Raw genomic sequence first — 1,153,433 nt, forward strand, 5'->3', positions numbered from 1 at the left:
TCACGGCTCTCATAACCAAATAAAATAAGGCGATGAACACTTTAATAGCATCTCATGTTCCTTTTTTAGGGTCTCTATGCTGTTAGTACATTCCACTTTTCAACCACAGTCAGTTCTACTACAGTAAGAAGTCCTACGTCTAAAATCAAGAGTGGGAAGCTTTAGCGATGGCATGCAACACTGGCATGTATGCACAATTAAACATTTTAAAGGCAAAAAACAACATGTTTTGTGGTAAATTGAATCATAAACGGGTTTTGCTGAAACTCTATCCCAGTGTACATGGTCTGGAAATGTAAATAAACAGATCTAACTCGTATTATAAGCCATTATAAGACAATTCCAAACCTATATTTAAAACTTCAAACTTATATTATTGTATGAAAACAATATAATCAGCAGTGGCAGAGCTTGTGAGTACCTGAATAGGTGAAATGCCAGGGAATAAGTGAAAACTAAAAAAAATTTTTTCACTTTGTGATTATTTGGTTGTTTTCAATCAGGTTAATGCAGGTTCCCTTGTTTAATATATAACATGTACTTTTACCTCAGTGTTTTATGTAATTGTTGAACATTTCATCCATGTATTATTCTAAATAAGCATTACTAAAAGCCAGACGATTTTGTCTTTAAAAATCATTTGCTATGTTGTGACCTTTAATTTGGAGTAGAAACAGGTGGAGTGACTTTATCGCATCAGACATGTGTCACTTTGCTCACAGCTGATTGGTCCAAGTTTGGTTTGCAACCTCTCACCTGGAACATAACCTGACCAGGTTAGCCGTGGAGCGTAAGTTACTATGGCGATGAACACTGCTAAAAGCCAAACCACTTTCATGGTGCCTAAAACCCAGGTTTGGCCCAAACTAAACTGAAACCTGGCTTGCCACCTAAACCGGCTTCATGGTATAGGCCCCAGGAGTTGGAGATTAATATTTTGTAAATAAATTAGTAAATTATGTTGTTGTTGTTGTTGTTGTTTTTTGCGCAAACAAAGCACTCCCGTCGCTTCAGAAAATGTAGGTTAAACCACTGCATTCACATGGATTACTTTTACGATGTAGCCTATCTACCTTTGAAAGTGGTAACAGTTGTGTAGCTGTCAATGGAGGGACAGAAAACTCTCAGATTTCATTAAAAAGATCTTCATCTGTGTTCCGAAGATGAACAAAGGTCTTATGGGTTTGGAACGACATGAGGGTGAGTAATTAATGACAGAATTTTAATTTTTGGGTGAACTGTCCCTTTGAAAAACATTGTGCACTAATGAAGTGGGTGGAATTGGGGGAAGGGCATGAAGGGGGTTGGTTTAAAAACACAACTTTTTATATTTTAATTGTAATTTAAAAAAGTAAAGTAAAATAAAAAAACTGCGTTACAGACATTAAAGCAAATCGTTTTCCAACACTCCCTGGTCTCCCCGACCTGTAAAATAACCTAGAAAAAATGGCTCATGGCATTTATTTAATTAGCTATAGCTATTTTTCCCCAAAATAATATTTCTATTCAAAAGCCATGTTCACTTAATTGACTGTGACACCCACTAAATCTCCACCATAGATGAGCAGCAGAGATAAAGCATGTTTTGTCCCTGAAAATCAACCTCTTTCTTCAGAATCTTTCATGCGTCTATTTACGGTTATGTTGTTCCCATGACTGTTTTTTCAACCGCCAGAACACAGTGCCAGCTTTGTGCTATATTTAAGGATGGTGGGAACAACAAAGTGCGTGAACATTCTGATTTTGTGTACTTTTCATTATATTCCCTTTGTACCTAGCAGCTGTTTAAAAGTAACAAGATCTTTTTCCCATCAAAGATAAAGCAAAATAATTTCCCCATATCACAGAAACATACGGTCCAGGCGTTGAAAGATACAATAGCATATAATTAAAATCAGAAGCACTAGGAACATAAACATGCATGGTTGTATTCTACAATATCATCTCATCTCTAATCCACATCAGCAAGCATGTAATCAACTAGTTTTTCTGTGGTGTTTGTTAAATAAATAAAGAAATGGCTTTAAAATGATACTATTCTCAACTCCGAAGCCCTAAAGAACTCTTTTGATATTAAGGTTTAATTGCAGCTCTGATGTGCATCAGATCAGAGTGTTATTATTTGCATATAACAAAACACAAACTTGCATAAACGACATCATTACGGCAACAGTACATTTAATCTCGCTATTAAGCGTCGGAACCCAAGCACATTTACAAGAGGGGGAAAAATGGCTTAAAAAGCCAATCTGTCGTGATATGTTTATGATCACAGAGCTTAAATCAAAGCACGTCGAGGGACTCCAAATGCTCCGTGCTCTATTGCGAATAATGAATGGTCAGATAAGTCGCAGCCTCTTGAAACTGGGGGGTGCGAACATTGTGGCTATGACAGTTGTGTTGCGTGAGGGCCTTATTTCCCCACGCTGAGGACTGAGTGTCATGTGTGTGCCAACTCAGCCAAAGCTCAAGGGGAGAAGATGGACTTAAATTCTGCTCTGGCAACAAAATTCTATTCTGACTGACACTTGAGGACCAGAAGTCAGTTGAAGCTGGCAGAAAAAGAGAGCGGGAAGGTCACGGGAGGTCAGGCGTGCAGGGTTATTGGGGAAGAGCTCATGTATGTGCGTAGTTCGGCTCCGGCTGAAACGTCTGAAGCATTGCCCTTTTGAAAGTCTGCATCTCAACCACTGAGGTACACTGCTGGTTTGTGATGAACCCGGGGATAATACAAAGCCTGAGTTAATTAAAAATGTCAAACGCTCTCCCACCCACATTGAACACCCCTTCAATAGGGGCTGATTTGAACTGCGTTTAATTTTTCATTGCAATAAGTTTAATTTCCTGAAAGCTCTCTCTGACCCTCGTCTGATAAACGCTTTGTGTTAAGTCCCTGATTGGATTTCACTGGAAATGTTTAAGCCACAACAACATTCTTATTCACAACGTTTCTTTCCAGAGGAAGATTAAGGTTTTACAAATGGATTTGCTGTAGTCCTTGTACTAAAAACTGGAAAATAAGAAATAGTTTTGAAAAATAAGTTACCAAAAATATGTATGAATGTCCAAAAAATTTAGTCTAAAGTTTTGAGGACTTTGAATTTCAAATATAATATAACTGCCATTGATATCTTTCATTTAATTTTTATTTTCATGGCTGTTGGGGCAGATATAATGCTAGTTATTAAATACAATAATTTACAATAAATACAATCATTCTGAAAATTAAACTGTAGGCTATATTTTACAAAATAAATAAAAAATGTGTGACTCCAAAGAAAAATGATATGATGCAGGTTTAACGCTTACTATTCCTGCAAAGCTAAAAGAATGAAACCGTAGTAGAAAGGAAAACCTTTTTACTAATACTAAAAAGTATTAGCAATGGTAAACCCTTGCAAGAGTATGGATTATTTCAATTTTTTATATAACTTTTTTTTGTTTTAACGGTTAAAAAAATGCATGAATGTCCAAATTCAGTATTCTGAAATTCTTATTATATCTGTCAAAAGATCAGCTTTTGACACATTTCTTAAACCACAAGTTGGCAGTTAGCCTAAATATAGTTTGTGAGTTATCAAAGAAAATGATCTCACCTATTGATTTCCTTTTAAAATAAAAAGACGATTAGTAGATCTAGTGAAATATGCACCATGAATATCACATCACACTGTATGATTTGATGTGTAATTCTTTTTTTGCGCGTTTAGATCAGTCTGGTCTACCGGCCGTTCTCTTGTCACTCACAGACAGACGCTGCACAGGGGAGAGAGCAGTCTGACAAAAGGCAAACAAACTCATGAATAAAAGAGCCATGAATATATGTGATGGTGTAAAGTGGGTTGGGACACGCTGGCTGGAATGTGAATATCCTGGGGTATATTTGATCCAGCGCCCATAGCACACACAGACAGTGCATGATGAATGTTGCCCAGTGAGAATTAAAAGCTGTCATAGGAGTGGCCCAGCACACTGAGATTAAGCCCCAGAAGGGCTCGACATCCTGGGAAGGTCTCTGAGCTCAGTGGCAGGTTGTCTCACTCGCCTGTCAAGCGCTGAGTTGTCACTGCTTATAAGACCGAAGGCACAGGAAGGCAGAAAGCTATTCCCTGAGGATTTCTACCAAGGATCTCTAAAAAAAAAATGCGAGTCTGTAAAGCGCAATAAATTCTGTATCCAAACATATATTTCACATTAATGCTATTCAGAAGACAAGCAGATTTTCTCTTGTTAAGTGATGTAAAATAGGGTTGTCTTTTTTTTTTTCACTAGAGATCTCTAAGCTGTTTATTTACCTTTGGATGCACTGGAGTATTTTCCCAGTAAGCAGTTGTGCCTCCATAAAGTGCAGATAAAGCCGTAAAGTAGATTACATCTGCCCCAGGCAACCAATGTAAAGCATTTGTGTGACTGAAATCACAGATATAGGAAAACCAATGGAATCAAACAGGCACGGCTGAACTTAAGGGCATCATTTTTACTTGTGCATGCCGATTCTTGAAAAAGAAATGTTTGTATAGGTTTAGCTCTGCCAGATGTAAGTGGTCAAACAACCACAGAAAAATACCTCTCTTAAAATATCAGGCTGGCATTCCCCTTGCACTGCCCCTCTCTGCTTAAATTTCCAGTTGTTTAACATAGCTGTCAGCAAATATGATTAAAATATATTTAAACAGAAGGTTTTCATCTTTTACTCAAGCAGAAATAATAGTATGACATCATCATTATAATAAAATATTGAAATATTTAAAAATTAGGATTTCTTTCTTTTTTTTTGATGTGAATAATTTTTACTATAATTTCAAACAAGTATGGCTTTATTTGTCCAATGTATTAGTGAACATATGATTTTTAAATAATTAAATAAATAAATGGGGAAGGTTATCACATCATCTTTACTGCACAGCACTGGCATTACTTTGCCCTTGACTGTAAATTATATCTGTTGATAAACAGTAATCTTTATTGCTGATGGAGTAGAAAAGATTGCACTTTTGGCTAGCATCCACAACACTGAGCTTTTCTGTTTATTGCAGAGTTAGTGCAAAAGCAGATGCTTTGGTTTGTCTATTTTATGGAGGTTTTTCCCCGTCCACACTTTTATGAATGGGGAGGTCTTACCTTCCCTGAAAGAGAGGTGAATTTCTTTTGTATGTATTGTATGAAAATTATAGGGTAATAAGTAAAAACAAAATGAGTTTAGCCAGCTGTTAAAATATCAAGCTTAGATACAAGTATGTTGAATTGCATGGCTGGCTAAGGTCAGTTCTCTCCTCCCCCCCTTTTTCAGGACCTTGAGAAAGCCCACTGACGGCCGCTACCTTTAGATGGCGCTGTTTCTCATGACACTTTCACATTTTTGCGTTGAATCACGATCTTTTCAACCTAATAAAGGCGTATTTTATCCACAGTAATCATTAATGAGCTGGTGACATAATAATAGTGCAACGATTTCGACTCAATAGTATGAGAGCAGGCAGGGTGAAATCACCACGAGTTGGTCTTCTTTACCTTCCACAAGCCTGTGATCGATCATCAATGAGGTGTTTGCTAAAGCTAGTATTAGCAATTATTTGCCATTTTATGCACAATTATCCACTGAATTTACACACAGTGTAGCCTACCAACACTCCCATTCTATAAAAATCCATTTATTAGCATTCCATTTTTCTCAAACCACCAGAAAGCATGTAAAATGAAACATGTACGTCATCAGATATGTTTGAGATTGTTAGAGATTGCCACAACAATATTTTATCTCTCTCTCTTTCTCGCGCGCGCGCACACGCACGCACACACACACACACAGAGACAGTGGCTGCTATGAGTCATCTGATTCAAAAGCAACAGAGGCTGTGGGAGGCAGATCTTATCTTTATTTTATAGAATTGACCTTTTGCTAAACTGGCAGAGGCAACATTATACTATCATATATTTGGTTACAATAAGTTAGGGCTTTTGTTTCTTTTGGAACCTCTTTTGGTAAAAATGTGTCTGCCAAGAACATAAAAGTCTATTGTTTTAGGAAACTGATCCCTCATGACTGTAGGATATTTTCCCAGCATGCTTAAAAATAATAATAATAAAAATAAATAAATTCACCCAGGCAAGATTCAATGTTTGTTTACCTAACATGCATAATTTTCGGCTATATATAATATGCCATATATATTCTTCATAAAAATATTGCCAAAGGGAGAAAATTGAAAACACTCGGACATCAGCCATTTTTATTAATCATCGAATTACAAGTTATTTATACTTTCTGCGCAGTAACGGTTGGCATATTTACTAGAAATTTGATTATTCATAACATTTATTTTCGTGGAATTGTGAACACATATTTCAAATGAACTACAGTAGGCTAGTCAACATTTTAAGTGGATCAAAAATGTTAATCAAAGTTGTCATAAAACAAGAACGGTATTGTTCAAAATTCATGTATAACTTTGCTGAAAGGTTTTGATCCACTTCAAATGTTTACTATGTAGGCTACATGGTGCCTCAAGTCAGATGTCAATAGTATCCAATACTAATAATGTTTGCTTATTCACAAATGTGTATGTAGCCTATATATTTATATATAGGCTTATATAACGGTATGGCTTGTCGATGGTGATTGTGTTTCAATGCTTTAATCCTGTCATGAATTTTCTGGGAATTTGCATTATAATTACAAACACACCATCCATTTCATTGTACAAAGGAAGTACAAACCAGTTTGACTTGCAAATTCAGGGCATTAGTTGCTTATATTTGCACATTTCAGGAATAAGGCCTGTTACGCACATCATGCAAAATGTGTGTTTGTTTACATCTGCACTTTGCTTATTAAATTATTTAGTTCCCCTCTGGTCTGAAAAAACAAAGATTTGCATCGCTCAAAAGTCTTCATGTCAAGCCCTGCATTACAATTCTCATTTGATCTGAGAATTGTATAGACTTAACCATTTACTTATTTTAATAAACTAACTTGACGTATGAGGAGAGGATGAACAATGAAAATGGCGCAATTCTCATATCATTTTTCATTTTATTTTTGCCCTCATCTGAAGCATTCAAAGACTCAAACATGTTGTAAACTGACTGAAAGTTGAAGCAAATTGTGTTAGTAAATTAAATACACCAGACATTTATCTTTTTAAATGTATTTAATAACTTTTTTGTTTGGATACATTGCACTTTGCTTTGAAGCATATAAAATATTCTGATCAAATATAAATATTTGTGTAATAAAATAATGGGTAAAATCCAATAATAGGCTCATGCGAGAGTTTAATGTGCTAGTCCCTCAACATACTTTTCTTGGATACATAATATAATGTACTACTAAATGAACGCCCATGCTTCAAAATATTTAACAATTATAAATTCCCTTTAAACAATAACCATGAAAGGCAGAACCATTAAAAACATAAGCCTGGTATGTGTCAAATGTTTATTTCCACGACACGCATTCAACACCCACCTTAACAATAGAGATGATGGGTCTTCGAGAACAATGGACGAAAGAAAGGATCCTAAATCAACAATCCATGCTGATTTTAGGCATTGGGAAAGGCGCACGTATGCAACCAACATCCAAAGGAAAACAGGTATTTTATCAGTAGAGTTAAAATTGCCAACACGAACAAACCCGACTGCGTCTGCCATTTACTGTCGCTCCGCTGCTCATTAATAACAAACGCGTTCAGAAAGCCATGAAGCTGTAGGGCTGCACTGATGACCATGCATCGTCTCGAGACCAACGGTTTCCACAGCAAATCAGCGCTATTGTTCCCGCGGGTCCTTGGAGAAAACCACCAGTCCTGAAGCTCAGCTTTTCCAGAAAGTGTTGTCATTTTGGTAAGAGTTGCAACTGAGGCATGGTCTTTTAAAACCTGACAATTAACGTAGGTCTTTTCCTTCTGTGTGACCCGTTTCCACTGCCTTCACGAGGACGCCTTGAAACCGCCTCACTGGTGAGGCGCACCAAGGGGCGGTTAGAAACCGCACCCGTTTTTTTTTCCTTCTAATCATCTTTTTTTTTTCAGTGTGGAAAGGTCTCGTGAACTGATCGATTGATCACCTAGAGTTTGCGGTTCAAGTTCAGATGAAATCTTGATGTCATGCTTCAATGACTGACTTTGGAAGTGAATGGGTGGTTCAGAAAACTGGAAAAAATAATCTTTGATATTTATTTCTTGAGCTTGTTTCACAGGCGGTGATTTGTCGTATGTGCAAAACCATCACACCCGGTTAATTAAATTTAAATAAATAACACGCCTTCGGTAAAGTGGGTTAGAGAATCTCATATGTGTTCACATTGTGGATTTTCAAACTTTTTATTGCCAAGATAGAACCTTCAAATAAGATTATATTTCCATGTATAAAAACCCATTTATACTTTGTGAAAAATATATTAAGCTAGTGATGAATTAAATAATAAAAATTGTATGGCCATTATACAAAAGCCAAAGCTTTTAACAAAAGCTAAAACTAAAAACATTATCTGGAGATATGGTTTGACAGGTTATTTTTCCGATTGTCTTGCATCCTTAATGTGAAGACGACAGTATGAAGAGACACTCGATAGAAATTTAGACCTAGGCTATTACAAACTATTCTTGAATAATAAATAGGCTATAACTTCATTTTATTCAGTTAAAAACTAAGGCTCTCAGTATAATACATTATGTTTGCGTTCTCGGGATTTCCGATACCAGAATGGAAAGGTAATAAGATCAGATAATAAAAGATAAAGTGTTGAACATAATAAATATATTAGATTAACATGTAACTTTGGCTGCCCCCCCAAACAAAAAATATTTTTTTTTTTTTCGCGGAACCCCAAGCCCCCATTGCGATACACGGACCCAACTTCGAAAATCCCTGGTTTGAGCTACTAGGGCTACTACTAAAACTCATACCATGAATGCTTTAGAGATTGGACTCATGTCATGTATAGTGTTTGTTCATTGAGTTAGCTATAACCCAAGTCCGCATCCGTCTTTTTTTAATGAGTCGAATTTGAGCGGCCTTGAAACTGCCCTCCAAAAATTCTTCGCTTGTTTTTGATCATCGAAGTCTTGAAGGAAGGGGAGCTTGAAACAGTTCAACCTCCTTGTTCCATAATTGGTTTTATAGAGCTGGAGAGGAGCCAAAGTGTTTACATGGAGTTGATTGACACATCTGTAGACCAATCATATGCTTCGCCGTAGAACGTGTCGGGTGAGATTCGCGGAGGCGGAGCTTGTTAAACAATGCTTGTTTCATTGCAGAAGAGTTTACCGAGAGCTACAGTGGTTTGAACGCAGGGCCTTCCCCCCGTATGTGCTTTCGCTCTGCGTAACTACGGATGGTTTGTAAATGGAGTCTAAGAAATTTTCCACCACACGTCTCACGGATTTTGCGAAGAAACTGGATTTTATAAACTGAGTCGCCATTTCAAGTAAGATGTCGCCAGCCTTATCTCCGCACATGATCCGTCACACAGTAACATGATGTTTATGAAGCAAAATCGGAGACACTTTTAAAAAGAATGAGCTGCTTTCGCGATGAAAAGGCGGGGGATAGTTTGACTATCAAGCTTATTTAGTGCTGCTTTATCTGCAACGCATTAAACCGTGTGTTCGAGCGATTAACGTTTGGGCGTAAAAGTTTCGTTGCTGGAAATGGAAACGGGAAAGTTTGAAACGTGGCTGTCGATCGGCTTGGTGTTGCCATCATAAAGCATGGCTGTATAACATACGCGTATTTAAACTTTGATTCTTCGTGATTTTCATTCGTTTTTGTTTTCGTACCGATTACTTAACCTTGGCATTTGCAGCAACGTTCAAGCTAACGTTACTAAAAGTTGCCGTGTGAAAAGGTCAGTCGAATAAGGCGTTATTGCAATTCCTGAAATAATAAACACTACAACTTCATAACGTAATGCGTTAAATCGCATTAACCGCACAAACTGTATTTTAGTAGCTAACGCTACCGTCTGTTTGAAGTTAATAACGCCTAAAATGACGATGAGGCTGCAATGACATACTGTTCAGAAGGGTATTACATGATTCAAACTGTTTGTATCTGCATCCAAATCTAGTTATTAGTTTTCTGGGATACTACCGTCATAATTTAGATATTTATATATTACATACTTAAGTGCATTATGCCGTAGCAGCCCGTTTGCGGTAGACAAACCTGGTTTGTTTTCATAAACCTTTCGCAGAGGTAAATAACAGTCCGTTAAAAGGTAGCCTACAAAAAAGAAAATAATAGCCTAGTGTTTTATAATCATCAACATGTTTAGTTTACCTAAATGGACACCAACCAGCCATTCCTAAATGGTGGTTGTTTACATACGTCCGTTTTCTCGAAATATTTTGTTTTTGCTATTTCGTGCACGTCGCGCGTTGAAGCGCGTACACGGACTGTTCTTGACCGTTACTGGCCTACGAAGAATATATGTTTGTAATGCGTTTAAATGAGCCTATAGTTCACTTATTGCGCGAATAATCGGTCAAGTCCACACCAAAAGCCTTGGTTTTCGCCCAATATACTGCCTGCATGCAGATTACGCGAGGCATTGCCGTCTGTTGATCCTAAAACAGACTTTTCGAGAGTGATATTAAACGTTTTTTGATGTCTGTTTGCAGCCTCACCACTCGCACTTGAGAAGATTACTCTCTTTTTCCCAATGATCTAGTTGAGAATAAAACTGCGTCATTATTACAGCACTGCTTGTGTTCATCTCCATGTAATTTTGGATTCAGTTCGGTAGTGATCCGCAGCTATCAAGAATATTTTCTTCTGTTTTGTTTTTGTAGGTCGGCAGAATGCCGGATAAGGACACTGATTTCCCTGGGAATTTAGGGACATTATAGCCAATAAGACTGGCTCATTCGGATTACCCCGTTCGGACTGTTTCTTTGATCAAGTTGGGTCATTGTGGATGATGGATGGCCGAGACTTCGGACCCCCCAGATCTGTTCACGTACCGCCGCCCCATCTCTCGGGGCTGCCCATGGAGTCACACCGACTCGGCGCGGCCGCTGCGGCCGGCAGAATACCACCGTCTCCCGGTCATCTGGGCGCGGGCCACCCGGCGGCTCTACACACTGGGAAATATCTCTCATCGGCCATGAACCTACATTCTCACCACAGTAAGTTCAGTTTTAATTTTCCTCTTTTCAGTAAACAGCATTTTATTTGTTTTTAAAGTTAAAACTATAACGTCGCTTTCTAACTCTTCTAGCGTCTTGAAAACAATTTGCTGTGCTGTTCATATCTTCGCATTTTTATATAGCTTGATAAGACTTTACAGACTTTTGCGAAGGAATACATAATGTTTAATAGTGTCAATAATTATTTAATACATACTGTTAAGTTTATGCGGAGGCTAGTGTATGTGCGCTAACACTTAAAATACGTACAATAATGAATATTCACAAAGCAATACTCGCGTTCGGCTACAGATAAGCACTTTCTCATTAGCGTTCAGCTGTCGTTATAAACATGTATGCGAACAGTTGTTTTTAAAAGCAGTAGACTAGCAGCGTTTAAATCACCCTTGTAATAATTCTTCTCTGTTCGCTCGCAAACATTAAAAAAAATACTAAAACCACGGAGAGTAATGCATTTTGTCATGACTTCAAATTCAGCTGTTTGAGGAAAGCACGAGGTGTGTGTTGTGTGCAAAAGACCTAATGTTTTAACTAGAAAATCGAAAATCGCCAGTATAGATTTATGACTGAAATTGCCCCATTTGTTTTCCATCACTCCCCCTCCACTGGCTGGGGCAAACACTACAATTATTGCTCTTCTCGAGTGAACTATTGCCTTCCCTGTCACTCATTTAAGGCGCAGTGTCTGACCATTGTGTTTAGAAATGCTCTTTGAAGTCCACCCTGCATATTATGTTTGCTGAGATGCATTTTGTTCTGTAAGTGTTATGAAGATCTTAAGCAGAATGTATAGGGCTGAATTTACTGTTGTAACATGTTGATATGTATAATCATATGGGATTTAGTCATGATATTTGGGGATATTAGGGGAAACATCTGTATGTTGTGGACATTATAAGATGCTTAAAGAGTAACAAATTATTTTTGAAGTTAAAATGTCATACCTAATGATCATTTTCAGGCAAAATCCACTAATTTGTACTGCATGTAGACATAGTTTACTGTGTTTAATTGGGTGGTGAGGAGAACATTGTGTTGTAATGTCCCTTCAAGGATGCAAAAAAGCTTTATTGTGAGGATATTGAGCTCAGAGAAAGAACTCATGGTGTATTATGTATTTCTGCATAGATTTGTGTTTCTGTTACTGTCTCTGAGTTATTGTAAAATGGTGGCTTCTGTCTTGTGCACTAATTGAAATGAATGTGTTACAGCTTATATCGCTAAAATAATTCAGTAGCTATTGTTGTTTATTGTTATAGTTGTTAAATTCTAAATTGTAGGTCTTCATTAAACAAAGAACAGCGTTAATGATGCAACATAGAATAGCTGCCTTGTGTCCTGGGGCTGGACCCAATGCAAATTACTTGTAACAAATGTAGAAGAAACCTCCATAAGGCTGTCACAAATGACAACACTGCTGGGATTGTTTGGGGAAGAAGAAAAAATCAGTGATGTTCCAGTTTTAAAATAAAAAAGGTGTTCTGTGTTGTATCACTGTATCTCTTTTTATATAGTGATTAATGAAGTATCAGACTTGCTTTTCTTACACTCTGCAGATGTCAAAGAACCTTTAGATTTCTTAAGAAAGGAGATTTCATTTTGTTTAGGGGCGTGTATTAGATGTCGACAGTTTACCCATCCATATTTCCCATCTACCTGAGAGAGCTTTGTATTAGTTTTAGTCACCCTAACCTTCGACTACCATGACATTTTTACATCATGTTATTGGATGCATTATACTGATAAGATTTAGGTAGTGTAATAAATGATATCACTGCATCTAACAACACCTTACCATTGGATGATTAACTTTCAGAGATGATGGTTTTATTATTATTGCCTTGAGCTTTGAGTCATCTATTGTTTTTAAGAATAAAAAAAAAGAATTTTGTTGCATTGTACAAATACGCATCTAACTTTATCTTGCAATTTCTTACAATAATCATTAGAAACAAGACCTTTAAAGGGCATGTGGAGCTCTTTGCTCACAAGCCCAAAAAAATGCTCGTTTATTTTTTGATCTTGCCATTATGGGTGCTAAAACTGCATATTGAAACTAAATATGTTGTAAGTTGTAATACAAAATACAACTAAAACTGTGTGTGGCACTAATCTACCACACAACGTCTTTGTAATTGTAATTCTGTATAAAAAACATCATTCTGACTACATTATATAAGAGCATTTATTTTATAACGTACCTCTTCCAAGTGGACATCACACTGACTTCTTTCTCATTGAGATGTTTGTTTGTATTTTATGACCCCTCCCCTAGTCATCTTGCGTAGTTGCAATAAGTGTCGGATACATCATGTGTTTATAGAATGACTCAGTTTCCTGGGAACTGCCTGGACATTCCATTCTTTCCAATAATAACTGTTCAATAGCCAAATTTCCTCTGTTTGAAAGAGAAAACAGATTTCAGTCTCTTGCTCTGCCGTTCACCAGATTCTATGGAATATGTTGTTTTATCGTGAGTAGATGGATTAGTTACTGAACAGGATAGATGGAAGAGTTAAGAGCATATGTAAGCATGCTATAACTCAAATTTGTTCAATGTTCAGTATGCTGCGCAGTGTCAGGAAGTGAGGTTTTTAAATGATATTTTCAAGCGCTTCAACATGTTGAAGTTGTAAAGGAAGGCTGCTTTTGAACCCCAGTCTCAGTGCCAGGTTACGAGTAGGGTGGCTTCTGGTTTGTTGGATTTAAACCAAGTCACATGGTGGGACTTGAGGCGGCATGTGAGCAAAACTTCATGCCTGAAAATTCATGTGGAATATATGAAAATATGTAATTTGAGTTTTGAATGTACATGGCCTTGTACATGTGGGGTGGAAAGAAAGAAGCAATCTCATTTTGTGTCATATGTGTGCTTCCCGACAGATTCAGAAGTATAGCCTACTGGTTTTAACCCAGTCGTTTGTAATGCTACTGCTCTGCTGTTTGATTCTGTAAAACTTTGTAGAATTTTCCACTGTTCAGAAGAAAGAATAATGCAGTAGTTCTGGAGAGGATAGAACCGTGTAAATTAGTAATTTAGTTTGTTATATTGTTTGTCTCTTACATGAGGAAAGTAGCTAAAGCTAAATTAAATGCAAGTGTCGCTCTGTTTTTAGAAAGGGGTGGTTGAACCTTTAGGAGTTTTTGCACCAGCTTGTGAAGCAAACATGCACAACATTGAACACTCGTTCCAAAAATTTCACGCATGAATCCAAGTCACCAGATGGCTGTTATTCTTGGATTTCAAAGTGACAACATTCTGTCCCTTAACTTTAATGCTTTACATTGCTGTAATGGAAACCTTTTTACTGAAATGTAGTTGCAGAGCATTTCTATAGGAAATGCTTTTTTCCCCACCACAGATTTTATCTGTAATATGTACTAATAGCAACCAATTTGTTTTTTGCAATCTGACAAGGACCCTATGCATTATGAACTGTAAATCATCATAATGTTAATAGAACTACAGTTATTTTCTTTCCTTTTTTTTTTAGATGTATTAAAATGGGAAAATGTTATATTTAATGGCCTTTTCTTTTCTTTTTTTTTCCTGAGCAGAAGCATGTTTAGATTCTTAGAACGTTGCACATTTATGTACTCGTTTGATTTGCTTCTAAAGATCAATTGATTCAAATATGTTTTGAACACCTTGATATTTACAGTGCAGCAATTTAAAAGCATCCCGTAAACACTGCTGAAATTATATGAATCATCACCCAAAGGGCCGTGTTTTTGGGCGTCTAGTAGGAAATGCCAGCGGATGCTGAGCGCTTAAAGTGATGGTTTGAGAAACATGAATCCTGGAGCATTTTATTGGTATGAAACCTGCCCATCTGCTGGTCTTCACATTTAACAAGGAACGTCATCACACTGAAAGAGGAATGTAGCAAAGCATTATGCATAGCACTATATGAGTCCCCTTTATTTTATATATGATACAATATGACAGTGTAATTAATGCAGTTGAAAGTGATTTGCATGGGCACGTTGGAACTTTACTCACCTTCATGATAACTGTAGTTTAGGGACAGTAGCATTAACATGGCTTTTCTGGAAGGCGGACGAAGGAGAGCAAGCTTAAATTGTGTAATACTCAATTTCTGGGCAATGACTGACATGTTCAGAGATTGTTAAAGGATGTTAATCTATCTGAAGATTATCTGGCTTTCTAAACTTCAGAGAATGATTAACTAAGTTCGTTTTGACTTGCATTTTCTGGTTGATGGTTTTTCCTTTCTCATTGTCTTGGACTCAGTAGTTGTCTATTATTCAGATTAAACGATCATCCATTAATTTTTTTTTTTTACTTCCTTGTCTTATTAGTAATGCTAGCTTTAGCATTTGTAATAGTCTTACTAATAGGGGGATGTTAATGTTTGTTCGACGTGCTGAACATGAAATGTATTGCATGAAACTTGCCTTTCTACTCCACAAAGCACTCGTTTAACAGGGTTCCCATGCAACTTGAATTACTGAAGCATCATGGGAAAATGCAAATGTTTGCTTGATATGCCTTTGAAGTGCGCTGCCTTTTGGAATGTATGATTGATCGATTTTCATATGCCGCATCAGAGGATCCTGGAGTTGCAGCCCTACTGGTGGTTTATGGGCTGTTTTTAATAGAGGACCCTGGTGTTTGGCCTCAAGATAGGAATGACTGCCTCCACATGGTTCACTCCCCTCTAGATTTTGGGGTTGATTTTATTGATTCCTTTTAAGCACCCTAGCTCTTTTTGCAAAAACCCCAAATGGCAACTCAGTTTTCTGTAAAATGTTCTATTTTTGAACAACTATCTTAGCACTTTCATGTCGTTCCATAGTTTGCTGGTATCCAGAGCTGAGCATGAACGTTCCTGTTGTGTTACATTTGTTATTTCAGCCTTTTCTGTTTAATAAGCTATACATTATACCGTCGTCTTGATGACTTCACCAGAAATGTCTGCGCTGCCTTAATCAGGAAGGGAACAAACCCTTATTTATACCCTGAGGCTGCTTTTAGGGGGGAAAACCACTTGTAAAAATGGCCTTTGCCATCCAGGTGTTATCCTTTCCTGCTCTGTATGCTGAGGTTTCAAGGTTACAGGAACCTTCCTATAAAATGCTGAGAGGGGGAAGGAGCTAAACCAGTGATTTGTTGCTGTTTATTTAGCAATGGGATGCTGCGAGAGCCGAATTAATGTGTGACCGTCCTCGGTGCTGTCTGGTTCTATCACTGCAGTGGGACTTACTCTGTGGTCTGCCTGCAGCGTGGGCCGGTAGCGGGCCGTAGTAGACGGTATGAGACCTGTCCTTCATTGTGATCTGCTGTGACAGGCGAGGAGCTCGGCTGAAAGAGTGAATGGTAAAATGCAGGAGTCCAACCCCCCTCTTGTCCTGAGTGGTATGGAAGGAGAGAAGGGACTGATGGAAAGAGAGCAAAAGGGGGGAGGATGTGTGTGTAAACGTCCTGCAGCCTTGACTTTCCTCTGAATTAAACATAAAGTGTTTAGTGTCCTGCCGCGTAGACCCCATTTGCTCATCCTGCATGGGTTATGCGCTGCGCACGTTTGAAATAAAATGCCCCGGCTGTTAGACATGCTCACATGAACGTGTTTTATGAGGAGTGCTGAGAGTCTCACTGGAGGGTGTTTGCCACTTTATTTTTCTGTTTTAAGTGTCCGGATGATTCTGAATTTTCTGTCTTTCTTTTTATTTATTTTTATTTATTTTTTATTATTTGAAGCTCTTCTCCCTGAGTGTTTGATCTTTAGTCTTTCTTCATAATGCCTGAAAAAAATGCAGAATTTCCTTTAGAATGATCCTATTGTACAGCAAGAGTGGGAAATGGAACATCCTTGATTTAAAATCTGCAAGAAGTGGCAGTGGGGAAAAATGTTATTAAAATGTGATTTGACGTGATTGGAAGGGTGATTATGCGGGCGTTTGTCAGGGTCCAAACCCGAGTGCGTTTGTTCCAGGCACACCCTGCAGCGTTGGTCTGGTTTCACACTCTCTTGATTCTATCGAACCCCGGGGCATTTGCGATCATCTTACGTCATCACAAACATGATTACAGGACGTGGGTCAATATAAAGTTGTGTTTTTTTTGGTTTTTTGGGTGCTGTTATACGCAGCAGAGTGAATGACACTTGCATCTAGTGTATGTGTGTTGCAAGAAGGTGGCTTTCTGCTGCTTGTAACTGACTGTTTTGAGGAGACTGCAGATTGCGAGCCATTCATTTGCCTCTCAGATTGCACTCATGCGCGATTACACTGCGTGCTCATTCTCGCTCGTATCCCAGGGAAATTATCACCGTTGTCATTCCCTACATGTGTTTTGTTGAACTAATGAAGCCGGCATCGTCTAAAACGCATGTGCATGTTATTTTACTTCCCATGTCCGAGTTGCTTTCACATTCTGATGCACCACAGTTCTGATGTATCCGAACTCCTACACTGAAAAAAATTATTTGTTGAATTTAATAAAAAAATTATCGTAAGTGGTTGCACACAATTGATTTTAGCTACATTTAAACAAATGCATTAAGTTGAACTTAATCACTTTTAGTTCAACTTAATGCATTTGTTTAAATGTAGCTAAAATCAATTGTGTGCAACCACTTACGATAATTTTTTTTTATTAAATTCAACAAATCATTTTTTTCAGTGTAGAGGTAGTCTCGGGTTCGGTACCCCGATGCGCTCCTGGGTCCGTACGACCGCTTTCGCATTACCAATTTTTTATGCAAACTGTGCTGCGTTTCGAACAAAACTGCCAATGTGAGCATCCTAGATCAAGTTTTTATGTTGCAGAACCTCATGGCCTAGATAAAGCACACCATGTCTGTTGTTTAATTTGGATTTCTTTGCAAAGCAGAAAAGACAAAGCAGAAATAGCTTGCTGATTTATGCCATATTTAGGTTTGCTCACTCTTCACATTGATAATTGGGATTCTTTTTTAATTTTTAGTGCACTTTATAATATAATATTTCACATTATGTATTATTATTGTTAGGGTTATATTATACTTTTATATTTCTTAATTTTTTGTGCAGGTTTGATTTTCAAACCTTTGCCCCAATGAATGCTTTGCTGGAAGTTCTTTTGTAAATTGGTATCTAAAAATGATTCTATAGGCTGATAATGACATTTTACAGTACATTGAGTCACTAGCAGTAATAATTAGTGTTCTCATTTGAAGTTGCTGAGGCTGCATGTGCACACGTGTCTGAAGGATGGGCCAAAGGGCAGTGAGGGTGGTGTCGAGACCGGTCTGCATGAGGATGGGGTAGTTTGTGTCGGGGGAAGGGCCATACAGGGTAGCATTGACCTGACCCCGGATTAGGCCGTGCCTCTGAAAAGCTAACAAAGGATGTGAAATGAAAGCCAGCACTACAGCCCTTCTCTCATATCACTGACTCCAGTTACAGTGCCTGGAAATAAGTGCTGAAGACGCTTGTGCTATTTTAGCTTGCCCAGCTATGGCAAAAATTTACCAAATGCATACTGTTGTTGTATTCATTTTAGTTTCATTGACATTAATTATTTGGTACTTAGTTCTTTAAATATGCAGTTTTGGGTTACGTAACTACTTTTACATTGAGTAATCTTGATAAAGCAATCCATTTATTAGTATTATTTATTAGTTACTTGGCTTCTGATCAGCTGTGAAGTCTAAGAAGGAAAAAAGAAAATTCCATCTAAATTGGATTAGAACTTCTAGAATGTTTTCCTGTTACTTACTGTAAATGGTGGTTTTTAATTTGTTTAAATAATTTTTATTTTTATTGAATTCATTTGTTTTTTAAATGTGATCATCTCATGAAGAAATGTGCTATTTTGCCTTTTCTATTTATTTTTATTAACTATGATTATTAATAATAATAATGGTGAATAAAAATAAACCCTTTGTTTACTCAGGGTTTTTCTCCTCAGGCATGTGCCATCATGTGCTAATTTGTCTGAGGAAAGATGAAAGGGTCAGGTGAAATCACAGCTGTCTATTCACATAGAATCCCACCCTGTGTAATGTCTGAAATGGTAGGATCTTGAATTTGGATACAAAGCCTTATTTTCCATGTCACTGAAGATGTACAATGTTGTTCTTGTGTAATGAAAAGGTGATGAGCAGCTTTTCTTCAGTGCCGATATTAATGTTAGAAGGGCAGTGCGTCACATCGCACAGCTGTTTGAAGTAGATATGATGAGAAAGCTGTCGTATACTACAGAGCTGCCTCTGTGTGTGTTTCATGCTGGTATTTTTCATGTTTCATTGTGGGCAAGTAATCTCAAAGAATTTCATCGCATGCGTACACCGTTCATTGGCCACAAGGTCACGGCTCTGTTCGCTGACAGTACCTTAAAAAGACACGCTGTGAACAAATGCTACTTTTGTAACTTTAACAGCTTTCTGTCTTGAAAGGAAGGATTGAATGCTGGTGGTCATAAATGTGCTTGACCTTTCTATTGCTGGCTCATGTTTCTCCCTCTCCTGGTAACCAATCAGGCATTGGGTGGAGCTCGAAGGCAAATCCTCTGACAGCAATAGTACATTTTTTATTTTATTTTTAGATTATTTACTTGGAGTCTTTGTATTTCAAGTCTGCTTAAATAGTAAAGAAAAGTACCTTTTGTCCTGAATCATTTACTTCCCATGTGCTTTGACTAGGCTTGTCACAATTATGAAATTTGGCTGACGAATGGCTGAGGGCAGAAATATGCTAATACAGCATCATAATTATGACATCATATTGCTCAGAAAATCCAAATGGCCTGATTGAGTGTTTAGACTTTTTGAGGATTAAAAAAAAAAGGAGTGAATGGATTTTTTCATTGTATGGTGGTTGTCACACTGCAAAAACTTATTTATATGAAAACACCATATAAAAGTGAATTTTGTATCCGATGACCCCTTTAAGAAAAACAAATTACAAATTACTATTAGTACTCTTATAAAATTAATTCATGTATTCATACATTTAACAATTTTATTGGGGGGCTTTGGGTGCTCGAGCCCCTGCCCTTTTTCAAAATTAATCAAAAGTGCCCTTCTCAACAAATATCAATGATAATATTGTGGACAATAAAACAATGCATACAAAACTAAAGTAGCCTAAATTCACGTTTATTTTTACGTTTCTGTCAGTCTGAGGTGTCGTTGCCATAACGCGTTGTCACTTGCGTGTGACTGTCTTGCTTCAGACTTGACTGAAGAGGTCAGTCTCCATTTTCGAGGGTCGGTTATGCGTTTTAAAATGTAAATGCACTGGTGTAAACATATAGGTATTATACAGTCTGCTCGGGAACCGATGCTCTCGACCCAAATATGGTTCTTTCATTGAGTAACTTATATGGCTCGACGGCAATAAAATAGCTTTTTTCAATAATAAAAGGTAGTGTGTCGACAGATGAATTTACATTTATGAAGCGATCTGAATCTGCGTCGTTGAAACAATGGATGTTAATTGACTACAAAGCACTGCACAAAACCAGCACCAAAAGTAGCATAATAGTAAGTAGTATTCAAGTCACTTGTTTTTTGTCTTTGTATATTGATACACTGTTTACTATGCAGTAAACATAATTATGCTAGCGTAGATAATTATGCAGCAATAGTATAATAGTACAGTACTACTGGTCAAATTTTTTTTTTTTTTTTAAAGAAGTCTCTTATGCACATCAAGCCTGCATTTATTTGATCAAAAAGACAGAAAAAATTATTACAATTTAAAAACATTTTTTTTTTAATTTACTTTAAAAAAAACCCTTTTATTTCTGTGATGCAAGGCTGGATTTTTAACAGCCATTACTCCAGTCTTTAGTGTCACATGATTCATGAAATCATTCTAATATGCTGATTTATTATCAATGTTGGAAACAGTTTTTTTTTATTGAACCTGTGATGCTTTTTTTAGGATTCATTGATGAATAAAAAGTTAAATAGAACAACATTAAATTAAAATAGAAATTCTTTTATAAGTCTTTACTGTCACTTTTTTTTAATCAATTTAGCACATCCTTGCTGAATACAAGTATTAATTTCTTTAAAAAAAAAAAAAAAAAAAAAAAAAAATTACTGACCCCAAACTTTTGAACGGTAGTGTAGGCCTATATTGGTACAAAATATTTCTATTATAAGATGCTGTTCTTTTTTTACTAAGAATCCTGAATAAAGTATCAAAGGTTATAAGTATATTATAATAGAAAACAATTATTTAAAATTGTAGTAATATTTCACAATATTACTGTTTTTTTTCTGTATTTTTGATCAAATAAATGCAGCCTTGATGAGCATAAAAGGCTTCTTTCAAAAACATAATATTATATGCGCCCCTTTTTTACATTTAAGCCCCTGCCCCTGAGGAACTCTCTGCACGTCCCTGAATATGACACGCAGGAAGCATGGTAATACGCTTCATAACAGAGCGGCACAAAACGTGGATGGCGTGTAAAACTTGATTAGTGCTTGTCTATTTATTTTGGTCCATGACTACCCCTTGTGCCGTAGGCCTATAAAAGAGCGCAATAATCGTGGTTGTCTGAAACAATCGCGGTTAGATCAAATAATCGCGATCAGACGGTTATTTAATTATCGTGACAGGCTTAGCTTTGACTACATATTATTCTGCTCAAACCAAAGGACAAACTCTGCATGCAAAACTAAACATTCACTATTGTATACAACAAAGGGCTATGTATAATCCTTGCCATTTTCTAGGATGAATTGCTGCCCAGACACATTGTTTAACACAGTTGTTGGCTTGGTTGTTGAATAGGCAGTGACGCCTAAACTTGACGCTTAGAAGCTAGTTTATTAGACAAAGATTACCTCAGTATGTTGGATTTACCACTATAGGTAGCAATTATATTGTCACTCTTCTCTTGTCAAAACATCTGAACAAAAATTTCAGTTTGAGCCCTGCAGTGCAAGCGAGATGCGGGAATTCAGTGTATTATATAAGATCCATGTTGACTTGTTAGAACTGGTACAGTTTGACATGTTTTTGTTTCTTTGCAGGTGATGCATTGAGCTGAGATAGAATCCCAAATTACTCGTTTTCCATTGGGCCATAAAAATACAACAAACTTAGTGGATAGGAATGCTTCCAAAAATAACTCTTCAAAACATCTTAAATGTATACTTTTCCCAAGTGAATGTTACATTGCTCGACAAAGATGGTGTTTTATTCTTAATAGTAGGCTAGTTGTAAAAGTTGAACAGCTGTTTTCCACCATAATTATTGGCTACCAGTAGGGTTAGTTAAAAAGGAACTGGCATGTAAACTTTTTTTTTTTTCTACATAAAACTAGTGAGGAGCTTGTTAGATCGCTGTTTTGATTTTGTGCAAAGGTTTTTGTTCTTCTGTTGTATATTTGGGTATCAAAAAAAATAATTCCCTGACCATGTTTTAAAAAGCCACATGCTTGAGTGGAAGATGATATTATAAGACATTAGGGTGTGGTGTATAAAAAAGTAATTTCAGGTCCACTAGTGTCTGCTATTGGTCAACAAAAAGATGTTTCAATATTTTCGCACCTGAGGAAACTTTTCATAGTCCCTAAACGAATGGTGGAAGTACCCGCTTTTTGCCGTGTTCGCAGCGCAGGAACCGGGAACTAAATTAGCTCCAACTTCAGAGTAGTGTCTAACTCGGCACAATAGGAACTACCAGTGACTTGTAAGTGTAAGCTGATTGGCCGAATGCACGCGAAACACCAGCACATGCCATTTAAAAAAAAAGGGAAAAAAAAGGAGTGTACACACTAGTGCTGCACAATTAATCGTATCGCAATCGCGATGTCAAGCCTACGTGATTATATGACGCAAAATGCTGTGATTTTATATTGAATAAACAAATTAGTGCTGTTAATGCAATTAACGCAGCATCTGTTCATTTTTGGCATCCTTTGGCTAGTGTTACATGATCCCGCTCTTATTCATGCAAATGCTTTTAAACCATTCATGCGCGATAAGACAAAAAAGAACGCGCTGTCAGTGAATGTCCTGACTGTGACACACAGAAAGACTCGCGCTAATATCGTACGTGTGCACAAAACAGCATGCCAGAATACAGTTCTCTTTCGAGCTTGAACGAACAATAACACACACAATTATGCCAAAATGTCTTTTTGTCGAGTATCTTCATAACATAAGAGTAGTCTTATGATGAACGTGAAGAGTTGTGACTCGTGAGAGAATGAGGCGCGTGTGAGATCCGCGTCTCTGACAGCAGCGGCTGGTCTTAAAGGGACAGTACACAGTAGCCACTAATTATCGCTGTCGCTAAAGTTAATCAAAGAACAAAGGGAACAGAGAAAAACACTCACTGCTCTTGACTAAAGAACTTTTTTCTTTAGGCAGATTATCACTAATCTGTGTGTGCATTTATTTTCCTTGAGAACCAAGCAAGTTGACTCATGAAACCATTTGTTTATTATATCGCATATCGCAATATTGACCTCAGTTATCGCAATATGACATTTTCCCCAAATCGTGCAGCCCTAGTACACACACAGTTTATAGCCTATATATTTACTCTACGAACGTGGAAAACCATGATCGATGGACCTCTCAACCTTTACACTAAGGAGAAAATCCAACGTGACGTCCAAGGCGACCATGATTATTTCTGCTCAGCTAGCGACATTGGGCATCAAACACATGGCAAACGCTAATACTTTTTCAAATACTGTTTACTTTCTTTGTATAACAGTTCTGTCAAGTAATAACAGTTCTGTCTAATAACGTATTAGACAGGACTGGTAAACAGATCATAAACTAATGAAGACGGAGAAAGGGAGCACTATGTGCTCAGGCTCTGGCGTTCTCAGCGCCGTCAAAATAAATGTCAGCCGCGCCGTCAAAATAAGTCACAACAACGAATGCGGTTTACGTCACTTCAGAGATCCTACTGCCGGTGTGAATGCAACCAGGAAAATAGCTCTAGGGGAACCACTTTAGTGGCTAGTTCCTATAACCAAGTTCCTATAACTACCCGGTGCGAAAGTCCCTAATGTTGCTATGTTGGACTAATCATTGCATTTTATTGTACTTAATTACTTAGTTCATTTTTTTTTATAAAGTTGCGTCTGTACATTAAAGTTGGCATGACATGGAAATTGAGAACAACTTCCGTATTTTAATGAATTGAGTTAAACCACGTATAAATGGGTTAAATTTTGATTTTATGACTATGAAAATTTTTTATTTGGGTAAGAAATTATACTCAAAATTTTGTATTGTGTAGGCCTATATTCACAATGTTTTGCATTCTTGTGTAATTCCGTCATGGTTTTTGCTTTAAATGACACTAAATCCAGTTTCAGTTTCCCTTGATGTGTGAATTGGTTGACTGAGCATGCTTTGTCTACAGCATTGCAATGTCTATCATAATGTCATCTTTTGTCGTGTGGGAGTGCTCTTTATGTTTTTCAGAGCAGGTGGTGTGCTTTGAAGGACCAGTTAAGAGTGGCTCTGAGTATTTTAACGGCCCCGTTTTCTTTGCCTCGGTTTAAGTCCTTATTCTAATTAGTGTCTCTCTTTTCTCTAATTTACAACAGTTCTTTCTGAATTGTTTTTAAGAGTCTGGCTTTAATTATAAGGGGTGTTGGTTGGGGAATTGCGAAAGCTCAGTGCAAGGCCTGTTGGGTTGCAGTTAAGTTGAGCAACATGAGCTATTAGGAAATTCCTGTGTCCTATTCAGCTGGTCTTCTGACAGTGGCCATTTCGTTTGGAGGAGGGAAATAGTTAAACTCTCATGTTAAGGAACTGAACTTTTTTTGAACTACTGAACCCCTTGTGTTTTTCTTCATGCATCCTAAATGACGACTGAGCGCTTTAAAGCTGAATGATTGGAAACAATTAACGTGCCCTGCAAACTCTGGGTTCAGAGGGATTATATGGCATTGGGAAATGTTTGCAGATGGGATATGAATATTTCAGAGATAATGTGAAACAACTGACTTTGTAAATTCCCTTTGAGACCTTCTTGGACGTACTTCTAGGTAAACGATCTTGTGGCACTGATCAGGGCAACAGTTTTATGGTTGCTGTTGTGTTGAGGTTTTCACACTGCGCCTGGAAACTACACAGAAATGATGCTGGCTTTGAGGGTTTAGTTATATTTATTTGACAGGAGCTGCTGCTGCTGCTTATGTTACAGGCTGTGGCACAGGCATAACTGTGATTCCTTTTGAGGGGAGCATTCACCCTACATAAACTTAAAGGATACTTGTACTCAGTCAAAACTCAATTTGCATGAATGTATACTTTGCATGATCAAAAGTCTGGACAAACTTGTGATTCAGTCAATCCAGCCTCACCCAGCAATGAAGTACACAGCCATAGACAAACATTGCCAGTGGACCATACTGAACTGCTTTAGGATGTGACTTGGATAGGGTGGACAGACAGGGGATAGCAAATAGCAGACATGCATAGTTACACTGTAAAATACTACACTAAACCCTAATAAGTTTGCAAAACTCAAAGAATTTGGGGTAAAAGTTTTGCTGTTAACTCGAAATATTTGAGTAAGTTAACTCATGCATTTAACTTAAAATTATCATGTTATCTCAACTTAAATATTTTTAGTAGAGAAAACACAACTAGCTAATTCAGTCAATGCTGACTTGCTAATTGGCTGGCAACACAATGCTTTGACTAGCATTAGCATATCATTGCAATTGCTGAAGTAAAGTAATATAGAACACTCAACGTACACCTCTTCTCAAACCAAGCTCATGCTCCATTCGTCACCATGATGGTAACCCCCACAAAAAACCCATCATTGCAGAAACTCTTCTAAATTAGCATAGCAAAACATTAAACACCACTAAATATCCCACTTAACATTAATATTGCACACAAAAAAACGTATAACACTTTATTTGATCATGTTTACTCTCCCTTGCAAGTGCCATGGCAAAGAATGCAGGGAACTGGAAATCCCAGCTCAGATTTTTTAGACTTTTTGTACTTTTTGAAAGAGTTCAGACAAGTCCCTTTTCTGTTTTGATGTCAGTACACACATTTACAAAACATAGCCAATGCAGTTGGTTTGTTGGGGTGGGAATTGAATAGCTTGATTTACCTGTACAGAGCATTGAACTGAACACCTTAGGGATAAAGCTGAATGCCAGCATGACTGCCCCATATCAATGCCTGACATTAATGTTATTGAGCTGAATGGAGCCAAATCCCATTCCAACTTCTAGTGCAAAATAGCCATTAATAGAACATAGGCATGCAAAAATGCATTGTGATTTGATTTATTATGCATATTTGGAGAATATACTTAGAAACTACTTTTTATCTTGGGATTATTTTTTGTTTTGTTACATTCCATTTTTTTATTGTTAGTTATTTTTATGACCCTGCATGATGTTATTGGTCAGTACGTTTTGCCACATTATATGCAAATCTGTTATGCATATTTAATAGTCTACTAAGCATCTGTTTGCAGACTTGATATTATCCTTTTTCTATTGGATCAATAATAAATGTGCCTGGAATTTTTTTGTATGAAATTCAGTCGTTGAGACATTTGAATAGCCTGATGTATTTTGTCTGTAGTGCAAACCAACTCTCCAGATACAATTAGTATTCAGCTTATTTTTGCAAATAAATATGAATCGTTCTAAAACAATCAAATCGGACTAAATCATGACTTGGTTTCAGATTTCCCTAACTTTAATATCAATGCTTATTATTTTATATAAGATGTTTGATGAACAAGTACCTTCATACTTTTGAAAATCTTCAAAGGAGTGTTGGCGTAGACCCTAAAGGTTCTTTATTCAAACCACATAAGGAGTGAACTGTAAACTGGACAGTTGCTGAGTTACCCAGTAACCATTGCACTCTCGATGAGAGTATGGGCCTGTGGTAAAAATGTACCGCTCTTTGCTTTGGATTAGAAGTGTCTCCTAAATGACTCCTCTCTCATTCTTTGCATTATAGGACTGGACTCAAATGGGTTAAAAAAAAAAACATGACCTCTTGTCACATGACCCATGCCATAGTCCAGATCTTCTGTTTGAATAAATAAAGCAGTGCCCTTGCTGTGTGTTTGAAGAAAAGGCTTAAGAGCACCCCTGGCCCGGCCAATAGACCCAGAATCACAAGCTCAGTGGTGTGCAATCCTGCATTTAGAAAAACTTTTTTCTTTCTTTCTTTCTTTTCAAAGCAATGTGGTGTTGCAAATGCAATCGGTTATAGTGTTTGTCTTGCATACTGCACTATATCCTTCCACATCTCCCAAGTATGGATCTCCTCCTCCTCTACTATCTCCTCTCCTCCATTTGCACCCCATCCAGAGGTCTAATCTGTCCTGTGGTTAATGTTTAGATGCAGCCCAAAGGGTTCACATCTGCTGTTAGCGATGTGCAATACAATGGCCCAACGGTTCATCAGCAGAGCAAGACTGCTTCCCTCCTAGGTTAATCGCATGCTAACCTCTTCTACAAAAGGCTCATGTTGCCGTTGATGCCTTGTTGTTCCTCCTCCTCTTGTCATGCTAATGCACTATTTACACATGCAAAAAATGGACCCATTGTGCCAAGGTGTCTGCGGCACAGGAGGAAGTGCTGTGTGTATGTGTATCTGTGAAAGTGTGTCCGAGTCCATCTCTGGTTTGAGTAATAAGTGTGAAGTGCCCCTCCCATGCTGGACTGAGGAGAGGCATGTGGGAACGGAGAGCGGTTGAATTGAATTGGGGGAAGGGCTCATTAATTTCCACTGCCATCCGTTTATACGTCATGCTTGAATAGTTTGGCATATGGGTTTAATTCGTTGATTTAAAGGGATAGTTCACCCAAAAATGAAAATTGTCATCATTTGCTCTCCCTCATGCAAACCAATCTTCGAAACACAAATTTAACCTCCGTTGACAATCCAGGTAACCAAAATTTAAGAATTTATTTTATTTTTAAAAAGTATTGTGAAGAGATATAATTGCTTAATGATGAACAGATTTAATTTATACTTTTATTTACTGTTTTGAAAATATCTGTTTTGTGTTTTGAATATTAACCTCATGGATTTGGAATGTTTGGAATTGAGTAAATGATGATACACTCTAAAAAATGATGTGTTGGATTTACTTAAAATATATATGCACCATTTTTGCATCATACTTTTTAAGTAATCCCAACTTGTAATAATTTTACTTAAAGTTAATAAGAAAACCTTTGTTATATGTACTTAAATATTTGAGTTCATGCAACATTCTTTACTTAAAAATATAAGTACGTATAACAAAGGTTTTCTTGTTAATTTTAAGTAAAATTATTCCAAGTTGGGATTACTTAAAACGTGTGATGCAAAAATGGTGCATATACATTTTAAGTAAATCCAACACACATACATTTTAAGTAAATCCAACACAGTGCTTGCCATGTGAGATCAAAATAAATCTTAGTTGTGTTAACTTAACATTTAAGCTCATTTATAAATAAAAATAAGACAATTAAATGAATTAACATTTTTACTTAACATTTTTAACTTATTTTAGATCTTCAGCTATTGGTCTGCTTACTGCACTGCTTTCAATGTCTTAAAATAAATAAAACATGCAAATCACACACAATAAAGCATTTCACTTTATTTTTTTGCCACAGGCTGCAAAGCCTGAAACCACACATCATGAAATATACAACAACATATGGCAAATTGACAAATGGAAGTTCACTTACAACAGGTCACTTTTTCACCCTTTGCAACACTTAAAAGATTTTCTGTTGAGCCACCTTTCATGATGATCCTCAATGTGAGCTGTTCCAGTTCCTCTTCGTTCCCACGAGTATCCTTAAAAAAAACAAAAAAAACAGCAAATCTGCATTTACTTGCAACATCACCTGCTATTGTTCAGATTGTCGCGAAAAATACTTTGCATTGAAAATACATTGTATTGAATCACAAAATTAGAAAGAAATGTATAGAATTTCTATAATGTAAGTATAATTAATACTTGCTGAATAAAAGTATTCATTTTGTTTCTTTAAAAAAAAAAAAAAAAAAATCTAACTAACCCTAAACTTTTAAATTGCATCTTAAAATATATTCAAATAGAAAACAGTTACTTTAAATTGTAAAAGAAATTCACAATATTACAGTTTTCGCTGTATTTTGGATCAAATAAATTAAGCCTTGATGGAACAGATGGAACTTCTTTTATAAACATTAAAAATCTTACTGGTTGTGTGTGTGTGTGTGTGTGTGTGTGTGTGTGTGTGTGTGTGTGTGTGTGTGTGTATATATCTATATCTATATAATTATTATTTTGTCTGTTGATCAAAAATCTATCTAAAAAAATAATTAAATGTTACAAATTAGTCCATTATTAAATGCCTATAAATATAAAAAATTAGTCTATTCAATAATATATATATTATATATCCAGAGGTTTTGAACGAATCTCATTGAAAACATTTTAACAGTAATTACTGGAATAGCCTAACAATGCATTTACTTATTTTGCTAATAATTTCGAAGGTTTAATAGACAGTCGTCGTTGTCATTTAGGAATAATATTGTGCTTGAATCAAGATCGCCATTTTTTTTAATGATAAATAGTGCACACATATGGAGCTGTAGCCAATGTGTTTTCGAATTTAATATTTATACAGTACGTTAACGTTACCAAAAGTAACCCGCGCAAGGCCACAGGCCGCCCCCATTTCCCGCGATCCATAGAGAATATGGGAATATGTAAACATGCAAAGAACAACTTATATGCATATATAATAAATGACAACTACATTTACTTAAAAAATACTGAAGTATAAGCTACGTGACAACTCGTTAATGTAAAGTACGAATTTCTCCGTGCGGGAGAGCGAGCCTCCCAATAACGCCGTCTGAATAGTCATCTTAATGCATACGTGCCAATGCGATGCATGGTCATATCCCACGAAATAAACAATAAATACTCTGACTACTATAAACACTTATCCCTACATTCGATGGAAGCTCACTCACTTAATAATTCAAATAAAATATAGCCTATAGCCTATGTTTTTGAATACTCGCACAGTCACACATTTCATAGGCTACATCAACTAATATGTCTACTTAACGTTTTCATAAGTATTCGTAAGTAACACGTTTCTTGTTGAAAATTCATAGCAATTCTGAAATTCAGTTTAAAAGTTAATTTCTTGACCAAAAATGCAATAAACGAGTGTAGCCTACCTTAAGTGAAAAAAGTTAAGCTTACCTCTTTTCAGTGTCTTCATCACGTTGCGTTTCAGAAAATTTTCACCCACTAACACAATAAACAATAAACAAGTGTTTAGCCTATTAATGTTAAAACGTCAAAATCTAATATTTTACTAAGTTTATAGAAAGTTAAGCTTACCTTTTCACCATCTTCATGTGCTTCACAAAATGGCTCCAATTTTTTGGCTGGAAAGGCATCACGGGAAATTGCATATCACGTGGCTCGTATAGTTACTTAAAATGTTATGCTAGATTTACTTAATTTTGACGCAATTGTTATAGTAGTTGATTTGACTTGTGTTTTTTCATTTTATTTATGCATACATTTAAGTTCACCTGGTAACTTATATTTTTGTGTTACACACACTATATATGTTAAGTAGAGGTTGAAAAGTTATGAATACTACATTTTTTTGTGTTTAATCTAATTACTTTTATAAGTAATGGTTGTTCAGCCAATGAAGCGTTTTTTAGAGTGTAGTTTTCATTTTTGGGTGAACTATCCCTTTAAATTCAAGCAATATCCCCACTAGGGGGAAACTTTAACAATTCCCGTGGAATTTTAGTGACCTGTCCAGAGTTGTTATGGACTTGAACAGCATTTATAAACATTTCTGCAGATCTCAGTGGGGAAACCGCATGTCCTATCGCTGTTGTTTTTATCTATTTGACTTTAAAAGCTCCAGGAAGGCAGCGGACCGAATACCATACGCGCCTCTGCGTCGTCTCCCGCTCCAATGTCAAAGCTGGCAAAAAGAAAACACACTTATTTAGACATTCCCCCTTTTGAAGCTGCACATCTGGTGGCTATTGTAATGACAGTTAACATAACATTTAGGATGAGTAATAATTATTCATGACATTTGTTTACAAGCAAAAGCAATTCGTGTTTGTGGTTTTTCTCTGCCTCTCGGTAAACAATCTTCTTTTGAAGGGAATTAAAAGGCTGTCCGGCAGTCGGAACAGGTTTGTGACTGTGGTTCCTGAATTTCAAAAGAAAACCGCAGAGCTTCACAGACTAATCATTCCACTTTTGCCAAGGCTATTCTCCTGAGTGGAATGTCATCATATCAAATGACAGCGCTTACTTTTTTTTTTTTTTTTTTTTTTAATGGCCTCATTTTATGCTGTCACTTCATAAGCAAACGTTTGATCCTCTCTTTTGCAGGTGATGCCTTCCCAGGTGCCTCGAGCCCATTCCTTAGCGGATACGTCAGCGCCTCAGGCGCTCACGGGTCGTCGGATCCGGCCTTCCGAGCTCCCAACCAAGCCAGCCTGCAAATGGCCCAACTCTGGGCCTCTCACCCTCATGAAGGTAAGAATCACTGTATGTTTTTGTGCTGCAAAAGGAAGGTAGAAAAGTCAAAGCATGTCACTGCTTAAAGCGAAGCGGGACCTGCATTTGCGCACGGCATCTTGAGCGTATTGGGTTTAACGATTAGGTTTGTTGGCAGATCAGTGAACTCAGACAAAGGCTGTAGTCAGAGGTCTGGGTGACAGGCAGGGACGGGTGGACGGGCTAATGGAAAAAAACACACCCTCTATGATACAACCCACAGGGACTAGCCGGCTTTATATTTTAAGTTAATGGAAATCGACTTGGTATTGGGAATACGAGCATGTGGTGTGGACTGTGCTTAACCAGATAAAGGTGCAGTTTTTTTTTTGGGATAAGTGAGTGTGTGGCCGGTTAAGGCTGTCGGCTGGTGATGTGTAATATGCAGTCATGTCTGAGATGGATCTCTCTCTCTCTCTCTCTCTCTCTCTCTCTCTCTCTCTCTCTCTCTCTCTCTCTCTCTCTCTCTCTCTCTCTCTCTCTCTCTCTCTCTCTCTCTCTCTCTCTCTCTCTCTCTCTCTCTCTCTCTCTCTCTCTCTCTCTCTCTCGATCTCTCTCTCTCTCGATCTCTCGAAGTCAATAAACTAGATTTGCGTGAATGGTGTGCAACGACTGTAGAAAAGACAATAAAAAATCAATTTCATCCCTGCAGTCCTAATGTAGAATAGTCCACATCTGACAGCCACTCTGCTGCAATGTAATTGTAACCAATTCCTTTCTTGAAATAGCTGGTGTCAGTCAATATCCAAGAGCTTTGACAGAGCTTAAGACCGATATTAGTGCTGCTGTCCGTTGTATAACAGTACTATGTATATTATAGCATTATGTAGCTAAGTTTTCTAGCAGCTTATAAGATCTCAAAAATAAGATTTAAAAATGTATTTATTTTCCTGTGATGCTGAATTTTCTGCGGCCGTTACTCCAGCCTTGGCCGCAGTCCATAGAAGCTGGAATGCTGTTAAGAAAGGAAAGAAAAAAAATCTTTTGTAACATAAATGTCTTTACTATCACTTTTGATCAATTGAATGCATCCTTGCCAAATAAAAGTATTAATTTCTTAAAAAAAAAAAAAAAAAAAAAAAAGTGGTGATGTACATTTTTGAAACATTAAATTTAGGTTTATAAATGGCAATAAAATCTGGAACTATACAAGTATAATGCAACTCTGTGACACCGATGGATTGTTTTTTTCCAATCCATTTTAACCAATGCTTCTTAGGCTATCACAAATCATTCTTGCAGTTTTAATAAAACCTCATCTATACCTATTGTCTCCATCCAAGTAAAAAAAAAATACACTAAAAACAATATCTTATCTTAAACAATATCTTAAAAACATAAATAAAGCAGCTTGGTAGTTTGTGCATGCCTGACTTATTCATTCATCCACCACAAGCAAAGTTTTATGCACATTTGGGATAAAATTTTTGCTTTTATCCAGCATCTCCTGAAATTCACACAAAAATATGTGGATGAAAACCTGGCTTATATTAGCTGGCTAGATGACTTTACCTTATATGTAATATAATGAAATATTATTTCAGTTTGCACAAGACCTGAATGTGATCAACCACTGTAAGCTTCAGTGTCAATGGAGTAATAGTTCAACAGGGCCAATGACTGTTACGTCAGCTGGCTTAAAAGTCAGCCATACTTGTTGAGCCTTGAAGACTTTTGAGATTCTGTTATTTTTGCCCTGCAGTTGCATTTACACATTTCCTTCATATTCTCTCTTCCTCATCTTGATGTATAAAGTCAAGACCTTATCTGTGCTGTATCTTCAAACTTGCATGTTCAAACAAGATGATTCATTCGGCACTGAAGCCGTTCCAGCCCCTGCCATTTTGAGAAGATGGAGATTTCAGCTTTCAAAATGGTTCACGTGTATGCCAAACAATCGAAAGAAAAGCAACGCTAGCTCTGTAAAAGGGCGTGGGCGGATTATTAACAAGGTTTGTTGAAGGGCCTTGTACCCATAGGCCTTTGTTTCAAGTCCCCGCAGAGAAAGTACAGATGAATTGTCTAAAACCTTGGCACAGATCATAACAAGCCTGCCTCGCTCTGCCTGTGTAGAAATGCGATGAATAGCTGACATTGAAGTGTACTCTGTCTCTGCAGCCTGTGAAAATATTTGAACATGCCTGTTTATTCTGAAGGGTGCACCTGGCTCTTATTAACTGAAGGAAGTCGAAGTAGCAGCTGTGGAATTTGGCTATTTTTGCACGAAATGTGTGAAACAATCAAGCATGCCGCACTCGCCCCACTGTGGATTGCAAATACTCCATAATCAGAGGGAAAAACCACTGCCTTGCTGTCAGTTTATCTTTGAAGTTCAATTAATAAACATGAATTGCAGCGAACTGTGAAATGTTACAGTTTGTTTGACGTGGGGCTTGTATATGCACTGGGTCTTTGCGCGATAACCCCTTGAGCGATGGTTAACTTTAAAATACACAATCTCTCTCTATACGCTGAGATTTGAGGATGAGGCGTTCCACAACACTTGTGTGGATCAGGCGAGCGCAGATGACGGTTTGAACCAGTTTATATTAGGCAAGAATCAGTATCCCTGGAATGTGTCCTCCCTGGTCTTAATTCACGGGCCGCTGTGGCTTCGCAGCTGCACTTTATTTATTTATTTTTTATTATCATTTATTTTTTTGTGCGAGCATGTGTCTGTGGACGTTATCTGCAGCGGTTTGTAATCAGATGCGTGGCCCTTGAGGTCTGCTCACCTTTGGACTGTGCAGGAGATGATGGTGGCTGCAGGGCGGCGCTCTGTGATTGATAGAGCGTCCATGCCTGTTGCTTCTGTCACACGTTGGACTCGGCTCAGAAAGGAATGCCCCTCTTTGACTGATGATGGATTTGCGGGCGCAGGTAGCGCTTTGATGTTCTGCTGTGCTTCCTGTGGCGTCCCTGGGGTCCAGATGACGGTTTTGAATGCTGATGTGTTTGTGAAATTGGAGATGTATAATAAATATAATAAAAAGAGGGAGAGTGGAGGCAGATGTATGTTGACAGAAATTCTGGTAGGTGCCTCCTCCTGGTGCACATAAATGGGTTTGTTGAAGTTGGTGCAGCTTCTTCTGACCTTTTGCAGGCCCTCTGTGTCTAAATACAGGTCTTGAACCACATCCTCTCCTTCAAAGCCTTTTCTATGACTTTTATATTGTCCGAACCTCAGGGAACAGTTTTTCTTTTTTATGTCAGCAAGGGTATGTCTTTGCTTTTGAATGTTAATGGCCTGCTTTTTTGACTGTTCCTTTCTGAGCTTTTTACACGTAACCTTCCACTGTCCTTCGTCATAGATCCCTAAAGAATGAGCTAGGTTAAATGGTTCCTGTGCTCCAGATACACACACACCCACACACCCACACACCCACACCCACACCCACACCCACACACACCTCTTTCCCCTTTACAGTCACACAAAACCAAATGTAATGGGAAAATGGCCTTTTCTCTTTCTGGTTTTCATTTCATTTGAATTTATTTATTTTAAGTATTTTTTAGGATGTTCTCTTATCTACATTAAATCCCACAACTGTGGAAAACCTGGAAATATTATGAATTTTTAAAATTGACTGGAAACAACCCTGGAAATTAATAATCTTAAATTCAAAATTCATGCATGGGGAAAAAAAAAAAACATCATTATTATTATTATTATAGTTCGCGTTTAAATTTGCTTGATATTGCTGTTTTGAACTGCTTGGGTAGAGTGCTGTAAACATTGTGTTTGTCAATGTTTATTAGAGAGAAAAAAAAAACTTAGTTAATTCCTTTTATTAAAAAAACTGCAGACCTTGCATACAAATGGATATTCTGTCCAGCCACCCATATAAAATGATTCTGAAAGATTCTTTCCAGTAATTATGAACGCATGGAAATGGCACTGAGAATTCATTGGTCAACATGGGGGAACCCTGTATCAAGCTTCCTGGTTTGTCAGGAAGTTTCTCTGCATTAGGCACGTTGTGTTGCAGAACTGTAGGAAATGGCAGTGGCAATCAAAACTAATTAGTCACCAGATATCATGTAGGTTGAGACTTTCTCTCGATTTCACATGAAAGAAACTGAGATTAACTGAGATTAGATGTGCTGTACATTGAGAGCGCTCCTGCCTCCACCACACCCCTCTCAAGGCATGCAGAAAAACACAGAAATAAATGTGGCACTGCAGTTCTAGCCCTGTTGCTAAGAGTAGGACGCCTTCAATCATCTCTCGGTATGGTGTGGGAATGCAATCAACGGCATAGCACTACTCGGTTACCTGAGATGTACTAAATAAAGTGACAGCCTTTGAACCACTGCTGTTCTTACTTGTAGTGCCATGAAGAATCACATTGTGTTCTTTAAAACAAGGTTGTATTTTTAGACGTTTTGTTTTTGGACTGTCGATAACACTTAATGTTCTCATGTTACCGTTATCACTAATTACAAAGACTTTGCTTTGACTGCGAGGCTGTGATTGTAGATAAGTGTTGAGTAACCCTGCTGTTTTATGTACAATGTTTGTCTCTGACTCTCAATTAAAATAAAAAATGAATGCAGTTTTTCCATGTGAATGTAGTTTATTTAGACAGATAGACAGAAGAAGGTATTTGCCACTCATGCAATGCATAAATAAACATCTCAACCACTGGCATTTTGGCAAACATGTGACTAGATAATATTACCACACTAGCTTTGTGGGCTGACTCAACCCTTTATTTAGCATGCTGTTGACACTACTTGTTTTAAGCAGCACTGTCTAGTCTATCTCAGGAATTTAATCAATGGCATATGAGATCCACAGTTAGACCACATAGAGGCTGAAGACACTGCTTCCTTTTTTTGAGGTTTTGAGACCGTTCCAATGTGCCCCCAATAAACCTTGCTTTAGAGCTCTGGTAACACTCATTGAAATGGTGCCGACCTTTGACCCTGCCCCTCCAGGACCCTGTATCTGCTATCGCTCTCTAAACATTGCTTTGGAGAACTGACTATTCCAGGCCCTTGCAAGTCAATCCATAATGGTTGATGTGACCTGATTTAAATGGCATTGACGGTAAGAACTAATCCATTACACCCAAGACACTCCTGCTGTTGTTCATAAACTCAACTTGTCAATATCCTAACACAGAGGAGATTGTTCATTCAAATTTGAATGCCAAGAATGAACAGTTTGCTATGCATGGACAGCTGTGTTGTAAATATTCTCCCTTAATCTCTGTTTATTTGGACATTATTCCTAACCCTCTGCTTTCTGGTTGTCTTCAGTTGCATTCATTTGTTGTGAAATCATAAAAAGTGTTTCAGCAGCCATGTGCCCCTGTAGCTTGGCCAATATAATGGCTGCTTGACCTTTCTCCAGCAAAGCCTCTCTGATTGTTGCAATTTTTGCCGAAGGGATGGGAGAAGTGCACATTCCAGCTTCAATTTGCTCAATTCATTTGCAGTAGAAGCCGCTCATCTCGTTTCAGCAGTTCGCATTTAGCGCGAACACATTGTTTACTTTGCGTGGTTACTCATTTGTTCTTATGAGTCCTTCCAGCACCACCTGACCTCTTGCCAAACAGCCACGCCTGCATGACGTAGCCGCTAGTGCTCTGAGTAATTGCGTGCTTTAAGACGCAGCCATCCGAAAACAAACATTTAAGTTGCCTGTCCTCATGCAGAGTCGCTCTCGGATCAGCATGCACCGCGGGCCAGGGTGGTACATGCCTGCCAAGCCGCTCCGTAAAAGCAGCAACAGGTCTTGAATGCACCTTGGGTCTTGCTGGTTTTAAATGCAAGCATACCCCACCCACAATCAAAGTCTCACAATGGAGGTTCTGAATGAAGGATTTGATCCACTCCCATTTGAATGTATCGTTTACAGCTAGGAATGATGAATGCACTTACATGATCCTCTACTCCAGAGGATAATGCTGTAAATATTTCGTCCTCCCCTTTCAATGTCAAGCATTGCTATCTTTAGAGGGCTGTTTGTTCTTAGCTCTGACAACCCTTTTGTCTTTCATTAAAGTTTTTTTTAAAGGAGGGATAATGTTATGTGTCAGCAATATTTGTGTGTGCCTTTGTGATTTTGTTTGTAGTGTTTGTGGTTATGAATGTGCATTTGTGCTCTTGGTGAAATCTTAGATGGAATTCATGACTTTGCATGTGTGAATGGCCGCTCCACGGTTACCAGATGTCAGATGTGAGAAATATTTCTCTCCATTTGCTTTGGGTGGTGGTAATAAGTCAATTTTATGATTAAATCGAGGTGAGCTGTTGCTCTGGCTATGAAGCAGATTCATGAACTGATAAGATAATAAATCGTCAAAACCATGTGTTTGTAAATGTGCATAATTTAATGACACAGGGAAAAATTTGTTCAGCTGGAGAAAGGTATTGTGGACCGATGAACAGTCAATGACTCAAGTGCCACTGTCATAAACTATTTTCAAAGGTTATTGTACTATCGTTCCTTCTACCGGATGATGGCCAGATAGAGATGCTACATTAAATACTGGAAGCAGAACTGACGGTGTGGGCTACTGTCTTATTCTCTTGAATAGTAAAACCCTGACATGGCCATACTCTCTCCTTTTTAGGTTTTTCTCACTTGCCAAGCAGTTTGTACCCCAGCCCTTACATTCCCCTGGGCCACCTTGAGCATCCACAGCTCAGCCAGCATGCACTCTTTGACTCCCAAAAAGGTCTGTATAAGCCTGTAAAATCATGTTAAACATTATCTCTGTGATTTATGGGGGTGTGTGACAATCATCATAACATTTATGCCTAATGTTTGTATTTAAAGTGAATCTCTCTAAACTGTGCAGAAATAGCCAGGTCAGATTTCACCCCAAAATTGAAGGGGGAATTGTGCAAAGAAAGTGAAGCCTATTATAGGACTCTTGATGAAGAAGAACAACAACAGCAGTCGGTTAGGTCTTAAGTGAAAGTAAATGGTTAAGAAAGAAATCGGGTGTGTCATTATATTGGATCCATACATTAAGTCTTAAAGTAACAGCAACCGTAAATATCTGCTGTTGTCATTGTTAATCATCAAAACACCGCTTTATAAATTTAAGATAGCTTAATCTTTGTTAAAGTAAACACTATAATGTTCTTTTACTTTTAATTATTACTTTTCTTTACCTGAAATGAATACTACTGTTAGACCTTACTTTATTTGTAACTTTGTTATATTGTATTTATCCATGCTTTAGTGTATTTGTTCTTATTTTTTACTGACTGTTCATTTGCCTTTAATAATGTTTGAACTTTCTTAGTTAGGCAAGTACTTTTTGCTGTGGTATCAGAGTACTTTAAGTGTGCTTTACATAATAAATGGAAAGCAAAGTTACCCCCCCCCCAAAATATTTTTTTCTTGCTGATCCGAAAAATTATCCGATCTGTGGCTTAAACGTAATATGATCAGTTGAAGCACTATTTAGAACTAAAGTGTATGAATGAGTGGTTTGATCGATTGCTAGCTATAATACTAGATGGGCTACTTAAAGCAATTGCACAAATTGCATGGTTTTAAAAAAATAGCTCCATGTCTAAAGCCCTGTATAATTTACCTTTTTCTCAGTAAAATATTACCAAGTAAAACTTTAGACTTTATTCTGCCTCGGAGCTGAGGGAAAAGGGCAGCACTTTGTTTTTGTTAGCATTCACCAACTAATACATGAACTTTTCAAGTCCTTTGATTTCTGTTCTGCTGTACCCGCAGATAGTGCCTTGTTTTGAGTGTTTTAACAAGTTAGTTTATGGTCCATATTTTTATATACTTTCTGCAGTTTAGGGCCTTTAAGCAGTCTTATCTTTTACACCAGATGTCCTAAGCTTTGTCGGGCTCACTCTTTCTACTTTGTTCTTATTCTTTCAGAGGGGTTTTACCTGCCAGGTTCAGTGCACTCCCAGTCTGCACTGGCCAGGAGCCCAGTGGCTCACATGCCCTGCTCCTTCTCCAGGGAAAAGGAGGCCCTACCTCCTCACAAAAGCTCTAAAGACTCAAGCAGGGATCTGGGAAAAGAGAAGCCCTGTAAGAGTGACCTAGGCCACTCCCTTCTAAGGAAGGAACGAGAAAGGCCAAAAGAGGAGTCACGGCCCCACAGCGTGGTGGACCTCACCTTGGATGTCAAGGCAGAAGATGAGCGCAGAGCAGGCAACTCAGAAAGGTCTACAAAGACTACGGAGCACGCTCGGCCTTTCTTTCACCAGCACTCTCCTGCTCTGAGCACCACGGACACTAAGCCCAAACAATCTCACCAGAGTTTACTTGGCAACTGCGGGACAAGTAGTGGCACGCCAGCCCGACACCTGAGTACGGAACAGGACAGGAGGGACAGAGACCGGGATGACGAAACCAGCCGGCCAGGGGGCCACCTTTCCACTGACAAGCAGAAAAGATGCGATTCAGTTGCTACATCATCTGGCACCCTGCATGTGTCGTATGCCAGTCCCTCTTCCCTGCAGCCGAACCCATCCCATCTCCCGCCCAGGCTGGTGTCCTCTGGCACCTACCCTCCCCCTCACCACATGCCGCCCAACATGTACCCGCTCTACTCTACAGCAAAAGAGCCAGGAAAAGAACAGAGAGTGATAGCTCCTACTTATGTGCCTTCTGTCGAGGTTTACGATGAGCGAAAAGGGCCAATTCAAATTGCCTCCCAAGCTCGAGATAATAAAAATGACAAGAGCAGGGAGAGGGACTTGCACAGATCAGCCCTGCAGGTGGGGAATGAGAGAACACAAATGGACCATGGTCGGTCCTCCATTAGGAGTGAGTCGCCCCCTCATGGGGACGTCAAGAGAGACATTTTACGAGAGGAAGGCTCGATAATTAGGTCAAACGGTTTGGCCATGAAAAAGCCCTTGCATTTAGAAATGTGCACAAATAAATCTGGAAACAGCCCAGATGCCAGAGACTTAACCAACACTACATCTAAACACATAATTAAAACGGGACTCGAAACTGAATCCCGCAGCCAAGAGCGGGATAGGGTTCAAAGGTCTGCCCATCCGTTCTCTGGAATGGATCCAGGTACACTTCACTCGGAGCAGCATCCGTTGAAGGGCTTGGGTTCTGCTGAGCCCAAATGGAAGCCTTTCGAGATGGGCAATTATGCTACCAGTCACATCGCCACATTGGCAGCCCAACACACCCATGGCCCCCGAGGTGAGGAAGAGGGCAAGCGAATGTACCTAGATACTACTGGCTTGCACAGACCGGTAGGCAGCGGCAGAAGTCCTGAGGGCCACAGGGAGGTTTCAGCCATGCAAAGCCTCATAAAGTACAGTGGCAACTTTTCCAACGAGTCTGGCTCCAGGCACGGATCCGATAGCCATAGTCCATTTGGAGGACTGGGCAGCATGAAACTGGAGGCTGGTTATCCCGGAGTGTCTAGAGTTCAGCATCTTCCACCCCAGCAGCCTGGAAAGCAGTTGAAGAAGGAGCCTGAGAGACCAGAAAGTGCTAAATCCTTTGGCAGAGACGGAAGCTCTTCTCAGGGTGAAGCTGAGGTTCGTCATCCCCCGGTGGGCATAGCGGTGGCTGTAGCCCGTCAGAGGGACAACAGCAGCAAGCACAGCTCTGTATCAGACAGGGACAGGCCAATTGGAGGATCCATCAAAGGTGCGTTGCCTCATATCTTTGCATGCATTGTTCTTAAAGGTATAGTTCACCCAAGAATTAAAATTCATTTAAATTCACCCCCATGTTTTTCTAAATTTTAGAAATCTTTTCTAATTCTGAACTTGCTTTCTTCTGTGGAACACAAAAATATATATTTTGCAAAATGCCTTGTCATTTTCTGTCCATACACTGAAAGTCAGTGGGGTTCAGTGTTGTTGTGGGCACTATTGACTTTCAGTTTAACAGTTGCAAAACAGGCAAAAACAGTTGAGACATTGTTCAAAATGTCTTGTGTTCTGCAGAAAAAAGAACAACTAACCCTATAAGGTGCGTAAATTGTACATTTCTGGCCCCTGTTGGTATGCATTCACGCCTTTAATGGAATCGAAGAACAACGCAATGTCTTCTTTTCCGTTGTTATAGCCCATTTACATTGGCCTGCTCAGCAGCAAGGTTTCTTCCACTTTTGTTTTTGTTTCTTAAACAGCATGAGCTTTGCTATTGCTTTGGCCCACAGTGTTTCCTGTTAGCCTAGGGAGTGTGTTAAACCTTTCACTAAGACACCGCATGCCTGACTGCTTATAAACATAATTTACCAAGCTCTACTAAAGGTGGCAAACAAGCAGTGCATTCTAATATGACTTTAGTTTTGTTGCTTAGCAATCGAATCAGCTTCAGAAAGAGGCAGAAAGAGAGGTGGGGGAGAAAGGCATTAATTTATGTCCTCTTGTGTGCAAGGAAATTGCTGTAATAACATTAGTCTACACTTTCTGAGTTTGAATTTACATTTAAAACAAGTGTTAGGGACCGAGCTTTGCTTGACTAATTTGCCCTCTTTTTGATGCAAACGGATAGCATGTCCGACAGGCTTTTGGTAACCTTGGAAACAGACTGAAACCTTTTCCCTGGAGCATGACAGAGATCTGTGTGCACTTTCGTCCCCCTCCTCTGTTTAAAAGAACGCAATCTCTTCTCAGCCACTGTCAGTACTGAAAGGTTCAATACACTCCTAACTAAATCCCGCTCGGATGAGTTCTACGCGTTTATCTTTTACAGGGCTGTGTTGTTGAGGTATTTTGAACACAAACTTCAGAGGCTCTTTTAGATTAGTTCGGTATGTGAAATACTGCTTGTTTTGTCTGATGATTCTCCAAATGGCTGCTACTCTATGAAGAGCAATTTGAACCATGGATGATGCCACAGTGGTGTTGAAACATTGATAAGTGATTGATGGGCCTCAATGGGTTCTTGTAAATGTGATATGTTACTCTGCATATGTTCTCGGCGTTTTTTCTTTTTCCTCTTCACAGTCTGTCTGTAATCTCATAGATGTGTAAGACACTGAATATGACTGGTGCTGAGTGTTAGGACTGATAAACACCCTTAGAGTTTGGGCTATTTATGGAGAAGTGTATTTATAAAGAGAAAACAGTAACATTTTAAGTCTTGCCAGACTGGCAGACACTACTAATGTTTGACTTTGTTTTTAGCCTAAGAAAGGTCGGAAATGTGTAAATTGGGATTAAACATCTGAAATGGTGAAAAATTTTATATCATTGGCAAACACTATGAAGTTAGCTCATTTATTAAAAACAGTTTGTCAACATCTGTAATTAGTGTAATGTCGTAACCTTGCAGGCCCAATCCACACAGTGGAAGAACAAGGAGACGAAAGGACGCGCCACCGTGACGAGCGCCTGCTGTCGGGACGTGTGGAGCGTGAGCAGGAGAAAGTATTAAGGTAAGATGAGTTTATAACCGCTGACATAAAGCACCCTGTTTTTTGTAACTTGCAACTTGTAAATTATATGTATATATGTGTATATGTGTGTGTATGTGTGTGTGTGTGTGTGTATATATGTATATCCTCATCTGTCAGTCATCTCTCCTTACTCTCGTCGTGTGAAAAGTGAAATCTTACTCCTGCTGCACTGTACTGCGACTCTGCAGCTCATGCTGTATGGAGCAGAGCAGACGCTTTCAATTTATAATGGTAGCGTTTGTTGTACAACTGAACTAAATGTTCTTATTTAGCGACAATCCTGAAGTGTTTCTGTGCCAAAATAGATGTTATCTTTGTTCAGGTAACTCTAAAAAGATGTTAGAAGCCTGGATGAAAGTCTGCTAATTAAGGCACCCTTTTATTAAAATCATTCACCTTGTAGTAAGGACTAAGCATATCCATCCAGTGTGAAAGGATTCTTGTTTCTTTGATTCCACATACTGGCTAAACGGAGCAACATTTTACTTTCATTGGTCACACTCTCAGCGTGGTTTTCTTTAGAGTGGACAGATTTATGGCAACAGTTCTCGGCAGATATGAGCCTATTTTCAAAGTGTGGCTCTCATTTCGAGGACTAGAAAAAGTCAGTCTTCCCCACTGGGGAAATTGGTGCTTATAAAAGTGACTGGCTCTCTCAGCAGGATTCCGCCCTCAGTGCCTGTCCTTAAGTGTAAGGCAGAATAGAAGTCATAGACTGGGGAATTTGTGTCACAGTTGGGGCTAAATGGCCACCAGTCCTACTTTTGGCCTTAAATAAGCATGAATTTTGCAATGTCGAAGCATCTATGTCATACATTTTTCTGGTCGTCAAATGCGGGCACCTGGATATTGGGCAGACTTTTAAAGAAATAGTTAAGCCAGAAGTGAAAATGATTTACCCACCCTCATATTGTTCCAAACCGTTTATTTAATTAATAATTTTTTTTGGAAGATTTGGGAATAACTAACCAAATTCGAAATATCTTATAATTTTGTTCTTCATTCAGGTAGAATTACTACCATAACATTAAGGTTCAAACAACTTTTTTTTTTTCTTTTTTTTTATGTCGGAGAATATTTTTACTATATATATATATATATATAAAATTAGAAAACTGACTTTTGGCTAATATAAGAATATTTTATTAAAAATATAAGCATATTTTTTTGTCAAGTGTTTAAGGAATACACAGCAAAGCTTTGCCCAAAAAATGCATGTTTTTCTTTTTTTTTTTTAAAGCAAAGGCACATTTTTTTTAATTACAGAATTTTTTATGGAGATTGAGACTTTAATGTGCAATTAGGAAATGCAAAATTACTGACATTGGCATAGATTGGTTAATCACTAATAAGTAAGTCTCTTCATTCACAGAGAGAATAAAGAGTTGGCAGACTACACTCAGATGCATCCACCTATGGTGTCTGCTAGTGGACTGAACCCCAACCTGATGGTGACTGGTGGACCGAATCTGGCTGGTGCGGGCCGCTGGCCTGCTGACCCCGCCTCCCACCTGGCCTCCCACCCTTGGCTGCCCCGACCAGGAGCCCCCTCCATGTGGTTGTCTGGCTCTCCATATGGTACCCACATTTTTTTACGCCTATGGTTGTAGTGTAAGAATTATGTCATGTTACAACAAGCAATTGTTGCAAATGATCAAGGGTCATGCAGTCTGGAATGCTGCAGAACTGGGTTGTGAATGGGATTTGGACACCAAATGATTTCCTCAAGGCAGTCTGTTGACCCTGCCAGACGGCCCAAGCATTTTGTCTAGGCTGAGTGTTTTAGTCATTCTTAGAAATAGTCAGTCTCACTCCACAACTTCCATCCAAGAATAACAGCAAACAGCACTGTCAGTTCAATTCTCTGACGTTCGAGTTTCTGTCTAGACTTTACTTTTAAAACAAAATTGTCCTATAAGAAAATAGCTGTAGTTAAAGTGCTGTGCATCTTGGCAGGAATTCAACTTGGTCTGTGCTCCATGCACAGGGGTGAGATTATGCAGGGAATGGTGTTTCTCTTGGGGATTAACTCTTGACTGTTCACAAAGCTGCCAGAATGCAAGTGCAAATGAACCATCAACTACAAATATGGTGGACCCAACCATTTCTTGTCGCTCTGTTGTTGAACAGGACTGGGTCCCCCTTCCCTTCATCAGACGCTGCCTCCAGGATATCCTCCTGCCTTGACAGGTTCCATCCCCCCACCTTACCAGTTTGCCCGAGATCCACAGACCGGACAGGTGGTTGTTATTCAGACAGAGCATCTGCCACACTATGGTAGGCCCCGTATATTCACCACAATTTCTGTGTTCATATTTTACCATCTTTCCATTGACACATAAAATACAATGTGCATTTATAAAAGTGAGTGGTAGTGATATTCTTGACGTGTAGCAGAATAAATATACTTGATTCGTGATGCTCAAATATTCCTCTTGTTCTTTAAAAGCTGAGATGTTAGAGCGAGGCCCCCCGCTGTGGTCGGCCATGTATCCGCCGGCAGGAAGCTCTCTGCAGCATGCCCATCAGCTCCAGCTCCTCTCCCACCAGCAGCTCCTGCGGCAACAGGAGCTTTACATGATCCAGCATCAGACCGCACAGGTCATGGAACTGCAGAGGAACGCACAGTTAGTGGTATGAGATTCTTTCTGTCAATGTCATTATATTCGAGGGAAGACACTCCTGTATTTTCCATTTTGTAGTCCTTAAGGTCTATTTGCACCAACTCTGAATGTTCAGCATGGAAAACAGGCATAAAACCAAATGCATAAATTATGCTTTCCAATTAAGTTCAAAATATTGTACTGTGATTTTTATTATTGTTTATGTGCAAAATCTAGGTTTCTGGGTTTTTTATCTGTTCATTTTATGTATCTATTTTTTTTTATCATTTTTTATAACCGATACCACACCAATTTTATCTATTTTGTTTTGCAGTACTTTTCAGATAAATTCAGATTTTTTTATTTATAATTTTTTTTCTGGTGCAGGAGAGATTAAATGCAAGTCACTCTAGGACTGATTTGGATGAAAAACCAGACAAGAGAGGAGCTGAAGGGGCCAAATCCAGTCTCTCGGGCATCCCCACTCAAGCCCTACACTCACGCAAGCCTCCCCCACGCTCTCCAACTCCCTCCACCTCGTATAGAAAAGCCCTGACGCCGCTGCCCGTCCCACCATTGCCTTCACCTGTCACTGCACTGAAGTCTGAGGAGAGACCCAAAGTGGAGAAGTCCCTCCCTCAACAGCCCTACTCCCATCCATCATCTCCTGTCCCTCATTCAGTCAGCCCCGTTTCGGCATCGCCTCTTCCTACATCCCCCATCCAGACCAAAGAGGAATCTGTGGAAGTGCCTGAGAAAGAACCACTTAGTCTACTGAAGCAAACTTCTACTCCGTTCCCATCCATGTACCATGGTAAGTGGGAAGGTCAGCTTTCCCAAATGAAATGTCCAGGATTGAGCCTGCTTAATTTGTCAAAATTGCAACAACTATGAATTTGCTTGATCATATGGAGTAATTATTGTTTATTTGCATATTGCACAATAAATGAGAAGGAAACTAATCAAAATGAAAGGAAAGCGGTTTAATAATGTAAGGCCATTAATCTCCATATTGCTATTTTTAAGGAAATATGTTTGGGAGGGGACTGAGTATACTCACAGGACAGCAATCAAATGCAGTGCGCTATTCTTCATGTCAGAATGTGCAGGGTAGTGCAGTCTTAATGAGTAGTCTGCAAATATCTCCACATATGGGATTACCAGCTGTCTCTTCACTGGAATAGAGACTTATGACAGCAGCCCTTTTGTACCCGTATCCCCTGGGGGTTTCCCTTTAAAAATGTTCAATGCTCAGGATAAATAGATTTTCTGCTCATGGTGCATTCTGAATGTATGAGTATGCACGAGCGTGCTGGCCTATGTGTATATAAGGGCTTTTGGGATGCTTGTGCTGGGGCCATTTGGTTCATGAAAGTTTCATAAAGCCCCTGTGCCGAAGAACATGTGGGGTTATTAATCACTTTGTCACTCTGTCGCAGGGAACTAAAGCCTTTCTAGTCTTTGCATAAGCACTCCTAGCCCCTCAAATTGTTCTCTCTTCTGTTTCTTCAGCAGAAATTCCTCCTGGCTACCCATACCAATCGATAACAGCACCGTTTGGCAGCCATTACCCCTACCTCCTCCAGCCAGCCGCTGCCGCAGATGCTGACGGCCTGGCACCAGATGTGCCATTGCCGGCTGAGACATCCGAGCACTTGGCGACCACCGCAGATGTCAAACCCCAGCACTTGTGTTCTCCAGTGGTCGTGGAGTCACTTCAGGCATCCAGAGAGAAAGAGTCCATGGATGAGGGCAGCACTGTGTTAAAAAAAGAGCCAAACCTGGACGACAACAAAGACGTCCTAAGCCAGGACAGCCTCAGGCTTGCACCCATCACCACCCAAGACCCTAGAACCCCCACAGAGGCTGAGGCCCGCCCTAGAGCCACAGCCACGCCATTGCCAGAGGATGAACCAGACCAGGGAGATGGGGAGGCTGTCAAAATGGAAGCTGCCACCTCAAGCCATCCAGGGCTGTACGAGACATATACTGAAAGAACGACCAGAGCAGAAACTGCAGAGGACTCAATTGGTCTGGTAGACCAAGTTTACAAATCTTCATCAAGTTACACTGACACACACCTTGTGGCTTGTGACAACCAGCCAGCAAAACCACCCTCTGATCTCTCTGATAGTTTGAACCCAGTAGACCTTAGAGATCCTGTCCCTGACGCTCCACACCTGGAATCCAAACTTGACAATCTTTTCCTGCCTAACAGCAGCCCTCCTCACCTTCAGCCCTCTTCCGTACCGGTGGCCATCCTCCCTGAAGACCCCATGGCAGGCATGTTCGCCCTGGTCACAGCCAGCGAGCTTCCGCAGGCCGGAGCAGTGTCCATCCTGGCAGATGCGTGTACCTCTAGGTCTGAGCTCTGCAAGGGCGTCAGTCCTCTAGAGTCCACTGCTCTGGAAGGCATGGCCCTGCTTAGCCAGATGGCAGAGCTGGAGATGCAGAGGCAACCCAGAGATGACACACAGGGTGAGTCTCATTTCAGAGAGAGGAACGGTAATCTGAAGGATGTGGGACCTGATGTAGCATGCTCTAACAGTTCAAATGGAAGTGGTGATTAAGGAGGAAGGTTTGCTCACTGTAGTGTGCTGTAAAGTAAAATGTGCTGAAACAAGCTCAGGAATGGTTTCAGATCTAGTGAGTATATTCATTTGCTGGTGTGATGAACAGTGTGCCAGTGCTGGTTGTTCATCTATGAATCTTTTAGAGTAAATACGTTTGTTTAAAGTATAAATAAATGCATCTATCTGGTATTTTGGATGTATCTGTATGTCAAATGCGTTATTGCACTGACACAAGAAACACCCATATACTGATGTATTGGAGAATGCGGGGCTGTCCCATGCTCCCTAGAGGTAATTAATGTTGGTATCGATCGTGTGTTTGTGTGTGCAGCTGTAATACTCTGTGGACTGGAGAGTCTACTGGAAGCTGGCAGGCAGGTTCTTCTGGAGGCCATCGAGTGTCAGCCACAGATTATCATCCGCCTCCCCCGAGAGCTCAACCCTAATAAGAAATACAGCTGGAGACAGAAGAAAGATGAACCTGTATGCTTGCCTATTTATGACTTCTTTTCTTCTCCCTCTTAAACCAGTGCTCAAGAAGTTAAGATTTCTGTTATCAGAATGGTAATTCTAGGATGTTTGTAGTTTTAAATACAAGGAGTGCAAGCTTTTAGCTAATAATACTTAAGATTTCCAGCCTCTTTACACTGAGATGCATGTGCACTTGATTTCAGCCAGATGTCCATAGCCAGTGTTAACAGCTGCTGAGAGATCTATAGAAGTTAAACCACAGATGCTAATCTTGCTCTGGCTCTTAGATGTTCTCCAAATCCTCTTTGGAGGGAATGGACACTGTAGAAGTGGACTACCGTGTGAGACTCGCTGAGCTGCAGCAGCGCTACAAAGACAAGCAACGAGATCTTGTCAAACTGCAGAGACGGAGAGACAAAGAGTGAGTCTCTCAATTAGCATTAAATCCCTTAACATCACTTTATTAAGACCAGTAATGCCAATCTACCTCACTTAATCCTACTAACAATCAAACAATTTATGATCCCTGTGTGATTCACAGAGAGAAACGTCAGCAGCAGCAACAACAACAACAGATCCAGCAGCAGGAGAGGAACAGAAGTTTAGCCCGCAGGGGCCCGGGGCGTCCCCGAAAGAGGAAACATGCCCTGTGTGCATTGTCTCCACCTCTCAGCAAGCTGGATTCGAAGTGTGCAAAGTGAGTGTGTAGCTCAGGCACCGATAAGGCCCAGCTGTGCTCACCACAGCCTGCCCTGCAGCTGAACGCTCTGTTGTTTTGCAGGTTGGGCAGAAGCGTGCTGTACTCAGAGGACTCTGAGAGTGGGGAGGTGCTGAGGAAGCGCTTTCGGGCATCTAACAGAGATGAGGAGGAGGAGGAAGATGGCAGTGCGTTGAGATTGAAGAAGAAGAAAAAGAGCTGGGGCGAGCAGGAGGCATCTTCAAGCTACTCTCACGAGGTCTGTCTCTATTATACTGGAGTTGAACAAAAGCCCCTAAATATCTGAAAATTTGAGTTTTTGTTAAACAAACATGTTCCAGTTGGAGCAATGGTAAGTGCACATGCTCCAAACATGTTGAACCCACATCACTCGTATGTGCAGCACAGCTCAAGTCTTGCTTGCAGCGTGTCTGATCCCATTCCTGCTCTTTCTTTCAGTTCCTTGTCCTATTTGTTTAATAATATACATTCAATGCTTTTATCTCTTTGAACAGGCGCCTAAAATGGTCGCAAAGAAGAGCCGAGTGAGCGAGCAGGAGCAGTTGGCATCCAAACTCGACAAGGCCTTGTCTCTCACTAAGCTCAGTAAACTCAGCAAGTCTTCTTGTAAGTTCATAGAGGGTTCCTCAGGGAAGTCCAGGGCTAGCTCTAGAGTCCCCATGCTCACCGATTTAGACATGAGAGTCAAGATGGGAAAATCCAGCCTGTCAAAAGATCTCAGCACCTTTCACAAGTCTTCCAAAGGAGGTAAAAGCAAAATGGCTGCCAAAACGAAGCCTTCAGATCCATGCCTTAAGGGAAAAGGCCAGCGGAAAGCACCTTATTCTCCAATGAGGTCAGAAATCAGCAGCTTTTCTAACAGTAAGTCACGCTTTTTGTTGTTGTGACAGTTTTTATCAATATAGGAATTTTTGTTGTGTAAAAATAAGCAAAAAGCTTGATATCAATATGTCTAATCAATGTTTTAATGTTTTGAATGAAGTCTATCATGCTTGACTCATGCATTTATTTGATCAAAAATATGATAAAAATATTTAAGATTTTAATAATTTAAAACTTTAATTTATTCCTGTAATAGTACAGCTGAATTTGAAAACATGATCCTTCAGAAATCAGTTTAATATGCTGATTTGCTGCTCAAGAAACAATTTCTTATTATTATTGATGTTAAAAACAGTTGCGTTGCTTAACATTTTTGTGGAAAAGGTCATACAAATTTTTTTTTTCAGGATTCTGATGAATAGAAAGTTCAAAAGAACAGCATTTATTTGAAATGGAATTTTTTTTGTAACGCATGTCTTTTATTGTCACTTTTTTGCTTTTTATTGTTCTGTTTAATTAAAGGGTTAGTTCACATCAGAGTTATATAAAAAAATATCCTGGCTCTTCAAAGCTTTATAATGGGAGTAAAAAGTAACTTTAAAGCTCTTTAATGTGTCCTTGCAGAATAAGTATTAATTAAAAAAAATAAAAAAATCTTACTGACCCCAAACTTTGGATTTGTATTGCAGTGTAGTGCATCATGGATTTAAGTATAATTGTTTTAAATCAGTTTTTAGTTCATCATGCTTTTGGTCCTCCATCCTGAGTGAAGTGTTTTGTGATTTGTGCCAGACACGGATTCAGAAGAGGAAGATTCCCTGAAGGATGGCTGGCCTCCCAGCTCCTTGTTGGGGAGAACAGCGTCACGTCCACAGCTCCCCGGCCTGTGCAGCACTCCAACCAAGAAAAAGCGCTCATCGTCCAAGAGAGCCTCTTCATCTTTGTCTTCATCACTCAAGTCCAAGCAGGCGGCCAAAGAGAGGAAACATAAGCACTTTGCTTTATTGCTACAGGAGGCAGGAGTCAGCTCCTCTGAGGACTCATTTGACCAAGGTTAATAAAGCATACCTCACTATGCACAAAATCGAGATGGCAGCTGCTCGGTTTTAGCTTTTTTATTTTTGGTCTGTCTTGTATTTTTAACCATGACTATCGGTCGTGGTGAAAATTTTTCATTGCATCAGAATTTGCTACCTCACATCCTGTATATAATTTAATCGGCTCTTGTTAGAGTCCCTTTTAAATGGTTACTTTTATAGGAATGTCTTGCCATTGTGCATTAAAATGTGTGTGGCTGTGTGGAAAGTGTTCTTTATTGTATTGCAGTTTGGTACCCAAGCTTTATTAAACATGCTGATTTCATTTTTACTGAAAGTAAAGAAACGCAGTGTTCTCTGTCTCTTTCGCTACATCTCCTGCTGTAGAGTGTTAGATTGCAACGCTCCACACTCCTGATTTCCTCTGTTGTTCAAATATCCCTTTCATTAGTGAAGAGCTGTCACAAGGAGATCTCTGCATAAATTCAGCGCTCCTGAGCAGTGCTGATGAGATTCGTTAGGCCAAATGACTTTGAGAAGCATAACTAACTTGTTAGGTTCTCCCAAGAGATCAGATTTTTAACAGATGAGAAAATGCTTAATTGATATTAGACAGATGTTGGATAATGTTTATCTGCATTTACAATATTGTATACATTATCGTTCTGATTGGTGCCATAAACCAAAGTGAAACTAATGGCAGTAGAGCGTACTGCCATTATAACAAAGTTTAAGTCAATAAATCAACATGCACACAACCAGAATTTGTAGAACTTTAAAGCATAAATCTTGACGCGTTCCAGCAATGTTTTTTTCACTATGACTAGTGAACAGGCAATGCATTGTGGGATATTTGAAAAATAGGGAGATCCCTGATTTACTAAAAAAAAAAAAAAAAAAAAAAAAAATGAATAACCTAGCTTCTCCAGACTGCTCGCTCTCTCCCTGCAGCTGCTTGGCCACCCCTCCACCTCTGACCCCTTCTCCTACCCATGATGCTTTTGAATGTCTATCGGTCTGTCCATTTGCTTGTCCTGCCGCAACAAAATAAGAAGCAAAGGGCTTGGCTGGGAGTAGGGCAGCCAGCTGTTCAGCGTGAGGTCACTATCCATGTCACCTGAGCCTTGAGCATTGTTCTGTAAGTAGGCCACCATCCTCTTTTGCTGTGACTTCTCCATAATTTTTACTAATTTGTTCTTACACTGTTACAGAACCAAAAAGCAAACAAAAAAGACTGGATAACAGATTTAGGTGTTGAAAATGCCTTTTTAACATGCTCACCTCCTGTTACATGACCTCAAGCCATGGTTATGTTTGTATTTGGTAGGAAAAGTGTTTTTATTTTTATTTTTTATAAAGTTCAGGATGATCTTCTCCCTCCTCATTTTCCTTCTTGGCCATATTAATATTATTTTGTTCATATTAATAATTTAAGGTCTTCTACAGCTGCTGTTTGTTTATATATTTGCCATTGTTGTACAAAACATAACTGAGTATTATTTCTCGTTGATGTTGAAACCAGTTATAATTAAGATTTTGTTAGTTTCTATATATAAGATTTACTTATTAATTTGATTTATTTTTTCTTAATGAAGACAGTCTATACATTTTTTTAAATTATTTACTGCTAAGGAAGTAAGAGGATTGAACTGTAAGAGAAGAACATAACCATGGCTGAAGTGGTTGATGGTCTGAGTTGCGTCCAGGCCAGACTGAGTCTCAGGAGCCATGGAGGACTGTCCTCACAGAGCCTGCTTTGTTGTTCTTCAGCTTCTTCCTGTACACATCCTTTGCTTGCTGTCAGTCCATGTAATACATGCTTCAGGTCTTAACGCTGTAGCATCTATAAAGTTATGTTCACAACATAACCAATCGAAGTCCTTGTCTGCTACACAGTCCTTGTCTTTAACAAACTCACTTCTGGCTTTGGCTACTCACAACTGCACTCAAACATCCTGTGTGTCTGTTTCCATCACCAAACTTTTTCCTCACCCTCCAGAGAATGGGAGAAAATGGGGTGTTGCTTAAAGTGGGTACCTACTGTCTTATAGTTAGTCATTGAGAGGTTTATTTTTATTTTTTTATCCGTTTAGACAAGCTCCGAGCTGAAGAGACTTTTAATAATTGATGACTTTCTTAGTCAGGGATTCTGCCAGCAACCTTAACTTTCTGCAGCGCTTGTGGCTTATTCTATTCCCTTTTTTCCTTCAGTGATTCAGCTCATTCAGCACATTGGGCAAGGCCACTTTACTGGCTTCTCTTATTTGGTTTGGGCTTTTGCATTCCCTGCCCCTCTCAATTTGGAGCGAGCCAGCAGCCATGCTGATTTTAAATCCTGCCCTAAAGCTCTGAAGGTTTGAAAGCTACGCTTGCGAGATCCTGCCTACCCAGCTTAGTATTTGCTGCCCGCATGAAACCAGGCTTTGTCCCCCACCAGTAATCTTATGTAGCAGTGGGTGGGCTGCAGTATTTGAGCAAGAACACATTAATCTAGAGAAAGTCTGCTTCTGCGGTGCTAGATTACAGTGGATACGTAAAAGTGAGAAAACACTACAGCTGGCAGAATGATTGATTAGGGCTAGTCAATTAGAATTCATCGCTATGCAGATTGAATTCAATGGGTTTATTGTTCTACAGAGATAACTAGTTGGGGAAAATGGTATTTAGATGTTGGATATTTTTTATTTAATTGCATGGGATTGAGGTTTTAATTTTAACAGGATATGGTTGAAAGTAGTAGTTCACCCAAAAATGAAATGTAATCATTTATCACCCTCATGTCGTTCCAAACCTGTGTGACTTTTTCTTCTGTAGAACACAAGTTATATTTTGAAGAATTTTTTTGATTTGACGTTTTGTCTATGCATTGAAATTCAGTGGGGTCTTAACATCTATTGGACCCCGTTGACTTTCATTGAAGAAAGTAAGGCAGAAGTCAGTCAGTCATGCAGGTTTGGAATGACATGAGGTGAGTAGATGACATAATTTTCCTTTTTGGGTGAACTATCACTAATTCTGGGCTCTTCAACTCCAGTCCTGGAGGGCCAGTGTCCTGCGGACTTAAGAAACAATCCCAGTTTAACCCTCCTCTCTGTACACTCTTTAAAATAAAGGCTCTTTATCGGCATCTGTGGTTCCATGTAGAAACCTTAACATCCATGTAACCTCCACTGCACAAAAGTTTCTTTATATTATTCAAATGTTCTTCACACTAAGAAAAAAAAATGGTTCTTTTAAAAACTGTTAATTGAAAGGTCCTTTGGTGATCCCAAAAGTGTTCCTATGTGGCATCACTACGAAAATACCTTTATTTTAAGAGTAGAGTACTAGAGTACTGAACGCCTTTATTAGTTTGTTTGGGTATGTTTGTTTGGGGTTGAAGCTTAACTCAATAGGACACTGGTCCTCCAAGACTGGAGTTGAAGAGCCCTGCTTTAAGTAATGGGTCATGTCACAGGCTTTATTCTCATTCATTTCTGAACCTTATATATTTTGTCAAACATCCTAAATGACTTGTCTTCCCATTGTTAACAGAGTATTTCACCGAGCGGGATGATTATGAGGATGATGATGACGAGGATGAAGATGGGTATGATTATGAGCTTGATGAAAGCGACGGCCTGTGTTCGTCATCTGTAGAAGAGAGTGGGCTGGGTCTTCTGGCCCGCTTTGCCGCCAGCGCTATCCCGAGCCCCATTGTCACCAATCCACTCTCCATCGTCCAACTGGAGGCTAAACAGAAGGCCAAGAAAAAAGAGGAACGGCAGAGTCTACTGGGTAAGGAAGTGCTCTTCCAGAATGGATTGCATCTTTTTCTACACTCTTAGACTCCTCTGTTATCTCTCTGTGACATCAGCTGCTTTTCCAAGTCCGCTGGGACTTAAATTCCCTGGTGACAAGGTGATGCATTGTTATTGGCTGTCTTTTGTTGAGCTGTGTCGTGCATGTGCATCGGCGAGTGAGGGAATTGAAAGGTGCTGGCAGATGAAAACACATTGTGCTTGGAGCATTCACTCAGTAGGGGTGTTATTCAATATAGACACCCATCAGTTGAGCCTCACCTTGAGAATGGAGTGTCATTATCCCCTAGCCGCATTTGTGTTTGTGTGTTTGCTGCGCCGCTTGCACTCACTGAGAATGTGATGCTGACAGGCCTTGCTTTGATGAGGTTGGGCTGTGATCCTGAGCGGGTACCCAGCAGAGCACACGACAGGCCTGCCAGCGGAGACCAACAGCCCCCTTCATTAACTATTCCAAGGCCCTGCAACAATGTTCAGACTTAATTCTGCTCCCACATCTGGCCCTGTTTATTTCTTACATGTGCACATTACAGTTGACCACATGTTGATGGTTTAAATTACAGCAGATGGCCTAGTATTTACATTGCTGTTGTGTTTTTCATAAAATACACTTTGCTGTTGTGTTTTTCATAAAAGACACTTTGCGTTTGTGCAAGTGCATTTTGTTTGCATGCCTTATTAATAACTGAAGGTTGTATCTTCTGGATTGTAGGTACAGAGTTCGAGTTTACAGATTCGGAGAGCGATGTTAAAATGAGAAAGAAGTTTCCGTCACTGTTGCACGGCAAGCGGTCGGCTCCTGAGCTGCCTCTCTTGCCGCCCGCGAGCGTCAGGCGTGACGACTCCAGCCCCAGCAAGCGTGGACGCAAACCGAAGAAACCCAAGTCTCCGCGGGAGTTCAGTTTCGACCTTACCGCCGACGGGAGCGAAGATGAACAGTGGACACGGCGGAGGAGTGAACGCATCTTCCTCCATGATGCTGCCCAAGCCACCCCCATCTCCCCGTCTGGCAAAACTCCTCTTCCACTCACTCCCAAACCTGCCCGTGGCCCCAAAGCGTCTCCGCAAAGCCCCAAAGAGCTGACCAAAGCCAAGGAGGTGAAAGACCCCAACAAGGTAAGCCCTTGTTTTATTGATGTAGATTGAGTCCTCTGTGCCAGCCCCAATGAAACAGTGAGGGCGCTTGATACCAGCTGGTGTCCTGCTACATTTGTCGGACAAGAAAGCCTCCCGCTGTGAGTGTCATGTTGTTGGACACAAAAGGATGGCTGCCGCTTGCCAGGCTACAATTACCAGCCATCACCGTTCCTCACTCCGAATCCTCTATTGTTTTTTTTTTATAGTGTTCAATACATGACTGCCTATTAATGTTTACTTGTCTATCCAATGTTGTTGAATGGCTGTAATGTCTGGGAGGACTGAGCCCGATTGTGTCATCCATTTGTATGAGGCCTTTCACTCTTGTCCATGCTGATGGTTTGGCTTTGTATCTGGTGTGAATGTTTCAGAAGAAGAGGATTAAGGAGACCCCCTTGTGTCTGCCCCCACCCCAGCTCTCCAGCACACCCTCGGAAAGTGCCGGAGCTCTGCCTGTCAGTCCAGGCCGCAAGAGCAAGGTGAAGGCCAAATCCAGAGAGGTAACTATTGCCTAACTCAGCTGACATTGCAGTGCTAATTAGTGATGAATTGGCCAATATTTTACAATATTCTGGCTGAAAAATGATATTTACTCCTTGAGCAAATTCCAAGGTCTATCAACATCCATCAACTGGGATAGTAATTTTTTTAAATTGTTTATTAAATATCATTAATAAAAAGCAAGTGTTCAATAAATTTTATTTAAGATCATAAAATTATATTTTGTTGCAAGTATAGTATTAGCAATCTTGTGCTAAATTGATTTAAAAAAAAAAAAAAACATATATTATATTAACCCTCAAGTTTGGGGTCAGTAAGATTTTTTTTGTTGTTGTTGAAAAATTACTTTTATTCAGCAAGGATCCATTAAATGGATCAAAAGTGACTGTAAAGGCATTAATGTTATAATTTATTTAAAATAGAAATATTTTGATAGATGCTTTTATTTAAAATTTTCTATTCAAAGAATCCTGGAAAAATGTTATTGGTTTCCACAAAATGATAATATAAGAATGATTTCTGAAGGATCATGTGACACTGAAGACTGGAGTAATGATGCTGAAAATTCAGCTTCAGGAAATGCAATAGAATAGAAGACAAAAGAATAGAATACAAGACAAAAGTATACAATTTATTATTAAAATATAATAAAAATAGAAAAAGTATTTTAAATTGTACAAATATTTCACAATATTATTATTTTCCTGTATTTTTGATCAAATTAAAGTGCACATTAGAGACTTTCCAACAACATCAAAAAAAATTCTGACCAACCCCAAACTTTTATATATTAAATTTACTTACATTTTTAGCATGCTACATAATAAATATTTGAAACAGACCTAGTGTTGAGCAGCCATTTTGTGCTACACTGTGACTCTAAGGAGAAACACCGAAAGGGATTAGAATAATTTTACCTGGCAGGCTCAAGGCCTGTTGGGAGAAGCCTTGCATTTAAATGAGCTGCCCCTTCCTGCTCCCCTGTCCCATTCTGTATGGGCCTGCTCTCAGTACCCACCATGACCAAAGGGAGGGAGGTGAGGGGGGGAGAGAAAAGGGGAGAGCGCAATAGAGCAGCAAGCCTAATTAGACTGCACACTCAGCGGGAAAGAAGTGAAATTAACCAAACGATATCTCGCTCCATCCATTTCTCCGCCCCTTCTGCACAATTTATTTTTTCTTCTCAAGATAAATCTCTACTGCATTTTAAAACTCTCCACCACTGCTGTTTTGTCATTGTATGTATAAATCATGTGTTATAATGCACAGTGCAGAAGCTCTGGAACTCCTCTGGGTATTTGCCCCATTCGAAATCAAGAAATCCTACATCTTGCGAGCCGAGCTTGTCAGTCATCTAAATAGGTTTTACTGAATCAATTCTCTAGGAAGCACATGGGTCTCATCTTTAGAACTGAACCAACTATGGCTCAGTGTTCAATATTTCATATTGTCACTGGAATTGGGGCAAAATGTGCTTGAATTCCCCCAGCAGGCTCGAGGGAAGGGCGGTGCTGTCAGTAAACTGATGGAAAGTATGGCTGCTGATGAGGACTTTGAGCCCAACCAGGACAGCAGCTTCTCAGAGGACGAGAATCCCCCTGTGAGCGCTCAGCCCGAAAGACCCTGCACCCCCGGTGAGACTCTTTTCTCATTCCCTCTTGTCATCAAGGCCGCGGAGCTCTTTTCCTTCATTACCTCCCCATTTATAATTGCTGTTTAATGACTAAACCAGACTTCATTTTCTTGTCCATGCATGCAATTAAAAGTGAATGTCTTTTGAATGACGTGAGGGAGAGATCATTTCACAGCATATCTTATCTTAATCCAGCATTAAAAATCAGAAAATTGATTTGGCCTGATTGCATTCATACGTTAATGGGATGAGCTGAGAGAGGTATTGCACGCATTAGCTCCGTTTCAAAACCTTGTTGAGCTGCTTGCTACCTACATTGACAGCATCGCAACTGTCATGAAACCTCATAAAGGACAGATTTTGAAGGTTCTACGCAGAACAGCACACATATGGCTCGTTTCCACCGAGCGTTATGGTACGGTACAGTACGGTATGCAATTATTTCCGTTTCCACTGTCAAAAGTTGTGAATTGTACCAAAATGCTGAACCATACCGTACCACTTTTTACCACCTAGCACAGTGGTACGGTACCTAAAGGGTGGAGCTAGATTCACTGCAGAATGTTGATTGGTTGACAGAGTATCGTCACTTGCGCGTGCTACAAGAGGAATGACAACATAAGAAGCGCCTTTTTTTATATATATATATATATATATATATATATATATATATATATATATATATATATATATATATATACAGTGCAATGCATAAGTGAATACACCCATGCTAAAGTTGACTAAAAAGAGGAATAAAAAATCATATTTTGGAAATTGAACTTAATGCCTTAATTTAAAAAATTAGGAAAAATCCAACCTTTAAGGATACCAATTTTCTTTGTGAATGAATAATGTATCGTAAATAAATAAATGTTCTTCCTTAAAATACATGGTGCATAAGTGAGTACACCCCTATGTTAAATTCCCATAGAGGCAGGCAGATTTTTATTTTTAAGTATTTTAAAAAAAAAAAAATTAGGATACTATGCATCCTGATAAAGTTCCCTTGGCCTTTGGAATTAAAATAGCCCCACATCATCACATATCCTTCACCATACCTAGAGATTGGCATGGGGTACTTTCCATAAGATCATCTCTCAATGCAAATTAAACTAGCTTTTAGGTTAACTGAAATAAAATCATGCCAATCTCTAGGTATGGTGAAGGCTATGTGATGATGTGGGGCTATTTTAATTCCAAAGGCCAAGGGAACTTTATCAGGATGCATAGTATCCTAAAAAAATTTTTTAAAAAATACTTAAAAATAAAAATCTGCCTGCCTCTATGGGAATTTAACATAGGGGTGTACACACTTATGCACCATGTATTTTAAGGAAGAACATTTATTTATTTACGATACATTATTCATTCACAAAGAAAATTGGTGTCCTTAAAGGTTGGATTTTTCCTAATTTTTTAAATTAAGGCATTAAGTTCAATTTCCAAAATATGATTTTTTATTCCTCTTTTTAGTCAACTTTAGCAAGGGTGTATTCACTTATGCATTGCACTGTATATATATATATATATATATATATATATATATATATATATATATATATATATATATATATATATATATATATACAGTTGAAATATAATACTACTGTTATTGTCACGAAATGTAATTTTAAGAGTTTTTCAGGCGAGAATGTAGTTGTTTAAAGCTCAAATCTGTGGAAAATTTGATCCAGGTTGTGAGATCCATTCCAGGCGATCACCGGGCGCTCGGCGCTCATGTACCCCGCCTGGAACAGCCTTTCCTCAGCTAGTCGTTCTGACGTTTGCCATTACATTGGATCGACATTTTAATATAGAATCAACACAGAAACAAAATGTGTGAAATGAGATACTAGTAACATTTTCGCGGATCTTCCGTATCATAACAAGCAAAGTGTCTCAACTGAAAAAAACGCTCACAGCTAGGCGTTTTCAAGCGCTCACAGCTAGGTGTTTTCAGCAGAGCGTCTAGCGTTTTCAGCTGGCTAAAAACGCTTTGGTGGACACACTGCCTAAGTGAAGTTTGGTAACTTTATATATTTAGGCTATTTAACTTTACCGTTGTAAGGTTAGACTAGAGCGCTGACTTTGTATGTTTGACTGAATTGTTTGCTTTATTTCTTATTGTATAACTTTTTGTGCCTTTTACTTACCTTTATAATGGATAATATTGATAAAACTGAAATTTAACAAAAAGAGACTGGGTTGAGTTTTGTAATTTTTTTATTTTATTACAGTGAAGATGATCATTGTAATGTTGTTTACTGCAACATTTGTTGTTTAGTACAAATGCACATATTGCCTGGACCATATTAATATGTTTAATATTTTTTACATTTAAACGAAAAGAGGCAGGGTTGAGGTTTATATTTTGTTTTGTTATAAATAGGCTAACGTTATGCATGCAGTGAATATAATCAGTACACGTTGCCTGAACCACATTTGTGTGGCTATAATGTTTAAGATTTGTTTAAATGAAAACGAAGAGAGGCAGTGTGGTGTTTTATAACATAGTTTGTTTTATTGTTGCCTAAAATGTACATACAGAGATAACCGGAGTAGCTGAGTTTACGCTTTCAAGAACAAGCTGTTCCATTTGCAGAATTACCGGACTTGCTTCCTCAGGAGTCCTTCTCCTGAGTCAGACTTGGCAAGTCCGAACTTTGCGTACTTGGTATTGAGAAATGGCTAATGTCTTCTTGTGACAAACAGCCACATGCTGAGAAGCAAGAACAAGATCTGCTGTATGTCATACATTGTAGTTTACTATGTCGCTTTCTTCTTCGTGCGAAAATTACGCCGATCGCTTCTTTCAGGCATAGGCTACACCACGCCTATCAAGTAAGGGTACTCTTGGCGGTGGAAACTCAAGCCGGATCAGGGTTTACCGCCCCGAATCGTACTGTACCGTACCGCTCAGTGGAAACGAGCCAATAGACTGGGGGGGGGAAATGGATAGGGCATCTCTGCTTCCTTCCACTGTAGAGATGTTGCCAAAATATCCCAGTAACGGTCGTTGGCGATTATGTAGTTCGGAACCCGAGTCTTCACAGTAGTGGAGCTGCAGCGTCAAGGTTCAGCCCACACTCCCTCTCCCGCAGACTCAATGCAAGCACAGCTGTCAATCATGACGTTGGACCCCTTTTTTATAGCATCAAACAACTAACTAAAACCATACTTTTTTGGAAAAACATACATCTGCATGATAAGAACTACCTAAAATTACAGAAACGATCTTTGGACAGTGTAATCGGATTTTTTTGTTTGGCTTGCATTCCATTCGAGAGGGCGAATGAGATGGAGAGGGCGGGGTTTGTGACCTATACTGCAGCCGTGTGTTCTGGTATTGCCGCCTTCGAGATTTCCTTTTTTACAAGTACATTTATAATTGACATTCATTTCATTCACCATATTAGGATTTTTTTTTTTTTTTTCACTGATATGGTTGGATTAACTTCTCCACGATTAACACATGAAGTTGTTTTAGAATTTGGCTATAATTGGGTATCTTGGAAAGCAGCATAATTAAGCTAACCTGTGGGAACCGTTTTCACATTAAAATGCTGAATCCATAAGCAGCTCCCTGTCTTTTGGAACACAGCTATTTTCTCTAACGTTTGCAGCTTTAAGGTGGCGATGAGAATTCTCATGTTATTTAGGAGCACAAGTTTCGACATGTCTCTTTCTAACACTGCTTATCTCCCTCTGTTTTTCACCAAGCCCCTCGGAACTGTGTCATCAACAAAGATGAACTGCAGGATGGATTACGGGTCCTCATCCCAATGGATGACAAACTCCTGTATGCCGGTCACGTCAGCACGGTTCACTCTCCTGACATGTAAGAGACATCCTGGAACTGTTTTCATTCTCTTCATACCCTCTGCTGTGTCTTCAGTAGGGCTGGGTATTGACACATTTCACGATTCGATTTTGATTCACAAGCTTTCGATTCGATATTTATTATTTTGGATCTATATCAGGTACAGTGCATGGCAAATTGTCTCAAGGGGAAAAAAATCTCAACTAATGCTGTAAACTATACATGGGAGTCAGTTGGTACTACATTTCTATAATATTAAAGGCTAAAATTAACTGATTTGTATATAAACACTCAAGGAAGTCTTTATAATAATAAAGTTATAATCCTAGCTTTACAATTACATAATTATATTTCTACTCCAATGCATGTTTGAAATATAAATATTAAATGGTGGCTGTCAACTTGACGGATTTATTCAAACATGCATTAAATATTGAAGAACAATTAAAAATTATGAATATATAAAGAATCAAAAAATTATAATGAATATTTAATATACTGCATATATTTAGCAAAATGCTCCTCTTGAATAATTTTTTTCTAGCTGTCTAATGAATAATGGTCACTGAATATGGTTTTTCTGAAATGTGCAAATCTCTGCAAATGTGACGTTACGTGACAGTTTACAAGCTGTTTTATTAACGTCTTTCCGTGGTTGAAACACTGATTGATACATGATACATACCTTCAGATGTTCATTCATGTTTATTTGTTGCTGTAACTGGTATTAAAACGGAGGATATGATCAGTTTGCGTGCGCTCCACGTTGCCGGTTCTTTTAAACTGAGGCGCTACAGCGATCTGTCCCCACATTAAACAGCGCCAACACTGTTTATATTTTGAAAATGGACAGAATTTTAAATATGAGACCGTTTCATATCAAAAGTAACAATGCACAAAGCTTATTCTGATTTATTGGATGGGAGGAGCACTACAATGTTCCGGTCTTTCATCAATTAAAAACTGGATAGACTAATCGATATTTCGGATTTTAAGAATCGGTATTGGTTCATAAAATCACAAAATTCACATTTAAATAATGTATTTGAAATGAACAATAAAATTGGACAAACTGTGTCCATTAATGTTGTTTCTTGTGCTCAAATAATTTAAAAAGCGTGCATTTCATATCGGTAAAGCCAATGCTCATGTGCAGTCATAAGCGAACGTTTTAGGACATTGACTATTTCTATGATAACTGGTGCTTCGTACGGCAGCTGCAGTGATGTAGGAATTTTACCAATTGGCTTTTATTTGGAAAGCTGGATTTTTTCTGCCTTATTGCGTATTGTGATTTCTCCCGTTTATAGTAACGAGTGAACCACCTTGGTATATGAATGAGTGTACTCTTCTGTAGACCCAATAAGTTAGTGTGAGGTGTTCATTTATAAAAAAATAAAAAAATAAAAAAAAACTTTGACAAATTCATTGCAACATTCTCAATTTTGAACTCACAGTAAAGGTATCTAGGTAAAATGATCTAGATTCCTAGCTGCCTGAATCTGATTTGATGCATTAAAGTTTTGTTTTTTATTGTATGAAAATACATTACAAAGACAAAAATCCTGTGTTCATTTAATTGCATCATTCTCAGTGCTTTATGGGAGGAGAGTTGTCTAGTTTTGCTCTGAATCAAATGTAATGTTTTGATTAATCTCAGAGCTGGTTGGTTTAGTTCAAGGCTTAGAACCAAGGTCGCTAAAAAAGTTGTCTGTCTTTCCTACGCTCTATTTAACTGCAACTCCCTGGCCGTTTACAGATTATTTTTACCGAACTGTTTACTTGAGCCACTTAGTGTTACAGCGAGTGAAATATTGCCAAGTTTTTCCCATTGTAAGGTCTATTTCAGAGTTCTCCATGGAAAAATTTGGAAGGGAAACATTTTGTTTTCGGTCAGGAAACAGAAGGGGTGTGAAGTGTCTTGAGGGAGGCGATGACAGAAATGGGCAGTTTTGTTTGGACTTTGTATGCTTTCTGTAGTCTCCCATGGCCTATTATCCACTTGGATGAACAAGTTTTAGTCTATTGAAGGGCGAGAGAGTTCCTCTCAAAGTCATCCCTATAAAGGATAATCTAATTTAGTGAAAAATGTCAAACTGGTGCAGCATCTGTTAGGGGGATCTTTAATGAGAGGGGCTCTGTTGCATTTCTGCCCTCTGTGAAATGTTGTCCTCCATTTTAGTTTCATTAGAGCGGCGGCCCACGGTTGCTCAATGACTGTGTTTAGCATTCAGCACAGAATCGCAGCTTCCTCTTATCAGTCCGAGAGCGAGGAGCAGCCATCCTTCAAACTCCCATCACAGTCCTTCTCCCAAATTCCGGCGGCCTGAGAGCCAGAGGTCAGTCAGCATGCTCAAAATCTGGATGCTAGTTCCGGTTTAATACTAAACGTGTATTCCTAAATTAAGGGAGCAGAAAGGTGGTGCTTTATCTGTTAATTTGCAGCACATTCGCGTGGCATAATGAGATACGTTTGTCACATTTTGGCAGTGGAATATCTCTCCCTCAGTTGCTCGCTCTGCATGTGCCTCTTGTACTAAAAATAGTCCGTTCCAGCCAAGGAAAGGAAGGCGCCTTTGTGCAGGACTGTGTTACCGCAGCTCTTCAAAGCGGGTAGTTCAGTGTGACGGTGAGAACTGGTTGCGAGAGGATTTAATATGACGAGAGCAGGCGTTAGTGCGGAGGGCTTGACTGCAACAGATCGCTTGTTGTCCACCCTGCCCTCTGGAAATGTAGTTCTGTGATGGCTTGTGCTACAACACCACCTTTAAAGCATCCAGAGATTGAAAATCCGTGCTTGGGCACTCAAATGTTTACATGCCGCCAGCGACACCGCTGCCTCGCCTGTCTTCATTAATTGAGCCCGTTGTGGAGAGCCTGGGCTTCTGCAGACATGAACATACTTGCTGTCTATGAGAGCAGGCTGGTTAATTGTGCAGTCAATAACTCACACAGCCGGTGTCGAATTGGAACTGAAATCTAGGGTAAGGAAAAGTGTCTGTTCTCAGCCTGAGCCTCGGCTTTCATGAAGCCTGTGTGTTCTGCTCAGAAAAGTCCTTTGGCAAAGCCATTGTCACACTTTCCGACGTGAAGACCATGCTAATGGCACTGGCCCATTATTTATGGGTAATGGAAAACTAATTGAAGCTTTCACTCCATCCTTCGCTGGCTCGCCATTTTTTTTTTCTTTTTTTTCTGTTGTGCCTTTAATTATGCTTTAGTTCTATGTGAAGAAGGTGAAATGTTGTTTTTCGCAACTAAACTTCCCTCTGTCTTACTACTCCATTAAAGATTTCTGAATGCCATCATGTCGTCTCAAAGCGAAATATAATATTGGAGAATTGCATTTTGTGCCTCTACACAACTACACTGCAAAAAAAAAAAAAAAATCTAAGATCTTGAGATGAAAAATAACTTAAGATATTAAATATTGCTTTCTGGAAAAAAAAAAAATCTAAATTGAGTTTGTGCTTAAAACAAGAAAAATATCTGTCACTGAGGTAAGAAAAATACACTTAATTTAAAAAGAAAACAGCTTTTTTGTTCTTTACCCCTTACAATATTGTATCTTTTTTTTTTTTTTTGCATAAACTCTCTTCAGTAAACAAGACTTAATATCTTAAGTCATTTTGCATCTCAATTAAATGTATCTTGATTTAAGAATGTTTATATATTTGTACTGGAAAACAAGACCGAAATACTGAGAAGGAATTTATTTATTTATTTTTTTTGTGGTCTGCTCCTTTCTTTTGAGTGGTTTTCCCAATGACATGTAAACAGTCATTTTTAAACCTCCTCTAGCATTTAAACAGAACAGCATAAAAGGAAGCATTTATTTATATGAAGTGATGTTTTGCAGAGTGTGTGTGAATCATCAAGGGCAGTTTCAAGATATTCAACAGCAAAATAAACCCACGCAGGGCGACTTGGACAAGGCTACTTCCAAAATAAATCACTAGATGTGAAAAATTTATCTGAGCTGAAATTATTTTTATTATGTGAGAAGAAAGAGACTGTGGAGTAATGAAAGACAGCTATTTAGGAAATTATTATTATTTTATTTATTTTTTGTGGTCATTATACCAAAATATGCAGAATGCAGAGTGACCAGTCGAAATCAAGTTTTTCCCAAAGGACATTTTTATTACAATGAAATAAAATTACTCCATACTGACCTTTACTACCAAATACCTTCCCTTCCTCTTAGCAGACAAAAACACATTTTAGGGTGACCCTTCCCATGTCCCAAGCCCACATCAGGCGAGCAATCCACAAACATGACAGATATTTAACCCTGCTCGGCCGGTCAATCTTTCTCCCCCCTGAGGCAGCTGGTGTGAATTTATCCCAGGCTTTGCAGACAGAACCAATCAGGTTTGGCCAGCAGAGTCCTCCCCCTCAGGCCAGATCCAGGAGGAAGTGATCTGGGGGAGGCTGTCCCACATCACCTCCCAGGTTCATGTCACAGTAATAAGGCTGCCACTCGGTGATGGACACCTCTGAAGCCTGGCTCTGGGTCCATGCTTGAACTGCAGGCACCCTCATGAATCCAAATGAAAAAAGGCCAAACATCCAACTCTTTTTTTGTTTTATTTTTTTTTAGCACAGAAGCCCCGTCTTGGACGTCACACATGTTTGCACCCATGCTGATTTATAAGGCCCATGTACTCACATCCAATAATAGAATGACCTGCACTTTAAAGAGCCGGTCGTTGTTGTTTCTCTATTTCTCCTACAACCAATAAAACTCTGATTAGCTTCCTTTTTTTTACTTCTAGAAACAAACTTTGTTGTATTAATTTCATGTTATTACTGTGAAACTGCTTGGATACAATCTGTGACTTGACTTTTAAAAGTATTGATACGTTTGCATTTTGATTCACTTGGTTCTCTTGAGCTGGAAGAGGGCGTTGCAAATTTTTCAAAGGTGAAACCTGCCAATTTCCATAAATAATATTCCAGATCTGGAAGAGAGAAACCTATGTTTGGATTGTGCTCCGCCTACACACTGGCTTAGCCTGGTCTGCCTCTTTTTATTCCTTTTTTCAATTTGCATCAGAGACCATTTTGGATCTCACATGTGATGTCAAGAAACAGTTAGACTTATCTTGCATATCCCCAGGGCTCTGACTTCTTGACAGTAAAGACAATAAAAACACTGTAAAAGGATAAATTTATCGGGGAAGGATTTTTATTTTATTTTATTTTATTTTTTAAAGGGTAAGCCCCTCCAAATTTTGTCCCTGAGGAGGGGGAAGAGTGAGGTGAGATGGAGAGAAAGCCAAGCTCGGTTCAAAGCTCAGTGTGTTTCTCAAGAGAGCCGTCTTCATGCTCTTGGGCTGCTGTGTCTTTTGGTTTAGACCCCCTGCATCTCCCCTCTATAGCCTACTACTATGTAATTTTAGACAAAACCATTAAGCTCTGGGTATAGACAGCTCCTTTCCACAGTTGACAAATTGACCCCATTTACTTTATTATTACACCTTTCATTAGTGAATGATTCATCGTTGTATGTTATACCAAAGAATGAAAACAATGGTATTCTTAATCTTTCATCATATTGTAATAACTTGCTTGACTTTCACTTCTTGCAGATATCAGCTAGCGATGTGCAGCCTATTAGTTCGTTAACTGATAACCATAGAGTCTGTTGTTGTTAATGCAGCCTTTCTAAAATATATTGTCGATATTTAATGTCAGCATTAAGTTTCATGTTCATTTTTTTTTTTTTTTTTTAATTTGTCTGGTGAAATAACAGATTTCTCTCTGGTGACTTATGCTGGACTTCTCCGATCATTTAGTCCTCTTAAACTAAATATGGCCTGGTTTCACAGACAGAGCTTAGATTAAGCCAGGATTAGACCTTAGTTAAATTAGGACATTTAAGTATCTTTTATAAACGTGCCTTAGAAAAAAAAAATTACTGCAGACCTGCCAACCTGTATGCATTTTGCGTAGCGGATACGCATTTTGACCTCAAAGTACGCATGGATTATCTTAAAATACTCCGTCATTCATTAATGGTTACTCCAGATAAGAGGAAGACATCAATCAGCCATGCAAATTATAAAATACTCAAGTAATGCTGAACAATAAATCTAAATAAAATTGAAATCGCTATTACTTAGTGATGAAAGTGCTGTGATTTTGTGGATTACTGATAAGCGTGAGTCTGGAGAAACGGGCGTTTATTTATTCATTCACAGTGTTGAGAAACGTACTCATAACGTACTCGTACTCATGTACTCATAAAATTTCTTCAAGGTTGGCAGGTCTGTTACTGGTGTGCATCCTGAGACAAACCAATGGCGTTGACATATTTTAAGAAATGTCGGTGCAGGTTGCTTTCAGTTAAAACAGCTCAAACGTGCATTTTAGTCTGGGACTATAGGCTTTTTCCTTGTCTGTAAAACCGGCGGTAAAAAATTCACATTTAGATCTGCCTAAATCCAGTCAACAACCAATGGATAGAACCAAATCCCTGCCCTACATTTTTTAATTATTGCTCTCAGATGTACGTCACAATGTGGAAGAAAAGATCTGTCGCTACTTACATTTAATGCCAGATAACCATCTGAAAACTCTTTTCCTTTATGCAACGAGCACTTTTTGCCATCCAGTCATTTCCTGATGGATAAAATAGTCTTGGCCTACATATTTTTTGTTGTTGTTGTTGTTTCCATTGAATATCCTCATACATAACTCACATTATGGAAGTAAAATGGGTTGCAAATTACATTTTGATGTTAATATTACCCTGACATCAGGATGTGCAGTCGCTAGATTTTGGTTTTGGGCTCATGACTGTGTCCTGTCTTACAGATACAGCGTGGTGGTGGAGGGCGAGAGGGGGAACAGGCCACATATCTACTGCCTGGAGCAACTGCTACAGGAGGCGGTCAGTACGCCTAACTGCCCTACACCATTCGTTGACCCATATACACGCTACGGCTCACCACAACAGGCCTGTGTGTTTTACTTCGGGCACACTCCTCAGTTTCCTCTCTCTGCTAACAGGCCCGGGGCACGCAGTAATATAGAAGCTGTTTAGCACCTTCCCCTGCTATTAAGCTAAGGGCATGTTTTGCTCCAGTACCTCTGTCTGTTGGTTTAGGCACATGCTACCGCCTTTCCTTCCTAATGTACCGTTGGAAGCGGACCTCTGCCAAGAGCAACTTTAGCCGTTACGGCCTCTAAGATGGATTATATATACAATATATACGTTTCCTCGCCAGAAAAAGGATTCATTAGTTATTCATTCTAGAAGACAGATGACCACGAATGCACACAGGTGTTGATTTAATAATCCTCTCTGATCCACACTTCCTTTGTTTTACAGATTATTGATGTGAAACCCCCCTCCGTCAGATACCTTCCCCAGGGGACCCGGATCGCAGCCTACTGGAGCCAGCAGTACCGTTGCCTCTACCCTGGCACGGTCGTCAGAGGTATAGCCTTTCCTTTTACGCTTAATTGAGCTTCTTTCACTGGCTATTACAGACTATTAACTAATGCGTTTTACTGCATCTATGTCTCTCGAATGGAAAAAATATGCACAAATGTCCAATGTCCTCCGCACAGAGGTGCAGTAAGAGAACCTTTCAGGGTTGTTTCATTTCCTTTAATCTAAATCTTTTAGCCAAGCCCATAAGCACTGCCAGATAAACTGAGCCAGGGAATGAAGGATGGTGTGGTTAGCTACATGCAGAGCTCTGCTCTATTATTATTTATTTTCCCTCCTGCTGTGGAAGGAGGGAGCTGGAGGCTTGTCAAGAAACTCTTAAAGGGAGGTCGCTGCTACTGCCGCTGTCAACCAATGAGAATGAAAAGGCCCTGTATGAATCCCTGCAGCCGCTGCTGCACCACTGAGAAATATGCGGTCGCTCTTTTTGCGCAGCAGTATTTGCTGTTTCACTCAGTGGAAATGTAAATTGAGGTGATGCATGTTCTTTTGCGTCAGTCGTCAACTCTGTTACGTGTCCACAGGGAGTCCAGACATGGAAGACGTGGACGATTTGATTACAGTGGAGTTTGACGATGGAGACACCGGCCGAATCCCTCTCTCTCATATTAGACTGCTGCCGGCGGACTACAAGATTCAGTGTGAGTATTCAGATAAGCAGGGAGTAAAAGCCAAGGCATGAAAGGGTACATGAAACGTTACCTGAATTTCCAAGTTATGTAAACAGCCCATATGTGCTCTGTTTGATTTGGAGTCCATGCAGCCTCTGATTTTTGTTTGATTTTGCTCTTGAAGCTTGATGATGGATTCAGTAAAATGTTTTTCCACTAGTTGCCAGGGGGTTGCATATGATTGAGGGTGAGACTTGAGATTTTTGAAGGTCTGTCTGTAGTATTTAAGAGCACTGGATAAATATTAATGTGTGTATGTGTGTTTGACTGTGAAAATGTTTATGTATGATCATTATCAAAATATATGAGGCCGAAAAGCACATGGAAATTATCCAATATTTGCTATTTGCTATTATTTTATCAGTTGTCAAGCTGAAATGTCCCAAAGTATGTTATTAATATTTTCAACACGAAATAGTGCTGGGCGGTGTACCGGTTCATACCGAATACCGGTGTTTATTTTTGTTATGATATGAATTTTTAAAATACCGCAATACCGGTGTATGTCGCTTTAATAACGATCGGAGCGCAGCGCGACACTGTTTGAGAGGGCCCTTTCACTGTTGCACTGTGGTGACGCACGTGTTACTAAGGGGCTGTTTACACCTGGCCACTTCATGCGTTTTCTCAGATCGGATAACTATCTGATTTATCAAACGATTCCATTTACACCTGGTCACATAAATGTGTTTTTGCGTAACGGATTTAAATCCGATCTTCAATTCCCGCGCTATATATGCAGATTTAATGGAGTGCACGTCACCAAAAGCAACAGATTTGAGCACCTGGTCTTTTCACGATCGGATAGTTATCCGGTCACAGAAAACGCATGAAGTGGCCAGGTGTAAACAGCCCCTAAGTGTGACTTTGAAGTGAACTGACGCTCTTTAGAAAAACTTCTTTGTTATTACGATTGAATCTTTCTTTATCTTTCCTGATAAAGCAGCGTTTATGAGCGTTGCTGCTTTGTGTACAGCCGTTACCTGGGAAACCGCTATTTCTGCCGCTCCTAAAGCGCCTCTTACACCCAGTCATGCTTGGGGAAAAAAAACCGTCTCAAACCGTGAAACCGGTGTAATTTAGAAAAATACCGTGATGTGGATTTTTGGTCATACCGCCCAGCACTAACACGAAATTTATCCGAACAGGTGCGGAACCGTCCCCTGCCCTCCTTGTGGCCAGCACCAAACGGCGAGGAAGGAAGTGCAGTAAGGATGTACCTGATGGAAAAGAAACGCCACCCAAAAACACAGAGGAGTCTGCTCCAAAAAGTAGAGGCAGAGGAAGAAAACCCAAACCTAAGCCTGGTAATTTCCACTTCTTTTGAACCAAACATTTACCGTCATTTAAATTTTGGCTGGTATAGAAGAGACATATTTTTGTAAAAGTGGTTATTGCTTTGGTTCAGATTAAACATCAAGCAGTCAGAACTGGTGTTACTGAAATGAGAAATGCAGTAATCTTACAAAAGTGTACTGGATTGGTGGTTTCATAGATAATAAATCACATTATTTTTCTTGGAAAGAACTAACTGTCAGAACAGGAACAGCTTTTAGCCTCCCAGCATTTTTATAGAGGTAAGTGTGTTTTTGGTCTGGCATATTAAAACCTTCCCTCCTGTGCTGCTTTCCAGAGCCCGAAGTCGCTCCAAAGGAGCATGAAAAGCCTGACACACCAACCCTGACGCAGGTCCCTGAGAGGCCCCTGTCCAGCCAGAAAAGCGGCCCACGGCCAGGTAGAAAAATTAAGCAAGTCGGCACAGCCAGTCCCTCCATTCCCGCATCTAATGAAAGCCAGAAGAAAACCACAGGAATCAAGCCCCCAGCCAAAGTACGTTCCCAGCCCCAGTCTGTCTACTCGCAGCCACTCTATGGAAAAGTTCTGTCTGTGGATCTCTATAATGAGCCCTCCACTTCTCTGGCCTCCTTTATATCCAACAATGAGACTCTGAGTCCCGCAGGGAAAGGAAAGCCAGTCAAACGCTTGCGAAAGCCTGAAGAGGAGGCATCTGGGTTTGGTGTGAAAATGCAGCGCAAGCAACCTCAGACTGAGATCCTTATCAAGCTGGACCATGAGGGAGTCATGTCACCCAAAACCAAAAAGACCAAAGCCCTGATGATGATGGAGGGCCAGAACCTCTCCAAAAGAGAGAATAAGTCTGTGATGGGTGTCAGCTACACTACGATATCCACTGCTGACAAAACACTGAAGGCGAAAAACAAGGCGGTTGAGGCAGAGCCGCCTGCTGCTGAGAGCGTGTCCACCTACAGCGTTCGTAAGCTAGGGAGTGGCAGCGAAGGTCTGATGAAGGTAAGCAACTCAGGGGAGAAGGACAAGAAGGAACTGGAGTGTCCCAACTGCAGTAGCAGTAGCAGCAGCAGTTCGGAGTCAGACGGAGAGGAGGAGCGAGGGGCCTCGCAGGACAAGAAGCCCAAACAAGACTCAACCAGCTCCAATAGCTCGCGAGCATCAAGCCCCACGTCTTCCAGCTCATCCACAAGCAGTTCCTCATCCTCAGCTGGATCCCACTCCTCCTCCTCCTCATCCTCGTCCTCCACCACCAGTGATGAAGAATCCTCCTGTAGCTCAGATGAAGAACTGGTCGCTGGTTCTCAACCATCCCCTGCCACAGAACATGCACCTCCTCAAGAGGAGGAAGACGAGAAGGCCAAGGTGAAAACAGGGCCTGCTGCCAGCATCCAGAAGCTCCAGAAGCAGCAGGCATCTGCTACTCAGCAGCAGAAGCCCCAGAAAGAGCAGAAGGTTAAGCAGGGCGTCGGTCGCCCCAAAAGACGAGAGGGAGTCCACCTCCCAACTACTAAGGAGCTGGCAAAAAGACAGAGGCTACCCTCCGTCGAGAACAGACCCAAGATCTCCGCTTTTCTTCCTGCCAGACAGCTGTGGAAGTGGTTTGGAAAGCCTACTCAGGTGAGCCCATGGATTTTAGGAGTCTTTCTGAAAGTCCCACCAGTGTCATTTCTACCACATCTCAAATCATGTGTTGTTTAATAGCATTGTGAAAAGTCTAAAGTAAACGTTTAGCTTATGAGTACAGCCAAAAACATGCCCTTTTAAAGTATACTTCATTTGTTAGCGTGCACGAACACAGTAACGATGAAACTTTCTAGAGTCGAGTGCCTATTTCATTTTAGAAAAAACAAGTTTGTTGTTGTTCTGTCTCCTCGGTTTCTTTTCAATTGGGAAATGACGAGTTGGGCCAGCTAACCAATTAATGAATTAATACAAAAATTTCAAGGGACATATGAGAGCTGAACATACAGAGTATCTGCGGTTAGAAAAATGTAGATGTGTGTGTACTATGCTGATGAAATAGATGGCATGCACACTGTTCGCATATCCTAGCATATGCATAAAAACCTAAGTATAATTTGGACTTAATGGAAATGACGGTGATGGAAATGACATTTTGTATTTTTGGCATAAAATAGTCAACTTCTTTGTCTTGCCAAGGCTAATTTTAAAGCTAGAATTTCATGTATACTAAATACACATAATTAAATATTCCCACACTTTTTGGTATTTTGACAAAATTTCATCTTAAATGGAAATTATACATATTGAATATATTATGTTCTAAAAGTTATATTCACCTTGATTTATTTTTTTCTTCACATATCAAATACGTCATATTTTATCTCAAACATACTGCTCATTGAAACCTTTCTCTCATTGGTAAACAAGTAGGCTAATTTTTGACAAATTTATTTGTGGCATAAATGTTTGGTGTTGTGGAAAAAAAAAAAAAGGATAAATCATTTTCTCCCAAATATTAAAATGGTTACTGTTAATTTCACTATTTGATTAGATTGGTCAGATTTTAATAATTATATTTTGAAAATTGCCAGTATAAATGATGATGGCCTGGTAAAAAGTTTCTAAGACGATTTTAATGTGACCTTCATATAATAAAAGGAAAATGTTGAAATCTGTTAGTTTTGATAAAAATCAACCCCTGGGGCGGAAAAGTGCCCAAAGAAACATCCTTTTGCTTTTCCTTCAACTTCTGACAGAGGCGGGGAATGAAAGGGAAGGCAAAGAAGCTTTTCTACAAAGCCATAATGCGTGGTAAGGAAATGATCCGTATTGGAGACTGTGCTGTGTTCCTGTCTGCTGGACGACCCAACCTCCCATTTATTGGACACATCCAGAGCATGTGGGAGTCCTGGGGAAACAACATGGTGGTCCGTGTCAAATGGTTCTATCATCCAGAGGAAACCAACCCTGGGAAGAAACTTCATGACAAAAAGGTTACTTTTTGTCTCCCTTTCCTAAACATTAATAATGGTTTGTGGGCATAGTAATATGAGCTTTTGTACTGTACTTGGACTTGTCCTAGTCTTGCCTTTTATCTGGGTTTGTAACTAATCAAATTTTGTTTGGCAGAACTGGGATCAAATGTCCGGCCAAAGTCTTCCTGCTGTTCTGCATGCTTCCAACCAGAGGAAAGACTTCATGGAGGTAAGAAAACCAATCAAGGAAATGGTTTGATCATCTTCGTCTCGTTGAAAACAGTCTGATAGATCGCTCTGCTTCTTCTTTTCAGCGGGCACTGTACCAGTCCTCTCACATTGATGAGAATGACGTCCAAACCATTTCTCATAAATGTCTGGTGGTCAGCCTTGAGCAATATGAGCAGATGATTAAAACTAAGAAGTACCAGGACAGTGAAGACCTCTACTACCTGGCCGGGACTTATGAACCCACCACTGGAATGATATTCAACACGGATGGGGTTCCAGTAATCTGCTGAGAATCAACAAGTGAGACATGTGGAACAAAACCAATGAGACATAAGGGCTAGACAGATGTGTTGGCTTTACCCAAAGCCTGACTAATCAATCAAGTATGGAAACGTCCTGACAAAGATACAAGCATCAGTCGAGATCAGAGACTTCTTCAACAGATGTCATGTTTGCACATATTGTGAAATTGCTCTAGTAGAGATTCAATTGTTTGGCCTGTTATTGGAGCAACCCTAACCTTGTTTTGACCCAGTGAAGTGATTGCAGTGGACAAATGATGTTCAGGAATCTCCAGTTGAAGAGTTAAACATGTCAAAGAAAGTGAAGGCACGTCGAAAATGTCTTGAAGGTCAACTGCATCTGCTCTGCAGAGCACAGCCATCACCGATGCGGCTGGAATGGAGGTGACACCACTTCTGCAGGACCTGTTCTCCGGGTGAGAAGGCCTGGTTGGATCCCGCTTCCTTGGCCGTGGGACCAACAACAGAAAGAGTAATTGAAGCTGACAGGATGTATCACACTTCTGTCCAGTTACTACTGGTAGAACCCTGCCAGATCTTCAAGGGCTGGCTAATGAACAGGGAAAAACGAAACCAGACGTAGAGCACTTAAAAGAATGGACAGAACTGTGGTCTGCGAGCCTGCAAGGACTGTTTATTAATAGGAAAGTGTGAGTCACTTTTCCACCGAGCGGCCCAGAAGATCTATCAGAATATTTATATGCGATCCTCATCCCTCAGCTGCGGCGACAGAAAGTTTCTTTTCATGAGTGAAGGGCTCTACTGGGATGGAAGCAGATGCAGATGATACCCCTTTGTAAATACATGCATACGAGCTATATATGATATGGACAAATATATTTTATTTTCGTGTACCATAGATTTATGTGACAGTAATTTTTTTAAAGCAGCAAAAGATGAAAAAAAAAAAAAAGCTTTAATAAACTGTGAATAAAGTTAAAAACGTTAACAAATATCAGGAACTAGTTTTAAGAGTACAGATCTTGTAAGTCGTTACTGGAATTTTAGACGCCCACTACATTGACAACGTAATGTAATCTTGAGATCAAAACTACTATTACAGGACAAATGGTTTGTAGGATTTGACAGTTTTCAAAGCCACTTGTCCCATAATGCAGTTTTACAACAAAAAGCACTTAAATTCTGCCCTTGGTCTTACACAGGACAGACTTCCCTTGACAATCCCCTGTTCAGGTGGACGTGAAGCGTTTTGCGGGAAAACCATTTTAGTTCTCTCATTGCTTCTCAGGGTTAGTGAGAGATGGAGAGTTTAAAAGCTACGCTTGCTTATCATGTCTGTTATACTCGACTTTCCCTTTTTTCTAGAATTACCCCCCACAGAAAGCAATTACATCTCATGCATGAAAGCACTTTCTTCGAATAAACAAATAGCAGCGGTGCAGGTGACGTTATCTGTTAGCGCTGAAAGTCGAAAGCCGAGTTGTTTTTTGCCTTTCTCACGTCTGCGTTTTTCTCCATGTCGACTTTTTACTCTCCGTTATTCCAAGCCGTTCTTTGGTTCGTTCTTAATAGCCTTAACCTTGGTCCCTAAAAGCTGCCGTATACCGGCAGAATCAAAGTCTGAATGTTGTCTTTGAAAATAGGTCCTACTGATTGATATTGTGCTCCGGAGAAAGTGCCATCAGTCATCAGAGGCTGTTAGGACCAGGCTATGTATTCGCTGCTTCTCTGATCAAGACCAGTGAAATGTATTTGATTTATGGCGTCCTTACATGGATGAAGAGACTAGCGAACACCTTATTTGCTTAATTGTAATTATGGTTCTTATTTGTGCCTCGTTTTTATGGTTCAAAGGGGGTATGAATGTTTTCTCTTTTCTTTTTAGACACGTGTTAGTCAAGTACACGTGTTTTTTATGCTGTAAGGAAATCGTTTTCCTTTAAAAAAAAAAAATGTCTTTGTATATCTTTTTTAAGTAATGAATGAAAAACAATTAGATGATCTGTACTGACTCTTTTTTTTTTTTTTAAACAATTATGGTTACCAAGATATATATAGAAAACATGAGGTTAGTGGCTACGTTTGATTTTTTTTTTTCTTTTTTTTTTTTTTTTTCTGTAGTTGCCCAGCCAAATTTTTTAAACTGTTATTCTTTCTACCTCCCACGTTGGTTCAACGTTTCATGTTTTTGTTTGATATTTTCTCTTGGTGGTATTATTATACTTAGTGCACATGGGCTTTTAAACCATTGCCTGTTTTTAATTCTTTTGCCATGATGAATACCCTCTGTGAATGATGTTGATTTGATACTTATTGATTCTTTCTGTCGTTTTGTTTCGTTTTTTCCCCCGTTCTTTGAGGGAGGATAGTGAGATCAAGAAGGGTATGGACACTAGAGCCTTCCAGTCTTTGTGATTGGAAAATATTTGGCCTACTCAGTATTTCGGAAATTTCTTTATATTATAGAAATGTTGACACTATTGCGTATAGTAGAGCGGTATGAAATGTCTGAAATATATATTTGTTTTTCATGTACGTTTCATATTACATTGCCCAGTCTCTCTTAAAGAGATATTATCTTGTTGATATTCAATAGGTTGTATTTCTTAACATGTTTTATCATTGTATGTGTGTAGTTTTGAGGCTTAAAACGATATTCAGCCTATTCCGGTTTGGACTGTTTTTCTAAGTCACCTAATTTGGTTGAGAATTTTACACATACCCAAAGCTAATTCAAATGCCAAATGATCTTCAAATGCACAGTGAATCTGAAGCAACATTAAGCAAGCTCTTTTTGATTTGACACGGTCTTTTGTGTCAAAGATTTTTGCCTGTTTAGCGAGTTGTACAATTTAAGTGCCCCTCAAAACAAAAGTTTACTCGGAGCTTGAGTTAAGCTGTAAAGCACTTTTTAGAGTATTTTTGTCTGCATGTTTTAGAAACCGCATATATGCTTCTAGGAATAATATTAGAGCAATCTACAAAAGTATATTTTGCTTATTGTGACGTAATGTAACGTGAATGGAGGTCTGAGTCCATTCCTTCCCCTCGGGTCACTGTATATGAGACAGTGGCCTCTGTTGGTAGCAGTCATGTGGGATGAATCGCTCATGTCCTCTGCTACTCGTCCAGGGTCTGTTTGAGTGTATCTTATGACGTATAAGGTTTAACTGGCTTATTATAAAACCGCGTATAGCCGAGTAGAAGCGTAATAGAGTTCACTGTTTGCATGATTCTGTTCAACCTTTTCCTTTTTTTCTTTCTTTATGACATTCCCCCTCTCTGAACAATCGTCCTCCATGCTTAATGTGCAATACTGCTGAATTTGGATTCTGTGAGGTAGCTGCTAGTGAGGGAAGGAACGTGTTCATGAATGTGGGAGATGAGAGAGAAAGTTAGTGTGGACTGGAGGCTGGTCCTTCACTGGTCTTCATCTGCTGTTCCTTCAGCATTGGTATGGTCCTGTTACAAAATAAAATAATAAAATTTTAAAAAGCTATAGTTTTGAAATTATTATTTGAAATTTTAAAGCATCAAGGTTTTGTAAATGATCCTTTATGAGAGGGGGAGATGAATGCGGATATACTTTGTACACATTTAATCTTGTAAAAAACAAAATTACTAAATCATTTTTTTTTAAACTGAAACCGATGTTAAAGATTGCTGTTGACTTGTGTGTGTAAACCTAATGGGATTGGATATTTTTTTTTACAGATGCAACCAGCATTATCAGTGTTTTTCAATTCTTTTAGTATCTCAGTATTTTCTAGTTCATCAATAAATGTCATGAAATGGAATTGAGTTTGTCTCTTTATTCGTGTATTTTTTTCATTAATTGAGTGTGTCGAACCATGTGGCTCTGAATTGCAACTATGATCCATCTATTTGAATCTGTATTACTTCAGATGAACAAATCACAGCATCCCGAACCTCTTAGGAGAACTGTTATTACGACCTGGTGAGCTTTTTACAGCTCGTCATTTGCTGTACAAGTGCTTCTTTAAGATGCCTGTGATGACCACCATCCTACTGAAGTTTTGGTCATGTGACCACATTAATGCTGTAAATGGGATTCATCTCACAACATGGCTGAATTGCATATTGATGTCCACACTGAGGAAAATTAATGTTGTCCTCTGTGAAAATATTGTGGCGCTCTATTGAATGAGTGTTATTTTTGTTATGGTAGTCCTTGAGCCATTTAACTTGCAATGGAATGCTCCCCCCTCCCCTCCCCCCCCCTCTCCTCTCCTTTAAAAATCCCATTTCTGAAAGAGTGTTTTTCAGCGTGCGTGATGATTCATTGCGCACTCTGTGCTGTTCACAGTGGTGCAATAGATTCAAAAGGTCACCGGGGTGTTTTGTTAGGCAAGAGGCGGTTTCTGAGTCTCCCTCGTGGGCAATCACATTCATCAGGATACCATTTTTGAGCTTCCTGGAACAATTTACAATTTATAGTAGCTGTTAGCATTGAACTGAAGCAGTGCTCAATTTGCTAATGCTGGTGCAACATCTTTAGTGAATTCTCCACTCGCTGACAGAATGACTCTTGCTTTGAGGGGAAAAAAATGATATCCAGAGCAATTAACGGGAATCGTATTTGCTTTGACCATTCATAAATTAGCTCTTCAACTGGAAATGAGCCGCCAAAAGGCAAAAACATGTTTGCGACTATGCATATACGCTAATCCGTGGTCTGAAATGGAGCTAAAGTGAAATACAGGGAACTCCTATTATAAGTGTGTTGGTAGACTGTGACCTCACTGTTTGAAGCCATCTGAGCTGCTGTTCCACCATCCTAATCTAAATAAGGAAGGGATTGCATTTTAAGTGCTCGTGAAATGGGAAAGAATGCTTGCATTGTGTTGTCACAAATCATGTTGAATTTAAACCCCTTGGCTTATTTCTTATCCATCAAAGGCACAACTTCTCAATTTCCATTAACACTGCAGATGAGATTTGAAAATGTATGTCTTTGATTTTGCCTGTAGTGGCATAAAATTAGCATAATGCAATCTAATGGAAGTGCTCCTTAAATTTTACTACTGACAAAATGCATCTTGCTTGAGGCACACATCATGAATTCTCATACTGTTTTAATGTTCTAAATAAGCAAAAAGAATGTTTACGACTTCAAAAGTGGTGTAACTAAAATATTGTACCTTTAAAGGGATAGTTCATACATAAATTACAATTATTTTAGCATCATGCTCACCCTTGTGTCATTCCAAACTTTTGCAGAACACTATTTTTTAAGTACATATTTTTGGCCATGCATTGAAAGTCAGTTGGGTTTATTGGCTTCCATTGTATTGACAAAAACAGTTAAAAATGTCTTTAATTTATTCTTTATGTTACACATAAGACAGAAAGTAATACAGGTTTGGAACGACATGAAGCGTGAGTAAATGATGACTGAATTTTCATTTCACCCTGAACTATCCCTTTAATTCCCAGATTTGGGTTCGCTCCATTTCAGGAGGGTTTCGCGATCCTTTCATGGATCGCTTTCATAAAGACAAAAGGGAAACAAATCCCTCCATATCTCCAGTGTAAAATCATTCACAACCGAAGTGTCTGATGTGTTGCAATCCATTCAAGCTAAAGATATGTTTGAACCTGTTGCTTTGATGTCGTCAACTCAACAATTCAGGGAGTTATGTCAATCACTTAAGAAGAAAAAAAATTTGTTTTGTGACCTCTGCTTCTCTTCAAGCACACAAACTTGCCGAAAAGCACAATCCGAGTAGCACTTTCACCCTATGATGTGTAGTATCGGTCTTTGTGTCTTTTGTGGGGGGGCTGAGCAGGATATAAGAAATTACAGACTAATGACTTTACTTACACTGCTTTTGCTTTTAGCATGAGAGAAGTTGCTTGTGACTAAAAAACATTCAAATGTGAATCACCTCTGAATTATCATGGAATTTCATTTAAATAAATAAGAGAACAGGAGCAGCTACGGCTCAATGTGCCCGGAGTAATCTGCAACTCGTGCCATGTGTGAAAATGACAGCAGTCAAAGGGAGCACACATTTATACTCTATGACTACATGCATTATCATGATGCAAAAATAAATAAAAAAATAAAAAAACATTGAGTATTTTTAAGAGTGGCCTTGCGGGAGTCAACTGCTGCTGTCAAAGCTCATAAAAGCAATTAAACCCTCCAATAAACCCACCAAAGACCACCTTCCTCTCTCTCTCGACAAGCTATGATTTTGTCAGAAGGGGCCACAGCGCAACGCAAAGAATCATTATGCTAATAAGTCCAAAAAAGCAGAAAGCAGCCATGCAATATTCATACCCTCCATCATGATAAACTATTCAGGAGTCATTTAGCTGGAATGCTCATTTAACGAACTGAGGCGTGGAACAATTAAAGCGCGCCGAACGATGGAAGCGTACTGTGATGGAGAGGACGTCGGCAGCTCAATCTCTCACCAGGGATGCCATTTGAAGTTCTACACACTAATGGTTGACTTTTCCTCAACACTTCCCCTCAATATCCAGGGTCCATTTTGTGTCTTACATCACCAAGGACACCATAAAATGGCCTCCGAATGGAAGTGTGGCTGATTTTCGCTGTTACCCTTCACTGCTCAACGCAGGCTTCGACTGGAGATATGATTGAGTATTCGTTTTAGGACTGCATTAGACATTAAGGTCCTCAGAGCAAGGGTCGTCCATATTGCGGGAGCATTTTACCATTTATGACCCATTAAAATGATTGCAGCATAAAAACAAACATTTACCGGCAGTCTCAGTCCATCAGTTTAAAAGGGAAAGTGGAATAATTCAGAAGTGATGGCTGGTTAGAAAATGGATTCATTTCACCGAAACAGTGCTTTGACCCTCTGGGTCTGTGGAGGGGAAGGAGTCTCAGTTCAGAGCCTCTGCCTTCCTTCATTACAGCATGTGCTGACAGCAAACAAGCCAACCAGCATTGCTCGGGGCGACGAGGCCCAGAACCCGGTCCTGTCATGGCCCATATCGCTCTCCCCACCAAATTGCTTCCCCCTCAACAGGAGCAGGATTTATGGCAGTATGAAGCGCGGAGATGCATGTATGACCGCGCTCTCGGCTGTACAAACTGCTTCAGGGAGGGAAACATTCATATAATAATCTCAGGGGCATAGCAATCACTGCCTCAGCATTAAGACAAAATGAGAGAACAACACTCAGCGCCGATGCATGTGCGTGCACCTGTTAGAAATAAACCAAGAAAATGTGTGCAATGGACCTCAGCTACTCACAGGAGAGCCATTCGCCTTGTTGTTCCAATATCCTGCTGTGTGGATAGATACATTAGTAGCCAACTCCCCATTCAGACTGTCACCGAATCTCCGGGCTCCCATTGTGGGGAGAGAGAGACACCCAGAGCCTTGGTAATATCACACTGTCATTTTGCTTGAAATGGTTATCTTTTACAGGAAAAAGATGGCATTTTTTTTTTAGTAACAGAAAGCAATAAATGACCAGTTGTATTGTGTTTTTGTACGTTATAAGCTGAAATTGCATGTGTTTTTTAAAGGAAAATTACACAGGGAAATTGCATGATGGAAGTGAATCATAGTATCTGTGGGTTATTCAGCCCTCAGAGTACTGAACTTATTACCAGACTTCATAATGAAATCTGCAGTCAAGCGCTTCCAATTTGTTTCGCAGTACTTCATCGGAGAGGGGTGTTTGTTTAGTTGCGCTGACGTGCGAAGATGTATTTACTCTGATGGCGCCTTTGAGCGCGCGTTGGCTATCTAGTGGCGGCATATGCTTCATGGCAATTTAAAGGCGAATGTAAAATCTAGTTCACAAGCATTCGCACTTGGTTTTCTATTGGCTGATCTGTTGCTGAGTTAGTTGTATGATGAACTTTGCATGCGACTCACGTCAATGAATTCACAGCGTTCAACCTAGTCGCACATGCTTTGCTATTGATTGCAATAACATCATCATCAACAACTACCACAGCTGTGCTGGTAATAAACTGCAGGGCAGATGTGCCAAAGTTGACTTATGGAGGTGAAAAGGCATGCTCTGGCTCAGCGTTTTCTTTCAGGTTGACTGTGCGTGAATGAGAACCAGACAACCGGAAATCAATGTGAGCAAAATGGCGGTTTAGAGGGGGAGGGGTGATTGCAGTGGTTGGATCAAGAGCCATTATGTTCAACAAAATGGGACCTTCAAACCCGCAGAGCACTTTTCCCAAAGATTGCAAAAGTACGCTATCTGAGGGGAGACTGGGTGGGGAAAAACAGATCTATCACTGGGAGGATTGCTTTTCCTGCTGCCTTCCTGTCAAGTCACCGTTCACAAATTACTGCCAATCTGTTCGGGAATTAGCAGTTGGATCCCTAGAAGTGAGGGGCTGATAGACAGAGGTGTTAATAAAGGCTGCTCACCTTCTCTAGCTGTGACGATTGTGAAGGAGGAAGGCGAACAATAATCAGCGATAGGCCACCTACACGTTCCTCTGCCAGCAGAGCGAATTCAGTGGCCGCAGGATCCACAGGCACGCCGCACACACCTGGGAAGAATGACTTTTGAAGAGGGCCATTTAACAGTAATTCTGGCTCTGTGTTGCAGAGAATGGTTTGACATTGGTGGGGCTGATGTCTGTGACGCCCCTTTTGGTTTGCTGTCGAGGAGGAGGAGGAAATCAGCTGGAGGAGAATTTTCACCCTCAATAAACTCCACAAACCATGCAATCAAGGACTGGTTTCTCAAGGCGTCCATCAAGCTTGGCCTTGGAATTCGGCCTAAGTGTTTTTACACAGGAAATCACTTCAAATTAAGTTATTTCCAATCAGTCCAGTGAACATTTTGCCATTTTGACTGTCACTGTTTTAAACGGTGGGACAAAATGAAGCTCAGCTCAAATGTCAGTATACATTGGCTGTTGTCCTTAAGAATAACTCACAAAAGCTGCTATTACATTCTGTCTGACAGCAGTGCCAGGTTTCATTTAGGAAGAAGTGAAGAAGTTCATCTGGTGAAGATTAGTTGGTAAACCTTATTCTGAAAAACTCACAATTAAAATGTAATTAATATTTAGATTTACTGCAAACAAAATTAGGATTAATGTGACGCACTCCATCATTTAAGTCATTTTGAGCCTTGAATTTGATTATTTTTTTTTATTTATTTTTTTTAATTGAAGTTATTTTAATTAGTGTCTGACAATAAATAACAAAATAAACTTGAAATGGCCACTAAATATATTTTTTTCACAGAATTAGATTTATTCAACATATTTATATAATTAAAACATCAATAAAAGGTGAAGTAAAAATATAATGCATTTATAATATAGAACATATATCCAACATTATATTTAGCATTTTATTTATTAATTTTATTAATAAACTACATAATTTGAAGGCAAGGCAAGTTTTTGATTCAACCCCCCTCCTCCTCCCTCCATCCGCTCATGATTCTCCCCAACCTCTGGATCAACGATGTCCCCATTTTGAAGAGCGATATTGTGGAGCATATACAGAATAATAATTCAAAGTAATTTACGTAGAAAAGGAATTAAAATAATCCCAACAGGTGCATGAGAAATAAATATTGACAATAAAGTTGGAGAAATTTGTTTGTTTTTTCAATTATTCCTGAATTGCCCCTATCTAGAGTGGTGTGAAAACTGAGGTTTTGTTTCCTAGAAACAATATAAAACACAAAAGAATCAAAATTCAATGTTTTTGCTTTTTTTCCCAAAAACGGCGTACTGTGATATATATATATATATATATTTTCCCCTCTGTGTTGTCATGGTTAAGGTATTTATGGATTGATTGACTGGGTCTTTTTTGTGTTTAGTTTTAACATATACGTTTAGCTTAGAACAAGATGCAATCCTCCTCACCCCACAGCTTAACAGCCTGAATTGGTAATAATGAAAACTGTTTCCATATTTTTCCATCGTCTTTTTTTCTTTCTCTCTTTCTCTCATTTCCATTATGTGCCCTTTCAAATGTTTTGATTGTGCGAGACATTTTCTTTTTACTACTTCATAATAAAGAAGCGGATAGGAGACTGCTGTGTTCTCAAATGGCTCACTATCTGGTTATTAATCTGACAAAAGCATCTCCACCAAGATCAACTGAAAGTACTTGCAGTGCAGCTCCTTTGCCAGTAATAACAAAGCACGCTTTTTTAATATGCAGACTGAGAGTGCGAGTGCATAAGCAGTTTGCACTCAGGAAAGTGCTAAGACGGTTTTGAATTTTAATCCAATCTTGACTAATATATATATATTTTTTGCCGTGAATTCTCTGGAACTACACACACTGAGGTTCTGAGCGCTCTCGCTGCATGCTAACATACGACGCATTCATCCGCTCGAAGAGAGGCAGAGGAGGCCATTGATCCGTGTTGCCTGGAGGGGCGAGGGTCTCCATTCCTGCGGGATCCATTGGGTCTGCCTCAAATATTCTAACTGGAGTCCCAGATGGAGCTCGCCCATCCCACTGCTGCTGCGCTCCTAAAGAGAACAAACAGTGAAGAAGAAGCTGTCAACACCCAAACTGCCTGGAGGTTCTTCACCTTCTTGCATTAGATGGTCCAGGCCGCTGTAAACACACCTGAAGCACTGAGCTTTATCCAGTAAACTGTGTGTTGAAAGCAGAGTTCACTCAGCGACGACTGACGCCAGGATGTGAAAAGTAAACCTCGTTCCTCTTTTCCTTTCAGCTGCCCTGCGGTGCCAGGCCTGCCGAGAGAGTTGGGCGGAAACTGTCTCTCTGCTCCCTGCAGGCAGGTAGACGGCCACTGTGATGTTCAATCAAGCCTCGCACAGCTCTGCACTTTATAACTTGAAAAGAATCTAATCCATCATAGTCACCATAGCCTTTTTAGTTTTGCACAGCATTCACAGGCACTACACTGAATGTATAACATCTCTACCTGTGGCACTAGTGCTGTCTCTATACATGCGGCGAACAATCCACAATAACTGGATCAACTGACTCAACCCTGAGTAAATGAACAGAGACAGGCAGAGAGGCCAAAAGGTTCAGTGTTCCCTCTGAGCTCATTAGTTTCATTCTATACCCAATGTCCTTACGGATTGATTGACGACCTTCATCTGTAGATCACAGCATCTGGAGAGCAGCAGGATAGCTGAGATTGTGCTGCAGCACAGGGTCAATTTAGTGCGGAGTCCAGCTGCTCTCTGTCACAGAGTTTGGAGTGAGTGACCATGAGCGATGTGGATTCCTCCCAGTTTCTGGAACATTTCTGACAGCTTTCAACAGCTTGACGGGGTGAGTCACGTAAACAAAGTTGCAGTCTATGACTAGAATCCATTAGCTCCAAAACACGTAAAGGAAGAGCTTATCCGAAAATGAAAGTTCTGTCATCATTTACTCGCCCTCATGTCGCTCCAAACATGACTTTCTTTATTCTTTCTATGTTTTGAAGACTGCGTTGTACCCACGCTGCTGAATCTATGCTGCCGCTGCTGAATATTTTAACACCATAAAATCCTATTTTAACTTCGTTGTATTGTGAATACGCAGTTTAACTTGACAGTAATTCCATAAAACATGATTTAAGGATAAATAATGGCGAGAAACATCTTTATATTGAGTTGTTTAACGCGGACTGCAGGCAACGTTACCAGAATATGTCAATCATAGAAACACAACTGAATGTTTGTATAGGGGTTCGTGAGACGGTGCCCAGATGGCACAGTAGGTGCAGAGTTAAGAATGTGTATGTTAAGAATATACCTGTCAAAAACACACTCCATCCCTGAATCTATACTTCTCCCCCCTGTGTTTTCACTCACACAGCTGGAGGAGACATCCCTGCAGCATCCAAGACATTTACAGTGCAGGCACGAGATGGGAAGGTTGAATTCTCATGAAATGGCATGACAGCCCCCCAAAAAAAGCTGAATTATTTTTTGCTTAGCGGTCAGCCTTTTTGTCACTCCCTTGCTGTGACATTTGCAGACAAAATGACAGAACAGAAGCTATCAGACAAATAATGGTGTGTTTGTTGAGGCTGGCAGCATCACAGTCGGACACAATGGGTCTCGGCAAGCACGTCACAACGTAGCACTCCACTGGACTGAAGCTTTCAAGCTTCTAAAAGGACACAACAGCACCATTAAAGTAAATGCACTCTAAAAGTGATACTTTGCACTCTATTACATATTCTTTTGAAGCCATATGATACAATAGCTTTGTGTGAGAAAACAAGTTATTATCGTTAACTAAAACTATTAAAAACTTTTTGTTAATTAAAATAAACCTGATATAAATTAAATTAATATATATTTGATAAAAAACTTATTTTAGTTAATTGTCAATGCAACATTTTTTATTTAGTTTAAGTTGAAACACTAAAATTACTAACTGGAAATAATTAAAAACTAAAACTGAAATATAAATGAATTAAACCTAAATATTAATATAAACAAATGACAAGCACAACTAAAAATAAACAAAAATTAACGTATAAACATAATTTTTAATTCAAAAATATTAAAAACTAGAATTGCTAGATTATATAAATAATAGCTAAATAACTGGTGAGAAACGGTCAAATTGTCTTTTGAATGGGAGTGCTTGGTGCACTTCTATGATAGCATCAAAAATCGCTATTTTTAAAACACTAAGAAGGCTCGACACAACATGAAACTTTGCTCGAAGTATCACCAGGGGCTCTACACATGAACTCGAGCATTGAGAACATTGTTTCTGTACACAGATTTCACTAAAAAGAAAGATTTTGAACAACTCACTGTAGCTGTGTCCGCCCGCCAGTCAAAAATAGTCGATATCGTATTACCATATCGTAGGCCTACTATAGCAGAAATAGTAAGAATAGTGTGCTATTGTGCGGTTCCGAATTCAGCAAATGTCTTTATTTGTCACGGCGTATGTTTTTGATTCACTAAAAAGAAGGGTTTCTGCTTCGCGTCTGTCCTACGTAAAATAATAAAATAAATAAAAGTCCCTGTAAAGTCAAAATTAAGTATGTGTTCTGAGTTTGTCACACCACAGAAAAATTTATTATTAGCCACCCAGCCATATTTGAATGATAAAAAAGCCGGCAAGTACATAAAATAAGCTATCAAAATCTTGAAAAAATGAGCAGTAGTCTCTGCTCTCAAACGCTGGGGGCGTGTCCGCTGGCTGCGCTGAAACCACGCCCACTCGCGGGAAAGCTACCGTCTTTGTAACTTTGTCCAACCAGTATGAAATAAACGGGGTAGGATGATTTTACAGTGTACCGTGCTATTACAATGGTCGTGTTATTTTAATGTCTAAAAAAAAATGGCACATGGTGCTTTTGGGTAAATCTCCCTTGACAAATGCAAACTGAGCACAGGGAGCTGGTGTTACTCACTTATGTGCACATTACAACTAACACAACACTGTGTTTAAATGAAGACAGCTGGTCAATGGGCTGTGAAGAGATGAGTCAGAGAGGATTAGGGCCTGTAGAGAATCTTCCCATAAGAATATTCAGGTGTCATTATAACACAAATGTTATAATAAGATAGTCATTAGTGGGGAAGCACTCATTTTGTCTCAGGACGTGATTACATGTCTTTGTGTACCACATCAAGGTCTCAATGAAGCAATAAGCCACTTAAAGGGACAGTTGCCCCTAAAATGAAAATTGAAAATTCTGTCATCATTTCCTCATCATGTTTCTCATGATGTCTGATGCGATATACATTTAGCTAACTGCTTTTATAACGTCAGCAACAACTTATTGAAAATTATTGAAATGACTGAATATAACATTAATAATAATCAAAATAAACAATTATTCTGCAAAGTAATATAGTTTATTAGATTTATTGATCTGGCACATAAATACAGAAGTGCACTTTAAAATATTACTACTTTTAAAAGCATTTTGAAATTATATTGTTAAGATCTGTCGATTATTTAACTGAAAATCATACTGTACCCCTTACTGTACACAATAACAATAATATTAGATTTAACAAGGATGATGCATGTAACGTCACTGTAAATATTATGTTAATATTAAATCATTTGATTATCTTATTTAAATAGTATTATTGTTAAATGTTTTTTTATCAGTTAAGCACATTTTGGTTATGTTTCATTGTATATAGTTCAGTCAGTGTCTATAGTCGTGTTTTACACTGATGGCGTTTTGCAATAATGCATTAGCATTAGCCATTGTTCATGGAAAGGGATATTATGATGAATTCATCACGTGGCCTTTTGTTTTATCAGTATTTTTTTATGGTACAAACCAGATTTTAGTATTTTAAGAAGGCTGTTGTATTATTATTATATTGGTTAATGAAATATGGGCCTACGGAGACGTAAAATATAGGCACCAAAATTCCTCCCGTATGCCTGAAACATTGTCACCGTATTTTATACAGTGAATATTTGTATTTTTTAACACATGGATAAATGAAACCTTGGTTTGATTCTTTTTAAAGTGGCATGACAGTGTTTGTTGCACAAGTCAAAGCAAATCAAGGATGATCACAACACCTTGACTTTGTGGAGTGACAGTGTAAAGCAACTTCCTGCACATCATTCAGTGCGAGCTGTGCGGAGCTGTAATGAAAGCCATGATGAATGTGACATCCAGTGAATAGGGACATTGTACAGAATCCCTCTGACGGCTCAGAAAGCCTCTAATCCGCAAGCAAATTGAACTTGGAATTAAAGAATCTATTTATTTGCATGATTTGATTTATTATTCCAAGACTAGAAGATGAAAGATGAGATATTGTTTATTAGAATAGCTGAAGATTTGACATCCAGATGGCCATAGTTAAACTGCTCAAAGGACAGACTGGCTTGCGTTTGGTTCTCCTCATGGATTATCCATTACTTCAGACAACATCTTTCTCAATTTCCTTCACTGCAGCACATTCCTGATGCTTTTAATGAAATATTTTAGTTTATATTGGGGTTAGGTGACATAGCAGATTTGATCTATAAAAACATTTTACATATAAATCTGGAAGGAAAAATGTAAATGGTTCATTTTAATAAAATGCATAATTGAACTTATCTTTTTTTCGGTTCTTTTGTGCATTCATAATTCATTTTGTGTCATGCAGTCATTTAAAAGCTATATTTCACATGGATTGAAATAAAAAATATATGGAAACAGAAGCATCTGCGTCTCATAAGTATTGTAACATGAAGTGAAGTGTGTCCTAATGATGAGTTACCTGCCATTATAACTGTCCCCTGGGCTCTGCAGGAAATGGGACTCTGTACTAAAAGTGGAAGACGCTCTTTTCAAATGAAACTTTACAAGGACACTGTAACCGATCAATTATATTTCATTGGATGATGAAAAGATTTATTTCTTGAAGTTAGAAGGCTAGATCATCACAGATACTGAGCATATGGCGGCCCAGATTTATATCTTTTTTTCCCCCAGATTTATATCTGGTCAAAGATATCAGATAATTTCTCCTCTTCCAAGGTTTCAGATGGAGAATTAGGGTAGATACAGTGTTTAAAAAAATTAAAATAAAATAAAAATTGAACTGGAATAAAATAAAATATAAAAAACATTTCTTCTCTTTTTTTAATGGAATATTGCAGTATTTATTATAAATGATTTATTTGTGCACATCATCATCATTATTGTTTTTTTATTAATTTGTCCTCATAATCTATAATCAAAATAACTTCCCCTCTCTCTCTCCTCTCTTCTCTGATGATGTGTTTACAGGCGTGAGGGCGGGGCAACCTGTCAATCACATGACATCACTGCAGTAGCAAACCACACCCATCCAATCAATTCCTGGTGGAAAAAAAATCCCTCCCTATTTTTTTCTTGTTCAAGAAGCCATTTCACTCAGATATAGGCTAATCTAGGAGTCCCTATATCTATACACTATGTAGCCTACTTATACACTATGTATTTACTCCCCCTCCGCTATGTAATTAAAGCTGCAACAGTTGAGTGCAGGAAGAGTCCGAAATCGCCCCCTATACCCTTAAATAGGGTAATATTTGAGGGGACAGTCATTTGTAGTGGTGTCCGAAACCATTGTGGACGTTACTGAGTGCACCACAATGCACCGCAATAACGGGTGTACAGCTGATACACGGCTAGAGAATACCTATAAAATGAATGAATGAATGAATGAATGAATGAAGTCCCGCATCTCGCCAGAAGATGGCGCCTGCAGCTGAATCATCCATCCATCCATTTTCCAAACCGCTGATCCAATGTGGCTTGTAATATCACACAGACACAGGTATATAAAATCCCTTTTTAATTGATAATTAAATAGTTTAATTAAGGTTTATACATGCTAGTTTCCATGATATCTAGATCAAGATACATCTTTTCATTTTACTTCTAGAGCTGTCAGTTTGCTATTAAGTGTCTAATGACTAAGCTTCTGTAGCCGAACCACTCACTCGTTTTCATTCACTCCCTCAAGTGAACTATATTAGTGGACTAAAGTAATAGTGAATAAGTTTCGATTTCGGACACAGCATTCGTTTTTTCCCTTGGTTAATTAACCCTTTCACGCATAGTGGTCACTACAATGGACAGCTATTAAAAAGCATTTTCTTGAATTTGCACGGGTTTTTATGGCAAAGTTGCACATCAGCCTCTTCATTGGACCCTGGTGCATCATCCTATAAATTGCAACCAAGTGGCAAGCCGTTGTGTTTCAATTTTTTCCCCCTCCAAACCAAGATGGCCAAGGGTCAGTCAGACATGCCAAGTTGCTCCGGAATATCCACCCATTCCTTCTATCCTAGGAGACTCTTGTAGGTAAAAAAAATATATTGCAGCATCAAGCAATATCTAATGAGTCATATCACAGTAAAATTTTCCAAGTTTTGATTTTAGATTGAGAGAAAACTCTGTAGTGGACATCATGCATCAATTGCTATATTTCAGCTACAATTCATAATTATACTGTGAATATTGTTTTTGAAAATACTTAATCTGCAGTGACTTTTTTTGACTGTAAATAAATGTATTTGTATTACTAGAGTGTAATTTTCATTGACATCGAAAAAAGTTATGCGATTACATAATGTATGTGACTTGTAATGCAAATACTTAGACCAAAAAGTAATCTGATTTCGTAATGCATGTTATTGTAATGCGTTTCTTTACTCGTAACATCAAAAAGTAATCTGATTATGTAATGCATTTTACTTGTAATGTGCTTCTTTACTCATAACATCAAAAAGTAATCTGATTATGTAATGCATTACTTGTAACATTAAAAAAATATGATTACGTAATGCATGTTACTTGTAATGCGTTTCTTTACTCGTAACATCAAAAAGTAATCTAAATACGTAATGCACAATACTTGTAATTAATTAATTGTTAGATCAAAAAGTAATCTGATTAGGTAATGCATGTTACTTGTAACACATTACTTTACTCATAACATTAAAACAAATCTGATTACGTAATGCATGTTACTTGTAACACATTACTTTACTTGTAACATCAAAAAAGTAATCTGAATGGGTTGTGCATGTTACTTGTAATGCATTACCCCCAACACTGATCATTTCAGATGAGATTGAAAAAACGTATCGCTAGGTTTTCTCAGAGGAGGGCTATGATAGAAATGTGCATGTCCATCTTGAACATAATCAGAGTTATCAGCTAATAAGGGTAAATCTCCATACTCTGGTGCACTGGAGGGAGCATCTGAGTGGTTTCCACAGTTGTACCTTGAGAGGCTGTAGAAAATTCTGATGGAATCACGTCCTCATGTTCTGATATCAAAGATACGCGAAGTGCAACTTGTATGAAGTTGTATGAAGCCTTTGCAATATTTCGCATTTATATTTTTTGTATATATTTTATATTTTTCACATGATTTGACATAATTGTATTGATTAGTTTGTTAAATACACATACTTTATCTGTTTGATTATTGTCTTATATTTAATACAGTATATCTTCAGTTTAAACCATAACCGCATGCTGTCCACTCAAGTGGACATCTGAAGATCTCTTTGAAAAATTTGTAAAAATAAAAATAAAATCTTGTTTTTCATGCCCTAAGAGCAATAAAAACACATAGGAAAAAAATCCTGACTGAGGTTATCATGCATGAAAGGGTTAAGTAGCCCACATCATCCGGGTATTTAAAGTGTACTTTTTCTTTTGCCAATTTTCAGTATGAACACTTTACTCACACTAATTGTAGGCCTACTACAAAACGTCCTAGAATAGTGCATAAGTATGCAAATTAAATTGGAACACACCTCTAGTTGCCAAGGCAACATCTCTCATTTTCAATTAGGTTGACGTAGCCTACTAAAATAAATAAAACTGAAATAATGATTAATAAAATAACTAAATAAATTACTAATAAAATAAAAAGAAAACAATATATAAAAATAAAAACTAATTTTTTTTTTATTGAAAACTAGGCTATTATAGTATCTCAATGAAACTAAAATAACACTGGGTACAGACAGAGGGTCTGTCCTGGAGGTGACAGCTCCTACGCGCTCAGTTGGACACTGTGAGGCACCACACAATTGCTCTGAGACCTCCTGTGCTCTAGAGGGGCCCCGAACACAATGGATCTAATGACACGGGAGTTCGTCCATATCACAGACACTGACACAGTACCTCCAGCAGCACCCCTCGATTCTGTTCATTTTAAAAACACAACAAAAATAAAACATAGTAGGCTATACTCGAGTGTCTTTTGCATTAAGCAATCAATCATAAATCATGTCTGTGGGATAGGACGAAATGAGTCTCTTTAATAATTGTGCAATCACTGAGAAACAGCACTGTGAATGCTGATGTCTCTGTCGCCCACTACTCACTTATTAGTGGCTTGTTTCTCAGTGTAATTATTTCATCATGAATGGAGGGGAACATTTGTGCAAGGCCTGCGTCCCTGCGTGAACATACCCCACCACAATCAAGAGACACACGTCCCCGTGGGATGTATGAATGTACGTGGGAAGCTAAATTAAAGGGATGAATGACATTTGGTGCTTGTGTTGGGGGTAGGGAGCGAATTCAGAGTAACTCGGCTGATTATGAGATTCACAAGATTCATGCGTTTCATTTGTAAAACGTTTGTGTTAGCTAATGAATAAAAGATTAAAGGCAGGCTAGTTTTTGAGACAGCTTTACAAAAAATAACAATTAAATGGTAGGCTAAGTGGTAATAAAAGATACAGCTAAAGTAGGCTACATCTAAAGAGAGCTATGTAGGTTTGATAAATAATGAACATTGATTAGTTTTATGTTATTCAATAAAAGGCTACCTCGGCTATTAAGTACAATCTGTATTATAGGCTTCTATACACATGCACAGATGTACACAGCAGGAAAATCTCTTGATCATTTTTCATCGAGTGCTGTCAGATGAGAAGCAGCTTGCAGTAAATCATATGCAACTAGGGCACCCATATTTATCATCAATAACCAAAGTTCAAGCACACCAGGATCAACCTAAAAACACAAGCCACTTAGTGTATATTTTCAGCACAAATTGGACATGTGCCACGTTTTGTTATTCTGTCATGTCACTTACTGAAAAAATAACAATTATTCTTGCCAAGAGAAAACGGTTTCTTGCACCTTGATTGAGTTACCACGAGTCTCTCAATTTCGTTTCCTGTGCGTGTAGCGCCATCTGCTGTACAGTGCAAATTAAAATGGAGTACCGGCATAATGCTCTCAAGACTTCAAACTAAAGGCACACATATAAATGTGTAAGCATCACAACAGCTCCCTAATACTAAATGCAAGACGTAATGAACCGTTTAATAAACTGGTCAGATAAAAAAAATATAGACGTAATTTAACCTTTTAATCAGCTCATGTTAATTAGAACTTGATTACTTTCCTGTACTTCAATGTTCCATAGTCATGCTGACATTAAATGGATTTATATTGGAGTTTATATGCATAAGCAGTTATAGACTCATATCTGACATTTTTGCCTTATTCTTGAATGTGGTCCTCAAAGCGTTTGTGTAGTTTAATCCCATGTAAACAATACCAATTACAAAATACTACATTTTTTTAAAGGAAACCTTTAGATAATTGATCAAAAGTCCTTATTTCTGCTAGTTTAGTCTGACCATTTGAAAGCATTTTAGTTTAGCAAGTTATTTTGCTTGTACACCATTTTGATCACTTCAAAAGATTATTAAGTTTGTTAATGACCCCTACAATACCCAACTTAAGTTGGGTCATGACAACCCATTTAACTTTAAAGTCCTCTAGAACTGAATGTTAGAGAATGGTCCAATTTATAAAGTGGATATAACACCAAGAAAAGAGAGACTAGTTTTATTAAAAGAGTCTACCAAGATACTTCAGAGCAAGTTCATTCAGCACCAACACAGGAAGTCACACAGGAATAGGATGTCTTACACATGTGCACTTTTATTGGAATTTAATTAGTCAGTGTACAGGTTGGCCCCACCAAGTGTCTGGCACCGCCACGTTCCACACAGCTTTTACAATATGCCCAGGGGAATGGAAACCTTTACATCTTGAATGGTAAAGCTTCGTTTTTTTGGAACAAAAAAAAAAAAAAAAAAGTAACCCAAGATTTTAAGGCTGAAAGTACAAAAACCAGACATAGTTTTGTTACATAATTTACATACAATACTACAATGTTACGTATGCTCCCAATTACTGGGCAGCCTTCATAGAGGCAAATAAGTTTCGGAACAATGCATTTAACAAACATTTGGAATGACTAAAGAAACAAAACAAAACCATTGAGTCCTCAGATGCATTGTAGAACTTCGGGGATGCTTATTTGCCAAAAAAAACTTGCCGTCACCTTCACCGTTCCAGTTTTTAGATCCTGAGTCAAGCGCCAAAAATAACAAAAGCCATGCCAATGTTGTCGTTTGAAGTTTTTCTCTGCGCATTTCGAGTCGGCGTGAAGTGGTAACAGTCCGTTTAGAAGCATTTGCGGTGGACAATGGATGGTCCAGACTCGTCGTACTCCTGCTTGCTAATCCACATCTGCTGGAAGGTGGACAGGGAGGCCAGGATGGAACCTCCGATCCAGACAGAGTATTTACGCTCAGGTGGGGCAATGATCTGAGGAGAAACAGACAATTAGCACAATGCAGAGTTGCCATGTGTGTTCAGTTACAGACTGATATAAAAGGCAAGGGTCAAAGCTCACCTTGATTTTCATTGTGCTAGGGGCCAGGGATGTGATCTCCTTCTGCATCCTGTCAGCAATGCCAGGGTACATGGTGGTACCACCAGACAATACAGTGTTGGCATACAGGTCCTTACGGATGTCAACATCACACTTCATGATGGAGTTGAAGGTGGTCTCATGGATACCGCAAGACTCCATACCTGCAGAGCAAGACAAATGGTTAATCAGCGTTCTTGTACTCTCCTTCAAATGAAATCTAGTATACATGCACACACCAGGAAGTGTTTGTCAGGAAACCTACCCAAGAAGGATGGCTGGAACAGGGCCTCTGGGCACCTGAACCTCTCATTGCCAATGGTGATGACCTGTCCGTCAGGCAGCTCATAGCTCTTCTCCAGGGAGGAGGAGGAAGCAGCGGTGCCCATCTCCTGCTCGAAGTCAAGAGCCACATAGCAGAGCTTCTCCTTGATGTCACGGACAATTTCCCTCTCAGCTGTGGTGGTGAAGCTGTAACCTCTCTCGGTCAGGATCTTCATGAGGTAGTCAGTCAGGTCACGGCCAGCCAAGTCCAGACGGAGGATGGCATGGGGCAGGGCGTAACCCTCGTAGATGGGCACAGTGTGGGTGACACCATCACCAGAGTCCATCACGATACCAGTGGTACGACCAGAGGCATACAGGGACAACACAGCCTGGATGGCAACGTACATGGCGGGGGTGTTGAAGGTCTCGAACATGATCTGGAAAGAGAGCGGATAGGTTAACTGATGCTCAAATATTTACAGCACACCATCCACACATCCATGCAGAGGTTAGTTGGAAATCCAGAGTAAAGAAACAAGTGCACAAAGAATAGGAGTGCAGGAGACTGCAAAACAGGCAGGCAAAAGTATAGATAACCTGCTGCTTCCAGCAAAAGATGAGAAACTCAGGAGCTCAGAGGAAACAAAGCCTGGAGGAAGTGATGAATGAAAAGGAGAACTTAAATGACATAACAGGACAGACAAGAGACTTCAATGCACCATTTGCTAGCAAAAAACCAACCTGTGTCATCTTTTCCCTGTTGGCCTTGGGGTTCAGGGGGGCCTCTGTGAGCAGGACGGGGTGCTCCTCTGGGGCAACACGCAGCTCATTGTAGAAGGTGTGATGCCAAATCTTCTCCATATCGTCCCAGTTGGTGACAATACCGTGCTCAATGGGGTACTTCAGAGTCAGGATACCTCTCTTGCTCTGAGCCTCATCACCAACATAGCTGTCCTTCTGTCCCATACCAACCATGACACCCTGTAACAAAGAAAGCAATGTTAATTTTTGTAAAATGTTTAGGAACTGGAAGTTAATTCACTTTTTAAAGTATGAAAATAATTCTCGTTACAGGTCAGCCCAAATCTATTTATCCTCTGCCTCTCACCTGATGTCTGGGGCGACCCACGATGGATGGGAAGACAGCACGGGGAGCATCATCTCCAGCGAATCCGGCTTTGCACATACCGGATCCGTTGTCAACAACCAGTGCGGCAATTTCATCATCCATGGCTAAACTGTAAAAGAGAGAGAAAACGTTTTAGAAGTGCACTGCTGCCATGAAAGAAAGTGTCAGTGAGCATGTGACCATGTGGAGTCAACTTCCTGTTTCGTGCTGCATTCTACAGTCTGACCGCTAGCGGGTGCTAGAGTGACAATACGCGCCTCAGATATGCCAGACAAAGGAAGTCCCTCTGCATTCTCTAGTTATTACCATAAAAGGCAATGGATTGAGCCGCTTTGCGGCTGCCGGCGGTGTGGCACTCAGCCAGAGTCAGAGTTCAGTAAAAAGGAACAGATTTCGAAATTCATCACGCCAGGGACACTCCCTAAATTCTACAAGAATTAAGTCTTACATCCTCTTCCATTCTCGCCTGGTATCAATTACACAACCGAATTTCGACGGGTGTCTGCCCAACATTACTGCGTCACAGATCTGCAGTCAGTTCAATGACTCCATAGAGCAGACTTCACACCAAAGCACCATCAACAGCCGATTCAGCTTATATTATAATCTTATCAATGAGATTTAAGCGAAGTTAGTGTTCGACACAATTATAAAACTTTAATTGCAACCAGAACAAAATTTACACCAACTGTTAAAATCGACCACACCTTATATTTCGAAACGGTGAATATGAAGTGCTCCACTAATCTTCAGTCTTAATGAAAGATTGAGGGGCTGCATACTGCGATTTAAAGCGTCAATATTCACTAAAACGGTTGGTTGTGATAAAAGCGAACTAATAATTAGTCTTTGATTATTTAGAGATCGAATAACTTTAAGTAAATGTCAGATTCACAGGAGGTGAAAGCTGGTTAGCCGGCTAGCTAAAGTAGGTCACACCCTGCTGCAGCACTGCCTGCTGCACAAAGAGCTTCCCATGCCGGCTATCCATCAAGTGTACAACATGCCTCACGAATACCCTTAAAACTGTAAAGTCATGTTAATAGCTTAACCAGAGCTATTACCAGAGCGCATCTTAATGTTGAGAGACGTAACTTAAACGCTTAAGTTATTTCACACCGGCCCATTCAATGTCGTGTCTACAACGGTTACCGTCACTTCCTACTGACATGTCCAGTAAGTTACATTAAGTTATGATAATACAGCAATAATTTACATAAAAATAACCAAATACTAAAGAATAACTGCCGTTTTTAAGCAGGAGTTAGTATTTAACAGCAAAAAGACCAGTAACTTGGTCAAACGACTTTATCCAGTTTTAATTTATTAATTCTAGTTAAACATTTAAATTAATATTAATGAACTAAAAAAATACAACAAAAGGCTTTAAAAGCTGAAAAATTAACTCACCTTAGGTTTGGGGGGGGTTTGTCGACTTAAGAGAATTGGTTACAAGCTGATGATATTCCGCACTAGCTGCGTGTGGAGGAGCTCAAAGTGAGGATGAGAGGCTGGGCGCGCTCTTTTATATGCCCGTGTATGCCCGGCTCTAGCCATAAAAGGTAAACTTTCGAAGCTCTGCTCTCTGATTGGTCCAGCGTCACACACCCGGCTGTCGCGTGCACATTGCTACACTTGCTTTCTTGCAACTTGAGAATGAAAGAAGGGGAAGCTAGACTAGTTGAAGTATAAGGCCTAGGCGATTTTGATCAAAAGTGACCATTTTATTTGCGAATTGTAATAAATAGTCTAACGTAATGTCGTATTTTGTTGTGATAACGACGATACGACCCTTCAAACCTTTCAAAAAAGTCTGTGCAAGGTTACAAGTGCTAGTATTGGTCAACATAGTGGTGGACAGTGACACCTTCATGGTCCTGTGCTGTATTTTCAATCTATCAGCAGCAGCTCTGTAGGTCATTCACTTCTTATTGTATTCACAATAATAGCATTATACTTCTGTGTGGGACTCTACCAAGTACTTTTCTATGCAAAATAGGGGTATTTTTCATTGAAATGATGATAACAAAGTGACAAGACTGTTGTTTCCTGTAGTAGCAGCAACTAGCTGGTCTGAGCTCATAAGGTAATGTTTTCAAAGAAATTGTAATGAAACTTGGAATGAATGTGGCTTTGCATTCCCCGGAATGGTTGTGTAATTGTGAGTTGCCTAAGCAAAACTCCCTGTTTTACAGGAGTAGTATTTTTACATGCATAGGTGTGTGCATGTTACATGGTGATGATGATAAGTTGTTGTTGATGGCCTAGCCCAGGTTTATATTAGACATGACGTCAAATGTCAGCAAGTCTTGGTCTTGACCAATTAAATGTTGTCTTGTAGATGTTTCATAGGCAAGTCTGGTTTCTCATTCAAAAATATATTACACATGCAGGCATATGAACTTTGACTTTTTGTTTGGATAGATGCATAATAATGATAATTCTTCAGAACATTGTTTTTGTTGTTTAAAAAAACAGTAAAGATATTCATGGTCAACTTCATAAACAAAATATTTCTTGCTTATTTCAGATGTTGCCACAGTTTGAATAATATATAAGGCTGTGATTGAGCAGAAGTGATGTTGGCAAGCTACATGTGACTTTGTAATGTGTAACTTGGGAGTAATGCACATGGCCTTTGATGGGAGTTATAAACAAAAACAGCTGATGTCAAAATCTCTTGCTGATACCGAGGACAGTGTGGTTTTGTGAATTATATTTATTTATTTTGCCTTCAAAACATTTACAGCACACTTGACAAAAGTGTTTTTACATTTCAGGTGCTTTTTTTGTAAAAAGTACAATGAGTTTCTTTGATTTAGTTCTTAGATGTGATAAGTTGAGTATAGATTATGGCTTATCAATGCACAATAAATATAAATATTTTTGTATTATTATTCTAGCATCAGCAATTAAACAGAAATGCGTGGCATTAGGAGATTTAATGAAAAAAAAATGGTTATAAGCATAAAAGTAGGAAAGATTTATCTACAAACAGGACATCAATAAGGACTCATCAGGTCTCTTCCTCCCATCCCCCAACATTTCTTTTAAAGAATGCCAAACATCCATACTCTCTTATAAACACGCATACCATTTGCGAATAGAAACTAGGCATCAAAACTATGTTTAATGTGATGTGATATAAATCTTACAATGCAGGCAGTTATTTTTTTTTTTTTTACTTTGAACAACCATGCTTCTCTTTGTAACTTTTGTAGGTTGGACTGGGGTCTTGTTACAGCAGATGTGCTTTTGTGAGTCCATAGTTCCCCTGAGGACCACCACCCTTCCCTGATAGCAGCCTGCCTTCCCCCATTTCAGCGCTCCCATTTATCTCTAAATAAGGTACTGTCCTAATGATCTTCAGCTTTGCCCCATGACATAAGATATCCAAAGCAATAAACATTATGCTTTGGGTTGTCACCATGATAATGTCATTGTTCTTTAGAGTTCATAAGTTCTTATCTAACTTGTGATACCAAAGCTATCCTAACACACTACATGGTGATAAGAAATATATTCATGAAGTTCTTCTCAAAGGACCACTTTCTGGGCGTGTTGTTTTTGTGAAATCTGTTGCATTTAGTAGTTTGCTATCTGGCATGAAACTCAGTTTAACAATTCAAATCACCAAACTAGCCTGTTTTTTTCCATTGCTTTTAAGTGTTGAACAGAAACACTTTCATCTTGAAACAAGCATTTAAGCTGAGCAGAAGGCCACCATTTGCCACAGATTGATTTTAGATTCACTTATATTTGGTTTCTTGATGGTGTGTAAGTAAAGTCAAATACTCAAGCTAGAAAGGAAGTCACATTTATACTGCCAGCTGGCCTCTTAGTCTAGAGATTGGATTAGCCCCCATTTTATGGCCCAAATGGATTCATATGCACTCATCTGTCTCCTTATATGCAGTTTTTGCTCTGACTCGAGTATTATGTGGGAAAGCTTGATTTGAGATACATTTATGGTGGTTTTACATTCAACCAAATGATTTCCCAAAGTGACTAAAGCAGACAGTGAATGTTTTATATCTTTGTTTATGCTGTCAAACCACTTGCAACAGGATTTGATACTGGCCAAGAAAATAAAACACTGTTCCTCATTTTTGTGTTCCTCAGCATAACAGTTGTGACTGTTCTCTCTTACCATACCAAATTTTCATTTCCTCTTTGCTGTAATAACTAGTAGAGAGTTTCCATTTATGGCTGTCTGCACACATTTTTCAACATATAGTTTTGTGTACCCACCTAGTGTATGTAATTTTCATCATTTAAAGCAGGAATAGTTCAGCAAAAATGAAAACTTTGTCATTACTCGCTGACCCTAATGTTGTTCCAGTCCTGCATGCCTTTATTTCTTGGAACATTAAAGAAGAATGTTTCAACTGTTGAATGATTTGGTCCATAAATTCCAAAACGGTCATTCTATGGTCAAAAACAGTTCTTTAAAAACATTCAGACAAAAACACCTTCTTCAAAATATCTTCTTTTATGTTCCACAGAGGAAAGAAAAAGTCATACAAGTCTGGGACGACATGATAATTACATTTTTGGGGTGAACTCTCCAATTAATGCTGCATATGTTTTGGCACCTTCTTGTACTAGAATGTGTACTAAGAAAATTCTGCTCACTCCAGTGCTGACTGATCAGTGCAGATCAGTGGCTTATTAGCACCCCACTGTGACTACTGCAGGGGGTCATTCCCTGTGACTGAGATATAAATAACTTATATTGATAGAATATATGCGTGCTGCTTCAGATATTGCATTAAAACCATATTTACCATTTTAAGTCCAGGCATTCTCAATGCATGCTTATGATCATTTAACATACTGGAATGCAGGATTCATTCATGGCTAGTGGCTACTTTGGTATACTGTGTGGCCTGCAATTTTCTTCTCAAAATGCACTGGGATTTACCCAGAGCTAGAGGGGGATGTGAGCTGGGCCTACAGTGTGGGTCTAGCAATATCTGCTTTTCTACTAGGACCCTAGGCCTGCTAATCTACCCTCCACCATCTGTCTGCTCGCAAGAGGAGGGCTGAGCAGGGATTGGCCCTGGAATGAGTCAGACGTGCCCGTCCACACTCCAGACTTAGTCAGCCTTTAAACCAGCATGGAAGAGATTACTGTGCCAAGCAGCATAGCTTAAGCCTGCCACAGGAAGTCGAGTAATGCCAGCAGGAAAGAGATCCTGCACACTAATAGAATTTTATACATCTGAGAGCAGTTTCGACATTCATGACCTTTGGTCAAACAAAATGGAAATGATCCTTTCAGAACATTTGCTCTCATCAGTTGCAAATCATCATTTCATATCCTGAATAGCACATACAAAATGTCATGATTAGTGGGGCTAAAGCATGTGCCCCTACTACTATTGCTCATAGCGCTCATTTTCAAAACCCCTTAACCATAATTATTAAACTTTAGCTGATAATTGGTCCCGCACAGTTTATTCTATGGAAATTGCATGATGATATCATGCAAATTTCATAGAAACATTATGGTGGGCTCTGTTAAATTGGGCAAGTTAAGAACCACTTAGCAACTAACAAAAAATTTATCAATCAAAAACTCCCTTAAGCTGGACAATGACTTTCTTATAGAGCTGCTGTACAGCCAAAACAATATTTGTTGCATTAATTTCCTATTAAGCTGCTTTAAAACAATCTGTATTGTAAAAGAGCGCTATATAAATGAAGGTGACTTGACTTGACTAGACTACGTAGAACAGCATAACAGCGCCCTAGCAGCAAAGCAGAATACTGTAGCATAACTTCAGCAAGTTTATTACAAGAAAGCTTTGTCTTCAGAAAATGTTTTTAAAAATTACCAGACTAGCCTATGCTAATCATGTCAGTCATGTTGGCTCCACCAGAACCTATATCTAAATATTGTAATGAAAACTTGATGTCATTTTATAATTACCCTATTCATCAGACCTTTTATTCTCAAGAGTTTCAATGAATGTGATTTGTGCATGAAGTATCTGCCATTCCTGAGTGATGCCTGTGTGAAACTGATGAGGTGTGGCACTCACAACATCTCTGGCAAGACTAACAGTTTTGTCTCAAGTCCAACATTAATATTGGCAGAGACCTATATTGGCTCATCTGTGCACAAAACATACACCAACTCTCCACTGAGATTTAATACCTCTGTCAGTCTAACCAACAGCTGAGCACTGACCTAATAATTAACTACTAAACAATTGTCATTCTCCCTAACACAGATTTTTCTTAACTTTGACTTTAAAAAGATCCAGATTTGACCCAGTCAAGAAAATATGTTCATTAAAATACAGCTCCTTCCTTAAAAGATTCAAATTCCACAGCCTGAAAACTAAAGGCCATTGTTAGTTGCCAAATAAGGAAATGATCTACGCATGTCTTACAGGAAGTGATTTTTTTAAGGGATGTCATTTCTTTTGCAAGTTTGCACAGGAAATCACATTCAAATATGTTGGTGTGGAGAGAGCTTTACTCAGGAATGTACATCTGAGTAGAGTATGTGCCTCACTCTCATACTGATGTGTAAAAAGCAACATTACAGCACACAAACTGTTTTTTGATGACTAATTACTTTTAGCTGAATCTGGTCTGTTTATAAAGGCATATATGTACAACTCATTTTATCAGTCATTAATGTAATGCTACAAAACAAAACAAAAAAAATCACTTTATTTTGTGACTTAGCTGAACATAACATTAACATAACCTTTTACTGAGGGGTTTGTTATGACTGGTAAACTTTTGCAACAATCCATACAAGTCTTTTGCTCTTTCTTCAGTGACTCCAGAGGCACTGATTGGGAATGAGAAGCAATAGACAAGTCCTTTCTTGTAGAACAATTTGGGAGCTTTTTCGGCACAGGTGTGGCGCAGAGCTCTGAATGATGCCCAGCGGAAAGAGTATCTTTTGTAAATGTATGAAAAACGTACACGCAATGTACATTTAACTAGTGTAATATAACGTTATTTACATGTAAATAAGTATGAAAAGCATGTTTTGTTAAAGTAAAATATTTTTATACACATTCAGGCCTGTGAAACTATGTATGTCATTTAAATATGACAGAAACCCATGACATCACCAGATATGTTAAGAATTTAGATGCCGAGAGATAAGATACAATATAGCAAGAAATCCTGCTTGGCATGTGCTGCATTTTTCCCCTCAAACTTTGTCCGCAAAAGGATTCTTCATATTTATTTCCTCAAGGGCTTTTGCTGTAGAGCGTTTGTGCACTTTGGCTGTGATAGGCCTCGCCCTCTGGTCGATGTAACAGCAACCGCCATAAAAGGAAATCTTTAAGTGTGTCACATGGTAACAATGTCAAGAATTCAAGGCCCTTGTCACATGGGGCTTTCTCATGGAAATCAGATTGAAACTTCTGGGCCTAATGAATGAAGCAGCACTTGGTCAAAGATACTGGGGAGTTTTGATTAAAGAAATAAGATTTTTTACTTCTGGATTAAACCAATAGAAAACAATCTCTTTCATTCACACATGCTTGCATATTTTAATATCTTATGTAAATCCAACCGTCACAATATACAGAAATGTTCCTGATATCCGTTTATAGTATTTACTTTAGGTTACAGTTGGATTTGTTTTTTGAGTGTTCCTCATTTATTCTTCTAGTGAAAAAAAGAAATGAAGGTTTGCCTACAATCTGCCTCACTATGAGTAAGTAGGAAGTGGTTTAAAATAATGACAGCGAGGTCATATCCATATATAGTCAGCCTTGGCAGAGCAATGATGACTGATGATGTCTCAACTTCAGATAGCTGATTTCATCTCTCTGTTTTTTGCTATGTCCTATCAACAGCACTCGCTCACATTGCACTTTCACACATTTATGCTTGACACAATACATTAAGCACAGATGACTATCAACAGTCTCTTATTCCCTTTCAGAATTTGTCTCACTCTTAATCTGCCTCTCTCAAACATGCACGCATTCTCATTCTTTCACCATCCCTCTCATACTTGTCCCCTCCTTAAACTGTATGACAGCAAACAATTGCTAGTAGAGAGCCGGTGGGCGGAGCTTAGCTTTAACTTCTCAGGCTCCATATATGGAGAGGACTAGCAGGTAGTGATTGCCAAACTTAGTCATCAAAGCATGCATCTCATTCATTGCGCACTCAGCTTGTGTTTTGCTGGGGCTCCGAAGGTGTGCGACTCTTGCCTTGTAAGCTCGGACAGCTCTCCGTTTTGCCTCTTTCTTCAAAAAGTTCCATGACATAATATGCTAATAGTTTCTTCAGCGGCTGGGTTTTTTTAAAGGAGTTTGGGGTCGTTTTTCACTTCCTTCAGCTGGATTTGCGAGAGGAAATGGCATTGTGTTGCAACAGAAGTCATATATCTTCAGAATTGACTTGTGGATGTGACCACAGCAGCTTTTCCTTTGTGTTATGAGGCGGTAAATTCCTCTCAGCAGATTATTTATTTTAATTGCTGTTGATTATTGACTGAACCAGAGTCATGTTTAAGATTGAGAGAGACAAAAGATTTCCCTTCGGCCAAAAAAACAAATGCAAGTGACCACGTTAGCCAATAAAGATCCAGTTTGGGTTGTAAAGAATTATGTTTAGGTCTCAGCGTGTTCATTGCACAATGCCACAACTGTTCTGTAGAGAGGAAAATTATATGCTGTGCACATGATTCTTGACTCAAAAGATTTGCTAGGGTGAATATGGTTGATATTCATGGTAATCATCAACTTGACATAGTGGGATAAAAGTGTGGTTTTGTGTGAATGCTTGCCCATGTCAAAGTCTACTTTTATGGAGGCACAGTAAGACGTTCCCTGAGCATCCACTAGAATTACCTGCAGCTCTTATGTAACTAAGTCTTATAGGCTCATGGAAAGCTGACCCTGACGACCCTGTAATTAAGAGTTAAGCACTTGTATCAGTCAACAGCACGTCAGCGGACAGAGGTAATGTAGTAGACAAGGTTTATTAATGAGCAGGCGAAACAAACAGGTGAGTAGATGGTATGCAGATCGTTTGAATTAACTTAGCTCAATCGTAACAGTCTCTGTTTCTTTGTAGATGCTGATGAGTGGAAGACGGATGATCAGAACTGAAGGATCATATGTGTAGCAGACAGGTCGAGAGTCAGGTAAGTTGAAGACAATGGTGAAGGGAAGTATGACTGCTTATATGCGGTGTACTGATGAGCTGGAGGAGGTTTGTGCAATTAGTATTCAGGTGAGGCTGAACGAGTGGGTGCTGAAGGGTCTGGTGTGGACGATGGTGTAGCCTCCGTGACACAACCACTCAGCAAAGTGTACAGTACTGCTCAAATGTGCATTAACCATTTAATGTATGTGAGCAAAGTGTACAGTATTAAGAAACATTGGGAAATTTATTTATTTATTTAAATATATGGAAGCTTGTTTCTGCCATGGAATAAAAAAAAAGTAAATGCAGCTTTTTATCTCACAGTTCTGACTTTTTTGCAGTTCAGAGTTCATAACACATTTTTATTTTTATTTTTTCTCCGAATTGTGAGATATAAACTCAGAATTGTTAGATAAAAAGTCACAATTACCTTTTCTTTGGAGGAGACAAGCTTCCATATAAACCTGATTAGTGTTTAAACACATACAGCTCATGTAGCCAGTAAAAAAAAACTAATAAACACACACACACACACACACACACATACAAAATAATACCTTAATGGATCCAAAAAAAATCCTTTTTTTAAGGTCTTCAAATGATGTGACTAAACACTTAAACAAACTAAACAGTGAGAGTGAGCACTATAGTTCAAAACTCAGTGCAGGCATACCCAACATACAGAATGTAGGTCAGGAATAACATTCCCTCTTCCTCATGTTACATAATGTTCGTTTTACACAGCTGGAAGACGGGGGCCCGTTAACAATGTAATGAGGCAGCAAAGTGCACATAAAGGCTGCTGATATTTAGAAAGCTTTAAACCTCACTGACTTGCAGTTCAGGAATCATGCATTCAAGTGGGGGCTTAGCATTTAAGTCTAATAATTTGATTCACATCATCCAGGATTTAATGCTATTAATTATTCACATTCAGACTTTGTTAAAGCTCGAACTGAATCTTCCATATCATGACCTACTTTTTGACTGTAATGCAACCTTTTCACACGCCTTCTCTGGTGTAAGCACTCTCTCCAGTGCTTGAACAATTCGAAAAAGGGGAGGCACGCCTGTTTTTAGGGGCTCTGCTGTTTTCTAGGGTATTACAATTGAGACATTTAGTATTCTGGCTGGCCCTTTGCCTACCCTCTCTCTCTATTAGCTCTGCCTCTGCACTGGGAAGCCTCTCCGCCCTGATCCCCTCTCTTTCAGCAGCATTTCATTCTCTCCCTCCCTCCCTAAAAACACAGTCAAGCCAACTGCCGCAGGCAATAGAGGGTCAGTCAGAGGCCTTTAAGGGTACCTTGACTGCAGCGATAATCTTGCTAAGCCATAAAAAAAGTATTTATTTTCCTACAGACCAAGTCTGGGAGGGTCTGTGTTCATACTGTGTGCCCATCCCCACCACAACTCTTTATGTGTGACTGACTGGCTGATACTCTGTTTACTGGATGAGGGCTGACGTCACTTCACCTGTTTTTGACTCTGTGTAAATATTGCTTCCTGTAAGAAAGGAAAAAGGGCACTGTGGAAAACACATTGTCATGCAAAGTGTGGATGGAGGTCATGAATGTTTAAATGAAATATTAATTTGCAGAGAGAGTTTTCCTATTGAATATTGATGAAACATCATAATTTGTGTCAAGGAAAGAGCTGACTAAGTTTGTTTTGATTACAAATCTGCAAAGGCAACCTGGGGCTAAAGGCCCTGGAACAGGAGTGTGACTGTGATAGTGATATAGTTTACGGGGACAATAGTGACAGGGCAAATTTCTTCCAAATCCTTTTCATATTTTAAGTGCATATTTAGCCTACAAATAGTGTACTATATTATGTTATATTATTCATTATTTTGTTTATCTCAAGAAGTTCTGTACATTTAAACTTGCATTTTGATATACATTGATGATTTTACAGATTGATGGCAGTTACAGAAGAACTGTTGATAAAATCACTTTCAACAAAAAAAATCATAAGTCGTTTTTCTCTGAATATCTGTGATCATTTCAGAGACTCGTCATTTTCGTCATCGTCACTCGTGCACATACTGGCCTCATGGATCAGGACTATTGGTGCGTTCAAGACCTCCTGGGAAGTTAGTTGGGAATTCATAATTATGATGTCAGGTGTGTTCAAATCAGTTTGTTCTGAGCAAGATGGCCATGTCCATTTTCTACTAAAAAGGTGTTTTAAATGTGCATCAAGTGTGTTCAATTTATAAAGATTCCGTAAACAATTGTTATATATTATACTATCACATTAATCAAATATATCATATTTTGTACTACACACAACTAGTTTTATTGTAAATGAAAAATAGTAATTTCATACATTTAAACAAATTTACTATCAGCTACAGCTGCTGCATCAATCACTATCACTATCACTATCATCCATCACTTCATTGACTCTCCCATCTCAGAAACTCTCATAGAAAATCCTGAGTTTCCAATTTCCAACTCATAAATACAATATTTCCGACATGACTTGAATGCACCATTATTTTGCAGTTTATTCTCAGCTTTTCTGAGTTGTTTACCATACCAATAAAACTTGAAATTAGCATCAAATATCTTAAATTGTATGTTTCTAAAACTTTGACAGATTCTGACAGAAAGAGAGAGATGGCAAAGGATACTGTGAATTGAATAGGAAAGGAAGCAAGGAGCCTGCTGAAGGTCTGTGACAGCTATGCCCTAAAAAGGAAATCCAGTCTGTGGGCATGATGGGAGGGGTGAAGAGAGCCAGGAGCTCAGGCCAGGTAACCACAGACAGGTTTCCCTCTTGGAGCCGACAGTCCCAGCTAATTAGCTGCCACATTGCTTTACTTTATGACTGTTTGAATTGAGCTGGGGGAAGCCACAATCCCCTAATCTCTTTAGCCATCCCGTTGACTGTTGTGTTTACTACAGGTAAGCACTACCCTCATCCCGCCTATGCCTTCAACACATGCCACACTGCCTAAAAAGGCAATTGAAGGTTGACAGCGGGTAAGTGGCAAAATATGTTTGGAAATATTTATCCTGTTTTTTTCCATCTCTCTCTTTCTATTTTTTTTTTTTTTTTTAACTTTCTCTGTCTCTCCTTCTCCTCTCTTCTCTCTCATCCTGTGTTCCAAAGAGAAATCAGTCTATGAAAAACGGAGTTTGACCAGCTAGAGCCACACATTACTGTGAACATGAAGACTTCCCATATTAGATGATATTTCCCTATAGCAAATGGAATATTTGGGCCAATTCAAGGGAAGAGGATGTTAAAATAACACATTTACCATATTCAAATATTTGTTTGTGTTTTCTGTGATTAATATCAGTGAGGAACGCTGCGCTATCTAGAGAAAAAAACTTTGAAAGGGGAGCATTTCTTGTTTCCACTCAGCACTCTGTATTCCCGACAAGATAGCATAACAGGTGAAATCCTGGCAATAATTGTCCTTGTCCCTAGAATTTAAACCTGAATCGGTGAGAGGGTTTTAAGCATAGGCCTAATAGTAAAGCACATCTCTTTCTCATTGTAGAAGAAAGCTGCAGTCAGCTCTGCCAGTAGCACTTCTCCACAGATAGATGGCAGAATTCTTCCTTCAGAGCATTTATTCAATGATTCATCCCAAAATACACTCAAATTTTACATAATATATTTCATAAACCATCAGTTTTGTATGCAAGGAGACTGGCTGTGCTCTTTTGTTTCAAGTACTTGGATCTTCCCTTTGACCAAATATTGTTTATCTGATGGGATATGATGATAACACGTGTGGACTGGAGCCAGGTAGATGTGTGCCACGGAAAGCAGATTGCAGTTTGCCTAATGAATGAGCGAATGTGTGTTTTTGGGAGCTGGACAGATGGGCAGTGGTAAGCCAGGATCTCAGATCACAAAGACTTGGCTCAGCATGAGATGAGAGGGTGGTGCCTGCAGGCCACTTTCCTTCACCAGCTTCAACCTACAGGCCTACAGCTGGCCACTGGTCACCCCCACTACTCTCTGATACATGTGGAAAGCATGGGTGGGCTGCATGAGGGCATGGTGAGCTGGTTAATAGCTTTAGGACATCGTATTGGCTTCTACTTTAACGTTTTGTTCATATTTTCATGCATATTTTACCATATAGTTGTTGTTTTGTTTTTTTTCTGTTGAAGACAACCCTAATATAGAGAAAGGGATTTTGGCACAGTTTCACAGTAAACAATCAGACAATGAACAAAAAGAGTGTCTGCCAAAATGAGACAATGGACATGAACCTTGCAGATTGTTCTCTGATATCAGTATATGTTTGGCCATCTGTGCCAGATGTTAATGAAACATCACTCTGAACAGATGATAAAGGATATGACACTTGATAAGAGACTCTGACTGGCATCAGTGTCAATGAAAATATCATTTTTATTCATGATAGAGAGCTACAACATTACAATGTTGAGAAGACAGCTTCAATAATTGAGGCAGTTTTAAATACCATCTCCTTGGCATCTTCTTTAGAGCTGCTATAATCTAGTTCTTAAATATTTAGTTTAATTTAATGTCTAATAACTGGTCCAATATGTGTGGAGAAAGAGAGCAAACAGCTGGTTGTGAATGGTCTAAAGAATCAGTCCCCACATGAGAGCAGAAGCTCTTTGTTGGACCAGAGCATATCATTAGCATATAAAATACCTTATTTACCCCGTGGAGACAGAGAGCTGAGTGAGGACAGAGGGGGAGGGAAGCCATGCAGCGGGAATCTTCAGACAAGCACATGATATGAAGGCTTTGGTCACACCTCAAAAAGTAGATATGTCATTCATAGTCCTCATTCACAGCATGAATGGCAGTGGATGTTATAGGGCTCGCTTGATATTATCAAATTAACATGCAGCGAAACTGACTGAGTGCATGCATATATATTTAGACATGTTATGCACAATATTTTATTAAAATTATATAACAATATAGTTTTAAAACATTTTACATACAACTGCCCCAAAAAGCACCACACTTTAAACGTATAAATGGTGTTGCATTAGATAATAATGCATCAGATCAAATGGCATCTGCCACAAATGACTTTAGAGCTTTCCTTTGTACTATTGTAACTTTTCTTACAAAGTAACGTAATCAACTGGTCTCAATGGGATTTTAGTACATGTATGAAGTTATTTCCCATCGAGTTTACACAGATGTCCTATAGCAGAGTAATAACATTGTTGCATTTTTTGTGTGTGTGTGTGACTTAAGTGTCCAAATACTTCTTGGGTCCTTGTTATGCAGACATGTGGCCTGGCAGTAATTATAAGTGATGCAGTTGCACTAAAGGGTCGGTAGAGGGCACAACAGAGCCCCAGTCAGCCACAAAATCCACATGACGCTGCACCCAAATGGAAACCATGTCAGTGTGACAACTGGTTCAGTCAGACATTGTGATTGCAGTGTAATTTATCGTCAATAATGGAGCTTAGCTTAATGGTTATTTGTCATTTCTTCTTAATAATGACACATTATGCATCAACTAACTGTTAAAGGTTATTGTCTGTGTTTTACTGCCACCCTGACCTTGAGCTCTATCATCTCTATATCAGCAGCTTCGAGGACATGCATTCCAGCTCCTCAGATCCTGTTCTTCATCCCTCTGACACAGTCTGCACATGAAGATCAATGGAGCCAAGGGCAGCGTGTAAGGGGATCCAGGGCCAAGGAGGAGAGCAGAGTTGTGTTTTATTTGTTCTGTGGTGCAGCCCCGTTTGATTTGACCCTCTCCGGTTTCATTCATCCGGAAAATCTGCTGTGTGTGAGTGAAAACTGAGGGAGTGGGTCTCACTTGATACTCGGATGTAATAAGGAACTGCCAGTCATTATAAAGGGATAATCCACCCAGAAATTCAAATTCTGCCATCACTCACCGTCATGTTGTTCCAGACTTTCTTTCTTCTGTGTAACATAAAAGAAGATCATTATTTTGAGAAAAGTTTTAGTCAGTGATCACTAAACTTGATAGGTTACCAGCATTCTTCAACATATCTTTATTGTATTCTCTGCAAAAGAAAGAAATTCTTAAATGATATGAAGGTGAGTAAATGATGAACCAATTTCATTTTGGGTTGAACTATCCATTAAAAATAACAGCAGTTTTAGAAATTTATAGTTGAATGTTTTAATTAATTTAGTTTAATGTGTTGAATGTTTGAGTGTTGAATGTTGAATGAAATTTATAGTTGCATGTTTTAATTAATTGAATGTTTTGAATGTTTTAAAATAGGCAAAGATAAAAAAATGTTTTTATATCCTGTCAGTGATAGAAAAGTGTCATTTTACAGTTCTAAATTTTTAATATTGGTCTCTTTTTAAAGGTGATGTGTATAATTGTTCTGATCTCAATTTCATATGCATACACTTGAACATAGTTTCGCCGAAATTGCGCAGAAATCTCACACTAGACAACAGAAAACATAGGATGCAACAAGAAAAATAGTTTGGGGTCGTTGAGTGCATTGTAGTGCATTGCTTGTTTAGACATGACAGAGATATGACTTTAATCCTGTCTTTTGTAATTAACCTCCGGGCTTTCCTGTGTGCTTCTAATTACTCCGCATAAACAATGTGGGATCAGTGCTAATCTGAAAGAGCCCATTCAGAGGCTTTCATGTGGGGCATCTAATGGGCTCTGCAGGCGGGGGAGTGCAGGCTGATCTGGAGGAGGTGGTTGTGGTGGTGGGGGGGATTCACAGGAGGGAACCATTGACAGATCACCCACACTGGATACCAGGGCTGAGGACATCAACTCAACCTGGTTTCCACTCTGAAGCCATTAACCACTAAACACACACCACAAATGCAACTTCTGCCAGTCTTGATGCACGCTTAGCGCTTAAGTAAATTGATCGTGTGACTTTCTGTACTGACGGTCAGATGCTCTTCATCCATTGAAGCTCAAGATGCTCTTTCCAATTTATCCCAAATCATGCTGGAGAACATCATCTTCAGATTTTACACAAACTCACAGAGTTCATGCAGATCAAGTACTGCTGTGAGGGACAATCCAAATAATGAGACATACATTTGTTTGTATATTTTGTAATGGAAAAGGAAAATGAATTAAACGTCTCAGACGTTCGGATCCCACTATAAGCATCTTTGAATTGTGTGATTAAATTAAATAGACATGTCATTGTTTTCCTATTCTCTTTTGGTAATGATTTTGCTGCCAACAGTTTTCTCAGTATGTTTATTTGGACACAGAATGATCACCTTATCTCTCACACCATGGGATCTACTTTATCTTTCTATTAGGAGTATGCAATCAGCAAGTCTCAAAGACAGCTGTGCTGATAAGAAAACCATTCATTAAATCGTAAGTGGATTATTTGTTTACTATATCCACATTAGTCACAACAACCTGGATTAGGAATGTAATTGCAAACGATATCCTTCCTGAATGAACTTAAGATGGTAGTATAATATGTGAGAATGTACTAAAAATTAGTTTAAACAAACTTATTTTTAAGAAATTGTCATATAAAACCGCAGAAAAACAATACTTCAGTTTAATAATGTCTGCTATGTACAATATTTTCCATCTGCCGAATCAGACATCACAGTCTCCTTGTATAGCTTTATTTGATCAGGTGATGTCAGCACTGTAATCCAACGGCCCTTTTTGTGTGTCATGAAATTTAATTTGTGGAGCATGCAGGGTCAGTAAAGGCGATTATAATGCTCGACATCATCATAAAATGCCTGTGTGCTGAGTTTTGATATTGAGGAAGATTTGCATCTGCAGGCACAGAAGCCACCTTCCGACGGGCTCGCGCATTTACTAGTTCATGCGGTCAGTGGCGCACACTGCAGTCACCCCTCCCCTCACTCTCTCCTCATCTCTGCAGTCTCTGCTGCATGTCTCAGGGTCTGACTGACCTATATCAGCCCGCTCGGAGCGTAATCTCTAGCGCTTTCTGCCGCCTGCTGTCTCAGACTCGCTCACGCCACACTCAGGAGCCCCTGCTGCAGATGTAGGGCAGCCCCGTCAGTTATTCAGCACTTCGGAGCACTGCAGTCTGGGTGGAGGGGCTAACCCACCGCTGCTGGAGTGATGAATTAAACAGGACACTCACTCCCCGCCTCTCCCTTTGGAGAAGCTTTGCTTTTTTTTTCTGCCGGCTTTGCTGCTTTTGGCTCAGGCAGAGCAACCGTTTTCCTGCCGGCATGACAATGGCAGGAGGGAAAGAGGAGGCGAGTGCTCTAGCAGACTTGGGGCCTCCACAAAAACAAGCCTGTGACCTTTCACCCCAGCCGCTGGAGGTGTGGAGAGCTCCCCAGTGGTTTCGGGCATGCCCTTTTGTTGAGCAGTGGAGGCCGTGATAAAGGAGCTGCAGTTGGAAAGCAGTTCATCCAATGCTGCTCCTCAGAACTGAACAAAACAACACCATTCTTCACTTTTGCATACCATTCTGATTAGGTGGCATTGATTTTGACTGGTATCACATTGTGGATCGTTTGCAACTTGGTGCATTTAATTAGATAAATCTGATCATGCAGCTGTTTTTGTGGGTGCTCCAGTCGTAGCCATGGCTCACTTGATTCCCTAGGCAAGATAAAACATAATCTAAGCAATCATATGTGCCAGATGTGTTATGTATCATACTGCTGATACTCAGTGTGCAAGGAGATCCAGACAGGAATTCAAATCCCAACCAAACATACACTACTGTTCAATAGATTAAAGCCAGTAACATTTTTAATGCTTTTGAAAAAGTCTCTTATGCTCACCAAGACTGCATGGGTTTGATCAGAAAAACAATAGAACACTTATAATGTTAAACATTGTTACAGTATAAAACAATGTTTTCTATTTATATATTTTAAAGTGTAATTTATTCCTCTGATGTCAAAGCTGAATTTTCAGCATCATTACTCCAGTCTTCAGTGTCACATGATCCTTTAAAAATCATTCTAATATGATGATTTGATGCTCAAACATTTCTTATAATCAATGTTTAAAACAGTTAAGCTACTTAATATTTTTGTGGAAACTGTGACACATTTTTTCAGAATTCTTTGATGAATAGAAAGTTCAATAGAACAGCATTTATTTGAATTGGAATCTTTTTTTTTTTTTTTCTTCTTCTTTTTTTTTACTGTTTTGATCAATTTATTCCATCCTTGTTAAATCTTTGTTTGTTTGTTTGTTTGTTTTTTAAATATAACTGAACCCAAACTTTTGAACAGTAGTGTTATGTAAAAAAATATACACTAATTAAAATTGCATCAAAAGACAAAGACAGCTCTGACACTGTGATAACTTCTTTATGTTCCATGAGAATAATAATGTTTTATAATGAAATAAAGTAGATTTAGTGGGGGGCAGTGAAGGTTACCCTTGTTCTCTCTTCCTGCTCCCCTCACCCCATCCCTGGACTCCCTCTTCTTCTTCCGGTGCCCAAAACAATGTCATTCCACAGTCTCCAGCATGTGGAATAGTCATCAGAAAATCTGCCTCGTTGCCTCGTCTGGCAATGAGGTCTGCCTCGTTATTATTAATATTATTTTGTGCATAGTACAAATCTGGGCCTCCTATAAAACCCTTTAAACGTAATGGTGAATAGAAACATGAAAACATCTAGGTTTAGTACAAATTGTAAAACCATAGCTCTAGCTTAATGTAATTAATTTGCCTATGCCAGATCATCATGTATTATAGGTTTGAGCCAACTGCTTTCAATGCCTAACCCACAAAGAGCATCTCGCTGTACTGTATGTAGGTCAGTGAGTCAGTGCAAACTTTCCACAGCTCAGATCTGTGGGAAACAGGGCAGTCAGTGTTCAGTCAGCTGAGAGGAGGAGACCAGGAGTTGTGAGAGCTGAGAGGAAAAAGTGCTCTTAAGCACCTCGTTTGGGTCAGTGACCTTCTGATGTGTTTCTGTCTGATTTGCCTTGCTAAGTCACCTAACCTGCAGTTGAAAGGAAGTGTGGCAGAAACACACGCCCATGCAGGAAACATCCCTTAACATCCTCTTAGATTCTTCCACTGTGGTTTGGTGTCCAAAAATAAGGGCTATTGAGCCCGAGGCTGACGTGCAACAAAGATCAACAGTACACGTCATGTTCCAGGATGCCTTTCAGTGTATAAGTGACTGGCTATACAGTGAGCCCAGCCATATTTGGACAGATTTAGGAACATGAATGGGATTGCATTACAAAATATCAAACCAAGTGGTATTTAAACCCTTGTGAAAAAAAAAATACACTTCAGCATACCTTAAAAAACGATGGAAATAAAGGAGTATACGCAAGTGCAAACATAATGTAATGTTTTTGGACACTTAATTTCATGTTAATTGCATTTAAATGAAAATGTTTTATAATATTAATTTATATTAAATGCAAATAGCTGAACTTTGAGTGATGAGAGTGATCCCCCCCCCCCCCCCCCAAATTAAGTAGGCCCAGGTGAAAAAGACGTACTGTTAAATGTATTAAAAATGCATTAAAGTATATTTGTATTGTACTAAAAACTCAAGTACATTTTTTATATATTTAATAGTACGTCTTTTTCACCTGGGGGACTTAAGTATCTTTATGTACTTTTTTAAATAGCATTTATGGTAAACTAAAATATACTTTGATGTTAATTTTTCCGTAGAAACTTGTAACTCTATTTAAATATATTTGTAATTACACGCTTGTTATGATAAAGTTGCAGTTTAGTACATTTAAAATATATTAACTTTAAATGTAATATCAAATAAGACTACAATTAAAGTTAATTTAATATTTTACATGTGCGTTATGTTAGTCAACACTTCAAAATAAATGTAGGCTACTTGACAAAAGACTATTGTAATGATTTAAAATGTACAAGATTTAACTTTAAAAAAGTGCACTTAAGTGTGTTAAGAAACGGTCATGAATACTCTCTTTTTAAGTACACTCAAGTGACCTTTATTTTATTAATAATACATTTTCTGCAAGTACAGTTTTGTAAAAATATTCTTTTAAGATTTAAATTACACTGCAAGTGCACATTCTATACAATTAAGTGCACTTCTTTTTCATAGGGAAAGAGAACGCAACACACTTTCCAAGCAAGTTTTTAAATGATAAAATATTTGCTATATTGCAGATGTAATTAACTGTTCAAAATTAGGACAAAAATGTAAACATTTTTGATGGTCAAACTTTGTGGAATATGTGAGTTCACGTGTTGAACCACACCTTAATCCACGTGTCCAAATATTTTTTGCGGCCACTGTAAATCATCTTAACATGTCTGACTGTTGTTTCATGTTTTGTTGTAAAGGAACATTTGAGTTAATGTGCATGCATATGTTGTGTTTATTGTAACACAATCACTATTATTCGAGCACATGCAAAGACAGAAGTGCACAGTAACAACTGTTTTGCTTACTTGGTCAACTCGTGAAGGCTCTAGTGCCTGGAAGCTAAATGTACTGCTGAAATTAGAAATTACTCATCATGGTGAACACAAAGAAGCTCTGTAATGCAGACTCTGATGGTTTCACTTAGAGGGAGGGGATGGTTTCACTTGCGAGGCTGTGTCTGATTGGCTGGGCTCCAGAGGGGTGTGAGTGTCAAGGATGTGAGTCTGCAAACTCTGCATCTGCTCAGAGAGATGCCAGGTCGCATTACTGATGCAGTACTGCAGCGTGGCATCAAAACGCCGGGCACTGCACCTCTTCCTCGTCTTCTTCAAGTGAGACAGAGGCAATGCAAAATGTTTCAAAAGATTTCCATGTGCACATCTGCTGTTTGGAGAGAGAGTGGGTTGAATGTGAGTTTGTGTGCTGTTGCCATGCCGCGTGGCTTCAGGCATCTGCAAAGTCAGCCTCACATCAGCAGTCATGCCCACCCCGCTCTGCCGCTCCCAGCACACAAAAGACTCTGTCTGGATCAGACGGAACATTATGCACAGCTGGGCCACAGTCAGTGCTTACTTAATATAGGCTTATTTGTTTTTCTCAGTGTGCTTATTGAGGCTTTTATTAAGGTTTAAAACTTCCTCCTTAAATGTAAATTACAGGATGATATGATGATAGGATGATGGGGTTTATGACATGAACCCCCATTTAAAACACCTTGGCCTGGTTTCACAGATGGGGCTTAGATTAAACCAGGATTAAGCCTTAGTTCAATTAGAACATTTAAGTAACTTTTATAAATGTGCCTTAGAAAAAAAAAAACCATTACTGGTATGCATCCTGAGACAAAACAATGGCATTGACATATTTTAAGATATATCAGTGCAAGTTACTTTCAACATGCATTTTAGTCTAGGCAATTGTCTTTGAAACCAGGGGTAAATGCTGGTACAATAGCATTTCTGGTAAGATGTTTTGAGCAATATGCCATTGCTTTCTTCAGATTCAGTGTCTGAAAGTCCTGTTGTGTCTGCTTTGCTGTGATCAGCTTTCAGTGTGCTAACGCTGCAGACCTTGGTTTATTTTAGCACAGCAGATTGGAGCATTGTCTCCATGGCAACTGCTCTGGCTTCACACTGTTAACAAAGATAGCCTTCGCTTAGAAATGCAGATAGATTCCCGTTCATTCTGAATCCAACAGCTTTTGGAAGGATTAAGGTGAAATTCTGTGTGGTAGACATGACTTAATCTCTTTAGGTAAACATCACCCTAGACAAATGCCACAACTGTCCGCCATTATGCACGAGGATCTAAAAGGAGATGGCTTTGCTAAATGGGCACTTTCTTTTACATTTGTGTGAAGTAGACGGCCATTCTCAGCTCGTTAATCACCCCAAGTAATGGAAGCTAAATTGCAGTTGAAGTTGTAGATTTCATCTTTCTTTCTTGCTCCTTCTGTCTTTATGGAAAAAAATTGTTTTTACACGCCATATAACAATATTACCAAAGCACTATACAAAAAAGGTAAAAAGAAAAATGCTACTAATATGAATACAAATAACAAAACAGTATGCAAGTAAAACATGATTTGTGACCCTGGACCACAAAACCAGTCACAAGGGTACATTTTTTTAAATTGAGATGTATACATCATCTGAAAGCTGAATAAATATGCTTTCCATTGATGTATGGTTTGTTAAGATAGGACGATATTTGGCTGAGATACAACTATTTGAAAATCTGGAATCTGAGGGTGCAAAAAATCGAAACATTGAGAAAATCTCTTTTAAAGTTGTCCATTTATGTTCGCGATTTTGCTGTATTCACTCACAAAAATAAATGTTTTATATATTTATAGTAGGAAATTTACAAAAATATCTTCATGGACATGATGTTTACTTAATATCCTAATGATTTTTGGCATAGTTTTGACCCCTATAATGTATTGTCGGCTATTGCCACAAATATACCCGTGCGACATGTGACTGGTTTTGTTATCCAGGGTCACATTTTAAGAATATTATATTGTATGGATAAATGTGTACAACAGTGAATACGGTGATCAGAGCGGTCATTGGTTTCTAAAGGGTGCGCAATTTGATGTTTTGCAGCAACAAACTGGGCAGCATCATTTTTATTTCCCCAGCTAAATCTGAAAATGTGTTCTCTTTCACTCACACATTCACCCGTTTTATTTTCCTTATCCACCTCGTAATTATACACCAGAATCCACTACTTTACTTTTCAGAGATATTTGAACTGCTGCAAAGCTGAATAAATATACATAACCATACAAAATGAATACTGTTTTGGGAAGCCAACACCATTATTCACATTTTAGCAGCAGGTCTGATAAATATCTAATCTGACATGCAAATAAAACAGGTGCCTCATCGTCTGATCCAATTTCACTATATGCTCTCCTTTGCATGTATTTCATTAAATAATCTATAATAGAATTTAGCTTTTTATGTTAAAATAGTTTTTATTGAAATAGGGGGAATTTCATCTCAAAGTCATCCCAAAGGCAAAAAGTGTTCCAATCACCCTGAATTCACCCCTACATGCAGAGGATTTTTCAAACAAGCTATAATGTGCTTGTGTATTTACAGTAATGCATTTTGCATAGTTCCTGTAGTAAATGTATGCCACTAAAGTATTTCTTTAGGAAAATGCGATTGATGATGAATCATATGAAAGAATCATAGAAACTACAAAGACACCATGGAATGTTTGTCCTGCATCATTTTCTCATGCCTGTGTGCTGCTGTTGAAACTGAGCCAGTGGTATTTGGATGAAGTTTCTGTTTATTTGACTAGACCTTCCTGAACCCACTGACCAACATGTGCAGCCTATGAATATATCTTTGTGCAGAATAAACACTGCATTGTTTTGCCTCATCCTCTCACTGGCCAGTGAAGTAGCATTCCTCCTGCAGTAAAACAAATGCTGAGAGATATCATTGGAGCATGAACATTATGTAAATGCATGGTTTATGTAAATCCGACACCAAGATCTGTTATGTGATTGCCGTTTTAAAAATAAAAATAAATATAATAAAAATGACATGCTTACTGCTCTGCATTATTTACTCAGCAGCACATCTGTCTTCTACCTGTATAACACAAAAGAAGATATTTTGAAAATATCAATGTGGTTTGAACAGGTTTGTAAAGACATGAGGGTGAGACCTTTTTGAGAATTTTCATTTTTAAGTGCACGCTAGAGTTCGATGTCTCCGAGGATGCTCGCGTCTGTTTTACGCACTCGAAAAGTAGTAGTATGTTAAACGTCTCCACTGGTGATCATACTATCCAATTCTGTGTTTCCCAAATTAATTTGGGATGTGTGAGTGTGCTGAATGGAGGCGGGACGGCGCGCGTGACATCACTCGTGTGTATAAAAGCCACAGCTGTGTCTGTGCGCTCGCGCTGTGAGGCTGCAAAGACAGAGGCGCGCGCACGCTCGCTCCTTTAAAACAAAGAGACCCATCAACATCATCCACAGTGCACCAGCAGAACCCTTTCCAGAAAGGCCAACAGGAACCATGACTGAAAACGGAACCAGCGACATGCTTAAAATCCAGTTCGGATTGATCAATTGTGGGAACAAGTACCTCACGGCTGAAACGTTCGGCTTCAAGATCAATGCATCAGCCACCAGCATGAAGAAGAAACAGATCTGGACCTTGGAGCAGGACGGCGATGACTCAAACATGTTCTACCTGAAGAGCCATCTGGGGAGGTACATCGCAGCTGACAAAGACGGCAACGTCACGGGTGACAGCGAGACCCCGAGCGAGGATTGTCGGTTCGTAATCACTGCACATGATGATGGGCGCTGGTCCCTGCAGTCTGAGCCTCACAAGCGCTACTTGGGCGGCACCGAGGACAGAATTACCTGCTTCGCCCAGACCATCTCAATCGCCGAGAAATGGAGCGTGCACATTGCCATGCACCCGCAGGTCAACATCTTCAGCGTCACCAGGAAAAGATACGCGCACTTGAGCTCCGAGCAGAACGAGATCGCCATTGACCGAGATGTTCCCTGGGGCGTTGATTCCCTCATCACCTTGGTCTTCCAGGACCAGAGGTACCACCTACAGACCTCCGACAACCGCTTCCTGAAGAACGATGGAAGCCTGTCCCAGAAGCCTGACAAGACCACGGGATACACTCTGGAGTTCAGGTCCGGGAAGGTTGTCTTCAGAGATTGCACTGGGAAGTACCTGGCTCCCTCTGGCCCCAGTGGAACCATGAAGTCCGGCAAGAGTTTGAAGGTTGGCAAAGACGAGCTTTTTCTTCTGGAGCAGAGCCACCCTCAAGTTGTCCTCACCGCTGGCAACGACAGGAATGTGTCCACCAGGCAAGGTACACGATGCTGCTTTATTCATACTTAATGACGAGTTCATCTATGCTAGAAGGACCATTTTATGTGGGCATCATCAGTCAGGGTTGGGTTCCTGTAAATCCTCCATAATTATCTACAGCTCATTCTTAATTATAGGTATTCAACTCTTTTCCCTCTCTTGTGGTTCCTCTGTGGATATAGGCAGAGCCCAGGGGTGGATCAGTGCAAATGTGGAAAAAGTCTGCAAAAAAAATCCATATGCTTCACTTTGCTGCAGTTTAGTCCACTCACAAATGTTTCCTTAAAACATAATTTTAATGGTTAATCTGGTTGTGCATTCAAGTGAGGTTCCATATTGCTTCCATTTTTCTGTCTGATGGCTCCCAGTGGGTTACAGTACACTGGTTATTGCCACAATAGAAATGTTAGCTGAGAATGAAATCCATACTCAAGCCCTTGTCTGCAGTTTTGCACAATCTTTCTTCTGTTAATTCTATAACGCTGTATTTTGTAGAGTCCAGCATACTGTAATTAAGTTGAGAGTGAAGGCAATCATTACTGTAAACACCCAGAGGAATTGACCTGAGACTGCCAGACTGAAATAATGGATCAAATTATATAGTGCTGAACTGGTGAAATATTGCGATTTTCAGTGTCACCATAACTGCTCCACTAACCCATTACTGCTGAAAATGAAATGAGGTGTTCTGCTGTTTTAATAACTTCTAAATTGGAAAAAAATGGTATCATTAAGAGAGGATGTCTGGGATTTATTTGGCAATCCCAGCTCTGGTTTATCAGTATTGCTGGATGGGGCAGGACAGTGCCAGAGTGTTGGGCCTGTGCCAGGAACCACTTGGTCTCTGCAGGTCATGATGGGCTCTTCTAAATGTCCTTTTGTTTCATAAATTTTGCCTCTGTTAGGTTTGTGATTTGTTTAGCTTTGTGGTATTGCAAGATTTCTATCTTTATAGCGGTTCATGCTAAATAGACTTAATTTTGATCTACAACATCCAAATCACATCTTACTACACTGAGACCCCCCCAGTCCTCTCTATGTACGCTGTCCTAAATCAAATATTTGCCTTCAAGGATACAATCCCAAGGTTCAATGTTTGTGGCATGTTCCTTTGAGCCCTTCCTCAGAGAATTTGCGAGGGGGTCGAGATTTCAGGCGTGTGCTGAGGGTAGAAGGAGAACAAAGACAGCATGCTCTGGGCCCCAGCTCACCATGCAGCCCAGCTGCTGAGAGTCTTTTAGGCAGCCCAGCACGCAGAACAATAGAGCCTCGCTATGCACAAGTTTAGTCATTGCAGCATGCACAAAAAAACACTTTTGCTTAAATGCATCTGTCTTAAAAGATTAGGAGTCTCCCTGCTCGCTTGCCTGCTTTTCCTTCCTTTGTGGCAAGGACATCGGATGTCTGTCATTCCATAAATGCTAAAATGGTTTCCCAACCGTTATATTTTGTGTTCATTTGAGAATTGTTTGTCTTTGCTGCAATATGAAGGCAGCTGCTTGACCGATGAGCTCATTTAAGTGTTTGGCAATTCTCTGTAATTGTGAAATAAACCTAAAACATCCTAAATATGTCTCTACGATTTTTTGCTGCCAAGGTTAAAGACTCCCTCCAGTTGTCGAGTGGATGAATCGAGCGATGGGGGTTGGGGGTGTGTCTGCTGGTGGCTTAAGATCCTCCCAAACAATTTAAATGCCGGTTGAGGATCCGTACCTCCCTTAGAATGATTGAGGGAATTTCCCACCCCCTTGTCCTGCCGAGACAGATTTAGAGCAAGTCTCCGGGTGTCGTAGTCATTCTCCTGTGCAGATCTTCCATTTGCTGCCATGTGTTTCTCATCTTGGTCATTTATTTTCCTTGCTCGTTCAGGCACGCATATTTCTGTGGAAACTCAATCCGCCTTCTTGAGGCCAGGCCACGGCGGTGGTAATACGCAATTTCATGTAGATGTATTAGGAGCTTGGTGAAATGGGAACATGAAAGCAATCATGGCGAATCGCAGATTAAAAATATAGGTTATGTGTATGACAGTGTTTTTGAAAGGTTTTTTTTTTTTTTTTCTCCTACCAACCTTTTTTGGAGGATCTATTCTTAGAGTAGAGCTTAATTAAATTATGGCTCTTACATGTCATTTCATAGATGTTTACCTTAATGTATCTAATATTTCCTTCCAAAAACCTGACATTAAATTATGTTTTCCTCTTTAAAAAGGTTTAGACCGTAAATACAAGCTTTATCTGATGAATGTCTGTCTAAATGCATGCAATGGAGTTTAATTACATTTCCTGCAGTAGAGGACTGGTGGTCTGGTCTTTCAACAAGCTTCATGAATCTAAAATACAAACATGCATTGACCTATTGTTGTCCTGAAGCCTCCCACTAAGCATCCTGGCATAAATGACAGACCAAAATTCCTAAGGAGATTAACTCTGTGTATGTGTGTGTGTGTGAGGAGGCCAAAGCAATTGCCAGAGTGATAGTCCCTGACATTCAACACTCTTTAGCCTGACATTCAACACTCTTTTAAGTAATCGCGAAGATTATCATCCCTAAACTGCCGTTAACTCCGTCTCTGCTCACTCAGCGTGCCTGATCCAGATCAAAGATGCGTTGTGAGAGTCAGGGGTTTGGTGGTTTTTATAATGGGTTTCACAGTATGCTTTTGTGTTTCTCAGGCATGGACCTCTCTGCCAACCAGGATGAAGAAGGTGACCAGGAGACCTTCCAGATGGAAATCAGTAAGGACACGAAGAAGTGTGCCTTCAGGACCTGCACTGGCAAATACTGGACCCTCACAGCTAACGGTGGCCTCCAGTGCACTGCCTCGACTAAGTGAGTGTGAATCACAGAAACATACCACAATGCAGAGGATCATTTGAGTATTGTAAATGTTTTCATACTAGCATTCATACTAGATGGCGGAAAAAAAATCTGTGTGTACTGGTGGGTCCAATTTTTTTTTTATATCATCTTGCATCCAGTGTGTTGTGGGTCAATAACTTACAAATATTAGACAGAAAATCAGCTGACATCTATAAGTAGTATTCTTATCTCATCTCCAATTTTCTTCAACATCAGAAATAACCATAAATTAAAATTATAATAAATTATTATTTATAGACCCTTTTAAAAACATTAAAGTGAGACCACATTTAGTTTAAGAGTTTGTGATTAGACATGTACACCGTTCAAATTATGGGGATGGCAAGATTTTTTGTTTTGTTTTTGAGAGTGTCTTATGTTCTGAGGCTGCATTATTCAATCAGAAATACAGTAAATATGTCAATATTGCTTTCTGCTTTGTATTTTAATAATTACTTAAATGTAGGCTAATTTATTCCTGTGATGTCAAAGCTGAATTTTCAGCATCATTACTCCAGTCTTCAGTGTCACATGATCCTTCAGAAATCATTCTAATATGATGATTTGATGTTCAAGCAACATTTCTAAATTATCAATGTTGAAAACAGCAGCTTAAGATTTTTGTGGAAAACGTGATTCTTTCTTTCTTTCTTTCTTTCTTTCTTTCTTTCTTTCTTTCTTTCTTTCTTTCTTTCTTTCTTTCTTTCTTTCTTTCTTTCTTTCTTTCTTAAACACTGAACCCAAACTTTTGAGCAGTATTTAGCAGTATTTTATATTTAATTTAATAATATTTTTACCTAGCAATTTTTTACCTGGCTCCCAGTTTGGAAGTTGGCATGCCATTAAAATACAAAGAAACAAAATTATTTAATTCTGTTAATGTAATATAAGAGCACTTTAGAATATTATTCCTTCACAAACACATTCTGTGTTGCAGTAAAACTATCTACATGCAACTATTTTTCATAGGTCCATTTTTTTTTAAAAACAAATTGTGTTTTTCTGTTTTAAGGTTTTGATAATTATGATGACAATGAATGCAGATTTATATTTCATATTTTCATGTATAATCTCTTCACCCAGGTCTGCTAACTGCTATTTCGACATTGAGTGGCGTGGGAAGAAGATAACACTGCGTGCCACCAATGGAAAATATGTGGCCGCCAAAAAGAATGGACAGCTGGCTGCCACTATTGACTCAGCAGGTGGGGTGGAGTGTTGTACACTATTTTCAACCTTTTGTTTGGCAACGCTGCAGTGATTTAGTAGACCGTATGTTGATGGATTGCCACTCAATCTGTGGCCATTTTAAATGAACCACATCAATAGCACAAACATTTGCTGCTTGACTATTGTGAGCCTTGATTTTGAGAAATGGCTTTTACAGGTGAGAGCGAGGAGTTCCTGATGAAGCTCATCAATAGGCCCCTCATCGTGCTGAGAGGGGAGCACGGCTTCATTGGCTGCAGGAAGGTGACGGGCACCCTGGACTCCAACCGTTCCTCGTATGATGTCTTTGGGTTGGAGTTTAGAGATGGAGCCTACAGCTTACAAGGTTTGTTTGCGCTTTAATAATGTTTCACTTTTGACTTTACCTTGTTGAAGGTTTTAAGACTTTCCTTGACCCCTTGAATCTCCTCTCAGACTCCACAGGGAAGTACTGGATGGTGGCCAGTGAATCGAACGTGATCAGCAGTAGCGACACCCCGGTGGACTTCTTCCTGGAGTTTTGCGACTACAACAAAGTGGCCATCAAGTCAGCCGAGGGGAAATATCTCAAGGGCGATCACGCAGGTGTTCTGAAGGCCAACGCCGATGATCTGGACGGCTCCACTATGTGGGAGTACTAAAAGCACTTAAGTAACCACTGTGGCTTTTTCTTTCCAGTTTTTTTTTTTTCCCTTTCTGTTATGCATTTTGAATATGATTTTTGAATGAGTGAGCACAGGGGCCAATAGCAGAGAAAAACCTACAGGTGAAGGGGCTTACTTTAGTCACGTATACTCGATTATGTCTAAATACTCCAGCGTTTGTGTGCCATAACATTACTGCAATGTTGCACGGTTTTTATTGACAACGAGTGGCCACAACTGGGACTTCTGGGACTTAACTGGCATCTAAATTTGTGTTTGTTGTGTGGTTAAAGCACACCTTGTGTCATCTCTTAATCTGTCCTAATATTTGACTGGCATTCAAATCGGTCCACTCTCTGGAAGATCGACTATGCGGGCGGGTGCCACACGTCGAGCCACAGGATTTTGATGTACCAGATTGTAGTGTGATCCCTCTCCCTTGTCTTTGGACAGTCCTGTATGAGCCTCACACTCTTAATATTAACACATAGCAAAATATGTTAAAGAACCTTGTGACTGTGAGCTATTGATGTAATGCCTCCCACTGTATTGCCAGTCATAAGTACCAACCCTAATGATCCGAGGACAAAGGCAATATTTACAGGTAAATGTATGAATGTTTTTTTTCTGTTTTTTATTTTTGTTCTATACACTTGACAGAGTTATGCAGGAAGCTCTTGGACCACTGAAATGGCCATGAGCTACACTGTTTTGTTTTTCGTATTTGAAGTACGGCAGTGATGGAGCTGCCTCACTATCTGTGCCATTAGAAATAATTTTAATGTTTAAAAAGAGGAAAAACCAAGAGAACTGGATTGGTACCGTACAGTCCCTCATCTCATAATAAGGGATGTGCCTGGAATTGTAAATGGGGGGGGGGGGATAGATATTAAAATTGGAAACGTTTTCTGCAACTCAAAAGTGATGTCATCAGTAATTTGTGTGCTGTGCAGCTGTGGGTGTGTGATACCGACGTGAGGTATGTTGTTGCAGGTTCAACACAGTATTTATGGTAAATTTAAACCACTTTTCCTCTTGATCCTGACAAATCCCAAAGGAATGGCGGGGTCTGAGTTCACTGGACTCGTGCAGTGGTCTGATCTGGAAAAGTCACTGGAAATGTCACCTTACACTTTGCTGCTGTTTTTGAAAAGGCACAGACATTATCATAAACCTTGTTCCATTATACACACACATTACAGTGCATTAAGACCTCAGTGAAAAAGCCAAAAGGAAGACATTAACACCACACACAAGATTGACTAATTAAAGATTTAAACTGGTGCTTAATTAGATTTCAGGTGTGCATCAAACTAACACAGCCACTTTGAGCAAAACTGCTCATTATTTAAGAATGGTTTATTCTACAGCTTGAATATTGATCTTGCATTGCTATGGGAATGATAATGACTGTGCTTTAGAAGGCCATTATGGGGGGGAAAAGACATTCCACATCTATACTTTGTAAAGTCTTTACAAATGTCTTTTTACATTTTTTTTGATATTATGGTTATGTTTCCTTATGTACCATGGGTACAAATGAAATCCTGAAATAAATACGGTTTGAATATGAAACTCTGTCAGTGAATTTGTTTTTAATTCTAAAAAATAAACATTCAAAAATCTTGATTCTCTTTAAGTGGCAAAACGACCATAAAGATTGTGATATGGCTTTATCTTGCTAATTGTCTCAAGGATTGACTGCAGAATTTGCTGAAGTATGACCGCAGCTCCCAGAGTTTTTCAAAAGTTTACCCGGCTGCTGAAGGGCTCAAAATGAGAGAAATTGGTTTTCTCTTGAGACCTCAACTCCATCTTTTTTTCTTTTTTGCTGGCGACCACTCCGTCAATGAGGCTTTTGTTCTGTGTTATTGCTGGAGCAGCAATTTGCAAAATGATTTCGATCCCATCTGCCCAGTTTTTGAAGAAACAAAAATATCATTTATAGAAGATCAAGTAGTCTAAAATGGTGAGTGGAGGCTGTACTGCCAGATAGAAACACAAATTCAAAGCACGTGATCCTTCCTGCAAACCGTAAATAGATTTAAAAAGCCAAATTTCAGTAAGATCCTAATAAAAGCAACAAAGGAATGTGAATATGAATGAGGGAATGGAGATGCCCAGATCACGTAGGCTATACCCAGCTAACAATTGTTCGTTCCCAGAACAATCTTTTTAAGGTTTGTTTAAGGAAAGGTTTCTTAACGGAAATAGAATGTTATTCTAAAATTATTTTAACGTTCCAATAATGTTATTCTAACCTTCCCCTGGTTAGCCAGGAAAGTATTCTTAACGGAAATAGAACGTTAATTTTTGGTTTGTAGAACGTTTTGTAACGTTCCCATAACCTTATTCTAACGTTCACAGAATGTTCTTTTTTTAAGGTTTGGTTATTTGGTCAAGGAAAGTTTTCTTAATGGAAATAGACCTGAAAATAGTGTGCGTATACGCTACAATCCACGCCAACGTTCATATTTATCTTTGACGTGGAAAAGCCAGGTTGTCAGGTTCTAAACTTGCGTAGCCTAATATGCATTTTTCCTTGTGGCAGAGAGTCGGTGTAGCCACTGCATGCAGGCCTATTTGAAAATCTAAGCCATTCGGCAAGTTCGCCATTCTCAAGTAAAGGATTTGGACTTTGTCTGCTGCTCTTTTATATGTTAATGACATGAATTAGGTGGCATTTACAAGGCGGAGATCTGAAACCATTCAGCTGCGCCCAATTTCAAGATAATTTGCAATTCATAAATATTACTTCTGGAAGAGAGGCGTAGGCTACGCATTTTTTTTCTTCTTCTGAATCATACGTAGCCTACACGTAGGCTACGCATATGTGAGAAATAATAAGTAGATCAAATGTACGACAGTTTCAACGCAACAAATCATAAATGACCAGTGCATTTCAAATGTGTATTGTGGAATAGCATAGCCTAACTAGGCTAGGCCTACTAATGCAATTCTTTAAAATTACTAGATAAAGGTTTTTAAAGCCAGACCACCAGGAGCATGCAGGGTCCTCTCTACAGCTTGCACCCACAAAGACAGTTTTGCCTCGTATTATTTACGCTGGGAAATTAGGTTAACTTTAGGACATCGAACAAGCCGCTCAGCCATTTGTGAGTTCAATAAATAATTATACACCAAATTGATTGGTACACCAATTAGTCTTCATGAGTGTTATAACAAATACAGTCTGACTGCTGAAGATGACGCCCATTCAGGTTTTCAATGAAGTAAGAAAAAAAGAAAAAGAAAAAGAAAAACCTGAAAGGGTTAAATGATCTAGTCTGGCTGACACGAGGACCAATGTTTCCATGGCAACTCAGACCATGAACAATTAAGGGGGCTCTGTTGTGGGGGTTGATGATGGTGGGTCTGGAGCTGCAGTTTTTCAGGTGGGCAGGCAGAGATTTTCTTCTAGACAACATTTTCATCGATGTATGTGGCGGTCGAGATCAGAAGCTGAATTCAGAATCAGACATCACGTGGGTATTTTAAACGCACCAGAGCAGCACAACAGCTTTCGCACAGATGTGTCTGTAACGGTCGGTGTGAACAATGTTTGCACTGTGCGAAATGTCATGACGTTTCTTTAATTATGCATGTGGTTTCAATGTTTCCATGTATTTGCATTTTTTGTTATATTTAAAGCAATTTGTATTTAAACAAGAGCTGAGTGGAATGGAATACTACTGTACCTACTCTTGCATGGTACACCGACACATCCTTCATTTCAAACGGTTACTGTACTAGTCACGTTACCTCGTCTTGCAACATTTTACCTATTTAGCATTTTCATATTTTCAATATTTAATTGTGTGTAAAAATGTCAACATTGAGCTGTCAAATTTTTTATCAAATAAAGTCAAGCAAGCAATTCAAATTCTAGTGTTTAACATGATCCTCCAGAAATCATTCAAATATGCTAATTTGCTGCTCAATAAACATTTCTTATCAATGTTGAAAACAGTTATGCTGCTTAATAATTATATATATATATATATATATATATATATATATATATATATATATATATATATATATTAGCTTATCAGTTTTTTTTCAGGATTCTTTGAAGAAATCCAAAAGAACAGCATTTATTTGAGATATAAATCTTTTGTAACATTACAGGCTAAATTTATTTACTGTCCCTTTTGGTCAATCTAATGTGACCTTGCTGAATAGAAGTATTGAAAAGTCTTACTGACTAAAATACTGAATTATGCAAATTATATCCAAAATTAATTCAGCTTGCTATATTAGGTTTACTCACTAAAATAAGCTTTACTGATCGGCTGAATGCAAAAGAAACACACTCAACAATGCATACAGAAAATGATCACAGGCACCCTCCAAAAATGGTTTAACACTGAATTACAAAGACGATGTCGTGTCTGTGAAGAAAAGAGCTGAAAAAACACTGATGACTGTTTCCTAAATGCCAGACAGTTTTTTTTTACAAGCTTAGTTATTGTATAAGAATAAGATCGCAACAAAAGGCAAACGAAAAAGAAAAAAAAACAGAAAAAAAACATGGGTGTACTAATACAGGAATAAGAATAGTTTCCTTGTTTATGCTTCCTAACAAATAATCTAGTCTCTGGGAGTTTGATATCATAAGACATGGACAGCAGCTCCAGCAGTCACATGACCATTGCTGATCCCGGGAAATCATGTTTGACCACCGCCTTGGGCATCACAACGGGGGATGATGACACTCTCGTGACTGCGAATCCAGCCCTTCACGCCAGGGGTTGAGTAACACAAAAGAAGGAAAACTTAACATGAGCAATTACAACATACACTGAACATCCCTCTGTAGATCATCTGTACACTATCATATCTTCATAATATCTTGAAGAAAGGACGAGGAATATTAATCTATCTTCAGGCAGATTTACATTGACTTGACTTGTGACAGTGACTTCATGAAACATAAGGTAGAAGATTCAGGGGAACAGATCCAGTTTCAGGAAGCTCTTAAGCGGTGGGCGCGTTGAGCTCAAGCTGCCAGGGTCGACCCCTTCACACCTGTAGGCCTACAGGCCTAAAGATCTTCCATCTGCTGGCCCATTAGGAGGTTACAATGTCAAACTGAGACACCTTAAGAAACAGCTCCTGAGTAATTTTGTCAGATGGTCAGTGTCTGATTAGCAGGTCTACATGGATTGGGCCTGTAAAAACAGAAGAATCTGAAGATTTATGCAGAATTGGAATGGTTGTCATTCATGTTGACTAATTTGATAGATCTTGTCTTACTGGTAGATGAAAGCACTGTGTAAGGTTATGGTCACTTTTGTATGGTGAAATTCTGCAGGCAAAATGCAGTCATCTGAATAGGAATATGCACAATTGGGTATTTTGCATGAGGAACGTGTTCACACCGTATTCAAGTTTGTTCAAATTTGAACGCAAACTTGTCACGTTGACCAATATAAAACTGCTTAGTTTGGAAGTGACCTCTGAGTAAAATGGCGCTTCATGCATCACTACACTATTGACAATGGACCTTCATTGCTCAAGATCATTTCTCATTTGCCTGCACCGTGACAGGTGTGCCTTAGATATGCCACCGACAACAGATGGGTGAAGATGGCCCAGATTATCCTGATCTTTTCAGGATTGTGTTACACCTCAGGCTGCTGGTTATTTCTTCTAGTTTGATTGACACTCGATGGTCTCCACACCACCATCTCTACATTTCACCAAGAAAAGGCTTCTGTAAGTGCCTTGTGCTCTCTGTGAGGGCGAGTAATGTGCTTTAAGAGGCATGAGGGGTCTGAATAAGGCCTGGGGCAGAGGGGCTGGTGCCAGTGGGGCGGAGAGCTGGACCTCTGGATCCTGTGGGCTCCATTAATGGACAAGAGCTCTGGCTCTTTGTTAAAGCTCTGGGCAAGAGGACCGGACTCTCTGCAGGAGTCTCACTGCACTGCAGTCACGCCAATGGACGAGTCACGCAATACAACACAATAAACAACCCTCTCCACAGGCATTATGGGCCTATGTGCTAAATTATTGAGCAGCTCCATTACACAAGCCAAAAGCAACAGTTCCTGAATAATTTTGTGAGATGATCAGTGTCTGATTAGCAGTTCCACATGGATAGTGCCTGTAAAAACAGCAGATTTCTGCAACAACATGTTCATTTGTTAAATATATAGACTAATCTGCCCAATATAAAAGTACTTAGTTTGGAAGTGACCATGGATCGCTACACTTTGGACGTTGGATGTTCTTTGCCCATTACTTTTTACCAAAGTTTTGCTAATGTGACCAACACCTCAAGGCTAAATCATGCTTACATCAATATAGCAGAATACTGAGAACATTTGTCTGGAAAATTTCATCTGGGCTTGCTGATGTTCAGCTTCAAAAAGAACAACCTAAGAACTGAAACGAGGACATGTATGAACATGGAAAGCAAGGAATTATAATCAAGTTTATAAAAATAACTCAACAGAAGAGAGCGTGTCAAGCTCACAGTTTGAACAAAGAAATGTCCATCATCTAATTAAATTAGAATACTCTCCACCATCACATTTACATATACAGTTCCTCCAACTCTGATGTGATACAAATCAGGTAAGATCCTTATTTTAACATTTTCTTCAGGAATCTTTGAACAAAGCTAAAAGAACAGCATTTATTCGAAATATAAATCTTTTTTAACACTAAATGTCTTTGTTGTCATGTTTGACCAATTGAATGTATCCTTGCTGTATAAAATTAATTTATTTAAAAAAAAATTGACTGACCCCAAACTTTTGAACGGTAATGTAAACTTTAGTAGCAAACTGGCGCTACAAATAGTAAGTTTGATTTATAGATCGGAAATGGCATCAATAGTAATCAAAATGATAATCTAGTAAAGATGTCAAAATAAGACAAACCCTGGATTAAAACAAAAAAAGTAAAATATTAAACCTCATGGCAGCCAAACCCAAAATGTATTTGTAATTTCAGAAAATATTGACTGTTATTGCCCATATTGACTGATTTTGCAAACAAACAATGTTTAAATTTAAATCAAGTACTTTGTTTTATTCATCTGAAAACTAACAGGCGTTCATATTATTCACTTCAGTATGTTGTTCAAAAAAATGACTTTCAACAACGAAGCCAACAGGCGTCTTTATAACTCTCCAGAAAAATCAGTTTGGTTCTGGTTACAAAATACGTAGAAAAAAAACAGCGAGGGCTAACGGTTAAGACAGAATCTTGGAATTTTTTTTTTTTTAGTAGTTTGAATGTGGCTCTCTGTACCATGGTGTCCTCAAAGAGGTCTTTGAAAGAAGCGATGCGGTGGTCCATAGTGCATAGGCATATTGAAGTCAAAGTTCATGTTACGTGGGTTGTAATTTACTGGAGGGAGGTTGGGCAACGGGGGCACGTAGGGGGCTGGAATGGGCTGAAGGAAAAGATGCTGCTGCGGCCCGGGTAGCATGACCTGGGGGATGAGCAGAGGGGCACGTACGGCCTGAGGAGCTGCGTTGGGGACCTGCACTGTGACCCGAGGGCGCTTCGCTGGGATGGGCTCAGGGGGAGGACCCACTCGCTTCCCTGTGGTTTCTGAGGGAGAGGTTACAGAATATCATTTGACAGGATTTGGGTTTAGGTGGCCGACTAAAGTTATCCAGTTGAGGAACACTGACCTGAGTGATTGGTCTTCTTATTTAACTCCGCTTCACCTTCTTTTTGAATCTCCTGAATGATTCGCTCATCATCTTGCTGTGGATTGAAAAAGACACAGTAAATGAGAGGGGCAGAAGAGATAGAAAAGTGGAGAAAACAAAAAAGCCTTTCAAAAAAAACAAGGCACAGTAATCAGGCTCTCCGGTTATTGTTCAATCATGCGGAAAGACCAGCAAACCCCGCCAGAAACAATCTCATGCCAACGTCCATGTCAGACCTTGGCAAAAACGGGAAATCAGATGAACTTGGGAGGAGTCCACTTCATCGGTCAAACACAAAACAGCTCAAGTTCACCAGTTAGGCCTGGTGTACGGTGCCAGGTGATTAGGCACGGCTCTGAAAGGAGGGGTAATTGCAGCCCCCGGGCTGTCAGCAGGACGGCACCCTGACTGCGCTCTTCACACAAAAACAGGATTCAAATGCCTTAATCGGATAATTAGTGAAACTACTGGATCAACCGGAAAAGGATTTCTCAATTATTCTCACTGCTTAGCGATCACAATAATACAATTGACAAAAATGACAATTCCATTGCCCTCTACTCATCCTTACGTCGTTCCAAACCCTGACTTTATTGTTCCCATGGACAGCTAGCAGAATTTAATGGTAACAACACACATCAAATACAAAAGCTATCTCTCCTATCCAATTTAAAGGTGGTATCGGTGATTTCAGGCCCAAATTTTTTTTTATCACATTCATCTAATTTTTCCTAACGATCCGCTAGCTGCCCGCCCCATAAGCATGCCGTCAAAAAAACGCGTCTCTGTAGGCAGCCTAGGCTCTGAGATCTGCACACAAAAACAATTGGTTTCACCAACCACTCAAAACCAAAACAAATAGTGTTCCAACCAATCACCGACAGTGGGAGGGTGTGTTGTGAGGTTTTGTGCTCGTGCACGGCTGCACGTGAAGTCGGAGCTGAAGAAGAAGCTGGCTCAAAACCTCACAACACCCTCCCCCTGTCGGTGATTGGTTGGAACACTATTTGTTTTGGTTTTGAGTGGTTGGTGAAACCAATTGTTTTTGTGTGCAGATCTCAGAGCCTAGGCTGCCTACAGAGACGCGTTTTTTTGACGTCATGCTTATGGGGCGGGCAGCTAGCGGATCGTTAGGAAAGATTAGATGAATGTGATAAAAAAAAAATTGGGCCTGAAATCACTGACACCACCTTTAAGTTAACCTACATTCAAACTTATCATGTACATTATGCACAAAGTCTGAACTTATGAAGCTTCTCATCCTCCTTTTATGGTGTGGAGTAGAGCTGAGTGATTGCTTGATTTTGGATTCCAACGATCATTTAAAAAAAGGTAATAGAGACAAAATGATCATTATTCCATATTCCAATGATACTCTCATTTTGTCGTGTTATAAATCCAGCACACCCCTGTATTATTCGAGCGATCCCCTTTTGCCCCTAACTAAAAGCCCAAATATATAATATAATATACTATTATATACACATAATATATATATTTTTTTATTTTTTTTAATTCTTATTTTTGTTTTTAGCTGAATTATATTTAAAGGGATAGTTCACCCAAAAATGAAAATATTGTCATCATTTACTCACCCTTAAGTTGTTCCAAACCTGTATGAGTTTATTTCTTCTGTTGAATAATTTAAAGAATGTTGGTAACCAGACAGTTGACGGCACCGACTGACTTCCATAGAAAACATGTTAATGGGTGCCATCAACTGTCTGGTTACCAACATTCTTTAAAATTGCATCTTTTGTGTTCAGAAGAAGAAAGAAACTCATACAGGCTTGGAACAGCATCAGGGTGAGTAAATTACTGAATTTTCATTTTTGGGTGAATTATCACTTTAAAATCAACAGTTAAAAAATTAACAACTGATAAAAAAGTTCTGTAAATGCATGATGTTTTTTTAAGTCATTGATTAATCGGGTTAGATATGATGTGTGTTACATGCGCATTTACATGAGCAGAAACATTTCTGAAAGCTAGGATGGAAAATGAGTCTGGACATTCTACTAGATAACTTTTTTTTTATTAATACATCTTAAAAATCATTTTGAGCAAAATGTAGGCGATAAAAGTAGGCGATAGGAGGATGTCTTAAACTATTGTATAACATTTGTGCCATTTATCAATCTACTATGAATGTACTCTAACAACTTTTTATGATTAATAAATGGGAAAATTCTCAGTGTGCTGTCAATAATGAATGAGCAATTTGTGCTTTAATCATAGTACTGAGTGATAAAGATGCAGAAGCAATGAGGCAAATGCTTGATGGTGCTAATGCATGAATACTGCAGTTACCAATCTATCAACATACATGAGACAAACATGTTTCACTGACGTACCTCTCATGTGTTAAACTCTGAAAAGTCCTGTATACAAAGCTGACACAAAGCCATTACACCATATATCACCTGGTGTTTATCCTAAGACCAAATTACTCTTACAATGAATACACTATCAATGCATCACATTTAGGGAATTATTTTTAAAATAATGCAATTAAAATGTAAACGTATTTTAATGTCTGTTTAAAGCTTTTGTCTATTAATTTTAAATCAAATAGAAGTCATAATTAAAAAAAGTAAAATAAATTAAATTAAAATCAATGCAAATCATGTGATTTGAATTACAAAATTAACACCTACAATTCCATTCCAAAATAAGGCTCAAAAAAGAGGAACAGGAAGTACTTTGTGTACCTTGTGTAACCCAAGTGCAAATACCCTCTGGGTTGTGAACAAAGGGCTTGAAGATATTTTACAGGAGGATGTTAAACCTGTTGTAAACCGAATAGATGTATAGAAACTAAAGGTGTTTGCTGTTTTACAAGGATGATCTCATGAAAGGAAAAGAGGTGGATGCTGAAGTGTAAAGTGTGAGATTTACCGTGGGGTCCGTCCACAGCGAGCACTTCTTGCAGTGTCGGCAGGGGGCACCGGGCGAGCGAGCGTGCTGGCAGAAGTGGTTGTAGCCGTTAATAGGGTCTCGGCAGAGGTAGCACATGAAGGCGCCGCAGCGACACGACATTCGGTTGCAGCCCTCTGACTTCACCAGACCTGTGGCACACTTGTGGCACTTCCTGACACGGGCAGCGGTCATCTTTTCCTCACTGGCCATAAAACAAATGACATTTGTGTTCAGGTTTATATGAAAGCTCTGTTTCAAAACCTAGTGAGCTGCCTACCTATACAATGTTGCTTTAAATTTGGAGTGCTATAAGCTCAGTGTAAAAAAAAATTATATATTTATCAAAACACTTTACAATAAGCTCCCATTAGTTAAAGTTAGTTAACACATTAACTAACACTAACAATGAGCAATACATTTGTTGCAGTATTTTTTTTATGTTTGTTAAGTACAACTGCTCATTGTTAGTTCATGTTAGCTCAGGTTTATTAAATAATGTAATAATAAGATATATAAAAAACTTTTGATTTTAATAGTGTACAAGTAAATGTTAAAATTAACATTAAGATTAATAATACTAATTACAGAGCCCTTGCACATAACATGCGGGAAAAAATATGTATATCGTGGCCACAAATTAAACAAATCATTCCCACGAATTACTAATTTACAATTTAGTAAATCTTGGCCATGTTTTACTAATTCGTTCCCTTGTTTTAAGTAAATCATGCGCACAAAATAATAATTAGGTCTCTCGATTTACTTAAAACGAGGGATTTATTATGTTGTGCCAACGATTTACTTAAAACGAGGGAATTAATTATTATATTGTTCGCATGATTTACTTAAAACAAGGGAATGAATTATATTATCCAAACTATTTCTAAAACGAGGGAACAAATTCTTAGTTTGTAGCAATGATATATTTTTTTTTGTCTGCATGTCACATGCAGGGCTCCATGAATAATAATGTTTTAAAAGTATTTTTCATTGTTAGTACATGTTAACTAATGCAGTTTACTAATGTTAACGAATGTAACCTTATTTTAAAGCATTACTAAGAAAGGTAATATAAATGTACAAGTTTTTCCATTCAAAATAAAAAAGTGTTACATTGAAAATTTACTCTTAATTCTTTCCCCACCAGATTTAAAAAAAAAAAGAAAAAATCAATGGCGGGAAAGCGTTGGTCTCATAAATGATTCATGTATTTTGCAAAGCATCATTAGCTTAGCAACATGCAAACATCAAACTATTTTGTGCTTCACATGAATAGCTCTGTTTGTATTGCTGCCTATGAGGAGCATTACAAATGAGCTTAATGCGTTTCATTTCAGTTAGGGATGCTGCCTAAGTAGAAAGCTGCTGTTCACTAGCTACATATAGACAGCAAGCATACTGGTATTGAAACTTACCAATAAGAGGTTCTCTCACTGAATCGTATCGATGTGAAAACAGCTGGCCATTGTGACACCATATGTAATTCATTCTCTCAGTTAGTTTTTTTTATTTTTTATCTGCCTCTATAAATGTAGGCAAAAGAAAAGGGTCGGGGTAAACAGGATACACAGTCTTTGTTTGATCCATGTGTATGACCTATCCAATGACAGGAAGGAAAGCAGGCGATCACATCCTGTCCAGTTTAGAGACTGACCAACAGTGATAGGCTGCCTCAGTTTACACAGACACTCGCGCTCCAGTACACTTCCTCATGAATGCCTGCTGTGCATAGGGGCAGCTCTGGATGATGTGTATTTGCAAACATAACACTCAGGGGAAATACAGCGAGTGTTTTAGTGTGCCATGAGAAAGGCCTGGGGAAACGACGGCTGACTCAGCATCAGGCTAATGCTAATGATCTCCCAGGTGGTTCACTACACTACCGAGTGCCCTCAATAGTGCGTGGATGCATTATTAACAAGCTTGCTCTATGCCAAGAGTTTTCAGTCGGCACTTACAAGGCCACCCGTAGCCGGATCTCGTCCCTCTCCATCACCTGCTCGCAGGTCTTTCCCGCATGCTCCTTCCACACCACATGGCACTTCCTGCAACTCTCCTGAGGAAGGGAACACAAACAAGCATCTGTGTTATTGATCACAATCGAAATGCAGAGTGGAAAGAGAAACACCTGGACTACACTTCATTCATCCAGTGGGGAAAAAAAGGGCAAAGTCTCTGTTGCTCGGTCACCTCTGTTTGTGCATACGGAAGGAGCCAGTGTTCCTTGCATTGTTTCAGAGGTGCATATTGCTTCCTAGTCCTGCATAATCTGCTAGTATTGTGGGCATGACCCTTCTGACCAAAACGCATCTTAATAGCAGGTGTACAGGGCCTTTGACATTTGGGTCCCTTGATATGGCACACATTCCTCTTTCAATGCAAGTCTATGGGATTTTCGGCCATTTTGACTGCACACCAGGTGAAAACGGTAGGTCTGATGGCTTAGAAACCCACATCTCAACATATCAAACAGTAAAGGATTAGTCACATGTATAAGTGTAACATTTAAGGTTAGAGGTTTGTACACATCCCTAATCGTAAGTATGTGCAATAGCTTGCCTTAGCAAACAATACAAATAAAGGAGTATCCTGGGCCTGGAATATGACTGTGTACATTTAAAAGCCATAGAACTGTTAATTAAAATAAAGTAATCTAAATTTTGAATCAGAGCTCGTTGTTAACTTGACAGAAAGCAGCTGCCGCAGACTGAGGGTGCACAGATCCCTGCCCTCCACTTTGGATGTGATTCATTTGTCGGCTGTCTGGTTGCCTAGGAACAACATTTTCATCTGTTCCACTTTAGCCATGCCTGCCCTCAATGCTTTGCCTTTCAACTGACTGGAAAGGACAACTGAGTGCAACATGCAGCTAAACATTCAGAGCGTGAAGACCATGTAAACGCCTACGCATTTCACAGGCACAGACATGGCTATTACAAAACATTAGGAGGCAGTGGACACATCTGAAATTGCTATGGTCCATCACATTTGACAACCCAGTATGGACTGCAGCAAAGTATAAAAATTCCAAAATAGCAGAGTTGCATGCCTTTTTGAGATAAATACTAGCTGACGTTTCGGGAAAAATATTAGTTTGTTTCGTGCAGCTGCTTTACTGGATCCAGCCCCTTCCTCCTCAGTCTGTACCAACCAGAGAAAGAGATCCACTGATGGAGAAGAGGCACATGTGGCCACTATCCACAGAGAGTCAACTCTAATCCCATAACCCAGTGTTGCCTGGTAACAAATGCCATTAGCATAAATAATTAAAGATAAAGCTGAATATTAATGACAGTGACAGATGATAAATGACAGCTTAGAGTGATGCAGAAAACATCAGAACAATTGCTCCTGTCCTCTGGGTGTCATCTTAAGTGGGAAATATATCTATATGAGGAGCTACACTAGCAAAGTGGCTTCCTCGGAAATACAGTAATGAAATCTAGCCTCAGGCTGCATGTTGTAACCCCCCCCCCCCCCAAAAAAACATAAATCATCATTCAACAGTATTGTTGTGAAAAAGCTGTATCAGAAACTACAATGGAAATGGTGAACGATGCAGACATCAGGCCAGACAATAGCCATGAAGTGTGACGCATGAAGACATATAGTACTACAGTATTGCACTGCCCCCTAGTGGAGCACAACAGCACAGCATGGGAGGGTCAACAACATTTAACAGATTGTTTTAGAAAACCCAGAGTTTGAGATATCATTCTCAAATTTAAAATAGAACATGGTTAGACTTATGGCTTTAGCAGATTGGGTTTCTAGACGCCAACAAGATTTGATTATGATTTGATTAAATTCCTTTGTGTGAAACTCCGAATAAACCTCATTCTGATTCTGATTATTTTCTAAAAACTTTACAACACATTTTAAGCCATGATTCTTTATTATTCTAATTAAGTCTGACTTGATAACAAACGGCTATGTGAGACCACAATTATGTTTTTAACTGTAACTGGCCCTTCAAAGAATAAAAATGCAATTTGGAGATTACGATTCATTCATCAGCTAATGTGACTATTTCCTTATTTAAAAAAAAATCTGTAATTTTCAAAGTTTTACTTTTACAAAAGTTAGAGGCATCATATTTTAAATCTCCTAAATTATCTTTAACTATCGATTCATGTGATTGTCCCTGAATTGCATGTATACACAGAAAAGAAGTTAACAGGAAGTGACTGCAACTCTTCAGTTGAGGTGACTCTCGCAGTCAGAGGTGCGAACACACTGGTACCTTCGTTTATATATGCGACTAAAAATACAGCGGTGACATCACACTGACATCACTTTAAACAGTGCTTCCTGGTACAAAGTATACCTTGCAAGGCCAGGCTGACACTTCCTGATCAACAGGGCGCACACTCTCAGACACAGGGTGGGGTCAGCCTCAGATTCACAGTTATGCAACGGCTTATCTCTGTTGGCAAATACTGCAGATTCCTTCAGAGCAAGTGTGTAATTTATGGAGTTTATGAGCAGCCAAAAGACATTTATAGCCCCATTAACATTATTCTTTCATGATATGTAAGCTGTCATCCAACCCTTTTTATCAAAAATTTCTACAGAAATGAAAAAAAAAAAAAAAAAGGTTCTTGCAGGAAAAGACATCAGGCAGGCTGGCTAGTGTGTGCCATGAATCAACACTGAGCGCTGCACAGGGTGATATATCTAATGAGCGGAAAAAATGTGACTTTGAAGATATACAATACTGTTGCAGATGAACCACAGGAACCTTTTACCCACACAGGATGCATGTAGCTTTCGTCTGTGCCTGTATAAGGGTCTATTTTGTGTAATAAAGATAGATGGGTGACATCTAGCACAGCGATCAAAGTACCACAACAAACTGGAAAAACAGCATCTGCGCTGTTAAACGGCTTTAACGGCAAGTCTTTATCTCAGAAAAACAAGCCTAGGGTGACAATTGGGGTTATGCCGCACATTCTTGTAACATAAATCTGATTCACCAAAACGCATAACCCTCCATTTCCTGTTAATCGCTGTGTGTATATCTCTCATTTAAGCTGAAACCTTATAACCCGAAACCACAGTTCTAGGTAGTCACGCTAGTTTTATCTTGGCTGAACATATTTTTGTGTAAACAGTCCATTCATCTGGTGGACTCCACATCCCATCAGATGAGAAGCCACAAGCCCTTTTTATTTAGGTCTACTTGACAAGGCATCAAAATATAATTTTCTTCTTTCTTTGCTGTGGCTGAGTATTGTGACCAATCACAAATATGTCAGTTATGCATAAGAATGCATTGACCAATCAGAACCATCTAAATCAGACTATAAGCCTATCGGTAACAACATCTTGTTCTATTAAGCAAGTGAGTAACAACTAAAACACTTCCATTATAATCAACACGGTATAAACATGGTGAAAATAAGAGATTTATTCTCTGGTCTAGGCAATTTCATTGATTACAAGTCAAGCACAGAGTTCAACAAATCCCTTACTTACTTTCTTCAGCAGAACACAAAAGATGGTATTTTTTATGTTCTTTTATGTTCAACAGAAGAAAGTAAGTGCAGTTTTGGAAGAGCATGAAGGTGAGAAGATGATGACAGCATTTTAATTTGCGGTAACTATCCCTTTGAAATCCTTCTACAATTAAGAATATTTAGAGGGGTGTGTTATATTATGATACGCTGTATCAAATGTTTGAGTAACACTTTACAATAAGGTGTCGTTTGTTAAAGGTAGGGTAGGTAGGATTTTTCTAAAAAAACAAACATTCCAAATTTGTTTAAACTGTCTTTATATACCAATACATAATTAAAATATAAGTACTCTGAAAAAGAGAGTATAAAAATCGAGTGTCTGTAGACCTCTCACGACTGTTGTAAACACAGCTAATTATTTCCATTCACTCCACCCCCTCCCTTCTGAGCTCCTTCCAAAGCCACGCCCCCAAAACACATGAACGCGCGACGCCAAACGCTCAGGCTCAGCTGGAAGACGAATTTATTTACTTGAGATGAGTGGAGAGGAAGGAGCGCAGTGCATGCAGTGACATCATGTCAGAATCACATGTAATAAAATACCTAACTTTATCACTATAAATATAAACAAATAAGATGGCTTTTAGTACTCACTATCAAGCTAGCATATCGATACTGGTAAAGTTTAAAATATATTTTGTTTGATTCGGTAACGAGCTATATTCATAAGGCAAAGCTAAAAACAGGTTGCATTGATACACGTTTTTCCATTACCATCTGTTAAACTGTGATGAAGGTGAATTTCGTGTAAGAGTCATAACATATACGGTGTTTTGCATGTAAGAGTTTACATGATGAAAACATTGTTGACTCTGATGAGGACTAACGTTACACTCCGGTGACAAGTATCGCATCGTCGGTTCAAGGACAGGTCCGGGGTCGAGGGCGAAGCAGAGGAGGTCGTTCAAGAGTGCGGGCAATCAGGGTCCGAGGAAGTAGTTTTTGCCTTGTTTGCCTTCGCTGACTGCATATGCAGGTGCTTTGAATTTTGAATGCTCTTTCTCTCTGCCATAATTTTACTCTTCATAGGTTCCGCGCCTCTCTTGCACTCCCCTCAAATCAAACGGGTGCGCGCGCATATGGGCAGATCTAGCAACAGTGGTGGTAGCCTTGGTTGCGAGAGTGAGTGACAGACGCCAAACCAATCAATTGTTTCGTCCCGGATGGAAATAATGAGCTGTGTTTATTGCAGATTAAAAGGTCTACAGTCACTCGATTTTTAAACTCTCTTTTTCAGAGTACTTACATTTTAATTATGTATTGGTATATAAAGACAGTTTAAACAAATTTGAAAAAAAGTTTTTTATAAAAATCCTACCTACCCTACCTTTAACATTCGTTAATGTATTAACTAAAATGAGCTAACAATGAGCAATACATTTGTGACATTTATTAATCTTTGTTAATGTTAGTTAATAAAAATACTGTTGTTCATTGTTCATGCTAATTCACAGTGCATCAACTAATATATACAGTGAGGAAAATAAGTATTTGAACACCCTGCTATTTTGCAAGTTCTCCCACTTAGAAATCATGGAGGGGTCTGAAATTGTCATCGTAGGTGCATGTCCACTGTGAGAGACATAATCTAAAAAAAAAATATCCAGAAATCACAATGTATGATTTTTTAACTATTTATTTGTATGATACACAGTATACACAGTACACAGTATTTGAACACCTGAGAAAATCAATGTTAATATTTGGTACAGTAGCCTTTGTTTGCAATTACAGAGGTCAAACGTTTCCTGTAGTTTTTCACCAGGTTTGCACACACTGCAGGAGGGATTTTGGCCCACTCCTCCACACAGATCTTCTCTAGATCAGTCAGGTTTCTGGGCTGTCGCTGAGAAACACGGAGTTTGAGCTCCCTCCAAAGATTCTCTATTGGGTTTAGGTCTGGAGACTGGCTAGGCCACGCCAGAACCTTGATATGCTTCTTACAGAGCCACTCCTTGGTTATCCTGGCTGTGTGCTTCGGGTCATTGTCATGTTGGAAGACCCAGCCTCGACCCATCTTCAATGCTCTAACTGAGGGAAGGAGGTTGTTCCCCAAAATCTCGTAATACATGGCCCCGGTCATCCTCTCCTTAATACAGTGCAGTCGCCCTGTCCCATGTGCAGAAAAACACCCCCAAAACATGATGCTACCACCCCCATGCTTCACAGTAGGGATGGTGTTCTTGGGATGGTACTCATCATTCTTCCTCCAAACACGTTTAGTGGAATTATGACCAAAAAGTTCTATTTTGGTCTCATCTGACCACATGACTTTCTCCCATGACTCCTCTGGATCATCCAAATGGTCATTGGCAAACTTAAGACGGGCCTTGACATGTGCTGGTTTAAGCAGGGGAACCTTCCGTGCCATGCATGATTTCAAACCATGACGTCTTAGTGTATTACCAACAGTAACCTTGGAAACGGTGGTCCCAGCTCTTTTCAGGTCATTGACCAGCTCCTCCCGTGTAGTTCTGGGCTGATTTCTCACCTTTCTTAGGATCATTGAGACCCCACGAGGTGAGATCTTGCATGGAGCCCCAGTCCGAGGGAGATTGACAGTCATGTTTAGCTTCTTCCATTTTCTAATGATTGCTCCAACAGTGGACCTTTTTTCACCAAGCTGCTTGGCAATTTCCCCGTAGCCCTTTCCAGCCTTGTGGAGGTGTACAATTTTGTCTCTAGTGTCTTTGGACAGCTCTTTGGTCTTGGCCATGTTAGTAGTTGGATTCTTACTGATTGCATGGGGTGGACAGGTGTCTTTATGCAGCTAACGACCTCAAACAGGTGCATCTAATTTAGGATAATAAATGGAGTGGAGGTGGACATTTTAAAGGCAGACTAACAGGTCTTTGAGGGTCAGAATTCTAGCTGATAGACAGGTGTTCAAATACTTATTTGCAGCTGTATCATACAAATAAATAGTTAAAAAATCATATATTGTGATTTCTGGATTTTTTTTTTTAGATTATGTCTCTCACAGTGGACATGCACCTACGATGACAATTTCAGACCCCTCCATGATTTCCAAGTGGGAGAACTTGCAAAATAGCAGGGTGTTCAAATACTTATTTTCCTCACTGTATATATATTTATAAATAAATAAAACTTTCTATTTTAATAATGTATTAGTAAATGTTAAAATGAACATTAACTAAAGATTATTAAATGCTGTAGAAGGACTGTTCATTAACAACTTTGGTCGTACAATCATTGCATTTAGTTCAAATGCAATGATACTATAGACCAGTGGTTCCCAAACCTGTCCTGGAGTACCCCCAACACTGCACGTTTTCTTTGTCTCCCTAATCAAACAAACCTGATTCAACTCATCAGCTCATTATCACATGGGTTAATGAGCTGATGAGTTGAATCAGGTGTGTTTGATTAGGGAGACAAAGAAAACGTGCAGTGTTGGGGGTACTCCAGGACAGGTTTGGGAACCACTGGTCTATAGTATCATTGCATTTGAACAGGTTTGGGAACCACTGCTATAGACCTTATGTAGCCCCGCCCCTTTTCAGCGCTGCGCTTGACTGTTGTCTTTTGTCTTCCGGTCTGTATTTTCACAGCGATCTTGCATATTTATGAATGAACAACTCGTTTTAAAATCTTCCTGGTCTACTGACATTTGTTAAGACATCTCATGATAACTTTCATTAACTTTACATTAAGTAAATCCACTTCAAAAGCGAATTACTCCTGGACAGCGATGCCATAGAAATATACAGAGCGACTGCAAAACCGGAAGTTCAAAGACAATATTCTGAAGATGGCTGCGCCCTCGTTTCTCTAGTGCATAAGGCCTATAGAATGTCCTTCCTGCCACTCCACGTATGTATTTCTATACCTCCGCGCACCCTGCATGCGCGGACATCTCACGTCATCAGCGCGCTCCGTAATGCAGAGTTGCAGAGAAAGTCACTGAGCGCCGCAAACAAATAGCAGCCGCCTTTTACAGTTTAGCAGCTTATGCTGCGTTCACACCATGTCATAACCATAATTACAAGATGGCAACCCTTGACGTTCTACCCGGAGATGTTCACGTCCTCAGACTCGGATTTATGCGTTTCTATGTTACCACTATCAATGACGAAATTAATCTACAGCAGTCAGGTGGTAAAAGTCCGAGCTCTGTAAGTGGTTTACGTTCATTATTATTGTCATGTGCTTTGAGACATGAGGTTATATAACGCCGTCTCTCGTCTCGTCTGCTGTGTGCATTGATGTTTTGAAGAAGAAGTGGCTTTGCAGACGGTCTGAAGGGATGGTGCGATCTAATGCTTTCAAAGCTAGCTTGCTATTGCTAGCCTCTCTGAAATTGCCTACCCTACCTTTAAAGGTGGTACTGTACATGTATGTTTTTTTTCAGAAAAATAAAATGGTGTAAAAAAAATATCCCTTTAAGGGGCTTGTCGCAGCTGGCTGTAGGTCTTTGAGTTTGCGTCCAATTTCGGGACACAAATTGTCACATGAAATTATGCATTTAGTGTTTATAATGAGATGGGAACATCAATTATAGCATGTACAAATGTATTACAGTATATAGAATAAAAGCATTTTGTTGTAAATTCTAATCATCTTAAATGGCAATATCAAAGCAAATAAATAACATTGTGATTTTTTGTCATAATCATTCAGCTAACAAGACCTATTCCAGTGTATGCGCGACTAGTTCTCCAAAGTAAAACAGCATAAGCTAGTTACAGAGTGTGAACTGTTGCAACATCTGTTGAGGCACTCTGTGAATAAGCTCAGTGCTTCTCTCCTGAACAGGCATGCAGCAGCAGCAGGCCTTATAAGGCAGAAGAGGAGATTTGCTGAGCATCTGATTGGGGGGCTGCTTGTTCTGGAGAAGCACGGGCCTGGATGAGCCTCAGGGACACAGCGACGCACCCACAGCGTGTGCTAACACACATAACCATCCCTAAGCCACGGCAACATATCATAAAACTAGAACAAAAAGTGTTTTTAATGAAACGCTCATAATTTGAGGGTTTGGCTCATGATAAGTACAATGAGGCAGGGCTGAACAAACACAGTTCCATATAAACTCAACTAGTATGCAGCATGTCTGAACTGGATCTGTTGGATGGAATGCAATCCAGAGCAGAATATATACTATATACGCTACGGTTCAAAAGTTTGGGTCAGTAAGATTAAAAAACAAAAACAAAAAAAGAAATCAATACTTGTGTTCAGCAAGGACTCATTAAATTGCTCAAAAGTGAGAGCCAAGACATTTATATAGCCATTTCAAATAAATGCTGCTCTTTTGAACTTCCTATTCATCAAAAAATCCTGAAAAAAATGTATCATGGTTTCCAAAAAAACCCACAATGGTTTATTTATTTTTTAACAATTAATTAATGCTGTCTTGGTGAGCATAACAGACTTACGATATTAACAAATTTTAGCAATCTCAAACTTTTGAACATGTTGGATTATATGAAAGTTACAGTAAAAATATTTGATAATATTTACTAAAATCATGAATTATAGAAAACATGCTGCAGCTGCTACAATCTATCAAAGCAAAACTGAGAACATGGATACATGGAAAATAAAGTGCAAACAAAAGTCAGTCTGTTGAGCCAGAGAGAAGGGAAAGTTGCTAGATCAGCATGTGAAAGCCACAACTAACCAATCACAATGAGAAAAATGCATTTTTTTGAAATGTGAAAACCTAAGAAAAAAAAAAGGAAAATCTGGGTCAAATATAAACTGTACCACATTTCAAATTTGAAGGATCTGGGTCTAGCCAATGAGTGTCCTGGATTCACTATGAGGGGTGGAGCCACAGAGGTAGCGGAGAGGGAAAAGTGTGTCAGTTATACAACTTTCATCTTCACCGAGGGAAAAGAGACGAAAGAGAGGGGCAGAGGAGACGACGTCTCCTCACCACATCACAAACAAATGGGACATCAGAAGTGACAGTGACAGGAGGGAAAAACTTGTGTGCTGAAACACGAGCACTGAAGTCATTAATGGGGCACTGGGATTCCAGAGTTTTTCACATCCGACTGTTCCTACTATGGACATATGTGGGTGGACAGCTGCAAACATCTCCATACACAATGATTAGAGCAGGCACATAACCGTCACAGACACAGACGGGAAGACCCTCAATATTCAGAGTATAGGTGCATCAATAGAGCTTTTTAAAATGGCAAAAAGAACTGTAATATAAAGACTTAAAGGGATACTTCACTGATTAGCATTAAGCTTTGGATCAGTAGAAACCCGGTAGTATTTTCGAATGACCGTGCTTCCCTCCCTCATGTCCCCCTGAGATGAGAGATTTCTGTATTGTGTGTCTGGAAAAAACCCTCCGCGGACGCAAAAATCGTCATTTGGAAAAGGTTAGTGTAGTTCCCTGCTATATGCTCACTATAATACACCATATCAGGAAGGTGTCATTTTATAGAGACTATCTCTCCAACAAATTTGTTCCAGAGAAGCATGGCTTTGGAAAAGTTCTCATGATGCTGGCCAAGTCAAGGACTGCTGTGCAAGAGAGCCCAGTTCTCCATCTCGATAGGAATGCCACACTGAGAGCCAGAAAGAGGAAGTGAAAGGGGGTCACATTGTGAAATCATACCACACAACTGTTCTCAATTTTCCTCTCCAGTCCTGTGACACCACCAGGAGAAAGATGTGTAGGAGGTAGGAGGTCCTAGGCACACTTAATCTATCAGTGGTACCGAGAGGAAGGCCAAAGTTATGGGCGTTCGACTGGCTTCCCCTGCCCCCCTCTCCTGTCCTGATGTGAGCTGCTGAAGAAGTGAGGCGGGGTTGAGCGTGTAATCAGCAGCAGATGTGTACAACGACAAAACTGCACTGCCATTATAGAACAAGAGCGCCACTAAGAGGACAACTGGTATACTACAGGAAACACAAAAGTACCATGTTGCATATGCCTGATGGTGGGCTATTCAAGTCTTTTCTACCACCATCATCATGCCTAAAATGGTCAATGTTATAACATTGATCTCAAAGCATGTTTCAGGTTATTGTGCCTAAAACCCTACTTTATCATATGTCTATCGTTACATCCAAGAGCGTAGTAACATTTTGTTTTTGTTGTTATTCATGTGAGGAGTGTTACTGGAATCTATGTACCTCTTTCTTTCCCTGTGCTTGCTTCCCTAATAGATTAACAGCGATCACCTGTTTTCAATCGCCTACGCGAGCGCTGTCCATGCACTGATTGGAGCGCGCTCGAGGATTTCAAGATAAAGCTGCAGACAGAGAGAATGTTGGGGAAAGCGAGAGACAATGCAGCATTTGAGGTTTTCCACCCTACATTCCCAGACTAGTTAGCGCTCCTTGCTGTTGAGTTACAATGTGTGTAACAATGTGAAAAAAACAAGAATTCAGATTTTATGGTGACTAAGCATCCTGCTTAAAAAAGCTAAAGGGGACATGACATGAGAAATCAAATTTGCTTTGATCTTCTGACATATATGTGGTCTTTGTACCATTAAAACATCCAGCAAGTTTTATAGCTTACAACTCATACTACAGCTTACAACTCAACTCGTACTCATTAAAAACAAAGCATTTATTTTGCAGGATGTTGCAGGATCTGTGACATCACACGGGCAAATACATTTGCACATGCCTACCTCCAGATCAAAGACATCGACAAATAGTTACACATCATCGCACCGTACTGGCCCACTGGCTGACATTTGCCTACAATGGTTGCGAGCGTCTCGTCGCATCAAAAGCAAATAGAACCCATTATAATCACTGATGCTGTCTACACTGGATACAGTATACAGATGCGTGTTCAATTTCTGACATACTCCACGTGCTTGAGTCTGTCGACAACAGGACAAATGGAAGAGTGAATGAACGTTTGCTTTGACGCATCCAGTTTAAACAGCTTGTTTGCATCTTTATACAGACTTAAGAAGAATTCCAGTATTGGAAACAAGTGGATTATTTTAATGGCGTCCCGGATCACGTTGAAGGATTATATCAGGCATGTGATTGGCTAAGGACAAAAAAGCAGGAAAATATACTGAGACCCCAACCCCCCCCCCCCCCCCCCCCCCCCAAATATATATTTTTAAAAAAATTTACACCAAACTTAAACTGCTTAATGTGCAATATCCAACTTATGTCATGAGTATGACACATAACAACATAACAAAAAAAATGCAATATTGTGATATATTATTACAATTTAAAATAATTGGTTTTCCATTTATTAGCCTATACTTTAAATTATCATTTATTTCTGTGATGCAAAGCTGAATTTTCAGGATCATTACTCCAGTCCTTTAGAAATCATTCTAATATGATGATTCATTATCAAAGTTGGAAACAGTTCTGCTGCTTAATATTTTTTAATAACCTGTGATACTTTTAGGATACTTTGATGAATAAAAAGTAATAAAATAAAAATAAAAAAGAAGAAGAATTTAAACAAAAAAATAGAAATATTTTGTAACAATATACACTACTGGTCAGTAATTTGGGTTCAGTAATTTTTTTCTTTCTTTTTTTGAAATAAATCAATACTTTTATTCAGCAAGGATGTGTTAAATTGATAAAAAGTGATAGTAAAGAAGATTTATATTATTAGAAAATATTTTTTTTATTTTGAATAAATGCAGTTCTTTTTAACCTTTTATTCATCAAATATTTTAGGCAGCAGAACTGTTTCCAACACTCATAATAAATCAGAATATTAGAATGATTTCTAAAGGATCATGTGATAGACCGGATGTCACATGCTGAAGACTGGAGTAATGATGCTGAAAATTCAGCTTTGCTTCACACAAATAAATTATAATTTAAAGTATAATAAATTGAAAACCAATTATTTTAAATTGTAATAATATGTCACAATATTAAAAAAAAAAAAAAATCAGTATTTTTGATCAAATAAATGCAGGCTTGATGAGCAGAAGAAACTTCTTTCAAAAACATTAAAAATAGTAATGTTTCCAAACTTTTGGCCTGTAGCCTACTGTATTCCCCCCAAAACTGCACAACTGTAGGGTAAAACATTAATAAAAAAGTGATAATAAAAAATGCGTCTTAAAACTGACATGATTGTAACAAAATCACACAGTCTGGAGAACTCAGAACAACTGCTAACATTAAGTTTAAGGTAAAAATAACTGCCATGAAATTATAGTATCTTACTCCTATGCAATTAGATAAACTGTTCATTCACTACATCACTTTACCTCTGTCTTTATCCCCTTTTATCCTCTTCTCTTCTTTTTGGCACTGTATCTATCGCAGACTATAATGCTCATTTATAATGTGTCACGTAAATTCGGCCATCCGTCACAATCAGGAAACTTTCACCGCGTCTAGAACTGGCGCGAGCTGCCAGGCCCGTTTCTACGAGCCTGTGTGTTAAGCGCCCTCAAAAAAAAGCAATGCTGTCTACATTGGATGCGGCGTCGCGCACGCTACACAACAAATTACCAACAACTGATCGCGCGCGCGCTCTGTTTCTGACGCACTTCAAGCACTCGCTGGGCGGGGAAAGATTGCATCTCTCTGCCATCTGTAACCATGTTGACGTGCCGCCCGGTGTGGCCGCGATTCGCGGCGATTGTGGTTCCGTCCCAGGTTACCATGGTGACGGCTGTGCGATTACCCCCCCCCCCCCCCCCATTTTTTTTTTTTTTACAGATCTGCATGATTCACGTAGGTCACATTTTCAGGTCGGAAAATCCGGAATTCCGGATTAATCCGGAAAAATCACATCCCTGTTATATGTTTGTTCGGATCATTTTGTTTTGTAAACGAGGCACAGTGTAATGGAGAGTTTGCAAATAAATATTTGTTGAAAGATAAAGCAGCCAACTGTATTGAATCTGACAGCAGCTGCATCACAAACTGTAAGTAAATGATTTCATAATGCCTTGTCCGTAAATGAGTTTCATATGGATAGTGTTTTAAAAACACTTAATCGCTGTTTACTGATGAGCCTCAAAGAAGCCGTCCTTTAAGAACGGATCATTTCAGACAGAGGGTTGGAATGAAAGTTGAAAATAATAATTTTTACACAGAAATATATTATACTTGTATACTCAAAGTCTCAAAGTATACTTCCTCTCAGGCCTTTTGAGAGAGTAACTGTGAGTTCAGAGTTCTTGACATGTTCTGCCTAGCAGCTGAAATCCACTAACATCCTGGCACTGCCTGATACATTCCTCACAGCCCAACACTGATAAGACTAAAGAAAAAACATCAGATGTAGTTGTAACCAGTGTTGGGGAAGCTACTGTGAATCTTGTCAAGCTACAAGCTACTAACAAAACCTTTGGTGCTTGACCCCTAACTAATCAGTTTTTGATATACATCTTAAAGCAACTGCACTTAAGAAATTAAGATGATCTACATTACCATTCAAATGTTTGTGGTAATTAAAATTTGTATGTTTTTGAAGGAAGTCTCTTATGCTCACCAAGGCTGCATTTATAAATCAAAAATTCAGTAATATGGTGAAATATTATAATAAAATAACTTTTCTATTTTAATATATTTTTTAAAAGTATTCCTGTAATGGCAAAGCTGAGTTTTTAGCATCATTACTCCAGTCTTCAGTGTCACATGTGCTGCAGTGTAACTGTCACTTTTGATAAATTTTAAACATTTAGCTGAAAAGTAAATTAATTTATTTATAAAATAAGTACCTTACCGACCCCAAACTTTACAAATTTGCATGTCTTTTCCATGATTTAAGTTCAGATTTCAGTCATTTTAATGACCTTTTCAGGCCTGGAAAGAATCAATGATAAAAAAAACTGATATTCCCAGTTTTTCCATGAAAAAAGAGAACAATGGAACAACCCTAACAATTTCATGGTGGACCAAGCCAATAACAGTGATAAACAGCATAATTTAGCAAATAGGTCACTATCATGAAGAAACATGAATCAGTGAATAATTTTTATAGAATCAGTTCATTTCCCATTAAACCAATTCGTTAGAATGAAAATACAATGTGACAATAACCAGCAATGTCATGTTTTTTGTCGCTACTTAGAAAAAGACGATTATTACTGGAAAAGCTTCATTACATTGCTTGTATACTGCTTGTAACAAACACTTGATAATATCCAGTCTGTTTTCTAAAATCTTGGTTATCAAAGCACATCAGGTTGTTGTTTTGTGATTCATTTCCTGAAGATATAATCCACGTTTTTGTGGCTATGTTGAGACAGTGATATACTGGAATACTAATTCATCTAGTTGTGCTGAACTTCTCAACCCTTGTTGAGTTCTGTTTAGGGTTCAGAGTGCTGAACATTTATAGCAGACATGATGAATGCCTGTCTCTGTTCCTCCCCTGACCTGACTAATTCCACCATTCGGGGGCTCAGAAATAGAAGTGGAAAGGGAGAGAGAATTGAACCAGCTCATGTCCATACTTTTATAAAGAGATCACTGCAAAGAGAGATGCATAACACTCAAACACTTGTGTATCCAGGCACACAGACTAACCTTTCTGCAGCGAGGGTTTGGGCAACTGAACAGAGAAATGCCTTTATCCAAAAGTGCTGGGAAGTTACAAAACGGACACCTTAAAAACAAAAAGTGAGCAAAATAATGTTGTCAGGAATTAAAACAGTGAATCATTTAAATCTGAAGTATGTATTTTTTTCTCTGTTTTGAATTGCTTTTTCTCAGTCAAAGCTATCACACGGCCATCTAATTACAAATACAGAGCACAAGTTGTATACTATGGACTACTTTTCTGTCCTTTTTGGAGCCTGACAGCTTTAATTACGATTCACTTTCCTTGTGTGAAAATGAGCCTCCTGGACATTCTACAAAACATCTCCTTTTGTCTTTCACGAATAAAGAAAAGTCATACAGCTTTCGATCAACAAGAGAGTAAGTGAAGAGTTTAACTCACCTGACCAGTTCGTCAGCACAGGTGGCTGCTATGGCCTCCTCAGCCTGTCGCTCGTAATATTTGCACAGAATGTTTTCAGGTAAAACTTTCTCCAGCTCACTGGAAGGGAAAGAACAGGTGCAGTTCCCATCCATACAGCTCAACTCCGACTGCAAACAAACACGAAGAACCATTTTTACTTCATGCATAGCCAAAATACCAAAATACACTAACTGTAAACTGTTCAGTGAGTGTTTGTGAAGGCAACACTGAAACTACATACCTTACCGTTCAAATGTTTGGGTTCAGTAAGAGTTTTTTTTCTCTCATATTTGATCAACTAGATGCATCATTGCTAAAAACAACACTTATTAATGCTTTAAGTCGATTAAAAGTAAAGAAAAGACATTTATATTGTTACAAAAAAATGCTGTTCTTTTGAACTTTCTATTCATCAAAAATCCTGCAAAAATTTGTATTACAGTTTTCACAAAAATATTGAGCAGCACAACAGTTTTCAACATTGGTACTAATAAGAAATGTTTCTTGAGCAGCAAATCAGCTTATTAGAATGATTTCTGACAAATCAGACTCAAGCCTGGAGTAATGATGCTGAAGATTCATTCCTTAATTTTACAGTATGTTGATCAAATAAACACTGCCTTGGTAAGCATAAGAGACTTGGTTAATTCAAAAAATAAAAACAAAATTACTGACCCCAAACTTTTGAATGCTAATGTGTCTAAAAACACTCTGTATGAATTTAATTCCATTAGACATAAAATATCAAACTCTGCAAACAAATTATACTAGAACTTGTTTATGATTATGAAAATGAAAGAAAGATGGGAGAAAAACTGGGAAGAACCTAAAAAGCACAAGGCAAAGTGAAACCAAAATACAGGGGATTTTTAAAAAACATAAGAACAATACTGTGCACAATGCCTGAAAACATCATGACATCATAATGGTTGTGACCGCATATGCCTTTTCCAGTAACTCAATTCAAATGAAACAAAGGTAACCTCAGAGACCGAATGTCCGAACTATCCAGCCACAGATGACTTACCCGTCCTGAGCCGAACACTGCCTCCTGGGCGTACTTTACCAGGCATTCCTTGCAGAATAGATGGCCATCCGTGCACTGGGTCATCTCCTCAAAGGCAAACTCCCCACAGCAGCAGCCACATTCAATCAACTGCCCGTCCTGAGGACACAGGTCAAAAGTGTCACATGCTCTCAAATCACAAACTTCAGGATTATAATCTAAAACACATTACCAGGCTGAACGAGGTCACTCTAATCTGATTTTAGAGCTGGGCTGGAACTGTCTGTTTTATACAATATTTTCCAACAATCAAACCATTGAAAAGGATAAAAATATGTAATGTTGCTGTTTGAGCATGAAAAAGGTCTGCAGAGTAACAAAGCACATAGTCACTCCAAAGAGAGTTATTTTCTAAATAAGTAAGCACTGTTTCTTAACTCCCTCAAACGCCTCGATTGTAGTCTTGAGTTTACTACCGGGAACGCATTAGGGGTGTAACGGTACACAGAAGTCACGGTTCGACACGTAAGCTCGGAAATAGGAAAAATGGTCACACTTTAGTTTAGGGTCCAATTCTCACTATTAACTAAGACCTTTGCCTCAATAAACCTCTAATTACTACTTAGTTAGTAAGGTTGTTAGGTATTGGGTAGGAATATTGTAGAATAAGGTCATGCAGAATAAGGCATTAATATGTGCTTTATAAGTACTAATAAACAGCCAATATCCTAGTAATTAGCATGCTAATAAGCAACAAATAATAAGCTTATAAACAGAATTGGACCCTAAACTAAAGTGTTACAGGAAAAAGCAACAAATCCTTTATTTTATTTTGAACAGACGGTAGTGCAAATTACAGTTTGTTCCACCAACCAGTCCCCCTGAGGTGGTTGGTATAGTACAACCTACCTCAGTGTATTAAGCACTAAGCAGTAAACAGAATGCACTCTTGCATAGGTCATATTTTTGCAGGGCTGATAAAAAACAAAAGGTATTTGGTCACAATCAGCTACAAAACTAAAAAAAAAGCATCTTGTGTTATAAAAGTACAAAATAAACAGGATAATAAAAAATAAAACTTTTTTTGCTCCACTTAAACTATATTTAAACATTCAAAGCTTAAGCCCAACCCTCCTATACTTAATTTTCTGCGTTCCTTTTAAAGTATACTCATGAGTGCAAAAAGTCGATTAGACGCTTCCGCACTATCTAGAGGACGCTCAAGTCAGGGCAAATTCCAATCGGAAGTGAGCATCCCTATGCCCTACTAACTCCGAAGAGCAGAGCCCTTGAAGTGTGGGCTTTGGAGGGAACAGGGCACTTGTGTGTAATAATGAAGCCGTTTGAAACGCACTTGGCAAAGGGAGCAATGAAAGACCACGTAATTTCCTGTTGTTGCTGACAAAGCTAGACAGCAACAACAGGAATATCTTATTATTGATATATGATACATGCTTGATGTGTGTGTGTGTGTGTGTGTGTGTGTGTTGTGTTGTGTTCCCGATCTGCTCTTAACTTTATAAGTTAAGCATTAAACGTTTATTCTGATCTTTTTCCAGTTGTGATGGTTAGCAAACAGCGTTGCATTACCGCACACGCCCCCTTCTGGACTGGAGTGTGGATCGCATGTGACTGACTGCATGCGTCATCTGACTGTATGCACCGAGCCGTGGCATCCATACCGTGACGAATACATGTACCGGTCTGTTATATCCCTAGAATCCCTGTGACGAGCTTCATAGAGACAGGAACTAAACGGATCGTTTAGCTCCAAACCTATTCTAGTAGAGCCCAAAAACAAAATCAAGACTTTGTAAAAGGGCATAATGTGGCCTCTTTCCGTTGTAATTTGTTTCTTATGATGTGGTTTGACGTCATTACAAGAGCATCAAGAGTGTGTAAACAACTGGTTCTTCACACCCACCTTTTGATACTGCTCCTCGTTCACTTGCAAAGCCAAAAGAAAATCTTCGTGCTGAAAAGGGGAAAAAAGCCCTGGTAATTATTTGAACAATTAACAGCCTGTCAGCTCAGTTCCACTCAACCCTGCTTCTTTAGGTTGTTTCAAGAGGAACCATCAGAAGTAAATTGAAGAAGTGTGCCGTGTGAAGTACCTCAGCCATTTCCTTGGCTTTCTGCTCATAGAACTGCAGCTCTTTCACAAGAGACGGCTCCAGTGTTGTCTCGTTACCGCGGCTCCATCTGCGATTCTTCTCCAAAAAGTACATCTTTCTTTCCAGTTTAAAAGAACCTGTGATGAATGAGACAAAATGAGTATTTCACCTTTTACCTGGTTTAACTTTGCATTTGAAAGGCATGCAAAGGACAAAAATATATGTAGTCACCCTGCTCAAACTTGAAGTCTATGAAGATGCGTTCATTTGGCTCTCTCCTTCTTTTCTTCTTCCCTGAGGGATCAGTAGAGTTTTCTTGCCACTTCTTGAGGGCTTCGAATAAGGCCTTCAAGAGATACCAGAGATATTAATGCCATACAAATGACTAACAATACAGCAAAACAATATGGGTTTTGCTGTGGCTGATGCAAATGCCAATATCTAAGACAGTTGGCCAATGACCAATACAATATGAGCGCTTCTTCCATCAGTTTTGCTCTGTAGCTATTTTATGAATCTACACCCACACAGAGGTCACGGCCGAACCAAGAGGCTTGATATTATTCAGCACTGTGAATTTGTGTCAAGTTTACCAAACTTGAATCTGATGTAAAATTAACACAGGGAAATTTCTTTGGCAGTGAAGTCCACCAGGCAAAATTCTTCACCATGCAGATTACCATGAAAATACTGGATTTCACTCACAAAATGTTGCCAAGCAACAGTAAATGTGAGTGTGACCACAACTTTACACAAAATAGTTGAACTTAAATCAATATTAAGGGTGTTTCTCAAAACCAAGAATGCAAAGAACGGACTTGTGTTCTTGGGGAGAACGCTCTTGCTAGTTGTTCTTGAAAGAATGAACTCACAAGGTGACGAGCACACAGAACGCTGCTGACAGTTTTAGACGATGTGTTCTTGCTGGTATTGCGCAATAATACCCCCGCACAGACGCCGTCTGCAGTATCCAAACATAACGAGAATTATTGACGATAACAGCCAGGCTTTATCGCCTAAGCCTACCCTCATCTCAAAGGATTACTCTACAACTGTACACTATCATGTAATGTATATTCATAACAATAAAGCTACCTACGCTGGAGATTCTCACTTCCGAAAACTTTTGAGCGCATTTTCGATTCGCCATAAATTTTCGAAAAATGCCAATATTTGAAATCTACACAGTTGATTTCTCGCATCAAATGTTCTCAGAAGTGAATTTAGTGATGAAATAGCGTACGAAATTGTAGAAAAACGACTTGCTGTATTGACCTCTCGTTCCTTGAATGCCGAAATGAATGCTCGGATATTTCTGCCGTCAAGTTCACATAAGTTACCAACCTATGCATCCTCGGTAAAATGGGCGTGTCAAGAACACTTCCGGGATTTTTAACCGTTCTTGCCAAAATGCAAACTTGTGTATTGGGACGGTACTTGGGCAGCGACTGATGACGTTTCACAAGTCCACAAGAACACAAGTACAGACAAGAACGCATATTGAGAAACGGCCTAAGTATAATAACTACACCTGACATCAGCAAGCTTCATCAATACTTATTGACACTGAATGATGTTGAATGTCAACCTCCTCCTGACATAAAGATTACAGAGTTTGTAGAAGAATTCTAGTAGGTATGAATAAGCACCTTTCGTGTGATTGCATAGTGTCCTTTGAGGCAATTCAGGGCCCATTTGATATCCTGACAGCTCAACATTCTGAAGTCACCCATCAGCATGTCTGCAGCCTGAATGACAACCTCTGGGCCAACAGTCTTTAGTTTGAAATAATCAAAATAATTTTCACTTTCCTGTATGACAAAGAAAAAGTTATACCAGATTAGTTACATTTTTTTTTAAATGTAATAAATTCATAGTAGCAGCACCCAATATATATATGACTAAATAAATATGGATATCTGATAAAAAATAAAGTGCAAACCTGCGTCTCAGAATCATTTGTCTCGAGGAGAACACTGCTTTGTGTCAAAACTGAGTTTGCTTTCTTCGGATAATCAGGGTTTTCCAACAATATATTGCATATTCTGTGTTAAAGAAGCCAAACGATGTCTCACAAACATCACATGTGAACAAAGTACGTCTGAGCAAAAAATGAGAAGATAAAAGGCATGTGCTTACACATTTAAATCGTTCAGGTCACCTCTCTCTATCAGTTCTGCTACATATGCGTCCTGCACATCAGGGAAAAGGTCCATCTGAAAATTTGAGTCAAAACAAACCCCACCTTTAATGCAGGACATGAACAGTCGAATACTATAACGTGAGGTGCTAATCAGAAGACTCACCACCCCCTTCACCAGGATATCGAGGGACGTCCGGTCAGGGGCCTGCTGTATGAGGGGTTCTCTGGGTGCTGACGGCCCAGGCCTCTCGTTGTCAGCCGGTCCGGGGAAACGTGCAGGAGAGAGAGGGGCTGCCGGCTGCTCATTTTGTCTGACCTCTACAAGCACAGTGTCCTGTGGCGTCCGAGGCCTTATTATGGGCCTTTCAGTTCTCGGCCAAACAAGCACTTCAATTTTGCGGGGCAAGTCTGACTGACTTGATACAGTGGTGGGTGGAGCTGAAAAAACAGAATTGGCCTGATTCGCTGAGTGTGCACTAGCTGAAGGGTCCTTATGAATGGGCAGTGAGTCCTTAACAGGCAATGAAGGTCTGTGCAAGGCATTTTCTCTAGACGTCGAGGGTACAGCATTCTGGTCCGTGGTTAAGACACCTATGGCTTGGTTTCCTAATGCAGGATGTGCGACGACTACAGAAGGATGAGGAACGCTGGTAGGATGTCTGTTGGACCCAGATGCCTGGCCTGGGAAGGTGCTCGCACTCCATTTGGCTGCAGGTCGGATCAGCTCACGTTGAGGTGAGGGCTGTGGCTGCCAGACGGAAAGAGAATGTATATGATTAATATTTGAACATCACATTATATTGCAGTACTTGCACATACATTTTCTAGAAATTTAAGCACTGAACAGAAAACAAACAGTGCAGTGGTCCAAAAAAAGTATTTGGACATTTAAGGCATACTTAAAAAACATTAGACTGTAGACTTGCCAAGATATTATCAAAATTTAAATTTTCAGTTTGCACATTCAAACCGGTTATACAGGTATTATGCTTTTTTTCTGTCTTATTACCTTCACATATTTGACTACACATAATAGGCAGTTTGATGCTACACTTTGATTTTTTTTTTTTTAAATTAACTAAACATTGATGAATCTGAAAAGTAAAGGAAATTCAATTATTAATTTGCACACTTAGAGGATTAGTTTTACCAAAAATTAAAGAAAATTGTAGTGGAGCGTCTAAGTTCCTATGTGGATCAAGGAACTGCCCATATGTCCTCAACTTGGGTCCTTCAGAGAAACGAATGGGACTGTGCGCGATCTAAAAAATTATGTAGAAAAATATAATTCGCACTGTTGCTGTTTTTCCTTATTTTACTCTCAATATCAAGTGGTAGCTTCAGATGAAGAACATTTTCACTGATAAACAGGCATTATATTGCTTCTTACCATGGCATGTTGAATGTGCTTCTTGTGTATAAAAAGTACAGAAAAAACATTCATAATGTTTCCATCTTCAAATCCGTATAAATTGCATACCAGTATCGTCTATTATACATGGCAAGTCTATTAGACAGCTCTTTGAATCACTTGACTAGTCGACTGTGACATTCTGCATTTTAATATTTTTATATGATAGCTTTACTAGTTTCATTTCGCTCAAAGCACTCTGTGGTCTCTGTCTCCTCACATAACCAAATAATTCCAATTCAAATAAATGTATTTATTTATTTAAAGACACTTTTATCCAAAGCAGCATACAAATGAGAAGCAATTTATAATTTGATCATTTATTTACTGATTTGGAATGTAACCAATCATGTAATAAGCAGGATAACATACAGTCATCCAGTCAATATTGCAAAATAAACCCCTTTGGATTTGCTTCAGGGTTATAATGATCACCTTAACATTTTACATTACTATATTTTACATGAATATTTTTAGGAATTAAGAGACTGACCACCATTTAGAGCAAGTGCTGTAGAATCAGGTTGATGCACAAACCATTATTTCTATAGAAAAAAAAACGACAACGAAAAAGCAAAAACAACTTTGCAAAGTATCAAAGCCACATGCAGATGCAATCTTTACTCATGTCTTTTTCAATAAATCACAGTTCTGAATGACTATCAATTTTTTCATATAACCCATTTGACATAAAAATCATAACACCAGGTCCCTGCTGACTCCCACCACTAGTAGGCTATATTTTCATACTCATGAATTCAACAGATATGCTGTGCTAAGTGTGTAGGGAGCAGTTAATACTCCACAAGGAGCCTGTGAATTGGAACGCAGCTAGAGTTACCTCTAAGATGCTCAATTCCTCCTCCTCTTCATCATCCTTGACCACAACAGGGGCATTTGGTACGAATCTGACAGGTTCGTCATCAGAATCAGACGATGAGGATATGGTTATGTAGGATGTCTTCGTCCTAACTTTCTTAGCTGACAAAAATAAATAAACATGACACAAAAAAAGGGGTCAGGACATACAGAATGCCACTCTTCCTTATAATAAAGCCTTAGTGTTAGTACCTCGACTGCGATGGGTGTTGAAACTAGCCAGGTGGATGACATCATCATCACTGGACCCGTCAGCCATGATAAGACACACAGACTCCCTGAGTCGTCCACCTTCTCTCTCTCACACAAACACCCATGCACACACACAGGAACCTGAAATGAGACACGCATAATCCCACATTAATTACTTCACATGGTGCATTCATCACAGTTTTGATCTAAACACAGACATAGTTGCTTAAAGTCAGCATGAAACAGCAGTTGCGATAGTCTTTTCTTCCCTATCATGACGGATATTTGAGTGAAATGGCTTCAAAAAACAAGAAAAAAAAAAAAGATGTTTCATGAGTGACAAGTTGCCCCGCTCTCGCGCCTGTAAACACGTCATCAGAGGAATTTTGTCGCTGCAAGTGGGAGGGGAAGTCATTTTGATTGAAGATTAAGGCGCATGAAAAAAAAATCGCACGGATAAATCCTTTTTAATAAATACTGCAATCCATTTTGATTTCATGCTGACTTTAATGATGCACTAGATCGGATAGGCTACGTCTGTGAGGCTGCGCGTGCACACAAGATGTAGTTTCCAAACACTTTTAAAGTAGCCTAAAATGACAGATTCACACATCAACATTATATTCATGACCGTTATTTAGCTTGAGTTCACGTACAAGACAACCAGTTGAGAGTAAAAGAGTTAGAAGAGTTGATGTCCTTGAGAAATAATGTTTATATATTTTAAATGCGTGCTGTCACGGTGTAACGTTATGTCTGTGTGCAGACATTTAAATGCGTTTCTGTTTGGTTTATCTATGATGTTTCAGATGAAACGCGCCTGTGACACCCAAACGTGCTGTCTAAGTAGTCAGCTTACAAAAAGGTTTTAAAACACAGCCTGTTAATTCCAATAGCTTGTCCACAACAGACTAGCTGATCTCACATAGCAGTGCTGAAAAACACTGTTGATGTTATAAATGTGATCGTTCGTTTTCCTTTCTCTTTAAAACACGTTGACATTGTTAAAAAAGTGATATGTACAGCAGGACAAAAGAAACAAACAAATCTGCACTCGCTAAAGTCCCTAGCCAGGCTCAGCTAGCTGTTTGGCGTTAACCCTCCGCGCCAGCTGACATCACTTAAACAAGACAGATTTTCATTATTAGCCGGGTATTTCATCCCAACTTAATGGCGAAGGTAAACAAGCTCTAATAAGACTACAACACACGAAGACTGTTTCATGAATTGCACGTACCTCTCAGTCACAATTTCCAGCACATCGAAAGCGTTTGATCGCCGGATATCGAAACAAACGGCCAAAACAAGCCAGAGTGTGACGTCGGACGCAGACGCGTCGTGCTGTAGGCGGAGGATCATGAGAGTTGTAGTTCTCCTCCGTTGTCTGTTGTTAGTTTCCGTATGTCCTCTAGAGGTCTCTGTTTTCCTTAATACAAAGTGTTTGTACCTTGTACCATTCACTGTGTCGCTAATATCAAAACCTTGATGTTATTTTTCAAAACTCTTGCCATAAACCTCCGACCAACCAATCGATTATCACAGTTTATACCATGGTCTGGGTGAATACTCGATTCTGATTGGCTGCAGGGTGTCCGTTAAAAAAAGTGATAGAGGACACCTAGTAAATCCAAGTTATTGTTTGTAAAAACTTTAAAAAATATAAACTAATGTTTTAAAAATGTGTTATTTGGCAAGTGACCATGGTATAAGCGGGTTAATGCCCTACCTTCGAGGTGTCCATTGTCAGGTATTAATGGACTAGCGTCGGACGGTTCACGCCTCGCCGTCGTCCATAAATACCTGACAATGGACACCTCGTCGGGCATTAACCCTTACGTAATGACAAAAAATTTAGCATTGACTGTGTCCAAAGACTAAGAAAACAATTACCTATCAGCCTCTCCAACAAAGTAAGTCTTTATTCTGAGTGGCACAGATCCAAGACAAATAAAGTGACCATCCTAGCTTCATTTTGTGAAAGTGGAAAATATGCTGGCCCTGGGAGAGATGAACAGTGGCCAATTATGCTCAGACTCCCTTAGGATGCAACAGGCTCTGCGGCAAAAGGTGATGATTGAAATGATGAAGACAGTGTAAGTTCAAGTCAGTGTAAGTTGAAAAGCATGCATCCGAGGGCCATGACTGGCGTCATATGGAAGAATGAACTTGAAATCTAAACATGGGATCTTACCAATATAAACTGCCACCACAGTCGTTGCTTCTCTAACTCAAAGAGAGGAATGTAGCACCTGTGGGCTTCAACTCATGTGCCATACTCCAAAAGCTTTTGTATCCTCATTAAAAAACATATTTTTGTTCCAGAATGAATGGTTCATTGGCAAATGACTACACAAACATATCAGCTATTCATAAAAGTCAGAAAAAAAATTCTCATAAAAGGTGGTTTCACCCAGTCAGTCGTCAGTCAAATTCAGGCATTAACAGCTTCATAAGAAAAAACTATTGAAATGTCAATCAATGAAATCAGAACCCTGCAATTATGACTGCCAAGCCACTAAAAACCGTAGCCAACAGATCTATTCACTTGCAGATGGGATCTCCTAAATCAGACTTTAATCAAAATAAGAAATAGAAAAGATTTGCTCGATTTGAGAGGTTTTCTGTCCAAAACATAGTTTTAAGAATCATAATGTTTTTGATTTCAGATTTCGGAGAAGTCACACTAACTCAGATTGCTGCCTTGCAATGATTCAAATGGTTAATCTGTTGGTTTGTTAAAAGAACAGACATAGGTCTGTGGCTAATCAAAGTGATAATGATAAATTATTATATAGGATTGCAAAACCCATATATTTACAAAATAATCTACTTTTTGTAATTTACACACACACACACACACAAAAAAAAGTAGATTATTAAATCACCATCAATGCATACAGTAAAAATAAAACCATAATTTTATAGCTTTATTTTTCTTTATTTGTTTTATAGGCCTATTGTGAAAATCCATATGATATTGGATTTTAAAATATTGTAAAGTGCAACTCCAAATGGATATACAATTTCCTTTATCTTTTTATTTATTATTTTAATGTTGCTCAGTATTAAAAAATCGCATGACTCTTCATGAGGGATGAATATTATTAGATTCTTTATTACATTTACAGATGTCTCTCTCTCTCATTGTATGATTTTTTCGTGCTTTTTTAATATCTTTTCGTGAAAATGTTTCATAGAATACGTTTTTTTTTTTTTTTTTTTACTTTTGGTGTTAGTTTGACTTTTTGTGGCTGCTCCACGTATAAGCTAAAATATTTATGTGGGAAAAATATCGCTTGGTATGAGATCATTGCACAACTTAAGGAGAGTCGAGAAGAAGTCCAAAAAGCATTGACTATACCAGGATATCAGTGGCCAAATATATGGTTTCAATTCTTCAACATAAAATAGAACAGCCAGTACAATATCTAGATAGAATAAGCATTTGGCTTCAATACTACTTGACCGTTTAGAGAGTTCAAAAATGATTTGGACCATGAGAGTCCAAGAGACTACTGGATGCTTAACAATGTACTAACCTGTTTATGGGAAACAGCCTGAAGTGACTCATTTGTTTATTGGTGGTGTAAACCTGTATGAGCTGCTGAAAGTGATTTCACAGCTCACTGCTCAGCACTTAAGAAAAGTTTACTCAGGCCATGAATACAATACCTCATTCACTGCTATGGAAATTCTTGACCGTGCTTTAAGTTTATTTCCACAAAACAGGAGAAGAATAAAATTAAGAGGAAACATACAAATAATAAAATCAAGCTAAAAAGTCTTTCATGCATTATTTTTGACAATTTAGTAAAACAGAACACAAAAAGCCTATAAGGATGTGATGCATTGATAATATTCCAGTTATTGTCACTTATGGTAAGACTATATGCAATATGTGGACATTTTTCCAGGTCTGGTCACATATATGAGCATTTCAAGCACATAATCTGCTTTCTCTTTTATCAATAGCATGCAACCGAAAAAAAAAAAAAAAATCACATCTGACAAAAGGTTTTAAACTACAATATAAAGTACTCAAGTACAAAATATTTAATGTGTAAACTAGCCTTTTTATATAACAAAGCACATTCAAATACAAATTATATTGAAGGTCATGTGGGATTTTAAATAATCAGAAACTGAATATCAAGCTTAACATACTATTGCACAATTTTGATTGCACACATTTTCCACATAATAATCTAACAAAGAATCACCCTGTGTGTATTTATGGTCCTTTATGGTCCGTTCAGAACAAGTCACCATTTTACTACTATCTATTTGGTCAGCGATCTCTCTAGATGCATAAAAAGAAATAGTGCAAAATGTTAACATTCATATTTATGATCAAATTATTAATCTGTACAGAAAATATATATTTTTTTACAATTTGAGACAACCTAAAAGTAACATGTTCCCAAATGGTTAATTTTAGGTTTTATTTTTACAACCATAAAATATATTTTAGAACAAAAAGCCATTCTACGTCTGTAAATGATGTATTCTAACTAAAAATCAAAATGTAAAAATGCAGGTTTAGGAATTTTGGGGGTGCTGGGTTTAAAATTGTATGTTCTGAGAACGTTCTGGGAACCAAAAACTAACATTACCAGAATGTTCTGAGAACTGACAGGGCTATAGCATGATGGTCCATTTCTCTGCGCCCAATAGCCTACTGTCCTTTTTTTTTAAAGATAAGAATAATTGATATTGATGCTATTTTTGTTAGTAGATTCAAACATACATTATACAAAACATTGTGTTGTATTTTGCTGTAATCTGTGGTGGATGTTTGCCTGATTGGTTGTGTAAATAAAAGAAGGGGAAAATGGGTGACCCCTAAAACCCTTCCTTTCACCACACTAGCTATACAACACTTTTAAAAAAATGAATAACCAACATGATAACTTCCAATTTTAATTAATTATCCAACTGCCATGTTTAAGAAATATTCTCACAATTTGCTAAGCATCCAGAATGCCATAAGGGTGCGTATTAGTTAAGTAGCCTATTAGAGAACTGTTGACTTCCAGAAGAAACAGACCTTTGAGATGACAGTCTGAACCTTTTCTTTAACTCTTTGCTGTTTTTTTGTCTATCCCTCACATATTCCTGATAATTCCTCGTTAATAAAGTGTACAAGAAAGGGTTGATACAACTGTTACTGTACGCCAAACAGGTCACAACAAAGTTAATGTACACCACCGTGCTGCTCGAGAGTCTCCCGTGCGCGTTATAATAGATACTGAGCAACTGCCACAACCAGAAGGGTAAGAAACACGCCCAATAGGTCAGAACTATACCGAAGATCATGTATAACACCTTTTGCTTAGGACACTTCTTCATTCCTCTGGATGGGAATACAGAGGTTTGCGACAGCCAGTAGGTCCGGGCTAACTTTAGATAGAGATAACCGATGATTAATCCAGGAGCCAAGATGCAGGTGTTGAACAGAACGGTCAGATACACCCTGTACGCGGTCATCTGCCAGGTCGGGTGGCACATGCGCTTCTCTACTCCATTGTGCACGTCTCTCTTGAGGTCAATCATGATCATGGTCGGTAGAGCCAGGATGAAGGAAAAGAGCCACACCAGGCATGTGACCGCGCGCCTGTAGCGCCGGGACCGGCCGAAGGTGTCTAGCGGGTTCACGACGGCCAGATAGCGCTCCGTGCACATGGTGGTCAAGATGAAGATGCTCGCGTGCATGGTGACGAAATCCAGGCTGAACAGAACGCGGCACCCAATGTCGCCAAAGTACCAGTCCTTCGCAAAATACGTCCAAACCACGAACGGGATGGTGGAGAGGTACAGCAGATCCGCCAGAGCCAAGTTCACAATGTAGACATACATCGATCCAGTTACGCGCGCAGAGGTGTTCACAATGACCAGAGTGTAAACGTTTCCAACCATTCCAACCAAACACATTATGGTCAAAACTGTGCCGAGTATGGATGTAATAAGCATATCGTAAGAGGACGCGGGCGCGTGCTCGTCGGGTCCTGCTATTGTTGGTGATATGTTGGTAAAAGCAGCAGAGATGTTCTCCTGATTCCTCACACCAAGTGCATCATCTGATTCCATTTCAAAAAGCTTCACTTCATTCACTCCTTCATTCACAACATTTTAATTGTTTGAGGAGCATTGCAATGAAAAAAAAAATTAAAAAAAATGGTCCCAGACTTCAGAGGTAGGCTAACTGAAATTTTCATTATACAAACTATATTAATAGCTATTAACTGTGTCCGCGTTCTCAGCATCTGCGCTTAAAACTTCTCAGGCTGCAGGTCCAGCTGGTGTAATATTGTCATAGCTGCACGTGCATGGGTGGGATTAATGAGAATCACTCGGTCTAGCCCGTAGTGCATCACCTATAGAGCAATAAAGGGTTCTAGACTCAGTGCGCAATGTGCACTGCGCGCATTTCACGATTGCTTCAGTTCCTTCTGTGCTTGTTGTGAGGTATCAGCGACATGAAAGGAATTTGGCCTTTCTTAATAAAAGAAAAAAGAGAGTTACGAGAGAGTTTATGATTAAAATGACTAATTATTCAAATGATTCGTAATATTAGACCTAGTGCAATTCATATTTAAGTGGTTTTGAATTTAAAACTTGAATTTTATTGAATTTAAAATATTATGTAGGCTACTTTTTATTTTTTACACCACAGAAAGTATTTTCAATAACTATTAGGCTACCACAACATCTTTGTTTCTATATATTTAACCATGTAACTCATAATGATTTCTGTTATGTTTTGGATTGACAATGATTTATTTTGTCTGTAAGTGTAACAAACATTTACCACTTCGATTTGAAGTTTTCAATCATATTTGTCATATTCAGTCGTATTTGTCTGAAATAGCCTAAGTGAAAGTGATTTTAAAAGTAGAAATATAAATATTGAGATAAAATGTAAAATAGCCTATTATTTTCAGTAACTGTGCAGACAGTCATTAAAATACATGTATGGTGGGCTATGGATTTTGCAGCTCATACCATATTTTAAACTTTCTCAAAATGTTGCTGTATATTTGACAGCTAATGTAAAGACAGCACTGAGATTTGTGTTTACTAATATAACATTTATTGTAATGTATATTTACATATTTAGAAAGTCTAAAATGGCTTTACATATGGGAAATCTCGATACAAACATGTCAATTGTTTTCATTATAAAAAGGTTAGTAAATTGCTGGCAGAGAATATGGTTTGTGCTGGTCTAAACAATTCAATTCAATTCATATTTATTTGTATAGCACTTTTCACAATACATATCGTTTCAAAGCAGCTTCACAGAAAATGCATGTGTCTAAATTACAACTTGGAGTGATCTGTTATCAGAGGTGACTATGTCCAAGTAATGGATTTCAGACTAAACAAGTCTATAAGAACAGCAGAGTGAAATGAGCCAGTGTCAGCAGACAGAGAAGTGTATAAATAGCCTGGCACCATCTGTGTTAAGTGATTGCTGGATGGAGACCTGTCATTTCTGCACAATTATCAACTTTTCTGGAGCTCTGACCACCTGAATTTTATCAGCAGGGAGCAGACGGCTCATTTGCCTGTTGAAAATAAACTCTGGTGCCCTTTAAAAATGCATCCCATCAAGAAGTAGTATGAAACTTTATGTCCTTAAAAGACTCTTTTCTCATGATTCATTTTCATATCTTGTTTTTTAGCTTATGCATTTTCAGTAAACGGTGTTTGGAAGTTGAACGAAGAAACATCAGACATTTAATTGATAACACATCCACTGAAATAAATACATCTGTGAGGGGTTCAAAGACGCCTCCACACATCATAAGCTCTGGATCTTTTCAAATATAGACACACACACACACACACACACACATATACTGTATATATATATATATATATATATATATATACACAGTGCAATGCATAAGTTAATACACCCATGCTAAAGTTGACTAAAAAGAGGAATAAAAAATCATATTTTGGAAATTGAACTTAATGCCTTAATTTAAAAAATTAGGAAAAATCCAACCTTTTAGGACACCAATTTTCTTTGTGAATGAATAATGTATCGTAAATAAATAAATGTTCTTCCTTAAAATACATGGTGCATAAGTGTGTACACCCCTATGTTAAATTCCCATAGAGGCAGGCAGATTTTTATTTTTAAGTATTTTTTTTAAATTCATTTTTAGGATACTATGCATCCTGATAAAGTTCCCTTGGCCTTTGGAATTAAAATAGCCCCACATCATCACATAGCCTTCACCATACCTAGAGATTGGCATGGGGTACTTTCCATAAGATCATCTCTCAATGCAAATCAAACTAGCTTTTAGGTTAACTGAAATAAAATCATGCCAATCTCTAGGTATGGTGAAGGCTATGTGATGATGTGGGGCTATTTTAATTCCAAAGGCCAAGGGAACTTTATCAGGATGCATAGTATCCTAAAAATTAATATAAAAAAAATACTTAAAAATAAAAATCTGCCTGCCTCTATGGGAATTTAACATAGGGGTGTACACACTTATGCACCATGTATTTTAAGGAAGAACATTTATTTATTTACGATACATTATTCATTCACAAAGAAAATTGGTGTCCTAAAAGGTTGGATTTTTCCTAATTTTTTAAATTAAGGCATTAAGTTCAATTTCCAAAATATGATTTTTTATTCCTCTTTTTAGTCAACTTTAGCATGGGTGTATTAACTTATGCATTGCACTGTATATATATATATATATACACACCCCCTGCAAGCACTTAATTGGGAGACAATTATTTGCTCTCTGTGATGCCCTCAGCCAAATCACTGCAACCTTTTCACTGAGAAAAAGTGTTTGAAAGAGCAGCAGAAAGGAACATCCCAAAGCCCTGGTCTTTGACATTATCCAGACCCGTAGCAGCGGCACACAGCTCATCTGCCATAAATATGACAGCAGCTAAAGCTCCAGGTACACAAAGCAGAGAGAGATCCAGACGTACATCAGTGACAATTCAGTGTAGGAATGCATCCCTGTGAGGTTACTTACAAAAGTCGCATTCATTTTCCTTATAGCCGGAGGAATTTATCATGGTGAAACTCCAGGTGCACAAAGCAGAGAGAGATCCAGATGTACATCAGTGGCAGTTCAGTGTCTGAGAAGGAATGCACTACTGTAAGTGATCTGACAGTAGATTCCAAAGAAAATACCAAAGAATATGAAGTCGGTATGCAACACAATACAATATACTATCAATTACAGTACAGCGATAAATAAATTAATTCAGCGTCCTCTGCAGGGCTACAGCAATGTATCACTTTCAAAAGGCTTTTTCTATATTATGGGCAGTATTTTTCTCAATTCTGCAAAAATAGAGCACATGTTAAAAAAATGGCTCGACTTAGTATGGAAAAAAATACTTCTGTGCTAGTTACAGTTTGTCCATAACGAACACCATGTTCAAGCATAAGGGTGTCCATCAGTGCACGTGGCACCAGGACACCCTAGGCCGTAGGTCGATGATCGATTTTGTGGTAGTTTCATCTGACCTGCGGCCGTATGTCTTGGACACTCGGGTAAAGAGAGGGGCGGAGCTGTCAACTGATCACCACCTGGTGGTGAGTTGGATACGATGGCAGGGGAGGAAGCTGGACAGACTCGGCAGACCCAAGCGTACTGTGAGGGTCTGCTGGGAACGTTTGGCCGAGTCTCCTGTCAGAGAGGTCTTCAACTCCCACCTCCGGCGGAGCTTCGACCGGATCCCGAGGGAGGCTGGAGATATTGAGTCCGAGTGGACCATGTTCTCCACCTCCATTGTCGAAGCGGCCGCTCGGAGCTGTGGCCGTAAGGTCTCCGGTGCCTGTCGAGGCGGCAATCCCCGAACCCGGTGGTGGACACCGGAAGTAAGGGATGCCGTCAAGCTGAAGAAGGAGTCCTATCGGGCCTGGTTGGCTTGCGGGACTCCTGAGGCAGCTGACGGGTACCGGCAGGCCAAGCGAACTGCAGCCCGGGTGGTTGTGGAGGCAAAAACTCGGGCCTGGGAGGAGTTCAGTGAGGCCATGGAGAAGGACTATCGGCTGGCCTCGAAGAGATTCTGGCAAACTGTCCGGCGCCTCAGGAGAGGGAAGCAGTGCCCTACCAACGCTGTCTACAGTAGAGGTGGAGAGCTGTTGACCTCAACTGGGGATGTCGTTGGACGGTGGAAGGAATACTTTGAGGATCTCCTCAATCCCGCCGTCACGTCTTCCATTGAGGAAGCAGAGGCTGAGGGCTCAGAGGTGGACTCGTCCATCACCCAAGCTGAAGTCACCGAGGTAGTCAAGAAACTCCTCGGTGGCAAGGCACCGGGGGTGGATGAGATCCGCCCTGAGTACCTCAAGTCTCTGGATGTTGTGGGGCAGTCTTGGCTGACACGCCTCTGCAGCATCGCGCGGCGGTCGGGGACAGTGCCTCTGGGATGGCAGACCGGGGTGGTGGTCCCTCTTTTTAAGAAGGGGGACCGGAGGGTGTGTTCCAACTACAGGGGGATCACAGTTCTCAGCCTCCCTGGGAAAGTCTATGCCAGGGTACTGGAGAGGAGAATACGGCCGATAGTAGAACCTCGGATTCAGGAGGAACAGTGTGGTTTTCGTCCCGGTCGTGGAACACTGGATCAGCTCTATACCCTCTACAGGGTGCTGGAGGGTTCATGGGAGTTTCCCCAACCAGTCCACATGTGCTTTGTGGATTTGGAGAAGGCATTCGACTGTGTCCCTCGCGGCAGCCTGTGGAGGGTGCTCCGGGAGTATGGGGTCCGGGGTCCTTTACTAAGGGCTGTCCGGTCCCTGTACGACCGAAGCAGGAGCTTGGTTCGCATTGCCGGCAGTAAGTCAGACTTGTTCCCGGTGCGTGTGTGAACTCCGGCAGGGCTGCCCTTTGTCGCCGGTTCTGTTCATAATTTTTATGGACAGAATTTCTAGGCGCAGCCAGGGGCCGGAGGGTGTCAGGTTTGGTGACAACACGATTTCGTCTCTGCTCTTTGCAGATGATGTTGTCGTGTTGGCCTCATCAAACCAGGACCTTCAGCATGCACTGGGACGGTTTGCAGCCGATGTGTGAAGCGGCTGGGATGGGAATCAGCACCTCCAAATCCGAGGCCATGGTCCTCAGTCAGAAAAGGGTGGCTTGCCCACTTCAGGTTGGTGGAGAGTTCCTGCCTCAAGTGGAGGAGTTTAAGTATCTTGGGGTTTTGTTCACGAGTGAGGGAAGGATGGAACGAGAGATTGACAGACGGATCGGTGCAGCTTCTGCAGTAATGCGGTCGATGTACCGGTCTGTCATGGTAAAGAAAGAGCTGAGACGCAAGGCAAAACTCTCGATTTACCGGTCAATCTACGTTCCTACTCTCACCTATGGTCATGAGCATTGGGTCATGACCGAAAGGACAAGATCCCGGATACAGGCGGACGAAATGAGCTTTCTCCGCAGGGTGGCTGGGCGATCCCTTAGAGATAGGGTGAGAAGCTCGGTCACTCGGGAGGAGCTCAGAGTAGAGCCGCTGCTCCTCCACATCGAGAGGGGTCAGCTGAGGTGGCTCGGGCATCTGTTCCGGATGCCTCCTGGACGCCTTCCCGGGAAGGTGTTCCGGGCGCGTCCCACTGGGAGGAGACCCCGGGGAAGACCTAGGACACGCTCGGGAGACTATGTCTCCCGGCTGGCCTGGGAACGCCTCGGTGTCCCCCCGGAAGAGCTGGAGGAAGTGTCTAGGGAGAGGGAAGTCTGGGCATCTCTGCTTAGACTGCTGCCCCCGCGACCCGGCCCCGGATAAGCGGAAGAAGATGGATGGATATAATATAATATAATATAATATAATATAATATAATATAATATAATATAATATAATATAATATAATTGTTGCACAATTTTAATACCAAAATATTTATTTATTTTTTTTTATTTTTTTTACAATAAACCAAAGGTAAAATAAAACATTTATGTAGCCCGTTCAGCATATGGTTGATTGTGGACACAGGACACAGAATCTGTGGAAAATGGACAGCATTTTTTATTATCAAGAGCTGTTTAATGTTTCCTGGTCATGATGATTTTTTTTTTCCATTTAACACTCTAATAAAAGTTCACTCCACCAGCTCCTAAACAAAACTTCAGCAGGAAAGCTGTGGAAAAAGATTGTGGAAAAAGATTATTAGATTTGTGGATCATCAAAGAACATTACTAACATTAAAAAAATTTTAGGGATCCACAAATATTTTAATATCTTTCATTGAGCTTATCAGAGATAAACAATTAAAGATGATTAAACCTAAAAAAATGAATATAATGCTCTTCTGTCAACTTGTGTATTTATAGAAAACAAATGAGAGCATTTCTGTCAGGACAATATCGCCAAGGATGATTAGCATACAGTTTGGATTGGCGGTATGGTTCTGTTCTGGGGAACAACTCCCTGCCCAGGGAAATCACCTGATCCTTCATTATTTTTGCAGAGAAATAAAACTGAACCATGTATAATTATGAGGGGCAGCTGGCTTACTTTTCTTATCGTTCATTGCTATATAAAATCCATAGTATATGCAAACAAAGACCAAAATGAGAAGCAATGAGAAGTGTTTTGCAATTTAGTTTCTTTAATATAATCTTATTTACACTGAATTTTTTTCCAGAAATGTTTAGTACTAGTAAGTTACATTACTGCAGGGAAAAGCAGCGATAACCACTCCTTAGGGCAAACAGAACAGAACCAATGTATTGCTGTTCTTAATGACAATTTTTTAGAACTTTTTATGTTTTTTTGACAACATAATTTAAGAAAAATGAGTCTGATACAAAGAGGTATATCAGAGGTCAAGTCCTGAGTGGAGAGAGGAGGAGCTGGGGATGGAGGAGGGTAATTAGCTTGTGACAAAGGAGCTTATATATGGATGCTGTGATTGGTGTTTTAGACGTGGATCAGCTGAGAGTCAGCTAATGCGAGCTTCACTAACGTGACCTGCCAGAACACCAAGAACGCTTGATTTGTTCAAAAATCCTCTTTATATGTACACATGTAAGGGTTGAATTAAATGATGGGGCATTTTAAATTTATTTGTAACATTTGTTTACTGTTCTCATACTGTGTTTTCCAGTATTGCTTCATTAACAGGGGTATTTCCCCTATAAACTGAGTGAAGCAAAGAAACGGGTGTAGGCTAGAACACAATAACATCAGTGTATATTTTCAAGTCTTTAGATGAAATATGATGTAATAATTTTTGCTGTTAGTCTGAAGAGAGGGTGTTCTTAACATTTCCAAATAAAAAGCAGTCAAGGTAGGCTATCTTTATTGTCCCGTAATAAACCTTTCTCAAAAGGAACATCTGGCTTTCTTTAATTTACGTCTTTCATGGCAAATGATGTTGGCAACGCGAAGAAAACGTGGCTGATTGTTTATTCTTGTAATTTTAGATTACACAACTCGTTTTTTATTGAGCAGTAGATATGATCCTGTAGACCGTTTTACTGCTCTATCTTCCTCTGAGAGTATAAGGATCAGATGCTTTTGGTGTTATATCACATTTCACAAAAGGCAAATAAACGCACTTCTACGGCTTTGTGATGTACCGACGAATATGAAAACATTTTCAAAAGGTATGTTGGCAGGTGTTAAAGTCCCATTCCTGCTGTGAACATGTCCTACATGAGAAGTAAAAACAGAGTGATAAAATGTCTCTTAAAAATCACACCTGAATGGAAACAAGTCTACATTTCATTTTTTTTTGTTTGACATTTTTTAAAACAAACAGAACAGATGAAATAGAAGCTCTAAGTATATTACAAAATGTCTCCCTTAACATTTACTCTGAGGAACCTTACAATTAAATAGCACTCTATAAAGAACAAAGTGAACCATCTGGTGCACTTAGCAAGCTGGTCTGCCCTTTTTGGTGGTTTAATGCAATGGTTAGGTTATGTGAATTAAAAGGTAAACATTTCAAGACTAATTCACAAAAAAAAAAAAAAAAAAGGGTGATAGTTCACCGAAAAATAAAAAAAATGACATTATTTACTCACCCTCATGTGGTTTTAAACCTGTATGACTTTCTTAGATTGGAGAAACAAAAAATGAGAAGTTTTGAAGAATGTTCACGCTGCCTTTAGTAAAAGTAGGCTAGATTAGTGGCTCTCAAGCTTAAAAAAAATACAAATAAAAAAACTATAATTTTTAAAGCAACATTAAGGAACTTTTCCTCTTCGGTCGCCCTACAGGTTGGAAGCGGAATTGTCCATTTTCGCTGTCGTAAATAATTTCGCCGCCCGCAGCCTTGAGCCTACCGTCGCACGCACTCTCGCTGTTTATCCAGCACCGGCTTTGGGATGAACGATGTCCACTGACAAGGTAGAGTATGTTGCATGATTTCATGAAAGCATGATGTATTGCGACATCAGAAACGAAGAAAAACTAAATTTTGTAACGCTCGACGTAAAGCAAGTCTTGCACAATTTGTAGTTTTCTTATGTCTCATTCGAACTACAGAAACGCGACCCGGTTTGGCAAACTTGCATAGTGTGGTTATAGCAGATATAGGGCTGCAAAGCGAATCCAGAAGTGTCTTTCACCCTGTTACGACTTGATGAACCACTGATACGATTTTGGAAACATTATTTTAAGGTAAAAAATGTTACTTAGTGTTGCTTTAATTTATAAATAAAAAAGAAAAAGAAGAATCATAATTCATAAGTCATAATTCACATCTCTCTTCATGATTCACATTCACTGTCATTCACTGTCTGAGAAGAGCTGCTCGGACGGACACTCTGTTAAATACCTCCTTTTTGTGTTCCACAGCAGAAAGAAAGCCATACAGGTTTGGAATGACATGTGGGTGAGTAAATGATGACAATTTTCATTTCATTTTCAATTCCTCCCAAAATCCCTCATGATGTTTGCTACTAGTGTTCAGCAACTTGTGTAACACAAAAGGAATGATTTATAGGAAAGTATAACCACTATTTTTGGTCTTATCTTACCTATCAAAACTCATTCCTAAAAAGTAAAATAAAAAGTATTGTGTCTTCTTATGTTGTCTGAGCCTGAGGACAGACTTCATGGTTCTTCTGCCAAACCAAAGCTCTGGCTTTCATCGTCCTGACGGTTCCAACACCGATCTGCATTGATCTCATTGCAGATCGACTCATTTTCTTAAAACTGCAGGAAATAATCTGGATGAAGTGAACATCTACTTCTATGAGCATCAGAAATTTCTGGTTTGAGTTTTGCCTCGGTTAAGGTCACGGGGACTTTATAATGTCCCTTCATAAAGTATTATTGCTGTCTGTTGCAGGATCGTGGCACCACTGTCAACCTGGCACCGCTCTCCTGTCTGCTAGCTTTTCTCCATGGATATCATTTTCAAAATGCGTTCAGGAAACTGGGCAGGGAAGACCTCCAAGGACATAGCATTTTTTTTTTTTCATTTGGTTTGATTCATAGTTTAAGTCATCTACTCTCTTCAATTTTCCAGACATTTTTAATGGTGGAAAAGACACAGCAAACGTTAGCAGAGACAGTTCATTTAATGTGGCATTCCTAATTAACTTTTACTAGTGTTTGCTTATTTGCTCATTTTTCCCCCCAGAGTGTTGGGCAATTAAGAAAACACATCTAAAGGTAATAATAAGCTGTTATTATGCCATGTTCACGCCATTTTGAAATTACCTTACGAGATGACAACCCGTGACGTTCTACACGGAGCTGTTCACGTCTTCAGAATTGTTCTCGTGGCAACACTATCGACGAATCTGCCACAGTTTAGTGATCGGAGCTGTCCAAAAAACTCAAGTTTGCAAGTTGTAATTACAAGTTCTACAATGACGTGAACGCTTTTTACAAGTCGGAATCTTGTAATTACGATAAATCCGACATGGCATGAACGCACCTTTTATTATAATCATTACAAAACAGCTATATTTGCTCGGACGTAAAAAATAAATAATTCTATTTACTTTTGGGGAAAAATTATCATAATGTTTCCCTTCCTGACAAAATATTGCACCCCCTTGCTTATAGAACGTCTACATATTCAGCATTCACATCACAATCTGAATGTAATTATAGGCCAGAACTGTGGACGGCTTGGACACAAGGCAGCGCTTGTGCTCTCAGCACAGATGCCAGGGAAATCACCTGATCCTTCATTATTTTTGCAGAGAAATAAAACTGAACCATGTATAATTATGAGGGGCAGCTGGCTTACTTTTCTTATCGTTCATTGCTATATAAAATCCATAGTATATGCAAACAAAGACCAAAAAAAAAAAAAAAGCAATGAGAAGTGTTTTGCAATTTAGTTTCTTTAATATAATCTTATTTACACTGAATTTTTTTCAGAAATGTTTAGTACATAGTAAGTTACATTACTCTTGCATCGAATAAACAATGACACTCAGGACCTAATAATTGTACAATGTGATGATACTGGTCACATTACTTGGAAAAAAGGGTTTTCTTAGAGAAATATGAAAACAACTGTAACTTCAGGCAAAGTCCATACTCATCTTCAAGCTCATTAGTCATTCCCACAATTGCACAACATTAAACGTCACCTCTTTTGTGTTTTATGCAAGTTTAAAAACAGTTCACCACTCTAGGCATTCACGGTCTTTTGGGAAAAACAGCAAACTTCATTTTTTGCACACTTGTCAAAGACACAAATTCCGACCGATCCGATACACATTAAGTGAGTAAAGAGACATTTTAAGACAGAACCAAGAATATAAAGGTGATGGATTTTATTGCATATATCACAAATATGAACATGACCACCGGGGCCCAGCCTACATCACTCGCTAACTCCATCCAGGTCAAAGGTCGGGTGTCCACGTCCTCTTAAAGTCCTGAAGAATCAGCAGCAGGTTTAAATACTTTGATTCATACATAAAATAAAAGAGATTAGTGTACAGCTTTCACAAGAACTCAGCCTTCTCTGAAAACTACGGAATAATGGTAATAGCAGCAATACTTAAAAGGACATTACATGGTAATAAATAATTGGTTAAAAAAAAAAAAAAAAAAAAAAAAAAAACAGAGCGAGAGAGAAACAGACAAAAGTGGTTGAAGAAACACTATGAGGTTGGCTCATTCATTACACTTACAAAGAATAATCTGGTGCCATGCACAACAAGCACTACATAATGAAATCCAAGACACTCCCCTGCTCTTCCACCACACCAAAACCTGGACCAAACACCTCTGTCAAAGTCGAGGAGCCGAAGGACGTCAGCGTTCGTCCACAGGACAATAAACACTCCATGATGGGTGATTGTACACGTGCCAGCCAAAGTGCTGAAGATTACCCGGAGCAGTGGTTTCAATAAAAGAGCCGCGAATAACAGTCTGAAGGTGAGTTTTGATAGTACGATAAGTTAAAACAGTTTATGCTAAGTTACCATATGATTATGGCTAGATTCATTTGGAAAAGATTAACAGGGTCCATCAAAATTAAGGACAAAAAGAGCTCCTTTAAAACATTCGACATCCGTTTTCTTTGCGAAACTAAAGTAACGAGTCCAGTTTAGGCGTGTTAACGGACACAATGGATCCGAATGTTGTTCAAGAAGGTGACATAGAAGTAGACGTGCTTCAAAATCGGCATATTAAAACACCATTCATTTAGCATTACCTTTAAAAAAGTAGGTCTTTTGTTGACAACGGAGGAATGCTCATTGGATAAAAATAAAAATAAAAAATGTATGCAACGAAAATACTGGCTCACTCTGGAAACCGCTGACTTTGCAAGGGCTTTGAGTCCTTCTCTAGGCCGCACATGATCATTGTGCTTCAGCTGAAGAACATTAACACATGGGCGCTGTTACATTCACAGTTCCCACAAGAGGACTAAGACTCGCCATTAAGCATGTTCTTGATCTTAGACAAAAAAAAAAAAAACATTTCAATAATACATTTCAAGCAATCGAGTTAAAATTTCTACAATGAGAACTGATGAGTACAGGAAATGGATACCACTGAAATGCCATCCTATAGTACTGAACAGGATGCAAGGAAATAAAATAATTACGGAAACAATTGAAGAAGTTACGAACATACAGAGCATGACAACGCAGGCCACCCTTGTCCTTCGAGACACATTTGCTGTAGGTAAACTGGTTTAATGGTCACAGGCTCTGTGTATGTTAATATACTCCACCTAGACTAAAACATGGGCTCTACTTCATGTAGACCACAGGCTCAGCGAGGCTCTACGTACTGCAGCACAAACATACTCGCGTTACAGTCATACGCTATCAACCCATCGCTTCAGTGACAAAGACAATACAAACTGCATTTTTGAGAAACAAAATAAACGTTGATCCGATTTCTCCGTAACTTATGTGGTAATGTGAAAACGATTACCGAATCACACTGTGAGGAATCATTAGTCTTTGAGAGTTTCGCCCTTCGCTCCCCTCCGCTGCAGTCTCAGACTGGCGGGTGATGCTAAAGTCTGTCAGGAGACACCAGTCTGTCTGTCTGTCCTGGAGAAGGGGAGGGGGTTACAGGGATGGCTGGGGCTGTTTGGTGGGTTTGCTGCCATTGCTGGCTGGCTGGACAGGGCACTCGCTCACTCCACTGCAAAGCCACACGTCTCCTCCACGGCCGTTAGGAGCTTCTCATAGAGCTTCTCGTAGGACTCGTAAGGCGGGATGTCGATTCGGTTAAAGCTGAAAGAATATGTGAGAAGCGAGTTCAGTATTTCAGCAATAGCCATGACTGCATTCCATCATGCATTTCTATAGTTTAATATTTAGAAACTGACTTTTATTTCAGTAAAGTGCCAAATAGTGTCATATGACCACTTCCACTCTCTCTGGGCTTTTTTTTTTTTTTTTTTTACTACCGTGCCTTTAAGCAACATACATACATTTAAATAATCAAATGTGCTCATTTGGTGCTCAAGAAACATTTCTTCTTATCATCAATGTGGAGTTCAAAAGAACAGCATTTATTTAAAATAGAAATCTTCTGTAACGTTATAAATATATTTATACATCACTATAAATCAATTTAAAGCATCCTTGCTGAATAAAGGTACAAATTTCTTTCAAATAAGGTCTTACTGAAACCAAATCTTTGCATGGGACATTTGAATCACAAATAAAATGAAAACTTTTTTTTTTTTTTTTTATAAAAAGATCAAGGAAAGTTGGATTCATCATATGACATGCCCCCTTTAAAGACAATTGGAAGTGTGCCTTTACATTTTCTGAAAACATAACATCTGCATCTTTGATTAGTTTGAAGTTAAATCTTACCATGTGTGGGCTTTGGGTAAGTTGTCTGTGTTGGCATCAATTAAATGAATAGTGAAGAGTCTTGGTCCTGCAGAACCTGTAGAACCTTACAAAGATACATTCTAGTTATCACTGTTCTCCAAATCATCACACTCAACAGAAGTGAGCATGAACACAAACTACTTAAAAAAGACACATTCACAACTGTAGATTCCATATTGTTAAAAGTGAATCAGATTATTCAGCAGGATGTAATGTAGGGTTGGGCTTGAGATTTGTTTGGTAGGGGAACCTGTGAAACATGTTAAGCCGCTTTCCGACCGGAGGAACCTTTTCACAGTTCCTAGAACTATTGGCTAAAGTACCCGGATGTCGGCGTGTTCGCACCGCAGGAACTAGGAACGACTTTAGTTCTAGGAACTCCATTTGGAGGAACTAATTTAGCTCCTACTTCAGAGTAGGGTCTAAACCAGCACTATAGGAACTACCCGTGACGTTAGTGTTCGCTGACTGACCGAACGCACGCAGAACACCAGCACCTGCCATTTAAAACAGCTATATGTAAACACACAGATTATAGCCTATATATTTACTCCAGAAACTAGATCCAAACATGGAAAACAGTGATAGATGGGTCTCTAAACCTTTATGCTGAAGAGAAAATCCAACGCAACTTTGAGGGGACCAAGTCAAACATGATTATGTATTTCTGCTCAGCTAGCAACACTGGACATCAACCACACGGCATAGGCTAATAACCTTTTTTTCATATACTGTCTACTTTCTATAACAATTCTATCTAATAACATGTTAAACAGTACTGTTAGACAGATCGCTAACTAATAAACACAGAGAATGCGAGCATTGTTTGCTCTGGCGTTCTCAGCGCCGTCAAAATAAAAGTCGCCGTGCTTGAGTCACTCCCTTACCCCTCCTACCAGTTCCTATGGCCACTTGGCCAGTGCGAACGCAAACAGCAAAACCGAGTTTGGGGGAGAGTAGTTCATAGAACTGTTTAGAAGTGGACAGTTCCTATAACTAAGTTCCTGTAACTACTTGGTCGGAAAGCGGCTTTAGTCTGCATAATAAGAACTGGGATGATTGATAAATTTGGGTTTCATGTTGCCTTTAGTCATTAGGGTTAGGCCAATACAAACTAAATAGTGCCAGACTAGGAAGTTTTGACAAGCACAATATGTCAGGTATATTAAAAGTGCACATGGCTTATCCATTAGCCACCTTGCAGTGCTTTGAAGCCTTGTAGAGGGACGCGTGTGGAGCCTGTGACGAACTGTAGCAGTCTGCCTCTCCTCTCCTCATCGAACGATTCAACCGCCTGCCAGAACCACTTCACTATGTTACTGTCAGCCACACAGTGCTTCAGCCGCGTGTTGGCCTTCCAGTCGTTCAGATCGATCTTCCCCAAACCACCAATGATCAGCTAAAACGCAGAGAGAAACATAAACATTATTTTTGAGAGAGGAAGGCCTATATGAGCAATTATGTATTATACCTATTTGCAATAAGTTTGATGGAGATACACTACCGTATCTGGTTGAGGTCAGTAAGATCTTTTTAAACAATTTTAAGAAATTACTTTATTTAGCAAGAATGCATTAAATTGATCAAAAAAAATTGATCACAACTGTTTTCACCATTAATAATAAGAAGAAATGTTTCTTGAGCAGAAAATCATCATATTAGAATGATTTCTGAAGGATCATGTGACTGAAGACTGGAGTAATGATGCTGAAAATATAGCTTTAACATCACAGGAATGAACTACATTTTAAAATATTCAAAAGAGTTGTTTTAAATTGCAATATTTCACAGTAATGCTGTTCTTACTGTATTTATGATCAAATAATAGCAGCCAAGAGATTTCTTTCAAAAACATAAAAAAAAAAAAAGTACTACCCCCAAACCTTTAAACAGTAATGTATGAAATTAAAAAAGCAACATGAAAATAGAAGAAACTAGAAATCACAAGAAACTAGTTAACGCTGCTGTGTGGGTGTCTCTATGTGTGAGTGATGGTAAAATTGACATCTTTCTTCCGACTGCGGTTATCAATCTCAATTTTTTTTTACTCTTTTTGAAAGTTGTGAAGACTTTTTTGGGGGTTTTCTTTTGCTATTTGAGCAAATGGGAACTTGTATACACATACCAAAACTCATAACTGTCAACACCAATGCATTAATCACATTCATAAGCATAAGAGAACACACACACACAGACACACACACACACACACACACACACTGACAGACACACACACAGACACACACACAGACACACACACAGACACACACACAGACACACACACAGACACACACACAGACACACACACAGACACACACACAGACACACACACACACAGACAGACACACAGACAGACACACAGACACACCTTCCTTTGTAGTAGATCACTTAATTAATGCTGTTTAATAACCTAAAGGCAGATGGTCCACAGCTTGGCATTCTTAACCTCCTACCTGACAGTAACATTTCAAATTCAGGATTCAGAATGTGTTTATTTGCTGTTTAATATCTTGCTTCTGTGTTTATTTAGTGTCGAAAGCATGCCTTATTAATTTTATTAAACTTCTTATTACTGTATTGTGCTTCTTGCATTGTGCTAATCGTTTTGAAGTTTGTTGGCTATTATAGCTGTTCGGTTGAAATGTCATTATTAGCATTACGATTCTTCTATTCTCCCCTTTTAAGGTCTTTGATATTATTCAGAACAGTCTCTTCATCAGCCTGTCCATTCAGCGTGTCTGAAATGTCTGAATTACCTCAAGTTCCTTGTTGTCAAAAGGCTTGAGCAGATGCTGTGGTATGAGTTCGTTGAAGCCCTTCTGCAGGGCGAGGAACTGGGCCTCAATGCCTCGCATGAACCTCCAGTTGACATATAGCCTAACAGAGACACAATCAATCATTAGAGATCTGCAGTGGAACATGGAGAACACTAACAGGCGACTGTGCCCCACAGTTCTCCATTAACAACCTCAGATACTTTTCTATTTGGCAATGACTCGCACACAACAAAGACTCATAAAAATTGACATCCCACTAACATTCTTGATCGGTAGCTTATATATCCAGGGTTCACTCAATCAAATTGACAGGGGAAAAAGCAGTGAGGCTCCTAAAACCTCTGCCAAGCCCCTTTAGCCAGGGTGAGTGCTGCCCTCTGCTGGCTGCCTGTCTCTGAGAGAGTGGTTATGTATCTGCTGTGCCTGGCAGTCCACAAGCTTGCTCCTCTTCATACCTCACATATTCTTTCTTGTTCTCCTCTGTGACTGGGATGTTCTTGCCGTTTGGTTTCAGCTCATGTTGGAGGAATTTGCCAAAAGCATTATGTTCTACGCAGAAGGTATGGTCCAAAACAGATGTGATGTCATTTTCTCTGAAAAACACAAGAAAAATATTTTGCAGTTATTCATACTGTTGCTTACATTCAACAGGCTACCCATTAACAATCCATAAATATCAAGCTGTTTGTTTGGCCACACTGAACCCAAAATATGCCTGTGCATTTTACTTTGTTTCTTTGTTGTAATTTCATTTGCAATGGTGATTCCACCATATTCTTCTTTTTTTTTTTTTTAAAGAACAACCTATAATACCAAGAGTTTTTACATTTAAATGTGAATACATTAAAAGCAGCACACACACACACACACACACACACACACACACAAAAACCCTTTAAATTCTTAATATTGTAATGTGTAGAAACATTATAGACAAACTGTACACAAGTATGAATTTCTCTACAAAACAAACTTCCTATTCTTGTGTCATTACATAGTTTTGAAGACTTTATTATAACATTTGGAAAATCATAATAGCAACAGGCTGGTGTATCATTTTAACTTAAATTAGTCTTTTAATGTATTTATTTTAATGCTAAACAATAAGAATTAGAGGTTACTTTATTTTTTAAATAATAATTATAATCTTGAATTTTATTTGTCACATTCTGGCTTGTGCACTTTCATGCTTTTTCGCCATGTTATGACACATATGCTCATCGATTTTTGTGAAGTTTGGGGTTTTCACTTAGGTTGTATAGGCTTTTGAGTGTTTTTTTGTCCCGCCCCTTTCCTAAATGACCCTGTTACAGCCAGGCAAATGCAAAACTTTTTTTCGATAATTATTGATCTGGAGAGTCCAGAGAATTGTCTTTCAAGTGTGAGAGGAACAACAGTGGTGCAGAAAAGACTGTGCGAGATAAGTCTGCACTCTCTCTTTAGTCTTAAAGACTTGAAATCGTATGAAATTCACTCACAGGATCCAGACGAGGCTCTTGTGCAGCTCTGGGTCCACAGTCTCAAGGTCACAAAGCTGGATGGGCTTCCCCAGGAGCTGCTTGTAGAAGGGCAAGGTGAAGCCTCCATTAATGTAGTGCCCGTGGAAAACAGCCAGACCCATAATCCGCCCAACAAAGTGGAAGTAAGACAAGTGGTCCTGAAAAAAACAGCAGAGGGCGTGAAAGGAAAGTTAATGAGACCCTGCAACAGAGTCAATCTTTTAAAGCACAGATGATGACCACAAGGTCCAAGCAGCACTGCCTTTGCTAAACTTCTTCATAGCATACTGATTTACTGGGTCGTGTTTAAGAGAGAAATCCCAAGCATAGGTCACTGAATGACTTACAGGGTTGATGGATGAATCTGGGTTTATCTGTAGTGTGTAGATGTTATCAGTTGAGTACTGAAACAGGCCGTAGTATGGATTCAGCATCTCATGGCAGAGAAGATATAACCATTCCCTGGAATAAGACAGGAATTCAGACAGAGAAGTCAGATTGACTTTTTAAGAAGATGCTCATATTTGAGTCTTGCTGGCAGTAGTTCAATCTAAGCTCTGTGCTCAACAGGGAAACACCTGCAATATCGTGAACATGATACCCTGCATGCTGATAAGCCTGGCTGAGATTCAGCTAAACTGTTGAAATTATAAAGTCAAGTCTGGTGTATGAAAAGAGATGGGGGAATAATGAGGCACAGGGGAAATTAATTAATGAGAACCTTTCATATGGAACAGATTCATATGCTACCTAGCAACACCACCGTAATCCAGCCCCTCCTCTCCTCTAAACTTCACCATCAGCCGCTTCTTCAGGTCTTTGGGTCTCATCTTCATGATCTGTCTATAAGACTCCTATTGCACAGATAGAGCAGCACTTAGAGAAGTGACATAACAACACATTTATTTCCATAAGAAGATGCAGTTATGAGTGAAACATTATTGACATAAATTATACATAATTAAAGGGATAGTTCACCCTAAAATTAAAATTAAGTCTTTTATTCACCCTAGGGCCAAAAAGTCAAGATCAACAAAAACGTGACATGAAATACAACCCATGTACCTTCTTCTATGAGGTGAACATATCCGTTGTGTTCGTCGTAACAAGAAGTTATCGCGTTCACATCTGTCAACCGCCATTCTGACTGTCATCAGACTAATGGAGCTCCGGTCCGGAGAAGTGCTCAAGGATACGTTTTGGGGATTTCTAAGCATTGTATTTCATGTCGTGTTTTTGTTGCTCTTGATTTCTCACAACTTGTGTGTTTTTCTGAGCGAGTCGGAGTGAACTGCAGAGCTAATAGAGTCCCACGAACGTGCGGTCGAGCACAGAAGACCAATGACCAAAGTCAGGATTTTCATTAAATAAATTAAATTTTGTTTTGCTTTTCACCAAACCCTATTGTATTCCCCCAGAACACTTGGAATATACGGCACGTGTCGCATGGGATCATTCTGTCATACTTTTACGTACTTTTTTAAAAAGCTTGATGCTGGTCTATATTCACTGCCATTAGTATGAGCAGGACATTTTTTGTTAAAATTTCTCCTATTGTGTTCCATAAAGAAAGAAGGGCATACAGTAAAGTATGACTTAATTTTCATTTTAGGGTGAACTATCCCTTTAAAGAATAATAAATGAAACAAATTTTAAACCAGCCTAAAATGAAGTTTACATTGCTATTTGGCAATTTTTTTTTTAAGTCACAAAAACTAAATCAGATGCAAATTTTAAAAGGATGTTTTAAAAAGCAAGTAATTACATAACCGTTCAAAAGTATGGGGTCTTTTACTCAGCAAGGACATACAATTTTATATCAAGTGACAATACAGACATTTAAAAATTTTCAAATTATGACTGTTCTAACTATATTTGAGCAAAAAAATGCAGTCTTGGTGATCATAACAGACTTCTTTCAAAAACGTCTTACTGACCCCAAACTATTGAATGTTAGTGTACACTGGGATGAAATTACAAACATGTTTTTTCTTTGGAATAATGTGCACCTAAAATCATCTGTCTCATGTTGCTATGACCAAAAATTGCAGAGTAACTAAAGATACTGAAATTGGATCCTACTCTCTAAGTACATCCTACTCTGAGAGACCAAATAGAGAGCAAACCTAATCGTGATGCATATATCATAGTCACTTCCAATGACAAAAACAGTTCCACAGTGCTGTTAGAACTAAATTACGCATGTTTACATGACTGCCACTATTCAGCTTTGTGACTGTGAGTACCTCAAAGATCTCCTCACGGGACACTTCAATGCGGCAGTGGCCAGCCTGAGGCTGCTGCAGGGAGAGCTCATGACGGAGAACTTTAAGTTTCTGGACCAGATCTCTCTCGTAGCGCACCGGTAACTCCCCGTCACCCTCCTCAATACCAACCTCCATCTGTACGGGCAGAGCCTGGCTCGACTCCTTCACCTGAGAGTGCTGGCTGCTCATCACGTGCAAAACACACACAAATGTCACATGTGAACCAATACCTCCGCACTTTCATAGCACTTTATCAAACCACTGGACCATGTAATTTTCATGCATCATTCGGGTTACACTCCCACCAGGGACGATTAGGAATTAAATGTCGAGAATTAATTTAATAAACCCTTATACAAGCAAGCAACAATCATTACTAGCAAGTTTAATTACACAAGGATGATTTATTCATTGTGGTGAATAATTAACAGGATAATTTAAGAGCTGGGATGAGTAATCAGATGTTATGAGCAGAGCCGATGTGAAAGATGTTTTACCTCATGATGTGGTGTAACCTGGGGTCGGTGAATTGCGTGGTTCTATTATTGTGGTCGACAAAATAAATTCGTCCTGACACAGTGCTCCTGATCTCCCAGCCGGGCGGCAGAGGGCCCAGCTCCTCACAACTCACGCTGTTCAAATCCCTGAAGGAGCAAGCGCACCCATCACACCTGCTGCTCAATACATATATAATGGCGACCTAAAACTCTGCCTCTGTACCCTCTTCCTAGGTGGGAAATTAACTTATTTTTGTCCACCAGCCACAGTGGTGAAATAATATTACAATTTAAAAGAACTGTTTTAATACATTTTGAAATGTAATTTATTCAATTATTATTTTTTAATAATTGTTTAATTATTATTCAATTTATATTTTTTGATGAATAGAAAGTTTAAAAACACAGCATTTATTTTAAATAGAAATATTTTGTAACATTATAATGGTCTAAACTGTGACTTTTGATCAGTTAAATGCATCCTTGCTGAATATAACTAACTATTGTCCATTCAAGTAGAGATAGAACTTATTACCCAAATAGAAATAAGCTGCAAGGCATTACATGACCAAGATGCCCACCAATCAGACAGACTTGTCTTATTTACAGAGATGTTGGCGCAACTAAAGATCCTAACAAACAGTCGACAGCGTTAAACTAAATTTGAAATAAAGATAAAATGAGTAACATGTTTAGACCAGAGATTAAAAAGAATGGAAACTATTAGTTGTGAGCACATAGTGCAATGTGGGAGAAGCAAAGAATCTGATTGGCCAGTGAACGTGCACGTCACACAGGAGCAGGTGTGTGTGAGAGTCCAAGCATGCAGAGAGATCTTTGTTTGTGAAGCAGATGTGCTTTCCCTTCCCAAGTTGGTGATGCTGGTTATAAAACCAAAGGAGAAAGATGCTAAAATCTGTATATGCTGAGTTTGTTTAAGGACAGCTGGGAAAAGCGACAATGTATTCATCAACTTTATGATACACCACTGGTTCAGCTAAACATATGAATTAGCACTGAATTTAAGAAAATTAATTAAGAAGTTCAACTTGTTGTCTGGAAGATCTTCAATAAATTTCATCAGTGATCAAGAATCAGATGTTTTGAGTTTTTCCATGCACCCTCTACAACTGATTAAAGCCTTTTTCAAGTTTTGACACATTTGAAGCTGAGAATCCCTGTATAACTTGAAAGACAGTAAGTACTTTTTCAAAACATCACACGTGCATGTTGAATATACAAGTATGTTGTTGGGCCAATCTAAAAAAAGGCCCATTTGAGGTCACAAGCTACAGTGACTGATAAGGTAAAATAGCCTGCCACTGTGCAATAAGCACTTGTGGTGGACTAGTGGCTTGTGTTGATTTCCCACCCTGTGTTGATCCCATCACTAACAGGCTGCTTCTCAAGTCTCTTTCCTGATGCTCCTGAAATCATTATTATGATGACGAGCAAATTATTATTCTTCGCAATGTCAACAGTAGCAGCTATTAAGTGAGATTGCTGATTATTAAGTTAGCTGATTGTGGACATTAAAGAGCTATGATTAGAGCAATATCACAATAGCAGTGAGGAGAAATCAAACAGGGGCAATCGTTATTTCAGCACAGGCGGGTGGTGATTAAACCTACCGGGGTATTCTGGGATCATGCCAGGTGCTCACGCCAGTCTGTGTGTGCAGAAAATAGACCTGGCCCTGCACAGTGGTCCTTTGCTCTGAATTAGAAAAGAGAAGAGACACATGTCAAGAGTGAAAGAGCAACAGCTAACTCAGAGGTTTACACGTAACCTGAATGAGAGCCAGGGCTATTGCAAAGCATCCAGTTCTCAGACTGCACACAGCTAGTGTGGCATGTCTAGTCTGAGATTTAATTACACTGGCGCCGTCCACTGGTAACGGCAGAGGACTCGACCACAACACCAGAAGGGTCAGGCACGGTTACACTCCAATGAGAGGCTTTACCACAGCCAATCCACCTGTATATTGCGGGCCGCAATAGCCACACGGCTCAACTAAAGTAGCAGTGCCACATAGAATAGACTTCTTTCAGAGCTCAGACTCTCCGGTTCACTGCACTTCAGTAGCCTCTACCCAGAGCGCTAAGCTGTATTAGTCTCAGTGGACTTCAGCAATAGGCTATTGAGGGTAAGAGATCATGTATACACACTGAGAAGAGCAAAACTTATAAATTATAAATAAATCTTTTATTGCAAAACTATCACTTAAAAAACAACAGTGACTTGTAGATTAAACATAATGACAGGAAAATTGCTCACACCAGGTGATTTGAAGTATATTGAAGTAGGTGAAATTTGTTACAAAAGCAGTGTCTCGATATCAAGTAGTGTTTTAAAGCACCGGGAATAAAAATAAAGAGCTAAAACAATATGATTAAAAAAATAAAATAAATCTAGGTAAACTTCATTAACTCGACCATGCTGACTCATTGCTAATATGCACACACTTACCGTAGCCCTCAGGGAGGTCGGGGGACTGGTGTCCGTGTGGTCTGTTTTGAGGTGTGTGTGCGTGCCCTCGGGAATCTTGGTTTCTGATCCGTTGTGCTTGGAGTCGTTGCTCCTGATTGGGTGACTCAAGTGCACGGCAGTTTCCTCCGCCAGCGGCCCCTGTGGGATCTGTGTATGGCATGGGCTCCTCCATGAAGCAGCTGAGAGGCCGTCCAGGCCCCGAATCCTCAAAAACTGGCCTGAAACATATACAGATCAGATGTGAAAACACGGCTACATCAGCACACAGGCACACAAACATTTAGGACAACATAAAACTGCCCCTAATATTTTAACAACTGTCTCAGGACCTATCCTACACAAATAAGTCATGTCATAATCTACCATGACATGTAATAACTTTCATGTATCATTTCCAAAATGACTTTTCAGCTGATTTAACACAGGCCACATAGGTGTGGATAGGTAATATAATAATCATCTTACATAAAAGAAAGTTCAGCCCTTTATTATTTTTCCAGACTGGGCCAAATGTTCTGACTAAGTATTGATGATTAAACAGTGATGAACTGTGAAACTAACTGGTCTTTAGGAAGCTCAAATAAAGTGCTTTCTATCTGGGCAGGTAGCCAGTCAGTTCCAGTGCTAATTAAATGTGCATCTTCAGGACAGAAGACGACTCACCCTTCATTCTCTACTAGTCCTCTACAGTCGACCACAGGCCCTCCACTGCCAATTCTGTCTCTGGTTTGCAGGCTCACTACAAAAGTGAAGAAAACGGTTAAGAAAAGTCTTCACATTGACTTATCTTCGTTAAGCAGAAAATACTGATTTAGCGCTGAACAATTGATTTTTGTTTGAGAATTTATATTCAATTTTACACAGTGGTTAAAGTATTTGGAAATTTAAACCATATAAAAAAAAGTATGAACTTCATTGCATTAAATACAAAATATCCAACTAAGTGGCCTCTGCAAACAAATAATGCTAGTGCTTTATTCAGAATTACACTTTTATGAGGAAAATGTCATCTTAAATGTTTTGACTACTTGTGTTATCTTTCTTCAAAATTAACACTTGGTTTGATATTTTGTTATCCAGTGCAAATACATCCATTTAAAAGTGTTGCTAAATACATTTTGGGGCCATTGTACCTGAAAAGTTCTGTACAAGTTCTACCTGCACTGTTCAATACATACCAACGATTTGCCCACGGACGGCATCACTGTCAGATGGGTTCAACTTGCACAAGTCTAAACGCTGGTCTGATGGTGAGACAGATAATATGGTGTAATCAAAATTTTGATGTACGAGGTTATCAAACTTTTATAGACTGCAGAGAAACGATTAACAACTGTGATAAGGCACAATGAAGAGATTATGGCTGGCTATATAAAGTGTCACACTCACAGCCTGTGTCTTTTAGTCTGCTGATGGCGTTGGACAGGAGCCGAACACAGCCTAAGAAACCCGCCCCCTGCTTCTTATGGATCTTCTTATGGTTCCATACACTAATGGTGATTGAGTCTGTCTTCCCAATATACCTGCGGGAAAAACTCAATTTAGCAAGTTCCTCCAGTGAACTTCTGTTTCAAATAACTAGCTAACATTATTTTAAAGATTAACTAAATTACTGAAACTGCACAACATCATGAATACCACTAAGAAAAAAAAAATCTGCCATTAGTAAGGAAATTTGCTCACAAGTCGTAATGTTGATTCCACTTGGGGTCCAATGTGCTTTTGACCGTGTCTGTAGAGTGGCATTGACCCGAGCCATCCACCACCACTTTGGCGAAAGGATCAGGCAACCCTGCAGCAGAACGACAGTGTGGCAGGAATACAAATAAACAACTGAGGACAAACTCGGCCGTCACACACTGTCCTCACTCTGCCCTCTGAAAGAATATGTACAATCTGGACAGATAAGCAGCTTCCACAATGACAGCTCCAAAAATTTAGATAGACTGCAAATATTTGGATTTATTTTTTCTCCAGAGTCCTAGACCAAAAAGGTGACGTGGCGTGTAGCCAAGTATGGTTTCTCTGTATGCTCTGCATTTCACCCATCCAAGTGCACACACACATACCAATGAGTATTGAACACACACCCGGATGCAGTGGGCAGCCATTTTTGCTGGGGCGCCTGGGGAGCCCAGTCAAACCTGGTGCCTGGCGTCACAAGGGCACCTCAGTTGCAGGTAATGAAGGTGGCAGAGAGCGCTGTTCATTCACTCTCCAACCACACTTCCTGCCAGTACTGAGACTCGAACCAGCGACCTTCGGGTTACAAATCCGACTCTCTAACCATTAGGCCACAACTGCATGATATTAAAAATGTTTTCAGCTTATATAAAAATATATAAACTAAGTGCAACTCACGCAGAAGCATGTACCTCATTGTTAGGAGATGTGTGGCAAATGAAATCAATGTGTTCTAAAATCAGCTCAAAATATCAAATATGTTTGACTGGGTGTATTCATAGTCTGCAGCAAAAAAAAAAAAAAAGTATAAAAGTGTAAAGTAAATGTGCCCATCATACACTACACAACTTTCTGTAAAAATCTGTCAACACCGACTGGCCAATATCTGCAAACCGACTCGGAGCTGGCGGTTGAATTTCGGCAATTTGGGCAAAAGTCATGTAGTATATTCAAGCCTTGAGTGTATTTTGGCCTGACTGAAAAATGACAGTTAAATTTTGCTTTATGGTTCCAACATGTCACTGACCACACCCAAGCAAAGTTCTTAAAACATTAAAACAGATTCCAACTTACAATTGGTTGGCACAGGTAAACAGTACATGTTAGTGTACATGCTAAACAATAACCAACAGTATTTTGGTTACATGATTACATACTGTATTTGGATGTTTCTTAGTCAGATGTTAGACTATTCAAACTGAAAACTTAGTATGAGACTGATTCGTGAAGGTGCTTGACTGATTTATTAAAACAACCAGCTCAAAAGAGTAATTTCTTCACAGACATTACATCATGGGTTAGATGAAATCTGCTAAAAGTGCACATCAACAGTCATTTTCCAGTTTGTCGCCAACTGCAATTATATTTAAATTACTGTTGTGAATGTTTATTTCCATGTCACATTTCTAATCATTTTAGTCCTATATTGTGTTGCTTAGTTATAGACTTGGCCATGCATTTTGCTTGGTGTAACTGAAAGTCACATGATCTGTGAACCGTTCATTTGGTGGCGTGATAATTATGAGTCTTTTAACTGAAATTATTTGAGTGGGGAGAAAAAGACTACTGAAAAATACATGCTGCATCTGTTGTAAAACATAAATACTAATAATTCACTGTATAATTACCAGGGACAATTGGCCTTGTTTTGCCTGTCTCCGTCATACATTGTCATGTGGCCTTTTGTTATACGAGAAGCATAATGGCCATGGCACAGAAACAGGATCTATGAATGACGCACACCAGACATTTGAATAATATGTGGGACACACAATGACGAGGCCAGTGGGGCAAACAAGCCTGTCAGTCAGAACAGCTGGGATCGAGAGCCCAGGCTCCAGAACAGTGAAGTGTGCTCATGTTGTAGTGGGTGGAATCTGATGAGGAGCCACTGAATGAGGATGTGAATTCCCCCAGTGATAAAAGCAGCCAGTGGGCGGCTCTTACAGGAGAGAGAGGCTCTAATGTTCCAGCGCTACAGAATCACAAACAGTTCCTATAAAGCCATTTCTGCGAATGCGAAGGATTTGAAGTCGAGTAAAAGTTCACCCAAAAGCAAAATTTAGTCACATACTTGACAATCCAAACTCCTTTGACTTTATGTGAAACAAAAAAGTGAATTTGAAGAATATCCTGGCAACTCTTTTCAATATAAATGTGAATTTACAGTGAAAGTGAATGAGGACTGGAGCTGTCAAACTACAAGCAAATGTATTACTGAAGTGGTTACAATGCATGCTCTACATTTCAAGTCTTCTGAAATAATGCGATAGCTTTGTTTGAGAAACAGACCCAAATTTAAGTTATAATTCACTGATAATCCACTCAAACTCTCCTTGGCACTTTTATGAAAGTTAAAGAGAGAAGTAGTGATGTCCTATTTGCAAAGTGAATTGTTCTTTGAGATGGACATTTTCAATAAAATGGTTGGTCCAGTTCACAAAATTGATTTGAATGATTTTGCAGCAGTATTTCTCTCTCACAAAGTTAACAGATTGCCTTCCGAAAATTCAATTCTCATGGACTTCTTCTGAGAAGCATTTCTGCCAATTTTTAAAGATTGAAACCCCAATTTATTGTAATAACATGGAAAATAGCACCCAGCATATTATTCAAAATCTTTCCTCTTATGTAGCCTTGCAGGTCTGAAGTGAATGAGGGGCAGTAAAAGGAAACATTTTAATTTTGGTGTGAACACATTTTTAAGGTACACAAAGGATGAAAATAATGAATAAGGAGGTGAAATGAGTTATACTTACGGAAGAAGTCTTTCTTTGCCAGATTCTTGGCACATAATACTGAAAGAAAACAAACAAACATCAAATTAGTCAGATATATCAACAGGTGCACCACTTGCTCTGTCATGTATGAATTTGGATAAAATCTGATGCATGTAAATCTGCTCTGAAAACAGCCTTTATCTGAAGGGCCTCATTCCACTAACTAACTGACATGATCAGGATCCCTTTTCTCTAGTACCCCAAGAGGGATTGCTGGGGCTGTCCCAGCACAACCTGCACAAAAAAAAAAAAAAATTCACACACACAGCACCCCAAATCCACAGCTTTTCCCTGAATATGTAAAGCTTAAGCGTCTGCCTGAAAGTTTTTCTTTTCTTTGCTAGCCTTCACCTAATGTGAAAATATCAAAAGGTCATTCTGTTTAAGGCTGAAATGTGATTTGATGCTTTTCAATGGGATTTGGCACACTTGAGAGAAGCAGCATTTGTGAAGAAGTTTGGTGTCAGCTCATGTTTGACATGCCTTGGTGTGAGAGGGAGCAGGTCTGGTCAGCAATATTCATCTTATCAAAAATGCACTGTATACACAATGGCCAAAGTAATAGGAAACCAATGACCTGCATCATTTTAGACAAGAAAAATGAGCATATCAGTGCAAAGTGGTAGTAGCAGAGTGTAAAAGCCGATACTGCACTGCAGTCACAGCACAACAGGAAACAGTGAGGAATCATATGCAGTGCAGCTTGACAATGGTTGATTCTGAATTGTGTGGTTTGAGTGTGTTGCTGGACAAACAGAGTAAGGCTGTGTTCTACCTCTAAAGAGTTTTATTTCCACCCATGACTAATTTGTGCATGCTGTCAGAACAGGAACAGTACAAATGAATGACGCTCAACACATGACATTGCAAACAATTTTGTCCAATTTATGAACGCTAAAACATCAGAATGGCTGCAAACTGTCCCTTTCATCGGTTTACACGATTACCTAAAAACATTTATCTGACAGCTGTGCTACAGTGCTGAAAAACCTTTTTAAGTGCAATCAATTATATTGCATTGTTCAATAATGTTGGTGTAATTATTACATAGGCAAACAGTTAAAAGGACAGTTCAGTCAAAAATTACAATTGTCATTTTCTGCAGAACAAAAATAGAGATATTTTGGAAAATGCCCATGTCCACACGCAAAAAAAGTCAGTGGGGTTCAATGTTGTTTTGGACCCCATTGACTTTCATTATATGGACAAAACAGCTGAAATGAAAATGAAAATTCTTCTGCAGAAGAATGAAAGTCATTCAGTTTTGAAATGACGCAAATGAATGATAAGTACTTTTTGGGTTTACTATCCCTTTAAGTACTGTAAAGGCACAATGAAAAAACACTGCATGTGAAGCACAAAAAATTTATGGCTGGATCCTGCTGATGACAACAGAAGTATCTTTCCTCAATCCCAGTTCGCACATCACAGAAAAGCTTGCCAGTGTTTCTGTTAAAATCGGGATCCCAGAAAAAAGAAGTTAAGTAAAGACAGCAAAACATACTTGCTTCCTTTATTTTTTATGTATGATCGGTGTCATTGCAGAAGTTTATTTATTGAAATCCAACTGACAATACAGTGATGAAGAAACAGGCTGAAAAGGAGGAAATGCAGCCAGTTCCTGCAGAACAGGAGTCATGCAAGATCAGCCACTAATTGGTCTACGCTGAGGTTTCATGCTGCCCTAATGCTTGGTATAGTTTATGCCCTAATAATGAGCCAAGAGGAAAGGATCTTCAAAAGGTCAGAGAGCTGAAAATTCATCACTGTGGACAGAAGAGCCAAACGGCATACCTCTGTTAGCACCCACACACAGCTCCATGACTTGGGGAGGGCACTGCCTCATTAGCTGTGAAATTCATCTCGGCATTCACAGGGAGAGAAGGAGAGAGTGGGGGAGGGTGGTTCCATAGTCCATCACGTCTTCAGCCTCCAGGCTGTCCATCACCTCCCAATAACGGTTACTGTGGCAACCAATAACCCAAGTGGAGGTGCCGCGCTGCATAAGAGGCTCAGATCAAAGTCCGCAGGTATGACGGAGCTGAGGCAGATCCCTTAGGAGTGGCAGAGCTTCAGCTACAGCAGTCACAGAGTAATCAAATATACATGCAGCAGATATTTCAAAGCTTCACCACCCTAGCTTCCCTTTAGGAGCTTTCCACATCTGTAGCCATGGAAACAAAGGGGGAACGGAGGCAGAAACTTTGCTGTCAGACACAACTTTTATCACAGGCAGTCAGGGCTGTAACATCCCCTCCATTTAAAGCAATTACATCACAACAGGATTTTATGGGCTCAGCCCAGCAGATGGATATTTTTTCCATTAATTATTGAGTGCAAATGTCAAATGTAACCAATGGCTTTTAGCCAATTTTTTACTGCTGCAAATCAATAGGTCTCTATTTATCCTATTTACTTACCGTTCAGGCGTCAGCAAAGGTTCATAATGTTTGTAAAAGTCACTCGCCAAGGCTGCATTTATTTGATCAAAATACAGGAAAAAAAATGTATATTTTGAAATATTACAATTTTAAATGAATGATTTCTATCATTCTAATATATTTTAAATAGATAAAAAGATGTTTTAAAATGTATTCAGCCTTTTAACATTTCAGCAGCCTTTATAGGGCCCTGTAAAATCGGTTTTATTTTTCCAAATTTTGTCTTTTCCATTTTAGAATATGAGTGAGGTAGATGAGTTCACGCAACAAACTGGCTAGTCAATTTTGAAAATGCATAGTTATAGGTGGCAACTATTAATCAGTCACTTATTTGAGAAAATAATGAGCACGAACATTTAAACAAGAGACACACTGATAGTAAATTTCTCTGCTGATACAGATAGCCGATTATTCAGAATGGTATCTGCCGATACCGGTATTTTAATTTCCTTAAAGGGGTCATGAACTGGCTTTTTAAATTTTTTTATATTGATGTCTGGTTTTTACATTCAAAAACATAAAAATGAAAAAGAAATAGGCTATTTTCTACCCTGGTTTTGAGCCTAGCTCCTGAAACGCTCGGTTTTTATGGGCGTGCCGCATTGAAGACTTGGAAGTAAACACCCACTGCTATGATTGGATAACAGTTTTGCATATTATAATGAGTTTCATGTAATGTGCGAATCGGTGGGCGGGGCTAAACAGGCAGTGTTGAAGTAGGCGTTGATCTTCTTCTGCGGAGGCGGTGTTTGATACCCTTTGACGTCACAGATCCCCACTTTGAAAAACCTGTCGTTCGCTGTGCCTGGTGTCAATAACAGCTTTTATTGGACCAACAAGGACGTTTCAGTTCTGAAACTTACAGGATATTCTTATAGTATGATGACCTCTTATATGTCAAAAGCTCAAGGAAAATTTGATTTCTCAGTTCATCACCCCTTTAAAAACTTTTTTTTTTTTAAAGACAATCCCAACTAATGCTGTAAACTATACAGGGAACCCTCTCATTTGGTACATTACTATAATATTAAAGGTTAAAATGAACAACAGAGCCTAAAGGATTATATTGAACAGCTATTTATTTTCAAATACAATAATTACACAAATAAAAACTGATGTTTGTATTAGGGATGTAAACGGTTAATCGATTATCGATTAATTGTCGACAAGAATTTACTCGATTAAGTTAAATTAATTGTCGGCTAATTGAACGTTGCGAACGTGACACGAGATTCTCGCGGGCGGCGAGAGACCCGACACAAACCTGAGGCAGCAAAAAAGAAACCAAACATGAGGCGGTCAAAACGGAGTGGAGTGTGGGAGCATTTCAAATTTGAGGCGAAGGAGGACGAAAAGTGCCACCATTGCGCATATGCTTCAGTTATTGTGGGTGAGAGAGATCTCAGGACTGGTGGGAGCATACTGGCTTTAAATATTGGCTTTAACGAGGAGCAGTGGGTCCGAAATTTTGTTGTGTACAACAATATATTGTGTCAACGTTTGTCCACATTCCTCTCCTACGACGACACAACGTTTCGTCGGGTGGGTCATCCGTCCCTTTGCAGATGTGCGTGGGTTTCTCTCGTCATTAAACCGCGGAGACGTTGCCTAATGCCTCAGAAACTCCGACCTGCCTGTTTACATGACATGTCGCATTGGCACATATCCGATTTATTTCCACATATGAATGAGGCCTGAAACCGATCTCGATATATCCGAGTGCATGCGTTTTTTTCCTGTTTACACTGTCATAGAACACATCGGATCTGTCACATGTGAGCAAAAATCGGAATTTGGTCACATTTCACTGACAGTGTAAACGAAGGACGGCCTCTAATTTTACTGTCACCTTCCACAGGGATGATTTAAGCTGTGTTCAGTTCTATATTTGAAGTTTCCAGGTAGGCCTGTTGCGATAATTAAATAACCGTCTGATCGCGATTATTTGATCTAACCGCGATTGTTTCAGACAACCGCGATTATTGCGCTCTTTTATAGGCCTACGGCACAAGGGGAGTCATGGACCAAAATAAATAGACAAGCACTAATTACGTTTTCCAGCAATATATTCAAAGTCATCTGAAGCCATTCCATAGCTTAATGTGAGGGACAGAAGTATATTTACATTGTTAAATTAAAGTTCACAAACTCGTCTGCAGCTGTCAATCATTCCGTTCAGCATTCAAACAGCGCGCATCGTCCGGTTACTTGATGCGCGTGCATGCCCGAAGCGCGTGCAGTTGCGTCCTCTTCATAAAAGCGCTGATGGCGATCGGCGGTGCTGCTGCTGATGTGGTGCTGATGTTTTTGCGCGTGCAGATACGTTATTTCAAATGGCGCGCGGCAAGCGCGCTCATAATAGAAGCGGCGCGCTCGCTTTTCCATCCGCGTTCATGGATGCATAGCAACGACAGACGCCACGGGAGTACAAACGCTTGTGCGAACTGCGCTCTCCATGACGACGAGGAAGTGTGACATAGGCCTATTAATTGATTTCTAGCCCTTGCATTAGCTTTACTACTAGATATATTTATGGAGATGAGAAATAAAAAGCCGTCATTATTATCAGTCCGTCAGAAAAGCAGTTCTAGTCTTATTCTTGGCTGGATAACTCTTAGCAGGTTTAAAAAGCCCTTTTAAAGTTAAATATGAATACAGTTTTGGATTAAATAAAAGTATAGTCAAGTCAAATAAAACATATTTTATCTCCTGTATAGTTTGGTAATGCTACAATAAGATACCATTCATTAACATCACTTAATGCGTTATCTAACATAACACATTGAGTGAACAATATATTTTTACAACATTAATGTTTGTGAATGTTATTTAATACAAACACTTGATTGGTCATGTTTGTTCACTTCATTCATTGTGCATTAAATAATGTTAACAGAAATAATGTTAACTTTTGATTTTAAAAATGTATTTTTAAATTAACCCCTAAAGGAGAATAATTGCGACAGTATATAACTATTGTTTTTTTGTTAGGTCATTTTATCTAATGTTATCTAACAAATGGAATCTTATTGTAAAGTGTTTTTAATACTACAGTTTCCATCTTTGTAACTGTGATATACACTTTAATATAATTATGTAAATTTAATCTAAATTAAGCTTTGGTACCGAAATTGGTACCGAGAACCGTGGATTTTCACTGGTATCGGTACCGAATACTAAAATTTTGGTACCGTGACAACACTAGTGCAGATGTTTTCAAAAATTACTTTTTGCTGCTGATTTATACACTCACTAAGTTTAATAAACAAATTGTCATAGCTATTGAATATATTTATTTAATATTTAAAGGTGTTAACTGTAATCTTACACTGCAAAATGATAACTTACAAAGGATTAAATTCATCACAATTATTTAATGAATGAAGCACAAAGCCCTAAAACAGACAATTAATCGGCATAATCGCCAAAGCCCTAACACAGACAATTAATCGTCAAAGCCCTAAAACTGACAATTAATCGGCATAACCGCAATTATTTTTTTGACAATTAATCGTCAGCCAAATTTCATAATCGTGACAGGCCTATTTCCAGGTCTAGTAATCTTACTGTTACCTTTCTCAGACCAAGGGGGATTATAAGTGCTGCTGCTGCTAATGTTTCAAGTTTTTCATACTAGTTTACCAGATAGATTATTATATGTAAGCTTAATATTGTAGGCTAAGCCTACCCATGTAGATTTTTTATTTAAAATTTATTTTATGTTGCTTAATGTTTCACATGCAACAGGTGAGCCAGTGCACAATTATTTTTTATGTATTTTAATTTTCAGTAGATAATTTATTTTGTTAAACTACATAAATGCCATTATCTGTACCGTATCCCAACTGTTACAATAAAACATCAATTGAGCAATATGACATGGATTTTTATTCAGTAGCCTATAAGCAATATTTAGCTTTTTATGTTAAAGACACTATTGATACCGTGAGAAATTTACATTCTCAGGAAAATAGCCGCTTATCAGTTAATCGTTAATCGATCGATAAGGTCAATCAATTAATGATTAATGAATTAATCGATAATTTGCATCCCTAGTTTGTATTCAACTCAGTTGCACATAAGGTAATCTTTATAAACGCTTGTCTTCATGACAAATTTATATTTATATTATTTAGTTATTATAGCTCACTAACAAACTTTAAACATTGGATAACTCCTGTGGTAAATGCAACGTCAAGTGACATTGTTCACAAACAGTTTTACTGACGTTTTTTTTTCTGCGGTTGAATCACTGATTGAGTGATTACATGAGACATGATACATTTCAGTAAGTTGTATCTTTCAACATACCTTTTGATGTTAATTACATTTTTTTTCATGTATAACTTGTATTAAAGTAGAAGAAAATCCTTGATGCTACAGCAATCTGTCATGTCACATTTAAAAGCGTCAAACCGCCATTTGAATTGTTTGAATTTCGTGACAAAATGAACAAAATTTGAAAGCTGAGACTTTTTTTTATTTTTTATCAGAAGTAACAAAGCTCCTCCTTGCGATTATTGGATGGGAGGAGCGCTACGAATAATTTTTGGTGTAGGGAAACAACGCAGACCTGGCAACCCTGGCTTGAACTACAGGTGATTCAAAGGGTCAAGTAGAACCAGCTTTAACATCGCTATTTTTTTAACTGTTAATGTATTATTGTGCATTAATGCATTATTGTCAAGTTAACTTCAACAGCCCTAATTTCTGACAGGATAAAATCGGCCCTGATCATCGGCCAATATTGAAAATAAATGCTTTTATCGGCCGATACCAATTATAGGCAGATACATTGGTGCATCCCTAATAGATATTCCTGTATAGTGTTGTCAAAGTACCGGTACTTCGGTACTGAAAATGTGACGATACCAGCATTTCTGTAGTACCGGGTATATTCGGTACCCACTAATAGGTAGGGGTGTAACAATATATCGTGTCACAATATATCGCAATACAAAAATGCAACAATATGTATCGTGGATAGTGACAATATGTATCGCTGATAGTTCACCCAAAATAAAAATTACCCTGTGAGAAAAAATTGATGTTTTCAGAGTCAGTACTACATTAAACTACAATATATTATGTTGAATATAATGTATAATAATGGGGGAATATTAGTGGGTCCTGATAATGCTTATGTTATAAGTCTTATGTTACCAGTAAAAAGTGGCCTACATTATTTTAAATATATCTAGCCAGTGACAGTGCAAGCATATTCATCTAAAATAATTCTGTATTTTCAGGTTCAGAATCATGAATATATTTATTCTGGTGTCACCATTGTCCAAGCCTATTCATTTACACCCACAATGTTATATCAGATTTAGCATTTAATCAAAAGTAAATTTTTTCTTAACCTTTTATTATATGTCTTGGAGTATCACAATAATATCGTATCGTGAGTTCAGTATCGTGATATGTATCGAATCGTGAAATTAGGGTATCATTACACCCCTACTAATAGGCAGCTGCTTTAAGTCGCTTCCGTGTTTTTATCTAAGCACGGGGCTCACGACTAACTTTTTTTACTTGGAGCACTGTCTGTAGCCGATATATACCACGATATATATAGTGTCTGTGTATATTAAACTGCAAAAAGACTATTTAAATATTAACCCTGCATGTTCTGCTTGTCTCTGTGTGAATGAATGGCGCAGACGCGCAGTTTCATTTACCTCTCTCTCACACACACACACACACTGAAGCACGAGTGACACTCGCGCTGTTTTCAGTCTCTGCTGCCTCACGATATGATGACATGATGAAATTCATCTCCAGAGCCACTCTGAGAGTCACTTCATGAGCATTTTACCGTTTAATTTGAGAAAAAACTATCGTCATATCATACACACACAGAAACTCAAAGGTCTTCACAGCAACCCGTCAAAATAAAAGTTCGGTTTAACTTGAAGAAATTGACAGAAATAATTAGGCTACTGTACAGTAGATTTAGCTACGTCTCAATGGGATTTTTTTTGGGAAGCAATATTTACGTTTAAACAGCATGTAGCCTTTAATGCTTATATGTATTATTTACTTATGATTACCCTTATAAATAAAGTCATTGAATTGAATTTAATATTTTTTTCAAATAGTTAAATAAAATAGAAAAATAGTTCCAACAGATTTTGCTGTGGTACCGAAATTGGTACCGAGAACCGTAAAATTTTAATGGTATGGGTACCGACTACTGGAATTTTGGTATCGTGACATGCCTATTCCTGTACATGATAGATCTAAAAGCTCAGCCAGGGCAGCAATGATTTTAAATCCTGAACAATCCACCGTGCCAAAAACCTCAAAATGACACTGTGTGACTGATCACATGACAATTACTAACAGGAAAACACGAGTGCCATTCTCAAACACTGGCAGAGCTCCCGAAAAATTAAGGTCATGAACGGTACACACTGGAGTGGGTCCTTTAAAGAGGGTTTTTCCTGTTGCTCTAACTGCTGCCTAATCATAGGATGAGTGACTGGCAGCACAAACATGCACAACACTTCAGAATTACTGCAGCCCAGCTGCACAAACTGACAAACAACCCCACCGCACACGTAAAAGCGGTGAGTTCGGAGGGTGTTATTTGCCCAGTGCTGAGCGTGGAGAACTGCCCGGAGCTGTACAAACAGAACTGCCCATGCACTTTCATTAAGCCCTTTGATAGGAGGCCAAACAGTCTGGTATGGTGTTATCAGAGATGGGAGATCATCCATCGTCTTAACCATTTCATTACAGTGGATTAGCAGCTCGAAAAGTGTGTTTGTAAAGTCCTATAGGTCAATTAGTGTTGTCAAAAGTATCGACTTCGGTACAAAGTCAGTACTGAAATTTAAAAAAATGTGACGATACCAGATGTGATTTCCCTCTAGCATTTTGAGTTCTGTTGAACGGATTCTTAAAACACCTCTGATTGGCCGTTGTGTGCACGAGCTCAACATTTATGTCTCTGATTGGCCATTGTATTGACGCGCTCAACATATATGTCTATGATTGGTAGACGCTAGGGCTGTCACGATGTTAGATTTTTCACACCACGGTTATTGTGGCCAAAAGAATTCACGATATCGATATATTGCGATATCTATAGAATCTATAGGAGGGGGAGGGGGGTGGGATGGGTAGTTATCAGTCAAATTAATTTTTACTTTGTTTATATAGTTTTTCTTTTTTACCCAACAAACATAAGGATACTGATAAACACAAGGCACATGCATTTTACTTCTTGCGTACTCAATCTATGGCAATTTTTTGTGAAGGAAGACAAGCATGTGAAGTTTATCTGGTTTCAAACTGAAGCCAAACACTGTCTGAAGGTTTCCTGAAGAACTGAAAAGCTCTTAAACCTGTTGTTGCACTGGCGCCAATAAAGTCATGCAGATAGCAGATTTGAATAAAAAAATCAAGTGCAAATACAAATGGGCTACAAAAATAAGATGAGTAAAGAAAACGGGGTTCTTAATTTTAATATGCACCCTTTATTAAATATATGAACACAGAAACCCCCTGTTAACAGTTAATGTCACGTTTCCCATTCCATGATGACTAGTAAAATAATAGCCGCGTCGCGTCTATGACAACTCGAGGTATCGCACACCGGACACGCACTTTCTCAGTTTATGGCCAGCAATATCATTATGTTTAAGGACATTATGGAATTGAGATAATGTCTGTACTATGTTACGATTAGAGATGCACCGATTGATCGGCTGGTGACCGGAATTGGCCGATTTTCACGTGATCGGCCGTGACCGGCGACCGGCCGGTCAGTCTGACAAATGCCGATTTTATACCGGTCAAATGCACTCGGGCGCCGCATGATTAACATCGCGCAACATCAGCATCACACGTGCACACGTTACACACATGTAGAAAACCTCGTGAATTACGTCCGTTCAGACCGCAAGCGCGTATTTTTTTTCGGCGTGCATGTTAATCAATAGCCGCTTTCCGACCGGAGGAACCTTTTCACAGTTCCTAGAACTATTGGCTAAAGTACCCGGATGTCGGCGTGTTCGCACCGCAGGAACTAGGAACGATTTTAGTTCTAGGAACTCCATTTGTAGGAACTAATTTGGGTCCTACTTCAGAGTAGGGTCTAAACCAGCACTATAGGAACTATCCGTGACGTTAGTGTTCTCTGATTGACCGAACGCACGCGGAACATCAGCACCCGCCATTTTTAAAACAGCTAGAATGTAAACACACAGATTATAGCCTATATATTTACTCCATAAACTATACAAACATGGAAAACAGTGATAGATGGGTCTCTAAACCTTTATGCTGAAGAGAAAATCCAACGCAACTTTGAGGGGACCAAGCCAAACATGATTATGTTTATCTGCCCAGCTAGCAACACTGGACATCAACCACACGGCATAGGCTAATAACCTTTTTTCATATACTGTCTACTTTCTATAACAGTTCTATCTAATAAGATATTAAACAGTACTGTTAGACAGATCGCTAACTAATAAACACAGAGAATGCGAGCATTGTTTGCTCTAGCGTTCTCAGCGCCACCAAAATAAAGGTCCGTCGCGCCGTCAAAATAAAAGTCACCGTGCTTGCGTCACTCCCTTACCCCTCCTACCAGTTCCTATGGCCACTTGGCCAGTGCGAACGCAAACAGCAAAACCGAGTTTGGGGGAGAGTAGTTCTTAGAACTGTTTAGAAGTGGACAGTTCCTAGAACTAAGTTCCTATAACTACTTGGTCGGAAAGCGGCTATAGAGTGCAAGCAGGAGCGTCGCGAGCAGTGAAGCGCGTGTTTCGGCGCCGAGTCCATTTGCTGCACTGCTCACGCTCAATTAAAGGGAAAGCACACTTTTGATGGACAAAATAGCCTAAATAGGGTTTCACCAAAAAAGTGCCCAAAATGCACAGACTTTGCATGTTTTAACAAGACCTAGAGTAGGCTAGTGTCAGAAAAGAAAACGAAGACTAATATTTATAGAAAATGTACCCATTTAAACTTGTTTTATTATTCAGTTTGTACAAGTGATTGCAATAGGCCTGTGTGTGTGTGCTTTGAGAAATATCTTTATACTGCAAGGCTATATTATTTTATTTTTTATTTATATTATTATTTTATTGCCATTCCCTGTTTTCATACAGACGTTTAGTTTGTTAAATACATATATAAAAAAATATTGGATATTAAATGTGAAAAGGAAATGGTTCTTCCATAACACTGCACTTTAGATGTGTGTGAACTATGCAAATTGTAAAATGTTCTATTACAGAAAAGATATAAAATAAATATTTGTGTGTGCTGTAAAGTGGTTAGAAAAAATGAAATCGGAATCGGCTAAAATCGGTATCGGCAGGTCAAACTTAATGAAAAATCGGAATCGGCCCAGAAAATTGTAATCGGTGCATCTCTAGTTACGATTATACTGTACAATTAAATACAATAGTTGCTGAGTCTGTGATCTGAACACTTTTTTTCTGCGCTCTGTGTCGCAGCAGGATTTTGAACAAGGTCCTGAGCCGTTGCTGGGCGCCGCGGACAGACGCCGAATAGAACCGCGCTGTGCTTCTCGTCCGGTGTGTGTACACTCATACAGAATGTGTTCGAATTTTAAAAAGACATGGCGCTGCGCTTCTCGTCCGGTGTGCGACCACCTTTAAGGTGCTGTTTTCTTTGAAGCCGAAGAACTGATTCACTCTAGCTGCGCGGGCGCGGACGAGCGCTGCGTCTAGAAAACGCCAATATCGCCAATACCGGTATATTGTATTGCTCTAAATTAACACGATGTCGATAATTCATGCTTTGAATATCACGATTATCGTCAATACCGGTATATTGCGACAGCCCTAGTAGACGCATTGATCAACGCTTCAAAAACATGTTGTCTTCAAAGAGCACTTACACAGATACACACGGGAGCATTTGAAAGCAGGCATCTATCAGCGGATCCGTCTATCAGTGGATATATTAGGGATCCGCTGATAGACGCCTGGTAGCCAAATTAGGCAGAGGGCAGGCTGTGTGAAATGTATCCTCAAAAACTACACAAGGAAAAAGAAAAAATTAGCCAGACTACATTAAATACAGTTTGCTTGTAATAAGGACATGGTCAGAGGAGCTGACTGCAAGTTTCTAAAGTGAATTATTGACTAGCAAGAGCATAAAGCCATCGAAATTCAATTGTGCATGACAAACAAATCTGGTACTGAGTTGCCAATTTAAAACCCCAACTCAAAACCAGACAGTTCATCATCTCTGCTAGTCAGTGCAGAGTATCCTCAAAACCTCGCATTAGGACAGCTGGTGTAGTGACTGATGAGGGTGGGTGCATGGGAGACAGAAGAGGCTCTATTCTTGGTTTCCCACCCACTTATTTCCTGACTTTAATATAAAAGCACTGCTTTACCTGACGTAATGGCGGAGCTAGTTCACAAGCCATTAGACAGTTCACATAGTTAATTAGCAAAAGAACACGTGTGCAACCAAAGGAACATTACTCAGTAGATGGGAATGAGTCTCTGGCGGGTTCTGCAGCTGTTTGCAAGGCAAGTAGTTTGCTGACATATGAGGTTAAAGCTTGGGGGTGGGGAGGGGGGCACCGTAAAGCTGACATGCAATGGTGTAACTCACCAGAATATGAACCAATGGTTATTTATCTCTGTATTTCTTCAATATGAGTAAAGCATCCAGTGAGCAGGGGTGGAGAATGCAAGGCAGGTGCACAGCGAGAAGAGAGGAAGTGTTATCTCCTTCTCTATTTAACGTGGGTTTCAGTGCAGAAGCTCACTCGCTATTGACGCATTGGAGTCTGATGACAATTTTCTCAGCATTCTCTGAAAAAGGCTTGGAAAAGGTTCAGCTCAGTCTCTGAACAAAAGAGAATTTACATAAAACAACAGATTACTGAAGCACAATATTATGAACTTGATTTAAGGAGATAAAAAGATTTTTTTCATTCTAATCATGTTTTTTGTACTGACGAAGTGTGATTTCTTTTCTGAAAAGAATTGTGATTTAATTTATTTTTTTCACACACAAAGTCCATCCGGATGTCGCTCACTTATATAAGAGACAGGTTGTCCTGCCCTCACGCCAGTAAACACATCAGAGGAGGAGGAGGAGGAGGAGGAGGAGGAGGAGGAGGAGGAGGAGGAGGAGAGGAGAGGAGAGGAGAGGAGAGGAGAGGAGAGGAGAGGAGAGGAGAGGAGAGGAGAGGAGAGGAGAGGAGAGGAGAGGAGGAGGAGGAGGAGGAGAGGAGGAGGGGAGAGGAGAGGAGGAGGAGGAGGAGGAGGAGGAGGAGGAGGAGGAGGAGGAGGAGGAGGAGGGGAGAGGAGAGGAGTTATTTTTTTTTATATTTAAAAAATGTGCATGGATAAATCATTTATAATAAAAAACCTGCAATATACCATAACAATATAAGACAAAAATTGTCATGGTAACTTTAGAGCAAACCTAGCTTTAGACAAAAAACACTTAAGAGCTGCACGTCTGTATATATGCACATGCACAATGCCGCACTTCACTCTGCAACACACAGCAGATGAATGTCAATATAACGCCGTAAGCCACGTTACGATTACTATTTTACTATTAATCGCTCAGCCCTAGTACAGACAATACATACACAAGCCATCACTGTAATTGAGTTATGAACCAGACTAATTTTGAAATGAAGAACCAGCCAGGGGTTGAAGAATGTGGCCTACTCGACTCATTTCCTGCCAGAATCAGAGGTGACACTCCCATTCACAGCTTAGGTTTGAGTTACAGTGGTGTGAGGGCTGGAGGGATATGAGAAAGACTGTGTTGCACACACTCATGCAAAGCCCTACCATATGCAGGGTTGAAACACAAGACGTTGGGCCCCCAGCACGAATAAAATATCCATGAGCTTTTCCGGAGATATCCTCCACCCTCCTTCCTGGTTCTTTGTTTCTCTTTCTCCCACTTTGCACTGCCAAATCCTCACTCTGTGCTGAAGATTAAACTGTGGGAAGCCATTTTGTTAGGTCGATCAGAATGCCAGAGGCCTTTACAAATATATCCCCATCCAACTTCATACAAATGAGTTGTCAGCCAAGAGGGTAAACTGGAATGCTAAACCTCCTCATGTGCATGAAGAGACAAGGCATACAGTAGGTCAGCCACTCTGACTTCCACATTGGATCCGCCAAGCTCCCCTGGAAAGAAGCACAAAGATGGGGACAGACGGACAGACTTCCCCATCACTGAGTCACCGGGCACAGAAACGAAGGGAAACCGGAGTCATACCTTGGGGGAATGAGTGGTTTAAAGCACAATACAGAGGAATGAGAGAAATGCACTCAGTCAGGAGTGACTGGAGGAGGAGGACATCCTGAATCTTGTGTGTGGTGTATTAATCACAGCACTGAGCCAACACCAAAGAGACTGCAACCTTATGGCAACAATGCCGACAGATGTCCGCCTGTCTGCGCACTTGACAGCTTGTCTGACACCATCAGAAGTACTCAAATACAACACGCAATGATGATTATTGTGCTTTCAAAGAATCTTCAGACCGGGTCTGGTCTGCAATGAGAAAGCTAATTGGTTCCAGGGTGCACTCAACTCACACAGAGAGGGCCGGCAGGAATCAAGGTTGAAAAGAAACAGGGTATTTATGTCAGCCCTTGGTCAATTGTCATCCAAGCATCTGTCCCGCACAGAGACAAGAGCTGAGAGGATTTCTTCTACCAAAGAAAAAAAAGAAAAAAGCCTAATATCGAACTGGCCTACTTATTCGCCGCGTCAGAGCGTGAGAAACATTATACTGAAAAGTAGAGTCTTAAAGACTGACAGGCTAAAATAATCCCTGCATTTAGAGTTTCTTGTTTACAACAGCTGAAAGAACGTGTCCGTCTGCAATATGTGTGTCCGGCAGTAACCTGGGGGAGGTGGCTGTGTGACCTCTGGGTGCTGTTCAGTAACCTAAATCCAGACGAGGCGCGTGGGAGACGGCCAGGCTGCTGAGGGAGGCTAAAATCACCATATGAGCTCTTCATCCTGTCTGGAGGCCCCACAGACTTACTGCACTGTATTACACACAGCACTGTCTGCAGCTGACCACAATGCAGTCTCACACATATGGACGCAGAGACCTACCATGTCACATTTTATCAGGGCAACAGGCTGCACGACTCTTTATATTTGTAGAGATAAGGTTATTTTGTCAGGACATAAAACAGAAGTAAATAAAAGAGGCAAATCTGACAGCTTTCCACCATTACTAGCTAGTTGTGATAAAATATGCACTGCAATTTCTGTTTATTTGAGCTTAGAAGGTCTAGGAATGGATCAGGAAAGGTTTGTGAATTAATGAGTTTGACTGGTTTATCTAGTTTTCTTTCTTATTTTTTTAGGGTCTGGGCTTTAAAGGGGATGCATTTCGAGACCCCATCATTAAATAGTGTAATATGTAATTAATAATCTGCAATTTTTGTTTTGCAGAAGTGTTTTAATGTTGTGTTCATTTGATTGATAAAATCCTACAGTGTCTTAATATTCTAATTCAATTTGATTAAATGTAAAAATGACAATGCACAATTTGACAAGGTTAAAAATAGTGGTCGACCGATATATCGGCCGATATTTGGCATTTTTTAAATATCGGCATCGGCCGATAAGTTTTTCTGATTGGCCGATGTGTTGGAAGCGGGACTTTTATTTTGACGGCGATCCGGACTTTTATTTTGACAGGCGGCGCTGAGAAGAGAACACCAGCGCCAGAAGAGAACGGCAACGGCAGCTCCTCAGATCAAACAGCGCTCACTCACATTCTCCGTCTTCATTAGTTTACGATCTCTGTCAGTCATATCTAATACTTTGTTAGACAGAACTGGTAAACAAAGAAAGTAAATGGTATGCGAAGTAAGTAAAGTAAAGCGTTTGCTTTTATATTATATTTGTAACAGAAAAGGCAATCAGGCTAAAATACTTTCTCATTTGCCGTCAACATTCAGCAAATGCGCATCTACGTTATTTAAACAAATCTCTTAATATCTAATAAACATTTAATTTCACAAACCTTGCAGATTTAATTGAATCCAGCTGTGATATCTTGTGAAGTGTGCATTACTGCCTGCGAGTGACGGTCGGTCCGTTCGAAGTGAATGAATGCAAACAGAAGATCAGCTTCACAGGAGACGCGATCGAAAAACTTGAAATCCTTCATTTTAAAATATGCTGATATATCCAGTTGCCAACGGTGTCATATTCATATCCGTGATATATCCAGTTGCCAACTGTCATTTTCATTTTCACTCTGCTGTATGTAAAATTAGCGTTACCTTGCCTTTATTGAAAAAATATGATTACCAGCACGAAATTACCAGATTACTGAGTGCAATGTTACAGTGTTTACTTTCTTTTTATTCACATATTCATATATTTCTAAACAATTACTTTGTGAAAAATACTGTAATAGGATTGCAGATTCAAGAAGTTGCCATCTAAAGTATAAAAGCATGTTTATTTTAAAGATTTGTTTTCTAATTTATTTCTAATTTATTAAATATTGATTAAAATGAATATATATATATAAATATCGGCTTTATATCGCCATCGGCCACCCTGCTCTCTAAGATATCGGCATCGGCATCAGCCATCAAAAAACCAATATCGGTCGACCACTAGTTAAAAACTGCACTAGGTAAAATGTCCTGGAAATCAATTTTAAGATGGCAAATATCACTAGCCTGGTCCTACCAGACTCTAGTACATTTCATTTGTACAGAGAGTCTGGCCACTCTCCATTGACAAGTGTTAACCTCCTTGTAGGCGGGTACTCTGTTGAAGTTTAAAACTATTGGATCTGCCCAGAGCCACTCTGGATCTGCCATAACCAATCGCTAACATTTGGTCGTGACGCAAGTAACCCTACAACTCAAACTAGCGCACGACCTCAACGTCATCGTTCTCAGCCACTCCCTCTGTTTGCTGATTGGACCGGTAAAAATTTGGCCGGAGAAAACCCACGAATACACCGCAAACCCAGACGGAGTACTGAAGGAAAATGAAAATTGAGCGGAAATGCGTATGAGGGCGGAGCCAGGCTAAAACATTTGAGTCAGCTGTCCACGACAGGCCTAATCCAGTCAAGGTACCAGCACAAAACACTCAGCAAAATATTGTCTAATTATTATCAACCAAATTTTTTGTTAATAATCGCACACCCCTCCTGTCATGCTAAAATCTTCTCTGAGAACTAGTGTCCCCAAATTCATCCTCTTTAAAACCTCATCTCCACAGCCAATGCAACACTTTGGTGTCATGACATTATTATTTGTATAACTTATTCTTTATAAAATTATTACTATTATTTACATAACATTAGTATCAGCATTATACAACATTATCAATGTAAGACATTGCGTCAAGTTATCATCGTGTCTTTGTATTTGACCATAAACCAATTAGTCGTTAAGATAAACCACTGACTAGTCTATTATGAAGATGTGGATTATGCATATCTCTAGTCTGAACTCACACTTGTCTTTGAAAGGGGTGAGCAACAAATAAACTTACTGTCCTAAGTTACATCTTGAAATACTGCAGTCATTGCTTTAGTTAACAATTAACCCAGTAATAAAGATCACATAATAGAGGTCAAAAGATGCCAGAGGTAAAGGTTGCCAGACCGAGTGACCATAATACAAAGTCTCACACTAATTATTCTCACCTTCATGACTCTTCAGTTCAAGGTGTAGTGTTTTACATAAGGGCGAGGCTATCGTAACACACAAGGTTAAACGTGTGACTTCAAGTGCATAAACATCACAAATACATAACAAAAAACCTTTAGTTCAGAACAGTGGTTCAACAGTTCACCACATATGACTCAAACCACTATAGCATTTATGTTGTTTGGTGTGGACAAAATGTCCATGAAACGGCACTTTAACATTGATTTAACATGGTTTAAACATGATAAATGTAACAATGTAGAATACATAAAATACATTAAACAGACATGGACTTTAGAAGTTACACAATCGTTAAAAAGTTAGGGGTCTGCGAGTTTGAGTCTCTTATAACGTGCATTTGAAAAAGCAACACGCGTCCTCCAACATTTTCCCATAAACCCGTTGTCCATCAAAACACAACGTTTAAAACAAGTGTTTGAAATGTCCTTTTGTGAGCTGATGTGGCTTCTTATCACAGAATGAGGCACACAATATATTATTTTACAGTATTCTATAAAGTGATAAAGTCTATGTCGATTAGCATTGCATTATAAATACACTTTATGATTATGAAAATATCCAAGGATGCTTGAAGAACTCAAATACACAATATATTGTCGCAGTCAGTCATGTGTTTATTGTCTTCATGTTTAATCAGTCAAAGCTATTCTATCTTCTTTTTATTCAGCTACCGCGCAAGTTTCAGCTCGAGGGCGCCCTCTGACTTCCAGTATGAATGCAACAAAAGTGTGTTTATCGCTCACTAATGCTCACTCCATCCTATTTTGGGTTAAAAAAAAAAAAAAAAAAAGATTCTCTCTAAAGAAATTTATATGATAATCCATATGCTTTTCCCCAGTGTGCAGGAGTTTTTTTGTTTTGTTTTTCACACCGGATGCATAAGAGGCTCATATTTCACATTCAAGTTATTGACTCTGTTTTTGATTTTGCATACCGATGTCACCGATTTTTATAATAATAATATAATATTATATTTTATAATAAATCCTTAGACCTTTCTAATGATTTATAGTCATAGGCTACCCACAGGTTAACATGTGCAGATTAACACTGCCTGCAGTTTTTCGTAAAATATTTTTTTTGTAAAATATAAATATTATCATGATTATATTGTTATGTTTATTCTTAAATACAATATTTTACACTTTTAATAATGAAAATGTTACTGTAATAGAAATTTCTTATTTTGTTAAATATTTTTAATCATCATATCATAATAATCATCATAATTATTATTATTAGTCTATACACAATTTTATTATTGTGCTTGTAATATACAAACAAAATGTTACGTATGCGTTTGCGTTTCCTCCTTTTGCAGCCACTTTGCATCCACATTTTTTGCAAGCTGGATATCTATCCTTGAGGACAACCACACATTTGTTTTTTCTATATGCAAATTTTAACTTCTTTTTCAAGGGGGGGGATAAAGATTAGAGATAACAGGCTCTGTCTCTGACATTTTCTCCACTGTACATGTGGGGTTGGAGCAAGTTGAGTGTCTAAGCAGTCAAGTGGAAAGAAGTTGCTTATGCGCAGGTTAGATTCTCCATCTGATTTGTTTTTATCAATACCGTAGATATAATAATCATACGTATTCGTGTTCATACCGCGATCTATCGCCAAACCGGTATACTGCTACAATCCCAGTGTTTCCCCTATACTGATTTATTTGTGGTGGCTCGCCACAATATCAACATTGACCGCCACAAATAAACTTTCCTTTTGGATAACTGTAAATATTTACAGTTGATTAAATTGATTACAGTTTTTGTACTGAATACCTGAACATCTTAAAACACTGTTTATTTCGATCGTATATTCAGTTGTATTTACTTGTTCTTTTTTAATTACTGAGTGTTTACTTCTCTTTAATAATGCTTAAAATGTGTATTAGTTAGGCTAGTTGTTTTTGCTATGGTTTTTTTAAAGCATAGCCTAGTCAAAAGTTGTGTGTGTAATTGTTCTTTAGCCTGTTGATTTTTGTTCATGGTATTCAGCTACAATGAAATGTTTTGCAGTAAGACTTATATGTGAACGATATCCAAGTTTTTTTCCCCCTTATTGCAGAGGTTCTCAACCTTTTGGAACTAAAGCTCCCCAAGCCTCCCCTATATGTGTCACGATTTGTTAGTTTCAAACAGAGATCACAATTCTCATCCCATGATTCTGAACAGACAACTAAACAAAATATCATGTCATTTACTAGAGGTTCTGACTAAATGTTAATGGCTGCAGTCTATTTAAAATGTTTAGATAATCTGAATTAATTATAAATAAATAAAAACATTTTGAATGAATTATTCAGTGGCTCACTCATAAATACTTCACTCGTTTCATTACTGGATGAATCAGCATTTTTGAACGAATCTCTTGAATGATTCAATGACAAATTGTAAAATGTACAATGACATTATTTAACAGTCACTTGTCTTTAGTAATCACTGGTATAGGTGATCGATACAATCGTCATTTGAAGCAGTCATCTTTCAAAAGGTGATTTGCTCTATTTTGATTGCTTCCGTAGACATCAGTGTTTATATCTGAACTATAAACTTCTATACCAGTACTGAAATACTGATACTGTGTGGTTAAAAAGATGTTTGTGAAACAGCACCAACGCAGATTTGAATGTTCCAGTGTGATTTTGTAAAGGTTTAATAGACACAGACGAATCGTTGTCATTTAGGAATGAGATCTTCTAGGTGACTGAATCAAGATTGCGATGTTTTAACAATAAATTGTGCAGCTTCTAGCTTTTTGCTAATAATTTCAATAGTTAAAAAGTTTACAATAATTATTAATTATACAAATGATATGGCATGAAAACACCCATTTCTTTTGCAGGTGAGGAATACTAGCAGATAATCTCTAAAAGCAAACAAACACAAGCTCCTCTGTATAAAAACTATCAGTTGCTTTCATTCCCAGTGCTTAGAGGCACTTATTTACACAGGACGGGTGACGGCCTGGCTCCGATCAATAGTGTCAGTTTACAGTGCTGCAAACGCTCCGAATAAACAGTATCCCCTACAAACCCCCAGCTGGACTTCACATCAATATTATGCACAGGAATGTCTGAGAGGCCACATGCTCCACATACCTACACAACCATGAACATGAAACACTCACGTGCAAGTGTGCGGGAGGACAGGGAGAGAAAAAGATAAGGAACGGGGGAAAAGAGAGAGAGGAAACAGGCAAGCAGACACCACGTGACACAAAAACGATAACAGCAGACCGCTGCTAGTGCTTCTTAATGAATAACCAGGATTCCCCAGTGTCCAGCCCTCTGGTTCTAGCACAGGCACAAGGGGCAGTAAGCCACTTTTCACGCTGCTTCTTGTGCCTGATCATGCCTGGCCATGCCATGCAGCTACTTCGTACGCAGAGCAGAAAACAAACAAAGAAGAAAAAAAAACACTATTGGACAAATGATTATGGAGAGGGATGTTTCATTAATCATTCATAGTGTCTACTCTAAAGTCAGCACATCAAGCCAACATAACAGGCAAACATGGGCTGCATTTACACAGCAGGACTAAATGCACACAGTTCCCATTTTTGTGCCATCTGTTTATATTCACTTAAGACATAAATGACTGTGCTTACATTAATGACCTGCCAAGAAGCACAGTTAGAAATATGTTAAAAATGACAAAACATCACAATAACGCAATTAGCCAGTGAACATATGGTTTATGCCAATAATAATAAGACAGACTTGTTCTTTTCCCACTATGCTTTCTTATACCAGTTTTTACCCAGCATTTTGGTAATCAGATTGGAATATATTCTCATTCATATCATGCACATAATGCTACACGCATCAGTGATAGCACTTCCCGTGTTTCTGTTTGTGTTTAATCATGCTCTTTTCTTTTAATTTCTTCTCACTGCAAAATGTACTGAAATTTCAGAAATGTTTGACATCTTGTAACATCAGAATTAGCTATACTTTGTTTGGACAAATGATTGATGAAAAATTGTGACAAGAATCTGATAAACCTGAGTCTTTAGGCTTATTAGATACATATCAGATTTAGAACATATAAAAATGATATGCACACACAAAAAAATCAGTTTTGGACCAGGGTTGAGAACCACTAGTTTAAAACAAGACTTAAAAAGATCTAGCATTTAATAATGAGTAATTGTTCAACTATGTATTTAGATTGGCTTGAACAACACACACCTGGGGTCTGGTTAATTTTTTTTTAATTGTGTAAGCACCAACACATCCTTTAATCTATAGAGACTTTAAGGAACAGCTTTGCCAAATCACCTGGTAGCTTTACAGTTTTTGGAAGTATACAACAGAGTCTCACAAACACCACAAGTTAAACACAGCTGTTTTGCAGTAACAAGCAAACATTTTTTGAAGCCTGAATGCTCATGGCCTCAAAGTTTACTATCCCCATGTGTGTGAGTGTGTTTATAAGTAACAGCAGCAGTGAAAGAAGTTATAATAGAAGCAGAATACAAATCAAGGAGCCTGTAATGTTTTGCATTTTTTACAGTTGCATTCAGACTGCCTTATTCATTAACACAACAATAAAAACCAAACAACCCAACTAATCCACAATCCCTTCAGGGTGAAACACAGTAGAAAGCATGTGAAGTCAAGTACTTTCTCAGGGCATTATCAGCAAAGACCTTTCCAAGTATGAGGAAACAACAATGAAAAAATAAGAAACTTGCATTTCTCCCTGATTACTCTGTAACCATGATGAAGGCAATAACTTCTGAGCGAGCCAAAAAAAACAAGCAAGAAGTGCATGCTTCAATGATGACAAATATTTACAGATTTCAGCCCCTCTTTTTACCCCTCTAATAAAGTTTCTGAAGGACAGAATGAGGCTACACCAGGTTCTTTAATTCAGACTATTCACTGTGACAAAACATGACATTAACAAATGTATGTTTTTATTGTTGTGGTCTAATAATTATTTACTTGTGTCAAAAAGTAGAAATACGTAATTAAAATGTGGTTCTGCATATCAATTACTGAACACATAACGCAAAATATGTATTATAGCTGAGCGTAAAAATCAACAAAAAAACCCTCCGCTATCAGTCGTTCGCTTAAAGAAGATATCTCAGAAGCCACATCTCACTTCCTCTTGTGTGAATCATGAACCCAAATAAAGACGGACATACTAATAGACTGAAAGAAGGAAAGTAACAAATAGAAAACTGGTGCAAAACTACAATTAACAGATGCAAAATTGACAATTAAAAAAAGTAATAGAACTTCAAAATAAAGTCAAATTCATTTTCCAGAATTTCCTGTAGGCCATTATCTTTTCTTTTTTTCAAGGAACTTGATCTGATCACTGCATCGTCTTCCTCAGGCACAACGACTTACTGTCTATGAGCCACTGCGGATAAAGTCACAAAAAGCATACTGACGTCAAAGCTTTCTAGACTATAGTGTGAACGTGTTGATTGTCAACACTTGTCAGATGGCATAAAGCTATTACACTGCAAAACCACCAGGAATCTTTGTGTAAAAAAGGTGATGAAAGTTGACTAAAAACATTTTTTTTTAACCATTATTGACGAAAGATCACTTTTTAGGCTAGCACGTGGGGTTAGGTACAAGAACCAGTTCTTTTGTCTATACTGAAATAATCTGACTCATGTAACCATATCGCACTGAACCTCGTGAGAACTGTCACTGTTATGTTGCACATAAGGCTCACGAGACTTCATTCAGTGTTGTTACTGATTGGTCGTGCATAAGCCTTTATGAAGTTAAACATACATGAGTTGCGTGTTAATATGTTACCACAATATTGTTTGTTTTTCATTTCTTTTGTTTTTAGTATTCCAATATAGCCTGAAGTTGGGGCCAATTTGGAAGGACTGCACCTATGTGCCACCAGTAAAGAGGCTGTGAATATTCATACAAAAAAATTGCACTAATTGCAAGAATAGCATGAAATGTATTCACCAATATCTGTTCCGCTGAAATCTGAAATGATCTCATTTGGCAACACACTGTTAAATGGATAGGGGTTAAATGAATTGTAGTTGATCTGTGATCCGTACGGACCAGGCCCCACGGTTCAGCACGCATGTAATTCATGGATTAATTGCAAAGTTGAACTATTATAAAGTGAAAATGTATCATTTCCACATGTTTTTTTCTTGCCAATTTACACATTCAAGCGATTTTAAACCATTCCAGCACAAGCGAACTCTACAGTTCTCAAACAGCACATTGATTTATAGGGCTGTACTGTCTCAGTCGATTAGTCGATTAATTGGTCGATACGTTCTGGTTCGACCAAAATTATTTCATCAGTTTTGCCGCGCTGAGGCGTGCTCATTTCATCAGGTGGAAAGCACTAACTGCTAATGGGGGTGTTTTCAGAGTACCCTTGTTTCACTGTAACAGTCTGTCTTCAGAACACCCCCCTTGTTTTCACCTTTTTCGGATTAGCCCAACCCAAGAGAGAGCGTTGAGCGATAACTAGAAGGTTTGATGCTGAATATTATTTATTTAATTGTGAGAGCGTTTAATAGTCAGTCCTCTTCTAACATGTCAACAACAAAGAAATCAACAGTGTGGCAGCATTTTGTTAAAATTGATAACAGGAAAAAGGTCGAATGCAAAGTTTGCAAGCAACAGTTTTCCACAGCTCGACGACAAACATGACATATCATCTAAAAGTGGTAAGCTCACTTGTCTGCGTTAGCTTGCCCTGTCTGTTTTGAGTAGGCTATATGAACATATCAGAATTTGCATATTTCAATGTTTTAGTGTGATAACCTAACTTTTTTATTTTTTATTTGGAGCCTAATGCGCAATTGCGCTGTGCTGTTGGTTGTGTTAGTTTTGAGCCTAGGATGCTTTATTTTTCAGTTATGCACTTTATTTCGTTTCTGCTCTTGATCTGGTTTGTTTAATAAATATTCTTTTTTTATTAAAGTGGACGTGCCTTTTGTGTTTATTAAGAGTAAAAGCTTTAAGTTAATAGTCTATTCGTGTCTCAGCTGCGAAGCTGAGCTCATGTTCAGCCTCGCTCGGTGCGAGGACATGCACGGTGAAATGATAGTGTCTGACAGTTATAACTTATTATTATAACATATGACAAAAATAATTGTCTAAATTATGTTGCATATTCCTCAACAGTTCTTGTGATGATATCACTAGTTGACAACATAGTACTATTTTCGGAAATCATAAGCTATGATATTGCGCAGGTGCACGTGATGCAGCGCTGTCAGAGCCGACAGACTCGAGTGTCAGACTCATTTCAGTGCAAAATAATTAGGTCAAAAACGATTTAATATACTGCAAATAGCCTACTAGTTGTTTATATTTATTTATAATTCATTTAGGCGGACAACAAGGCTACCAAGTACTGCGCATCTAATTAATTTAACGTTGTTTTTTTTTTTTTTTCGTCATTTTTAGTCGATTTTAGTCGATTTTTAGTCGAAAATTTCAGGACTTCAGTCGACCAAGATTTTCTTTGGTTGAGTACAGCCCTATTGATTTATCTTCTGCATGTTCTTGTGCTTGAACAGACACACACACACAAAAAAAAATTAAATATACAAAAAGTACTAATGCAATTAATAAAGTGATAGTCCACCCAAAAACAATAATGAAGAATTGAAAACATGTCGTTTCAAACTTTCTACATGTATGGCTTTCTAGAGTGGGAACCAAACTACACTGGAGCCCATTGACATTTCTCAAAATATCTTTTATGTTTCACAGATGAAGGAAAGACAAGGGTTGGAGCAACACGAATGCAAGTACATGAACTATCCCTTTAAAGAAATCGCTGAAGAACTAGAATCATTCAAAGGAATCAGAAGCAGAATCATTAAATTCATTACAATTCCCTGACTTCCTAAATGTTTAGTTAGCCTAGAAACAAGATTAGATGCAGCTCCTTCTCATTTACACAAACTAAACGATATCAGTTTATGTGAAACAACTGAAAACATACCAGCATACACAAGCATTATTTTGCTTGGAATAAAACTGAAAAATAATGTTCTCTCACCCAAACGCCTAAAGGGAGCACCGCTGAATCGACTGATGCTATCAGATAAAAATCTTGCAAGCTTTTTTTGGTTACCCAAATCCTCTGGACTTAAACGCCCCGCGAGACTAAACAGTGAAGCAGCCATTGAAGAGATTCAACACTCATTGTTTCATGAGACAGACATTCCTTGTCCAATTAGAATTCCTTTCATGGGCCCAGGGGGGAGAGCAGCACAGCTGGAGGCGCTGGGTTTGTCTGCGGCCCCAAAGCTATCCACCTCTGCTGTGGACATCTCTTCCACAAACAAACTCTCAAGTGGTCACAGAGGAGATGTTGTGAGACACAGACACATCTGCGTAAAATAAAGAGCAGCTCATTCAGAGCTATCTTGTTTGTGCGGGAACAATGTCTTTATATGGTGTCATCATCGCCTCCATCAAAGTAGTTCACTGTATGTTTGATGTCAAAACAGTTCTGTCAGATAAAAATGGGGTCATGTGCGATGAAAAAAACCCCAAAACAAAACAAAAAAACATTATGTCCAACTAAAATTCGAACTTTCTCACATTTAAAATGACAACATGCTGATATAATCCACTTGTTCTAGTGGCATACATCAACGGTCAACAGGAAAAAGCCGTAACACTTCACAATTCCATTTAGCATTAATTACATTAATTTAAATAAACTAACTACATTAAGAATACTTATAAAGCATTTATTAATCTTAGTAAATGTTAATTTCAGCATTTACTAATACACCATTAAAATCTAAAGCCATATCTGTTAATATTTTTCAATGGACTTGAGCTAACATCAACTAACATTAACCGATTAGAATTTGTTAAAGAACATGAACAAATATTGATAAATAACACTGTAACAAAAGTACTGCTCATTGTTAGGTAATGGTAGTATGTTAATGCATAAACTAACATCAACTAATAGGACCTTATTGTATGTCCAAAGATATATAAAAAAAAGAAAAATATGAGTATCCTCTATATCCTTGTCCCTGCTGAGTCTATAATGTGATACAAAGCACATAACCGCGTACTTCTGCAATCATACTAATCTTTCTATTCCACAGACACTTTAAAAGGCACTGATATGTCAACAGTAGATTTGGTTTACAGAGGCAATTGTAAATCCAATCCTTCAGGGCACTGTCACTATGTCTGTGATGATATCATAGAGATCAGTATGCATCAATCATATCCTGTTCATTTCCAAGCAAGAGTGATTTCAAAAGAGTAGGGGAAAAAAAATCCTTCCCAAGAAAACCCCATCAGTGCATTGTGAAACGGTACACAAGCATAGAAAGATCAAGCACAGTAACCCTTTGTTAACTTGTTTCAGTGAGCAAATATAATAAGCAAGACACAACGCAAAATATTAACGAACAGTCTGCCACACACGATGGCAAGTCTTAATATCTTAATATATAACGGAGACACAGCCATCCAGATGAGGGGAACCGAGAAAACAGCTGCCTCTGCTTCCTTCATCCGGTATACACTCAGCTGATTTATGACTAATCCAACCTAACAAACCATCCACGGGGAGCCGCTTTCGGCTGATAACGTTCACATAAGTGAAAATAAAGCATGTCCACGGACTATTGTGCTGTTTATAGGGATGTTGATGAAATAAAGAACTGCTTATCGTCTTAGCATGCGTTTAGCATGAAGAGCCAGGCTGCTGCAACTCGCCCCAGCAGCAGAAGCTAGCAGGATAGTCGGTCGCTTAGCCTTCCACACACACACACACATGAGCGACAAACACACAGCGATAATAACCTAACTAGAAGTACGAAATGATCATTAACTCCGTAAAGATTAAATTAAAACAATAAAGGAGCTTATTTGTGGTCGCTTTACCTGTCAGTCGGATTTTGATGCTTGACCCGTTCCTTCGAGTCCCAGGATTCGACATCACTCCCACAAAATAACCAACGAACTTTCTCTCAGGATAAACCCAAGACGCTCGCTTCAAGCGGATATAAAAACGTATAAAAACGCGCTACGCTAATATGTGGGTTGTGCATGTGTTTCTAGGCGATAAAACGGTATTATTTCCGTCTGGCAAATCCCCTGTAGCTTTCAGACTTAACAACACAGGCTAACATTTTTTTGAGCTCAACGGCGTTCTGACATCACGTTAGTACAGCGGAACGTGCACGTACTCGCGCTTGGGCGTGCGCGCGCTCTTCTGTCTGGCGCTGGCAGTACATACATTGTGGGATGTAAAAGGATGTTAGTCATGTGCGTTTTGATGTTGTCCAAAGCTGAATTACTTCATGAAAAAATGTACGTTGGCTGATGTCATTAAAAGTATTTTAATTTTAATTTAATTTAATTTTATATATATATATTTGAATAGATAGATAGATAGATAGATAGATAGATAGATAGATAGATAGATAGATAGATAGATAGATAGATGTTGTTGTTGTCACTTGTAATAAATAGGCTAACCAGATGATGATTTACATTAAATTCGCTTGATAGTTGTCATGTGGTAGAAGCAAATAAGGTTGGTCTGAGCAGTAGGGGAAAGGACTGGATTCAAGGACATTAGCAACTGGAAACAATAGAGCCATTTAATAGTGTTGTGCAGAAGAAAGGCCAATCCACACATAAACAGCAGGCTAATGAGGGAGGCAGGCCACACACTGGCCCTTTTCTATCCGTCACCACTTTAATGAGAAGAAAGGCATTGTGCTCTTGGCATTAGAATGAAATGTATTTGATCTGAAGACTCATTAAAATGGAAACAAATACTAATGCAATTAATCAGTTCTTTGTGTGATGCAATGTGGTTTGATGCACAATTAAAAAATGAACATGTTAAATAAATGGACACATTCCAATGTACTGATAAATTCTTTAGGACGTCATGTAATTATGGCTTGACACTTTTAAGCTCATCTTGCTCATGCAGATATATTGATCATAATATTGCTCATTTTGAAAATTCAATGTGACTATGGGCCAATTAAAACTATTATACTGAAACTATTAACAACTCTCTTAGAAAAGGTTCAATGGGTTAATATAGAACCAAAAAAATGTATGATTCAATTTTAAAGAACCCTTCATAACTTAAATTATTGCATGATACTTACTTTTATGTTTCGGTTTATTTAAAATTTTACTCAGTAAAATTATATGAAAAGTTATGACAACATATGTTTTACATTGCTTTAACTCATAAAAATACGTTAAGCAATTTTCAACTTATCAAGTTATACAAGATTCAACTCATTTTTAAGTCAGTTTTTCAGCGACTTTTTAAGTCAGCGACTTTTTTACAGTGTAGTAAAGTATGTTTACAAGATGCTTAAGTCATAATATTTTCTTTTATATTTACATAAAATATTTTATAACATGACACAATATTTTATAAAATGAATTAATTCAAACTAAATCCATAAAATTATCCCATGATGGGAACCCCTAAAATGTTATATACCTGAAAGAACCCTTTAAGGTTCAATAACTTTTCTTCTAAGTGTTTATATATTGTTTGCCCTTTTAACATATTTGTTGCATCAAAGGGTTTCTCAATAATAATGTTATGACAATTAGTTAATTTGAGTAAAAATGTATTTCAGTTTAAATTCAAATTACAAGTCTTTGTATTTGTGTGCTTTGGATTTTAGAGAGTGGTTGCAAGGGCTTATAATTAAATGCCAGATTTACATGAGCTGAGAACAGCAACAGTCATCAAGGAAGTCTAACACCATTCACAACTAATTATATATGTGAGATTGTTTTAGAATGTGGTACATATGCTGGAAACTACCCAAATATGAAATATGAACAGATGGACACCCTTTTGGCCTAATTTTCTCAATCAATTGAGATGTTGATGTAGCTCACTTCTGCCATCTCTTGGTCGTAACATGTGATAAATGCAGGATTTGATTGTTTGCCAACTGCCTGAAACAGCCAGAGCCTCTGAAACTAAAAGAAAAAAATCTACTCACTGACTGAACAATTGATGAAGTAGAGAAGGAATTGAATGAAAGTGTGTGAATGAATAAATTCACATGGGGTTCCCCCTCGGTAGAGATTGGGAGTGGGGTCTTAAAGAATTCCTTTAAGAAATATGCTAATAAAAAGTATTAGAATATTACACGTGTCGAGGGAGAATGTATTGGGGTGGACATTGGAAATCAGATTGGCTGCTGCTCTCTCTGTTGTCATGGTTGTGACCAATAATTAGCATTCGAGAGTCAAAAAATACCTTTTTATACCTTTAGTATTTTCTGTCTATTTTATGCGAGTGGATAATATGCAAATGAAAACTCACAGACTCAAAAAATATATTATCATACAAAAATAGACTAGTTAGATGAAAATTGGTTCACCTTTCATTAAATGACTCTTCAATGCATTTTGCATTTACAGCTAGAAATGTTGCTTCAGTCCTCCAAAATTGTTAAATTATGTTCAAATGGTTCTGCTAATTGGTGATTTTATAGGCCTATTTATAGGTGGATTCATACTATTTGTATATTATGTATATACGTTAATAATAAAGGGGAATTATTGTAATATAAAAATATGAGAAATATGAAAAACTGTTAACCAAGCATACTTTACATTACTTCCAAGTCTTGAATGCAGCACAAATGGAGTGTTTGAAAGAGAGGGTCAAAAACAGGATAGAAAATAGCTCATTACTTCGAAATTAGGATGTTTTTTTTATGTAAAAATCTTGCTTGCATTATAAGTGGACTTCAAAGAACATGATACTTTTTTTTTTAAATGCAGTTCATGACCCCTTTTAGAAGGCAAATGTAGCTATCTCAGAATATACAGCTGAGTTTGGATACCTATGTATGTTGCCAGGAACAGCTTCTGTGTATCAGGGAGCAGCATGTGTGTTCACAGCTTTGTGTTAGCACTCTTGATTAACCCTTCATACATGCTTACATATGTATGTGTAAGTGTTGTGAGTGGTGCATATTGAAAATAATCATCTTACAAATTTTTTTTTTCAACTCAGTTGGGCAGCTCACTTTTTTTATCAATAGAAAAATAAAAATGTAGATTTCTAGATATAATCTAGATTTAATAACTGGTAACCAAGTCATGAATGCAAATCTAAAAACAGTTTCTAATTGATATATATTTCTAATATATATTGAATCATGAGGGTAAGAAAAATAAACTTAGCACATTTTAAGGATGCTAAGATATTTGGACTAGAAAATTATTTTTTATTTTTTATTTGTTAAGAATGCTGTGTTTTCTTCATCCAACTATGTGTGGTCTCAAAAATGAATGAAATTAGATTAATATGAATTAATAATAAATACCAACTGTGAAACCAGCTCTAAAACAGCCATCGTGTGTTAGAAATAATACCACGGCTCTGTGCTGAGAACAGTGATGAGCTTTAAAATATCACATATTCCTAGTGGAGAAATTGGTGCCGGCAAGACCGGGAACACCAAAAAGGTCATGCAGTTCTTGGCAGCAACTGGAGGAAAGCCAGCTTCAGATTTCAAGGCAAGCAAATGGTTTTGATGTCCTCTGTGGAACATCACACCCCGTTCTATAGGCCACAAGTGTTTAGACTGAATCATGTCCTCTATTCTCCCTTTCCTAGAAGCCAATGCTAAAACCACCAGGAACAACAACTCTTTCCCTCATGTCCTGAAACAACATGCAAAGATTGCAAGTGCATTAAAGCAGTTTCTACTTAAGGCAGTTCTTCTGAATCACAATGTCATATTTATTCTAGGAGAAATTTATGTAAATCCACTGCTAAGCTTAGTGACAACTTTGAGAGCTATGAGTTGACTGATTATTGTCATACACTAATTTAGCAACTCAAAGCTGCAGTATGACAATCACCTGGGCAAATCTGGCAACTTCCTGAAGCCAAAAGGATGGAACAAATGTCCAGAGGCCCATTTTGAGCTGGTGCATTATCCTGGAACTATAAGTTTACATTCAGGAAAAAATATTAATATGTTGTTGCTAGATTGTCAAAGGAAAAATAAGGTCCCATGTTGATTACACATCCCAGGTGGGACACAGCATTGCAGGATTGCTATACAAAAACAAAGATCCACTGAATGAAACAGTGGTGGGCCTGTTGCAGTCATCCTTGCCTCTTTTGGCTCAGCCCTTCAAAGCAGAGGAAACTGGGCAAAAAAAAAGAAAAGAAAAAAACCCCCAGCTCTTCCTTCGAGACTGCTTTCTATAGGAACTAGTGTCCTATATAAGTATAACAATATGCATGAACATTCCCCCAAAACATGCACTTGTTTAAGTAGATATTTTCTTTGGCTGAAAGAAAGAAATTATTCTTTAGGTTTATTCTTTAGGTGAATAAACCGATGACAACACTGCAGTATGCCAAATGAACAATCAGACCATTTACATTTATTAATCTTTTTTTTTTGTGTGCATTTTATTCATGTTCATATTTATTCATTATTTCTATCACAGTTACTTTTTTATTGATTACATGATTACTTGATATTCACAAAATGGCAATTGTTCATAATTCATTGATTCTCCCATCCCCTATAATTTTATCTTTTAAAAATGAGAGGTATATGTATCCTCAAATACGTTCACCAATGCACATCCATTAAGCAGCACAGATTGTTATTATTTCAGTATACACCCAGTGTTTTGGCTTCAGTATTTCAGTGTTTAGGTGTGTGTGATGCATTCTTAATCCTGCACCTGGCAACTGGCATCCTAAAGGGAATCTGCATTTCCCAAAAAGGCTTTCCTAACAGACCTCGGTTTAAGCAGTTGTCCCTGTTAAACAGTAGCAATCTTTTAGCATACTTATTAACTTTGTCTCTCCCTATTTCAGAAATGTCCTCATTTAGAAAATTCCTTCAGCTCACTGTGAAAAAATAATATAAGTCATTAGTTTCTATTCTTTTCTTGACTGCAGTGTTTTATTTTCAGGTTAAACCTTTGCTCAAAGTGGCTCTACAAGAGAACAAGATAAAGGCCAAAAAAGTGAAGCTGTGAGCTGCTCTGGAGAAAACTACAGAAATGGTAAAGAATTTTAAACTTGATTAAAAATGTATCACTATTTCCAAAGAAAAGAGTGATGCCAAGGAAAAGAGTATATGACTGTGTCTGTGTGGTTTTAATTTTTAATGAATTGCATTTTTACATCCTTAGGAACAAAATACACTTGCAGAAGCTGAGGAGCGCGGATGAAGCAGAATATCAGCATGAAAGAACAGATATCCAGAATATGAAAGAGCCTTTAGAGGAAAAGAGCGCTGCCAATGCTTGAAGTGCTCAAAAGCGCAAACTAATGGACCTGAGAAGGGACTTGGAAGGATAGGAGTCGACTCTGGCAAAGTCAGAGAAGGAAAAACAGTTGAAAGCAATCAAGGATTTCACTAAAATATGGCTGTAAATTCCCTTCACATCTGTTACCATGTGTGAAATCAAGCAAACACATGTTATTGATTGACAAATTAAAATAAAGTAACATAATGATTTGAAATTACTCAGTTTATTGGCTCCAAAAAACCCACTATGGCTCTTTAGGGCCTGGATGCAAAGCACTCTGACAGGAGACCTTAACCAATGGGATGAAAGCATTGCCAAGGCACAGAAGGAAAAGAAACATCTAGAGAAGCTTCAGCAGGAAGATATTACTGATAATTGATGCTTTTGTAATTAAAAAATAAGATCCAAAGAGAACAACCAATCTAGAAAATTACAAGAAGCAAAGACTTGGAAGATCTCAACATAACGCTTCATCAACCATTGACTCTTTTTTCCTACTATGGGAGTCAATGGGGACCAGACACCAACATTTTTCAAAATATCTTCTTTTGTGTTCAACAGAACAAAGAAACTCATACAGGTTTAAAACAACATGATGACAGGATTTTTATTTTTGGGTGAACTATCCCTTTGAAATACACTCAATGTGAATTTCTCATTTTATCTGCTCAAAAGTAACCCTTTTTTGAATCTGTAAAGGAAACAACATCAGAGTAAAATAGTTCCTCTAAGCTAGTCTGGAGGAACAGGTCAGAGGTCATGCTAAAGCTTTGAGGATCACAAACAAGTCAGACTTGAATGAGTCAGACTTGAATGAAATGGAGATACAGCTGGACAATGGCACTAAGAACAACAGTGATACCTTCAAGAGACTGTAACAGCATAGCTTTGACCCCACTTGTGAATGAAATTGTGTTTTATATGAAATAGAAATCTTTTGTAACAATGTGAATCTTTCCTTTCACTTTTGATCTGCATCCTTGCTTAATATAAGTATTAATTTCTTTAAAAAAAAAAAAAAAAATGACTGACCCCAAAAACATTTGAACGGTAATTTTGTATTGTAATATTTTGTAATTTTGTGTAATGTGACCGTTGCTATATTTTAGATTTATGATAGTGTGCAGAATGTGAGACAGCAATGTACAAGAAAAGGACTTTTAAGAGAGAGAGGTCATATTTAAAAAAAAAAAAAAAAAAAATCCATACAATGACATTGTAATATAGCACATATTTATAAGGACGAGTCCTTATCAGAAACATAATAATAAGAATAGCCTGAATCCGTCTAAGATTGAAAGTTGCAAACTCTTTTGTTTTGAACCTTGGCCTGCTCGTGCTCTCCCATCCCTCACCATTGTCTTCTGAATGACTTGCACACGGACACGCCCACCGTTCTGCTGTGCGTACGCATGCGCGCTGAGCTGTGTGCCATTTCCTGGATTCCTTGACAGGCCGAAATCAGGGAGCGAGAGAGCAGTCGGAGTGAATTCGTGTCGACTGTCCAGAGTCCGCGAATTCAAGTCCGTCCACCAGCTGAACAACCGAGAGCGAACATCCTTACGAATATTTCCACAAGAAGCGGAACATCGGTTCAGGTAAATGAGGCCCTTGTCATGCCTTTTTCCGACAGCAGGGAGCGGACTGAACCGGCATCTTAAGCAAGGCCTTCCTGATCCTTAAATTTAACAGACCGCGAACATTGTGTAACTTCACTCGCATTATAACCGTGTTTACATTTGTATAAGGTGCTACAGACGTTTATCTTTAAATCCGGCGTCTCTTTTCCTGCATTCTGCGTAATTTTACTTGAAATAAATCGTTTTTTCGCGTTAGCTTTCGGCTAATGTAGCGGGCAGACAGCTCCCGCACAGAAGCCCACGGCATCAGATATTGATCTTCTGCCTCGCCCACGCCCTAAAACCGGGAACTGACAGCCGTCATCAGGTTTTGCCAGTTGAACAGGCAATTTTTGCTTTAGTATATGATTACACACACACAAAATAAACATTGCATTTGTGGTTAGGGACATAGACTGATGGATGTGATTTAGCCTTGGTATGCCAATTTATCAGTGCTGGTTTACACTGTTTTTGAAACTTATGAAGCCATTTACAACTAAATCCAGAGTGCATGATTATCCACTATTGCGAGTGTGGTACTTTTATCGCACTCGCAATCAATGTTCAATTACAAAATAGTTCATGTTAAGTAAAATTCGGCCAGTTAATTCGTATATTTATCCTCCGCTAAAGTAAATAGTTGAAAAAGAAGCCAACACATTAAGCGACACACACACTAAAATCCGGACTGGATTAACCTGTATGAGTGGAGTGGACTGAGAGAGAGAGAGAGAGAGAGAGAGAGAGAGAGAGAGTGTGGCTGCATCCGATATCGCAGTTGGCTGACAAAAGAAGTGTGTACGAATTCACAGTACTCATAAAAGAGTAGGCAGTAAGTATCCAGATGACCTACTTCTTCCTGCAAGATTTTGAAGTGTGCATATGATGGACACTTCACTATCCCATGAGGCCACGGGAGAGGATTTATGAATGGCAGTGAAGCGACATAACTGACGCTGGTAGGTCACATGATAATGACAACATGGCAAATGTAACATCCAGATTACATTGAGACTACCACAAACTCATACTATAAAGAACATACTTTTTAGCAGTCATGAAGTAATTACTTATTCAAAATAATTTCGGATGCAGCCAGAGATTCCCCTCCTGGCTTTCGTAATCGCTCTGCTCAAGCTCCACTCCGGGTTTTTAATTTCCCGCTCCCAGCACACCAGTTAGAGAAAACGTACGTTTTTCCTGCTAAATGAATAAATCTAAATATCAAAACTAAACTCAGCTCAACCAACAAGTATACTCTTAGTTATAATATTACTGGCATAGCAATTAAATATGGTTATGTTTCTTTTCAGGCTGAGGTGCAAATTATTTGAAGATAATGTCACTCCACCAGTTTTTGTTGGAACCCATTACATGCCACGCATGGAACCGGGACAGGACCCGTAAGAAAGCTTCTCATTGCTATTTATTCATAGATGTTGTCTGTATCCATGCTTTTATCAATTTTGAATTTACGCCCATCTCATGTTTTGTTTTTTCAATGACAGAAATTGCTATCAGTCCAAACAATCACGAAGTCCATATATACAAGAAAAGTGGAAATCAGTGGGTGAAAGCTCATGAATTAAAAGAACACAATGGGCACATCACAGGTAAAAGTCCCTGCAAACTGAATGTTACATTTCTTAAGTTACTCACAGACATTATGTTGAAATGGCCTGTTAACCATTTTTTTGTTCTTTTCCAGGCATTGACTGGGCTCCTAAAAGTGATCGTATTGTGACTTGTGGAGCGGACCGGAATGCTTATGTATGGAGTCAAAAGGACGGCGTGTGGAAACCCACCCTTGTTATTCTCAGGATCAACCGTGCTGCCACGTTTGTGAAATGGTCTCCGCTGGAGAACAAGTTTGCAGTGGGGAGCGGAGCACGACTCATATCCGTTTGCTACTTTGAGTCTGAAAATGATTGGTAGGTCACAGTTGATATATTGGGCTTCATTGATTGGTTTGCCTTACAGGTGTTATAATTTTTTTACTTTTTTTTTTAGGTGGGTTAGTAAACACATCAAGAAGCCCATACGTTCAACTGTCCTCAGTTTAGACTGGCATCCAAATAATGTGCTTCTGGCAGCTGGGTCATGTGACTTCAAATGCAGGTGCGACTTTGTATATTGAAGCTTGGTAACACTGTCAATGTCTCTGAGCATAGAAATAAACCTTTTATTAGCTGTCTGAATCATATTTGTGTGTTCGTTTCTTAGGGTATTCTCTGCATACATTAAGGAGGTGGATGAGAAACCAGCTCCAACTCCATGGGGGTCCAAGATGCCCTTTGGGCAGGTGATGGCAGAGTTTGGCGGGGCAGGAAGTGGAGGATGGGTTCACAGCGTCTGTTTCTCAGCCAGTGGGAACAGACTGGCTTGGGTCAGCCATGACAGCACTGTCACTGTAGTGGACCCCACAATAAGCTCAACGTGAGTATCGGAAATGGTTGGCGTGTTTAGAAAAAAATTATTTCTGATTTGCTGGTGTAGACTTTTTAAACCGTCCTGGTTGTAATATGTAATGCTCACTAATGACTAATATCTTGCTTCTGTTTTGCAGGCCAAGTCAGTTGAAGACAGAATTCCTTGCCCTTTTGAGTGTGACTTTTGTTTCTGAGAACAACATTGTGGCAGCAGTAAGAACCCTTTTTTTTCTTTTCTTGGTTGAAACGTGTTTGTTGTGTTGCACTTTAGAGGCGACTGCCTTTTTCAGGACCTAATCTTGAGTGTTTTCCATTAGGGTCACGACTGCTGCCCTATGCTGTTCAGTTTTGATGATGGTGGAACCTTGACCTTCATATCCAAGTTGGACATTCCAAAGCAGAGCATCCAGCGCAACATTTCTGCCATGGAGCGCTTCCGCAACATGGACAAGAGGGCCACCACTGAGGACCGCAATAGCACCCTAGAAACCCTGCATCAGAACAGCATCACGTAGGCCAAATTATTTTAAAATTATATATAAACACTACCTTTCAAGAGTTTGGGGTAAGTTTTTTTTTTTTTTTTTTTTTTTTTTGCCAAAAGAAATTAAATTAATTAATTAATCAAAAGTGAAAGACATTTATGTTGTTAAAATAATCCTTAAAAAAAAACTATCACAATTTCCACAAAAATATTAAACAGCACAACTGTTTTCAACATTGATAATAATAGTAGGCTAAATGTTTCTTGACTAGCAAATCATCATATTATACTGATTTCTGAAGGATCATGTGACACTGAAGACTGAAGTAATGATGCTGAAAATTCAGCTTTGCCTTCACAGGAATAAATCAAATTTTAGAAATATTAAAATATTAAACAGTTATTTTAAATTGTAATTATTTCACAATAGTATTGCTTTTACTGTAGTTTTGATCAAATAAATGGAGCCTTGATGAGCATAAGTGGCTTCTTTCAGAAGTCATACAGACCCCCAAACTTTTTAACTTTATACATAAATTATTAATTTCGTTTGTTTTTGTAACTGTGCACAGTTAAAAAATATATTTTTACTTTGCAGCCAAGTGTCTATATATGAAGGAGACAAAAGAGATTGTCGCAAATTCTGCACTACAGGAATTGACGGAGCAATGACCATATGGGATTTCAAGGTTTGTATTTTTTTTTTTTTTATAAAGATGCCTTTAACTTTTATGCAATTCATTTGCTTCCATTTTTCCCTTGAGTCACAGTTAACCTGATTTATTACCATGTTTGCTTAATTCTTTCCACAGACCTTAGAGTCTTCAATCCAGGGCCTGCGGATCATGTAAAACTCGCACCGATCTAGCATGACACGGCACAAGCAATGCAGCTTGAAGACTAACAAGGAGATTTCCGATAACACTTCTGAAAGTTTTTAAATAAAAAATAAAAAAGCACTGAGCAGTGGTGTGAACTGATGTGTGACACTCTTAAAAATGGAAAAACACTAATGGAAAAGGGGGTTAGGATCTTTGTTTTCTTTTTGTTTGTTTTTTTTAATAAAAAAAAATCTATGCCAAAGCTGGCACCCCAGGAGTGTGTGATGGTTGATCAAGATGTTCTGGCTCTCCTGGGGAACTTGAGAGGAGTTAAATTAAAAGGAGAACTTTATGTAAATGGTCTGCTAGAAATAAATGACGTATACTACACACCATTTGTGAATGTCGTCTCATTCTGTTTGATTCAATGCCTTTGTATCACTGAGATTGACTGCCTTTTCCATGCTAACAGGAAACAACTTGGCTTTCAGACGCAACTAGATACACAGCTCTCAGTTTGTAACCCAAGGTTGGGATATACAGTTTTTGATGTAACGGTTTTTGCAAACTATGACCATGCATATAAGGATTCATTCGAAACAGTATTGCTTTTGTTAGTAACTATAAATCAACTGTGCAGATTCAGGGCTTAAAAAGAGCAAGCGTTATTACATGCAACCGAGGAGAATGTGAAGGGGAGTTGAACTGAAAACCCTCCTCACCAGCAGACAGCCGCCCACACAAGGAAGTGGTTATATGCTTCTAACAGGGAAGGGGAAGTAGTGCATATTTGGAGAGAAAAACAACCAAAGAAATACTTTAGTTCATTCAGAGCAAAGCCAGCGTTTGTGTTGACTGCTCAGAGTCCACGAACTCAGGCTTCTGTTGCAGACTTTGTCAACCCCCACCACACATCTCTGTGTTTTTACGGTTTCCCGGGTAAGTAGAATAACATATGGTTTTGTTTATCTGAATTTGGAAGGTTTTGACTGTGCAGCAATCTAGTTTTTGAATGCTGGTATTTGTGCAACCTCACTAACATGCATTAACATGCAGAATGACATCTAGAAAGTAGGTTTCTGTGACTTTTTAGCTGTAGCAAGAGATTTTAGAGGTCTACCTGACATTTAAAACTCATTGCTGCAAACTCCCCCAGCAGAGAGGACCGTTACATGTTTTAAACGGAAACTGAGATAGTTGAGGTGTTTTATGTGTTTTTCTTGTAAGTGGACAACTGAGCATCTGGCTTTGTCACATTCCTTTCTGGTCTGGTTTTAATTTTCTCCAAACATTAAGGGGGAAAAAGTTTGCAGTTACAAAGACAAATGTGACCTACAGGGATTGAAGTCAAAAACAGGAAAGAAAATTAACAAAGTTTTTAGTAGGAAGTTCTACAGTTCTCCATTTTAGTAATGTATGTCTCTATACAGAAGAGTTAGTGTAACCGGTAAATTGGTTTACCTCGAACATCTTTTTTACCATTTCATCTCAAAATTACTTCTATTTTTCATTTGCAGGAAAAAGTAATCATGGCTTATCACAGTTTTCTTCTTGAACCTATCAGCTGCCATTCCTGGAACAAGGACCGAACTCGTAAGTTCTCATACTCCTCGCAGCATCTTTGGAGCAGTTCCCAGTCTCTAGGGCTAAAGATATCCTTCAGCATCTGAACTGTGTAATCTTGTGGGAGAATCATTGCTGAATATACAAATGATTCTGTCTCCAAAGCTCATTTGATCACGAATCAAGTACGTTTTTTGAGGATTTTTTTTCTGAAAAGAGTCTCATGAGACGTGAACAGTGATTTTCATGAACATTTCCTCACAAAGATTGTCTTCAGTTCCTACCCATATTACTTGAATTTTAACTTTTGGTTTTGTAAACCTTCATGTGAACCACCATTTGGCCCTTGAGAGCCCATTAGACCCTTTACTGAATGCTTACATTATTCTGCTGAGACCTGCATTTTGGATGAGAAGCTGCACTTCCTTCTGGGAAAGTACATGGACATACATGCAGCATGCACTCTTGTTTTTATGGTTTTCTGTGGTTTATGATACCAGTTAGAATCCTTCAGCGTTAAAAGTTAAGTGTGGCTGCTCTCAAAAAGCCAAATAAGGACTTTAATGGTTTAATTAAGTTTAAAATCAGTCTGTCTTTTTAAAAAAGCAAAAAATATAAATGTCAAAGTTGTGTCTTTTCACTGCTGCCGCCCTGCTTTTCTTTCCGTGCTGATGAGAGAAGCAGTAATGACTAATTCCCCACAGACTTCCTGTTTTACCATGAATGGTGCTTTGTTGCTGATGTCGTACGTCTTCAGCAGACCGCAGAGCAACAGTGGGGAAATGAGACGACTGAGAATGACTTTTAAGTTTAACTGCTGCTGTTAAAACCATGCATGTTTTCTAGCTCACCTATGAAAAATGTGGGAACACATCTGCTGTAGCAGGAAACAGACACTGTGTCTGAATTCAGCATTAGGCCTGACCCAATACCCATACTTGTAGTCTTTGCTACGTGACACATTATTTGGACCAAGTGTTCAAGTGTTGGTGTGAAGACTGCAAGCGTGTGTAAAACTTCTGATTACCCAATGGCACACACTTAAAAAACTGCAAGTAAAGTTTTTACAGAACTTTATTTACATATTTTGTTTTTCAGTACTTTGCACTTTAAAAATAAACTCTGGGCATGTGAGTTCCTGAACATGATGTGAATGATGGGATACACTTAGCCAGCCTCAAATTCCCCTCAGAAGCAGTATTAGCGATAGTGTGGATTTAGTGAGCATCAAGGCCACTAAATGAGGACTAAATCTTGCGCACTTGCTTCCTGTTGCGTGCAAGTGTCCTCAACTTGCCAAGAATGCAATTGTGGGTATTCGGACGTGCCCATTTTCTTTTAAACAATATGGAGCCTTTTCACAGATTGTGATAATGCATTTTCACAACATCGCAAATCTATAAAGTTTTTAATATTTTAATATTTAAAAAATTTAATACACATTTATAACTCTATACTTTGTGTTCTATTACCCTGGCAGTAAATGACAAAAAATATATTAACGCTGCTGCGAGGGTGTTTCTAATACAACGGCTGAGGGAGTGACAACAAATTTGACATCTTTCTCTGACTGCTTTAATCTCCCTATATTTTTCCCTTCTTTTGGAAAGTCATGGAAACGCTCTCACGGATTTTTTCTTTTGCTATTGGAGCAAACGGAAATAGGCTATAAAAATGATATTTGCTGTCGTCTCCCATTTACCGCTATAGAAGTTTACCAGCTATGGCGACTCACTTCCGCTTCAGAGAACCCCCGTAAATGTGAAAAGGGTCCATTCTGTCTGCAGGATTAAATGCCGAAAAAGAGAACATTTCTCAAGAAAACATGAGCGATGCCTGCCATAATATTAAGGTGTTGTGGGTGGTTGCCATTGTGTTTTTGCAATGATATTAAGGTGTATTAAGTATGAAGGTCTCTCACCACTCCAAAAAGAGCCCACCCATTGGTCCCTATGTAGTCCATTTCAATGGTAGATTATATGATTTTTTGTATGATAGTCAAAAATCCCAATCTTACATTTCAAAGTTTAATAATTAGGTTAAAACCCCCCTAAACCTCAGTAGGCTATGACCAATAGTGATGTTAGCAATTGTTTAAAGTTTATTAGTGGCACTAACAAGTACTAACTTATAAAAAAACATAGTCTGTTATCCAATCCATCAAGCCAAAATACTTTTGTCTTATATTTCTGTCTCCTTTAGAAATAGCACTGTGTCCTAATAACCATGAAGTCCATATCTACAAGAAGGACGGAAGCAACTGGAACAAAATCCATGTGTTGAAGGAGCACAATGGCCAGGTTACTGGTAAGTTTAGAAGATTCATCTGACCTACACGGTCACAGAGCATTGATGTGAACAAAACAATGTCATCCAAGACGTTTCCTCATCAACCAGGCATTGACTGGGCCCCTGAGAGCAATCGCATCGTCACCTGCGGCACCGACCGTAACGCATACGTCTGGACTCTAAAGGGAGACGTATGGAAGCCCACCCTGGTCATTCTCAGGATCAACCGTGCTGCCCGCTGTGTGACATGGTCTCCTAAAGAAAACAAGTTTGCTGTGGGCAGTGGCTCACGTCTGATCTCAGTGTGCTATTTTGAGCAGGAAAATGACTGGTGAGTATATCAGGCAATAGAAATTATATTAAGCCTTTTCTGACAGAAAAAAGCTGATGGTGGTTAATCTACTTATGAGGCAGATGGGCTCTCTCTTATCTTAAAATTACTCTGCTGTGCATTTCTAGTCCTATCATTCTAAACACTGCTTTAATCCGAGGATGCTGGTACTAACCAACAGCGCTGAACCTTTCTCAATTGATTCTTCACTTCCAGGCTCTTCCAAGTGCACCAATGTTGGATTACAGGTTGCACATTACACATTAAATTATAAAACATTATAGCATTGAGGCTTGGATGACTACTCAATGCAATATATTTAAGACATCACAGTTTTGGTTGCAAGCAATCATATCCAAACAACGAGTGTGATATTAGCACTTTTAATACAATTGTTCAATAAACATTGCTAATACTGAATAACTTTTTGCCAGTAGCTGGATCTATTTTTGTTAAAATAGATCTTTAAATTAATCTATTTTAAATGAATCTTTTTAACGAATGATTCTATAACTCACTCACTTGTTTCATTCCTGAACGAATCCGTGTTTTTCAATGAATCATGGTTTAATGACTCAGTCAACCATAAATGCTGAATTTGATACTGCATATTAGACTCTTACTATTTCTGCCATGGAAAAATATGGCAAAAGTAGTATATTAGTATGTGGTTCCGAATTCAGCAACGGTCACTTGTTTAGTTCCTGAAGGAGTCAGTGTTTTTGAATAAATCATTTTTAGTGAATGATTCTATAACTCACTTGTGCAGTGAATGAATGAATCAGTCGGTGCTTTTCAATTTGAAGGCTGCATATTTAGGTTGCCACGTTATCAAGCTCCTTCAAAGGCTGTCTCAATTTGAAGTATCCTTGGAAGGCAGCCATTGTCCTTCATTCGGATTATTTTGAAGGATGCATCAAGCGTATCCTTCACATCCTCCATTCAGCCACAATTCTTTGCACAGATACCAGTTCACAAAAAAAGGAATTAGCGGAAAAGTAATCAGCACAGAGGTCGTCTAATTTCATTGTGTAGTACGAGACCAAAAATGATTTAAGAGATGAAGACATATTTAGTTTTTTTGTAAATTCATATCAAAATGCTAAACTGTACATAATGTAAAACACCATGAGAACACAGACTTTGTATCAATAGGATTCAGTTAGTATAAAGATATTTAATATAAGGTATTTTTGCACAATTAATTTTAATAGTATTTTTGTGCCACGGGGTGGAAACAATGGCGTAGGGAACAGGGACCGCGTGTTTGGGACCCTGTAATATCTTTTACTACTGGGTGTATCTAAGATGCTCAAAGTAATTTCTCATTATTCTAGGTGGGTGTGCAAGCACATTAAGAAGCCCATCCGCTCCACCATCCTTTGTTTGGACTGGCACCCCAATAACGTCCTTTTGGCAGCTGGATCATGTGACTTTAAATGCAGGTTAGGTTGATTCTAATCTGCATTGTAATTTATGAATATGACCGTTATATGAACTTCCTGTCTGTTAAATCCCGATCCAGGATCTTCTCTGCTTACATAAAGGAAGTAGAAGAGAAGCCTGCTCCAACAGCATGGGGCTCTAAAATGCCATTTGGAGAGGTCATGTTCGAATCTACTGGTACTTCAGGTTGGGTGCATGGCGTCTGCTTCTCGGACAGCGGGAATCGCGTGGCATGGGCCAGCCATGACAGCACCGTGGCAGTGGCCGAGGGAGGAAAGACTGCTGTGTGAGGATTGCCTTTCAAATCTAGCCCTCCATATTTTTGCCTTTAAAAAAAATCATATTTACTCAATTATTTCCTTTTATCTCGCCAGCTGCACCAGTCTGTCTTCTGAAACCTTGCCTCTTCTGTGTGTCACTTTCATTACTGAGAACAGCCTAGTGGCAGCTGTAAGTATCTTCAGATGTCAGACCTTGATGCCAAGGTAATCTGTTTAGATTGTCCCCTGATTTTCATATCTTTTCAGGGCCACGACTGCTACCCTGTGTTGTTTGTCTACGATTCAAACAATGCAGCCCTGTCTTTCGGAGGAAAACTTGACGTGCCCAAACAGAGTGCTCAGAAGGGCCTGACAGCCAGAGAACGCTTCCAGAACTTGGATAAGAAAGCCTCTGTAGACAGCAAGGAAGCAGTCCTTGAGTCCGTGCACAAGAACAGCATCAGGTACAGCCTGTTCTTCATGATAAACTTTACAAAAGAGCACAATTTTTAAGCTTTAATTTTTATTTTGAAGCCTAAATTCAATCGACAGAAGTAAAAAACTAAATAAACCAACTACACCATGGTCGAATGACTTCACCGTCACCATCACTAATATTACAATAACTCTTGCAGTCTTTATTTAAAAAAACAAAAAAACATTTACCCTGAAATAATTGTTAGAAAAGCTTGCTATTATAAACACATTAAGGCTATAAATGTTTACCTGTTCTGTGTGATTACGTTTAATGTCCCCGACAACCTCTGTTGCCCCATTGAGCCATTTATTAACAACCTATGTTAACTTGTTAACTTCAGACCTTATTTCAGGCATTTGACCAAAAACCCATTAAAAAAAAACATTGACTTCAGTAAGATAGAACCCGGAAAAAAAATGCTAACTAGTTTCCGGGTTTTGGGCTGCAAAAATATGTCATCCCTGCCGTATACATATCTATGGTCCCTGCAACACTCAATCCACTTATTAAATCCTAACAAATTGTAAATCGACGCAAGGAATGCAAGCAGATTGATTAAGCAGAAGTTGAAATGCCTCGCCCAGTCAGGTTGCGCAAATATATTGCAGTTCAGTTTGATGCAACTAGTGACACTGAAAGTACACACTTCAATATCAAACATGCACCCACAACAATAAACCTATAGGCCTAGATCTATTAATACATTTTGCTGTGTTGTTGTTCACTTCTTAGCCAAATCTCAATCCTTAATGGGGGAAAAGTCAAGTGTGCCAAATTCTGCACCACTGGTATGGATGGAGGCATGGCTATTTGGGATGTAAAGGTAAAACTCGTTGAACTCTTGTGCATTTCATAATCATTATTTAGTTTGTAAGCAGTGGTCAAAATGCAAATGTGCATAAAGATGACTAATTCTGTTTAATTCTGTTTCAGACCCTTGAATCTGCAATGAAAGACCTCAAGATTGTCTAGACACAGAAGACTCCAGAACAAAATGTCTGCGGTTCAAATTGCTTGCTTTTTAATAGGCTAATCCTTTTTAATGCAGCTTTTTAATGTACGTTTTTACAACATTATGTTTTGATGTGTATGAGGTTTAAGGATTTTATACTGATGATTCAGGAAACTGGTTCTGGATGAACCAAAAACAGAATTTGTCTGAATTTATATGCTGGTCATAGATTGCTTTTCTTTGATTAGTGCAGGTACCTTGCATTGGATTTTAATAAACTGCCGTTGAAACCAATAAAGTAAATTTGACTACTTGCTGGAGTTTAACATGCGTTCCTGTGTTAATCCAATACTTTCAGTGCAACTCTCTCTTTGAGTATAATGAACATAAAAGATCAGCACACTACTCTCTAAATTGAATTTAAAATGGAATGGAGAGAAAAAAATCAATTAAGACTTTAAAAAACATTTTCAACAGAGAATTTATTTAATCTTTATATGGAACAATTTACATTTTTATACAAAAATCATTAGAAAACAGATTAAAGTGGCATTGGGGGGTTTAGAGCTCATTGGCTGATGATGAGGACACAAGTCAATTTATTACTGACGTTGACATTTGTTGATATGCAACATCAAAACATGCTCAGGAGACAATCATGCATAAAAATGATCTCAAGATCCTTTAGAGCTCCAAGAATTCAGGCAGTATCTTCAAATGCCTATATTGTTTGCTTGGACACACTGGCTAACTTTGTGTATTGTAAATATTTGGTAATCACATTCATAAACTCTGGTCCTCTAATTCCTCAAAAGAACCTCAGATTTTACATTTGACCTGTCCTGGTTTAACTGCCAGACCATGTGACCTGTTTATTCAGCCTGCAGTCCACAGGGATATCTGTGAGAACATACCCTGTTTGCAAGCTGAATGCTGCAACCATTTACTAAAGATCAGGATGTTTTTAGTGAGATATATTATGCTTTCCCTCTTTGCAAAGGACAAGGCCCTCAAAATAGAAACCTACCTAAAACGAGGCTCTGTCACGTCATAAGCAATCGTCCGCTGCTGGTATTGAGAATAAATCAAAGAGACAGGGCCTTGAACTTTCCTCATTCATTAAGAATAAAACAAAATGTTCTGGAAACAAGATGATGACTGACTGCCAGCCTCTTGAAACCACGTTCATCACTGGAAAGTTCCTTCTGAAACCAATACATTAAACGTCTTCATCAGTCGTATCTACTACTGAAGTTACTTAAGTGTTTGGAACTTAAAATAATAAAAAAATCTTCAATGAAATCAGTCCAGGCCAAAGACAGACACTAGGGGTAATTCAAAGCCAAAAAGAAAGGTTCATTCTCCACATTGCCAAACTGTTTAACCATAATGTGGCATGGGATTAATCAAAATAGAGTCTTGTAAAGCATGTGCACTTACAGATGCAGTAATTCAGGGTAAAACTAAAATCAACCCTCTAAGCCTGTCAAAAACACTGTATAAACAGTTATTGTAACCAGATCATGTTGTTAACAGTTCATGTATATTGTTATTACAGGACAAAAATTCACATCTTGGTGCCACTGAGCCACAGATGATTGGTAAGGGACATCGCAGACACTGCACAGTTGTGTGGTGATGTAGCAGGCGGCGCAAGCCAGTTCGCTTTCAATCACATTTGAAAAAGACACAAATGCACAAACACACAAGTGCTTGTCAAAGTTCAAGAAGAGAAATGGCCAGCAAACACATCAGAACCATCCACATGAAAGCAAAGGTTTTCTAGGATTTCTATTCTTGGCACAAGTACATGCAAAGCTAAGAGACGTGAAACCTGCAGCTTGGATTTCATATTTTGGTCTGATTAAGGACAAAACCTGGCATTAAAAAAAGGAAATCAAAGAAAAATTCACAAGGTTTTATAAAGCCACAAGGGTGGGGGAAGGAAAACATCTATACGCAACAAGAGACAGAATAAGGCTACAGCTAGGCTTGCTTTAAAATGATCTCTGTTTTAATCCCTTTCTCTATCAGGTCACACATGCCCATAGCAGCACCAGAGGAGGAAACCCCTCTCTGCAATGTCACTCAGTCAGTTCCATCTTCTGCCAGCGGCTCAGTCTGTTTCCAGGATTAATGGAGGCTGCTCGTTCTCTTCGTCCAGGTGCAGGGTGTTCATGTCGTCCTCCACTCCAGCACCCCCAACTGCCCCCTGATCCTCAGTGTAACCTGAGACAACAAAAACAATACCAGGCCATTTTAAAATTTAGACTCTTTGTCCCCCCTCTTCACTGTTATGCGAGTGAAAATGACAGTTTCTTACCTTTGGCAACAGCAGCACTGTAGGTCTGTGCCACGAGTGGCCGGTCGTGAGCAGTCTGTTCAAGAATTTCATTCGCTGGCTCTACACTTCCATCTAACCTAGAGGAGGAAACACATTTACATAGGGAGTAATTCACATGACATGCCGATCAGTGTCAATATAAACTATTTTTAATTTAGAGACTGTAATTGGAATATTTGTAATACTGGCAAAAAAAAAACTAAATTCAAACAAAAATTATAAACATGTATAAGCCAAGTTCAGTTTAAACTAAAACCGTATTGTTGGATAAAAGTCTTGACTAGGCATGATGTGTTAAGTCTTGCGTTTCAAGCAAGTGCTCTATTTTCGCTGACATTTGAAATAACAAAATATTTGAAATTTAATATTCAGCTATGGAGTGGGATTATGGACCAATGAGATTTTAGTGTGGGTAGGATTCCCCAGCACAATGCATCAAATACTATTGCTCCTGTTTTAGGTTTTCAGTGAACCATACAGGATACTAAATAACCAAAAAGCAGAAAGTCATGGCCAAAATAAGTCTATGTATATACACTACTGTTCAAAATATTTTTCTGAAATAAATTTACACTTTTATTCACCAGGGACACATTTAATTGTGAGTCAAGACATTTATAGTGTTACAAAAGATTTAGATTTCTAACAAATCCCGTTCTTTTGAAAGATCTTTTTAATAAAGATCTTAGATTTCACAAAAATTTTAAGTAGTACAACTTTTGATAATCAGAAATGTTTCTAAGCAGCAAATCAGCATATTATTATGATTTCTGAAGGATCACATAACACGGAAGACTGGAGTAATGATGCTGAAAACTTTGACATCACAGGAATAAATTACATTTTAAAATATATTTAAATAAAAACAATTTAACCTCAATCGTAATATTTCACAATACTTTTACTGTATTTTTGATCAAATAAATGCAGCCTTGGTGAGCAAAAGAGACTTCTTTCAAAAACATTTTAAAATCTTACCGACCCCAAAGTCTGTAAACTGTAGTGTATATTTAGACAAATGGTCTGATAGATCATGTTTGATAAAACTGGATCTCACTTATGCTGTTTCATTAGTGTGCACTCTCCTCCCTCCTGTGGGTCCAGATTGTACAGGTAAAGATAGCCATCTGCTGCAGCCACCAGCAGGCGTGGAATCTTCTGGATTCTAGAAACCAATCACAAGCAAGATAATCAGAGACACATCTACCCTGATAGCAACCACAGTCTGAAAGCATATCTAGATCATATTAAAGACTTAAGCCTGGAACACACCAAGCCGGCGCTGATGAAAGCCGACTGTGTTGTCGCCTCGCATCGGGTAAAAATGCTGCACTTGAACACACCGAGAGAACTACTGCCGACTGTTAGCTAGAATGCGTGTTCTGCGCCTGCGTGTAAATGAGACAACTGTCTATTTCTGCAGATACATTAGTCTATATTCATCATTCAAAAAGGGAAACCGACACTGCAGGCTGTAGATATACAAACCGTAAACAAAGCAGTGCGTGCTTACTGTTTTGAATATCAATCCTGCTAAACACTTTCTTTCCACTCCGCTCGTGTTAATATTCAAATATTCGCAAAGGAACACTCAGGTAAGATGACTTAACATTAGAACAGCCTTCTTTCTGTACCGTTTTGACTTCTTTGCTCGCTGTTTTGTTATTATTCTCATACACTGACTCGTTCACTAAGCTGAACAGCCAATCAGAGTTCTCTCTCTCACCGACGGCCCGATGCCAATTCAACGTTGAATCGGCCGAAAAAAAGCCACTGAGAAAACTTAGTCGGCCGACGCACAAAAACTGCCCGACGGCCGACCGTCGGCTTGGTGTGTTCCAGGCTTTACGTCTGGTGTGCCATTTCAGAATGTTTTTTTTCTCACATGGCCAGAGCGCAGATGTTCTTGTAACCTGAAAAGGGCAGTCTGACTGTAGCAAATGCCCTTCCTTGAGTGAACATCTCTGTTACGTGTGCAGGCAGGTATGTTGTGGAGGCCATCAATACTTTCCCAAAGTATCCCGTCCAAGTAGTGGGCTCCTCCTGAGGCCTATGATGGAAAAACATGAGTTTGAAAATGACAACATGGTTGCAAAATAAAAATGAACATTAAATATGTGCCTATGTTATGGCTTGTTAATGCATGCTTAATCATGTTCTAACAGGATTTTATCAATAAAAAAGGAAGATGTACAAATTCACAGGAAGAAGTGAGAGGGTCGTCTGAAAAACCACTTATTTCAGTGGGCATCATTACACTGACTTCTCTCTCTGGGTCTCCAGCTTAAAAATATGAACCGTCTCTGTGTTGCTTGAGGCAGACAGATAGAGTCCCTCCATACTGAAGGCGAGGGAACAGATGCTCACACATCTGTTGAGGGATAATTACAGTAAGTGGATTGTTGTCATTATGTGTGCTTATTACGAATCCTGGCTATTTCAATAAATACAAAACAGATCAAATCTAAAATAATATAGTTATCTACCTCTTTACTCCCCTCCTGAACTCAAAGATCTTTTGGCCCTCTGGAATGCAGAACACACGGATCACGGTGCCCTAAAAAACACCAAAGAGAGGGTTTGAAAAATGTAACTAATTAAGGTTAACTCTTAATTCATTATTCAGCACCTTTAAATACTGAAGGTTTGTTTTAAATGTAACAATGGACTATATGCAAGCACTACTATTTTTTGAAAGAAATTAAATTTTATTCAGTAAGCAAGCAAATTGACCAAAAGTGACAGTAAAGACATTTATTATGTTACAAAATATTTCAATCATTGTTCTAAGCAGCAAATCAGCATATTAGAATAATTTCTAATAGGATCATCATGTGTCACTGAATTAATGATGCTGAAAGTTCAGCTTTGCATTACAAGAATAAATCACATTCTAAAAATATTAAAATAGAAAACAGTTATTTTTAATACATAATATTTCACAATCTTACTGTTTTTACTGCATATTAAAGGAACCGTATGTAAGAAATGTACTTCAATTCATCATAAAATGGCCCTGATATGTCACTAGACATTAAGAAATCATGTTCATTTTAAATACTTATATCACTGACAACGGTAGTCCAGCCAGGATATTGTCATTTAAAAGTGAAGTTGCAACTGATGTTGATGTTGTCATGTTGTGTTTTGGCCTGATGCCCCACCCTCCACCTATCTACCAATCACAAAGTCAGTAGTGTTTCGGCATCTGGGTTGCCAGCTCTGCTCTAGTTTAAAGCTCCTTGTAGCAGCCTACGTTCCTGCTGGATCCTGCAGCCTATCTGTCAACCTCGAGTCAGGGGGGAGGGGGAGGGGATACACCGCTCTACAGTAATTTGAAAGTGATTGCAGTACCAGTTTTGGCCACAATCTTACATACGGTTCCTTTAAAATAAAAGAAATGTAGTGTGGCATCGTGAAAGGGTATGTTATAGAGGCAAGGTATGTGCCATCTAGGTGGTTGCAGCATGGGGACTACAAACCAAGATGGCCACCTGGTCCCAGACTAAAGTTACCAGGTTCCTCAGCAGTGGGGACACAGCTGTTGCAAGTGAAGGAGAAAAGCTGTTAATGAGCTGAGAACAGAGAGACTGGCTGTTTTTTTGTTAGAGCATAAAGAGTTTTGAGTTGATTATTAAAAAGAAACCAGTGACTTAATCTCTGCCTGGACTCGATTTGTGAAGCAACCCACACTTTGGTGATACCGTACCTCTCACAATGCCACAGTAGCCTTTAAGTTTCCTGAAACTCCAACTCGGTGTTTGGACAGCTATCATCAATAGCTATGTTTCCATCCAAAGTTGCGAATTTAACTTATGTGCAAAATTGAAATACTGCATAAAACATTTGTGAATAAAGCAAAAAAGAGCACAGATGAAACACAATAAACCCTGTCTTGTTCTCTTGCATTTGGATGCTGGTGTTTGGGAACACAATCGTGTGAGACACTTCTGTGAGGGAATTAAACTAAATCATTCTGATGACTCTAGCTCAGGCATTTCAGGATGATCAAACCAACATTTGAGATGCTTTACAGTGAAATATCTCTGCTGGTTAGTCCAGTTATCCAATCACATCCTCTGTTGAGGCAAAGTCATGTGAGTTTTTTTGTTGCGCATTGAGGGATTTATTGGGTAAAAGTGTTTCCATCATAGATCATGCGTATGTCTTCTTATTGGTTAAAAAAATGTATCCGCCTCCATTGAGTGCGCAACCTTTTTTATGCACATCTTTTATGCTTCCATCCAGCATTTTTTTATACAATATCCCAAAATGCACATAAAAATAGGTGAATGGAAACATAGCTAGTGATGAACACGATGATGAAGACAAAAAACCTTATAAAAATACCCCTAACTTTTAAAAGGTAGTGTTTATAGTTGGGCGAATTTTGCTACAATTCATTTTCCTCAACCAAACAACTGTAGCCAAGCAGATTCAAAAATCAAACTTTCTTAATGCAAAAAGTGCAATAAAGTAAAGATCTAATTAAAACAATCAAGTTGTTTTGAAAGAATGACATTTAATCATTTACTTGAACTATTAACCAATACAACACAGTGATAAAGACACAATAGTTACCTTCATAGATTTTTAACAAAAAAAATTTTTTTTGCTAATGAAGAATTCTGTGAACATTCGTGATTGACAAAGCAAACAAATAGTTCAGAGTTTGGAATTGATTCACTGAATACTAATGTGAATACTGGCAGATCACCCACTTTAAATATAGCCTACTCTCAATGAGTGTTTTGAAACACACACATTTGTTTCACTATATTAGTGGGGACATTGCATAGACTTCCATTGATTTTATATCAGGTTAATGATATGTTCTATCACCTAACCCAACCTCTACTCCTACACCTACCCATCACAGAAAGGTGCAAAACACTAGATTTAAATTAAAACAGGTTTTGGACAATTTATAGGCCTTTTTATCCCGTAAGTACCAGTAAAATGTCCTTTCTAATCAGTTGTAATGATATTTCTCTATATAAGTGAGGACATTTGGCCCTCACAAGTATAGCCAAACCTGTACACACACACACACACAGCTGTACCTTCTCAGAGGCTGTGGCCAATTTAGTCCCGCTTGCATCAAACGCCAGTGCTGCTAGTGGGCTATCATGGGCAGGTATCATGTTAGCTGCCCTCTGGGGATGAATATCACACATACATTGACAAACTGCGTTTAACACAATCCCTTAAAACCATAATCATTGCAAATCATTAAACTAAACAGCACTTACCAGGTTGACCGTATCAAAAACTTGTACCTCCCCAATTGTTGCACTTCCCGGATAGGCCAAGTAGCAGTTGTCATTACTGATTGACAGGGCACATAGTCCTATAAATGTTTAGTGACATTTTAATCATCACAAATTAAAAATCTGTATGGCTACTATGAATTTGTATAACAACAAGGCCATTACTATCTGGTCGCTACATCATTTTCCTACATTTTCAGTTCCCCAAATATAAATAGAGCACATAACCATTATGAAAGCAGAACCTGCTACATGTACTTCCACATGAAAAGTCTGGTATAAACAACAATGATGTACCGACGGCAAGCAGCGTTACCCACCAGAAGGATTCGGAGGGGTCTCTCGAATGGTATGTAGTACTTTCATATCCCTAATGTTGTGGATATAGAGTGACTCCTCTAAACACACTATCAATCTCTGTGGAAATAAAGCAGGTTTACAACATTCTCAGATGGTCTAATCACACTTAATAAAATAAATCCAATACAGAAAACATGTGTCACAGGAAGAGGACGTCTGCTGACTCACCTGTCTGTTTAGTTTCACAGCCAGTATAGTGTTTGAGTAGCTGTAGTTGCATATCTCCGTCCCTTTCTTGAAATGACAGACCTTCAGCTTCCTAGGTGCCTTAAGGCTGACAATAGCGACAAGGCTGCTGGAGAACAATCTCTCCACGATGCACACATCTTCTGTGTCAGCTGAGGACAAATACACGAGAATTTTTATTCAAGTAGTTTTACGTCATCCTGCGCCCTTTGAAGAGTTGCTGAGGCCCCAATGTTGAAAAACATTAGACTCCAAGGGCGTATCAAATATTATAACTAACGATTTCTGACTGGGTGCTTTGAAAAGCCTACATCCAGGTCCATTACTTTTTAAAGATTAAACCATAACAGTCAGGAAGACAAGCTTTATTCTGGATTTAGTCATTTTATGATCGTTGAGAGGCACAAGGTGTTCATGCAAGCCATTCAGCTGTCTGAAATGTTGCACTGGCTAATCAGCACCCAGGACCAGAACTATCCGTTTTAATAATTTTCAAGGACTCTCACTTTTCAACTAGTTTTAACGCCTCTGCTCTGATTATCTCTGACCTCCAGAAAGAGCAGAAAGACATTATCAGCCCCTTCAATCAACTCGTATCATGCCAAAAGGTACGAGTAGCCATGTTGACAGTGATTAAAACACAAATAACTTACTACATTCATAGATCTGTTCCAATTTGTCTACTGATGACAAGGAGAAAAACTTGTACCCAGACTTGGTACCAACAGCTAGGGATCTGGAAAGCAAAGAGGTAACAATAATCAATTGCTACAGTACACAAATCCACTTTTTATGGTCTAAGTTACTGGTTTGCCTAATGACTAAAACAGGTTGTTGACATGATGGTGAAATGTGTTAAAGGGGTATTTTGCAATCTTTGTGGTGCAATGTTTGAATTTAAAAATGTTCTGTACAGCTGAAATGTAGCAGCTGTTATAGCTTATAAAAACACTGGCCGTGCTGTCAGTGAGGTGAACCACTGGTTACACTGGCACAAATACTAGTGGAGTCTAAACAATAAGCTTTGACTAACTTGTCAGCTGGTTCCATGATTTAGAAAGTTAAACTAAAGGCGTTTAAAAAATATTCAATTATCTTTCAGATATAACCCCCTCCTCCCTTATAATCAAAGCTTAGTTTGAAGAAATTTAAGTTACTCGATTGCTGTTAACATTTTAGCTACTTTTGCTGTGTCGTCCTACTTTGTAAAACACAGCTAACAGCACTTTTTAACACTTGCTAAATAAGATATCCAACCAAACTTGGTTTTACATTACGAAATTTAATATTTCACACCGTTAGGCTGACGTAAAGCTTTGCCGAAGTACAAAAACCCATTTTTTTCGTTAGCATGGACGCTAGTGCTACACGTCTCGTGCGTGGATTTTTGTCTGGCGTTATTTTACAAGAGCAGAATTGGGGACTGATTTAATAAAAACAAAGCTGCATTACTACATCAGAGGAAACTGTCGGGGACCAACTTATTCTAACCGACAGAGGGAAATCATAGCAGTGCAAATCAGCCAGTGTTTTAGCTGGTTAGCAGCACGCTTTGTCATCCTATCTGCACTGCACGCGAGCGACGAGACACGACACAGATAAAGGCGCTCCCATTATAACGAACGAAGCTTCGCGCGACTGCAGTGCAAATTATTCGTTGATTACACCGACAACATTGTGTTGTTTTCGTGTAGATGGGCTGTTAGGCCAGCAGCAGTGTGATTGTTTTCTTACGTGTTATCCTGGTTAAAGTTGGCGAAGAGCAGCTGGCTGCAGCCGGCCTCTCCGCTCTGACTGGCCAGGTTCATGGGCTCGACAACATTTACAGATTAAGCCGAAGTGAAAAGGGCTCAGATGTGGACTAAATCAGTGAAATCTGGGGTCGTCTCGCACTGCCATAAGTTCCACCCTCTTGTCCCAATGAATGTTGTTGTTTTTCTCCAGCCACTGTTGCACCTTTTCGTGCGCATGCGCAGTGGCTGCTGCACGCACCAGCTCCATCTAAATTAAAGGGAAAGGCAATGTTTTTTTTTTTAATGCTCCGTCCAAATTAAAGGGAAAAGCAATGTCTTTTTTAATGCTTTGCATTACGTATACACAACTATTTTTTATAAACACACAACTGTTTCTTAGTAGAACTCGTTGAAAGCGACTAAATGTCCGTTTACATTTAGATTTTGTTTTTGCTCTTTTAGCTAACATTTCTAGTTGAAAATACAATATAGGGTAACATGGGGGAAGATGCGCATTTACTTTTAAATTTACATATTTAGATGTAATGTAAAATTATTCAAAGAGGCTACCCTTCTGGGGTAAGTTGGCCCCCTGCCTGGGGTAAAAATCCCATCCCCAATCCCTCCGGGTAAACCTTTACAGAACTTCTTACCCCGAGGGTCTACTTGTATCTTTTTACATCAAAATAAAAACTATAACTGTTACTCCAAAAATCAAAAAAATCGAATCATCTTACTCCGACTTACCTTGCTTTAAGGAACAGTGTTTTTTTTACTCCAAGGCCTCTAATTATCCACATAATCAAAACTTTGCTGGAAAAAAAAAAACTGTTTTGCACAATCTACTGCATACGTTCTGCCCTCTGATTGATAAGTGAAAGGCCTTTTAGTAAAATAAAATAAAAATGGTTGTAGAATGTATAGGATAGGTTGTAGAATAACTTATATTGTTGTTAATATTTTAATATGAACAATGGACTAACTAATGTTTACTTAAATATCCATACATGATTTTTTAGAAAAAATAATGTTAAAATGTAAGTAAATACGGCACATTAGGCTTTAGAGGAACGTTTAGCTATTTGTGTTTCTCAATCATCAAAAACTACAGAGCTTTAAGCATTTAAATTTAATCTTACTATGACTGCACCAAATTGCACATTTTTTTTGCTCAGTTTGGGCCTTGCAAACTGATGTTTTTTTTACCCCCTCGGGTGTGAGCAATATGGGCCACAAAAGCCTGATTTATCAAATATAATACAAAACATAAAATGCACATGCAAACTTTTCCTTAAAATGTTCTTCTATATTTTGTCCACAGCAAAATATCCAGTGTCGTTTAGAGTGTTTTTGTGGTGTTAATTTACCGGAGTCAAAAAGTGCTGATTTGAATGGCATCGGCACACCCAGTGTAAATCAGTGGTCGCAGTCATTGTAATTACGTGAGTTGACATAATTGACACTATTGAGCTGATCCAATTTCTGGTCCTTGCACATTATTTCCTATTTGATTATTGGCGGACTACCATGAGGAGAGGACAGGTGTAAAGGTTCCAAAAATGTAGATTTTTTTGACAATGATTTAATGTCATGCTTTACAGGGTTAAAACAAGAAATGTCTTGTTTTGTAGCCTAGTTGTTTCAGTTTATTTTAAAGCTTGTTTTGTCTCATTTTAAACATTCAAGCCGTCTTGAGTTATTGGAAGTCGAGCTATAAGGCCCCCTTGCTGAGGACCCGACTGCGTCTCATCCGTCGTGGTCTCCTCAATCATGATGGATGAGACGCAGATTTAAATGTTGCTTACTTATTTAACCAGCAGATGGCCACGTGCGCTTTGTCTCTGAGATGCCAAAATATAGTTCACTATAAGTCCCAACCCTCACTGGGTCGAGAGAAAATTAATGTGCTGTAGGCCTACTCAGGTTAAAAAAAAAACAGTCTTTGACCTTTATAATTTTGGTTTTCAATGTCATTTAATGACCAGTTTTACAACAGAACAAAAATGGAGTTATGTTTATATATTATATAAATTGTAAAGTTCTATATGTTTTTGGAATAGCCTACTAGTTATTTGGAAAAAAGGGTTCACAAAATAGCGTGCATATCAGATCCAGTTTAATCTCTGAGAGGTTAGCTTGTTTGCGCGTTTCTAAACAAACGTTTCTAAAGCAAATATCCGCTACATCATTACAAGCGATGGGAAAAACTTTTGCCTGAAGCCTTTTTGAAGTTAACTTAGAAGGAAGCAAAGGGGCGGGGAGGGTATTCTGCGCGTACAGCGGCATTCCTGACAGCGCGAGGGGTCGCGAGACGCTGTTTACGATTATTCCCAAAAAAAAATCCAGGGTCACTGTATTGCGGCCGCTTCTCGCAGTTCTGCCCGCGTGCGCGTTCCGAGCGACGCAAGTCTCCACGTTCCTTGTAGAGGCAGTTGCCTCCTGCTTCGTTGCAAGTTACGAGCTCTGAAACATCCGGAGTTTGGTCGTCGCTGGTACTGGAAGTAGTCAGTCTGTCTACCCTGGAGTAAGTTACGCGGCGAACATGTACAAATATGCACAGTATGGACTTTAGGAGGACGAAGTTCGGCAGGTAGGCTAAATTACATCTAAGCATAACGTTTATATAACATTGTTTTCTTAATTTTGCTGAGGAATCTTTAAAAAAAAAATGTTTTCTCCTATGTTAATAATAGAAAAGCAGCATTGAAATGGGAATGAAAGCTGATAATAACAACATATTTCTTCTATATAGCCTATCAATATAAAACAACGTGAAACAGAGTTTGAGACTGAGGTAGGCTACAAGCATTAGTGCAAACTGTTTGAAGAAGCCATTGTGTCTATTCATGGAAAAATCTTGAGGCTCTGTCAACTTCTACTTTCATTTTATTTCTGCACTTCTTCAGCTTTGGTTGTGCATTTGGTGAGGATTTCTTGCAGACCACCACACACACAATGATATATGGAACGCATTTTTTTTTAAACATTAAACATTGTTTGTTCATTCATTCACGTTTGTGCGTTGTGCTAAAACATTTCTTCAATTTTAGATAGGGAATAGGCCTACATTTAGGGTACAACGGGGCTAAAGGCACACCTTAAGAAAAATGTGCTAGCTATTGTGTATGATTGCAGAAAAAAAAGAAAAAAAATTATTGGACATTGATGGACCAACATGTTTTGTGTGAAAATAAATCATAAAAATTGTTTGTTTGTTTAAAAATAGTATAAATGTATGAGGTGGCGAGAGGGGCCTTTTACCGCACACACGGGGTAAAAGGCTCACCAGCATGGGGCAAAAGGCCCAAAATTGATACAAATAGCCTACTTTAGCAACAGTAGTCAACATTTGAAGTGGATCAAAACCTTTCATCAAAGTTATACATGAATTTTGAACAATACCCGTTCTTGTCTTAGGACAACATTGATGAACTTTTTTGATCCACTTCAAATGTTGACTACTGTAAATTAATAATGTGTTTAATAATGTCTAAGTTAATACTTGTCCAAAACAATCACTTTAGCAAAGTTTGTTCTATTTTAGGTTTACTTTGATAAATAAAATAATTCATTTTTGTTCAATAAATACTGTCATTCAATTATGTTCATTTCAATAATACAGAAACAAAATTATTTTAAAAATTAAAGATTCTGAATACATTGAATGAAATCCCATAACAATTTAGCTTTACAGTATGAACAACTAAATATGATATTTTGATATGATATCTAAGTAACCATGTCATGTCAACAAATGGAAAAGTCAGCCAGATATTTATTATCATGTTAATTATTTTGCCTTTTGTCCCAACAACAGGGGCACCCTTTACCCCAAATACCAAACTTTTACATATTCTTCCGTTATTGAAAAACTGTTGCTTTATTTACCTTAAGCAAACCTGAAAAACATTTACAAGACCTTCAAGACCTCAAAATATAGACATTAATTTGATCGATTCTCATTTTCTACATAAATCTACAGTTTTAAAAACATTAAATATTAGATCAAATTAGCACAGAATCAACTTTGCATTGCTTTTCGCAATCAAATGATTATATGGAAATGCAAGTTTGAAAGCAGTTCTTACTTTATGGAATTTCATGTGGCAAAAAAAGTGTTTTCCTGCACGCTAACTAAACTGAACAAATGATTATTCACTTTCCTCATATATCAGTACCAATTTGCTTAACAACAAACCCTGTTATGTATGGCATTTAATCATTCTGTTTACCCATAAATTGTCATGTCACATGGTTTTCTCAGAATAGAAATTCAGAACATGAACATTATTATTATGAAATTTTGTCACATGGGACATAAAGATATTTTAAAAGTGTTAATAGTTTTGTGTGATTTGTCAATGTTAGGTCACAAATCTGGCACACATAATGCTTTGTGTTTGCCTTTTGAGATCTTTGCCCCAGAGGATTTTGACTTGGTGGGATTGTGTGTAAATGCTATATTTTTGTTCCCTCTTTAATTTTATGTGACCATTTCAGTTGAGCTTCTCAATGCTCAACATATGTATAATAACATCAACTAACCACTTTATTCCATTTATGCTCCCTCAACAGAGACTTGCATTGCATAGTGAAACATACATAAATATTAACCAAAGAACATAGACTAAAAAGGACATAATTTATCAATTAAACTGATGAATTTAGTTAAACACTGTTACAGTGTTTCCTCTTAATTGATAACTCTCAGGTCAGGTGAGTTATAAAGTTAAACCTAACCCTGTCAGCACCTGATCACTTTCATTTAATCTCTAGAGTCTTCTCAGAAAGGTCAGACACAGGGTGCCCTTCAATCTCCTCTCATAAGTACAGAAAAATGAATCCTACTGTGTGTATTTTTGTCCCTTGTGACGGTTTGGTTTGGATCCTCCTTGTTTCAGAGACAAGAGACTTGTATTGTGGCCATTTGAGTGCATGTTTGGTTTTTGGAAGGGATATTTTGGCCTCTGTCGTATGCAATTAGCACACAGTCACTCAGTTAATTGTCTGTGCTCATAGAAGAAATGGCCTTCATGAAGCTGGAGAATATGAAAGGATAATGGATGAGGTTTGACCAAAACCTCATATGCAGGACCATAAGCAACTTTATAATGACTGAAATATTGGATTACTTGCAGGTAAATATTGCAAACAACAATTTTTTTTTTTTTAACATTATAAAGTGGTTTTCAAAAAGTTGATATTGCAATTTGGTAGAGCATTATGCAATAAAATGCACTTGCTGTGTGGTATGGAAAATTAAGAACTTGAGGCCAGCCTGAAAATGTTGGAATGCAATGTTTGGTGCCATAACTAGTATGTAGGGCCCATATTACGCATGAGCAGACATATTGGCTTAAACCCAAGACCAGCACTGTGTATCATGTTGCTGTAGAGACTCTGTGAAGTGTAAACATCTAAATCTCTGAATGTTTTCTCTAGTGAAGGGCCACTGACGTGTCTAGTCCTTTACCCTCATGGTGTGGCATTATCATATTCTCATGATGTGTTCCTGTGTTCTTACATTCCTGCTGAGAGTGGATCACAAAAGTTGGAACATTTGAAATATTACTTATTAATTTGAACATGTCTTTTTTTTTAAAACCTTTTTTTTATTTACGAGTTTGAATCTCAGATGTTGTGGTCATGCATCATTTACAGTTTCATAAGGGGTAGAAATCAAATCATAGGGAATCAATGAATTGAACTAGATTGATTGGTGTATTGAGTATTTTAAGTACTTGTAAGTACAATCAACTTGGATGTTTAAGTAATTTCAACATGAATTATATTAAACGGACTTAAACTGAGTTAAAACAATGTAAAAACATATGAAGAGTTCAGATGCAAAAACCTCTAAGTGCCATCTGAAATTTTCTTCTACAATGATCATTTTTATGAAGCTCGTATATTTAAGTTCAGTAATTTCACTTAAATGGCAATGAAAATGACCTATTAATTGTAATTTAAGTGAAATTACTGAACTTAAATAAACGAGCTTGATAAAAATTATCATTCTAGAAGAAAATTTCAGATGGCACTTAGAGGTTTTTGCATCTGAACTCTTCATATGTTGTCACAACTTATTGATCATATAATTTTTGTACAGTGTATTATAAAAAAGTAAATGTATGTGTCTTATAGTGCCAAACTGACATTGCTACAATGAGGCTGAGCTTCCCAGTTTAGCCCCAGATGCCATCATATAAAAGCAATTCCTTTTATAAAGGCCAAGCAGAGCCCACACCGGGTGCTGAGACCTGGAGCGATGCCAAACATTAATTTAATGAACTCATCCATGATAATGAACAGGATGCCCTGTAGTGCGCTGACATCTGAGTAAATATTTTCCCTGAATATAGTAAAAAAGCAGTGATATGAAAAGTGACACTAAATATATCCAATAACTCTGGTAGGGCAAATTCTGCATGAACAAGCATCTCTGGTGCATTCGGGCATTATAATCAAATATATGACTGTGAATGTGGTTCCTACATCACACCTGGATCTCTCTTGTTTTTTACAGCAAATATTTACATTAAAATATATATGAAGAGAAAACAGAATAAAAAATGTAATGAAAGCAAGTTTTAGAAAACTGAGATGACAATCCTTTAAGTCAGCCTGTATGTTTTACTGGCAGAACTGTCTTTGAAAAGACTGTAACTAAAAACAATCATTTAGATCACTGCTAGAAATACACTATAATCAAGAAATATAATCAAGAAGCAAAGTAAGATGGTTTCCAGAGCTCGCTGAGCTCGGCTCATTTATTCTGGTTAGCAGTCTAGCCCACTTCCCTGTGTCCTCATGCACATTAATTAAATCACACAGATAAAGAGTGTTTGGGGGGAAATAAAAAAGAAAATCCCAAGCCTCAGGTTGGCATAGAGACTATGACATCATCACCTAATACATCAGCGACTCAATGTAAGTGGCATAAAAGACCTCATTCCGAACAGGATTAGCTTCACCGTTAGGTAGTTACAGATGCTAGGCAACCAAGCAATACAGGAAAATTCTAAAAATGTGATCTGAATGCATATTAAATAAATCCTTGAGGTGCCACAAAGAGGGTTACCTAATGCTCTTGAACCTGAACATTACGTGCTCTTTATCCTTAATGTGTTTCATAGACCAAATTAATCTCTGAAATGAAAAGGAGTTTGACCTGTAACACTGTGCTGCTTTTTCTGTGCCATCAGTTCTGTTAGTTGAAGAAGATGTGTAAGAAATTTAGCGGGGATTATTAAACCGATCAAAAGCGACAGTTAAGACATTTATAATGTTACAAAAGATTTCTATATCAAATAAATGCTGTTCTTTGTAACTTTCTACGCATCAAAGAAATTTCACAAAAATATTAATCAGCACAACAATAAGAATTTTACTTCAATGTCAATGTTTCTTAATCAGCAAATCATCATAATAGAATGATTTCTGAAGGATCATGTGACACTGAAGACTGGAGTGATGATGCTGAAAACTCAGCTTTGCCTCACAGGAATAAAGTACATTTTAAAACATATTAAAATAGAAAACAGTTTAAATTGTGATAATATCTCATAATATTAGTACTTTTACTGTATTTAAAAAAAATTTAAATCTTAAAATCTTACCAACCCCACATTTTTAAATGGTAGGGTACATAAGCATATATTTTTCATAGAACTGTATAAATACATTTTTACTGTAGGATAACATATACAGTGCCTCAAATCAATGCATCCGATTTTAAATGAAAAGAGAAAATACTGAGACTGAAGCTCAACCCTCAGTATCAAAATTTAAACACTTCAAATTCACTAAAATATCTTTTTTAGGTTTATGAACAACCGAGTCCCATCTAGCAAGAGATACCAGCCAACTGAGTATGAGCATGCAGCCAACTGTGCCACGCATGGAGTAAGTGGAAATCTACTTCTTATCTCACACAGAGCAGGACAAAACAAAATGTAGGGAGACCTGAATGAAAATAACGTACTTCATAACAGTGTGTGAGATCACAAACTGGACGGGTTGGTTAACATTTAGCATAAAGACCTCTGGTTCTGTGTATTATATTGGCAGAAGCAGAGGGTGTTGTCAAGAGGGAAAGTTTTGATGCCATTGTCCTGTGACACAGAAGGTTCACCAAGGACATGAAAAACCACAGAGATTGTGTGATGTATTGTTCAACAAACAAGAACATTTTATGGATATTCAGGGCCAAAATCATTTAACAATACCATAAGATCACAGTCATCAGGTCATTGCTTTTTTCATGCTGTCATTTGTTTGTGTCAGTTCTCTGTTCAGCCTTGCTTCTGGTCTTTATTTATGCTCATGTGTTTTATATGGGCATGTTGGGATAACATGTTGTTTGGATAACCTCCTACTCTCTAATCCCTGCCTCTCTGAGCCGCACATCTGGCACGGCCAGTTCACGAGCTACAGCACGAGACATTGACCACACACCAAATCCTCTTTGCATCAGTGCATTGTCGTTTGGTACATGTGGCTGTAAAAGCCCAAGAACATCACGCATCTATTTCACTGATACAAATTGAAGTCAAGACATGAACATTTCCTGTATATGCTTGTTGACTTTGTAATAATGTGTTTGTCAGAAATGCTGTAAATGTCTAGAACCGCTGGCTTTGTTTATAACCTTCTGCAAAAAAAAGATGGCTTCTGTATAAATTGACTTGGCTCGTGGGACATGTAAAGAAGATTTGATCAGACATACACAGTGACAGATGGAAGGAGGGTCGGTCAGACAAGAAATATTAGAATTTTTAATTTTCCTGATGTAATTACTGTAATCCAGTTAGCAAACGAGACATACATCATGTAGGACTGGGGTTGGCCATTTTAGGTCATTTTGTATTTAAGTAGGCTACTATAACATAGCGTTGTAGTCGAGACCAGTTGAGTCAGAGTCTAGACTGAGTCCACATGCTTCTGAGTCCATAGACCAAAATCATGAAAATATAGTCTTGGTCTTGGCCATCGAGTTCAAATCTAAGACTATTTTCATGGTTTTGGTCTTGGTCTTTGTCCAAGAAAATATATTCTTGGACTGGTTCTCAAGTCCAAGTCTAAAGGCCCGTTCACACCAGCAAAGATATTATTTTATTAGTTTATTCTAAGCATGTGCTTGTCTGTCACTTTAAATGCTCGAGCTCATTGTAGCAGGATTGGCCCTCAAGTCCAAGACCATATTTTCCTGCTTTATGCTTCAGAGTCCACAATAAGACAAAAAAGAACCAGTCCAACACAGTATTTAAATGGTGTTGGACTTAGTCCACATGCTACTGAGTCCACAAAAAGACCAAGACCATGAAAATATGGTCTTGACTCACCCTTAAGTCAGAGTCCAAGACCATATTTTCATGGTCTTGGTCTTGTTGTGGACTCAGGAGCATGTGGATGATTCTAGACTCAAACTCAAATGAGCTGGTCTTGTCTCCAACAATGCTATAACACATACAAAACTATTCATAAATAACTCAAGAAAATACAAAAAAGTTTTTTCCAATACAAAAAAGATACATAATGATTTTGTCTTCTGTTCAGTTCTGGATCATTCCCAGTATCATGGGCAGCTCAGTGTTGTACTTCCTCTCTGATGACCAGTGGGAGACCATCTCTGCATGGATGTATGGTACAGGTCTGTCTGGGCTGTTCATCATGTCCACCATGTTCCATACAGTGTCCTGGAAGAAAAGTCATCTCAGGTGAGTCATAAACGGAGCAGTGATGCAGTTATAATTTTAAAAAGCTATGAAGGCTGCTGATACATTTAAATGTTTTCCACAAATAAAGTTCTATTTTATTTTAGAACAGAAAGGAAATAACCTCAGCAGCACATAAGATTCCCATAATACATTCACATACATTTTAACCTAAAATCTTAGGATCTTTGAATAAAAAAGTGTGTTATTTGTCAACTTTGTGTTTTTTAAATGGAGCATGTGCAGTTTGTTTAACATGTTTCTGCCTTAGGGGATTCAATAATGACTAAACAAACACGCTCATTATAAAGTGCCCGATAGATGTGAAACAGGTTTCCTAAATTAATTAGGCAAGTTTCCTGTCTTTTGTAATTTAAAAAAAATATTCAACTACCAAAAGAAGAATATTTCATTTATGCGTATATATATATAATTTTCTTCTCATCTTCAAACCAATTTCAAGAGTGACAACAGATGCCATCTGGAATTAAATATTTCCATCCGACATGTTGATTATTGAGCCCTGAATTGACGGAAAACAAAGAGTAATGTCTTCTGCTGTCATACAGATGTCTGATTATTTAATGTCACAGCTTATCTTGACTCTTCCCAGATAAAGTGTGGTTTCGTGCTACATAGCAGCAGAATGGTAGACTGTAATGTTGTACAAACTTATTATATGTCAATGGTGCAATATTTGACCTATTATGCTAAATGTTTGCATATTCTGTGCTAGGAGTAAGTTTCAGCTCCAAATGCAGATTTAGTGGAAACATTATGAATGAACTTTGGATCTTCATCAGAGCAGGACACCTACGCAGTTACACATGAATCCACATTGACACAGCAGATGCATTCACATGGGCCTGCCAGTTCATGTTTGCCACAGGCAGTTTCATCAATCTGTGATTCACACATGACTCTGCCCAATGGAAATTATACATATGGAAAATAACAAAGAGTCTCATTAAGCAAGAACAGGACTCAAATTGTTGCAACATGCTTCACTATAGTCACCTGCATTTATTTTACACGCCTTGATTTGGAAGACAAGTGTTTTTTGTTTTTTTAATAAAATGTAATTAGACTCTGTTGCTAGGATGTTGTTTTCGTGGTTGTTAGGGTTGCTAAGAAATAATACTTTTATTCAGCAAGGACACATTAAACTTATCAAATGTGACAGTCAAGACATTAAAGTCCGCGTGAACCGGAAGTTGCAAACGACTTTTCTCCAGTGTTGTGACGTATTTCCCAGTGAAAAGGAATATTGAACAGAGGGCAGGGTTTTACTCTAGCGCTCCTCCTCTCCATCTCTCGCTCATAACAGACTAACGGTTTGAGGGGAGTGGTTAAGCGTTTCCCAACCCAAGTCCTCAAACCTACGTCATCAGGGAAGGTCCTCCAATGCAGAGGGGAGGGGCATTTTCAGATTTTGATTAAAGATTACGAAGCCAAAATTTTTTTTTGTGTGGATTGACTTGCATGGATGAATTGTTCACCACAAAACGATCAATTTAGGCAAACAAAGTAAATATGGTCAATTTTGATTTCATGTGGACTTTAAGAATGTTACACAAGATTTCTATTTCAAGTAAAGGTTGTTCTTTTCGACTTTATATTCATCAAAGAATCCTGAAAAAAATCCTGCATTATGATTTACACAAAAATATTAAGCAGCACATCTGTTTTCAACATTGATTAAGTGTATTTTTTGAGCAGCAAATCAGCATATTCGAATCATGTGACACTGCAGACTGGAGTAGTGATGCTCAAAATTCTGAACATAAGAGACTACCTTAAAAAACAAGCAACCCCACACTTTGGAATGGTGATGTAAGGATCAGAAGGATACACAAAGATGTGAGATTGATTTTAATGGAATGAGTATTTAAAAAAAACATTTTCTTATGTGTTGCTACAACAGGAAGGTGGAGCAGCGATTCCACATGTGCGACAGGATGGTGATATATTTCTTTATAGCTGCATCGTATGCACCCTGGTGAGTATGAGATGTGTGTGTCTGCTGGATATTCATAACTATCAGCGTGTTAGAGCTTCACAGGGATGAGTTGTGTTGTGTGCAGGCTGAACCTGAGAGAACTAGGACCCTGGGCTGTCCACATGCGCTGGCTGGTGTGGATCATGGCCTGCGCTGGCTCTGCCTATGTCTTCTTTTTTCATGAGAAGTATGCGCCCTCTTATTTGAGGATATAGATGATAATCACTCTCAGATGCTATTGTGATAGTTAAAGGGTTAGTTCACCCAAAAATGAAAATTCTGTCAGTAATTACTCACCCTCATGTTGTTCCAACCCCGTAAAACCTTCGTTCATCTTCGGAACACAAATTAAGATATTTTTGATTAAATCTGAGAGCTGGATCACTCCTCCATAGGCTTCTAAGGCATTATAACTTGCTGGCCCAGAAAATGTATTAAAGACATCGTTAATATAGTCCAAGTGACTATAGTGGCTCAATCTTAAGTTTATAAAGCGACGAGAATACTTTTTGTGCGCAAAAAACACACAAAAATAACGACTTTATTCCACTTTTCATTTCCTTCTCTCTGGGCCTCGAGTTTTTTTTCACGTAGTATAACTGCGCAGCGCGTCTGTGTTGTACATCTTAATTTGTGTTCCGAAGATGAACAAAGGTCTTACGGGGTTGGAACAACATGAGGGTGAGTAATTACTGACAGAATTTTCATTTTTGGGTGAACTAACCCTTTAATGTCCAAAACTGTGAAAAAAAGCCGGTGCTTGTTTTTTTTTATTATAATAAAACATGTAAATTAATATTAACAACTCTGCATCAGAATATCTTTAAAACAGCTGTGTTATGTTTCAGGAACAAGATACTAGACTTACTGTGCTACACTGCCATGGGAGCTGTTCCTGCAGTTGTTCTTCTGTCAATGGTACGTGTGACTGAACCCTGTACATGTGTTCATAAAAACAGTAATGAAGGCTTTTGAGATACTTAAAGCAGCTTATTTATATTTTACAACATTTCCGTTAGTGATATTAACATAAAGTATACTTTGAAATACAAATAGGTATTTACTTCATTAATGTCTTTCATTGAGTTATTGAATTAGGCTTACTTGGCTGTGTCCTAGTAAGGATGCATATTTAGGCTGCCACATCATCAAGCTTCAGTCTCAGTGTGAAGGAGCCTTTGATTTGCACCTTCAGTCGGCTTATTTTGAAGGATGCATCGAGTGTATCCTTCACGTCCTCCCTTCATCCACAGTCCTTTGCACGAAAAACAATTAGCGGCTGGAAAATAAATCGGCACTGAGCTCGTCCAATTTCATCATCTAATGCAAGACAAATAAATGATTTCGGAGATAAAGGCATTATGTTTCCTTTTGTTTTGTTCTAAATTGATCACTTAATGCCTAACTGTCCATAATGTAAAACACAGGGAAACCACAGACATGTAATCCACTGCATTGCATAAATAGAAAAATAGAAAAACAAATTCTACAATTAAATTTGAATATTTATGACGTAGCGTTGCTCATTCTCAAGACTTGCAGTTAATGCTGTGGAGAACTCTATCCCCACAAGCCGGCATCCTAGTGTCTATACCAGGAGGACCGAGACACAGGATGCCGCCTTCCAATTGACAAGCACCTATTCAGTAAATCTTTGGAAGATTTCAAACATTCTATCAGACACACAACGTGCTTAAGTGTTAAAGATTTACGTGATTGAGTCATCTTAATCTAAATTAATGCATTTCAATATATATGTTGGGATATATTTATGCAGCAAGACAACAGGGTTGACAGGATATTATTTTTATGTTACAAGCCTTTTGATTCTACAAGGTGCTTCTTAGAAAGTCAATTGAATACTTTTCAGTTATCACTTGTTTTACTACTAACATTTTAATATCATTCCCTACTGACAAACAAAACATGATAAAGCAATACAATCAAGAAGAGACATTTGCTTGACATTAAGAGTTTGCTTCTTGAAAGCATTTTTATGTAATTATGACAGTTTTGTGGTTAATGGAATAGTTGCTTTAAAAGGGGGAAATTGTCATATATATAATTAATTATATGAATTTAAAAAAAAAAATTATATGAATTATATATTAACAAACACACCAACCACTTAATTAGATACACCTGTTCATCTGTTTGTTAACACATATCTAATCAGCCAATCACATGGCAGCAATGCATTAAGGCATGTAGACACGGTCAAGACAATCTGCTGAAGTTCAAACTGAGAATCAAAACAGGGAAGAAAAGTAATTTAAGTGACTTTGAACTTGGCTTGGTTGTTGGTGCCAGACGGGCTGGTCCGAGTATTTCAGAAACTGCTGATCTACTGGGATTCGGGTCAGAATCTGGTGTAATCAGCATAAAAGCATGGATCCAACCTGCCTTGTATCAGCGGTTCAGGCTGGTGGTGGTGGTGTGGAGGATATATTCTTGGCACACTTTGAGCCACTTAGTACCAATTGAGCATTGTTTAAACACCACAGCCTACCCGAGTACTGTTGTCCATCACTTTATGACCACAGTGTACTCATTTTCTGATGGCTACTTCCAAAGGGATAACACGCCACGTCACAGAGCTCAAATCATCACAAACTGGTTTGTTAAATATGACAATGAGTTCACTATACTCAAATGGCCTCCACAGTCACCAGATCTCAATCCAATGGAGCACCTTGATGGCAACTGTGTGATGCCATCAAGTCAAGATGGACCAAAATCTCTGAGGAATGTTTCCAGCACCTTGTTGAATCTAGGCCATGAAGAAGGCAGTTCTGAAGCAAAAGGAAGTATATAAAATGTATTTATGATTATTAACGTTGTATTAAATGGGCATCCATCTTATCACCATTTTCCCTCCTTTAAAGTAACTATTCCATTAACCATAAACCTGTCATAATAACATAATTTTGCTTTTCAAGGTCACTCAAATTCCTTTTTAGCACTTTACCATGTTCTGTTTGTCAGTAGTGAATATTAAAATGGCATCACGATGGGAAAAAACATTAAAAAAACAGCATTATTTACATAATGGATTTTTATCTTCAACAAATTTTACACATGGAGAGAATGCACATGTGTTTTGTGGAATGACCCTTGTGTAATTTGTCTGTGGTAGAGTGACCTGTTTAAACTGAACGCATTATTTCAGCCTAACAGAGAGGGCATATTAGAGCTGTCAGTGGGCGGAGTCTTCTACTGCCTGGGAATTGTCTTCTTCAAGAGTGATGGCCTCATCCCATTCGCTCATGCCATCTGGCACATCTTTGTGGCAGTGGGGGCAGGCATACACTATTACGCCATCTGGAGGTACTTGTATGCAACGGGGACCAGCCAAATCAAAATATCCAGGTGACAGATGCAGAAGACCTGAAGTGTTCACACATACAGGGTTTGTTGAGCTATAAAAGACTATGTATTTGACCATGAGCTGCCTTTGCATCCCTCTATATTAATCATAGATGGGCATGTTATAGTACTGTTGTTCTAAAATACACTTTTATATAGAAGAATTTCTGTCCTGATAACTCAGCACTTTGTGGCCAGTCTATTTTCACAGATGTAGTCTTAACCTGTTGACATAATGTACTGTTTCAACTGTCAATGTTTACAGGCAAAATGTGTATAATACAGAAGACATTCCATGTCCTTTAATAGAGCTATCTACTGCCTTTAAACACTTGATATGATAGAAGTGAATTTATTGGCGGTTGTTGGCATTGAGCAGAATTTATGTTGAAGTATTTCTACTACTGTGATCTTGTAATAACGACTATGAACAAAAATGTTAGAAATGGCTTTGTAATTGTTGCACAATGGATCCTCTGGGGTCGTGAGATTGGTGGAAAGCTTGAGGGGATAACAGGATTTATTATAATAAATAAATCTGAAGTCAATTCAGCTCCCACAGAGGCTCACATTGAAACTAGCCTTGATGAATTATATGCATCTTTTTAGTAAGACCCAAACCTAAAGGTCTCATAAAAATATGAACCTTGATGAAATTCTTGCAACTAAAACAGCACTTTTAACGCTAATAGACAATTATAACTGTTTATTTCCAGATAGTTTTTTTTGTGTGGTCGTTCTTAATGTGTTTCCATCTGTGATCAGTTCAATGAATAACTTGTGTCCAGCAGTTCTTGCAACTTTTTACCTCTTGACACACTACTTTTTTCATTCCATTGACTTCCATTTATACGCATGTGAATGCGGGAGACAGGAAGCGCCAGCTCAAACGAAGACGTTTTGCATTTCGCTGTGTTCCAAAGTTCAAGTTTGGTGCGAATTCGTATCATGTGAAGATTTCTGCCCAATAGAAGATTGATAGGCATTAGGGTGACCTTTTAGGTGAATTAAAAGAGCACAAACTTTAAATCTGCAGCATTGCAGTAAAGTGGAGCAGACTGCATATTTTTACATTTTTGACGTATTATATGTTTTAAAAGACAGCGCAGAATGTGACATCATTGTGCAACCGTTGCAGTGTCCGAAGAAATTTCGCATGCTCAAAGTCTAATGTGACCCTGGTTTTAGCCAGGAAGCTCAGATATGACCAAGTATGTTTTTAAGCACTTTGAATGTAAAACAATTTGTACTCATTTTGTCATAATGCCACATTTAATATGACAATAAGCATTTCTACATTGTGTAGACATTTCTACTGTGTCAAATTTCATGTATATGATCAATTCCTTTGGTTTCATAGGTTTTTAATTAAAAGGATAAAACTGAATCTAAGCTGTATTTTAACAGTTTTGACATTACTCATAAATGGCAGCAATAGATGCAACCTTACAATAAACACATAGAATGTTTGATTTATTTAAAAGTGTCTAACAATCATTTGAATAAATCAAGGAATAAATCATAATCCTCGTGTGTCTTGATGTTTGTTTTGATTTACAAGAATGTGTTCAGCAGAAGTGAAAGTCATGATGAAATACAGCGCTTGTCTGTTTGGCTTCAGTGTCTCTCACATTTCCTTTCACTCCCTCTTTGTGTCCTTTAGAAACTCTCTCTTGGTATTCTGTGCAGTTATTTGTAAAACGAGTTCCTAGAATTGGCTCACGTGGGCAGGAAGCTGGAATGTCTGTGGAGGAGACCGCTGACGGCTCTCATGGCCTGAGGAAGAGAGGCGTTGGTGTCTCTGTGCCAGCGGGGGCCGTCGCCTCCTGCTGAAGGGGCCAGGACAAACTGAGCCACATTTGGTAATTTGAGAAGGTTAATAAGTTCATGGGCTCGTGTGATGATTTCCTCAGTGTCTTCATCATTGTAGCACGCCATTACCGGACCACTACGAGCAAATGTCCGCATCTTAGACAGGAAAAGCGACACTCTGAGAGAAATGGAAATAGACATGGAAAGAGTGAGGGATATAGAAATATGGGTTGATACTACAAGAGTTTTAATTTTACTCTTGCATTGTCAATATAAGATCTTTACCAAAAATGTATGTACCATGTTTTTGTTTTTTTTGTCAGGCAGTGTATAATGTGTATAATTTTACACACACACACACACGTTCCATAGACATTCCACAGACGTAAGGGTTTTTATACTGTACAAACTGTATATTCTATCCCCTTACACTAACCCTACCCCTAAACCTACCCATCACACAAAATTTTCTGCATTTTTACATTTAATTACTTAATTTTTATACCAGATTAACAAATGAGGATGTCCCTAAAGGAAGTTTTTTGAAGATTTTAGTCACTTCTGGGTACAAATTTATCCCCAAAGTTATAGTTAAGTAGGTACACACACACACACACACACACACGCACACACGCACACACACAAGAAAAAAAAAAAAGTTTAGATGTCCTTGAATCATAATACTGTGTGTTGTTACCTTAAAGTTCCCTTGTTATGCTATTTTAAATGCTCCTAATTTTGTTTTGGAGGTCTCCTACAATAGGTTCAGAAGCATCCAAAAAAAAAAAAAAAAAAAAATTTCTCATAATATATACATATAGCATCACCCCTTCTCTCACAGTGTCCAAAACGGTTAGTTAAAATATTCGGTCTCTCTAAACTCCTCCTTTCTGAGAGCCTACTCTGCTCTGATTGGTCAGACGGCCCAGTCTGTTGTGATTGGTCTACCGCTTACAGCGTGTGTCGGAAACGAAATTCCCAATACCACATCTGAATTTCAGCTAAGTAGACATCGTGCAGGGGAAGCCAATGAAGGCCACAGACTTGCATTATGCAAATCTGTTACAAACCTACATAGGTTCGTGCAGGAAGTAAGGCTGGAATTACTGATGATTCGTTTCAGGCAGTTCAGAATCGGTTCTTTCTTTTGGGAGACATTAACTCCAGTTATCGTGCACTTTGACCTTTGAAACTTTGCAGAACTTTTACATTCACAAACAGCTATATTGCACACTACATGAAAGGTAATATCCGAAAAAGCAGAACTTTTGTGTCTTCATAGTAAACATAGTGTCTTCAGGAAAACATTTAAATATACTTTGTAATGAAAAAACCATGATGTTGGAGCTGGTTGATCTACCTTGGAATAAGATCCTGACTGCGTGTGGCCAGTTTAGCAAGGGTCGTCATGAGAACCGTGATGAGGCGGGGGGAGAAACCCGGGGGGCTAGCTGACTGTCGCACCTGCGTGATCTCAAACAGCACCGCCTCCAAACTCTCAAAAAAAGAGGTGATCAGTTCCACCGTGCAGCGAGGGTCGTATGACACCGAGAGAAACTCACCAATGACCCACACCTGCGTGTACACATTAAATACAGTCACCTGAAGAACAAGTATCGCAAGATGACACTTACAATTACAGTGCCCTACTTCTCCTCCTCACCACATGTGTGTAGAAGTCTTCTTTACTGTAAATATTGGCTGGGATGCTTGCAAACTCCAGGATCTCCCTGGACTGATCCACAATCAGTGGTGGGTGGAGTTTGCACAGAGCCTGCAGGTGTGTGCTGAACACCCTACAATCACAAATAATTCATGCACCATCACTTACACGTGTAGAATTTATGTTCAAATGTGTATATATACAACTTGTCAAATGTAGGCTTACTGGGTTTTAGGAACAGCCAAAATCTCACAAGAAGGTGGCAACATTTTAAAAGTGCCTTACTTTTGGACTTCAGCATTAAATGTCTTGATGTTATAGAGCAGGCTACTTCTCTCCAGCAGCACCAGCAGCAGCTGGTTCATCATTTTCTCATCAGCTTTCTATAAAACACAAACATTTAAAAAACATGGGAACAGATGACACAACCGAGATCTCGGTTAAATGGCTTGACCTCTCATTTGTGACTCTTACCTGAATGACAGTGTTGAAGTAAACATGCAGAAGCACAGGAACGACCTGAGCACACTGAACGACCCGTGGACTCTCCGCCATGTCAGCCAGAATCTCATGAAGCAGATTTAGCCTATTAAGCAATCACACTCAGAGTATAACCATCACACTATAACCATCAGAGCAAATTTGATCAAATGTACACTCCCATTCAAACGTTTGTGGTCAGTAAGTACATTTTTTAAAATAAATGAACACTTTTATGCAGCAATGACATCAGATTCACCAGTAGTGACAGTAAAGACAACTTTAAATACTTCAAATAAATGCTGTTCCTTTGAATTTTCTATTCATCAAAAAATCCTGAAAATTCTCCACAAAAATATTAACACACTGTATTAAGCGCAAGTGATTTAAACATTGATGAGAATTTAATGTTTCTTGAGCATCAAATCATATTAGAATGATTTCTGAAGGATCATGTGACACTGAAGACTGGAGTGATGATGCTGAAAATTCAGCTTTAAAATAATTTACATTTATTACAATAAATTACATAATATGTAACATATTACAGTTTTTACTGTATTTTTGACTAAATAAATGCATTCATAAGATACTTCTTTTCTTTCGGTAGTGTAATTATGTATATATGATTTTCTTTGAATTCCACTGCATTTTAATTCTACCTCCTTAAACTCAAATTACAATTCTGCATCCTGCTAACTCATTTTAAATGTCCCGATATTCCTCCTAGATTGTGTTCTATAAATGATGTGGCAGGTATTACCTGTCTATAGTGTCTCCGGTCCCAGCCTCCGGTCTGAGGATGTAGAGGAAGAGCCCCCTATAGGACGGCTGGCGGAAGGCATCCAGACAAGCAGCCAACTTCGCCCCCTGCTGGTCCCACGCAGTACGGTCCAAAGCCTGATAGCACGCTGATCTGCAACAGCATTGCATCACTAATTCACATCACAAACAATTTCAGTTAAAACGTCGATCTGTCGTCGGTAAAGTGACGCACCTCTGCTGGAGGTCCAGCGCTGCTGCTAAGCAGGGCAGATCAAGGATAGTGTGCAGTAACTCAATGGCTGTATCTGGAGCTACCAGTGACGGAAGCAGCTCCACAAACTCTCCAATCAATCCTGAGCTGTTCCACGCCAAGAACTGACAGGCAAAATGCACAACGTTTTAGTACATCACTTAACTGGATTCACTTTAAAATGCGAGTCAGCCAGCCCACCTTCAGGAGGTTTGGGAAGCTCTGTCTGTAGTTGGCCACTCTGTCCTGCAGCACGCTGGAATTGAGTAGACAGAACTGGACAAACTCAAAGGCTAGCATGGGCTCATTGAACTGCTCTGTGGGACAGTGGCTGAAGAGCTGGCAGAACACGGCCTCAGAGTCCACCGCGGCCATCTCGCCTGGGAACAGAGCACATGGACGCTGACATACATCATAGGTCACACTGTCAGAGGCCCGTCTCTAACAGGGCCCGTCACTCACTGTGGTTGAGGTAGAACTGAGCGATAGGCAGCAGGGTTCGAGCGTAGGTGAAGTCTCCGTTCAGTCTGCCGTACAGGGCTTTGATGCAGGGGAAGGCACGGTACACATAGGAGGGGTCCTCGCCACAGATGATGTCGATTATTGACACGGACTCGATGATACACTGCACAACAGATAAACAGAGTCACTGTCCATGTGCCATTTAATTATATATATATATATATATATATATATATATATATAAATAATGATAATAATACACATATACACATATATATATATATATATATATATATATATATATATCTTTAAACTCTTTTGCATTCATTTTCCTGTTATCACTGTAAAGTTGCTTTGAAACAATTTGTATTGCAAAAAAAGCGCTATATAAATAAAGGTGACTTGACTACTATTTCACCATGATATTATTAATTATACAGTGTAAAACCCATCTATTTTGCATTGTTTTCTAATTCAACACTGAATTTTCATTTCAAATTATATGATCTGCCAAACAATTTAAATAAAGTTTAAATGAAAACAAATAAACAAATTTGTTATCCAAGTTTACATGACTTGAAAAAATGTTTGTAAGTACTTTTTTAGTAATGAACTGCTCATTTAAATTGGACTAAATTCCTTTTTTTTTTTTTTAAATATTTAATTTAATTTAAATGTATAGTGCAGGTTAAAATTATAAATTACAAACAAATAAATAAATATTTAACATCAGACTTTTAGACCCCACTAAATAGTAAGCTATATACACACTACTATTCATAGGTTTGGGGTCAGTAAGATGTTTTTGTTTATTGAAAGAAAAGAAAACTTTTATTCAGCAAGGATGCGTTAAATAAAGTAGTAAAGACATACATACAATTTCTACTTAAAATAAATGCTGTTTTCTTAACTATCTATTCATTAAAGAATCTTGAAAACAGTTTCCACAAAAAAATAAATAAAGTAGCAACATTGATAATAATAAATGATTCTTGAGCATCAACCATCATATTAGAATAATTTCTGAAGGATCATGTGACACTAATGATGCTGAAAATTCAGCTTTAACATCACAGGGATAAAGTACATTTTAAAATATATTGACATATAAAACAGTTATTTTAAAAATTGTAATAATATTTCACAAAACTACAGTTTTTACTGCATTTTTGATCAAATACATGCAGCCTTGGTAAGCATAAGAGACTTCTTTGAAAAACATTATAAAATCTTGCCAACCACAAACTTCTGAACAATAGTATATGTGGTGCTTACTGCTTTCTGTAGCTCCGTATCCATCCTCTTCAGAGCTTCTGCATTTTGAAAAGAAATGAGAGAAATAAATCAACACATTTACCAGCAGAGTGTAATAAACATTCTCCATAGCCTGGCCTACCAGTACGATCTACTCACTCCGGTCACTCTGTTCAATGAGACGCTGGCAGTATTCAAAAGCCTTCTCGCGGAGTCTCTCTTTGGGAGGAAGCAGTCTGCTGGAAGAGGATGTGGCCGACACCATGGACATCACTGAACTGTCCACCTCCGAGCGATCATCTACATCAACAGAACAGCACGTTACAGCACAGTGCACTACACTACAACACCCGGAGCACGGCTCCATCGAGCACCTTATCCGGCGGGATCTAATGCCATTGAAAGGGTGAGCATATGACAGGACATGCAGGCTATCTTTGGAATGGCATACTACAATACTACTATTCTGGCAGTAGGCAGTATGTATAGTGTGCACATTTTCTGAATACCCTGATGACTTACTATAAAATGTGCAGTATAAACAACCAGAGCACACAATGTGGAATTCTCATTGCTAAAAATAAAGATATTATATACAAAATACAAAATAAATTGTTAAAGAACTTCCAATACGTGAAAAGAGAAGTGAAAGAGTAAGAATTCACAGTATTAATGTAACAGTTAGCAAAAAAGTACCCGGACGACTAGTCTGAGAGTGTAAGATTTTAGACACAGGCTATTTATTTTTCAGAGATTAAATAGATGCCACACACAGAAGAAAACATGGTGAGGTCATGTGACAACAGCGCAGCATGAAACGTGTATGGCTGCATACTGTTTCATGTACTATTTTATAAAAATAATTGGCTGTATACAGTATATACACACACCACAGTATGCAGTAGTAAGATAGTATTTAATTCCAAACATAGCCATAGACTCAAAATCAATTTGATACATACAGCAATTAATTATGGATCATGGTCCCCCCCCCCAATTTTTTTTAGGAATAGTAGAGTTTGTTTATTCTGATTGCAGGAATGTCATTCAGTAAAGGGAGTTTCTGATTGCGCAGGAAGCAGATTGATCATATCAGGCTTTTCACTTGCATCTTACCTTGGTGCTGTGACTGAATGACCTGTGCTCTTTTTAGTGGAGCTAGCAAAGATGAAAATCCCATGTTACTCATCTTAACTTAACTTAACAAATGAAGTATATATCTGACATGGCACAATTCGTAAACAATGTTGACATTGTTCAAATCGTTTTTGGCCATTTGAAATCTCTCTCGCTCTCTCTCTACACACACACATACACTCACCTAAAGGAACACCTGTTCAATTTCTCATTAATGCAATTATCTAATCAACCAATCACATGGCAGTTGCTTCAATGCATTTAGGGGTGTGGTCCTGGTCAAGACAATCTCCTGAACTCCAAACTGAATGTCAGAATGGGAAAGAAAGGTGATTTAAGCAATTTTGAGCGTGGCATGGTTGTTGGTGCCAGACGGGCCGATCTGAGTATTTCACAATCTGCTCAGTTACTGGGATTTTCACGCACAACCATTTCTAGGGTTTACAAAGAATGGTGTGAAAAGGGAAAAACATCCAGTATGCGGCAGTCCTGTGGGCGAAAATGCCTTGTTGATGCTAGAGGTCAGAGGAGAATGGGCCGACTGATTCAAGCTGATAGAAGAGCAACTTTGACTGAAATAACCACTCGTTACAACCGAGGTATGCAGCAAAGCATTTGTGAAGCCACAACACGCACAACCTTGAGGCGGATGGGCTACAACAGCAGAAGACCCCACCGGGTACCACTCATCTCCACTACAAATAGGAAAAAGAGGCTACAATTTGCACAAGCTCACCAAAATTGGACAGTTGAAGACTGGAATAATGTTGCCTGGTCTGATGAGTCTCGATTTCTGTTGAGACATTCAGATGGTAGAGTCAGAATTTGGCGTAAACAGAATGAGAACATGGATCCATCATGCCTTGTTACCACTGTGCAGGCTGGTGGTGGTGGTGTAATGGTGTGGGGGATGTTTTCTTGGCACACTTTAGGCCCCTTAGTGCCAATTGGGCATCGTTTAAATGCCACGGCCTACCTGAGCATTGTTTCTGACCATGTCCATCCCTTTATGACCACCATGTACCCATCAACTGCAAGATGCTATCCTATCAATATGGGCCAACATTTCTAAAGAATACTTTCAGCACCTTGTTGAATCAATGCCACGTAGAATTAAGGCAGTTCTGAAGGCGAAAGGGGGTCAAACACAGTATTAGTATGGTGTTCCTAATAATCCTTTAGGTGAGTGTATATATATATTTTATATATGTAGTTTAAATTGAAGTGCTAAAAACTGAAATAAAAATCAATTAAATATTAAAAAACTAATAAAAATAACAAAAACACTAAATTACTTTATAACTCTTTACAATAATGTTACTTGTTAACATTAGCTAACAATTGTCAATTGTAACAATGAACAATCCTTCTACAGCATTATCAATCTTAGTCAGTGTAAATCTCAGCATGTACTAATACATTATTCAAATCAAAAGTTGTATCTGTTAATGTACAGTGAACAAGCATGACATTTTTTTAGGTTACTAAATGCTGTAAAACTACTTTGTTTATTGTTAGTTAATGTGTTTATTAAATGTAAAAAAATGAGACCTTATTGTAAGGTGTTACCAATTACTTATACTAAAATTAAACTGAAAACTGAAAATATAAAAATAAAAGCTAATCCAAAATATTACTCGACTATACTACTATATATACTACTATACAACACTACTATTATAATAGTATATGAAACAAAAAACGACTTCTACCATGCCTGCCCACAATGTCTCTGTTCAGACTTCTGTACCTGATTCTGTGTTTGTAGTCCCGTCTGCGTCGTAAGTGAGCAGCCAACCCTTGATCATAGAGAAAGTGTACATGTTCATCCACTGGTCCTCGGTGTAGCTCTGACCCACACACAGCACAGTGAAGAAGTCGCCCGTTACCACCCCGTCCACCTCCATCAGTGGAGCTGGCTGATGAAGAGATGTCGATCAGTTCACTGAGATCACTCAGCATTATCATTATAAACTTGAGCTTGAGCTTATTGGCTGATGGTGCAGGTATTGGTGAATGAGGAAAAGCAACATGCCCCACCTGACGTGCTCTTGGTCCACTGAAGAATCCCCCAGAAGACATGGAGGCTCCCTGCTGCATACTGGCATAACGCAACCAATCCACCAGCTTACGACTGACCAGATTCACCTGATCTGGGTTTAGTGACCACAAAATTCATGTTAGCATCTTTACATTATCCAGATTTAGGTACTGAAATCATGCCTTTTCAATGCCAATGAAGTTAACAACTATACAGTGGGGTTTAAAAGTCCATTTAGAAAGTCTTGGATTCAAAGTCCTATCTAAAATACATTAAAAATAAAAGTTTTAGTATTCTAAATTTGAAACATTAAGATACTAAGAACATTCTGGACATTTATTAAAATCACCATGAACCTATTCTTATTTTTTTTTATGGAATATTGCAGTGTTTATTTTAAATGATTTAAATGAAAATGTTATGCTGATAACATATTTTGTAATAATTTGTATTAAAATAAAAAAAATGCAAAACGGACTTTGCATTAAATTAAATATTTAATTAAAAATTAAAGTAAATATTTGCATTAATAAAACTATTAAACAATATTTTATTTAATGTTGTGTTTTCATTATTTTTTACTTTTGGACCCCACTATAGTATTGCATTTCATGCATGCGTTTGACTTTACCATCTGTGAGAACGTCTGGATAAACAGTAATCATTTCAGAGAGAATGGGCAGAGCATGTTTAGATATCAGCCCGTCAGACAGCCGAGACTCGAGACTTTTCAGCAGATGGTGGCAAAGGGGGATCACATCTTCTTTATTTCCAGCCTGCTAAAAATGAGATTTAGTTAAGTGTACAATCATGATCAACACACAAGCTGAACATAAACAGCCTGTGACTCACCTGAGAGAGAACGACACTGGCCACATAGCTCAAGGTCCTGCTGTCCTGACTGAGATCAGAGCAGAGGCTGTGCACGCTGGGAGGAACACTCTGCCGTATGATGGAGGAGGACAGAACCTGAAGCTGCTCTGGACTCGATGAAGAGCAAAGAACAGTCTGCAGCTTCATCACCAGATCTGATGGAAGCCTGATAGTAATGGAGGAGGTCTTCAATTATTCACTTGTAATGTCCTGAAATACACCTTTCTGGTACACTTTTGAAGGGTCAGACAAATGGTTTCATGCCCACGTGCTGTTCAGGTGTATTTTAGATTAATATTACTTACTCTCTGGCATGTTTAGTGGCAGAAACTATCAGATGGAGCCTCTGGAGGGAGTCCACGGTTTCTCCACTGACGTCTTTAGTGTGGAGCAGCTTAAATATGCGCCCGCAAAATCTCTGCAGCTCTTCCTCCTTAATTTCTCTGAAAGGAATATTAATTCAAGTGAGGAACTTGTCTAATTTAGAAAGGTTCCAGACCAGCCATGTGACCAATACAGTTTTTGACAGAAAACGTTTTACATTTAGGTTTAACGTTACCTCGCCTGCTTTATTAAACTCTCCGTCGCGGCAGCATACATCTTGAGGGCAATACAATTACATATCAAAACCAAAAACAATAATCAAAACATTCGCTCCGTCAGCTATGATGTCCTGATAGCAAATCACATGACAACAATTGGTTCCTCTTTTACGCGTAAGTCGGCCTTGAAAAACTTTAACAAAGGGGGTGGTAGAATTGGCATAACTTACACTGTTCATATTGTGATTAGACTTTAATATTAATTAGTAGAATATTCTATGGGTACAAAAACATCTGGGTAGAATATTAGGATCTCTCGGTAGATATGATCTATATATGGTTCCTTTTGCCAGTCGGTGACAAAATAGTGTAACAAACGTAACCTAGCGTTTTAACTGTGTAGTTTTTATAATAGATATAAATTTTAAACATCTTCAAGTAACAAACAGACATTATTGACACATTAAACACAAACACACTAATTCCAGGCAGCATACAATAAATAGTATATAATACTATATATTTCCGCTAGATTATATGTTTGTTACACTATTTTGTCGCCGACAAGATACGACTACTCATGATTTTGTACCAGCCATTAGCTGGTAAAATCTAAATTCACTTTATATAACTTATCACATCCATATACTTAGAATGTATTAAATGAAGGCGAGCACTACACGATCAACCTGTAAATCAATTCGAAGTAAACTTAGCTTATGCAAAGAAGGCAAAGAGTGTATTTTGAAATGTTCTTTAATAGAATTAATGCATGTATACTCCAATTCCCCAATGATTGTACATGGTACTAATATATGAATATTTTTTACAGTAATGTAAAAAAGAAAAAAAATATTTACCTACCACCTTCTCTACAACAACAAATGGAAATATACTAGGCATATACCCTCAACATTTAACTCAATTACTAAAGGGCGAACTACACTATATAAAAATAAAAACAAACACAACATAAAACACAACAGAATCCTAGCCGAGAAAAGCATTGCAGTGTCAAAGCACAATACTTTAAACAGATTGTTATTAGAGTTAAACTAAGGAATTAAAATTGTATGTGTAAAAATAAAAGGCACCAGTTCTGACTAAATGAATAAAGCCAGTGTCCAGTGAGGAGTTACATTACAAGATACCTTTCAATCATTCATTTCAATAACAGTCATTTAAATATTTTAAATACAAGATCTGATACACCTGCAACAATTCTTATTATTTTTAAATTTGCACGTTCTCATACAAACTTCTTGGATGCAGTAAAAATCAAAGCTGTGATTAGTCAATGGCAAGCTATAAAATTCATTCCTACTGCTTTTTTTAATTTTATTTTTTATATAAACCAGTGCAAGAGATCATCATTACATGCGCAAGCAGGCTGCAGCTGAAATTTTGTAGCTCATATTTTTTAATAGTTTGCTGTTAACAGGATTTTCAAAACTTATGCTCAGACAAAGACAGGACAGAGTTGCACAGGGTTATAAAGAGTGTTAATGCCACAAAACAAAAACCGAGAAAGAACATTGTGGAAACAGAAACAAGCAAAGTACCCAGCATATAATAAAGATGGTAAGATTTCACTGTTTGAAAATAAATGACATGAATAATAAAAGAAAAAGGCAGGGGCAAAGATACATTGCAAGGCTTAAACCTTCATCCATGGAATCAAGACACAAGATGTCATGATTACAGATTCATTTAAAAGATTAGCCAGTGAAGTATTTTTATTAATTCCAGGTACACCACTGCATAAACTGCATGGACAGAAGAAAAGCCCTCATACACATTGTGTAGTTAAATACACATTAAAAGACATTCACAGATGTATGGCATGATCTCATAAAGCAGGGGGATTTAAGGGGTGTTTTGTGTACAGTGGAAACATATTATATCTTTCAACTTGTTTGAAAAGAGAAAGGAAACAGTTTCAATTAGAAATGTTTAGTGTATAAACACTTGCATATGCAAATAGCAATGAACAGAACAGAACAAGCACAAAAAGGAATAATAATAATAATAATAAAAAAAAAAAATCTGAATATCTTTGTGATAAAAATACTCCATGGTTATATATGCGTACAGACAATGTGGCAGATTGTTAAAAAAAAAAATATGAAAAACATTTAGGCAGTGACAGTTAATTCTGTATGTTAATTTTGTTAACAATGACAATGTTTGTTTCACCATTCCATTGGTTATTCCATAATGATCTAAAATGAATAAAAAAAAAAAAAAAAAAAAAAGCATACAGGCTAGTCATGAAGTTTCAAATAAAAATATACTTCAAATGGAATAGTGGTTCTCTCATTAATTTTGTTTATTGAAGCCCACATTGTGAAGACATGAAACAAAGGGTAGCATCTAATCAACTACTGTAGGATCAATCTCTATATTTTTACATTGATATCTGCATTGTTGGAATCCAAATGTTCTTTTAATGCTAATCCAAATGCTTTTAAAACCTCCAAAAGACCTTTTTACTGATGCATTTCTCCGCTGAGCTATAAGAAGTTTTGAAGCTTGCAAATGATGCAAAACCTCACCGGTCTACTTTTATCGTATTGCTCAGTCCCTTCCAGTCACAACACGAATAGTCACCCTCATCTGTTCTTCTAGGGCTCTACAATCCCTCCATTGTTACACAGGTAGGATGCTGCGTTGTTCATTTTTTCTTGCAAGATGTGTTCATTCATTCAAACCTGCGAATTAACTTATTAGTAGGCAAGTTTGATGATGTTGTCTTTAAGTAGTACATCACAATGATTTTTAGCTAGTCCTGAAAGAAGTGGAGCACTAAGGCACTAATAATGAGGATATGTATTTGGTCTGTTGAAGTTACAAAAGGTACACTGTACGGCTGTCACTGTACGACTACGTAAGCATACAAACAGTGGCTCACTTCAAGTACTCTAGGGTACTTCACTGCACATTTGTGGCGTGTATAATTTGCAACATACAAAGCGGTTACTGAATTGAATCCTGTTAGTGATTGTCTTGAAAGCACATTTTAATAACTTCAACAATATATATTTACTCTTCTCTTAGTAAAACTAGAAAGTCTCATTAAAGGCTGACTTTGTGTATATTCCTAAAAAATAGGTTTCTCGAACTCTCAGAAAAATACTGAACATTCATTTAGTGGCTTCTGTGATTATTAAGTGATCACAGAAAGTCAGTGAAGAAACAGCCTCTGCAACAGTTACATTCCTGGGTCTGGAAAAGCATTTGGTATCATGTGCTTGCATTCATCCATTGATGCAATCAGGATTTCTTTTGGCCAAGTGTTCATGGGGATCGACCAATACGACTGAGCTACGTTAAATACGATGTACTTCAAAACAGTTATTCAATTTGTTGTTATAACAGAACAGCAAAAATGTATCTACAAACACATTCTAATGGTCTAATATATAGTTTAGGGCAAAAGTGGATGCCACGAACAAATAAAGAAACGCTACTTACATTCATTGAGTTCTTTTTAATTTTTCCGCTAAACACAGATCAATTAAGAAATAAGCATTTTTCTAGACATGTCTCTTTGTAGTAAGCAAGCAAGGTAAGAATCCTCCCCAGAATAATAATGTAGGTTAAAGAACTCCAGCTAGAAAAGGCCTCTATCATATCTATTCATTTCTTGTGGTCTACATGAGTTGTAACATATTATTTCATTAAAGATAGTCTTTTTTTAACAGAGAGATAAATAAATCCTCACACAGGCCACACAGGTAACTGCAGTGACGCACAGCTTCCTGTGACCCTTTTTATATACTGTTTCAATTCAGAGAGACTCACGGTCTCAGACTGTAATAGCTGCATAGGTATTGGTCCCACCCCATCCCGAAAAGAAGAACTCTCTCTCTCTCTCTCTCTCAGATGTACCTTGTGAGGAACTACCTGGGCGCACATGCCTAGCTGGTGTCTTTAAGCACATGTACCTCTCTTCATACTTCTTTCAAACATTCTTACAAGATTAAAAACCCCTACAAATTTAAAACTGTGAGCATTGAATTTTAATGCTGCCAGATGTAGCTCAATGAATTAACCCCCATGATACAAAGACGCTTAACCTCTTCTTACAAAGACATTCGATCAGTTACCCGTGTCGGGCGTTTACAAAACTTTTAAGTTCTCGTTTTTAAGAAAACCAAACACGTGTCCCTCAATATGTTAAACGATATTGTGAGATGTGCTTTAATGATCCGTCATTGGCTCACTCGTTCACTCACTTATTCATTCACTGGCCTCTTGGTTCATTGCAACAATAACGGGCTGAGGGACTGGAGCGACACTGTCCTCCTCCATTTTGGGCCGTTTGAGCTCGGGCTCGTTGATGCTGGACTCGTTGGTTTCCATGCTGGCGGGCCTGTTGACCAGCACAGGTGGGGATGTTGAAGCCTGGGCAGCCAAGATCTGAAGAGGATTGGTAAGGGCTGAGGAGACAGAGACGACAACACAGAGAATAGGTTACAGGTCAATGACAAGCAACAGTGTCTAAAATAAAGCAGTTTTAAACACGTGCCAAGCTCCTAGACATGAATGCTACTATTTGTATTCATGTTATTTTCATATCATTTTGAAAGTCTTTTACACCATTTCTAAAAATGTTTAATAACCATCAAGTTAAAAGTAACAAAACATATGTAGCTCATCACAATTAGTATTTATTTAGTATTGTTTAACGTCTGTTAACAATGTTAATGAGGGTCTGCAATAATTGTTTTTTTCTTCTTTTTTTAAAGTTTTTTTTTTCTGCATGTTGGTCACACCACATGACTTTGGATTTGGTGGCAGTATTATTTTAGTATCACTTACATACAATTATATTTTGTTAATATTTTGAATTTGATATTTATTTTTATATTTTCTGTTTTCATTTTTATATCAGTTAAAGTTTTATATCAGTTAAAGTAAAAGGTTTTTCTTTTAGTTATGTTTTAGTTTAATTAGTTACTAGCTGATTTTTATATATATATATATATATATATATATATATATATATATATATATATATATATATATAAAACATTTTTTTTTTATATTTCATTTTATTTCAGTTAATGTTTATTTTTTTGGTTTAGTTTTAGTTAAAAATAATGTAAACCCTAGATTTAAGCACAAGCACAAGACCAGCTTCAGGAACAGTGAATGGACACACACTACGCACACATACCGTAAGCACTGGTTGGTACACTGGTGATAGGAAGAGCATGTTTGCCATTCTGAGAAATGGTCTGCACAGGAAGGTGGTGGATGGCGCTCTGCTGGACAACAGTGTAGCTCTGCTGCCCCCTATTGGCCGAGCTTATGTGACTCCCTACGGCCTGAATAACTCTACTGCCAACCATAGGCATCTCATCCACTAAATACACAGAAGATTAACAAAGAGACAGTTAAGGACTATTCACACAGAGTGCAAATTTGAAGACAATACTAGGCATTCCAACAGATTTTGCTAAAAACTGCACTGTGATAAAACAAGAAGAAATGGGTTGTTTCACCTCTTTGATCTCCAGGTCCCTCTCCTGAGCTTGAGGTGGTGTTAGCCAGGATGTAGCCATTGGGGGAGCTGGTTGAGGTGGTCACTACACGGACCATGGTGACAGCTGGCGCCTGCTGCACCACATGGATGGCCTGACCGGAGGCCTGGGAGGAGCTAATGATGGAGGCCGGCATGTAAGTCACAGGCTTGGGAATGGCGGCTGAGGACTGAGATGGTACGGCCATGATTACAGGATGGGCACTCACCGGAGAGCCTGAGAGACAAGAGGAATCACCAGAGAGTCAGAGAAAATACATTTAGGACTGGAGAATCAACTCTGAATCAGAAGCTTGCCAAGACTGCATGGATATAAATGGCAGTCAGCTACACTACAACTTAAAATGATTTATGCAAACTAACTGAACAGGAGCTTTTGTTGTTTACAGGAAAAGCTCCACAATTTAAGAAAAGCTACACTATCTTCGCCACAGCTGAGCTAATATCATACTACTAAAAAAATTTTGGTAAGTTAGTATTGTTTCTATTTGGAGACTATACATCCAAACACTGGCAGTCAGTACCGCTGTGCTATGAAAAGAAGCACGGTCACCTGGTGCACTCTGGGAGTATCGGTACTCGGGCACAGACGCAAGCTTGGAACCAAAGTCATGCTCATGTGACACTGGGGATCCTTCCCGTGACAGACAGTCGGGGGTCTGGAGGCCGCTCGAGTGTGGAGAGAGGAGGCCGGAGTGGGTGGGAGACGCTGGAGCACTCCTGAAACCAACACAATGATCTGTCACTCATGCACACAGACAGACATATAGCATACAGTAAGGGCCCGTCCACACCAAAGACGATAGCTATAACAACCACGATGAAGATACAGTTATAGAAATGATTATAAGTAAAAAGAAAAGCAGAGACCCCATCGCAACTACAACGATAACGACAGAGAAACGATATAGTTGGAATCACTTTCAGAACGATTTTTTTCGATTGACAGCCAGTCGAAATCCATCTTGCTTTAAAATGCTTGAGCAGACGACAAAACTGCAGCGCACGCTTGGAATAAACCGAACGTTATTGTACGTTGCTTTGGTGGATGCTAATATAGTTATTGTTATAGTTCTTGGTGTGAATGGGCCTTAATTCTCACTGTGAATGCAACGCATACATGTTCAGATGTTACAGGCCAAGCAGGGTCCAAAAGTAACTTTTTGCTTCACCTGCCAAAGGCGGATGATTTGAATATAATTTTTTTTTAAGTTAAACTAATTTCTTAAAACGCGCAGACTGAGACAACTTTAAGAAATTAGTGTAAACAGTGTGAAGCTTTCAAAACACTGCTCTGTTTGTGTGAGCAGTGTGAGTTTGAAGCAACACTAGCAAATAATGGCCAAAGTAATGGTGGAAGGGAGCATGTCTGGGAACCCTGTTCGAAAACACTCATTATTGACGCAATTTCATTCGGTGCCAATAGGGGCGCAGGAATGAGACACTTCGTCTTTAAGAAAATGTCAGCCTCTAAACATAATAATAATGATCAAATTTTAAGGTGGCATCTCACTAGTCAATTTGAAACTTGATTTTGAATGAGGGTCTCACATTAACTACCACAAAATTATTTTTTGCATACAAGAACGGCAACACTTAAGTATAATAAATGTTATATTTATTCATATTCAATACTAAGTATAATGAACTAATAAATGAGCAACAATTTATACAATTATTAGTATTATTAATTTTTTTTATTAATACCTATTAATTTAGTTTATGTAATTTAATATTAATTTATTAATGTTCCTTCATAATCTATTAACTAATGTTAATCTCTACAATTTGAAATGTTAAACAATAACTACAATAACTACATATATATATATTTTTTTTTTAATTTTTTTTAATTTTTTGACATTTGAGCTTCTGCAAGAACCAATAAAGCTCATTCTCGTGTTACGCAGCACGTTTGAGCTTCAGCAAGAGGTTTGTTCTCGCGCATCAAGCAGGTTCGGCTGATCTTCTGTTTAGGTTCGCTGATCAGTGTTTACATGTGAATAAAAGCCTAAATTCAATCTGTTCATCATATAAAGCAATCGAGTCACTTCAGAAAATTTGGAATGACATTAGGTTGAGTAATTCATAGAATTAATGATTAATGATCCTTTGATAAATTTTTTATGAAGGTCTTGTAAGATCCCACATCAGCCAGTCTTCTGGTGAAATGGTACTTTGCTAAAACACTGAAACTTTGCAATTTTGTTCCTCATATTTTTGCTATCCTGGCTTAACGGCGTGAACGGTAACACTTGAGTTACTAACATCAGCCAATGTTTGAATCATGCATTAGAGTTCATTTTGGACCCAAGTCTAATGCAAGCTTTTACAGAGTGTGTAAAAACAGAGAACACAAAGTTGGGTCTAACTGATGCTGCTTTACCAAGTGGCTGACGAATGAAAGGGATCAAATTCAAACAGACTTACTTTGTTCTGCCCAGTGAAGAAACGGACAGATGGGGAAGAAAGAGGGAAACAGAAGAGGCTAAGCAGGCTTCTATTACATCAGACAGTGTGAGTGTCATAAGGGGGTCGGCGGAGGGCGTGCTGGGTTAAAAGCGGGTGTCTGAGACATCTCACCTGGAGGACAGTGGGCCGAAGGGCGTGCGGAAGCAGGACACCCCTCTCTGCCGACGCTTTCTGAAGGCCTGCTCCACCAACTTGGCCTCTGATGAGGGGTCCACGCGCCAGAACGAACCTTTGCCTGGCTCTTCCTGTGAGCGCGGCACTTTAATAAAGTATCGGTTGAGAGACAGGTTGTGTCTAATGGAGTTCTGGAGAGAAATGAGATTAAGGGAATCCAAATTAGCACACAAACATGACAGACATGAAAACAACAATTTCGGCAGATAAACTGACCTGCCAGCCCTTGTCGGCCGTCCTGTAGTAGGGATAATGCTTGGTGATGTGAGCGTAGATGCCACTTAGTGTTAGCTGTCTGTCCGGTGCAGACGAGATGGCCTGGACTATCAGCTGAGCGTACGAGTATGGAGGTTTGGACTCATCCTGAAGGAAGGGTGGACAGTTAATCTTGGGAACAAACACAATGACCATGATTGACATGCGTTGGGATGCTGGAGGCTCTTACCTTAGGACTGTCTCCTCCCGTGGCTTCAGTGCGCTGTTCTGACACAGCCTTGGCAGCAAACTCAGCTGCCAGCTGGAGATCTGAGGTGATGTTGCGGCCGTAGCGGTATCCCGAAGAACCTGCGCCCCGAGGGCTCGCTGGGCAGGAATTGGGAACGCTAAGTAGAGAAAGGATGGACAGAAAGGTGTGAGGACATCATTTATTAAACAGGCCAGAGATTTCACAGACTGATGAAGTGTTTCCACAGTAAATAACATGGTAAATCTAGAAAAGTTTTTATATTTATATATATATATATTTTTTAAATGTAAATGTACATTTATTACACTATACCTTGTTTTATATTAACTTGTTGAGGCTGATGTGCAGGTGTTTCTAACACAAAAGCTGAAGGATTTGACATCTTTCTCTCTTCTGACCACTGTAATCAATCTCTCAATATTTCTTTTCCTGTTTTGGCAAGTCTTATAAACGCTATCATGATTTGTTTCCCTTTTGCTCTTGGAAGCAAATGGTAATGCAAAAAAAAATAATATTTGTTGTAGTTTTCGTTCACCACTGTAGAAGTATACCCAACTCTGACTTTTGCTCCTGAGAACACTGGAAAAAATGTGACAAAGTCCATTCCAGTTTAAATGTTTAGGTTTATAAGCAATTTTTAGTGCTTCCTATACACTTACAAAGCATGGTATAATGTTAAAATACACAACAAACCCATAATTTAAAGCATAAACATAACAATTAAACATTATGTGCATTGAAATGATTCTAGTGTGATAGAATCACTAACATTTTCTGTGCAACGTTCTATACACTACCATTCAAAAGTTTGGGGTTGAGATCTTTTTTTGTCAAAAAGTCTCTTTTGCTCACCGAGGCTACATTTAATTTATCAAAAATACAGTAAAACAGTAATATTGTGAAATATTATTACAATTTAAAACAACTTTTTATCTTACTAAAAAATATTTGAAATCATCCTTGCTGAATAAAAGTATTAGTTTCTTAAAAAAATAAAATAAAGTGGCAGTTTTACAATAGAAATAAAAATATTATATATACTTATGTAAACTTATGTCATGACCAGTTGAAAAGTAAACCTGGTTACTTTCACTAGGTAATATTTGCAGAAGTATCAGGAAGGGACAATGAAGGGATGTGACGAGGATGCACTATAAAACAAAAACAAAAAAGAGCATCCACAAGTACATATCCAATTATCAAGCAATAAACACACCTGATATCGACTAATATGGTCCTAATATATTGCCAATTTCTATACCTAGTTATTCATGAAGCACTGTTTGCATAAAGTAGTAACGCACAACCAGAAGAACCACATCCATCTAGAACACTTTTCAGCTCAAGTCACTTTTGTGCAAAAATCCAAACATAAAAGTTTCTGCTTTTCAACCAATCTTTTTTTGCAGTCTATGTTTTCAACCCTCCCGCTCGCTTGCCTTCTGGCTCCATTTTATCTGTATTTATTACGTGTGTTACTCTAAACATGTTTCCTGTTTGTTGTTCATGATTGCCTGTGGTAACTGACAGCAGATTACATGTTGAAAATAACCCACAACATTATAATCCATTTTATAACCCTTGTTATGCACCTGACATGATAAACAATGTGCCAGTAGCAAAACAATTACTGAGCCATTAGCCACAGGGTTTCCGAAAGGTAATGCTAATAACTGTATTATTTAGGCTGAAACTGAAAGAAAGACATCCTGAGCAGTGCTATTTTAAGGCTCTCGTTTATTGTCAACATATCAGTTAAGTCTCCCATAACGCAGACACACCCCACCATTCCTTAACTCGCGGTGTTATTTTTTCCCGCTGGCTTTCTGACAGCAGGGCACAACAGAGTGCTCAGATAAGGCTGTTGTGCTGCAGGCTCCATTGTGTTGTGCGGGCAGAGACAAACAGGCCTCTCTGAGCGGCAAGGGGAAGGCAATTGTGTGTGTGTGTGTGAGGGCACAGCGGGCGGGGTGCATTGGGTTGAAGTCCAGTCCTGAGGCAGCATTTTCACAACAGCTGGACCGTATTACAAAAACACCTTAAGGACAAGCAAAAAGACAACTAACACCTCTTCCACATAGACTTCTGTACTAAAAATGGATTACGAATATGTAAAAAACCAAATTCAAAGGCAAAATGTTTGTCCAAGTTGAAATAAAAACCTAAAGGAATGTGTACAGGATTCCAATTTGGATTTATATCCTAAATTAGAAGAAAATCCCAAAGAATACTAATAAAAAAACATAAAAAAAAACAGGTTTTACATTTAGTATCAAAGGGCCATACAACATAGTACCAAACTTGATTATGACACAAAAGTTTACCAAACGTCCTTTAAAAGGCACACTTTTTTTGTACAAAATTAACAAATTTTAAATAATGAGTCAAAACATCAATCCTTTTTCCAAAACGTGTTTTTGTCTTACCCTGATTCACTATTTTAAGTGTTTATAATTAGACTGGCAGGATGATTTTCACGGGAAATTGCATACGTGCGTCACTCGCCCATGCACGTCTCGTCATTTACATAAATAGAGAAAAGTTGCTCCAGCTACTTTGACGTGTATGGTGTGGCAGTGAGATAAGTTAGCTGTCACAGCGAGCGAGAAAGGTTGACATGGAGCAGCTAAACCTCGAACCTCCGGGGAATCACCAGTTTTTAAAAAAAAAAAAACAGCTAACAGAGGAGAGTATGCTGGGAAAAAGAGAACGTGACAAAGCTCGTAATAAAACAAGAATCAACATTGCCTTGGCTTCATGGAGATGGCGAGAACTGAGGGATGTGAAAGCGATGCGGAGATGGGGTTTTTGTTACTCAACAGGTGAGAAAGGTATTTTACTGAACAGATAAATTGCCATATGTAGCTCTCCAACAGAGTTCACTGTAAAGCATCATCTATTGTAAAGAGCAACCAAAACAATGTTCTTCCGCAAAATGCATGCAGTTTTCTTTTGCATGCGCTAGAGGGCCAAAAGTTACAACGTACCTTTAAAATCAATCACTGAATAGTTTTAATATTATCAAGATTAATATACTATTAAATAAATGAATTAGTTAAAAAAAATATTAATATCGGCAACTATATTTATTATTTGCATTTAGCATTGTTTTTTTCCTGCTGTACAAAACAGAACTGACCAGTTACTACGTTTTTTGTGATGAACTCACTGTCAAGTGTTTTGGGTCTAAAATTATGCATTACGCAATGCATTTATATTAAAAGTAATAACAAGCTGCCCATTTTAGTGGTACTCAAATTCAAAACACATTGTAGTATAAACAATGAGGTTGGTAAGCCACATGATTCCAAAGGGTCATGTGCAGTAATGATTTACAGAGGACAACTATTTAACCAATTGATCATTAACTCACTAAACTAACAGACATCTTTTCTGAATCAAAAAAATATTCAACCCAAATTCTAGCCAACTTTTAGATTTATTAATTTTATTAGTCAATTTATTCAATAATTGAATGCATTTTGTAAGATAAACTAAGAATTACAAATACTTTTTCAGCATTTGTTTATCTAGGTTATTGTTAATTTCTATCATCTACACTACCATTCAAAAGTTTCAAAAATGAAATTAATTAATTTATTCAGAAAGGATTCAATAAATTAACCAATGGATTAAGAAGTGCGAGTTAAGACTTATACATTAAAATGACATGATAATAATAGGACATGTTTCTTATTAGAATGATTTCTGCTGGACATAACAATAATGAATGTATTGTGAACAAACATGAATTAACAAAAACAATAATATATATTTAAAACATAAACAGAGTAATAAATGCAGTAAAAATAGGCTAGTTGTTAGTTCATGATACCTAATGCAATAACTGTTGTTAACAAATCGAACCTTATTGTAAAGTCCTATCGCCTTACCCAAATGATTTTGAAGCATAAAGAAAAAACAGACAGTAAGGTCAAAAATGTGCAAAGGAGCTGGTATTGCTGGTTGTACTGTACATGGCAGTTGTTCGAGCAGCTCCATGTGTGTGGAATTCAAAGCTTTACACACATCTGCTGTTTGAGCAGCAGGCTGACAATCTGGGAAATGTCCCTAATCCATCACTCCACACAGACTGAAACTTACAAGAGAAAAATATTACAGTAGAAACTGCAGCTCAGACGTGGATAACCAGTTCCAATGCTTGTAGAGCTGAATAGAAGGAAATATTCCCCCCAGTAAGGGAAGAGGAATCAGGAAGGACAGAAAGCACGTGTCTGTTTATGTTGGGTGTAGGAGCAGGCCAACGAGTGGGATGAGGGGGGTGTTTGGAGGCCTCGGAAAAAGGAAACTATCTGTGGCTCAAAACACCAAACCACAACACTTTCCGACCGACCAATCAGGGAGCTCTAAGCTCAGCACATGCCATATATGGTATGTGGACACAGCATGCTTGCTTTGAGAGCCACACGTGGTGCAGAAGAGCGGAGAGGCCGCCAGGGGCAGGCTTTTCCTACCACTATTGTATCTACTAGACACACAATGAAGCAGACAGCTTCAAATACCAATCAAAATCAAGCATCTCCTTTTGCATGCAAATTCTGATGCTTCAGTGTAAATGCAGGAATGCACTCTGGAAACATAATATGTAATAATAATAACTCTGACTGACATAATATGAATATGCAAAACCTATTGTTCTGTAATCTTTTTAAAATGTCATATTTTTGCACATGTATTTCACCAAATACATTAGGTGCTGTAAATATTTGCTCATGATTTCATTTCTATGCAGAAGACCTGCATTTCAAAGACGAGATGAGAACAAAAATTACTTTCAAAAAGATCTGGAAAAGAACTGGTTCTCTAATGAAACCGTTTTTGGTCATACTTTAGTTTTTTCCAATTCTCACTATTTACTAACTATTAATTTAGTATTAAATAAATACTAAATTAATACCCCCCCCCCCCGACTGAGCCTGGGTTCTGCCAAGTTTTTTTTCCCTCCATTCTGTCACCTGATGGAGTTTTGGTTCCTTGCCACTGTTGCCTTGGCGTTTGTCTTGAATGGTTAGGGACACTTAATATTCAACAATATTATTGATCTGCCTGCATTGACACCATTATATGAGAACTGAACTGGATGATGGTATCACTGTTTTCTCCAGAGCTGCTATATATATGAATAAATTAACTTTTTTTACAACAAAAATAAACCTTTTCATCACTGAACTTACTTAAGCTGGACTATGACGTTATTTTCTTCTAGATCTGCTGTAAAGCAGAAACAAACTTTGTTGAATTATTCTCCTGTTATCACTGTAAAGCTGCTTTGAAACAATCTGTATTGTAAAAAGCACTATATAAATAAAGGTGACTTGAGATGACTTAATCAACAGCCAATATCCTATATGCAAGCTAATAAGCAACCAGTTAACAGTGAGAATTGAAAAAACTAAAGTGAAGCCGTTTGGACGAAATCATACCTAATAGTTCCTGTCGGCGAAGGCAGGGGACTCATCATACTTCTGAAGTCATTTTCAGGAATGCTGATTTTCAGCGGAGATATTTGTGGGTAAAGGGGTCTCACAGGGGATACAGGAGCCTCCTCCTTCTGTGTCTCCTTGTGGTAGAGCACTGTAAACTGAATCTTTATCACCGTGCTGGGAAATCGAAATGTGCACCTATAGAGAAGGACAAAGACACATTAAGGCATAAGGCGTAAAATTATTTTACATGAACCTAAAGATCAGTGAAATATGTTTTTCGTCCAGCAAACCTTGCAAATCAATAAATAAGCAGCAGCTTTTGACTATCGTTCACAAATTTGGGGTTGGTAAGATTTATAAAATAAAAATAATTAATACTGCTTAAAATGGAAGGCAACACTGTAAATGCTGTTCTTTTGAACTTTTGAAACGTGGTTTCCACAAAAATAAAAAAATCTTTTTTTTTGAAAGAAGCATTTCTTACGCTCACTAAAGCTGAATTTGTTTGATTAAGAATACAGTAAAAACAGCAATATTGTGAAATATTCCTAAAATTTCAACAACAAAAAAACATTTTTCTATTTGAATATATTTAACATTTGTATTTATTCCTGTGATGGCAAAGCTGAATTTTCAGCATCATTACTCCAGTCTTCAGTGTCATATGATCCTTCAAAAATCATTGTAATATGATGATTTGCTGCTCAAGAAACATGTCTTATAATTATTATCATTGTGCTGCTTAATATGCTGCCACATATTTGACAAGTTCAAAATAACAGCATTTATTTGAAATCGAAATCTTTTTTTAACATCATAAATGTCTTTACTGTCACTATGATCAGTTTAATGCTTACTTGAAAAGAAGTGTTAATTTCTTTCCCAAAAAAAAAAAAAAGGCAAAAAATCTGCGCAAAAAAATCTAAATTACATAATTGTTTGGCTATGTTTCTGCTTGGGACCAACAAAACCTGAACTTTGGAGTAAAAAAATGAACCCTCCCTTCCACCCCTTTTTCTGTGATTTTGAATTGTCGGCAGCGTAGCCAGAGAGAATAATGAATTGGTGCACCGCCTCCACTGGACATATTTACACAAGTGCTGCACCAGGAAGCCACTTTTAATGCTACAGCATACACACTGCAGTTGTTTTGAATGGCTGGCTTGGCATGCACCCATTACGGGTTCAGTCTGTCCGTGTTTTCACAGCAGTCTGCAGGAATAGCCGCTCTTGACCTCCATGACAACAAGCTCCACAGATCTATTCCGCATTGATAAGACAGATGGCACACACCAAGACACATAGTAAAAGCAATTCTGATAAGAATGAAGAAGCCAAATAGTGAATTTAATAAAATCTGAGAGAGCCTAACAGTAGCACAACCATGTAGGGAACTTCAGTCTGATCTAGTTTATCCACTTCTCAATCATTAGTGCTTACATTTAAGGCTAAAAAGTGCTTTCATACTGATTAACTGCAGATTACAGAGGCCATAACCGGTCTACTTGTGGTACACTTTATCAGATACATTTAATGAAGCAGGATCATCAACCACTAACTGATTTGTGATTGTTACAGAGATAAATAACTATTCGTGCAGCTTAACTTTTAACTTAGTGTAAGCAGAACAACTAAATCATGGGAAAAGTAACAGCTCTTTTAATTTTTTTTCTCGGTTTAGAATGGGTCATTAAAACACTTTTTACAGTGTTTATGTCTAAATAAATGTAAATTTAAAGCTGAAAGTACAAGTTTAAATACAAATTCAAATTTAAAAACTAATTGAAAATTGAAAGCTCAATCATTCGAAAACTTATCAAAAGCACTTTGTATTGAGAACTGTAATAGTTTACAGTCAAATCAAAAACAAAGACAACAATTGTGTACAAAAACCAAGCTTTTCAAGCATTTCCATGTCATGTTACTACTCAAATGTTGTTGTTCAAGGTACTACATTATAGTATCACTAGGTTTTCCCCTCTGTTCTTTGTCTACTAAAGATCATAAAGTGGTTACTACTGATGTGTGTCATATATGCAGCCTGTATCTCAGATCTGCCCACAAAAATCATGTGGTGGATCCAGTCTCTGTCGTGCACACCGTTCCTGTGGTCGTAAAGTGAAACGATTAACTTTTCATGTTTATATTTTAACCCATCTTCAGCGCCAACCTCAAAACAGACACTTAAGGGTCAGTCAGTTTATACTATAAAGATGTACCCTTTTTGAATCCAGATCCATTGACAGGTCCAGACCTGGGGCGTAAATGGTTACTTGACCCCAAAAATAAAAATTCTGTTATTGTTTACACACCCTCATGTTATTTCAAACTTGCATTTCTTCAATGGAAGACAAATGGATATGGTTACATTCACTTTCATTGTATGGTTAAAACATCTTTTTAAATTAATTCCTTCCACTGAGGAAATAGTCATACAAGTTTAAAACAACTTGAGGGCGAGTAAATTATTATTTTGGGTGAACTATCCCTTTAACTGGTTGATTTACTTCAACAATAGCAGATTCATACACATACTGTCAGATTATGCAGGGCCCAACAAAGTTCGAAGCTGGAAAATCCATTTAAAGTTTAATTTTTCCCTTCCAATTTGTACATTAAAGACACTGAAATGATCTTGAAGTCAGTTTCTGACAGCTCTCGTGGCTGCACTTGCATGCAGTTTAGTCGGATTATGCAGGCACTGCAGGCACGTTAATTTAATCTCTTGTATGTGTGGTGCATTAGCTCTCTAGGTGAATGGGTGCTTGCCATCTGGCTAATTTAAGGAAACAGATCTCATTTTTGTAACTTACTCCCTCGGTAGGAGAAGTGGAGGTGCGCCTCTCCTCTGGAAAACGCCGTCGACAAACACACCGTTCTTGCCGAGACAGCGCAAGTAGAAATGCGGCTCCTCGAAGGTGATCTGCAAATGTCTCCTGGATATGAAGCTCGAGTGGCCCATGTTGACATCCACGGAGCCGTGCGACGAATTCCGCCCCACGGTCACCGTCTTCTGGCGCATGACGAACTCGAAGTCCCTGCCTTCCAGGCGAGCGAGGGCCTGCGACGGAGGGGAGAGGGGCATGGATGATATGATCCCGGGCGAAGTCGAGGAGGAGAACGTGTACACGGGCGGGATAGAAATAGCCACCGGGCTACAAGGAGCGGATTTGAGGGCCAGCAGGGCTCTCGCTCCGGTATCATCCCCAAAATCAGCCATTTTGTTGAAAAACACAGAGGGGATTGCAAGCGCAACGGCTGTGTGTTGGTAGGGTTCACTGTGTTGCTGTTGGTGGTGGTAGTCAAAACATGGAGATGGCGCGTGGAAAACACGTCGTGGATTCTCGGACGGGAGCGTGGTGCGCTTTAAACACTCGTGTACACTTCACTCGTTTTAAAACTGTTAGCGCGAAACAATGCGATGTTCTTGATATTTTTCGTAATTGTTATCTGTGATGTTTCTTCTTTTTTTCCGACAATTTCCCGAGGTCTCACACTAAGCTCTCCGGCACATTAAAGGTTAATATTGTTTCAGTTCCTGGAACCGGACGACACGTGCGTTACATGCGGCAATAAAAAAATAAGATGATTTGATGTCGATTGCAAGCGCGGTTGCTCGTATTGTAACTAACTACACGTGTATTTTGATCTGTAGTGCTTCTCGGTCGATATGAAACACATTTAGAAAGGTCAAAATAATGTGACGTGGTTGGAGAAGTGACGTCACGGCGCATCGACCATTCTGCGCTCTTTCTGTTTATAAACAGAGAAAGAACAAGGCCGAGGAAAACCCCGGATGATGGACTTTCGCAAGGACACGTTCTAATTTATTTTAACATTATACATTAATAGGAAATCTGTGTTTTTTCAGGGATGGGGAAGGACATTTCTTTCTTTCTTTTTTCTTTTTTTTTGTGGAAAATACAATAGGCCTATATCACGTGTAGCCTACTCGGAAATGATGTGTCTTTGTTAAAATCTAAAAGCCCTGCTTGTTTGGTTCAGTTGGTTAAAGTAAAATATATCTGTAATTTCTGGTCTTAATTTTACGGAGGAGAGCTATAAGAAAAAGGTTTTAAGAACATTTGTAAATACACAGACTTCCACCTCTAAAGTTAGAAATAGTTCCCTTGTTTTTGGTTTTCCTAAAGAGAAAGTGGTTCTAAGTAGAACAAGATTTCTCTCTTTTTTTCCGCTTCTACCCAAGGTAAAATGTTCAGTTTAAAATGATCAACAATATGTATCCTTGTAATGAGTTCCTCAGACACATATTTAATTTGGATTGTAATGAGTGCACCTTTTGTGAAGCAGATGTTGAGTCATTGAATCATTTATTTTATTTATGCAAATTTTCAAAAAATAATCTGGGTTGACCTTTGTTTGGTTAAGTTTGAAATATGTAATACCTGACTTTGACTTTATAAATATTGTATTTTACTCTGAATTATTTGGCCAATTATTTCATACATAAATGCAGATAATACTCCACTCTCAACACACTCTCTAAATGTATTTCTAATGATTAACCCCCTTTTGTGATATTTAATTAGCCTATTTTTCTTTTTTCCTTTTAATGTTTCTGTTTATTTTGTTTATTTATTCACTGTTTTGCTGCTATTTGGACTTCTTGGAATTGTATTAAGCTTTGTCCAATTGAGGCTTGTTCTGTAGGCTATTTGTATGTTCTTTCCTTACAGTCTATGGTTCTTTCAAGCAATTAAAAAATATTTACCATCAGTTTACTGCAAACTGTGGTCTACAGATGGCAGCAGTGTGCTTAGCATGTCATTATCAAAGAAGATTGTACATGGATGTTCATGGTGAGAACAGTAAAAAAGGTTAAAACTATGCGCAGTTTCACTTGCCAACACAAGGTGTCTGTCTTCACTAGTGCATCGACAGTTGTACTCTAACCACAAAATAAAGCTGAAAAAAAATGTTGCATGCCATTAAAATGTTGAGGAATTTATGATTTTTAAGTGATTAAATAAAATGTCAATGGCCAACATATAATACAACCTATTAATATGAATCTACAATGTAGTTTACTTAGTTTATTAATTTTTTATTTAGTGTAAAAAAATTATTTCTTCATGTTCATAAACTTTTCTGTACTTACTGTACTGTACTTAACTGTGTTCCAATTACTGAATGCAGACATATAATCTTTGATCTCTTGATAATTTTATCCTTTTATGAACTTGATAAAATATCTTACTGACTACATATGGGTAAATCAACAGCTGGGTTATAATAGGCCTATATAATTATCAGGATATACAGTATATATATATATATATATATATATATATATATATACATACATATATATATATATATATACATATATATATACACACACACACACACACACACACACACACACACATATATATATATATACATATACACATACATACACACACATCAGGGTATACATTTACCTGTACGAATCAAGAATTCCAGAGAGCTGTGTAAACTGATGTAATGTTTTCAAAATCCTACAGGGACTTTATAAACTTGGCCTGCCTGGCCTTCTGGATTAGTTTACCAAAACCTTTAACAATATTATTTCCCTGTCTTTGTCATTTTTATGGGATTCTTTAATGTTTTGATCAGGCAATGGTTTAAAGAATTTCTAGGTCAAAACAAAAAATTCAGTTTGTTGGAAGATGAGTCAGCAGGAAGTGGGAAAGAAAAAACCTACCAGATTTCGCAAAAATGAAACCATGGTTTTGCAACAAAGGTCTTGACCCTATAATATTGTCCCAACAATGCTGAAAAGCATTTTAGTTTACCCAAGGTTGCACATGCAACTTCTCACATGTCACAAAAAGACAAGAACATTTGTAAAGATGAAATGAGGAAGAAGGCTTTAATGTAAATTGGAATTACTGCTGGTTACATCACATTCAGTGCTGAGGTCAACTGAAAATATTCAGTGATGCAACAGCAGCTAAAACATTATGTGTATTATCTAACAAAATATATATTCATTATTTTATTTGATTAAGTGGACATAAACAACCCTTTGAGGAGAGTCCTATTAGATCGAATTAAATCAATTTCATTTTTATAACACAGTAAATTTAAATAGTGTGTTAGTCTTAATTAAAATGTTAAAAGTAGCCAAATATCTAAAAAAGAGCATCAATATGAATAGATTATGGTTAGTGTAATTAAATGTATACTCCATTTTGGCAAAATAACTGCCAATGCTGAAAAACGATTTTCTTTCTTAGGTTCTGTTTTATATTTGTGGTTTTCCAGGGCATGGGTGCTCAATTAAGGCTGTAAGTGGCAAGAAAACAAACAATCTCTTCCTGTTCAGTCTTCATTTCCAACTGAAATTGGAAGACACTGGATTCAGTATTATGGGCTTTCCGGGTGCAATGAACAGCAAAATGCCCATTTTCACAGAAAGTATTACTCTCATGGGCACATTTTATGTGGTAAAATAATTCTGATGTTATGATAATATGTCTTTTTCCTTGTGAGATCTTGGTATGAACTTCAGTGTGACGGGAACCTTCGGCTGAAAAACAACATTCATCTCTAGAGGGATCTGGAAAAAAAAAAAAAGAGAGTGAAAAATATTCATTAATTCAAGAAGAAAAGCATAGTCTGTCTGACATACTGTATACGAACTCTAAATAATGGCAGTCAATGTACCAACCTGTGTCTCTTTACATGTTTCCACAGTGAAGTTCTGAAGAAGCTTCACAACAAGAAGTTTCATGATCATTAGGGCAAATCTCATTCCAATGCAATTTCGAGGTCCGAGTCCAAAAGGCATGAAAGCGTACTGGTTAACCTCTGATTTACTCTCCGGGCTGAACCTGCATTTGAGAGACTTTCAGTTAAGCAATTCTAGCTTAAATATGGCATGTGGTTCAGTAAATTGCATAAATCACATGCTATAAGATCCATTATGTGAGAAAAACTGAAGTGAGAAAAATTGTGGCAGTGAAAGAAATGTTCACATCACCTCTCCGGCCTGAACTCATCAGGAGAATCCCAGAGCTGCGGGTCACGACATAAAACATATGTAGGAATTCCAACCAGAGTGTCTTTTGGTATCGTCACCCCATTGATCTCCACAGTCTTCTTACAGGACCTCTCTAAGCGTGGGGCAGTGGGAAGGAGACGCATTGATTCGTTGATGGCCATTTCCAAGTAATCCATTTTCATCAATGCATCGTATGTGATGGGAGACTGAAGAATAAAAAAAATCAAGATATGTCCAATGCATATGGTTCAACTCTAAATGTGCTTCAGATTCTTTACACAAAACCTGTGAACAGAGCAGAAGCCGGTGCGCTCACATCAGCAGGGAAGTTTGTGTCGATCTCCCCAACCAGCTTTTCCAGACAGTCTGGATTAGTCGCAAGATTATAGAGGAGGAAAGTGAGAGTGGTGCTTGTAGTCTCATAACCTCCAAGGATGAAAACGAGGGACTGGGAGAGAATCTCATGGTCTGTTAGTCCTGTCGAATTCACAAAACAGCATATTTGAAAACAAGTTCATGCGCATTTAAATGTGTAATATCTGTACGGTCTCTCAAACCTTTTACTGGTTGGCCACTTGTGGTGTCCTTAGCTTGATCATCAGATATTTGACTCTGGATCATGAGCTTGAGAAAATCTACCCGACCCTGATTAAAAACAGCGGCATCACCATCACTGCCAGATCTAAACAACAGTGAGAGTGACTATACTCTTAAAAATAAAGGTTCTTTATTGTACTCTATGGTTCCATAAAGAACCTTTACCAATGTTCTTCAAGCTAAGAAAAAAGGTTATTTTAAGAACTGTTCACTGAAAGGTTCTTTGGGGAACTTGAAATGGTTCTTCTATGGCATCTCTACGAAAACGTCCTATTGGAACCTTTATTTTAAAGAGTGTTGAAAAGTGAAATACTGACATACATCTGATTCTTTGCGCTCGTCCTTAATCTTTCTAAGGGCACTGTAGAAAAAATCCATAGACGACCTCGAAAAAAGACTTATCCCCAATTTGCTCAAAAGAATTGCAAAAGAGGGAAACATAACTGAAATAAGAAAATGTATTCATTATTTGTTTCTCTTTTCAATTTCCATGATTATTATATAAACAACGACATACGTATTAGCAGAAAGAGAGGACTGAAGACATTAAACTGAACAAACTTCTTGATGTTAGTAACGAAAGGATCATCTGCGTTGTTTATGGAGTCGATGTCAACGCTAAAGGAGGAGCTGGCGACGACATCCAAACTGTATGGAGCGACAGCTCTGGAATAAAAATAGAGTCGTTTTTTAATTAAAGAGATCATTTACACGTCACTGCATGTGGTTTTCATTGATACACAAAACAACTAGAAAGAAATATTCTAATGATAACCATTTAGTAAAAGTTTTGCTGTAAATGTAAATTTAGTTAAGTTCATGATTGACAGTGAATGCTCTTTATGTTTTAAAGTTATGCACTTTAAAGACAGATGTAACATACTCTTTTATTTTCACTGGCTGCTTGTAGTCTCGCTTTTGCATATTTTTAATAAAACGATCAGCATGCGTCACAGCTATGGGAAACATCTGAAACAGATTTAAAAATAAGTGTTAGTTACACAAATGTCATAAGAGCAACAAGAATATAATAAAATTAATTTGGCTTTGCCTCATTTCTATTTTAATCTCTAGACGACTGATTGTTTTTACTGTTCTGTAAAAATACTGGGACTAGACTCCAATATATGATACATACAGCTCATATGAGCCTGTTCTATACCTCCTTCAGTCGTCCACTTGTGAAATACGGGGAGAGGGAACTGCGGATTCTCTTCCATTGCTCATCTCTAACCATAATTATGCCGTCACCGAAGGGGCCAGCCAGGTCTGTTTTTCTAATCTGTACAGAATTATGACCTTTACTGGATCTGAATTGCCATAATAACACTTTCGTTGTACAAAACGGTGTTTGTGAGCTTACCCTTCTGTTAGTGAATATAGAATAACATTCTTTCACCATAACTGTTTTGATAATTTCCCGGTCAGTGACCATCAGTATTGGGAGCCTTCCATCATAAATCCTGAGCAATGGAAGGAATATATTAAGTTTGCATTAAGTGATCCTGGCAAATAATAAAATAATAGATGGCGTTGTTTCTAGTTTGTAGTTTCTTCATTTATATTCAAATTTGAATAAATGTCATCCATAGAGTAAAATTACATTTCATCCCACTGTATTGATGTATATATAGCTGGAATGACAATGATTATATATAAATATGAATTAATAGTATAAGTATTATCAATTTGATGTTAACACAGTAAATATATAACTGAGACTCACCCCCAAACTTTTCCATACTTCTTAGCACACTCCATATCAAAATTGCACAAACCCTAAAATACATTTGCATATATATAATTATTCAATGAGAGATTCAAAAACAAAAAGCTCTAACATAATTACAACTTCCTACATTATTCTAAAACAGTTACATAATGAATTACTTACTTTACTGTATGAGAGAAGTGTGCCAACGAAAGGCCAAGGTCTTGGTCCTGGAATTCCCAGTTTTTTGAAAAATCCATGAGGCCAAACACCATAACTACAGTGTGATAAATTATGCAATTATAACACTACAAACAAATACGAACTAAGATGAGACACATTAAAAACAGATATAGATTAGGGTGACAAGATTTTTTTTTAACCCTCAAACTGGGACAGGAAGGAAGCATTTTTTTAAGGTTATCACCCTTTTAATCACATTTAGATTTCTGTTGTATGATGAAGTACATACTCCATACAGTCTCTCAATTAATGTGTTGTTCTAGAACTGTATAAAATTATCCGAGCTATCACTGCATGAAATTTCAACTACACATTTACATGTAATTTTCAGTAGAAGACACTTTTCAATAAATAAAGTACCAAATATTTATGATGAAAACTAAAATAAAATGCAACACTGTAAAAAAATCATAACATTCAAGTGGGTTTATGGTGCATTCTCAGAATTTTGAAGTCCTCAGAATTTTGTAATTACGAGTTGATAAGTCAATAAATAACGACATCAGATGAGTTCAAAATATTTTGATTGGAGCAAGATGGTGATCTACCTTTTCTACAAAAGATTCAGCAAGACTTCTTAAGTCTACTTCTACAAAATGATGAATAAAAAATGCACAATTCAGTGTTTTTGCTTTTTATTTAATTTATGAAAGTGCTGTAAAATTAATTAAAGCTGAAAAACAGTTTACCCAACAGTCGTGTGTCAAGTCAAGTCAAGTCAAGTGCATATTTACTGTCATTCCTCTATATAACATGTATACATTGGAACAATATGGCGTTTCTTCAGGACCATGGTGCACCACGGAACATTTAGCAAGACTACATAAGTGCAAATACATATATTCTATATATATATATAGAATAAATAAATATATACACTGAATATAACTATAAATTGTAAACATGGACTATGATTATTTTATGGCATAGCAGCACAATAGCAGCAATACTAGTAAAGTGACTGATGCAGCTATGTTATGTAAGTGCAGTTTGCAGTAGTACTGAGTCTTACTGGGTTAGTGTGTATAATGATATGAATGTTTACTGGTTTAGGTGTTCAACTAACCCAGATGAGTATTGGGAGGCAGCAAGGTGTTGAGTAATCTGACTGCCTCAGGGAAAAAACTGTTACGAAGTCTGCTGGTGGTGGCAGATGGCAGAAGGCTGAACAATCCATGAAAGGGATGAGAGGTGTCGTCCTCAATATGAATGGCTCTGCGGATGCAGCGGTTGTTGAATGAAGCATCTACAGTGGGTAAAGAGATCCCAATGATCTTTTCCACTGTCCTCACAATCCGCTTTAGAGTCTTGCTGTCGGAAGCTATGCAGTTCCCGTACTACACAGTGAGACAGCTGTTCAGCTCTCTATCGTCCCTCTATAGAAGGAGGTGAGAATGGGAAAAGGAAGTTTGGCTCTCCTCAGCCTCCGCAGAAAATGGACACGCTGCCAGGCCTTCTTGACTAGGCAGGTGGTGTTAAGAGTCCAGGAGAGGTCCTCTGACATGTGCACACCAAGAATCTTGGAGCTTTTGAATCTTTCCACATTTGTTCCAGTGATGTACAGTGGTGAGTGGTCCGCTTGGGTTCTCCTGAAGTCGACAATCATCTCTTTAGTCTTATCAACATTAAGAGATGTTACTAAGAGATTGTCTCTACACCATACTGCAACTCTGGTACACCTCCTCCCTATATGCTGACTCATCGTTATTGCTGATGAGGCCCACAACTGTAGTATCGTCAGCAAACTTGATGATGTGATTAGAAGTAAACTGAGCAGCACAGTCATGGGTCAGCAGGGTGAACAGCAGAGGACAGCACCGGTGTTCAGTGTGATGGTGCAGGAGGTGGAGTTGACGATCTTGACAGACTGGGGTCTCCCGGTCAAAAAGTCCAGGATCCAGTTGCAGAAGGAGGTGTTTAAACCCAATAGACTCAGCTTTGTTGTCAGTTGTTGTGGAATGATTGTGCTGAATTCTGAACTACAATCCACGAACAGCATCCTTACATAACTACCTTTTTTATCTAGAAAAGTCAGGTGTATGGTAGCAGATATGGCGTCCGGTTGGGAACGGTTGGGACGATATGTGTACTGAAATGGGTCCAGTGTGGTGGGAAGACTGTTCTTTATGCGTTTCATGACTAGCATCTCAAAGCACTTCATGATGATAGGTGTAAGTGCAACAGGCCGGTAGTCATTCAGACAGGACACAGATGATTTCTTTGGCACAGGGATGATGGTAGCTGTCTTGAAACACACAGGAACAACTCTCTGGCTCAGGGAAATGTTGAAGAGGTCCGTGAGGACATCTGCAAGCTGATCAGCACATTCTCGGAGCACCCTGCCAGGTATGTTGTCAGGCCCTGCAGCTTACCGTTGGTTAACTCAGGATAGAGATTTCCTAACGTCTACTACAGACAGACGCAGTATGTGATCGGTAGGAGTTGGAGTGGTCTTCCGCAAGTCAGGTGTCAGTGTCAGTCTTGACAGGCCTGAGGAACATCAAGTACAAGACATCGCCAGCTGAGGAAGTTCAACCTGCCACAGGAGCTGCTGACACAGTTCTACTCAGCCGTCTTTGAGTCTGTTCTATGCACTTCTATAACTGCTACCAAATCCAGCAACCAAATCAGACATCAGAAGGTTACAGCGGACAGTCCAGACTGCTGAGAGGATAATTGGTGCTCCCCTGCCCACCCTCCAGGACCTACTACTGTACTATCATTAATTCAATATTTCAATGTACAACATAATTCAAGAATTTAGTCTGATTCAAAGGGAAATCACAATGCCAAATCCTGACTGGAGAGAGGAGGAGCTGGGGATGGAGGAGGGTAATTAGCTCCTGAGAAACGCGATAGCTGTTGAAGGAGCTTATATATGGATGCTGTGATAGGTGTTTTATTCCATTTCCTATAGGTAGATGTGGATTAGCTGAGAGTCAGCTGATGCGAGCTTGACTGACCAGAACTGATGCTACGCTTGATTTCCCTCTTAAACAGTTAAATGTCTCCCAAGGCACACGCCTGTAAGTGCAATACGCCACTGCTAGATTAGCATCTTTGTAAATTCAGTTGATATTTATTCATATCATTCAAAATACTGTATATATGTTCATAATTTGTAAATATATTTACAATAACTAACCTTACAGTGCCTTTATACTTTTTATACTTTATTCTTACAGTTTCTTTTTGTATTTGTGCGAGTGCACTGAAAGCTTTAGTACCTACAAAGAAAAAATCCTTGTGTGTGCACTCAAGTACACATGGCAATAAAGCTCTTTCTGATTCTGATTAATCTTTCCATATTCTATCATAATTGTACAGTACTATCGCTGCATCAATTGTGTCCACCTGACATGCCCTAAAAAATAAAATAAAAACTCTGGGCTTAGACAGTTCTGAGTTTCCCACTCATAAGTACGACTTTGTAAATACAATATATCTGAGATTAACCATGTTTTTTACAGTAAGAGTGTAGTAACCCTTTCTTGGCGGATTGATTGCCCTTTGTATAACCACAGTTTTGCTACAAATACCATAGTTAAACTTTCATTTCTTTATTTAACCAGATCCAAATTAATTGAGATTAAAAATCTATTTTACAAGAGTGACCTGGCCAAGAGGGCAGCAACAAATAACATAAACAATCAAGGGTCACAAGTTCACAACAACAATTTACCAAAATCTAAAGTACCAACTATGGTTAGTGTAGCAAAATCACGGTTAATGTGTGCTTGTGTGTTGTTGTTTTTTAAATTGATTTATTATTATTATTTGTAGGCTACTAGTAAAACCATGGTTAATTTTAGCAAAGGTTGAACGCACTACTATGACGACAGATCGGATACTCAGCTGTTAGTATTTTCGCGCTAAACGTAGCAATAAACACGTTGAAAATGCACTACAAACATGTTTATCTTTTACAGGTTTTTTAATAAGCAATCTAAAATAAAGTTAAAGTTAATGACTCCTACTGCTTGTAAACAACGTCACCTATTTTGGGATAAATGCAACTAAACACAATGACCAAAACACCTTATATTCAATAAATCTGAATAGAGACGATTAAGCAACAAACGTTTATCCTAGTATATCCTAATATAAAACAAAACTATAACACAGAATAAGGCTTATAAAAATGGTTGCATTGACATTTTCTGAAATACTTACATAAACAGGAGAGTTATGACCAGAACCACCAAGGTCCAGGTCACAGACAGAGACGGCAGGTCAATCATTGTAAGTCAAACGAAGTCTGCAGTCTCTTCCTGATACAGTTGCACAGATTCTGTTGGTTTTATTCACGTCAGACGGCGCATGATCAGAAAGTGGGCTTGGTTTACAGGTTCGCAAGGGCGACCAAATAAGGAATAAATCGACAGGTTATGACACTTAGCCTATTTACGTTTCGAGTTATCTTATCGGTGGTACCTGCACTTGGCAGCAATGGTGGTTAAAGCTATTCATTTGTTAAGAAACATAAATGAAACTACGAAGCACAAAAAGTAGGCTATTTCTAACAAAAACAGGTTCGTCTTAAAAGTGTCAAATTTACTATCACTTCATTTTACTCACCTTAGAAGAAAATAAAGCCTGAGTTTGATATCTGCGACTACATAAAACACACTAATGCACACAATAACATTAACACTGTTTTTTGAACAATTTACAGTGACACCCATCATTGAGAAAGGCCCCGTTTACACTGCCAGTGAAATGTGACCCAATTCCGATTTTTTGCTCACATGTGACACAGATCGGATGTGTTCTATGACAGTGTAAACAGGAAAAAAACGCATGCATTCGGATATTTCCAGATCGGTTTCAGGCCTCATTCATATGTGGAAATAAATCGGATATGTGCCAATGCGACTGTCATGTAAACAGGCAGATCGGATTTTCTGAGGCATTAGGCAACGTCTCCGCGGTTTAATGACGAGAGAAACCCCGACGCACATCTGCAAAGGGACGGATGGCCCGACGAAACGTTGTCATCGTAGGAGAGGAATGTGGAGAGGGGCACGGGAAGTGTTTTCACATGATTGTAAATTTAACGAAAATTTTTGTTCATTTACATTTATTCATTTCAAGCAATTAGTAATTTATTTGTAATAAACGCTTTAAGTGGGCTATTTAAATTTAAAAAGTGCTAGGACTATTTACATGTTCGATTATATTTTTAAAACATACGCGCAGATTGTGATGTAATATTGTGTGTGCATAGAAAGAATTTGTCCGCAGCCGCTCAAAAAAGAAAAAGAAAATTGTTCACAGCTGCTCTACTCCTGAGCGCAACTCCACTGTCAGTGTTGTGTAAGTACAGGCTCTAGGCAGTTTTTTTGTGTTAATTTCTATTTCTTGTCGCTGTGCAGGCTCTTTATTGTATAACAGTGAACAGCCCTTAATGTATGTGCAGGGGTGCAAACACATGTATGGTCAAAAAAGAGAGAGGTAATCGAAGCCCTCGTCCCGCGGCAAATATCCAGATACTACATTGCCACCATCCCCAACCCACCCCTATAGGCACATTATAGAGTCAAATGAAATTTAGAAAAACTATCTTGCACTTCTTCTTCTTGCTTTACTGCTACTTCCTGAAAACAATTTCACCTGATGATTTGAATAGCTCTTTTTGTAAAGAATTAATAATTCTAGGATGATTGGGGTAATTGTGTAGGGTAGGCCTAGTGCATCTGCATAGAAACTAATAAACAAAATACAAATATAAATACAATAAAACACAAATACACGAGAAATAAAGCAGTGCTTTTTGTTTTTCAGGTAAATTAACTGTATTAAGTATTAATACAGTTTATCTTTTGACAAAACGTGATTTTTCTCTTTCTCTTTTGTTGTTTGATTAACTTTGGTGACACAAACAGCTGCAGGTATATTGGGTGCTGTCCCTTTAAGACGAATGCGCGTATCTAATACCGGTAATGACACGCATCCGTTTTATTTTGACTGCGTTTACGGGGAAACTCGTTGAGACGGACACTGGCTTATTTTTTCGTGCACATGTCTGTTCAAACACAAATAGATAAGAAAGAAAAGGGAATTCGGTGTTCACGAACTTCACGTGCTGTCTGCGACTGCGTGGCTCTGTGCGCCGACAGACCATCTACATTTGGATGTTAAACATAATATATATAGCCTGATACAGCAAAGACAACGTCGGCAGTATTGACGGCAAAATAGGCTACAGAATATTTCGTTCTGTAGGCCTATTGACAGGGGCAATATTTGAAAATCGATAATTAGGCCTATTTTTTAAATTACAATTATATATGCATTTGTCAAAACCGAGAGACTTTCAAGCATCAAAATGTAATTTATTAATATGTATTTGTGCATTCTATTTTGTCTGAAAACTTCCAACACTCTTGCGTGTCGCGTGAAAAATAGGCGTCGGTTGCGGTTCTATTTCTAACACGCGGTTTCGGCGCGGCTCGAGAAGTGTGTGTGTCACGCAGGCATTGTGCTCTAACACAAGCTCTAACCAGTTAACATGAGAGCCGACATAAAAACGGACACTCCACGCCACGCAGAGAGAAATGTGATGCAGATCCAGACTTCCAGAGTGAGAGTGAGACAGAAACACTAGTGGTTCACGCTTGCGCACATACTGCTGGTTTGGCGCACAGTGTTCTGATTCGCTTATTTCCTATTTACTTGTTAGTGGACGCAATCCAGAATTACTGTTGGTTAAATTATAATCAGACCCTCTCAAACCACCCCCCCTCCTTAAAAAAAACTCTTCGGATCTGCACGATTCACACAAGTCACCCAAACTGACGTGAAAAAAGCGGGAGGCGCCGAAAAGCGCGCTGTTTGCACCCCTGTATGTGCCGTAGATCGGTCCGTTGCATTACGAATGAAAGCAGTATCAATAATGTCAAATATGTGATGTGCAGTCAAGTTCGGCTGTGTGTATGTTGTTTTAACGAGTGTTCTCACCGACACGCTTGTGATTCGTGGAGTTTTAACGAGTTTTATAGACATTGTTTCTTATTCAAAAGTGGTGTTTGGCAACTTTGCATATCGCAGAGCATGAAACATATTTTGTGTTCGTCTATTTGTGCAAGAGAATTTAACCCTTTAAGCATGCGCGATATGTTTCAGATAGTAGCCTATGGCAAGTGTAAACACATGAATCGGATATGGGTCACAATTTAAAGAACGTGTAAACAGACAGTCAAAAAAATCGGATATAGGCAACAAATCAGAATTGGGCATCAAGACCCTGCAGTGTAAACGAGGCCAAAATGAGAAGGTGAAAGACCTCGAGCTGTTTCATGAGTAGGCTAGTAGTGGGACAAAACAGGCTGCTGGACTACGAATATTAGTTTCTGAATCCAGGGATTGTTTTGGAGTTGAATCTGTTAAAAACATAAGGTATAATTCACATACGAATTGATACCTCTCACTCAATATGGGATGATGTTGCCAGATTAAACAAATCAAATCTTGATTATTGACAAGAAAACTATCTCAATTGTGGGCACTCCAGTGTGAATGCTTTGCTTCCAATCACATTTAGTAATTTTGAAACGATCGTTGCAGAACAGCCCTTTGTAACAGTCATCAGTGACATAAAAAAACAGTGTTGACAGAATAACCATATTTTCCACATCACACATGTAGCCAGTTTTTCTGGTGTTTCTACTAATAGAACTTATTTAAAATGAGGGAATCAAGTCACCTTTATTTATATAACGCTTTATACAATACATCTAAAATATATATAAAGTCCAGAACAATTTACAATTTGTGTGGTTACCATATCATATATGATCATACGCATAATTACCCAATATTATATATGAGATCAAGGCTAACTGTCACACAGGAGAATTGTCATGCGTTTTCTCTGCTGTTGCTTTGTGTGCTGGTTTCTAACATCCAGTTTAAACCCTCTTAAATTACATTTGTAATTTTGCAATTTACATTTGCAAATGTATGTATGATATTTAAAATGAATCAATTCTGTATGCAGTTTTTCTAATGCTATATAACTTTGTATAAAATATTATACAGAATTATATTGAAAATGTGCTGCATTTTAATTATGATTTTTCCTTGTGAGATCTTGGTATAAACTTCAGTGTGATTGGAACCTTCGGCTGAAACATAGCATTCAGCTCTAGAGGGATCTGAAATAAACAAGAGAAAATAAAGAATAGTGAATTTGTAAATTTGTGTTAAATATAGAGGCAAAGCACAGTCTGCCAAACATTCGTGATTGTCTATATATGACAGTCAATGTCCCAACCTGTGTCTCTTTACTTGTTTCCACAGTGAAGTTCTGAAGAAGCTTCACAACAAGAAGTTTCATGATCATTAGGGCAAATCTCATTCCAATGCAATTTCGAGGCCCGAGTCCAAAAGGCATGAAAGCGTACTGGTTAACCTCTGATTTACTCTCCGGGCTGAACCTGCAGAGAAATATTTGAGAGACAAAATTGTGGCTGTGAAGGAAATGTTCAGAAAGCATCAGTAGCTCAGTTTCCATCCACCTACTTTTATCTGCAGTTTTGTAATATTGCATTTTGGATAATGCTAACGTGCATAAATTCTAAAAATGTGCATTAAAGAAAAACGTGTTTAACTGAAGCGGATACATTTTATATGCAATAAGAAGACATGCATGTAAACTACGTAAACTAAAACCCTCACGTGACTGCCTCAGCAGCGGAGAAATTTCATTGCACAGCATCTCAAACACCATCATCCAAACATGACAATGTTTATTGCATTTTTTCTGCACCATCATTTATGATGTAGGGAAAAAGCCACAGTGGCTTCCCCGATTGCAGCAACTTACATTTTTATTACATGCAGATATTTAGCAGCAAATTCCCAGGAAGTAACAATTTTGTTCTCTTGAACACATGGGATGGAAACACTGCTTTATTCGCAAATGTTTTATGCGATATTCCAATTTAGTGCGCAGGTTCTCGGCTTTGGATGGAAACATCGCTACTGTCTGATAGATGAATCGCATCACCTCTCCGGCCTGAACTCATCAGGAGAATCCCAGAGCTGCGGGTCACGACATAAAACATATGTAGGAATTGCAACCAGAGTGTCTTTTGGTATCGTCACCCCATTGATCTCCACAGTCTTCTTACAGGACCTCTCTAAGCGTGGGGCAGTGGGAAGGAGACGCATTGATTCGTTGATGGCCATTTCCAAGTAATCCATTTTCATCAATGCATCGTATGTGATGGGAGACTGAAAAAAACAAAACAAGATATGTCGAAGTAAAACAGCTGAACTCTAAATTCTAAAACTGCCTTAAAATAGTTTCTCTGCACCAGGGGTTCTGAACTCTGGCCCCCGAGATCCACTTTCCTGCAGAGTTTACCTCCAACATTGATTAATTACTTCAGTTTGATTAGTGTTGGAGCAAAACTCTGCAGGAAAGTGGACCTTGATGGCCAGAGTTCAGAAACCCTGCTTTACACAAAACCTGTGAACAGAGCAGAAGCCGGTGCGCTCACATCAGCAGGGAAGTTTGTGTCGATCTCCCCAACCAGCTTTTCCAGGCAGTCTGGATTAGTCGCAAGATTATAGAGGAGGAAAGTGAGAGTGGTGCTTGTAGTCTCATAACCTCCAAGGATGAAAATGAGGGACTGGGAGAGAATCTCATGGTCTGTTAGTCCTGTCGAATTCACAAAACAACATATAAGTTCATGCGCATTTAAATGTATAATATCTGTACGGTCTCTCAAACCTTTTACTGGTTGGCCACTTGTGGTGTCCTTAGCTTGATCATCAGATATTTGACTCTGGATCATGAGCTTGAGAAAATCTACCCGACCCTGATTAAAAACACAATGTCAGAATCTACTGCGGCATCAACAACTCTTCAAAATCTGAAGCTGTAGTTGAAAAGTGAAATGGTGACAAACATACATCTGATTTCTTGCTGTGCTCGTCCTTAATCTTTCTCAGGGCATTGTAGAAAAAATCCATTGACGAACTTGAAAAAAGCCGTATACCCATTTTCCCCAAAAGATTAGCAACGGAGGGAAAAAATGCTGAAATAACAATTTTTTTTTTTTTTTGAGATCTTAAAATTGTAATTATTTTATTATGTAAAAGATGGACAACTGATTTAGAATGCAAATCAACAACAAAAGCAATTTTTATTATACAAATGACATACTTTGAAGCAGAAGAAGAGGACTTAACAGACTAAACTGGAAAAACTTCTTGATGTTAGTAACGAAAGGATCATCTGCGTTGTTTATGGAGTCGATGTCAACGCTAAAGGAGGAGCTGGCGACGACATCCAAACTGTATGGAGCGACAGCTCTGGAATAAAAATAAAGTAGTTTTTTAATTAAAGAGATCATTTACACATCATTGCATGTGGTTTTCATTGATACACAAAACAACTAGAAAGAAATATTCTAATGATAATCATTTAGTAAAAGTTTTGCTGTAAATGTAAATTTAGTTAAGTTCATGATTGACAGTGAATGCTCTTTATGTTTTAAAGTTATGCACTTTAAAGACAGATGTAACATACTCTTTTATTTTCACTGGCTGCTTGTGGTCTCGCTTTTGCATATTTTTAATAAAACGATCAGCATGCGTCACAGCTATGGGAAACATCTGAAACAGATTTAAAAATAAGTGTTAGTTACGCAAGTCTCATGTGAGCAACAAGTACAGTATAACATATACATATTTTATAATAGTATAAGGTATTGGCAATAAAAACATTTTAATTTCAATAAAGGAGTACAGAGAGACTAGAACTTTGTTCCAAATCTGTGGAAAAAAACTGGACCCCATTTTTATGAACAAAAAACACAAAAATATTTCTTCACTGCATCTTCTTTTGTAAAACAGAGAAAAAGAGAGAAAGTCATTCAGGTTTAGAACAACACGAAGGTGAGTAAATTATTAAAATGTTCATGTTTGAGTGAACTGTCCCTTAAGGACCTGTTCTATACCTCCTTCAGTCGTCCACTTGTGAAATATGGAGAGAGTGAACCACGGATTCTCTTCCATTGCTCATCTTTAGTTATAGATATTCCATCAGCAAAGGGGCCGGCCAGGTCTGCATTTGTCTCCTGTACAAATGCAGTAAAAGAAAAGATTTTTACTGGAGTGTAAAAGGAATCCTCAGTTTCCTGCCATTATGGAACTTTCTGGATAACTGCGAAGGTGAGCTTACCCTTCTGTTAGTGAAGGTAGAATAACATTCTTTCACCATAACTGTTTTGATCATTTCCAGGTCAGTGACCATCAGTATTGGGAGCCTTCCATCATAAATCCTGAGCAATGAAAGGAATATAGATTAGTTTGCATTTACAGTGATCCAGGCAAATACACACACTACCATTCAAAAGTTTTGGGTCAGTATGAAAACAAAAAACTTTAATTCAGCAAGGATGCATTACATTGATCAAAAGTGGCAGTAAAGACATTTATAATCTTACATATTTATAATAAAAGATTTCTATTTCGAATAAATGCTGTTTTTTGGAACTTTGGAAATATTGATAATAAAATCCTTGATAATAATGAGAAATGTTACTTGAGCAGCAAATGATCTGAAGGATCATGTGACACTGAAGACTGGAGTAATGATGCTGAAAATTCAGCTTTGACATCAAATGAATAAATTACATAAAATATGCTAAAATATAAAGCAGTCATTTAAAACTGTAACAATATTTCACAAGATTACTGTTTATACTGTATTTTTGATGAAATAAATGCAGCCTTAAATGAGCAGAAGAGACTATCATCTAGCACATCATTTAGCCATCAGAGCTGCCCTGAACTTATTACATATTAAGGACAGATATTACAGTACAGCTTTTCTTCAGATTATTTTAACACAGTAAATGTATAACTGAGACTCACCCCCAAACTTTTCCATACTTCTTAGCACACTCCATATCAAAATTGTAAAAACCCTAAAATACATTTTATATAGACATTCAATGAAAGAGAGTCTTATTGCTCCAGAGTCTTTTTAATACATATTCCTATATTATTCTAAAGAAATGACATGGTGAATTACTTACTTTAGTGTATGAGAGAAATGTGCCAACGAAAGGCCAAGGTCTTGGTCCTGGAATTCCCAGTTTGTTGAAAAATCCATGAGGCCAAACACCATAACTACAGTGTGATAAATGACAGAGATATCAAACTACAAACAACCACATGAGACCCATTACATGTAGATGTAGCCTAAATATAGATCTTACACAAATGAACTGTACAGTGTGATAAAGTAAACAAATATAAGACAACACCTAATTAAAAATGAGACACATTAAATACAGATAGATACTTTAGCTACTAAAAGCTATAGGCTAACACTGATGGTTGCTTTAACCTGCTTTTGTTGTTCAATACTCACATAAACAGGAGAGTTATGACCAGAACCACCAGGGTCCAGGTCACAGACAGAGACGGCAGGTCAATCATTGTAAGCAGTCACTTCCGCTTCAGCTGAAGTCCTAATGCACAGTTGCACACAGATGCTGTTGGTTTTATTCACAGACGGCGCATGATCAGGAAGTTTACGGGCGTGGTTTACAGGTGCGCTGGACGACCAAATAAGGAATACTTCGTCAGGTTATGACACGTTTGACCCTTATTTTTACTTTGAAATTTTTTAAATATAGGCCCCGTGCCAGGTTGTGCCGATAGACCAGGGCCGTGCACAGGCCTTTTGAGGGGCATGTGCTGAAACTGAAAAAGGGCACCCCCCTCCCTTTTTTATATCAAGATTATTTAGTAAGCCTACATAATGAGTATGGACTGAGTAATGATGCTGAAAATTCAGCTTTGATCACAGAAATAAATTACATTTTAAAATATTTTCAAATAGAAAACAGTTATTTTAAATTGTAAAAATATTTCACAATATTACTGTTTTTGCTGTATTTTGGATCAAATAAATGAAGCCTTGGAATGAATTAAATCATGAATTACATTCTGATAATGAATGCATGATAAAATATAAAGATTTCACAGTGATCTTCTGTAATTTTTTTTAGTTACTACAACAACATTACTGTAGTAAAACCATGTTTTACTACATTTTATACACGTGAGGACGAGCGGAGAGTACAGAATACTATAGATTAAAAAAATAGCTAGATGGCGAATATGTGCATATTAACAGCCTTGAATTAACCATAATTTAATATTATTACCATAACATGATTAGCCTACATGTTAATAAATTAAGTGTATCAGCAATCATAAATCAAATAAGAAATGTCTTAGAAATATATGTTACCGTGACGAGGATCACTCGTCGCTTTGTGTAAGTTCCAGTACGAAACAGCGCGGGGGCGCACCTGTTATGATTTTCCGATGGTAAAAACAAATTATATGTTGTTGTTGTATTACTTATCAATATATAGTTTTTGACCAGCGAATGCCTGCCGGCATCACATTACATTTTCATCAACAGTTTACAAACTAGTTTGTTGTAACTTAGCTATATATGCGGGGCACTCAGTTTTTCCTGTTGTAAATACATTTGGCCAAAACCGCATTTTATAAAAGATGAAATGCTACTGTATGCACAGGCTATTTAAGTGTAGGCTATGTATTATTGGCTATGACTAGAAGGCAAATGCTAGCCTAGACCTCTCTCTCAGGCGATGTCCCACGTCTCAGCAGTGAGTCAGACATCAAATAAATAAAATATGAGCCTTTATAGACATAGTGTTTAGTACAAGATATTTATTTACCCTTCGCAAAACTTCGTTCAGCTGCTGTCTACTGTGCGGCTGCTGTGGAACTTCAGTTGATTCAGTGAATATAGAGGGGGCGGAGTTATCAGCTTACTGACAGCTTGAGGATCGAATAAGATTTACACAAGCTCGGTTTAAGAACTTTCATTGGCTAAATATTTGTAAAACAGACAGACGTAAAGGGTGACCAATAGCATTGATTTAAAAAAAAAAAAAAAAAACACCACCAAAAAAGGGCACTTCGGAGTGTAAGGGCAAAAGGGCATGTGCTCTGCACAGGTTGAGCCCTACCTGTGCACGTGCCTGCGTCGATCAGAAGATGATCAGCAGCTATCGGCCTTATCAAGAGGATTTGACATTTCCAATTAATGTATTATATTATTGTTATTCTTACTATTAATTGTATTATTAAATTCATATTACAATTAATTTGCCCCGCAATAATTTTAAAGCGCATCACCCCATAACCGTTGAGCTAAATAAAAGATTAGTTAGATTAGCTTATTCATTTAAAAAAAACAACAACTTGTTTAACACGAAATACTTCTAATTTTTCTGTAGGAAACGCTAACATGCATAAATTAAAAAAATGTGCATTAAAGAAAAACATGTGCTTAACTAAACATTTACATTTTTTATCCAATAAGAAGACATGAATGTAAACTACGATGGAAACACATATCGAATAAATTCCTCAATATGCAAAAAAAAAAAAAAAAGCGGAGAGATTTCATTGCACAGCATCTCAAATGTTGGTTTGATCATTCTGAAAGGCTATTGCATTTCTTCTCTGAGATGCAAGTAATTTATGATGTAGGAAAAAGAGCCACAGTGGCTTCTCCAATTGCATTTTTATTACATACAGATATTTTGCAGCAAATTCCCAGGAAGTAACAATTTTGTTCACTTAAACACATGGGATGGAAACGTCTCGGTTACGTATGTAACCCTAGTTCCCTGAACAGGGAACTTGTGCTGCGTCGAAACACTGCGGGAACGCCTCTGCCCTGTGTGATTGCGTCTTGAAGCACGTATGGAATCAGTCCAATGGCGTCAAAGGCGGGTGACGTCACTGACCAGGAAACTATAAAGCACACCTGAACCAAACAGTGTCAGTTTCTGATAGGCTGAAGCAAGTCGATCATAGTATGGCAGGGCGACGCAGCGTTTGTTCTCTCTTCAGGGAACTAGAGTTACATACGTAACCGAGATGTTCCCTTTCAAGGGAACTTGCGCTGCGTCGAAACGTTGTGGGAACGCTATACCCACACTACCATAAGAGCAAGTGTCCGTCCGTGTGAATTCAGTGTGCACATTCAGATGAAAGCACCTGCGCCTCTGGAGTGGAGCCAAAGTCAAGGTCGTAGAACCTCACGAATGTGTGTGGTGAGGACCAGCCTGACATTGCCTTGGCCGAAAGCCAGGCTTTATGCGTTCCCTCCGGTGAAGATTCTGCCTACGGTGTTATGCAAAATCAGGGAGGAGAGAGCATCAGTGATCCTCGAGGCCCCGAACCAGCCCTGGTTTGCGGACCTGAGAGAGATGATGGTGGCTCCCCCATGGCAAATCCCCCTCAGGAAGGACCTGCTGTTTCAGCCCGGAGCTGTGGAACCTTCATGCGTGGCCGTTTCAGGGACCTTAAATGAACAAGACACTCTGCCGTCACGAGTGCTGGGCACACTCGCGGAGGCGCGAGCGCCTTCGACTAGGTGCCTCTATGCTCTAAAATGGGGAGTTTTTGCTAAATGGTGCCAGGACATCAATATCGCCCCGGTGATCTGTTCTGTGTCGGATATTTTGTGCTTCCTACAGCACAGACTCTATAGCGGGAATTTTCCATCCACGCTGAAGGTGCATGTGGCCGCTATTGCTTCGTTTCGTTCCCCGGTTGACGGGCAATCGATCGGTAAGCACACTCTGGTGACCAGATTTCTCAGGGGAGCGAGGAGATTATGTCCTTCACGGCCGCCATCAGTGCCGCCGTGGGATCTAGCTCTAGTTTTGAGGGCTCTCTCTCTACCACCGTTCGAGCCCCTAGCCTGCTGTTAAAGAGCTCTCCCTGAAATGGCTTTGCTCCTTGCTCTCGCCTCTGCGAAGCGCATTGGAGACTTACACGCATTCTCGGTGAACTATAATTGTATCTGTTTCGGACCCAGTGACTGCAGCGTTACTCTCCAGCCGAGACGGAGCTACATGCCTAAGTCAGCAATGAGGTTCATTCTCGTGTTACGCAGCTCGTTTGAGCTTCAGCAAGAACCAATGAGGTTCATTCTTGTGTGTTACGCAGCACGTTTAAGCTTCAGCAAGAGCCAATGAGGTTGAGAACAACCTCAAGAACAACCTGTGTCAGGCAGGTTTGGTTGATCTTCTGTTTATGTTCGCTGATCAATGTTTAAATGTGAATAAAAGCCTAAATTAAATCTGTTCATCATATAAAGCGATCGTGTCTCTTCCGAAAATTTGGACTAAACCACTCAATTCATATGGATTAGTTTTACAATCTCTTTATGAACTTTTTAAGGTCAAAGTTTCAGTTGCGTAGCTGTTTATGGAGGGACAGAAAGCTCTCAGATTTCATCAAAAAGATCTTAATTTGTGTTCCGAAGATGAACGAAAGTCTTACGTGTCTGGAATGACATGACAGGGTGAGTAAATGATGACATAATTTTCATTTTTGTGTGAACTAACCCTTTGAATGACCCAGTTTACCAAAATTCACCCTATATATTTCTAAATAGCTTTTGGGTGAACAAAATAGAACCACACTAGCTTACATTCAGACCAAAGTAAACTACATAAAGGCAGATTTAAACTGAAAGGCTGAATTATGATTTTAGGATAAAGATGTTGTTAGTACAAGTAGTTACATTTATAAACATTTTTTATTTATTTATTTACATTAATTACACTATTTGTTTGCACAATATTTGTTTTTGTATGATATCTTTACATTTATCTGTTTCATGAATTGTTTTATTGTTTAAATTTTGCAGTAAAGAAATATAATTTTACATAATACTCTTACACTTCACTCCTTTATTCAAATTGTTACAATAATAAATGAATTGTCCATGAACTCCCCAACTTTCAGCCGTCAGTCAGGACAGTGATACAAAATACAGCTATGGTCTATTCTGTAATGAAAGGGATAATTTAATTTAAAAAGCCCTGCCCTACATTTTTTCTTGTGCGAGAAGTCGTTTCACTTGGATATACGTCACAATAGGGAAGAAAAGAATCGCAACTTATGTTTCATGCCCACTTTAACAGTTGTCATGATTTAGTGTTGGGTGCATATTGAAGTAATATCAAGAAGACATCTCTGCAGTTGGAGGCATTAAAGTAAACAACAAACATTTAATTTATCATAAAAAAATCTTTACTTCATGAAAGTCCATGACATACACTTGTGCTAAAACACTGGGTGAGAATGAAACAAACATTTCCATAACAGTACACTCTTGTTTGATTACTGTATTTGTTGTGTTGGCATTTTCAAGAACTGCAAAAATTCATACTATGAAAGTACAACAGAACTACTGTACGTCACTTCTGAAGAACACTACAGCGAACAACAAAATCCATACAAATTAATTCTAAAATCGCACTGTAAAATTACACTTTTTACAAGCCTGTAAAAAAAGAAAACAAATATTCGATCATATCGAAGAAAAGAAGGAAACTGAAGTATTTATGGCTCAAAAGTGCAGAACATTATGTAGCAACTGCATACTGATCTCCTCACATACAATTCATACATTCATTCTTTAAATCATTTCAAGTGAGTGTTTGCAGTTCCTAAGCGAGGCCAAACAGACAGGAACAAAACAAGAAAAGTAAAAGCAAAAAAAACAAAAAAACTACGAACTTGATGTTTGATTTGTGTGAGAATGAGCAATGGCACAAATCACAACACATCTGGCACTGTCTCACCGTCTGATCACACGGAGGCAGGGAACCAGAGCTATCTGGCTTCTTCTAACAGCCTCTTTAGGTTTCTTGCTGGTGAGTCTATAGAGAACATACTGGAATCATCCGTGCTTCATTATCCAGGCAGCGTGAACGCGAATCAAATCCATTAGAGAAGATTTACATTTCATGACCTTTACAGTCTCGAGTGCAACATGTATATATAGCGACCCTGACGGTGAGATGAGATTATTCAGACAAGAGTATACAGTAATTACAGCGTGTTTTTCACTTAGCTTTTTCCTTATGTTCTTTTCAATGCGGTAAGGGCAGGAATGTTACGTGTGAATATGTGCCGTTCACTAGAGCGGGAATGTCTCGTCACATCTACAGACTTTTTCTGTTGCGTCCTGCTTAATAAAACCCACAGACATTTATGCATCTTTCACATCCAAGGCTGCAAACAGGAGGGACACGTACAGTAACAGTAACTCTTCGGTATTGGCATATAAAAATCATTTTTTTTAAACCTCTTCTCCCCTTAATAATAATCACGATCACTAATCGAGTACATTCAGGATCCAGCAACTCGTTGAGCGGTTCACGTGTGATGTCTCTTGTAGTGCTTGTGGTGATAGTACTGTGCGAAATCAGAGAATTTCCTCTGCAACTATGTTGTCCGAGCCACAAAGAGTCCTTCTGTGCGTCACACGAACGAGGAGAAGCCTGTGACGGGAGTCCGTGAGCCTGGCGCGGGCTGGCCAGCAGGGGTGTAGACCCCGCCAACGCTGTGCTGTGTGACCACTGTCTGATAGTAGGACTCGGTGTCCCCGCTGGCACACTCCTCGTAGGAACAGGCTAGTGTCTGCTTTAGCCCCTTCTGCTGCCGCTTCCACGAGTTGAAGTACGACGGGTCGCTCATGTAGTGATTCACAAACGAGTGTTTGATGGGCTCCTCTTCGCACTCGCTGTCTGTGGCCTGATTGATGGAAATACGACAGGGGAAATCACACATCTGGAAGATTATGTACGCTCATCCAGTCAAAATAAACACCAATAGAGTGAATAAGCATCACTCCACCTCAGACTCGGACATCTCTGCAGGCCTCTCTGTCAGTGCGGTGCTCTCTGTGGAAACCACACCGTTGTAGTTGCTACAGATGTCTTCATCGGAATAGCGCAGTCCAGCTGGATTGGGTCGGGGAGGGGACCTGCTCGAAGAGAAAAGAAAGTGCTTAAAAAAGTGATCCCTCTAACCTTAAAGGATTAGTTCACTTTAAAAAAACTTTTGCTGATAATTTACTCACCCCCATGTCATCCAAGATGTCCATGTCTTTCTTTCTTCAGTCGAAAAGAAATTAAGGTTTTTGATGAAAACATTCCAGGATTTTTCTCCATATAATGGACTTCAATGGGCCCCAAACGGTTCAAGGTCCAAATGACAGTTTCAGTGCAGCTTCAAAGGGCTTTAAACGACACCAGACGATGAATAAGGGTCTTATCTAGTGAAACGATCGGTCATTTAAAAAATAAATAAAAAAGTTTAAGTTTTATAAGCACAAATGCTCGCCTTGCTCTGTTCTGTGATGCGCGTTCGTGACGTCACGTAATACGCAATTACGTTGAAAAGGTCATGCTTGACGTAGGCGGAAGTACCGAGTCAGTGTTTACAAATGTGCGGAAGGAGGACCATATACACATATTCAAATGTCTTTGTGTCAGTTTATCGTTTAAAATGCCCATTTCGTGTGCGTATCCTGGGTGTTTTAATATTAAAAAGCCTAAAAGAAAATTTTCATCAGGACAGAAAAGCATGACCTTTTCAACGTAATTGCGTATTACATGACGTCACGAACGCGCATCACAGAACAGAGCAACGCGAGCATTTGTGCTTATAAAACGTAAACTTTTTTATTTATTTTTGAAATGACCGATCGTTTCGCTAGATAAGACCCTTATTCATCGTCTGGTATCGTTTAAAGCCCTTTGAAGCTGCACTGAAACTGTCATTTGGACCTTGAACCGTTTTGGGCCCATTGAAGTCCATTATATGGAGAAAAATCCTGGAATGTTTTCATCAAAAACCTTAATTTCTTTTCGACTGAAGAAAGAAAGACATGGACATCTTGGATGACATGGGAGTGAGTAAATTATCAGCAAAAGTTTTTTTTAAAGTCAACTAATCCTTTAAGTGTCCCTAGATGCAACTAACAACTAACAGCGTGTCTACGCGGGACGCGAGCGGCACAATGCGACAAAAGACCCATTATAATAGTGATACTGATTCTGTCTGCACGATTTGTTCTATTTCTGATGTACTCCTCACACCTGCATGAATTCAGACTCAAACAACTGGACTTTGCCCACAAACGTTTGCTGAACAACGGTAAATGTGACCTGCTCCTTAAAGGGTTAGTTCACACAAAAATAAAAATGATATTATTATTTACTTACCCTCGTGTTGTTCCAAAGCTGTATGACTTACTTTCTTCTGCATAATATTTTGGAGAATGTTGGTAATGGTTTTGGTGACCATTGACCTCCATTGTGTGTAGCAAAAAAAAAAAAAAAACCCAAACAAACACTCAAACATTTCTCAAGATATATTATTTTATGTTCCACAGCAGAAAGAAAGTCATACAGGTTTGGAACGACATGAGGGTGAGTAAACTTTGAAATTTTAAAATATTTTTAAACATTGCTGAGGAACTGCATTGCTTGGGGGAATAATTATTATTTGTTATCAATCTATCTATTTTTGTGGGAAATAGTTATTCTACTATTATATATAGTCCCTTAAACCCCGTTACATAAAAAGGACCATTATATTTGTGAGAAGACCCCTCGCCCCACACACACTGAAAAAAGGTTTGGTCCAAAGTTAACCATGTCTTTCAAAGTTAAAGACTGTTACGGGTTTGTAGTAGTATTTATAACTGTTCTCCACTATTTGATAAAATACAGTGGAAAATGTCATAAAAAATCTACAATTAGCTTAAACAGAATGTAGGCATGCTTGGTCTGGGGAACAAAAAAAGTTTGACCTAATTTAGCAACTGGTTATACAGGTTTTCATGCTGAAATACACAACTCTCTAGTGAATTTGCTCCCTTAGATTTATCAGACGACGCAAACGCAAGCTGTGTTCTTTACAGTACCTGGTGCCATTTTTCCTCAGGAAGACACTCTTGACATGAATGGGCCTGCTGTTGAGCTCTAGAGCCGTGAAGCCTCCATTGTCCAGTGTGACCGTCTCCTCCACCGTGGACACAGCTTTACCTACAGCAGTCAGCATATCATCATCACAGCAAAAACAGCATCTGGGTCAAATTTGAATCACTGTTTGCTGGACGGTGTGGGAGTCTGAGTGGGTGGACGTGTTTATCTGGATGAATATGTATGCGGATTTACAGCACATAATGATTATGTGAGGGAGGATGGATGGATGTGTCGTGAGAAGGCTGAAGAGGTTTGTTTTAGGTCACCTGTTCCACAGCTCTTGTACTTCCTGTTCTGTCCGTGCAAGACCAGACCAAAAACCAACAGCAACAGCAGAATCAGACCGCACAATGCCAACACGATGAGAAACCACCACTCCTCATAAAACGGGGTGTCCAGTTGGGCTGTTTAGGACAAAGAAAAATGAAATGTAAAGACATGAAAGATAGAAAAGTAGACTGTTTATATTTTTGGCATGCAAAACTTGCTGACTCAATGACTGTGGGTGGTTGTTCTGGCTGGATTCTTTCTGTCTTTAAACTACTTGAATTTTGCCTATACTTTCTCCCCATTTACAGTTGACAGAAGTTAGTATCCCAAAGGTCAGACTGCAGGTTTCGGCCAGTCGGAGTTGACAGATTTCACATGATGGCGCAAAGTTTATTTAGCTTTTTAGACTACAATTCTGTCCAGTTTTTTTCATTTGTCATGCGTCTCCAAGAAATAAAGCGCACGTTTCTGTGTAAGCTTGCCATGTTCGGAACAACTTGAAAGTCTGGTAGTGTGTGATCATTAGTTTAGTGTTTTAAATTCTGTCATATAGTGTATTCCAGCCTCTAAATAGGTCTCTCGATCATTCAAAGCAAGTCGATGCCATGTCTTTCACCTGTTATATTGCCTACTAGGCTGAAGTGTGATCACTTCATTTCAATTATGTATTTTCAAACTTCAGTTTAAACCTTGAGTTTAATAGCAATACTCGCCAAGTTGCCAAGATATTTTATTACTTGAGAGAAGCAGCAGGGATCATCTCCCATATTTAGAGCAGCATTGACGCATGTTTATTGGCCTGCGTCTTATCTCTAGTGCTCTAGAGCAAAGGAGAGCATGGCCCAAATGTGCCAGAACTCTCCAGTCACATGTGACAGTCACTGATGGACTACTCTGACAGCAATATTGAGCTGCAGTGACATCAACTCACAGACAGATTGGAGCATGCCTGTGGTATGAATATTTCAGTCCCACGACACGCGAGATGTTGATAACATACTTTGCTTTTCATTTACAAAAAGACCTCTAGGACTTGCACAACACTGCATTAATTAAGGGCTGAGGCAACATAGACCTTCTTCTTGAAAGCACAAGCCAATGGCCAAAGAGAAAGACGGAGAAGAAAGCTCTCTTCTTTGACAGCTTCATTTTTTTTCTGAAAGCTTTCTTTGTATACTTTAGTTGATATAATTGAAATTCTGCTTTCAAATGAATGCTTTGTTACTGACGGCAATCTTGTTGAGGTTGAAGCAAAAATAAAAGTACAATTAATCATGACTCAGTTTATAATATCACAAATTAAAAACACTTTGTTTGGCTATTGCTATCAACAACAAACAACAAACTAATCGGGTGAGACTAAGTAAGCATTTTAAAACCTTTTCTACAGTGTTATATCTCAGATATAATATTTAGAGATACAAAGGTCTTGACTATATTTGTTCAACACATAAATCTCGCTTCAGGTTCCTTTTAAGGCATTGGCCTCTATATAACCTCAGTTTCATTGATATACTTTCCTTTTAAAGCAATAGGTCAGTAATTGGTTGTATCATCTGTGATAAGGGAGCGGACTGGTAGTTCATGTGTTACAAATTGAGGACGTGGTTGCTCAACCACAGGAAAACGCATGAAAACAAAGCAATCTCGATGAGTAAACATTTAGAATAGTCAAAAGAGTCAAAAGAAAAGCCAAACCTGTAAATCACAAATTCACAAATATTGTCTTGTTTTCCAGTACAAATATCTAAACATTTTTAAAATCAAGATACATTTACTTGAGAAGCAAAATGACACAAGAAATTAAGGTGTGTATCAAAAATGTATCAAAGTTTTACTTAAAATATGGGGTAGGAAATGTAATCTTGTTTTGCCTTTGAATGAAGTTTATTCATTTGAGCCCATTGGTATATATATATATATATATTCTTGTTTTAAAGGGGTCATATTATGCCCTTTTACAAAGTCTTGATTTTGTTTTAGGGGTGCACTAGAATATGTTTTCATGCTTGATTGTACAAAAACGCATTATTTTTCACATATTTAACATTATTACAGCACCTCTTCTCCAAAGTCTGTCTCGAACACACCGATTTCGACGAAGCCCCTCCTTCCGAAATACAAAATGTGCTGTGATTGGTTAGCTGGCACAGTGTGATTGGCAGTGCTTAGTGCATATTCGGGAAATGTCCCGCGAGTTCTTCTCTAGTTTAAATATGAGTAAGGATGGCATCAATAAACCAATTTAAGTCCGATTCAGATCCTGACAATGTTAACGAGCAAGCGAATCGTCCAGAACGGATTTCATGCACAGACTTTGCAAGTTCTTGAAATGTGGATTCTGTTAAATAAAATATCTCCCTTTGGAGTAGACTTTGAGCTTTCTAAACATGCAGGTTTTTTTAAATGCTGAAACAGCAACACACAAACTAAAGTTGAAAAAGTGGAAAAGCATAATAGCACCCCTTTAAGAATTTATTTTGATTATATATATAAAACCTTACAAAAACCTTAAAAGCTTACAATGACTTCAGTCAACATAACTACGGAGTTATCAAGCTTTTCACTTTAGAGTACTGTTCCAAAATATTAGTATTTGAATACCTGAAGGATTTGGTAACACTTGAATCATTTCTAGTAGATTACCATGATCTTTACAGTTACACTTTATTTTATAGTATGTGTACTTGCAGTGTACTTACCTAAAAAAGTACTTGGTAATATAGGGTAACTATACATGGGTTAAGGTTAGGTTTAGGTTCATGGTTACCATCTAGTTATTACCCAGTTATTGCAATTACTATAATCATTACATAGTAATTACATGGAGGTACATGACTGTAAAATAAAGTGCTACCATCTTTACTTTAGAATTAATTATACATTGTGCGTTACTCTTGTTCATTTTTTAACCTGTATATAGTAGTTCTTAGTCGTCCTCTGGGAGGTATTAAAAGAGGCAAGAAAGCAGCTTTTCTGGCAGTACATGGTGAGTAGAGTTCATGTGGGTGTAAAAGTCACATAAGAGCTAAATAATATCAACAGTAACTGATGCAACACCCTGTCAAAATCTCTATGATGACTCATCACAGCACAGGAGGCCTGACATTATTACCTGACATGGCAGCAGAGGGCGCACTCGGCTCACCGTAGCCAAACTCATTGATGGCCAGCACTCTGAACTGGTAGCTGATGCCCTGCCGCAGGCGGTCCAGACTCACAGAGTGAGAGGTGCTGGTGGAAGGCAGGTGCCGCACAAATGTATCCCACACACCCTCATCTGCGGAGAACAAGGTCACTTCTAGTGAAAATGTCATCATGCACTTGGAAGCACTAAGTTTATTACAGTGTCCCATTATACTTAGCAGATGCTGACATCAAGAGCAGCTAACAGCTGTTTCATTGCCCGACAAGCAATGTTGTTCAATGTGAATAACCATGCTGATATGGAAAGGGCAGTTATATCAATGTATCCCAGCAACAATGACAAATAAATGTTCAGTAGATGATTTCAGACCAGCAATCAGGCTCCTAAACGAACACTCGCCAAGCGCCAAATGTGAGTAGAAATTCGTTTTGGCTGCTAACTTTAAAAGGAACTGCAACATTGCATGGTTTGAACTGGAAATATGAAAAACTTGTAAAAAACTATTAAAAAAGCTATATATTCTAGCGATTTTTACCTCAGTGAAAACAAAATTTCAGAGCTTCAGGTTGTTTTCTCTAATGCAAAAAATGGAACAAAATTACGATATGCGAGTCAGTGTGACAAGTGCAGTTTATAGGATCTTCTTGTAAATGACACTGCAAATTATGCAACGACTTGCATTATTCAAATATGCAAGGAAGAAATTAATAATTTGTCACAGTGACAACAATATTAAAAAAAGAAGGAGCAAAATACAGGTTTCTGGTAAGAAATGGTAAATTATCAGACTTACAGGTGTGGCAAAAAGTTGAACCTTGACTGTAATAAAGAAGCATTTATTCACATGATTCCTGGTCAAATCTAAAATCTAAAGATGCTCTATGAAGAAATTACTATATACAGTATATTATACAAATATTAACATATAACGTAAAAGCAATAGCATTAAAAACACTAAATAATTTATAAAATAATATTATTTATATATTATTTTAGTTTTTATTAATATTTCAAATTAGCTTTTTAGTTTTCACTTTAACTTTAAAGTTTTAGTAATTTTGTTGTGCTTTGACATTTTTATTAATTAAAAAAAGAGTTATATTTAGCTTTAATTATTTTTATTTAATTATTTTTTTATTTCAGTTCAGTTTTAGTTTTAGCACTTCCAACTTATTTCAGTTTCTGAAGTTACAATTTCTTAGTTAACAATAACAACAGTTATTAATTTCACTTTTAATTAGTAACACTAAATTAATTTCAGAGCATTCAACAGTAATAAAAGTCACGGTTGACGGTTTGATCTTTGGCAGCACTTTGATTTTCATTAAAAGTTTGATTGCTACTTTAAATTTAAGTTTTAAATATGTATATTTAAAACGGAAATATGTATAGCGGATGTTCAATGTATTCAAATAGCTGGCCCAGTGTGTTGTGATTGTATTATTAATAGTAATAATACGATTTTTTCCCCGCCAAGTTTATAAAGTAATAAAACACAACTGTTGCCAAGTAACTGTAACCAAGTAACAGAAAGCTGGTCCATTAACTTGGTAGTACTGATATGTGGTCAACACTTTTCTCACTCAAAAAAAGTCAAGTTTTGAGTGCTGTACCTGAGGGCCGCGCTTCAATCACATAGCCGGTCACATGTCCTGCTCCTGTTTCCCCCGGTGTCCATTGGATGCTGAGCATGGATCCTGTCTTTGTTATTGACATTTCTACAGGTGATCCAGGAGATCCTAGACAGAGAGGAGAGCGTACAGTGAACTGAGAAGAACAGGCGAGCAATCCGACCCTTGTGAGTACAGGAATAAAGCTAAAGCAAACGCCTACACCACTGTGACATATTGATCCACGCAGGTGTTTTTTCACAGCCTGGATTTCTGACACCTCTCGCTGAGGAGTGGGGAATGTAAGCTGTGCTCAGCGACCCTGAGAGTTTTGCTGATCTGTTTGTTGGTGTGTTTTTTTGGTTGTGTAGCTCACCTTTGACAGGACCTGCTGTGATGTTGGCCTCTGCCTCAGGCCCGTAGGCGATAGTCTTGGCCTGCACGCGGAAGCAATAGGTCATGCCCTTGGTCAGGTCACGCACCTTCAGCCAGCGCTGCCAGCTGCCACGGATATCCACCGTTACCACTTTAGTCACACCTAATGCACACACACACACACACACACACACACACACACACACACACACACACACACACACACAGTTTGCATGATTACACACTACCGCACAAGAATCATTTATACAAACAAACATTACACAATGCTACAGTATCTTCCTACCTAAGAACAGTGAGTTAATCTCAAAATGAATTACTCTAGTTCTGTACTATGAACTATAAACATTGGCATTAAGAAATATTCTTAAAGTCATCCATTTTTGACTGAAAATTGAACACAGAGCCATGGAAACAATAAAAGAAAATGAGTTTATGTAAACAAATCATCACACATTAAAACACTACTAGCGATGTTAAAAAAAAGCCACCGTTAGAACAAGAACATTATGAAAACAGACTCTGATACAGTGAAAACATGTTACAGATTAGAACTACACGATTCTGGATAAATTGAGAGAATCACGATTTTTTTGGTTTACTGTAAGATCACGATTCTCCCACGATTCTGAACTAACTCTGGCAACTAAACAAAATAAGTCATTTACAAGAGGTTCTGACAAAATGTTAATGGCTGCAGTCTATTAAAAAAATATTTAATTAATTTTAATTAATTATTTTTAAAAAAATCAGTTTGAATTAATCATTCAATGACTCGCTCAAAAAGACGTTTTTGAACAAATCTCTTGTATGATATCAGTCATTTGTCGCCACCTACTGCTGTAAAGATGTAATTGATACAATCTTTATTTGAAGCATCAAGGTTTTTCAATAGGTGATTTACTGAATTTTGATCGGTTCCATAGGCATCAGTGTTTATATTCGAACTATCAACTTTTATCCTAGTACTTCTGCGATAATTTGAATTATGTAACAGAAATAATGATAGTGCGTGGCTGAAAAGACTGTTTGTGAAGCTGATTCATACCTATACATGAGAACTGCTCTCTCTAGGTCAGCAGCAAAGCAGAATGCTCTGCTGTGATTGTACTTGTCAAAAGCTTAATAGACATTGCTGAATCATTGTCATTAAGGAATAAGATAGCGTGGGTGTTTAAATCGAGATTGCAATCTGTTAACGATTAATTGTGCAGCTCTACTACAGACTGACCTTGAATAGGGGCGGTGGGCTCATACACCACTCTGTAGCCTTCCACCACACCGTTAGGGGACAGTGGGAAACCCCAGGACACGTTCAGAGTGCTGCTGGTCACCTCAGAGAAACTGATGAAGCTGGGAGCGCTGGGGGCTGCGAGAACGGTACAGTTTGATGAATGCAACAAATACAGACTTTCACTCCTGTCAGATACACTAGATTAAAGCAATAAGCCACTTGAGGCTGTACATACAATACAGTGATTTTGCCATGATTAAGCAGCGTTCTTATGCACAATGTATCCACACGAGAATCTTGAGCACATTACAGTTTCATATCGCTATAATTCTAAATCAAATTACAAAATACAAACTTTTTCCTGAAATCTTCAGAAAGGCTAATTGCTTGTATAAAACAGCAATTTGATAAAGGACTCTAAGATAGTTGTTTTATAACTTAAAACACGTTTTCGTATATTTAACTCATCACAATAATTAATTTCATTCATCAAATGAGTCATCCTACTCAAAAAGTTGATTGTGCTTTTTGGACTACTTTGTATTTAATTAATGATGTAAAAAATTCTATCAATAATTAAATTCAAAGTTTTGGCACTATTTTGCAGCAAATAAACTTACATAAAAAAAGCTCTAAATATGTTTGGTAAATGTTCAATAAATTGCTTAATAATATTAATTTCAGTATTAATAAATGTAAAGTGTTTAATTCTGTTTTTAGTTCAACTGTAGAGTGTTTAAATAATTCAGTATGCGGTCACAGGTGTGAGTGCATTGGCTATTTTGAAACAGCTTTTAAATGTGGCTCATCTAATTAGATTTTAGAGTCAGTTGTAATATTTGTAATACATTTTAAATAGATAAAAATGAGTATATCCGACTCTCTCAGAGATTTTACGATGCTAGCTATGCAGTTCCGTACTCTTGCACAAATGCAGCTTGTTGCTTTAGGAAATGTCAAAGTGAGGCAGAGGTGGTGAATTTCCTCTGTTTGAACAAATGAGGTCACATCAAGAGCATTTGAATAATTTTAAAATTGTTTTTTTTTTAAGTGACTCGTGGGTAACGAGCCCCTCCCTGTCATTTCAGTGAGGTGGAGCCTGAGGTCAAATCATTCCCCGCTTGTGCGTAATTCATTCCGACAACATTTATAGAGTGAATGATTTAATGCAGAACACATGAATTGCTAATGTGAATGATGCAACGGTGATATAATGCCACATGCTCCATCAGGTGTCGACCTGGTTTTCATGCACGGAGAAGAACACAATATGGAAGTGGACATATTGCCCTTGGCGCGCTGTCTGCGGTCAGATTTATAGGTTAGCCTTTAAGGGTGTAACGGTTGGTGCTCAGGTCAGGGGGGGGCTCTGTGGTCAGTTCTGAATGGGAGTTTAATGGCGATTAGGATGATTTGTGCAGACGCTCACCTGCCTGAAGAGTGCGCCCCCTCCTGGGCTCACTGAACGGACCGTCTCCCGCAGCATTGAAGGCAGACAGCTTGACCATATAGTACGTGTAGCTGGTCAGGTTCTTCAGTCTCATGTTGGTTTCAGGCCGGAAGAGAATCTTAACTTTCTCCGTTTCATTCTGACTGTCGTTCTCCCAGTAAAGAATCTACAGGCAATGAAAGACATAGGTGGAGTGTATAGAATTAAACTTTGTCTGGAACAAAGCTGCAGCATCCTGCAACCCTTTCAGCCATGACTGCATTGACAATGTATAGTGGCCCTAAATAGTACTTAACTTACTCAACTTTTAGAGACCTATGGTTTCCAATTCAAATTCTTAGCCAACACAGGGACCACAGACAGACAGACAGACAGACAGACAAACAGATAGATAGACAGACAGACAGACAAACAGATAGATAGACAGACAGACAGACAGACAAACAGATAGATAGACAGACAGACAGACAGATAGACAGATAGACAGATAGATAGATAGATAGATAGATATATAGATAGATAGATAGATAGATAGATAGATAGATAGATAGATAGATAGATAGATAGATAGATAGATAATAAAACCAATGTGTAGAACATTTTTGTATTATTAGATACCGTAAAATCTTTTGTTCCATCTGTCTGGGATCCCTGGGAAGCTTTTTGTTTTTGGTCATATATTTGACTATTGTACATTTTGACACAGCTGAAATGCTATATTGACATTCAGTACCAAAACCATGTTTAAAAATCTAATTTATGTCATCCACTGGTTATAGTTTCTTCACTGATCATGCGGAACTGAATATTCAATGAAAACAACAAGGATTTCTGGATTAACATGAATATTCCATATTACTGCCAGGACATTTTTATATACTGAATCAACTTCATGTATATTTCAGCAGATATTCACTAAACCCTCACCCATGATCATTAATTCATGGCTTCTACAAAACTTACTGTCTAACGCCATAATCTAATACAGTAAATCTGTGGAGAATACAAGAAAAGAAAATGAAGACAAAAGAAACAGACTGTAGCTATTCTTCCACCCTAGAGAGCTTGAAATGACAGTACAGTTTGAGGGGAGGAGAAAAAGAGGACAGATAATAAGAGTTTGAGAGAGATTGGACGAGGTGGGTGGTTTGGGGGTGTCACCTTATATCCCTGAATGATGCCATTTTGGGTCTCGGCAGGGGGCGGCTCCCACTGAACCTCCAGCTGTGTGGATGACAAAGTGTTGATCTGGATGTTCTGAGGGGCCACAGAGGGGGCTATGAAAGAGCACAGGAGATACTGTAAATACATCACACTCAATTCCTCCAGCTAACCACTACAAAAGACCTGGAAAAAAAATGCGCTCATTCTGCTTTGGGGCTGGTGCCCAATCCATTCCACATGTTTCCACTTGTGCTGAACCTGTGTGATTTTCTTACTTATGAGGAACACAAAAGAAGATATTTTGAGAAATGTCTCAGTGTTTTTGTAAATGAAAGGCAATGGGCACCAAAACTATTTGGTAACCAAATTTTTTTAAACTAAATATCTTCTTTTGTGATCCACAGAAAAAAGAAAGCCATGCAGATGACATGAGGTTGAATATATGATGAGAGAATTTTCATTTCACTTTTTTAACTCTGGTCCAAAACAAAACTAGAAAAAATATTTTGTAATAAGTAAATAACTCTCTCACGCTGTTCCAAACCTGAAAGACTTTCGTTCATCTTCAGCTTCTGTTTACTACATTTGAGTGCTCTATGTACGTTCGCTGATCAATGTTTATATATGAATAAAAGCTGATCATATTGTGGGTGAATAGACTTTCAATGGAGGGACATAAATCTCTCAGATTTCACTGAAAATAACTTCATTTGTGTTCTGAAGATAAATGAAAGTCTTATGGATTTGGAATGACACGAGGATGAGTAATTGATGAACCCTTTTAAGTCAGTGTAAACGCAAAGTGGAAACCCGGCTAGCGTCAGTTACTGAATGAGAACCAGTCCCAGTGGGAAAAGTGATGTCAGATGAACACTGACTCCAGCGTGGCTGCCGCCCTCTGTTGTGTCTCTGTTAAATGTCATTCATTAAAGAGGCTAGGAATACATAAGCCCTATCCATCATAAATCACAGCAACAGATGCAGCTACCCCAGACAGCAATAATAAAAAAAAGCAAATTTAATAAGACCAAACATGAAAGCAGAGCTAACTCCGAGAGCATGACAGCTTGACTATATTAGGGGCTTGAAAGTTGAGTTTACGTGTAGTAAAGCGGGCTGAATCATTTATGAGCGGGAATGAGTTACAGCTGTGGACAGTGGGGTGCAAGAGACTTGACTGAATGAGCTGTTATAATAAAGCACAGAAAAACTCTGTTCCAGCATCTAAGTGAGCTGTCTTGCTGTCTACAAAGCAGCATCCTAACTAAAACAACTAAAACCGAAGATTTTGAGTGATTTGGAACACTCTATATGGAGTCCAATAGTTTTTCAGAGGCGCTGGTTCAGGAAGTATTTTTTTTTTCCATTCATTTTTCCCAAAGGGATTTCCAAAAAAGTCTTTGTTAAAGTGTTATAAGCCATAAACCAAGCCAACCAGCTACGAGGAGAATCGTAACATCACAAACTTTGATTCTAGCAAAAAAGTATTTGAAAATCAGACAAAAATAGAAAGGTACAAGAATGTACTTCACGGCTTTAGTGATAGAAAAACTACAATCCCATAAAGCACTGCGAACAGCATAATCAGATTAAAAACGATGGAGAAATAGAACACTACTCATTTAAAAAAATGTTTTATTATATACAGTATATAAACAATATATTTTAGGTTTATTGCAAAATATGCATATATATAGATTCAAATATTATTTTCTGAGTGTAGAGACTGGCAATTCATGGGAGTAGGCGGAGCTAAAGAGATCTCTTGCCACATTTGGCTTGTTTCGACTCGGAAATTTCTGTACAGCAGAATTTTCTGCTGTTAAACATGATTATTTTAAAACTAAGTTGAAATAATGCTGGCAAACAGCTTCAACAGAAGCAAATACTATTGATTAACAACCTCGTAGCTCACAGTAAGGCTGTCTTTAAAGGTTTACAAGTAATCGTTCAAAATCTATTTCCCTGTGGAGAAATTGAATAGAGTTTTTACTTCTGGAACCTGACAGTTGCACTCTATAGGAACAGCTCAATATGCCACACAAAGAACACCTCTCACATGAAGTGCACTGGAGATTTAACAACTCCTTCCGATAGGGTTTGACATTAGCATGTTGCTAAGCTAACAACTCAATACTTAATAATATAAAAGTATAAAGTATAAAAATGCATAGCACACAAATATTGGGTAACATAGTACATTTTTAAGTCAATCAAACTATTCTGTTGATACTTTCAGTGCCCTGCTGAAAAAGAAAATCTTGGTTTGCTGGCTGGTTCCAGGGGATTTGTGCAGTGGGTGAAATCATCAATCTCCAGCAAAAAAGCCAAAGAGAGCTTTTTATTTATTTGTCAACTGATGTTCAGCTGGTCTTTTTAATAGTAAACATATTATCACATTATCAGTCATCAAAGCTTGGTAAAAACTGAAGGTGTCATGATAGTCATCGACATGGAGATGTACCTTTAACTTCGCCAAGCTGGTTGCTCACTAAAAAACCCTCAAAGATCATGTTTTCATTTTCAAATTTGAAGTTTGAATTACTTACTTTTCGATTAGTCTTCTCATTAACATCATTTTTCATTCAGATCGATTTGTGTACGAAAACAAGAGTCAGGATTTATCGCATAAAAAGCACAATAATGGCGCGATGGAGGCACTTCCTGCTCTCATGTGACTTTCATTCTCAATTACCCTTCACCAAACCCACGGCACATTTTAGGGTGTCTGTTAAATCTCAATGGGCTTATCAGGCAAGAGAGAAATGCTGCTTCTCGCTGTAACTTTAACTGGTGTTGGACAGTCATTTTAGTAAAACGAGTGATTTATACACTGTTTAATGTCATATTTTTATTTTGTGGAGGCACTTTAAGGGGCAACTTCATTTCTTATCTACTCCTAAAATATGCATATTAGTTATATGTCCCCTTAAGGTACTTAAGAACTGGTACTGAACCTTTTAGGGTTTAAAAAATGCACAAAGATGTCATTTTGAGTGTACAAGCTGTTGTACCCCTAAAGGTAGAATCTATGTACTTTTTTCCCTGAAAGTGTGGATTAATTTTTTCACTGTTTGTGGCAGTGTATTCTGAGTTTGTGTTGTTACCTCAGAAAACTTATAAAACAGCATTGCTACCCACCTATTAGAACAACCTTCCCATCAGGAACCCCTATGATGCCTTAAAGGAACACTCCACCGTTTTTTGAACGGAGTTTTTTTTCAGAGTTTTTTTTATTCACCTTCTTTCCTACATTTAGATAGGTGGGCAAATGCATTTTTGTCTCAGTGCATGCATTGTTTTAGTTTGACAGGGTCGGCGCTAGCTTAGCTTAGCACAATGAATGGAATCCTTTGTTGCCAGCTAGCATGGCCTGAGTAAAAGTGATAAAAAAAAACAAACAAAAAAACACCTAATTACTTCTTGTGGCCTGCGTATTCACAACAAGTACAAATAGCGATGCAGATTAACACTAGGCGATTTCCTAGGCAGATATTGACTTGGGACTATATTATGGGGAAGCACAGGCGAAGCACTGCTACTTGGGCGCAGAGATATCACGCAACACATGAAATCCCACGACTTCCGTCAACATACCGGCGTGAATAGTAGCTGGCTATTTTTCCTACAGTACATGAATGGCAATGAACATGGCTAATTTTGTGAGAGACGAAGAGGGTGACTTCTCAGACAGTCAAGAGCCAGAGCCAGAACCATACGGAGTTTTCAGAAGAGGAGCTGCGTGCTTTGGAAATAGAATGACAGGAGGAGGAGGTTGAGGTTGCTATCGCTCAACAGCCTGAGGACGTGAGGATGAGAGCCAACACGAACTGGTGGTGTGAATGTGGGGGAATATGCCAATCTATCCCGACTGAAATAGTGTCTGTGCTGTGGAGAGTGGGAGAAGTTTCTGCCATCGATGACCAGGCTCAGCGCGTCAGATCAAGATGAGCGTGCCCGCAGTTGTGTCACAGCTACCGAGGATTTCACGGCGTTGATCCATCCTGCAGTAACTTTTACTCTATTTTTTTTCCCGGTGTGATAAAGTGAACTGGAAAAAAAGCCCCACGCCGAATGGACCAAATGGACAACTGTCCACAGAGTAAGTGATTATTTTAAACATGACGCATGTATAGATCGACCCATATTATACCTGTATTCACATTTCATGTGTTGCGTGATATCTCTGCGCCCAAGTAGCAGTGCTTCGCCTAAGCAGCAGTGCTTCGCCTGTGCTTCCCCCTAATATAGTCCCAAGTCAATATCTGCCTAGGAAATCGCCTAGTGTTAATCTGCATCGCTATTTGTACTCGTTGTGAATACGCAGGCCACAAGAAGTAATTAGGTGGGGGTTTTTTTTAATCACTTTTACTCAGTCCATGCTAGCTGGCAACAAAGGATTCCATTCATTGTGCTAAGCTAAGCTAGCGCCGACCCTGTCAAACTAAAACAATGCATGCACTGAGACAAAAATGCATTTGCCCACCTATCTAAATGTGGGAAAGAAGGTGAATAAGCCCCATTTCAAAAAACGGTGGAGTGTTCCTTTAAAATGCTCTCTATGAAGGCAGCTCTCTAGTGTTTAAAACCTGTCTGCTGTTTCTGCATTTTAACACCAGCCTGTCCATCGAATGTCAGAAGGCTTTTAAAGGCAAAGCTCTCCGCTCTCTGATCCCTCTCAGGGTATGTGTAGTCAACCTGACGTTAATCAGAGGAAAATTCATTTGTTTGTTTGGCTGTCCCCCCTCCTGCTGCTGGAAGTAATCTCCATGCCTGGCCCCTTCTAATGATGCTGTTAATAACCTGATGTTGATAACCCTGCCTGCTCCACCAGCTGCTTGAATTCTTTATGACAGATTCATATTTACTGCTTCATTAAACCCCTTATGAGAGGAGGCCAAAAATGCTGCAAAGAGGTGAAAGAGGTAAAAAACAAAACAAAAAAACAACAACAACACACACACGCACGCACACACGCACACACACACCTCTGTCCTGCCAAAATTCTCACCATGACTGCTTTTATTAATACTGTGGCACTACTAGAGTAATGCTGTTTAGAATTTCATAAATAGTCTTGGCAATGATTAGGTGAAATGCAAAAATGTGTGGTGAGCGAGAGCCTTGATAACATCCTGTCTGTGCAGTGTCAGCCTGTTAGCACGGCTGGAGTGGAATTAAACAGCACAAACGACAGTTTGCATTTGTAGCAATTTGCCTGCGTTCAATACTTTTAGCGTATGGTAGAAATGTGGATGTAATGCATCTATTTGCTAGCGGTGGGAGGATTGTTTTTCCACTAAAGGCCCTTTCATTGATCATATAAGATGCCCCACATGAATATAAATTTGTTTCAGGCTGTGTACGTGATAAACATCCTTTCTTTTGTATTGTACCCAATAAAACAGCACAACAATTATTAGTGTCCAGAGGAATAGTTGGAATGTCATATCCGGGCTTCCTCTTTTGGCAGCTCATTAGACGGAGCGCTCGGCTCTTCAGCCAGGCAGATGGATATTATTCAAGTCAATAAATGTACATGGAAAAAAAATTCTGTTTTAGTAACAGAACAACTTGAGCTCAACTTGAAAAGCACTTTACAATTCAGCAGTACAATCTAGCTTGCAGGAGCCTGATTGTGAGGTAGGGGAGAACACAAAGAGCTAAACCAGCCTTCAGTACAGCTCAAAACAACAAATTCATCTTTGAGCACATTTACTCAGCCATCTTTTCATATCTCTAAGCACTCCAGACTCATGTACATTTACATTTAATCATTTAGCAGATGCTTTCATCCAAAGCGACTTACAAATGAGGAGAGAAATAGAAGCAATCAAACCAACAATAAGGCAACAATATGCAAGTGCTGTGACTAGTCCCAGTTATTCCAGCACAGAACATGGTCCTCTTAGTGTGTTATCCTCAAGTCCTTAAAAGAACCACAATCAGGAAAGAAAAGTGAACAAACATACTACTGCTTTCTCAGATCTCATTTTGGACTATCTGAGTTTAATTTTGTATTCACACATAATATGAAATGTACCCTATTGTCGCAAATTGGTCATTCAACCACATTGGTTTATGACGTCACGCACGTGGTGGAGTAATAACTTCGTTTAATGAATCTGTTTGAGATTGAATTAATGCTAGATGTTTTGCTATAAATTATGGACATGGCATCTGAAGTTATTTTGCTTTATTTCCAGGTTCAATCATAGGCTCGTTCTTACGTAGGTACTAGAGCAAGTTCGCACATGTGCACTCTTCAAAAATGACACTTTAAATCTCTTGATAAACTAAAAGATGTAAATGACAATTGTATGTATTCTAAATAAAAGATATAGATTGCACTGAATGTCAGCTTGCTTATTTGGCTCAAGATAAGGATTTATTGCTAACAAGAAACCATGCTTCTAACCACAGGTTGAGAGCTGTCGTTCCAACCACACAATCTTTGTGAGGACTCTCCATAGACGTAATGGTTTTTATACTGTATAAACTGTATATTCTATCCCATTACACTAACCCTACCCCTAAACCTACCCATCACACAAAACTTTCTGCATTTTTACATTTAAAAAAAAACCTCATTCTGTATGATTTATAAGCTTGTTTCCTCATGGTGACACGAGTCCCCATTCAGGTTGAAGCGCCCACTGGGATAGAAAAACAAGCGCGCACACGCACACACACTTGCACACACACTTGCACACCCTAAACCTACCCATCACAGAAAACTTTTTTATTTATTTTTTTATTTTATTTTTAAAACACATCACTTAGTATTACTTATAAGCTGTTCCAAAAAATGTTCCAACAAGGATAAGGATTTCAGATATTGGTTTCAGGATCAAAACTGAAGGAAGACCTTTGAGAGTTTGTGTTTCTTTATATCCCAGCATATGACAGCATACCAATATGACAGAAAGGCAGCCCACTATTGTGTATAATAATATCTCACTCTGTCATCTGCATAGAAACAGAATAAGCAGCACTTTGTGCGGTTATCTGTAATAGACATATTTTACATTTGTAGAACCTCAAGATTCATGCAAAAGTGAAAATAAGGTAAACAAAGTCCTTTGTGTTCACAATTCAACTTAAAAGCAAACTAAACTGTGAACTTAAAAGTTTGGTTTGCTTGGAGTATAAGCCAATTTTCTTCCAAACCTCTCTTAGATCCCTGAAATGAAATTTCAGTAGTAATCATGACTGCTTCTGAAAAAGCTAATTGATCTAAACACATAAATTGATCCAAGCCCAGGCCTTTAAGTGGGTTTGTGTTTCTGTCACATTAAGCAGAACCTCACCATAGCTCTAGCCTCTGTCGTTATGTTCCCTCTTCATGCCACTCCACTAAGGGAACACAATTCATATCTGTCAGCTCATGTCACGCCTTATTCCCTGAAGGACTCGAGACAGAGCACATGCTGTCCTGCTCCTAGAGAGCCGTATGGCACAGCCATCTCAAAAGGAACATCCATCGACAGTGGTCATCACCACATCTGTCAGGGTGGAGCGGAAAAGATGTTTTCTGTGAATTTGCTCTCTCATTAAAATCGTCCTCTGGTGGGATGATGCCAGCAAAGCATACTGGGTCTGGGTTTGACAAAAGTCTCCTCAGTATTCGAAAAAACAACAACCCATAGTCTTCTACATAACCACTGAGTTATGTTCTCAAATGATGTTGTGGCACGGCGTGACACGACAACTGTAGCGTCCAGTGTTACAATACCCCTTAACATCAGGACTCAACAATAAGGGGGGCCTGGATGAAGTTTAGGACAGGTTGAAACTGGATGTTATCACTTTTAATCAAAAGTGTCTTTATAAATTTATAGCTGATATCAGTGGCGGCTCCTGCAAAATCTCTCAGGGGGGGGCAAATGTTTGGATGATTGATAAGGATAAGGTCCACCCATGCAATGGATAAATTAACAGCTTAAGCACGTAAAGGCAACTTCATTACTTTAATATTAATGAAAAATAAAGTGACTCTTACAATAAATCTCCTTGTTTGTTTCTATAGCCTATGAGTGTTAACAATTCAGCAGCAAGTCAAAATCAATTCAAACAAAGCCCAGCCAGGATGCGAATTTCCAAAAACGTTTACTCCAATTTCAATTTAATAAGAAACAACTGAAATCACATAACTTACTATTTACGCTAACGTTACTTACTCTGGCCAGCGTAGCGCAAATCTTAAACACATCAAAATTCAAGCACCCGTACGAACCCTGCACATTACACTACTCACTATTATCCTGATTAGTACGACGGCTGAATGGTATTTCTTTTAATGACACGATAGAATTAACTGCGTTCGCCATGACGTTGTTCAAGTTCAACTGGCCTCAACTAAAAAGAGGCGGTACTCCACAGAACGTGACATGACGCTGATTGGACTATATCCAGAGGCAGAACATACAGTGACGGCTAGCGTAACTCTGTGGTTGAATGAGATTGTGAATGTGATTGAAAAAGTCCCTTTCACACTTTGGTGGTGCGTCGCCCAATCGCCCTAATGAAGAAACCGCCCCTGGCTGATATTGAATTACATTGCTGTGTAGTTTTTCAGATAATATTGCAAAAACATGTGGAAAGTGCCCTCATTTTCACACAATCACTTACCTGCTTCTCCAACAAACACCTCTACTGGAGCACTTGGAGGGCTTTCGCCAATGACGTTGTAGGCAGTCATCACAATTTCATAGCGCCTGTATTTCTGCAGCTCTGATGAAAATATAAAATTAGAAACAGAAGGGTATAAGGGTACTTGAAAGGTGTATCTTGGCTTTGAGACAGCAGATAAGAAGAATGAGAATTCTTCTGAGTAGAAACAAAAGCATCTCTCAGATATCCACCTACTGTTCCATACAGTGTGGATGCGGAATAGTTTGGATGTGATCATGGAAAGCAATGGCATCAAACTCTTACACAGGAGAACTGAGAGCACATGCATTTCTCGGGTCTCAGGCAGTGTGCAATGAGATTCACTTTTGAGAATATCTCAGGGCCAGAATGTTCCTGGTCAGAGTAGATGGATTAGTGGGAAAAACATGTTCTCTGAACAGGAAGAGTATTTGGGATTACACACTTTGCCAAAGGGAGTTTGATTATTTCGGACTTCAAAGGCAGACTGACATAAATGAGAAAGATGGCTAAATGAAACTTACGCGTTAGCTCGAATTCGGTTAATGAAGGATTGCTGACAGTCTTCACAGTGCTTTTGGCTGTGGAGGGAGAAAGAGCAACTGATGAGGAATACATTACTGGAGATGGAAAAGCACAAATTAAAGGGATATTTCATCATGGCAGTAAATCTTTGCTTTTCAAAGTTCCTCATCACACAATTCTCCGAGAGATTGATGAAATTCCACAATGCTCATCTCACTTTTGTACGCGCTCAGATCAAACCCCGCGAGAAACCAAAGCGAGTCAGTGATTAATGATTCAACAGTCAATATACAGTTCTATATCACAAGCTGGGGTGCATTAGGGACCTAATAAGATTTCTAAAACATATACTGATCCAGCATCACTTGAGGAAAATTAAAGAAAAATCGGAATGTCCGCACCACTAGTCAATCCTTTTATACTGTTCCTTTTGAGCTCTGTAACTTAAATGAATATGTCTGTGTAGTTTAAAAAAGGGTTTCTACAAGAGGGCATATCAGACTTTCAGAAGTATCTTCTGGTCAAGCTCAGACACTTCAACTTTACTTACAAAATATCTAAATGGACAGAAATAAAGAGCTCAGTGAGGGATTAAAAGTAAACTAAATTAAATTTAACCCAGTTAAGTTTGATAAATTCTAATCATATTTTGAAATTATCATACATATTTATATAATTTTATCAAAAATGGAATATTGTAATGTAAGACATAAACATCCGAACATCACTGATCCAGCTTTTCGTAGTTAAAAGGGGATATAATTATGATTACGATTATCAATCAAAATATTTAAACATGTTTTGTTTTTGATGAAATTTGAATTGTTTTTAACAAATTACCACTTTTTTATGTTAGAATTGCATAACAACATCCGGTGTAAATGGATTTAAAATTGTTTAAATTAATTTAAATGTCACCCTAATATTTGATGCTAAAATAAAAAAAGACTATTATATTAATCTGTAAAAATGTCATTTGAATATTTTATTCAATATATTAAGACATGAAGGGGAGATGCACAAGAGGAATGACTAAATATTTGTATCTGTCCGACAACACACTCTGAACAACAATCATAGGCATAAGTAACAGACTGCCTCAGAAAGTGACAAGGACCTTGTTAGCTTCTGGAGTACCTGCTAACTTTTCAATGTAAGCTGTTAAGCCTGAACAAACAGAGCATAGCTCCGGTAATTTCCTCTTGGCATTTAGGATGATTTCAGCAGGGAGGTGCATTCAGCACTTAACAGACCTCAGATTTTAACATGTAAGATGGGTGGAGAGCAGAGGAGAGCTATTGCATTCCTGCCCTGACCAGTGCAGAAAATAGGGAAAGGAATTAAATATGCCTTCGTGCTTGGCTGCTCCGGGCTTGCGCATTTAAATGCTGTCAACACTGCTGAGTCCAATTTGTCAAAGGAGATTTAGCAGCCGGATCCGGGCTGTGGAAAAAGAGCCCGATGGTGCGCATGGTGTCGAACACTTGAGCTCAAACTCATGATTCCGCACCTCACGCAGCCTGAGCGTGTAATGAGTTCACCTACGCTCAGCCATCCGGCGGAAATATATTCTCTAACTGCAGGGAGAAAAAGTGCCTTAACGCCTTGATAACGTTCAAATTTGCGTAATATACAATACAATACAAAAGCACACGTCAAACACTTGCCAAAATGGACAGAAAAAAAAAAAGCTCAGAGAGCGATTGAAAACTAGCTTACATACTGTAAACTTTAAATTACATTTAGCCAAGTTAAGTTTGACTAATATTAACCATATTTTCATCTCATCAAACATGGAATATTGTAAAGTAAGACAAAACAACTAATATAACTAATATTTGCTTATGTTTGTGCCATTGGGTTTCCCACCAAAAATGATTTCATTTTGGATCCAGCTTTTCTTAGTTAACAGGGATATTATATTGCTATTATTATTATTAGGGGCCAAGCACTGAAAGTGCGTAGGCACCTACTGAAATCGTTGGCGTTCTTCTTCTTCTTCTTCATCCGGATGGAAGCCTATGGCAACCCTTAGAACCGCTTGCGGGAAAGTTATGAATTATAAAGTTATAAATTTGGCACACTGATAGAGGGCAGTCTGAGCAGTCACTATAGCAAATTTGGAGTCTCTAACTCAATCCCTCTAGAGCCACAAACTGTCCAAAGTTTCACTCTTGTTTATGCTAATAACTTAATTTGGGCTAGAAACAAAATTCCCACTTTTCCCACTGATTCCTTGGCTCAAGACGATTCGATTGCATCATATGACGTCATTTTCCGTCATTAAAATCCTTCCGCCATTTAGATTTTTTTTTTAAAAACCTACTTTTTCGAACTCGTCCTAGACGGTTGCTCTGATTTTCAATAAAAATGAACCAGATCATCTTCAGACCATGCCGACAAACCGTTCTTGAATACCGTGCAAACTAATTTTATGTAGCGCTTGCAAAAACAGATGTAAAGCTGTATCTCCGCAACGCTTTATCGTATTCAGACCAAACTTGGTAAATGTCATGACTTGAGGCTACATACTGCGTTTCGGCACAACACCACCTACTGGTTTCACTAGATATGAAAAAATGGATAAAAGTGGTTAGATTCAGGGTGTCATGCCGAGTCGACTGATATCCAATTTTTCCATATCGGCTACTTTGAATTTTGTACTAAAATGTTGTATTTTATGAATGCATGAACGTATGTTACAAAACTTGGTATGGGTCATTGGCACGATGCTCTGAAAGAGTCTGAGAAAGTTTCTGACCAGTGCCACCTAGTGGTGAAAAAAATTATTTACAGGCTTATAACTTTGGATTTGGCTGACTTATTTTTCCTTACATTCCTGAATCCTTGCAGAGTCTAACGATACCAAACATTCTAGGTTTTGCCTTATGGTTAGTGGAATGTTGTAAATTAGCGCTTAAAAAACCTTTGCCAATATCTTCGAAACCGTTAGACTGATCGAGACGAAACCACCGTAGAAAGTTTGAAAACATGGGTAAAAAAATCCAATCAAAGTCGCCCATGGGTCATTTTTTATTTCATTTTCATATAAATGTCTATAACTCCAAAACAAAATGAAATATTTTCACCAAATTTGACACACACATGTATGGGCTCACTCTGAGAACACATAAAAAAGCGGTGGAACTGTGCCACTATAACAGAACAAAACAAAGACATTGCCATTAATTACAATATATTATCATGATATTAAATCCAACACTTTACAATTGCATTGGTGTACGTTACAGAACTCGGTATGTGTCCATTAAATCATATTTTTAGTTACTGTATATATGAATTTTCTGCCATTTTGCCTAAAATCATCTTTAAATGTCTTTATTGCTCATTTTTGCAGTTGGTCTGACACTCCCAGCCATGTCTTTGTGCTTGGCACCGATAATTGCTGCTTGCAGCTATATTTATGATAATAATTGATTATCAATAAAAATAATATTCAAACAAGCTTTGCATTTGATGAAGATCCACCTGGAATATTTCTTAATAAATTGCCACTTTTTCCATGTTAGAATTGAATAGCAATCTCAAAATCCACTGTAAATTGATTTAAAATGATTGTCCTAACTGCAAGGAGGACGCTCACCCTAATGCTTTGATAAAGTTCATATTCATTGTATTAATGTGGATTTGCCATCACTGATTGTGTCCCAGTTTCAATTTAAAACTCACCTTTCTTTCTGAGAGAGTAGCTGGGAGAAATACAATATCTTTGCACAGAAGTAAACACGTCAAAACAAGTGAGTTTAAAACATTGAGGAATTCCTTGAGAAACAAATATATTTTTTTCAATAACTGCATGGGTTAAAGTGTTCAAAGAAGCACTCGAGCTATAAATCACGCCTGCGTGCAGACGTTTCTGGTTCAAGAGGAGAGCCTCCTCCCGCTAGTTACCTGTCAGTTCGGTGCGCAGCAAGGAGCTGTTGACGGCCCTCTTTGACTCCTCCGGAGCGCTGTCATACTGCAGCTCACGGTAGTAGAGCCGATAGCCCACCAGAACCCCATTCAAACTCTCCTCCTTGGGCTTCTGCAAAGGCATAGATTAAATTAAAGGTCACATTCCACTAGCTGTTCTCACGGTCCTTATTAAAGGACACCCTGATAAAAAAGCCTTCCTGGCTGTAACTGACAGACAGCACTGACTGATCTCTCAACGCGCATCCGTGTGCGACGCTTGCCGCGAAACGAATAAGATAAATAAAAGATGAGGATTTAATTTCTGAGCCATTCAGTCAGTGGGTAATTAACAAAGCTCCGAGCTAAGTGTAATCAACTCGGCCCACGGTTCTGCTGATAAAACAGACAGTAGTGAGAAGATCCGGGACTCATAGGTCAGTGAAGAAAGGTTTCAGCTACTAATTAATATCCCTTCAGATTGCAGGATCGCTGTCACGCATGGGTATTAATTATCCTGGGCTTGCCAAAGCCCTCTGCGAGCTCTGTAAATGTGCGGGTATCAATACCACATGTCATTAATTTATTCAAACCTGCACGAGGAATACTAAGCGATGCACGACAGGCTGCACAGAGCGAAGCGAGGCTACCTATTGACAAAAGTCAGATCATTAAAACAGAACAGGGCTGTAATTTCACTGGCGATAGCTTGCAACATGCTGGTATTCTTCTCATGCTGGAGCTGGTTTGTTATCTGGCCATCAGATAAACTTAATGGGGGTCAGGAGTTCACTCGACCGGGGTGGGCTGGCATTAGCGTACCTGCCACTGCACCAGCACAGATGTCGTCGTGGAGGGTTTCACGGCTTGAATCAAGGGCGCTTCATCAGGAACTGCATGAAAAAAGTAAAATACAAGAAGAAGAGATCCGGTTAGATGCGTTCTTAGATAAGAGAATCTCCTTCCATAATCTGTTTAGCTATTTCTTCTCTGGAACATAACAGGAGGATTTTTGAAGAATGTTCTTTTCACTGTAATGGAAGTAAATGAGGACTGGTGGTGTCAAGCTAAAAAAAGCACCATAAAAGTGGTTCATCATATCACCTGTGTGCTTTAGTCCTCAGATGTCGTATGATGGCTTTCTGTGAGAAACCGGAAAAAACGGTATTCACCAATATCTTCTCTTTCAGCAAATTTTGAGTCATATGGATGAGGGGTTTTCAATCTTTCTGATGCCCTGGACCCCTGAATATGATGGTCCCCTTGCGAGGGACCCCGTTAAAGGCATCCATATGGAGAACATGCTTAGCTTTTTCTACTTTTAGATGTATAAACCTGAAGAGAAACACGTTGATCGTTGAATAAAATGATTCTCATGACTCATGACGAGTCTTTAGAAAGAAGAAACATTAATACTGTAAAATTCGCTAGATTTATTTTTATAAAAAAAAATTCTGAACTTTCCCACAGCTCCCTTGTGGAAATTTTGGACAAGCTTTTATGGTGCTTTTGTGTCCTTTTTGAAGCCTAAACACTCCAGTTCCCATTCATTGTAAGTGCATGAAAATAAGGGACCTGCACATAAAAAAATAATAATAAAAAATCTCCCTTTTTTGTTCCACTGAAGAAAGAAAGTCACACAAGTTTAGAATAACATGAGGGTGAGTAAATAATGACAGAATTAAATCAGTTCCAAGACTTCTGCTTCCAAGTAAATGGCGCAGATAGTAAGACTGTAGCTCTTCTATGACTTTTATTTGAATCAATAGCGCATCAACCAAAGCCAGTGGATACAACACGCTCATTATTACTCACCATCTTGTAAAGTGGTAATTGCATCCGTCTCTTGGCTGTACTTGCTGTCTCCGACGTCATTAGTCGCCATCATTCTCAGCTTGTATGAAGTGTAGGGTTTCAGCCTGAGGGATTGCACAGCTCGTGAGCTCATATTGGACAAAGACCTTTCCCATCACAAATGATGTGGCTCAGCAGTGCATGTATGAGCTAGTATCTATAAATGTCAGGGACACAATCCATTGAAGCCCAAGGGCACACGCTGGCAATTACAGAGTTTTATCTTAAAGCACTTGAGGCAGAGAGGTGAGGACGGAAATAAGATACAAAACACTTCTTATTGGAGAGCTCATATAAAGACACGAGAGTGCAGCTTATGTGCCAATTCATGAACCCAGAAATATGATATGAAGAACTGGGATGCAGGTAAAATATGTCAGTGAATGCAGCCTAGTAGGGCTGCACAACTGTATGAATAATTTATATGATTATAATAACATATAAATAACCACAATTCAGTATCAAAAGTAATAATCAAAAATGACTGCTTTGGTCATAATTGCACAGCCCTACTGCCTAGCCTTCTTCAATCACTGTGTGTTGAAAATCATCTGGAATATGACAGTAAAGGGAATATGGGGAAAAATCTTTGCTTACATTTCTAATTTGTTCATTTCCCATTTACCCAAAACACACTGCACAAGCCAACTCGTTAACAATCTAAACATATCGTTTAGGTCTCATAACCGATCTCTGAAGATTGAGATGAGTTGCACGGCGCTTTCCAAGCGAGGGGGTTTTCCGCTATTCGTATTACTTGGTTAAAGGGAATATTTTTCCCATGATGCCCCACTCCTAAAAGCCTCCAGCTGGTAAAGACACAAATCAGTCCTGAATAATCCATTTAGCAACAATCTGGCTGTTAAAAAAAGCACTCAAAAGCTGATGGCTGAGAGAGTTTTCAACTGAGAAAGGGGACTCATCATAATCAAGATGAGATGGCCCTCTGAATGCATATAAAATACTATTCGACTGGCCATATAATCATGGCTGCGGATCCAACATAACTCATATGCAAAAAGCTGGAGTACCCGTAGCCCAAGGTACTGATTGTTTCTCACTCTCTCAAATTGGACTGAGTATCATAAATTGCTGCACTGGAAAAAGGCTCCTACGCATTTAATATCACTCCCTGCAGGGGAACACATGTGGCTGTGAAGCAGTGGAAATCGACAGGAATCAACTCTGTGAGGGTCATCTGAGGGCAGTCTTTAGGTGCTGTTTGTGGGATTGTGGGGTTGAGAAATGAGCTCACCTGTCCACCTCCCAGGAGGTATAATTGTGGCTTATAGCGGAGGAATGTGTGAGCCAGTCGCCGTTGGGCAGCTCCCGTGTCTGTAGGGTAAAGTAACGGACAGGAGACGAGCCGTCCCCTCCAGGCACCCAGTTGAGCTGCAGTTTGCGGGACTGCACGTGGTCCTGTGGCACTCGCAGCTGCCGTGGAGGCTGCGGTCGCTCTGATGGAGGAGAGATAGATGTGAAGTGTGAGTTCAGGGGTCAGGCTGGTATTGCTGACTGTTCTTAATCGCGCGACAGGACTCTTCTACTCATGTGTGCATCAGTCAGTGGGTCTTGCCCTGGCCTCTCCACCCCTCCCCACCTGTGTGACACACAACTGCATAGCCTCATCGATTTTAATGGGAGAATTCAATACAGAGAGGCATAATTTGTTTATTTAAAGGTGCACCGTATCGACCGCCATTAAAGATGCAGATCATGCGCAACCAAAGCTATCGAAAGCCATGATTGCAATAGCCCTGTCCGTGCAGCTTTTAAAATGACCAATCGAGCAGTTTCACGAGGTCAAAGGATGATATGCAATCGCTCACCATTTTTAACCCAAACTATCTGTCTTTCTTGAAATTGAACAGTTTGTTAACATTGTAGCATTTGGGATGCATATCATAGCTCATAAGTGTCTAAAGACCGATATGGATCATGCATGCACTTATAATGCTTAAAATCATAAGGAAACTGCATTCACAATCAATTTTACTTCTGTAATGTGACATGATTTCTGAGAGAAATAGGATATGCAATACAATAAAATGATCCACTGGGAATTGTTGGGATCGTGAAAAGAAGCCGTTTCAGAATGCAGCCAGACTTGATTGTGAGGTTTCAGTCTACTACTTTCCTCCTGAAACACCACCAGCAGCCATTTCTCAAGTCAATTTCATCATTCAGAGCAATTCAGTGTAGTAATGCTTCGATTTCAATTTTATTGTTATTTGCTATAATTGCAAAACAAACTTATATTATGTTAACATTAACCAACACTTAATTACTGCGTTAACTATTGCAAAAATTGTAGAAACAATTTCTAACATTATTTTCGGATCTAGGTGATGTGTTGAAAAGAAAAGCCGTTTCAAAGGAGGAAAATATTACATATTTTAATACAATACTAAAATACCGTATATACCCGAATATAAGACGAGGTTTTTGTCCTAAAAATAGGCTGAAAAATGGGGGGTCGTCTTATATTCGCGATATAGACAAAATCACGGGGGGAAAGGGAGAAAGAACAACGGAGTTAATATGAAATAGTGACTGAAACGCGACCCATTAAGACAAATGATTTCGGCTATACTTCCATGTAAAATTAGAGAAGCAACATAATATCTGTATTTAACTGAATTAAAACGCTGCTCCTCTCTGCCATGCGAGACGCAGAGCGAGCGAGAGAGAGAGAGGTGCGCGCGCGAGACGCAGAGCGAGAGAGAGAGAGAGAGAGGTGCGCGCGCGAGACGCAGAGCGAGCGAGAGAGAGAGAGGTGCGCGCGCGAGACGCAGAGCGAGAGAGAGAGTGAGAGAGAGAGGTGCGTGCGCGAGACGCAGAGCAAGAGAGAGAGAAAGAAAGAAATATCACTGCAATTTTCAAATAAAATTATTTTCTGTTAAAACCAGATTTTTGTCCCAAAAATCTCTTTTTGTCCCAAAAATAAGTCTGTAAAATGGGGGGGTCGTCTTATATTCAGGGTCGTCTTATAGTCGGGTATATACGGTACAAATTATTTTGATTAAGAAAGTAAATAGCATCAATTTTTTTTAGAATCAGGACTTGTTTTTAGACTATTCTTATTTACCAATCTCTATCCTATCATTTTAGGGGTGGGGTTAGGATATGGGCTATGATTGGATATTTTGAAGTACAGCCAAAGATTGAGTTATATTTTGATTAAAAACCCAAAAGAAAAATGCACAGATTAATCATTTGCAATAAGATCAATAACATTTAGTAAACAGATAGGGTGAATTTATATTTCATGCCAGATTCAAAGATATACGGGCGTTGTGTATTTATGTGTTTGCGTCACCTCTAATCTCAGTAGTTATGACCACAGCCTGTGCAGGTGTTCCCCAGCCCTGTTCCGTCTTGGCGGAGATCCGAAAGATGTAGGCCGCCTCTGGGGTCAGGCTGGATGCGGTGAACTGACGGGTATCAGGACCAACCTCTACTGTGATGAACTGGTTGGGATCCCCAGAATCCAGACGGTAAGCTACCTGGTATCCTATAAAACAGGCATTAGATCATCTGAGGTGAGTCTTGATCCTCCGTCCTTCTCATGTCTACAGTGAGACAGCTTAAGCCTTTACCAACATCAAAAGTATAAATAACATTTCTGCAAACTTTGAGAGTAGTTTTCAGTTTTGAGAAATCAAAGTACAAAAGGCATTCATTACATATTTACTACTTCTGATTGGCTAATAGAACATAAAGTCTAAACAATTCTACACTTATAGATAGACAGTAGGGTACATTGACATTAATGACACAAATATGTAATGAATGCCCTTGGAAATGGTATAATTGGTGTAAGATTTTGTGTAAGGTAGAGTTAGCTTGCGACCTCCTCGTGAGACTTTGACGCTGGCTCTACCAATTTAACTGCAAACTATTCTTCAGTAAATTTCTACTTATTTGATTGAACTTCACGACTCCTGGTCTTCTTTCATCATATCTGGTCCTGGGTCTGAAAACTGTACCCCCCTTACAGTTTTCAGACCTGTAAGGGGGGTACAGTTTGAAACAGTAATGGTAATTTTTAAAAAAACAGTAAAAAATAAAAATAAATAAATAAACTTGCCAAAAAGGGCAGGAGGAGGAAAATATCTCCTCAAAAAGCCATTTGTTGTAGGAAAATCATCTTTAGAAAAACAACAGCAGGTTTATAAGACGAATGGCTTTCAAAAAGGCTTCAGTGCACTGGAAAATTTGGTCTATCAGCATCTATTTTAAATTCAGCTCTGGTTAACGTCTGCAGTCATTGCTTCCCTTTACTGCAAAAAGACTTTATTTAAATCTGTCTTTCATTGGCGAGGTCTTCTGCCTTGCCTTCATTCCCTGTATCAAATGTATTCCAAATGTCAAATTCAATACACAGAGAAAAGAACCACAAAGAAAATGGTGATGCACAACAAACCTGCATGAAATTAAATTAGTTTGTTTTACACTGTACCATCGGTATGACTCAGGCACTTCTTTATCAACTCCAAACAAGAATTATGTTCTTTTAACTCATTTTATACGGGATATTATTCAGAATTACCACTAATTGATATGCACATTATTAGTTATTCACTTCAAAACTAAAAACAACCAAATCTGTGGGTGAAGAACAGATTCACTGATAGCTTCTGCTCAAACTGAAGCAGTTTAAAAAGAACAAAATCTGTTCTTTTATAATTGTATTTAATTTGATATTGGTTGAAGCATTTGATGGGAAAAAAATAGAATGTCAGTATCTTCCATTACAGTTCAGAATTTGCTAAAAGCAACACTTACACTTACAATTTCTTTCCTTAAATAGGGACTGAATGTGTGTTAAGCCAATAATTACAAAAAAAGTGTTTTAATTTACATTTTACATTTACATTTATTCATTTAGCAGATGCTTTTATCCAAAGCGACTTACAAATGAGAACAATAGAAGCAGTTAAACTAACAATAGGACAACAATATGCAAGTGCTACCAGTTTAATCTAACACAGTACGTGTATTTTTTTATATTTTTTTTTTATAAATAGATATAGAATAGAAGAGAAAGTGTCAGTATTAATGGATCAAGTGCTGTTTCTTGAAAATGGTCACGGACTCAGCAGCTCTGGTTGAGTTGGGCAGATCATTCCACCAGCAGGGAACAGTCCAGGTAAAGGTCCGAGAAAGAGATTTTGCGCCTCTTTGAGATGGCACCAAAAGACGACGTTCACAATTAATTTTAATTACTCTTTTTACACACCTAATATTTTTGTTTACATTTTTTAACAAATGTTTAACAAAGAAAAATCCCCCTGGAGCCTACTCAGTTACCCCTGGTTGGAAATCACTGAATAATAAACATTATTCAAATACTAAAAGTTGTAGCTAGAAAATAAATAAACAGTGCCACGTATATTATATTTCATACCAAAATATAGAATATCTATATTAATATATGTGTAATGTGAATCATTGTTCAACATTACTCAAATTCAAAAAATATAAATAAATGAATACATATATAATGTATAATGTCATAAAATATAAAATATTTTAGGCATGTTGTAGTTCCCAATTTAGAGACTGAACAAGCATGGTGTGTTGTGTTGTGGTGTACAAGGCATAGCAAGCTAGGTCTGCCGAGTGTCCATCTGTATCATGTCTGTGGGAATGACACGTGTTGCAAACCAAGCAAAACAAATGATAACATTAGCGGGAAACATGTTGAAATGGAATGTGTGGGCAGAGCTTGGCCGTGGGAGAGACGGAACATTATTCAACCATCTATTTATCTTTCGGGATGCTTGCACTGCATGTCGGCCCCCTTGGCTGTGCAAAACTAAATTAGGCCATCCCACATTGTGAGACTGCAGCACTTGAGGGCTGCCATTTCATCCTAATGTCCACTTCAGCCATGAGGGGCAGTGGAAATCACATACATTCATCCCTGAACGCACACACACACACACACACACACACCCTCCCTTCTCGGTTACTTCCATGTCAGAGTCTATATTTCTAGAGATACGGAGAGTACCGTGGGCAGAAAGCAGCCCCTTTCGCTCAACACTTGCGTGGCTCCGACAGGCTCTGACCCGTGCATAATTTATCAGGGCTTTGCTTTTGGGAAAGGGTTTCCGCTGTGAGGGCATCAGCCCATGTGATTGGCTAGGTCACCACCCCACAAACTCCTGCAGCTGTATTTTCCTCATTCATTGCCCAGTGATTACCGGTCCTGCAGCGGCCAGCAGAAACACTCACAAGGGCAGTGCCTCGGCAGAAAGGGCAGGAAAGCTCAGCGCTCCACCACTGAATCTCAGTAAGCAACGTTCTCATCAACACCTGCTTTCAAAGCATTTCCTTTCTTCGAGATGCAGCAAATTAGAGGCATGCCGGGAAATCTCGTTCTTCTTCTTTCAAAGAGCTCTCTCTGTGACTTCAAACTACATAACCAGTATCTCTTGATCTGCTGAAGTATGACATGGAAACAGAGTGCAAAATAACACAGTGCGTGCGGCGTGTTCGTCTGGGAGCGCTGCAGTGTTGATGTAATTAACCAGGTTCTGCTGGCAGGGGCTTCTTTACATCTATTAACTTATGTTCACAACACACGTCTGAGCTCCGGTTTGATTTAGCATGGCATTTTCTGTGCACTTCCTCTGTCTAACCCTTCGTCTTTTGTGCTTGAGCGAGGCGGCTGGAGTCAGATTAAGAACAACTACTCGATCTGCTGCAAAATCCAAAGCAAACTCCCATTCCCAGCCATGGACTTTAACGGTCAGGTTTGCTGATGCTTCTGGGAACACAATACATTTTTCAGCAGCTTTAAAAACAGGATTACATTTAGGTTTTGCTGTAAACAAAAGCCTCTGCTGGAAAATCCAGCCTAAGCTGGTAGCTGTTTTTTTAGAGCATGAAGGCTGGACGTTTCTAAACGGTCTAAACTAGCTGGTGAAAGATGGTGGAAGAGTAGTCCTCATAGTGAAAGGGGAGACTTCACATTCCTAACTTCACTTACAAACACATTTAAACACACCACACTGAAAATAGACGTGAGAACCAAAGAGGTTTGCATTATTTTGAGTGAATACGACTAAATTTCAGGCTGTTTCACTCACAAAGCAATCAAATGAATTCAGGAGACTTGAAATACTGCACACAAATCATGTAAAAGACTACTTTTACATGCTTTTTTGAGCTTGACAGTTACAATCATTGTCATTCTTGTGTTTAACGAATAGAAAGAGGGCGTAAATGAAAGGATTTTTTTATTTTGGGAGAACTAATCCTTTCATTTTGCTCCTGCAAAGCAGCCTCTCTTTTTGTTTACTCGTTTATTTTGGAGATATAGGTTTTTTTTTACAGCTCCTATGCTAACTTTACTATGACCCGCTAAAGTGTGCAATTTTTGTGCCATTAACATCACCAAAGGAAATTTAACAAATAATGATCTTTTGTTGGCCAGATATGATGGTTGATATTTTTCAACAAACAGAGCAATGTTTTGATAGCATTCCAAAGACACTGTTTATGTGTTTTGGGGGACAACAGCTGATAACCAGCTAATGAGAGGTTTAGAACAGCTAGAAACTAGCTACTATGTTCCAATACACAGCTATAGCATCTTAAAGGGTTAGTTCACCCAAAAATGAAAATTCTGTCAGTAATTACTCATCCTAATGTTGTTCCAACTGTGCAAGACTTTCGTTCATCTTCGGAACACAAATTAAGATATTTTTGATGAAATCTGAGAGCTGTCTCACTCCTTCATAGGCTGCAAGGTAATTGTATTCTTCCAGCCCAGAAAAGTTAGTAAAGACATCGTTAAAATAGTCCAAGTGACTACAGTGGCTCAACCTTAAAGGTGAACTAAGTAACTTTTTTACCTTAACCAAACAGCTTCGGAGTCATTGGAATAGTTATATGACTTTTTTTGGGTTGAATGGTGGTCGTCTCGCACCCCCCAAGCGCCTGTGAGCCGAAAAACCACCCGGCCTCAGCGTCAGAAAGTATAGCGTGATATCAGGTCTTGCGATGTAACGAATTGCTTTACAGCAAAAAAATCTGCTAAAATTCTGTCATTATTGCGCTCCCTCACGCTGTTCGAACCCGAATGAAGAAGACGTTTTAAAGAATGTCCCATCTGCTTTGATGTCGTTGATCTACTAGCCTCTGGTATCTGAGAGTCGCCAACAAATTTTTCGACAGTGTTGTCAAATATCTATTCCGAAGCTGTAGGGGGAGCTCTATGGAGAAATCTGCGAGCAAAAAGTCAGCCACTGTAGTCACTTGGACTATTTTAACGATGTCTTTACTAACTTTTCTGAGCTGGCAGATAACAACTACCTTGCAGCCTATGAAGGAGTGAGACAGCTCTCAGATTTCATCAAAATTTCTTAATTTGTGTTCCGAAGATGAACGAAAGTCTTACGGGGTTGGAACAACATGAGGGTGAGTAATTGCTGACAGAATTTTCATTTTTGGGTGAACTAACCCTTTAAACTCTATTTTCCAACAGGGATTTACAAGACTGCTGGTTAAACAGTCATGCTGTGCCACATTCCAGACTAAAATGAACAGTGCATATGCTTTCAATCTCATTTTTCTACAGTATACACACACCATAAAGTCCCAATTTTCCCAAAACATCATAAAATAGCTTCAATTGGCCTCATTTTTATTCAAAATGAATGCTTCATGAATAGGATTCTATCAACCCAAGTCAAACGGCGTGTTTGGATCTCATCTTTGCATCGCTGAGATTGCGTGTATTCTTCTCTGGTGTGATTTGCACAGGCAGCATGATTTGGCAGGCGGCTATTCCGAGCTTCATTCACTTGAGGTGTTAGTCAGACTAATCTCATTAAAACGCAGGGATTTTCTCCTCTCCGGCTCCCTCTTCCCGTATGAGGAATTAGTCTCAGGTGCACGGTGACATGGCTTCATTCACAGAGCTGAGGAAAGAAACAGGCTCTGCTCTGAGCTAGATACTGCCAGCCCAATTCATTTCACGCTCTCATGTAGGCCAGATCAAGTACTGAGGAGACTGCTAATGTGAGGTGAAGTACATGAAAGCAGCTTTGCACTTGAATCCAGGCTACATGGGTCAGCCGAGACCATTCTCACAAGAAGAATGAAAATATATTGAGAAAAATGTATTCACAATAAATCACATTTTTATTTTTACATTTACCACTGACTGGTCAATACAAAGAATTCATCAGTCTGAATCATGGACTGAATCAATCAGACATTTTACTTCCCAAGTGTCTTGGATTAGTCACTCAGAGAAATTTAGGTTATTATGGAAGCCATGTTAAAAATGCAAATTTGTAATTTGGTGAAATGTAAATCTAAACTTAAAATGACTGTTTATTTGACAAACAGGGTCGGTAATCTCTTATGCTCACCAAAGTTATATTTATTTAATCAAAAATACAGTAATATTATGAAAGATTATTACAGTTTAAAATAACCGTTTTAATATGTGTTAAAATTTATTCCTGTGAAGGCATTACTCCAGCCTTCAGTGTCATTTGATCGTTCAGAAATCATTCTAATATGATGATTTGCTACTCAAGAAACATTTCTTATTATTATCAATGTTATAATTTTTTGGGGGTAGTCTTTTAAACAGTAGTATAATAATATGATAAGAATATTTTGGAATTTTTTTTCTCTTTTTCTCTTACCCATTATAATGCCGTTGGGGTCCACAGGGGGCTGCCAGACCACCCTCACCTCTGTCAGACGCACCTCCGGGAACACAAGTCTCACGGGTGGCCCAGGAACTGTTGAAAGGGGAAATGAGGGTGCAAAGATGAGACTACTATATCATCACATGACTCTTACAGTAATTAAAACACCTATAAACCTTATAGAAATAGAAATCTTTCTCTTGAATTCTAGCCGAACCACAAGCCCAAATCAAAGAGCTTTAATAGAGGTTATTTAGCTTTCAAGGCAGCAGCGGCCCTCTGAGACAGCCTCTGAAATGGTATTTACGTCAGGATAAGGTCATTATAAGAAAAAAAAACTGCTTTGAAAAGGACAAAAAAAAAAAAAAAAAAAAGTAACATTCATAAAAAGACAAATACACAGGAGATGAGAAGAAAGAGACAGTTACGACAGCACTCAAACTGTGGCAGTTTAATAAACATATTCAGGATTAAATCTCTTCAGTGGTTAACAAAGTCCGTCTTTAAGAGTGAATGCTTGTGTTCCATCCATCTGTGCAGAAATACTTTTCTCTGATCCGCTTTGCTATAAAGACAAATAATGTGAAGTCTGAAAAAAAATTTGAGTTTTGAGTCGTTGTTAGCATGTTGCTGTGGAATTTTGAGGGGTTACTATGGTGTTTTAGGCGGTTGCCATGGTGTTTCTATGTGGCTACTAAGAAGTTCTGAGTGGTTGCTAGTATGTTGCTATAGTATTCTGAGTGGTTACTAGGGTGTTTTTGGTGGTTACCAGGGAGTTGCTATGCGGCTGCTAAGAAGTTCTGAGTGTTTGCTAGAATGTTGCTTTAGTATTCTGAGTAGTTACAAAGGTTGTAGGTGGTTGTCAAGGTGTTGCTATGTGGCTGCTAAGAAGTTCTGAGTGTTTTCTAGCATGCTGCTATATAGCTGCAAGGATACAGTAGGTGCTTGGCAGGGATTTGCTATGTGGTTGCTATTTTATTCAGGGTAGTTAGTTGCTAGAATGTTGTGGGGGTTGTCAAGGCGTTGCTATGCGGCTGCTAAGAAGTTTGAGTGTTTTTTAGCATGCTGCTATCTAGTTTCAAGGATACTGTAGTTGCTTGCCAGGGATTTGCAGTGTGGTTGCTATTGTATTAAAGGTGGTTGCTAGAATGTTGTGAGGGTTGCCAAGGCGTTGCTAAAGTGTTCTGAGTGGTTGTTAGCACAATGCTTTGGCGATATGGATGGTTGCCAAAGTGTTGCTATGTAGTTGCTGAGATGTTCTGGGTGGTTGTCAGTACATTATTATGTGGTTGCAAGGGTGTTGTAGGTTGGTTTGCTAGGGTTCTGTCAGTGGTCACCAGGGTGCTCTGAAAGTCTGTAAGCATGTTGCTTTGCAGTGTTCTGGTCTAAAATTGAATCTACAAGCCATGTGATATGAGGTATAATTTAGCGGCAAAGATCTACTTGGAATGTGGGGTTAATTCTGCCCAAATCTTCCTTAGCAAACACTACTAATGATTAGTTGTCGGCCAGCGAGCGGCAAAATCTGGTCGTTCTCCCCTTAGACTTTGTCGTCTTGCCCTTGACAAGAGTATTTAGAGCCATGCTGCTCCATGAGTGCTGCCACATGGCACACCCACTCACTCTACCCCTTCTGAAGCGGGCTATTGCTGAGCCACATGTTCCGCTAGACAGCCAAGGCTCTACCATTGTACGTTAAGACTGAAGCTAATTGCTGATGGGCGATCTGCTGCCTACAGGAGGAGATCAATGATAACTGGAGGATGTAATGACTGTTGCGCCCGACTCTGAAGGACACAGTGCGCCACCGGTGCTAAAAGAGGGCTCCGCTTTAGAGGACCTTGATTAAGGGGGATGTTTCCTTCCCCTGCTGGTGCATCTCACCTCTAAACATACACACTTTCCTCTCTCTCCAAGGCATCTGTGACAGACCTATACATCCACTAACAGGACACCTGTAGAGCGACAGATAACATGGAGGGAATCCAATAACAGTGGTGGGCCTGAGGCACATACACACACACACTCAGAAAACAGCATTGCAAACACACTGTTGCTGTGTTGTACGAGAATAGCCATGCTGTACAAATGTGGAACAAACACAATCAACGTTTGTGCCGTCTCTCGACCGCTTCTGTATTTCTCTCTGGATTCCCCCAGTCGATGCGGTCGGTTAGGCGGATTCTATGTTTCATTTCCTGGACATTAAGGAACTTATAAATCTAACACATCTGACAGCGATTTGATTTGTATTGCTTTTTGCAGTCATAGTGTGTGGGTCCACAGGGACACATGTCCACAAGAAGAAGCTCTTACAGTAGAGAGTGCTTTTCCCAAGATACCTCTTTCTCTTTCCGATGTATTGCTAGCATTCATCATCCTGCTATCAGCCCTTCGTGTGCCATGAGGCTTATATGGAGATTACACGCACAAGAGGGGTAGCCACTTATGATGCACGACTCGTGACTTGCGTGCATTTACTCTGCATCTACAATTAGAAAATCCGTTTAGTAATTACTTCTTTTAGCGGGTCACTAATAAACACTTTCATGCCAATCTTTTCAGAGACATACGGACATTAAAGACTGTAAGGCAAGCTTATCTAATCGCAGTACAAAAAAGAACCGTCCAATTTGCTGCCTGTTTTGCTGATACGTCTCTGATTAAATCCAATTACAGGATGTTTAGGTTTAGGCAAACAAAAGCCAGGACAATCACTCAAATCCACCCCAAACAGGATGGACGGCCTGTAGCATCTCCAAACCCCTGCGTACGCCATTCGGGCCTGGCTAAAACGGTGCTGTACCATTAGTCCTTAATGAGGTCTGTTCTGGAGGGGAATTTAAAAGGCAAACACACAGATAATTGCTGCCAAGGTCGAGTGATCACAGACGGGGGAACATGCTGCCCGGGCCTTGCGCTTCCATCATAAAAGTGCGGCGGTGAAATGGCCCGAGCTCTCCGCGTCTGTCGAGGGGGAGCTCCATTTACAGCCACGTTTAAAAGAGACCTGTTATCTCTTATTCAGAGAGCAGCACAGAGCTGACCGCAGGCATGCAGACTCCATTAACGTGACTCTGTATCCGGCTGGATTAAGGCTGACCCCTGTATATCACATAGTGGGCTTCTTTAAATGGCTCTCACAAGCCGGGGGAAAAGGCTTCTATCGCTATCCCCATGACGTCCACTCTTGTGATAGGATTTTTGGTTTGTGAGGCAAGTTAAACTGCTCAAAACTGCACAATGTGACAAACGTGGGTTAGTTACAAGGCTGTAACGATCACGTTGAGGGGGACATGTTGTTGTAGCTGCTTTACAAATTAAGATTTATAATATTTACATTAAAACATAAATAAGTGTTTATATTTACATTTAAGTTTATTATATTTATACATGCATAATTTATTTAATTACTATTATTGATTTACGTTCTAAAATAATGAATACATTTTGTAATTTAACTTTTTAGGACTGGAGAGATTTACATAATTGCAGGAAGGGGCCTTTTTACCTCGCTATTGATAGATAAATAAATAAATAAATAAATACAAACATTAATACCAAAACCCAACCCAAAAAAAAAAAAAAAAAAAAAACCTTACAAATGGTATAGGCAGCATTTTTGGCTACTAGAAGTTAAAGAGACTTTTCATGGGCAGATCACTTATTCTACTTCTATGGTGCAGACAGAAAGCAGCCGAAGTTTTAGGGGGCAGAGAAGTAAAGCACAGGAAAAAGTTACCCGCTAAGTCACAATTCATTTGCAGTGAGAGGGCAAGAGGATCAGAGAGCAGACACAATGCTGTGAACCTGTACAGAATCTGTGAAAATGTAGTGCACTTCTGAGAACTGTCTCCACACACAGCGCCACAAGCTGCACCAGGCCACTGCCTTTATTGTGTATGCCAGGGGCCGCCACTGCTCAAAGCAGTTGTTAAATGTTTCACAATTAATTAGTATTGAGTTTTGTTGGACGTTAAACAGAGGACACACAGGGAGGAGAGTTTAATCAAACATTTTTACCAACCTTGACCAGACTTTTGATTGGGAAAATGTGTTTATTTTTTGGTGAAAGTTTTTTTTCTGGTGAAAGTTCAATCAAAATATAGTTGTCCCTCACAATATTCAGATTAGTTATAAGCCCATGTGGTTTTTTTCATTGGATGATTTGTAGACCATTACATTTGATTCCCCTTAGTCATAGTCTTGAATGTGTGGTTACAGTCTAGTTTAACATATACAATGCTTCCTTTTCCATTGAGCTACATAGATAACAAAACTAATTTCTGAGTAAAGAACTGATGGTTTATATTTAAAATTAAGTTTACAAGTGTAACATCCTTGAATGAAATAAATATAATATGAGATAAATAGATATGAGAGAAATTACAATTCAGCACTTCACTTGTGCACACTGTGTTGCTTTATCTGACAAATCTCTAGGTACACTGCGCATATCAATTGTTTCCCCAGAACAACCTTATTTATGCCGTTTCCCAAAAACACATTTCTGCTCTAGTCTGTCCCTTATGGCCCTTTTGGCTGTATAGCAATCATATAAGAGTGTACCATCAGTTTTCTGTCTGTAAATCTGACCGGAGTGAATCACTGTTATAATAGATAGAAAACTATCATACCTCTCTTCTGAAAGCTTTCATTCCTCAAATTCAGCCAACCCTTCAAAGTCTATTTAAGTTGAAGTCCATAAAGTAAACATTTGGAGGCCATCCTCACAGACAGAGTTCTTGTGGTGTTGTACTCTAAATGTTTAAGTTTTCTAATCTTAAAAAAAAGTCTGTAGAGTATTTAAAGGCATGTATAGCAGTGGAAAGAGGTAAACGACTGTGTGCGAATCAATGAAGTCAATACAAAGGCAAAGAATGTACACCAAAAACAAATGAAGCATCAAAAACTACAGAAGACCTTCAAAAAAGTGTCTGAAAGAGCTCAAGACTAAATGGCATTTTATCTTTTTATTCAATACAGTCCAAGGCCACATCAATCTGTGCACTTCTCGTGTGCAGAGCAAATGCCCAATATTCATGACAGCTCATAAACTTACACAGCTTGGTCAAGGAGGGTGCACATAAAACAGAGTTACAGCATTAAAGGGATAGTTCATCCAAAAATGAAAATTCGGTCATTATTCATCTCATGCCGTTTCAAACTCATGACTTTGCCCTGAAACGAGAATGGAGATATTTAAAATAATCTTAAATTTATTTTTATTTTTTTAACGACAAAAGTTACATTTTAGCTACTCAAATTACAAACTGTGCTGTGGAAAAGATTATCACTGAATAATTATTTATATTTCAATTAGTTTCTCACACAAAGCTTCATGTGGCATCAAAATACTTGGAATATTACAAAGTTTGTTGACAATACTTATAAGACGCTTTTAATTTTTTATTTTGCAGCTTAACAGAAGATGTGACTATGAATTGTTGTTGTATGAGCTGCATTACACATGGGTTTGGAATGAAATGAAAGGGAGTAAATAATGGCAGATTATTTTGGAGAAGTATTTAAATGTGATTAAATGCCCTATGTGGTCATTAAATTGAATCTCATGAAACAGAAAGATTTGCCCACCATCATCCTTGGTCCTCTCCAGGACTGCGGGGCTGCTGAGTTGCCCATCTCCGATTCGAGTAAAAGCCAAAACTTGGATTTCGTACTGGACGTATTTACGCAGGTTCCTCAGCAAGACAGACTGTGTCAGATTCCCTTTAACCACGTTCACCTGTGCCTCCAAATCCGAGTCTTTCTCTTTGTATAGAACCTAGAAGAATAAGCATATTAAGCATGATCACGGCTCACACCACTGTTGTGTGATTTTGTGATTGTGACCGACTTTAATTTAAGATCACATTAAATGGAAACACACAGGGATAGCTGTTAGTAAGGCAGACTGGCGTGAAGTTGGTTCCTCTGGGTCTTCTGTTCAGCAGGCTTCTTTTGTTTTCTTTTTTTCCCATAAAGCCTCCTGTCTTAATTACTGTTGACTTTAAACCAGAGAAGATTCTCTGAACATATGGGTACACATTAACTCATCTAACTGAAAATATTTATCTTTCTGCAAGGGTCAGACTTTCCATGAATGCATGAATGATCCAGTTGATTACTTAAAATGAAATGAAAATGGTACTGGAAAATGCTTTATAGGGCTTAAAAGAGAAACACATTTAATGATTCTATGACATACAATGCATATAAAGTTAAAGGGGTTATATCAAACATATATATCTACATATATATATATATATATATATTTTTTTTACATTTTCTTTAGTATTTTTTGTCTTGTTTTCTTAAATAGATTTACTTTTACTTATTTTCATATATATATATATATATATATATATATTTCGAGGGTTTAATTTTAAGATTAAGTAGTAGAGCTGCAATGAGCAGTTATTATAAGAAATGCTGGCTTTCAATGACGAATAAAAACAATGCATCCTCTTCTCAAGAACCAAAACATCAAATCTTGCATGTCATTTCATCATATAGAACATGGTTTAAGGGGTCAATCATACACAAGAAAAAAAAACCTTTATTCACTTCTGAGACGCTATAATTATACTGAGCCAAGGGCTCTTTCAGCAGACATCGTTTCAGAGTACCTCAGAGCACTACTTGACATCAGTCGGAGGTCATTTTTATTTGTGTGAAATCACAAAGAATGTAAAAACAAAAACAAAACAACAACAGAGAGCTTTTCTCACAAGTAACCACCTTGTATCCGAGGATGTTGCCGTTCTGCTCGTGCTCAGGAACAGGGCCCCAGGTTACCAGGATGCGACTGGAGCTCATGGCCTCCGCCGTCACATTTTCCGGAGCCCCAGATGGCACTACACAAACAGACAAAGACAAATCACACTCCCTTATCGCACAGTGCCTTTACACACGGCCCACGAGTACTGAGTAAACTCACGTGGATTAGTCACCTGTCCAATGTCATGGGAAGGATGGAAAGAAAGCAAACAGCATTAACATGTGAGCAGCAAGCAAGAGTGTGAGCTTAAACAGACCACTAAAAGACTGACAAACCTTTAGCACCAGGCCTTATATCAGGCAGCCCGGTCAGCCCGGAACGTCCCTACATGTAGCCACACAACTACATAATGACTCCCTCTACACACAAACTTAATTTCTGCATACAGTCATCCAAATGTTGAAGTGTGCAATTTCTGAACCACTAGTGGCACCAAATTGAATTGCAATATGTTTGAGTGGCCCAACTAGGTTGGGCATAACAGTACTGACACAGAGTGCGTTTACATGCACGTTCTTAACTTGATAATGCTTAATAAGCCGACAACGTGTGTGGCCAAGAAAACGCGTTAACTTTTTCCTTTATCACCGTGAGGTCATAAACGGCTTAAGCATTAACTGATCGACAAAACTAGATTTTTGCCCATTTCCCTGATATCGCCTGGCATGTATACACCTTAACCTGCGTTCTGTCAGCTTATTGAAGTGTGCATATGTGATATGTGACAGGAAAGCGTCCTTATACTGCAGATTTAAGCGCATCCAGCCACAGCGAGTGTTTCTTGGTAGGGGAGGAGAAATGTATCGCAAACTCTGACTTTCTCAGTCTTCATAAAATATAAACATATTTGCAATTGAGTTTTATATCACCAATGACACAGAAATGACACACTTCACCTTTAAATATCAGATTTTAGGAGTTTCCGCTGCAGCCATTTGGGGCCATAAATCTCTCTTGCGTGCATCTTGCAGAAAGCAACAGAAAAGATAATAGCGACACCAGGCAGCCAATCACCTTGCTTCTTATCTGTTGTGTAGGCATGCATTCAGAGCAACTCTCGAGCCAGACAGATTGAGAGTGTTGTGAGAGGCTGTTATGTGATCACATAAAGGAAATAAAATTCAATTTGCCAACCACCTGTTTACATTTGAGAATATGATTGTCCTGAGAATAATGGAAATTTCAAAATGCTCTCTGCATCACAGTGGCAAGTATATCTCTGTATCCCATGGGTATCAGTCACATCATGTCCTCACCTGACTCCCGCGTACGACCCTTCACGGTCTCACTCCAGGGTCCGGAGCCTATGGAATTAAAGGCCTGGATCTGCAGCTGGTACTCGGTCCACTCCTCCAGGCCCTCCAGGGTGATCTCCCTCTCCAGCCTGTCGTTCACCAATCGTGTGCTGGCCTCGCCCCGCAGGTCCGCTCGCAACACTCTGACCCTGTAGCCCACGCTCTCCGGGTTTCCGTTGTACTCGGTCTCTGGCAGTGGCTGCCGGGGAAACATCAGACTCTCAGAATCAGTCAACAGAATTACTGACGGGGATGTTCCTTGACAAAGGGTGTTTTGATTTCACGATCAGCAATGAAGATGAGAAGATGAGAAGATGAGATCATGATTTTAATGAATACATACAGCAGACAATAAATGACGAGAAAATACTAACACTGTCAGATATTAATAATGAACTAACAATGTCTTTTACAGAAGAAAAAAATAGAATTCATTTATTTAAATAATTCAATCTTAGGACTGAACCGCCGTGTATATAAGATTAAATAATAACATTTGACACCCACTGAAGCAAAGGCACAGTTTTCACATTATATAGTTTGGTTATGGCAGCAAATATTTTATATATTCACGCATATTTTAATGAATAAATGTTTATGTTGTTATGTTAATGGTATTTTCCACTACAATTCAAAAGTTTGGGGTCAGTAAGATTTTTTTTTAATATATTTTATTATTTTATTTTATATTAAAATGAATACATTTATTCAGCAAGGGTCCATGAAATTAATTAAAGGTAACAGTAAAGACATTTATAATTACATTTATATTTTAAATAAATTCTGTTCTTTTGAACTTTCTATTCATCAAATAATCCTGAAACAAAACATATCATGGTTTACAAAAAAATTAAGCAGTACAACTGTTTTCAACAATATAAAATAAGATAATAAGAAATGCTTTTTGAGCAGCGAATCGTCATATTAGAATGATTTCTGAAGGATCATGTGACACTGAAGACAAGAGTAATGATGCTGAAAATTTTGCTTTGCATCGCAGGAATAAATGACATTTTAAACCGTTTTAATAGAAACCTGTTTTTTATTGTAATACTTCACAATTATACTGTTTTACTGTATTTTTGATCAAATAAATGCAGCCCTGTTGAGCATAAGAGAAAAAATAAAATACAAATCCTACACACCCTAAATTTTTCTAAATGTTTGAACATTTGGTCTTTTACCATTTGACACTTTTTTTTTTTTTTTTTGGTCATTTGGAGCAATATCTTCAGTTAAAATATTATATTCCTTGACTAAAATTATGTGCCTTTTCAGTCAGGGTAAAATGGGCTAAAAATAAAGAATACGATGAAATATAGACTAAATTGGAAAAAACTTCCAACCAAAATGAACAAAATGAAACTGTAAAAATAAACAGTGTGGCCTCTATAACACGCGGTCTCAGTCCTGAACATTGCTAATGCAAGCACACTGAGCTCAGCCTAACCCAATTAAATATACATGCTCCTATAAATCTCATATTTATATTTAATACGCGTATTTAATAATGCTTCATCATTTACGTGCCCCAAAAAATCAACTGAACGATTTTGAGTGGGTGCCAAAAGGTAAGTGAGATGTCACAAACTGGCAAAACATCAGCTCTCATGTTCTTTTAATTTGACAGGTAAAGAGCTTCAATTTGAGAAACTCAATTTAGCCACTAGCTCTCACATGTCAGCAGTCTTTATATCAGGTGAAAATCGATAGATGTCTAAAAACACCCTGCTTTCAACATCCTAGCCTGAATTCATGTGTGGTCCAAGATAATGACAGCCTGTCAGAACTCTAGGACTGAAAGTTACAATGTAATTGCTTCCTTGAACCTGTTTTCTTAAGGCCCTGAATTATTGAATGAAGTCAACTGAATATAATGCACATGGCTTGCTTTATATTTCTCAGTGCAGATATGAACTGCTGAATTATACGTATTAGGGTACGTTTACATGACAACGATGTACTAAAAATGGAAACGTTTTTCGGGTACAGATGGCAATGTTGTTAAAATGATCCCTGTACACACGGATCCGCGAAAACGACTAAAACGCTGTATTATTCGTGCCAGGCCAGTAGTTGGCAACGTCACTTTGTAAAGAAACACAACGCACCTATAGACTAAACACGTAATAGACATACGTCCCTGATTTCACAAATTTGCGTTTTTGTAGTTGTAGTGGCACAGGGAATTCAAAAACGTTCACTTTTAAACGTACAATCTTTTAGTTACAGGCCCAGATCTTCAACCACAATGCCACTTACCACCCAGCGTAGCCACAAGCTGGTCTCACTGGCCGTGCGTACAGTCACGCTGCTGGGCGCCATGTCTGGAGGAGCCTGCAGGGTTTGAATTACACGGGACGGCACGCTCACCGGACTCTGGCCCACGATATTCACCTGCTGCATTCGGAACCTGTAACCATCAAGTTAATCAGTCACATTGTTAAAACTTAACTCAACACTGGTAAGACTTCCCAGTGGGAAAATAGATGGCAAAGAACCCTGTGCTCGCTCCAATTCACTTTATAATTGCACCAATTACCATGAAATCAAAGTTTATCAGCAGGCAGAACAAATGGAGAGGCTGCGGCAACATCCATAAGATCTGACATAAATTGCGGGGTAGAGAAAAACACTGAGGCAAGCAGTTCATCATGAAGCTCAGAGATGATTCAAGCTGTCTGAAACAAATGGTTGAAGTCAGATATTAAACCTGTTTAGATAACAGCAGTAGATTTATATTATTGGAATGAAATAATCATATTACACAGAGACTGAATAGCTCTTATTTTTCTTTTTACATAGTTGGTCTATGTAAGCAAGTTTTTAACATAAGTGCTGTGACTTTTTAATGTTTGTTTATGAATTAATTGTAATTTATGTGTTAAGGTAACAGGAAACCTTTTTTATTTAATTTCAAGAATATTTCTACACTACTATGAATGGCTGGATTGAAAACTCACGTCTGATTGGCTAAAGAGAATGTCCGTTCTCAAGACTAGCCCACACAAATCCATAACGATTCTCACACACACGACCATTTGCAAATGCAGAATCAACAATCAATTTGTACATTGCAAACATTTGCAAACATACTTGTATATTTAGGAATTGTGCTTTGCATTTGTGAATCTTTTTTTAAAGAATTTTGCATATCACATTTTGTAAATGTGAATTAGGATAACGTGACATCCTGTTTGCAAATATTTAAACTTGTTTTGTGAATGTGAAAAGAGACTATTTTAGCTCTACAGTTTACTAAGAACAGTTGATAAATATTAAGTCATTGGTTGCTATTACTTCCTTCAGCAACAACAACACAAAACAGGTTAAACAGTTGGCCTGCATGTTTGTTAAATCCACAAGATGCAATATTGTAGATATGGTCACTCTGTCAACCATTGCAAGGTTTGGAGTGATTTTTCGCTGTGATGTATTCTGTACACTCACAGAATGATCATTCAAATGCAACTGTCACTGCTTGCGGTGTATAGTGAATTCTGAAGTCCATGCATAAAATAACTGGTTTCTGTGTGTAAACAGATTTCATGCACATACTATGTCTCAGCAATTCTGTAGCAAATCTCAGTTCAATTGTCTTTTTTCAGCATAAGACAAATATTACAAAGATGTCAAGATCAGAAAGAACAGGAAAGAAGAAAGGAATGAATTAACTGCATCCTCAGGGAAAGAAGCAGAAAACAACAAGATCACAGGCATAAACACAGAACGGAAAACATTGCCATAGTGTGCTGACTTGAACTGTGTACCATTCGATTTATTCATGCAGGCAAAGAATAATCAGAATCTGATTACGGTGTATACTTGTCTTCAGTAATTAAACTGTAATTGGAGTAATCTAGCTGTCTTAATTTAATGTGTTAAAATGTGTATTAATTCAGGTTAAAGCAAATGAAAATGCTGTTTTCATGGCAATTGCTGTCTTAATGCATCTAATGTGTGTTTGTATAGAAACAACACTGACCTGTAGTGTGTGAACGGTGTGAGATTGGGCACCTCCAGCAACTGAGCTTCAGGGTCGTTCTCTTTCTCGTACAACACCTTCCACTCTTCCTCGTCACCGACACTGCCCACCTGAATACAGAGAGCACTGCTGTAACGGTCTGTGGCAACAACACCAATTACCCCTAAATATGATGACCCCCCTTTTTAAATTAAAATTTAAAAATGGATGAATCCTTATTAAAGGTACAAAGTTATTCAGTCAAGAGAAGTGAGTGATTTTCTCTTTGTCTTTTGTTCTTTGATTAACATTAATTACAGACATCACAGCAGCAGGTTTATTAGGCTGCTGTCACTTTTAGATCTGAAGCACATGACGCAGGTCTGACACATATGTCCTTGCAACTCTTTATGGTCATTTAAGATTTTATCTAACTCATTTAAGACTGTGTGTACAAGGACACTCGACAAAGCAAGCATTCTGACATATTGTAACGACTGAGACAAACCAGACACAAGTATTTGTTATAGTTTAACAAATAATATTTAGTCATGACCGAAAGGACAAGATCCCGGATACAGGCGGCCGAAATGAGCTTTCTCTGCAGGGTGGCTGGGCGATCCCTTAGAGATAGCTAAGTGAGATAGATAGTGAGAAGCTCGGTCACTCGGGAGGAGCTCAGAGTAGAGCCGCTGCTCCTCCACATCGAGAGGGGTCAGCTGAGGTGGCTCGGGCATCTTTTCCGGATGCCTCCTGGACGCCTTCCCGGGAAGGTGTTCCGGGCATGTCCCACCGGGAGGAGACCCCGAGGAAGACCTAGGACACGCTGGAGAGACTATGTCTCCCGGCTAGCCTGGGAACGCCTCGGTGTCCCCCCGGAAGAGCTGGAGGAAGTGTCTAGGGAGAGGGAAGTCTGGGCATCCCTGCTTAGACTGCTGCCCCCGCGACCCGGCCCCGGATAAGCGGAAGAAGATGGATGGATGGAAATAATATTTAAAACTCACTCTGGGATCTGTGGTCCCATCCCCCCAAACAGGGCAAGAAGGTCTTAGTTACCATGACCACGATCAGATAAGTTGGTTTTATGGCTGTTAAAAATGTGCTCACTGGTCAAGACAGAGACAATGGGGAAGACAGAAAGAGACTTTAAAACAGACTTTGCATTTTTTTTGCATTTCTTTTGCATTCAGATGAATTTTGCAAATATAAATGGCAAGAGTTTTCTCAAAACTGAAAGCTCCAGTCAAATGAGCATTCACTCATTTATCACCAGGACACAAAGTCATGTTTACAATTTACAGGGCTACTACAAAAAGTACTACAAAATCTATCAAATATTTTAAAGACTTAGTGGATGGTAATGGGATTTTCCTCCTAAAAAAAACTGTTAGCTATTTTATGTATCAGTCAGATGGGTAGGTCTTGTCCAGAATAAAAAGTGGACTAGCCTTTATGGCAATAGTCTGGTTATATGAGACTACCTGGACATTAATCTGCCATGGCATTTGAAACATCTAAATAGAGCCATTTTTCAGACCCTTTTGAGAACCAAGTAGTGAAGTTAATGAAAGGAGGAGGAGAAAATTCCACACACTGCACTTCATTATACCCGGTGCATCACAGGCCAAAGGCTCATAGAGTGTTTTGTGGGGAACGGGCCTTCAGCAGGAATGCAGAGCGGAGCAGGTTAAAGCTTTTTCAATTGAGTCCAGAACAGTGCCAGCCACTGCCCCATTTCAAACACATTGTGCAAGCCAAGTCTAAACCAATCAAAGCTCACAGCACTCAAGAAGATTTACTATGACCAGTGGAGTGTACTGTATGCGGTAAGCATTTATGCCAACGTGATAGATGTTAGACGCGTGGCACCTTATGCTGGAGACCGCTGTTGTATTTCATAGCTGGTGCGTATGCAGCGGCTCTCTCTCGCTCGGTGACAGATTTCTGCAGTGGCAGATAGCCCGGCCTCAATCAACTCTGGAATTCAAGTGCCACCACATGAAAAGCCGAGGCTTCCTTTTGCAAGCTCCGGCCCGGCGCCGTCAAGTTTAGAGAGTGGACGTCGATTACAAATTAGGAGTCAGTCATGTGATTCAATCTGTCATCACTTTTGCTAAAGTCGCAGGCGATGTGGAAAGGGCGAGGATGCGCTCTCAATACATCTCTGAGCCATAGAGGGCAATCAGAACTGGAACTTGCTGTTATTCAGGTTGAAATGGAAGTGCTGAGTGGAAGTGAATCGAGTATGTGTGATAAGTGCATACTGGCTGTTTTTAAAACCCTGTGATGACAGCTGGATGCCGGTTTGAACCCTTAAACTCTACTGAATGTGCACGGCGTAACCTTATGCATACAAAACAATTTATTTATTTTTTCTTATTTTTTCATTTTATTTTTCATTTTACATTTTTAAATTAATTTGATTAAAAAAAAATTGTTAGACAAGATACATTTTTTTTGCTCCACTGTCTCACCTTAAATCCTCAAGAACTTGCTGATTAATTGATTAATTGATTGTGTAACGACTGAGACAAATCAGACACAAGTATCTATAAATGAACATGCATCCCAGAAAATTGTGTGAATGATTTACTGTCTTGTGTAGTGTTTTTAATTCTATTATTTTCTTGTTACTGTGTGTTTTATGATAGAACCAACGGTCAATGTAACCTCACCTATACCATGTTTGCTCTCTATAAATTGGTACTTTGAAGATCGAAATGATTGTGTACATGATATGTCGATAGCTGCGCAACATATTAGTATTACAAGAATCTTTCTTCGTTTCTTCATCAGAAACCAATCCAGCTGCACATGCAAATGAACGTTCTCTGTACGTTCAGGGTGCCGTACTGTCCAGCGTGGCCTCAGCAGGCCCCAGGGCAGCAGGCCTCGTCTCACAACCAGCCATGTGCTCATCCAGGAGAGAGAGGGATCAACCACAACAGAATCAAGGACAACCTCAGGAGTTCAACGTCTTCATTCAATGCAGAAGAAGTCAAACGCAACTCCCACCATTTGCTCTGCGTGTCCTCTCCGGCCCAGGGCCGGCAGGCCACGATCTGCACTCCAGCCATGAGAACAGAGTCAAACTAACCATGCAAGTTCATCATATCTTCTTCATCCAGCGGAGAAGAAAACGATTGCAATTTCAACAACTTCAATTTTCAACCACTTCAAGAATTGTGTCCACTGCACAGACCATGTAAGTATCAATTTAATGAGGTGCTCTGAAAATGATAAGCTGATGGTTCTTTTCATAGTTAAATGGATCTTTTCCATAGTTCCATTTCCTACTACCGGTTTTATATCACTCACCCTTTTACCTATGCATGTATGTATGTATGTTTGTTTAGTTTAGTTATGTTTGTGATTTAGTTAATAAAACTTGTGCACAATATGTATTTGGTTCTGATTATCTGCTTGCAACAAAGTCCATTTTATGATCTTGATCTTGTTACATGCTCTAAGCGCTGTACATGCTAAGAAATAATTATTTTTCGGGGGCCATGAAAGATACGCTTTTCTTAGAATTAATGAATAATCAAAAGAGTTTGTTGGACCAACTGATTAATTGATTGTAATATTAATTTAGCTACATCAAGTTAATCCAATTAATTGACCCAAATATTAATAATTAATCATAAAGTTATGAGTTATTATTAATATTTCCCCTTTGAGCTAACTTGTTACAATTGATTAATTAATTGATTAATTGATTGATTCCTTTTCATTTTTGTGAGAAACGATACAACAGCAAAAAATATTTTTTGGTGTACACTGTCCGACAAATTAAAAACAGCACCGAATTTTTCTGCATCACTGTCCCACCTTGAATCCTGAACTTTATCTTTTATTTAATTTGATCAATTTTTTGTGAGAATTGATACATAATGTTGTTCAGTGTATACTGACTGACAAATAAAAATAGCACAGATATTTTTGCTCCACTATTCCACATTGAACCCTCAAGAACTTGGCTAATTGATTGATTGATTGATTGATTGATTCCTTTTAATTTTTTTAAGAAATGATACAACAGCCAAAAATGTTATTCGGTGTACACTGACAGACAAATAAAAATATTGCAGATATTTTTTAATTCGTTGTTCCACCTTGACACCTTGAATCCAGCTGATTAATCCATCAAGCTATCAAAATAACTGAAATGTACATTGCTAAGACTCGGAGACGAAGCCTACACAAATCATCATAAGTGCTTTGCTCAACACTGCAGGGATGTTTCATTATCATGTAAAATGTTTTTCTTTGCTGGTGAAGACTCATCAGGGAGCACTGTGAGGATGTACAGCTTCAGGCCAGCGTGATGGTAGGTGGATAATGATCAGATAAAGAAGAACTGAAATATTACTCACCTGCCCCTCAACAATCCACTTGGAGATGGTCGTCTTCCCATCATCCCCTGCACGGAACTTCAGCGTAGCAGATCGTGAACTGATCTTGGAAATAACCAGATTTGATGGAGGCCCGGGAAGTTCTGCGTTAAAGGCAAAAAATAAATACAAAAATAAAGACAAAATATAGACAAATGAATAAAGTTAAAAGTCACTTCTAAACAACATCCGCGCATCACAACAATCAATAAACACAAAACATCCACAAGCCTGCCTTCTAAAGTCAATAACACCCAACATTTCTAAATCATGACCAGAATATTTTTAATAAGACTGTGTAGACAAGGGACTGAGTCAAAAAAGAGATTTGCGATTCTTTTGAAGTGCAGAGATAAAAAGTCTCATTTGGGTTGAGAAACCTTTGATGAAATTACACTGGAATTAAATCAAATAACAGACGATAGTCTCGCATCTGCCCGAAATCCCCACTGTGATGTGTAGACGTCTGTTTCCCTAATGTCTCACAATATGCAATTTATCAGCAGGCATTATGGTTTTGGCTTGGCATTCAGCCAGTTCAGCATTTGCCTTCTTTCAGTGAGCAAGAGAAAGTCTGCCTTAAAGCTGGTACAAATGAATATTTCTCCTTCAGTGCCACATTTGATTAATGGCAGTGCATGGGCAACAACTTTGCAGTTTCTGAGCAGAAAAGGCCAACTCAAAAGATCATCATTCATTCTTATATTGCTTGTGTACAATGTGCATCCATAAATAAGGAAGAGTAGCTCCTTTAATACAGGTTATTTTTAATTGTCTATGTTAAAGAGCTACGAAAGACCTGGTGGCACTCCCGAAGATATGGTGGAGGAAGTTACAGTTCCAACTCCCGCCTCTGTCATAGCTGCCACTTCCAGAGTGTACGTGGTGAGGGATGTCAGGCCCGTGACCTTGTAGTCCAGCGTGGTATTGGCCAAGGTGCGCGCCACCCGTGATTGGTTCTTCCCCTGCACCTCCCAGGACACCAGGTAACCTGCAGAACACCATCAAATTCATTGAAACTCAAGAAGTTTATTTGAGTTTTACACACTTTATGGCTCAAAACCTGTGGGAACGGGTCAATTTGGGGCGCCTCGCCCAAGTCCAATCTGGGATGACAACTCACAAGAGCAGGAGGAATGTATCTGAGGTCTTGAACTTGAAATAAACAATCTCTCTTTAACAAATAAGGTGGGCGAATTGGGGAACTGCTGTAGTGAGTTGTCTAGACCCTGGGCCCTGCCCCCTAACCTGCATCTAACTGAGACTAATAGCCAGCAGAGATTCTATGTAATTTGCTGTTTATTGGGAGTATTTTCTCCCAGAGTCAGCACTGTTTCCAATCGCTGAATGTCCTTTTTCATTGAGGTGCTCATAAATCAAGCTTTGCGCTGGGAGAGACCACTGGTGAACAGGCACAGGCAACATTCAAAGAGCAACAATGCTGTGTATATTGATATAGACAGGAGCTATTTAGTCTAATGTATGTCTGATCTCATTCGTCTCCATTCTTTCAATCAACATTCAGAGCTGTTCTGCAACTCAATCGGCTTAATCTATGTCCAGTGTCAATCTACCGCTGCCTCATTAGTCCAGATCTAATTCTTTCTCTGCATTATTGAAACTTCTCCAGTGACTCTCAGAAAATGTGTTGTCCTGGTCAAAAAAGAAAAATTATTTTATTTTGCATACAGGACATTTATTTTTTATTTAGAAAAGGGACAGTGTACATTAATCAACAATCATGAATGTAAATGTACCCAAATTAGCCCGAAGGCTAGTTTTCAGCGCCATTACTCCAGTCTTCAAGTGTCACGTGATCCTTCAGAAATCATTTTAATTTGATGATTTGCTGAAACATTTCTTATTACTGTCAGTGTTAAAAATAGTAACAACTATAAATTACTTTACAGTAACTTTTGATCAAATTAATGCATCCTTGCCAAATAAAAATGATTAATTTATTGCAAAAAAAGAAAATCAAAGAAAACCACAAACTTTTCAATGGTATAATAAATATATTTAAAATGACATTTTTGCATTACTTTCATTAGATTTTTTTGCATTACTGTAATGATATCTGTATGTAAATGTGCTTAGTTCCCTTTAAAATGCAAAAACATTTTTTTAAAGCAAAATCTAATTTCTTATTTCTTTCTTGATTTTGCGTTAAAATATGCCCTCCAATCGTTCTGAACATGTTTTGTGAGATTCACGCTCATGTTCTTGTCAAATGCTTGAAGGTCAACTCATGCTTACAGGTCTTTTGATCACAGTTAACATTTTTTTTCATTTGATCTGTTTGTGCTTTACGTTCCCAGTGGTAATGACTAAAGCACAATATGGATAAATAGCACTCCTGGAATGCTAAAACACATGCATCAGCGCCCACACACAGAGAGTCATGCAGAGATAAACACACACACACACACACACACACACACACACACAATCACAAAAGCATCCTTTACAGCTGTGCAACAGGGAGCGAAAATTGTTTCTGCCAACTGAACGCAAAGAACAATGCCATAATTGCTTTTGTGCAAAAACTCAATGAAGTGTTAAATAGAAGTGTATCCATTAATAAAGCTATACGAACATCGAAGAGTTGCCAAATGAAAATTGAGCTCCTTTACGGGCTCACCTGCTCTATCTAATGCAACGTTCAGCTACATTTAAACAGAGGGGGGCAGATTAAATTTAATTCAACAGGAAAGACAAATCTAATGAACAACTCATCATTCCCCAAAACTAAGTTTTGCTGATGCTGGGGCAAACAAATTCATTCAGATTTATTGCTGCAAAATGTAAGCGTTTTCCTTGATTTTTTGAGTATCATATCAATAAAAGCAACGGAAAGGTCTATAACACTCACCGGTAATGATGCCGTTCTTATTCACAGGTTCCTCCCAGCTCACTCTCAGAGACATATCCAATATCTCTGTAAAGCTCAAGCGACCGACAGGGCCTGGAACTAAACACAAAGACATTTCCCGGTTGTAGACCTCCTTTTGTTTCTAAACAAACTCTTTCTATTGTAGGCTAATTGAGCTGATCATAGATTAATCCACACGCGAATTGTGAAAACATGAAAAAATAAGGTATTATTTAGACCCTTTATAATGAACCACAGCAAAGATTCCGATGATATCAAAACATGACATGCACACAAACATTTTTTCTTTTCCCAGTAACATTTCTCTTGAAAGTAACCAAAACTAGTTTCTCACTTGTAGTGTCCCATAGATGCCTAAAGACACTGATATAATTATATCGGCTTGACCCATAGAGCAGTATCTGTGCTTAAGTTTAAGCAGCACTTTAATTAATGTGACTTTTATAAGACATGTTGTAATTTGGTATTTTTTCACCCGCAAACTACCCCAGCAGAGTTTCTGAGAAGGAACACTGTCACAACGCTGATGTAAAGGCCAAAAGCTTCATTTAATAAAACATTTCCTGGCAAATGAAGAACATTTTTCTGTGGTTTGGCTTTCTCAGTAATTAAAATAAACATTTTGTTCAGAACTATTTTGTTTAACTGAATTATCTTGACGCCTCCATGAAAATGAGGATTAAAGAGATTCCTGCAATAGGTACCTTGTTTTTTTGGGTTTTTTTTGGTAATAGCATTATAGCATTAGGTTTCATAATAAATATGGTGATTATCTGGACACCCAATTTGATATATATGATATTTACCATCTGAATCATGTCAACAAATGGAAATGTCAGCCAGTTATTTATTATCATGTTAATTATTGTGCCTTTTACCCCAAATACCATACTTTTACATATTCTTCCGTTATTAACAAACTGTTGCTTTATTTACCTTAAACAAACCTGAAAATCATTATCAAGACCTTTGTCTCAAAATATAGATGTTTATTTGATCGATTCTCATTTGCTATATAAATCTACAACATTTTATGAATGTTTCTTTCAGTGCATTTTGTGTCAAACAGCACAGAAAATGTCTTATTTTATGTGAATCCAATCAATTTGTTTCTGAGCACCAATTTATGAAGTAATATGATTCAGTGAGAGACAGAAACACAACCTTATGACCTGGAGAATGGACTGACAAAGAAACAGACTATTACTTACTGTCCTCATGAGTTTGCACCAGTTTGGGGACACTGCGCGGTCCGTTCCCTGGTGTGGTGAAGCACAGCACTGACGTCAGGTACCAGGTGAACTTTTTAAGACCGCTGATGAAACCGAGGTGACGTGTCCCGTGATAATCAGGGGTGATGGTTACGACGATAACATCCACTGGAGACCGTTCAGGCCATGCCATCAGCTGAGGGACAGACACCAATGTCATTTAAATAGAACACAGTGTGTGTCACTCATGGACACAAAACATATATTTTCTATATTTCAGTGGGACCAGTACAGGAGAAATGAGTGTACCTTGTAGCCTTGATTAATGCCATTGATGAACTGCTGAGGTGGTGGATTCCAAGTAAATTCAATGGTGGTTGAGTTCACCGCTTTGGCCTCCACACCCTGAGGGGGCGCTGTGGGGACTACAGGCAAGAACATACTGCATGTTAGACTCTTTTTTTACAGTCTATGGTTTAACCTTATTTTTTAGTCTCAGCCCCAGAAGTCATGCCCATGGACCTCCCACACTCCAGTCACTAAATATCGAATGCATATGGCACACTAAAGTGAAAACACTTTTGAGAAGACAAAAGTCTAAATCTTATTGGCTGACTTCTACATGTTTTATGAGAGCTTAGTGTGCAGTGATCTTTAACTATTCATCAGGAAATTAAAGCAGTGTTTACAAGTTCCAGGACTTCAGCAATGAGTTGGGCAACTAAACGCTGAGATTCAAAAAGTTCTGTGACGATAATGCCTTAATTTTTTTTTAAAGACATTTAATTGTTTTGTTTGAAGCATTTAGTTGAATAAAAAATGTTCTGTCATGACAACTCTCGGAGTGATTGGCATGGTAATGGGTATGACAATGTTGTATGTTTGGTCTTGGTGGAATAGATCTGCTACGCTGCTGCTGTAGTTTATTGCTGCTGCTGCGGCAGAGTAAGTACGGGACTTGCTACTGCCAATACATACACGACACGCTGCTGTGAGCAAGTAAGACATGCTGTTGCTGTACAATATAGCGTACATGAATTACCCGTAGCAGATCTACACAGGTGGAGCTGGAGAAGGTGGAGGGTTTCTGAAGCACGCTGCACTGCTAAAGCAAATGCTATCAAAGTATTTAAAGGTTGAGCAGCGAGCTCATTGGATACTGATACGGCAGGAACCAATCAGCTGCACCCTATAGATAACGATGTGATTATGAACAGGTGAGTAAAAGGACCTATAGCACTTTAAAAGTGCTATTTTCCAAGCTTGGCTGACCTTTTAGATTCCCAAGTAATTTTATTTTATTATTTGTGTCTATACATCTATAATGGAAGATCCAGTGAAGTACCTCACTGAGAAGACATTTGCAGCGAAAGCTTTCAATAAGCCTTAAAGGGGACCTATTGTGCAAAATTTACATTTACCTGGTGTTTGAGCATAAATGTGTTGGCAGTGTGTGTACACAACCACCTTATAATGGTAAAAATCCACCCACTTCTTTTTTATATTCCCCATAAATCATAAACACTGTCTCAAAATGAGTCGTTCGTGTTTTTTTTATACATTGTGACGTCACAATGTGACAGGCCTCGCCCACGACTGGTGACTGAATCTGCTCTGCTAACTTAGCTCTAACTTCCCCTGAGTGAGCTGTACACAGACAGCCATGTTTATCTTCTCACTAGAGCAGCTAGTGGAAACACAATAATGTCTCAGCCACATGATAAAGAATCTAAATGATCTGTTGTTGGCTGTATCTATGAATACGGAACGTGTTTTTCCATTCCACTGATCTACTTTTCCATGTAAACACGCTAAACAGACGTGTTTGACTGCTGTGCTCGCGTCTCACATCTTAACAGTGTCTTGTGCAGGAAATGGCGTTCTAAAAACGCAGAGCTCAAGTTAAAAGAAGTTTAACTTTTAAAAAACGTGTCTCCTTGCGTTTTCCACTGCCTGTGTCTTTGCATCTAAAAACTGCGTTGCATGTGAATGGTGCAAGATCCGTCTAGAGCATGTTTACATCAAAAATTATGTAAAAGCAGCACAGTGAAATGCAAAAACGTGTTCTGTAGTCATATTGCCACACTGTTTCTCCTGTTTTATTGTTGGCGGAATATCTGAAGCTGGAGATGTAAAGGCACAGCCCTCTTCTGGAAAGGGGGGCAGGAGCAGCAGCTTATTTGCATTTAAAGATACACACATGAAAACAGCTTGTTTTTGCTTCCACCCAAAAAGGGGCATTTTGGGCATGGTATAATAAATGATCTGTGGGGTATTTTGAGGTGAAACTTCACAGACACATTCTGGGGAAACCTAAGGCTTATTTTACATCTTGTAAAAAGGGGCATAATAGGTCCACTTTAAAGGTGACAGGTTGTGGGACACAGTTATTTACCACAATGTTGGCCTGAATGTACTGCACGTGGTGTCCACCTACATACTGATCGATCATCTCAGAGTCAAATAGCACTCAAACAAAGTTTGCCCTGCTGAATACGCAAGACTGACAGCCGCGGACACCACCTAAACACGTCTGACAAGCCTTGTTCACACTGCATTTGAATGCACCCAAATCTGATTTTCCCTCCAAATGTGATACATGCACATTTATTTCTGAATGACAGTGTGAATTGAAGTGTCAATTCCAGTAGGGGAAACTTTTTATATGTGAAGATCCTTATTAACTGCAGAAAACACATTGCATATTGTGCATTGGTTATTTGCACATCAAATATGCAATGATGTACAGTAGGTCTCAAATGACACTTGCTTTGAACAGAAACAATAGTGAGAGGGACAACAGATCTTAAAATTTTAAGGCTAATGCATAAATGTAAGACTGAAGTCCAAAGAAATCTGTTTATGTAATGATTTAATAGAAAACTGGAAATGCCTTGTGACAATAACAAAAAATTGTCAGAGGTTAAAGCTGCAGTCTGTAACTTTTTTGGGTTCAAAATTATCCAAAATAAATTTTTGAGCAAGTACATAACCAGCCAACGAACCAACCAACGGAAAGCTTGTAATAATGTTTTTAATTCCAGTGGTACTGGTGGATTTCCGTGGGAAATTCGAGCATGTCTTTGCGTCATTACGTCACATCTGTACACTTAAAGGAGGAGTCTCGGCTAGTAGGCTATATTGCGTGTGAGGATGTTGGAGGTGGAGATGTATAGCCTTTTCTCACAGCACTTGATATGATTAAACTTATCAATTTGATGGCTGATCCAGAAAGGTTCAAACGACAAACACCAGTGACAAGATTCACCCGTTGTAAAATGCAAAAGACTTCGTTCGGACTTCAGAGTGGCTACAGAAAAAAAGAGACTCCAACCGGCCCATGCGAAAACAAGGATAAATATCAGGAGGGCATTAAATGTAGTCACGCAATGCTGATGTTGTTAACACTACAATTTGAGAACAAAGTATAATTTGCGCGGTTTTACGTGATATGATAAGCGATCGTTAGATTTAATCAGCGTGATTTACTGCAATGCTTTTTCCCCTTAGTTGGTCCGAACAAAAGTGGATGTTACTTACTTGTTCAGACGACATTTTCCGGTGAAAATTCTTATGTTGGTCATACTTCCAAAAAGTATAATCTGTGATTCTGAATGACAGTATCCACACCGGCGCGGTGACTGACAGCCGCACATTCTCCTCAAAACATTGTGTTCATCCGCGCTGTGCTGTGTCGAGGCACAACTCACGTAAAGTTGATAATTCCGCGAATGACTGCAATTGCAGATTTCAAACAGAGATGGCGACAAAGAGGAAAAGCTACGGACTGCAGCTTTAAAAGGTTTGCTCTTATTTTTATTATGCAAAACGCAGCAACAACATCTGAGCATCAACTGACAAAGTGGCCATTAAATGACTCATGTTAGAATCATAACATTATTAAAATTCCTCAGTAAAATTAAGTGGCTCAGTTTACAATTTTCATGGTGCACCTGAGATGTGCCTGAGACACTTCTGACCTTTAATGAAGGACGACGCTGTAACATGGACACAATACATGAAAGAAAAAATACATTCACATTCTATTGTACATCCAGTATCCTTCTAAAAGGCTGAATCGAGAGAGCCGGCAGTTGAATGAAAGGCAAGGTCTTATATAAGACAAAACACAACAAAACAATATCACAGCAGAGTCCAGATTCTTGATTATTTGCCATTCTTTTTTGTTTTTGTTTTGCTGTACGCACACCTTTGTTGGTGTATATAAAACAACTGAAAAGCATGTACTTGTACAACACACATGAAACAGAATTTTAGACTTTAAAATGTTTTTTGTGGAATTGGATGTGTACATTCATAAAACCTCTGGGACAAAAATTCATACAAAAAGCATATTCATGAATGTCTGGTGAGAGACATCTGTTTTTTTTTCTTCTGCGGCTGATCTTTTAAGGTTGCCTGTCAAGCTTTGACTTATTTTGAATCAAAAGACTATCCTTCAAAAGCCTGCCAATTATAGTCCTCTCTTAAAGCAGTGCAAACATATTCATTATGCAGCGGCGTCTCTGCTCTTCAGAGGCACTTTTCCCCACCTCAAATTCCTCAAAAAAAAAAAGCACATACACTGTAGGCCTAGTGTCGTTTATAAAGCTGTCAATCGATTTGAATAATTAAATTAATCAAATTAAGTTTATATACCAATATTTCCCACGAAAAAGACCCAAATGAAGGCAATTTAATAATAAAAAACATTTTTTGTTGCAGACAAATAAATTATTTATACACTACTATTCAAAAGTTAAGGGGTCAGAAAGATTTTCTAAAAAAAAAAAAGAAGTATCTTATGGTCATCATTTGTTTGATCAAGTATACATGTATGTTATGAAATATTATTACAATTTTAAATAACTATTTTCTTTTGATATATTTTTTTTAATGTCATTTATTCCTGTGATGTCAAAGCTGAATTTTCAGCATCATTACACCAGTCTTCAGTGTCACATGATCCTTCAGATATCATTCTAATATGATGATTTGCTGCTCAAGAAACATTTCTTATTATTATCAATGTTAAACAGTTGCGCAGCTTCATATTTTTGTGCAAATAGCAATTGCAAATTTTTGAAGAATAGAAAGTTGAAAAGAACAGAATTTATTTGATTGAAATCTTTTGTAACAATATAAATGTCTTTACGGTCTCTTTCGGTCAATTTAACCGAATTGTTCTTGCTTAAAAAAAGTATTAATTTCTTTTAAAAAAATCTTATCCTCCACAAACTTAAGCAGTAATGTCCATTATAAAAAGTGGGTTTAGAAGTCCATATTTTCTTTTCTTTATTTCCACTTCATTAAAGGTACACTATGTTATTTTTGGCACTATTGGTTAATAAACAAAACTGCATGCATCTTACATTGTACATTGCAGCAGAGCTACTTCTCTCCCTTTTTGTATATAAATGTATGAGTCATGCAGGTAATGGACTGTGGTTGGCATCCTGCTCTGTCTAAAATAGTCAGAATGTAAACACTTATTATAAGGTGAAAAAATGGTTTGTAAAATGGATTCATGATGTACTCATTATTTCAATTTTGTATATTTTTTTTAAAAAAGTGTACGACTGGAGAAACTGGAAGAACTGGAAGAGGGGGCTACTCTCTGAGAAAACAAAGGAAATTAACATTTGAACTCTCTTGCTATATTACCATCCCCATTCGAAACACGATCACACTTGAGTTGATCACCTCCCAATTTACATATCATTTCCTTCACCCATCCCTACCTGAATTCACCCCAAAATCTATATGGTTTAATATGAACAATTATCATATAGTATTATACATGTCTGGTATAATTTGAAATGTCTCTGTGCGACTGGTACAAATGTCTCACTATCTTCCAGGCCCAAAAGGTGTAAACTCTGAATGCAAATCTTTTGCCTTTATTCCAGAGTATTTGATGTTTTGTATTTATTATCTTTAAACTGATTATGTAATTGACATGATACATTTACCTGACATAATAAAATTGTAAACATTTGATTTTATTCTGACTTACTCTGAAATTGTTTTCCCAAGTAGATTAAACGGATTCGTATGTTAGCTTAGTGACAACTAATATTTGGCACTAATTCATGTGTACTTAGTTTTGTAAAGACAAGAAGTGAATTTCCGTTTAGAACAGTAAAAATGCTGCTTTATCTAAATTTGGGTGTGTTTTACCTCTGTTTTAATTTAATGTTACTTTAGATAACTGTACGTGGGAAACCACGGCATGGCCAATCCAAAGCTATTATACAGTGAGGAAAATAAGTATTTGAACACCCTGCTATTTAGCAAGTTCTCCCATTTAGAAATCATGGAGGGGTCTGAAATTGTCATCGTAGGTGCATGTCCACTGTGAGAGACATAATCTAAAAAAAAAAATCCAGAAATCACAATGTATGATTTTTTAACGATTTATTTGTATGATACAGCTGCAAATAAGTATTTGAACACCTGAGAAAATCAATGTTAATATTTGGTACAGTAGCCTTTGTTTGCAATTACAGAGGTCAAACGTTTCCTGTAGTTTTTAACCAGGTTTGCACACACTGCAGGAGGGATTTTGGCCCACTCCTCCACACAGATCTTCTCTAGATCAGTCAGGTTTCTGGGCTGTCGCTGAGAAACACGGAGTTTGAGCTCCCTCCAAAGATTCTCTATTGGGTTTAGGTCTGGAGACTGGCTAGGCCACGCCAGAACCTTGATATGCTTCTTACAGAGCCACTCCTTGGTTATCCTGGCTGTGTGCTTCGGGTCATTGTCATGTTGGAAGACCCAGCCTCGACCCATCTTCAATGCTCTAACTGAGGGAAGAAGGTTGTTCCCCAAAATCTCGCAATACATGGCCCCGGTCATCCTCTCCTTAATACAGTGCAGTCGCCCTGTCCCATGTGCAGAAAAACACCCCCAAAACATGATGCTACCACCCCCATGCTTCACAGTAGGGATGGTGTTTTTGGGATGGTACTCATCATTCTTCTTCCTCCAAACACGTTTAGTGGAATTATGACCATAAAGTTCTATTTTGGTCTCATCTGACCACATGACTTTCTCCCATGACTCCTCTGGATCATCCAAATGGTCATTGGCAAACTTAAAGGGATAGTTCGCCCAAAAATGATATTTAAGCCATGATTTACTCACCCTCAAGCCGTTCTAGATGCATATGTCAATCTTTTTTCAGACGAACACATTTTCAGTTATTTTAGAAAATGTCTTAGATCTTTCAGTGGTTATAATGTGAAGCAATGGGGTCCAGCAGATTCAAGTCGCAAAATGTGCATGCATCCTTCACAAAAATAATCCATCCGGCTCCAGGGGGATAAACGAAGGCCTTCTGAGGGTAATCCGTGCAGTTTTTTCGTAAAAATATACATATTTAAAACTTTATAAACGAAAATAACTGGCTTCCGGTGGCGGTCGGCTCTCTGGCTGCGCTGTCACGCTCGTTCTACGTCACGACGCTTCCTGCGCTACGTCCTACGTCATATGCCAGCAACCATCTCCATGAACGCGCACCGACCACCACCGGAAGCCAGTTATTTTCGTTTATAAAGTTTTAAATATGTATATTTTTACGACAAAACTGCACGGATTACCCTCAGAAGGCCTTCGTTTATCCCCCTGGAGCCGGATGGATTATTTTTGTGAAGGATGCATGCACATTTTGCGACTTGAATCAGCTGGACCCCATTGCTTCACATTATAACCACTGAAAGATCTAAGACATTTTCTAAAATAACTGAAAATGTGTTCGTCTGAAAAAAGATTGACATATGCATCTCGAACGGCTTGAGGGTGAGTAAATCATGGCTTAAATATCATTTTTGGGCGAACTATCTCTTTAAGACGGGCCTTGACATGTGCTGGTTTAAGCAGGGGAACCTTCTGTGCCATGCATGATTTCAAACCACGACGTCTTAGTGTATTACCAACAGTAACCTTGGAAACGGTGGTCCCAGCTCTTTTCAGGTCATTGACCAGCTCCTCCCGTGTAGTTCTGGGCTGATTTCTCACCTTTCTTAGGATCATTGAGACCCCACGAGGTGAGATCTTGCATGGAGCCCTAGTCCGAGGGAAATTGACAGTCATGTTTAGCTTCTTCCATTTTCTAATGATTGCTCCAACAGTGGACCTTTTTTCACCAAGCTGCTTGGCAATTTCCCCGTAGCCCTTTCCAGCCTTGTGGAGGTGTACAATTTTGTCTCTAGTGTCTTTGGACAGCTCTTTGGTCTTGGCCATGTTAGTAGTTGGATTCTTACTGATTGTATGGGGTGGACAGGTGTCTTTATGCAGCTAACGACCTCAAACAGGTGCATCTAATCTAAATCTCAAATACTTATTTGCAGCTGTATCATACAAACAAATAGTTAAAAAATCATATATTGTGATTTCTGGATTTTTTTTTTTAGATTATGTCTCTCACAGTGGACATGCACCTACGATGACAATTTCAGACCCCTCCATGATTTCCAAGTGGGAGAACTTGCAAAATAGCAGGGTGTTCAAATACTTATTTTCCTCACTGTAAGAGAAGTAATGTTAGTTGACTTATATCTGTAGTAGTGGCCATACCTCTACTGAAGTAAACGTTACTTTAATTTCAAGTGTATACAAACTACGGGGGCTATACCAAAGTATATTTGATTGTGTAACTGTGAATGTGACCATCTCAGATATATAGCCAATTACCTCTGTTTAATGACCAAAAACTGACGAGTTTGTGATCGTGAGACCCGCGTTAAACAGAAGGCGTGAAGGAAAGACAGTAACACGCAGTAACCATCACCCGCTCATCGGAAACCACCATTGGACCTTTAGACGGGCTTACAAAAGTGTACCTTTAAATATAAGCCTATTATTGGCCTACAGCAATGCATTTTATAGTCGAGTTAATCTAAGGTAGATTTAGAGGGCGTTCATACACATCTGTGATATCTTGTTAATGTCATGCGTTACCTGTAGTAGTGCACAGGATAGGAGACATGATCAAATGTGATCCACTTATGCCAATAATTAACTGTCCAAAATGACCATGTTTAAATTGACAGCCTTATTTTAGTATTCATCCGAACAACTGCAGAAAGTTCATATACCTGTTGCACAGTCTCTTACTTAGGATCAGTGATGTCGTCAAGGTTGCTAATTGTGAGTGGTTTTAGCGGAGCTGCGTCAATACCATTCAACTGCTTGACAGACTCTGTTTATAAAACATCTATTTAAAATAATTAGACGGGTGAAGCTTCTCAAAGCAGAGTCGATACATTTGCCGCTCCTCGGATAATCATCCAAATGTACAAATAAAAACTGAATTTCCTGAGATGGATTCTTCTCATCTGAAGAGAAAAGCGCCCTCGTAGATAATTGACATAATTGTTTTGAAGAGGATTCGCATGGAAGTTAGCTGTCTGAGAAGAGGGGTCTAAAATAAATGTGGCGTCTACGTGGAGGCTAAGATGACCTCAGCGTGGCATGTAAACAAATATTGTATCAACCGGTTCAAACCAGTATGCTTCCTGCCTCCGCTGATGAAAAGGAATAGATGAAAACATGGAGGCTGATAGAAGCAGCAACTGTTAGGCAATGAAAAAAACTGAGAGTGTGAGAGAGGAACAAAGTCTCACCTCCCTGCAGCGTGTACTCAGTGACAGGCTGACTGAAGACGCCCAGGCCTGCCCCAGTGTACGCGGCCACCTGAATCTCATACTGGGTCCAGATGATGAGCTCTGTGATCAGGCAGTAGTTGATCTCAGGGCTGGTGATGTTCTTCAGCTGGTACTCTCCAGGGAGCCCCGCGAGCCGGTACCTGCATCAGGGCAATCGATGGCCAAACAGTGAGCAACAATGATTTTCTTCCAGGTCACTGCTCTGTTAGAAGTCCTTCCACAGGCTGTATAATTATTAGGCACACACTAGCTCTCTTCCAAGGAAGAAGTTGTGTTAAATACACCAGCGGTGGGGGAATGCTATTAAAACAGCATAGATATTCACAACACATCCGTTGAGAAGGATAATATTGGTCAAACACTGCTAATGAAATGCATCCAAGTTCTTGCTACATAAGAGAAATTAGTGTCTTTCTTTTGTGTCTTTGCATGCTAAACACAAACATAATGAAACCAATGTAGTCTGACTCACAATCTAATATGAGTCAACTTTTATTAATTTGGTCAAAAACAATTTCCTTAAATGAAGGGGAAATTGTTAAGGCCTAGACACACCAAACTAGCAGAGACAAATGCTGACTATGGTGTCGCCTCATGCAGCCTTCGTCTGGGCTACAAGACTACAGTCAACGACCAACTAACATATACGTTCTGCACCTGTGTGAGAGCAAATAACTCTCCATACCAGCAGGTATTGGCAATAGTCAGTATTCTTCATTAAAAAAGGGAGCAGCCAATCAGAGGGATCTCTTTTACTGATGTGCCCAGAAGGTGATTCAACATGCGCAATCATCCAAAAAGTCGTCGAAGGTAGTCCGTTTATTGCCACACCATAACTTTTTTTTTAAATGTACAATCTTTCAAATTGCACAAAAACAGTATTGTTCAGTCACATTTTAGTTTGGGGAACACACTATTATGACTTTTGCCTCAATAAACTCCTAATTTACTGCTTATTAATAGTTAGTAAGGTGGTTAACTTTAGGTGTTGGATGTGATTAAGTGATGTATAATATGGTCATGCAGAATAAGGCACTAATATGTGCCTTAGTTATAAGTTATAAGCAAGCTAATAAGCAACTAGTTAATAGTGAGAATTGGTCACCAAACTAAAGTGTTACCTATTGTTCTGACCACTAGTGTCATGTTTGCCAAAACCTTTACTACAGCCTGCCTAGATTTACTTTCACACAGACATGTCAAACACTCCTTTTAAATCAGTTTGCTTATAAATGCGCTGGGCTACAGCTGTACTAAAACAGTAGTCAAAGTGACAGCACTAAGGTCAACTCCATTATCTAGATGGGGTGACAAGTGCAATCAAAAACTGACATTGTTGGTCCCAAAATAAGCTTGACTTTTTAATAAAAAAGTGTATGCCATATGAATAAATATGTCATATTTCAGCACATTTCATCAGGCAAGTTCTGTTTGTGAAATAGTTTTTGCATGTCTCACCTGAGGACGTATCCTCTCAAGACTCCATTGAGCTGAGGCTCTGGGGGCGGCTGCCACTGCACCATAATGGACTGGTTGGTTCTGCCGCTGGCTACGATGTTCTTGGGCGGAGCGCTGGGCGGTTCCTCTCTCAGTATCAATCTGGGGAGAAAGCGCAAGAGTGTTGCTAGCACCACAAACTGGCGTGCTCTACAGGTACACACTTAACTGCGCACCAAAGTGTTCATGCATGACTGATTCATTGCTCTATTTTCTCTCGTGCAAAACGGATTGGTCGACTCGCTCTAGGGCGCAACAGTGTGAGCCATGCAAGTGTAATCCCCTGGTCAGAAGTCCATTTCCCAACCTGATGCACTGTATCACATCCGCCCACTCCATAAAAAGCTCTTATGCGTTTTTGAGGAAAAGTCTCTCTGTGCTCTAAGCTCCCAGATGCTTTAAATTTGGAGGTCGCTGCTTACGTGGAAACTGGCTTGGGTGCATTTACAGCCGTACAAGATTGTGTTCGTTGGCTCAGCACCTTCAAGCTTGAAATTTCAAGCTTTCGAATTACAAATAGACCAAACATTTTTAAAGATAAGAGCATCTCATGGTTTGTTGTGCAGTAGGCCACAGTAGTGCTGTGCGTGGAGGATTTGTCCCCAATGTGAGTGCTTTTTAACTCAGTGGTAAATACCTGTACTCCTTTCAAGGAAGGAACACACAAAACAGAACTATTTCTGTTCAATCCTAAGAGGAGAGAACATTTTTGGAGCTTATATTTTAGTTTATTAAAGAGTCTCAATTCACATTTGTTGGCTGAGACTTTGTGAGATCTGGGCGAACATCAAAGAGCAAATGGACCTCAACACATTACTCTTCGCAAAAAAGAGGAGAAGAAATACGCTGAAAGTCCTGTTGATGTCGATGTACTGAAATAAAACATGCAACACACAACATTATGTATTTACTATGTAGTAGAGTCCTAGTATTTATGCTAGTGGCTGCCATTTGCAAAATGGAAAAATGCATCACAATATTTGTTTAAAAAGACCCAATTGGTTCAGATTCACAATGAAATGGTAAACACTTGTACTGTGGGAAATGCTAATGATTTTGTGGGCTCTGTGATCCCTGGGTAATGTCAAATATGTCAATAATGGCTGGTCTCTACAGGCTAGTTTGCTATCACACATAAATTATATTTTGTGAGCAATGCTCGGTTCATTCCACCTACAGAATGTGCATTTTCTTAATTAACCAAGTTTAAAAATGAATCAGTGTTGAATACTTAATAATACCCATATATTCATCTGCCCTTTGCGTTTCATGCTAATGGACAGTTAAATCTGCATTAAAGTTTAATAGGATCATTGGGTCCTTTCAGATTTATTGTCAGAGTCTTCTTAAACCTCTGACCACACTTTGTTATTTCTTCCCAGAAGTCTATTTCATAATTAATGCCCTCTATAACCAATATCATGGAGCTTTTCTCAGACGGTGCTCTGTAAATCTGCCTAATGATGGCCGTAAGGAAAGACTTCTCACTCCTCACTGAAACAGAGCTTTTCTTGGTATAGCTATGCAGTATTTACACATTTGTTTTACACACTTGCACTGTGCCACCAGCTATTAAACATCTGCCTCTGAACATAAACAACACAAGGAAAGTGCCTGGCACTTTCTACAGTTCACTTTGGTGTCCTATGACCTTTTTAAAACATTAGAGGCATTGTTTTGTGTGTGTGTGTTCTGAATATATAAACTAGATGAGTCATTAACTAACATAAAATGAACCCAGCATCAACGGAATAATCATGCATTTTGCCAAGCTCTCCTTTTGACAATAAAACAGCGTCAGATAAATAAGTGTTGGTGTGGGAAGGTGATGGCTCATTATGTGAGAGCTGCACTTGTGTGCTTCTATGAGCTTGTCAGCTCTACTCTCTCTGCTTAATAAGCCCAAATGGACAAATGTCTGTCACAGCAAGGAGACATGCATGCAAGAGAAGACTGATGGGGCCCTTCAAGAACAGTCCCTGTGGAAGCAGCATAGCTCTAAAGAGTGTATTTTTGAACCGTCTTAGTCAATAACCCTTTCTATCTTACCTTACATCGCATCTGAAAATGTTTTTTTTTTGGTTTATGACTTCATGAGGAAAAGACATGCAAATGAGATGTGAAGCACAAACAACCAAAGCTGAGTTAATACAGGTACATAATTGAAACATCTGTGAGCAACGAGCATTCCATTTGAAACATCACGTTTGCAGCGAGTTTAAATTTGAAAGTATAATTGGAAGCAATAGTATGCAGACAAAATCACATTCTCTCCTCGAAAAATATAATTCTAAAATGTTAAAAATGAAAGTTAGATTAAAGTAGAGTAGAGTAAAAAATCAGCATTGGCGAGTATATGAATTGTTGTCACTGGCCAGTAACATTTTTATGAATTCTAACAATAAATGAATGTGAACAAAAGTGAACAACGCTCGGGACAGTTGACAGGTCAGTGCTGCATCATCAGGAAAGTTTAAGCATTGACAATTTAAATATTCAAGTGCAAGAAGATGCAAAAGGGAGCTAATTTCGTTACTCGCTGCGCAGCGACAGCGTGGAAATTCTAAACTGAGCTCTCTTTCACATCTTCTTGCACTTTAGCAGAAAAATTCCCTTTAAAATGATATAAAAAAATAGCGAGCATCATAGTAAACATAGTCACTTATGTCTTAAGGGAACGTAAACAGTTGAGAAAGTAAACGCATATGTACAGTATCAGTATATCAGATCCGTGTATTCCTGCTGCTGTGTTTTTACTGTTAATCAAACAACTAAGGATAAAGATAAAATCACTCACTTCTCTTGAGTGAATGACTCTTGTAACTTTAATAAGGATTAATTAATAAGGATGTTTAATTTATACAGTGAAGACTATGCAGTGTTCTTTGCTGGGTTAGGTACATACACATACAAATACATACACATACAAAATAAAAGTTTGTGTTTACATAATATATATGTATTTACAGTGTATAATTATTTTGTATTTATAAATACACACATATAATTTAAGAAATATCTGCATGTATATACTGTATGTATATGTGTGTGTATATATATATATATATATATATATATATATATATATATTTTTTTTTTATAAATAAATAACATTTTTTTTTTAAATATATACATGGATGTGTGTGTGTTTATATATACAAAATAATTATACACAGTACACACATATACATTATGTAAACACAAACTTTTATTTTAGATGCGATTAATCGTGATTAATCATTGCCCAGCACTAACAAATTTAAACAGATTTGAACAAGTTAAATATTATTATACTTTTTTGTAATTAAAACAGCTGCCAGTATTATTATTATTATTTTGGCTGTAAATTCAACAGGATTTTTTGCAGGCATTCATTCAAAAGCTAAAAAAACTAAACAAAACCCACAACAACAACGAGAAGTCGTGATTTAACCTACTACCTACTCATGATGATTGATATGATAGCAAAATGGCAGGTATGAATTGCTTTTAGCTGCCTGTACTTGAATATCATTTCCCAAATAAAGCCCTTAAATGTGTAATGTGAGCACGTCTGATACAGTTACGCATTAATTGAGGTTAAACAAGAGTTAAGAACCAACGGTAGATCTTTAAAGTTTAATGCATTCCCCTCGTCAGATTGTGCTTCACATTAACCTAGATGACATGAATATTTTTCAAAGACAAACTAACAAATATTACATTTATAGAGTGGGCTCAAAAGTCAGAAAGTTCGATTTCAATATTCACTTTGCCTGGAGAGGCTTACAACACTTTTTTTGGAAGAGCAGGTGCTGAGAAAAGCCAGAAATCATTGGTGGGAGAGAATAGATGTGAAGTCTGCAGAGAGATGATATTACCGCTCTACTGTACGTACTTCACTGCCTCACACTGATTGCACGGTTTCCTTTAAATCGGTTGCTCATTAACAGCTCTTTGCATTTACTAGAACGCTTTCATTATTCACACAGGCGTAAAAGGAACGTCTTTTTCCGCTGCAAAGGCAGATGCATAGTTACCTTGATAGTTCCACTGAAACTGAAAAGTCTTTTCAACTGTTGTTGCTCTCTGCCACCTGTTTACTGTAGCTTTCAGCTAATTCAACATGAAGGAAGAGGTTTAAGCCGCTAAAAAACGTCCTCAACACTCATCTTAATAAAAGTGAAACGTTGTTGCTGACACAACCTTCTTTTCACCTGGAACAGAAACTGCATGTTTGCCACATTTGGAGCAGATAAAACTCAAGAGGAGCCGTTGGGAATGAGGCGTCTGCCGCCCACAGCTGCAGGCCAGAGAAAGCCAGCTGATTACAGCGAGAGGTGAGAGAAGAGGCCTGCCACTCACAACCTGAGAGAGAAAGCCTACGGTGTTGTGCTTTCAGCTACAGCAGGACTTACTGAGAACTGTGGGTGGAGGATCAGTGGCAGAAAACACACTTAAACAATGACAGTCCTGATGGTCGGCAGCAGACATAATAAGCCTGTTATTGACCAAGCATGAGTGTAAAAAACAAAACAATGATGGGCGGAAAACATGAGAAAAAGCAACTTTTGACACCCATGGCCTCCTACCTGTTGGTTTCGGTGCTGTACTGTCCTTTGCCCACCTGATTGACCGCGCAGACCCTGAACTGGTACGAGCGGGCCGGAGTGAGTCCCTTCACCATGGCCCGTGTCACGGTGGGGTCCACATCAGGCAAATACACTCTCCAGGGAGAATCTGGTATACAACGAGGACCAGAACATTTCTAACTATTTAAACAAACATTACAAGGGACAGCATTTATATATTTATATTTGTTATAACATTGTTGTATTAATATACACTATTGTTCAAAAGGTTTTAATGTATATGTTTTTCAGACATTAGTTATGCCTGCATATGCATTTTCCATGATAATAACCCCTTTAACTAAATATCTGTTAAGCGTAATAATTTCTGTAAATGTTATTAATGAAAGTAATTATACAGTGTTACCAAACACTGTTTTCTGTCTTCTAAAGACGCATAGTGGCATATATAAAATTGCACAATTTGCATGCGTGCATAATCAAGCATAATCACATGATACTTGCCAAGATATTTTTACACAAATTAGTCATCCACTCATAATTACATAATATGCTTAAGTCTGGACAGGCCATTAATACTTAATTACACTTAATGACCAGCCATGTAGCTTCAGAAATTATACAACCGACTCCAAACCAAATGTGCAATGAGATGAGGTTTAGATCAAAAGATTTGAAATCTTTTTATGAATAAACATCTCATGATTCTAAACAAAAGTACTACTCATTTCTTTATGTGTCAGACCTTCTTCATGAGGAAGATAATTACCAATTGTATTTCAATTCATGGTCTCTGAAGGAAAAAAAAGAAGTAGTCGACAAGAGAGAAGGGTTTTCTTCCTTTTTTTCTGAAAGGTGTTTCTAATGGGACTTCCCAGCCCTATTACACCCAGCACCAGTAATCTTCACCTCCACTCTGGGAACATTCCTCACTGTCCTCTTCCAGCCCTGGAAGATCAATCTACTTGGGTGAGTTTTTTTCCAGGTTCTGTTATACTGCAATCTTTTACACCACTGGGTGACACTAACTGACATCAACACGTACATGTAGCACATGCTGTGGAGACAGAGAGCAGCTGTGCGCACACTCTTGACTTGCTGAACATTCAGATGCATTATGGGTGGATGTGAATGAGGCACTGAGCTCAGTAGATCTTTTAACTCCGCCTGCTCGACTCAATCACTGGGTGGGATTCACTTTTAAATTTTGCCACGCAGCAAATGGTTATACAGTGGCCCCAATAAGTATTTGGGCACCTTATTCACACTTTAAAGTATTTGATTTCTATTTCTCTCTACTGAGACAATTTGGCTCAAATAACATTTGATCAAGTGATGTCAAGGGGATTTTTACTGGATGTAAGAAGTCAGGCTGAGTTCATAAAAGTATAGGGTCTGGAAGTAAAAATCCCTTTCAGTTTCTCGACAGTGGAATTGATTTTGAATGATAAATTATAAACCTCTAAAGGCAGACCTACTGTGAGCTATGAGGTTGGTAATCGATGGTATATGCTTTTGGTGAAGACATCAGCCTGCATTATTTCAACTTAATAAAAACTAGCATGAAGCACTGCAAATGATGTATACAGGTAGTTCTTTCCCTTATTGAAGACATTTGTTTGAAGACAATCTTGTCCCTTTGTCTTTTTGTAAAAAAAAATTCACATCAAAGCTGCTTGGTTTGGTTCAAAACGATTTAATGAATAGTTTTTTTTAAATCTCTATGGGAAAAACACTTTAACACTAGAAGTGCCATGATGGTCATTTTGACCGTTTTGAATTTTATATCTGCAATAACTTTGTTGAAAAAATAAATAAAATCCTGCTGGTACCTGACTTTTCCTAAAAGTGTCTGTATTTTCATTTAAAATGTTTTTTATATAAATTACATATAAGGCAAAAAAACAAATGAACATATTTACCTATTTCGGCCATAGACGGTCATATTGACCGCACTGAATTTCGCGGTATTATTATACATATACCAATATACACAACAATAAAATGTGGTAAAAAAATACACAAAACATATTCCACAACAAATCATTTAAATGTAATGATATTCAGAACAGAACAAGAATGAAAAAATAACTATAAACCAGCCAAAATGAAATACTTTAAAGCGGAAGTGAAAGTAAGCAGCGTTGGGCTCACGTAACTCTCTAATTACAATCAAAATGTTTCAACATTTGCGATGTATTTGGATGGTAAACTATTCTTTATTATAGGCTTTGTACTTCACTCACGTTCCAATATCGACGGAAAAAATCATCCTCTTCACATTTGCAAAATGGTACGAATTGTACTACTGACTATATAAACAGAGCAGTGGAATTTTTATATGTTAGGGTGACTATTTTATTATTATATTTTATTATGGTTATAATGAACAGGCTGCGATGTCAAGATTGCAATGCTGGAATATGGTGTGTGTGTGTGTGAGTAAGGCGCGGGCGCGATCGAACAGTGGAAACATGAAAACATACTCCGTCATTTTGTTCAGGACATCTACGGATATTATTATTTATAAATGTATAATTAAACTTGTTTAAATGTACAGTTTGGTGTTGTTTTGTTTTTAAAAGATATACTAATACAATAAATGCATTAATCTCTCAATTGGGTATTTATCATTAAAGATATAGAGTTTGGAATCTAGCGGTCAAAATGGCCGCTTGCGGCAGTTCTAGTTATGGAATTCTGGCACTTCTAGTGTTAAAAAACGTGGGCGGACACACTGCTAAGATGCCATTCCCAATTCATCCTCAGTTCTCCTCAAGTTGACATAGGTATTCTAGCAGAATGTAGTTCATCAAATGTGAACCACTAACATCTGACAACCAACAAACTTCTTTTGTAAAAAAAAAATCATGTCTTTCTTTGCAATAAATGGCAATTGGTTTGTTATACAGTACGTTACTAATGAAACTTTATTTGACCCAGACTAGGTACAGTGATGGATGAAGGGGGTAAACCAGTGTTTGTGAGTGTGTCTGCATGTGTCTTACTGTTCTCTGAGAGCTCAACCACATAATGCACTAGGGGGCTGTTTCCATCAAAGGGTCTCATCCAGGACAGGTCCACGCTGCGGCTGTCATTGGCGTTCAGGGTAGCCTGCAGGTTTCGAGGTGAGTGTGGCAGCTCTCTATGAGGACAGAGAACAGCAAATACTCAAAATAAGGGCTGTTTCACAATTCTCACACAAGTGCTGCATAAACAAAGCTAGAATTAGCACATAGCTACAGCTCTATACGGAAAGTGAAGTGATTTCTAGGTTACTTCATTGAGTATTTTTTTAGGAACTGCCATAAATGATAAAATCTGAATGCTGCAACACTTTCCAGTTTATGAAAAAGCAGATGAAAATCGAACGGAGTATTACACGAACACTACCAGGCGTTCATTGTGTTGGGTCTGTTAATGATTTTATCTTTGGGACTGCCCTTCCCAGTAGGCCCCCTTGGCCCATTTTCAAATCTTCTCATATTCCTACTGCTGCCTCCTCCATGTTCAAAAAGATTGTGATTCCAAATTCAGCTTGAATCTCACAGCCAGTCGGAGGCAGGCGTTCATTTGCATTCGTCTTGATTTTCTTCTTCACACTAGCTTTTTTTTATTTTTATTGATTACTTTATTAATCATTTCATAGGCATCCTGCAGAGACCAGGCACCGAGCACCAACGGTTGCGCTTGGAAAGTTTGTTTTCTCCTCTAAATTAAACCCATGGAGAGAAACAGCCATGCTTAAGATTTCATCACTTTTTGCATTTCTTTCTAAGAAGGAAGACTGTGACGTTTCCACAGATGTAAAAGAACTGCTAATCCTTCACATGATGGTAACAAGATGATGTTAACTGGTAAATTGCAAAATGTTCAATAAAATAATACTAAAAAAAGAGAAATTCTTGAGTCTGTTTTGGGTGGACTATCTCTTTAATATCTCTGAAATTTTGCTTTGCAAGTAAATTTATGTACACTACAGGGCTGTTGAATGCTTGAATCTGACTGGTTGACGGACATTCTAAGGGGTTCACTTTCAGGGAAACACACGGCTAAATAGATCCATGCAAGTCTTAACCACATCACAGTTCCATATCACTTCGCCAAATGATTTCAGTTATTTCAAAGGTATTTACAGCCGACAACAGCAAAAGAACCAAAACCCACAATGACACTAACCAAGCAAATAAATATAGTAAACAATAGGAAAAAAACAAACAAATTATTTCCATGTTTTATGCCACAAAATTACTTTTTTTTTATGCACGGAAAGCACATACTCTCTTTCTCCCGCTCTCTCTCCCACTAAAATGCATAAACATTCAGTACACACACACAGAAACGTATTGTCAGCGCTGCTCTGACGATTTTATCAGTATAATAGCTTAGAAACTTAAAAGCTACATGACATTTTTCACTAGTGAGATAATAATGACGCTGTTCTTGAAGCAGATAAACTTAAGGTTTCGCTAATAGTAGAGACGCTGTTGCCGAACACTGTTGAGAGACACTCAGACGCAGGTAATTCACACACACCTAATCTCTCTCTCTCTCTCTCTCTCTGTGTAAGAAATTAGTCCTACACACAAGAGTGTTTTAAGGACAAAAACCTGACAAATGTCTTGAAATACAAACATCTGAACAACGTCTTGAGGTGTGTAACCGTAGTATAAGTGGAATAATTGACTTATTAGAATTATTATTATATTGTTATTATATTGTTGAATTATTAGAAAATAATGCACAACCGATTATTTTCTAATAATTCAATGGCCCTTTGTCAATTATTCCTAACTTAAGGATGTTTAGATATTATCCATTACAGATAGTATTAGAACTCAAGCTGAACACTGTACATAGAGTTAATATCAAGCATTGCGTTAGTTCAGGCAGGCCACGTCAGCCAAGCTCGCATCAGCTGATAGCCAGCTGTTCCTGACGTGTTCCAGTCCAGTGTCGACATCTGTCACAGCGGCACATATAAACTCCCATTTCTTCAGCATTTCCTCCATAGCATCGCTGCTCGCATTTAAACTCCCTCCTCCAACCCCAACTCCACCCAACCGAACCTTTAATCATTCTGACTATGTGGTTTTTCCCGTACAGTTCAATACATTGCAAGCTTTTCTATCATGTATTTGTATTTTCACAACTCATGTAATTGAATTGTAGATTAGAGAATTGTAATTATGTATGCATATACTGGTTCTGTTCTGTACCCCAGGGGGGTTTGACTTGCTGCTCTCCCCACTCTGTCCAGGCAGACCTGACAGGCGTGGGAGTTTTGCCCAGAACAGAACCATACCGCCAACACTAACTGTATGCTATAATTGTAATAAATTTATATACTTGGCAAAGTGGTCCTGACTGAAATAGTTATCATAGAAATAACAGACTGGCAACAAAATAAAATCGACCTTGGTATTAGTATTAATGCTTTTGTTCAAATTTATGGATCATCAGTGTTTATTTGTAATGGCGTGGGCTGTGATCGCTGAAGGTGGAAAAAGACAACGGATGGGTGACTTCAGCCACTGGGGAAAGTCCTCCTGACAACAAGCCTGATTCCACACAACCATCTGATACCACCACGGCATCTTCTTCAGTTTAATGAGGAGCCAGAAAAACCACAAAAAGATAATGAGTCTTAGTTCCACACAACATTAGCCTCATGAAATCTGCATAAAGTACACACACCCGCTGGTTACTGCAGTCTTCCAGCGGTTTATTTCTGGAGAGCTTCTGAGGGGATTTTATTCCCTCATCATATTGTGGTACAGAGTCATAAGCAAAGGCTTTAGGTGTTAAAATGTTTACGCTGCCAAGATTTAGCTTTTATTTTTGGGTTTAAGGATTCGACTGGCAGACACGTATCAGAAATGGAGTTTCAAATAGCCGGGATGAAGAAATCTACCCACTCAGAGACGGGTCAAAAGGTCAAAATAAGTTTTCTTTTTCTTTTTTTTTCTGGTTAGAGAATTAGAAAAGCACTCATACATACTAGCAAACTAACTTAAAAGGAAAAGAACAGTAAAAAAACAAAAACATTTTTTGGCTTTAAAAGTTACAATTACTGTAGTAGACTGTTGATGAATATGAAAATTGAGTATAAGCAGCTGGAATCCAGTTTGAAAGATTACATTGAAAAAGGTTACTGAGGAAAGGTCAGTCTACACACTCCTGCTGAGAGTAGCAACCCACTCAAGTGCATGCAGATGCTGCAGTAGGTGAGCAAACAAAATGCAGAAGAAAGCTAAGCAAACAAAGAATACTGTGTAATGGAAGTACAGTGTTAAAGGGAGTTTTTCTAAAGACAGCTTGACAGCACATTAAAATACTACATTTACACATACAGTATGTGAGTGGTGCTTGCCCATGCAAAACTCATTGCAACAATGCTAAGATGGTGTTGTTGTTAGTAGCCAGGGCATTGCTATGTAGTTGGATTTTAGTGTATTGCTTTGTGGTCAAAGACTGTTTATATACTCAATTTAATATGAATGGGAAAAAGTGTAAGGCACAATATGGCAGAATGAGTCCTGCCTTCTAAATATTCATGAGTTCACCCTTACATCAATTAAACAGAGTAAAGATTATGCGTATTTGGCATGCTGTCCGGGGGAGGGCTCCGAGCTCGGAATTTTTGCCCGAACCCAGAGTACTCCCCCGTTGTTGTAAGAGTATTTAGGACTAGAAGTGAGGAGATGGGGTGGTGGAGGGATGCTGTTAAACTGTCAACGAACGGAGGTAAGTTTGCAGTATATATATACACCTCTTACCTTGTTGATTGGGTTGATTAACAGAGTGTGGTCCACTCGTGTCTAATTAGGTTTAATTATCTGAACGTGCTCCTCCCGAACTTTGTTAATAAAACATCATAAAGAGCCAATCACAAATAAGTAAAGTCAGTGCCCTGAGACGTGCGCTTGCGACTGCACATGCACACTGGGTTTACCAATGTAAAATACACACATTTTAAACGATATAAACAAAATTTATGGGACAGTTCATGACAGATTTTTTTTGTCCCAATTCAAGTCACTTTAAAGGTTAGAGCTCTTGAAAGTCGGAAGGATTTTGATTTGGCTGTCAGGTGGTTTTATTGTTGGTTCGCTGGAAGAAAAATCATTCTGAAAGTGAATCCAATTATATTGTTCCTCTGCGTCGTTCTGTTGTGGTGTGGACAGCCCTTTCACACCAAAAATGATAATTACAAGATTATCATCCACACCAACGGACGATAATGTTCTGTTTATGTTCTGTTTATGACAAAAATCCTACAGACCCGTTCACACCATGTACAATAACTATAAAGTTTTAAAAATCATTCTAATAGTGAAGTTCACATCACAACTATATCCATAACACAGAGAAACAGTATTGATAGAATCCCTTTCAGACAGTGTCAGCTAATCAGAATCCAGGAGCATTTAAAGTTGCAGACGATATCATGCAGCTCTTTAAGGTCGGCTGGATTCTGATTGGCTGTCAATATTTTTATTGTTCATCAGCTAAGGAAAAAATAATTCTGAAAGTGATTACAATGATATCGTTCCTCTGTGTCATTATTGATATAGTTGTGTTGTGGACTGCACTATTCTCACAGAATTAGAATGTTTATTTAAACCTTATTGTCCATTGTGTGAACAGGCCTTAAATCTGTAGACTTTTTCTTTCTTTCTTTCTTTCTTTTTCTTTCTTTTTGTCTGTTCAATTGTCCACCAGGTGAAAATCATATACCCGATCACTTAGAGAAGTAATATCACAGCGTTCCTCAACAAGCTTCATGATTTGAGTTATCATTCATGTTTGTAGGAGAAACTGTGTGGGATGAGTTACATGACAAAGTTGAATACTTAGGGTTAGAGGTTTCTGAGAGACAGCATATATTTCTGCTCTTCAGTTACGTCCTCACACTTCAAAGGCAGCTGGTGAAAAATGATGCGCTATGCGCACCTGGAAGGTGACATACATCCATCAGCACAGCGCATTAGTCAGCCTAATGCTCAGAGATGAAGGGAAGCTAAGTCACTCACATGACCTCCAGACGGGCCGCCTTGGAGTCGTTGCCGGCCTGAGAGATGACGTCACAGGTATAGTCCCCGATGTCCCCGGACCAGGTTTGACTGATGTGCAAGGAGCCCTCCTGCAGGCTGATACGCCCCCCTCTGGTCTGGCTCACTAACTCCTCATCCTTTTTCCACACGTACCTGCCAAGTGAAGGAGACGGGGAGCGGAAGAGAACTCTATCACAGTCAAACTGACACAGGGGGAGCGCAGGAAACAGCGCTGGCTCATTACACTGATATCCAGCATATTAGCGCTGAATTAACTGTACAACACTACGGATCATGCTTTGAATCAACTTCAAGGCCTGCGGGCTGACACTTTGAATTAACATTACAATCAAACCGAGTGTGGAGCCCTGGGCTCTGATGTCCAGACAAGAAGAGGAAGCAGCTTGGCTCGTTTGTCATCACTCACCTCACTGCCACGCGCGGGTCGTGTGTGGCGCCACACTCCAAAATGGCCGTGGTCCCTTTGATGACACGTCTGTCCATGGGAGGTCTGGATATGGATGTGCGACCTTGGAGAAAACACAACACTGTTGATTCTGCACGAGTTAAATGTTTCCAAGAACCAAATGGCTACGCTTCATTGAATCACAGCCTCTTCACACGTCAACAGCCAAGCACATTTCCCTCCCGCTGAGACAAAGCCGGGACTTCACATGCTCTGATCAGTGTGTAATATCAAGTCTGGAAGCTGTAGATATCACCTTGCTAAGCTGTACCGAGAAGCTGCTTTTCATGGAACAGTTTATCATGCTCCGCTCTGCTACTTATTTATTAAAGGAAGGAAGTTTAATGCGAGTTCTGCCAATCCAGAATCACACATTTCCACTGAAATAATGGTGGGTATTTGCTGTAACAAAATGTAATAGTATTTCCCCATTAAATTCTGACGTTAGGTCAAAGTTACAGTAGCTTGTGATGGTTAAAAAAAAAAATCTAAGTTGTAATGTGAAGTTAAGGCCTGCACATAAAAAGACAAACAATAAACAATTTAATTTGAATCAACAGTTGTTAATGCATCTGTTCAGACCAACACAACGCTTTGCATGACGTCAATGCAACAGATGCAAAAAAAGGTCAATGCAAAAAAAAAAAAAAACATTATGGAGAGTGGTTCTAATCTCAATTCCATCACACTGCAAAGAAAACGTACTCGGTTACTAACGTAACCTCGGTTCTCTCTAGAAGAGGGAACGAGTACTGCGTTCGTCAGAACGCTGCGGGAAAAGTCTCTTTTCACGAAATACTGAAGCAAAATTATCCTTAATTTTCATATTTGTAAAACGCATTGCGGCAGTGCACAGCCATGGCGAGACGGCTCGCTCACTCATTGGCTGTTCTGCGGCAACTGCATGAGCCTATCGAGCGAGGGCTGATGCAACATCAGACCAATGAGAGCGCTTCGCGCGCTCCTCGTCACATCCCGCCGAAACGGGTGTGGCCATCCCCTATAAAAGGAGCTCGAGTAGGCTGATTCAACTGGTTTTCATCGCCGAAGCGAACCAGAGCGAACCGCGCGCACGGCAGGGAACGCAGTACTCGTTCCCTCTTCTAGAGAGAACCGAGGTTACGTTAGTAACCGAGTACGTTCTCTTACGAGAGTTCTCTCGTACTGCGTTCGTCAGAACGCTGCGGGAACCACTTGTAAGACGCCGTGCGTGCTGGGATGAGAAAACACCGACCACTGGAAGCTAGTCCAGGTATACAGTGCATAATCACCCGGTAGACTCGGAGAGTCTGGAGGGGGGGGGGGACAACCACCCTCAGATAGCTGCGTCCTAAGACGCGATATAACATCACATAGGCAGGGGGAGACCTGGCTAATGTGGGAAATGTGGGTCTTACGCAAATTTGCCCAGATATATGCGCCCTTAGGCGTGAAACAGCACCACATAGGCAGGGGAAAAACCTGGCTGATGTGGGAGATGTGGCTGATGTGGGAATGTGGGACTTACACACTTTCGCCCAAATAGGTGCGTTCTAGACGCGATATAACATCACATAGGCAGGAGGGAGCCTGGCTAATGTGGGAAAAAGAAACATGGGTCTTACACAATTCTGCCCAGAAAACTTCGGCGGCGCTGTGCGTCTGCGATATCAGCGCCGTGTTTAGACAGCTGACTCGAATACACCGAAAAACTTGGCTTGCAAGTGCGGTGAAGTCTTCGGTGGCGTTGTGCGCCTGCGAAATCAGTGTCGTGGTAGACAGCTGATTCGGCTAAACCGAAAACAACCTGGCCTGCAAGGCGGGAACTTCTAGGTTGTAGAACCTTATGAATGTAGACGGCGAGGCCCAGCCCGCCGCCGTACATATTTCCTGTAAGGAAATCCCGCTAGACCAGGCCCACGATGAGGCAACGCCTCTCGTGGAATGCGCTCTAATGCCCAACGGGCACTGAAGGCCCTTGGTAGTATAAGCCATTGTTATGGCGTCAACCACCCACCTGGACAGGCTCTGTTTCGAAACAGCCGTTCCCTTGGAACGTCCACTGAACGAGACAAAGAGCTGCTCCGTCTGTCTGAAGGCAGCGGAGCGGGACACATAAGCTCTTAAAGCCCTAACGGGGCAAAGACAGCTCGAGTCCCCTTCCTCGTTTGATCCCGGCAGGGCAGACAGGGAAATAACCTGAGCCCTAAACGGAGTGTTGAGGGATTTCGGCACGTAGCCGTGCTTAGGTTTGAGTATGACTTTGGAGTCATTGGGCCCAAACTCCAAGCACGTTGGACTCACAGAGAGCGCGTGCAGATCGCCTATGCGCTTCACCGAAGCGAGGGCCATCAAAAACACCGTTTTGAAAGACAGATGTTTGAGGCTGACAGATTGGATAGGCTCAAAGGGAGGACCTTTCATGGCTGCCAAGACCGTAGAAAGGTCCCACACCGGGACTGAGGGAGGTCTGGGGGGATTCAGCCTCCTAGCTCCCCTGAGGAAGCGGATGACTAAATCGTTCCTTCCCAGTGACTGGCCTGGCGTTGCTGTCGAGCACGCTGCGATAGCCGCCACATAGACTTTGAGCGTGGAAGGGGATCTGCCCTTGTCCAACAGCTCTTGTAGGAAGGAGAGAACCTCCGTCACCTCACAATCGAGGGGTGACAAGCCCCGAGCTATACACCAGCTGGAGAAAACCGACCACTTCGAGGCATAAAGCCGCCTGGTGGAAGGCGCTCTAGCCTGAGTGATGGTGTTCAGCACTCCATCCGTGAGACTAACGGGTAACCGTTGAGCGTCCACGCATGAAGGGACCACAGCTCTGGGTGTGGGTGCCAAATCGAGCCCCTGGCCTGCGAGAGGAGATCTCTCCTCAATGGCACTGGCCATGGAGCGGAGTCTGCTAACTGCATCAGGACTGGAAACCAGGCTTGGTTGTCCCAGAACGGAGCTATAAGCAGTACTGGGCATTTCACTTCCCTGACTCGCTCCAGCACCTGAGGTAGGAGGGAGACTGGGGGAAACGCGTATAGCGGGCAGTGCGGCCACTTGTGGGACAGCGCGCTGTCTTTCTTTGAAAAGAACACGGGGCAATGAGCGTTTTCTGGGGACGCGAATAGGTCCACCTCCGCCCTGCCGAATCTCTGCCACAACAGCCGGACTGTTTGTGGGTGTAGAGACCATTCGCCCGTGGGAACATTGTTCCTGGACAGCCTGTCTGGACCCAGGTTGAGTGTCCCGGGCACATGCACCGCTCTCAGCGAGCTCAGGTTGCGCTGAGCCCATATTAGGAGGCGCTCGGCCAGCCTGTAAAGGGATCTGGATCCGAGACCGCCCTGGCGATTTATGTAGGACACCACGGCCGTGTTGTCCGAGCGGACTACGACGTGTTGGTCCTTGATGTGGGGACAAAAGCGCGTCAGCGCGTTGTGAACTGCCAGCATTTCCAGGCAGTTGATATGATGGAGCTTTTCTCGTTCTGACCAAAGGCCAAAGAACGGCCTGCCCTCGAGCAGCGCTCCCCATCCCGAGGTGGATGCGTCCGTAGACACCACTTTCACTCTCGAGGAAGTCCCCAGGCTTACACCTGAACGGTACCAATCGCCCGCCGCCCATGGTCTCAGGGCTGCTGCGCAGTCTTGATCGACTTTGAGGCGCAATCGGCTGAGTGCCCACGCTCCGCGTGGCACTCGCGCTTTCAACCAGAACTGCAGAGGGCGCATGCGAAGCAGGCCCAGCTGGAGAACTGATGACGCTGAGGCCATGAGGCCCAGCATCCTCTGAAACCGTTTGAGCGGGATGATCGCACCGCAGCGGAAGGACCTCGCTGCGTGCTGTATGCGCAGCGCGCGCTGTTGCGACAGCCGCGCCGTCATAGAACGAGAGTCCAGAACGATGCCCAGAAACGATATAGTTTGGCTGGGGTTCAGGGAGCTCTTCGTCCAATTGATCGTGATACCAAGATTCTCGAGGTGATCGAGTAACATGGTTCTGTGCTCCACGAGCTGAGATCGTGATTGAGCTATGATCAGCCAGTCGTCCAAATAGTTCAGCACTCGCATGCCCCTGAGTCTGAGGGGAGCGAGCGCTGCGTCCATGCACTTCGTAAATGTACGGGGTGCCAGGGACAAGCCGAATGGCAGGACTGTATACTGGTATGCCCGACCCTCGAAGGCGAATCTCAAGAATCGCCTGTGGCGTGACGCTATCTGTATTTGGAAATACGCGTCCTTTAGATCTATCGACATAAACCAGTCTTCTCGGCGAATATGCGCGAGGATTTTGCTGGTCGTGAGCATTTTGAAACTGCGTTTCACTAAAGCTCTGTTTAGTCGTCTTAGATCTAGTATGGGTCTGATACCACCGTCCTTTTTGGGGACTAGGAAGTATCTGCTGTATAGCCCCCCTTCGCTTTGAGCTTGGGATACATGTTGTATCGCCCCTTTGCTCAACAGTTTTGATATTTCGGTGCGAAGTAGGTGTGCTACTTCTGAATTCACCGTAGTTTCGACGCGCGCTGTGAAGCGTGGAGGGCGCCGACAAAACTGTAGCGAGAAGCCTCTCTTTATAATGTCTAGCACCCAGTCCGAAACCCCTGGAAGCGCGGCCCATGCGTCTGCATGGCCGGCTAGGGGTTGGATGCGAAGCGCGCTCTGTTCGCTGTGCGACGGCGGCGCTTCGGGGTGCGCTAGCGTAGGCGTTACGCCTGTGACATTTGAGGCGGGGAGCGCGCTTAATACAGCGGGCAAAACGCTCATCCTCGACCTCGCTACAGTGTTTATCTGAACGAGGGAGGTCTGAGAAGGTCTCATGGGACTCATGCAGCCTACAAGTGAACGTGGGCGGGGACCGGGCACGTTTACTGCTTTGGCCGCGCTGTCTGCTTGAACAGAGCGGGCGCGCACAGGTCCCGTTTTTACAGGGAGCCTGTGGCTTGCCAGACATAGTGTTTGTGGGCACTGGGAAGTGGGCACTTTGACTATGTTTGGGGCGCGATCGAACTGCGTCGATCTTATGAGTACGGGCCCTGTGTGCAGGGCTGTGCTTGTGTGTAGGGATGGGCACAGAGAAGTGGGCATCAACACTACATTTATAGCACCATCGGCCTTGGCCGGGACACCAGAAAATACACTCTTTTCGGGATTTATCTGGGTAGCCGTAAAAACGGCTTTTGTGTGCAGGCAAGCGGGCAGCTGTGCGGGCTTGTGCTCTGCTGAGAACGCTGAAGCAGTCGCAATTCCTGGGACTGAGACAGCGGTGCGCTTTGGTGAGGGCCCGGTCGCAACGGGGCTTACACACCTGCGCTTTCCTAGGCGTGCTAGGATTTCTTTGGGGCTTCCGGCTTCAACACAACCCTTGGTCGCGGCCCGCGGTGAGTGGGGCGGCGGCTGGTAGAGCGAGAGCGAGGGCGTGAGCTGCGCTGCTGTCGCTGTGAGGGGGCGGCCGGTGGCTGAGGCTGTGAGCTCCGAGGGGCCTGTTTCTCACGGCCCGCTGCAGAACTGGGGCGTTTGGGCAGGAAGTGCTTGAACGCCTGTGACGCTTTCTGGGCTTCGGAAAATCTCTCCACGAACTCGGAGAGAGAAGATCCAAAGAGGCCAGCGGAGGATAGCGGGGCGTCGAGGAACGCGTTGCGCTCTGCATCAGCCATCTCCGTGAGCGTCAGCCACAAATGCCTCTCGGCTACGGTAGCGGAAGCCATACAGCGTCCCATGGCTTGTGCTGCAGCCTTGGTAGCGCGGAGGGAGAGATCCGACGCGCTTCTCAGGTCCGTGATGCAGATAGCTTCAGGTCCTATCTCGTCCAGTTTGCGGAGGAGATCGCCTTGGAAAACCTGAAGCGTGGCCATGGTGTGCAGAGCCGATGCCGCCTGCCCAGCGGCGGAGAAGATCCGCGCGAGCAGCGACGACGTCATGCGGCAGGCTTTCGACGGCAGCACTGGCTTAGTCCGCCGTCCAGCAGAGGGCGGGCAAAGGTGGGCTGCTATCGCCTGTTCCACCGGCGGCAGAGTGAGGTAGCCTCGGTCCTGAGCATTATCCAGGGAGGAAAATGCTGGGGATACAGACGAACGTGTTCGTGCAGAAAAGGGAGCGTTCCAGGCCTTCGCCACTTCTTCATGAAGCTCAGGAAGAAACGGAGCGGGCTTAGACACAGGAGAAGTGCGCTCACCAGGGAGGAAGCTACCATCAAGCCGGGTGCGCGAGGGGAGTTCCGGTGCAGACCACTCGAGGCCGAGGCTCGCCGCGGCCAGCGCGAGTACTCGCATGAGCTCCCTCTCGATGCTAGCTCTAGCCGACGGCTTTCGGGCAGGAGGCGTGAGATCCGCAGAGCTCGCCCAGTCCTCACTGCCTGAAGCTAGCAGAGAGCAGGAATCCTTTTCGACCGACTCGACTTCAGAAACAACTTCCTCAGATGAAGCGGCGGCAGACTGCGGGCGCTGAGCATCGGGAAGTGCATCGGGGGAAGCCGGCGAAGCTGGCGGGCGAGCCGGCGAGCTTTGTCGGGAAGAGGTGGGTTCCGGGGCCCGCTGCGAGCGGCGCTTCTACGGCGCGGCACCGCGGCGGGGGGCGCAGGCTCGGAGAACTGTGCCAGGCGAGTCCGCAGAGTCGCCATCGGCAAAAGCTCGCAGTGAGGGCAGCCGCCGTCAGCGAGCGCGAGCGCTGCGTGATCTTCGCCCAGACAGGAGACGCAAATAACGTGGCGGTCTCCCTCGGTGAGCGGGGCTCGGCACGAGCCACAGGATGGCATCTTGAAAAAGACGCGGCTCTTTTAGGGGTGAGTGTTCGGAGAACACTGCACACACACACACAGAACAGAGCAGGTAAAGGATATGAAGCGCCGGAAAGCGCAGCAGGTACGGCAGTAGAAGGCGGCGAAGGCCAGCGGCTTCAAGGGCTCGTCCCGCTGAAAAGCTTGCCTCGACGACGCTTGCTTCTTCCGTGATCCAGCGATGCGTGAGCTTCGCTGAAGAGATGAAAATCAGTTGAATCAGCCTACTCGAGCTCCTTTTATAGGGGATGGCCACACCCGTTTCGGCGGGATGTGACGAGGAGCGCGCGAAGCGCTCTCATTGGTCTGATGTTGCATCAGCCCTCGCTCGATAGGCTCATGCAGTTGCCGCAGAACAGCCAATGAGTGAGCGAGCCGTCTCGCCATGGCTGTGCACTGCCGCAATGCGTTTTACAAATATGAAAATTAAGGATAATTTTGCTTCAGTATTTCGTGAAAAGAGACTTTTCCCGCAGCGTTCTGACGAACGCAGTACGAGAGAACTCTCGTAAGAGAACTGGAAAATCAATAAAATTTGCTCTTTTTGTTCAAATGCAGAGCCGCTGCTGTACCATAAAGCTACTGTTGCTCCAATAGAATAGTATGTCCGAATACTATTTGAAAAACAGTATGTGAAAAGTCCCCGGATGACCTACTGTCACCATTATGTTCTGTTATTTGACTTTCAGTTTGTTTTCATTTCTCACTTGTGTTTCCCTGTCTGTTTCCCACCACTAATCTGTTACCATGGACACTGATCACCTTCCTCACAGCTGCCTGTCGTTAGCATTAATCATCACTGTGTATTTAAGTTCTGCCTGTCTTAAGTTCAGTGTCCGGTATTGTTTGTCAATGTCTCACCCGATTGCCTGTTCCTGAGTTTGTATTATTAAAGCGTTTGAAATCATCTTCATCTTCATCTTCTTCATTGCGACGAGCCCTGACACCTACTACTTCCGCCAAGATTCTGAAGTGCGCATTCGCTGGATACTTTACTATCCCAGAGGCCACGGGAGGGGATTTATGAATGGCAGTGAAGTTACGTAAGTGATGCCGGTGGGTCTTGTGACAGTAACAACATGGCGGATGTAGTACATCCGAATTTTATTCATACTACCCATATTCATTCTAGGTAGAACCTGCTCTTTAACGGTTGCAAAGTAAATTCGAATTCAAATGTACAGCACTGCTTTGTGTGAGGAAACAAGTTATTTCTGCTTTCTACAAAGCACCATCTAGTGTCAGAAGTGAAATTGCATTTTCATTCAGCCCGTCTGCCATTGTTATGCATTGGTCTGAATAGACGATCTGCATGAGAAAATTGGGTCATATTTTTTTTGTGCGAAACATTCGCGTTGATGTGAACAGGCCTTTATTTTCGAGCTACAGTCTTTATCTGTCTGTCCAAGTATAAACGACACAATGCATTACAGAATATTTGCGCAACTTATGTGAATAGATGCAGGTCGAAACTGACCTACAACCCACTTTTCTAGATGTGCAAGTCTGACTGTGCAAAAATCAAATGATTTCAGTCTAACAAAAGTGTTTCCATATTTAAGTCCAAATTAAATTAAATTTGAAAAAAAAAAAAAAATGGACGAAAATGCAAACTAGGACTCACAAAGAATCTTGCAAAGAATTGTAAGAATTATATCTCTTTTAAAAGGCACCTAATTTCATAAATGAAAGGAACTGTCTTTATCACAAAATACACATTTTGTTCAAGAAATGTTTTGATACATTGCATTTTGTTTTCATATTAATGACAAAATCAAATACTACATTCACAAAATTAATATTTCATTCATGACATGAATTTTGTGATCCAGTTCGAACCTTTCCGTCACAAAATTAGGCAGGTCCAGGCTAAGACTGGCCATCGGGAGCACCGGGAAAAATCCCGGTGGCCTAGTGACTGGTTTAACCTACTCCCACCTTCATTTACATTCATTCCATCTTTTTTGACTAAACTCAAAATTCCAAGATATAAACTCTGATGTGCAAAAAATAAAGTCAGAACTGTAAGACAAGTTTAATTTATTCTAATTTTATTTCATTCTTCCATAGTGACATCATCTTTCCTCTTTCAAGTCAGTGAAAAAGCAGATTCTGAAAGATGTTCACAAATGTGTTCTGATTAAGTGTTTCTCTTACTCCATACGGTGAGGGAGGCGCTGGCGTTGATCGCTCCCTCTGAGTTAGTGGCGTAGCAGGTGTACATGCCCGTGTCCTGCATCACCACCGGTTGAACCTGCAGACCGCCGGACTCCAGCAGGGTGAAACGTGGAATCTGCATCGAACCGCTGGCGAGGATCTGAGTATCTGTTGTGCATACACACACACACACACACAACAACAAACAAACCAGTTAGAGCTCAATATCTTGCTTCTGCTTCCATATAAGGAATTAATAGAGCATCACTATGCATGGTGTTGGAGCTCGGGATGATTTTATTACAAGCTTAAAGTTTTCCCAGAGGAAAAACCGCCTGCAGAGCTCTCTACCTTGTTAGGGGCCACTATTATATATGCCGCTTCATAATTGGGAATGCTATGGAAACGACCTCATGAATATAGTCAAAACAGTTGTAGAATTTGATGGTAGTTTTTTTTTTTTACTCTTGCATGAAATTATATTTTGTGTTGTCAATCGGATACAACAAAGACATCTTAATGGCTTCCTGTGAAGCACACAACTTCATACATCAATTGATGGCTCTGCCGCAGGAACAAAGCAGCGAGAATGCCAGCGATATATAGTACTAGTAAACATAACAAAACAGCTAGGCTAAGATGCACCCATGTTAATACTGACATTACATTGTTGCTCTGTTCCAAAGCCTAGCTGGCTGCCTATGAAGACAACATTTTAAGGCAGAATAGGTGTTATCAATGTGAAGACTGTTACAAAAAGTGAGCAATTTAATTCTGAAGCCTCCTAATAAACCTAATTTTGACTGAAATCTAAAGCAGTGTCCAAAACCCAGAATGCATTGTGACAACCACAGGGACAAAAAAATTAATCCAAGACAGCAGATGAGTTGAATGAAATTGTTGTTATAGATAAACTTATATTTCATTAGTACAATGTATTGATAAGGTAAGTGTACTTAAAAATGCATTGTTTCACCTAATGTTTGTGGGTGCTACGTATTTTTATGTTACATCAAACTCAGTTGCGAGCCAAGTCTCTTGTACAAAAGCTGCGTACAGAGTTTCTGCCTATTTTGGCTCTAAATTGTTTGGATTCAAGACTGAATGGTTAAAGTCCCCCTGTACTTAATATTTTTATCCCTTGAAACCCATCTTTGATCACCAAAATTCCATATTTGATTTTTTTTTTTTTTTCTGTGGGAAAAAATATTCATGCCTTAAAATAGCTTGAATGTAACTCTACACCCTTGCTTCGTTTAGTTTACGTGGACCCATGAATATGCTAATTAGTCTTTGAATTAGTCTAATTAGACTTTTGAACTTTACTGTATTAAACGCTGCACGATGGCAAGTGGAAATACAATTTTAATTCAGCCATACAGGTGCTGGTCATATAATTAGAATATCATCAAAAAGTTGATTTATTTCAGTAATTCCATTAAAAAAGTGAAACTTGTATATTATATAGACTCATTACATGCAAAGTGAGATATCTCAAGCCTTTATTTGTTATAATTTTAATGATTATAGCTTACAGCTTGTGAAAACCACAAAATCAAAATCTCAGAAAATTCGAATATTACATTAAATCACACAGTAATTACACAGTAATCCCATGGTCATTGAACCAGGTTTTGGTTATTTTGGCAGTGTGGGCAGGTGCAAATCCTGCTGGAAAATGAAGTCAGCATCTCCATAAAGCTTGTCTGCTGAAGGAAGCATGAAGTGCTCAGAAAATGTCCTGGTAGACGGCTGTGTTGAGTGGACAGCACAGTGGACCAACACCAGCCGATGACATGGCTCCCCAAACCAACACAGACTGTGGAAACTTCACACTGGACTTTAAGCATCTTGGATTGTGTGCCTCTCCATTCTTCCTCCAGACTCTGGGACCTTGGTTTCCAAATGAGATGCAAAATTTGCTCTCATCAGAAAAGAGGACTTTGGTCCACTGTGCTTTATTAAATCCAAGTCAACGCAGCCGTCTACCAGGACATTTTCAGAGCACTTCATGCTTCCTTCATTTTCCAGCAGGATTTGCACCTGCCCACACTGCCAAAAGAACCAAAACCTGGTTCAATGACCATGGGATTACTGTGTAATTACTGTGTGATTTCATGTAATATTCTAATTTTCTGAGATTTTGATTTTGTGGTTTTCACAAGCTGTAAGCTATAATCATCAAAATTATAACAAATAAAGGCTTGAGATATCTCACTTTGCATGTAATGAGTCTATATAATATACAAGTTTCACTATTTTAACGGAATTACTGAAATAAATCAACTTTTTGATGATATTCTAATTATATGACCAGCACCTGTATATGTTTGGAACAGAAACTGATTCAGAAGAAGTACAAGAGTGAACTATACAGGCTTGTATACAAGTCGTATCAGAATGGTAATGCGTTTTAAGTATCGCTCTCTTCAACGTCGGACACATAAAGGTCATTAATATGATTAGCCTTTTGCATGACTACGTTATCAAACAGCTAATAATGTGTTACTAATGTTCCATCTCAGAGTCAGACAGCTGCCTTCGAACAGTCAGTATCCTTAGAAACACTTTGAACAACTTAGAACGTCAGTGGAGAAAAGCATATAGTTCATCATAACATCATAATATACATCATATACATAATTCACATGCTACATAGCTAAATGTACCCGATTTTTCATATCAACAGAAAAATATACCGGGATAACCTGGCTTCTCTTGAGACTCCTATGCTTCAGAGAGGTGATAGTTAATGATATGCTAAAGCCCGCCGGCAGGTTGACGTGATTGGTTACAAGATAGTTTGTGACGTCAGAAACACTGGTAATTTCAAACCGTGTTTTTGAGACTGTCTTTTCTTTACTGCAGTTTTGAGCAGAAAATACTCCGCAATGGTGTTGCCTTAAAGCATATTAAAAACACCACATAAGACATATAAACAACATTAAAAACATGATTTTCACCACAGGGGGTCTTTAAGATACTCCACTGTAGGCTGTAGGCAGGAAGGCAACTCCCCAGGTTTGAAACAGAGCTCAGATGTGATTTAAGCCTCATTCATTAATGAATTCAAATGTTAAATGCTCAAATCAAACATCACATTGAACTAGCATTACCTCTCTTCCAGATGATGGCTGCTTTAGGGGCACCAGATACCTGACAGGTGAACGTAGCCACCGCTCCGTCTGTGACAGTGATATCGACCGGTGCCGCGGTGAAGTCAGGAGCCATACCTGCAGAACACACTCACATTTTTAATCAGGACGAGAAAACGCCACATCCGTTCAAAAACCCCACATTCACGCTTAATGCAGTCCACCCACACACCCCCACAGGAACACGCAAATTATTACAGGAGGCCAAACAACAGCCAGTAAACTGTATTCAAACAATGTTATGTCCATCAAAACACTATTGAGGCTTTTTATTGCGATCTGGGACATGTCTGCAAATTCGTGTTTCAAATCGGAGAGAGTAAACAACTGGCATGAATCTAATTACACTTTTCTGATTGGGTGCACAATGTGGAGTTGCAAGGTCATTTTTAATAGGCAGAGATGTCTAAATGAAAAGGTATTTCCATTTGGAAAAGTAAAGCGCATTGCTGCTTGAGAGCAAATGATCACTGTTTGGATGCATTGTTGAATATGTGCCATATTCATTTGGAACAGTCGAGACAGGAATATAAAATACATCACAGCTTGGTTTCCAATTCCTTTACATAATTGTTTATCACATGAATACTGATGCAACGGTAGGGCATGGCAGTATAACCAAAATCTAATATTATGCTATAAATCAGTCTTTTTTTATTACAGTAACAGTAACAATCTAGTAATTTTTAGTAGTAATTTTTACAACTATATCTTTATCGTTATACTGTAGCTATAAAGATAACGATAGAGATATAGTCTTAGAAATCTTAATATAAAAGAATAGCATACTGAATGTGTCCACACAACAACTATAACGATAAACGGCACAGAGAAAAAATATCCTTGGAATCACTTTCAAAACGTTTTTTTCCCCCCAGCTGATAAATGATAAAAACATTGACCAATCATTCCATTCCATTCCAAATCCATTCCGCAAACCTTAGAATAGAGCATTATCGTTTGTTGGTGTGGACGCTAATATAGTCATTGTTATGGTTATCTTTATAGTTATCATTCTTGGTGTGAAGGTGCCTTTACTTGTGACACATAGCAAAGTCTTGATTTATTTAGGTTTAGGACACATCTTGTATTTACACATTACTCGCATATGTAAAATAAACCTCAATATCTCTCAAATTCATGTATTCTAAAGGTATGCCAGTGCTATCTTTCCTAGAGCACTTAAACTGTACATCCTGACACAATGTTCCACACTTAAAAATCAGAGTTAGTATGTCATTGAAAATCAACATGCTCAAATATGCTCTGATGTTTTGTATGATGACCCCATCTCTCTAGGGAGATAAAGGCCTGGTAAGTAATTATGGACCACACTAACATTCATCCACTGTATTTGTCCTTGATCACTTTCGGATGAAACAGATCTATACAGGAATAATAAAGCCTGCGGAAGAACGAACACAGCTTTGACTGAATTGCCGGTCAATGAGCGAGTCTAGATATGCACAATCAATATGCAAGAACAGATCTTCAGCTATTCAGAGCAGCATTTTTTTTATACCTCCTTACTTTTTTGAGGGCTGAAATGAATAGCTTATCTGTATTAAAGGCTCCTTATTCTACAATTTTGTACCATTTTATTTATTTATTTTTAACTCTGAAGTTCACCTTGTTAGTGAACGTGTTATGCTCTAAAACAGTATTAGTTTTACATTTTTACAAGGACATTGTAAAACTTTTTAAAAAATGAAATAATGTTATTTTTAATGAACAAGCTCCATTCCCCAAAATATTCTGCACAATCACGGACAATTGAATGATTCAAAGGTCAATGCGGCTGGAAGTTAAAATCATTACGGCAATCTACATGCAGTAAATATGTGCAGTCGGGGCGCTGGTAATTATCTGTGTGATGAGAGTGCTCCTCTGAGGGGGTCTTAATGTCCTCATGTACAGATCGGGGCTTTGTCCTGACAAACACTACGATGTAATCAACTCCAGACAGGCCTCTCCACAGGGAGTTGCACTGTTGCATCTCTTACAGAAAGGAGTGAGAATCACATGTCCGTAGATTAGGAACAACACATCTGTCACGCCGGGGAACTGCTTTACAACGGCTGAAAGGTGCACTTTACAGCTGGTCACATCTAATACCCTTGGCAACGTCTTGATTGTTTGTGTGTCAGTAATTAATAACAGTAAGTCTGGAAAATGTGTGATAAATAAAGCATGACGCCCCCCTGCCCGCCTTTGGGGTCAGACTCACTCGTGACATCTAGGTAAGTGTGGACCTGAGCCTCTCCGGCCGAGTTCCTGGCAAAGCACTGGAAGATTCCGGCATCGCTGGGCTGTACCTTCCTGACCTGAAGGCCCATGCTGGAGATGACCCTGTAGCGAGGGTTGTTGAGTTTACTGAGGGGAACAGCATCTTTATACCACTCCAGCTTGGGCATGGGCACCCCTGTGAGTTAAAAATACAACATGATGGGTCATGATGAAGATCAGATGAAGGTAGCAATTGAACAGTTGGGTTCAGAAGGTTAGAAATTAAATTATAAATGTAACCAAGATTAAATATTTTATACTAAAAAGCTTATTAAACATTTTAAAAGCTTTAAAAATGGGATGGAACTATATAGAAAGCTTTAAAAAAAAAAACAGAAAAAAATAGTTGTACTAGAAAACCTTTGAGGGTGTTGAAGAAAAAGGACAATATCATTAATGCGAATAAAATGTTTGATCAGAGCAACTGAAGAAAAAACTCTCAATTTACTGCTAAAGACTTGCAAGATGACCTGTTGAAAGGAGGAAACAACATTTCAGTTTAGAGTATAAGAAAAACACAAGACAAGCATGACCTTGTTGGCACATCTTGCCGAATGCCACTCTTGACCAAGAAGAGCATAAAAGGCCGACTTGAATATTCTAAAATTCACTTGGATAGACCTGTGGAATTCTGGAAGAATGTTTTATGGAGTGATGTGACCAAACTGGAACTTTTTGGACCCATGGATAAGTGGAATTTCTGGTGCAAAAAAGGCAAAGCTTCTGAGCAGAAGAACACCATCTCCATGGTCAAAAATGGAGGTGCTCCAGTCTTGTTATGGGGGTGCTTTGCTGCTGCAAGAAGTGGAAATCTTTACTGTATGAAGGACATCATGAATTCTTTAAAGTATCAAGCCATTTTGACAAAGATGGTGATGCCTTCGGTGCATAGACTAAAGCGTGTGATCAATGGACTTTCCTGCAGGACAGCCATCCCAAAGTATACACCCAAACCTACCGAAGCCTGGTTCAGGGATCAGTCGTAGGATTTAATTCTGATTGAAAATATTGGGTGGAATTTGAAGAAAGCAGTGGTAACGTGAAAACCAAAGATTATCTGTGATCTTCCAGCTTTTTCAAGTGAGGAATGGGCCAAGATTGCTGTGGAGAGGTGACAGAAGCTTCTAAGCACTTACAGTATTAATTGGAGTATTCATTATTTATTGGAGTTTATAAAGAATAAAAGTTTCTGCACAAAATTTGTGAGTTGAATAATTTTGTACATAAATGTTTAGTGCCAATTAGATTTTTTCATTTTTCATTAACTTTACATTCTTAGAATCACTTGAATTGTTTTCAAGAATAATTTTGATTGTGACTATATATTATTATTATTATGGCTGATCACTGACAAAAGGCACATCACTAAAGATTACATTTACAGTTTTTCTCAGTCGCTTTGGTGCATTTTTCACATCACTATTTACATTTGCACAACAGTTAGTTCAACCTCCACAACATTTAGTCATTTGTGCACATCATAGTAGCAGTTTCTCATTCCTTCCAACAAATTGCAAATGCTTTTGGACATGCATCAATTGCTTTCATACAACTCTCTGCTGTTTTATAACATTATCATTTGCTTATGTCATGTCAGTCAAAATTAACTATACTTGTGAATGCTGAATAGTCATTCCATATAAAACTAATAGTCCTCATTTCATTGCTTGAGTCATTACATACAAAAATGTTGAACTAGTTGTCAAAATCTGTCAAGCAAATTTTACACATTTTTTTTAAATCTTTTTTTTTTTCCTGAAAATGTCTCCTAAATTGAACAATTTCTCTCAGGTGAATCTCAGCTTTCACTGATGAGGAACGTCTGGATGTGCATGAATGATTACAGTACTATGTATGTTGTATGTTCAGTTCCAATATGTACTGCAGTATTGTTTACAGTTGTGCACAGCTCTACCCAAAGGGAGTTTATGTTTGTTGTAAATAAGGGTGTATTTTTTCTTTTGCACAATGCTGTGAACAAATTAGAATTGCAAAGAGCATATGCAGTAAAAATGTGAAACATACATATTCAGTGTCTTGTACTCAGTTACCTTACTAAATACAGTAATGTGTAACTTTACTGTATTTTTCAAATGGCTGTGCAAATAGTATATAGTGCTGTCTTGAGCATTTTCAGGTAGTGTCACCAAGATCTGACTTTTTTTGCATTGGAAAACATTTACAGAGTAAACTGTCATAATGAAAACATGACAAAGCCATTTGACTATCTTGTTCATAAACAATGGTGTCAGGACTTTTCATCTTGATGACACTGACACTTTCATTGACATGAATACTTGCTTTTGAGGAATGAGCTATCCATTTTGAGCAAGTGACACGCTTTTGCAGGTTATCAACTAGGTTTTGCAGTTTGTACTAATTGTTTTGAGAACTGCATCAACTGTTGTGCAAATGTAAATAGTGATGTGAGAAATGCACCAAAGCGACTGAGAAAAACTGTAACTGTAACTGTAATTTTTTTTTTAAGATTAACTTTAAGTGACTGTTAGGTAATCTAAATGTAAAAATAGAGGAATTTAGCATGCACAATTAAATATCCAATATCTACCAACATGATAGCCAGACAGATGACAGACAGACAGACACACAGATAGATAGAACGACATACAGGCAGACAGACAGACAGACAGACAGACAGACAGACAGACAGATAGATAGATAGATAGATAGATAGATAGATAGATATATAGATAGATAGATAGATAGATAGATAGATAGAACGACAGACAGATAGATAGATAGATAGATAGATAGATAGATAGATAGATAGATAGATAGATAGATAGATAGACAGATAGATAGAACGATAGACAGACAGAAAGATAGATAGAACGACAAACAGATAGATAGAACAACAGACAGACAGACAGACACACAGATAGATAGAACGACATACAGGCAGACAGACAGACAGATAGACAGATAGATAGATAGATAGATAGATAGATAGATAGATAGATAGATAGATAGATAGATAGATAGAACGACAGACAGACAGATAGATAGATAGATAGATAGATAGATAGATAGATAGATACACTCAAAAAAATGCTGGGTTGTTTCTGTAAACAAATTGTTGGGTTGATTGTGCTGGGTCAAAAAGTTGGGTTGTTTGGGGTACTGTATACACATTATTGGGTTGCTCATGCTGGGTCAAATGAGTTGTAAGGGGGTCATTCACAAATAAACCGCTGGTTGGGTTATTTTGACCCAGCAACTGGTTACTTTTTTCATTCTTTGCGGAACTTTCTGGATTCTTCACTTCTGACCTGACTCGAGGAGCACGCCACTCGGAGCAGGCAGTGTTTTATGGTAAGTGTGGCGAGCAGGACGAGGTCGAGGGCCGTGGGAGGACGGCGCGAGACCGGTGGCGTAATTATGATGAGCCACACCTGTGAGACGCACCGGTCTCGCATATCTCACGGAGGAGCGGAGGCATAAAGGAGGAGCGACGACAGTGAAGAGCGAGAGAGGACAGGCCTGATTTTTAGTTCATGTGTTGTTTCTGTTTGTGTTGCCAGCAGTCGTCCGTGAGGGGCTGCTGGCTTTTACTTTCATTTTTGTATTTGTTTATTTATTTATTAAAATCTTTAAATGTTCGCCGGTTCCCGCCTCCTTCTTCCCGTAACATCTGAACTTCGTTACACTGGTGCCGAAACCCGGGAAGAGGGAGGGACACGCTGTCGGAGAGCCCTCGCTGCTGGGAGGAATCGCGGTGCTGAGGAGGTCGGGCAGCACGAGGGAGCGTCGGCCGCCGATTGCTGCCCGAGGCGATGGTGCTGGAGCGATGGAAGATCTGGTGGGACGGAGAGCTCGACACCGTGCTCCTGGATCGAGGAGGGGTGGCTGCCGTCAAGAGGGAGCGGAGGAGTCGCTCCCGTTCGCCGTGGGCCGGAGCCTGTTGCCGTCGGCCATGATGGGGGCGGAGCAGGGAACGGGAAACTCGCTGCCGGCTGCCCTCGAGAGGAGTCACCGCCGGCCGCCAGGAGGCGGAAGGGCGTCGAGCCGTCCCCCAACGAATGTCCAGTACCATCGCATGGCACCGCGAGTGACTCTCAGCTGTTTGAGGACCGAGCGGCAGTGTGTCCGGGAACCGGATCAAGAATTTTTTTTTTTTTTTTCCTCTCTCCCCTCTCTCCTCTCTGTCGCTCCTCATGCTTCCGTCTCCTTTCCTCTCGCCTCGTCTGTCCATACCCCCAGGTACCGCAGCCGCCATGATTGGTCCCCCCGGGGAGGGGGGGGGGGGGGAGTAGGCGCAGCCTCGGGAGTACCCCCCGGCCTGCGAGGGGCGATGGGGGTATGTGGCGAGCAGGACGAGGTCGAGGGCCGTGGGAGGACGGCGCGAGACCGGTGGCGTAATTATGATGAGCCACACCTGTGAGACGCACCGGTCTCGCATATCTCACGGAGGAGCGGAGGCATAAAGGAGGAGCGACGACAGTGAAGAGCGAGAGAGGACAGGCCTGATTTTTAGTTCATGTGTTGTTTCTGTTTGTGTTGCCAGCAGTCGTCCGTGAGGGGCTGCTGGCTTTTACTTTCATTTTTGTATTTGTTTATTTATTTATTAAAATCTTTAAATGTTCGCCGGTTCCCGCCTCCTTCTTCCCGTAACATCTGAACTTCGTTACAGTAAGTTAATATGATGTTTACCTATATTTTTAATAAGTTGTGGTGGTAGCAGCAAGCTAATTTCACTGTTCAACATACAGTCTTTGATATGGAAGTGTGAGGGGTAACGTATTTATTCTGTGAAACATTAATTAGCCACAGCTAGCCGGTTAGAATTTTTGACAATATGCCGCATCGTTAAATCCTTAGTTGAAATTAAACCAGCTATATCAGCAGCCTTTTTGAAATATGCAGTTTAAATTCTAAATTCATCATGTAATTATCGTAGGCCTATTCATTGTGGACGTTGTATTTAAAAGTGAGAAAAGCGTTTTGTATGAAATCCACACGCGCAGTTTCCCTCACAGGGCTCGCACGAAAAATCAGCGGGAAATGAGTCTCTAATGTAGGCTAGCTAACGTTAGTGAGTTGTGAGTGAAAAGTCTGCTGGCGTAGTTTTAGAAATAGCTGCTACTCGTCAGAAGAAATGACTGAGGTAAGTTCCAGCAGTCTGCGTGTGTCTTCTGTAATGTCTCGACTCTCGAACCATCGTTTCTGACAAAAAAAAAAAAAAAAAAAGGCTTTCAAGAGCTTGATATAGCCTAGTTTTTTTTTTTTAGTAAATGTATGACTTGCAATCTTTATAAACATCGACTGAGGAAAGGAGAAATAAATGGACAGGCGCCAGTTTTGAGAAGAAAAGTATACCCGTTTAGTTGAACGAATGATCGTCAATATTTAAAACTTAAAAAATGTAAACTTATATGATAGCCTACCCTATCATAATGCATGTCATCTTTCATTTTATTGTGTAAGTTAACATCTAAACGAGGCGATCATCAGCGCTGCCAGTCAGGAGATTAACGAGCAGCTTTGTGGGTTTGTGAGTTTTAATGTTAAAGACACTTTCAACATTACAGTAATATTTTACTTTTAATAAAATAATGTTTTATTTTAATGCCTTAATGTTGATAATATTTGTCCAAATTACTATTTTATTACTATTACTATAATTCAGTTTGCAAATGCTGAATACACATTTTGTTTGTTTTTCACATTTGGTCATTTGGTAATGTTTGCAATAATTTTAATTGCATATTCAATAATAAATTGATACTTCCACAAAAAAAGCATAGGTCAACATAGGTCAACATTTAACATAGGTCAGTTGAAACCAGGGATGCTTTCCTATAACACCTGATGTACTCATTATTTAATAAGAAGAATGGCATCTATGCTAATGTTTGTCTTTCTGTTCATTCTAAAGTTTACTGAAGTCAGCCGGATCCAGCCCGTATCCAGATCAGAAGGTGGACCTGCGCCTGGACCCATCCATGACGCATCCCTGAAGGGCCAGCCTCATCAGCCCTGTGAAGGCCTCATCGACACGACTGATCCTCAACAAACTCGTCTCCATACCGGTCTGATGACTCCGACTTCCAACCAGATGAAACTGGATAAATATTCTGAATGTTCTTATTCAATCTGACCTCTGACCTGTAATGCTGCCTGGATCATAATCATACACTGTTCGCTCGTTGGCCAGAGGAGAACTGAGCGACTGAGACTGGGTTCTCCCAAGGTTTTTTTGTCCATTCTGTCACTGATGGAGTTTTGGTTCCTTGCCACTGTTGCCTTGGCTTTTGGCTTGCTAGTTGGGGACATTTAATATTCAACAATATTATTGATCTGCCTTACTTAATGTGGATGATGATGCAATATTCTTCTAGAAACAAACTTTGTTGTATTATATTCATGTTACAGTATCACTATGAAGCTGCTTTGATACAATCTGTATTGTAAAAAGCGCTATATAAATAAAGATGACTTGATCAACAGGTGAGGACCAACATGGTTGAATATTTACAAAATGAGATGACTGGTGAATTGCTGCACATTCTGTGCCTCAGGGATAAAATGAGGGGGACATGTCAGACCTTTTACATTGATTAACATTTGTATTCGATAAAGAAAAGTATTAAAGAAATGTATAAAATAAAAAAAATGAGATTTAAATCATACAGTGGCCTCTCTGGTTTATTGTATTACAGAGATAATAATTATTTTACATTCATAATATAACAAATATTTGTTTCTAATTTTATTAAGGCAATGAGACAAGAAATAACCCAGCACATGAGTAAGACTTAACCCAGCAAGAGGGTTAATTTCACCCACTGGTTGGGTCAAATGAATGACCCAGAAATATGGGTTAAATGGTAAAACCCAGCACTTGGGTCAAACCAACCCAGCGCGTGTTCTGTCCAATAGTGACCCAGCCGTGTGGTTAAGGTTGGGTTATTTTTTAACCCAGCAGTTTTTAGAGTGTAGATAGAACGATAGACAGACAGAAAGATAGATAGAACGACAAACAGATAGATAGAACAACAGACAGACAGACAGATGGATAGATAGATAGATAGATAGATAGATAGATAGATAGATAGATAGATAGATACTGTTGGTGTATTGTTTGAGGCGGCATTATACTGTATAAACTTCACAGTTTCAGTGAATCCATTTTGCTAACGTGAAATCACACTATCTTTATCCCCATTCTTCCCTTTGGAAGCGAAGGCCTGTGTAGTATGAAGCCATACAGACCGCGCTGGTCTAAACACTCTTTATTATACACACTCAAAGGTCTAATTTTGAAAATGCTAGATGCTCTCTTTGTAGGATATAAAAAAGATGAAGTGTCAAGTGGAAATGAGATGATCTGAGTCCTTAAGCCTCCAAACAGATTCGGCTAGCACACTTTTAAGAATATTCCAGCAGCTTGGAAAAGTGCACTCTCGGGGGGGATGATTTAAGTAACTGCTGAAAGAACTAACAGAGAAAATCATCACTCGCTGTGGCTCTCGTCTGTATCAAGAGAAGGCCACCAGACTGTATTATTCAAACTCATTTAGCACTCTTCGCCTGTGGTTAACGGCTGTATCAAGCTCCACTCGGCACCAAACAGCCGCAGACTTTGCCGTGCAAATTTTCCAAGACGTATCAAAAGAGCGAGGGGCTCTGGGCATGTGTTATAGTCTTTTCCTTGATCCTTTAGAGCTGGAGACTTCTGATTCTGCTCTGGAGAGATATAACTTCTCAAAACAAAAGGATTCCTTTCAATTCAGCCACATAAAAAAGTGAGAAGAGTCCCAGAAGCAGCACATAAGAGAGGTAATGGATTGATTCCACTTTCTGCTCTTGAGGATACGGCGGGGTGACTCGCTTGTTTTTATTTCTCACAGCCCATCTGATGCTGAGGGATCATTTTTACCCCTCGCTGAAATTGCAGCTGAGCTGAAACTGAACCTCAACGGACAAATATCATAAGTACGGTTATAACAGTTGGGCCGACTTTCCATTTCAGCACTATTAGAAAGCTAGAGAATATTTCTGAAAGAAAACCAATACCATTTCATCAGCCATTTTTCCACACTATAATGATAATGGTTTAAGCCCCTTCCCATCAACACCTCATATCTCACAGCTAATCGTAAACTCTTCGCCACTCGTCCGAAAGGCTACCATTTGTCTTCGACGAAGGGATGCTGACATCCTCTAAATGTACTGATTTTATAAATCACCCCCAAACAGAGCAGGACGCAGCTTTTGGGGTTGGTTAATAGACCCGCACGGCGCTCCTGGGAGTTCACAACGGTGGGTGGCAACGCAAAGAATGCAATGCGAAAATTGCTATAAATACCTTTACATAACTAAGATTACTGACTACAAAAGCTCGATGAAGCGCATGGATCAGAGGGGGGCTGAAGTGTTCTGTGTGTCTTTTGTGTGTAAAGCATATTGGGGAGTATACTCTTAAACCTCGAATCAATCCAGCCCCCTCAGTTTAAGTCCTGCACGTAAAGCACTGACCTCGAGCTTGGCACTGGATATCCACACTTTTCTCCACCTCTCCCATCATCTTCCTCCTGGGCTCAGCGGTGAAATAGGGTGCTTCTGCAAAAGCAAACAAGCTTATTTGAGAACACTGTCATTTCTCAACTGAATACAAAAGAAGGACGTTTTCGAGGTATTGAAATTCATAAACGGCTTCAGCAATAATTGAGTGATTCAGTCAGTGGAATTCAATGTATTTTCTTAAAAACTGTATTTTCGTTGAGCGCAGATGGGCGTGGGACAAATTTATTCCCTTTTCTGTAGCAACTGAACGTTTACTGGAGCAAAAGTAATGAATTCATCAACATTGTCAAGATTGAAATGCTCGGCTTCTGTGCTTAATGTAGTCACGTGTCTTCGGCAGTCAGACATGTGGAAGGGTCGCATTAAGACTGAGAGCACTGTTGGGCATGTTTCATTCACTTCCCTCACCTAATACACAACGTCCTCTACTGTAATGTTTGGACTTCCTGTAGAGGCACAGATGGCTACTGAAACTTCACAATGCTGCAGTCTTACATTATAGATTTCATGCTTATAAAAGATCTGTTATGAGTCTGTAACACCGTGTCCTAACTACACGCGACGCGATAAAATTCCAGCGACAGGCAGTGTGTCTGTCCACACTAGACGCGACGCGAATGTGAGACGCCACAACGTCAATCAAAAACCACAGCCAATCAGAACAGCGTGTGGACGGAGTCTCGCGGCAAGTGCACAGCACTAGAGAGTAAACTTGACGGCACTCGCAAGAAAATGGATAAGTAGCTACATAAAAATTCACAAATATTACACCATTTACAAAATACATAAGCTACTGAGTTACTATAACAATCTTTGTCAAATAATACACTTGTTTGTTCACAGTTTGAACGTTCTTGTTTCCATTTGTTTAATTTCAAGATCTGAGGTGAATTATATCCATTGTTGCTTTTACAGCTCCAAAGCTGGAGCACTAAATGATACACATTTCACGCTTTTAACATTAAATAAAGCACATAAACAGCACCTGAGATTATCATTGCCACACTTTGTGTTTGATGTTCCAGCGCGACGTCGCAGAAAAATAGAAACCGTTTCTAAATTAGTCGCCGTCGCGCCTGGTTAGGACAAAAACTCTGATTAACATGGAAAAGATACCTTTTATCACGTGTCGCGGCGTCGCGTGTAGTTACGACACGGTGTAATGAGGGAAATCTGCTATTTATTATGTTCACATTATACTGTAATCAGGTCTGTATGAATGTTTTTTTTTTTTTTTTAGGAATGGTTCACCCATAAAATACAATTTGGTCATAGGGATTGCACAGACTAGTCAACTTAAATGCTCTGCCATAATGCTTTAAGCTTGACGTCAACTAGTTGCTGGTCATGGCCTATAGAGGGCGCAACAGGATAAGAAATCTTTGAAGAACTTTTACGCTCCGTTTCCAACAGTAAAAATGACAAATAAATGCATACTCCGAGAACGCTCCACAAGATATGTTTGATTGTACCATCTAGATGCTCAAAATTGATTGGGAGAATACACGATTTAAACAGCTTATTGTACACATAAGTTAATCGCCCGTTCTAAACTAATGCGCTGCTGCATTGTAACTCACACACATACAGACAGTAGCTCGCACATATCACACAGATTGCGCACACACAAACATTCAGTAGTGCAAAAATGTATTGTCAACACTGTTCTGTGATTTATCAATAAAATAGCTTAGAAACTGAAAAGTTCCAGCATATATTTCTTAACTAAAACCCACAGCTTTACTATTAGTAGAGAGACACTGCCACGCAATCGTTCTCTCACTAATGCATTCATATATGTAATCTTTACAGTGCTACTGTATCTGATTTAGAATTCTCCATCTGCGGAGAATTGACACGTTGTTACATTTTTGGAGAGGTGCACGCAAGGGTACGCGTGCTACACACAGCCTACGACGTAGCTACGGCGGGAGTTCGACGCAGAAGTATAAATTGGGCTTTAGTGGTACAACAGTTTGTCACTAGGGCAGTACCCTTAAAGGGACAACATTGTATTTTTTTTACCCATTAAACTTATAAAAGCAGCTTAATGATACATATTACTACTCTAAGTTACTAATATATACTTTTAAGGCATATATGTGATACAAATTTGCCCTGTTAAGGGTACTGGCCCAGTAACAAGCTGTTGTACGCCTGAGGGTATGATTTTGACTTCAGTTAATCTCATTGTTTTTTTAAATGTTAAAGTTCAGGTTAATATGCAGAATCAACTATACGTATACAATTCATAGTTTGATTTCCCTAAAAAGTATTAACACTCTGTTACACTTACTGTTTAAAAAATACTGTTTGTTTGAGTATCCTGATCAGTCTGAAAACAGCAACACTGACTCAACCAATGGCATGAGTTTGGGGCTGGTCTATCTGTTTGTCTGTCCAATGGCAGATGAGGGGAGTGGTGCAGAAATTACACACTGCACCATTGAGTTGTTATTCATTGAAAATGAAAATAACACTGATTTGGAGTGACAAGAAGGAAAATAAACTATTCATTTTTGGGTAAATTATTCCTTTAATCAGTTATTTAGATGCTTTAATCATGGAAATCGGGGCGAGAAAGCACATTCATTGATTTATTTTCTATGAGCTATTTCATAGATCTCTTTAATAGTTTTACAAGAAATTAATCTCTTATAATGTACAGCTTAAGAGAGATATTATTGTAGAGATTTACGCTTGAGAGACATAACTGTGATGCATGTTTCCTGAGAAAAACTTGCAGACCATCAAAAATCTGAAGTGCATTTTTTTTTTACACAAATAAGCAGATGAATAAATGCATACTTAGAGATCTTGAATATAATTCAGACACCCAAACAGTCACTAAGCTCCTGACTTATGTGCAGCGCCATACTGACAGCCCACATTAATCAATTCACATCCACTCAGTCTTGCCTAGTGTAATATATTCCTCCTGTTACGGATTCGTCTGTCTATACATATGTATTGGACTTCACATGGAGTTCAGAACACCTGTCAGCTGGACTCTCGAATGGACACCGATGTGAGGCATAAATATTTAATATGCTGTTTAGCTCAATGGGTTTCCTTATATAACTGTACAGAGAAGCAGTACTGCCTGTACTCAGCATGTGTTAAATATATGTACTGTAGCTATAAATATATTTAAATATAAATATAAAAGACAGGAAAAACTTAATTCAGCCCGACACTAACATTAATCAGAGAAAACGTAAAGTGAAATCATTCAGGAACAGCTAATTAAGAAATTGCGAATCTTGTTGTATGCTGCTATCTCTCGCGAAGAGACGAAGACAAATTTGGACAATGAATTAATATTTGGCATGATATATAGTTCACAAGTTATACCGTAGGCCTTATGGTTACACTTTATTTTGATGGTCCACTTTAGACATTTTACTAGTAACTTGTCAACTAACTAATTAAAATATTAGTAGGCTGTAATAGACCTAACCTATAGGGTTCAGTGTTAAGGTGCAGGTTGACAGAATAATTTGACATGTAGTAGCAAAATTACTAATAGTCCGTTGAATGTCTGTTGGGGAACATCAAAATAAAGTGTTAGCAGATGTTAAGCAGTCTACTAATACTCTAATGAGAGTTAATTGACATGTAGTTGCAAAGTTACTTTTAAGGCGGGCATGCACTGTGCGTTTTTTGTCCGATTTTGAGCCGAATTCTGACTTGTGCGACTCTTTTTCGGGTTGGGCCGATTTTCAGCTTTGTCGTGCGTCGTTTGTCGTGCAGTGTTCGTGCAGTGTACAGGGGGAAACGAGAGGTGATTTACCTCTCCCGACCGGAAATCGGATGGTCGGATGAATTTCTGGCATGTTAGAAATTTTGGTCATGACTATATCGCACAGTTGAAGCAGAGCTACGAACCGATTGCCCTAAATTCAGTGTTTTTTCCCTCACTGCGCCTGCGCGAAAACAGAAGTTTTATCTGCAGCAAAAAAAAAAAAAAAAACACGAAAAAAGGGAGATCTTTAAGTTCTGTAGTTCAAACTAGCTACAAATTACTGTTGCTTACCTCCAGTTCGTGTTGCAAAATGGATTAACCATTACCCACTTCTTCCAAGCCACCTGCGATGTACACTTTGCCTCTTTTATTAATTTGTTAAACAATGTTTTTAAAATAAAGCTGTTTTTAATTTTCATTGATGAATTATTGCAGTGTTCGGACATATTATAGACTGTTAATGATTAATTATATGCCTATAATTCATTGTAATCGACCTAAATGTTTTAGACAGTTTTCAATGAGGAGGAGTAAGCTTTGTAATATTTCATTATCCTCACAGCGTGTTGGTTATCCGGTGATGCGCTATGAAATTATTGCGTGGCAATTTAATTATAATAGTCTATCACTTTAATAATAAAAGTAGCCTGGGCCTTCCCTAATAATAATAATAATAATAATAATAATAATAATAATAATAATACAATAATGATAATAATAATTGAATATGCTAATTCGCGCATATTTCACACGTACAGTGTGAGCAGTCTGAGCAGTGAAGTCGCAGCTCGACGTTCGGACCATATAGTGTGAGCACATAAATCCTGAGCTTTGGCTTTACACTACATGCGATCTACTCGTTCAGTGTGAGTAGGTACCTTGCTGAAATCACACAGACATCGCACAGTGTATGTCCGCCTTTAGCCAGTAAAAAGTCTAAAGTGGACCATCAATTGCAGTTAAATTACTCCATTTTTTTTTTTCAGTTAATCCAAATAATGTGCTTTGTGTAGTAATATCAAAATTTGTTCAAGAAAATTATTTATTAATTACATTTTTATAAAAATTCTTATATTAATATTTTAAAATTAATTATACTACTATTATTACTACTGACATTAATTCTATTACATAAGAAATGACTGTTATTATTAGTCTGTTTTGTAATGTTTTATTATACAATAGAATATTATTTAGGAACATATATTAATAATAATAATAATAATAATAATAACACTTATTCATTATTTAATATAATTAATAATAATCATAGCTTACTGTATGTGTCTATACCATTAATAACAACAACAGCAGCAGCACTAATAATGATAATAGTATATAAATAATAGTAATAATATTAAATATTAGACCACTTTTATTTTAACATCATTCTATGACTACATTAGATAAAGTAATTTTACATGTCAGATGAGGTAGAAATGGCTTCTTTAGGTACCAATCTACTCAATTAAATTAACATTGTATTCATGTAACACACAAAGATGTTTGCAGATCCAGCTTCCTTTTTTCTAATGCATTGAGCTGTCCTAAAGATATGATAACTCCAACATTTATCTCCTTACACGCCGTTATTTCAACAAAAGACTACACATGTGCACTTTCTGTTTTTTTAGTAAATCAGATGACTTGGAAATAGGTCTGATGGCACTTCAGCGGTGTGTATTCAGGAAGATCCTAATGTTTAGTATTACCTGGTGATATTCTCATAGAGCGCTGTGACCGATAGCTGTAATGCCTGAGGCTCTCCTAAAAGCTCTTAGCTCAGCTAATACAGTGTGTAATTTGAGGTTTTATGTGCAGTAATGTAGTGCTATACCTATCAGAGGGCTTTGCTGTTCATCACTCCCCACTGAGTGGAACCATTAAGATGGTGGATTTTCTCTGCAGACGTGCAGCTGTGAAAGCATTGTGACGGAGAGAAGAAATGGAGCTTTTATTGGACGATGTGATTTACCTGTGATAGTGAGGAAGGCTCTGGCCTCCGCCGGCTTCACACTGCTGTCCAAAAGCGAGGCTTCGCACATATACATGCCCACATCGGCACTGGTTGGATTGATGATGGTCAAGCGTCTGCTGTAGGAGCCCACACCGCTGGCCACTTCCACGCCGTTTCTTCGCCACACCAAATTGAGCTTCTCAACCGGACTGTGGAGAACGACAGTGCAAAAATGTGATGTACTGAGCTTTGTTGTTGCGAACTTGGACATGTAGGTGTGTCACTACTCAGGACATGTAAGGTTTTGTCAAAATTGTAACTCAGAAGTGATAGTAGAACCATTTTTCTGGTATACACTATCTTTAAAAAAAAGAAAGAAATTAATACTTATTTTCAGCAAGTGCACATTTAATTTATCAAAAGTGACACTAAAGTAATTTATAATGTTACAACATTTTATAGATTAAAGAATCAACATTGATAATAATAATAATAATAAATGTTTCTTGAGCACTAAATCATCATATTAGAATGATTTCTGAAGGATCATGTGACACTGAAGGCTGGAGTAATGATGCTGAAAATTCTGATTTGCGTCACAGGAATAAATTACATTTTAGAAAATAATCACAGAGAAATCGTACTAATATTTCACAATATTACTGTTTTCATGATCAAACAGATGCAGCCATGGTGAGCATAAGATACTTCTTTCAAAAACTTTACAAAAATCATACAACTTTAAAATCTTATATATACAGTAGTAAACATTTGAAGTGGATCAAAAAAGTTCTTCAAAGTTGTCCTAAGACAAGAACGGGTATTGTTCAAAAATTCATGTATAACTGATGAAAGGTTTTGATCCACTTCAAATGTTGACTAATGTATACAGTATATATCCTGTTGATCACTGATGTTTCTGGAAAACACATTCAATGCACTGCAAGTGTTACTTTAGCAACTATTATAATAATGGCTTTGAAATGAAGGTTAAATGGAGAAAGACAGTCTGAATATTGATGGTTGTGAACCTGTCCGAGGTAAATGAGTGTCAAATGAACTGCGTGCTGCTGAGAACAGCGTGTGTCCATATAGCCGCACTCACCGCGCATTAGCTACACACTCCAGCGTGGCCTCACTGACCCCGGCCACCACCGTAGTGTTTCGGGGTGGGATTACAATGACTGGAGCCACAGGGTCCGCAGGGGCCTCTGAATCTAACCAGGGAGAAGGTTAAAAAAAAGAAAGAACTTTAGATGTACATATGATACTACAAAACAAACTTTTTTACATTTTTTAAACCAGCCTAAGGTGGTTTGCTGGTCTTTCAGCCTGGCCAAGTTGATTTAGCTGGTCTGAATGGTCCAAAAGCACCCAAAATCCCCACAAACCTAGTGGCTAGGCAGGTTTAAGCTGTTTTTTTTGTTCTTTCAGCAAGGATCAAAAATACATTGGTGTTTAAATTAATGATCAGTTATGTCCCCAATTTGAAGTTAATAATATAAAACAACAGATTTTTTAATGGGAAACATAAAGTGGGATCTTTACTAAATCAGCCAACAGCCGTGGACTTGTGGTATTACCACTCAGAAAAAGACAAAAGACAGAGTTCAGCTCTTTATGTTTTATGCTTGCTTGACACAGACTAATTTGAATAATTTATCTGTTGGCAGTGGTCCTGCAACATGCTCCAAACGGTGGGATTCCTCCCCACCCCCTCCTCCGGCTGTTATGCGAAGTCATTCTTGCATGAAAATATGCTTTTTACATTTTTAAAACGACCCAAGCACATCTCTCGTCTAATAGTGAAAAATTAAATACTGCCTATTAAATCAGCTTCATTCTATCCAGAGGAAAATTAGAGAATGTCTAAAATATTGAAATCTTATGATAATGAGGATTTAAATAACTAAGTCGAATGCCAGAATCAAGCCTTTGATGTCGAAGTTGACGAAATGCATGAAAGAGCTGCCTAACTCAAAAATTGGAACTTGTCAGTAACTTCGTGCGATACCGTAGTAAGTCCTAAAAGGGACGGGCCGCTCCAATTACAGTTAGCATCTGATGTGACTTATTAAATATGCCAAGGAGCATACAGAGGTCATAAGCACATATTCAGGATGTAGGGAACTGAATGTAATGGTTTAATTGAAAAATTGGCCAAGCTTTAATCTGAATATTGTCAGTGACCTTTGATATTCACAAAAAGAATATTAAAGGTCACTGCTAAAGATTGCATTTCGCTTTATGATTTATGTTTGTACTTTGGGCTACAATTCCAGCAAATATTACAATATTGCAAGGTTGAAGTATTTCTTCACAGAAAAGACAAACTTCTCTATGCCACATAAACACCATGTGGACTGAACCAAATGTTTCAATGAGAAGAAAGCATGGAAAACATCCATAGATGCCTTAAAGTTCCTTAGAATTCTCACAAATCACAGATGTAATGCTAATTTAAGTTAAATCTCGAACATATTGTAAATAGGAATGTGTTTCTTTTAACCAAGTCTCCAGCGGGCTTTCGTGTTGGAAACAGATTGCATGGGGCGCATGGGCCTCCCTCCCTCCCTCTCTCCCTCTGTATTTGCAGATGGGGCAACTCTTTGCAATACACTAAGATATTATTAGAAGACTCATACAGTATTTGTTTTTGGAGAGGCAAGAGCGAAAATCCTACAGTGTTATCATATGTGAGGCGTGAAGCTTGTTTCAGGGGATCCTCTGGCCGCCTACTTCTGCTTCAATGGATAAGTTGCCTCACCTGTGGCCATGGGAGGCAATAATCATACTAAATTCATCAGGGATGCGGTAAACAGCCCAATTCCCTCTTTTTATCACATGATCACCACTGTACAAATAAACTTCATCCTATGAGTTACATTAGTTTATGAATATTAGGTTACATTATCTCATTTTCAGTGTATGCTTGTTATCTCTTCTGAGGCTGCAGTAGCAATGATTTTGTCATACAATGGTGCATTAAAGGGATAGTTCACCCAAAAATCATTTAAATAATGGCATAATTTTCACTTTTGAGTGAACTATCCCTTTAAGTTGAATATGGAATGTGTATTTTATAAAAATTTAAAGTCTTGACATTCATTATGAATTCTTCAAACTGCTTGTGATCAATCATTCATTTCCCATGAACACCACAAGTTTGATTGTTTCCATTTCATTGAATTAGCTGTAAACTCAAAGACATTTCATAGGAGAACAGAGCTGTGTGTTAAGATGGCACTAATGGTTTTACAGACTTGTTCATGTATTTTAGTTAGTGCATAAAAACAAGATAAAACAAGATCAAAACAAATGTTCTCCACTGGTGTGGGTTTGAACTTGGTTTTCTGAGATATCTTACCATATGATCCACGGTACTTCTTGTTCACTGTCCGGCAGCAAAGGCAAAAAAAGGGGACAAATACCAGCCAAAACAGTGAATTTACAGTATGCTGTATACGCACAGTGTTATTCACACAAGTAAGGAATGTTATGGCATCAACAGGGCCTAACCCCAAAAAACGCTGACTGGTCAACAGGAATGTTGTTTCAGGATCTAGGAACATTTCCTACTTGTGTAAATCATGTTAAGCGTATATATGGGTGTTTCTTCAACTATGGGCAATGTTGGTCTTATGGCACAATCTCTTTAGCTTAATTTGTCCACTAACAGTTGTTTTCATAAAAATCCATACCACATTGTCATTTCTAATCATTCTGTGATGGAAATTATGGTGGTGGAAGTGATTTTTTTAAACATTTTTGGAATGAAATGCTGGAATAAAATAAAACAAGTTCTTTGTCTTTCTAAGGCTGATTTCATAGCTAACATTTAAACATGTAAACTAAAACATTTTTTTTATATTTTTTTTACACAATTTACCAAAAACACAGCTTGAATGGAAATGTCATACAGACAGACACACACACACACACACACACACACACACACACACACACACACACACACACACACACACACACACGTGTAGTGTTTTCATGTTTTATGGGGACTTTCCATAGACATAATGATTTTTATACTATACAAACTGTATATTCTATTCCCTTACACTAACCCTACCCCTAAACCTACCCATCACAGAAAACTTTCTGCAATTTCACATGTTCAAAAACACATCACTTTTTTGATTTATAAGCCGTTTTCCTCATGGGGACCAAAAAATGTCCCCACACGAACAAGGATTTCGGATATTGCCATCCTTGTGGGGACATTTTGTGGGCACGCACACACACGCACGCACGCACGCACGCACACACACAAAGATTAATTAAATGTGATAATAACTATTTTTATAATCCATCCATATTTCAAGACTGAAAGTCTGGCTTTTGGATAAATGTAAAATAATATAGTCTATATATAAAAGTAATCTGAAAAGTAGCAAAATAAAATAAAAAAATCAAGTCAGTTTTATTGTGACCCTAGAAAAGTTTGGAATTCGGCTCAAAAGTTTGAAATGTTTTGGTTTTAATTAAAATCTACTCTTGGAACATGGATAAGTAGCCAAAGTAGAAGAAACACCAATATTCAGTATGAAAAAAAAAAAAACTATGTAATTACTGAAATGTAAAAATGAGATTTAATAATATATTCAAAACAGGATTTAAAAAGGTTCACAGTGCACAATGACAATCTATATGCATTTCTATATTTGGGTCTGTTTTTTACAGCAGCACAGCAACCCTGAGATGCAAATAGAGATAATGTACAAGTACATGACCTACAGTTAATTGCAGTTGCGATGTGGAGGAACATGCCAGAACAGCCTTTTCAAGTATGGAGAGAATTGGGCAGAGACGATAAATAGCAGAAGAGGGGTGAAGACGTCCTTGTTTTCCTCCCCTAAATCTGTCGTCGCCTTAATTTACACAATGCCTAATGAATTCCTATGAAGCGTGAGAAGGTGATCTGATACCACACTACACACACACACACAAAACGGAAGAAAGAAAGAAACAGCTGGCAGATTGACAGGCAAAAAATACACCAAAGCTATAAAATATTCAGTGATTCAGGGACTGGGGAAACTTCAAGGCACATGTAGGAGTTTCTTCAGAAGGTATTGTCACACAAACCGGGCGTCCACACAACACAGCCGAGAAAATATAAGAAAATATGTGCATTTGTAGATAATGCCTAGGAGACAAATATTTCCTTTGTTGTCGCATGGTAGGTTTAGCATGGACGACGGACGTTGTGAGTCGTTGTAAAGAAAGAAGATGGAGGCAAACAGCAGCGATCCACCAGCATGCCGAGGACAGACGTGTGATTTCTAGCAGCGCTCATGCCTCTGAACGACTGGCACCTGGGAATAGGAGGTCAGGGATTGACATCAGGAACCCGAGGGACTATAAAATGAACCAACCGTCATATGGAAGGCTTATTCTCATGCTTGTTGCATAATTTATTCTATGGGGGTATTTTTCTTTATAAATATTACAAATAACTGAAGACTACATTCGGTCATGCCCTGTAACAGATGCAGACCCCAAAAAACAAACTTCCCAAACAACAGCAATTCTGTTGCTCTGACCTCATCCACACCTCACGCTGACAGCTGATGTGCGACTTCTGATTTGAAGTGCGGTTTCCAGCATGCTAGTTCTGTGTTAAGGTGAACTGCAGGCAGGTGTTAGCTGGTGAATAAAGACAGAGCTGCTGCTATTCCAGAGCTTGTCAATAGCACACGGTGGGGTTTGGTTCCTCGTGGGCTTGTTCTGACTGTGTTCTGTTACTTGTTTTGCCAGGTGAGGAGGGGGTGATGGGACTGGGTTGTCCCTGAGGCCCTGCTGTTAGAAGCTGGCTCTCAGGTCCTATTTAGACAGACTCCACATAAATGGATTTGAACAGGATTGGTGTCCCAGACTGCTTTGCGTGTGTGAGGGCTTGATCCATATTCATTGTTAGTTTGTTTGGCATCTCTTCACGGGCAGACACTACTGTGGCCTTCACTCCCTCTTTCTCGCATCTAACACCTAAGGCAACATGCTAACTCATTCAATGTGGTCTGTCAAAACATGACGAGCTCCTGAGGATTAATGGGACAGTTCAGCAAAAAAACAAACAAACAAACAAAAAAAAACACCCTCATTCTCATGTAGTTACAAACACATAGAGGGCCAGATTTACTAAACAGGGCAAATCAGCATGAGAGCGCAATTCCAAAAAAGACCTGATGGGAGTGAAAAGTTCTGCGCGACTGTACTGACGACGCACAAATTAAAGAACACAGATGCAGCCGGATCATTTCCATAATGACCAATGCAATCTACCAAGAGCAGCGCAAATTAGCATCCGGTTTAAGACGTGCTTTTTTTGGGTGGTAAATAACGGTGCAAATACCAGTAAACTGACTAGCGCAAACCTTAGTAAATCACCTTGCGTGACTCATTTAAATACTCTCCTCCCATGGATTTTGCATCTGAAATGGAAACTCCTACAAATGCATATGCAATAAGGTCAGCCGCAAAAAATAACCTTGTCCACGCCTTTTCAGCGCTAATTTTTCACTGCGTGTTCTTAGTAAATCCTGACAGTAGTTTTTTAATGCCAAAAGAGGGTTTGTGCTGCCGCAAGCTGTTAGTAAATCTGGCCCAAACAGTTTTTCTTTTCCTTTGGAAAGCAGACTCACACTCAGCTTTTCCATATAAAGACAGTTTATTACCTCTCTCAAGCTCCAAAAAGGACAAACAGCTTCACAAAAGTGATCCATATGGCTTAATTGCTATATTCCAACATCGAAATAAGTCATTATTGTTAACAAAAACTAAAATGAAAACTACACTAAAACATTCCGTTACCTGAAATAAAAAATGTAAAATCTTGCATAATTAAAAAAAAAAACTAAAATAACTTTTCATGATGCCAAAATCATGGGGGGGGGGGGGGCACTTTATATAAATGGTGTATAAAAAACCATGGTCTTGCCTTGATTAAACATGAAAAAGCCACAAGATAGAAGTAGCAACAAACAAAAATACAACTAAACTGAAACAAACTTAAGGTAAACTAGAATAACAGAAGAATGGAGTAATTTAAAGATTCTAAACGATAAGAACCTTGAAAAGAGTGATTTGTTCAGGACTCACTTGACGGAACAATCTTGTTTGGAAATATATGTGATATAACTTTTTTGGGTTAACTATCCCTTCAAAGAGCTGTTTCTCCTTGTAGCTGGCACTAAAAGACACTGTGAGCTGTCTTTGATAACACCACAATATCAATGCAAGCCTCTGAGCTAGTCACACCTGCAAAGAGCCATGCAATCCTGAGTTAGATGCTTTTAATGTGATATTTGCCAAACGTCTGTTCTGCCAAACCACGGATCTGCCTGTTAGAACGGTAAAGGTTGCACAAGATGAGAGTGAATGTGCAGAACTGGGATATATATCCAAGCTCCCACTCACCATGGTTTACACTGTTCTGAAGTGACAACCCCTTAAATCTAAGAGCTGGTGTGGAGGTATAGTTTTTTTTAAAGGGACTTTGTTACCAACTCTCTGAAATTGTGATCAGGTAGCACAAGGCAGGTCTGGGATGTGGCATAATTGGCCTGAGCATAACCCTGCTCTCTTTGAGTCTCGCATTTCAGACATGCACTTTTATTGTTTCCCCCAACTGGGAGGCAGAACCTCAAAGCAGATGGGAGTTTTACTTGCTCAAAAATGTTCTGAGGGCAGAAAGGAAAATGATTGGTTAACAGCTTCAACCAATGAAACTGAAGCAAAGACGGGGTTAAGACGTTTGAACGTGCGGAGGGATATATGGTGCGTTCAAGTCCTCCTGGGAAGTTCACAGACATCCCAAGTCTCCCGGAAGTTCCGGGAGTCTCCCGCATATTGATAGCGGCTCCCTGATGCCCGCAAATTAGTTAAAATCTCCCGGAATCTAGAGCAAGCAAGCAAGAGCGCGCATGCGAGACAGAGACTGTGCTCCAAACCATGTAGCGCACGCACGGCAGAGAGGGAGAGGGAGCGAGAGACCTTGCTGGTGTGCCTCATGAAGCGCACGTAAGATGCACGTAAGCATCCTTACTGGCCTGTTTCGGTAAATCAACCAATCAATTGTCAGTGTGGACGGGCTTTTATCTCTTCTCCCGAACCGAATTAATCATGGCAGAGGGAGAGTGACAAAAAAGACACATTTTACGCCAGACTACACGAAAGTGTACCCCTGTCTTAAAAGAGTAAAACATAATGACAGTCTTGCATGCTGTACAGTTTGTAACAGTGACTTCAGCATTGCCCATGGCGGGTTAAATGATTGTAAAAGACATGTTGAGGTGAGTTCAACAAGTTTCATTTCATGTGCATATTATTCAGGCCGGCTAGTTGCCAAGGTTACATGAAAACAACTAACTCCTTAGACCTGTTTAAAGTTGCAATGGAATATAAATAAAAGCTGTTTACATAAATAGTATAAGCAGTAGGGCTGTGACAATAACGCGTTAATTTCGATTAATTAATCTGAGAAAAAATAACGCGTTAAAAAAAATAACGCAGATTAATCCATTCCGTATTGACCTTTGAACCTGGAGCCGTTCTAGCCACCATTCGACTGTAAAATGAAGGAGGGAGACGAGAACGGGCTGGCGCTGCCTGGATCATTGATTGGAACATTTACTTATTAAAAAAACAGCCGGCATTTCAACGTTGATTCACCGGTGAACGTAAGGGACCAAGGTCGAATCAATGTTGGATTATGTTTCGATTGTGCAAAACGAATCAACGTTGAAATCGTGACGTTGTTTCACTGTTGATGTCGTGACGTTGTTTCATTGTTGATTTCGTGACGTTGTTTCACCGTCTCTTCTTTCAATATGGGTGAATAAAGATTGTATGTCGACGTTGAACCAATGTTGAATTATGCTTCGGTTTTGCAAATTGAATCAACGTTGATATTGTGACGTTGTTTCACCGTCTTACCTTTCATCATGGGATAATACAATTGTACATTCAATTACAACCTAGTTTGCAGTTGGAACATGAGTCATGACAATGCTGACTGAATTTGTGATTAACTGTACACTAAAATATTGTTAACTGTCAAATTACTTGCAGCAATGGCTTAATTAAACACATTTAATACAAATATAACACATGCTCAAGATTGTAAAACAAGTTTTATTCTGAAAAAACAAAAGTCTAAAAATACTTTCTAAAACAGATGAAAAACATCTCAAACTTTAAATTGCAGCATTTTCGAAGTAATGTTAAAAACCTGTAAAGCAAGTGTAAATAATGTTTATAATTTAATGTTTAATATTAAATGTATAATTTAATAATGTTCAATAATTTAATAATGTTCAATTGTATTGTATTGATTATTTGCTAGGCACAATTATTTCAATGCTCACCCTTTGAACATTTGAACATTATTTCAATAACATGTTCAACACAATTATTTTTAATTGATTGACAGCCCTAATTTATATGCAATTAAAATGCGATTAATTTCGATTAATTAATTACAAAGCCTCTAATTAATTAGATTAATTTTTTTAATCGAGTCCCGGCCCTAATAAGCAGCTTATATAAATAGTAAAAGTAATCTACATTTTTTAACATAATTAACAAATAGCCTATAGAAATATGGGATGGGGATTCGGGATACTTCGGGAACTTTATCGTTACATGTTGCATTGTTATATTATAACGCCATCATATTCTGTGCAGGCAATTAGCTTACTGTGCTGTAAATAGTAAAGCCTGACAATATCCCTGCTAAATACCTTGTCTGTGAAATTGATATGCGACATCAGAACTCGTTCAAATCTCTGCGACATTTCAACGGTCAAAATGATACATCTCCAGCCCTATCGCTGCTCTCAGGGCAGGAGTACTCAATATAGGTTCATATCACTGTTATTTTAGTATATTACGCTCTGCTCTCAGGGCAAGAGTACTCAATATAGGTTCAAATCGCTGTTATTTTTAGTGTATTACGCGCTGCTTTCAGGGCAGGAGTACTCAGTAAATTCAAATCGCTGTTATTTTAGTATTACGCACTGCTCTCAGGGCAGGAGTACTCAATAAATTCAAATCTCTGTTATTTTTAGTGTATTACGCACTGCTCTCAGGGCAGGAGTACTCTAATAGGTTTAAATCGCTGTTCCCTTTCGAGGGAACTCGCGCTGCGTCGAGAATCGACACATTGGGGAACGCCTTCAGCGTGACGCGTCTGAAGCCTGTATGGAACTAGTCCAATCTTGATTGGTGTAACGTGATGACGTCACTCGTGACGTTGCATGTGACGGTGAAGCGGAAGCTATAAAAAGGAGACCGGAACATAACAGCGCTAGCTTTCTGTTCTTCAGCAAGCGTTATATGTGAAACTGTGTGTCTTATTTGGTGTTGTTTGTCGGTAAAAAGGTATTGATGGAGAAAGAGAAGCAGTTCAGACCGTGTGTGCCTCCTTGCCCACGTTATTTAAGCGAGGGTGACACACATGTGCTCTGTGTTGTTTGTCTGGGAGTGGAGCATGCACGGGCAGCGCTCGAGGGCGCTGTCTGTGCAAACTGTGATCAAATGCCCCTGAGAACGCTCCGCTCCCGGCTTGGTCTGTTCGATGAATCAGGCCAAGCCCGCGCTCCCCATGGATCAGGTCCCGCGGCTGTCGAGGCAGCGCGGCGCTTGCATTCATGGGGTTCGCAAAAGGATCTGGCTGAGAATGTTGAGACGGCCGCGGCCCTTTCTCAACATTCATCGGCCAGTTCCCACGGTCCTGCTCGCGAGGTGGAAGCCCGCCCAGCGGCTTCTTCCGCCCGCGTGGAGGACCCGATGTTTGAATTATCTGGTTCTGAGGGATCAGATAGTTTGAACATCGAGGCAGGAGAAAGTGAAACTCCATCACCACTTTCTCCTGCCTTTGAGGAGTTGCTGGAGGTTGTGACACGGGCTGTGGGTAAATTAAATCTAGAATGGCCCCCAGATAAGCAGGAAGCGACAAAAAAGAGTATGTTGGATGAGCGCTTCCTGCAAGCCCGGCCACAACCTTCACGCCGGTCTCTCCCATTTTTTCCCGATCTCCACACCGAGGTGTCGAGATCGTGGAATAAGCCCTTCTCTTCTCGTATATCAAGCCCCAATGTACATATATATTCTAGCATTGTGGGGGCGAAAGAGAAGGGCTATGGGACGATGCCACGGGTAGAAGAGAATTTTGCATCACATCTCTCGCCCGATGCTGCATCGTCCCTGAGAGCTCCGGCGCTTCCCTCCAAGCCCTGCCGTACCACCTCGGCGCTTGTTGGGAAGGCATATATGGCGGCAGGTCGGGCTGGTGCATGCCTGCACACGATGGGGCTTTTGCAGGCGTACCAGGCCGACCTCCTAAAGGAAGTGGACGAGAGCGGGGAGGTCTCCTTTGATGATATTCGGGAGATGCGTAGAGCGGTCGATTTGTCTCTCCGTGCTACCAAAGAGACGGCCCGTGCCATTGGCCGCTCTATGGCAGCTATGGTAGCCACGGAGAGGCATCTATGGCTAAATCTGTCGGGTATCGGGGAGAAGGACAGGGCTTTCCTCCTCGATGCCCCAATTTCGTCTTCTGGCCTTTTCGGCGACGCAGTCAACACTGTCGTCGAGAGGTTTCAGGAGACGAAACGACAATCGGCCGCTCTGAAACATCTTATCCCCCGCCGTCGTTCCAAGTCTCAGGGGTCTGCTGCCAGGGGGCAGTCCCTTGAGGCAGCCGCCAGCTCCTCACACCTGCAGCAGCAGAAGGAGAGTGTTGCTTCTCGTGCCCCCCCGAGGAAGGTCTGGGTCCGAGGGCAACACTCTCAGCCGAAGTCTTCCGGGCCTAGGGCAGATCTGAGGACTGTCATTCAGGCTAGGAAGGCTTCGGCGAAGAGGCCCTGACGCGTTGCGCAGGCCTCTGAGGGTGGTCTCCCCCGTGATAGAGCTACAACATCAAGCTCCTTCACGGAGCCCTCAGGAAATCGATTTGTGCTTCCCGCCGCTACGTGCGCTTCGGGACACATCGGTTTTCAGCGAACGCAAATCGCAGTGTCCGCCCGAAAACGATGCGGCTCTGTCGGTTGCGTTCCCTCTCACGAGGCCTGCAATAAAATTATGTCGGTTAGTTCCTGCCAAACCAATGCTTCAGGTCACCGATATTTCAATTACAACACCCGAGGTCAGTCCCGAGAGACTGATCCCCCTAGTAGATTATTTAGACACCTGGAAGGGTCTTCAAAATATATCTCAGTGGGTCCTGCGTACAGTGGAAAAGGGGTACAGAATTCAGTTCGAGTATCGTCCACCAAGATTCAGTGGGGTGGTTCACACACTGGTCAGCCCAGAGCAGGGTCAGGTTATGGAGCAAGAGGTTCAGTCCCTCTTAGCAAAGGAGGCCATAGAGGAGGTTCCTCTTCAGGAAAGGGAAGCCGGGTTCTACAGTCGGTACTTTATAGTTCCCAAAAAGGATGGGGGGTTACGGCCCATAATAGATCTAAGGGTATTGAACCGGTCTCTGAGGAGATACAGGTTCAAGATGTTGACTATACCTCTTATCGTGAGTCAGATCAGGTCCGAGGACTGGTTTGTCACAATAGATCTGAAAGATGCTTACTTCCATATTTCCATCCTTCCTCAACACAGGAAGTTCCTAAGATTCGCTTTCGGGGGAAAGGCGTATCAATACAGAGTTCTTCCTTTCGGCCTAGCACTGTCTCCTCGCACCTTCACGAAATGCATGGATGCGGCCCTTGCTCCTCTGAGACTTCAAGGCATTCGCATCCTCAATTATATCGACGACTGGCTCATTTTGGCACAGTCAGTAGAAATGGCGGTTCAACATCGAGATGTTGTTCTGAACCATTTAAGGTGCTTAGGGTTAAGACTCAATGCCAAGAAAAGTTCTTTAATTCCTCTACAGAGAACCACTTTCCTGGGGGTAGTGTGGGATTCTATCACGATGCGGGCACAGTTGTCTCCTGCTCGGATAGATACTATCTTGAACACAGTAACGAGTCTCAAGCTAGGCCAGGCCATCACTGTCAAACACTTTCAGAGGGTGTTGGGCCTTATGGCAGCAGCGTCCAACGTGATCCCTTTTGGCCTGCTGTACATGAGGGCCCTGCAGTGGTGGCTCAGGACCAGAGGGTTTTCCCCGAGGGGCAACCCTTTTCGCACGATCAAGGTAACGCGCAGATGCCTTCGTTCTTTGGTCATGTGGAAGAAACCAGGGTTCCTGTCCCTAGGTCCTGTGTTGGGGGCACCGTGTCAGAGAAAGATTCTAACCACGGATGCCTCCCTCACAGGCTGGGGTGCGGTAATGGAAGGCCGCTACACCAGAGGTATTTGGAAGGAACATCATCTTTCTTGGCACATCAATTGCTTGGAGATGATGGCAGTGTGTCTGGCCCTCAGACATTTCCTTCCGGATCTCAGAGGCCATCATGTTCTAGTACGAACAGACAATATGTCGGTGGTGTCATATATAAATCGTCAGGGGGGCCTGAGATCGCGCCCTCTGTGCAGACTGGCGCATCAGGTTCTTCTATGGGCCCAGGGGAAACTTCTTTCACTCAGGGCGATGTTTATCCCTGGGGACAGCAATGTGGGAGCAGACATCCTGTCGAGGCAGGGGCTGAGGCCCGGGGAATGGAGACTCCACCCCGAGGTGGTGGAGTTGATATGGAGGGAATTTGGTCAGGCGGAAGTGGACCTGTTCGCCTCTCAAGAGAACACCCACTGTCCACTCTGGTACTCCCTCACGCTTCCAGCTCCTCTCGGACTGGATGCCATGGTACAGACGTGGCCGAGGCTTCGTCTGTACGCATTTCCCCCGGTTGCTCTGCTCCCAGGGGTTCTAGAGAGGGTCCGGCGGTACGGGATCAGTCTGCTCCTAGTAGCCCCGTACTGGCCGGCCCGAGTGTGGTTCTCGGACATTATGGTTCTCCTAGCAGGTCGTCCGTGGCAAATTCCGATCAGGAAAGACCTTCTGTCTCAGGCCGAGGGCACGATTTTCCACCCTCAACCAGAGCTATGGAAGCTGTGGGTTTGGCCCCTGAGGGGGACCAACTCTTAAATGCCGGTCTCTCAACCGAGGTTGTCGAGACCATTTTAAACTCTAGAGCCCCCTCCACGAGGAAACTGTATATGTTGAAATGGAATGTTTTCACTTTATGGTGCAGAGAACATCAAGTGGACCCAGTTAACTGCCCGGTGGCTTCAGTGCTGGAGTTCCTTCAGAGTCGTTTCTCGGACGGACTCTCCCCGTCCACGCTTAAGGTCTATGTGGCGGCCTTAGCTGCCTTCCACACGCCTTTAGGGGTGGGCACTTTGGGGAGACACCCACTTATAGTACGTTTCCTTCGTGGAGTTAGGAGGATGAGGCCTGTCATTCAGTCTAGGGTCCCCACGTGGGACCTGACAGTGGTTCTTGAGGGATTATCTGTGGCACCCTTTGAACCTTTGGATGAGGTGTCGGAGAAATTTATGTCTGCTAAAGTAGCGTTCCTGCTCGCCATCACGTCCCTAAAAAGAGTAGGGGACCTGCAGGCTCTATCTGTCGCTCCTTCCTGCCTGGAGTTCGCTCCTGGCAGAGTAAAAGCTATTCTCCACCCTAGATCTGGTTATGTGCCTAAGGTACCGTCTAATGTGGCACGCTCCATTATTCTCCAGGCCTTTCATCCTCCACCGCATGTGTCGGATGAGCAAGCTAAATTACATCTATTATGCCCGATCCGGGCCCTGGAAATCTATGTACAAAGAACTTCGGGTTGGAGGAAGTCGGACCAACTACTTGTGTGCTTTGGGTCCCCAAGGAAGGGATCACCTGCTTCAAAACAAACTATTAGCAGATGGATAGTGGAAACAATTTCTTCAGCTTACGAGGTGCGTGGTTTGCCTTCACCTCTAGCGATAAAAGCCCACTCCACTAGAGGGGTGGCTTCCTCTAAGGCTCTGCTAGCGGGAGTTTCCCTCCAAGAGGTCTGTGATGCTGCAGGCTGGGCTTCCCCTCACACCTTTTTAAAACACTACAGTTTGGATCTGCCCTCTACACCGGGTTCACGGGTTCTCTCGTCTTGAGTATGCCAGATTAATTCATACTAGGGCGTACTCTCTCAGTGTGGCGCAGTGGGCATTTCGTTCCCCAATGTGTCGATTCTCGACGCAGCGCGAGTTCCCTCGAAAGGGAACGTCTCGGGTTACGACTGTAACCCTCGTTCCCTGAGAAGGGAACGAGACGCTGCGTCCCTCGGCCACACTTTCGCGCTCCTGAGAACGACTTGCTTCGACCAATTGAAAGCTAGCGCTGTTATGTTCCGGTCTCCTTTTTATAGCTTCCGCTTCACCGTCACATGCAACGTCACGAGTGACGTCATCACGTTACACCAATCAAGATTGGACTAGTTCCATACAGGCTTCAGACGCGTCACGCTGAAGGCGTTCCCCAATGTGTCGATTCTCGACGCAGCGTCTCGTTCCCTTCTCAGGGAACGAGGGTTACAGTCGTAACCCGAGACGTTATTTTAGTGTATTACGCGCTGCTCTCAGGGCAGGAGTACTCAATATGGGTTCAAATCGCTGTTATTTTAGTGTATTTTAGCCTTCCAGGTGCACCAAACTGACTTCAATGTGCACTTTACTGTGTGAAGCATGTAACAATATAACTAACTGTAGTGCTATTTTGTTGTATGACTTTGAAATTGCTGGTTTTGAGGGCGTTATAAATGTCTTTAAAGAAAGGGCAAAGTGTCTTAAAGAAAGGCAAAGTGGCCGATCAGTTCCGCTTTACCTTGGAGGGGTCACAAATTCCATCAGTAACAGAAAGACCAGTCAAGAGCTTGGGGAAGATCTTTGACAGCTCCCTGAAGGACACAACCGCTCTCCAACAAACCAGAAACAACGTGATGAACTGGCTCACTGCAGTCGACAAGTCGGGGCCAGGCTTTGTCCAGGAAAGTACAAAACCTGGATGTACCAGCACGGAATTCTGCCGAGGCAGCTCTGCCCCCCTTCTTGTATACGAGAGCAGTGATTAATACACTAAAATAACAGCGATTTGAATCTATTGAGTGCTCCTGCCCTGAGAGGAGTGCCTAATACACTAAAATAACAGCGATTTGAATCTATTGAGTACTTCTGCCCTGAGAGCAGTGCCTAATACACTAAAATAACAGCGATTTGAATCTATTGAGTACTTCTGCCCTGAGAGCAGCAAGTAATACACTAAAAATAACAGCGATTTGAACCTATATTGAGTACTCCTGCCCAGAGAGCAGCGAATAATAGCCTAAACTAAAATAACAGTGATTTGAATCTATAGAGTCTCCTGCCCTGAGAGCAGAGCGTAATACACTAAAATAACAGATATTTGAACGTATATTGAGTACTCCTGCCCTGAGAGCAGCGCATAATAGCCTACACTAAAATAACAGTGATTTGAATCTATTGACTCTCCTCCCCTGAGAGCAGTAGCCTGGAAATCCAGACCCAAATCTGAAAGATTAAGGGTCTGGCATCGAGTAATGAAAATCGCCCAGCTCGAGGGGCGGCACCAAGCATGCATTTGAAAATCTCACTGCACGCAATTGGATAACACTACGACCAAGCACAACAATACACAGGGTGACGTATCCAGAGCCCCATACGCTTAGCTACCAGCAGAGCTAACTGGTAGATTAGACTCTTGCCGTATCCGGTCGGCAAAACAGCAAAAACGTCCTACTTGCAAAGGAACGATTCGAGCGCCGTCTTCTGTTCCTCTTTTAGATAAAAAGCCAAGTCTAACTCGTTCATTGTAGCGGGCAAAGCCGTTTCAAACAACTGGCGTTCATCCATAGCCATCTTGCAATGTTTACTAATGACTTCCACTTCACAGCACTGTCGTCATCTGTTTAGCTCGACTCTGGCCCGCCTATATCGGATAACCCGATGTGATTGATGCAGCTCGGATACAAGGGCATATTTAATGAGCATCATTACTCGACGCCAGAGTAACTCGCTGAGCAAATTCAATTTGTGCTCTCGTGAGAACTCTGGATTTCCAGAGTATGAAAGCAGAGAGTAATACACTAAAATAACAGTGATTTGAACCTATATTGAGTACTCCTGCCCTGAGAGCAGAGCGTAATACACTAAAAATAACAGCGATTTGAATTTGAGTGTATTACTCCTGCCTGTGTATTAGTGTATTACTCCTGCAGTCAGAGCAGCGAATAATACTCTAAAATAACCGACTATATCCCTCCGCACGTTCAAACGTCTTGACCCCGCCTTTGCTTCAGTTTTATTGGCTGAAGCTGTAAAACAATCATTTTCCTTTCTGCCCTCAGAACATTTTTGAGCAAGTAAAACTCCCTTCTGCAAGTTGCAGGTAATGGACCTGAAAGTCTGCTCTGAGAAACACCAGTGACTACAGCTCACATCCGCCTCTTTATGAGTCTAACATGGCATATTGATCATTATCAATATTTGATTATTGATCATATATTGATCTTTTTTTTTTTTTTTTGACAATATCTGCTCTCAAACTTATACAGTAACAAACATTATATTTTCCCATTAGGAAATCTTGGGGGAAAAATAAATAATAAATAATACTTTTTTTTAAAGAAACAAACCCATGCAACTTACACCCAGCACCTATTTAGCAACAATTCCTTAATATGTACTTTAAGCACAAGCTCATTTTTTTTGCTATTTATTATTTAATTTATATATATACAATATCAAAACATACAGAAAAACTATAACCATGTCTAATATTACCTGATTTATTATAAGATTTGCTGTTTTATCCTTTGCTGTTGCCCACTGATTTCTATCTCAATTCTGGTCCAGTGTGGAAATTTAGTTCATAGCAAAAATATGATGTTATTCAACCATTTAGTCCATTTTCAATGTTGATAACTTTGCAATTAAGAAGAGAAAGTTTATTTCTCTGGGGTCAAATTAAACACTTTCATCTTATGAAAGCACACCGTTCACTAAGCTATCAAAGGAGCTGTCAATCAACAGGTTTCCCCAGGGCATTCAATATGAATTGGACAAAGCTGCAAATGGGCTATATGCCCCAGGTCTAGTGTGACCTACACAGAAGACTTTCATTAAATAAATCATAGGGATATTCTCTTTATGTGTTCCTCTTTTTCACTTTAATGGATCTCTATAGCCAAGCAGACCCCACTCAACTCGCATTTGAGATTCTAGTGTGACAGAAGAGGTGTAAAAAGCTAGATGTATTGTTAAGGCTTTTGTCGCCCACGTATGGTACTGCATTAGCTCCGGCCAGAAAACAATAGATGGAGTGCGGATAACCCTTTAAAAATGGAGACCTTCAAATAGCTTTCCTTCAGTCACAGAGCCACAGGGTTTCTGCCATCTCTGATAGCACTCAAGCATTCTCTCCCCGCAAGCTCATCTTATCGATTGACTCTTGCATTTCTTTGCAATGCAGACAGCTGAACAATAAAAACAGCCATACATGATACAGGCTGTTTGGATCTTATAGTCAGTCCCAAATATCCCCATCAAAGCAACTGATCTGAGCCCATGCGACCCACAGTTCAGACAGGTGAATGTTTTCCCACTTCCCAGTGAAAGAGTGGTGAAAAAACATACGGACGATGGATCCCGGAAAGTCAGCTCTGGAGTTGACACAAGGTGACCTTTTCAGTGCTCTATGTCAATCAAGATGAAAGACAACAAGAAATCTGGTGCTAAACTTTAAAGAATCTTGGTATTTCACCTGGAAGAAGGGCATGACCGGGTGTCACGAGACGGTGTAGCGGAGACGCATTACACTCTAGAGCAGTGGTTCCCAAAGTGGGTGCCGCGGAACCCTGGGGTGCCGTGACAACTGGCTAGGGGTGCCGCAGAATCTCAGCTTTATTTTCCAATTTAAACAGCCTAAAATAACTATCGTACCATATAATAACCTTTTACAGCCAAGGTTATAATCGTTAACGAAAACGAACGAAAAAACGAAAACTAGGTGGGAAAAAACGCTATTTAAAACACGCAGCGTATTCGTTCAGCTGCATTTCCTTTCCCTGCTCTCTCTGTCACTCATGCGTCTCTCACATGCGCACGCGCACACACACACACACAAACACACAGCTCCTCCCCTCCGTGCACACCGCGTCTCCATGAGAACGAGTGTTCGTTCGACGTTGAAAGCAAGTTCGCGAAAGGTTGGTATCTCTATCTCGTGAACACCTTTACACAATCACACATTAAAAAGTGGTATAAAAATATTTTAAATTCTGAATATAATTTTGCCAGTGTGTTATTGTCGACCCGAGAAGCGATTGCGCCTTCTTTAGAAAGTTAACTAGTCGCAAGTTTGAGGAAAAATGCACTTTTTGGTTGTGGTTGTCGATGTCAAAACACTATATAAGCTATGATTCAAATATTAAATAATGTTATGTCATTGTCTTTTTGAATCTTGCCCCTGACAAATAACCCAAATTACAAAAAAAAGACTAAAACTAACACTAAAACTAATAAAAACTAAACGAAAACTAAGCATTTTCAAAAAATAAAAACTAAACTAAACTAGCAAACCCACTTTAAAAACTAATTAAAACTAAACTGAATTTGAAAACAAAAAGTCAAAACGAAATAAAAATAAAAACTAATGAAAAATGCAAAACTATAATAGGCTAACCCTGTTTACAGCATATTTTAAAATCATATCAAAACACCAACATATGCAAAAATATTTGGAGTTGTTTATTATTATTTAAAGAGTTAAGTATCTTTAAATCTGTTTTATTCCAATGATCCTCACATACAGTAGCCTTATTGGTTAAAATCAGTCTGTTGACGTGTGTCCAGTTATTAATGGACTGATGATTCATCTGAAGGGGTTGTTTCGCCTCATATTATGTCTGTTGTAATGCATTCATAATAAATTCATGCTGCTGTTTATGCTTCATTGGTTGTTTGCTCATCTGGATATAATTGTATATATGTATGTACATATGTTCGTTTAGTTTAATTGGGTTAGGGTGCCGTGGAAAAAAAAACACTACAAAGGGGTGCCATGCTTTCAAAAAGTTTGGGAACCACTGCTCTAGAGGACCAAGGAGGTTCATGATGATAGACGGTTGGACAGATGGACAGACAGACAAATAAGATTTTTAGGCCCTCGTCAAACTGAGCTGGTGTAGCTGGTCTACCAGTACTTCTGTTTCCAATGCTGGAGAAATACGATTTTTAGGCCCTCTTCAAATTTTAAAAGACCATCAGTGGAGAAAGATGCTTTTTCTTGCAGAGTGTGTAGAGAGGCATCTACCAGCCGGCGCTCTCGAGGACATGATAACCAGCTTTGGTCATGACCCCTTTGGGCATTTCACCAGACAGAAGGGTCTGAGCGAGCATCTCAGGGCGGTGCAGCAGCAGACAGAGCGAGAAGACACCAGTGATACGCTGCAGGACAATAGTTTCTGGCGTGTCTCAGCAGCAATTCACTTCATTACAGCACTCGATTTGAGAGAGAGTGAACTCGCCAGGTGTAAATAAGCATCTAATTAGATAGTCAAATAATTCCCAGTCACTGAGCACGTTAATAAAAGCAGGTGAGGACACTTTTTCCCAATTAATGATTTAATTATGCTGTTGCAGTGGGAACGAATGACACTGCAGGGGTCAGGGCTACTAGTTTAAAGCCCTGCAGAAATAAAGCCCATCTCCTCTCTGATCAAAGGCGAGTTAAAGTAAAAGTGCCTTTTTGTCTTCTTTCTTCAGACTTTTGCTGAATAAATGTTTTGAATTGGCAGCTGGCCCCGTCAAATTAATGTGTGCTTGTCCATTTATCCAGAGAGTGGTCTTGTAATTCAAAATGAGCGAGAATGTCTGTGAAATAATGAGGACACCAACTGCTTTTGCACAAATTAATTAGTGTACAGCGATGCGTATGAACAACAGAGTGCAAGATTCAGGTTAGAAAAACAGCCTGAACCGTTTCAAATAAATGCTTGTCCAGTAATCATCCAGAGAATAGACTTCTCCTTCAATGATTCAGATGGGCCGACAGCGTGCACAGCTGCAGCTCAAAAGCATTTTCCCCCTTTCTTTTCCCTCATCTCATTAATATCTCATTTCTCTTATGCCCAGACTGGGTATTCAAACATCTGTGGCTCAAATAAGTATAAATAAAATCACACATCTTTTAAGGTGCAACAGCAGAAAACAGTCATTATATTACACATACAGTGAAGTCCAACAGTTTTTTTTTTTTTTTTTTTGCATTTAAAAAAAAAGGCATCATAAATCATAAAAAGATTTTCAATACCCTCCCAATTCAATTCACATCATGATACAGACATCACAATTCAATATGATGCCTCACAATATTATAATTGAATTGCACTGAATGCATGAGTGTTCAGGGAGAGATTAAAGAGTTTTTGTATGAAAAATATTCAGATTTATAAATGTATAAACTATAATCACTGGCTTCCGATGACCCAGAAGCCATGATGTAGGAGTGGCGTGAGCTTAGGTGAGAGTAGACGCCTATCACGGTTCAAACAAATAGGGCTGGGCAACAAACTCAAGCTCCTCTTATCTTATATCGAAATCCTCAGACATTTCTCATTTTAGACTTCTAATTTGTGACCGGTGTTTTGTGTTGCTCTACCCTCTGCGCTTCCGCGTTTGTCAATAAGTCATACGTCGGATTAGAGGTCACTCTTCCACTGGAACTGGACTCGCGTACGGCCGTTACCGAAAGCCTGTGAAAGTTTATTAAGTTATCAATATGGATATTTTTCTTACAAAAATGCATGGCTTTGCTTCAGAAGGCCTTTATTACATTTACATTGCATTTACATTTATGCATTTGGCAGACACTTTTATCCAAAGCGACTTACATTGCATTTCAATGCAATGTTTTAGATCTTACAGATCTGTTTGGTTGATAGGAAAGTTGCTCCAGTTCTATAATATAAATCACGTAAGACAAAGATCTAGACAAATAACAGTGGATTTTATAACAGTTATTATTTAGTTATTTCTGAAGTTAACTAAATTTAACACTACCTTTTCTGAAGTTGACTCTGAGCTGCTCACTAGTGTGGTATCATGTATGAAAGTCACCACTTGCTTACTTGATCCCCTCCCTACAAGCTTGTTTAAATCTTGTTTTGACTCACTGTGCCCAGCTGTTCTTGGCATTGTCAATGAATCTTTGTGTTCTGGTGTTGTCCCAGCAGCATTGAAAACTGCTGCTGTAACGCCTGTTCCGAAGAAGCATGACGCAGATTTGGATAATTTAAATAATTATCGCCCTATATCAAATCTTCCATTTGTGGCAAAAATTTTGGAACGTGTTGTGGCTTTGCAGCTACACAGTCATCTCACAGTAAATAATCTTTTTGAGCCCCTTCAGTCTGGTTTTCGGAAATTTCATAGTACTGAGACAGCCTTGGTCAAGGTCACCAATGATCTGTTAATAGCCTCAGATTCTGGTTCTCTTTCTATTCTTATCCTCCTTGATCTTAGTGCCGCTTTTGATACTGTCAATCACAATCTTTTACTCAACCGTCTGGAAACTGTCTTTGGTGTTTCTGAGATTGTTTTAACCTGGTTCAGATCTTACCTCTCTGATCGTAAACAGTTCGTCTGTATGAGTGGTTTTCGGTCTGAGATCGGCTCTGTCCGTACGGGTGTTCCTCAAGGTTCAATTCTAGGCCCGTTACTTTTTAGCATGTACATATTTCCACTTGGACTGCTACTAAGATCACTTGGGCTTAATTATCACTTTTATGCAGATGACACTCAGATTTATATTCACTCAAAACCTGGTCAAAATCTGGATGTTCCTTTTTTAACACACTATATTTCTGAGATAAAAACATGGATGTCCCAAAATTTCTTGTGTCTCAATAGTGATAAGACTGAGGTCTTGCTTATTGGCACCCCTCATCAGCTTCGTAAGGCTGGTTCACTAATTTTAAACATAGATGGCTCTGATTTGGAGGCACAAACTAAATTAAAAAACTTGGGAGTTATATTTGATTCTAGTCTGTCCTTTGACTCTCATGTGCGGTACATTGTTAAAAACTCTTTTTTTCATCTCAGAAACATTGCTAGACTTCGCTCTATGTTATCCCTCTCGGTGACTGAAAGGCTTATTAATACCTTTGTTTTTTCCCGCATTGACTACTGCAATGCACTTCTTGCTGGGGTCCCTAAAACCACACTTAACAAATTACAAAGTGTACAAAATTCTGCTGCTAGGATTTTGACTGGAATTAGGAGAAATGAGCATATTACACCGATTTTAAAGTCTTTGCACTGGCTCCCGGTCAGGTTCCGAGTCGATTTTAAAATCCTTATGCTCACATATAAGGCACTGCATGGTTTGGCACCTCAATATCTGTCTGCGCTTTTAACTTTATACACACCCAAGCGTCATTTACGCTCTTCACAAGCTGGTCTATTGGCGGTCCCACAGACTCGATTGCGTACTGTGGGGGACAGGGCTTTCTCATCATATGCACCTAGGCTTTGGAATGCTCTTCCTCCAAATATCAGAGATGCACAGTCTCTAAGTAATTTCAAATCTCTTTTAAAAACGCATTTTTTTAGGTTAGCTTTTACTTGATTTTTTTTTTTTTTTTTTTTTTGTGTGTGTATTGTTGTATTGTATTTTTTGTATTGTTGTATTTTAAATTTGCTTGTTCTAGTATGTAAAGCGCCTTGAGAAGCTGCTTTAAAGGCGCTATATAAGAATAAAGTTATTATTATTATTATTATTATTTCAGCTAAAAACATATTCTGAACTGGAGCTAAGAATCAACTTCATCCCAATTACATTGGTTTCTAAAAGCAGGTTTTGAAATCATTATTTTACAGTGTCTTACCCTTGTGCTTCCAGACACTTCAAATGAAGGCTCACTAAGACCGACTTTGGCATCATTAAAAAGGAGAACCACACACTACATAAACTGGAGTGAATAAGACTGGTAAACGTCTTGAATCTGAATCCACACTGCCGGAAAGGGGAGAGCTCGGGATCTGTCGGAGATGCCGACTGTCTGATCAGAGTGCTGCAGGCAATCACACAGGCTTAAATGTTACACTCCCTCAACACCAATCTCCAGTGTCAGAGGTTCATCCCATACTCACCTCACCAGGGAGATCATTACGGAGTTCCATCTCCCAGCAAAATTACATGGCCGGAGCCTGAGTCGACTGGGTTGGAAATTAAGTTGAACAAGTACTGTGGAGTGAGGAGCAGTGGGATGGGGGAATAATACAATATGGATCCTTCCTGGCTTCTGACCTCTGGCTTTTCGCATATGAAAATGTCTTATCTCTGTCTGGAGAAATCCCAAAGTTGTCTAAAAATCCAAAGCATACTACCAACTTAATAGAAGTCTATACCAAAGCACTGACTGGGGTTATCTAGATGGTATAAGACAGAGTGCATTATCTTCAAATAAAATACTCATTAAAGCTGCAGTGTGTAATTGTAATTTTTTGTATAATATAATACACGTTATGCCAACTCACCAAGGATGCATTTATTTGATCAAAAATAAAGATAATAATATTGTGAAAAAATATTACAATTTAAAATAACTGTTTTATACATTTTAAAATGTAATTTATTCCTGTAATGCAAAGCTGAATTTTCAGCATCATTAATCCAGTCTTCAGTGTCACGTGATCCTTCGAAAAATCCTTCTAATATGATTTGATGCACAGGAAACATTTATTTGTATTATCAATGTAAAAATAGTTGTGCTATTTAATAATTATGAATAGAAAGCTCAAAAGAACAGCTATTATTTTAAATATAAATCTTTTATAACAATGTAAAAGTATCTATGGTCAATGTTGACCAATCAAACATCCTTGGTGAATAAAAGTATTAATTTATTAAAAAAAGATATATCTTATTGTACCCAAACTTTTGAACACCAGTGTAATATAATACACCACCGTTCCTTCTATAATACACCATTTGTGAGAGTAGCAGAGACACGGATGCAGTCCAGACTCCCGCTCTTTCCTGAGCTACTGCTGCGAGGGGGAATTTCTCCTCAGCCGAGGAGTGAAAATCAGGATTTGAGCACACTTGCTGTCTGAGAGGTTAATGATCCAGCAGTCAAGGGGCTCCTCCCTTGAGATAGAGTTGGAGATTAGCACTCTGCAGCCGGGCTCAGAAAGAGTGTGGTCTGAGGTTTAGTGACAATGAAGGCTACCTGTTACATTCACAGCCCACTTGTGCATAAACACACACAATGGTGGGACATCGGCGGACTTCCTGCCTAACTGCTGACTGCACAGCTGTCGTCCCTGAGGGGGTTGTCAGTGGCAAAACACACACTGGTGTCGCCTTCCGGTCATACAGTGCATGAGAAAGGGTAAATAGAGGGCAAAAAGAAAGCCTATGGTTTTTCATCGCATTTTATGACTGCATGGGAAAATGAAAGTCAGGGAAAATGAGTTTCTCTTTGCTTTCCCTTCAAAGAGATCCCCAGCTCCCTCCAGGTAAATTAAAAAAGAAAGACTGCTGTTTGTCAGGAAAATACTCCTACTTTTAAAACTATTTAAATGTAAAATGGATTTTATAAAGCCAGATAGAGCTCCCCTGCAGAGGATACTTTTAAAAGTGGAAAAAAGTATCATCGCATTTTATTTTTTGGACTTTAGGATATGAAGAGTTCAGATGCAAAAGCCTCTAAGTGCCATCTGAAATTTTCTTCTAGAATGATCATTTTTATCAAGCTCGTATATTTAAGTTCAGTAATTTCACTTAAAGTAATTTAGTAATTTCACTTACTGGCAATGAAAATTACCTATTAATTGTCATTTAAGAAAACGAACAGTATTTGTATCGTTTTTACCTCTTTTACACAACCACGAGTGACGTACACGCACGAGAGATCACTTCCGGCGCTTTCCGCCGCTTGCGCAGACTAAGCCAGAACGCGTGCACACGTCACACACCAGGAAGCGCGCGCGCCCTCAGATCACTTGGACGTGGTTGTGTACAAGAGGTAAAAACTATATAAATACTGTTCGTTTTCTCACACAAACCGCTCGTTTCGTGTCTTAGGCCATCAATGTGTACTTACGATGGGGAATTGTTTAATTTGGACTTCTCTGTGCATGCTCTTTGAGGTGGTGACCATAGACCTGCATTATATGACTGACAGACAAGAACGGTTTGACCTAAAAATATCAAAATTGAAACTACTGCGGAAACAAAGACACCTACATCTTGGATGCCCTTGAGGTAAGCTAAAACATACCAAAATTTTATTTCAAAGTGAACTATCCCTTTAATGACTGGTAGTTGAAATGTAGGAGCAAAATTACTACAACGTTGATGCTTTTAATATGTCGTAGAAATCTGAATTGAATATTGTAATCATCAAACTAGCTTGTTTGGCGCACAAAAACCAATTACTTTTGTTCTTGTGCGTTAAAGGAGAAGTTCACTTTCAAAAAAACTTTTGCTGATAATTTACTCACCCCCATGTCATCCAAGATGTCCATGTCTTTCTTTCTTCAGTCGCAAAGAAATTAAGGTTTTTGATGAAAACATTCCAGGATTTCCCCCCATGTAATGGATTCTATTGGGACCCAAACGGTAGAAGGTCCAAATGACAGTTTAAGTGCAGCTTCAAAGGGCTTTAAACGATACCAGACGATGAATAAGGGTCTTATCTAGCGAAACGATCGGTCATTTCCAAAATAAATAAAAAAGTTTAAGTTTTATAAGCACAAACGCTCGCCTTGCTCTGTTCTGTGATGCGCGTTCGTGACGTCACGTAATACGCAATTACGTTGAAAAGGTCACGCTTGACGTGTTTACAAATGTGCGGAAGGAGGACCATATACACATTTTCAAATGTATTTGTGTCAGTTTATCGTTTAAAATGCCCATTTCGTGTGCGTATCCTCGGTGTTTTAATATTAAAAAGCCAAAAAGAACATTTTCTTCAGGACAGAAATTTTTCAAGCGTGACCTTTTCAACGTAATTGCGTATTACGTGACGTCACGAACGCGCATCACAGAACAGAGCAAGGCGAACATTTGTGCTTATAAAACTTAAACTTTTTTATTTATTTTGGAAATGACCGATCGTTTCGCTAGATAAGACCCTTATTCATCGTCTGGTATCGTTTAAAGCCCTTTGAAGCTGCACTTAAACTGTCATTTGGACCTTCTACCGTTTGGGTCCCAATAGAATCCATTACATGGGGGGAAATCCTGGAATGTTTTCATCAAAAACCTTAATTTCTTTGCGACTGAAGAAAGAAAGACATGGACATCTTGGATGACATGGGGGTGAGTAAATTATCAGCAAAAGTTTTTTTGAAAGTGAACTTCTCCTTTAAGCAAGCATTTTTGAGATTCCATTACAATACTTGATGTGTACAGTTTGTGTGTTGAGCAATTTTTATATATGAATAAAAGCCCAAATTAAATCTGAATATAAATCTGTATATAAAATATAAAGTAATCACTTCTCTTCAGAAGACTTGGATTTACAGCTTGATTCATATGGATTTCTTTTATGTTTCTCTTTATGAAAGTTTTGGTGTAATGGACTTACAATGGAGGGACAGAAATCTCTCAGGTTTCATGGAAGTCTTATGCGTTTGGAATAGAGTTGGGTACCGAAACCCGGTGCCAAAATGTACCGAACCGAATCAGAACGCATATTTCGGTGCCTCATTTCGAGCTGTCGAGATGGCGGCAAGGGACTGTCTGAACGAGTCATTAAACTGATCATTTAACTAAAACGTTCAAAAACACAGATTAATTCAAAGATGGATGTAATGAAACAAGGTGTTGAAATTATTATAACTTTGAGAGCCACTTTACAAGGTTCGGCTGAGCAGCAATGCGTCGCATGGGCAACGCTGAAACTGATGCTTCACTTCATAGAGATCAATGGCATTGATTTAATGCATTGACCAGCGCTTACACCATTCATGGGAAATACCCTTAAAGGTTAAAAGGATGATACGACAAAGATTTCGCTTTCCTTGGACATGGCAAACTTATTTTTTTCCCCATAAATTATATGACATGACCTGAAGGACAGACGCAGGCAATCGCAAGCGCTAAGTTGATCTCTCTCTCATTCACTGTCTGTTTAGGCTTGTTAAGTGCAAATCCACAGAGCCTCTACAAATCACCATGATAAACACAGTCTTTTTTATCATTATTAACTTATTTAACATTTAAAACACGTACAAAAAAACAAAACAAAATTGCGGCTGCTTGCATTCCTCTACTAATGCCTGTTAGTAGTACTGTAACTGTTATTGGGTTGGGTGGCTTAGTTTTTATTGCGAATTTATTATGTAAATTTGTTGTGTTTTGTATTTACTTATATTTATATATAAGTATACTTTAAACTTTTAATATATTGTTCAATTTAAAGAATTGTTTTCAATAAAAAAGCCGTTCTTTAATGTCATCCACCGTCGTTTTGTGGCTTTAAAAAAAAAAAAAGTATCAGTCCAGGCACCGTTTAGGCACTGGTACTGTATTAAAAGTATTGATTTAGTATCTAAAAAAAAAACTAACGATACCCAACTGTAGTTTTTAATGACATGAGGGTGAGTAAATGATGACAGAGAATTAAAAAAATTTAAACTAAAAACTATCGTTTTTAACGTTTACAGTAGCTTTCCCAGCATTGTATATATGAGTATGGTCATCAAACAGTTAGTACCATGGTTTTCATATATCAAAGTGAAATTTCCTCTAAATGACTCCAAGACTGGTTTTAATTACCTCTGCATAATTCCCCCATAACCTTCTTTTCATATAAGAATGAGTTTTCCTCAGACATAAATCATTCTTGGCATGAAGACCATGACAGGGTTGTTGTAATCCTCCCAAACGCCCTCTACGTCTTTTAAATGAGCAAGCGAACACCCTCATTCTCATGCTGAAGCTAATTGTGCTTTAATTGCACTAATGGCGCTGTGTAGCCTCGTCCTGCACTAATATTACAACAGCCTAAACGCTCCAAGCTCAACAAATGTGTGAAAAATGACCCAACTCAATTAGCATATTTGAGCTGTCACAAAATGCCAGTCCAACCCGGCAGTTGTTCCAGGAACTCGGAGTCATCAGTGGCTCTAGATACCCTCTCCATATATTTTTATGATTCCTTTGGCCTTGGGTTGAAATGCAATGGCAAATGCCAACAACATTTTGGTAAGTGCTCATTTATAGACACAGCATTAACATCCATTGTTCAGACAGCATCACAAAATGGCTTTCGGCAATTTGCTTCAGAGGTAAGTCATATAGATGGACAGAATGAAGAATGATAAGCATCATCTTAAGAATACACAATGGAAAACATAAAAGAGAGGCGCAGAGTGATTCTCTGACCGCCCATTATGCCTCTGTTTGCCAAGGATTTTTGGCCACACTGGCCAGTCAATAAGAGTGTGTGAAGTCATTGCACTATGACACAAGATAAGAGCGCTTTTTACACAAGACAACAAACTGCATTAAAGGATCATCCCACCCAAAATGACAATTCTGTCAATAATATCAAGCCTGTATGACTTTCTTTTGTGAAACACAAGAAGAGATGTTTAGCAGAATGTCCAAGTGCTGTTTTCTATGCAATAAAAGTAAACAGTGATCAGGCGCTTCAGTACCAACCTCCAAAAATGACAAAAAGCAGGGAGTTGCATAAGAGTAAGAGCATAAGAGTTGTCAAATAATCCAACTGCTCTGAAGCCATATGATAGCTTTGTGTAAAGAAAAATAAATCAATTTAAAAGGATAGTTCACCCAAAAATGTCTGTCTCCCTACAGTATATGACATTTCTCTGTGAAACACAAAAGTCTCAGAGTTTTTTGTTTGTACAATAGAAGTCAATTATTACCTAAAGGTAAAACTTTTTTGGTTACCAAAATTCAAAATATATATTTTTTTATGTTCTGCAGAAGAAAGAATGTCAAACAGTTTTGGAATGACATGAGGGTAAATAAATGATGACAGAACTTTTTTGGGGGGGGTTAACTATCCCTTTAAGGCACTATTCAATTAAAATCTTTCTTCTTTGCCGCATCTCTCAAAACTCATGCACATATTTGATATATAGATATAACTATACATTGAAAAATTGCATGAAATCTGAGAGCTACGGTCATTGGGAAGATTTTCAGAGAAAATCAAACTTACATTTCAGTTTTTTCCTCACAAAATCTATCAAACAGCTTTGGATGACTCAAAATATAGTGCTGAAGTCATAGGAACTACTGTTACGGTACTATTCTGAACTTCTTTTATATTAGGCCTACGTTCTTGAAGCTTGATAGTTTAATAGTTTTTCTATTCATCTCATTTTGTGTTTCACAGAAGAAATAATGTCAATCAGGTTTCAAACGACATGAAGGTGAGTAAATGATGACAGAATTCTTATTTTCACAGAATTCTAAACTATCCCTTTAAAACGCTGGCCAATCTTCTAGGATTTGATATTACAACCACAACACAAATAATATGTCCACAATGAAATGAGATTGTGTTCATTGTGTTCTCCTCCGTATATCGCCAAGGCAGACTTTTTGCAAATACTGGCATAAAGAGGTTAGACGGCACTAAAAAAGTTATTACCGGGGAACCGCATTACTGCTTTTTTTTTTTGAGAATGAAAAGTTTGTTATCATTGCTTCCAGGCGCATCTTTCAGACACAGAATAAGCCATCTGAATGCCGCCTGAACAACACACAAACACACACACACACACACGTATATACGGAAGGGAGGCATATCCGTATATATATATATATATATATATATATTCCTCCCAGTTCCATTGTGATGTTAGAATGATGCTCTTTGCATATGCAAACACTCCACTTCAATGCATCTGCCATCTGTTTGCAATCCATGAAATAGAATGCTACTGTGGATATACAAAAATGATTGCAGCGACACTTTGAGGCTCTGCACTGCTACAATGAAAGCCGGGAGAGGGCCCTGAACGCAGTGTGATTCGTGCAAAAAGAGGTGGCTGTTTATTTTTACATCACAATCGCGCCACGCTGGAGTTTCACAAAGGAGATATCTCAGATGCATCGGCCCGCCATGAACACGCTCATTTACATGCAGTGTTTGTTGGGGTGCAGGAAACAAAACACGCAGACTTTCCTGTAAACAGACTTAACCACTGTACTTCTATGACCTACTTCCAGTGATACTTCAGCAAATGTGACTGACAAGCTGACAAGAGAGTGACTTGACTAACTCACGCTGACCATAAAGCTGTGCTACCATGAATACCAGCAGAAACACATGCTGTCACGCTGATACCCGAGGACAGACCTGCTAGCTGAAACGGTGGAAGTGGCTCATATTTAGAAGTGATGTCTCCTTTGCTTATTCTCCCAAAATACACCTGATATTTCCAATGCTGGCAGGGGGAAAAAAAACTGCTCAGTATCTGAATTTTCGGGCACAGCTTGTCATCCTTGTCAAGTATATGCAGCTGTTAATATAAACATGTTTACTTGCATTCCTACTGTATTTGAATGCAGGAAGAAAATTGTATTAGTATTGTTATTATTTTTCTGCTTGCCAGTGACACATACGGTGCGTTGTGTTGGATTGGATTGTATTCAAATGCACGCACTCACAAACATGCGACGCTGCTCGCTCTGCTGTGCATATCCGCTTGTGAGTTTAAAGTTCTATTTAAAACCCAATTATATTAAAGCGATGCATGTCTATGACTACGTCTTGCTGTTAAACAGAACCTTAGTCTGTTTCCTGGGGCCGAAATCTAGGAGACACAAAACTGTGGTTGCTAATGATGGTGCAATTACAAAACAATGGAATGGTTTTCCAACTGGTAATTACTGCAACCACATGGTTGGTAAGCTATTAATTATAACTGCAAAACTACAAAAGTTACTTATTGGAGAAATTAAAAGCAAGAGAGAGAGAGAGAGAGAGAGAGAGAGAGAGAGAGAGAGAGAGAGAGAGAGAGAAAGAGAGAGAGAGAGAGAGAGAGAGAGAGAGAGATTTCTAGGCTCTAATGGGAAAATGTGAAATAAGAAATTGCAAATATTGTGATAAATTCATTACTGAATAGTATATACAAAAAGTGTTAAACTAAGATTTTTGTCTAATAAGAGACAGGAATGTATGTTATATTCGCTTAGCCAAGTATATTAAACGTAGGATGTCTGATCTTCTCAAAAATCACTCCCTATTACCTATATGGGATTTTGAAGTGTTGTCTGAACTCTAAGAGACAATATATAATTCTATAACCTATGTAGTTCACTTTTTTAAACTTTTTTTTTTAATATTGTACAACCAATGCATACTCATTAACACTACTGCCCTTAAGGCCCATAAAATATAGCAAGCTTAACTTATTTTGGTGAACTATCCCTTTAAATCCTGCATCATCATTAAAAGCTTTCTAATGTCCATCTCATAAAGATACATCTGGCTTGCTGAAAATGCTATTAGCAAAAAGGCTATGTTTAGGATGCTGATAATGTTGTCCTCTCTCCAACTTTGAAGTAGTGAGCCTATGCATTTTTTTGGTAGCACATTAAGTCCAGACGATGCTGTAATCGAAGAGGAAATTGAGGCTGCATGGGCCCTGTGGGGCATTTCTAATGCAGTCTTCTCTTCTTTTGATTTTTCATCCCCCATTACTTCAGGCAAACTATCAAAAATAACAATGACATTGGGCAAATCTTGTCAAGAACACAAAGAGGGGCCATCGTTTGACAGATAAGACTGTTGTGATTTGCCTCCCATAATCGAGTGTGTTATCATCTTAAAAGGTTAAGTGCCGCCAAACCTATAAACATCTACTATCTGAAAATCTGACAGGCATCTTATTATTTCTCCATCAAGAGTTGTTGCGAGCACCAAACCCCGGTGCGTCTTTCACACGCTAATGAGGAGAAACTGCAGATTTTTCCAGCAGCCGGTCCATCAGACCGCCTCAAAGCACCCGCTGTCGCCTCCTATCAATCTCGCCTCAAATTACAGGTGACAAGTTATCAAATCTAAGATATTAGAAACTAAACACGATCTCCCAGGGGACCTATTTGTTTAAGATATAGCCAATTAAACAAGGTGCTGAGTGTCAGGGATGAAACCCACATTGGAGCGGCGGAGCTAATTTGAAATTCCTCAAGGAAATCAGACGGTGAGAGTGGGGTGGGAGGTGTGCGGAGAGGATATTCTGGAGGGATGAAGGCGATAATAACAATAAGCGCAAAAAAAAAGAAGAGTAGATAACGTGGGGAAGGAGGCTCGGCTTTAATCATATTTAGTCTCTTGGGTCAGCTTACGGCCCCGGAAAGCAGCTTTTGTTTGAATGTAATCTGCCAGCACGAAGGGTATGATAAAAATTTATGGAGTTGTTCATTAAATCTTAACGACGCTGTTCTCAGAACATTCTGCATTCAATCCTGCTGTTCCTGTCAAACTCTGAGTCGCGTCGATATCTGTCGATTCTTCAGTTAGCGTTCACCCAAGGCCTCGGCTCCCTTGCAGGATGGGAACTGCGCAGGAACCTGACTTGCAAATGATAGCTGCAGGTGGAAGTGTTTATCACATAGCTCTGACTGAGCTTGGCATAAATGTGTCCCTGCAGCAATGGTAGCTGCTCATTCAAAACATTGTTGAAATGTTATTATATTCTGCTGGCCTGAAGGGAGCACTTTTTTTTTTACAGAGCTGTTCTTTTCAGGCTCACAGGTGACCTGTTATTTTACATCAGGGGCAGCATAAAAGAAAAGAAAGAAAGAAAGAAAGATAGAATTCCGATTCAATTCTGAAATTTTGACATAGATAGATAGATAGATAGATAGATAGATAGATATTCCCGCCTGGGCTTTCTCTTATTTTCACATATCCAAAATGATGAAAGGCAGCTAGGCTTAAAACACAGTAAGATTTCCTTGAAAGGCATTTTCAGGGACCCATGGGATATCTGAGCAGACCACTACACCCAGATTCCCTGTGTCCACTATGAATTTAATATCTGCTCACATAACAGAGCAGCGCTATTCAAGTCAGAAGGCAAAGCATCTTCACTCTCAAAATGAAATTCATAGATTTCAAATATTTTGCATCCCTAAATAAGTTTTGAATTGGATGATTATGATCACATTCACAGATGAGCACTGTTGAAGGTAACTTATTACAAGTAACTTGAGTTTCGTAATCAGATTACTTTTTTCAAGTAACTAGCAAAGTAACGCATTACTTTTTCAATTTACAACAAAATGTCTAAGTTACTTTTTCAAATAAGTAACGCTAGTTACTTTTTTCACATTTATTGACTGACAGCTCTCCTGTCCCCAATTTCAACAAAATAAAAATACAATTAAAAAAACATATAAACCTACCACAGCTTTCTGTGTTGGTCTTCAGACTGTAATATGAGCTCGCCTGCAGTTCACTGCCTACATAAACAGTTGCCTCCTAAACATCATGAACCCTCATAAGTGACTGATGTGAAATGGTCTACGTAGGCAGAAACTAATGCAGAGTAATGTGCATCACACAGATGCATCACACAGCTCCGCTTGTGTAGAAGAGTTTGATGTTAGTATGTTGCTAAGATAACAAAACAATTTAATTTGCATATATACAAACAAATTATAGGTAAAAAAAAAAAGATAATGTTCTGTGTTAAATGAAACAATACCTAATTGCATATTTCTAATAAATAGCATATTTCTAATAAATAGCAATTTCTTACTCAGTATTCTTGTCTAGTTTTCCAGAATCTTACATCCTTAAAACAATGTACATTCAATTTAAAAATATTGTTTTCAGAGAATTTAGCTTTTCAATTAAGTTTGTCTTGTTTTAAGGATACTTTACTTGAAAACAACACAGTGCATTGTTTATGTGATTATTTTGAAATTGTGTCAAAATAAGGGCAACAATGTTGCTGTCTAGTTATTACATTACTGTGTAATGTATTTTTATGAATGCAGAGCACGAGTTTGCCAAGTTCTATGAAAGCAAGCCTGGAAAGCCACCTGTAGAAATGTACTGTATATCTCGATGGTGAGACTCAATTTCATTTAACCACGCTGAAACATCACACAATGGACATCTCTGCAGAAGTGCCAGCTCTGTTTTAAAATGGTGGATTATTATTTCAGCCAGGAGAAATGAAACAGAACCAAGCACACGGTTGCCTCCAAATGAGATCATTAGTAACGGCAAATAATGACTGAGCTGGTTAGTCGAAGCCTATTTCCTTTCGAATAAATCAAGCTGCTGTGAGAGTTAAAATGCTGCCTTTGCCTGGGAGAACGACAGGCAGACCGCATGCAGATAAATCATCTGTTACAGAGGAACCACGTCCACACGTTTATAACACAATATGGTCCAATAAATTCAGCCACTGCTAAAGGGCAGGTGTAAGAATCGTTAAGCCCTTCAAGATTTGATTCGTTTTAGAGAGTCACAATGCAATTCCTAAATCATTCTCAGTGCATCTGTGAAAAGATTCAGCATATTAGCCATAATGAAATATATTTGATCTGGCACACTTAACCAAAAAAGGGATTAACAAATAAACTAAATTTGTATGAATCTTTGTGTCTGATCCAGAATCTTTTGAGAAGAATCAAAATGCATCAGTAAGGGGCTGTTTACACGACACAGTTTTCAACTAAAAACAGAAAACGTTTCCGCAGTTCATTTACACAACATCCTTTTGGGTGCCTGAAAACGCAAACTTTTGAAAACAGGTTTCAAAGTGCAAAATTTTCAAAACGGTCTCCATGTAAACAACAAAAATGCGAATCTCTGAAGACTATGACGCCATGCACATGCGTATTACATGTTCAGTCTGTTTCATCACCATCTAATGGCCTGTCATCAGAATACAGTGTTTTTAGTTTTGACAATGGTGTCATCTGTACGCGAAAAACTCAGTTTTGAGCATATCGTTTTCATGTAAACGTACCCTCAATATTTTTCTCTCTCTCAGCTCTCCACACATGCCACTGGCGACCCTTTACACTGGCTGATTGAAATCACACCCCGCTCTTGATACTCCCACACTCTTGAGTATTATCAATTAATCAGCCTTGATCACATGCTCCGAGGTGGCTTTTTCTACAAGGCTGACCTTTCTAAAGCCAGGTGTGAGGGATAATGAAAGTGCGACACCATCGAGCCTGAGGGAGACCACCAAATGGAATCCATGTCACATCTGACTAAAGCTTTTCACTGTGGTGCAAAATAATTCATTTATGATTGGATGGATGATCACAATCGTAAGGGACTCTTCTGCAATTGTTCTCAGTTTCTTGTGCCATCCAATGAGGGAGAAAAATGCCTCTGAATAGAATATGAACAATAAAGCAAAGAATGAACTCTCAAAATAGCCGCCATTTTGTGTGGCTTGCAAATGTGTTGCTATGTGGCTGTTTGGGGTGTTTGCTTACTGGCCTAAAGGCTCATTCACACCATGGACGACAGATATAACAATAACGACACAGAGGAACGATATTGTTGGAATCACTTTCAGAATTTTTCCAGCTGATGAACAATAAAAACATTGACCGTCAGTTGACAATCAGAATCCATCCGACTTTAACAAGTTTCAACAAGTTAAGTGGCAGACGACAAAACTGAAGGGTGAGATTATAATAAACTTTGCTTGATATGGATGCTTATATAGTTAACATTATAGTTTTCGTTCTTGGTGTGAACCAAGTGGCCTGAAAGGGATAATTCCCCCCCAAAAATGAAAATTCTTTCATCATTCACTCACCCTCAAGTTAGGAAAAAAATACTATGGCTACCATCAATCAAGAGTTTGGTTGGCAACATTCTTCCAAATATCTTAAGTGTTCAACAGAAGAATGAAACTCATACAGGTTTGGAACAACTTGAGGGTGAGTAAATAATGAGAGAATTTTCATTTTTGGGTCAACTATCCCTTTAAGCCCACCTCTGGCCCCTGTGTACAGTATATTGCTTACTGTAAATAATCTATGGGATTTCTTTGCCTGTTTTATCGTCTACAAAGAAAAAATTGCTTAATCACTTAAAAAAAGTAAAATCACATCACTCCCTCAACAAGCAACATGGTTTGAGGTCATGAATGCAGTATAAACGGTAACGGACATATTACATTTACTACTTAGGATCAGTGGTGTGTTCAAATTTCAGTTCCTCTGTATTAGTGTTACTATTGCTCATACGGAGGGTTAGAGATTTGACGGTTGTCTTAGCAAGCTAGTACAGCCAATTGCAATAAGACTAAGGTCATGGTTCTTCAGAAAGGTTATTTTTCTTTGCTTCGTTCATAGCACTTGCCGTGCAGCTCTGAGGTGAATGCTGAGTAATTTTTGAAAAGCAGGAAATGCCACAAGGGCAGTCTTGACATTTGAATTGTACTTAACGCACATTAAGGGCAGTAGGAGCTTTCATCTGCCGTATGTAAGTGTAACTAAAAAAGGGGTTCGGAGTGAGTGAGGGGGGGAGGGTGCTCCCCAATGGATACTCTTTATTTCCTCGTCTCTGTCGTTCATTGTTTACTTCCTGAGAACGCTATGTGTAGAATGAGACTTTTGGCATAAATGCCACAGTGCAGTCACATGATGATAGGCCCCTTCATCTGGGCTCAGCACTATTGTTCCTCAAATATCAGAGGAATTAGCACTTCAATGGGGAAATTAATTAACTGCTTAATTTCGACAGCGAAAAAAAAAAATATATATATCATCCCAACATAACAAATCCCTGGCTGTGACAGAGCTATACACACTGATACAAGCTCATTATGATCAACACAATTGTATGTTATCTGTACCGCATTCACAAATTCAACACCAATCATCTGAAGTGATAATCTACAAACCGAAGCTGTTGAAGAGCAAATGAAGAGAGAACCACGCTAAAGGCTTTTACTGAAGCTATTTTAAATGCACTCCATTCATCAGGATATTAAAACTCATAATTCAATTGAATTATTAACTCTGCAGTTGGTATAGAAACTCAGCGCCAGTCTCTCTTTATTAGCGGCCTCCAGCCTTCTGCTCATTTACACTCTTCAAATCATCAAGTTGGTTTCATCTGGTTTTGAAAAAATAATGCTAGTTCAATGTTCCTTCATCTCACATTAAATTCAAGCTCGCTGCCATTTCCCTAAGGTCAATGATGTAATCCACCACAGCTTGTGAGGGAATCACTGCCACAACCAAAGATTTTACTAGGTTTATAGATGCACCAACATTAATATTCTGGACGTTACCAATAAGCTGATAATTATTTTGTTATCTTATGGTCACTAACCAATCAATGGTTGATATTAAAATCCCACGCTAAATAAATTTTAAATAAACACTAAAAACTAAAATCAGTCATTTTAAATGCTACACATGTATTTACGCATCACAAGATCATAATGTACAGTATGAATGCATTTTGAGATTTGCTAAAAATGGCATTTAAAAGTGTTATTGAATTATTGTTTTTAAAGATAAATTTAAAGTAAGCATAAGATAAAGTCTAAGTGTAAAAATGTGAACAAATTTTGGGGAAATTAGCAAAATTAAATATCCATTATTGTTCTATATTTATATCCAATGTCGTTGGATACCGATAAAAAAAGATTTTGGCCGATAATCTCCCACATTGGATATGGTACTAAAATATTTTGCATCCCTAAATAAGTTTTGAATTGGATGATTATGATCACATTCACAGATGAGCACTGTTGAAGGTAACTTATTACAAGTAACTTGAGTTTCGTAATCAGATTATTTTTTTCAAGTAACTAGCAAAGTAACGCATTACTTTTTCAATTTACAACAAAATGTCTAAGTTACTTTTTCAAATAAGTAACGCTAGTTACTTTTTTCACATTTATTGACTGACAGCTCTCCTGTCCCCATGTATTTTGAGGGAAATAAAGTGAGGAGGTGTTGTGTCTGCTGTGTAAACATGATAGTTATTTTAGTTCTAGACTAAATGTGAACATGCATTTACTCATCTCACTTGCACGAAAACATCCAATATTCCTCAAAATGAATAAAAACAGTAAAATGCAATCTTAGAATTTTACACAAAACTTATTTTCATAAGTTTTGTGTAAAATTTAAATAAGTCCTACGGAGGACTGTACTTGTCGCCTAACAACTGTGACAGCTGCCGTTGATGAGTGACAGTAACGTTTGTACTGGACTGTTTTGAAAGTTATATTAAACCAGTGTTCACAAACTGTCTAAGTCTGTTCCCTATGGTCCATTTCTGTACATGATAAAGAGTATAAACTATTTATAACTGCATTTTAGAAAGATATAGCTATAGATAGATATAGATATATAAGTCAACAAGTATTATTATTATTATTATTTTTTTTACATTTATATCATTAGATATTTGAGTAAGTTGTAATTCAGCAATTTCTCTAAAAACAAAAAAATCATGTTGGCGCACAGTGAAATCGGGGGTAGGCAAGGCAGTGAACATCTGTTGAATCCTTAATTTCACGGGATACGAAGGACCCATTTGGAGGCCTTCGTCACGGTGACTCAATCGGCCTTCGAATGATGCAGCCTCCGAATTGGGATGCCGCATATATCTCTCATCTGCACTCTAATTTTTCCTTTCACCTGTTATATGTTACCTATCTTGTGTGTGGTCTTTTAAGTCATTTCCTGTTTGATGCCCCGTTTTGTAGTCATATTGTAAATTGTTCTCTAATTTTTGCCAGGTGTGTCTTGTTCTCTAATTACCCCTTGTATATTTAAACCCCAGTGTTTCCTGTGTTTATTTTCAGGCCTTGTCCATGTATGGAGGTATCCTCAGTTCTGTTCCTTGGTTTTTTTAGTTTATTTTGTACCTTTATCTTGATTTATTAAACACACTGCATTTGGATCCAGCTCTCATCCGTCACCTCGGGACTACAAACTGACTATGAAATGGGGCACCAAACAGGAAATAACCTAAAAGTCCACACACAAGACAGGTAACATATAACATCATCAAACCAACAGTTGTCATTATAGGAAACAAATCACATACACTACCATTAAAAAGTTCGGGGCCAGTAAGATGTTTTTTTAAAGCATGCATTAAATTGATCAAAAGTGACTGTAAAGACGTTTAGAATGTTACAAAAGATTTCTATTTCAAATAAAAATTCTGTTCTTTAAAAATTCTCTGTTCTCTATACATCAAAGAATCCTGAAAAATATGGATTTGGTAACGGTAGACTCCTTATTAGTTGCTGATGCAGTAATCATTATGAATGGTTTATTTCTTCATGAGTCATACATTAACTCATGATTATCTGTGCATGAGTTCATACATATTAGTGCACCCGTATTGCAAAGTGTTACAGAAATGTTTCTTGAGCAGCAAATCAGCATATTAGACTGATTTCTAAAGGATCATGTGACACTGAAGACTGGAGTAATGATGCTGGAAATTCAGCTTTGACAGCACAGGAATAAACAAATAAATTTAAAATTTAAATTAAAACTGTAATATTATTTAACAATATTACAGTTTTTATTGTGTTTTTGATCAAACAAATGCAGCCTTGAGACTTCTTTCAAAAACTTTTCTAAAATGTACTAACCCCAGACATTTGAACGGTAGTGTATCTTGAATGGACTCAATCTACCTCTAACCCCTGCTCCTTCATTATGAAACATTTATATCTGGCCTTGTAGTTCAGTCTTTCATTTGGTTGAGAACTTATTAAATTGGCCTAAAAAAAAAAAAAAAAAAAGCCTCTCTTCACCAGTTGCATTAACCACAAGCAGGCTTAATGACGCACTGAAGCAATAGTGAAAAGCTAATTGGTTTGAAAGGGTACTTTGATAATGACTGGTTATTTCTACTGCAGGCTAATTTAATTTCTACTTCCTTTGATCTTTTTGACCACTTTTTGGATAGAACCAAATGACATAGTGTCAGTGGAACATTTATTTTGATTGGTCTGAACTAACGAGAAGAGCCTGTATGCCGTCAGCATGATAAAAAACAGCACCAAATCTGAGTAATGTACATTAGTAGGTTCACTGATTAAAACTACAATAAACTGTATCAATTCAGTTGCAACTTTCATATTGAATACATTTTTGAGAAGGCTCAGCATCTTTTGCCTCCTCTAACGGGCTGTCAGTGACTGTATATGCATGAATGGGATGTGTGCATTAGCATTGTGAAAGCAGGCGATGCTCAGTAGCACCTGCCAACGCAGCTACGACAACAGCAAGCAAACAACGTTCAGCTAGCAAATCCAAGTGTGTCACTAGAACAAACAGATTCTCTGTGTCATTCCACGGATGGCCTTCCTCTCTGATGAATGCACCACATTAAACGGCCCCCTGAGGGAATGGGAATTACAGGTACCTTGCATCTGCATGCCGGCCTGTGAGTGCTTCTGAAACTAGCTTGTTAAACTGTGCCTACAACACGTGGGCAAAAACAAAAGAGGGAGAGGACCAACAGAAAGCCATAATTCCCACGTCTGGTCGATAGTTCTGTCTCGGCTACATCAATGACTGGCCATGTGACATTAGCTGCAGGGTAATAGAAATGATCTAGTGAAATGCATCACCCCTCAACTTACCTGCCACATTCAGGTAGATGGATGGGCTTGTCTTGTTTTCTCCATTCTTCTCATTAACAGCTTGGACGTAGTACCTCCCGGCGTCCGCCGCAGCGGTGGCAAGCACCACTAGCTGGTTCTCCAATGTTATGGCTCTGTGGAGAGTAACAAAGCGAAGGAAATACAGCTATGTTAAACCATTATTGACAATTAGTCTGGTACACTAACAAATTCCACTACCGCAATAGAGTGACAGCATTATAATTAGTGCTTAACTGATGTATATTGGGTTACATAAAACTAGCTTTGCCATGAACTCATTGCGCCATGGGTTTGACTGGGACACGTCTGGCGTGGAGGAATTTCATGGAGCCCTGAGCGTTTTCAATGTACCTGATCCCTCATTCTGACACAAGCTGAGAATCAATGAGTGGTAAGGTTCATTACAGACAGAAATACCGCTGTTGGTGATAATAAACCTCCAGGCTAGTATCTAAGTGAGGAAGCTGTTTGTTGAGACCCAGACTTGGGAAACAATGGAAAAAGTGAAAAGGAACAGTTCACTGAAAAAGGACACAAAGGAGCATAGAAGTCTCATAACGGTATTATAAAAATAGTTCAATAGTTCAAAAAAATTCAATAAAAAATAAAAATGTTTCTTGAGCACCATCATTTAAGAATGATTTCTGAAGGGTCAACCCAGGAAAAAACACATATTGTTTTGATTTGCCTCATTTTAAAGAACCAATCATTTGATCCATTTCACAAAAACAGGAATATTTGTTCAATAAACAAATCAGACTGATTCGATTCTCAAGTTCGTCACAGTGGTAAAGATCTCACTGGAGAGGAAATGTTTTAATAAATTACAACATCAATTTTGGTCTTTTACGATACTTTGATGGCTTCTTGCCCTCCTTGCCTCAGTAATTGTATGGAAAAACAACTAGCATTTTCTTTTAAATATAGTGTTCAACAGAAAAAAAAGAAAGTCATACAGGCTGAGAATATCATGAGGGTGAGTAAATGGTGGCAAAATGTTCATTTTTGAGTGAAGTATACCTTTAAGAAGGGTTTATCTGATTCAGGCAGTTGTGGACTGATATCAGAGCTGCTGCTATTGCGCTAATGATTAATTAGAACTCGTCACACTTCATCCATCAATTCAAAGTTTGCAGGAAAGACACTTAGTGGCAGATGTGTATCACTGTCAATTAATTCAGGTGCCAGTTTCTCCGTGCCTCTTTAAGGCAAAATTACCATCTCAAACTGGTGCTGAGCCATGGAGAACATGGCGCTTTGATAATCCACGACTCCACGTAGGCAGGATGGAATTGTTTTCTTTTTATTTCCGCAGATGAAAGCAGGCATGGATTGCATATCTCCAGCCCTGACTCCTACTCATCATGCATAGTCTTTCCCCTCCCTCGTTTTTTGATTAATTGATGACATCCTCAATTACACATCACTGCTGTCTAAGAGATTTTCTGTTCAGGCGTGACCACCGCGAAGAAGCCCTTGAGAGGCTGAGCACGACTCGGGATGCTTTGAAACTTATGATTAGTTTTTCAGCTCCGCGGGACCTGTAGCGTCTTCCTACACGCCGTGAGTACAAGCGTCACACAAATTACCTATTTCCAAGACAGATCCCTACAAAAGATCTTCAAGTCTCAGAGACGTTTGCAAGTAGACAAATAAATTAATAAATAAATACCTCAGAAGTAGGAACAAGAGAGCTGTCGTCGCTTCTGCAGCGAACAATATTGACGTGTAATTAGAGTGAGCTTTGTTTCAGCTTGATTCTATTTTTGCTGTTTCATGATTAAGTGCAGATTAGCATAAAGAGATCCATCAAAAGTCCACGGATGCTTGGGTGGGGAGGGGGTTCGTGAGGGATGGATTGGCGGCCGCTGATGAGGATGCATTACATCGCTGTCTGCACCCTGACACCTGGCTGCGGATCCGGGCTGGGCTGCATCTGGGAAATAAAGGCACCCTTCACAGATGTCAGTGGCGGCTTTAAAAGGTCAGAGCGGCCCGCCTTGATGGACTTTTAATTATTAAATATGCATAGACTGAAATGGCTTGGCAAGCATCTGAGGCTCCAAACTGATGTGTACATAAACAGCTCACCTTCATGATGATTTAAGGGCCTACTAGCAGCAAGTGTGATCCTGCGTAATGCTGCCAGAGGAGGTTTGTAAAACGCGAGAGAGCGGGGGCTGAGCGCTTACCTGGGTTATGCTGCGAGCGGAATCGATGCGACCTGTGTATAAAGTGATTTTATGATCAGTCCTGCTAGTTTGGATTCCATTACAATTGTCTAGATGAATGGCCCTTGCTTGTGGTTTGGTAAACAAAGCACAGCAGGAAAGATAATGGGAATGCTTGTTTCTGATCCCTGAGGACTCTTTGATATCAGCCCACAACATATTAAGATGCAGGTTGGGAGCCACGTGAAATGTTAATCCACTTAGAAAAGGTGCCGGGAGCCACAGGTAATCTAAATATTCAAAAAGGACGACCATTTCGATTTGTTGGGAAAAGGCTGCACGCCTGCCAGGCTAAAAAGCAACCATTTAACCGGCCAGCCATTTCCAATACAAAACAATCAAATCTAAAGATCAATTTGCTGAAATACGCTCTGAAAATCACTTTTTGTCATCTCTGTTTTGACGATAATTGAAGACGAATTACTCTCTGGAGAGTTTTTTCATATTGTTTACCTGCCATGTCAGTGGAACGTGGCTGTGCACACATTCGCTAGCATCTGAAATGTTAAGCAATGTGCGCATGCCGGTAAGGGTCCAGAACCTAATTCTCTCAGGCACTGGACAGACAACTAGAGAGATATTACCATTAATCAACATGGCAAGAACAGGCTTTCAGAAAGATGGTTTAGAGAATATTTGTTTTCATTTACTGCCATAAATTACGCCCTCAAAATAGGCTTACCAGTCTGAGATGTATGACAAAGTAATTAAAATGTCAGCAACTCATATTGTGCTCCTAGTTCCTGGGAGCCCAGCTGTGTGGATCTGACGTTACGTTTTGATTTATGATGCTCTCAGGCCTCGGAAAACTTTCTCCCACCCACATCTGAGGACAGAAAAGCTTACCGCATTGATGCCAAGGGAGCAAGCAGAGAGACAGAAGCATCGCTGCCCTGAGGCATTGTGACCCGGAATTATGTTGGAATCATGGAATACGTTGTCTGTGTGGTGTTTGCCTCTAAGTGATGCAAAAGAAGAGATCAAAGTCTATCTGAAAGTAAAAAATGAAGCGAAACTATCGTGCCAGGAAATATGCTGTGGGTCTGGGTAAAAAGACAAGTACAAGTGTCTGTTTATGTGAGACTATAAACAGTAAAATAACTTAGGAAAGTAGCTTCAGGGCCATATAGGAGGCCATAGAGAGTGACACTGTCTGCTTTTCCCATTCAGCCCCCGGATCAAATAAATAAATGCTCAAAGTGAATGAAATCAGGTCATGGCAATTTTCTTGTTTCAGGCTCAAATGCCTAAGGTGGTCTGCAGACATGAGTCAAGCCTTTCCCCGCATCATGCTGCGAATGGAGACACGGATGTCTCAGAAAAGCATACAAAGTACAGATAAAGCGCAGCCTCTCTGGAAGCTGCTGAACCAGAAGCCCAGACCTCCCTGTGTGTTCTCTATAACTTTAACCCAAACTATAAGAGAGAACATCCCCAAATCTCAATGTCCCTTTAACCAGACCCCTCACAGCTCAGCAGAACAGAAAATACTTTCTGTCCCTGCCCTCCCGGGGCTGAAGGCTACATTTTTTTCTTCTACTGGCCAGATAGGTAGATTGATTTTACTTGCCCCACCAAAATGTTCACAAGCCCCACAACAACAAAAAAAGTAATAAATAAAATAATTGTTTTCATTTGTTTTGGCCCATGCAACCTTGTATTTGTAATAAATTAGGTTATGACACCAAAATTTAGATACCAGTGAAATCAGTGCTTTCAGGTGGGTGGTTTTTCAGGTATAGAAATTGAACATCAAATATAAAATCCTAGTGAACGCGCCTAGAGAGAAATGCACATCATGGATTACATAATCAGAGAGTAGCCTATTTCTTTTCGTTTTAAATTGTTAAAAAGACATTTCAAGCTGTGAGGCATATGCTGAGTTTCGTTAAGTTAGGATGAGATGCGCTCCAGTTCACGAGCAATGCAAGTGACCGCGCGGGCGCCTGCATGATTAGGCCTATCGTCTGCTACAAAACAAAACTTAATTAAGTGGTCAAAATCATGTCTGACCCGCTCCATGTCTCTCGATATTGCGCATCCTATCTTACTCGTGCGGTTCACTTTTAATAATCAACATAAATTAAAAAATAACATAATAATATTTTAACAAATATTAAAATAAGTGAGCTTATTTAATGGCTACAACACGTATAGTAGACCTAGACTCTCTATTTGTACAAATTGCTGCACATTCATTTTATTCTGAATTTTGCACACATAAGTTGAAAGGCATTTGTTTGTGCATGCATAGCAAAACATATCTGCAACATTTATCAAGTTCACTGATAATTATGCGCGCATTTATTAATTATTATCTTAATGAATAATGAAACAAGGACGAAGCATGTAAACTGCGTTGTTTGTTTAGAATGGAATGGATCGCAAATAGATCCGAATGAAGAAACGTACAAAACCATAGTAGAACATTTTTTTTCCGTCTATTTGAAAGTTAGGCTAATAAACATGTTGCATTCGGCCTGATTATGTCATTTTTTAAGTTACATAGCCTGCCTCCAGTTTCCTCAACTTGACTAATTAAGAGGCGATATTTTACCGGCATATCATCAAAATGTCCGGAAAACGAAACCTCTGCCGGTCACTTTGACCGGCACCATTTTTTTCTAGCGGAAACTCTGATACAAGCATTTTCTTTCTCAACTGTTTACATTCACTTAAGACATAACCGAATATGTTTACTAAGATACTCTCCAAGAAGGGTGTTTTGATATAATGTGCTGTCTGTGTGCGCACTTTGGATGTGTGTACACACAAAAAAAAATTAGTTAGCTTTCACATCTTTTTGTGCTTTAAATGTGCTGTATGTAACTTTTTCCCTCTACTAAAGCATAAAAATACCATAATATGTTTGCATATATTGAGGAAACATGATAAGTTCACATACTCGTTTCTCTGAAAAACACTTCTACAGTCAATTATTTTACTTTGAAATGTGTGTTTCCAGGCTAGAATGTTTGTTTTTGTTTTGGCCTGTGATACTGCAGACCTAATACTGCAGATACTGCAGTGTGAGCGCCATTCAGTCTGAGGAGCAGGTGGCAGGAGAAATGATGATCTCCTTTTGAAATGGACTGCAGTACCTATTTCAACCAGTAGTTTCCATTCTTACAGACTGCACCTTTAATGTTTAAATTGACAAAGCTTAAAAACAAGTGCAAATGATAAACATTCATGACGATGCAGCACTGGTCCAATCGAGACCGTGACAGTTTCGTCAACTGTCCCAAACATTTTTCACGCTGGCCACAGGCAGTCCTTATTGTCGAGGCCTGATTGTGCTGCCTACCAACTCTTACAGAAATAGTTCAGTCTGAAAATATAAATAGACAATGAACAAGATTAGAATAGAGACGTGAGGAGAAGACAAGTTTAAACGATACAAGGTGTGAAAAGAAGAGACAAGATGAGATGAAAAAATGAAGAAACAAGCAAAAGCATAAAGAGAAAAATAGAGAAAAAAGGAGGTGGGGAGAAGATTGGGATGAAGGAGAGGAGAGGAAAAGGTGATAAGTAATATCGAGGAGACGTGAAGACGGGAAAAGAAAACAGAGTGGTAAAAACAAGAGGAGATGAGAAGAGGAAATGAGAAGAGACAGGAAGAAATGAGAAGAGAAGAGATGAGGCATGATGGAGGGGATGAGATAGATGAGATGAGACCGAGATGAGAAGACAAGAGATGAGACATGAAGAGACAAGACCAGAAGCCCATTGATGGTCTGTTCTCCTCTCTCTCCTGGATTGTTATGTATCACAGCACACTGAGGCTCTTTCATACAAACACGGTGGAGCTGCGCTGGAGCTCAGATGATCAATGTTGTGAATGCAATGACAGCAGAAAATCTCTCTGCAAGAAAATATCCAGGCCAAAGTTCTAGAGTCTGCTTTCTTAATATCCATTAAAAGTAGCAGTCCTCTGCAGTCTCCTCCCTGTGATGAATGTGTTGGCCATTTTAGGCTGAGATGTACAAGTGAAGATAAGCCCGCTGGCTTCATCCGTCCCTCAGCCCAGTTCAACCCCTATCAATCTATCAATTCAATTCTATCAATCAATATATTTCTGAATGGCACTCAAACCTGTAGTGTGTTATTGGCATTCATGACAATTAAACAAAACTTACGGTGAATCGAATTTGCACCAAAACCCTGCTGTTAAAGCAACACGAGTGTGGGTTATATTGAGATATAGGTCATATTTCTGAACCAGCATGTGTAACAGAGACTGTTTAAGACGCAAAGCTTGAATGTTTTTGGCAGAAACAAATTCACGCTTACAAAATCTTTAAGCGATGTTTTACATGAATGTGTTTTTGTTTCATGGTGGAAACTTATCTTGTTTGCTTCTCCAGACATCCCTGCTAGGCCAATTTTCCAACTTCAAGAATCTATCATAATGTCTGTCTAAAGTCGGGTGCACACTGTGCGATTTATAATAGTCCTTTACGATTGTTGCTTATCAGACTGTACGAACATGATCATCGATGTAAGCCATGTCACACTGTAAGATCTTAGTTTTCATTAATATCAGACTGTACGACAGTCCGACAGTCAAGACGCGCTAAAAACGGACGCACGCAAGAAAACTTGTCCTGAGTTTTAGATCATCAATCAATGACATGTTGAGTGACGGTGAGCTGCATTACATGCAGGATTGAAATGGTGGCTACAAAGAAATCTATAACGTTAATTTTGATCATGGCTTGTTTTGAAAAACAAAGACAATTTGACGGTCGTCGTAGGAGAAGTCACACTGCAGGACTGTGAGTAAAATCTTTTGACACTGCCAGAATTTCGTCTGAGGAAAAATTTGATTGCAACTGTCATTAAATGGCTGTCGGTGAACATGACAAACTAACGATCAAAGATTTCAGATTTTAGCCTAGGATCAGAGGAATCTTTTAGGATTTGCAAAATTGGTCTCAAACAACTAAATCGTGGCCAAAATCGCACAGTGTGCGCCCGGCTTTAATAAAAGCAACCATTCCCACAGCTGCAAAAACAAAACAAAAAAATGAATTAAAATCTAACAAGCATGTGTTAGAAGAAGGCAGAAAAATCTCCTTAATCTTAATCCACAGAGCGGGGTAGGAGAGGTGGGGGTGTAGCAATGTAAGCAAGTATCATTTGGGAATTACCCATCTTTCGAATATCTGGGCATTGTGTTAAAAGGTGCTCCACGCATATTACTTATATGTGTAATTGATGATATTGCTCCTGTGAAAGTCAGGAAGAAGAGTGCCAGACAAAAAGCACCTTGGAGAAACTCAACAGCAGTGCAAAATATGAAAAGACAATGCAGAAAATCTGAGCGCATGTGGCGGAAGACAAAACTTGTAGTCCATTATAACTATAAAGACAACCATCATGCTTTCAAAGTGGGACTAGGCTGTAATAAAATTCAAGTTCCAGGAAGGAAGAGGACAGGGTCAGCTTGCGGAGGCTGTGGGAATTTATTTATAAATGAACAAAACAACAAAACAAAGTCGCGCACACAGCGCTGCAGCAACAAAGTCCAAAGACCAAAGTCCAATATAAACAGCGATCACGTCCTCGCGCTACCCGCACTCGGCATTCATCCAAAACTCTTTCCTCTTGGTTAGTCAGCGCGCTCATCCACAGATCTCCGCATGTCTCTCTCTTTGAATGAAGTTTCCCCGTTGCTTATATGCGGTCTCTCCACGCCAATCACTGAAACAAGACAACGTTTGTCATTTGCACTTGACCCACTTACGCCGCACCTGTCTCCTGATCCTCTCTCCTGTCACAGACTTCGCTAGACCACGCCCCCCTTGCCACACAGGCAAAGCTAGAAAGACTTTCTTCTCAAATATTATAAACAGAAAAATAAATAACACATGTACTCTTTTTGCTAGAGAGTCTAACAAACCCCCCAAGCCAGATTCCCAGTGAAATGCTCTCAGACAGCAAATGCAGTGAGTTTGCTTCCTTCTTCTCTGAGAAAATCAATAATATCAGAAAGGCAATCAGCATATCCTCGTGTGGCACGACCACATCCTCAGAAAGTTACTTTGTCTGATTTTGAAGAAATTAATGGTAAAATTTTGGAAGAAACAGTACAGCACCTTAAAACATCAACCTGCGCTCTTGACACACTCCCCACCTCCTTTTTCAAAAGTGTGTTAAACTGCTTAGAAGCAGATCTCCTAGAAGTGGTAAACTCCTCACTTCTCTCTGTGACTTTTTCAAAGTCCCTTAAAACTGCAGTTGTCAAGCCCCTCCTGAAAAAGAGCAATCTGGATAGCAACATATTGAGCAATTACAGACCAATCTTCCTTTCATAGGCAAGATCATTGAAAAAGTTGTCTTCAATCAGCTGAACAACTTCTTAACCTCAAATGGATATTTTGACAATTTTCAATCTGGTTTCCGACCACATCACAGCACAGAGACAGCGCTCATAAAGATAATAAACGATATTCGGTTAAATAGTGATACAGGCAAAACATAAATTCTGGTACTACTCGACCTCAGTGCTGCATTTGACACTGTCGATCATAACATACTTCTTACCAGGCTGGAAAACTGGGTCGGGCTTTCTGGGATAGTCCTAAAATGGTTCAGGTCATACTTAGGAGGGAGAAGTTATTATGTGAGTATAGGTGACCATAAGTCTGAATGGACATCCATGACATGCGGAGTCCCTCAAGGCTCAATTCTTGTGCCACTCCTGTTCAACCTGTATATGCTCCTAATGAGCCAAATAATGAAAAATAACCAAATTGCTTACCACAGCTATGCAGATGACACACAGATCTACTTAGCCCTATCGCCTAACGATTACAGCACCATTGACTCCATATGCCAATGCATTGATGAAGTCAACAGTTGGATGTGGCAAAACTTTCTTCAGTTAACCCCCTGAGGTCGGCTTGTCAGTGCAAAAAAAAAAAAAAAAAAAAAAAAAAAATTTTTTATCTTATATGCTTGTGTTATACATCAATCGATCCTGTTAAATGTGTATTATTTTTGTGTATACTCACAATAAAAACAAAGTGTTGTGCTTTTCGCCAAATAAAGAAAAATAAACATGATGCAAGTTCTGCCTCCTCTCTGTCAGTGAAGTCCATTCTGAAACGCGTCCGAAAATGAACCATAACTCAGCGAATACTCAGTCAAACAGACATACAGACACACAGGCATGAAGCTTGAATTCTCTTCTTTTAAATGAAGTAATTTTTATAAAAAACAAATACTCTCTGTTTATGTAATCTTTATGAAAAGAGAGAGATGTCAGTCGTTCTCATCTCAGCTAATTATTTTTAATGTGACCCCGCCCACGGAGAGCGTGCGCTATTCAAACGCAAATGACTGAGGCGATCCGTGCAAACTGTGAACGCCCCCATATCAGCGCAAGAAAACACATCAAGCTTATACAGATCATTGTACTTGTTTACACCGTCTCGCAGCGCTGTGAGGAATAATAATAATAATGGAAAATGTACCTCAGAAGTGCTGGTATTTCGAGGAGCAGATGCAGCTGAGCTGAGGAATACTGTAGTAAGTTTTTTTCATTCTCAAGTGAATCGCGTTTCTGTGTGAATGAATGAACGGCAGAGATGCGCTGTTTACCACAGCTCGCAAAAAGACAGTTTAAATTTGAATCGCGTTTCTGTGTGTGAATAAATGATCTGCTTTTAGCAAACTGTATTGCTATACTGAGATGAGTAAAAATTGACTGAAATATGTTGAAATAAAATGTATTTGTATAAGCAACGTATTAAACTGCAAATTAACATTTATATTCCTTATAATAAAAACAAAAGACCTATGTTAGAGACATATGAAAGACAACATTTCATTGACTAGTTTTGGATAGATTATATGTTTTTACTGTAAAATATCTGCCACCTCAAATAAGCTTTTGTTTGCCAATTTTTGCTAATATGTTAAATATAGTATGTTTTGTCAATGTAGGCTATATTCAAAGTAATGAATCCTTAACTTTGAAATATGTATGATAAAATGTATACTTTAGTTTTTACAAAGAAAGATTACACTTGAATTGTTGTTGTAATTGTAACCTTTTTAATAAAAAAATATATATTTACAAGGTAGATGTAAACAAATGTTAAAAGGTAAATATAAGCCTTTTCTTTAAATAATTTTTTATTGTGTTTTATTATTGACAAATTTGGGGAGAGGATACATATTCCAAAACTGAAAATACAGTATGAGAATTAACTGCACAATTACTAGATATGTTTTCCTTGGATATTATACAATTTGCAAGCACAATTTGTGGAAAAATAAAATAAAATTGAGATGCTTCCAACTGTGAACCAATGCTCTTGCATTCTTTCTTGTGGCTATACAGTAGGTGACACACCTGAATGAATGGCTCATTAAGTATGTGGGCCCCATTGTCTCCTCAGGTGTGAACCACTAAATATGCATGATGGTGTTGAATCGTTGACGCCCTTTGCGCATATTGCCTTTCCAAACAAAAAGTGTTTTACAAGATTTAAATCAATGTATTGTGTTATGTGAATGATTAGGCAGGATGATTTTCACATATTTAGTATGTGTTTTGTGGCCTTATTTCAGAAACTTTGGTTTTTAGTTTTTTTCAATAACCATGCATAAACATTATTCTCTCAAAAATTCAAACATGTACATGCACGTTGCTCTCATATTATGGTAGCACTGTTTGTGCTAAATAGAGTGTAATTACACCTTTGCCATTAATATGTTTATAAGCAACTGAAAAAAGCACAAATGTCAGAGCATGTCAGAACATCTCAAGGACCCCAAAAACACCTTAGACCCCAGAGGGTTAAACAAAGACAAAACTGAAGTCATTGCGTTTGGAAACAAAGAAACAAAGATGAAGTTCTCAAGGTGAAAGCATACCTTGACGCTAGGGGTCAAACAACTAAAAATCAAGTCAGGAATCTCTGTGTGATTCTGGAGTCAGACCTTAGTTTCAGTAGTCATGTCAAAGCAATAACTAAATCAGCATACTTTCATCTCAAAAATATTGCAAGAATTAGATGCTTTGTTTCTAGACAAGACTTAGAAAAACTTGTGCATGCTTTCATCACCAGCAGGGTGGATTATTGTAATGGACTCATCACTGGCCTTCCCAAAAAGACCATAAGACAGTTGCAGCTCATACAGAACGCTGCTGCCAGGACTCTGAACAGAACCAGAAAATATGAACCTATCAAACCAGTCCTTAGGTCTTTACATTGGCTCCCAGTTACATTTGGGATTGATTTTAAAGTATTATTACTGGCATATAAATCACTCAATGGCCTAGGACCTCAATACATTGCAGATATGCTCACTAAATATAAACCTAACAGATCACTAGGATCACATCAGCTAGAAATACCAAGGGTTCTGTAACGACAATACAGACAAGTCAGATACAAGTATTTGTTATAGTTTAACAAATGATACTTAGAACTCACTCTGTGGCCCCACCCCCCCCAAACAGGGCAAGAAGGTCTTAGTTACCATGACCACGATCAGATAAGTTGGTTTTATGACTCTTAGCAATGTGAACAGGGGCCTCTGCCACAAGACCTACAGATATTAGAACAGACTCTCCTGCATTAATTTATCGATGAACTGATTAACATGAAATTAACATGCATTCCAGAACATTTTGTGAATGATTTACTGTCTTGTGTTGTGTCAACGGTCAATGTAACCTCACTGATACCATGTTTGGTCTCTATAAATTGGTACTTTGAAGATCGAAATGATTGTGTACATGATATGCTGATAGCTGCGCAACATATTAGTATTACAATAATCTTTCTTAGTTTCTTCATCAGAAACCAATCCAGCTGCACATGCAAATGAGCACACTTAGAACAAAGATTCATATCAACCACAGAGGAATTTTCCCGCTTGGAAATTCTACCCTTCTCATTGGTCAAGCAAACCCGGAGAGGTGGGGCCTTTCTCAGGCTTTATTAGAGACAAATCCACAGTGACCCTCCTTTCTCTTCTTCTGGCCTCTACTGCTGCTTCTTCAGGTTGATTGTCTGTGGGTGTCTGCCACAATCTGCCCTCCAGCCATGAGAACAGCATCAAAATAACCATGCAAGTTCATCATATCTTCTCCATCCAGTGGAGAAGAAAACGATTGCAACTTGTACAGTAACATTTGACACTCACGGATCCATCAACAACTTCCATTTTCGACCGCTTCAAGAATTGTGTCCACTGCACAGACCATGCAAGTATCAATTTTAATGAGGTGCTCTGAAAATGATAAGCTGATGGTTCTTTTCATAGTTAAATGGATCTTTTCCATAGTTCCATTTCCTGCTTCAAGTTCCATTCTATCACTCAGCATTTTACCTATGCATGTATGTATGCATGTTTGTTTAGTTATGTTTGTGATTTAGTTAATAAAACTTGTGCACAATATGTATTTGGTTCTGATTCTCTGCTTGCAACAAAGTCCCTTTTACGATCTTGATCTTGTTACATGCTCTAAGCGCTGTACATGCTAATAATAATGATTTTTCATGGTGGCCATGAAAGATACGCTTTTCTTAGAATAAATGAATAATCAAAAGAGTTTGTTGGAACTGATTAATTGATTGTAATATTAATTTAGCTACCTCAAGTTAATCCAATTAACTGACCCAAATATTAATAATCATAACTGATAATTATGAATTATTATTAATATTTCCCCTTTGCGCTAACTTGTTACAGTTCACACTAAGCATGGTGAGTCAGCTTTTAGTTACTATGCCAGCCGCAGCTGGAACCACCTTCTAGAAGAGATCAAATGTGCTCCTACAGTAGTCACATTCAAATCCAGACTCAAAACACATCTGTTTAGCTGTGCATTTACTGAATGAGTACTGTGCCACTGTACGTCCGACTGATTACACTGCATTTTATTTTGCATCCTCCTTTTTATTTTAAACTGAACTCCTAGAGCTTCCAAACAAATGGGTTTTTGTGGTGCTGACTGATGAGGCAGTGAACCCGAGGTTACCCCGTGAGTCAGTCCTAGAGCTCCTCCTGTCCGATTTTAGGGACAAATCTGTTCTATTGGAGATGTCTAATAGATTTTTTAGGCGCATCGAAAGAACATCACAGACACAGTACAATCCACATGGGAAAATCTCACAGTAAAACAAGCAGCTGTGCAAAATATGATACACCGATGTTTTTCCAGATGAGAAGTTTATTTGTGAGAAGTTTATTTATGTATAATCTTATTGCTCTTTTAATTCTTTTTATAACTGTATCCAATGTATGTCCGACTGATTGCACTGTATTCCTCCTTTTGATTCTAAACTGAACTCAAATGGCACTGAGAAATGGGTCAGAGACAAACATAAATTACTTAATTGGGGAACTTGAGAGATGAAACCATGCTGATGACCTGGGTCTGTGGTAGAGTAGTGAGTTTGATGTGTAATTAAACTCGAGGTTCTGTGGGGTGCGGGCTGAATTGATTCCATTCCTAGAGCTTCCGAACAAATGGGTTTTTGGGGTGCGGACTGATGGGGCAGTGAACCCGAGGTTACCTTGTGAATCCGATTTTAGGGACAAATCTGGTCCATCGGAGGCCTACAAATAACACCACAGACACAGTTTAATCACCATGGGAAAATCTCAGAGTAAAACTGAGAGTTGTGAAAAATATGATACACCGGTGTTTTGCCAGATGAGAAGTTTATCTATGTATCATCTTTTTACTCTTAATTAATTTTATAACTGTATCATGTATCTCTTTTAATTTATTTTATAACTGTTTTAATTTTCCTTGCTTTTATTTTGTGATTATTTTAATTCCTTTCTGTAAAGCGCTTTGAATTGCCATAGTGTATGAAATGTGCTATATAAATAAACTTGCCTTGTCTTAATCGTTATCTGAGGCGAGCCAAGCTGGTCAGCAGGACTGAAGGATCTCCTTTGGTTTCCTTCAATGAAATATTCAGGTTCACATCAATACAGACAATCAAATATAAACGATTCTGAAGGGATATTTCAGTCAGGGTCAGAGAATAGTGAAAAGACGTCCAAACAAGATAGTTTCTCACTTAAAATATTAAAGACTGTGGTAATGTTACAGGGCAAAGCTCTCAACGAAACTCCAACCTCTTCAACTCTGCATCTAAAAAAGTTTTTCTTAAAATACCATTTGAAGAAGCAACTGAACGCATTGCATACACAACTTTCAAGTCACATCAGATGGGTTTCTTTGCCTCTTGCAGTACCAAACAAACTAGACCACATAACTCCAGGGTTTGAACTATCTCCAGGAAGCAAACTTTTAATGCATTTTCTTTTTATTCCACCCCTATAAATATGAAATAAATAGCCTCCTTTACTAGATCAAAAACAGCCAAGTCTTTTTCATTATCTGCATTGCATTCCTTCAGGGTGAGGGTTAACGAACACCTCAGTGGAGGAGCAGGGAGAATAGACCTATGAGAGATAAATAAACACTGCTGTACCCATGTGGGCCTTCACTTCCTTTCAATCTCTTTGTTCCAAGCTATTCTTCTAAATAATAGAGCCATGGCATGTACCAGGGGCTCGACAGTACCAAACGCAAGATTAAACCGATTGTTACCTTTGTGACAAGAGATGGAGAGAGAATAAATAAATGAACAAATAGGTTTTTCTTGCATAGAGAATTACGATGCGGCCATCTCATTTTGTGCCGCCTCCGGCTCTCGACAAAACTCATACAGTCACATGCTCAGATACACTTTTCCCACCATGACGGTTCTGTTGCGGGTTCCCGGCCTGTGTCCATTCTCAAACCGTATAGTTTGCCAATAGTGCTGCGCGGATCACAATCCGCGGGTCGGGTGGGCCAAGTAATAAAAACATTCCAATTAATCGAGGGTGGATGACAGATAAATCATTATAATGTGTTGGGTTTAATAAAGACACGGAACTCTCATCACGGTAAAACGCAATGAACGTGCATCACTCTTTTACTTTCGTTTTCAACAACGTAATTCTCTTCAGGGAAAACCAATCAAGGAAAACATATCATGGCTCAACATTAACGCTTGTCCGGGACACGTGTGTTTTTTTTAAGGGACAAGTGAAAGAGAATTGTACTTGCCCAACCGGACAAATGCCCTGATTAAAGCAATTTTCAATATCAAAAATAAATAAATAAAAAATAACAGGGGAATCACCGAAAACGCGAGGATGAATCTGATTTTATTTCATTTAATGTAAGTGGCGATTGATAGCCTATAGTTGATAATATAGGCCTACCTAATATAGGCCTACTGACGGTAAGAAAATTGCGTTGTTGAGGCTCGCGCATTTATTTATAACATATTATACAGTTAAGAAACATCACACGGAGTGCTGTTTTCCTGAATACCATCACGATTGAAACCAAGACACTGAATTCATAACAGTTCAATAAACAAATAGTTAAAATTAAGTCACTTACATTTTATATGCAATGACTGTTTTTGTTCTGTTTCGCCAGCGAAAATAGTTCCAAACAAAGATCACAGCAGAACCATAACGCATCTCACAGGAACAGTCAGCCGTGTTTCATTACTGAATAATTCAGCGTTTTGAACGAATCGGTTGAGTCAAAGACTCAATTACCCATTCATATACTGCCTCATTCAAAATAAATCAGCCGTTTGAACGAATCGTTTGAATGAATGACTCAATTACCCGCTCATTAAGACGATCGCCTGCCGTCACCTACTGGCGGTTTAGTTTCAAAGTATCATTCCTTTCAACATTCCTTATTCTTTATTTTATAATTTTTTATTCCAAAAATATTTAAAATAATCTCATAATCTCATTTAATACAGTTGTAATTTTTCAATGTAAATTATTTAATTTGATTGGTAACAGTCTAGTGTCTTATTATTCTAATTGAATGTATTTATCAAATTTAAGAATTTGAAATGAAAGATGGAGCATACATTAAATAAAATTAGGGTAAAAAATGCCCTTTATACATACTGTACATATATATATATATATATATATATATATATATATATATATATATATATATATATAATGAAACACTGGGATAAGAAGCCATCCTAGGTGTATATGACATTCTTTCTTTCAGAAGAATACACGGGTATTCAGACAAGTCAATGGGTATATTTTTTTGAAAGTCCATCAAAGCGCATCAATCCGTGATAAGAATGCTCGAAACAGCTCTGCGGGGGTTAATAATGGCCTTCTGAAGCGAAGCAATGGGTTAAAATTTAATTTTCCTCTATTTAAAACTTTATTGACTAAAATAACTAGCTTCCGGCAGACGGCCGTATGCAAGTCGACCTACGCCAAAAGAGTAACACTTGACGCATGTATGATGTAGGAGTAGCATAAGCTTTGACGCCTCTCGCGGTTCAAACAAACAGGGCTGGGCAACCGCGTTCGTCATTACGTTGTGTGTCAAGTTCAAGGGTTGCTCTCGACTTGCGTACGGCCGTCTGCCGGAAGCTAGTTATTTTATGTGTAACACTATATTTGGTCCGAGCATTCAGTCTAAAGTAACAGCAGCCTAATATTCTGTCCGTGTCATTAATGTTAATCAAACATAGGACAAAGAACAAAATAACTTTAATAAGAATTCATCTAAATTGAATTTATACTGAAGACTATGCAGTGGGTTTGTTTTTTTGTTTTTTTTACATTTGATTACTTTATTCAATTTCTGTAACTGAAAACATCTCAGGTTACTCATGTAACCATGGTTCCCTGAGAAGGGAACGAGACGCTGCGTCACTATGACGACACTTTGGGGAATCCCTTCAGCGTCAGCGCTCCTGAAGTCACATGTGCAACTTAGTCCAATCCTGATTGGTGCAACGTCATCCCGTGACGTGTGCCGGCGGAATGCGGAAGCTATAAAAGGAGCCGGCGTCACAGCTGCTGTCAGCCTTCTGATGACTGAAGCAAGCCGCTCTCAGGTGTACGGAAGCATGGCAGAGGGACGCAGCGTCTCGTTCCCTTCTCAGGGAACCATGGTTACATGAGTAACCTGAGACGTTCCCTTTTGAGGGAACTCGCGCTGCGTTGCTATGATGACACTTTGGGGAACGATATGCCCACTTCGCCATGCTGACGGAAGTATGTCCCGGTGTGAAATGCGGCACACCTCAGGACATAATTGCTTGAGACCCCGGAGTCGCCGGAAGGTCCAAGCTGTAAAATCTTACAAAGGTGTGTGGTGAGGACCACCCCGCCGCATCACATACATCTTGGAGTGATGCCCCCAACCACAAAGCCTTTGAAGAAGCCATGCTTCGGGTGGAATGAGCTCTAACTGACAGAGGTGAGGGCAGCCCGCTCACCTCATAAGCCATAGAGATGGCCTCAACGACCCATCTGCTTACAGTCTGTTTAGTAGCCGGGCAGCCCTTCTTAGGGGGCCCGAAGCATACCAAGAGCTGGTCAGTTTTTCTCCACTGGGATGTCTTCCTAACATACATCTCAGGAGGGCTATCAGGTCCGAAAACCAAACTCGGGCCGGCCAGCACGGGGCTACCAACAAGACTTGGACCCCGCCCCGGCGAATCCTCTCTAGAACTCCCGGGAGCAGAGTGATCGGGGGAAATGCGTACAGCCGAAGCCTCGGCCACGGCTGTACCATGGCATCCAGTCCCAAAGGAGCTGGATGAGTGAGGGAAAACCAGAGGGGACAATGTGAGTTCTCTTGAGACGCAAACAGGTCCACGTCCGCCCGGGCCGAACTTCCTCCAAATTAACTGCACCGTCTCGGGGTGCAGCCTCCATTCCCCGGGCCTCAGCCCCTGCCTCGACAGGACGTCTGCTCCCATATTTAGATGGCCCGGAATATAAATTGCTCTCAGCGAGAGAATCTTCCCTTGGGCCCATAAGAGAATCTGATGCGCCAGTCTGCACAGAGGGCGCGATCTCAGACCCCCTTGATGGTTTATATACGAGACCACCGACGTATTGTCTGTTCTCACCAGAACATGATGACCTCTGAGGTCTGGGAGAAAATGCCTTAAGGCTAGCAGTACCGCTAACATCTCTAGACAATTTATATGCCAGGATAGATGATGTTCCTTCCACAGACCCTGGGTTGAGCGGCCCTCCATCACCGCTCCCCACCCTGTGCAGGATGCATCTGTCGACAATATCTTGCGCTGACATGGTGCTCCTAGCACAGGTTCTTGGGCTAAGAACCAAGCTTTCTTCCACATGACCAAGGAACGAAGGCACCTGCGCGTAACCTTGATCATGCGAAAAGGGTTGCCCCTCGGGGAGAACCCCTTGGTTCTGAGCCACCACTGTAGTTGTCTCATGTGCAGCAGGCCAAAAGGTATCACGTTGGACGCTGCCGCCATGAGCCCTAACAGTCTCTGGAACTGTTTTACAGTGATGCGTTGGCCTAGCTTTATTCTGGACACCACGGCCAGAATCGATTCGATACGTGCAGGAGACAGTTGTGCCCGCATCGTGATCGAATCCCACACTACTCCTGAATATGTCATCTTTTGGACAGGAGTAAGCACGCCCTTTTTCACGTTGAGCCTCAGCCCCAAACACCTCATGTGGTCGAGCACGACATCTCGATGCCGTGCCGCCATTTCCTGAGACCGAGCTAGTATCAACCAGTCGTCTATATAATTGAGAACTCTTATGCCCTGCAATCTTAGTGGCGCCAGGGCTGCGTCCATGCATTTCGTGAAGGTGCGTGGAGATAGTGCTAGGCCAAATGGAAGAACCCGATACTGGTACGTTTTGCCCCCAAAAGCGAACCTTAGGAACTTCCTGTGTTCCGGTAGGATGGAGATATGGAAATACGCATCCTTTAGATCTATTGTGACAAACCAGTCCTCGGACTTGATTTGGCTCACGATAATGGGAATTGTTAGCATCTTAAACTTGAATCTCCTCAGAGATTAGTTCAAGTGACGAAGATCTATAATGGGACGTAATCCTCCATCCTTTTTTGGAACTATAAAATACCGGCTGTAGAACCCGGTGTTTCTCTCTGCGGGAGGAATGAGATCTATGGCCTCCTTCGCCAGAAGAGACTGAACTTCCTGCTCCATAATCTGCACGCGTTCGGGGGCTACCACTGTTTCGAGAATTCCCTTGAATTTCGGTGGTCGAGACCCGAACTGAAGTCTGTACCCTTTGTGAATGGTACGCACTACCCACTGAGATATATTGGGTAGCGCTTCCCAGGCGTGCAGGAAATTTGCTAGCGAAACCAGCCTCTCTGGACTGGAATTCGGGGTATCTTGAAGAGCAGCTTCGGTGTCCTGAAGCGAATTCCCAGCAGGAACTAACCAAACAAATTTTTCTACAGGCCTCTGTGTAGAGAACGAACTCCCCACGACCGCTATTTTCTTCTTGGCGAGCGGAAGTCGAGGATTGTTTTCGTCGGAAACCGTTGCGCCCCGAAGCGCCGAAGGCGGCAGGTTTAGCAAATCGATTTCCTAAGGGCTCCGCGGAGGAGCGGGTGTAATCCGCTCCACCCCCGGAGGGGGCGCCCTCAGAGGCCTGATCTGACCATCAGGACCTCTTTCCCGAAGCCCGTTTCGTCAGAATAACAGTCCTCAGATCCGTTTTCTGACTCGCAGGCTTCGGTTGAGAGTATTGCCTCGAGCTCTGAGATCGTTGTGTAGGGGCTCGATTAGCAACACTCTCTTTTTGCCTCTGTACAAGGAGCCAGACGTACATGGCTGGGGATGTTCCTTGGCAGCAGCCCCATGAGATTTCTGGCGGCGGGGATGAATTTCTGAAACGCCGCTGCTTGTTTCTTTGCCTCCTGAAATCTCTCGACGACAGAGCTAACGGCGTCACCACCTTCGAAGCTGAGCACATCAACTTCCTCAGAAGAAGATAAGCCCAATGTCAAGCCCTCGTTCGAGGCGGAAGAAGCCGCGGAGCGGGCTTCCGGATCCCGAACGTGAGCACTAGAACTAGGGGATAAGGGCTGAGAAAGGGCCGAAGCCGTCTCAGACCCCTCCCCTAGATCCATCTGTGATCCCCACGAGTGAAGCCGCCGGGTTGCCTCAGCAACCGCGGGACCCACACCGTGTGGGGCACAGAGCTGGCCGCTTGGATCAAACAGCGCCAGCCGGGAGCGAAGCGTTCTAAGAGGCAAACGCTCGCAATGCTCACACTCAACCCCCTCGAGGGCTGAGCAGGCATGCTCTACTCCCAAACAACTAACGCACATATCGTATGAATCCCCGTCCGTAATGTAGCGAGTAGAGCCCGACCGATATGGATTTTTGGGCGCCGATGCCGATACCGATAAAAAAAAGCCAGACACCGATATATCGGCCGATATTATTTGTGTGTATATTATAATACAGTAGCAATATTATTTGTATTATAGTACAGTAAGTTTGGACACTTTCCAATTGGTGTGTACAAACTTTTGATGGGTACTGTATATAGAATACACAGTATAAACAGAATAAATATATAAACGTTTTGCAATGATATCTCAAATGTGGTGATTAAACACTTGTGTGACAAAGATATGTAATGGAGGCAGGGTGAATGATAGAATGAGAATTTGAGCTGTAACCAAACTAGTTTGCATTGCATCTTAATTTCTCTAATATCTACCAGTGGAGGAAGAACTCAGCTCTTTTTAGTAAAGTAAAATGAATAATATCATAATGAAAACGTTTATAATTACATATGTACAGTAGTTTTATACTATTTTAAATAAGTAGTAAGCAAAATGTACTAAACGTGAAACTAGGCTATAGGGCTGGACCCGAATATTCGAATATTCGTTCGGTGGGTTGGTATTCGATTTGAAAATTTGACATTCGAATATTTGTTGTTGTTTTTTTCACACCTGGGATCCCCCGCGAAACGGTTCTCATTCGCGCTTGAATAAGGCTGGCGACCCACTGACTGCGTGGCATGGCCGTTTTTATTTCGGCTCCCATGTTAACAGGTTGGAGTTTGCACACTGCCTGCGTGAGACACGCGTCTCTCAGGCGCGGCTCGAGCCACGCGGAAAACGCGTGCATGCCAGAAATAGAACCGACGCGCAAGTCTTCTCTGGCAAGAGCGCAGAACAGCGGAGTTTGTATGGACGAAGTGCATGTCTGAGCTTGTGTTTTGGATTAAGCTGTGTTGCTTTGACATTGTGGAAAATAGAATAATAGAAACAAAATGTATTAGCCTTTTTACCCGTTATTATCAATCTAAATTAATCTCGTTATTTAATTTAACTTAATTTCGTTTTTCTTTATTTAAATTTCGTTTTTCTTTATTTAAATTTCGTTTAATTTATTTATTTAAATTTCGTTTTTCTTTATTTAAATTTCGTGTTTCTTTATTTAAATTTCGTTTAATTTCTTTATTTAAATTTCGTTTTTCTTTATTTAAATTTCGTTTTTCTTTATTTAAATTTCTTTTAATTTCTTTATTTAAATTTCGTTTTTCTTTATTTAAATTTTGTTTAATTTCTTTATTTAAATTTCGTTTAATTTCTTTATTTAAATTTCGTTTTTCTTTATTTAAATTTCGTTTAATTTCTTTTTTTTAAATTTCGTTTTTCTTTATTTAAATTTCGTTTTTCTTTATTTAAATCTACCCTTTACTGTGTCAGTAATTTTGTTAGTCAGAAAAATATTAGACTACCTTAAAAGTATTGCTTAATTTAACAGACCTGTGTGTGTGCGTTTTATATCACTAACAGTGTCCGTTCTCGGACGCGTTCTCTGCCCGCGTGAGGTGCGCCGCTTCCCGCTCGCGCTGTTCCATAGTTTACTAAAAGTGTATTAATTCTGAACGTGTCGCGTCTCCATCTGGCTACTTTTAATGCAAAATGGCCCTATATAAAGTGTTATAATTACATAAATTGTTGGAATATTGCTTGATGTTGTAACGTAGCAGAATGAGCTTTAACACTGTGTCTACACCGGACGCGGCTGTTATTTTTTTGCCAGTTCTTTGTAACAGCTTTTAGGTGCTTTATTGGCAGCACCATCCTTACATAAATCACTGCTCGCTGCATTTTTTAAAATATTAATTTATCGGCCATTATAAATGCCGATACCGATAGTTGGGAAAATGCCTAATATCGGCCGATAATATCGGCCCGCCGATATATCGGTCGGGCTCTAGTAGCGAGGACAGGGATGAACACACTTTCTGAAACTGCGTTGTTCACTCGCCATTTTGATATATATATATATATATATATATATATATATATCTCGCTACGACCAAGGAACAGAACCGGAGCACACAGCGTTTTAAATAATTTATTGGTACAAAACGACTAACGTTTCGACGCCCATGCGTCTTCCTCAGAGTTTGTAAAAGTTTGACAAACTTTGTAGTTTGACTCTGAAGACGACGCATGGGCGTCGAAACGTTAGTCGTTTTGTACCAATAAATTATTTAAAACGCTGTGTGCTCCGGTTCTGTTCCTTGGTCCTAGTGAGACCTTGGGTTTCCTTTGTTGATTTTTGTGTCCTGTTCCGAGAGCACCAACCAGGCTGAAGCGCAAGTGACCCCTTTCATATATATATATATATATATATATATATATATATATATATATATATATATATACTACGGGACAGACAACACCAAATAAGACTGACAGACAGAGAGCGCTTGCTGAAGATCAGAAAGCTGACAGCAGCTGTGGCGCCGGCTCCTTTTATAGCTTCCGCATTCCGCCGGCACACGTTACGGGATGACGTTGCACCAATCAGGATTGGACTAAGTTGCACATGTGACTTTAGGAGCGCTGACGCTGAAGGGATTCCCCAAAGTGACGTCATAGCGACGCAGCGCGAGTTCCCTCGAAAGGGAACTACTGTTAGGTTTCACTGTAGGTCACGTGAAAATGACAGCATGACTAATGTAATACATCCAGATTACATTCATACTACACACATTCATATTATACAAAACAGTTTTTAAACAGTCACAAAGTAAGTACTTATTCAAAAGAAGTGAATGAATGCTTATGCTCTGCATGATCAGAGCAAATCATTTAGATTTCTAGAGCAAAATATAAATGTTTTTTAAATCTTAGTTAAATGTTAAAGATAGACCCTTGGTTTGTGTTTTAATCTTTTAATGTAATGATTATTTATAATTCATGGAGAATGGAGTTATTTAATTTCATGAATTACATTATTCATTATTGCCTATAGGCCAATTCCGCAGAATCACTCCATCTGAATTCATAGTTTACTATGTTATTATGACTCTTATAAACTCTTCATTATTAAGTTGGATATAAATTTATCATCATTATTATTACAACTAAACCTTTAAAATACATACATTCACACAGATCATTGATTTTACATAAATCTTCTAAAAAAATAAATAATTAAAAATCTGTCTTGTCCCAGACAGGATGCCCCCCAATTCACATTTTGTGCTTTAACAGCTAAATTAGCAAACGCATCCATTTATTTAGTAGTATTTTGGATTATGCATTATTTTCATATACATGCAAATTTCCTCTCTTAACATGTTACAGTTTCGCAGTAAATGCACACTTCTTTTCGAGCAGTATGTAATATTGATTGCTAGCAGTTGAAATGTGTACTCCAGTCCAAATTCAAAATATTGGAGAAAGTTGTTTTCTTCACCACATCCTACTCAGACTCGATGCTCACACGGGTTGCCAGATTGAGGTCATGCAACAGGAACGATGAAAAGCGATTAGCCTTACACTGTAAGTTTATCAGCTAATGTATACGTTTGCGATATTTTTTTTATTGCTGAGGCGTTTTAGTTTTAGTCCAGGTAGAATCTGCGATTTCTGACCCAGTTCGTTTGCTGGCTTCAATAGCTGCAATACACCTGGAAACCCAGGACAACACCTGGAAATATACCTGGAAACCCAGGGTGTTGAAATACTATTGGGTAAATTGCCAGTGAGCGGGATCACACAGACCAAAACAAAAACAGATATTTCGACACAGAACGCACATTTCAAAGTAGAATAACTTTCTGAGAAACAAGTATTAGGTAATTTTATGCTACAGTACAGCCAAATTGTTTTACATACACCACTTTTAAAGGAATCTTTACTAGAAGCTTCTAGTCAGGTATTTTGGAGCAGGTTAGAGTGTAACTTTGCAGATAGGAGGTCATCCTCTTTTATCAACAGCAAGGTCATGGGTTCAATTCTTAGGGAACGCATGGCCTGAAAATTAATGCAATTTTGGTAAATGTGGACTAGAACAAAAGCATCACTCTCTTTCATAAAAAAACACACTGGATTAGACCTGCAGCTTCCACTGTAATAACACACATGCAAACACCTTCTGTATAATCACTCATACATCTTTCTTTCTGCTCTGCAGGGCCTGTGGTGCACCGTTACAGCTACAATCTATAACATATAATCTAGTCCTGGAGGAAAAACTCTCTCGCAAAGTTTAGAAGTTCACTGAGAAAGCAGCTATAAAAGCTTCTTTATAGTTGTGAGGGAAAGGATGGGCCCGTCTTCTACCTTAGATGGCTGAAGTGAGTATTACTGTCAATCAAACTAAACGGACCAAAAAAAAAGCAAAAAGTATCCATCTGATCTTGTTTTCTTTCCTCAGCTTCATTTTAGGGCATCTCTGCGACGTCATGGACAGGCTGTGATCGAGACAGCCGTGACTTCGGGTCCTGAGACTGTCAGCTAGCTTTGGGATGCAGTCAGAGTGACAGTAGTACAAAGGCAGAGAGGCATCTTTGTTGTGTCAGAGTTCGCAATAACACTGTGACTAAATAATGAGACGAGACGCGTCTCATCAGAAATGTGAAGGCTGTGTTGTTGTGAGACTTTGCACAAGAATAAAAGATTGTATGCACTATTCTCTTTGATAAACAAGGTTTTGGAGTGCTTGCCCTCTGGACTCCTGATGCCACTTTTGTTTTCTGTGGGTGCTATATGTGTGGATCCCAGCAGCCTGAACCATGTCAACCAGCTCTGTTTTACTAGTTCTCGACATGTTCTGAAGCAGGAGGCTAAAGAAACCAGTGCAAGGACAGTTATTATGCTGTAATACCCTGCAAGATTAAGTACATTTCACCGCTGTGAGTTTTCTAAAGCAGATAGGTTACCATGACACATAAGAAGAACTGGAAATATTAAATGTTTTATGAAATTCACACAAATAATAAATAAAATACCAATAAATATACTTACACTGATATTTACACTGACACAAGATACTTATTTACACTTACACTGAAGTACAAAGAAACAGCAAGTAACAAACACAATCAATTTCAATGAATTAAACGTGCAATTTTGGAAGTAGATGGACTCAAATAGTAATATTCTTGTAAAACAGTTTTTGAAAAATCTTTTTTTTTAGGATGTAAAAGGATGTAAAACACCAGTATATTGATAAACAAATAAATGGATTTATTCAGCATCAGTTTTTCTACTGTAGACTAAGTGTTTTTATAGCCTAATAAATTCTAAATTCTAATAAAGTTTTATAATTTGTTTCTTTGTTATATTTCTTTAATTTTATCTCTTTAATTGAATAATTCATTGAAATACTTTAAGTAATTATTAATTGAGAAATATTTTCACACTATGTCCCATTGTTTTAATTTGATTGATTTTTAATAAAGTCAATTCAAATTTGCAAGATTTTATTATATTTCATTATTTAAAGGGTATTCTGACACCCTCAAAAATACTAATTAAGGAGAGATTAATCAAGAAACCCTATTTAATATTTTAAGGTTTCAAAATACATACTGGTTGATTTTTTTAAACTACAAACAAGAAAGCAGGTGGTCTGCTGTAACACAATTAATATTTTTGAAGTCTCATTTCATTGGAGTCACCCAATGCGTATTGTTCTCATTAAGGGAATAAATTAGGTTGCCAGGCGACCAGGTTTGTTGGCAGGTCCCAGCCAGCTCCTTGAGTAACCCAGCAGCCTGTGTGGGTCGCGATGATGCACGCCCGTCTGCTCTGGGGTTTCAAGTGCTATCTGACATTTCAAAGACTTTCAGCGTAATTCATTATGGACGACTTCCAAGCCTGATTAAAATGATTTGCTTGATGATAATTTAACCTACTGAATTTCCAGCTGAGACTTGACGACTTACGAACAGAATAAAAAAAAAAAAATACAATAAACAGTACATGAACTTTTAAATGCAAAATGTGAATAGACGGCTATATAGCCAACTCAATCTTGAAGTATTCCCCTTTTCCCTATTAAATTAAATTGGAAAATAATTTCTTTACACAACCTGACTTTGCAGAAATGGAGCTACATAGACCATGGTAGTTAATTAGGTTCTTGGTATCATGAGTAATGATAGATAATATAAATGGTCTGCTCCTGGGGAGAAGAGAATTCATTTTCATGAATGTTAATGAACTTGTGAAATGTGTTTTCAACACTTCAACATTGTATTATACTAAGGATCCTGGATGTTATTCAACTGTGATCATCTAATTTAAAAAAAAAGATACAGCTCTATCAGAGAAACATAGTCTTCCAAGGATGTTTATAAGGGAAAATAATAATAATAATAATAATAAATTCAGTTCGGAAGTTAGTTGTCAAAGCAGCATATTGTAAAATACGTAACCTGATTTGTTTACACTTAGCACAACCTAGTGCAATGTTTGTTGTTATGATGATAAAAAGTTTTAAAAGTTAAATTTTTAGGCTGATCTGCCTCAGCGGTCTAACAGCGCTCGTCAATGTCAAAATGATCGAGATGGCCAATCAAATTTACTTACTTACAAACTTACTGTCAATGTCACAATGAAAAATAAATTTGGCGAGACAAGAAACGTTTTCGACATATTAGACATATGACTGAGTGAATGTGTGCATTTTAAATAAAATAGCTTAAATTGATTACTTCATAACTGCAACTAGACCTACCTACCATTCTTATTTATTTATTTGCTTTTAATCTTTTAATTCCTTTATTACTATTATTTATTAAATAATAAATCCCCCCCACCACCACCAAGCACAAAAGTGAAACTCTGCCTATGCCTGTAATAACTTGATATTCTCAGTCATTCCATGAGAGCTTCTTGAGGAGGAATCCATCTTAAAATCACTTGAAAAATGTCCTCATTCTTAAACTGTATCCCCCTTGTTTCAAAGGCAGGAATAATCCACTCCGGATGAAAGAATCAGAGCAGAATAGAACAGCCACAGTCAAACTCGTCAGCACAAACGCCCTCTTTACTTTGAGTAATTACCATTCCTCTGCAATAATTATACCACCTCAACTCAACTACCCCTCAAAGACTCGCCTTAATGTACGGGAAGCCAAAAGGCCATTCCTCTAAAGAGCCTCTCTGGCTACTTCAGTCCTTTTCTACTCAGTCCATTAGTCTCTATTAATATATCCGACAGGTATTGTGTAAAGCTGGAAAACATCAAAGCTCTGACGGCCAATGTGATAAATTCATATTGGAAGCAGATGTGCTGGTGTCCACACAAGTAGATGATCTATATGGGTATTTTAATGATGCCAATACCAATATCTAGAGAACGGGGTGGCACTTAGCTGGTATGATGCAGATTTATAGGTAACACATTTTAGTGACAGCAAATGAAATGTATACAAAATTGCTGTCTTATTTTAGACAATATTTACTGACTAATCTGCCATTGATGACCATGTTCGCACCCAAATCAATAGCAACCATTTTTTCAAAATAAAAATTATGTAAATAGTGTAAAATAAATGTTAATTTCAACAATTTTGTGCACAACTCATTACAATTTTATTAAATAGACAGTGGTCCCAAAAGTATCTGGAAGTATTTTTAAGATAAACGTAAAAATAAGTAAAAACATATTGCCTTAGATAACATTGTTTTAGGTAACAGGCAATTGCTATGCATTTTTAAAAAAAATACAGAACAAAAACAAATTGACCACTGAAAGCAACTGGCTGACCAATACTATCTGGCATACACCAACTTAAACCAGCCTAGAAATTCAAAGCTAAGGTTTTCTTTTTTTTCTTTTTTTTTTTTTCTTTTTTTAAGGCCATGCTGGGATCAGGTCACAGACAAGCTTGGGATTACTTTTAGGTGGCAGTGCCCTGCAAATTCACTCTAACAATCTGGTGCTGGTCCCATTGAAAGCCATTAAAATTGCAGTACGATGGCCTGCAGTGTAAGTGGCCAAGCTCAACTGCTTTTCTGTTGCTGATGAGAGCAACCATTTCTGGACAGGAGTTTTTACATTGCTGTGTTAATACAAAACACCTTTAAAATAGCTGCAGAGAGAAAACAACAACTATTTTTATTTTATTTTATATATTTATTTAAAAAAGGACAACTACACATTCACAAATCCATCTTTAAAGTCTGCATGAAACAAAATTGCAAAAGTCTTTTCTTCTTGACTTGATTTTGTCCATGGGATATTGATTGGATTTTTGTGGTTTGTTATTGCTGTGATTTCATGTGATTGACAGGTTGTCCCGCCCTCACGCCAGTAAACACGTGTGAGAGAAGAGAAGAGATGTTACTGCGAGAGCGAAGGGGAGTTATTTTGATCAAAGATTACGAGGGCACATGAATAAAAAAAATAATTGCATAGATAAATCATTCATAATAAATACTGCAATATTCAATAAAAAAAAAGAAGAAAAAAAAAGAAGAATTGTCAAGTTTGATTTCATGGTGGCTATAAAGTTACAATCCTACTGATGAGTCAAGTAAAAACCACAGGTGTAACCAAGTGGTAAGTGTCCACAATGGTATCATCTATCAAAAAACAAGCCAACGGTTTCTAAAACAAATCACCTCAGCTCCTAAGACATGGAAAGTGAAACATAAGACATCCTAGAACATTTTTGACAAGACTGTTTCTGTAAAACATTCCTACCAAAGTAAAGAAAATTCCATTGGAAATGCAATCCATTTAAAGCAGCAATGTATTAAAAAGAAAAGGTTTTATTTGATGGTGTATGTTGCTGTTCCTGAGCTAAATAAGCCAGAGAAAGCTATGATATAGTGGGTGGTTGACAGTCTATTGAAAGATCTCAAGCACTGAACACAAAAGAATAAGTTTGTTTGTTTGTTTCTGTTTGTGATTGAATTTGCATTATAGAAGCCACATTATAAAAGGTGCCACACGTCTTAGATTTCAAAAGTTGATTCTTGATTTTTATTTTGACTCCCTGAAGCCGTAAACACTGAGACCGAATAGTAGAGTGACGTAAAATATGCTTCAGATTTCATGCTTGTAATTCTATTTTTAAAGCCAAAATATCACTTAAAAGTGCTTGTTTAGCCAACAGCAAATGATGAATGACTTTCACAAATGGACATGTAAAATTCAATTTGCAGTTGTCAGAAAATCTGATATGGAATTTTTCAAAATACACAATCTCATTATAGAACAGACAAAATGTCTTTGTGTGGGGATTTGACATGGCATAATGCAGAAAAAAAAAAGTTTACGGGAGGCTGGGCTGTTCATGCGCATCCGGTCTGAATATCTTTACATGACAACTAAAATGTAACTATCAACCACGTTCGGCGTGACGCTGCTGGGAACGACGCAGCATCCCTCTTTCACGCAGTTATAGACATAGCGGGTCTGTTGAATTGTTGTAGCCGAGGTGGGGTTTCCACGCAACACAGGTCTGCTTGTCTGGAGACACGAAGCAATTCATGGAAGAAGTAGAGGGAGGCTTGAAAAAAAAAAGACGCTCCTCTGTCAATGCAGTGCTTCAGTGCTGCTGAAATTGTATAAGAACGCTTCTCGTGCTTGGCATGTAGTCAGGAGCGTGCATACAAAAACACGAGAAACACAACCCAATCAGCTCTCCTTAATAACCACTGAGAGCTGAGGCACTGTTGATTAATAGCATTAGTCAAGGCAAAAGCATGTACTGTATTAACTGTAAATTGGCCTTTGGAGGCAAGGGGGCCTTGGAGGAAAACCTCTCATTCATTTACATATTAATTAATTTTACACGAGTTTATTTAGTTTATTTTAATATGAAAACTCGAGAAGACCATCTAAAATATTCACTTAGTGAAACACTGCAAACAAGTAGAATATACTGCAGAGTGCAATAGATATCTTTTTCTACAGAAAGACATTCAGAAAACAAAAAAAGCACATTAAGACACCTTTAATGTATGAAGATATTGTGTATTAAATAAAATATTAAAGGAAGTTTATGGAAGTTAGGAATATTCCTATAACAGAATATTAAAGGAAAATATTGTTTATTTTAAACAAAAAATAGCAGAATAACACTTCTCTAGCAAAACATTTCACACGTTTTTCACATGTTGTGTGACATCAAAGTACCGCGACAGCAATTCGAAAGCATATGGAGCCGTCTGCTCTTAAATCGCACTCGCTGCAAGTCGAACACACATAATGGCTCTCTTTATTTCAATTATTGGTTCACCAACTGATTTGCTCAAAATGCAGATTAATTCAGAAACATATATATATATATATGAAGAGTTCAGATGCAAAAGCCTCTAAGTGCCATCTGAAATTTTCTTCTAGAATGATCATTTTTATCAAGCTCGTATATTTAAGTTCAATAATTTCACTTAAATGGCAATGCAAATTACCTATTAATTGTCATTTAAGTGAAATTACTTAAATATACAAGCTTTATAAAAATGATAATTCTAGAAGAAAATTTCAGATGGCACTTAGAGGCTTTTGCATCTGAACTCTTCATATATATATATATATATATATATATATAATCTGCTTTAAATATAAATAAGATCAACATAATTTAAGTGGTCCACACCTTAGGCAAATCAATTTTCACTTTTCCAGTCACAAATCCTGGGTCAAAACTAAACTAAACTAAACTAAACTAAACTAAACTAAACTAAACTAAACTAAACTAAACTAAAATAAAATAAAATAAAATAAAATAAAGTGAAAGATTAATGACCAAGTATGACCAGAAAAGAAATCTATTTACTGCAGACTTTTAAAATCGTTACTCCTTTCCTTTGACTTTTCCGAGCTTGGGAATTGAATTTTTAAAATTCCAAGTTTTTCATGACCCTAAAAACCCTGCAAACAATGTCTAAACAGCTTTCTCACTTTGTAAACACCCCAAGAGCATGAGACCAGTTTCACAATCCTTAGAATCTGATAAAAATGCAAGACACCACTCCAGCTGAGTATGAAACTTATGCCATGAGGAGCATAATGAGGAACATAAGAAGAAGAGACATGGACATTTGCCTGCTCTCTCTGCCACCAGCACTATTAAGTGCTTTATGCTTCAGTAAGCCAAGCTGTGTGCACCAATAAGGCAAGCGTTTTCTGCAGATGAGATGCTCATTGCATCTATTTGAAGCCTCACCAATGAGCAGATCTCACAACAAGCTTATAGGGAGAAACGGACTGTGTGGAACTTTAAAAGAGTGAAAAGGATTTCACTTTGCAATCTAGCTATGGGCACAATGCCCAGAAAACAGCACGGCTTGATTGCAAAGAAATATGCCAGACCTCTAGACTCTAATGTTATCAAACACATCTGTCAATATCAGCCAGAGTGTTAAAAAACAAAAAAACGCACGGACAAGACTTCTATTGACTGGTTAAGAATGTGGATTAAGCAGATCATAGGGGCTGGATTATGAGCTCTGTCCAGGGATCTGATGGCAGCAGGTTTTCAGGCGGTGCTGCTGGAAAATGGACTGACGTAAGGGAAACTGTGACCTTTGTGCGGGGCCCGGCCAAGTCACGGCGCTTCGCTCCATATCAGAGTGCTCAACAGGGCAACCGTCCAGCATCTGATGTTGAGCACATTACCAGCCAAAATATGCATGGAGCATTCAGGGGGCATTAACAGCTGACACCGGGGTTGGATAGCGAACAGCGTGGTCTCTAAACATAAGGCCCAAACTGTGGCTGATCTGAATCAGAATGCCTGTGCTTTTAGCCCTGCTGAAAAGACAGCGCTTGTCATGCATTGTATGCTGGAGTCCCTGCTATATAGGCAAATCATGAATATTAAATGGGAGTTGAGGAGAAACCGTATTGTCTTATAATCCTTTAAAGCGTACAAAACAATCGTTCTTGCAACTAGACTAACATGTCAATATTACCTAAGACCAACTATTAAAACTGAAATCCTCTGGTTTAATTTTACAGTAAATACAGACGATAACAACCAAGTACCAGCTGCATTCGCATGAAACACAAGGTTTGGATACGAGAGACAAAAGAAGTGGAGATCTCAAATAGCAGGATGAGCTGTCATTGCACAGCATTGCTATTGATAACAGTTATTATGGGAGAATTTCTGTCCTCGGAATGTCACAACTGACCAAAAAGAATCAAGTATTTTAGAGAGTCATGTAATAATAACATTTACAACAGTGTGGTCACAATAATGTTATTTCAGGAGACAGTTTTCACATTTTTGGCATACAGAATGTTGATACATGCTTATCAACATACTAACAAATTAACACTGGTTCCAAGTCATCTCAAAGATCATTAGAAGGGTTCAGGTCTGGGTTTCATGCAGGTCATTGAAGCTCTTCAACACCAGACTAACTAAACTGTTTCTTTATGGACTTCACCTTTATGGACTCGCATGATCAATGAGCTTCACTGGAAAGATACTTTTAACAAGCATTTACCAGCCTGGAAATGGTCTAAAATGGTATTTTCAGCAGGGTGAAATTAGGAGGGAGGAATTGACACTTCACACAATTTTCCTTTATTTAGCTCTTTGACATTAAAGACATGATCCGCATCTCACTTGGATGCTTATCAAGCTACTTGGCCAGTTGTTATTTTCTTAAACAATCACAGCCTTCGCTATTTGTCTGACACTGTGGAATAAACACAGACTATTCAAGAAAGCAATTACCATCGGGTCATTATCTATTGAAGCATTGCCTCTCCAATGCCTATGTCTGCTCTCTCCACTTTAAACATTCATGTTGTTTTCCACAACTCCACCATCCACTCAGAGACAAAAACAAGAGCGAAAACTTCAGCGATCGACAATCGGTCTTTAGAATAACGAACGGTAATTATAAGTAATTATCAGTGTCTTCAATTACGTGAATAAAGTATGGAATTTAATCTGGCTGTTCAATTGGTATCATTTACTCAAGGGGTGCCAATGATTCCTCTCAAGCATTTCTGACTGATCCGAGGAGGGCCGCTGATGAGGAAGCCTGCGCGGGGATGTCGGAAAAAACGTCCAAACCTCATATATGAAACAAACATGCCTTTGCCAAGACACGCCACCCATCAGCCATTATTGATCCGTGCCTTCAGGTATTTAATGAACCCTCAAGAGAGGAGAAAGACAGGAAGGGTGATGGAGGTCTCCGATGCTGCTTTAATGTGATCCCTGTAGCATCTCCCCCCCATCTGTAATTAATTCTCAATTAAAGTGGCCAGCCCAGAGCCCTGATACAGAGAACGGGAAGGGGGGAGGCCTTCGGAGTCTCATTAGTAGATTTACATCGATCAGATACATCTGTTCAATAATAAAGAAGGAAGACGTCCTACACTCTATTTTTCACCTTGTAGAGGAGGTGGGATAAACGCTCGCAAGCCAATGTCGAAAAAGACGTTCGGTTGGGAAAGAAGGAGCCGGAGCAGATGGGCAGCAGTGCCGTATAATGCAGATGAATGGATGCATTTGGAAGCTGGAGGGATGATTAAAAGAGGTTTAGAATGTCACCTTAAGGTGAGAAGCTGTACATGTGCATTTCTACTGAATTACAACAAGACTGTCTGTTTATGATTGGTGTTCCTCTTGGTCTTTTTTTTTTTGGTTCGCCGGCGCAACAACTCTCTCTCTCCTTCTCTGACATAGATGCAGATAACCTTTCGCTTTATACGGCATAATTTGTCACAAAAACTTATTTTGAACAGGGAAGGTCATAACTCAGTAAATCTGGCTGGTCTACAATGCAAAGACACTGAAAAATGGAACATTAAATGTTCTATCTGGGTAAAAGCTGCTAGAGTAACAAAATAAATACTGTCGCAATAGAAAACTAAATGGAGATTCAAGTGAAACTAACCCAAGGCTTTTTAGTAGGGGTGCACCGAAATTTCGGCCGCCGAAAATTTTCGGCCGAAATGGCATTATCGGTTTCGGGCCGAAATAAAAAAAAACAGCCGAAAACGTTTAACCGAAAATGAATGTCACCCGCCCCTCGCATCCGTGCGCAAGCGCTTAGGTTTCACTCACGGTCGAGCTGTTATCTATCAAAGATTAAGCATGTCAAAGGGCTGTCACTTATTGCACAATCGATCGGACCAACCAACACAAGTTTCGAAAACGAAAATAGGGAATCGATTTTAACGGCCTTCTCTCGAAGCGCGTCCAGCTCGTCACTACAGTATACGCTCGCAGCGAACGCGCGTCACACAGCAACTGCAGGTTCTGACACACACACACACACACACACACACACACACATAGCCTATTTCTGCATAATATAGTGCATAATATGTAGCCTTCAGTAATGCTTTTCATTGATGTTATGGCAGTCCACATTGCTGACTTGTGCGCCCTCTTTACGGTCGTCCTAATGCCTGTTTAGTTGTCCGTGGATTTGCCTATATTTGGCGTTGAAAACAGATCAACGCCAAATATAGGCAATTTACTAACGATTCAATGAACACTTAGCCTATGTCTCAAAAATCGAACAGGATTTATTTTTCACAAAAGTGACAGCCCTATACGAGAGGACACCAAAGTTGCAATATGTAACATTTGTTCTGCAAAAATCTCCAAAATTGTGGATTTTTTTTGCACAACTTTTAAAAAACTATTTTATTTGATGGAACATAAAACTTGAAGAATAATATTATTTGGTATTATTATTTATATTTATTATTAAAAATATTTTATGTTTTGTTATGTAACTGTTAATAAAATTTGATTATTATATTGTGATTTTTCATTTAAGATCCATTAAATTCAAGCAGTATATATACGTTTTTAAAAGAAGCCATTTTCGGCTTCAGTTTCGGTTTTCGGCCAAGAGCATCCTAAATTTTCGGTTTCGGTTTCGGCCCAGAATTTTCATTTCGGTGCATCACTACTTTTTAGGATACATTTCTATTTATTTACTTATTATACTTTTATCAAAAGCAGCTTACTCAAAACTTATCCAAAGACCTTTACCATATTAATTCCATGATACAGTAAACAATATGAAATTATATAAGATGACTTATTTTCATAAAATTATTAATTATACATAATGTATAAATATTTTGTATGAAATTAAAAATTTAACATTAGATGGTTTATTGTAATATACTGTATTATATTCATAATATACGGTTCATTGCCTCTTTTTTTTTCATGTTTTTTTTTACAGTGAATATGTGAAGGCAAACTTCATAGATCAGTATTAAAGTGTCTGTCTCTCAGTTTTAGAGGCACACATTCAAGACCAGATCAAATAAATCATTCTAGACAACAACATCTAGTAAAAGCAGAAAATGCATACATCATGAGCTTCAAGATTATTAGATGATTCAAGTCTGTATATTTTTCAACCTCTGTATTCTTCTGTCCCATATTTCTAAAATACCATATCACCAAAAATTGCAATACCTCTGCAAATTTCTTCACCCTAATTTTATTTAATCCTCCATATAGGCAAGAACTCAGCAAACATGACCTAGTTTCACTCACCATAGAGAAACTTCCCTTCAGCCTTCTCAAAAAGTATTTATTTACAATCTTTAAATGTCCCACTGCACAGACAGAGGTAAGCATTCTTTTGAGTTCAGAAAATATACTTATCTAAATTGAAAAGTACATTGCTTTGTTTTGCCAAGTGCATTATTGGACAACACCTTCTTGTGTGGGACTTGGGGAATGTGAGTGATAATTAGATCCATCTTTCAAAAAACAAAAAAGTGATTTAGCCTGCACCACGTTTACTGAAATTATTGTAATCTTTGCACATCACCCTCACCAAACATGTAATTAAGGGTTTGGAGAGTGAACAGTTTTCTCCTTTACGATTCAAAGCAATTCGCAAAAGTGAGCGCTTATCACACAAATGACACATTTAGAAAAGCTGCAGACAGAATTCCTTGACCGCATTACCACTAAGATACCAACTTCACTGCACTAGTACACTTAAAAGTAGCAAGAGTGGATAAACTGATAATGGGTGTACTCTGCCAGGCTTGTCTTGACTTGCCAACAGAGCAGTCAAAAAAACATTGCGGTGTTACTTAATTTTATACAAAGTCGTTAGATGCACAAAGTCAACAGGAGGTGGGAATGTGGTTTTCTTTCAAAGCGTTGCACAAACACTAGTCAATGACACCAACAGATGGTTGTTCCCTGTTAGTGGCACAAAAATCACAGCAAGAGAGCGGCAACCTTGAGCAAATGTACAGGATTAAAAAGAATTACACCGCTCTTTGTAAAAGCAACTCTGTAATTGCGCACGTAACATATTGCTGTAAATTTGTAGATACATTGCTTGTACATTGTACATACATTTGCAGTACACGCTTAACTCAAATGAACCCAAGTGCAATAGTCGCTTAACCGCTTATAAAGTAGATTGAAGTCCCTGACTTATGAGGTCATTAAGTCTGAACGCTGAACATTTAAATGAAAAGTAGTAAGACGTTTGCACTAGTAAAATGTATGCATGTTTAACTGCGCCAGGGCAACAAAGAAAATGCATTAGCCAAGCATGCAATGATATACATGTATAGATAGATAGATGGATGGATGGATGGATATATAAATTAGTCATCCTGTGGCCCATTAGATGTTTGCTGAGGACCCCTAGTGTGTCCCGGGCTCCTGGTTGAGAACCACTAGCTTAGAGACAGGCGTATAACTTTTTTTTTTCTCTTGGAAATTAATGGGAAACACTGATTAAAAGCTCAAAGCTTAGAGCTCAAGACAGCATGGCTGGCCTGTAGCCATCGAGCTGCAGTCTTCAGGTGCAAGAGCTGTGAGTCTTGGTCTATCTAGCAGCTTTGGACACCGCAGGATACAGCTTCTTTTCCATGGTGCGACAGATGGACAGACACAACAACCCTGTGTGTCAAAACCCGCTGTAGCATTCACTCTAATTCAATTATAAAATTGATTGCCTGGACGTCAGCCTCCAGCTAACATACACTTTGGTAAGCACGTTTAAGACTTAAAAGTCTTCCGACGCCAAGATAAGCAGGTATTTCCAGTGTTCTGGGGTGGAAAACTCCAGATGTTTTGGTTGTCTGGAACCAAATATCAGCAATTAAGGTTTTTTTTGGTACTGTTTCCCACCCAGCCAGGCAAACAGGCCCAGAGTCATTTAAACATGTTAAAAGTTCACAGTGTTTATGTAATCGCTATTGACCTTTAATTATATTTATCTTAAAAAGCGCTTTGCAATTGCATAAATTTGTTATTTATGAGCCGAAACGTATGCATTATTCACTGGTCTATTTGCATGACAAATGGATCTCGGAATTAATTGCAATACTTAATAGTTAATGCAGAATCAGGTACGGCCGGGCCATTGGTTTCTGAAAATATCCCATTCTTCAAAATTAAAGATGGTGGGGGTTTTTTTCCTCTCAATTTGGAGAGGTGAATAGGTTCTTGTTGTTTTTTTTGCAGTGAGCGGTAATGGACTCCTTATTAAAAGGCTGAAAGGCCATCACAAAGCCTCCCTCAGCATAAACACTCTTAGCAACTTTATTATTTGTAGGGAAAGCCAAATGGCTGCACTGTCAAAATAGATGGACAGTTGTTATTTTTCCTGGAGTGAATTATGTTTTCAACAGGTAACTAAATTGCGCAAATGAGATTTCAGTTGGAGACAAGTCAGTGCTTCATAATACACTGACATTTCTCCGCTCATCTTTAAGACTAAATTAATCTGCCTCATCACAATGAACTGGGCCACCGTCGCCACTGTCTGCAGCTGCACACGTCATCCCTGCAACAGATCGGAGTGTTTCAATATGTCACATGTGAAATCTTGAGCTTGATCTTCCCTTTCAGAACAGATTGCTTTCTGTCTACCCACACACTTCTGTCGCCCGCCATCGCAGAGATGGGCGTGTGCGTCTGCAGACATGAAATGGGGGCTGAGCGAGAGTGCGGCACATAAAAGGATTGACTGACAGAGCTGGTCGCTCAGTGAAAAGCAGGATAAGGGATAAACATGCTGAAGATAGATATCTTCCTTTTCATTTTTTCCAGCAAACACGGAACGTCTCTTTCGTTCACTCGTCTAGCCAGTCTAGTCCAGTTTTTCCTCTGCTGAATGTGGGTAGAGAACTAGGAATAATCTGTGGTGACTTCTGAGATGCTTTTTGAAAAGGAGAAACTTCAAATACTGTTAAAAGCACTAGTCATAATGATTTTTTATTTTTTTATTTTTACCATCTAAAATCTCAAAACTTGAGAACCTTTTTAATCAGACCTCAAACATTTATTTTAATCTTATTTTAATCCTCTTAAAATAGGATAATCAAAATATTGATATTATTTTACAACTGTGTTTACAACTGTGCCTCCCTTCAGCTTAATAAAGTTTTTTGAAAAGTTAGTGATTTCTGAAGGATCGTGTGACACTGAAGACTGTAGTAATGATGCTGAAAATTCAAGTTAGGAATAAATTACATTTTAAGATATATTCAAATAGAAAACAGTCATTTTAAACTTTAATAATATTTCACAATACACTGAACAAATAATATAATATAATATTATATATATATATATATATATATATATATATTCTATATTTTTTAAAGGGGTCATCGGATGTCCACCAAACAACTTGATCATTGAGAGTGTTTAGGCTTTTTGAGAATAAAAAAAAAAAAAAAGAGGCGTGAATAGGCCGTCACGATAACAAAATTTGCTGGACGATAAATTGTCCAAGAATTTTTTTTTATCGTGCGATTAATTGATTTATTGACTATCGCGACAGGCCTGAATGGATATTTTTCATTGTTTGGTGGTTGTGTCCACAGGGCAAAAACATGGCAATTTACATGACTCCTCCATAATAAAACATGCATTTTTTTTCAGAGAGAAAAAAACACGGACATTTCTCATTCACAAGGCAATAAAATCGCAGACTAGCACCTATTAATGCTGAAATTGCATCATGACAACATGTAAAACAATCACTGTCCAAATAGGGCTATAGAGAGTCATTCCTGTTGCAATGCCAACCACTAGCCTTCCCTATATGAAAGTGTAATGGGATTGTGAGATAATTCTTTCCATATTTCAGTCCAATCAATCATAATCATTTAGTGGTGGCATTTCTTTATTTCTATGTGCAATCCAACAACTTCTCTGGAATAGCCTGTGAAAAGGCAATTATCTATCATCCGTGATTCGGCTCGATACCGGTCCTGATTAATGTGTAATTGGAGTCAATGATAATTCTTTAGCAACATTTAATCGCACTTCAGCTCCAACAGAGCTGCCAGTAAGCAGACATACACAAATTGCTCTGAAATACACAAAACATTTTATGCCTGTGAGCAGGTCCAAACTTTTCTTTATTGGCGTCTAAAAAGCTTCCTATCGGGCAGGCAGCTGATGTGGGCGTCAGGGAAGCCTCTTCATTCACAATTTCATTACCTTTTCCTTATCTGCTGCTTGCATTTCCTTTCTTTGTGTTTACTGAAAGAAGTATGGCAGCATCTCTCCAGACTGCTGGGTTTCACTGTAGCGTCTTCAGAATGAGAGCTATATGTGCTCTCTTCTGATTTGATGTTGGGTGCTGCGTCCCTTTCCTCCGGCTGCATTATTTCACTGTCAGAGGTGTGAAAGCAGAGACGAGGGCACACAGCTCCTCCGAGCTCAGACTCCTTTCATGGTTGATTGTCACTCAGCGGCATCCTCTCACCACTGTGTCTGAGACCGTGTGGAACTCTACCAACTACTTTCAGCAGACGCCACCGGCCTGCTTTGATCAAAAACAACTTTAAAATGACCCCTGTGAAGAAGATCTCTTATCTGGGCCATGGCAAGAAAACAACATAAAAATGCAGCCATTTGCTGTTTAAAACATGCTACTTTTCATGCAGAGTTAATTATAGTGTAATCAAGCATATCTACGATTACTGGGACACCAAAGTGTACCCTACCCTCGTGGAAAGTGCCTGGACTGGATTCTCTGGGTCTCTGCTTTAGCAGTGACAACAGACTAATTTATTTAAGAGTGAAGGAGGGAGTGGATGAAGACAAATGTGGGCAGAGGCCTTGAGCTAGAACAGGCTCACCCCACAGATGCCCCAATTGACTGATGGTGGCTCTCAATAATTAACTTCATAAAGGGGCCCTACCAGCCAGCAGGTGTATTAAAACCAGGCCACATAAAAGGCCTTTATCGAATTAGCCAAGCCTACGTCATTTTTCATTTGACTCCTCAGAGCCAAACCACATTGATTCCAAATGGACGTGTCCATTCGGCAAGAATATGAGCAAAGGGCAGTGGCTCGAACCCTCCTGTGTGTGACGGGGCAAAGACGTATTTCTCAATCGTGTCATCTCCTCCTGATTACATTTGTCTAACACATCATTTACTACCTGTGGTGAGGAGTGACAGGAACAATGACAAACTGCTGAAAAAATGAGAAGGAAAAAAAGCTAGCTAACATGATTTGAAATAATAACTGCAAATCACAAACACATTACCCGCACAATTCTGCTCAGAACAAATCTGATATCTCATTAGTTTCAGGAGAGCATATTCCTGGAATTCAGACTCCCAAAAATCTCGAGAATGGCTTCCTTGATAGTTTCCGAATTTTGCTAAAGCCCTTTTTAAGCAAATCAGTCCACTCAGCAGCTCTTTGTAATGCTATTTTTTAGTTATGCTACTACAGCTATCTACTTGAATGAAGAAAGAGAGAAACTGCCAAAGACTTTTTTTTTTTTTTTTTGCCAAGCTCACATTTAAATAACATGTCAAATCACCAATAAGATCTTACAAAAATGTATCATTACTTTGCTCATATCATTTGCTCAATGAAAATAAATAATTAAACAATTAATTAAATACAAAAATGTATGATAGTATATTAAGATTAATGTAATAATAAGATTTATTATTATTATTATAAATAATAACATTAACAACAATAACAATACATTTTTGCTATTCTTATTCCTACCATAATAATTGAGCTCATGTTTTAATATATCAAATTGTTTTATTAATTAGCTCATCTCAGGGTAAAAATGTAAGTATATAAAGTATAAGTATATATAAGTATATGTAAGTATTAAATAAATAGAAAATGTATAATAGTATAATAAAATTATATTCATTTCAATAATAATAATAATCATTGTCATCATCGTCATCATATTCTATTCCTATACAATAATTCTCAAATCTACAAATATCCCACAAAATAAAAGGCTTTATTAATTAGCTTATACCAGGGTAAAAAATGTATGTAAATAAACAACCAAAACAATTAAATAATAAAAAATATATATATATATATATATATATATATATATATATATATATATATATATATTCTTATTATAGCATAATAAGATTAAATTAATTCTAATAATAATAATAATTATTTGCCAAGCTCATATGTTAATGTCAAAACACCCAAGATCCAACAAAAGTGGTTTAATTAATTAGTTTATGTCAGCCAAAAGAAAATTCAATTATTATTATTATTTGTGTATTTTGCTTTAACTGTAATGAACTAAAGCTGTATTTTTTAAAAGTTCTTTCAGGGTTATGTTAGGTTTCATTGTGTTTTGGTTTCCATTATTTCCCGTTTCTGTTTTGCATGAGATTCACTGTTAGTTGCTATTGGTTTCTAATTAGTGCACACCTGTTCCCAGTTTCTTTGATTACCTCCAAGTTAATGTTATTTTAGCGATGTCAGTTATCTGTGATAATACAGTATTTTGAGTTTCTTGTTCACTCTGCATCATGCATCTCTTGACGTTTGGATTTAGCAACATGCTCAATTATTACAAGTTCTGGGACAAGTGATTTTTTCAAACAAGTAAACAATCAGTACCTCGAAAAGTAAGTGGAAAGTGCAATTTGGTGCACTAAATCTGCCAAAACATGCAGGAGTTTGGGGGTTGTTAAGTCCCTTGACAAAAAGAGATTTACATATGGCGGAGCAGAAACAGAACATTTCTGCTGTCATTGTCACCGCACAAACACCACAGCCCTGTTGCTTGTAATCGCCTTCCTGTGAGCACTTCCTTTACTGTCTGGTTTCTTGCTGGTGGTACTCGGGACAGGATGATTCTAGCGTGGAAGCCAATTTATGTGCCGAGCGCGATGGGAGCCTGAATAGCTCGTAATGGGTGGAAACATCAAAGATCTCAAATAATGAATGATGAAAAATTTAGCAAGGTAGAGGAAGATGCAAGGACAAAGCGATGAGAGGTAGACGCAATATCTTATTTCCAACCTGCTACTTTCATCTGCAGTGGCAACAGAAAGCACTTCTCACCAATGGGGTAATTATCGCCATCATGAAAGTTTCATGCTGTCTAAAGGGGAAGCCAGTGTGGAACAATAAGAGTGACTTTCAAAGGCCCGTGCTTCGCTGTCCTCCCCTGCTTCAGCATTCACCTCTGGACCTTTATGCTTTAACAACCTTCTGCCTTTGTGTGGCTCACAAAGAAGAAAAGAAGACCAAAAAAGTAAGGGAGATGGCGAAGGAGAAGCCGTAACCACACAGAAGAGGAGTTAAAAAAAATCCTGGATTGCAGCACAGTTATCCTTCAGCACAAGGCTGCGATAGGAATCACACAGAGCAGTGTCACCCGTCCACACGGCCGCTTATTTCATGCTACGTTAACAGACCAAAGGGACATTTCTGATACCAAAGAAAAACTGAAACTAGGAAACACAGAGCTCAAGAAACAATAATGCTGAAATACTGCACAGCGACATGTGATGAAGAAATCTCTTTCAGGGAATATTCAACGGGCTATCAAATAGAGAGTTGAATTAATATATTGAATACATAGCTCATCAATTCATAAGCTGATTGCAAGAAAACAAAGATCTGCAGGCCAAAGGAAATGAGCATTTGCAATGAAGCCGTGCTGGAATTAATATGACCGCCTCAAGCTGCTTTCACTGAGTGGTGCCACTGCTTTCTACATCTCAATGAGATGCTTTTTTCACACCGGAATTCGAAATGGACAGCTTGAGAGTGAATGAAAAGCATATACAAAACGTATTTGGACACTCAAGCTTTAAGGGGAGTTGAAATTAATTGTTTCTACGATGCATCGAGATGCGGACGTGGACAATTCTGCATCGATGCATAATAGATTATAGCCTACTGACGTTTCTCTGATGTGATTCGTCGCATATACGCCCTTCTATTCCTAACTAATGTAGTTAATTAATGTTAACAAATTAAACCGCATTGTAAAGCGTTACCCACATACCTTACTATCCCTAAACTTTTGAATGACACTATATTATCTGCTCTACCACAATAATGCAAACTACGCCAATCTGAGTCCATCTGTGGGGTTTAGATCCTCTATTGGTCAATTATGCAGATACACAGGTCAGAGTTCAGCACCTTGTACTTTGGTACACAGCCAAACACAGAACATTTTTGGATAAGCTTTTGTTTCCACTCTCCTCCCACATTTGATCATGCATATGAATGAAGGTGAATGAAGTGCAAAGTCTAGTAAGACTGCACCTTGAGTTATACGTGACCACTGGTAATGTCAAGGACTTACATTTAGTAAAAATCACCTTGGTTACAAGAAATTGTTAAATAGCTGAGAAAAGTAAAGTTCAGTAACACTTTATTTTAAATAACTCTCAATAGAGTATTAGTAGACTGTCAGCTTAATATCTGCTAACTCTTTATTGTTAATGTTACTTATAGTCAACAGAATGTGTTAAAAAAGATGTTGACCATATACTACTTTTACGTATACTAAAATTACTTTTATAGGCCACTGTACATTTTAGTGGTAAAAATCGAAATAATTTTGATTAATAAAAATAGTAGCAGTTATGAGTACAGTAATCATCTGTTTAAGCTAGCTGACTTCTCAGAATCTCTAGTGCACAATGTCAAAAAGTTCAAAGTTCAATTATTATTATTATTATCAATGTGGCAATCTTGTTATTTTGGGCAGCTCTTGACTGAGAAATTGCCATTGTTCAATCTAATTTAAGAGAGGGCATCTCAACAAAGAACCATTCAACTCCCCCACTCCACTTTTTCTAAAGAGCATTAGTGTTCTTCAAAGCAGCACTTATCAATTCTGTAATGGAAACATCTTATGAGACTCACAAAAGATTTATGTTGCAGCATGTTCATCCATGTTAATATCGAGTCAGGGCTGTAGATCACAGCACATAGATAAACTTTGATCCTACAAGGGCAGTTAATGTAATGACCATGCCAGTCAAGTGCTTATGAAGTACGGCCCAATTTCCCAAAGTCCATCCCGGGGATTTTGCCCAGTAACACATAGTGCCAGTTTAAATGGCTAAGCTGATTGCATTGCTTCAGCTGCTGCCACAGAACAATTAAGGATGTGACATCACATCCAATAGTGTGCTAATGTGCTTGGCTGGATGTATGATTGCTTGATATTACTCTATCGTCCTCAGGGCTGGGTGAGCTTCTGGGTTTGAGTCTGGATGCCGTAGACACCATCTGGGCCACGTATAGGGTCAAAGCAGCAGCGCTGTCTGGGAAAATCGCCAGAATCCCAAAGGTACAGATTCCCTCGGCTGCAAATATGCAGCAGTGAACATTGTCAGCATTGGCATATTGATTTTATATATGCGCCTTGCTTTCTGTCATGATGCAATTTTCTGTCAAAGCACTGGCAGGAGAGCACCGGTCCAATTATTGAGCTGGCATGTTGCCAAGCCGCCTTAACTACATCTACGAAGAGCCCAAATATATCCACCTTCCAACATACCTTTCAACCAAATGCACAATTTTTATGTAGGTTATATGTACAAAACTGCGCGTTTCCTTGCTTTCCTTGTTCCCTGTTCTTCACTGTTCACAGAGTCACTTTAAAGCAAATCGGTTCACTCGGCCTGCAGCAATATCCAGACATGCAATTACACTTGAATGGGAAAGTACTGAAATTTATGTAATTGTTTCATGAAATTACTTTTCAAGTAATGTGCTTCTTAAAGCTGCAGTCCGTAACTTTTGGTGATCTAGCAGTTAATAAATAGAACTGCATGAATCTTGTGAAAGAACATTGTAGCCGGAGATACTTCTCTCTATGGTACGACCCGACCAGTCTAAAATAGTCAGAATATAAACACTTATTATAGGTGTACAGGAGTGATTCAGGATAAGGCAAAAACAGGGTTTGGAAAATGTATGATGTACTCGCTCATTATATACATTTTGTAAATTTTGAACACAAAAAAAGTTACGTACTAAGCCTAAATCACGTAAAAAATGAAGAAGAAAAAACAAGATAAGATAGATTAAGATAACGGCTTTCTTTTGCAAGTTATTCCTGTGATGACAAAGCTGACTTTTTTTCAAGAAACATTTTTTATTATTATCAATCTTGAAAACAATTGTGCTGATTAATATTTTTGTGGAAACCATTATACATTTGTTTAGGATTATTTGATGAATATAATGTTCAAAAGATCCTCATTTATTTGAAATAAAAATATTTTGTAACCAGGGTTTGAAATGAACATTTTCACTCACCAGACAATTTGGTTACTAAATTTTTAAGTCACCATTCAGAACTTCTACTAGCCAAAACAAAAATATCAGAACATGCAACATTTTTGAGAACAGATTGGAAAAAGTGGCCTCTTGTTGTCTCCTATAGGGATCTCCCAGTCACGTGACCCCTAGCCGCGTGTCAGCCATTTTGACGGAATACTTCAGCGCACCTACATTCATGAGAATGCGGATTATCACATGTTTTATGGCAGCGAATTGATTAAAATAATGAATAATGGTCACTTTATTAATTATCTTGAGCCTGCTGAAATGTTCCTATAAATATATTTTCTTTCCAACTGTGCAATCTGAATAAAAATAGGCTAAATTTATCCACTAAGCTGCAGCTCGTCTTCCCATTAACATTTTTGACATTTCATACCTGTTGGGTTTACATTTTTTAATTAAATTGACTATAAAAAAAGATTGCTTGTGTGTGCTGGTGTTTATTCCAGTCTTTTAAAATAGTTGAATGAATGAATGCTCGCGAGGTGCCTGTAACGAGCTAGGCTTATAATGTACACAGGGTAGAGGAGAATTACAGTCAACTACTTTGAATAGTATAGCATTTTGGGCATAAACATGTAAACAGTGAAAAGATTGACATTGAAAAATGACACAGAATGATAAATTTAATATTTAATCCAAATAAATAAATGTTCGTGGTTAGCACTGATGTTATTCATTTGTTCTCACACACTTCAGCGTCACGGTCACTGGTTTAGACGAACACTGCCACTATCTATTATATAGCGCACCGTCAGCTAACTCTTCACGTCATGTCATCACAAAAAGAAATATACAAGAGGAAGATAAAGGAATTAGGAATCATAGATCCATGTGAAGCACCACAAGTTCTTTTTACAGGCATTTAATGTGTAGAAAAACTTCCTGACATTGAGTTCGGTGACATTTACAGCTACCTTATTCACTTCTCATCACGTTACACCGGAGCTTCATTAAAAGCATACAAAAGCTTAGCAGGCTATCGGTATCACAGCATCGCTCGGGCATGATAGAGATGAATATTTCGCGACGAGCTGTATTATCACCAGCGGTTTAGCATTTTCTATTCCGTCAAGATGGCTGCTCCAAATGGCGTGACGTCACGCGGGACGTCCCTATAGGGCTCTGGCGGAACATTAACTCGTCACTCATCGCGCACCGGTCACGTCACTCTGTACTCGTGTTCTCGAGTTCAAGGCAGCAGTCCAAAACAGTAAGTAATCACAATTTAGGCAATACAGTGAATATAGCATGGATGAGTTTAATTTAAGGTATTTGAAAAAAACAGCGCAAACGGAAAGAGCGATCAATATTATTTCTCTATATGAAGCATATCTATTTAAGCCACAAAAACAAACATATTACAGAAGGTGAAGTCAGTACGCACATAGATTTGTTCTAAATCGTTGTATTTTAATGAAAACTATGCGAGTGACGCTATGGTGCGAATTTTAAAGACATGGCACAGCGTGACGTTTGCTCATTGTGCAACCCTCTTTACACACTGTTTTGCTAATGTTTGAGGCTCCTTTTAGGGGAAGAGCTCTGATAGCGATGCCATGCAAAGTGATTAATACATAATTTATGAATCATAACCCGCCAAATTGGCTAGTGTCTTGAGATGCATTACCAGCCACCTGGATTTTCACCTGCATTTGACGGGTTGTTGGGTGTTCATTTTAAACCCTGTTTAAAACATAATAAATGTCTTTAGTGTCTCTTTTGATTAATTTAATGTGTTCTTGCTGTATAAAAATATTTTTCTTTATATTTCTTTTAAAAATAAAATCTTTTGAATGGTACAGTATGTTTATTGTTTTGTCATGCGTTTCTGACAAGGCATACGTGATTGGATCACATATGGTGATTGGTTATCCACATGCGACGAATATTAATTTTAGGTGTAAATGGGATCACATAACCACAACCACAGTTCTGAGCATACTTTTGAGTGTTTTTATTGAAAACCAAACTGTCTGAACATCATTCTAAGTTAACAAATCAATCCGAGCCCCAAGCCAAATCGAACAAATGCAAACCATTACTACCCCAGGTCTATTTCTACATTTACCAGCATTAGCCTGTTTACTTTTCAATTACACCTTCTGCCGAAATCAAATGCAGTTCTCAAATGGCCCCACCGCTGTATGCGCGGAGTGAGAGGTGAGTCATTAGATGTGTCTCAGTGGTGGAGTTTTTATTTGAGTCTCGTCGGAATGAAAGACACTTGACTGATAACGGTGAATCGGATCAGCCTCGTCGATCTCAGCCTGGGTGAGTTGCTAATTAGAAAAAGGCAATGAAGAACTATCGTAGCAAGATTAAAGAAGGGCCAGGAACAGGCATTAATTGCACTTCTGTGACAAGGCAGTGGGAGAAAAACACTCACGCACACACTCAAAGAAAGCCGAGCACAGTATCCATGTCTTCTGCATCACTGGCTGAAATGTCTCTCTGTTTTCCCCAACATTTTCCAGTGTGGGCTGCCGTAAATGGGTGCCCAGAGGGATTAAACATGATCACTGAAGGTAATTACATCTCTTACAATGTGCCATGCGAACCCAAAGCCATAGGGACCTTTGCTGGGTCACCCAGAACTTTCCTAATGAACAGGCATTCAGGTTTAAAGATTAGACAAGCAATTACGCTCTACTTACACTCTGTTGCTGGGAATGATCTTGTAGCCGTCCCTGAACCATGTCACCTGTGGCCGCGGGAAGCAACTGACCACTGGGGAGTTGAGGATGGCGGCCCGGCCCTGCGTCACCGTCTTTCTTTGGTCATTGTCTATAAAGTCGCCCATATCTGCAAGAAAAATGTAAGGGGTGTTATTACAACCAAGGTAGAACCTTTTTTTCCCCAAAACAAAGCCACCCTGATGATACATTCAGGACAACAGAGGCTTTTGGTACAAACTGCAGAGGTGTTCAATCAGAAACATTTATTCAAACATTTATTCATGGCGCACAGCAAAGCAAGATTGCATCACCATGCAGAACAAAAGAACGTCAAGCACATTGTGCTTTGATTTTGTTGACATGCTGTAATTCCAGCGGTGCAGTTTTCGCATCTAAGTGTTTAAAGCTCTCATTTATGGGATGAAAAAGCCAAAGACAACTGTAGCAATATTAAAACAATATGAGACGATTTTTTGAGAATGTGCGAGTTAAAAAAGCGAGTGAATGGTCATGTACTCAATCTGATCTGCCTACCTGCACTTTCACTAACAGCCGTCCGCAAGCACGAGCAGCGCGTGAGCAGCGCATATTTTTTTTCGCTGTGCATGTTAACCAGTGAGTGAATTCACACTGGGGGGCAGGAGCGTCGCGTGAGCGTCAAGCGAAGCAGGGTTTTGACAGAGTCTATTTTTGCTGCACTGCTCCCTCTCAATTAAAGGGAAAGCACACTTTTTTGATGGATAAAATAAATATGATTTCCCAAAACACACATAATAAGCATATCTAGTGTGTTTTAACAAGAACTGGAGTATAAGAAAATTAAGAATCCAAAATATTTATAGAAGATTTACCCATTTTAACTTGTTTTTAATTATTCAGTTTGGGTGAAAGTATGGTATATAAAACTACAGTAAACTAGCCAGAAAATATTATATTTAAACTTCATTTTAGTTTATTATGTAATACACAAACAGGTAGCCAGGCGCTAGCACTACCCAAATCAAATCTGAGTTTGAGGAGGAGGAGGAGGAGGAGGAGGAGGAGGAGGAGGAGGAGGAGGGGGGGGGGGGTATCCATAGAGTTTGCGGTCTTGTAAAAATATCAAAGTATGGCTGAAACAACATGATCAGAGCTGTGTTATTGGTTGTGTTTGTGGTTTATCATTTACATTCCATGTTAACCAACTTTCAAGACTATCAAGTTTATAAATGAACAACTTAAAAAAACAAATATAGTTATCTTTGTAAAGAAATGCTCATAGCTTTGGAGCCTCTGCTGTGACGCTGTACAAATGCTTCCAGTGTGAATACTGTTGTGTGTCTGTAGCTGCAGTGGCGATGTAGTTACGCTGACGCGAAGCTCAAGCTTGCACCAATGTGACCACTGGGAAGAATGAGTCTAGAGCCGGGAAGAATGATTTCTCATTTAATCACTGTTATAACTCCATCCTGGTAGAATGTTTCTCTGAGTAAAAATGTTGCAAGGTTCATTGTGAACCTTTACAGCATGTTATAAACGCTACAGAAATGGTTCAACCCCTAGTCAGCTTTTCTCCCACAGCAGTCTTTTACTCTTTCGGTGTAAGTCCTGCTTTATTCAAGGCATACCTGGGAAAACTTTAAATGGTATCACTCAGATCTTCACATGAGAGTGCAAGAAAGATAAACTGTTTTTCCCATGCATTTACAAAGAAGAGTTTTCAAGCTTCGGAAAGGATGCAAAAGCACCATAAATGTATCAAATACAGAATGTATGTATGGACCTGTGCATTGTTTAGATGTCTAAAAAGTATATACTTCCATGCAACAGTTTTTGCATTAATGCAATGAATTAAATTGATCAAAAATGACAGAGTAAGGCATTTAGAATGTTAAAATTTCGATTTCAGAAGATTTCGATTTCAAATAAGTTAAATATTTACCACGTTTCCACAAAAATATTAAGACTTTTTAACATTGATAATAATAACAAGTGTTTCTTGAGCAGCAAATCAGCATGATTTCTGAAGACTGGAGGAAGAAAATCATCACAGGAAGAAATTACTTTTTAAAATGTATTTAAATAGAAAAGGAGTTATTTCCCAATATTACCAATATTATTTTGCTGTAGTTTTAATAAAATAAATGCAGCCTTGGTGAGCATAAGAGACTTTTAAAAACATTAAAAAATCGTACCGACCCATTAGCGTGTGTGTGTAAATACATTTGATCTACCACAGAAACTCACATGCCACTTGTATCTCGGCTCTTCTCTGGAGTAGAGCGCCCATCCTGTTTCTCACCACACACTGGTAAACACCCATATTGGAGCGCCGGAGAGAGGAGATGGTGAACCTAAGAGAAAGAAAAAAAAGAATCAACCACTTTAATTCAAATCCCAGAATGGAAAAAACAACAACAACAACAACAAAAACAACAGTTCCCTGCTATTTGCCAACAAATTCAAGGATTTTCGACTCAAATGTATTCCCATTTAGAGGGGCTGGGTTTAAAAGGTTTACCCTTGCAGTCACAACTATCTTTTTTTTCCCCGCCAGTTCGCACATTAGCGTGAGCAGAGCACACGGAATCCTCTCCATGCCCAGCAATGATGACGTATATCAGGTTTCAGCCAAAAGGCCACTTCGACTAAAAGCAGAGGTGGTGAACGCTTTGGCATTAAAATCTTTTGGCATTTCCAAATACGCTGAATATATGACTAATGCACTGTTGCTCACTACTTAGCCGAATCTGTTTACGTCTCTGAAAATGCCACCTGGTGGGTTTGTGCATCTCAGTGGTGGTTTCCCTCCATCACAGGAACTCAATTGCAATACCGGGGCAGCTCTGAGCATGCTGTTTAGGTGATGAAAGATAATGAGAAAAGCAATACCAATTAGAGCAAACCAGCTCTGTAGATGGACAAAATGCAGAAACACTTGACATGAGGAGGTGCAAAGATGTGAAACACCTACTTTAGCATGTACATGTATACGACTCCTAAATGGAGGATAAATCAAAACATCTTATGTAAAAGTTGACATTAACTATGAATCAGGTGTCAGCAGTGCACTTCAGGTAACGAATGAAAGCATTAGTTGTCTCTGAAGAGAGCCGGGCAGCGCTGCAGACTTTTCTATTAAGACTGAAGGAATCTGTAGGGCCAAATCTTCAGCAGCTTTAACACTCCGCACGTCTGAGGAAATGTTGAATGCTAACAGAGGCTGTACGCTGATTAAAAAAGGTCAGGCTAAGAGGCTATCATTACTGAGAAATTAAACACATGGCATGGAGAGAACTCAACTAGGAAATTATATGGTTGATTAAATGTACTACTGCATAAACTAGACGAATTTAGAAAGAAAAAAATGCAAATGATTTGAATGCACTTTACTTCTAGTAATTTCATTTCTTGATTAAAGGAACGTTCCAGGTTCAATACAAGTTAAGCTCCACTGACAGCATCTGTCGCAGAAAATAATGTCGACTTGTTTCAACAAACAAAAAGTGCATCTGTAGTAATTTGATTATAATGGAAGTCTATGGGGGAGGTATCACATTAAAATTATCACTCACGATCACTTACTAACTTTGTCTGTGTAAAATTATATTAAAATGTTCTCCTGTCATGATCATCTAAACGTTCTTGAAGTTAGAACAATAGTCCCACTGATATTAGGACAATTTAGACAACTAGAAGGTTTTAGAGGTGTTTTCTTGGTTATTGTATAAAATAAACTCTTAGTCACCATGTGTCACGATCATGTCCTGTTTAGTTTCAGTCACTGTTATACCTACATTCTAGTTCATTGTTTGTTACCATAGTATCTAATTAGTCTCACACCTGTTCCTTGTTCTGTTGATTGCATTCTCTGTGTATTTAAGCCCTTAGGCTACGTCTACATTAATCCGGATAGATTTGAAAATGGTGAATTCATTTAAAAACACTCTCCGTCCCCACTAGCATTTTCAGGCGTTTGAAAATGCTAAATACACCTTACTGTGCATGTGTAAAAACTCACAAAATCTCACTGAGATGATACAGACGGAAAAATAAATAATAAAGTTATCGACCAATTCTTCGGGCAGGACCATTTTATTTAGCAAAATATCTCAGCATCCACTGATGTGTTCAGGTCGCACTCAGTCACCATATGTTTGGTCTAAAACGCAACTGCTCGTATTGCCGCATGACAGTAAATGTGCGTACATTTTTATTTTCATCTTTGCAGGACTGTGAGTGTGCAAAGTAACACATTTTAGCAACAGTGGGAAAGTGAATAGCACATAACAGGCACAATACCGGTATAAACATGAATATCTATTAGTACAATATGCATCACATGACTAAACTTACGTCATCGTTTTTAAATACCTCCGTTTTGACAGTCCACACCACAAAGCTTTCAGTTTTCAAATTTATCCACTTTGGAGAGTGTTTTCAAAAAGGTTTGTTTTCATTAATAAAAACGCCGTCTCTGTGTGGATGGAAGGCCAGAGAGAGAAAAAAAAATGCTTTTTCAAACGAAAACTTGGACAAGGTGTGGACAAGGCCTTAGTTTCCTCAGTTTAGTGTTTGTCGTTGTCAATGTTTAATGTGTAGTTGCTTTGTTCATTCTCCGTGTTCATTAAGGTATCCTGTTATTCCTGCGTTTTCTCTTCTTTGGATTTAACTACACAGCATAGCTTACACGTGACACCATGAAATCATTATTGATGATTCATATTGTTTTCTATGGACTGCTGGAGTGTTTTATTAGAAATTATTTATCTGTGCACATTGTTAATTTTGAAAGACATGATCACAAATGATCAGCAATTAGCAAATTACAATATTTTCCCACCCTATATTTTTTTGTTTGAAAATAAGCAATTTCACTCAGATATTCGGTCAAAATAGGGAAGAAAAGACAGTTTCATATCAACTTTTCACTCTATTTTCACTTTGCATGGCACATTAAGTTTTTTCTTTTCTTTTTTCTTATTTAAATATTGAAAGTCTGGGACAAAGGTAAAACAATTAAAACAGGCTTTTGAAATTTGGCTGATCCTTGATGTAATCGCTGACAGCAGCGCAAAGTTGATTCTGCTCTAATTTGATCTAATATTTTATGTTTTTTAAAATGTTGTAGATTTAAGTAGCATATAAAATTAATTTTTATATTTTGAGACAAAGGTCTTCTTAATGATGTTTTGTTCAAGGTAATTAAAGCAACAGTTTTTCAATCACATAAGTATATGTAAAAGTATGGTATTTGAGGTAAAAGGCGCCCCTGTCCATTTATTGACATGACATGGTTAGATTCAGATGGAAAATATCATATATTAAGTTGGGTGTCCACCTTAGAGATAAGTTTCATTTATTGTTACTACTGTAAATCCATATTAAATTATAAGATCTACTTCAATGCTTTTATAATCTTTACTTTTTAAAATAATTTTGTTTCTGTATTTTTAAAATACATTTTTATATTAACATATTTTAATGATTTATTGAACAAAAATGAATTCTTTATTTATCAAAATGAACAGAAAATAGTACAAACTTTGCTAAAGTGATTGTTTTGAACAAGTATTAAGTAATAAGTATTAATTATTAAAACCCTATTATTTTAGCTAAAGTATTTGTATCGATACTGTGTGCCTTTAGTCCCATGCTGGTGCCTCGCCACGTCATACATTTATACGATTTTTAAGCAAAATTAACGACTTTTATGATTTATTTTCACACAAAATGTGTTGCTCCATCAATATTTAATACAAACATTTTTTTTTTCTTGCAATCATGTACTTTGGGAGGAGTGAAAAGCACATTTTTTCTTAAGGTGTGACTTAAGCCCCATTGTACCCTACCTGTTGGAAACATCTGAAATATTTAACACTTATTTAAAAATAATAATAACATTTTCATATACAAAATAAAATTAAATCTTTCTATATGTGAGGGTTCTTCAAATTCCAAGTTACTTTCATTAAAAATTACACATTATTTAAGTAATGAGAAAGATTCCTGAAACGGATCCATAAAAAACAACAGCAGAATAAGAATATTTTTCTAAAGGTTAATGGTCATGTTTTGAACAACTTTAATATACCTGCCATAGATAAGGAATAAATGTAATGCTTGTAGAAATACAGAAGAAAAGCTGCAGGGGAGATTAATATTGGACTTTTTGTCTCTCATATTAACCGTGAGCCTCTGCTTTTCTCTCTCCTTGTAACCTTGACACAGTTCTGAGCAGGAATTTATCTCTAGAAAGCCTTAAGATGAAAGCTGGCACTCACTTGTACTCTGGGGAGAAGGCTGTGATATCTGTGTTGTTGAGCATCCATTTGAACTCCAGAGGCCAGCTGCCCTCCGCAAGGCAGGTCATGACCAGACGGTTCCCTTCTAGGTGGATCTCTGGAGGTCCCGGTTCCGTTTTGAAGTAGGGGGCAACATCACCTGCAGGCAGACATGAAAGAGGCACAGTTAGTAAAGGTGCGAGTTCGCTTTAATGCTACCCTGACCAGGCACAGGCATCATCAAAGATGAGGTCAATATGCAGGAACATCACTGGTTTCTCAATTTACAACAACCAGTGCCGTCAACTTTGTGGAAATCCACGTTCGATAGAGACGCCTATGTATGCCCATTCCTCAGTGAGAGCAAACAAACAGAGGCAATCACGCAAAGGTTATCGTAACATGTTCCTACAAAGGAGGAGAAATATTTTACGACAGCGCCGGAGAACCAAAGACGGCCAGCGCCAAACCTTTTAAATCCTCCATCTGCGGATTTCGCCACACTTCACAAGAGCAAGGCTCCGAGCTTTGATTTGAAAAAAAAAGAAAAGAAGCCAGGACACCTGGGTGCAGTGAATCTGACTTCTGTCAGCGGCATTGCCGTTTCCCCTAAAGCTCAGACAAATCAATTGTGCCGTGCAATGGCTCTTTTATACAGAGTATAAACCACCTGAAATATGTAAGCGAGAGAACTACGGCTCAGCCGATACGCACTCACTGCAAAAAATCATTTTCTGTATCATTTTTTACTGGAAAGCGAGACAAAAATATTATCTAAACATCAAAAAGATTTACTAGAGAAGCAATATGGTGTGATTTGATGCTTGTTTTAGAAAACACATTTTGAATTAAGTGTATTTTTCTTACTTCAGTGGCAAAAAAGTGCTTTCTAATTTTAAGCAAACTAAATGTATAGTAGTTAGATTTATGCACACAATATGTAAACACTATTTTTCAATGCAAAGAAATAACTAAACATAAGATATTTTCTGAAAACAAGTGTTATCTTATGGCAATAAATGAATACTGTGTCAGGGATGTTTAGATATTTTTACTGGTAAACAAGGCACAAATACTGATCAAGAAAGGCTCTCTTTTTTAACCTAGGCCTCTACAGATCCCTGTATTGGATGTAGCAAATAAATTTGTTAATGAATAAATTTGTTAATGAAAAAAACATTAAATTGCAAGTTCTTTAAATTGATTCCTTTGCATTTACACTTCTACATTCAGTCACATTTAGCTTCCTGAATTGCTGTGTTTCAGTTAAACAGGCGAAATGTCAAGGGGTCACAAACTTGCTGTAGAGCACATGGTGGAGAATGTGGACAGATGCAGCCGAGCTGCTGTGGAGAATATCAATGACGGCTTTAAAAAGGGAATGAAAGGAGTGAAAGAAGGAGATGGAGTCCAAGGGCCAGTAAGACTCCAGGTGACAGCTGAGAGAGACATAGTGTCCTTGAGGTTAGAGTGATTGTGACGGTGTGGGCGAGGAAAGATGGGCATTGCTTTATGGACGTTTTATGGGTTTACAGTAGTTGTCTCTCCAGTATGGAGGACACAAACTTGCAAGGACCATATATGGAAGTAGATTTCCTCATTTTTTGGGGGGCTACGATGAAAATTTATGGGCGGACATCTTGCCAATCACGTCCCATCCTAGAGCTCCATCTCTGGAGAGTTAAGATCCACTAGTTCATGGGTATTCAATTCAACTTCCACAAGATCCAGCCTCTAAATTTCACTACTAGCAAAGGTAAGAACAATCCGAGACTATTTAAGGAACCCATCGGTGCGTCCGAAATCGCATTCTGTCGGAGTAGGTACTACATTAGAATTAGAATGTATTCGTTAAAAACGTACGCTCTATATAGCATGGATATGGGTAGTATGAATGAAATTTGGATGTACTACATCCGCCATGTTGTTACTGTCACGTGACCTACCAGCGTCAGTTGCTTCGCTTCACTTCCATTCATAAATCCCCTCCCGTGGCCTAATGGGATAGTAAAGGGTCCACCCAATACGCACTTCAGAATCTCTGCAAAAGTAGTAGGTCATCCGGGGACTTTTCGCATACTGTTCTTTGAATACTATGTATTCAGACACACTTTTCTTTTGGTGTTCTGTTTTACGCATACTATACAGTAGGGATGAATTGGATTTCAGATGCAGCCCATTTGTTGCACAGCTATGAAATTAAATAAGCATTTCATGAATATTTTCATTGTTAGGGAATACTAATTGCAGGGTTGATTTTAATACATCAATCCCCCTACATGACATGCAGTAGTGATTTATGATTTCAATAGACTTTATGTGTAAAGTGAATTACTGAAGGTCTAAATAAAAGAGGCAGCCACATGTCCTACATTCCTTGCAAAACATTAAAATTCAGTTCAATAATACATCACAAAAATGTTTTCTTGAGCTTGAGGGTTTGCAGCAATCAAGAGCTGTAGTAATTAAAGCAAACACTCAATGTTAATCATGGATAATCATTCTAAGATTAATCTCCGACTGTGCTACAACTGAAATGTTCGGTCCTCCTCTTCCTTCCTCTCTGCCTCTTTAGTTGTACACCTCAGAGGGAAGTGATGCCTGCAAGCAGACACCTGCTCACCTCTAAGGCATTTAAATCTCCTAAATCTAAATTGGGGGCCAAGTATTCCCACATGGCATTTAACCAAGAGTTAGGCAACACAGAAGGAAATGCCTCAACTGCCATGAAGACATGAGGAGCTCTGATTCCCTAAGAGTTCAAAAACAGAACCCTGCTCGTGTTGTTCCTCCCTTTTATTCGCAGTAAACATCGAAGGATGTGCCAGGCTTGCCACACCTCTTATTTCATTCCTCCCGCACCGACATAAAACCTGCAAAATGTTAGTAGCCTTATGGTTGGTTGTAAATATAAAAAAGAGTAGCGAGGAAACCGCGCACCCAAGTTTAATCGTCCTCACCGGGGTGAAAGTTTGCAGACGTTAGTATCAATCCATTTTTCATCGGACGCATTTTACTTCTTTAGCTAGCAGCTCTCCTCTGACAGCTTGATTTTCACTCATTGTGCTTCTTTATTCTTATTTGATGAGGGGGATATGCTTTTTTTATTTAATTTGAGACTCTGAGAGGAATATATCACAAAAAGCAGGATTTTCTCTGCTCTTTTGAGAAGAGCTTAAGTACTATACAGACATACTCTAATATTCACAATTCAAGGCTTTCTACAGAGCAAATATGGTTTCATCACTGACTACAATTATGATATTACCAAAATTTCACAAGTTGTTACAAATATGAGTAGACTTTCATGACTCTCCATTGCAATTCCGATAACACAGAAAACACTAAAATGCTTTTTAAACATTTACCTTTATTTAAAAAGCTAAATATTCATTTAAATAAGAATTTTAAATACAGCATGTACAGTAGTGGGCAAAAGTAATGTCTAGCTTTGGAAAATTGACATCTTCACCCTTTATTCCAATATTATTAAAAATGTGTTAAAGATTTTGTAAGTAATAATAATAATAATAATTCATTACATTTATATAGCGCTTTCAGCACTCAAAGCGCTTTACATAGAAGGGGGGATCTCCTCAACCACCACCAATGTGCAGCATCCACTTGGATGATGCGACGGCAGCCATATTGCGCCAGAACGCTCACCACACACCAGCTTACTGGTGGAGAGGAGACAGTGATGAAGCCAATCAGTATATGAGGATGATTAGGAGGCCATGATGGACAGAGGCCAAGGGGCAAATTTGGCCAGGATGCCGGGATTACACCCCTACACTTTCGAAAGACATCCTGGGATTTTTAATGACCACAGAGAGTGGTATAGTTGTATAGTTGACATCACAAGTATAGTTGTTGTCAGGAGTCAGTTGTTTTATTTGTGATAAAGCAATGAAACATGCCAAATTGTGCAGACATCATTTTTGGCCAGACTGTCACACATTAAAATTATAATCACATGCAAAAACAAGAGAGAACCAATGACATATTAATAACTGATTATGTTGTATTCAATGTGGGGTTTTTTTGTCATTTTTTGTGAGCTTTTTGTTTTTCTATGCCTTTTTTGGCATAGTAAAATAAAACCTGTAGCTGTAGTTTACCCCATCTTTTTGCCAAATAATTTTGTTAAATAAATACCTTAACCAAGTTTAGAGTTTTGTTCTTCCCTCATAAGGCTCATATTTAAAATATTTAAAAATATAAAATATTTTCCTAAAAAAGTATTGGTTCACTCTGATTTGTAGAATCATTAAAAACAATCTCCAAACCAATCCCATTCAGACATCACTTTTGGCCACTACTGTATTTTTAAATCAAGAAAACATGACTTAATTTTTTTAATTTTCAAGACAAGTAAACAATCAGTAATACAATTAAAGAATTTAAAGAATATGAAGTTCAAAAGACAAGCATTTTCTTTATATATATATATATATATATATATATATATATATATATATATACATCTTTTGTAATATTATAAATATCTTTACAGACACTTTTGACCAATTTAATGCCTCCTTGCTTAATACAATTATTTCTAATAATTAAATAAAAATATCTGGCCCCAAACTTTTGAATGAGACTTTCCCACAACACTGCACACCTTCAGCTTTGAGATTTTGTTGTCGGACTGAGGAAAGAGGTCAATCTGTAATGTCATGTGATTTCTCGGGACACTTATTTCAGTCATTTCTCTGAAGCAGTTGGGACATTTTCTGCATGCTATTCAATCCAAATAACTATCCACATTTGCATATCAAAATCTATTCAGTATTCTGCAGCTTGCCCTATAATAACAATTTATGCGCTCTCTCCCTCTCTCTAAAAGACTTGGATTGTGAGTATTAATTTACATTTAAATATATGAAAATATACAAACAACATAATTATTTAGTCAAATAAATGATGTCATCGAACTTAAACCCCTGGTATTTAGTGAGAACCATGAAGTGTGCTGCTATGCCGCATTTAAAGGTACGATATCAAAAACAGCCCGTTTACTTCTGAGAGGCTGAGAAAGGGTAACTAAATCACAACCTATGAATCCTCCACTAACATAAGTGAACTTTAGAGGACAAATAAAAAGCTCAGCATTTGTAGAATGGGACACCTTTAAATCAATTCTTTGTGTGATTACACCTCAGGATAAAAAAAAAGAAAAAAGTATGGTCTACAAAACATACAATTTGCACTCACTTTTCTTCAGAGAGCGTGTAAAGGAAATATCAGTGGTGTATACAGGAAAATCTGTCACCAACAAAAGTACACACTCATCATGATGGGTTATCTTTTGTTCGCAACTAACATTGTCCATCTTGATGAAAAAGGCCAAAGAAGGCCTTGATTGTGTTAGCATAAGTGCTGTAGGTATCCCCAGCGAAACACCCGGAGAAGAATTCACAATGACTGTACGTCGCTCTTGAGACGTGCTCTGTTTGATATGCTGTGGGAACATTTGTCCTTGTGAATACCAACAAGTCCTCTACAAATTCTCATTCAGATAGGATAAAATCAAGCAGACAAAAAAAAATATATATATGAAGGAGAGGAAAAGAAACGAGTAAAACTGCACCAAATCAGTTCTTCACCTCCCAGTAAAGAAATGAAAACATACTCTTCTGCTTATCAATAGCCATGTTTTCATCCATCTATTTATATGCGCATTATGGGATATTGCAATAAAAAATGCCGGATGGAAATGGAAAAATGTGCATAAAAAACTTATGCGCTCATCTCCTACTGCAGCAACTTCCATTTTTCTTTGTGATATTTAGTACAAGTTTATCAGGAAGTGACGATTTTGTTCTTTGGCTCACTGGATGGAAACTTTATTTGCAAATATTCTATGCGCGATTCCTATTTTTGCGCATAAGTTAAATTTGCAACTTTGGATGAAAACATAGCTATTGTCATAACAATACACCATATGCAAACATGCCTCGATCAAATTCTAAATGAATGTTATTAATGAGCATAATAATGGTAATTCAGTTAAAGGCAGGAAATCTCTTTGATGTCGTTCCAGGCAGTCGAAACCTTTTTAAGCATGCTACGTCTCGAGAAAGACCCTTTCCATCTGCTGCGGGTCCCTGGGCGGCTCAAGCAGATGCCTGTTAGACAGGTAGTGTGCAGGCGTCTTTTCCCATCTACTCCACCTTCCCCATTTTGCCAGGTGTGCTCAATGGAGCCTTCACTTTCCATTTGTCTGTGCATGAAGCCGGAGTGGCAGTGTGGGGCTCATCAGCATTCTGCCTCTCCAGTGGACCGTACCACTGCAAGACGACTTCAGGAATGCATAAGCAGATACCAAGAAGGAAATTCAATTTGTTGGGATTATTATCAAAGATGAAAAGTTCCGACAGCAGACAGCTTGGCTAAAAGTGGATGTAACAGGTCTGCTCCAGGGCCGATGGGCTACGTTGATGAAATCACCCCTGCTTTTTCATTAGCTACTTCTGCTTTCCTAACTTTCCCTAACATGAATGCAAACCTGATGGAGGGATGACGCAAAAATCGAAGAAAGTGGAGTAAAACTATGCAGCAACTTTTATTATTTCAAATAATAATTAAAAAGTCGATCCTAACAATGATGTTTTTAATATTATTTAAAATTTTACTTTGAATACAGCCTAATAGAGCTGCTGCTGCCCAGTTTAAGGGATAGTTTACCCAAAAATAAAAAATTCTGTCATTAATGAGTACTCACCCTCATGTCGTTCCACACCCGTCTTCGGAACACAAATGAAGACATTTTTAATGAAATCCGCGAGCTTTCAGTCCCTCCATTGGGAGCAACGCAATTTACACATTCAAGGTCCCGAACGATAGGAAAGACATCATTAAAGTAATCCATGTGACTCTAATGGTTTAACCTCAATTTTATGAAGCGACGCAAGTGCTTTGTTTGCACAAAAAAACATAATTTTACCACTTTATTTATGAAAACATTGACCCTGCAATCCAGTAGGGGGAGTATTTTGTAAATATAGAGGTCAATTATGTTGTTGTTGTTTTTTGCTCAAACAAAGCTCTTGCGTCACTTCATAAAATTGAGGTTAATTTTACTTAATAAAATGTAACAAAAAATAAAACCGTTTATTGGAATCTAATGCTAGCCCATTTAGTGCAAGATGACAAAAAAAAAGTTATTTAAAATGTAAAATAGGCAGAAAAAAGCATCCAATAAATATAAAATATGAAATTTTACTGGTAATGGCATTGACTACTGAAATGTCAATATTGTGACAACACTACAACTGCCTCAAATATCCCGCCAGCCACGGCCACTTTACATTCCATGTCAAATCAAGGACCCTCTGCAATCATTTGTAACGTCAGATAAGCAGATAACAGCCTCCCGATGCCGGTTACTTCTGCACTCAGTGGGAAATACGGGCCTGCCTTCTGATTCTTAACTCAATTACCTTTAAAATGGCTCCTGGGAGCACTAGCCTGCTTTTTATCTGTCAGTCTGTCTGGGGGAGTGAAGCCCACACACTGACAATCAGAGTGGGCAAAACTAGCTCGTTACCATCCATTTGATGAGCTGACTGTGAATCAAAGCGCTAGCCAGGGCTTTGAACCTGAGAGCACAGCGTCTGACAAGATACATCAACACACGAAGAAACATGCATGTGAAGTTAGTTAACATTCAACTGCATACTGGCAGCAAATTATGCAAATTATGTTGATAATGACAACTCAAAAACATGTGAACATGTGGCAAACCCGGGGTGTCGAAATAATATTGGGTAAATTGGCAGTGGGCGGGATCACAAAGACCAAAACAAAAGCAGGCATCCTGACATGGATTGCACATTTCAAAAGTAGAATACATTTCTGTAGCATTATTTTTCAGAAGAAAAAAAGAAGTATTTTTCCTAAATATCTGCAAACATATTATGGTATTTCCATGCTGTAGTGCAGTCAAAAATGTACACTCACCTAAAGGATTATTAGGAACACCATACTAATACTGTGTTTGACCCCCTTTCGCCTTCAGAACTGCCTTAATTCTACGTGGCATTGATTCAACAAGGTGCTGAAAGCATTCTTTAGAAATGTTGGCCCATATTGATAGGATAGCATCTTGCAGTTGATGGAGATTTGTGGGATGCACATCCAGGGCACGAAGCTCCCGTTCCACCACATCCCAAAGATGCTCTATTGGGTTGAGATCTGGTGACTGTGGGGGCCATTTTAGTACAGTGAACTCATTGTCATGTTCAAGAAACCAATTTGAAATGATTCGAGCTTTGTGACATGGTGCATTATCCTGCTGGAAGTAGCCATCAGAGGATGGGTACATGGTGGTCATAAAGGGATGGACATGGTCAGAAACAATGCTCAGGTAGGCCGTGGCATTTAAACGATGCCCAATTGGCACTAAGGGGCCTAAAGTGTGCCAAGAAAACATCCCCCACACCATTACACCACCACCACCAGCCTTAGGGCTGGGAATCACTGGGTACTTCACAATACGATACAATACGCGATACATTGTTCACGATACCGATAATATCACGATATGGCGATACTGCGATAATCGATATATTATCAGTAATAACTCACAATATATCATGTTTTAAGAAATAAAAAGATTTTTTTAATTAGGAAAATTAATCTCCGTTTATTTTTTTATAACAAAAACAACTTGTGTCTTATCAGTTGCAACAAAATAGTCACAGACACTATTTTTGTTTTGCTGCAGATTATTTTTTTTCACTCGGGAGAAATCGAGTGGAATCGGTGATGCTCGCATGGTCGCGGCTCGCAGCGTGTGAGAGGAATTACAAGCCGAGCCGAACACGTTACGAGCACCTCCCGACCTCCCGATAATTTTTAAACATGTTTTTTCACCAGCTGTCCCCTATTGCCAAATCATACACAACCACGTCGATGGGGCTATACCTCAGTGGCAGCAACCATACAGCGTGCGCATACACTGTCACACACACACACACACTTTTCTCTCTCTCTCTCCCATTCGCAACATGACGGTCTCTGTGTTTAGCGCGAAAGCCCACGTGATTGCTGCCGGCTCGGGATAAAATTCATGCAGGACAGTCGTGCCGTGTAGGCTACCAGCTGCTTTGACGCGATTATCAGTTAAACTGACTCGCAACGTGTGCAATATCTCACGACCTCCCGAGTGTCCGAACTCGCACCGTGTACACCCGCCCTAACGGCTTTTAAGATCGATACTTGGCAAGAGTGCATCGAGAATCGTGCATCGAGAATCGATCGCGGGAGAAAATATCGCGCGATATCGCCATATCGATATTTTGGCGCACCCCTAACCAGCTTGCACAGTGGTAACAAGGCATGATGGATCCATGTTCTCATTCTGTTTACGCCAAATTCTGACTCTACCATCTGAATGTTTCAACAGAAATCGAGACTCATCAGACCAGGCAACATTTTTCCAGTCTTTAACTGTCCAATTTTGGTAAGCTTGTGCAAATTGTAGCCTCTTTTTCCTATTTGTAGTGGAGATGAGTGGTACCCGGTGGGGTCTTCTGCTGTTGTAGCCCATCCGCCTCAAGGTTGTGCGTGTTGTGGCTTCACAAATGCTTTGCTGCATACCTCGGTTGTAACGAGTGGTTATTTCAGTCAAAGTTGCTCTTCTATCAGCTTGAATCAGTCGGCCCATTCTCCTCTGACCTCTAGCATCAACAAGGCATTTTCGCCCACAGGACTGCCGCATACTGGATGTTTTTCCCTTTTCACACCATTCTTTGTAAACCCTAGAAATGGTTGTGCGTGAAAATCCCAGTAACTGAGCAGATTGTGAAATACTCAGACCGGCCCGTCTGGCACCAACAACCATGCCACGCTCAAAATTGCTTAAATCACCTTTCTTTCCCATTCTGACATTCAGTTTGGAGTTCAGGAGATTGTCTTGACCAGGACCACACCCCTAAATGCATTGAAGCAACTGCCATGTGATTGGTTGATTAGATAATTGCATTAATGAGAAATTGAACAGGTGTTCCTAATAATCCTTTAGGTGAGTGTACATTCAACACCTTTAAAACTGCTGACAACACTTTAGAGACCACCTCAAATCACCCTGCCAAACAGATCACCCTGGCAAACATACAGCAATGTGATACAAAACACTCTAGGAATACTGCAACCACCCAGACCCTAACAAACATACAATAGCTTGCTTAAAACCACTGACACCACTTTAGAGACCACATTAAAACACCGTCAGCCACCCAGAACAGCTTACTACCAGCAGCCATATCACCATGTAGCCCAAGACTGGTTGCTCACTGAAGCTAAGCAGGGTTGAGCCTGGTTAGTACCTGGATGGGAGACCTCCTGAGAAAACCAGGTTGCTGCTGGAAGAGGTGTTAGTGAGGCCAGTAGGGGGCGCTCACCGTGTGGTCTGTGTGGGTCCTAACACCCCAGTGTAGTGATGGGGACACTATACTGTCAAAGAGCACTGTCCTTTAGATGAGACGTTAAACCGAGGTCCTGACTCTCTGTGGTCATTAAAAATCCCAGGATGTCCTTCGAAAAAGAGTAGGGGTGTAACCCCGGCATCCTGGCCAAATTTGCCCCTTGGCCTCTGTCCATCATGGCCTCCTAATCATCCCCATATACTGATTGGCTTCATCACTGTCTCCTCTCCACCAGTAAGCTGGTGTGTGGTGGGCGTTCTGGCGCAATATGGCTGCTGTCGCATCATCCAGGTGGATGCTGCACATTGGTGGTGGTTGAGGAGATTCCCCCTTCCATGTAAAGCGCTTTGAGTACCTAGAAAAGCGCTATATAAATGTAACGAATCATTATTATTCTTATTACTAAAAACCACTAAGAACACCTTAGCAATGCCCTGCTAACCACCCTAGCAACACCCTTGCAACCATACAGAAATGTGCTAAAAACACTTAAAACAACTTGCATTTACAAGCACCACTCTTAGTTTTTAATGATGTCTAATGGAATAATTGTTGTGCTACAGTATCTGTGCGGTTCAGTTCCATCTTAACGTTATATCGCAGTTAAATGAACAATAATTGCTCCTGAAACGATAAACGAAAGGCTGATTCACTTAAAGAATACCAATTATAGCCTTATCTTCAAAGGTAGAAACTTTTAATCTAAAAATCAGTGTGGTAAGCTTCGTTCTGCGTGTAGAGTTAAAGTTAATGTCTTTCCCTTGCCGGATGACACATGAGGATCATTCTTCAGCCTGACATTGTCTGACAGGCCAGACAGGGAGCAATCAACCCTGTCTACACATTACTGTGGATATTCCCTCACAGAGTCAACCACAGATGGACAGAGAGAGACACTGGGATTCACCCTTAATCCCTCTGTGACGTGAAGCATCTTGTTCATGAGAGGAACCAAGTTCAACCACTCTGATTGGGTAACCTGAGTGAGCTTGATCAGATAAACTCTATAAAACATGAGATGAATGTTTTCTATCCCTCCATTGAAAGTCCATTCCACCAAAACTGACAATTCAAAAAGTTGATAAAGTCAAGCTAATTGATTTGAATGGAAAGGTTTTTCCCCAAGTCTTCTGAGAAGACACAATTGCATTATATGTTGAACAGAGTTAATTTAGGCTTTCATTCACATATAAACGCACATATCAACGCACATAGAGCTTATCTAATATGGTAACCGAAAAAGCATATGGATTTAATTTACAACTCTCTTTATGAACTTTCAAAGTTTTTCAAAGTTTTGGTGTCATGAACTTTCAACAGAAGGACAGAAATCACTCAGGTTTCATTAATAATACACTCTTTCGTGTTTCGAACATGAACAAAAGCCTTATTGGTTTGGAGAGAGTAAATGATGAAATGATGGGTAATGAAATTTAACCATTTAGTGGCGTTCTTGATAGTGTCTCAATAGTGTATTAGAGATGTTTCCTCTACCATTTGTTGACATATAGTAAAAGTACAGCTATAAAATGAATTTAACAAAGTCCAGATCATTTTTGTCTTGGTACCTGAGGAGAAATGTTTTCAACAATTTGATGAAAAAAGAATTCACATTGAAATCTCAGACTCTTGATTGCAGATGTGGCAGATATGTGCACAATTTGAGAAATTGTTGAGATCTCTTTTGAACATCGATAATCTGAGCACAGTTTGAACAATTGTTGAAATCTCTTTTGAACCTCCAGAGGAGAGAAATATGAGGGGTTTTTTTCCTCAAGAGAGAAAAATCTGAGAACTAGAAGACTTGCAAAAATAAATAAATATTGCTCTCCATTTTTTTTCTCATTGTTCTCTAAAAGAAACAACTGATACTTTGCTATGCGTGAAACTTTGTGTTAGCATACAGTTAATGCAAAGCCTATTCAGTGCATATTTTTTATGAAGAAGTTTATGAAGAGGTCCAGATATGGAGATTGTTTTACTTTAAGTTCAATAAGATGCAGGATCCAGTTCAACAGTAGTTTTTAACAAGTTTATGGACCTCAAAATAAAGTATAGTTTTACAACAAATTGCATATTTCACCACTAATTGAAAAGCGGCTTGGTACATTGACAAACAAGAAGTTTAATTTAGCTGATATAAACTGCAAGAGCAAGAGCTAACCATTTCTAATTCCACTGAACGTAAGATTTAAACACACGTCGCCACAACCGTTTCACTCTCGAGACATCAACAAACTCAGAAAGGAACAGGCAGAAGAGGCTTCAAATGGAGGGTAATCACTCACAACAACAATCGCTCAAATGCGTGAAGCTTCCGTGATAATCAAAACAGTCATCTCCCTCTGTGTCTATCATCCACATAAATAACTCAGAAATCATCAGCATTTAAACATTCAGACATTAATAATGCAGCAAATCTTCGCCCGTCGTATAGCGAGTTCTCAAGGCCCATAATCATAAGCCCACTCACACACTCTCAATCCTCCACAACACTGAGGTCAGCTTGGACTCTGCTATCTCTGAGACGCTGCAGCTTTCTCACACAACTCTTCAAAACCAGCTAGTCTGTCCTACAGCTTCCCGAATCGGGTTACCTGCTGAATACCAAACAAACCATGTACATTTCCATTCCCAGCCCTTAAATGTACTGCAACTGTTCCATTAATTCTCTATGTATTTGTCACAGGATGTTTACAGACAAGTGTAAGCGATTTAATGGCATATTATAGAAACCATACTGAACAAATAACACGTTTTAAGATGTTTAATCAGTATAATAAACACAAATAGGGGTGGTGTGGCGCAATGGATAAGACATGCCTTTGGTGTGAGAGACCCGGGTTCGAATCCACTGTGAGACACCAATGTGTCCCTGAGCAAGACACTTAACCCCTAGTTGCTCCAGAGGCGTGTGACCTCTGACATATATAGCAATTGTAAGTCGCTTTGGATAAAAGCGTCAGCTAAATGAATAAATGTAAAATGTAAATGTAAATATCCCCCATGAGACAAGTAAAATATGCCTTTTCACAGCTATTGTGTCACTTTTAACAACAATGGCTGCACTTAAAGGGATACTTCACCGATTAGCATCAAGCTTTGGATCAGTAGAAACCCGGTAGTATTTTCGAATGACCGTGCTTCCCTCCCTCATGTCCCCCTGAGATGAGAGATTTCTGTATTGTGTGTCTGGAAAAAACCCTCCACGGACACAAAAAGCGTCATTTTGCGTCATCGGAGGCTTTTTTGGCCAGAGACGAGAGACTCCAGCCAGTAGTAGGAGCTCTTTCCGCATGTTTTCAACCTGCCCATAGGGGGCGGGATCTCACGATAAAATGCTCTCTTTTCAGTTTCGAGTCGACTAGTTGCCTATTGTATCATTTCTTCCAATACTGCCCTCTGTAACCGGTAGGCATGGCTTGGGAGTGGCCTCATAGTGCATTCTGGGAGTTGTTGTCTTTTATCCACATGAGCCAAAAATACATTTTCTGGCTTTTCTCAGTCTAGAAGGCACCAACTCCTAAAATAATTTCACATTTCTACTACAGAAATGACCCAATTTAAATACACATTCATCTTTCCAGCAGTGAAATATCCCTTTAAACATGGTGTGTAAGCTAATATCACTCTGTCTTGTCACTACAAAGGAATTTTAGGCCAATCACCTCCTGGAATATTAAAACACAGAAATATTGGGAGAACTTGCTTTGATGTACTTCTGTTCTGTGTTATGTTTAGTTTGAAGGTTGGTTTTATTTGTACACATCATGTTTTTGTTCAGCGTTCTCTCACTGATTGTTTCCAGGTGTGTGTCATTAATTATTCTCATTAAGTCATTAAGGCCTTGTGTATATTCCCTCATGTTTGTCTTGCTCTGTTTGTAGTGTTTGTTGAGACCATATTTTCTCAGGCTTTACGTATTACACTGATGTATTTGGTTTCCTCGGGCTAGACTAACATTTACATCCTTTTACTGTTGTCGTTGAGTGTTCATAGGAATGATGACAGTGTGAAGTCCATGTGCTGGATACATTTAAACCACTGACCTACATGCCATTGAGGGAACACTGAACAAAGAAATCAAACTTCAAAACTGAAGACATGTCAAAACAAAATAAACATGAACAATAAACCTCGCGCCTCAAAAAAGAAACAAAAAAGTTATACAAACTGTACACTACTGTTCAAAAGTTTAGGGTCACAAAGATTTTTTAAAAAGAAATTAATCATTTATTTTATATTTAATACTTTTATTTCTGAAGAATTACATGACACTGCAGTAATAGACCGTCATCAGGGTAGCGCCATATTTAATTTTATACAGGAATGAAAATGAGGCTGTAAGGGATAGAATACAATGTGTTCAATGGATTGTAATGTTGTTTAACAACATACCAAAAACTTTCCATTCTTTCCAAAAACAAAAACATTCAGTAGACAAAAACTCCATAAAACAGTTTTGAATGGTGAAAATTATGTGACCTGGGACCTTTATTGCCCTTGTAAAGACTGTAAGTCTATCCCTCACAGCCTTATTTTGATCTGCGTTAAATTCAATATGGCATCTAACCGGCTACTGAAATCTAACCGGCTTCAGCTTTGCCATCACAGGAATAAATTTCATTTGAAAATATATTAAAACAGAGAGAAAAGCAAGAAAGAAAAAAAACTATGCAAAATACACATCTGTGACTGGAAAGAAATATTAATATTAATTATTTAAGTTCACTTGTCAGTGGCAGGTGTGGTGAAAAATTACTTTTGAACCCTGGGCAGTAAAACTGGCCACTGTGTTGCCACATAACAGCACTATGTTGATGTAGAAACACAGCGTGAATGCCAGTACAGTAACCTCTCAGATGCTGCTGTGAGTCTCCCACATGTTTCGAGCCTGCAGAGAGCTTCTGGACAGGCGCCAAATATCCATAACTAAATAACCTTCAACTTCAGTGTCTGTAAGCGGAGTGGCACTCTGTGGGATCGGGAATGTAATGGCTTCAATGAAGAATCCGAGCGCAGAGGCGTCCTCATACAAGGTGATTGATAGGAGCTTAATTCAGTTTTACTGGCCTCTAATGATTCTTTTAAAGAATGAGATGGGCTAGGACAGCCCTGAAAAGTGATGGAGGCTCTTGTGAGGCATCCCCGAGTAATGAATGTGCCCATTACGCAGTGTAACCAATGGACATGGAGTGTTCAGATGATCCACAAGGCATAAAACATTGAGCTCAACACGTTTTCTGTAATCACTGGTCATTTGCAGCCGTCGAGTGCTGGACCGCACTGCGGTTGCTTTTCATTCAGAACTACAGGGTTTGATTAGCTGCCCACTATTATTATTTTGATATCTGCAGTGTGTTCACTCTTCTGCAACCTTAAAGTCAACATGAAACCCTTGGTTTCCATTTTCTATTTTCAATCTCTCGAACCGTAACAGTATTTACTGTATTGTAGTGACTGAGACAAATCAGACACACAATTATTTTATTTGTTATATTTAACAAATCATTTTTAAAACCCACTCTGTGAGTTCAGTGTACCATCCTCTGAAAGAGCAACTAACACCATAAAGGGGCAGAACAGACCTCAGTTAGCAGGGCTACCTTCTGATGAGACTGTTCTTATTACTCAAAAGAATGTGGCCACATAGAAAAGCAAAGGCCATAGAGAAGACACAAAGACTTTTTCTGCATTCATTTATAGACAAACTGTTCTATAAATGAACATATGCATATCCCCAGAACAATCATGTATCCAATTTCCCTGTGATCATACATTCTTTTACAGTGTTTGCCTATGTATTAATCATTGAATGAATGCGTTATCATCACTCGATTAGTCAAGATCACAAAAATACCATTCTTGGTATCTACGAATTTGTATTTTGATGACCTACATGATCGTGTATATTATACTGTATGTTGATACCTATGCAACATACTGTATTAGTATTACGAGAATATTTAATAGTTTCTGTCCAGTTACATATTTAATGTTTAAACCGAGTCAGACTAACATCGCAAGTTCATCATCATTTCTTCATTCAACATTGAAGAATTTGATTGTACCTTCAACACCATCGACTCACGGAACCATCAAGATCTTATCCTGAGACTGCATCCGGACGCTCTTTTAACAGCAACGGCATTGCCAGTATCGTTCAGTTAACTAATTAAACAGAGCTTTATTATATGTGCTAGACCCCTCTTAACAAGGTGTTTTGATCTGCTTCCAAATCTTCAGTCCTCATTCTCCTGGATCTGTCTGCTGCCTTCGACACTGTGAATCATCAGATCCTTATGTCCAGCCTCTCATCACTGGCCATCACAGGAACTTCACTCCACTGGTTCAAGTCCTATCTCACAGGTAGGTCCTTCAGGGTCTCATGGAGAGGCGAGGTATCCAGAACACATGAACTGACCACAGGGGTTCCCCAGGGTTCAGTTCTTGGTCCCCTCCTCTTCTCCATCTACACCACATCACTGGGACACATCATACAGGCACACGGTTTCTCCTACCACTGCTATGCTGATGACACACAGCTCTTCCTCTCATTTCAACCAGATGATCCCACAGTAGCTGCACGGATCTCAAGCTGTCTGGCGGACATCTCGACATGGATGAAGGAACATCATCTGCAGCTCAACCTGGCAAAGACTGAGCTTCTCGTCCTCCCTGCCAATCCATCTCTACAACACGACTTCACTATCCAGCTAGAGTCATCATCAATCACCCCATCAAGGTCGGTCAGAAATCTTGGAGTAACGTTTGATGACCAGCTGACCTTCACAGATCACATTTCAAAGACAGCTCGATCATGCAGGTTTGCACTGCACAACATCAGGAAGATCAGGCCTTTCCTTACTGAGCATGCAACACAACTTCTCGTCCAGGCCCTGGTCATTTCTAGGCTTGACTACTGCAATGCTCTTCTGGCCGGACTTCCATCATGTGCAACTAAACCTCTACAAATGATTCAGAATGCTTCAGCTCGTCTTGTCTTCAACGAGCCCAAAAGGGCCCACGTCACTCCTCTGTTCACCTCTCTGCACTGGCTACCTCTCGCTGCTCGCATCAAGTTCAAGGCATTGACGCTTGCTTACAGATCAATCACAGGCTCAGCTCCCTCCTACTTTCACTCACTCCTACGAGTCTACATCCCTACCAGAAGCCTACGATTGGTCAAAGAGTGACGTATCGTGGTTCCATCACAGAAAGCCACAAAATCTCTTTCCAGAACATTCTCATTCACAGTTCCATGCTGGTGGAACGCTCTCCCCACCCTCATCCGGAATGCAGAATCCCTGACAGCATTCAAAAGACAACTGAAAACCCATCTCTTCCGTGAGCAATTAATCTCATAAAAAAACATAAAAAAATAAAAAAAATAAAAAAAACCTTCCCTTTCCCTTTAAAACCTCGCTTATCGGGCTTATGCTACTCTGAATAATGCCTGAACTTCGTATTTTGTGCACTTCTTGCGTTGTTTTTGCCTCTTCATGATGACTCGCTTAATTTAGTCCTAATTTGTAAGCCGCTTTGGATAAAAGCGTCTGCTAAATGACTAAATGTAAATGTTTGAAGTAAGAAACTGATGGTTCTCTCAGATGGTTTCATTCACTTTCCATTTTACCAATGTATGCGTGATTGGTGTATGTTTAGATTAGTTATTTGTTTGTGATTTAGTTAAATAAAACTTTGTGTACATTCATTCATGCGAGTTAATTCTGGTCCCTTGCTTGTAAATCAACGTAAATTTAACGATTGGATTGCGTTCACAGCTACACCCTAAGAAAGAGTTATTTTTCTGTGGCCACGAAAAATATCCTTTCTGAGAGTTGAGAGACAATCAATACTGAGTTACAATACTGAATACTGTGTAACGGTGGCTGCCCCAAATCAAATTTGATTATTTAATAAATGTAAATTTAATTGAAATTGTTCGGGCGCCAGACGAGTCAAAACTTGTCAATAAAAAAAATATATATATATGTAATGAAGTTCTGGGGTCTGTTCTTCGTACGTCGCTAACTCTATTAGCTGGATTTGATTGTTGGCGATTTGGCATGATCTTGGATTGTTTGGTTCTTCGACGCTCATCCTGGACTTGCTGTCATAGCAACATGTGCGCAAACTTAAACCTGCTCGGGAGCAGGCTTATTTCATGTTAACAGGATTAGATCCCGGCTTCATAAACGGAGCTGATACGGGAAGTCCAGCGCAGCGCGATAGTGCACTTTCTGAGATATATATTTTTTCTCGTGATTCGTGAGATTGTCGTTTTTTGTCGCTTTTAGGTTTAAAAAACAGTTTTAGGTTTTTTTGTGGCATTTCCAAGCCACTTAAGACCCGATGTTGTAAAGCAGTTTTTTTTTTTTTTTTTGTGGCTATCATAATTTTTTTATGAAGATCATACAATCATGACCATGCCGATTACAGTATATGTCACTCAGGCTTCACTAAGGTGATTGGTACCATAGACTATAGGCTACCATAGACTGCCATCAAGGCCTCAATGAAGGGGATTATGTGAACAGAAAGGGGATTCACAATGTAAATGTGCAGCCCAGTTACTATTGTGATTCTTAATATTCCAGATTAGTAATATTATATCAAATTAAAAAAAAGGCAGTTGACTAAAATCTTCCATATCACAAATGTGAAAGCAAAATGGCCAGGATCTGTGCATGACTTAAGAATTTTCAGAGATTCACATTTATGCACATTATTTGAAAGTGGTAAGGAAAGTTCCACAATTAAATATCAAGCTCACTGTATTACATACACTTATGCTGATCCTAACAGAACTGCATTTTTTCATAGGTGATTATGACATGTTCCTGCATGCAGACAGGTGTTTTATGACCCCATTCCCTAACCCAAACCAGTTACAGTGCAGCTCTAGCCAGGACAAGGGCACATAATGAAATGAACTTTGGCTAACTAAAGGGAAGATTTCAGTGTCTAAAAAGTCTGAGGGTTGCACACCTGACAGGGCCTGTGACATTGTTGCATGTGCCATATTACACAACATTGCCAAAAAAACAAAACACTTTTCATTAAATGTTTAATAAAAGACAAATATGCTTAGTTCCTTGAGTTTTATTTCAATTGTTCTTTGTAAAGAAAAGCCAGTGGTCAAGTGCCTGCAACGAGATATTAGACACATGCCTCATGCAACAAATAAAAGGAAAAGTTGGCTATACACTGCCCACCTGTAGGCCTATGTCTCCTCTGTCTGTGCAGACTCTTCTGTAGGCCTTTCTGTAGATGTGGAATCCTGCAACTTATATTGCAGCCATAAAGCATACAAGTATAAATTAAGTAAAGTTATTTATGCACTTGCAGGTAGTCTAGTTCCTCCATATGACAGTTATCTGAGAGGGTTTATTCACTGTCCAGTGCAATGGAAACAAATGGACATTACAAAGTCTTATACTTTCTTTCCTTTGGAAAGTTAGAAAATGTCCACTTACTGCACATATTTCAGCCACCACTTTATTGTGAACAGATACAATGTTGGTGTATTATGTAAAAGTGCACAAAAGAGGAAAACACAATGTCATTACAATGAACTACACTGGGGAAAAATGTGATCAATAACTCATGGCAAAATATTTTTACATTAACATAAGTTTATCAGTTTTCACTTTCACAAGTCAAAGCAATTCATCATTACTCAAGATTTAACAGCTGAAATGACTATACGGCCTTAATTTAATGCAGCAAAAATTATTTTACAGTGTAGGCTACTAAGATCTTTTCTATTTTTTTCTCAGCCTTTTTCTTGGTTGCTTTTATAAACAGAACACCATTTATTTAACAGTGCCTTTTATAAAAGAGACTATAATATAACTAAAAATTACCATTATTTAGAATATTTTTGTACTTTACTTTTATTTGTTCCCATGTTCTAGTGTGGTGACTTACATTACAATGCACAAAGTAATTAAGCAATTATTACAATACAAAAATATAGGCTAATAAGTGATAAAAACATCTAACATGGCCGCTTCTAACGGATTTAAATTGTCTGCTACTTTTTGCCAGCCCTCTCTCCTGGCTTTTGCAGACTTTGAGGTGTTCCCTGGCGTTTTGATTAAACATTAAAATTCCGAATAAACTTCGACTATTAGTTCTTGCTCTGCTGAGGAGAAAAACTGTGCGCGCTCTTTGGCCACGCTGAGCAGCCGATAGCAGCGTTGCTGATCAATGTTTCTACTATCGATACATATCCCCTTTTAACCAGCGCATGAACGCGCAATTATCTCAGATAACTCAATCCAGCGATACTAATCATATCCGGCAAGTGTGTTCGAAGAACCGTGTTAGCCAGATCATGATTCGCACAATGATATCATCTTGGATGTGTCATTTGATCTCGGATGTAATAAGCAACGTGCGAAGAACGGGCCCCAGTTTCCCCGAAAATAGCTCAAACCACTGTTACACAAAATAAATTCCTTCCAATACCCACAATAGCATAGAATAGGGCTTAAATGACACACATTCAGAGACTGAAGGGTTCAGGGGCCGTATTCACAAAGCATTTTATCTTACCACTAGGAGTACTCCTAAATCGCACTAAAAGATTTTAGCTAGGAGTTTTCTCTTAAAAGTTATTCACAACGCCTTTCAGACCTACTTTTAGTAAAGAAAAATGACAACTCCTAAACTAAGAGTGAGTCTTCGTTGCTATGGATGACGTCATTACTCATGCACGAGCTTGACTGAAGTGACCACCTTGATTGGCTGATGATTGTAACGCGGGAATGATTCCAAACACCTCCCCTACGATGATGAGTGACAGGTGACAGGTCTGAGAATGCGTGCACTACACAAGTAGTGCGAAGGACGCAAGATGATGAATAACTGAATAAATAGCCTAAATGAATAAAAGAGTATAAGGCAAAACAAATAGCCTAGTAGCCTAATGAAACATATGGATTGATGCAATATCTTTGCAACATTATATAATCTGTCACTATATACCTCTGCCTACGTTTGCAAAGAGAAGAACATTTTAATTTGATTCACAATGAAACGTTACAATTAGTTTACATGCAATGAGTAGCCTAGTTTTGGTTGTTGTTGGTGGCGTTATTGCATCCCTAGTTATGCCTACAATTCAAAATTGTTCCCTCGCGATTGGAAGCTCCTGTAGCCGCCGCATACGCATTTCAAAAACATCGCAACGTGAAATGCCACAAAAAGCGGTTTGTGAATAGGTCTTAGTGAGTTAGGAGTCCTCTCGACTTCTTTTAAGCTGTCCCAGGCTTACGTGCTACTTTTAGGGCTAAAATGCTTCGTGAATTACTCTTAGTCAAAAAAATTTGGAGTCCTAAAGTTACGAGTGACACGCCCATTATTTTTAGGAGTTGCTCCTAAATTCACCAGTTAGGAGCTACTTTTAGCCTTAAAATTCTTTGTGAATACGGCCCCAGGTCAAAAAAATATATATATTTTAAGAAAACCTTTTGCACAAAAAAAAAAAAAACAGTTACACAAAGTTCAGTTTTCACACAGAGTTTGTATTTTTCTTTACCTCACATGACAATAGACAAAAGAATTAATGAAGAAAAAAAAAACAGTAAACAGATTGCTGCTCAAGTTCAGTTCACGTAGCTTTCAAGAACAAGAAAAAGAGAGTATTTGATTCATGTCTTATAGTTCGTATTTTTTCAAACTCAGCTTTTCGTGTTCGATTTCAACCAAAAGAAATAAAAAATAAAAAAATAAAAATAAAAACAAGCATTTGGTGTGTGCGTGTGTAATGAGCGTGTGCGTGTGTGTGTTGACTGCGTGAAGCAGTCTGTGAAGCGGCCGCAAACCGGGAACCAGGCTGGATTGTGTTGCACCAGGCAGGCGAGCCATGCAGAGATCAATTTTCAATTTCTCCGTCACTTTGGTGATCGCACCCAGTCAGCGCATGCACAGAAACTCCTCCAGCAACGAATATCAATGACTGCTTTCAGGTAGCGTGTGTCCCACTCCGATAACCTACACGTTTGTTTGTTGTTTTTTTGCTCACACCTCTTCCGTTTCTCTCTCTCTTTTATATAAAATTACCTCTTCACTTCCTCATTGGTTTCCGCCCATCCCATTTGGAAAAGTGAAAAGCCGGTATGGATTTCTTCCATATCGCCACAACTGGATGAACATATTAATTGATTGTAATATACATTTTTGTAATATTAATTTTGCTTCCTTCATAATTTTAATTTAGTCTATTACTGAAAGTTTGACATTGTACGTTTTAAGGCGAAAACAAAGCTAACTTCTTCTTTTACATGTGTATTTAATTTAAGTAAACTGCAAGCCTGGCACAGTACAAAAGAGAAATTCTAACATAGCTAAATACAGCCAATTAAAATAATAGTTAGAGCCAGCTGACTGAACATAACCAGGCTTGATTGCAACAGCCCTGCTCAGTATTAAACTTTACCAGGTCCTTTAGTCTAGTACATTATTGTGATCCAAACAAGATAGCGAAGACATCAGATAAGGCATCTTTGTATCTATATTGCAATCTATCAGTCTGATAAGTGTTTTAAAAGACTGCGATGCATAATCACAGTGTGGGCTGTATTCAAAAAAAGATAACTTACTAACAAATTTCAATAATATGATCCAGGGAGTCAACAAAATTCCAAAGAGCTGGCATGCAACAATAGTGTATGTTTCGCAACAATTGTAGAATAAAAAACACTTCTGTATGCACAAACACACTTTACAATAAGGTCCCACTAATTAACATGAATAAATCCATTAACAAACAGCGAGCAATGCATTTGTTACAGTATTTATTCATCTTTGTTAATGTTAGTTAAAATACAGCTGTTCATTTTTAGTTCAAGTTAGCACCGATCCATTAAATAATATTAACAGAAACAACTTTTGATTTTTACAAAGTATTTGTAAATGTTGAAATTAACAATTGCTAAGATTAATAAATGCTTTAGAAGTATATTTCATTGTTAGTTTATGTTAATTTATGCTAACAAACAGTTAGCAGTTTCTTATGGACCATGTCATTAACTTCCCGTGTGTATACTTTGAAGGTGAAGTGAAACGCTGCCATCATAAAGAGTGTAAACTTATCCGTAATGCTTCCGACAATAGCATCATCCACAGCGCAATATTACGGAAATACAGAATATATTAAATGCATGATGAGCATCAAATAGGATTAGGAAGTCCAGGGATGGACACGGAACACTTGGAGTGGCTGCTTTGACCTGTAATAGAGTAATAAGACATGGCTGCTGTACCCTGGAGACGCATGCTTACGCAGTCTGGCTTCAGTTAATATCTCGCCGAGTAGATGGGTAATGGATGCTCTATAAAGTGCCCAAGGTAAAGTCGTCTTCTCTGACTGCGGATTGCACAGGGAAGATTCGGTGCAGAATTTTAAGCATTAGAAGCCTCTATCCTGCTAAGCTGCCGTCATACCCTAGGCACCGCGAGTAGCAGCTCTGAGATTTTCCCGCTCTCTCTGGGGGGATGAGATATTTCACTGGGTTCTTTCAGACTACTGACAGTAAAAACTGTGTTTGTGCTGTGGAAAGAAGAAGAAAAAAAATGGAAAAAGGAGACAAGGTAAAAGGAGAGGAAAGAAACTGGACTTGCACCTCTGACACTAGGGAACTCGGAGTGGTGACAGGGACGACGGCAGTATGTGAGTAAGTGTTTTCAGTGTATGTGGGTCTGTTGGTAAGAGGAGGGCAGGACTGTAGGCAGGTCAAAGTGAGGTTTGAAGTGACTTGTGTGGGAGTTTGGATGCCTGTGTGGGAGCCCTCACAGCAATGGATGCTCTAGAGACCCAGAGCTGGATGTAAAGTGTTCAAAGAGCCTTAAAGCAATGAAGGAGAGAACAAAAGCCATCAATAAACAAAAGCACTACACTACACATCCCTGGATTTAGTTATGTATGTACTAGAACTCTTACAGAACTGAACTAGCTTATAATGACCATTAAATAATAATAATAATACATTTTATTTATGATGCACTTAACATTTCAACGAAATTAAATGAGTGATTGCTGTTTTTAGCCATTATGCTAACTTCTCTTACAAATTAAGTTAGTTATGGCATGAACTCAGAATAAGTTCGTTGTTTTGGTTCAGGAGAAACTGTGAAAGGTGGCTGCTGTTTTGGTTGTGGAGCTCGGTGACTGATGTCTGTCTAATTTCTAGCATGAAACGCACTGATGATGTGTGATGTCTGCGTAGAGGTATGGAAATACACACATTGACCGGCAGGTAGGACATTGTATCGTTGCCCTCGGAACGAAGTGAAGTGAAGAGACTTTCAACCAGCATAACAAAAATGTTTTTGGAACAAATGAAAATACATCAAATGCAATGAATATAACATGATTTGATGTTCTGTAATATTTTTGTAATATTCACCCAATAGTACTGTTAGTGTTAGACTGGTTATATGTTATATATGTGTACCTGTGCAGAAATGGCTGTACAGAGCTGAATTTGAGGTCAAAAAGATAAGGATGAGACTGCTCTAAATATCACTCTACAGATGACTTATGTATGCTCAAAGTAGAGAAGAAAACATGTATTAGAGCATCTTTATAACTATTATGCATTAAGTATGTTGCCGTGGATGACAAGAGGGGATGAGCTCGCCAAATGTGGAAGAGAACACATAAAACGGGCATTTTTAAATTAATTCCCAGTCTGGATGACTTCATTTGGGGAGGTCACTAATTTATCTTTAAATATCTGTGACGATAACAGTGACATCAGATGCTGCTTCGTGACCACCTGAAGAGCGTCTCCAGCACCAGAAACATCACTGATTGAAAAACCTTTTGTTTTGTACAACTTGTATAGAGTATTTAGCCAGCAATAATATTTGGCCCGCGCTCACAGCCAGATTATTTTGATAGCGGCTGGTTCTGAAATAGATCTGTCATGACAGCAACAGTTACTCACAATCACTTTGTCTTTATTGATTTTGCCTTCAAAATAAAAGTACGAGAACATTTTTACAGCAATGTTTTATTTTAAGATGAATTGAGAGCTTTTAATTTGAAAAGTTCTGAAAGACCGTTTGAGTCTGAGGGCCCTATCTTGCACCCAGCGCAATTGACTTTGTACACCGATGCATGTATCATTCCTATTTTCACCCGATGCACAGTGGACTTTTCCCAAGGCAGACCCACGTCGGTAAATTAGGAAATGAACTTGCGCTCCCGGGGGCGGTTCAGCGAAAAGAGGAGGCGTGTTCCGGCGCAAACGTTCCCTGGTGCTATTTTGCAGTTCCAGAAAACAATTCCGCCACAGACCAGGAAAAACCTAGTCTAAAGTCAGTGGCGCGTTTTCAGTGGCGCATTCAGATGCTATTTTAAAGATTAGACACAGTGGTTTGCATTCACAAAACTAGGTAGGATGAACACATAGTTGTCTTTCCATTCTTCTTTGTATGCGCTTTGATAGCCTAGTGCCATTTTCTCTCACCAGCTAGCTTACATGTTAACATCACTCTGCACACGATGTAATAGCATACCTCCAGCATGCAAACAATTAAAAAAATGCAGTTTAGTACGTGAGGATGCCAAGGAATAATTCTAAGTGTAAAAGTAGGCTACGTCAAATAATTATTACAATAAGTTAGGCTCCATTGTCTAACAAGCAAATTAAAATGATACACTTTTATTATTCACAATATGGAAAGAGGAAATAAAAAATAGTACGTTAAGAGCATGACTCAAACATGCCATTAATGGGCTTATTCAAGTCCTCTTTTAATTTTTTGAGTTATTTTTATCCATTCCGCATCTGCCACATATGTGTGTTTTAACAAGGCGGGATGTGTTGCAAGATGCCGTAATAAATCGCGAGACATAATGATCAGACATGATTTTGACCACTTCATTAAGTTTTGTTTTGTAGAAAGTGAATTTCATTTGGAACATTGTATCTTAATTTTAATCAATGTTTCATCAACCAATTGCCTGGATTTAATAAATAAGAAGCAAATATAACCAGTGGCGGCTGGTGAAAAATATCTTAGGTGGGGCTGTGCCATATTCAGTCAGTTTTAATAGTCTGGTAATCATAGGAGCCACCAGGTCTTTTAGCGTTGTGGCTCTTCCTCATCCGTCAAGCATCCACACTTCTCTCATTCAAAAACTTTTTTTTTATCTGAATATTACTCTTCAGCTCACAGTCTGTAAATTCTACCTCATTATATGTTGTTTGTTTGAATCCCTCTTTGTTTGTATCTTTAACCTAACTTTGTAAGTGACCTCTGTATATTACTTTCTGCCCTTGGTATGTGTATTGTGCTTTGATGTTGATTTTGTTTTATTCCTTAACCCAGTGGTGTTCTCTTAGAGTGTTGTTCCCCCTGAGGCTTTTAACATCCTTCTGCGGGCTCTGCAGTCACTCCTTTTTCAGTAAGGGACAATATTTGCCCCGTTAAATCGATATTTTCACTGCATTCTATACCTTTATAAAGTAAATAATGCTTTAAATAAATAAAAATTCAATAGAGAAATATGCAATGATAAATATGAAATTAAATCAGTAGGTGGCGGCAAGTTATGGTCTTTTTGAGCGAGTCATTCGTTCATCAGTAGCAAAGCAAGTGGCTGTATTTATGAATGAATCATTGACTCACGATTTGTTCAAAGCTGATCCGTAAACAGTGCTGTGGCTCTCGTTGGAGCTATTGTTTTGTTACAAAAAATACGGACAAAACTGTTTTTAAAATGAACATCACTTAATAATAATACCACTTAATATTATATCATCACATAATATTAATAACAAACTATCGTTTGTTGAACTGTTGTATAAAATCAATGTCACATTTAAAATTGTGTGGATATTCATATAATGTGATCAACATTAAACACAGGAACTTATACAGGGTATGTTTTGTATCGAAGAGAGTTTGAATCTTAAATCGATCTCAATGCACAGAGATCTGTTCTTCTATTTGTTCTTCGTGCTAGTAAGTGCTAAATCCCCACTTTTACAAAGGTACATGGTCGAGAACAGCAGTGCGCACGATTTGCCAAGACGGCATAATCTGCACAAAACATATCATATGCTCGCTTGTGTGAATGCAGTCAGTTTTGACCGCAAAAGATGAGGTAATTTGATCGGATGTCACGTTGCCTATTATGGCATTTTACCTGCTAGAAATACATGCTAAGTTTTAATGTTATTTTAAGGTGGAGTAGAATTGAATGAACAGCAAAATTCAGCATTGTTTGCGTAGGCTACCCCCTTCTGTCACCTCACGTACCCCAGTTTGAAAATATATAATAACCACCCAAACACAATACAAACTGCAGGATACCAGTGCTCTGTGAAAAAGTCAGTAATTATTTAATGCCAATATTAAAAGGTTGAGGCATTCTTACACAAAAACAAACATATTACACAAACTTTTTATTTGCATTTGAAATTGAACTCAAACTGTTTAACATTAGTTACTTTCTCAGACAGGTGCTTCATATCACTCACTCCAGTGAGTCAACTGTTCATGCTGGATCTGTCCCTGTTGTTTTAAAAAGTAAGAATGAAAAGCAAAATAAGGCATTAGCATGACCGCATCCAGCTAGCCAGGCCTTGTGTACCAGCTACGAGAAAAGCCTTGCACGCACTGCTTCCCTTTATCGCTAGCCTGCAGTCTGATAGAGATGGGCGCAGGTGCGCGCTTGGGCGTTTTGTTTTACTTTTAAACAAAACAATTAAAAACGAAAAGAAACAGACTACTCTCTGCTTATGTAATCCGTATGAAATGTGCATTTCTCTCTCTAGGCGGTCACTATTGCAGCCAACACTGACACAGAAAACAATAGTTTATTAATAAATAATTAAAATGTCTCCTTGCTATATTTGAAACATTCATAATCATTACTTTTGCCAGTTCTTTGTGACAGCTTTTAGGTGCGTTATTGGAAGTGTCACCCTCTGGTTACATTAACACATTGCATCGCATAAGCACCGAAAACATGGGGATTTTTTTTTACAATAATCGCACAACCTATTCGATATTCTATAATTAAATCAACTAATTGAATATACGAAAATTGTGACTCATCCCTAGTCACTCACTACTGCTTTTTTCATTTATCCAGTGCAAAACCCGGACACCACCACACAAATGTGGCTGTTTGTTAATGACTGTCCTACTACAGGATTTAACACAAAGTAACAACTCACTACCAGTTACAAAATACACTGTAACAGTCTGTCACAGGCAATTCTAGTTGCATTTTTCATCAATTAATTTCTTAAATTATCCTTTGACTATGTTCTGGCCCGCCATCAAGTGGCCAAATAGTTTTTTTGGCCCGATGCCAAACTTACCTGTGCTAGAGAAACTAATTGTAATCAATAAATTGATTTCTATTTTTATAATAAAGCATTGATTTATAACGTTGAGCCATAACAGATCACTGAGAAGTCTTCTGCAAGTATTTTAAAGTGCTTATAATTTAGGTCAGATTCGACTTACCTAACCTGAGAATAATAAAAAATAAAATAAAGGTGCAGTGTTTATAATAAACAATTTACTTGTGCGCATATTTTTATGCTCTCATAATCTTTAAATGTTGTGGACACCAATTGTCAAACGAAACCTCAGAATAACACTGAAGAGGTTGTGTTGTGATTGGAATTTCAAGAGCTGAGTTCTTCAGACAGCTGAATGGGACTTGACTTGCTAGTATGCAAAACATCAAAGTCAACATATTGTCTCCTCAGATTTGAAAAAGAACATACACAGAGATTGTTTCTGTCTCTCTAGAGAGTGTTAAGCAAATTAAAAGCACACAGAACAAAGAGTGAAAAACACAGCAGATGTATAATTACTGCAAAAGTACAGTGTGTGCGTTACTAATGGTAACCCTTTTCACGTGTCATCTCTCTTCACAGACAAGCCTAAGCAAAACATCTTGAGAGACATACATTTAGAAAATAACTGTTATTGTGAATCAGTAATAGACTGCAGTCTGATTTTTCATCAGTCTTATTAACTTGAACGAGTACTATAGCAGTGATTTCCCATGAGGCAGCACTTCATAATTTCTTCCTCTTTTAAAGGGAGCAGCTGATTGCATCTCGCTGCATAGTTATTTGACAGAGTTGATAAATTCACCAGCTTTAATTCATTATTTTGATCTGACCCATCAAAAATTGCATTCAAGTTGACCCTTAAGTTCAAACTAGTCTTTCAAGTGGTGTGAAGGAAAAGGTTGTCTGTCTTTCCCAGTCTGTGATGCGGCAGAGGTAGGTGTTTTTCTGACCTCATGCCCGGCACTGTCACTTATTGACGGCTTTCTTGCTAGCTCAAAGCCCACAAAGCAATTATTTCAAAGTCATGCAAAACTGCACAAGAGTGACAGAACCTGCATAAAAGGATTTACATTGGCATTTAATTTGCCCCTAAAATATACTGATAAAAATCTGAGGCTGAACAGAGACTCTCATGTTGTTTGTATATTGTAATATTGTAGTGTTTTCGGAGTATATAAACAATTCAATGAAGGGATTATTTCATGTATACGCTCTAGTATGAACAACACATTTCTGGACATTCTGGCATAGTCATTTGACCTGGACTTTTTAAAACATACAAAATAATAACAATAATAATTTGGTGTAAATTAAAACATTTTACCATGAAGCACAAGTTTCTTGCTACAGTACCTACTGCATTCATTCATATTTTCTTTTTATTTCCCATTATTTAACATTAATTAATTAAAATACAACTGTTCATTGCTAGTTCATGTTAGCACAAATCCATTAAATAATATTAACAGATACAACTACTGAATGTTGAAATTAATATTAACTAAGATTAACCAATGCTTTAGAAGCATCATTGTTAGTTCATAATAGTTAAAATTTTAAGAAATGGAGCCTTATTGTAAAGAGCTAACATTTTATTTTATTAAAGTAAAAAAGATACACACACACAAAAAAAAAAAAAAAAAAAAAACTGATATCTCCTCAGCTCCTGTGGCATTATGGGAAAGCCAAGTGTCCACTGTCTGCACACTTCAGATTCTGGATGCAGTAGGTCAACTGGGAATTGTTCACCTTCTCTTTCATGAATACTGTGTATTTAGAAAAAAGCTACTAATTTTAAAGGGGTCCTATTATGCCCTTTTACGAAGTCTTGATTTTGCCTTTGGGGTGTACTAGAATATGCTTTCATGCTTGATTGTTCAAAAAACATTATTTTTCATGTATTTTACATTATTACAGCACCTCTTACCCCAGTCTGGCCCAAACGCGCCGTCTATTTCCTGTTCCCATGAAGCCCCTCCTTCCGAAATACGAAATGTGCTGTGATTGGCTAGCTGGATGTTAACAAACAAGAGGATCGTCCAGGGGTGCGTTTCCTGAACAACGAAGTAACTCGCTGCTTAACTACCATAGTACAATGCATCGTTGAAGAAATCAACTAGTTAGTCACGACTGTTTCCCGAAACGTATTGTAGCAAAGTGGTCGTTCAACCACATTGGTTTATGATGTCACGCACGTGGTGGAGTAATAACTTCTTTTAATGAATCTGTTTGAGATCGAATTAACGCTAGATGTTTTGCTATAAATTACAGACATGGCATCTGAGGACTATTTCTCATTTTTCTCAGTTATTTTGCTTTATTTCTAGATTCAATCATAGGCTCATTCTTAGAGCACTTTCGCACATGCACACTCTTCAAAAACGGTGCTTTAAATCTCTTGACAAACTAAAAGACGTAAATGACATTTGTATGTATTCTAAATAAAAGACAGGTTGTACTGAATGTCAGCTTGCTTATTTTGCTCAAGATAAAGTCCACATGTCATGCAAACTAGAAACTATGCTTCCCCAGAACAGATTTCATGCAATGATTTTGCAAGCACGGATTTCACAGGATGTTTCAGAGGTCTGTTTTTTTTTTTTTTGTGATTTTCTTATGTTGTAGATACAATGTTATACATGATTTAATCATGATATTTGTCTGAAAACTATGGTAATACAAACAGTAATCAATCATAAAACCATGGTTATTTTCCTAAGGGGTGGTGAAGGCAAAGCTTTGCCCTTTGTTTACATCGTAGCAACTGCATAAAACTTATAATTGGAACTGTTAATAGAAAACGCAACTACAAATAATATATACTTACAAGTTGTGATCCACAAACAACAGATTGTCTCGACAAAGTGGAAACTACTTCATTTTAGGAGATGCCAGTGTGCGTAGCCTGCATTGTACTGTCTTAGTTTCTGGAAGTTGTTCTCCGTAAAATGTGCAGCGCACAGATAAACGTTGGGGTTATAATGATCAGGAACAGTGTTTTAATAAATTTTAAAGTTTGTCAGCCTTAGGAAGGTCAAACAAATGAGTTTTGGAAAAGAGGTGGAAAAAACAGCATCTCTTTGACATAGCAGCAGCTCAACCAGGCCTTTTTTCTGCCGATTCCGTGGGCACAGATTATTTAAATGAGGAACATTGTGACTTCACAAGATCCGGAAAAATCGCGTTGTAGTCATTCGTTGTTGTAGTTCTTGAAATGTGGATTCTGTTAAATAAAATATCTCCCTTTGGAGTGAACTTAGAGCTTTGTAACCTTGCCGATCTTTTTTATACTCAAACAGCATTATTACACACAAACTAAAGTTGAAAAAGTGAAAAAGCATAATAGGACCCTTTTAATGTAGGCTACTGCTTTTTGCATACCATACATGGAAGTATGCATATTGGCTATATTGCATTTATGAACTAAAGTATGCATATGCAGAGTCAGTATCAGCAGTGAATATATTATTGGAAGTGAGGTGGGAATCATTTTAAGAGCTAAAGGAATTGTAGACGTGTAGTTCTGAGCACAGACGCTACCAAGAGACTTCTCACTAAAATATATATTGAAGCGTATGCAAATATCAGGAGAAATAATTAGCATCATACACCATGTTTTAAGTAGTAGTGATGCATTTAGGAATTACATTTTTGTGCATTTGACAGATGCATTCATCCATAGCAACTTGTAGTGCATCTGGGCTATACATTTGTATTTAATCAGTAATAATCACTATGAAATTGAACCTGTGGCCTTGGCATTGCTAGAACTATCAGCAACCCGCTGAGCTACACAAACACATAAAGAATCAAAGCATCTCTTAGAAGTTAATCTAAGTTTTTGTCCAAACTAGCAGAAGCAAATGTCAAATAGGGCATGGGGAAAATAATTCACTGATGTATAAATAAATGAATAATTATGCTTAATGGAAAAGTTGACAAATGTATTTGCATATCTCATAAACTCAAAAGATAATCATTCTCATGATCATTCTCGTCATAGAAAACTGATTTAACAACCACAGAGTGTAAAGTCAGCATGAAAATTCACCCATCTATTTTCTAAATGTATATTATTGATCTCATTGTGAATTATTCATTACTGTATTTTTTTTTTTCATTTCAAACATTTTTTTAATCAAAATATCTTTACTCGATCTTCCAGTCTGCTTAACCCTTTCTTCAATCAACTGCAAACTCACATTCAGACCTGCCTTCATCCAAACAACAACTGATGGACAGAACCAAGTCCCAGCCCTACATTTTTTCTTTTTCCGATAATCCGTTACATTTTTTTTTTTTTTTGCACCACACTATTGCTGAAAAATGAACAACTGAAATATATCATGACATTTTTTAAATCAGATCATGACTAAATGAATCAAATTTGAATCAAAATTAAATTCGAAGGTTCTCATCTCCAATGTCAAGATATTTTGACAATCACTTAATTTCTATAGCTGACATGTTGTATCAAAGTGAAACTTGGTCCAAAATGTTGCTCCACATAACTTTATCTTTGTGTCTACGCTCAATTTATTTGGAATTTTTTTGTAAAAAAATTTTTTATTCTATGTATTTATTTCTTTTTTACTTTTTAATACATGCAACCAAAACATTGTGCACTGACTTTCAGAGGACGGACAAAAAAGGATGAGAGAATTCTTCATTTGTGTCCCAAAGATGATTGAAAGTCTTATGGATTTGGAACGACATGAGGGTGACAGAATTTTCCCTAACCCTTAAGATAAGGTGGTATGATTCCTGTAAATGACCATAGATCTGCTTCTGTAAAACAAGAACTAAGGAGCCACACCATATAAATGTGTGACTGGACCTTTAACAAGTACCATGGTGATTCTTGCTATAAAGTTAATAGCAGACCACAGTGGCCTTATAAAAGGAGACCGACTCATTACCTGCTGCAGGCCAACGATGCTGACAGTACTTGTGTTACGAGGAACAGAGGGATCTTGAGTTAATCCGGAATAGAGTATTGCTGCAAACCATAAACTACACCGGACACCAGTCTTTGTCCAGGCAGGACAGTAAATCTGTAGCGAACAGCAGTGCACAGATTGTCCTCATGCCGTTAAAGAAGTGCTGCACCTGTCTGGGCGCTGAGGAACAGCAGTAAGGTCAGCCTCTAAATCATTCAAGAACACGGGGAGCATTTCGCTGTCTTCCTGCGCAGGACAGCATTAACCGAACCTTTACCGGCACGTCTGACAGGTGCGTTGAGTCTCCCAGACGACAATTAACTCGGTCGCTCGGTTTTCACATGTTGAATATTTTATGTGTACAGTGAATAATCCCAATCGTGCCCACGCATATCGATTCGGCACAGGTATTTTGTGTAGACGGAGCGAAGTATAGACTGCTGCTGAAGAAAATAGCCTAATTAACAAGCGCAGAGAAAAGAAACCGATATGGTGAACGGAAAAGGTTGTCCTCTTATAATTGATCAACATTGTTTATCCTTGCATGGTAGGTTGTACAAAAGAAGTACCAAAAGTGAGCTGTCTAAACAGGAGAAGGAGAAAAAGAACTGTTACAGCGGCTCGCGGGAGTTTCGTTAGCCTGATAGACGAGTCCAGTTAGCATCACCTCTGAGTCAACTTGCGCTCAGTGCGAAGAAACCTGCCAACAGCTTAGTGGGTTACAGATGCTATTTCAGAGCTCAACTAACCATACTTTCTCCTCTCACCATATGTGTTTGTCCAATCAGAAGAGCATGAAAACAAGTTAATGATAGTCTTTAAAGCACTAAAATAGCTGTGTGGAGCCAGCAAGAGACAGTGGCGCATTCATTTACACCATGTAAATTAATTAGCGCGGCTCTCTGCAATACAGCAGAAAAACTCGGCTCCTAATTGTCCTTCGCGGATGTTAGGGGGCAATTGTCTATGGGGGAAAATATCACAATTAGAGACAAAAGATTTGCAACTGCACATTCTTTGCGCAAAGCAAAGAGGACAATTCCCCCACTTAGCATCGAGAGTAAATAGCAATAATTATTGACACGAAAGCAACAAACTCATAAAGGCAGCAGTGAATAAAGTGTTGGAACAAGAGACAGAAGAAAATGATTTATTCTAATGGTCTTTAAAAGGATTACCAATTATAAAGCGGTCACGCTAGGACCAATGCTCTTCCATTAGAGCTCACTGACACAAAGCTGCTTAAACCAAGGCTTTGTCAATAAAACCAAACCTGAACATGGTCACTCAGCAAATACAGCCTGGTAGGATACATACAGGAAACTGAGAACTAGAGGTCAAATAATTTTTTTCATACAGTTTGCTCAATTATTTTTATTTTTCCAAATTCCAAATTGACACAATACATTGTACCCAATTAATTCCCTTTTTTTTATTGTTTGTCACAATATGGAAGAATAGCTCTGCCGTTAATTCAGTTTCAAGGACATTTCAATATTTCAAAACTACTAATAAAGAAAAGTGATGGACGTGAGTTTCAGCGCACAAACATGCCCTTTACATCTGTCACATGAATGTTCAGGCATGGTAACAAGGCAACCATGACAAGGTTCTAAAACAATGTTTCGTCTTTGACTTTCAAATGAGTCATTTGATTTGCATGGAGTCAGGATGGTTAGGCCAACAATACCTGAAAAGCTAAACGTGGAAGTCTTTCATTCAGTCTCATGCTGTGTCTTTTCAAAGCAGCGAAATGACACCTGAAAAGAAGCCTGGTGGTCATTAACTGTTCATCTTGTTAATGAGGTGTCTTGATCTTTTATTAAACTGGCTAGTGCTCCATTTGGAGACATGGCCTGTAACCTGTGGCACTAAAACATTGTACCTCTCCCTGGCTCTCTCAGGGCATCTGGGGGAAAAAATCATTCAGACTAGTCTGACAGAATTACTGATTCAATTCAATCAATGGTGGCCAGCCTCACCTTCAGACTAGAGTTATTACCACGTCTGAAGGATCTGAGATGCGTTTGTCACATTTTCTCAGTTGACACCTGTGTGTTATGAGTGTGCGGCCGAGGAATGTACTTAAACTATTTTTCCTGTGGTACCTCGTCCCTTGAAGCATTGTTTGATGGCTTGGGAAACACATCAATTGAGGAAATCCTCAGTTTTTATTTATTTTTTCTCTTATAAATCAATTCCTCTGATTAAAACCCATAGGTGTCATTGCTCTGTTGTTCATTATAGCTTATTTAGGTCCCTTCTTATATTATAATGCTCAAAAAATATATATATAAAAAATAGGGCACACCTATATATATTTTATATATATATATATATATATATATTATATATATATATATATATATATATATATATATATATATTTAAAATGTTCTTTTGAAAGTTCTGTTAATCGAAAAATCCAACAAAAAAAATGCATTAATCAGCACAACTGTTTTTTCAACTTTGATAATAATAAGAAATATTTCTTGAGCAGCAAATCAGCATATTAGAATATTAGAAGGATCATGTGACACTGAAGACTGAAGTAATGATGCTGAAAATTCAGCTTTGACATCACAGGAATACAATAAATTTTAAAATAAATGAAACACTAAGGTGATATATGAACATAGACCAACAATTTCTGTTTATTTTTTACCCGAAAAACTCAGGAACAACAGAGCGATGGAAGACCATAGCCCACAAACTTTATTTTGTGTGTGTATATATAAATAAATAACCAATCTTGCAATCGTATTACGTCATGATTTTTGCATTCTATCAGCACAGACAGGATAAATGAAACGTCTCAATGTATTTCTAATTAGTCTCCGCGGCCCCAAGGGGGATCTCCTTGCATTTTACAGCTTATTGAAATGAACCTTCTGAAAAGGCAGCACACCGTCACAGACAGTCAAGTCAATTGACAACGACGCTTTCCTGAGCCCACACACATCTTTGTTCTGGAAATGCTGTTTGTGTCCTTCCAAAGTCTGATCAAAGTCACCCTGTTGAATATTTACAACTCTGAATTATCAGTCATTTTACATCTTTTTTTTAATTGACCCATAAACACATATGCATAAATGACCCGGCATGACACGTCGCCGATGCCGGGAAGCACGAACCCTGTGGCTGCCGTGGGCCGACAGTCAGGGGACATTTTCACGCTCGGCTGGGTCAGCGCTTTGATTTGACTGGGTCCAGGGCCACGTGACTCTGATTTGCATGCTGACCTGGCGTGGCTGTGGGCTCCTGTCTGAACTCTCACAGCATCTGTGCTGATGTACGGAACTGCAGGCTGCCCTGGGGCGATGACTTATTCTCTGCATTTACATTTGCTTCCTGCAAAGCACCAACAAACTATTGCAGAGTACATGATCCGTAGACACCAGCAGGAGAAAAGACCAGGAGCTCATCCGGAATATAGTTGCTCTGAAATTCAAACTCTGAGTTTAGAAAGTCATAACCAATTTGGCCATAAAGTTTAATGTTGGCATGAGACGGAAGTTGCCATAGTCTTTTCTTCCCTATTGTGACGTACAGTATATCTGAGTGAAACGCATTCTCAATCAAGAAAAAATGTAGGGCGGGACTTGATTTTGTCCATGGGGAAATATTCCTTGTATCACAATTTAGGATTTGAATAGTGCTCTGATTTCAACTTCATTAACAAGTTTGAATCAGAAAACTGATTCTGATAAATGCAAATTTACATTATCACTCTAAAAAAAAATGGCTTTTTATATCACCATTATGTTGTTGTTAAATTAAGATAAGCCAAGCAACCTGAGTCTGCTTTTTTTTATTTCATAGACCCTCCATCCAGTCCTTGCCCCATAGCATTCACATTGATCTTGGTGCAGGACACAGGTGTGCGGGAGCTAAACTGTCTCAGTACATTGGCTGTCATTCCTCCTCCTGGTCATCTGTAATTGTGTAAAGAGCCAACCTAATGTTCCAGCACAGCAGATCACAGTGGAAAAGCTGTTAGCGGATAATCACACAATCTTGAGTTCAGCACTTTGTGCTTTGCACACTAATTTCATTCAGAGTTTGGTGGCTGACCTGAATGTTCTCCATATCAGCAACAGAAAGTTATGTTTTAATAGATTATGAAACCAATCAATCTGACTGGATTAACCACAAAGAATGTTATAAACAGAGGTGGACAAAGTACACAACTTCCTTACTTGAGTGAAAGTACAGATACTACTGGTCAAATATTGCTCCGTTACAAGTAAAAGTTGTAAAGACTGATTTTTTACTTAAGTAAAGTTACAGAAGTACTTGTTTTTAAAAGTACTTAAATATCAAAAGTGAAAAGTAAATGCCAATGCATTGTTTTATTATTGTTGCATTGTTGTATGTAATACTTACAGTACCTTATGCCTCTGAATATATGCCTACCTACCTACCCTCATATCAATATCAAATTTATTTCTAGAACACAGTTCCAGTAGTGGGATTGAATGTGAGATTGAATGAGTGCACTCAATAACGTCCACAATGGTTTCAGACACCCAAATGGCTGTTCCCTCAAATATTGCCCTATTTAAAGTTTTTTGGCTTTTAGTATGAATATGTTAGCCTTACTGTTATAAGCTAGTGTGCTCCAAAACAATGACAGAATTTGAAATTAGAAGACCAAACCCAACGTTGAAAATGAAAATCAGATTGATGTCAGAATCCAATGTCAGATTGACGTTAATCTCCAACGTTGGACAGACATTGTATTGTGGTTGAAAATCGTGTTGATGTCAGAAACCAACATCAGTCGGGTTCTAACCCGACTTTCATTTCCAACCAAAATCCAACGTCTGTCCGACGTTGGATGTTGACGTCAATCTGACGTCGGGTTCTGACGTCAACTCGACTTTGATTTCCAACCAAAATGCAATCCCTGCAACCAAAATCATCCCCTGACTGACATTATTACTTTCTACTTGAGGACCTTGACAGAAATGTAGTGGAGTAAAAAGTACGATATTTGGGCTTTCAAATGTAGTGAAGTTAAAGTCAAATGTTTCCAGAAAAAATAATACTCAAGTAAAGTACAGATACTCAAAAAGTGTACTAAAGTACAGTACTCAAGTAAATGTACTTTGTTACTGTCCACCTCTGGTTATAAAAAGCAGATGTGCACACGTACTGTTGATATTTAATAAACATTTAATAAATTGATAAATGTTCAATTAATATATTAATTAATATTATTTGTACATAAATAAAAAATATATATATTTATGTATGAATGTAATGTAAAAATAAAAAAATTAAAAAATTACATAGATAAATCACATCAGAACTTTTGCACTTTCAATACAAAATGTACAATCTATCCAGTGCCACTGAAAATAAAAATGACATTTACACAACACTGTTTTCAACTAAAAACGGAAAACTTTGTATGTGTTTTGGCTGATGATTTACACGACAACGCCATTTTGGGGGCCTGAAAACGATTTTTGAAAACGATCCCATTATCGTCTCTGTGTAAACTACAAAAACGAGAATTTGTGAAAACGGTGTATCATGCGCATGTGGATTACGTATTCAGACTATAGGCGTGTGTGTTTCTTTACAAAGTTACATTGCAGACTACTGGTCTGGCAGGATTATACAGCGTTTTTAACGGATCTGTGTGAACAAGGAACGGTTTGGCAACATTGCCGACTGTACGTGAAAAACGTAAAGGAAAAAGTTTTCGATGTTTAATCCATAGTTTTTGTGTAAAAGTACCTTCAGAGAGGAAAAAAAAACTTGGAATAACTAACTGCATAAGTAAGCACACCCCTACATTTCAATATTAATGAACAAAGTACATATTTAATGCAATGCATAAATATCTCTTATAGAATTACTTTGATCAAAGCTAAATTGCAAAGCTCAGCCCAGACATCATTTAGTAGGATGAGATGAAAGCCATTAAACTGGTAACAATTCTTCACTTCTGAGAGTCTGACACCAGATGCCACAAAACAGAGATCAACTAGGGGACTGATGCAATATGAAAACATTCCTCTATCACCAGACTTAAATGGCCTTATTCCCCGGAGACAACTGTGATTCTGTGAAAGCAGTCTCTAAAAGTCAGTAAAAAATGGCCCTCATATTGCTGGCGCAGTGCTGTCATCTTTCATGACAATTCCTGCCTGGCACTGATGGAGTTGCATGCAGAATGAGGTGGAGCCACAGGACAACACGCTCATCTTGGACAGGATGCACTCTGTGTGAATTATTGAATTATATTCAGTAATTGACGGTTTCAACACCACATGCATTTCAGCTTGACCAAAATCTCCTTACAAAAAAATAAGATGGGCTGGGCGATCAGCCAAAGCACAAGTAAAAGAACCCATCTAACTAAAATCAAGTGAATATTCCAGTTGCATACAATAATTATTGAAAAATCTGTCAACATGGGGCACATTCTTTCACTATAAGATCTGTCTTTTCTTTTAACAAATGAGTACCTGCACAAAATCTCCTTTTTAAGTCATTAAACCCATTAGTTACACTAAGACCATAGGCGTCGATTTCGGTGGGGACGGTGGGTACGCGTAAATTTCGTCATGAGTCATTTTGTACCCACCACTTTTAACTTAATGTCCATAATAATTGGACTTTGGGTTAGATTTTTTGACAGTTTTCAGTGGTTATGAAGAGCAATATGAGAGAGAAATTTGGTGATCGTTGTTTAGGTACATTAAACCACGTAAAGCTTTTTCACGTTAGGACTTATATATAAAGCCCATGAGAACCGTGGGGAGTCAACCCACAGCCGCTCCGCTGCCCTGCTGAAAATGTGAAGCAGAAACGCTTAATGTCAGATAACGTCCATAATAATTTGACTTTTGGTTCGATTTTTTTTACCGTTTTCAGTGGTTATGAGGAGCAATATGAGAGAGAAATTTGGTAATCATTGTTTAGGGACCGTTCGGTATTTATGGAATGGACCACCGGAGGAAAATAGGGGAGGGTCATGTCTTTTTATTCTTTGTTGAGGGGAGGGTCATCAAACTTTTTTTAGTCTAGGGGGAGGGTCACCCAACTTTTGTATTCATGAAAACAGCAACATTTCAAAGTGGCTTGTTTTGTGCATATTTGTCCATGTAGCTCCATGCAACTCTCTCAGTCTCGACCCCCCATCGCTAACAGATGGGTCTGACCCAACAAAAATCCATTATAATATTCATTTTATTTTATTTTTTGTGTTCGCATTTATGAGGGAAAAAACATGTCAGTTCTCGGGTATGGATGTGACCGCTCTGAAAGCGGCACTAAAAGACTGCTTTAAAACTTTCACAGAGACCTCAAACAGAACAGCTGCCTTTCTTTAAAGTGAATTTCGTTTTGTATTAATTGTATCTTAATTTTAATCAATGTTTCATGAACCAATTGCCTGGATTTAATAAATTAAAAAAAGAAGTAATAAAAAAGAAGTAAATATAGCAGACAATAGATAATCACGACACGGAGGCGCCGGTGCGTGAACTGGAGCTCGTCTCATAAATGAACTGAAACTCAGCATATAAGGTAGCCTACTTGTCTCACAGACCTGAGAAATATATAGAAAGCTTGAAATGTGTAGCCTACTTTTAAACAGAACAATTCAAAATGAAAGAAAACAGACTGCTCTGCTCTCTGCTTATGTAATCCGTATGAAATGTGCATTTCTTTCTGGCGCGTTCACTACTGCGAAGATCGCAAGTCAGCATTGTCAACTTCATCTTTGCAGCCGACACTGACACAGAAAACACTTGTTTATTAATAAACAATTAAAATGTCTCCTTGCTATATTTGACATATTCATAATCATTACTTTTGCCGGTTCTTTGTGACAGCTTTTATGTGCTTTATTGGCAGCGCCACCCACATACATGAACGCGTCACCACCGCATCAGCACTGAAAACATGGAGATTTTTTTCAAATCAAAAATCAAAAATCGTGATACGAACCGAATCATGGGTTTGGTCTGTTGCAGCCCTAGTAAGATGAGAAAGCAGAGTTTAAGTCGTTTGTCATGGTTGTAAAAAAACAATGGCTATCTGAACATCTTTGCCAAGCGCAAACCAGTACAGAAGTAATCAAATTATCGGGGAGGATCATGCCTTTTTTCACAATCATTTTGGAGGGTCACAGAAAAATGTATTGCTGGTGAAGGGAGGGTCAAGTCTATTTTGACTATAGATCTCAAAACTCCTCCGGTAGCCCCTTAAATAAAAAACGAACAGTCCCTTAGGTACATTAAACCACGTCATGTCATATTGTCAACATGGTACTTATGAAGCAGAATAGTGGGTCATATGTCTAATGCTTTTTGAAAACTTAAGGTTTTCTTCTTCATAAAACAAGTCGGACATCATCACATTTTTGTATACATTTTTATTTATTTACATTAGTAAGCTACTGGACATCGTCTTTAAAAACATGACTTGCGCGAAAGAGAAAAAAAAAATTAATGCGTCATTGTACCCAGAACTTCTGAAAATGCACTTCCGAATGCGTCTCTGTCCCCAGCACATTTCAAACCAAACTGACGCCCATGATGAAGACTTTATTAAAGTGTTCAGACACATTTAATAGCAATAAATCAGGATATACTCTATGTACAGAGCAAACTGTGAACGGTTTATTTTTTTCCAAGAGTAAAACTTTTAGTTTCTTAGATTAAAACTTGATATCTTAGCTTCACTTCAAATTAGAGGAACATATGTTTCTCTGACTTGGCAAATGGAACCAGGGATACAAGACTAAAGGCCTCAACCCGTGAGATCGATGCGGCCACCCTTCATGGCCACCACCAGTACATACATTTAACCTCCAGCACCAATATTCTTCCCAGAGCATCACTTCGACCTTGTGTTGATAAAGGAAATCCTCTCTGCTGCCTGTGCTGAGAATTGTACACAATGTTACGGTAATTGGCCAACCGACTGGATCAATGTTTTTTCTTGGTGTGCTTTCAAATTTCAAACTGCATGTAGTCAGATTTTTCAGTTGACTTAGATGTAATATGTATAGAAGTGTGTTTCATTCAATGAAAACGTAAAATACTCCAGGAATGTTTTACTTGGATCACATTTTTAAATCCACAACTTCCACAAATTAACCCTCTGGGGTCTAAGGTGTTTTTGGGGTCCTTGAGATGTTCTGACATGCTCTTACATTTGTGCTTTTTTCAGTTGCTTATAAACATATTAATGGCAAATGTGTAATTACACTCTATTTAGCACAAACAGGGCTACCATAATATGAGAGCAACATGTACATGTTTGTATTTTTGAGAAAATAATGTTTATGCATGGTTATTGAAAAAAATAAAAATGAAAATGTCTGAAATAAGGCCACAAAACACATACTAAATATGTGTCAATAAGACTTTTGACTAATGGATGTTGTCGCCTAGATTTTTTGCTTCAAAATGATGTGAACATCATCCTTCCTAATCATTCACATAAAACAATACATTGATTAAATTTTTTAAAGACACTTTTTGCTTGGAAAGGCAGTATGCACAAGGGGCGTCAACGATCCAACACCATCATGCATATTTAGTGATTCACACCTGAGGAGACAATGGGCCCCCGCATAATGAGGCTGCATACGTAATGAGCCTTTCATTCAGGTGTGTGACTGAGCCACAAGAAAGAATGCAAGGACAATATATATATATATAATTGGTTCACAGTTGTTGTTTTTTTCCACAAATTGTGCTTGCAAATTGTATAATATCCAAGGTAAATATTTCTAGTAATTGTGCAGTTAATTGTTCTCATACTGTATTTTCAGATTTGGAATATATTCTCTACCCAAATGTGTCACTAATAAAGCATAATAAAATCATTTAAAGAGAAGGTTTATATTGACCTTTTAAGATTTTGTTTGCATCTATCCTTGTATATATATATATATATATTATTTTTTTTTTTTTTTAACCCTCTGAGGTCGGCAAACACGCCGGCGTGATCTGCTCGTTTTTTTTCCTTATCAGTGCGAAAGAGATTCAAAATACTCTATTGATTTTGATATTACATGCTTGTGTTGTACATCAATCGATCCTGTTAAGTGTGTATTATTTTTGTGTATACTCACAATAAAAACAAAGTGTTGTGCTTTTTGCCAAATAAAGAAAAATAAACACGAAGCGAGTTCTGCTTTCTCTCTGTCAGTGTAGTCCATTCTGAAACGCGTCCGAAAATGAACCATAACTCAGCGAATACTCAGTCAATCAGTCACACAGGCACACAGGCATGAAGCTTGAATTCTCTTCTTTTAAATGAAGTAATTTTTATAAAAAACAAATATTCTCAGTTTATGTAATATGTATGTAAAGAGAGAGATGTCAGTCGTTCTCATCTCAGCTAATTATTTTTAATGTGACTCCGCCCACAGAGAGCGTGCGCTGTTCAAACGCAAATAATCTGAGGACGCAAACCTGTGAAACGCCCACATCAGCTGGATAGCACACACCGCGAGTTCACTTTCAGTCTCATGTACTTTACGACGCTGTGAGAAATAAAACTATCTTGATAATAATCCTGGAAAACTTACCTCAGAAGTTCTGGAAGTTTCATTTCGAGGAGCAACAGATCCAGCTGAGGAATAGGTCAGTTATATGCTTTGTTCTAATCGCAAGTGTCTGTACACGCAAAAAGACTGTTTAAATATGAGTCGCGTTTCTGGGTGTGAATGAATGAATGCACAGATGCGTGCCTACTAAGATGAGTAAAAATCGACTACAAAAATCTGACAGATTATATAGTTTTTACTCTAAAATACTGCCACATCAAATAAGCTTATAATGTTGCCAATTTCTGCTCGTGTTAAATATATATATATATATATATATATATATATATATATATATATATATATATGTTTTGTCAAAAATAATCAACTAAGATGTTTGTTCCAATGTAGGCGATATTCAAACTAATGAATCCTTAACTTTGAAATACGTATGATAAAACGTATATAAATATATATAAAATACTTTTTTTGTCAAAAATAAAGTCATCAACTAATATGTTAGATGTTCCAATGTTGGCTATATTCAAACTAATGAATACATATGATAAAATGTAGGCCTATAATCATTTTTTTACAAAGAAAGAGTACACTTGAAATATTGTTGAAATTGTAATTATTGTTGTAATTGTAACCTTTTTAATAAAATAGCAAAACATATTTATAAGATCTTAAATGGTCAATATAAGTCTTCTTCTAAATATATCTTTTGTCCTTGCATTCATTCTTGGCTCAGTCAGTGTCACACCTGAATGAATGGCTCATTATGCAAGCAATTACGCATAATGGGTGGGACATTGTATTCTCAGGTGTAAACCACTCCTCGTTCACGCCCCCCTCGCATATTGGCTTTCCAAGCAAAACCTGTCTTATCCAATTTAAATCAATGTATTGTTTTATGTGAACGATAAAGCAAGACTATTTTCACATAATTTTGAAGCCAGAACTCGAAGGGACAACATCCATTAGTCAAAAGTCTTGTGGACACATATTTAGTATGAGTTTTGTGGTCTTATTTCAGCAACTTTCATTTTTATTTTTTTCAATAACCACGCATAAACATTATTCTCTTAAAAATACAAACATCTACATACATGATGCTTACATATTATGGTAGCCCTGTTTGTGCTATATAGAGTGAATTTACACCTTTGCCATTAATATGTTTATAAGCAACTGAAAAAAGCACAAATGTCAGGGCATGTCAGAACATCCCAAGGGCCCCAAAAACACCTCAGACCCCAGAGGGTTAAAGGTTATACAATTACAACAACAATTAAAATTGTAACAATATTTCCAGTGTAATCTTTCTTTGTAAAAACTAAAGTATACATTTTATCATACGCAATTCAATTCATATGAGCAGAAATTGGCAACATTATAAGCTTATTTGATGTGGCAGTATTTTACAGTAAAAACTTTATAATCTATCCGATTTTTACTCATCTCAGTATAGCAATAGAGTTTGGTAAAAGCTGTTCATTCATTCACACATAGAAACGCGATTCATATTTAAATAGTCTTTTTTTTCCAGCTGTAGCTACATAACAGCACGCATCTGTGCGTTCATTCATTCATACATAGAAACGCGATTCATATTTAAACAGTCTTTTTTTTTTCAGCTGTAGCTACATAACAGCGCGCATCTGTGCGTTCATTCATTCATACATAGAAACGCGATTCATATTTAAACGGTCTTTTTTTTCCAGCTGTAGCTACATAACAGCACGCATCTGTGCGTTCATTCATTCAGCGTGTACAGACACTTGCGATTAGAACAAAGCAGAGAACTGACCTATTCCTCAGCCGGATCCCTTTGCTCCTCGAAATGAAACTTCCAGCACTTCTGAGGTAAATTTTCCAGGATTATTATCAAGATATTATTATTCCTCAAGTACATGAGTCTGAAAGTGAACTCGCTGTGTGTGTTATCCAGCTGATGTGGGCGTTCACGGGTTTGCCTGGATCACCTCAGATTATTTGCGTTTGAATAGCGCGTGCTCTCCGTGGGTGGAGTCACATTAAAACTTAATGAGCTGAGAACGACTGACATCTCTCTCTTTTCATACATATTACATAAACTGAGAATATTTTTTTATATAAAAATTACTTCATTTAAAAGAAGAGAATTCAAGCTTCATGCCTGTGTGTCTATATGCCTGTTTGACTGAGAATTCGCTGAGTTACAGTTCATTTTCGGACGCGTTTCAGAATGGACTACACTGACAGAGAGAAAGCAGAACTCGCATCATGTTTATTTTTCTTTATTTGGCAAAAAGCACAACACTTTGTTCTTATTGTGAGTATACACAAAAATAATACACATTTAACAGGATCGATTGATGTATGAAACGTGTATGGAAGATCAAAGTCAACAGAGTATTTAAAATCTCTATTGCACTGATAAGGAAAAACGTGAGCTGGTATCGCCGGCGATACCGCCGACCCTCATCTGAAAATGATTTCCCATAAAAATGGTCCATATGACTTGTACACTACATTCCAAGTCCTCATTCACTGCTTATTGCACTTGAACGGTGTAGAATCACTTGTTTTTAAACCGCAAGGCTTAAAAACGCATTTAAATGATAAGCTTTCATGGCGGCGCAGCACGGCAATGTCACGTGAGTGTAACCGAGATAGAGACAACAATCCAAAATCTCTACTGGTTAACAAATTTCTACCGGTTAATCAGGTCTACCAGTATATCACCCATGCCTATACATTTCTATATAAATTATGCCATTTTTGGCCTTTTTATTTCTTTATTGGAAAGGACAGTACACAGAAAAGACGAGGTGGAGAGAGGGGAATGAGATCGGCAAACGACCTCAAGCCTGAAAATCGAACAGTTGTCGGAGCGCTGCCCACAAAACTATTGGCTTTGATCCACAAATTTAATGTAAACTATTGAAATATTCCTTTACAAATGTATGAATGTTATTGCATTTATATATACAAAAAAAAGGTTAGCACAAGTAAAACATTTCACAAAAGGAAGTTTGCTGGGTTTTAAAATGTAATAATAGACATACTGTTGAAACATAACAGAACAGAACAACCTTTAATGTAATAAATCATGTTGTGGTCATAGCAATGCACATACACGACAGAGTGTAGACAACTGTACAAATTACACGATTTTTTCTCTCCAGACAAATTCACGAGCAACATTAACAAACTGTTGACTCATAAATACAAAAGCAAATGTTGAGGGGGCTTATCCAGAAATGAGCAGCTGGCCATTGGAATCAGTGTCAGAAATTAACTTTTTATCCATTTTCATGGCCCTTTTTACTTTTATGAGAGTATATTTTGTCCAACTACAGTATATAAACACACACTGTGTGACATTTCAAACACTTTAAATATATCATCAAATAAATTCTCAAAATGAATGTTTGATTACACAAATATTTTTAATTACGTTGGCTCTACATTAATCAGTGATGGATTCGAAACCAATCTAATATGACAGATGCTTGCTATCTGCAGAAGCACTTAACTTGACTTCATACAGAAAACAATATAAATTAAAAAAATAGAAGAAATAACCAGAATGAGCACCAATTTGACTACAATCTGGGATTTTAGTCACAGTAAAGAAGATAGATGTGAAAAAAAGCTTTAGCATCATTTGTTTCCATGTGTCTCTTGGTTGGATATTTTGCATTTAATGGAATAAAGTCCATTTTTAATTATCCAAATAGTTTTTTGTGTCCAAGTACACTGCCGTTCAAAAGTTTATGGTTGTTAAAATGCTTTCATGTTTTGAAAAATATCTTATGCTTACCAAGACTGCATTTATTTGATCAAATATACAGTAAAATGTTTAAAATTGTTAAATATTATTGCAATCAATAATAACTGTGTTCTATGTTAATATATTTTAAAATGTAATTTACTCCTATGATGCAAAGCTGAATTTTCAGCATCATTAGTCCAGTCTTCAGTGTCACATGATCTTTGGGAAATCATTATAATATGACGATTTGCTGCTCAAGAAACATTTCTTATGATTACCAATGTGAAACAGTTGTGCTGACATAGGCGGAGGGTGAACCAACTCCAGGGTAAGGCTATGTGCGCTTCGCTTCCCCTTGATGCAAAATAGATTTCCTATCACATGTAAGTTTTAACCAACGTGTCGCCTAGCAACAACTTAAACGTCCCGGTATAAACGCTCCTGTTAACTAATTTGTTATTAACGCGACTATACGTTTACAAACTGTTTTTTTTTTTCCAGGTTTTTATTTTTTTTAACGAAACAAATACAAACAAATCAGGTACAATGTAAAAATCTTACTACGACCCTACAGTGCACATCTTAGAAAATAAAAGAACACGTTTACAAACTGTTCATTTTAGCAAAAAAGCAAGCAGTACTGTATGCCTGGCACGGCTGGCAGCCAATATAAATAAACACTGCCTTACCTAATGCAGCAAAATCCTGCGTTTAGACCTGGCATCATATGCGTTGATGATGTCCTCGTTGTTTAGTTTTGTGGTAATGTCACTCTCAATATGCAGCAAACTCAAGGATGAAAGTCTCTCCTGGCCCATTGTTGAACGCATCCAATTCTTTACGCGTCGCATAGCTGAAAAAGATCTCTCGCATGTTGCGGTCCCCATCGGTAATGTTAGAGCCAACTTGAAAAGTTTTTCGAAGTTTGGATAAAATCCAGTCGAGAGTGCCTCCTTAACGAAGTCAGGAGATGTGTGACGTGAGTTCAGTTTCAGTAAATTCATCTCAGTACATGCCAATTTAGGGTTGATAGAGAGGGTGGTCGCATATTTATTTAAAAGAAACTGCGCGCCTTCTGGGTCACATTTTAGCACAGCATCCACACTCTTTGCTATTCCCATTGTCTGAGTGGAAAACCGGGACTGACACTCACCCAACAGGGTATCCAAAACAGGAAAATATAGCTGTTGGGCCCATTTCTCTTTCATGCTTTGTGTGATGTTTGTTTGGTATTCTCTTTGTCCAAGGGAACTTGTGACAACAGAGGAATCCAACGTAGCAGTTCTTTTCGCAGTTCGCTTATGCGTAAGATCGCGTTCATCTTCACAGACTGAAATGTCAAGTGAATTACAGAATGCTTTAATCTCCATCCATAATTCGTCCCACTTTTCAGTGGTCCTCATGTTCTCAAGGCCGTTTATTGTAGATTCCATGACACTTGAGGCCTGAGATAATGTCGTGTCTTTCTTTTGTAGTGCCTTGTGTGCAACGTGGATCATACTGAAAACCTGGTAAAACACCAAAAGACACACACAGAACGTGGCCTTCTTGAGATGGCTTAAGAGACCGGATGCCTCAACAAACCTACGATAAGGGGGAACAGAGAGCTCGGAAAGAGTGGAGAGCAGGGCTCTTATTGAAGTCTTGACAGCTGCTATGTTTTTCCATCGACACGCCCATCGCGTGTCGCTGAGTGCTGTCAGTTCGGCTTTAACCCCGAGCTCCTTTTGGTGCTGCTGGTATGCATGGTGTGTGCCTGGTTGTGAGAAAAACACATACAGACTCTCGAGGATGTGAAAAAACGTAGCTGCTGTACGATTTACCTTGCATGCATCGACCAAAACCAAATTCAACTTGTGGGCCATACAGTGAATGTACACCGCAGATGGATGGTCTTGACGGAGTTTCTGCTGGACTCCGTTTACGTGACCGGACATGACAGCCGCTCCGTCATAACTTTGTGCAACAATGGGTAAAGTGTAGATTCCACACGCATCCAGAAAGTGCTTTATGTGTCCATAAATTCCAGTAGCATCAACTCTTTCAGAACAGTCAACAAATCCTAGAAATCTTTCCTTTATCTCCAGCTCCTCTGTGTACCTCACACACACGGCCATTTGTTCCTCTTTAAAACTCCGTGCTTCGTCCACTAGAACAGTAAAAAACCCATTGTTTTCGATGCCGCGGATTATTTTGTTTTTGACTAAACCAGACGCAATTTCTAAAATTTCATTTTGTGTGTCAGGGCTCGTTAGATTGAACGGGGCCTTTAATCGAGCGCAGAAAGCGTCGTCACGTCTGGCGTACCAGTCACACAGCTCCAAAAAGTTCCCACGATTTGCAGAAGTTTCTCTCTCATCGTGCCCTCTCAGTGCAAGTCCTTGTTTTCCTATATAGAGCAATATGTCAACAATGGATGCTGCATATTCCCTATTGCTCTGCACTGAGGTCCTGTGAGATTCACTTAACTGTGCAGCGATGGAACCAGTAGCTTTGGTTTGCTCAAAGCAGTGCCACTGCTCACTGCACTGACGATGTGGTGCTCCGTCTGCGTGTTTCTGTAACTTTGCTAATATATTCTTCCAGTCACATACTCCATTTGCAATAAAAGCAGGATCTCTGTATGCACCACTAGAACTGCACTGAAACAATCTACATGGGAAGCAGAAAATCGCGTCTGCCTCCTTGCTGTATTCAATGAATGAATATGTCTTATAGTAATCGGACGAAAATGACCGGTTCTGCTTACCGAACAATGTTTTTGGGTATTCGGGCAAGTAGGGTTGTGATGGTCCAGTTTCCTTTGTGCCCAAATCCACTGGTGTGCTGCTGCTTTTATTGGTAACACACTCAAAGATCCGTTCACAAGGCCTGGTGCAGCCAGACTCACCGGCTGTATCTGTTGATATCTGTGAAGACGAGCTTTCTTTTAAGTTTTTGTCCGATATTTGCACACTTGAATTGGATGGGCAAGGGCTGTTGTTTAGATCGTTGTAGCTTGAAGTCTTTGTCTTGAAAAATGTTCGTATGTCCATTATGTCAACTAAATTGGCTGCCAGCTCAAAATTAGCCTAATAGCCTAAATCACTTTTTTTTTTCTAAAGCACATAAACCCGCGTTTTTAGGCGAGTGCCGGATATGGGTGTCATAAACTATTTTTTAAAATGAACGAAAAGTGATCACAATTTAATAAAAACATTGTAATTTATGAATTATATTGCTTTCATTTATTTAAAAATTGTTTATCGAAAAAAAAAATCCTGCATAAATGAATTATCTCTGCGCGTGCGCACGGCATGCAATTTACGTTTTCCACAGACCACAGTTGACTGAGCCAGCCGCGCTTATCATTTGGTTTTGGAGTGGAGGAAACTGATCCTAGACCAGCAATTATGGGCAGCTTTTCTTTATAAAAGCAACTAGTAGTAGCAGGCAGGCTGCTTTTGAGGGAGAAATTTTCACTCGAATTGTTTTGTTTTTTTTTCACTCGAATTGTGCTAGTCTCAAGTCCGTGGCCAGGGGAAGGCTAAGCCTTCCCCAGCCTTACACACCCTCCGCCTATGTGTGCTGAATAATATTTTTGTGGAAACTGATATATTTTTCAGGATTATTTGATGAATAGAAAGCGCAAAAGAACAGCATTTATTAGAAATATAAATATTTAGTAACATTATAAGTGGCTTTACTGTCACTTTTGATCAATTTTAAAAGCACAATGCTGTTTTCTGTTATTCTTCATTTTAAACACGAGCCCTGGCATTTATAGCCTGTATTTCCCATATATGTTTCCCAAGTGGAACATAGATTGCCTCAATATTAAATCAATAGCACCAGAGAGCCTGTGTTTTATATGTGGCCTACAGGATAAAGCGAGCAGTTCTGCATGTGGCAGCACCTTGCCTTCAGTCTCTGCTTAGCTCAAACACAAATCTTCTCTGATTTACACACCCATGCAACCTCCCAAAATGACAGCTGCAGACTCTGAGAGCAAACACTCCGATGGTCTGCGTTTGCCCGCAACCCATCGTTTGACGAATGAGCCAAGACTGCAGCCTCACCTTTCATTTCACAACCATTACATTTCACCAGGCTCACTCGCAAAATCAGAGAATGACATACAGAGGGGTTGGACAAGCGTGCTGACCTTCCTGCGCGTACGGCATTTGCTTTCGCATTCTTTGAACCCTTTCCTCTCCATCAAATCTGATCAGGCACTTTCCAAACTGAAGCAGCGTTCAGTTGCATCTTGCAGGTGTGTTTGGGCGAAGGAGGACGCAGGCACTGGAAGCTTCATCGCAAATGGGACGAGATAAACATGACCGTTGTGAAAAACATACAAGCCTGGTGGGTCTTAATACAAGATCACAGCGAGACAGCCAGAGGCTAAACGGTATTTCGAAGGCACATCAAAGTCTTCTCCCGGGGACTGCTCCCGCAAACACCCCGCAGTCAAAACTACGACACAATCGCAATATCAGCATCCCCTTAAAGTAGTCACATACTGTAACACTAACAGCACGAAACGCAACAGGATCTGACATTCTGATAGTCTGGTCGCACATATATTATAATAGGATCCACATGCTCTGCCGAGAGATGCAAAAATAACATTAACGTGTCGGTTGTCAGTAACATTTTTAATTAAATTCACTAAAACGTTCGCAAATTACAATGTTAGGTTCATAAGACCCAGACTGTAATGGATCTATGTGAAAATTATTGCACTATAAATGTCAAAATACATTTAAAATACACATATTTAGTTTATTCCATGTTAGTCAATAAATGTGTACATTATTATCTTGACTACTAGACACTCAGTTTATGAAACAGGTTTGTTCACGACATCAGACTATAGGTAAACACAGCGAGCAAGAGAAACAAGTTGAGACCAGCGTGTAGAACGCCCACATGTTGTAGTCCGCGTCTGGATACTTGGTTAATCCAGCCAGTAATATGTGCTGGTCTCAAAGATTAAGCTGCACAGGTCTGAGGGCAGACGGTCAATACAGTAAAACTACAAATGGCATATTAAATCATTATGATTCCTTTGATAGCTTCACCCTGAACATATGGAAAATCATAGAGCAAATACATGGAAACAAGCAAATACATCCAAAATAATATATTTCTCATATCAAAAAGAAGTCATTGAACAAATAACATTTGTAATATTATATTATTTAAATATTAATATTAAATGGATGTAATAAAAATATTAATATTTAAAATATTAAATAAATTGACTCTGTATTTATTCTTATTTTATTTATTTATTTTATTATTATTGTATTTTTTTTTTATATAATTTTTTTTCTTGTCAGGACAAGTAAAAGTATGAACTACATGCTTGACAAGGCAAGCAGAAATAAACAAAAAAATCCTTATTGTTGAGCGCTGCATGTCCTATGCAAATGAATAGAGAAAGGCTTTTCCCAGGATGGTCTCGTGTGCTCACGTTATGGGTCGTTCGTACAATACTGAAGACAACTGACACATCCGGAAAGAATCTGAACTAAACATCTCATCACAGCAGACATAGAGAAGACAAACAGCTACACACACACCCTCACACAGCTGCACACACAAACCTACACAGAAACACCTGGTTAAGGGCACAGTCTGCTTTTTTATTCTCAATGTGAATATTCAAATACCATCTCTGATCTCTTGCCAACACAAACCTTTCATTTCAATAATGCTCGCCTGAGGGTTGACTTTTAAGAAATATTTCCGTTTTGCCCTTTGGCTCCTGAATGCCTAAAAAAGTGCACAGGTCAATATGAGGCCCAGTGTATATTTTCTTTTAATCAGGACTTGAAATGTTGTGCCACGTACAATAAACAATTTCAATCACCCACAACACTGAGCCCATTCAGAAGATTAGATTATGATTGGTTGGTCCCTGAGCTGGGCTTGTTGACAGAAATGTGGCCCCTTGCAATAACTCACAGTCATGGGGGGAAACAATCTGTCTAAGGAGGGGTCTGAGTTACACCTGCAATATGCTCCGGCTCTCAGCCGGCCATGACAAATATGAAACGCGGCTATCCCCTCGCTGCAGAGCATGAGCCCTAGAGTAAATATGAGACAAACAAACCAAATCCACTTGTTTTATCTGCTGAAAGAATACAAGGGTACCAGAGACACTTTGAGTAGATCAGCGGAGCAAGTCACTGCATGTTATGTGGCGACAGGACATTATTGAAAACACCTTGGTTACGCCACAACTATTTCAACAGCTAAAAAGAAACAATGCTATGGTAAAGCATTTGTACTCAGGGCTGGTAGACATATTTTAATCTTAATCTTCAATTGGCTGCATTAATTCTGCATGTTCTTATAACGATGGATGGATGGATGGATGGATGGATGGATGGATGGATGGATGGATGGATGGATGGATGGATGGATGGATGGATGGATGGATGGATGGATGGATGGATGGATGGATGGATGGATGGATGGATGGATACAATTTCATTTCTTACAGTGTGACTTTATTTCTCATTATTTCACTTTAAATCTGACAATGTGCCCTTATATCTCAAACAGTATCTTATATCTCCCAGTATGTTTCAGATTGAACTATTTCTTCTTTTAAACTACTTTAATCTCACAATTAGTGTTTTATTCTTTACTCTGAGGAAGAAACAGGCTTTCATAAAACAGTTGGTTATTTTATTGCTGTACTTGTACCGGCAAAGTCTAAACCACCTGCTGTGGAGAAGTGTTGGACTGACAGGTATAGGCAGTACATTTCTGCTGTCTGGGGATTTTATGATACAGAAATGTACATTATGCTACAAATTACATGCATTTACCTCTGAATGCTGTTTGAGTGATCGGATCACAAAACATTTGGACACAGCAGTCTCCACTTGTGATTAAGTATTACTGTACCATCTGATATCATCACTGTACAACCACAATACTGCATTATAATGTTTAACTGCTTTGTGAAAATACAAACCTTTTGTAATGATCAGACAGTCAATTGTGAAGAATGAAGGTTCCTTTGAGCTATTTAGCTCTACATTTCATTGAACACGCTAGAAGAGCTACAACTGTACATAAAACGGAGTACATAAAACTGAAGAGAGATGTAGGGAGAGAAAAGAAAGTGCTAATTATTACAATAAGAGAGTAAAAAACTTTCATAAATTACTCCTGTTCTGTAGCCAGACCAATAAGCAAAAATAATCTACTCTGTAGTGAGCTGCTACCCACCCGACCCTAACTCAAGTCTTAAAAAACCAATGGGTTTGGGTTGGGTTCAAGATAATTATCCATGAATAGCTTCAAGTTGAGTTTGTAACTAAAGAAAAAATAATATCATTAAAAAAATAGTAAGGAAGAACTTATTATGGTGCAAAACAATGAGAGGGATCAGTGTGTCTGATGAAAAAATATCAACAGCTTTTTCCCGTTACTCTCAAGACTGTCCCATTTACTGAGCAACCCTGCAAGTAGCAGCAGCAGTGGAGGAATATTCAGTACAGTTGCACTAACTTTTTATCAGAATACGACAGTTAAAGTGCTGAAACCATTTACTTTTTATATTTTATTCATTAACTGACAGTTTTACCCAAAGCAACTTAACTGAAACCATTAGCTGTCGATGCAGCTCTCTTCCTTCCTAACTCGTATTGATAAAATGTTTGTGTAAATATTTCTGCAACAATTTCTAAAAACTCTGCTTCCAAGTGAGATCCAAGTGGAATGTATGACAGTGTTTATGTAACGTACATCTGTCGGTCATCCAGCACAATTTCACTGATAAGCTTGTGGGTTTTTTCTTTTGCTCTTATGTGGTAAAGGAGTCGTTGTGCCTTGTTGAAATTCTTTGTTTCAACTCTCATGAGAAATTGTAATAACTTCATGATTTGGCAAATTGGCATGAATTTGTATGATTTGATTTATGCAAAAGAGTACGATTCCACGCCCTGGAGAGCAAAGAGCAAAACAAAACATCGGTCATGAATTAGAAGTCTAAAATGAAAACTTTTAAAGAGAAATGTCAGAGGAGCTTGAGTTTGTTGCCCAGACGTCTACTGTCACCTAAGCTCACACTACTCCTACGTCATTCACTGGAACTCGACTCTCTCATTCACTCCCATTATACAGCTTGGAAGAGCCAGGATATTTTTTTTTAAATATAACTTCGATTGTGTTTGGCTGAATGAAGAAAGTCATATTCATATAAGATTGATTGAGGGTGAGTAAATGATTGGATAATTTTCATTTTTGGGCAAACTAACTCTTTAAACCTAACTGTCAATGGTGCGTAAGCAGATTTTGTACAAAAACGCCCAAATTAGATTGTTTAGATTAATATAAATTCACCAAAATGTAAAATAATTATGAATTGCCATGAGATGTGTTTTTTTTTCTTTCTGTTATACTAACCGTTGCATGCAATCCTAAACTACATCATACATACATTTTGTAAAAAGTTGTTGTAAGAAAGCGATTTTGAGTTTGGTCTTCAAAATGAACAATACCAGCTTGGTTGGGTCGGGTCAAATGTTCTTTGGTACAGACCGGATTTAGCCTTCAATTTAAAGCCCACAGCACATTCAAATCCAGATAGAAGTCAGATACAGTAGCAGCATTAATATCTTTTATTATATTGATCCAATGATAGGAGCAGCCTGTAAAAATCCAAGTATGGACAGAATCTTTTTCTGTTGACGTAGAATATTGTGTCTTATTATTCCACTCAGCTAAAAGAATGATTGGGACCGGCAAACTGCCAGGTATTAAACATGACCCGCAATTCCTGCTGCCGGTGATGTGAGACCTGGCAAAATAACAGCATGACTTTTTCTTCGCCGACAGTCCAAATGAGCTGTTATGAATATGTTGGGAAAGTAATTTGCCTTGATCATAGACATCCTCCGCCACAATCTTCCTTTAGACGGGAAGAGAAAAGAAGAACTGGATTAGTCATACTCTCGACAGTTAAAAACTGATTACTTGATTGATTTGCGCTACGGACCCCAGTCACGTATTTCGTTCTGTGACAGAGGTGAGAAATGACAAAAGTACTCTATAATTATCCCAAGCTGTTTCCATGCAAGCGAGATATTTAAACACCTTTTAGCCCAACCGAACAAGCACAGTGCACATATATCTATTAAAGTACATGTAATAACTCCTATCATTTCTACCTTTGTTGCAATCTCATATTGTAAGGCAGCTATCATCTGCCGCTGTCACTCAAACTCTTTATAATCTTTTAAGACCGTTGTAATACAATGGGGGAAATAATGATGTGAATTACTTCTGCTGAAAGGCAATTTCTTAAGGTTGAGCATGGTCTTGAGCACCTACTTTTTTTTCCCCGTTCTATTATTGTCTAGTTTGTTGATTACTGTGTGGTAATTGTGTACTGACTGCAGCATGGGTGATGGCCAAAGACAAATTCCCCCATGTGGGATAATAAAGTTTTACCTTAGCAAATACTGTCTCCCATATTCGTGTGTGTGTGTGTGTGTGTGTGTGTGTGTGTTTTCCTCTCTTTTTTTTTTCATTTTGAGCTTTCCCAAAAAAGTAATAAATTTACCTTCAGGGTGGCGTGATGTTTCCATGGCACTGATTCACTTGACTTGAGATGCCAACACACTTCTTGAAATTAATATATTCTAGACTAATTAAGCCCTCCGGAAATGCTAAATAAAACTTTTTGGAAAGATAAATGGACTATTTGTTAAGCAAATTATAAAAAATAAAAAAAATGTTTTTAATAAAAGTTCATTAAATTTTTAAATATGTTAAATTGGCAGCCCAAGTATAAGTTCCTTAAAATAAGACCAAGAAGAATTTAATACAATGATATGCTCCTTTCTTATTTTCATAAAAGTAGCCCAGTCATCCTGCCTTTGACAGGACGACGTTGCCAAGACACTTGGCAAAACTTAAAAAAAAAAAAAAACTTTGAAAGGGTTGTAACTCTTGACTCATCTTAGTGAAGGTGTCCGGTTGAGTAAGATCAGAGAGATGTTTTAATCTCCTGCCGAAAATGAGTGCTTCTCTATGTCAGACAGACTCAGGAAGCCACCTGCGTGACGGATGATCTGAGCTGTCACCTCCCTGTGGATGATATTAAGGGACAGCGGCCTGCCAGACACACAGCTGCTGCTTAGCCTCTACATTGGCCTGTCTACCTGGAACAGCTCTCTCTATGTGAACCGTGGCATATACTGTAGAGGAATGGGAGTACAATGTTGTGGCGCATGTGATTTGGACTGGCGCTGTGAAACGAGCAGAAGAATAAACTGCAGAAGGCCTCTGTCCTCATCGACAGCCCTGGGAGAATGAAAATACATGTAATACACCGGAGTGTGAGAGGAAAGGGAGGTGATGATAATGGGAGTTTCACAAATCACAAGCAAGCATTAATGTCTTTAAACCCGTGTCATGATGAAATGCTCAGTAGATTGAGCCTGTTTGTTCATAAACTACTAATAACTACTCATTGCATATAACAGATTCAGAGATTAAGAAAAAAAATATTTTAATAATATAATAATTTATAATAATGAAAGCAGAACATTGTTCTAAATTAATATTTTGCTTTTATTATTATATTATTAAAAAGTATTTATTTAATCTAAGTTACTTTTATTCAGTAAGGATGAAAAAAACTGAAAAAATGTATCAGTTTCCGCAGAAATATTAAGAAGCACAACTGTTTTCAACATTGATAATAATACATTTTTCTTGAGCAGCAAATCATCATATTAGTATGATTTCTGAAGGATCATGTGACACTGAAGACTGGAGTAATGATGCTGAAAATTCAGCTTTGCATCATAGAAATAAATTACAGTACATTTAAAAATCTATTAAAAACAAATTGTAATAATACTTCACAATATCACTGTTTTTACTGTATTTTTGATCAAATAACTGCAGCCTTGACGAGCATAAGATATTACCGTATCCATATCATGTCTCATGTAATCGCTCAGTGTTTCAACCGCGGAAAGGCGTCAATAAAACAGCTTGTGAATAATGTCACATAACATTACATTTACCTCAGAAAAGTCAGCAAGAAAAATTACTGCCATGTACAGTTACTGATACATAACCCAATTAATCGATACTGAATCGATTTGAATCACAAACTGAATTGAATCGAATCGCAAGCTTGTGAATCAAAATCAAATCGAATCATGAAATTTGTGTCAATACCCAGCCTTAGTCGGAATAGTCTCTTGCTGTTGAAATGGGTGGTTCACTGAGAGAATAAGCAGAAAAGTGGACCAGACTTTATGTAGACAGTCAAAAGCTTTACTAAACGAGACAACAAAGAGGCACACTTTGAGAGAGAGGAATGGGAAGTGTTAGGAATGAATTAATCCGAACCCTTGAATACAATCTAGGCATTAAGTATATTCGATTTTCTGGCGACTGTGGAGGTGAAATTAGAATCAGCCTCAGGTCAGTTACATATTCCACCGGTCAATTCATTCATCAGCGGCTTATCCTTGCTCCCTATTATTTTGCACCTAATTTCAAGGCATGTAAGTGTCTGGTTAGTGCTATGTCAGCCCCCTACTGGGATCCTGTCAGAGCACACCGAAGCTCTTAATTGAATACTGCATTACCACTGTTTTCGCCGTAGGGTGCCCCCACGACACCTGAGCTAGACGGAGGCAGCCGACACGACCCCTCTCTCCAGCCTCATTAATTACTACATCACATCCCTGCCTTCCACTCCTGTGCCGAAGGGCCCCTACTGGAAGCTCATGTAGAAGCGAGAGCAATGGAAACATTACAGAAAACTCCCTCGAATACCCAGGAGGGTCTTTTATGTCGGCCAAAGGACAGGCAAAGCAACGATAAGACCATCCCGGAAGAGGACACGTAATGCTGTTAACTTTAGCTATTTGCTGACGGAATTTTTTTTCACGCCATTCACTGGCCTCAAACACCTTCTGTTCTGCCACTGTGATAGAAAACAGAAGAGCCCACAGGAAGTGGAACTGGGAACCGACCAATCGCTGCCCTTGAGGGTCAAAGAGCAGGGAGTCGGGTGCGATGCGTCACAAACTTTCCTGTTTGGGGGACATATGACATAATCATATCTGAACACACATCCTGCCTTTGGGTCTCAGGGCCATGTATTGATCAACAGCCAGCAGATGAAGAGTGTGTCGGAGCTTCAGAGACAAAGAAAGAAAGAAAAAAAAATTAAGGTAGAGGGGGAAAAAAATGAAGCCAAACTGGGGTTATTACTCTTGGCATTTCAGGACACCTCAGGCAGTGGTAATAATTCTTTATGTACTTAATAATAATAACAATAATATCTAGGGTTTTTCGTTCTGCAGTAGAATTCCAGTTCACAATACTTCTACTACTACTACTAATAATAATAATAATAATAATAATAATAATAATAAATATAGCTGCAAGCAGCCATTACCGGGGCCAAGCAGAATAAGACGACAAGACATGCCGACATGTCTGAAAGTGTCAGACCAACTGCAACAATGAGCAATTAAAGACATTTAAAGAGGATTTTAGGCAAAATGCCTGAAAAATCATAGAAACAATAATTAAAAATATGATTTGATGGATTATCACTTTCGACCAATAGGTGGCGCAGTTACAAAACTGATGTGATGTGGTCAGAGTGAAGTTACAATGACACATACAAAGTTTGGTGTCAATATGTCAAGGCATTGCAGAGATAAAGCCTTAATTAATGCTATTAGCATCATGCCTCAACTTTGCTGCTGCGCTATACGAAAACGGTTTCGTCTATCGACACGAAATCCATAACTTTTAGTCGGCACGGTCTGGAGATGATACGATTCGATTTTGGTGAAAATCGGACAAACGGTCTAGGAGGAGTTCGAAAAAGTAGGTTTTGAATGAAAATCAAGATGGCGGACAAGAAGTTTGACCAAATAAGGAAAATTTGGTATCTATGTTCTCGGCTTGACCCAAGGAATCTATTAAGACCAGTGGCATTTACATAGGCCGATGTATTCAAAAGTTATTAGCAGTTTTGGAAATGTTGTTATAACTTTTGACCACTAGGTGGCGCTGTCTCTAAATATTTTGGGTACCTTCAGGGGATGGTGCTGATGGCACATTCTGAGTTTCGTAATATTACACCAATGCATTTGTTTAGTATAGCATTTTATTTCACAAAACTGCATTGAAGTCAATGGGAATTTCATGTTTTGTTCTATTATAGCGCCACCAAGAGGCTCAGTCCCACCATTTTTTTTATGTGTCCTCAGAGTGAGCCCCTACATATATGTGTCGATTTTGGTGCAAAAATCTCATTTTGCTTCGGAGTTATAGACATTTATATGAAAAAACACGAAAAAAATGACTGACACATGACTTTGATTGAATATTACTACCCCTAAACATCAATATTTTCGCATTTGGGCATTGGTGTATAGCTATCGACCTATGTTTCCAAACTTCTGACGGTGGTTTCGTCTCGATCGGACAAGCGGTTTCGAAGATATAGCCTAATGTTTTTTAAGCGCTAAATCACAACGCTACACAAACCGTTAGGCGAAACCTAACATGTTTGGTATCGTTGGACTCGGCAACGATTCAGGAGTCCAATGAGATGAGTTTCGTGAAAATAAGTCGATCACACCCAAAGTTATAAGCATTTGAAAAAAAAAATTCACCACTAGGTGGCGCTGTTACGAAACTTCTCACACTCCTTCAGGACATCGTGTTGATGACCCATACCAAGTTTCGTAACAATCCGTTCATGCGTTGTTAAAATACAGCATTTTAGCACAAAATTCAAAATGGCCGACAGTCAAAATGGCCGATATGGCAAAATTGGATATCAGTCGACTCGGCATGTCGTCCTGAATCTATCAAGACCAATTTTATGATTTTTGGACAAACTGTTCAGAAGTTATAAGCAAAAATAGCCATTTTTCATATCTCCGGACCAGTAGGTGGCGCTGCGCCGAAACGCAGCATGTTGCCTCAGGTCATGCTTGTAAGTACATGTACCAAGTTTGGTCTGAATACGATAAACCGTTGCGGAGATACAGCCTTACGACTGTTTTTGCAGGCGCTACGTAAAATTAGTTTGAGCGTTTATCGAAAACGGTTTGACGAATCAATTTGAATTCCATAACTTTTGGTCAGCACTACCTGAAGATGATCTGGTTCAATTTTCATGCAAATCGGACAAACCGTCTAGGACGAGTTCGAAAAAGTAGGTTTTACAAAAAATTCAAAATGGCGGACATATTTTTATGACGCAAAATGACGTCATAGGGTGCAATCGAATTGCCATGAGCTCAGGAATCAGAAGAAAAAAGAATTTTGTTGATTGGCCTTACGGTTCAAAAGTTATTAGCAAAATAAAAGTGAAACTTTGGACAGTTGGTGGCGCTAGAGGGAATGACTTAGACACACCAAAATTGGTGAATTTAATGTTGGGACTGTCCTCTATCAGAATGTCAAACCAAAACAACTTTCCCGCAATCGGTTCTATGGGCTGCCATAGACTCCCAGAGCGGAAGAATAATAATAATAATAAATATAGCTGCAAGCAGCAATTACCGGGGCCAAGCAGAATCAGACGACAAGACATGCCGACAAGTCTGAAAGTGTCAGACCAACTGCAACAATGAGCAATTAAAGACATTTAAAGAGGATTTTAGACGAAATGGCTGAAAAATCATATAAAAAGTCATTTAAAATATGATTTAATGGATTATCACTTTCGACCAATAGGTGGCGCAGTTACAAAAGTGATGTGATGTGGTCAGAGTGAAGTGACAATGTCACATACAAAGTTTGGTGTCAATATGTCAAGGCATTGCAGAGATAAAGCCTGAATAGTGCTTTTAGCATCATGCCTCAACTTTGCTGCTACGCTATACGAAAATGGTTTCGTCTATCGACACGAAATCCATAACTTTTAGTCGGCACAGTCTGGAGATGATACGATTCGATTTTGGTGAAAATCGGACAAACGGTCTAGGAGGAGTTCGAAAAAGTAGGTTTTGAATGAAAATCAAGATGGCGGACAGGAAGTTTGGCCAAATAAGGAAAACTTGGTATCTATGTTCTCGGCTTGACCCAAGGAATCTATTAAGACCCGTGGCATTTCAATAGCCAGATTTATTCAAAAGTTATTAGCCTTTTTGGAAATTTTGTTATAACTTTTGACCACTAGGTGGCGCTGTCTTGAAATATTTTGGTTGCCTTCAGGGGATGGTGCTGATGACACAATCTGAGTTTCGTAATATTACACCAATGCATTTGTTTAGTATAGCATTTTATTTCACAAAACTGTATTGAAGTCAATGGGAATTTCATATTTTGTTCAATTATAGCGCCACCAAGAGGCTCAGTCCCACAATTTTTTTTACGTGTCCTCAGAGTGAGCCCATACATATGTGTGTCAATTTTGGTGAAAATATCTCAATTCGCTTCGGAGTTATAGACATTTATATGAAAAAACACGAAAAAAATGACTGACACATGACTTTGATTGGAAATTAGTACCCCTAAACATCAATATTTTCGCATTTGGGCATTGGCGTATAGCTATCGACCTATGTTTCCAAACTTCTGACGGTGGTTTCGTCTCGATCGGACTAGCGGTTTCAAAGATATAGCCAAATGTTTTTTAAGCGCTAAATTACAACGCTACACAGACCGTAAGGCGAAACCTAGCATGTTTGGTATCGTAGGACTCGGCAACGATTCAGGAGTCTAAAAAGATGAGTTTCGTGAAAATAAGTCGACCACACCCAAAGTTATAAGCATTTGAAAAAAAAAATTCACCACTAGGTGGCGCTGTTTCGAAACTTCTCAGGCTCATTCAGGGCATTGTGCTGATGACCCATACCACATTTCGTAACAATCCGTTCATGCGTTCATAAAATACAGAATTTTAGCACAAAATTCAAAATGGCCGACAGCCAAAATGACCGATATGGTCAAATTGGATATCAGTCGACTCGGCATGTTGCCCTGAATCTAACGAGACCAATTGTATGATTTTTGGACAAACTGTTCAGAAGTTATAAGCAAAAATAGCCATTTTTCATATCTCCGGACCAGTAGGTGGCGCTGCGCCGAAACACAGCATGTAGCCTCAGGTCATGCTTGTGAGTACAAGTACCAAGTTTGGTCTGAATACGATAAACCATTGCGGAGATACGGCCTTACGACTGTTTTTGCTAGCGCTACGTAAAATGTATTTGTGCGTTTATTGAAAACGGTTTGACGAATCCATTTGAATTCCATAACTTTTTGTCAGCACTACCTGAAGATGATCTGGTTCAATTTTCGTGCAAATCGGACAAACCGTCTAGGACGAGTTCGAAAAAGTAGCTTTTTTTGAAAATTCAAGATGGCGGCCATATTTTTATGACGGCAAATGACGTCATAGGGTGCAATCGAATCGCCATGAGCTCAGGAATCAGAGGAAAAAAGAATTTCGCTGATTGGCCTTACGGTTCAAAAGTTATTAGCAAAATAAAAGTGAAACTTTGGACAGGTGGTGGCGCTAGAGGGAATGACTTAGAAACACCAAAATTGGTGTATTTAATGTTGAGACGGTCCTCTATCAGAATGTCAAACCAAAACAACTTTCCCGCAATCGGTTCTATGGGCTGCCATAGACTCCCATGGCGGAAGAATAATAATAATAATAATAATAATAAATATAGCTGCAAGCAGCAATTACCGGGGCCAAGCAGAATAAGACGACAAGACATGCCAACATGTCTGAAAGTGTCAGACCAACTGCAACAATGAGCAATTAAAGACATTTAAAGAGGATTTTAGGCGAAATGGCTGAAAAATCATGTAAAAAGTGATTCAAAATATGATTTAATGGATTGTCACTTTTGACCAAAAGGTGGCGCTGTTACGAAATTGATGTGGTGTGGTCAGAGTAAGGAGACAGTGACACATACAAAGTTTTGTGTCAATATGTCGAGGCATTGCAGATATAAAGCCTGAATAGTCATTTTGGCATCATGCCTCAACTTTGCTGCTGTGCTATACGAAAACGGTTTCATCAATCGACACGAAATCCATAACTTTTTGTCGGCACAGTCTGGAGATGATACGATTCGATTTTGGTGAAAATCGGACAAACGGTCTAGGAGGAGTTCGAAAAAGTAGGTTTTGAATGAAAATCAAGATGGCGGACAGGAAGTTTGGCCAAATAAGGAAAACTTGGTATCTATGTTCTCGGCTTGACCCAAGGAATCTATTAAGACCCGTGGCATTTCAATAGCCAGATTTATTCAAAAGTTATTAGCCTTTTTGGAAATTTTGTTATAACTTTTGACCACTAGGTGGCGCTGTCTTGAAATATTTTGGTTGCCTTCAGGGGATGGTGCTGATGACACAATCTGAGTTTCGTAATATTACACCAATGCATTTGTTTAGTATAGCATTTTATTTCACAAAACTGTATTGAAGTCAATGGGAATTTCATATTTTGTTCAATTATAGCGCCACCAAGAGGCTCAGTCCCACAATTTTTTTTACGTGTCCTCAGAGTGAGCCCATACATATGTGTGTCAATTTTGGTGAAAATATCTCAATTCGCTTCGGAGTTATAGACATTTATATGAAAAAACACGAAAAAAATGACTGACACATGACTTTGATTGGAAATTAGTACCCCTAAACATCAATATTTTCGCATTTGGGCATTGGCGTATAGCTATCAACCTATGTTTCCAAACTTCTGACGGTGGTTTCGTCTCGATCGGACTAGCGGTTTCAAAGATATAGCCAAATGTTTTTTAAGCGCTAAATCACAACGTTACACAAACCGTAAGGCAAAACCTAGCATGTTTGGTATCGTAGGACTCGGCAACGATTCAGGAGTCTAAAAAGATGAGTTTCGTGAAAATAAGTCGACCACACCCAAAGTTATAAGCATTTGAAAAAAAAAATTCACCACTAGGTGGCGCTGTTTCGAAACTTCTCAGGCTCATTCAGGGCATTGTGCTGATGACCCATACCACGTTTCGTAACAATCCGTTCATGCGTTCATAAAATACAGAATTTTAGCACAAAATTCAAAATGGCCGACAGCCAAAATGACCGATATGGTCAAATTGGATATCAGTCGACTCGGCATGTTGCCCTGAATCTAACGAGACCAATTGTATGATTTTTGGACAAACTGTTCAGAAGTTATAAGCAAAAATAGCCATTTTTCATATCTCCGGACCAGTAGGTGGCGCTGCGCCGAAACACAGCATGTAGCCTCAGGTCATGCTTGTGAGTACAAGTACCAAGTTTGGTCTGAATACGATAAACCGTTGCGGAGATACGGCCTTACGACTGTTTTTGCTAGCGCTACGTAAAATGTATTTGTGCGTTTATCGAAAACGGTTTGACGAATCCATTTGAATTCCATAACTTTTTGTCAGCACTACCTGAAGATGATCTGGTTCAATTTTCGTGCAAATCGGACAAACCGTCTAGGACGAGTTCGAAAAAGTAGCTTTTTTTGAAAATTCAAGATGGCGGCCATATTTTTATGACGGAAAATGACGTCATAGGGTGCAATCGAATCGCCATGAGCTCAGGAATCAGAGAAAAAAAGAATTTCGCTGATTGGCCTTACGGTTCCGGGGCCAAGCAAAATATGAAATTCCCATTGACTTCAATACAGTTTTGTGAAATAAAATGCTATACTAAACAAATGCATTGGTGTAATATTACAAAACTCAGATTGTGTCATCAGCACCATCCCCTGAAGGCAACCAAAATATTTCAAGACAGCGCCACCTAGTGGTCAAAAGTTATAACAAAATTTCCTTAGTCCCAACATTAAATACACCAATTTTGGTGTTTCTAAGTCATTCCCTCTAGCGCCACCACCTGTCCAAAGTTTCACTTTTATTTTGCTAATAACTTTTGAAATGTAAGGCCAATCAACAAAATTATTTTTTCCTCTGATTCCTGAGCTCATGCCGATTCGATTGCATCCTATGACTTCATTTTCCGTAGTAAAATAGGGCCGCCATTTTGAATCATTCGAGAAACCTACTTTTTCGAACTCGTCCTAGACGGTTTGTCCGATTTGCACGAAAATTGAACCAGATCATCTTCAGGCAGTGCTGACAAAAAGTTATGGAATTCAAATTGATTCGTCAAACCGTTTTCGATAAACGCACAAACAAATTTTACGTAGCGCTTGCAAAAACAGTCGTAAGGCTGTATAAATATGAATACTTGCTTGGCCCCGGTAATTGCTGCTTGCAGCTATATTTATTATTATTATTCTTCCGCCATGGGAGTCTATGGCAGCCCATAGAACCGATTGCGGGAAAGTTGTTTTGGTTTGACATTCTGATAGAGGACCGTCTCAACATTAAATACACCAATTTTGGTGTTTCTAAGTCATTCCCTCTAGCGCCACCACCTGTCCAAAGTTTCACTTTTATTTTGCTAATAACTTTTGAACCGTAAGGCCAATCAGCGAAATTCTTTTTTCCTCTGATTCCTGAGCTCATGGCGATTCGATTGCACCCTATGACGTCATTTGCCGTCATAAAAATATGGCCGCCATCTTGAATTTTCAAAAAAAGCTACTTTTTCGAACTCGTCCTAGACGGTTTGTCCGATTTGCACGAAAATTGAATGAATGTCAAACCAAATCAATGTCAAACCAAAACAACTTTCCCGCAATCGGTTCTATGGGCTGCCATAGACTCCCATGGCGGAAGAATAATAATAATAATAATAATAATAATAATAAGAAACGGAACAGATACAATAGGTGCCTCCGCACCTTCGGTGCTTGGCCCCTAAATATAGCTGCAAGCAGCAATTACCGGGGCCAAGCAGAATAAGACGACAAGACATGCCAACATGTCTGAAAGTGTCAGACCAACTGCGGCAATGAGCAATTAAAGACATTAAAGAGGATTTTAGGCAAAATGCCTGAAAAATCATAGAAACAGTAAATAAAAATATGATTTAATGGATTATCACTTTTGACCAATAGGTGGCGCAGTTACAAAACTGATGTGATGTGGTCAGAGTGAAGTGACAATGACACATACAAAGTTTGGTGTCAATATGACAAGGCATTTCAGAGATAAAGCCTGAATAATGCTTTTAGCATCATGCCTCAACTTTGCTGCTGCGCTATACGAAAACGGTTTCGTCAATCGACACGAAATCCATAGCTTTTAGTCGGCACAGTCTGGAGATGATATGATTCGATTTTGGTGAAAATCGGACAAACGGTGTGGGAGGAGTTCGAAAAAGTAGATTGTGAATGAAAATAGCATTTTATTTCACAAAACTGTATTGAAGTCAATGGGAATTTAATGTTTTGTTCTGTTATAGCGCCACCAAGAGGCTAAGTCCCACAATTTTTTTTACGTGTCCTCAGAGTGAGCCCATGCATATGTGTGTCAGTTTTGGTGAAAATATCTCAATTCGCTTTAGAGTTATAGACATTTATATGAAAAAACATGTAAAAAATGACTGACACATGACTTTGTTTGAATTTTACTACCCCTAAACATCAATATTTTCACATTTGGGCATTGGCGTATAGCTATCGACCTATGTTTCCAAACTTCTGACGGAGGTTTCGTCTCGATCGGACAATCGGTTTCGAAGATATAGCCAAATGTTTTTTAAGCGCTAAATCACAACGCTACACAAACCGTAAGGCGAAACCTAGCATGTTTGGTATCGTAGGACTCGGCAAGGTTTCAGGAGACTAATTAGACTAGTCTCGTGAAAATAAGTCGACCACACCCAAAGTTATAAGCGTTTGAAAAAAAAAATTCACCACTAGGTGGCGCTGTTTCGAAACTTCTCAGGCTCATTCAGGGCATTGTGCTGATGACCCATACCACGTTTCGTAACAATCCGTTCATGCGTTCATAAAATACAGAATTTTAGCACAAAATTCAAAATGGCCGACAGCCAAAATGACCGATATGGTAAAATTGGATATCAGTCAACTCGGCATGTTGCCCTGAATCTAACGAGACCAATTTTATGATTTTTGGACAAACTGTTCAGAAGTTATAAGCAAAAATAGCCATTTTTCATATCTCCGGACCAGTAGGTGGCGCTGCGCCGAAACACAGCATGTAGCCTCAGGTCATGCTTGTGAGTACAAGTACCAAGTTTGGTCTGAATACGATAAACCGTTGCGGAGATACGGCCTTACGACTGATTTTGCTAGCGCTATGTAAAATGTATTCGTGCGTTTATCGAAAACGGTTTGACGAATCAATTTGAATTCCATAACTTTTTGTCAGCACTACCTGAAGATGATCTGGTTCAATTTTCGTGCAAATCGGACAAACCGTCTAGGACGAGTTTGAAAAAGTAGCTTTTTTTGAACATTCAAGATGGCGGCCATATTTTTATGACGGAAAATGACGTCATAGGGTGCAATCGAATCGCCATGAGCTCAGGAATCAGAGGGAAAAATAATTTTGTTGATTGGCCTTACGGTTCAAAAGTTATTAGCAAAGTAAAAGTGAAACTTTGGACAGGTGGTGGCGCTACAGGGAATGACTTAGAAACACCAAAATTGGTGTATTTAATGTTGGGACTGTCCTCTATCAGAATGTCAAACCAAAACAACTTTCCCGCAATCGGTTCTATGGGCTGCCATAGACTCCAAGAGCGGAAGAAGAAGAAGAAGAATAATAATAAGAACGGGAACAGATACAATAGGTGCCTCCGCACCTTCGGTGCTTGGCCCCTAAATATAGCTGCAAGCAGCAATTACCGGGGCCAAGCAGAATAAGACGACAAGACATGCCAACATGTCTGAAAGTGTCAGACCAACTGCAACAATGAGCAATTAAAGACATTTAAAGAGGATTTTAGGCGAAATGGCTGAAAAATCATGTAAAAAGTGATTCAAAATATGATTTAATGGATTGTCACTTTTGGCCAAAAGGTGGCGCTGTTACGAAATTGATGTGGTGTGGTCAGAGTAAGGAGACAGTGACACATACAAAGTTTTGTGTCAATATGTCGAGGCATTGCAGATATAAAGCCTGAATAGTCATTTTGGCATCATGCCTCAACTTTGCTGCTGTGCTATACAAAAACGGTTTCATCAATCGACACGAAATCCATAACTTTTTGTCGGCACAGTCTGGAGATGATACGATTCGATTTTGGTGAAAATCGGACAAACGGTCTAGGAGGAGTTAGAAAAAGTAGGTTTTGAATGAAAATCAAGATGGCGGACAGGAAGTTTGGCCAAATAAGGAAAACTTGGTATCTATGTTCTCGGCTTGACCCAAGGAATCTATTAAGACCCGTGGCATTTCAATAGCCAGATTTATTCAAAAGTTATTAGCCTTTTTGGAAATTTTGTTATAACTTTTGACCACTAGGTGGCGCTGTCTTGAAATATTTTGGTTGCCTTCAGGGGATGGTGCTGATGACACAATCTGAGTTTCGTAATATTACACCAATGCATTTGTTTAGTATAGCATTTTATTTCACAAAACTGTATTGAAGTCAATGGGAATTTCATATTTTGTTCAATTATAGCGCCACCAAGAGGCTCAGTCCCACAATTTTTTTTACGTGTCCTCAGAGTGAGCCCATACATATGTGTGTCAATTTTGGTGAAAATATCTCAATTCGCTTCGGAGTTATAGACATTTATATGAAAAAACACGAAAAAAATGACTGACACATGACTTTGATTGGAAATTAGTACCCCTAAACATCAATATTTTCGCATTTGGGCATTGGCGTATAGCTATCGACCTATGTTTCCAAACTTCTGACGGTGGTTTCGTCTCGATCGGACTAGCGGTTTCAAAGATATAGCCAAATGTTTTTTAAGCGCTAAATCACAACGCTACACAAACCGTAAGGTGAAACCTAGCATGTTTGGTATCGTAGGACTCGGCAACGATTCAGGAGTCTAAAAAGATGAGTTTCGTGAAAATAAGTCGACCACACCCAAAGTTATAAGCATTTGAAAAAAAAAATTCATCACTAGGTGGCGCTGTTTCGAAACTTCTCAGGCTCATTCAGGGCATTGTGCTGATGACCCATACCACGTTTCGTAACAATCCGTTCATGCGTTCATAAAATACAGAATTTTAGCACAAAATTCAAAATGGCCGACAGCCAAAATGACCGATATGGTCAAATTGGATATCAGTCGACTCGGCATGTTGCCCTGAATCTAACGAGACCAATTTTATGATTTTTGGACAAACTGTTCAGAAGTTATAAGCAAAAATAGCCATTTTTCATATCTCCGGACCAGTAGGTGGCGCTGCGCCGAAACACAGCATGTAGCCTCAGGTCATGCTTGTGAGTACAAGTACCAAGTTTGGTCTGAATACGATAAACCGTTGCGGAGATACGGCCTTACGACTGTTTTTGCTAGCGCTACGTAAAATGTATTTGTGCGTTTATTGAAAACGGTTTGACGAATCCATTTGAATTCCATAACTTTTTGTCAGCACTACCTGAAGATGATCTGGTTCAATTTTCGTGCAAATCGGACAAACCGTCTAGGACGAGTTCGAAAAAGTAGCTTTTTTTGAAAATTCAAGATGGCGGCCATATTTTTATGACGGCAAATGACGTCATAGGGTGCAATCGAATCGCCATGAGCTCAGGAATCAGAGGAAAAAAGAATTTCGCTGATTGGCCTTACGGTTCAAAAGTTATTAGCAAAATAAAAGTGAAACTTTGGACAGGTGGTGGCGCTAGAGGGAATGACTTAGAAACACCAAAATTGGTGTATTTAATGTTGAGACGGTCCTCTATCAGAATGTCAAACCAAAACAACTTTCCCGCAATCGGTTCTATGGGCTGCCATAGACTCCCATGGCGGAAGAATAATAATAATAATAATAATAAATATAGCTGCAAGCAGCAATTACCGGGGCCAAGCAGAATAAGACGACAAGACATGCCAACATGTCTGAAAGTGTCAGACCAACTGCAACAATGAGCAATTAAAGACATTTAAAGAGGATTTTAGGCGAAATGGCTGAAAAATCATGTAAAAAGTGATTCAAAATATGATTTAATGGATTGTCACTTTTGACCAAAAGGTGGCGCTGTTACGAAATTGATGTGGTGTGGTCAGAGTAAGGAGACAGTGACACATACAAAGTTTTGTGTCAATATGTCGAGGCATTGCAGATATAAAGCCTGAATAGTCATTTTGGCATCATGCCTCAACTTTGCTGCTGTGCTATACGAAAACGGTTTCATCAATCGACACGAAATCCATAACTTTTTGTCGGCACAGTCTGGAGATGATACGATTCGATTTTGGTGAAAATCGGACAAACGGTCTAGGAGGAGTTCGAAAAAGTAGGTTTTGAATGAAAATCAAGATGGCGGACAGGAAGTTTGGCCAAATAAGGAAAACTTGGTATCTATGTTCTCGGCTTGACCCAAGGAATCTATTAAGACCAGTGGCATTTCAATAGCCAGATGTATTCAAAAGTTATTAGCCTTTTTGGAAATTTTGTTATAACTTTTGACCACTAGGTGGCGCTGTCTTGAAATATTTTGGTTGCCTTCAGGGGATGGTGCTGATGACACAATCTGAGTTTCGTAATATTACACCAATGCATTTGTTTAGTATAGCATTTTATTTCACAAAACTGTATTGAAGTCAATGGGAATTTCATATTTTGTTCAATTATAGCGCCACCAAGAGGCTCAGTCCCACAATTTTTTTTACGTGTCCTCAGAGTGAGCCCATACATATGTGTGTCAATTTTGGCGAAAATATCTCAATTCGCTTCGGAGTTATAGACATTTATATGAAAAAACACGAAAAAAATGACTGACACATGACTTTGATTGGAAATTAGTACCCCTAAACATCAATATTTTCGCATTTGGGCATTGGCGTATAGCTATCGACCTATGTTTCCAAACTTCTGACGGTGGTTTCGTCTCGATCGGACTAGCGGTTTCAAAGATATAGCCAAATGTTTTTTAAGCGCTAAATCACAACGCTACACAAACCGTAAGGCGAAACCTAGCATGTTTGGTATCGTAGGACTCGGCAACGATTCAGGAGTCTACAAAGATGAGTTTCGTGAAAATAAGTCGACCACACCCAAAGTTATAAGCATTTGAAAAAAAAAATTCACCACTAGGTGGCGCTGTTTCGAAACTTCTCAGGCTCATTCAGGGCATCGTGCTGATGACCCATACCACGTTTCGTAACAATCCGTTCATGCGTTCATAAAATACAGAATTTTAGCACAAAATTCAAAATGGCCGACAGCCAAAATGACCGATATGGCAAAATTGGATATCAGTCGACTCGGCATGTTGCTCTGAATCTAACGAGACCAATTGTATGATTTTTGGACAAACTGTTCAGAAGTTATAAGCAAAAATAGCCATTTTTCATATCTCCGGACCAGTAGGTGGCGCTGCGCCGAAACACAGCATGTAGCCTCAGGTCATGCTTGTGAGTACAAGTACCAAGTTTGGTCTGAATACGATAAACCGTTGCGGAGATACGGCCTTACGACTGTTTTTGCTAGCGCTACGTAAAATGTATTCGTGCGTTTATCGAAAACGGTTTGACGAATCCATTTGAATTCCATAACTTTTTGTCAGCACTACCTGAAGATGATCTGGTTCAATTTTCGTGCAAATCGGACAAACCGTCTAGGACGAGTTCGAAAAAGTAGCTTTTTTTGAAAATTCAAGATGGTGGCCATATTTGTATGACGGCAAATGACGTCATAGGGTGCAATCGAATCGCCATGAGCTCAGGAATCAGAGGAAAAAAGAATTTCGCTGATTGGCCTTACGGTTCAAAAGTTATTAGCAAAATAAAAGTGAAACTTTGGACAGGTGGTGGCGCTAGAGGGAATGACTTAGAAACACCAAAATTGGTGTATTTAATGTTGAGACGGTCCTCTATCAGAATGTCAAACCAAAACAACTTTCCCGCAATCGGTTCTATGGGCTGCCATAGACTCCCATGGCGGAAGAAGAAGAAGAAGAAGAAGAAGAAGAAGAATAATAATAAGAACGGGAACAGATACAATAGGTGCCTCCGCACCTTCGGTGCTTGGCCCCTAAATATAGCTGCAAGCAGCAATTACCGGGGCCAAGCAGAATAAGACGACAAGACATGCCGACATGTCTGAAAGTGTCAGACCAACTGCAACAATGAGCAATTAAAGACATTTAAAGAGGATTTTAGGCGAAATGGCTGAAAAATCATGTAAAAAGTGATTCAAAATATGATTTAATGGATTGTCACTTTTGACCAAAAGGTGGCGCTGTTACGAAATTGATGTGGTGTGGTCAGAGTAAGGAGACAGTGACACATACAAAGTTTTGTGTCAATATGTCGAGGCATTGCAGATATAAAGCCTGAATAGTCATTTTGGCATCATGCCTCAACTTTGCTGCTGTGCTATACGAAAACGGTTTCATCAATCGACACGAAATCCATAACTTTTTGTCGGCACAGTCTGGAGATGATACGATTCGATTTTGGTGAAAATCGGACAAACGGTCTAGGAGGAGTTCGAAAAAGTAGGTTTTGAATGAAAATCAAGATGGCGGACAGGAAGTTTGGCCAAATAAGGAAAACTTGGTATCTATGTTCTCGGCTTGACCCAAGGAATCTATTAAGACCAGTGGCATTTCAAAAGCCAGATTTATTCAAAAGTTATTAGCCTTTTTGGAAATTTTGTTATAACTTTTGACCACTAGGTGGCGCTGTCTTGAAATATTTTGGTTGCCTTCAGGGGATGGTGCTGATGACACAATCTGAGTTTCGTAATATTACACCAATGCATTTGTTTAGTATAGCATTTTATTTCACAAAACTGTATTGAAGTCAATGGGAATTTCATATTTTGTTCAATTATAGCGCCACCAAGAGGCTCAGTCCCACAATTTTTTTTACGTGTCCTCAGAGTGAGCCCATACATATGTGTGTCAATTTTGGTGAAAATATCTCAATTCGCTTCGGAGTTATAGACATTTATATGAAAAAACACGAAAAAATGACTGACACATGACTTTGATTGGAAATTAGTACCCCTAAACATCAATATTTTCGCATTTGGGAATTGGCGTATAGCTATCGACCTATGTTTCCAAACTTCTGACGGTGGTTTCGTCTCGATCGGACTAGCGGTTTCAAAGATATAGCCAAATGTTTTTTAAGCGCTAAATCACAACGCTACACAAACCGTAAGGCGAAACCTAGCATGTTTGGTATCGTAGGACTCGGCAACGATTCAGGAGTCTAAAAAGATGAGTTTCGTGAAAATAAGTCGACCACACCCAAAGTTATAAGCATTTGAAAAAAAAAATTCACCACTAGGTGGCGCTGTTTCGAAACTTCTCAGGCTCATTCAGGGCATCGTGCTGATGACCCATACCACGTTTCGTAACAATCCGTTCATGCGTTCATAAAATACAGAATTTTAGCACAAAATTCAAAATGGCCGACAGCCAAAATGACCGATATGGCAAAATTGGATATCAGTCGACTCGGCATGTTGCCCTGAATCTAACGAGACCAATTGTATGATTTTTGGACAAACTGTTCAGAAGTTATAAGCAAAAATAGCCATTTTTCATATCTCCGGACCAGTAGGTGGCGCTGCGCCGAAACACAGCATGTAGCCTCAGGTCATGCTTGTGAGTACAAGTACCAAGTTTGGTCTGAATACGATAAACCGTTGCGGAGATACGGCCTTACGACTGTTTTTGCTAGCGCTACGTAAAATGTATTCGTGCGTTTATCGAAAACGGTTTGACGAATCCATTTGAATTCCATAACTTTTTGTCAGCACTACCTGAAGATGATCTGGTTCAATTTTCGTGCAAATCGGACAAACCGTCTAGGACGAGTTCGAAAAAGTAGCTTTTTTTGAAAATTCAAGATGGCGGCCATATTTTTATGACGGCAAATGACGTCATAGGGTGCAATCGAATCGCCATGAGCTCAGGAATCAGAGGAAAAAAGAATTTCGCTGATTGGCCTTACGGTTCAAAAGTTATTAGCAAAATAAAAGTGAAACTTTGGACAGGTGGTGGCGCTAGAGGGAATGACTTAGAAACACCAAAATTGGTGTATTTAATGTTGAGACGGTCCTCTATCAGAATGTCAAACCAAAACAACTTTCCCGCAATCGGTTCTATGGGCTGCCATAGACTCCCATGGCGGAAGAAGAAGAAGAAGAAGAAGAAGAATAATAAATATAGCTGCAAGCAGCAATTACCGGGGCCAAGCAGAATTAGACGACAAGACATTTCGACATGTCTGAAAGTGTCAGACCAACTGCAACAATGAGCAATTAAAGACGTTTGAAGAGGATTTTAGGCAAAATGCCTGAAAAATCATAGACACAATAATTAAAAATATGATTTAATGGATTATCACTTTCGACCAATAGGTGGCGCAGTTAACAAAACTGATGTGATGTGGTCAGAGTGAAGTGACAATGACACGTACAAAGTTTGGTGTCAATATCTCAAGGCATTGCAGAGATAAAGCCTGAATAATGCTTTTAGCATCATGCCTCAACTTTGCTGCTGCGCTATACGAAAACGGTTTCGTCAATTGACACGAAATCCATAACTTTTAGTCGGCACAGTCTGGAGATGATACAATTCGATTTTGGTGAAAATCGGACAAACGGTGTGGGAGGAGTTCGAAAAAGTAGATTTTGAATGAAAATAGCATTTTATATCACAAAACTGTATTGAAGTCAATGGGAATTTCATGTTTTGTTCTATTATAGCGCCACCAAGAGGCTCAGTCCCACAATTTTTTTTACGTGTCCTCAGAGTGAGCCCATACATATGTGTGTCAGTTTTGGTGAAAATATCTCAATTTGCTTTAGAGTTATAGACATTTATATGAAAAAACACGTAAAAAATGACTGACACATGACTTTGTTTGAATTTTACTACCCCTAAACATCAATATTTTCGCATTTGGGCATTGGCGTATAGCTATCGACCTATGTTTCCAAACTTCTGACGGTGGTTTCGTCTCGATCGGACAAGCGGTTTCGAAGATATAGCCTAATGTTTTTTAAGCGCTAAATCACAACGCTACACAAACCGTAAGGCGAAACCTAGCATGTTTGGTATCGTAGGACTCGGCAAGGTTTCAGGAGTCTAATTAGATGAGTCTCGTGAAAATAAGTCGACCGCACCCAAAGTTATAAGCATTTGAAAAAAAAAATTCCCCACTAGGTGGCGCTGTTTCGAAACTTCTCACACTCCTTCAGGACATCGTGCTGATGACCCATGCCAAGTTTCGTAACAATCCGTTCATGCGTTCATAAAATACAGCATTTTAGCACATAATTCAAAATGGCCGACAGTCAAAATGGCCGATATGGTAAAATTGGATATCAGTCGACTCGGCATGTCGCCCTGAATCTAACGAGACCAATTTTATGATTTTTGGACAAACTGTTCAGAAGTTATAAGCAAAAATAGCCATTTTTCATATCTCCGGACCAGTAGGTGGCGCTGCGCCGAAACGCAGCATGTAGCCTCAGGTCATGCTTGTGATGACATGTACCAAGTTTGGTCTGAATACGATAAACCGTTGCAGAGATACAGCCTTACGACTGTTTTTGCAGGCGCTACGTAAAATTTGTTCGTGCGTTTATTGAAAACGGTTTGACGAATCAATTTGAATTCCATAACTTTTGGTCAGCACTGCCTGAAGATGATCTGGTTCAATTTTCGTGCAAATCGGACAAACCGTCTAGGACGAGTTCGAAAAAGTAGGTTTTTCGAATGAATCAAAATGGCGGCCATATTTTTATTACAGAAAATGAAGTCATAGGATGCAATCGAATCGGCATGAGCTCAGGAATCAGAGGAAAAAATAATTTTGTTGATTGGCCTTACAGTTCAAAAGTTATTAGCAAAATAAAAGTGAAACTTTGGACAGGTGGTGGCGCTAGAGGGAATGACTTAGAAACACCAAAATTGGTGTATTTAATGTTGGGACTGTGCTCTATCAGAATGTCAAACCAAAACAACTTTCCCGCAATCGGTTCTATGGGCTGCCATAGACTCCAAGAGCGGAAGAAGAAGAAGAAGAAGAAGAAGAAGAAGAATAATAATAAATATAGCTGCAAGCAGCAATTATCGGGGCCAAGCGCAAGCAGATGACAGGATATGCCAACATGGCTGAAGGTGTCAGACCAACTGCAACAATGAGCAATTAAATACATTTAGAAAGGATTTTTTTCGAAATGGCTGAAAAATCATATAAAAAGTCATTCAAAATATGATTTAATGGATTATCACTTTCGACCAATAGGTGGAGCAGTTACAAAACTGATGTGATGAGGTCAGAGTGAAGTGACAATGACACATACAAAGTTTGGTGTCAATATGTCAAGGCATTGCAGAGATAAAGCCTGAATAGTCCTTTTGGCATCATGCCTCAACTTTGCTGCTGCACTATACGAAAACGGTTTCGTCTATTGACACGAAATCCATAACTTTTAGTCAGCACAGTCTGGAGATGATACGATTCGATTTTGGTGAAAATCGGAGCAATGGTCTAGGAGGAGTTCGAAAAAGTAGGTTTTTCGGAAAATTCAAAATGGCGGAAAACTTTCCATGACGGAAAATGACGTCATAGGATGCAATCGAATCGTCTTGAGCTAAGGAATAAGAGGAAAAAAGAATTTTGTTTCTAACCCTTGTGGTTCAAAAGTTATTAGCATAAACATGAGTGCAACTTTGGACAGTTGGTGGCGCTAGAGGGAATGAGTTGGAGACTCCAAATTTGCTATGCTGATAGATCAGACTCTCCTCTGTCAGTGTGCCAAATTTCATAACATTCCCACAAGCGTAAGCGTACGTAGTAAACAGTTATTAGTATTTTTGGGAATTTAATTATAACTTTTGACCAAAAGGTGGCGCTGTCTTGTAATCTTTTGAGTACCTTCAGGGCCTTGTACTGATGACCCATACCGAGTTTCATAACGATACGTTCATGCATTCCTAAAATACAGCATTTTAGCACATAATTCAAAATGGCCGACAGCCAAAATGGCTGATCGGGGAAAATTGGATATCAGTCGACTCAGCATGCTGCCCTGAATCTAACGAGACCACTTTTATGATTTTTGGACAAACCATTCAGAAGTTATAAGCAAAAACAGCCATTTTTCATATCTCCGGACCAGTAGGTGGCGCTGCGCCGAAACGCAGCATGTAGCCTCAGGTCATGCTTGTGATGACATGTACCAAGTTTGGTCTGAATATGATAAAGTGTTGAGGAGATACTGGCTTGTGTCTATTTTTGCAAGCGCTACATAAAATTTGTTTGCGCGGTATTCGAGAACGGTTTGACGAATCAACACGAATTCCATAACTTTTTGTCAGCATGGTCTGAAGATGATCTGATTCAATTTTCGTGGAAATTGGAGAAACGGCCTAGGAGGAGTTCGAAAAAGTAGCTTTTTCGGAAAATTCGAAATGGCGGAAAAATTATTATGACGGAAAATGACGTCATATGGTGCCCTCGAATCGCCATAAGCTCAGGAATCAGAGGAAAAAATAATTTTGTTTCTAGCCCTTGTGGTTCAAAAGTTATTAGCATAAACATGAGTGAAACTTTGGACAGTTGGTGGCGCTAGAGGGAATGACTTAGACACACCAAAATTGGTGTATTTAATGTTGGGACTGTCCTCTATTAGAATGTCAAACCATTACAACTTTCCTGCGATCGGTTCTATGGGCTGCCATAGACTCCCAGTCGGAAGAAGGAAGAATAATAATAATAATAATAATAATAAGAACGCGAACGAAAACAATAGGTGCCTCCGCACCTTCGGTGCTTGGCCCCTAATAATAAATATAGCTGCAAGCAGCAATTACCGGGGCCAAGCAGAATAAGACGACAAGACATGCCAACATGTCTGAAAGTGTCAGACCAACTGCAACAATGAGCAATTAAAGACATTTAAAGAGGATTTTAGGCGAAATGGCTGAAAAATCATGTAAAAAGTGATTCAAAATATGATTTAATGGATTGTCACTTTTGACCAAAAGGTGGCGCTGTTACGAAATTGATGTGGTGTGGTCAGAGTAAGGAGACAGTGACACATACAAAGTTTTGTGTCAATATGTCGAGGCATTGCAGATATAAAGCCTGAATAGTCATTTTGGCATCATGCCTCAACTTTGCTGCTGTGCTATACAAAAACGGTTTCATCAATCGACACGAAATCCATAACTTTTTGTCGGCACAGTCTGGAGATGATACGATTCGATTTTGGTGAAAATCGGACAAACGGTCTAGGAGGAGTTAGAAAAAGTAGGTTTTGAATGAAAATCAAGATGGCGGACAGGAAGTTTGGCCAAATAAGGAAAACTTGGTATCTATGTTCTCGGCTTGACCCAAGGAATCTATTAAGACCCGTGGCATTTCAATAGCCAGATTTATTCAAAAGTTATTAGCCTTTTTGGAAATTTTGTTATAACTTTTGACCACTAGGTGGCGCTGTCTTGAAATATTTTGGTTGCCTTCAGGGGATGGTGCTGATGACACAATCTGAGTTTCGTAATATTACACCAATGCATTTGTTTAGTATAGCATTTTATTTCACAAAACTGTATTGAAGTCAATGGGAATTTCATATTTTGTTCAATTATAGCGCCACCAAGAGGCTCAGTCCCACAATTTTTTTTACGTGTCCTCAGAGTGAGCCCATACATATGTGTGTCAATTTTGGTGAAAATATCTCAATTCGCTTCGGAGTTATAGACATTTATATGAAAAAACACGAAAAAAATGACTGACACATGACTTTGATTGGAAATTAGTACCCCTAAACATCAATATTTTCGCATTTGGGCATTGGCGTATAGCTATCGACCTATGTTTCCAAACTTCTGACGGTGGTTTCGTCTCGATCGGACTAGCGGTTTCAAAGATATAGCCAAATGTTTTTTAAGCGCTAAATCACAACGCTACACAAACCGTAAGGCGAAACCTAGCATGTTTGGTATCGTAGGACTCGGCAACGATTCAGGAGTCTAAAAAGATGAGTTTCGTGAAAATAAGTCGACCACACCCAAAGTTATAAGCATTTGAAAAAAAAAATTCACCACTAGGTGGCGCTGTTTCGAAACTTCTCAGGCTCATTCAGGGCATTGTGCTGATGACCCATACCACATTTCGTAACAATCCGTTCATGCGTTCATAAAATACAGAATTTTAGCACAAAATTCAAAATGGCCGACAGCCAAAATGACCGATATGGTCAAATTGGATATCAGTCGACTCGGCATGTTGCCCTGAATCTAACGAGACCAATTGTATGATTTTTGGACAAACTGTTCAGAAGTTATAAGCAAAAATAGCCATTTTTCATATCTCCGGACCAGTAGGTGGCGCTGCGCCGAAACACAGCATGTAGCCTCAGGTCATGCTTGTGAGTACAAGTACCAAGTTTGGTCTGAATACGATAAACCGTTGCGGAGATACGGCCTTACGACTGTTTTTGCTAGCGCTACGTAAAATGTATTTGTGCGTTTATTGAAAACGGTTTGACGAATCCATTTGAATTCCATAACTTTTTGTCAGCACTACCTGAAGATGATCTGGTTCAATTTTCGTGCAAATCGGACAAACCGTCTAGGACGAGTTCGAAAAAGTAGCTTTTTTTGATAATTCAAGATGGCGGCCATATTTTTATGACGGCAAATGACGTCATAGGGTGCAATCGAATCGCCATGAGCTCAGGAATCAGAGGAAAAAAGAATTTCGCTGATTGGCCTTACGGTTCAAAAGTTATTAGCAAAATAAAAGTGAAACTTTGGACAGGTGGTGGCGCTAGAGGGAATGACTTAGAAACACCAAAATTGGTGTATTTAATGTTGAGACGGTCCTCTATCAGAATAACAAACCAAAACAACTTTCCCGCAATCGGTTCTATGGGCTGCCATAGACTCCCATGGCGGAAGAATAATAATAATAATAAATATAGCTGCAAGCAGCAATTATCGGGGCCAAGCGCAAGCAGATGACAGGATATGCCAACATGGCTGAAGGTGTCAGACCAACTGCAACAATGAGCAATTAAAGACATTTAGAGAGGATTTTAGGCGAAATGGCTGAAAAATCATATAAAAAGTAATCCAGAATATGATTTAATGGATTATCACTTTCGACCAATAGGTGGAGCAGTTACAAAACTGATGTGATGTGGTCAGAGTGAAGTGACAATGACACATACAAAGTTTGGTGTCAATATGTTAAGGCATTGCAGAGATAAAGCCTGAATAGTGCTATTAGCATCATGCCTCAACTTTGCTGCTGCGCTATACGAAAACGGTTTCGTCTATCGACACGAAATCCATAACTTTTAGTCGGCACAGTCTGGAGATGATATGATTCGATTTTGGTGAAAATCAGACAAACGGTCTAGGAGGAGTTCGAAAAAGTACGTTTTGAAGGAAAATCAAGATGGTGGACAGGAAGTTAGGCCAAATAAGGAAAGCTTGGTATCTATGTTCTCGGCGTAACCCAAGGAATCTATTAAGACCAGTGGCATTTCAATAGCCAGATTAATTCAAAAGTTATTAGCCTTTTTGTAAATTTTGTTATAACTTTTGACCACTAGGTGGCGCTGGTTCGAAACTTCTCATGCTCCTTCAGGGCATCGTGCTGATTACCCATACTGAGTTTCGTAATGATACGTTCATGCGTTCATAAAATACAGCATTTTAGCACATAATTCAAAATGGCCGACAGCCAAAATGGCTGATCTGGGAAAATTGGATATCGGTCGACTCAGCATGACGTCCTGGATCTAACGAGACCATGTTTATGATTTTTGGACAAAGCAATCAGAAGTTATAAGCAAAAACAGACATTTTTCATATCTCCGGACCAGTAGGTGGTGCTGTGCCGAAACGCAGCACGTAGCCTCAGGTCATGCTTGTGATGACATGTACCAAGTTTGGTCTGAATCGGATAAAGCGTTGCGGAGATACAGCCTTATGTCTGTTTTCGCAAGACTACGTAAAATTTGTTCGTGGTTTTGTCGAAAACGGTTTAGAGAATCAACATGAATTCCATAACTTTTTGTCGGCATGGTCTGGAGATGATCTGGTTCAATTTTCGTGAAAATCGGAGTAACGGCCTAGGAGGAGTTCGAAAAAGTTGTTTTTTCGGAAAATTCAAAATGGCGGAAAAACTTTCATGACGGAAAATGACGTCATAGGGTGCAATCGAATCTTCTTGAGCCAAGGCATCAGAGGAAAAAAGAATTTTGTTTCTAGCCCTTGTGGTTCAAAAGTTATTAGCATAAACATGAGTGCAACTTTGGACAGCTGGTGGCGCTAGAGAGAATGAATTGGAGACCCCAAATTTGCTATGCTGATAGATCAGACTCTCCTCTATCAGTGTGCCAAATTTTATAACTTTCCCGCAAGCGGTTCTATGGGCTGCCATAGACTCCCAGTCGGAAAAATGAAGAATAATAATAATAAGAACGGGAACAGATACAATAGGTGCCTACGCACCTTCGGTGCTTGGCCCCTAATAAATATAGCTGCAAGCAGCAATTATCGGGGCCAAGCGCAAGCAGATGACAGGATATGCCAACATGGCTGAAGGTGTCAGACCAACTGCAACAATGAGCAATTAAAGACATTTAGAGAGGATTTTAGGCGAAATGGCTGAAAAATCATATAAAAAGTAATTCAGAATATAATTTAATGGATTATCACTTTCGACCAATAGGTGGAGCAGTTACAAAACTGATGTGATGTGGTCAGAGTGAAGTGACAATGACATATACAAAGTTTGGTGTCAATATTTCAAGGGATTTCAGAGATAAAGCCTGAATAGTGCTTTTGGCATCATGCCTCAACTTTGCTGCTGCGCTATACGAAAACGGTTTCGTCTATCGACACGAAATCCATAACTTTTAGTCGGCACAGTCTGGAGATGATACGATTCGATTTTGGTGAAAATCGGACAAACGGTCTAGGAGGAGTTCGAAAAAGTAGGTTTTGAATGAAAATCAAGATGGCGGACAGGAAGTTTGGCCAAATAAGGAAAACTTGATATCTATGTTCTCGGCTTGACCCAGGGAATCTATTAAGACCAGTGGCATTTCAATAGCCAGATTTATTCAAAAGTTATTAGCCTTTTTGAAAATTTTGTTATAACTTTTGACCACTAGGTGGCGCTGTCTCGAAATATTTTGGGTACCTTCAGGGGATGGAGCTGATGGCACATTCTGAGTTTCGTAATATTACACCAATGCATTTGTTTAGTATAGCATTTTATTTCACAAAACTGTATTGAAGTCAATGGGAATTTCATGTTTTGTTCTGTTATAGCGCCACCAAGAGGCTCAGTCCCACAATTTTTTTTATGTGTCCTCAGAGTGAGCCCATACATATTTGTGTCAATTTTGGTGAAAATATCTCAATTCGCTTCGGAGTTATAGACATTTATATGGAAAAACACGAAAAAAATGACTGACACATGACTTTGATTGGAAATTAGTACCCCTAAACATCAATATTTTCGCATTTGGGCATTGGCGTATAGCTATCGACCTATGTTTCCAAACTTCTGACGGTGGTTTCGTCTCGATCGGACTAGCGGTTTCAAAGATATAGCCAAATGTTTTTTAAGCGCTAAATCACAACGCTACACAAACCGTAATGCAAAACCTAGCATGTTTGGTATCGTAGGACTCGGCAACGATTCAGGAGTCTAAAAAGATGAGTTTCGTGAAAATAAGTCGACCACACCCAAAGTTATAAGCATTTGAAAAAAAAAATTCACCACTAGGTGGCGCTGTTTCGAAACTTCTCAGGCTCATTCAGGGCATCGTGCTGATGACCCATACCACGTTTCGTAACAATCCGTTCATGCGTTCATAAAATACAGAATTTTAGCACAAAATTCAAAATGGCCGACAGCCAAAATGACCGATATGGCAAAATTGGATATCAGTCGACTCGGCATGCTGCCCTGAATCTAACGAGACCAATTGTATGATTTTTGGACAAACTGTTCAGAAGTTATAAGCAAAAATAGCCATTTTTCATATCTCCGGACCAGTAGGTGGCGCTGCGCCGAAACACAGCATGTAGCCTCAGGTCATGCTTGTGAGTACAAGTACCAAGTTTGGTCTGAATACGATAAACCGTTGCGGAGATACGGCCTTACGACTGTTTTTGCTAGCGCTACGTAAAATGTATTCGTGCGTTTATCGAAAACGGTTTGACGAATCCATTTGAATTCCATAACTTTTTGTCAGCACTACCTGAAGATGATCTGGTTCAATTTTCGTGCAAATCGGACAAACCGTCTAGGACGAGTTCGAAAAAGTAGCTTTTTTTGAAAATTCAAGATGGCGGCCATATTTTTATGACGGCAAATGACGTCATAGGGTGCAATCGAATCGCCATGAGCTCAGGAATCAGAGGAAAAAAGAATTTTGCTGATTGGCCTTACGGTTCAAAAGTTATTAGCAAAATAAAAGTGAAACTTTGGACAGGTGGTGGCGCTAGAGGGAATGACTTAGAAACACCAAAATTGGTGTATTTAATGTTGAGACGGTCCTCTATCAGAATGTCAAACCAAAACAACTTTCCCGCAATCGGTTCTATGGGCTGCCATAGACTCCCATGGCGGAAGAATAATAATAATAATAATAATAAATATAGCTGCAAGCAGCAATTACCGGGGCCAAGCAGAATAAGACGACAAGACATGCCGACATGTCTGAAAGTGTCAGACCAACTGCAACAATGAGCAATTAAAGACATTTAAAGAGGATTTTAGACGAAATGGCTGAAAAATCATAGAAACTAATTAAAAATATGATTTAATGGATTATCACTTTCGACAAATAGGTGGCGCAGTTACAAAACTGATGTGATGTGGTCAGAGTGAGGAGACAATGACACATACAAAGTTTGGTGTCAATATGTCAAGGCATTGCAGAGATAAAGCCTGAATAGTGCTATTAGCATCATGCCTCAAATTTGCTGCTGCGCTATACGAAAACGGTTTCGTCAATTGACACGAAATCCATAACTTTTAGTCGGCACAGTCTGGGGATGATACGATTCGATTTTGGTGAAAATCGGACAAACGGTGTGGGAGGAGTTCGAAAAAGTAGGTTTTGAATGAAAATAGCATTTTATCTCACAAAACTGTATTGAAGTCAATGGGAATTTCATGTTTTGTTCTATTATAGCGCCACCAAGAGGCTCAGTCCCACAATTTTTTTTACGTGTCCTCAGAGTGAGCCCATACATATGTGTGTCAGTTTTGGTGAAAATATCTCAATTTGCTTTAGAGTTATAAACATTTATATGAAAAAACACGTAAAAAATGACTGACACATGACTTTGTTTGAATTTTACTACCCCTAAACATCAATATTTTCGCATTTGGGCATTGGCGTATAGCTATCGACCTATGTTTCCAAACTTCTGACGGTGGTTTCGTCTCGATCGGACAAGCGGTTTCGAAGATATAGCCTAATGTTTTTTAAGCGCTAAATCACAACGCTACACAAACCGTAAGGCGAAACCTAGCATGTTTGGTATCGTAGGACTCGGCAAGGTTTCAGGAGTCTAATTAGATGAGTCTCGTGAAAATAAGTCGACCGCACCCAAAGTTATAAGCATTTGAAAAAAAAAATTCCCCACTAGGTGGCGCTGTTTCGAAACTTCTCACACTCCTTCAGGACATCGTGCTGATGACCCATGCCAAGTTTCGTAACAATCCGTTCATGCGTTCATAAAATACAGCATTTTAGCACATAATTCAAAATGGCCGACAGTCAAAATGGCCGATATGGTAAAATTGGATATCAGTCGACTCGGCATGTCGCCCTGAATCTAACGAGACCAATTTTATGATTTTTGGACAAACTGTTCAGAAGTTATAAGCAAAAATAGCCATTTTTCATATCTCCGGACCAGTAGGTGGCGCTGCGCCGAAACGCAGCATGTAGCCTCAGGTCATGCTTGTGATGACATGTACCAAGTTTGGTCTGAATACGATAAACCGTTGCAGAGATACAGCCTTACGACTGTTTTTGCAGGCGCTACGTAAAATTTGTTCGTGCGTTTATTGAAAACGGTTTGACGAATCAATTTGAATTCCATAACTTTTGGTCAGCACTGCCTGAAGATGATCTGGTTCAATTTTCGTGCAAATCGGACAAACCGTCTAGGACGAGTTCGAAAAAGTAGGTTTTTCGAATGAATCAAAATGGCGGCCATATTTTTATTACAGAAAATGAAGTCATAGGATGCAATCGAATCGGCATGAGCTCAGGAATCAGAGGAAAAAATAATTTTGTTGATTGGCCTTACAGTTCAAAAGTTATTAGCAAAATAAAAGTGAAACTTTGGACAGGTGGTGGCGCTAGAGGGAATGACTTAGAAACACCAAAATTGGTGTATTTAATGTTGGGACTGTGCTCTATCAGAATGTCAAACCAAAACAACTTTCCCGCAATCGGTTCTATGGGCTGCCATAGACTCCAAGAGCGGAAGAAGAAGAAGAAGAAGAAGAAGAAGAAGAATAATAATAAATATAGCTGCAAGCAGCAATTATCGGGGCCAAGCGCAAGCAGATGACAGGATATGCCAACATGGCTGAAGGTGTCAGACCAACTGCAACAATGAGCAATTAAAGACATTTAGAGAGGATTTTAGGCGAAATGGCTGAAAAATCATATAAAAAGTAATCCAGAATATGATTTAATGGATTATCACTTTCGACCAATAGGTGGAGCAGTTACAAAACTGATGTGATGTGGTCAGAGTGAAGTGACAATGACACATACAAAGTTTGGTGTCAATATGTTAAGGCATTGCAGAGATAAAGCCTGAATAGTGCTATTAGCATCATGCCTCAACTTTGCTGCTGCGCTATACGAAAACGGTTTCGTCTATCGACACGAAATCCATAACTTTTAGTCGGCACAGTCTGGAGATGATATGATTCGATTTTGGTGAAAATCAGACAAACGGTCTAGGAGGAGTTCGAAAAAGTACGTTTTGAAGGAAAATCAAGATGGTGGACAGGAAGTTAGGCCAAATAAGGAAAGCTTGGTATCTATGTTCTCGGCGTAACCCAAGGAATCTATTAAGACCAGTGGCATTTCAATAGCCAGATTAATTCAAAAGTTATTAGCCTTTTTGTAAATTTTGTTATAACTTTTGACCACTAGGTGGCGCTGGTTCGAAACTTCTCATGCTCCTTCAGGGCATCGTGCTGATTACCCATACTGAGTTTCGTAATGATACGTTCATGCGTTCATAAAATACAGCATTTTAGCACATAATTCAAAATGGCCGACAGCCAAAATGGCTGATCTGGGAAAATTGGATATCGGTCGACTCAGCATGACGTCCTGGATCTAACGAGACCATGTTTATGATTTTTGGACAAAGCAATCAGAAGTTATAAGCAAAAACAGACATTTTTCATATCTCCGGACCAGTAGGTGGTGCTGTGCCGAAACGCAGCACGTAGCCTCAGGTCATGCTTGTGATGACATGTACCAAGTTTGGTCTGAATCGGATAAAGCGTTGCGGAGATACAGCCTTATGTCTGTTTTCGCAAGACTACGTAAAATTTGTTCGTGGTTTTGTCGAAAACGGTTTAGAGAATCAACATGAATTCCATAACTTTTTGTCGGCATGGTCTGGAGATGATCTGGTTCAATTTTCGTGAAAATCGGAGTAACGGCCTAGGAGGAGTTCGAAAAAGTTGTTTTTTCGGAAAATTCAAAATGGCGGAAAAACTTTCATGACGGAAAATGACGTCATAGGGTGCAATCGAATCTTCTTGAGCCAAGGCATCAGAGGAAAAAAGAATTTTGTTTCTAGCCCTTGTGGTTCAAAAGTTATTAGCATAAACATGAGTGCAACTTTGGACAGCTGGTGGCGCTAGAGAGAATGAATTGGAGACTCCAAATTTGCTATGCTGATAGATCAGACTCTCCTCTATCAGTGTGCCAAATTTTATAACTTTCCCGCAAGCGGTTCTATGGGCTGCCATAGACTCCCAGTCGGAAAAATGAAGAATAATAATAATAAGAACGGGAACAGATACAATAGGTGCCTACGCACCTTCGGTGCTTGGCCCCTAATAAGAACGCGAACGGATACAATAGGTGCCTCCGCACCTTCGGTGCTTGGCCCCTAATAATAATAATAATAATAAGAAACGGAACAGATACAATAGGTGCCTCCGCACCTTCGGTGCTTGGCCCCTAATAATAATAATAATAATAAGAAACGGAACAGATACAATAGGTGCCTCCGCACCTTCGGTGCTTGGCCCCTAATAATAATAATAATAAGAAACGGAACAGATACAATAGGTGCCTCCGCACCTTCGGTGCTTGGCCCCTAATAATAATAATATTATCTGCTCAGATGAGACATGTTACATGCATCCTCATAATGCGATTATAATGGGATTTTGGCGATATTGCGATTAAACTTTACTGTACCTCATGTAAACGCAATACTTCGATCAAACTAAAGCGATTAAGCTCATAATCGTAGTAACCATATTCGCATTAAACTATGTGGCATACACCGATTTTAAATCGCAATAAACAGGCATGCAAACACTTTAATCGCATTATTACCGCTCTGACCAAAGTGCGCGTGTGCTCTGACGTACACAGATGCCGTGTGTTCTTCACACAACTTCATGCATGAACTCTGAGACATTATTCTGAAGTTTTCTCTTCTCCAAATCGCTAAACTCTGTCAACACTTGAAGCGTAGGCAAACCCGGTATTGAGATGTTCATCACGGTGCTCAATAATATCCAGTACGCCCATTAAAATGTATTTTGAATTTGATATGAGTAGATTAAAATAATGTCCGGTAAAATGCATACTGTATGCCTATCTGAGTGTGGTATAACCATACTTATTAGAGAATAATCGTAATAATGAAAATTGCATGTAAACTGGATTGAAGAGTTCTGCTTGTGTCATCTAAACATCTTACTGTGATTAAGACCTTATTATTAGAAATTATTGCATTATTGCACATGTAAATGTAGTCATAGACATCGTTTACCTTTTAGGGCTCGCTTTAATGAAATCAGATCCATTTGCTCAGACATTCTCTTCAATATCCAATGTATCTACTTGTAGATTAGTTGCTATAGTAACAATGTAAGAGTCAGCACAATGCCAATAGACTTCCTCATACAACAACTGTTATTGAGTTGTGGAATGAGAGATGACCGACTTACTGTAAAATTCTCCTACACATGACTATCATGACATCTTACCGAACTCACAAAAAAAAAAAAAAAGCAGCAAAGGGATTTTACACATTCATGCATACTATATACTAGAAAAATGCAGATCATTCACTTGTTAAATATTCACTAAATATAAGGGAATGTTACATAATTATATAAAGGAAAAAGCAAACAAATAAGTGCACTCAGGCAGAGTGATACAAAGAAACAACATTAAATCTTGAAATATGACCTAAGACTAAACTCAAAGCAAAGGCAAAACGCAGTAACTAATCATTTGGTCAAAACTGAGTTATAATGGAAATCAGGTCTTTAAAGATGTGGTCACATGAGTGAACTTTCAGCAAAAAAGGTCCATGGTCCCCTGTCAATAGTGTAGTGATGCACAAACCACCGTTCACACAGGAGTTACTTTCAGATTAAACAGTATTCTGTTAGTTAACTAACAATTTCGTGTGACCTACTTGCGAAATCTGCGTGGTGAAATGTTGCGGCCTTACATGACATGTGTTTGACTCAACTGTTATTTTTATTATCAAACAAAACAAGAGTAAAAATAGATCAATATCAGCTCAATAATAAAAAATAATAATAAAAAAAACTTTGATTCTACTTTTTTTCCCGTTTCAATGTTGGCAAAGTTACTGCAGTTTGGCTGTTGGGCAAACTGAGACTTGATGTGCCCACTTGTATTGATTTTTAGTGTCTGTGTGAGCAAGACCACACTGTAAAAACTAAAGGTGTCTCAAATATCCTGTCGGATACTCAATGCCCTTGCCTCAAAGCTCTTTCTCCTATAGCAGGGTTACTGGTGGAGCATTGACAATCTTTGCGGTTCTTGCTGGAACTTATGGGATCCTTTAAGCACTTTGTATTCAGTTCAGAGGTTCTGGAGTCACCTTTTCATTACCATGAGACCTCGAAGTGCTTTGGGGGAAATTAGAGGAACTCGAATTCTATAAAAGAGTTATTGTAAGATCTTTTAACATTTCCTGGAAGATCTCTTATGTTAAAGCCAGCATCTGGAGGAACCCAATGGTTCTGTGAGTCCATGACAAGATTTTTATCATCCTATTATTATTACATTTACATTTAATCATTTAGCAGACGCTTTCATCCAAAGCGACTTACAAATGATGAGAGCAATAGAAGCAGTTAAACTAACAATAGGACAACAATATGTAAGTGCTGTGACCCTTCCCAGTTTAGTCTGATGCGGTATATGTTTATTTATTATTATTTTTAAACAGATATAAAGTAGAAGAGAATAGAAAAGAAAGCGGATTCAGTGTTTATATTTAAGTTTGATTCAGTATACATAGGCTTACATTTATTTAGTATATTTTAATGATTAATTTAAACCTTAAACGACAAAAACAATAAATAATAATAATAATAATAATAATAATAATAATGGTATGAAGAACAAGAAGCAGGAGGAGAAAAGTTTTATTCTGTCAATAAACTGCTGCTATTCCTCTGCTGTCATCGCTTCAGTAGCAAAGCTCAGCTGATCGTCATCAGATTTGAAAGTAACGGCTCCTCTCATCAAAGCTTCCGCTGTTTGTTCGGCTTTCCGTCACAAGGTTTGTAAACTCGCCAAAGAAATATATATACAGTCTACTCACTATATATTCAAACACATATATAAACTAAATGTATTATACATTACTACGTCTTTACAGTGTTTACCACTCGTTTATTGCACAATATGTAGTATGAGTATGAAGGTTTTAGCCGCGATGCTATATAATGAACATTATGCCACAAATGGAAATCATTGACTTATTGTCTTAGATTTTTGTAGTCATTCAATTCAACGTATTGTGCACAACTGTGTCTTCAAATTGCTGATATAACTAATTTAGCTGATTCCTGCTGTCGTCATTGGCGTTTGTTATGAATAACACAAGTGGTTAATATAATTTGGTCTGTTTTTGTTTATTCAGTACAGGTGCCCTCATTCTCTCAAATACCCTTTTAAAGCCATTTACTGGCCAATAAATATTATGTTGGGAATGGATATAATCAGCTTTGTTCTTTTGTTTCCCCAGAACAACCAGTACATTTCTAAAATAATCTGAACATTTCAGAGGCAACATTGAATTACAGTAAGTTACCTGCACCACATGCAAGTACTTTATTACTATGAACTTTCTCTGTGTGAAACTGTATTGTTTGACTGTGTACTTGTGTTTTTTAATCAGTTATTCTCTGAAAATCTTCCCTCATGCTCTCAAATCTCATTCATGTTATTTTTACATGTAAAATAATATCACAGGTTTGGCGCCAATAATGCTATGCATTTTTTCTTATACCTTAATCATTTGCATTTGAATGTAAGACATTTGAACTCTGAATTATAATTTATTAATTTATTATATATTATATAAGATATAGTAAATATATTATTATAATATCATTAATTTATATTATATGGCTTCAGAAGACTTACAACACAACCCATAACCCATGAGTTGTGGACTTTGAAATGTCACAAGGCTGAGGAAATTATTTTAATTTCACAACTATCACTTTAATAACATTACTAACAGTAAATTTTGTATTTTGCAGGGATCTCGGTAAGCTGAAATACAAGTTTGAACAAGAATAAAAATCTTTCAAGCAGCTTTCTGTTGGTCAAATCCAGCGAATTCCAGTGACCAACTTGGTCCCATAGTGAAATTTTTGACCACACATGAAACTGCAGATAGTGTGGATTCTTATGGAAATGACTGGAATTCACCAGTGAAAATTCACAGAACAACAGCTAGTTTTACTGCACCTTAACTCTGTTAAAATGGAAAATGTTTTCTGCTTGTTGTGACATAAGGAATATTGTTTCCGGGTTGAAGCCTCTACTTCTACTTCCTCTATCTTGTTTCTAGTGAGAACACAACAACCATTTATGATTACTGTTGATTCAAGCTTTTCAAAAGCCATAGTGTACATAACAGTCTCCAGCCTCACGGCAACCCAGACTTCAATATTTTACGATTCAAAATAGCTGAATAACTAACCATCTGAGATTTCGGTATAGAGATAAAAGTTAGGATCATAATTTTCAGGAATATTACAGCACAATGAGTGTATATTAGCACTGTTTGTTGTTTGTTTTGGGCATCTGATAGAGCTTTTGGACTTGGAAACAGTGATGTCAGACTTAACAAGCTTAACAAAACTTAACAAGTTAATTAGGGTAGTCAATTTTTTATTTTTTTTTACATTGATTTATTACATGGAACATATGCGTTTCCATGCATTTTGTTGAGATGTCTTTTCTTGTATAGCCCATTGTATATACATGGTTGATTATGCATGTTGCTTATGTATTATACTATTTTTTGTGTATTCTATTCATTGATATTAATCTATTACTAGCTTTTTTTTTTTGGTATGTATTATGTATTAAAATGGATCTAAAATGTGTAATAAACAATTCTTATTTTGTATTTGGTTCAGTTTGTTTATTATAATAGAAGTTAATGGTAACCATAGTAACAACATGAAATTAATAAAAAATTAAATTCATAAAAAATTGGTTCCTGGAGGCACAAAAAACGGTTCCACACAGTGCCTAATATAAGAGTTCCTCAGGAAACCTGTGTGGTTCCTCAGAGAAGGAAAGGGTGCCTAGAGGATCTACAGACGGTTCCACCGGTGTGGCAAAGTGAAGAACCCCAAAAGGTTCCTCCAGGCACCTTTTATTTATACAGTGCACACTCTTCTTTTAAAGCCCAAAAGCACTGATTTGCTTGTTTTTTTCTTGACTCAAGTCTGTTATTCACACAGTTTGCGCATGCATCTTTTAATTCAATTAGCTTTGACTCAGCTGAGAGACATATGTTCATCTATTGGAGTGTGGCAGAGCTTCAGATATATGTGCCAGGGGAACAGACTGCACATTTGAATATTTGCGGCCACAATTCCTCCATGTTGAGCGAGGTTTCATGAGAGTGTCGAGGTGAGCGAGAAACAACAGGATCAGTCTCTTCAGCACTGTAGGGGCCTCTAATGAGCATCGTAGCGCTCGGGATGCAAAAAAAAACTCGTAATCCACTCTGAGTACAAGAAAGCATCTTTGTTTTCAGAAGTACTGTGAACAAAAACAAGTGCCATAAACATCTTCAGAGGCGTTATTTGTGAAATTCCTCCATTGGAAAATGCCAACTCTCTGATCGACTCTACCTAACTGAGAGAAGGAAGGAAGTGGAAGACCCGGATGCCACAGCAAGTCTTCCTTTTCTCCATGTCAGCTGCAGCCACTAGATGTGAGGTCTCGGTGCACTTCTTCAAGCCTTCAGCGCTCCTGAATCTGACAAGTTGTGTGACTGTTTCCTCGACATCAAACGTGCAGCGATGTGCCAGTGGTAGTGCAGGAAGGCTGTGTGAGACAGCCCAGTGAAACAAACAGCAGACAGTGCTCTTATCCCAGAAATAGACCTGCCTCTGACTGACACCTCAGAAGCATCTAATGAGTGTTAACCCATGAATATTTAATACCTTTTCTTCTTTTTTTGTCAATTTGAGCTCAAAGGGCTCTCACAGAAACAATGGGGGAAGAAGATGTTCTAATGGGACCTTTGAATCTAGGAGCCACTCTTTTGACTTTAAAAAATGGCTTGTTCATTAGGCAACTGACAAATTATCTGGCCACCGATGTGTGGTATTTGCAAAAAAGAAAAAAGAAAAAAAAAAGCATTTTTAAATTTTGCAATGCGTTTTAATCAAGGAAAATGTGCCATCCAAATTATGCAGCCGTCACAAGCTGACCTTTCACAGCTCTTGTTTTAACATTTAAATTAAACAAACATACCCCGCAGCATTCAAAAACGGCTTTTTATCACATACAGTCTGATTAACTAAAAATTGCATACTATATGCATAGAGGAAAACATTACCACAGGTGCATATGCACATATGAACTGTGTTCATACCCTTGATGAAATATTGATGAATCTGTATTATTCTAAATGAGGAAGGTACTGCAAAAAGTAATCAGCAAAATATGCATCTAAATGATCACCACAAGAAACATGTATTTTTATTGTGGCACTTAATTAATTGTGGAAGTTTTTGTTTTTTAAGAATCTTTGATGAATAGAAATTTATTCACACAAATAAGATTGATTTCCTGTCAAAAACTAGAAACAAGCCAAATAGCTTTTGAATACTCTTTGGTCCTGTGCTTCTATTCACAGGCTTAAAGCTTGAAAATTAAATTGCTTCTATAAATTATTCAAAGTAGTGAAACTATACAAAATTAAAAACAAATAAAGAGACAGTTCACCCAAAAATGAAAATTCTGTCATAATTTACTCACCCTCAAGTTGTTCCAAACCTGAATGAATTTCTGTCTTCTGCTGAACACAAAAGAATATGGGTAACCCCATATAAGATGGGGAAGAATTTAAATGACAGAATTTAAATTTTTGGGTGAACTATCCCTTTAACCATAATGTTGAAATGTTTTGCAATTGCTGAATTTGTGTTAAGGGTTCAAGTTCTAAACTGCTTCTATTTAATGGATGACATTAATAATCCATTTGTGAATAGCATGTTGTTTGTTCATAAATACATATCAAACTCACCAAGCAAAGACAAAAGCCAATTATTCCTCTGGGAAGTTTTTGAATTACTCACAGTACGATAAAACTACCATTTCATGAAATAAAGACATTGGTCGTGTTACATGTTCTGCGATTCAAGTTACTTAAATGTCCTTTGCTGTTCATGTAGGGATGCTCAACATATATGCTAGCAGTATGTAAACTAGCAGCCATTCCTTTGATATCGACTTTGATAAGAGAGCTTTATGCCTAAAAGCTTTGAATGCAGTAATTGTCTACACTCACCATGTAATCATCTGTTATGCTGACAAGCTAATTACTCGGTAAATGTCAATCAAAACCACAACAGACAGTAACAGATTAAACAGCCATGATGTTAACGTTAGCAGTCAGAAATATCTTAGGATCCTTTGTTAATTTGTGTTGTGCTGAAACTGAGTTAGCACAGCAGGAGAATATCAAGCATGATTTTTCCCCAAGTACTCTCAGAGCAAGCACCGTGTGAAACGCTGCTGTTATGCAACACGGTTGAAGTGTTCTTAAATCCCAACTTGAATTACTTTGATAAAACGAGGGATATTCAAAGAAACTATCCATGTTTTGCCAGAAAACCATATACTGACACCGCACACCTGCTCTCTGCCCTCCGATCAGACGAGGATACTTTCTCAATCTGTGTGTCTGCCGAAGTAAAGCGACTGCAGGATGAACCATGGGATTGATGTTTGGCCCATGCTACAGCAAAAGTCATTTCTGTTGCTGCTTAGATGATGAAAAGTGCGAGAAAGAGTTTATAACAGGAAGTTTGCGTGTGACACATCATCGATTCTATGATTCAGTGTACTGAATTACCTTCATGCCAGCTCGGTGGGCTTTACAAATGACATGGACTCGGAGGATACATATAACCTAAAGCCAAGACTAAAGGAAGAACAGAATGGACTTGGCTGCAGAGGAAGGAATGGATCATTTTGTCATCTTGTTTCTCTGTAAGCCATAGCCATGCTCTGTAATGAAAGAGTTGACCATTGCTCTCACCTACAGCCTCAACACTCTTTCTTAGTGCACTCAGGGGACCGGGGACAAAGAAAACTGTTGAACTGGGTAAGTATGAGTCTGTGATTCTAGGGAAACATTCATATTTATGAGTGGCTCAGCAAAGAAACGAACACTCCTTAATTCACTTCGGTCACCACCTCTCAGCATAAGCTACTTGTTTTTCAAAACCATCTGAGATGTACACTTGATTCACAACTGAATTTAATAAACGCAACATGAGAGGAACAATGTGATGGTCAAATTCAAATAATTTTTATGCACTTGGCAGACGCATTCACCTACAATGAGATGCGGTCACATTTACTTTTCAGTCAATTTTTGAAGGCGAAATACAGTAATTTCAGCAGGAATCTACGTGATCTTGAATTTCACGGGGTTGCACGACTACTGATTTCTGCTAGTCGATTTCTTAAAGAGCTTTGTCATCTTCATCATCATAAAGAGCGCAGTTCATGGTTGCATAGCAACGTCAGACGCCACGGGAGCTCAAGCACTTGTGGAAAGAAGGAGAAACGGCGCAGCCACACGTTTTGAGACATGTTGAACGGCCCCTTACAGAGTTGGCAAATTGTGATATTTTTGTCATCCTTGATGAAATACTTCCACACATCTGATGTATGGTGTCTGTTGGTGACGTTCGCCATTTTGAATTCATTTATGGTTAATGCACGCTTGAGTAGTCGATTGTTTCCAACAGCGCCGACTAGTGGTTGAAGTACTCGATCTCTCGACTACTCGACTAGTCTCTGCAAGCCCTATTAAAGTTCTGTGACTTCTGTGTGCTCTGAGATTTATACTAGGGATGTTCTGATCACAATTTTTGCAACCGATACGACTACCGATTTCTTGTCATCATGATCGGCCGTTATCGATCCTGATCATTCAAGCTTTATATATATATAAATATATATATATATAAGTGATATGTCAGCTCTCTGTTGACTTTCACTGTTAAACCCTTAAACCCTGAAGGCATTTTAATGATTTCACATCTAAGTGGCATAATTAAAAGTAATAGGTCCCATTTAATAGAAAACCTTTAAGATTTTGAAGAAAATTGATTTTGATCATGTTTGGAGGTTCTTATGTACACTGCTGAGAAAATCCCAGAAAAAGTAATGAAATTTATTGATTTATTTTGTTATTATTGATGCTTGACATGATGACTGTTAGAAAGTATATGTGACAGGTCATATCACAATCATGATATGTAGAGCGGGGCTTGATTTTGTCCCTGGGGAATTGATTGGATGTGGTTTGCTACTGCTGTGATGTCATGTGAGTGACGGGTTGTCCCACCCTCACACCAGTAAACACTTCATCAGAGAAGAGATGTCACTACAAGGGGAAGTTATTTTGATTAAAGTTTACGAGAGCACATGAATTTAAAAAATAATGATGTGCACGGATAAATCATTTATAATAAATACTGCAATATTAGATTTAGATTTCATGGTGGCTTTAAACTATACATTATAATGCCTGAATTCACTTGTAGCAATTAAAATGGTTGGATTCCGTTTTTGGCATTCTACTTTTAATTTATTTAAAGAGCAGTAGGATGAGAATTTCAATATCTGCAATCAGTTGTTGGCTATAACATGAAAATAATTAATGCTTTTCTGGCCGATGCAGATTTTTTATATCGATGTATCCCTAATGTTAATCATTTAATCTGTAATCCTGGGACTACAGATGACAAACAGCCTTTGGCGAACTCTGACACATTCAGAGTAATGTTTATTAATGTCCACTTTTCCTGTTAAATAAACTAATAAATAAAATATATAAGAACTGAGGTGGCACAAAGAATTGCTAAATGAAAGGGTTTTTACTACATCCTTCACGAGCCGCTTCGCAATGGAGTGAAAGATCAGCGCTCCTATGCAGTAACAGTCCCCACAACCACAGTCATCCCCAAAGTTATCTTTCTGCCTCCGTCTGGCAGCATGTGGCAGCGCTGGGAGGTCACGGATTAAGAAAACCCAAACAGAATTCAGTGTGATGCTGGCAAGAAACTGGGCACTCTCCCTATAGGCCCAGAAAATGGGCAGCTCATGAATATGCATGGAACCTGAGAAAATCCCTCACAGACTGAAAGGAGACTTCTCTGGAACGAGGTAGCAAAAGACAGATGGAGAAATACAGGATGCTTTACGCAACCATATATTTCCGGCGAAAGAGTCTCTACTTCTCGCACCACATCATAACAAATCGAAGGGTTTCAAGGCCATTAGTATTAATATTTGAATGTCGACGATAACTTTTGCGGTGCGTCTTTGAAGGATAAAGAAAAGTTAATCGGTAGTCAAGAACTAAATATATGGATGGCAGAGGCGTATACATCATATGGAAGAGCACAGCCCATTCGCCATAAACACAGACAATTGCCCTCCACCTCGAGCTCCTCATGAATAAATGCAAACGTTTTTATGATATGCCGTGGTATGACTTTGAGTGTCTCAATGGTATTCCAGCTCAGGTAGACATCACTCGAGCCAATTTCCTGACATCAGTTCTAGCACAATGTCACATCTTGTTACTCTCTCGTGACACTAAAAAGCTGTTAGGATATGGCAGAAATATAACACATCTTTCAACAGACCAGATGCTTCAGAGCCTTATTTTCCGAGGGTGCTTTCCTTTCGCCTTCCAGAAAAGAAACAAAAGCAAAGTAAATCTATTTGATAGAATTGGTAATTGTGTGGTACGCCTTGCAGTGTTGCTAGGAGCCAAAATGGATGGGTACCATCAACTCCTCTCTGTCATGCTGTCAGTTGTCCAAAGCCCCGGGGAGCAGGGCCTCCTACTGACTCATTTCCATAGCCGCGCTCATGCAGGTAAGGCTGGAAGGGGGAGGTAGGATGAGTGAGGTAACCAGAAACACCGGAGCTCGGCCAGTGCTCCCAGGTGGAATTAAGCAAGCCGGGCAGTTCTGCCCAAGGTAAGTGAAAAACCTGTTAGGAATCTGCATGAACAAGGTCGGCTATGGATTTGTAAATTATCCCTGCCCTAGCTGATCAACCACAGCGAGTAAATATCATACGGCAGCTTGTTCTTTCATTCTCCTTGCCTCCAGAAATGAAACAGCAAGTATTGTGCAGAGAGCGTGCACGCTCCAAACACAAATGAAGCAGTGTGAGGACTGCACTTAGCAGTTGATAATGCAACAAAGGAAGAGTTTTTTTTAGAAGAATTGACTTAAGTATTGATGCTTGCGGCAACTCTTTAAAAATACGGGAGAATGTTTTTCACTGTACACAAAATCTAGTCCAAAAGAAAAAAAAAATGCATAAAGAGAAATTGAAGGAAATGAAGCCCATTAAGATAGTTTGCATTGTGATATTTTTTTCATGACAACTGAGCAACATTTCCACAGTAAATATTACATTTTATTATAATTTTTTGTAATTCTCAAATATTAGGAAAAATCTGAAAATATTAGAAATAAAGTATTTAAATCATTTATAAATAAACAGTTACTTTTTAGTAAAAGAATATATACGCATTATATAAATTAAGTATATTTTTATTTCTATATATTTATTTAGCATAATCATAACAAGAATTTGGGAAATTGGGATTCATAAGAGGCACAGGAAAATATTTTGAATATTCTTTTATAAAAATAAAGCATTTAAATATTGTATTAAAAAACTATTTCAATTTTCAGTACAAATACTATAAACACACACCCAATATACAGTGATATATATTAGGACTGGGGAGATTTGGGATTGTAAAATTGCATTGGAAAACATTCTGAATATATTTTATGCAAATTAAAGTATTTCGAAACCCATATACTATTTAAATTAAGTATGCATTTGTATTTATATTCATTTAGCATGTGCTTCATAAAACTAATACCACAATGCACATATCATAAAATATATGTAAACATTTATAAGCTACATTCAGTTAATTTTGGCCAAGACAATAGTTAGTTTCAAGAGACTTGTCCTTACATACTTGCATTAAAATAACAATCCAAAAGCCCTTTAAAAAGAGCTAAAGATTATCACATGCTGGCTACATACACAAAACAGCTTTTACTGAAGCAGTCATTATCTCTGCTGGATAAGACGTGTGCTTAAGAACACTGTAATTCATAACTGTGGTGGTCTTACCTAAAAGCAGGATGCATCAGCAGACAGCAGGGAGGCATGAAGAAAAAAAAAAGAAAAGAAAAATATAGATTAGAGGTTATGGATGTCATTATATGATATATTAAGACTTTCATAGCACAAAGCCAGTGTGATTTTCACAGTCGCATAATGAAACACGCCGTATGTCAGAATTATTCAGTGTGGAGATTTCTTATGTATTCCAAAATTTACTAACTTTTTACTAACTTAGAGAAAACATTCTCATTATGCTAACAAAAGCATGATACAAACACTTAGTTAAACAAATAACAGCGAGACGAAGAGACGCCTGCTCGCACATCTGCGTGACCTCTGCAAAAAATGAACAGTCACGCCACGTCAGCTAAAAAAAAAATAACTCTGTCCGACTCTAATGAACTTACTGTGAACTCCCTACTTAGGCAAGACCTTTTTCCCCTCCACCCACCCCCTCTCAGTCTTAACACACACATGCTGCGGTCCAAAGCCACACACACGCTGGGTCTCTCCTCTATCAGGAGAGGCGAGAGAGTTTCCCTTCTATGTGCACAGCTGTCTGACTGAATGTTCCTCCCTAGTCGAACCGCAGGAATGAAAAGCCTTTTCATTCCATTGAACACCAAGCCCTATAAACGAGAGAACATTAGATCTGTGCGCCTGCTGTCCTGATGGGCCTCCACGGCTCATCCTGGAGCTCCTGGATACACCGCCTACAATAAAGCTGAGAGAACTTTATAGAGGAGGTCAATAACATGCATCTTTTTATGCTACGTCTATATTTGATGATGTTAGCCTTAGCAAGCATATTACTATTGCTCATACTTACGCTTAGAGATTTGAATAAACCCTTAAACCAAAGTATTAGGCTTTGATGTGTAACTCGTCCTGCTCCACTTGCGTTACAGACATGAATGAAACATCAAATTGTTCAGCTTTCTGAGGACTTTTCTAAGCTGTCACACTCATTGCATGGCAATTAATAAAACAGGCTAAAATAAAATGTCTCAAAGAGTTACAATTAATGTTTGGCAGTAGCGATGCAATAAAAAGTATAAAAAGTTAGCTATTACGGTGGTATAACTACATTTCTCAATAGCGAGGCAGTAGTTTTTAGCTACAAACATGTATTAGTTCAAACTGCAGATTACTTTTTTTAGCAATTAGCAAGCTACTTTTTCAATGTTGTTTGTAGTGCAAATAGCTACCTTATTGGAAGGGCAGCTTAACTAGTATTTTGGTAGAGCAGTCAATAGCATAGCTAGCTAAATTTGAGTAGTTTCCTCATCACATTAAAGGCATGAGGTCCACTAAGTGTTATTGTTATTGGTTATTGGGATTCAAACCAGCGCCAACCGGCAAGGGATGCTAAAGAAAGCTAAAGACCAAAATCCCTAATGTCAGTCGCTAGCGCGCATCATGAGGCCGGGGGAGTGAGGTTTATTTACACGGCACCAATTTAATTAATCCTACATGCACGCTCCGATTTGAACTAACAAAGGGCACACTAACAAAGGACACTAAAACTGCAGCCATACATCCAACAAATACATTTTTACCCCGCTTACTATGTTATTTCATATGTGATTCACACAAAGCACTGCTTATGATTCTTCCTCTCTTTTTGCACCCCCTTGACTTCTAACTTTTAGACCAAGGTAAACATGTTTGGCTAGACATGCTTGACCGTTTGCATTCCCTTGCTGAAACTTGCGAAATTCTGAAACAAAAGCAACATTAAAACTTTAAGCTTTCAACTTTTAAACCTGCATCCCCAAAGGAGCACCTCTGCTCTGAAGTGTTGTAAGCATGTGCGCTAAAACCACAATACTGTAAACAGATTACTAAAATTCACTTCACATTTCTTTTCATAAAGATGTGTCCATGGTGCTAATGCTATATGATAATGCTAATCCTTCAGGGAAAACATTCCGAGGTATTTACAAGTCCTGTAACTCAAATCCCCTGGTTTCTAGTTTGCTCATGTTGGATATTAGCCATTAGCATTATTTGGTTGAACAGCCATTTTGTTCCAAACACCCAGCTTGACCACCAAAAAGCTAGCTTATTGCTTGTCCAAGATGGTCTAATTGTCAGCTTAGGCTGTTTTAGGCTGTTCTAAAACAGTTCTTAGCAGCTTAAGCTGGATTTTCCAGCAGGCACAGCAGTATCAGTCTACTCTATTATAAAACTGTTACAAAATTACAGTATTTACAGTGCAGTGATAAATTTGGCAGTTGATTTGATATTATTGGAGATGTGTGGGATATTGGAAAGGTAATCTGAGGGGACATCAGTGAGAGATTGCTTTCCTTGAGTGTGCTGAGAGTCTGTGTGTGATTGACGCGCAGCAGGTGGAGGGGCGTCTTCTTATCAGGTGGCCTCAGGGACAGGGTCAGAGATGCAGTGCTAGTTCGATTAAGAGACAGTGTCATAACTACACGCCCAACCGTGTACTACAGATGGATTGAGGGGATCTTCAGGGAGCCCCATGTCTCAAAGTTTCATCGAACGACAAGCTCCTCCATCTGTCGTTTGCCTACTAAGGCATGTCGTCAACTCACAGAGCAACATTTGTTCTCCTGTCTGTTTGACGCAAAGTGTCCAACTGTAGATTCATCATTCTACAGGTCTGCAGCCTGTATGTATCTGATATTGGGGTTTAAACATTGCTATCTTTTATTAAAGCAATCAGCTTTTTTATATTGTTGAAAATGAAGTTTGGCAGAAAATGGTTCATGAAAAGACAGGGTTGTGTGATGAGAATGATCAAATATTTTGGTAAGATTGATTACACACCAATTCCAAATACTCTACTCTTAGTTTTGTTGCATTGGTGCTAAATGCTTCCTGATTTTAGAGAGAGCACAGCAAGCATTTTATTTAGACTAAAAGCACATGAACACACATCATACCATAATAACGATTTCCTAATTTGTAAGGAGGAACTTTACAAGACTGCCTGAATAGGAAATAGTCAGAAAAACCATCACTTAATTTGATACAAAAACGAAAGACTCTGAATGCAGCACAACGATGAATAAACATTATTGCGAATTCAAAAGCAAAAGAGAAAAGCGAGAGCGAATTCAAAGGCGATTTCAATTCCCCGCATATTGATAGTGGCTCCCTGATGCCTGCAAATTATATACAGTATAATCGTTGACATAGATCGTTGATAAGATCGCATGGGTGTTTGAATTGAGATCGCAGTCTTTTAACGATTAAGCGTGCAGCTCTAATTCAAATAGATAATTATTTACAATTATAATAATATTTCATAATATTACAGTTTTAACTGTACTGTATTCTAGATTAAAGAAATGCTGCCTTGGTGAGCATGAGAGACTTCTTTCAACATCATTAAAAAAAATCTTAACAACCCCAAACTTATGAACGGTAGTATAAATAAATATTTCTAAGATACTTCTGATGTATTCATATACTATAAAAACAAAAAAAAGTTGTGTATAGTGTTAAAACCAATTGACAATATGGTGCTGAGATTTACAGTGACTTTCTCTGGCTTCAGTTTAAAGTGCTAAATCTGAGTTAACTCATAAAAAGATCAAACAGTTCAACTCTCTACATGTTTCTGATATTTGTTCAATGTCCAGCTTCAAACTACTTTTATAGTGTCAAGGGCTATTAAAAGTGAACACAGGGAGCTCATTTCTCAATTTTTATGTTACCATACACGTTCAAAGCAAATAACCTCAAATAAATCGCATCTGCTTTGAAAACAGCCATGCGAGATGCTTCTGGAGAAAGACTTAGAAGAAATCTTTGTGCATATGAGATTCTGGTGCTGGTAATCAGACAATAGTGCCTGTTTCAAAGAGGTTCTGTGAAGAAAGGACTTGATGCCTCCAGCTCAGAGGACCAGTATATAAGAGTTTGTTCACCCACCACTCCACTTCATAAGAGATATAGTACTTCGCTAGATATAGTACTGCCATTGACTGTTTTGTAATATATTACATAGGAATGTTGGCTGTGATATGTAACTAAATCATTTCATAATCTCACTCAAGACCACATGGTTAGACAAATAAACTAGAAATCGCAAGAATGTGTATTGATGCGATCTGCGGTGGAGGCTGAACACTGTGGTGGCACATGTTGGATTCATCAGCTGTGTGTTTTTTTTTGTTTTGTTTTTTTGCTTCCAGTTTGTTATACTCATTTTCTCAAAGATTTCATTTTTCTGTTCTTCAGACTACACAGGCAGTTCAAAGACATCCCTTCCAATTCCGCAAATGCTCTCAATTATGAGCAGCCTCTCCAGTAACCACTAAACAGACACAAGACAAGCCTTCCCCTTTCATTTCAATCTAATAATAATTTCAGAGACATTTCAACACTGTTCAATGGTTAAAAAAAAGAGCGTGCTTGCAAAAGAGTGACCCATAATTTAGCTGCCAGTGAAATGTAAGAGAAGTGCACAGCGTTTGCTGATGATATCAGCTTCTCCGACTCGATTGAGCTGCGGCAGTAAGTGAGATGTTTGATAACATCATGTTCTTAGCCAGAATTGTGAAACTGCAATAAGTGGAACACCAAGAACGAAATTACAAGATGATTGTGTCAACAGATCTCAGTCTTAAACAATTTGCACACACGGGTGTTGGGATAACAAAAAGAAAATAATCTACAATGTCAGATCCACATTAATGTTGTCTTAGGTCAAGTGCTTTTTTGCCTTCACAGTGCAATTCTGAGAAATAAAGTCACAATTGCATGAAAAAAGTCACAATTGTGAGTTATAAAGTCTAATTCTGAGGAAAAAAAAGTCAGCTCACAATTCTGAAATTTTCTCGCATTTCCGAGTTTATATCTCCACACAGTAATTCAAATTGCGAGTTTATATCTCACAATTCAAAGAAAAAGACAATTACATTTTTTATTTTTTATTCAGTGCTGAAAAAAAAGATTCCATAGTTTCCAAAATTGGTAATAAATGAGACATTTTACTTGAGCACAAAATCGTCATATTAGAAATTATTTCTGAAGGATCATGTGACAATTAAGTCTGGAGTAATGATGCTGAATATACAGGAATAAATTACATTTTGAAATATACTAAAATAGAAAAAGCTTATTTTAAATAGTAAAAATAATTCTCAATATTATTGTTTTTACTTTATTTTTGATCAAATAAATGTAACCTTGGTGAGCAAAAGAGACACATTAAAATTTAAAACATTAAAAAAAATCTTTGCAACCTGAACATTTGAACATTAGTGTAAAATATATAATTTAATGCTTCTTTTAATGCTCTTATGATTTAATGTTATAATTTATATACATTTTCCTTGAATTTTAAAAAAAAATCTTTTTATTATTATTTTTTATTCATTTTAATTAGTATTTTCATTTCATTAACAAAATCGGAGTATTTTTTGCTTGGATTTCAGAGATTCTCAGTCAATCATGATCAAATTCTTAAGATTATCTTATGTCTGACATAAAAGTTCTTGATTTTAATATATCTGCCTTAGATTTATGCATGTTGCTAGAGAAGCAAAGGAACAACATTCGTGAAAAAAAGCAGTGTGCGCCTGGTAACGAACACATTAAATCAAAACACAAAACACATTGAATCATGATTTGTTACTCTCAATCATTTGTGCCCCTTAATCACTTCTAATTGGCTGGAAGAAGTACTTCCTGTTGGGCAGAGAGCACAGGCCAGTGGCTTTCAGCACAGTCAGCAGGGCACAGAGTGAAAAGAAATTGCACAACAGGCACAAAAGTTGCTTGTTCCAGCTGAGAATAAAACAAACTCCTTCATCCAACAATGAAAAAGATATAATCCACCGAGCGGCTGTACTTGCCAGTTGACATCTATCGAGCCTTGTTTATTCACCTTTCACTTTAAAATTCAGATCATTACAGAGCTACCAGTGATGAATTACAATGACAAGAATTTGCAAATCAAACCATAAGTATTTCCCAAACATGAAGCTCTACAATGACTTACAGCAGAGACAAAAGAATTACAACACCGGGGAGTCGTAAAGTAATCCAGCAGGAGCGTGTGCGTCACAGGAAGGCCGAGTCTAGCCCTAATCCTCTGTGAATCACAGATAATGACATGCCTTTAAAGCCGCAGTGTTTGAAGCTATCATAATCGCTATAGAAAACAGCCCATTTTTCGAGATGTGTAATTAACCCAGCTACTGTGAGGCACATCAAGCTTCCTATAAAGGTTTTCTGATCTCTTTCAAAGGTGTCCACTGCAGGCTGGTTTAAGATGGTTCTATCAGCGGTGTTTACTCAGTTTAAAAGTTGCAAAACAGAAGTTTTAAAAGTGAGGTCCAAGGACTTCCAGACTTTCCAGACAATACTTCAATAATTTAATTTAGTACAATGACTACATGAAAATATAAATGTCTTTATATTTTTGTAAATGCGTCCCTTACAAGGGGATCTTCATATTTAGAGGTCTTTAGCACAAAAAGTAGAGAAGTACATTTGGGTATTCCTGAAGGTAAATACAACACCATTTAAAGTTGCCTTCATTTGCTATTCAAATGTATGTGCCTCACTGGACGCAACATCAGCATCTTAATTTGCAGTGACAATCCCACTGGGATAACTCAAAGATCGTCTCTTGCTGGGTGTGAATCTACAAGCTTTTAGCTATCAGTCCAGCTCTTTAACCACTAGGCTATAGTTTTCACATTTAAAAAAGATCAGCAGATGTTTCTAATAAAAATATGTGCTCTATAGCTTATGTGGACCCAATGAAACCTTTCAACATATAAACAGCCTTTAAAGGGTATTTCTGACCACAAAATAGTAATCTTGAGCAATACTCAGTACTCTCTTCAGCAACACCAACATCTGTTTAGCAGCTATGAGGAGATAGACATGTCTAAAAGGCTCGTTCCTGCGGGACAGCATCTACACAGCAATGGGCATGAATCACTGAGACTGTGCCACTCCTCATCTGGAACGTCCCTGATGCATGAGAGCCCAGGGAAGGTGCCAAATTCATACTGCCCATGGCACTCAAACCCAAAAACACACCATTCCCTGAGCTACACTTTTCCATCCAGTCAACACTGGGACGGTTGTTCCATATCAATGCCAGCCTGAAAGTAAATGAACCAATTCTGGTTCCAATATTAAACAAACACTGGTTCATAGCCGGGTGATTATTTTATCACAAGAACAAAGAAAAAGAAAAGCACCAGATCCTTCACAAATCCTCAACACACAATTCTTAGTAGGGATGTGCAAAACTGTGGCTAAAGGTGCAAAATTTCATTCCATTGTCATGAAGTGTTGCTATGTATAAAGCACAGCTCGCACAAAAATCACTTTCAAACCAAACGGCTTTCTATTGGTCAAAGTAGAAAATTTGCATAATTACCGTTACAGACGATCAAATAACAGAACCGAAACAGTTGTATAAATGTACATTTAGTTATTATATCGCTCCCATATGGGTCATCAGCCAATGTTGGCTATATTACATGTATTACCTTATATTCTAGTCACTAATCAACAATTAGATTTTTGAACAACTAGCAGAAGTGGTGTGATTCCCCCTGAAAAGAAACGGAGAAGGAAAACAATGTGTTAATTATGACCACAATAAAAGCAATAGGGATCAGATAAATTGTTTGTAAAATATCCGTCAGGAATCTTTGGTTATTGTGGGATTAAACTCAGCACAGTAAAGCCAAAAGTGTACTACTAGGACGCATGTGTACAGTTTCAGTATATTGGATCTGTGCATTAAGTCTCACAGTGACAGCAGGCTAATTTTTTTTTGTATAGCTGTTCACATTGTTGTTTTAATTGTGGCCAATAATGGTCCTGGACTGACCAGTATGCGCATAAGAAAGATAAAAATACGTCACGCAGCAAACTGTCACTGTCATACGGAAGTAAACACGGAGGACATGATCTGCAGTGAAAGCCAGCGAATTTATGCGCAGGTAATATGAAAAACACAAGGATGTGAAAAAAGAGAGTTTTTAAACATTTCTGATATGAGCCCTCATGCTTTGCTTGTAAAGCTGTCACTGTAATACTTGTGACTTCTGACACATCACTGTCCTTCACCGACTACCTTTCGCAACTGTCTTGATAGCATCGGGTATGTAAAATCTGACTCCCATGAGCGCAGAATTGACGTGAATGTTGTGAATGTATCTAGAGTGACGCAAAAGTAGCATGAATTCCGATTTGACTGTTCAGACTGAGGTCGCACTGCAAAACTTCTGACCTGTATCGGATTTAGGACCACATATGGAAGTGGCCCAAATCAGAATTGAAAAGATCATCGGATTTCTCATCAGAAAAAAACAGATCTGAGTCACATATGAGCCAAAAAAAAAAAAAAGCCATAGACGTACCTGAAAAATCTGAAAAGCACAGTTTATTTTACTTGTATCTTTGCTCTATTGTATTTATTTGTGCTATTCCTTGTAGTTTGATTATTTTTTCTTATTTTCTTTATTTTTATTTTCCTTTTTCTCCTAACAATAGCACTTACCATACCGTAACGGTGACCCTAAAAACGTGATACAAACCAAACCATGAATAATTTGAACAGTTACACCACTTGTGCACACGTGCCAAACAAATGTACCTGAGGAATGTGGGAACATAAGCTTAAGCCGTGAGGAGTCGCAGGTGTTGAGGACGGCCCCGTTCTACCCACCAGCTCTTTTAGGAAGAAAACTACTCTTCCTTTGAAGAAATTGATGAAAAGCAGATGAGAGAGTTAACCTCCAGCCACACTTGCCTGAGTCTTTTGATGTCTATCAAGGCATGTTTATTCACCTTGCATTCATGCTACGAAAATCTCATTTTAAGGAACAGAGGGCAGACCTGCCAGGCATTGCAGGGAACAGATAAAAGCAGATAGGAGGTGTCCAGAAGAAATGGCTTCCTGTGTTATCTTATTTTAGGACAAATTAGCTCCAGTCAGGGGAGGTTGTACGGGCATGGAGACATCATGCACTCAGACAAGGCGGTGTTGTTCGCGCTGCATTGTATCACCATACATGTCGGGGACAATACGGCGTAGCTATTGACATAAACAGCAGGCTTGACGTTATCTATCACAGATAAATCTGCTGCATCAGGGGAAACAGATTTAAATACTTATGCGCCACTTGAAAGCATCTAATTGAGATTATCAATGGAGTATCTTTCTATTCGGATAGAGATTTTGAGTAATTTCATGCCCATGAAAAAAAAAATACTGGCGTAGAAATACAAGCAAACACCATTTTTTAACAAGCAGGCATGGTAAAAGAAGCCACTGATGTGAAGTCAGTGTTTCATCTGCTGCCTGTGCTTTTTTCTTTATCTGAAGGAGGAAGGGTGATCGTCGAGAGGAAAGTCAAGGATTATCCACAGAGCATCAAGCATCAAAAAAATATGCCAATTAGACTTTCAAACGGACATAATGTGTGTAGGCCTACACATTTAATAGAATAATTAATAGAGATTACAATTAAAGTAAAATAAGCAGAGTCCCAGCTTTAAAAAAAAAAGCTGGGACCCTTCTTCCCTTATGAATGAGTTTTGCTACAAATATTTTTTTAAGAATATTTTTGAATGTTATAGAAAAACATTGCATTGACTATGGCAGGGGTTTTTTCGAACTGGGGTCCGGGTGCCACCAGAGGACCACAATGGAGTCTGTGGAAAAGTTTAGATGTGTATAAACTGTAAAAATTAATAAATAATACAAAATATAATGAAACTAACTGAATAAGTAAATTGAAAATCCCTGGACTATGGTACATACAAATGTCATTCACCTTGCAATTTTACACCAAAACAAAGTTTCCCTAACAATTGATTCAGTGTGATCTTATTATGCGAAACAATGGCCAAATCAGACATATCCAAAGTGAGAGAGTCCAGTTCAGTTCAGAATTTGAGCAATTCACTGCATGTGTAAGTGAATCTTTTTGTTGACTCATTAAAAAGAATCATTTGTCAAGAGTCATTTGTCTGCAAATCCTAAAGTATACTTGCAGTAGTTCAATTTTAGCACAAGTACATAAATATGTTATTTTATTTGAAATACATTTATTTTATGCTAAGTATACAACAAATACCTTTTAGTATATTTATTTTTCACTAGGCTATAACAGGAGTGCTTGTCAGAACTGTTGTGCATGGTCTATTAATTGGAATTAATAATTGAAGTTACAATTATCAAGGGAAATTACAGACAATAGATTTGTTTTGTCATATTTATGCAGCCCTACAGAAGTGCTCTGTGCCACAGAGACTTCAATATACCTCCAATGAAGAGGAGTGAGAGTGGCTGATCTGACAGCTCAAGAAGCAACTTCTCTCATTTGCAGACAAATTTGCAAGTCTTCACAGTCAGTCATGGATGTTAATTGGTAAAGACAGGAAGACTCAAGAGTGAAAGGACAGTGTTACTGTGCAAGCCAGCAAACGGCACACAATGAATAAAAAAAAAGAAAAACGCATCTGCGACAAATTCATGTATTTAACACTACACTTGATTCAATGCGATGATTTCTTTGACATGGTGCCTCTTTAATTTAACAGCAGCACTCCATGACAATATGTCTAATCGAATGCGTTCAACTGCACACATTAGCTGTTTACTTGGTTAGACACTAAATCATTCATCAATTGTGCCAATGGTGCAAAACCTCAAACATCATTATGGGTTCAAATAGGCAAACAACAGGAGCTCTTGCACTGTGAAAAATGTCTCAGACCAAAACCCTCTAACAGCTAACTGCACATTTGAAGCAAAACAAAACGTTCAATGCGCATTGATACTTGACCAAATAACTCATTTGACATTAATAAATGTAAATTTCTTATGACATTTAGAAATGATACTAAATGAATTTGCAATTCATCTGAATGGGACTCTACATTTGAAAATCACTCACAATTAAAGTGCCAATATGTGTTTGCGGGCTGGCATTCATTCAGCAATAAATCAAATTAAAATGCCAATATTAGTATAAATGAAGCCCTTATAGATATAAGTCCAAAGCTCATGTAAAATAAAACTTTCTGTGAAGAATCTTCCATCCACAGCTACTGTATATCCGTACCAAATACAAATGAAGGTGGAGGTCCTTAAATAATCTCTTTATACCTTAAAGAAGTTTATCAGAAAAAGATGACTGTGGAAATATGACCTTCATTTTTCTTAAAAAAGAACATGTTTGATATTGATCTGATATTAATTATTAAAAGTGATGTGTGTAACTGCTAATAATAAAATAGACAACCATAAGTATTTCATTTGTAAGTTAAAGGGATGTTAAAGTAAAAAAAAAAAAAAATCTCCCAAAAATGAAAATTTTGTCATCATTTACTCAACCTTATGTTGTTCCCAATCTGACTGAATTTCTTCTGTGGAAGAAAAATTTATTTTGAAGTATGTTCGTAACCAAACTCGTTTCTATGCCCAATGACTTCCATTGTAAAAAATAAAATAATTTCGTATATGTTCTACAGAATCAAGAAAGTCATACAGATTTGAAACAGCATGAGGGAGAGTAATGCTTTCATTTTCCTTCATTCCTATGGCTGTAATCTCCCAGTCGATTAGTCGATTATTTGGTCGATACGTTTTGGCTCGACCAAAATTCTGATTGGTCGATTTTTTGCCGCGTTCGTTTCATCAGTTTTGCCGCGTTCATTTCATCAGGTGGAAAGCACTAATTACTAATGGGGGTGTTTTCAGAGCACCTCTGTTTCACAGGTAACAGTCTGTCTTCAGAATACCCCCCTTGTTTTCACTTCTTTTGGATTAGCCCAACCCACTGAAGAGAGACAGATTGAAGAAAGTAGGCTACTAGAAGGTTTGCTGAATATTATTACTTGATCTGTTTTTTTTTATTATTTTTTTATTTATTTTTATTAAAGTGGACGTGCCTTTTGTGTTTAAGAGTAAAAGCTTTAAGTTAGTCTATTCGTGTCTCAGCCGCGAAGCTGAGCTCCTATGTTCAGCCTCGCTCTGTGCGAGCTGTCTGTCAGTTATTACAGTGAGGAAAATAAGTATTTGAACACCCTGCTATTTTGCAAGTTCTCCCACTTAGAAATCATGGAGGGGTCTGAAATTGTCATCGTAGGTGCATGTCCACTGTGAGAGACATAATCTAAAAAAAAAAATCCAGAAATCACAATATATGATTTTTTAACTATTTATTTGTATGATACAGCTGCAAATAAGTATCTGAACACCTGAGAAAATCAATGTTAATATTTGGTACAGTAGCCTTTGTTTGCAATTACAGAGGTCAAACGTTTCCTGTAGTTTTTCACCAGGTTTGCACACACTGCAGGAGGGATTTTGGCCCACTCCTCCACACAGATCTTCTCTAGATCAGTCAGGTTTCTGGGCTGTCGCTGAGAAACACGGAGTTTGAGCTCCCTCCAAAGATTCTCTATTGGGTTTAGGTCTGGAGACTGGCTAGGCCACGCCAGAACCTTGATATGCTTCTTACAGAGCCACTCCTTGGTTATCCTGGCTGTGTGCTTCGGGTCATTGTCATGTTGGAAGACCCAGCCTCGACCCATCTTCAATGCTCTAACTGAGGGAAGGAGGTTGTTCCCCAAAATCTTGCAATACATGGCCCCGGTCATCCTCTCCTTAATACAGTGCAGTCGCCCTGTCCCATGTGCAGAAAAACACCCCCAAAACATGATGCTACCACCCCCATGCTTCACAGTAGGGATGGTGTTCTTGGGATGGTACTCATCATTCTTCTTCCTCCAAACACGTTTAGTGGAATTATGACCAAAAAGTTCTATTTTGGTCTCATCTGACCACATGACTTTCTCCCATGACTCCTCTGGATCCTCCAAATGATTGTGCCAGCCCTTTCCAGCCTTGTGGAGGTGTACAATTTTGTCTCTAGTGTCTTTGGACAGCTCTTTGGTCTTGGCCATGTTAGTAGTTGGATTCTTACTGATTGTATGGGGTGGACAGGTGTCTTTATGCAGCTAACGACCTCAAACAGGTGCATCTAATTTAGGATAATAAATGGAGTGGAGGTGGACATTTTAAAGGCAGACTAAGGGCCTGTTCACATATCGCGTCTTTTGCGCGCTCAAGTTCGTTATTTCAAATGTAGACGCGCGGTATGCGCGCTCATAATGGAAGCGACGCGGTCGCGGTGCGACGCGCTCGTTTTTTCCAAGCGCGTCCGCGCCGCATCGAGATAAAAACATCTCAACTTTTCAGAATGCCGCAAGCGCACCGTAGGTCACGTGACAAGAACCACGCTTAGCAACGACAGACGCCTCCGCAGCGCAACCGCCCTAGTGCTTTGGAAAAATGAGAACGCGGCGCGCCTAGCGTTTTCTACGCGTTTTTAGGCGCGATATGTGAACGGCACCTAACAGGTCTTTGAGGGTCAGAATTCTAGCTGATAGACAGGTGTTAAAATACTTATTTGCAGCTGTATCATACAAATAAATATTTAAAAAATCATATATTGTGATTTCTGGATTATTTATTTTTTTGATTATGTCTCTCACAGTGGACATGCACCTACGATGACAATTTCAGACCCCTCCATGATTTCCAAGTGGGAGAACTTGCAAAATAGCAGGGTGTTCAAATACTTATTTTCCTCACTGTATATAATTATTATATAATTGTCTAAATTATGTTGCATATTCCTTAAAAGTTCTTGTGATGATATCACTAGTTGACAACATAGCACTATTTTCGGAAATCATAGGCTATGATATTGCGCAGGTGCACGTGATGCAACGCTGTCAGAGCCGACAGACTCGTGTGTCAGGCTCATTTCAGTGCAAAATAATTAGGTCAAAAACGATTTAATATACTGCAAATAGCCTACTAGTTTTTTTTTTATGTTTATAATTCATTTAGGCGGACAACAAGGCTAACAAGTACTGCGCACAGTGCGCAGCTAATTAATTTAACGTTTTTTTTTGGTTTTTTACGTTATTTTTAGTTGATTTTTAGTCGAAAATTTCAGGGCTTCAGTCGACCAAGATTTTCTTTGGTTGATTACAGCCCTATTCATTCCTTTTCCTTCATTTTCCACCTCAAATATTTAAACACTGAACTACAGTGCATGTATATTATTTCTGGAAAAAACTAAGGCTGCATCAAGGACAGTGACCAAGGTTTTACCAATAAACAAAGCCCAGAAGAGGTCATTTGTATCTCCATCAGTCCGCAAGACGCACACAATTCATGAGATGAGCGATATTTACAGCATTAAAAAGTCCTTGAGGATACACTGAGACGTCAGACCTTGGCAACCCATATGGGTGTCAGGCAACTGTTGTTTTCCCTGCCTTGTTATTTCTCTTCATCTGTCCTCAGATTGACTGCTTGAAAATGAGAACTGCTGAGGCTCTCAGTGCAGAAAATATCTCGAAAATTGACAGTGCAAACTGAACTGAAAACTTTAGCCAATTTCCCCAAGAAAGAACACACACTGACGATTTCTCTTTCAGCGTTAATTTATGCGTTTCTGCAACCTTAATGCTGATAATATGTTATTCCTTTCGTTTTGTTTTTTAGTTGGACAGGCGTAACCAGGATCAAAATCAGCATGCATCCTTCATAAGAAGTTCTGGGGATCCAACCACAAGGTCGTCATACAAAAGCACTGGAATGCTTCTTCTCTGTGAATCCTAATGAAATCCTCAGAGGTTGGGTTGTCTAAGAGAGAGAAGTCTGGCTACTGAATGAATAGGGAAGAGGACTGCTTGGAATTCTGGTCCGAGATTAAGCCGGGCCGGGCCGAGGGGTCACCGAGGCAGAGGGAGATGGGAGGATTCGTCAGAAATTGAAATCCAACAGTACAGATGGATCTGAAATTGGAAGTAACTTTACAGATGGAAAAGATGAAAACCTAGTTTGGGGAGTCCTGTAAGCTCTTGACAAGTGAAAGAATCAAATTAACCTCTGTTGCGGTTATAGTGGAATCGGCTTTACCTGCTTATTGAGATGCCCGCCCCCCGTGATGAGCTGAAGTCCTGTGAAGTTGTGTAATGAGAAATTAACCTGAGTTTAATGGTCCTGGATCCCTGAGGCACGGCCTGACAGAACAGACTTGTGGGTGGCAGTAACTAGATGAACTCTGATACATTTGCCTATCAGAGTTCATCTAGTTGAGTCAGGGTGATCTAGTACCTTTTGGAGTCTTATAATGACTTTAAGTGAATGGAATACAAAATGGTAAACTAGAGGAAAAAAAGTTGTTTTGGTAACACTTTATAATTTGGTTCAATATTCATTAATGCATTAGGTATCATGGACTAACAAAGAACAATTTTTTAAAGCATTTATAAATGTAGATTAATTTTTAAACATGCTAATTCAAGTTCAGTCATAATAAGCTCATTTATATGTTTGTTCAATATAAATGTTTTAAATCATACATTTTTATAAACATTTATTTGTAAAAATTAACTTAGACTAATAAATGCTGCAAAGTATTTTAAATTGCAGTACATTGTTAGTTCATGACACTAATACATTAACTCATATTAAAGAATTCTTAATATGAAGTGTTGCTTCTTTTGACAAAGACTGTGGTAGGGGTCAAAAGTTACAACAAAATTGCATACATTAACATACACATGTAACATGTTTTACACTCTAAAGCAGGTACCAATATTTAATAAATATCTTTTTCACACATTTGTTCATCTTGGTTAATGTCAATTTATAAATACATCTATTGTCTATTATTACATCATGTTAGTTCTTAATGAAGCAAGCAATATAACTTTATTTTATTATTAAAAATAATTAGACCAATATGATTCTGAAAGAAAACATGTCGGGAGCCAACTGTTGCTATAGTTTATAATAGATTGGCAGATTAACTGCGCAGAGTTTTTGTTAATGTTGTGGATATTTCAACAAACAGTTTGCTGCTTCGTACATTCATTTTAAGAGCATTAAGTAGGCTATATGTGTAATAGTGAGACAGGACAAAAAATACAGAAAGGACTAAAAAAAATGTATCAACGGATTCGTCTCAAAACATTAGATCTGTGTACAAACCCGCTTCTCACTCAAACTCAGACAGAATGAATCTGTATTAAATATATCTAATAAATCATGCAAAAATTGTAAATCACAGCAAATTGTGATTTGTCGAAGTTGCTCATCTGTAATTGAATCTAAAAAGGACAAATAGCACGTTGGAGCCTTTGATAGCTCAAAATAACTACCAGATGTATGTAAATTACATTTATTAGCACCTGTGACTCATTGAGCTTTTGATTTCAGCATTAGAGGATTATAATAACTGTTCGCAATGGCTTAGCCTAATGCATTCTGCCTCTCATTGATAACTGCAAACCTGTGCCTTGACTTCAGCACCCTAACAGCCAGCTAAGCCACATCATTAGGTTTTCATGGTCGCTTAAATTATCACAGTGCAATTTTCTCTATTTCTATAAACTGTAAAAACCCACAATGGACTCCAGCATCAGTCTGAGAAAATAGCGGTGATGCATTCATCATGCCGTATCGTAGACTTGTATTCATAGTATGGTATGTTCAAAACTACACATTTACAAAATCGTCTGGTCTGGAAAACCCTCAACATAATCTCAACTACTAATTCAGGCTTAATGATCCATTCCTACTTAGATTAGTGATAGGACAAAAGCTCCTAGAAACCCTCAACAATACCCATAAAACAAGACTTAAACTGCAAATGAAAGAATGAACAAAAGACAAATATGTAACATTCGTAAAACAAAGTCGTTAATGTTCTGGCATCACATTCTCTCCTGACGGAGTGAATCATCAAGGGAGTGGGAGCACCTGCTGTGGGAACGACATTAAGCTAATTTTAGTTAAAATGTTTTAAAACATGCAGGTTTATCAGGCAGACAAATGTCATTTCTGCAGAGAAGCTCATCACTCATCCCAGCATGCTCTCTGTTTGAGATTACTCTCTGGCTGTCGGCGGCCTCGCTCAGCCATTCTGCCCTAACGCAATTAGCATGGCTCAATGCTGTCATGACATATTCTCATGACTTCGAATAATAACATTGTTTATGAAAGCGTTTGTGTGTTCGTGTACACAGTCTTTTCTGTGTTCTTTGTTAAAAGGAAAGATCACCAAAAAAAGGTTTAATATGACAAAGATGAGGGTGAGTAAATGTAAATGATGACAGAATTTTTATGGAGGACTATCCCTTAAAGAGAGAGATAGAAGATTAACGTTTTAACGGCAGCTGAAGGCTTTAAATGGAAAGTTCACCCAAGAATTAAAATTCTGTCATAATTGTTCCAAACCTTCATGACTTTGTTTCTTTTGAAGACGTTCTTGAAGAATTGTCGTTCTTTTCCATGTGCTTCCAATGAATAGAGCTTGCATGCTCATAAAGCTCAATAAAAGTATCATAAAAGTAGTCCTTATGAATCATCTTACAGTATATTTCAAGTAGTGATGCACCGAAATGAAAATTCTGGGCCGAAACCGAAACCGAAAATTTAGGATGCTCTTGGCCGAAAACCGAAACTGAAGCCGAAAATGGCTTCTTTTAAAAACGCATATATACTGCTTGAATTTAATGGATCTGAAATGAAAAATCACAATATAATAATCAAATTTTATTAACAGTTACATAACAAAACATAAAATATTTTTAACAATAAATATAAATAATAATACCAAATAATATTATTCTTCAAGTTTTATGTTCCATCAAATAAAATAGTTTTTTAAAAGTTGTGCAAAAAAAATCCACAATTTTGGAGATTTTTGCAGAACAAATGTTACATATTGCAACTTTGGTGTCCTCTCGTATAGGGCTGTCACTTTTATGAAAAATAAATCCTGTTCGATTTTTGAGACATAGGCTAAGTGTTCATTGAATCGTTAGTAAATTGCCTATATTTGGCGTTGATCCGTTTTCAATGCCAAATATAGGCAAATCCATGGACAACTAAACAGGCATTAGGACGACCGTAAAGAGGGCGCACAAGTCAGCAATGTGGACTGCCATAACATCAATGAAAAGCATTACTGAAGGCTACATATTATGCACTATATTATGCAGAAATAGGCTATGTGTGTGTGTGTGTGTGTGTGTGTGTGTGTGTGTGTCAGAACCTGCAGTTGCTGTGACGCGCGTTCGCTGCGAGCGTATACTGTAGTGACGAGCTGGACGCGCTCCGAGAGAAGGCCGTTAAAATCGATTCCCTATTTTCGTTTTTGAAACTTGTGTTGGTTGGTCCGATCGATTGTGCAGTAAGTGACAGCCCTTTGACATGCTTAATCTTTGATAGGCAGACGCGTGATAACAGCTCGACCGTGAGTGAAACCTAAGCGCTTGCGCACGGATGGGAGGGGCGGGTGACATTCATTTTCGGTTAAACGTTTTCGGCAGTTTTTGTTTATCTCGGTCCGAAACCGATAATGCCATTTCGGCCGAAAATTTTCAGCTGCCGAAATTTCGGTGCACCCCTAATTTCAAGTCTACTATGAACATCTCAAAGTTTAAGTCCTTATTCACTGATAATCTATTTTAACTACTGCGAGCGGATCGGCCTGTTGAACTCAAGAACAAAATCAATCCAATTTGTAAACGAATCATTCAGATTCGGTTTTGCAATCTGGATGAAATTATTAATTGTAAAAGATCTGACTCAAAAGATCAGTTTGTTGACAAATTACTCATGAATGCAAGATTTTCAGTGAATAACGACTCATACAAAGTTATCATATGATTTCAGAAGGCTTGGAAAATTGAGCACAAGAGGTAGAAAAAAATGTATGATGCTTGCATTGGTGTTTAAAAAACTCTTTTTTTTTTTTTTTTTGTTCCATTAAAGAAATAAAGTTGTACAGGTTTGGAACGACACAAATTTTTTTGGGGTGAGCTCTCTCTTTAACCATAAAAATTTAAGTCAAGCCCTTCACAATGAAAACCACCATGTACAAATACCTAGAGTTTAACATAACAATAATAACAATGCAAGGCTACTGAGTTCTGAGTTCAACAAGCCATGCAAGAATAGAGAAATTAGAAAATGCTGGGCAGTCTGGGTGAGGAACGACCACTCCCCGAGAAGACAAAGGACCTTTCTCGAAATTAACATTTGACTCTCTCTTGAGAAACTAGCATCCCCGAGTCAATCACCTCCCCCATGTTGCCTCTCTCTCTCTCACGCTGAGATCACCAGATATTCACCCAAAAATCTATATGGTTTAATGTGAATAATTATCATACAGTATTATACATGTTTGGTATCATTTGAAATGTCTCTGTGCGACTGGTACAAATGTCTCATTCCCAAACAAGTAAACCAAAAGGTAATGAAGTTTTTAAGAGTTTAGGGATAACTGGCACACAGAGGAGAGTGTTTCTTCCAGGCAAATGGCATTCTCCTCCCAAAAGGTGTAAACTCTGAATGCAAATTCCCATTGTTAGAAATGTTTCCATGTGAAAGAAGTTTCTGTCTATATAAAGAAAAGCAACAAGAGACACTCAGCATCACGTATTTTATAATGTCAGGTTTGCATCTTCTCTTTTTATTCCAGAGCATTTTAGTGTTTTGTATTTATTATATTTGAACTGATTATGAAATTGGCATGATACATTTACCTGACATAATAAATTGTTACATTTGATTTTATACTGACTGACTCTGAAATTGTTTTCCCAAGTATATTAAACGGATTCGTATGTTACCGCAAAGTCTGTGTCAGCTTAGTGACGACTAATATTTGGCATTAATTCAAGTGAAGAAGACAAGAAGTGAATTTCCGTTTAGAACAGCAAAAATGCTGCTTGACCAATCTAAATTTGGGTGTGTCTTACCTCTGTTTTAATTTAATGTTTTAATTACACTTTAGATAAGTGTACGTGGGAAACCACGGCATGGCCAATCCAAAGAAGTAATGTTGGTTGACTTATATCTGTAGTAGTGGCCATACCTCTACTGAAGTAAACGTTACTTTAATTTCAAGTGTATACAAACTACGGGGGCTATACCAAAGTATCTTTGATTGTGAAAGCGTGAATTGCGACCATCTCAGGTATATAGCAATTTAGCAAATTACCTCTGTTTAATGACCAAAACTGACGAGTTTGTGATCGTGAGACCCGCGTTAAACAGAAGGCGTGAGGACCTCAGAGCGACATAGATTCCTAATATGAACGGGTAAAATATAAGTAGAGTTGAAAAGAATAATCAAATGTATTGCTAAACTATTATATAATTGACCAATAACCAATTGGCAATCTAACCTAAATTCGAGGTTGTGACAAAAGGTTGTGTCAGATAAGTTTAATTGGAACTAAACTTGCCACGCGGAAAGACAGTAACGCGCAGAGACCTTCACCCGTTCTATCGGATACCACCATTGGACCGATTTAGATGGGCTTACACTGTGTGTAAATTTTTAATAACAACTGTTTGAATATTGAGCTCAGTGGAAAGCTTAAAACCAAAATTAATCAATGCTTTAGGGCTTAATATCATGCTATTTAAAACAGACTGCGCTGATTTGCCTGCTGCCTGAATCAAAACCAAACGATGGAATCAAAGCCAATATCTGACAATTACAGTGAAACCCAAAGAACCTGATCAGATCAGCAATCCCCCTTGCTATCTGAACACAAGGAACGCTCTGAAAAGAGTGCTGTTGTTTTCTTCTGAAAGAAACTACGTTGGTTTTTGCCTTCTCAGGTGATGGTGTCTCACAGTAACTGCTAGCCTCAGCAGGTCGGCGCATTCAGAAAGGCAATAAACTCCCACAGTGCAATCCTGAGCCGGGCTTCATTTGATTCCAAATCTGATTTGAATACACTGGCGTATGACTTGTTTGTGGGGCAGAATAAAGACATTCTATCCATCAAAATATCCACGGTGTCTTTCCTGAAACTGGGAAGCCATCCCACGAGACAATTAATCTGATTTGAAATGTATGGCACCATCCCAGACTCTTATGTGAATGCTTATTGATTTACTGTACACCACACATCCATATTCTTTCGCTGGACGCTGAATATGCATGTCATCTAATACCTTTCAATATGTGTGTTTACCAAACACTATGGGTATAAGTGTGTGTGTAAGAGAGAGAGAGTGAGTGAGTGAATGAGTAAAGGAAGAGCAAATGGGTTTCATGTGAGTGAGAGAGAGATAGGTTGGGTTTTCTTTTACTGGTCAGAGCTGTGGTCCACATTAGGGCGTTTGCTCGCTGCAGAGCTGCATTTAAAATAACTCAATCATTTGTTTGTTGTAACAGAATGCAAATATGAAATGATGCCATATGAAATATTAGACAGAGGGATATGGCAATAACAAAGGGAAAGAAAGATTTTAACTGAGTGCAATGGACCCTAATCTGAAGCATTACCATTTATTCTTTGACTAATGGGCTATTTGCTATTCTATTGGTCTGATATTGCACTATGAAACAGTCATGAGCAAAGGTTTGTGGGAATGGGAATGAACTGGAGTTCTGCATCAACAGCTCCTAAATGTGGCCTGATCATCAGAATCATAACACTAAATCATCTTTTTTTGTTTTTTTAAGCTAATGGACTCTAATGGACAACTTTTAAACAGTTTATAAATTAACATTAAATGCAATGAATACTCTAATAGAGAGCCATATTTATTCATATATTCATATTCATATTCTGATGTAAAAAAAAAGGTCTCAAAAAATTGCACTAAACACAATCCAACATTGAAAATCTAAATACATGCAATAAATGTCTTAATCTGATGAATTTTATTCTAAATATGTTCTTATTCAGATTTGTCATCAGAAAATTCTGCTTGCATTATTTACATTTTGAGATATTGTCAATAGTCAGATCATCACAGTTCATGTGAATGCAGTCATATATGAAAACCCCATTCTAGGAGCCATTCATGCAAGAAGCTTGTGAAGATATTCAACATTTTCTTTCTATGATTTGATAGTCACCATAGATGCAATAAAACACATTATCACCTCAATGTCACACTGTTTTCACAAAATCTTAGAGTAAGCAACAAACGTGTTTGTCATCACTGACAGGAAGCCTCCTCGTTACTTCTTCTTGCCTTTAACCCTGACAGACTTAAAGGGATAGTTCACCCAAAAATGAAAATTCTATCATTGTTTACTCACCCTCAAGTTGTTCCAAACCTGTATGAGTTTCTTTGTTCTGCTGAACACAAAGGAAGATATTTGGAAGAATGTTTGTAATCAACAGATCTCGGTCCCCATTGACTACCATAGTATATTTTTTTCCTATTATGGAAGTCAATGGGGACCGAGATCTGTTGATTACAAACATTCTTCCAAATATCTTCCTTTGTGTTCAGCAGAACAAAGAAACTCATACAGGTTTGGAACAACTTGAGGGTAAGTAAATGATGACAGAATTTTCATTTTTGGGTGAACTATCCCTTTAACGATAATATAAAACAATTCCTGACAGTTTGCTGCTTTGCTGTTCACAAATATTAACCATGACAGAGCCCTTTACATACGGATTCACACATGAGATAATTAACGGCTGAACCTGATGATGATATTGATGATGATGGCAATAGATTTCATCAAAGTATCAATGTGAAGTGGAGTACATTAGACAGGCAAAGAGCAGCCAGATATGGACTCCCTGAACCGACTCAGAAAAACCGTTAGTTCAGACGCTGTTTAGCTTTAGAAAGCAGAATATCTCCCCTGCAGTGATAACTGGGTCGACAGCTCTATCTCCAGCAAAGCAAAGCCCCAAGCTGCCAGTGTGAGTCCAGACGGCTCCAGCATGCAGAACTTCAGGAGATGTCAGCAGGAGTGGACAGCAGGGAGGAAGTAACTGCCCATTACATTCTGCTTATGGGTGGCTTGGAGAATCTTAACAAAATGTTATAAAACCTAAACTTTTGTGCAAGAGCAAAGCCTCTCTGCCAAATGCAAAAATCTAATAACTAAATGATTATTAGTTAATCAAATCATTAAAAAAAATCTAGACTAAAAAATATATAACATATATGCTATATAAATATTATATATATATATATAAATATATATATGAATATATATATATATATATATATGAATATATATATATATATATATATATATATATATATATATATATAAATTCATATTTAATTAAAATAATTGTAACAATATTTAAAATATTATTATACTTTTTTTTATATTTGTAAAAATTGACAGCCATAGCTATCAAATCTCATTTGCATTTGCTCTCGAATAAAATATTCAACCACGTCACACTGCATTCAGGGAAAGGTCCAATAATGTTTGGCACCACAGTGCTGCAATTGGAGGTTTAAAAGTTCACAAGCCTCAAAAAAATCTACAAATAATGGCTAAAAAACATCTGATGGTCATTGAAAAGGGTAATTTTCCTTGAGGTTCACTTACAATGTTATTAAAGTGTTTTGCGCACACACACACAACCCCCCCCCACCCACCCCACCCACCCCACAAACATGTCTGAATATTTAAGGTCACTGTTTTGATTGGCTAACGTCATTGCATAGGAAACAGAATCAACGCCCTCTCGCTATTGCACGCAAGTAAATGTTTTGAAAACATTATCCATAAAAAAACTGTCATTTACAGACAAAGCATTAAAGTGTTTATTACTGTTTGTGATGTAGCTGCAGTCAGATCCAATTTAGAAGTACTTTTGAAATGCCAAATGTTATCTGACAACCTCTCTGCGCTTTGCTTGTGCTCTCTCATTAAATCACTTCCGCTGTGGGGCTACTGTATTGGGGTTCATTTCCCGAAAGCATCATTAGCCAACTATGGTCACAAGTTCAGTTGAACTCTGCTGGTAATGATGGAACTTGGAACCAAACGCACCCCTGATAAGGTAAAGACATTGGAGTGTTGTTGTGGAGACGGTCAAATGCAAAAATCTGTTACAAATGGACAGAAGTAGAAAACGAGTCATTTTGGCAGCTTGGTTTCAACATATGCTATTTCAATTTTTTTTTTTAGGTCTGCAACGTACAGTATATACAAATACCTCTTATATGTCAAAAGATTAAAGAAAATTTGATTCCTTGTGTCATGACCCCTTTAAAAAAAATAATAATAATCTTGCAAGAGTTTGTGAGAAAACAGCATTTTCCAATTGCACAGGCAACACAAACTGGCCATTAAAAAGCGTCAAAGAAAATTCAGAGGCGAATAAATTGATTAGTTCAGCCATCTCGTATCACATTGTGTGCCTGCATACTCGGTGGCGGTGACATTAAAAGGTGCAATAAAAGACAAACCTGCACAGCTTGTGGTTTGTCAGAGGTACAGTACCCTACGCAGCAGTGAAAAGGGCAGAACAGATACAGTAGCAGCCAATAAAGATGATAAGTGGTGTGAAATGCAGATCAAAAGGCCTTCAAAATCCTCCCCGGTGGAAGTGTAGGACAGCCCTGATTAGAGCACTGAGCCTCTCATGTGGGGATTTTGGGTAAAGATGCAGATTAGCGTGATTATAACACATGAACGCCTCCCTTGATTTAGGATTAATCACTTAGAAATGGAAATTACCTCCTCTATTTAGACTGAAATGATTAACATTTCATAAATCAGGGGTATTTTGTATAAGGGCTGTTGTGGAAGAAAACAAGAGCACGTCATCATCAGTACAGAGACAGTATTGTTGTATATGAAGCACAAACTGCTAATGGCAATAATTCCAACAAGCACACCCACGCTTTAATAGTCGCAATATCTATCATATTTAATGACACCAGCATAATATTTACATAAATTCAGATAATAATTAGAAAATGACATGAGGAAATGCAAAATCCGAGACACCCCATGAGCAACATTTCTACAGGGACTTTCAAGTTCAGGCTCCATCTGTTAGCCGTAAACAGTGAGAATACCGAGGCACATTATTTTACCTGATTACGGTTATATTTTGCATGCTAACATAGATGCCTAGGTCTGTTTTAATTGCTCAAATTAATGTGAGAACAATGATGCTAATAAAAGCTGTTGACAGAGCTAAACATTGTACCAACTTTTGTATTCGTATCAGAGTAATTGCTATCACAACTCAGTGTAAATTGGCTTCTAATTAAAGTGAACCATCTCTTAACAGTCATATGTGGTTAGGTCAAACAACAACAACAACAACAACAACTGACGCCACTTTTGCTGTTGAAGTTTGAATCCGAGATGTTCACTAGTTTTAAGACAAGGAAGGGCGGTGGAACTAATCTAGAGTATAACGATACCCTCTTTAGGAAACCTAAAGTGTTAACAATCATTGCAATATTCACAGTAATGCTTAATCTTTTACTGCTGGCCAAAACAACATGTATTGTACATTGTTGTGTGTACATGACATGTATTGTACATTTTGTCCGGATTTACCTAGTTCAGGTTTAAACCCAGCCTTCATCATGTCCTAATCCCATTCTCGATCTCCCTTGACAGAGCGGTTCTTTTTGACCTTTGAACCTTTTTGACTTTTTCTCATATTTTAACTACAATCATGTCAATGCTGCTTGTTTTCAAGCTATTTTATAAACAGAAACTGTTGTATTAAAATATTAAATGAATAGTTCAGCCATGAAACTCGATTGGCATCCTGATTGGTTCAATCAATGTAACGTTCTCAGCCAATCAATTTCATGCATCATTACCATTTCCCTTTATAACCATGACGCACCCAAACGAATGCATCTCTGCACGCTATGCAAATTCTTATTCTAGCGTTTTCTCTCCTACTGGACTTTCCCAGTTTCACAATGAACATGTTTAACTTTGATATAGACAAGGTCTTAGGGGTGTGCCATATCATTCCGTTCCCGATAACACCGGTATAAATTTGTACATGATAAAAAAAGTGCCATATCGCAGTATCAATGATATAGCGACGCAATGACGTATGGCGCATTTACGTTCCCTAGTGCGCACAACAAGAACACCTGTCAGAGAGTAAGAGCAGCATGTCAGCCTCCGATGACGATTTAGTACCTAAAAAGGGAGCTACTTCAATAGTATGGAAGTGGTTTGGTTACAAGAGGTCAGACCTCCAACAAAGCACAATATTTTGCAAAGTATGCAAGAAAACTGTTACCGCTAAAGGTGGAAACACAACAAACTTGTTTCACCACTTGAAGAAAAACACACCGTCGAGTACAACCAGGCTATGAAGGTACGCGAGGAAGAGATACTAGCACAGGGCACGAATTTCGGCGCGAGATTGCGGGTATTGCGCATAATTTTATTAATTCCTGTAGGTCTCCCACTTATAATGCGGAAATTCCCCCGCAAACATTGATTCACTTTAGCATGTAGTTTGTATGAGTAGCCTAAATTAATCTGCCATTAATGTTGTCATCAAAACAACAAAAGATAGCTTTAATTTTAAGGAATCAGAATTAATAGCCTATGTATTTAATTTAGTCCAGACTCAGGACTAAAAGACTATCAGTGTTATTTTACATTTGATTACTTTATTCAGTTTCTGTAGTATTTCTGAATACTAGTGTTAGACCTACCCAAAAACTTTTCTCTTTATTTCTCTTTATTTGTATCTTTATTATTTTGTATAAATTTTTGCTACTTTTTTCAATTTAATTCAAAGATTGAAATTAAGCTTCCGTGTGTTGTGTAAACTTAGCAACAAAATTACCCCATTGTAAAAACGCAATGAGTGAGCAAACATTTAGGTGAGATAAATGTAATAAAAAATAATTATTTTTCTATATCGTCATAAATATCATTATCGCAAATATTCTTGAAATATCGTGATATAATTTTGAGGCTATATCGCCCACCCCTACAAGGTCTTATCCCTCAAAAACCCAGGATCAGATCCAGCAGACGACGTTACTATTATTTCTGATTTGGCTATGGTGGCTCTCTATTCTATGAATAACACAAGTCGACTTTTCAGCTAAAGCCTCTATGTTCATTCAGTGCTTCAATTTAAAACTGGATTGGTCTATAGTGGATCTTAAACTGATTAGCAGACACTTCACAAATCACAAATCTTTTTCCTGCACCATCTCTGGGGTATTAATAAATTAAATTAATTAAACTATTCATTTTGTGATTCTATATGGTTCAAGAATATGATTCTGTATGTTTTTCAATAAAAATAGATATTGAGGGGAAAAGAAAAATTATTACAGTTTACTCCTTGAATTTTTTCAGTATTTTAATTCAGTTTTTAATAATTTTTTTTTTTTTTTTTTTTTTTTTAAATCTAAAATACTTTAAATTTATGCTGTGGCACCCTTGGAAGTTCAAAATTGCATGTTACCCTAAGATGTCAATAAAAATCACAGTATACTGCACACAGTATAAATGCATCTACATTACACAATACATAGTTGCCATTATATTTTAGAAAGAGGGTCCCTCGATGGAGATCAATAAGTTTGAAGTACCCTTTTCTATATAATACTGTACATACAAATACTGAAAAATAAAGTAAATAAATAAATAAACAAACAAACTAGCCATTGTTAAAATGTTGAGCATAGAGCACAGTCATGTCTAATGTTAGTCTGTCTATGTGTTAATTGTGTTGACTTCTATTTAAAGTCGTAGGTGGACAGAAGGCCATCGGGTGTTTGGCGCCCTAATTCATTTTAACTTTAATTACTTTCAATGTAAACTACTAATCTCAATCAGAGAGGTTTCATTTCAATTACCGTTAATGTATGCGCCATCTGGCAGAACAACTCAAGACTCAAACGTGCCTATTGTGTAAAGCGCACAGGTGAAAGTCATGAGGCAGCTGTGCCCTGTCAACAACACAAGTGTGAAAAAACCTTAGCTGCAAGTTAGTTTAGAGACCAAGAGTTTCAGCTTGTTAGTCAGCTGTAAGGTGCCCGAAAGCCCTCTAAAGCCAGAAAAGCTGGTTTAAGATGCTTTTTTGTTTGTTTGTTTTGTTTCAACAGGAATAGAGTCAGAGGATATCAAGTCCCAGCTCTTTCCAAACAGTGACATGAACTACACTTTAAAATGTGCAACATTCATCACCCTTCAACAAGCTGCAAGTTCCTCTCACGGATTTTGATATCACACCGCCTCATGACATCAGCAGAAGGATGACACACAAATATGTGTCAAAGAAATGATCCTGAAAGATATTATTGCTCTTGTGATGTATTGTAGGAGAAGGCCAGGCCAGGGATGAGACGTTTACATTTTTCTTGACGGGTGCCGTAACGGTGAATCATCTTGCGTGGGTACAGAGACAGAGCTTCCCACCACAATTTTGAGAGATTGGCTAGGTGACCTTATAACTGATTAGCCAAAAACACTCACGACAACGCAATGCAGTGGTCGTTCGCTTTTACGGCTGCAGAATTAAAAGCAAATGAAGATCCAGCTCTGCGTTTCAATAATCATAATATGAATTTACTATCTAACTAAAATATTCCAATAAATAACATACACTGCTATATAGGTCGGCTTTGATGAGGCTGTGTTTATGAGCCTTTTTCTTGCTGGTAACAGCATCTGTGTTCACAGCACTAACATTTAAAAGAGGAATGGAGAAGGTGAAGGAAACTTTCTGTAGAGCTGAAGAGCGGACATTAGCATTCACAGGGCAAAGGAGGCATAAGCCAAGCATTATGAGACTTTCATGGCCCAGAAAATTTGTGCAGATTTGATACCTCAGATTAAAAAGCCAAAAGCCTCTACCGAAACAGCTGAATATAAGTGTGGACTGACTGGCATGTTAAATGTCTCAGAGGTAGTTCTGACTTTAGTAGGTGTGGGTGGTATGACTGGAATCACAGTAAAGCCAGGGACACACCAAGCCGACGGGGCGGCAGGCCGTTTTCGAGCGTCGACCGACTTAGTTTTTCCGGTGTGCTCTGCACCGTTGCCTCTAGTCGGACGCTGTCAGGGTTTTTTGGCTGATTCAACGTTGAAACGGCATCAGGCCATCGATGAAAGAGAGAACTCTTATTGGCTGTTCAGTTTAGCAAATGAGTTTAGCAAATAAAAGCGAAAGTGATGAAAGCGAGCAAAGTCATGACGGTACAGACAGAAGACTGTACTAATTTTACGTCATCTTACCTGAGCATTCCACTGCATGGATATATTCATAATAACATATGCGGAGTGGAATTTATGGTTTGTTTATGGTTTGTATACCTGCAGTCTTAGCTTTACTTTCCCTTTTTGAATGACGAATATAGACAAATGTATCTGTACCTTTTCCAAGGTCAAATTCAAGCACTTTCAAGGTCCATTTTAAAGCTTTTTCCAGCACCTTACACCACCGTAAATTACATTATACCATACCAATACAGTCAAAACTGTTATTTAGTGTTTTTATCACATTAAAAGAGACAATGCTATAAACAGCTAGGGCTGGTCCGAATACCATTTTTTGAGCTTCGAAGCTTCGGTAGTAATGAACATCGAATATTCGAAGCTTCGGAGAAAGGGTGCTGAACATATTCTTCTCTCTAATAGCGGCAGGAATCTCTCTGTGTCTGTCTGTCCGTTTGCATTTTGATTATTTCGAGAACCGTTCATCCAATCGACTTCACAAGGGAGTGCAGTGTCTGGTGCAGTATAGATGGACAGGCGAGACGCAACACATTCCTAATTATTAAACTTTTAGTAAACTACAGAACAGCGTGAGCGTGAAGCGGCACACCTCACGCAGGCAGGGCTTATATGCTCCGAGAACGGACACTGCACTAGTGATATAAAATGCACACACACAAGTCTGTTAACTTAAAGCAATACTTTTAATAAGGTAGTCTAATAACAAATTACTGACACAGTAAAGGGTAGATTTAAATAAAGAAAAACAAAATTTAAATAAAGAAAAAACGAAATTTAAATAAAGAAAAACTAAATTTATTTAAATTAAATTATTAATTTTGTTTCTATTATTCTATTTTCCACAATGTCAAAGCAACGTAGCTTAACCCAAAACACAAGCTCAGGCATGCACTTCGGTCCATACAAACTCCGCTGTTCTGCGCTCTAGCCAGAGAACACTCCCGTTGCTGGAACACTCAGGCGTCGGTTCTATTTCTAGCATGCACTTGTTTTCCGCTTGGCTCAAGCCGCGCCTGAGACGCGTGTCTCACGCAGGCAGTGTGCAAACTCCAACCTGTTAACATGGGAGCCGAAATAAAAACGGACACGCCACGCAGCTGAGATGCTCACGCCACTCAGCCAGTGTGTCGCCGGCCTTATTCAAGCGCGAATGAGAACCGTTTCGCGGGGAATCCCAGGTGTGCAAAAAAAACAAAACAAAAAAAAAACGAATATTCGAATGTCAAATTTTCAAATCGAATACCAACCCACCGAACGAATATTCGAATATTCGGGTCCAGCCCTATAAACAGCCAAATTGTGTTTCATAATAGCAGAAGGATCAGATATTTAAGCAAATCACAAGTTTTTTTTTTTTCAAAATGTATCACTGTCTAAGTAGATAATGACTATGAATAATACTTTTCATTATATTAATGTCCAAATATTGCTTCCCAGATAATGTGATTTTCAGGCTGTAAAACTGAAGTAATTTCAAGGGCTGAAAATATGAAGACAGGATTTGAACAAAAATATTTTACAGGCCTTGGTTTTGGGACACATTCTTGATAGACAAGGCTTGAACAAAATCTGAGACAGTGCAACAACAACCTGTAATTCCATTTTAACCCCCCAAAAAAAATTCATTGCCAAGACATATACATTTATCTACTGGAATAGAGCAGTGTAAATATTGCATAAGGCCATCCTCAACATTACAGTAGGCTACTTGTATGACACTCCATCTGACACGATTTCTGTTCAGCAATCAACGATTGTTGTTATGCACTAGGTTAACGTTTGCAGGTTTTAATTTGCGGTTTTAAGTTACTGTAACTTTTGCTATGTTCACTGCATATTGTACAAATGAACGTGCCATAACGGACATGCAATACTAACATTACATTATCACACCAAGTACTCTCAGTCACTAATGGCCCTTTCAGACAGGACGCAGAATGCACTGTGCTATAAAAACCCATTTATTTTAATGGCTTGCGCCGTGCAAGGACGTTTTGTTGCTGCGTCGACCAAAAGTGGAGTGCAGAATTGGCGAGCTTGCGCGCACGCCGTGGTCAAAGTTAAAAATAGTTCAACTTTTGTGCTGCGCTCTGTGACGATTACCCGCGCGCCCAATAAAAACGGGGCATCCAAACAAGTGCGGAAATCAAAATGAAAACTTTGCTCTGGCCAGCGTAGCGCAATGTATCTGAAGGGCTACATTTTATTTCTCCATTTTAATAAACAAACTATTCAGTCAGATAGGTATTTGTTGTGAAATAAATACGGTTACAATTTCAAGCATTTTCAAGCATTTTATCCAAAATTTAAGCATTTTTCAAACCTTGAAAACACAACAACAAAATTCAAGCATTTTCAAGGATTTCAAGCACCCGTACGAACCCTGTTAAATAGACAGTTATCTCCTTTACAAGTTGGCGCAGAACGTGCGTGCTAGTTGACAGTCACCTGTAGTTCTACCAGAAAGACTCGGGAGAATTATTTCAATAAACCGTACATTTATTGACAGCTCAGCAAGCTGATAATCTACAAAGTCATTTGGCGTAGGCCCCGTCCGTAGTGCATAATCCGAGAGTATCGGATCTGCAATTCCTGCCTAAAGATGAAGGCAGGGGCGCAGCAGACCCCCCCGGGAGGTATGGACAGGACCATCCTGGTGGTGGTGGGGAGGATGGGGGTAATCGTCGCTTCAGTATCTGCGAACTCAAACATGTGTAAGTACCGAGCTTTTATACATGAGCATAAGAATATGATTGGATAGAAGTGAAGGCAATAGGTGACGTAGTAATTGAGTCTTCCCGGCAGAACTTATGCTAAAGCTTTCATTTCTTTCGGTGTGTTCAAGCACAGATTTTTTTCTCCGATGCGAAGTGACAACAAAGTCAGTTTACATCATCACTAGTTCTTTGGCGTCGGTTTGGTGTGTCCCTACCTTAACAGTAATGTAATACCACGGTAAAGGTAGTATGTACAAAGTCCTTTTAAGACAAGTCATTTCACTCGGTGGCCATCTTTGAAACTCCTATCTCTTTGAATGGGGAAACATCAAATTCTACAGAACTGTTTGCCAAGCTTACCATTAAATTTCATATTTGAAATTTCTCATAAATAATGTTTCTAAATGTTCGAATCATGACATAAAGCGAATATTTTCAGGCTGGATCAAGCTAATGCACATGCAAGCGTGTGTCTGACTGTTTATATAGGAACCAGAGCTTCTAACGGCAGCTGCAGTGACGCAATGACTTTACCAATCTGCGATTGGCTCTTATTTAGAAGGCGGGACTTATTCCGATATATTGAGTATTGCATTTTTCCCCATTCAAAACAATATGAGAGACGCATCTTGTGTTATTCTATAGTCTTTGGTATACATCACATAAATAGTTATTTTCGCTGGCAAATAAACCCCAAAATGTTTATATATTACATAGCCTTTAGGGCGGGGTGATATGGCCAAAAAAAATCTATTTTTTTAGTTGAATGGTGGTATACATCTCTGTATTTTATTTTTATATATATACACACACACGTACATACATACATACATATTTTTAGGGCTCTCAAATCAATTAATCGCAATTAATTGCAGCTAACATAAAAGTGTGTTTAATATATATGTGTGTGTGTGTGTGTGTGTGTGTGTGTGTGTGTGTGTGTGTGTGTGTGTGTGTGTGTGTGTGTGTGTGTGTGTGCGCCTACATTTGTTTACCTCATTACAATAATTATTGCTATCATAAAAACACACTAAAAATTATGTAAACTTGGCTTTAATCTACTCGTATCTATGCTATTACAAACAAAGGAATTGCAGCCTTGAAATATTCATCAAATCTAGCTATCCGAGCACTCTGACATTATCCCCGTGGCAGCATGTTGTAGTTGTTGTTCCAGCATTCTTTAAGCACTCGCTATTAGACTCTCCCTTCAGCTCAACCCATTTTAAACTCCCATCAAATGTCCAATCCTCCCAGTTGTCAGTTCATAACAGTAGGCATCAATGCCGTCCTAAAATGATATGCAAAATGTCACAGTGAAATTAATAATGACATTCATGTTTCTGCAAATGCTGCTATTACCCAGCTGGAAACAGTGAGATGCAGAAAACCTCCTAGCCACTTATGGTTAACGACAGTTTCCGAGTGACATTATTCCAGCCCTCTCAGAAGTATTATTCAAGACTGAACACCAGAAAGTCTTCACGTGTTCTGACATTTCAAATTTGTAGACATTTGAGCTGTCAAGAAAACATTCAGTTCTGGCGGACTACTTAAAAGTCATTACCTGCTAAACTTGGGGTCCTACGGCAAATATCAAGGTCACCGATTTCAATCGCTTCTATAAGGATTCGCCTGTCAGTCTAAAATGAGAGGTTTGCTCAATGGCAACAAGTTGACGTATGCAAGAAAAGATAAATCTTCACATTTTCTCTACACCGAGCATAGATCCAATCAAAGCAAAGTCATTTGAACTCCTGAAAAGCCTACATTAAGAGCAATGGATTATTGTATTTTCAAAAGAGAATCATTTTTCTATTTAAATAATGATAAGTACATCGGTGACCTTTATAAGTCATTAAAAATGGAATTAACCACCTCATTTAATCTATCATTAGGCGAATAGAGTTTTCAAATAAGAGGCTCATGCAATAAGACTTCAATACAGACATCACTCTTTGTCTTCCATTCATCACATTGAAAATATCATCAGGGTAAAGCAGAGTACGGGTCAACAAGAATCACTCCCAACAGTTTAATAATAAACGTTCAATACAGCATTAGCCATTATGGACTCTTTTATGATAGCTGTGGTGCTGCTGAATGCACGTCATTGTTGATCAGGCTGGCCTTTTTTGTCTTCGTCCACTTCTGCCTCCTAGCAACCCATGTAACCCTACACCGTGTCGGTTTGTTGTGAGGTGCACACCCCACCTTTAGATGCTGATGGTTGAATGGTGACCCAGTCTCTGTTTGAATACCAATGTTAGCGCACATAAAAGAGCTATTCAACAAGTATCAGCACATCCCCCCCATCATTTAAAAAGCTTTGATCTGTGCCACATCACCACACGGCTAATCTTCAATGTCACTGCTGTGTCACCACATCATACAACAGACTAAGGAGTGTGTAGCTCAGACTAGTTAAAAATTCAAAGAGTGTCAGGAAATAAGACACTATTGTCTGACAGGTGTGTCTGTGGAAGAGGGCAGTCACACGTGTCTGCATGCTTGTGTACATTTAGCACTTCCATTAGCTTACCCTGACCAAGGTAAATTTGTATTTCACTGGAATCTCATCAACATAAAAAGAAAATTTACATCAATAAGGAAAGCTCAATCACAGACTGATTGGCCACTGTAGTAGCTTATCGTCAGGTCTGATCTTCAACCACCTTTTAAGCCATCTTGGTTCTTGAATTATTCTCCCCATTTATTTTCTCCACAGGAATTAGCAAAATCATTACAGAGATTTGAGGCAAATTAAATCAACCAACTCACAATAACAATCAGGGCTGCACGATATTGGAAAAAGGGACAATATTGCAATATTTTTGTGATTTCCATTGTGATGGGAGGAAAAAAAATACAGGAATTGTACAGGATGACTTGAATAGCTCTATTTGGAAATTATTCTAGAATAATTAGGGTGATTTTTCAGAGATAATAAAAAAGCGTGTGAACCATCCATTTAGGTTGAATTGGGAAAAACGTGTTCACACTCGGGTATTCTCTTGACAAGAAAGCTCTCAGGTTTCATCAAAAAGATCTTCATTTGTGTTCTGAAGATGAATGAAAGTTTTGTGAGTTTGGAACGACATCAGGATGAGTAATTAATGACAGAATTTTCATTTTTGGGTGAACTAACCCTTTAAACAGAAGCAGAAACCATCGATTAACATCCTCAAAACTCACAGCAGTTCTGCCTTTAAAGAATTATAAGTTAGCATTAAAAAATATATATATATTCCCCAATGGAGAGATTGAAAGAACGGTAACACTTTACAATAAGGTTCATTAGTTAACATTAGTTAACTACCTTAGTTAACATGAACTAAGAATGAACAATACTTCTTCAGCATTTATTAATCTTAGTTAATATTCATTTCAACATTTACTAATACATTATTAAAAACAAATGTTGTATTTGTTAACATTAGTTAATGCACTGTGAACTAACATGAACAATGAACAGCTGGATTTTATTATCTAACATTAACAAAGATGAGCTAATACAGTAACAAATGGATTGCTCATTGTTAGTTCATGTTAGTTAATACATTAACCAATGTTAACTAATGAACCTTATTGTAAAGTGTTACCGAAATAACTTTAACCTCCAGAACCCGACTGTTGGATTCTTCTAATTCCTCCCCATACATAACATATGTACAGAACATTACAATCAAACATGTTAGTTAGTTATTTCAATGGCTTAGGTGATGCATATGTAAAGCTACTAAAAATATCCCAATCCCATCCAAATCAGTAAATGAAATCACAGATGTTCTATGTTATTAATTGTGACAAATATTGTTTAGAAACCTAATACCATGCGAATAGTGCTTTTGGTGAATCTGCATTTGGAGAGAAGGTCAGGACCTGCGAGCGTCTGAGGTAATCTCGAGCTCACAGACAAGGGGCCCTTCAGCAGACGGACTCAATTTTATCAGTCATGACCACACCATGTGTTGTGAGTTATTCTGTAAGAACCACCAGGACACATCACTTCCTTCTCTGAAGTCTCAATCAAAACAGTCAGTCTCTCAGGTGCCCTGTTCCTGATGCGATATGCAGTCGAGCACCGCACACCAAAGCTACATGAAGTCTTGTTGATGCAGCTCTGACGGAGACTGATAGTTTCTTTTGAGGTGCAGTCATTAGAATTTAATAAGAACAGCTCAGGTGAAGTGCTTTTCATGTAGAGTACCACCACTCGGATCTCGTGTTCGAATCTCAGTTATATACCGGTTCAGGTCAAACTTCTAAAGAGAAACAGATGTATTTCAGGTGGAAAGAGCCAATCAGGAGTAACCTGCTTCAGTAGCGTCTCATTGGTTTCCACAGTGACGGGACACATTTGGGTAGTAGGTACAAAACCAGTCAAAAGTTTGGACACAACTACTCATTCCATATTATTATTTTGTTCCATATTTCAGAACAAAGCAACACAATAACGCAAATGGAAATTATGCATTGATTAAAAATGCTTTTGTAGTTTCTATAATCGATCTTTGATCTGCTATAATTGCTATAATTGATCTGCTAATCAAGTATTCAAGCATAAACCTTTAAATCAAAAGCCTAAGATTATGAGCAACATATTCAGTCAAGTGTTCAAAAATGTGACTGGTACACTAAAAGTTCCTCAGTTTAGTTAATTAAAATGAACTAGTGAAACAATTTTTGTATTTTGTCACAACTTGGTTTAATTTCATGCAATTTCTTTAAATTTGTAAAATGGAACTTTACTTAATCCATTTATATTGGGATTATGTACATAAATATGTTTCATGGGGCATAAATGGATGTATGGAAATCCAGATCTACGCAGACATATTGGAAATTGATTCAAGCTTTATTTTTTGTTAATCTATCATCGTCTGTCCATGGAGCCCATTTAAATCAGTACTCTACTAAATTAAAAAAAGTTACTCCTTTATTTATGCTGTGTGCCAAAAAAAACTTAGCCAATGTTTGGTAAAAAGCCAAAAATCACAGTGATCTGATTTATTACGTGGTGGTTCATGTGTGCAGGTGAACAGTGTTTGAATCCAACTTCATCCTTCCACCACACAGCATCTATCTAATAAGATTAACTAGATTCATGTAAATTCATACAATAAGAATCAATATATGCTTATTTGAAAACTGTAAGCTTGTCCTATTCCTTGACAGTCCTATCTGGAAAATAATGATTTCTAAATAAATAAATAATACATCCATCTATAATGTACATATCTGAATCTGCATGGTGCACATGTTAGAAAACCTGTCACTAGCTGGATGGAAACAATAAGATGTGTTTAAATTCTAAAAATGTGCATAAAAACGTATGCACTCAATTGAGTAGGGTAATTTTTTATCCGATAAGACGACAAGCTCATAAACTATGATGGAAACAGATTTACCAAATAAATTCCTAGACACGCAGCAAAAAAGTTGAGGCTTGCGATGGGTTGGCATAACTGGACTAACCAGCAGACCGATCTAGTTGTTTTTGTTATTCTGAAATGCCAAAGTCTGTCGTCAAAGTGGTTCAGTATACTGTAATTACCTCCCAGAACTGTTTTACACAACTGTGTTTCCAAACAGCAGGCATCTGCCTCCGAAAGCAAGATAACATGACCATGTTTATTGCAATTTGTCTGCACACTCTGAGGCGCAAGTAGTTTATTATTTGTGAAAATAGCCCCACAGTGACTTCTCCTACTGTAGCACCTTTAATTTTTCTTAGTGATATTTGGCGGCAGATTATTAGGAAGTTATGACTTTGTTCTCCTCGACTCACTGGATGGAAAAGGTGCTTTATTTGCAAATGTTTTATGCGATTTTCCAGTTTTGCGCATAAGTTAAATTCTCAGCTTTGGATGGAAACATAGCTACTGTGAGAATATTATAATACATTTTGAGGTACACTGAAATGTATGCAGTAGTTACAGAAAAAAAAAGGGACAATGAAACTAGAATAAAAATATGATATTTGTGTCGTGCTATACAAAGAGATTTTCTATTGATAACCAGGATCATTTACAACAACTGTGAAATGTCAAGGACTTGTTCTCCTCCTAATAAAACTAGTCGGCCAGACTGTAGCATGCGATAAAGATAATACTAATCTGACCTTAAAACCGTTAATGTAAGACATAAAGAAAACTGATGGGTAAAATGTAACTTTAACAATCTAAAACGGAGCAATAGAGTACAACCTTTTACTCTGTAACAAGGAGATTGAAAATATGCACTTTATTACAGTTTAAACCACAGGCTTTCAGACGTAAGACACTAAGTGCCACCATTAGTAATCACTGCCTTCAGTGAAACATTCAGTGTTGAATAAAGAAAGAACATTATGGAAAAAGAGATATATATAATCTCTATAATCCCTGACCAGCTAAAACTTCAAGATCGTGCCATATGAGCACATCTCACATGTCTCTGTCACATATGGAAGATTAATTATCATCCAGACTCTAAAAGAAGAACTTGTTAAGTGATTTCTTTGGAGTTCACCCAAACAACATTGGCAATACATTTCCATGCAGCTTGTTTAATAAACCAGCATAATCTATAGAGCTCACATGGTAAATGGCATAATTTAATTATCTTGAGGTCAGTTCCTTCCTGTGAAGCTGTAAATTACTCACCTTTCCCTGAGGTTACGAGCAAAAGGGTGCCAGGAACATGTGGCTGAGATGTTTCCATGTAAGTGCAAATCATGATTGCCCTGCTCATGGAAGCATATCTGAAACACACCACTGTGCCGAGTCAAGCGATGACTCGAGATAGTCAGGACACGTTAATGAGAATTAAGATCCATGCGAGAGAGAACAATGGGAAGGCTTATCTTAATCCTGATTCTCTCTAGAGCGGGTCACAGAAGTCCACGAGTGGAGTAGAATTAAAAACAGATGCCTCGCTGCACTCAGGTACACTGGTCCTCGCCACGTACAGAGTGCATTCACAAGAAAACCAGTGGCAGAGAATCTAGCACCAATGTCCCAGCATTAATGATGGGTCTGTCTAGGTGGAATCGCACACCAGACTTATAAATCAAGGACCTATCACTGTCAGGCCTGTGCTGGTCCATTACAACTCTTAAGTCTGCATTTATTTGATGACAAAACCATAATGTTGTGAAATATTTGAAATCTATTTGAATATATTTTAAAATGTAAAACTCATTACTCCAGTCTTCATTGTCACATGATCCTTCATAAATCATTCTAATATGATGATCTGATGTTCAAGAAACATTTCTTATATCATTAATGTATTTTTTTTTTTTTGGAAATGGTGAAACATTTAAGGAAGTTCAAAAGAAGAGCATTTATTTGAAATATAAATATTTTGTAACATTATAAATGTTTTTACTGTCACTTTTGATTAATTTAATGCATCCTTGCGGAGTAATAATTTCTTTAAAAAAAAATCTTACTGACCCCAAACATTTGAACGGTAGTGAGCGGTACAGACTCAAGAAGTAAGAACAGTGCAATTACCTACAGCTGGTCTATCAAAAGAATCTTTTCCAGGAAAAAGGAGGACAGAGCACTTAAGACAGAGAGCCTGAGAATGTCTGCTTCACAGATGCTTTCTTTCATTTATTACTAATGACCTTTTTAACACCCTAGTCCAGAACTCATAGATACTTGCAAGTTTTCAGAACATTCGCAGACTTTTAGAGTCACTGATATCACAAAAGAAACGGAAAATTAATTGTGCCGGCTATGATCTTTGCCATCCAGACACATTCAAATTTGGAAGTCATGGAGAGAAGCATCTAATCAGGGTGCGATCAATGTATTAAACAGCTGGATGGAAGCTTTTTCATTCCAATAGTGAAAAAGCTCTATTGTCGTCATTGTCTGGCATGAACTGGATGTGAAACTCTCTAAGAGTTACTGTTATTTCCAGCTACAGTTTTTTTTTTTTTTTTTTTTTTTAGATTATTGTTTATACGTTTCGTTTTTAAATGGGATGCAACGAGAAAAGCATTGATCTTCGAAGAAGACTCTGTAAATAGAAAGCCACATCTTCATAGATTGATTGGTTCACTGTCAGGCATCTGTTGATTCATGCGCTATATGCCTGAGCAACTGGCTTAGAGGGGGCGGAAAAGCGGTGCACATTTTCCAGGAAAAACACCTTCAATGAGGAAAAATGGCTAGAAAAAGTTCGGTCTGAAGAGCCTTATATACTGAGGTGCCTGTGACAAGCAGAATGTTGACAAAGGAACAATATGACGTTTTTACTGCCATTTGGGTTTGTGCTGATTGGCACAAGGTGCTGGTGAGGCTCTCTGGCATAAGGCAGAAACTCTGGGCCATATTTTTAAATGACAGCAGATAAATATTTACATACTCTAGATGTGCAGGCTAACAGAAAGATAGCCCAAGAAGGTCTGACTAATACTAAAATGACCCTTTAACCCTATAAACGCCAATATATAAAATAGACGGATCTTAATGTGGCAGGACAGTTAGCTAGTGTTTTATCAAAATAATAAACAAATTACAAGCATAGATAAATACAATAGAGCAAAGATACAAATTAAATAAGCAGTGCTTTATGTTTTTCAGGTAAATCTAACTGTATTCAGGTACAGACATTGAATAATCATATGTAAAATAACATGGCATAGTCTTCACTGTATAGATAAAATATAATTAATATAATTAATTAATACAATTTATCTTTCTTAAAGCTACACAGAAAACAGCGCCACGTTCCAGTCGCCTTGCCCTTGATGTTTAAACTAATACGACTTAAAAACACATGCATTTGATAAACTTTCATTCTTAGATTGTTAAACTTTGCAATTAATCCCCGAATCACATGCGTTCCGAACCGGAACCGATCAACTGCGATACCTATACTTGACATCACACATCCTGCGATGTGACTATCGCGGATGCGCACATTGTCATATCGATGCTAAAACAATACATTGTGCAGCCTTACTCTCTGATGATGTGATGTATGTTGGACTTCTCCAATCATTCGGTCAGTTTAATCTCCGCCCCTTTCTTACGATAAACTGTTAACGGAACGCTGATAAATCGTTACAATCCCAGTGTGTGTGTGTGTGTGTGTGTGTGTGTGTGTGTGTGTGTGTGTGTGTGTGTGTGTGTCTCTCTCGCTCTCTCTCTCTCTCTCTATATAAATATATTATTTTATATTATTATATATATATATATATATATATATATATATATATATATATATATATATATATATATATATATATATATATAAATTATTGCTGTCAATCGATTAAAAACATTAACTAGATCAATCACACATTTTTTCTGTGATTAATCGTGATTAAATACACTAAGTTTTTTATATATTTTATAATGTAATAATTTCACAGTTAATCTCCAAATTAATGTGAAGACAACATAAAGACAGTATATTTTAAATACTTGTTTAATAACATCTTTTTATGAATGAAGGCCAGTATTACTGATACTAATACAGCTACTGATGTCTCGATGAAAATGATGTTTTCCTCCAAATTTGACCATTAATTATAGCCATTCAACATTACAGTGTAATTTAAAGCTTTATTTTATTTTTTTTACATTTATTAGGCTTCTAAAAATATAACACTTAATTTAAGTGAACTTCAAACAATCGTCATAAACCCATAATAAATGTCAAATTTAACAGTAACAGGTTGGACATATACAGAAACTGAATAAAGTTACCAAACAGTCTGCACTGTTTGAATATACAATTATTAATTAAATATAGACTAATACTTATTAAAGCTAAAAAGTGATTTTCTCTGTTACCTCTGTTCTTTGATTAACTCTACTTACAGACAGAATTAGTGGCTTCTGTCACTTTAAGACTAGTCACTGCTGACAGAGACACAGATCTCACATGCACACAGTATATATGTATATATCTCATTTAGTTCAGCTCAGAGAACAGACACTACAATTAAAAACAGAATGGTGTCTGCTTAATAAATTGTGAGCTGAACAAGAGTCGCCACACAGATCAGCAACAGGAGTCAGATTTCATTTATCACGAGAGTGAGGAGCTGACCAACAAGATCATGGTGGAATATTTGGTGTCAAAGCGAAATGTAAAAGCGCCTATATAAGCAAATTTGTCATTGTACGGTTTTGTTGTTGTGTTTTTCATTAAGAATAATAGGCTAATGAACTCACCATTCAAGCAATACGCCCCCAAATTGGTGCTAATTTGAAAGCGAAACTAAAATGTGCACGGGCGAGGAGCGTGCAGAACAGAGCAAGCGTTTTCAGTTCATTCCTATGGAAAAACACTCGTTCTGCTCCCCACCATTATGAATGCACGTGCGGACACGCGCATTTTACTTTCGCCTTTAAATTAGCGATTTAAAAGCTCCCGCCGGTATTACCGGTGTTGTCACACATCGATTAACCGGAGGGAAAATATCCTCATCGCCACATCCCTAATATATATATATATATATATATATACACATATAAACACACACACACTATGAATAAGACAACATTATGACTTAAAACAAAACAACACAAAGTCTTTAGCCGTGTTTCCATCGCAGGAACTTTCCCCAGGAACTAGGTACTCTAGAACCCGGGTCTAAATGAAGTTCCGGGTAAAAATTTCCCCCTCAGAAAGTCCCTGTTGATGAGGTAGTACTTTTTCAAAGTTCAGGAAGTTCACGCAGGCAATCATTTTGATTGTTTGATTCCACGCAGCATTTTATTTCAACCACCATTTTAAAAAATCTGTTGCGATGTGTGCAGTAACAGTTGTTTGCTATTCAAATCAACAATGGAGTTTAAAAAAATACAACCGACGGATCGATGATAAGCTTTATTAAGTGTTTATTAAGCTTAGGCTATATGCAGAGTGTTATGAAACGGCTCCGAGACTCGAAGGTGACGATCCAAATGCAGTTTATTCACAGAGTAGTCGTACAGGCAGGGTCATCAACAGCGAACAGATCAAAGGAGGAAACACAGAGAATATCCAAATAACAGGCAGAGGTCAGGGCAGGCAGCAATAATCAGAGTCCAATAAACAATCCGAGTCAGGCCAGGCGGAGAAACGATCAGGAAACGGTGAAACAGTCCAAGGTCAGCAAAACAAGAATCAAACACGGGTAAATAACGCTCAGAAATGTAATAACAGTAAAACAAGACTTCGCAGTGAGGGTGAGAATGTGTGAGACATAAATAGTCCATAGAATGAGGATCAGGTGTGACTGTAATCAGGAACAGTGCAGGTGAATAATGCAGTGCAGGTGTATGAAGTAATCAGTCCAGGTAGATGCAGGATGGGAAATGTAGTCTGTGAGTGAATATGATAGTCTTATGTGGAGTGCCCTCTGGTGGCTCTCAAGGGCACTCCAGCTGGTGACCGTTACATAGCCCCCCCTTTAAGGAGCGGATTCCAGACGCTCCTAAAACTGTCCAGGAGGGAGGTGGAGCGGAGGCGGACCCGGGGGCGGGATGGAGGGCCAGGCCCATGCAGCGGAAGAGGACCTGAAGACTCCGGCAGGGCGGAAGGCCAGGGCGGAGCAGGCTGTGCAGGCGACCAGGGCGGATCAGGCTGTGCAGGCGGCCAGGGCGGAGCAGGCCGTGCAGGCGGCCAGGGAGGAGACGACCCTTCAGGCGGCCAGGGAGGAGACGACCCTTCAGGCGGCCAGGGAGGCGACCATGGTACAGGAACAGACACCGGCTCAGGAACAGGAACAGACACAGAGACAGGAACAGACACCGGCTCAGGGACAGGAACAGACACCGGCTCAGCGGTGGCCATCTTGTCCGAAGACACTGGCTCGGCGGAGACCATCTTGTCCTGAGACACTGGCTCGGCGGAGACCATCTTGTCCTGAGACACTGGCTCGGCGGTGGCCATCTTGTCCGAAGACACAGGCGTGGTTTCGGCCATCTTGTCCAAAGACACAGGCGTGGTTTCGGCCATCTTGTCCGAAGACACAGGCGTGGAAAGAGGAAGAGGAACAGATTCAGGCTCAGTATCAGGATCAAATTCAGTCTCGGCAGGACGAGACTCTTGACGGGCGGACGTGACGTGAAGCTCAGTCTCTGGATTGGCTGACGTGACATGAAGCTCAGTCTCTGGATCGGCAGAAGTGACGTGAAGCTCAGTCTCTGGGTCGGCAGAAGTGACGTGAAGCTCAGTCTCTGGATCGGCAGAAGTGACGTGAACAGTCTCTGAGCTTGACGGGACCAGCGGCGGCAAGGGCTTTGAGCTGGGTAGGACCAGCGGCGAAGAGGACTCTGAGCTGGTTAGGACCAGCGATGAAGAGGGCTTTGAGCTGGACAGGACCAGCGATGAAGAGGGCTCTGAACTGGACGGAACCAGCGGCGAAGAGGGCTTTAAGCTGGGCAGGACCAGTGGCGAAGAGGGCTCTGAGCTGGACGGAACCAGCGATGAAGAGGGCTCTGTGCTGGACGGGACCAGCGGTGAAGGCTCTAGCTTAGCGGGAATGTCGCTTGCTGTCTCAGGCGCGGCGGGCATGACGCTCTCAGTCTCAGGGGCGGCGGGCATGACGCATATTGCCTTGGCTTCGGCAGATTTGGCGTGAAGTGCGGGCTCGGCTGGACTGGCGTGAAGTGCAGACTCGGCTGGACTGGCGTGAAGTGCAGACGGTGACATGGCGTGCCACGGAAGGAAGCTCTCCAGACATCTGGAGAGTGCCTCTCTCCAATCCAGACCGGAGAGATCGGGGAGCTCCCTCGGGTCGACCTCCTTAGCCCCCAGCCGGTAACACAACTTAATTGCTTCATCACCCAGAGAGCAAGAGGCAGCGAGAGGAACAAATCCCCAGGTGTACTGGAACAGATCGAGGCTATCCAGGGCCAAGGCCGCGATCTGTCCAGCGAACTCCCGGCTCATGCTGGGAAGATCAGGCGAGATCCGTACTGCTGGATTTCTGGAGGTCATAGCTGCTGGATCTGGGTGCGGCGAAGTCTTCTGTTATGAAACGGCTCCGAGACTCGAAGGTGACGATCCAAATGCAGTTTATTCACAGAGTAGTCGTACAGGCAGGGTCATCAACAGCGAACAGATCAAAGGAGGAAACACAGAGAATATCCAAATAACAGGCAGAGGTCAGGGCAGGCAGCAATAATCAGAGTCCAATAAACAATCCGAGTCAGGCCAGGCGGAGAAACGATCAGGAAACGGTGAAACAGTCCAAGGTCAGCAAAACAAGAATCAAACACGGGTAAATAACGCTCAGAAATGTAATAACAGTAAAACAAGACTTCGCAGTGAGGGTGAGAATGTGTGAGACATAAATAGTCCATAGAATGAGGATCAGGTGTGACTGTAATCAGGAACAGTGCAGGTGAATAATGCAGTGCAGGTGTATGAAGTAATCAGTCCAGGTAGATGCAGGATGGGAAATGTAGTCTGTGAGTGAATATGATAGTCTTATGTGGAGTGCCCTCTGGTGGCTCTCAAGGGCACTCCAGCTGGTGACCGTTACACAGAGGAAGAAATCCAGCAGGAACTGGAAAGTAGCGCGCAGTCCTACGTCACCGGACTAATTTGCCTAATCTTCACGGTACTTTAGACCGCGATGGAAACGCAGACAGCAACAGGTCTGGTGGTAAAAAGTTCCTGGGACAAATTGTTCCGGGTAATTTCGGTGGAAACCGTGGCTTTTGAGCTGTTTAGTTGCTGCATTGCTCCAAAAATACAAGGCATTCAAAACTTTGATGATGAGTCAGAAAGATTCATTCATAAAGGACAAGCGGACAGGCTACTTTGTTGCTACAAGAAAGAAACAATGCAATTCAGCGACTATCTTCTCCCAATTTCCCATCAATAAGAAATGATGTACACTCCATTGTCTCTCATTGATTAATTGTGGCTGCCAGGTCTGTAATATTGGAACTAAAGCAGCACAGACAAGTAGAGCCACAAAATGTACAATTAGCCAGCAAACAAAACAAAAAGGCTTTTTTGTACAGGATAACCAGAAGTACATTTTGTAAATGGATGAACTGTGCATGGTGACGTAACCGTAACCGGGGATATCAGAGGCCATTGAATGCCTACACTCCCAAAACACTTTGCTTTGAATGCTAATAAACTTAAAATGATGGAGATAACTACAAAATATGTGCTACAGTTGCACTCTTCCACCATCACTTACTGTTCTTGCTCTTCATTAATTCATTAAAGAGTCAAAAAGGCCTAAATGAAAAAAGAAAATATTTAAATTGAGAGCTTTAATGGCTGAGAGATTATTTTAAATACTATATGTAAGTAAAAGCATACGTAGCATTCAAACTATCAATCATTACAGTATCAAAAAGCTAAAAAGGAAAATACTTAAACTGAGACATTGAACCTTGAGATTATATGAGAGCACAAACACAAGTACCACAGAAACCAAAAAGGTCAACCCCTTTCCACAGCTTCAGACATGGTGAGGTTTCCAAAAAAGCTTTTACATCAGTTGAAGTGCATTAAGATAAGGACGCTCTCACAATAATAAGTTGTCATTCTTAAGTTGGAGACCATAGATCACATCTTGGAGTCATCAACAAGAAAAAGGTGCTTCTCTTCGATGCGAAACGCGCATCGATCAGAGGTGCATGACTGAGTGCCAATGAGCGAGTGACTTAACAGAGTAATTATGAGGGAAGAAATGTCTTCACAGCGCAGACGTAGGCAATGGCACTTAAGATGGTCCTTAACATGTCTGAACCTGTAGCCTCACTAGACCATTGTCTGCTTGTCCTGACTCTTATTTCCTGATTTAACCCAATTCATTTATCTAATTATAAAATCATTTGGCTAGTATCCAGAGGATCTTTGCTCTTCAAACAAGCCTGATGCAGATTGGCATCATTAGAGATAATATACACCACAAGCAACAAGAGTAATGAACCGTGTGATTGAACTTGCTCCTCACCGCTGAATATGAACAATATGCTGAAGCCTTTAATTTTGTAGGTCTGATGTCATAAATTCCCATCTGACATCATAGCATGATACATTACTCAGATAGATTGTTTTGCAACCTTATTTAAATTGTGGCATCAAGGGACCATTTTATGATGTTGTAATATATTCCAATTGTTGCATTTACTTGACCATCGCCAGTGTAGTACACACTTTTTGACCAAAATAATGCAAAAATAGCTATTTGATAGTGATGCACTATATATCGGCCACCATATCGTTATCGGCAGATATAGGTTTTTAAAGTTATAGTTATCGGCCTGGTAAGAAAATGTGGCTGATAAATAATGAATTATTTCCTCCAGCTGTGACACTTCAGATGCACACTGTTCGGCATGATGGTTTTGAACTGCATGAAATACAATTGGAATCACTTCGAAAACATAATACAGTTAAGTGCAACATGTGCAGCGCAAGTCTGTCATACAGCCCACATAAAATTATAATGAGGGCACTACTGTAAAAGAATGTTGTGAATTCTTTGTGCGCTTGTGTTTTAGCGTGTTGTTAAGGGATAAACGCATCCACAACGGAGTTACACCTTCATGACTAGCACAGTCAAGTTCGCTTGTTTATTAGAAGCCTTTTGTTTTGTGCAATTGTAAGTTGTAATATTATGTTTACTTTGTGTGTATATTTCGGATTTATCTAATATAAGATACGTTTGGTTAAAGGTACAATATGTACGATTTTTGCAATAAAATATCCCAAAATCACAAGGCTAGTGTTATATATTTTGTTATGTTGATTACTTACAATATCCCAAATGTCCTGGACAAATGCAGAAGTTGTAGTTGTAGCGTCTATCAAGCAACAAACGTTAGCTTGTTTCGTGCAGTCATTATGAAACACAATTATTCTTTACCGATTGCAGCTGGTTCTGTCGATAAAGACAAGTCCCATAAACGTAAACAACAATGTACAGGTATTATTGCTTTAGGTTTGTGTTTAGTTTATTGACATTGTTTATCACGTCTGGTGTTTATGGCCATGTCTCGTATCTCTCACAGAGGAGCGGTGTTTATGGCCATGTCTCGTATCTCTCACAGGGGAGCGACGACAGTGAAGAGCTAGAGTGGACAGGCCTGAACTTGTGTTGTGTTTTGTTTTATTGTGACAGCAGTCGTCCGTGAGGGGCTGCTGTCTTTTACTTTCATTTTGTATTTGTTTTATTTTTATCATTAAAATGTGTCATGAATGTTCGCCGGTCCCCGCCTCCTTCTTCCCATAACATCTGAACTTCGTTACATATAGCATGTGTTATACATAAAGATTAATCAGTATTTTGGCAAATGATGTGGGTATATTCGAATGTACTTTTACAATTGTTTAGAACACATAAAACTGCGCAGCGTTATCACAACAATGAATTCGACAAATACAGTAACATCTATGATAACCAATTTAGTAGGGCTGTACTGTCCTAGTCGATTAGTCGATTAATTGGTCGATACGTTCTGGTTCGACCAAAATTCTGATTGGTCGATTTTCTGCCGCGTTTATTTCATCAGTTTTGCCGCGCTGAGGCGTGCTCATTTCATCAGGTGGAAAGCACTAACTGCTAATGGGGGTGTTTTCAGAGTGCCCTTGTTTCACTGTAACAGTCTATCTTCAAAACACCCCCCTTGTTTTCACCTTTTTGGATTAGCCCAACCCAAGAGAGAGCGTCGAGCGTAGAAGGTTTGATGCTGAATATTATTTATTTAATTGTGAGAGCGTTTAATAGTCAGTCCTCTTCTAACATGTCAACAACAAAGAAATCGACAGTGTGGCAGCATTTTGTTAAAATTGATAACAGGAAAAAGGTCGAATGCAAAGTTTGCAAGCAACAGTTTTCCACAGCTCGACGACAAACATGACATATCATCTAAAAGTGGTAAGCTCACTTGTCTGCGTTAGCTTGCCCTGTGTGTTTTGAGTAGGCTATATGAACATATCAGAATTTGCATATTTCAATGTTTTAGTGTGATAACCTAACTTTTTTATTTTTTATTTTGAGCCTAATGCGCAATTGCGCTGTGCTGTTGGTTGTGTTAGTTTTGAGTCTAGGATGCTTTATTTTTCAGTTATGCACTTTATTTCGTTTCTGCTCTTGATCTGGTTTGTTTAATAAATATTTTTTTTTTATTAAAGTGGACGTGCCTTTTGTGTTTATTAAGAGTAAAAGCTTTAAGTTAATAGTCTATTCGTGTCTCAGCTGCGAAGCTGAGCTCATGTTCAGCCTCGCTCGGTGCGAGGACATGCACGGTGAAATGATAGTGTCTGACAGTTATAACTTATTATTATAACATATGACAAAAATAATTGTCTAAATTATGTTGCATATTCCTCAACAGTTCTTGTGATGATATCACTAGTTGACAACATAGTACTATTTTCGGAATGATATGATATTGCGCAGGTGCACGTGATGCAGCGCTGACAGACTCAAGTGTCAGACTCATTTCAGTGCAAAATAATTAGGTCAAAAACGATTTAATATACTGCAAATAGCCTACTAGTTGTTTATGTTTATTTATAATTCATTTAGGCGGACAACAAGGCTACCAAGTATTGCGCACAGTGCGCATCTAATTAATTTAACGTTTTTTTTTCCTAACGTCATTTTTAGTCGATTTTTGTCGATTTTTAGTCGAAAATTTCAGGACTTCAGTCGACCAAGATTTTCTTTGGTCGAGTACAGCCCTACAATTTAGTATTAAACCTTACTTTTCTCTTGCGGTTAATTCATTTTAATGAAATAAAAGCATACCATTAAACGCAAAAAATAGAACTTTACCTCATCCATGAACATGATTTTTCGATTCCCGTCTGACTGATTTACATCCACGGTGGAGTTGAAAACGACAGTTTCCATCATTCCACGCTCCTGCACATCGTCATCAAGCTACGCCGTTGTTGTTTGGAATGTAGCGCCCTCTAGCGGCAGAAAATCTTGCATATTATACCTTTAAGTTAATTAACGCTGTAGTAAAGTTAATTCAAGTTTAGTGCTTTAGTTTCAGTGCATGCAGCTCAAACAGCAATGCACAGCATTAATAACTATGACTGTCATATACATAACATTATAAAGACACAGTTGTAATAAAACATTGTTAATTCTTTGGGTTTAGTTGCTGTTTCAGCCCGTTGTTATGGGAGAAGTGCATCCACAACATGAGTTACACATTCTGACTAGCACATAACTTAGTTCAAGTTCACTTGTGCATTTGCCTCAATTTGTGCAGATCATAATATTATGTTTATGTTGTATTAATATCTGATTAATCTCATATAGGTTTTGTTGAGTTAATTAACCCGCAAACAAAGTGCTTCAGGTTCCTGGTGTATATTCAGCTCTTCAGCGCGTGTAGCGCAAACATCAATGCTGGTATGAAACATTTAAAAATTAATATCACTGTTAAACAGTGATTTTACAGTGAACAGATACATTTTCCTTTTCAAAAATATTGATGCTTTATTAATAATAACGTGCACTTGTATTATTCTCATATTATTTTCATCAACAATATGGTTTAATTAAAATAATTTAATTACTGTCTGTGCAGAGGCTATTCCATTTTATTTATCCATGGCACATGCATTTTGATTCTTTATATGCAAGTAATGAGTTGTTTGCATTTTTTTAGGCAGTATTTTATTCATTTGTAAAAGATATATATTTTTTTTTATATAAAGAAAGTTGGCCATAGGAGTGTAGAATTAATTTTAAACTTAAACTGGTTCAAACTAGGCCACTGTACTGATTTATTTTAAACATTATCTTGGGACATGGCTTATAATGGTGGGACTTTTGTTTTTGTAATCAGAATTTAGATTTATCAGCTGATATATCGGTTATTTGCTTTCAAAGAATTATCGTTTATCTGTATCAGCCAAAATGTTGATACAGGAGCATTCCTGCTATTTGATTGTGAACTCAGTGGTATAGATTGTAAAGCAACAGTTTAGAACTGTTTTTGTTTTTTGTAGGCCTAAATGTTAAAAAAAAAAATCATTAATTTCAGGGGGGGGTCTAATTTTAAATATAATATACATTGTATATTGCAAATATCAACATTACCTTTGAAAAATCATATTGGTTCACAAAAAAAAAAATTACAGACAGGCTTCGTAAAATATGTTTGGATGGAATCAAAATTCAAAGAAAAAATATTGACTTTATTTTAATAGACTATCACAGCTGTTCAGCATCTGCATTGTCCACTGGGCGTCTTTCTTCATAAATCAAAGACATGTCAGAACATAATTGCTGCTGCACTCAAAATTATTATAAAGTGCCTCACAATCACTCATTTTAATTGGTGGCATCAAGCACAAATGATATTTATTGAATTGCAGATTTTGAGAGGGCATGCATTTGGAAACAAAGAAAAAAGACATCAGTAAGGTCAGAGTAAGTACCACAGAGAGTGCATGTCATTTGTTGTGGTGGGTAATCGCAGTTATGCATAAGCGCATTCTAATAAGTTTTGTATCTCAGTATCTGCACATTATAATGAGAGATCAACAAAACAAACCCAGTGTTGCCACCTTTGGTGCCAATGAATGGATGTGTAGCAGACACAAGTAATGAGGAGCCAGCACACCGTGCAAGTGAACACTGAGCAAAAAGCCATGTCTGGAAAAGCAAACAGCTGCAGCAGCCTCCTCATCAGGATGCTCAATGCTCTAGAGAACCTTTGGCTGACATCTGATTGAGTATAGATGGATGGAAGAATGGATGGATGGATGAATGGGTGGATGTGCCAAGGAGAGAGTGAACAGGGGAAACACTGTGAACACTCCCCACATTCAAAGAGTATGACCTCTGTAGAATATCTGGTGCACTAGTTTTGTACACAAAGAAATTAATAATTATTATGTTTAAATTCCTATATATTAACATGAGATGAATCGTACTGTATCAGTCGCCTAACAAAAGCCATTTTATTTTAGATGGAGCAGGTCAACTGCTGTGGGCAAGGATGTTGAGATCACATGACCAGTTTATTACCCCTTTATCTCTGTGACAACCATATTAATCTGACATTTGCTAGCTAAATTAATTCATCATGGCTGAGTCTGAATAGCGCAATTCTAATGCCATGGATCCTTTTCGGAATGCAGATTTAAACTATAGTAAGATACACTTCTATACAATTACATGGGAGGCCATAGAATTGTTTTTCAGTTTTTATTTGCCTTGAACAGCACAAGAAAAATCCACTATTGCATTTTCATGACTTTCCAAATGAGGAAGAAAGATGGATTATGGCAGTCAGAAGAGAGAAAGATGTATAAAGATGTAACAGCACCATTTCAGCAGTCTTGACCATTTATTTTAAAAATGTCAGAGTAATACAACTAGGGCTGTCACGGTGTTAGATTTTTCACACCACGGTTATTGTGGCCTAAAGAATTCACAATATCGATATATTGCGATATGTAAAGAAACTAGGGGGAGGGGGGTAGTTATCAGTCAAATCAATTTTTACTTTGTTTATATAGTTTTTCTTTTTTACCCAACAAATAAGGATACTGATAAACACAAGGCACATGCATTTTACTTCTTGCGTACTCAATCTATGGCATTTTTTTGTGAAGGAAGACAAGCATGTGAAGTTTCTGGTTTCAAACTGAAGCAAAACACTGTCTGAAGGTTTCCTGAAGAACTGAAAAGCTCTTACATTTACATTTATTCATTTAGCTGACGCTTTTATCCAAAGCGACTTACAATTGCTATATATGTCAGAGGTCGCACGCCTCTGGAGCAACTAGGGGTTAAGTGTCTTGCTCAGGGACACAGTGGATTCGAACCCAGGTCTCTCACACCAAAGGCATGTGTCTTATCCATTGCGCCACAACCACCACCTCTTAAACCTATTGTTGCGCCGGCGCCAATAAAGTCATGCAGATAGCAGATGTGAACAAAAAAAAAATCAAGTGCAAATACAAAAATAAGATGAGTAAAGAAAACGGGGTTCTTAATAATCACCCTTTATTAAATATATGAACACAGAAACCCCCCATTAATAGGTTAATGTCACGTTTCCCATTCCATGACTAGTAAAATAATAGCAATTTACTCTCTGTAAAATGGCGTAATCCGCAGGGTGATGGACACGGAGATTGGTAAAAAGGTTGATGGCTACACATTCTGCAGCGCCACGTCGCATATAGGACAACTCGAGGTATCGCACACCGGACGCTCAGTTTCTCAGTTTATGGCCAGCATATTCTTATGCTTAAGGACATTATGAAATTAAGATAATGTCTGTACTATGATATGATTGTACTGTACAATTAAATACAATAGTTGCTTAGTCTGTGATCTGAACACTTTACCTCAGAGCATCCGTTAACTGAATGAATTGAGAATATCACATGAAAATCCAATAACATCAGCAATTTTCATTCAAGCAGCTGATTTCTGTAAATGAATGTAAAATTAAATGTATATTGCGGCACAGGGTGAAGTCATTTACGATGATTTGAGACAAATATAATGTAAATTTAATATAAAACTATGTAAATGGCGCTCTGTGTCACGGCAGGATTTTGAACAAGGTCCTGAGCCGTTGCTGGGCGCCGAGGACAGACGCCGAATGGCACCACCGGTGTGTGTACACTCATAGAGAATAATGTGTTCGAATTTTAAAGACGTGGCGCTGTGCTTATCGTCCGGTGTGCGACCCCCTTTAAGATGCTGTTTTCTTTGAAGCTGAAGAACTCCATACTGACGAGCTTACTTTTTTCGGGTGTGGACAGAGTGTTTCTCTAGCTGCGCGGGCGCGGGTGAGCGTTGCGTCGTCTTCTTATTTGATAGGTGTCCGCGGGTGCAATACTGCCACCTGAGAGGTCAACCAGGTACTGGCGCTTGAGCATTTGCGTGTCATGTTATCATAAGAGTCCTATTCATTTTAAACATTGTGGTTATCGCCAATACCGGTATATTGTCACACTCTAAATTAACACGATGTCGATATTTCATTCTTTGAATATCACGATTATCGTCAACACCGGTATATTGCGACACCCCTAAATACAACACAAGATGACAATAAAATAAATACAGAAAATGTAAACAAAAGAAAATGTATGATAATAATTATAGCAGAAATGCATCATGAGAGCTCCATTGGCAACTGAAAAATTTTTCTATAGCATGATACCTCCACACCACTAGGTGTCAGTAGGTGCAACAAACAAAACCTTTAATTATAGTTCTGAAATCGTGTTTTTATTTCTATAAATGGATGGAGAAAAAATCTATAAAACAGCAGGCACATTGTATAGCTTGTTCATCATATTCATCATCTACAAACTATTTTAGATTGATCCTTCACCAACAAAGAACAAGCAACTGCTTCTGCTTGGACAGATTTCTATTTTACTACAAGAAGTGAAAAACTGTTAGGGTTGACAGCTTGTATTTGACTCCTCCCCGACTGCAACCACTTACTGTGGAGTACATTCAAGGCGAGGTGTTGTCAGCATCTCAAACAATCCTATTGTTAAAGAACAGTTTGTTGCTACACATGACTGCAAAAGGCCATCAACTCAATGTGAGAAGACTTCCATGAAGACTCCCTACCGTTGCAGCTGACCAGCAAAAAACCTTCCCCAATACAAAAGCGTTATGTTCACAACATGCAGCAATGATAGCAGCACAAACAATGAATTATTTTCAATGCCTTGCATTTCTGTTCCTGCCTGCAGGCTCTTTCGGCGAGATGCTTGGAATAAACAGTGCCTCCTCCCAGACAATATGACTATCTGTGTCCTCAACCTATTCCCTTTTCATTTCTCCTGAAGCCACAGTATCAGCTGCCATGCTGTGAATTCAATGCTCAGCAAGTTTGGATTTATCTCACTCGAACGATAAATAGAAAATTGAAAAAATTTGGGAAAATAATCTAGTCGCCGACAGGTCATGGCATATCTATTCATCAAGAGCAGAAGATTCAATATGCGACTTGGAGCAAGATTTGTGCACCATACATCTCTATAAAGAATAGAAGAATTAGCCTATATCACACTAAATAGTCTGCTAATGTTGTGGTATGCTACATGGTAACATTTTCATAATCCAGGCAGGCTCATTGGAAAAAAATATATATGGCATTTTGAAGTGAAATGTCCAGTGAGTGGTGCTAAAAGCATGTTTAGTTTTATCCGAAATGTGATGAATGTGAAACATTTTTGGAAATGTTGGTTGTTTGCACTGAAAAGTTAATGCTCTAATCGTGTTTAAAAATAACACGATTACTAAACCCGAAACCCTACACTACACTAAACCCTACTCTGAACCGACAGTGTTAAAAAAAAAAAAAAGCAAATAAGATAAAAACACATTTGCTGAAGCAACAATGCAATTTTAGCTTGCTTCTACGAGTCTTTGAGCTCATTTATTGTGACTCGTGTTTCACATGACTCATACCCAATTGCAATTTACCAGGTGAGCTCCAGAGTTTACTACATCAGAAAAGCCATATATGTGGAGCTGGTTATGTGATGCAAACATTGAAATGTATGGGCCCTTTTTTAACATTCTAAGAGCATGGCCTAAAGCGCACAGGACAAGTGCACTTAAGGCATCCGTACCACAAGCTCATTTTTTCTCTGAATGTAAAGTGACAGACTTTCCCTACCCTGTAGTGGAATTTCAAAACACTGCAACAGAACATGTCCACCGTTATATAGCTTCAACTGGTAAATCACTCACTTATAATGGTGATGGAATGAAGGATTAATCTATAATAATCAAAGCTGAATAATCCATTCTGAACTCATTAAGATTTTACAGATGACCCAATTCCCTAGTTAGCGGCAATGTAGAGGTGTAAAACATGTGAGAAAGGAAGTACCTCAATACTATTTCTCCCTTTATAAAAATTTTAAGACAAGGGGAGTGTAAAAACAAGCTTTAATAGCAGTAGATTAATTACCTCATTCAGAATGGTTGTAGGCGTCCACATAGTGCACTTGAGCCAGCCAAAGGCAAGGTTGCAGACATCCCTGTCAATTAGTTTCTACTTTTAGACCAGGTGCCTTCGGGACAAACAAGTAATGTCACTGCAGTGCGTTCCCAAGAGTTGTAGTCTGACTGCAGGCCATGAACTCTACTGTGGGTCTATGAAGTATCGGAGCTTCACAGGCATTTGATTTAATCACAGGGAACATTTAACATTGCGATTACAACGGTGAACTCAAAGTCTTTCAAGTAATTCTTTCTGCCAGTGGGAAAAACCTTGCAGAGACTTTGAGTAATCTGGGGAGTCTTGCCTCAGATGTCTCAGATCTAGATCAGACTTTAGTAATTACAAATAGTGGTTTATCTTAATTAAACACTAAATTACACCCAAAACATGTTGGGAATACAGCTTTCCAAATGTATATTTATTTTTTAATGGTTTTGAAATGCAAGGGCCTTATATAGACATGTAGTTGGCATCTGGGACACATCGCTAATGTCTATCTTTTCTCTGTAAAGGGTAGCAGTATCTGTAACAGCTCAGGGCGGCCTACTATTTCAAAAGAAATGGCAATACCCAAAACAAACATTTCTGTGGATTCTGGCCTTTTCTTGTAGCTTTCCAACTCTCAGCTGACTGTATAAAGTTGTCCACAGAGTTCACACGGGACTTGAATGACCTTTTCATTATGGCTTTTGGGAAAGAGCAAGTGAAGATTACATAAAACAATTTTAACACATGTGATATTGTCCTGTTGTATGCAGTTCTCCACAATAAGGATTTTTTTTATTTTGTGCAGTACTGGGTTTTTTTTCTGCCAACATTTTCACGGGCCTCACCACAAAAATATCATTACATATTTGTAGTATTTTGTATTTGTATATATATATATATATATATATATATATATAGTGTTGTCACGATACCAAAATTATTGTTTCGATACCGATACCAAGTCAAGTATTGCGATTTCGATACTTTTTCGATACTTTTCCTGAAAAGGGAGAAACACTCTCAAATATCATTGCTGTGCTTTATTTTAAAACCAAGACAACATTCTAATCATATAACACACTAATAAATGAACATATGAACAGCAGATATATTAAACATTTGAACAAAATATGAAATATCAAAATATAAAAAATAAATTAGAGCAATGACATTTCAAGGTAAAAAAAAATATAAATTTAGCAGCATTATCTCATTTATCATAAGAAACATAAGAGCTTTACCTTGATTCTGAACTTTGAATAAAAATATGAACAGCGATTATATTAAACAATGTTTAATATTGGTATGATAAGCCTCATTAGTGATATATTTGACGTGAGGAGAGAGTTGTGGGAGGCCTATACTTCATGTTAAACATAAATATATAGCAGCAAAGACAACGTCGGCAGTGTTGACGGCAAAATAGGCTACAGAATAATTCGTTCTGTATTGAGAGGTGCAATATTTGAAAATCGATAATATTTTTTTAATTACATTTATATTGTATTTGTCAAAACTTTCAAACATCAAAATGTCATTGATTAATATGTATTCGTGTCAAAATGACATAGAAACATCTTTTCCTATTCTATTTTGCCTGGAAACGCTTCCAACACGCTTGCGCTGAAAAATAGGCGTCGGTTCTATTTCTAGTATGCACGCGTTTTCCGCGCGTCTCGAGCTGCGCCCAGACGCGTGTGTCACGCAGGCAGTTAACATGGGAGCCGAGATAAAAACGGACACGACACGCAGCCAGTGTGTGTCAGGCCTTACAAATCTGGAACGCGGTCATTCTTAGAAGTATCGATACTAATAAATTAAGGAATCGTGACGTTTTTAATTTCCGGTTTTCTTTTGAAGTATCGGTGCACCGTGCAACAGAGCAAGGTAGGCAACGTACTTCCATATGTCACTCCTCGCGTCATCTTTTTTCTACGAGTCGTGGACCACTTGTGCTCGCGCATGCAGCCATCTCGCTGTAGTGTTTTGTCACATGACACTGACAGCGACAGGTTCTTTGCTGCGTGCGTCAGGAAAAAAACACAGACGTCCATAGGGAGGCGTTTTTTTTTTTTTTTTGACAAGTATCGATACTTATAAATTTAGGTATCGTGACGTTTTTAATTTCCGAGTATCGCGATACTTTTGAAGTATCGGTACATCGTGCAACACTATATATATATATATTTTTTTTTATATATATATATAAATAAAACATTGAAATTTAAGTTAAGTTTCGATTGTCAAATAATGTTTTACCTAAAAAAAAAAAAAAAAAGTAAAAAAAAAAACATTTACTTTACAAGGGAGAGATTGTTTCCAGGCAAATTTGCAACAAGCTGGAAATGATATAGCTTTAATTAAATTTGCTGCAAAACAATGACATAAGATACAAAAAATACAAAGGTTTTCTACACATTCTTACTGATGCTTTCATGATTATCATTTTCACAATTTTGACAAAACCTTAAATGGTGAAAATGCAGTGAAAATGAAGTGAAAATGCAGTGGAGTAACAAATATGTATTGTGTTTTACAAATATCAATAAATGAGCCAAGATAATACTTCACAAATAAATACAAACCATCCTACAAATTGCATGTTACCTTTGAACAAATACCAAATCTAGTGCATTCAAATGCATATCTGTCTGTTATGATTGTGTGACACTTGACTTTTTATGAGATCTCTCGGCTCGATTTTCTCACAAATGTGTCCAGGCAGATTTTCTCACAAATGCAGTTGAGCAGTTGAACGGGTGTGTTTCTGTCTTAATTTATCTATAATTAACCTTTTTGAGGTCTTGGCTCATTTATTTATATTTGTAAAACACAATACATATTTGTTACTCCACTGCATTTTCACTTAAACTGACCTTTGTACTTGCACATTGCTTTCTGTTTGTTTGCGAGTCGAGTTTTCCTTTGCAAAGCAGATCGAGTTTGTTTGCGAGTCCAGTTTTCCTTTGCGAAGTAGATTGAATTTGTTTGTTTAATTATGGCACATAATTCGCTCCATAATCAGCTTCAGCGTTACCCATGCGACGCATTGAAAAGTGGAGCTCAAAGTTAAAAATAATTAACACCTTGTTTCATTACATCTATCTTTTAATGAATCCTATACTATGTGTACTTGTGTCGCTTTTCCTTTTATTCCCCACCTGGGCAGAATAATCAGAATTCATCCAACGGTCAAGGTTCAAACTCTTTTTTTCTCTTATTTCAAAAGAGACGAAAGTTAGTGCGGATATTTGCATCAATTAAGTATTTCTGACCAATGGAAAAACGCTCTTCACGATCAAAAGTGTCTGAGATGCTCAATGGTACCGCCAATCTCCCATTGGTGACAATGGTGCAGGAACTGGCTCTCGCTTTGGGCCTTTTCTCTGCTCTTGTACACTTACTCCTTTCCTACCTTTCCTCCTTTTTTTTTTTTTACTTCAACACTTCAACTTCACAAAGGACCGTTGTTCGCCGTTGCCACATAGACATGTATGTTTTTCTCCCCACTGAAACAGCACCTATTTATCAAGACCACAAGGCGAAACCATAATAATCCTCCTCTCCTCAACTACACAAGCTCCTGGCTATGATTACACTGAGAAAGAGACTGCCGATCCAAAGCACCAATATCTGGCTTCTGGCACTGCAACAGCCCGGTTTCTCGGATTATGTCAGGCTCACCACAGCCGGATAAAATATGACTGCCTAAATGGCAATAACATCATGTGTCTCTATAATTTTGTATGAAGGCCATCTTGTGACAGCTGGACGGTGGGGTCCATAAAACCATCACACTGGGCAAAAGCAGCATCTCCTCCCCCTTCGCAAACACATTTACTGTACTGTACAAGAGTTGGGTTTGCTCAGTGGTTCGGTCTCTCATGAGACCAACTGGTCTACTGGAGAGTGACTGCTGATTGAGACAAATGTGACCAAGCTGTCCCGAAGGACATCGACGCGAGAAGCCCCATCCCTCTGTTTGTTTCTCTCTTTCATTCAAAACGCTCTCACCTCAGCGTGTGCCAGCTAGCTTGAGCTCTCAGATGCACTATTTATAGGTTATCAGATGTGTCACCTCTCACATTCTACATGTCCTCTCCTTTTCATCACTCACTTCTCACCGGACAAGATCACGCTGCTAGCCTCACCAGCATCCACGGGAGAAAAGTGGACGGGAGATACCAAAGCTAACAAACAGCCAAATCCTGGTCTTTTATCAGGAGATTAATTTAATCTTAGATATGTGGAAATGTGCTAGAGTAAAAAAACACTTGACTGGGGTCACTGGATGCATCTGAAAAGAACGATTTACCAACATGCTAAAAGACAACGAAGACATTACTTGACTCTCTAATCAAATAAAGATGATGGTCCATTTAACGCGGTCTCCATTGGGCCCTTGAGCTGCGAATATTCGTTTCACTGAACATACTGAGGAAGAGAAAGACAATCTGCCTATTGTTCTACTACTGCTCTTTTACTCATCTGAAAACCTCACAAAACCACACTGGAGAAGCTGTACTGCTCCTAATTTAAGAATTAATGAAAGGTCTGGCTTTTGTCCGGGATGCCTTCTATGCTTAAATCACAATGGAAAATTATCTTGGTTCTGATGTACAATAGAGACTAATTTAGACACACTAAAAATATTGGAGAACAGTCGCTTATCTCATTATTCATTCCAAAAGTAGCACAGGAAAACTTTCTTCGCTTCGCACAGATCTGCAATATTCTTAACTGGTAGTTCTCAACTGTAATTCTAGTACCCTTCAAGTGGAGTCGGAAATATTGTAATTAGGATATCCGTACACATGAATGTCCAAGCAAAGTTGTGTTTACAAGAGGGAAACTAAGAATTCTGGACGAGTTGCTGAGGTGTGACATTAGAAGGGGCGTGGCGATTTGAAACATGGCATAAACACTGATCTATAATATATCTATAATCTATATAGAGAGCTCAGTGAACAGAAAGTCTGTAGTGAACATTGTAAATTTAACATTCAACTTCAAGGTTTGCTTTATGTAACAGAAACATTTTGATGTGTTACCATTAGGGCTGTGCCGGTAAACTTGACAACCTCAGCACCGTGGTTGTAAAGCACTGAGTAGCACCGGCGGTTGTCCGCCAAAACAATTTTTTTGTATGTGAATGCTGTTTTACATGAATATTATGGCACGAGTGGAGCACAAAGCTTTGTTTACAAAAGAAACAATAGGTTAAGCAATTAAATGTTACATGCAGCCATGGAAACATTTGGATTCATGACGAATGAGAGAGTTGTGCGTGAGCCCATAAATTTAAGCTTTGTCGGCTTTGTATTCTGGTTTGCGATCTGGTCACCCGATTATCAGCGAATTTAACAATATTCCATTAGTTATTCCACTGGACATGGAATCTCTTGTTTCTTTTCCCAAATCTTCACTCACGTCTCACCCATTTTCGAAGGGGTTTGTAAACATTTCTTCCCTGGTTCGCTTTTAATTAGGTCTATTATATTCGCATTCTTTACTGTGGTGAAGTAGAAAAAACGTTGTAGGACAGATAGCCTACCTTTTAACTTGCATGTCAAATTCTTTTTAACACAGTTTGTGCTTGTTATTAGACATGGTAAGGCACGCCAAGTTTATTCATAATCTGCGTTTCACACACGCGGGTGATTTTAGTTTTGCTTTCTCTGGCAGCGTAAAATCAAATATAGCCTTAATGCCTTGCCCTTGTGGAAGATAAAATTCGCTCTTCAGACCTTTTGCAACATGTCAAAAACATGAAGATATCAGAAAAGAGATTAATGGTCTCTTTCCTGCTCGTGTCCCACATCCCTCTCAAAGCACAGAGCGGTAGGCTATATGACACGTCTTTGTGTGGAAATATAAAACGAATGTTTTTTTTTAAATATTTAACTTTATTTAAGTTACCATTATTTACTGACATTTATTTCAATGCTTTACAGGCTTTAGTGTGTTGTTTCTTTGACGGAATTGCTCAAATAAATATGCATGTCTGTTACGAAATGGATGTTTGAGCCTCATTTATTATTATTATTTTTATTTCAAAAAAATCCCCCCTACCACCACCGGTAGTTGGTCCATTACCACCGCGGTGGTAAAAAACTGCCACTATCACAGCCCTAGTTACCATGTATAATATTTTTATACATTTTTATACAATTACATGACTTGTCATAGTAACAAATAAACGACTTTGATATACAAACTTCTCACATTCACTTGAAGGCAGCACATGTTCTAAAAGGGTCACGGAAAGCAAGGAAAATAATGTCTAGCTTGCTTAACGCTAATAACAAAATGCACCCAAATAAAAATTAATTTAAGATAAAGTTTATGGGTATATAAACTTTTACTTAGAACTTAGCCGCAATATCAGCAGTTACTTCATCCATTTCTGCTCTGCCAATGTAAATGTTGTCAAATAAAGCCACAGCAGACATACCGTTGCGTTTCCAAGCAACATACAGTAGAAGTGTTTGTTCCGAAGTGAATCACATATCGTTTGATTGAATGATTCAATGATTCATTGATTGATTCAGTCTTGAATCAATTAGCAATCCTGACTAAATCATTCAAATGAATGGTTCAAGGATTCACTCATTCTTTTGATCTTGAATCAATAAGCGATTTTGAACAAATTGTTCGAATGAATGATTCCATGACACATTCACTGGCTGCGTCTGAAAGCTGAAAAACACTGCCTCCGCAGGCAGCATACAGAGGTAGGAAGGCAACAAGGCATGTCCGAATCTAATGATCGTGGCACATCCTGTCTCGTCAGATCCCATAATCTAAACGATTTTTGAAGGCAGCACAGACGATTCCTTCACTGCCAAATCAAACTGTTGTATAATTAATAATATTAGTATTAAGATATTAAGATATATTTTATACTAGATTATGACATATTATATTATATTAAGATACATTTATATTAATTTACATTTTTTGTGCAAAGCCAGCTGAGCTGTACCACCTGCAATCATAGGATTCTCAAAATCTAAATGTGAGTCAGAATCTAAACATACAAATGTAGACCACCATCTCCAAGATTAGAAACTGAGGCTTGACCCTCCCACACACACACACCTGTCTGTTGAAGCCAGAGAACCTAAAGAAGCATGCAAATTGCAAACACAATATCACTACCCAAGATTCACTGCCCCTGACAACAACATCATTAAGACTGCACAATGGGCAGTTTTTCCGGTTGAATCATCATTCCATGCAGACACGTGAGTTGTATCTAAACGACAGCGGACAAGTACAACTTGGGAGGTTGGCTGTGAAGGTCTTATCATGTGCAGTTTCTTGCACTCACACCTGAGTCCTACACAGCCCACACTGCCTGACAACAGATTACAATTAATTACTTGCCCAGAAATTATCATCTGGGCTTAACTGTGCATGTAATTTTACGTGAGCACGGGCGGCAAACAGTTTACCTTGATATAAATGTGTGGCAAGCATATTAGCAGCTGCACTGTATTTCTGTTGCAGCCTATAAGGGCATTAGAGGGATTTCATTTTACTGACACACAATCATTGGCGGCACACAGGCTCATTTCTTGGCTGTAAACTGCAGAAACTAATTCAAATGCTTGAAGCAATACTTTGTAGGTTTATATGATGCAAATGTCAGCTAGATTGCTCTTTTGTCCATGATTGGCAGTAAAATGCCCCTCAAGTGCTTTAAGGAATGTGTGTCTATTATATATAGTTTTTTGTCAAGGTTCTGTCGTCGCTGCTTTCATTGTGCTGATGATTGTGAAATAAACTTGGCTTGCACTGAGAAAGTAGTGCGTCTTTATGTCAAGAGTCAAAAATGGCCCAGTGAGAGTGCAGATTTGCATCTCATTTGTTTGATAATGCATCTTAATAGGCCCTTCATCATGCATCATACAGAATCAAGACACATTGGCTTTGCCGGATTTCAATAAAACTTGTAGTAATCTGTCCAATCACAATTTGTCAAGGGTAAAAGCACATGCAAATTGCATCCGAACAACAATCATAGTTCCCTTTCAGTCGGGCACGTTCAACATAGTCAATGTGTCGACTAATTGGGATCACGCTAGGGAGCCTGTCATCTTCAAGTATTGTTAAAACGAGCCAATGGACATTGGCGTGCGTGAATCGCATCAAACACCGCGCCCCACAGCGCAGGTATAAACGGAAGTGGATGCACGCACCAGTTGTCTTTTGCTTCAGAGCCGATCGGTGTTCATGTCGATGTCTCTGAAGAGTGTGTTGTATTACAACGAGCAAGTGTGTCGGTGCTTCTTCAGGAAGTCTTTCCCGGTGCTGGTGTTTCTCATTGAAAACCAATGGATTCCTTTGTTGAGCGCGCTGGCCTGTCTGTAATGGACGGGCCAGAGGTTCCATTGGAGGTTCCCCAGGAGGATAGGATGCCGATTGCAACATCGGAGGGTGGGCTGGGCTCTGGAGATGATGACTCAGCTGCGTTGTCCCCTTCGGGGAGTACAACATTGCCTGAGCCGGATCCACAGTTATCAGCTATGCTGAAACGGGCCGCCGCGGCTGTTGGGCTCGAGTGGAACCCTCGACCATGTCCTGCTCAGTCGCGGTTGGAAGATTGGTTTCTCGGGGCAGGCCGTGCTGGTTCTCAGCCCACCGCCCCAATGCCTTTCTTTCCCGAGGTGCATGGAGAGCTGACTAGATCATGGATGGCACCTTTTACTGCTGGAAATGATCTGGATAGTTTCTCCCCCCTCACTACCCTTGAAGGAGGAGCAGTGAGAGGTTGCACACCTGTGTCCGGCGGCCGCTGCATCTGGCTCGGGGGAGCCTCGTTTCCCCTCGCAGGTCTGTGAGTATTTGTCTGTTCTTACGGACAGGGCTTATGGAGGTTGCGGGCAAGCTGCTTCCTCTCTGCATGCCATGGCGTTGTTACAGGTCTACCAGGCCAAAACACTCATGGATAAGCACGAGGGTAGTCTAGACCGTGTGCTCATGAGTGAGCTCCGCACTGCAACTGACTTGGCTTGGAGCACAAGCATTGCGGCCTGCGCGATCGGTCTAGTGATGTCCACCCTGGTGGTTCAGAAGTGTCATAGTTGGCTCAGCCTGGTTGATATGGCTTCGCCGGCTAACTCTCATTAATTGAGACCCCGGCCTGGATTGTGCCCAAGGTTCCTACCTCTCCCTTAAAACGGGACCAGGTGGTGAGCCTGCAAGCGCTGCCCCGGAGGAGGCAGACCCAGCCCTGACTTTTCTCTGTTCCTCCCGCTAGTGCGGTTATATACAGAATGCAAAGTCTCAGGACCTCTCCAGCTCTTGTCTGTTGCGGAAACCAGCTGATCCAGCAGGTTTCCATGCAGAGGTTGGCCTACTAACATAAATTAGTGTGGCCATCATTTTGATGAAATTCCAAGGTGCACCATGCCCACTTGGGTAGTGAGCTCCTCCATAAAAAGAGTGTACCGTATTTTCCGGACTATAAGTCGCACTTTTTTTCATAGTTTGGCTGGTCCTGCGACTTATAGTCAGGTGCGACTTATATATCAAAATTAATTCAGACTGAGATGAAAACATTATCGTCTACAGCCACGAGAGGGCGCTCTATGGCGGAGTTGTTCAGAAGCGACACCAAGGATGAAGAAAATTCAATGGATTCAGTGATGTGGAATGAGATTGCGGGTGCTTGGTGAACTTGTTTACTGGTAACTTGCTTGTTGGACTCACTGGCTTATGTTAATTTAGCCTATTCAGCCTCCCAGGTATATGTTCTTTATGCTATTGTGTAGCTGAATAACTGTTAGTGTGTTGTGTTAACACACCGGACACCTACTCAGCCTGTTGTTCTGTGTGCTACTGTGTAGTTTAATAACTTGCCTTTCCAGATTAAATGTCTGTTCTTGGTCTTGGATTTTGTGAAATAAATTTCTAAATAAATGCGACTTATAGTCCAGTGCGACTTATATATGTTTTTTTCCTCTTCATGACGCATTTTTTGACTGATGCGACTTATACTCCGGAGCGACTTATAGTCCGGAAAATACGGTAGCTCCTTCCTGGGTGTTGACACGAGTGACTCGCTGACAGATTAAGAGTTGTGGGCTGGGCGACACCAGCACATTCCCTAAGAAATTAGCCTATGTGTCAAGAAGGGTTCCTTCCGTGGGCTCCCTTCTCACGAAGCCATCTTAACCTTAGCCCAGTTTGTAGTGTCAGCTTGCTGCGCCATTCCCCTCCTATGTACTGGATAAGTGTGCCTTTTGTTCCAGTTGAGTTCCTTCTTCCGAACCCTGTTGAGTTCCTCCTCACCCCGTCGGTGTTGGACGTGGCGGAGCGTCCGATACTAGACCCATCACTTGTATGCTTGTGTAACTTGTGTTAGGTGGGGTCCACATGTTGTGATCACATGTTGTGTCCCTACGGTGATCACATATGTGTATTCTTCCATGGGTTGACTCCCTGCGGCGAGCCCGTGTCTTCCCTTGGCAGAGCCTGCTCTGCCGTCACTGACCGGTTGCGTCTCCCCCGTTATTAGCTGGAGCTACCTCAGTGGCATGCCATATGTTGTACTGCCCGCTAAGTTCGCTCAATCCATATGTGTTCTCCACGTTACCTCCTTCGGGCAGGATGTGGCTTCCACAGCGTAGACCTTCCAACGAAAGGTACGCTTTCCCAGTGGTCCTGTGGAACAGCAGTGACTTTCCTGGCCTAAGCCCTGTCATATTCGCAAGTGCGGAAGATCTGGAGGCTTTTGTCTAGGCACTGGAAGGTGGCAGCACTAGTGGCAACTTAGTAGGATCCCAATCAGTCGACACGTCGACTACGTCTCCGTTCCCTCCTTCAGGGAACAAGGGTTACATACGTAACCGAGATGTTTTGTTGAACAACCATGTGCATTCATTCAGCCACATTCATTGTCTGTCATCCATATGCATTTTTTGCATGGGATGATAACTGTAAGCAGTCTGCAATCAATAGGCAATGTGCCATTAATAAGCAGCAAAGCACAATAATTCAAGTGAATGTCGCCCATTTGCGCCCACAATTACTGAAGATCAATTAGGCTGCAGCAATGTTTATGGTAATATTTAAGGGACATGGATGTTAACATTTAAATGGTGTGGATCCGACAGCCTCCGGTATAATTGAGGAGTGGATTACCCAACAATGCAGACACGAGAGCGAGCAGCCACTAGCTATTCTTTCACATTACGAGAACAATTACATCTTCCACAGGCGTGATTAACCTGATTATCATGGCCTTGCCAATAGTGTGCACGCATAGTGGGAACTTTGAATTAGAAATGGGTCATCAAGTGACATCTCACTATCCGCTGACATTTCGGGTCAACAATCTCGTACTGGTGCATCGCTTCAAATCACGGATCCATTAGGATGAGTTGTAGAGGCATAAAGATGATGATAATGACCTCATAGAAGTACTAGGAGTTAAATCATGCGCTCTGCTCCAAAACCTAGAGAGCTGCCTCCAGAAGCAGTATTTTTAGGCATCACAGGTGTGCTCCCAATGGAAAGACTACTTCAAAAAGCATAATTCTGCTACTAAGATACCTTTGTTTTAATCGGATTGTAAAGCAGCATCACAGTAATCCCAAAATGCATTGCAACAAGCTCAGTGAAAATCTGAAGATGGTGGATGATGTGAGAAATATCATAAATATACTTATAATCTGTTTAATAGTTAAAGGTATGGATAAAACGGTTTACAATAATTGCATGTTGCAATATTAAAAATTATGGATATTATTAATATTAATATAATTAAAATGTAATATACTATTAATTTAATTTTAAAATAATCTATTTTGACATCTATACTACAGTTCAAAAGTTTGAGATTGGTAAGATGGTACGATGTCCACCTGCCTGTCAACATATATATTTCTATACCTCAGCGCAACCTGCTCGAGCACTGCAACCGAAACAGCAGCCACCTTTTACAGTTCTGCATGAACCAAAACAACAAACTTATGCTGAGTTAACGCCATAGCTACTGTTTAGAAGATATGGAAATCCATGGTGTTTTACTCTGAGCGGTTTGTGACTCTAATTTATGCATTTCAATGGCAACACTATCAATGCAAAAATGAATCTACAGCAGTCAGGTGATACAGGTCAGTCCTCTTTACATTTTTATGTTCATTATTATTGTAATCTTATGTGCTTTGAGACATGAGGTAGTTTAATGCCATCTCTCGTGACGCTTTGCAGACTCTGCTGTGTGCGTTCATGTGTTTTGAAGAAGACATGGCTATGGAGACGCTCTGAAGGGAGGGTGGGATCTCATGCTTTCAAAGCTAGCTCGCTATTGCTAGCCGCTCCAAAAATTGCCTACCCTACATTTAATTTCTTTTTTTTTTAAATCATATTAACCCCAATATTTATTCTTACTACAGTATTTATCTTGTCACCTATAAAAAATTGCAAGTCAAATCACCTGTACAGAGCACTACGTACATAGATTGTTCCAACTCACTCGCTTATGAGGGTCAATTTCAGTTAAGATGCTGCCTGGCAATAGGCAGCTTACTTGGTTCAGAAAATAACATTGGCAGAAAATTAATTTAAAGCAGCATAATTAGATGTGAGCATAAACCCACACAGTCTGCAATAGGGAGCATGATGTCACAGGGTTCGGTCCGGTTGTTAGGGTCCACCACAGTAGTCACCACAGCTGGCAAAATCACACGCCTTCCTCATCCTCCATGCCCTGTCGTGGTCATTTTCATACTGCCCCACCACATCCTGCTCTTTCACATCCGTGTTTTCATTACTACAGCATTCAACATCAGTCACCATACGAGCACATACATAATAGAAGTCAAGGAAATTCATGGATCACACGCTTACAAAAATGTTTGTTTCCTCTCCAAACTATTACACAAGAAGAGGCACGTTAAAATCAAATGTATGGTCTCGGGGCACAGACGGCTCAGCTTTTTCCTGAAAATATTCAGCTTTGAGTGAAAGTAGAACAACTGCATGGAAAAGCTTACCCATAAACCCACCAGGCATCCTCTGAGGCACATGTGTCAAACTCAAGGCCCGCGGGCCTATTCCGGCCCGCCACATTATTTTATATGGCCCGCGAGAGCATATGGGTGTCTTAAAATTAGGGATGCAACGAAATTTAGGCTGCCGAAAATTTTCGGCCGAAAATAACATTTTCGGTTTTTGGCCGAAAGATACTAAAAAGCCGCCGCGCCCCTCAGTGTTCGGCGATGGTTTGACTCTGGCTCAGCGTGTTTTATGACTTTACGTGCGAGTCCTCTTCCGAAGATACATAACTTCTAAGCGCGTTCCACTGTGTGTCTGCGCTGTGCTCTCCGCTCCGTGTTCACAGCGCGTTCTGCTCAATGTTCCGCAAGCAACCTCCGTGTGTGTGTGTGTGTGTGTGTGTTTGTGTTGCGAGCTCTGTTCACGCTCACCGGAAAGGCAAAGTCCGCTAAAAAAACGTGCCGACATGAAATTTCTCTGGACTTGTTTCTTTTTGCAATAGCACTACTGTGCTGTAACATGGTGTGTATAGCCGTGCTGGGCAACACTGGTAAAATTACACAAATCACGATCCTCTCGTTCACGGGTCCTCTCCCTGCTCTGCCCATGCTGATAAAAATAGCTTTGTAGGGCTATACTTTATTTTGACAATTGGTCAAAAAATAAATCTGTTAAATCTGATTCTGCTACATAGAACTGATTGAAGAATAATATATTGATATTTTATATTATTTTAATATAGGTACCAGTATTAGCCTTTTCACCATTTGTATCACTCCGCTTGTCTGTGTTTGCGCCACTTGCATCATTAAGCCAGTAGGTGGCGACAAGTGACTGTCTTTATGAGTGAACAATTGAACTTTAAACTGATTAGTGCCAAAAATATTGATTAACTCAGGAAAGAAACAAGTTGCTGAAACCAATCTTTAATGCTAATATAAATTGCTCATTTGCCCCTGGACACAAAAAGATTAAACTGGTTTTTGATTGAAATGTAACATCTATGCAAAATAATCCTTGAAAGATTTCTCATTTAAGGCCATTGCTGTTTGGAATATGTGATTGTGTATTGTCAACAATAAGCAGAAACATTCTGCATTTCCATTTTGTAGTGTGGATCATTCATTGCAACATTTATCCTCATTCTCATTTTTAAGAATCTGTTATCTTGACAAATAATTTATGCTACTGCCCACTGACATGCTTTTAAAGCTATTGTTATCCAAATTGTTTGGCCTTTAAACACCTTAAAATGCACATATGTAGGTCTGAGAAATCCAAATTTTATCGGGGGAGCATGTCCCCGAACCCCCCTAACTATCTCACATTTGAATACGCATGACTGTGTGGTAATGTGTGCTGGTGTGGCTACAGTGCCAAGGCTGAATTTTTGAGCCAGTTTGCCCCTGCATATATACAATATACATTATTCTCTGTATCAAATCATTATTACCCAGCCCCTGATGTTTCAGGCTCATCCCCTGATGTTTTTAAAACCTAGAAACACCCCTGCAAATCCATATACAATATTTGTAACTTAAATAAAGAGACAATATATTAACATTTTAAAAGTCCTACAGTTATAACCGGCCCTTTGAGGGCAGCCATAATGCTGAAGTGGCCCTCAGTGAAAATGAGTTTGACACCCCTGCTCTGAGGGGTTAATTTTAGGAAGTTAGCCTGAAAAGACAACCAGGTTTATCAGCCTTGATCTTTTTATATACAAGAACAATCCAGGCAAAATCAAATAAAAAATGTTCTGTTGAAGACAAAGCATATGGGAAAGGCACATCAGTATTTGTTTGTGCAAGTCCTGAATTTAACTAATGAAGCATAAAAAGACCATAATGGAATCGACTTCATCTACATCTCCAATGCATCTGAGAGATGCCCAGACGCATTCTGACAACATGGGCTAAATGTTCAATGTGGGCTAAACATGTTTACAGGGTTGTAAAAGGAAGCCCATGTGTATGGCAAAACAAATGCAGCATATATATAGAATATAGAATATATATAATATATATAATATATATATATAATATATTATATATATATATATATATATATATATATATATATATATATATATATATATATTAGTGCTGTCAAATGATTAAAATATTTAATCATTAATGATTAATTTATATTAATATAATGTCATAGTTAACTCGCAGTTAATCGCAATTAATCGCACATTTTTATCTATTCTAAATGTCCCTTGATTTCTTTTTGTCCCATTATTTTTTTCTCATTTTAATGCTCTTATCAACATGGAAAAGTGGATCGGCTTGCTTTGTGCAAATGTTTTTTTATTGAAAACAACATTGGCATATACTGTAGTGTTAAATGTCACACTCACTTGTAATTAAATACAATCGTTGCTAAGTCTGCAGTCTGAACACTTTACCTCAGAGCATCCGTTAACTGAATGAATTGAGAATATCTCCTGAAAATCCGATAACATCAGCAGTTTTCATCCACGCAGCTGATTTCTGTAAATGAATGTAAAACTAAATGTATATTGCAGCACAGGGTGAAGTCAGTATATACATTAACGACGATTTGAGACAAATAAATGTAAATTTAATATAAAACTATGGATTTTGAACACGGTCCTGAGCCGTAGCTGGGCGCCACGGACGGACAGACGCCGAATGGCGCCGCCGGTGTGTGTACACTGATAGAGAATAATGTGTTTGAATTTTAAAGATGCGGCGCTGTGCTTCTCGTTCGGTGTGCGACCCTCTTCAGCCTACTACTATTTGGCCGGCTCGCAAGCCCAAACAAGTGTGTGCGGCGTGCCTGTTGTTTTGTTTCTGGTCTAGCTAGATCCGGTGTGGTGTTGTAGTTTTTCTAACGTTACTAGTTGTTGCAACAGCATGTGGAAAAAAACAACAAAGTTTGCTAGGCCAAAAAGAACGTTAATCTCGTGATAAAAAAAATTGACGCCGTTAAAATGGGTTTGCATTAACGCCGTTAATAACTTGTTTAACTGACAGCATTAATATATATATATATATATATATATATATATATATATATATATATATATGGGAGGTGGGAAAGTCAAAAATATGTATAAAACTCAAGCACTGCAATTTGGCATAATCTTTATTATTATTATTATTATTATACTGTAGATCAGGTTAGTTCAGGTTTTAAAATGTCTTGTGCTAAGACTCCTAAAAAACCTTAATGATATTTATTGATATTTACGAATTAATAAATGTTTTTGTATTTATTAAGATGTGTACACAAATGTTATTAAGGTGTAGACATTTTTATTTAATTTTTTTGTTAAAAAAAAAGTTCTCTTCTTTTGAAACTTCTTGATTTTTTTTCAAAACCACATGAAACCAATATTAATTTAAAGAGTACATGAAGAACTTGTTTTAAAGTAGCCTAGAGATTTAAAATATTTTTCCTTTTATTTATCATGGACACAAGTTATTAAGCTGAAAAGCTTAAGCGGTTTCAGTTTCAATAACATGGTGGCATCATCTGTGCAAATCATAAGCAAATCCATTCCCACTCATAATGACATTCAGGGCACGGAGCATGTTTGCATAGGAGTGAAGAAATGTAAATGACCTCATCATTTCACCAGATTCAGATGACAGATTGCCTATGGAGTCCTGCGGTCATATATTAAAAAGTAAAGACTACGGTGACAACGATCCGGCAGTGAGAGAAAATGCTGAGAGGGTAAAAAAATTATTCCACACTATTCGAAGCCATTTGGCAGGAGATTGAGCCCAGTATTCACTGCCTTTCTTTTCAAATAAGAAAGCTTGGGCTAATAGGTGGTCCTGAAATTTTACGATTCCATTGATTAAAGTGGCTTTCTGTGTGAATTTGCTTTTGAATATCAACATGCCAATCTCTGCGTAGTGGCAATGCGGCTCATTTCAACAGGTGTTTCCTGCCTCTGCTTGACTGAACTCTATCCTTTTGCTCTTGTGGCCTACAGAGAACCTTCAACTGATAACAACTGTGTTATTGTGAAATCAAAACCCGGTTCCCATGCTGCTCTTCACATGTGTTTCAGTTGACCTACTTATCAGTAATACTGAACAAAATGGGTTCTTTCATGAAGGAAAACCGCTCCAATTCAGTATCAGAAAGAAAACATTGAAGGGTCAGAAAATATTGGCTTAAGTTAATATTCAACATAATGTTCTGCGGCGAGCGGACGATTCTAGATAAAATTGTGGACATGTGAACGAGAGGGATTTGTTTGATGTAATCAATAATTGTGTGGGTGAGTGTGCTATATGAAGAAACAAATCACACAATTCAGTTCCCTATTCCCTATGTTGGACAACATAAGTCTATCCAACCAGAATGAAAGATTATGCCGTAGTTAAATTATTCTGCCAGAACATCCATCCAACCAGGAATTTTCATTATGTTCCTTTAGCTCAACTGGTAGAACACGCCACTAGCACCGCCAAGGTAATAAGAATGATTCCCAGGGAATACACAGACTGAAAAATAAAATATGCTTTGGATAAATGCATATCTATTTTTTTACATACAATTTCATATTGCTCTACTTCACATTGTGCCTAACAACAACATAAAAAAATCCCTCTAATCACAGTTCATTAGCATAACTGAAGGGGTTGTTTACATTAGAGAAGCAGGGTAGAAACTTAATGCCTTAGAACATCAATAGACTGTCATAGATGTATGTTTAGTGCATATAGAATCTGAATTTAGTGTCTGAACTAATTTAAACTAACATTAAATTATGTTAATTTAATGTATAATGTGAAAAAGTAGTGTGCTTAATTGTACTGAATGTGCACCTGTAGTGTACTTCAAATTTTAATCTTTAAAAAATCTGCACTTGCATTTAATATAATTTTAATGAAATTAAAGGCTACTTAAGTGTACTAAGAATTTTCATGTATTAAAACTTATTTATCTGTAACAAAACTTAAAAAACAAGATCTCCCCCAACTTCCTAGGTTGTGTCATGCAAAGAAAACGGATTAATTCAAACTAGTCTCACATAGCCAGATCTATATAGCCTCAAATATACTTTATAATCAAATATCATAACTGTCATTTTAATGAGGTGTGCATGAGTGCAAACATTAGCAATAAGTTGCTGGCTGTTCACTTCATAGCCACCAGTGTCTCTGATAACAAGGGTTTCTGAATTCTACATATTAGAGGATGACCGATAGTTGATTTTACCGATAACAATACCTAGGTTGGACCACACTGGCCGATAACCGATTGATCAACCAGTAGTTTTTAAAATGGATACTGAATGAAAGCAAACATAACACATAAGAAATAGTGCTTAACCTTATTACAAAAATTGAAAAATAGTACTGAACCATGAACATGTTCTGTACTTTTAAATATAAAAAATATTATGATAATTTGTTAGTTAATAGTGCATTAACTAATGTTAAGAGATAGCCTACAACTTTAAAATGTTAAAATGTATTAGTAAATGCTACTACAGAACCGATCAATCATTCGACCTCTACTACACAAAGCCCCTTTAGAGAAAGTACACTTTCATGATGGTTTCTTTTTAGAAAAGTTCAATTTGTAATGTCAAATTAAGAGCATTACTTTAAAGTACATTTAAAATCATTATGTTTTAATAATCTATTCTCATGCTTTAAAGAAATATATATAGGCTAACTTACTAAATTACTTGATTATAATTTGAAATAATCAATATTACATTCAAAGATAATATATTATAAATGTTCTGAATTGCAACCTTACAAATCTGTAATTACAAATATATTTAGACATTGTGAAAATAACGTTATACAAGAAAATACTATTTCAGTCTTTCAACTTCAAAATTCCACGTATAATTTAAGGTGTAATTACAGTATTTGTGAAATTCTTTAGCAATTTCTTAATTAAAATAGTTTTAAAGTAAATCGGCAGTATACCATATTTAAAAAACAACACACTTACAGAAAATACATATAAAGATGTATTTACATCCTACTTTAGGGGTCAAGAAAGCTCTTAGAATTCAGCTAATTGCATTTAATATCCATATAAACTATATTTTAATTGAATTGCAATTAACATGCAATTTGTCTGTAAACATTACATTCAGTTCACACTTAAGTATAAAAGAAATGGTAGCCTGCAAGTGTATAACGTTAGGTTTGAGGCAACAGGTCAAATCAAAATTAGTTTTAAACATTACTAGGCTGAAATGCTAGAAGTGTTGGTGTGATTTGAATTTTAAAGCAAAAGTATTTTGGTTCCCACACAAAAAATGTCTAGGGCTGTTGAAAGGTCACTGCTGGCCATGGTTTAGACTACCGAGTTAGCAAAGCCCCATTATCTAACATGAGTCAAGCCCATCTTGTGTTTATAATGCACAATAGCTGAAAGGGTGCCAAATGAACCTCAGGAATTAGCTTATTATCTTACATATGGGAGTCATTTTAAACAGGAGTACTGTTATTGTTCAAAGACTTTTATTGTTGCAGTAGATTACAAGCCTGCCAAGTTTCGCAACAGGTGAGTGCTCTCTTTAAAATGGGCTCTAATGTCAGCTAAAATGAGAGGAAAATCAAAAAGCCCTGACTAAACCTGTTAGGGATTGACAGTCAGACAGGCTGAGCAACTATCATCTGATAAATTATTCACAACAAACATGTCTGTTGTATCTGATGAACATGAGTTGCTCGACAGCCTGAAACCCTTTGAATGTTAAAGACATGACACAACTGACACATTTTATATGTGTAAATCACCCGTCTTATCGGATCAACAAAGCAGTTTTACCCGTGAGTCGTTTCAGGTATTCTTTCAAATATATAAGCATCTGAAATGCTTGCTTCTCAATCACATTTCTTTTGACATTTAGTAGGATCTGTTTAGCTAATCGACGTTGTTTTTTTTTGTTTTTTTTTTTTTATAGAAGTTTGACTCAGGAAGTTTCATCTCCCTGTGTGTATTTTTCACTTCAATAGAATGATCAGCCTCTTAAATACAACCTAGAGCTACAATATTGAACACCGTTCACTGGTGTCAATCTTGTTCAGCAATATAGGCTATTTATTAACTTTTTTTACAACATTAAGTTCCATGTTTGCCTGTTTCCAGACAGACTGTCAATATTAGTGGTGGGATTTTTCAGTGACTCTTTCTGGAAGTTACATTGTTACATTAGTAGGTGGCAATAAGAGACTTTATAAGTGAGTGATTAGGAATGAGTCACTCGAATCATTCGTCAACCAATTTGTTCCAAACCACTAATTCACTAATTCTCTCTTTATCAATGAGTCATTGAATCATTTACTCAAAACATTGAATTGTTTATGAATGAATCATGTTGTAACAGTTCTGCAGTAATTGCTTTGTTTATCAACTAACTATTTTTGCAAAAACAGACACAGTAACAGACACAGAGCTGACGTGTGGAACACACTGCAAAAACTAGCCTGACAGACGCTCACCGATGGCCGATGTTGGCAGACAGCCGACCGTCGGCTTGGTGTGTCGTGGCCTTTAAAAATAAAAGTCATTTATTGGCATCTATGGTTCTATCAGAACCTTTAACATCCATGGTTTCTTCACACTAAATAAAAAATGGTTATTTTAAGAACTGGGGCTGGATTCACAAAAATCTTCTAGACCAAATAAATAGGTCTTTAAAGAAGATTTGAAGGTGGAAACAGAGGGAGCTAATCTGATGTAAAGAGGTAGACTGTTCCAAAGTTTTGGCCCTGCAGTAGCAGAAGCATGATCGCCTTGTTTTTTAAGTCTGGATCTAGGCACAATGAGTAGACACTGATCACTGGATCTCAGAGTTCTAGAAGGAGTGTACAGACAGAGCAGATCGGTCAGGTACTGAGAGGCCAATTTGTTGAGAGCTTTATAAACAAATAATACAAATTTTGAATCAATTCTAAATTTGACCGGTAGCCAGTGCAGTGTGGATAAAATAGGGGTGACCGACTCATACTTGCGGGTAGACATGTGCCGGTATTCGGTAATGCGATAAATCGCGGTAATGAATATGCACGATATTGTTATCGCGGGCACTTCAAAATACCGTGAAAAATAATAGATCAGAATTTATATTTATAGAACGCGCATTAGCTTATTTTCCATCAACCGCTTAAACAAACACTGCGTATATGCTGCGCGAAACACGTGCGCACTCTGATGTAAACAATCCCCACATACAGCACTGTGTGCATGCGGCGCAGTGCGCGCTCTAGTCTAATGTAATCCTCACATGGAGAAGAAGCACGGCGGAAGGAGGAACGCTGCCGTCGATTTATCCCCCTTCTAAAAGCAGGGCTGTCAACTCTACGCATTCAGCGTGAGACTCACGCAATCGACACTTTTCACATGCTCTCGCGCCACACATCCATTTTCTCACGCAGAGAAAAATCACGGAGCAAAGAGGACACTGACACCGACAGACTAGACAGAGCAGGTTACTTTTGATATGAAAAAAAATCTCAGCTCTCATGTTCTGTCCATTTTATTACGAAATTCAGACAATAAATACCGTTTTGGCGCTTGTAAATGTGACGTGACCGATCGCTGTAGCGCCTCAGTTCAAGTAAACCGATCCTCTGTTACTTTTTATTTAAAGATACAGTACAACTTACCGAGAGGTATTTATGCCTCATACATAATATCGATCAATCAGTGTTTTTCAACCACGGAAAGAGGTCAGTAAAACTGCAGGTGAACAATTATGTCACAGAACGTTACATTTACCTCAGGAAAGCCATTTAATGACCAAACACGTTAGTTGACTAGAAAAAATAGCTATAGAGAGGAGTATTTTGCTAAATATGTGCACTATATTACATTTGTATTATATTTTTACTTGTGTCATAATTTATTATAATGAAAACCAAATTGTATTTAATTTAATTTGTTAATTTTTAACCTTTAATAATTATAGCAATTAAAATATCGTGATAATACCGTATACCGTGATAAAAGCTCAATCAATTAATCGCAGCATGAAAATTTGATACCGGCACATGCCTACTTGCGGGTCCCAGTGAGGAGTCTAGCAGCTGCGTTTTGCACTACGGAATATGCAAGCAGATGCATCATCAATAGCATGTAAATCAAAACTGCCTAATGTTACTGAATGAAATGTCGACCCAAGCTACAGGACTGTGAAGTTTTGGGGATGTTGATTGACTCGATATACTAACAGTCCATCTATGTTTTGATCATCATTCTGAATCCAATCTGGAAGTAGTCTTTGAAAAAAAAGGCGATTTTCTCAGCTTTTTGCTCAAAATCTTGTTTATTTTATGAAACTGGGGGTAAATCAATTCAAGTCTTGATTAAAAACAGAATGCATGAAGTTAGAATAAAAAATTGCTTTGTTGTTGTTTAAAAGCAGAGGGTCTGCTCTTTCTTTTGATATATTGCATGTTCAGATATTCATACAACAAATTATTCTGGGGGCCAAATACATTTTGTGAAAATGACACAAAAAAAAAAAATCAGCACAGGCTGGCAACTTTTTTCAAAATCGCTGGCAGGGATAGAGTTAAAGTGCCCATATTATGCTATTTTAAAGTTTCCTAATGTTGTTTTGGAGTCTCCTTCAACAGGTTTACATGCATCAAAGGTTTCATCACCACATTTTCAATGATTCTCAAACGACTCGTCAGATGAATCAATCTTTCTAAATCCCTCCTTTCCGCGAGCTACTCTGCTCTGATTGGCCAGACTGCTCAGTCTGTTGTGATTGGTCTACCGTGTACAGCGAGCGTGTCGAAAACAAAAACGCCCATTGCTATAACAACGTCAGCTCTGTCCTGAGGCTTCCTACACCGTAAACTAAACAGTAACGAACGATGAACATGTGGAAACTGTATCAATAACAGTGCATACATGTAACTGATGTAACATAAACGTTGGTATGGTAAAATAAATCTTGCTATGGCATCACTGCAAATATCCCCTTTTAGAACCTTTATTTTTAAGAGTGTATATAAATGTATCTGGGTTTGGGCTTGAGAGAGGATAGGGACAGAATGCAAAGGGACCTGAAGATGCATTTTTAAAGCAAAACACAGCGTGATATATTACATAATGGCCAAGGACCACTGAATCAAAAAAGAAAGAAAACAACACTTAAAAAACAATGAAAATTTAATAAGGTATTGATGCATTTTGTATATTTAAAACCTTACTGATTACAGATTGCTCATGATTGCTTTGACATACTCTGACAGGCCTTACTGATAACATAATGACTCGCGCATCTTGTTAATTGTGATGAGATGTGGTTTAGTCAAGTACCAATAAATGCTCAGTGATGCCTTCAGTATGACTTTGTTTATAAGAAAACAAGCTTTTCTTAAAGTAAAAGCTTACATTAAACTGCCAAAATCGGTACATTTAGCCTATATTGTGATTTGTACATTAAATGTATTCATTCATTGTTTGCTGAGTCTAATTTCCATGAAGAGTTTGTAGTATCTTTTTGAGATACAACTTGAAGTGTCAAATCCGGTCCTAGAAATTAATTCACGTCGCAATTAGCAGGAAATGCAATCAAAGTTTAAGCAATACAATCAGGGAAATAAAATAACACCTAATTAACCCAATCTTATGCGTCGAAAAACAATTAATACATTTCATTAACCTTTATGAAAACAACGGACATAATAACCTTGCTTTAAAGCAGTACATGAAAAGGAACTGGAAAAAAAGAAAGAATTATGTTAAGCAGCACTCACACAATTTGTCATGCCAGGAGTTGTACTCATCATTTTAATTTGACATGAAATACTATGTGGTATCCTTCACCTGGACGAGCTGGCAGCGCTGCAGCTGTGAAATGAATGTCTGCTCTTGCATTACATGCATTCACAATGATTTGTGTACAAATCAATAATCAAAATGGTGGCAGGAGGGCTCGACCCCCAGTAGGTATTCTTTTTAGATATTTTCACTTGCCCCTCCACAGAAAAAAAATAACATATACACACACACATATACATATACATATATATATATATATATATATATATATATATATATATATTTGTTTTTTTCATTTGTCTTTACAAGATGTGCCAAGCTGATAGCCGATCAAGCTGAGCTCCTATCCATAAGATCAAAGGGAACTTCAACTGAGTGAGTGAGTGTGTGTGTGTGTGAGTGTGAGTGTGAGTGTGAGTGTGTGTGTGTGTGTGTGTGTGTGTGTGTGTGTGTGTGTGAGTGAGAGAGAGAGAGAGATCTGGCAAATGTGGTTTATTAGGACACAAATTAAATGTGTATAATGACATGGTTATTACAACATAAAGGTGGTTTATGGGGACACTTCCTTTGTCCTTGTAAACCAAATGGTTTAAAAATACAAAACTGTGTGTTTTTTATATATGTATATTAAACTAGGGGTGTAACGATACACGTATTTGTATTGAACCATTCGGTACGAGGCTTTCGGTTCGGAACCAAACAATTCGTTTGACTATTTTTCCTTAGCCTGGCAAGCCAGACCTACATCAAGATGTTAGGTCTGGCAACTCACCATAGACACGGCTCAATCCGAGGGGCGGGTTAACCCTCTGAGGTCGACAAACGCGCCGACGCGTTTTGCCGGATTTTCTCCACATTGTAGCACTATAAACTTAAATTACTCCATCATTTATGGTCATACAGAAAAAAGAAATATAAAAAAAGAATCTGTGATATTTCTCCTTTTGTATGTGTCCACTTACAATCAAATCAAAACATTGTGCTTTTGTAAAATAAAGAAAATAAACAGGGTGTGCGTTCTGCCTCTCCGTCGCGGTGAACTTTTTTTTCTTGAGCACGTCTATAAACTGAAACAAAACTCAGCGAATACTTGTCACACATTTATGAGCCATATACCTTTATAAACATTTAAGTGTGTACTTTTAAATGATCGGATTCAAAACGAAAACAAATATTCTCTGTTTAAGTAATTTGTATAAAACCAACAAGATGTCCAGCTTCTCAAACGCTTGCTCATTACAGTTAATTTGGCCACGCCTACTCGCGCAAAAGATATTCACATGCAAATCTCCACATGGAACGCGAACGTGCTCGTTACCTCAACAACAAAACACTTCACTTCACTTTTCGTCGAGTTTGAAAGACGTGCCTGAGCTTACATTGGATTTAGGCTACCTCAGAAGAAGAAGAACGCGATTTGAAGACAAGAAAGATAAGGTAAGAAATTCTTACATAGCCTAGTTTGTTATTGTTGCATAAATGTCACGTTGCAGCTGAACTGTTGCTAGATATATGGGGAATATTATAATATTTAGACCCGTGTTTACTGTGTTTGTGGATATCTGCTCAAACATAGATATGTTTATGGTAACCATAATGTTTTATATTTGAGAGTGATCGCGTTTGAATGTATCATATTTTGGATGAAAGCAAAACACACCAAACGGCTTCATGTTTTTATTATCATCTCATTTCATATCATCATAACGGATGGAAACATTTGAAGTAACATGATAATCAATATATTTTTCTCTAGCTTAGTTGTTACTGAAATCTTTTGGAAGATTTATAGGCTGCTATAGGTTATTTATTGTTATTATTATTTTATCCGCACTGCGCATATACCTTATGCCTACAAGGCACAACAAACCTGGTGTTCATTATATTATATATCCTTGGAAACGTGTGTGTGTGTGTATTCTGTGAATTTTAAAAAGGAATTTTAAAAAGCAATTTTAACCAGAAAAATCGAATATTTATTTCCAAAATCGTGCAGGCCTTTCTCTTGATATCAGTATGTTCACTTTTTTTTTTTTCAGGTCCCAGATGCCACTGAGGACTTCAACATTCACATGAGTCTCAGTACGTGAACATGGTAAAGTGAAAATCTTGGAAATGAAAGGTATGTACAATGTTTTTAGGAATGGCACAAAGGTCTCTGTCTTTGAAGTGCTTTTTTGGCATTTGTTGTGTATCTTTGGATTATGTTGTGTTGTAAATAAATCCAAACAATTTAAAAGCCATTCTTTTTTAAATCTCCTCATTTACAGTATTGTGCAAGGTTGCTCAGAATGATAGGGGCCTGATAGCTCCTAATAGGGCCGTTAGGGGAGGTTCTTTGTCTTTCTCAGGTGAGAAAAGCTTACATATTAATGAGCTCTCGCATAAGGCTTTTTCACACAAAACACGTCGTAAAATTTTTAAATCAATATATTGTCTTATCTGAATGAGCAGTCAGGGTGATTTTCACATAGTTTTGCAGCAAATATTCTAGGCTACGTCATACAATTTTCAAAAGTCTTGTGAAGAAATAATCAGTATGGGTTTCATGGCCTTATTTCAGTGAGAATTTTTTTTTGTATTTTCAAAAACCACGTATAAATGTCATTATCTCAAAACTACAAACTTTTACATACATGCTGCTGATATATTATTGTAGCAGAGTTTGTGCTGAATACAGTGTAATTAGACTTTAGCCATGAAAATGTCACAAGTAACAGAAATAACCAGAAATGTCAGAGCATGTCAGAACACCTCCAGGGCCCAGAAAACAGCTCAGACCTCAGAGGGTTAAACGGCTGTCTTTCAAATTCATACAATACATTTTGCTGCCGCTAGGGTGCGTCTAGATTTCTAGGCTAATTTTTCCTGCCGGTGCGACCAAAATTTTGTTAGCAGTCGTCCAACATCAAATAGCAAACGTAATTGGATGTTTTCCACGTTTGTTGGAAAACAATGGTTTATGGAGCAAAATATTACTGATTTGTAACTCTTCTGTCACAGCCGGATGAAATGCAGGAAGAAAATGTGAGCTGGATCTATTCACAGCAGTTATTTATTAACAAAACTCAAAGAATAATCTACGTCAAAAACTTAACAGAATAACAAACAGAACAACCAACTTAACACAACAAATACCGAACAAAGAGTGACAGAAACCAAGCTCCATAGCTATAAACAAGACCAAACCAATCAATGAAACAAGCAACAGGTGTACAACTTCATCAATCAATGAGGAACCAAAGAAACTCAAACACATGAAACAGAACCAAACCAAAACATGTGCAAAACCCACCCAAAATCAACACAAGCACAACTTTTATCAATTTTATTATATTTATAGACATATTTATACCTGAATTCACAATAATGTTCAATACACCAACCAAATGTTAAAAACCATGTACAGAATATGAAACTTGACTCTTTCATCTAAAGTGTCATATTCTTCAGATACAGAAGTACACTGCAAAAAAAATGAAAAATTTAGCACTTGCTGATTGCACAGATGGCGAGGCAATGAAATTTAAAAGATTACAGCCATAAATGAGTCTGTGGATGTGTCTGCTTGCACATCTAGCAGATGAAGTGCAGGGAACTTTCTTGTGGATGAAACTACATTTACCTTCACAATGCTCTGGCACAAACATCATTAGCCCAGAGACCTTTCTAGAAGCACGGCAGGGGATTGTGCACCTGCTACTGCTTGACAAACTCCCTTTCTGCCCGGGTGTTCGGTTTTCAGGGCATTGTGGTCCTCTGTCAGACCCAAGCAGCCAGAGAATTCAACTGCCAGCAGAAGTTTATGATTTGAGACCAATATAAACACCTGCAAAAAGGTAGGTTTTTCTGCATCAAAATGAAAGCCAAGAGCATTTTTAGAGTATAATCGGCAGCTTTTTCATTCGAACATTAACTGTGACCACATACAGTACTTACTGTTCTTACTTTTTTGGCTTATCTAAAAATAAAATATTACAGCAGCTTTCGGATCTAAAAACCTAATCTTAACACTTAGATTTATATTGCCATGTTAAATGAAACGGAAAGGTTAACATGTCAACCTCATTCCAATATGCTAGCTCCGATAATGCTGTTGGCTCCTCAATTCAGATCAATAATATCTAGCTCATTCCCAGAACAGTGCTGGGAGCTCTCCAAACATCAAAAGACCTTGACACAGGACTTGGGAACTGGCTGACACTGCATGCACCTCAACAACTTTGCTGAACCTTTAGATATTAAATAAAGTATATAAGTTTGAAGCATGCAATAAAAGACTGCAACCGTGAGTTACAGTAACTACACTCCTCCCCCCACACACACACACACACACACACACACACAACACACAAAAGGTTGTCTGCTTTACAATTTCTCGACTGATATGGGGTCAATGCATCCTCTTAAGAGAGTATTTAAGGACTGTTTCCGTATGTTCAAAGTTAATTAGTAACCACAGCAGTGTAGGCTATATAATGTAGACTTTGGAGCATAGGCTACCTCTGACAGCATTCATTATACATTTAAATAACAGATTGGTTTTGCAATGGTGCATTAAGATATGATAAATTTACTCTAAAGATGCTCAATATGAAAGGAATATATACCTTAAGCCAGTGGTTCCCAATTCCAGTCCTCGTGACCCACTGCTCTGCACATTTTGTATGTCTCTCTTATCTGACACACTCAGTTCAGTTCATGGAGTCTCTCCTAATGAGCTGATGATCTGGTTCAGGTGTGTTAAATAAGGGAGACATACAAAATGTGCAGAGCAGTGGGTCACGAGGACTGGAATTGGGAACCACTGCCTTAAGCCGACACACTTTCTCTAGGGCAGGGTTTCTCAAACTCGGTCCTGGAGGGCCACTGTCCTGCACAGTTTAGCTCCAACCCTGATCAAACACACCTAGCTGTGAGTTTCTAGTGATCCTGAAGACATTGATTAGCTTGCTCAGGTGTGTTTGATCAGGGTTGGAGCTAAACTGTGCAGGACAGTGGCCCTCCAGGACCGAGTTTGAGAAAGCCTGCTCTAGGGCCTTATCTTCAGTGAGTGTTTATCTTGAAGGACACAAAACTCCACAGACAAAACCTCACACCACTTGAATATTTTAGATACAGTCATGTCAAAGTAAATGACATGGATATTATTCCTGTTTCTTGTTGTCTTGTCGTAGAATTCAAAAACAAAAATCACCATTTAGTTTTAGGCTTCAGATTGACTTATTTCTGTCATGTATAGCTTAATCTAGTTAGTAGCCGATTAAAACACCTTTAAATCCCTGACTAAACATCTGTTGTTGTTGTTGTTGTTTTTATGGTGCCTTCAGAAATGCAAATAGCACAAGTGACAAAAATACATGCATTGTGGGTGGAAAGAGCTTAAAGCAGGATGAGGTTTTAATTCATGAGAATTTTGGCATCTTTTTTGATTTATTTTTTTAGATCATTTATCCTTTTGATTACGGGAAGAAAATGACTCTAATCTGTGGAGTATTAAGGAATTATAAATGTTATTTTTAATGAGGCATGCTGTTTTGGTTATTTTTCAATAAAAATAATTTGACAGAGGAATAAAAGAGCCTGTCATTAATAGTCACACATGGCTGATCATTTCTATTATACCCCCGATGTCTAAAATAACTAATTCACAAAAATAAATGGCACTAATTCTGACAAGACCCGTTCTGTTTTATGCTCACCTGCATAATCACATTAAAAAGTACTTTGTAAGAGCGCAATACATAAAGCAAACACATCAAGGCCTGGTTTCACACACAGGGCTTAGACCAGGGGTGTCCAGTCCTGCTCCTGAAGGGCTTTAGTCCCGCAGAGTTTAGCTCCAACCCCAATTAAATACACCTGAAACAGCTAATCAAGGTTTTACTAGGCATGCTAGAAACTTCATCAGGTGTGATGAGGCAAGTTGGAGCTTATGTTATACATATGTCAGTGCCATTGTTTTATCTCAAGATACACACCAGTTGTTTTTTTTTCACCAGTAATCCTGGCTTAGTGTAAGCCAGGGGTGTCCAAAGTCAGTCTTGGAGGGCCACTGTCCTGCAGAGTTTAGCTCCAACTTGCCTCATCACACCTGATGAAGTTTCTAGCATGCCTAGTTGCTTTCAGTTAAAACAGCTCAAACGTGCATTTTAGTCTGGGACTAGGCTGAAGCTTTGTCTGTGAAAGGGGCTAGAGCAGCACTAATCAGTCACTTTCTTTTCTCAGCATGCCAACTGTTACTCTTATCCCCAAGTGCCCTACTATGCATATCATATACCCTGTATATGAAACATTACAGAGGAATGACAGCCAAATGATGCATAATATGCCATCTGTGACCACGCATGCAGTCTGACCTAATGACTCCTCTATTGTTCAGGTCCAGAGATCTCAGCTCAACTGTCTGTTGCACAGACAGACAGATATGTGACGTTCTATTATCATTGAAATCAAGTTTGGCAGTCTTATGACAGCAGCGTCAAACACATTGATCATGCACGTTCATATTTTCCAATATGCCACCATAGGTCAAGGTCAATCTATGGAATTTAGGTGATTCTTCAAATAGGAGTACTTTTTTTGTCTGATTAAACTGATTTTGAATAAAAACATTTAAAATCATCTCTGATTTTAAAGAACAAATTAAAACAGATTATGTAGGCTACTGTACCGATGCTAATTTCAGAGATATGTTAGATTAGCCAGTATTTCTCCAAACTTCCCCTCTTCAACATGTAGGCTAAATGATGAAAAAATCAGATCAGTTCTACTTTGCAATTTGTCATAAGAAATTTAAAAACACACACATTTTCAGTTCATTTGATATTTATGTGTAGCCTACTTTTTTTTAAAACTGCTTTCATTAAGTTTTTCCATAAAACTTTATTTTAGAATACGATGACGTTAGTGCAAAATGACAAGGAGCGTGTTTCTGCAATAAATAAATAAAATAAATAAATGGTCATTATCAAACGGTTAACGTTTAATTCAAAGTTTTAATGAATTTTAAATACAGCTCATTATTACCGTCAGACATAACATCAAAACTCCACACCATCACACATTACACCGAAATCCACTTGAAAAAATGATCAAGGCCATGGTCAGGAATTTATTGATACACGTTTTGACGATCATTTCAAGTAGTCAAAAGTGCCTCCATAATTGAAGAATCCCTCATATATCAGAATACTGAAAGTATGTTTTACTTACCTTGTGTGACCGCTCTCAACACGTGGACGTGCATGCAGAAAAACGCCCACCAACTCCAAGTGCACAATGCAAACTTTCTCTTTCCATTCCCGCTCACGTTCCTCCCGGAGAAACGTGTAAAAAGCTTGGATGAAGAGCTCCTGTGATCACACATGATGGCATTAATGTCCACGCATGTGAGAAATGATGTCGAGTAAGCGCGCGCTGTGGCTTCACGGGAGCCGTTGCCTCCTGAGTAAACACTGTCCTCCTCCACAGCCGTGTTGTGTCTCCCAGGTCTGTGTGCTTTAGACAGACCTGTGCATTTTCTCTCTGTGGGATCACATCCACTGGCGTCCATTCCGGTCTCCGTAAGTTTAACTCTTATTCACGAGAAGTGACAGTTAGAAAACGTACATTCTGTCCAGTCGAAAGTTCCCGGCAAATGACGTGCTTTTCATTAACAGTTGAATGCAGCTTCTGCGCGTGGAGCCCGCGAATTGCACACACGTCATTAGCCTACGGGTTTATAAATATACAGAGTCCTGCTGTAATTAAATGTATGCATTACACTGATGACACCACACTGATTCACTTTACAGGATCCCGCCAGTCTTTTTTATTATTATTATTTCTTGCAATATAAAGTCTCGTAAACAGCTCACTTTCAAAGCACACTCACTCAATTTATCCCTCAAGTCTCATGCGTGAATATTCGCAAGATCCCCTCTTACTTTGCAGATCCAGTTGCATGCAGAGCTGCTCCTCCTGTTTGCTGTTATTTCAACATGTTGGGGGGATTGCAAAGAAAACCATAACCAACCAAACTATCAACTACCAGTCGACTGATGTACAATAGCTATCGACAAGAATCCATACGGTTGCATGCAGCCACGTAAACCAAGTCAAAGACACCCAAAAAACAGTATGCGTACTAATATGACCTCTCTTAAATTCACCGGCAGTGCCTGCCCTGATGAAACGTCGAAGCGCATATGATTATAGGAACAAATCAATAAATACATTTGTATATCGCAAGGTAGCCTATCCCAGGTGCTCCGGCGTACTTTGGAAATGCCCTGCGAGCTAAAGCAACAAGGCTGGTCGTTGTGTACGTGTGAGCAGAGCTCCGGCTCACAGCGAACTGACGCGAGTGAAATGTAGTGTACAGGTCCAGCAGCGCAACACTTACAGCAACTTCCATTGAGAGCTGCAGCCGCGCTCCCTCTCACTCACTCACTCACCTCCGCCCCACTAAAGACTCATTGGCTGCTGCAGCTGCTGGAGGCAATACTTTATACACTCCTAGTACTATTGCTGCATGCCGTATACTTGCTAAAACGGGTGCGAATTAAAAGGAGGGTTGGGGGGTGTCTCGTGTCGCCCTAAATAAACCTTAAAGGATATCAAAACAAACTGGGGGGCATTTCAAGCGCACATTTAATTGTATTAAAAAGGAACATTTCAATAGCATTTTAAACAACTTTTCAGTAACCTAAAACGCATTTGCAAACAGAATCGCCTTTGCCTTTGAAGTGGCCATAAATCAAAATGTAGGCTACTATTCTTATTTTTTATGGAATATTGCATTTTCTTATAAATGATTTATCCATTCGCATCGATTAAAATAAATCATGTGCCCTCGTAATCTTTAATCAAAATAACTTGGCAGAGAAATTTACTGGCGTGAGGGCGGGGCAACCTGTCACTCACATGACATCATAGCATATAGCAAACCACAACCAATCAATTCCCCATTGAAAAAATCAAGTCCCGTCTTTCATTTTTTCTTGTTCGAGAAACTGTTTTACTCAGATATACGTCCCAATTTGGAAGAAAAGGCTATCACAACTTCTGTTTCATGCCGACTTTAAAGGTTTAGCCTAGTTCACCCAAAAATGTCAACCACACCTTTATGAGTTTCTTTCTTCTGTTGAACACAAAATAAGATATTTTGAAGAATGTTCTTTTGTGTTCAAGAGAAGAAAGAAACTCATACAGGTTTGGAACAACTTAAGGATACGTAAATGATGACAGAATTATAATTTTGGGGTGAACTGCCCCTTAAAAATTATACTAAGTTAAATAAAATGATTGTCATTATTTAGGCTATTATCGTTTCAAATGTGTAGGCAATCAAAAAAATAAATAATCAAAACTTAAAAAAAAAACTCCTACAAAGTTTTAGATAGGGAGGACACATGTTTGCAAGAGAAACCTCAACAGATTGAGCCTCCATTTCAAATGACCTTTACCTCTCAACAAGAGATAATTTCATTGCAATTGTAATTTCATTGCAAATCAAAAACTAGGTTTTCACCAAAAAATTCAAATGTTAAAAACAAAACTACAAAAAAACACATACCTAACTGAATTAGGTTGCCTCAACAAAATTAATTTTAAGGATTATTTCAGGTGTAGAAATTACTCTGGAAAGTAATACAGTTTGACTTTTTTATAACTCCTTGTAACCTTTTTGTCATCAGACAAAGAAAATGTACCTTTTGAAAAGGTAATGAGATCTACTTTGTCTTAAGGACATCTCACATTCATTTGTTATTGTATTCTCATGTTAAGTATTGCTCATGAAGTTGCATGCAACGGTAATACGTCTTTACTTGTAATACGATTTCTTGTCCTCTGAAATCTATGGATTGTTTTGACCCAAGTTGTCCTTACACCTCTCTAATTCACAGAGTTTTGTGTTATTCTGTCTTCTATCATCAGATCAAGTCATCTTCCTGGTTGTTTATGGTAATTAGCCTAACACAACTCAGGCTATGTAAATATGTGTGAATCAGCTTTCTGTTCTGCAGAGATAAATAGCTTGGTTTAGCCTCGATATTAGTACCAAGGAAATTGACTCAAAAGGGCACAAAGTTGCACGTTTTTCCTGTGAATGTAAATGAATATAGAAAAGTTTGAGCTCTAAGAGTTTATTTATCCCACTTAATAAAAGATGATTTTTTAAAGGTTCTTTACACATAACATAGTTCTATTTAGAACCGAATCGTCCTGAAGAACCATTTGCTGAAATGGCTGAAATGGTTCTTTGTTTTAGTGTGGGTTTTTTATTCCCGCCTTTTTCTTTTTCAAATCTGTAACTGTCAAAGCCACCTCCTCATTACTGATTTTCTGGAGCTCAGCTATACAACTAGTCAACATACTCTCAACAGGTAAATGATTTCTTTCTTAAAATGTCTATAAATTATAACTTTAAAAATTGTAACTGGTTTCCAACCAATCATGTCTTTTTCTCTTTTTATTTACTGAACATGTAAGTGTGAGCAGCTCTGTTCAGTTAAGGATACTCAGTTTCTCTTCTCCACAAAGTAAGTAACAGAGATATGGAATTTATGGTCCATAATATTTTTAGATTTTCTTTTAAATTATTACTTTAAGCCTAAACATACCCAGTCACAAAAATCATTAAAGCTATCCCATGACTTTATATCACTTTTTCCTTTTAACACGGTAAAGGGCTCTACTGTCCATTTTTGCTCATTTTGGCCTTCATGAACATAATTGTTCTTATATAATCAAATGGAAGAGACACAATGTAATTCTTAACTCAGTTGCGTATTTCAGATGCTGTCACGTATCATAACCTCATCATCTGCACAGAGAAACTGCTACACACATAATGAAGGACGTAAAGACATCATATATGATAGATGTAATGAAGACCAAGTTCCAGTGAAATATCTTCACAATCCCCGATATTTCACTGGAACTTGGTCTTCATTACATCTATATTGTGTTCAATGTCAATTGTTATTTATGAAAGTATTCATCTGTTGTTAGAGCACTGTAATTTTTGCTACAATCTGCCATGTCAATAAAAAATAAAAGTACCTAATTGACAAAACATGCCGTTTAAAAAAAAAAAAATTAAAACCACAAGATATAATAAGACCAGGCAGATAGAGGACTAAAAAAAATTATATATATATATATATATATATATATATATATATATATATATATATTTTATAAAATATATAAAAATAAAAACATTAAATGCAAAATTACCAATAGTAATAATATGAAGATTGATGAAAAGGGTCTATAAAAAGGGTCCTATTTAGCACCAAAAAGGTTCTGCTGTTGTTATAAGCCGTTATGTTATAAACATATTATAAGCCGAAGAACCCTAATTTGTTACTGTTTAGAACCATTTTTCTGGGATTTCAACAAACTTCTAGTTCTAACCCTAAGTGTTGATTTTGCTACATAACTCGTCCAACTTTCTGTGCTATAGGCAACTTAAGGTGAATTTTGAGTCTTCATAAAAACATAACAATATGCTGAAAACCACCTTAGCAAGCATTTTGAGAAAACTCTGTGTAATGTTCAATTTGGTGCTTAATATCATAATGCTTACACCAAACCCTTTAGATTTAGAAACCCAAACCTTGAGCTTGACTCTTTGTAATTAAGACTTATAAATGCCACATATAATCCACCTGAATGTCTCATCGAGTCTAGACACCTGGGGTTTTTAATTGCTCAGGCCAGTGTTATAATTCATTCCGTGACTGATATTTGTGAGAGCAAGAAAGAAAAGGCAAAACAAATGCCTTTGTCATCACAGCAGGAAACTCTCGGTTTCATGAATGCAGATTGTTCTATTAATGCAATACAAATAATCAGTGCCGACTCCATCATACCAAACAAGCAGTCCTTTCATCTTCTCTATGTTAACAAATTTGAGCGTGAACGATTATGTCAATGAATTCTTGTAAATGGACCTCTCTTTGTTTACCTGAGTTATAACTGTCAACGCTGAGAGGCTGTTTGATAAGGCTGAGTCACATGATGCCTGGGTTATTTATCACCTCATTTACTGTGATCTATGTGATTCATCAGCTAGAGATTTTCCATAATCAAAGAGCCCTGTTATGGTTTTAAGACAGCCGACATGATTATTGCGTGTTAGTCGCTGCGCCCGACTGAAGGTGCACATTGTTTCCGCGCTCAGCTGTTTTGTGTTTCTGATAAGAGATGATGCATATGGCGAGATACTCTGCATAAATGCTTCTGCATCTGTTTATTTGTCTGCGTGGCAAACAGCGTTGAGACAAAGCCAGCAACAGCAGGTCCTGTTTACTTCATGCCTTTTAGATCCAGGTCCTGTTTCCTGTCAATAAATAGTGTAAACTGTTTGTCTGGGAACAGTCCATCTCATATGCTGAAAATGGGTTACTTCTGTGCTTGTGTGGCCTCAAGATCACTCAAATCCCACGTTTCCTCAAGCCTGTCACAGTCCATCCCCTGCTGGCCACGTTCATCTCAGTGAGCAGAGCTTTGACTGGGAGCAAACTGGGCTACCTTTCCTCACTGGCGTCCAATAAATAATTTCTTCCTCTTATCTAAGCCAGAACCACAAGGACCCCGCAATCAGATGAAAAGGATACGTCAAGCCTGTAGTGTAGAGCATGTGTGGCCATGGGGTTTGTTGTCACCATGCTGGGGGGCTGAGAGGTGCTGGATATCAGAGAGATGAGATAACACATGGTCCGGCTTAAGAAGTCATGCTCCTTCTGTGAAGTACCTCAACCCCCTTGTCAGATACAGATCAACTGAATATCTGTGCAAATGTATCTTCTTTTTTTAAGATGATAAATGACTTATCGTCATGGCAATAAATGTTTCCCTCTGCTGGAAGAAAGATGGGCTCTCTGGATAGATTCCAGAGCATATTTATCTACTTCTCCTTAAAACGTGCAAGTGACATTTCTGATTGGTTCCTCAAGTGCCTCAGGGTTTAATGGAGAGTTCACCCAAAAATTTAAATTCAGTCTTCATTTACTCATCCATATATTCCATTGCCAATGAAGTCTTTATATTGTCACGGACTGCCTGTTTTGTTTTCTTGGACTTTTAGTTTGTTTCTCTCAGTTACCTGTTTTCCTTTCCAGTTTCTCGCTCTTCGTCTGTTCGTCATTCATTGAGTTCATTCACCTTGTGTATTTAAGTTCCTAATTTAATTCAGTTCGAGGTCTGGTATTGTTCGTGTGTCATGTCTACACGCTGTTCCGTTGCCTTCCACCTTGTGGATTACTAGAGTTTTCTTAATAAATCTTTTCTTCATCTAACCTGTTTTAACTCCATCGTCATCATCTGGACTAAACGTGACATATATTCTGAGTCTTTTGAAGCTTCTATTTATTTTGCTTGACAGCTTAAACATTCTTCTACACTTCTCTGTTTGTATTTGACATAAGAGATAAAATCTTACAGATTTGGAATGATGTGGGTGAATATATAATAATGTGAAAATGTGGTGGAAATGACAGATGCTGCTTTTTCCCTTCAGTGAAAGTGAAGGGTGACAAACAAGGATAAAAAATGGCATAAAAACTATTTTAAGTTGAAAACATGACTGTGGATTAATGAGATTTATTATGTTTGTTTTGAAGCATCTGAGGAACATAACTCAATAAATAAATAAATAGCATGTGACATACAAAGTTCTGTCATGAAACTCTGATAGGTCCTTAACTCAATTTGTTAGCGATCACATTGTTATCTTCACAGTGCAGCTGATTGGTTGCTGTGGTATCAGCAGCCAATGAGCACGCAGCTCAACATTCAAATACATGGAACTGGTTGCCGTTAGCAGTCTGCAGCGCGCGTTCAGAAACCCTCCACCTTCCCCAGCTCCATCTGTATAGATCTGCTACTGGGTTATTTGTGCAGCAGCAGCATGTCTGTGAATATATTGGAAGTAGCATTAACATTGCGATATCCATTACCACTCCAATCTCTCTGAGAGTTGTCATGACAGAAATATTCACACACACACACTTGCTGTGTCCGAAATTGCCCGCTATACCCTTAAATAGGGCACTATTTGAGGGGACAATGCACCGCATTAACGAGTGTACAACCGATGTATGCTCAACCATAGATATCCATATAAGGCTAGATGTCTTAAGGCGGAGTCTCGAACGGCATCACCGGCGTCCATCTTGTCACAGGGAAGCTTTCTGGCGAGCTCTGTGGTATCTGAAGTAAGGTGAGTGATCAAAACGAACACAAATCCTCTTATCTCGCTGAAATCTTGACGGATTTACAAACGGTTTGGTTTCTTACAAACGTTATTAATGTGGCTATAATTCACATGTTGAAATTGCAGATTTTCTTAATTATTCATATGTATGCAGTGTCATAACTACATCTCTGACGTTTATAACAAACCAAACCGTTTGAAAATCGGTAGAAAAATTGAGCAAGTTATGGTTATTTAAAAGTGCATGCACCATTAAAACATAATCAGTGAGCGAGCTTCCTGTGGCAAAATGGCCGCCGTGTGCGGATGTCGACCTCCATTGGCCAGCAGCGCAGACGAGACATCTAGCTTTTATTATATGATATCTATGTGCTCAACGGCTAGAGAATACCCATAATGCACTGTGAGAGCCGCGCGCTGAATGAATTCCCGCATCGCGCCAGGAGATGGCGCCTGCAGCTGAATCAATCATCCTTCCAGTTTCCAAATTGCTGGTCCAGCGTAATATCATACAGGTATAAATTATTTTTTAATTTGTTAATCAATTGTTTAATTACGTTTTATATGCTAACTTCCATGTCACGGTTCAAGATAAATCTTTTCATTATTAAACAGCAAGCACAAACAAAAAGCGGCAGCACTTACTCAGTGTCCAAATTCACTCACTCATTTTTATCAACTCCTTCAAGTGGACTTTATTAGTGGAGTAATGTATAGGGAATAGTGAATGAGGGTATAGGGGACGATTTTGAACACAGCAACTGTCTTTTTTGTCCTATTTGTTCACCATTTTCACTTTCTTTAAAACATCTCCTTTTGTGTTCCACAGAAGAAAGAATGTCTGAGCTTGTAACGATATGCACTTGACATAAGAATTAAAATCTTACAGGTTTGGAATGACATGAGGGTGAATAAATGATGACATTTTTAGGTGAACTATCCCTTTAAAAGCAAGTGTATCACTTTTTTGAGTAAATGATGTGCCATGCACTGCCTTGAGCTAAAAGGGTTGGCGCATATTGTCTTATTTTGTCGCACAATCATCATGCAAGAATGATGTCCTATGGGAGCAATCTTTCAGGCAACCAGAAATCGCAATGCTTTGTTGTATCTGTTTTGTTTGAAGCACACTAGGAACTCTAAACAAGTCTGCATTCGTCTTTTGCTTTGATAAGCAGCCTCTATTACTCATTACGAGGCCTGAATGACTGTCTCCTTGCCAACACTCAGTGTGGCTCATAACAGACCAAGCAGATGCAGAAAATCCTTCATCCTGTAAGGGAGGAAGACACTGCTGCGAGCTACAGCACCAGCATAGCATCTGGATGGTAGTACAAACTTCTGTATTAGCACCGGCAAGCATGGCAAACACGTAGTGGTAATTGGATAAACAGTTTATGCAAATGTTTGAGGGTGCATTTGAAACCTTATGAATGACCCTGAAAAACTGAGGCGTTAATTACGGCCTGACTGAGCCTAGATGGCACTGAACATATAGTGAGGTTTAAAAGTGTGGGTGCTGTTTGGTGTGTTATCATAAAATCATGGTGTACAGAATGTACTGCATGTGTGGGAGTGAGTGCAGCAGACTGTCATGAGATAAAATGCTATATTAATTCAAGTTTGTGCCGATGGTAAACCAGATGCATAGAAACTAATGAGTCTTTAAGCATGTTTAACAAGATCAAAGGTAGAAAAATCATGAAAAAATAAAAAATACTATTAAATATGAGATTAAATACATTTATGCAAAAAAATAAATAAATGTAACAAATATATATGCTACATTTGCCATCAAACGTGATCTTCACAAAAATCCTGCCAGCCTTTAACTAACCTACAGTAGTCCCCTAACTAGTCATTGCGGTGTAGTCCATGAAGCACAGCCCCACACTGCCCCCTTTGGCACAGTGAAGGAACTGCCTGTACAGTACATGCATGTGTGTGGAGAGCAGTGCTGAGAATCCATTAAGCGTTTTCTTACTTAAACTACAGCAACTATTATGTCTCTTTCACACATTTATGTTCCTGTGATATTCGCGCGCGCGCACACACACACACACACAACAGAATTTAACTCTTTTGTTATATGAAGGCCACATTAAAACTGTTTTGGACACTTTATTATGCCTTGCCTTCATTATTTGTTTCGCTACAACAAATGTTTTTTATAGATTTGAATGTTTTGTTTTTAGTAAAAAAAAAAAAAAATGAAAATGCATAATTACAAGATTAATTACATTAAAACTCTATTAATTAATTATTTAATAATCATAATATAAACAACATTTATTTAGCAAAAATATGTTTTCAAGAATTATAAATATAAAATATAGTCAATTAAACAATATATATATATATATAGCTATGAAATGAGCTTTAGCAAAAGGAGTCAACCATTCTATTCCTAACACATGTAAAATGTAATTTCTACCTCAAAATCCCATTATTTACACTCAGTAAATAATGCAATAATGGAAATGACATGATATCTTCATTTCAGGAAAAAAAAAAATGACTGCATGTTTGTCCACTGATGACATTGCTGCTAGTGAACAAATAAACAAATGAGAATGTGATACGTTTATTTTCTTCCACAGGGCCAAAATAGTCCATTGAAGAAATACTCGAATATACAGTGCTGTACAGTACACTAGTCTGATCAGTAATAGAGTAGCGTTAGCAAGACTAGTTGATAACACAACGAGAATACAACCTTGTTCTGATATGTGTTGATTCATTTCTTTGTATAATTATTAGCTCTCTTCTGTGATGAAAAGTCTATTAGTGTTTACTGATTGCATGGCTTTTCCTTTTATCCGCGGGTCCCTTGTGAATGTGTGCAGAAAAAGTGCACATTTAAATTCGACTTCATTCATTTGAGGCTCCTGGGGACCCCTCATTTTCAGTTACAAATATGCGAAGAAGCGTTGGAAGAAAAAAAATCTTTACTCGGCTGTGGAGTCTTGTTATGCCTCACCACACTAACGGAGGTCACACAGGATGCCTCGCTATGATAAAATGAATCCACCCATTCCAATCCATGCACAATTTCCCTGTATGATTAGACATGAACTGCTGCTTCAACAAAGGCCAGAACCAATCACAGGGGGCAACAGGCTGGCAGACCACATCGCAAGCTCTCTGGAAGCATGTGAACCTTTGATGAGTGTGAGTCTGAGTGACCAGAATGTTGCCGTGGGGACGCACAAAAGTCATACTGATAGTTTAATTTACCTCAGATAAAATTTATCAGCTGCACATTTCAGTTTGCTGTCCTGAGGTTCAGGACTTATCAGGGAAGGCACTTGAAAATGTAATTAATTCAGCAAAGCATGCCCCCAAATAACATTTGACCTGAAATTGCAGCAGGAAATCTGTGTCCCCTGCGGTCACTTCACCGTGCCTGCCTTTACTGTGAAAATGAAAGGCATGAACAATGAATGTGACACTCTGTCCTGTTTCTTAAAGCAGAAGGCAGACTAGTTTTCATATGGAAATTCATTCTTGATGAACAAAATTCAAACAAAATTCAAAACTGTGAAGTTAAAACATCTCCTCTTCTCTGATGGGGCAACCTGTCACTTTCATGAGATCCACCAATAGCAAACCACAATCATTCAACTATTCAATCATTTCCCAATGGACAAAATCAAGTCCCGCATTATTTATTTTTTTCTTGTTCGAGAAACCATTTAGAAAAGACGAATCGCAACTTCGGTTTCATGTCGACTTTAATCATGGCCATGGGTTAAGCAATATTTCAAACATGTAATTCAGAAAGGGAGTTAGCACTACTATTATAGTAATAGGTCACCCAAAAAAATTAAATTCTGTCATTAATTACTCGCCCTCATGTCGTTCCAAACCCGTAAGACTTTCTTTCATCTTCTGAACACAAATTAAGATCTTTTTAATGAAATCTGAGAGTTTTCTGTCCCTCCATTGACACACGCAACTGCTAAACCCCAGAAAGGTAGTAAAGATACACTGTAAAAAACTTCTAACCCTCCCAAATCAAAAATTTCAAGTGACCGATAACATCTAAATCTTTTTCAATTGGCCCAAGTGAAATTCTTGTTGCAATAGTCTGTTAACATTGGCTCAATGAGAAATAATACGTCAGACTAATTGAAAAATTTAGATGTTATCGGTCACTTGAAATTTTTGACTTGGGCTTGAAAGTCGTAGTTGCGTAACTGTCAATGGAGGACAGAAAGCTCTCAGATTTGATCAAAAAGGTCTTCATTTGTGTCCCGAAGACGAATGAAAGTCTTACGGGTTTGGTACGACACGAGGGTGAGTATTTAATGACATTTTTTATTTTGGGGTGAACTAACCCTTTAATCATGGGTTACAAAGTCATAATCCGAAGTGGCTCTGACCTAAAATTGAGGTGCCAGAGATACTGTGTAAAACACTGCGGTACTAGAATGTTACTGCTAATTGTTTGGCATCAGACAGCGAACCATAAACTAAACGATGCTGGATTCATTAAATACACTTTGTACTGGCACAGAAACTTTCACAGGCTGTTGTTTAGTTAAAAATGTCAGAAGAGATGGCAATTACATTAACTGGAGTGATGAAGAATAAGTTATTAGATAACCTGTGCCCAGTTGCACTCAAAGGTACATATTGGTACCAAAAGTGTACATATTAGTTCCAAAAGTGTACATATTAGTACGTAAATGGTACATATTAGAACTCTTTTGAAGGGTACTGTCCCAGTGACAGCTTTTGTACCTTTTTTTCTGAGAGTGTAAACTTAGCCATTGTTAATAATGTTAAAATCAAGTCCCAAAGTGTCCTCACAAAGTCTTAAGAACTAATTTGGCACACCAGCAATCAGGTAATCAGTCTTACTTTTCTGATTCAAATTAGACCGATCTAGGAAAGGAACAAATTAGATGACTAACTTTTAAGACTAGTCTAAGCAGTTTATGCAACCGGCCCCAGAGCAGATTTACATAGAAACATTTTTACAGATTTAAACACATGCTTGTTGCACGCTGCATTTTTTAAAAAGGCTGCTTATTACAGAAATTATATACTTTAAAATAATATACTTGAATATGAAGAATGTGATGATTTTAAACACTTAATTGCACTTTATTTGTAAAGTAAAGTATGCCATTTGAAATCTCTTTTAAAAAACACGGTCTACTCATTTCAGTTATTTTTGCTGATCATATGGCTAATTACTCTGCAAATACAGATAATGTTATCATGCCAACTCTGATTAGCTAGAAGCACAAGAACACACACTCAAATATCATATAAAGTATTGCATAGAAATATAAATATTACATATAATGCAATATGTTGCTTTCAAAAATCTACCAGCACGGGCTAACTGGTCCATGTTCAGTCATGTTTTTGCGTATAATACCAACCTCATAAATGCACAAATAAGCATATTAACTCAATTTACTGGGTGAAATCTGGCACCTGAATAATTAAACTTAATAATTACTCACCCAAGGTAAAGTATGAACAGTAAAAATATCAATGTAACAATTATGGCAGCAGCTACTTAAACTAAGTGCAAAAAAAGGTAAATTACAAATAAACTGAAAGTGATAGATATTGTTTACACCAGGTATAAACAGCAATAAATAGTATATTGTGCAAATAGTTATAGATGCTGAAGTAACAAATATAAGTAATATCCAATTTCTACTTATTGGTAAAGTTAATAATTAATTTGACAACAAGGTTGGAAATTTGCATTCAGTGTAAATAGACACTGTCAAATTACAAGGTGGTTAAGATTTAGTGTTTTTTTATGTGCCAAGAGTATCATTATGCAGGAATCTATTTCAGCACTGTTGTGGTCGTTCTCCACATTCATTAATTATTGCTGCAAGCACAGGTCTTAAGAGGACTATTGTTTACTCCGTATTGATTATTAGGGATCAAATGTGTAGGTTCATATCATATAAATGTACAAGGCAAAGACCACCCAAGAGAATCATCCAACCCAAAATCAGCAACTTAATCAGTTCCCAAAATATTAAGCTTAAACATTTCGAAAAGATCATCAAAGATATAAATTATTGAATAAACACTATACTGCATAAATATTCCTCATGACGAATTATGTTCCATGGTGCATGAGAAACACAACAAGGCACACAAGAATATAATTAGATCATAACATATTCACTTTGATTCAAATTAAATATGTTTATATGGGGAAAACATGCTTGATTTCAGTCCAAATTGGAAAATGATGCACTTGCTGCGCAAATAATATCTCATGCCAGGAAAAAGAAATATTTTATGGAAGCTGTTTTCCCTGCTGAAATTACAGTACACACTCCTGCTTGGTGCGGTTGTGAGCACTAAAAAGGAAAAATAGATATGGTACACCATCAGTGAAGTCTTTCTGATGCAGAGTGAAGATAGCTTTTAAAATGAGGGGAAATGAACGCAGGGAACTCCTGTAGAGTTCAGCGCGTGTGGCTGATGGCTTTGTTATGGCACAGATTTCTTTTCCTGGGGTGAAATTAAAGGTCGAGTCGGAGGTCCATGGATCAGTGTTTATTGTCGAAACCACAGAATTTTCCGTAAGGTTTGAAGTGTATCCTGCCTTCTTCAAAGACAATTGTTTATTTGAAACACGGCACTTCATTCACAAGTGTTGCCTTGCAGAGTGAACGGGATAGTTCACCGAAAAATGAACATTTTGTCATCATTTACTCACCTTCATGTAATTACAAACATGTATGACTTTCTTTCTTCTTTCTGCGTCCCAGTTCGCCTACTTATAGGAAATATTGTATTGTTTTTGTGAAGAAAAAGTAGGCTACATGCTTTTGAGTGCATAGCAGTCGAGTAGGCTATGCAAGCTTTGGGACATAGGCCTACTTTGTCAAATTGCGCCTTTAACTGACCGATTGGTCACTTAGTTATGTGCGTCCTGTCACCGTTTAAGCATGCCCTGTCAATCATCTTGATAGCACATAATTGCACGTTGATCTGCCAGTCGTGGGTCTTTCATGAGAACTCTCCTCATGTGTTTGCATAATGATGCATTTAAAGGTTAATGATGACCATACGTACATCTTCATAAAAGTTCCCAATGCTGTTGCAGATGAAATATAATGTGGATAACATTGGATAAATATATTTTTGTCAGATCCTTCTATCCCCCGATTTGAGTCAAAACGAAAATAATGCACATTTATTTATTTGCCTTTCTTTTTTTGTTTGGTTTCCTATTTATTTAACAATTTGATGTATTATCTGTTTAAATGTGAATACTCCATGTCCCCATGTCCCCCCTTCTTGCAAATCTGCCATTTTTGTAGTTTTTTATAACACGTTTTATCTGTTTAATCGAATAGCGTGGGCATGGATCTGCACTTCAGATTCTATCCGGAAAAAAGTATACCAACCAGGTATCTTTGGAATACCTAATTATACTAATTCTAATTTCAAATACTCTTTAGGATGGACAATATGTGAATTAGGATGCAGCAAGAATCTTACAATAAAAGCATAACTCATCATGGACAAAATTTTATTTCTTTTTCACATTTCCCCTCCATCAAAGCTCTTTATATGTGCCTCTGCATATTCATGACCAGGTTACACACATTTGAATAATATGCGCAAATGAGATTTTATGGGGCCTATATTATATTTCAAAAAAGCATTCTTCAAAACATTTCCATTTGTGTTTCACAAAATAAAGACATTCATACATGTTTTGAACGACATTAGGATGCATAAATGATGTCTTTCCTCTTAAGTAATATTTTGTAAAAAATTACTTGAGGAAAGACATTATCCTTGACATCATCCTTATGAAATATGGCCTAAATAGATTATCAATTTTTCAGTTCTTGCTTAACTTTCAATAATATACAGCATTGACTAAGAATTTTAAGTCTTCGTATAGCACTGTTATTAACTTTGAGATCTGGAAACTCCTCACTTCCACTTGAAAACAATATACCTTCCTCTGCTGTGGCTGAATGAGAATATTGCCTATTCATAACCACTCTCATTGTTATACATTCACAGTGTGGATAATAAATGTGAACTTCTGCTCTTATCCAAGTTTTAATGAAGTTGTAAAAGGATCTGTTCCTTTTCACAAGGTGATAAAGTGCTTGACAATGCCATCTGATCTTGTTACAGGTGTGGGATTTTTTTGGCATCCACAGTCTGCTCAATTTTCACTATATAGGCTGCTTTTGAGGGATGAATTTCCTGACCCATGCGGCACGGTGTAGTGGTTCCACTGTATTCGTCAGCATCAGGTCTATTAAAGCCGGGCTCCTTCTTACTCAAGGGACACGCTTTGAGCCACATTTGATCACAGAAACACCACACTGAGCTTTGATAGCATCTCAGCGTGCTTCGGTTTACTAGTTTCTGTACTTTCAGTGATTTTTTACTGCTCTAGTTCTACATTGTATTACAATAAAATGCAAGGCTGTAACCATGTCTTGAACAATGGGCCAAACCAAGCTATTTTTTTTTTTCTTAATTATGCCAAAAATGCTGAAAAGGGGTCAGTTAATGTTTCTTGTCTCTTCACATCAATTACGAATTACAATACATGGATCATACAAATGATATTTTCCATTGGAAATTGTGAAATTTGTCAAAAAAGCTGAGTTGTAAAGATAGAAATCATGCTCAGCCTCTTTGATTGGATTGGCCAACTCAAACATTTTGACCTTGATGAACGCTGTTAGACATTGACGAGTGCTGTTTTGCCATCCTAACAAAAATAAGAATATTAAATATTGGGGTGGACATATCTGAATATTTAGAGGGACATGCCCCCCAAACTTTGATACACACTAGCCAGCATCCACATTTGTCTACTACAAATAAAACTCACTTGGACGTGTACTACACGTTAATGTCAAATACAGAGTTCCATTGTTGACAACCTACATACCCCACTACTGGGGTGAGTTGTAACACAGGCTGTAGGGATAGATGTAACAATGAGAGGTAATTTGCTGAAATGAGATCCACAATATCCAATTTATGCAAGAACATCACTGAAAAAAAAAGAAGAATAAATCAGTTTTGAATGAAGTAAACAATTTAAACTGATTTTTTATTTTTATTTTTTATTTTTTACTGGATTTCTTTAAATTTAGCACAAATACAATTGTCTGGAGTGTTTGTGTGAGTGTTCATTTATCTTTACCGTAGCCTACTCCTGTCACATAAGGATTCAGTCACTATCCACCTATTTTGATGTGAAGATGGGATATAACATAAAAAACGCTGGATAGAAAAACCAAGATACACATAAATTCTAAAAATGTGCACAAAAAAACGTTATAAATTGGGGCATGGCGCGACACAACCAATCAATTACAAGACAGCCTTCTATGTATCTCACGCTCTCTCACACTTAAAATATATGGCAAGCCGTTTTAGCTTAAATTGTACCCAGCGTTATACTCGTCGTAATTGCATTTTTACTAGTAAAAATTCAATTAGAGAACTCTACAATTAAATTCTTACTAGTAGCAATTACAATTAGAGAGTTCTCTAATTCAATCATTACTAGTAAAAATTACAATTAGAGAGCTCTCTAATTCAATTCTTACTAGTAACAATTCAATTGTAGAGCAAAAATGAATGGATGTCAATGGAGACATATGACTAGTAAAAATTAATTTGTAGAGCTCTCTAATTGGAATTGTTACTTCAAATGCAGACATACATACTAATAAATAAGTATTTATTATGCCTATATGTTCAAATGCGTCCTTCGGAGGATGCAGCCCCTGAATTGGGACAAAGCTGACATCTTTGATGTTTGATGTTTAATATACACGAGGAGTCATGCTTAGGTACAATAAGGTTTCACTGTGGGCGGGACTACCGGGAACTGCGTCGCAAAAATTTGAATATTTACATTAACAGGTGATGTATTTTATCTGCGTTGAAAATTACCTGTAAAAATTCTTGTGAATTCTAAATTTTTTTACAGTGAAGAAACAATTTAGGTTCATCATGTCAGCCACATGGTGCGTAAAATGCACTCTATCACAGTCTATCACATTATCTTGGTTTAGCTTAGTCTTTAGACTGTATGTGTCTGTGCCCTCATCTTAAATTGATGTATTATATTAATTTCACTGATAATCAGCGGTCTTTGATTCAAATAATAGTGGGCTGCTTGTATGGAGACAAATGAGCAGCTTAAACATGAATGAATGGCTTCAAAACCGAGGGTGATGATTCATCTTTCCTTTGTTCTTCGGAATAACATCCCGCTTAAGTTTCATATCCCCTTGTTAGATAAATCAATTGTATTTAAGTAATGTGATAATAGAGAACTGGCTGCCTTTACCCGCACACTGTGTGAGTAGATTATAACAATGAATGGGATGAGGGCATGTCTGCCTTTTGTGAGACTAAAATCACATTACGAGTGAAGGACATGACCTTCCCTTAACTCTCTCCATCTGGTCTAATGCACTTAATACCAGTGGATGTATAAGAGAGGCCCCTTTGATTAAGATGCATTCAGATCAAGATGATGCTTAGGCCTAATGAGATATATCTCTACTATTAACCTCTCATTTCTGAATTTTGCTCATTGATTGCACTTAAAGGGATAGTTCACCCAAAAATGAAAAATGTCATTAAATACTCACCCTCATGTCACAAATGAAGATCTTTTTGATCAAATATGTGTGATTTCTGTCCCATTGTCAGCTACACAACTACCACTTTGATGCTTCAAAAAGTTCATAAAGAGATCATAAAACTAATCCATGGAATTGAGCGGTTTAGTCCAAATTTTCTGAAGAGACACAATCACTTTATATGATTAATAGATTGATTTTAAGCTTTTATTCATATATGAACATTCATCAACTCATACATCAGTTGTGGTAAACATAAGCTTACGCACATTTGAGCTTCAACAAGAACAAATGAGGTTCATTCTCGTTACACAGCACATTTGAGCTTCAGCAAGAACCAATGAGGTTCATTCTCGTGTTACGCAGCACGTTTGAGCTTACGCACAAGGTTTTCTCGTGCATCAAGCAAGGTGAGGTTCGGGGAGCATGTTCGCTGATCAATATTTATATGCAAATAAAAGCCTAAATTATATATGTGTATATATATGGTTTATAATTGTCACGTTCATCTGCCTTCACCTGTGTGTGTGCACTACACTCCCCAGAATCCTCCGTGGCGCACACCTGCACTCACACTCTCATCATCAATCATCAGCATCACCTGCACTCCCTCATCAGTCTCACCCTTTATATTCAGCACTCACCCTTCAGTCATGGTCTGGTCTCGTTGATTCATGACACTCAGACCTTCTACATTACCGACCTGCATACTCACCGTCGATCCCGATCTTCTTCAGCCTGTCTTCATTCCGTCTTCAAAGAAACTTCATCATCTTCATCTGCAAAAGAGAGATAGACTTGGTTATCATTCAGTTAAGCTTCATCTGATTATCTACTTCCTGTTTACTCACCTTTCACGCTGTGTCCAATCCATTCTGCTATTAAAATATCAAACCTACCATCTTGTCTGCTTCGTGTGTGCAAACCTGACAATAATATATAAAATATATATTTATTTAGTATATAAATATATAGTTTATACATATATACTGTATATAGCCTAATATATATATATATATATATATAGATATAGATATAGATATATATATATATATATATATATATATATATATATATATATATATATATATATATAGATATATATATATAGATAGATATAGATATATATATATAGATATATATATATATATATATATATATAGATATATATAGAGATATATATATAGAGATATATAGAGATATATATATAGAGATATATATATATATATATAGAGAGATATATATAGAGATATATATATATATATAGATATATATATATATATAGATAGATATAGATATATAGATATATATATATATATATATATATATATATATATATATATATAGATATAGAATTTTAAATATATTTATAGAATTTTAAATATATTTATAGAATTTAAAAGTGCTGGCTAATGTTAATCGTAAATTCTCTAAGATTATTATTCACGTTGACACTAATGATGTTCGACTTCGCGAGTCGGAGATCACTAAAATTAACAATAAAGAGGTGTGTGAACTTGCAAGTACAATGTCAGGCACTGTAATTGGCACTGTAACAGGCACTGGCTAAACTGACCGTCTGCTAGCTGTCTCACGTCACTGAGGTCAGATAAATCCCATCACATAGAGACTCTTTCACCTAGATATCATCACATAGAGACTGTGTCTGTTCCCCGAACTAGGAAATACAAAAAACTCCCAAACCTATTTAAGGGTAAAATTTTTATTGATGTTCAACAATTAAAAAACAAATATGATGCAGATGAACAAATGATAAATCTTGGGTTGCTGAATATTCGATCCCTTAATTCAAAAACTTTAAAAATTAATAGAAAAGGCAGTATCCTCACAACTATGTTCCTTTTTAGAAAGATATGGTATCTGTGAGGATTTCCAGTCAGGATTTAGACCATATCATAGTACTGAGACCGCTCTCATTAGAGTTACAAATGATTTGCTCTTATCATCCGATCGTGGTTGTATCTCTCTATTAGTGTTACTGGATCTTAGTGCTGTATTTGATACCATCGACCACAACATTCTTTTGAATAGACTCGAAAATTATGTTGGCATTAGTGGAATTGCATTAACATGGTTTAAATCATACTTATCTGACCGTTATCAGTTTGTAGCAGTAAATGAAGAGATGTCATATCGATCACAAGTTCAGTATGGCGTACCACAAGGCTCAGTACTAGGACCGTTGTTGTTCACCCTGTACATGCTACCCTTGGGAGATATCACTTCCCAAAAATGACACTTCCTATAACACCTGATGTACTCGTTACATCATAAGAAGAATGGCATCTACGCTAATGTTAGTCTTTCTGTTTATTCCGAGGTTTACTGAAGTCAGCTGGATCCGTGCCGTATCCAGATCAGATGGTGGACCTGCGCCTGGACCCATCCACAACATATCCCTGAAGTGCCAGCCTCATCAGCCCTGTGAAGGCCTCATCGACACGACAGCCATCGGCACTGATCCTCAATAAACTCGTCTCCATACCGGCGTGTTGACTCCGACTTCCAACCAGATGAAACTGGATAAATAATCTGTTCTGATCCAATCTGACTTCTGACCTGTAATGCTGCCTGAATCATAATCATACACTGTTCATTCGTTGGCCAGAGGAGAACTGGCCCCCGACTGAGCCTGGGTTCTCCCAAGGATTTTTTTCTCCATTCTGTCACCTGATGGAGTTTTGGTTCCTTGCCACTGTTGCCTTGGCTTTTGGCTTGCTTAGTTGGGGACATTTAATATTCAACAATATTATTGATCTGCCTTACTTAAGGTGGACGATGACGCAATTTTCTTCTAGAAACAAACTTTATTGTATTATTTTCATGTTATCACTGTGAAACTGATTTGATACAATCTGTATTGTAAAAAGCGCTATATAAATAAAGGTGACTTGACTATATATATATATATATATATATATATATATATATATATATATATATATATATATATATATATATATAGGCAAGTCTTTGGCAAATTTGTCCTTTTAGACTTGCCATTTATATATATATATATATATAAATGACAAGTCTAAAAGGACAAATTTGCCAAAGCCAATCTTTGCCTTCAGGTCACATTTCCGAGAATCTTTCCTATATGACTCTGAGCACACAGCTCATTCCACATCTCACCCATGCAGTCTCATTTCTGTGCAAGAAGGCAAACACAATGCTTTCCACCACCTTCAATAACTTGTCCATTTGTTATACCATTTTCAGGCCTATTGTTCCTTTTGCTCAGCGGTTGGGCACGGAAATGGATTCTTGGTCAAACCGCTGTTATTAATGGACTTGACTGAGCAGAGCTGGCGGATGAAAATTAGAATGAGAGACTAAGATGACAATTGCTTTCAGAAACTTAAGACCTCCCCATTGATAGGTGCCTTCTTTCAGCTCTGTGATTAGAAGCATTAACTAAATGTGCTTAATCAAATATTTATGAAGCACAGACACATGCCAGTGTGTATAAATTCATTTCGCCCGTGTTTGTGTCCAAAAATTAATCATTCGAATCATTCAAAGACATTAACTTTGATTACATTATTAATTTATATTTGACCAACAGGGCTTGAGAATGAATGAAGTCCGACAGAAGAGAGGACTACTCAAGTAGACCAGAAGGAGGCTTTAAACCGATCAGAGACGTTGTATCGAGGCTGATGTTCATCGATTTACCCACTTCTAAGGAAATTGATGGACTCGTTCAGAGCCAGGGTCCATTATGGCTCTCAGTAATGGAGACTTTTTTGAAAACAGTTTATCATTTTTAAGTTACCATCAAACAAATAAGATTACCGCATAAACCCTTGATATTTGGAAAGCTGTAATGGTTTTACCTCACTATTCGGATTCACCAAGGACTGCATCATCGGTTTAAGGAGAAAGCAGAAATATCACATCTTGTCCTGCTCTAATGGCAAAACTCTATTTCTAGCAATAAAAACATTAAAATGATCTCTCTGATACATGATGTCTACCACTTAACTATTCATTGTGATATTTCATTGAGCATTGCAAAGGGAATTCCATTCCCTAATTAATAAAATACACAAACTGGATTTAAACATACATTAGAGTGCAAAGGACGGCAAAGAGAAGAGACAGGGCAACATGACGAGAAAAAGGGTGAATAGAAACAAAAATGAACAAAAAATATTTCATCAATTTGCTCTTATTGTTGGTTGATTGAAAAATAGGAGTGCATCAAAATGATGCATACTTGTGTTTCTCAATGATTATTATAGCATTTGGGATATGTAAATCAAAACACTTCAAATGTTTGGTGCATTTTCATTTTTTGGTGTTATTATTTTCAGCATGATTTTATCTTTACACAGTGCATATAGAGCACTGAAACGCTGTGTAATTATAGGCCAAAGGTACTCACCTGCTTCAAGAGCTTGTTTTCTTTCACTCAATGTGACTATATTCAGAAAATGTCATCAAATATTTTTCTACTGTTCTTTTAAAAAACACTATGTTCAATCTATGTGGAACTCCAATCTCTTGTAAATGTGAATACAACTGAATAAACATTTTGTTCACCTGTCATAAAGTGGATTAATAGGCTCTCATGATGTGTGAGCAGCAGATGTTAAGAATGCTACTCAACAAGTGTGGTATTCGATGTAAATATCTAGTCAACAATGACAGCATGAGAGTCAACAAACTTTTCTGTGAGACACACTACTTGTCTCACTCAAACACAACCACTGCCAAAACTTTATTTGCTTATTGACATATTTTTTCAAAGTTAAGTTCAAAACCTAACGTAATACAAAACTGAGCAAGATAGCAATTTGCTAAAATTCTAAATGAAGTTTTATGTAACAAAGTTCGGGAGGAGCATGTTCAGGTAATCATCCAATCAGCACAAGAAGAAGCCAGTATAAATAAAGCCTTCCCTTACCTCCTGTCTCATGACTAATTTCCCAGCAATCCGCCACCACCCCATCACCTCACATTCGGCTGGGTCTGCTCATAGATACCTATGATCTATACATTTATGGGGGGAGTACCCTGGGGTCGGGCTGAATTCCGAGCTCGGAGCCCTCCCCCCGGACAGCAAGCCAAATACGCATTTTAATATTACATCAGATTTCATTAACATGTGAACTCGTGAATACCATATTGTAATAAATTCCAAATCTAAAAAATTAAATAGAATCAACAATTAGATGTAGCTGAACACCTACACATGTGTTAGTATTTTAATTTCTATACAAATTCAAAAGGGGGAGCAATTAGGAATAATTTTGTACGTTAATGTAATGGACCATGTAACATGGCTGTGAAAGTACAGCCTGGACTGTACAGTGTGGGAGGAGTTCATAACATCATCTAGGGACCTGGATGAGCTCACAGATGTTGTCAGTTCCTGGATCTCATACTGCGAAGATACTGTAATTCCGGATGGAGAGGTAAAGATCTACCCCAACAGTAAACCTTGGGTCAGCAAACATCTTAAAATCCTGTTAAATAAGAAAAAACATGCTTTTAAACTTTTACTGAACTTAACTCTATACAAAAAGAGATCAAACGGGAAATAAAAAGGTGCAAACTGGGTTACAAAGATAAAGTAGAAAGACAACTAAGTAATAATAATTTGGGCTCAGCCTGGGGCAGTGTCAAGAATATTGTTGGACTTAATGACAAATCAAGGAAAAATACATTTTTTGAAGGTTTTACGGTAGACTCTACCCTGGCACAGGAGTTTAACAAGTTTCATTCTAGGTTCGATGTCCACGATTTTAGTAAAGAAACGTGTGCATTAAGGGACAGTCTAATTAACTCTACTCTTTTTTTTTTCTGAACAAAATGTTGTGAATACTTTTAAATACAGCAAGGCTTGTACCATCCCTGGCCCGACAACATTAGCAGCCGCATGCTGACCCTTTGTGCGGATCAGTTAGGCTTCATTTTTTATCACATTTTTAACTTGTCTTTGTGTCAACATAGAGTCCCAAACTTATGGAAACAATCAATAATTATTCCCATCGCAAAAAGCAATCACCCAAACACTCTGAATGACTACAGACCTGTGGCTCTAACTTCATTAGTTATGAAGTCCTTTGAAAAACTGCTATAGAAAGAACTGCTGGGTGGAATTGAACATCTCCTCGACCCCTTGCAGTTTGCATATAGAGCCAACAGGGGGGTGCAGGATGCTACTGTAACTCTGCTTAACCTCATATACAAGCACTTAGAGGGTAATAAAAACCATGTCAGACTGCTGTTTGTGGATTTCTCGTCTGCCTTCAACACTATCCAGCCCCATTTATTGGTGCAGAAGCTCATAGAAAATTTCGGGTTGGACTGCAACTTGGTGGACTGGATTTTGGACTTTCTCACTAACAGGACACATAGAGTGAAAGTAAATGGACATCTTTCTGGAATTTCAGTGACATCAACCGGCTCCCCTCAAGGCTGTGTTCTCTCTCCTCTTCTGTACATTATGTACACTAATGACTGCCGGAGTGAACTGACCAAAGTTTGCAGATGACACAGTCATAGTAGGTTTAATGGACACCACTGAAACATCTTACGGCCCGGTACTACAGTACCATATTTTTTTAAACGGGTGCAAAGAAGGTTTTTTAGACTTAAATGTTATAAAGACAAAGGACATGCGCATTGATTTTAGACGTCACCGTCCAACTCCTGAAAAGACGATTAATTTGTTGAGTCGTACAAGTATCTGGGAATCATCACTGATAAAAAGTTGACCTTTGAACTAAACACAGACATGCTGAGTAAGGAAAGTCAGTAACGTCTCTTCTGTCTGAGAAAGCTATGGTTTCAAGTGGACAGATCCCTGATGACATTGTTTTATAGATCTTTTATTGAGTCCGTTTTAACTTTTTCATGTATTTGCTGGTATGCTTCTCTTAGTTTAAAACGGAAAAACACATTAGCAATGGCAAATAAAGTTAGCAGCAAAATCATCGGGATTCAGCAGATAAAACTAACTGAACTGTACAATAGACATGTACTTAAAAAGGCTGAATCCATCATGTCTGATAGTTCTCACCCCCTGCATGCAGAATTTACGATGCTGCCTTCTGGTTCCCGCTTTAGTCAGCCATCCGCCAAAACAAATAGATATAAATTCTCCTTTGCACCCTCGGCTATCTCTCTGCTTAACTCTGTAAAAAAGAGGTGACGTCTGCACGTAAGGTATACTGAACTTAAACTTTAAATGTTTGTGGTACTCATTTATCCATTTGTCTGATCTTGTATTTTATTTTCAATGATGTTGTTGCTTTGTTGTCATGTATTGTATGTTAACTTCTTTGCTACTGCAGCAAAACTAATCACCCCCCGGGGACAAATAAAGGTCTTGAACTTGAACTTGAAAGTCATTCTTGTTTTGTAAAGACATTTTGCCAAATAAATCATTGTAAAATTCGACATGTTATTATTAGTGGTTTTAGGTTGTTAGGGTTTTATGAATGGCACAGTGTGTTTGTTGGCAGCCTTTCGTGAGCTTATAATTATAAGGTTCTATCTCCGTTTAGGGTAGTTCTGAGATATTGAGCATCAAAGTTTTTACATCCCAGCTGGCAATGGAGAGATGGAACCATTTTATTTTAATAATAACTACTAACAAAATATTTTTCTACAAAAATAACACCACACAGGCATTAATAAACACCTAATGGATCAGATTATGTCAAAAACTCAATTTCGACCAAAAGTGGAGATAGAACCTTATAATTCTAAGCTCACGCTTTGCTAGTGTAAATTTGTTGATTAAAAACATGAATTAAAGGGATAGTTCACCCAAAATCGGTCATCATTTACTCACCCTCAAGTTGTTCCAAACCTGTATGAATTCTTTTCTTCTACTCTTTTCTTTTTTGTATGGAAGTCAATGGAGTCCATCAACTGTTTTGTTACCCATATTCTTCAAAATACCTTCTTTTGTGTTCAGCAGAAGAAAGAAATACATACAAGTGGGTTGATGATGACAGAATTTCATTTTTGGATGAACTATCCCTTTAGGTGGTTTTAGTGCATTTTAAATGTGAAATTAACTGCTGTGCCAAGTTGAATGTTGGTTTGGAGGACTGTGTGAAATAGTATATTGAGAAATGTGTCCTAGCGAATGTAAAAAAAATGTCTTTAAAAAAACCCTGTAACAGTCAATAACATATATGTACTGTAACTAAAATTTTGTTTTGCTTGTTGTTTTGCTTTGTTTTTACCACTAGAGGGAACACTCTTTAGCTAATGGACTGACTCTCTTTGTTTGATACATTATGTGACACTGTGAAGCGTCAAAACTAAAAGGTCTGAATTAGATCTATGATATTAAGTGTTCCTTGTACATAACCCCAATATGAATCATTTTCTATGCTCATTAAGTATGAAGTCTACACAATAGGCAATGTGCTATTTTAATGACTGAGACCTTATCTCAGTAGGATTTCCAGAGTTTCATTCATTCATTGCAAATAATTTCTCCCTACACCAAAACTGTTTTATGCTAGCTAAGAACCGCAATATATAGTTCAAATAAGATGCAAGTGCTGAGTCAAGTTAAATTGAAGTCAAGTTAAATCAGGTTTAGGCCTATTTTTTGTTCTGCTCATTTGTGTAAAATACGAATGAAACTGTCCCTCTGGAAGCAAGGTGTGACATTTGTGTAACTGTTGCCATAAACAAATGTTTTTGGGTTGCATTTGCATGTTCTGAACCATGATGAAACTATTTGTCAGACGCTGGAGTGGAGAACATTTCCCCCTGTGAGACACATGAGCACATAAATAAAGACTTCACACATATATTCCTAAATCTGTCTGAAAGCTGTATCTCAACAAAACCATGGCACTCCAATGTTATTTAGGGCACTTTGTTCATCTTCCAAATCTGATATTTAGATGCTTTAGATGAGACGGATCATTTTACAGATTTTGTGTTATTGGAATTTAAGATGAACCACTGATAGGAGGCTTTCAGAATTGTGTCAGTGACTTATTAAAATGACTGTTAGAATAATTGAGATTCGTATCACGCTAACTATCACATCATAGCCTTTTGTTTAGTGTTAGACATAGGCAAATCAGCAGGCTATTCATCCAGTACAAAACAATATCACACCAGTGGATTACAAAATCTTAGATGGAATATGAATAAGAAATGTCTACATGTTAACAGGTAAGCCAAATGAAGTGAAGTAAGCAAACAAAACTACAATTAAGTAGAACTGAGAAATTAAATGAAAAATATGTCCTTTTACATTGTAAGCAGACTGAAAAAATACTCTTTTAAATTGTTGTTTCTATTCTGCAGTATTACACATATTGAGTAAATCTAATTTAATATTTATATTTCTCACCTAAAGTGCACATATACCTACATTTACAATAAGGTTTCATTTGTTAACATAAGTTAATATATTAACTAACATGAACTAACCATGAGCAATACATTTATTTGTTCATCTTAACGTTAGTTAATAAAAATCCAGCTTGTTTGTTCATGTTACTTGACAGTGCATTAACTAATGTTAACAAATACAACTTTTGATTTTAATAATGTATTATACGATTAATAAATGCTTGAAGTGCAGTTCATTATTAGTTCATGTTAATGTAGTTAACTAATGAAACCTTATTGTAAAGTGTTACCAATATATTTATTTACTTATTTTTAACAAGGAGAGCTAGACAATGAGAGACATTTAATGGTCAGAAAGTACTACTGTTTGCTTGTTGCACTTCGGACACGTCGTTCACTGGAGCTGCAAGTTAATATAGTGTTGAGCTCCATTAGCCCCGCCCACTATCGCGCTTTGAGTGACAGCTTGCTGTCGGTCTGCAGGTGAAATCATCCAGCTTGTCGTGTGAGTTGTTGCGACAAAGTTGAGCTGTTTGAAACTCTGACGTCTTCAAGTAACTAGAATGGATCTGTCGAATTAGACCCCGAGGAGTGATCTTCAACAGGTAAATCACTTTAGCCTACTGGCGATTTAAAGAGGAACACGATGATGAATGTAACTGTTTAGTAAGTAAACATTTCAGAGCCGAACTTAATCACAAACTTTTCGACGCACCTCGGCGTCCGACAGTACGCAGGAAACTAATGCGTATCAGTTTTTTTTTTTTTTCTCTACAAAATATTAACAAAACAACGGCTATGCTTGTGTGGGTTTTTGGACTTCTTGAACTATATGTGTACATTAGTTGACTTTAGTGTTTCTAGGTTAGTAAAGTCCTTTTCAGTGTCGCGCGCATAGCATGTTAAAGTGATGCAACAGATGAATTAGTGTGATTAGATTATCTTCTTTGCAGAAATATAAAAGCTATATTTGGGTTGGTATCTTACTCATAAAATCTATCGTTCTCTCCATTTATTAGTCACTCATCCTCCCTCGTAATAATCTAATAACCAGCTAATAGGATGTAAATGAGTTTAATCTTGCAGTTCCAACATGGACTATAAACTAAAATTCAGATGCCATAATAAAATGAGTGATGAAATCTATCAAGTGTGCATGCTGTGTGCACTCATTGAAAAGTCAAGGAGTGAAAGGATCATGCATTGCCACATTAATCTGACACCATTAATCCGACACCATTAATCCAATGACAATTTGTGTTGTTGTGCATGGTTATTCTGTTATGTATGTACTTCACTTAAACATCAATCTACTGTCAACCTCTACTTGCCTCTCTTCTGAATGCTCCATATATCAACTTGTTGCTGTTACTGTTGAGTTTTTTTGCATTATTCATGGGATTTGGTGCATTGTTGCTGTCTCTAATCAGATTATGATTATTTTCTGTGCATTAAGACAAAATCCTTCATTTCACAATCACTAATGCAACTAATGTAAATAGCTACTGTTGCCATAATGAGTCACACTGACTGTCTGTGTCCCCCTCGGCCCTGCTTGCGAGATGTGTATAGTGTGAAGATGTCATGATGTGATCGTTCATAAATGGGAGGTTCCACTATATATGTTCAACAGATGCGCTATTCCGACCTCATATTTGCCTAACAAATTGAGCCACATGTCATGGCATGCTTTTTTTGATAAAGACTTTAGGAGAGTCCTAATTCAACTGGGAAAGCTTTTCCTTTAAAATACAGCTTGCTCTACAGGTATAGTTTAATAGTTGTTGTAGGATGCCTCAGCATGCTTGGTGTATCCGCCCTGCCTTGGTCCTATAGCAAGTTTTGTGATGTTCTGCAAGAACATGTTAACTTCTTATCCACTCCCAGTTAATAAATCAGTGACTAAAGAATACAACTCAGTGTGGAATTTGCATTGTTGCAGATCAGCAAACATGCCTTATGAATATAATCATTATTTTGGATTTGACATATTTACGAGTGAATGCATTTGTAAAGGAATTTTGAATGCTGAAACTATGTGAGAGTAATTAATAATTCATGGCATATTTACTGCATAACATGTTTTAATTATAGACATGATGACATATCATGAATATAATAATAGGATGGTTGATTATTTACACAAGTGAATAGTAATAATGATAACTGGTTGGGGACAAGAAAAATCCTAGAGAAAAAGATTGCACCAATCATTGGCTACTAAGTATTTAATGAATGTATGAAATAGTTGACATCAAACACATGAACAGGATCATCTGAAATAGTTTAGGTTATTTTTCATTTTCGTTTTGATCAAAGATTGTCTAAGTTTCAGATAAAATGAGACTATTTATTTAAAAAAAATAATAATTCAATAGTCAGAATTATAGGGCTCACAGAGAAAATATTATTGAGTGCTAATAAATATGTATTTGAGGGTAAAAATGCTATATCTCAAATATGTCAAATCACTATTTCAGTGGTGAGTGTTGATGTACAGCTAGCATAAAGAAACACTCCAAACAACTGAAATAACAAATATTAAATGTGTTTAGCAGTGCCTATTAGCATGTATTATTTACATCTCCAGTACTGTTGATTTAACAGTATAATTTGTTCAAATTGAGTGTTTATTTTTAACTGGTTTGGCTGAAGTATTTGATCCACACTCAATGTGTTTGTATATTGTTAAAAAGTAAGGTAACACTTTACAATAAGGTCTCATTGTTAACATTAGTTAGTGTATTAATTAACATGAACTAACCATGAGCAATACATTTGTTACTGTATTTGTTAATCTTTGTTAACGTTAGTTAATATAAATCCAGTTGTTCATTGTTTGTTCGTGTTACTTCACAGTGCATTAACTAATGTTGACAAATACAACTTTTGATTTTTAGTAATCTATTAGTAAATGTTGAAATTAACATTAACAAAGATTAATAAATGCTGTAGAAGTGCAGTTCATTATTAGTTCATGTTAACTAACATAGTTAACTAATGTTTACTAATGAAACCTTATTGTAAAGGGTTACCAAAAGTAATATGCCACTCCTTTCCAAAATGCATTTCAGGGGTCAAATATTGCTCAGTAATTAAAGAGTCAATCTGTAAAAATCAAAAGATACTGGGGGTCCCAAGACGGTCCCAGTTCCTTCAGACGGCCAAACTGGTGGAATCGTCTGGAGAAGGATTGTAAAGTTATTCAAGTGCAAGTTCACAAATTGGCTAAAATTTCATAGTGCATAAAAAAATAAAATAAAAAAAAACCTTATTGAACACAGAACCAACACTTTTTTAAAAATCTCTTAATTTTTTCTTCTGGAGAAATTTTAGGCACTCTTTTTGATAAGGCAGTTTTTTGGGGAACTTATAACATGTATTGTCCCTTGCAGGAACTGCACAGTCTGTCCATAGTTCCTTCAATAACCTTATCATTAGGAACAGGCTTCAGATATATTTTGAAGTTCCTCAAACCTTCAAAGTCAGGCATGATGATGTTTGTGTATGTGATGTATTATGTACAGTATTTTTACATCAAGCAGAGATACAACATCTAATTGAATCAAGACACTAGTTAAATACACAGTTCTGTTTGTATCTTGTCCTATATACTGCGGTGTTACAGATATGTGGCGTGACATACAAAAAATGTTTATACATTTCAATTTGACCAATACACTAAAACATACTTAATACCAATCTGTGGCATAATGATGACAATGCTTTTAACGTACCACTGACACAGTTTTTTTATTACGCAATATGAATTACGAATGTGGGAAAAAGTGCTATTTTATGAAGAAATGATGAGGCAAAACTCACAGACGATCTTCTGTTGTCTTAAAGGACAAATCCAGTGAAAAATGAACAATCGACTCGGTAACCATGTGTTAATTACCCCAGGTTCATTTTTCACTGGATTTGTCCTTTAATGAAAAACATAATTCTGGTAGAACAAAGAGTGTTTCACCACAAAGGCGTTCAAATTATTTTCAAACCTTAAAATATAGTGATACAGCATGTCATGTAGTGATTTCCTGGTCAAAATATGTATGCATCAAATGCATTATTTATGCATAATTATGTCCAGATGCATAATTAACACATATGTGCTACACATGGACAAAATTGTAATGTCATGAAACAGCTTTAAATCTGAAAATGTTAAGCTCATTTACTAGTGAAGTGCAAGCAGAGATGCTGTAATGCCTGAACAATGCATCTTGATGTTTCGCTCAGAATCCTAAATAGAATTGTGCAAGCACAGATTTTTTGAACTCCACAAATCCACTTGAAAAGCATGCCATGTCAACATACACGCCGCACCTGACTGAGGGAGAGAAGAAAGCTCCTGTATTGTGAATGTCATCAGATCGGCTCTTAGGTTCATGTGCATGGCATGGTCCCTCACAAAGGTTGAATTGTTAGTGTTTGCTGGATCCAATTTCGAGCAATTGCATTACAGCTGGAATGTGCAGATTCACTCTTAAACCCAAAACAATGGATTTCTTATGGTTCCTTTGAAGAAACTGCATAGCCTATTTCTGCCATCGATCTGGGAATGTAGCATTTTTAGAATGTCTCGGTTGCATCTGTGCAGTCTGTCATCAAGTTTAATTTGAAATGTGGTTTGTGATCTGAGGCTGCTATTTGCATGCCTGTCAATAGCACACTATCACCAAAAATTCAGGAAGCAAGCTTTGAGGACTGTCTTAATCATTCACTTGTTTATTTATTGGCTTATGTATGTATTAATTAAACTGAGTGAGTATTTTGACAATGAAAACCGCATTTTGTTAATAAAAAGAGATGTGGGATTGTCTTATTTGTCTGGCCAGTTTGTGGTTCGTATTTAGGAAACTTGTTTGAAAACTGTCAGTGTTTGTTCAGTTCTGATAGGTGATGTTAGTTGCACATAAATGACACACCTCACGGAAGGAAGTGCTATAAATAACATAGTGTTATAATAATACCATGTTAGAATAATATTACAAAGTCATCAAACATATAAAATAACACAAAAGTATGAGAATTAAATAAAAAAATAATAACTTATGGATGTACACCACCATCAAAAGGTTTCTGTTCACCAAGGCCACATTTATTTGTTCAAAAATACAGTAAAAATTGTATTATTGTGGAATAATATTACAATTGAAAATAACTGTTGTTTGTTTGAATAAATTTGAAAATGTATTTTATTCCTGTGATGCAAAGCTGAATTTCCAGCATCATTATTCCAGTCTTCAGTGTCACATGATCCTTCAGAAATCATTCTAATATAATATTTCTTGAGCAGCAAATCATCTTTTAATATTATCATCAATGTTGTGAATAGATTTGCTGCTTAATATTTGTGAGGAAACCATGATAATCTTTTTTTTGATGAACAAAGTTCAAAAGACCAGCATTTATTTGAAATAGGAATCTTTTGTAACATTCTAAATGTCTTTACTCTCTATCAGTTCATTTAATGCATTCTTGCTGAATAAAAGTAATTTCTTTCACCCCCCCACCCCCCACCCCACACCCCACAATTTATATTCGGCTACAAAATTAATGTCAAATAACACAAATTGTTCAAATCTATTAGTGGTCTGGGTCTCCAGGGTTAAAGTTCACAACCTTAAAGTGATAGTTCAACCAAATGTGAAAATTGCCATGTTGTTGTATCTGTAACTTTCCTCTGTGGATCACAATACAAGACACATTGCACAACGACTAGTATCAGAACATCAAAAACGGCTAAAAAAAACTTACTTCGTTTTCTGAAGTCGTACCAAAAATGATTTATTTGCTGAGCATCTCCTGCTCCATGGTTCTCAGATCTCAGCCTTGCTCGTATGCGGTTCAAATACGGCGCGTCACGTCAATGATATCAAACTTTGTGTACAAACCCAACATTGGCATTTGTGTGACTGAGTGAGATTTGAGAGCTTCAGCCGGATTTTTCTTTTTTGCCCACTTCTTCACAGAAAGCCATTGCATGACTTCAGAAGGCTTGGAATATTGCCTATGCGTCTCGTGGACACTTTTATGGTGCATTGATTGTTTTGTCAAGCACCCGTCCCTTTTGAAGTCCTTTGGTGTTCAAACGGAAAGAAAGTCATACGGGTTTGGAGCGATATGAGGATGATTTAAATGATTTTCATTTTTGAGTAAACCGTTCCTGTTATGTTTATGTAATAATACATGACGTATATGAGTTTTTATCTTACAAATGTGCTATATTTAGATTTCTCATCAGCGCAGTCTTAATTAGGTCAGAATTTACTCTAGATCCCTGTGTTTAGAGTGTACAATTTCAGTCATTGTAAGGGAGCAGGCCCACATCAGGACTCTTTCACTTTCACACAAAACATTTTAGTGCAGTTCCCCCGAACTGGTAGCTTGGTGGAGCAGGGCTGCAGCCCATTGGCTGAGCTGCTTTTGGTTTGTGGGTTTTTTTTTTCTAAAATCGGATGGAGCCTCTGGAGCACGTGGTAGGAGCTTCCGCTAGCTTGGTTTTACACTGCTCTTCAACATGAAAATCACTCAAGCAGGGTCCCACAGGGTAACAACCTGTAGATGTAACGCAGTTTCATTTTTCTTGATTGCTCGGTGAACTTGAAACAATGTAAATAATTCTCTGTAATAATTAAACAACACAAAATTATAGGTCTTTGACTTTTGATTAGTAGTTAGTAAAACACTTCTAAATCTAATGTATTCTACCATTATAAAATTGGGATCAGTTAGATTTGATTTGAAAGAATGAATACTTTTATTCAGATATAACACATTAAATTGATCAAAAGTGAAGGTAAAGACATTTATAATGTTACTATATATTTCTATTTCTAAAAAATAAATCTGTTCTTTTGAACTCTTTGTTCATCGAATAATCCTGAACAAAAAAACACAGTTTCCACAAAAACATGAAGCAACACAACCATTTTCAACATTGATAATAATAATACATGTTTCTTGAGCATCAAAATTTCTGAAGGATCATGTGACACTGAAGACTGGAGTAATACAACTTTGACATCACAGGAATAAATGAAATTTTAAAATAAATTCAAATAGAAAACAGTTATTTTAATCTTAATATTTCACAAGATTACTATTTTACTGTATTTTTGATCAAATAAATGCGAAACCCGATTCAATCAGAATTTTGATTCGATCACATTTCAGATAGTTTTTTAAGACGAAGTGCAGTATATTTTTAGGAGCTGTGTTCAAATTCACTCATTTTCCTTCACTCTTTCCTCATATTGCAAACTACGTTTTAAGTCTTTACACTCTATAAATGACTTTCAGATGTTCTATGAGTGCCACTTAGACAATGATGCAGACACAGATATATTAACTTACACTGGTAAGTGGAAGTTGATCTCCTGATAATTTGTATTTAAATATACTATAAAATGAGTATCACTTCTGCTGTGCAACTTTAAATGTGTTCCCAACATTTCTCCTTTTAAGAGGCCCCGCTAAACACCTGCTAATGAAATGAGGAAGTGAAGAGCGCTCTCTTACTCACTCACTCCAAAATAAGTCAAGAGGAAATCTGGTCAAGGTATAAAAGACAGGGGTGGGGGTGGACTGTGTGTTTGTGTGTCTGTCGGGGTGAACCGCTGTAGTACGTGATGCTTCATTTTTAACTAGGCTGAGTCACGTCCTGACATGAACACAAAGCCAATGTGATGAATGACAGTATAATGCCGTATCTCTTAATCAGCGCGTTAAGATGTGTGGGGAGAAACCCATCGTTTCCTAAGGAAGGGCGCCGTTAAAGGCCCTCTCTCGCAAAAGGTGGGCGTTTTCGGCGTGGGAGAGTGCACACACGACTCAACGTTGACACAGTCTCCCACTCATTTATCTGCTTTCCAAATATGAGAAACTGTCTTTTAAACAACATGAGACGATGCTGATGCCTAATATTAGACGCATGACGACATAAATTCTTCGTCCCTCCGATGACGGATTGACTGCATATTGCACTTGAAAATTGCAAAGGGTGGCTGAAATCTGCAGTTCTTCCTTCCCTTAACCAGAAACCATCCTCCTGTGTCACACACCCACTCAAATGTCAAATGTCTCCTGTCTGCTAGGGATGGGGAAGTGAGGCCTTTACGGTTAGTTTGCGCTCCCATGTGCAGTTGTTCCTGAGCCTAGGGGTGCAAAAGCGAAAGGGCAGATATAGGGATGTTTGGTATGATGGACTCACAGGAATATGCAAAAGTGTGTGTGGGCATATCAGTAGTAATATGTTTGATTTCATTTGCAAAGGCCCATGGAGCGTTGGAAAACAATGCTGGTATTATGCCACTGAAGTGGTCCGGCTACACCTTCACCTGCAGCAAGAAACTTGTCATGCAGAGTCTTGAATTAACATGTTGCTGCTTGTTAATTTACATTTACGCCCCACAGAAAATCAGGGAAAATATGAAAGGTTATCAAGGTTTTTTTTGTTTTTTTGGTAGGACTAAATTGACTCAGAGGCCAGAAAAAGACACATACACCTTGCATTGTCTCTTTAAAGTAGGTGAGACATCAAAGTATTCTCACTAGAGAAAGTCTCTTTTATCAGTTTCATTGTGATTCGGTTTCTTCCAGAGAATGGAACTGTGACGTGATGAATGTCTGAGGAATTGGCTGGAATTTAAGCCTTTTTGCCATTGGACAACGAACCGTGTCATGAGGGTGACTCGTGTACACTCTTAAACATCTTAAAAGATTCGGTTACAGCCAAAGGTTCAGATGCATTCATTTGATCAAAAGTGACAATTAATACTTTCATAATGTTACAAAATACTTCCATTTCAAACCAATGCTGTGAAAAAATATGAAGCAGCACAACTATTTTCAACATTGAAAATATGTTTCTTGAGCATCAAATCAGCACTTCTACTTGGCGAGCATAAAAGACACCACTAAATGTTGAATGTTCATTGACAACCGACCAATCAGCTTCGAGCTCCACAGACTAGATTCAGCAGCATTAAAGGGGTCATATAATGGTACATGAACTTTTACAAGTTGATTGTACTGAAATGTGTGTTGGCAGTGCCTGTACACAACCATCATAAAATGATAAAAATCCATCCAGTGGTTTTTTTTTAATCTCCTTATATGTTTGACCCTCTCTGAAATCAAGCCGTTCGATTTTGTGACGTCACAAAATCGACGCCCCTCCCACTATTGTGATTGACAGCAGCGTTTCAACACAGACCCGCCCTCGCTCGTGAGCGAGCTGTCTGTCATCATAGTGCATTGGTATGCTGGAGAAGAATGGCGTCGTCTAAGCGATTGTGGCGTTCTGTTCTTGGGTGTAATAAGGAACACAGCAGTCATTTTGATGTTTTGATGGAATATTCCCAAAGCATTGACGCGGGGATTCCCTCGGGATTCACCACGATCAACGTCCATGCTGTCATGTTTGCGCGAATCATTTCACCAGACTGCTTTACAAACGAGGATCAGTATAAAACTGGTTTTGCTAAGAAGCTGCTCCTGAAAAAAGGATCGGTACCAACTATTTGTGTTCGTGCTGCACCTCCAGAAGAAGAAGTGAGTGTAACGTTTTATTAACGTTGTACGACGTTCTCAATATAATTCATAATCCCACGTTTATAATGAACAACGCGTTATGGTTATTGTGTTATTGTGTTACAAACGGTGTGCGCACAGAACAGAGGGGCGGGGTGAGCAAAGCTCATTATCATTTAAAGACACATGCACTGAAACGGCGTGCTGAAAACAGAGCTGTTTTTGACCAGGTAAAATGAGTGTTTTCTTACAATACTAATGAGAATTTTTAATTAAAGTATATTACAAACTTTTAATTTAGACCCTAAAGAATCATTTTAGCTTGTACAAAAATGGCATTATATGACCCCTTTAAAATAGGTCAATTTCTTTATTTGCTATGTTATTAACATTGTTATAAAACAAATTAGGTTGTCATGAGCATGACAAATTAGATGGTTGCTCTCCATTTTGCAATCGTGTGTCAAACTGTCCGAGAGCTGTTGACACAGGATGCGTTCTGTGTTTCCTCTGGACTGTTTTTCTAATTGTTGGTCTATATGTTTAAAGGGATAGTTCACCCAAAAATATCCATATATATATATATATATATATATATATATATATATATATATATATATATATATATTTTTTTTTTTTTTTTATATATATATATATATATATATATATATATATATATATATATATATATATATATATATATGAGGCATTTCTCAAAATATCTATGCTTTTATTTTGCCCTATACCTATACACATAGAGCAACGATCACAAAGCTGTTCATTACATTAATAAACCCCTTAATTTATTAATCTAGTATGAAATTAGCAGCAAGCGTTCGGTACTTGCACCTCCTCACTTTGAAAGCATTATTAAAATTGGATTTAATACATTTAAATTAAGTGTTCGTTTAATTCCAGTGTTTTTGAGACTTCATAATGTATTATGTATAGCCTTTATCAGCATTTTATCAGCCATCTGCAGGCCTGCTCTCGGCACTCATAACATTCGACCGTTAATCACTGTGCCGCAGTGCCGAACAGCTACGCCGTTGATTCACGCGTGTATGTGAGTGTCTGTTTGAGCTGCAGCCATCAGCTATTCAGAAGACAATCAGCTCAGTTCTGCAGTAGTGGAGACAAACTCTTTCACATCAGCGGTGTGCTGTGACATCTTTACAGCCACTGTCCACAAGGTTTAAAAAAATGATATGGTTTGTCACACCTCTCTGAAATGAGGCAGTGTGTGGTAACAAAAGCGTGCCCACCACCACAGGACATGCATACCCACTACAGCTGCAGGTCACTCTCGCATGAATTGTTTCATTGTTGATTTTATGCTGAAGATACTTAAAGACAATAAATGGCTATTAAAGGTAGTAGTGTTAAAGTAACTTCACAATTGTGGAAACAATAATCATTGTAACTGAAAATGTATACAGTTGCACGTGTCAGGGACAGTTTAATAACATCGTATTACTCTCTTGTAACAAGAAGTTGTAACTATAATTTAATTTTAAATTATAAATTATCATTTTAAACTAAAAAGTTGTAAGAATAAACTATAATTAACCATTAAGCAAATAAATCTACATGAAACCCTGTTGGCAGATTTAAAATCTCGAATGTGAGTGAAACAGGAGGAAATCAGTTCAGCTGACAAAACCTTTGACAAAATGTCAGATTTTTAGTATAGCTATAAAATGGTTTTGAAAATTGTAAGTTTCAAACCATGTGTGATCTGTAAAACTGTACGTCTATCCATCACAGCCTCATTTTCATTAGTGTTAAAGCGACACTAAGGAAATTTTCCTCTTCGGTCGCCCTACAGGTTGGAAGCGGAATTGTCCATTACCGCTGTCGTAAATAATTTCGCCGCCCGCAGCTTACCGTCGCACGCACTCTCGCTGTTTATCCAGCACCGGCTTTGGGATGAACGATGTCCACTGACAAGGTAGAGTATGTTGCATGATTTCATGAAGTATGATGTATTGTGACATCAGAAATGAAGGAAAACTAAATAATGACTATTGTAACGCTCGACGTAAAGCAAGTCAAATTTGTAGTTTTCTTATGTCTCATTCGAACTACAGAAACGCGACCCGGTTTGGCAAACTTGCGTGGTGTGGTTATAGCAGATATAGAAAAGTGAATCCAGAAGTGCCTTTCACCCTGTTACGACTTGATGAACCACTGATACGATTTTGGAAACATTATTTGAAGGTAAAAAATGTTCCTTAGTGTTGCTTTAAATTCATTATGGCATCTACCCTGATTTAAGTTTATTGGCTGCACGGTCAGAGACATCAGCAGAAAAGAAAATAAAACGTATAAAAAAAGATTTTATTTAAAGCCTGTATGATTTGGGGAAAAAACTACTAAATAAAATGATAAAATTACAATTTAAAATGCAATTTAAAAATTGCTATGTTTGTTTGTAGGGCTGCACAATTTGGCAAAAAAAGAAAGAAAAAAGGATTATATATAAACAATAAAATAATAATGATGATGCTTATAATAATAATCTTAACACTTAACAATAATGTTTCATTAGTTAACATTAGTTAATACTTTAGTTAACATGAACTAAGTTAACAATAATTGTACAGCATCTTAGTTTATGTTTATATTAACATTTGCTAATACATTATTAAAATCAAATGTTGTTTTTGTTAACATTAGTTAATGCACTGTGAACTAACATGAACAAACAATGAACAGCTGGATTTTTATTAACTAACATTTAACAAAGATGAATAAATTCTGTAACAAATGCAGTATTGCTCATTGTTAGTTCATGTTCTTACATGGCTTGGTTGAATTCTAATGTAGAATGCGGTGTGTTATTTCTTGATAACAGACCGCTGCTAACTATAACACACCGTTGCCATGAAAAACAGAGCGTTGCTATGGACGCAGGATTCTAACCATAGAGACGGAACAGACTATTTTCTTTAGTGGAAGCAATACAATCGTTTTTAAATCAATAAACTCCTTTTTAAATCAATATTTTGTGTCAAATTATTGATTTATTTGGTAGGTAGCCATGTAATAAGCGGGATAATGTAGAGTGAGGCGGTTGTTATAGCGCAGGGATGGGCAACTTCGGTCCTGGAGGGCCACTGTCCTACAGAGTTTCAACCCTAATCAAACACACCTGAACGAGCTAATCAAGGTCCTCAGGATTACTAGAAAATTACAGGCAGGTGATTTTTTCAGGGTTGGAGCTAAACTCTGTAGGACAGTGGCCCTCCAGGACCGAAGTTGCCCATCCCTGTTATAGCGAATACAACCCCTTCAGCCTGATTCAAGACCTGATCAACCTGTCGGGGTTGTATTCGCTATAACAACTGCCTCGCTCTACATTATCCCTTACTTAGTTAATACATTAACTAATGTTAATAATTGAGACCTTATTATAAAGTTAAAATTCTAATAATAATTGTTGTTGTTATTATTATTATTATTATTATATACAAATATTCAACAAAATATGATTACTATTGTAATATTTTATTCTTTTATTTTACAGTGTAATTGTAAATTTACAGTACTAATATTTATGTATGTGTTCTTCAATTTCAAACGTTAAACCATCAAACTTATATTTTGGTGGAAAACTGCAGGTAGCCCTTAAAGCTTGTAAAGAACACAGTGCTGTGTTTATTCAAAAAGCCCTTTTGTGATTTTGGTTGTATTTCAATTAATCATGCAGCCCACATTTATCTTTGTGCATGCAATAACATGTTTTTTAATTTTTTATCTTATGTGCTGTCAATGCTGTGGGTGTGAAAGGAGTGTCTGAAACTTTATTCTCCCTTATTGTCTCATGGGGGCCTCTGCAGGAATGGAGAACGGAAGCTTAATGAACTTGCTAGAGTATGGGGAGGCCTCGTGGGAGAATGCAGAGAAAAACCGGTACATCTTATGCCGTTTCATCAACCCCAACAAGCTAACCTCATATCTGCGACAATGCAAGGTCATCGACGAACAAGACGAAGACGAGGTGCTCAACTCGCGTCTGCTAGAGTCCAAAGTCAACCGAGCAGGTATTATTCAGTGTTCTTGTGTGTGTTTAAGCACTGTTGATGATGTGATACGGATCCATCAAAGGTTGGTTTCACTCTCTAAGTTGGATTGAGGAGACATCAACATTCATAGATGCCAGTGACAGACAATACTAAACACTGTGGAATATGGAAATGCAAATTCCATTGCGAAAACATTTACATGCAAATCACATCATCAATCAGTTACTCGGTCACCCCATCTTTCACTGTGTTTTTTCCACTGGTGTAATTTGATGATGAATGGACGCTTTTAATCCTGTGAGCTGCTGCTGTAGTTTTTCTTTCCCAACGACTCCTTCCTGAACCTCCGTATCATTTTTCAACTTCGGAACGGCCAGAGGCAGAACGGATGACAAGGATTTCGCCGAACAGCTTGCTAAAGTCTGCACTGTTTGTTTGTCACAAAGCAGCACATCAAAATGCTTGTTTACCACGGCTGGGATTTTCACAGCCCCATAATGATTCTCTTTTCCCTCTGGGACTAGCAGTTTGGCATGTAATACAGAAGATCTTTCAAGTACTTTTTGTGCCATGACTTTCTCTAGTGAGTTAAAATACAATGCATCGCTTTTATCAAAGACAAGTCTGGACATTCCTGCTACAAAGTATAAGTCCAGCTTCAAGCAAAATGTCTGTCCACACCAGATGCGACATTTCTAAAAGAAACTAATAACTAAATTACAAATCACAGCCAATCAGAATAGTGTGTGGGCGGAGCTTTCTCTGCAAGTGCATTTCTGTCTCATTTTAATACAATGCAGATCACAATCAGTACCTAAGCTGTCAATTACATTTGTGAAGTGATAGGGTGTGGTTTAAATGGATAGTTTACCGTAAAATGAAAAGATTTGTCAGTAATTACTCACCTTTATGTCTGTCCAAACCTGTAAGACTCATTCATCTTAGGAACACAATGAAGATATTTTTTATGAAATCTGAGAGACGTCCGTCCCTTCATTGACAGCCTACAGAACTACAACTCTGTCGCTTCAACAAGTTTCTTTAAAATATCTTGATTTGTGTTTTGAAGATGAATGAAAATCTTGGAGTAAATTATGACAGAATTTACATTTTTGGGTCCACTAACCCTTTAATCACTCAGAGAATAGATAGAGTGAATTTCCATTTTATTCTGACTTAAAATTATTACATACAATTTATCAATATTTGCTTTCATTTTTTGTCTTGTCAGCTAAATAACTAAACTAAGATGCTGTTTTATTGAAGAACAACATCAAAAATGACAATGATATAATTTAAAGTAAAAATATTACCGCTGCTGCTGTTTGATATAAATGATTCAACCTGATCCAATTAACAGATACTCCTAAGTATTTTTTAAGGGTCACATCAGTTAGAAAAACCACATTGTACTTTTCTCAGTTCAACAAGTGTAATGCTGCAGTGGTTTTTGTCTCAGGTCGGTTGTTGGATATCCTGCACACGAAGGGAGAGCGAGGCTATGTGGTTTTTCTAGAGAGTCTGGAGTTGTACTACCCTGACCTCTACAAACTGGTCACGGGGAAGGAGCCCACTCGCAGATGTTCCACTATAGTCGGTGAGACGCTTTTAAATTAAAATGCCACCCATATAAATGACCTACGACCATGCCTTAAAATGTCTGTTGCCTTCCACCTGCTTCCCCTCTGGGATGAGCATCTGCCTTAAATCCTCCTTCAGATTTGTGCAGTAGCCTAATAAACCAGTACTGTGGTGGTACTACGGTGCACTAGTGGTACTTTGGTGATAAATGATTACCATACTCGTACACCGTGGTATTTACATTACATCTCAATAATAACATGATACTTTTTTGTGCAGTTGTGTTTCTTTGACTGTATTTGGTTGTTTGCCTGTAGTGGAAGAGGGCCAGGAAGGACTCATCCAGTTCCTAATGAATGAAGTCATAAAACTACAGCAGCAGTCCAAGGCTAAAGACGTGCAGCGAGTGGATATCATGACCAAATGTCGCACACTAGAGGATGATTCCAAGAAGCTACGGCTGGCCAACCGGGAGTTGCTGACTTTCCAGGAGCGCTACAATAAGATGAAAGAAGAGCGCAATAACTATAATGATGAACTTATAAAGGTGAAGGATGACAACTATCAGCTGGCCATGCGGTACGCTCAGCTCAGCGAGGAGAAGAATATGGCCGTGATGAGGAGCCGAGACCTTCAGCTTGAGGTCAGAGGGCTTCTGAAAGCATTGCATTGTCTCTGTCTCCTAGATTTACCACTAAAAGTGATGGGGTCACTCATATTTACATGAATTATTTGACTATGTGGGATACAAATGTTGGCTGCTGTCTCTCCATTTCCTCCAGATTGACCAACTAAAGCACAAGTTGAACAAGTTGGATGAGGAGTGCAAAATGGAGAGAAGGCAATCTCTGAAATTGAAGAATGACATTGAGAACCGCCCTCGGAAAGAGCAGATATTTGAGCTGGAGCGGGAGAATGAGGTCTTGAAGATCAAACTCCAGGAGCTGCAGTCCATCATACAGGTGAAGACCCTTTCTGCATCACAGTAAATAGAAGACAGTGAAAAGCAAACAGTTGGGAAAGGTTATTCAAAGTTAGAGTTTTCACAGTTGTTTTGTTTCTTTTCGTGCATAGCCCGGTCCTCTGCCTGATTCAGACAAGGCCATCTTGGATATCCTGGAGCATGACCGGCAGGAGGCTCTGGAGGATCGTCAGGAGTTAGTCAACAGACTCTATAACCTGCACGAAGAGGTCCGACAGGCCGAGGAGCTTCGGGACAAGGTCAGGACTAGCCTTATGCCTTGAATAATCATTTCAGCTTCAAGCTCCTTCCCAAACAATGCATTGCAAATATACATGTTTGGTAAAATAGCCTATTTTTAATTAGATCAAAGTAATGGATGCTTTTTAAAAAAGGCCTCGCTAGGAAAAACGTAAAAAATGTTCAAACATCAAATTGAAATGTATGACTATTCAAAAGTATGGGTCAGTATGAAAGAAATTATAACTTTTATTTAACAAGGATACCTGAAATTAATCAAAAGTGACAGTAAAGATAATGTTACAAAAGATTTTACATTTCTAATAAAGGCTTTTCTTTTGATCTTCTATTCATCAAAGACTCAAAGAAACAAAAATGCATCACAGTTTCCACAAAAATATGAAGCAACACAGCTGTTTTCAATATTGTTGATAATAGGAAATGTTTCTTGAGCATCAAATCATCATATTAGAATGATTTCTGAAGGATCATGCGACACTGGAGTAATGATGCAGAAAATTCAGCTAAATGGTGAATAAATTACATTTTGAAATGTATTTATATATAAAACAGTTATTTTACATTTTAAAAATATTTCATAATACTGTTTTCTGATCAAATAAATGAAGCCTTGATGAGCATAAGAGACTTTTCAAAAACATCTTACCGACCCCAAACTTTTGAAAAGTAGTTTTCATGATACAATACAAGTAGCCTTTCCAACATAGGTGTGCTAGTTGCACTGCATTCTGGGATTACCTTATCTGCAAGTAATGCAGTACTTTTTTTGCCAAAATTAATCATATCATATAACATATAATCAGTCTTTATGTCATGAGACTGTATGTGATGCCTTAAAATGCTGTCTGGATAGGCAGCTCACTTTTGGAAGAGAGCTTCAGAGTGGGGTCATATTGGTCACTTTTTGGTCACATCCTGAATGTTTAAATGTCATAATGAACATGCCAAATGTGATATTACATTGGCATAATGGGGCATTAAGTGTGTTTAATATGGACTCAGCATGAGAGATTTTTAGTTGACGGCTAGAAATAATGAAGTGTAGGCAAAGGTTGTTTTTTTCTTGTCACACATGAACGAGAAGTGACAGAGGCTGATGAGGACTGGCTGCTCTAAGTGGCCCCTTCTGCAATGTGCTGCAGCTCTAATTAGAAGTGCATCTGAAGTGACGTGTGAAAAGTGTCAGAATTCAGGGTAAGGCAGGAAGGGGGGAGGGGTGGTGGCAGTGATGACTTATCACAGTCAGACCTTTTTTTGAGCTTTTCAGATGTTCCAATTCTTGCATAAAATGTGTATTTTATAGTGCTGAAGGCCTACTTTCGGCCAAAAAAAAAAGTATTTTAGTTAGTCTTACCAGCATCTCTCTTAACTCTGCAACCATGTTCAGTACAGCCAAACAATATCTTCCACATTCCCAAATAGATCTTTGGTGTTTGTTTGTTTATTGACATGGAAAGTAATCCTAGTTTGAAAGGATTGCTGTGCTATACTGAAATTTCTGCTGCAGCAAAATGTAAATGTATGCCGTAGCAGAGCTTTTTGTCTGTAAATGATGAAGCAATCAGCAGGGTTTGAGCTGCATAACACCATTGTGAAGTGTGAAATGTTGTTCTGAGGGTTAGGTATTAATAATGTGCTACAGACTGTTGCTTATAAATCTTTTTTACAGTTTAGAAGGTTTCCTCTCAGGTTCATGTGATGCAGTGTTGAATGATGCCACTGTGCTCTTTATTCTACTAATGGGTTTAAATGAGAAATGTTTAATCTAATAATGCACAGTACCTGGAAGAGAAGGAGGACCTTGAATTGAAGTGCTCCACGTTGGTGAAGGACTGCGAAATGTACAAGAACCGCATGAATACAGTCATGGTGCAGCTGGAAGAGGTGGAACGTGAGCGGGACCAGGTTGAGTACTAATGTGTTCCTAGCGATGGCTTTAAATCAGTTCACTTCCTGTTATTTAAGAGCTACCGATATAGTATTGCTTTCTTCGTCTCACAGGCTTTCAAGTCAAGAGATGATGCTCAACACCATGTGTCTCAATGCCTGATTGACAAAGACAAGTACCGCAAGCAAATACGGGAGCTGGAAGAGAAGAGCGATGAACTTCAAATTGAAATCGTACGCAAAGAAGCCAAGATAGTCAACCTGGAGTGCAAACTGAGACGGTTGGCCAAGGAAAATGGTTTGGATCAGGTGAGACATTATCTGTCCGATTGACAAGTTGTGTTTTTTCTATTTTGAAACTCCCCTTTCATGTCTTTGATGTCACAATATCAGTTGTTGGTGCATTAGATATATGCTTTATTCCAAGCCGCTGAATATTTCTTCTGATTTCTTTCATGATATTTCCCCCTCAGAGTCTGCCACGAGACATTACTCCACTAATTATAGCTCAGCACTTTGGGCAACCTGATGCAAATACAGGAGGTCCTTCAGAGGACTCTGGAGAAGAAACTGTTGATGATCACGAGTTTAAGCTCCAACGCAGATGTAACCTCAAGGGCAGAGTGAGTAGAAACTTCTCATTGAATGTCTTTGTAATTATTATATGGGTATAAGCTATTATTTCTGCATTTCAACATTTGTCATTCTCATTTATTAGATTAACAGACCAAAATCTCCAGCAGCTGGACCCAGAAGTCCTCAATTCCAAGGTGAAATGTTTATTAAAGAGCTCTGATGGTGCTGTATGCAAACTTGCAGTTAATATGTGGTTAAAGCATGATAACGTTCACCAAATGTTTGCATTAAGAATGAGCTTGGCTTCTTTTAATTTTATCTCTTATTATGTAGCCGTGCCTTTCACCAATGGAGATCTATCAGAACATGCAGCTTCTGACAACATGGGTCTTACCAGTGCCAGCGTAATGATTTCTCCTGCAGAGACCTTCTGTAAAAATGTATGACTGATTTTCATCTCATTTGTTTATCTCTCCAAGTAACTTTAATTTGAAGGCAACTGTTGTGTATGTGCTTTTTTTTTTTTTTTTAGCTGCGTCCCCGTAACGACAGCATCTTGTCCACTGCGCCAGAGCCTCCAGGCCCTCAATCCATTGTCAGGAGGATCAAGGAGAACCCAAACTCTCAACACAGGTGGTAAGTGTAACATACACACATAAAACTTGTGTAGCTGTATATCTTTGAAACTAGCTGTGGCTATATTATTACTTCTTTTATAGATTATTTAGACTGCATTTCCACACAAAAATACCATAGTTAATGCAGTAACAATAGTAAAGTCATATTGAATTGTTGTTGGTTGGTATTATAGAGTAAGATTTACTGTGCTGAATCTGTCTTTCAGTCTTCCCTGTTCAGAAACTGCAGATACTGACAGTGGAGACAATGCCGACATGGGTATGAACATGATTTATTCTGCCCACTCACCGTCTGAATCATACACTTAAGTGACTCGTCTTTGTAAAAATGAATTTTTCTTTTGCTGTAGATGACCACGACTTAGACATGTCCTCCTACGGGCCTTCATCCATCCATTCATCTTCGTCTTCCCACCAATCTGAGACAATGGACTCCTATGATTTGGAGCAAGTCAATAACATCTTTAGGAAATTCTCTTTGGAGAGGTTTTTTTTGTTGTTATTTATAACCATTCTTTGAACACTGCTGTGAATTCCTTTTTGGTGACTTTGAGAAAAAAAAATCTTTATGTCTCCGTCATCTCAGTTCGTCCTCACTTTACAAAAGTATAAATCAATATTATAACTTCTCTTTGATCTGTGCATGTGTCTATTTTTTTTCAGACCATTTCGTCCTTCACTGACCTCAGGCCCTCAGCGAAACTCATTGCGGCCGGTGCAGAGCCTTTTTCTCTCTGGTGAAAACCTACTGTCAGAAATCACTATGATTGGTGGAAATGATAGTGGCATCTTTGTGTCCTTTGTCCAGTCTGGCTCTGATGCAGAACAGGCCGGAGTTAAAGTCGGACACCATCTTTTAATGGTGAGTTGAACTCCTGCATTTGTTCCACAACCAACCAAAAAAAAAAAAAAAACTTGTAGTAGTGGTGATTTTGTTTTTCCCCAAGCTTGAGGGCAGTATCCGTGGAGAAGCCCAGAGTGTGGCTTTGGACACCTGTACCAAGGAGGAAGCTCACTGGACCCTGCAGAGATGCACCGGACAGGTGCATCTCCATTACAAGTCAAACCATGATGGTGAGTCCAGACTCTTAAAAGGAAAGAGTTTCAAGATTTCAGTGCGAGGGTCCAATATTTAGAAAAGTCTTGGGAAGAGCCTAATAACATAATCGCAGACTCTAAAGAAAAGACAGGGCTTTGGTTCTGTCTGAATCAAATTCAGTGTGGTGTTGGGATGCATTCAATTCTCAGCACCTCAATGGCTCCTGTTCTCAGATGTTATTTATTAGACCACAAAATGTCCTGTTTTGAGCCCGCTTTCTTGTTTCCAGGCTACAGACGGCTGCTGAAGGATATTGAAGATGGCACAGTGGTGTCTGGAGACTCCTTCTACATACGTCTCAATCTGAATATCTACAGCCAGGCGGACAGCTGCTCACTGAACGTACGATGTGACGAGGTCCTCCATGTTCTGGACACCATGCACCAGGGCAAATGCGAGTGGCTGTGCGCCCGTGTGGACGCTTTCACCGACAAGGACCTGGAGAGAGGCACCATACCGAGCTACTCCAGGTAAGGACACTGAACAATGAGTGACCATTATAGTGTCGGTTTCAAATCGAGAGTGAACATTTGTCTATTGTCTGCTGCAGATTGTTTGTCAGTGTGTGGGTGAGTGTGTGGGTGTGCATTTTTATATCTGTTGACTGTGATGAGAAGCTGTGAAGCAAACTTAGCTGTCACCTCCTCCCCAGAGCCCAGCAGCTCCTCTTGGTGAAGATTCAGAAGCTGATGTGTCGAGGAGGTCGAGAGGAAGTCGAAACTATGAGAGGGCTCCGGGTCAGTTCCTTCTGCATTGTTGGAGAAATGTGCCTATTTTCGGCTTTTACATTTGTAGATGAGTCAGAACTGACGGGACACAACTTGAATGCCAATTAAAGGGACCATATTCAACACTTTTTGTAGCTTTTTATCATTTTGAAGGGATAGTTCTCCTAATAAATGAAAATTCTGTCATCATTTACTTACCCTCATGTCATTTTAAACCTATATGACTGACTTTCTTCATGGAACATAAAGATATTTTGACTGTTTTTGTCCATCTAATGACAAAACATCATCTTTTGTGTACTGGTCAACTGTAGGTCTAAAGGCCCGTTCACTCCAAGAATGATAGCTATAAAGAAAACTATAACAATATTAGCAGCATCCACAACATCGCACGGTAACGTGGTGGATTCTGTTGACTATCAATGTTTTTATCAGCGATATTGTTCTTCTGTCAATAATGTTATAGATGTGGATTGCGCCATTCTCACAGAATCAGAACGATTATTAAAACTTTTATTAGGGGCCAAGCACCGAAGGTGCGTACTGCGTTGGCTCCATAGACCATAAAAAAAATATGGACGTAGTGTCCGTGACGTCACCCGTAGGTTTCTGAAGAGCGTTTTTTGAAGCCTTAAGTAGACGGAGCCACCCGTCGCCATCTTGGCAGCGCGTCACTCCTGGATAACAGAAAATGGGCAAAGAGGCGGGACGTGGGTGGAGCTGAGGTGCCTGGTTGTTGAAACCACGGCTCCTAGCTCGACGTGATCGAGTTTGCTCAGGCTTAGGAGTTAATGCTATATATGCTACTGGCCTCGTGCTGAAGTGACAGCTGACTTGAAAAAGTAAAGCCAATAGTTAAAGTTCATATTTTTGCCCTTCGAAATACTATAATAGTTAAAAGACAACTAAAAGTGAGATTATGTGTATCGTGATGCATTATTATTCTGCTAGTTAAAAATGTATTATCATGCAGTAACTTACAATATTGCTCTGCTTGTGTGTATGACAGTGATTCATGCGCATACATGTCAGTCAGCGCGGCATCACGTCAAGTTCGTAGAGAGCTTTATTCAGTCCATTTTAGGTCAGGAGATATGAAATAAAAACAAATTTCTTAAAACTTTGAAACGGATTGGCCAAAAATCACAAAACTGGTCTCTTTAGATTCAGTGCATCATGCCGAGTCGAATGATACCCAATTTTCCCATATCGAAATATTTGAATTGAATTTTGTTGTAAAATGCTACATTTTACGAATGCATTGGCGTATCGTTATGCAACTCGGTTGTTGTCTTCGCCACCATGCACTGACAGTACTCAAAACGTTTCTGGCCAGCGCCAACTTGTGGTCAAAAGTTAAAATTTGAATAAATTAGCCTATTGTAATGACACTGGTCATGCTGAGAACATAGATACCAATTTTGCCATTTTTGGCCGATCTTCCTGTCCACCATTTTGATAACTTTAAAAACCTACTTTTTCGAACTCCTCATAGACCATCTTCAGACTATGCCGACAAAACGTTATGGATTTCGTGTCGATAGCTGTTTATACCTCAGGAACAAATTTGAGGCATGATGCCAAAATGATTCTGAGGCTGTATCTCAGCAATGCTTTGGCATAGTGACACCAAACTTTGCATGTCATTGTCACGTTACTCTGACCACACCACATCAATTTGGTCACAGCGCCATCTATTAGTCAAAAGTGATAGACACTTTATGATTTTTCAGGCATTTTACCAAACATGATCTTAATATGCCTTTAATTGCTCATTGTTGCTGTTGCTCTGATGCCCAGCCATGCTTGCATGACTTATTGGGCCTTCTTTGTGCTTGGTCCCTTAATTGCTGCTTGCGGCTATATTAGTTATCTTGTTATTGTCCTTGGTGTAAACAGGCCTTTTTAAGTCTATTTATAATGTCAGTCAATGCTTCTTGGACCAAAACGGTCATAATTTGAACATCAGAATTAAACAAACTGTTTTTGCTACTGCACCTCTGTTATGATTGGCTAACCTCCATATTACAGTAGTTCGCACTGTTGTTGATCAGTGTCGCTCAATACATTGTAGGTGTTGATGTGTGTATGGTAATATGTCACATTATTGATAGTCGTGATGTTTTACCTACAATGGATTTGTAATGAGACGTTTTTCAGCTTAGTTTTAAAAAATTCTACTGGTAAATCTCATTTTCTATGTCTTCCATTCTAATGAATTCTCTCTCTTCCGTTTGTGCTCACAGAACACTCTACAACCTGAGGAACCCACACCTTCTCTAGACCCCAAGTCTAGTCCACGTCTATCCAGAGCCAGTGTCTTCATCTTTCAGTTATTACAGGTAACAGGTCCTCTTGAGTTTGCTCACACTGCCATAGGGCTGAGGTCTTATCTGCAGATAGGAAAAGAGTGGAGTCTTGCTGAGATTAAAAGCAATCCCTGGTGTCAGTTTGTCAGCAGGGTGGATAACAAGTACAAGAGGATGAACAGCAGTGAGCGTGTCCGCATTGTCAATGGAGGAAATCCATCATCAGTTTCCAGACCAGGTTTTGAAACCCTGAGGCCTGAGGGTAGGACTGCCCAGCCTTGTCTTTACTTGTTTATTTCAGCAATCTTTGCAGTGGATGCCATATAGATGGGTTTTCATACTAAATATTAGGGCATTTTTAAAGCTTGATTTCCAGGACTGAAAAATTAATGGAAATGCAATTGGAAACAGAAATGTTATGCTCTAAATTGTTTTTATCAGCTAGTAATTGCCCTTTTTGAGTGCAATCTCCCAAAAAAAAAAATTTGAATGCCTGGAAAATGTATTGGTTTAAAGGGATGGGAACAAAATGCTTATTCACAGTCCACTCATGTCCATTTCTAGTGTTTATGCTGATTCACATTTGACATTTAGCAGTGCTTTTCCATTCTTTCAGACACATCTGACCCAGAGGGCGACTTAAACAAGAGCTTGAATCTGATCCCTTACAGTCTAGTGACCCCACACCACTGCCAGCGCAAAAGACCCATCCTTTTCACCCCCAACATCCTAGCCAAGACCATCGTCCAGAAGTTCCTTAATCTTGGAGGGGCTATGGAGTTCAATATCTGCAAACCAGGTAAAAATACCTGGAAGAGGTAAAATTATCTTTCCAATTATAGCAGCACACTGTGGTGACTCTGTATATAAAAACAGTGGTTGCTAACTATGGGTCATATATATGATATATTTATCTTAATAAATGGATCCTTATTTTAATTTGTTCCATGACTTCAACTATTATGTCACAGGCAGCAACCCACTCAGTCCTTGTTTAGCACAAGTATTTGCATAGCATTTTTAATGTATGTAATAAACCTTAGTAAATCTATCAGATAAATCCAGCTGTTACAGTTAGAAATTAACTTTATCAGTTATTAATGTAGAGTGGGTTTTCAGTAGGGCAGGGCATAGAGATTGACTGGTGTTTATGCGTAAGTGCCTAATAACCAATATTCAGGACTATATGCATTATTTTTTTTTTTTTTGTCTGTTTGTTTGTATTTATTTTTGTTTTATTGTTCTTTTTCTGTTTTTTTGTTTGTTTGTTTTTTACATAACTGAATCATTCATTAATCTGAAGGTGAACAGCCTGCTTTATGAGACTTATATATTAAAATAATTTATGCAAGTTAAAATAAAGTTAAAAAAATATATATTTTTTAAACGAGTAAAATAAAGAAACCCCATGTGACATTCAGAGATTTTTTTTTTTTTTTTTGTGCTAAACTGACTCTGCAGCGGCATGGCAAAATAAATAGTTTCAGCTTCAGAGATTGTGAGAATCTGAATGCGAAGAGAAAGAAAACGAGGTGCCATAGTCAGATTCATGAAATAAATGAATCTCATTACCTGGTCTTTTAATGAATCAGTCGAAAAGACTCTTTGTTTAATTGAAATGTGAGACTTAAGTGTCCACAACAGAGTTTAATTGTAATGGTGCTTCTTCAAAAGTACCAAGATAATTATAAATATAACATTTAACGAACTGGAACTACTTAAGAATAATCGAATCAGTACCACATCCTTGCACTTGTCATCCTTGCAAGCAATGTTTTCCTTGACACAACTGCTTACAAGAACTATAAATTCATCTTCTTTCCAGACATTTTGACAAAAGATGAATTCCTCATGAAACAGAAGATAGAGCCCATCATTTATTCCAAGGAAAAGCAGACAGGCACATATGAATGCATCACCCCAGAAAATATTGAAGCGGTTGCCTTTAAGGTACAGTAATGAATGTTCTTTTCAGAATAATTTAATAATAGCTAAATTATGTTTTTGCTTTTATGTGCGGTCACATCTTCTGCTTACTCAAGAAGCTTGTCAGTATGTGTGTGCTTGCTGTTTTGCCAAACAGTATCATTTAGAAGAGCTTCCTCTTGGTGAGTGCTTAACCCTTGCCTAAAGACACCAATGGGATTTTCACACTACACCTAGCCCTGGCCCAACTTCTTAAATACTAGTTAAGGCCAGCAGTTTCACACATTCACCCCAAAAACCGAAAATTCAGTCATCCTTTACTGACCCTCATTCCAAATCCATAAGAAACACAAATTAGGATATTTTTAATGAAACCTGAGAGGTTTCTGTCCCTCCATTGAAAGTTCAGGTAGCCAAAATTTCAAAGATCCAAAAAGGCGTCATAAAACAAATCCATATGAATTGAGCGCTTTAATCCAAGATATGATCGTTTTATACTGTTTGATAAACAGATTTAACGTGTGCGTCAATCACTGCCTTTATGTAAAAGCTTATCACATATGGTAAACATGGAAACTCAAAAAGTCTCACTGTGTTTACTGTGACTGAGAGGGGAATCGGCAGTAGTATGTAGGAGACAGACTGCTCCTGATGGCTGCAGATGCAATCTGCTTGTTGGGGTTTTATCAGGTGGTTAGATGAGAGGCAGCATATTGTTTTTCACTTGCTAATGTGTCAGGAGATGAGTCTAATTTTCCACTGCAAATCTTGTTCGAGAGGTGTGCCAAACACAGGACAAAAAACGAGAACCGACACCTTGCTGGATGAGTTCTCAATTCTCAATTCTCTTTTCTGGTTTAAATTATACACAAATATTTACAATGTAGTTTATTAAGTGCGGCTTTAATTGTTAACGCATGAATACGACAAAATGAAAGTGTGTAGTTTAAAAAAGAAAATACATTCTATTAAATCAGTCTTTTGCTTCTTAGAATAAGCACTGTCTTCTGGAAGCTGATCTGAGCTGTGTGAAAGACCTGTTGAGGAGAGAGATCTACCCCATCGTGATCTTCATCAAAATCTGTGAAAGGAACATCAAAAAATTAAGGCAAGCAGTCTTTCAAGGTCTTCAGACTCATTGCACTCTTTGAATGCATGTCATATTGATTATTCAGCTCCAGTTTGAAGATTCATTATTCATGGGCGAATGATCCTTAGACCGTTTAGTAATAGTTTGTGATGTTTTCTTCGAGCAGACGGCTCCCTCTGAAGGTGGACTCTGAGGAGGAGTTCTTGAAGATGTGTCGCTCCAAGGAGAAGGAGCTGGAGACGCTGCCGTGCTTGTACGCGAGCGTGGAGCCTGACTCATGGGGTGGGGTGGAGGATCTTGTCAAGATCATCAAGGACAAGATTTTTGAGGAGCAGAAGAAGACGGTCTGGGTGGAGCAAGACCTGCTGTAACCTGATCACGGAAGCAAGTTTCTGCACTCCAAAACTCTTGTCTGTTTGCACATTGGGGGAAACGTGTGCATGCGCCGCAGGCTTGTGAACAGGAAGTGACTCTGTCAAAGGCCACAGCTTGGTGGGGTGTGTTTCTCTCTGCTGTCAAAAAAAGAAAACGCACGGTGGAGGAACGGCTCTATGTGTTGCACCTGAGGTTCACATAGTAAGCAGTGGAAATGTTCTCACCCCTGAGAATCTTATCTTTTATTCTCATGAAGCGAAGCTGTTGTCAATAAAACATTATCCTTCCCAGCATTCACCTGTAATGCTCAATATAGTGCTGCCAACTGCATTTTGCTTCAGTTTTATTCTGGCCGATTTGTCTATAACTGTAAATTCAATCAGATGCAATTATTGTTGCAGTATAGAGTATGTAGTTTTAATCTTTAAAGGCACATTACATACGTTAATATAGTTCGTTTGGCACTTCTATATTTATTTTAATACAAGCCCATGTTGTAATGTGTTTTCTACAGATAACACACATGTGGCTTTTCTCGGTGCCCATTTCAGCTGCTACCTAAGTACTTGCCAAGGTTTTAAGCATACTGTAGTTCAATGGCATTATATGCATTTACATGCTGAGCTCAACTTTGTGGATTTTATTTTTGTATTTTTTTAATGTCGGCATTATTTTGGAGTCTGTTTAAGCTGTCATTGACATCCTAAAGTGGGCTCTCATGTTCTCTAGATGTTATCGTAATGAGAGCTGTTTCTGATGTAAGCCTTATCCAAATATTCGTATCCATGTACGGTCTTTACAGATGATTTACTGTTTGCCATTTATACACACCATGATTTACGGGTAGCTTACGAATAATAGGATTTTTACATTTTAGGTCAATGTGAATGTATAAGGGAAAATTGATATTTTAGGTGTTTATTGTCATTCACGCCTTGAATGTATGAAGTTATCAAAAACTTCAAGTGTGATAATTATAAAAAAAACAAATATTGAACGATTGATGTCAACTACCCTTATTCTGACCCTTGTGATTTTAAACACAGATGTGTATATAATTTTATATAAATATTTATTGTTGAGATTGATGCCAGCCTTATCACCTGTTGACAGGATGTTTTTTTTAGTTAATGTTTGTATGTGGCATCTTATCCAGGGGTGTACATCCTTGTTTCGAGGGGTATCAATTTTGGAAAAAACAACACAAATTTGTCACTATTATGTTGAAGATATTAAGAAACTTTTTTTTTGTGTGTAATATCCTACTCCAAAGCCTTGATTTTAATGATATTTGTACATATTGTTTTATAAACGGACACAGGAATGTACTTTGCAGCTGACACAACACTGCATGGTGTGTTTTATGTAATAAAAGGATTTGAGAAGCAGCATTTATGGGTTAAAACTCACTCTTCGCGCACATGTGCTTCAGAAAGTGACACATTTGTGCTGTTGAAATGAGAAGCGAAAAACAGTAAAAGGGCTTGAAAAGAGGAAAAATCCTGGAGAGAGTGTGTCACGAGCAGCGCAGTGGAAATTTCAGTTGGGCCCTGACAAGCAGACTTCTTGTTGCTTTATGTGGTGTTGGTGGTGGTTCCTCTCAGAGTAAGCGTCACTCGCAGACAACAACTCTGACGGTAAACCAACTTTCCACTGTGATTGTAAACACCATTGAAGAGGCTCTCGGATCTGTCGCTGCTCACTAAAAGAAGGAGAACGCAACACATCACATTAGATGTTTACCACCTGAAAAGACTGGGCATCTCGTGTTGTTCAGAATCAAACGCTGTGCGTTTGCTTCCTTTTGAATGCGACAGGTTTTTTGTTTAGGATTAATGCATATGTAAAAGGCCAAGGGGAAGTAGAGATATAGAAATATAATTTGCACATCAATGCAAACACATTATGTCTTGGGCAAACAAACGTGTGTGGCCCATTTACTTTAGAGAGTATGCACGAACTGATTTGTATCCTTTATCATAATATATTCAAAACCCACAACATGAAAATCCAGTCTATATACAACTTTGAGCTTTTCACTGCCACACTTCCAGCGGTTTTTGTTTGTGCCTTTCTTACACAGAAGATCGCTACAGGAAGTGTTGCGTACGTCTCGAGCGTGTCGATTTGCTGTGGCAGATGGCTTGCCAATCTGTTGAATGCAGTGGTCCCTGCATCCATCAATCAAATCTGCGAGAAGCACCGGCGCTGAAATGTCATAATAGACTCCATGAAGGAGTGTGTCTGTCACAGACATCAGAACCTTGGTGTCTCAGGCCATCTGTATCACCCTATTTCACCCACAACCGTGTAAGCGATCAGATCTCACTCATCCTTTCTTCTGAGAAGCGCAAGGCGTTTAGCTCCTCTTCTAGCTGCTCACCAAAGCACAGATAAAATATGTTTTCCGCATTGTTAAATATGTTTTTATGTGTGAATGTGTGGAGAAATTTGTTACCAAAAACACATTTACAAGATCATTGCTTTGATTAGGAGAGGAAAGCTTTTGCTCATCAGCTGCCCCCTTGGAAGGTGTTTAGAATCACCATGAAATCGAAATGAACAATTCTTGTTTCTTCATGGAATATTGCACTAATTGCCCTCATAATCTTTGATCAAAATAACTTTTCCTCCCTCTTGCATCTCTTCTCTGATGACGTGTTTGCTGACACGAGGGCGGGACAATCTGTCACTCACATGAGATCGACCAATATCTAAACACAACCATCCAATCAATTTCCATGGACAAAACCAACTTTTTCTTGTTCAAGAAGCCGTTTCACTCACAATACGTCACAATAGGGAACAGGCTAGGGAAGAAAAGATTTTACAATAGGGAAGAAAAGACTATCGCAACTTCCGTTTCATGCGGACTTCAATGTTCACATATGCTGCTCTTTTATGTTAATATTATCACTTTAAAGTTGATGTTATTTATTTGGTATCTGCTTGTGAAAAATACAATTTTTTTCTTTCTTTCGTTATTATTCCTTTCTCCCTCCCCCTGATAAACATGGCCAAGGTCCAGCAAACCTTCCTCAGGCTAAAAACATCATGGCCATCAAGTACGAACCTCTATTAATGACACATACACTTTTCCATGTATGAGAGTCAGTATGCTGGAATCAAAGAGTAGCATAAATTTAATTATTTGCTGTTTATTTAATTAGACTTTTCCCTCTATAGTCCTCTGATACCAGATGCCTGCTGGGTTTAGTGAATTCTTATCTCACTCAATTAGACTGGACAAAACAAGCTTTGAATCTGTTTTCTGACTGTTTTACTTTCTGATTCCTTTGCTAAATGTGTTTTCCAAGCATTTGTGCCTGAAAACATTATGTTATCTGCTCAAGGAGGCTTTGTTCTACATGTTCTTTAGGAATAGTCTTAAATAACCGTTAGAAAACAAGGTTAAAGGATTAGTTCACCCAAAAATGAACATTCTGTAATCATTTTTTTTTTTTTAAGCTCTTGGCCTATAACAATAGTTCATAGTGAATGGGGCCAAAACAAAAAAATCACCATAAAAATAAGACTTTTGCATATTGATAAAAGAGCTTCGTAAACATCCCTCAAAAATTCTCCTTTTGATGTACAGGTTTGGAACAACATAAAGGGGAGTAAAAAAAGACAAATATTTCATTTTTTTGCGTGACTTGTCCCTTTAAAACGACTGCTTATTAACAAGATTTTTTAAAAGGCTTTTAAAGACTATATTTGTAAAGAGTCTATGCTGTTCTGATTTCTTATGTAAAATGCATACACAAATGAATGTTTTGTTTTTGCTGACATTGACAACACATGCTCATTCGCCAGAATATGCAAAAGACTTACCATAAGACAATAACTTTGACCACTACACCAAAAAAAGAAAAAGAAAAAAAGAGAAATGAAATCTACATTTAAGGCTATGTTTCAATTGTAAAGTTCATAACAGTTATTAAATTAGTTCATTTCATCTATAAAGCAATTCTGCAAAAAATTACGTCATTGTCAGTCAGATCAATAATATTGTTGAAAAGAAAAGAAAAGTTAGCTTCATCCGCAGGTTAAAAAAACATGAGCTCATTTATTAAAACATCTTGAATGGAAATCAGTCATCATTAGTATGGCTTTGTTCTATTTTGTCCAATAAGACACTGTCATTATGCGATTACACATAATGTCAACAATATAAAATAACAGTTAATATTTCAATGTTTGCCCATGCAGCACAGTATCACAAACACATTTTTCTTATTAAAACCACAGGTGCAGTAAAGTAGAGCGGGCTAATTTAGTCCCACTGACCACCTACATATGAAAATCAGGGCTTCCGAAAATTAGCATATAAATAGTGACAATTTTTTCGTTCCTCCTCCAAGCAGATTATTCAGTGCCATTCACAGCACTGGAAAAAAACACACTCTCTGATTACTATGGTCCCCATGCAGAGTTCTTAAACCTATTTGTCGAGTTGATGTGCGCAAGGAAAACATTTAATGGAAAAGCTTTCAAGTTGATTTTCAAGCAGGAGGTTAATTGGACTGAGTTTTTGGAGGGAAAATGAAATCAACATGCACACGAAATGCAGCTGAAGAGGCTTTCAGAAAGCAACACGGCCATGATTGCACATTTTCATCACCAAATCAGAAAGCAACAGAAATACGAGTATCCATTCTTCTCTTTGGAGTAAATTGCACATGATAGCATTCTTGGAGAGTGTTGAGGCGAGCCATCACCGCCGTCCATGTTTCACACTATATGCTTCCAAGCAAAGGCGGCAATGCAGCACCAAGTGCTATAACTTTGGGTACTCATATAGTTCATTCATGGGATACAGCAAGAGTTTTATTTAATTCACCATGTAAGATGCATTGGAGCTTTTTAAATGTTAATGTTCTAATGTACTAAAATCAGACAACAATTATTATGGCATTAATCACTGAATATAAACTGTTGGTGAGTCACAACTGAATCAACTGACTTCAGCCGAAATGCATTATTTTCCTGTTATCACTGTAAAGCTGCTTTGAAAAAAAATGTAGGCCTATTGTAAAGCGCTATATAAATAAAGGGGACATTTCTTTTCTTTTCTTTTGGCTCGACACGTATGAATCTAACAGACAGAGCTCATTTTACAAAACAACAACAACAATGATGTACATGCACTAGCAAAACATGACTAAAAGGAAATGTATGAATGTATGCGCAGGTTAACACTGCCCTCTGCTGAATGAAGAGTTATTTTTTTATGAGCCTTTTTTGTCCCTATAACAACCCATGCAAATATATATAAAATATTTGTCAGGCATGATTAAATAAGTGTGAGATAAAGTGGTATTCAGTTGGTCATACCTTGCAGCTCGCTTGAGGTGACCCGCTCAAATATTAATGCAGAATATTACTACGAATATGACTAATGAGATTGGACATCATTTAAAACTATATGTAAGAAAAATACACTGTAAAAAAAGTTGCTGCCTTAAACTTTTAAGTACAATCAACTTGGATGTTTAAGTTATTTCAACTTAAATTACATGACTTTTTTCCTTGTCTTGTAGACTATATCATTAAAAGGCTGAGAAAAAGTAGCTCTGCATAATATTTTTCTATGATAAGCAGTGAATCGATTTCGTTTAAAATATTAATATTTGAACAACGTTTGTCAATCAAAAAGCCACTTTGTTGTCATGTGACAAGGGCTGGGTCTCCTGATTCGATTCACAAGCTCTTGATTCGCTTTACGATTCGCTTTGATTTAGATTTGTTACGGTATATTTAGTGTCCATTTTGCTTACATATTAAGAAACCCTCGCTGCTAATGCTGTAAATATACAGGGCAATGTATAAGACTATTTCAAATCAGATCTTGTCCTTTTGAATCATTCATTAAAGTCCCCCTGTAGTCAATAATTGTATCCCTTAAAACTCCTCTTTGATCACCAAAATGACATATTTACAAAAAAAATAAAATAATAATAAATAAAATCCTGTGAAAAAAAGAAAAAAGAAAAAATCTTCATGCCTTTATAGCTTCAGTATCCATTAATTTTCACCACAGGGGGACTTTTAAAAGAACCAACTGTTCTCATTAGGTTATTTTTTTGAACCAACTCATTAGGTTATTTTTTTTTAATGACGTTTGCCCTTAAATGTTACACCGCTGGACACTGTAGACCTAACATGTAGGGAAAAAAATTATGACACCAAAATGAAGATTGCTCCATTTACATCTCAGACATCCTTATTAGTCACTGATCCAGTTGCTTTGTACAGAGTGTATCATGCAAAGTGTATCATCAGAGTGTATCATTTTTTATACGCTGTTTGCTAAGTTTCAAGTTTTAGTAAGCACTGCCACACAGACAGTAGTCCAGGACAGACTTGGGGGGCCACTGTATGGCATTTCTGGCACTGGAATCCCCCTCAGGTCTATTCAAACGGCCATTTCGCTGGCGCCCCCTACCGACCACGCGCTACACAGCAGGAGGGGCATCAGATCGGTCCGGCAAAGAAACTTCCCAGAACTGAGAGGGAACATCAGAAAGTCGCTCGCGCTCCTCCACCAGTATGAACTTTGGGACTTACGTCGCTACCAGATTATAAAGGAATACGTGTTTCAGCTAAATAACATTTCCTGACAACATTTACCGCTTGATGCTTGTTCATTACCACGACCAACGGATTTGTTTAATAGGCAGCAGCCTTTTTTCATAGTTTCAACGGACAGCAGTGGTCGCTTTGCTGGGGAAGAACTTCTTCAGTGTCAACGGTTTTTCCTTCACACATGTCTTTATAATGGAGGAAAATGCTGATTGTGTTTCAGCTTTTTCCGTTTATTGCTTGTTTTAACCGCTGAATATTCGCAGATAGATATTTGCCGGCGCCAGCTGAGTCTATTCCATGTAGATTTTGTACAAAACATAAAGTGAAGTTCTCGGGCACTTTAATGAATACATCAGGTGGTCACTAACCGTGTCGAAGTTGTAAAGGATGGCTGGCGTGGTACGCACCCTGAGCCGGTGTCTGCTGCCCGCTGAGGCCGCTCACGACGACAGGAGTACCGGGAAAGAACGAGCCCGCGAGCGCGATGTGAACCCGGAGCGCGAGGCGAGGCGGCGCAGTCGCGAGATAGATGCCATGCTCGCGCGCGAGAGGCGCTCGGTGCGGCGTCTGGTGAAGATCCTGCTGCTAGGCGCCGGAGAAAGCGGCAAATCCACATTCCTCAAACAAATGAGGATCATCCACGGAAAAGAGTTTGACCAGAAAGCGCTACTCGACTTCAGGGACACGATCTTTGAGAATGTCATCAAGGTAACGGTCTCATACATGACAGTTTGCTTGAGTTTTTGTTGTTTCTGACGTCATAATTGTCTGTTTTGTTTGTCAATAATTTTGTGGATTTGCTGCCTTTTACATTTTTTATGTCATACACTAAATGGGATGATCAATAACATTGTTCATTCATACAAACACCTTGAATTAACTTTAAAAGCGGACTTGACTACTAGGATGGAGAAAAGATTAATTAATTGTTCAAGTTAGTGATTGATAGATAGATAGGTTGTTTTAAATGTTACTGATATAAATATAAATTACTTTTTAGTTTATAATGTTAGTGCTGTCAAATCGATTAATTGCGATTATATGTATACATAGTCTACACACACACACACACACACACACACACACACACACATATATATATATATATATATATATATATATATATATATATATATATATATATAAAATTATACTTGTTAGATGTGATTAATCCCGATTGATCGATTTGACAGTGCTAATGGCTACATGAAAAAAAAACATTTAGTTTTGTAAATTATTTAATCAATATTTATAATTTACTTAAACTTGAAGTTACAGTGGACATGACTAGATCAATAGTCCGAATAATTTAGTTAGTAATAGATAGAGTTAATTAAATGCAACTACTGCATCAATAATCTTAATAAAATAATACTGTTTTATAGCATCAAAATTCAAAGGGTCTTAAAATGATGTGCCAGATTATTTAGTTATTCTAAGGTCACTAAGGACAAGTTTCTTTTCCAATCTTGCCTGTTTTCTGGTGAGACAGGCTCTTTTGTCACAATAAGTAAGCTAAACATGCTCCTCACAAATGAGAAACACAAATAAATGCAATTTTGCAGTCAGCATAATTAATACTTCCTCACTCAGTCTCTGTGCTTCAGTCACCAGCAAGTGCTCACATGCACTCCCATCACATGTACATGATCCTTCTTATGCTGTCAAACATGCAGTCACATGTCAAACCAATTCTTTCTTCATATAGGCCCATATCAGATCAGACTAAATCTAGATGTCCAGATCAGTTTAATTAGACTAAGGTGTTTGGACACCCATGGCCATGTGACATTTTTTTTTATTATGTATCTGACTAATTCATTTTGCTGTTAATCATGTGATGGTTGTTTTAGGCATCTGCTCTATCGCAAAGCAAAATCCATGGGGATCGTTCTTGGGTAATCTCCCTATAAGCACGTCTGTTTAAGATGCCTGTGTTCAATAACAGTGGCTTGACTCACAGCTCAGAGTTAACGGGAAAAGAGTGAAAATGCGTCCCAGAATGTGTGTGTGAGAAGGCATGGGCCTGGGGCTTGTTGGAGTTGGCGAGGATCATGAGGAACAGTGTTTGGCCTTTCTGGTAGAAACAACTTTTTTATATATTTTTTTTTACAAACCAGTAATCACAAATCAGCAACTTAACATTTGCAGGCTGGCAAATGTTCTCCAGAATTACCAGAAGACTAAGTTTAGCTGTCCTTAAAATTAAGCAGTACATTGAGTCACTTTGTTTTGTCTAGGTTCATCCCTCACTCCGCTATGAACGGAGAGACTGTGTCTGACTTATCATTGTGATCGGCTCATGTGCTTTCTGAGCTCACGTGTCTTTGGATGTCTCAATATGTCTTGATAAAGAAGACTTCTGTTATTTATCTTCTGTGTACTTTCTGCTCTTGTGTCTTCCTCTCTTAATCTCTTACTTAGTTTCACATTAGGTTTAGGAAGTTTACTGATGTGATACATCTGATGTGATCATAGTAAAGACTTTAAGATGAGCTGCTGATAGCACAAGACATGCTCTCCATGTTACGATAGCGATAGAGAAGATCTAACACTCTCTCATGTTGTTCAATACGTCTATGTGCTTAACAAGCAGTTGGTGGAGTCAGAATTTTTCTGTGGTGTTTATTTATAACAGAGCATGTCCTTTGTTAAAAAAAGTCAGTGTATTGTGCATTGTCTTGTCATTGTCGTCTTTTTTGTTGCTTTGATTTTAAGTTAGATGAGCTGAAATTATATAATGTCATGATACTCATTCTTGCCTTATCTAATAATTTATTAATAATACATAAAAAATGCTGTTTATACAACATGCAGAAACATGCAGTAATGCAAAACAGGAAATGATATCATAGTGAGGAGGACCCCTGCAGACCTTCATGACTGTATGTTGAGGTTAGTAAGTCAAAATATCAGACCGTTTAAGCTTTTTTGACGAGGCCGGGTTAGTTCAGGTTGTAAAATGTCATGTGGTGCAACTCCCCAAAACGCAATGATAAATTCTGAATTAATAATTCATGATATTGTAAAAAGAAAACACCTTTTACCTTGAAAAAGTTTGTAAAATATTTTATTAAATGCAACTACATTAATCATCACTGTTGTATTGCATGATCAAAACATTTTAAAAATGATGTTGAGTCAGATTAAAGGCAGGGTAGGTAGGATTTTTCTAAAAAAAAAAAACATTTCAAATTTGTTTAAACTGTCTTTATATACCAATACATAATTAAAATATAAGTACTCTGAAAAAGAGAGTATAAAAATCGAGTGTCTGTAGACCTCTCACGACTGTTGTAAACACAGCTAATTATTTCCATTCACTCCACCCCCTCCCTTCTGGGCTCCTTCCAAAGCCACGCCCCCAAAACACATGAACGCGCGACGCCAAACGCTCAGGTTCAGGAAGACGCATTTATTTACTTGAGACGAGTGGAGAGGAAGGAGCGCAGTGCATGCAGTGACATCATGTCAGAATCACATGTAATAAAATACCTAACTTTATCACTATAAATATAAACAAATAAGATGGCTTTTAGTACTCACTATCAAGCTAGCATATTTATAAGGCACAGCTAAAAACAGGTTGCATTGATACACGTTTTTCCATTACCATCAGTTAAACTGTGATGAAGGTGAATTTCGTGTAAGATTCATATACGGTGTTTTGCATGTAAGAGTTTCCATGATGAAAACATTGTTGACTCTGATGAGGACTAACGTTACACTCCGGTGACAAGTATCGCATCGTCGGTTGAAGGACAGGTCCGGGGTCGAGGGCGAAGCAGAGGAGGTCGTTCAAGAGTGCGGGCAATCAGGGTCCGAGGAAGTAGTTTTTGCCTTGTTTGCCTTCGCTGACTGCATATGCAGGTGCTTTGAATTTTGAATGCTCTTTCTCTGCCATAATTAAACTCTTCGTAGGTTCCGCACCTCTCTTGCACTCCCCTCAAATCAAACGGGTGCGCGCGCATATGGGCAGATCTAGCAACAGTGGTGGTAGCCTTGGTTGCGAGAGTGAGTGACAGTCGCCAAACCAATCAATTGTTTCGTCCCGAATGGAAATAATGAGCTGTGTTTATTGCAGATTAAAAGGTCTACAGTCACTCGATTTTTATACTCTCTTTTTCAGAGTACTTACATTTTAATTATGTATCGGTATATAATGACAGTTTAAACAAATTTGAAAAAAAGTATTTTATAAAAATCCTACCTACCCTACCTTTAAGTTATTCTAAGGTTACCAAAGCCAAGTTTACTTGCCCAAACCTGCTCGTTTCCTGCCGCCACATGCATTTTTGTCACAAGTAAAGCAAACATGGTCCACACAAATGAAAAACACAAATAAATGGCATATTTTGAAAGTAAACATTAAGATTTGTACACTTACATGTATTCAAGGTTTAAAGAAAAGTTATGTTTTAAGTGATGGCTACACCACATGACATTTTTAGAGTCATTACATTTTAGTTTTTCAAACCAGCTCTACTGAACACAAATATGTCTGTATTCTGGGAAACTATGGTGATCATCTATTAAGTGGGAAACTGAAATGATAAATATTCCTATCCTTGGTCTTGTTATCTTACCCACAGTTTGGCCAAAAGCAGTGCTGCCAGATCAGAGGTTTGGCTCAGTGGAAGAGTTTTGCTTTATATGGAAAAGGATATGTTTCTCAGAACGTCAGTGCAGAGGTCCACATGTTCCATCTCCATGATTCTTCTTGTCCACCAAAAACTTAGCCAAACTGTCAGGCATCACATCATGCATCCTTCCCAAAGCCAGTGAAATGTTCTTGTGTAAACTTCTGTTTAGACTCCAGGAGAATATTTCGTACAATGACACGACTGAGACAGAGCTAAAAGATTGACTTTGTTCGACTGGGACTGATTGCGATCAGATCCTCTTCTAACCCCACAGAGGACCTGGAGCAAAGCTGCAGAACTGAGCTCTCTTTGTGCGGATGATGTCAACAGTTTATTGTTAATAAGACCCCTTCACCACAAAGTAACTAGTAGTTCTGATCTTTTTAATTAGCTTCAGAGGTAAATGTTGAGGTCTGTGTTTTGGAGCATCTCTTTGTATATGAGAACTTGAAGTGAGTTTTATGACTAGTTGCACTAAACGGCCTAAGTGTATGTGTTGGCACTGATTACATGGTCCACTCACTGCCCTTTCAGTCGAGTGAAAAGAGCAAATGGGCATGAAGAATGTGCCTAAAGTCTTGTGTTTCTAAATGGTTTACCATGGATTCTTGTCACCAGTCACCACACTTGGTTTCATTAACTGTAGATGTCAAAAAGCTTTATGAAAAGCTTAGATTATCAGGGTCTAGGAAGAAAAACGGAGGCCTATTTACACTAAAGACTCTTTAACACCAAGAACGGTAATGATAACTACATTAGCATTCACACCAACGGACAGTAACAATAATATAAACCTGTCACAGCTATGGCACTCTAAATGCACTAACTCTCTAAAGTCAGGTGGCAGTCAAGGTTTTTATCTTTCATCAGCTGGAAAAAATCATTCCATTAGTGATTCCAACAATATCATTACTCTGTGTCGTTAACCTTATGGTTGTACTGTGGACTTTTCTACTCTCATAAAATTTTAATAATTTTATGAGAATATAAAACTGCTTTTATTCAAGTCAGAATATTTTTTTGGCTGAATCAAGGTCACAGCAACAAAAACCCTAATATGCCCTTGTGGTGCAATTTTAGCCTTTTCCCACACAATGTGTGTTTTGATGACATGACTGCTAAAAGTATTTTTTTTTTGGGTTACACTAGCATAGAGATGACACAGTTTGACTAAAAGCCTAAAACGTTTGATTTTATTGAGTTTTTAATGGTGAGTCAGAAATATGAGAAGGTTTTTTTGATTAATTCAGAGGTTTTGTGAACAATTCATGCAGCTTTCTTTTTTTAGAAAGTATAAAAATTCTACATTTGAATTGGTGTGAATAATTTTATAAAATTGTTTGGGAATTTCATTTAGTTTAGGTCTAAAACAGTTGCCCATTACTGGGGCAAAACCTTTTTTGTAGAACAAGTGGCCAGTAAAAGTAAAGCATGTGATAATACGTTATTTCACAGCCCAAAAGATGTGTGAATTGGATGCCGAGCTGGACTGGAGACCTTGTTTGTTAGCGATGAAGTCAAGGTCAGATTGGAATAACTCCACAATGGTTGGTCTCTATGGGCTCTTGGTATCGCACAGTCCACAGAGCCAGAGGAAATGCCTCTCCTCAGTGCAGACAGCGAATACCGCAAACAATGGCGATTCAGTCGTGCCATCATCTCCCCGCTGACCATTTGTCATCACCCTGTTGTTCAGCCCATCCCTCTGTAGGCTTTACGATGATGACAGTGTCGGTTATGTTTGTTTCACTGATACCAATGTGGAGGAACCCCAGTCCAGACTTTTCCTCAGTGGTGGAAAAAAACATGAACACACAATTAGAGAGGTTAACAGTTGCGTGAGCGAATCTCAGCTTATGCGCTGATCAAATTATTGGTTGTTTTATAGATAACATTATCTTCATTTCAGCCACTTTACAGTGGCAAAAGTCCAGGACATAGTCCTCTCAACTCCTTCCAGATCCTTCTATCAATGCCTTTTGAGTATTACGGCACCATTTGTCTGTAGAGGTGATCTGGAAAGAATGTAAATTGTTTTTACAATCAATGATTTTTTTTAAAGACAACCTTGTAAGTTAAAATCAAATTTAAAATAAATACTTTATCATCGTCCCAGGGCATATTATTAACCTTTGTTAATGTTATGTTTTCATGTTAGTTGACAGTGCATTAAGTAATGTTAACAGATACTTTTGATCTAAAAAAAAAAAAAGATTAATAAATGCTGCCGAAGTATTTTTCATTGTTCATGTTACTGATTTAGTTATGATCCGATCCAAAACTAGATGGGAAAATCAAATCAAATCCCATCCCACAATATTTCCCACTGAATGTCATTTGATTTACAAATATGCATTACAAAAGCTAAATGTGTTGTGAGTACAGTCTTTAATGTCCATATAAATGATTTGATACACCACAGTCAGTCTTTCCTTTCCTGCCTTGTTGTTGTTAACGCACTTTGAGTAGGTTGTGTAATTTATGTCTGGGAATTTATTACTTCCTAGATCAGTAGCGAGCTATCTGTTCATTACTGTTAACTCTTTGTGAGAGTGATTTAAAGTCTGACCTGAGACTGACATGACATGTCGGGACACGATAAGATCTCACCTCTGTTTGGCCCCTCGTACCCCTCACTTATCATTTGATCCTCCAAGAGTCAATTTCCCTATTACTAAGGTCTCTTGTGCAATGGGAAACCACTGGCATTGAAGCATTTCCTCTGTTTACTACATCCTTGAGAAAATAGTTGTGGTATTCAGTAACTGCCCAGAATGTGTTTTTTGCCCCATCATCCCAAGGAGAGCGCGTACGGAGGAGCAAATTATCAATAAGTTGTGCCACACCGAAAGGTTTGAATTAATGCGTCCTGTTTGCAAGAAGTTTGTGGGGGAGGATACAGGAAGTAGCTGAAGGGTGACACAGGGAGCAAGCATATATCAAGCCCATCTTCCTGTGTGATAAATCTGAGAGTTCCTCTGTGACTAGAGTCTTGGGAGGCTCTTTCACAGGCGGCTTGTTTATGGCTAAAGAGTTGTTGCTGATTTAGCTGTGGTTGCTCACCGGTGGGGAACCCATGAGCGGCTGCCTGCATTGCTCCCCACATCTGCTTACGCTGCAAAATCACAGCGCTGCCATGACCACCACTGGAGTAATTACTACGCCTGACACGCAGGGCCCGTCTAATGCGTGTCAGATGAGGGCCGATGGTTGGGATTCGCTGTCAGCTGTGTCTCTCGACAGAAACCAATATCCCTGAATTTCATTTTTACTCTTTGTTGACTGAAGATTCAGGAAATCCCCTTCTTTTTTAACAAACAACAAGGAGAAAATAATGAGTTGTCTGTTTTAGACATGGAAAAGTCTGTGGCTTTTTGTTGAAGACTGTTGAAAAAACAAGTCGCTTTGGAAGATGCCATTCAAAACAAACACTAAGGGCTTGTTTTCAGGAGGCATTCAAGAAACACTAGGAGACATACTCACGGCGAGGTGAGGTTTTGGTGGTTTTCAGAGATATTTTTGGGACTTTGCCACAGCTCAGGAAGAGATTGGAAGCCCTGCAGCTGACCTCTCCACTGTGATAAAGCCGCCTCACCGCTCTCTTTCTCCTCTTGCCCTGACTGTGTCAACGGATCAAGCCAATGAGGGCAGGAAGATACGTCTACGCTTCCCAGATAGTGTTGGCCAGAAGTGGGTGAAAGGTCAGAGATGGTTGGAAGGGTTTTGGGGACTGCCTCTTTGAGACAAATAAAGGCAGAAGTGTGAGTGAGTTTGGCCCCTAGGAAAGTACCCTGACAACCCTGAACCAAAGCACACTATTAAGAGCATTAAGCCTAACCAGCAGGGAGGCCTTAAGCATGAACAACTGTTTACATTTGTGAACTGTTTGATGGCTTGGGAAATCTTGGGATTTGGGAGGTGGGGGAATCTGATGGATTTGATGGAGTCAGCCAGACTAACAGGACTGTACCACATTCATTTCCTGTCGCTGTCCTGCTGTTTTATTGGTTTTGCAATGCATGCGTCTCGTGCTGATATGCAGATCACTTGTACATGCGGACAGACTAAGAGTCTCTGTTGCGTTTACACCTAACCCAATGACCTGTCGTGCTGGAATGGCATTAAACGGACTTGTCCGGGTCACAGGGTCAAATCCCATAAAGCACCTGTGCCTGAGGGACCCTTTATCTTCTTTGGAGGCAAAATCTGGCCGGGCGCTCTAATTACTGTAGCATACATTTGCCCAGGGCACTTTTGAGTGCTAGTGTCGATGATTCATACGTGGCCCTGTAGAGCAGAAAGAGAGGCCTAGGACCCCCTTCTGGGACCCTGAACATCAGGATGTTATTCCAGTGAAACAAAAGGAGGGTGAAATGTGCTGCAAAGCAGGATTTTGCCTCGGTTGATAGAACTGCAGTTATTATTGTGAAAAGTCAATGGCCTTATGTTACATTTACAAAGCGTCTCATGATATTTCTGCTCGTCCACAGAGCCCAACCCTCCTGGTTACTGCCAAAGAGTCTCAGTTCAGGGTTTTGTGTATTCAGTGTTATGCTTGGAAGTGAAGAGGCTCATCGCGGAAGTTTAGTTTCAGTGCATTTGCTGTCCTTAACAGGGCTTTCTGGAGATGTTTTCATTTTTGGCTTCAGAGTGGAGTGTTTCAGGCATAGGCACAAATCTTGTCTTTTGGAAATACATGTCATGATTGAACAGCAGCAATCTTCGCCCAAATGCAGTTCAAACACCCTTCAGATTTGTCACTGTTTTAACTAACAGTGGTGCGTATTTAAAGGGACCATATTATTGACTTTATTTTATTTGACATCTTTTAGATTTGTTTAATTTAATTATTATCCTGAGGTACAAAATATAATGCTAGGCAAAACCGTTTCTTGCACCAACAGTAGTAGTTTTACTAAATGTTCTTCTCTCTCTCTCTGACACTTTTGTTTACAATAAAATCCTGTCCACACCAACATAAGTGTTCGGCACAAAAATTCTGTATGATTGTCGCATGCGATTTGTGTGTTCAGGCCAATATCAGTAAAATGCCTCTAATATGATTGGCTAAACTCACATTGGTGTAGTTCACACTGCTGATCATCAGGGCAGGCATGTCATGTTGCTGAATACTGAATTGCAGTGGTATGGGCTAATGATTGTATTTTTCCAAAGCCTTTTTACTTAAAACATTGGTAACTAGTTTGAAACTGTGCTTGGGAGATTTACAGAGGCAGGATTTTTCAAATGTGCTGTAGGTAACTTGAAGACATTGCTCATATCTTTATTTTGTCTCCAGAAGAATTGCTACATCCAGCTTCCTGCTTCCAGCTCCAGAGGACACACCCTGCTGTTGTTATGCACCCTTGACATAAAAACATGGCATTCATCTCTCTCTCCTTCTCTTTGTCTTTTTTTAAATTTTTTTAAAGGGGATGCGGGTACTGGTGGATGCCCGAGACAAACTTGGCGTTTCCTGGCAGAACTCAGAGAACGAGAAGCATGGCATGTTTGTGATGTCCTTTGAGAACAAAGCAGGCATGCCCGTCGAACCCTGTACCTTTCAGCTATACGTCCCGGCCCTGCAGGCGCTCTGGAATGACAGTGGCATCCAGGAAGCCTACGGCCGACGGAGTGAGTTTCAGCTGGTGAGTGTAATCATAATACATTTCCTGACAACCTGTGCCATCTGGATACTCTTACACTTCACAGCAAGCGCCAACACGGTTCTTTGGGTAGTTGCCGACGAGTGTTCCCATAAAACAACTGATGTATTATTTACCTGTATTCACCTGGGTTAAGTGCATTGCTCAAGGGCACAGTGGTGATTGCTAATGGATAGCCTGCTACAGTGGAGCTTCAATCTGACTAACCTTTAAAATATAGTGATATTATTTAGCTAAATTGTGACAGTACACCCATTTATAAATTAAATGATTTCTATTTCAAATAAATGCTGTTTTTTTTTTTTTTTTTTTTTTTTTACTTTCTATTCATCAAAGTATCCTGATGCATCATGGTATCCACAAAAATAATAAGCGGCACAAATGTTTTCAACATTGATAATAAAAATAAATATTTCTTGAGCAGTAAACCAGCATTTTAGAATGATTTCTAAAGGATCATGTGAGTAATGATGCTGAAAATCCAGATTCTCCATCACAAGAATTAATTTCATTTTAAATGTATTAAAATAAAACAGTTATTTTCAGTTGTAGTAATATTTCATATTATTGTTAATATTCATTTAATATAATCAATCAAATAAATCATAAGAGATTTCTTTTCAAAACATAAAAAAATCTTACCAACCCCAAACTTTCAAACAGTGGTGTTGTATATTCATATAAAAATAAATAAATATGTTATGTTAAATAATATACTTCCTGAATATTCAATACATTTTACTTGTATGTGTGTTCCCTGGGAATCCAAACCACAAGCTCTACCATTTGATAGTCTAGAGGTTACGGGAAATAAAGTAATATTTCAGTGTCATTTAGATGTAAATCGTTGGCCTAGCTATTAAAGCTAGACACTGGGAGACCTTAATTAAACCTGCTGAGTGCAGAAAAGCAGAGGAAGCTTGACTTATTTATGTGCATCTCATCTCTGCGTGTACGTTGCCACAGGACTTTAATGAGTTCAGAAGCTGTGCACAGGAGTCTCTCAAACTTTAATCGCTCTGATTGCGCACTGGAGCGATGCGAGTCACATACACGTCTCTGTCACAGCACCTCTGGATCTTTATGAATTTTTAAACTTTGTTGAGAGTCCTGAAGATCTAGGTCAGTGGTGCAGGATGGAGGACAGGATAGACAGTGAGGAAACCTATGAGGAAATGGCACAAATTTCCCTTCATGCATGAGATGGTTTGACTTCTCACTGCTCACGTTTTTCATAAAATCTGCTTTTTCTCTGAAATTAGGAGTGTCTGAAGCATCTCATTGATTATTTTGATGAAGTGGCTACGATCATACTCATTTCAAAGGCTGAGAACAGAGGCTGTAATCTGCTAAACCACCAGTCTGTCTTTGGCTCTGATGTGATGAGCTCATGCCCCCAAAACCCCTTGTCTTTTTCTTTCTTCTTTACAAGTGGGTTTACATCATCAGCCTTTGCTACTGTGATGAAACACAGATGGTCCTGATTAAGGACGTGTTCATCAAAAAAAGACTATTTACTTAGGATAAAAGTTTAAGATATTTAATATATTACTCAAGTTGGACAATTTATTATGTATTCAAATTTGATATACTTCCCAATTAAAGTCACAGTGATTTTGTCTAAATTTAATTGTGACTAGAAAAATGTGAAAACTTTTTAGAGTAATGCTTTGGTTTAATTAGTGGTCGAATGGATTTTCTATTTACAAAGTTCAATGTTGATATCTATAATGCTGATATAGTCTATAATCAGTTTTAATGATAGTAGTTGATAATATTTATACAAAATGCTGCAATTATTTAAATATTAACTAAAAACAAAAACAAAAACAAAAAACATAACATATAATTTTGAACTGTTGACGCCAAGAATTATGATTTATACTATAGTATGCTAATATGGATTAGAAGAAAAGAAAATGATATATTATATTAAAGTTTTATGTAAGCAGATGAAGAAGAGTGCTGTTTTTTTCCCATTTATTTCATTGAATAAAGTGAACAGATCTCAAGTGATGTCTGTTGTCTTTTTCCCATTGTGAGAACAGAATAAAAAGAAGGGCCGAGAACTAACAACACAGCACTTTAATGAAAGATAATATAGACCTTGACTGAGAATTTGAAACCCAGTCCCATCAAAGTGATAATTTAGTGAGAAGAACTAAGAATCTCTTAACATTCAACATCTAGCTGGGTAAGCTTTTTAAGTGCGCTTCTGTCCTTTTAAAGCCATTATTTGCATATGTTTGCCTTAATGAAACATGTGTGACGACTGTGGAGTTTGACCCAGCTGTTTTTCCAATTCGGTCCGTGACATGAGTCTTTTGACCCTATAAGGGTTACGTTGAACTGGCCGACTGGGCCAAAGGTTTGGTGCCCCTGCCTCCCTCAGTCTCTTTTGTTCTCTATGTACTGTGAAGGCCTGTTTGTTTGTGAGTTCATTCAGAATCCTGTGAGTGGGAGGACATTACAGGGCTCAGCCTGTCCGACTGAGCAACTCCTGTTCCCTTTTGACCAGAGACCAAGCATTAACCCTGTCCTACAAGTTTTAGTTTCTGCCCCAAACAAAAGTGCGCCTGTGGGAATGCTTCTCTTTTTTGCCTTTACAGAAAGTTTCTTTTCTACCAGTCCTATGAAACATTGAGTAGAGGACAAAATTTGAGACCCGAAACTCTCTCTCTAGATCCCACAAACCATCTCCAAACAGTACACAGTAGTATAGTGTAGTATACTTCAAAATTCAGAGACTGAATCTGAATTACACCATGTAGATTCTGGATTTTGAACATTTAATACCAAAGAAATGTTATGATAGTAAATTAAGGAATATTTCAGTAATTTAAGTAAATTTGGGACTTTGATCAGATGTTCTTTGGATCATCTCAAATCATGCCGGAGAACATGATCATCAGATTTGACATACTTGTGGAGTTCATGCATCTCTTTGTGAGAATCTTGGCCCGGATCTCACCAGTCTCTACTCCGTTCCTTCAGCTCTTGGGAGGATTGTGGTGGTGCGAGGGCGGTCCTTCATCCCTCGGTTGTAGCCTATTAGAGGATCTCTTTAGGGAAAAAGTATTGGCATTGACTATGAGAAACAAGCATAAGACTTTTTGTCAGTATGCAACCCTAAATTAATGTCAGAATTCCGTATGACCATCGGATGTGAGGGATTGTATTGACTGAATGGATCTTGATAAATTTTTGTGATTTGAATTTAATGGTTGAGTGAAGGGATTTGTGCTGAGATGTAATTTCCTTCTACTAGCATTTATATGAGGAAAATTTTGAAGGAAAACTGGCTTTAATGTGTGTGAGACTTGCACATTAACATACAAAAAACAAAGAAAATGGATTGTATCCATTGTCAGTAAGGCTGCCAAAATCCCAAGACTCGCCATTAGCGGGAAGGCGGCTCTGGTCATACTGTGATTGAACACAAACGTTGCTTTGCTTGAAGGCTGTGGAGAGTTCATGGACAGGAAGTCTGTATTGCTGCTTTGTTGAAGGCTGATGCCGCTGCCCCTCCAAGAAACCACACTAGATCTCACGGCCCAGACCAGCAGATCTGTATGAGCAATGCAGCTTCACAGCTGTTGAGTCAGGGCCATCATAAATTCCTTCCTGGCAAACTCACCATAATCTTCACATACGCACAAAAAAGGGTGGGTCGCTTGGATATCAAGTAAAGTGAGACGCTGTTGAATAATCTTCATAAAACTTCCTGAATATTTGTAAGATTTATAGGAAAGCTTAATTCATTTCAAATGACGGTATTTGGTTTGAAACCGAAAACAAAAATTGTGTAATCACAATGTTACTAGTATTGGCTGAGGCTGTGCATCCACAACTGGGTGATTCTCCCAGAGATCGTGGTTTGTATTTTGGATCTATATATATTTTGCATTAAGAAAATAGAGCCATTAAAAGGATAGTTCACCCAAAAATGAAATTTAGCCCATGATTTACTCACCCTCAAGCCATCCTAGGTGTATATGACATTCTTCTTTCATACGAATACAATCGGAGTTATATTAAAAAATGTCCTGGCTAATCCAAGATTTATAATAGCAGTGAATGGCCATCTATCGGAAGCTAGTTATTTTAGTTGATTGTATATTTTTCTTACACAAATGCATAACTTTGCTTCAGAAGGCCTTTATTAACCCCCTGGAGCCATGTGGGAGCTTTTATCATGGATGGATGCACTTTTTTGGGCTTCAAATTTTGGGCTCTCATTCACTGGCATTTTATTAGCCAGGACATTTTTTAATATACCTCCGATTGTATTCGTCTGAAAGAAGAATGTCATATGGCTTGAAGGTGAGTATATCATGGGGTACATTTCATTTTTGGGTGAACTATCCCTTTAAGACTTATTTGCATTGTGACATTATTTTCATTACAGTACACTACACAATGAATTATATATATATATTGAGTTGGAAATGAAATACACAGAAGCCAGTTTCTGTAACAAAAATCTCGTAATTGCAAATTTATATTTATTTATATATTTAAAATAAAGTCACACTTGCAATATAAGTTTATATTGTGAGATCTAATTATACATAATTATAAATCTAATTATAAATCTCATTATGGTTCTGATTTCTCATAATTGTGACTTTATACAGTATGTCACATTACTTTTTTGTAAACTTTATTTCACAATTAGCCTATCTTTTTTTTTTAACCTTTTACAGGCTTACATAGAAATATAACCAAGATATGTTCTTGACATTGAATGATCATCTTATATTCTGTTTACTTGTTGTTGTTCACCCTAAGGACATGAAGTAGACATTTAATTGATCTTTTTTTTTTTTTTTTGCCCCGTGATGGTCGGGATCAGATGAATGGATTCCAATGCATTTTGTAGCACATATGTGAGAGCTTTGTCAAAGGACAAGATCTATGTTTCTTAAATATCAGTTTCTTAAGTCAAGGCCCAGCCATATTTCATCCGTGAAAAGCCACCTCAACCACGAAGGGAAGCTTGCTGGGATTTTGCCAGCGAAAGAATCTGCAGGAGGAGTAATGATGTCTATTTGTGCAAGAGAGGGAGGGCTGTGTCATTTACACAGAGAACAGTGGGGCTTGTCATGCGAGCTTCAGCACATATAACCACACAGAACATCGTTATACCATTCCATTAGTGAGCTTGTTATCTCATGTACACAAAGAGCAGAAATGAAGACATTTTTCAGGTTTCACACATCCGCCCCACATAAGAACATTTCAGGTCGAGCCCCAAGAAAGATATCCCTGCCGCTTCCCAAGAGCTGGGCGGCATTCAACATTCCTCAGGGAGATTGATGTTGCTGGGATGCGTCTTAAATTCCTCACGGCTGAAAATAAGATGGGTACCCAACTTTTCCTGTATGATATGTTTTAATGAGATTCCTGGCAGCAGACCGAGCGACCGTGCTGTGCACATTGTTACCCAGAAACAACAATTTTAAGGATGATCTTTAGTAGTTTACGATGCCTCCTGGCGGTCTCACCAGGTCTGGGCCTGCCTCGCTCTATTTTTCTTTTTCCACTCTGTAAATGTGGGGACCATTTGAATTGTTTGATGGTCTTAGAGGGCCAATCCAAAATATATAAAGTGAATCCATACAGAGGAAGGGCGTATTTGTTTACTGAGCGAGCTAGGAGCGATGGCTTATAGCAGAACATAAGCCGTCCTCAGAAGAGTTGGAGATAAGCAGAACAGCTCACATTCCTGAGCAGCTGCAGAGTAGATCTCCAGAGACCGGTCCACCTCCCCAATAACACACTCAGCCTAGACATCAGCACAACACAAACACAATGACAAAAAAAAAAAAAAAAGCATAACTAGAAGCCAATGCATGGCTATTTCTGTCAAAAGCTAGTACTAGTACTTATATATGTTTATTTGTTTTGTTTTTTTGTGCAGATTTGTTAAAGGAGGATTTACTCATAATGACAAATAAATTAACTCGCCCACGTGCCGTTCCAAACCCATTTTGATTTCCATTTTGAAACCCATTTCCTTTTTCTGTGGATAACTTAAGGTATATTTTACAGATGAGCATCTTAAAGTGCTTATTTGAAAATATGCAAATGGGAATGAGTTGAAATAGGGTGGAAAAGTGCAGCTTTAACATTATGCTAAACTTCTCCTTGTGTGCTCCTCTAAACCAAGTTGCATCAGTTGTGCGTAAGTTACAACTTAGCCTAATTGTTATGTAAAGGGGCACTAACTTACACACTAATAAATATTTTGCACTATTAAACTTAGTTGAAATGTAACTCTCATGTTTAATCTAAATATGATTATGTATTGTTTCAGTGGAATTGTTTTTTAACCGTTATTTACACAAGGCAAAATAAGTAAAAAATCCACCTTAACAAGATCAACTGAAATCACTGTTTCAAGACTTTAAACTTGTGATTCAACTTCTTATTTGAAGTATGATATTGTATTATTGAATTGAATTGTGATTTTTTATTTATTTTACAAAATGCATTTTTAGTACTTTCATATTTAATGTATTAAATATAGACAGCAATTAAAATGTTTAACACAATACATTTGCCCATGTGCCCATTTTGATAATATTGACAATTACATACATTTAATTATTAACGTTTTCTTTGCTTCCTATGGAGGCAATATTCTCTGTAAAACTACTTTTTTTTCAGGTCTATAAAGCTAGCTAGGTCTGTCGCTATTTGTCGCTGAAAATAATGTTTGTTAGTGCCATCAAGTTGTAGTTTTATGTAACAGCTGCAGCTCAAGGCATGTGACCAAAAGCGCAAATCTTACTGGTTGGCCAGTTTTATTTACAGTGTGATAGAAAAGAAATTAGAACACTTCTCCATGAATAAATCCATTGCATTGATGGCATGCAAATGTTCATGTCGGCCTGAACAGACATTAACGGCTGTTCGTTCAAAGTAAAAAGTTTAACACACCGAATTTGTTTTTTGCACCGAAAATTTGTCTTGGTGTGAACAAGCCTTAATAATGAGTATAAAAAAGTTCACTGTCAGCATTATACAAAGAAAATATTTTCCCAATGAAATTTGAATAATTTTTTTCACACATTCTAAATAGGATTTTATACATAAAAGTTGCTGTTATACTTTAGGAAGGGGTCCCCTTGGATGCTTGTGTGTCCTTGGCAAAAATTAGTTTGGAAGGACCATTCAGCAGTAAATGATGACATAATTTTCATATACTATTCCTTTAAAGGGATAGCTCACCCAAAAATGAAAATGCTGTCCTCATTTACTCTCCCTCATGTTGTTCCAAACCTGTATGACTTTCCTTCTTCTGCTGAACACAAAAGAAGATATTTTAAAGAAGGTTGGTAATTAAACAGTTGCTGGTCCCCATTGACTTCCATAGTGTTTTTTTTCCTACTATGGAAGTCAATGGGGTCCATCAGTCATTTGGTTACCGACTTTCTTCAAAATATCTTCTTTTGTGTTCAGCAGAAGAAGGAAAGTCATACAGGTTTGGAACAACATGAGGGAGAGTAAATGAGGACAGCATTTTCATTTTTGGGTGAACTATCCCTTTAAATCCTTTTGAATCAGTACAGTTGTATGTTTCATGGATATCTTCCATTTTTGGCTTGTGACATCTCAATTTGTTTCGGCACCTCTCGAGACTTTGTGCTTTTGTCAATCCTCTCTTCTTGTTGAATCAATCTGGCTTCTCCCCCAGCGGATGTGGCTACGATTACTGCTGAGCGTTTGTGGCCGCTGGAGCCGAGTATGCTTAGTCAATAGTTGCCTGGTTTTTACACACTCTGTAATTAAAGCAAATCCACCTAAGAGTGTGTGCAATAAGCAATAATATAAGTGCTGAGCTGTGGGAGAAGTTTTCTCGCTGAGTCCCACCACTCCTTTGGCTGTGGCCAGGGTAAATAATGCCTTATTGTTGCTCAGCTGACTCCCGGTCAACGGGTAACACTCTCCACCCCGGAACACAGCCAGACTTATTCACACAGCTGGGATATAGACACTGTACTGGGACATTCATAGCAGAGTCTGGTTTGAAATGTATGAATACGTGGATGAAACGCAGACACAATGTCATTCATGGTTCAGAGAGGGTTACGGTTAATTACTGCAGTTAATCGCTAGTGGCAAGATTGATGAAGGCATACTGACCAGATGTTTTGTGGGTTTTGGCCAAGAGATTTGCTGAGATCATTTCCAGAAAACATTTTATTAATTCCTCAGTTTTTTTTTTATTTATTTACAGAGAGCAAGAAAAAGCACATAATGAGGGAGATGTAGACATTAGATAAATAGCTTTGCTACTAATGGCTGCATTACATTATTGCTACTTACAAACCTCAATTGTTTGTGTTCATCCACTGAATTGTTTCACATAGCTAATCTATACAAATAGCTTTAAAGCAATTATAATACTTCCCCTCCGTTTAGGGCATCCGGAAATGAGATGAAAATAGACATATATATTTAACTGTATTTGGATATCTGTTATGTAACATACTGGATTTTTGGTGGAAATTTACAACAATGCATCTTTGATGCATCTCACTTCTGTTCTTCTGAGACAAACAGAATTGTATTTTCTTGCAGAAGGAATCTTACAAATGAAACGTGTGGGTACTATTTCACCCTCAAACCAAAGGGAAAAGTAATTAATTATATTTTGCATAAAGGAAATTAATCCTTTTTTTTTGCATTGTGACAATGTAAAAATTCTCATTCTCATTCCTGTAATATTGTTTTATTATTTATAGTTGTATTATTTTTTATTTACATCACTTTTTTTTTGTTATGAAATGTGTTCTTGATACATTTTGTACATTTTGATACATTCACCCAATCAGACTTTTATTTTCAGGCCCATAATCTCCTCTGCATCTAAGATGAAATGGCTTCACTTTAGGGGTTTTCATAGTTCCTATAACTATTGGTGGAAGTACATTTATTAAGTACAACTATTGCCGCTTTTTGGCATGTTTGCACCGCAGGAACTAGGAAGGATTTTAGTTATAGGAACTTATTAAGTTATTAGTTCCTACTTCAGAGTAGTCTAACCCAGCACAATAGGAACTACCAGTGACGAAGTGAAGTGTACATTTATTGGCCGAACCCCAGACGGCAACATAGTGTCGGCCCAGATCCGGGCCAAATCTGGTACATGTGGATTCCATGCGTACCGGATGTGGGCCTGATCTGAGCTGACACATTGTTGCTGTCTGGGACGCATGCCATACGAAACACCTGCAAGCCCCATTTTTAAAAATCCATCGTGTAAACACACAGCTTGCATATACTTGCTCCGCAAACTAACATTTAGCACATAAATATATATAAAGATAATGTTAACGGCATTTACTTGCCGCATTTGTCTGCGACGTTGTGTTCTTTTCTCAACCTTGATGATGTTTAGCACTGCAAGTTGTCGTAGGAGATTTCGTCTCTTAGCCCTCCTTTTTTCGCATAACTTATACGTCTACATTCCATCTCCGTCATCACGAAACCCACGACACACCACACAAACACAGCTCAGCTCCAGTTGTTGCATTATTGAATGCCGCGCTTAAATGATGTCGCTGTTGGCCGGCTTTAGGCCCCGATATACTCACGGCAACGTACTTTTTCGTTCTTCGCTTAGTGGGTAAAACGAAGTTCAAAAGACATGAGCAGCGATACGCTGTTACCGAACATCCAGACGCCACCCACACTGCTGAGAGCTATGATTAGATGAATTTGTAAATAGGTGCTGTGCGCTTTCCTCTCAATAACAAAATAAACACACAACAACATTTTTTTTTTTTTTTTTAATAAAGCATAAGAAAAGCATCGTGGATATGTTTGCATGAGCTCTGCAATTCGGCACTCTAGTAAAGTTCCGTCACGTTTATTTATAGCACTTTATACAATGGATTGCTTAAAATCAAGCAAACAGTGTCAGTGACTTGTTTCATCAGAACTTTTTCTATTATAAAGCAGCTCTCCAATGTGTTCATGTTTTCACTTGCGGATATCTGACCTCAACGGACTGAACAGGAGAAATTAACCGGAAAAGATTTCCACGTCAAAGAAGGCGTTCTGCACATATCTACCTATTGCGTAATCGCCACAGACCAGTGGTAGTACAAAAGTGTTTACCAGCCGTAGCAAACTATCCATAAATGTAGCATTGGCAAGCTGTTTCGAACGCCCAGTTTTGGCCTGATTTTGTTCAAAATGACGTCACATTAGTTCGCTCTTCGATTTCACCTGAAGTACATCGGACCCTTTATGTCACTTCAGAGTTCCTAAAGGCGGCGTGAATGCAACCAGGAAAATGTCCCTAGGTGAACTATAGTTCTCAGGGGACCGAGATCACTGTTTGTGCTGCTAAACATTTTTTAATTTGCCCCTCTCATCTAAAATGACTTAAAAATAAGAAACACAGAGACACATACAGTTAATTTAGGCAATCCAACATCTCAAACAGCACTGAAATCAGTGTTCCCAGATTCCTATCATTCCTACATCCCCTTTCTTCCCTCTTTTCTTTTCCTTTTTCCTTCATGTCCTCGCAACATCACTATAACCCCTCATTTCTCAAGAGGCATAATAGAAGTGACAGCGCAGAAAGGCTTTTGACTCTGAGAGGTGTCACTGGTGCATTCAGCCATATTTCTTCGACTGCCCTGTCATCTGTCATGTGCTATCTGTAGACAGACTGTCAGGAGCGATAAATGCACGCTCATTTTGGCCTGCTCCTCCAGTGTCCTATCTGTCTGTCTGCCCTATCTAGGCCATTATAGTACAACTTAGTCAAAGTACTCCACAAGCATTGCTGAGGTTTGATATGACCATGACAAACACTTCCATTGCCTTGACATTCCTAGGCTGGAGATTATACACCTAAGTGGCCTATCAAGGTTATTTCACTCCTTATAATGGAATGAAAGGGTTGCGCATGTGTGTGTCTGCAGGTGGTTTCTAGTCTAAACTCCCATTCATAAGTCTGAAATATCATGCTGTGATAATTCCTGATAAATCTTTCCACGATGATTCCTTTTTTGGAATTATTTTTTATTTACTTATTTACTTTTATTCAAAAGCTCAGTCTTTTTTGTCCAAATCAAATAAATCAGGATAGTAACAAAAATGTACATTTTTTATTATAATAATTATTTGGTTATGTCAAAGAGGCTTTTAAGGGGATATTTTACCCAACAAAATTAAAATTCTGTCATCATTTACTCATAACATTAAACGACTTTCTTTGTTCTGTGGAACGCTAAAGGAAACTTTTTGAGTTACTGTATGTACTGTAGATTTGAGGTAAGACTGGACATTTCAATCTGTAAAAGGACATCTTTTTGCGTCTAATCTTTTCAATGAATCAAATTATTTGTTTGTCAGTCTGAATGGTTTGTTCATAAATTGTTTTTCAAGTTCATCTCATTGTCTAAGGGATTCGTTCACAACGGTTATTAGTTTATAAGATTATCAGTGAATAACAACATAATTGTTGATCTGTTTCTCACACAATGCTATTGTATGACTTCAAAAACTTCAAAAATAGTCATGTGGGTCACTTTTTTGTTACTTTTATGGGGCCTTATCGAAGCTCCCCTGTTTTGGGGAAAAAAGAAATGTTTTTTTGAGCATCAAATCGGCATATTAGAATGATTTCTGAAGGATCATGTGACACTGAAGACTGATGCTAAAAATTCAGCATTACCACGACAGGAATAAATTACATTTTAAAATGTATTAGAAAACAGATATTTACAGATATTTAGCAGATACAATATTACTATCAGTATTTTTATTCAATAAATGCAGCCTTAGTGAGCAAACATTAATAAAATCGTACCAACCCCAAACTTTTGAACTGGGGTGTGCATTATACACACACACACACGCGCGCAAAAAAACCCTTTAAATTCCAAAATCACAATTGCTTTCTGAAAGGTCCTCTGGGAATGATGTGCTCAGAGAGACATTGAACAAATTCATATTGCTCCATCTGCATGTTCAGTAAAGCTCAGGACACAATTTAAAACCACTTTCATGTCCATGAGAAAAGTGTGAGGATTAGCAATAGATATTAAGTTTTGAGCCCCTGTGAAACAGATGGCGAGTGGGCTGTTCTTTTTGAAAACAGACCCGAGGGGAGCTCAGTACTGGAAGAGGAAAAACGGACTTTACAGGCAGCCGTGTCCTTGGATGTTTGGCTGTTGTTGAAAACATCATACACCCACACTGTTTTTCTTGACTATTTTATCTCCCTCACTGTTTTTATTCCACCCGTCAGTGGTTTGTTTCCAGGCCTGTCTAGGGTCAGTCTCCCTGAGGGGCCGCCATTAGGCGAATGGATAAGATAGGAGCTGAACTGATTGAGGTGAGACACAGGAGAGAAAAGTGGGAAATGCCCACAGAGCCATAGAGTGCCGAAGGAGGAACAAACGCAGCGGCACGGCTCTTAGTCTCACGCTTTTTACACATTCTCACATTACAGGGGACTTGACAGACTGTGTCTGCTGCTGAGGTCACAGCCACAGTTCACTTAAATTGAGCTGAGGAAATGATGACACTAGAGCTGCAACAACTAACCGATAAAATCAATACAAATCCATAATAAATGTTCTCTATTGAATAGTTGGATGCTTGAGACTTGTCCCCATTGACGTCACTTTACAGTTGTGAAAACCACATTTCTATGGAGAAAAAAAAATAGCAGAAAAACATGACCAATGTCGTTCAAAGCATAAGCACTTTATATTAAACACTTTTTTTTTTCTCCAGTGCATAACTTAATTTATGTTCTCTGTAAATGTTGTAAATTAAGTATGAAGCAATAATTTTGTCCTTTTGATTAAAATTGGTTGTGTGACATTAAATGTAATGTTTAAAATAAATCTATTTATAATCATAAAATCGTGTAATTATATTTTTTATAAGAACAGTGACTAGTGGCATTGTAGTAAATAATTCTTGACATTTACAGTATAAGCACAATAAATGTCAGTAATAGCACTGCTATTTTTGATTTTGTGAAAAACTATCTGTGATTTATATAGTAATATTTATATTTTAAAGGACAATAACAGTATGTAGAATACCCAGTGATTTGCACATTACTTGGAGGACAACATTGAGCAGGATATGGAATAACATGCTTTTTCGGTATTATTATGAAAATAATTTTATTTTTATTTTTAAATCAAAGATGTAATTGGTAGATTAATCAACAGTTTTTAGCTGTGGCCCTAGCTTACACCACATTATCTTGTGATTCAACAGGACAGGCGTCTCCTGTTCTTCTATTACTGCTTTGAACCAGAGCAATGCATTAGATTGACAGGGTGTGCAGATCTTCTGCTTGGAAGTGACATTTCTGTCATGGTATCTGTTGCCATCCACTGCCACTAATGTGAGATGTCAGAAACCTGTGGAAAGATTTCTCAGGTTGTCTGCCCATGTGTTTGATAATTTTGGCCGTTTTCTGTATTGAGCGAGCAGCAATGTGTCACATAAAGATATATATATATAGTGCTGTCAATCATGATTAATTGCTTAATTTTTATTGTGGTTAATATACAATACAGTTTAAAAGATTCGGGTTGATTGTTTTATCGAAAGAACTGAAGTCCCTTATCCTCACCAAGGTTGCATTTATTTGCTCAAAAATACAGTAAAAACTGTAATATTGTGAAATATTATTACAATTTAAAATAACTATTACATTTTAAAATGTATTTAAAATGTATTACTCAAGTCTTCAGTGTCACATGATCATTCATAAATCATTCTAATATGCTGATTTAATGCTCAAGAAACATTTCTTAATATCAATGTTGAAAACAGTTGTGCTGCTTAATATTTTTTGCTGAAACTGTGATACACTTTATTTCAGGATTCTTTGATGAATAGAAAGTTCAAAAGATCAGCATTTATTTGAAATAGAAATCTTTTGTAACATTATAAATGTTTTATTATACTGTCACTTTTGATCAGTTTAATGCATCCTTGTTGAATAAAGTCATTACTTTCTTACTAACCCTGAACTTTTGAACGGTAGTGTACATAGTCTTTTGTTTCTAGGAGCACAGCTCATGTTATTGCTAACATACCTCTGGCATAATGCAAGTCTTCGAATTATTTTCAGAGTTCCCTGACACTCATCCATTTTCCTTCTTCTGGTCTCCTCCAAACTCAAAAATCTTAATACGAGTCTATCCGCAAAGATAAAAGGCAAGGTGTACGGTTACAGCTAGATCAACAGTGTGGGAGCAGCCCGAGGTTCTGTGAAGTTCTGGAGGTGAAGGAGCTCCATGTGGGGGATTAATATGAGTTCTCTTCTCGCATCCAAACCAAACAGGCAATCCCACTCCAAGGACCGGGAAATCAAACTCTGTTTGTTTTGTGTGAGGATTATTTACATAGTCTGATATTTACGGAGGCGAGGGCAGACATCGTCACTACAGAAGAGGGATTTTTTTTCTGCCTGAAATGAATAGAAATTAATCTTTGCTATGGTCTTGATATTCGGTAACACTTTACAATAAGGTCTCATTAGTTACCGTTAGTTAATGCATTCACCAACATTAACTAACAATGGGCAATACATTCGTTACTGCATTTATTATTCTTTGTTAATGTTATTTGAAATATAACTTCATTTTTAGTTAATGTAAGCTCAGGTCCATTAAGTAATATGGTAACACTTTATTTTGATAGTGCACTTTAGACATTTTGCAACTACCAGTCATTAGAGTATTAGTAGACTGTCAGCTTAATATCTACTAAATCTTTATTTTGATGCTCCACAACAGGCATTCTACTAACTAAGTTACTTTGCAACTACATGTCAACTTATTCTACTAACCTGAACCCTAACCTAATACTCTAATGAGAGTTGGTTGACATGTAGTTGCAGTTACTTATAGTTCTATCTAAAGTGGAGTGGACCATCGAAATAAAGTGTAACCAGTAATATTAACAGATACAACTTTTGATTTTAATAATGCATTAATAAATATGGAAGCTTGTTTTTGCCACTGAAGGTAATTGCGATTTTTTTTCATCTCACAATTCCGACTTTTTTCCTTGCAACTGTGTGATATAAACTGGCAATTGCGGGTTATAAAGTCAGAATTGCGTAATATAAAGTCAGAATTAAGAGTTCTCACAATTCTAACTTTTTTTATTAACGAGTTATAAAGTCCAATTCTGAGGGGGGGAAAAATGACTTTTTTCTCAGAAATGTGAGTTTATATCTCACAATTCTGACTTTATAACTCGCAATTGCTAGTTTATATCTCACAATTCTGAGAGAAAAAAGGTCATAATTGTGAGATAAAAAGTCGCAATTACCTTTTTTAGTTTTTATTCTTACAAGCTTCCCTAAGTAAATGTTAAAATTAACATTAACTAAGATTCATAAATGCTTTAGAAATATTTTTCCCTTTGTTAAATAATGTTAACTAATGGTACCTTATTGTAAAGTGTTACCTGACATTTTTGACATTTCCATCATCATTTACTCTTTCTTTCTTCCATGGAGGAGATATTTTGCAGAATGACTAAGCTCCTCTTTTCCAAACAGTAGAATGAAAGTGGACACGGGTTTTCAAGCTCCCAAAATGATAATATTTTGTATTGAAAGTCCTCTGAAGCCATACATGTTAAATTTTGGGATGAACAGAGTGAAATTGAATCATAATTTGCTGAAAATCTTTTTAAATGCTGAAATCTCATTTGCGTTAGCATTCATTTTTTCCATTTGGAACCATTCATTCTTCCAAATTTCTTTGTTTTCAATGTAAAAATAGAAAGCCATACAGGTTTGGAATGACATGAGGACGAGCAATTATTGTAAAACTGTTATTATAATTAGGGATGCACCGATCCACATTTTTTCACTTCCGATCCGATCCCGATACCAGAATTTGGATATCGGCCGATACCGATACTATTCCGATACCAGAGCTGTGTTTCTTGCTTTAATATTGTTTATTTTATATGATGCTGAAATAAACTTCTCTCAACAGGCAAGTATGATATGTACGTATGTATGCATGTATGTCCCAAAAGGCAACTTGAGGTAAGTATAAGGTCAGAAAAGGAAGTAAAAAAAACAGGAAATCCTGTTAACAGGAAAAATCCCATTCTGAAAACAAATATGCAACTGTACAGGTTTCAAATTGATTGTCATGTCAATATTTATTACATTCCCAAAATGTCAAATACTTGAGTCTTGAAATATAAGAAAAGTGCAAGTGTAAACATCTTAACACACATGGTAACTCGTCTCGATGAATGCTCGATCAACATCAGCATCTTGCAAACAGACAAGCGGATTTCACCTCAAACGCGCGTCAATTTCGCTCTGGACGCGCAAATGGATTCAAAATATTCAAGCGTCCAACTAGACGCGGTAGACGCGAACTTGACGCGCTATTCGCGTTTGGTGTGAACGCACAGTAACGTGGTGCTTTTTTAAATGTTTGATTGCGTTCGTTGTGTTGTACGATGCGAGGGAGCTTCAAAGAGCTCTGAATTACGGCTTCGCAAACATTGCATTTTGCTGTCTTGCTCTGCGGTGTTTCCAGTGTGAAGTATTTTTCCACACAGAGGACGTTGTTGGCTAGCCGCAAACTGCGAAATGGATTTCCTGAGCGGGGGCGTGTCTCATAACTCAGTGTCTCATTGAGCCGCGCATCTGTTTAGGAAATCCATTCCGCAGTTTGCAGCCAGCTAGCAGACTCGCCGGCGGGAATCACTTTTGGAGTCATTTCAGCAGACAACGTTAAAGCGCAGACATGACTCATGGATATCGGATATCTCCGCAGGTTGGATCGGGAAAATCCGATACGTGAATTACGCTGGTATCGGCCCCGATACCGATACTGGATCGGATCGGCCCCATCCCTAATTATAATCTATTCCTTTCAGCCAGCCAAACAATCTCTCTTGCGAAAAATAGGAACACACAGCTGTATTTCACTTTTCTAGGCACAATACGTTTCCTACAGAGAGAAAAATGAAAACATTTGGTGATATGTCTGTTCGCAGTCACTGTGGAACGGTTATCCTTATCCACCAACAAAGCACAGCTGCTGGATCTGGCAGTTAAACATCACTTTAACAGGATCGCCACTCACTGCCTAGGAAGGTTTTTCTGTCAGATATAACAAAGTGAGAGGTGAAAAGAACTCGCTGAGGCTCTAGGAAAGCATTCATCCCTTTCGCTCTGCTTTGTTCACATAAGCTCTATCCCAAGACGACTCTCATGCCATTTGATTGAAACAGAGACTAAATAAAGATTTATCAGGGCTAGTTTTATGTCATGTTCCTCTCAAAATTTTCAAAGATGTTTTCCTTCAAGGCATTTCCCTTAGTTTCTTTGCGATTAGGGGTCTGTATTTGAGTTTAGGGTCATGAGGGATGCCTTTAATTGGATCTCATTTCTGCAGATCTGCTGTTTATTTGAAGAAGACTGGGGCAGAATTGTAGCGACTGAGATCACCACTGGGAAGGGAGGGGTTAAGACCTCTGAACATGGCCGTGCTCAATCATGCTTCCCCTTACTCACTGCACAAATACCCATGGGCACACTTTCCTACATTGTGCTAAAGTAGTGGCTGTGGCCTGCAAGGCCTCAGCGTAGATCTTTCCCACACTCTCAACAGGCCGTCATGTGTGCGTTGAGCTCAGATCGAGGGAGGGGGGAGACCTCAAGCTTTATTGGCCAATGACCTGCAGCATATACTATTGTGCAGAGCAGGAACCAATCAGAGAGCTCACATAAGGGTCAATCGACAGCCCTGTGCTTTAGCTCTGCTCTGCTGCAGCTTCTGACTACACCGCACAGGGAGGGATTTATCAATAACATTTATATACATTTATATAATGGTACTTTCAAAGTTTTGTCAATAACATTACATTACGATTATTATAGAAAAGTAATTTAGTTTTGTTAGTTTTCATTCTGACTGTTTTTCACAGTATTTATTTTATATTTATTATTTTTAGGCAGCCGAGATGAATGCATTAGCTAATGTCATTTAACAGTGTTTAACACTGTTTTTAGTGCAGTCTTGTGTTATTGATAACAAGGTTGATTTTCAGATAGGTTGTAAAGGTTTAAAATGTTAAAATATCCTGTGTATCTAAAATTAAATGGATTCTGTGTCAGTTTAATTTTAGTTTTGGAGTCACGACTATATTTTAGTTCCCTTATTTCAATCATGTTGTTTCAATTATTTCAGATAACAAAAATTATTGTATTTAGTTTTCATTTCAGACTGCTTTTGGACTTTTTTTTTTTTTTTTTTAAAAATTGCTTAGCAATTTAGTAACAATATTTAAAATATATAAATAAAAAAATATTTTATACATTGCCCATCTAAAATAATATATTTAGATATATACATAGCCTATACTTTTTTAGTGCAGTAGAGGATTTTTTATTGTGTGTGCGTATTCTAAGGAAAGATCAGAGACTGATAAATGCCACAGGTGCTGCTATCAGATATCTACGTGATTTCCCTCCTGTGTTACAGTAAGCCCTGATAATAGTGTGCCGTGTATTTGTGTGTGTGGTTCAGGTATATCCAACGTTATGGGGACAAAATGTCCCCACAAAGATGGCAATATCCGAAAACAGCTTATAAATCATATTAAATTATGTTTTTTTTTTAAATGTAAAAATGCAGAACATTTTCTGTGATGGGTAGGGTTAGTCTTGGGGGATAGAATATACAGTTTGTACAGTATAAAAATCATTATATCTATGGAAATCCCCATAAAACATGGAAACCTAACGTGTGTGTGCGTGCAGGGTTTGGGTGTTGGGCTTCAGTCTGTTATAGAGGGCCAGCGCTGTTCTACTAATCCCCTGTTTTCACACACAGCTGTTTCCTGTTGGGAACATGGGCCAGGCTAGGGGCCTTTGTGAGACACACACAAACTAGAGGACACAATTTGCTTTTCCAGACAATGTTCACTGAAACGCCAAGGCCGCAGTGTCTGCCATCCAAAAGCCTGCGTGAAAACAACTTTGTCAGGAAATAATGCTCAACACAGCAATTTAGTTCATCTATCTATTTCTTCATTCTAGGGAGTCCATTCCATTAAGACAGAACAGGTTTTTTTTCCGAGAAAAGTCTCCAGATATTGGGCAATAAATGCAGTTATCAGTAGATTGTGGCTTATAAAGTCAGCAGATATAATTGATTCTTGGAAGAAGAGACCGGTGTGAAAAATCCTGTACTGACTCAGATCACCCTGAGCTTCAGACATCTCATCAGTCAGCTTTATTTATGGATTGGGCTCTGACCTCTGGCCTGATTCTCCTGTAGTATAGGAGTGAAAGTCTGAGCTGAGTTCAAGATAAAAAGCCTCCAGTCGTTCTTGTGCCTGTTCATTTGTAATATTAGGAAATAATAGGATCCATTTATTACAGCCAACGTTCTGTAATGTAAACCGCCCTTAATGTAATGCAGTCACGACTGTAAAATGTGTAAATGTGCACTTAACCAAATGTTGTTCCAAGGGAGCAATACTTGAGAATGATTATTCATCTCCCTACAGCACTTAATGAAGTAACAGGAGATTATAGGCATTATGTGTAAAAGCTACGTTTTAGAGGTAACTGAAATTCTGCTGACGGGCACTGTGTGGTGTGAGCGTCCCGAATAGTTCTCAGACAAAGATAGGAACATCCTGTTACTTTTAGACTTTCCATTCCTGAATTAGAACTGCTTTTGGGATCGTGTCGCCCTATTTGTTTTAATAAAATGGTAAAAAAAAAAAAAAATAAGAGAATAAGAGAATACGAACTCAAAATGTGTTTTATATCAACTTTTATTGTCCTGCTTGTGTAGAAGTAGAAAATCTTCTTCTGTAAGATTTTTTAAATGTTTTTGAAAGAGTCTTTTATGCTGTTGTATGCAACACAGTTCATGTTCAGGTTAAGGAGCCAAACGATAAATGTGAACTTTAATCACAATATAAGGAAAAACTAAACAAAAGTAAGCGGCAACAACCCCACGGCCGACTGTCACTTATAAAGACAATAAAGCATTACCGTAAATGGTCCTCTCTCGACTTCTACTGTTGTCACTTGTTATTTTATCTTTCCGGAGCTCCTCCGGCATTTAAAAAAAAAAATTGCTGAATAAAAGTATTCATTTCTTGCAAAAAAAAAAAAAAGTATTACCGGCCTCAATTTTTTGAATGGTACCTCGAGGTATGAATCCTTTAATTAATTATAGTGACTGTATTAGTTGATGCTGGACTGATGTAATTTATGTAATTATTTTATTTAGCTTTTTACTTTGTATAAATGAGGATAAGCTGAAATGCTGTTGTTCTGTGTACAGAGTGAAACACTTCTCTTTTTGTGGTCTTTTTTTACAGAGTGAATCAGTGAAATATTTCCTGGACAACTTGGATCGGATTGGCCAACTGGTGAGTCATGATAACGCAGCATTGTTAAATAGTGCCAGTTCTTCATGGTATATGACCATGCAATATAAACAAAGATAGTCAGTCAGAATAGTGTTTTTTATGCAATGTTTCCCAGCAGAGGTAGGGGCATTGAAGACTGGAGATACTGAAAATGAAAATGAAAGTAAAATGGTCTCTTTGAGATTGATATTGGCCAAGGTTGCCAAGAACACATAGTGTGTCTCCGATGAGTGATAAAAAAAAAAGGCCTGGAAGTATTTTGTGTGAGCATGGAAACCAAGGCCAAAGACAAAACAGATACATGTTATAGTTTGGGTGGGATGCGGTTACCAATGTCTCTCCTTTGTGGCCTTTTGAAAACTGCTTCAAAGATAATTTTTCATTGAGGATTGTGTATTTGTGACAAAAGATTGCCTGGAAACCACTCTTATTTTTGCTTTTGATTTATTTGTATTTGTATTTTTATTTTAACACATAGATTTCACAAAAATCTGAATGGTTAAGTTTGCAAAAAGTATAGTTTTTCTGTTTTAAGTTGCATAAGTGAGAAAAGAAGATCCTGGTAGAATGTGAAACTCTAATAGACCTGTGTCAATAATAATTCTTCTTAATAAAAATTATTATTGACTTTATTTACTCAACCTGTTCTTACAGAATTATCTACCAAGCCGACAGGACATCCTATTGGCCAGGAAGGCCACCAAGGGAATTGTGGAGCATGATTTTATCATTAAGAAGATCCCTTTCAAGATGGTAGATGTGGGTGGCCAGCGCTCTCAGAGACAGAAATGGTTTCAGTGCTTTGATGGCATCACCTCCATCCTCTTCATGGTGTCCTCCAGCGAGTATGACCAGGTGCTGATGGAAGACCGGCGCACTAACCGCCTGGTGGAGTCCATGAACATCTTTGAGACCATAGTCAACAACAAGCTCTTTTCCAATGTGTCCATAATCCTCTTCCTCAACAAGATGGACCTTCTGGTGGAGAAGGTACGCAAAGTCAGCATTTGCAAGCACTTTTCTGACTTCCGGGGAGACCCTCACCGACTGGAGGACGTGCAGGCCTATCTAGTGCAGTGCTTCAACCGCAAACGCCGCAACCGCAGCAAGCCACTTTTCCACCACTTCACCACTGCCATTGACACCGAGAACATTCGCTTTGTCTTTCATGCCGTCAAAGATACAATTCTTCAGGAGAACCTTAAGGACATAATGTTGCAGTGACATTTACAGTTGTTTGATCTGTTTTTCCCATTGTTTGAGTCCAATTTCCATCCTATCGCAGGAGGAAATGCCATCTGGACTTCTGGCGCAGGAAAAAAGTCATGGTGCAAAAGCTGATCAAGCACTCCATTATGCAGAGCTTTATATGAGAGACATGACATTCATACAAAAAAATGGAATGAATCTCTCTGTCATCACTCGTTTTAATTTCTTCCTGTGAAACAGGAAGTTTGAAGACACCTTAGATGGTGGAAAAGCCAAGAACATTTGAGTATTTTAGAGTATCTTCACCTCCTTTCTTAAGGATAAACTCAAACAATGCACAATAACTTTATACTGGCTCAACTCCCAAATAACATCCTAAAAATAAATGGCAAACCTGCACTGAACATCCTGCTTGGTACAAGTAGTTAATTTCATGTCATTTGACAGGTTTATTTTTGATATAATCTAACATTTAAATCACATTTTGCTTTATCTATACTTGTGAGTTTATAGATGACATGCAAAGTTCTCATTAACAACTAAGCAGGGTTTTTGTACATAGAGTGAATAGCGGCTTTTGTACATGTTAACTGTGTCTGCTTTTGTTTGTCTCTTCCCGGTAAGCTACAAGCTTTGAGATTTAGAGTAGGGTCAAATCACTGGTTATGCCTAACACCACTAACTTAAGATGAATAATGCATTAATGGTATTCTTTAAATGTCATTATTGCACAGCATATGTACTTTATGAGTATTCATATGATGTTAAGCCTCTGTGTAAATGTATATAACCTGTGTAGTTCATGACTCTACAAGGAGAATTATAGAGGGAGTCAAGTTACCTGATGCTGTTCAGTTATACCATCAGATCTTAGTTGTTCCTTGATTTCAGCCAGGGACTGAGCTTTATTCTCCAGGTCTTGTTGAATGGCAGCTGTGAACAGCTGTGTGCTTTTGGTTTTAGCTGATGTGGCTGCAAGAGTCCCAGGTTGCGACCCCGGACGAGCCCCCAATTTGTTGCACCCATGTTGCGGTCTATTCTTTTGAACTACTCCATGAACAGGGTGTGAAGCGACTTCCCTGAGACTTCTGCTAATGCTGAGGAGCGTTTGTTGTTGGTGGTGGCACAATTTGATCTGTTTTCCAGACATCTGTTTTTGTCATCAGAGGTAGTTGCTGACTCACAGTTTCCTCGGAGGGCGAGCGGTTTCGATTTCAGAGCAGGTGTCTGCTTGTCAGAATTTTGTTTTGCTGTTGTTTTGTGTTGAGAGACAGCTTGAGATATGTTATCAAAAAGAGTTTCAAAAAGAGCATCAAACTCTTTTCTTGAATGCTTTCTGTCTTATGTACTGCAGTGAACACTGTGGCTCATTTCTATTACAAAGCAACAATGACAATGTTTCTCTGTGCCCTAAAGGCATTTAAATTCTGTCCTTCCTTGTAATCACCGCAGTGCCATGTTGGCTTACTGAACGTTGGCAGGAAGGGATTTGATTTGAGAAATTGGACACACCCTGAACCTTTGTCCCTGACAGCTCTTCCCAGTGGGAGCAAAACATGTGCATTTACTGGAAGATCTCTGGCTCTTGTGCACATAAAGAAGCGGAATAGATTCTTTAATTCAAGGTTCATCGTTGTTTCCTCTTTTAAGACCATAAATCCATTGGGAGAGTTTAAAAGTTAAATAGCGGAAAAGAAACACAAGTACAAAGGCTATTAAACTCGTAATCAAGATAAGCTAATGGCGTGTTCTTAATTTGATATAAATTATATTTGGAGAATAATAAACAGAGAAAATATTTCCAGTTGTGATTTTAATCTGCTGAAGGTTATTTAACTACAGTATTGATATTACATTTGCTGCTCTGGTGTTTTGTCCCACTTAGGATGTCATGAGTGTCACTGTTAACATGATGTCTACTTCAAAACTCCTTTCAGAGTTTTACTGTACTTTTTTTCCACTTTCATATTCTGCTTCCCTAATGTTTTACGTATCCAGTGGTTGTAAAAAGTGTGAAATTCCAGATTAACTGCATTATGTGTGTTTTGTATATAAGAACTGTATAAATACAATAAAAATGTTGAGTTATGCTTTTTGCCTTGTTCTTTACTGCACATTGTATAACTCAGTGTGACCCTGGACCACAAAACCAGTCACATGGGTCGTTTTTTTGAAATTGAGATTTATACATCATATGAAAGCTGAATAAATAAGATTTCCATTGACGTGTGGTTTGCTAGGATAGGACGATATTTGGCTGAGATACAACTATTTGAAAATCTGGAATCTGAGGGTGCAAAAAAATCGAAACATTGAGAAAATCTCCTTTAAAGTTGTCCATTTATGTTCGCAATTGTGCTGCATTCACTCACAAAAATAAATGTTTTATATATTTACGGTAGGAAATTTACAAAATATCTTCATGGAACATGATCTTTACTTTATATCCTAATGATTTTTGGCATAAAAGAAAATTTGATAATTTTGACCCATGCAATGTATTATTGGCTATTGCCACAAATATACCCGTGCGACATGTGACTGGTTTTGTGATCCAGGGTCACCAATATGCACTGTAACAAATATCCTGTTATATTTTTGTTTAAAAAAAAAAAAAATAGGCAGCTGTGGTTGCCTGAAGTTCAGCATAAAAATTCAGTGTAAATGTTTTAGGTATTACAGGAAGGCATATTAGTGCCTGTATATCTTACAACTTATAACTGTAGGCTATATTTTATTAAGTGATAGATTATTAATATACCAATCATATTTGTTCAAGTCTTGTCCTTAAAACATGGCCAACACTCATATATAGACGTGGCCAGAGTCACACACACAAACTATCTGATGCAAAAAAATAATCCAATATTTAAACATTAACTAAATAACATAAAATGTAACAAAAAATGTACATTACTGATCATAATGTCTGAGAATGTTCTTTTATTGTATTTCATCGTAAATTTATATGGTAATTCATAGTTTGTACTTACAAAAACATACATTATTTTAAAGTAAAATTACTGCAATGGTAAAATTTACAGCTGTTATGTGGTAAGTTAATTTACTGTTAAGCAATTAAAAGGTTTGTACTGTTGCATTAGTATTTTTTTTTCTGTATAAATACATTTTTTTACAGTATGTAGAAGTTAAAATCAGTCATAGGTAGGCTTCTACCATGCATGTGACTTCCAAATACCATAGTTTGATCAACTTTTGACGTCAACAACACCCTTTTTAAAATATCTTATGTCCGATCATAAGAATAGATGCATTTCATTATTTGCATTTTGCATTGCTTATTCATTTTTAGGTCACCATTGTTTCAGAACCACTGATATTGGCCAATAGCCTTTGTATGTTAGCAGATTATTTGGGGTCATTTATTGTTGTTTCTGCATCGCATTACTATTAGCTTCCTGATGTCTTAGTTGTGTGTAAAGTTTAAATCTGCCATTTTCCCATATATGAAAAACCAAACGGTCCCCACACTGTGCATTTCCTGCACACTGCTTTTGGGAGCAAGTTCAAACAGAGACAAATAAACAAAAGTTATGCAAGAGTTAAGTGCCAGAGGAAGTGTTATCCCAGCCTGTGCTCAGTAAGTACCATTCTAACTTGAAGCTTAGATGCATCTTTTTCAAAACGCCACCCGTCTTTGTATCCAGCTATTTTAGGCTTTATTGTCATATAAGAGTTGCTGAGAACTTTTCCTTTCCTGTGAGGGATCTAATGTTTGACTATGAACAAAGAGGCCCTATTATGGTAAGACGCATCTAAACAAATATTCCCCATGTAACCCTTGAAAAATCCCCTGCTCAAGGAAGAAGATAATGTCTAAGCACACAAAGTGCCTTTTCTGGCCCCACCATGGCTTATTTGCGTGAGGTAAAACTCATGACTTGTGTTATACTCACATTTCCTCCAGGCTGCCTTTCATTGCACTTCAAAATTGAATGCTGATATTTAGTAATAGTAAATAAGGGCAGCAGTCATTGCCAGACTATTTAACAACGTTTCAATCTGCCCTTTATTTTAATCATGGGCTTTCAAATACACATCCAAAAGTGATTTTCCCAGAATAAAGGAGTGAGAGAAAATGTCATCTCTGAGTCTGACATTAGCTGGAAAATATGAGCCTACGGGAATTTTACTGTTAGTAATCTAATCGCAACTGCAAAAACTTTGCTGGAAGGGCACAAATCAGTGTGCAGATGGCCAGAGTTTGTACAGACAGAACAAATCATCTGACTCTTGTATGACTGGGAAATCTCTCACCAACCAAAGAAAACCATTATGAACTTCAAACACCTTGTAACAAGAGCGCCCCCTATTGGTTGTGAGTAAAGAAGTGTCTTTTTTTTAAACGACCCCACCTTGTACTATAAATCTCTTTAGTTTAGAACATGATATTCAATATTACAAGGGAATTTAAAAATGCAATGCTTATGTTTAATTCAATTTTGTTTCTATAAAAATTTTACATTCTGTCCAATATCAACTTAGAAAAGAATAGTTGGCCTTTCATTTGATCATTTTAATTTATTTATAAAGAAATTAATACTTTTATTTAGCAAGGATGCATTAAATAAATCAGAAAGGCTAATGAAAGTAAAGACATTTATAATGTAAGAAAATAATTATATTTAAAATAATTAGGCCTACTGTTCTGTTCTTTCAAGCTTTATATTCATCAAAGAATCTTTCACGGCGTGTAAAGTAAAATAATGTATCACGGTTTCCACTAAAATATTAAGCAGCACAACTGTTTTCAACATTGATAATAATGATAAATGTTTCAAATCATCATATTAGACTGATTTCTGAAGGATCATGTGACACCGAAGACTGGAGGTAATGATGCTGAAAATACAGCTTTGCATCACAGGCATAAATTACATATTACAATTTAAAATCAAAAACATTTTATAAAACAGTATAAAGAGGAAGAGTTACAAGTAGTTGATTAATTTTTCGTTCTTACTGTGAAATAATAGCTTTTAACAACCAACATTGTCGAAAATAAATTAGGTTCTTGATTAGGGCCTTTTGAGGAGGTTACTTTGCTCTGTCCTCCTTCTACCAAAAAGTATTTATGTATCAGAAACTTTTAAAACAAGTGTGTCTTTACACCCCAAAATATACCTATAGGGAAAATAGCTTAGTTCACACAGATGCGAATACAATTCATTAGATGTTGAATTGTGGTTTAGGTCCACAGCTAATTTACTGGACGAAAAGAGTAGCATATCTTTATACTCCACTGTGCTTATTCAGTACGTAACAATCCCCTATTGTGTTTAATAGTTTCCGTGTGGTGTGTTTCTAGGACTGCCACAGGTCATTTTCAATCAGTGTAATCAGCTGGAAAACATCCAAATAAAATAGCTTCTTAAGGTTTTGGTAATGAACGAAATCATGTAGACATAAATTGTGTACTGATGCCGTCATGCCCTGAGGATGTATTTGAAAAATTACTCTCTTGTAATGTTTCCAGCCACCTCAAAGATTAAAGGGTTTCATTTGTAGATCATTACTAGGCTTTACCTTGTATATGTGTATATTTTACTATGAAATGTAACATGCATCAAGCAAACATTTTATGCACCCTTGCAATAGGCCTACAGCAGTATATGTCCTTATAATTTTTACCTGCTGTTCAAATGTGCTAAATGTGTCGTTTTACTATGAAATGATGAGTGATTGACCCCTTGTGACAAACGTGGTCTTTCCCTTTGCTTATCTCTCTCCACATCCTATTACTAGGGCTTGCAAATTAAGTCCCAGTTTGACACAGCTTTTTGCAATTGCATACTACAGTAGTGAAGTACGCCTATTCGGACGGGAGGGAGGTACATGTCACATGAACAGGAAGTTCAGGGAGATAAGCACAGGGAAAGACCACGTTTGTCATAAAAGGGGTCAAGCATTCCACACTTCACAGTAAAACGACACATTTAGCACATTTGAACAGAAGGTATGAATTATAAGGACACATACTGCTGTTATAAATTCGAAATGTTATATTCCTCCTAAATCTGTGTTGTACATGAATACTGAACAGTCACAAAGAGGCTTCATCCGCTCTCCGCACACATGGTACGGTCCTTCTCTCGCTCGCAGTGGTTGGCGCCGGTTGCTTTGCACATGGCCGAGTGAGAAAAAAAATCTCTGGATTACTGCAGTAAAATTTACCACCGACTTCTCACCAGCCCGGACTGACAGGAATCGATCTCTAAATGCGAGAGACGGAGAATATGGAGGCCGAAATGGAGTACGACGACGGAGAAGAGCCTTCGTTCAGCGATCCGGAGGATTTCGTGGATGACATCAGTGATCAGGGTAAGAGAGGCCTACGCTATTTAGCCCGCCTGCTAACAGCCTACGAGTCGCACACTAAACCCTAAAACTGAAAATGTCGGCCTGGAACTAGCACGAACACCCTTCGGATTAACTGTTTAGTAACATTTGATGCGGCACCACTGCCCTGTTTAAGAATAAACGCGTTTTATTCCGGTTAAAGCGCTCTTATTAACGTTCAGCATGTGCGCGAGCAGGACAAAAGCGTCGTAGCAGCTTTAGGGAAATAGACGCGCGTGTCACCGCATTGAGCCAGCAGCTGTATGCGCCTGATTTCAGAAGGTGTATTGTAGTGCTGTAACGTTTACCCATACAGCGTGTTTAAGATGTTGACGGGGTCTCTCTTTATCTGTACGCAGAGCTGCTGGAGGATGTTCTGAAGGATAAACCTCTGGAGGCGGACGGCATCGACTCGGTCATTGTGGTTGATAATGTCCCTCAGGTCGGACCAGAACGCCTGGAGAAACTCAGGAACGTCATCCACAAGATCTTCTCAAAGTTCGGCAAAATCACCAATGAATTCTATCCAGACGCAGACGGAAAGACTAAGGGGTAACTTTAACTATTGGTGTGCTATGGGAAGTAGGAATGCTCCATGATGTCGTTGTCATTTGGTGAATATTATACGTCTATTGCTGCTTGGCCTACTGTTTTAAAATGGATATGTTTATATAAACGAAATGGATGGATGCTGTACTTTTGTAACCTATTATGCTTATACTGACTAATATGATTCTTGATATGGTAAAGCATGGTGGGATTGTGTCAGTCGTTGAATTATAATTTTCAATGCGCTTCATCTTAACAGGTACATTTTCCTGGAGTATTCTGCACCAAGTCACGCTCTTGAAGCAGTCAAGAACGCCGATGGCTACAAGCTGGACAAGCAGCACACTTTCCGTGTCAATCTGTTCACAGACTTTGATAAGTATGTTGTCCTTAATTGTGCTGATATTGTGACAGCATTTGTTGCAGAGCTCACAGAATTATAATGGAAACGGCACAGAAGAACGACACTGTTGGAGACCATTTCAAAAAAGATTTTTTTCTCCAGCTTATGAGCAATGAATTACTGACAGCCAATCAGAATCCATCCTGCTCGTTAAAGTTCAAGCATTTAAAGCGGCAGACAACAAAACTGCAGTGCGCCCATATAATAAACAGCACATTTACATGCACACCAATAAGATAACTCACAAAAAACAGCTTATTATATAACCTGTCATCCCAGTATACATGCAAACCTGTAACGCAACCCAAGTAAACCGTGTTTCAAGCAGGTTAAGTGGTCGTAAAAAAATAGTCACAGTTGTGGTCTTCGGTGAAAAATGATGACCATAGGATATTAATTGGAAATCGACAAAAAATCTGAGAACACTGAGAATTCTGAGTACAATCTACCAATCTACTAGTACAATCGGCCACAATGTTGAAAGAAAGTGCACAGCAATGAAGGGGTGAAACTCTAAAACCTCAGGATTGCAAAACAGACACACCCACTCTCACACACACACACACACACACACACACACACACACCAATGAACTGTAATAGAACAAATATGTAAAATAAAATCAATAATTCAGCGATTTCAATGCAGTGCAAAAGTGGACATTAAGGAAGGGGTTACTCTCTAAAACACATGTGTCAAACTCAAGGCCCGCGGGCCTTTTCTGCCCCGCCACTTTATTTGATAAGGCCCGCGAGAGCATATATGATTGTCTTAAAATTAGGGATGCACCAAATTTAGGCTGTCAAAAATGTTTGGCCGAAAATTGTATTTTATAGGTTTTTGGGGCGCCGCCCTATGGGCCTGCTCCGCTTCCGAAAATGCACAACTTCGAAGCGTGTTCCACTGTGTGTCTGCGCTGTGCTCTCCGCTCCGTGTTCGCAGCGCGTTCTGCTCAATGTTCCGCTGCAACCTCCGTGTTTTAGTGCTAAAAACATTGATTAACTCGTGAAAACCAAGTTGCTGAAACCAATCTTTAATGCTAATATAAATTGCTCATTTGCCTCTGGACACATAAAGATTGCACTGCTGTTTGATTGAAATGTAACATCTATGCAAAATAATCCTTGAAAGATTTCTCATTTAAGGCCATTCCTGTTTGGAATATGTGATTGTGTATTGTCAACAGAATAAGCAGAAACATTCTGCATTTCCATTTTGTAGTGAGGATCATTCATTGCGACATTTAAACTGTTTCTAATGTTTAAGAATCTGTTATCTGCTTGGCAAATAATTTATGCAACTGCCCACTGACATGCTTTTAAAGCTATTGTTATCCATTTTTTTGGCATTCAAACACCTTAAAATCCACAAATGTAGGGCAGAGAAATCCAAATTTACCCTCCCCAGATGTTTCGGGCTCAGCCCCTGATGTTTTTAAAACCTAGAAAAGCCCCTGCAAATGCATATATAGTATTTGTAACTTAAATAAGTAATAATCAAATAAAGAGACAATTTTTTAACAATATGTTAAGGAGTAGTAACATTTTGCATTCTTACAGTTACAACCGGCCCTTTGAGGGCAGCCATAATGCTGAAGTGGCCCTCAGTGAAAATGAGTTTGACACCCCTGCTCTAAAACATCAATAGTGCCAATAGACCCACACACACACACCAACACACAATTATGTACACAAATGAACTGGTAGGGCTATTACCATAAAGCAAAATTGAGTCAAGAGTGAAATAAGAGGTTGAAATGAGATCAGGTCCAGGTGGATTAAACTTCGATGAAGCATCCATGTTTATTTTTGTTACATTTTTATTGAATTTTAATGTTACTTGTAATAAAATGCTTTATTTGTATTCAGGTTTCACTGTAATTATAATAATGCTAAAACGTGTACACCTCCAAAAAAAAAAAAAAAAAATATATATATATATATATATATACGTATATATAATACAATTTTTTTTTAATTATAACTCTTGACAAAAAGTAGTATTTGAGAACTTCTAAAAAATACATTCAAATCCACATCTTAAAAGTAATTTTGTCCAAAAGCCACTCCATAGAGAGCTATACAGGCATCTAGTGGTAACACCATCAAATTACATGTTTTCTTTTATTTTCTCTCAACAGATTGTGCTAATCCACCTTAAAATTAGATTGAAAAGGCCTAGTCTCTATATTAATCTGAAATACTGCATTAATTGAAAAATTAAGAAAAAAATTATTTTCAATGGCAAAAATGGACCATAATTATTGCATAAATATTAATAAGTACCATCAAATTCTCTCAAAATACAAAAAAAAAATATTATTGAACTTAATATAGTACATTGATTTTACTGGGGAAGGGAGGAAGTTTAATTTTCAGGTGTCCGGTCACTTTTGACCGCAAAGAGAACAAGTGTGACTCCCAAATGAGGAGCACCAATTCCTGATAGAAGCCCTGCTTCTGACACTTATCGGCCAAAGAAAACAAATTTCAGCAAATGCAAAATATTGACAAACAATAATCTAAAATTTCTCGTTTCTGTAGGTACATGTCAATCTGTGATGAGTGGGAAGCTCCTGAGAAGCAGCCCTTTAAAGATTTTGTGAGTAGTTATTCTTAATAACTTTTCTGATTGTGTGTAATCCAGACCTGGCCATCCTGTATGCTGTTAAATCTGATATGCTTCTTGATTAACATTTGGTGTTTTGGTCTCAGGGAAATCTGCGTCACTGGTTGGAGGATTCTGACTGTCGTGATCAGTACAGCGTAATCTATGACTCTGGTGAAAGAACAGGCATTTTTGCTAATGATGTCAAGGAGCCTATTGAAGTGGAGGAGAGAGCGGTGAGTTAAAAATTTCAACTTTTTTTTTTTTTTTTTTCTTAGGAGCATTCACCCATTCATCTTTAAAATATAACCATGTGGCCATGTATACTGTATTCAGTATCTTTTTGTACATTTTGCTTGTAGCGCTGGACCGAGACATACGTGCGCTGGTCTCCAAAAGGCACCTACCTGGCCACATTCCATCAGAGAGGCATCGCTCTGTGGGGTGGTGAGAAGTTCAAGCAGATCCAGAGGTTCAGTCATCAGGGGGTCCAGCTCATTGATTTCTCTCCCTGTGAGAGGTATGCCATGTTCCCGTGTTGAAATGGGTTCTTATTAGGGCTGCACGATTTGGGGAAAATTTCATATTGCGATAATAGAGGTCAATATTGCGATTGCGATATAATAAACAAATGGTTTCATGAGTCAACTTGCTTGGTTCTCAAGGAAAATAAATGCACACACAGATTAGTGATAATCTGACTAAAGAAAAAAGGCATTCACAGGCAGCGCGTTCATTTTTGTCTTATTACGCATGAATGGTTTAAAAGCATTTGCATGAATAGCGGGATCATGTAACACTAGCCAAAGGATGCCAAAAATTAAGATGCTGTGTTAATTGAGCTAATTTGTTTATTTAATATAAAATCGCAGCATTTTGCGTCATATAATCGCGTAGGCTTGACATCACGATTGCGATACGATTAATCGTGCAGCACTAGTTCTTATGTTATATAATGATGATGGTGATAATTATTATCATTATTACTATATTTTATAGAGATTTTGGAACTTGCTCTTTAAAAACGATTCAATTTATGGTGATAATCTGAGTAGCCAAATAATGGCAGTTGAGTCGTTCAATCACTAATTAATTTGTTTAAATATATCTTTAAGCTGGCATAACATTTTTCAATGTTTTATTGAGCAATGCATGGTACATTCTTTTCTTTTTCATGCTATTAAACACATTTTTAATGTAATTCGTGTTTGCAGATATGTTGTCACGTTCAGCCCTCTTATGGACACTAAAGATGACCCGCAGGCGATTATAATCTGGGATGTTCTCACAGGACAGAAGAAAAGAGGCTTTCACTGTGAAAGCTCTGCCCACTGGCCAATTTTCAAGTAAGTGTGGTTTGAGTTAATTTTCATGGCACGTGCTACTAATTTGATTACAGTCGAATTGGAATATATTTACTTAATCTAAAACTTGTTCTGCTCAGGTGGAGTCCAGATGGGAAGTTCTTTGCCCGAATGACGCAGGACACACTGAGCATCTATGAGACTCCTGTAAGTATCTTGTGTCAGAGATGCAAGGTTGGAAAATCCTCAGGTTTTATTTGTTTAATTAACAAATCAACTTTTCTCCTTTTGTAGTCGATGGGTCTTTTGGACAAGAAGAGTTTGAAGATAAATGGAATCAAGTGAGTAAAATAAAACTATTGAGAACATAAATACACTGTCGTTCAAAAGTTTGGAGTTGAAAGAATTTTCAATGCTTTTGAAATAATCTCGTAAAAGCTCACTAAGTCTGCAATTATTTGATCAAAATAGTCAAAACAGTAATATTGCAAAATTGCAAAAACAGCAATTACATGAAAAAAAATAAATCTTTGTTTCCCCCAAAGCAGCACAACTGTTTTCAACATTTATAATAATAAGAAATGTTTGTTGAGCAGCAAATCATCATATTAGAATGATTTATGAAGAATCATGTGACACTTAACACTGAAATGGCTTGCGCCAAATCTATCATTATTCATTACAATGAATTGTTTATCTGTTTGATGTGTGTTTTTTAAAAGATATATTTTAATGTAAAATGAATGCAATGTCCATAGGGATTTCTCCTGGTCACCTGGTGATAACATCATTGCATTCTGGGTTCCTGAGGATAAGGACATCCCAGCAAGGGTGACACTCATGCAGCTTCCATCAAGGAACGAGATCAGAGTCCGCAACCTGTTTAATGTTGTGGATTGTAAACTTCACTGGCAGAAAAATGGAGACTATCTCTGCGTGAAGGTTGACCGAACACCCAAAGGAACGCAGGTATAAGAGCTGTATTGAATTTGCACTACCAGGTTTAGCTTAAACATTTCCTTTTCATGGATTTGCTCAATTCGTTTTGTACTTCAGGGCGTTGTCACCAACTTTGAGATCTTCCGAATGAGAGAGAAGCAGGTACCTGTGGATGTGGTGGAGATGAAAGGTAAAGAAAAGATAATGTTGCTGTTTCTTCTTTCTGACTGTCTTTTACCCCTACTCTTGGGTCTGATTTCTCTACCCATCTTACAGAGGGCATCATTGCTTTTGCTTGGGAACCAAATGGCAGCAAGTTTGCTGTGCTACATGGTGAATCTCCCAGAATCAGTGTATCTTTCTACCATGTGAAGAACAATGGCAAAATTGACTTAATAAGTGAGTGTTCACAGTGTAAACGCATTTCTCTTGACAAGTAGTTTTTAAGATATGTGCATGATCTAAATATTAACCCCAAAATGTATTGTTTCAGAAATGTTTGACAAGCAACAGGCAAACAGCATCTTCTGGAGTCCACAGGGGCAGTTTTTGGTCTTGGCTGGGTTGAGGAGGTCTGTACTCAATAAAATGTGTGTTTTTTCTATGCATTTATTTTTAGAGTGGTTCATTTGTATAATTTTACATGTTTCGTCCTGTAGCATGAATGGAGCTCTTGCTTTTGTGGACACGTCAGACTGCACCATGATGAACATCGCAGAGCATTACATGGCCTCAGATGTGGAATGGGACCCCACTGGAAGATATGTTGTGACATCTGTCTCCTGGTGGAGTCACAAGGTGATTTAACTGATTTAAATACAAAAATAGCTAAAATAACAGTAGCGGTCAGAAAGAATCAATACTGAGAAAATGGCCACAAAACAATTAATCAGCACAACTGTTTAAACATTAATAATAAATGTTTCTTGAGCGGCAAATCGATATATTAGACTGATTTCTGAAAGATCATGTGACACTGAAGACTGGAGTAATGACTGCTGAAAATTCAGCTTTTCTCTCAGGAATAAATTACAGATTAAAATATATTCAAATAGGAAAGTTATTTTAATCCTAATATTTCACAGTAATTCTGTTTTTACTGTATTTGATCAAATAAATGCAACCTTGGTGACTGTAAGAGACTTCCTTCAGACTCATTTTTCTTTTAAATTTTACCGACAATTTATTGAATGGTAGTGTATAAATAAACTCTTGTACCAAAGATTGATTTTTTTAAATGTATTTTTTACATATTTATTATTTTTGTTTAGTGTGTTTGGAATGGGAATGTATCTCAGGTGGTTTTTGTATAAAATGTTTTTGATTTAGGTGGACAACGCCTTCTGGCTGTGGACATTCCAGGGCCGTCTTCTGCAGAAGACCAACAAGGAACGCTTCTGCCAGCTGCTGTGGAGGCCCCGTCCTCCCTCTCTCCTGAGTCAAGAGGAAATAAAGGTGAGATGGGGTCAGATGCAGGGTCACTTTCATTACTCTGTCAACTCCCTTCAGTGTGAAGTCTAATCCCACCTCGCCTTTTGAAACCCACAGCTCATTAAGAAGGACTTGAAGAAATACTCCAAGATCTTTGAGCAGAAAGATCGTCTCAGTCAGTCTAAAGCATCAAAGGTATGAGATTGATGTTATTTTTTTTTTCTAGGATGCACACAAGATTTACATGTGGATCAAAGTTCAGTGCTCAAATTTAGATGAGTGACTTGTGCTTTACAGGAACTGGTGGACAAGAGACGTGCCATGATGGATGAGTATCGCAAATACCGTGAGAGAGCCGCGGAAATTTACCAAGAGCAGAGACCTCTCCGCCTTGAACTTAGAGGAGGTAACTAATACAGCTCTGTCCATCATTGAGTTTTATTAGCTGCTTTTCCACTGTCGACGCGCACAAGCTAAAGATAAAAGATTCTCTTTCCAACGATTCTGAACTTAGTTTTTAAAACACAATGCGCTATGACGCTGCGGTTTTCTGCTATCTTCCAATTCCTCACACACACCTCTGGAACCTTCTGTAAAACAATCTTTCATAAAGTTCGGAAAGGCTGAACTGAAGTGAATTAGTGACATTCGCAGTCTTCATTGCACAGTATATGCGCTGAGAATCGGCCGGATGTTATGCTTGCAGTGTGTGTTCTCGCCCACTGGTATTTTCTTTACAAATGTTCAATGAAAGCATAATTTATGTTGTTTGGAATGCAGTGGGCTTATATATTAAAAATATTAAACTCACAGACAGAAGGCTGCTTTCGGTTTCAAATGCTGATGCGCACAATATTTGTGAAGAGTGCTCGCTCATGCGGCTGTGCGCAACTCCGTGTGGTTAAATGTTCTTGCATTGCAAAATGCTTTTATGACGCGGAATTAGTGTAAACAGTCAATAATGTTTTAAAGGGATAGTTCACCCAAAAATGAAAATTAGCCCATGATTTACTCTTTTGGCGTAGGTCGACTTGCGTGCCGCTGTCTGTCGGAAGCTAGTTATTTTAGTCGATAAAGTTTTAAATATGGATATTTTTCTTACACGAACGCATCGCTTCACCGATTCGAGCACTTTTATCACGGATGGATAGGGTTTGATGGGCTTCCAAAATCATTTACCCATTGACTCCCATTATAAGGCTTGGAAGAGCCTGGAAATTTTTTATATAACTCCAATTGTACTCGTCTGAAAGAAGAATGTTATACACCTAGGATGGCTTCAGGGTGAGTAAATCATGGGCTAATAATTTAAATTTTTGGGTGAACTATCCCTTTAATGGATCAAACAGACAGGACAAACCACATCTTATATTTTAAAAGAGATCTGCACTTTAGTGTGAATGCAGCTTATCGGCTCTACCGCTGTCTATGATGTCGTCATCATCGGTAATAATAAAAACAGTAAAGACGAGAAAGAGAAAAATCATTCACTGTTCTTGAGAGGAAAACGTTCAGGCATACTCTAGCACTCTTTGTTTATTGCTTATAATACGTTTTATTTTCCCTCTTTATTTACTAGCTTTTTATTTTGTTAGACCTAGTTTAAATAGGCTATTTAAAATTTTTTACATGCAATTGTTTTAATTTAATTATTAAAGTGTAATTATTTTAGAAAATACTTTTTATATTTTAAGTTCTATTAAAGGATCTCCCCCCCCCCCCCCCCCCCCCCCCCCCTCTTTCAGCTCAAGTCTAGTTCACAATCTTTTTGAAAAATGCAACTTAATTGGGCGTGGATGGCTGTGAGAAGAAGGGAGGGGAGTGGGTGTGGTATGGCACGGCAGGGGAGAGGCGAGGGGGGGATAACGGTCATCGCCAGTGGCCCATGCATGCATATCAACTGTCACTAAAAATCAGTGGAAAAACGTGAGGAAATGCTAGATTTTTTTTATAGCTGGCAAAGTTAAAGTCTAATGAAATACACTGACACCTTATTTTTGTCCTTTCAAAAGAAACTAAATGCCCTGCTACATCTATTAGCCTACAGTAATCGTAATTGTTTTTAAAACATATTAATGTACATGTATAATTATAATGTCATTATAAAATATATATTTGTTTATATACACACTTTAAATGCATATATTTGAAAATAATTAATTTTCCGCTTTAAAAAAAAAAAGTTCTGTGCATAGCCTAGATCTACGCGCCCCCTGAACCTCCATAATAAAGATGGACAGTGACATAGAAATTTGCATGAATTAAGCATACGTTCCGTACAATTGAGGGATTATCGAAACATCTAAATTTTAATAACGAGTGCTTATTTAACAAAAGGCAAGTAAAACGGTCAGGGTTACATTTTAGACACACACACACACACACCTCTGAAGTGATAGAAAAGTCCTTGGGACTTGGTACCGCATCACTCGCAAGTCACAACCTGCATTGGTGAACAAGGCCGAAGTCCACCATTCTCCAGTTCTCGAAGCTCTCTTGCTTCGAGAACTGGAAAATGCTTGCTACACACACATAGTTTAGATGTGTCCGTGGTTGATGGACAAATTTTTTTTTTTTTAAATCGCAATTATTTTCCAAAATCGTTCAGCCCTGGTGTCAGTGCACCATTATAAATGACTTGCTTCTCAGAGCATGCAGATTTAATACATTAAACCCTGTCTTGTTCTCTTGCATTTGGATGCTGGTGTTTGGGAACACAATCGTGTGAGACGCCTCTGTGAGGGAATTAAAACTAAATCATTCTGATGACTCTAGCTCAGGCATTTCAGGATGATCAAACCAACATTTGAGATGCTGTGCAATATTTCTTTGTGGGTTAGTCCAGTTATGCAATCACATCCTCTGTTGAGGCAGTTTTTTTTTTTTTTTTGTGCATAGAGGGATTTATTTTCTAATTGTGTTTCCATTGTAATTTATGTGCACGTCGTCTTATCAGATAACAAATTGAACCGCCTCAGTTGAGCTCAAGTTTAAGCACATTTTTAGAATATATGCGATTCTTGGCACTTCCATCCAGCATTTTTATTTTATGAAATATCCCAAAATGTGCATAAAAATAGGTGAATGGAAACAGCAAGTGGCAAGGAACCCAAAATACATGACAGAAACAAGACTCAGCCTGTGATGGTTATGACATTTAATTGTCAACAGAATAATTATTGTCAACATGTAATTATTGTGACAGTCCTACCTAGAGGTTGAGTTTGGGTTAAACACTATATTCTAGTCATCACTGGATTGTCTAATCTTTTCTAGGTGTGGACACTGATGAGCTAGACAGCAACATCGATGATTATGAGGAAGAGACCATTGAGTTTTTCATCAATGAAGAAATTATTCCCATTGGAGATCTGTAATTCCAACAGCAGGTACTGTATGTGCAGCAATATTACTCTGGCATGGTCTTTGTAATACCTTGGCACAGTCGTAATTATATTGTTTTCTTATTCTCAGTATCCGTTTTTTAGTGGAGGAGTGTGGCGAATTGAGGGATCCCCATATAAGAGTATTCCTTGTTATCATCAGTCAAGTGCCTTTTAATACTGGTCGCTGCAGAAGGAGAATTTGGTGCCACTGTTGACTGCTGCTTTTTAACAAAATCATCCAGCTGTGGGAGAAGCTGCCCTGCCAACATCATCCAGGCCTGCTTTTGGTGGATCTGATCGTAACGTGTTCTTGTTCCTGCCTTTGGTTGGTCTACCTCATCAAAGGGTGTCACCATGGCACAAAATGCCATAAACTGTTTTTACATCAGCTCACCGAAGGAAGACTTTTTGTTTCCTAAGATTTTCCAAAAGGCAAACTTGTACTCTAGTGTGCAAAAATGGCACTACAGTGGTCTATATCCTCCTCCATTCAGATTACCTGATATTAAATGTGCAACAAGGGAATAAAGTTGAACTGAAATTTAAGTCTTTGTTGTTTTTCTCTATTGTTGAATTTGAAGCAAAAACACATGATGAAACTTTTGCTAGTTCTACCTTACTAAACTTCAGTTGATAGTGTATTTTAGACAATGATAGGTTTTTGTGCAGAAACAATATCGGGGATTTTAGGAAATGTTGGAGTAAATATAAAGGAATGGTCAATTTTGTATTATGTGACACTCGGGTTGTCTTTCAAATAAATTATGACAGAACTATCCCATATGTTAGCCTTACTGTTATCTATAAGCTAGTGTGCTCCGACCTAAACAATGACAAAATTCACATTTAGAAGATGAGTGTTCAAAATTATGGATCAATAATTTTGATATCACTCTGCAATTCAGCTTCTCCTCAGATTTTCTGTCCAATCAAATGCTCTCTATAAAGTGTCCTGCCCCCTACACTATAAATAGATGCTGAAGCTGAGGCTAAAATCTGTCATTTCGTTCACACATTTACTATCTACATGGTGAATGGCACATAGTGCACTATATGGTGGATAGGGAACAATTCAGACAGTGTAAATTATACTTTCCATTGGGGCGAATTAAGTCTGGTTTTACGTTAGGCTACTGTCGCACAAACACAGACTGCTCCGGTCCAGAGACACGATAGCACAGAGCGGATCACAAAATGTAATGGACCCCATTTGAATTCTGCACAGAATGCTATATTTTAAAGCGATATGGAGGAGAAATGTCTAGAGATTGGGAGGAAACTGCGGCTTTACCGAGCTCAACGACTCTGGCTGAGCTATTGGCTATTTTTTAAAAATGGGAGGAGCTATTCGGTATGCCCTGCCCTGTCTTCCTGTTTCAGTGGAAATTACGTCAAAACTCATAACACTGACTGCATCCGGAATGGCATACTTCCCTACTATAAAGTAGTCGAAAAACAAACATTATGTGACACATAAGTATGTCTGAATTAGCGAATTCACAGTATTCATTAACGAGTAAGCAAAAAATACCCGGATAACCTACTTCTGGCGAGATTCTGAAGTGTGCATATGATGGACACTTTACTATCCCATGAGGCAGGGCTGGACTGGGACAAAAAATCGGCCCGGGCATTTAATGTTAAATTCATCAATCTGGTGCACTTTGAAAGTTCAAAATTAAAAGCTCCAACCCATATTCAGTGTGCAAATTAAACAAAGAAAAATTCAAACCTCTTTTATTTACAGTGTCTATTTACATTACACCTACTACATAGTAATAGTTATAATATTTATCCAATGACAGTAATTGCCATATTTTGTAAAACAAATGCGCTAAAAAATAAAGGAAACTTTCATAATTAGTTTTGAACCAATTTCTATACTTGAAAGAGATAAGCACATGATCTTTTATTTTGACACAAACTGCATCAAGCTTTTATTTTGGCGGAAAACATGGTTTACAAACGCTTCTCATTAAATTTCTAGTGAATTGACCGTTCGCAAAACCCCGCCCTCAAACGGTCCTCGTCCAATCCTAGCTCAGCAACTGTAACTTAGGAGAAGGACCTCCGTCAAACATTGCGATTTCAGCAAGATGGTGAAACGATGCGCCTATGGCACCTGCAAGTCTGACTCCAGGTACCCCAAAAGTTTAGAGGGAGGGGTCGTTTTTTTTGCCTTTCCAAAACCCAAGACCCAAGCGGAAAGATGCCGACAATGGATTAAGCACTGTGGGAGACCTCACTCACAGCTAAATGCCTCGAAGATTAATAAGCATACACATGTCTGCTGTAAGTAAAGCTAGCGAGCTAACTTAGCATCAGTTATCAATAAGTAGTTTAAGTAAGTTACTCTTACAACACTTTGCAGTTTTAATGATGTCCTGTATGAATAAAATGACGGAGTATTTATTTTTATGTTTCCACTGTTCGATCGCGCCCGTGCCTCTCTCTCTCTGACACACACACACACACACACACACACACACACAACAGCATTGCAATCTTGACATCGGAGCCTGTTCATTATGCTGCGTTCACACCAAACGCGAATAGAGCGTCAAATTCGCGTGTATCGCGTCTAGTTCGACGCTTGAACATTCTGAATCCATTCGCGCGTCCAAAGCGAGCGAGCGAGCGGAGTGCAGTATGAAATGTTTAAAGACACGTAGAGCATATGCGATTATGAAAGGTTAAACGTGAGAGGTGGGGAAACTGTAGGCTAATAACGTTACTTGTTTAGGTTGGTCGTCATCCTTAGCTTAGCTAGCATAGCTAACCTGTCATACCTCTGATAGAACAGGTAGAAACTGAATCTTTGTAACCTAAACTAGATTGCAACCCTTTCTGTCGTGCCCTGGAGGATATGTCTGCTGCATTACTCCAAAACCAATCACGACGGGCGTAGTAACAATAACTAGGGGGCGTGGCTTTTGCGAATCTATGCAGATGTGGAAATGATCTGTAACTGGGTAATGGGTTCCTACACTCATGACATGGCCGAAGTGTTTTGAAAGTAGTTCTGCTTACCGCGGACTCTACACTTTCTCATCTCTCTCCTGATCCTCCTCACTATCATCATCTGCCACAGGAGCTGATGAAGGTCAGAAAACATTTTGACACAGTTTACAGTGTCTGCTTTAAGGGCCTGTTTCTATTTTTTCACACTATTTCTCTGCACATTCCTTGCGTTTCTTCTCCATCTCGCTGACTATTTTGACAGATACACACTGACTGCTGCACGCTCGCTCACTCGTTTAACGTTGTGATTGGGCCAGCCCAGTGTCAATCAAGAATATAACCAATGGGCCGCTGATCTACGTGTTTCATGGGCTGGTCTGTCAAAAAAAAAAATAACACTGACTTTTTTGGACCAATGATTTACACCGGCACAAACCCAGCGCCGCCAAATAAGCAAAACAAAACCAAACGAATGGGCCGCCGATGTACAAATTTGATAAAAAAAAATAATAATTATGTAGCCTATGAGTATGAGATGTATCGGCCCAAAAAGCACGTCGGCCCACCGGGAAAATGCCCGGTATGCCTAATGGCCAGTCCAGCCATGCCATGAGGCCACGAGAGAGGATTTATGAATGTCAGTGAAGTGAGGTAGGGGGCCAAGATGGCGCTGTGTTAGGTGGACACGTTATTGAACGTCTCGTCAGGAAAGTTTGAAATAGGACGATTATATAGCCATTATAATTTGACAGTTACTATTTATGAACGTGTAAGTGATTGCCTTCTTTATTTTAACCTCCTTGCGCCAATTCATCTATGGGAAGAAAGAAAAATAGACAAACTTCGAACGTGACAGCACAGGCGCCCATGTCAACTACGGAGCCTATTCAAATTGCTGAAGGGAACGACAGCGCCGTTTCCTCTGTGAATGTGATTTCATCGAATAACGCTGACGAACACAACTGGTTCGATTCGCGCCCAGATTTGAGTGATCTTCTTGCTACTCCCCCCTGCCTGATACTCCCTTAAAACCTTCAACAAAAAAAATAAAACGGGTAAGCATGGAAAGTAACGGTTCTTCAGCAGAAATTCTGGCGGCCATTCGTGAGCTTTCTGGCAAATATGAAGAGATGTTACAGAAAATTTCTGCGATTGACACAAGGACTGAATCTACGGCTAAGCAGATTGAGACAATGTCGTCAACTGTTACTCAACTTGTTGCTGAGGTAGCAACGCACAAGGAGTCTCTGAAAGTTGTGGCGACGGAGATTCACGAGCTTCAAAAGGTGAATAAAACCATGAAGGAAGAGGTGGGAGAATGTAAGCGTTACAGCTGGAGATGGACATTAAAGTTACATGGCGTGAGAGAGAAGGATGGCGAGGATGTCCGGAAAGTTGCAATCGATGTCCTTAGCAATGTAGTTCCCGGTATCAGCGATAACCTTGAGGATGCCATCGACATTGCACATCGTCTTGGCCAGAGAAGAAAGGATGGTTCCCACAGATCAATCATTGTAGGCCTACTGTTTGCTCTGCGTCGTATTCGTGACACCGTTTGGCAAGCTGCCAGAGGCTGCAAATTTCTTTTCGACAATAAGTTGCGACTCACGGAAGCCCTTTCACCAGAAGATAGGGCCGCCAGAGAAAAACTTTGGCCGCTTGTGAAAAAAGCCAGGGATGAAGGGAAAAAAGCCTCCTTTCGCGGTGCGTTTGCCTTAATTGACGGGAAAAGATTCAACTTCTCTGATGTAAAATAAACCGGTTCGGTTCTGCGGTGCGGATATAATCTTTTTCCTAGTTGAAGGGGAAATAAGACTGTTGTTCCTTTAATTCCCATGGGCAACGCATTTTGGGAAGCCAGGTTTCGTTATTCCTCCGGTTGAACCGCAAACTCTGCTGTGTAAGTTGATAAACGTTGACCATGTTCAGTTCGATCATTCAATTTAATATCTCTACTGACAGTTTTTTTTTTTTTTTTTTTTTTGACTAATGTTGTCTAAAATAGTTTTGCGACAAGCAAGGAGGTTAAGTGATTATAGCTACTCTAATTTAATGTTCGCGAATTAATTTTGGTTATATATTGTTCCTATTTCAAAATAGATTTGTGTGTTTTTTTCAGATAAGAGGTAGCTTATTAAACTTTTTCTTTGTACAATGGATTTTAAGTTTCATTCGTTTTCTGTTGTATCCTTAAACGTGAGGGGTTTACGTGACGCAGTAAAGAGGAAAGCTGTTTTTTTTATTTTGTAAAAGCAGTGAGTCAGATATAATTCTTCTTCAGGAAACGCATTCAAGTGATATGGATGTAAAATTTTGGAAAATTCAATGGGGAAATGCAATTTACTGTAGTCATCATGGCTCTAGTCATTCGGCTGGAGTTTCAATTTTGTTGCACAAACTTAAAGGGCAAATACTAGAAGTTAAATCTTCTAATGAAGGCAGATGGATTATTTTAGCGATTAAGCAGGATAACTCAATCTTTATTATTTGTAATATTTATGGTTTCAATTCCCTATCTGCCAATAGGTCTCTTTTCTCTCAGATAACTTCAGAATTGAAAGAAGTAATTATCAAGTACCCAGACGCTTTTGTGATTTTAGGTGGGGATTTTAATGAATGTGGATGATTCCTTGGACCGACATCCTCCCAGAAATAACGATAGCCAGCAATTAAATATTAACATTTTATCATTTTGCTCGGAATTTTCTCTTACAGATACATGGCGTTTCTTTCACCCTGATTTGCATGAATTTACTTGGTCAAATAGAAATATGTCTTCCCAATCGAGAATCGACCTCTTCCTGATCTCTTCATCAGCTCTTCAATTTGTAAAAGATGTTTCTCATTCTTTTGCTCCCCTTTCAGACCATAAGCAAATAAGTCTAAAATTGTGTAGTAACACTGACATTTTTTTAAGTTTGCATGGTTATTGGAAATTTAATAATTCTCTCCTTAAAGATGCAGCCTTTAATAATGGCATTAAGAACTTATTTTCTGGTATTTTTTCTGAAAACTCTAGTGATGGTTATAAAAAAAAATGGGAATTTTTTAAATATAAAGCTAGGCAGATTGCTATCAGAAGAAGTAAAGAGCTAAAATCCTCTAAAAATAAAAAAATATTTGATCTCCTAAATAAAATAAACACTTTATTGCAAAAAACATTAACTCAGGAGGAAGAGTTGCTTTTAAGAGAATTAAACTTACAAATTAATCAAGCTTATTTGGATTTAGCTAGGGGGGTCTTTATTGGTCAAAAGCCAAATGGCTAGAAGAAGGAGAGACTAACTCCAGTTACTTTTTTGCATTAGAGAAGAGGAATTGCAGGAGAAATTCATTAACAGCTCTAAATATTAATGGTGTCAGGTGCACTGATCCAAACTTAATTTCTAAGTTCATCACAAACGTTTATGACAAACTTTATACTTCCGAATTTAATTCAGATAATTGTGAGACTTTTGTCGAAACTATTAAAAACCATATTCCAACTATTGATAATGATTTTAAAGATCTTTGTGAGTCAACTTTGACAATTGGGGAAGTTAAATCTGCTCTTTTCTCTATGAAGAGAGGGAAATCCCCTGGTGTTGATGGTTTTTCCGTTGAATTTTACATCCATTTCTGGGACTTAATAAAATCCCCATTGCTTTGCATGTATAAAGAATGCATTGCTCAGAAGGAAATGACTACTTCAATGAAACAGGGTATAATTTCCCTTATTCCAAAACCTGAAAAAGACCCTCTGCAAATTGATAATTGGCGACCAATAACACTCTTAACCATTGTGCCATTCAGATAGTTAGAAATTTTTCATGTGCTTCTGGGTTAAAGTTAAATATGTCGAAGTGTGAGATAATGTCGTTGCATGAATGCGACGACACGTTAATTGAGGGTATTCCAGTCAAAGACACAAAGTATTTAGGAATTCACTTAACAAAAAATTTAGTAGACAGACAACAACTTAATTTTTCTAGTTGAATTAAGAAAACCCAAAATATTTTAAATCTTTGGCTACAAAGAGACCTAACTCTTTATGGTAGGGTTCTCTTGTCTAAAGCGGAAGGTCTCTCTCGCTTTGTGTATCCATCACTTTCTTTATATGTGAATGACTGCACTGCTAAAGGTGTCAATAAAATTTTCCTTGATTTTATATGGAAAAACAGGTCTCATAAACTTAAAAAATCTGTGATTTCCAATTGTAGAAGTGATGGGGGACTAGAAGTGCTACATTTTCACAACGTTATTAATGTGTTTAAAATCAATTGGATTAGAAGATGTCTAATAAATTCAAATTCTATATGGTTTTTCATTCCTAATTTCATCTTTAATAAAATTGGAGGCCTCCCTTTTATCTTAAAATGTAATTATATGTGCAATAAACTCCCGGTTAAACTATCTAAATTTCATCAGCAAGCTCTTCTCGCATGGAAATTGTGTTACATCCACAATTTCTCACCACATAAAACTCTTTTGTGGAATAATATGAATATAACTGTTAAAAACAAATCTCTTTTTTTTCTAATTGGTTTAATAGAGATTTAATTTATATAATTTCTTTATTTGACAATTCTGGTAACATCTTGTCTTATGAACGCTTCATGACTATCCATGACTTCCCTATTCATTTTAAAGAATACAATACTGTGATTAAAGCTATTCCTACAGGCCTAGTGCAACTGGTTAAGAGCCACTTATTATATAACCAAAATGATACTAAGGAGTCGGCTTTGTTATTGGATGGCATTAGCATTTATGATAAGAAATGCAATAATAAACATATTCGCCAGATTTTTCAAAGAAGTGATCTAATTTGCCCTAGAGGCAGATCCCATTGGGCTGCCTTTATTGGCAATATTGAATGGAGAAGAGCGTGGTTATTACCATATACATTTTTTATTCCTAACAAAACCAAAGAAGTTCACTTTAAAATTTTACATAAGATATCCTGTTAATGCAACGGTGTCCAAATATATTGATATTTCTAGTACTTGTTCATTTTGTGGTGATGAAGATGAAACATTAATACACTTATTTTATTCTTGCAAATTGGTTCAGAAATTTTGGTCTAGCGTATTTTCTCATTTAAATAAAACCCCCATTCAGGCACACTCTTTTAATTTAAAAGATATTATTTGTTATTATACTGACTCCCACACATCCAAAGAATACATTTTTAACTTTTTTATTTTATTGGTAAATTTTTCATCCATAAACAGAAATTTATGAACTCACTTCCTACCTTCTCTCATTTTTTGGTTGAAGTAGACTCACTGCTTAAATCTTTTAGTTTAACAAACAATAATAAATGTGATAGATTCCTGAAAATATATGAACAATTATTTTGTAATGGCTCTGATATTCAGGATTAACCAGCTTTCTGTCATATATTGTTTTATTTTATTTGTATTATTATTATTATTATTTTTATTTTTATTTTTTTATTATTACTATCCTTTGTTAGTATTGTTTCCCTATGTAAAGGTATAAGGTATTTAAGTTATAATTACTCTGTATCCTTTGTCTTTGTTTTACCTCTTTTATGTTCTCCTGAATGTATCTGTATATTTACATGTTTCTTCAATAAAAAAATAAAAAAAGTGAAGCGAGGTAACTCTGACTGGTAGGTCACATGATAATTACAACATGGCGATTCTAGCCCAGATTACATTCATACAACACACATTCACCGATGTGAAGTCATTTTTTATTGAAAAATAAGTAACGTTAACCTACCTAACTAGTAGCCTATGCGATTTCGGACGCAACCATTGAATAATGCTGCACGTTTCAAGGCACTTTCTTGGGCTTTTAAATTTTTTCACGTTTGATTTTATGTGGTCCCATGTTGCAGTGATTAACATATTGTTGCAAATGTTTTTTTTTTTAATTGATGCTGGCTCTAGACACCAACGTTTTATTGTGGTAGCATTTCCAACTGTTGCATTTTGCCAGAAAATATTGTATTGTAGGTGATACTCGTAATTCTCTGACACCTTTTATTATGTGGTCTTTTCTCTATAAAATATAAAAAGCGAAATAGTGCTGTGCTGACAAAACTGTATCAGCAGCAGAACCTTGCGTTCACGGTCAGAAATCTCGCGATATCTGTGCGGAGCACTGAAGCGCTGCTGTGTCAACAACCCGCGCGCTGCACATCCCTCCTCAGCTGACGCCGTCTGCCTGCCGAGAAATATATACACTCCCGCTATGAGGTGAGACCGTTATCGTTACAGCCACGTTTGGACACGTTACACATTAATTTCGACCATATCATTCTAAACATAGTACTCATTTAATTCCGTGTGCTCGAATCACAACCGATGTACAAAACCCCAGGCATGAGTAGCTTCATGACTTCCTATGGAAAAAAGTGGTGTAGGCACTTGCTCTAGATTTGAATTCATATCTTCATGTTGTCAATTTAAAAGAACAATCGACACAGTACCATCCAATTTAACCGGAATCAGCTGCTTAGTAGAAAGTATGTATACATGAATGGCTTAGGAGGAGTTTTCACGGATAAGCTCGAATGTTTGCAGCTTCCTCCCACAGTAAGAGATGGTGTCAAAGAGCTGCATTGTGTCCGGCTGAATGTGAGGGGTCGCCTTTGCCTTTGAAATGAACGCGAGGGCATGGCAAATGTATAGCTTGTTCAACTGTGAGTTTTCCGAATAATAATTGGCCTGAATTTAAATAAGAGATTCATACATCGAAAACATCCACATGTGTAGTGTAACGTTAGCTCGTAAACATTTGTCAGTTTTTTGAGTGATTATTATTACGCCTCGCTAGCTACTATGCACGCACATTTGTGTGTAGCCGACATCATTTTGTCTTGTGCTGTGACGCCATTCACTAAACGAGCCAATAACTGTGCGTTATCAGCCTCTTGTTTTTGAGGAATTTAATGGTTCTGTTCCAACAAAACATTAATTACTGCTGTTGCCTATGTAGTTGTGTTCGTATTCTGTCTCCGCACTCCTTACAAGGAAGATAATAATCATATCAATATTTAATGTAGAAGCCAGTAAACCCCTTCAGGGTGATATGAGGCCCCAGTGTGCCAAAATAACCATTGACGGAGGTTACATTACATTACTTATTAAATAAATCTGTTTGAATTAAAACACCCTCAGTGTTATATAAGGGATAATGTTTAGTCAGTCAGTTATTATGCTCAAACAACCCCTGACAGGATTTAATTTGTGAAAATGGCCTGCTGTCCGAATAAATGGACATGAGGATCATGTGTCAAAATATGAATATCAAATTGTTTTTCTTAAAGCATCCAATAAGAAAAGATCTGACAAGCATCTGGTCAATAATATGAATTATTTGTAAAAGTAACTTTTTCTATGGACCGGTTAAGGCTGAAATATACTAAACAATTTTAAAAATCCTACCAGATTTTTTTTTTAAACACTGCATCATACACTTGCTGACTGTACATAAATGGTTAAAAAAAAAAAAAAACTGAGCATCATACACTAAATGACTGATGATCACACACAACACTCAATCATGACCAACCAATCAGAAAGAAATGAAAATGTTGTTTCATGTAAAGAGAATATGAAATGTTACTTTTTTTATTGCATAATGAAGGTCGCAATATTGCAAAACATTGAACCACTTAGTTTGCACACTCTTGACTTCCCTTTTCTGATTTGTTTTCCTCTACTTCAGAGTATGATGTATGCGGTCTGGGCTGTGGATTGTGTAATGGAGTTGAGATGAGAATGGCACTCTCTCAGTCAAAATCAACCAAAATGGGAAAATCGAGACTGTTCCGCATTTTTATGATCGTGTGTGCCGTCTTCATGATCCTTCTTATAATCATATACTGGGATGATGTGGGGGCCTCTAATTTTTACCTGCACACAACCATCTCCGGGCCCCATCCGTCCCGCCTCTCTCCACAGGCCCGTCGTGACCCTGAGAAGAAAATAGAGGAAGACAAAGAGAGCTCGTTCTTGATGGACATGGATGCTTTTGTTAACCAGTTCTTGGAAGGAACCGCAGACCCCACGGAACAGGTGAGAGGAGAACCGCCCCCTGGAGACCCTCACAATCAGTCCTCTGAGAAATCGGATGAGAAATTTGTCCCGAGACGAGAATGGAAGATCCATCTGACGCCAATTGACCCTGAGAAAAAACAGAAGCAAGAGAGTAGAAAGCAGCTGATCCAAGATGTGTGCAGTAACAGAAGTTTTTTAGACTTCCCTGGGAAGAACAGGACTTTCGATGACATACCCAATAAAGAGTTGGATCACCTCATTGTGGACGACAGGCATGGAATAATTTACTGTTACGTTCCCAAGGTGGCCTGCACAAACTGGAAGCGCATTATGATCGTGTTGAGCGAGAGCCTGTTATTGGACGGCGTGCCCTACCAAGACCCTCTAGATGTTCCTCAGGAGCTCATCCACAACAGTAGCCTGCACTTCACCTTCAGCAAGTTCTGGAAGCGCTATGGAAAGTTCTCACGGCACCTCATGAAAATCAAGCTTAAGAAATACACCAAGTTTCTGTTTGTCAGGGATCCTTTTGTACGACTGATCTCTGCCTATCGCAACAAATTCGAGCAAGAGAACGAGGACTTCTACAAGAGATTCGCTGTTATCATGCTGAAAAGATATAGCAATTACTCGGATCCCCCGGCCTCGGTCGTGGATGCTTTCGCCGCTGGGATTCGACCGTCTTTCTCAAATTTCGTTCGGTATTTACTGGATCCTAACACTGAGAAAGAGATGCCTTTCAACGAGCACTGGAAACAAATCTACCGTCTGTGCCATCCCTGCCAGATAAATTACGATTTCGTGGGGAAGCTGGAGACCTTGGATGAGGATGCTGAGCATTTGTTGCGGATTCTCCGCGTAGACAATGTCGTCGAGTTCCCGCAAAGTCATCGTAACCGTACGGTCAGCAGTTGGGAGCAGGATTGGTTCGCCAGCATACCATTGGAGTCCAGAAAAGAGCTGTACAGGCTCTATGAAGCCGACTTTAAACTGTTTGGATATTCCAAACCAGAGAAGTTGTTACATGAGTGATGTGTTCATCGTCAGCTTTACTGGGGTGCTGAAAATATTTTCTCAGCACAATAAACACGGTGATGGGAGCTCCTGACGCCTGGTTCCTAATGCGGCTTTTTCACTTTATGCTGTTTTTAAAGGCTCTTTCACATGACACTCGTCCAAAGGATCAATGTTTGTTTAGTTCGCATGGTCCACTTAAATCCTGCAGGTGGATACTCTAATTGAACCATCTGCTTTCAAAAAGCCTCTTTCTCCACTCAGCCATGCACATTACGTGCCGGGAACAAAAACAAGATATTGTGGCAAATTAGTTCAGTGTGGCCACATTCGTTCCCTTGTTTTAGTCCAATCTTAGCCATGATTTAACCTGTTAAAGGCAGAGTATGCACGTTTGCAACTGCTAGAGGTCGTTTATTCAAAACAATAACAACGACGTAGCTTGATGACGCTGTGATGGAGTGTGGAATCATGGGAGTTGTCGTGTTTTCTCTTTATAGGGTTATATTTGGCGACAGAACCCACAGTAAACGATAATGAATAATTTCGAATGTGCAAAACAAACAACCGTGGCTTGCTAGACGTGTCTTAGCTATCACCATAAATTATGTATCATTCGAAAGCTTGCACACTCAGTTCATCCTGTGAAAACCGTTTTGAAATCGGAAATTGCGTTACAATGGAAATGGTCATTTAAATCCTTTAGCGGGCTCAATTTTTGTGATATCAACTTAAAATTTGGAACACAACTTGGTTTGGCACATCATGCCAAAATGTACAAATTATGTTATAACATTTTTTAGTTCAGTGTATATTTGGTTTACAGTAAACTATCTTTTATAGCTTCAGTTTCATTTTTTGAAGTGCTTTCACATCTGCAATAATCGGCTCAGTATCCTCTTTAAAAAGTTTGCATGAACTACAACCGTTTTCACATATATGTTCAAAAAGGGGGGTGACAGGATTTAATTAACAGGTTAAATAAATAAAAAAAGGGGAGCGAATTAGTTTAACGTGTCCATGATTTAACTAGAACAAGGGGAAATAAGAGTACAACATGGCCACAATTTAACTAAAATGAGGGGACAAATTGTTAAATCATGGCCATAAATTAAGTTGTGGGAATGATTTCTTCATGGCCAGAGTATCTATTTCTTTCGACATGTCATGTCCGTACAAAAGTATTTGTTTTCACAAATATTTCATTGTATAATTTGTTTTATCACTTTATATTATAGTTATATTACCATTGTATAATAGTTTTGTTTTTTAATGATTTACCAGTGCCTGTTTTTTTTTCTTCTGAATTTAAAAAAAACAAAAAAAACAATGAAATGGGATTTGGATGTTTTTCCTGGATCTAGCCTTTGACATCAAAGCTCACGATAGTCACTAATACATGGGTTTGTGACTGGTGAAAAAGCATGAAAAGCATAGATGACTGTGTCACTGGCTGCACTTCGAAAAGATCAGTGATAAACCGCAAACTCTGCGCTTTTAGCATTTGCCCTGTCCTGAGGGTAATGCTGTAGCTTGATGCTTCACACTATATGGTTCAGTGCATTGGGGGGACGCTGATGCGAGTCATGTGAAAGAGTCTTTAGGTCTTTGTGAAGCTTATGGGCATTGAAAGTAATACTGTAGTGAAAATACATTCCTTGCACACAGGTTACATTTCCTCAATCCATTTCCCAGTCCTAAACTCCCTAAATGTGTAACTGTTTGCATTTGTATATGGACCTCATCGACAATTTGGAGAGAGACATTTAGATGGTTACCTACTCAGTGAAGCCTGCACAATGTTATTTTTTTAATATACCGAACAGTGGTTTAAAAGCAAACTCGTCACCTCATCAGTATTTTTCTTATAGTTTGGATGGATGATGTTCAGAATGGATGTTATAATCCCAGCAAGAGACATTTGTCCCTAAGTTTTGTAGTTGTATAGTTGTATGTATTAGTTAATAAACATCCACCAAACTAAAATGTCACAAGAAATTAAAAGAAAAAAAGTATTGTACATTAAGCAAGTGCACATATTAGAGTATTTTAGAATATTTTTGTAACCTTTTACAATTAAATGTGAAAAGTGAAGGCACATTTGTCCTTGGAAAAAAGCTAGATAACATTTTGAAATGCAAGCAAACATTTTACACATTTATTTTTTAAAATCATAAAGGGATCTACTGCTCTTACAGCAGTTTATTTGCTCTTCTTTAAGATGGCACATTTATGTGTCCATTGTTTCCATGGTTTCCACACATGGATTTCCACACGCTTTTTTTCCACACATGGATTGTTTCAACCATTTTAAAGCAGTTCACAGTCTTTTATTGTACACAATTGCTAGTGTTCTGCAGTGAAACAAGTCAATGGAGTAACTGACATCAGAAGATTTCTTTGTAACAGAGGCTGGTGTATTCAGATTATGGCCTGTTCTTGTCAAGGAAATCTTGCCTTTCATCATTTTGATCCTTTTCTTCTATTAGTGTGTAGCAGGGTCTGATCTGCAGCATGCTATAGATGTTAGCATGTGTGCCTTGCAGTCCTTCATAAATATGCATCACTCAAGAATACTGTAGCAAACTATATTCGTTTTTTGCTCTGGAAAAATAAAGGCCTTGTTTGCATATTTGCATAAGGCACAGGGTATTTATTTCTTACCTCGTAAGAGTTATTCTGTGTAATTGCTTTAGAGAGTTGATGCACAGATGTCAGTTTTGTTTATAGTTCCTCTACTAGTCGCAATTTGAACGTGGGCATGTGCAAAAGTAGTATTTAAGGGTTTATTATGATTATTTTTAATAGTATTTACTTTACTAAGAAAGTGTTTCTTGTACTTTCAGTCATCATGTTTTGGTGCCGCATTTTGCACATCCGATCACATGTATAAAGCCAACCTTAAAGGCAGTGAGAGATGGGATGAGATGGTATATTGTAGTAGGAATAGGATTTAATACTGTGGAGCACAAGTGTAGCATGATTGTCGTGAAAGGGCCAAAGGCAACGGGACGCCCCAGTTCAGCCAGCCTTCAGGGGAAGCCACAGTTCTGGATCGCTGCACTGTTGGGCCCATTTGGTTGCAGTGCCTTTGGAGAAAAGTTTACACAAAGTATTTTTGTAAGCGAGTCTCTGACTTGCAGTGAAAACAATCAAAGCTCCTACTTTTTAAAAAAATGGAGTAGTGCTTAGAATATGTGTTGCATCATGGAAAATATCTGATTTTTAGCCACAATTCTGGCGGTGCTGTTGAGATTTGTCACATCAGTTCCACGTGTTCTTATCATGTTCTTATTTCATAAATCGCAAGATCTGTTACGTGGGGAAAAGTTTTTAAAACGTGTGCAGTTGCCAATGTTGTTGATTTTCTGTTTTAAAATGAGGACCTGTGTTTTGTATACAGTTGGTGCCACATTGTTCAAAGAAAAGTGTTTAGTGATTGTTTTAATGCCAATATTAATGAAAAATAGTTGTTGTTTTTTTTTTTTTTTAAATCTGATGTACTTTTCAGTCATAGGAATTTCTTTGTTGCATGAAATATTTTTCAGGAGATCATGATGAGTGCAAAAGGGAAACATTTGTTACATTAAATCAGGTCTTAGCCTAATAATGTTTTCTTGACATTTTGGATTGGTTTGCTTTTCTCTGTTGGCCAATGTACATAGCTCTTCTTTTATTTATTATGATATTATTTAATGCTTCAAAAGAAAAAAAGATTCAATAAAGATCAGTGCATGGTGCAAACACTGTAAAGCTGTTATCTGCCCTTTATTTGTTTTACAGAAGTGCTGTTCATTAATACAATAACCACGTTTATTCAGTGATGTTCAGCCAGATTGATTCAGTGTATATATTGATAAACTGTCTGTTGTATCCCACATTTCTCTACTACAATGACATGTTAAAATTTAGTGCATGTAAGTAGAATAAATAAAATAAAATACTAAATATTATAATTATCAATTTAAATGCTACAAGTGAATTTAGCCATCACAATATTGTAATGTACAGAATGAAACATTAATTTTGATATTTTCTAAAGATTACATTCAAAATTAATTTGAACAGTGTTTTTTTGTGTGTGTGATTTTAAATAGCCTATAACTGTGAGTGTAAGATGACTGCATGCAGAGGTAATGTAAATATAAAATATGCAATTAAATATCCAGTATCAGCCATATATTTTTTGATTTATATATGTAATATAGGCTGGTAGATTGTGCATTCCTAACAAAAATACATCAACATTCCTACTACAGAGTATTGGCGTTTTGACAGCTTCATAACCACTAGATGGCACAGAAGTACACAATTTCACGGCATGGTCGACAGCAACCTTATGGAGCGCGGAGGAATAATCACAGAAGCGCGCACGTCTCCGGTCGCGGGAATGGGTTGTCGAATCAAGATAAAATCTCACACTTTTATAGTATTTATATCACCTTACTTGAGTAAAACAGGCTGTGGGACTATTAGGAATGATTGCCTGAAAATGTAAGTCCGCATACAAGTTCGAGGGACTTTTTAAATAGGCCTACATAGGCTACACCTCTTTAGCTATTGTCACGTGCCATTGATTATCCCTCCTGGTGGCCATGTTGGCGACCCCTGACATATGGGAACTTACATAGGCATAATAGTAATAAGCTGATTGACTGATCTTGTTAACAACGCAGTGTCCACTTTTTTGAAAGATTCACCACTACCTCTGGTATTTAAACTGGCGATGTAGTGTCTTCATGTTGGATAATAGGGGAGAGTGGGGTGAGTTGTGCCAGTCTTTACTCAAAGTGACTTTAAAGTGAGGCCATGGCAGTAATGCCTTCAACTTAAGGATGTACATATATTTCAGGATGTGGTGCATCCCTGAGAACAATAACTTTGGATCTGAAATAAATTGTTTCAGAAATATAGCTCTTGGAAAAAAAGTGGTCTCATGGCACAACTTGCCCCTGGTGCGGGGGAAGTTGTGCCTTTGGGGGAATACAATGGGGGTAAATTGTGCCAGTGATTTCTGAAGTAAAGCAGAACATTTTAATGTTATGAACCATAATGCTATATGAAAGCAAGATAAATTCAATACAAAATTACTCATTTAAGGTTTATTTAGATATTGTCACCCTGGAATACCATAGCATGCGTTTTTCCTACTATGGTCAATTGCATAGGGATTTTGTATTGAACATAACTCTGGATCACAGTGTCATAGAGACAAGGGGGCGGGCTCATTTTACTCAGACGACCAATAAGTCTCTCAGGATCATTGTGAAGCTATCAAGCTACGCCCTAGCAACCATTTAGAGCACCATAGCAACACAATATATGATATTTGTGAATCATTTCAGGCAAAAAGGCTTTGGCAATACATGCCTGTTGACAGTGCTGTTTGTCAATTATGTAACATATAAGAATAAAGTGACTAGGCTCATTTCTAAACATCCTATTGTGACATAGGCCACTTAAAAACGGAATAACACTTCTCTTTAATAACATAGTGCAAACTCAAAACTGAAATCAGTGTTAGCTAAATTAAACAAATAACAGGCAGGCCCAAGTAAAACAATGATGAGGCATGCCCATCTCCTCACTTCTCAAGATTATCCCCTGTGAGAATGTAGGTCTAGGTGGTCTGGATCTGGCACAACTTAACCCAGGCCCTTTGGCACAAATCACCCCGGACCCACAAGTTTGAAAAACTAGCATGATCCAGCAGTTAAGAGCTAACATCATGCTAACTGTATAGACTCATTGTGTAGCCTACTAAAGCACTAAAACATGTGTGAAATGTTTTCAAACTTGTCTATAATTGTTCAGACACTACAATCAAAAAACCTTAATCATAGAAATTTTACTTTGAAAGGGAAAAAACAGTTTTTTGCACTAAAATATGCTTAACTCTCATGCCATGTGTCTCTCTTCTTTGGAGGACGAGTAAAAGTGATTGCTTTTCAAAATGATGTGGTCACATGACCAATTTCTTCTATGGTTTTCCAGAAACAAGGGTGGAACTACTTCCCCCCCTGGCACAAATCACCCCACTCTCCCCTACAGCTATTATGAAGAAAAAAGGGGAGTTAAAGCTGTTAGGACTCACTTTGGTAGGTGTCTGTGTGCTGTAGGTACATATTACCAATCTACTGAAGCATAGAATATGTCTTCCTCTGTCTGGGGAAACATCAGTATGTGGAACAGTGTGGTCATGAGGGCCACACAGATGGACTGAGCTCTTTTCTTTACGTTACCCCATGGCTACAAGAAACACTCACAAGACAGGTTTTTGTCAGTCTTGATTCCAACAGAAATATGATCAGTTTTTATTGCATGCTCATAAACCTTTAATGAAAATTGGAAGGGATGTTATTAATGATACTGCTGATGTTAGTCGGCCTAGCTGTATTTGGCTCTTCACAAATGAGAAATCCCACTCAGGATCACAAAGGGGTGTAAGCACATAAGGACTTGCAGACTAAGAATGGCACATTAATGTAACTGTCAGCAAAGACACAATTTATAATCATAATCGAATGTGTACTAATATAGATGATTTGTATGCAGAGCTGAGTGGGTAGCTTGCATTTGTTTCCACATTTTATCTTATAGACTCTAAAGATATTTGCAATTAAAGATAAATGCAATATGCAGCATGACTCTTTTAACAATTTTCATCCGCAGGCTACACCGAAAAGATAAATTAAAACGCCTGTTACCTAAAAACTCAGTATTTTATCATCTAAAAATCAATATTTACCCTGTTAATTAAGCCTCCAGAGCCATTTCTGTTTCTGAATTTATGAAACAGCTTTGGCCTGTGGGGAATATGAATAAATTATTCACTACAGATGCACAGAGGCACATTTAAAATAAATAGGAAATAATTAAATGAGATTTTAAATGGCAAAAATGTAAATGTACACCATGATCCTGAGACCGAGACCAGTTAGAGCTATTTCAGTCATACCAATATCAAACAGACCTCTCAGGTTGAATAGAAGATGAGATCCTGCCAAGGGTTTTGCAAAGTGATTGCCTTTTTAATTAGTTAAACTTCAAAATGACATGCAGGTATTTTGTGCTTTATTATTTGAATCAGACCTCCCAATTGATTTCCTGCTTCTCCATTTTTGTCTTTGAGCAAGACATCGATGTTTTTAATGAATGTAGACACTCTTTTTACACTTTTTGTTGGTCCAGTGGTGTCTGTGCATGTCACTGTGATCATTTTCAACAGCAGTCTAATGAGAAATGCTAATGAAAATGGTCTGCCGATAGGTCGCATGACCGAGGGCATAAAGTCTGGTCAATCACGTTTTTCCTTCGCAATGAAATCAGTGCTGTTAACCCTTTTATCGAATTAGAATTAGATCGGCTGAAAGGGCAAATGTGTCAGCAAGTTTAATTTTAGGTGGTATTAAAGGGCAGGAAAAGATCAAAAGTTTTAAAAGTGTTTCTAAGAACTATTCTCCTTGCAGGCCCGTTTCATGAGAATGAGGGTTACGATTTTTTGGGGGGTTAATCTTAACCCTCGTTCTCTCGAACCATGTGCCTGCTGCTAGTAATTTGCGTAAAACATGCCCAAAGCTTTCCATACAACCCTCTATCTGCTCACTTATGCTTTCTTTAGCTTGCGCATGTGTGGCAAAGCAATGCATTTGGCCAACCATGTAATCAAATTACTTATTAGGCCAGCAAATATGATTTTTGTGTATGTGGGGTTTCGGTCCAAGGTAAAAAGTATATGCCAATAAATTTGATGGTCAATTAATATAAGAAGAATACATTTTAATTCTGAGAAATATTGCAAGCAAGATTTCCAGCAAAATCTATGGATGTTCCTAACTTCAAGGTGCCTGTGATAGTGCTGTTAGAATGACCTTGCTGTTAGTAAGTTGTTTTTATGAAAGGCCAGCTGGCGTGTCCCCAGTAAATAACCTAGGGAGATGATTGCAGATGTTTAGATGCAGCACTCCTCCTCTCTCTCCTCTCTTGAATGAATGCTGTCACAGTTGAGGCGAAATGACTGCAGACAGAGGGTTAAAGTAAACCATAACACACATCATGCCATGCCACTAAAGTCAAAGCTTCTGTCCTTCTGCAGAGGAGGTGATAGCATTGTAGAGATGAAGTTGTTGACACTTTGCCGTCTCCACAGGACATAAGTGTCCTGTAAACATGTTTTTGAAAATATGCCAGGCTGGGCTGATGGCCTGCGGTACAACAGCTTTCTAAAATAAATGCTGAATTCATGTCTACAGCAAAGAGGTCATCTGTCTATCTATCTATCGTCCGTACGTCCGTCCGTCCGTCCATCTAATGCTTGAATCTGATTGGTTGACGGACATTCTAAGGTGTGCAATTATTTTCAGGGAAATGCACGACTAAAGTAGATCCAGGCAGGTATTAAACGCATTACAGTTCCATATCCCCTTGCCAAATGATTTGTTATTTCAAAGGTATTTACAGACTACAACAGCACAAGAACCAAAACCCACAACGACACTAACCAACAAATAAATATAGTAAACATCAGGATAAAAACGACAAATTATCTCCATGTTTTATTATGTATGGAAAGCACATACTCTCTTTCTCCCGCTCTCTCACCCACTCAAACGCACACACATACAGTACACACATACACACTCGCACAGAAACTTGTTGTCTGACGATTTTATCAGTAAAATAGCTTAGAAACTTAAAAGCTACAAGACATTTTTCACTAGTGAGATAATAATGACGCTGTTCTTGAAGCAAGGTTTCTTAAGGTTAATAAACTTAAGGTTTCGCTATTAGTAGAGACGCTGCTGCCGAACACTGTTGAGAGACACTCAGACGCAGGTAATTCACTTACGCTTAATCTCTCTCTCTTTCTCTCCTACATACAAGAACATTTTAGGGACAAAAACCTGACAAATGTCTTGAAATATAACATTTGAACAATGTCTTGAGGTGTTGTAACCGTAGTAGAAGCGGAATAACGGACTCTGGTTCATTGAATTAAAAAACGAATGCACACACGAGGTGTAAATAATAATGCACAATACCATTTCGGGTGTGCATTAGTTTTTTAATTCAATGAACCAGAGTCCGTTATTTTGCTTCTACTACGGTTACAACACCTCAAGACATTGTTCAGATGTTATATTTCAAGACATTTGTCAGGTTTTTGTCCCTAAAATGTTCTTGTATGTAGGAGAGAAAGAGAGAGAGATTAGGCGTGTGTGAATTACCTGCATCTGAGTGCATTAGTTTCTAATAATTCGACCGTTGTCAATTATTCCTCGATTACACACACACGCACACACACCTCTGAAATAAAATTAATTTTGATATGTTTATGAGGTGTAAAGTAAAAAATATCAGGATGATACAGCTGTCCTGGAATCATAATACATTTTTTTTTTAACTCTAAAAGAACATTTTTGGAAAGTTTGGCATAATCTTTCATTATTATTAATATATATATATATATTTTTTTAACAAAATGTTTACCTTGGAAAATATATTTTAAAACATTTGTAAAAATAATGAGGTGTACACTCACATTTATTCAAAAGTGTAAGGAAAATATATTACTTTTTACTTGATGGTTACGCTACATGATATTTTTACTCATTCAGTTTAATCTTCTCTTGAAAATTGTATGAAAGTTATACCAACATAAATACAAATATTACATATATATTTTCTAGACACGTTTCACGTTTTCCTTTTATCTTTGACATTGTGATTTGTTACTGACCCAAAAAAAGTCAAGACCTAAAGGTCTCATCTCTAAATGGATTTTACACATAGTCCATTTGTGTCACATGACAACCTGCTTGGAAACTGTGCAGAGGTTTAAGTTATCTGTCATCATAAAGATGAGACAATAGCACTTAAACGGCATTACTTATGATTTATCACTCTAGATGCGATTCAGGCTGGAGATTCAGGTGAACTCTTCATCCTGATGATGAAGTCATCTATCACCTGACTGCATCCTGAAGTACCGAACGACCAATCTTTATATGCTGCAGCCTCCAATCCTTATATTTATATTCCCTCTGGTCTTCCCTTTGACATCATGAGAGAATTTGTGGCCATAAGTTGATGCGCCACAACTAATGGATCAAAGCAAACGAGCTCTAGAGATCCGCTTCTTGAGTATTTGTATTCATTACAAATTTCCTATGAAATGCTCAGAAACTGTTTTGGTGCTTTTCAGAAAGCTATGAAATCTGCTGGGGGATGATACTGAGGGGTTTGAAAGGAGGTTTACAGGAGGATTTTGAGCAGAATTTAACACAGAAAATAAGGTTTGGTGTCTTTTCTGAATAAATGCTTGTGCTCAGGGACTATCCCTGATAGCCTAAAACAAGCTACTGTTACACCTCTTCTCAATAAACCTTCACTTGATGATAGGGATTTTAATAATGTTCAACCTATCTCAACACTTCCTTGGTTTCACTTTATTTTGATGGTCCCCCGTATTAGTAGACTGGTAGGGTTCGGGTTAGAATAAGTTGACATGTAGTTGCAAAGTTACTTATAGTCAGTAGAATGTCTGTTGGAGGACCATCACAATAAAGAGTTAGCAGATACTAAGCAGACAGTACACTAATACTCTAATGAGAGTTAGTTGACATGTAGTTGCAAAGCTACTTATAGTCAACAGAATGTTCAAAAGGGACCATCAAAATAAAGTGTTACCACTTCCTTTTATTACCAAAGCATTGGAGAAAACTGTTCTCATTAAACTCCGGTCTTTTCTCAGCTCAAATAAAGTTTTTGAAACTTTCCAGTCTGGCTTTAAGCCTCTGCACAGCACCGAGTCAGCTTTATTAGCCTACGTGTTGTTAACGATATAGGCTACTGTTAGCGACTGACTCTGTGATCCTAATACTGTTAAACCTAACCTCGGCTTTTCATCATAAAATTATCTTATCCCAACTAGAATGTTTTGTGGGCATCCAGGGAACTGTCCTCAGTTAGTTTAGATCATATTTAACGAATAGAAGTTTCTCTGTTAGATTGGGTAATTTTTCTTCCTCGCCTGCTCAACTCTCCCGTGGAGTGCCGCAGAGTTCAATTCTCGCACCCATTCCTTTTTCCCTGTATTTACTTCCTCTGGGCTCCATTTTCAGAAAGCATGGTATCATTTAATTCATTGTGAGCTTCTGTCATGAATGTGTGGTTTGCCCTTGTCTCTTTATCTTGTGTTTTGTTCAGCACTTTGGTCAGCCATGTTTGCTGTTTTTAAATGTGCTATATAAATAAAATCAAACTTGAAACTTGAGTATTTGAATTAGCCGTATATTATATATGTCCTAGGGTGTCACTGATGGATTTGTTTCTAAACCACTTGCATAGAGTATCATGTCCTGCAATTGCATACTTGGAACACGACAAGCATACTAATGGGCCCTATGTTGGTTATTTGGACTTAGGCTATGCTGTGGAATGGCATTATATTTACCTTAGATGACCTTGAGAATTTATAGAGGGAAGTGTATTATGGTGGATCAGCACAAGTGTATCAACCTGCACTCATCCACTGCCGATGAGATCGTAGGTGCACTTACTCTGCTGACAGGTCTCTGGGATTTATCTTAGGAGATGGTATTAAAGGGAACGTTGCAAATGGAGTTAGATGTGTGACCATCTGTGTTTATTCTCTTGACTCACCCTGCTGGGGTTAATGGAAGTGGAAAAAATGAGTCATAGAAGTAACTTTTGCACCGTGAAGGAAGAGAATCCATCACTGGGTATCACTGAACTGATTGTTGCAGGTTGGATCAATGGTTCACATGATGATGATGATCACTGTGATTAAGAAGGAAATAGAGAATATTAGGAAATAGAGGCACTATAGAGACATTTGGCTCTATTAGAGACACCCATTATACTCTCTTGTTCTGTCTTTCCCTTCATGATGACATGACATGACTTTGTTTCATACATTTGTACGTACTTGGTGTCTTTTACCTTAAGTACATTCTTGAAACTCTTCTGCCATTTGTAGAAGTACATCTGAAAGCATCAAAATAATATTTTTATGTCATAAAACATTTTATGTTTGAGGTATAGGCCTTTTTGAGATATTACTACCACTGAAAGCTTTCCAAGGGCTTTTTTCTTTGACAAAAGCATTTGAATTATGCCATTTTGACCCTTTGTTGGTTGAAAGCACTGGAGACTGGATGGTTGTATCCCTTTAACTTTAATAGCCACTATCTTTCAAAAGGTCAGTATGTTTTTTTTAATGTTTTCTTGTTTGTTTTTTGAAATAAATTAATACTTACAATTCAACAAGGACACATTAAATTAATCAAAGGTGGCAGTAAAAACATTTATAATCTTACAAAAATGTCTATTTCAAATAAATGCTGTTCTTTTGAACTTTCTATTCATCAAAAAATCCTGGAAAAATTTATTATTATATACACCATTCAATCTACAAACATGATCTTGACTTTATTTCTTCAAAACAATGACATTTTGATGAATCTTGATGAGTTTGTGGCTTGATATCTAATGAGGGCCTCAAAGTTGTCCGGAACAAATAAATGCAGCTTTGGTGAGCACTAGAGACTCCTTTCAAAAACATTTCAGAAATCTGTTTCACTTTATTTCGATGGTTCAATTTAGACGTTCTACTTTGCAACTACCTGTCAATTAACTCTCATTAGAGTATTAGTACTGTAGACTGTTAGGGTCAGGGTAAGGTGTTAGGATTCAGGTTAGTAGAATAAGTTGACATGAACTTGCAAAGTTACTAGTCAGTAGAATGTCTGTTGTGGAGCAGCAAAATAAATTGTTAGCAGATATTAAGCAGACAGTCTACTAATAATCTAATTGACATGTAGTTCCAAAGGTACTTAATAGACTGTCTAAAGTAAACCATCGGTTTACTCCCAACTCTGTGAACATTTATACAATAACACAATTCATGCAAACAATTACATGCAATAAACCCTTTAGATTAGAACATAAGTGGTTATTACATTTTTTTAAAGTAAATATATTTGTACTTGAAGCAGAAATGACCCTTTAATGTTCTTATATAATGGGTGCAGATAATTAATTTGAAATGCCTGATTTAGTTTCATTTGAGCCATGCCTCTATCCATCTATCCATCTTTGAGTGAGGCATTTCTGAATGTCTCAGTATTTGGTTTGTCTGTCTTTTAATTAATGATGAAACTTGAGAATCAAACCTGAGGATCATGTTCTCCAGAATTATTTGAGATTCTCCAAAGGAAATCTTGTGGTTCAATAGAAAACATCTGACCATCTGTACAAAGTCACATGATCAATGTTGTCACACATTTTCTACTTTCATTAGTGACCCAGAATCTAAAATTCCGAATTAATTGTGTGTGAACTTGAACAACTTTTTCAACAACAACAACAACAACAACAACAACAAGATTTGTGAGCCCCTTGGTATGTATTTTTTCTTCTTCAAAATAAAATCTATAACTGTTACTCCACAAATCTAAAAACATTGATGTGTCAACAAATCCCTCATGAACAAATAGACAAACTTTGATATTCAACATAATGCAATGTCATAGATCACTATTTTCCAGAGACACAAACATAGCTAACTAACCTCAAAACTGGTTTACTGGTTTATTATCACAAATGGTGATATTCAGATGGAATGACAAAATAAATAAAAATATCATAGCCATGTATCAAAAGTGCTGAGATGAGATTTTGTGTCATCTATGGTCAGGATGTTACCCTACACATTATTGCATCACATGTACGTTTTGCAGTTCTTCATTACATTCATGACCATAGATCTCAGTGTAGATTTGGATTCCAAAATTTAATTTGAATTTGGTGTGCAAATTCAAAGTTTTTGTGTTTGAGTATTGGCATTTTGTCATATTCAATTGAGTTAAAACCAACAATTTTATTTGAAATATTCTTTAATGCAAATATAAATGCAGAATGTGTCAGATTATAAAACATGTATTTGATGTCAGCGCATCTAGACTAGAGGGATAATACTATCTTCAAGATATTCACTGATTCTGGGTTGTTGTTGTTGTAGTTTTTTTCCATCCAAAAAGTGCTTCTTATACTTTATACTCTATAACACCCAGTTCCTGTGAAAGACGTGCTACTGAGCTCGGGTTAATAACTGCTGCGGTCTGTATCTATATTAATATATAACAAAATTACTATTCATCAGCTTCCAAAATCTGCTCTCAGTTGCTCGTTCTTACTAAAGTGAAATACCATTATTGCGTATTATAGGCTAATCAAGCACTATTATGCAATTGAGTGATGTGACAGTTGCTAATCAGAATTAGCATGAATATGAAGGGCAATGCTAGTGTCTGCGGAAGGCAAAGATGGAGCTCTTGCTGAGACGAGGATTCATGACTATGAATAGCTAGGCTACTTGAATGAGGATATAAAATCTCTATATGGCTTCATGTAAACTCCTTTGTTATTGTAGTGTCATTCAGACTTTTATGAATTCTGTTTAGTCCATCTTTTGCTTTTGTAAATCTCACAAAGTCTCATGAAAACAGAAATGAAGAGGCGAAGGTTGTTTAATTCATTTATATTCTCTTCTTCAGTGTGTGTGTGTGTGTGTGTGTGTGTGTGTCTGTTCCCTGTTCCCATCAAAAGATCTGAGGGCATTTTAACTTAGTGAACCATCTCTGATTCTATTCATGTTGGCTTCCATTAAAAAAGGCAAGTACAAATGATTATTCACAATCAAGCACAGTACATTTAATTAAAATCAAATTGCTATGCATCTTTACAAGGCATTTAGGACCTATACATTCTCTCTGACCATTTCCTTTATGCACCCATGAACATTACAAATTTGAATGAATGCAAATGTACACGATTATATGTTTATAGAGAAAGTATGAGAAATCGATGTAATACACGGTACATTTACTAAATTCTTTTGTATCCACCATAATTTAAAACAGGGTTTTCAAAACATTTTGAAGTCAAGGACCCCAATATGGTGACATTTAAATAGGCAAATGCTTGTCTATGATTGGATCATTATTGCTGTGATTATTATGTTTCTAGCATGTTATGTTTGGCAACAGTTCTTCTAACCCTAACTGATGGAGTGTGAAGCTTTTCATTTCTTAAACAACCATGTAAACAACATATTCCAGGATGACAATGACAATGACATAAACTCTTAAGCATTTGCCTATTTAAATCCAAAAAGCAACCTTTTTGGCAGGACAGTGTATATTCATACGTAAATACCCATTACACTGTATGAGAAAATATTAAACATGATATTATAAGAACAATTCAATAATTGGCTTTTATATTGTATTTGTTCTAAAGCCAAAGCAAGTGATTAAAATATCTGGAAAATTCACAATTAGTCGACATTGTATTTTTTCTAACTGCTATTAGAGTGCAGTTAGATGCATAACCTGAAACATTTTAATGTTTCTTTTCAATGCAATTTTTCTTTTCAATGCAATAGCAGTTTTCACAATCACAACAAATATCATTTTAAACACCGCTTTATAAATGAGCTTATTTTGCCTTACAACCAAGATAAAGGCAACAGAGGCAAAGAGAAACTCTGTAGAATGACACAAATACTAAACTATTCTTTGTAGGGAAAGAGTAATGGCCACTTGGAAATAAATATATTTTTCACAAAACAATGCAAATTTAGAAAGAATAATGAAATAGTAAGAATATTCAATATGGTGAATGTGTTTAAAATCACTGTGTTAAACATGTTTAATTAATATATTTAGTTAACTGAGAGTCCTAAATAATGCATTTTGAAAAAAATGGTTATGTTTTTTTTTTCTTTCTGTTTTTCTGTTTAGCTCCTAATGGTCTTTGTGGGGCCCCGGACCCCAGTTTAAAAACCCATGATTTAAAATACATATGTCCTGCTTTTTAGTAAAGGCCTGTTCACACCAACACAAATGCTTGGGAAGAAAATTTAAAAAATCAGATTTTCGCATTTCCAAAGAGTGAAACAAAAATTAAAACACAGACAGACTGACAGTAGATGGCGCTTACACAAAAGTAGAAAGCAGTGCAGCACGACTTTCCATTTCTGACACCTGTCTGTCACAGAGAAGAAAGGAAGTTTCACTCAAACAGCCATTCAGATTTTTGTATTTATTTATTTTTTTAATCAAACCACACCAAATACAAGAGTAGGCTACAAAGAATGAGTGCCAGATCTGGATCCTTTCTGTATACTATTCACTGTCACCTAGAAAAAGAGTCTGCTCAAGTCATAGCTCTTTGATGTAACAGTCTTTGCAGTGCAATGCATACTTGTTTTCAAGTAGCTAAACTTTAATGAGTGTTGATCATTGTTGTATTGGCTGCTTGCTAGTGTTATTTTTCTTATAATGCCTATAATGTGCCATTAAATTGGACAAAATGTGAGTCAAAAGAGTTTAGAACACCTCTCTGTAATCAAATTTGGCACATTAACTGCATGTGAATGTTCGACTAGCTGTTCATTCAAATTAAAATGTTTATCACACTTATTTTATCGTATTTTTGCATGCGAACATTGGTCTTGGCCTTAATTCATAATTTATGTACAATCAGTGATGTCTATACAAAACAGTGCTCTTTATTTAAAGGAAGTACAGCGTGTATGTATCACCATGAATGTAATGATGCAATGTAACTGTGTATGCCCTTACAAAAAAGAAGTTTATTCAAGTGTTCTATTAGTATACTTCTTTTAAACTAAGAATAAGAAAGTATACTTTCAGTATACATTTGATATACTTCTCAAAAATATACTTTATGTACTTCTCAGAAATAGACTAAAAATTACACTTAAGTGTACTTGACTTATACTGAGAGAAAAGTCCAAGTATATTTAACCTGTAGTTGTACTCAATCTTTTGATTGAGATATACTTAAAAGTATAATTAAGTATTCAAAGTATACTTGGCTTGTAGTTGTGTTAACTCTTTTGATCGAGTAGCCTATTAAATATACTTTTTTTACATAGTTTTTTCATACACAGTCTTATGAAACTTACATTGTTTGAAAATATTGATTAGAATATTGATATAAAACAGATATGTTTCTAATTCTGCGTATCTGAATTTTTGTGTAGGCTAGTCCACTGGTAGTGTATAGGAAATGACTCTAATTCTACTTTTCCCCACCATTGGACTGAATTTTCCAGCTATCCATGTTTTCACTGTTATACAATAGGGGGCGCTATATGACACATCTTCTAGTACAGAATCTCCGGATCAAAAGTAACGCAGGAGAAGAAGAAGCTGAAACAAGTGATAGAAGATTGCTCACACAAATGTAAAATAACGTGATCATCAAACATTAAACAGCGAGTAAATCAAAACTGCTTAATATTACCAAATGAAATGAAGCGTAACACATGAAGAGAAAACGACTGTGAAGCTTTGGCGGTGTTGGACTCGATCTACTCCATCTGTGTTTTGATCATCGTTCTGAATCTGATCAAGGCGTAGTCTTTGACAAAAATGTGATTTTCTCAACTTTTTTGTTTAAAATGTTGCCTTTCTTTATGAAACTTACCGACATTCAAGTGTTGGTAAAAAAGGATGTTGAAGCTAATAAAATGTTTTTCAAATTAAAGTACAGTTAAAGGTATTTTTCAAGTATAAAAAAATAATATCTACATTTGAACATAGTAGTATACTGCAAGTGCAAAAATAATATATAAATAGAAAATAAAAACTATAAGTATAATATTATGTTCACTTAAAGAAAAGTAGCCTATACTTGGAGTATAAACTACTAAACTAGTAGTTTACTGAGAGTACACTTCAGTGTGTACTTTAATAAACTAAAAAATGTACTATTTGTATTAAAATAGTAAACTAAGTAGTTTACTACTCTTACATTTATAATACACTTAAATGTATACTTTTATATACTAAAAGTGGGCCAATTTAGTCCCAAGCAGTATTGAAATAATACACTTACAAGTTTACTACAAGTACACATTGATATTAGTATACTTGCTACATAAACTATACTTAAAAATATACTTGAACATTACTTAAGTATACTTCATAAAATGAACTTGAAGTATACTTCTTTTTCGTAAGGGTGGTTACGAACACGAACTATGCTACGTTACATTAGAATCACATGCTTTTTGACAGTACTGCAAGACAAATGAACAATACTTAAAGAGATAGTCCACCCAAAAATGAAAGTCTGTCATTATTTACTCACCCTAATGTCGTTACAAAACCTGTATGACTTTCTTTCCTCTGCGCAACACAAAATAAGATGTTTTTGGGTGAACAATCCCTTTAAGTGCTCTGTGTCCTTTCAGGTAACATGCGCCCTTACTACAAGTTTGATAATTCGAGATTGCTTGTAGACATTATCTTCTCTGAGAAGCTTTGGGGAGAAACCATCTGGCTGTTGTTGGAACACCAATCAGAAAGAGTCTCTACTGACACCTGGCTCACGGCACCTTGTCGCCGGCCAGTTTTCTGCATTTTGAGAGAGAGCAAACTGGACAGTTTAGAAGAGCTGGAGGATCTAAAGACAGAAAGCATCCTCTGATGATACTTGGACCTGACTGCTCTGGCAGAACGGTACAAATCGCCCAAGAAACAATAACAGATGGGATTGAGGCTGGAGTTAGTAAGGCCCAACCACTGTGCGAAAGGCCGAGTCTGCAGAACCCAGTGAGGAGGATGAACCTCGTGGTCAATGAGGATGTCTGCCACGTAAAGCGGGAGCCAGGAGCCGGCGAACAGGAGGACCAAAGTGACCACCACCTTGGCAATCTTCTTGCGCATCTTCAGACGCGAGGCGTGTATGGCCAGGCTGTGCGGATCGAAGTCTGCGAAATGTTGAGAAGCCCTCCAGAGCTTCCGGCCCGTCAGGAAGCTGATGATGAGGTTAAAGGTCACAGGGATGCAGTAGAGAGCTACGAAAAGGAGCACGTTGTAGACCTGCTTGAGTCTAGCCTGCGGCCACAGCTCTCGGCAGATTGGCACGGCGATGTCGATCAAGTGGATCTTGTCCAGCTTGATCATGAAGAGCAAAGGCGCACAAATGGCAGAGGACAAGACCCACACGCACACAATGGTGATGTAGATCTTCTTCTGGGTGAAGTACGAGAGGGAATTCAGCGGGCTGTGAACGCTGTAGTATCTGTTGACGCTGATGACGGTCAGGCTGAGGACGCTGGCCGACACGGACACGGCCTGGATGAAGGGAACGGCCCGGCACAGGAGGTCTCCGTACACCCATGCGGTGTAAATGGTGTGGCCGAGGGTGATGGGCATGCAGATGCAAACCACCATCAGATCACACACTGCCAAGTTCACGAGTAAATTCCGGGTGGCACTGATGCTCTGCAGCCTCTTACTCTTCTGGCAGGTAAGCATTCGAATGGCCATTAGATTTCCAATGAATCCCACCACGAATGATAGTGAATACATCACCGTGAGAGCGATAGTGGTGGGCTCTTTGATCGTCAGCAGAAGCAGTCTCTCCAGCTCTCCACTCTGGTGGAGGTAAACATCGCTCATGAAGTCCTCGGCACCGTGGAAAGAGACATTCAACGACAGCAAGGTGTTTAAGAGCGTATGCTCCTTTTTCAGCAAACCTGCAGTGAAATTCATATTCCTTTTGTTTCCCTTCAGGAGATATGCAATGTTTTGATATGCGGTGGTTGGAATCCAAAGGCTGCTTCAGGCATGCCAGATTCGAGTAATAAAGCTTAAGGCATCTTCATCTTCAGCCAAAACGAGTAAGGTAATGAAATCCATCATTTAGCCAACCGCCCTCTACGGAAACATGGCACACATTAGGAGGGAAATTAAATTACAAGAAAACAAGAAATCCAACCAATTGCATTGACTTAACTGTAAGCCTTAAAATCGACTGCCTGATCGATGATAGATATACAAATAACTCTCTCTTTTAATATTATATTGTATTTTCATTTCAATCTTCTCTTTTGTCATACAAGATTAAATTGTGAATTATACAAACCACAATAAGTCGCTGTTACAATAAATCAGCTGCTTAAGCTGAATAAATAGTGTATGATATTGTGTGATATTGCTTAAGGACACAATTTAGCAAAATTATTCTCATTTCAGACAGTTTTGAGCTATGTATTTGCAATAAAAAACAAAAAAAAAAAACCTAGAGAAAACAAGCATTGTGTAATTGTGCTTCAAAAAAAAAAAAAAAAAAACTCAGCACAGGGTAGTATTAATAATAAGTCTGTCTTTTAATATTGCATGCTGATTTTTTCCTTCAAAATCATTCAGAATTAAACTGTGAATTACGCAAACTCTCGGAAATGATCTGGACCAACAATCTTTACTAGCTGCTTAAACATAATAAATCCAGCTGTTTTTAAGTAGGCTACTACCTATTAGCGATTTCCCACTGACATATTTTACGCATGTGTCACTTTCTCCTTATTTACTTCTGTCATGCATTAGAGTAATTATTTAATCTACAATGTAAACCGCATCAAGAGAAATCCAAGTACATACCGATGTGTGTGCAGTAGCAGGTGCAGTCAGAGGACGGACTGTGTTAGTGTGTCCAGTGTGTTTCACTATCATCTCCAGCTGAAGGAAAGAAACGAGTGTCTGCGGATGTGGCTCACACACACACACGACTCTCTGCTGACGGAGGCAATGCATGTCATTGATGTAATGGAAGCAGTTTTCTCATTTACCTCGCTCGCGCGCGGGCACACACACACACACACACACACACACACACACACACAGGCTGCGTTATTAAAGATCCACTCACCAATGTTTTGCTAATCGAAAAGTATACACATAACTAAAGGAACAACACTTAAATAGTGTGCACCCGAATGAGAGATTTTGTAGACACTACAAAATATTTTTTTTTTAAAGAAAAGGGGGCCACATTATGGGTGCCGCCATGAGATCACATGCCCATCTGTGTAATTCAAGTGAATAATAATAATAATAATAATAATCATGTTTACCTGATAGCTATGGCTCAAAAATGCTAGCACACCAAACAATTCAATGGAATTGTCAATGGAGCTGGAGTCAATAGTGTATAGTCCAGAGTGCCTATTGATCAGCACTTGTGTGATCCATCAATGGTTCAAACTTAATTGAGCATGAGTGGAAAAAAATGTCCATAAAACAACCCACAACAGTTCTTAAAGGGTTAGTTCACCCAAAAATGAAAATTCTGTCAGTAATTACTCACCCTCAGGTTGTTCCAACCCGGTTAGACTTTCGTTCATCTTCGGAACACAAATGAAGTGTTTAAGTTTCATAAGTTAAGTGTTTAAGTGTCATCTTCGGAACAAAAATTAAGATATGTTTGATTAAATCTGAGAGCGGGCTCACTCCTCCATATAGGCTTCTATGTTATTGAAACTTGCCGGCCCAGAAAGTTAGTAAAGACAATGTTAGTAAAGAAATAGTCCAAGTGACTACAGTGGCTCAGCATAAATTTATAAAGCGACGAGAATACTTTTGTGCGCAAAAACATAACAAAAATAACGACTTTATTCAACTATTCATTTTCTTCTGTGTGGACCTGTGTAACCGCGCAGCGCTTCTGGGTTGTAGCCTACGTCAGAACGTAGGATTATTTTTTAAAGTTTTTTTTTTTTTTTCAGCACAGCTTAAAATGTTAGCTAAAATCTATTGAAGATATATAGATATTTTTTGCCATTAAAACAGTCTATTATGAGCTTATAATGGCTTTTCAGTTATACAAGCTATATTTAGTCTATATAATAATATCACTAATATCACTGTTTTTTACAGTATTTTTGATCAAACAAATTAATCACCAATCCTACATTTGTAACTGTAAAGCATAAAAATACATATTTTGTCATATGAAGTTCTGTTAAAGAGAGAAAAAAAATCTAAAGTTAACCAGTTATATTTTGATTTATTTGTCATTTGTACAGTTTGTACATACAGTATGAATTAATATTCATAATAAGATTTTTCTTTTGGAAAACTGGTTGAAGAGTTTTATGTCAGTTTGGCTAACTGTAATGTATGTACTATGTATCATTTTATATTTCTATTCTACAGTAAATGCTTCCGTGCAAAGACAATATAGACAACAAGACTATTGATGTTTGTGTTGTTATTCAATGAGATGTGAGAATATCTTTAGTATTGATTTCTTAGGACATTTTCTCATAAGTCGGCCCAGATGGATCTCCAGAATTTTTTTTTTTTTTTTTTTTTTTTTGGATGCTGATGAAACCAGGAAGTCACCCAGAACACTCTGACCAGACAAGTCTTTCATAAATCTTTTTTAAGCCTCTCATTTATTCACAGATTCATATGAATATGTAGTTCAGCTAAGGTATGTCAATACCATTAATCACACCTTTACAGGCAGATGAACTCAAGAGGCATGAAAGGTGTGTAAACAGAAATGCAAAAAACAATAACCAACTGTAAACAAAGAAACGGCTCATTCCAAATGAATCGCCTGCTTGGCCTTACTGTCCACCCTCAGAAATAGTGTTTTTTGGTGATCTCTAAAGAGGAGATATTGACGTCGTTCACCACTTGTACTTTTGTGATGGTCTTCAGCTCTTCCACACGGTGTTTATACTGCATCACCTTGGTTTCGTCAATGAAAACATGGAAGTTATCATTGTCAGAGTAAATTTCAATCTGTTGAGAGACAGGGAGTTGATGATGATTAAATAACTCACTCATAATCAAACTCAAACTCATAATTATCACTCAAAATAAAAATGTTCTCATGACGCTTTATCACCTGGAAAGGCTCCTCTACTCCTAAGGGAAAGTTGCTGCACCTCTCCTCCTTCCCCCAGTGGTTGGCCATGTAGGAATTGCAGATGATATCCGACTCAGTGAAGCGGGGGTTGAAATGGAAGGCTATTCTGTCATCGTGTTCACAAAGGAAATTGATCTCAAACCTTGAGGACAGAGAAAGAAAAACCCATACGCTATAATGAACCAATCATTTTGGCCAATACTGAACCTGAGACAGCTTCTTGTGCTAAGATGAGGCACTTGTGTTTGAGTGATTCTCCATCACTTTCCTACAAGTGAATTTTAACGCAAAATGGTGGAAGAAAATCACGTTTGACCCAGATTATATTTTAGCTTGTGTTGTCTCTATAAAAGGAATAATAATTGAAGCGCATCTGGATTGATAAATCTGTTCTGTTCAGCATTCTCAAGAAAATTGCACATAAATGAATTGCCACATGCATACGTGTCTCCTGTGATTGTATTGACATTTTTATTATGTTGGCTTTCTGGGCTGCCTTTCCCGATAACGTTGTCTCGCATTTCTTTATTTTCAAAACTTTTGTTCTGTGAGAATGAAAATATTAGTAGCAATATTCTTTTTTTTTTTTATCTCTTTGAAACAGAATCATCCAGAAAGCTCTCAAATCACTCATATTGATGAATGACTCATTCTTCAGGTTGTTTATAAAGAATAACTGCAATGTAAACTATTTTATAATTGAAGTAGGCTAGTACAAAACAACTATTAAAAAGTTTGTAGACAAACTTTGATGTTGGCTTGAAAAAGCCTAGCCAGAAAGTATAGTTTTGACAGCTTTAACCCTTAAACAGACAAGAGTGGAAAATGATCAGCAAAAAAATAAATAAAATAATAATAATAATAATTTTAATTTCATGTCACTTTTTACATCATCTGGACTTAAGTTAAACATATCCAAAGGAATTTCTTAAATATTTGATATAATTTGGATTTTATGAGTATCTCCGTTGCCCTATTTGGGTATAAAAAAGCCAAAGTCATCAATATTTCTATATTTAATATAAAAAAATAATAATTTAATATGCGAAATATACTGCACATATGATATGTTTAAGTGTCCTAAAGTTGAGGCATACACATTTCTTGTATTTTTACGCTGCTGAACTGTCTCATCTTCAACCTCAGGTGTGGGAAACTGTTTGAGGTCCAGTGTCTTGCAGGGTTTAGCTCCATCCCTAATTCATCATATAATGCAATTTATGATACAGCTAATTACCATTTTTTGTAACGGTAAACAATTGGCTGCTGATCCTGGGGATTAAACAACTATCCATGTGGGTGTCTGTTTGGGCTTTATAGCCTATAAAGTAATTCTGAAGGATTTGGTTAGATTTTTCTAAAATATTATATATTTTTGTATCAAATAAATCGTAGAAATATTGATGACTTTGGCTTTTTTATACCCTAATATGGCAACAGAGATACTCATAAAATCCAAATTATATCAAATATTAAAAAAATTCCTTTGGATATGTTTAACTTAAGTCCGGATGATATAAAAAGTGACATGAAATGAATTTTTTATTTTTTTTTGCTGATCATTTTCCACTCATGCCTGTTTAAGGGTTAAAGCTGTTAAAACTACACTTTTTCTAGGCTTTCTCAAGCCAACATCAAAGTTGGTCAACAAACTTTTAAATCTAGTTATTATGTACTACTCTTCAATATGAAATAGTTTACATTGCAGTTATTCTTTATAAACAAAATGATGAATAAGTAATTCATTAATATGAGTTATTTGAGAGCTTCTAACAACGAGCAATACATTTGTTACTGTATTTGTTAATATTTGTTAATGTTAGTTAAAGCTGTTCATTGTTTGTTCATGTTAGTTCACAGTGCATTAACTAATGTTAACAAGATTTTAATAAATTATTAGTAAATGATGAAATGAACATTAACAAAGATTAATATATGCTGTATAAGTGCAGTTCATTATTAGTTCATGCTAAATAATGTAGGTAAATCATGAAACTTATTGTAAAGTGTTACCAACAAGAATATTGCAACTGATATTTTCAATCTCACAGACGTTTTGAATGGGCCTATGGACTCTCTCTTCTGTATCTCATTGTCAATTCTTAAGAGCGATAAAAGAAGCAAATATTATCTATGGTTTGCCATTAGCACAACACTAAAACAAGTTTTCTTTAGACAACTCCTTTTCCATTTGGCAATGAGCTTTACAGAGGCTGATGACTTACTTGGTGGCCTCTGCTGGAGTCTCTCCTTTCAGGATAACACTCCATCCTGGACATAGTCCATTAGGACAGGACGCCTCAAACTGATTAAAAACATACAAAATATCAAGCATAATCAATTTCACTAAGTAGGACAGAGTGGGGGTCAATCCATTCAGGGTTTTTTCAAAGGCTGATGTTTATGACGATACTGATAACTAGAGAGCAGGGTGGTTGATATAATTCCAGTATATTGTAAGACTATATATAGATCAGGGGTGTCGAAACCTACTCCTGGAGGGCCACAGTTTAGCTCCAACTTGCCTGGAAGTTTCTAGCATGCCTATAAAACTCTGATTAGCTGGTTCAAGTGTAATTAATTGGGGTTGGAGCTAAACTCTGCAGGACAGTGGACCTCGAGGAACAGGATTGGACACCTCTGATATAGATAAATATAATTCACTTACAGCAATTTAAATGAACATATGCAGAACACACATGCAGTACTTACAGTAAACAGTTTACATCCACAGTAAATATTTAACAATGTATTCTAAACATATGAAATATATATGTACCAATGTATAAAATTTGAGCCTTTGTCTATTGACAAGGCTGTTGGTAAATGTAGGAACTGTACCAAGAGGTAGGAGATGCTGATAATGTCTGAATGACCAAATATCAGCAGATTTATAAGCCTATCATGGTCTAGTCTAGGGGCTACAATTGTGCAATTACAACAGGCGTCCATTCAGGAATCTCTGTTTTACTGCACGGCTATTGCCATTTAAGAAAGAAATGAAGATGTTAAAGCAATATTCTGTGGCCTGAAGCTATCTGTGACATTAATAATCTAACAAGCAGTTGTGTTTCACACAGATTGAGTAACTGATCCCATACGTTACTGCTGAATGAAATGTTTTTTTTTTTTTGGCAGTGGTAGGCAAAATAGTAATTGCCCAGTAAGGTCAGCAAAATCCCAATTCACAAATGGCTAAATGTATGAAGCCATAGCATAGACAAAAACAAAGCAGTTTAGATGACACATGAACAGGGCAATATGAAGATACTGGGCTAGCTGGTAGAAATCAGGTAGACGGCGAATAAACTCAGTGATGATTGGAAAAACATGAAGGAGAGAGATGAGACGCCGCCTGCATCCGCGGTATCAATTCAGCTCCATTGGCCAGCACCTGTTTTATCTGAGACTTAGATGTGCTTCTGTGCTGTGCCACATGCTCTGTTATCTGGAGCTTGGTGCCACAGGGTGTTTGGGTAACCGAAGGGAAATTGCAAAAGTCGACACATCAACGCTGAGCGTCAGGCTCCAATAACTGGTTGCAAAGATATGCGCGAGATGTCATGCAGCATGAGCGTTCAAGCAGCAACCATCTGTGAACTTTTTGCGTTAAAAGTGCAGATTTGGAGCTGCACCAAAAGCCATTTGATTTTTAAAAGCCTCTCAATGACTTTAGAAAGGAAAATGAGCTGATTTCTGGTGTTTTACAGGTAGTGATGGATTGTTCTTTAGGTCGAAACTGAGCCTATTTTAATGTCCCCATTACTTTGAGTGCAGCCACATGAAAAATAATTAAAGCATCATTAGTTTAGCTTGCAGAGAAAGAGAGTGAGAGTGAGAAAGCGGGCAATGCGTTATGCAGAAGAGTTAGGAGTCACCTTCTCATCTCATTGGAGAAGAAAGTGCATTTTAAATCAAATATTTATCATCTAAACCTGCTCCTGGTTTAAGTGATTAAAATTTAAAATGCCAGACCACAAACTGCTGTAATCACATCAGCACCTTTCTGTTTAAATGCTTAAGTGCATGTTAGCATCAGTAAATCTTGAAAATCTTGGCATCAACACAACATTACTCAACACAATAAGCAAACTTGAGCGGACTCTGTCCGCATGTTAGCGGAGGGCGTTTTGCTTACCTGTAATGTCATCTTGTCGGCAGTGCCAGTGTTTTGATCAGCTTCCAGCTGGATGTGTTTTGGCGGTGAGGGGTCATTTAAAGAGACTGGGACACCACGTGAGGGTGAGCTTAGCAGGATAAAGGCTTCAAAATAAGCTTTTGTGTGTGGCAGGTTCATGCATATAAAAAAAAAATAAGTGTAGAAATACAATGCAATACAATAGATTTGCCTTTGGCCACATGGGAGGCTCGGGATAGACAACCAGAAATAAATAACATTAGGTCAAAATCACCGGCTGAGAATTTCAGGTACTTCACCAGTTGCATAAACACGATTGCAGATATAATGGACATCGTATATGGAAATAATGATGTGGTTAATGATCCATCGCTCATTATGAAACACAAAACATCACTATTGAAATGAATCACGGGATTTGTTTTTCAGCCAATGGAGTGTATAGCCTACATTATCCGGGGGAAGATAATGTGATTTTGATGACCGTATTTCAGCCGTTCGGGACTCCCGTAGGAGCTGGCGCTGAGGAATTGTTGACATCAGCAATGAGCGAAAGGTGCCATGTGACTTTTTTCAAGTTTTTTTTTTTTTTTTTTGTAACGGTAAACGATTGGCTGCTGATCCTGGGGATTAAACAACTATCCATGTGGGTGTCTGTTTGGCTTTATAGCCTATCAAATCTGCCAGCCCTCAGGAATTTCCTGTCTGCCTTTAGTCACAATGGCTCACTAAAGCTCATCGGGGCCGAGTGTATGTCCCTGCTTACAGCTGCAAAATACTCTGAATTTCAATACCGCCTAGGCCAGAACGATACTAGGATTCATAAATAAAATTTCACGGTTTTGTGTACAGTCTTTGCACAATGTTAAATGTTTGCACAAAGCAAGTGAAAAACTCTGGCAGATCTTCCAAGTGGACTTTTATTACTATGGCCTTTGGAGACTGGAGAATGTCCAAAAGTACCTAATCTACTCTCAGCCAGATCATATATAACTTAGTTCAGTGTGTGTGTGTGTGTTTACATACATGGCCCCTGGCTCCTCTGCAGTTCTCGTCAGTTGGCCAGGCACCCCCTATACCTCTGAGATAAAAGAGAAGGACACAGCAGCATATTCTGATCACAGTACTGTCATCTCCATGCACGCCAGGGGCTCCGTCCTGCTAGATTACATCTCATATGAGGCTGTGAGGTTTCTCTCGGGTAACCCAGACACACAGTGACAACAAATGGCTTGTAACTGGGTGCGGGTCTAAACAGAATGCTAATATGAACTATCAACATTGAACTATCACAAAGCATGTGACAAAATATGTCGCTTCTAATGCCGTTGCTGTAGTTACATATTAAACACTCTCTGGTGAAGTCAGCTTTACACTTGTAGGAATTTAGAAATTGAGTGTGTGTCTTGTGAAAAAAGTAATTAATATTTACTTAGACAGCCAGACAGATAGACAGACAGATACATTCACACTTAGATACAATAGGGTAGTAATTAAACAGTTGAATGCGTTACATAAAGTGCATATCTGAATACACACATGCATGAATGCACTGGGTCAAAGAGTGTGAAATGAACTGTCCAGTGAGGTTATATTGTGGAGGATGGGGGAAGGTTGTACTGTCTGATGCAGTGAGAACAAATGATCCACCATATCTCTTTTTAGAATAACGTTATTTATAATAATCATGGTTTAATTAGGTAATTACCTATGTATGAGTCCGTTGTTTGTGTTGCCTGCCCTCTTTCTCATTACAGAAAACCACTTGTGGAGACACATCAGAATGGACTGAAATTTCAATATCCATTTATTACCATACATACATTTTTATTGAGAATCTAAGCCACCGGGGGAATTCTGTGGAGAAGATGAACGTCTGAGTCACATTATGCTAACATTACACATATGCTGTAGATCTCCGCTGGCAACCTTCATATGTTCAGATGTTGTTTGGCATCATTATGTGGTGTGTGTATGTGTGTGATCACAATATTACATATTTCATCAGTGCAAGGCTGTGCACAGATAAGCCGACCTTTATGTTTAGCATCTTTATAACTGATCACAAACTTGATAACATGCTATATCTGTCTGGGGTCTCAGTGAATCTGGATATAAACAGGAATAAATGCATTAAACTTTTATGTGGCAAGACTGTCTTACTGGTGCTTACTTCACTGTAGACTATGTACATTACTGACAGTTTATTATATTTATTTATTCATTCATTCATACGGGCTTTTTCTATGTTTTCATTTTCAGGGGGCAAATTCAATTGAATTAAATTGAAAATACTTTTAAATTGTCCTCAAGCACAAGCAACATTATGATGTTTCTTACAGTCATATTTTAAAAGAGCATATCTTCTCTAAATCCGTAATACCTTCAATAATACATCTGGTTTAAGTAACAGAATTTACTCAAATAATTTAAAGGGAAAATGAAGGTTAATTTTGTGAATGTTGCATGCAGCCCTGCCCTGCAAGAATAAATATACAGTCAATTCTGTCAGAATATTAGAGTTATGGCCAGGAGAGGGCGACAAAGATTAACTTACATTCATTACGAATATAGGAAAGACCTATTTGTGTGAAATGAAAAACCCTGTTGCTATTGGTAATGAAACCAAAATAGACACCACAAAACTAAGTGCATTCAATAGAGTGTCTGCCCCTTTTATCATTATCAACTTCACCGCCATTTTCTTTCTCCATTGGCCATAAGATGCACATACCCATAACCTAATGTCAATGTTTATATGGGCAGCCAAATATATGTGTTTTCCACTTTAATAGGCTCTTACTCTCACAAGATGGAGCTTAATATGGAATAACTTACCAAACGTCAGGGCCTGGGAGAAAAGTCCTGTGAACTGCGTCAGTACTAACGATACTCCCACTGTACTAAAAGCAAACGGTCCTGGTCTCCCCTGAAGCGATATTACGTTCCATAAATAAAAGTGAAATCTAAAAGGGCCCCAAACAAATTCTACTTCCACTTACAGTATAAACACACAGGCTATACATTATACCAGTATATGTCACAGATCAGTTTTACCCCTTCATAAAACACCCCATAAAATGATTCTCAAGGCCTGATTCCTTCAAACCCCAGTTCGTTGTTTACATCTCAGTCCTGTCTCAGGGTTTAAAGCTCTCATTCCCAAGAGAGTCTAGACAAAAAAAGACAAACATGCATCAAGCATGTCTCCATTTTTAAAAGGCCTCCATTATTCACCGCGTCATAATGCCGTGTCTTTGTTTGCTCCGTCCTGTGTGCATAATAATGAGAAGAGGCTGATGTTTTGGCCTTGTGTGCAAGGCCCCCACCGATCTCAGGATCTCCATTTACATATTGATGCTGTGCGATGCAACTCTCTCAGAGCCTTGTGAATATGTGCCATATGGTGCAGATGGGCCAGACTACAGCATGACAAGCAGGGCAGCCTGATGGAGCTCTGACAGCATTTTCTCACCCTTCGCCTGACAGAGGTCACACAACAGGCTGCTCTTGGGGACCCTTCTTTGTGACAGTCAAAGCATCATGAATCATCCCGCTTGTGCCATATGAACGAGAGGATCCTATGATTTTCAAAGTGTAGAAGGACAGACAAGGCTTATTTTGCACGTCTTCATTTTGCGGATAAACATTGTTTTTATTGTGGTCCGGCTCTGTGTGACTGTGCAGATGAATGTGATTATCTTACTGCTCATAAAACATTCACTACAAGGCTTAAGAGAAATAACCAGTTTAGATGGAAAGAATCTCAAGCTGACTAGCTGAAGACGCTGTGGCTTTACCCATTAATAGATAAGATACTTCATTGAAAATAAACACTACATAACAACCATAATGAAATGACCCTTCACAATAGATAATGCTTTGAAATGAACTCTGTTAGAGAGATACATATGGCAATTTATCTGTTCAGTGAAATATCTTACTCACCTGTTGAGTCATAGAAACCTCTTCAAGTCGCTTTCACAACATTTCAAATCCCGCCTTCTCTGTGAAGCCAAGTCAATGTTGATTCTTGTTTTATTACGAGCTCTGTCACGTTCTCTTTTATCCCAACATACTCTCTTCTGTTTGGTGTTTGTTTTTAAGACGGCGATTCCCCGGAGGTTCGAGATTTAGCAGCTCCATGTCAACCTTTCTCGGTCATTGTGGCAGCTAACTATGTCACTCCCACACCATACACGCGTCAAAATAACCAGAGAAACTTTTCTTTATTTACGTATATGATGAGTCACTCACGGACGAGTGACGAATGTACGCAATTTCATTTTTCATTGTACTTCTCATTGTTAATTCATGTTACCTAATGTAGTTAAATAATGTTAGCAAATGAAACCTTATTGCAGTTACCAAAATTAAAAATAATTAAATATGTGAGAATACATCACATTACACCAGTTGTTTCCCCACCAAATCCATTCTGATGCCACAGTCGACAGCATATGAAGGTATTTATGAGTATTTCTTCCCCAAAGCAACTTTATGACTCAAATTCGGATTTAAAACACACATTCATGTCGATCTGTTTTTCACAAAAAGCTCAGATTCACACAAGTATGCACTCACACGCGTATACATGTACAACAGATGGACAGATGCATCAATACAATAGGGTAACTAAGTCCAGATGGGAGCCATATTAGCTCTACTAGCCCCAGCTGCTGTCTGAACATGACTATACAAAATCCATCAGCTGCCCTATCCTAACAGACAGCGGCCTGTTCATAGCCATGGCAACAGCTCGACTGCCTCGGCCGGTACCTCCACATGTGCCTACGGAGAAAGGGGCATGCGCCGAGCGATCTGATTGGCCGACGGGCCTCCTGCTCCTCAGCTCTGTTTGTGTCTCTCTATGGGGTAAAGTCTGGGAATCCTTTGAGGATGACAGTCCTTTAACCTCTCATGACACGCAGAGCGAAAGGGCACCAGAGCTGAATTTGAATGCTTAAAGGTTGCTCCTTTATAGCTCACCTGACTAAATTAAGTTATCAGATTACTTTTTCATTTAATTATCAACTTGGTCTCAGATGTTTTTCCTAAAAATCTGTAGCAGAAATAAAAGCAGATTCAAATTAAAGTAAAATTGCAGAGCTATAAAATGAATGCAGAATGCATAGTTTAAATAATTTGGTTTTAGATTTTTTTTTTTGTTCATATTAAAATGTATGACTTTTAATTAGCAACTCTAAATTTTATGTGCAAAAAAAAAAAAGAAAAAAAAAAGAAAGGCTCCATTGTCTATTGTCAATAGTGTAGAGATGTATGAAGCACTGCTCACGTGTTACTGTCAAACCAAGCTTTTTTTCTATTGGTCAGCCTGGTGAATTTGTATGACCAGCTGAAACCTGTGTGGTGAACTTTCATGCAAAACTGGATATCACCTGCAAAATTTTGCCGAGAAAAGGTAAACGTGACTACTCCTTAACTCTAGAGAAACATTATTTTAGATATTTTTATCCCCCCTTTCACTGCCATTAAAAAAAAAAAAAAGCAGGTGAAAACTTCTGCCACCTACTGGACTGGAGTATGAAGCACTGCATGGCGCACAGGAGAGAAATGTCATCTGTTGTGATTTTACTATTAAAATTATTTGGTTGTTTCCAACCATAACCAATCTGAGAACTTGGAAAATGATCAGTAAGCTGCATATACTTTTTTGCTGACAATCTTGGGTGCTTTATTAAGCATTATAGCAAGAGACTATGTCAGTGTATTGAATTAACACAACCAGATATTCAATCTCTTCTTTTGTGTTCCACATCAGAAGAAAGTAAGTCATACAGGTTTGGAACGACATGAGGGTGAGTAAATGATGACAGAATTGTCACATTTCAAGCTAAAGTCTCTCAGTGCTTTCTAGGGAAAACAATTGAGATATTAAAGAGATGTCTTTCCTATTGACTAAGCCATCATGAGGGCCCAGTAAAAGGGCAGCATGCCGGCTCAGCTACTGTTTATGTAGAGACCGCCCCTGACCCTCACCAGGTCACACACTCTTGACTCCTCACAAATCACGGGGCAGAGGAGAGGAGGGCTCATGTGTGTTTGTTTGTCCGCGAGCAGCGCATGTGGCATGCCTGCCCCTCACAGATGATAGACATCCCAGGGGAGACCCCCCCTGCAGAAACACATTCCTTCAGCTGCGGAGGCTGTGGTGAGTCTTGTGACCAGAGCTCTGATCAAATACGGACCCTTTGATGAGGAACTAAGCCCTCAAGATCAACCTCACAAGCATAATGCAGTAACTGTTCACATGTTCACACCACTGAAGAGCTGTCAGGATTTATGATATTTCTGTCCTCATTTACATTACAACTTATACTAACTTGTATCACTTTATCCATTTAATGAAATACAATAGGAACCAAAACAACATTGAACCATATATATTTTTTTTCTAAATATCTTCGTTTGTGTTCCACAGATCAGGGCCGCCATCATTTAAGAAGTGAAGAGGGACAGACATTTTAAGTTTTATAACTTTTTTTCTGACCTTTGTCTAATTTTTTATGTTTTTATTTATTTATTTTATTATTTTTTTTACTGTATGTCAACAATATTGCTAAGTCAATATTATTTGTTTCATTTTTATTTTTCCTCTTTTTAAGAATAAGAATATTAAGAGAAACACCTGAGAAAGTCATAAAGACCATGAGACATAACTGGAACTCCTGAACGGGAGTTGGAGTTGGTGGAGGCATGAAAATATCTGCTGGATTTTTCAAAGATAAACTACATTTGCTAAAAGAAAGAATAAAACAGCTGGAGATACACAGTATACAGTGTAAAATCTATCACATTTTAATATCCATGGTTTTATAGGGACCATAAACAGCCCTGGCTCCACCAATAAAGATCTAACATGTCCTGCTCAGGACCCATGAAAGGAAATGAACGTCTTTGTTCTTGAGGAGGTGAGATAATGCGGCACACTTAACATTTCTTTATCATAAACCGGGGTTGTTTGCACAGGTGTCTGATCTTTCAGGTTTTAACTATATAAATCATACTTAAGTTTGTTTGTTAGCGGTCTGCCTTATCTGTTTGGACCAAAGTCCTGGATTTGTTAGGCATGTCAGACAATGCTGCTGTGTTTTTTCACAGTCAGGCTCTGTTAGGCTCTCTGCTTTGAGGTCAGCTCAAGAAATGCAAGACAATGACAAGCCAATGATAAGGAAACTTTGACAGATAAAGCAACACTTGAAAGGCAGCCCAAAAACACTAATATTACACTGTAGATTGGCAGGAACAGCTAAATATTTGGAAAATTTGGAAGTTGTGAAATAATCACATTTGGAAGTTCAGATGTGTTTTGTGTTATTTTTCTCACTGGGAAAAGTTATAAATCCAACACACGTTTTTGCACTTAAGGACTAAGAAGGGTGGCAAATGTTTCCCCTCTATTTTAGTCAGTGTTGCTCAGTGATGATGTAATGCTCCTCTGTGCTCCCTTCTGTTTCAAAGGAATACTGTGAGGGGGAGACAGAGACCCTGGAGTAACTTTCTACCGCATTCATTTGTTGACTCACAGGATTTGAGGCTCTAAATCTCAGTTAAACAAACTCCTTCATGGTCTGGTGAGACTTACAGACCCTATCAGTAGGATCCATGGTGTCTTACTACTGAACCAGTAAATCCCCAAGACAGGGGAGGAGAGTGACGGGACGGGGCAGGAAGAGAAGAGAAGAGAAGGGAAGGGAAGGGAAGGGAAGGGAAGGGAAGGGAAGGGAAGGGAAGGGAAGGGAAGGGAAGGGAAGGGAAGGGAAGGGAAGGGAAGGGAAGGGAAGGGAAGGGAAGGGAAGGGAAGGGAAGGGAAGGGAAGGGAAGGGAAGAGAAGAGAAGAGAAGAGAAGAGAAGAGAAGAGAAGAGAAGAGAAGAGAAGAGAAGAGAAGAGAAGAGAAGAGAAGAGAAGATGCAAAAAGATGGGATGAGACGAGAAAGGGCAAAATGAGAAGATACAATAAGAGGCGAGAAGAGACAATAGAGATGAAAAGAAATAACAAGAGGCAAAAAGAGAAGGGAAGAGAAGGGATGCAAAAAGATGGGATGATAGGAGAATGGGTGAAACGAGAAGAGACAACAGGAGACGAGAAGAGACAAGAAGAGACGAGAAGAGAAAAGACAAGAAGAGAAAAGACAAGAAGATGAGAGACGAGACAAGATGAGCAAGACGAGAAGAGACCAAATGAGACGAAGAGTGGAGATGAAATGATGCAAAAAATAAATAAAACAAATTGATAAGAGAAGTGTGAGAACAGTGAGAAGAGAAAAGCAAGATATATTTCAAATAAAATAAAACTGTGAATGTTTGTAAGAGCCTTTTGTAAGAGAGAAAAAAACATTTATGTCATGCAGTTCCCAAAAGGTAAAGCAGTACATGAGGGTCCTGAACTGAACGGCCCATCAATAAGAGGCATGTCACCTGCCCTCTGGTCTACTCCTATTAGACTGCTGTCTCAGGTGGGAGGAAACATTAGGATCATTAGGACTGACCTCTCTCCTTTAGAAACCAAAGCTCTCTCCTGTCCTCACAGAAACCCAGAACCAGCACACTCTGTCATAACACTGACACCGCACACTAATGCAGCACTTACCATAATTACCAGTCCAGATCTGCACTATCCTATCTATCCTGCTCATAATTCTGCTCATTTGACGTATTATTGAGTGAGTTGTTAGTACAGGGGGGCTGCTCTGTGTTTACTCAGCTTTTATTGGCCACATTTCAGAGAACGAAATGGCAGCAAACAAAACAGAGGCCTTATGGTGCCCAGCAGGGCTCCTACAGGAACAGGGACAAGTGGTTTGTGGACCCCGTTCTGTTTTTTCTGTCTTTCTTTCGTACTATTTATTTTCAATGACCCCGGGCACATGCAAACTGTTTTCTGGCAGCACTGTCATATTAATGACATTTACAGGTGCTAGAGCACCGGGACAGCAAACAGCAGGCATTGGGATTTTGCCAAGACATGTTGACACGAAAATGTAGTCCGAACTCCCTAACCTATCCATAACTTATCCCTAACTCAGAGGGAAAATATGAATAACACTGAAGAGCCTAACCCTGGTTGTAAGTCTAAACTTGATATAAACTGTAAACTTGTCCATCAAATCTGATTGGTTGATTGGAATGTTGTTCCAGGATCAACAAAGAGGTTGATCCAGAAACATGTTGTACTTGGTGAAATCACGTTCACCTCATAAACATGAGCCGGCTTCATCAAAATGAGGGAAAGATAATGTCAAGGACATGAGGCATTTTTCATAATAACATATAGATTTGATTGTATTAAATTCAGATAATTTTTTTTATAGATTATTTATATTAATATTTTTATTTAATCAAATAGGAATTGTGTAAATTAAACCTTCATTCAGTAATTCAATTTGTACTTCATAAATTGTTGCATAATAAAGCAAACTGTCAGGCAGAGCATGGCAATACTACAACTGTAAACTAAATCTCGAAAAGTAAGGACTTTTTTTAAGGACTCCCAGCCACAATGTGTAGCACATAACGCTGTGTTTGTGACATTTCACACCCGTCGAGACAGTCGTAGTGTCGCCCGGCCCTCTATTTTAAGTTCTTTGATAAGATTAGGCCTCTTAAGCCTGACAGGTCGACTTGTTCTGTGTCCAAAAGCAGTGCACGTCTGTCACTGCTGTCTGAAGATATTGTGTCTCTTCAGTCAATTCCTACAACCAGTCTTGTACAATGAGCGAAATGATCCTTTACATTTAGGCGACATTTAATCAAAATTCTATACATAGAATTTAGATTTAATGTAGCCTAAATGTAAAGGATCAGTTGACTCATTGTACAAGACTTGTTTTATATGAACATGAGATGATCATCATATTTTCCTTTAAAAAACATAATATATATCTTAAATAATATAGGCTACAATCTTTTATATGCTAAAAAAGCAATAAGCCACAAGCCACGAGAGGCTGAGGGTTATAATGATTTTACCACTGGTAAAGCGACCAGTAGTCATACAGAGCTGGTGACACCAATGTTTTATAGTTTAGTCATGATAACTATGGGGATAGTTTATAAACACATTATATTAACACTTAAATGCATGAATGTTTCTCCAATCATATTCGGGTCTTTGGCAACCCAGATCTACAGCGCGGATGAATCTCTAACTGTCGCGATAAAACTCTCCTGATATTGGTGTAACAATTACAGAAGAATAACATAAACCATATTTTGTTACCTTTTGGAGCTTGGAAGAATTCAGTTTGAGCAGATGTTTTATACCATCATCACTGTCCTCATCAGAGCTCATTCCCAGTATATACAGCATCTGGCTCATATTCGCGATCTCAAACTTTTTAGCATCTTCAAAATCAATAATTTGATCGCTGACAGCTTCTTCACCTGATCCACCAATCAAGTGACAGTGACACTAATATTTGATTGCGTTTAGTACTTGCTCTGCAGTAAATCGCTGAGCCATTTCAAGTTTTGCTGATGATGCTTCCTATTCTTTCGTGAAACGTCACTTCATCATTTCATGGCTGAACTATTAATTTCTGCTTATATACAGGTTAACATATCTCTTGTAGAATATGCAAGATTATAACAGAGTAAGAGGGATCATAAAAATGTTTTTATGAATTTAAACTGAATTTACATAAATAAACCAGTTCAAAAGTTAAACATCTGTTATGTGCAATGGCTTATTCAGACAGTACTAAATAAAACAAAATAAAATGCAATTTATATGATCCCTCTTAATGGGCAAAGTAATATAAGTTCATAAGCCTGTTTATGGTTGCCAAACATCATAGCAATTTGTGTAATATCGAAATATCTACCACTAAGATCATTTTAATAATATGTGAACCTGGACCACAAAACCGGTTTTGGAAATTGAGATTTATACATACCATGAAAGCTGAACAAATAAGCTTTCCATTGATTTATGGTTTGTTATGATATGACAATATTTGGCAGAGATACAACTATTTGAAAATCTGGAATCTGAGGGTGCAAAAAAAGTTTTAAAGTTGTCCATTTATGTCTGCGATTGTGCTGCATTCACTCACAAAAATAAATGTTTTATATATTTACGGTAGGAAACTTACAAAATGTCTTCATGGATCATAATCTTTACTTAATATCCTAATGATTTTTGGCATAAAAGAAAAATCAATAATTTTGACCCATACAATGTATTGTTGGCTATTGCCACAAATATACCCGTGCGACATGTGACTGGTTTTGTGATCCAGGGTCACATATGTGGTCCTAGTTGTCTTATCTGTTTTAGCTAGTTGTCTTATCTGTTACCTGTTTTATCGCTATTTTACAGTATATGGTCAAATACGGCTCATCCAACAAAAATGTATAATCAGAACTGTGTGTATCAGAATGAGATATTTTTGTGTATTAGTATTAGATTATGATAAAGAACAAAGACAACTGGTCTATGTTTATAGTCTGTGCAGTGTCATTCCTATGCTAATGTGCTGTGCTGCTTTAGCCCGTGCTGAGCAGTTTTGTTTACCAGACGTGCGTAAATCATGATATTGGAGGTCTTCTGGGGGCGCAGGGCTGTGTTGAGGGTAAGAGCAGGGTCATCTGCTAAAATCATTAGCCTTTTGGACGTGCACAAGCGCATCTCTTGCATCCACCACTCATGCGACTAGCCGCTTATACATTTCACCCATTCAAAACAAGACAGCAGATATGCCATAGACAACCAGGCACTGCAAACGCCTTGCCATTAAACATGTTTGCAAGATTAATGAATGGAAAGAAGCAGAGAGCACTCTCAGGATATATAGCGACATGGTTCAAATGTGGGATATGTTGATAATTAGCATTTCTAAGCATGTTAGCCAGGGTTCAGGGGTCACAGATCAGGTTCGCGGTGTCTGTTACTGAAGAATATACCATGTGTGGGAGCATGAGGTGAGTTGCTTTAATAATTTTTGAGTATTTTCACAGATGCATCCCTGCTACCATTTTGTTGCGCAATTTTGGGTAACACTTAACACTTTACAATAAGGTTAACATTAGTAAATGTATTGACTAATATGAACTAACAATGAGCAATACATTTGTTACAGTATTTTTTAAAGTTAGTTAATAAAAATACAGCTGTGCATTGATTGTTCATGTTAGTTTGCAGTGCATTAACTATGTAACATTTGATTTTAATAATGTATTAGTAAATGTTGAAATTAATATTAATTAGATTAATAAATGCTGTAGAAGTATTGTTCATTCTTAGTTCATGTTAACTAAGGTTAACTAATGTTAACTAATGAACCTTATTGTAAAGCGTTTTCATTGTTACACATGTTACATGTACTTATTATAGTAATAAATAATAAATAATTATGCATAATTACACACAACTAACCCTAGCCAGTAAGTACATGTTGTAAATGAATATTACTCAGTACTTAAATGTATTATTACACTGTAACAAGGACACCATCAAATAAAGTGTAACCAAATTTTGGTCTTGTAGACAGCAAGTCTGCAAATTGGATGTTTAGAAAACAGGAAAATTTGACTGAGAACAAGAAAAATGTGCACGGCATGTTGAAAGTCAAAACAGGTCAGAGCACTTAGCTGTTATGTGAGATCTTCAAAGGGTACAATCATTAAGACACATCAGAAGACAGTGTTTTGCCAGTTTTAAAGTAAAGTCAACATGTGACCATCATGTCATAAAGGTCCCACGGTGGTTTTTGGAAGTTATGTTGTGATTGTCCACATGGAGATAATGACCCTCGTGCTCTGAAGCCTGCAGGCCAGACGGCAAGCCTTAATTCAATAGCCCTGAAGTTCTTCTTGTGTGTGTCATGTCTGGTGTGATGGTCCACACGTGTGTTAGAGGAATCATCTCTGATTTGACACCTTGGCCTCAGATCAAAGGTAGGCCAGGACTAGAGGTCTGGGCACAATGTGTACAAAGCAGTCCGTTGACAGATTCACGTTCTGACCAGCCGTTCTTCCTGAAGAAAAAGCTTGTGTAGGATGAGCCACATATTATACTGAGTGACACCCATGATAATTTGATCCATACACCAAAAACTGGAGATGAAAACCACCATCATCCTTCATCTCAAGCATAACAAAGGCTCATCTACAGTATTTCAAGGGGTTTCAATCTTTTTGAAACCAAGTGAAGAAGAGGGACCACCTTCCCAAAATATAAAGAAAGCTATGTATTTACATGCACAAATATACACTACAAAACGTTAGTACGTTTATATATATACTATATTAGTACTTTTTCTTCAAGTATGCATTCAATTGATCAAAAGCAACAGTAAAGTCATTTATATTGATAAGATTTCTATTTTAAATAAACGCTGTTCTTTTGAACTTGCACTGCAGGTTCGACACAAATATTAAGCAGCACAACTGTTTTCAATTGTGATGATAATCAGAAATGTTTCTTGAGCACTAAATCATCATATGTGACCCTGGACCACAAAACCAGTCACATAGTTGTGAATGTCTTCATTCTTCATTCATTTATTCCTACTTCCATCTCTCTGTTAAATTCGGGTATGGGGGGAGTAGGTGGAAGGTGGAAGTTGTTTGGGTTTTGTGTATGTACTTTGTGTGTGTACTTATTTTCGTGTTTTTTTTTGTTTTTTTTTTTGTTTTTTTTGTTTTTACATTTTAAATGTAATTGAACTTTTACAGAATTTTTAACGTATTGTAAATTGTCCCTTTGTATGCTGTCTTGCTGTAAAACCAATTGCCCTTCGGGGACATATACAAATAAAACATAAACATAAACTTGTTAAATGGTAAATGTTTTATATATTTACCGTAGGAAATTTACAAAATATCTTAATGGAACAAGATCTTTACTTAATATCCTAATGATTTTTGGCATAAAAGAAAAATCGATCATTTTGACCCGTAGAATGTATTGATGGCTATTGCCACAAACATACCCGTGCGACTTGTGACTGGTTTTGTGATCCAGGGTCACATATCAGAATGATTTCTGAAGGATCATGTGACACTGAAAATTCAGCTTTAACATCACAGGAATAATTTACATTTTAATATGTATTCAAATAAAGCAGCCGTGGTGAGCATAGAAGACTTATTTCATAAGATTAAAACCCCAACATTTTGGTAGTGTATTTTTACACTTTATAGAAAAAAAGTAAATGTGATTGTTTGCTAAATCAAATCAAAAGAAGCCAAAAGAAATCAATAAATAATATCTGGAAATCATTTACTTTGTATATGTGTTAAGTATATATATATATATTTAATATCACATTTTTTAGTATTCTAATATATGCATTCACTATTTATGATGATAAAATACATTTCCCCCTTATGCTTTTAGTACCCCATTCCCTGAGCCCTTTGACTACCTGGATTTTAATTTATTGCTTTAACCTGTTGGAAGGTACGACTGACAGAGATATGGTGTTCCTCTGATGTTTCCAGGTGCTTTCTTATCTTCACCCTGTTAGCCATTTGAATGTAAATTTTGGCCCTGAAATCCTCCTCCTCCACACATTCCCACATCCTTTTGTTTGCATTCTTCTATAATGGTCTTTCACTTGTAAGAGTGCTTCCTTTTCCTTTAACTAATTGATTTCCAATCAGACAATTATTCCACCATTCAAGAGCTCTTTTAAAAGCGACCTGGTGTTTATAGTGTTTACAGAACATTTACAATTAAAATAGGGAAAGGGACTTTTTCTCTCAACAACATGGCAGCATGGTGCTAGTCGACAAAATAATTATTCAGTAATTGTTACTTTCTATCGATATCTCTCAAGTTCCAGGCTGTCTGAAGTGCTTTTAGGATTTCATTTTCACTATTTTTGTAACTTAATCGGAGGCAACCTGAGAACAGACACAATCACTCTATGTTTCCCAACTGTTTTATATTCAAAAGTGCCACAAAGAGAACAATTGCGGAAACAGGTCAAACTGCAACGAGAGGCTTTATGTGGCGATATTATTTACAACTTCCTTTATCCTCTACTGTTGCTGTTCCTTTGTTATTTGACGGACAGTATTTGTTTCAATGAACAAAACTCACAAGAGATAGACCAGGTTCAGAAAAAGGAGAGGCTCTGTAGAACCAGAAGTGCTTGGATACAGGATAGAACAGTCTAATAGACCTCTCGTTTAATTTATCTATGTATACAGCTTGATGACAGAAAAAGCGAGTGCAAATTTGTCATACTTTTTACTCAGAGCGAACAATGGAACATTGAATGCATATGTGCACAGAGCATGTGCAAGATCATGTCTGAGGAGCGAGGGAGGGAAAGAGAGAGAGAGAGAGAGAGAGAGAGGGAGAGAGAGAGAGACAGTCATGGCAGATGGTGGGGCAGGGCCCCTGAGGCTATAGAGCAATGCTATACCCTGAGACCAGAACACCTAATAATGCCCTGTTGAGCTTCCCACCTGCGGCTCCCCAACAGACAATGTTATCTCATCTCCCTGACCTATTGTGCATCTCATTGGCTGTAATGATGGTGGAGAGATCCACACTACAATCCAGATCTCTCCCTGGAGAGATGGACCCTGGGAACGGCTCTGCAATCAATGCATTCTCCCCATTACACCCGACCATTAAAATCACCACCAATGCACAGAGACGAGATAGAGATCTTTGAGGGTCAGTCATCTATGAAGAGACATGCAAATTGCATATTCCTGAACAGTGATTTATACCTGGTTGGTTGTGATCCAAAAATGACCAATTGCAAACAATAAAATGCAACCAAATAATCATGGATTAGGATAGCATAATAAATAGGATTGTCAATCATTAAAAGCATGGGGAAAAAATGATTCTCATATCTTCTCAAATTGATCTGTCATTTGATAGAAGAAGCCAAATTAGACAGACACCAACACAGACAGGTTGAGTACAAGGTTAAAATAAAATTACTGTAAATATGGGTTCACTTGCAGCAAGGTTAAATGCCTTTCTGCCCATGTCATGATTACTTTTTGCATCCTGTTGGGCATCCCTTGTGTAAAAGAAGTATACATTAGCATACTTTTAAAAAGAGTACTTATTATGGAAAAATGTTGATCTTTTGACACATTAAACTAGGACTGAAGTACATTTCATATGTAATTTCATACTTCTATTGTCTTTGAAATATGGCAGAATGTGCACATTTATTATGTAGTTTCTATTGAAGTGGCATGAAGGCCTATTTATAATGATTAATTTGAAATATAGTACATTTAAAATATTTTATATTAACTTTAAATGTAATATCAAAGAACACAATAAATCATAATCAAGTACTTTACATGTGCTTTAAAGTCTCCATGAAATCAAAATGGAAGTTTTTTTGGCTTTTAGTATGAGTATGTTAGCCTTACTGTTATCTATAAGCTAGTATGCTCCTAAACAATGACAAAATTCGCATTAAGAAGACATAAGCGTTCACAACTTACAGTCCCTCACTTCTGCAAATATGGATCAATGATTTTGATGACATCACTCTGCACTTCAGCTTCTCCTCAGATTTTCTGTCCAATCAAATGCTCTCTAGAATCTAAAGCATCCCTCCCCCTACATTATAAATAGACGCTAAAGCTGTTACTAAACTTGTATAAACATTTACTATTTTCTACGGTGAATATCACTGTGCACTATAGGGAATATGGAACTATAAGGATAGGGAACAATTCAGTGTAAATTATATTTACAAATGGGCAAATGAAGTCTGGTTTCATGTTAGTGTCGCGCGAACACAGACGGTCCAGAGACACGGCAGCACAGAGCGGATCATATGTGTGAGTCGGCGCAGACCAGAACACATATCGGACTCATTTGAATTCTACACAGAATGCTATATTTTAAAGCGATATGGAGGAGATTAGGAAGAGAAATGGCTAGAGATTAGGAGGAAACTGCGACTTTGCCGAACTCAACGGCCCTGGCCGAGCAAGCTGTGAGATAAACAAAATGCTATTGGCTATTTAAAAAAAATGGGAGGAGCTGTTCGATGTGCCCCGCCCTGTCTTCAAGTTTCAGTGATAATTACATTACATTACAAAAATATTAATAAAACATAACGAATATAAAATTTAAATTAAAACTTTTCATTTTACAGTATTACAAAGTGTACTTGTTAAAAGTGTACTTAAGTGTGTTAATAAACATAGTCTGGAAAGTGTATTCTCTTTAAGTAGAATTAAGTGGTCTTTTATGTAATTAATATTATATTATCTGCAAATACAGTTTTTTTAAATATAAATATTTAAGCCTTGAACTACACTACAAGTGCACATTCAATACAATTAAGAGCACTTCTTTTTCACAATGGTTAATACTTTAATATGTTTTTTTTTGTTTACTTTTGTATTTTGGTCCTGTGTTGTGTCACCACTTGATGTCCCACTGTAAAATCTAAAGCAAAAGCAGACTTTATATGCATATATTTCAATGTGTATGTAGAGATATGGATCCATATGTTGATATAGCAATTAGCTGTCTCAACATGACCACCAGTTTATATGTTTGTTTTAATTTAGGGGCCTTTGCTTTTTTGATTGGACATCAGTTACAGGAAACGATGGGGAGAAGGAAGGGGTGAGATCAGGGAATGACCCTAGCCGGGTTCGAACTCAGGTCACCCAAACACAAGCTACAATGTCGGAGCATGTGAATTACCCCTAGGTCTCTGACTAATTTTTGTAATACTTTCTGAAGTCCAATATGTAATGCACCATGAAGTCATTTTGACAATCATAAAGTTAATGCACTGTTTAATAATGATACAACTTTCCAAAGACAGGCTACACTGTTGCTAAGTTTAGCTAAGCTAGTCTAAGGCCGATTGTTTTCTGCATTGCAATGGACTTTGGAGCTTAAAAAAAAAAAAAAAAAAGTGACAGAGACACATCACGCCTTAACACTCGCCCTTATCAGTCCAAACACAGGCACTGTCCCAAATCCCTGCACTCTCCCCACTGACTTAAATCCACACAAGGAATGTGACTGACCCGGCCTGGAATGTGCCAAAACAAGGGTCCCCTCGGATATTTTAATAGCAATCAAGTAAACTTTCACATAATCTGCCAACACACAGAATATCTGACCCTCGGTTTTATTGGGTGTATCTCTCTTGAATGATTTACAGTGTTATTCTTCTGTAACACAGCACCAGACCAGTGCAATGCTGAGAGAGTAATTTCCAGCGGCTTCTGATGGAGGTTTTATTCACGGGTCCTCCTGATAACAGTGCTAATCATTGTGTTAGACTTTAATCTGCAATGTAGGTTTGCCAAACAAAGACGCTCATTGTTCTTCAACAAAAAAGAAGCGGCTAAAAGGAAACAAAGTGGTTCAAATGCTTTCAATGTGCTGAGAGGTTTCTTGAGAGCACCTGGGGCACTGTACCGTTACTGAGAACAAATGAATGATGAGACAGGTGGAGCGAAGTACCTCTTAAAGGTACTGCCTGTTAACGGAGACCATTTGTAGGTCTTGTTTTAGTGTTTATAAAGAGAAAAAAATCCATATATTTCACTAACTTAGTTGGTTTTGTAACAAAATTGTTACTTTTTTGTTAATCTTGTGGACTGGAATTAATCTTGCTATTTGCGCTTAAAAAATAAGGTTGAAAAATGACTTCCCCAAAGAAACTGTTTCACTTAACAGTTCTTAAAATAATAATTTTTCTTAGTGCAAAGAACATTTTAATAATAAAGAACCCTTTTCAACTATGAAGAATCGTTTGTGCGGAGGAAAGGTTCCATTGATGTTAAAGGTTCTTCATGGAACATTAGATTCCAAAAGAGAATTTTGCATTTAAGTTAACAACACAAGCTACACAGTACAGCTCACATACTAAATCTACGAAAAGTCTTTGATCTTTTAACCCTTCCACCTCAAATAGTTAAAAATGTAATGCATATTTTATGACAGGCTACACTCCAATGAAAGTGAGATAATTACAGGTAGAACTGATACTGCCATTACCAATACACATCTAAGCACACAAAGAGGGAATGTTCTTAGGAAACTGGAACCCAGAGCTTTGTCCTACCTCTTATCTAAATGTCTCTAGAGAAGACTCTTTGCTACAACCCTCTGCCCTTTCCCTGCCTTACTTTACATTATCCTTCCCATAAGGGAAAGCCAAGAAATCGGAGTTCAGCAATCACATTTCAGATACTTTCAGATCTAATCAATCAAATGCTCAATATGCACTATAATGATTTGTAAATGTGCTTTTAACAACATACCATTAAATCTCATTTACATTATAATGGGTTTGCAGATCAGCAGTTTTACAGGTTGAGGTTCACCCATGCATAGGGTCATTATGGGCTGGGAATGGAATAAACAGATGTTGATGTGTAAGTAGTTCTGTCAGCTCTTAATATCTCTGGCTAAGTAAAAGCCTTTTCAGCGAATATTCGCCGCAGTAAGACTGAATTAAAACAATGTCTCCCTGTGGATCTATTCACACAGAGGATGAAAATTCAACTGACAACAAAATGAGGACTGGGATATTGTGGTTCTTAAACTGGCTTATTCTCAGAGATATAGTTTCGATGACATGTCTAAAAAGGCTATCACTACAGTCACATCTAATAAAGCTGTAATGCATCTTTTACTGATACAGGCCCTGGTCCTGTGCGATCGCCGGTGTTCGGTAAGTTACTCTAAAAAAGGAATTAATTGCTAGCTACTAATTACAACAGTGTAATAAGATTACTGTACTTATTACTCTCTCTAAAAAGTATAGGATTACTTATTACTTTCAAAAAATCCCATATCAACCTCGACCAGTTGAACAATAGGATAGACAGGAAACTGCACTTTTAATTCTTTCAAATATACAAAATACAATTGCATAAATGATTCTAGAACTGACCAAAGTGCTTGGAGAAGGTTACATTAAAAACATTTTAACATTAAATGTTGATGTTAAATCCACTATTGTTTTATATAGAATTGTTCTATAGTATACACAGTATTTAATGCAATTACATCAGAAGTAACTGTAATTAAATTACTGAAAGATTAAGAGTAATCCCTTTAAATTACTGTAATTAGATGACTTCTTAATGAATAACACCCAACACTGGAGATCACCATGTGTCCTGGCAGCAGATTAAAATGAGAGCTGTAATCAGAGCTCAGTGCCATGCTTTGAACCACGCCTGACATCAGCCCGTCTCTCCTGCTATCCCAGAAAGGCCTTGACGTTGAGGTGAGATCACTTGTGCCTCTGTGCCAAACCATGCTGGACATTTATCTACCGCCCTTGTGGACAAAAAACAAACTCATGGCAAACTTGCTTGAGAGAGAGCAAACAAAGCCTTGCTCTTTACTGATGTCAAAACAAACAACTCTCCCTGTTATTTTTAGATGATAACATCTACAAGCACACTAACTCAAACAGTAGGATAAAACGGTTCCTGTCATCTTAATGCAGTACTCAAGGGCTGATTGGCACGTATAAATGACCTTGATACTTGTGTATCTATCTTAGACTGAAAATCAAAACACACAAAACTCACATATCAAAAACAAGTCAAGTTAAGTCAAGTCACCTTCATTTATATAGCGCTTTTAACAATATGGACTGTTTCAAAGCAGCTTTACAGTGATAATAGGAAATTAAACAGAGATTGTTTGGGCTTTACAGCAGTTCTAGAATAAAGTTGTTGTCCAGCTAAAGTTAGTTTTGATTGATTCACTTCCGTTGCAAAGATCATTAGTTATTAACTTAGGGGCCGCTTACACGACACCGTTCTAACAGAAAACCCTTAACGTGCTCATTCGCATAATTATTTATCGCTTCCGAGTAGCCATGTGAACCGGAACTATTTTGACAACGTTTTATCTGTACAGAGGTAAAGGGAAGGGAAGGAGGCCTTCACAGGGGAGGGGACTAGTTGACACTTCAGGACTGCGTTGTCGTCGTGTCCAGGCGAAGGTCCTTCATCAGATCCGGATACGGCCTGGATCCGGCGGACTGCGGTAAACCTCGGGAAAAACAGAGAGACTAATCTTAGCGTAGACGGCATTCATCTTATGATGTAATGAGTACATCAGGATTTATGGGGAGTGTTCCCGGTTCCGGCTGAGCTAATCTATGCAGCCTAACATTGAATTATGTTATGAATATAGTTTTTTTTGTTGACAAAAAAAACAAACTTAAGTTGTAGCCAGGAATGTGAAGTATACATTCCATGTGAAGTACATTACAATGCTTTTGAGGTTAAAAATGTCTACCAAATGCATAAATGTAAATGGCAAATATGAACTTTTATAACCAATCACATCCATTTTTAGTGAAAATTGCATTTGGATGCAACTATAGACCTTGTGAAGAGACATCTCAGTCAACAAAATAGGTGTAACGATTAGAAAACAAAAGAAGATATTTTAGATGATATTTTAAAGAATGTTGGATCAATGTCAATGGATACCGTTAACAGTTTGGTTACCAACATTATTTAAAATATCTTCTTTTGTGTTCAACAGAAGAACGAAACTCATACAGGTTTGGAACAACTTGAGGGTGAGTAAATAATGAAAGAATTTTCATTTTTAGGCGAACTATCCTTTTAAGTGTGCAAAAAAAAAAACGTGATTCAAGTATGAACACGGTAACTATTCAAACATCAAACAAGCAGAAAATCAGATGCTGATAAACATTTTCAGGTAACAAATTTCAGGATATCAAAAATACAATTTCTTAATTCTTAATACAAGATGGAAACAGAAAAATAATCACAATGCAATTCTAGTGAAAGAAAAGCCATGCAAAAGAAGGCAGGAAAGGGAGAGTAGAAAGGACTGGCGATTGACTCACAGACTAACAATGAAACTGATGAGCTAGAGCTTTAAGACAGGAAGTGGGTCTCAGTCAGACTCTCTCTGCTCTTATCTCACCCAAGCCAGGAGCTCTCATCCCACCCGGAGCAGTCAGAGGGGGTCACACATGCTTTCAGTCCGTGAGCCAGAGCACTTCTGTTTACACACTCTCCCTAAAGCTGTCACAATGGCAATTAGTGAAGATTTACACCACTTTCTAAGGAGAGCTATAATCTTAGGACCCTTAAACAGCAACCATCTGAGACTAATCAGTACAGATAAAGAGAGCAGAAACATTCTGCTAATGAGTATTTCTAGTAAGTAGCTTTGAATACTATGAGGGTGAATTCACTAAAGAGCTGGTGGCATTTCAGAAAAAAAAAAAAAAGTGCTGGTTTGGACTATGACAGGGATATTTAAATTGAGTTCAAAATGTTTTTTTAGAAGGTGTAAACTAGCATTTCTTAGTTTGGAGTCTGTTAGATTTTTAAAAGAAGTATCTTATGCTCACTAAGGCTGCAATTATTTGATAAAAAATACAGTAAAAACACTAATTTGATATCAAATCATGTTGACCAAGGACATTTAAACAGGCACTTACCGCACTCCTTCCAACATCTCATCACCACATCAATTCCACCTTTATTATGTATTGAATATTATTTAAGTATTATACAAATCTTAATTAAATAAGTGGTGCAGGAGGTATTTACAATTTCAGTCATGTGGACGAACGCTCCATCACTGACAACAAGCCAAATATGTTTTTTTTCAGCACAGACACGTTCTTTCTATTAAAAGGGATAGTTTGCCCAAAAATTAACATTCTGTGGTCTCCGGAACATAAAAGAAGAAATTTTTAAATTTTGAATTTAAACTGTCCATACAATGAAAGTCAGTGGAGTCCAAAGCAACATTTGATCCCACTGACTTTCATTGTATGGACAAAAAGCACAGAGTCATATTATAGCATATAGTCATGTTTGGAATAACAAAGATGAGTAAATAATGAATTTTTGGGTGAACTATTTGGATGAACTATGATGACAAAATTTTCACAGTAAATTAAATTTTATTAAAGAGATGTTTGTGTACATTTTCTGTTGATCGTTGCAGCAGTTATTGATCAAATGATGATGGAATGATGCATAAAAGGCACTTAACCCTGCATACGTATATTAGTATATAGATGAGTGCATTTTTGGAAATTTTAGGAGATTTTTAAGAGCACTAAGAACTGACTCCTCAGAACTGACCCGCACGTTGGGGAACTGCACTGTGCAAACTGTCAGATGACTGTACACTCTCAGAAAATAAAGTACATAATTGTACCTTTAGGGGTACAATGGCTTGTCACTGGGGCTGTACCCTCAAGGGTACAATATTGTACCTTAACCTTTAAAAGAAACGGTATTTGACACATCTTTCCACCAATCAAAAGTAGTGAGCTGGCAGTCTCCGTTCCCGCTCTCCAGTAAATTAGGGATAATGTACTCAGGCTATGCAATGCAAAAATCTTTCTGATGAAATACACTATAACAGTGAGAATCAGCCATTTGTGTGTTTATGCGTGTTGTTTTTCATTTACATAATCAATATAATATCATAATTTCATCAGCTGGATAATTGTAATGAAAATTGACTTACAAAACTTTTATTTCCTTTATTTCAAGGCTAATCAAATATAGTGATAAGTTAAAATTAACCTTATATAATTAAGGTATCATTAAAACCTTTAAACAACAACTTTTACAAAAAAAAATTGGCTTAGCAGAGGCTGTCTCTTGATATTGTACCTTAACCTTTAAAAGAAACGGTACATATATGTACCTTTTAATGCTTGGGAACATATGCATTAACATATATGCATATATGTACCTTGAGGTCCAATAATAAGCCCTATGGGGTACGTTAGTGTAGATTGTACCTTGGGGGACAGAAATGGACTCCTACTGTACCCCTATTTCTGACAGTGTAGAAGATTTCCGATTTAATGCTTCACCAACAAATATGCTCAAGCTTTAATTCATCCTTTCAGACCAGCGTGATCAGACACAAGCACAGCGGACATTCAATGGAGCATTACCAATGGAAACCGAAAAATTCCCTGGATGTTCCACAACAGCACATCCTGTGTTCTCTGCATATCTGTGTCCAGCAGCGCTGCTCTGTTTGCTTTGTGGCTATCGAGTGGAAAAACTGACTCATGGTGTGGCTCGGGGAGCCCACCGACGCTATTGGCCTCGCTGCTGAGCAGGCCGCAACATAAACACAGATCCCTTCAGCAGCCCTGCGTTAATTTCCCACTATGCATTGATGCAAACACATTTCCTGCTGAAGGAAAGTTCACAAATTCCTAGCACTGATTCTCAGTCCCTTTGACTGAACTGGTGCTTCAGACAAGTAGATCTGGTGGGAAGTCATAATTACAAGGATGAATAGAGGTTATGTGCGCCGAAAAGACAACTTTAAGAAGCTTTTCAGCTGCACTTAGCAGGCTATCTAAACACTTGCCTTGGCATGGGTGTTTCAGTAAAGTGCACTTTAAAAATATATCATACCACCAGTAGGAATTACGATTTGTTTATCTTAAAATGCTTCGCTTTATTTAGATTGCTGCATATGTTGGAGCACAAACAAGCCCTTTTCAACCGAGGTCGACTTCAATAGCAATTTTCACTTTATTAATCAGTGCTTTTAAGTATTTTGCGGGGTTATTTTTCATTTCCTGTCCAAAGAAGCAGCTTCGTATCAGATATGGCGTAAGCCCAACTGAAACAAAACTGACATGTTTTCCCTCAGTATCTGCGGCACGGCGGACGATACGATCTTCAGCCCCGATTCCACGCCACTCGTGAGTTCCCAGAGTTCACGGTTCGTGTGATTAGAGGAACAATGATAATGTTCAGTATGAGAGATGGTGTGTATGGCTCTGGAGGCCCGAGGGAGTCCCACCCATGGAGAGGGAAGAGGAAGAGTGGAGGAGGGTGGTCAGACACGCCGGGCCCTCGCTCACAGTGCTCGCTCTGTTTGTTCGCTCCTTTGCCAGAGACAGACAGTAAGACTTTATTGGATCAAAGTGCGCACTAATAAACGTACGCCATGTTCCCACACATAGCATCAGCAAGCAAAACAAGTCAGATAATAAGGGGAAGAACTTAGATCAGTCTCATTCTTAGCTATAAATGGCTTCCACTGTTTTCTCTGATGAAAAATCACACACACACAAAAGCAGTTATACATGAAACCACATTTATAAACCATTTTACTTCTATAATGTGATGTATTTCCAAGTGAAACAGGATATTCAATGAGAAAAACAAACGTAGGGCAGGACTTGATTTTATCTAATGGGAATTAATTGGATCATGAAAAGTGGGCATTCTCCTGACAAGGCAAACAATTTATTTCCTTTAGAATAACATGCACTGAAAAAATGTGCACAATAAGACCAGGAATGTGCATTAATAAAGTAAATAGAGACCAATTTGAACTCGTGTTGACTTTAAGGCATTTAGATTGCTTACCATTCTTGAGAAAAAGAAAGGTTCTTAATTGTGTTGATGTATGTGCATTTCAAATCTTAAAAGTATATTTCTATAAAAGTATGGCTGGTCTAGCTGATCTTCCAGCCTGGTCATACTTGGTTTAGCAGGCTGGGTTTAGAGAGGTTTTGGCCAGTTCTTTAGATGGTCAGGCTAGGAGACCAGCTGACCTACTAGCTAAATGCCAGCTTGGCCAGGCTGGGAGACCAGCTTAATCCAGCTAAGACCAGCCAACCATCTTAGATTTTTTTTCAGCAGGGAAATACAATGCAACATAATAAACAGCAACATATTTTTGTGATGCTACACCACTAAGTGTTAGCAAAAACGGCTAGTTACTAGAAAAACTACTGTTTTTCAACAAACACTGTCATTCTACTGAAAGATGTTGAGTTAGTAGCATCACTACTTTTAGTTAGTAACTCAACATATGTCGAAACAAGTCAAGCATTCATAGCTCTTTAATTGAACATGCTGAATGTTACTTTATACTAACTAGTAAGTTAGCATGGTGTGTTGAATGTGATAACAGCCAGCACACTGTCTCCTTCAAGGCCTTTAATACATTGCCAAATAGGATTTATGTTTCAAGCAGATATGTTTGAGCCTCCATGTAAGCAGTCCAAGAGACAGTAGGGATGTGATAAATAACTCCCATAACAGCCCATGAAAAACTGTGGACAATGGTGGGAATCTTCACCATAGATGATGAAGCGCTTATGTGTACGAAAACAACTGCCCACACCAAAAATCATGACAGCCATCCAAGTTCTCTGTGAGCTTCTGTCTCAGCTGAGGATGACTGATATTATGATTGTTGCGCGGTAGGAAGCGCATGAGGAATGTTTCTCTGACATCAGAGACCTCTGAGTGTCCTGCTCCACGTCCCGGCTGAAAGGGAAAGGAGGGTGGAATCCAGGCAAACGACTGGGTGTTTTTGTGATCAGGGGTTTTCCTGGAAATTTAAACACATTTACATTCCTCGGGTCAGAGGAGCAGTGGCTGGTCAGGTTGATTTGAAAACACAGAGCTTCCTGTGGACACCCCATAACCTGAAAGGAAATGGATGTTTTTCATTTTTTTTCATTTTACCCCTCAGATGAAAAGATGTCAGAGGGGGGTGACTTTTCCCTAATAATCAGCCTCTGGCTGGCTGGAAGGAAAAAACCTCCTCCCAAAACATGGACCCCCACCCTATGATAAGGTCTCTACATTTATCTTGGCTTACAATTGAAAACATGGTGAAGAGGATTGATCGCCATATCCTGTAGATCTGCTTATGTAGACAGTTTATGAATGACTGAACTGTGATCCCTCTCAATCTCTTTCAAATCTGTCACATAATATGTGGACTATTTGTAGACCAACTGAAACAATTTCACAAGCTTAGTGTGTGTTGGCATAGACTTTTGTTTGTAATATTAGATCAATAGCGCGGATACAAGACTTAAGGAATTATTATCAAAATATATGAGTGTTGTACATTTTTACATCTCAAAATTTATCATAAACAATTTTATAGTTAAAATCCTTTCTCTTGTCCTCTTGCCCTTGTGAAAGAAAGTTTACTTTAGCATACTTAAAAAAAAAAAAAAGAGTATGGATATAATATACTTTAAAAGAATACAGCCTACTTGTGCAAACTGAATTTAGTTTCAATTTAATGACAATGTATTATAGTTTTTATTTATATTAAATGTAATTAACTGAACTTTACAGGGCTTTTTTAACACTCTTAAGTAGGACTTAAGTATATCTTGATGTGTAATTTCATACATACTTCTAGTGTTTTTGAAATATGGTTAAAGTGTGCCGAATATGCTGGCAAGCATTTATGTTAAACTAAAATATACATGAATGTCACTTCTATTAAAACTTGTATGACATGTATTTAAATATATTTGTAATTACACAATTATAATGAAGTTGCACTTTAGTACATTTATAAACATTATAAACAAGTACTACATGTGATTTAGTATGTTAGTCAAAACATCAAAATAAGTGTACGTCTTTAAAGCATGCCAAAAGATTATGAAAGCATAATGATTAAAAATGTGCAAGGGATTAAAACTTTTTAAAAGTGTACTTAAGTGTTACAGTAATAAACCTTGTCATGAAAGTGTATTCTCTTTAAGTACACTTAAGTGGCCTTTTATTCCATTAATATTACATTGTCTGCAAGTACAGTTTTTTTTTTAAATATCCAAATGTTATGCATAATAATAGGTTTCCTCATGCTCATGAGGTTTCCTCATTTTTCCGAATGCACTCCAAATTCCTCGCTGCAAAAAATGAGACGTGTCCTTTTTAATTGCACATGAACACATTTACACCTCACTGTCAGTTTGGGTGATTTAGATGTAAAAAGCAGCACGTGTGAGCACACTCGCCAATAAAGCAGGGTGAAGTTCATAAAAGAGGCCTGAAACGTGTCAAATAACAGACCCACTGGCTACAGCTGCCACTTGCAGCATATAAAAGAGGCCCACATGACCTCACATTTTCAACTACATCAACTTCCATAGGATAACATTTAAAAAATGCTGCAGCTAGGCTCCCGTTGACCTCTGGCTGAAGTTGAGCTTCAGAATCCTGACATTTCAATCTGATTACATACAATCACACTTAGAATTGAGGATGGATTTTTTTTTTTAAAGATAAACAATCTACCAGTCTCGATAGAATCCATCTTGCATTCTAATATGAAACCGTTTTATAGAATGTTCGGAACACATCCTTACTTTGTGAATAAAATTGTGAGCAATTAATGTCTTTTCTGTTAAAGGCCACGGTTTGCCCCGGTCAGCAGCTTATTTGCTCCAGAAGAGAACAAAGAGAGAATTTATCTTTTGAACCACTTAATCCACACATCTCTCTCAGACCACCATGAAAACCAGTAAGCACTGCCACAATCTATGACTTTGCATATAATTAATGAAATATCAGTGCTTTTTCTAACCTGACAGCACTCAAAAAATATTTAGGTCTGTATGTATTCACATTAAGTTTCTGTTAAAACTGTCATTCAAATGGATGAAATTTTATATGCAATTCAGTGCAATCCCACAACCTTCAGTAAATAACAAAATCAAAGACCTATTATGTCTCAAAATGCTTCAAGATGTTCTCCTAACCAGCAGCATCCAAAGTCTCTGTCATATCCCCAGAAAGAGTCCTTCGCAGGTCTAGGATGTGTTGAAAACAATCCAGATGAGCACAAGATTAAAGCTGGATGGTTCATTCACGGCTAAAATATTTTGACTTGACCTGGGCTTTTCAGTCTAAAGTTTAAGACTTTGCCCCCGTTCTACTCAGAGGCCGGACCAATGCTTTCCTGCACTCTCTGACCCAAGGCTCAGCTAACGTCAAGCATCAGCAGACTGACCGATGCAGTACAAATGGTCACTCTGGACTGTCGGGAAGCGTATGCACCAGCCGTGGAGACCTAAACAAACTGAACAATAGCATTTGTTGAGCAAAGTCACGTAAAAAGTGGCCTGTTTTTCGGTTTCAGTTTACAGCTTTTCTGAATCTTTCATGACCTGGGGGAAGTTTTTTTATTTGCTATAATACACTAGTCCCATAGAAAGGGTATTTATGGGTCCCTCTGCCAAAAACGTAAAGAATTCATTCTGACAATACAATCTCATCAAATGTATCTATCACCAACGAAAGATGTTGGGCCTCATTTATAAAATGTTGTGTAGAAACCGTCCTTTGATCTAAGATCATTTCTCAAACGTGTGTACATATGATTCAGAGAATGAGCACAAAAACAGTGCGTATGCCTCTCTTCCAGAAGTGAAATTTATAAATCGTGAATGATCTTGAAATTGTGCGCAGCTGAATGGTTTCAGATCTCCACCTTGTAAATGGCACCTAATTAATGTCATTAACATGTAAAATAGCAGCAGTCCAAATGCTTTAGTTGAGAATGGGCGGCAAAAATGGCTTAGATTTCCAAATACCTGCAGTACTCTGACTCTCTGCCACAAGGAAAAGTGCGTACGTCTGATCAGAACCTGACGTGGCGCTTTTCCACGTCAAAGACCATTTTTAGAAATATGAACATTGGCGTGGAGTTTAGACACACTCTATGGTCAAATCTGTGCGTACGCACGTTTTATAAATGAGGCCCGTTGATTATTGTCTGTGTTTTAATGCTCTGTTTCTCAAGGAAGTCATGTTACACTGAGCCCAGATATAAACACTTAAGCGATGCATTTTCCACCTTCTGTCAGTTTTCTTCTGTCACTATATATTCTGTTGTGATTTTGAATTAAACGCACTGAAACGCTTTGGCTTTGCTCCAGGTCAGCAGTATGATGAACTTCTGTACTGCAATGCTCCATCTCCCAGCACTATTTTCAATTACTGCAATGATTAATAAACAAATTCAATTCATCCCTCACCCCATTTTCCCTTCTGCAATGTTGTTTCAAGCATTATTAATAAAACATTCTGAAGTAATCCAGACTCAAATAGTTATCTCCTGTGATTTGTGCCAATGTTTTCTGCCAAAAAACCGACTTGGTCTTTCGAGTTTGTTTGTTACTTCTGAATTATGACAAATTTGGCATTGAGTTACAGGATTTGTGTGTTCCTGTGGGAAATCTGATTGTTTTAATCACATCAGAATCAGTGTCTTAAAGTATTCTGTAGAAACTCAAGCTGTGGTTGAACACAATGTACTTTCCTTGGTTGCCGTCTTTGTGGATCTTACATTAATTGATTGACACCAACAAACCACAATTAACTAAGGAACATCTGGCCAGAACTAAGAACAAGCAGTTTTTTTCTTTTTTGTCCTTATCTTGTGTCTGCAGCTCCCTGTAGTTTTGGAGTTGCTGCAGTCCAATGATGGGATGGTCTGTGGCCAGTGAATTCCACAGTTTCTTGTGTAAAGCAGTGCCAGCGACTTCATGGCCTCCAGCAGAGCTCCGTCTCCTCCCAGACTGCCCTGCCGTCTGCCACAAGTGCCTTTAGCCGCTCTTCAGCTCCTAAATATGTTAAACAGAACACATGGCAATGAGCTGTTTTGTTGTTTAGACCATTTCATTAGGCAGATTACGAAGCAAATTATTTTAAACAGCAATACTGGCACTAATTCACTTTTAAAAATGCATTGATGATTGAACATGTATATGATTGAATTGATGATTGAACATATACATTGAAATAGAATTTAATAAATGTTTGGACACGCAACTGACGCAAGTCAACACACACATGAATTTAAGTGTATTATTTAACAATATGTTTTAAAAAAACATAAAAAAGAAAAATGAAAAGAAAGCAATTTTTTTTTTGATAATTCATTAATTAAAATTAACAATTTTTAAGTTTCAAACTATACTGTTCAAAATTAGAACATAAAGCAAGTGGAAACGATCTTATAGTGGATGGATGGATGGATGGACAGACAAACTGATAGATAGATAGATAGATAGATAGATAGATAGATAGATAGATAGATAGATAGATAGATAGATAGATAGATAGATAGATAGATAGATAGATAGAAATTATTTTATAGCTTAAATCTATCTATCAAATGTGAAAACTGAATATGAGATCTGAAACTGATTTTAGTTCTGATAAAAGAACAGATTTTTTATATAAATTTTGATATTTTATCTAATGCACAAAAACTCAATGTGAAGTGTGTCTCAAGTGTCCAAGTACCTATAATTTATATGATACTGCCACAATATTGTTTTTCTTCAATGAAGAAAAATATTTAAAAGCAATCTTGGCATCATCCCACTTGTAAATCCATCAGCCAAGTACTTAAAACACTGAGCACATATTAGATTTTATTTTTGGCACCCTGTAGGGTTTTAGTTTTGACTAGAGTATTTGAAAGTATGTAGAGCTGGAAGGACCAATAGCATTCATCTCCAAGAGCTTTCACTGTCGCTGTCACAGCAACCGGTCGTCAAGGAGACAAGCCTGTTTGGGCTGTGTGATTTTGTAGGAGTCTTTCTCTTTTGTCCCTCTATAGCGCCACACTTTCCCCTAGGGCATTCCCCATACAACATCTGTCCCTCTCAAGTCCCCGCCCCACATGGTCTGCGGGCCTCTCCCATGAAAGCTCGGTCACTCACACCTGCTGAGAGGGTCAGAGGTCGCCCTCCAAGCACGCACACATTAATGCTTCTTTAGCTGACTGCAATTCGCTGCCATCCAATCGTGACCCTGTGGTTTGCCTTTGTCTCTCTGTTTGAGGAGAATTTTCCACTAGGCATGACAAACTCCGCAATTAATAATTCAAAACTGGGGTTCAGAGGCTCGTTCAGATGGTTTCTCATTCGTCTCGATATTAGAGGCAATGCCAGTTATGAACAACAGCCCAGTCAACCGCATTACGCAATGTGTGCTTTCGCTCTGAAAAGAGCATACATCATTCTAAGAAAAAGTCTCTGAAATGAACGATGACTGTAAGAGGATTACTTTTGAAGCTGCTTTGATCTACGACATTGGTGGCCTATTTCAAAACTAAACTCCGAAACATTCCTGATGTTAATGGTTAGTCTGGCGCACCACGTGTGCGAAGCCCTAATGAAGATGACAAAACGGGCTAGTTTGCGGGTTATCAAAGCATGCATGTCCTGGGCACATGTTTCTGAAAACACAGGCCGCATCTGCTGCGTGGAAAGAGTCTGACCCCTGTTGCTCATGCTGAAGTCCCTGTAGGAATGACCCATGCAAAGCCTCTTCAATCTGTCCGAAAATTCCTTTAGCACGGACAATAGCAGCTCTCACTGACTCTGGCAGATGGCTCGCCTCGGGCTCTCCAAGCCAAGCCTCTTTTGTTTACCCCTGGGCTCGATGAACACACTATCAGTCATCCTTTTCACTCTATTTCTGTCACTCCGAACACCATACCGGGAGATGAGCCATAGATCTTACCCTAGAAGATGTTGTCATACAAAAAGCAGCGGATTTTCTGAATTTGTAGGTGCTGCCTACAGTGGAGGGCAAATGAAGGGTGACTGATCACAGTTAATGGCAGAGAGCCACTGGTGCCTTCCATTCATGCACTGAGATGCACATGGCTGGCTGGAAGCATGCATGGCCTCAGAAATCTGTAAAACTCAAATCCTTGTACTGACACTTAACTGTGATATGGTGAAATCAAAGGGAGATCTTACAACTCTGAACTCAGAATTAGAAACTCATACAATAGTAATATACAATATAGTGTTGACTGTAATGCACCTGTTGTTGTTTTCTTTCTGAGGGGGCATTGGTGGCTTACCTGGTCAAGACAATACATGACGTAAGAAAAATAAAAACTAGCAGTGTATCCCATGATTTGTGTGCAGAGTGTCTCTGGTGCAAATATGGTTGTAATGCATAATTGTTTAAATAGACCAAACTATATACAGTGCCTTGCGAAAGTATTCAAACCCCTCCCAGACAGAAACACAGTATCGGCCCAGATCCGGCCCACATCTGGTGGTACACATGGATTCCACTTGGTCCAGATGTGGGTCGGATCTGTGCCGACACTATTTTGCAGTCTAGGCTTCATTTATTTCACATTTTGTTATGTTGCTGCCTTATGTTAAACTACTTTAAATTACTTTTTTTCCTACACTCCATAAACCATAATGACGAAACAGATTAGTGACAACTTTGAAAATGTATTAAAAAAGAATAAGTAAAATAAGCACATTGCATAAGTATTCACTTAACTCAGTACTTGATTAAAGCACCTTTATAGGTTCAAGTCTTTTTGGGTATGATGCAACAAGCTTTGCACATCTGCATTTCCCAATTTTCTGCCGTTCTTCCCCTCAGATCCTCTCAAGCTCTGTCAGGTTGGATGGGGACCATCGGTGGACGGATATTTTCAAGTTTCTCCAGAGATGTTCGATTGGGTTTAAACCCAGGCCAGCTCTAGGAACAGTCCTGGTTGTTCCTTACTTCTTCCATTAAGGATTATGGAGGCTACATGCTTCTGTCAGCCTTCAATACAGCAGATTGTTTTCTGTAGTCTTCTCCAGATCTGTGTCTTGATATGGCAAGAACAGATGTTTTAAGAGGCAACATTGAGGAGCTATGGAGACTTTACTGGCACATGATGCTCTCTGTGCCAGTTTGCTGTAAAAACAAGAGGGGAAAGTTAGTCACTGTGGTTAAGTTGTGTCATGAGTGCACTCACCACAGGCCTAAAAGCCAGGAGAATCCAAGTTCTCTAACCGTCTGCTTGGAAATTAGCATAAAGCTGTTCTGAAGAAAAGGAGGAGAGCTTATTCAGAGTTTGTAACGACAGGCTGCGCTTTCTTTAACACATCTGCTGCGTGCATGTCCGTACAGCTCACAAACAGGTCTGTTGACAGCATCTCCTTTCTTCAGACCTGAAAGAACCTTCCCACCCTCTCTGACAGATAGCCTTCATTTAAATCAAAATAGCCTCCCCGCCGAAAGAGAGAAAGGAGAAGCACCACTCCAGCGCACCCCTGTGTAAAGCCCCTAAAAGCCGCCTTCTCTCCAAGAAGAAAGAGTTCTCTTAAACAGCCTGATACTGAGCCTAATCACATACAGAGAGAAAGAAAAGAGCTTGTGTCCCAGCCTTAGGCTTTATACGCTTTTAAAGCACAGATCCTCTTCCTTTAACATGTCTGCCATGACACACTGTAAACAGCCACAATAAAAACGCTAAATCCAGGCCATGTTATAAACACCTTTATTTTGTCCACGTGCAATGAATCTGAAATGTATTTAGGTGGTTGTACCTCACAAAGCGGGCTTATTTGAACATAACACAAGATAACAAGGGCTGGCAGGACAGTACAGTCCTAATTTGCTTAGGCTCAATGCATAATGGGAACGATGATGTAAGACAGCTGGGAATCAGAAGCTGCGTTTCTGAAAGTACCAGCTTGAATCACGGATACAGGACTAAGACCGTGTCTAATGTCATGAAGTTATTCTAACGGGAGAACGACCAAGGAAAACAGAAAACTGGATGCAATTATGAAACCCTTGAAATAGTCCATATCAAACATCTATTTTATATCAGACACATGCTGTGTGAGTTTCCAAGGTCTTACATACTCTGTTTATTTCAAACGCAATATCTTTTTTGTCAGTCTTGTTTTTAGTTACATCCTCATAATCTTACTTGGCGTGAGAGAATGTGATGAGGCTGCATAAGGAAAAAATCTTATCTATGGTTGTGGGTGGATCAGGATGTTTTCCTTCAAAGGAACATTCATTCATTTTTAGGATGACAACCAGGTATAAATACAATGTTTAAGACTTTGCGACAGCTAGCACTTTTAGATAGTTAGCTGTTGTGTGTGTGTGTGTGTGTGTGTGTGTGTGTGTGAATTTATATATACTTATTTTAAAACCCTGGTAGTCAAAGTAAATCAGAAGTTTTCAATTTGAGAAAATATATAAAGTTTGGGGTTGGTAAGATTTTTGAAAGAAGTCTCTTATGTAACATTTTAAATGTCTTAACTGTCACTTTTAATCAGATTAATGCATCCTTGCTGAACAAAAGTATAAATGTACTTAAAAAACAAAACAAATGGCAGTGTATACTGTATTTTTATCACTGTTGCTATAGTATCTATGCTTAAGCATTCATTTGCCTCAACTGACACTCATATTAATTGTTTAAGCATAGGCCTGTTTTGCTTCCTAATTCAGAAATTAAGATGAATTGGAATGTGAGGTCAGTGAGCGGATAACATTTATCAGACCACAGATCCGAGCAAATACGACCGGGCTCCGACTGTCAAAATAACATGATTATACTAACCACTTTTTGACAGCATGAGGAAAACAGACTAGGATTACAAATGGTGATAAGCGAATCGCGTTTTACCAAAGTCAATAAAATCAACTAATGCTGTTCTGGAGTCATGCTCACATCAAAAACAATCAGTCTTAGCATAAAGAAAAACACTCTACATGGAAAGTTTTTGCTGTGAGCGATGTGTTTTTCATTGTTGAACTGAGTTCCAGTACGGGGCAACATGCTTCATTTGTCATATCTCATATACACCACATGACCAGAGCCAGAGTCTAACTCGGAGTGTAAACTATACAATGACTTTCAGGGAGGTCTGCAGTTTAAAAAAGTCATTTTTATAGGAATTTTTTTACAGCACAATCTGTTGAGGTTCATCTCACGGTCTCCAAATTGTCCTTTTAGCTAACTACCAGAGCACTGAATGTATTAAACAAAACAATTAAGCATTTTGAAAATATAATTCTCAAATGTAAATCTATAATAATGACTGCATTTGTGTTTTCTAAATGGTTCAATGGATAATGATAAATCACTCTTGTAATTAACTGTTGTTATTACTGAAACATTTGAAAACACTGTTGAAACATAAATAGTTTTAAGGCCCTTTGGTCTGAACCTTTAATTTGACTTCCTTTGGGGGTTCATGCCTTAATAAGGGGATCACCCCCCAGTTATTAAAACATGGCCTACATTTTAACAGACGGCGAGAGGAAATGAGTGAGATCCTTAATAGTACTGCAATAAAATTTCATGTCATTTTTCAATTCCTGTGATGTCAAAGCTGAATTTTCATCATCATTACTCCAGTCCTCAGTGTCACATGATCCTTCATAAATCTTTCTAATATACTGATTTGCTGCTCAAGAAACATTTCTATTATATTATTATCAGTGCTGAAAACAGTTGTGCTGCTTAATATTTTGTGGAAACCCTGCTACATTTTGTTTTTTTCAGGATTCTTTGATGAATAAAAAAAGTATAAAATAACAGCATTAATTAAAATTAGAAATTATTTGTAACATTCTAAATGTCTTCACTGTCTCTTTTGATGAATTTGTGCCCTTGCTGAATAAAAGTAATTTCTCTAAAAATAAATGTGTTCTGTGAATGTAGGGTACGTTTACAAGTCAACGATGTACTAAAAAAGGAAAAGTTTTTCCTTTGCGCTTTTCTCGTGCAGACGACAATGTAGTCAAAACCATCCCCATTCACACGGATCCACAGAAAAAAAAAACTAAAAACGCTGTATCATTCATGCCAGGCCAGTAGTTGGCGATGTCACATTGTAAAGAAACACTACGCGCCTATAATACGCATTCGCATGACGTCATCGTTTCTACAAATTCACATTTTTTTAGTTTACATGTAGGCGATTATCGTTTACAAAGGTTTGCATTTTCAGGCACCCAAAACACTGTTGTTGTGTAAATGAACAGTCAAAGCGTTTTTAGAAAACGGTGTCGTGTACTCTGCACTCTTTCTAAAATGCCTAGTTGTGGCTATTCACAACATAGCACGGCCTCTCGTACATTATCGTCAATGTGTCCACACTCATGTACCATCCTTTCCTCTCCTTCGCTCATTAGGACATGCCGTCTCTTCAGAGCCCATGCCATCTCCCCTGTATTGTCTCTGTTGGAGCTCCATCTTAAATTAGAACGGACAGTTCTGGAGCAGCACAATGGGCCTCATTGTTGGGCCCTGAAAGGCGAGCATGTGCTTAGCTAATGCTGCAATCACTGCAGCCAACCTCCAGGACAACTTCTACATTCAGCCTTTGATTAAGGAGGCACATTTAGGCATGGATGACTTCCTCAGAGGTGCCTGGGGGTTGTGGGAAAGAGACGTGGTGCAAGTGTGGCCTTGTCTATGGCTGCCGCCGACCGGACTGAATACAATCAGAGGTTATTAATAGTGGGTCTAATATGCTAGTTGGTTCCACGAGGATCGAGACATGAGGTTACCCCAGTTAATCTGGATGGGACAGGAGGTGTTTGAGGGATTTCCTCAGAGTTGAGAGATCTTACATAAGTCTCATACCTCAGATCAAGTGGTTTCAAGAGCCCAAAGACTATGTGGATAGAGGGTGAATGTTGAGGACAACAGGTGGCACTTGTACGAGCTTCAAACTTGTCCTTGTGGATAAAAGAATGTGTTTGGCATCATTCCATAACTTCTGTCAGTGTAACCACACTCTTTTAGGAGACCTACGCATTTTCAGAGCATGCAGACGGGGCCAATACACTTTTAACTAATTATTAGCACAGTGTTTAACAGTTTTTGTTTAACACTTTACAATGAGAATTTAATTAATGTCCAATTTGTATAATTTTAAAAAATCTTTTTATATTTTACAGTATTTATTAATGCTTATAAATGTACTATTACATGCAGAATTAACATATAACCTATATCTTAATAAATGTAGTAAAAGTATTATTCATTGTTAGTTCATAATATGCAATGCAATGTTAAAGTATAGAATCTTACTGTAAGGTGAACATTATTTAAAATGGTTTAAATTATTTTTCATTTTTTTAAATTATTGTAAAATAAAATAATCATGCAACTTCTTTTTCAAAGATACAAATAATTTAATATTTTCTTTTTTTATTATTTATATTATTAATACTTTTTATTACTGTAAAGAGAACCGTAATTCTTTATATACACTGTAAAAAAAATCTGTAGAAATTACAGTATTACTGGCAGCTGCTTGCCAGTAACTTACTGTAGATTTAAATTGATGTTATTTACTGGCAACAGTTTGTTCAAAGTTAAATGAACATTAAACATTAACAAGTCTTTATCTTTAGAGAATAAAACTAAAATAACAGCCTCATGCAAAGCATTCTGGGAACCAAAATCTGAAGGAAAAAAAACAGAAAAAGGTTGATGAAGATTTCTGGTTCCCAGAATGCTTTGCATGAGGCTGTTATTTTATAGTTTTATTCTGTAAAGACAAAGACTTGTTAATGTTTAATGTTCATTTAACTTTGAACAAACTGTTGCCAGTAAATAAATACATTTAAATCTACAGTAAGTTACTGGCAAGCAGCTGCGAAACTACAGCAAATTTTTTACAGTGTAAATTATTGATTACCTAAACTAATCATGCAACTTCATTTTCAGATACAATTTTTATAAGGAAAATAATTTCAAAAATAATTTTAATAAGGAACACTCGCAGGAGAATATATAACATCCACGTTAATTCTGACGATACCGGACACTGAACAGAAAGAACTCGAGGCTTAAATACACAGGGAACGTAATCAGAGAGAACAGAAACAGGTGTGTGGAAACCAATTAACAGCCAGGGAAACTAACTAGGTTTACTAATTAACACAGTTTACTCGGGAACAATGGTGTTCTTTCTGGAAGCATCATGTGATTGAGGAATGTTTACTCTGCCACAAGCGCTCTGAAAAATCAAAGTGACCACAAAATGAAACATGGACAGATCATATGACACAGTTATCAGTTGTGGACATTCATTCGGTGTAAAATCCCTCTATTCACTGACCTAAATAAGTCTAACTGAAACCGTAATGGGTTTTCATTTATCCTTACCATAGAGTTTTATATTGAGCTCAGGTTTTTGCTCGGGACAGTGAGTTAACTCTGATGAAAACACTAGTGTTATGAAAAACACGGTTTATGTTGGTCTGGTGATGGTGGACCAGCACAGCAAAGATGAACTGGTAAACACAGTCAACCAGCTTTCTGATGAAGCTAGCTGACTAGGCTAATCCTGCTTGTTAGGTTTTAGCAACCTTGTTGGCATCAAAAACACAACATATGCCGGTGCCCAGTTACGCTGGTCTTTACGGGATACCCAAGATGCTGTTTTCCCAGTCAGATTCTCTAGATGTGGTCAGAATTACACTCCTGATGTCTTACCACAAAAACATTTGTGGTAAAATAATAAAAGAGGTTCTATGGCTGAACTAAACATGAAAAGCAAGCTGACACAGAGAGAAAACAAGACAAGAACTTGTCTGTCATTGGGAAAATGAATTAAAGGATCAATTTAATCCCAACTGTGCAAAGACTAATCATAGTCTTAATGGCCATACTCAAAGGAGTTTGTCTGTCATATCACAATACTTTTTACAGCTCATTTGAGCCACTCAGTTCCTTCTTTTAATAGCCCCATATGCTTACAGCAGTTTCTTAAATGAGTCCAACTGTGGCGAGTTAACCTGCTCCTCTGTGATTCCTCTCGTGGGAAATCAGGATCCTTGTAACCTGTGCAAATGCAGTCTGTTCCCACGCTCACTGTACGAGTTTGGCAAACTCACCAACCTCGGCTGGCTCCGTAAGACCTCCACCTCAATCTAGTCATACCACGAGTCTCTGTCCATTATACATTAGCATTCAAAACTCTGGGGTCTGTATGATTTAAAAAAAGAAGACGAAATTAATAGTTTTTATTCAGCAAGGATGCATTAAATTGGTCAAAATTGACAGTAAAGAAGATATTTATAATGTTACAAATGATTTCTATTTCAAATAAATACTGTTCTTTTGAACCTTCAATTCATCAAAGAATCATGAGACAATGCAAATATTTAGCAGCACAACTGTTTTCAACATTATTAATAATGTTTCGCAGCAGCAAATCAGCATAATGATGATTTCAGAAGGATCATGTGACACTGAAGACTACCTTATACAACTTAAAGTCCTCCATCGTGCCTACTACACAAAATGTAGACTTTCAAAAATGTACCCAAATCTTGATGATTTGTGTGATCGATGTAAAGGTGACAAGGTAGACTTTTTTCATATGTTTTGGACATTCGTTCATGGGGGGGGGGGGGGGGGGGGGTATTGTATAACTTAATTGTATTAAGTTATACAATCTATAACTTAAATTGTATGAAACTTTCTGTTAATGCTTTGAAAAAGTTTATAAATAAATGATATAAAAAAAATAGAAAACAGTTATTTTACATTGTAATTTCTATTTCACAACATGACTTTTTTTTTGTTTTTTACTGTATTTTAGATCAAATAAATGCAGTCTTGGTGAGCATAAGAGAGTCTTTTGAAAAAAATAAAAGCTCCTTATTAATTCTTCTGTTAAAACGTGTATTCTTATATGTATTATTTTAAGGTTTTAAGCATTAGAGTCTTTTCTACTAAACTGAATGTAACTTTACACAGAAAAAGTTAGCAAGCGATTTATCACACTAAAAATCATGGTAACATGCATGTTGTTCACGTCTTGTAGATGTACAATTTTAACAAAAAGTATTTTAACATTACAGACTGGCCTTATTCACTTCCATTTTAAGTGACTTACCTTACATTTTTTTTAAGAGAAGGAAGGACATGAAAATTCATTTTAAAACCACATTATAGCATGCGGTTGATTGAGCTTAACTGTACAGAACCTGGAATATTCCTGTAATGTTTTCTAAGGAAAGAGTGAGAACATTCAGTAAGAGCCTGGGTAGTTTTTCATCTGATAATGTCCTGGAGAGATGGGGCACGATAATGTTAAGTGGACAAAACCTAAACAAGAAGGGTCCTGTTTAAGTAAGGCGTCGGGCCGTGCCTGCTCTGCCTCTAAAAGCCTTTTCAAGGCCCTCACTGAAGCTGTCGGGTCGTATTGAGCCGATTCAATGCTGGGACGGACGCTGGTGTCCACCCACTAGAAAAGAGCAGGTCTGTGACCCAGTAGGTGGATACATGGGCTGGCATGTTTACTACTGACCCTGGGAATGAGCCAGTCTTATAGAGAGCCAAATAGAGCATAAGATTCAGTCAGCTGACCAGTGCAGCACGTCTAGAGAGAGCAGGAGGGGATGGGGGTCTGTGCATGTGTGTTTGTGTGTGTATTAAGAGGGGGGCAGCTGATAGCAGACAGACTAAATCTGTGTTTAACAGGTGGTGGTCTAGGTATCGTGTGGCGTTTCTGACCCTACCCATGCACCCGACTTGACTTGTCGTAGTCACAGAGCTACTGCTACTGCTCTGATTAATTAATTCAGAAAATATACTATTGACAACTGTTTTCAACACTGATAATAATACAAAATGTTTATTGAGCATCAAATCAGCTCACGTGACACTTAAGATGGACTAATGATGCTGAAAATTCAGCTTTGCCATCACAGGATAAATTACATTTTAAAGTATATTCAAATAGAAAACAGTTATTTTAACTTGTAATAATATTTCACAATATCACTTTTTACTGTATTTTTGATCAAATAAATGCAGCCTTGGTGAGCAAAAGAGACTTCTTTGAAAAAAAGAACCGACTACAAAGTTTTGAATGGCACTGTCTATATATTTGCAGCGCCTGATAGTTCGATTCGACTGAATTTCTCTTTCAAATGAGTTGAGAAAAACATTCAAAACAAACAAAACACACATTTGTTTTTTAAAATAAAAATAAAAAAAATAATTAAGTAATAATTTTGGATAATTTTCTCCAAAATTATAGTAATAATTTAGTAATAATTTTCTCTTTCAGTTGAGAAAAACATTCAAAACAAACAAAACACACTTTTGTTTTTCAAAATAAATAAATAATAATAATTAAGTAATAATTTTGGATTCATGAGAGAAAAAAACGATTTTGTGTAGCTTTGAATGAATCTGGATCAAGAAAATGAAATAAACCGGAACTGAATTATAATCAGAATTATAGTTGATGACTGAAAGATTGATGACGGTTAAAACCTTCAACCTCACAAAGCACATTACAGCCCCAAAATATGATTTCCTGTGACGCAAGGCAGACAAGTAAAGCCATAAGAACCCATGTTAAGGCAGTTTGTCTTTGGTGATTATCGTGGCCGGGCTCTGTGTTTTGTGTTGTGCATCCAGCATATGTCTCACATGGCTGTAAAGTCATTTAACAACCTCACAGTCACATCTGCTTCACATTGAAAGGACGTAATTCCTCTGGCCCCCATGGACCACCACATAAAAGACACCTTACTCTACATCCTAACACGGGCCATGCGAAAGGTTTTCTTAGTGCTGACAACCTTAACGTTATTCGAAGACTGCTTTACAAGACACAGACTAGAAGATTATCTCACAGAGACTGTTAGAACTATGTGTCTTGTTTCATTGATGCTTTTTTCCATATCCTTTTCTTCAGTGAATTGAACCCATAACCGTCAAACTTCAATAAATCAAACACCGAAAATCTGATTAAAAGACACCACAAGGGACTGAAACCTGAGACGCCGACTGCGTAGTGGGAAATAAAAGCAGCCAAAACTGTGTAATCTAAAATGGATTATACAAGAAGTGTATTATTACAGATTGGCTAGATTGCTGACCTTGAATGGCCGTCCCATCTGTCATGGTTTCTCTTCCTGTGTGTACAGTGATTGAGCAGCAGCAGGGTTGAGGGCCCAGGCATGGCACTCACATGTTTTGGGCCTCTCTTGATGGGGAAAATTAGTCAAACTGGGCTTCAAAAGCCAGCGGTTACTGTACCAGAGACAGATTGACTCCATGGGGCCACTGGTGTGTCCTGAGCCCTTGAGGGAAGGGAAGTCAGGGGGTCGTAAAGCCGGGTTCACTGGGAAGCAGATCAGGTATCGGGCTAGTGCGAGGCCCAGGACCTTTATGAGCTCTGAGGGACTCAGGCAGGTCATAATGGTGACATTGAGGCGCCTGAGACCGGCTCTAATACTTCTTACCTGCAGAGAACACTAACACAAGACTGAGACCCAGACCAAAGCATGGGAAACAGACAGACCTCACAATAAATGTGAGATCTTGAATAAAAACAAAACATGACCATGAAAAAGGATTCTGTCCGTGCTAATGTACATAATATTTTCTCTCAGCTGGTTTTGTAATAATATTTAAAACATTAATATGAAGAACGGCTTAATTTTTATCAAATGCTGTGGGTCTGTCTTATCAAATTTGCTAAACTAACAATCACATAACAATAGCAGATATTTCAAATGTGCTCCAGTTGCTCTTAACCAAAAATACAAACATCAGAGAGGTTGGGACAGTGAATGAGTCTCATTTCTGAGAAAAATATTGAACAGCAAAAATACTGGTCTTCCAGAGTTCCAGTACAAACTTTTTGCATCAATTCACAGCTTTTTCCAAAAGTAAAATGGTAGCCATCTGTGAAACTGATCTGTGAGACTAGCCTTGAGGTAAATGTTCCCCATAGACAGTATTTTAATGTTCTGATCCTTTAAATGGATAAAAAAGAGAGACTTGGTGTGGTGGTATGTCATAAGCAAACCGCACATCAACACATTCCAAACATCAGTTAGCAATGAGCTCCTGTTATTTGGTCTGCTACAACCAATAAGTACAACTAAATTTCACTAAAGTTTTATTTTTTATTTAATAACAGTATTTACTCTACCATTCAAAAGTTTGGAGTTGGTAACATTTTGTAAATCTCTTATGCTCATCAAGGCTGCATTTATTTGATTAAAACTACGGTAAAAACAGTGATATTGTGAAATATTATTACAATTTAAAATAACTGTTTTCTATTTGAATAAATTTCAGCATTATCACTCCAGTCTTCAGAGTCACATGATCCTTCAGAAATCATTCTAATATGCATATTTGCTGCTCAAGAAACATTTCTTATTATTATTATCAATGTTGGACACAGTTGTGATGTCTGTCTGCCACTTTTGATCAATTTTAATGTGCCCTAGCTGAATAAAGGTATTAATTTCTTTAAAAAAAATTACAGACGCCAACATTTCAGTGAATTTCTTCCAGCATGGATAAATGAGAGGTTAAAAGAAAAGCAGTGTGCATTATTATTATTTCTTAAAGTCACTTGGATGTTGCGTTGTTAATTTAACAGGTAACCAGTTACTTCACTCTTTACTTGGAAAAAAAATAAGATGATTACATGATGCATTACCCCAAGACTGCAAATCAGACTGGTGAGTCATTCACTAATTCATCTGATGTCTGTAATATTATTTTTTACAGTGCGCTGTTTAATTAGGGATTACTACTGAAGCAAACCACACTTTATCTAACCTTGAAAACACCCACTGCTTCACTAAGTCCGATGAGACCAAAAAAAACACACAAAAAAATTAGGACAAGTGAGCTCATCAGCCAGTCCTATCAGTCAGTGCTATTTTTCCCACGTCTCACGCTTCTCCCTCAGTGTGTGAACTGCGATTAGCATCACACACACAAAAAGAGTCTCAGCGTTTTCCCAGCACACTCGCTCTCTCCTGCTCAGCACTTTGTGAGAGTTCCCTGTGAGATTCTCACACAGCAACGCTCTGTCATCCTACCCCTCCACAGACGCTTTCTCTCTCTCTCTTACGTTTGCCTACAGTATCGCTTCCCAATGGCTTCATTCTTCCCCTTGTCCCGCATTGGCAGATTGTGTCCCCTGTGACTACACAGATACTTCACATCACAAAGCCCATCCGAAACTCAACATAGCTGACACAAGAAAAAAAAAACGAGAAGACATGGGCCAAAAAGAACACAATAAACAAACAAAATCAAGCAGGACAGCACTTTCGGTCTCGACTGTGTTAATTGGTACGGCCCCGGGAGGGACGCTGTTCTCACTGCTGTTCCAGATCCACCCCCATGTCCTCTCATAAACTAAAGCCCCAGTTAATATACAGTGGATATTCTCTGTCTCACGGGGCTGTAAGGCAGTCACTCATTAGCAGGTTCTCAGGATAACAGGACGGGGTCAAAGGTGAAGTTATGGGAAGAGAGTGGAAGTGAGGGAGGGGTGGAAGTAGGACAGGAGAGAAGAAAGGTGGGGGTGGGGGTCAACAGTTATGCAAATGAGTGGGTCCAGATAACAAGACAGTACAGACACCAATTAGCACAATAGATTATTCTGGGCTGCTAGATGTCATACTGCTTTTATGAACCAAGCAATAAAACAGGACCACTGACAACTAAAAGGCACTGTGTTTTCCTCTTGGGATGTGCACTTTTAGAAACTATAGCCTGATTGGGCAACATGTTGTTCTTGTTACAGCGACAAGTAGACATGAAAACAAACAGATCAAGAATTAATTTTGGAGCTTGTTGCAGTTAATGAGAGTCTACAGGGGTTTTGTGTTTGAAGCTGCCGTCCACTTACCAATGCTGAGGCTTTTGACACTTTGGACAATGACTTTCACGCTTGCAGGTATGACTTGTGTGGCCTTCATCATCAGCCTGAAATGACGTTTTATGGTGTTTAACTTACACACGCCCGTGCCACACACCAGTTTAGTGCGACATCTTCACATCCTAAACCCTGTGCTGAGCTTTCACACCCAACTGTTGATTGACACCATGTTCAACACTCATAATAGCACTACAGCAGTGTTTTAGTCAAACTACAGTCTTCATCTGTCTTTCCAGGTATACATGACGCATTGCGTAACCAAATATAAGAAGGATTAAATACACGTTGCACATCATCTCTGTCTTTCTGAGCAAGCGCATAACGCAGAGGCCAATTGTAGACCATACCTGCTGAATGAATTAAGCAGAGCTAAAATCGTACACTCTCAGAAAAAAAGGTACAAAAGCGGTCACTGGGGGCTGGACCTAAAGAGTGCATAGTACCTCAAAGGTACATATTGAGACCAAAAGTGTACATAATTAGTACCAAAATGGTACATATTAGAAGCTTTTTAAAGGGTACTGGCCCAGTGGCAGCTTTTGTATTTTTGTGTATAATCTAGGTCTGTTATTCTGATTTGCAAAAAATAGACTGATATGACTTTAGTCACACTAAATGCTGGAATACACTAGACTTGCCAATGTACAGTATGTCAATGTATGTGGAATGTCTGATTTTGGCCAGTCGGAGTTGGTAGATTTCACAGAATGTCAAATAATGTATGATGGGCACAAAATTAGATTTTTTAGTTTCAGACTATGAATCTATCCTGTTGATATTTTGAAAATATTTTAGAACACATATTGTTTTCAGTTTCCTAGCAACAGTTTCTGTCAGTTTCTTGTGTTCAGAAATACTTGAAAGTCTGGAATGGTTTGATCCTCAGTCATTTAGTTTATGACGCTGAGTTTTTATCTGTAACCATTTACAAATCCAACAAATGTATGATACTTAGTGTTTTAAAATCCGGTCATGTAGTGTATTTCAAGTTTAAAATGTTTATGTGACATTACAAAAAAAAAGAATTACTGTTTCAGTCTGTCTGAAATCCAATAATTTAAAATGCATGTAAACACACTTAATGAGGCTAACTAAACAACACAAATACACCATGGCTATCCTGGGCACATTCATCCAGGTTTACATTTGAATAACAGTGGCTTATCTCTCCATTAATTACCATTGAAAGCACCAGGAGATCCACATAATGAGATCTCTTGATATTCTCCCAGAGGAGCCATCTCAGCATTCCCAAATGCCATTTAGCATTCGAATAACCAAAATAGGCTGGAGAAAAGGTAATTCACCTCAACAGCGGTCACCCCAGCCAAACCCCACAGCTGCAATATCCCATTGTTTTCAATGAAAACAAAGGAAACTGTTCAACATCTCAGTGCCTGATACCCCAGGCCATTTAAAGCTACTTGCTACAATACAACTGTATAGAACACCAAGTATTTAAGGGGGAAATCAAAACATATAAGATAAAGTTAAAAATGTGGTCACTCTGACAACAGCATCATTGCATAGATCAGTTTGGAAGAGTCATGGCTGGAATGAGATCAATGAACCCAATTACAAAAGGACATGGGGTTACATCATAAAAACTGGCAGCGTTCTCAGAACCCAAAGGTGGGGAAACCCAACTTACAAAAACCCACTCGAATTTGTGGCTGGAATGTGATGGGTGCTTCTAGTGACAGGCCTATTGGCATGCAGTGAGCTATTAGAATGAGAATAGAGGCCTGATGAGAGAGACCTACAGTAGTGCTTTAGAGCTTAATGGGCTTCGGGCAGCACAGAAACATGTCTCAGTTTTCAATGGTTGGTTCATTGTCTTGCTCAGCAAGGTAGTGGCAAGCTACAAAAGGGAAGGGTATAGGTTGAAGAGAACTCTTTCAAAGAGGCTGAGTGATCCAGAGCCTGATTCTCCCACAAACAGCAGCGTCCTTGTCCCAACTTCACTGTTCCAGCACTATACAAAGAGAGCCAAGCGGCTCCTTTCCCATCATTACACCTCCCACTTCTTCCCCAAACGGTAATCAGCCACAAAATGTTACTTTCAAAAGGTTGGGGAGATGATTTGCTTCTGCTTCTTGTATGTAAATCCCACATATGGTTCCATTGCTTCTCAAAAAAAAAAAAAAAGTGTTTAATTGCGGTTCCAAATGGTTACACAGGAAATTATTGAGACGAATAAGCAGTTAATTAAAGTTTTCCTTATGATTGTAATTGTAAATGGTCATTCGTGTCAGTGAAATATTTAATATCACTTAGAAGAGTTCTGGGAGCACTACGTGTGTTATGTAATTTTGCCACATTACGTACATTGAGCATTTGTGGCTGAGGACAAGCCCGGACTAGCCAGGGGTGCAATCTGACCCCCCACTGCTACAGAAAGGCCATTTAATCCATTGCTAAATTTCCCATAATCCATTTGACATGGTGGAAACAAAGCACAAGTTACAGCAACAGCAGCTGGCACTGTGACACAGACCCTGGCGTCCAACATCTGCAATAAATGACAGTCCAACAATCTGCAATTCTCAGAATAACAAAATTGAGTCTCCTCTAAAGGATAGTAGGATCTGGCGAGAATGACGGGTGAATCAAATGCTTGGATGAGCCCTGGGAAAACAGACAATGTTTATTTGTTAAAGTTGCAGAAAAGCAGAGGTGCAAACCCAAGTCACCCGAGTGCATTTTCTCATTCAGGAATATTTATTCCAAGGCTGAAATAAATGCGCCGTGAGAGAGAAGGACATGATGTATAAAAAGGGCCGTGGCAGAAGCCAATAGCTCTGTTTATTCTCCCAGCATGGCTGTGCTAGCATTGATAGGATTACAGGTCACACCAGAAGTGAGAGCCAGGGGACTCCGCGGCCCCTCAGAAGCTGCATTATGTTTCCCTGCTCTGGATGCAACCATAGAGGATATGCTCCACGGGATTTATAGCCCCAAAAAAGACAAATAAATAGAGAATGTTTTCCCCTCATCTGGCTAGAGTACATAGATACTTTTTTCCATCAACTGAAATAGATTTTACCCAGATGGGATGAATATAGTTTCATTGTATCACTGTGTCCTTACAAGAATTATATCACTGTCTAGAATCCCGTTTCATCCAAGAGCTTTGGAGAAATAAACCTGGAAAAAAGAAGGAAAGACACAAGACAGTGAGACACTGAAGCTCCAAGGACAGTCTCACACTTGGCAGGAATTGGTGCTTGTATTATTCAATCGAACATTTCACAGATCCCCATTAAATATGTCAAATGGCCATGACCACCATCTCAAAGAGCCATTTTCCCCTTTAGTTGGGGAAAGAGATGACTGTATGTCATCTATTGTATTCAATATTTGAAAGTTCTGCTTTGTAACTGGCCAAAAGGAAGAAATGACCCTCCAAAAACAGATAAATGTTCCATTATGTGGATCAGAATGATAAACAGGAGACTGTAGACTGACAGACAACCACTAACCATCCCACTGCATCCTTGTATATATCCACTTTACAAGGATACAGTGGGACGCCTTGTAGCCGTCATCCTCACATACAGCTGTTGTGAATTTAACCTCCATCTTCAAAGAATTTGCCCAATCGCTGGAGGGAAAAGAAAAGGCAGAGATAAAAAAATAAATATGGAACGGATGAAGGAAGGATGTGCCTTTATCAACATGATGCCATTTTACCACTCCGAACAGACCGCTCTCATTACCCAGAGTATCTATGTTTGTACTTGTGGGTATTACGATCAAAGCGAGTCAGTTTGCATCAAGGGAACTGTTTAAACTGAATGGCCAGATAAGACAACTCTGTCCTCAAATACAGCTAACATGCTGAAATTGCTTTGTTTACCCTACGCAAACATTCAAATCCCAAATCAAACAGTTGCGCCAAGCCTTAAGAGTTTGTGTTTTGGCAGGCGGGAAAAGGGGATATTCAGACAGGGAGCATCCAGTCTCATTTAGCAAGGATGCTTGCCACACGCATTGATACACCTCTCTTTTGTGCTACACAAATTTAAGTGACTATAAATAGCATAGTGGTAATCATATCCATTCATCTGAAATTCTCCATCATTCAGCTCCAGATGCCATGGTGGGATAGTGGGAAGGGGTTGCAGGGTTGTTACAGGAATGGGGTTGTAGCAGGATCACTGGGCATTCTTGTGGGGAAGCGGGTTGCGCTTGATGGGAGATTTCATTTAATTGGAATTCGGCGGTAATGTCTTCAAACAGGGAAAGATCCAGGATGTGGTATGGAGGGCAGATGGGGGAGCCTTTTTTTTTTTGTGAATGAAAGAGAGGATGGAAGAAAAGAAACTTTTTTTTCCCTTTTTTGTTATCCACCAGAGGAGGGGGGGAAGGGGGTGACTGGCATGAATCTGGGAAACAAGCGGAACTTTCGCATTGTGTGGTTTAGTCCTGCTTTTCATTGCACAGATTGTCTGAGGAGTCTGACAAGGAGCCTGTCAAAGTGTTCCTCCATACCAGAGTAAAAAAAGGGTGCTGATCCTAAAAAAGAACAGAGGCCGGGGGAGGTTGAACCCTCTGCCTGGTTTCTTATACTTGTTTTAACACATTTTTTTTGTTGGCTGCTTCAAAAGATTAACAAAAGATGCTGTCAGTCTGTTAGCAGCACTGGAAACTTTCACGCTTTGTCTTGGACCTGTAGAATTTCTGAATGAGCAACACTTTTTTTTATTATTCTTAATTATATGTTCCAAATGACCATTTCTTGAGTGTTAATATCTCTTTTATCAAAAACCAAGTTAGTTATTCAGCCTGACTTGAGAGTGAGGCCTAAAATGTGGTGTCGGCTGCTTGTTTTGCAAGCAAGCTGTTGAGATGGCTAGGATCTAAAGCATTTAAGTCTGTCACCAGCAGTTGCTGAGCTGTCAGCTGGAAGTCATGGTCAGGGTCGTGCTCCCAGCTCTACAGGCTCTTCATCGCAGAAGAGGCGCCATTTTAAAGCAAGCATAAGGATCATGCGGTTGTTTGAAGGCCTCACAAGGTCAGCTGCTGTGGATTGACTGGAGCACGCCATCATTGTGAGCTTGATTTGAATGCTGACGTTGAGAAACGGCTGGTACTTGATGTGATTCAATATGCCTGCAGTTGATGCTCCATGTCAGTAGCAATCTTATTCCTCAGAGGTGAATCTAACAAAGACATGTTTTTTATTTTTTATTTTGCAATAACAAACTGATGTCTGTTTGTGGGACAATTTTGCTTTGTGACAGTCATGTTCTCATTACTGTAAATGTAAGAGGTTTGCAAATTTAAAGAGTGCAGTGAACTCTTTACTGTAGGCTGTGACTTTAAATTTAAGTTTAAGTAAACTTTACAGAAAACTCAATCATTTATATTCATGCAAAAATAAATAAACAAATTGATTTATAGAATTGATGGAAAAAATAAAATAAATAGATTCTCATTATTTTCTTTTTTAATTTTGGGGAAAATAAGACCCCACTTATGTATTATGTAAACAGTATGCTTACATGATGTAACCCATGTTGCAATTAATAAAAATATATATTTACATATTTGTACAGTTATTTTCAGCCCTGCTCCTGATAATGAAACATATGCAATTAACTGTGATTCTAGCACATACATAGTTTGTTTTAAAAGAGCATGCACTTTGAAAATGTTTAGGCCTGTTTGTCCTCTTCACCCTCCCCCTCTTTGTCCCTCGCCTGCTGTCCTTTAACGCGTCCTCCCATTGACAGTCTCTCTGCGGTTCCCACAGCACAATAGCCATCAACGCCCCGCCTACTGGGCGTGACCAATGCTGAGGGGCAGTTTATAAAAGCCCCTCCGAGTTACAATGAGGAGACTCTCTCAGCGCTAGTATGCTGCAGCTGTATGACACGCTTGTTTTTTAGAGGAGGCTATTGGAGCGAAGTTTAGATTAATGCTGTGTATATCACAAAGAGAGCGTCCTTCTCTTAGAGTTTAATAAACATGCTGAAAACGTACGGTAGTAAAGTTGCGCTCTCCCTCGCGGGAGCGACAGTCACCTGTCTCGCGCTACTGTTATTTTTGTCGCAGCATCAGCGGATTCAGATGGATGAGATGCAGAACGAGAGTGAGATCGGGTTGCGCTCACTGCAGAGTCTGGGGGAATCAGAGGTTGATGATGGAGCTCAGCCTGAGCAGAATGGAAAGAAAGGATTCTCTGCCTATTTTTCTAAGCTGACCCGCAGCAGGAGGGAAGCGGATAAGCCCACCGAGGCGTCCGGAGCGGCGACAGACGCGCCGCCTGCTGAGGACATCAGCGCGGATGACATCTTCATCGCAGTAAAGACCACTAAGAAGTTTCACCGGTCCAGACTGGATCTACTGCTGGACACCTGGATCTCCAGAAATATGCAGCAGGTATGTCAGTTTACACTGTTACAAAATGTTTCCATAACTTGTTGACAGTTTTGGTTAGGTAGGCTACATATTTCACCAGCCGGAAATAAATGGGATTTTATTTTCGTGATGGCTACGAGTGTTTAATATCAAGTCACGCTTGTATGTATCTTTATACATTATATGTAAATATAATTAATTTAAATAGTACTAATTTGAGATTTATATATATAAAATGTTGCACGAATATATATATATTTTTTTTCCATCATAATTGTTGCAAGTTTATTTTCCTTTTTGTAGCTTACATTACCTAATGAAATTACTTTACTTGTGAACATTGCTGTTTCATGTTAAACATACAGTAGTATAATGGTGTTCCACTTCAGAGACCCTTTGGATGATGCCATTTATTAACATACCTAATAATAATAATAATAATAATAATAATAATAATAATAATAGACAGCCGATTAAGTAAAAATGTGCGGAAAAATATCTTATCAGCCTATCTATGGTCTTAATGCTAACAAAGTGTATCTACAAGCAGGAACCTAAAACTTTTAAAATAGTTTTTCAATAGTATTATTTGCATGGCATATTAAAAAAAGGGGGAATAAAAAAACAAAAACAAATCATATTCATAGTCTCTCTGTGCTGTCTGTAGCAATTGCTGTGTTGCTCACAGAGCGATGGGTGGCTGTAAGTCCCCCCTTCTCCCCTCCTGCTCCATTGTTTGGGGTGTCCCCGTGAATACGCCAGGGCTAAGGATGCATCACAGCAGCGGCTTCAGAGCTGTCCCCTTCTCAGCACTAACAAAGCGTCTTTCTGAAGGGGGAAAGAAAAGCTTTGCCAGCCCCTTGTCTCCCACTCTCCATGGGAACCGGGGATCTGGAGCAGAGGCTGGGTCAAGCTACCCAAGCGGTGGGAAAAGAGAGTCTTCGTTATAGAGATGCTGGGTGGCACAAAGGGACAGCATCTATAGGCAAGGAAAGGCTTTTCAGCAGCATGCCGAGTGGCTCACAGTATGAAAATACAGCTCTGAGAAACAGGCCTCTTTTGCAGCCAGCACAAAAGCATTCTCGGCACCTCAACAGCAGCAAGCACAGAGCAGTCAAAGTGATTTTACCCACCACCTAGAGTGGTCGCTTATACATTTTTATAAAAGTCAGTTTAATTTGCCTCGGGGCTCTGTCACAATCAGTTTCTCTCACACCTTAGACAAGAGGGGTTTTTATTATTGTCATTTGAAAATGACACAGCTATAGCAACACTTTTATATGCTTGCAGAGTCTGAGTACAAAGATCATTATGTCTGTGAAGGTACTCTGAATATAAGAGCTTGTGGAATGTGAAAATTTAAATCAGACAACTTTAGCTTCTGCACTCATTCAGTCAGCTCAGATTTGTCTTTCACTATCCAGCTAAACTGACATGACCACTCCAGGCTTCAGGCGAGATTGGAAAACTAAGAGTCGATGGAAGTTAACCCACATAAGAGAGAGTTAACAGCAGGGATTAATAGCAGCAGCTGGTGGGGAGCAGTGCAGACATAAAAGACCAGTGCAGAGCAGAATACAAGGGGGAGTTCTAGGAGAATGAGTGCCAGGTGGCCTGGTCTCAAAGAACAAAAGATGGTCCTAATGCCAGCTATATGAATCCTCACATGTACACATGGAGGGCCGCTCTCAAATTATTTTAACATTCATCAGTGCAACACCTGAGTATGTTAAATCCCAGTTATTGTCATCTGAACGGCCGGGGATTATCCCAAGGACTCCGGTGTACTGTTTGGCCACTTGCCACAATGGCTGGCACCAGACAAGTGTTTCAACGGGCCAGGCATTGTTAGACCTACAGCATGGGAACTTTGTCACATATGCCAAGTGAGATGTTGCGTGACCGACATTGTGAACATGTTCATAGGGGTTAGAATCTTGTGTAGAAGGATCTTTCTAACTTGCTTACCTACTTCAAATGCTTCCCTGACGGGTGATGAACAGCTCACTGTCTTGGGCTGTTTACATGTAAACACTGAGAGTAGATCCAATCTGTGTCTGCTGTTGACACTTATGGCAGCCTGTGGCTCTTCTTGGTGGGAAACTGTCTTGTCTTTGTTTAGAGTTAGTCACGGTCAGCTAGAAGCTCCCCTACCCTTGTCAGTATTTCTCTGAGAGAATGAAACCCTAGAGCTCTGTTGCTTTCTGAATACTTGTTTCTGATTATTAAAAGCATGCTTTATAATTATCTTGACTTGAGTCAGGACTCTTGAATAGTGTTATTCTTTTCAGTCAGATCTGCCCCATTTTGAATTGTTCACGCTGCAGCTTCTGGCTTCCGCTGTTTCTCTAAATTTCCCCCCTGGAACAATGCAGCTTCCCCAGTGAGAGAAATTCACAACAATGAGAGAACAGCCTGTGCCGCGGCTGTGGTATCCGGTGTCCAGTTACACAGACAGCTACCAAATGCCATTAAGATCAAATGCACACTTGGTTGACGCAGAAGAAGTACCATGACCAACCTCATTACTTCTATCTGAAATACTTAACTGCATAATTACTCACTGTTTAAGGCAGTAGTTTCTCTGGCTTAAGCACAAGATGGTTAAAGCTGTGCAGATCTATTGTGGCACGAGTCTGTGCAAGTTTCTGGTCTCTTATTGGCACAGGTAGAGGGAGCAGGGCTGTGTGGTGTTTAATAGAGGGAGTAACATCTCTCCACTTCCTTCCTGGGTAAAAGGAGACAGACAGCCAGGCTCCTTGCTCTCCCTGCCCTATGCCAGACCTGCCTTTTGGGGGGGGGGGGAGTCCAACCAACCTCTGCCCGCTCATCAGAACTCTAAACAACCGAACGATAACCCTCATCCTTTCTTGTGTGCCGAGAATGCTGGGAAAAGTGCATTTAGAAGACAAGACTTGACATTTATGAAAGAAACCACAAAAGGGTCATTTTGGCTCACAATATCTTCAATAAAAGGGAAACGGAGAAACAAAGCCTTGTACCAAGAGAGGCCTCTCTTTAGTTAACCACTGCAGCTGTATGCAAATCCAGGCAAACATATTTAGGCTTTACCCAGTGACAGCTTTACCCACTCCTCATTGTCTCAATGCAAAGTGACAGTGGGAGCAGGGTTGGGGGTGAGTGGCCACACACACACATTGTAATGCACTAATCAGCTCTGAGGTTTCTCTCTCTGTCAGTGCCTGGCCTGCCTTGGCAGCTGCCTGTGTGATTAGTCTGTCCTTTCAGCGGAACTCTGTGCAAACAGCGCCAGCCTCTGATCCTTTACCCGGCCCAACCGCCAGCCCTCCCTGAACAAACAGAGGCCTTGGGCCTTGGCCCCCGAGTGCTGCGCTAAACATCTGCTTAGAGTTTGTTCTGCAAACCAATCAAACATTATCTTGCAATGTTTGAACGTTCAAAAAAATGCGACTGTGGAAAGGGGGAACCAGTCCACGTGTGTGTGCGTGCGTGCGTGCTGGCATTTGAAAGGCAACAAAACATGAATCCACTGTTGAGATAAAGATCACAAAAGAGCTGAAGCTCATAAGAGAATAGTTTTGTAGCGTAGGTGTACATGTTCAAGGCCAGTTGGGTGTGGGCAGGTTGATCTGTTCAGACACGTGGCTGTGATAAGGCGGCGGGTGGCAGGTGCTGTCTCACCTGAGGTGGAAAGCAAACAGGTTAACGACAGTGCATGACCAGGGGCATGCCGCCTTTTCATCAGTCTGTCTGAGGCGTGTGGCGTCTTCTTCTCAATGGCTCCTTTGAGCTGGGGCTGCTGCCTTGCACCTGCTCTGTCTTATCTCCCACAATGAGTCCTGATCCCACCCCTTCTATTTTAACGTTAACAAAACCCTGAGGGGTCAGACGTCAGTGAATGCACACTGGGGAGAATGTATATTCATCAATCCGAGTATGTTTGGGAGAATAGGACATGGCGCTCCTTTCTTTTCTTCCAAATGACTTGGCCATTCTTTTTTGGGACATTTTTAACATGTCTGAAGTGGATAGAGGGATGAAGAATGGAAAGACTTGGGAGGCGGTGAGGGGCAATGGAATGGGGGTGGAGTGTTGGGGGTGGTGGGGGTAATTGGGGTGGTCTGCTTCCCGCTTTGTTCTGGGTCTGGGATGCTTTGGGGCGCAGAGCAGTTGCCATGGAGAGACTGACAACAAGAACAAGGGGCCTTTATTTTTGGGGGTAGAGTTTGGCTTGTTTAACTTGCTGAGTTTTCCATGGCGTAAAACTCAGACAAAGGTTCCTAATCAGTCCGCTTGGGATAAATAGCTCTCGAAAGCACATGATTCCAGTTTGGAACACGCCAATTCCTGTTTCGTATTTGCTCTGGTGCAGTGATTAATTGACGAACTTGTGTGACTGCATTGAAAGAGCTAACCGGGCTTTGTCTTTGTTTTTGCAGACGTACATCTTCACAGACGGCGAAGATGAGGAACTAAAGAAGAAAATTGGTGAGTGCAGCTTCCTCAAGCAGAAGTCACAAGGCTAGAAATAAGCAGACATTCCCTCTTTGATATGCGCATAGTTTGGACTTCTAATCCTCTTAAAAATCCTGTGCTTAGTCTACGGGGGCTGGACTGTTAGGGGGGAGATGGTAATAGGGCGCGTGCAAAGTCACCTGACCTATCAGATAATGGCCATTTCTCAAGTGATAGACATAAGTGGAGTATTACATGAACACTGACAAAGTATCCATCTTCTTGTCCAATCAGGAAGCCATGCCATCAACACCAACTGCTCTGCTGCCCACAGCCGCCAGGCTCTGTCTTGCAAGATGGCAGTTGAGTATGACAAGTTCATTGAGTCCAGAAAAAAGTAAGCATTGTATGATTATTGTTACATTATGAGTACCTGTTTTAGCGTCAAAGCAAACCATATTGGATGTTCTAATGATATCTCTGTCTGGTTTAGGTGGTTCTGTCATGTGGATGATGATAACTATGTGAATGTGAAGACATTGGTGAAGTTGCTGTCCAACTACCCTCACACTCAGGATATGTACATTGGCAAACCCAGCTTGGACAGGCCAATTGAAGCCACAGAAAGACTTGGGGACAACAAGATGGTAGGTTTTCCAAAATATCCTCAATTTGTATATACATTGGTTGTAAAGATGAGGAGGAGTGTTAAGAACAGAAGCTGATGTTTTTGTTTCTCCATTGCAGAGACCCGTCAATTTCTGGTTTGCCACGGGAGGTGCAGGCTTCTGCATCAGCCGTGGGCTAGCTTTGAAGATGAGCCCTTGGGCAAGGTGCAAAAACTTTTCAACTATCGTAATGCAGCATCTAAAAACACATTGTTTTAAGATATTAATAGACTTTGTGTTGACTTTTTTATGACAGTGGTGGCCATTTCATGAACACTGCTGAGAAGATCCGTCTTCCTGATGACTGTACCATTGGATACATCATCGAGTCAGTTCTTGGGGTTCCTTTGACTCGAAGCAGCTTGTTCCACTCACACTTGGAGAACCTGCAACAGGTGTCCAAATCAGAAGTACACAAACAGGTAATGCGCTTTAATGAAAGCTTGATACAGGAACATCTTGGTTCTGTAAAATACAGTATAGTTGTATTAACGCATTGTTTCATTCGATTTCATTTAGATTACATTGAGTTATGGAATGTTTGAGAACAAGAGGAATATCATCAACATGAAAGGGGCTTTCTCTGTTGAGGAGGATCCATCCAGGTAAGACAAATTTCTTAACATTCTAGATCATATTTGGATGTTTCTCTTATTTAAGTCTACATGCATGTACTAATATAATTTCTTTTTTAAATCTCTCTCAGGTTTAAGTCAGTGCACTGTCTGCTGTACCCAGACACTCCGTGGTGCCCTCCTCAGGTTGCCTATTGAGGCGACCGGCTCCTCTGTTGTATCCTCGTCCCTCACTGCCTCGGTATCTGAAAGGCATGAGGGACCAGTGTGTTATTGAGCCGTGTGGCCTCTGCATTTACTCTGCAGTGGCGCACGGCATTCCGTGGTTATACTGGGCTGCTGTGCGGCCCGCCTTTAAACTGTTCCTTCCTGCCTGGTGCCTGATCTTCCTGTCCAACTCAGACATGACGGAGGGCCCGGCTTTCAGAAGGACGCTTTCAGCGCCAAGCTTTGCAGGCAATCAACTGTGCTTTATGTCGTTATTGTTGCTTGTATTCCATTTGCAATTCTCATAGAATGTAACTTTCTAGTATACCCAAGCCTTTTGCCAGCTTTATGTGCTTAGTTTTAAATTTTAATTAGCAAATTAGAGCATACTTTATATTTTTTTCTCTCCAAATACCATTCAGGATGTTCTTTCCCTCAGGTTTGATTTAACGATTGAAATCTTTAAAATAGTCGGAGCAGATAAGTAACATGGGTGCTTTATTATTTAGTTCTAAAGGACTCCGGACAAATTGAATGAAATGAAGGTCTTTTATTTGCAAATTTATTTCTTTGATGTCAGTGTTATTATAATTATTATTGCTATTATTTTTTTTTATATATATTTTGTGCTGGCAATAGGCAAATTTTCCAAATATGCTGTCAGGTTATTTTAATCTGTGGCGTATGAGGATTAAGCACTTTTCTCCCTAAATCCTCTGGGCATTTTATGGTGATTGAACTGTTATAACTTAAAGCTGTGTGAAAATGCACCAAGTGGCCCAAATTTTTAGATCTTTACATTATTTAATGCCAGTGCATTTACACAATCTTGGCAGATAGATATGAGATTTCTGGCATGATTTATTATATATATATTTTTAGCTTTCGCTCAAAGATGTACTGAAGTGGGAGTTGCACAGCTTGGTTTGAATGAACTGTTGGTTGCTCAAGTAAAGTATCGCTTAGCAATCGCTAACTCTTTTGAACTGGCACCAGGGCCACTGTCAACACAATGTACATTGTTAAAACAGATGGCAGCTAAAGTTTAAGACGTGTTTATAGCACAAATCCGAGTTCTATGATTCCTCTTGCACAAAGCGGTCTGGCCTAGAGCCATAGTTTTCCCCATTCCTTCACGGCTGGCAGTTGGACATCACTATGCCGACTATACAAAACATGTTAAGTGTGAGCTTTACATGAGCAACAACAGTGATCCTAACAGAGTTTCGGTTTCTCTGTGGGAATGACCCATATTGGGTGAGTCTGTATATATTATGTAATAGCAGTATTTATGTACTGTGCCATTTTAAAACAATTGTATTTGTACATAATTGTTTAGATATTCTATGCATTTTGGTCACCTATGGATCAGGCCTAGTTCTGATGAGGCCTTTAAAATGTCTCTTTCTTTTTTAAATGCTCTGAAATTTGCTAATGGCTGTAATTTATAGTCCAGTATCTGGATTCTTTGTTCAAATGTTGTCCTCTCAGGGATCACAATCCTGATATTTTTACCATGGGCTACCTTGGTAATTACCCATTCAGCTTTTGAATAAAGCAGCATATTTGCTAAGAAACTTTGCTGCACTGTTGTTTGTTTTCTTTCTGACACACTACATACATATTTCAGATTTAAAGGAAGATTGGCCAAAAAAAATAAATTCTGCCATCATTTACTTACCCTCATGTTGTTCCAAACTTGCACAACTTTCTCTGTTCCGTAAAAAAACAAAAGGAAAAATTAAGAACGTATTTTTTTATTCAATCCAGTTGAATGGTGACAACAGATTCAGTAGTTAAAAACTTACATTTTTGTTTGTTTCTCACTCAAATCTATGAATCTATGATATGATTCATAGGGACCACTTTTTTCATCCACAATGAATGGTGACCAGGTGCTGACAATCTACTTTCACTGTATGGAAGAAAGCAGCGTTGTCATTTTCAAAAACTTTTCCTTCCAGTTCCTCAAATGAAAGAAAATCATACTGGTAACGAGTACAAAATGACATAATTTTCACTTTTTTTTGGTGATCTATCACTTTCAACAACATATAAGACAAACAGTGAAAAGGACAAACTTAGCGCAACACAGACGACTTGCATCAATCACTGGAAGTAAAATCATTGCCAGACCGCAGAAGTTCAGAGGCCAGTGTCTCTTACTCTGTCAAAACTGTTGTGAACTGTTACTGAAGCATGCAAACAAAACAAACTTGGCCTCTCGTGGGTTTCGAGTGCTGGCACTGACCCGTTGTGTGTTGCTTGCTGAATTAATGAAACACACTTGAAAGTTTAGTCTCACTCACACATAATTTATTATTCTACAACAAATGCCATGGGAAAGATCATTTCCTCACTACCGGTTCTTTCAACACACTATATAAGTAACGCCATCTGAGGCCATCAATATATAGGGGAGAACGAGTTAAGATGTGTCACCACCTTCATTTAGCAAGCTGTGACCATTAAAATATTCTAATACAGAAATATTAGATGTTTAATATAGTTGTTCTAATATTAAAACTTTTTCTTGGTGGTAAGTGAGCAAGTAAAAGGGCTTTTTAGTATAATTCTTAAAATGTCCACCTTCAAGTCATGGCACATGTAAAATCTTTAATGATTTTTATAAAGTAAACATAAGAATAACTTTTTACATTGTTATATTTCAAGACTATCATTTACTGTCCCGAAGCATTTAGGTTACTTGATAATCTATTCATCAATTTATAGAAAAATCATGTTAAAATGTAACAAATGACACATTTGAGTGTCATATTGTGAGATATAGAGTGACAACTGCTATTTATATGCATTTTATGCAAGTAGTCTGCTATACTGGTAAAAAGATTGAATTACATAAGCTGTCAGAATTTTATCTTACTGTAAAAAGCAATCAGTTGGGAAGCCATTAAGTAAATAAACTTAAACTTAAATTATTAAGTAAATAAACGTCATGCGTAATTGAAAAAAATAATTTATGTGAACTTGACAAATCCACATAACTTAATTTTTTCAATTATGCATGCAGTTTATTACTTAATAAATTTAGGGCAACAGGTTTCCTCACCTATTTTAGGTTAAGTTAACCAATCACTTTTTACAGTAACAACAACAACAACAACAATAACAACAACAACTGCAACAAATATTAGAAAGCATATTTTGTTCTGCTCTACTGTAGATAATGGATGGACACAGCATGAACACATGAAAAAGTTAAATTTAGTTAGTCTGGTCTCATTGAAAACGTCAAAAATATATAATATGATTTACATAATCAGAATCAGTAATACGTGCAGCAGCCTAGAAAAAGCCTAAAGAAACTGAATTTCTTTCATTGGATGAATTAATACATTTTAAAGACTTATTTTCCTTCGGATGAAGGAATTCCTCCACATAAATGGGAGGTCAACAACAGAGATGTTGTAAATGTTATTGCAAGTAGATACAAATCCTTTTATTCCTTCAAACATTAATAACAGGCTGAGGTCATATTTTGAGAACTCAAACCACAAACATTAATTCCACACCCTGATGACACTATTTAATATACTTTTGAAACCACAATTTTTTACATTCCAGTCAGATCACAAAGATCCTATAACAAACATAATCATGTTTTTATTAAGTCACATCTGTGCCTATTTTAATGGTGTGAGAGTTTATATTCTTAAGCCACGACTGCCTGTTTTCCCATGAGTCTGAGGGCAGAGAGGGGATTTCTGCATTCTTTAGGGTAAGTCTGAGACACGGATCACCCCAAAATTAACCACTGCACCGAAAAGTCTTACTTCAATGAGTCTGAATCATATTTCTTCCTCCCAAAACCCTCTTTAAAGACTTCACACAGTCCATATGTCATATGTGGCTGCAGATGTCAGAAAACATGTCTGCAAGAGCCGAAGAATCAGACACATTTGAGCATGTGTTCGTTCTCACTATACTGTAATAAACCAAACCTATGATTATGGGTACTGGTCTTCAAGTCTGCATTCCAAGAAGCTTTTTTATTTAGGCTGAATTCACACTCAAGGTGGATAGCGAGATTGAGTTATGCAAAGCACTCTTTGCGAGGGCAGACAGCCAGAGAAAGGTGATCTGCCTAAAGGAAAGATAACTGCCTAAACACTACTGAGGTAGTTATCAGTTAAAAGAAACCAGGTGCCACTAACCCGACTGTACACAAAACACCCAAAACATTACGTCTTCAGTGTGGCATATAAACAAAGCTGCCTGTACCGTAACCAAAACTACTTGCTTATGACCTCAAAATTATAGTGAGGGTTATCAGTGTGTAAGCTACACCCAAACATTCATGCCATTCATCAACCTGAAGGGCTTATTAATGAGTTCTGCTAACCACTTAGCTAGTTAGTATGACAAACATTACAGAGAACCGAGCTTTAGAAATAGAATCCATTTCCGTTCTCATCCTCGTGCCAAATTCTCATTTGTAATTAAGACCTCAAGGTCTGTTTTGACTGCTTCTGCACTGATGCGTGAAATACAGTCAGACCACACAATGTCTGGGTCCGAAAGAGACTGGAAAATGACTAAAAAAGTAAAAAAACTAAAAAACTCTTGGATTAAAACACAACCTATCGCTCCCTTTGACACTTGACCTATATGCATCTCGCAATGCCAGTTCCACCTCAGAGAGCCCAACAAAAACACTAGAGCTTAACCAAATGCAAAAACATCAGGCTACAAACCCACATAGTGGTTTGCCAGACAAATAAATGGTTGCTTGAGCAAAGCGACCGTTGCATGGTTTCTTGAAAAGAAGATGGCAATGTTTTTATTATGAGTCAGAGGGTCCTGCAGATCCTCATATCTTTACATTCTCAAACCTTTTGAACTCTCGAAACTGATCATAGCAATAAACGGTCTGTATTTTTTCCCTCTGTTGTTGTTCAAGCTACATTCATATCGAACTTTATATTATCTGTCTCTAAGTAGAAATGTTTTTGTTTTACTCAAATTCAGTGGCATATTCTATGTCCGATTAAAAAAAGGTGGTGAAAGAAATGTTGCGCCAAATGTGTACAGTCCAACATCACAAAACTTATGGGGTGCGTAAATCCAACAGAAAAAAAAGTAGAACAAAAGGATCCGCACACACCGAATAAGGCAAAAGCTCTCCAACTGTTCATTTATTACTTCAACAGAGGCCTCAAAAAGACATGCAAAAAAGTGCTGTGCAAAACGTTTTTGAGTGCCATATACTAACAAAAAAGGTAACAAAACTGTTTTCAGTGAAGAAAAAGGGCTTGCAAACTCATAGTGAAAGCTTCTTTTAGATAGCAATCAGACAGGCTTCCTGCCAATTCTACAGAAATAACTCCTCTCATAAAGATGTTACTTTCACTAGCGCTATCATCTTTGTAACATCTTTTGTGGTTACTAAAATGTTCTGAGCATTTTTAGCATGTTGTTATGCAGTTATTAAGGTGTTTTGAGCACTGTTATTGTTTATGTAGTTTGCGAAGTTACACAGTTCAATACGTTAGGGTTAGGGGTTTGTTCAAGTGAGGTACCAGATAAAAGTTTGAATATTTAATAAAAAGAAAGCAATGGCAAGGTTCCTTTTATGTTAAATTTGAAAGTAAACATTTAAGTTTAGCATTAACACTAGTCACCGCTGTCATGCTAATCTTAAATGTTTACTTTTAGTCACTATAGTAGCCCTTTTCACTCAGTAATCCCAGAACTAAATTACCGTAAAATTACCAGAATGATTTATTGGTAAATACACAAATATGCTGTTTACAAAAGTTACGGCGTTCTGGCTTTTTACAGTTAACAGACCATTCACACATTAGCACAAAAATACTGGTGAATTCTGTAGTTATTGGGAATTATCTTTAAACGCAGAGGAGAGGAGAAGCGCTTTAGTTTTACAGTCTGGTCAATTTGACAACATGTTATTATTTACATCTGACAGCTGTATGGTATGATCACACTGAACGCATTTTTGCTCTTAAAAACGCGAGACGCGCATATCTAACTGCAGAGCCGTAGCGCTGATGATGATTGGAAAAGAAAGCAGGGTCAATAGCACGATGCTGAAAAAGCTGTCAAAGATCTCCATCTAGCGCATATTTACATAGAAAAACTATTAAAAAGCAGCTGAACTTTTATGATTGACCCAAAACGTGTTCGGACCTCGTATGTTCACACAATGAACAACATACCGGTAATTTACTCTGTTTCAACTTCTCATACCGGTAAATTGCCAGAACTGAATTACTGGTAGATTTTAAAAGGTCCTGTTCACACATGATCTCCTACCGGTAATTCTCTTCAGTCAACTCTTTTGAGAGGATATAATTACAGCGAGCAAGCGCCTGCACACCCCAGCAGTTCTCCAGGCCTCCCAGCCACTGGCTGGATCTGTAATCCCTATGAACATGTGCTCAAAGGAACTGAGGGACAATCTCCTAATCCAGCTATCAGATATCCTCGGCCATAGAGCCTTTACCTCACAGAGCAAAAATGTCTGTTTCAGGGATTCTCATGGAGGGTTATCAAGCATGCTGAGAGATGTCTCCTGGGTGTCCCACGTGTTGAACACTCATTCATTCAGCAGTTCATTTGTCTGTAAATTTTTTTGTTGACTTCCTTGGCAAAGCTGGCAAGATGAACTCTCACCTGATGACAACAAACAGTCAACTAATTTCAAGGTTTTGCTCCACATTTTAGAAACCAGCATACATTTGAAATAAAACACCAGGAGACGATGTTCTGCCAATAGCAAGGCTAAATGTTATGTGTGATCTCATTCTCTTCTTCCTACAAGCAGATCTTTCCAATGGCTCATTCTGGAAAATGTGATCTTTCTTTGGGCCCTTTTAACTTTCTTTCATCAGTGTCTAGCATAGGATACATCTGCATAAATTAACATTTGACTATTTGCAATTGAAACAAAGTTTGGGTGGGCCACACACACACACACACACACACACACACACACACACACACACACACACACACACACACACACACACACACACACACACACACACACACACACACACACACACACACACACACACACACACACACACACACACACACACACACACACACACACACACACAGCCAGTAAGCTTTACTTCACACATCATCTACTAAGTACATTTCCTTCTGTCATATTTTACATTGGTTATTGAGGAAGCTGCATTATTTAAACTTTTACTTTTTAAATTAGTAGTTCAACAACAATCAAGGAGTTTGAAAAAGCAGTTAACTACACCAAAAAGTAACTAAAACAGAAGGTGCAAGAAGGTATTCCCCAGCACAGACTTTACGGTCTTAAAAGTTATGTTGAACAGGAAGGGAACATTAGGAAGGAAAATTATTATAAAAGTGTTTGTTGTGATGTTAATGTTAACTGAACTAAAACTATTAAAAATAGCTTCAGAAACAAAATAAATCTAAATATTCAATGAAAATGGAATTGAACTAACCCTAACCCTATAGTAAGTATATGTAGTTAATTATTATCACACAGTAACACGGACACATAAAGTGTAATTGAAATATCTTACTAAAATCATATGAGGTACTAAGCTTCATCTAATGGAATGAGAATTGTGCTCCCGCAAAGCTGGGATGAGTGTGTGAACTATTCAGGGGAAAGTGATATTTTGGTGATTCTCTGATGCAAAGCAGAATGCAAATCAGTTAAACTCAAAGATTTCTCTCAGGGCAGGGCAGGACAGGACAGGATGGTGCTATTAACTGATGAACACGTTTATTCACTCTAACATCTTCAGTTGAGCCAATCAGCAACTGGATTGTTTAACCGCAAAGGTGCATAACAGGACAGTAATCAGTTAGCCCCTTTCACACAGCAATCCCGGTAAATTACCGTAAAATTGCCAGAATGACTTTACCTGTAAATACACAAATATGCTGTTCACACAAGCAACAGCGTTCTGGCTTTTTACAGGTAAGGGCCATTCCCACATCAGCTCCAAAATATCGGTAAATAGTCAGTCATCGGAAGTGATCTTTAAACGCCGCCTCGTTGGCTTCATCCGCCCACACAGAGCACATTACCGGTAATTTACCAGTGATGTTACAACTTCCCTTACTGGTAAATTGCCGGAACCAATTTGTCAGGATTTGAGAAAAGGTTAAGTTCACACATGATCTCTTACCAGTAATTTGCCAGTAAAGACTGTATGTGTGAAAGGGGCTAATATCAACAACCAACTGTTATGAGTAATAAACCCAACTGCTTTCCTCCTCAAGGTTTCAGTTTTGACATGTCATCTTCAACGGACACAACAGACCGAACCTCCTTTAAAGGAAATGAGTCATGTTCACTTTAACTGGAGAGCTCAATGCCGTTTAGCACAATGCCGTTTTGGTGTAGAGCAGCTTTTCCTGCAGTTGTTCATTCTTGAGATATTCTGGGGTATTCAGAGGCAACGTGGTGCACTAATGTGGGTTATACCTTGTTAACTTTCCCTTGTCCCTGCGCTGTGGTGGGAAAGAACACGGAGGTATATAAATCGCAACCGTGAGGGGGAATAAAGCTGACAAAATGGGTGAGAAAAGAGCGTAAGGCTCAGAATAAGCAGCCTTAGATGTTTCTGAATGGTGTGGGTATTAGAGAAGAGCAATGGGTGGAGTTTGAGAGAAGTTAACTGACAATCAAAGCCAGCACTGGAGGAATGCCTGCTTCTCCACACTGCTCTTAAATAAAGGAGAGGGGACAACAGGATTGAGTCTTTCAGAGTGGCCTGCTCCTTCCTGCTGGTGGAGAATGATGTTAAAAAAGACCCAGTGGGGTGTGAGGAATGGGTATGCAGACCCCCTGAAGACAGCTGCCCTTCTGTATGGATCTGAGGAATCTGCCCTGTCACCGTGACTCAAAATCTTTTCCATCTAGATGGAGTGTAAAGACAACTGAAATTTACCTTTCGTTAAGCCCCGCCCTCCTTGGTTGCTGTTGCATTCTTTATTGTTACACGGGCCGGACTGAATTTTGATATCGGAAAACATTTTTAGGTAACACTTTTCAATAAGATCTCATTTGTTAACAGTAGTTGATGCATTAAATAACATGAACTAACAATGAGCTACATATTTTACAGCATTTATTAACCTTAATAAAAATGTGCATGTTCATGTTATACACAGTGCATTAATGTTAATCGATAAAAAATTAAATGTTGAAATTAACATTAATCGAGATTAATAAAAGTACTGTTCACTGTTTCTTTAAATTAACTAATGTAATTAACTAATGGAAACAAACCTTATTGTAAAATGTTAGCAGTTTTTATTTCCATTTGTAGTTCTTCAAATAAATTGTTAAATTATGCAAGAATGTTCCATAAATGTGAGGACTAGAAAAGTTCTCCAATATTGACAGCATAACAAAATTAACATCTGCTAGGAAAGCCCCCAACAGTTTCCTGACAAACAGAAATCATTTTTCAAGCAGATGGTTGCAGATGATAAAACCCCTGAAGATATATCACCTATGATCAGACACACTGATATGTCCACAAATAAAAGGCCCAACCGTGAAGCGAGGGGAAGCCACACTAAATGTGCTGGCATTAAGCCCTGTGTCTAATAAAAGCAAATCTGCTATGGAGGGGTGTTTCAGGAGCCTGCATGGCATCACCCTCATTTCCATTCACTTAACCACTCCACTGCATTCGCAATGCATTCCTGAGGCTCAACAATAGGGGCCTAACTCAATTTCCAATTAGGCTGTGCAGAATTCCATTTGCGATCCCAGTTACGGAATAAACCTGTGGCATTTTGTATTAGAGGGAAAAGTGGTCCTGTAACACACACGCAAGCGTTTCATTTGTGTGGATTGGTAAGCTAATTTGTTTCTTTGATGCCTGTTCACATTTTGAGTTTGTGACTTTGTCTGGCTCTCAAAAAAAATATACGTTTTACATTTTTATGGACAATGGAAGGAGACACGCAGGGTGTGCTCTGTGTAGAAATCCCTTGATTATGTGCTTTGTGTTTTCCCAGAAGTCCACCCTCTTCCCCTTCACGCACACACAGGGCCAGAGAGGCGGCGGCTGACAGGAAAGCCACTATGGTGGGTGTCTGTCCTGTTTGTGACACTGACCCCCCCATGACTGAGGTCATAAACACAACACTGGGATTTTTGTTTTCCTAGCTGTCAGCTCCCAGACAGCATTCAATGCATTGGAAAAATCTTTAGGCAACATTTTAAAACGTAACACACAGAGCTCCAAACATTCGCACATTCAGAGAAATAAACAACAGTGAAGTTGTAGGAAATTTTGGTTAGATGTTACTAAAGGCACATGAAAAATTTGGTAAAAAATAAAATAACTTTTAACAGTAGCTAATAAATCTTTGTGTATGTAGCCTATGTATGAAAAACAGAAATTATTAATTAAATGCATTATTAATGTAGTGAAATTCAAAACCACATAGGCCTACTCTTAGTCTTCAGTGTTATATAGTAAGTATACAGATTTCCAGTAGCCTACGTAAACAATTCCCTATAGAATAGACCAACTACATGATATGAGCAGTAAATATTAGACCTTTTTATGTGGAAAATTGCATCCCACGATGCAATGCTCTCGACCGTCCATTTCCAGTGTATTTGATGAATCTGTTGCAATTTTTTCCATCTCTTTCTTGACTCATTAGCCTACTTAATGAGACTGACAAAAGCCATTATTATTATTTCACAACGTTTGATTAAAAGTTTTAAATTACTAGACAACTCACCGGAAACAGTGAAAGTAACATGATAGGCTACGTGATGCCACGTGACAACAATATATCGAACAAATAGCATTTGAAACGTTCTTGGAATAATAAACTGTTTCACTTACTGTTTAAAAAAATATATATAAAATACTAGGTGGTAGGCTATAGCAAGTAGTAAGCTGGTATAGCCTACCCTTCCGAACTTGTTCATAGTAGCCTACTTTCTTTTGAATGACACAATGCTGCCCTCCTGCGTTTAGGTTTATACGCTAGAACGAAGTCAACGGTGCGCTTTTATCCACAAGCCATAGGGGCAGTGATTGAGTATAAAAGATGAATGGAGAACGTACACTCATAATAGGCTAAATACATTCAATGCTTATATAAATTTCAGAAACCGCTTTCATGAAGACAATATCATTGAATAAGTGTTAAAGCTAGCTTTGGAGATGATGCTGTAGTACATGGATTCGTTTGCAGATACATTATTAAACAATCAGTATATGTATATATATATATATATATATATATATATATATATATCATTCTCATTCTATCACTGTCTCAGGTCTTATATTTCATATAGCAAATAAGTTATAAAATATATTTCTGATCCTGAATATAATACAAAACAATTAGGCTGAAGCTCATGTGCACTAAAAAAACAAAATGTCTAAAAGCGGCTTTATATATATTTTTTTTTTATTTATACTTTTTATATAATTTTTATTTTATATATAATAAAAGTCTTGCTGTAGTGACACAGAAGATGTCCATGGCCACAGTTTGCTATTTTAAAGAGTGCGGCTTATGTGGTGTGATATAGCCTAATTACAATATAAAAAAAGGTTAATGACAAGTAGGCTAAAGATGATTAAAAAAATTAAATGATCTTTCACACTTCTCATGATGTTGGATTAATCAAAATAAACACCATTATAATACTGTAATATAAATATACTCACCATAGTTACAAATAAAAGTTCTGCAGCAGAGAGATCAACAAGCTAATAGTTAAACATAAGACACGTGTATCAGTTAATGTTAGGTTTAATCTTAAAGTTCAAGCTCAATAAAACATTTACAACATTTTAGTAACTGAAAAAGGTCATCCTACAGTGAAGTCATATAAAAACATCTTGATAAAAGACCAAAATCATTTATTCGCATGAAAGAGACAAAATATTTTGTGCTTGCTAATATGTCTAAAAATATGCCAGACTAAAAAAAAAAAAAGAATAAAAAAAAGAAAATTAAAAATGATCTGTTTGTACTACAACAATTCCATGTCCTTAATGGGCCATTTTCTTGCAAATATTTCCTTAATGTACTGTATATACATTATTTTTGCAGTATGACATTACCAAGGAGTAAATGGCGACATAAATTCAGAGATCGCATCATCACAAACGTGGTCATTTACAGAGAAAAATAAAGATACTCCCACAACGTCAAGCTCATGTTCACAGGTGTCTCATTTGGTTGCTCAGGCCACGCAGAGCTCATGAGAAAAAAAAGTCCACTTTAAAGATGAAAAACATTTAGAGATTCACAGAAGGTACAGAGCTGTTGGTTATTGGCACAGTCAAGGATGTACAGACCTCGTTCACTGATCAAAAAAAAGCATCAACCGAGAAACCAATGCAAGCGTCAGTAGCACACAACATGGCTCCATTCCACATTTATAGGATGACCATGCTTTGAGAAGCAGAAAAAGAAAAAAAGAAAGAAAATGAAATAAAACGCTCACAGTAAAATAATGAGCTCTGTGTTTATAGCTGTGATACATCCCTTTAATTCTCCTAACCATGAAGTTCTTGCTTGTTTTCATAAAAGTCTGGGAGTCTCTGAGCAACTTTGTCACATTGGCATTTGTTTTAAGACCCACATCCCCATCCTCATTTACAAAGCATGCATGCAATTCTGCATTCCCACACAACTTTCTGTGAGATGGAAAATCAGGACTCAACAATAAGAATGACCCACTCGACCGGGGTCAGCATGAAACTTCACTTATGAACCTTTATCATTATTCATTTAGAGCTGTCATTATTCACAGCTCTAAATGGATACATACATACAAACTTCATATTTAATGTGAACAATATGTAAATATATATTAATGAAAAAAATAATAATTACACACATATCTTCAGTAATTTTGGGTGGGGCAAGTGAAAATGTTGGACTAATAAAAACGTATTGTTGAGCCCTGGATATGTGGTAAGGACATGACATGGACTAGGCGTCCGGAAATCCAGACGTTGGCAGTATGAGGGAAGAATGTGGTCCTGAGGTGTGTGAATGTGAGACAGATGATGCCCATGGTATGATAACATTGGCACCCTTATATGAGGTCCAGAGCACCAGAGAGAGGTCTTTTGAGGAGACAGGGAGTCCAACCGGATCAGATGCCAGCTTTTGGCCTTGTCTCATGTGCGTCTGTGCTCTCATCAAGGGGAAAATATTCAGTCTGACAACACATCACTTTTATGTCTTCTTCAGGGATGGCAAGATTCCTCTCAACTCTGGGAATGGAAGCAATTTGTGGTACAGAAGCAACAAGCCCAGGAAATTGTGGGCTTTTGAAAGTCACACTGAATTACAGCAAAAGTTACTGAGGCTTGCGGTCTCTCTTCTGTTTCTTTGAGAAGAAGAAAAAACAAGACGGGCCATTGATGACTTCACTTCCTGCCATATTGGTGTCCCCCTCCCTGAGGACTCCACCGATCAGCAAAATGAAGGTTCAAATGTTCAGTTTACATTGTGTACAGTACAATGAACTCCTCTCCCAGCCTCTCGCCTGGAACTGATAAGCGATGATAAGTCGTCTTTGAGCTGGTCCCAGTGTCTCCGTATTTGTACAGTATTAGGACAAATGTAATGTTCAGATAAGGTCCCAGCATCAGACAAAGCAATTTTAGATTTTTTCAGATTAAATGGAGTTGAAAATATTCAGATGCAAATGCAGTTCGAGGTTGTCCAGATCATCAGCGTTTGGTCAAAATCCAGATCATCAGGGTTTGGTCAGCAATCTGAAATTCTCTCAATTTCCTCTTTGTTAGGCTGGTTTGTCTGGCTCCGTTTTTCCAGGTTTTCCAGCAATGGCAGTGGATATAGCCAAGTTAAATGAGTAGTTTGTTTAATGCAGTCCATGTATATTGAGAAAAAAATCCAACAAGGATTTCATTAGCTACACAGCATCTACAAACCTTAATTTCACACCAAAAACTCAAGCCTTTAAATGAGATGAAAAGATCCATTCTTCCCACAACCAGCGTATGCTACAGATTTAGGCCTGAAACGTACTATACACAAGTACAGAAATGTAAAAGCTAAACTAAACTAAAGTTTGCTAAAGCGAGCATTTGTTTTTTTTAATCTTATTTCAAATTTCTGTCTTTAAGATCCATTACTCTCATGACAAAGCAGCTTTTTGAAGAGAAAGTTGGGCTGTGTTCGAAATCACCCCCATAGCCTTATATAGTGCACTATTTGAACATTATTGAGTATACTCATTCAATCCCATAATGCACTGCAATCGATGTACACTCAACAGCTGGCCACTAGAAAACAAGCACAACAAGCGTCATGCCAAATGAACTTCTGCATCTTGACAAGTGTCCAAATTCACTCTTTAATTATTCACTTATATTAGTGGAGTATATTAGCAGTTAGTAGTGAATGAGTGTATAGGAGGAAATTTCAGAAACATCCTTACTCAGCTAGCAACCTAAATAAATAATTTAAAAAAACACACATCTGGCTCTCTATCACCCCCTTGAGTATGAAGGTTAGCGCCACAGGATGTACAATACATTTATACTGCATTTCTGTACTAGTGTAGAGCGTGTTTCTGGCCTTCTTTCTCAAACCATTTCATTGCTATCCAAGCCAAAAATAAGAGAAACCCTTAGACTCTTCCTTAGAGTTCTACGGAAATTCTCAATGCTCAAGAGTTTCTCACGCTATTAAGATTAGATTGGTCCAGTTATATTACAGTAGATGCCACTGATGTTACCTGTATAGAGTTGGACGTGGCAGTAGGTCCTGAAAATGGAGAAGGTCACATTTCTTCAAATGACCAGAGGACAGAGGCCAATCAGGAATGTAGGGTTATGGGCATTAAACCCTGTCCAGTTTTTCAGTTCTGGATCTTTCTGAACCTCTGGCAAGAGCACCACACAATTGAGCAAGGGCAGCATGGATCAACACACACATACACACACACGTCACTCAATGTATCTGTACGTAATGTAGTTCATACTCCTCATAGATGCTCACACACACACACACACTCACACAAACACTCAGGGCTGAGAGTAACCCTTCTGTTGCCGCCACGCTGAACTAGCTGCCTGAACTGAACCGGCCAACTGGAAACAGCACAAGAGGCCTCTGGAACATTCCTCTGACAGCAGTATTTACATGATGCAAGGACGTTCTTTATCAGCTGGGTAGGAGAGCACGCATCAAAGATCAACATGGCTAAATGAGTAGGCCTGGGGTGAAACTTGTCTGGGCTGTGGGAACAAGACGTGGATGAGGGGTAGCTTTAGACTGAAGGGAAAGGAGACAGTGTTCCTCTAGTTTGCTGCGGAGCTGCTGTTGGGGTCGGGTCGGGCGTTTGCCAGGTACTTGGCCCTCATGCTGGATGTGTACTGGAGGGAGACAAAAAAAACAAACATACAAAATCATTTTGATTTTAGACTTAATTTGGCTTTTACACAAAGAACAGCCACTGATATTAAAACTGTGGCCAAATACCAAAAGAAAAACTAAAATCAGTCATTTTAAATGCCACGAGTGCATTTAGGCATTATAACGTTATAATGTGGAGAATGAAAAATGGATTTTCACTCTGAGATTCGCTAAAAATTACATTTAACGTTATTAAATTATTAGTGATCTTAAAGAATGACTGGTAATCTAGATGCAAAATTAGAAAATTAAGATATTAGCACACATAATTAAATAACCAATATTGATGCCAACAAACTATAAAAGGTCTGTAACATCAGCTAATAACAAATGGTAAAAAATGGTTTTAAGCCAATTATTTGTATCTTTTGCTGTAGTGTGTCAGTAGGGAATAAACATCCCTTTTGCCATTAATTGTAATAATCCAGTGAGATTTTTATGCACAAGCAGTCTGAAAACAGCCGGTATGATCCACACAGAGATCTCATCTCACCATCATACAACAAAAGGAATAAATAACTGGCTTAAAACCATTTTTTGGGGTGAAAATACTAACGTGCCTAGGACTTTAACAATACTGTATAATGCATGGTTTCCAAAAGTTATGATTAGATTGCAAATTTCCCCCCCAGAGTTGTACTTAAAGATTTGATATCCTTGTTTTGAGACAATTACAGTGTTAGTTAAGTTCACAATTGTTTGCAGCACTGTTCACTTTTGAGTGAATCACACATGGTGGATGTTAATAACAGTTGTAAAGTGCTAAATAAAATAAAAATAAAAAATAAATAAAAAAACATTTATCATAATAGTACAACTAATAAAAAATTATAATAAAACTGCCACAGCACACCTAGAATCATTTAGACAGCCTTGTAGATGCAATATTATTTGGTTTGTAAAAAGCGCACTAGTGCAGTTAGTATTTTAATAAATAAAAATGGCAAAAATTGTAAATTTCAACTGTTCACTCTAACAAAACAGCAAGCAGTTAAACTACACTATGAAACATACAACTAATGTGACTTAATAGTCAAGAATGAAGAGACATATTCCTTTATACTTCTAGTCCTAAAATGCCCCAACACTAATGTAAAGCCACTTTTGCTTCCATTGAGCTAATTTTATTCTCACTGTCTCAAGTCTTTGACTGTGGCATGAATGTACTCTGTCTGCCTATAACATTTGCAAAGTGGCTTGTTCAAACTTAATATAGTTCTCAATATAGTTTAGAGCATAATAACTTATTCCTTCAGTTGGAAAATCACCACGCTCAGTCACGTACGCTTGTTTCTAAATGAACGAAAAGCCTGTCCAATATGTACATTCAAGTCCAATGTACACTGATCCTCAACAGTGACAGGAGCTGGCAGCACTTAGTTAAAACTTAAATTTGAACACGACATGAGGCCGATACTGACTCCAGTATTAATGCATCCCTAATAGGACTACTTAATATGTACTTTTGAAAGATAAAAAGTACTAATCAAAGCCTGACATGCCTACTGTTGCAATCTATCGAGCTACATGAAGTTACTTTCGTTCACAAGACTTAACGGACAATCACACTGAAAGAGTTTGCAATGGCAAAGCGATAAGAAGTCGATCATTTGTTATAAAGACCAATATCTCTGGAAAGTTAAAATGCTCGTTTGTTGATATTTCTTAAGATTTACCATAATCTATTTGATTTGTTCATGATAGTTGTTAATCTCTAATGATAAGATGCTTATCAGTTTGTGGTCAGTTTATATTTTAATTGCCCCAACTCTTGATTTTTTTCTCCATTCACATTTGAATATTCATTACTCTGTATAATGAGAGCGTTGCAGGTCTGTGTTTTATTGGTTGGTGTATCCCTTCTTCCCACTCCCTTTTCATGCCCATTTCTTGAATGTTTTTGTCACTTTGCAACTGGATTATTGCAGCATTTATTTTAAATGATTTATCCGTGCACTTTTTTTTTTTTTTCAAAACTGCCCTTGTAAACTTTAATCAAAATAACTACCCTTTGCAGCAAGATCTCTTCTCTTCTCTGATGACGTGTTTACAGGCGTAAGGGCGGGACAACAACCTGTCACTCACATGACATCACAGCAGCAAACCACAACAATCCAATCAATTCCCCATGGACAAAAACAAGTCCCGCCCAGTTTTTCTTGTTCAAGAAGCCGTTTCACTCAGATATACATCATAATAGGGAAGAAAAGACTATTGTAACTTCCGTTTCATGACGACTTTAAACAGTGCTGATTTTTAGCAACATGACTGCCAGGGACCATTATAAAGAAGACAGAGCTCAAATTTATTCAAACTAGACTTGAATCTATTAGCACTGCGGCTTGATGACCTCTGACGTTTTAATAACTGTCAGTGTGAATTCACCTTTAGGATGCTAATCATTAGCTAAACTAAATTAAAAAGCGGTTCTCTCCCTTAATGTCTGTGTTAATGCATTTATCCCTCTCGGTGTTCTTGGAAATTGGATTCTATGTCAGATACATGAAGAGTTAATACTGGTGGAGGGAGAACATGCTGCCCCACAGATGACAAGACCAGGGAAGCACACAACAGAAACACCAGGGGCGAGGGCAGCTTGCTTGGGTCGGGATGAAGGTGGTTTGGGGAGGAATCACGCTGTTGTTTTCTTGTTTTTGTAGGGAGGGAGGTGGGCCAATAAGTGGGAGTGGGGCATTTGAGTACCTGTTGGAATAGCTGAGGCTGTTACCAAAACGAGCGGGAACTCTCCGATGGCTTTAACTGCCAGCTGTGACGGCTGTTACTGTCCGTGGATGTCAAATACAACTGTGTGGATTTGCAGAAAAGAAAACGACAAGAAACTGTAGAGCAGATAGACACCACTGACATCTCCAGCTCAAGAAACACGTACACATGAACTCCCAACACACACAAACCAACACACAGGGTCTAGAGGACACAAGACCAGACACAAAGGTGTGAGGGGACACAGGTACACGGTGTGAGTGGGAATAACTTACACCAGCAAGTCCAGATAATCTGTAGCTCGCCTACACTACAGGTAAACTATAAAGTATATGTACATGAAATTTAGATTTTGTTTTACTTTACAAATATTAAACGAGCAAGAATTCTTAGCAAAAAACAAAAACATTGCCACTCACCCAGAAGTTATATAAAAGTCCATTTAAAAAATATACACTAATCTGGTAAGCAATCTGATAATGGTCTCATATGCAATCGAGTTTCTCTTAAAAGCGGATTCTCTTCCAGTGGGATGCATGACTCTAACGAGAAGCAAACATGCCAGTAAAAGTGTGTTTATATTGGTGAAATTTCACATACAAAAAAGGCCCATTCTTTATTAACGCATTACTTTAAAATGTACAAAATATCTGGTACATTTTCAGATAAGTAGTATGCAAGTACATTTTTTCCCACGTGTCTGACAGCTCTCCTGTCCCCATGTTGAGAGAAATCATAAGTTACGAGGCATTGAGTGAACATGATGGTTATTGTAGTTCTAGACTAAATGTGAGCAGGCATTTACTCACCTCACTTGCACAAAAACAGGTTTAGTATTCCTCAGAATGAATAAAAGCAGTTAAATGCAAACAAAATATTAAATATTACGCAAACCTGCATTAATTAATTACTTGGATAGATAAACATCCCATGTGTGTTTTTTTTAATTCCTAAACTAAGAGTGCTAAACTTTCGGCAGAACGGTTTGTTTTAACTGTGCCCTCTAATGTACAGGCGTTAATTTGCATTTCCTTCAGCCTGAGGCTTATTCATTTCACTTTTGGTGTGAAAGAGCCTTTTTTCTGTTATTAAAAACAAACAAGTAAGCCTAGGTGAGAAAAAGCAAAAAAGCAAAAGTAACGTAACACACATTCCATACAAAGCAACTAAGTAATGCAATTAGTTACTTTTATAGGGAGTAACGCAATATTGTAATGCAGTACTTTTCTAAAAGTAACTTTCCCCAACACTGCATTTGGATGTGTCTGAAAACACACGTCATTATCCTGACTTTAACATCACGTATCCACAGTGCCACCTAATGTGTGCAGTTGTAATGGTGATGGGCTAAGTGAACTCAATGGGAATGTTTATTTTGGTGCTTACAGCAGACAGTTGTGCAAAGGAAAATCTATTTTATAATGTTTTTACAAGTCAACAAGGAGGTGCAGAACACTTACTCAACTAGTTAATTATGTGCACACATTCTTAGCGTGTATCAGTGAGCGAACGCTAACAGTCCCACCAAGTTTGTTTTGTTGACTTCTCTTGTTTGCCAGATTCTTGCAGAGACAAGAATGAAACTGCCAAAATAGTGTCTGAACTTCAAGCTACATCCTGTTTTTACTTTTTGCCGCAGAAAATGATAATTGCAAACAGTCCAGAAAGAGTGCTGTCGTGTCCATGGTGCTCTCTTACATTTGCATTGCGCTCCAGTTCTTATTTTGGAAGAATCATATTGATCGGCTGCCAAAGTAAGGTGTTAAAAACACATGAAAGGTCTATGTGAAATGTCGGAGGCACTCGTTTAATCAATCATCTCTAAACGGCGAGTGTAACAGCGTGATTTCACCGACAACAGGTGACCTGTGTTGACATCTCGCTTCCGTTACCCAAGCGTTTCGGGTTGGTAAGTGAGCAGCTGGCTCAAAATCTCTCTTCTCCTTTTCCTCACACATGAAAAATCAATGCGACATCGATCTATGACTATAAATCTCCAGTTTTGTAAGCTTGGTCAAGCAAGGCAAGAAGTTCCCACTTTGGAACTGTTGCCCAACAACAGTTGGCTTTAGAGGTCTGTGGTCGGTTCTCTCTTACTCAATCGTCCACAATGACTTGATTTACTTGCACAGAGTTCAGGGCTCTTTGTAATGACTTGCTGTGTACAGTGACGAAACTACAGTGGGGGAGATCACTGATTTACACAGGCAAACTATAAGAATGTGCGGTAACACTATTTTAAGGTGACGTAGTTACACGTTACTACATGTACTTACTAAAGTAATAACTATAAATGATGCATAATTACAAGTAACTAACCCTAAACCAAACATTGACCCTAACGGTAACTCTACAGTAAGTAAATGTAGTTAATTATTATTACTCAGTACTTATTTGAGTAAGTACAATGTAACTACGTCACCTTAAAATAAAGTGTAACCGAATGTGCTATTTATGGTGAATATTTAAGCATTCAGGCTGTCGAAATGACTCTGTGACTTGTGTGTGTGTTGGATGAGTGCAGATACTTACAGATGGAGGAGGAGATTCTCTCCCAATCAGAGGAGTGTTCTCACAGCGAGGGTTCTGGAAGTTTGCATTCTGGGTCCTGGAAATGAGACACGCACACTTTACAAAGATCCAAAAAACTCCTGCATTAATGTTACAGATCTATTTCAAATTTATTGTACTCAATTACACTACGGTTCAAAAGTTTGGGGTCGGTAAGATTTTTTCTTTTCTTTTCTTTTTTTTTTTAAAGAAGTCTCTTTTGCTCACCAAGGCTACATTTATTTGATCAAAAATACAGTAACAGTCATATTGTGAAATATTATTAAAAGTTCAAATAATTTCAATATATTTTAAAATGATTTGGTGCCTTATTATTATTATTATTCTAAATTTTGAAAACTGTGCGTGATTTGTATGCTTAATATATTTTTTTAGGATTCTTTGATTAATTAAAAGTTCAAAAGAACAACATTTATTTGAAACAGAAATATTTTGTAACAAATGATATTTACTGTCATTTTTGATTAATGCATTACAGGCAATTTTTTTTATTTATTAATTTCTTTACCTCACTTTTGTTACTTTTAATAGAAATGTGTCATATTGCACTACTCTAATTTTTATAGAAAACAAAGTGGTTTTATAGATTACATTCCATTCTCTCTCTTCCTGAACAGTACTGCTAGTCTTGTGTTTTTAGGTACTTTTTGCTGTTTTTTTTCACCCGTAACATTCTGCCAGGTTCTTGGAGAGGGTTTTGGTATCCCTCTCCAAGCCCCTGCATCACCCCGTTCCCCCATCACTCCTCCAGAGACACACAGCTGGAGAGGAGCAGCTGTTTGAGGTTCTCTCATCCTCAGTTCAAGACACCACACATATGGAGCAGTCGATGGCAGCGCACACCAGATCCCTAACAACGTTCAGTCCTGCTCGTGTGCAGCACATATGGTGTGAGAGAGAGACAGGCAGGGCAGCGATCAGCTTGAATGGGATGAAATCAGCCAACTATTTTTTTTTAGGATGGATGAATACTGATTACGTTTGTTTCGGTGTCTGATAACTAATATGTAGAACTAAATTGTTGTTTTATATCTGATCTTTATATCTTTGACAGAAAATAAATCAGTATTATAACAATAAAAACATAATATGTATTATGACTGTCTTAACAATACCATTATTTTTTATAAATTAGTACTTGTTATTATAAACAAGACATTTTTATAAAACTATTACTACTATGACCAATAATAATAATAATAATAATAATAATAATAATAATAATAACTATTATTATTATTATTATTATTATTATAATATAACGATATGGTTTTAATTATTATTATAATTGCTATTATTATTAATTATTTTAATTAATAATAATAGCAGAGGGCGAAATAATAACATTATTTTCATAAATATAATAATACTTGTTATTATAAATCATGAATTTGTATACAACTACTACTACCAACAAAATTATTAATAATAATAATAATAATAATAATAATAACTGTTATAATACTATATAAATATTATTACATAACTATATGGCTATGATAATAATTATTATTAATTATACAACATCATATTATACTACTATATTTCTAAAACAAGAACAATAACTACAATAATAAAAATAATAATAATATTACTAATAAAGTGGTAGAATTTTGATAACAATAACATTACTTTTATCATACAATATAATTCATATTATTGTGCTACTACTATATTACCATAACAAAAATAATTAATACCAATAATACCATTATTATTATTATTATTATTATTATTAAGCATCATCATTGTTGTTTAGTAATCTAAATAGTCCCAAATACATTTTCATATATTTCTTTAGGTTCTGATAAAATTGTTTTGCTTAAATGACTATTTTTCTCACATATAAATGAATGGTGGCACATGGAAGAATCAAAAAGTGATCGCGCAGAAATGTGGGGGTCAGTAAGAAACATTGGTCAAAGTGATTGAGCCATTTCTACACACACCCCATGGATCCTTCACAGGAGGGTAAAGGTGACCTGAATGTGTTCAAAGACATGGGTTGTTGATGTTGTGTGTGTGTGTAACTCACATGTACTCAGTAACGGGAGCGTTACTGACAGTGTGTGCTCCTGCAGGGATGCTGGTCTCGCTGCCGTAACTGCTGCCGCAGCTGTAGAGGCTTGGCATGTGCACTCGGTACAGGTTATCATGATTCTGTCTGCCCCCATGAGCCACGGACTCCTCCTCACTGTCTTCTTCAGGCCTGTTCGCACAAAACACACAACATACAAATTACTCCTCGCATCAACTGTTTTTATATTCAAAGTGACTCAATCCCGGGACAGATCCATCAGATTAAACTGGGTTGAGCTCAATGGTGATAATTCATAGATTTCACAGGACATCCTTTCCCACATCTTTGTTGTTTAGTCTTTTAACAGAACCCAATGTCAAGCAAGTTGTGAATTGCTGTGTAGTCGCCTCACTGAAAGTGCGAGCCATGATCGCAGTGGGAGTGTGAATTGGAGTAAAACTGCCAGTTAGTAGTGTTAGACACTGCAGATAGCAGACAAGCACTGCCAAACTCAGATGGGACCCTCAAGACATTAGAGGAAGCTGTCTTCTGTATACAAAACAAGTGAAATACTCTCTGTAGATTAGCACCAGCAAGAACAATGCTGTGTCTACAGATAAGCAGAGGAAACATACAGAGAAAGTTCTCAATGTCCAGAACAGAAGTAGGTGACAAAAACATTGACTTTTTATTAGAAATAAAGTTTTCCTGATGCTTAAAATTAATATTAAATTACATATATACACACACATATATATACACACACATTATATATATATATACATATATATATATAATAAAATAAAACACAGTGAAACACTACTGTTCAAAAGCTGAAGATGAAAGATTTTTGAAGATGAAATTAATACTTAGGCACACATTAACTTTTGAACGTCAGTTTATATTTCAAATAAATGCTGTTCTTTTGAACTCTCTATTCAGTCCAGCTTAAACAGTACCACCCTTTTCAACTTTGATAATAATAATAAATGTTTCTTGAGAATCAAATCAACTTATCAGAATGATTTCTGAAGGATCTGAACTGTAGCGTAACTCCTTAACATGAACTTCACACATCACTGCTCTACAGTATAACATCAGCTTTGTCAAGTCACTGAACATACCAAATTAGCAAACAACAACAATTTAGATAAATGGATGACTCCATTAAGAATAGGGAAGAAATGATGAATCATATTCAAATATTGAGAGCTATGTCCAACTGTGAATTAATAAATTCTCTCTGATGTTCACCATTAAAGCATCACACTGTGGTATGGACAGCAGAGGGCGATCTCAGCTGTGTTTCTGATGACAAACAGGAAGAGCACACAGGCATGTGTTTGCCATCCTAAATCTGATTTGTATCAGCCACAGAGAACAAGACAGCAGTGTGTGATCCGCTCTTCTCCATTTCCTCTTCAGAGGGAGGACATATTACCATTTGAGGGAAAGCTTGGAATCACACAAATACCTGCATCAATGACTGTATTACACTTAACAGTCTGTTCTCTCGTGGCTGCTGTGATTGCATATGATCGGGAACAGAATGGGATGCATCAAGAGTGCTTTAGCTTAATGGATGTGAATGAAAAAGCTGATGGAAACCAGAGGGAGTAAAATAAACACTATCAGCAGGACTGTAAAACAGTGTGGCGCTATACAGATCTGCCGCCCCCTGCTGGTCATTGGTGGTACATAGTTTCATGAATTGTTTAAAAAATCGATTTTATTCATCACTATTCAATGCACAATAGTTTAGCTTCTGTACTAGTGTAGCTAACACTTAAAACTTAGCATTATCATTGGTATAAAGTGTGGATGCGTTATGTCCACAAAGGTGAGCTTATCAGAAGTGATCCAGTGCACAATATGAAGACTTGTTTACACCAAGTCATAGTTTTCAGTACTAGGTTTAATGACAACAATAATATTTATACATTTTTCGTTTCTATGCAGAAAGAAAAACATGACAACTGTATAATAATGAGATTTTTGTTTAACACTTTTGTGCCATTTATTTGCAGCAGATCATGTTGTGGGTCAATTTGACCCATTTCGATTTTTGATTTGCCAGAAATAGCCTACTTGTTAACCTATGATAGCCTACTTGTTAACCTACTTGTTAACCTTTTATTGAAATATTGACATTTTTAATTAAGGGTCATGAACAAATGTGCAAAGTCTCGACTCTCTCATATGTTGTGGAAATGTGTGTACAATTTCTTTATGGTTAATTTGAGCGTATATTGCATATCCCAAAACAAAAACAAAATACATTTTAAAATAAATTCAGTTTCTCGACTACACTGAGGACATTTACATGCATTCGGCAGATGCTTTTATCTGAAGAAACTTCCTTTCTTTTCCACACTCCTTATTTAAAATTTGTAAATGTTTAAAAATAAACATAGTAGAAAAGTTACAATATTGTTGTATAATCAGTTTGTGAAAAAATAGCTGTTAAATACAATTTTAAATATATACTTTTTTGTAAAGTGTGAGTTTAAAATGCTAAAACTTAACTATGTTAAATGATTGAACCCAGATTTGTAACCTAATACAAGGGGCACTGTCTTTTTTGTAACATGAGCTGGTGGATTTACAGCCTAAGAGAAGTCACCCATCATTGATTTATAGACATCGAAAGACAATGCACTCATATTACTATGAATGGGAGAAAGTGCAATGCGCAATATGGCGGAATAAGTCCCGCCTTCTGAGTAAAAGAGCCAATCGCCAGCTAGTTAAGTCATCGCATCACTGCAGCTGCCATTAGAAGAAACTCCTGTTGCTACATTTGCTGGACCAGCCTGGAAAATGCAGTCTGGTGTCATGATATGAGAGTTTAGAAACAATTTATGAGACGGTTGTCGTCAGATTTCATTGGTGATTTCAAATGAAAATGATTTGAAATTGAATAGTAAGCTTGGTGAACAGCTTTAATTTGATGAATTTGATGTTTCCCCATTCAAAGATATAGGAGCTGCACTTCCATTACTGAAATAGCTGCCCGAGAGGAGTTTCAAAGATGGCCGCCGAGAGAAATGACTTGCCTTAAAAGGGACTTTGGTAGTATTTAATTGGTCATGTGACCAACATGTCTGCCCCCATGAGGGACCCACTATGGTTTAAATTAAATTTTTTATTAAATGATGATTTAATTAAATGATAATTCTTTATATTTGAATGCAGATAACCGATTAACCTAAATCCAAATTTTTATATAGGTTTTGAGAGCATAACAAAAACAAAAGTCTCACTATGCCCCAAGCACACAATTATAATGATGTTCTCTTTACAATGTTATGAAGCCTATATGACAGACTTGCACTTTTCAACATGTTGCACTTAACTGTATTTTCCTTTTGTTTGATGTCAATAACATCATGGCGAACAGTGCACATCTGAAGTGTCTCAGCTGAAGGAAATAATCCATTATTTATCTGCTTTAATATATCGACCAAATTTTCTTATCGGGCAGATAACGATAACATTAAAATGAATATATATCGGCCGATACGGTGGCCGATATATCGTGCATCCCTAGTTTTAATAAAAATAATTTTTATTAGGCTACTAAAGTGACTGCACATCGTTTTAAGCTTTTTTATTATTAAAAAAGTACTATTAATTTTTTAATCAGGAAAAAATGTCTAAGTGCACCTTTAATGCCAACAAAAAGTTATTTGAATATAAAAACGCATGCAGCGACTTTTCCCAACACTCCTCGACACTGCACTGCCTGCCACAGCCTGTCTAAACTCATATTCAGAAACTGCTATTTATCTATAATGAAGAGGTAGCGTGAATTGCTGTGTATCATGAGACGTACACTTACGAGTGTGATGATGATTACATAATGTGCCTAAGCTGGCGTCTTTGTCTTTTCTATCTCTCCCAGTGTAATCCTGTTTGCCTGATGCAAGCCTGTCCTGGCAGAGCAACTGCATGGGTCTAGGCCGGGGAATTATTAAATTTTATGTAATTATGGGAGGAAGATGTGAGCGATTCCCATACAGAGCGCTTGAAAGGAAGGAACAGGGGGGGAAGAGAGCGAGGCAGCTGTTTCCGTTTTGCTCTTGACCGAAGAGTGTGATGGGAACATGAGGTGTCTGACCATAGTCTTCACAACAATGCCCACGGACACACAAACATACCACTAACCATTTCCACTGTTGTTTTATCTTTGGTTTAATCCTCTTAAGTGTATTTAACTACAAAAATTGGGATGTTCCACTGAATGAATGTGTCATACCAAAAGTATGCATGGGAAAAGAACAGTAAGTTTTATGACAATAACAAAACTGCACCTTTCACGCTAAAGCAAAATACAAGCCAGATAATGCGGATTTAACAGTGCGTATTAGTGATATGAATACAGAAATATATAGCATAAGGTCACTAACAGATGCATACTGTCATTAAAATAGTAGGTAGATATAACACTGAGGTAGACAAGCACCTCAATTTCACTTTTTGCTTGGCTTGTTTGTTACTATGAGACCAACAGTTGTTTGTTCGACTGGAATACCAGAATACTTCTGGACACATTACACAAAAGATCATATCTTTTGGCAGTGCTGGGTACATTATTAATAAATTGATTGCAAATTACAGACAAAAATTGTGGTTAGTAATAGGATAATATTGTACAATATTGATATAAAAATACAAAGAGAAAGAAAAAATATTAATTTCTTTGTTATCAACAACATGAAGTGCATAACATATTACATCACATCAGGGTTTCCAAATATTTTTATATTAAAAAAATCTAAATACATTAAATAAAAGATAAAAAAAAAAAAAAAAAAATTACTCTTTAAAAGAAATTACCACCAACTTCAGAGAATATTTTAAGATATGTCAGTGCAAGTTGCTTTTAGTTGAAAGAGCTCAAACATGCATTTTAGCCTGCGACAAGCTTAAGTCTTGTCTGTGAAAATAATTACTTAATTCAGTACTTAATTTTTGGAATCTGATTATGTAATCCAGATTACATTACATTAGAGTTCAGTTACTACCCAGCACTGCTTATTGGTTGGTGATTTCTTTTCCACCAAACAAAGGGTTTTGATGTTCTGAGAACCTGTTCTCATTTAAAATGAGACAATAAAATGAGATAAAACAAACATTAAAACAAAACAACTATAAACAAACAAACTAATTTTAATTTAGCCCCTCAACAACTTGTTTTTCTTTGAAGAACCAGGGCTACGCCACAGTCTACAAAACCCTATCTGAGGTAGACTAATTTTAAAAATGTGATTTCTAGATATGGGAAAAGTCATGTAAATTAATAAATCTTACTCCATGGGTAATTCTGTTTACCTAGAAATGTAAACATTTCTTAGTTATGCCAAGCTATTTAATATTTTATCAGGTAGAAACTGTAAAAATATTTTCCATAATCTTTATCTAGTAAATCACAAACAACTTGAAAATGTATGGGCTCTTTGAATATTGTTGTGATAATAATAATAATAATCAGATTGATTATTGACTATAAATAAACTATTATTATTGTCATATATCAGTTTATTTTATTAAATTATAATTAAACGTAATAAACATTACTTGGGCCACTTATATATATATTTTATAAAGATCTCACCTTTTGCCATGCCATGTGTGCGGCACGCTGCAGATGACAGAGGTGAACATGAGAGCTGTGATGAATGAGAACAGCACCAGGTAGATCAGACCCTCCAGCCCATCATAACACACTCCGGTCAATGCCTGCACATAATCCTGCACAGAAACAGACAGAGGCAGCATTAAACGCACAATCCCAGCACTGCACGCAAACACTGCCTGTTATTAAACAGATGAAAATTCGGTCATTAACTCGCAGCCATCATTGACTTTCTTTGACCACTGAAATTACATAAACCATTTCACTTTTAAGAAGCGTTTTCTCAGCATTACCACATTGCATATCTAATCAACTCCTGTCGAACACATTAACTATTATTTGAATTATCACTCAGCAAGTCATTTAATTATGTTTTGGTATTTTGGATTTATTTTAAATATATTATTTAATTGCAGTTCCTTCATGAACCTCAGTCTGGGAAACTCTGATATAATGTGATGTTTAATTCACTTCATGTAGTCGATAAAGAATGGAATATATACAGTAGTCAACATTTGAAGTGGATCAAAACCTTTCATCAAAGTTATACATGAATTTTGAACAATACCCGTTCTTTTCTTAGGACAACTTTGATGAATTCTTTTGATCCACTGCAGCACTGCTTGCATGAACCAAACGGATACAGAAACCAGCCTATCTCTGCTGGGTATGTGAATAATAAAAACAGAAGAAATGATAACATCCAGTGCTAGACTCTCTAACTGAGAACTTCCTGCAGTAGATGGCACCACATGCTGCAGAGAGAAACAGGGGTTTTTAATAATAAATGCTGCCTGAACTGCAACCAGCCCTACACATGCTGCTATCAGAGAAACATGGCAGCGTCTCCTTCCTCCAAATTACCGTCATTATTAACAGCAAAATTGCTCCATTTGTAATTACTGCCGGCACTGTTCTGCATCTCCAGCACAAACGCTCCCACATACAGCCCAGATGTACGGCTTGGACGACTGTGAAGGGTGTTATTGCTTTTGCAGTATGAAAACACCATTAATAATGTATAATACATTTCCAAAAGTCCATATTTTATCCGTTACTTTCTGTTCTCATGGGAAGGAGATGCATTTTCAGGACCACCCACACAGCAGGTCTCTGTCTTTCAGCCATGAGGAGGAACTCTAGTCATGCTGAATCCTGAAATATCAGACATTTCCATCTTGGAGACGAGGACAGGCTCCAGACTGCAGCAGTAAGTGCTGGTGAGGTTTAAAGCAGACAGAAGATAGAAACACACATGTGTGTACGAGTGTTTGTTTGTGAGTGGACTGCAAGCCTTTGGTTTTTCATGTCAACAGAAACCCACAAGTTGAGGTTACAGTGAAAATCTTTGCAAGCTGTGCTTTACTTCGAGTCTGAGTGGAACCGGATGTGCAAAGTGGTCATATACTCTAAAAACAAAACACTATTTCTCACCATATGCAAACTGCGGCAGTCCACAAGGGCAGTGAGCTGGTGCAGTCCAACCTCAGTGGTGTTCAAAGCCCCCTGAATTTGCTCAAGGTTTCCCTAAAAAACAGGCACAATAACATGGTTACTCTAAATGTAAACTCTAGATAGATATGTTAGGTATACACACTACTGTTCAAAAGCTTGCTTACTTATTTGATCAAAACATGGTAAAATAGCAATATTTTGAAATATCAAAATAACTTTTCTATGTGAATAAATTGTAAAATGTAATTTAGTCCTGTGATGTCAAAGCTGAATTTTCAGCATCATTACTCCAGTCTTCAGTCACATGATCCCTCAGAAATCATTATAATACAGTATATGCTGCTCAAGAAACATTCCTTATGATCATCAATGTTGTGCTGATTAACATTTTTGTGGAAATTGTGAACTTTGATGACTAGAAAGTGAAAAAACAACATTTATTTGAAATAGAAATGTCTCTTTTGATTAATTTAATCTATCCTTGCTGAATAAAAGCATAAAGTATACATTACTTTAAAAAAAAATGTACTGACCCCAAACCTTTGAACTGTAGTGCATATATTAAGCATAATCAATTTCAAACATTTCACAATTTTAACGCTCTATTCAGTTTTTATGAGTTCAGCACTTGATGGCAGCAAACACATGACAAACAAAAACATTCACACAGAAGGATGTCAAAGAAGAGCGGCTTGTTTTCTTTCTTTTAAAGGCTCAGTATTGTGTGAGGTCTAAGTTGTATAAAGCTGCAGTGGTAAACAGATTTTATCTGGTTCTAAGGGTGAAATATTTCCATTGATTCAGCATTTTCTCTCAACGCTTGTGTTCCAGCGAGAGGACGGCTTTCTTTCTCACATGTACTGAATGTCAGCCATTACTTTGTGCCAGAACACACACAGATGCTGCACAATGACAGAGGCCCAGGGGGAGAACGAACACACACACACACACTTTAGGACATTTGTGTATCGGGAATTGTGGGAAATGGACCGTACATACAGCATGCATGCTCTGAAACACACACACACGTGTAGATACCAACATATGAGTGCTCACCTTTGTGTTGGGGTATTCTCGGACTGCAGAGCGCAGTAGTTCTGACACGTCGTCCTGCATTTCCACCAGTGCTTTGTGACTCCCTGACAACTTCTACAAGAAGACAAAAGAAATCAGTTATATGATCTGTGCAAATGTTATCTTATAGATAAGCTTTTACTCTTCATAAAAACTTGATTCAGAAATCAATATTTTCATTTTCAACATTTACATTCTGCATTTTTAAGTTTACTTTAATACTTTTAATTTTTGGACAACAAGATCACAGAGAGGAAAAGAAATTATAGGAATCAGTATTTTTTATATACTAAAAGTAATATTATCTAAACTATTTTTGTTAAACTCAAATATACAACAAATAAGAATTAAAATAAATTTAAACTAAAGACATTGGTTGAAAATCAAATATAAAATAAACAAAATTAGTAATTTTCATCATTGCATATATATATGCAATGATGAAAATTATAATGATAAATTAATGATAAAATTATATATATTTATATTTATACGCAACTATATTTATAAGACTTCCCGTATAGCTTGGCAGAGACACTTTTGTTAAAAATTGAGGTTTGTAAGATTTAAAAAAATAAATAAAGTTTTACAACTGTTTTCTATTTGAATAAAATTTAAAATGTAATTTATTCCTGTGCTGTGAAAGCTGAATTTCCAGCATCATTACTCCAGTCTTCAGTGTCACATGATCCTTCAGAAATCATTCTAATATGATGATTTGATGCTCAAGAAACATTTCTAATTATTAGAAAAGTTGAAAACAGTTGTGCTGCTTACTATTTTTGTGGAAACTGTGATAAATTGTTTTTAAGGATTCTTTGATAAATATAAAGTTCAAAAGAAAAGCATTATTTAAAATAAAAATATTTTGCTAAATTATAAATTTCTTTACTGTAATTTTAAAAAAATGTAATGCATCTTTGCTGCATACAAATGTGATTACTGATTCAAAACATTTTTGTTCTTTTTTTAGATTTAAAAGTGCTACAAAAGTTGAACCACTTCATCACGTCCTTAAGCATAATTAATGAAACTATCACATTATTAATCAGTCGTTGTTATTGTTTGATCGTAGTTATTTTATGAAAAACACAAAAAAATACTGTTAAGAGCTAGACAGGTTATATAAACTGGGTTGTACAACTGCCACTTCCTGGTTCCTGCCCAGTGTAGAAGTATTTCCTCAGAGTTCATTCACCACTGTGCACTCCACTCTTAGTACTGCAGCCGGAGTCAGAGCTGCTTGCATAATGCAACAGTGCATTTACACCCAGCAGCAAAAGTCAGTTCAGGCTCTGGCACCCGGCCATTAAGGACATTTTAAAGTGTCATGGAATATTTCAAGAGCGGAGGTCTTGAGAACATGAATATTTGAGATGCCAAATGGCCACTGTGTCAGCTTTGTCTGTCAACAGTTCTACAATGATAGGCTGGAAAATTTGCTGACATTCACTGAGAAAGAAGCAGTGAAAGTACGTTCTTTACAGAGCGCACAGGAGACTTTTGGTTCCAGTGTTACGTGCGGGCAACATTGCTAGAAACTAACTTCTGAAGACAAAAGCCAGTAGCTAGGACAAGCTTAAGGTGGGCTTGCTGCGGTTGTCGGTGGTACACAGCGTTCGGCCGTACACTAATTACATTACTTGCTCACCATGGCACCGCCCCCACTGTCGTTTTGCTTTTTTATGGAAATAAAAACCATTTACTTCAGTTAGACAAGCGACGCTACAATTATAAACTGAAAGTTTCTGCTCTGCTCTACAACACGAGCTGCAGAGTCACAGCAGTAGTCAGATTTCACTTATCACGTGATGAGAGTGAGGCGAGGAGAGTGAGGCGAGATGACTGACAAAACAGAGGCAGAGGATTTGGTCATTGACAAATATGAAAGTTTTCTTGTCAAATGTGCGGTCATTACCGCTGCTTCCAATACACAGAGAACGCATTATAGCAAATTCGAGAGTACATTCAAAATACCAAAAATACCATATTGATAGCGGCTCCTTTATGCCAGCAAATTATAGGCCTATATACAGAGTACACGCGATCGCAAATTCGAAAAGCGAGAAGCGAAAGTGAAAAGCGTGCTGCCAGTTGGGCAGGAATTATGAAAAGCAATATGACAAACGCTGTTCCAACATTCTTCCAAAATTATGCTGCCTCAAAGATACACTTTGTGTTGCTCAAATTCTGAGGCAGCACTGTATACATAGTTCAAAAGTGTGGGTTTCTTTAATAGAAAGTACAACATCTATTTAGCAATGACACAATAAATTGATCAATAGTGACAGAAATTGTTTGTAACATTATACATGTCTTTGCTATTTAAAAAAAAATCTTTTGAGCTTTCTATTAATCAAATCTAGAAGAAAAATGTATCATGGTTTCAATTTAAAACAAATCTGAAAATTCAGCTTTGCCATCACAGGAATAAATTACATTTTAAAACATATTAAAATAGAAAATATCATTATTTCAATTGTAATATTCTAGATGAAAATGACCTATTAATTGTCATTTAAGTGAAATAACTAAACTTAAATATACGAGCTTGATAAAAAAGATCATTCTAGAAGAAAATTTCAGATGGCACTTAGAGGCTTTTGCATCTGAACTCTTCATATGTTTTTACATTGCTTTAACTCATCAAAATAAGTTAATAAATTATACAAGATTCAACTAATTTCTTAAAGTCTGTTTAATGTCATTTCTAAGTTGAAACTTAGTTGATTGTACTTAAATTTAAGGCAGCCACTTTTTTTTTACAGTGTAGTTATTTTAAAACAAGAACATGTCTTGTGTGAACAGCCCCTTAGAAGGTACCTGACAGTAGATAGCAAAGTAGCTCTGATGTTTGAACTATAAAGCATTAAATTGGTTGCAGAATCTTCAACATTTCTCTTTAAATGTTTTTTAAATGTTCCTGGATGACATTTTAAGCCTAAAATCAATATCCATTCCACTTATTTGCTGTCTCAGATGTGAATCAGGAAGAGTTCATCTGTATGCTGCATGAGAACTGGAGGAACTCCATTTTGAAGCATCAGCTGACAAAGTACAACGTTCTATCTCCATATGGGCATTACCCTTCATTCAAATTAAGTGATATCAAGACAATGGAGCTGTCACTGACATAATAGATCAATCATGATCAGTTAAGAGCTGTGATTTGTTTGAATTATGCACATGCATTAGTCAAATAAAGACTTGGAGAAGGACTTCATTAACTAAAGGGAGAGGCAGGAAGCCAAAGGAACACACATTTCCATCGAGCTCTCGCAACGAGGAGAATGCTAATGTACAGGGACAAACGAAGCAGGGGGCGTGTGAGTGTGAGGAGGGAGAAGATTGGCTGTCTTCCAAAGACCAGTGAGATGCCTCGCTGTCTATTGTTTACACTGGCAACTACCATCTAAGGCAGCTTCCTTACCACAACGAAATCAAACTCTTTACCGAAACAACAACATTAATGGTCCCTCACACCTCACGTTACGTGCACACAGGACTAAGTTAATTCTCCCAGAGCATCAGTGATGGTATTGTTAACTAAAACTATTCAAAATCGTTTTCAGTAACTGAATTAAAGCTGAAATCAATTAAAATATAAATATCAGATGAAAAACCTAAAATGTACAAAATTTGACCAATTACTAAAAGTAAAATAAAAATAAGTTACAGCTAAATATATAAAGCCTACTCAAAAATATTGATAATTAACAGAATATAATACTATAATAACACTTAATATTTGCTGAATATTTAAACCAAAAACGTAACTTTATTTACACTACAGAAATGTAAAAACCTTATCGCAATGCATTCTGGGATTACCTTTTCCTTGAACCAGACCAGTAATGCTGTGTTAGAGTTAAGCCAAAAGAGGAATCTAGAAGGGTGTTTAATTTTACAGTTCTCAAAAGCCTTTGCATTGGGAATGTGCCTAAGATGCCAGGGTTTGGAACAGAGCCGATATACACTCTTGAGGACATCTCTCAGAGGTTTGAAGGTGAGGGATTTAGTTCATAGAGTAAATCTGAATCAAATAATTAAACGGATATAGTTTTAATATCTATGGTTACCTGTTGGTAGGGGTTGACCTGACCCACGTTACATGTGAGGTAATACTGCAGGATATCTGTGAAGAAAGAGAGAGAGAGAGAGGTGTTAGGTCAGAAGAAATCAGCATTTAACATCTAGATGAAGATCCACTCATGGCAGTGTTTTTCCATTTGCTTGCCTCTACAAACTTCTTATTAAAATTCGACATCAAACGGAAGTTGCGATAGACTTTTACTTTCCTTCTGTGTCCTATTTCCAATTGAAACGGCATTTCAAACAAGAAAAATGTAGGGCGGGACTTGATTTTGTCAATGGGGAATTGTTTGGGGGATTGTGGTCTGCTAATGGTCGATCTCATGTGAGTGACAGGTTGTCCCACCCTAGTGCCAGTAAACACGTCACCAGAGAAGACGAGATGTTGCTGAAAGAGGGAGGTGAAGTTTTGACGAAAGATTTTTTTTTTTTTTTTTTAAGTTAAAAAATATAATCATTCAGAATTGTCCATTTGGACTTCATGGTGAATAACAACAAGCACTGCGAGTCATTACAAACCTGCAACAAGCTAAAAATCTTCTCAATTCTTTCCGTTTCACATCCGCCCTAAGCAGAACTCACACTGACACACTATCATTTGCTGACCTCAGAGAGCCCACAGCAGCCATGTCAGGTATTTGACTAGCTATATTTCCAACCACGAGGCAATTTAGATTCAGTCCACGACTGCCTCACTCAACCAAGATAAGCCTAACATATAATTTCTCTTCTGTAGAGGACAATTTCCCAGTCAATGCAAAAGAATCAATAACTAATCCTAGACTAGACCAGATTTTTTTGCACCGATATTAGAGGAAAATCTGTGGAACGGATTCAGACATGCTAAAACATGTTAAAATTAAGCTGAGAACACTCTCATTGGTAGCTTTAAGCATTAAAAAAATAGCCAAAATATTGAATAAATGTAGGCTTTCAGTCTTAGGGGTGCTCAAGAATAACTCTTGCCTCAGGTGCAGTAGGTTGCAAGTTCAGATCTCACTCAACTGGACATTAATAATTGCATATGCTCGTCAGTAAATGTGTATCAGTAATGGTTGTCATATTTGGTAGCAGTTTACATTAACACTTATAACATCACTAGAGTGTAACGTGTTGGGATGGTAGAAAAGGAGAGAAGCTTCTGACAGCAGACAGCTTAATGCAGCTACTACTTTTAGCAAAGGTGAAGAGAAAAATCACAAATCGCATATTTGAAGAGTGTCGATTTGTAGGAGGACTGAAAGAAAGACAAGACCTGAAGACCTCCTAAAAAGAAGCACTAGGGTTAGTACCTCAAACAGTTTGACAGCTTGACACTAGTAACACCAAGGTCATGGGTTCGATTCCCATAATATGGAAACTGTATGCCGATTCGCTGCTCAAGAAACATTTCTAATTATCAATGTTGAAAACAGCTGTGCTGCTTAATGTAAAAATAAAAAAAAAATAAAAAATTCTTCATGACCCAAACCTTTTGAGCAATGAATCTGACGTGTGACTGTAACGATGAAGAGTGCAGTGAAGATGTAGACTGCAGGGTTAAAAAAAAACAACCTTCTCTATTTCTGCACCGGAAATACTAATTCACACAGTCCTCTCATAAACCTCCACACGCCAACGCAGATGGAGTCTTGGGCCATCTTCATACGCAGCTTGCAGAGGGTTGCGTGGATGAGAATCAAAAACAGACACATGCGTCAGAGCAGTGGGTTTGTTGAGGAGGAGTGATGTTTTCATCACTATCATTACACACGTGGACAAGCGCATGGCACCGGTCACAGGGAAAAGTGCCAGCAGTGGTGTCTGTAAAACCTGCTTATGAACAAGCAAATTCTCCCATTGCATACAACCGGCCTCCCTGACTGCATATAAACGGTATAATTATAGCAATAATGAGGGAATAAAGTAGCCTCTCAATTCTACCCATGGATGGCTGTATATAAAAGGCTGAAGTGAGCGGTGTTGGTTTATAGTGCAGTTTATGGCTGGATTTATAGGTTGTAATAGCATTCAGGCTGTGTGTCAGGGCCCCATAGTCTCACGTCATGTGTGAATGACCTCCAGTAATTGGACGCAATATTGGTTGACTGGTGATGCCTTTATGAAATAAAGACAATGGAGCGACTTCCAAAACGGTTCTGAGAGGAGGCAGAGCTTTAAATCCCACTCTGCGGGGTGACTGCAGGCTGTAAAAGATCCTGATTCATGCAAGACAGGAAACACGCCAGATCTTCTTTATGAAGGGTTTCACTGCTTTTCTTCAATGATGATTCTTCTGAGACGTTACCAGATGACTAAACCGTGTACATCATGGAAGACAATTATAGCATTAAATTAAACACTTTCCCCATTAAAAGTAGAGATATGTTTGGACTATTTTCATCTTCTGGGTTTGAAATCAACATTGATTGAGGATAAACATTGTGACACTCTTGTGAGCAACAATGTGAATTATTATTGGTTAGCCAATAATAACAGGTGATTTATAGCCTGACGTCGTCATACTCAGATTCTAGTCAGAATGTGGGTCTGATACTGCTCCATTGGGATGTGATTACGGGGCGTGTTTCAACCGAACCAGGAAAGAAAATGCCTCTGCACTCAATTGGACAGACCTACAACCAATCAGGGCAACGGAGTAAGTGACGCATGTTCTTCATTCATCTTTCCAATCGACAAATGATCGCGGTTTTCTGTTCCTCTTTTAAAATTAATGCGCTGTCGATATCTTCTATGACAGACGTGATGGCGGAATCTACACATCTCAATTCTCCAGCGGCAGCCGTCTTTGTTGTAAACAAATTCAACCCAAGCACTCTTTGGTGACGTGGATCATTACGTTACTGTTGATCATCTGTCCATCATCGTATAAAGCCCGACCTGACCATTTGATTGGTCTGAAAAGCTCTGGTTAGAGCATTGTTGCTCCACAACGTATCAAGTCCAGACCGAACTTCCCGACCTCAAATGTTGTGGGCGGGGCCAAGTTCGGCTGGCATCCAGGCTAGGTGATTTACATACTGAAGTAGCAAAAGCATTCAGTCTAAGGGGCAATTTGAACGACAGAAAACAGAAAACTGTTTTATTGGTTTTGGCCGTTCATTTACATTTGAGTGTCTGAAAACGCAAACTTTTTTGAAAATATAGTTATAGTCTCTGTGTAAACTACTAAAATGTGAATTTGTGAAAACAGTGACGTCGTGTGTATGCGTATTATGTGTTCAGTCTATAGGCGTTTTCTTTACGTATGTAGTGTTTCTTTACAAAGTGACATCGCCAACTAATGGCCTGGCATGAATACAACGTTTTTTGTCGGGTTTTTTTTCAGATCAGTGTAAACGGGGGATCATTTTGACAACGTTGGTCTGCAACAAAAAAAAAAAAAAAAAAAAAAAAAAAAACGCAAAGTAAAAAAACTTTTCTGTTTTTAGTACATCGTTGTCATGTAAATGCACCCATATTCTAAAAGTTTTTTGGAGTAAGGAAATAAAAAAAGGACCCTTTTTTACATTTCAAAATGTTAAAGATGTACATTTTCCCCAAGCTAAAACCCTCCACTATTGTTTTTTCATGACATTACAAACTCACAGCAGTGTTTACTAGTTTTTTTGTTGTTGTAATGCCAGGCTAATATTAAAAAGTATAGTGTTATATAACTATAATAATAATAATAAAGTTTGCTAGATTTTAATTATTGCATAAATGCACAACAGTCTGTAAAAAGTCTAAAACGTCTGTAAACAACTAGACTGTGTTTTAAACACCACAGCACAGAAGACATGCTGGAATACATATTGAGGTTTTCCTCACAGAAGACAGACACATGATGGCACAGGGACATGCGTGCTGTTTGCAAGCACAGAGAAGTCTGGGTTCTATTCTGGGGAAACGCAGTATGACTTGTCAGTCTAGGACAGTGATGACCTGAGGGAACACACTCAAAGCTTCACTGATCACTTTTTCTCTGTGGATTCCATCTACAGCCATTAATGCTTCCGGCTGAATCACTGCTCCAAATCTTTTTCTGGATTAAAGGGACGTAACTTGTGCAAAGGTGTGAGCTAAAGTCTGATGTGTTAGTTTTAATTAACAACAACACTGCTTCAAAAGACTCGAGGCCCGTTCACAACAACAACAACGATAAATATAAAGATAACCATAATGATAACTATATTATCATCCACACCAGTGGACTATATCGTTCTGTTTATTCTAAGCGTGTGCTGGTCTTTCACCTTAAATATGCGAGCTTGTTTACAGCAGGATGGATTCTGATTGGCTCATCAACTGGATAAAATAGTTCTGAAAGTGATCCCAATGATATCGTTCCTCTGTGTCATTATCATTATAGCTGTGATGTGGACTTCACTATTCTTTAACTATATATTTATTGTTCTCTTTATAGTAATCATCCTTGGTGTGAACGGGCCTTTAGAATATAGTGCACAAGTCACATGGAGCACTTGTGAATTTTTGGTGCTTGACTGCACATGGACACTATGAACTGGGTTAGACAAAAAAGTCTGGGTAAAACAGACACTTATTATTTTTATTGCCACAGACCCCAAAAAATTACAAATTGAAATTACATCAGGGTGAATAAATAACAGCACAATGTTCAATTTTGGGTGAACTATCCCCTTAAGGAGTTATTTAGAGCAAATGAGAGAAAGACTGAAGATAGGAAGAACAAAGATAAGAATAGAGCCCAGAAGACACACAATTTCATGGGTGTGTGAAGCTGAGAGTCACACAGTTTATCATCCCCATCCTTCAGCGGTTTTCTCTTCCTCTCCTCTTATCTCTCTCCTGTTTTCTGTTCTTCAGAAGTTCTCTTTGCTGTAGCTCTTCTCTTCACAGCCGACTAACAAATTGATTAATCATAACAGAGGCCAAAGCTGACATATCGAATCTGCTTATGCTACACTAAAGCATACAGGGATCCACATGCATTCATTATTACACTTCTGCTTACTGCGAAGCACCAATGTTGCAGCACCTCTCTTCCCAGTCTGACGCTCCGTTTAGTTCCTGTCTCTATGACACCCCTCCTTCCGAAAAGCGCAGTGTACTCTGATTGGCTGTCTGGACCAGTGTGTTGTGATTGGTCAGTTGCTTCGAGCGCATTTCAGAAATGTCACGCCCCTTACTATAACTGAGTTTCAACACACTACTAATGCAACTCAGCCAGGCCTTGCACTTTTTCTGTGGATGGGGATTGTTTAAATGAGGAATATTGTGATGTGTACGTTCCTAAAGAAAACTCAAGATTACAATTGAGGCGTTTGAGGGAGTTCAGAAAAAGTTTGGAGTGACTTTGTAACTTTGCAGACCTTTTTCATACTTAAACAGTAACATTACACACTAAAGAAAGTTGAAAATGTAAAGCAGGATAATATGTCCTCTTTAATAGGATTCACACATGTTCAAGCCAGTGAAAATGCTTCCTTTCCAGGGAATAAGTCACAGGAAGACCATTTTTCAATGGGCCGTGCCCTGAGTCCACCTCGATTAGGCTTGACCAGAATGTATGATCTCGCTCCGGCCACCCAAAGAGGAAGGGCTTGGACACACAAAACAAACACAGGCTGGTGGATGAAACACCCACACAGTTGTCTCTTCCCACTGATTTACTGAGAGCATCCAGCCTCCTGTGGATAATAAGGTCACTTTGAAGAGGAACTGCTGTGTTGAGTAATGCTGATAAAGAAAGGAAGAGAAAGTCAGATGGAACGCTTCCTCTCTGAGCCAACAGGAAATGAAAGCCTGTGTGACTGTTCACTCCTCAGAGAACACGCTCCTCCGTCAGGAGGTGTAGGACAGTCTATATTCAGACAGACTCGCGAGTGATTCACAATAACACTTGCTAGATTAAGCGTCTTACTCACAAATCAGCAGGAGGTGGAAGAAAGAAAATGGTGGAGAGAACTGAATAAAACGTACCTTTCTTGATAAGGGTGTACTGCTCTGACACCTTGGTAATGTACATGTCAGGTGCCGCACAGAAGTCACTGAAGCCCTAAAATGAGAGAAAAGCAATTAAATAGAGTATATTCTACACTTTATAGCATGTTATTTTCCACTGAAGTTCAGAAATATTCTTCAGGACCAATTAAACGCCTTAGTTTATTCATTAAATTAATCAAAACTTTCATTAATCATTTCTATTTCAAATAAACACTGTTCTTTTAAAGTTTCATGACTTTTCTTTAAATCACAGTTTTCACAATATTAAGCAGCACAATTGTTTTCAACATTGAAACACTAGACAAAAAAAAGTTTCTGCCTTATATTTGTAAGTACCTTAAACTTGGATACTAATAAATTACATTAAACTGACAATTACAGTAAAACTTTAAAAAATGAGCTGAATCTTGTATAACTTATGAAAACCTATTTTAAGTTTAAGCAATGTAAAAACATGTTGTCATAACTTATTGATCATATAATTTTTTACAGTGTAATAGGAAATGTTTCTTGAGCAGTAAATTGTCATATTAGACTCGTTTCTGAAGGATCATGTGACATTATTTTAAATTGTAAAAAAAAAGTACTTAATTTATACAGTATTTTTTTTAATCAAATAAATAGAGCTAAAACCATCCTGCTGACATCAAACTTTTGAATGGTAGTGTATATATTTTAAGTTGTTATTTTTAGCGGCAGTGATTTAAATAGCGTCCTGGCAGCTTGCTGTGCTTTAGCTGTTTGACAAGTGTTGTATTTTTATTATGGCATGTCAAGTTAAAAAATTAAAAATAAAATAAAAATTGCACCTTTGAGATCCCTGATTTATGTTTCATTGCATTTTGCACCAGCAAGAAAACATCTTATCCAAATTCCCCCCAAGAAATGCATGCAATCAGGGTCAGGTCAATCTGAAACTAGCCCAATCAAACAGGGGCTTTCCATACAATTGATTTGCAAACTAGTAGAAGGCAACCCACTGACTAGATGATTTTGAGGTTTGTACAATCCTAATATGTAACTGTCTTTTATGTGAATTTAGTAAAAGCAGCACCATGAAATTGTTTTATGAAGTTGCTTAATGATAAATAGGAGTTGATATGTAAACACAGGTGGTCGCTGTTAATGTGCTAATGGTTCTGACGTCCCAACCATGGCAAGTTCTATTAATGTCCGGTGTGGACTGGGGAGGGAGTTTTGCATTGTGAGTGTTAAGGTCCTTGCACACCGAGTCCGAAATTTGTGTATGCGTTTTTTCGTATTCGTCATTCGGTGGCTCTGAACTGTCAAAACACTTCTCAAATTGCTTGCTACAGATGCGAAAAAACGCAGAAAATCGATTGAACGTGAACGTGATTGACACAACGTGCGGTCGTATTTATTTTTTAACGTGCAAAAATTTCTGACTATGTGCAAGTACCTTTTAGAGTACATCTACAAAAAAAATGGCATGATATCTCCCCTTCAAAGCAATAATAAGGTATAACTGTGCTAAACAGGCTGCTAATCAGAGATAAGCTATTACTGGCTGCTTTAGGTAATTCCACAGATATAATTCAATATTGTGCAGGAAAGATCATAAGAGGAAGCATCAGTACAATACTGCCCTGCCTCTGTGTGGAGTAGTGTTGCCATGGAGACACTCACCGAGGAGACAGTCAGTTCCAGACCCAGTGAGCCCCAGCTGATCACCAGCGCCAACACACCCAGAAAACACACCCTGAGAGAACAAAGATAATGATTATCTCAGCCATCATTATATACAGTTTATACATGTTATGAACATTTAAATGGTTGGAAACCCCTCAAAGGGTTATTTTTGCTGGGGAAAACCATTCATCCCACAACAATTTCCATTACTTTCAAATATAATTAGAATTTAATGGAGGTAAAATTATGGAGGCAGCAGTGGGATTAAGCACACATTTATTACCATCATCCATATAGCTTGTTATGAGTATCATCTTTGTCTAAAACAACCAAAACATCTGCTCATCTTCACATCTAAAGGCCATATCTGAGCATATATAACATATTGCAGAAAAGCAGACTGCAAATAATTAACAATAATAATAATTTATATTATTAAATAATATTAATAAAATGAAATAATAAATAGTATATATGCACACACTAATTATTATCATTTGATTTTATTAATATTATTTAATACTTAACTAAAATACTTATCTAAAAACTAATATATCTTAAATATTTAGTTATATTAAGTTTATTTATCTTATGAATGAATGTTTATATATTTTAAACAAAAATTCTGAACAAAAATGACAGTTTGCAGTATACAACTCTAAAGTTGTTTTCTAGAAAAAAAACATATCGAATGGATTTTTTTGTGATTAATTAAACGTACATTAATGCACATTATGGCTCCATCTGTTCTTTTAAATTAAGGCCAAATTTAACAAAAGGATGGTATCTTGGCATCATGAATTGCCTCAAGTCAGGAGTGAACTATAGCAACCTCAAGATGTCGTGATTTTAGCAAGTAGTAACTTTTATTACTGAGCAAATCAATATCCTGACATTTACCTTCTGACACGGCCTCAAGTCAAACAGGCTTTTTTGCTATATAATGTGAATGCAAAATGTTAAATGTCTGAACATATAATGGGTAAGACAAGCCAGAGGAAATCGGTAATCCAGCTACAGGATGGAGACACCAGGCTTTAATGTGAGCTCTAGCCCGGGGAAACAATGCACTGCTCCCTTCTTTAAGAAACGGCAGGTTATCAGTGGCTAATGAGACGGCTCTATCTGTTTTTTGGCCGGGCTAGTGGAATTGTTTTGCACAATCTACTAAATGACAAAACATGATTGGTCCCACACCATGCACCTGAGGTACTCACAAGAACCTGGTGTACCCACAAGAAACAAACATACAACAAAAAAGTGACCATCCAGCCAGAGATGGACTCTCTAACATACACAGACAATATCTCTGCTTCAAAACCTGGTTTGCAGGATAAATACCTAAACAGCAAGCTCCTGACACGAAGGCGGTTTCAAAAGGTAGATGAGCAACACGAGTTAACTATATATATTTTTATTCTTTTAGTATAGCGTGCAACAGCCGGGTCCCAGATTTAAAAATCCCATTAATTGCCTCCATAGAGAAATTAATTTTTAACGATAACTTATAAACCTTTAAAGACAGACCTACTGTGAGCTACACAGTTAATTGATGGTATTTGCTTTGGTTAAAGCCATCAGCCACATCATTTCCACTTATTTTTTAAATATTGTGTTCAAGAGAAGAAATCCCTTTGAGAAACCAAAAAAACTGCACCTATATCTGTCCCCGCCCACTTCCATGAAGCACTACGACAAACGATTCAGTCCCCCGGTTTCACAGACAAGGCTTAAGCTAGTCCCAGACTAAAATGCATGTTTGAGCTGTTTTAACTGAAAGCAACTTGCAGTGACATATCTTAAAATACAGTAATCAACATTTGAAGAGGATCAAAACCATTCATCAAAGTTATACATGAATTTTGAACAACACCCGTTCTCATCTTAGGACAACTTTGATGAATTTTTTTGATCCACTTCAAATGTTGACTACTGTATGTCAGTGCCAATAGCTACGTTTACATGGATACTTTTTGCTTCAATCATAATTAATTCATTCCAAATTCTATAAGCACTGAAGCTCTATTTTCCCTGGTGTACCCCACATGACTCAGACACATCTAGAAGAACCTTCTTACCCAATCAGAGTTCCTTTGGAGTTGCGTATGAGACCGAAGAGCACCAGAAGGCAAATAAGCACATCAAACAGCAGCAGACCCAGGTAGCCCAGCCACCTAATGAGGACAACACATTAACATAATACATTTCAACCGCAGCAAATTCTACAGCATTAATGTCACTAACACTAACAGATCAGTTGTCTATTGTACGCTACCAAACCTTTATTCTGCACGGATGCATTACATTTATCTTTTATAATGTTACAATAGATTTCTATTTCAAATAAATGTTGGTCTTCTGAACTTTAATCAAACAATCAAAACAAATTTATCACGGTTTCCACAAAAATATTAAAATATTTACTGTATTTTTTTATCAAATAAATGCAGCCTTGGTGACAGACCCCAAACTTTTGAACAGTGGTATATACTTAAAAGGTTTTTTTGAAGCTTACTCGTGCAAACTTTCCATCACGATGATAAGGGTTTTTGCTAGATGGCATAAAGTTGGCAACATTTGTAAAAAAACATGTTTAGAAAATGAACATTTTGGGAATCCATACCAAACATGTTTAGTTTTATAGGCTTATCCTGTTTTGGAAGCCTGGAATGCAACTTCTTTGACTTTTTTAGGCAAACTAACAGACCCCCACGGCTATTTCTTTCACTGAGAAATGTAAATGGTTGACGGGAGGTGGAAAGAGACAGCGAGTGAACAGAATACTAATTTCTATTCTCTCTGAGAATGCACTGTTCACAACTTTTGTGACAGAGAAATCCTTTGAGCGTTTTTTTTCTCCCAATTTTTTGGGGGGGATGTTAAAAAGGTTTTACACAAACAAAATGTGTGTCACAACACCAACATTTCAGTTACCAATATAAGGAAGATAAAAATGTATATTTCAATAACACCCCACAATAACACTTAAACTAGTAATAACATATTTCATTTGTTTTTATTTTTATTGTTTTTATTTTAAACAAAAGCAAGCTATTTTCCTTTATTAAAAAGAACTAAATGTATAAATTCTTGCATCCGGATACTGAAATCTGTATTTTTTTTTATTGTTTTAGTATCGACTTGGTACTGAAGTACCAGAAAGTTTGACATCCCTACAGATTTCTTTCACTGATCTCTTTCTGTGACAGATATGAATGTACGTACCTGTACCAGTCATATAGTTCAATCTGGGTTGCCAGATCCTCCAGGGAGATGCTGAGATTGTTCCAAAAAGGAATGTCAGCCAACTGATGGACCAGCTCACCCCGCTGAGCCTGGAGTTTCTGTATGATGGACAGGTAGTCTGTATGCTTTGCATACTGGTCCTTTAGTAGCTGAAGATTCTCGTCCACAGTCTGGCTCTGAGCTGATGTACTTTCTGACACCTACAGAAACACACATTTACTTTATAAGCTCTTTTCTCATGAGCTAAGGATCAGTGTAACAACGGTAAGTCAGTGAGAATGGCAAGCTCTGGTGTGTTTTGGAGGGATGGAGAACCATTTCAACATAACCCAGTGTGCATCAGTGCCTCACCAGTCTGTGTATTCCTGACACGGTGCGGTTGGCATGGCGGAGGGAGTAAGTAAGTCGATTCACGCCGTCACAGGTCTCTCCGTTCCCGTAGAAACCAACAGCAATGCCGGCACTGTAAGGACACAAAAAATTAAGGCCTTCAGTAGAGTCGTGGTAACCCTGAGGAATAGGTCAGTAATTTCTAAAACCCTGCACACAGCCGGAAGAAGATAACACAACTGAACGACACATGATATGAATGACCCATTAAATAATAGTTAAGGATCACAGATAATTCAGGATACTGATAAACAGCAGTCATTCCCGACCAGAGGCACTTAAAAGGATAGTCCACCCAAAAATGAAAAGTCTGTCATCATAGTAATAACAGTCATTCAGCTACTGAAAATACAACAAATGTGTTTATATAAACCACCATTTGGGTCGTGTAAGATTTTTTTGTGTGAGAAATGAATACTTGTAAATGCATTATTTTTGATTTTTTTATGTATATGTTGTGATTATTTTAACTCCTTTTCTATGTAAAGCACTTTGAATTACCATCGTGTATGAAATGTGCTATATAAATAAACTTGCCTAGCATATGCAAAATGTTTCCATTTAAAATAAATGCTGTTCTTTTGAACTTTCTATTCATCAAAGAATCCTGAAAAATCATGGTTTCCACAAACATATTAAGCAGCTCAACTGTTTTCAACATTGATAATTAAGTTTTCAATAGCTTTTAATCAGTGACAATTTTATTATATGTGTTGCCTATGTGATGTTTCTATTTCAGATGATATCTTTTTCTCTTTTTGTGTTCTGTGTTACATTGTAAAGCACTTTGGTCAACTTGTGTTGTTTTAACTGTGCTATATAAATAAAGTTGCTATTGCTATTATATATGGCAACCAAAAGGTTGCTGTTTTAAGCCTCATGAAAGCCTGTGAATAAGACAAACAGCCATTTGCTCTAGGGATGCACGATATATCGGCCACCATATCGGTATCAGCCGATATGTGTTCATTTTTAATGTTATCGTTATTGGCCCGATAAGAAAATTTGGTAAATATATATAAAAGCTGATAAATAATGGATTATTTCCTTCAGCTGAGACACTTCAGATGTGCACTGTTCGCCATGATGTTATCGAAATACTTGAAATATGATTGGAATCACTTTGAAAAGGAAAATGCAGTTAAGTACAACATGTGTAGAGCAAGTCTGTCATATAGGCTTCATAACATTATAATGAGAACATCATTATAATTGTGTGCTTGGGACATAGTGAGAATTTTGTTTTTGTAATGCTCTCAAAAACGATATAAAAATTTGGATTTAGATTTATCGGCCAATTTAGCCTATCGGTCATAGGCTTTCGGATATAAAGAAAAATCGTATCGGCCAAACTTTTCATATCGGTGCATCCCTACTTTGCTCCAAGGGGAGGTCCCTAAAATTTAGTATAATCTAAATGACTACTTGCTTGCTTATTCATTTGTAGAGTTAACAACTAACAAAATGTTGTCTGTGGCTTTATACAGAGATCCACACAGAGAAACATAATGGTCAGATGGATATCACTCTGTGAAACTCAACACATCACTGACACCACAGACTGTTGGGCTACTACAACAGCGCTGGGAAAAGAGAGATGAAAACGAATCGATTGCGCTAACAGCTTTGACCGACAGGGAATCAGGTTACAAACACTCGCTGCCCCACAAACCCACTGAGGCCGTTCACAGCAGCGTACTCCCAGCAGCGGACCACCTGCACCATCTGAACCAAAGATACAGATCAAGACCATTAACACATCTGATTGAACTTGTTGCCTCTCCACCAGGTGGCACAACAGTACAACCTGCCAGTGGGGCTTTCAATCCCACTCATTCCCATTCCCCACCCTCTCTCGCTCAAGCATCTCACCCAACTCCATTGTAAAGCATTCAATGGCAGCTACAATCAGAAGCCACCCCATTTACGGGGGGTTCTGCGGCTAAACAAAGAGCTATTCACGACAGGACAGGCCCGCAGCTCTCAGCTAAAGTACATTTAAGACGCATTCCATGCGTTTGCCAGTCTTATTGTTTGTTTCGTGGACAGGCCAAAGACTAAGTATTAAGATTTCACAATAACGTGGATTTGAAGGTCCTATTGTCAGTGAGGAACTACGCAGGAAGGAAGTCACTTGAGTTGAATCGAGTGACAGTCTCTTAAACTAGTTCAATATTTTCTAAACAATCAGCTGGTTGTGTTAAACTGATGCATGGTGTTTTGGTTTTATGCTCCAAGCGTTGTCGTGTTTAGTCGGGGCGTGTTGCGGCACGAATGTGCGGATCAGGAAGCAGATGTCACCTCGTCGTTCCCCCCTCGAGGCCACGGTCATGTGACCCACATTAGAGAGGGCTCAGTGGAGTTCCGAGCATTCCCACTACACTGCAAATCTGGTTGATAATCTGCAATAGCAAAGTTAACTAGCAAATACACAGTCGAATCTCTCATACCAGGTCATGAATGACTAGACCGTGAGATGTGAGCAATTTATTTGCTCAAATTATAATGCTACTTTTGTGTTTACACAAAAACCAAAACTGTGCAATGACTTCACTAAGAAATTATTTGTTTGTAAGAAGCAGAGGTTCATATTTGCTTAGCCATAACTGCTGCTCAGAGTAAAATATCAAAGAATACAAAAGGTTAGTGTGGTGGCACAATGCTGGTTTCAGATTGCAAACAGAGTGGCCCCAGAAAATTATCTGTACAATTTTGGACACTGTGTTTGAATCTCACAGCACTAGAAGCAAAAAAAAAAAATCAAACCAATGGCATCTGAAAATAAGTGCTTGAGCTTTTCTCAGAAGAAACATTTTTGCAATGACTTTTTAATTATGTATGAAGTCAGTTCTCCTCAAGAACAGGTGTCCAGTCAGAGTTCACCACACTGTATCTGTTGTTTTACAATCTAAAAAAAAGAAGAAAAAAAAAGACACAAAACAAGTAAACTTATTTACACTTTTTGACTTGTGTACTGTTGGCATTTTTCTTTCAAAATAAATGCCTCTTGGTTTTATATTTTGTTATATGTTACAGTTTCATTATCATATACCATGGTACTTAAATGATAAGGTACTTCACGTAAGGTACTTCAAAGAATACTATGGTATTACCATTGTAGAAGTGTCAATAAAACTTGAAGAAAAAGCAGAAGCGGGAAGCAGTGTGGTTTATAGGATCAGATGCATTCAACCATACAAAAGACATCTCCGATAATAGTTATGCTGAGAGATGGGAAGTGATTGTGGGCTCTAAGGCAAGATGTGACCCGAGGACAGATCAATCAGCGGTCCCGCAGATGTGGCCTATGGTAGGCCGACATCACTGCTATTCTGTATTAATTAAAGTTCAGTCTGTTAGACGGTCTCTATTCGGAGCCTAAGTTCTCACAGGGCAATACAGACATACTGAAAACAAATAAATAACAAAAAATAAGCCACATGACTCATTGAAATCTATCCCTGGGCTCACTGATGCAAGGCAGCAGACTTTATTTGAGTAGCATATAGAATAAGTAATGACCTGTGAATGTTGATCGATGTGAACGGGGTTAAACACTCCTTAGAGAATAACACTCCATTGACTGGGCAGATCACACCGAGCGATCTCATTACTTATGCTCGTTCTGGTGCACCCATCCCCCTAAAGCACAGTGTCCTGAATCAGTGGGGATTTGGCTAAGTGGAGTGTCACACGGTTAAGACGAGACAGGTTTGGTCACAATGTGCCTGAAGAGTGAGCGGCCTTTGGTGTTCTTCCCAAAACAAAAGGATCTCATGTGCGGATTCATTTAATGACTAATTTAAAACCAGTTTGAATCACTATTCAATAGGACAGGGCAAAAAATTTATACGTCAATATTTTGCCAAATTTTGCCACTGGCTCTATAAAGTCACAGAGTGGGGTCACCGAGTGCATGTGGTGACAACGCTCTGCTGATTCCATAGCTGAAGATTTCCAAACTTCCACTGGCATTAATAACAACACAAAAACTGACAGTGACATGACGTGAAGGCCAAGTATGGTAACCCATACTCGGAATATGTCCTCTGCATTTAACCCATCCAAGTTAGTAGTAGTAGTATTTGAGGATATTGCCATATCAGCATCACCGGCTATTACATGGCAGATACATATTAAACATTTAACACCATAATATCATAAGTACAACATAATGAAAACAAATTTTGACAAAAATAAAAAAGTACATGTGCAAAACGAACGCAATTCTATAAAAGGTTCTTTAAAAGTACTTTTCTGGATCCATAAATAAGTCCTTAAAAGTTTGTCCTGATAAAAAGCGCCGTCTCATAACATTAAAGATTGTGTAGTCCAAAAGAATATGTTTTACAGACAAGTTGGTACTACAGTATTGACATTTTGGTGCTAGTATGGACTATCTGACACCTTGCTCGTGTCTTGATTCAAAAGGGTAGACACATCTCTTCCCAACCACAGAATTTATTTCAAATAGGCCTAATTTGTTATTCTGACATTCTACCCATTCTGCTTGCCATTTCTCTAATATGTATGGGCTGATTAATGGATTTATGTCCCCATCCAAGTTAGTGAGCATACATTTAGGAGCAGTGAGTAGTGAACATACTGCAAACCGTGGACAGTGGACACATACACCCGGAGCAGTGGGCAACCATTTGCTGTGGCGCCTGGGGAGCAATTGGGAGTTAGGTGCCTTGCTCAAGTAGCCTGGCAAGCCAGACCTACATCAAGATGTTAGGTCTGGCAACTCACCATAGACGCGGTTTAATCCGAGGGCCGGGATAAACGGCTGTCTTTCAAATTCCCTCTGCACGCAATAGGACAGCGCTTCAACCAACCAGAGCGTTTTCCCAACAGCGGAGCTAGTTGATAGATTCAACTTTTGCCATATCTGGCCGGCAAAACTACGAACACATCTTCCTTTTTTTAAGAATGACTTAAGTGCCGTTCTTTGCTCTTTTCTCAAAGAAAAACTTCCTCCAGAGTCGCGGCCAAAGCCGATTCGAAAGACCGTTGTTCTCCATCAGCAGCTGCCATTCTTTGTTTTCAAGTGGCAGCCGTCGCAACTCTGTCGTCATATGTTAAGCCCGCCCCCGCCTACTCTATACACGATGTGATTGGCCTGACCCAATTTAGGTTTTTGCAGCTAGAAGGTCTATTGAGAGTTGCTAGACCCCCCTGGCTGCGAAATACATTTTGCTGCCGCTAGGGTGCGTCTAGATTTCTAGGCTATTGCTCAAGGGCACCTCAGTCATTTCCTGCTACAACTTTCGGGTTTCACAACAGTCTGACTCTTCTAACCATTAGGCCACAACTACCCCTAAAACTGTGTGACAAGAGCTTCATGGAATGGGTTTCCATGGCCAAGCAGCTGCATGCAATATTCAATGCATTCCCAAGCCCTACTGCCCAATATTAGCAGAGACAGAATATATTTAATAAGTATGAAAAATGGACGTTATAACTGAAATATACCCAAATGAATCAGAATTTAATCAAAACTGGAATCAAGTGCTTGTGAATCAGAATGGAAAAAAGGAACTCTGCTATAATTAAAAAATAATATGTATATTTTACAGTGATGTAGATCTGGACAGATCCATCATATTGAAGGCATAAAAATGTTGGATGGACACAGATTATGTGTGTCAGTCTCAGCATCTTCAGAATTCCCAAATGAGCTGCTGTGATGCTATCGAAGTCTTTGAAGTGGCTTCAATGTCAAGTCATGAGCTGCTTAGCATAAACGCTGTAAAGGTTTCAGAGTCTTGCTCTGGATTTCCATAATCTTTAGTTATGCAGCGCTAAAGCTAAAATGTGCCTGAAGCTACAGATATCAGAAGTCCATGCATGAAACTTAGGTGCTGTGCATCTGAAATGAGTCCTCCAGGCTGTTTCACACCAACTACATTCAAAACCGCTGGCAAAACCAGCATTGCAAGTTTGAGAGGTGGCGCCCCGACAAATCATGGCTTGCTTTACGACACAACGTCACATAAATCAACAAGATATGAAGCAGCCTCTATGGAAGACACTAGCACGCATTTCAGACGTGAATCATGGCAGAGTCGAGGAAGAAAACGAAGAAAGCGCGGTCGGAAGAGTTAAATACAAGTACTCCACAGCGACTCTAGGGGTCGCTGTTTGAGAAAAACGGAAACTGCATAGTGCCCTTAATCAAAGCAAATTCATGTGTCTTGACCTGCAAGCCTCCACTATATCAATTCTGATTGAACAGTGTGCATTTGATGGGATTTCATCAGGACTAAATGCATGTGGTGCAACAGAACTCAAAATAGACGTCAAAGAAACACTCCTATGTAGGAATAAATACCAACACAGACACTAAATGTTACTCACAACCAACAGGAAACATTTAGAGTAGGTGTTGACCTACAATACTGATTGGACGGTAGATGAATCTACAATATAACATGCCTTAAATTCTGCTGTTTACGATCGCTCCTCTGCGTCCTCATGAATCATTGATGCAGGACAGAAGATTGCATGTCTTAACCACATTTTGTAAAACATTCTTGTACTTTCTGGTTTCTATTGAGCGCTCAATGCATCCACTGAGATTTCTTGTAAAGCTCTCAAAATATGTGCCTTCATCAGCAATTCTCAGGAGATTTCACCATACTTCCAAGAAAGACCAAAAAACTTAATTTATTACAAGGGCTTCTTACTAAACAACCTGTTCCTGTATAGGCTGTCTAGATCCACAGGGTGTACAGCAAAACTGTCCACTGGACGGACGCCATGAGCTCATTTCCTCCTCATGCATAAGTGATGAGTAGTCCATGCAGAATCTGCACTTTTACACATTTATGCGCTGATTGGGGAGGAATATCTGCATAATTTTGCAGAATAATCTCAAATATGGTAAGAGGGGAGAGGACATTTGTATGACTAACATACAAAAGAATTCCATGGAGAAAGCTGCAGAGCTTTCAGTGGAATTCTGATGAAGCCGTTATCATGCAGGCGTTTATGTGGAATACCATTTCTGTTGTCACTGTTACGTCCTCACCTGTCTAGGGTAGAGGAGAAGGAACAGTTTTAAAATGAAAGCTAAGGAAACTAAATAGATTAAACTAATTAATGTTACAGAGTTACTCCTGTCCCAGCACTTTTGAATAAGCACCACAATATTCCAAATCGACAAAGTTAAGGAACACAGTAACCTACTTGTTTTAGTCAAATAAATAACCTAAAATAAAGACGCAGTTCTAAACATAACTCCCTCTCTAACTATAAACAAGAGAAAAAGACAACTAAATAAAATGGAGCCCACCTCCCTACAGCTTCCTTAAATTGCTATAATCAATAAAGAAAGAAACAAACTCAGGGATAAAATGAATATGCAATTAACAATCAGTGCAACAAATCTCCCTTGTGATAGTCTCACACAAAACTAAAATACCTAAACACAAGGAAATTTAACAAATGTTTGAAACAGGAGAAAGGGACCCAACAGAAATCCAGCCTCACGTCTCCGCATCATTCCAATACCTGGTAGGCTTTTGTATGGGAGCACAAGGCCACGAGAGAGAATCAGAAGAGGGAGACAGTCATAAGCTCTGATTAACATCAATTGTCGCTTCTCATTCTAGGAGAGCGGAAACAAAGTAGACAAACAGGAATACACAACACATTTACAAGATTACATTGATTCTAAGACAACTATGTCATCCAGTTATGCTGCACAATTTGGAATGTTAGCCTTATGCATCAACATCGGGAACGTCGCCAGTGCATTTCACATCCCAAAGGCGAGAACAGAATACAGTAGGAAATTATTTAAAAAAGAGATTTCTGAAGCTCTTGGCATTGAAAGAACTTGCCATTAGCCTTTCAAAAGATCAAACTTGTTCACATTAGCAGAACAGACTGTCCACACAGTCTTTTAAGTGAGGCAATGGAAAAGAATCCGGCTTAGTTATACTATTCACTTTGCAATAGCCTGTGCAAAAGTGAAAGGTTGAATCTGGTTTTAGGACTAATAAGCAAGGTGAGCCCCAGGGACTTTCACTAGTTGTTGCGAAAAATTTTGGAGTAAATACTCAACTATAGCAGGATTAATGGGCAGGCTCTTACCTACATCAATATCATGAACAAGAATATTAGTCTGACTCGGAACATCAGAAAATAAACTATGTTGTTGTTCAGGAAGAGAAGACTAGAGTCTAGATCAGACAGCATGACAGAGTTCTGCAAGCGTCCGCACGAAAGCTTAGCATCACACACAGTCAATCCATCGTCTTCAGGAATGTAACCGGTGGGAAGAACAGTAAAACTTTACTCGAGTAGCTTTAAAAGTAACGTTTCTTCCGATACTTTAAGTGTACCAATTAAATGTGAGAATGAAGCCAGCCTAAAGCATTAATGACTGCAGGCACATATTATGAGAAATCCTGAGTCATGTCCCTCGCAGGAGTGACGATTATTAATGGTGTTTGTGTTGAAAACGAGCTCATCTTCCTCCCCATGGGGGGGAAAAAGTCAGCAGGGAGTCTGTGAAGACGACAGAGAAAGTGTTCTCCGTATTTCTACTTCCACAGGACCAGATGTGCATGGATAGACTTTCACAGAAGGGAAGATAAGCACAGCAGTAAGCATTTGCATATATTATATAGTGAGAGAGAGAGAGAGAGAGAGAGAGAGAGAGAGAGTGTGTGTGTTTCCGTAACTTATACAGCAAGAGAACGGATTGAGTGTGAGACTGACAGAGCGAGACACTCTTGGTGAGTAGGTAAAGAAAGTGAGAGGATGTGTGAGACTAGCTCTTCATGGATGAAATTAGGCCCACATGGAATACATACTTTCCCCTCTTAAAAAACAACAACAACAACAAAAACAACAACAACAACAACAAAAAACATAAAAAACAATCCAAAACTGAAAACACCAAACACACCAAAATCCAAAACAAAAACCACCAAACAAAACAAAAAACAAAACACCACAAAAAACCCCAGCAAAACAAAACAAAAAAACAAACAGACCAAAACCTGTTATGTTATATGCTGTGTGTTATGTTATATGTTGTGAGTTAAGTTGTGTTATGTTTTATGTTGTGAGTTATGTTATACGTTATGTGTTATGTTATATGTTATGTTGTGTGTTATGTTATGTTATATGTTGTGTTGTGTGTTATGTTATGTGTTATGTTATGCTATGCTACGTTGTTATGTTTTGTATATTTTTTTTAAATGTGCACTGATAAATCAATCAAAATAAGAACAGGATATGTAATTGTGTATTAAGTTAGTATTAGGGCGCATTTTGCTACCATGGTGGCTTTGAAGAATATATGAAGAGACAACAACACTCCTTTGTCTTTTTGACTTGTCTTTGAGCTCTTTATAACTTCTGAGCTGGGGGGAAAAATGGACCATGTATTAAAGACAGGATTTACTGCTTGGTGTGTAAGTCATAGTGACCATAAAGTTCTCACCTGTCATCTTGCCTGACAGCTAAGAACATGAAGGAGAGAGACCCATAAAACCACACAGCAGGCCCTCTCTCATGCCGACACAATCACAGGCGGACTCCCTGTAGAGCTAGCGCACGTTAACATGGACAAAACATGAGGAGCGGCCATGAGATACAGGGGGTGGTAGTGGTGGAAAAGGGTGGTGGTCTTTTTTTTCATGAGTACACAAGTTAGGTGCTGCCGGGAAAGACACTGCCATAGCAACAGGCCGGATGATAGTCAAGCCTCAACTTTCCCACCAAAATCTTTTTATTCACATTGTCCGTCCATTTCGCTTTCGAACATCATCATAACAAAAGCCAGCATTACTAATGCAATCCGTTTATGAATCCTTCTAGTGGTTTGCATTCGCTCAAAGAAACGTCTTGACATCTTGAATTTTAATGGATTATAACGCACTTGGAATAAAACGACAGCACTAGGGTTAATTTAGAAGACATTGAAGGAAAACTAGAGTGAAACACTCTTTGTGATGGCATGTATAAGAGCAACAGCCCCAGAGAGAATGTTGCATTTGAAGGAATGACTTTCTCATGCACAAACCCACGTTATTCTTCAGCACTTTGTCATCTCTGACACACTACACTAGGAATAGCCAATGAAACAGTCAATGTTTCACCTCAGCAAATTTTACCAACCAATCAATAGACATTCCGTGATTAATCCAAGCAATCCAACACTAAGTGTGTGGAGAGGGACCCAGAGGGGATTCAAGACTCCAGAGAAAGTCCAACATGCAATTTGCATTAAAAATTCAATTCTTCTTTCGATGAGATCCAAATGACCATGACCAGATCATGAAAAGTCACCTAACAAATCATCAAAATTAAGATATTGGTGTTGCACCAGAGAATTGAACATAATTGACTGAAAGCTGGAAAACATGCTGTTAATCAATATTACTCCATACTTATTTGTATAATTACACTGTAACAAGGGAAGCTTAAAATAAAATGTAATTTAAAATTCTATATATTTTGCCTACACTTAAAAATAAAACCTTGATTGTTTTAAATGTTTGTCACAACATTATAATGTACAGAATGAAAAATGGAAATTCATTTTGAGATTTACTAACAATTACATTTAACAGTATTGTTATTAGTATCCTAGAAAAAAATTGACTGATTTTTTTTGGGAAGCAGAAATTTCAATGCACCCCCACTGTTTATTGTTAGTAACATATTCAGAATTTTCAGGTCTTTTTCAAACCCTGGGAACCACACAAGACAAAAAAATTAAGCATGTCATGGCAGAGAAATGGTCTGAAGAGAATCTTGAAATAACAAATTGAATGGCTCATGGACATACACATCCTTTCCTACTTAAACTTTGATGCTATTAACCTGACAAACTTTGGCAAATCCAGAGATTAGATCTTAATCACTAACCATATTCAGCTTTTACCTGCTTCTTAACAAATTCTTTACCAGATGTACTGAACAACAAAATCTGTGCTGTTAATCCCTTAAATTGCATAAAGCCAGCCAATCAGATTAGAACAGCTGATTTCAGCCAGAACTGCCCATTGTTGCGTTGAGATTTGCGTTGAGACGCAATTTGCATCAGACTACCTCCAAAATCGGCAATGATGGATATCATTCTGAATAATCGGATATCGGTGGAGAAATTTAGTATTGGTGCATCCCTAAATTAAACACAAGCCTGAAGCTAGCTCCAAATAAACTGCAGAGATTAGTGCAGAAATGAATTCCCTTCCAGAAATGAAACCCTGCAGCCCGTCAGATAATGCAACACGTCCTTTACACTCCAAAAAGATGGGTTTTTCCTGCGGCAGGAACATTTGATAAAAGCATCTCATTTGAGACCAAACTAAGTGAGCAGTGACTACATGTGTCATCTTCTGCCTGAATATGACGCTGACAGAGCGGATATGAGGAAAACTGCATTCAGACTCACCTGCAGACGAGGGTGGCGATGATGACGCACCAGGCGGTGCAGCAGCAGTCTGCGTTCGGCTGCTCGTCGCTCTTCTTACGGCGACAACACAGCCAGCAGGAGTAGATGAGGAGGAAGAGGAGGTCCAAAGCCAAGCATGCCAGAGCTACACTGCCCAGCAGCAGGATGGACTGCAAGAGGAGAAGAGAAAATAGTAAAGTAAACATCTTTTTTTCCATGCATACGCTAAGCTATGCGTACAATTAGCATGATGCAAATTTCTTCAGCAGCATAGTATGTGCGTAGCCAGATTTTTCGACCCATGCATAAACTGTAGGCTCAGTTTGTGTATGCGCCTTGAATTTTCTTGGTGGCGACACTGGCCCGGGCTGTTTTTTCACAGTTGAAAAAGTAACAGAGTAGATGAAAAAAAACTAGGCGCAACAACAAAAGACGCCTGTGCTGATGAGCACTTGGGTGAGGGGGTTAAGAGACACCACGCCAACTCTAGTTAAAATTAATACAAGGACATTTTTTCGGTCATCATGTTTGGAGGGAAATAGTGCAAACATTTGCAAAAAAACAAGGATATAGTACCATCTTTATGGTACGTTTACTGATTAAGTATGTCATAAATGGAAAAAAAATAAAATAATAGTGCAGACACTGGACACGGATGAAATATTCTAGTGCGTGTGTGTGTCGACAGCTTGTGTTCGCACACACTATCAAATAGAGTATACGTGTTCAGCTGTACCAAAGTGCTCTTAACTGAAGTATAAACCCTGATCCAAATCCACTGTCAGCTATCATTGGAGAACCATCTGAAATTTACTTTTCAGCATCACTGCAAAAGGTTCTGGCCTTCACAACTTCATTAGCAAGATGTCTCATAATTTTAAAGTGGAAGCCTGTGTCACCCTCTACATTTAACTCTTTCCTCGCCAGCGTTTAAAAACAAACAAAAAAGTTGTCAGCCACCGGCAGCGTTTTTGATCATTTTTACAAAAACTGAATGACCCCCAGAACATTTGTTGTATGAACATGCAATACATCAAAAGAAAGAACAGAGCCTCTGCTTTTAAACAAATCAACTTTTTGATCTGTCTTCATGCTTTTAAAAAAAAAAAAAAAAAAAACTACAAGACTTACTACAACGTACATAAGCAATGCTTTTATCACTTGTTTCAGCTCCTTTTTTGTCTGTGTTTTATTCCAGAGAATCTCTACTCTTTCAAAGGATGTGTAATAGCGCCCCGTACCGTATAACAGTCGAAACAAGGACAAATTCCTAGCCTAGAAACCTAGACGCACCCTAGCGGCAGCAAAATGTATTTTGCAGCCAGGGTAGTCTAGCAACTCTCCATTGACTTTCGAGCTGTAAAAACCTAAATTGGGTCAGGCCAATCACATCGTGTATAGAGTAGGCGGGCGGGCTTAACATAATCACGACAGAGTTGCGACGGTTCCCTGCTACTTGAAAACAAAGAATGGCGGCTGCTGGAGAACAGTCTTTCGAATCGGCTTTGGCCACGACTCTGGAGGACTTGGAGTTAAGTTTTTCTTTGAGAAAAGAGCAAAGAACGGCACTTAAGTCATTCTTAAAAAAAGGACGATGTGTTCGTAGTTTTGCCGGCCAGATATGGCAAAAGTTGAATCTATCAACTAACGTTAGCTCCGCTGTTGGGAAAACGCTCTGGTTGGTTGAAGCGCTGTCCTATTGCATGCAGAGGGAATTTGAAAGACAGCCGTTTATTCCGCCCCTCGGATTGAGCCGTGTCTATGGTGAGTTGCCAGACCTAACATCTTGATCAGGCTAACAAATTCCATCAATGACGGGGAAGCGTTTTCTCAAATGATGGAAAAGTCTGTCAATAGCAGGGAAAGAGTTAATATGTTTATTTAAGTATTTACTAAGTATTAAAAAATGTTCATTTACATGATCCTTAAAGACTTTAGATATGATATGGCCTGCCTTTTTGGATAAAGTACTGGCTTACTCTACAAACAGTTAAGCTGGGCACCACCTTTTCTTCCACCTTATTTTCATTTTCTATTTATTTAATCATTTTTTAATGATGTATTTGTATTTATATATTATACTGTTCTGATTTTTATTTATTTATTGTTAGGTATTTTATCTTACCGTTTTATTGTACTGTCTGTTTTATTGTATTATAAAACACTACAATAATTATATTGTTTTGTTAGACAGAGTTATCATTTTGTGGAATTTGAACTTGTGACGAATGGGTTTGGTTTCTGTACACTTTTCCTGTGTAGATAAATCCAATAAAGAAACAAAAACTGAAGTATACTTCAGGCTTTAGCCTCCAAAGCAAATAATAAAACAATGTTACATCTAATGTTGTAAAAATAAAGGAAAGTAGTGTGCCTTGATATTAGTTCATAAACGTAAAAGCTACATGTTACAACAAATAAATGACCTAATTTGTTGAACCCAACCAAGTATGTGTTAGATTTCTTTGCAGCTGTTCATTTCAGTTTTATGACTCGTTTGAGTTCAGAATATGACTAAGACAACTCATAGGCACCTTGAAACACTTGAAATGACGTCTGTGTGGGTTGCTAAGCCAAGTCTCCTGCTGAAAATCACGTGACAAATAACCTGCAGGGGAAGTTGTGTGTATAATGAGGTCAGAGCTATTCTCAGTTAAGACACACACTTCGCTCCGACAATCTTGTTGTGACAACCACACAGGGATTAAGCACTTTAAGATCATCCACACTCAAATTCCTCAAAAACTGACCCAATTCTAGTCGCGCCTGATTACCGGGGGAATCGGTCAAATGGAGACACCCATGATGGGTTTGGCCTGGTATCCAATCAGTTAATCTGCACAGACTCACTGAACCCCTCTTCACATATAAGCATTTCAAATCTCCCAAATCAAGTAGTTTCCATACGGCTTTCAACCTGTGCCAAGTGTCCGTCAAGCTCACAGTGTGTGATCACAGGAGAGCTGGGAAAACCATTGTGTCGGTTCAAAAGGGGCCCAGCAAGTCAGACTGGAAAAGCGAGCAGGTCTTAAAAGCACAGTCTGCAATACTTAAAGGGCATCACTGCTCAGTGCATTTTACTTTAAAACACAAAGCCTGATTGTTTAAAGCCTGATTGTTCATCTCAAGGTAATTACTTAGGCGTTTTAGGCTCAGATGAGTCCGGTGAATTTGGTCCAGAGTGTGAAGATATATCAGACCGCCATGAAACAAAGTTTACATTTTACCAGACTGCCACAATGACACCTTCTGAGGAAGAACTAGTTGCTGGAAGTTGTGGATTAACAATTGTGTCATTGAGTCTTGAAAATGAAAGAGTTTTGTTTTAGGCAGCGGCTAACAAGTAAACAAGATATATAGGAATATAACTATTTAATTTTGTCTAATGTTGTGAAATAGACAGTATTTGGTACTTTTGGGTGAAGGGACATTTTGAACAAAGTTTACACATACACTACCATTAACATCTGTGGTCTGTAAGCAGGGCCAGCAAAAGCTGTCTATAGGATTTTTTTTTTTTTTTTAAAGAAAATTCAGCAAGGATTCCTTAAATTAAAGTGACAGTTTAGACATTTATAATGTAAAAAAAAAAAGAAAAATCTGTTTTAATAAAAGCAGCCTTGGTGAGCATAAGAGACGTTCTTCAAGAACAAAATTAAAAAAAATGGATTTAGTGTATTTTCTACTCATTTGTTTGTCACTGTCATTGCTGCAGCTATTTGAATGAGCTACCACATTGCACACTGGTCTATTATTGTGGCATCATTAAATTCAGCTCCATCCGGACACTGGCTGGTTATTTTACATGTCAGTCATTCGGTCTTTTCCAGATTAAGTGGACTGTTCCAGACAGGATATGGTACAATGTGCACCAGACTGATAAAAGTCTGCCTCACCATTAGATTAATAATTATATCAATAACAACACTTCACCAGTTAAAATTCGACTAATGCAACAGAATAACAAGTACGCTTCACGGCTCTTCTTTACTAGACATAAGCCATGTTAATTAGGTTACCTCAGTTAACACACTCAGCACTCAAAACCAAGGATCAGTCACGATGGTCCACCAGCTGATGGGTCTTTGGCCATTGCAGAAAGTTAAAAATATCAGTACATGTGTGTTCTGCATGGATTTAAATTCAAGACCACTAGATTATATTTTCGGAATGTCTATTACTTCATTACATTCTGACTTACATTAAGAGAAACATGACAAATTATTTCCAAAAAACAAGACAACTGCAGGCAAATGCTAAACCCTGATCTAATTTTAGAAGCACAATTAAGCCTTGTACTGTATTGACTGTGAGAACCACTTGTCCACAAACCACAATGCCCACTATTCACAGTGGCACTCCAAGAAAAATGAATCTTCTGTGAGGCCCTCTGTCTGTTTTTGAACTCTCACACAGTGAAAGATTCAGTGAAGGTTATGCCGACTGGCAACAGACACCTGGACTTTACGTTTAAGATTCTTTTTAAGCCAACAGGTGGATAACCAAATAGATGCATATTTAGGATAAACAAACCAACCGAGACAACTTTACTGATGACTATAAATAGAAGATGGAGCATTAACCTCTTTCCTGGTCAAAATCACAAACCAACTAAACATTTGTTGGATGATTAGTTGGTTAAACAGATCGTATTTGATCCATGATCCGTACGGGCCAGGCTCCACGATTTGGCACACATGTGTGTTTCGCAGATTAATTGCTAAGTTTCACCATCAATTCGGTACGTGCCCGTACGTGCCACATTTCAGAAAGCAAGAGAACAGCGAATTGATTCCTCTTTTGCATCTCCATGCGCTTGAATGGACATATACACTCAAACTTATTTTAAAATACCAGTCTCTGCAAGTATTCTCGTAAACACAGTCGGTTATGTCTTAAGTTAACGTACACAGTTGAGAAAGAAATAGGATGTGTATCATTGTATTGGATCAGTGCATTCACTCTTAAAGTGACAGCAACCTATAAATACCTGCTATACTGTCCAAGTCATTAATGTTAATCAAACAACAAAAAGATTCATCTATATTTAATTTATAGAGTGAACACTATTGTGTTACTTTACATTTAGGCCTAATTATTACGTCCATAGTCGAATACACTACAGTTAGACCTTACTTTGTAACTTTGTTATTTATCTATGCTTGCAATTAGTGTATTTGCTCTTATTTTTTACTGACTCAAACCCAAAACCATCCAATACAACAATAGGTAATATAAGGCAGGAATTCATTCGGAGACAAATGAGGTGTGAATGATGATGATGATGGGTGAAATGACGACTCAGGATGAGGAAATCTGTGCCAGCAGGAAATGGTCCTGGCAGAATGGCCAGTAAGCACTCTTGATATGATTAATCAGTGCTTAAATACTCTCATTTACAAAGAATAACAGCTCTAACCAGAATGGCATAGCTGACAACCTCTGATAATGTGTTTGGAGAATGTGATTAACAGCCTTTGTGCCTATGATATCATCTCAGCGTATTGGCAGAATGCTGTGGCTTTATAAACATACAATGCAATCGAATAATCAGCACTAGTAGAAGATGGTAGAATAAACAAGAGGTTTGGAGGTCAATTTATCATCTACAAAATTGGTTTCAAACAAGAAAACCAAGTTTCAAATAAGGGAATGCATAAACTGATCAAATGTGTACATTGAATACAATGCAAGTTGCTTTGAAGAAATGCATCTGCCAAATGCGTAAATGCAAATTTTATACGATCTACATGTTTTCGAGAGGCCTCCTCGCCGGATAGAGGTTTGAAACACAACTGGCTTTTGCCAGCGGCTCATGATCGTGTTTTCCTGTGAGAACTTGTGCCAAGGAGGTCACTGCAATTACAGAGATTTCAATCCTGCAACGTTTCTCCTTTTGCTGCTAACAGGAAAAGACCCAGACTCAGCTTTTCTAAACAGACGGTAATCTTCAGCAGATTATCTTAATGGATCTCCTCTTTCCATATGCTGATTCAGGACGCAGCACAGCGAAAGACCCTACTGAGCGATACCACTGCCCAAGAACAACAGCAGTGTTTCAAACACAAGGTCACTGTGCTGAAATGTGCTCCTGGCTGTAGGCCATCCTCCTGATATTTGCAAAATATGCACCACCCTTTATTCTGTTACGTTTCAGAGAAAATAGATTTTCGCCATAAATGGAATCTCACTGTGCTCTACTAAGAAAATACACTTTTTTTTTCATTTATTTACTATTTAAATTACGTTCACCACAATAGAACCATAGTTCACCCAATTATGACAAATATATTTTTTTGCGTTGTCATTTACCACAAAAGCAAAATAAAAAATCCATGAGAATATTTCAATGACTTTCCAAAACAGGAAAAAAAATGTGACCGATTACAGTGGTCAGAGGAGAGATGTCAAATTTGCCACCACTCCCTTATGTCAGGTTCAGACTACACCATATTTTTGTCTGTTACGATAGTCTCTGTGTCAGATTATGTGATTTTAACTCCTAAATTCTTGTGTTGTGGACAAGAAATGTCTGGAGAGACAACACGTTGCTTCCCAACCAATCATCGCATGCCATTTTTAATGATATGCGTGATGTCAACGAGAATGCGGAGCTAGAGATTGATTTCAGGAAATAAGAGCTACCGAAGCTGTGAAGGATAATATGAATTATTAGCAAGCTTAATGCTAATTCCAGTATTCACTGGGTTTCTGAAGCGCCTCTGCTATCGTTCGGCAGCATTTATCTTTTTTCACTCTGACGTGGTAGTCCCTCGAGGATACATCATAAACACCATAGCTCCACAAACCTTTCACCTAGCAGCACCAAAGCCATCGTCTCTCTTTTTGTTTCGCCATGTAGAGCTTCTGTGCTCCTATTGGTCAACGTCACAGATGTGATGGAACCCGTCGTGGAGGACTGAGAAAAAATTAAACATACTAGTATTTCTTTCAGGACGACGTGAAGCATCATTGTATAGAATTATAAAGTATAGTATTATTTTTTTTAATTTTTTTTTTTTTAATTAGAATATTAAAAAATGTTGCTAGATTTACAATGGTAATAACTGTGGAAACATAGGTTCATCCATATCTTCTCTATGGGACACTATAAACAATCACTCATTGAGATTTGATTCAGAAGATCAGAAAAAAAAAAAAAAAAAAAAAAAATCGGCTTTATCAAGTGACGTAATTGACAATCTTAATTTCAGAACTGTCTACACTGTTATCCCTGAAATTGTTTTAATTCAAACTACTTGGGTACAATAAACATAAACTCCAAAATGTTTGCACAATTACTCCATGTTTTTAGTTTATTGTACGATTTGCATGATACTTTTCATTCTATTGAATTGTTTAAATTGAAAGTACTTAACTTAGCTTATTTTAGTCTGTTGTCAATGCAACGCAATACAAGGAAGATGTTGATTGGCTCTTTGAACTGACGTCAGATATGGATGCAGCGCGCATTTTCATCTGTTCATCTGGACTTTCATCATGCACGTTTGCTGGTGAGTAGGACTTCACATTTTGGTCTGAAACAGCGAATACATTATAAAACATCGATAAATGAGATGTTTAACATTTAGCCAGTAAAACTGAATGTAAGTTTAGGCTGTGTTTACATGTTAACGTTCGCCATCGTGTTGTATCGATCAGTCGCAACCGACACTTTTATATAGTTCTATGTTACGACATGCTCTTTGGGGTCGTCACATTTAAAATATAAGGCTTAACCTTTTTTGATCAATAATTATCATTAAACAAATGAACGAAAACGTCGTCTGTTGTGTAAAACGACATATTTTTTCGATGGTGTTTTTGCATCTTGGCGGTTTGCCATATTAGAAATGTTTAACATGGCTTAAATACAGTGCAACTTTAAAATTAACCTTTTAGAAGTTTTTACATTTCTTTGTGAGTGAAGTATTAAACAAAACATCTTAAATTGAAATTCGACTGCCCGCAAGAAGCTAGCCCATGCAGTTATCTTAAAGAAATGCAAGACATTTTTTTTTTCTTTTTTTTGCAACCTCGTGCTCATCAGCGTGGTGTTAGCTAGTACATTTCAGTTAATGCAAGTCTATTGTATCATGGCATGCTAAATAAATAAATGGATAGCTAGATAGTACTTTATTTTGGAAATAAATTTTGTAGATAACAGATCAAAAGATTTTTATTTTTCTTGTAATGTAAAAAGCAATCTAATGTTTTTCTGTTACTCTGCAGATTCAAGTTCAAAGCAAGGCGAATCAAGATGATCTGGAAATGTAAGTATTGCATATTTGCTTGTGAGAAAAGGGGATACTTGTTAAAACATTACAGACTTAAACATGGGAGCTATGCAAGAAGCCAGCCTTTTCCATGCCTATATCAAGAATGTTTATGTAGTTTTAAGTCTTTCAATAGCCTTAAAATACACTTATCCCGTTTTCATACAGCAACTGAAAAACAACAATCGGAGGGAAAATTTGAAGCTAAGTTTCGCTGTCAACTTTGTGATTTTCTTGAACCCTGTCAGATTACTGAATATTTTGCCCACCTTCGACGTAGACATCTCAAAGACCACCAAAAAGTTCAATGTCCATTTCAAGGCTGTAGCTTTGAAAGCAATGTATATTCCACGTTCAGTGCACACAAAAGTAAGCATCACCAAGATCAAAATGAGAGAATGTTTAAACCAGAGTTAATAGTAAGAATAGAGAGTAATGAGAATGAAACTGATGACAGTGTAATTGACACTCAGGAATGTGCTGTGCAGCAGATGCTTCCAGGTGAATTTGGCCAAGATGATTTCAATGCAGAAGCAAGCGAAACACAATCTCAAGATTTAGGAGAACAATTGGAACATAATTTAGCAGCTCTTTTTTTAAAAATGCAAACCATCCTTCACATGCCAGAGAACTCTGTTCAGGAAGTAATTCAACAGCTTTGCCAGATAGTTCAGTTGTCCCTGCCACTTTTGCACAAGAATGTGAAGGCTGTTCTTCAGAAACACTTTGGAGATGTAGATGAGTCAGTTTTGAAAGAGGTGGTTGAGACTGTGGCAGAGAGTGACATATTGTCCAAATCATGTGGAAAAAATGGATGTCTTGCAACTAGTAAAAGGAGAGCATCATATGTAATGCGCAACTTTCCTCTAGTAATGCCTATAGAGTTTGTTGTTGAGAAAGGAAGAAAAACAGTAGCATATGTTCCCCTCTTACAGATGCTACAAAAACTGTTAAACAAGAAAGACATTTTGGATAAGGCTATGTCAAAACAAGAACATAAAACACATGAATATAGGACATGTAGTGATGGCTCAAACTTTAGAGAGAATGCACTTCTTATTTGTGATGAATTCACAATCGCTCTGGGTCTGTACATTGATGATTTCGAAGTGGCTAACCCTTTAGGAACATCTAAAAGAAAACATAAGATGTGTGCACTTTATTGGGTTATTGCAAACTTGCATGGAAAATACAGATCCACACTAAACTCAATTCAGCTTGCTCTTCTGTGCAACACTGAAACAGTTAAAGAGTGTGGTTATGAAAGAGTTCTGTACCCACTTCTTTGTGATTTAGCCACTCTCGAACAGCATGGGGTCTACATTGAGCATCTTGGTAGAAGTGTCAAAGGGACAGTACTCTTTGTGTCAGCAGATAACCTCGGTGCCCATTCTCTTGCAGGATTTTATGAAAGCTTCATTGTGGACAAGTTTTGCAGATTTTGCATGGCATCCAGGATTGACACACAACACCAAGAGGTAAGATCTGGTGCATTTCAACTCAGAGAGAGAGATAAACACAACAGGCATGTGCAAGAAACATTGCAGGATCCAAATTCAGGTCGAAACACAGGCGTGAGAAGACAATGCCCACTCACAGCAAATTTGGAGCATTTTCATGTCATTGGTGGTTATCCCCCTGACATACTACATGATGTCTTTGAGGGAATAGTCCCAGTGGAGTTGTCTCTTTGCCTCAAAGACCTGATGGCAAAGAAATACATCACCTTAGATGTGTTGAATGAAGCTATCAGATCATTTCCTTATACATTTGCTGACAAAACTGATCAGCCTCAGCTGATTTCAAAGACCTTCTCAACCAAGGGCACAATTGGGGGAAATGGCCATGAGAATTGGTGTCTAATTAGGCTTCTTCCTCTGCTTATTGGCCATAAGATTCCTGAGGGTGACAACACATGGGAAATACTCATGCTCCTCAAGGACATTGTTGCATTAGTTGTGGCACCTCAGTTCAATGAAGAGTCTTTATACATCCTTGACTACAAAGTAGCAGAGCATAGGGACCTTCTGCAGTCAACCTTCCCTGACTTTACACTGCGACCAAAACACCACTACATCGAACACTACGCTGAACTGATTAGGGTACATGGTCCACTTACTGAAGTCTGGACAATGCGTTTTGAAGGAAAGCATAAGTTTTTCAAAAAGGTTATACGTGATGCCCATAACTTCAAGAATGTTGCCATGACACTTGCAATGAAACACCAGAGGGCTCTTAGCCATCAGCTAGACTGCAGTTCTTTTTTCAAGCTGGACGTGGAAATGGCTAAGGTTACGCCAGTGTTAGTTACCACCTTTCCAGAGAACATTCAAAGAGCACTTGGTCAAAAACTCCCTCAAGCTCAAGCACTTCTTGTTGCACCATCTGTCTGCATTAATGGGACTGATTATAAGACAGGCATGATACTTTCAGCTGGATCATGTTCAGGGCTACCTGATTTTAAGCAAATTACTCACATTGTTGCAGTGAATACAGAGGTACTTTTTGTGTGCAAAGTGATGACGTCATGGTATTTTGAGCACCTTCGTTCTTTTGAGCTTTGCTGCCCAGATATGCCATCTTTTTGCATACTTCAGCTTAAAGACCTGAATGATATTCTTCCACTTTCAGCCTATAGTGTACATGGTAAACTGATGGTGACATTGAAGCGTTTTATTCTTTGCTAAATGAACTCTCTTTTGTACTTTCCTTCCAGATGGCTTCAGAAACCATGACTTTGCGAGTTATTCTTACGGAAGCTGATATCAGAAAAGTAAAGCTGACATCAAAGCCAGGCTCAGTTGAAGAATTAATTAGTTGTTTAAAAAACACTCTGAGACTGGACTACAATTTTACTTTACAATTTCAAGATCCCGAGTTTGATAACGAACTTTGCAATCTGACCGTTTTGTCAGAGCTCCCTCAGAAGCCAACTGTGAAAATCATACCGGTGATTGAATTGGTGACACTCTCTTCAGGTGAAATAGAGACATCAAGTGATATGTTGAGTGATGCTCCAAGTACTGCAGAGACAGTTTTGATCTCGGAATTACCCCAGGAAAAGAGAATGCCATGGCCTGATATCTTTTTGACTCCAAAATTCTCTGTCGATGTTGAATTTAGGCTGCGTCAAGCAAATTTAATCTACTTGAAAGATGGAACGCACCTAAAAGTGACAAAGGAATTGAAACATGACATTCTTCAGAAACTTGCAGAGACCATATATTCCTTCAAAGCATACCCGACTACTGAGGATCTACGAGCTGTTGCAAAGGCACTGGTCAATACTCACCCCTGCCTTCAAGAACCTGGATCGCCTTCTGGATACTGTGGATGGACAAACAGTTTGAAAGACAAAATGGGAAATTACCGATCCAAAATGAGGAGCCTTGGACACACAGACGTCATGGTTAATGCTGGGAAAAGAGGAAGATACTCAACGAGCAGTGATCCACCTAACAAGAACATTAAAAAGCCAAGAAAAGGGGAGGTCAACTACTTACCTGACCTCCCAGACGGGCAGGATGCTTCCAGTCTTGAAATGCTCAGACAGCAATTGGTGGATGAAATGAAGAGAAAAAACCCTGATGCCGTCTTTATTAATCAGAAGATGGACATGACTCTGTCCTTGAGGAGAAAGGATGTTGTGATCAACAAGCCTCCCGTAAGCCAAATACTTCAACGTTGGCCAGCACTTTTTAGAGAAAGTCAGGTAAAGGGAAATGCCTATGTTTGCAACATTTGTACTGAAATGAGTATTGATAAACATGATGGTTAGATATTAATTTGAAATTTGTTCATTTTTGACAGTTCTCTTAACAAATGCTTTTTTCCTTTACTATTTCAGGTGTATCAAGAATTCAACCGGGTGGTTGGGAAGAACCTTAAGCAAGAATTTTATGGGTCTCTTGATCGTCACTGTCCTCAACTGATTCAAATCTTCAGGTCAAAGAGAGGTCTCGCCGGGCAGATTTTGAGCGATCTTCTGCAACAAGCCAAGGTTTGTACATTTAAGTTGATGCCATTGTTTGCTTAATTTTAAAATGCAGTCTGATATGATTATTTTTAAAAGGGTTAGTTTACCCTAAAATGAAAATTCTGTCATTAATTACTCACCCTCATGCTGTTCCACACCTGTTAGACCTTCGTTCATCTTCAGATCACAAATTAAGATATTTTTAGATATCATTCCATAGAACGCAATTTAACCTCCACTTTCAAGGTCCAGAAAGATAGTAAAGAAATTGTTAAAATAGTCATATTTATCAACTATAGTAGTTGAACCTTAAAGGATTAGTTCACTTCTGTATGAAATATTCCTGATAATTTACTCATTCCCATGTCATCCAAGATATTCACGTCTTTCTTTCTTCAGTCGAAAAGAAATTAAGGTTTTTGATGAAAACATTCTAGGATTTTTCTCCTTATAGTGGATTTCAATTGGCCCCAAACGGTTGAAGGTCAAAATTACAGTTTCAGCTCAGCTTCAAAGGGCTGTAAACGATACTAGATGAGGAATAAGGGGCTTATATTGAGAAACGATTGGTCATTTTCTTTAAAAAAAAAACAAACAAACAACTGTGTATACTTTATAAACACAAATGATCGCCTTCCAAGTGCTACCGTCTTCCGTATTCTTCAAAAAGCTTTGCTGTATGTCCTACACAAAAAAACGGAACTGACGCCACATTCGTTCCGTAAGTTGAATAAGGAAGGTATAGGACATACAGCGTAAGCTTTTTGAAAAATACGGAAGATTTAAAATACTTTCAAGAAATACTTAAGAATGCACTTGGAAGGCGATCATTTGTGTTTATAAAGCATGTACATTTGTCATTTTTAGAAAATGACCAATCATTTCTATATATAAGACCCTTATTCCTTGTCTGGTATCGTTTACAGCCCTTTGAAGCTGCACTGAAACTGTAATTCTGACCTTCAACTGTTTGGAGGCCATTGAAGGAGAAAAATCCTGGAATGTTTTCATCAAAAACCTTAATTTCTTTTCGACTGAAGAAAGAGAGACATGAACATCTTGGATGACATGGGGGTGAGTAAATTATCAGGACATTTTTATTTAAAAGTGGATTAATCCTTTAATATTTTGAAGCGACGAGAATACTTTTTGTGCACAAAAATAACGACTTTATTTAACAAAATCCTCTCTTCTGTGTCATTCTCTTATAATGTTTACGTCCAGCGCTTCCAGGTTCTACATCAATAATGATTCGACATTCTGATGTAGAACCTGGAAGCTCTGAATGTAAACTGTGTATGAGAATGACACAGAAGAGAGGATTTTGTTGAATAAAGTCATTATTTTAGTTTTTGTGCACAAAAAGTATTCTTGTCTCTTCATAATATTAAGGTTAAACCACTGCAGGCACTTCAACTGTTTTAACAATGTCTTAAGTATCTTTCTGGACCTTGAAAGTGCTGGTTAAATTGCTGTTTATGGACAAGTCAGATACCTCTCAGATTTCATCAAAAATATCTTAATTTGTGTTCTGAAGATGAACAAAGGTCTTACAGGTGTGGAACAAAATGAGGAAGAGTAATTAATGACAGAATTTAAATTTTGGGGTAAACTAACCCTTTAAGAACCCGTTAAATAGAAATGGCCTTCCTTTCATGTTGACAAATGATACAATGTTTTCTCTGCAACCACCACACCTCAGACCTCTGATCTCGTTGACATGCGATGTGTTGCCATGAGAGGGCTTCCAGTACTTCTTGGCGATGACCCAACTGAGTTCTTCAAAGCATGCTTTGTAAGTATTATTAATGCATTTTTACAGTCATAGGTTTATTTTACTATTTTCAGCTGGAAATATGTAAACCTTACTGTGCATTTGTTAGTAAGAACAATAAAAAAACACCAAAAACAATGTTATATTTTACATAAATGTTGAATGAAATGAGTGATGAAGTTTTAATTTTAAATCATTCAGGAGAAATTTAAATGTATGTCATGACACCATTGAAATACTAAAATACAATCAAGGTTAATCTCATAATGTTTTATTTTAATCAGTAATTCATGTCATATGCAAAGACTTGCATACAAAAGAAAAACATACTTAATGTTTAAATATAACTGAACTCCTGGATGCACTTGTGTACATAATTCACAAAAAATGATGCTTGCATACAACTAAACAAAAAAATGTCCAATAAAATTAATATCTAGAAAAAACTGTACACTGCTAAAATGTATTTTAGTAATCTCCAATCTCTTGTCCAGGCTTCTGATGATGGAGACTCATACCAACATGTGCCAGTTGGAATCCTCAGCTTAGAAAATGAAGATGTGGCTCTGCAACCCCTGTCCATCCACCTCCACCCATCCTCGGTGGGAATCATCTTGGAGGGGATTGTTGTAATGGACAATTTAGACAACATACCCCAGGCCATGTGTCTTCTTTTTGGTTTAACTTACGCACTGCACCTAGACTACCCAAAGTGCATGGGCAACACCTTTCTTTTCATTCAGCAAGTTTTGCTAGGTTTAGGCAAGAAGGAGTTGAAGGGAAAGATTCTGGCTGTTACAAATCAGCTTACCATGTAAACAGGTACAGTAAATGCATGTTTCTTAAGGTTCTCTTTCAGAATCGTTAGATAAAAAACTTTCCCTTTCATTGAACTATGCCTTAGGGTTGGACAAATGTTCATGTTATTAATACAGTGTAACAACACTGTGCTTGTTAAATAATTAGAAAAGTTTTAAAATATCGTTTTAAAGATTTAAAATTGGGTAATTGGTACTAAAGATATTTCATTGTTTTTGTCAGTCTTTGAAAACTGATTTTGATAAGTGAATTCAAATAAATTGTAAGTTCAAATAAATTATTGTTGTCCTTTGTCCTTATTTGTAATGCAGGTGTATTTTTATTTAATCATTTACAGTAAATAGCTATATTTAAATTAAAGTTTTGGGTTCTGTCTATACTTAAAACATTCATCCAGATTGTAAGTTTCACATATGTTTTCTCTGCATAATTGTAAGCCTTTTACAGGTTGATTGAACTTAAAAAATTTATGGAAACTCGTTGCCCTAAAAAAGTTGATTTTGTATTGTTGAAACAACAGCACATTTTAAGTTTAATGTACTTAAGATTTCAAATGCACTGCATTAAAAACTGTTAGTTCAATGAACTAAAAGTTTTCAATTAAATGCATTTGAAATCTTAAGTACATTAAACTTAAAATGTGCTGTTGTTTCAACAATACAAAATCAACTTTTTTAGGGCAACGAGTTTCCATAAATTTTTTAAGTTCAATCAACCTGTACGGGCTTACAGTGTATGAAAGGGCTTCATTCTCCTATAGGAGATGGTGGATGTGGTTCTTTGAATGAATGTGGCACAGCAGACAAACTCACAGACGGTTTCATTGAGTCTGGCAGAGACTGAAGCTCAAGACCTTCTAAAAAACCTATGATAAGAGTCTAGGATAGTTCAGCCTTAAGCTCTTGAGTGAATGTCATTGGAAATATTAGGAAATTACATTGGCAAATGTCACAACTGCCCCAGGAAATGACACGTTTTTATATTATACAAATATGTGGCTTCAAAAACAAAACAGAAACTTAAGCTACAGGTTTGAAAGATCATTTAGTTTCCAAAAAAAGCATCTTTGTGGGTGGTGTGGTACAGATTTGGGTAACAGAAACAATGCAAGGTGCACATTTTATTCATGCAAAAGAATAGGCTAAGTCTAAAAGACTAAATTCATGAGACCACTTCTGACTATTCTACGGACAGCCCTAGTTTTAAATAGTGAGAAATAAAATATAAATCTCATTTATATTTTAAATTTGAATATTGTAAATTTAATATTGGGTAGAAAAAAATAGATATGCACAAAGCTTAACACACCTTAAAATTTAAAGTAAAAACGCTCGAGTTTATACAGTTGTGGTCAGAATTAATGGCACCCCTGGTAAATATGATAAAAAATGGCTGTAAAAAAAGAAATCTGCATTGTTTATCCTTTTGATCGTTCATCTTTCAAAAATTTGCAAAAATCGAATCTTTCATCGAAGCAAAAGAATTGAAAATGTAGAATTGGGCGGGGGAATCAAATTATGAAATAAATGTTTTTCTCCAAAACATGTTGGCCACAATTATTGGCACCCTTTTATTAAATACTTTTTGCAATCTCTTTTTGCCAAGATAACAGCTCTGAGTCTTCTCCTATAATGCCTGATGAGTTTGGAGAATAACTGACACGAGATCAGAGACCATTCCTGCATACACAATCTCTCCAGATCCTTCAGATTCCCAGATCCATGTTGGTGCTTCTCTTCAGTTCACTCCACTCATCAGGTCAGGGAACTGGGACGGTCATGGCAGAAGCTTCATTTTGTGCTCCGTAACACATTTTTGTGTTGATTTTGATGTGTGTTTTGGATCGTTGTCCTGATGGAAGATCCAACCACGGCCCATTATAAGATTTCTAGCAGAAGATTTTTTATCTGTTGATATTTGATAGAATCCACGATGCCATGTATCTTAACAAGATGTCCAGGACCTCCATCAGAAAAAAATATGCCCACAACATTAAAGATCCAACGGTATATTAAATTGTACACATGGGGTACTTTTTATCCTTGTGTGCACCAAACCCATCTAGCGTGTTTGCTGCCAAAAAGCTCTCTTTTAAGTTTCATCTGACCATAGAACCCTGTGCCGTTTGAAGTTCCAGTCGTGTCTGACAACTGAATTTGCTGGAGTTTGTTTTTGGATGAGCGAGGAGGATTTTTCTTGAAACCCTCCCAAACAACATGTGGGGATGTAGGGGTTGTTTGATTTATTTTTTTGGTAGGCTTCTGAAGATAAGATCGAAAGGATAAACAATGCAGATTTATTTTTTACAGCCAATTTTGATCATATTCACCAGGGGTGCCATTAATTTTGACCACAACTGTACATGAAATTATATAGCTGCCATTTTAGGAAACCATATTTAAAAAAACACATATGACAAACTAGCATCTCATAGGCAGATATATTTGTTCCTTCTGAAAAAGCAAAGCAGTTTAATTTCATTTTTAAGCAAATCAAACACTGAACAAAGAAAAATGTTGTTGTACTTAAAGCCCACAATTTAAATGTTGATATCCCAAAGCATCACTTTCAAATGATTTGATTTTCCTCAGGGAGTGATATAGTTTCCACATTGTCATGGAAAAGAGTGAGGCCCTTTTCATTTGCTTGAGCAGCAAGGGGCCAAATCTGGGTCAGAGATTTCTTTGGGAAACCAAGAGTAATCTGGGGAGGGGTTAGAAACACTTCCAGAGTGGATGCTAAAAGCATTTCAGCCTTTGAAGGCAGACTGGAGGCAATAAACTGTCCCACACACATGCACAGGAAGTCAGTAGTGAACACCTAACTGTAAATGTAAACTGTAAAAGAAACAGCCACGCAGATCAGATCTGGAGTCAAACCAAAGCAGACATTAATATTTCAAATAGGATTGTGTTTACATCGTTCCATGAATGGCTTCCCTCACAAATCCTTCATAACTAGCCAACCACGTGATGAATTTATTGGCAGTGAGCCACAATGAGAGACAGCTTGTGTTTCCTGCCTGGCCTGACGACAGGACGGCCTCGTCAGTCTGTGTCGCACCATGCAAACACGCTGACAAAACAGATTAGCAGCATCCCTGCTCTCGCTTCCTGTGCGCCCTACGACATCCCTGAGAAGGACGCGCTAGAATGACTCAAATTATTCAACAAACACCGGCGATACAATTATCAAAAATGGAAATGTTTCCAGTGCTCCCCTCACGTCATGAAGAGGCCAGTCACGAATTTCTCCAACCTCCCCCACAGCCAGCCTGGGGAGTGGGTGTGGGAAAGCACGTAGGGGTTGTGTTTCTCAAATTTTCACTTCAAGCCGTGCTCAAACCCACATTCCCACTACAAGGCAAATTAACAACCATGCTCTGATGTTTTTAATAAAATAGTGATGAAAACTGTTGAAAACAAAACTGTGATTCTTTTAGTCCACATCTGTTAGCTTGGAAGTCAAATTCAAGTGAGAACACAAAATTCACATAGTTTTTACAACCTTTTTCATCTGGCAAAACTGGCCAAAAATATGAATGATTCTTCTGGCACACACACACTCTCAGAAAAAAAAAAAACCCTGTCAATAGGGTGGTACCCTTTCAAAAGGTTCTAAAATGGACTATTAAGGTAGTAATGTGTACAATTTAGGCACCAATATGTACACTTTAGGTAATAATCTGCACCCTTTATGGCAGAGGTGTCCAATCCTGCTCCTGGAGGGACACTGTCCTGCAGAATTTGGTTTCCACCCCAATTAAACACACCTGAATCAAGGGAAACAAGGTCTTCAGGATTACTAGAATCTTCCAGGCAGGTATTTTGGGACAAGTTGGAGCTAAACTCTGCGGGGCGTTGGCCCTGCAGGACCATGATTGGACATGCCTACTTTAGGGGTAAATAAGGTACAAAGGTGAGTACTGCCCAGTGACAGCTTTTGCACATTTTTTGTTCACAGGGGTTCATTTTGTCAAATAATATGTTTCTAGAATGAGAAATGTCTTATCCCTCTAATTCTAAATACAATCTCTTTCCAACTATCACTAACAAGAGTCAAATTATGGTTTGTTTGATTACATTGATTATGCACTGTTTATGTTCATCCATAATCCTCTGGCTCTCCGTGAGTAAACTAAACTCGTCATTATTATACAGTTCACTATGGCTTGCGCATTATATGACGTGGCAGACATAGTTGTCCGCTGCAGTTCGGTTAATTCAGCGTGGGTTTGTCGAGAATGCTGTAGTGAGTCCCGAAAATGAGTTTGGTTATAGGTTGTTAAGCTTGTAAAAAACAAAACGCTATATGAACTAAGACTAAATAAATAAATAAAAATAGCTGAAAAAATTAACACTAATAGAAAGGCACACTGCATCTGCTTGTTGTACTCCTTTAATTTAAAGTGTGTGCTGAACCCTATTGAGAATCAAGTCGCAATATCTGTCAGAAAAATCGCAATCAGATATTTTCCCCAAATCGCACAGTCCTAATATGAACGCAACCATACTAAACGGCACTGCCATACTATCCATTATGAGTATCCCAAGAGTTTTGTTTTGTGTGAATCACGACAGGGTATTAGGGACGAACATAAACAGTGTGTGATTGTGATTGAAACCATTCAACACAGGAAAGAAACTGCGCTTGACAAATGATTTCATCAAGTAGAAACGTTTGATTTTGTTGAATCTGGTGCTTGCAGAACGTTTGCGAGACTTTCTCGATGCGGTCAGGACGGGATGAAACCCAGTTTCTTACAGACCCGAGTAGAATCTGGGTAGATGATGCTAAACAAATTTCCAGTCGAGTCTCTGAATACAATTATTATCTAATCAAGGTTCTTACTAATAATCTGTCTTCAAATGTTCAGAAAAACAAGCTTTGTTTATGGATTTGAAGTGTTACTTTTAAAGCTCCTATATTGCCGTTGTTTGTTTCAATTCAAATACACTTAAACTCCAGAAAAATCTGCTTAGAAAGAACAGTCCAATCAAGTAAAGCAAGTAAAAACATGGGTTAGCATGGTTAGAAGGCTAAATATGAAAATACCACCTCTTTTTACAAGTGAATATGAAATTACACCAAGTCTGTTCACTCTTAACTTGTTCACATTCCCAACTCTGGATGGAAATCATATACCGTACTATACGAGATTTCCCAAACTACATTTAGGTTAATCAACTTGTGGCAGACAACCCAGTGGCGGCACAATGAAGTTAGCCTTGTGTGCCCTCCTCATCCGCTGGCAGATCTGTCCTCACCCAAACAAACCCAGAGCTCCAGTCTCATCCATCATCCAGCTGACTGGACCTCCCTCCCTTCACAGCTTGGCTTTCATCCACGACAATTCGTGAGAAGCACTGCTCAAACTCCCACAGCCCTGGCCTTTGTAAACATGCGAGACATGCTTCTCTCAATGCAATACCCACTGATGGCCAATGACAATTGTTTGAGGATGGGAAAGGGTGAGGTTCAACTAGAATATTAGACATTGATTCAGTGCACTTGAGTTCACAAACGGAATAGTGGCCACAAAGATTTAAGAGTTATCGGCCAATATGAAATATATTTTTCATTTATCTTTATCGATTGTTGTACTTTATTTAATCTGGCCTATAAATAACAGTTAATTGTAATTTTAGCAAAACTCAGAATGAATTTTACATCACGTTGTGATGCCTAAATTCACTTGTAGCATTTAAAAATAACTTTAGTTTTTTGAAGAAAAAAAATGGTATTGACATGATTTCATGCAAACTACCATCAAAAGTTTGGGGCAAAACTACCATAAAAAAAGATTTATTTTTTTATTTAGCAAGGACAAATTAAATTGATCAAATGGGACAGTAAAGACGTTTATATTGTTATATACGTATATATATATATATATATATATATATATTCATTTACTAATATTTTGTAATAATATTTTGCAAAATACTGTTTTACTGTATTTTTGATCAAATAAATGCAGCCTTGGCTTGGTGAGCATAAGAGACTTCATTTATTATATGTACTTACAGTTAAACGTTTAGAAAATATTATTTTAAAATAATTCATAATTAATGTCTTAGCAAGCACAACTACTGTATGTTGTTAATGCTATAAAATAAAGTTAATTTTATGAAAAACTATTTTCCCAAAGGTTCATTGAAGGTACAGCCACAACTAAATGGCATATTTACACAGACCGACACCAATGTAAGAAAAGTAGTGTAATTCCTGTGTTAAAGACCCATGACCCAAACTATCTTCAGTATGCATTTACTGCATTAGCTTGTATTAGTATGCATTTGTATTAGATTGCATGTATTGCATTAGCTTGCAACCTCACATTTCTTGACAGTCTACAGAGCAACATTAATAACCTGTCATCTACAAGTCCAGCAGTCCCCAACAACTGAATATTTAGGCTGCAGCATTAATAAATAATGATTTTATGCTAAAAGCGTTTCTGCCTTTGTTCTTTTTAATGGAACCAGACCATCAGAAGTAAAAAATACTGAGCTGAAATTAAAACCAGTACAAAGTTCCCAGATAAGCGCATCAAGGAAATCCCAACTGGGGCATCAGGAGTGAGCTTAACCCCTAACTAGTGGCCAAACGAGATGACATCTCTAGTTAATTCCAATCCTGTGAACAAGCGCCATTCAATGGACAGCAGGTGTCCTCTCTCTCTCGCTCTCCCCCATCCTCAGCTGTGCTGTCTTTTATCATTCAACTATGTGTGCTGCGACTCCAAGACAAATGTTACAGAGAACAGGCTGCTAGTACAAGCTGCTTGAGCGTCCTGTCAATTGCAAATGTGTATTAAGGAAAGTAAAAAAAAATATATTTCTTCAGTCAAATTAGTGAATGGTTGGTCGTATCAGTAAAATTAAGAAGTCTGTGATAGAATTTACAGAGTTATGTTTTTAGCAAATAAATAATTTAAATGTAATATTTTTGTATGCTTAGTGAAATATCCAAATGTTTTTTTTTCTCACATAAACTGTCATATTATCAGCAGAAATGTGCCTAAAAATGTAAGATATTTTATTTATTTTTATTATTCTAAATCTAAGAAAACTGATCATATTCTTTAGCTGATATCAGTGAGGAAAAAAAATCTAAATGTTGATTTTCCTGTATATTAAAAACAAAAAACAAAAAAAAAACATTTAAATGATTGAATTGCTAACAGAAAAATGACTACTTGGTGCAGCAAAAGGGCACTTGTCATAAATTATAAAAAATAAAACCTAGTGGCTAGGAGTCAGACCTTCCTCTCCATCCATGGCAGATGAGCTTCTAGTTCATGTGTTATCTGTAATGCTATATGCAACTGATGCCAATGGCATTTGACAGGAGGGGGATAGACCCCTTAGCACAACTGTAAAAACAGAGAATCTTTGCTTCATCTAAGTCTCTTGCTTGAGACTCCTGCCATGCTGTTTTAAGACACTCTTCCAATCCTGTTGGCTCGGTGAAACATTTTCAAACAGCTGACAGTCTATCCTGGGCTTTATGATCTAGAAGCACTGAATTTTCTGACTTTACCTCTGTTCTCCATCTTATCTGCTTTCTCGTGTAACTTAGCATCTCAGTGACCAACTTTTCAGTATAAGCCAGAAGATAAGCAGGAACTGAGCATTATGTCGGCTGTCAGCTTGCAACTGCTGTGTCTAAATGAATCCACTCATTCCTTGATCTAGTTCCACACTTGTAGCTTCTAGTTAAAAGAGAAGTGATTCTTATCATAATGTGCACATATACACTGGCACCAAGCCAGTGTCTAGACACACAAGTCACACTTATAAATTTGATTGCAATTCATTAAAAAACAAACAAATATAAAAGAAAATGGCATCTGTTAACTAAACAACTAACTTCAGTTTTTTTTGCAATTACTTTTAATCAAACAGTGTCATGGTGATTTTTTTGTGGATGCACAGTCAAAAACTATGTTGACTATGACTAAATAATGTGTAGGTTAGCATATTATACATTTCCAATTATTTTAAAATAGGAAATATTTTTAATATTTCACAATATTGCGGTTCTAACCTTATCTTTGATCAAATAAATGCAGCCTTGATGATCATAAGAAACTTTTTTCAAAAACACAACGAAAAAATCTTACCAACCCCAAACTTTTGAATGGTTGGACTTCTGCCCAAATTTAGGCAGTCAATACAGTTTTGACTTCAGGATGCATTGCATCATCCTGAAGTCAAAACTGTATTGACTGCCTAAATTATTACTACAGTACCCAGTCAGTCATTGCCACCCCACCAAATTATCACCTGTATGACGCATAATAGGCTTGTCAAACATGGCAGTACTACCAGTGATAAAAAAACAAAAAAACATGTTGACGGTACCAGCATTTCTGCAGTACCAGTATTACTGAGTATTCGGTACCCGCCGATAGATGCTACTTTCAAACACTTTTGTTTGTGTTTGTTTGAGCATCACAGGTTTCTATTTACAATGTGTACATGCATTTAGCCATGTAGGTAGCTAATCACAATCATATCTGTGGCTATAAAGAAACAATACAGAAACAAACTATCATGTGAAATGAGATACTAACACTTCCGCTCTCAAGAGCCCAGAGCTAGGCGTTTTCAGCTGGCTAAAAACTTTTTGGTGGACAAGCGGCCTTTGAGATTATAAAGGGAGCCTTTCTCCTGCTTTTTTTCTATTACCCATTCACAATCTGAATGAAAGTTAAGTTTTTCATGCTGATAAGTACACTGCAAAGTTTATAGATTTGACAACCATGTTTAAATGCTCATTTGAATCGGAAACTGCGATGGTTGGCAGTGATAACCAACGGACGAGACAAAAAATTAACGTATATAACTCAACAGTTTTTGCTCTTTTACCAAAATTGGAACAGAGAACCGCAAAATCGTTTGTTGTTGCACCTATAACAGGGTTATTCAAGGTGTACAGTCATTACACAATAGCTCTACACAATAGCTTTACACATTACACAATAGCTATTTGATGTCTTGTAAATGGTCCTCTTAATGGTTCATTGTGTTTTTTTAGACATCTCTTCACAAAATATGGTATTTGTTTGTTTCGTTTTTATATTTATATATATTATGCAGTAGGGCTGTCACTATATCATGATTTTGTGCCTATAGTTCTGACAATATATGGTACCACTTGGCTTCTCAATTTCATTCAAATGTCTAAATTTGTCATCCAAAAGTTGCTCTCTGATGGCCAGGCACAATTCTGGCTTTTTTACATTAGTATTCTATGTTACCAACTGGTTTAACCCAAAACTCCATAAAAGCGAACAACAGGGAAGGCCAAACTTGATTTAAGGAGCTTTGATTAGACAATGTCACCAGGCTGATGGCACTCCTGGCTTGTCTGTAGGCCATCTGCTGTCTCTATGATGAAATCCTACAGCCAAGAAGTTCAAAGGGTCCTCAGAAGCCTACCTTCTACCTTCAACAGCCACACCTGGGTGTGTTCAACATTACAGACATGCAAGCATTACAATAACAATTATGAAGACATCATAAAGATTGAATGATCGCCATTGCATTTTTATGGCACAAAGAAATGCACATCGGCATAATCTCTTTAATCCCACTAAATCGAGCTAAAATTAACAGTTCGTTCTGGTCCTATAATGAGATAGACAAAGAAATGTTTCACATCAAAGTATCAGGGTTTCTTGGTGCGTTGTCCTCCTGGGAAGTTCGTATTTACAAATTGGGAAGTTGCGACGTTGGGTGCGTTCAAATTAACTTTGGCCTAAGCAAGATGATGATGTATTTTTTAAAACAACAACTGGGGAAAACCAATTCTCTCACATTCCAATGGCCAATGGCACCATAATCGAAGACAACATATTATGCGATATCTGTTCCACAGAAAACTGTTTTAAAGAAAACGCTTTAAGTTTCACGTTAAGCGTTTTAAACTTGCATCCATATTCTTGGCTCACGTTTGCCTTTATATAGAACGCATCAACAATAAGGCTGGTGTACATTGAGTTTGCTTTTAATATTAATGTCTTGGTACACCAAACATTTCTTTATATAGGTTTTCTAAGGGGGAAAAAACGTTTAATGTAAAAAAATAAAGTGGGTCGGAAACGAGTTAGCATGTTAGCACTTCCGGTTCCATCGTCCCAGAGTCAGTGTTTTTTTTTTATGTGATTTTGGTTAAATTACTTAAATAAGATCTGTGGTTAACACAAGCTCAAGATACTTTAATGTTTTATATTACAACAAAATACATGATTTTTTTAAGCTGTTACGTGTTATGGCTTGAAAAATGCGGTTGCTAACAAGTGATTAAACTGGACAACAGAGGCTGTCGGGAACATTAAACGTTAAACTCAGTCCTCTGTTATAGCCTCTTTATGCTTATAATTGTGCTCTTACAAACTATTCTAACTAAAACTTTCAGGGAAAATGTTTTTAGATAAAAACTTAATGTTTGATGGTGACGTTGAAGTTGTGGGACCGTAGTGCAGTTCGTTTATAGCTTTTAGCTTAATAACCTTTAGCTTTTTACTTCTGGCAACTGCATTTAGGCTTCAATATTTCATAAAAGTTGTCTTCATCTGTGAAAATTAGCTTGATGGACAAAACGTAAGTAATAAGTATCATTAACTTTTGTTGATCACAGAGCTTATTTTTTGCGATAAACCAAAAGCCAATGGAAAAATCCTATTGGGTTGTTGTCAAGGGAACCAGTGTGATGCTAACTATCACAGTGCCATTGTCTTGGTAGTAAATGAGTAGTAAAACGTAACAGAAATTTGGTTTTCCTTGGTCAGTGTTTTAGCACATTAAGCCACGTTAAGCGTTTTTCACATTATATTTTTTAAGGTTTCCCCTTAAAAACTATATTTTTGACAACAGTTATCTCACTACTGTGCTGGAAAGTGCAAAATGGAAAACTACTCATACTCCAGACGGGCGTTGTGCCGAATTTCGATTCCCAGCCAAATTGTCACCCCATCTCGTTGAAGCCTAACCCCACCCCCACACCTAAACAATTAAATTAAAAATTGCTTTATTGGCATGACTGTGAATATTACAATATTGCCAAAGCTTGGGATTTGTATTCTTAATTTGTTCTACTTCAGTAATGGCTGTAAAGGTCTTTATTAAGTTTATAAATTTATGTAGAGGTCTCTTATTGATTTGAATTTGTGACAGTGAAGGAGGAAGTGCATCAATCTCTCCTGTCCTACAGCGAGCACATACTCTCTTCTCTTTTGTTAACCAGCTCTTTCTGTGTCTGCAGGTCTCAGTGGCTAGGAACAAAATATAGGAACTAACTAGCCAATTTATGTCTCAAACAAATTACTTAATTCACAGGTAAAAGCAGAATCATGTTGAATATCAGCAACTGTTATCTGCCTTTTCAACACACAACATTTCATAGCATTTCATCTGCACAAGTCGCAGTATCAAACAGTGTAAAAATAGTTGCTGTCTTAAATTAAGTACAATCAACTTGGATGTTTAAGTCATTTCAACTTAAATTACATTAGACTGACAAAAAATGAGTTGAGTCTTGTATAACTTATAAATAAAAGTTGAAAATTGCTTACATTTTGATGAGTTAAAGCAATGTAAAACCATATGTTGTCACAATATTTAAAAAGTTATTGATCATATAATTGTTTCTTTCTTTCACAGTGCTGTAGCAGGGTTAATGCATGGACTTACCTGCTGGTATGATGAGTCCTCTGGGCGAAAATCACTGCTGGTTTGTTCAAATTGCAGATTAAAGTGAGGCAGTCTGTGCATCAAGTTAACCCACCACGGAGGAGAGTAATTCACAACGGCAGCCATAATCTTAATGGCAATAACACTCCGAGCCCAGATAAACTAAAGCAGGAAGTTTAAAACTTCTGTCGGGGTTTAAACAATGTCATTAGATTACAAAGTGACACATAAATCTGCTCTTCCCTGGAAAATGCACGTCTATCGTCCTTCACTCATAGTGATATGGAGCTAAATGCGATTAGTTGTTTAAACAGCCTGGAGCGAAACAGAAAGCTGGTTGTTAAGTAAAACGAGGGGTTTAAACAAAAACACGCAACGGCAAAGAGCTAATTTTCTCTGCTTAGAAGCGTTCAGCTGCTGTATAAAACAGGACTTGAGTTTTCCTTTCCCTACCGGCTGACTGTGTAAACACAAGGGAAGCGTGTATTACAAGATCTTACTTCCCCTTTCAAAACTGCCTTTTGTCTGGATACATAAAAACTACACGCATGCACACCAACCCTGAGATATGCATTAATTTAGAGCTGAAACCTTCCTAGATCCAAGATTCAGTCCTCAGGTTGCTCGCAATGCCAGCCAGTTACAAGATGTATCTCCCTTGCTTTGGTCGAGATTAATGCCAAGCGTTTGTCTGCGGCTCCGTCATTCCCACGGTGAAACTCCTCCGTCCTTTTGTCCTTATTAGTCATAAATGACCGGGGAAGGTGTTTATGAAGTCAAAATGTCCGTGTGTGTGTTAGCAGACGCCACGCGACTCCTCCCTGCCGACAAAACTCGGTGAGATGATCTCTAATCACCAGTGTGAGTGTGTGAAGAACAGCCAAGCAACCGAGCCGTATGCCCAGATTGCCCACCGAAACAAACTCACACCGAGATATCACGGTATGAGGCAACTGTTGAGAACAGGGACATCTAGTGGTCAGACACAATAATACACACGAGGCTTACTTGGAGAAACCACCTATTATGGTTATGGATATCTCATGGATATGGATCCATGGATATGGATCGCGCCTCTCATGTTGTATTAAACTAGGAATATTCCGTTTTTATGAATATTTTAAAAATAAATAAATAAATAAAATCCTTAGGAAGAGGAGGATGGTCATTCTTGTGGAAATACATATCAAATGTATTTTGTTTATAATAAAATAAAATAAAATTGTATAATAAAATTGAAAATAAAAATTAAATCAAACGAAATGTTTACGTAATGTTTTGCGTAGTAGCCAATACTTATAGAGGTGACAAATAAATGTTAAAACATTGCATTCACAGCCTCAGCAAACAATGATACATTGATGTGCTTGAAAAGTCCCCTTAAAGGGACAGCTCACCCAAAAATGAAAATTCTGTCATCATTAACTCACCCTCAAGTTGTTCCAAACCTGAATGAGTTTATTTCTTCTGTTGAACACAAAATAAGATATTTTTGAAGATATTTTTATATCTTCTTTTGTGTTCAACAGAAGAAAGAAACTTTCACTTGAGGGTGAGTTAATGATGACAACATTTTCATTTTTTGGTGAACTGTCCCTTTAATGCATATCCTCACAGGAAGAAACCATAAAAATTACCTTTGACCAAAAGCTTAAGGAATTAAAACCTAAGCAAAATATGGTTTGTTGGTGAATTACTTTTTCATGGCAGTATAAATTAATATCTGGATTCTGTCTCTGTGCCTGCAAGACAGACGAGACAACCAAAGCAATTTCTCAAAAAACAAGCCTAAATGAAACCTAAAATTGTGTGATGGTTCCTGCTGTTATACTGAATAGAATATGCAATTTATCCAAGAATGAATAATACATCTCTGAACATAAAGATATATGCCAGGATGGAAAAACCCAAAAATCTTGGTGTTAAATTTAAGATGTCAATGAGTCAATATGTCATGTAATCAAATTAATTATTAATTAGTCGGCCCTTGAAATAGTGTGAAAGTCTGTCTGAATATACTTTTTAAGGACTCTATCACTACTAATGAGCACAAATAAATACATAAAATAATGCTTCAAAGCTGCATCTTAAAAATATATAAATTAAAGTGATTTTAGAAACACCAAACTTATAGAACATACAGATTTAAGGAGTAAAAACATGTTTTAGAGATCCATTTATCTTAAATCTGACAGGAAAACCTGTCTTACAAATACAGCTGATGCAGTGAAATTATTAACCTTTACTTTGTGAATCAACAATTGCATCATTTCAGTGCCATAACCAAAAACTGTCTAACTAAATCTGGTAATAATCAACAATGCATACTAGATAACTTGTGCTGTAGCAGCAGGCAATTTTAAAATACTGCCTTGGTTGAGTCTAAATAATTGCGCCTTTTCACTTTCACTTCCACTATGGAGACACTGGGATCAAAATTATATTTGCATAAGCTAAGCTATCATTTTGAGCTTAGGCATTTAAGCTTCACAGAGCAAGTATACTTACATGATGATAATTAGTCAACAGTATACTATACTGGAAATGTTAATGCAATGTTAATATGGATAAAACATAGGCTATTTATGTCTCAAGGAATGATTCATCAAGAATTGGACTCCAAAATTGTTTTTGCTTGTAATGTGACCTCAGCTTTCCTCAAACATTTTTTTGTCATGTATTCACTGAAAAAATAATAAGAATAATTTATTTTAAACAATATTTTTGTTGCATTTGAATTAGTCTTATAAAACATTCTCAGTCAGAGGGGAAAAATTTACTTAATATGATTTCAACTCAGTCATTTATGACAAATCAATTCATTGTGACTATTTTCAGTTCCTTAAAGTTAAGTTGGATTTAGTTTAGGATGTGTTGTTTTGTCTTCAACAGAAAAATATTTTTGGCTGAAAGAGGAACAATGAACTTGGAAAAAGATTAGAGGTTTCATGCTCCTTGTTTGTGCATTTTTCTTCTTCAGAAATCTCTGTATTAGTGGGCAAAAAATGATAATAAGCAAGTTGCAGCAGCAGGTGGGCAACGCCTTTTTAAAACTTTGTTATTATAATGGTAAATACAATGTTACAATATGACATACATAATGAGTCTAATAGTGAGTCTAATATGGATGTTTTGGAATAATGAAGGGTTTTTTTTTTTGCTTTCTCACTTCCCCTGGGTGAATTACATATTCTAACCACACAAAACCAGTCTGTGGTGTCAAAGATGTGTTTGTCCTCAAAGAGCCTGTCGAACCTGATGCGTCTCTAGCTCCACCCACCCATGTCTGTCACACATAGCACTTTAGTGTACCATGTGCTTCCACATCACTACAACTTTAAGGAGAGGGACATTCCTACTCTTTTCTGCAGGAAATCACATGGAGGTGCTATCGCTCTCACATGACATCTAAACTATGGCAGGGGACATCAATGAAGGTAAGGGAATAGAAATTACGGTAATTTAAGCTAAATATCGCACAGTTTTAGATAATGTTTTGCTGTCTGTTTTATGTAGCGTATGTATTTGAACCTTTGTACTACTTTGCTGTTTTATGTATTTTTTACGGTTATCTGCGAATTTGTTTTCTTGATTTCGCTGATGATGTTTTAAAAATTCGCGACTAAAAACGTGAGTCACTTTAACGCGAGATAGCTATGCGTTTTACTTTGTTGTCTTGTTGCGTAAATGTTTATTTTTATCTGTTGTTTCACCAGTTTCTCCTGTTTACTGACTTGTTCATCGAAGTTGTCCAGATTGACGACTCAAAGTTTAAACTGATATGTCTTTATGATACTATAGCTATAGCCTATTTAATTTTTTTGTATGACAACATTGTATCGATTTGTTCACGAGCTGGCATAGCAGAATGTTTGATTGCAATGATTATGCATGCAGTGAATATCCATTCCTATAGGCTGAATGTTGCCATAGAGACTGTCAGTGCTGCCGCGAGAATCTGCTTTTAAGCCAATCAAATAATTTATCTCTGCGAAGGCCAATTTAAATTTCGAATGGGAACTCAATTTACCCCTTGAAATGTATTTTATTAAATGTTAAAAAGCCCCCTAAAACGGTTTCTGTTAAATAAAATTAATATGTTTGTTTGTGATACCCTTTAATTTTCGTTGTTTTATTTTTATTTAGTTTCTGTTGTGTATTTTACACTACTTGTGCAAATGCATTGAGAACTTACTGAACTCAAAAAATAAATAAAAATAAATCTGTAAAAATACAAATGTATTGCGCAACTACAATGTCCTGTCAGTGTTTTAGCAATAAGCTTTTTTGGATAACCCCCCCCCCCCCAGAGCTCTTAAAGGGATAGTTCACCCAAAATAAAAAAAATGTGTCATCAATTTAATGTTTAAATGTCATCAATAACTCATTCTAAACCCATAGACTGTCGTTAATCTTCTATATTTGGATCTTTTTAATGAAATCTGAGAGATTTCTGTCCCTCCATTCACCTAAAACTCTGACAGTTTAAAGGGACACTCCACCCATTTGCACTAAGCTTTGCATTGTTAGAAACCCAGTCATACTATTGAATGGTCGTGCAACACTCTCTCATTTTCCCCTGAGACGGGAGAAATCCGTTATTTACCTCTTACACTTCCTCCCACAATGACGCAAAAATCGTCATTTTGCGTCATTGTCGGAGGAAGTGTAAGAGGGGGGGATTTCTGTTTAGACTACAAGCACTAGTTCCTCATCTCTCCAATCTTTCCCAGGGGGCGGGACCCGCTCACGCTACAGACCTATTACAGATCAGTGGGTGGGAATTTACTCTCTGAAACTGAAAGCAATATCCTCCATCTTGTTTGAAGCTAAGCTAACAGGCGCTGTGGAGACAGATGTGAAGTTATGACAATAGCGGAGGAGAGTGCTCAATATGATATAGAAGAAAAGGATTTCGGAAGTCTGATGCTTGAATCAGGTGTTTGTGGCTACCTTTACAAGCCGCATTATAGCGAAGAGCAACCGAGGCAGAAGACCTGCCTGCCGCGGACGAGGAGCCCAGACTGGCTCGAGTTAGGGCGGACTGGTGGCGCCGGTGATCTCACTATGCAACTACGAACACAGAGATAGAGTCCGTCTGCGGCAAAGAATTTCAACGATGACAATTTCGCCTGGACGAAATCTCTGAATCAGACGAGGACACGGACGTTTGTGTTGTGAACTATCCTAGTTTCGCACCGCATATGTTCTGACTGAACATCCCGGTACCATGCAATAATTCACCTTTTCGAAAGAAATAAAAACGAGGAGTAATGCACTAATGAGTTCGCCAACTAACTAGACATTTTGTGTGAAATGAATTTCAAGCTCTGGTGGTAGCTAGCCTTGTAGACGGAAGAGTGATTTCTCTCATATGTAGTCTCAGCCTCAGAAGTCACGCCCACGGAACGTTGGCTAAACGTCTGATGCATATGGTACACTTAACTGGAAACACTTCAGGAATGTCGAAGTCGTCATCTGATTGGTTGAATTTTATCGGATTTCTGGGGGGCGCGAGTGTCGCGTTTATTTTCGGTCCGCCGGGAAACAAAGCGCAGACGTGTGATTGCGGAAGAAAAACTGTTGTGTTTACATGAGTGACAATGAGCATTTATCAAGATCAGCTAAATGTAGGATTCTTAAAAGTATGCGAGGTTCACGGCATAGACTCTTTAAGAGATGTCCAGGAGTTTTGTTTGAGGCACTTAGTGGAGACAAAAAGAGATATTTTAGCCTGTTTGCCGACGGGATTTGGGAAGAGTATTATTTTCCAAGCCTGGCCGACCCTTTGTCAGCATTTAGAAGGATTCCCAGCAGATCCAATTTTACTAGTTGTGTGTCCCCTCCTATCTATCTTGTTTTCTTCTTCTTCTTTGATTTTCTATGCTGACTGACTTGTTGCACGCCGGTCTGTTGTTGTGGGGACATTTCCACGCCCCGAAACGTGACGCTGAACAAAACGAACTGCAATTGGTTGTTTGACATGTTGGTCAAACGGCCTTATGGGCGGGCCTTGGCCAAAGAAAGCTGCTATGAATTCCAGACCTTCAGCCGTCAGTCTGAAGGTCTGGCTACGCGAGACTATCTCATATGCAGATATGCACTGTTCTGGATTAGTGGGAGTGGCTTGCGGAGCTGTGCAATGTGGTGCGGAGTGGGAGTTCTTTTCTTTCATACAAATGCGTCCTGAAGTTTTTTTTTGTCTTTCCTCAGTCACGAAGGCACCAAATTCAAAATTTATTTTACATTTCGACTACATATATGACCCACTTTCAATAAAAAACAATGTTCCTATGGGTGGAATGCCCCTTTAAGCATGCTTGAGCTGCCGTTTACCATATTTGTTCGCTGATCAGTGTTTACATGTGAATAAAGCTTTAATTAAATCTGTTCATCATTTAAAGCGATCATGTCTCTAAACCGCTCCATTAATATGGATTTCTATTACTCTTTATGAAAGTTTTGAACCCTCTGAGTTTTGAGTGAGACTTCCAATGGAGGGACATAAATCTTAATTTATAAGATAGATACAAATATCTTCATTTGTGTTCCAATGATTAAAGAAAGTCTCATGGTGCTGCTGAGTAACTGATGACAGCATTTTCATTTTTGGATGAACTACTATTCCTTTAACATACAGTCCTTTGAATCTAGGATCCGTCCCTTCATACTATCGTGAAGTGCATCAAGCCATCTGCTCCAGAACTGATGAACGAGTGCCTATCAGTGTATTCCTGAGAGTTCTCAGCAGAACATCTCTTTCCATCACTATTCAAAACCAGGTGAGACTTACACCAGGATTACGTCTTATTATTGGTTAGGAAGACCGTAGCTGACAGTTAGCTAAATTACATCCCACAGGCTTTTTTTCAGTGACCTTATTTACAGCTGGATGAGGATAAATATCATGATTTTGTTGGGTTCTCTTGTGGAACCATGACTTATTCTGCATAGACTGAAAGATATGTCATTTACATTTTAGATAACCGAACATGTAAACAATAGTGATGGATTCCTAAGTAAAGTGTCGCTGTATAAAGGCTTGGCTCTCATTGCCCTTGCTCAACAAGGAAAACCACCAAGTCCCAAACTGCTGGAGAATTTCATACAAGGTAAGCAAAAGCAGATCAATTCCTCAGCTGACTGTAGTAAATGTGTAGCTTAATCAGATGTCATTTTAAAGTCAGTAAACCCAGTTAGTCTCCATAAAAACTGTCTTGTGTTCAACATATCACGTGATATTGTATTGCCTCTCACATGCTATCCCAACTGAATTACATCCAAGCTGCATTTCACTGTCACCATCTGTGTGCAGTGATTTGCGCAAGAGCAAAGCTTAATAAGTGGAGGTTTTATATTACTGCTTTCAACATTTCAGCACTTTTCACTGCTCTCATGGGCACCTTTACAGCATGTGTGTATGATTTACATTCCTCGGGTCTATAGTTATGTTGGGCTGGTTGTTCGATGGCTTATTTTAATGATTTTTCATCAGCTCTGAAGGGTTAAAGTTTCTATTCAATACAGGCCTCTTGTGTTATTTCAGGTGTTGCCAGTATGACAGTTGACTGTGCACTTTAATAGTGAGGTTTCCTGTTCTCTCCTCTAAGCAAAACCAAGTTTCCCGTCCATTGCATGCCAACTGCTTATCTCTCTATGGAATGGCCAAGAAGGATATTTTGTTGTTTTTGCATTTTACCAAACAAAAGCAAAGATCCTGGTTTGAATCTGCTGAGACAACTTTTTGTTATGCAGAGTCACGTTGTTTTTTCCCCTTTTCCAGATTTTCATTTCTAAATGTGGCACAGAAACCACAGAAATCCACCGGAAAAAATATGGTGTGCCACATAGCTCAACATTGTTCATTGTTTTTCTCTCATTCCTTCTCGTTACTTTTGAGATTTCCTTCTTGCTGTGTTATTAATGTGCTGTCATAAGACTGTCGCGAAACAGATATGGGAAGAAAGTCATCTTCTTTGTCTTCTTTAAAGTGATTAAGTGTGAGACTGTGATCACCCACATGTAATGTTTAGTCAGTCACATGTGGCTGTCACACCACGCTGAATACATTGTGTTGTATGTCATGTTTTTTTAAGAGTTCCCAAAGCCTCAGCTTGGAGAGCCGAAGGAGCTTCAGAGTCTAAAGATGCAGTCGGTTCAGGAGAGTCCTCTGATCTTGTCCGTGACTCTGGCAGAGCTGTTGAAGAAGGACACCGTCAAAGTTGACCTCATTCCTGAGAAGAAGGGACTGTTTCTTAAACATGTGGAGTATCAGGTCACCAGTGAGGTGAGTGAGTTTAGAGGTGGCATTACAAGTTTACAGTTTTCTGTCATTAGTCTAAGTCTACACCCTAATAATGACTCAACTAATGGTTTAGGACCTAAACCATTAGTTGAGTCATTGTTGCAGTGTCATGCTAGCCATGATGCACAAACAATTTTCTTCTCTCCATATCAAGCTGAAAAAAATGGCTCACTTCAGCATTAGCATTCGTGTTGGGTGATGCCATCACACGTGGACACCCTAAAATAAATGTGTAAACAGAGACCACTGAGTCTTTGTGATCACACTCTTAAAAATAAAGGTTTCAAAAGGGGTTTTTTGCTGAGGAAATATTTTTAGTTCCCCAAAGAACATTTCAATGAACAGTTCTTAAAGGGATAGTTCTCCCAAAAACGAAAATCCTGTCATTAATTACTCGCCCTCATTTCGTTCCAAACCTGTTTTTTCAAAATCTTTTTAATAAAATCAGAGAGCTTTCTGTCCTCCATTGACAGCTACACAACTACCACTTTGACGCTTCAAAAAGTTCATAAAAAGATCATAAAACTAATCCATATGAATTGAGCGTTTTATTCCCAATTTTAATGACAGATTTTTCATTTTTGGGTGAACTATCCCTTTAAAAGAACCATGTATTAATAATCTAAAGAACCTTTTTCTACTATAAAGAAACTTTTGTGGAATGGAAAGGTTCCATGGATGTTCTAAATGGAACCATCAATGCCAATAAAGAACCTTTATTCTCAAGAATGCTAGCCTAGAAATCTAGACGGCAGCAAAATTTATTTTGCAGCCAGGGTAGTCTAGCAACTCTCCGTTGACTTTCGAGCTGTAAAAACCTAAATTGGGTCAGGCCAATCACATCGTGTATAGAGTAGGCGGGGCGGGCTTAACATAATGACGACAGAGTTGCGACGGTTCCCTGCTACTTGAAAACAAAGAATGGCGGCTGCTGGAGAACAGTCTTTCGAATCGGCTTTGGCCGCGACTCTGGAGGACTTGGAGTTAAGTTTTTCTTTGAGAAAAGAGCAAAGAACGGCACTTAAGTCATTCTTAAAAAAGGAAGATGTGTTCATAGTTTTGCCGGCCAGATTCAAAAGTTGAATCTATCAACTAACGTTAACGTTAGCTCCGCTGTTGGGAAAACGCTCTGGTTGGTTGAAGCGCTGTCCTATTGCGTGCAGAGGGAATTTGAAAGACAGCCGTTTATTCCGCCCCTCGGATTGAGCCGTGTCTATGGTGAGTTGCCAGACCTAACATCTTGATGTAGGTCTGGCTTGCCAGGCTACAAGAATGCAGTATCTTAAAGGGTTCATATAATGAAGGATCAATTTCCTTGATCATTTGAGATAAAATAGCTTGATGAGCAAATCAACATATCCTCTCCAGTCTAAAAAGGAATGTGGCAAACCAGTGGTGCATTTCAGCGCAGACTGATTTGTGATCCTGTCACAGTAATCCAGACTTTGCAAAGAGGCTGTTATTGAAAAATGAGGAAATTAAAATCTATATTTGACACAAAAGAAAAGCCATTTCAGAGAAAATTATTTCTGGTGCAAAATATAGTATTATATAAGGACCTCAGCAGGAAAAATACAATTAAACAATATTTATTTATTATTATTTTTTATTAATATTGATATTTATTTTTCAATATAATAAAAGTATGTCATTGCAACAGTTACAGTTGTATTATTTTATATGTATCGCTGATAGTTCATGTGCCATGTGCCCTTTCCAGCGTTTTACAGTATCGGTCTATCGGCGATACAGCGATTTTGACGTCTTCCATGAGCTCCTGCTTCAGAGATATGCTTACAGAGCCGTGCCGGCGCTTCCTCCCAAAAGGGCGCTGAAAGGAGGTAGGCCGTTGTTTTATTCACTGTAAAATACCAGCCTGTGAAGGGTTTGTGATCAGACCTTTAGATTATAGTCTTGTTCACCTCTCACTTAGGCTGTGCTGTGACATTCAGTGCTTTCTGGGAATCCACCAGACAAACAATCGCGGCTCTGCCAAGGTTAAAAAAAGTAAACTTGTTCTGATTTTCTGCAGACTTCAGCAAGTTGTACTTCCATAGTAACTGAGTACCAGAAAGCTCCTTGCTGTGTTGTATTAATGGAAGGACTATGTTTTGTTGTTTCTGGAAAAGTTTAATCTTTTCTCTGTTCTTTGGCCCCGCTGCAGTCCTGACCTCCATGTCAGAGCGAGAGTTCATTGAAGGGCGGAGACGAGCCCTGGGAAGGTTCCTAAATCTTGTGGCACGACACCCTGTCTTTTCCGAAGATGAGCTTGTGAAAACATTCCTCACCTTCAGTGGCTCGGTATGGACTTTTTGCCAAACCTGAACACCAACTTAATTCAAAGTTCTAGATAAACAGGATTGAATTTTAAGATATATTATAGTGCAAGAAAAATAAATTAGATATGCCAATTTTGGGTTGAGAAAATATATGTATATTTTTTTTATGTTTTTCATAGATATTCATCAGGTTGTAACTTCCCTTATTTATGTCCCACAGGATGTCCAACCTAAGCTTAGAGATGCTTGCAAAAAATTGGGGGATGAGTTCATGACCTGTAAATATGCAACGCAGGCCAAGGTTTGATTAAGCTTTATTTTACTCATATGTTAAACATTTGTTAAATATTTATTCATCAATATTGCCTGTATTGTGATTTCTCCTCCAGGATTACCTCCCAGCAGATATCCAAAGTCAGTTTTCATCCAGCAGGGAGCTCATCAGAAATATCCATAACAGTTTTCAGAAGTTACGAGACCGGGCAGAGAGGATGGCCGAGCGTTCAAAGGAGAACGCCACAGATCTGCTGATGTTTGGGAAGGAGCTCAGGTACCAACTCATCCTGAGTGTTGTGCCTAAATCTTTGCAGTGTCTCTTAGACCAATGGTTCACAAAAACAGCACCAAAACATTAGAAAGTATGAGCTGCAGATAATTTTATTAGTTTAATCTTACATTTTAATTCACTGTGAAGGGTTTTGCTAAAATTGTCTAGGTGTATCATATGCAGCATGGAACAGACGAGGCGAGGATTATACGCAAACATTATTTATTCAACAAACACAAAAAAAACAAAATCCAAATGGGAAAACAGGAGATGCAACAGCTCTACAACAGAGATGTAAAGACAATGACTGACAACAAAAGACTCAAACACAGGACTTATATATACAAACAAGAGGATAACAAGGCACAGGTGAAACTGATTAAACGCTATGGTAACTAAAAAGGGTTACTAAGGAAACAAAAAGCTGTGTCCGAAATCGCCCCCTATACCCTCATTCACTATTCCTTACATTAGTCCATTAATATAGTCCAGACATTCTGACACTGAGCTGCCGCTTTTGCATAGTTTGTGCTTATTGTTTAATAATCATTTGACACGTAGCAAACTGGAAGCTCCAGTAGTAATGAAAAGATTTATCTTGAACTCTGTCATGGAAACTATGTATAAACCTTACTTAAACAATTTCATAATCAATTAAAAAACAATTTATACCAGCATGATATTATGCTGTACCCACACTGGACAAGCGGTTTGGAAAATAGATGTATGGATGATTAACATGTGGGTGCCATCTTCTGGTCAGACGCAGGAATTCATTCGTGGTGTGACTCACAGTGCATTATGGGTACTCTCTAGTCGTTGAACATACATTGGTTGTACACTCGTTATTGCAGTGCATTATGGGATTGAATGAGTGCACTCGATAACGTCCACTATGGTTTCGGACTTCACTATAAATAGCTGTCCCTTTATGTAGTTCACTATTTAAGGGTATAAGGGGTGATTTCGGACACAGCCAAAGGCAGACAGGAACTAAACACTGGAAAACACACCAGAAACATCAAGGCAACAGAACATCAAAATAAGGGTCCTATAACACAAAACACAGTGGAAATCATGACAGGGTAAACTTTTTTTAAGGGCTGTGGTGCCATTCTGGATTGCAGAAGAAAAGGATGCAGGAGAAGAAAGTTTAACACTTACAGTGAGGAAAATAAGTATTTGAACACCCTGCTATTTTGCAAGTTCTCCCACTTAGAAATCATGGAGGGGTCTGAAATTGTCATCGTAGGTGCATGTCCACTGTGAGAGACATAATCAAAAAAAAAATCCAGAAATCACAATGTATGATTTTTGAACTATTTATTTGTATGATACAGCTGCAAATAAGCATTTGAACACCTGAGAAAATCAATGTTAATATTTGGTACAGTAGCCTTTGTTTGCAATTACAGAGGTCAAACGTTTCCTGTAGTTTTTCACCAGGTTTGCACACACTGCAGGAGGGATTTTGGCCCACTCCTCCACACAGATCTTCTCTAGATCAGTCAGGTTTCTGGGCTGTCGCTGAGAAACACGGAGTTTGAGCTCCCTCCAAAGATTCTCTATTGGGTTTAGGTCTGGAGACTGGCTAGGCCACACCAGAACCTTGATATGCTTCTTACAGAGCCACTCCTTGGTTATCCTGGCTGTGTGCTTCGGGTCATTGTCATGTTGGAAGACCCAGCCTCGACCCATCTTCAATGCTCTAACTGAGGGAAGGAGGTTGTTCCCCAAAATCTCGCAATACATGGCCCCGGTCATCCTCTCCTTAATACAGTGCAGTCGCCCTGTCCCATGTGCAGAAAAACACCCCCAAAGCATGATGCTACCACCCCCATGCTTCACAGTAGGGATGGTGTTCTTGGGATGGTACTCATCATTCTTCTTCCTCCAAACACGTTTAGTGGAATTATGACCAAAAAGTTCTATTTTGGTCTCATCTGACCACATGACTTTCTCCCATGACTCCTCTGGATCATCCAAATGGTCATTGGCAAACTTAAGATGGGCCTTGACATGTGCTGGTTTAAGCAGGGGAACCTTCTTATGCATGATTTCAAACCATGACGTCTTAGTGTATTACCAACAGTAACCTTGGAAACGGTGGTCCCAGCTCTTTTCAGGTCATTGACCAGCTCCTCCCGTGTAGTTCTGGGCTGATTTCTCACCTTTCTTAGGATCATTGAGACCCCACGAGGTGAGATCTTGCATGGAGCCCCAGTCCGAGGGAGATTGACAGTCATGTTTAGCTTCTTCCATTTTCTAATGATTGCTCCAACAGTGGACCTTTTTTCACCAAGCTGCTTGGCAATTTCCCCGTAGCCCTTTCCAGCCTTGTGGAGGTGTACAATTTTGTCTCTAGTGTCTTTGGACAGCTCTTTGGTCTTGGCCATGTTAGTAGTTGGATTCTTACTGATTGTATGGGGTGGACAGGTGTCTTTATGCAGCTAACGACCTCAAACAGGTGCATCTAATTTAGGATAATAAATGGAGTGGAGGTGGACATTTTAAAGGCAGACTAACAGGTCTTTGAGGGTCAGAATTTTAGCTGATAGACAGGTGTTCAAATACTTATTTGCAGCTGTATCATACAAATAAATAGTTAAAAAATCATATATTGTGATTTCTGGATTTTTTTTTTTAGATTGTGTCTCTCACAGTGGACATGCACCTACGATGACAATTTCAGACCCCTCCATGATTTCCAAGTGGGAGAACTGGCAAAATAGCAGGGTGTTCAAATACTTATTTTCCTCACTGTATTTCAGCAATAAAAAAAAAAAAAATCTAGTCATATTTGTTTATGGTTAACTGAATCATCGAAGGTCAGCAGCAAGTACATTGGTCAATAAAGTGAGATTAAATGCATACAAATATTTGTTCTATTTAACATATTTAATTATTGGAGGTTTGCATAGTATTCTGATTTTGCATTTCACTGATTTATTTCATTTTGAAGAATACTGAATCTTTTTTTTTTGTGCGAATGAGATTAGTAAATGTACTAAATGTCCTTTAGATGTGACGTTAAACCGAGGTCCTGACTCTCTGTGGTCATTAAAAATCCCATGGCACTTCTCGTAAAGAGTCACAAGTCTACTAATCACCCTGCAGTGTTTGTTTATTTTTATGAAATTGACTATTTGACTGTACATCTTTTACACACAATAGTACATGTAACATTAACTGTTTGAATAGTTAGAAAATACTGGAATATTTATTATTGCAGTGGTTTGAGAGAGCTTGATTGCCAGATATTTGTGACTATTGGCCATATAGATTTAAGCTTTGGTCTCTCTCCACTCCAGTTGTTTGGGATCAGATGAGTCACCTGTGCCTGTCCTGGCGTCCTGCAAGAGTCCCTGGGCTGCTCTTAGACAGTCTGTCAAAGGGCTCTCTGTTGAGTTCTCACTTCTGTCTGAAAGAGCTGCCCAACAGGTACTGTGCCGCCCACACATACCACGTGAATTGGTGGCATGCTGCTACAGAGGAATTTAATTTGTTTACTTAATACAGGGCAGAAGAGAGGAGGATGATGTGGTGGAAAAACTAAATCTGTTTCTGGACTTGCTGCAGTCGTACAGGGTGAGTACTGATGCATTTAAATTTTTAGTCTCAGCTGAGAAGTTTTTCTTTCTTTTTCTTTCTTCATTTTTTAGGAAATAAACTGAAATATGATTTTTTTTACACATTACTGGTTAAAAGTTAGGAATAATTAAGATTACTTTAAATGTTTTTGAAAGAAGCCTCTTATGTTCACAAACTCATTTATTAATTTGATCAAAAATACAGTAAAAATGTAAATACTGTGAAATATTACAAATATTATTTTAATGTTTTACCTTTATTTATTTGTACATCATTACCCCAGTTTTCATTGTCACATGATCCTTCAGAATCATTCTAATATTCTGATTTGCTGCTCAAGAAACATTTCTTATTATTATCAATGTTGTGCTGCTTAATATTTCTGTGGAAACTGTGATATACTACTACTATTCAATAGTCTGGGGTAAGTATCATTTTATTCAGCAAGGACGCATTACATTTTTCAAAAGTGACAGTAAAGACATAATAAATGCTGTTCTTTTGGTCTTTCTGTTCATCAAAGAATCATGAAAAAATCACGGTTTCCAGCAAAAACCTTTTCAACATTGATATAATAAGAACTTTATTAAGAACTCAATTATCAAGAATTGAACACCAATTATAACTGAGCAGCAAATCAGCATATTATAATGAGAGAGGACAGGAAATAATGGGAATGAGTAACAAAATTGGCATGCGTTGCAAGCTGGATTCAAACCTGTGTCACCCACATGAGCACCAAAGTTCAATGTGCATTTAAGGTAACCAATAAGCCAAGCCATAGCAGGTTTTTTTTAGTGAGTGTTTATGTGTGTTGTCATACAGGACTTGTGTGAACGGCACGAGAAAGGGGTCTTGCACGAACATCAGCGAGCGCTACAGAAGTACAGTGTCATGAAGAGACAAATGCTGAGCGCCACCGTGCAGCCTAAAGAACAGGTTTCTGTAGAGCAGCTGGAGTCCCGGATCGTCCAGGTCAGCCCTCACACACTCAGACATACACACACACACACACACACTACAAAGAGCTATAGCAGCTTGTGAGGTAGAATCAGCAGAGGGAAAATGTGGGGACCAGTAGCTTCAGGGGAGCTGATGCATCTATTTAATTTAGTAGGTGAAATTGATCTGAAGGACTTGAAACGAAAGCCCTAGAGCAAAATTTGTGTCCTCAAAATCCCTTTAGGGATGCCGCAGGAATATGAACTGGGATCTCTGCCATGCCACTTTAGAGAGATAGCAGGAGGCCTCTTTTTCATCTTGGGTTTAGACCAGGGGTTTGTGAAAGATTTGAGATATATATATATATACAGTACCAGTCAAAAGTTTGGAAACATTACTATTTTTAATGTTTTTGAAAGAAGTCTCTTATGCTCATCAAGCCTGCAGTTAAAAAAAAAACAAAAACAAAAAAACACAGTAATATTATGAAATATTATTACAATTTAAAATAATGGTTCTCTTTTTTAATATACTTTAAAATGTAATTTATTTTTGTGATGCAAAGCTGAATTTTCATCAGCAAGTACTCCAGTCTTTGGTGTCTTATGATCCTTCAGAAATCATTCTAATATGCTGATTTATGATCAATGATGGAAACAGTTGTGCTGCTTAATATTTTTTTTATAACCTAATACTTTTTTCAGGATTATTTTATGAATAAAAAGTTTTATTTATTTATTAATAATTTAATTCAGCATGGACACATTAAATTGATTAAAAGTGACAGTAAAGACAATAATGTTATAAGAGATTTATATTTCAAATAAATGTTCTTTTGAACATTCTATTCATCAAAGCATCCTAAAAAACGTATCACAGTTTCCACAAAAATATTAAGCATCTGATTTCAACATTGATAATAATAATAACACATTTTTTTCTTTTTTTTTTTAAGCAGCAAGTCATCATATTAGAATGATTTCTGAAGGATCATGTGACACTGAATACTAGGGTGATGACTGCTAAAATACATAAAGGAAATAAATTACTTTTTAAAATATATTAAAATAAAAAATACTGTAGTTCTTTGATGTAAAATTGAACCCCCCCCCCCCACCCACACACACACACACACACACACACACACACACACACACACACTATTCTAATGTAATTTCATTGCATCAAGAGCACTCAGAATATTGTAAAAGCAACTAAGTAATTCCAAGCAAGTTTATAATCTATATTTTTACTGGCCAGATTTGCATTTAAGCATTTAATTGATCATTTGAGTAGCCATTTTGCACATTTATTTAATTTTACCATTTTGTTTATTATTTTAAGGATTTAGCAATTTAATTTTGTTAGAAATATAACTTTTATAAAGGCCCGTTCTCTTTTTATGATAAAAGCCCGGCCAGCTGGAGGAAGAGAGAAAGTATGTCACATGATGCAATGCCAAGTCATGTGAGGCACATACTGTATCTGTTTAACCTTCAAATAACATGTCATGATCCAGTGGGTTTTAACTGCTGGATGGCTCATTGTGAGCAAGTAGCAGAAATTGGTCACTACAGGGAAGATGATGATGATAGTTAGGGTGGGATGATGTGACCGCACCGTGACCTCACTCTGATCTCTGACTCACGGCAGCAAGAGAACGCCATTCAGGTCATGGAGCTGCGCAACTACTTCTCCCTGTTCTGCCTGCACCAGGAGAGCCAGCTCATATTCACATACCTGCCCATCACGTCTCTCATCCTGGGAGCATTTGTAGACTCGCAGGTGCTGGGACATAAAGATGTAAGCTTATCCTTTATGTAGTATCAACAGTATGTGTGTTAAGAGTTATTCTTTTCAATAAGTGCCAAAGCTGCTTTCTTTATTACTTAGATGTTAACAAAACCTTGTCATATTTGTTGATATGTGTCTTATTTTGCTCTGATCTAGATGGGTGAGGTGTGGCAAGATCTTCATTCCAAGCTTACAAGTCTTTTTGGGGACGGTAATGGACGGTCTCCGCCTCTCAGCCCAAAATAGCCTCCCTTCTGTGCCTTCAGAATCTCAAGAAGACAATGAACTCTAGCCTGGTTTGAATTGCAGGATCTCTACTGGAGTTACAGATAGTCAAAATTATATAAAAGCACCTTGCAAAGAATTATGGGAAACTGCGTCTGTTCACGCAGCAGATCTTAAAGTCTTTCTGAGGTGAAGAAGGCCCTCGATTTCCTACAGTTTGAGCAAATTGACGGCTAAAATAAATGGCTATGCTGTTGAGAATCATTTTAGGAAGACACTGTATTTCTGTTTTTACATGTAGCCTATGCAAAGATGATGTTGCTGTTTAGAAATGTAAGCTAATCTGAAAGAGAATTTTTACATTGTACAAAAACAGTGTAACACATGAAAAATGACCTTTTCTAGACGCTATCTTAGGTGCAATAAGTAATGAGCTTTGAAGCTAATAGCCAGAGGTTGCCGTGTTCAGTTGAATATACATATCAAACACAGAAAATATGCAGAGATTATGCTATTAGTTACAAAGGCACTATATTATTATTTGTTTGTGGTTTCAGCTGCCAGTTGTGTATTTTGTGATCTGCACTCCATGTGCTTCCAGCTTTGTTTTTTTTTTACATTTCATCATTTTTAAGAAATAGGCTATACACTACCATTCAAAAGAGGTTAGTATTTTATTAATTTCATTTAGGCCTATTTCTTAATTATTCAGCAAGGATGCATTAAATTGATCAAAAGTGACTGTAATGACAAGAGCAAAGACATTTAGGAATCCTGAAAATAAATGCATCATGCATTAAACAATTGTTTACAATTGTTAACACAACTGTTTTCAACGTTGATAAAAACTCAGAATCGCCATCACAGGAATAAATTACATTTTATAATAAAATAAAATAAAAATCAGTTATTTTAAATGGTTTTACTGTAAGTAAATGCAGCCTTGGTGAGCATAATGACTTTCAAAAACATTACCGTGAGATACTCCTACTTGAACGGTAGTGTAGGCTATATAAGTGAAACACACTTATAATTAATTGTCAAACAGTTCTTTAAAATGTGAAATGTATTTTCTATTACTCTATATTCTATTACACTAAACTCTTTTCTATATTTTCTGTAACTAAGTCTGTGCCTGGATCGAGAGGGTCTTAAAATGAAGCAATATAACTACAATTAGCATGGAATTGTTAGCCGCTAGCTGCTCTATAGCTACACCAGACCTGTTTTCAGTCATTTGATAAATCACAAAGGTCTGAAATTCTCAAGACCGCTTGTAAGCTATTACGTGAACTTTACTTTGAAATATGTCTGCCAGTTTTTCATGTTGTATAGATTGACACATTGCTGTTGTTGATAACGCATGTATCATGCGTATTTTGTCTTAATTGTTTAACATTCTAGTAAACCCCTTTGCAGAGCTTATTATTATTATCAGTTCATGTTTGATGGAAAGCAATAAGGAATGGAAACTGTTTTGTACTCTTATGTATATTCAATTCTGCCATCTGCTGGCACAGAGAGTAAATGCAAGTTTGAGAAGTTTGTTCAAAAGTGTCAGTTACGTTCATAATGTATAAAAAATATTTCGATTTCAACTTTTTAATAACAATAAAAAAGGATTACCGTTTCCACAAAAAATAAAAGCAGAAAAACTGTTTTCAACATATAGGTTTCTGAAACTGGTTCATACTATGCAGAGTTTTTTTTTTCTTCTTCTAGATATAAAAGTATGACATATATATATATATATATATATATGTCATACTTTTATATATATAATTTGAAATCATTGAAGAATTCACAAACATGTACGTCAGAATATTTAATGAAGTTAAACTTCTGTTTTCTTCTGATTAAACTTGTTTTTTAGAGGACAGGTAGTTGGAGATGAACTTTATGTACACTACTGATGGAAAATCAGTTGTAAGAATGGAACAAAGAAACAGGTAAAAACAAAAAATCAGAATACAGATCATGATGCATTTGAGGACTCAACCAAAATATAAATGAAACATCAAACTAATGGATAATGTTATTTTCTTATGCATGTCGTGCTCCATGGAGTCATGTACTCAGTAGTGTGAACATCAGATTTTGCTGGATAATTTCCACTGATACAGTGACAATGTCCATCAATGGTATTAAAACCCCAATCAAACGTCGTCCACCTCCTCCAGTTTATGCTCCACTATCACATCATGACCGTGGAATTTAAAATATCCCAAGAACTTCTTTTTCTGAAGCATCAGTGGGAACCACAGGACATCATCTGCCCACATCTGGCTGAAAGGTATTTTGTCTGTGTCAAACCACTGTGGCCTCATCTCTGAAAGACAAAACAAACCGCTTCAGTGGCACGTTATTAGACCTTCTGTCTCAGTATGTGTCTCACAAACTGGATCATAAAGTGATGTGGAGCTGTATTACCGTCTGATTCGGTTGGCTCTCCTTTATAGGTGTCAGCTCTGAAAATGTGGACATCGAGCAGTTCTGTTTCCCCAATAAACTCAAATTTGATATTTCCAATCTTGAGAAGGGTGTCAACAGTGAGGCCACTTTCCTCTAGCAGCTCCCTGTCAAATTAAATGGCATTTTGTTTCAGTTGGAAAGCAATAAAAGCAGGGAAGATTGAACATGACCAATCGCGGACACCATTGTTAAGTTCAACAGAGAAGTAAATAATATCAATCATTCGCAGCGTCACAAGGTTCAAACTGTTTAACTTTGATGTGTAGCTTCAAGGAAGTGAAAAAACCGACACTGGAGGGAAAAGTATGGCTTTTCTAAAGTATGTTTCACTTTCAGTCTCTTGGTACCAGAAAGACGACCATTCTTAATGCTTTTACACCTGAAAAACACTCTGCTATTACTCAGTGTTGGAACTGTAACGCAATTATATTAATGGGTGACCATTTTTGGTGTCCAGTTCCCGGAAATGTCCAACTTTATAACAAATACACTGCAATTTTTTTTACTTTATGCATTTATTCTCACTTTTTTAAACCAATGTTTTTGCTGTTAACCTTCGATGATCCAATTAAACCTTTTTTGTAAGCAAATATGATTTTAGATAAACATCACATTTGTGTTTCTTTTTCGTTTGTTTTTATTGCTGATGTTAGAGTGTTAACTTTCTTCTCCTGCGTTTTGGTCTTATTAAAATATATATATTTTTTTATTAGCTCAGCCCAGGTGAGAAAAAGTAACGCAAAAGTAATGTAACAAGTTCCTTTCCATAAAAAGTCACTTTCCCCAACACTGATTATAACAACAGTATTATGGAACCCACAACAATTAAAAAACAAAAATTAGATCTTAATATTTTAACCAGTGAACTAGGAAATGTCCACTCCACGGGTCCCATTTCAGAATTCTGGTCACGTTATATTAACCAGTGTTATTATTGTTAACAAATTATAAAAATAAAAATAAAAATAATTTTCATTACTTGAAATAAAATAAACATTAAATAAAATTAAATATAAAAACTCAAATTTATTTTATTTCAGCTAGTTACCAAAGCAACATTTCTCATTTTTGTTTAGTTTAAACTTAAGGACTAAATTTATTAATAAATAACTATATAGACATTTAAAAAAAAAGAAAAAAAGAAGAAGAATAAAAACACCTAATAAAAAACGACACAAACACTATACTCAAACTTTAACACAAACTAAATGAGAATGAAAACAAAAATTTAATTCTAATTAAAAATGTTAACAAAATCCACAATAGCATATCAAGGATACTGAACTGTTGTGTGTCATTGCTGCAGAAGAACACATCAGTGACTGTGTGTTGGACCAGAGCCCGTCTACGGAGAGCCTGTACACTCCCTATTAAGTCCTATTGTACCGAATTTTGGTTGTAGTTCCACCAGAGTTCCACTGGGGGCATTTTGAGCGCAAAATGAATGGGAGTCTAGGGCTAGACGGCTAAATTTGTCTCTTTCACCCGATTGCCGTTGAGAAATCTCAGATTTGATTGTAGGTTTTGCAAGTTCAACATGGGTTATAGGTCGGAAGTTGAATGAACGAGTACTTATGTCCTTTCGATTTCTTACAGGTTGAGTTGTTGTTGCCCATAACACGCTAGCATTCTGCTAATGAACACTGATTGGTCAGTGAAGGACTGATTACGACCAGAGATACCGCTTGATGGCATCATGGCATCCGAAGCGGGACCAGAAACAAACAAAACAAAAACTCTTCTAGCACATGTATTTACCTGTGTCAGCTGTGTTGTCGATGCCTCGAGAGAAAAGAAAGTGCAGAGCGCGCAACCACCAAAGTGACTGAAGGATTGCCGTAAAGCAGTATCTCTGGTCGTACAATGTGTATGACGTCATTGACATTTTAAAAGACTTTTTAAAGCAAATAAGTGACTCTAAAAAATCTAACACCCAGCAATGTGTAATTTCTTTGCATCTCCTTTCGAATACAACATTCAAATTACTAGACCAAAAATTATATCCTGAGAAAAGTGGATTTTGAGGGGTATAGCGCCATAGACCTCCATTCATTCTGCACTCGTCCTGTGAGCGCCCTCATATGGAACCAGAGTGGAACTACAAACAGTTCAGAAGCCAGAAGTTTACTGAGAGTGGAACTTCTCCCCTTATCAGACATTCTCTGGTTGGACTCACCGTCGGGCAGCCTGCTCTATGGTCTCTCCTGTCTGGACTTTCCCTCCAAACCCATTCCATTTGCCCGCTCCAAAGCCTCTCTTCTTCATGCCCAATAACACCCGGCCGGGCTGCACTACCAGCACCAGGGTCAGCAGTTTAGAGCTCAGCATCATCACCCTGTACATATAATACAACATGCTGTAATACAATGTCTTTATATATGGGCCAAGTTATATCATTATAATGTTATGTCGTTTAGCAGTTGCTTCCTGCAATATAGAGGTTTTGTATTTTAAATAATATATTTCATTATACAGATCAAGTTCTTACTTTTATTTACACTAGCACTGCAGCATTCAAAAGATGATTAGCTTTTCTTAAGAGTCTATAAACAACAAGCGACAAATGGTAATTTATAGGGTAGATGATTAATATAAATCAGTACAGTACAGTTTCTTAAGTTGCTTCTACCCAAATAATTGACTTACTTTGTTCAACGAAATCAGTATTGACAAAAAAAATTAACATATAAAAAATAATAACATATATATTTAAGACAGATGCGTGATTACGGATATATTAGAGTTTAATGAGTCGGTCGAGCTTGTTTCCCGCGTGTTGCTCGCGATCACATGGAGGCTTCAGATTGACAACAGTGAATTTGGTCATCATAGTGACTGACGTCCACATACAGGTTTGTTCAAAAGATGATTTACAGATCTGCAAAATATATAAACTCCGCCTACCTAAGATTTGTAATCGAGAGTGCAACAATGAAATGTTCTCGGTCGGAAATCCGACTCGTTTCTGTGAATCGGTTCTTTCGAACAGAACTAAACGAACTTAAAAACATGTAAACCACCTAAAATCAATTAACCCTTTTTTTAATGTTTTTGCAAAATATATCAAATACGTTTTATTTAGTAACAATTCTGCTATGCGACTAGTAAAGGCTATTATTTACTCATTCCGTCACATTAAGTTCATTGAAAAGATCCGACTCAAAAGAACGAGTCCTTCACGAATCGGACATCGTAGTGTGCAACAGTCAAATATTCTCGACTGAAAAAAATATTAGACAGAAATAAATTCAAGGATGGCCATCTAAAACCGTGAGAGTATCTGATATATAGGTTAGTGCATTTAATCTAAATGGTTAACACGTTATCGTAAAGACAAATAAAGTACAATAATGTATAACTCGATGTGAAAAGTTCTGCGCAATGTTCGCGCATCTTTGACATCATGCGGACACCAGACACACGTGTCTTCTTGTTTTCTTGTACTTCTTCATTAATTTCCTCTACACTTCTTTGTAAATGATGTGGAAATGTATACAAAGGTCGTGCATTCACGTGTCAGCGGTCTCTCTAAAGAAGACGCCTCTGCACATGAAGGGGAAAAGTGCTGCTGATCAGAGATGGCTGGTGCGGCAGCTAAATGACCCTTTCGTTAAAGCTGCTCACCTGCAGAATTACCGCTGTAGAAGCGCCTTTAAACTGATCGAGATAGATGACAAATACAGACTTCTGAAACCTGGTTTAAGCGTCATAGATTGTGGTGCTGCGCCTGGTGCGTGGAGTCAAGTTGCCGTCCAAAGAGTCAATTCAACAGCAGAAAGTAAGTGAGTTGCTGAATTGAATTGAAATGAATGAATCACTAATATAATATCACATCATATGTCTATGCATGCCATCTTGTGGGGCAAATAATAGTGCCTAATTAGTTAGGTGAAGTAAGTAAAACAAATAAATAAGTTTTTACCTTTTTTTTTTTTTTTTTTACAAAAATATATTTCAAATAAATCAGCTTAAATCCTGAATGGTTTCAACAAAAGAGGAGAGGGAGAGACAGTAATATTGTGAAATAATATTGCGAAATAATATTGCAATTTAAAAAGATTCAAAGCTGAATTTTCATCAGCCATTACTCCAGTCTTAAGTGTCACATGATCCTTCAGAAATCATAATAATATGCTGATTTGATACTCAGTTATGATCAATGTTGGAAACAGTTGTGCTGCTTAATATTTTTTGGGAACCTGTGATATTTTTTTCCATGATTTATTGATGAATAAAAAGTTAAAAAGAACAGCATTTATTCAAAATAGAAATCTTTTCTAATTAGTCTTTACTTTTGATCAATTTACAACATTTCAAAAAAGGAAAAAAATACTTACCCCAAACTTTTGAATGGTAGTGTATATTGTTACAAAAGATTTCTATTTTATATAAATGCTGTTCTTTTTAGACTTTTTATTCAACTAAGAATCCTGAAAAAAGTATCACAGCACATGTTATAACAAATATTATGCAGCACAACTGTTTCCAATATCGATAATAAATCAGCATATTAGAATGATTTCTGAAGGATCATGTGACACTGAAGACTGGAGCAATGATGCTGAAAATTCAGCTTTAACATCACAGGAATAAATTGTTTTAAAATATATTAAAATAGAAAACAGTTGTTATACTATTTCTCAATATTACTGTTGTTAATGTATTTTGATATATCATTTCAAATAATATTTAATTAAAAAAAGTCCAAACGTTTGGACAGTAGTGTATAAATATGGGTAAAAATAAGGTTCTAAAAATCGTTTTAAGTATAAAAGATTAGTGCAGTCCACACCACAACTACACCGATAACAACACAGAGAAACAATATTGTTGGAATCACTTTCAGAACAATTTTTATTTATTTTTTTCAGGCTGAACGATAAAAAACATTGGCTGCCAATCAGAATCCATGTTACATTTTGTCTGCTGGTGTGGATGCAAATATAGTTATTGTTATCTTTATAGCTATCGTTCTTGGTGTGAACAGGCCATTAAATGTTTATTACATTCTTTTTTCAAAGCTGATATAGCCTAAACACCATACCTTTGTTCATTCCAGGTGCAGATCTTCCAAAAGGAAGCGTAGTAGGAATAGACATGTTACGCATCGCCCCTTTGGATGGAGCTCAGTTTCTGTCCAATCACGACATCACTGCTCCTTTAACTCACGTGGCGCTGGAGAGGCTCCTCCCTGAAGCTCGAGCAGATGTCATCCTCAGTGACATGGCCCCCAATGCCAGTGGGCTCAGGGAACTGGATCATGAAAGACTGGTCACCATGTGTCTATCAGCGCTGGACTTAGCTGACAAGGTTTTGCGTCCCGGGGGCTCTTTGATTTGTAAATACTGGGATGGAGCTCTGGCCCATAAGCTCCAGCAGAGACTTTCCTCTATGTTTCAAGATGTAAGAACCGTAAAGCCAAGAGCAAGCAGGAAGGAGTCAGCAGAGCTTTTCTTCCTGGCGAGGATGTTTAAAATGAGATAGGATGAAGTCTTTTTCAGTTTTCATTGTAATATATGAAATATAAATAAATATCTATTTAATAAAAGAAAGTAGTTGGGTTTGTATTGCTTGCCTACAACCAGATCAGTGCATTAGAAACTAGAAACCTAATACGTGTCCTGAACATAAAAAAGTGCTATAGCAGAATAAAAATGAAGTCAGATTTGCATATTATTTTCAGTTTATCAGTAAGGCATATAGCATTGTTAAAGTCATTCTTTTAAATAATTTTATAAAGACATGATTGGCATGCATCTAAAATGCTTTTCAGTGAGTAATTTCATATTTATAGTATATTTTACACTATAATAGTGTATAGTTTCCTCCTATTAGTAATTATATCCTTACGAAAGCACATGCAACATATATTATTTATTGGATTAGATCAGTGGTTCTCAAATGGCCATCCGTGAAGCATTTGTATAAAGTTGTGTAAAAATCATTAGAATTGACTAAAAGTGACTAAAATTAACTGATTGTGTTTGCATTCATTTTTTAATTTACGTTTGTGTTCTCTAACTTCACAATCCAACTGCTGACCTAACAAACATGTGGCTCATTTAGGATTTACCAGCTAACCTTTATTAGCAAAAAAAAGTAGCAATGTATTTAACAAAACGGCAGACTGGCAAGAATCAAGTTTATTTCATGATTCATATTTACGATACGAATTTTGTACACATGTAGCCTAAACCCTAAAAACATTGTTTTGAGGAAGTTGGTTCTTCCCCTGACATGTCAAAGTGTTCCTGTTGTTATAAATACTTAACCATCAATGTAAGTGTTCGGCCTGATTTCTTAGCCAAATTATGTGTGGACTGCTGTCAGTATTTTAATTTATTAGAATGGTGTTAGGTACTCCCAGTGGTGCACAGTACTGGAGTAAATGTAATCAGTTACTGTACTTTAGTATCTTTTTGTCTTTTTGAGTGTAAAAGATATTAGCAACTTTTACTCTACTTGACTACATTTTTGAATAAGTATATGTAGGCCTACTCTTTACTCCAAAACATTTGTGATGAGTAATGCATGGCACCCATAGATGGCACCTAGCTTTTTCTGAGGCAGTTCATTTCTGCTAGAAAAGACGAAGTATCTCCATCTACAGGGCATTGAAGGTATTATTTCTTGTGCATTATTGCTCTTACTCACCCAAACTTGTCAATAAAGCTAATTTACTCCAGTACAAGTGCATTAGCAGGTAGTTTCTGAATCGCAGGTGTTTCATATACGAGATGAGGACATGCCTGCAGTTGGTGTTGAGGCCGATGACGTCGAGTGCAACATTGCCCAGCAACATTGCTCAAAAAGTTGCCCCGTGTATCATCACCTTAAGACTTTTACTCAAGTTGTATTGGAATTGGTGACTTGTAACTAATGAAGTAATTTTCGCTGTAAGGTAGCCTATCTGTACTTTTACTCTCAAGTGTGGTTTTCAGGTACTCTTCTTTACACCTCTGGGTACTCCACAATTTTTGTTTTACTCTTGAATTTGTTCCCCCCATCTAACACTGGATTGACAAATATTCAGTTGGCCTGAAGATGGTGCTCTTGAGTTGCCAGTACGAAAGCAGCAGAATTCTAGCTGAACACACTCTCACACTCGCACACACCCCAGCAGCTTGAAGAAGAGGTGGCGTGGACCGGCTGTTATTTGGAACCCTGTTTTTCCCGACCGTTTGGGAGTCGAGTGCTCAAGAATTAAAAATCCTGCATTGTCATTTGCATTTTTAGCAAATTCTTGAAGTGTGGCTTATTTGACAACGCTTTAATCTTGTGTTTCTCTAACCGGAAAGCTAAATTGTTTGCGTAATACCGAAAAAACGTTTTTCCAGTTGCATAGAAAGATGCAATCATTCTCTCATTATAAGCGAGGAGCTGCAGAGAGGATGGATAAGTGTCTTATAGACAGTATGACTAATGAGAATCCTTTGTCCCTGTAGCAGTGCAGTCTCACAGACATTAGCCTGACACATTATTATCACTCTCTTTCTACAGTCCAGCTGTGAATGACATCCAGCTTGTGCTTCTTACGTGGACAGTTTAGACCTAACATTTGTTCAAATATGAAGTAGAAATGTTAGAAATAATAAAAGGGGTTTTAATGATTAATAGAGGTTAGAGCAGAGTGTATTAATCACTAAAGCCTCATGGAGTTGGGAGTTTTATGGTTATACATTCCTTGCCTATAATGCTCAACTCCTCAAACTTTAAGTAGCTCAAACTGAATGCTGCATGCTTGATTTGAAAGCACTAGAAAAAGAATGTCAGGTCTGACTCTGGATTGCTCTAATCTCAAGCTCAGGGAATCTTCAGCTGAGAGACTCAAACATACCTAAATGAATTCTGCCGGCAGCTCCGGTGCTTTCATATTCGACTGAGCTGCAGCGTGTACCATACAGTATGGAAATTCTTGCAACCTCACTCTTTAATCTGAGCGTCTGTGTCAGCAATATGTTTAATGTGTGCCGCTTCGGTCAATTTGAATGCTGTGGTTTTTGATCATCGCTCTGACGTATCAAAAACGTACGTTCGGGGGGACAATCCACTCCTGCGTCAGTGACATGTCAAAAGAGCCTGGAGAATTCATTATAGAAGATTAAGGTATTTATTTGAGAGCTTAGTTTTATAGGCCTCTTAACGGTTGTAAAAGTGGAGACTATAGTGTCTGCAGGGATTCAGCAACACTGAGTGATATGGAAATACAAGTGATCGTGTTAAATTTATAAATAGCTTTTTTGGGGGGGGTTATCATCTTGATTTTAAAATTTTCTTTCTCTTTCTTTTTATTTCTTTAAGGTTCATTGCTGTTAATTCACATCCTTCAGGTTTCTTGGAACATCTCAAATACCTACTCTCAGAGGTCGAAGTTCAGGCACTGTAATATTATTGTCTATTATTGTGACAGACTTGAGAGTTAGTACTGGATAGCAAAATCTTTATATTAGGATTTGTGCTCCATTCAGAATTACGTGAAAGCTTTCTACATTCATGAATTTGAATTGAATTTGTTTTTAGGTAGTGAAAACAATGCAAAGTTGAAATTCAAATATAAATGTAAGATATTACATATATCTTCGATTTTTAGCTATGCTAAAAATCGTTTTCCGGGTCGAGTACGCTGTGCACGTCCGTATTGCCGCTTCGCACCAGGATTGTTTGTATGTTTTGCCTGTATATTTTTTCTGGTCAAATCATTTTTATCGGAACTCTGTGTGGATTACTCCGTTTCTCACTGCTGATCTCTGAACTGGACTGTTGTCACTAGCTACCTCTGCTGTCTGTAAGTTTGACCTCGAGAATGCTGTGCAGCTGCTTCGCACCTGGTTGGATTACTCCATTTTTCAGTGGTGATCTCTGAACTGGATTGTCTATAAGTTTGCCATCGGGCTGCCGCGAGCTCTCTACCCTGTTACATCTTTACCACGCTCGGCTCTTCAGATGGTATCAACATGCCTTGTGCAAAAAAAATTCTTTCTTCTTTTTTCTTTTGCCTCATTTTTTTGTCTTGCATCTGTAATGGATATTGGATATTTACCATCACAACTAAGGGCCTTGAACTGCCGCCTGCCATGTCTTGCATCATCACTTTGCACTTTTGAACTGTCAATCAATCTCGGACAAAGCCCCTTATCTCAATGAAATGATCGCTAACAATAAGCTTGACATTTTTCTTCTCACTGAAACTTGGCAAGTTCTTGAAGATTTTCTGCAGTTAAATCTACTTACACCAGATGGATATAAGTATCTGTCTAGACCTCGAATGCACGGTAAAGGGGGTGGTCTCGCTATCATCCATCGTGATAACCTCCGAATCAAGCAACTTGACTTTCACGACACCAATACATTTGAATACATGGTATTGAAGGCTGACTCTCTTATGTGAACTGACTGTTCACTATTTAGCTTTTATTGAACATGTCAAAAATTACAAATCGGCCCTGAACTCGGCTCGTTCTAGTTTTGTATCTGCCACAATTAACAAGTCAAGCAACAGGCCAAAAGCATTATTTAACACAATAAATAAATAAACGGTTCATTCCTGAATCACTTGCTAGAAAAGACAGATGCCATCCACCAGTGCTTCTCTAATGATGCTACAAATATTAGATATTTGCCGAATCAATCTGGTCAGTCCCTGACTTTCTTTTCTCCGACTACTCCATCTTCTGTGTCTGAGTTTATTTTGAAATCCAACCATTCATCTTGTCGCCTTGACCCTGCTCCTACTCCTCTTCTGCAACTCTGCCATTCACTTATCTCTGCACCTATCTCTCACGTCATCAATGCGTCTTTTACCTCTGCTTCATTACCTCTGCCACTCAAAACTGCTTCTGTTAAACTTGTTCTCAAGAAACCCAACCTTGATCCCTCAGTTTGATCTAATTATCGTCCTATTTCAAATCTACCCTTCATAGCAAAATTACTGGAAATTACTGTTGCCTCCCAGCTTCAGTCTTTTCTGGTCGAAAATAATCTCTTTGATCCCTTTCAATCTGGTTTTCGCCCCCTTCATAGTACTGAAACTGCACTTGTCAAGGTACTGAATGATCTGCTTCTTTCTGGTGACTCTGGTTCTCTGTCTATACTCCTGCTGCTCGACCTCAGCTCTGCCTTTGATACTGTCTCCCATGAACTACTCATTTCTCGCCTTTCGGATGTGGGTATTTCTGGTGCTGTTCTTTCTTGGTAGTCTTCCTATCTCTCTGACAGACAATTCTACATTTCAGTCCAAGATTTTCACTCACCTACTGTCACCCTGAAGCAAGGTGTCCCCCCGGGGATCCGTTCTCGGGCCATTATTATTCATAATTTACATAATACCTCTTGGTCAGATCTTCCACCGTCACAGTTTTAATTATAATTTTTACGCTGATGACATCCAATTATATACCATCTGTACACCTGCTCTATCTGTCACAACGGACAAAATCTCTGCTTGTGTGCATGAAATAAAAGATTGGCTTCATTCAAATTTTCTAAAACTTAACATGGACAAAACTGAGATTATTTTCACTGGACCTCCGTCACTCACTAGCAAAATTCCTACCAATTTCACCTGTGAGATTGCTGGCTCTCACATAAAACCATCTAGTACTGTTAAAAATCTTGGTGTAATCTTTGACTCCTCTCTCTCTTTCCAGGCTCATATTAATTCTATCAACAAATCAGCATTCTTTCATCTACGTTGCATCGCCCAGCTCCGTCCCTTCATCAGTATCAAAGATGCCTCCACGGCGCGGCCCGGGTGAAGGCTGTTGCTGGGGCCGGGAGCCTCAGGGGGGCGCCCTTGGCGGTGAGCAGACTGAGGCATCTGAGCCGGCGGCTGGGTGGAGGCAGCAGCTGGCTGCCGGGGCAGAATATGTTTGATGGCCTCAGTCTGCTTCTGGGTGGCCGAGAACTGTTGGGCAAAGTCCTCGACTGTGCTGCCGAAGAGCCCAGCCTGGGATATGGGAGAGTTGAGGAAACATGTTCGCTCAGCCTCCTGCATATCAGCCAGGTTGAGCCACAGATGGCGTTCCCGGACCACACATGTGGACATCACCTGACCCAGGGAGCGCGCCGTCACCTTCGTCGCTCATAGAGTGAGGTCGGTGGCAGTACGCAGCTCTTGCATGAGCCCTGGATCAGCCCTGCCCTCATGCATGTCTCTGAGTGCCCGTGCCTGGTATACTTGCAGGATGGCCATAGCATGCAAAGAGGAGGCAGCCTGCCCCGCAGCTCTACAGGCTTTAGTTACGAGTGTGGATGAAAACCTACAGGCTTTGGAGGGGTGCTTAGGGTCGCCACACCAGGTGGAGGCGCTCTGGGGACACGGTTGCATCACCACAGAACGTTCCACCGGGGGGACCCCAGTGTACCCTTTGGCTGCAGCCTCATTGAGAATTAATCTGTCTACCGCACCCAGATATACACGGGCGAGACATCTTTAAAAAGACTGCTGAAGCGGCCAGGGAAAAACTGTTGGCAGATCACTGCATAGACCAGCAGCAGGAATGTGATCTCACTGTAACGCGCTGTTACACCAACACCGCTGAAGAGTCGCTCGTCTTGTATTTCACAGAACTCGTAGACCATATGCAGTGGAGAGAAGTGAAGTACACTTGGCTCTGAAGCAGAAACATAATGCGAGATTGCATGCACGAGGTGGGGTGGAGCTGTGCTATGCAAATTCCGCAGACCCATGCCATTGTCTTGCCATTGGCTCGTTTTGTAAGAACTCGAAGGTGATAGGCTTCTAAGCGAAACCCCTATTTGTCAATCACTGACGTAACTCGTAGTGACTGACTGAAAGGGAACTGCTAAATCTCGAACCTCCAGGGAATCACCAGCTTTAAAGGGGTGGTATAATGCCCTTTTCACATGATGTAAAATAAGTATTTGACGTCCCCAGAGTGTGTATGTGAAGTTTTAGCTCAAAATACCCCACAGATATTTTTTTATAGCATGTTAAAGTTGTCACTTTTTGAGGGCACCATTTTTGTGTCTGTCCCTTTAAATGCAATTGAGCTGCTGCTCCCGGCACAGGGGGTGGAGCTTCAACAGCTTGTGTCCTTTTACCTCACACAGATATGCCCTGAAAATTTCAAAAACATTTAGCCTTTTATGTTCAAACCGGATTCAGACAATGATGGAGAGACTCAAGAAGAAGTGACAACATGTAGAAGCAACAGGATGTTTCTGAATGGTTAGTTGATGAATTTATGTAGCTTATGTGTAGTTATCTTCTAGTCACTGATTAACATATTCTGTCATGATAATCTATAAATCGCGTTCCTGGGGGCGGGGCTTATGTAAATTTTAGGGTTAGTGATGTCACTAAACCGGGAGGAATGTTGTGTAGTCCCAACCAGTCATTTGTTGTAGTCCTTAAAAAGCAATTTCTTTAAAAGCAAAATCTCTTTATCTCCCTTTGCTTTGAACTTTGAGCACTGTAACTTTGCAGATGTTACTTATGCTCAAACTGCAGCATTACACACTATACACACATCATAATCAACCACCCCTTTAAAAAAACGCTGAACAGTGGAGAGCCTGCTGGGAAAAAAGAGAACGAGACAGAGCTCGTAATAAAAAATAATCAACATTGCATTGGCTTCATGGAAATGGCGAGAACTGGGGGATTTGAAATGTTCTGAAACATTTGCAACACGGAGATGGCGTTTTTGTTACTCAACAGGTGAATAAGGTATTTTATTGAACAGATAAATTGCCATATAGCTCTCTAATAGAGTTCATTATTAAGCATTAACTATTGTGAAGGGTCATTTCAGTGAATTTAATTTTAAGGAAGTACCGTGTCTATTAATGGCTAAAGCTACAGTAACATCTTTAGCTAATCAGCTTGAGATCCTTTCCATCTAAACTGGTTATATCTCTTAAGCCTAGTAGTAAATGTTTTATGAGCAGTAAGATAATCTCTCTCTCTCTTTTAGTTATGAAAAAGAACCATATTCATCTGCACACTCGCAGAGAGCCAAAGCACAACCAAAACAATGTTCTTTCGCAAAAATGCATGCATGTTTTTTTTTTGTTTTTTTTTATGCTAGAGGGCCAAAAGTTACAAATTGTACATTTAATTACTGAATTAATAGGCTATGGATTTTTATCATAACAGTATTTCTCAAATCATTTTACACATTTCTCCAAACTAAGATAAATTCCCAATACTCTCAAAACTATTAACACAGACATCTAACCCGTTCATAATTTTCTTAAACAGTTTGTGCGTTTTCATTTATTTGATACAAATTACAATGTTTTCTTGACATACTACACATCAGTTTCCAATTCAAGGCTCATGCTGTCCACAAGCCAACACAGAAAAACTAAAGCAAAGCTATAATAAAAAGCCCGAATACACATCATGTTGTCAAATGCCGTCATATTGATTTTTGCTGTAATACACACAGCACAAGTGCAATTTACTAAAATGTTCAATCATACATTTTTGTCCATAAAAAGTGAAAACCCAGAGTAAAGAAACAATGGAGGACCATGGAGAATGAAACAGAAGGTTGTGTAGTACTGAGAATAGATCAAGTAGGGAGAAACACAGTGGGGGAAAGAGCAAGAGGAGATGGTGAGAGCAAAGAAGAGTCTTACAATGAGATGAGAGTCACTCTAAGTGACCATTGGTTGACATGGTTGGACAGAAGGTTCAGCTCAATGTCAACAGATACTGTGACTTCAGCATTAACGAAAAAGGAGAAGAAATGGGGAATGTCAGTGATCAGTCAGTGCAGAGGCTTGCAAAGAGACTGCATATGGGTGTCAGGATTCAACATCCATGCCATTCTTTCCTGAGATCCATCTGAAAAACATACGTGTGATGTAGAGACTTCATGAACATGTAATTCAGTGGCAGGAATGTGTTTGTGGGCTTTTTGAAGTTGACTTCATAAATATTCACATATTTTATTTATTTATTTTTTGCAATATGCAACATGTAGACTTACTTGACATCCTTGTCTATATGTGACCCTGGATCACAAAACCAGTCACAAGTCGCGGGTATATTTGTGGCATCAGACAAAAATACATTGTAGGCTATGGGTCAAAATTATCGATTTTTCTTTTATGCCAAAAATCATTAGGATATTAAGTATAGGATATTAAGATATTTTCTAAATTTCCTACCGTAAATATATAAAACATTTTTTTTTTTTTTTTTTTTGAGTGAATGCAGCACAATCGCGAACATAAATGGACAACTTTAAAGGAGATTTTCTCAATGTTTCGATTTTTTTGCACCCTCAGATTCCAGATTTTCAATAGTTGTATCTCGGCCAGATATTGTCCTATCCTAACAAACCATACATCAATGGAAAGCTTATTTATTCATCTTATTTATTTATTACCCATGTGACTGGTTTTGTGGTCCAGGGTCACATATGTAACCAACAGATAACCATCCAGTATTACTGGTACAGTATTTTCTTTAAACAAATGTTTCCCAGAATGCAGTACTTCATTAGTAAGACAATGCAGTGAAATTAAACTGCTAAATTCAGAGTCTGTTTGGATGACGGTTTTATCTGTTATCTGAGAACACTGACCCATTGATTAGATAAATAAAATCAATTAATTATCTCTCCAGATCAATATTTTACTAGTCAACAAATTAAAATTTAATTACAAATGTTTATTTTGATAAAGGGGTTTGTGTGAACCACAAAACAATGTGGTGAACATTTTGTGGTACTGTATGACAAAACAAAATTATGAGGTTAATTATTTAGACAGTATTTAAAATAGTTTAGTGAAATATGTCTAGTTGACCAAATTGTATTCTCTAAATTAGGGAATAATTATGCATAATTAGTCAAATTGAATGATGCAAGTATTGCACAAATGATATGCCTCTTTTGTGCAATGTTGTACATTTATTTGAACAGCAATTCAGTAAATTCATTTTCTTGTCATCCCAATTTATATTCAACATCCTCAATTAACACACTGCCCCGGTTAATACATGTTGCATGAATAAATGCCCTTCAAATGAACATAATAAATATCTACTGTTGCAATCTAATTAAACCCCAAAATTAGGGGGTTTTGAAGTCTGATTAAGCCATACAGTGTAGTTTGTAAAACTTATAATAGAATTTGCATGCATTTATGAACTTAGAGAATTGTTGTCATTCCAGCAAATGTAAGAATGACCCCCAGCTGCAAAAAAATACAGCTGTCAGTTATTCTGGAATGATTGTAATAACCGTAAGCAGAGTTAAAGACTTCTTTCCCTCCACTAATTCCCTTCTTTAATGTTTTGATCACATTTGATACTACTCCCATGGCAATAAATGCAAAAATATATTTGCATTTAATCAAGCAATTCCCTGGCAGTTGGCGTGCTGTTTCGCACAGGTGAGAATTGCACTCTTCAATATTAAATGAATCTGTTCCAAAGGGGATGGTGCACTGTCAGGTTAATTTACTTTTGTTAGGACAGCTGGTGGCTTGTATGTAAATATCAGTCAATTAAGGAAGAGAAATTATATGCAGAGACTATGTATACTTCCAAAAATTGAATTATGAGAAAACGAGATCAGCTTTTTAATCTTATGACTTCGGCAAAAATGCAAACCAACCTAGCAGAAATAAAGTTAACTTGCTGAAAACTTGATTTGTTTGGTGATATACAAATAAAGATACGCTTAAAAACATTTGAGTGGAGTGCCGGCTTATTTGATCAGCGGCTGTGTAATGCTCTATATGAAACTGCAGAGTCTGACAATGAATCTCTTAGATATGAACAGATACTTGCACCTTCCAGCGCTGAATGAACACAAATCTGCTTTCTGTGAGCCTGGAGGAAAGAGATTAGAATGTTTTCTCAGAGAGTTTTCTTCTCACAGGTCTGTCATGAAGGCCTATTGAATGGGAAAATGAATCAAACAGATTATTTTGACTGGATTTGGAATGATTGAATGACAAGTTTCAAATGGTCGAGGAAGCGAGTATGGAGCCCTTAAAGGAACATAGTCATGGAAAAAAAAAAATAGTCATGGGAGGAAAAGTTATCTTGCGTTCCCGAGAAACTTTATGTTCCTTTGTGTTCCAAAACTTTTGTGTTCTTTGCAAGCGAACGCAAAGTTTCTCGGGGGAACGCAAAAGTTTTGTGAAGGAACGCAAAGGTTTTGCGAGCGAATGCAAAGTTTAAGACTTTTATTTGTTTATTTCATTTTATTTAGTTAAAAATAATTTAGCACAGTCAAATCAGTAATATTGTTGAATATGAAGTGTCCCCAACTAAGCAAGCCAGAAGCAACAGTGGCAAGGAACCCAAACTCCATCATGACAGAATGGAGAGAAAAACCTTGGAAGAAACCAGCCTTAATCGGGGTGCCAGTTTTCCATTGGTCAATGAACGAACAAGGTGTAATTATGATTCAGGCTGCATCACAAGTCAGAATTCAGATCAGTGTCAGTTCCTTTTTGCTTAAAGATCAGATTCATCACGCCAGTATGAAGACAAAGCTGGTCATAGGTCTGTGCAGAGGACTTGTCTGGTTCTTGTGGTCTTTACTGAGGATCTGTTAAACAAAGTGGACTCGGGTAATCCAATTAGACAGACCACAAAGGCACAAACAATACCGGACCCTGAACTAAAGAAACTGAGGGACTTAAACACACAAGGTGATGAACTCAAATACAAATGGGTGTGCTCTAGTAACATAATGAATAACCATGACAACTAATGAAAAGAAGGAATAAAGGAAACAGGAAACAAAGAGAAACATACTCAAAGACTTTGAAAACGAAACCAAAAACAGACTAATTGTGACAGTTAACTTCACCCCTAAACGACAGGCAAAATCTAAACAAACTGTAGCTGTTATGTTGTTTAGACAGTCTTTTCCCATCTAAGTGGGTGGTTTTAAGTCTGGCTATATGTGACACTAGTAATGAGTGGCTTTGCACACTCAAAGCTATACGGCCTTCTCTCGTCAGAAAGAATGGGAAGTGCGCATGAGTCTGAATATTCATTGCTTCACAGACATTAGGTTGCTAGAGTCACATTCAGAGAGGTCTCTGTCTGTGAAGAGCCTCTAAATTGCAAAGAGGTTTTCTGATGAAGCTCCTGGCTCCCAAGATTGCAAATGTGCAGCAGGCATTAATGCTTATTTCTATAGCTGCACATGTCTAAAATAATCAGGTGTGTGTCTGTATCTAATCTCCCTTAGAACATTTGCGATAACATAGACTCAGTGACCTCTTATCATGATTCAATGGCCTTATTGCATATGAGCACAAACAAAAACTTTAATGATTTCATGTAAAACAATCCACCAATCCCTTTTCGTGTGAGAAACAGCTACACAATTTTAGAGGAGAAAAAGGGGAAAGTGAGAATATAATGCACTGCATTTTCTATCCTTAACCATAACCTGCCCTTAAAATCATTGATCACTAATTTAATTATTGCAGGTTTGTGTAATATTCAGAGTTTACGTTGTACTGTTTATATTCATTTTGAGGCATACTATATCTATTTTTGTGCATGTGAGATGAGTAAATGCCTGTTCACATTTAGTCTAGAACTGCAATAACCATCATATTCACAAAGTGCACACAACGCCTCTTAACTTACGGTTTCTCTCAACATGGGGGCAAGAGAGCTGTCAGTCAATGCATGGGAAAACAAAGTAACTTGTTTTTCTTATTTGAAAAAGTAACTCAGAATGCATTACTTTACTAGTTACTTGAAAAAAGTAACCTGATTACATAACTTGTGTTACTTGTTATGTGTTACATCCAAAACTGGTTAATTCTATCCAATTAACCAGTGCAGGGCAGGTGTGGATTGGCACATGGGATCAGAAAACACAATCTAGGTGGGCAACAGAGAAACAAGAAGTTAAAAAATAGGACACAATGGCAAGAGACTGCATGACATGCATGATGGTACACAAAGTAATTTTGGGATGTCTTTATTTAGTCTATAACCTGTCAAACAGGAGGAAATGATCTAGACTCATGGATAAGACAAGAACGAAATGTTTTTAGTAACCAATCAATCAAAAAGTAGCCTACATGGTTTATCTGTTTTTTTGCAGAGTACCATAAAACAAGGACGATTTACACATTTTTTTTTTGTGCATGAATTACATTTGTTCTAAATTAATCATTGTAATACTGGTAAAAATATATAGTTCTGTTTCTGTATATGTGTATATACAGTATATGATGTTATATGATGTATATACAATTCAAATGTTTGGGATCACTAAGATTTGAATACAGATTTGAATACTTTTAAGATATTAATATTTTCATTAATAAAAGATGCAGTAAAATTGATCAAAAGTGACAGTGATTTCTATTTGAAATCGATGCTAAGCAGCACACTGATGTTAAAAACAAATGTCTCTTGAGCATTAAATAAGCATATGATTCCTTATTGTTGGGACATTTTAGTAAGGGATAGTAATACCAAAAATCTTGTGGGAACATTTTTTTGGTCCCCATGCAAATCATACTAAGTTTTTTTTTTTTTTTTTTATGTAAAAATGCAGAAAGTTTTCTGTGATGGGTAGGTTTAGGGGTAGGGTTAGTGTAGGGAAATATAATATACAGTTTGTACAGTATAGAAATCATTATGTCTATGGAAAGTCCCCATAAAACATGGAAACCCAACATATAGTCTGTTATTCCCTGTGCTAGATTTCCAGAGGCCCATGTGAAAAAGTATGATTACATTTCAAGGCTTTTCTTTAACATCTCACTAAAGCAGATCAGAGTTCATCACCTCACGCAGGCTCATAATTTCAATGACTAAATTCAAACCCCATAGAGTCCACCACATCCACTTAGCATTTCCAGTTCTGGCTGAATTCCCCTCCGGGTTGCTTAAGGAGCCCAGATGGAGGCTGGGGAGTCTTTTTAGAGCACATGGTCATTAATCTTTCTAAAGATGCTGAAGGCATGGTTTGACACATCGCTGTAGTCAGGTCCACAGGGGTCCTAGAGAGGAGAGAGCTGGGTTTGTCACACATTGAGGCCATGAAACCTCCCACTTGCTTTTCACAGGGTCTGGCAGTCTATTCAGATAACCGGCAGGCCTTCCAACATCTCCGGGAAAGTAATCTCTCGGCTGCTGCCATTCTCATGACAAGTGCAGTCTCACCTGAGGAGTGAGTGTTCAGCTGCCAGCAGGAGGCCAAAGACAAGACTTTTGGCAAAGTGTCTAACACTTCCTTCATGATGGATAACAGCGGGAAAGACACACACAAGGAGTATGACTGATCTTGCTATTGAAAAATAGCTTCGGTTAAATGTTTTGATTTAAATTCATGAAACGTTTCACTTGGAAATTTATCAGTTATCTTTCATGACATGGCTTTTGAAGAATAATCGGGGAATCCCAGGAGCTGCCCAGGAGTGCATGCCAAGACATCTTTATTGAAGTGACTTGTTAAAATTTGTGTCCATGTACCACGTTACTGTTTTCACATATATTTATACTTGAACAAATATCACTAATAATGACTTTCACTGTAGGATCTGAAATCCAAAGAAACGATTCCATGAATGTATATGGAGTGGTTTTACACAATTTCACAGGTGCCTCATTACCATATGCATGCAGTTTGGCCATATATGCAAGATTAAATAGACGTTTTGCTACCTCAGGGATAGTTTTCTACACTACTGTTCAAAAATTTGGGGTCAGTACAATGTTTTTTTTTTTTTTAAAGAAATTAATACTATTATTCGGCAATGACATTAAATTGATCAAAAGTGACAGTAAAGACATTTCTAATGTTACAAAAGATTTCTATTTCAAATAAATGCTGTTCTTTTGAACTTTCTTATATTTATCAAAGGATTCTGAAAAAAAGTGTATCAGTTTCCACAAAAATAACAAAGGTACAAAATGTAACTTTTTTTTGTTCAAAATTAACAAAATGTATATAATTAGTCAATATATCATCAAGCCTTCTTCTAAAACGTGTTTTTGTCTTACCCTGATTCACTATAGTAAGCCTATAATAAGTGTTTACATTTTATACCTGCTGGGATGGTTTTCGTACGAAATTTGCCTTCATACTTCACTCACCCATGCGTTTCTCGTCATAAACGTAAATAGAGAAAAGTTGCTCCATTGTATAGTGAGTGACAGGTTAGGTTAAGTTCTTCACAATGAGCGAGAAAGGTTGGAGCAGCTAAATCTTGAACCTCTTGGGAATCACCCGTTTGCTGCACATGACTGAGCTCATATTTCAGTTAATGAACACATTATCTTTAATAAATCATATCATATTTTTCAACTGGCACAACCAATAAATGGGTATAAAAGGTATAAAAATAACAGGTCCCAACTAAAGAAACTAATTTAATAAAGTCTTAACTAGCAGTCATCTGCTTTTATCAAATATTTTGTTTAACAGACAAGACATTCTATTACTTTGGCTCTGGGTATCTGCCAAAAAAAGAAAGAAAAAAAAGAAAATGAATAAAAAATGATTGTTATTCTTGACATGAGAAGACTGCTGACAAGCTTATCAGACTGAATGACATTTATCATGTTGAGATATGTTGTCTATAATGGTTCATTTTTCAATTAGGATTAGGTTGAACTATTGAACATGTCAATATTGAGAATGTCTGTCTTTGGGAGAACATACACAGATTATCTCAGACAGCAAGGAAGAGGTTGAGAATTAAAATAGGAAAGAAAAAGGGAGGATGCAAACGATAGACACAGTGGGTGAGTTTTTTTTTTTTAAAGACTTTTAATTGAGTAACATTTTTTTACATAGTATCTGCACTTTTTCATTTTCAATTTCTTAGTACTTTTTACAGCTCTGCTTCTTTCTATATGTGGTTTAAAGAAGTATTCTAACTTTCTTTCTGATTAATATTTCATATAAAGTGATCTATCATTCTAAGATCCTAGGAAATGGAATTGAAACACATTTTGTTGTGGGTGGGCAACTTTGGATGAAATCGTCACCCTAAAAGTTTCAGAAGTCCCTTGTGAGTCTGGTTTCATATTCAGCAGTCAAAGAGTATTATCTTGGTTGAATGAAAATGAATGAGTGCTTGGTTGAAGTCATAGCACTTTAGGATGTGGGGCCTACAGTGTTTCCCCGCAGGCAACACACTGAAACAGCTGTTAACTGTGATATTGAAAGCTTGTCAATCAATGTGCAGCAACAGAGCACAGGGAGTTCGGAGTTGAGAAGTCTTGGCAAATTGTGCCCAGGCAGATTCATACTGACATATCAGCCGGTTAAGTAGGAAACGTCAAATGTCATGTCATCAATATGTCATATAGGACAACACAAACCACTTGAAATCTTAAAGGATGACTGAGACCAGTACTCCAAAACAAATTGTCTGATTTACAATATCTGATAATCTGTGTCCAGTGACATAAGGCACTTATTTTTTTCATCCTTAAGCCTTGCTCCTGTCTTTCTGCGGGAGCTAGTGATTCTGCGTTTGAAGCCTTTCATAATTCAGTGCTGTTGGCTATATATAGATTCAGGGTTTCTTAAAGCCCATGGGGCACAATTACTATCTATATTTTCTTGCCAGGCAGCTTCATCTTTGTTTTCTACACTGGTAGGGATGTCATTTACGAGCCCCCCAGAGTAAATGAGGGTCTAGCTTGACTGACACTGTTTAGAGACCACATTTGGCTCAATATATGTGGATGAGTGATCAAGGCAGGTTTGGGTTTAGCACACCAATTAGACATTTGAAAAAGAAACTTTACTGTTGGGAAATTTTAGCACTTAAAGACAGCTTTTTGAACCAACAGATTTTCTTTAGTTTTTTGCAGTTGAAACAAGAATTTAAAGAGTATAGCTGACAGCGCAACATGCAGCAAGGTCAACAAGTCTTGAGACTTTGGACACTCTAACAAGTAACTTTGCAACTATAAGTCAACTAACTCTCAATAGAGTATTAGTAGTAGACTGTAGGTTAGGGTTAGGTGTGAGGGTTAGGGTTACCCTTACGAAAAAGAAGTTTATTCAAGTGTTCTATTAGTATACTTCTTTTAAACTAAAAATAAGAAAGTATACTTTCAGTCTACTTTTTATATACTTCTCAGAAATATACTTTATGTACTTCTCAGAAATATACTTCAAATTGCACTTAAGTATACTTGACTTATACTGACAGAAAAGTCTAAGTATATTTAGCCTATACTTGCTGATCGAGATATACTTAAAAGTATAATTAAGTATTCTAAGTATTCTTGGCTTGTACTTGTGTTTACTATTTTGATTGAGTAGCTTATTAAATACTTTTTTAAAAACATAATATTACACACCGTCTTATAAACTACATGTTCAGCTTTATATAGTAACAAACTTTCGGGTGGAATAGCTTAATATAGAGTAAATAAAATAAGCATGGAAAATAAGTTTATTCAAGTGTTCTATTAGTATACTTCTTTTCAACTAAAAAGAAGAAAGCATACTTTCAGTCTACATTTTATATACTTCTCAAAAGTATACTTAATTACACTTAAGTGTACTTGACTCATACTGAGAGAAAAGTCCAAGTATATTTGGCCTATACTTGTACTCAATCTTTTGATCGAGATATACTTAAAATTTTAATTATTCAAAGTATACTTGGCTTGTAGTTGTGTTAACTCTTTTGATTGAGTAGCCTATTAAATATACATTTTTAACATCGTTTTTCATATACAGTTTTATGAAACTTTGTTTGAAAATATTGATTAAAATATTGATATAAAACAGATATGTTTCTAATTCTGCGTATCTGAATTTTTGTGTAGGCTAGTCCACTGGTAGTGTACATATTTACTTTAATTAAACTTTTCCCCACCATTGACTGAATTTTCCAGCTATCCATGTTTTCACTGTTATACGGTAGGGGGCACTATGACACATCTTCTAGTACAGATTCTCCGGATCAAAACACAGGAGAAGAAGCTGAAACAAGTGATAGAAGATTGCTCACTCAAATGTAAAATAATGTGATATGTAAGGGTTAATGCCCGACGAGGTGTCCATTATCAGGTTTTAATGGACGACGGCGAGGCGTGAACCGTCCGACGCGCAGCGGACCGAAGTCCATTAAAACCTGATAATGGACACCTCGAAGGGCATTAACCCGCTTATACCATGGTTACTTACGAAAGAAAGAAATATTTAATCACTATTTAATATCTCCCGTATACAGGCGTTGCCAAGCAACGTGGCCACAGCGACCCGACCGCAGAAGTTGATCAGTGAGTTTGAGCCAGCGCAATCATTTAGAACTGTCATCAGGCAAATTGACGGGACGCCTTTCCTAGGTGTCCATTATCACTTTTTAACGGACACCCTGCAGCCAATCAGAATCGAGTATTCACCCAGACCATGGTATAACAAACATTAAACAGCTTGTAAATCAAAACTGCTTAATGTTTCCAAATGAAATGAAGCGTAGGCCTAACCCATGAAGAGAAAACGACTGTGAAGCTTTGGGGGTGTTGGACTCGATCTACTCCACCTGTGTTTTGATCATCGTTCTGGATCTGATCAAGGCGTAGTCTTTGACAAAAATGTGATTTTCTCAACTATTTTGTTTAAAATGTTGCCTTTCTTTATGAAACTTACTGACATTCAAGTGTTGATAAAAAGGATGCATGAAGCTAATAAAATGTTTTTAAAATTAAAGTAGAGTTAAAGGTATTTTTCAAGTATAAAAAATATAATTTGAACATAGTAGTATACATAGTTCCCACATGACGTCACAACATACGGGCATTTGCCGACCCGGCGCCATTTCTGTGGGCATGCTGTGGGCAGAACATTAGACGAAGACGCTGAAACGAGTTAATTTCGTGATAAAAAGTGAAAATGGTCATCTCCTGCTGGGTCAATGGATGTTCAAATCGTGCCGGAGGTTCAGTTAAATTAGGATTTTACAGTATACCCGTCATTAGACTTCATGAATGTGACAAGACGAAGCTTTTGTCAGAACAACAATGGAGGTTATGGCTGGCGAGGATAAACAGGAAAGAAACTCCCTCAAAACACGCAAGAATTTGTTGTTTTTTATTGCGAGTGTACACAAATATAAGTTAACACTTTGCAGTTTGAATGATGTCCTGTATGTACAAATTGACGAGGTATTAAAAACATACAAAAACAACATTGTTTCCACTGTTCGATCGCGCCCGCGACTCTCTCTCACACACACACACACACACACACACATTCCAGCCTTGCAATCTCAGATTATGTCCCTGAAGAACCCGCGTATAAAGTAGTTCCGCATTAACTGTTACATTAATTTGCACGCGAGTTTTATTTATTTTCATACCGTGTATATTCATATTCATGCACATATTTCCAGGCTCGGAATTGCTTACATGTTTTAAAACTCCTAGCCAATACCAGATAATGGTACACATGGATAATACAGTATCTGAGCCAAAGCTGCAAAATCAGTGCTCAGTTTAGCGCATACGGATCAACACCATTTATGACTGAAATTTTCGCATTGTACCTCTCTCTGTCTTGTGTTAATAGAGTGTCTTTATAATCTCTGTCACTTTGTCTCTTCATGATTTTCGTAACATTATAAATAGGAAGAAATCTTCGAAATTTGCTTGTAAAACCTTGTAAACACAGCAGCTTATGCCCTCAAAGATGGCGTCTCCGGGGAGGTCACGTGACATTAATTGGCCTGTGGGAACTCTGTATAGGCCTACTGCAACTGCAAAATTTGTATATAAATAGTAAACTATAAGTATAATGTTAAGTTCACTTAAAGAAAACTTGTAGAATAAAACTACTAAACTAGTAGTTTACTGAGAGTACACTAAAAGAGTAAAAATAATATATAAATGGTAAACTATAAGTATGATGTTAAGTTCACTTAAAGAAAACTTGTAGTATAAAACTACTAAACTAGTAGTTTACTGAGAGTATACTTCAAAGTTGCTACAAGTATTAAAATAGTAAACTACTCGTATACTCATAAGTTCACTTGCAGTACAAATGAGAATCATAATTATGAACTAGTTGTGCACTTAAAGTTTACTACTGTTACACTTATAGTACACTTAAACATATACTTTTATATACTTCAAGTGGGCCAATTTAGTTCCAAGCGGTATTAAAATAGTACACTTACAAGTTTACTACTAGTACATATTGACATTAGTATACTTACTACATAAAGTATACTTAAAAATATACTTGAACATTACTCAAGTATACTTCATAAAATGAACTTGAAGTATACTTTTTTTTCGTAAGGGTAGGGTTATGTTGAGGCCACACCACAAGATATTCGGGCAGATTTCTCCCCTTCCGACAATCCAAAGTGAAATCCCGATCATCTTTATGGTTCTACATATTATCTTATCAGATTTTCCTGTGGTGTGAGGTGTGTTAAGAGTGACCGAAACCGCTTGGAAGAACGTCGGAGCCACCCGGATCGCGAATTGTAAATATTCAACATGTTATCCTGATAAGAAATCCTGATGTGTGGGGGGAACTTCAGGCAGAGGTATGGCCACTACTACAGATATAAGTTGGCCAACATTACTTCTCTCATAATAGCTTTGGATTGGCCATGCCGTGGTTTCCCACGTACACTTATCTAAAGTAACATTAAATTAAAACAGAGGTAAGACACACCCAAATTTAGATTGGTCAAACAGCATTTTTACTGTTCTAAACGGAAATTCACTTCTTGTCTTTGCGAACCAAGTACACTTGAATTAATGCCAAATATTAGTCATCACTAAGCTGACACAGACTTTGCGGTAACATACGAATCCGTTTAATTTACTTGGGAAAACAATTTCAGAGTCAGTCAGTATAAAATCAAATGTAACAATTTATTATGTCAGGTAAATGTATCATGCCAATTTCATAATCAGTTCAAAGATAATCAATATAATAACATCAAATGCTCAGAGATAAAGAGTAAAAGATGTAGGCTAAACCCGACATTTAGAAAAATACATAATGCTGAAGTCTTTGAGGTCCTTCAACATTATGGGCTGATCTGAGTTACAGAATCGCCCCGAGCCTCTCGTTGCATTTCTTTATATAGACATAAACGTCTTTCACATGGAAACATTTGCTAACAATGGGAATTTGCATTCAGAGTTTACACGCTTTGGGCAAGATGCCATTTGCCTGAATGACACACTCTCCTCTGTGTGCAAGTAAACTCTTAAGAGCTTTTTTACCTTTTGGTTTACTTCTTTGGGAATGAGACATTTGTACCAGTAGCACTGAGACATTTCAAATGATACCAAACATGTATAAAACTGTATGATATTTATTCACATTAAACCATATAGATTTTTGGGTGAATATCTGGTGATCTCAGCGTGAGAGAGAGAGGCAACATGGGGGAGGTGATTGACTCGGGGATGCTAGTTTCTCAAGAGAGAGTTAAATGTTAATTTCCAGGAAGGTCCTCTGTCTTCTTGGGGTGTGGTCATTCCTTAACCAGACTGCCCAGCATTTTCTAATTTCTCAATTCTTACGCTATGGTTGAAAATCTGTTCGTGTGTGGTGTGTTGTCTTCTTCACATCGCGGCACACCACACACTATAGGAGCAAAACTGTTAAATTTAGAATTTTTGTCCTCATGTTTGTGATCTCTCACATTTTGAAAATCTTATAAGATTTTGAATATCTTTTGGTGTGGCCCCAGCATCAGTTGTATAAGTTGACATGTAGTTGCAAAGTTACATATAGTCAGTGGAATGTCTGTTGTGGAGCATCAAAATAAAGAGTTACCATAATTTTAATTAAAAATTAATTTGAATTATTGCATTATATAATAATAATAAAACAAAATACTAAAACTTTCCAGATTCAGAATTTTTATTTTTTTTTTTCTCATATTTTTCAGTGTGGTCTCAGAGTTTTGGAACCTGTGTATCTACAACCCAAACCACTGATTAATATAGAACAGAAGAAAAGATGATAAGCTGTTTGCCTCTAAGATAATTTTCTGCAGCAACAAAAACAATCTGATTATTTAAAAATCCTATCAGCCATCTGCTGAAAAGGCAGTTCCTTGTGGATATCCGAGAAGGAAGATGTATAAATAAAAACATAAAATGGCCATGAGACCTAATATACCTAATGACTACGAAGAGAAAAAGATATTAGTGTTGACATCTGCTCTAAATGTGTCTATGTTTGGTGATTTGAAAAATGAGATTTGTGCCTTGTGCAATGAGCGAGTGAAAGAAAGGTGTATGGCTTAATGTAGATAACAAAATGCAATTTCCTTTGCCAAAATGTGAGAAATGATGTCCCAAAATTGATGGATAACCCATCCTCAGGAATGCTATTTTGTTGAATTTGTTTGGATTACAAAACCTTAAAAATCTACAGGTGAAAACCACAAAGACACTCAGTCTTGGACTAAGAATACTGTATATTGTAAGCCAATGTCTTGTTTTGTACATCCAGTATGTTAATAAGTTTCACATAAGCTAAATCATTAAATCCAATTACCATAGCTTTTGTTTGGTCAAGCTATCATCTAAGTCAAGCCACCAGTGGTATATAGCCTTATTTACCCAATGAAGCATTGATCCGGGAAGATGTGTTCTTCCAGATACTGCACATAGATCTGTGATGTTCTCCAGATTGCAGTCCCTTGGTGATTCTTGTCTTCATGAATATGCAGTTTGCTAATTAGCCTTAATTGAGTGCAAAAATAAGAAGGAAATACATCTGAAATGCAATATTTTTCAGAGCCTTTGGCACAGATGTGTTACACCAATTCCCGAGTTATCTTTATGTGGCCTGATTGATTTGACAGTTTTTAACAACAATCTCATTGGATTCTTTATGGAAATTTCGAGGAAAAGAATTGAAAACATCACTTAAAAAACAAGGGAGAGCCCGAGAAGATGCAAACCCTCCAACTACTAGTCTTTGATTGCCATAATGGTACACAGATAAGTACATCAAGAATTCAAGGAATGACTTAAAGAGCAATAGGGAAACACTTTAATGTGTTTTAAAGCACTAAAAATCTAAAGAAAATCAAAACAACTTAATTTTCATGAGTCAATATCTGCATTTTCTAATTAGCTGTTATAGGTAAAGCTTGTCATTGCCATATTTCATTAAAGGAGAACTCCGGTCAATTTTAACATTGAGCTCATTTTTTTGTAAATTTGGAGTGCTGTCAGTACAGAGAACAACGACAAAAATCGGTGTTGCCTACACCGTGTTATCCTTTTTTTAAAATTTGCACCCTGTTGACTTCAATGGGGCAAGTTTTAAACCTGCTTTTAGCCTCTTAACATCGTTTTCGGTCGAAGTCCACAGTAGTCGATTGTCGAGTTCAGTCTGAGTCTCAACTGTTGCTTAGTTACCTATGATCACGCGCGTGAACTCAACAATCGACTACTGTGGACTTCGACCGAAAACAGGATGTAAATACAGGTATGTGCGCTGGCTGAATTAACATCACTTTTATTCATATCTTTCACATCTACTGCAGTCAGATTCAGTGTTGACTCTGAAGGAATCACTCATATGGCTGGGCACTTGTAATGACACATCAAGGATGTTAAGAGGCTAAAAGCAGGTTTAAAACTTGCCCCATTGAAGTCAACGGTGCAAATTTTAAAAAGAGGATAACACGGTGTAGGCAACACCGATTTTTGTCGTTGTTCTCTGTATTGACAGCACTCCAAATTTACAAAAAAATTAGCTCAATGTTAAAATTGACCGGAGTTCTCCTTTAAAAATAGCCTTAGACAAACAAACAAATGAATGGATAGTTTCTTTTAGAAATATCACAGGAGCAAAAGTGCTGTTGTTTCTAAAACTGATATTCAGAGCTAAAGTATGTTGGAGACTGTGATTGCGTATGCAGCAGTTCAATAAACAAGTTAATATTGAGTAATTTACATTTTAGACACAATACTGACCGTTACTTTTATATGTTTTTGCTCCACTAATGAAAATAAAGTCACTGCAAAACTCAACAGTGGTGTTTCTTCCTGAACGATTCAGTGTTTTTGAACAAATGATTCAACGACTCATTCATAAAGACCTTGGCTGCATCTGAATATGCATACTTACCTTCTAAGTAGGTAATATTTTCATAAAAATAGAATGAATACAAAAAACTTTATACTTAAAGTTATTATAGTTATCATCTTGGTGTGAATGGGTCTTTAAATCAATGATTGATGGACAGAATTGAACAGGATCTCTGTTTTGTAATAGCATGAACAAATTATTTTATGGACTATGCATTCAAGGACCTGAATTAGATTTTCTTAATTAATCTGTATCTATTCAAGCAAGAAAGATTATTACTTCTCTTTTGATATAGAGGTTGATGACACTGCAGTGGCAGATAATCACCTGGGTTATGGATTTTCAACTGTGATGTATTTCAGATCAATGTTAGAAACCGCCACACAGCTTCATCTCTGTAATTTTCGCAGTTAGTGGGGAACGGCTGATGATGGCTTTGAGACATTGCAGGGAAATCTGTGCAAATGAATTATGTATGCTGTTGCCTCTTGATAGGCCAAGCCAGACAAGAGTTGAGCAAGTAATTCAAAGGCTCTCTCCCTGTTGAAGCATGAAAGTAAAAGATAATTAGTGCCAGTGTCTGGAATAAACATGATAAAGTCAAACAAGGAGTGGGCAAACACTTGGAGAGAAGTAAGAAAGTATTTTGCATGAAACAATATTGACACGGCTTTCTGCTTTTTCATGCTCAGACTGCAAAATGAACAGCTGTCTGAGGGAAATCAATAAAGTGGGCGCTCATTTGTCTCAGGTATAGGCCAGTTAACGATGAGAATGTTTTGAAGTAATTAGCCTATCTTGCTTTAATGGACCTGACCTTTTCTTGACAGAGGCAACCCTCTTTGAATACAACGCACCGGTAACTCATTTTGGGTGCCATGCAAGGAAATGGGATTTCTTTGTAGAACATTAAAACAAGACGTAAAGGAAACCTTGGCTTTATTTCTCTTTAATTGCTTTTTTCCCTGCTTCGGTTTGATGATAGGAAAAAACTAATTCAAGGTTGTTGTTTATTTTTATTTTTTATTTATCAAAAAACCTTGCATATCTGAAAATGAAAAATTACATTTACAAATTCATTGTATGTATGTTCTTTTTTTTGTGTGTGTAAGTGATAATTGCCATTAATGACAGTGAAATATTAATAATCTACACTGTCAAGATTAGCATTCCTAATTTTTGAACAAAACTAAAATGAGCATGTTTTGGCAATCAAATCTTAATGTCCTTATTTAAAGGACCATATCTAAAGAAATTTTAATACTTTTATTCAACAACACACTAAAGCACACTAAATTGATAAAACGTGGCTGTAAAGACAATTATGATACACTGTTGCAACATTACGTTATTAATGTAACAAAATGTTTTTGTTTCAAGTAAATGATGTTCTTTTGAACAGCACAACTGTTTTCTTGAGCAGCAAATCATCATATTAGAATGATTTCTGAAGGATCACGTGACACTGAAGACTGGAGTAATGATGCTGGAAATTTAGCTTTACCGTCACAGGCATAAAATACAATTTAAAATATATTAAAATAGAAAACAGTTATTTTAAATTTAAATATTATTCAAAATATTATTGCCTTTACTGTATAAATTCAGCCTAGGTGAGCATAAGATAGAGACCTTTTTAAAAAAACACTGAACAATCTTGGGGCCACAACTTATCTTATCTTATCCACAACCATCTGCCGCATATGTTTTATCATGTTTTGATCTATACATTTCTGTCAACATGGAATAAAATGGAACTATAAAAAGACATGTAAGTCTTATGTTTTCAATGAAAGTCTTTTAGAGCCCTTCAAAACAGCAACAAGCACTGGTTCAACCTTTTATATAATATAAGCAATTACTGTTTATTAGTGATTTATATGTTGATTAGAATACTTTTGAATGGCAATCAATGTGTCCAGATGCTGTAGTTACGGCATTTACCACCAGGGACTAATGGTGTCATGCTCACCAGCCGTACCGTGACCTCTTGACTGTAAGATCTGAGCCTGGCCTCACTGGCCCAACATAGGGAGCCCTCAATAGAATTAGTCACTGACGAAATTCATTCAACTGATTGCATCCACCTGGTTTATATTTCCTGTTATGCTATGGTTTATACTCACACACTTTTCAGCCCTGTCTGAAACGGTTCATATTTATATGTTTTATGGGTTTTTCTCCTGATTTTCACTTTTGTTTGGTTCGCTTTTTGTCCGTTTTTGTGAATTAATTGGAATTTCTGTCTTAACTCTGCTGGATACTTTTATCTGTTTTGGATGATTGTATTCAAATTATCACCTACAAATGTGTTTTTGGCTGTGTTACATTGGTTTGTACCAGGGCTGCCTTTCTCAGGCCTAAGTAGATCGCACTGGCACCAATGGTCTCAATGATCAACTTAGCTCACAATGCTTTTGAGAAACGCAGCCCAGGACATTTGTACATCAATGACGCATCAGAAATGGAGTCCAGAAATAGACTGCATTTCCAGTTTCTAATGAACGCTCTAGCCTCTCTCATTTTTTTTAGTTACCCACCAGGGTTCAATAGTCTAGAGCAGTGGTTCCCAAACCTGTCCTGAAGGACCCCCAACACTGCACGTTTTCTTTGTCTCCCTAATAAAAACACCTGATTCAACTCATCAGCTCATTATCACATGGGTTAATGAGCTGATGAGTTGAATCAGGTGTGTTTGATTAGGGAGACAAAGAAAACGTGCAGTGTTGGGGGTCCTTCAGGACAGGTTTGGGAACCACTGGTCTAGAGAACCCAGATATTAAACAGTCAGCTCTAACCTCTTGTTTAAACAGTATGGAACTTAAAAAGGCTTATCTTAAAGATGAAAAAGTGTTTCCAATATCTATTCTAATAGCAATTGTTGTTAGACTCCCCGGAGCAGTTCACCAATATAGAACATCAAACAAGAAACAATAGGCACACAAATCTTCATATTATAATGTCTGGTGATGCTACAGAAAAGCCTCATTTCTATAATGATATAGTCCATGCTGGAGAGAAAACCCATGAGAAATGGTGTGAAATGTTTATTAGAGGGCACAGACACATTGTCCATATTATCGATGAACCATAAATCAAAAGCAGAATTTTTTTTTAATTATGGCAATTCTCTTCCTTATTCATTGCTGTGATCACAGTGGCCTTTGAACTTTAAAGAAATAATGAGCTTTCACAACACTATCAGAATTTCAGTTGGTTTACAATAAGTTGACTTGCTTTACAGAATTTAACATATCTTTCCATGGCTTTTTAAAACGGTTTGCTTACAAATCTGGTTCATTTAGCTTACGCATGAATTTGGCATTACAATTGATTACACTTTATTTTAAGGTGTCATTGTTATATATTTAAGTACTGAGTAATATTAATGAACATCATGTACTTACTAAAAGGGTTTGGGTAGGATTAGGATTTGTTTGAGGGTTAGTTGCATGTAATTATACATTTCTGTTATTACTATGGTAATTACATGTAACATATATATCAAGGACACTGTAAAATAAAGTGCTAACTTAAAATCTTATTTAATTTGGAGCTGATGAGATTTTCACTGGTTTTGTGAGAGACCTAAACAACTCCTGTGGAAAGCTTTAGGGCTAAGATCTATATAAAGTGTTATTGCCTGTTTTAGAGAGTTTGTGATTTTCAATCATCGATGGAGAGCAAGAACCAGAGGTGACAAGTTAATTTGCCATGTCGAGAAAACTGGGCTTAGTCAAAACTGACTAACAGCTTTCCTACAACGATAACTATTGAACGCTTTATCTCATTGTGGAAAGTCACAGCAAATCCATGTCCGTCTAGATTAGGCCTCACCATGTACTTACACATTAATTTTTTCACCGCCTGTCAACAATTTAAAGATAAATAACACAATTACAATATGCTGAAGTTGTCGACTTGCTTAGAATGTCTTATCAGAATTGTACACCTGTTATTGTGTTTTAGAAAAACATAGCTTGTAATTATATGTCTTGTTTAATTCTGCAAAATGTTTGGAATAGGGTTAATTTATATTTCAAGCAGTGTTTGTTAAATGTTAACAGAGAATCCATTAGTGTCAGTTCACGAAACATGCTCAGCGGTGCCCTCCTTCCATTCCATTACTGCTCCAGTCTGTGCTGAATGGATTACTGGGTCTAATTCACTCAAACTTGGAGTAGTGACAATCCCCTCAAACTTTTGCATTTGCACATGTATTGATAAAATCTCTCTGAAAATCTCCTCCATCACGCATACATATCAGTATGAAATGCTTGTTACTGTACAAATAGAAATAATATTCTCTCTGGTAGTGTGAAGCTGGGAATATTATCCCATGACTTAGGCATGTTCACATGGCTGTGCCAAAAATAGGTCCTCATTGTTGGTGTACTTTGCACAGTTGCTTATTTCAGCTGCAACACTGCAAATTGAGAGTCATCTAAAAAACAGAATGGAATGTCAACAGTGATCAGCATGATCTTGGATTATGATAGAATTGCATTAATATGGAGAACAGCACATGAAGAAAGTGGTTTTGCAGCCCGCTGGCTAGCACAGCCACAAGAGCTCCACTGTGCCAGTGGTCCTCCACTTCAGATTGTAAAGTGTTTTTGTTTTTAAATGCCTTGTCAAGTACGATATCGTAGGGGGGGAGTTTGATGGATGTTTTGTTTGGAATTTTACAGCAGAAAATGAAGCAGCATTATCCGTGACAAAATTTAAATGAGCTCAGCCTACATCACAGCAGAGAATATGCAATCCCAGTGCAAATCATGAGGATGCTGGTGGAAACTAGGCTGCACACATGTGTTCACTGCGCTACTGCAAATCTCACAGGTGTTTTTGGAGGCTTATCTCAACCATGATGTGATTGAAAATTGATTGGACAAGTCATTTAGTCCTATTACACAAACTGCATGTGTCTCAATGTGTCTTGGAAAGCACCATCTGCGCTTGTTTGTGGAGGACAAATTTTAGGGTCCTATTTTAACAGTCTAAGCGCATGGTCTAAAGCGCGCGGTGCCATGGCGGATTCACTACTTACATGGCGGAATTTGCAAGCGAAAAAACTGAACGCTTCTCTAGCGAGGAAACAGATCTGCTTGTACATGAGGTTAAAGCGCGAGCAGACCATCTACGGGACAAAGTGTACGCGCGTTGTGGACCCGCCTATAGGCGCACTAAAATATTGTGCCGTTGACTTTAGACCAGGTTTCAGTTGGTCAATGGTGTAGTCAATTTCAGTTGCCTCAAAATAGCAACGCGCCAACAATGCGCCAGAACACACCTCATTGTTAGACCAGCATGCCCATGGGTGCACAAATGGGCACAAATGCATTTGCTATTTAAACAACGTGGCGCAGGGCGAAAATGATAACTGCGTCGGGCTGAAACTACCAAAAAACACTTGCGCCGGGTGTATGATTGGGCCCTAAGATGGTGTTTGTAGCCAACTTGAAAGATCCATGTAGGGGGATACTCAAAGTTTGAAGTTTTTAAAAAATGAATCTACCATGTACCATTTGTAATGTTCAAATAATGAATATACACACAGTTAACATTCTCTATGCTATGAACAACACAGATAATGAATTATTTAACAGTTTTGAAGAGTGGGACACAGTTATTGAGGTTTTGATGATTGCAAACATGTTATAACTGAATCTGTTTCATAAAGTGTCTACTTGTCAAGCTAAAACAAATGACTACCTTTATTTATTATCTATATACACAGAGGGCAAAACCTTGAACACCTCATCATGTTCCTCAAACCATTCCTGAACAATGTGTGCAGTGTGGATTATCCTGCTGAAATAGGCCACTTCCACAAATTAAATTAAATTAAATTAAATTTAATTAAATTAAATTAAATTTTTACAATACACATAGTTTCAAAGCAGCTTTACAGAAAATACATGTGTCTACATTACAATTTAGAGTGATCCATTATCAGAGGTAACTAAGTTATGTATTTCAGAAATGTATATATACAAATCACGCAGTTAGCTAACAATGTATTAATTTAAGGTAAAAACAATGATCTCATTGAAGTAATAAATACATGTTGTTAACAAATGATTAGAATAGATAGAAAATGTAGCATTGGTGCATGCTGATTCAGAGTATGCTTCATCTGAAGTCCTCGCAGGAGTTGGCGGCATCTCTTCATAGGTGTTGGGCATCTGAAGTCTTCATAATAGGCTGGATCCAAACTGGAGCTGATACACTCTCTAGTTACCTCAGGATGGGCATCCCAAGATAAAACAGAGAAGCAAATGAAAATTAATTAGTGTAGCTGCATGAACAGCATAAATGTTCATAAATTGTATTCTAAGAGACTCTGTGTACAGGTGTTTGGTCCAATAAGTACCGCAGTAATTAGTAATTAATCTGAATTCATAGATGAAAATTACAGGTCACCCAATATTGTTTACACACTCTGTCAACTTGGATAATTTAGAGATTTCATCTGGTTGTGATGAAATATATAACTGTGTATCATCAGCATAACAGTGGAAAGTAATTCCATGTTTTCTTACCAAGTGGCAGCATATACATATACTGGAAATAGCAGAGGGCCTAACACAGATCCTTTCGGCTCTCCATAATTTATTGACGTTCTGATTTTCCACCAGGGGACACCATTATCATGAAGGGGTGTACCTGGTCTGCAACAATGTTTAGGTAGGTGGCAGGTGGCAAATATACTTCCAGATGAATGGCCGGACCCAAGGTTTCCCAGCAGAACATTGTCCAGAGCATCACACTCCCTGCAACAACGGCTTGGTGTCATCCCAGAGTGCATGGCTGTCACCACTTCCCCAGGGAAATGTACACGTGATGTAAAAACGGGACTCATCGGACTTCTTCCACTGCTCCAATGTCGAGTTCCAATGCTCGCACACCCAATTAACCATTGTGGGCCCTTTCGACAGTGGGTCATCATTGTGTATTGTGACACATTCCTCCCATAACCCTCATTAAAATTTTGTGACTTGTGCCACAGAACACTTTTTGTTGGCTTGGACCAGACGGGATAGCCGTCTTTGCCCTAATGCATCAATGAGACTTAGGTTTGTGGTTTGTCCCTCCTCGTACCACTGTTGTTAAATTCTCACCACTGTTGACCAGAGGAAACCACAAGCCTTGCTGTTTCAGAGATACTCTGACCCAGTCGCCTTGCCATAACAATTTGTCCCTTGTCAAATTCACTCAGGTCTTTATTCCTACCCATTTCTCCTGCATCCAACACAATGATGATGATGAGAATTGATTGTTTGCTGATAGTTTATGCCTCGTCCAACTCGGAAACTTGGGTATTAAAATTATCCCAAGCTCGACTTGAGAGGGCATTCATGTCCAATTTTTAACTAGGAAACTCGTATTTTCAATAATTCTGATCTGAACTTATCTTTTGACCTAGAGTTTTACAATCATCAAAACATTTGTTACTCTGCATATGTAGCTTTCTTTGTTTCAAAGCGTCAGCAAGAAGTGTTTAAAATAGCACCAAATTTATAGTTAGATGTCAGCAGACAGTAATAAAGTAGTGGTGGGCCAGGTACACACAGACATCATTAAAAAAATTAACTGTACTATGCTAACTACGTTATATCCTAGTACTCTGCATTCTCAGCAGACTGGGACTCATCAAGAAAGTTCATCAAGAAACTTCTCCTCATTAAGCGCACTATAAGAGAAAAGGATGAGGTGTGTGTGAAGATATAGCTCTATTGCACTCTGTGTAGAGTGCAATATTTCACAATTAAGTAAACATTGCTTTATGCTTCTCATATAATTAATTTAATTAAACAGTCAATAATACAGAACAAAGCAATACATTAAGAACAGCGATTGATCTTTGTTTTGGTCAATATTGTTTAATTAATATTAATTACATAATAAACAGCAACAGGTGTATCAGGCTGTATTTAGACTGCAGTGCGTAATTCACAAATACAATATTTTGACACATGTCCATTTTTTTATATTTTTGCCAGTGTTCTTAACTATACCTACTAATCATCATATCCAACAATCCAGTTTTAGACGTATGCTGTTCCTACACAAATGTTGACACCCCTTGCAACTCTGCAACTCTGGCATTGTGAATGCGAGATTTTGTCAGGTAAGCATGAGTTTACTTGTTAATTCATGTGCAACTCTAATATGTCCGACTCCAGATGAAGGCCGCGTTTAATCGTTCACGCACAACGGCATGGAAGTAAGGTGAAATATATATATATATTTTTGTAAACGTGCTTGACAAACATCTTGGCCGTTGCCTCATATTGCTGTTTTTTAGGCATCTGGTTAAGTAATGCCCTTAAAACTCTACAGATTTTTTATTTTAAAATAAACATTATACCACCATGTGCAGCTTATCTATTAAAATATATTTGTGGAATAAAACTGTGCTACTCGTTTGAACAGCGCTACACTGACCATTATTAGCACTGCCCAAAACTTTCTGAAAATGTAATTACTGTGTTAATTAAATGTATATGTCCATGTATATGTGTTATGTACTGAAGCAATACCTCACATATTAGTTTTCTAGTCTAGACCCACTTCTACCGACTAGGGGGGTGGTTTTTCCTCTACAGGGTTAATATCAGTTGCTTTTACCCTAGCAGCTGTTTCTGAGATATAACTTGTATGTAAAAAAAAATGTATCCGAGATGTTATTATCTGCCACATACGAACTACATCCTTCCCTATTTATATCCCCTGCCAAGGAGGATGTGTCTGAACATTGAAAAGCTTTATCTGTCTTCAGGTTTGATGTGATCAAATTGAACATGAGCCATGGTGTTTCATTTTCACTTTCTTATAGCTCAATCAATGTATGTTTGTTCCAAGTCACTATCTATTCAGTTGATTGTGCACAACACTCATGCCATAAATAAAGTGCTTTTAGCGGGTGTTGTTTATCCTTCTCATCATAGATGCTTTCAAGAATTCGGGTCACTGAAATGTTTTATTCTGAATCTCATTAGTCTTAATCGGTTTGATTTTGTGACTCCAGTTGGCCAGTTTGTACAGCCTATTGCCTAAATGTGATGAGGTTATAAATTTGCAAGTAGCTTGTTTTGCTGGTGGTTTTTAAACAGCACATTATGCTGATGATATCAGGCTAGACTAATTTTGCTCACTAAAGATAGCCTGCTCTATCACATGTTTGGCATGGGAATCAATTTATGAATTCTCTTAGTAAATTGCACACTGGCAGACCTCAGCACCGGTCTTGATTGCAACGGCTATATTCTAATTATTGCTCACAGTTAAATAACCTAATGTCAGCAAGGTGCCAGGAGTTGTCCAAGGATATAATTAAGAGAAAGGCATGTATGAATTCCCTCACCTCTGACTTTAACCCTGGGAATGCATTGCGAAACCACAGAACCTGGATATGAAATGCAATCCAACCTAACGGTCTGAGATCTTTTTGGCTACAAAACTGAGGTGTTAATTAGGGAAAAAGCTGTATCCCTGTCATTTTGAAGTTAAGAGCCCGGTTTATGCATGGTGACTGGTTTAGAATTTTAAATGAGCTTAGAAATCAACAACAGCAAAGATTAAACTTAAGGTCACTTTTAATTGTATAATTGAGGGGATGAAGATGGAACAACTTTAAGCTTAATTATGTGTTGCAAAACAGATCATTTTCTTAATCTGCTTTACAGCCAAAGTATCTAAATATCCTCATAGATTTTCAGACAATATATCTTACAATAAGTAATTTTTTTTGTTTAAATCACAAACCTCAATATATTTTGTTAGATGTATGCTTAAAGTAAGTAAATAATAAAACAGAACTATTTGGGGTAAATCAATTTTGCTTCTGAATTCAAGTATATTTTAAAGTACATTTAATTAAACTTAAATCTTGTTTTAAGAATGATTAGATATAGCCTATTACTGATAAAAAAAACAAAAAAAAAAACACTACTAAATCTTGACAGAATTGCACGCACATGCCTTTTAAAAAATCTTTCTTTATGGATGGATCTAGCATGATGGAAATATGCAGGTGTCTTTGAGTTATGAATGAAGCGGCATGTAGCAGACTCTGGGAACAGATTGCCAAGCAGGTCTAAAGCGGATTAGAGTTAATTAAAGGGATGTTCCTACTTGTCATATCCATGAATCCACTTTCTATTTACATACTAATGCTGAGAGCGAGCAGAGGAGGAGAGTGCTCCAACATGATATTGCATGCTTAGAGATGAGGAATGAGTTTTTTTCATTCTTTGGAGAACTATTAGTAGTATAGGCAATTCACCATGTACATCACCATTGATTGCCAACGTTTCATTGGCACGTCTGTTGGCACACAGTGATAACAAGCAATGCATACATATAATAACTTGCAATGTTAACTGCATGCAACCCTCAAGTTATTTTAATAACAGTCTTACTGAGGTATACAATGTTGGTCTTTCTCCACACCACACATGGGCCACATCCAAAATCGTATACTCTCTAAGTAGGTATTTCTTTTGAATGAGTACTTCATAACTGTTAAAAAAGGTATATTCTTGGTAGAATGAATGTGTGTAGTATGAATCTGAATGTACTACATTCGCTATGTTGTCATTGTCATATGACTTCCGACATCAGTCGCGTTGCTTCATTCCCATTCACAATTCCTCTCATGTGGCTTCATAAAGCTTAATGTGCACTTCAGAATCTCACAGGATTAGGTAGGTTATTGCTTACTGTTATATAAAGTTGATTCAGTTCAGTTCAATAACTGTGAAAAATTCATCAGCTATAAAATGAGTTGTATTCAGCAATGATATGCAACTCTATCAGTGGGGCATATATTGTGATGATTATTTTTAATTAACTGAGAAAAGCAGAAATCATTATCACGATTAAAACACGATTAATCGTGCAGCTAAAATAGCGATTGGCTCTTTTATTAAGAAGGCGGGACTAATTTCACCATATTGCGCATTGCTCGTACTCCCATTCATAAGTAATATGAGTGCAAATTTGTAAATCTAAAGTCTTTACTTTTTTAACATACTGATTTTTGCCTACTTTATTGAAATATTCGGATACAACCATACTCTCCTAATGAATATTAAAAAATTGCTATGTGTAGGAGTGTGGCACTTGAGGCTAAAGATCCAGTGTTGTGGGCCCTTGAGCTTTCCAAAGCTGAGCAGGTCATGTCCGTACCATCACTGAAAGAGATGTTTGACTCCTTGATGCCTTGCATACTGCCTGTGAAGGTCACATGTCATATTTCCCTTCACTCTTGTCTGAGGTGCTGTTTGCAATTCTGCTTCAGCCAATTAGTGAAGACCATCTTTTTTATTACAATGCTTTATTTTCAGGGGAGATTTTGAGATGTTTTGAATACATTTCCATCCAGTGAATTGCCCTTTTCACATTAGAGGGCAAAAAAAAGAAGAGAAAAAAAAAGAATGAATGTTCTGTTTACTTCAGCAGTCAACCAATTTCATTGCTTAAATGTTATCATATTTCAGACTGCAGTCTCTCAATGGCTGCTGATTTAACATTCCTGCCGTAAAACCCCATTATTTAGTTTCACTTGGATTGAGACGAAAGCCAAAACTGAACAGGATAAAGGAAATAATGTGACGAGACACACATTCAATGAACTTCTGCCAATATGTGCTCTTATCTGAGTGAGTCCTGTCTGGGTGTTAATTGGATATTGTTGTTCATGTTGGCCGTAAAAGACATCAGACACAGAGAAAGTGTTTTTGAATGATCATAGAAATCATATGCACCATCCACTCTCAGTTTAATGTCCCCTAAGGGCATAGTGGATGACACGTCCATTGTTTCTGTACCCTTAGTTGCACGATTGTTTTTGTGATTGAAAATAATGAGATTGACTTACCCCACCAGCCTCATTTAACTGCCATATTACAATGTGACTCAGAAGCAGTGATACAGGATAGCTATTTTCAAAACATAAATGCATCCAGAGAGATTTGCTTCTATAATCACCAACCAATTAATCTGTGGATAAACACAATTTCCTCAGCTTTGTTTCTGATTTAGACAGGCATATTTTTGTGGTGTTACTGAAATGTAACATTTCTGTGAAATACAGTTTCTCTCTCAAAGTCCCACAGGTCATAAAGATTTTTTATATATATAAGAATAAGCCTGTGCACTCATCTTTGGCTTTTGTAAGTGTCAGCCAGCAAATGATAAACAATCATTACTGACATCTCTGTATTTCAGGTGAAAATCAATTCCATCAAGTGTCAGATTTTTAGTCAAGAGCTTATCTAATGTTTTTGTATGGTACACATTATCTTTCTGTCATTCGGTCCCTTGTCAAAACATGTTCTGGGTGGTATCTGATCGATTCAAAGTGATAAAGCCTTATGTTTTCTCCAAGAAAATAGAATAAAACATGTCTGTCCACATTTATTTATTATAGGCTAGATATTTATTATCTAAAGAATATCTTTTACATCTTTCTAAAAGATCAGAAATCATGATATAAAAGGATTTGGTTTTGTAAACTGATACAGAATTTAAAACATACAAGCTGGTTCTTAATGATCTCTTGTAGATTAGTTTTAATGAATAAGATGAATAGTGTTTTCACGGCTTTCAGTTAATTAGCTTTAATGGCGGTTATAAAAAGAAGGAGCTCCTTTATTTGTCAGAAATGTCAGTCTGATGGCATTAACCAAACCTTTTGAATTTCACATTTTAAATCACCAATGAACATTACCTTTCTTAAAGTTTATTTCATCATTTAAAAAGAGAGAAAATACTTGAGGCCCAGTTTAAGACAACGCCACCTAGGATAACCCTTCATGAAACAATGTTTTTGTATGCAGGTCAGTAATAGCAGAGAGGCTTCATTAATGTCCTTCCTGAATAATGCATATTGGGTTTCTGTGCTTTGTTGCTCTATATAAAAACTAACAGCGTTTGTTATTGTACTATATGCAAGATTCAGCAGGCTTGTATCCAGAGAGAGTTTTGGCTAGGAAGGGCACAGTGTCCTAGCAGGGCTCTTTAATCTCTCACTTTGAAACCCTGTTCCACCCAAGGGTGGCTAACTGAATGGGTTCCTAGACCCACAGGAACAATCACTCACTGCGTGGAGGTGATGAAACAGTATTTTTTCAATCCAAGGAGAACTGCCATTGTGCAGTGAGGTGTGATGGAATTAAACATGGGGCTTTTGTGCGTATCTGTACAGTATAGTTTTCTCACCATTATTATACTTCTGGAGATATTTATGTATTTTTTTTTTTTCAATAGGGTCCACCGTGAGACAAAACAATGTCACGCATTGTGTACAAAAATCCCTTGCCATTTTACATAAAAATGTATCTAGAATGACTGTCTTTTAAAGAGTCTTTTGAATGTGGACCACAAAGACAGTATACTTTGGTGTCTTTTTTTTTTTAAGTTGAATGAAACGGAAGTTTCAAAAGTATTTTTTCTTCCCTATTTGAAGTATATCCTAGTGAAACTGCTTCTCGAACAAGAAAACATGTATAGGGCGGGACTTAATTTTGTCCATGGGGAATTGATTGGATGGTTGTGTCACGGTTCATGAATTCACTGTTTTCTTCGTGTCTCGTGTTTTTGTTGTTCTGTGTGTGTGGGTGTGTGTGAGTGGGCGTGGCCGCTCGTTCCAGCTGATCAGCGCGCCAGCTGATCTTATTCCCCGCACCAGCTGCTGTCAATTCATTCACCTATAAAGACTCATCGCACTCTCCTCTCTTTGTCAGATCGTTGTTTGGTGTCCTCAGTGTTTGTCATCGTGTGCCGTCTACAGTCCTGTTCCTGGTTCGAGTTTCCTGTTCGGTGTCTTCGTGGGTTTCGTCTCGTCTCGTCTGGATGTTCACCTGCACTGGATTCACCGTCACCACTCTTCACCAGCACGCTGACCATCTTGTCCCTGCGCCACTAGCCCACCCGAGTTCCTGAGTTTTTGTACTGTTCTTGTCTTGCGACCTACCAATAAAGAGTATTACTTGCACCTTTGCTTCCGCTTGTGTATTATGACAGGTTGTGGTTTCTACTGCTCTGATGTCATGTGAGTGACAGATTGCCCTGCCCTCACGCCAAGTTGTTATGAGCCTGACTTGTGAAAAACTTAAGTCGTAGTGAAACTTGTGTTAATTACAGCGAAGTTATCACCTCATTGCTGAGAGTAGTGAAGCTGTTTTGTTTATAAAAGTCACGGGCAGAGGTTGAAAACCAGCTCTTGAATGTTTCGGTGTCCGCGCAATTTCTTTTCTTTACAAAGATAAATATAAAGTCCCCATCTCAATAAAAAGCTGTGAGCGAGCGCATACAGGCACGTCTGCCTCATAATACAACATTAAAAAGCTATCTTTGTGAATAAACGTGTCGCCCTCACCTTGTGGTGGCTTGGAATTCAAAGGGGAACCAGATATGCGTGTTTAGACGTAGGTCGGATGTACAGATATCGGATATGTATTTGATTTAAAACCATATTTGGAAGCGGCTCAGATCGATGCGAAAAAATCGGATCTCATGCGGATTTTTGTATTTACACGTGGGCAACCAATTCCGATCAGTCTGTGTCAGATGTGAGTAAAAGATCGGATTTGTTGTGCCAGTGTAAACGCATCTCTGTGTATGTGCATGTGCTTGTTTGTGTTACAGGTGGGCGATATCTTGTGATAATTTGTTTGAGGCTGCGGTTGGTTCTCTTCCACACCTGATCCAGATAAAAGGACCGCCCCAAACACTCAACAAGAGGCTACTATGGACCACTTGCACTGAGCTTCGTGACACACTTCTGTTTGGAAATAGTATGTCTCACTTATTATATTTACTTTCAATGTATTGTGATCAATGAGTTGAACAAACACCAGCTAGTGTCCGCAATAAAATTTGGCAATTTTTATTGACAGAAGGTATATTCTGATCTTTACTGTGTGCAGAATTTTCCAAACTTATCGGAACATGAAGTTTTAATCCAACCCAAGCCGATCTGAGAAAGCAGTGGGTGTTAAAATTACGCCATTATTTCACCACAGGGTGTCAGTGTTCGTCTAAACTAGTGACCGCGATGCTGAAGTGTACAAGAACAGATGAATAACATCAGTACGAACCACGAACATTTATTTATTTGGATTAAATATTTTAATGTCAATCATTTCACTATTTACATGTTTATGCCCAAAATGCTATAATATTCAAAGTAGTTGACTGTCATTCTCCTCTACGCTGTTGGCGTTATTGATTAAAGGACAACTCCAGTGAAAAATGAACCTAGGGGTAATTAACACATGGTTACCGTGTCGATCGTTCCCTGCGATGCGTTTTCATGAAAATCGAATGTATAGAGTTTAATCTTTAAAAACATATTAGCTCATAACACTAGTATATGGGGCATAGAGTAAGTAAAAATAAATCGCTAGTTAGTGAGCCTTGTTAGTGGTATTAACTAGCGATTTATTTTTACTTACTCTGCCCCATATACTAGTGTTATGAGCTAATCTGTTTTTAAAGATTAAACTCTATACATTCGATTTTCATGAAAACGCATCGCAGGGAACGATCGACTCGGTAACCATGTGTTAATTACCCCTAGGTTCATTTTTCACTGGAGTTGTCCTTTAAATAGCCTAGCCTATTTAACATTGTTACAGGCACCTCGCGAGCATTCATTCATTCAACTATTTTAAAAGACTGGAATAAACACCAGCGCACACAAGCAATCCTTTTAGACAATTTCATTTAAAAATGTAAACCCAACAGGTCAGTGGCGTAACGAGCCAACACCGGGCCCTTAAGCAGGATTATCAAAGCTACTACAACACGTGATGACGCTACGCGCACAAAAAAAAAAAAAAAAAAAAAAACTGCTGGTGACGGCGCACCATAATAACACATTGTTACTGTTACTGTCACTGCTATATACACATAGGCTTAGGTTCAAATACATAAAAAAAAGATGCTCACTTACATTATAGCTGCATTTTCCGGGCTTTCCTCTGTGCGAAGTTGTTGATCATATCATTAAGATCCAGATAGCGCGCACGGGCATTCGCAATCCCTTCAGGTGCTTTACTTGCTTCACTCTCTTTCTCAATCTCAATCTCGATCTCCCCCTGTGTCATCTTTTTAAAGAAGCTTCCTATTTTTGGTAATTTATTAATTAATTTATCAAATTCCTCTTTTCGTTTGCGCTTTTGAAAGCCACTTTTGTGTTTAAAATTTGACGACTCCATATCTGTCTCGTTCAACGTTTTTTACTGTTTTGCACACAATGCCCATGTTCACCCAGGGATTCCCCAGTCCCAATTCGAAACAAATTACACCAAATTCATCATTGTTCGTTTCAAACATTTATTTAATGATCAGCCAAATATGTTGTTGTCATTATTTATTCAAATCAATTCGCAAAAAAATTAAAATGCGATCAGACTAAAAGTAGTAAAATGCGATAGGGGGACCCGGCTGTCAATCAATATCTTCCAGTAACGCGGGCGGGCCCCTGATTGGTCCGGGCCCGTAAGCAACCGCTTACCCTGCTTACCGATAGTTACGCCTGTGCAACAGGTATGAAATGTCAGAAAGAGAAAAAAAAAAAACTGTTAATGAGAAGATGAGCATATAGGACTGCTGCAGCTAGTGGATAAATATATTTAGCCTATTTATTATTCAGAATGCACAGTTGGAAAGAAAATGTATGTATAGGAACATTTCAGCAGGCTCAAGATAATTAATACAGAGATCATTATTCATTGTTTTAATCAATTGGCAGTCATAAAACATAGTGACAATCTGCATTCGCATGTATGTAGGTGCGCTGAACGCTCTAACCGGAAACTCCCGATATGTACTAACTATAGAACGCGGAAGTAGTTGTGATTTTGGACCTGGGTTATTCTTGTTAACTGACCCACGCCTGTTTGACTACGATTTCTTCAGACTTGTACATTTATCTCTTGTAAATATCTTTTTGTGTATATTTCTGCGAAGTTAAGGGAGGGAAGGGGTTTGACGCCATTTTATTTTGTATATCTATCTTTTCACAGGGGAGGTAGGTAAGTTTAAATTGTATTTTGTTTTCTTTATTTATAGGAATTGTAGAGGTTAAACAAAAATATAGTTTTTGTTTGTTATTTTGGCTTTGTCTGCCCCTGACGCTAAACCCTTTTGAAAATAAAAGTATTTATTGTTGGTATCTCTCTGGTATAGTGAGACTCTTTCCTTTGTTACGGCTGATCCTTGGCAATCGTAACAGAAATTGAGGGCTTGTCTAAAAGAAATTTTCCAAAACACATCATCAGAGAAGAGAAGAGATGATGCTGTGAGAGGGATGGGAAGTTATTTTGATTAAAGATTACAAGGGCACATGAATTAAAAAAATAATGATGTGTATGGATAAATCATTTATAATAAATACTGCAATATTCCAGAAAAAACAAGAATGGTCCATTTTGATTTCATTGTGACTTTAAGCTCAAACTCCATTTTTTTGGGGGTAGAACTATTAGATATTTTAAACTATTATGTAAAATAAAATTAATCATGAAAAATAGCTCATTTTAAATGCATCAAATGCCTCTTTCCAACCTTTCTTTGACTATCATTTGTAATCACACAGTGCCATTATTTTGACATACTCTTCTGCGTTTATATTAAATTAATATTTTAATTAACTAATTTTAATTAACAAAAACATAATCAGGATTATATTTTGTATGTTTAGTTGTCTTTTTATTCCCATGTGTTTGTTTCTGGTGGTTCAGTTTAGTCCTGATGAGTCCCTAGTTTGTTCCCTTGGTTACTGATTATGTTTACCTGTCAATCATTTGTCTCCCTTTGTATTTAGGCTCTTGGTTTCCTATCTTCATTGTCCGGTATTGTCTTTATTTCATGTGGTTGTGTGTTAGTTCTCTCCTGCGATCTTGTATCTTTGTGGATTAATAAATAAGTGTTTGTTTGGATTCTCCTGCATCGTGTTATTACTACAGCGTGACAATATATAGCTCTGTCCCATTTTTTGCATGAATATTTGTTGAATAACAAAATAAAAACCACAATGGAAATTGCAATCATCAGTCATTGGAGAAGAGATGTCATTGTGAGAGGAAGCGTATATATTTTTTACTAAATTATGAGGGCAAAGTTATATATTAATGTGCACAGTTAAATCATTTATAATAAATACTACAACATTCCATTGAAACTAAAATTGTTATTGCTATTGTTTTGTAGTAGCAATGCCTCAGTTAATGTACATGTATAAAGGTTAATATACACATTTTACTTTTTGCTTCTTTGTTTTATTTTTATCCATATGCCACCCATTTCACTTCCTGCTTCTTTCCAGGCAGAGCACAGAAAGACTCCTGCTGCTGGCCTTTGCAAATGGCCCTAAAGCTTTACAAAAGCCAAGTAAAAGCTCAACCTGCTGTATTCAATGTGTGCTGAACAGAGACCAACCTATTATTTCGTCCATTTCGTGCCTTTGAATCTGGTGACCTATTCCAGTGAAAAGCAATTTCAATAAAGGTCATACACATGACTAGGTAAGGGAGAAATGCCCATGAGGCAAGGTTTTCAAAAGATGTTTAAGTCCTTTATCTTTTTATTGTTGTGTGTGGCATTGTGAGGGTATCATTACAGGTTGAATTAGGTTTAGAATGCAAGTTGAAATTGAAAGCTGTACATTATGGAAACATTTGAAACGATGTTGTTCATCACAACAAAAACTTGCTTAATGTCTAGTCTAGTTCACTAAATGAGACTGTAATTGGGTTTGTGCCCTTCAGGCAACACATGTCTAAAGTTTGTGATGGTTGCGGTTGTACTAAGGCTGCTGAATATTAACCTGTTTAGTACCAATTTAAAATCTGTAAATCTTTTTTCAGCACTTCATGTGTCTCATGCAAGATAGTTTAATAGATGTAACAGCACACAGTTCAGGGTTAAATACATTTTGTCATTGTTTTTTGCAATTTTCAACTGACAGATTTTCAGTTGGTGTGATTTTTCAAACAGAAAATCTGTTTCTCAACACTCTTTAGCACCTCAGTTTGAAACAATTGCAAATACAGCTTTTCATCATGTAATTAAGTACATATCATGATAGAAATGCTTTGTTGCCATCTGTGGTGTGAAAGCTTCCATTTTTGATTGGACATTTGGAGACAAAACTTCAGACAACAATATTTTCCTAATTCTCTGTTTTTTTTAGAAGCATCTTGTGTTTTATTGCAGTTTGAAAAGCCCTCATTCACAAAGCTCCACACATTGCACACTTCTTACATACACGTTTATAAAATATTTTGGATAATTTGATCATGTTTTCCATCTTCAATAAGAGTGCATACTCTGCTCTGTTTAACACATTCTATCATGTTTAATGCCATTCTGCAGGTTTTCTCATAAAATCACTGAAGTAGATTAAAAAATATCTGTCCTGGTTATGAAAAACATAAATTAAGAAAAACTTGCAAAAGAAAGATATAAAATGAAGACTTTTAGGTCCATTTCACCCATCCAAGCAAGATCCTTATAGTCACATTGGTTGATACTGATTTTAATAGTCATGAAGATTTGATTGTCTTATTACAAGGGGATACGTCTCATTCTTCAGGAAAAATGAACTGTACCGACACATGGGGATGGTATTGAGCACATAAATATCCAGACCAATCATAGTTTATAATGAAAGTTATTAAACAAAATCTCTGTTGTAAATATTTGAGGAGGTTGACATCTGGTTGAAAGTCCATTTGTGCTTTGGATAATGTGCCCCAAAGCACTCCACTTCTCTCTCCCTCATGTAAAATGCATTTGGCCGTCTGTTGCTCCAGCTGAGTTAAGTCTGGAGTGTGGATTTGAGTACACCCTCGACAAAGTTCTTTGTACATGTCAGCTTTCTTTCACTGGTTTGTTCCATCAACACTGATTTTATGTTTTCTTTTGCTGCCAGCACAGCACTTTCACCCATAACTACTCTGGTTTGGGAGTGCAAAACCATTATCAGGGCTTGTTGCCATTGTTGCTGTAGTCACTATATGTTCCGATTACAATGCTGATGCCAATTCTGCTGTCCTTACTCTGTCGTAATACCAATCAACATTTGGACACAAAAGAATATTTTTTCTTGGAGATTTTTGGGATTGTTAAACATTGTGGCTTGTGAGTTTCAAAATACATTTAACTAAAGTTTGGCATGGCCATTTACAAAAGCCATGGAATTTCTGGGCCCGTAATATCATAAATAATTGTCTGCAATTCGTAACATGTATAAGTCATACTGCATTTCTTGCTGCTTTATGTCTTGATCTCTTCAAGATTCTGATTGATGATGTTATGAAATTCTTAAAATATCAGCATTAGTCCTTTGGGATTAGATCAACCCATCAAACATTCACAGATTTCAACTAAGTGATGAACCTAAAGGTAAGAGATGCTTGTATTTGTCTGCAACTAAAGCCTCACTAGCAAATTGCAAGAGATGACCGTTTAAGCTGTTCTGCATACCAACAACATTGTGGACAGGTAAGTCTATTCCTCCTTAATGGCGATTAATTGCTCTCAAGTTGCAGAGAGCAATAAACAAGTTATGAAATATTGCATACAATTTCCTATAAATATTATAACAGAGCAGATAAACAGGGACAGGTCATCTTTACTATAATTTTATAATTGTACGTTTGCATGTGATTTGTCATATAATTTCCAATTGATTTAGTCACAAGTGATTTGGCAAATAAAGCTCTGATTAAGCTTATGTTGAGTTGTTTATCAAAATGACCTTTAGCAATGCCTTTTAGTCTTTATAGTCAAAACATGTAATTTCTTAGCTATTAGAATCACCAAAGTAAACTGCAGAGGTAATTACTGTTCATAAAAAGGTTCTCCCAAACTTGGCTCAGCAAATGTATGGGTGCTAAAACAAAGCAATAAGTTTTCATAGCTCCTACACTCTCAGAAAAAAAGGTACAAAAGCTGTCACTGTGACGGTACCTTTTCAAAAGGTACACTTTTGTACCTAAAGAGTGCATATTAGTCCCTCAAAGGTACATATTGGTACCAAAAGGTACATATTGGTACAAAAAGTGTACATATTAGTACCTAAATGGTACATATTAGTACCCTTTTGAAGGGTACTGCCCCAGCGGCAGCTTTTGTACAGTTTTACATTTTTTTTGTGAGAACAAAGTTTTTTTTAACAAACTTCAGAAAAAAAGCTGTCACTATGGTAGCCTTTAAAAAGGTTCTAATATGTAACATTTGTCAGCAATGTTGCTGGTAAACCCAGCACAACAATGAAGGTTAAGTTCAAATGCAGAATTTAATAATAATCCAACAGGCAAATAACAGAAGTAACAACACACTTTCACAAACGAGACCAGACCAACACTGAGTGAATGTGAGAAACTTAAATACACATGGTGATGAACAAAATTATGAACAGATGTAACAATAGATTAGTGTCCATGGAAACTGATGAGTGGCGGGAAACTGAAACAAAGGAACACATGTGACTAATGAAAACAAACTAAAAGTCAATGAAAACTGAAACTAGGTGAACATAAGAGTGACAACATAGGAACTAATATGTAAACTTTTGGTACCAATATGTACATTTAAGGTACTAATATGGTACAAAGAGTACACTCTTTTTCCGAGAGTGTAGAACAAATTATGTTTTATTTTTAAAGTAATACTCGGGGTTTAAGCACAATTAAGCACAATTGACAGAACTTGTGGCATAATGATGATTACCAAAACAAAAACAAAACGTAATTTTTTTTACTTCTCTCTTCCTTTCTTTAAATGTAAAATGTCCTTAATGTAAAAGTACTTACTGGTTTGATAGTACAGCCATGATGCATGTTGATAGGATTTATGTGTGGAAAAAAAATCTACATAAACATCTAAAACTGTACAAATTACTTTACTGCACAAATTATACAATATTTTTAAAAGTAGAATTGATGTAAGTGCTTTTTTTAAATGACAAATTTTACATTTTTGCTTTTTTTTTAAAGAAAAATTGATGTGTCAATATGTGTACTTGTAATAATCAGCATCTAAATGCTGTTGTTTGAGCATAACTTGTATTGAACCTGCAATACAATATTGAGGCACAAATTCAGAGATACTTTCGATGGATCCACAGATTAAATTTGCACAGACATAGAAGCTTCTGACAGACTAGGACTGTACTGTACCCCAAACTCCTTCAAAAGCAGGTTCTTCACTAGGATGTTTACATTGCCACATATCCTCTTTATTAGCAAATAATGAACATCTGAAGGAGGAACATCCGAGATGATCTCAACACTTACACTAAGAACGTTTACAATTTTATTTTTGGACTGCAGTCATATGGATGATTCTCAGCAAGTAAATCATCGCATATGTTACTCTTTGTGTTAGGAAGTGAAAAAAAGGCAAAGTGCCTTAAAGTATTCAAATCTTGCTATTCAGGAAGCGTCCATCATTCACCTACCCAGTGCTAAAAGACAGCTTGTCGGCACAGAACGCCTCGGCAATCTGCCTGGGATAGCTTTCGCACCTTACATGTTATTGTTGTTGGCAGGCTAATGCATTAACAAGTATGTAGCACCAGGTTTGTTAGATGGATACAGAGCGTTGGGAGGAGGGTGTTCGAACGGCAAGATATCTACTTTTTAACCATTGACCCTGCATGCCACATGGCTGTTAAACCATCTGCGTGAGGACAAAATGATGAGGCTCTTAGTCTGGGCCGGGGATTTGTCGAAGCCCTGAGAGCATGGCATTAAAGGGAAGTGTTTTGTCTGAGATGTCTTTTAATGTTGCCACTCTTTTGTATAGTTAAGGCGGTTTGGCTCTCTTTAAGGAACTTGCCGTTATGAAGAGCTTCCCGCACTTAGCGCTTAATGAGCTCGGGGAAAATGCAGACAGACAGAAATACGTGGAGGCTAATAGATTAATTCAGAATAGTATAGTTTACAGCTTTGCCTCAAGTTCCCTAAAACAACCCGGTGATGGTTTTGGAATGCATACATCATGCAGAGGGGCTATTAACATATTTCACAGCATAATTCATTCACCCCGGCTGCGAGAAGGGCCTCTGCATGGATTGCAAAAGCCGAGGTTTTTCTGAGTGGCACGTGAATGGAGGGTCGTACATCATGGCAGTGGTGCCTGATGGGTTTGGAACAGCACTAAATCATTGAGTGTTGTGGAGAGCTCTAGCCCTGCCAGGTTTCCTCATTGTGCTGCACTGCAGAGCTATCTGCACCACCCACGTGAAGTAATCAGAAATGCTATGAAATTCTCTGTATGACTTCGAGCTGATAGGAAACCACAGAAATGTCGAACGACATTGATGTCTTTTGATATCAGCTTTGAGCCAGGGTGTGATGTTTCCCAATGGATTTCATCCCGTTCGATATTTGTCAGTGCTTGACACATTCAGCGCAAATGTGTTTTTAAACAAGCTGACCGATGGGAGAATACACCAGTCTACCTGCGTTTTGTATTCTGTCTGTGCTCTTGTGCTCTGACCACGGAGGTCTATAATACCTGGAAAAAAAACGTACGATGACATTCCCATTAATCTCAAATGGCAGTACACGATTTGAAATCTTATGAAACCACAGAACCTTTTGAGCCGATCACCTGAGCTGTTTATCACTCTAGAGAGGCAGCAAAATTACATAATGACAACACTGATTAGACATTTTTCACTTTTAATAACCATCCAAAAGTGAATTGGGCACTGGTAAAACATCCACTGCTGTAATGATTTTAGATGTTGCTTGCACAAAATGGTTTTATGTTTTCCTTTGTTGCCAGCACAGCACTTTCCCCCACAACTACTCTGGTTTGGGAGTGCAAACCCATCAGGACTTGTTGCCATTGTTGTAGTCACTATGCTCCATTTACAATACTGATGCAAATTCTGCTCTGTTGCAATACCAATCAACTTTCAGCAAGACAGCATCTGGGACTGTTAAATATTGTTACTTGTTCATGTGTTTAAAAAAGGGCCCATCTATCTAGGATTATTAGGATTAGGATTATCCATCTATATGGTTGGACATTTACAAAATCTGGAAAAGTCTATATGACTATATTGACAATGAACATTTTTTTTTTAACCCTAGAAATTTCACAGAAATTCTGCACCTTAATGTTTTTTTTATTTGTTATTTGCTATTAAATGATATGTCCAATGCAGGTAGATGGTGTAACCAGCAAGGGCTAATGGGACCATGTTAACCAAAGCTTGATGGGACTATGATGGGACCAGGGATAATGGGACCGTATTAACCAAAGCTTGACCCCCTGGTATGTCCAAGAAAATAAGCAAATATCAATGTTCTATATGGCACTCTGTTTTTTAGATAAACCTTCAAGAGTCTGTAAGCATTAACGTTTATCTGAAGAAAGGTTTGTGTTGATTTGATGCAGTTTAAATGACAACTGGGGCATGTCATCCTGGATAGACCTGTTTCCACTCTGAGATGTGCGCTGGGAAAAACAGTGCAGAGGTTTTCCTAATCAGCTAATTTGTGCAGCTTCTTCCTTCCTGCAGTCAGCACAGCGGATTATCAATGCCCGCAATGCATAAACACAATAGCAATCATGTGCTAGAATGCTTGATAGATTCAGAGCCCTGGGATGTAAATGACTCCACTCATGATTACAGCATTTCTGTTTTTGGACTCCCCGTGTTGTCAGAAGACAGTCATGCTCTCTTTTTGCAGAACGACACAGAGCCTTAAAATCAATCGATTTGGTTTATTACAGCAACAGACTACGCTGATAGCAGGAAATGGGGAACATTGTAACATGAAAATATGCCGTTACATTTGCAAAACAAGCTGATACAAAACAACTGTACAAATACGGTTAGATCCACAAAATTTAGTTTTATATGAGACTGAGAATTGCTTTCTACTACCAAACTAACTGCCTTTTTCGAATTTTCAGGTCAGTACATTTCTTAAAATATTCCCTGTTTTGAATCATTACGGTCAGTTCAGGTTGCAATTTGGAAATACTTTTTACTTGATTGTTACATCACATGACATTTTGTCATTTTATTGAATCTAACTTGAATATAAAGAGTACATTTCTAAGAACTTGGCTCTTGTGATTTTTCCCTTTCTTTATTTTAGACCTATCTATATCATTTGCCATATACAGTTATCAGTCTAAAAAATATGAAAGTTTCTTAAGTGTAGCTTAAACTGAACAAATTTGGTCAACAATCCATTCCATCACGGGTTCTAGTAATGTTAGCAAAAGGATTGTACCCATTCAACAGAGGGCACATGCCCCCTCAGAAGCAGCTAATTTTGTGAGCAGATGGACACTGATACAATAAATTATACATCTAGAGTGAAGTTAACTAGCAATCATAACACCAGATGATAAGCTGCTCTCAACCTTTGTGCTAAATTAATTTCATATCAAATGAAGCATGGACAATAATGTACACAATTGACAGGGATAGTTGATTGCTAAGCCTTTGGTTAGTTAATCTAATCCTTGGCGGTCGTGACTGTGCATGTAATTATGTTGTAATCATGCCAGTATCCAATAACTCAATTCAAACAGGAGCGCATCAAGAAATGGTAACTATTTTCATAATTTATCATTCATGATGTCAATTCTGGTCTTTGTTTGATCCTGAAGAAACCTCCAGAGAGGGTGATGCAGGCTCTAGACTAGTGTTGTGGGAATAGTTTAACCAAAAATATAAATTCTGAACTTCTGTCTTCATTTACTCACCCTCATGTCATTCTAAACCTATATGAATTTCTTCATCTTCGTCATGAAAACAAGACCAGAGTTTTCTGAGGAAACAATGAAATCATGTTTAAATGCTTCAAAACTTCCCAGGTATATTCAGACAGACTTGAGGACAGAAGCGGTTCTGGGTATTGTTGACATTTACCATGAATATTAACGATTGCCCTCTACCATGCAAGCTTACAAGTGCATTCACTCTCCTGCCGGAACAATGCAGTAGACAGCAGGATCACCCCAGGCCTGCACTTGTTTTCATGTCTATTTGAGTCTGCTGTTCCAGGTCCAAATCCACTTTGAAAAGCCATGTGGAGAGTGAAGATTGGTTCCTGTGCTGACCTCTCTTAGGTGAGCTATGCCTATTACAAGGTTACTTGGGGCTGGTCTTATTTGCCACCTCCCCCTCAGCTATGGGCAAATGTAGATTAACCAGATTAACCCCTTACATGAGGTCATCACATGCAATATAAGAACTGCATCTGAGTGTGTTTCCTGTACCACAACGTTACTTGCTACTTATTGTTAAAATGCATTGTAAAATAAATTGTAAAAATGCATTGTTATCTAGACATGACTACTTCAACAAAACCATTGTAACTTTTTTGCACATCCATTGTTCGAACCACGGTAAACTGTCATTAATGACATCATGCAGGTAGTGAAGTAATAACTTCTGCCAAATAATTGGTTTGAGATTGAATTAATGGCAGATTATTGCTGTAAATAATGTAGGACTACTTCGCTATATTTTTGTTCTCTGTTGTTTTGCTTTATCTGTTGTTTTCCAGATGTTTGCTTCAATCTCAGGTTCCCTCTTAGATCAAACTCTGGTGGTTCCCCAGTATGTTAGAGCATATTCGAACACTTTTTAAACACGTTGCTTTTATTCTCTTGACAAACTAAAAGATGTAGAATGAAATTTGTGTATATACTGTATATGGAATGTAAGATTGCACTGCATGTTAGCTTGCTTATTGAGTCCACATGTCATCCCAATTTTTGTTGAGTCCCTTTTGAGCCACGGGGCGTAACAGTCATACTAACAAGAACCTACTTATAACCACAGGCCGAGAGCAGTGGTGTAGAGCAAACTGCATTGGTCCCCCTGCAAGAGTGGAGGCGGGGCACCTCACTACATAATCAAATTAGTGGGATTCATGCACCCTTTCCTTCAAAATCGTGTACCAGTGCCATGGCATTTACTATAGTCTATATTTAATGCATTTCATTTATTTTACTTAGAAAGAACTTTTCAGGTTCTTAAAAAAAACACCAACAATAAAACAACCTTAATAATAAAGTGTTCTATATATATCGCACGGGTATATCTGGCGTCAAAACTATTTTCGGCTATCTGTTATTGATATAACAATGAATTTGTCTATTACAAACAGGGATCGGATGTGTTCATGACAATCTTTTACATTCAAGTTAACTATAAAAAGTTACTTGATTCACTGAATCTTGAGAATAAAGCACCTTACCTTTAAAAAAAAACGAAAACACCCCTTTCTCCTAGCTTTTTTCCCTCACAATGTCTGTTATGTCCATCTGACGTAAGCACTGGCTCTCAATACTGAGAATCGCAAGATCGTAAAGTCAGCCCTGGCTCATTGTGCTTCTCAGGCAGGTTTTCACTAGTTTCAGTTTAGAAAAAGACCTCTCGCCACTTGCTTCAGAGCAGTAGCCACATCTGTGACACTTGGTAGAATAGATGTATGCTTCAGAATTTTCAGCTCTGCTAGATCTTTTTTTTTTTTTAAACCGCAGGGCACTTTGAAACGAAAGCACCTGTGATGGAAAATTAGGTGTAATGTCATTGCTGTAGGTCACTGCAAACGTTTTGGTAAAAGCACGCAGCTCAATGAAAAAGGAAATTGTGATCGGCAAACACAAATAAAGGCCCATTTAGTCACGTCCTAAAAAATCTTTAGTTAAATATTTGCATACATTTTTGTCAAATCAAATTTGTTAAGAGTGTTACCAAATTAATATTCATAAGCCACACCAATAAGGTTTTTAATGTGTCCCCTCACTTTTCAGATGGTTTGACAGTGGAGGGCAAGTTGCCCCCATGCCAGCTGCCATGATGGACCTCACTGCAGAAGCCGTCATCATTTTTGAATTGATTTCTGTGCCTGCAAATTGCTCATGTGTCAAAAGCCTCTCTGTACCCCCTCCTCTGAGATCTCAGGCAGGTGTTGTTCGATCAAACCAGGTAAGCAAATTCGTGCATGAGCACAGTGGCAAGACCAACAGCTGAAAATCTGTCATTGTTAAAAGGTGACATCAAGTTAACAAAGAGGTCGGCAGGCACTTCAATAACCCGTTTGAGAGCAGCGGGCACAGATCCATATTTATCAGAGCGTGGCTGTAAAGACATGCATGACTGGGCTCATTCTCGTCCATTGTTTGGGTAATGATGGCGCTATTACTCATACGTTGTGTTTAGATACACAGCTGGAGACCAGATGATCATCATTGTCACCGTAAACAAAGGCAATGAAATATTCCCACATTATAACCGAATAGCACGTTCCAAACAGCTCAAGTTGATGTGCTATCATGTGAGCCAGATAACAATGACTCTTGACCACCTGTTTTATAGGCTCAACTGACTATCCGTAATAATACAGTTCAATATAATCATTACTTCGCAAACCAGTGTTGATATCTCATTTGGTCTTATACTGTATACATTGGCCCCGAAAGGATTCGAACACTTAAAGCTACACTCTGAGAAGAAAAGGTTCTATAAAGAATCTTAAAGGGTTCTGTCAGACACTTAATATATAGAACCTTTTAGGGGTTCCCCTTCATGGAATCATTTTATTGATTTTATAAATGATAGCTCATAAACATGCTTTATCACTAGAACAGGACGTCTCAGGTTAGGCATGTAACCATGGTTCCCTGAGAGAGGAACGATAACACAATGGGGCATAACATTTGTTTTATAGTTCCCCATTAAACATTTTTTTATTTACCATAGATTTACATTGTATCGACCAAAAACAACAACAACAACAACACTGAGACATAGATTTCTCAAATTATCACCTTTTATGTTCCACAGAATAAAGAAATGCATACAGGTTTGTATGACAAGAGGATGAGAAAATGATAGCGGGATGTTTCATTTGGGGTGAACTATCCCTTTAACAAGCAATTATGAGGATAAGATTTGCAAACAACTAGCATCTGTTACACTGTCCAAGAACTGCTGTCATATGATGTAATGTTTATAGACAGTGCTAAATATGGATGGCTGTGTTGAAGGATGTAGAAGCGCAGCGTCTGTGGACGCTATGTTATTTAATTGGGAGGTGTTGAAAGGACCTCTCTGGAGTGACGCCGTCTGTACGCTTCAGATGAGTTGAGATTCTGATTAATGTACACAAGTCTCTATAGCTTGCCCTTCAATTCTAATGAAACTTGCACATTTGTTTTCAGGGGTGTCATGCAATTTCTTTTTTTTCTTTTTTTTTTTTGCTGGGGCACCAGTGGTAGTCCTGGGTAAGATCAAAACACTGCTATTTTACTGTTATTTATATACTATTATAATATTTGTTAATATTCAAATTTTTAAATAATTTCAAGTCAAAATAATTTAAAGCTTCAAAAGCTTTAGTAATTTTATTATGTACTTTTCTCATTTTAATTAGTATTTTTTATATTTCTATTTAATGTATTTTATTTCATTTTTTAACAAACTTTTTATTTATTTCAGTTAGCCATTTCTATTATTTTTTATGTCGCTCTTTTATATTATAGGCTATATGTTTATATTATATATTTCTATATGCACACACACACACACATACACACACACACACTATATATATCAGCCTGATTTCATGAAAATGCATCTGTATAGCACGCATTGTGTTTATCGTGCAATTTATACGCGAAAATGAGTTTTTATGAGCATGATACTGTTTTCGTAATACACACGCACCCCACAACACTAATCCTACCCAAACGTATAATACATACGAACCCCACACCACTACTAAACCTACCCATGCGTATCATATGCACATAAAAACTCATATTTTATATAACCCTAAGACATGTATTATTGTTTTATTGCATTATTGTTATCATAAACCAAGCACATTTATATTTGACAAAGTTGTATGACAAAGAAAGGCTTAGAAATTTCATAATAACATAAAATGCACTTGGCTCAAATATCTGAGGTGGCAAGTAACCCCTGTTTTTGACTTTTTTGAATGAACTCTCCTTTTAAAAGGTCATCTTTTCTGGGAATGTAGCTCTCCAAAATCAAGTTAAATAAGATTAGGTTTAAACTAGTGGCATGTTTTCCTTCAGGGAAGAACCCATTATTCTGAGCTTGATAAGAAGATAAATAGATGAAGAACTTATTTGTTGCTTGAGATAATCAGACATAGCTTAACAGCTCAACTGAAAAGTCTAACAATAAAGTTGTTATTTTAACCTTTGCATACTGCAAAAATTACACTGCACTAATGTCCTAATTACAATATTAGACTGCTCTTCACTGCTCAAAAAAATAAATAATCAAATGCTGACAAAAAAACACAAAAACTGTATTAAATCTGACCGAACAAATTTTAACAAAACCTTTAGCCAACAATTATCTGCTTGAGAAGCCACATATGCATTTGTCGATCACTAATGTCGTACAGTTTAATTCATAGAGAAAGTGACTTTGAAAGCTTAATAAGATGATAATTGGTACATTTAATGGCTTGAATCTAATTTAGTGAAATGGGTCACTGAAACAAGCATGTGTTCGAGTCCCAGTGAATTGATCTTCCAACGACCTTTTTTTAAAAGAAAACATCAGAAACCTAGAGTGATTCTGATTATGTGGTAGTTGGAGAATAGAAAAAAAGCTCTATTGTGTTGACAACAGGTCTGGGAACAAATGACTTTCTAAACGCTCAGATTGTGTCCGGATTTTCCTTTGTGCATGTGTTTTGATGACTGCTATTCTGCAGGCGATAAAACAGCAAGAATCACGATTTCTGCTTTGTTCACTGTGAAATGTGTACTTCCCCGAGGAACCTGCAGAGACAGTGAGGGCTTTGAGTTTTGACCAGGGGGGAGCAGATGAGGGCAGCCAACGAATTGTAATAAACCAGAGACTTCATTCAAACAGACGGTTAAAGAAATATTAGAAACAGACACCCTGCTGATTTGTGTTCTGCACATTTAGTGTCACAGTATCACAGTTTCATATTGATGTTGAATGTTTAAGGAATATATTTTTTAATAACTTAATATCAGAACTATTTATTGAAAGATTTTCTATTGAGTACAGTACTTATACACTTTTGAGTCACTAATCAGCAGAATTTCACTCAGCAATTATGCAGTTGACGCTTCATGCTTAACATGCTTTTTGTATCTTCTGCACATGAATGAAGATACAGGAATCTGAATGTTGAGAGGAATAAAGACACACTAAATGGGCAAACACGCATGGGAATAATGCAATTACAGGTATGTTAGACAGCCATATAGGACAATAAAATTAATGTGACACTTTCATAAATATTTAAGATGATGGACTGGCTTTGAAAGCTTAAGAGTACAAATAAAATCTTTTAAGGAACAATACATTGTTGGGCTTGTTAAAATAATAGGGAAAAATCTGCTAAAGCTTAGCTGGATATATGGATTATTCCCCCTGGCTGTGACTGCAATTAAAATTGGTTGTGGACTTTCTGTGTCTGAACTTAGAGTTCTGGGAAAATTGTTCCTCCACACAATCCTATTTGATGCAGTATTGTGTGATCTATACTTTGCCGTCACCTTAATGTGACATCGAATCTATTTTAGATGATACTTGCTACAATCAACAGACAGGAGATTTGGAGTTATCTGTTACTAAACCTCCTTTAATTGGACCCTCACTGAGGGGCTGATAGTCATGTATCTGGATCTCATTTTTCATACAGTTCTTTAAATTAGTGGCTCACTTGTCATGTCTTTGGCCTGTTTCACGCATCATGCATCTGTATGTCATTGCAAAAATGCAACATCAGGTACACGTTTTCACAATAACAGCATTTCTGCATGGTTTCATTGAGTATTTCCTTGGATAGCAGACAAATGTAAAAAAACAAAACAAAAGTATATATATTTGCACGAGGAGGAGGACAACATTTACAAACCAATGGTAGCGTAATGCTTCTTTGGAACCAAGTAGGACTAAAGTACATCTACTATATTGCCCAGTTTCACAGACTTAAGTCTAGTCCCAGAAATGCATGTTTGAGTTTTAACTGAAATATGTCAGTGCCATTGTTTTGTCATAAGATACACACCAGTAATGTTTTTATTTTTCTAACGCACTTTAATAAAAATTACTTAAATGTCGTAATTTAACTAATGCCTACTCCTGGCTTAATCTAAGCCCTGTCTGTGAAACCAGGCCTATGTGTAATTTCTGGGATGGGACTAATTGTATTTGATTAAAGTGTACAGACATGCATTTATGGTAAACTAAACTATACTTTAATGTCATTTTTATTGAAACTTTTATGTCATGTATTTAAATGTCTTTGTAATGATGAAGTTGCAGTTTAGAACTTTTAATTTGACATCATTATAAATTGCCCTTAATGTCCTCAAGTGTGTAAATGTCCTCAAGTGTGTTAAGAAACATAGCCATACATGTACTCTCTTTAAGTACATTTAAGTGGCCTTTTATTTCATTAGCGTTATATTATCTCTAAGTACAGTGTTTTAAATATATACTTTTAAGATTTGTAGTACACTACAAGTGCACATTAAATATTATTAAAAGCACTTTTTTTTCACATGCATAGGCACCTTCACACATCACATGAAATATATTTATTTCAGCAAATTACATCATTCACACAGTGACAGGCACATAAACATGTTCTATCTGACTGAATTAAAGTGATTTGAAGGGATAGTTCACCCTAAAAAAAGAAGAAAATTTTTTACATTTACTCATCAATGTTGTTCCAAACTCATGTGACTTACTTTCTTCTGGGGAACACCAAAGAAGTTATTTTGAAGAATCTGTTTTCATCTATACAATGCAAGTCAATTGCGTCCAAAAAGGACATAAAGGTGATATGAAATGAATCCATACAACTTCAGTGATTTAATGCAAGACTTCTTAAGTGATACGATCACTTTAAATAGAGCAAAATTCAAGTGCTCATATATTCTCAAATAATTTTTAATCATTAATCAGTCTACAAAGCCCAAGTCAAATATCATAACACATCAATAAAACAATGTGAGCACTACGCGTACTTGTAAATTGTGTGCCAATCTTAAAATGGGTGCCGAAAGATGCACCGCTTATGTGCTGCCAACTCGTGATGTGTGAAACATTTGAAAGTCTTTGTTTCTGAACTTTTTTCATGCAATAAAGAAGAGCTGTAAATTCAAATAGTGTTTTGTCTCTGAATTGCTCCAGAGAAATCTGAGAGCCTGTTGACCTGTTGGATTTGGAAGCATATGCAGCACTTTAATTAGGGAGTCTCGCGCATTTAGACTGGACAATGAGCATGAATCATTGTGTGGATCTCGTCCAACTCGCAGACTAGACAGCTTTGCTTTCTCTGCCCACTCTCTCCCTTTAAACACAACTCATCACAACAGATAAAAGAAAAAAGCGAATTCTATCCATTAAATTCTATCACAGCGACCACACACCTCATCTCTGTTAAACAGGCAGTTAAGATGCCCTTGCTTTCTTGTCTCTCTTGTGAATACAGGTGTATCTGCTTATCTAGATTTGCAACCTGATGCACAGAGACTCAATGCTCCCAAATGTCATCAGGGTTTTTATCCGCTATATTGTGCAATATGTCCAGCAAAATTGTTGGACATAGTGTTCTGTTTGGGTTGGATGGCGGCCATGTGATTAAACAGCAGGGTTTGGGATCCTGCCCCCCTCTGTGACTCGTGGTTATAGTAATGGGCGTGACATTTCCGGAACACACTCAAAGTGACTGACCAATCAAAACTCAATGGTCCAGTCGACCAATCAGGGTACACTGCACTTTTCGGAAGGAGGGGCTTCATAGAAACAGGAACTAAACAGGGGTGTGTTTCCCAAAAGCAACTATGGTTGCAAGTTCCATCATTAACAACAGCTAACAATTTTTTCTAAATGTACCCCTGAGCGTTACTGATAGACTGGGAATAGAGGTGCTGCATCAATGTTTTATTTTTTATTTTTTAAACATTCAAGCATAAAAACCTAACAAAATCAAAATATTCTAAAAGGGCATAATATGACCTCTTTAAAAAGTAAAAAGTTATCAAAAGATATACAATTTTTTCCACCTTATACAGATTACGAGTTGTCAGGAGAGCATATTCGCTCAAGAGTCTTAATACAACGTTAAAATATTTGGGGAATTTTTAGGGAGTGAATGTTTCAGTGCACTGGGATAATTTTTATTAATTGGACAGCCTTAGAAATGTTGCAGCACAGGTATCTAGTTAGGAAATTTACTCACCCTAATATCACTCCAAACCTGTATGACTTTCTTCTGTGGAACATAAAATAAGATATTTTAAAGAGTGTTTGTAACCAAACAAAGTTTTGGTGACCATTGACTTTCATAATAAGATATTCTAAAGAGTGTTTGTAACCAAACAAAGTTTTGGTTACCATTGACTTTCATTGTAAGGACAAAAATACTGAGACATTTCTCAAAATATCTTCTTTTATGTTCCACAGAAGAAAGTCATGCAGGTTTGGAACCAAGTGAGGTGAGTAAACGATGACAGAATTTTTATTTTGGGGCAAAATCTTTTCTTTAACATTTGCTAGCATCATCTAGCTTGCCTGTAGAAACCGTTCTTGAGATTTCTGCAAGTCCCATATCCATGGTAAAAACTTCTGCAATTAGTGGAAATCACTTTTAGATTGTGGATATATGTGTGAAAATCCATCTGAGATTTGGGAATTAAAGGTTTTTCCACAGAAAATATTTTCATGGTCTGATGTCAGAGCTTATGACAAGTCTGGAAGGTTTTAATAAAAATGTGGCATATTTCTTCAAAATAAAAATTGTTTCAATGTGATTTTATTTTCAGAATAATTTGGCAGGTTTTGGATTGCCCACCTAATATTGACCCCCACGTTTAATTCATATAGGCCGGGAGCCAGGTCCACTCCTCAGGATGTTTTTTGCTACCTTTTTTTCACTATTATTTCCTATTATCTTATACCTTGGGCCATCACAAGTTGATAATGACCACCCCCAACTCGGCCCCGTTTGGTCTCAGGGGCCAAAAAACACCCTTTTTGGGGAAAAGCTTTTGGCGGAATGATGTAATTGTGAATATAAAGGTACTGCAGCTACATAAATGGCCATATAACCCTAAAATTTTGCATGGTGTATCCTGACACATAGGGGAAACTAGCAGAAAAAAGATTCTGGGCATTGCTGCCTTTTTTCTGTCAAATATCACCCTCAACATACCCCAAAAGACTAAAAAATGGCTGTCCGCCTGACAAATTGTCATCAAAAGTGATCATTTTCAAGCATTTTATTATATATATCACTGCCTCACATGTACATGAAAAACTTCCCAAGTTTATAAGCTTCAATTTAAGTCCAAGATGACCTTTCTATCTAGAGGATTATAGCTGGTATAACCAAAGTTCTCCACTGTACCTCAAATCGGAGAAAACAGAAATTTCAAGCATTACCATTCCATATTGGATTAAGCATATTTTTTGCATATGAACAATGTCTTAAACAAGAGTTGAGACTTGACTTATGAGCTATACTATATGAAATGAATTGCATGAAAAGTGAGCAATGTTATGCCCCTAGGTCAGGGCTATTCAATTAGCTTCATTCAAGGGCCGGATTATTAAATCGAAATGTTGAGGAGGGCCGGTGGGTTTAGCTTATTTATTGAAACATTATTTATGACTTATTGAAACATAACAGTATCAATAAATAAGCTAAAGTAAACCTAAAAAAAGTATTGTATTTACTTGGAAATGTGGTACCCAACAGTATGCAGATTTATGAGTATTTAATAAATAACTTATTTACAGCTATGTACAAAAATATGAATTCATAAGATCATAGCTATTGGTAAGAATTATTTTATTTATAATTATTATAGGCTTAAATGAAAATATTCTGACAGTGAGACGTGATAGCCACAGGTAAAACCATACGTGGTTACTCACTCACTACCACTGTATAACAAAATGCCTAAACACAGGTAAAAACTATACACAAAATGAATTTATAAAACCGTGCGCATGCACGCACATTCTACGCAGTTTTCCCTTAATAAATCACAATCAATTCTAAATGTAGCGCAGCTTTTGCGGCTTCATGTCACGCCCATAGTTGCCCATAAATAGTCCGTGAAACGCCCACAAGTTAATATTCATCGATTGCGAAATCATGGCAAACACAGAGGAAAACCAAGAAACATAACTTCACTCACGCGCAAGTGTGAAGCGCAAGATCAGCCATTGTGCGTCATTACGCATTGTGATGGCATCATGGCATTTTATTACCATCCATTTGATTGCATCTGACAAGCTACAGATGTGTTATGAGGATGAATTGCATAACATGCTAATATTATTGCAAATATACATGAAAATATGTGTTAATTTGCATTTCTGTTGTAATCTTCGTTTGATTTTGTTTGTTTTACACTGCAGATCGATCAAACGGGTGTTCGTGTAGGCTGTTAATTGTAAGACTTGCTTTGTGAAGTCTTCATGTTATTTATGAGAAGCAGTATTGCCATTTCTTTTACACAACGCTCTACAGTTTCACACACTTTCACGTGTTTCTTCCATCTGCCGACGGTGTCGCCATTTCTCATTTCACCCGTTTTTGTGCGTACGCCTGGGTCAGAGTTTGCGTGAAGGACCGCACATTTTCCCGTCAAGTTTGCTTTTTATTAATACCAATTATTGCGTAGAGAGCGGCGTATGCCTTCTTTTGTGCGTACGCAACGTTTATAAATGAGGCCCCAGAACCGGGAGTAAATGCAACTCCTTTAAGCTTGCGTTCCGTTATCCACTGGGCGGTGCTGCGTAGTTCAAAGTAAACTAAACTGCGAGTTGAACTGAAACTAAACTGAAAACAGCGCTATTTGTTCTATATTTGTTGTTACTGACCGAGAAACAGCTTCAGATGATTCAGTGACAGAGCGGTCCGAACGAATCTGAATCGTTTCAGACCATAATGCAAGCGCATTTAGCCAATTCATGTAAAGGAAATAATTGAACCAAAGATCGAACAAAATATTCGCACCATTCACAAATGACTGGTATCGCTGGTTCAGTCGACAGAAATACGGGACACACATAATAATTGGTGAAATATTCGGACTGAAAACGTTTCTCAGGTTAGTCGGAGCGTTCATGGTATGCACAGTGCGTATAGACGTACAGCTGCACGCGCCACTATGGCCACTCGCATATCTAACCAAATGTAGCCACACCGCCAGGAAAAGAGGCGGAGGGAGGTTGGAGTGCCTTTGGGACAGATAGAGATGATTGGCGGGCCGTATGTGGCCCACAGGCTGCCAATTGAATAGCCCTGCCCTAGGTGGACTGGGGTCAGGGTGCAACATAGGGTACATTCACACAAAATCAATTAGCCAAATGTGAGATTTATTAAAGTCCACAAAGTCCTCACAACACAAGGAATAAAGATGACCCTAGTGTGCTGTCTGTTATCAAAAAGCCAACCTTCAATAGAGTAAACGTTAGTAACCTTCTGTACAGGTAAACATTGTTTACAGCCAAATGGTGAAACGTCTTGGTAACATATGGTAACCCTCGTTCCCTGAGGGAGGGAACGGAGACGTACGTCGTGACCGACTGATAGGAATCTCGCTAGAGAGGCCAATCTACTTTGAGTAAAACTGAAATGAGCCAATACACATTGGCATGCAGTCATTTGCATCAACTGTTAAGCCTCGCAGCGCAGGTATATAATGAGCAGAAGGTGCGAGGTGAGCTCCTTTTTTGCTGAGGAGCCAAGCCTGGTAAGCTGGCCGCCCCCGTGGGCAGCAGCACATGTGATGATGGGATGTACGTCTCCGTTCCTTCTCTCAGGGAACGAGGGTTACCATATGTAACCAAGACGTTCCCTTATCGGTCGGTCACTCTCGACGTATGTCTTGACCGACTGATAGGAATCCCTACCAAAGCGCCACAGCTGCTGCACCCCATCCAGCACCCGGTGTAAGCCTGTACCCCTTCTTGCCTGGACGGACGATAGGAAAGGGCTTACACAGAGCGTATCTATCACTGTTGTTCCATGATAACCCATACAGTGAGATTATTCGATAACACTGGGAAAGCGTGCCCATTCTATGGAAGGGGAACGCTGCGGAAGTCACTTTCTTCAAGGGAGTTATGTGGAAAAATACATATGGACTAGCCCGAAGGTTGTACTGCATATGAATATTGGGTAACTTAGCCCAAGGGAAAGACACAGGGCTTCGATTAGAAGCAGCCATGGAAGTATACACATATGGAACCCAGCCTAACACCTGATCTCTGAAGGGAGTGGTAGGAACCTTGGGCACATAGCCAGGCCGGGTCTCAGTACAACATGGTTGTCACCCAGCCCGAACTCTAGGCATGATTCGTCGACCGAAAATGCTTGCAGGCCCCCTGGCAGCAGCATGTACTTTGAGGGTGGATAGAGACAGCCTTCGCTCCAACCCTTGCTGCAAAAAGGAAAGCACGGACCCTATTGAACATCTTCGGGGGTCCTCTCGGCGAGAAGAAAACCACTTGACGAACAGGTTCCACTTCAAGGCACACGTCTGGTGGACGGTGTCCGTGCAGAAGTGATGGTGTTAAGTACCTCTGGGGGTAAGTCACCTAGAACCAGAGATTGAGTTTCCAGAGGTCCGGACGCAGGTGCCATAGGGTGCCCTGTCTCTGAGTCAGAAGATCCTTCCTCAGAGGAATGGGAGGGACTGTCACGAGGAGCATGATTTCTGGGAACCAGGTCCGGGTGGGCCAATAGGGGGCCACCAGAAGGACCTGCTCCTCGTCCTCCCTGACTTTGCACAGGGTCCTACCTTTGAAGGTGTTCAAGCAGTTCAGCACTGACTGAGCGCGTTTGCTCTGTGAGGCGTGCTGTCTGTGCGACCGAATCCAACTCCATACCAAGAAAAGAGATCCTCTGCATGGGGGCGAGTTTGCTCTTCTCCCAGTTGGCCGGAAGACGCAACTGGCTGAGGTACCTGAGCACGAGGACCCTGTGTTCGCATAACTGATCTCGAGAGTGTGCTAATATGAGTCAGTCGTCGAAATAGTTCAGGATGTGCACGCCCTGTTCTCTCATGGAAACAAGGGTCCCCTCCGTGACTTTTGTGAAGACACGGGGAGACAGGGACAGCCTGAAGGGCAGGACCTTGTACTGATGTGCTCGACCCTCGAACGCAAAGTGCAGAAATGGCCTGTGTCGAGGAAGAATCAAGACATGAAAGTGCGCGTCCTTCAGGTCGATCGCTGCAAACCAATCTTGGGGACGGATGCATTCGAAAATGCGTTTCTGCATGAGCATTTTGAACCCACCACATTTCTTGGGTACAATAAAGTAGGGACTGTAGTGCCCTGACCTTATATCGGCTGGAGGGACTGGCTCTATCGCGTCCTAGTAGGACTGCGATCTCTGCTCGCAAGACATGGGCATCGGCTGCTCTCACTGTAGTAGAGTGAATGGCCCGATCCATCTCCGGGTCGCCCGTCCTAGGGCTGCTTGCTCTTGGCTTTACCGCCCTGCTTGGCAGGGGCCTGGACGGGTGGGGGGGGCCTGCCTGCGACTGGCTCCTTGGCTCCGCTTAGGTGGAGGCTGCTGCTGCGGCGCGGGAGCGAGGGCAGACACAGAAGGCCGCCCCGGCGACGAGCAGACTGAGGGGCTGCGGGCAATGGGGTGGAGGCAGCAGCTGACCGCCGCGGCAGGATGTGCTTGATGGTCTCAGTCTGCTTTTCAGCCAGTTTCTGCTGGGCAAAGTTCTCGACCACGTTGCCTTTGAGTGCTCTCAAGTGCACCTTACCAGCTGTGAGAACAGCTTTTGTTTGCTCAAGTCAAAACAAAAGCAAAAAGAAAAGAAAGAGAGAGAAAAAAGACCGCTCGCGCTGCTGTGCTGTCACCCGCACCAGTGTGGAGAGGTCCGAAGAAGAAGAAGCTCGCTCAGTTTCACAATCTCCTTGAAGGTATGTAAAACACATCGAAATGCTTGGCTCCAAAAACTGATGAAATCCATACAAATATAGATGAAGATGAGGAAAATGATGATTAAGAGTTTATATTCTACACTAATACAACACACTAACATGACCAGTCGTCAAAGTACAGCATGGATAAGCAGCAAAAAGATCTAAGAACCAAATAAATGTTTTCTATTTTATGTTTGAGCTGTATTTTAGTTTCGCCATTTGGCTGTAAAGAATGTTTACCTGTACAGAAGGTTACTAACGTTTACTCTATTGAAGTTTGTTTTTTTGATAACAGACTACACACTAGAGCAGGGGCGTAGTTTGTGGGGGGGTTAGGGGGGAGATAACCCCCCCAATATTTAAATCTATGCATTACAACCCCCCCAATATTTATACCATGATCACATGAAAAGGAGGCATACCCAAACTTCAACCCCCCCAATGTTCAAACCAAATCTACGCCCATGCACTAGAGTCATCTTTATTCCATGTGTTGCGAGGACTTTGTGGACTTATGGAACCCATAAGGAATGGTAATGCTTGAAAGTACAGTTTTCTCCGATTTGAGGTACAGTGGAGAACTTTGGTTATACCAGCTATAATCCTCTAGATAGAAAGGTCATCTTGGACTTAAATTGAAGCTTATAAACTTGGGAAGTTTTTCATGTACATTTGAGGCAGTGATATATATAATAAAATGCTTGAAAATTATCACTTTTGATGACAATTTGTCAGGCGGACAGCCATTTTTTAGTCTTTTGGGGTATGTTGAGGGTGATATTTGACAGAAAAAAGGCAGCAATGCCCAGAATCTTTTTCGGCTAGTTTCCCCTATGTGTCAGGATACACCATGCAAAATTTTAGGGTTATATGGCCATTTATGTAGCTGCAGTACCTTTATATTCACAATTACATCATTCCGCCAAAAGCTTTTCCCAAAAAGGGTGTTTTTTGGCCCCTGAGACCAGGAAGTTGGGGGTGCTCATTATCAACTTGTGATGGCCCAAGGTATAAGATAATAGGAAATAATAGTGAAAAAAAGGTAGCAAAAACATCCTGAGGAGTGGACCTGGCTCCCGGCCTAATATTTTCTCTACCCAGTTCACCTGCAGCGTGCTTCTCTTATCTTCCCACCCCATTTCGTTTTAGCTTGCAGATGGAGAGTGTCACTGAAAATAAAATGGATTACTTTTCAAGAGCTTGTACTGTCAGTCTCTAATACCTGACCTGAAAGATATTTACCACAACAGTCTATCTCCATTTTGCCTAAAGCAGTGCTTGACTGTTGAAGGTAGGGATTCTTTTCAAAGCGAGGGGAAAATCATTTTGCATGGAAATCTTTTCATTGTGTTTAGGTGATTTGAGAGAGCTCTATTAGTCAAGCACCAAATGGAAAAAAAAAAGCTACTAATGAGTCTGGCAAGACTTTCATCTCCCTATTTTCCAGCAGCCATGACACAGTCAAACTCACGGCTTGATGCTACACTGGCCAATTCCATCCAATAAATGCCAATGGTGTGGTAGAGTCATGGTGACATTTAAAAAAATTATAATTTTGTAATTACTCCTAAAGATGAATTGCTGATCCACTTACAACTGCATTTTGCTGTCAAGATAAATATGCTCTTTTATTTATAAAGATGGACTGAGATTAATCAAATGTTGTGGCTCACTATAGCAGTTTTCTTTGAGATATGAGTGGAGTTATTGCACATGCACTGACAATGCTAATTAAGGCATTAAAATGTTTAGACCTTTAACGAGTTTCCATGGCGAATTTATCCATTCACTGAACGTATCAGTTTAGTGCATTTTACACAGAGCACAGTGTGAATTAATAGCGTTATATACTGTATTGCTATACAATCACTAGAAAAAAAAAGAAAAAACACTACTACTACTACTACTACTACTACTACTACTACTACTACTACTAATAATAATAAGTAATCAATTAATTCATTCTATTTGAATATTACAAAAATGTCTTATAGTTCCTTAGATTAATCTCTGATGGCCACATTATTGTTTAGGTAATTGGGTTCCCAGCTTGCACTGCGGCATGAATATTTTTTGTTTTGTCACCTTTAGTTAATTGTTTTGTACGGAAGAGGATTAGGGCCAAGCAATAATAAAAAAAATAAAAAAAAAAAATAAAACCATCTCGAGATTAAAGTCATTATAATGCGAAATTAAACTCGTTAAATTTCGAGAAAAAAAGTCCAAATACAATCTTGAGAATAAACTAATTAAATATAGAGAATAAAGTCGTTGTGTTTCGAGAAAAAAATCGTTAAATTTCGAAAAAAAAGTCGAAATACAATCTTGAGAATTAACTCATTACATTTCGAGAATAAAGTCGTTGTGTTTCGAGAAAAAACGCCTCGGTTACGACTGTAACCTCGGTTCCCTGAAGAGGGAACGAGCGTTGCGTCGAGAATGACGCTATGGGGAACGCTTTGCGTGATGACGTCTTGAAGCACATGTAAAATCAGTCCAATGGTGTAGCGGGACGTCAGAGGCGGGTGACGTCACGTACCAGGAAGCTATAAAAGCCGGCCCGAAACAGAAAACGAAAGCTTCGTAAAAGTCTGAAGTCGAGCTGACAGGCATGAAGGAGATATGGCAAGGCGACGCAACGCTCGTTCCCTCTTCAGGGAACCGAGGTTACAGTCGTAACCGAGGCGTTCCCTTTCAAGGGAACTCCCGTTGCGTCGAGAATGACGCTATGGGGAACGTCTATACCAACGCCTCCATAGCTACGAATGTCTGTCCTGTGTGTAATCTAATAGAGCAGCACTAGGATGACAAAACATGAGACCCTGGAGCAGAGTCTAGATCCAAAGAGTAAAACCTGACGAAAGTGTGCGGTGAGGACCAGCCTGCCGCATCACAGACATCCTGTAGTGAAACTCCTGAAATAAGGGCCTTAGAGGCCGCCATACTCCTTGTAGAGTGCGACCGGACAGCCAAAGGAGAAGGCTGCCCAGCCGCCTCATAAGCAAGTGAGATAGCCTCGACCACCCACTTGCTCATTCTTTGCTTAGACACCGGCCCTCCCTTGTTAGGGGAGCCAAAGCAAACAAACAACTGATCACTTCTGCGCCACAGGGCAGCTCTGTGGACGTAGGCGTCTAACGCCCGAACTGGGCAAAGCAAATTATTAGCCTCCTGGTCCGCATTCTGGAAGGGAGGAGGACAGAAGGCCTGCAGAATAATAGGTCTGGCCACATTAGTGGGGACCTTGGGGACATAACCCGGTCTGGGATGGAGAAAAGCTTTCACCATACCCGGAGCAAACTCTAAGCAGGACGGAGCAACCGACAATGCTTGAATATCCCCAATTCTCTTAAGAGAAGAAATGGCAAGAAGGAAAATAGCTTTCAAAGTCAGAAACTTTTCCGAAACCTCCTCAATGGGCTCAAAGGGGGCCAGGGACAGGCCTTGTAGAGCAATGGACAAGTCCCATGGCGGCACCCTAGAGCGGACTGCAGGCCTCAGCCTCCAAGTGCCACGAAGGAAACGAGATACCAGAGGGTCCTTCCCCACAGACATTCCACCCAAAGGAATGTGGTAAGCACCTATGGCCGCCACATAGACCTTTAAAGTGGACGGGTTCAGACCTGCAGTGAACCGGTCCTGCAGGAACTCCAGCACTGTACCAATTGGGCAGTGGACTGGGTCCAACCGACGGTCACTACACCAAGAAGTGAATACTCTCCACTTCAGGGCATAAAGTTTCCTCGTGGAGGGAGCTCTGGACTGTAGAATGGTCTCAACAACCTCAGTTGAGAGACCTGACTCTATGAGCTGGGCCCCCTCAGAGGCCAAGCCCACAGGTTCCACAGTTCTGGGCGGGGGTGAAATATTGAGCCCCCTGCCTGGGACAGAAGGTCTCTCCTGACGGGTAACTCCAGAGGATGCCCGTCGAGGAGGGAGACCAGATCGGGAAACCATACTCTGCCCGGCCAACGCGGGGCTATTAGAAGCAGGCAAACCCGGTCCCTGCGAACTCTCTCCAGAACTCCCGGGAGCAGAGCAACTGGGGGAAAGGCGTACAGACGTAGCCTCGGCCACGTCTGAACCATAGCATCCAGTCCCAGAGGAGCTGGATGCGTGAGGGAGAACCAAAGTGGACAGTGAGACGTCTCTCGAGACGCAAACAAATCCACTTGTGCTTGGCCGTACTCCCTCCATATCAGCTCCACCACCTCGGGGTGGAGCCTCCATTCCCCGGGCCTCGGCCCCTGCCTCGACAGAGTGTCTGCTCCTATATTCTGAACCCCGGGGATGTAGGCTGCTCTGAGTGACAGCAACTTCCCCTGGGACCACAAGAGGATATGGCGTGCCAGATTTGATAATGGGCGCGAGCGCAAACCCCCTTGGTGGTTGATGTAGGCGACTACCGACGTGTTGTCCGTATGCACTAACACATGGTGTCCCCTGAGGTCTGTGACAAAGCTCCTCAGAGCCCGGAAGACAGCTAACATCTCTAGGCGATTGATATGCCAGGAACGATGATGGTCTTCCCACAGACCTTGAGCTGAGCGACCCTCCAGGATCGCTCCCCAACCCGTGAGGGAAGCATCCGTCGTTAGCAGTCTGCGACGACAAGAAGCTCCCAACACTGGGCCCTGGGACAGGAACCAAGGTTTCTTCCACATAACCAAGGCACGTAGGCATCGCCGCGTGACCTTGATTGTGCGAAATGGGTTGCACCTCGGGGAAAACCCCCTGGTCCTGAGCCACCACTGCAGGGGCCTCATGTGCAGCAGTCCAAAAGGTATCACGTTGGAAGCTGCTGCCATGAGACCCAACAGTCTCTGGAACTGTTTGACAGTGAGTAGCTGGCCTAGCTTTACACTTTTCACAGCTGCAAGGATGGACTCTATACGTGGCGGTGACAGGCGCGCCTGCATCGACACTGAGTCCCAAACCACGCCTAGGAAAGTGGTTCTCTGGAGTGGAGAAAGCACACTCTTCTTGGCGTTCAGCCGTAACCCCAGCTCTTTCATGTGGGCGAGAACAACATCTCGATGTTGAACCGCCAACTGATGCGACTGAGCTAAAATCAACCAATCGTCGATGTAGTTCATGATGCGAATCCCCTGAAGGCGCAGAGGCGCCAGAGCTGCATCCATACATTTCGTGAAAGTGCGGGGTGATAAAGCTAGGCCGAATGGAAGAACACGATATTGGTATGCTTTGCCCCCGAAAGCAAACCTCAGGAACTTCCAATGACACGGACGGATGGAAATATGGAAATATGCGTCCTTGAGATCTATCGTGACAAACCAGTCCTCGGACCTGATCTGTGGCACGATCTGTCTCAATGTCAACATTTTGAACTTGAGCTGCATGACTGACTCGTTCAGAACTCGAAGATCCAAAATGGGACGCAATCCCCCGTCCTTTTTTGGAACTATGAAGTACCGGCTGTAAAACCCGGTTTCCCTGTCGGAGGGAGGTACATATTCTATGGCCCCTTTCTCTAACAGAGTGTTTACTTCCTGTTCCATAACCAGAACCTGCTCGGGGCCCACCACTGTGGGTAGGACCCCCATAAACCGAGGTGGGCGTTTCTTGAATTGTATCTGATACCCTTTTTCTACGGTCTGCAGGACCCAACGAGAAACATTTGACAGTAGCTTCCACGCTGTCAAAGATTCTACTAGAGGTACCAGCCTCTCGAGACTGGTTTCTGGATTTTGTTGTTGTTGAGCAGTCAATTCGACGCCCTGTAACGGCGCACCGGCAGGGAGCGACCGAACAGACTGCTCTAACACCCTCCTCGGAGGGGGCGGGCATCCCGAGGCCACTACGTTTCCGGGTGGTCCTTGAGATATGTGCTCGCCGGAGACCGCTGCGCCCTGTAACACCGATGGCGGCAGGGTTGGCAGAACGGTCCCCTGAGGGTACCGAAGAGAGACGGGCACCGTAAAAAGAGGTGTTAACCGCTCTGCTTCGGGGGGGACTACCCTCATTAATCCTGAGCCCTCGGACGTCAGGATTTCTTCCCAGCAGCCTTCTTGGCGGTAATAACGGTCCGCAGATCCGTTCTACCCCTCGAAGACTGCTGGGTTTGAGCGCGCCCTCCGTGTCCCCGAGATTTTTGTGGGGGAGCACGGGAGGACACGCTCTGCTTCTGAGTGGCACGATGCTCAGCACCCTTTTTAGAGGAGTGAGGCTGCTCCCGCTCAGCAGCCTCATAGAAAGAACGGCGGGGAAGAAGCTTTTGAAGAGCAGATGCTTGTTTAGCGGCTTCTTGTGATTTTGCAACCGCAATATTTACTGCATCCCCAAATAACCCGGCAGTGGAAACCGGAGCGTCTAACAGAACATGCTTTTCTTTGTCCTTAATATCGCTCAGGTTGAGCCACAGATGCCTCTCAGTAGCCACCAGGGCTGCCATAGACTGCTTCCACACCCTGATGAGAGGCACTGGATCTGTCAGTAAGAGGCTGAGATAAGGCAGAGCCCGTCTCAACATCCACTGACAGATCCATTTGCGAACCCCAGGTCTGAGATCGCCGCCGAGCCTCAGCCGCGGCGGGACCCGAGCCCTGGGGAACGTGGTCGGGATTGAACCGAGCCAACCGGGATCGGAGCGTCCGCAATGGAAGCGCACAGCAATGCACACAGTCACCACCCTCGAGTGCTGACTGGGCATGCTCCTCTCCCAAACAAACAACACAAAGAGTGTGTGTGTCACCTCCCGTTAAATAACGCGGGCAGGGATGGACACACACTCGATACTGCTGCTTGCTCGCCATATCTGAATAAATATATATATATATAGACAGACAACACCAAATAACAAGGACAGATTTCAACACAGAGCGCGACTGAAGACTCAGAAAGCTTTCGTTTTCTGTTTCAGGCCGGCTTTTATAGCTTCCTGGTACGTGACGTCACCCGCCTCTGACGTCCCGCTACACCATTGGACTGATTTTACATGTGCTTCAAGACGTCATCACGCAAAGCGTTCCCCATAGCGTCATTCTCGACGCAACGGGAGTTCCCTTGAAAGGGAACTCGTTAAATTTCGAGAAAAAAACTCGAAATACAATCTTGAGAATAAACTCATTAAATTTCGAGAATAAAGTCGTGTTTCGAGAAAAAAAGTTGAAATACAATCTTGAGAATAAACTCATTACATTTCGAGAATAAAGTCGTTGTGTTTCGAGAAAAAACTCGTTAAATTTCTAGAAAAAAACTCGAAATACAATCTTGAGAATAAACTCATTAAATTTCGAGAATAAAGTCGTTGTGTTTCGAGAAAAAAAGTTGAAATACAATCTTGAGAATAAACTCATTACATTTCGAGAATAAAGTCGTTGTGTTTCGAGAAAAAACTCATTAAATTTCGAGAAAAAAACTCGAAATACAATCTTGAGAATAAACTCATTAAATTTCGAGAATAAAGTCGTTGTGTTTCGAGAAAAAATGTCGAAATACAATCTTGAGAATAAACTCATTACATTTTGAGAATAAAGTCGTTGTGTTTCGAGAAAAAAACTCGTTAAATTTCGAGAAAAAAGTCTAAATACAATCTTGAGAATAAACTCATTACATTTCGAGAATAAAGTCGTTGTGTTTCGAGAAAAAAAAATTCGAAATACAATCTTGAGAATAAACTCATTACATTTCGAGAATAAAGTCGTTGTGTTTCGAGAAAAAAACTCGTTAAATTTCGAGAAAAAAGTCGAAATACAATCTTGAGAATAAACTCATTACATTTCGAGAATAAAGTTGTTGTGTTTCGAGAAAAAACTCGTTAAATTTCGAGAAAAAAGTTGAAATAATTGTGAGAATTTGGGCCAGCGCAAGTGTACTGGCGTCTTCTCAAGCGGCGACATTTTTCTCGAAATTTAACGAGTTTTTTCTCGAAACACAACGACTTTATTCTCGATATTTAATGAGTTTATTCTCAAGATTGTATTTCGACTTTTTTCTCTCGAAATTTACAAGTTTAATCTCGCATTATAATGACTTTAATCTCGAGATGGTTTTATTTTTTTATTATTGCTTGGCCCTAATCCTCTTCCGTAGTTTTGGAATGTTATATGTGTCAGAAAATATTGCCATTTTTATTGCAAGTTATGACGTTTTTATTGCAAGTTATGTCACCCTATGACGTCATTTTCTGTCATAAAAATATGCCCGCCATCTTGATTTTTCAAAAAAAGCTACTTTTTCGAACTCGTCCTAGACGGTTTGTCCAATTTGCACGAAAATTGAACCAGATCATCTTCAGATAGTGCTGACAAAAAGTTATGGAATTCAAATTGATTCGTCAAACCGTTTTCGATAAACGCACAAATACATTTTACGTAGCGCTAGCAAAAACAGTCGTAAGGCTGTATCTCCGCAACGATTTATCGTATTCAGACCAAACTTAGTACATATACTCACAAGCATGACTTGAGGCAACATGCTGCGTTTTGGCGCAGCGCCACCTACTGGTCCAGAGATATGAAAAATGGCTATTTTTGCTTATAACTTCTGAACAGTTTGTCCAAAAATCATAAAATGGGTCTTGTTAGATTCAGGGCAACATGCCGAGTCGACTGATATCCAATTTTACCATATCGGCCATTTTGACTGTCGGCCATTTTGAATTTTGTGCTAAAATGCTGTATTTTAAGAATGCATGAACGAATTGTTACGAAACTTGGTATGGGTCATCAGCACGATGTCCTGAAGGAGCGTGAGAAGTTTCGAAACAGCGCCACCTAGTGGTGAATTTTTTTTTCCAAATGCTTATAACTTTGGGTGTGATCGACTTATTTTCACGAAACTCATCTCATTAGACTCCTGAATCGTTGCAGAGTCCTACGATACCAAACATGCTAGGTTTCGCCTTACGGTTTGTGTAGCGTTGTGATTTAGCGCTTAAAAAACATTTGGCTATATCTTCGAAACCGCTACTCCGATCGAGACGAAACCACCGTCAGAAGTTTGGAAACATAGGTCGATAGCCAAGCCCCTATGCCCAAATGCAAAAATATTGATGTTTAGGGGTAGTAAATTCCAATCAAAGTCATGTGTCAGTCATTTTTTACGTGTTTTTTCATATAAATGTCTATAACTCCAAAGCGAATTGAGATATTTTCACCAAAATCGACACACATATGTATGGGCTCACTCTGAGGACACATAAAAAAAATGGTGGGACTGAGCCTCTTGGTGGCGCTATAATAGAACAAAACATGGAATTCCAATTGACTTCAATACAGTTTTGTGAAATAAAATGCTATACTAAACAAATGCATTGGTGTAATATTATGAAACTCAGAATGTGCCATCTGCACCATCCCCTGAAGGTACTCATAATATTTTGAGACAGCGCCTCCTAGTGGTCAAAAGTTATAACAAAATTTCCATAACTGCTAATAACTTTTGAATAAATTGGCCTATTGTAATGCAACTGGTCTTAATAGATTCCTTGGGTCAAGCTGAGAACATAGATACCAAGTTTTCCTTATTTGGCCAAACTTCCTGTCCGCCATCTTGATTTTCATTTAAAACCTACTTTTTCTAACTCCTCCTAGACCGTTTGTCCGATTTTCACAAAAATCGAATCGTATCATCTCCAGACCGCGCCGACTAAAAGTTATGGATTTCGTGTCGATTGACGAAACCGTTTTCGTATACCGCAGCAGCAAATTTGAGGCATGATAACAAAAGGACTATTCAGGCTTTATCTCTGCAATGACTTGACATATTGACACCAAACTTTGTTTGTCTCATTGTCACTTCACTCTGACCACATCACATCAGTTTTGTGACTGCGCCACCTATTGGTCAAAAGTGATAATCCATTAAATCATATTCTTAATTACTGTTTCTATGATTTTTCAGCCATTTCGCCTATAATCCTCTTTAAATGTCTTTAATTGCTCATTGTTGCAGTTGGTCTGACACTTTCAGCAATGTTGGCATGTCTTGTCGTCTTATTCTGCTTGGCCCCGGTAATTGCTGCTTGCAGCTATATTTTGTTTCGTTTTTTGTAACACCTTTATTGCCACAATGGGAGAAAATTCATAAATAACAATCCAGTAAAAAAAAGAAAAAAAAGAAAAGTCAATTAACCTGATGTACAATGAAGTACATGAATTACCTATAGCAGATCTATACAGGTGGAGCTGGGGAAGGTGGAGGGTTTCTGAAAGCACTCTGCACTGCTACAGCAAATTCTAATTCATAATAATTAATTCATTACATTTATATAGCGCTTTTCTCGGCACTCAAAGCGCTTTACATAGAAGGGGGGATCTCCTCAACCACCACCAATGTGCAGCATCCACCTGGATGATGCGACGGCAGCCATATTGCGCCAGAACGCCCACCACACACCAGCTTACTGGTGGAGAGGAGACAGTGATGAAGCCAATCAGTATATATGGGGATGATTAGGAGGCCATGATGGACAGAGGCCAAGGGGCAAATTTGGCCAGGATGCCGGGGTTACACCCCTACTCTTTCGAAAGACATCCTGGGATTTTTAATGACCACAGAGAGTCAGGACCTCGGTTTAACGTCTCATCCGAAGGACGGTGCTCTTTGACAGTATAGTGTCCCCGTCACTACACTGGGGCGTTAGGACCCACACAGACCACAGGGTGAGCACCCCCTGCTGGCCTCACTAACACCTCTTCCAGCAGCAACCTGGTTTTTCTCAGGAGGTCTCCCATCCAGGTACTAACCAGGCTCAGCCCTGCTTAGCTTCAGTGGGCAACCAGTCTTAGGCTACAGGGTGACATGGCTGCTGGTCATAATTCTGACCCAGTATTAGAAGGATGAGCAGTGAGTTAATTGGCTACTGACACAGCAGGAACCAATCAGCTGTGATTGCAAGCAGATTGAGTTAAGGACCTATCAGCCTGCGCCATCTAGAGTTTCATGACAGACCTCTGTATTATGCACCAACAAAATCCTTTTTAAGGGTTAGATCAAGTACAAATTACACCTTAAAGTCAGCATGAATTGGAAATTAGATAGTCTTTTCTTTCCTGTTGTGACGTATATACAAGTGAAAAGCATGGAAGCTTGTTTCTGCCACAGAATAAAACACATTTAAAGATAAATGCGACTTTTTAACTCACAATTCTGACTTTTTTTTTCTCCCAAGTGCGAGTTATAAAGTTTGAATTGCATGATAGTCACAATTGTCAGTTATAAAGTCAGATAAAGTCAGAATTGTGTGATGTAACCATATAATATCTTTTTAAATATTCTAAAAAGTCAGAATTGTGAGATAAAAAGTCGCAATTATCTTTTTTATTCTGTGGCGGAAACAAGCTTCCATAGAAAAAAAAAAAAAAAAAAAAAAAAAATGTAGGGCGGAAATTGATTTTGTGCATTAGTAATTGATTGGATAGTTGGGTCCTTGTGGTTTGCTTATTCCTGTGTGTAAAGATAAATAATTTAAAATATGCACTAAAATATTCCATAAAAAATAAATAAGAATTGTCCATTTTGATTTCATGGTTACTTTATGTTAAGAATTACCTGTTACCATTGTTGACAACAATGTTCCCAGTGAAACGTAACACTAAACACCATACAATTGACATAGCTATTTACACTATTATCACACAGTGTAACTTTATTTGCACACTTAGTCTGCACTGATTTACAGTAAAAATCGAAATATATTATTTTATTGAGAGAAATCACTCATAATATCTCATTCAAGTTAACAGGCATGAGAAATGTACTTATAGCCACCATGAAACTGCTCTTTTATTGGGTTTCAAAGCCTCTGTGATAAAATAAACAGTGTGTTTAATCCTGCTGTGTGGTCTCTGTAATCTTACAGAGCTGCTGGCCAGCTGTCCCAGAGGAACAGGAGAAATGTGACACGGAGGAGCGGGGAAGGAGTGACAGCTCCCGGTGGAGCTGCAAACGCTCAGCCATGGCCATTCAGCAGCTATCTGACACGGACAGTCTGTCAGAGACGTCCTTCTGCAAAAGTGCCCAGATCTCCAGACTACAACCGGACCTGGCTCTCTGTCTGGAAACATAATGTTTGAAAGTTCCCCCTCCTCAGAGAGCACGCGGCCGTGCTTAAAGTGATCTTGGAAGATGTACTGTGACATTTTCACACACCAAACGTGCACAAGGAGGAGGAGAAGTTGGGCTTGACAGCTAAAAGCACGGGCATGCTGAAGACTTCCATAAATGATTTTCATCTTGCTATTTAATTTGATGAATGCTGAAAGGCAGTTGAGCTAAGACCAATTACACTCCACAACATATTTGGAGGCATGAAAGTTAATTGAAGCAAAATAATTTTGGAAAGTTAATGGACAGCCAGGCTTTTTTGATTAGTGTATGAAAGTGCTGATTATGAAAGAATAGGAAACTTGGACCCTCATTATAACTCTTACAAAGACAGATCTGCAAGGGAAACTCACCTTCATTTATTTATTTATTTTTGTTTTTTTTGTTTCATTGATCGTCCTGTTGTTGGTGAAGGACATGTTGTCAAGGCTGAACGGATAGCTCTCAGTATGGGAGGCCAGCTTTAGCTTCAGGCTCCTGACAATCACTTGATCGATAGGATTTGTCAGTAGTGTTTGTTCTCACAACCTAGTGAGCTCCTTAGGCAGCATTTTTTGGGCATTGTAGGTACCAGTTCTTTGAAAAGTTAAATTCTAGGTTTTGAAACATATGCATCCAGTTGAAGGTATTTTGGTTATGTATGTCAGAATTCAAGCTTTATTGTTGCCCTACAAAGCACAACACATGCTGCGTCTGAAATCGCATACTGAGAAGGTACAATATTTGAATTTACTTTGTTAAAAAAAAAAAGAGTAGTTTGAATGAAATTCAGATGTGCTACATCTTACATGTTGTCACGTGACCTATCAGAGTCAGTTGCGTCACTTCCCTGCCATTTACATATCCTCTCCCGTGGCCCTTATGGGATAGTAAAGTGTCAATCGAATGTGTACTCCAGAGTCTCGGCGGAAGTAGTAGGTCATCCAGGTACTTTTCACTTAAAGTTTTTTTTTAATACTATGCATTCGGACATACTAATACTACTGGCATACTTTTTTCTGCATACTATATAGTAGGGAAGAAAGAGATTTTGGACACAGCAACAGCAATTACACCAAAACTGGAACTAAGAAATTGACTTTTTAAACCCAATTTTGATTGATTTGATTACAATTTTTCATATTCGGTGTACGATTGAGCTAAACTCAAATTCTTTTCAAACAACCCAGGTTCATTAGAAACTGCCTGTAGACAATTATGTAAAATGATATTCTGCATCATGATTTTGATTTAGGGAACAAATTATTACAATACGGCAACGATTTAGTAAATCGAGGGAATAAATTATATATTGTTTGCGTGATTTACTTAAAACAAGGGAACGAATTAGTAAAAAGTGCTGACGTATTAAGTTGAGGGAACAAATTGTTCATTTGTGGACACGATATACATATTTTTTTCCGCATGTCGTGCAGGGCTCCGCACAAAACAGACAAACATGAACATTTTAATTAAATATATCAAATTAGCAACAAAATTGGAAATGAATTGTATAATAAATACAGTTTCTCACTCTCAGATAAGGCTAAAACCTATATTTCAGGCTAGTCCAGCCAAAGGCAAAGGCTGAGCACAAGTTGCATGACACCAACCGCTTCACAGCTGTTTCTTTGCCACTGCAAACACTGTCATAAAGACCATGTGGTCAATTTGCAGATTTTCTTTTTATTTAGAACTACGGGACTTCATTTATTAGAGTTGCCATATTGGGCCTTCCAGTTTTTCCCATTTATTGTAATACAAATGGCTTGTCTCAGCTCACAATCTTAGAGACCCCCTTTTCCGGTCATAACTCAATTTGACTGCGTAGATATTGCATTTTACCCTGAATGAATGTTTTGGAAAATGACTGTTTTAGAACCACAACACTTTTTAACAAACTCAAACCTGAGAGGAGTCAAAGAGAAACAGCCCCAGTTGGTTTCCTATTGAAACATAAAGGTCCGAGACCTATAATGTGTGTGTATCGGGCTGCATGGCTAAGCCTGAACTCTAAGGAAAACGAAAAACAGCAATAGCCATTGTCTTGCTGCAAATGCCAGTGGTAGAGCCCTGGGGGCACTTGTTGGCAATTACGCTTATCTAAACTACCATGAAACAAAATAAACAATAAATGGCACTTTAGAATCATTGCGCTTTATTCTTTGCACTACCCTCTGTGCTGAATGGAGGTTTATATTTTATTCATATCGCTCTAATCTTGGGAAAAAGGGGAGAGCAGCATTATTGTTTGCAATCACAGCTGAAGTAAAGCAATTATTTGAAGAGGTTATCACCACTGCCCTAGACTTAAGCACATATAGTGAACGATCAACTTGTACAGTTGTGTGCCTGGCAACAGCGAAAAGTCCAGGAATAAAATAGTTTTCTTTTTAAGGGCTTGTTTACAACCTGTCATCTCTGCTGTGCACAGACGCTTAATTATTTTTCCAGGACACCACTGCTGGTAAATTTGATGAGCTGGACTAAGTAAAACTAAAATATACTGTTTTAATGACATCGAAAGATGAAAACGCATTGCTGTAAATTAAGATGCATACTTAATTCTTAATAAATAACAGGTAGATTTAATCACTTTCAAACTGCAAACAGTTATATATTACTGCTAATGAGAGGAAGGCCAAATATATGTTAGAATCTGCTCTAGTATTGCGCTTCTCAACTGGTTTGTCCATAGACCTCATTCACAGCAACAGCGCCATCTTTGATTTTTAACGGGAATGAAAGCGAGGCTGTGAAGGATAGACGTACATCTCTTCAGTGGGCTGTCCTGTTATTTAAAGTGTTTTTGTTCTGCAGACGAAACACTGAAAAATATCTTTCAAAAGAAAATACATTTATTTATGTGAAAGTTTTCTTAATAGAAGGTTTTAAAAGTTTTGTACTTTAAGTTTATTTAATGTTTTATGAGAAGAACTTTAAGTCTGTGAAATACTGTATGCATTTTCATTACTTCATAATGTTATTTTGTCACATCTCTAGCATTATTATTGGAATGCTGCAAACTAGAAGTTATAAAATGGTGGGTGGAGGGTGTGTGGGTGTTGATTTGTGGGTTGGAATGAAGAATTGGAGTGCAACAAGAGACAATATGTGACATGAGAAGTGAAGAAGAAAAAGATGGAGAAAGGGAAAGGCAACTCCATATGTTAGTAGGTGGTGTCGCCACAAATTTGCTTTTAAATAGTGTGATTTTGTTCTCTATCTGTTCATAATGATGGCAAACACTTTAAAACAATTGCGGGGTTCAGCGGGTACAAATCATCTTTACTGACAATAATAAGATACATTATGGAGAAAATTGGAACCAAAGGGACTGTTCAATACACCGTTGATATGACAGCATAACAGTGTTATTTTCCTATTATTCATACTATTATAATATTTAGAATTAGCTTTTGTTTATATTTCACGTTTCATTTTAAATTTAGTATGAGTTTTAGCAATTTTGTAATATTCTTTTGTTATTTTTATTATTATTATTATTATTATTTTTAAAATGTACCTTTTATATGTATTTACACTTTAGCTTTAGTACTTCTAACTTATTTCATTACTAAGCCAACATTTTAAATGTTTAATTTGAGGTTTATTTAAAGTTTTTCATATATATATATATATATATATATATATATATATATATATATATATATATATATATATATATATATATATATATATATATATATATATATATATATATATATATATACCGGATGTTTATACCAATGGGTCTGTTGCCCTGTTATTAAAGAACCTGTTATTTAATTGGCCAGAAAGGAAAAGAAGATTAAACATCTGAGGGCTAAGCACTAAGACTGATATTTATGATTCAATTTGTAGAGGTCCTACAGTAGTTTGTATGTGTCTGCCAGTGTAGCCGCGTTTAATTTTTTGAAAGCCTTGTTTTGATAAACACCATACGTCTCCTGTGGCAAAAAATTCCATTTCAATCGATAGATTAAAAAAATAATGACTATGTTTGCGATGAATTATGCAGTGATTGAACTACCTGCATTCATTGTTTTACTGATTTAATAATTCATGGTCTTTGGCTTTTGGATGCACAGTGGGGCAACCGCTGTGTGTGCAGCTTTGGGAAGCTAAGTGTCTTATTAATATCACAGGTGATGGACTCCCCGGTTTTAATGAGCCTCACTGTCAGCCTGAACTTTATAGATTAATTCAAGGAGGGTCTCAAGGGACTTCAGGAACATACTCACAAGATTGTTTGTTACTATTAAGGGTGCTGAGAGCCCCAGTTCAAATAAAGACGCATATGGCTAAGTGCACCATAAAAGCACTTCCTTAAAACTGTTTACAATAACATCTACTGTATGTGTCAAGCATAATGACAAATAATAATAGTTAAAACGCAATATTTTAGAACATCAAGCCTCTGCTTGTCACCAGACCATTACTGCTTTCAAAGCACGATAAATGTTGAAAATTTGTTTCAACATTTTTTATATATATGTTTATATATTTGTTTATATATATATACACTCACCTACAGGATTATTAGGAACACCATACTAATACTGTGTTTGACCCCCTTTCGCCTTCAGAACTGCCTTAATTCTACGTGGCATTGATTCAACAAGGTGCTGAAAGCATTCTTTAGAAATGTTGGCCCATATTGATAGGATAGCATCTTGCAGATTTGTGGGATGCACATCCAGGGCACGAAGCTCCCGTTCCACCACATCCCAAAGATGCTCTATTGGGTTGAGATCTGGTGACTGTGGGGGCCATTTTAGTACAGTGAACTCATTGTCATGTTCAAGAAACCAATTTGAAATGATTTGAGCTTTGTGACATGGTGCATTATCCTGCTGGAAGTAGCCATCAGAGGATGGGTACATGGTGGTCATAAAGGGATGGACATGGTCAGAAACAATGCTCAGGTAGGCCGTGGCATTTAAACGATGCCCAATTGGCACTAAGGGGCCTAAAGTGTGCCAAGAAAACATCCCCCACACCATTACACCACCACCACCAGCCTGCACAGTGGTAACAAGGCATGATGGATCCATGTTCTCATTCTGTTTACGCCAAATTCTGACTCTACCATCTGAATGTCTCAACAGAAATCGAGACTCATCAGACCAGGCAACATTTTTCCAGTCTTCAACTGTCCAATTTTGGTGAGCTTGTGCAAATTGTAGCCTCTTTTTCCTATTTGTAGTGGAGATGAGTGGTACCCGGTGGGGTCTTCTGCTGTTGTAGCCCATCCGCCTCAAGGTTGTGCGTGTTGTGGCTTCACAAATGCTTTGCTGCATACCTCGGTTGTAACGAGTGGTTATTTCAGTCAAAGTTGCTCTTCTATCAGCTTGAATCAGTCGGCCCATTCTCCTCTGACCTCTAGCATCAACAAGGCATTTTCGCCCACAGGACTGCCGCATACTGGATGTTTTTCCCTTTTCACACCATTCTTTGTAAACCCTAGAAATGGTTGTGCGTGAAAATCCCAGTAACTGAGCAGATTGTGAAATACTCAGACCGGCCCGTCTGGCACCAACAACCATGCCACGCTCAAAATTGCTTAAATCACCTTTCTTTCCCATTCTGACATTCAGTTTGGAGTTCAGGAGATTGTCTTGACCAGGACCACACCCCTAAATGCATTGAAGCAACTGCCATGTGATTGGTTGATTAGATAATTGCATTAATGAGAAATTGAACAGGTGTTCCTAATAATCCTTTAGGTGAGTGTATATGCCTTATATATATGCTATAACTATGAAAGGTATATTTTAATTATTTGAAGTAAATTAATATTTTTATATTTAATGTATTTTAGACACATTAAACTGATTCAAATTGACAGTAAACCTTTTGCACTGTTTTTCTATTTCAAATAAATGCTGTTCTTTTGAATATTCTATTCGTCAAAGAATTTTTAAAAAAAGATCATGGTTTCCACAAAAATATTAAGCATCACAAGTTTTCATCATTGTATTTGAAAAAAAAAAAAATATATATATATATATAATGTTTTTGTAATTGCATTTAACTGAATATTACTTAGACTTTAGTCTTTCTTTTTAAAATTTTACTCAAAATCAATACATGTTTTAAAAGGTCAGGTTTCTGGATGTTTAAGTTCGACAGTAGACAGAAAAGGGAAGTGTTACAAGAAGACTTAAAAACATGACGACTGCACATGGCTGCTATTGTTCTTAAAAAAAAAAGAACCATCCTGACTCAGACAAAATGTGCCAGGAACATCTGCTTGGCTTATTTTGAGGCACCCCGTGGCCACACTTCAGCACTGTAATCAGTCATCTTGGCAAAACTACTGCAATTTTCCAGATTGTTCAGAGCGGGCATAATTATCTCTGTGAGTCACATGACTTGCGTTCAGCACCTCACTGTCCCTCCACTCCTCCAGAAATGCTCAAAACATTCTGATGGGTGCTGTACATATACAGGTATGTGACATGTTACAGTAAGAACATAGTATGCATGTATTTTAAAATTTGTGGAATGCATTATTTTGTAGATAACTCTCAAACTATAAAACTGTCTTTGACAACAACCCTAAATGTCAATGCTCTCATGGGAAAAGGACATTATCCTAGAAACAACAAACTTCATTATTTTTCTTCTGTTTCATTTATCTGTTTATAAGAAAGCAGGCTTTTTCATTTCAGTTTAATTTGTTTATTTCAGAGCAACAAAGTTCTGCAGTGATAAATAAATTGAACCATCTAGAATTTTCACCCTGCAGGCAATATGAATGATGTGCCCTTCAAAATGATTTGAAGTTTAGGGCAGAGCAGTCATGTCTTCCTATAGATCAATTTCTTTCAGTATGAAATAGTTCTGATCAACAAGAGGCGAGGCCCATCAAGCACTTGCATATTAATGCAAAATGATGCAGAGAGGAAACCAACTTCCCAAATACTGGTCATAACAATAGCTTTGGAGGGAATACAGTAAATAAAGTGACTCTGCATGCTATTTTGTCTGCATTCCAATATCTTACATGTAATTGATTCACTTTGTCTCAGTATGTCTTAAGTACTAGCCTAGCTTTTATGGGTCTTTCACATGTTTTCATATGCTGTAGTTATAAAATGTTTCACAGACAAGGTATCGTATCATGCACGCTATAAAAATAAAAATATGCAGTCGTTACCTTATAAATATTTATTAAAATGGTCCAGAATAATGCTTTAGTTAAGCATAAATACACTAGTAATTAATGGTTAACTTAACATATAGTAAGGGCATATTAACCATTGAAGGATCCACATTCATGCGATAAATAAGCAAAAATAAGCTAGTAATTAATGATAAACTGAGAACAGTAAACGCCTTTTAGCCAGTATTTACAACTTAGCAAAGTAACTGAACAATGTGAAGCTAGTAACTATGTTTAATTAGTGCTTGTTTTACAGTTATAAATTGCTAAAATAGTGTTATAAAGGCAATTTGACCCCATTATAAACCCCCTCATTGTTATAAAAAATATTAATACATAAAGTTTACAGACACAAAACGTACTTTTTTGTACGTTTGGATAAATGCTGAAACGTACAACATGGAAGTGGCAACATTTAAATGTAAACATTATTAACTTTTCCTTTTACACTTTTATAGATAAATGTTATATCCCTAAACCCAAACATAACCATTTTATAGAGAACATAAAATGAATATTTTTTTTATTTGCTTTGGTACTATCTTCACAAGTAAGGTGTACATTTTCAAAACTATCCAAACTGATCACACTTGTTACACAGCTAGTCATTCTTTCAAAACCTGATCCCATGCTTTCATTACAGTTATACACTTTTCAGTCCACATAATCATTGTTTCAAACACAAGGTTATTGTAATATGCAATAAGAATATTTGGTTTAATCACCGAAACACAACAGTATGATCTTCTTTCAATTTAGTGTTTTTAACAATCAATTAATTCAAGAGCAAATAATGCAAGATACATGTTTCAAATCACCCTTGTTGCTGAAATAATTACAGTAATACAGGCTACAGTTGTCACATTAGAAACTACAATTACATACATAACTTATAAAATTGAATGTTTGTAATAGTATATATCAATTGTGTTATCAAAAGGTATGATGAAGTTATGAAACTGCCATGAGGTTTTGTGCTAAAACAGAATTTGCTGGCAATACTTTAAAATGTTTTTAGAGTATCACATGGCATACATAGTGTACTTGTTGGATATCAGATGTTAAATATATCCAAAGTTCGTTGGAGTTGCAGAAACTTGATAGCGTGATTAAAACACGGGACAAATATCAGTCCTTTGCTCTCTTTTATTTTAAGTTCAGGATGATAAAGTCTTGGGTAATTCACATGACATGAATGGATTCACATGGAGCAGATTCACAAGATGTAAATGAACAGGTGTTAACGGATGGACAGGATGAACAGGATGTAAAAGATGGTCTTAAGTCATCAACGCAGCCAAAGTAAAAGACTCGAAGGACATTGTTGGGTGTCCATTCACCAAACAAAGGAAGTGACCAGGGGGTGTATGGGTAATATAGTGCACAAGATTTAGTAATGTAGTTTGCTTGGAATTGTGGGGGATATATAGTTACGGCAGAGGAATTCATTTGGAGACTTTAAGAAATAAGATCAGGAAACATAACCACACATCAACTATAACTAAAGTAAATGATACAAGACAAGGAACAGGGAGAAACAAAAGACTTAAATACACAGAGAACAGATCAGGGAAATGGGACACAGCTATGGCAAATTAACTCAATGACAGTGACCATGGAAACTAAGAACACTGTAAAAAAAAATTACATCCCCAAGTCAAAAATTTCAAGTGACCGATAACATCTAAATTTTTCAATTAGTCTGACGTATTATTTCTCATTGAGCCAATGTTAATGGACTATTGCAACAAGAATTTCACTTGGGCCAATTGAAAAATTTAGATGTTATCGGTCACTTGAAATTTTTGATTTGGGAGGGTTAGAATTTTTTTACAGTGAAGATACAGCTGACAGTGAACAGAGGATGAGCATGCAGGTGAGGGACAGGGAGGATGATGGGAAATGTAGTGATCATAACATTTATAATATATATATATATATATATATATATACACACACATATATATATATGGGGAAAAAAGGTAAAACATTAAAGAAAAGGGCCAAATTCACAACAGTACAGTATTTTATGCCATCTGTCTCCCTTCTTCTGATGCATCTCTGATCAATCTGATGTTATACAGTCATTTTCCTCTCCTTTGTACTCTATCCTGCTTTATGTTCACAAATTGCAAATCTCTCTGCCAATTACGACTGTTTATTATAGTTAATAAACCTAAATATCACTCAAAAAGTGCAGGGACGGATTATGGTGATGATGTGCCCTGGGCACAGATGTCTCAAAGGCCCTCTTCACCAATTTTTTGGGCAACAGTGTTGCACCTGTATGCACAGGCGCGCAATAGGGCAGGCAAGCCAGGCATTTTAAGGGGGCTGATCATTTAAACAATCAGAAATGTTAATATAAAGACACAGCAACATCTCTGCATCCCCCTTAGTGGGGCCCCTCTCTCGTTACGCTCGTTATGCTTTTACCTTTTTCAAACTGGTGCAGCGCTTACTCGCGGTAGGTAGAAAATGCATGATTTGATTTGTTAAACATGAAAAGGACTTATCCGTCTGGCATGGCAGCTCCAAAGCTCCAAATGCATATCCAAAGTGTTTGTGCGGAGTATGCAGCGCGCACTGCATTGCAGGCGTCGGCGCGAACACTTGCATTTTCCTATCAACAGTGGAAACAACTTGAAATACTTCTGGTCATATACAGATAAGAATAATGCATCAGTCGCAAGTAGCTACTTGTATTTTTGTAAACTCACAATAACAAGAAAACGTTGTGCTTTTGTAAAATAAAAGAAAACAAACAGGGCGCGCTTTCATGGTCTCCGTGGCGTGAACTGGAGCGCGTCTCAAAAAATGAACTGAAACACAGTGTATAGCCTCACAGACATGATGAATATTTCTATATAAAGCTTGAAATGTCCACTTTTAATCGAAAAAAATCGAATCGAAAGCAAATACCGGCTGATTAGGCTGATATGATATGAAAGGTGCATTTCTCTCTAAAGGTGCATCCACTTTACAGCGGAGATATAGATATGTTTGCAGCCGACACTGATTTAGAAATATATATTTTATTATTAAACAATTAAAATGCCTAGTTTTTTTTTTTTTTTTTTTTTTTTTTTTTTTTTCAGACATATTATCATTAGCCTGCTTTTGCCGGTGCTTTGCGGCAAGATTTATGCATGCGCTTGAGCGCGGAATAGGCTATATGCCTCCTCCATGCACTCAGTATTTAATCAGAAATTAATATTAACGTGAGATAAGTCGACTAATTGCTTAAATGAATGACTACTAGTCGACTAGAAAAATCTTTAGTCAATGGCAATTCTAATCAATGCATTTAGGCTAGCTGACATTTATTCAATTAGTAATTCTAGTATCCAGGTCTTTACGTTAAATTAGTTGAGTTAACAATTAGTTAATGAACTAAAATAATAAAACAAAGATTAAATTAAGATGCTATATAGCATTGCTTGTTCCACCCCAAAAGACACTTTTTAAGGTGACAATCCGTTACACATTTGAAGATTTACTGTATCTTGAAGATTGTTGTATTGTATTTTATCGTCTGTTATAAAGATGAAGATTGACATTTCGTTAAAAAAAAGCTTTTGTAGTAATTGAGCTTCTCTTGCTTCTTTGTCATTTTTGTGCTTTCTTTTCATTGATCCACTTGGTTGTGGTTTTAAACTCATTTTTGTTTTGGTTTTTGAGTAACCATCTTTTATGCATGACTTTTATATTTACGCAATGCTTTTCAGTCGCCTCTAGATGTCCCTCTCAACAGCGCAGCAATACATTAAAATTATTTATTTGATTTATTTACTAGTTAATACTTTGCAACTGCAAAAAAATAATCACATTATTCCTCATTATTTAACACAATTTTACTGAAAATTAAATTTAATTAAAATAATTATTTGAAAAGAATAGACACAGTAAATTTGACAGGGCCCCCTGCTGGCCCAGTGCCCTGGGCAAGTGCCCAGTAGGCCCATGCGTTAATCCGTGCCTGAATAAGTGCCATAATTAATGAGGATATAACTTTCACTTTAGAACAGGGGATCAAATTGTCTATTACACTATTTTAGCAATTACTCATTATTACTTGATATTACTTCATTGATAGGCGACAATGACAAGGGACATTTATTTAAAACTGGAATTTCCTCTGGATTTACAAATCCTTGGGAATTTTTGGGATAATGTAAGGACACAACTGCATGAAATTTATCACACTGTGAAAGTGTTTTTTGAATATTTTATTACAAAAATCTTACATATTGTACCTTTAAGTTGATCGTTAATTAATAGTGTCTTTGTGCTTAAGTAATACATTATCATGGACAAGTTAATCATTAATTATAGTGTATTTAGGTTATGCTTTACTAATGCATACTTCTGGACACACACACACACAATACACCATCGCATTATCCCTGGATAACTTTTGATTCACTGTACGTTCATGTTGTTTCCATTTGATGCAGTTTTACTTGCCGCCTGTGGGTCCGAATCATGACCGGGACCTTTTATCACTGGGACAGCTGCATCCTTCAGTTTCAAACGATCTGGAAATCCAGCGTCGAACTGGGCCTTGTTTATAAAACATTATTCACCGAAATGCCGGGAACAAACAAACACACTTGCAAAACGTGTTGCTGCCCCAGAAAAAAACGAACTGCATTCACTGTTCCCTTAACGCTGGGTTCTTTGGGAAGGTTATCTTCCCCTCAAAACCAAAAACACACTTCTTTGGTGACATTGTTGATTTCATGGTCTAAAAACAAAATAACGAAGCTTTCTCAAGCAACGAACGAAGCACGTAAATTGAAGTGCCCATACAAGGAATTCCGTCTTTTAAGACATCATACAGGGCCATACCATAGACCGACTGTAAAAAAAAAGGGCCAAAAATAATACGAACCCTGAGGGAGTGTATTTGGAACAGAAATACTCTTCATACGTCCAACTCGTAAAAAAAATAAATAAAAAACTTTGGCCATGAGAATCCAACATCTTTAACAGCGCGAATAAGTCAGAATGCATGAATTGTCAGGGTTCTGTCACTTCTGTCTAGTTTATTTCTTGGTTTTGTGACAGAGCTCTGACACTCTGAGCTCTTTTGTCATGTCTTTGTGTGGCCGCGCAGCTTTGAACGTTCTCGAGCCGTGCGCTCTCTTTTCTGTATGCCTTGTTACGTGCGCGGGGCGTGGTGTTTGTATCCCGGCACATCTGTCTAGTTTGGTTTCGGTTCTGTGTCGGGATTCGGACTTTCATGCTCCACGTGTTTGGCCTCTGTTGTGATGAGAGCACAGGATGAGCTTACGCTTGTTCTTGTATGTCTTGCAGTTTCGAGTTTCGAGTAGCCTACACTCTTCTGTCCACGTGTGTTATGTTTTGTGTAGCAGGCTGTGTTTCCATCGGCCGCGTGCTTTCATGTCATGTTTTGTCTTGTGCTGTGTAGCACACAGCTTGTGTTTTCCACTTGCTGTGTGCTTTCATGTTGTCATGTTTTGTGAGAACATGTCACATGGCTTATGAGTGTTTTCATTAGCTGCGTGTTCATGTCTCGTTTTGTTTGAGCACATGGCTGGTGATTTGTTTTACTGGCCATGTGCATGTGTTTTTGTCATGTTTGATGTGAGCACATGGCTTGTCATGTGTTTCCTTATGCCATGTGCTCTAGCCCCTCCCATCTTGTTACCTGATTATTGATTAATTTGCCCCACCTGTCCTCCCTCCTTACCTGCTTTGTTTGCTCTCCCTATTTATTCTCCCTGTGTTTTCAGTTCTGTGCTGGTTTGTTGTTGTATGTTTTCTCTTGTCAAACTCTTCACAACGTCTAAACATCTTTTTTAAAATCTTGTGGGCCATCACATGTAAAATGATCCGTTCAGTGATCAAAATCTGTCAGACAAGTTATATTCCATAAATATTTATGACATGGAATGTTTACTAAATTGGCCAATGGCCTGTCGTTGTAATGAATAGGAATCACAATCTTATCAATCAACCAATATATTGAATTTCCTGACAGCACAATCACCACCATTTTTGAACATGGAGGAACATCACAACTCTGAACAGCAGTAGCTACTGCATATCTGTACTGTATAAATACATTTGTTTTCATAGGAGGCTACATTTATTTTTGTAGAAATGTGTAAATGTAAACTTATTTTTTTTGTAATTGAAGAGCAATAGAAAGATATGTAAGAAGATATGTATGTGTTAGAGAAATACATAATAGAGTGTGTAAAAATGAACAAGCAACTGAGAATTTTCAGTTTACATGTAACACATTTCTGCAAAAAAAATGTACTGTATACAAATGTTCATTTAATTTTTGTGCACTACAGTATTGACTTTTTTTCCAGTCAATTTTTACCCACTGTCTGAATCTGTATTTAAAATGCTCAATGTGATACACAGACAAAACTGACATTCTTGTATAGTAAGTTAGTGTCAACAAAAAGTAACCCCCAAACAAAAAAAACATGACATTTACATATAACAATAACAAATATTTACATGGTGAAAACATATCTAAACATTTTGACCAGTGTGCCTCACACAATGACAAAAAGCATTGGTGCCATTGGCCAATTTACTGAAACTAACTATTGGAGCATGAATTAAATGGATGGATGGATGGATAGATAGATAGAGAACAAATTGAGTCTAAACATTTCATTCTACCAAGAGCTGCTCTCTTGGCTCCCTCTGTGTTTATTATTTTATGGAACCAAACGAGGAATAAAACTGTACAGAAAAATTTATCTCAACACACTGAACAACGTAATGAAAAAATGAAACAAAGCAATAAGCCAAACAAGACTCAGAAGGAAGCAAATTTCATTAGCAATGCTGCATTAAATGCTTCAATAGTTTCATATTGATTGTCAATACCGAATAAAACTGCATTAGTATTTTTCTTACCTTTAGGTTTTGCTGCTTAAACAATCTAGTCTATCCCTTCAAATAGTATTATAGTCTGGTTCATGTATTCTTGACACGGAATTTACCAGGTAATTCATGCCAAAAACTGGGAAAATAAATGCACAAAAGTGTCTGTGGCTTTCAAATGGCCCAATATGCAGTAAACGGTGGTTTTTAGAGCAGTTCATTTTGCTTGGAAAAAGCCTTCAGGTGGCTTTAATGTTAAATCTTTTGTGCAAAAAGCTTCATCAATACCTTTAAATGTCTGTTTTAATGTGAACAAAATGTAATTTGAATTGATTATGGAAGCTTTTCTGAAAAGTGATTTCTCTAGCGGCCTCATGAAGCACACATTTCACTGTTTCAGTCATGATTTACAAAGGCAGGGCCATTTAAACAGCCCTCTAGTTATTCAAATTTGGTGAACAATGAAAACAGACAGTTTAGATCAGCAAAATAAGTGCATCTTTCCTTTTTCTGTTCAAAAGTAAAAATGCAAACTAGCACAACACGGTTACATATTCCATCACGGTTCTCTGTTAGCCTGTGTGAATAATAACTACTATGTTGTTTTGTTCATATTTGGCCCTGGGCAAGTCTTGCCATCATAGACAAAATTCTAATGGATCACAAAGTTTTCTTCTTGCAGTTAATGCTTCTCTGGAACAGGTACACACAAATGTTGTATTTTTATTACAAAGCATTTCTAATTCCATTTAGAACAGTATGTGGATTATGCAAGCAAACTGTTTATATATTTCCTCTCTACAACAATTAACAGATTTTTTTTTATTTTTATAAAGACATTATTTTGTTTGAACCAAACTAAAAAGAAGATTAGAATGAATTGGAATGCAGTAACATGGAAAAAATAATCCTTTGAGTTCAGCGTATGCTTGAGAGGTCTAATTAGGAAGCCAACAGGGTTCTGATGTGTTCTTTGAGTTACAGGAGAAAGCACATCCTGACACTCCCATGATCCCACAGGTCCCTGTGTCAGTTTCAGCATTTCAGTAAAAGAAAAGTAGGCCTACATGAAAGAAAGCACGAGAAAGGATAACAAGCATGGCATAGTAAGTAAAGAATTTTTAGTATGAAAAGCAAACTTTATTAAAGACATGTTGAGAACATATAAATGTAACGGGTATGGAAAGTATAAACACATCAAATTCTCCCACAGCTGTTCATTATGAAGGTTGTATGTTAAACAGTTGGTTCTCTCCCTAGTTGTGTGACATACAACCGTCCTAATGCAAATGAGTTGGAGTTTCATGTCTCCTTTAAAAAATCAAGCAATGTATTGCTAATGTTGCATGAACTGCTGTGGGGTAAAGTGGCACCTCACAAGATATATCATGGTTTGTTAAAAGTTACGTGGTGGAGTCCCCTCGCCTATACCCTGATCTAGTTCCTGTTCTGATAATCAGAAGAGGGCTACTTCGGTGAATAGCCAGGGTGACCTGAGGATAACAGTGGGGCATTACCTGCCGAGCCAACCTCCGTGGGTCCCACACGTACAAAGTCAGTACAAAGTCCTCCCCTTCGGGCTGTCCCTGTCGCCTTGCGTCTTCATTAAGGTCGTGGAGGCAGCCCTTGTTCCCATGAGAGAACAATGCTTTCTCATTCTCAACTACCTTAATGACTGGCTCATTTTGGCCCAGTCACGAGAGCAGTTGTGCAAACAACCTAACAGAGGAACATGCTAGGTCGGTGCTGAACATGCCTGAACTCACTCAAGGGGAGGACGGCTGTCCCACTGAAACTATTTCAGAGGCTCCTGGGGCATATGGCATCCACAGCCGCAGTAACGCAGCTCGGATTGCTTCATATGCGGGCGCTTCAGCACTGGCTTCACAACCGAGTCCCGAGATGTGTGTGGCAACGTGGCACACACCGGGTGACAATCACCTCCGGCCTGATGCCAAACCTTCAGCCCGTGGTCGAATCTTGCATTTCTACGGGCAGGAGTTCCCCTTAGAACAAGTGTCCAGGCATGCTGTTGTCTTCACGGATGCCTCCACCACCGGCTGGGGTGCCACGTACAACAGGCATGATTATTGATTATCGGGTATTTGGACGGGATCCCAACCACATTCGCTCATCAACTGCCTCGAGTTGCTAGCAGTATGACTTGCGTTGGGCCGCTTCAAATCGCCACTACTAGGCAAGCACGTACTGGTCCGAACTGACAGCACTGCGGCCGTTGCGTACATCAACCGTCAGGGTGGTTTACGCTCCTGTCGCATGTTGCAACTCGCCCACCATCTCCTCCTATGGAGTCAGAAGCATCTGAGGTCGCTTTGTGGCATTCATATTCTGGGCGTGCTCAATCGTGCAGCCGACGAGCTCTCACGACAGCCTGCGCTTCCGGGACAGTGGGGACTTTCTCTTGGCAGAGTCCGCTCTGCCGTCTCTACCGGTATTGACTCCCCCCTAAGCTTTAGCCTGAGCTACCTCAGAGACCTTTCGTATGTTGCACTTGCACTCACATGTGGCCTCTGTAGCGTCCCTTTCCGCTTTGAGAGGGCACGCTTTCCCAGTGTTATCCAATAGTCTTGCTGTATGGGTCAAGTGGAACAACAGCAATCAACCTTCTTTGCGTAAGCCCTGTCCTATCTTCCGCCCCAGCGGGGGGGATCAGGTAGCTTACACGGGGCGCTGGAAGGGGCAGCAATAGTGGCTCTTTGGAATAGGGATCCTAATTTGCCAGTTCAGTTCTGACGTAACGTCGAACGTGACTGACTGATAGAGAATGTCTTGGTTACGACTACTTAGGACATACCAGTAGGGTGAAGTGTGAAAGCCTACAGAAAGTCTAAGTGCAAATGCAGTTCTGTACAGCATAAATTAAGAAAAAAATAATAATAGGAAAGTCTTTTCAAAGATAACTTTCAGGGGGTGACTTCCAACTTTTCATAATTTTCATTTTCTTCACCAAAACTCAATCACATTCTAAAACCACATTTACATGACTAATTGTAATGCCATTGTGCCTCCATTGTTTGTAAGGTAATGTTGACATTTTATTTGGAGGGTATTTGAGCAATAAACCCACAGTGCTACTTTTCCACTATGTAAATGAGCCAACTATGATAATGATTTTGGACTTTACAAGCTTTTGGACTTTACAAGTCATAATTGTTCTGGCTTGTCTCAGCAATGAATTATTCAGGTCTTCAATATAAAAGAGTCACTCTAACATTTGTTGGAAAGCACCTGTTTGTTTAAACTGAAAACGCTGTTTCACGGAATTCTATTTTCTAACAGAAATAGCAACGACTTACTGATAGCTTTGTTTCTTTCTGTAAATGTTGCATAACAAAGTCTGTTATGTTGTAAAGTCCTTTTCCCCACATCACTGAATTTGTAACACTATGTTAACTCATATTGCTGTGCATTTGTTATCTTTGAAATGTTATCTTCTCATATGCATGGATTTTGACTTGCCAAAATCCCTATCATCCCAGAGATCTGCACATTATCAGCCTCATCTTGAGTTAATCCACATTTGCACTGTACCAGGCTGCAGCGCGGCTCTGTGATTGAATGCTTTATTATAATACCATACAGTAAAATGCTTTGCACTCTGATTCTGGTAAGTTTTTTTTATATATCATAAGTCTCGGATGTATAGTGTAGAATCTGCAATTGTTGTTGAAGCTGCAGCGATTCCAGTGTTTATGTCGCTAATAAATAAAGAACGCAACATTATGATCCCTTGGAAAATGTCTCAAGTATCTGTGTGGACTGTATAAATTAGACCTAGAGACAGTCCATTTAAACAACAGCGTCTTAATGAAGTGTCGACAAAATGACAGGGAGACGGAAATTAAATCAGCTCTGGGAATTGCTCATACTTTCACAACTTTATTTTGCTGACATTATTTATTGTTTATGTTTATTGGTATTGATCCCTGCAGTCATTTTAAAAGCCTCAAGGGAATGATGATATGTCTGCAGTTCTTTATTATAGCCTAATGTTGGTTTGAATATTCGTGTAGTAAGTTAAAAACTCTTAATTCTTCTCGCTTTTTCACTGCCCCATGATAAGTAATAAAAACTGCTCTGGCCAGGCAAATGTTGACAATGTTGGCTTGAGTTTGTTGGGCATTTGCTTTAGATTTCAGTTCTAGCTCTCATAATTAACTGATATAATTTCACTATGACCACCAAGCTCTTCTACACCAAATGAAAAACCATTTGGGGAAAAGGGGTTAAGAAGTTCACGGCATCTGGCATTTTCCAGACTAATGATTTCTGTACTGAAATATTAACCAACCTTTGCTGATCGAGAGAGACGACCTTCTCTGACACTTCTTTAGAGTCTACCAATAAAGAATGTCTTTAAAGTCTAAAAGACTTTCTAAAGTCTACCGACATCCTTAATTAGCTGATTTTGTACTCACTCAAGGATTTATTTTCTGTCAATTTACTTCCTTAAAAAAGCACCAGCATTATTCATTATGAAAATGCAGTTAATGCACTCATAGAAAATTTGCATTTTTTAAATTGAACCCTTTGGTGTTGTTCGGTCATTTTAGAGTGAAAATAAAAATGTTTTGAAATTTAAACAAATCGCTACTTCATCTGAATGGTATGAAACTAGTGGTTACACCACAGCATTACATACACTTTTAATTTTTTTTACTCCCACCATATGGCACTAATCTGCCTTCAAATTTTGGCATTGTCTCCATTTTAACATGAAATACTGCTTTAATTGAAAAGCAAAAAAAAGATAGATAGATTTTTTTGTATATTTTCAAAGGTAAAAATGTATCATAATTAATGCATAAATATGAATTAACTCTCAAAATACAAAATAAAAAAAAATATTACATATATATTTAACAATATAATATACAATATTACATGGATTTGACTGAAAAAAGAAAAGAAAAGGTGTTTGGCCACTTTAGACAGCAAACAACACAAGTGCGACTCCCAAATGAACAATACCAGAGGATTTAAACATTTTATTATTATTATTATTATTAATATTTTCATCAGCATAATTTAAGTATAGTTTTAAGACTATGTCAGAATGTCTTAATATTTATTCTGCACCTCTTTTGCTGTAATGACAGTAGCACTGTTTTTCAAAAACCTAAAACTTCTTTATTGCTAGATTTAAACTACATTTTGAGTCCCACTTCAGTGTGAACATTTGAACTTTGTGTGTGCATATGTATACATACACTCATAACTCCCACCTACACATGTGTTGTTGATGTTTCTAGCTGTTAAATATGGTCCCAGTGGAGGAGCAGTGGAGAGATGCGTCACCTTCATGACCTTGAAGAGCTCTCTCTAATGTGGGAAACTTTGGCCAGAGCAGGACACAGATTAAGTATTTTATTAGAAGTAATTGTTACTCCCCTCGAGTTTAACAAAGGCTCAAGTCGTTCCTGGGTTTTAACGGGCATTTATTTGGTGACATAATCTTCAAACATGTCTTTACATGTTCCTTTATATTGCCATATTGCCATATTGCCGTCAGAACTGGTATAAATAAAGTACAGAAAAAACAAATTAGCAGTAAATTGTAGACATATTTTATAGACAATACTAAACGAAATCACATAGAAATAAAGTAATAAAGCATACATTTATGTCATGTAAAATAATATCGCAATTGGCTTGTTACAAACAAAGTATCATGTAATACAAATAAATGGCAAAGAAAGAAAATATACCTCATTGGCCGCATGATCCCGAGAGGGTAAACTTAGATGAGGAATACATCTTCAAACTTCACATACACAACTTATATGAAACTTTAAATCTTCCTGGGGCTTTTAGACAGCAGGCTCGCAAACCGAAGCACATTTCTCTCTCTCTGCTCTTAGCAAGTGCACCCATTTAGCGTCCCCATAACAACAAATTATAATTTCCATGTGGAACAAAAAATAAGTTCCCCCTTTTTTCACAAGGTTTTTAACAAAAGGAAAATAAACATGAAATTATTATGTATTGACCATGATACATTATCATATGATTTTTAACCCTTTTGTATTTTAACTGTGAACCATATTGAACTGAAATATATGTATGTTTTCTTTGATGGCAGCTACACTCCCACCAAATCACTTGTGATTTCAACCAATAAACTATGTGTGAGCGATTACTGTAAGTTAAAGTTGTGTTAGTCAGCTTCAAGTAATGTGACTGTCTTGTGGATAGGTCTCTCCAGATAGACTGGTTTACTGAGTCTCTTTCCTTGATCATCTAATGCTGAGTCGCTGATCAGTAACTGGACCTTCCGTACACATCCATCTTCAGCTGGATACACAGTGGCGACTTTAGCCAGCTTCCATTCATTTCTGGGTGCTGTAGCGTCTTGTACAATTACTATGTCATTGACTTCCGCATTTCTCCTTGTCTTGTGCCATTTCTGTCTTTGTTGTAAACTCAATAGGTACTCCCTTTTCCATCTGTGCCAAAATTCATTGGCAAGGTATTGGACTCTACGCCATCTCTTGCGGAGGTAGAGGTCTTCCTTTACAAAGTTTCCAGGTGGAGGCAAGATTATTGAGGATTTCATTGTCAGAAGTAGGTTGGGTGTAAGAGGCTGGGGACCTGTTGGGTCACTGAGTAAGTGTGCTGTCATAGGTCGGCTGTTGATGATTGCCATCACTTCATAAAGATACGTTCGTAAGGATGAACTGTCGAGTGTTCGGGATGATTGATCCAGAATGGAAGTTAACACACTTCTGATTGTCCGTATTTGCCTTTCCCAAACTCCGCCCATATGACTAGCAGAGGGAGGGTTCATGACAAACTCACAGCCTAGTTTTTTAAGGCATTCTTGATCCATTTCCTTTACTGCTTCCAGGAATTCACGTCTTGCTCCAACAAAATTGGTGCCTTGATCTGATTGGAGTTGACGAACGTTTCCACGTAGGGCAATGAAGGCACGAAGTGAATTGATGAATGCATCAGTTGATAGATCATCAAGTAACTCTATGTGCACTGCACGAGAGCACAAGCATGTGAACAATAGTCCATAACGTTTCAGCTCTTTTCGGCCTTCTTTAATATAAAATGGACCAAAACAATCCATCCCACAATAAATGAAGGGAGGAGTTGACTCCATTCTCTCACGCGGCAGGTCTGCCATTCTCTGTTCTTCTGTGTGACGTCTAAACCTTCTGCACTTGACGCAGTGGTAGATGACTGATGAAACAGCTTGACTACATCCGAGGATCCAGATGCCATTTGATCTCAACTCATTTATGGTCATGCCACGCCCCTGATGTTGCACTTGTCTGTGATAGTGATCGATCAGTAACCTTGCTATGTGGCTGTTTTTTGGTAGAATGACTGGATGTTTAATGTGGGGATGCATGGCAGCATGCTCTAATCGACCTCCCACTCTAAGAATGCCCCTGTGGTCCAAGAAGGGATTGAGTCGGTACAGCCTACTGGTTTTGTCTTTGGTCATCTCCCTTTGTGACTCAAGATCATTGATCTCTTTGGAGAAGACTTCCCTTTGTACAATGAGCATGATGGTAAGTTCTGCATCCTGTCTTTCCTCGAGACTTGTGGCTTCATTGGTTCTCTGTATTTTTCCCCTAAACTCCTTGAGAAATCTTTGGAGTCTGGCGATTGCTTTCACTAGTCTTGTCCAGCTTGAAAACTTAAGAAAGCGATTAGTGAGCGAATCTGTTGTAGTTGAGGTCTGGTGCACAATGACCCTGCGCACTTCTGGATCTTTGACATCAAGTTCTCTCACCTTAACCTCACCGCTTGGAAGCTCTTCCTGCCAGAGAAAATCTGGACCACTAAACCAATTGGAAGTGATGAGCTCTTTTGCCTTAAGCCCTCGTGACGCATGGTCAGCAGGATTGTCTTCTGACGTCACGTATTTCCACTGGGTTGGGTTTGTACTTTCCTTGATGCGCTGTATGCGGTTAGCTACGTAGATATGAAACCGTTTTGCATCATTGGTGATGTATCCTAAGACGACGTTTGAATCTGTCCAGAAGAACTCTTGGGCATCTTCAAGCTCCAATTCTCCTCTGAGCATGTCACTTGTGCGTACTGCTACAACTGCAGCGGACAACTCGAGTCTTGGCACCGTGGTTACCTTTGTGGGGGATACTCTGGCCTTGGCCATGACTAGGATGCAGTGTATCTGTCCTGTTATGCTGATTGCTCTTAGATAAGTACAGACTCCATACCCCGTGACACTTGCGTCTGAAAAATGGTGGATTTCATACTTGTGAACTGGTTTGAAATCTACTGGTAGGTAGCATCGCTCAATCTTGACATTGGCTAAGTTCTGCAGATCCAAAAGCCAGGACTCCCACCGTGCCCTTAACTCATTTGACAGTGGCTCATCCCAGTCGATCTTCTCATGACACATTTGTTGAAGTATTTGTTTCCCGAGTAGGACAAAAGGTGCCACAAAGCCAAGTGGATCGAAGATAGAGGCAACTGTGGACAAAACTCCTCTTCTGGAGAGAGGGCGCTCATTCACGACTACTCGAAACTGGAAATGGTCTGAAGAGACACACCATTTGACGCCTAGAGCTCTCTCAATCTGTTGTTCGCCAAGAGCTAGGTCTTGTTTAATAACAGTCTCTGCACAGTCTTCCTTTGGGAGGGATGCCAATACTTGTTGGCTGTTTGATATGAACTTATGAAGTCGCAACTTGCCTGTGTTGCAGAGTTGTCTTACTTCATTTACCAACTGGATAGCCTCTTCTTCTGAGTGGACACTTATTAGGCCATCATCCACATAAAAGTTTCTCTCAATGAAACGGATTGTGGTTTCACTGAAATGACCTTGCCCTTGAGCTGCGATATACTTGAGGCCGTAATTTGCGCAGCCGGGTGATGAGGCGGCTCCAAACAGATGGACACACATACGGTAGACGGAAGGGTTTGAGTAGAAGCTCCCGTTGTCCCACCACAGAAAGCGGAAGTAGTCTTGATCTTCTGGCTTGACATGGAATTGATGAAACATGCGTTCTATGTCGCACATTACCGCTACTTGACCCTTACGAAACCGACATAGAACACCTACCAGGCTGTTGGTCAACTCTGGCCCAGTGAGCAGAAAGTCATTTAATGACACACCTTCGTACTTTGCCGAGCAGTCGAACACGACTCTTATTTTTCTAGGTTTCTGGGGGTGGTAGACCCCATGGTGAGGGATGTACCAGGAAGGGCTTTTGTCCAGTTCGTCAGGTGGAACCTTTTCCGCATCTCCACGTGTTATTGTTTCATTCATGAATGTTGTGTAGTCTTTGTGGTATTGCTTGTCTTTCTCAAATCTTTTCTTTAGACATTTGAGTCTGTGTTCAGCACAGATTTTATTGTTTGGCAGATTTGGTCTGTCCTTCTTAAAGGGCAAGGGCAACTCGCAGTGACCATTTGCTTTCATTTTCACTCCTTCCTCCATTATGGAAATGAAACGCAGATCCTCTTGGGAGAAATGAGAGTCCTCCACGTGGCGTTCATTGAAATCGGACTCCAGTACTTTGATCACATCTAGTGGTGTGACTAGCTCTTTGACTTGTGTACGACAGACGTACATGACTTCATTTGTTAAGGGGGTTGGTGACTGAACAGAAGGTGTCACTTCGTGGACTATGACTCTGTGGCTGCTTCCTATAGCGTCACCATAATCCACACAAGGATCAGTACCGCCTACTATAGTCCAACCAAGGTCTGTTCTTTGAGCGAATGGTTCATTGTCCTTACCTGACACCACTTCTCTGGGTATCAGAGCTTGCGAACAATTGTACCCTATAAGCAGGCCGACATCACACTCTATCATGGGAGCGATCTCTTCAGCAAGGTGCTCTAGGTGAGGCCATGCTCTTGCTATCTTAGGTGTTGGAATATGACTTAGATTGGCAGGGATAAAGTCTCTTGTGTATGTCATTGGGAGGGGAATTCTCTTGGATGTGTAGAAGCCTCTGACTTGTAGCCCAAATAGCTTTTGACTTGGAATGACTGTGTCCCTGGATGACAGTGTAGAAAGTTTCAACTGCACTTGTTTCTTTTCTGTGACTAGAACGTCCGCCTTTTCTTGAAGAACGAATGTGGTGTCGCTCTGACTGTCCAGAAGGGCATAGACAAGAACCTCGTGTTCTGGATCGCTTGTTGTGGATAACCAAACTGGAATGATTGTGGATGTGAGATCATTCTTAGCGTTTTGTACAACACGATTGGATATTGCCTCGTTTGGTGTTTCTGTACTTGGTTGTTTGGTTTCCCTTGTGTCCTTTTGTTCCTTGTCAGAATCCTTTGTCCTCTTGACTTCCTTGTCACGTTCCTGATGTAAACATGTTGGATGTTTTCCTTTGCATGTGTTACAAACACTTCTCATTTCACATTTCTTTGAATGATGTCCAGGGCTGAGACATCCAAAGCACAAGCCCTTTGTTTGTACAAACTTGACTCGCTCAGTAATTGACTTGTCCATGAACTTTCGACAAACATGAATTCCATGGTTTGGCCTTTCACAGAAGATACACCTCTTAGTGTCTGGTTTCTCTTCTGAACTGCTTGCTAGCACCTTGGCACCAACACTTCGGGTCTTTAGGGTCTTTGTTTTCTCACAGTCACTTGTCTTTAGTGCATAAAGCGACGTTACTGGATTGCACGCTATCTTGGCCTCTCTTGTGACGAAGTCGACAAAGTTGCTGAATGTTGGAAATGACCCGGTTTGTTCTTGTGTCTCAATGACTTTTCTATTCCAGCTTGCTGTTAACCAATCAGGAAGCTTGCTGAGCATTTTCTGGTTTTCACTGCAGTCGTTGAGAACTTCAAGATTCTTAATCTGGAACATTGCTGCTTCACAGCCTCTGAGAAAGTCTGAGAACTCTCGTAGTTCAGCACTGTCCTTTGGTCCTATCCTTGGCCATGATATGAGCTTATCCCTGAAGGCTTTGGCGATTACAAATGAACTTCCATACCTTTCCTCCAGAATGTCCCATGCTGCAAAATACGCTGTGTCCGTCCCCAACAGAAAATAGCCCTCAATTGCTTTCCTTGCTGGCCCACCAACATACTTGCGGAGGTAGTAGAGCTTTTCATTTACTGGAATGTTCTTCCTGTCTATCAGGGTTTGAAAAGACATTTTCCAATCTTTGTATTTGAGTGGGTCTCCAATGAAGACTGAAGGTTCTGGTACTGGTAAACGGCTTATGTTGATTGACTCTGCTAACGCTCTGGCTAATGCAGTAGTGCTATCTTCTTGTGTAACATTGGTTGCATGTTGCCGGCTTGTGGCCTCTCGTGACACAGTGTGTTGTTGCGGGTTAGCAGTGGGTTGTGCAAGATGAAATTCAGGCAAACTAACCTGGTAAGGTGCAGCTTTCTTTGTCTTGGACTTACTGTGTAGAAGGTCTGATATTTCTTCATCTGAAGTTGATTCTTGTTCATAGACTTTCAGACGTGTTTTGGCAGCTTTCATTTTCTTGACGGTTTCTAAGCGTTCTATCTGCCTGCGCTTTTCTTCTAATGTCTTTTGTTTTTCAGCATTTTCTGCTTCTTGTTGTGCAAGTCTTTTTCTGTTTTCAGCTTCAAGATTTTCAAGCTCCCTTTGCTCACGCTCCATTTCTTGCATCACTTTCAAGGTTGCTTCTGTTGCTGCCAGTTCTGCTGCTGCTTCTTGTTTCTTCACAGATGACTTACTTGAATGGCTTGAACGTGTGATTACACTACTCGAGCGTTTGGACCCGTGAGATGCTGCTGATTGGAACACCGAGCCAGCCTCACTCCAGTGAGTTGACCTTTTAGCTGGGCATTTACCACTTTCCTTTTCTTTAAGAATCTCTGTTGCTTGTTCTATTATCCTTACAGAAACAGCATGACATGTGTCTACTCGGCGACGGGTATCACTGTCAGGAGTGTCGTAACTGCGCAACTCGTGATAGGATTGCTTTACTTCTCCTGAAGCATTTTGGACCCTTACGATGTGATCCTGTAAGCTTGCAGTGCTAGATACATCAAGTGCTCCCTTAGCTTGTTTGGCAATCACTTTCCATTTGTCATAATTGGTCTTAAAGCGACACTGAAGCTTATTCATTCTTTCTTCATGTAAAGCTTGGCCCTTTTCAGTAAGCTTTCTGGTTCTTTGGCTTTTTCTCAAAGCATCTTCTTCAGCTGCTTGACTTGTATTTGCCTCTTGCTGTGGACTTGAGTCTACAATTTCTTCATCAGGGCTTGCTTGCTCCTGCAACTTCACAGCTTCGCTTCCTTGGACTTCAGGCTCAGACATTTCACTACTTGAGCTTATGTATGTATTGACTTAAGGTCAGATTACTTGTGAGTTTGTAAGGTTACCTAAATTATTGTAATGAACTATGGGATATAATACTCTTTAACTGTAAATATGAACTCTGTTAGAATTAACTTAAAAATGTGTTATAAACACCTAAATGCAAATTATGAACTGTTCTCACCTTGTATGAAATAAAGAAATGGCCTTCAATGTCAAAGAAAACCAATATGACTTGCCCTTTAAAAATGCCTTAGTGCACCTTTAACTTAGCAAATAACTTGTGATTAAACTTGCAATTAGTTTATAATAATCACCTTACAAAGAAATAGACATACACTTAAACTTGAATTGCAAACATATAGGCTACACTTCAACCCCTTTTAGCATTTTAGTCCCTTTAAAGTTAGCAGGATTAAACTACTTCTTAACATTTAACTTGTTTAAATGTGTTACTTCTTTGTAGCTTGACCCCACGACACTTCTGGACTCCAATTGCCACTTGTCAGGTTTTCCGTGCACGCAGTCCGTGTAGTCTTTGATGCTCGTGTGCGTAGTTAACGATGTAACGAGCTGCTCGTTAATGGCTCCGTTGCAACAGGCACCGCTCTTCTCCTCCAGCACGAAGCAGGATGAGTTCTGACTGTTACTCCCCTCGAGTTTAACAAAGGCTCAAGTCGTTCCTGGGTTTTAACGGGCATTTATTTGGTGACATAATCTTCAAACATGTCTTTACATGTTCCTTTATATTGCCATATTGCCATATTGCCGTCAGAACTGGTATAAATAAAGTACAGAAAAAACAAATTAGCAGTAAATTGTAGACATATTTTATAGACAATACTAAACGAAATCACATAGAAATAAAGTAATAAAGCATACATTTATGTCATGTAAAATAATATCGCAATTGGCTTGTTACAAACAAAGTATCATGTAATACAAATAAATGGCAAAGAAAGAAAATATACCTCATTGGCCGCATGATCCCGAGAGGGTAAACTTAGATGAGGAATACATCTTCAAACTTCACATACACAACTTATATGAAACTTTAAATCTTCCTGGGGCTTTTAGACAGCAGGCTCGCCAACCGAAGCACATTTCTCTCTCTCTGCTCTTAGCAAGTGCACCCATTTAGCGTCCCCATAACAACAAATTATAATTTCCATGTGGAACAAAAAATAAGTTCCCCCTTTTTTCACAAGGTTTTTAACAAAAGGAAAATAAACATGAAATTATTATGTATTGACCATGATACATTATCATATGATTTTTAACCCTTTTGTATTTTAACTGTGAACCATATTGAACTGAAATATATGTATGTTTTCTTTGATGGCAGCTACAGTAATGATTTTCATTAAAGGGTAACTCTCGCCAAAATGCAACCTAGGGTCTTTTTTGTTAATCTACCTGAGCTGCTCACTGTAGCTGTGTCCACCGGCATTTTGACAGTCAAAAATAGAATGCAACGTAACAGGGAGGAGAGTAAAGATGGAAAGCTCATAAAGCTTAGTTCGATATAAATTCACGGATAATTTATGGTTTGTCGTTAGTGAAAATCAATATTGACCTTGTATTTGAAAAAGGACGCTCATATAAGAAGCAATACTGAAATTCAGAGTCAGTTCATTCACATTCGGAGATTGACTATTTTTGACTGTCAAAATGCCGGCGGACACAGCTACAGTGAGTTGTTCAAAATCTTTCTTTTTAGTAAACTCTGTACACAATGTTCTCAATGCTTGAGTTCATGTGAAGAGCCCCTGGTGATACTTCGAGCAAAAAAGTTTCATGTTGTGTCGTGCCTTCTTAGTGTTAGTGCCTTCTTAAATAGCGATTTTTGATGCTAACATAGAAGTGACCCAAGCACTCCCATTCAAAAGGCAATTTGAACGAAAACAAAAATATGGTCAAACTTAAGTGCCGTTTCCATTCTAATTATGCTTTTAAACGAAAGTTCGCCTCGCGTAGATTAACAAAAAGACCCTAGGTTGCATTCTGGCGAGAGTTACCCTTTAATTGTGCTCTATGCGAACATTACCTGAGAGCAATACTTTTAAAGTTTCAATTCTTGTCACGCAGGGGCAGATGTTTTGTAGTCTTGTGTTTGTTACCCCCTTTTCTTCCTAAAATAAGAGGCGTTACGTTTCTCAATTGTAGGCCTATCATGGATATTGTAAACAACAGATCCCACCTCCTGCCTCTAATGATCCTAGCATCATTGTGTATTCTACTTGATACCAATTTACATCTTTATGTAATGACATCACCACGAAATGACACAGTTTAGAAACAAATCCACATGCCTGCTTGGTACTTCTGAAATTAGTTGGCAACAGTTTCTGGGAGGTTGTGTGACGATAACAAGATACAGTAGATCCATGATAGTTCTTTTTGTTATTAAAATTAAGAACAAAGATGCAAATAACAAACAGTAAGATAAATACAATACAAGATACAAAAAAAAAGAAAAAAAAAAGTTAAGTTCTCAGGTACAGTAGGAATTAAATACACATCGATTCATATTCAGCTACTAAATTAAAGTGCAGTGAGTGATGTTGTTGTTGTTTAATGTGGCATGAGGAAAACTGCAACTTAGTGACACTAGGGCCTAACTATTTAGAATAGAATAACTGCAGCTTTAAGAAAACCGACTACGCCACTCTGACATCACACAGATAATGATTGATACTTTATCTTAAGGCACACAAGTTGGTTGCACTAGTAAGGAACAGAGACATGAATATCATACAAAGAGTGTTCTTTATTACAAAAAAAAACAAAACAAAAAAAACACACAAAGATAGACAGAGCGTACCAGGCAAGGCTCGCCACAATCTGACCATGGAATAAATGTTATGCAATCAGAGGAGAAATAGTTATTCAAAAGTCAGTCACTACAAAATGAACATACAATAAAACACTACATTCAAAAGCTTTCGGCTGAGGGCTAAAGGACAAGGAATCCAACCACACACACTTTAGAGTAAACTCTTATCACTCACACACAAAATCCATGCGTCTCACTGCACACAGCACACAGTGTTCAAACCACCACCAGCATGCGGAGGAAACAAGGGAGGATTCCTGGCTGAAGCCCCCAGCATCTAGCAGAAGTTGTTTACGATTGCTATGCACACACAAACAACAAGAAAATCACAATTAGAATGAATCAGGACTGAATCAAGTCAATATAAACAGCAGAAAAACAATACTAAAAAAAAAAAAAAAAAAAAAAATTAACTGAAAACTATAATTCACACTAACACATAATCTCAAAACAAAGAAAACCAAAACAAATTAATAGCAGCGTCATTCAACGCACCTATATCAAACCATACTTACAAATCAGACTAAATAAAACAAACAAAAACATAGGTTGTAGGACAACGGCGATTCCTCGCATTAAATATACAAAAAGGCAGAGAAAGACCTCGAACACCGATAATAGAATCAAGTCAATCACTCAGAACAAACCACTTTAGTTTGTTGATTCGTTTTGATCCTGCAGCGCCACATTAACTGGTTTGCGTATGCCCGACGATAGAATCAGTCAAACATTCCAAAACGTAACACCTTTGGTTTGCTTGTTCTCGTTTTGATCCCGCAGCGTCGCATAAACTGGTTTACATATGCCTAAAACGACCGAAAGAAATCACCATTTCAGGAGCACGCAAAAGCTGGCGTACAGCCGCAGTCAAATCACCCGCACGTTGGAAGCAAATGGGAACCCCCGGGTCAATCGGAGATGACGTGTGTCTTGATATGAATGGAAATACTCCCGCTATTTATAGCCTGATCGGAAATGACGCGTCACAAAGGACTAAAAGGGAATTTGTCAGCGGCAAGCTCTAATTAATTGAATAATTTCTATTAATAAGCAACATGGGAGGAGAGCATCCGGTCACATTAACATTGAGGACAGACAGCAGGTATATCAGGCTGCTGTTACTTTAATAACTAATGCATGACATTGGCACACATGATGACACATCTGATTCCTTTTTCCACTACCTTCACTGAAGACATAACCTATTGGTTTACGTGGTTTATTGGACTTAATAAATCTTTTTAACATCAAGCAGTTCCCGGCTGTATTTTCTCATTAATGCATGTTTCTTTTTAGCAGTCCTGCACTGCGTGGCTACTTACACAACACAGCAAATTATATCATTCATATTAAATATCATTAGATATGAATTCTGTCATTCAAAATTACCACTTGACTTTTTCCTCGTTGTTTTTTTTTTTTTTTTTTTTTTTTGTATTCACATTCTCGTCAGGTTAGCATCTCTGCACAAGCCTTTATGACAATTAGAGCGTGTTGGCCAGTATTTAAAGGCGTGTAATACTCTTGCTCATTTTGTAGGTTCACATTTCGAAGTATTTGATATCAGAGTGACAAACAGTTTTATCAAGGGACTATGGAAGCGTGTTTCCACCACAGAATAATAATAAAAAAGGTAGAGTTGCTTTTTTTCTCTCAATTACAAGTTTACATTTCGCAATTCTGACTTTTTAGAAGAGAATTGCATAATATATAAGTCGCAATTGCGGGTTATAAAGTGAGAATTGTGAGATATAAAGTCAGAATTGTGTGATATTAAGTTAGAATTGTGCGATATAAACTCGCAATTGCGATTATATGTCTCTATAACAAGACAACGCTGAACGTAATCACAACAATCATGAGCACAGGCAAAGGTTACGTGCTTAAAGATGTTTAAATGGGATGATAACGCAACATTTATGTGAGATGTAATTGTTGCTATGTATGAAGTGGCAGAAACAACCAAGAGCAACACAGAGGTAACAATTAAGTTATGTTTAAAGTTTTTCAAGTTAAGAAAAATGCAGAAACAACACCGAATTCTTCAGCGTATATCGACGCCTTAAAATAAACTATGCTGATTAAAACAAAAATACAATTAATGGCGATCACTCTTCAACCATACCTGTCAACCCTCCCATTTCTCCCGGGATTCTCCCGTATTTTACCTTGCTATCTCGCTATCATCCCGTTTAAATATATTCCTCTGTCTGTCTTTTGTCCTCTGTCCTCTGTCTTCTGTCCATCTTCTGTCTTCTGTTTTCTGTCCTCTATCTGTCTTCTGTCCTCTGTCCTCTGTCTGTCTTCTGACCTCTGTCTTCTGTCCTCTGTCCTCTGTCCATCTTCTGTCCATCTTCTGTCCTCTGTCTTCTGTCCTCTGTCATCTTTCCTCTGTCTTCTGTTCTCTGTCTGTCTTCTGTCCTCTGTCTTCTGTCCTCTGTCTTCTGTCCTCTGTCCTCTGTCTTCTGTCCTCTGCCCTCTGTCTTCTGTCTTCTGTCCTCCGTCTTCTGTCCTCCATCCTCTGTCTTCCGTCCTCTGTCCTCTGTCTTCTGTCTTCTGTCTTCTGTCTTCTGTCCTCTGTCCTCTGTCTTCTGTCCTCTGTCCTCTGTCTTCTGTCCTCTGTCTTCTGTCCTCTGTCCTCTGTCCTCTGTCCTCTTTCCTCTGTCTTCTGTCCTCTGTCTTCTGTCCTCCGTCTTCTGTCCTCCATCCTCTGTCTTCTGTCTTCTGTCCTCTGTCCTCTGTCCTCTGTCTTCTGTCCTCTGTCTTCTGTCTTCTGTCTTCTGTCTTCTGTCTTCTGTCCTCTGTCCTCTGTCCTCTGTCTTCTGTCCTCCGTCTTCTGTCCTCTATCCTCTGTCTTCTGTCCATCTTCTGTCTTCTGTCTTCTGTCTTCTGTCTTCTGTCCTCTGTCCTCTGTCTTCTGTCCTCTGTCTTCTGTCTTGTCTTCTGTCCTCTGTCCTCTGTCCTCTGTCCTCTGTCTTCTGTCCTCCGTCTTCTGTCCTCCATCCTCTGTCTTCTGTCTTCTGTCCTCTGTCCTCTGTCTTCTGTCTTCTGTCCTCTGTCTTCTGTCTTCTGTCCTCTTTCTTCTGTCCTCTGTCTTCTGTCTTCTGTCCTCTGTCTTCTGTCCTCCGTCTTCTGTCCTCCATCCTCTGTCTTCTGTCCTCTGTCTTCTGTCCTCTGTCTTCTGTCCTCCGTCTTCTGTCCTCCATCCTCTGTCTTCTGTCCTCTGTCTTCTGTCTTCTGTCCATCTTCTGTCCTCTGTCTTCTGTCTTCTGTCCTACATCTTCTGTCCTCTGTCTTCTGTCCTCTGTCTTCTTTCCTCTGTCTTCTGTCCTATGTCCTCTGTCTGTCTTCTGTCCTCTGTCTTCTTTCCTCTGTCTTCTGTCCTCTGTGCTGTCTTCTGACCTCTGTCTTCTGTCCTCTGTCCATCTTCTGTCCTCTGTCTTCTTTCCTCTGTCTTCTGTCTTCTGTCCTCTGTCCATCTTCTGTCCTCTGTCCTCTGTCTTCTGTCCTCTGTCTTCTTTCCTCTGTCTTCTGTCGTCTGTCTGTCTTCTGTCCTCTGTCTTCTGTTCTCTGTCTGTCTTCTGTCTTCTGTCCTCTGTCCTCTGTCTTCTGTCTTCGGTCCTCTGTCTTCTGTCCTCTGTCCATCTTCTGTCCTCTGTCTTCTTTCCTCTGTCTTCTGTCGTCTGTCTGTCTTCTGTCCTCTGTCCTCTGTCTTCTGTCCTCTGTCTTCTGTCCTCTGTCCTCTGTCCTCTGTCCTCTTTCCTCTGTCTTCTGTCCTCTGTCTTCTGTCCTCCGTCTTCTGTCCTCCATCCTCTGTCTTCTGTCTTCTGTCCTCTGTCCTCTGTCCTCTGTCTTCTGTCCTCTGTCTTCTGTCTTCTGTCTTCTGTCTTCTGTCCTCTGTCCTCTGTCCTCTGTCCTCTGTCCTCTGTCCTCTGTCTTCTGTCCTCCGTCTTCTGTCCTCTATCCTCTGTCTTCTGTCCATCTTCTGTCTTCTGTCTTCTGTCTTCTGTCTTCTGTCCTCTGTCTTCTGTCCTCTGTCTTCTGTCTTGTCTTCTGTCCTCTGTCTTCTGTCCTCCGTCTTCTGTCCTCCATCCTCTGTCTTCTGTCTTCTGTCCTCTGTCCTCTGTCTTCTGTCTTCTGTCCTCTGTCTTCTGTCTTCTGTCCTCTTTCTTCTGTCCTCTGTCTTCTGTCTTCTGTCTTCTGTCCTCTGTCTTCTGTCCTCCGTCTTCTGTCCTCCATCCTCTGTCTTCTGTCCTCTGTCTGTCTTCTGTCCTCTGTCTTCTGTCCTCCGTCTTCTGTCCTCCATCCTCTGTCTTCTGTCCTCTGTCTTCTGTCTTCTGTCCATCTTCTGTCCTCTGTCTTCTGTCTTCTGTCCTACATCTTCTGTCCTCTGTCTTCTGTCCTCTGTCTTCTTTCCTCTGTCTTCTGTCCTATGTCCTCTGTCTGTCTTCTGTCCTCTGTCTTCTTTCCTCTGTCTTCTGTCCTCTGTGCTGTCTTCTGACCTCTGTCTTCTGTCCTCTGTCCATCTTCTGTCCTCTGTCTTCTTTCCTCTGTCTTCTGTCTTCTGTCCTCTGTCCATCTTCTGTCCTCTGTCCTCTGTCTTCTGTCCTCTGTCTTCTTTCCTCTGTCTTCTGTCGTCTGTCTGTCTTCTGTCCTCTGTCTTCTGTTCTCTGTCTGTCTTCTGTCTTCTGTCCTCTGTCCTCTGTCCTCTGTCCTCTGTCCTCTGTCCTCTGTCTTCTGTCTTCGGTCCTCTGTCTTCTGTCCTCTGTCCATCTTCTGTCCTCTGTCTTCTTTCCTCTGTCTTCTGTCGTCTGTCTGTCTTCTGTCCTCTGTCTTCTGTTCTCTGTCTGTCTTCTGTCTTCTGTCCTCTGTCCTCTGTCTTCTGTCTTCGGTCCTCTGTGCTGTCTTCTGACCTCTGTCTTCTGTCCTCTGTCTTCTGTCTTCGGTCCTCTGTGCTGTCTTCTGACCTCTGTCTTCTGTCCTCTGTTCTCTGTCTTCTGTCTTCGGTCCTCTGTGCTGTCTTCTGACCTCTGTCTTCTGTCCTCTGTCCATCTTCTGTCCTCTGTCCTTTGTCTTCTGTCCTCTGTCTTCTTTCCTCTGTCTTCTGTCCTCTGTGCTGTCTTCTGACCTCTGTCTTCTGTCCTCTGTCCATCTTCTGTCCTCTGTCTTCTGTCCTCTGTCTGTTTTCTGTCCTCTGTCCATCTTCTGTCCTCTGTCTTCTTTCCTCTGTCTTCTGTCCTCTGTCTTCTGTCCTCTGTCCTCTGTGCTGTCTTCTGTCCTCTGTCTTCTGTCCTCTGTCCATCTTCTGTCCTCTGTCTTCTGTCCTCTGTCTTCTTTCCTCTGTCTTCTGTCGTCTGTCTGTCTTCTGTCCTCTGTCTTCTGTTCTCTGTCTGTCTTCTGTCTTCTGTCCTCTGTCCTCTGTCTTCTGTCTTCGGTCCTCTGTCTTCTGTCCTCTGTCCATCTTCTGTCCTCTGTCTTCTTTCCTCTGTCTTCTGTCGTCTGTCTGTCTTCTGTCCTCTGTCTTCTGTTCTCTGTCTGTCTTCTGTCTTCTGTCCTCTGTCCTCTGTCTTCTGTCTTCGGTCCTCGTCTGTCTGTCTTCTGTCTTCTGTTCTCTGTCTGTCTTCTGTCTTCTGTCCTCTGTCCTCTGTCTTCTGTCTTCGGTCCTCTGTGCTGTCTTCTGACCTCTGTCTTCTGTCCTCTGTCCATCTTCTGTCCTCTGTCCTTTGTCTTCTGTCCTCTGTCTTCTTTCCTCTGTCTTCTGTCCTCTGTGCTGTCTTCTGACCTCTGTCTTCTGTCCTCTGTCCATCTTCTGTCCTCTGTCTTCTGTCTTCTGTCCTCTGTCCATCTTCTGTCTTCTTTCCTCTGTCTTCTGTCCTCTGTCTTCTGTCCTCTGTCCTCTGTGCTGTCTTCTGTCCTCTGTCTTCTGTCCTCTGTCCATCTTCTGTCCTCTGTCTTCTGTCCTCTGTCTTCTTTCCTCTGTCTTCTGTCGTCTGTCTGTCTTCTGTCTTCTGTCCTCTGTCTTCTGTTCTCTGTCTGTCTTCTGTCTTCTGTCCTCTGTCCTCTGTCTTCTGTCTTCGGTCCTCTGTCTTCTGTCCTCTGTCCATCTTCTGTCCTCTGTCTTCTGTCCTCTGTCTTCTTTCCTCTGTCTTCTGTCGTCTGTCTGTCTTCTGTCCTCTGTCTTCTTTCCTCTGTCTTCTGTCCTCTGTGCTGTCTTCTGACCTCTGTCTTCTGTCCTCTGTCCATCTTCTGTCCTCTGTCTTCTTTCCTCTGTCTTCTGTCTTCTGTCCTCTGTCCATCTTCTGTCCTCTGTCCTCTGTCTTCTGTCCTCTGTCTTCTTTCCTCTGTCTTCTGTCGTCTGTCTGTCTTCTGTCCTCTGTGTTCTGTTCTCTGTCTGTCTTCTGTCTTCTGTTCTCTGTCCTCTGTCCTCTGTCTTCTGTCTTCGGTCCTCTGTCTTCTGTCCTCTGTCCATCTTCTGTCCTCTGTCTTCTTTCCTCTGTCTTCTGTCGTCTGTCTGTCTTCTGTCCTCTGTCTTCTGTTCTCTGTCTGTCTTCTGTCTTCTGTCCTCTGTCCTCTGTCTTCTGTCTTTGGTCCTCTGTGCTGTCTTCTGTCCTCTGTCTTCTTTCCTCTGTCTTCTGTCGTCTGTCTGTCTTCTGTCCTCTGTGTTCTGTTCTCTGTCTGTCTTCTGTCTTCTGTTCTCTGTCCTCTGTCCTCTGTCTTCTGTCTTCGGTCCTCTGTCTTCTGTCCTCTGTCCATCTTCTGTCCTCTGTCTTCTTTCCTCTGTCTTCTGTCGTCTGTCTGTCTTCTGTCCTCTGTCTTCTGTTCTCTGTCTGTCTTCTGTCTTCTGTCCTCTGTCCTCTGTCTTCTGTCTTTGGTCCTCTGTGCTGTCTTCTGACCTCTGTCTTCTGTCCTCTGTCTTCTGTCTTCGGTCCTCTGTGCTGTCTTCTGACCTCTGTCTTCTGTCCTCTGTCTTCTGTCTTCGGTCCTCTGTGCTGTCTTCTGACCTCTGTCTTCTGTCCTCTGTTCTCTGTCTTCTGTCTTCGGTCCTCTGTGCTGTCTTCTGACCTCTGTCTTCTGTCCTCTGTCCATCTTCTGTCCTCTGTCCTTTGTCTTCTGTCCTCTGTCTTCTTTCCTCTGTCTTCTGTCCTCTGTGCTGTCTTCTGACCTCTGTCTTCTGTCCTCTGTCCATCTTCTGTCCTCTGTCTTCTTTCCTCTGTCTGTTTTCTGTCCTCTGTCCATCTTCTGTCTTCTTTCCTCTGTCTTCTGTCCTCTGTCTTCTGTCCTCTGTCCTCTGTGCTGTCTTCTGTCCTCTGTCTTCTGTCCTCTGTCCATCTTCTGTCCTCTGTCTTCTGTCCTCTGTCTTCTGTCCTCTGTCTTCTTTCCTCTGTCTTCTGTCGTCTGTCTGTCTTCTGTCCTCTGTCTTCTGTCGTCTGTCTGTCTTCTGTCTTCTGTCTTCTGGCCTCTGTCCATCTTCTGTCCTCTGTCTTCGGTCCTCTGTCTTCTGGCCTCTGTCCATCTTCTGTCCTCTGTCTTCTGTCCTCTGTCTTCTTTCCTCTGTCTTCTGTCGTCTGTCTGTCTTCTGTCCTCTGTCTTCTGTTCTCTGTCTGTCTTCTGTCTTCTGTCCTCTGTCCTCTGTCTTCGGTCCTCGTCTGTCTGTCTTCTGTCCTCTGTCTTCTGTTCTCTGTCTGTCTTCTGTCTTCTGTCCTCTGTCTTCTGTCTTCGGTCCTCTGTGCTGTCTTCTGACCTCTGTCTTCTGTCCTCTGTCCATCTTCTGTCCTCTGTCCTTTGTCTTCTGTCCTCTGTCTTCTTTCCTCTGTCTTCTGTCCTCTGTGCTGTCTTCTGACCTCTGTCTTCTGTCCTCTGTCCATCTTCTGTCCTCTGTCTTCTGTCTTCTGTCCTCTGTCCATCTTCTGTCTTCTTTCCTCTGTCTTCTGTCCTCTGTCTTCTGTCCTCTGTCCTCTGTGCTGTCTTCTGTCCTCTGTCTTCTGTCCTCTGTCCATCTTCTGTCCTCTGTCTTCTGTCCTCTGTCTTCTTTCCTCTGTCTTCTGTCGTCTGTCTGTCTTCTGTCCTCTGTCTTCTGTTCTCTGTCTGTCTTCTGTCTTCTGTCCTCTGTCCTCTGTCTTCTGTCTTCGGTCCTCTGTCTTCTGTCCTCTGTCCATCTTCTGTCCTCTGTCTTCTGTCCTCTGTCTTCTTTCCTCTGTCTTCTGTCGTCTGTCTATCTTCTGTCCTCTGTCTTCTGTTCTCTGTCTGTCTTCTGTCCTCTGTCCTCTGTCTTCTGTCTTCGGTCCTCGTCTGTCTGTCTTCTGTCCTCTGTCTTCTGTTCTCTGTCTGTCTTCTGTCTTCTGTCCTCTGTCCTCTGTCTTCTGTCTTCGGTCCTCTGTGCTGTCTTCTGACCTCTGTCTTCTGTCCTCTGTCCATCTTCTGTCCTCTGTCCTTTGTCTTCTGTCCTCTGTCTTCTTTCCTCTGTCTTCTGTCCTCTGTGCTGTCTTCTGACCTCTGTCTTCTGTCCTCTGTCCATCTTCTGTCCTCTGTCTTCTGTCTTCTGTCCTCTGTTCTCTGTCTGTCTTCTGTCCTCTGTCCATCTTCTGTCTTCTTTCCTCTGTCTTCTGTCCTCTGTCTTCTGTCCTCTGTCCTCTGTCCATCTTCTGTCTTCTTTCCTCTGTCTTCTGTCCTCTGTCTTCTGTCCTCTGTCCTCTGTCCTCTGTGCTGTCTTCTGTCCTCTGTCTTCTGTCTTCTGTCTTCTGTCCTCTGTCCTCTGTCCTCTGTCCTCTGTCTTCTGTCCATCTTCTGTCCATCTTCTGTCCTCTGTCTTCTGTCTTCTGTCCTCTGTCTTCTGTCCTCTGTCTTCTTTCCTCTGTCTTCTGTCCTATGTCCTCTGTCCGTCTTCTGTCCTCTGTCTTCTTTCCTCTGTCTTCTGTCCTCTGTGCTGTCTTCTGACCTCTGTCTTCTGTCCTCTGTCCATCTTCTGTCCTCTGTCTTCTTTCCTCTGTCTTCTGTCTTCTGTCCTCTGTCCATCTTCTGTCCTCTGTCCTCTGTCTTCTGTCCTCTGTCTTCTTCTGTCCTCTGTGCTGTCTTCTGACCTCTGTCTTCTGTCCTCTGTCCATCTTCTGTCCTCTGTCTTCTTTCCTCTGTCTTCTGTCCTCTGTCCATCTTCTGTCCTCTGTCCTCTGTCTTCTGTCCTCTGTCTTCTGTCCTCTTTCCTCTGTCTTCTGTCGTCTGTCTGTCTTCTGTCCTCTGTCTTCTGTTCTCTGTCTGTCTTCTGTCCTCTGTCCTCTGTCTTCTGTCTTCGGTCCTCTGTCTTCTGTCCTCTGTCCATCTTCTGTCCTCTGTCTTCTGTCCTCTGTCTTCTTTCCTCTGTCTTCTGTCCTCTGTCTTCTGTTCTCTGTCTGTCTTCTGTCTTCTGTCCTCTGTGCTGTCTTCTAACCTCTGTCTTCTGTCCTCTGTCCATCTTCTGTCCTCTGTCTTCTTTCCTCTGTCTTCTGTCGTCTGTCTGTCTTCTGACCTCTGTCTTCTGTCCTCTGTCCATCTTCTGTCCTCTGTCCTTTGTCTTCTGTCCTCTGTCTTCTTTCCTCTGTCTTCTGTCCTCTGTGCTGTCTTCTGACCTCTGTCTACATCTTCTGTCCTCTGTCTTTTGTCCTCTGTCTTCTTTCCTCTGTCTTCTGTCCTATGTCCTCTGTCCGTCTTCTGTCCTCTGTCTTCTGTCCTCTGTCTTCTGTCTTCTGTCCATCTTCTGTCCTCTGTCTTCTGTCTTCTGTCCTACATCTTCTGTCCTCTGTCTTCTTTCCTCTGTCTTCTGTCCTATGTCCTCTGTCCGTCTTCTGTCCTCTGTCTTCTTTCCTCTGTCTTCTGTCCTCTGTGCTGTCTTCTGACCTCTGTCTTCTGTCCTCTGTCCATCTTCGGTCCTCTGTCTTCTTTCCTCTGTCTTCTGTCTTCTGTCTTCTGTCCATCTTCTGTCCTCTGTCCTCTGTCTTCTGTCCTCTGTCTTCTTCTGTCCTCTGTGCTGTCTTCTGACCTCTGTCTTCTGTCCTCTGTCCATCTTCTGTCCTCTGTCTTCTTTCCTCTGTCTTCTGTCTTCTGTCCTCTGTCCATCTTCTGTCCTCTGTCCTCTGTCCTCTGTCTTCTGTCCTCTGTCTTCTTTCATCTGTCTTCTGTCTGTCTTCTGTCCTCTGTCTTCTGTTCTCTGTCTGTCTTCTGTCCTCTGTCCTCTGTCTTCTGTCTTCGGTCCTCTGTCTTCTGTCCTCTGTCCATCTTCTGTCCTCTGTCTTCTGTCCTCTGTCTTCTTTCCTCTGTCTTCTGTCGTCTGTCTGTCTTCTGTCCTCTGTCCTCTGTCTTCTGTTCTCTGTCTGTCTTCTGTCTTCTGTCCTCTGTCCTCTGTCTTCTGTCTTTGGTCCTCTGTGCTGTCTTCTGACCTCTGTCTTCTGTCCTCTGTCCTCTGTCTTCTGTCTTCTGTCTTCTGTCCTCTGTGCTGTCTTCTGACCTCTGTCTACATCTTCTGTCCTCTGTCTTCTGTCCTCTGTCTTCTTTCCTCTGTCTTCTGTCCTATGTCCTCTGTCCGTCTTCTGTCCTCTGTCTTCTTTCCTCTGTCTTCTGTCCTCTGTGTTGTCTTCTGACCTCTGTCTTCTGTCCTCTGTCCATCTTCTGTCCTCTGTCCTTTGTCTTCTGTCCTCTGTCTTCTTTCCTCTGTCTTCTGTCCTCTGTGCTGTCTTCTGACCTCTGTCTACATCTTCTGTCCTCTGTCTTCTGTCCTCTGTCTTCTTTCCTCTGTCTTCTGTCCTATGTCCTCTGTCCGTCTTCTGTCCTCTGTCTTCTTTCCTCTGTCTTCTGTCCTCTGTGTTGTCTTCTGACCTCTGTCTTCTGTCCTCTGTCCATCTTCTGTCCTCTGTCTTCTTTCCTCTGTCCATCTTCTGTCCTCTGTCCTCTGTCTTCTGTCCTCTGTCTTCTTCTGTCCTCTGTGCTGTCTTCTGACCTCTGTCTTCTGTCCTCTGTCCATCTTCTGTCCTCTGTCTTCTTTCCTCTGTCTTCTGTCTTCTGTCCTCTGTCCATCTTCTGTCCTCTGTCTTCTGTCTTCTGTCCTCTGTCCTCTGTCTGTCTTCTGTCCTCTGTCCATCTTCTGTCTTCTTTCCTCTGTCTTCTGTCCTCTGTCTTCTGTCCTCTGTCCTCTGTCCTCTGTGCTGTCTTCTGTCCTCTGTCTTCTGTCTTCTGTTCTCTGTCCTCTGTCCTCTGTCCTCTGTCTTCTGTCCATCTTCTGTCCTCTGTCTTCTGTCTTCTGTCCTACATCTTCTGTCCTCTGTCTTCTTTCCTCTGTCTTCTGTCCTATGTCCTCTGTCCGTCTTCTGTCCTCTGTCTTCTTTCCTCTGTCTTCTGTCCTCTGTGCTGTCTTCTGACCTCTGTCCGTCTTCTGTCCTCTGTCTTCTTTCCTCTGTCTTCTGTCCTCTGTCTTCTGTCCTCTGTCCATCTTCTGTCCTCTGTCTTCTGTCCTCTGTCTTCTTCTGTCCTCTGTGCTGTCTTCTGACCTCTGTCTTCTGTCCTCTGTCCATCTTCTGTCCTCTGTCTTCTTTCCTCTGTCTTCTGTCTTCTGTCCTCTGTCCATCTTCTGTCCTCTGTCCTCTGTCTTCTGTCCTCTGTCTTCTTTCCTCTGTCTTCTGTCGTCTGTCTGTCTTCTGTCCTCTGTCTTCTGTTCTCTGTCTGTCTTCTGTCCTCTGTCCTCTGTCTTCTGTCTTCGGTCCTCTGTCTTCTGTCCTCTGTCCATCTTCTGTCCTCTGTCTTCTGTCCTCTGTCTTCTTTCATCTGTCTTCTGTCGTCTGTCTGTCTTCTGTCCTCTGTCTTCTGTTCTCTGTCTGTCTTCTGTCTTCTGTCTTCTGTCCTCTGTCCTCTGTCTTCTGTCTTCGGTCCTCTGTGCTGTCTTCTGACCTCTGTCTTCTGTCCTCTGTCCATCTTCTGTCCTCTGTCCTTTGTCTTCTGTCCTCTGTCTTCTTTCCTCTGTCTTCTGTCCTCTGTGCTGTCTTCTGACCTCTGTCTACATCTTCTCTCCTCTGTCTTCTGTCCTCTGTCTTCTTTCCTCTGTCTTCTGTCCTATGTCCTCTGTCCGTCTTCTGTCCTCTGTCTTCTTTCCTCTGTCTTCTGTCCTCTGTGTTGTCTTCTGACCTCTGTCTTCTGTCCTCTGTCCATCTTCTGTCCTCTGTCTTCTTTCCTCTGTCCATCTTCTGTCCTCTGTCCTCTGTCTTCTTCTGTCCTCTGTGCTGTCTTCTGACCTCTGTCTTCTGTCCTCTGTCCATCTTCTGTCCTTTGTCTTCTTTCCTCTGTCTTCTGTCTTCTGTCCTCTGTCCATCTTCTGTCCTCTGTCTTCTTTCCTCTGTTTTCTGTCGTCTTTCTGTCTTCTGTCCTCTGTCCTCTGTCTTCTGTTCTCTGTCTGTCTTCTGTCTTCTGTCCTCTGTCCTCTGTCTTCTGTCTTCGGTCCTCTGTCTTCTGTCCTCTGTCCATCTTCTGTCCTCTGTCTTCTGTCCTCTGTCTTCTTTCCTCTGTCTTCTGTCGTCTGTCTGTCTTCTGTCCTCTGTCTTCTGTTCTCTGTCTGTTTTCTGTCTTCTGTCCTCTGTCCTCTGTCTTCTGTCTTCGGTCCTCTGTGCTGTCTTCTGACCTCTGTCTTCTGTCCTCTGTCCTCTGTCTTCTGTCCTCTGTGCTGTCTTCTGACCTCTGTCTTCTGTCCTCTGTCCATCTTCTGTCCTCTGTCCTTTGTCTTCTGTCCTCTGTCTTCTTTCCTCTGTCTTCTGTCCTCTGTGCTGTCTTCTGACCTCTGTCTTCTGTCCTCTGTCCATCTTCTGTCCTCTGTCTTCTTTCCTCTGTCTTCTGTCTTCTGTCCTCTGTCCATCTTCTGTCCTCTGTCCATCTTCTGTCCTCTGTCTTCTGTCTTCTGTCTTCTGTCTTCTGTCCTCTGTCCTCTGTCTGTCTTCTGTCCTCTGTCCATCTTCTGTCTTCTTTCCTCTGTCTTCTGTCCTCTGGCTTCTGTCCTCTGTCCTCTGTGCTGTCTTCTGTCCTCTGTCTTCTGTCTTCTGTCCTCTGTCCATCTTCTGTCCTCTGTCCTCTGTCTTCTGTCTTCTGTCCATCTTCTGTCCTCTGTCTTCTGTCTTCTGTCCTACATCTTCTGTCCTCTGTCTTCTGTCCTCTGTCTTCTTTCCTCTGTCTTCTGTCCTCTGTCTTCTTTCCTCTGTCTTCTGTCCTCTGGCTTCTGTCCTCTGTCCTCTGTGCTGTCTTCTGTCCTCTGTCCTCTGTCTTCTGTTTTCTGTCCATCTTCTGTCCTCTGTCTTCTGTCTTCTGTCCTACATCTTCTGTCCTCTGTCTTCTGTCCTCTGTCTTCTTTCCTCTGTCTTCTGTCCTCTGTCTGTCTTCTGCCCTCTGTCTTATGTTCTCTGTCTGTCTTCTGTCTTCTGTCTTCTGTCTTCTGTCCTCTGTCTTCTGTCTTCTGTCTTCGGTCCTCTGTGCTGTCTTCTGACCTCTGTCTTCTGTCCTCTGTCCATCTTCTGACCTCTGTCTTCTGTCTTCTGTCCTCTGTCCTCTGTCTTCTGTCTTCGGTCCTCTGTCTTCTGTCCTCTGTCCATCTTCTGTCCTCTGTCTTCTGTCCTCTGTCTTCTTTCCTCTGTCTTCTGTCCTATGTCCTCTGTCCGTCTTCTGTCCTCTGTCTTCTTTCCTCTGTCTTCTGTCCTCTGTCCTCTGTCTTCTTCTGTCCTCTGTGCTGTCTTCTGACCTCTGTCTTCTGTCCTCTGTCCATCTTCTGTCCTTTGTCTTCTTTCCTCTGTCTTCTGTCTTCTGTCCTCTGTCCATCTTCTGTCCTCTGTCTTCTTTCCTCTGTTTTCTGTCGTCTTTTTGTCTTCTGTCCTCTGTCCTCTGTCTTCTGTTCTCTGTCTGTCTTCTGTCTTCTGTCCTCTGTCCTCTGTCTTCTGTCTTCGGTCCTCTGTCTTCTGTCCTCTGTCCATCTTCTGTCCTCTGTCTTCTGTCCTCTGTCTTCTTTCCTCTGTCTTCTGTCGTCTGTCTGTCTTCTGTCCTCTGTCTTCTGTTCTCTGTCTGTTTTCTGTCTTCTGTCCTCTGTCCTCTGTCTTCTGTCTTCGGTCCTCTGTGCTGTCTTCTGACCTCTGTCTTCTGTCCTCTGTCCTCTGTCTTCTGTCCTCTGTGCTGTCTTCTGACCTCTGTCTTCTGTCCTCTGTCCATCTTCTGTCCTCTGTCCTTTGTCTTCTGTCCTCTGTCTTCTTTCCTCTGTCTTCTGTCCTCTGTGCTGTCTTCTGACCTCTGTCTTCTGTCCTCTGTCCATCTTCTGTCCTCTGTCTTCTTTCCTCTGTCTTCTGTCTTCTGTCCTCTGTCCATCTTCTGTCCTCTGTCCATCTTCTGTCCTCTGTCTTCTGTCTTCTGTCCTCTGTCCTCTGTCTGTCTTCTGTCCTCTGTCCATCTTCTGTCTTCTTTCCTCTGTCTTCTGTCCTCTGGCTTCTGTCCTCTGTCCTCTGTGCTGTCTTCTGTCCTATGTCCTCTGTCCGTCTTCTGTCCTCTGTCTTCTTTCCTCTGTCTTCTGTCCTCTGTGTTGTCTTCTGACCTCTGTCTTCTGTCCTCTGTCCATCTTCTGTCCTCTGTCTTCTTTCCTCTGTCCATCTTCTGTCCTCTGTCCTCTGTCTTCTGTCCTCTCTCTTCTTCTGTCCTCTGTGCTGTCTTCTGACCTCTGTCTTCTGTCCTCTGTCCATCTTCTGTCCTCTGTCTTCTTTCCTCTGTCTTCTGTCTTCTGTCCTCTGTCCATCTTCTGTCCTCTGTCTTCTGTCTTCTGTCCTCTGTCCTCTGTCTGTCTTCTGTCCTCTGTCCATCTTCTGTCTTCTTTCCTCTGTCTTCTGTCCTCTGTCTTCTGTCCTCTGTCCTCTGTCCTCTGTGCTGTCTTCTGTCCTCTGTCTTCTGTCTTCTGTTCTCTGTCCTCTGTCCTCTGTCCTCTGTCTTCTGTCCATCTTCTGTCCTCTGTCTTCTGTCTTCTGTCCTACATCTTCTGTCCTCTGTCTTCTTTCCTCTGTCTTCTGTCCTATGTCCTCTGTCCGTCTTCTGTCCTCTGTCTTCTTTCCTCTGTCTTCTGTCCTCTGTGCTGTCTTCTGACCTCTGTCCGTCTTCTGTCCTCTGTCTTCTTTCCTCTGTCTTCTGTCCTCTGTCTTCTGTCCTCTGTCCATCTTCTGTCCTCTGTCTTCTGTCCTCTGTCTTCTTCTGTCCTCTGTGCTGTCTTCTGACCTCTGTCTTCTGTCCTCTGTCCATCTTCTGTCCTCTGTCTTCTTTCCTCTGTCTTCTGTCTTCTGTCCTCTGTCCATCTTCTGTCCTCTGTCCTCTGTCTTCTGTCCTCTGTCTTCTTTCCTCTGTCTTCTGTCGTCTGTCTGTCTTCTGTCCTCTGTCTTCTGTTCTCTGTCTGTCTTCTGTCCTCTGTCCTCTGTCTTCTGTCTTCGGTCCTCTGTCTTCTGTCCTCTGTCCATCTTCTGTCCTCTGTCTTCTGTCCTCTGTCTTCTTTCATCTGTCTTCTGTCGTCTGTCTGTCTTCTGTCCTCTGTCTTCTGTTCTCTGTCTGTCTTCTGTCTTCTGTCTTCTGTCCTCTGTCCTCTGTCTTCTGTCTTCGGTCCTCTGTGCTGTCTTCTGACCTCTGTCTTCTGTCCTCTGTCCATCTTCTGTCCTCTGTCCTTTGTCTTCTGTCCTCTGTCTTCTTTCCTCTGTCTTCTGTCCTCTGTGCTGTCTTCTGACCTCTGTCTACATCTTCTCTCCTCTGTCTTCTGTCCTCTGTCTTCTTTCCTCTGTCTTCTGTCCTATGTCCTCTGTCCGTCTTCTGTCCTCTGTCTTCTTTCCTCTGTCTTCTGTCCTCTGTGTTGTCTTCTGACCTCTGTCTTCTGTCCTCTGTCCATCTTCTGTCCTCTGTCTTCTTTCCTCTGTCCATCTTCTGTCCTCTGTCCTCTGTCTTCTTCTGTCCTCTGTGCTGTCTTCTGACCTCTGTCTTCTGTCCTCTGTCCATCTTCTGTCCTTTGTCTTCTTTCCTCTGTCTTCTGTCTTCTGTCCTCTGTCCATCTTCTGTCCTCTGTCTTCTTTCCTCTGTTTTCTGTCGTCTTTCTGTCTTCTGTCCTCTGTCCTCTGTCTTCTGTTCTCTGTCTGTCTTCTGTCTTCTGTCCTCTGTCCTCTGTCTTCTGTCTTCGGTCCTCTGTCTTCTGTCCTCTGTCCATCTTCTGTCCTCTGTCTTCTGTCCTCTGTCTTCTTTCCTCTGTCTTCTGTCGTCTGTCTGTCTTCTGTCCTCTGTCTTCTGTTCTCTGTCTGTTTTCTGTCTTCTGTCCTCTGTCCTCTGTCTTCTGTCTTCGGTCCTCTGTGCTGTCTTCTGACCTCTGTCTTCTGTCCTCTGTCCTCTGTCTTCTGTCCTCTGTGCTGTCTTCTGACCTCTGTCTTCTGTCCTCTGTCCATCTTCTGTCCTCTGTCCTTTGTCTTCTGTCCTCTGTCTTCTTTCCTCTGTCTTCTGTCCTCTGTGCTGTCTTCTGACCTCTGTCTTCTGTCCTCTGTCCATCTTCTGTCCTCTGTCTTCTTTCCTCTGTCTTCTGTCTTCTGTCCTCTGTCCATCTTCTGTCCTCTGTCCATCTTCTGTCCTCTGTCTTCTGTCTTCTGTCTTCTGTCTTCTGTCCTCTGTCCTCTGTCTGTCTTCTGTCCTCTGTCCATCTTCTGTCTTCTTTCCTCTGTCTTCTGTCCTCTGGCTTCTGTCCTCTGTCCTCTGTGCTGTCTTCTGTCCTCTGTCTTCTGTCTTCTGTCCTCTGTCCATCTTCTGTCCTCTGTCCTCTGTCTTCTGTCTTCTGTCCATCTTCTGTCCTCTGTCTTCTGTCTTCTGTCCTACATCTTCTGTCCTCTGTCTTCTGTCCTCTGTCTTCTTTCCTCTGTCTTCTGTCCTCTGTCTTCTTTCCTCTGTCTTCTGTCCTCTGGCTTCTGTCCTCTGTCCTCTGTGCTGTCTTCTGTCCTCTGTCTTCTGTCTTCTGTCTTCTGTCCTCTGTCCATCTTCTGTCCTCTGTCCTCTGTCTTCTGTTTTCTGTCCATCTTCTGTCCTCTGTCTTCTGTCTTCTGTCCTACATCTTCTGTCCTCTGTCTTCTGTCCTCTGTCTTCTTTCCTCTGTCTTCTGTCCTCTGTCTGTCTTCTGCCCTCTGTCTTATGTTCTCTGTCTGTCTTCTGTCTTCTGTCTTCTGTCTTCTGTCCTCTGTCTTCTGTCTTCTGTCTTCGGTCCTCTGTGCTGTCTTCTGACCTCTGTCTTCTGTCCTCTGTCCATCTTCTGACCTCTGTCTTCTGTCTTCTGTCCTCTGTCCTCTGTCTTCTGTCTTCGGTCCTCTGTCTTCTGTCCTCTGTCCATCTTCTGTCCTCTGTCTTCTGTCCTCTGTCTTCTTTCCTCTGTCTTCTGTCCTATGTCCTCTGTCCGTCTTCTGTCCTCTGTCTTCTTTCCTCTGTCTTCTGTCCTCTGTCCTCTGTCTTCTTCTGTCCTCTGTGCTGTCTTCTGACCTCTGGCTTCTGTCCTCTGTCCTCTGTGCTGTCTTCTGTCCTCTGTCTTCTGTCTTCTGTCTTCTGTCCTCTGTCCATCTTCTGTCCTCTGTCCTCTGTCTTCTGTTTTCTGTCCATCTTCTGTCCTCTGTCTTCTGTCTTCTGTCCTACATCTTCTGTCCTCTGTCTTCTGTCCTCTGTCTTCTTTCCTCTGTCTTCTGTCCTCTGTCTGTCTTCTGCCCTCTGTCTTATGTTCTCTGTCTGTCTTCTGTCTTCTGTCTTCTGTCTTCTGTCCTCTGTCTTCTGTCTTCTGTCTTCGGTCCTCTGTGCTGTCTTCTGACCTCTGTCTTCTGTCCTCTGTCCATCTTCTGACCTCTGTCTTCTGTCTTCTGTCCTCTGTCCTCTGTCTTCTGTCTTCGGTCCTCTGTCTTCTGTCCTCTGTCCATCTTCTGTCCTCTGTCTTCTGTCCTCTGTCTTCTTTCCTCTGTCTTCTGTCCTATGTCCTCTGTCCGTCTTCTGTCCTCTGTCTTCTTTCCTCTGTCTTCTGTCCTCTGTCCTCTGTCTTCTTCTGTCCTCTGTGCTGTCTTCTGACCTCTGTCTTCTGTCCTCTGTCCATCTTCTGTCCTTTGTCTTCTTTCCTCTGTCTTCTGTCTTCTGTCCTCTGTCCATCTTCTGTCCTCTGTCTTCTTTCCTCTGTTTTCTGTCGTCTTTTTGTCTTCTGTCCTCTGTCCTCTGTCTTCTGTT

General features: G+C 38.5%; 27 protein-coding genes and 1 long non-coding RNA gene across 63 annotated transcripts; 14 read left to right on the plus strand and 14 right to left on the minus strand.

Moving 5' to 3' along the window:
• The first annotated feature begins 9,253 nt into the window (after window positions 1-9,253).
• Window positions 9,254-78,855, plus strand: tnrc18 (trinucleotide repeat containing 18). 6 transcript variants are annotated; one of them, XM_084117241.1, is made up of 30 exons: window positions 9,254-9,430; window positions 10,797-11,132; window positions 31,521-31,667; window positions 38,273-38,377; window positions 39,556-41,304; window positions 42,943-43,045; window positions 44,439-44,644; window positions 45,197-45,343; window positions 45,516-45,700; window positions 46,057-46,483; window positions 47,182-48,147; window positions 48,574-48,725; window positions 49,001-49,134; window positions 49,255-49,410; window positions 49,495-49,669; window positions 49,926-50,292; window positions 51,046-51,306; window positions 54,825-55,067; window positions 55,803-56,206; window positions 56,599-56,727; window positions 58,218-58,362; window positions 62,082-62,199; window positions 69,004-69,079; window positions 69,521-69,629; window positions 70,168-70,284; window positions 71,463-71,621; window positions 71,948-73,242; window positions 74,346-74,582; window positions 74,719-74,793; window positions 74,879-78,855. In XM_084117241.1, the coding sequence occupies exons 2-30, from the start codon at window positions 10,922-10,924 to the stop codon at window positions 75,083-75,085; spliced, it is 8,805 nt and encodes a 2,934-aa protein (XP_083973367.1). In that variant the 5' UTR covers window positions 9,254-9,430; window positions 10,797-10,921; the 3' UTR covers window positions 75,086-78,855. The 6 variants fall into 6 exon arrangements, with proteins under 6 accessions (XP_083973367.1, XP_083973369.1, XP_083973370.1 ...); XM_084117243.1 differs by having other exon boundaries at window positions 58,221-58,362; XM_084117244.1 differs by having other exon boundaries at window positions 56,602-56,727.
• Window positions 78,856-95,421: 16,566 nt separating this feature from the next.
• Window positions 95,422-99,175, minus strand: actb2 (actin, beta 2). Its single transcript, XM_084086489.1, has 6 exons — window positions 99,031-99,175; window positions 97,600-97,729; window positions 97,233-97,472; window positions 96,490-96,928; window positions 96,207-96,388; window positions 95,422-96,118 (listed from the first exon to the last, which is right to left on the minus strand). Exons 2-6 carry the CDS (start codon window positions 97,720-97,722, stop codon window positions 95,975-95,977), a joined length of 1,128 nt encoding a protein of 375 aa, XP_083942615.1. The 5' UTR covers window positions 97,723-97,729; window positions 99,031-99,175; the 3' UTR covers window positions 95,422-95,974.
• Window positions 99,176-99,322: 147 nt separating this feature from the next.
• On the plus strand, window positions 99,323-116,140 carry LOC311065763. 9 transcript variants are annotated; one of them, XR_014602966.1, is made up of 7 exons: window positions 99,323-99,706; window positions 100,842-100,968; window positions 106,690-106,759; window positions 108,772-108,887; window positions 109,366-109,522; window positions 109,674-109,751; window positions 112,317-116,140. It is a non-coding gene; the product is annotated as an uncharacterized lncRNA (long non-coding RNA). The 9 variants fall into 9 exon arrangements; XR_014602967.1 differs by having other exon boundaries at window positions 99,323-99,536; XR_014602968.1 differs by having other exon boundaries at window positions 99,323-99,532.
• Window positions 116,141-121,524: 5,384 nt separating this feature from the next.
• fscn1a (fascin actin-bundling protein 1a) lies at window positions 121,525-128,769 on the plus strand. The gene is made up of 5 exons (XM_084086536.1): window positions 121,525-122,480; window positions 125,155-125,311; window positions 126,425-126,546; window positions 126,729-126,896; window positions 126,986-128,769. Exons 1-5 carry the CDS (start codon window positions 121,658-121,660, stop codon window positions 127,189-127,191), a joined length of 1,476 nt encoding a protein of 491 aa, XP_083942662.1. The 5' UTR covers window positions 121,525-121,657; the 3' UTR covers window positions 127,192-128,769.
• A 5,439-nt stretch (window positions 128,770-134,208) lies between these two features.
• On the minus strand, window positions 134,209-164,291 carry rnf216 (ring finger protein 216). Its single transcript, XM_084086546.1, has 17 exons — window positions 164,205-164,291; window positions 162,968-163,108; window positions 162,738-162,877; window positions 160,649-161,233; window positions 160,482-160,558; window positions 160,285-160,387; window positions 159,992-160,153; window positions 158,574-158,688; window positions 158,343-158,479; window positions 158,153-158,203; window positions 156,250-156,387; window positions 155,202-155,350; window positions 154,787-154,865; window positions 139,745-139,842; window positions 137,766-137,988; window positions 134,847-134,922; window positions 134,209-134,763 (listed from the first exon to the last, which is right to left on the minus strand). The coding sequence occupies exons 2-17, from the start codon at window positions 163,032-163,034 to the stop codon at window positions 134,468-134,470; spliced, it is 2,496 nt and encodes an 831-aa protein (XP_083942672.1). The 5' UTR covers window positions 163,035-163,108; window positions 164,205-164,291; the 3' UTR covers window positions 134,209-134,467.
• Window positions 164,292-167,965: 3,674 nt separating this feature from the next.
• Window positions 167,966-169,054, minus strand: uts2r5 (urotensin-2 receptor 5; the record flags this gene model as incomplete). The annotated part of the gene is made up of 1 exon (XM_084111612.1): window positions 167,966-169,054. One exon carries the CDS (start codon window positions 169,052-169,054, stop codon window positions 167,966-167,968), a length of 1,089 nt encoding a protein of 362 aa, XP_083967738.1.
• A 10,196-nt stretch (window positions 169,055-179,250) lies between these two features.
• smurf1 (SMAD specific E3 ubiquitin protein ligase 1) lies at window positions 179,251-224,559 on the minus strand. Of its 2 annotated transcripts, none has more exons than XM_084089131.1 (18): window positions 224,273-224,559; window positions 196,218-196,256; window positions 193,459-193,567; window positions 193,165-193,298; window positions 192,954-193,019; window positions 192,439-192,514; window positions 191,755-191,993; window positions 190,917-191,001; window positions 189,286-189,432; window positions 188,768-188,969; window positions 187,272-187,375; window positions 186,869-186,983; window positions 186,501-186,679; window positions 185,478-185,615; window positions 185,002-185,122; window positions 183,443-183,644; window positions 182,225-182,300; window positions 179,251-181,633 (listed from the first exon to the last, which is right to left on the minus strand). In XM_084089131.1, exons 1-18 carry the CDS (start codon window positions 224,325-224,327, stop codon window positions 181,534-181,536), a joined length of 2,187 nt encoding a protein of 728 aa, XP_083945257.1. In that variant the 5' UTR covers window positions 224,328-224,559; the 3' UTR covers window positions 179,251-181,533. The 2 variants fall into 2 exon arrangements, with proteins under 2 accessions (XP_083945257.1, XP_083945256.1); XM_084089130.1 differs by having other exon boundaries at window positions 182,225-182,309.
• Window positions 224,560-231,080: 6,521 nt separating this feature from the next.
• arpc1a (actin related protein 2/3 complex, subunit 1A) lies at window positions 231,081-235,427 on the plus strand. Its single transcript, XM_084086658.1, has 10 exons — window positions 231,081-231,279; window positions 232,617-232,706; window positions 232,812-232,916; window positions 233,012-233,234; window positions 233,314-233,421; window positions 233,527-233,739; window positions 233,870-233,945; window positions 234,050-234,243; window positions 234,815-234,905; window positions 235,029-235,427. The coding sequence occupies exons 2-10, from the start codon at window positions 232,643-232,645 to the stop codon at window positions 235,065-235,067; spliced, it is 1,113 nt and encodes a 370-aa protein (XP_083942784.1). The 5' UTR covers window positions 231,081-231,279; window positions 232,617-232,642; the 3' UTR covers window positions 235,068-235,427.
• Window positions 235,428-235,499: 72 nt separating this feature from the next.
• On the plus strand, window positions 235,500-242,669 carry arpc1b (actin related protein 2/3 complex, subunit 1B). Its single transcript, XM_084086668.1, has 10 exons — window positions 235,500-235,976; window positions 236,555-236,630; window positions 238,803-238,907; window positions 238,998-239,220; window positions 240,558-240,665; window positions 240,746-240,952; window positions 241,041-241,116; window positions 241,194-241,390; window positions 242,137-242,227; window positions 242,338-242,669. The coding sequence occupies exons 2-10, from the start codon at window positions 236,567-236,569 to the stop codon at window positions 242,374-242,376; spliced, it is 1,110 nt and encodes a 369-aa protein (XP_083942794.1). The 5' UTR covers window positions 235,500-235,976; window positions 236,555-236,566; the 3' UTR covers window positions 242,377-242,669.
• Window positions 242,670-242,818: 149 nt separating this feature from the next.
• On the minus strand, window positions 242,819-252,529 carry wipi2 (WD repeat domain, phosphoinositide interacting 2). Of its 2 annotated transcripts, none has more exons than XM_084086635.1 (12): window positions 252,251-252,529; window positions 251,170-251,252; window positions 250,499-250,668; window positions 250,291-250,387; window positions 249,953-250,050; window positions 249,764-249,856; window positions 247,187-247,257; window positions 246,964-247,071; window positions 246,586-246,750; window positions 245,758-245,865; window positions 244,680-244,777; window positions 242,819-244,585 (listed from the first exon to the last, which is right to left on the minus strand). In XM_084086635.1, exons 1-12 carry the CDS (start codon window positions 252,322-252,324, stop codon window positions 244,473-244,475), a joined length of 1,278 nt encoding a protein of 425 aa, XP_083942761.1. In that variant the 5' UTR covers window positions 252,325-252,529; the 3' UTR covers window positions 242,819-244,472. The 2 variants fall into 2 exon arrangements, with proteins under 2 accessions (XP_083942761.1, XP_083942760.1); XM_084086634.1 differs by having other exon boundaries at window positions 246,958-247,071.
• mmd2a (monocyte to macrophage differentiation-associated 2a) lies at window positions 251,148-268,855 on the plus strand. 4 transcript variants are annotated; one of them, XM_084086685.1, is made up of 8 exons: window positions 254,534-254,839; window positions 257,269-257,387; window positions 260,073-260,154; window positions 261,808-261,968; window positions 263,890-263,964; window positions 264,050-264,151; window positions 264,813-264,882; window positions 267,134-268,855. In XM_084086685.1, the coding sequence occupies exons 3-8, from the start codon at window positions 260,077-260,079 to the stop codon at window positions 267,335-267,337; spliced, it is 690 nt and encodes a 229-aa protein (XP_083942811.1). In that variant the 5' UTR covers window positions 254,534-254,839; window positions 257,269-257,387; window positions 260,073-260,076; the 3' UTR covers window positions 267,338-268,855. The 4 variants fall into 4 exon arrangements, with proteins under 4 accessions (XP_083942809.1, XP_083942810.1, XP_083942812.1 ...); XM_084086683.1 differs by lacking the exons at window positions 254,534-254,839; window positions 257,269-257,387 and adding an exon at window positions 251,148-251,267; XM_084086684.1 differs by lacking the exon at window positions 257,269-257,387 and having other exon boundaries at window positions 254,136-254,839.
• ap5z1 (adaptor related protein complex 5 subunit zeta 1) lies at window positions 268,584-278,964 on the minus strand. Of its 8 annotated transcripts, none has more exons than XM_084086559.1 (19): window positions 278,627-278,785; window positions 278,373-278,510; window positions 278,047-278,233; window positions 277,826-277,970; window positions 277,194-277,306; window positions 276,904-277,072; window positions 275,890-275,946; window positions 275,133-275,174; window positions 274,176-274,316; window positions 274,038-274,075; window positions 272,763-272,925; window positions 272,502-272,680; window positions 272,283-272,425; window positions 272,049-272,201; window positions 271,280-271,391; window positions 271,091-271,188; window positions 270,806-270,938; window positions 270,503-270,717; window positions 268,584-269,320 (listed from the first exon to the last, which is right to left on the minus strand). In XM_084086559.1, exons 1-19 carry the CDS (start codon window positions 278,665-278,667, stop codon window positions 269,050-269,052), a joined length of 2,538 nt encoding a protein of 845 aa, XP_083942685.1. In that variant the 5' UTR covers window positions 278,668-278,785; the 3' UTR covers window positions 268,584-269,049. The 8 variants fall into 8 exon arrangements, with proteins under 8 accessions (XP_083942685.1, XP_083942684.1, XP_083942689.1 ...); XM_084086558.1 differs by having other exon boundaries at window positions 277,826-277,973; XM_084086563.1 differs by lacking the exon at window positions 275,890-275,946.
• A 385-nt stretch (window positions 278,965-279,349) lies between these two features.
• Window positions 279,350-297,551, minus strand: foxk1 (forkhead box K1). Its single transcript, XM_084129985.1, has 9 exons — window positions 295,530-297,551; window positions 292,714-292,911; window positions 287,249-287,405; window positions 287,020-287,166; window positions 286,741-286,934; window positions 284,711-284,877; window positions 284,120-284,374; window positions 283,792-283,980; window positions 279,350-283,051 (listed from the first exon to the last, which is right to left on the minus strand). Exons 1-9 carry the CDS (start codon window positions 295,934-295,936, stop codon window positions 282,852-282,854), a joined length of 1,914 nt encoding a protein of 637 aa, XP_083986111.1. The 5' UTR covers window positions 295,937-297,551; the 3' UTR covers window positions 279,350-282,851.
• Window positions 297,552-298,562: 1,011 nt separating this feature from the next.
• On the minus strand, window positions 298,563-306,567 carry LOC311085552 (cytochrome P450 3A40-like). Of its 2 annotated transcripts, XM_084118044.1 has the most exons (13): window positions 306,450-306,567; window positions 302,217-302,310; window positions 302,049-302,101; window positions 301,686-301,785; window positions 301,485-301,604; window positions 301,206-301,291; window positions 300,840-300,988; window positions 300,644-300,765; window positions 300,283-300,370; window positions 300,042-300,202; window positions 299,705-299,931; window positions 299,393-299,555; window positions 298,563-299,281 (listed from the first exon to the last, which is right to left on the minus strand). In XM_084118044.1, the coding sequence occupies exons 1-13, from the start codon at window positions 306,515-306,517 to the stop codon at window positions 299,186-299,188; spliced, it is 1,527 nt and encodes a 508-aa protein (XP_083974170.1). In that variant the 5' UTR covers window positions 306,518-306,567; the 3' UTR covers window positions 298,563-299,185. The 2 variants fall into 2 exon arrangements, with proteins under 2 accessions (XP_083974170.1, XP_083974171.1); XM_084118045.1 differs by lacking the exon at window positions 300,644-300,765 and having other exon boundaries at window positions 300,283-300,407; window positions 300,884-300,988.
• Window positions 306,568-309,964: 3,397 nt separating this feature from the next.
• Window positions 309,965-316,094, minus strand: LOC311085565 (cytochrome P450 3A40-like). 4 transcript variants are annotated; one of them, XM_084118063.1, is made up of 14 exons: window positions 316,016-316,091; window positions 314,668-314,767; window positions 314,330-314,423; window positions 314,166-314,218; window positions 313,471-313,570; window positions 313,247-313,366; window positions 312,817-312,902; window positions 312,451-312,599; window positions 312,198-312,322; window positions 312,016-312,103; window positions 311,783-311,943; window positions 311,287-311,513; window positions 310,552-310,714; window positions 309,965-310,432 (listed from the first exon to the last, which is right to left on the minus strand). In XM_084118063.1, exons 2-14 carry the CDS (start codon window positions 314,733-314,735, stop codon window positions 310,346-310,348), a joined length of 1,521 nt encoding a protein of 506 aa, XP_083974189.1. In that variant the 5' UTR covers window positions 314,736-314,767; window positions 316,016-316,091; the 3' UTR covers window positions 309,965-310,345. The 4 variants fall into 4 exon arrangements, with proteins under 4 accessions (XP_083974189.1, XP_083974188.1, XP_083974190.1 ...); XM_084118062.1 differs by having other exon boundaries at window positions 314,668-314,854; window positions 316,016-316,090; XM_084118064.1 differs by lacking the exon at window positions 314,166-314,218 and having other exon boundaries at window positions 314,668-314,854; window positions 316,016-316,094.
• Window positions 316,095-319,351: 3,257 nt separating this feature from the next.
• On the minus strand, window positions 319,352-715,829 carry sdk1a (sidekick cell adhesion molecule 1a). Of its 2 annotated transcripts, none has more exons than XM_084124950.1 (45): window positions 714,617-715,829; window positions 526,903-527,062; window positions 522,866-522,972; window positions 520,619-520,766; window positions 472,013-472,146; window positions 431,535-431,646; window positions 430,448-430,638; window positions 424,680-424,763; window positions 416,122-416,316; window positions 413,856-413,972; window positions 410,740-410,907; window positions 401,797-401,899; window positions 401,349-401,522; window positions 396,321-396,457; window positions 393,313-393,460; window positions 388,703-388,843; window positions 387,203-387,384; window positions 377,886-378,001; window positions 377,577-377,772; window positions 376,345-376,443; window positions 374,272-374,463; window positions 373,455-373,576; window positions 369,100-369,209; window positions 367,377-367,527; window positions 365,076-365,313; window positions 363,780-363,895; window positions 362,634-362,823; window positions 357,033-357,131; window positions 350,678-350,872; window positions 348,614-348,815; window positions 347,320-347,423; window positions 346,327-346,397; window positions 345,505-345,637; window positions 341,592-341,648; window positions 341,047-341,148; window positions 332,413-332,528; window positions 331,231-331,417; window positions 329,799-329,936; window positions 328,551-328,712; window positions 328,178-328,303; window positions 326,532-326,696; window positions 323,413-323,550; window positions 323,086-323,206; window positions 321,009-321,138; window positions 319,352-320,906 (listed from the first exon to the last, which is right to left on the minus strand). In XM_084124950.1, exons 1-45 carry the CDS (start codon window positions 714,954-714,956, stop codon window positions 320,634-320,636), a joined length of 6,690 nt encoding a protein of 2,229 aa, XP_083981076.1. In that variant the 5' UTR covers window positions 714,957-715,829; the 3' UTR covers window positions 319,352-320,633. The 2 variants fall into 2 exon arrangements, with proteins under 2 accessions (XP_083981076.1, XP_083981077.1); XM_084124951.1 differs by having other exon boundaries at window positions 319,361-320,906; window positions 323,086-323,200.
• A 26,244-nt stretch (window positions 715,830-742,073) lies between these two features.
• Window positions 742,074-770,003, plus strand: card11 (caspase recruitment domain family, member 11). 3 transcript variants are annotated; one of them, XM_084117485.1, is made up of 26 exons: window positions 742,080-742,218; window positions 752,982-753,104; window positions 753,244-753,373; window positions 754,996-755,199; window positions 756,641-756,778; window positions 757,080-757,405; window positions 757,545-757,724; window positions 757,837-757,983; window positions 759,764-759,889; window positions 759,986-760,180; window positions 760,345-760,494; window positions 760,590-760,641; window positions 760,781-760,887; window positions 760,980-761,083; window positions 761,292-761,344; window positions 761,436-761,571; window positions 761,749-761,947; window positions 762,033-762,159; window positions 762,414-762,654; window positions 762,837-762,921; window positions 765,159-765,254; window positions 765,363-765,483; window positions 765,838-766,020; window positions 767,047-767,171; window positions 768,140-768,255; window positions 768,404-770,003. In XM_084117485.1, the coding sequence occupies exons 4-26, from the start codon at window positions 754,998-755,000 to the stop codon at window positions 768,606-768,608; spliced, it is 3,414 nt and encodes a 1,137-aa protein (XP_083973611.1). In that variant the 5' UTR covers window positions 742,080-742,218; window positions 752,982-753,104; window positions 753,244-753,373; window positions 754,996-754,997; the 3' UTR covers window positions 768,609-770,003. The 3 variants fall into 3 exon arrangements, with proteins under 3 accessions (XP_083973613.1, XP_083973611.1, XP_083973612.1); XM_084117486.1 differs by lacking the exon at window positions 753,244-753,373; XM_084117487.1 differs by lacking the exons at window positions 752,982-753,104; window positions 753,244-753,373 and having other exon boundaries at window positions 742,074-742,218.
• A 5,112-nt stretch (window positions 770,004-775,115) lies between these two features.
• Window positions 775,116-809,253, plus strand: gna12a (guanine nucleotide binding protein (G protein) alpha 12a). The gene is made up of 4 exons (XM_084124962.1): window positions 775,116-775,908; window positions 785,276-785,491; window positions 805,901-805,951; window positions 806,606-809,253. The coding sequence occupies exons 1-4, from the start codon at window positions 775,588-775,590 to the stop codon at window positions 807,173-807,175; spliced, it is 1,158 nt and encodes a 385-aa protein (XP_083981088.1). The 5' UTR covers window positions 775,116-775,587; the 3' UTR covers window positions 807,176-809,253.
• Window positions 809,254-813,038: 3,785 nt separating this feature from the next.
• eif3ba (eukaryotic translation initiation factor 3, subunit Ba) lies at window positions 813,039-824,685 on the plus strand. Its single transcript, XM_084130038.1, has 19 exons — window positions 813,039-813,502; window positions 813,880-814,072; window positions 814,329-814,448; window positions 817,016-817,073; window positions 817,187-817,315; window positions 817,442-817,599; window positions 818,294-818,425; window positions 818,524-818,590; window positions 818,678-818,724; window positions 819,142-819,352; window positions 819,440-819,512; window positions 819,599-819,721; window positions 819,816-819,894; window positions 819,982-820,120; window positions 820,652-820,777; window positions 820,871-820,948; window positions 821,051-821,159; window positions 824,030-824,142; window positions 824,228-824,685. The coding sequence occupies exons 1-18, from the start codon at window positions 813,400-813,402 to the stop codon at window positions 824,128-824,130; spliced, it is 2,046 nt and encodes a 681-aa protein (XP_083986164.1). The 5' UTR covers window positions 813,039-813,399; the 3' UTR covers window positions 824,131-824,142; window positions 824,228-824,685.
• An 8,523-nt stretch (window positions 824,686-833,208) lies between these two features.
• On the plus strand, window positions 833,209-839,882 carry chst12a (carbohydrate (chondroitin 4) sulfotransferase 12a). The gene is made up of 2 exons (XM_084094444.1): window positions 833,209-833,309; window positions 834,784-839,882. The coding sequence occupies exon 2, from the start codon at window positions 834,831-834,833 to the stop codon at window positions 836,145-836,147; it is 1,317 nt and encodes a 438-aa protein (XP_083950570.1). The 5' UTR covers window positions 833,209-833,309; window positions 834,784-834,830; the 3' UTR covers window positions 836,148-839,882.
• A 14,343-nt stretch (window positions 839,883-854,225) lies between these two features.
• Window positions 854,226-856,680, minus strand: LOC311094073 (neuropeptide FF receptor 2). The gene is made up of 2 exons (XM_084131812.1): window positions 856,634-856,680; window positions 854,226-855,910 (listed from the first exon to the last, which is right to left on the minus strand). Exon 2 carries the CDS (start codon window positions 855,743-855,745, stop codon window positions 854,456-854,458), a length of 1,290 nt encoding a protein of 429 aa, XP_083987938.1. The 5' UTR covers window positions 855,746-855,910; window positions 856,634-856,680; the 3' UTR covers window positions 854,226-854,455.
• Window positions 856,681-858,410: 1,730 nt separating this feature from the next.
• grifin (galectin-related inter-fiber protein) lies at window positions 858,411-863,093 on the minus strand. Its single transcript, XM_084138216.1, has 4 exons — window positions 863,050-863,093; window positions 861,137-861,216; window positions 858,891-859,053; window positions 858,411-858,784 (listed from the first exon to the last, which is right to left on the minus strand). The coding sequence occupies exons 1-4, from the start codon at window positions 863,059-863,061 to the stop codon at window positions 858,620-858,622; spliced, it is 420 nt and encodes a 139-aa protein (XP_083994342.1). The 5' UTR covers window positions 863,062-863,093; the 3' UTR covers window positions 858,411-858,619.
• A 51,082-nt stretch (window positions 863,094-914,175) lies between these two features.
• Window positions 914,176-922,168, plus strand: lfng (LFNG O-fucosylpeptide 3-beta-N-acetylglucosaminyltransferase). Its single transcript, XM_084123446.1, has 8 exons — window positions 914,176-914,721; window positions 919,122-919,170; window positions 919,432-919,534; window positions 919,631-919,784; window positions 919,885-919,970; window positions 920,062-920,227; window positions 920,325-920,410; window positions 920,512-922,168. The coding sequence occupies exons 1-8, from the start codon at window positions 914,308-914,310 to the stop codon at window positions 920,576-920,578; spliced, it is 1,125 nt and encodes a 374-aa protein (XP_083979572.1). The 5' UTR covers window positions 914,176-914,307; the 3' UTR covers window positions 920,579-922,168.
• Window positions 922,169-932,353: 10,185 nt separating this feature from the next.
• Window positions 932,354-1,005,743, minus strand: ttyh3a (tweety family member 3a). The gene is made up of 14 exons (XM_084091718.1): window positions 1,004,816-1,005,743; window positions 978,269-978,438; window positions 966,811-966,922; window positions 966,439-966,659; window positions 965,292-965,387; window positions 963,211-963,283; window positions 961,540-961,615; window positions 955,584-955,639; window positions 951,487-951,579; window positions 950,410-950,502; window positions 948,955-949,091; window positions 943,353-943,526; window positions 941,279-941,354; window positions 932,354-935,982 (listed from the first exon to the last, which is right to left on the minus strand). The coding sequence occupies exons 1-14, from the start codon at window positions 1,004,939-1,004,941 to the stop codon at window positions 935,908-935,910; spliced, it is 1,578 nt and encodes a 525-aa protein (XP_083947844.1). The 5' UTR covers window positions 1,004,942-1,005,743; the 3' UTR covers window positions 932,354-935,907.
• On the plus strand, window positions 978,837-993,593 carry LOC311068810 (sterile alpha motif domain-containing protein 3-like). 2 transcript variants are annotated; one of them, XM_084091496.1, is made up of 6 exons: window positions 978,837-986,541; window positions 987,946-988,022; window positions 989,261-990,256; window positions 990,392-990,544; window positions 992,223-992,315; window positions 992,789-993,593. In XM_084091496.1, the coding sequence occupies exons 2-6, from the start codon at window positions 987,990-987,992 to the stop codon at window positions 993,110-993,112; spliced, it is 1,599 nt and encodes a 532-aa protein (XP_083947622.1). In that variant the 5' UTR covers window positions 978,837-986,541; window positions 987,946-987,989; the 3' UTR covers window positions 993,113-993,593. The 2 variants fall into 2 exon arrangements, with proteins under 2 accessions (XP_083947622.1, XP_083947621.1); XM_084091495.1 differs by having other exon boundaries at window positions 978,837-988,022.
• Window positions 1,005,744-1,008,110: 2,367 nt separating the features above from the next.
• snx8a (sorting nexin 8a) lies at window positions 1,008,111-1,024,167 on the plus strand. Its single transcript, XM_084134382.1, has 13 exons — window positions 1,008,111-1,008,252; window positions 1,011,470-1,011,597; window positions 1,011,798-1,011,927; window positions 1,012,912-1,013,102; window positions 1,014,841-1,014,961; window positions 1,015,285-1,015,421; window positions 1,015,620-1,015,700; window positions 1,015,789-1,015,949; window positions 1,019,258-1,019,387; window positions 1,019,466-1,019,534; window positions 1,020,363-1,020,512; window positions 1,022,133-1,022,282; window positions 1,022,430-1,024,167. The coding sequence occupies exons 1-13, from the start codon at window positions 1,008,231-1,008,233 to the stop codon at window positions 1,022,517-1,022,519; spliced, it is 1,560 nt and encodes a 519-aa protein (XP_083990508.1). The 5' UTR covers window positions 1,008,111-1,008,230; the 3' UTR covers window positions 1,022,520-1,024,167.
• A 143-nt stretch (window positions 1,024,168-1,024,310) lies between these two features.
• nudt1 (nudix (nucleoside diphosphate linked moiety X)-type motif 1) lies at window positions 1,024,311-1,028,733 on the minus strand. Of its 3 annotated transcripts, XM_084134405.1 has the most exons (5): window positions 1,027,617-1,027,752; window positions 1,027,459-1,027,513; window positions 1,027,147-1,027,305; window positions 1,024,929-1,025,074; window positions 1,024,311-1,024,827 (listed from the first exon to the last, which is right to left on the minus strand). In XM_084134405.1, the coding sequence occupies exons 3-5, from the start codon at window positions 1,027,299-1,027,301 to the stop codon at window positions 1,024,655-1,024,657; spliced, it is 474 nt and encodes a 157-aa protein (XP_083990531.1). In that variant the 5' UTR covers window positions 1,027,302-1,027,305; window positions 1,027,459-1,027,513; window positions 1,027,617-1,027,752; the 3' UTR covers window positions 1,024,311-1,024,654. The 3 variants fall into 3 exon arrangements, with proteins under 3 accessions (XP_083990531.1, XP_083990532.1, XP_083990533.1); XM_084134406.1 differs by lacking the exons at window positions 1,027,459-1,027,513; window positions 1,027,617-1,027,752 and adding an exon at window positions 1,028,595-1,028,733; XM_084134407.1 differs by lacking the exon at window positions 1,027,459-1,027,513 and having other exon boundaries at window positions 1,027,617-1,027,776.
• Window positions 1,028,153-1,030,522, plus strand: mrm2 (mitochondrial rRNA methyltransferase 2). The gene is made up of 2 exons (XM_084134393.1): window positions 1,028,153-1,028,748; window positions 1,030,030-1,030,522. Exons 1-2 carry the CDS (start codon window positions 1,028,448-1,028,450, stop codon window positions 1,030,452-1,030,454), a joined length of 726 nt encoding a protein of 241 aa, XP_083990519.1. The 5' UTR covers window positions 1,028,153-1,028,447; the 3' UTR covers window positions 1,030,455-1,030,522.
• Window positions 1,030,523-1,153,433: the final 122,911 nt, after the last annotated feature.

This window comes from Abramis brama (assembly GCF_963993115.1).
Source record: "Abramis brama genome assembly, chromosome: 1".
Lineage (NCBI taxonomy): Eukaryota > Metazoa > Chordata > Actinopteri > Cypriniformes > Leuciscidae > Abramis > Abramis brama.

What these genes read in the sequence shown, in the direction of transcription:
- chst12a (XM_084094444.1), top strand. Translation starts at nt 834,831, where the DNA reads ATGAGAATGGCACTCTCTCAGTCAAAATCAACCAAAATGGGAAAATCG.
- actb2 (XM_084086489.1), bottom strand. Translation starts at nt 97,722, where the DNA reads ATGGATGATGAAATTGCCGCACTGGTTGTTGACAACGGATCCGGTATG. An exon ending in ACAGGGAAAAGATGACACAG is followed by an intron (nt 96,929 to 97,232) that starts GTTGGTTTTTTG and finishes CTCTCTTTCCAG; the next exon opens with ATCATGTTCGAGACCTTCAA. An exon ending in GTTCCAGCCATCCTTCTTGG is followed by an intron (nt 96,389 to 96,489) that starts GTAGGTTTCCTG and finishes CTTGCTCTGCAG; the next exon opens with GTATGGAGTCTTGCGGTATC.
- ap5z1 (XM_084086558.1), bottom strand. Translation starts at nt 278,667, where the DNA reads ATGTATGCTGCCGCGACGGAGAGTTTAATAAAGCAGGCGAG. An exon ending in GACTACAAACACAGAATCAG is followed by an intron (nt 275,947 to 276,903) that starts GTACAGAAGTCT and finishes ATGTCTCAACAG; the next exon opens with AAATCGAGACTCATCAGACC. An exon ending in TCTTCAACTGTCCAATTTTG is followed by an intron (nt 275,175 to 275,889) that starts GTGAGCTTGTGC and finishes CATCTTTGCTAG; the next exon opens with CTCCACTAAAAAGAGCACAG.
- eif3ba (XM_084130038.1), top strand. Translation starts at nt 813,400, where the DNA reads ATGCGAGAGACGGAGAATATGGAGGCCGAAATGGAGTACGACGACGGA. An exon ending in AGCAGCCCTTTAAAGATTTT is followed by an intron (nt 817,074 to 817,186) that starts GTGAGTAGTTAT and finishes TTTTGGTCTCAG; the next exon opens with GGAAATCTGCGTCACTGGTT. An exon ending in TGGCAAAATTGACTTAATAA is followed by an intron (nt 819,722 to 819,815) that starts GTGAGTGTTCAC and finishes GTATTGTTTCAG; the next exon opens with AAATGTTTGACAAGCAACAG.
- LOC311094073 (XM_084131812.1), bottom strand. Translation starts at nt 855,745, where the DNA reads ATGAATTTCACTGCAGGTTTGCTGAAAAAGGAGCATACGCTCTTAAAC.
- fscn1a (XM_084086536.1), top strand. Translation starts at nt 121,658, where the DNA reads ATGACTGAAAACGGAACCAGCGACATGCTTAAAATCCAGTTCGGATTG. An exon ending in TGCCACTATTGACTCAGCAG is followed by an intron (nt 126,547 to 126,728) that starts GTGGGGTGGAGT and finishes TGGCTTTTACAG; the next exon opens with GTGAGAGCGAGGAGTTCCTG. An exon ending in TGGAGCCTACAGCTTACAAG is followed by an intron (nt 126,897 to 126,985) that starts GTTTGTTTGCGC and finishes ATCTCCTCTCAG; the next exon opens with ACTCCACAGGGAAGTACTGG.
- snx8a (XM_084134382.1), top strand. Translation starts at nt 1,008,231, where the DNA reads ATGGCAGGGGACATCAATGAAG. An exon ending in TCCTCACCTTCAGTGGCTCG is followed by an intron (nt 1,015,422 to 1,015,619) that starts GTATGGACTTTT and finishes TATGTCCCACAG; the next exon opens with GATGTCCAACCTAAGCTTAG. An exon ending in TGGAGTCCCGGATCGTCCAG is followed by an intron (nt 1,020,513 to 1,022,132) that starts GTCAGCCCTCAC and finishes GACTCACGGCAG; the next exon opens with CAAGAGAACGCCATTCAGGT.
- arpc1a (XM_084086658.1), top strand. Translation starts at nt 232,643, where the DNA reads ATGTCACTCCACCAGTTTTTGTTGGAACCCATTACATGCCACGCATGG. An exon ending in ACACAATGGGCACATCACAG is followed by an intron (nt 232,917 to 233,011) that starts GTAAAAGTCCCT and finishes GTTCTTTTCCAG; the next exon opens with GCATTGACTGGGCTCCTAAA. An exon ending in TGACCATATGGGATTTCAAG is followed by an intron (nt 234,906 to 235,028) that starts GTTTGTATTTTT and finishes TTCTTTCCACAG; the next exon opens with ACCTTAGAGTCTTCAATCCA.
- card11 (XM_084117487.1), top strand. Translation starts at nt 754,998, where the DNA reads ATGGAGAACGGAAGCTTAATGAACTTGCTAGAGTATGGGGAGGCCTCG. An exon ending in CCGAGGAGCTTCGGGACAAG is followed by an intron (nt 757,984 to 759,763) that starts GTCAGGACTAGC and finishes AATAATGCACAG; the next exon opens with TACCTGGAAGAGAAGGAGGA. An exon ending in GTTCAATATCTGCAAACCAG is followed by an intron (nt 766,021 to 767,046) that starts GTAAAAATACCT and finishes TCTTCTTTCCAG; the next exon opens with ACATTTTGACAAAAGATGAA.
- nudt1 (XM_084134406.1), bottom strand. Translation starts at nt 1,027,301, where the DNA reads ATGATGCTGAGCTCTAAACTGCTGACCCTGGTGCTGGTAGTGCAGCCC. An exon ending in ATAGAGCAGGCTGCCCGACG is followed by an intron (nt 1,025,075 to 1,027,146) that starts GTGAGTCCAACC and finishes TTAATTTGACAG; the next exon opens with GGAGCTGCTAGAGGAAAGTG. An exon ending in AGAGCCAACCGAATCAGACG is followed by an intron (nt 1,024,828 to 1,024,928) that starts GTAATACAGCTC and finishes TTTGTCTTTCAG; the next exon opens with AGATGAGGCCACAGTGGTTT.
- arpc1b (XM_084086668.1), top strand. Translation starts at nt 236,567, where the DNA reads ATGGCTTATCACAGTTTTCTTCTTGAACCTATCAGCTGCCATTCCTGG. An exon ending in CTGGAACAAGGACCGAACTC is followed by an intron (nt 236,631 to 238,802) that starts GTAAGTTCTCAT and finishes TGTCTCCTTTAG; the next exon opens with AAATAGCACTGTGTCCTAAT. An exon ending in TCATGTGACTTTAAATGCAG is followed by an intron (nt 240,666 to 240,745) that starts GTTAGGTTGATT and finishes ATCCCGATCCAG; the next exon opens with GATCTTCTCTGCTTACATAA.
- ttyh3a (XM_084091718.1), bottom strand. Translation starts at nt 1,004,941, where the DNA reads ATGGCTGCCGTTGTGAATTACTCTCCTCCGTGGTGGGTTAACTTGATG. An exon ending in CACACATGGCATGGCAAAAG is followed by an intron (nt 943,527 to 948,954) that starts GTGAGATCTTTA and finishes TTGTGCGAACAG; the next exon opens with GCCTGAAGAAGACAGTGAGG. An exon ending in GCTCCCGTTACTGAGTACAT is followed by an intron (nt 941,355 to 943,352) that starts GTGAGTTACACA and finishes TCTCATTTCCAG; the next exon opens with GACCCAGAATGCAAACTTCC.
- rnf216 (XM_084086546.1), bottom strand. Translation starts at nt 163,034, where the DNA reads ATGGCTGACGGGTCCAGTGATGATGATGTCATCCACCTGGCTAGTTTC. An exon ending in TGTGCTGACGAACTGGTCAG is followed by an intron (nt 154,866 to 155,201) that starts GTGAGTTAAACT and finishes TTTGTTTTTAAG; the next exon opens with GTGTCCGTTTTGTAACTTCC. An exon ending in ATCCGGCTACGGGTGGCCTT is followed by an intron (nt 137,989 to 139,744) that starts GTAAGTGCCGAC and finishes TTTTATGGCCAG; the next exon opens with TGAGGAAAAGATGACCGCTG.
- lfng (XM_084123446.1), top strand. Translation starts at nt 914,308, where the DNA reads ATGCTGAAAACGTACGGTAGTAAAGTTGCGCTCTCCCTCGCGGGAGCG. An exon ending in TTCATTGAGTCCAGAAAAAA is followed by an intron (nt 919,535 to 919,630) that starts GTAAGCATTGTA and finishes TGTCTGGTTTAG; the next exon opens with GTGGTTCTGTCATGTGGATG. An exon ending in GTTGAGGAGGATCCATCCAG is followed by an intron (nt 920,411 to 920,511) that starts GTAAGACAAATT and finishes AATCTCTCTCAG; the next exon opens with GTTTAAGTCAGTGCACTGTC.
- wipi2 (XM_084086634.1), bottom strand. Translation starts at nt 252,324, where the DNA reads ATGAACCTGGCCAGTCAGAGCGGAGAGGCCGGCTGCAGCCAGCTGCTC. An exon ending in GGAACAGATCTATGAATGTA is followed by an intron (nt 250,669 to 251,169) that starts GTAAGTTATTTG and finishes ATTTGTCCTCAG; the next exon opens with CTGACACAGAAGATGTGTGC. An exon ending in AACATCTGCGCTCTGGCCAT is followed by an intron (nt 245,866 to 246,585) that starts GTGAGAAAAAAA and finishes ATTGGTTTCTAG; the next exon opens with AATCCAGAAGATTCCACGCC.
- LOC311085552 (XM_084118044.1), bottom strand. Translation starts at nt 306,517, where the DNA reads ATGATTGACCTGCCGTCTCTGTCTGTGACCTGGACCTTGGTGGTTCTG. An exon ending in GTCATAACTCTCCTGTTTAT is followed by an intron (nt 302,311 to 306,449) that starts GTAAGTATTTCA and finishes ATCACACTGTAG; the next exon opens with TTATGGTGTTTGGCCTCATG. An exon ending in CAGCCAGTGAAAATAAAAGA is followed by an intron (nt 300,989 to 301,205) that starts GTATGTTACATC and finishes TTTTTATTCCAG; the next exon opens with AGCTGTCGCTCCATACAGTT.
- gna12a (XM_084124962.1), top strand. Translation starts at nt 775,588, where the DNA reads ATGGCTGGCGTGGTACGCACCCTGAGCCGGTGTCTGCTGCCCGCTGAG. An exon ending in TCTTTGAGAATGTCATCAAG is followed by an intron (nt 775,909 to 785,275) that starts GTAACGGTCTCA and finishes ATTTTTTTAAAG; the next exon opens with GGGATGCGGGTACTGGTGGA. An exon ending in TGGATCGGATTGGCCAACTG is followed by an intron (nt 805,952 to 806,605) that starts GTGAGTCATGAT and finishes CTGTTCTTACAG; the next exon opens with AATTATCTACCAAGCCGACA.
- LOC311085565 (XM_084118063.1), bottom strand. Translation starts at nt 314,735, where the DNA reads ATGATTGACCTGCCGTCTCTGTCTGTGACCTGGACCCTGGTGGTTCTG. An exon ending in CTACCTTCACTAACAGAAGG is followed by an intron (nt 313,367 to 313,470) that starts GTAAGCTCACCT and finishes GCATTTGTACAG; the next exon opens with GAGACAAATGCAGACCTGGC. An exon ending in TCCTCTTCTTCTGCTTCAAA is followed by an intron (nt 312,323 to 312,450) that starts GTATGTCATTTG and finishes TTGTTATTTCAG; the next exon opens with CATTTTTTCCCTCCGTTGCT.
- mrm2 (XM_084134393.1), top strand. Translation starts at nt 1,028,448, where the DNA reads ATGATGTGGAAATGTATACAAAGGTCGTGCATTCACGTGTCAGCGGTC. An exon ending in AGTCAATTCAACAGCAGAAA is followed by an intron (nt 1,028,749 to 1,030,029) that starts GTAAGTGAGTTG and finishes TGTTCATTCCAG; the next exon opens with GTGCAGATCTTCCAAAAGGA.
- smurf1 (XM_084089130.1), bottom strand. Translation starts at nt 224,327, where the DNA reads ATGTCGAATCCTGGGACTCGAAGGAACGGGTCAAGCATCAAAATCCGA. An exon ending in CAGACTAAAAGACACAGGCT is followed by an intron (nt 193,020 to 193,164) that starts GTGAGTGTGACA and finishes TCTCACCATCAG; the next exon opens with ACCAGCGTTTAGACTTGTGC. An exon ending in TTGACAACAAGGAACTTGAG is followed by an intron (nt 183,645 to 185,001) that starts GTAATTCAGACA and finishes TCTGCGTTTTAG; the next exon opens with CTGATCATTGGTGGTTTGGG.
- foxk1 (XM_084129985.1), bottom strand. Translation starts at nt 295,936, where the DNA reads ATGGCTGATTTTGGGGATGATACCGGAGCGAGAGCCCTGCTGGCCCTC. An exon ending in TTCGGCCCACTGTCCTCCAG is followed by an intron (nt 284,878 to 286,740) that starts GTGAGATGTCTC and finishes TGTTGGTTTCAG; the next exon opens with GAGTGCTCCAGCGTCTCCCA. An exon ending in TGTACCAACCAGTGCTTACG is followed by an intron (nt 283,052 to 283,791) that starts GTATGTGTGCGT and finishes CTGTCTCCTCAG; the next exon opens with CCCTTACCAATCCTCTTCAG.
- tnrc18 (XM_084117241.1), top strand. Translation starts at nt 10,922, where the DNA reads ATGATGGATGGCCGAGACTTCGGACCCCCCAGATCTGTTCACGTACCG. An exon ending in ACGGTTCACTCTCCTGACAT is followed by an intron (nt 62,200 to 69,003) that starts GTAAGAGACATC and finishes CCTGTCTTACAG; the next exon opens with ATACAGCGTGGTGGTGGAGG. An exon ending in GGTTTGGAAAGCCTACTCAG is followed by an intron (nt 73,243 to 74,345) that starts GTGAGCCCATGG and finishes AACTTCTGACAG; the next exon opens with AGGCGGGGAATGAAAGGGAA.
- LOC311068810 (XM_084091495.1), top strand. Translation starts at nt 986,529, where the DNA reads ATGATCTGGAAATGTAAGTATTGCATATTTGCTTGTGAGAAAAGGGGA. An exon ending in TTGACACACAACACCAAGAG is followed by an intron (nt 988,023 to 989,260) that starts GTAAGATCTGGT and finishes CTTTCCTTCCAG; the next exon opens with ATGGCTTCAGAAACCATGAC. An exon ending in CACTTTTTAGAGAAAGTCAG is followed by an intron (nt 990,257 to 990,391) that starts GTAAAGGGAAAT and finishes TTACTATTTCAG; the next exon opens with GTGTATCAAGAATTCAACCG.
- mmd2a (XM_084086683.1), top strand. Translation starts at nt 251,203, where the DNA reads ATGACAAGGAGAAAAACTTGTACCCAGACTTGGTACCAACAGCTAGGG. An exon ending in GGGATCTGGAAAGCAAAGAG is followed by an intron (nt 251,268 to 260,072) that starts GTAACAATAATC and finishes TATCTTTTTTAG; the next exon opens with GTTTATGAACAACCGAGTCC. An exon ending in CAGTTGTTCTTCTGTCAATG is followed by an intron (nt 264,883 to 267,133) that starts GTACGTGTGACT and finishes GCATTATTTCAG; the next exon opens with CCTAACAGAGAGGGCATATT.
- sdk1a (XM_084124950.1), bottom strand. Translation starts at nt 714,956, where the DNA reads ATGGACGCCAGTGGATGTGATCCCACAGAGAGAAAATGCACAGGTCTG. An exon ending in GTTGAGAGCGGTCACACAAG is followed by an intron (nt 527,063 to 714,616) that starts GTAAGTAAAACA and finishes GTCTGCCTGCAG; the next exon opens with GTGATGTTGCCCCCTACTTC. An exon ending in ATCTTCGGGAGTGCCACCAG is followed by an intron (nt 373,577 to 374,271) that starts GTCTTTCGTAGC and finishes CCTTTAACGCAG; the next exon opens with AACTTCCCGGGCCTCCATCA.
- grifin (XM_084138216.1), bottom strand. An exon ending in ACTCCAGCAGAGGCCACCAA is followed by an intron (nt 859,054 to 861,136) that starts GTAAGTCATCAG and finishes TCTGTCCTCAAG; the next exon opens with GTTTGAGATCAATTTCCTTT. An exon ending in GAGTAGAGGAGCCTTTCCAG is followed by an intron (nt 858,785 to 858,890) that starts GTGATAAAGCGT and finishes GTCTCTCAACAG; the next exon opens with ATTGAAATTTACTCTGACAA.